At 40.6% G+C, this 1153433-nt stretch overlaps 1 protein-coding gene and 1 long non-coding RNA gene across 5 annotated transcripts; one reads left to right on the top strand and one right to left on the bottom strand.

Annotated features, from left to right (window-relative positions):
• Positions 1-376649: 376649 nt before the first annotated feature.
• Positions 376650-909808, bottom strand: LOC134350562 (coiled-coil domain-containing protein 85A-like). Of its 3 annotated transcripts, XM_063055927.1 has the most exons (5): positions 908662-909808; positions 642197-642273; positions 628631-628675; positions 385534-385653; positions 376650-377725 (listed from the first exon to the last, which is right to left on the bottom strand). In XM_063055927.1, the coding sequence occupies exons 1-5, from the start codon at positions 909674-909676 to the stop codon at positions 377564-377566; spliced, it is 1419 nt and encodes a 472-aa protein (XP_062911997.1). In that variant the 5' UTR covers positions 909677-909808; the 3' UTR covers positions 376650-377563. The 3 variants fall into 3 exon arrangements, with proteins under 3 accessions (XP_062911997.1, XP_062911998.1, XP_062911999.1); XM_063055928.1 differs by lacking the exons at positions 376650-377725; positions 385534-385653 and adding an exon at positions 518990-519054; XM_063055929.1 differs by lacking the exons at positions 376650-377725; positions 385534-385653; positions 628631-628675; positions 642197-642273 and adding an exon at positions 834046-835131.
• Positions 909194-941744, top strand: LOC134350563 (uncharacterized). Of its 2 annotated transcripts, none has more exons than XR_010018935.1 (4): positions 909194-909323; positions 911186-911303; positions 915147-915254; positions 939678-941744. It is a non-coding gene; the product is annotated as an uncharacterized LOC134350563 (long non-coding RNA). The 2 variants fall into 2 exon arrangements; XR_010018936.1 differs by having other exon boundaries at positions 909207-909316.
• Positions 941745-1153433: the final 211689 nt, after the last annotated feature.

The following is a 1153433-nucleotide window of genomic DNA, read 5'->3' as shown; positions in this document are numbered from 1 at the left end:
AATTTCTCTTTAAGTTAGTGCCTGAACTAAAGAAGTTATCTGAAATTTAAGATCATCAGCATTTGCTGAATTTGCACAGTGGGTGGAGTGCTGAAATTAGAATAGATGTGCAGAGAAGTTTGAACAGAGCAGTGTTCTGCAATTTGACACAACTGCTAGTCAATATAATAAAAATACTGAAGAAAATTTTAAGATTTTTTACCTATTGTGGATGGAGGACCGACCGAGAATAGAAAGAGAGACCACTGCAGTTTATCCACCACATTACATTAGAAAGGGTACAGAATACAAAGAATAATTTATATGAGTGCCAACTCTCACTTGGCATTCCCCTTTCCTTTTCTGTCACATACTCCCATTGAGTGTGTCTCATTGCCCTTCTCAGTTTTCTATCCTTGAATACCCAAATGTCTGAATAGTTAAATTCCGCACTTGTAGATGGATTTTACCTCACCTTCAAAGCATAACGCTTGTAATTGGATCCCGCTTTTCATAACACCAGAAGAAATGCAGTGATTAGTTGTGCTCCAATTTGCAGATTAAGATTGAAATCTGCTTGAAACCGGAGGTAGTTCAATTTTAGTATAGGAAGGGTGAAGTAGAAGGTACAAAAAAGTGAGAGCGAAAGTGTCCATAAATGTAACCCTTTTCTATTTCACATGGTTATTTGTTAAAATAAATGTTAATGAAAATGAATCAGCCTGAAATGCTAGCTTTGTTTTTCCCACCACTGATACTGCCTGATTTACCCCCAGCATCCTCCTCTTAACACAATTAAAATCAGCTCTGTTAATTTCAAGATATGGTTTAATTCCTTTCAGCAATTTTCTTTCATTGTGCAAGAAATTTGTTTTGAGGATATACAAAAACACAGGCATTAATTGGCTAAAGCTTCTAGTTGCTTTTAAAGTAAACCCTTTGGACATAATGCAAAATAATATTTATCGTTCAGTAATTAACAGTTTTTGAGATTCTTCACTCAATAGTCAATCCAATGTTCAAATTCTATTGAGATGTTGACAAAGAGTAATATTGTCTTGTTCAAAAGAAGTTATACAGGAATTGTTAGATCAATTTGGAACATATTTTATCATCAGCTCATCCTCAGTAATCATATACTTTAATTTATCTCTATAATCAGAACAGAAAACAGGTACATCAAGTTTTCACTGCCCCAAATAAACACTGGACATCAGTAATATGTAAACCACGTGGAACATCAGAGATCAGTTTTGATACTTATGTGCATGAGCCTCAAAATAGCTTTGATTCCTGATCCCCATTATTATAAAATTGAAATAAGGAACAATGCGGTATTGGTTTTATGTCTGACAATTCTTGCAGATTAATCAAGCGTACAGATGGAATTTGAAACTTCACAAATGAGGTGGATTGCAGAGAAAATCCCTTGTGTGTTCCTGTGGGGTTTAGTGTCAAATTCCTCACATACACTACAAATTGAAATCAAGGACCAAAGTTAGCACACTTACTACCTTTGGCATTTAAAGCATTGTACCAAAATGAAGATTATTGATAGCTACGGGAGAACTGTAAAATTTATGGGTTCAATTAACACTGTTTCCCTAAACTCTAAAACTAGATTATTGCTTTAATTCCCCTTCAACCTCACTACTAAAATAAACATGTGATTTTCAGCAAAAGGCCCTATAAATTCTGATTTAATTAAAACTGACCAATACTCCTGAATAGTGGCTGTATAATTGATGCTGCTTGCTTTTATAGAAAACTCTAAGAAATCACTTCATTTTGACTGTGCACAGGGTAATGTTGACTGTGCCATGCTGGATTCTATAACATAACCAGCAATCTGACTGGAGAAGTAGCGCAATTTTGGGGAAGGCATCAATCAACGAAAACATTTAATACAGAATGATGTTTTTTGTTCCTCAACAAAACTTGCATTTATGTTCTATTATTTAAAGGAAGGAGTCTTGAGATAATTCATGTTTTCAATACATCTTGGCAAGGCAACCATGGAAGAAATGGAAAGCATGATGAACAGGTGGATTTTAAAGGAAAATTGCTAGGTTCAGACTGCTGTTTTGAGGAAGATAGGTTTAGGGAGTAAGCATGAAGGCCAAAATAGCTGAACATTTGTGCAAGAGAGTATAAGAATGGAGTAAGTAAAAATATTCCAAACGCATGCACTGAGGAATGGGATACCAGTGGAATTCAGCAAGGGTATGCAGTGATATCATATTAGGATATGTTGTGAGATAAAATAAAGGTCTTGGGACATAGACTGATTAGAGCTTCTGTAGCTCACTAGCCCTAGTGCAGGAAATTTTCATCTCGACAAAGTGATAGGAACAGTAAAAGAAATAGAAGCAGAACTAAGTAATTTAGAACCTTCTCCAGCATGCAACTGGACCGTGACTGACCTAATACATCAATCCCACTTTCCTGGTCTGTCATTGTATCTCTTGATTGCTCTAATATTCAGAAATCTATCAATCTCATCAATACATTACCCCTAGAGTGGTGAAATTCCTCCTCATTTCAGCTCTAAATGGCCCACTTGTTATGACTCCTATTTCTCTTTCTTTTCAATATTTTTATTAGTTTCTATATAGAAGAATACAGAGTACAAGAAAATATATATAGAGGTCGAAAAAAACAACTACCAATTACATTATATCTATTCATAATAATCTCATTACCCTGTATTCATGTAGGTTAGTCAAAGTTATATAGAAATATACTAATTTATTACAAAAAAAGAATCTAATCCTTACCAACACCGAAGCTGTTTATCAAGGAGAAAAAATGGTAAAATACCTTCTCGTATAATAAAAATTAATAATAGCAAACATCTAAATTTAAACAATGAATTTAGGGTTTTGAAAGTTTTGAAAATTTCTAAAATTGTCAGTCAAGATAATATATTTTGCTGTACTTACGAAATCTTATGAGGTTTCTAAGAATGTTTGTTTTGATGAGGTTTTGCCAGAGCTCATGATGTCCTCCTATTGTCTGCCCAGAATGGCCTTTCAGTAGGGGTAGTGTAGTCAGAATGGATGAGTAACATTTTCTCTTTTGGATAATGTAATGGATGAGGAGTTTATAGCCCTGTCCAAGATCCAACAGGATGTTAAGGTTCATAGTGTAGAGCTGAGCCTAAACGGGGATCTGAGAAAAGGAATTAAAACAGTAAAATGCAGGGAACACTCAATGGGTGACCAGCGTCAGTGAAGAGTGAAGCAGAGTTATTACTTCAAGCTGATGACCCCATATTGGAACTGAGAAAGTGAGAAAATAAAGCATGAGATTCAGAATAAAGGAGCAGAATTTCATTTTCATCTTTGTGGCATCAACTTTGCTTTCCATGGCTGACCTGTTGTCATTACAACATTGAAATCAAGCAATGACATTAATGTTTGCTCTGCTGATTTGCTTTGCTGTTCAGGCACTGAGACAAAAATATATTCTGGAGTCTTTTTCTCTGCAGCAAAGGGATTAAAATTTATGGTATCAAATTATCAAGATTAGGGATTGTGAAGAACATGAATTGAATATCTGTATTTTGAATAAGGAAGAAGGCAATAACAATTGAAGTGTTTGCAGGTTATTAACTTCTGTACAATATATTGTTAAGTGTTAAATAACTCCTGGGAGTGCACATCTCGCAAAGCCTGTATGGTCCCTGAACGCATTCCACAGAATCAGGAAACTTCACCAATGCCTCTACTTTCTGAGGAGGCTGAAGAGATCTGAACTATGCACATTTCTACTTGTGTCGTTCTACAGATGTGCAGTAGAGAGCATCCTAACAAGCTGCATCTCTGCTTGGTACGGAAACTGTACCAAGGCAGACACAAAGGCTCGACAACGGGTAGTCAAAACTGCAAAACACATCACTATCATCAGCCTACCGATTGTCAAGGACACATATACAGAAAAGTGCTGGAAATGGGCCAATAATGTCATGCAGGATCCCACCCACCCTGCACATGGACTGTTTGTCCCACTCCCATCAGGGAAGAGGCTATGTAGCATCCATACTAGGATCACAGTTATTTTTTCCCAAACAGTAAGGCTGACCACACATTACTCTGCGACGACACCGGTGCCAAGCTATATGAGTCCTAATGCCCTTCCCTTGGACAACATCGGTGGCGTGGCGAGGGGAGACTTGCAGCATGGGCAACTGCCAGTCTTCCATACAGCCTTGCCCAGGCCTGCGCCCTGGAAACCTTCCAAAGGCACAAATCCATGGTCTCATGAGACTAATGGATACCTGTAGAAAGGCTGACCTCCACCCACTAACCCACCCCTCAACAACCCCAACCACCACTACTTTATCATTATCCTGCCAGAGTCACCTTATGTACAGACACTCCTGTGCCTAGTGTCACTTTATGGACATGCAATCAATGTATACAAGCTATCTTATGTATTTACATTATTTGTGTTTATTATTATTATTATGCTCTTTATCTTGTTATTCTAAAAAGACAAACTGTTACTCTAGGTCTGATGCACACCTTTCTTATGCTCACAAGGTAATGCTCGGCACTAAGAACTTCAGGTACTACTCCATCAGTGGGGTGCTCATTGGCAGAGGAGCTGGAGGAGCTGGACTTGGTGCAGCCCATGTTACTGAGTGCTACAGGAAGGCATCAGAGTGCAGCCCAACAGTGAGTGATTGTCTTGGATGTATCTCTTGCGACCGCAAGACTCTGTTGGACATTGGTAATGCCAAATGCAGCAAGTTCTTTTCCCTTGTGAGGCAGGTGGTGGGTAAGTTGAGTGGCCTTGGCCGTAGCGAGTACTAGGCCTCAAGCTGCGGGCTTGCCTGTTACAGCAGTCCATGAGAGGAAATGACGGATGTGGTGTTGTGGGGCATTCATGCTGTCTTGGGCCTGGCCCCTCCCATTTGTACTGCCTCCCAGTGTTCAGTTGGTAGAATGATGAGCTAGATTGCGTGTGTGTGCATACGTATATATTCCGACTGGTGAGAACTGCTTGTCTTGCCGATTACGCCGATGCAGCATCAATTTACAGCACATGTCACTCCGGGACTTGGGCTATGTTTATTTTTTAGTGTGACTGTATGTTTACTTGCTGTCTTATGTGTGCCTTGTGCTGTGTATGACTGTTAGTACTGTGCTTTGCACTTTGGCCCTCGAGGAACGCTCTTTCGTTTGGCTGTATTCATTGGTATTCATGTATGGTTGAATGATAATTAAGCTTGAACTTGAATCATTTTGTTCTCCTTTACTGTACTGCAAATGACATTAAACAATCTTGAATCCTGAATCTTGAAGTATTCTATGACATTTTATGTTTGATTCTGGACCCTGAATTCCCTAGTATCATGGTTTTGAACTCTACTAAATAAGATTTTTTGAATAATCTGCTATGTTTATTGAAATTCACCAGGGACATAAATCTGGTTTTTCACTTTAGTCATCTCTGTTGCGTAAATGACATTTTGTTTCTGACAGAATAACATCTCACACAGACTAGATGCAACAAGAATCAACACCTGCAATACTTCCTAAACAAAAGCACTTATTTCAGCCAGTGGATGAAAACAGGCAGTAAATCAGTGCAAAGGTAATAAGACTACCTGGTGTAAAAGTCTGGATTTGGTTCACAGTTCTGATACTAATTGCCGATTACCATCATTTCTGCTTGGGTAGCCCTGATGTTGTCCTGTCGTTCCTTGTCCACTGTGAAGCAAACCCTAAGAAGATGCCTTAAGAAAGATATGCTACTCCCCAGTAGGTCTTACAATTGAGAGTCAACCCCCCCCCCAAGTGAAATTCCATGAGAATTTTGGAATAAATATTCCTTGAAAATTGGTAAAATTTTGACAAAACATCCCAGAAATTCTCCTTAGACATTCCATGGGCCTTTTCACAATCCCATGAGCAAGACTCCAGAAGTGAAAGGTATTTCTTCAAGTGGTGAATATTCCTTCAAGTATGTTTATTCCCAAATAGCTAGTCACCAAGAGGAGAGGGTGTAATATTGAAGAGCTGTCCAGTAAAATATCTTTAAATGGCAGCAGGCAATCAATTGTTTAACAAGCCTCTGGGTGTTGGCACCTGCTGTTGACTTCAACTCATTTAACACCTTGATATTGTGCATACAATACAGTCCAATTCAGTTCAACCTCTGAAGGTGCCATTCAGGGCCACCTCTTCAGCTTTTTCAAAGCTTTAAACAAAAGCACCATCTACATATTAAAAACCACTCACTGCTCACAATATTAAAATGCTTACAGTATGGGGACTCTGACCCATAGGGTTTCCTTATTCATGTTGTCTGCTAAATCCCTGTCATTATCTCAGCTGTGGTTCTTCATGGGGTTTTTAAAATGCCATAAAAGTAGACAACTAACAGGGAGTGTCTCAGGTGGAGGCAAAGGAAAAGTGGAACAGTGGGATTCAAAGAGCCCATGACATGAGTAATCAGTGTGCCCACTAGATCAGACTCCCACAAATATCACATGTGAAATCCTACAAACTATTTTCCCCCGTGTCTTCCAGCAGCATTCTCTTAAGGAGGCAATGAACACATAAACTGAAAACAAGTTTTTGCATCCCAACTGTAACCCGTTGAAGGAGGAAGTGGGGAATTCAGACCTGCCAGATCTCCAAGTCATCAGTCTACCAATAAGGCCTACGACTGCAGCCCTGTGGAGCCTCTGGATAAATTGTATTTTCTAAGGGTTAATTAAGCTGTCTTCAGCAGCTGGGCGAGAGGGAGTGAGCTGGCACTTACAGCATTTTCTGAAGTCGACTGTCGACATTATAGTCCCTGCTGCTTTTAGCTGTATCGATCGAATGCCTGACCTGTGAAATCCTTGATGGCTGTTAACACTAGAAGCTTACTGGAGCTTTCCAGGAGAGCTCTGAGTGGCTTGTGCTATGCAGCACAATTATATGTCCCACCAGGATACCCAATTAAGTCACAAAAGCTGGGTCAAAATAATTTTGGGGTGTGGTTTCAATTAAAACATTTCCTCTTTTATTAGTATCTCTTCCTCTGAGCATTTCAAGTAACAGGAATTATTAACAAAAGCCTAAGCAATCTGCTTGGCCTGTTACTATTAGTGAAAAGTTTCATTTTGCTGGTATATTGATTGACAATAGATGGAGAAAATTATTGAGAATTACAGCTTAAGTATGTTGGCTTTGATGTTATTAAATTAATAACCTCCCTGCTCCCAACCACCTCACTTGGCTGCCTATGATATATTTGTCCTGGCATATAATGGGCTTGATAATCTCTATGGGCTCCATTTATGCTAGAGGCATTGTCTATTTCTCAAACAAAAAATTACAGTGAGCAAGCACTACACTGTACTTGTTTTCTCTGCTATTAGGGGGCAATACGATATTGAATTTCCCCACCATTTCTCTCACTTACCACTGCAATTAGGTGAAAGCAGTGAGAACCCCGAAAAACTGGCAAACCGCTGTTGGAATTTGACCCTTACATTTAGGATGTTGTTCAGTATTAGTGCCAAGGTACCACTTCATCATTTTTACTAGTCTCTCAGCTTCAGCCCCAGCTTTTCCCATTTGTCACATCATTCAACTTTAGGAATTCTGTTTACATGAAGTGTTATGTCAATATTCTAGAACAATTTTACCTCAGTTCTTTGTTGAATAACATAAGGCAAAGACCAAGGATATATAAAGTTTCTGGGACACAGTAACTTTTCCAACCAGGGCACTTCCTGTATTTGTAAAGAGCAATGGTAATTCAGCACTGGGACTTCTGCGTACAGTTTGATATTCTTATTTAAGAAATAATACACTTAAAGGTAATTCAGAGAAGGCTCTCTGGGATGATTGTTGATAAAAAAGGTGTTATCTTATGTGTAAAGGTTGAACATATTGGGCCTATATAAAAGTTTAGAAGAATGATAAGTGATCTTATTGATTCTGAGGAGGGTCGGCAAAATAAATGCTGTGAGTATGCTTCCTCACACGGGGACATAGAATTTGGAGTCATAGCTTTGAAGTTTATAGTTTCACACTAAGTGGTCAGGTACTGCAGATGGAGTTGAGAAAGTGCTGCTTCACTCATGGGGTCATGAATCTTTGGAACATTCTATCTCAGAGAGCTTTGGAGGCTGAATCAAAGGATCTATTCAGGCCTTATTAATGAGGAACTTTTGGATTTCAAGCTCTCAGGGAACAGGTCAGAAAGTGGAGCTCAGTTCAGGACGGCAGACAGGGCTCACAGCTCCTTACCATAAGATTTGATCCTGCTTGAATATTCTTGGTAACAGACACAAAATGGTGGAGGAGTTCAGCAGGCCAAGGCAGCATCTATGGAAAAGAGTAAAGTCGACATTTCAGGCTGAGACCCTTTGGCAGGACCCTGCTGAGTTCCTCCAGCATTTTATGCGTGTTGCTTGGATTTCCAGCATCTGCAGATTTTCTCTTGTTTGTCAATATGCTTGGTAATTGGTTTCAATATCCTGATACAGTGAGGGGAATTCAGAGAGGATCTCTGATCCTGAATGCCTTCCTTTAACCTCTGCCATCCAACCCTCGTGCCTACATTCAAACAGCATCAACAGCCACTTGTGCACACAAATTACCATCCCAAGAATATAAGAAGCTCCAGAGAGTAGTGGACTCAGCCCCATACATCAAAGGTACATTCCTCCGGGCCATCTGTGGCAGCGACATGGGGCACTGCCTCAATGAGGCAACATCTATTAAAGATCCACACATCTGGGCCATACCAGCTTGAAATTGGAATCGGTTCATCATTGTCACATGTACTGAGATACAGAGAAAAGCTTGTCCTGTACATTGTTCATACAGATCAAATTATTACACAGTGCATTGAGGTAGTAAACAATAACAATGCAGAATAGTGCAAAGTAAACAATAACAATGCAGAATAAAGTGTCACAGCTACAGAGAAAGTGCAGTGCAGCAAAACAATAAAGTACAAGATCATAATGAAGGAGATTATGAGGTCAAGAGGCCATACTGTTGAACTAGGAAACCATTCAATAGTGGAGTAGTTGGTATAGCAACAGCAACGATCTCTCGCAGTTACCATCCGGCCTGAAGTCCAACACCACCAGGTTCAAGAACAGCTACTTTTCTTCAACCATACGGTTCTTGAACCAACTTTCACGACCTTAGTACAGCAAAACTAGGATCACTTTGCACTCTAACGGACTTCTCTTGTTCTAATGGTGCTTTTTCATAAAAAGTGTGTATGATTTATGATCAATTTATGTTTTTTCTTGTGACCAACAAGTATCTGAAGCCACGTGACTGTGCTGCTGCATGGTAGTTTTTCATTGCACACATTCTTACTTGAGAATCAGTATCAGGTTTATTATCACTGGCATATGTTGTCAAATTTGAGGTTTTGTGACAATACATAATAAAAAGAGGAAAAAATAGTGAAGTAGTGTTTACGGGATCAGTCCATTCAGAAATCTGATGGTAGGGGGAGAAATCTCTTCCTGAGATGTTGAAGATGTCTCCTCAGGCCCCTAAACGTCCTCCTTCTTGGTAGCAATGAGAAGAGGGCATGTCCTGGGTGATGGGGGTCCTTCATGATGGATGCTGCCTGTTTTGATGTGTCACCATTTGAAAGTGTCCTAGTTGCTGGGGTGGCTAGTACTTATGACAGAGATGGCCGAGATTACAACTTTCTGCATCTTTTTCCGATCTTGTGCAGAGGCTCGTCCATACCAGACAGTGATGCTTCAGGCAGGTGGGAGCAGTGAGGTATTGAACACTCCAACAGTTGGTTGGCATAAGTTTTCAGAACCCCATCAGGAACCCCATAAGGGCCTGATGCCTTGCAAGGATTCACCCTCTTGAAAGATGTTCTGATATTGGTCTCCGAGACAGAGATCACAGGGTCACCAGATGCTGCAGGTGTAGTTTTATTCTCCCTTTCAAGGGTGTGCATAAAAGGCCTGAGCTCATCTGGAAGTGAAGCCTCACAACCATTCATGATGTTTGGTTTCGCTTTGTAGAAAGTAATGGCCTGCGACCCCTGCCAGAGTTGACATGTATGCGATTCCATTTCTAATCTCAAACAGAATTGTTTTATCGGTCTTAAAATAGCCTTCTGTAGGTCATATCTGGACTTCTTGTATATTTCTGGATCACCGCTCTTAAGTGCCAGATCTAGCCCTCAGGCGACAGTGAATCTTCTGGCTAATTTACGGCTTTTGGTTTGGACATGTCCGGTATGTTCTCGAAGGCATACCCTCATCCACACAGGTCTTGATAAAGTTGGTGACAACCGTGGTGCACTCATTCAGATTCAAAGATGAATCCCTGAATATTGTCCAGTCCACTGACTCAAAGCAGTCCTGTAAACCTCTTCCGTCTCCCCTGACCATACCGTCTTGGTCCTTACCATTGATCCTGCTCGCTACCTGGATGCTGGAGTTAGAAGTACAGCCAGGTAATCAGACTTTCTAAACTGTGGGTGTGGGGGGGCACAGTAAGCGTTCTTGATGGTGGTATAAATGGTCAGGTGTGCTAGCTCCTCTGGTCCAACAGCTGATATGTTGGAAGTAGTTGTTTATTCTTCAAGCTGGCCTGGTTGAAATTCTCCACAGTGATAGGAAAAGCATTAGGGTGTGCTGTTTCATGACTACTGTTTAGTGCTCAGCTCCTCCAGTGCCAACCTGACGTTGGCCTGAGATGGAAAGTGCACTGCTGCCAGGATGATGGCAAAAAACTCCCTCGGCAGATAAAATGGACAACATTTGACCACTAGATGTTCCAAGTTCGGTGAGTAGGACTGACACAGAACCATTTCGTCAGTGAACCACAATGAGTCAATCATTAAGCAGACCCCATCTTCTCTATCTTTAAAAGACTGAGCTGTCCTGTGTTCGTGGAGAATGGTGAAGCTATTGGGCTGTGGTACTGCATCTGAAATTGTGGGGGCGGCCATTTTTCCACGAAGCAAACTGTGTAGCAGTCCTGATGTCCATCTGTACAGCAATCTTGCTCTGAGGTCTTCAGTTTTATCTTCCACAGACAGTATATTTGTCAGGAGTGGGGGGGTCTAAGGCTTCAGTGAGTCAATCATACCCATAAAACCAGTGTGCCAGCCCCACTTCCATTTTCTTAAAGGGGAACTACACTTGCAACCCGAGTCTGAAGTCTGCATCTGTTGATTTTGAATATTGATAGATTTTTAAAACATCTTAAAATGATGCTGCTTGCTGAAGTACCCATGACTGTGACTGTAGATTTCACTTCTAATAGTCTTAAGCGGGAATATTTGATGATAATTCCCATTGAAGTTGTGCACAAAGACTCGCCACTTATTGGCGCTATCTTAACAAGTTGCGTTATTGAGCAGATGGCAAAAACTTGACATTTTTCTTGACCAAGATTGATAGTCCTGGCTGGGAGACTGCCTTAAAAAATGCTATCTAAAAAGGTTGATTTTGAAATAATTTTGCCATGGATTATTTTCACAGCAGGGAACAAAAAACTTCTTTGTAGTTATTGCATGGCATATGAAACTGTTTCATTCTGGGCGTGTTGATGTAAAACAAGCAGAAAGTGGTGACGATGGGAGCGAACTGTGACATCCGTGGAGGACATGGCTCTGATTTATTTGTTCTTTAGGTTAATAGGGATAGTTTGAGAGCAGCACAGTGGGTTAGAGGATAGGTTAAAGTTTAGGGACAGGGGTGAAGGTAGTTAGAGTCCTGAGGCAGTAAATGAAGAGTCAAGGCAGGAGCCAGAGTCCAGACTGGTGCACTCCATGGTGAATGGCCACTAAACCCCTATGGATAAATGTCGGGATGTCTGGCGCTGACTCTTGGTCACCAAGGTCGTCATGGACACGGACAAGGGTTGTAACACCCTAGGTGAGTGAGTCCTGCGATTGGAGGACCATGTGGGTAGTAGGCACAAAGTTCAGTGACCCCTCAGTTTAGCGAGGCCTGGGGTTGGATGTCTGTGAGAGTCTAGAGGTTGAGGTTTGCAGTTCAAAGCCCTGCGTTCTTATGTCGATAGCTAAGGTTGAATCCTGAAGCTGGTGAGTTCAGCGGTCAAGACCCGATGATCGAAGCCCCTAGGTTGGCGTGTCTGGAATTTGGGAGGCCTGATGTTTGTGAGTCTGGGCCAGGTTTGAACCCTTCCCCACTCAACTGGTGAATCTTGAGATCAGAAGCCCCTGTGAGTCTGGAGTTGAAGGCTCAATATGTGTGGTCTGGGCCAAGGATTGGAGGTGGCCTGTCCTAGGGTTGGAGACTTGTTTGTGAGTGGGAGGGGAAAAAAGGGCTTTGTTTTGTTTAGTTACTGCTGTTGCTTGCGTTGTTCTGCTGACCATGTTGGTGCCAGGATGTGTAGTGACACCTGCAGCTGCCCCAGGACATCCTTAGGTTATGTTCACTGTACTCTGTAAGCTGCGTGGGTGCATGGCCGTGCAGTAAATGAAATGCTCCTGCGCCTGTAGTCTTTGATTTCACACAGCTGGAATTTTCTTTTATACATATGCCACACAGTTTTCAGGCCATGTAAAAATTTCCTGCTCAGAACAATGATTTTTTTACATGTAGCTGTAAAAAAAACGGAGGGAATGTTGATTGTGATGGTTGTTATGGCAACTGACGCATTGCATTGAATGTTTTGATGTACAGTACTTGTAATAAATAAATGAACTTGAATCTGAGTGATGCATACGCACAGCAAAATCACATTTGATTTAGATTTTGAATGTTAAATTAACTAAAATTGTGTTCGGCAATGGAAGAATCAATTGTACTCAGCTTGGAGCATAGTCTGCACTTAGCACCACTGCTATTGCCAACAAGCTGAGTAAAACCTGTGCAGCCCAGGGAGCGTAGGGCTCTGTCACTGTAGAGAAGCAATGGAGGAGCGAGCGAGCGAGCGCGCGCACGCACGCACACACACTCACGCACACACACACACACACTCACGCACACACACACACACACACACACACTCATGCACACACACACACACACTCTCACACACACACGCACACACACACTCTCACACACACACGCACGCACACTCACACTCTCACACACACACTCTCACACGCACACACACGCACTCTCTCACTCCGGAGATTTGGGAGAGGAAACTTATCCTAGGTAAAGGTGCAAAATGAACAATAGCAAATCATGAACTCACTTTACAGTCCTTTGGTCTGTCCTAACGTCAGGCAGAAATTAAATCAGGCTTCCCAGTCATTGTGAACATTTTGCATTACTACACAAGTTGAATTTCTACATTCTGAGTATATCGTTTAGGCTGTTGCTTTAGTAATATATTGATTGAGTTGAGATGTGTCACTATAAGCTTGGTAGCATGTGTGAGATCTTGGACTTTGCCCATTATTTCCCTCAGTCAGAAGGCTGCAATAAAGTAGTGCAGGTAGTGGTCAACTTCACCACTGATGTCTTCTTTTGTCTCAAGGTCATACGTGGTGTGTCAAGGTCATGTCTGGTGTGGCAAGAGATTCTCTGTGGCTGGTGGGGAACCTTTGTCTTCTGGATTTTTAGTATGAGGTCAAGCCTCTAGTGTACTTCAGGCTTTGTGAAGGACAGAAAACGCTTCAAAAGCATTCCCATTGTAACATTCTCATTGAATCACAGGGTTTCTGACCAATTAAACTGAAGGAGCAGCTTCAGAGTAGCCAGTGAGAACCTCAAGTCAATTTATCAGGCATACACAGAGAGCCTGGTCAAGCAACAGAAGGTCGGTGCAACATCTCCGCAAATGAAGCACCACCTGCCTCACCTCTGTTAGTCCCACTCAGGAACTTCCAGCTGCTTTGGATCCATCAAAACCAGAAGGTAGCAAGTCAACTCTAAGGAGAAGAAGCTGACAATAATTTCTATTGGAATTATTTAAAGAAAAGATTCAAACTTGTGGCCATGGCCATCTGGTCTTAAAGTGAAGCACTGGAGCTTCAGTATAATGGTGCATAATTTTGTGTAAAACTATGTAGTATTAAAATGCAATTACGGAATGTTAATGAAATGCTACACAGTCTATGAAAGTAGAGAAGATTTAGAGAAGCTTCACCAACAGGCACAAAGCAGTATCTGGTTGTTATTCTGAATGTATGGACAACGTTATTTCCATTATTCCTGAAGAATGGCCCACTGAGACATTGACAAAAAGGCAGGGAGCATGAAATGAATGCTTTAATTTAAAGCAGTGTTTTGGGATTAACTAAGCTTGCCAGGAAATATTTTGATATTTTGCCCCAAATTTTGCATCCCTGTAAATAAGCCCAGGCGGAAAGAACTGAACTAGGTGCCAAACTGCAAGCTGGCAAGGGTGACACCAAATAGTTTTAACAAAGCAGGCTAAACTTTGCAGTTCCCCAGTTATTCTTTTGCTCAGAAAGAAAGCATGTGGGAGAAGCTGATGGTGAATAGTTTAAGAGTGGGTCTGGAACAACAAAATGATAAATTTTGACTGCATATTGAGGGTAAGTAGATGGACACTCACTGTCTGGATAGTGCTTTGAGGCTTCTGCCTGCAGATCCTTCATTGCTGTGTAGGTGTTTTGTTAAAAATAATAAAGACATCATTAGAATGCCAAATGAAATTAGGTGTTTAAAAATATTTGTTCAGGTGCTTTTTTGCATTCAGGACAGCAAGCAAGCACCACCAAAAATTAATCTCAAGCATCACTAGTACCAATTTTATCATAAATTATCTCGAAAAGGCTTTCTACAGAGTAGATGCTTAATTACAATCTAATTTGAATAATTTAGCATATTAATTAGTTTTGGAATGAAAATCATTTTTACATTTTTTAACTTCAACTCAGAAACACATTGAGATAATCGCACTCCTTTTTAAAATGCATGTGATCTTATTACTAAAGGAAGCGCAGTGAAGCTTTTTTTCCTGCACGACCGTGTTTTTAATTGATTAATGGGTGAGCATCTTTGACATTAATAAAGTATAACTAAATTAAAGACAACTTCATTATTCTGCTGCATGGCCACATGTCTCTTGGCAGCCAGTAAAACAAAATGCAAAATAAAGGATGAGATAAAAGGACTGCTCAGAGCATTGATGTGTTTCTAGTTTGTTTTATATGAATGTCTGAATACTTTTGGATGCATTTGCAATCATCTTCATACCAGATAGTAATACATATCTTTAGGGAAGAGTGCAAAAACCTGACTGATTATGACCAATTCAATTAACTGAATCAGTCTTGAAGCATGCATTTCACACTGTGTTAGAAAAATTGCTCATCTCAGTGTCAACACAATATTGTTGCAGGGGGAACAATTACACTGTGAAAAATCTGGGATATTAGATTATAAGGAATAACCATTTAAAATAACAAAAACATTTAGGCAATGTTCATATAACAGTGACTTTTCAGGTTGTTTTAAATACACCTCTGAGCACACAGGTTGATTGCTGAGGTAAAATTTGTTTGATCCAAACTATTAATCAGAAAATAATTGAAAGTATCTTATTTTTTTGAAGGCAGAGCTACTCATAGCCACAATTTAATCAATTAAAATTCTCTTCATGTAATAAAAGCACGTAAATTCAAGGCATCTCCTGGAAGTGAGCATGATACAAGGACTTGTGTTATTGAAATACACTGTGTTACAAAATAGTTAACCTATGAGGCCAAAGAAATCTTGCCGGAACAGATCTGTGAGTGACTGCATGGGCCACATGGTGTCTAACATGAAGAAGTTCATGGAGTGCCCACCTTCCCTCTGAATAAAGTCAACTATTCCCATCCCACACCCTCCATTCCTGGGAAAATTCCCATCCAACGAGTAACCAAGACTGTACCTGTATATTTCTGAAACTGCACAGGATCAGGTGATTAGATAACTAGTATGAATGCACCTTCGAGTTGGTGGAGACAGCAAGAAAATGAAATGCAAATATAAGAATGACTCAATGGGTATCCTGAATAAAATGTGCCAAGCTACCGATCACAATAAAGAGGAGACATCAAGCAAGAGAGAGGAGCAAGGAGCAAGTGGAGAAAGGAACATGGGATTGTACGCACAGTCCAAAACAATGATTTTCTGGGAGTTTTATAACAAAAAAGGAGACACTTCTTGAGCATACGTTATGATAATATGTAGTACAACCATGAGACTGTAACATGCCACTAATTATGAATCACTAGCAGTGGCATTTTTTGGGAAGGTGTGAGTAAGTTAGTATTCATACTGGTGGTGGTAGGAAGACCGTTCTGAAAAGTTTGCATCGGCCCTGACATGCAAAGCAACTTTTCAGAATTTCCACTGTTCCAAAATAATTGAAATATTTCATTTTCCTTTTCAAAACTAAAACAACAATGGCATGGCGAATCCTTCCTGCCAGGTACGAGGGGTCACAGTTTGAGGATAGAGGGGAAGCCTTTTAGGACCGAGATTAGGAAAAACTTCTTCACACAGAGAGTGGTGAATCTGTGGAATTCTCTGCCACAGGAAACTGTTGAGGCCAGTTCATTGGCTATATTTAAGAGGGAGTTAGATATGGCCCTTGTGGCTAAAGGGGTCAGGGGGTATGGAGGGAAGGCTGGGGCGGGGTTCTGAGTTGGATGATCAGCCATGATCATAATAAATGGCGGTGCAGGCTCGAAGGGCCGAATGGCCTACTCCTGCACCTATTTTCTATGTTTCTATGTTTCTATGTATCACCTCTCCACCACCAAGAGAAAATTGCATGAAATCGCCTCTATAAACCAAACTGACATTTACAATGATACCACTATAACTGACAATTATTTTACGTCTGTCCCATCTCTAGCACAACAGTGCATCCATTTTTGCTTCTGCTCTATCTGTGGGTCAGGTCCATAGTGCTGTCCTATATAAAAGGCATGTTAACTTCTAAGTCCATCGTTACTAGTGCAGTAGTTTAACAAGGTTTTGCTGTGGCAATTGGAACAAACAGTTGCTCTACTGAACTTTGCCCCTCACACCTGTATGTAGAGGGTGGTTTTGCTATATTTATCTCCTGTTATTTTCTGACCTCTACCTGACAGCAATAACCTTTAGCCCTGCGCCTCTTTCCCACTTACCATGTGCACACAGTTCAGCTGTTACTGCGTCAGCGACCTATCCTGAGGACCTCAAAATGCAGGAACAATGACATTGAAGGCAAGGGTTAGGTAGCACATGATAAATGAACCTGTGTTTCCTTTCTGAATTTGGTTCCCACATCATCTGTATGATCTTCTATGGCATTTATATAAGGAAGCTCAGCAACAAAGCTGTAAACTACTTCTGCATGGTGTCAAAATATGAAAATCATAAGAATAAAATCTGAAGCATTAATATACATTAACTGCATGCTCATATTTATCAATTCAATAATTGAAAAATAATAATTGTATATTTGTAATCAGAAATAAGCAAAATATAAATAAAATTTTAAATTCCTGCCCAAGTCTATTAAAGTCCTGCCGAAGGGTTTTGGCCCGAAACATTGACTATACTCTTTTCCTAGATACTGCCTGGCCTGCTGAGTTCCTCCAGTGTTTCGTGTGTGTTGCTCAGATAAAATTTTAAAGCTGCTTATAATATAACTCATCTAATTTCCTCAGTTACGTTATTCTTTGACATTTGCTGAACCGGCATAAATGCCCTTCTTTAGGTCTGTCAAATTCACGGTTTAAATGGTTAATATCATGCAGGTTTTTTTCCCATTTATAATACAGTAAACTCTCTAAGGTACTAGAGTTAACTGGTGCAATGAACAGATTTGTTTAAAATGGTTTATGGTATATGAGGATATATTTCTATAAAGGCTTTTGTCGATAATATGCCCAAGCAACTGTAAAGTGGAAGGGGCGTGGTGCAGGAGATTCATAGCAAGTGCTTCACCTCCTGTCTTACTTTTGGCCATTGGAAACAATCATTAATAGTTTACTAGCATCATTCGACATCACATCATTATAAACTCACTCTATTCGAGAATTAAGAAAGCCCGCTGCACATTTATTGCCTATTTAGTATCAATACCATTTGATTCTAAATTAAAATCAAACCAACTATCTTGACTAATTCCTTAAGAGACTGAAACATGACTCAATTTAGATGCCATTGCTTCTTAAATAAATATATTAATGAAAGGAATGGAACTGAAAAGATGACTGGAGAAAGAGAATATGCAGATGCATTTGTACAAGCTTTATTGTCACTTCTCACAACAACTGTGGCAAGAGATAAAAGAGTCTTAAGCCTATTGATTGCCACCTTGAATGCCGTGTAATTCTTTTAAGTATTTGCTAAATTTTCACTTATTAAATTATAATATTACTATAAGACATAGGAGCAGAATTAGGCCACTCAGCCCATTGAGTCTTTTTTGCCATTCCATCATGGCTGATTTATTATCCCTCTCAACCCCATTTTCCTGCTTTCTCCCTTTAACCTTTGATACCTGAAGAACCAAGGACCTATTTAAAGCGGAGGTTAATATGCTCAATGACTTGGCCTCCAAAGCCATCCATCACAATGAATTCAACAGATTCACCACACTGCGGCTAAAGAAATTCCTTCTCATCTCTATTCTGAGGCTGTGCCCTCTGGACCTAGACTCACCCACTATAGGAAAAATTCTCTCCACATCTACCCTGTCTAGGCCTTCCAATATTCAATAGGTTTCAATGAGATACCCTCCCATTCTTCTAAAATCCAGTCAGTACAGGCCCAGAGTCATGAAACACTCTGTGTACATTAACCCTTTCTTTCCTAAAATCATTCTTGTAAATTTCCTCTGGACCCTGCCCCAAATGCCAGGCCATCTTTTTATAGATAAGGGACCCAAAGCTGCTCCCAATACTCCAAGTGCGGTCTGTACAATGTCATATAAAGCCTCAGCATCACGTCCTTGCTCTTATACTCTAATCCTCTTAAAATGAATGCTAACATTGCATTTGCTTCCCTTACCACCAGCTCAACCTGCAAATTAAACTTTAGGGGATTCTGCACAATGACTCTCAAGTCCCTTTGCACCACTGATTTTTGAATATTTTCCCATTTCGAAAATAGTCTCCACTTTTATTCCTTCTACCAAAGTGCCACTTCTTTGCCCATTCTCCCAATCTGTCCAAGTCCTTCTACAGACTCCCTTCTTCCTCAACATTACCTGCTCCTCAAGCTATATTTGTGTTGTCTGCAAACTTGGTCACAAATCTATCAATTTTGTCAGACATCTTGACATTGGATGTGAAAAGAAGCTGTCCCAATGCCAATCCCTGTGGAACTCCATTTGTCACCAGCAGCCAACTATTAAACTATCAGCCAACATTCAAACTACTAAACTTAAAGTGACTTTAAAACATTTTTAGAAAGATAAACTGAATTAAAACATAAGTTATGAAAATAATTGAAAACATTTAATTAAAATATATAATTCTGTTCCTCAATCTAGAGGTTTAGATACTCCATTGAATCATAACCTTTGACTAATCAAAAGTGCAATCGAGTCAACATGATAGCTTTCCAGCGTAGCACCAGGGAATCCCATCAAGAATAGGTTCTGTCATTGAACTCTAGGAGAATCCAAGGATAGAATGCAGTTACAGAAGCAACACTTTCAGTCTGACGGTAAGTTTCCTTTACCATTTGACAATTGGGTTGAATGCCATTGGCTCCAGTCAACAAGATCTAATATAAATGAATATGATCAGGAAGTCTGCACAAGAAGCAAATACTTTTAAGATCACGTGACAGATATAATACAAGCCTGTTATGAATCTACTTCAACCTTTCCCTGCATCATAGTCAACATATTATTAGGAATTTAAAATGTCCTATAAAGTCCCACTTGATTTTAAGAGATCCTTTTGTATAGCTGAATATATAAAGGTTTTTATAGGATATTATATAAAACTCTATGATATTTAGCTGGACGTGTATTTTAATATTCTACAATAGCGATGACATTTATGAGCTGACCAGTTAACTAGACTGGCTGATATCACAGCATGCCCTACACATGTAGGTATTTCATCATATATGCTTGTGATGAATTAACATCATTTAAGGCAGGATGGCATTGCAATTAATACGTGGCCAGTTAACTAAATGATTCTATTATATGAATGTAGTATTTTCCTGTGACACATTCTAAAAGCACATTGTATCTTCTTTGCTATGTTTGATACTTTCTGAATTTAATGAGCTGATTACAGTTTTTTTTAATATAAATTTGTAAATATTTATGTATACTTGTCTGTGGCAAAGTGGCACCACTCGTGGAACTGCTGTTCTACTGTTTCAGCAACTCAGCAACCTGGGTTCAGTCTAGCGTTGGTGCTGCCTGCTTCTCCTTGTGACTGCATGGGCAGACTTTAGATGTGGTAGTTTCCACCCATATCGCAAATGTGGGTTGGTAGGTTAATTAGCTACTGTAAATTGCCCCCACTGCGAGGATGAGAGGTAGGTTTGAGCAAGCCAGTAAAATGGTGGGAAAAAGAATATGTTTCTTTGGGGTGGGGGGGGTCAGGATTAGTGTAAAATTGGGTGCTTGGTGGTTGTCACAGATGGACTGGCTGGAGGGCCTTTTTCCATGTTATATCTCTTACACCCATATGCTATTCCAGTAAGTTGGCAAACAAAGATTTGAATCCAATGGAGTGGGAAGAAGGAAAAATCAAGGTATTGAGTACAATGAAAGCCCTCTTATATTTGCAATTCATATTGCTCAGGAACAATGATTTAAACACATGAAAATTGAGTTTTCTTGATTCTTATATGTTACCTATTGATAATAGTTTGCAGTTATAATCATTATGTGCAGGAATTGTATTATTTCTATGTAGAGGCTGCTTGCCATAAATATCCCATTTCAGGTAAAAGGAATTTCAGGTTCTTATCCTTCCTTTATCATCAGGAGATGTGCGCTTTGAGTGGCAGGTGACCTGCTTTGCATGCAGTACAACAAATGATGGAAATGTTACTGCATCTTGAGACACAACGTTACTCTTCCATATAACAATTCATTAGGGATACACTGAACAGACTCAAGCCACTGACACGGTTAGCACACTCTTGTGATAGGATTCCCTATCCTCCAAAAAATGCACCTATAGAATCTGGGACTCTCACAGTGCAGCAGCAGTGCTTTGGCTCACTATTTCTATGCTGACCATCAAGCACCTACTTATACTAATCCCATTTACCAGGGCCTTAGCCTAGTATCCCTGGTGATTCAAGTGCTTGTCCAGATGCTATGCAAATGTGAGAGTACTTGTCTCCACCACATTCTCTGTGGTATTCCATAACACAGTCATCCTCTGAGTGAAAAATTCTTCCTAACATCTCCTTAAACCTCTAACTCCACACCTTAAACTCTGCCCTGTGGTCTTAGACATTTCTGGGGAAGAGTTTCTCAATACTGACTCTATATACTGTACCTCTCACACATCTATATATTATAAATCTCACTATACCTCCCTGCTGTAGAACTGAAAAGGAACCCAAGTGATTGATTATTTGAACTCTTTTCAATGATACCCTTATTTGCTCTGAAGTGAATATTTGTTTCTCCTTTAATTGCCAGAAGAAGTGAGTAGAAATTCCAATCTTCTATGCAGTACATTCTCAAACAGCAGAGCACTGGGACAATATTTTGTAGAAATCTCAGGAGATTTGCACCCTACCATTTTTGCATTTTGTAGCACTCTTGGTCACAGTTGATCATAAGTGTTATGGGCGTGTCTGGAAAATAAAGGATGATATCTGGTACAACAGCATAGACTAGTGGCAAGAGAGGTGCACTGTGCTTCACATTTCATCTCTGCCTTTGAATGCTCATAGACGAAGCCAGCCTGCAGCAGGGAGGTCTGCTTGTATCCAAAGGAACCAAAAATATTCTGAATTTTATTGAATGGCACAAAAGCTTCTGTTAGCTTAAAACTCATGAGTGCTACAAGAAGTAGTAATAATATTTAAATGACAATTTAAAATGCATTGTCATTTGACAGACACCATAAGTTCTTTCCTGCAGTTTTAGTCAGAGCATTCAGTATTGACATGGTTGGTCAACTAATGTTATCGATGTTGCCTGGCTTGCTGCGTTCCACCAGCATTTTGTATATGTTGCTTATCTTGTGATTCATTGATTCCGTGCTTACAGATGATTTAACTGAAAAGTTTAACCTGGAGAAACAAAACTTGTAATGGCTAAGTACAGTACATGCAGCAATGACTTGACTTCCACTTTTTGTATTATCTGTTGTAGGTTTGAAACTCACAAATGCAAACCTGTATCTTAAAAGTAACATGTTCCCAAAAGGATAAAGATTATTGCAGGACTATTTTCCACTTTGTTAATCTTACTCTTCTTTTCCCCCAAATAAAGAAAAAGAACTACAAAGAGCAAATGACAGTCTTTCAAGACATCATAGAATGGTTTTATTCCTAAGAAGGAGCTTCAAACATTCAAAGTTTAATTAACATCCACATAATTCAATTCATAATGTTCTTGGTTATTAAGAAATTCAACAAATATTATTACAGTCATCATAGAGATGTTAAAAGTCATTCTGTTTGCTTTATGAACAATATTCAAAAGGTAGTTTTGGATTACTATAAGTCCATTATCAGGATAAGCTAGAATCAATAGGACAGCTCAGCTGGTTGGGGGTCCTTGGTTTAATTACTGCAGAGGATGTGCATATTAATTACAAGATAAGTGATATTTACTGTACCTATGGAACGTATGACAGGGTAAGAGCATGAACAGCAATCTCTAATAAACTCAGTATGATAATGAGCAGGAAAACCCACTGAAATAGAAGGAAGTGAAAATTAATCATAAATTGCAGCGATCCCAAAGTAAAGACACTAAGCTGTAATGAAGGGCAACAACAAAATAAGAAGAGAACAAAGAAGAGTTAGCACAGTTTACAGGTTGTCATTCTTCTGCCCACATACTGACCCCGTGCAGAGCCTGCAGTCAAATCAACAGAAATTTACAACCTATGGTAATTTACAAGATAAAAAATGTCACCTGTAGAAGCTGAATATGTAGCATATCCCAAATCTTCGGTCGCCTGAGACGTACGTGGACATGACAATTAAATGAATATTGTCAGTTCAGTACTGACAAAAAACAAACTGATGAATTCAGGAGAGAATCTCCTGATTCCTTTGCAGCCACTCATTTGTCTGAAATCTGTACTGCACTTTTAAGGTATAATAAGTGTAGGCAGGATGGTAGTTGAGGCAGTGGAATGTAAAAGGAGGGATTGTAGGGTACCTAACGGTCACCCTGATGACTGCATTTGCGGGAAGTGCATCTAACTTCAGGTCCTGACTGACAAAGTCAAGGAACTGGAGCTGGAGCTGGGTGTACTCAGCACTAGACTGCAGGTTTTAGAAGTAGATGGGTGACCACCAGGAGAGGTCAGGGAAGTAAGCAGTCAGTAACAAGTATTTTCCCCTTTAGATACTGTTTGGTTGTGGGGGAGGGGGGGAGGTGGCTGGAATGAGGCCAGTGGCACTGCGGCTGCTCTGAGGCTTGGCAGGGAAGGGTAAATTCAAGCAGATTGATAGTGGTAGGAGACTCAGTAATTAGGGAAATGGACAAGAGGTTCTGTGATCATGAAAGAGGTGCCAAGATAATGCATTGTCTCCCAGATGCTAGGGTCCACATGAGAGCAGCTTCATAATATTCTCAAGAGGGAGGGTGAGCAGCTAGAGGCTGCGGTGCATATTGGCACCAACGATATAGGTAAAAAGGGGGAACAGGACCTGCACAGTAAGCACAGGGAGTTAGGGAAGAAGCTGAGAAGCAGGAACTCCTCTGGATTACTCTGATCTTAAACCTCCACTGTCTTGTGGCTATACCCACTCATGGGGAAGGCTTTGGGAGTAAACCCAGAGGGAAAAATCCAGAGATGGTGTCTCTAAGGCAGTCCTACATTGAGCTCAATGCTGACTGGCAACTCCTGTGACGCTGCTGGTGCCAAACTGTATCGGTCTCTGCCATTCCTTAGGGTTCATCAGATGCGTGGACTGGGGGAGCTTGCTATGTTTTTTGCGTATCTAGGCAGCTAGGGTGCAACATTCATGGTTGACCCTGACTGATGGAAGCCTCATCCACTTTAATGCCTGGGGGATTATAGGTGAAGGTGAGCATGGATCAATACATGGAACTATGATGATGTGGGCGTTATAGAGATTTGGTTGAGAGGGGAACAGGAATGGGTGCTTATTGTCCCAGAACTTCGATGCTTTGGAAAAGAGAGAGAGGGAAGTAAAAGAGGTGGGGGAGTTGCACTACCAGTCAGGGACAACATCACAGCTGCACATTGAGGGGACATAATGGAAGGCTCGTTCACTGAGACTACATGGGTAGAACTCAAAAATAGGAAGGGTGCAATCACTCTGATGGGATTGTATTACAGACACCCCGCCCCACCACCGGTAGGCACCAGGATACTGAGGAGTAGATACGCAGGCAGGATGAAGAAAGGTGTAGAAACAATCGGGTTGCTGTCACAGGGACTTCAACTTCCCTACTGTAAACTGGAACTTTCTGAATGCAAGACAGGGCAGAATTCATGAGGTGCATCCAGGAGGGTTTCTTAAATCAATATGAAAATAGTCCAACTAGAGGAGGGGCTGTACTAGACCTGGTATTAGATTATGACCTGGTGTTGGGTAATGAGCCTGACCATATGACTGGCCTTTTAGTGGGTGAGCAATAACCACAACTCCTTAGGTTTTAAGATTGCTGTATATAAGGATTATTACAGAACTTGCGGGAGAGTATTAAATTGGATCAGGGCAAATTACAAGAGGATTAGGCAGGAACTAGGGAGAGTTATTTGGAAACAGCTGTTTTTGGCCAAGTCCACATCTGAAATGTGGAGGGTGATAAAGACTAACTGCACAGAGTACAGGACAGGTAGGTTCCAGTCAGAAGGAAGGACATGGATGGTGAGGTAAGACAACCTTGGATGGTGACAGAGGTAATGAGTTTAGTCAAAAAGAAAAAGGAAAACTGTGTAAAGCTTAGGAAACTAGAGTGAAATGTAGCCCATGAGTAGAGCATAGGGCATAACCCATAAGGTAGCCAGAAAAGAACTCAAGAAGGGAATTAGGAATGCCAGGGGGGCCATGGAAAACCTTGGCAAATAGGATTAAAGAGTATCCCAACCACTCTATACATACATGCATCAAAAGCAAGAAGATAACTAGAAGAGAGTAGGACCACTCAATGATAAAGGAGGGGAAACATTTTCTTGGATGTGGAGGGTGTGGGTGAGATCCTGAATGAGTACTTTATATCAGTATTTACCAAGGAGAAGGATGTTGGCTTCCTTCTCTTAGGGCATATTCTTATGTTCAGACATCACGCTGTTCTTAAGAGCATATCTGTGAGTCATTATTGTAACAGAAATTTCAAGCATTCATAGTGTGACAATTTATATCACTGTCATATGCCAGAATCTTCCTTGTTTCAGTACACTCTCTGCTTCATACCTTGTCACAATATTGTTTAGCAATCAGTATTACGCTACTATTGAATTCTGTTGCATACACAAACCCATGATGCACTATTGATTCTCAAGGCCGAGGATCAAATTTGGACCTCCTGGGAGTTTGTAAAATTTCTCTTTCTATCTCCCATCATGGGGAAAATAAACCAACCCATTTTAAAGGTACCAATCAAAATTATTTTTAAAAATATGACTTTCAAAAAGAAAACATTGAATAAGTTTGTCTCTTATCAATGGTTACGAGTAGCTGTGAAGAGATTGCAGCTTTTATCATGAGCTGAGAAGGTCAAGAGATGATCTAAGAGAAGTATTCAAGGTAATAAAGATCACCGGAAAGACAAATAGTGATTGATTGCATCAACTGGTTAGTAATCCAGGAACAGAAGGAAATAAATGTAAGATAATTATGAAAGGTGAAGTGTAAAATACATTAACATGGAAAAAATGACTAGAAATGTCTACTAAATATAGATATAGGAGCAATTCCATGAATTCTTTAGGAAGGACATTTGATGCATTCTTCAGAAAAATGATGAAAAAGTACAGGGAGAAAGTGACTCAGTGAGGTTAAATGGCAAAAAGCTTTGCTGTGGACTGAAGGACATAGTCTGTGTGAATCCACAGACTAAACCTGGCAAAACTAAAAGTGATCTAATCCAAGTATTGTTGATTATCTTAAAGCTGAACATTAATACGTATATCAAATCAAACATCCAGACTGCAATCTGCTAATGGAAGAACCAACAATGGAAGATTACAAATGATGAATTTCAAAGCATTCTTTAAGTTTAACTTCTTGTACAGTACAATATGAACATTATCTATTGCAGACCTTGTTTTTACTTGTTTTACCCTAAAAAGGACAACCTTAGAGAAGATAGTTTGATGATACCTTTATTTGGATAGCACCCAACATGCTAGATTCTGATTGTAAGGATCTACAAAGAACATTATTAAACAATTACTATTTTAATATTGTTTTGACAGCTGGGACCTCTGTACCCACCCTCCAACCGCACCTCCCCCCCACAAACAGATTCTCAAGTTCCTCATCAGCAGACCTCATTCAGTGAGAATTCTAAACAACATCTCCGCTCACTGATTATCAAAACAGATCTACCTCAAGGCTTTGTGCTTTACCCCTTCTCTACTCTCTATACACACATGATTGTGCCATCCAGAGCTATCGTCAGATTCACCAATGCCATTACTATTGTAGAGCAAGTCACATTGGAAATGAGTGAGCCTACCAGACTGAGGTAGGATACTTCAGTGAGTGCTGCCACAACAATAACCCCTCGCTCAATGCCAGCAAAACTAAAGAGTTGATTGTTGACAGAAAACATTGGATAGTTTACATTGGGAGATCAGCAATGGAGAGAGTCAGCAGTTTTATGTTCTGAGGCATTAACAATAGGATGACCTGGCCTTGGCCCACCACAAAGATGCAATCATAAGGAAAGCATGCCAGTGTTATTACTCTCTTCGGAGTTTAAGATTTTGGCTTGTCATCAGACACTCTAATACACCTATCTAGCTGTATTGTTGGAAATATCCTGACTGGTTGGATCATGGTCTGCTACAGCTGTTTGAATGCACAGGAATGTAAGAAACTGCAGACAATAGTGGACTACGTCCAATACATCGTGGGCACATCCTTGTCACCACTGGCAGTATCTACAGGAGGTGCTGCCTCAGGAAGGCAACACCCAACATCAAAGATTGCACCAACAAGGCCATGCCATCTTTTCGTAGCTACCATTGGGCAGGAGATACAGAAGCATGAAGTCCCGCACTACAGTTCTGGGTTCAAGGATAGCTAGTTCTCTTCAACCATTCCGTTCTTGAATCAACCAGCAAACTCCTAAACACTACAGTTTAGAAACACTATGACCACTTTGATCAGTCTCCACTAAAATGGACTTTCTCTTGTTTTCATTCTAATTCTGTTCTTCTTGTAAAATTGATCATATAGTAAACAAGAGAAAAACTGCAGATGCTGGAAATCCAAGCAACACACACAAAATGCCGGAGGAACTCAGCAGACCAGGCAGCATCTATGGAAAAGTGTATAGTTGATGTTTCAGGCTGAGACCCTCCATTGCAATTCTGTCAACATAGATCTAGTATATAAACCTCATGGAGGAAAGAGAATTGCTTACTTTCTTTTTGCTTAGATTTCCCTACTTTCCTGGGTACTTTAACCCACAAAGACTTTGTGTCTATTTGCTTGCATGGAGATCCATATTAGCAAAGTAAAAGAGCCTAATTTTCCTCTGGGAGATAATCAAATCTATTGACATATGTACAACAGATCAAAATTGATAGCAGTTACAGATACGAACTTTCAGAGATGTAAACTTCAATGGTAGCATCATTTTGCCTCCACAGTTTCTTTCCATAAACGCTTTTCTTTGCTTTTATTGTACAAGTGACCTTATGCTACAGGGGAGGATGGGGTGTTCCCTCAGGGAGATTGAATTTCTGGAAAATGGGCTACATCATGAAAATGCATAACATGAAGGCAAATTATCCGTACATAAAAAATAAATATAGTGATGATTTCTTTTTCACACGTATTCCAGGAATCTAGAGCTGAGACCAGAGTCTAGACCTTTGCTCCACACTCCACAGTCGAAGGCCAACAATCTCCCAGATGGATGTCAGGCTGGCAAGTGCTTTGGACAAAGACCAGTGCGGAAGAGGGCTGAGGGACCTCCAAGTCGGTGAGCCCATCCAGGTCAGCGGGTACTAGGACTGGAGGTTAATGTGGTCAGGAGGCACAAGGGCTGGTGACCCCCCAGGTCAGTGAGTCACCGAGTCCAGAGTTTGGGGTCCTGACTTTTGGTGAGCCTTTGGGTTGATATTGAAGATCAAAGCCTGAAGGATGAAGACTGAGGTCAACAAGTCCAGAAGCTGAGTTGGAGTAGTCAAAGCCCTGGGTCTGCAAGTCCACTGAGAAAGTCAAAGGTGTGATGTCTGTGAGCCCTCCAGAGATTGACAGCCTGGAGGCAGCCTGACCTGGGGTTGGAAGCCTGCGTGTGTGTGAGTGGGTAGGTGCATGGGAGGGAGGAAAGGGGCAGTTTTGTTGCTATAGTTGTTCTTGTGTTGTTCTGCTGAACATTGTGGGCATGCTCTGCTGGTGCTGGAATGTGTGGCTACAGTTTTGATGAGGTTACTAGGAAAGTTGACGGGGGTAAAGCGGTGGATGTTGTCTATATGGACTTCAGTAAGGCCTTTGACAAGGTTCCGCATGGAAGGTTGGTTAGGAAGGTTCAATCGTTAGGCATTAATATCGAAGTAGTAAAATGGATTCAGCAATGGCTGGATGGGAGACGCCAGAGAGTAGTGGTGGATAACTGTGTGTCAGATTGGAGGACTGTGTGTAGCAGTGTGCCTCAGGGATCTGTACTGGGTCCAATGTTGTTTGTCATATATATTAATGATCTGGATGATGGGGTGGTAAATTGGATAAGTATGCAGATGATACTAAGATAGGCGACGTTGTGGATAATGAAGTAGGTTTTCAAAGCTTGTAGAGAGATTTAGGCCAGTTAGAAGAGTGGGCTGAAAGATGGCAGATGGAGTTAAATGCTGAAAAATGTGAGGTGCTACATTTTGGTAGGACTAATCAAAATAGGACATACATGGTAAATGGTAGGGCATTGAAGAATGCAGTAGAATAGAGGGATCTAGGAATAATGGTGCATAGTTCCCTGAAGGTGGAATCTCATGTAGATAGGGTGGTGAAGAAAGCTTTTGGTATGCTGGCCTTTATTAATCAGAGCATTGAGTATAGGAGTTGGGATGTAATGTTGAAATTGTATAAGGCATTGGTAAGGCCAAATTTGGAGTATTGTGTGCAGTCCTGGTCACTGAATTATAGGAAAGATGTCAATAAAATTGAGAGAGTACAGAGCAGGTTTACTAAAATGTTGCCTGGGTTTCATCTCCTAAGTTACAGAAAAAGGTTGAACAAATTAGGTCTTTATTCTTTGGAGCGGGGACTTGATAGAGGTGACTTGATAAAGGTTGAGAGGGGACTTGATAGAGGTATTTAAAATTATGAGGGGGATTGATAGAGTTGACGTGGATAGGCTTTTTCCATTGAGAGTAGGGGAGATTCAAACAAGAGGACATGAGTTGAGAGTTAAAGGGCAAAAGTTTAAGGTAACATGAGGGGGAACTTTTTTACTCAGAGAGTGGTAGCTGTGTGGAATCAGTTTCCAGCAGAAGTGGTTGAGGCAGGTTCGATGTTGTCGTTTAAAGTTAAATTGGATAGATATATGGACAGGAAGGGAATGGAGGGTTATGGACCTAGTGCAGGTCGGTGGGACTAGGTGAGAGTAGGAGTTCGGCATGAACTAGAAGGGCCGAGATGGCCTGTTTCCGTGCTGTAATTGTCATATGGTTATATGGTTACAGTTGTGGGCTGCCCCCAGCACATCCTTGGGTTGTGTTGGCTGCTAACACAAATGGTGTATTTCACTGTATGCTTCGATATTCATGTGTTTAAAAATGAATCTGCAGGAGTCATTTCTATTCCTTATCTCAAATTTTTGCACAGAAATTTGTGAATTCCGTAAGGTAGAATTTTCATAAATTGAATAGTAGTATCACCTCTACATCAAACATTCCCAAAGATGGGAGGAGCCAACTTTGTCATCCCACCATTCAAGATAGTTACAGTACAGCCTTCAACCAAAGGTCTTCTCCTGGTTTCCTAATAGTACTTTGAGGCCAAGTCAGCAACCTCTCCTAAACATGTCAAATGAATGTAAAAATGGTGGCAGTGCCAGCCTGAGAAAAGTTGCTGCGACATTAATGCATTTTTAATCATATTAATGGAATTTTAAGGAAGAGGGCCTTAACATTCATCTGCAGCTTTAATAGAGAGTTAAAAGGCTGTGGTGTGGCTGCTGCTAATTGTACACACATTATAGCAAGATTTGTTGATGTGTTGTATCCTTCCCTTTCCAAATTCTAGATTGGGGTGGGGTGTTGCCATGATGTAATTAGGGTTGGATTGCTGGTGCTAACCAGCAGCTATAAAACCTAATTCTTTCTTGGGATAGGCACTTCCCAGATCAATGGATGCAGTTCACAGGGAGTGATATTGTCTTCTGCAATTGTCACAGAAATCAATTCATTGTCACAAAATGATTCCAAACAGCATGTGTTCCAACAAACTTCCTGAGTGGTGCAATTCATCCCACAAGAAGGTCATAGTCACTTTCCATTTTGGAAATGCATTTTCAGGTGCATTCCAAAGGGAAAAAAGAGCAAATCAATGATTCTCGGTTTCCAGACCAAGAAGTTTCAGTGAAGGACACCTTGCTCTGGCTCGTGACTTTAGCTATGTATGTCAATCACCAGAACAAAGTAAAAATGGAGAAAATAGATCTGAAATTCATTGATTTTCCTAAGAGCAAGCAGATTGCTTTAATTTCCAGCACTTAATTTGTGTTTTTGTGGCTATAGAGCTGCTTTTTTAAAAAAAATCACAGTCCAATCTGTCAACACAGAACTCTGCACTCATTTGACGCAGTATATTAAAACTGTCATGAAGCTGGGGTATCACATTATGTGAGCTACAAAAGTTTATAGGTGATGACGTGACAATGATACATCGGTGCCAAAATGCCATTTTTTTTGTAAGAGAGCAATTGAACCATGTAGCGTTTCACCAACATCTGGCCTGCATATCTTACTGCTCTTTGTTATTTGACTGTACCATTGTTCATTTGAAACTAATTGTTTACAGACGCTCTGAAAGGATTTTAGTAGGTATTAATTCAGTTTCGAATGCATTTGATTAGAATCTCACAATTCCTTCAAGGGGAGCTCTACTAATGTTAGGACTCATTATAACTAAGTCCCATTGTTTCAAAACTCCCATTACAATCTAAATTTTATGTATTCCAGATTGAAGATCAGCTGAATATGTTGACGATCATAGGTCTCAGTAACTGAGACCTCCATGTCCTCCTGCAATTTCCCAACTAGGCTTAATGCATTTGTGCGCACAGAATTTTGAGGAAGAATCATTGGAAAATGATCAGGATTAAGATTCCTAGCTGACTTGTTACTCCTGCTTTCTGATCAAAGAAAAATGACAAATAATATCACCTCTTCACCTAAAATTAATATCTTATCTTAGGCAGTCCCTTAGGATTGAGAATGTTTTTCTTTTGTTTGGTTTTCTGGGTTCTAAGGTGGGTAGGTAATTTGTGGGGTGGCCAACTCTGTCCAGCACTTGCATATGTCTTCAATGTGCTTCTGAAGACATGGGCCTCTAGATTCTGAATATCATCCCAAATGCTATTATTCAACTTTGAATGGCAATAGCCAAGAGTCAGTGAGAATGTCATAGTTCCTCAAGGAGGCTTTGAGCATATGCTTGAATCTTTTCTTCTCTTTGCCTGGTAATCTTTTATGATCATCTATTATCTAGGAAAGGATGTGCTGCCATTAGAGAGGGTCCAGAGGAGGTTCATGAGAATGATTATGGGAATGAAAGGGTTAACGTATGAGGAGAATTTGATGGCTCTGGGCTTGTACTCAAGATTGCAAAGAATGGGGGGGGGGATCTAGTTGAAACTTATTGATTATTAAAAGGCCCAGACAAAATGGATGTGGAGAGGATGTCTTCTGTAGTGGGGGAGTCTAGGAAGAAAGGGCACAATTCAGAATACAAGGTGTGCTTTTAGAACAAAGATGACGTGGAATTTCTTTAGCCAGCAGCTAGTGAATCTGTGGAATTCATTGCCACATATAGCTGTGGAGGCCGTCATTGGGTATATTTAAAGGAGAGGTTAATAGGTTCTTGATTGGTAGTTACAAGGAGAAGGCAGGAGAATCAGCCATGATGAAATGGTGGACAGGCTCGATGGGCCAAATAGCCTAATTCTGCTATGTCTTATGGTGTTGTGATAGAGCTTCAAGTTCCCTTTTCCTTGAATGAGGTGGAAAATAAAAGAAGTGGGTGAGCTTATCATTAATGTGTCTCATCACTGCGAAGAGGTTACCAAGTTTTCCAGAGTCTTACCCTAAACCTTCACTGTGAAAGGACAGTGCAGTGAAGTCAGACAGGTGTAGAAGATCTTTGCTTTGTTATTACTGAATGCAAGGCCCATACTCTTAAGTGTTTCAGTGATTAAATCAGTTATTACTTGATGGTCTATGTCTCAGCATGCTCAAACACAAGCATCACCCGCATACCGCGGGATTTTGTGACTTTAGTTCTGGACTGTAGTCGTTCTACATTGAACTGTTACCTCTATTCCCATGGGAAGTTTGTTAGACCTGAGATATAATGTTGTGGCAGAGGAAGATTGAGAAAACTGCTGAAATCAACTACAGATTGGGCCCTCAAATTTTCTGCACATAATACCAAAGAATAGGTGTTGCATTATTGAAAAAAATCTAAGTAATCCAGAGTTAAATAGCAAACATCTCTGGGTACTTTGGCATCCATTTGGAAATTCAACTCCAGAAAATTCAGTTTTTTAAAGAACTCTAACACCATTTTTTCAGTGTAAAGCTTCCCCAGAATGCAACAACAACAATACAACATGCAAAATTCATCTTCAGAGTGGCTTTCAAGTTTGCTGGTCCTGAAATATAACTGTTCTAGTCATAGAAATAGCTATTATTTTTTCAGAATGTTGCAGAGGATTAATATTTAGTTCAAAAGTCCTAAATGAACATATTCCTGATGGTTGTTCTACCCTCGCAGCTTTTTATTTCCTATTACAGGGTTTAGTTAATTGATAATTTAAATGATGGAAAATTCAAAAAAAATTAAAACCAGGCTGCTCAGATTATTAATAATGTAAAAAACTGCAATATTCAGCAAATGTTTTATTGTAAAAAGCTATTTGGTATTTGTTTTCCTGAGATACTAAAACTTTTAATGTGATGAAACACAGGTGCACGTGTCAAATTATGGTGTAATCCAGCTGGCTGTAAAGATCATAAAAAGATTATAATAAAGATTTTGTATTTGGGACAACTTCTGAATATGTATTGCTCTACTAAGTTTATTTTAGTGGTGTAATACATATTGTAGCCTAATTCAGGTTTCAAGAGACATATTACATTCTTCTGCACTATTACTAACATGTTTCCAAGTGCACACAGATTTGGTTTGCAATGATTCAAATTATGATGCAAACTCCCTAATGCTTTGGCTAAAAGCTGTTCTTATTACTGCTGCTCTTTGTACCATTCTGTGCTCGGCATAAATGAATTTTATGAGCTGCTTGTTTGCCATTTCCAAAAGGCATATTTTTGTAAAACTAATACAGCATCTCTGAGCTGAAAAAGAAATGCTGTGTCCTTGTCTTTTCAGCAGGAAAACATTATTGAAATGCTTCCCTCTTCCAAGACCTTTTCTGCAATTATCAAACTTTAGTGAATCAGGAGAATTGTTTGGCAAATAGCAGCAAAGGCTTGTGTCCTTGTCAGAACACCTGCGGTAGTCTCCAAGCAAACACGGGTGTCATGATGTTTTCCTCTAATGACACCTCATCAATCCATTCCTATCAGCATCTGAGTCACTGAGGTGACTCAGAGCACTCAGAAGAGAGGGAAATGTCAATGTTTTGGGAGAAAAGGTCAGTCACAGCTTCCCTCTTCCCTGCCAAGCCACAGTGGGCCTGCCGTTCATTATCTTAATTAAATCCAGCAGATGAACATCTTCTTATCTGTAGGGGAGGAGAGCAGGGCCATGATGCAATAGGATTTGCATATCCAAAGTTAATTAGTGTGGAGGAGCAGGTGTACAGCAATAATAATTATCACACATGACAATCACCTGTGACCACTTCCCAGTGCCCTTCCGGGATTCAGCAACACGATTGCTCTGCCTTTTTTTTCTGTTTTTGTTGATGCCCATCCCATGCCAGTTGTGTCCTTGTGCCAGTGAGTAGCAATCTGAGCCTGTGGTGCTGAGTTTTCGCCTTGTTGTAGAACACTCATTTGTTTTAATGCTGCTGTGTCTAGCAGGAAGGAATCTATTTCACAATTTGGAATATCACCGTGTCCCAATTCAGGACTGAGATTGTACACAGAGTAATTATCACAGGAGAAAAAGGGAATTATGATACAGTTTAAACTGCAGTTTTGTTAATTCTCTCACCATTTTAGGATCATTATATAAGGCAACTCATTTAAAGGGAATATTTGCTTTATGGGAAGTTTTCATATCTTCTAATTCAAAAAGCATTAGAAGTGAAACATTACAGATTACTCATTTTTAATATTTTTATTATGATTTTTTATTTTTAAAAGCTGCTTTGCTGCTGAAGTTAAGCTGGTTAAATTGGCTACTGAAGTAGAACAGTGTTTGCTCAGAGACTGGAATGCTGGGAGCTCAGTTTGTCCTTGCACTCTGCATTTCTCCAGCCCTATTGCAAAACTCTCGCACCTGACAAGGAACGGAATATTATCCCTTCTGTAACTTTCACTCCCATTTTATTATGAGAGGATTTGAGTGTAGACATGAATATGTTTTAGTGTGAGTATATCTGATCTTGGTGAAACTGTAGCTGTATACTCTGCACAGATGTGCCTTCCTTACCTATGAGGATATTTTCAGCATTGAGGAAAGAATATACTGAAGATTCATCATAATGATTACTGGACTGATGGGTTTGCTGAAAGAGATTGAGTAGAGTAAGCTTGTATGCCCTAGAGTTTTGAAGAATGATATTGAAACCTAAAACTTACTTTGAGGTCTTCACAATTGGATGCAGGGTGACACCGTGACAAAGCTGGTAGAGCTGCTGTCTCACTGCTCCACAACCCAATTCTTTCACTGTTCCATGACTAATCTCAAACACATTGTGATCACTCTTCCTTGGGTGTTTCCCCATATGACACTCGGTCATCTTGGCTTACCTCATTCTTCAGAACCATATCCAGAACTGCCTCTGTCCTCACCAAGGCAGGACATTCTGATTAACTATTAAACACACCAGAAATTCTTCCCCTTCTTTATACTTTGCTTTAAGGCAGTATCCTTGAATACTTGTCTTCTTAGTTCTGTATTGTCATCACTTTCCACTTCTTTCACCCTTCTATAATTTCCCAACCATTTTTCCTCAATTTTCTTCTCATTAATTAGCGAGCTGTAGAATAAACCTGGTAGAATGGTTGATTCTCAACTCTAATCTGGCGGTTCTGTCCTCACCTCCTCAAGGTCATTTCCTATCTTTCTTCCACCACAACACTTGCCTACATTTGCCTGCATTCATTAATATTTAGTTCTCACAGAATATACGGCATGCCTTATCGTTTGCCAGTTAGCTAACTGTCATTTGGGTTGATTTCACCTTCCAGCACTGGACCTTTGTTCCACAGGTCACAACTCTTCTCAAAGTTCAAAGTAAATTTATCATCAAATTACATATATGTCACTATGTACTCCCCTGAGATTTGTTTTCTTGCCGGCATTCACAGCAGAACAAAGAAATACAATAGAATCAATGAAAAACTACATACAAAGACTGACAAACAACCAATATGCAAACAAAGGCAAACTGCAATACAAAAAATGGATCCAATAATAAATAAATAAATAATACTGAGTACATGAGTTGTAGAATCATTGAAAGTGAGTCCATAAGTCGTGGAATCAGTTCAGTGCTAAGGTGCATGAAGTTATCCACACCATTTCAAGAGTCTGATAGACGAAGGGTAATAACTATTCCTGAACCTAATGGTGTGGGACCTAAAGCTCCTGTACCTCCTATCCGATGGCAGCAGCAAGAAGAGAGCATGGATGGCGGGGGCCTTGATGATAGATGTTGCTTTCTTGTGGCAATGCTCCTTGTAGATGTGCTTACTGGTGGGGAGGGCTTTTCCTGTATGCACCACTTTTTGTAGGCTTTTCCATTCGTCTCAGGAACATATCCACGTAATTTTAAATGTACTGAGGATTCTGCCTCTAGTACCTTTTCATGCAAAGAGTTCTGAAGTCTCGTCATGCTCTGGATGAGGAAACTATTCCTCACCTTCACTCCAACCATTCAACCAGTTAAAGATCTATGTGACCCAGTTTTTGGGTCCTCTGCAATGGGAAATGAATCTGAATTATTTAATCCAGCTAGGTGCCTCCCAATATTAAATATCTCAATTAAAGTTCCTCAAAGACTCCTCTATTTTGAAGAAAACAATCCAGTCTTTCCAATTTCCTTAAAAATTAATCTTCTTCCAACTCTGGCCACATTCTGTGAATCACCCCTATATCTTGTCCTGAGCAATACAATAGCCAGAAATGTAGGAGCTCATTAATTTCTATGTCCCTGGATTTTAGAGGCAAGTTCTAGGGTATTGGCAACATTTGACAATTTGCACAATGTGGTCCCATTGAGAAGATCACAGGAGTGCAGAATTCATCTCATTCACCATTGAAAGAGATCAGCAGACAGAGCAGACAGACAGTCACTGGGAGTTTGTCGGCTTTGTCAAGGTGTAAAAAGCCAATGGCTTTCCCCTCATAGATTCACAAGATCACAGGGTGGTTTGAGCATAGACCTTGTGAAGTTCATACAGACTTGGTGTAGGAGAAATCTGCTAGACTCACTACCCCACCATCCTCTCCTGGATCTACTCTCCTCCCTGTATATTCATGACTACGTGGCAGATTCTGCTTGAACTCCATCTAGAAGTTTGCAGAAGATACTACTGTAGTGGGCTGTATCTTTAATAATGATGAATCAGAGCACAGGTCGGAGATAGAGAGTCAAGTGACATGGTGTCATGACAATATTTCCCTTAATGTCAGCAAAACAAAAGAACTGATCATTGATTACAGGAAGGGGGTGTCATACATGCTCCTGTTTCCATCAATTGTGTAGAAATTGAGAGGATTGAGAGCTTCAAGTTTGTAGCAGGAACACCACCGACTAACTTTCTTTTTCCAACCATGTGGATACCATGGTCAGGAAAGCTCAACAATGCCTCTACCTACTCAGGAACATAGAACATAGAAATCTGCAGCACATTACAGGCCGTTCGGTCCACAATGTTGTGTGACCATGTGGCCTACTCCAGAAACTGCCTAGAATTACCCTACCACATAGCCCTCTATTCTTCTAAGCTCCATGTACCTACCTAACAGTCTTTTAAAAGACATTATTGTATCTGCCTCTGCCAATGTTGCTGGCAGTACATTCCATGCACCCACCACTCTCTGTGTGAACAATCTACCCCTAACATCCCCTTTGTACCTACTTCCAAGCACCTTAAAACTGCCCCCGTGTGTTAGCCATTTCAGCCCTGGGAAAAAACCTCTGACTATCAATGTCTCTCACCATCTTATACACCTCTATCAAGTCACCCCCATCCTCCATTGCTCCAAGGAGAAAAGGCCGAGTTCACTCAACCTATTCTCATAAGGCACACTCTCCAATCTAGGCAACATCCTTGTAAATCTCCTCTGCACTCTCTCTATAGTATCCCCATCCTTTCTGTAGTGAGGTGACCAGAACTCAACACAGTACTCCAATTGGGGTCTGACCAAGGTCTTCTGTAGCTGTAACATTACCTCACGGCTCTTGAACTCAATCCTATGGTTGATGAAGGCCAACACAACACACACCCTCTTACTGTCAACCTGCAAGCAGCTTTGAGTGTCCTATGGACTCAGACCTCAAGATCCCTCTGATCCTCCACACTGCCAAGAATGTGACCATTCTGCTTCAAATTTGACCTACCAAAATGATCCTCACACTTACCTGGGTTGAACTCCATCTGCCACTTCTGCATCCTATCGATGTCCCACTGTAACTTCTGACAACCCTCCAGATTATCCACAACACCCCCAACTTTTGTGTCATCAGTAAAATCACTAACCCACCCTTCTACTTCTTCATCCAGGTTACTTATTAAAAAAACACAAAGAGGAGGGGTCCCAGAACAGATCCCTGCAGAACACTACTGGTCACTGACCTCCATGCAGAATATATACCATCTACAAGCACCTTCTGTGTGCAAGCCAATTCTGGATCCACCACGCAAGGTCTCCTTGGATCCCATGCTTCCTTACTTTCTGAATGAGCCTTGCAAAGGGAACCTTATCAAATGCCTTACTGAAATCCATATACACTAAATTCACTGCTCTACCTTCATCACTATTTCACACAATGGAGGCTAAAGAAATTAGCATGACCCTTTGCCGCTCAACAATTTTTATCAAAACACCATAGACATTTTGTTTTACTTGAATTCAAAGATACTGCACAGAACAGGTCCTTCCGACTCAACGAGTTGCACAGCCCAGCTATTGAACACTAGCCTAATCTCAGGACAATTTACAATGACCAATTAACCTACTAACCACTCTGTCTGGATGCATCATAACTTAGTATAGCAATTGCTCTGCACACAACTGTAAGAAACTGCAGAAAATCATGTACACAGCTCAGCACATCATGGAAACCATCTTCCTCACTATGGGCTCTGTCCGTACTTCTCACCACCTCTACACTAGTCCCTCCTATGGGGCAAAGGATTCAAAGGTTCAAAAGCATTTACCAGTAGGCCCAAGGACAGTTTTCCCCTTGCTATTATAAGACTATTGAATGGTCACCTAGTATGATAAGATGGACTCGACCTCACAATCCACCTGGTTATGACTTTGCACCTTACTAACTGCCTGCACTGCACTTTCTCTGTAGCTGTACACTTTATTCTGCATTCTATTATTGTAGTATCGATGTGATGAAATGATCTGAAAAACAAGGTATTCACTATATTTTCCTACATGTGGCAGTCATAAATCAATTTACAGATTTACATAATTTTCCTTTCAGATATCTGTCACTTACTACAATTGGATCTATCCCCACTGCTTCACTTGCATAGCTTTCTTGAAAAACTCCCACCATATAAAATGTGTTATTTCTAATCAGTTCTCCCACCACTCACCTTTGTTTCCTAATTCTTGACTAATTACAACTGTTTATTCAATCCCAGAGATGCTGCCTGACCTGCTGAGTTATTTCAGCATTTTGTGTGTGTTGCTCAAGATTTCCAAGATCTGCAGAAACGCGTGTTTACGCTTCTTTAACCAATTTCCTAAACTACCCCTGCCACTTTCAAAGAAATTATGTACATATCCCCTCAGCTTTTTCTGTACCTCAAAGGTTCAAAGGTTCATTTGTTATCATAGTATACAACTCTGAAATTCTTCTTCTCCAGACAGTCATGAAACCAAGAAAGCAAAGAACGGCAATCTTCAATCCCCAAATCCTCCCTTCCCGCACAAAAAAATCAACAAAAATGGAACAGGCACATCGACTCCCAACTTCCCCTCACCCTCATACAAAAAAATGAGAACGGCCGGGTCCACATCCAAAACATAGAAAACCTGAGCAATATTCTCCCTCTCCGTAGCAGAGTGATCTCACCAGCGATAAAAAGGCAATCTCCCTTCTCTGTAGCAGAGTGATCTCACTAGTGACATAAAGGCAGTCTCCCCTCTTCATAGCAGAGTGATCCCTCAGTGATAAAAAGGTAGGGAGCCAGTGCTTCGATCTCCCTCGTTGCTTTAATTGGCCAACAATTTAAGCTTTAATCAGCAAAATGGAGTCAAACATTGGCTCACAACCTTCTTGCCACGAAGTTACTGCATGCTGCCTCTGCCTCCGGGAATCCCATCGGAGACTAAAGAGCGTTGAAATACCCAAGCAATTTCCAAACTTGAAATCACAGGCTCCAACAGTTCCAGAATCACATTCAAGATGAAAAACAAACATAGAAGACATTAAAAAGTGAAATATATGGTTTCATGATCTATCCAGAAGTTGTTGATCGAAGGAGCATTGTACGCAGGCGTGCATCTTGACTGAAAGTCTTGTACTCTTTTTAGAACTGTACCCTTCAGTTTATTTGGTCTCACATTAATCTTCCACTCTAGGTTTTAGTATCTCAGCTTTAAACTTCATCTTCCACCACCAGTCTGTCCATATGTCGTCATTGAACCCCCAAAGTTCAAGTCACTTGTACATTCATAAATGTTTATTAAGGCAAGCAGAACTTCCAGTACACACCCCAAAGAGATTTTCTTGTACAACTCCTTCTAATATATTAACAACTTTTCATTAGTATTCAATATCCAATTACTTAGCCAGTTTTCCATCTCAGCGACCACATTGTCTTTGTATTTCACGGTCTTCTATCCTGATGTCAAGCCTATCATGCAGCACCTTTATAAATATGCTTTGGGAATCCATACGTATGTACCACATCAGTTGCATTTCCTTCACTGACCTCTGTTAATTTGCTGAACTCTCCTATGAGTCAAACATGGGAATAAAGTGTGGTTACTTGCAGACAAGAGTGACATATCACCCAACTCTGCTCCAAAGGTACCTGGCATTGAGAACCTAATTTAGGAAACCACTGGTGTTCAAGAATAATACTTTCACTGTATGAGTTACGCTGGAAATGCCTTGAAGCACATTAGGGAGTACATTTCCAAATTCAATTGCCTTTTGCACTCTCCATAGTCAAGCTCAGCACTTGGGGTATTTCATGGAGCACTGCTATGGCCGGCAATGCAGTTTACTGTATGTAAAAAGGGATTTTATAATGCATTTGTTGACTTTTTCATTCACTTTGAGATAACTTTATTTAGTTTTTAATTCACAGAGCATGAATGCTATTGACAATGGTGACATTTACCATTGATCCCATTGAACTGCTCAGATAGAATTTTGTCAATCTGAATCAGTAACTCTGTTTTCTCTGGCCACTGATTCTACCTGACCAGCTGAGTATTTCCAACATTTTGACTTTTCATTTCATATTTCCAGTTTGCTCTTGCTTTGAACACAATGGTTTCCATTGGTTAGTTAGTGAAATTGTAATGATGATTCTTGGATTATGAATGTCACATATTTCTTGTACAAATAGGTATTGATAGAGAGAATACAGTAAATAAAACAAAACTATGAGTAAACGGGGTTGAGGGTTGAACAGAACAAAAGGATAAAGCTGTAGTTTTAGGAGCTTAGCAAATATCATGAAAAAGTTGACAGACCTTTCGGCATTTTGACTGTTGTTTGGCTGCTTGGCAAAGCCCACTGCGCATTCTTCTGGTCCCAGTGATCCTACAGGGATGCTAAATTTGTTGGGTCAGTGATTGGGAGAAAATCTGTCACAGAAATAATCAGTTTCCAAAGCTTTATTATGAGACTAATATTACATTGCAAATGGGTAGTTTTGCTTTTTATAGATTGCATGACAGAGATAATCCAGGATGTTTATCAGTTGTACTCAATATATCAATCAGTTGGTGTATTCTTCAAGATTATCATTTTGATGAAGCTTTAAAGGTTTCAGCATCGAGGACCATGTCTAGAAGTCATTATTAGCATAAAGCAGCGGCTGGCATAGTTAGTAAAATTATGACTATATTAAAGTGCTTTCTTCCCATTTGGTTTCTTTGTTTTCTAAAATAGACTTGAAGCACAGTGTGTTGTGTACTGATGGATTTAAAATATTTTTGCTACCTGGAATTGGCATAAGTACACTTTATGGGATCCTGGACCAATAACAATCTTCATTTATCATTTATGAGAAATAATCTTCCAGTCATATAAACCAGATGTTACTCTTGTGATAAGTTCTTATCTTCAGGGTTTTGATTCTCCTCTAATGGAATCAGCATTTTGCCATGTCTCTGTTATTCTTCCATTCCTGTTAAATTCCAGTTTTTGAATTGTTCAGCAAACAGATAACTCATCTTCTGATTGTATAAATTTAACTAGCCCAATCAGTAGTCTACACCAGCTTATTCTTCAATCTATCCTCGATGAGAAGTACCCAAGTACACTCTGTCCACCAGATGTAGCACAAATCCATCCCAACCGATTACTGCCTATTAGTCTCCTTTCAGTCATCAACTTACGGGTGAAAGGGATAATTGAGGGCACTGCCAGACATCACTTGCTTAGCAACAATCTACTCACAGAAGCTCAATCTGGATTCCACCGAGTCATGACATCATTACAGCCAGAGTAACTGCCTTTGATCAAGTTTGGTATCAAGGTACTTGGCTAAACTGGAGCCAACGGGAATTGGGCGGGGGGACCCCTCAGCTAGTTGGAATCATACCCAGCACAAAGGAAGATTGTTGTGGTGGTCAGTTATTTCAGCCACAGGACACCTGTGCCAGTGTTCCTCAGCGTGGTGCCCTCAGCCCAATCATCTTCAGCTACTTCACCAATGACATTCCTTCAACTGGAAGGCAACAAGTAGGGACGTTCGCTGATATGATTGTACAACATTCACAACTCCTTAAAGAATAGCGCAGTTGCAACTAAATGCAGCAAGACCTGGACAATATCCAGGACTGGGCCATTAGATGGCAAGTAACATCAGCACCACAAATACCAGGCAATGACAATATCCAACACAAGGAAATACAACTCCCCCCCCACCCCGACATTCAATAACTGTACATTTCCATTACAGAATCCCCTACACTATCAATATCTTGAGGTTTCCATTGACCAGAAAATGGAGTAGCTATCCCCACAATGTGGCAACAGAAGCAGGCTAGGAGCCCCCTGCAGCAAGTAACTCATTTAACTCCCTCGTGCCTGTCCTCCATCTACAGGGTTCAAGCTAGGAGTATGATGGAATACTCTCCATTTGTCTTGATGAGAGAAGCTTCAATAATATTTATAAAGCTCATTATTGCTGCGTCAAAATCCTGGAACACTCTCCCTTATAAAATTTTGGGTGCACCCACACCTCAAAGATGGCATTGGTTCAAGAATGCAGCTCACCACAACCTTTTCAAGGGCAACTAGATCTTGGTTCAGCCGAGGAAAGTCACATCCCTTAAAGAGAATTCAAAAAGTAAGTGAAGTTGCATCAGGAATTTTCTCTGTGAAACTTCTTCAATGCTTCTGGATATTCATGTTATAATGTGTCTGCAAGTTTCTTGTCTTAACGCTACTAAGGTCAAACTCTATATCAAGTGATCATTTTAATTTAGCATAAAGTGAACTGCAGATCTTATAGGGTACATGCAATGCATGGTCACCTGCAATGCATCATATTTTGCCACTGTATTAACTTAGATACTGCCAAAACTGATGAGTGTTACAGGAAGCATTTACCCTTTGGTAACTTGTTTCCAAGCCTGTTGTTCTGGTGAGGGGTCCCTCCAGTTCCATTGAGAAATGCTGTGTTATTAACCAACCCACAAGTGTACAACAAAGAAAGCTGTTCTTCCAGTCCCAAGTAAATGGATGTCTCTGCAATGTTACCAAGTAAGCCCCTAACCTTCTCTTCCTGTTCCAAATCCATGTGTAAATGTCAGATGTTGCTCTATTGACTAGCCGACTGTGTAGATGTGGAAGTACACACTGTAGCCCTTCTGTTAAACCTAACTTTACTGGTTGTCACAACCATGGATTCCGCAGCGAGCAGATTTGGCAATTGCGCTTGTGAATATGCATGTGTCAGCAGTGTAGGCTTCATTATCCATTTGAGAGTTTTAGTTAACGGCCCTGTTTTGCCTAGCATTTATTGTTTTCTTTTCCCTTTAACACTGATCGCATTAAAATCTGTGAATTATCGAACTACTTCAGTGTCTCTCACTCCGCACTTGGGCCATATTCGCACCTGGTGACAGCAAGTCTTGACCACACGAAGATAGACCCAGCAGAGAGAGGGCAGCTGATCTTGGCCATGAGATTCATTGGTCAGAGCGATTCGTTGAGTCAACAATGTTCCGTTGGAATTCCTATGTATAAACTCTTTTCTGTCTCCATTGTGACAGAAGGATCTTGCCAAGTAATGGACCCAGCATAGTTTGGAAAGTGACATTTTGACATTGTGGCTTGAGGAGAGAGTGCCTTTATTCTCCTGACTCTACATTCCAAGAGTCCTGAGTCTACATACCGAGCTTCTCTGGTCTACATCGAGTTTCTCCGGTATCCATTCCAACTTTTCAAGTCACAAGTATTCAGGTTCCGTGACTCAGGTCTGCATAAAAATGTGCGCTTCAAGCAAGCTTATCAATTGATTCAACAAATCATCATTCAAGTCAATAGTGTAAATTCTGGAACAGCCCTACTCCAAAAGCTGATTCCTGGCTGAAATATGCAAATACACAAGTAACCCTATCAAGAATATTTTTAACCTCTTGATGAAAGTCATGGTACAGACTGGGAAGATTGAACTTTCATGTATCAAATTAAACAGATCTACAGAGAACCAAACAGCTGAGCGATGAAAGAAATCTGTCTATGCTGTCTTGATCTGTAAAATTGAGAGTATATCCTAATTGCCTCTGGAAAAATTGTGAAAGATAAAAAACTGAACAAGATTTGAAAAGGTTCATTCTCTAGGTTTCAAGTTTCATGTTTTCAAGGTTTCTCAAGGACTTTTCTCTATGTTCCCAAGGTTTTTATTTTTCTGATAGTTTCCAAGGATAATTCAATGTGTTTAGGGGCTTTTAATGTTCTCCCCATCTCGAGGACTCCCAAGGTTCCCTCTTGGCCCTGCCCAAGGTTTCTTGATTTCAGTCTGTTCCCAGGTGTCTCAGGATTTCCCAGTATCTCTGTCTGTTGGAGTTCCCAGGTCTCTCGGTCTCTATGGATCCCCAAGTCTCCCTACATCTCGAGTTCCCCATGCCTCCCTATCAAGTTCCCCAGGTCTTTCGTCACCCCTGGATCTCGAGTTTTCAGGTCTACTGGGCCATCAGGTGCTAACTATAGGGGGGGGGGGTCTCTAGTGACTTCTTCAGGCTTGTGCAGGGCATCAGAGCACTGGGCTTTAGGGTTTTTAGAGCACCTGAACTGGTTAATTGTTGCTTAACAACAACTATTAATGGTTTAAGAGTTCCCTATGTTTTTCTTGAGTGACTCACTCTTTGCAATGCGGCTTCCTGGTGCTTTCTGTTTAAGTTTATTTTGATAGGCTCAGGGATTCTGTGTTAGTTCTACTGTTAAAACAGATGCCCGGATAGCTCCAGTCGAGGGTCCTCATTTTGAGAATGATCCATCTCACGGTGTCACTTGGTTGAGCTACCTCTGTAAAAGCTTTTGTTTCTGTCTCCACATGGAAGTCTTTGGCTCCAATATTGGCAGTGCACACCATGGCACTCACTTACCAGCATCACTGAAGGACATCTTGAACAAGTCCCTCATTCAGGACTTCCTGCGGACACGGGTCTGTGGTGCTTCAGGGGCTGTGCCTAAAGAGGGGGCCCTGTCACAACCATGGATTCAGCAGCGCAGCAGATTTGGCAATTGTGCTTGTGAATATGCACATGTCAGCTAATTATGATTCCATTGTGATAGTATTTAACTCCATTCATTCCATCGAAGTATTTGTCGAGACTTGGACACAGCAATGCTTTGCTGCATGCTTGTATTCCGCCTTGCCTGAGGAATTGGATTGTCGAGTTAACTGACTCTGAAGACTAGCGGTATTCATTTTATTCTTCGTTGTTCTTTTCAGCCACATTTTCCATTTGAGAGTTTTAGTTAACGGCCCTGTTTCGCCTAGCGTTTATTGCTTTCTTTTTCCTTTAACACTGTTCTCATTAAAGTCTGTGAGCTATCGATCTGCTTCAGTGTCTCTCACTCCGCATTTGGGCCATATCCGCACCTGGTGATACTGGTAGATTAATCAGCAGGTGAAGTATCAAACTTCAACAAAGCAATTAAAATGTTAGGAAAAATAAATTTATATCTTCCCTTAACATCATTAGATTGAAGGGAAAAGTGAAGGAGATTAGTAGATGTTTTATCGATGGCATTTTAAAAGTGGAGGATAATCCATTAACTATCTTTGTGTTATTGTACTGTCTTTTGACTTGAAAATAGTCGAACTCATTGCTCTGGAGACAAGATGGCATATTCTCCGCCACCATCTTTTTCTCTTTGGAGCAATGGTCACTTGAAACACTAACACACAGCTTTTTTTATTGCCATTTTACTCTTTCAGCAATAACTGCATTACTTGCATTGCTCGTGCTTATGTTTTCACCTCTCTGATGGGTCAGTTGCCTGAATTAGCATACTATTCAGAATTCAACAGACAGTAAAATATTCACTGATTGTCATTGGACTCTACGCCATCTGCTATCATGAAGTCTGAACAGCTGAGTTTCATCTTAAGTAAGCCAAACGCACAGTCTATCAGTATCTTTTTGTCGTAATGTGTGGCCCATTATGCCTCTCCTGGATTTGCTGTTACAGATTTGGAACTGAAGTCAGGTGCCACTGTAACCACTGTAATCTGGCAAAGCGAATGGCATAGGCAGAAAGAGCAAAGAGACTCATCAATTAATTTCCTATCTATAAACCTCCTGCTCAGATCAGAATTGGCAAGGATAACAGAGTCATGAGATGTGCCAGGTTAACTGGCACATATTTTATTGGTGATATTCTTGGCACCTCTGGAAGGTTTTATTAATATGGTAGTTAAGCACAACTACAACAAATGAATACATGAATGAAGTCCTTAGCACCCAGGACGTAGAGAATCCACCAATGGTGGCACAATTCTTTTAAACTGTCAGTTCCTCCTGTGGCTTTATTGAGAAGTGAATAAATGAGGTGTCATCCTGAGCAAAGCAAATCTGACTTGAAAAATAACATTGGATATTGTTGACTGATTGGTCTGTGGCATATTTCAGACCAGAATGAGTGATGTTGAACGATGGTATCTGGCACCATTGATGGGTCTGGCTGCGTATAACTCATGTGAAGAAACTCCAACTAATATTGGCTGATCTTAGTAATAACGGAAAGGGGAAGCAAAGATCTCTAAGCAAATTCAGGTTCTTTCCCCTGACTCTCATTATGGCATCCAACTACATTTTTGACAATCAGAAAGGAATTCCTTTAACTGTCCATAAAGGACAAAATATTATACACTTATATTAAAACTGAACCTCAAACAACAAAATATTTAAGGGGAGTCTATAATTCACATTGTGACCAAGAACATAATAATGCATTTTACCACTGAAAATAATCCATCCCCTACCTGATACCTTTCCATCCTATGAATATTATGAACTCCGATGAAGCTTTATTTTTAGGTAGAAAACTGTGATAAAATTGATAATTTAGATATTTACATCAGTTACTGTGACATTAGAAATCAATGAATAATCCAGGTCGTTTTAAATAAGTGGTGAACATTACAATTATTATCCAACAGGCAGAGGGTTTAGCACTTTCGTATTAAACTATAGTATTAAATAATAATTTCTGTGTAAAGCAGCTGCCTGACTTTCATCACTGAGCCATTAACATTATTTTCACAGTCCTGCCTGTAATATTCCACAGCAGTAAAACTGAAAACGAGAATGGATGTGTGAAAATGTCACTTGCAGTTCCAAACATGTTTAGCAATGCTGTTGTCAAATGTGCTGGTGTACGATGACTATCACAACTCTTTGAATCTCCTTGAGACCTCTGTAAGGTCTAGCTCACCTCTCAAACCTCCCAACAAAGAGACAATTAGAAATCTTCAAGAAAATTTGGCATAATCCCTCAATATTTTAACTTCTCTCCTTCAGCTTAGAATTATCTTTGAACAATAATTCATTCCAATTTTTCCTGAAATTACTAAAAACATCATAATTTTAAACAAGGTAATGTATACTTTCAATGGTAAATATATGGATTTATTTGGGAAAAAAGAAAAATTCTCACTATATTCAAAGTTGAAGAAATTTGATTAATTTGTGGAAAAACTAATGATACCATTGTATTTAACTGAATTCCCCCCCTCATTGATATTAATGAACCTGTTAAAAAAGGACCATAAGGATTCTGACAGCGCATAGCAGGGGATTTTTGGAGAGTGCCAGATAACTGTAATCTGTTTTAACTAGGTGGACAGCAACAGCTCGAGAGGTTATTAGAAACAAGGTAGCTTGCATGGTGACTCCGACCTCCAGAACAGTACATTGCCTGAACAGATGAGAGGTTAAGCTCTTAACCGCAACATCTTGGGTTGTAAGGCAGAACTGTAAGGAGCAGCCATATCCTGTAACAATTTAATTAGCCTTATTTTATTAGCCTTATCTATTTTGGCCATTGGTTATCACTGTTAACAATATTAAGATATTTGCTGAGTTGTTTTCCTTATTCTGTATTGATCAAGTAATTTTACAACATACCTGTCCATAATGACATGGATTACATCAGTCTTTACAATAAAATAGTATCTAAAAACCCTAGCATTACCTTTCTAGTGAGTTGACTCCATGCAGATGCAGTGCTTTGTACAAACCATTAATCTATCTATCACTTAATGTCATTTTGATGTCATTATGATGTCATTTGACCTATTGAGCGTTTCTTGCACTTCCCATATCTTTTATTTTAGATTTTGAGCATTTTCAGTAATACTTGCATTTTTATTCTCAGCCTTTCATTTCTCATTGAAGTACTGATTACCAAGATTCAGACACACATTCTAAACTGCAATCTGTTGATTTCAGTCAAAGATCAAAATCCCCACAAGATTTGGGGCAGAATGTTTGAAAAGAACAAAGTTTGCTTTGTCCTTTTTTTTAATCTACAGAGCCCGTCTGTACTCAAGTCATTCTGTATTGTAGCTTTGGTCAATTATTGATTTAACGTAATAATTATTTATATTATAAAGTATTATTTGGTTCTAATTGATTCACAAATGTATCAGTAATACAATTTCATTAACCTCTCAATTGACAGGTTCTGAAAGAAAATATTTACAGAACAAACACAAGACAGCAAGCTATCAATACAATGCAAAATGGACATAATAATCCTGAACTATTGACTATACATTTCAGCATAAATTAACTGTTTTCTGCTCACTTCACATCACAAGATTGCAATGGAAAAGCAAATCACTGCTTTTGGTTAAGTCTGCTTAAGTCACCATCAACCCCTGACAAAGGAATGAATTACTAAAAGGAATATAAATATTCCAGTGCTCCCTTTATAATATTCTAGATAGCATTGTACTGAAGGTTCTTATGACAGGAGTGTGAAAGAAGAGTCAAGGCTCTATAGAAAAGTGAAGGTGTGTGCACACAGATGGGGAAGCAGACAGACAGATCTACACTGCCTTTTGACTTAAAGGGAAATAGCTACTTCATCTGCAAAAAAAAGAGATAGGAGAGTTAATACCTCATTTTTTAAACTCTGTTCAATGTTAAAAATTTGCCTCTTCATGGTTATGAATGCAGATCAAATGTAATGTTAAGAATAGAAAGCTATTTGTCTAGGTGGTGTCACTTTCGCACCATCTGGAAAAGTAACACCACCCTGGCCTTGCCTAACTCCAACACCATTAACTTTCCAGAAATCCGCAGAATTTAATTTTTGGCTTGATGTTTGTTTGCATAAGTCATAAGTTCAGCAATAAATTCATGCTCTCTAAGGCACAACATTCCTTCTGAGCAGTTTCCAACAATTAATCTGTGTGAATTGTGGGTTGTGGAGAATAACGTAAACCTATAAGATCACTAACAGTACAGTTTGCAAGCCTACTAATTTTTCTTTTTCCAGTTATGTCCATTTGGAGGAGGAACAAAAATTCACAATGGATCCAACAAATTAGAGTGGAGAAATGGAGAGTGGAGCAGCTGAAAAAGTCCAAGGAAGACAGGGTTTGTTCATAAACACTGGAGGGTCCTGCATTCGGGAAATTCGAGATGAAAGGGTCTTGGCCTGTTTATTCCTCTCCATAGATGCTGCCTGACCTCTGAGTTTCTCCAGCATTTTGTGTCTGTTGCTCATTGAATGAGGTGGCCTACAGGGAAGAAGACATCTCTCTGACACAGTGGTGTCAAGAAAACAACCTCGCCCTCAATGTTGCAAAAACAAAAGAAGCTGTTTGTGGATTACAGGAGGAATGGAGATGGGCTAACCCCTATTGACATCAATGGATCTGGGTTTGAGAAGGTAAACAGCTTCAAGTTCCTCAGCATCCACATCACTGAGGACCTCACGTGGTCTGTACTCACCAGCTGTGTGATGAAAAAGGCACAACAGTGCCTCTTTCACCTCAGACAATTGAGGAAGTTTGGTATGGGCTCCCACATACTTAGATCTTTCTATAAGGGCACAATTGACAGCACCCTGACTGACTGCATCGATGGTATGGGAACTGTACCTCCCTTAATCGCAGGACTCTGCAGATAGTGGTGCGGACAGCCCAGTGCACCTGTAATTGTGAGCTTCCCATGATTCAGGACATTTACAAGGTCAGGTGTGTAAAAAGGGCCCATAGGATCATTGAGGACCCAAATCATCCCAACCACAATCTATTCCAGCTGCTACCATCAGGGAAGGGGTATCACAACATAAAAGCCAGGGACAGCTTCTTCCACCAGACCATCAGACTGATGAACTCAAGTGGATTTGAGTGTACTCTATATTAGATTGACTGTTCTATTTATTATAAATTACTATGATTGCACATTGCACATTTAGATGGAGAGGTAACGTAAAGATTTTTACTCCTCATGTATGTGAAGGGTGTAAGAAATAAAGTCAATTCAATTCAACGTGATTTCTGGCTCTGTGCCCACCTTTCTTTCATGCCTTGGTTTATCAGTTATTAAGTAATGATCTTAATACTGGATAAAATACAAATATTATTTCCACAATAGCCAAATATATATAGAATTTAAATTAATATTGTAAGTTATGTGGGAGTAACAAGTTCTGGATTTGAGTTTCCCAAATAGTAAAAAAAGGATAAATAATTTGAAGTAGCAATTTGGGAATTAAGCTGGGAACAAAACTGGAGTATAATCTCAAATAATATTATCCTTTGATGAAGATATATTTCTTCCCTATATTACCAAAGATATTAGTTATAGTTTCAAACACTTGGATCTATTTCAGAAAGTGGAAAGGGCATATAAAAGGATGAATTGAAAAAAAAAATCACATTTGTGCTGCGCTTGTTAAAATGCTGCCAGTGTGCACAAGCTTGCACAGGAGTTAACACTTTCCATTGCCATCTTGTGTTGAAGTCATTTATTGTTTAGTGGATATTTTCCCAATAGTGATAAATTAACCATTTGGGCTTTAAAGATGGCCTCTTTTTGTCATTTTAACCAGATGAGATGGCTTTTGAATTATAAGAAGTGCAGCAAGATATCCAGCAGCTTTAAAAATTTAAGAACTATCTGCAAATATCAGATGCAGCACAGTAGCAATTTGGAATTTAAGACTTCACCTAAAAGGGTTGAAATGTTAGGCTTTTTTTTATTTTTCAAAACAAATGCACAAGAGGCAAGTTACCCAATATCTGGGGGAATGATTACACCTTGGTTACAAAAAGAATGAGAAGAGTATTCTGGGGGGGCTTGCTGCATACCAGGGATGGAATTTTAATTGGGAAATAGGGATGAACTTTGACAACACTTCAACTCCAAAAATATAGCTTGTTTAAAGTTCAGCAATGGGAAAAAAACAGAGATACAATACATCAGAATATGTGGGAGCATATCTGGGTATTATTCAGTAATGGTTCCTTAAGGTTGGGCGGTGGTAACGGGGACAAGCTCCCACTACCTATTAAATGCTCCCAATGGTGTGTGCCTCAAATAGCCTCTGACAAACAAGTCCAATTCCTGGCCTTCATGTGTGGGTTAGCAGGTAAGCCCAGGGGAACCATTTCTACTGACATGAGAAGGAGCAAAGGTGGGTTATTGGCACCTTAAAACCAGTCACTACAGGCAGATGAAGCTCGTCAGCCATGGTTGGCAGCTCATCTAGGAGAAGAAAAACTCTGATCTTAAATCTCTGCTGCCTTGTGGCTATACCCACTTAGGGGGAAGGCTTCAGGAGTAAAGTTAAAGTTTGTTCTGAGCCTTGTGGCCCATCAGGCTGGTGCTTATGTTGGTTTCTGTGGCGTGAAGCGACTGAGAGTACTTCGGGAGTAAACCCCAAGGGAAAAGTCCAGAGCTGGAGTCCCTAAGGCAGTTCTATGTTGAGTTCCAAGAAATAGGAGTAGGCCATTCTGCCCATTAACCTTACCTATCATCCAGTAAGATCATGGGTGAACTAGCTTTTGCACACCTCCTTTCCTTATAGTCCTTGATTCCTTTGATGATTAAAAGCTCAGCTTCAAATAAATTCAAGGATTCAGTCTCCACAACTTTCTGAGACAAGGAATTCCAAGGAGCCACAACCCCTCTGAGAGAAGACATTATTTCTTAGTTCAATCTTAAATAAGTGCTCTCATATTCTCAGACCATGACTTCCCCAACATTTACCCGGCAGGGCTACTTAATAATCCGATGGTTCAATTATGTCTTATGTGCAACTCTACCGTGGTATGCACACCTTTTGCATATGGGTTTGCTGTGTGAAGTAGGTTGAAGAAGTGTATTAACCATAAGCACCAGTCCCTAATACTCAAACTCCATATTGATTTCGTTTGAATAAGGTAATTTTCGTGTGTGATAACTAACTATGAGATGCAGTTAGGCACCCTACCTAATTATATAACTTACAGTTGTAAAAGTACATCCTGCTCTTAACACATGCAAAAGGTAACTTGGCAAAATCTGCTGGGATGCCTGAATAAAGCAAAAGTTTCAGAATACTGGGAATGGATGTCAATAGCTCAGTACCAATAAAGCTCAGCTCAGGAACTTTTGGGAGAAAGAATTTATGGCACAAACTTGTTTATTAGCTTGAGAATTGATAAAGAAGGTTGGAAAGAAATGGATTGGGTCTGGTTGAGAATTGGGATAGAAGGATGGAAAGAAAGTCTAGTTGAGCTAGATGTTAAGACAAGGAAAAGCTGTTTGTTGTAGATAATACTCATTAATGATCATGTTACTATCTCATAACTGTTAATCATCTCGGTATAAACATCAAATTATTCTGATAATCTCGAACAGTAATATATAAAACTAAGAAGTCGAACTTTTGAAGCAGCAAATGAGGAAATCGAAGGTGGGGTGTTATTCAGAGAGCAGCACAGACGTGATTAGGTGAAGGTTCCCATTCAGTGCTTAGCACATATGTGAATGCTTCCAAGCACTGTGACTTCGACTTGTTTAATGAAAGAAGGTAGTGTCACAGTGAGATTTAAATTTCAAATCATAACCTGTGCTGATACCTGCCAAATGAATCTCAGTCTGAATTTCTACAGCAAAGAAGAGATTTTTAAACGGGAAACAGCTCTTGGATGTTATAGCTTTCTTATAAGTAGATGCTGTGGAAACTTTGACATTTGTCACTTATTTTAAGGCAAAAGAAAACCATCTGTTGTTTGAAGGGGAAGAAAATATAATGTGCTTTTACCAGATAGCAACATCCCCTCCGTGGAGCAGTAATTATACCTTTTGTTTTGACATCAGAGACCAAACTGAAAAGGGTTCTCTACTGTTTAAGCAGCTCCCAAAGCAAAGGGAGAGCTGATGGACTCCCTGAAAATGGAAAATGGGGCTTTCATCATTCAAAATCTCTAGACAACAGGCAGAAACCCTTTCTATCTTGTCCTCTAGGTGGAAAGCTAACTGGATCAGTTTGTGTGTCCTGTCTTTTATGCTGTATTCAATTTTGCATTCTATGAAAAAGTATTTGCTTCATTCTATCACCATAAAAGAGCAACCAATTATGGATCTAGTTTTCCTTTTGTTGGATTTTACCACTCCATGTTTAAAAAATTATTTCTATGAATTGAGTACATTTTAGATCACAAAAAGGCAAACCTGCAATTTTGTTATTTGGATAGAGGAATTGATTTACAAATTTATTTAAGTGGTTCAGTGAATTTTCCTTTTGTGAATTTCTGATTAAAAGAGGAACTCAGTAATCCTGAGATGCCAGAACATCCAATTGTATATAAAAGTTGACAGCAATATGTAAACAAAAGTCTCCCAAAATAGACTGTACTGTCAGAGCAAACATAAAAGTCACAGATCTTATTCTAGGAATATGATTATTCTGTGTAGAATAGTGCATTATAAATAATGTGATAGAAGTGTGAATCAGAAGAAAGATCTCAATAAACATTTAGATTTAGATTTTCAACTCTTGCAAAGGGCCAGCTCATGATTGATGCTCAGATGATATCTACAAAACATTCCCTGAGCTCACCATCTCCAAAAAGAGGAATCTTACTACATTCTAAGCCAAGAAAGTCCTACTTTTGTGACAATGTGATATTTTAAATTACAAGATTGGTAAATACTATTAGCTCTTCAGTGGTGGCAGAATAAACCTCAAGAAAAAAATTCCAGAGAAGCACTTTGTTTGTGCTATGGCAAATCTAAAGCTGGACCACCTAGTGATCCAAGACGTCTTAAATAATGCTCTGTTGCAATTTGCACTGGACTTTGAAAAAGATGCCACATTCTACACACACATGGTATCCTGTAGTTTTAAAGTAACCAGCTGCAAACAATACTATAACAAAAAAAATTAGCAGGCATGTTTGAAACAATAGATTGTAAATGAATCAATGGCTGGATGGTGGATAGTTGGTTTTGAATTGAATGCCCTGGGATTTGTTCTGTTACTTTCTCTGCTTCTAATTTATATTAACAACTTGGTTTTTGAAGCTCAATAGGTAGGGTCAAATCACATAATACCTAACTAGGCAGAGACAGCTGAATGAAAGGAGGGAGTCAGAAATTTACAAAATTAATTGGATAAAATATGTAAGTGGGCAGAACAGTACCAGAAAGAATTTTAATATGTTTAAAGTATTGCACAAATGAAGAAAAAGTAATTTGCAAATGTGCAGGCTATTATTTAATATTCATATTTACTCAATGTAGCATGGTGATGTCAGGGTGACTAATCTCATTGTATTGGTCAGTATCATTAAAGAAGTACTTTGCATTCAATGATTACATGCTATTAATTAAAGAATATAATTAAACTAATTATTCTCAGGATCTAATGAGTTCAGTCACTTAAATGTGCCTAAAAAAATCCACAAGTAATTCTTTACAAGTGTCATATTTTACCACATTAAAAGTATTATTGCATCTTCACACTTTTAGTTGTTGCTTCTTGCCAGGATGCCACAGAATCAGTATAGCACACACTTTCCAGCTTCAGTCCTCTGTAATCTGGTTACCATGTTTTATTTCCACACAGGAGTGTGTGAATAGACCCCAAAAGAATAAAATTGGGTATCACAGTGGAGGAATGCTCCTAACACATATTGTGGAGACTTTGTATATCGAACATTACAACTCTAGTTGATGCCCAGGTTGATTACAGAATATGACCTATTGCATTCTCGACAGAAGTCAATGGAAAACTATTCAAAAGTGGAAGTTATAGAGTTGATAAATAGATTGAATTGATTCCTACGAAATGTTACAGAGGCAGTTAACATAAAAATAATGAATACAATAAAGGAATGAACAGTTCACATGTTCTGAGGTGGCTGGGATACTGGTTTCCTTCTCATAAAGAATGACGTTCTTGATTTTGTTTCCTTCACTATCTCCCAATAAACAGGACTGATACCAGATAAAAGGGAACTACAAGTTAATCAAGCTTGCTGGTTTATTCTGATGTTGGAAATATCAGGCAGGTTGAAAGTTTTATTGAATATTTATCCTTAGATTGCCAGTACCTCCAAGGAAGCTTCTGACTCTCTGGCCTAGTAGGTTTGGGTGAATGCACTGAGATCATAAAGCTAACTATAATGTCAAAACTTAAAATAGGCTCCATTCAGCAGGAACAAAATATTGCAACAGAATTTTAAATCAAGTAGTATATCTTAAAGATAATTGAGTAGAAGTCTGCCTGCAAAACTGTGGTCTCAGCTTGAAGATAGACACCATATCCCAGAGATAGTATCATTTCCATTATGAGAGTGTCGGTATGTTTCTTCGTGACTAGATCTCAGACATCCATTCTGACAATTTAAAGCTTCCCTGAATTCTCTAAAGAGAAAAAAAAGTCAGAGAAGATCAATTACTTTTGCCTCTGGAAGGCCCTCAGCTGACAGAACTCTTATAACAAACTCAAAAGCAATACAATTCTGATGCCAGACTAACCTTTTCCCTACTGACCCAAGACTGAACCTTGCCTTACTGATCTTGATTGCTCCACCTGCCTGAATGATGCTGGCTTGGCAACCATTCTTCCAATTCTCAGCTACCTTTACCACAACTCAAGCCATGGCCCTCCATCGCTAGGCCTCAGACTCACCCAATTTCCTTTACGACCTGTGAGATGGTGAAACATGAAAAGCCTTTCTGCACATAAGCCCTCTTCAGTAGCACACAGAATATCAGGATTTATGCCCTGCTGAATTGTCCAATGGCTGACCAGTGATTTACAAATTTACTGACCTAAAGAGACAACATTCAGATAAAATAGACTGACACTTTCAAAATGCAAATTTACTCTGAACTACTCTGCATCTTCAAACCTTAAAATATTATTTTTTGCAAGGGATAGCTACCGAATTTGGCACTGTGTTCAAAAGAAAAAACGCTTCTGCAAGGTAGTAGTAGTAGTGTTATTCAATTATTAGTCATAGTTTTATAACTGCAATGTTAGAACCATTTTGTATCCACAGCAATAGGTCTGAATACTCTTGTGTCTTTTTTAAATGTTGCAATTGCAAATAAAATTTGTTCTGATATGACTCCAGGTTTTTTTAAACCTTGCAAAGATTTTCTTAATTAAACAAATCTCAGAAACCTGTCAAGTTATTTTAGAAAAAGTTAGTTCAAGCCATTGAGAGCAGCTAAATTGGTTGTGAGGAAAGGTTCCACAAAGAATGGAAAATTAACTCTCATGTATTTACTTCCGAATTATTTTTTCCATTTGAATAGATGGCTTCTATGTTTAATGTGATTCACTTTTCATCACAGTTCCAATATATATTAATATGTTTAGTTCAGAAGCACTTTGGTGCTGGGAAAGGCACCTTACATATATGTTTTGGGGGTGTGCTCTTGGGGCAATTCATCTTTTATGTGCGGCCATACTACTGGAACATTCTACTGAATACACAACTGAACAGGCCTTGCATCTTTAACGTGATCAAAACCCTTTCCCTGCTCACATGCGCATTGTGTTCCAGTTGGGCACCATACCTTCATGGGGCAGAGAGGCCTGGGGAATGTCATGTAAGAGGCACTGGTTAGGAGATGAAGAGTTGCAAACCTGAGGAAACTGTTAACGTGGGGGTGGAGTCACAGTCAGTTAATTGGTGGAGATGATGCTTATGTGGATGGAGCAGGTGGGACAGAAATCAGGTGATGAACGAATGAGGTGGATTAGGTCAATCATGGACAGGGGAGTGTGGCTAGAGAAAAGGAAAACCAATGTGAGGGGCAAGAACAGTATCTGCCCATAGTCAATATCTAGTGCTCTCCTCCGTGGCAGGCCTGACATTACTCATCAAGTTTGCTTCCGTTTGAGTGTCTGTATCTATCCATTCCTTCGCAGTGACTTTCATTAAAGTGTAATCCTATGTATGTGACATATCATTGGACACCTCTGCTCATGTCCAGGTAGTGATATGTGGTTGAATCAGAAATAGATTTATTAACACTGTTTTATATAATGTGAAAGTCGTTGTTAGCAGCAGTAAGGAGCAAAGAAAAAAAAAAGTAAATAAATAATTAAAAAGAAAGAAATACTGAGGCATCGCAAATGAGAGAAAATCTGCTGATGCTGGAAATCCAAAGCAATGCACACAAAATACTGGAGGAACTCTGCGGCCAGGCAGCATCTATGGAAAGAGTAAACCGTCGACGTTTCTTGCGGAGATACCTCAACAGGACTGGAAAGGAAGGTGGAAGGAGTCAGAATAAGAAGGTGGGGGGAAAGGAGGAAGAACTACAAGATGGCAGGTAATAGATGAAACCGGTTGAGGGGGTGGGGGTGAAGTATAGAGCTGGGAATTTGATTGGTGGAAGAGATAAAGGGCTGGAGAAGAGGGAATTTGATAGGAGGGGACAGAAGACCATGGAAGAAAAGGAATAGGGAGGAGCACCAGAGGGAGGTGATGGGCAGGTAAGGAGATAAGGTGAGAGAAGAGGAAACAGGAATGGGGAATGGTGAAGGGGCGGAGGGGTGGGCATTACCAGAACTTCAAGAAATAGATGTTCTTGCCATTAGGTTGGAGGCTACCCAGACGGAATACAAAGTGGTGCTCCACCTACCTGAGTGTAGCCACATTGCAACAGTAGAAGAGCCCATGGACTGATATGTCAGAATGGGAAGTAAAATTGAAATGAGTGGTCACCAGGAAATTCTGCTTTTGTGGTGGAAGGTGCTCAATAAAGCAGTCTTCCTAATGTCGGGTCTCACCAATATACAGGAGGCCACACTGGGAGCACCGGATATAGTAGATGCCCCCAACAGACTTGCAGGTGAAGTGTCGTCTCACCTGGAAGGATGATTTGGGGCCCTGAATGGTAATGAGGGAGGAGGGGTAGGGGCAGATTTCCCGGTGGCCACCCATTTCAATTCTACTTCCCATTCCCATTCCAACATTCCAGTCCATGGCCTCCTCTACTGCCACGATGAGGCCACACTCAGGTTGGGTAGCCTCCAACCTGGTAGCATGAACGATTTCTCGAGTTTCTGGAAACTACACCCCCCCCCACTCCCCTCACCATTCCCCATTCCTGTTTCCCCTTCTCTCACCCGCCCATCACCTCCCTCTGGTGCTCTTCCCTATTCCCTTTCTTCCATGGTCTTCTGTCCTCTCCTATCAGATTCCTTCTTCTCCAGCCCTTTATCTCTTCCACCAATCAAATTCTCAGCTCTTTATTTCACCCCTCCCCCTCAACCAAGTTTCATCGATCACCTGCCACCTTGTAGTTCTTCCTCCCAACCCCCCACCTTCTTATTCTGACTCCTTCCCCCTTCCTTTCCAGTCTTGTTAGGGGGGGGGGGTCTCGGCCCAAAAGTCGACTGTTTACTCTTTTCTGGTGATGCCTTTAATGCTAGGCAGAGTTGTGTCCATGATGGAGCTGACTGTCTACAACCCTTTGCAGCCTCTTGTGATTCTGTACATGGGAGCCTCGACAACAATGAGCACAGTTACAGAAATTTGCATGGGTCTTAGTGACATATCAAATCTCCTCAAACTCTTTAGAAAGCAGAGCGGCAGGTGTGCCTTCTTCACAATAGCATCAATGCGTTGAGCTCAGGACAGATCCTTGGAGATGCTGGCACCCAAGAACTTAGCACACTACATACTCACTGGACCAGAAGCAAATAGTCATACAGCACTGGTATTGGAAAACTAGTCACAACATACAACGTCAGAGAGGATTGTCACTTAGTGCACATGTATTGTGTTATGCATGAGTACTTGTAAACCTACATCTTTTGTTTAATAACACCATGTGCTGCCTAAGTATGAATAATACTAAGTTGCAGCTAAACTACTGAAGACGTAGGCACCAGATCTGGAAGATAAAGCACTTCATAGATACAGTACCAAAAACTGATCAAGCTATCAGGAAGAGACCAATGGGCTATAATATTATAAGAATATAATAAGTGCTTAAACAGGACAAACCAGGTTGGGAAGACCCAGAAGTATGACTGTATTCTCTGCATTCATTTTCTAACATTCAGAAAGTGAAAATAAAATAAACCTCCTAGGCAGTTTATAACTTTGAATAAAAAGGGTTCTGGGACGCATTCTTCTAGTTGTTTCTAGAATAAAAATGAAGCTGGTAAACCAAGAGCCCAGCTTTCCCTTGGTGAACAGCAATGCAAGGCTGGGAATATAAATAGGCTTTGCATCATTATAAACAGCACCTTTGGAATTCCTCAGCTCTTATTGATATTAATGATGTGTTAAGGTTATAGTTATACAGCAAGAGTAGTGCCACTTAACTTTTAATCAATTTACAATCTGGATTGTTTTTTTTTAATTACCATGCCCTTACAATTACATTGTGGTTTATTGTGCATGAGCTGTAATGTGCTCATAGGAAATTCTTTATTCTACTATTTTAATGAAGCCATTAATGTATTTAAGATAAATAGAGGTGTTAATATATTTAAGATGTATGGGTTAGTAGTCTTGATAAAATAGCAGAGAAAAGAAATTCATCTAAATGTGCTAAGCATTTATATGCTTGTAACCCACAGTGTAATTTCAAGGCCTATGAATTTTTCTGCTGTTTGGAATAAATTTACATCAATCATTTCTCGCCATGTGTATCTTTGGCAGTATGGTTATTTCCTTCACATTTTATCTTTAATTTGTGCATTAGCTCTCTAAGTTGAGCTCGGGATAAACATTGTATCTGTACACATACATAAGTGTAAAAATCATAAAAACACATGGAATGAACTTACTACAATTTCAGTAGATACTTCTAAGAGATATGCTGACATGAATTTTGAAGTATCCTAAATTACATCAACAACTTAATTATGTGCATTATAGTTTCACTTTAAAATTCTGTTACTATGACTCACTTAAGGGCATTCGGATGGTTTGTCTAGTTTAGTGATATACAAGTACAAATTACTGTTGGTAAGACCATTTTTATAAAGCCATTTTGGAAATATAACTTCTACATTTATTCAGACACTAGAGAAATGACATGGTTATAATGTAAACACTTATAGTTATCAATGTACAGTTGAATCATTAGTTGCAAATCATAAGTGTCAGTTTGAAAACAAAATGGATGCTTTATACTTTTAATTTAACGTATTTCAAATTTTCCTTAATGTATTTTTATCTTCCACTGTATCCTTATTCTTCTTCTCAGGCATTAACAAGGGTTAAAGATGACTGGCTTCTATTCCATTTCTGTGGTATACTCTGGTACAATAAGCAAACCGACACCAATGTCCACTGTTATGTCAGCATCAAGGTTCAGATCACACTCAACCATCTCTGGTGTGTTATGCAGTTAAGAACTTAAGGAATAGACCAGACAAACCTGAATTATAACAGAATCATTCAGCTATTTTCTTACATATTTCAATTTATCTGATTAATGTTTCATTACAATTCATTGCTTTTGTTCCTCTGGTACTTCATTTAAACATAGCGATGCAATTCGATCACTAGCATACAGAAGACTGTGGCTGTGGTTCATATTTCATTGCAGCAGTAGGTGATAGCAAGAGAGAAAGATAATAGAGAATTTCTCCACAACGTTTTGCAATGTACCCAGTAAAATCAAGTGCACTGATGTGGGAGCAGCCATGGACCCATTCGGTTGCTACAACTTAGCTGCACATTTTGCAGGCGATCTGACATTCACACACATAGCCAGAAAAAAGCCAAACACTGTTTAACGCTTGTGATGAGACAGAGAGAAGGCATATGAAAAACTTAATACAACTTGTTGATCAGTCATATTCTGGATCAGCAAGTTGTAATTGCAAACCATTAGTGAGAAAAAAATCATTACAGTTTACATCTTACTTCCTTAATAAGTGGGAAGTCATGTTGCCATGAAATATTTGGGCTCTGGAACAAGATATAGGTAGGATGAGTGATTGGGTGTACGTCTGGCAATCTGAATTTAAGTGGGGAAATATGAGGATATACATTTTGCACAGAGGAATCAAAAGGCACGCTATTATCCAAATGAAAAGAAACGATACAGAGGGATCTTGGTATTCTTATGCAAGAATCACAAAATGTTAGCAAGCAGGTACAGCAAGTAGTTAGGAAGGCAAATCAATGTCAATCTTAATTGCAAAGGGGTTAGAATTTTGAAATAGGGATGTATTGTGGTAAGCATATAGGGTGTTGTGAAGCCACAGCTGGTACCTTTTTGGTCCTCTTATTTAAGAAAACAAATAGTAGCATTGAAGGTAATGCAGAGGAGATTCACTAGGGATAAAAGTGCTGTCTAACACAAACAGCCAAGGAAGTTAGATATGTATTTTTGAAACATGATGAATGATTTTATTGAAATATTTAAGATTCTCATGGTCAGTCTTGAATTAGGGAGCATTATTATAAGGAGATTCTCATGTAAATTAAAAGGGTATAGGAATTTCTTTTCACAGAGGGCGAATCTCTGGATTTCTCTGCCATAAAGTGTTGTGGAAGCTCAATCACTGAAAGTATTTAAAGAGGAAGGAGATTCTTTTTGATTGAAAAATTGAGAGCTGTGTGGAAAGAGGAATCAGGACATGGGGTGGAATAGCAATGCTGAATGACAAGGCCAGAATGCTCCCATTTTCTGTTTTCTTGCATTCTTATGTAATTCAATTAACGTAATTCTGATTTTTTAAACAATTCATTGTTCTCATATTCATGATACAATAATATACTGTAATAGTATATTATAAAATACTGCAGAATAATGGCTGCCCCTTCAAGTAAGATGAGTTGAGAATGCAAGGGAAGATTTAGAACAAAAGTGAACGAGTTTGAGAAGATCAGTGTAGATCTATTCACAAAGCTTTGGAGAAAGCTTCCTCTATTCACTGTGTATAGCCAAGCTGTAAACACATTTTCCATAAATAGGTTTATGACATAATGTGCACAAGATATCTTTCTCATAAAATATGCAGACTGTGTAGTTTAAAAAGATCTTTCCTAAATAAACAGGTAGATAATGAATCCACTCTAAGCGTAAATGCAGTATTGAAAGGCATTTGATCTAACAAAACAAGAAGGAGAGGAGTGCATGTTTTGATAGCTGGTCTGACTATAAATTAGATCTTCTGTTCCTCAGGCATTTTGTGTTGGAAAAGCAATAAATGCATTTTAAATGTTAGAAATGATAGAAATAGGAGGACTATACTTAGTTAAAGGCACTTAACACTATTGTGGGAAAAGGTTTCAATAGAAGCTAAATTCCTGATTTAGACATGATCGGTCATAACATTCTAAACCAGACAAGATGTGAGTGGGGCGTATATATAAAAGAATTAAAGAAGCCAAAACAATAAACAGGTCAAGCAGCATCCAGAGAAAGAGATTTTTTTTTATTAATGACCTTTCATTGAAGCTCAATGTAACTAGGGCATTTATGTGAGTTCTAATGAAGGGTCGGAAGAGTTTAAGATGGGTTTAGTTAAAGATGGGTCTATATGGTTCTGGATTGGTATTATTCAATTGAAAATTGAAAATTTCCTATTTTCTTAGAGTCTAAAATTGGGTCTATATTAATTAGTTAATTTCAACAAGTTGTTAATAACATTGAAATAGTAAAGTTAGACCAAAGGTCATAGTAAATTTTGAATTAAAGAGCTTAAACACAGGAAATATTCAACCATCACGTTGTGACAATTGTTTGCTTGAGCAACTGTAATTCAACTTCTTTTTTCTCTTTCTTTTTTCCACCTTTGTATTATCCTTTATGTGAAATACTAAACAAATTTTGTTTTAAAAATGCAGTGTTATCTGCCCTAGTCCAGCGGTCCCCAACCACCGGGCCGCGGACCGGTATCAGGCCGCAAAGCATGTGCTACCGGGCCTTGAGGAAATGATATGAGTCAGCTGCACCTTTTCTCATCCCCTGTCATGCACTGTTCAACTTGAACACTGTTGCCTATTTGCCGGGACATCCCATATATTGGGCTAGATTGGTTTGTCCCATACAGGACTGCCCTTGTCCTGTATTTCCCCAGCTAACGTAGAGCGTTCCTACGGAATTGAAATGTCGTAAAGTGAAGAAGCAATTACCATTAATTTATATGGGAAAAATTTTTGAGCATTGCCAGACCCAAAAAATAGCCTAACAAATAATACTGTACATAAAACCAAAAATAAATAACACTAACATATAGTAAAAGCAGGAATGATATGATAAATACACAGCCTATATAAAGTAGAAATAACGTATGTACAGTGTAGTTGGGAAGCTGAAGGCAAAACCGATTTGTGGAAAAAAAATCGGCACGTAAGCGCACACAGGTGCCTGCGCAAGGCTTCATGGTCATGGTAGTCTTTCCTGGGATAAAGTGTCCCAGGATTTGACTGCTGCTTTTGTCCCTTATTTGGCAGTGAGAAAGTTGGCAACCCTAACTGTAAAAGACACGTTGAGGTGAGTTTAACCCTACTTGAACCCCACCCCCCCACCCCCTGTCGGCCAGTCCGCAAGAATATTGTCAATATTAAACCGGTCCGCAGTGCAAAAAAGGTTGGGGACCCCTGCCCTAGTCAATTTGTTGTAAAGCAATCATTGATTCAACAAGTTCAATAAAATGAATCTCCAAGCACTTTAGTATGCTACAAATTCAACATTTGTTTTCAACGTTTCAGAGAAGTTTGGATAAGTACATGGACAGAATGGGTAGCGAGGGCTATGGTCCAGATTAAGCTCAATGGGACTAGGCAGAATAATAGCCCAGCATAGACTAGATGGGCTAAAGGGCCTGTTTCTGGGCTGTAGTGCTCTGTGACTCTACAACTCTAAATACAGTGGATTCCAGTTAATTAGACACATAGGGACCAGTATACTTTGACCCAATTAAGTGGCTGCCCAATTAGCCAAAATCTGGAAATAGGTAAAAAGGTATAAAAAGACAAACTGATGTTTAACTGAATAGCAAATTATGTATTTAAATGAAAAACAAAACAAATCAGAACTCTACTATACTATACTACAATAAAACTACAGTCCCTAATAGTTATTAATGGAGAAATTCACCTGGTGTACCCTGTCGTATTCTTTTAATAAAATCAGCGTAGACACCCAGTGCAGATAATGGACTGCCTTCATACAATGCTTACGATGATTGCATCCTCCAAATCTTCATTTTTATTATGGCATTCAAGTTGATTATCAACACCTTCAAATTCTTCAGAGTTCCTAACTTGTTGGAGTAGTGAAATTATTTCATTTTCACTCCCGGCCAATTCTAGCATCTCCAAGCCTAAGTGCTTGAAACAGCAGTGAGCAAAACAGTTTTGAATTGTCTTACCGCTTATTTCTTACCAACCATCAGTGACAAAAATCACTTCTTTGTTGAACACCATTATACGCAAATGGCACTATTTAAAAATTATTCACTCTAAACATGCTGTAGTGTTTCACAGCCACACAAATGCATGAAAGTGATGATAGTCAGAATGTTTGGCAACACTCTCCTGTCCCAATGAAGCATCACGGTGTCCCAAATAAAACAAAGGGATTCCTGGTTATTCTTAAAGAAGAGGCAGAACTGAGTGATGATGGCACTAAGCAGCGACTCATTTGCTTGCATCTTTGGAAACAACATTGTTTCTATCTTTGATATCTCTTTTTTTCCCATTCAAGTTTCTTTTGGAGACCCTGACCTGGAGTTACACTCTGACATCGGTTCTTTGTGGGAATGGGACCCACTCTCAGGGCCTCACAACCGGCCACTTTTCAACATGTCAAGGACATGGCCTAGAAGACAGATGCCTTCAGGGTGCTGGATTTTTGTGGCTCTGGAGGCGGGCGGATTCAAGGCTGGCGCCGCCGCCACTGACTGACGTGTGCGGGAGTACAAGGAAAATCGGAAGCAGCTGGCACAGAGCTTGGAAAAAGTGACACAACAGACTTTTAACAGCGAGTCATTGCCCTGCTGCTGCTTGCGCTGGGGAGAGGGGAGTGGGAGGGGGGCTTTGGGGTTCTAACATTTAACTGTCGTTCATTCTTTGGGGCACGCCTCTGTTTTCATGGATGTTTGTGAAGAAAGGGAATTTTGGGAGGTATATTGTATACATTTCTCTGACATTAAATGTACCTATTGAAGAATTGTCCCAAATAAGCGGCTGACCTGATTAACCGATGCCCCAATTAACCAATCACTTTTTTATAACCATATTATAAAAAAATGATGAATCCATGAAATAATATTATACTAAACAGAATTGTATTTAACAGGGGTGCAGTGATAATTTTTTAGGTGCCGGAGCTGACAAAATGTTTGATATTTCCTATATCCTCTCTATATATACGTCACACCCAATTTGTGTACCTGCTCGTTTCATGTACTGGGCAACTTCCTTGCCCCATTCACGTAATGAGCAGGTACACAAATTGGGTGTGACATATATATATATGAATAGGGCTTCTTATAATGTCAAGCACTAAACCAAGATGAAAGAAATATATGAACTCTAGAGCTCCACAGAAATATAGTGATAGTTAAGACATAAACAAGGTTATAGCCTATCACTACATTTCAGTGTATAACTGGTACAATAAAACATATAATACTTAATTTAATGATATGACAAAGTGTTGCACAGTTGCATTCACTAATTAGCCGATGCTGATTCTCCCATGATCTTTAAGTTCTTAAGGCTGTAGCGCTTTACATAGCTAGCCAGCCATCCCTTACTAGCCTTAAACTCCTTCCTCTCGCTCTCCTCAACCCCCTCACAGTAGTGCTCATAGAGGCTAAGTGCCTTTTCACGTATAATTTTGCCATCAACAGGGATATGCTTCTGTGACATGTCCTCTAGCCACACACTCAATGCTTTCTCAGTCCTTGCAAGCACTTTATCACGAACCAGAGAGACCATTTTTGCTGCTGTAGGGGTAGCACTAACAGTTCCATGAATTTCAGCTTCTTTCTGCTTTATTGTGCGAATGCTCGATTCGTTCTTACCGACCTTACGGCCCACTTTGGCAAGCAACATGCCACTTTTCAAAAGATCTAAGATTTTTATTTCCTCGGTGAACAATGATCAAACAACCAGTGCTGGAGAGAGACTGAGGATCTGTGAAATGGCGGGAGGCTACAGCAGGGTATGCTGGGACAACGGGTCGAGTGAGGAGGAATTTCACAAAACAGTCACAGCTCCAGGATTTCACTAAAAATGATCATATATCCTAATGTTATTAGTGGTATTTTCCCCACCAGCCACCACCCCCTCTCCCCAACCCCCGCTTCCATAAAATTACCTCTATTTAATATGCGGCCGATGTTAAATTCCCCGCTTGTTTATTTTGACTTTTTTTTAAACAGAGGTGCCGGAGTGGCGCTCCGGTGAGCTCCAGCAGCACTGCACCCCTGGTATTTATAAGAAACAAGATTAGGAAAGATTACTTAATTTAGAGCAGGAGTTGCCAACCCTTTTTATGCCATTAACCGAGGTGTCTGTGGATGCCAGGTTAGGAACTCCTGTTTCAGAGGATGAAATGAGAGGCTGGAATCTGTGGTTAAAGGTTAAAGTCTCATGGCTAAACTCTGCATAAATATCCTATTTATGAAAGATTTGATTAGTTCTGTGCCTAGACCAATTTGCAATAATATCAGGAAAGACTTTAAGGAATGACACAATGTTGTCTGTGAGAAGAAGGATATTCATAAATGGGAGAAGATAAAATAGAATTACCTTAAAAGTAAAGTTCCTAAGTCACTTTCATCAGTCATGTGACCCCAATCTACAATAAATGTTCATACTGCATCCCATAAAACACAACATTCCATAGTTTACATGCAGGTTTTGTATTTATGTGCACTCTTTGATGTCAGTGAGCAAAATGCCAGCTGAGTAAAACCTTGCACCGGTTACACATCTAATTATAAGAACCTAACTGTTTGAAAACATTTTCTGATGACTCTCTCCTCCATTCTGTATGTGAGATCATATTCCCCACATGTAAGACAAACTTAAAAACAGCAAGAAGCTGGAAGTACCGAGAACATATTGTACACCTCAATAATGCAGAAAATCATTTACTTAAATAAATGTGTGAAGAAGAGGGCAATTTACAAATGGAGTAAATGCTAACTATTACAAGGAACACAGCTTTGCTCCAGATCAGTCCCACTGACCATGTTGAAAAACAACATTAAAATAAAATAACTTCAAGCAAGATAGCTTAAAATAGAACTGCTTGAAGTTTTCAAGGGTACAAACTGTGAATACTTATCAATTTGCTCAATCTATTGTATCCACAATACCCTAATTATTCTTGACTTTCGCACCCCAATAATGTCTTTGTGTTCCTGAACATTTACATATAATTCATAATTAAAAAAGACATTAGAACAGCCACAGGAGGTTTCAAGGCTTTATTTCTTTCTAACTGGCCAGCACTAAAGCTAGGAATTGTCCCAGTACAGTGATTTAACATTTCAAGAAATCTTTGAAACACACAACAACATTTCATAGATAGAAGTTACTCTGGGATTTAGGCTATAAAAATATGGCCGTGTAATTATTCTGTTCTTGTTATTGCTGAGGTTCCACACCTGATCCCTGGCAGAATGTGTGTGATTAGTGCATGCTGCAGGTTATTACAGCTGGTAATCTCTGAGCCCCCTCTTATGCCCCAGACTATATGATAATTTCCCATCTTCCTCTTTAGTGAGCTCCATCTTCATTTAATAAACAGAAAGCAACAACAGTGACACAATGTAGAGGAAATGATCACAAGTCCTCACCATAAGTGTTTGGATGTTCATTTCAAACATATTAAGCTGTATTCAAACCATAAGGAGAAGATGGTTAACCCAAAATGATTCATGGGTTCAATGCTCCAAACAGTAATTTCAGAGTGATGATAACCAGGTATTTTCAAGTGCAGCCTGAATCCGAGCCTTTTCTAAAATGGAGTCAGAATAAGTACGTTTAAGATTGGCACAATACTAGGATTACTAAGCTAAAACTAGAAGGCAGTGGATATACTCAGCAGGCTAGGCAACATCAGTGAAGAGAGAAAATAAGATAAAATTTCAGGTGAAACCCCCATCGTAAGATCACTCTAATGAAGGGTCACCAGCTAGAAACTTTAATTCATTTTCTTTCACCACCGATGTTGCCTGATCTGCTGAGCGTTTCCAGCTTCTTCTGCTTTTAATTTTGACCTTCTGCATCTAGAGTTACTTTCAAGAGAACTTTAGAGTTTATTGGATGAGATATGTCACAAAATTCCACAATATCACCAGACATTCATTCATTCAGGTCTCTTGAATTTTCCAGGGCAATTAGCCCTGCTCCCTATCCCACTCTTGACGTGCCTTCCTGAATCACCCAATCCATATACAAGTTATCTTCTCTTGAAAGCTAGTAAATCCTTTCTTTCTCAAGTTAAGGTGACCACCCACCTCATTCTGAAACCGGACAGAAATGACCATACAGAATAGTCTATTTGCAATGGAACTGATAGTGTGGATTAAAGTTATTTATGTCAGTACTTGTGCATATTTAAAAGTGAAAGGGACTATTTGTTGCATTAACTAATGAACTCCAGAGTCTTTCAGGATCTTATCTTGAATATGTTAAAAAGAATTCTATCCCTTCTCCAAGAATATAAAATGGATGAAGGTAGTTAATATAAACTTCAGCATTTGGAAAAAAAATAGAATGGAACTAGTTAGGAAACAAAGCAATAGCTTGAAGAATTGTGATTTCTGATGGCAGAAGACATTAACATACCTGACAATAGTAGAAAATTAGGGAACAAAAGAGAAGAATTTAAAATAATCACCATTTAAAGTTCTAGACAAACTGGGGAAATCAAAGGCTGACCAATCCCTAACTCTGATCTTCTTCATTCTGCAGCCTCATGAGAAATGGATATAGAAGTATTGTACACATCGGTTATGAGCTTCCAAAACTCCCCAGATTCTAGAACGATCCCAATAGGTTTAGGAAACCACAAATGCATTGTCCCTATTGAAAAGGGAGAAAGGAAATCAGCTAGCTTAATGTTGTTTTTAAAAATGCAAACACAAGGAATTCTGCAGATGCTGGAAATTCAAGCAACACACATCAAAGTTGCTGGTGAATGCAGCAGACCAGGCAGCATCTCTAGGAAGAGGTACTGACGAAGGGTCTTGGTCTGAAACGTCGACTGTACCTCTTCCTAGAGATGCTGCCTGGCCTGCTGCGTTCACCAGCAACTTTGATGTGTGTAGCTTAATGTTGTAGCAGGATAAATTGAAAATCACAACAAAATTAAACAAATTCAATGTGTTTTTATGAAATAGGAATTGAGTTTGACAAATATATTCTAATATATACTCCAACATATTTGCCAAATTCAATTTCTATTCCATAAAAACACATTGAGTGTAATGAACATGATGGATATAGAGAGGCAGGGCATTAAAGTTTCTGAATGGGCTTTCAAAAGGTGCTAAATAGAAGGCCACTGCTTAAGCTAAGTACTTATGGCCTTGGAGATTTTATATGAAAAGAGTTTTGGCTAATTAAATATGGAGATGATTGAGTTATTTTCAGGTTGCCAAATTGTCAGTGGTGTAGTGCATCAGGAATCAGGGTTGGGTTCTCATTCATTGATAATTTATGTTATGAATGTTATAATGAAGTGTAATGTAGCCAAATTTTCAGAAAATACAAGGGTAAGTAAGGAAGAAAGATATGAGGACACACAAAGAATCTGTAAAAGCAGAAAGATAAGTTAAGTTAGTGGTGAAAGTAGTATAACATAGGAAATGGAAGGGTAGGACTGATAGAATAGCAGAATATTGTTTTAAAAGAGGGAGACCAGTAAAAAGCTGATAGAAGAATCTAGTTATCCTTGTACATGAAACAATGAATGTTAGCATATGGATACAGCAAATATTTAGGAAACAAATGGAACTTTGCTCCATGAAATCCCCTGTTGTGAGGAATGTCCTCCCAGGGGAATGCCATGGAGACCAGGCTACTAGCACTGAGCATGGATCTGTGGTGCAGAAAAGAAAGAGGGAGAAGAAGAGAGAGGTAGCGATAAGGGACTCAATAGTCAGAGGAACAGACAGGAGATTCTGTGGACATGACTGAGATAACTGGATGATACGTTGCCTCCCAGGTGCCAGAGTCAAAGACATCTCAGATCGCATCCACAGCATTTTGGAGGGAGAGGGGAGACAACCAGATGTCATGGAAGATATTGGTACCAAGACGCAAGATGGAAAAATAAATAGATCCTGAAGACAAAATTTAGAGAGCGAGGAAGAAAGCTGAGAAGCAGGGCCTCCAGGGTTAGTAATTTCTGGATTGCTACCTGTGCCACATGCTAGTGAGGGTAGAAGCAGGATGATTTGGCAGATAAATGTGTGGCTGAGAAGTGGGAGCAGGGCGTCAGGTTCTTGGATCACTGGGATCTCATCTGGGGGAGGTATGACCTCTACAAAAGGAATGGATTGTACCTGAACTCGAGGGGGACCCACATTCTCACAGACAGGTTTGTTACAGCTGTTGGAGAAGGTTTAAAATAATTTGGCAGGTGGATGGGAACTGGAGTGATGCGGACTCAGGATAGGATGGATGGTAAAAAAAACCAAAGATATCATGCAGACTGCCAGGAACGGCAGGCAGATGATAGGACAAAATAGCAGGCAGCAGGGTGAGTATCAGTGCATTAGGGATGCAGAATCAAACAGGGTAGCAAATATAGTACTCAAAGTGTTATATTTCAATACACAGAGTATAAGCAATAAGGTGGATGATCTTGTTTGACCTTTACAGATTGTCAGGTATGATGTTGTGGCCATCACTGCATCATGGCCAAAGGATGGTTATAGTTGGGAGCTGAATGTCAAAGGTTACATATTGTACTGGAGGGATAGGAAGGTAGGCAGAGGGGGTGGCATGGCTCTGCTGGTAAAGAATGGCATCAGATCAGTAGAAAGATGGTACATAGGATTGGAAGATGTTGAATCCCTGTGGGTCGAGTTAAGAAACTACAAGAGTAATAGGACTCTGATGGCAATTATATACAGGCCTCCAAACAGTAGCTGAGATGTGGACTACAGATTACAACAGGAAATAGAAAAGGGCAATTTTATAATAGTCGTTGGAGACTTTAACTTGCAAGTAGTTTGGGGAATTCAGGTTGGTATGGATTTCAAGAGAATGAATTTGTTGAATACGTACAAGATGGCTCTTTAGAGCAGCTTGATGTCGAGCCTACTAGGGGATCAATTATACTGGTTGAGTGTTATGTAACAAACCAGAGGTGATTAGAGAGCTTAAGGTAAAGGAATCCTTAGGAGACAGTGATTACAATAAGACTGAGTTGAACTTGAAATTTGATAGGCAGAAAGTAAAGTTTAATATTTCAGTATTTCAGTGGAGTAAAGGAAATTACAATGGTATGAGAGCAGAGTTGGCTAAAGTAAATTGGACGGAGATACTGGCAGGGATGATAGCAGAGCAGCAATGCTCGAGTTTCTGGGAAAATGAGGAAGGTGCAGGATAGATACATTCCAAAAACAAAGAAATACTCAAATGGCAATATAGTACAATCATGGCTGACAAGGGAAGTCAAAGCTAATGTAAAAGCAAATAAGAAAGGCATATAAGAAAGAAAAAATTAATGGGAAGATAGAGAATTGGGAAGGTTTTAGAACCTACAGTAAGCAACTAAAATACTCATTAGGAGGAAAAAGATGAAATACAAAAGCAAGCTAGCAAACAATATCAAGCTGGATAGAAAAGACTTGTTCAAGTATATAAAAAGTAAAGGCTAGATGAGAGTGGATATAGGACTGCTGGAAAATAAGGCAGGAGAAATAATGACGGGGGACAAGATGGCAGATGAACTAAATGAGTATTTTGATCAGTCTTCACTGTGGAAAACACTATCAGTGTGCCAGGTATTGAAGGGTGTGAGGGAAGAGAAGTGAGTGTAGTAACTATTATAAGGGAGAAGGTGTTCAAAAAGCTGGAAGATGTACGAGTACATAAGTCACCCAAGCCAGATGAACTGCACTTTAGGTTTCTGAAAGAGGTTACGGTAGAGATCGTAATGATCTTTCAAGAAAGTCATTAGACTTTGGCATGGTGCCAGAGGACTGGAATATTGCAAATGTCACTCCATTCTTTACGAAAGGAGGAAGGCAGAAGAAAGAAAAGTATAGACCAGTTAGCCTGACCTCAATGGTTGGGAAGATATCGGAGTCAATTGTTAACGATGAGGTTATGGAGAACTTGGTGACACAGAATATGATCAGACAAAGCCTGCATGGTTTCCTAGAGGGAAAATCTTGCCTGACGACCTGTTGGAATTCTTTGAGGAGATTAAAAGTAGGATAGATAAAGGGGATGTAGTGGATGTCGTATATTTGGATTTTCAGAAGGCTTTTGACAAGGTGCCCCACATTAGGCTGCTTACTAAGTTAAGAGCCAATGGTATTACAGGTAATTTACTAGCATGGTTAGAGCATTGGCTGATTGGTAGGAGGCAGTGAGTGGGAATAAAAGGATCCTTTTCTGGTTGGCTGCTAGTGATTAGTGGCATTCCACAAGGGTCAGTGTTGGGATCACTTCTTTTTATGCTGGACATCAATGATTTAGGTGATGGAATAGATGGCTTTGTTTCCAAGTTTACAGATAATATGAAGATTGTTGGAAAGTCAGGTAGTGTTGTGGAAACAGGAAGGCTACAGAAGGACAGAAAGATTGGGAGAATGGGCAAGAATGTGGTAAATCAAACACAATGTTAGAAAATGCATGGTCATGCATTTTGGTAGAAGAAATAAAATGTGCAGATCATTTTCTAAATGGGGAGAAAGTCCAAAATTCTGAGACGCAAAGGGACTTGGGAGACCTTGTGCAGAACACCCTGAAGGTTAACTTGCAGGCAGAGTTGGTGGTGAGGAAGGCAAGTGCAATGTTAGCATTCATTTCAAGAGGTCTAAAATACTAGAGCAGGGATATGATGCTGAGGCTTTATAATGCACTGGTGATGTCTCACCTTGATTATTGTCCACACTTTTGGGCTGCTTATCGAAGAAAAGATGTGCTGGCATTGGAGAGGGTTCAGAGGAGGTTCACAAGGATGATTCCAGGAGTGAAAGGTTTATGATACGAGGAACATTTGATAGCTCTAGGCCTGTACTCACTAGAATTTAGAAGGATGAGGGAGTATCTCATTGAAACCTTTTGAATATTGAAAGGCCTAGACAGCGTAGATACGGAAAGGATGTTTCCCATGGTGGGAGAGTCTAGCACAAGAGGGCACAGCCTCAGGATAGAGGGCATCCATTTAAAAAAGAGATGTGGAAAAATTTCTTTAGCCAGAAGGTGGTGGATGTCATTGGGTGTATTTAAGGCGGAGATTGATAGGTTTTTGATTGGCCATGGCATCAAATGTTACAGGGAGAAGGCCGGGAATGGGGTTGAGGAGGAGAAAAAAAGGTTCAATGATGATTGAATGGTGGAGCAGATTGATGAGCCAAGTGGCCTGTTCAGCTCCTATGTCTTATGGCCTTATGAAATGTCACCTTTATTCTTAGGGGAATGGAGTACAAAAGTTGAAATTCTTGTTACAACTGTACAAGCCATAGATAGATGGATAGATATAGAAATACACAATATACATATTCACATATACATTTATACGTACATATATACAGAAAACACACACATACACAGTGTATATCCACACACATGCTTGGCCTTCCTTGGCTCAGGATGACTAATATGGATAGATTACACAAGCAATCTTGCAAGTGGCAGTGAATGCATCTGCTTGCTTTCTGTCAGAATTTCCTAGATTCCATTGTTGCTCCCCAACAATTGAGCACAAATAGAATGCACTATCAATGGGATAATAAATCAGCCATGATGAAATTGTGAAACAGGCTTGATGGGCCATATGGCCTAATTCTGCTCGTAAGTCTGATAGTCATATTTAACTACAGGTTGATTCCTGAAACGGAAGGTTTACTCATCAAGGGAAAGGGGAGCAGAGCACACTGTACTCAGTGGAGTCTAGAAAAAAAGAGAGGTGCTCTTAGATTCTGAAGGTCACAATTGGGTAGATATTGAGAGAGGTTTTGCTTTCTAGGGTGGGGTTTTAGAATAAGGTGTTTCCTATTTAAGACAGAGGATAGATATTGTATCTCAGATGACCATGAGAGGATCAGGCAAACATCACAGGGATACCTCAAGAATGTGTGCCTAGCCCATTGCTTTACTCTCTACACACTCATGACTGTGTGGCTAATCACAGCTCAAATACCAGCTATAAACTTACCCATGATACCACTGTTGTCGGTAGGTTCTCAGATAGTGATGATAAGGTGTACAGCACTGAAACAGGTCGGCTGTTTGAGTGATGTCATACACAATGTCAGCAACTAGTGGACTTCAGGAACTGGACGTAGGGAGAACATGTACTGAGTGGTCGAGGGGTCAATGGCAGAAAGAGCGAGACCTTAAAGTTCCTGAGCATCATCGGCTTAGAGGATCTATCCTGAGCCCAACACGTTAATGCAATCATGAAAGAGGTGTGCTCATTAAAAGTTCGAAAAGATTCAATGCGTCACTAAAGACTTGTACTAATTTCAACAGATGGACAGTGGAGATCATTCTAATTGGCTACAGCAAAGCCTGGTATGGAATTGCCAATACAGGATTGCAAGCCTGGTGTGGAATTGCCAATACAGGATTGCAAGCCTGGTGTGGAATTGCCAATACAGGATTGCAAGCCTGGTGTGGAATAGCCAATACAGGATTGCAAGCCTGGTATGGAATTGCCAATACAGGATTGCAAGCCTGGTGTGGAATTGCCAATGCAGGACTGCAAGCCTGCTATGGAATTGCCAATACAGGATTGCAAGCCTGGTGTGGAATTGCCAATACAGGATTGCAAGCCTGGTGTGGAATAGCCAATACAGGATTGCAAGCCTGGTATGGAATTGCCAATGCAGGACTGCAAGCCTGGTGTGGAATTGCCAATACAGGATTGCAAGCCTGGTGTTGAATAGCCAATACAGGATTGCAAGCCTGGTGTGGAATAGCCAATACAGGATTGCAAGCCTGGTGTGGAATTGCCAATACAGGATTGCAAGCCTGGTGTGGAATTGCCAATACAGGATTGCAAGCCTGGTGTGGAATTGCCAATATAGGACTGCAAGCCTGGTGTGGAATTGCCAATGCAGGACTGCAAGCCTGGTGTGGAATTGCCAATACAGGATTGCAAGCCTGGTATGGAATTGCCAATGCAGGACTGCAAGCCTGGTGTGGAATTGCCAATACAGGACTGCAAGCCCGGTGTGGAATTGACAATACAGGATTGCAAGCCTGGTGTGGAATTGCCAATGCAGGACTGCAAGCCCGGTATGGAATTGCCAATACAGGACTGCAAGCCCGGTGTGGAATTGCCAATACAGGATTGCAAGCCTGGTGTGGAATTGCCAATACAGGACTGCAAGCCCGGTATGGAATTGCCAATGCAGGACTGCAAGCCCGGTGTGGAATTGCCAATACAGGACTGCAAGCCCGGTGTGGAATTGCCAATACAGGACTGCAAGCCTGGTATGGAATTGCCAATGCAGGACTGCAAGCCCGGTGTGGAATTGCCAATACAGGACTGCAAGCCTGGTGTGGAATTGCCAATGCAGGACTGCAAGCCTGGTATGGAATTGCCAATACAGGATTGCAAGCCTGGTGTGGAATTGCCAATACAGGATTGCAAGCCTGGTGTGGAATTGCCAATGCAGGACTGCAAGCCTGGTATGGAATTGCCAATGCAGGACTGCAAGCCTGGTATGGAATTGCCAATATAGGATTGCAAGAGGCTGCAGAGGGATATAGACCCAGCCAGCCGCACCATGGGCACAGCCCTCCCACCATCAAGGACATCTTTGAGATGCCGTCTCTCAAGAAGGTAGATTCCATCACTAATAACCATCACTATCAGGGACATGCCCACTTCTTGTTATTACCATCGGGAAGGGTGCATAGGAGCCTGAAGACCAACACTCAGTGATTCAGGAATATTTCTTCCCCTCTGTCATCAGATTTCCGAAAAATCCCCAAAACCTGTGAGTACTATCTTCTTATTTCTTTTCTTTGCACTATTTATTTATCTTTGTAATTTACAGTCATTTTATATCTTTTCATTGAACTGCTGCAAAACAACAGATTTCACAACACAGATGTCTATGATAATAAATCTGATTCTGATTTGTAATGTTTTTTAGAATTCTCTTCCCTAGAGAGATGGAAAGGCTGAATTACTGAATACAAATTGAGTGCTGCCTTTGCAGATCACCTCTCTTCAGTCCACAAGGGTGACCGTAACCTTGCAGTTGTTTGTCACTAAAATCCTTCATCCAACTCTGACTGCTCCATCTTCAGTCTACTACATAGCTCCAACATTTTAGTTGTAGTTCTCTTTTGTCCGTATTTCACTGTACAGCAGTTTTAAAAAAAATCTTGATAACCTCAGTCCACACCCCACTGCAATCACTAACTCTATTCTGTCCACACACTCCATTTCTCCAACATAATAAACACATCATTTCTGACTTTTCCCCATCTGTAGAAAGTCCTTGAGCCTAAACATCTACTGGAGCTACTTAACCTGCAAAGCACTTCGACACTTTCTGCTTCTGTTATGGATTTCTAGTAAATGCAACTTTTTGTTCCCAGTATTCTTTGCTGCATATCTCAAATATAGCAGATTGAAAGCTTTGCAGCCATTGCCAGTTAGACGATAAGGGAAAGGAATTCTCTTTTGAAAAAAAACTGACATACTGCACTCACAAGACAATATGAGTGTACTCAATGGAAAGCTTCATATTGGGGACGACTACACTCATGGTTAAGTTTGTGTCCTCTCCACCTACTAGTTTCCACAAGGCAAAAAAGAAGAGAATTAATTGTGACATACAAAATATTTCAGATGTTAAGAACTTCAACTTGCAATGAGTGACATATATTAAGTTTCATTCTACAGTCACCTTAGCAATGTATTCCTGACCCTGCTGCTGTTCTGGTTGGAGAGGAGGAGCAGATTGCAATGATGGCATCTTTGTTTCTTGTTGAGGTTCAGATCAAATGATTGTTCCTGTTCAACCTCATATAGGTGAACTTCTGCTCTTCCACCCGTCCAACATTCCTCCTTCCAATTTATTATATTGAGTATGAGTCTGCTATTATGGCAGTCCTTCTTATCTGCTTGCTCTTTCCAGCCCTGATCATTCTCTGGATCATGGTGCATTTTTCAGGAAATACCTATTAACGCAACCATAGATAGTAATTGGATTACGCATCGCTGAATTAGAGATTAGGGTGTTGGGATGCATTCCCAGGAACATCTTCTCTTACATAAAATGCAAAGCACTCAGAGATCTGTTCCTAGGAAGCTTGGCAGTCTGTCCCTCTTCTGCAGTATTTTCATAATAACTTATTGTCAATTTTGCCTTTATCCTCTCTTTACTTGACTCTGCCAGATGTTTCAGTGACAGAAATTCTTGAGTAATGGCACAAAAATTCTCTTGAGTCTCCCAGCTAATCCACCAGAATGAATTTAGTGAGGCAAGTAGTTACTATTTACTTTGCTATTCTCTAAGTTTGTGGCTTCAGCTTTAACTGGAAGAGACTTCTAAAAATTGCACTAAACATTTTTTAAAAATATCTTCGCAAATTGCTTACGTTTCTTAGACAAGTATGTCCCAACCATACTGATGCAACTAATACAAATAATGAGCAGGCATGGATAATCTTGTTTGAATGCAAATATGGCCACGTCATCAAAGGAATTTCAAGCTGGGCAAGTGCTCCTTTTAACCAAGAAGTTCTTCCAAGGACTGAATCAAGGAAGAATGATTCTTTCCTGGATAGAATGAATATAGAGAACACAGCAATCCTTACAATGTGAATAGCACTGAAAAGCTGATATCTCTTTACTCTTAGTTGTTGTTTGTTGATAGTGGCCATGTCAAGATTGGAAAGCAAAAAGGGGCAATGAAGTTAAGGGATTGCACCATAGTCTAAACTACTGTTTGCTATTTTATAACTTGTAATACCTCATGCAACATTATTTGGAATATTTTAATCTTGATGTTGATAATAGAAGAAAAGAATAGCTGGAGCTTCACATACCATTCACAAAATGGTTTAAGAGTAATGATCTAAGTAGCAATACATTTAAATATCAATTTGCCAGGCATTAGCGATCATTTAAATTTTGACAAATAAACTCTTCTCGGGCTTCCAGCCAGGTACAGATATCGATTTTAACCAATTTTTCGATGACAAACTCTACCATCTTCATCAGAGATTATGCCTGGGCAAGTTTAGTCAGAAGGTATTTATACCCCCATCGAAAATTCCTCCTGATTGGTTAGACCTCACCCAATCAGGTTTCTGCTGTCCCACCTTGTTTACAATCGAATTTCAGTTCTTACTTGGAGCAAGACCTTTGTCTGTGTTAAAATTCTTTTCCTCTAGTTTTATTTCAATGGCTTCCTTCACCAGGCGGTCCCAATATCTATTGGTGTGGCAGAGTAGTGATAATACTTCAGTGTGCTTTATTGACTGGAATCACTGAGACATCCCAGAGTTAAGAACGATGATGTATAAATGCAAGAATTCATGCTACAAGATGAAATATTAGACTACAGATTCACATAGCAAAATTTTGTAAGCAGAAGATATTGCAAATTAGCTTCTACACTGAGAGGTACTTGTTAGTTTAAGCAAGTCACTATCTAGCATTTTGGAAAAGAGTCACTGCCAAACCATTCTCATAGATCAGAAAGTAACCAATAGTAGTTTCTGGAATTGAGGGTTCAAATCATTTGGTCACCCTTGTCTAGAAAACAACATTTAGAAATAATGAAGTGAGAAAAAAGTACAGTTTTTTCCAGGTCAGAAGAAATAGCATACAATGTTATGCATTGTTGAGATTGAGCACAATGCTCAGTATCATAGTAACCAAGACATCTTCAAAGAACAGTGCCTTAGAAAGGCAGTGCCCATTATTAAGGACTCCCCCCACCCCACCCAGGACACGTGGCCTTCTCATTTTTCCCATCAGGAAGGAGGTACAGAAGCCAGAAGGCGCACACTCAGCGATTCAGGAATAGCTTAACCCTTCCATTCAATTTCAAAATGGACATTGAACCCAGGGGCGTATCTACGGAAAATAGCACCTATGGTAAGCACTGAAATTGCGCCCCTGTCCAAACATCTGACACCCATCTTTTAAATAACTTTACCATAATATCAGCTCAAAAATACAAGCTCATTAATCTTTTAATTAACAAATTATGGCACTACATGAAAATTATAACTGCACCTTTCTTGCTTTCACTGATGCAAACTGGTCTATGATGTGATCAAAGTCAGTTTTTTCAGTTTCTTCTCTTTCTACACTCAGCAGAGCAAGATCACAGAGTCTGCCTTGACCATGGAGGCTCTCAAATACAAAAGTATTAGTTTTAACTTGCTGAATGATCTCTCACAGCTGGTGATGGAAACTGCAATGGTTAGCATTATCTGAATAGCAATGCGAAGACTGGGGAAGATGATCTCATCTCCATTCTGAACAATAAATTCAAGAAGCTCTTCAGGTCTTGATATTTTCATGTTGACCCACCTCTATAGCAACATTCTGCAATCCAAAATTTCTTAATATAGCTGCTGTCCATCAACATCAGAGCTGTACAATTCACCCAAATTTTCGCACTTCTTCTTTAGGTCGTTACTGTCGGTGCTGTAACACAGTCCCTCGACATTGAGAAGTAACCCAAACTTGGCGCCAGTGTCATGCATGTAAATGAGTGAACCTTTCATCCATTTCTCTGTGAAGATGATTGAGTGTTCCCTTCATGGCTCTTTCCATTTCTTCCTTAGTTGTTAACCCAGCGTCTCTCAAGTTCTCATCAGCCATTCGTTTCTTTCGTCTCTGACGTCTTTCAACTTCAATATTCTATTCCTGACAGAGACCGACTCCTTCTTTGCGTGACTCACTGACCAACACTTCCCTTTCATCATACAAATGATCTTGGAGGGCTTTCAAATCCATGGCAGTATCATGGAAGTTCACGCCAGGATCCTACAGCCTCGTTTGAATACGGTCAATGTGAATGAGTACTTTGTTCCAAAATCCTAGCAAAATCAGAAAATTGTAACTCAACATGCAGTTGTACAGCTGCCTTGCATCACTTCTTGCTTCACTGGTCTCGTTTTCATTGTCTATCATGTCCTGGAGGACTTGAAGTATCTCCTCAAGGTACTTGTTGATGGGCTTCACTGCTTCTGTCCTTGCACTCCACCTGGTTTCGGACTCCGACTTAACAACCACAGGCACGGCGTTTTTGAGTTTTTCCCAGCGCTGTGTTGAATGAGAGAAAAAACATGTAGAGAGAGCTTCGGTGGTTCCAAAAAACTTGACCATCATTGCATCCTGCTTGGCTGCATGTACACCCACCAAGTTGAGTGAGTGTTTGTCACAATTCACAAACACTGCCAGGTTGTTTTTTTTTCCACTTATTCTTTGATGAACACCACTTCTGTGTCCAGCCATCACAGCAGCGTTGTCATAGCACTGTGACCGACAATCTTGTAGCTCCATTTCGTCCTTCTCTAGCTGTTTCAAGATGTTTTCAACCAAGCTCTCAGCATCCTTCTGGCTTATCTGGATAAAACCAAGGAAGGACTCTCTAACATGGACTGCTTTCCTCTCAAAATCAACTTCCACATACCTCACTACTTCTGACATCTGCTCACGGTGTGCCTGATCAGGAGTCAAGTCGAACATGAGACCATAGTACTTGGCTTTACGAATGCTTCTCAGTAAACTCTGGCGAACAGTGGATGGCATCACGTGGATGAATTCGTTCTGGAGACCCGGTGAAAGATAAGATGTGGATGCAGGATGACTTTCCAAATGAGTGAGGTGTTCTTTTATTACAGGGTCAAAGACGGCCAGTAGTTTCAGTAAGCCAAGGAAATTTCCCACATTGGAGTCATCGTCTAGCTGAAGTGACTCCCTGTGTCCTCACAAAGCCAGGTTCTGAGTCGCAAGGAATTTTATGCAGTGAAGGATTCTCGTCAAGATATCACGCCACTTCTGCTTTTCCTTCTCAATCTGTGACTGAAATATCATGTCAATAACTCCTCTGTTTCCAGCTAAATTTCTTTCCATTTCTTTCCACTGCATGAAGCATTCCCAATGATTCTTGGCATTTTCATGAACACTAATCCTTTCAGGTGCTTTCCACTGGTTGAATCCACTTTCCTGCTCCAATGAGGATTGATGGTCTGACCGGGAATAGAGAAGACAACAGATACAAAATGCAGACTTTTTAGAAGGGGAATAGACCAGCCATGAGCGAGTCACTTCCTCACCATGACCTTTTCCCAATTTCCTCTTGAACCAAGTTTTGTTCATTGAGCGGTTATTTGTTGGTAGGAAAGGTCCCTCACTGTTCTGGAAATACTTCAAACCCAGCTTTATTATTTCTGTTCTCAACGCAACAGGCAGAATTGTTTTTCCAGTATCCTTGTCGAACTTCAGAAGTCCAATGTCATGCTGTTCAATCACTTCTGGTATGACAGTTCGAGGCTCTTTGACACCATCCAGTTCACTAGGTTCAGTGTCGTCAGGTTCAATCTCGTCAGGTAAAATCTCGTCAATAAACTCAACATCACCACCACCACCATTGTCTTACCCTCCTGTCATGTCCACATTCTCTGTGGCAGCCTCACTCTTAATCTTGTCATACTTGTATTTATCTGACTTGACTTCCTCCTCGACTTGTAACGCATTTGTACTTGATCCACCTTTGGATTCTAACAAACTTGTAGCAGGTGCAGGCGACTCCATGGAACGTGTCGAACTACTCGTTCTAGGCTTTCAAAGAAGGCCATGAAGAACTCGCTCGACTTCTTGGCTTCCTCCACCTCCAACTTTCGTCTCTTCTGTCCTTCAGCTCCACTTTCCTTCTTCTTTGTGAAGAAACATTTCATGGTCTTCTTACACAATGCTCTGTAATAAGGCCATCCTAGTGCTTCTCGCCAATGATAATCAAAGACAGATCATACATCTGAAGAAAATTCTTTTTTCACTATCTGAGGATGGCTTGTCTGACTTTAATAGAAACTGCTCAGTGGCGCCCCCTGCAAGTGGCACCCAGGGCACATGCCATACCTGCCATACCTTAGGTACGCCACTGATTGAACCCATGAACAGTACCTCACTTCTGTTTAAATATCTCTGTTTTTGCACTACTTAATTTAACTATTTAATATACATATATATTTCCTGTAATTATTTTTTCCTATATTTGCCATTTATTGCATTGTACTGCTGCTACAACGTTAACAAATTCCACAACATAGGCTGGTGATATTAAACCTGATTCTGATTCAATGAAAGTCTGTCTCATTGACAGCTGTATGAATATACACATTGCAGTACTGGGGCAGATTTAATTTCTTTCATAGGGAAGATTCCTTATCCAACAGAGGCAGTAATGATAATGTCCTCATTCAAGCACCATCAATCCACTTTTCTTCAAGTACCAACTGAATGGAAACAGGTATTTGTCTGGGTGTATCACACACAAAATGCTGGAGGAACTCAGACGGTCAGACAACATCTATGGAGGTAATTGAACAGTCTATGCTTCAGGCTGAGATCCCTGGAAAGAATGAGGGCAGAAGCCAGAGTAAAATGACAGAAAGGAGAGGAAAGGAGTATGAGATGGCAGGTGATAGGTGGATCTAGGTGGGGGTGGGAGGTAGGAAGGTGTGAACAGAGAAAAGGAAATGATGTGACAAGCTGGGAGGTGATAGGCGAAGGAGGCAAAGAGCTGAAGAAGTAACCGGGTGACTGTCAAATCTTACTCATTATCATTAAAAGTGTCTTTAGACATCCATCTAGTTAATGCTAGAATAGTTGTCTGTGCCTTTAAGTGGAGACAGTGATGTCATTACACACGCGCAGGATAGTGGGGAGACCATTTTCGTTTTCTGCAGAAGAATCTGGTAGGGCTTTGGGATTAAGTTTCTCCCAGAGATACTGAGGCATGGTGAGGAAAGGTGAGAATTAATTGACGATATCCATGTGAATTCATTTATGTTTGTTGGTGAATCGAGAATATTGGTAATTTGACATGTTTTACATGTGGATGCTTTAGATTTTCACGAGTGAAGGCATCAGCGCTGGATAGCGTGGCTTGTGCAAAGTTCCTTACTAGCCAAGTAGGTCAGTCTTCCTGCAATTTAACTACCAGGCAATATCTTGTAAAAGTTGTGCCAAAATGTACCTTCTGTCTAACTTTATTGTATCATGACTGATTATGAATGTAACAGCGTAACTTGAATGTTTAGTCTCTGTTCAGAAGTTCAGCACGTGTGAACTAAAAGGAAGTAGACATCTTAGATGAGATGTATTCACTTACATTTTCACTGCTATGTATAAGATACAGGGTTGGTGGGATTCTAATGTTGTTTGTATTGTGTTCCTTCAGAATTGCCATTATCGTATTAGTTTTGTGCAGTTTGCTTTATGTATTTTTATACTGCATATGCAATTCGTCGATACACAAGGGTGTGGATCGAAAGTTAAACTGAGATTGTAACAGCAGGAACTGGTTGTAAATTTGTTCATTTTGTTTTGAGACCCTCTTCTGGCACTAAAACATCTAAAACAGATAAAGGAATTAAAACCCAAAAAAGTATTTGTTGTCCTGTGTGTGTACTACAGAAAGAATAAATCTGATAGGAGAGGAGAGTGGACCATGGGATGAAGGAAAGGATGTGAGAAATCAGAGTGAGGAAGATGCAGCTGATGGGCAAGTTGTGAGGTTAGGGGAGGGGTGAGATAAGGGGTAAGGGGGCCAGAGGGATAAGGGAAAACAAGGTGCGGAAAATGGTTACTGGAAGTTAGAGAAATGAATGTTGATGCCATCGTTGGAGATATGTCAACTATCACCCCCTAGCTGCTCTGATCAAGCCCAAGGACACGTGCTGGTAAGTGGGTTAATACAGGTAGGTACTTCTTGGTCAGCATGGACAAGGCAGGCCCAAGGGCCTGTTTTTGTGTCTTACAACTTCATGACTCTACGGTGTCATTCAGTCCCAATTTACATGAATCAGAGACATAAACGCAGGAAGAACTCAGCTAATCAAACAGTATCTTGCTACAAATTTGCAAGAAAGAAATGTGATCAGTGGAACTGAATTTTGTAAGCACAGTATAATGCATATTTGCTGCCATGTCGCATGCTTAGCCTATGTAAACCAAGGGTCCATTTCTTTTCCATAATCCTTAATGGCTCAATTGCCTCTCTTTAACTACATTCCAAATTTTTAAAACATGATTAGTTACTGGGCAGTTTAAAACTTTGCTAATTGTTATAGCTCATACAAAAGTAAATGGACAATACCAAACAAAATTCTTAATGAAAATTAGACACCTATTTATGTTAAATCTAAAACTACATACATAATTAACAAGCCTCTTCTAATATCAGTAAACCATAATAATTATGATTATTTGAATCCATGCATCCACACAGTACAGTAAACATAAAAAATCTTTGGTTTTAACTAATAATTGCACAATATTTATTTTCCCATTAATTCTATTCCTCAATGTGATATATCAGGCCTCTTCATAGCTGTCGGTCATAATATTACAGGCCTTTTGTAAATTCGGAGAGAAGGAAGACTAATGCTACAAAAAAAACCCATCAAGATGCATGAAGATGGTGCTTAAGTAAAGGGTGGGTGTGACTGAATAACCTTCTCTTGCTTCTGTTGCTTACGTTCTTCTGTCCTCATACTCAAGCCAGAGCTAAATTGACATTAAATAAAAAAAGTCACAGAATGAGAGCTATTACATTAGTGTTAATGAAAAATAAAAGCATTCGCAGAATCACTACTGCTAGGTTAAGTTAAGGAACACAATTCTTTAACAAGCTATGCTTTTGCTAAATTTTGATGTGTAATGCTTGTACTGGATGAAAAATGTACAATAATCAGTTTCCATATACACTGAGAGCAGATATTATTTTAAATCAGAAAATTATAACTTCCAGAGGCAATGCACATCCATCCTAACCTAGCAACATAAGCATTAATCTGTGATATCTGCATAAAGGGTATCCATGATCTCTTTGATCAGAAAAGTTCTGTGTTTTGGCTTATGATATTTCTTAAATGGAAATGTAATTCCCAAGAAATTGAGTTACCAGGAAGTAGTGCTGAATGGACCAATGGACAAACCTGGATTGTTTTCTTTAGACCAACAGAGATGGAGGGATATCCTGATCGAAGTTTATAAAATTATAAAGGCATAGATATGATATGCTCAGTCAGTGTGGATCGGAAATAACATCTCGCTGACAATCAACAATGGTGCACCTCAAGGATGCATGCTTAGCCCACTGCTCTACCCTCTCTACACCCACGATGGTGTGGCTAGGCATATTTGCAGATGACACAACCATTGTTGGCAGAATTTCAGATGGTGATGAGGGGGCATACAGGAGTGAGACCGATCAGCTGGTTGAGTGATGTCATAACAACAACCTTGCATTCAGTGTCAGTAAGACCAGGGAATTGATTGTGGACATCAGGAAGGAGAAGTCAAGGGAACGTGCACTGGTCCCCATCAAGGGAGCAGCAGTGGAAAACGTGAGCAGTTTCAAGTTCCTAGGAGTCATTGTCTCTGAAGATCCATCCTGGGGCCAACATATTGATGCAACTACAAAGACCGCATGCCAGCTGTTATATTTCATTGGGAGTTTGAGGAGACTTGGTATGTTAACAAAGACTCGAGCAAGTTTCTACAGATGTACCATGGAGAGCATTCTAACTGGTTGCATCACCATCAGTACGAAGGGGCTACTGCAGAGGATCAGAAAAAGCTGCAGAAAGTTGTAAACTCGGTCAACCCCATCTCGGGCACTAGCCTCCCAGCATTGAGAACATCTTCAAAAGCGATGTCACAAGAAGGCTGCATCCATCATGAATACCCACCCCCCCGCCCCACCAAGGACAGTCCTTTTCTCGTTGCTACCACCAAAGGAGGAGGTACAGGAGCCTAAAATCACACACTCAACGTTTTAGGAACAGCTTCTTCCCCCCTACTGGCCATTTAGATTTCTGAATGGATATTGAATCCATGTACACTACCTCACTATCTTTCTTCTTTTTTTGCATCACTTATTTAATTTGATTTAATTTAATTTAATTATATATATATAGTAATTTATAGATTTTTATTATGTATTGCATTATACTGCTGCCACAAAAACAAATTTCATGACATATGCCAGTGATATTAATTAAACCTGATTCTGAGTAATTTTTTCCTCTGATGAAAATGTCAGATATGAGAGGCATAATTTTCTGGTTGGAGCCTTTGAAGAAGATTTACATGGCAAGATTTATCTTTTATTGGGCCCATTTAACACAAAATTCCTTTGAAGGTTTCAGGTGACAAAGTATATCAACTGATTTACCTTCCCACATCATTCTACAGCTCATACACCAAAAGAGAACATGTGTGTAATGAAAACAATGCTATCCTTACAGGAGAACACAGAAAAGTATAGCACAGCAACTGGCCTTTTGGTCCTCAATGTTTGTACTAACCATGATAGGAATACACACTAATCCCAGATGCCTGCATATAGTCTGTATCCCTCAATTCCTTAACATGATAAAATCTGCAAACACTGGAAATCGAAAGCAACACACACAAAATGCTGGAGGAACGCGGCAGGCAAGGCAACATCTATGAAAAAGAGTGACCAGTCAATGTTTCAGGCTGAGACCGAAAGGTAAGAAATCATTCTGCAGGGATGGCTCCCTACACATCAGAAAGTAGGGTGGAGGGAAAGATGTGCTTGGTGGTGGGATACCATTGGAGATGCTGGAAGTTACAGAGAATTATGTGTTTTTTTTCACTCTTTCCTTTCTAGTCCTGATGAAGGGTCTGTCTGTCTGTCTGTCTAGGTACCATATCCGATGCAGACTTTGGTGACCATGGTTTTCCATATAGATCTATCCTTTGTTTTTTGGATGACTTCCATTTCCTCGATGTGCAGCCACCTGGCCATGCTTTTGATGTACATAAGCTGAGGTCTTCCTCTAGGTTTACTCCCCCTCAATCTTTCCAGAGAGTATGAGTTTTTCTAGTTCATCTTTCCACATGATGTGTCCTAGGAATCTGAGTTGTCTTTCTCTTATTGTTGGTATGAGTGATTGAACTGCTTGGGCTCTTCTTAGAAATTCTTCATTTGATGTGTGTGGTCCATGATATTTTTAACATTCTCCTGTAGAACCATAATTCAGCTGCTTCTAGTCTCTTTTCCATTGCTGGGGAAATGGTCCAGCATTCACTTCCATAAGTCAGGATAAAATAAATATAGCACTGTAGTATTCTGTTTTTAGTGTACGTGCTCATCTTTCTGTCTGTTAATATGGTCTTCATTTTTTGGAAAGCTTCTTTCGCCATTGCTATTCTGTATTTGATATCTGTGTCGCACCTGCCATCACTTGTTATTAGGCTGCCAAGATATTTGAATTTGTTGACTTGTTTGATGTTTGTATTTCCGATCTTGATCACACATTGTGAGAAGTTTGTCTTTCTGGAGATAACCATGCTTTCTGTCTTCTTGGTGTTGATTGAGAGGCCTCTGCGATTACTTTCTGCTGCCACTATAGTGAGTAGTTCTTGAAGTTCTGTTTCTGAGTTAGCTATTAGTATGATGTCATCAGCATATCTAATGTTATTTTTATTATGGCCTCCAATTGTGAATCCTTTGATGTCTTTGATAGTTCAAGATATTTTCACTATACAGGTTGAATAAGTCTGGGGAAAAGACACAACCTTGCCTGACTCCTCTCAGGATATTCACATACTCACTCACTTCTCCTTCTATTCTGATGGATGCTGTCTGGTCCCATTATAAGTTTCTTAAGAAACGTATACCTTTCCCATCTATGTCAAGATCTTGAAGCATTTCCAGAAGATTTTGCTGTCTGACAGTGTCAAGAGCTTTTGTATAGTCAGTGAAACATAGGTAGATGACTTTTTGTACCTGGATGGCTCGTTCACAGATCATCCGTAGCAGGAAAATTGCATTTCTGGTTCCAGTATTTTCCACAAAGCCGCATTGTTCTTTACTGATTTCTGGTTTTATACAGTGTCTTGCTCTCATCATGATTACTCCGAGAATAATTTTTGCCATGTGGCTCGTTAGGCTTATTGTACGATGTAACTCACATTCTGTTGCTCCTTCTTTCTTTGGAATTGTGAGGAACACTGATTTACTTAAATCATCAGGCATCTCCCCATAATCATAGATTTCATTTGCTATTTCTGTTATTTTCTCTATTCCAAAATCTTCTAAGGCCAGAATCATTTCAACAGCGATGTTGTCTGGACCAGTTGCTCTGTTATGTTTTGTTTTATTTACGGCTGCTCGAATTTCTGATTTTAGAATGCTAGGTCCTTTAAGATTCTTCATGATGTTCGGTTTTTCTCCTCTTGGTCCTCAAAAAGTTCTTTTATATATTCTGTCCATCTGTTTAGGATTTCCTCTTTGTTCATAATTAAGCTGCCATCTTTTGTCTTGATGCATCCACTTGCTGAGCAAGGTAATTTCCCCGTTAGTTCTTTAACCTTATTGTACATCAACTTTGTTCCAGGGTTATGGGTTTGTAGCATTTCTGTCTCTGAGCATTTCTCATTTAGCCATCTGTCTTTAGCTTCTCTGCATTGTCTTTTTATTGTCTCATCAAGTTGTTTGCATTTTTTGCCGTCTCTTAGTTTGATGGTCTGTTTTTGTTACATCAATTGTATTATATCTTCAGTTATCCATTTCTTCTTACTTTTCCATTCTTTTCATGGGATGGTTTCTTTTGCAGCTACAACCATGGATTCCTTCAGTAAGTCCCAGGAAGATTTGCCTCCTTCATCCTGCAGCAATTGAAATCGGTTTTTCACCTTGATTGTGTATTCTTTTTTCAGATGAGGGTTGTTTTGTAGTTGTTGATAATCCAGTGGTTCTGATCTTTTTGGTTTCTTTAATTTTCTCATCTTTATTTTCATTTCGCAAATGACTTGTATGTGGTCGCTTCCACAGTCTGCTCCAGGGTAGCTTTTAGATTCAGTTATCGAGTTTTTGAATGTAATTGATTGTTATGTAGTCGATTTGATTTTTGTTGTTCCCATCTATGAAGGGTGATGAAGGGCGATGAAGGGCCTTGGCCCAAAATGTCAACTCTTTACTCTTTCCCATGGATGCTGCCTGGTCTGCTGAGTTCCCCCGGCATTTTGTGCTTGTTGCTTTGGATTTCCAGCATCTGCAAATGTGCCATTTTGCTCACATCTGCCCTCACTTAATCCTCCCACTGCCATACCAGGAATAGGGTTCCCTCTTGTTTTCACCCACCACCTTACTAGCCTCATGTCCCCTTCTCCCAGGTTCACCTGCCACCTTATACTTCTTCCTTCCCTCCCCCCACCTTCTTAACCTGACTTCTCTCATTCCTTTCCTGTCCGAATGAAGGGTTTCAGCCCAAAATGTCGACTGTTTACTCTTTTCCATAGTTGCTGCCTGGCCTGCTGAGTTCCTCCAGTGTTTTGTGTGTTGCCTCAACTTGCTGGCTGTTCCTGCCTGTCTGAATGCCTCTTTAAAGTTGTCACTGTATGGGCTTCCACCACTTCTCCTGACAGCACATTCCAGACACCTAGCACACTTGTGTTCAAAACAAAACCTGCTGTATAAATCTCCTTTAAACTTACTTTCACCCAAATCTGTTGAAATACTTTGAAGAAATAACAAGATGGAGGAGAATCGGTGGATGTGGTGTACTTGGATTTTCAGAAGTTCTTTGACAAAGCGCCACACAGCAGGTTGCTTAACAAGTTAAGAGCCCATGGTATTACGGAAAAGATACTAGTATGGATAGAGCATTAGCTGACTGAAAGAAGGCAGAGAGTGGGAATAAAGGGAGCCTTTTCTAATCGGCTGCCAGTGACTAGTGGTGTTCCACAGGCGTTTATGTTGGGACTGCTTCTTTTTAGGTTACATGTTGAATTGATGGCTTTGTGGCCAAGTTTGCATACAATATGAAGATAGGTGGATGGGCAGGCTGTTCTGAGGAAGCAGAGAGGCTACAGAAGGACTTAAACAAATTAGAAGAATCAGCAAAGAAGTGGCAGGTGGAATACAATGTTGCAAAATGTGTGTTCATGCACTTTGGTAGAAGAAATAACCACACAGACTATTTTCTAAATGGAGAGAAAATTCAAAAATCTGAGGTGCAAAGGGATTTGGGAGTCCTTGTGCAGGATTCCCTAAAGGTTAATTTGCAGGTTGAGTCTGTGGTGAGGAAGGCAAATGCGATGTTGGAATTCAATTTGAGGGGACTGGAATATAAAAGCAAGATTGTAATGTTGGCCTCACTTGGAGTATTATGAGCAAAGGATATGCTGACATTGGAGAGGGTTCAAAGAAGGTTGGGAATGAAAAGCTTATCATATGAGAAGTGTTTGATGGCTCTGGGCCTGTACTCACTGGGATTCAGAAGAATGAGGGGCATCTTATTCTTCATCATTCACCATTCATCAATGGTGTAAAGAGAGTAAGGCAGAAGGGCTGAAATGTGTGTACCTCAATGCAAGAAGCATCAGGAACAAAGGTGATGAACTGAGAGCTTGGATACATACATGGAATTATGATGTAGTGGCCATTACAGAGACTTGGCTGGCACCAGGGCAGGAATGGATTCTCAATATTCCTGGATTTCAGTGCTTTAAAAGGGATAGAGATGGGGGAAAACGGGGAGGAGGGGTGGCATTACTGGTCAGGGATACTATTACAGCTACAGAAAGGATGAGTAATGTAGCAGGATCCTCTTTTGAGTCAGTATGGGTGGAAGTCAGGAACAGGAAGGGATCAGTTACTCTATTGGGGGTATTCTATAGGCCCCCTGGTAGCAGCAGAGATACAGAGGAGCAGATTGGGAGGCAGATTTTGGAAAGGTGCAAAAATAACAGGGTTGTTATCATGGGTGACTTTAACTTCCCTAACATTGATTGGCACCTGATTAGTTCCAAGGGTTTAGATGGGGCAGAGTTTGTTAAGTGTGTCCAGGATGGATTCCTGTCACAGTATGTGGACAGGCCGACTAGGGGGAATGTCATACTGGATCTAGTACTAGGTAATGAACCGGGTCAGGTCACAGATCTCTCAGTCGGTGAGCAACTGGGGGACAGTGACCACCGCTCCCTGGCCTTTAGCATTATCATGGAAAAGGATAGAATCAGAGAGGACAGGAAAATTTTTAATTGGGGAAGGGCAAATTATGAGGCTATAAGGCTGGAACTTGCAGATGTGAATTGGGATGATGTTTTTGCAGGGAAATGTAGTACGGACATGTGGTCGATGTTTAGAGATCTCCTGCAGGATGTTAGGATAAATTTGTCCCGGTGAGGAAGATAAAGAATGGTAGATGAAGGAACCATGGGTGACATGTGAGGTGGAAAATCTAGTCAGGTGGAAGAAGGCAGCATACATGAGGATTAGGAAGCAAGAATCAGATGGGTCTATTGAGGAATATAGGGAAACAAGAAAGGAGCTTAAGAAGGGGCTGAGAAGAGCAAGAAGGGGGCATGAGAAGGCCTTGGCGAGTAGAGTAAAGGAAAACCCCAAGGCATTCTTCAATTATGTGAAGAACAAAAGGATGACAGGAGTGAAGGCAGGACCGATTAAAGATAAACATGGGAAGATGTGCCTGGAGGCTGTGGAAGTGAGCAAAGTCCTCAATGAATATTTCTCTTCGGTATTCACCAATGAGAGGGAACTTGAAGATGGTGAGGACAATATGAGTGAGGTTGATGTTCTGGTGCATGTTGATATTAAGGGAGAGGAGGTGTTGGAGTTGTTAAAATACATTGGGACGGATAAGTCCCCGGGGCCTGACGGAATATTCCCCAGGCTGCTCCATAAGGAGAGGGAAGAGATTGCTGAGCCTCTGACTAGGATCTTTATGTCCTCGTTGTCCACGGGAATGTTACCGGAGGATTGGAGGGAGGCGAATGTTGTCCCCTTGTTCAAAAAAGGTAGTAGGGATGGTCCGGGTAATTATAGACCAGTGAGCCTTACGTCTGTGGTGGGAAAGCTGTTGGAAAAGATTCTTAGAGATAGGATCTCTGGGCATTTAGAGAATCATGGTCTGATCAGGGACAGTCAGCAGGGCTTTGTGAAGGGCAGATCATGTCTAACAAGCCTGATAGAGTTCTTTGAGGAGGTGACCAGGCATATAGATGAGGGTAGTGTAGTGGATGTGATCTATTTGGATTTTAGTAAGGGATTTGACAAGTTCCACATGGTAGGCTTATTCAGAAAGTCAGAAGGCATGGGATCCAGGGAAGTTTGGCCAGGTGGATTCAGAATTGGCTTGCCTGCAGAAGGCAGAGGGTCGTGGTGGAGGGAGTACATTCAGATTGGAGGATTGTGACTAGTGGTGTCCCACAAGGGTCGGTTCTGGGACCTCTACTTTTCGTGATTTTTATTAACGACCTGGATGTGGGGGTAGAAGGGTGGGTTGGCAAGTTTGTAGATGATACAAAGGTTGGTGGTGTTGTAGGTAGTGTAGAGGATTTTTGAAGATTTCAGAGAGACATTGATAGGATGTAGAAGTGGGCTGAGAAGTGGCAGATGGAGTTCAACCCGGAGAATTGTGAGATGGTACAATTTTGGAAGGACAAACTCCAAGGCAGAGTACAAGGTAAATGGCAGGATACTTGGTAGTGTGGAGGAGCAGAGGGATCTGGGGGTACATGTCCACAGATCCCTGAAAGTTGCCTCACAGGTAGATAGGGTAGTTAAGAAAGCTTATGGGGTGTTAGCTTTCATAAATCGAGGGATAGATTTTAAGAGTTGTGATGTAATGATGCAGCTCTATAAAACTCTGGTTAGGCCACACTTGGAGTACTGTGTCCAGTTCTGGTCACCTCACTATAGGGAGAATGTGGAAGTATTGGAAATGGTACAGAGGAGATTTACCAGGATGTTGCCTGGTTTAGCGAGTATGGATTATGATCAGAGATTAAGGGAACTAGGGCTTTACTCTTTGGAGAGAAGGAGGATGAGAGGAGACATGATAGAGGTATACAAGATAATAAGAGGAATAGATAGAGTAGATAGCCAGTGCCTCTTCCCCAGGGCACCACTGCTCAATACAGGAGGACATGGGTTTAAGGTAAGGGGTGGGAAGTTCAAGGGGGATATTAGAGGAAGATTTTTTACTCAGAGAGTAGTTGGTGCGTGGAATGCACTGCCTGAGTCAATGGTGGAGGCAGATACACTAGTAAAGTTTAAGAGACAATTAGACAGGTGTATTGAGGAATTTAAGGTGGGGGGTTATATGGGAGGCAGGATTTGAGGGTCGGCACAACGTTGTGGGCCGAAGGGCCTGTACTGTGCTGTACTATTCTATGTTCTATCTCGCTGAAACCTATTGAATGTTGAAAGGCCTCAACAGCCTCAGAATACAGGGTCCTCGATTTAGAATGGAGATAAGGAGGAATTTCTTTAGCCAGACAGTGGTGAATCAGTGGAATTCATTGCCAGAGGCAGCCCTGGAGGCCATGTCATTGGGTATGTTTAAGGTAGGGGTTGATAAATTCTTGTGCTGTAAGGGCATGAAGTCATTCGGGGAGAGGCAGGTCGATGGGGCTGAGAGGGAACTGGATCAGCCATGATATACTGGTGGAGCTAAAGGGCTTAATTCTGCTCCTATATCTTATTGTCCCATAACTAGACGATGGTATCAGCCCTCCAGTCAGAATAACATCCTTCTGCCACTACTCTTTACCTTCTCTTGTCAAGCCAATTTTGAATCCAATCTGCTAAGTCTCCATGAATCACACGTGCCTTAATCTTTGGATCATGCAAGCATGAGAGACCTTGTCAAAAACTTTAGCAAAGTCTACGTAGATAACATCCGGTGCTTACACCCTCATCAATCATCTTTGTTACCCTCTGAAAAAAAACTCAATTGTTCATAAAAGGTGACCTCCCCCACACCAAGCCATGCTGATTTACCCTAAAAATCCATACTTTTCCAGATGCTGGTAAATGCTATCCCAAGAATAAACTTCAGGAATTTCCAAACCACTGATTTAAAGCTCATAAATCATAATTTCCTGGCTTGTCTCATGCACTTTTTAAACAGAGGAACAACACTAATTATGCGCAGACCTCTGTGGCTAGAGAAAAATAGAAACATAGAAACATAGAAACATAGAAAATAGGTGCAGGAGTAGGCCATTCAGCCCATCGAGCCTGCACCGCCATTTATTATGATCATGGCTGATCATCCAATTCAGAACCCTGCACCAGCCTTCCCTCCATACCCCCTGATCCCCATAGCCACAAGGGCCATATCTAACTCCCTCTTAAATATAGCCAATGAACCGGCCTCAACTATTTCCTGTGGCAGAGAATTCCACAGATTCACCACTCTCTGTGTGAAGAAGTTTTTCCTAATCTCGCTCAGTTCCTCCATCTCACTGGACCCTATGTCCCCTACTATTTCTGGAAGATTATTTATGTCCTCCTTAGTGAAGACAGTACCAAAGTAATTATTCAATTGGTCTGCCATGTCCTTGCTCCCCATAATCTATTCACCTGTTTCTGTCTGTAGGGGACCTACATTTGTCTTTACCAGTCTTTTCCTTTTTACATATCTATAAAAGCTTTTACAGTCAGTTTTTATGTTCCTTGCCAGTTTTCTCTCATAACCTTTTTTCCCCTTCCTAATTAAGCCCTTTGTCCTCCTCTGCTGAACCTTGAATTTCTCCCAGTCCTCAGGTGAGCCACTTTTTCTGGCTAATTTGTATGCTTCTTCTTTGGAATTGATACTATCCCTAATTTCTCTTGTCAGCCACGGGTGCACTACCTTCCTTGATTTATTCTTTTGCCAAACTGGGATGAACAATTGTTGTAGTTCACCCATGCAATCTTTAAATGCTTGCCATTGCATATCCACCATCAATCCTTTAAGTGTCATTTGCCAGTCTATCTTAGCTAATTCACGTCTCATACCTTCAAAGTTACCTCTCTTTAAGTTCAGAACCATTGTTTCTGGATTAACTATGTCACTCTCCATCTTAATCAAGAATTCCACCATATTATGGTCACTCTTACCCAAGGGGCCTCTCACGACAAGATTGCTAATTAACTCTTCCTCATTGCTCAAAACCCAGTCAAGAAGACACAGAGATCTCTGTTGAGGCCCCAGTAAACTTCTCAATAATGTGTGATAGATCCCATCAGATTCTGGGAACCTATCTACCTCAAGGCTCTTCCAGAGACCCAGTATGACCTCCTTCTTAATATCAACATTTCCAAGAATATCAGCTTACATCTCCTGATCTTGGTAACTTCCATGTCCTTCTCCTTGGTGAATGTGGATTCACTGTTGTGGAATTCATGGCCAAGACCTCAAGCTTCTTTCCTGCTGCATGGATTCATCGGGAGGTGCCTCACAAGGTAGTGTAGAATGGTCCAATCTCCATTACTTGTTATAGCTTTGGCATAATCTCTTGCTAGCAGCAGGGAATCGGAGGTAGAACAAAAGCAGGAAAGGGAGAGAGGATGACAGTTGCAAGACTGTAGATGGAAGGGAGAAATGGCTATCTGAAAGTGAGGAAATGTGAGGGAAGATTTATTGTGAGGGCCAGGCTGCAATTGGAAGTGCAAATTCACCCTGACTGCATTTAGGGACAAGTAGGATAAGATAAGATGAGGCATGAGCTTGCTATTAAATTTAATGGTCACCTGGCTGCAGTCTGTAGGTCTGCTCCAATGATAGCCAGTCATGGAGTCAGAGAAAAGTACAGCACTGGAACAGATTCCTCACTGTGTAAGACTTATCTAGTTGGTACACCTCACACTTGTCTGCATTAAATTCCATCTACTATTATTCCGGCAGGTCCAGATCCCTCTGTAAGCTCTGATAGTCTTCTCCACTGTCCACTACACCCCCAATCTTGGTGTCATCTGCAAATTTGCTGATCCAGTTAACCACATTATCATCCAGAAAATTGACACAGATGATAAACAACAATGGACCTAGCATTGAACCCTGCGGCACTTCACTTGTTCCAGGTCTCCAGTCATAGAGGCAACCATCTACCACCACCCTCTGGCTTCTCCCACAAAGCCCATGTCTAATCTAATTTACTATTTCATATTGAATGTCAAGTGACTGATCCTTCTTGACCAACCTCCCATGTGGGACCTTGTTAAATGTATTGCTAAAGTCCATGCAGACAAGATCCACTGCCTTGCCTTCATCAACTTTCCTGATAACTTCCTTGAACAACTTTATAAGGTTGGTTCGCCAAGAGCTTCCACGCATAAAGCCACACTGACTGTCCCTAATCGTGCAGCTCGGGTGGTTGATGGTTGGGTTGAGTTGTTCTCTGATCTTGGAAATCTATTTGGAAATGTTTTATCACCATATAAGGAAATATCATTAGTGTGCTATTCATTTGTAGTGTGTCCTCCAAATGCTTGACTTTTATATACTCATCAATCAGCTGATTGGTCGTCAGTACGGAAACTCAATTGGGACATAGGGAGAGGGGCCTCATCGCTGATTGGTTGCATGGCAAACTCGGTGCATTTGTGGTCTGGAATTTTGCTCATAAATAAGATTGAAGTCTGCATGTCCGTTTACAGAATTGTATGCGGAAATCCAAGCTTCTAGGAATTCTCTTGCATGCCACGTGGTTGCTTGCACCATGACTTTCACCATCATTCTGCTGTTGATGGTGCCAGTAATGCCTGTTATCGCCTGTAAGAGCCTGGTAGAGCACAGTGCATGGTGGGGTTGAATAGCTGGCAGCATGTGAGAGCTCTGACTTGTGTGGAGTATTGACAACCATGTCTGGGTGCAATGGATATTTGTATTTTTAGTTGGAATCCTGGAGTCCTGGCTGTTAAAGGTTGCTGGTAGATACCCGTTGGGAATAATTCATTAAAATTCCTGCAACAATGGGAGGGATCTAACCTCTAATGTTAAACTCATTCTGATTTCTTTTCTGTACCACTTTTACTTCCTCACCTCTTCTCTGGATTATTGACCAAAGTCTTTCGGGTCACATTTTAAAAATCACAGTATGCTCTGCTGTGGCTTCCAGCAAGCTCTCAACATCTGTGGAAATATTTCATTCACCAGCTGCAGTTACAAAGCAGTTCTTTTCTGAACTGAAGGCATGGATTCAATCAAGGCCAGCTAGCCTCAACTGATGATAGTTGCTCATGAATTTCACCACTGCGAACATGCACCAAGACACGAAACTGTGTAGTTAATGTCATTTTGCAGCAGAACACGTTAATGAATGGAAGAGTCAATTTTAATCATTTGAGTATGACTTTATTGCACAATGTGGATTTAAATACCACAGATTCATAAGAAGGTGCCATTTGGAAGATACTTCAGCTAACACAGAGAAGAGTGGTACCAAATGGTCACTGTAAATTGTCCCGTGATAAGGTTCGGATTGAATTGTGGGATTGCTGGGTGGATTGGTTCGAAGCGCTGGAAAGGCCAATTCCGGGCTGTTTCTCAATAAATAAATAAATTGCTTTAATTCTCGTTTAAATGTTCATTAATGTTTTTGTTTCCAGAACTGTTACCTGCATAGGATATTAACTATTTTAAAAGAGAACAATGAATTGATGTTGATCTTTAAGATTTTACTGCAAAAATCCTTCGGCAACATCTGTGCTTAGTACCACATGCTCCTGGAAATTTGCTGGCACATTGCAGGAAAACAGCTCTATATGAGCTGGGCCTGCTGCCAATTGTCAGTGAACTTCAGCCAAGCAGTGCCAATATGGATATCACAAACAAGAGAGATTTGGGGCAAATTTTGACTTAAGCATCTGATTTAATTGACAGAATGAATGCACCTGTCAGTGTGTAATATTCTTTTGATTAGTTTTGGCCTCAATGATGAGATAATGTAAAAGCTTGTCAGTGCAACAAGGCAGCATCCAACCGTACAGGGATTCTACAGCAATGTGTTCAGTGATGGAGATGGGCAATTGCAAGTACGGTAAAATGTTAATGCATTCACTTAGCGTTAAAGATGAACTGACTGTAAATTTGGAATCCATTAATCATGAAAAATTGTCTCTTTTCTGGAGGACAGCTAGTACCTTTGTACAAATGCCAGAATCTGAAAAATTAAATCAGCGACAATTCCAGAGGTATTTAGCATTTATGCAGGTCACACTTTGCCAACATCCCCATTTGCCTGCTTCTTAGATTCTACATCATTGCATCATCATCCTTCAGCGGAAGGTGAGTCAATTGGACATGAAGTCCTTTTATGACCTTTACCATTTCATCTATTGGACCAAGACAAAGTAGGGTATGTTTGAGACTCGTGATGTTGCTGATGTCATTTCTGTGGCAATTGCTTTTCTTACTGTAATTTCTGTAATGTATGGATCTATTTCTTTCAGGGCATTGACTCCCCCGCTTAGCACTACATATGGATCTGTTGTCTACGCATGCACATTGCTCTCCCTCTCTCTCTCAGTAATGTGAATACACCAGTTAAAATCATCTCCCATGTGCTTGCTTTTATTTACTATACATATAGTTGTGCACAGGTGCAACAAACACTATATTTCAAAGTCTGATATAAAACCACATTATCATTCTACGCGTGAAGATCAGTTGTAATAAAAAGGTGTTGGACCTGAAATATCACATCCTCCACCCCCCCCCCCACTCACTGCCTAATCTGCCGAGTATTTCTTGCATTTTCTGCTGTTTTTCTATAGACATGTCACATTTATTGAAGTTTTAATTTTAATGTTCTTTGAATTAAATAGGACTGAGCAGTTTCTAATCACAAAGAGTCATTTAGACAGGCTAGATTTAGAGTCCTGCAGCCCAGATTTTGCCATGGAAACAGTGATGCTATCACCTTACTATTAGCAAAAGAAATAAAATGGACAGCAGACTCTGTTGTCCGTACACATGGAGTTAAATGAACTTAGTGTTCACTTTAACTTGATCCTCCACATGCTTCCCTGTGCTAGCTTCATCACAATATACATGAAAACTAACTATATGCACAGTGATAAGTTAGTTTATTATTCAATACATTTATTAAACTCCTCCCAAACATTTATGCTCATGCTTTAGAGTACAAGTGAATTTTATCATGACAGCAAGTCTGACAAATACTCTCCCTATCAACAAAATTAACTTCTCCAAAGTAGGGAATATTTTTCCTTCGTATTTTATCCATTGATAGATATGTGTAATAATGCTTGGTCCATTTTACACATCTCACCTTTAGCCACTTCATTCTTCCCCTTTATTTCTTTCTGTACTTGATTTTACATGAATTGAAATATGATTTAAACTCAGCTGCTCTGATATTGACTGTGGTGCAATTCTCAGGCCTAAGCATGAATGGTGCTGATCAATATGGTTGGAACTTTAATTGTTCCTTGTTGAATACAAGGAACACAGCAAAAGAGGTAAAAGCCATGGATCAGCTCCTTAGGGTAGAAATGGTGAGAAAGATGTGGGTAGACATCTTGGTTCAATGCTTTGGTGAGTAATCACAGGACCAAAGTAACACAGTGGCAGAAGTTAGGTGATCAGTGAGGACACAAGCAGAGGTCTAATTCTGTCAGGTGATCCAATTGTATCAACTGTGATGAAATGCTTTGAGGGTTTGGTCATAGAGCCTCAGGGGTGACCCGGATCTGGTCCAATTTGCCTACAATCATAACAGGCCAACAGCAAATGCCATTTCATTGACTCTTCACTCAGCTCTAGCACATCTGGACAATGAAGATACAGTACATTTGTCAGGATATTCTTCATTGACTACAGCTCAGCATTCAACACCATCATTCCCTTGGAATGATGCCTCTTTCTAAACTCCGTGCAACTATACTTTACTTCCTCACTGGCAGATCCCAGTTAGTACCGATTGGCAACAACATCTTCTCCACACGCACCATCACCACAGTGCTCTGTGCTCAGCGCCCTGCTCTTCTCACTTTATTCTTATGTAACTGTGTTGCTAAATAAAGCTCCAATGCCATATTTAAGTTTGACGACATCACTGTTCTTGGCCGAATCAAATGGGCGTATAGGAGAGCCATCTGGTTGAGTGGCGCCACAACAACAACCTCTCCAATATCAGCAAAAGGTGAGAATCAACTACAGGAGGAAGAAGCCGGAGGTCATGAACCAGTCCTCATTAGGGAATGGAGGTTGAGAGGGTAAGTAGCATTAAATTCTTTTCCATTAATACATCAGAGGATCTGTCCTGGGACCAGCACACGTGTCATCACAAAGAAGGCACAACAGTGCCTATACTTTCTGAAAAGTTTACGTAAATTTGGCATGTCACTACATACTTTGACAAACTTCTATCACTGCACAGTAAAAAATACCTCCTAACTGATGGCAACATGGCCTGGTATGGAAACACCAATGCCCAGAATGGAAAAAAGCTCCAGAACATGTTGGATGCAGCCCAGTCTATCACAAGCAAAGCCCTCCCCACCATTGAATGCATTTAAATGGAGCACTGCCACAAGAAAGCAGCATCCAGCATTAAAGATCCCCACTCTTCAGGCATGCCCTCTTCTTGCTGCTACCTTCAGGCAGAAAGTTCTGAAGCCTTAGGTCCCACTGCACCAGGTTCAGAAGCAGTTATTACAGTATACCATATCAGGCTTCTGAGATGGCCTGGTAAGTTCATTCACCACCTCTCTGTACTGATTCTATAACCTACAGATTCACTTTGAAAGGCTCTTTACACCTTAGTGATCTCAATTTTTTTAATTTGCAATTTGTCTTTTTTTGCACTTTGACTGTTTGTCAGTCATTGTCTGATTATGTATAGTTTTTTTGTGAAGTTCTATTGTATTTCTTTTCCCCTGTAAATGCCTGCAAGGAAATGAATCTCAAGGTGGTACAATATGTACGTGTTGTGATAATAAATTTACTTCTGAAGTTAATTTGAACTTTGAGTTGTCAGAGATGGCAGCGAGGTGATATGGACTGTACTGTTTCAAAATCACATTTCCCTGGAAGATATCTTTCAAAAGCCCATAAATCAGGGGTTTACAACCTTTTTTATGCCATGGACCCCTACCATTAACTGGGATTGGTGGACCTCAGATAGGGAATCCCTGCCATAAATACTCTCTGGGCAGCTGTAAATGTATTCATAGTTGCTTGCAAAATTCAGTCCAGTAGTTTTCAGATCAATTGGTATTTGGTGTTTTTGCCAATGTAGTACAGTACTAGATTATATTTCAGGAACCCTCAAATTCTTTTCCCAACTCAGCAACATATGCCGTGGTTGGACTTTCCATAAAAACATGCTTAGAAAATCTGTTATGTGTCATCAATGTTACTTTCCTGAGGAACTGTCCCTTTCTTAGGAAGTTCACCTACTGTGATGAAAAATTTTGAGAGATTGGTGATGAAACAAATAAATTTCTGCCTGGAGAGCGGCTTGAATCCACTCCAATTTGCCTACCATCACAACAGGTCAAGAGCAGAGGCTATTTCATTGCCTCTTCACTCAACACTAGAACATCTGGACAGTGAAGATGCATGCATTGGATGCTCTTCATTGACTACAGTTCTGAATTCAACACTAATATTCCCTAAAATCTAATCAATAAGCTCCAATACCTTCTTGTGCAATTGATTGTCCATTCCCTCACTTGCAGACCCCAGTCAGTTCAGATTGGCATCTCTTCCACAATCTCCATCTGCACTGGTGCACCACAAGGCTGTGTGCTTAGCCCCCTGCTCTATTCACTTCAGACTCATGATTCTGAGCAACTATAAATTCCTCGGCGTTATTATTTTAGATGATCTGTCCTGGGTCCAGCACACAAGTGCCATTACAAAAAAGGCACATCAGCACCTCTACTTTCTTTTGCAAAGATTTGGCATGTCATTTAAAACTTGACAAACTTCTATAGATGCGCTCTGGAGAGTACAGTGACTGGTTGCATCACGGCCTGGTATGTATGGAAGAACCAATGTTGCCAGATGTTGCTCAAATGTTGGTGCTGACAAAACTGAATTGTTGTGAAAATGTTGTTCCATATAGTGAGCTAGGGCAACCTGACAACAAGTGAAAAAAGATATTGTATTCCAACTTAGGTCATTACAGGTGGGTTAATTACCTTGTTGTTCAACAGCGACTGACCATGCGCTAACAGACTTTGCTCGTTAGTCAATTGCCACAGCTACTGCAAGTGAGTCAACAGGCAACATCTATTATCCGAAGGAAGAGACTAGATTGGAATTCATCATGTTTATTGCAGTAATATCGATCTACGTCACATTTCCGAGACCAGTCCCCTAAAGCATGGTGTCACATCTGTGGTAAGAACAGACATTGGACTAAAAACTGTTGGCATAGGAAATGAGGTGGACAGCAGAAGTCAGTTCAACAGAAAGCTGAATCCCCTGCATTGCAGAGGTCAGAAGATTCTAATTTGATGACATAATTTCAACAAACAATGATAGATGAAATGGATATACTGTCATGGTCAAAAATATGCTTCCCTGCAGCCCTTGCTTGCCTTGATAGAGCAAAAACTAGATAGCTTATATGTTAACTTATTGACTGAAAATGAATGTGCTGAATTCTAATTGGATAAAAGAGCTGAGCTAACATGTACAACAAAATCTATTGCCCAAAGGTGCAAAATACCATTGACTGATATCCATAGATGTGCTTATGGTGCTGGAGGACAGAGAATTACACCAATCAAAGGCAAGCCAGTTGAGGTACATCTTGGTCCTCATCTTCAAGAAATCCATTTCTGGGAAGGAGGTGCCTTGCAAGCTCTTCTTTGAATTGGTGTCTTGTTAACTTTAAACTCTATCCTTGAGTTTGTTGAGGGTACAGTAACTTGGAACCTCATGTGGTTGGCCAAATCTGAATTAACCAATCACCCATATGGTTGAAAGATAAAAACACTGTGGCCTACTGGCCTGTTGAATTTATTGGTAAGATGCCACCTCATACTAAACAGTATCCTCTGAGAAGCACATGTACAGAAGGTATTTTATCTATTGTCAACTAACTGGAGGAGTGAGAGTTTCTCGTTAAGGCTCACTGACCAGTCCAGTCTGTCCTGTTAAGAAAGCAAGTAGTATCTGGAGACGGATAGTAGATTACTAAATTGATAATCAATGTATTAACAAGCTAACCCCACTAGTGGCAGATCCATCAATTATTTTCTTCTTTTGTAATTTATTTTTTATTGAAGTTCATCATCAAACAAAACTTTGAAGCCATCACATAAGTTGTTTTTTAGCTATTGATATGGCCAATGGATTCTGGTCTCTACCTTTGGCACCTGAGTGTCAACCATGGTTGAATTTCACAGTTGATGGTCAACAATACCAGTGGACAAAGCTACCACAAGGGCTTTTCAGTAGGTCCACAGTCGATCACATGGCTTTGAGACAACACCTGTCCCTTTGAGACAGGGATTTACCAGCCAATGATACAACTATCACACAATTTGTGGATGATGTCCTGATTGCATCTGAAGCTGCAGTCCAGCGTGAATATTATGTACTTCATTTGCTCGATTATCTATCCTCCAGAAGTTACAAAGCAGACCTAGACAAAGCACAATTGCAAGTATTAGTAGTCATTTACTTGGGACAGAAAAATTCACAAGGTAAGCAGGACATCACTAAGGATTATGCAAATACCATTAAGTCAGCAAAGCCTGCAGCAGCAGTTCCAGTCATTTCTGGGTTTGTATAACTACAACAGAGCATGGGTCAATTCACATGCTGAAATTGCTCAACCACTCAACAATCTGCTGAGGGGCAGTCAGCTTTCAGAGGACCCCATGACCCTTAAAGAAGAACAAAGTGTTTCAAACTTTAATGGTGACATTGTGCACTGCACTTGCATTGGGAATACCTGATGCAGGTAGACCATTTACCCTCAATGTCAATGAGAAACTTGGCTACATGATTGCAGTCTAAACTCAAGAACATGGAGACCTACAGCATCCAATTGGTTATTACTCTGCTAAATTAGACAATGTAGCATAATGGGGTCTATGTTTACAAGATGTACAGGTAACATATCTGGCAGTCATGGCTGTCTCTAGCATTGTGCTTGATCAAGATTTAAGTGTTCGATGTCCACACTGCCGGCACTCCCCAGGGCTGCATTCGCAGCCTGTTGCTATTCATGCAGTTCAAACTGAATGATCAAGTTCACTGATAACAATGGCTAGCTTCATCAACAGCAGCAATGAGGTGACTGGCAGAATAGTGCAAGCACAACAACTTGAGTCTCAATGTGGACAAGACCAACGAGATGATTGTGGCCTTTAGGAATGTGCAGGCTGACTATTGCTCACTGCACATACGTGGCTCCTCTGTGGTGAAAGTTGGGAGTACCGTATTTCTGGGAATGCATACAATAAACGATCTCACCTGTTCCCTCAACCTGTTCCTCCTGAGGAGAGTGAGGGGAGAGATGCTCAACCCCCACCCCTACATACTGATTCTAACCAATTTATAGAGGAGCATCTTTGAGAGTGTCCTGGCCAGGTGCAGCACCATCTGCTACAGAAATTACAAGGCATCTAACTGCAAAATCCTGCAAAGGATTATGAGGAATACTGAATGGTTTATCAGGGTCCCCCTTCCACCCATCAGAGATATTTATTAGGAGCACTGCGTACACACAGCCCTTAGAATTGACAATAATTCCTCCCATCCGTCCAAAAATCTCTTTGATCACCCTACCATCAGGCAGAGCTACTGTAGCATTAGGATAAGAACTGTAAGGATGGGAAACAGATTCTTCTCCCAAGCTCTGAGACTACTGAACTCCCTGCAGCCACCCAGGTCTCATCATGCATGTAGTGCTAGAAGCGAGATACCGTTTACTTTTCAACAAGCATCAGAAGTACACCTTATTATATGTTAATTTAGTAGTGGTAATGTTAATTTATGTGTTATGTAAAAACATATGAATATGAATGGTTGGATAGGCCGTTGTTTCTGAAACAAAAGTGTTGGCATCAAGAGGCATGGCTTCTGGCACCTCTGTGCAGCAAGCAGAACTAAAATCTTAGATTCCAGACATTTACTTGGCAGAAGGAAGATCAACTGATATCGATACTGATTCCTGATTGACTTTTGGAGTTGTTCATGATTTTTGAAACTTATGGAGCCAATAGGGAATTTCTACAGCTGTAGGAACCCCAATCAAGAATGGTCAACTGGTACAAGAACTTACGGATGTCAACTACAGTCAGAAGTTGTATTAAAATGTAAAAGCCACTCCAAAATGACTATAATAGAAAGCCATGGAAATGCATTTGCGGCTGAGGTTCCCAAAAAAAAGGCAGCTTAGGAAGGAGTAAAAGAAATACCAGGTGCAGTGAGCCCAATAACTTAAACGTCAACTGTACCTCTTCCTAGAGATGCTGCCTGGCCTGCTGCATTCACCAGCGACTTTGATGTGAGGTGGGAGAGGGAAATGGAAGTGGGGAATGGTGAGAGAGATATTCCCTCCCTCCCTCCCTGACTCTCAAATCAGAGAACTTGGGAAAAAAGATGACACAGCAGACTTTATCATTAAAAGTCAGCGAGTTGTTTTGTTTGTGTTTCCCCTCTCGCTGTGAAAGGGGGACACCTGTCTGTCCCTTTATTGGGGAGAGAGCGCTTGTGGTATGTCGAATTGTCAGGTGAATGATTAGTTTTAGTTGTACTGCAGATCATGGTCTTTCTGGGGGTTTTGCTGTTGCTTGTTTGGTGGGTGGAGGCTGCTGATGTTTTTCTTTGCTGAGGTAAGTGGGGGGGGGAAGGTTGCTGCTGCTCAAGCATGGAAGGAGGTGAGTGGGGGGGGGGCTTTGAGATTCTAACTTTGTCTTACTGTCACTCCTTCTTTGCTGCACCCTTCTGGTTTTGTGGATGTCTGCGAAGAAGTATTACAGGTTGTAGCTTATATACATTTCTCTGATATTCAGTGGAACTATTGAATAGCAACATCTAGCCTGCCAAACTAAGCCTTCCCACCAGCACTGCATCCTTAGCCCTGCAAATCACTGCTTATTCCTCCATCCCCAAAGTCGCTTCCAGTTCCTATCTTGCCAAACTCAAATTCATGATAGAGAAAGTTTAAAATGTCGACTCGTACTCGGTGAGACAAGTGATACAAGGTATAATTATCTTCATTTGCTATATCTGAATGCTTACAGTATACGGAATAAGGTCGATGTAGCAGAGTTACAGATTGGCAAATACGATGTTGAAGGCATCACGGCTTTTCTTTAGGTTATATGTTGAATTGATGGCTTTGTGGCCAAGTTTGCATACGATATGAAGATAGGTGGATGGGCAGGTAGTGCTGATGAAGCAGAAAGACTACATAAGGGCTTAAGCAGATGAGAAGATTCAGCGAAGTATTGGCAGGTGGAATACTGTGTCAGAAATTGTATGCTTGCGCAATTTGGTAGAAGAAATAACAGCGTAGAGTATTTTCTAAATAGAGAGAAAATACAAAACTCTGAGGTGCAGGGGAATTTGGGAGTCCTTGTGAAAGATTCCCTAAAGGTCAATTTGCAGCTCGAGTCTGTGGTGAGGAAGACAAATGCAATGTTAGCGTTCATTTAAAAAGGACTAGAATATAAAAGCAAGGATGTAACGATGAGACTTTATAAAGCACTGAAGTGGCCTCACAGAGTATTATGAGCAGTTTTGTGCCCTTACCTTAGAAAGGGTATGTTGAAACTGGAGAGGGTTCAAAGGAGTTTCATGAAAGTGATTCCAGGAATGAATGGCTTGTCATATGCAGAGCGTTTGATGGCTCTGGGCCTGTATTCCCAGGAATTCAGAAGGATAAGGGGTGACCTCATTGAAACCTATCGACCAGTAGAAGGGCTTGAAAGAGTAGATGTGGAGAGGATGTTTCCTGTAGTGGGAGAGCCTAAGACCAGAGGACACAGTCTCAGAATAGAGGAACATCCTTTTAAAATGGAGGTGAGGAGGGATTTCTTTAGCTAGAGATTAGTGAATCTGTGGAATTCATTGCCATAGGCAGCTGTGGAGGCCCAGTCTTTATGTATATTTAAGGCAGAGGTTGATAGATTCTTGATTGGTCGGGGCATGAAAGGACACAGGAGGGAAAACAGGAGACTGGCACAGAGATTTCATTATGGATCAGCCATAATGAAATAGCATAGCAGATCTGATGGGCCAAATGGCCTAATTCTGCTCCTACACCTACATTTTATTATGTGCCATGTCATGTGACATGGGTGATCATGATCTCATACCTATGATTGTTCTTGGCAATTTTTTCTGCACAAGTGGTTTGCTATTACCACCTTCTGGGCGGTGTCTTTAAAAGATGGGCGACCCTAGCTGTTATCAATACTCTTCAGAGATGGCCTGCCTGGCATCAGTGGTCGCACAGCCACGTCTTACCATACAGCCAGGTGCTCACGTGACCACTCACCACTGCTCCCATGACTTCATGGGAACCTGAATGGTGGGGGGGTGAGGGGTGGCCGGAGCTAAGCAGGTGCTACACATTGCCCAAGGGTGACCTGCAGGCGAGCAGAGGGGAGGAACACCTTACACCTCCTTTGGTGGAGATATATTTCAATCCCACCAGCCAAAGGTATAGTACCAGCTACAGTATATTATGGACTAATTGACTACAAACCTCTATACATTTTGCAAGAGCATGGAAAGTACAATCATAAATAAATTGTTACAGATACCATATCGGTATATTATTTATGTGGAAAGGAAGCCTTTGTGCTTTATGGAAAATTTAAGGGCTTTCATGAATGCTCTCTCTAAACATTTACTTAAGCCGAAGGATGCAGAATTGGGCTCAGTATGGAATTGTTTTAACATAAACCACTCATCTGCCATACTCCAACAGGACAGTTGCTTACACAGGCTAGACACATGCAGAGCACACAGCTCATAAAATAGGTCTTCATGTGACACTGGCTTGAAACCAGATTAAACCTTGAAATGTTAGCTGCATTGACAAAGTACACAATAGATTTTAACAACAGAAATCTCTTCTCTGGGCTCCAACCTGAACTATTTAAAGAGGTAAACAATTATGGCTTATTATAGAGAAGTGGTGCCGTAGGCTACTTGGAGAATACATCAGGTTTTTCAATGAAGAGAGGTGCCTGAACTGTGCTGGGAGGACATTGCAGTACCCCGTCATGTGGCTTCCCAGCATTACTGCTGGGACTGCTCTGCACCTGGCAATAATGCATGGTCTGCCCGTGCTGTCATACAGGACATGAAAATCGAGGAGTATGAAGAGAAAGTAGAGAAGAAAAGGTTGCTGTTTCAGAAAGCTAGGATTCTGGGCGTGCCAAATCAGTGTTTCAGTGAATATACTTCCAATTCCTAGTCTTCTCCCACCGCAGCTGATCCCTCCACCACCTCCTCCACCGAGACAATTTGAATTACAATCGATCAGAAACAGGTATGATCAATTTAATGTCTCATATCCTACTTCTACATCAAATCAATTCAGGGTATAAACCCCACAAACATTAAGTTATCAGCGAAGCGCTGTAGTTGAATGGACAAGATGGGCTGTAGAACCTGTTTCCGTGCTAGACCAGTCTGAGAAACACCATCCTAAAAATTGTGCAGTTGAGATTTGTGCAGCAACTAGACATCAACTGTGCTACACTATGTGCCAACCACTCATTTCCATACACTCATCAAATCATGCTTTCAAGTCTGCCCCATCAAAATCTTTTCAGCCAAACTCACTATGACTCTGTCTTCTGGGGATCTGACAAATGGATTAGCAGTTTACCTTACCTTAGACTGTGAACCATCTGACCAGTAAAAAAGGAATTGGAATATTTAGTCAAATCGTCAAACAACTTTACCTCTAACTGGTATGTGTTACTGGAAACCTGGTTTAATTAGTGGATTGACCCAGCACTGGCCGTAACCTTCCCCATATAGTCAGAGATCCAATGAATCATTAATGATCAATCTAGTGCAGTGCAGAAGATCACGCTGGAGTTGCAGTGCTACTGTTTGTTCCATCTGAAGCTGAAGCTTTGGCTACTGAGTCCGATAAAAATATCATTATGACATTAAATATTATGCCTCATAATTATGATGGGTCAGGAACTAAACAATTTGCATTTGATTTTCTTCTATAAAATTGAAAATACAGTTTTTGCTCTCACTTGTCTGAAGGCTTGCTAAATTAACCATTGATTTTTGTTATTTCTACTTTCAGTCCATTATTCCACCACAAAGCCAGCTAGTTACCTTTTCAAAAATCATATTAAAAATGATGTAAAGCCCATAGAACATGATTGCCCTCTCCCTTGTGAGCAGCACTTTTACTTTCTAAAGCATCTTGGCACATGTGGCACTGCTTTATCCTCTGGGTCCTCATTGTTAAAATTTATGCAAGTGGAAGCTACCTTGGCTGGTGCCAATTAATTAGCACAAAAATGTTGCATAGTGCGCACATTCAAATCATTATTGTTAGTGCCCTTTTCAAACATACAGAATGTAATCAGAAGGATTATATTTTTAATTAAATAAAATGCATCAAGATGGCATGCTACCATATATTGATGAGGCCTACGGTTGGACTTTCAATGGAAAACTGTAATAGTTTTAAAAAGCAGAATGGTTGTGATTAACCATCAGCATAAACCAGGGGGAGATATTGAACTCAAACTTCTAATATGACTGATGGCACACTTATACTGCTGTCTGTACTGATCGATCTGGGCAATTCCATTTTCCACCTGAAGCAGTTTCAAGCAGACCGCCAACGATTACAGGTCTGTGAATATTTAGCTGCCTTTGTGAATGGCATTGGGCATTAATACTTCCAGTGGCAAACTATTTGCACCAGAATAACAAGTATTATTGCTCATGCTTTAGATATCAGTATTAAATAATCCATTATCTGACAAATTACATCCCAGAAAAATGAACAATATCAGTTATGCTATTCAAATGAGATCAGCACCAGTAATTGTCCTCAATGTTGGTTTAATCACACTCTATTCAATTAAGTTAAGTTGAAACTACATGGCTGTTACAGAGGAGATGCAATTACTGGAAGTTGCATTTTACAACCAATAGTAAGTATCTCAATTCAGCAACAAACGTCGCTCAACATTCTCACAATCACAATGACAGCAGCATTGCCAACTCTGAAAAACAAGTAAATGCATGTTGAAATACACACACATAAATATGCAATTGGAGACCATTTAGCTTGCCATAACTACCCAGGTATAGTAACTGATTTACAATGGAAACAAATGGAACACACCAGACCATAGCATATAGAGATCATGAGTATCCAAATTTGCAATAAAAGGAAGTATGCATCTTCTATTATATGTAACATTGCATGACTTCTGCCCTTTCCCTTCCATAACTCAAAAACTTGAACACCTGTGTCTACTTCACCATTTGGTATGTTCATATAAATTCCAACACTTCAAGCTTACTTTCTCATCCAAATTCAAAATCAATTAATTTTCTCAGCTTTTCTCTCTAGAACATAGTCTTGAATATACTCATCAACTGAGTGTCCATTGTCACTTCTAGTAGAGAAACATTCCTAACTCTTCAGGTACTGAAATGTCTCCTCAAATCAGAATTAAATTGCCAATTTCTTATCCTGAGACAAGGCCCCAAACTCTAGACTGTATCTTGGATTAAACAAATTCATGACATGTATCCCAGAACCATGGAATACTGAATGAGTTCACCTCCCAGCTTTCACCATTAAATTTCCTATTCTTAGAGCATCCACAGAGAAATCATCTCAAATACTTTATAGATTGGCACATAAAACCTGGAGCCAGGCCGGCAGTCACTCTTTACAGAAGGACGAAGTTTGTGCCGCTGCTCTCCTCTGATGCAGCGAAAAGATGTTTCCCGTATTCTGAGATTTATGTGATAATTGTACTTCATCTTGTTTCCCTTCAGTTTTCTGGTGCTTTCCTCTGGATGGTTAGCGGGTGGGTGATCTGGTAATTTTTTTTTGTGTGTGTGTGGGGATTTGGTGCTACTGTTGCTGTTCTTTTCTGGGAGTGGGGGGAGTTGGGGATTGTTATGTGTAGGGGTTCACTGATTGTTATTGTGGCTGTTTTTTTTTGCTGTGGTGGGGGTGGGGTGGTTTGGACTCTGCGAGTTTTGTTTCATTTCTTTTTTGTGCCAGTTGGGGGAGGCTGGTTGATGTCTTTTCTTTCATCAATACCCATGGTCCTTATGAATTTAATGGCTATCTGGAGTAGACAAATATCAAAGTTGTATTATACAAGCCTTGACAATAAAAATGTACCTTTGAACCTTTAATTGAATTCAAACAATACTTCACTGATGCATTTCACAAATTACTCTGCCCTGTCACGACAGCAGCAGGTGAATATACACCTTGCTGCAAACTGCTTTCATTCTGTCACTGACAAGTATTAGGGGCACAAAGGAAAACGCACTGGGTTAGCATGTCACTAACAGGCATCTACTTACCAAGGTGAATATATTCTGCAAAGCCCCACAAGGTATATTGCAATTAAAGTTATACATATAAATGCTCAAGTACCCACCTCACAAAAAGTGAGCCTCTCAGCATCTGCTGTGTCAACATTTGTGGTAAGGATCCATCTCATCACCGGTTGGTTTTGCACTCCACTGACTTCCACAATTAGAGGCAAGAATTGTGAGATACAGAGTGCAATTTATTAATTGTGTGCTACCAATCTCAAACTTAATTACAGAAGCATAAGAGAGCAGAAAATGGATTATATGAAATTCTCCACTGTCTTAATGTAGAGCTAAAAAATACTAGCTGCATTGGATGCCATTTTTCAGTTAAACATGCCAAGGACCGAAATGGAGGAACATTACAACATGAATAAATTTCAGCTATGTTTCTCCTGCTCTTCATTGCAACTCTCTCAAAAAATTCAGACATACTGGATGGACTCCAGAACGATAGCACATTTTCCACATTTTCTGTGGCTCATCACAAACGCACTCCAGTCACATGAGGAACCCTCCTTGTAAATCATCCCCTTGTAATGAAATGATCCATTCTAGATCCCCGGCAGCTCAGTGGATCAGTGCAATGTAAGTCTGATCCAAAGCTGTATTGTTTAGGAAATATAAAGCCTGAACTAATTCTCAGCAGCCGTGCTGTTACAATTGACTTCAGTGCTTTTGGACTGGAGAACGAGAAAAGAACAGGTATTGGTTCTGATCACAATCCAACAACTCCTGCTGGCTCAGACATTGCACATGTGAACTGAGGGCAGGTTTGGCATGGTTGTACTGCCTTCTGTGGCCATGTAATTGTTTGACATGCACTGTCTGGATTTACAATGAAACAATGGTCACTGAGGTGAGGCAAAGGACAACTGAAATACAATCCTCAGCAAAAAGCAATACCACAGGTAAAATAAAAGGAAAATAAATGAACACGATTGCATTTTGTTTATGGTTCAACTAGTCGTTCTTCATCACGCCACAAGCAGAAAAACAAAAAGATATCAGAATAGAGATACACCATCTGGCAGTTAGAAATTACAAATAATTGTAAACATTTAACCAAATCAACATCTGATGCATAAATTTGAGGTGCATAATTTCATGGTATAATGCCAGGGCAGACAAAAATGTTTTTTTTAAAGAGCTTTGGTACTTCAAAGTTGTACCATTTGTTTTCTTTTAGCTTCTTTCAGAAACTTGATATCCTGAGGTGCACTGATACAGAGCATAGAGATTTCAGGGCAATACCATTTTAAACTTGCACTCAATATTTTTTTTAAAAACGTGCGTGTCTGACCTTCAGTTCTTCATCAACTGTCTGATCGTATTCTGGGCTCAGACAGTAGTCTGAAGCATTCCACTACCTCTTCCCTCTGGAGGCTGCATTTGGAATGCAGCCCAGAGCAGGGTGACTTTGTGACGGCTGTAAAGGATCCCATGTGAAATGAGTTTGAGCAGGCTTGGAGTGCATAAAGATGCTTACCTGCTGACATCCTGTGGCCATTGACTCAAAATCAGGAGGAGGCTGACATTCCAACCTGTCTGCCATATGTGTTGCAAGTTCCTTTAGTTTCAACCTAAACCATGGGACGGAGCATCCCACTGAAATGGGGGAAAAAATAGCATTGCAGCCTCTGGATAGGGGTGGGAGGAAACCCATCCATGCATGAGTTTGGATGGACATCAGACCAAACGGATGGGTTTACGCTGCTGCACAGTCACCTAAACTGTGGGGGGGTTTCTCAGTTTTTCTCAGCCTGCTGAGTTAGGTTGATAGAGCAGTGGCTATGAAGATTATTAAACTAATGCCGGACCACGGCATGACGTTAAAGTAAACAGCAATCCTTTTAGTAGTTACATCAAGGTACTGTATTTATTTAATTAAATATTATCACTTTAAAGCTGAACACACCCAGTTTCAGCCTCACAGTGAATGCAGGTACAGTCCCTGCACCTAAAAGTATTGGCTATCGACACACTGACAGTCGGCCCTCAGCATCACGATAAAATGGGAAATTGCAGCTACCAAGTTGGCAGCTGACAGAAAAATACTTTGAAATCTTGGGCGCTCGGATGCTTTGAATGGTTGAATAAAAAGAGACTACTACTGTTGGGATGGGGATGAATTGCTGTTGAGAAGGGATCAATGAGTAAGGGTTGATTGTGTTGGAAGAGCAAGTAATCGATCTTTAGTGCAGTTGATCAGGCCAGAAGGTCGGCGATCAGTCAGGAGAGGAGATGAGTGGTTTGGACAATAGATATTCAGTGAAGAGAATGTGTGATAAGCCCAATGGGTGGCTAATTAGTTAAGCAGATAAGTGATAGGTATACAAGATATTTAGAGGAATAGATAGAGTGGACAGCCAGCACCTCTTTCCCAGGGCACCACTGCTCAATACAAAAGGACATGGCTTTAAGGTAGGGGGTGGGAAGTTCAAGGGGCATATTAGAGGAAGGTTTTTTACTCAGAGAGTGGTTGGTGCGTGGAATGCACTGCCTGAGTCAGTGGTAGAGGCAGATACACTAATGAAATTTAAGAGACTACTGGACAGGTATATGGAGGAATTTAAGGTGGAGGGTTATATGGGAGGCAGGGTTTATGGGAGGCACAACATTGTGGGATGAAGGGCCTGTACTGTGCTGTACTGTTCTAGGTTCTATGCTGGACATTCCACAAACTACTCTTGATGCATGTGAGCTCAGTCAAAGCTCTTTTACCTATTGCACCATCCTACACTGCCAATATGATTTATTGGCTTCTGTTTTGATAATTTTGCAATTTAAATATCCTCACTATTGTTTTCCAACACCACCCTGACAATGGTCCTTCTTTTCTACATAACTACTCTGAGCCCTTCAACCTTCTGAGATAGTTGCACTCTATTTTGTTCTTTCCAAAATTAATCACTCCAACACTAACAATCACACCTTCAAATACCAAGCTTTAGACTCTGAAAATCCCACCCCCACCGGACCTCCATGTCCCTCCAGTTTTCATCAAAACTTTCCTTCAGTCTTTCTCTCTGACCAAACTGATAAAGAATCTCACGCAAAGTGTTGAAAACTCAGGAGGTGAGCAAGCACTTACAAAAATAGATGCTACATGGAGTGTGCTGTAATTTAACTATAGATTTTTAACTTTTTGATTATTGTCACAGTAAAAAGGTGTTACATTGGGAAACTACTGGACTTGAAATCTCAGAAATAGCTTGGAGGTCAGTAGGGAAACTAAATGATTGGTCACCATATCTCATTACAAAAATGGCAAGCTATGAGCAAATGAAAACATGGGCTGCTCAAAGTTCTGCTGTGAAATGGCAAAATGAAAATGTCTTTGTTCTCTGACTTAACCGTAATATGCATACGTAATGGGCAGCTATATTTTTTGTGATATTAATTCAAACTCCTGACTATATTATGATCTTATAAGTAGCTACTAATAATTGTCATTTTGGTTTTCATGAACAAAGAAAGCACTGTTTTACATGAAAACAAGACTTTAGATGCTGGTATTTAGAACAAAATATTGTAAACACTTAGTGGGCCAGCTAACCTCTGTCCAAGTAAAAGATGCAAGTTGATATATCTGCATCCTGTTTCTGTTCATTGTTTTGACAAATCTTCAATCCAATATTATCTTAGAACAAATTAAAGGACGATGAAATAAAAATATGCAGAAATTTTCAACTACAGAAGTGTGCTCAATGGTGAAAGCAAGTTATTCACTGCACAATGACAAGCTAAACATGGGGAAACATGGAAAATGCAAGTACTGTATAATGTTTCAGAATAATTGATTTCTTTTTATATAAATGTTTTTTTTAAAACTTGATCTCTTCTGAACTTAACACCCATGAATTTCAGGACAAATGGAGAAAAATGTATCAAAAATCAAAGAGACCTTGAGGAATGTATGAAGTAAAATGTGAGGGGGTAGAAGTTTATCTTTAGCAGCAAGCAGGTGCAGAATTACTGTCACCTGCTGGGTTTTAAAAACCCCCACACTGATTTTCAATTTCACTAAAGTCAAAGGAACCAGACATCAAAATGGTTGTGCAATTGGATGGAAGCTGAATTCCTACCTCAAAAAATAATTCCAATTAATATCTATAAACCTATGTTTTAGATGTTTCTATGGTGGATATAACTATTAATACTGCCACCGAAGATAGTTGCTATTCTCAAGAAAGCCATCTTTTCATGAACAGAATAGTTCCAACTGGCAAATGAATAGACAGGTCACACCTCTGGATGTTTGAAGAGTCAGAGATGAATTTGATTTAGAAAAGGGCTGTAGCAGCATTAAAACTAATATTAACTACAACATAAAAACAAAAATTGCTGGAAACTCAGCAGCAATTGTGGAAGGAAAGACTTTCTAGGTTCATCAGGTTAGTTTTCAGTAGGAGAGATAATGAGGGAAATGATCTGTAGAAAGGGATTATACTGTATCTAAAAGGGCAAGTCCAAATGGCCTAATGTATTCCAGTACATTAATCTATGTTTGTTCAATGAAAGAAACAGATTTAATATCACCGGTATATGTCGTGAAATTTTTTAGCTTTGTGGCAGCAGTACAATGAAATATATGATAAATATAGAAGGAAGACTGAATTACAGTATGTGTATGTATATTAAATAGTTAAATTAAATAAGTAGCGCATAAACAGAAATTTTAAAAAGTAGTGAGGTAGTGTTCACGAGTTCAATGTTCATTCAGAAATCAAATAGCAGAGGGGAAGAAGCTGTTCCTGAATCACTAAATGTGTGCCTTTAGGCTTCTGTACCTTCTTCCTGATGGTAACAATGGGAAGAGGGCACGTCCTGGGTGGTAGAGGTCCTTAAAAATGGACACCACCTTTTTAAGGCACTGCTCTTTGAAGATGTCTTGATATTATGGAGACTAGTACCCATGATAGAGCTGACTAATTATACAATTCTCTGCAGCTTACTTCGATCCTATGCAGTACCACCTCCCCCCATACCAGACAGTAATACAGCCAGTCAGGTGCTCTCCATGTTATATCTGCAGAAATTTGAGTGTTTTAGGTGATATACCAAATCTCTTCAAACTCCTTATGAAATATAGCCGCTGTCTTGCCTTCTTTATATCTGCATCAATATTGGGACCATGTTAGATCCTCCGAGATAGTGACACCCACAAACTTGAGATTATTCACTCTCTCCACTTTTGATCCCTTTATGAGGTTTGATGTGTGTTCCCTCGTCTTACCCTTTCTGAAGTCCACAATCAGCTCTTTGGTCTTACTGACTTTAAGTGCAAGGTTGTTACTGTGACTCCACTCAACTATCTGGCATATCTCTCTCCTGTATGTCTTCATGTCAAAATCTGAGATTCTGCCAACAATGGTTGTATCATCAGCAAAATGTATAGACGCCACTTGAGCTGTGCCTAGCCACATAGTCATGGGTGCTACTGAATGATAGTCATTAAGGCAACAACACTGCACTTCTTGGGCACTGGTATAATTGTCACCCTTTAGAATCAGGTGGCAACTTCTGACTGTAACAATGACAAATTGAAGATATTAATGCTAAATATTAACGCTATGGGACATGACAAGTAGAAAATATGGTTTGAATAGAATCAAACAAAGTCAACACAATGACAAGCAGAAAAGTGCTGTATTTGTCCAGGCAGAAGGAAAACATGAGCTGCCTTAGGTATGGGAATTGAAAGCGGGGGAGTGGGGATGACTGGGAGAATGGGGTCAGCCCATGATTGAATGGCGGAGCAGAGTTGATGGGCTGAATGGCCTACTTCTGCTCCTATATCTTATGGTTGTAATATTAAGTTCAAAAGGCTGAATGTGTACAGACTTAAAGTGGGCCTCATTGTAACAGTGCAGGAAGTCACAGACAGAAAGGTCAGAATGAGAGTGGGATGTTGAAGTACAGTGGCAGTGAATGGGGAGCTCGGCGTCACTCCTGTGGACTGAACACAGGTGCTCTGCAAAGCAACAGTCCAATTTGTATTTGGTGTCTCCATTGAGACCGAATTGGAAGATGGACAGGTAATTGCTGCTTCAACTAGGGACTGTGAGTCCTTGATAATGTGAAATGAAAGGTCAACCGTTGCATACCCTGTGAATGCATGGGAACTGATTGGTGGTGATTGAAGGGAAGGCCGGGGAGTCAAAAGGGAGTGACATCTGCAAATTGCTAAAAGGGCAGGCAAGGGGAATATATGCCTGGTGTTGGAGATGGTAGAAAATGCAAAGGATAGTCCATTAGCCATGGTACAGGAGAAGCAGCTGGCCATTTGGCTAATTGAGTCTGTGCAGCCAATCATGGCTGATTTGCTTTCCCTTTCAACACCATTCTCCTGCCTTCTCCTTCTGATGCCCTTACTAATCGAGAACCTAGCAACCTCCACTTTAAATGTATCCATGACTTGGCCTCCACATTGTTGTGAGGCTACTGGGTGGAAGGACCAAGGGAGTTCTGTTCTAGCTCTGTTAGTTTGGTACAGGCAGAGATGTCTCCCTTCCCCATTAAGCATTTCACAAGGATTTCCCTCTTCACAATTTCCTTGTTGCCCTTCTTTCCTCAACAAGTGGTCTCATTTTAAATATTTTCCCATACAACCATAGGAAAAAAGTGAAGACTGTCAAAGCAGTGTGGAGTTTGTGATTTGTAATGCATTTTCTGTGTACAAAATTTACTTTGCAGTTCAGCCCTCAATGATAGTAGCACATAAATTTCCACTTAAGTTTGTGGAACTGTCAGACATTATTCAAACTATTTTTTTGTACATCCTATATCTGTGCCATTAACTTCATGGCAATCCTATACTGAATCCCTTACCATGACAAATTCATTGATCCTTGCAGTTGTCAGTTGCTCCAGAAAACCAGGGTGAGTGTATGGAGATCAGTAAGGGCAAAAACATCCATTCACCAGTGAAACTCTATCCATGGATGTAATCTGAGAATGCGGTTTGGCTCAGTAAGTTCACCATGGTTGCATACCTTGCTGATAGCTATTATCAAGCTTCAGCCAACAAAAGCTTTAATATAATGCAGAATGTTGGAACAATTATGAAATTGTACCCTCCAAAGTTGCCCAGTGCCTTTAGGTGTAGACAGGATTGAGTAGATGTAGGATGCTAAAATAGGTCACAGAAGGAAAGCAAAATGGTCATCCTGTTAAGTCATGTAGAGAAAGTGGCAATTAAAGTTTAAAATAAATGAAAGCTAGAGCACACCTTCCAGAGATGGTGGGTGGAAATATGATCATATAATTTATTAAGACAGGAATTTGCTTTCTTTAATTATTGTACAAGCTTAATGCTCAAATATAGAAGTGAAACTAATATCAAAATTACTCAGAATAAAAACTGAAAACGAAAGAAGAGAAACATAAATCAAAACAGAAACGTTTATTTTAAATACAGGTCTCCTGTGCATGGGGTTAGAACTAAAATTAAAGCAAGACAAGCTCACAAATACACTGTAGGTTGTACACTGATTTACTGATACCGTAGAAAAAATAATTCAGTACCTACTGTTGGAATACCTTGCATTCGGATGTTTCTTATCATGTGTTTCTCAGATCAATGATCAGAAATCAGTCATCCTAATTATGGCTGCAATAATGCAGATATATTCTATCATATGATAGTTATTTAAAGAAAACATGAATGATTTCTCTCAGAAATGAAACTGCTTTAGCAATATTGTGCAAAAAAGGTGTTACAGAATTGAAGATGTAACCAATTTTGGTTGTGCACTGTGGTTATAATTCAGTGGGATTTTATTCCTACCTTTGATAATTGTTTAAATACCCTGATAAAGTTACCCTCTATTTTGATAATTATTTTACAGGCATTATAAAGAAAGTTACACATAAGAAACATGCTGTGAAATACTTCTAAATCAAAAGTACTTCTGGATTGAATAATAAATTGAATTGAAAAACAAGAAGAAGATTTAGTTGAACCAAGCTGTCCAATCACCAAGATCAAATTGAAAAAGATCAACAGTGGCATCTACTGGCCATTTTCTTTCTTTACAACCTAAAATATCTTCTTGGAAAATACCCAACTCAGTAGGAATTCACAGATAATAATCAGTTTCTCTGGGCTTGTGAAACTGGCTCATTAAGCATCCTTTTTAACAGAAAATATTGGAAGCGATTAAGCCTGCTTTACTGAGCGGGCATGAAATGGCTAACCTCCGACCACCCACAGCTCCAGTGCGGCTGGCACCGATTATGCCCACTAGATAATACCTTCACTCAAAAGGTGTTTATCCATCACCTGCATATTTATTTCCTTGTATTTGGCAGTTATATCAATCAATGTTCAAACACCACCTGAGGTTATTTGTCTTCCTTTAACATTCAAGACCTTTTCAGCAACATCTACCTTAATGCCACAAATGGGCTTGACAGATTTCATGCCTTGGCATCAAGCCAGACAACCTTTCTGTGCACAAGCGACTTTTTTTCTTACAGTCCAGTGGACAGTAGTGTGTCAGATCTTCTTAGTGTTGAATTTCAAAGCAGACCTCAGCAATAACTCCTTCCTCTTGATCTTGGTTCTAGTTTTTGGCTTGTCAGGTAGGCTATATTTGAATAAATGCTTCTGAAAGAGTGCTGGTGCTTAATGAAGCTTAACATCTAATTTTGTGATAACAAAAAACAAAACTCTTGCAATTTTAAAGACTTATCTTTGCAAAGAATTAAGAGTACCAGCATTAGAAGTTTTGTTTTTGCTGAAGATTGTGCATTTTTGGCTACTGTTACCTCAGATAAGAGTACATTACATTTTTCATGAAAAATTCAGCATTGAGCTTACCTTGGTCAAGGGGAGAAGAGAGGGGAAAAAAAAACAAGAATAGAATTGAATCCCTGAGGGGGTAACATTGCATCATTTAGCAGGAAAGTGAGCAGTGTGGAAAGACGAGGGGTGGTGGAGGTTACAGTCTGCTTTCCTTATGGTGTTTTTGGCTCCCGGTCTAACTCAAGCCTGCAGCTGTAGGTGGGCAGCACTCAAGGCCGCTAAAGCAACACAACATGACATTTTTATCAGCATTTGAAGAGATGAAAATAAATTTAACAGCAAAGTAAGCTGGCAGTCGAATACAGTCTTGTTACATTCCCGGAAAATGAAGACTGGCTTAGCCAGAGAATGTTAGATCATCCAAAAGTGAATTATAAGATCAGTGTCCAATTTCATTCGGTAAATACTTCCTTGCTCGTTAGTTTAAAGGGGCCTGGTATCTGCTGACATTACAAGTCAAAGCTTCCAGAAATAATAAAGTAACAGAATGCAACTGGATGAGCAGTTTTAGGAGAGTGTGTGGTTTGAACTCTGTGCTTAGTTGATCCAACAATTGGCCTCAGTTCTGCTCAAGTAGAAAGAAGATCAGTGCTCCCTGCCCCTCCCTCTTCCTTTTGCCATCTAGAGTCCTTTTTTTTTGGAAATGTGTTGTGATGTTGGATGGAAAAGGAGTAGGTCTGGCAAAGATACTTGATAGTTTGATACCATGCTGACAATCTCTGCTAGGGCACGAATGAATTCTGGCTAACTGGACAAGATAGAGGAATCTTTCTTTTTGTTGTTGCACAGTTTGTGTCTTTTGCATACTGGTTGAATGTCCGAGTTGGTGTGGTCATTCATTGATTGTCTTATGGTTATTATTCCATTATGGATTTATTGAGTATGCCCACGAGAAAATAAATCTCAGGGTTGTAATACATTTGTTTTAAACTTTGGTGATGTGTACCAAAACAGCCAGCAGGTATTCCATGAACAATCAAAAACATAGAGATACTGGAAATTTAAAGTAGGATCAGATTACACTGGAAATATTCAGCATGTTAGGCCACATTTGTGGGAAGAAATACAAAATTAATGTTTCAGGTCAAACCGAGGAAAAAGACAAAAGAAGCCCATGAAGCTCCTGAGAGGGTTGGGGAGGGGATGTCTCTGTCAGGATAAAATGGGGGCAATAAGCTATAAACAGGGTACCTAGTCAACGGATGGGGAGCAGTTAGAGAACAAGAACATCGACAAAATAAAGTAGGAATTGTGAGATGCAGAGCAGGGTAACACACCGGGCAGGTCAGGCTGGGTATGTCCTCCAATTCCAGAGCAAACTAAGGTGGGTATTTGGAAGTGGCACTGGTTTATTTCTGTCATATGCCTGAGGCACAGCTGTCCTTCTACCAGGTGGTACATGATTTCAAGCTGATGGGAGAGAGGAGAAGAGAGAATGACTAAGGTGGGTGGTGTACCCTATAATGCTGGATGCTTTACTGAGGTAGCAGGATGTATAGACAGAGTCCATGGAGGGAGGCCTGGTTTCCATATTGTGCTGAGGTGCTTCCTTAAATTATTACAGCCTCTTGTGGTCATGGGCAAAGCAGTTGTGAAACCAAGCCATGATATATCCTGATAGGATGTTTTCGATGGTGCATAAATGAAAACTAGCAAGGGTCAACTGGAACATGCCTAATTTATTTAGCTTCCTGGGGAATAGAGGTGTTGGTCAGCTGACTAGGCCATGATGAATCAGGACAGGCTGCAACTGAAAGGATGGAAGAGTCCTTACAGAAGGCAGGGGCATATGAAGACTAAGATAGCTGTGGAATTCAATGGGCTTGTAATGGATTTCAACAACTGGTCTAATGCTTGAAATGGGGCAGAGATCCAGAAAAGGGTGAGAAGAGTCAAAGATTGACCGTGTGAAGGTGAGAGCAAGATGAAAGTCTGCAGAAAGAAGAGTTAAGGGAGTGGATCAGGACTGAAATAAAGACAGTTTCAAATGACCCACATAGAGACAGGCATAGCTTTGGCATATACATGTTCCATGGCTACATCTTTGAACTGGAGAAAATGAGTGGAATAGAAAGAAAAGTTGTTCAATGCAAGAACACATTCAGCCAGGCAAAAGAATGTGGTGGTGGAAGGGAAATGGTTAGGCCTCTGCTCAAGGAACAAGCCCTCAGATCCTCCTGATATGGAATGGAGGTGTAAATTAATTGCATTTCCATGCAAAGAATGAGTTGCAGGGATAGAAGGAGTGAGAATGATGAAAATAGTGGAGGACATCAGAAACATCACAAATACGGCTAAGAACGGTCTAGACCATGGGAAAAATTTGACACATTCAAGAAAGACAGAAGAAAATATAATGAGACAAGACCAGGCAAGAGAAATCTCACAATCATGTCTTCATTTCCTCAGGAGACTTTCCCTACAAAACCTCCAGCTTTATAGTGACTCAGCTCTGCACAGCTCACTTGTACATCCCGCCCAAGGTTCACAAAGCAGGGCTGCCCTGACTGACCCATGTGTTCAGCTGGCTCTTACACTGCCAAACTTGTGTCTTCCTTTTCAGTCAAATTACTGACAATGTTAGAAATACATGGCTTTTGAGAAAGAGAAACAGCTTAATATTTTTGGTGAAACTTTCCTCATGCAAGTCATGCATGAATCAACTTAGTTTTCTTTTCAGATATATTCTTCTGTGCATTCCAAACATTGTGTTACATTTCAAATTCCTAACATCTGCATTTCCTCATTTATCCTCACGTTCTTACAGTTCTACTTTCCAATTGCTTTTACATTCTCTAAAACATCTTTCAGATCGTTTTGAGGTCTTGAGTTTTATCAAAGAGAATTAGTCTGAGTTTGGAACTGTGAAAGGCAGATTGCCTTGTGTCTTTCTCTCCCTTCTTCTTGGTAAACTCTTCCCTCAGTTCATCATTTCTCTCTGACAGCGCATTCCATGCAGGTTCTGCTTGTGAGGAATGGTGAAGATAAATCTATGTCCTTGCACTCCATGAATGTAGGGCACTTTGGTAACCAACATGCTAATTCACCTTTTATTATGCATTACAAATAACAATAGATTGGTGGAATGTCATATACTCAGGTCAAACAATCTGTTTGGGTTTTCTATTACCACCGATTAACACAAATATAAATATTGAAATAATACTTTTTCATTCTTCTTGTATTAGAATTCCCCATTAATAAACATAAACAAATTAAAAATTGAGTCACCAGGATATGAAGTTGCAGAAATAGAATCAACAAATGATGATTGCACTTACAAAGTTTTAATATAATAATTTGAAATTCATAAGGCCTGAAATTCCAACTGCCTGAAAATAAAAACTAAATCTCTCTAGGTCACTATAAAAATGATGCTGTCTCCTAACCTGAAGACCAACATTATCAATTCATAGTAATATTCCACCTAGCTTGATGTTGGATGCAATGAGGAAAATGTACAAGAGGAATTTATAGTGAAACAATGTGGATTATTTACATTCCTGTAAACAAATGTGTAATACACAGAGACAAGTTCACATTTAAAGATTGCACCTCAGTAAAATTAAATTGCTATTACACTATATGTGGGAAAATTTCATCATAATTAACAATAAAAAGAATCATTTGGCACATATATCCCCATAGCAATATGTCACAAGATGAGTAATATTTTCAATGTGGTAAGGAAAGATTAAAGTGTAAATTTTTTGATGTTTTTCATGTTTTAATCCATGGAGTTGGGAGCTTAATATACACTCACTCTGTCAGATACCTGCTTCTCACTTAAACAACCTATTCAGTATAGATATTTCAGCTAGATTTGAAAGAGCTTTAATGTTTGTATCAGGTGTGTACAGAGACTTTCAAGCATTTTGTGCACCATGTAGAAGTTGGTTGAAAAGTTATTAGACCTTGGGCAACCTTGCTGCCTGGCACGACTACCCTGAAGAAGAACTGCCAGGCAATCCCTTTTCTGAACGAGAAGTGATTTGATCATTCTGAGTTTGTTGTTAGCTAATATTTCATGTGGTTGCAGCTATGCCTTGATTTTAGGCTGAAGAAACCTTAGACTCATGTTTTATTCATGCAAATATTTAGAATGTACTTAATTTTAAAAAATGCTTAAAATTTAAATCAGCTTCAATGCGGAAATTTTGGATGGTACCTTTCCAGTGAACAATGCAAGTGTAATCTGTACTGTGAAAATGCTATTGTATGGATTCTGCACATTGTGGCATTCAGCAAATAAAAGCATTCTCAGCTCTTCTAAGTTGAAGCAATATGACAGCAATAATTTCTTTCAATTAGTCCCAATTTTCTCTGGCAGTGCTGCGGTGAACAGTGATAACCCTTACACAGCCAAAGGAGTGGAACATCCATTCTTTCCAAACAGGACCTGCATTGTTTCATATAAACCATTATTTTACCATTAACATAACAATAATGTACTTGACCAACCTTAAATGCCCCATCCGGCCTTAGTAACAGCTGCTGCATCAACATGAGGTGACCGCGAGTTACTCCTATTGCATGCCACATTAATGCTGTTGGCTTTTCAAAAGTAGATCAGAATCCTGGAATATTTTGTGCAACGTTGATAATATTCTAATCTATAAAATCTTGATATAACCGCAGTGTTGACTTGGATTAAGCTTCTAATTGCGCACATTTCAAACCAGTTTATTTATGTCAGATAATTTGCTCCAACCACATTTTAACTACAATAAAGTCATGATGGAACTGAATCAGCTGAACAATGCTTCCTTTCTGTTCCAGGATATGCCAGGAGGTCTTGTAGATTTATCAATGTGTTACTATAATTATGTAACACTGAGAAGTTCTTTAACTAGAGGGTGGTGAATTCATTTCCACAGGCCAGGTCATTGAGTGCAATTAGGGTGGAGGTTGATAGGTTCTTGATTTGTCCGGGTGTGAAAGGCTACATGGAGAAGGCAGGAGAATGGGATTGAAAGGGAGATGGATCAGCTATGATGAAACAGCAGAGCAGACTGGATGGGTCGAATGGCCCAATATCTCTCACAGTCTTATCAAAACAGAGAATGCGGGAAATCCAAACGAAAAGAAAATTCTGGAAATACTCAGCAGCAAGGTAGAATCTATGGAGAAACAAATTAATGTGTCAAGTCAGAGAATTGTAATGTTAACCCTTGTTTCTCATTTCACTAATGCCACCTGACCTGATAAGTGTGACTGGAAATTTTATACTACATCAGTGAATTTAAAAATTACGTGAGAAGATTAGAACTTTAAGGCATGTGCAGGAAATTTTAAAGGTGATGTGCTTGGTAAGTTTTGTTTCACACAGAGTGGTAGGTGCCTGGATCGTGGTAGTGGTGGAAGCAGTTTGTTAAATCCTGGTGTTTAACAATCTGTGAGGTAGAAACATGAATATACGGGAAATGGAGAGATTATAATAATTTGACATCATATTTTACCAAATGGCTTGTTCATGTGCTGTACCTTTTCACTCTCCTATATTCTATTCCTCACTCCCAATTGTGCTGGCCCTGTTGTCTTTGTTGAGATGGAAAGGTGGGAAGATCCAAACACTGTTCTCTGTGATGCTGTGGAAAGAATTCATCTGATTTTTATTCTCTAAATGTAAATTAAAATAAAGGATTAAGATCAACTCTCTGGTTGGGACTACACAATTTTAACATTCAAGTATCAAAAACCATTCCAGCAGGTCCTTCACTAGCTTCAATCCTCACCACACCCTGCCCCCCCCCCACAACCCCCACCATTCCCTCATACTCACCCCAATCACAACCTGTCTGTATGTTGTTCAAAATCAAGATGTTTGGGAATAGAGCAAATTTGAAGAAATATTTGCCAGCACCGGATTCCATGTAATGAAAACGTTAACAATATGACAATACAAGCTTCACATTGTAATAGACTTTGGAGTACTCAACAACATTTAGCAGTTTTGCATACTGTCAATATAGACATTTTTAGAAACATTGACGGACAGGCAAAAGGAAAAATTAAAATGATTGACTTTAGACCATAATCTTTAGTTAGCACTTTACTTGCTTGGCGTTATCAAGTTTATATGCAGTTTTCATTCAGCCACTGCCCTTCTCTTGTTAACAGGTAAAAAAAAAATCTGCTGTTTGGATTCCACATAGATCACTTCAGCTTTAATCTAGAAACTACGGGATGAACTGTCATTGTAATGCATTATTCTCCAAAGCATAAAAAGAAAGGTTTTCTGGGTGACACTTCTTTCTTCTCCCCTTTGTCCTGTCGACTCCATCCTTGATATCTTCATACAGTGACATGCCCAGATGTACTGTGAATGCTGATGTGAGCAAGCCCCCTCCCCCTTCACTGCTCGTGTCATTAAAACAGGAAGGTGGCTGTTCCCCTGGCATCATTGGCAAGGCTCATTGTATACTGCGGAGTAAATTATTAATGAAGAGCACTTCTGTCGCAGAATGTTTTACCGGTAGTTAAATGATACAGTGAGGATAGAGCTGTCAATGCTTCCTCACTCCCTGCAACTTCTACATGACATTTATGATGTGGTTCAGACTGCACACAAGCAATTAATTTCCATTGGGGGCCACACTTTGAATAAGGATCCCTGACAATTACTGAGGAGTATTTGTCAGTGAGCACAACAGTGTCATTGGGACCTTGTACATAGCGGCAAGCACACAGCTACTTGATTTAAGTATTAGCTGATGGATGTTTATAGATGCTGTTACTTGCATTCCAACCGATTATAACACTGCACAAGCTGATGGATTGTGAAAGAGCATCCTGAGGTTGTGTTTCACATTTTACATTATCTGGAAATTGGATTTAAAAAAAAGGTACCCGTGAAGTTTAGGAAAATGTTATTTGTTTCACTCATCTCCCATGATAAAAATGTGCTTTTCTTTTTAAAAATTTGTTCATTCTCTTATCTTTCTCCAACAGTTAATAATTCATAAAAATCTTTTGAGCAGTGGTTATTTACCAAAATGCCAAGCACCAATAGAGTGTTAGCAGGCTATGTGACCACTGCAGAAATTTCAGTTGAGCCTGGTCCCATTACCATATGAAAATGTTTCCGGATTCAATGAAGAGAAAAGGGATCCTGACTACATTTCCTCTTGTCTTACACTGGGTGCTGAAACCTATTATAGGGGCTGTGCTGTCCCATTTGCTTGTGGTCAACCAGTTCAACACTGATTGAAGACTAAAGCTCGTGATGTAAAACTCCTTACCGGACAAACTTGTCGAGCTATTTAAATCCATCAGAATTGAAAAATATCATTTGGTGGTTCTTCATTGGTTCTGATATTAGTTCCATTCTTAAAAATGAACTGAAGCCAGGTTTCATTTCTTAGTTTTGCCAGCACCCCAGGATAGGGGAAGTAAAGGTTTTGTGTCCCTGCCTGGTCTATATTTTTTAAAAGGGATTATTTGCTTTATTCTGTGGGGACTTTCTCAAGCTGTAATAGGGCAACCATTTCCAGTTACTCAGATGATGGCCAGGTGAATGGCTTCAAAACCTGTCAGGCTAGTTGTTGCTGTTGCCATATAAAATATGTAACCAAGAGGGAAACAGTGGGGTGATAGCTTAGTAATTAAGGCAGCTGTAAGTGTACAATACTGACAGCACTTTACAAAAGGTTATCAGCCTGTCTTTTGCAGCAAAAAGAAATGCCAGCTTACTTTCAATTCTCATCATGGGTGGAGATTTCAGACTTAGAACATGGGTAGCACAATGGCCTGCATACACAGCAGTATTCCAAGTAGTCTGCTGGCATTGCACAACACAGTACTGATATTAGCTCTGCCAAAAAGGACCCCTGTGATTCACCCAATGTCAGTGTTATTTCCATGCAGGAAACCTGCCAATTAGTGACAGGAAGAACTGTGTCCCTCTTCCTTCTCTTTCACCTGCCCTTTCCCACAGCCTGTGTTATTTAAAGGGATCTTCGGCAAATTGCAGTCCGGCGATCGATTGGGAGTAGAATAGTACAAATCACTCCCTGTGTCCTCGTCACAGCTCGCAGTCTCCACAAGTTCAGCTCCTCCATCTAAATCGTTCATATCCGGGGTCCAGACGAAGGGTATCGTCTCCCTCCAAATCAGACGTACAGATACTGTTGGGGGATATGAAGGAGAAGGCAGCAGCAGCCAAGGTCATGGCATCGTGAATGCTCAGTTGCACAGGAGAGCAGGAGATGCAACGGTAGGGGATTCTGCCGTAAACGGAATAGACAGGTTTGGGGCCACAGAAAGACGAGACTTCTGATTGGCGTGTTACTTCCTGGGTGCGAGGGTCACGGATGTGTTGGGATGGCTGCAGAGCATTCTAAAAAGGGTGGGTGATCAACCAATTGCCGTGGTGAATGTAGGTATTAACAATATAGGGATGTCGTGGGATCAGGTCCTACAGACTGAATTTGAGGATCTAGGAGGTAAATTAGAAAGTAGGACCTCAAAGATAATAATCTCAGGATTGCTACCTGTGCCATGTGGTAATCAGAGGAGGAAAAGCAAAATAATTAAGATGAATATGTGTAAGAGAGAGGGTTTCAGAATTCTTTGAGGCATTGGAACTGGTTCTGGAGTACGTGCGATCAGTACAAACCAATTGATCTATATCTGGCAGGTCCAGGATCAGTCTTCATAGTTCAAAGTACTGTACATTTGTTATCAAAGTATGCACACAGTATACAACCTCAAGATTTGTCTTCTTGCAGACAGCCACGAAACAAAAATAAAAACACATACCACCTGTTTAAAGTAAATCCCCACACAAGACCTCAGACATGCGGAAAAAAAAACAAATTGTGCAAACAGCAAGAAGTGAATAAATAACACACAAATCAATAAGCATCAAATTGCAGAGTCCCTAAAAGCAAGTCCACTGCCACCAGCTGCCGAGACAAGTCAAGCCAGTTTCAGAGCTTAAGGCAGTCATCTCAGTCACAGCCACCAAGTCAGTCAGTTCAGAGCACATCAAACTGCAGCCGCAAATGAGCCCACAGCCCCAAGACACCAAGGCGATCGAACCTTGCAGTGTGAGACCCAAGACTCCTGCATATTTCACAGGCAGTACTGAGAGGGAGACAGGTCAAACACAGACAGATGGCACTGACCACCTGTTCATTTTAATCTTGTTCCACACTTTAACTGGCACAGGGTATGGAGCCAACCACAGGTTCGTATTCCGCCATTTGGAATCCACACAACACACACCCCCAAAGATGGCCATAGCTGCACTCCATGCTGAATCCCCCAGCAGATGGCAGAAGTACTAGATCGTTCAGTTGGCCCAAAAATAAATTCTTAAAAGAGAAATTATAGGCTGCAATTGATCCTAGTTTAGAAGAAGATGAGAGTATCCAGTAGTTTTGTAAGCTGTCTGCAAGATGTCATCATTGGTGACTGATGCCATCTTGCTGGTCACTCCTTTGGGAGATTGTTTGCTACTGATGTTCAGGAGGGTTAAAAACTGTCATGGCAGGAGGATGGGAATAATCCTGAGACGTGGAGGCAGATAGGCAGATGGAAAAATGCCGAGACCAAAGCAAAATTTGAAAAGAGAGAAAAAGAGTCCAGAAAAAATCTAGTGCAAAAGACACAAACATTACCAGATTCTAAAAGGACAAGGAGTGTGAGGGCTCTTGATGTGAATGCCTGTACCATTTGATACAAAGTTAGTGAAGTTGTGGCACAAATCAGAACAAAGGTGTATAATTTAGTGGCCATTACTGAAACAAGGTGAGGATGAGTGGTAATTAAATATCCAAGGCATCAGGTAATACAGAAGGATAAGCAGGAAGATAAGGGAGGTGGGGTATAACTCTTAATTAAAGATGAGATCTGGTTGATAGCAAGAGATAATACAAGATCTAAGAATCAGAATGTGGAATCCATCTGAGCAGAGATTAGGAACAATAAAGAGGGAAAATTCACCAGATGATGGTTGTCTATCTCCGACCAAATAATAGCCTGTCACGAGAGGTTAAGTTGCCTGGGGCTGTACTTGCTGGAATTCAAAAGAATGAGAAGGAAGTTGTTTTTATTTCAAGATACAGCACAGAACAGGCCCTTCCAGCCCACCAAGCTGTGCCGACCAGCCACCCACTGATTTTAACCCCAGCCGATTTACAATTTACAGGATAATTTACAATGATCAGTTAACCAACAAATATATATTTGGACTATGGGATGAAACTAGAGCACCCAGAAGAAACTCATGCACACAAGGGCAGGAACGTAGGAAACTGCTAACTGAGGACGCCAGAAATAAACTCTGAACTCCAACGTCCCAAGCTGTAATAACCTTGTGCTATTGCTATGCCGCCCTGGTGCTCCAATCTTATAGAGACATACAAAATTACAAAAGGGATATGTAATACAAAGACAGGAAGGTTACTTCCACTGGAGATTCACGAGACTAAAACTAGGGGACATAGCCTCAAGATTCAGGGGAGTAGATTAGAATGGAGATGAGGAAGAATGGTTTTCCCAGAGACTAGTAAACCTGTAGGACTTTCTGCCCAGAAAGGCTCATTAAATATATTTAACACATAGTTAAACATATTTTTGCATAGTAGGGAAATTAAGGGTTATGAATCCTAAACCAGATTAGCCAATGACAAAGCAGGCTGGACAGGCCAGGGGGCCTTCTCAAGCTGCTACTCCTGTTTCTTATGTTCCTAAATGTTGACTGCCCACTTCCCTCCACAAATACTGCATCACCCATTGACCTCCTTCTTGCTTGTGGCTCCAAATTTTAGCATTTCCAGTCTTTTGTGAACCCTTTTTAGTTCTAGTTATTTGCAGATTTTTGCTTATTGTTATCGCACCCTTTGACAATTTGGACCACATCTGATGCAGAGGCTCAAGTCTTCAACCCTGCACATCTGATCAGAGTAAATCCGGATGGGGAAGGTCTTTTAGTAGAAAGTCAGGGTATCAAGCCAAATTTAGCACCATCTGGCCTGATTGTTCTTTAAAGTTGTTCCAATTTTGTGAGCGAGTACTTCCTAAGAACCTTACATTTGTTTTGAAATGCATGATATTCTAATATCAAGGCACTTGGCATTTTACAAAAGCCTTGACTTGCTCAGATTATTGAAGTACAAATGAAGTTCAAAACTATATCCTATTCCAGCTACCTCTCCTCACCTACCTTTTCAAGTCCAGCTGCTAGTCCTTTTCCTGCCCAACCAAACATGGAGAAAGTTACCAGCTGGTGCAATTACTGCTATTATAAGCCAATCAGTTCACCTGCTTGAATAAATCTATTGTCAGTTCTTCTCCCTCAACAGTCATTATGAAACCTAAAACTGTCAATAAGGGACCACTGCTGTTATTCCCAAGTTTCTAAACTCACTGACTGGTGATTCCAGCAAATTTATTGATTAAATGTAAATGTACACTGCATTTGTAGTCCAATGGAGTTAATTAAGGTCTTACTGCCCGTAAGATGCAAGCATTTTCAGACATAGATAACTACATTAATCTTAATAAAAAGTATCTTGGAAAACAGTCTTCTGTGCATGAATGCATTCAATGCTTTGGAAAGAAGGACCTGGTCAAGCTTTACAGACTCTTAAGATTTCCTCCCAGTAACTTTTGAGGTTATGAGAACAAGTCAGGAGAAAGCTAGCTATGCAAAGGTTTCCTCTAAGTAATTCCACACTTGTGTTGATACTAAAGAGCCAGCTTCAGAATTTTTTAGAATAGATTGTTTCAGTATCTAGACTGGCAAAATTCAATGTATATAAGCAATAGTTAACCACTGTAACATTATGAATTACTATCAAATTAAGCTGGGTTCAGTTCAGATGAAAGTTCATTGAGCTGAAACTTTAACTATACTTCTTCCTTGATCGGCAAGTTTGCAGATGACATGAAAATTGGCAGGGTTGTGGAAAATGAGGAAGTTATCAAAGGATACAGCAGAATGTAGGTCAGCTGGATACCTGGGCATATGGAAGTTCATCTGGACAAGTGTGTGATGTTACACTTTGGGACATCAAATGCAAGAGGAGAGTAATTGGTATGAACTTTAGGAGCATTGATGCACCAAGGGGCCTTGGGGTTCAGATCCATATCTCCCTGAAAGTGGTAAAGAAGGAATGTGATTTATCTGTCGGGACATTGTTATGATTTGTAACTTCAAAACAGTAAACTGATTCGAAGGAAGACACAGGAGTCTGAAATGCAGGTCTAAAATCAAGTTTACTTTAAGTGAGGCCCGCACGTATCACATGATGATATGTGCAATTCATGTATTTATACATGTAACTCATAGTGAATAATTTAAATGAACAAGAACACACACAAGATTATTCAATTATTATTGAAATATCAATTACACAACAGACATTGAGTAGAAAAGTTGGCAAGTAACATTGTACCTATATGTAATTTTAGTGAAGCTGCATTTCGAGTACTGTGGTTCACTCCATGTAGGAATAATGTGGAGGTTTTGGAGAGGGTGCAGAAGAGGGCCGCCACAATTTTGCCTGTATTAGATACAAAGAGAGAATAGAGAAACTGGGATTGCTTTCTTTGGAGCAGATACAGAGTGTTGATCTGATGGAAGTATTGTACATTAAATTATGATAGGCATAGATGGAATTGATAGAGCCCTTATCAAGTTTGGAAATGTCAAGTACTAGAGGGCATGAGTTTAAGGCAAGAGGGGAAATCTTAAAGGAGATTTGTGAGTTTTTTTTTCTAAGAAAACAGTGGTGGGTATCTGGAATCTGCTGCTGGGGAGGTGTTTGAATTAAACACAATGGGATTGTTTAATCCAAATATATTTGGATTTATACTGTACTTGAACAGGCAGGGACAGAGGAAGATAGGCCAACGTTAGGTAATCAAGTTGGTGGAAACATGGTGGAACAAACAATTATAAAACACAGGAACAGGCCCCATGTTCTAGACCAGGGGTCGGCAACCTTCTTGCCTCTGTGGGCCGGATCGCGTATTTATGAGTGGATGGTGGGCCAGATAAATGCCATAAAAAAAACTTGAAATATGGGAATTATCCAATTAAATACATCTAGTTATGTTTTGCCTCAAATTAATGAATAACGCATGCTAGAAAATCATTTGTGCTTAAGGTTGCCTACCCCTGTTCTCGAGGTTGCTGGACCTGCTGAATATTACCAGCATTCCCAGTTTTGAGATTCTCAGCATTTCCACGTTTTATTTTGTTTTAGTTCCTATTTCCATGCCTTAGACCCTTCTGAAACAAAGTGCCATCTTGGGAAGAATTTCTCAACGTATGACAGGAATTAATTTGGACATCTGAAGGAATTTAAAGGAAAGAGAGGAAGAGTCACCTTCCATTTCTTTTTTAACTGTTATTTTCCTAGTAAAATTATTGCATATTGAAGAACAACATATTAATTTGCAGTATGTACCACTTCAGGAGTGCAATTTGACTCTCACACTGATTTATGCTGGATGGGATTTAACATTTGCCTTTTTACTCTATTCATTCCCTGGCTAGTATTTTTAATCAGATTTCATGCATTAAGCTGAATGCCTTCAGCATATTACCTGTTGCAGCTGTAACTATTTCTGGAATGTCCTATCAAACACAGATGGTGCCGCTTTCTCCCGTGACTCCTCTACTATTTTTAACATGTTCACAAAAACGCTGGCTTAACTTCAGCCAGTCATTCTAGAAATTATATTTTTTCACATAGGTAATGCTCAAATTAAAACTAGATCATTTGGGATGCTCAGCTGTGGATTTGGAATCTGTTGATATTATAAAGACTGAGGTTAATAGTCCTTTTTGTTGTAAGGGAAAGGTATCAAATGATAAGAAGCAAATTCAGATAAATGCCATTGACTCCTGATCCATAGTGACAGAACAACCCCATGGGGCAAAATGACCTATATCCGTTCATTTCACAAGGTATTGGAATATTCTTTTTCCATATCCATATTCAGTGTAATGCATCATGTTATACTGAAACACCCAGCAATGTGGGCCGTTACCATTATCATGCTAACTCGACATAACTCAGCATGCCTGAAAGTCTTATCTTTTTGTTGTTGATCTATTCTGTCAGATAGTTTGAAAAAGTTGCCTTGATTTGTATTGGTTTTAGTCTGTCAGTGTTGTTAAGATTTGATCAGTTTGATTTATAGTGTTGGTTTAATACATTTTATTTCTAATCAGAACATGCAGAATGAATGGAGTTAATTGGATTTGCTGTTCCTCACTCTGTTAATTGGATCAATTGACCCAACATGTACAAAACAATTACTATGTTAAATCTACACCAGATTTTGCAAATTGGTATTAATATCACTCAAGCTAACTTCAATAACAGAGCTAAGATGACTTGTCTCACAATATCTGTCTGCAAAATTCACTGGTCGTTCAACTACAGATGACTTAGCCTGGAATTTTCATACTCACCACAGCAATTTTGCAAGTGAGAGTGCAGCACACAAGATTTAGTGTGAATATTCAGGAGTTACAGAGAATGTGAAAATTTGCACAATATAATCAAAAAATGTTTTGTGCCATTACTAGTGAATCATTGTGCTACTTGTTAACCTATCTCTGTTCACATAGTAAAGTGCTGCTAATGAGAAATTTATAGAGTGCTTTTTATCTCCCAAAATTATTTTTAAGATCTGGGTGCTGCTGATAGATCAACGCTTACTTCCAATGCCTCAGGCATCCTTAGGAAAAATGGTGACAAGTTGCCATTTGAACTGCTGAAGTCTTACCAGTGAAAGGACTCCAGCAACACTTCTGGGAGGAAAGGGTTGGGACTTAAACACAACAGTAAAGGATTTTGTAGATGATACACAATGCAGCTTAACACACATGGATGGTGGAGGCAATGAGTGTTTAGGGTAGTGATTGGGGCACAAAGCAAATAGATTGTTTGTCTTGGAAGATTGAAATGAAAAACAGAAAATGCTGGACACACAACAGATCAGGCCAATTCTATAGAAAGAAACATTATTAACGTTTCAAGTCAAAGACACTTTGTCAAAACTAAGTGTCATTCTGGATGCAGTTGAGCTCTTTAATAATGGTTGGCATGATTTCATTTGGACAAGTGTTATGTATTTTATCATTCTCCTAATCTATGCCTTGTAAATGATGGAAAGGACTTGGGAGGAGAGGCACTTACCATAGCTTCAAAGCTGGTCTCATATTGGTGTCATTACTGTTTGTGGTTGAGTTTCTGGTCAATAAGGACCTCCATAGCTCTGATGTGGGGAGACTTAGCAATAGTAATGCAACTGAGTTTAAAGATGAATGCTTCAACTCGTGTTGGAGATGGGCAGTCCCTGGCACTTTACTGACTTGAATCTTACATGCCACTTTTCACCTCATACCTGGTTACTGCCAGTTGCTGCTGCTTGTAAGCATAGGCTGCTTCCGGTAAGATGGTGGTGCACTCAAATTCAGCAGCTACTACATGGTCAACCAAGGGTGTTATTATCTTTTAAACTATTTTTGTTTACAATGGCAAGACTTCACTGGGCATTAAGAACTTAAAGTACTGCAGGTCTGCCCCAGCAGCAAGTTGCTGGTTGGTGGAGAAAGTGAAGGAGCTGCACTTGGTGCAGATCGTGCTACTGCCCATGTCAGAGGAGTGGGTGCGTGAAGGAGGTGTGCAGTGATTGGCTTAGTCACTTTTCTTGTGAACGCAAGGAATGTTGGACATTGGTGGAGTGGAGCGCTGCAAGTCCAATTCATTGGTTTATTGGCAAGCAGCATGGACTGGATGGCAAGAATGCTGTGTGGCCTTGGTTGTAGCAAGGACTAGGCCTCAAGCTACGACGTTGCTTGCTTGCAGCTGCCCAGAGGGAGGTGTTGGAGTCAGGCAGTTCACTAGAGTGTTGGAGGCAGTGTGATACAGCGCCCATGCTGGCCTCCCATATTTACCCAGAAGAAGACAAGCTGAATTGTTTTCAACTGCAGACAGCTGCAACTTTCGTGGACTCAGGGACTTCTATTTTTTGTGTGACTGCATTTTACTGCTATCTTATATGTGCTGTGTATGACTGTTGATACTATATTTTGCAGCTTGGCCTCAGAGGAATGCTGTTTCTTTTGGCTGTATTCACATACGGTTGAATGACAATTGAACTTGAACTTGATTTGCTGAGGAGTTGAACATGTGTAGTCAATGAACATAGCACCTTTGACCTTATGATAAAAGAGAGACCATTGATGAAGCAACTAAACGTTAGGCCTAGAACATTGTCTCAATGAACTCCTACAATGATATCCAAAGGCTTGTATTATTGACATCTTTAGAGTGAAAAGGAAAACTTTCCAATGACTGAGTCATGTATAAGGCATTACTCAGCACACTAGATTAAATGAAGTCAAACGCTTACCTTCTCTTAGTTACTTCAAGGATTTAGCTCTTTGTTTCATATCTGTATCAAGGCTGTTATGAAATGTTTGAGTTAATTAGTACTGATGAAACCAAAAGTAAACAGATTTAATGCACAAGTGTAGATTAGTATACAATAAGTGCCAGTTGACAGCACCATGAGCCATCAGCTTGCAGATTATTGAGTAGACTGATTGGGTGATTATCAGCCTGATCAGATTTGCCCTGCAGAGTGTGAAAGTGCCTAGAGGAAAATTGAGTTTCTGTTAGGAAGAGCTGAAGGATACAATGGGTCAGCAATTACCCAGTGATCTAAAAAATTAAAAAAAACTTGTTGTGTGATGGTATTGGGTTTACTGACTGAAAAATTCTAAACTCAAATGAAGACCTGAAGCCCTATCAAATATAAATAGCCATAAGCACTATTACTAAAGGGAGATTATACTTTTACTACCCAAACTTCACAGATTAGTTTACTTCCCTGTTTATTCCCTACAGCAAGTTTGAGCTGCCAATATCCACTATTCAGGTGGTGGGATCCCCCTTTGTACCAAGGAGAAGAACTTCCAGCGAACAAAGAAGTTTAAATACAGTTCATTTACTTTCAGTGATACTTTTAAATCCAAACAACATCAAATACATTTAAAACTCAGAGTATTTCTATTTTATAAAACATTTTCAGAATATAAAACCTTTCTAAAATACAAAGGATTTCCAAAACATAGGAATAATTCTTATAAACTAAAATATAGCAATAATGCAGATGAATGAACACTTTTAACACAAAAGGGTCTAAAAGCATTTTGGAGACATAGATCTCAGATTAATGTTTACAGTTCCCAATTAATACTGTACTGCTAACTGTTTTGAGCACACAAAACTTCCAACCATAACCACATGGTTATATGATATACTAAATGATATTATCCATCTGGTTCTGCAAGCTTCCTTGATTGAAGCAACTTAAGAGTCAGCTGGTATGTTTGAAGCAATCTAAATTAAATAAGCCATTGTCTTATACTGCATCTCAAGCATGATAAATCGGGTGTAGTGAGCTAAATCTTATTTCTTATGGACAAAGTATCTACTATCTACAGAGCTTGTTTGTAAAGTTGACCGATAGAAGTACAGTACATGTTTTAACTTCAAGCTGATTACTGCTTGCTATTTACATTTTAAGAACTGAAGACTGACTTCCCTTTATGACCAGAAGTCAAACCACTGTTGGAAATTTACTTGCAATCATTTGTGATTTTACAAATCTTTTTAAACTTTGTTCAGAAAACAAGATTAGCAAGCAACCAAGAGGCCTACAGGCCAAGAGGGAATATCCATCAAAGTTTAAACTAGCAATATTTACCACCAAGTGCCTCAAACCAGGGGTATGGACAGAAGTCATGACATTTAAATTAAACTTGCAATTAAATATTGGAACCTGTGATATTTTTAGAAAGTGACCCATAGAGAAACATCTGCAGGTGGGTTTATGGGTCCTCCTTGGCATTTGAATTTTTAACATCCCAAACCTTTCCTGCCCATCATGATGTACCTTATTCCCCATGTTCCAAGGCTGCGCTCGCCTTTATCTCTGTCAGCTATTACTTTCTCTTGTACTCAAATAAGCCCATTGGATAATTTTGTCAGAAGTTCCCTTTAGCATTATTGGCAAGATAGCCAGCATACATTCTGTTGATATTTCATTGTCATTAATAGAGGATACCTGAGGCTACAGTTCCAACACAAACAGTTAGATGGTTAAAATTTAGTGATGGGGAGAGCAAGGGAGATTTATCTGGCAATTACTCAGAATATTACTTCTGCAAAATGCTGAGCTTGAAAAAAAGATATCTTGACAAGGAAGATAGATCAATAAGTGAGCAAAGAATGCAGGATCAAAGCGTTAACTGACAGATGGGAAATAGTCGCAGTGATTAGAGAGAAGATCCATAATTGGAGCACTGAACAAAATATTTAATTGCTGGGATTCAGTTTCTACTTTAAGAAATGCCTGGTGATCCTTTACATCCTGGTGGTTTACATTAATTTGAGTACTAGAAATTTATAAACATGGACTGTATAATGCAAAAGGTGGAAGGTTAGAATGTATTCTTTGCACCTCTGGGATTGGGAAATGGGATGAAATCTTTTCCCTTTGACAGCTGTTAAGGGCACTAAAGGAAATTAGTTTGGTCAGACTCAATAGAATTCTCATCCTACAAAAATCTTACCTTCAGCAATTTACAGTGCATAATTGGCACCAGATTATGAAAAACTTAAATTTAGAGAAATTATATCTCCAGCCATGATCAGGATGAAGAATATCTAATGATTGTAAGAGCTGCAAATAATGTTGGGACTAAAAGGGTTAAAATGCACATGGATTGATTTTTAAGCAACTACCTGTATTAATAAATGTACAAATAACTATAAACAAATGGAATGGTGCAACAGAATACCTGCTTGTGGTTTGAAATAGTAATTTCAAGACAGCCAAAGGACTATTCTACTTCATATTGTCCAAATTAGTCCATTTAAAGCAATTAAGCTTAAACTGTCCTAACAGACTGCAATCATTGTACTAGAGAAGGAGACACATGTAAAATATTACCTGACTGGGAAGCTGTGTGCTGGTGTGGACCCACACTGTCTCCAGAAGCAACACCACAAGGGAAAATCAGGGGTCAAGTGGCAAATATGCAGAACTCGTTTCACTGCACTGAACTAATAGAAGATTTATTACTTGCCAAGTATTCAGGTATTCCAGAACTCTTAGCAAAGCTCTGCACTTGGCTTTAGGTTAAATCTGAAGAGTCACAGAAAAGCAGCAATTATTAATGTGTATATGTGCTCACAGATTGTAACAATGGCAACTTTTGTTATTCCGCAAAACATTTGATATCAAGAAGCAGACAACATTCAACCGTTGCTCTATCCATTCCCACAACAATTAAATTACAGTACTCTAGGGCTATTCACCAGATCACCCCACACTCACCACTCTCTCTCTTCCTATAACTGATGAAGCTGCTGAACAACTTCAGAGCAACGACTGTCAGGAGGATATTAAAGAAATCAGTAAATTTTAAACAATAACAGTGTTCACATCCTTAGAAGAGGGCAGATTGTCTAGGGAGTTCATAAGAGGGGAAAGGACTAAAAAAATAATAACAATGCATTTTCCCAACCAGTCAGTTGAAGCAATATTATAAATAGGCCAAATGTTTACTGCTGAGTTAGAATGGCACTGTAATTTATTGTGTCCAGTACCAAGCCGGGCAATGACTTTTCTAAGTTACCTGCAGACAGGTTTGAGGAAAAATGTCTTAGTGCTTAACTGCATCTCCTTTCACTTCCTTCCATATTTCCTACACTATGATTCTTCTGATCTTTCATCATCTCCCAGTTTTTTCTTTTGATGAACCATCAGAGCATCTAATACATTTGCAGTTACAATCCACTTCATTATGATCTTGTACCTTATTGTCTACCTGCATTACACTTCTCTTTACTCTGCATTGGACTTAATTTCTTTGTATTACCTCAATGCTCTGGGTAATCTGCATGCAAAACAATTTTTTCACTGTGCCTTGGTATCTGTGCCAATAATAATCTAATGCCAATTCCTCTACTCTAATCTTGACATTCCCCATTAATCCAGCACAACACTCTGACTCTTTCTGTCAACCCATTCTTTCAGAGGCCAACTGCTGCTGGATATCTACTGTAATCCTTCATTTTTATCTCCATATGCAGTGACTTTGAACCAACATCTTCCAGTTAAAAGTTTTATCCCATTCTCTGCCTAAGAACCAAAGGCACTAAATCTCTACCTGCAAATCCTTTGAATACTACAAACCAAAATTACTTTGCCTCTTTCCCCACTTGGCATTTGTAATAACTTAAACTTCAACAACATTTACAACGTACACTATCCCCTCCCTCAACCTTGTATCACATATGGCCAAAGGACTTTAAATGTCACTCCTACATAGGTGTCCAGTATATTACATTGGTTGGGAACAATCACAGCAGTGGTACCATTTCAAGGTTGGCATCATCTGCTGTGTTCTTGCAACAAAGTTTAGCATGACAGTTTCAGTAACCTATGTGACTCTGGAGAAAACCACAGTAAGAAATATAATACTACCCCAAAGCACTTTTTCAAAAAGGACCTTTGATGTTAGTGTGAATTCCTGACTATGTTCCAGCTCCTTCAAAAGAAACAACAAGACAGTCCCAGTAACAAACAGAAGGTATTTCTATTAGTTCTTATTCACTTTCCCACGCAATTAAGGCTGCCCAATTCAAAATCTTTTACTGTTTTCTCCTCCTCACCCCTCCCAATGGAACAAACAATGGTCAATTCCCTCAGTATTCTACCTGACTGCCAACACCTACTTATCAAACTGGGAACCCTCTTCTTTAATCTAACAAACACTAATTTTTACAAAAGCTATGAAGGTGGGGGAGGAGGTACTGCCAATAATTTCCAGGCTAAGTACTCACATGGATTTTTAATTCACTTTCTGGGATGTGGGTGGCTCATCTCCAATTGACCCAAAGAAGTTGGTGGTCAAGGGGAACATTGACTCAGACCATGAGAAGCCTGCATCGGGCATTTTCATGCCTTACAAGGCGCAGATTGGAAGTCTGTGTAGGGCGCCACTCCTCGCACAGACTAGAGCAATGTGTGATTAAGTGCCTTGCTCAAGGGCACAAACACACTGCCACAGCTGAGGCTCGAACTAGCGACCTTGAGGTAACTAGACGAATGCCTTAACCACTTGGCCCTGTGCCCAACACAAAGTCAAAGTGGTGGTGGTCAAAGTCAAATTAAATTCATTATCAAAGTACAAATATGCCATCGTATTATCTTGAGATTCATTTTCTTGCAGGCATTTACAGAAAAGATTACAATAGAATTTTTATATAAAGCTGTACATAAACAGAAGGAAACTAACAAACGCTAATGGCAAAAGGCAAAAAACACGGGAAATGAATATAATACTGAGAACAGAGTTGTAAGAAGTCCTTGAAAGTAAGTCTGTAGGTCAAAGAATCAGTACAGAGTTATGGTGAATGAAGTTAGGCAGATGTTTGTAGGGTAATTACCTGGTGGTGTGGACTTCTGTACCTCCTCTTTGATGATAGTAGCAAGAAGAGCACGTGGCCTGGATAGTGGGGGTCTTTGACGATGGATGATGCTTCAATTGTGGAGAGGGCTTTGATGGATTGGGCTGTATCCCAATTTTCTGTAGCCCTTTCCATTCTTGGGCATTGATGGTTCCATACCAGGCCGTAACGTAACCAGTCAGGATAATCTCCACTGTGCATCTATAGAAGTTTGTCAAAGTTTTTGGTGACATGCTGAGTGTAGAGGCACCATTGAGCCTTCTTTGTGATAACATTTAGGTGCTGGTCCCAGGACATCCTATGTTAAACACCAAGGAATTTAAAGCTACAGACCGTCCCCAACTCCATTCCCATAATGAAGACTGGCTCATGAACCTCTGGTTTCATCATCCTGTAGTCAATAATCAGCTCTTTGGTTTTGTTGACATTGAGTGAAAGGTTGTTGTGGCACCACTCAGCCTGATTTTCAATCTCACTCCTACATGCTAATTCATCACCACCTTCAATTTGACCAAAAACAATGGCATCGACATCAAGCTTAAATCAGGCAGTGGAGTTGTAATTAGCTATATAATCTAAAGTATAGTGTGTAGAAGTCTACCACCATTCCACAGGTGAAAGTACGCTCTGTGGTATTGACAAAGGGAGAAGAGTTTAGACAGGCAGCAGTGAAGGACTGATGCTGTGTTTCTAAGTCAAGCTGGGGAACTTGCAGTGGAGATGTTCCCATACAATTGCTGCCCCTATTGTTCTGGAAGCAGATGTCATTGCTCCAGGAGAGACTGTAGCAGTAGCCTGGATGGTTAACTATAAGCAGTGCTTATGGCAACAATAATGCACAGTTGGTAGAGGGAATGAATGCTTAGAGTTGTGAATTGAATGCCAATCCAGTGTGTGGCTTTGTCCTGAATGAAGCCAAGCTTCCTAAAAGTTACTAGAATAGGGGATACTTGATCATACCTGAGACTTGTGATTTGTAGATGGCTGACAGAGACGAGTCACTCACTACAAGATAATAGCTTCTTACTCTTCCAGCTTCTTCCCTGCTCAGTTTCCACACTGATGATCTGAAAGATTTCCTGGTTAATGGCAGGTCCCAGGATATTGATGGTTGGAGACTTAGTTAGGGTACTGCTAGTGAAAGTCAAGGGCAGGCGGTTAAGTTCTCTCCTTTGGAGATTGTCATTATCTGGCACCTGAGTGGTATGAATGTTACCAGTTTTCCTAGATAACTTGGCATTTTTGGTACCTTGAACTTCAATCTCTATATCCTGACAGAGTTGTGAATTTGGCAAATTGTAAAGATTTGCATTTATTTATAAGCTGGCTCAGAAAGTTGATTTTACTCTTGATCATCTTTGACAATCAAAAATGAGATGTTCATGTGCTGCAGCCAACTTGTTGATTTCCTGTAAATAAACACACCCATTTACTACATGACCATGGTGCTAAACTGTAATGTGGAACTACAGATCATTTCATTCTTAAACAATTACAGTGCAGATATTTCCATTTACAAAAATGCATTAATAGTCTCTTCCTTCTGCTAAATATGCTAAAGCTCACTTATCAATTAGATTGTAGACCACTTAATTATAAATTCACTAAAGCTGTTGGTAATGGACAACACAGGAACACTATTATTTTTCATTTTCACTTCTTCATACAAATGAAAAATTAAATTTTGCACCATCACTCCAAAATATCAATTTTTTTCTCTCTATCCTTTAATTGGAGTGGTGTTATTGATCACAGGATGCAACAGCAGCAAAATAATTATAATTAGATATGCCCAGAGTTTATTAAAGGACCTGTTAACATTCTTCAAGCCAAGCAACGATAACAATTTTTGATCGTCCAAATACAAAAGTGAACTTCCTCAGAGTGAGTGGTTTTGAACAAGTACTCTTTGACTTGTATTATGATATTTGACCTTACTGAAAGATTCCATGATATGGGGTACAACTTGGCTCTGTTGTCTTGCAGATATGGGGACCTGGGTTTGATCTTGACCTTGGGCGGCGTTTATGTGAAATCTGCAATGTTTTACCATTGGCTGGTCTATGTCGGTAGATTGACGGGTTATTGAAATTTACCTCTTCACGTAGCCAAGTGGCAAAAATAGCAAAGGGAGCTGATGGTCATGTGAAAGAGGTTAAGGTTGTAGGAAAGAGGAAATAAGTAGAGCAGGAGGGAATGACATTAGGTGTCAGCAGGTATCTGTTAGGGCAACTGAGCTCTTCCCTGACCTCGTAATATAAACTGGTTTTGTTTGGCTAAACAATTAAGGTGGATTAATATCTGAAAGCTGCTCAGAGAGACAAGTTAATTTCATACCAAGCAGTGGTAACAAGAGATCTTCAAGCAAGGGAGAGATCAAGGATTTCACTTGATATTAGTCTACAGTGAAGGGAGTGGGGAATCAAATAAGAGGTGAGGCATATAATGCTTTGCCTTTAGAGATATACAGTACAAGGGCTAGATCCACAATAGATTCAACTACACATTAAAACCCCAAAAGCTAATACTAACACTCCACTTTGTGACAATCATTCCTTTTTGCTTGGCCTGAATGATACTGTTTTTGCTACCTGGAAACAAAGAGGCATCTGAAGTGTAGGTGACTTATATATTAAAGGAAACTTTGCCTCATTTATGCAGTTACAAGCAGCTTACAATATCCCGGTAACTAGTTTTTTTAGATATTTACAAATTCGAGATTATGTTAGGAAATATATACCTAACTTCAAATTTTTAGATGAACATGAGTCCCTGGAGGCAATAAATAAATTTGATCCTGTTACTCGTAGTGTGGTATCCTATTTTTATCAGATCCTACATAATGGAGCTCGGGTATATACTGCAGGTCTTAAACAGGCATGGGTGGATGAATTGGGTATAGAACTGACAGAGGAGGTCTGGGATGAGTGTTTAAAGAGTATACATGATCGTTCGGTCAACGTCAGACACAGACTTATACAGTTTGAAACAATACATAGACTTCATTATTCCAAAGAAAAGTTGCACTGTTTCTACCCAGATGTTTCACCAGTTTGTAATAGATGTAAATCTGTGAACAGTAATTTGTCACATTCATTCTGGTCATGTTGTAAGCTTTATGCATACTGGAAAAGTATTTTTCACTGTTTTTCTAAGGCTTATGAGAAGCAGTGGGAACCAGACCCACTTATAGCCATCCTTGGAGCAACAAGCTCCCTATCTTCAACCAATAAGTATGAAAAATTGGCTTTATTGTTTGGAATGGTGATTGCTAAGAAGTTAATCCTGCAAATGTGGAAAATGGACTCTGTGCCTACATACGATCTGTGGCTGAGAGAACTGGCAAATACTTTACATTTGGAGAAACTGAGACTATGTAATGAGGACAGCGGGGACATCCTTGAAAGGATATGGGGCCCTGTATTGACTTTCTTATGGGGTGAGGACTGAGGTTTTTTGGTGCAGTGCACCTCTGCTGTGCGTGTTTACTTTTGCCTTTATATTTTTCTCCCTTTTGCTGCTCAATATTTAATTAGATTTTGTTAAGGTCGTGGTTTTTGCAGATGGGCTGTTTTTTTTTGTTTTGTAATAAAAAAAGACTATAAAAAAAAAGAAAAGACCGAACTTTCCTTTATATAAGCTTCTGACTTGGTTTTACTGAGAGCCACAGTCAGAGGTTTTTAAAAAAGTACATTCATTTACGAGGCATGAGATTTTCAGATGGACACAATAAATGCACGTACACTTGTAATGCACAGCTCTTCTGCTGCAGTGTTTAAAAAAGTTATCGGCCCGAACAAAATGGGAAATGGAGCTATCCCAATTTAATTAATTGCACATCACCTTTACACCATCAGAGAAGATGAAATTCTGTGTTTCCTGCTCATATTAGAGTTAATATTAAAAAATACATTTATCCAAAGTTTATGAAACTTACTGTACATAATACTCACTTTATGAAGATAAGTAATTTTATTGCATACCCAACATCTGATAGGTCAGATTGGAAAAATAAATGTAATGACACGGAAACCTAATCCGTCACAATGCTCTATGTGTTAATTTTGGAAATAATTGAAAATTGATGTTGACCACTTTTGTTTAAATGACAAAATATCTTGCGACTTAAACATCATCATGTCAAGAAAACATGCCATACAATTAGAATACAATGAATAACCCTGTGACTTAGCCAAAAATAGCCTCATTATATTCTTCTACCAGTCAAGTGATCAATAACTTGTGTTCATTGACATTGAAATATGTCACTTGATATTCATTTTCCATGCTTTGTTTGTACCAAGCAAGAAAATTAGACAAGCAAAACCTCAAAAGATTGAATCTGGCAAACTAATTGCAGAAGATCATGGCGCAAATAAATCCCATATCCCTGCTGGAACTGCAATTAATATCCAATATTTTCAATGGGATTTCACAATCAATATCACAAGATTGAATGGAAAAGGTTGACTGAGGCACTGGGATGATGCATCAAATGATTCAGAGAAGAATGAAATGAATGAGTTATTAAGCATAATTCAGATTGGAACTGAATGGACATTGAACCCATGAACACTACCTGATTCCTTTATTATTTGTTTTTTTTTCCACTTCTTATTTTAACTTAACTATTTAATTGACAAATATATATACTTAATATAATTCAGTTTTTTCCCCTATATTTATTTATCATGTATTTCATTGTACTGCTGCCATAGAGTTAACAAATTTCATAACATACGATGGTGATATTAAACCTAACTCTCATTCTGAATATGTTGCCATACTGTGACATTGATGTCAGGGATCTCTGTACACAAAGTACGTGATAGTATACTGGAGTATCTTTATATATGCAGAGAAACACAGCATAAACATATCTAGCAACATACATCAAAGTTGCTGGTGAACGCAGCAGGCCAAGCAGCATCTATAGGAAGAGGCGCAGTCGACGTTTCAGGCCGAGACCCTTCGTCAGGACTAACTGAAGGAAGAGTGAGTAAGGGATTTGAAAGTTGGAGGGGGAGGGGGAGATCCAAAATGATAGGAGAAAACAGGAGGGGGAGGGATAGAGCCGAGAGCTGGACAGGTGATAGGCAAAAGGGGATACGAGAGGATCATGGGACAGGAGGTCCGGGAAGAAAGACAAGGGGGGGGGGTGACCCAGAGGATGGGCAAGAGGTATATTCAGAGGGACAGAGGGAGAAAAAGGAGAGTGAGAGAAAGAATGTGTGCATAAAAATGAGTAACAGATGGGGTACGAGGGGGAGGTGGGGCCTTAGCGGAAGTTAGAGAAGTCGATGTTCATGCCATCAGGTTGGAGGCTACCCAGACGGAATATAAGGTGTTGTTCCTCCAACCTGAGTGTGGCTTCATCTTTACAGTAGAGGAGGCCGTGGATAGACATGTCAGAATGGGAATGGGATGTGGAATTAAAATGTGTGGCCACTGGGAGATCCTGCTTTCTCTGGCGGACAGAGCGTAGATGTTCAGCAAAGCGGTCTCCCAGTCTGCGTCGGGTCTCACCAATATATAAAAGGCCACATCGGGAGCACCGGACGCAGTATATCACCCCAGTCGACTCACAGATGAAGTGATGCCTCACCTGGAAGGACTGTTTGGGGCCCTGAATGGTGGTAAGGGAGGAAGTGTAAGGGCATGTGTAGCACTTGTTCCGCTTACACGGATAAGTGCCAGGAGGGAGATCAGTGGGGAGGGATGGGGGGGACGAATGGACAAGGGAGTTGTGTAGGGAGCGATCCCTGCGGAATGCAGAGAGAGTGGGGGAGGGAAAGATGTGCTTAGTGGTGGGATCCCGTTGGAGGTGGCGGAAGTTACGGAGAATAATATGTTGGACCCGGAGGCTGGTGTGGTGGTAGGTGAGGACCAGGGGAACCCTATTCCTAATGGGGTGGTGGGAGGATGGAGTGAGAGCAGATGTACGTGAAATGGGGGAGATGCGTTTAAGAGCAGAGTTGATAGTGGAGGAAGGGAAGCCCCTTTCTTTAAAAAATGAAGACATCTCCCTCGTCCTAGAATGAAAAGCCTCATCCTGAGAGCAGATGCGGCGGAGACGGAGGAATTGCGAGAAGGGGATGGCGTTTTTGCAAGAGACAGGGTGAGAAGAGGAATAGTCCAGATAGCTGTGAGAGTCAGTAGGCTTATAGTAGACATCAGTGGATAAGCTGTCTCCAGAGACAGAGACAGAAAGATCTAGAAAGGGGAGGGAGGTGTCGGAAATGGACCAGGTAAACTTGAGGGCAGGGTGAAAGTTGGAGGCAAAGTTAATAAAGTCAACGAGTTCTGCATGCGTGCAGGAAGCAGCGCCAATGCAGTCGTCGATGTAGCGAAGGAAAAGTGGGGGACAGATTCCCCCCCATCCCTCCCCACTGATCTCCCTCCTGGCACTTATCCGTGTAAGCGGAACAAGTGCTACACATGCCCTTACACTTCCTCCCTTACCACCATTCAGGGCCCCAAACAGTCCTTCCAGGTGAGGCATCACTTCACCTGTGAGTCGACTGGGGTGATATACTGCGTCCGGTGCTCCCGATGTGGCCTTTTATATATTGGTGAGACCCGACACAGACTGGGAGACCGCTTTGCTGAACATCTACGCTCTGTCCGCCAGAGAAAGCAGGATCTCCCAGTGGCCACACATTTTAATTCCACATCCCATTCCCATTCTGACATGTCTATCCACGGCCTCCTCTACTGTAAAGATGAAGCCACACTCAGGTTGGAGGAACAACACCTTATATTCCGTCTGGGTAGCCTCCAACCTGATGGCATGAACATCGACTTCTCTAACTTCCGCTAAGGCCCCACCTCCCCCTCGTACCCCATCTGTTACTCATTTTTATGCACACATTTTTTTTCTCACTCTCCTTTTTCTCCCTCTGTCCCTCTGAATATACCTCTTGCCCATCCTCTGGGTCACCCCCCCCCGTCTTTCTTCCTGGACCTCCTGTCCCATGATCCTCTCGTATCCCCTTTTGCCTATCACCTGTCCAGCTCTCGGCTCTATCCCTCCCCCTCCTGTCTTCTCCTATCATTTTGCATCTCCCCCTCCCCCTCCAGCTTTCAAATCCCTTACTCACTCTTCCTTCAGTTAGTCCTGACGAAGGGTCTCGGCCTGAAACGTCGACTGCGCCTCTTCCTATAGATGCTGCTTGGCCTGCTGCGCTCACCAGCAACTTTGATGTATGTTGCTTGAATTTCCAGCGTCTGTAGAATTCCTGTTGTTTGCGTTATAAACATATCTAAATAGGAGGATTTTAACAAGGCAAGATATTTAAGGAAGGCATTCGATAAGGTGCTGCAAGAAAGACTTATCCATAAGATAAGGATGCATAGAATTGGGGATGATGTACTAGCATGGATAGAGGATTGGTTACCTAATAGAAAGCAGACAGTTGTGATAGATGGGTGTTACTCTGGTTGGCAATCAGTGGGGAGCAGTGTGCCACAGGGGTCAGTGCTGGGCCAGCAGCTGTTCATGATTTACATTAACGATCTGGAAGAGGGGACCGAGTGTAGTGTATCTAAGCTTGCTAATGATACTAGATTGAGTGGAAAAGCAAACTGTGCAGAAGTTATGGAGAGTCTGCAGAGAGATATAGATGGGTTAAGTGAGTGGGCAAGGGTCTGGCAGATGGAATACAATATTGGTAAATGCAAGGTCATCCACTTTGGAAGGAAAAATGAAAGAGCAGATAATTATTTAAGTGATAAAAAATTCCTGCATGTTGCTGTGCAGAGTGACTTGGGAGTGCTTGTGCATGAATCACAAAAGGTTGGTTTATAGGTGCAGCAGGCTTTCAAGAAGGCAATTTTGGTCTTCATTGCTAGAGGGATTGAATTTAAGAGCAGGCACTTATGCTGCAACAGGACAGGGTACTGGAGAGGCCACACCTGGAATACTGCGTGCAGTTGTGGTCTCATTATTTGAGGAAGGATATACTGGCTTTGGAGGCAGTGAAGAGGAGGTTCACCAGATTGATTCCAGAGATGAGGGGGTTAGACCATGAGAAGAGATTGAGTCACCTGGGACTGTACTCACTGGAATTCAGAAGAATGAGAGGAGATTTGATAGAAACATATAAGATAATGAAAGAGATAGGTAAGAAAGAGGCAAGAAATTTGTTTCCACTGGGAGGTGAGACTGGAACTAGGGAGCATAGCCTCAAGATTCAGGGGAGTAGATTTAGGGCAAAAATGAAGAGGAATTACTTTTCCCAAAGAGTGATGAATCTGTGGAATTCTCTGCCCAATATGGCCATGGAAGCTACCTCACTAAATATAGTTAAGACAAGATTAGATAGATTTTTGCATCGCATGGGAATTAAGAATTATGGGGAAAAGGCAGGCAGGTGGAGATGAGTCCATGGCCAGATCAGCCATGATCTTATTGAATGGCGGAGCAGGCTTGATGGGCCAGATGGCCTACTCCTGCTCCTATTTCTTATGTTCTTTGTTAAACTGTTTACATGTTTCTATTCTTTAAGCTAGTTTTAACTGAATGTCACTTTTTCATGGATATTTGGGAATATCACTGAAATCTACAAATAAATTAAAACATGGAAGAGAAGAGGACATAGCATTTTTCCCCATCCAATGAAAATATAAACACCCACAGATGCAGAAAATTAGCTCGTTAATTTATACTGTTAAATCTATCAGAGAATTTAAATACATACCCGACAAGGTGTTAAGGAATCATTTTTACCAAGTCCACATTACTCTTCTGGAAGGTTGGTGACTTAAAAGTTTATTTCTATCTCCACAGGCTATGATTGCCTCCAGTATTTTCTACTTTGTTCCAGCCTCAATAGCATTTTACTTTAAAAATTGTACACAATTAGGCAGATGTCTGATATCCCGCAGAATCATGTCCAGAGACCCTGATGAGACCTAATTGCTACTCTGGTTATGTTTGTCGCAAAAGCACAGCATAAACTATTTCATCTCACCCAGTGAATGCAGCTCATCATCTTTCCCCATGAGATTGTGTCACCGAGGTCCAAAGCTGGCAGTACTAGGCTCATCTGGGTTCCGCTGTTGGGTCAGGAAATTGTCCTGGGGAAAGAAAGGTGGGGTGGGGGTGGTAATCATCTACAGAGCATTGTGTGACAAAACATAGAAACATAGGAAATAGGTGCAGGAGTAGGCCATTCGCCCCTTCGAGCCTGCACCGCCATTTATTATGATCATGGCTGATCATCCAACTCAGAACCCCGCCCCAGCCTTCCCTCCATACCCCCTGATCCCCGTAGCCACAAGGGCCATATCTAACTCCCTCTTAAACATAGCCAATGAATTGGCCTCAACAGTTTCCTGTGGCAGAGAATTCCACAGATTCACCACTCTCTGTGTGACGAAGTTTTTCCTAATCTCTAAAAGGCTTCCCCTTTATCCTCAAACTGTGACCCCTCATTCTGGACTTCCCCAACATCGGGAACAATCTTCCTGCATCCAGCCTGTCCAATCCCTTTAGGATTTTATACGTTTCAATCAGATCCCCCCTCAATCTTCTAAATTCCAACGAGTACAAGCCCAGTTCATCCAGTCTTTCTTCATATGAAAGTCCTGCCATCCCAGGAATCAATCTGGTGAACCTTCTTTGTACTCCCACTATGGCAAGGATGTCTTTCCTCAGATTAGGGGACCAAAACTGCACACAATACTCCAGGTGTGGTCTCAATTCCAGGTGTGGTCTCAAAAAGCCATGATTTACTCTGTCTCTAATTAGAATCTCACGGTAGACAGGTAACTTGTTGGATGATCAACCAAATCTGGAATTACTGATTTTCTTTCTCCAATTGCAATTCGCTTTGAAGTCACTCCAGCCAAGGATCAGACTCCAGCCTTGTGTGAGGAAATAGGAAAGTTTAAAAAAAACAGATTTAATGCGTCAGGAGTGTGATTACTTTGGATTAAGAGAAGGTTCACCAAGAAGTTGTCTAGAATGGAACATTTCAGCTATAAGGAAAAACTAAAAAGGCTGGGCTTGTTTTCCTTGAAGCACAGAACGCAAAGGGGGGATTTGACTGAGATTTACAAACTAGTGAGGGGCATAACATCTGATTGAGTTCAACTTGAAATTTGATAGGGAGAAAGTAAAGTCTGACGTAGCAGTATTTCAGTGGAGTAAAGGGAATTACAATATGAGAGAGGAGTTGGCCAAAATAAATTGGAAGGAGATGCTGGCAGGAATGACAGCAGAGCAGCATTGGCGTGAGTTTCTGGGAAACCTGAGGAAGGTGCAGGATAGATGTATTCCAAAAACAGAGAAATGCTCAAATGACAAAATAGTACAACTGTGGCTGACAAGGGAAGTCAAAGCTAATTTAAAAGCAAAAAAGTACAACACAGCAAAAATTAGCAGGAAGACAGAGGATTGGGAACCTTTTAAAAACCTACAGAAAGCAACTAAAAGAATCATTAGGAGGAAAAAGATAAAACACAAAAGCAAGCCAGCAAACAATATCAAAGTGGACAGTAAAAGATTTTTCAGTATGTAAAAAGTAAAAGAGAGATGAGAGTGGATATAGGACCACTAGAAAATGAGGCTGGAGAAATAATAACAGGAAGGTGCTCAAAAAGCTGAAAGACCTAAGGATACATAAGTCACTCGGACCAGGTGAACTGCACCCTAGATTCTGAAAGAGGTAGCGGTAGAGATTGTGGAGGCATTAAGGTTGATTTATACTTCTGCGTAGTTGCCTACGCAAGTGGCCTACGTCGTCGTTAGCATTTATACTTGTGCACTGGCGTGTCTGTGTCACTCTGCAATTCACCACCAAAACCCTAGTTGGCGGTGGGGTCTCTATGCTACTGTGTTGAGTTTCTTCGTGTTGAAACTCAACACGAAGAAACGCAAACTTCAAACAATGGCTACTGAAACTGAAGGAGGGTGAATTTTCTGTGCTTGTCCGGCCACTGAGAGACATGGACGAGGAAATGCATTTCAAATATTTTCGGATGTCGGCAGGTAGATTTAACAATTTGGTTCATTGTCTCCAAACATTTTGCATCAGTGTATGCACAGTTAAACTTAAAAAATATCATGGACCACACACATATCAAATGAAGTTCTTAGAAGAGCCCAAGCAGTTCGATCACTCATACCAACAATAAGAGAAAGACAACTCAGATTCCTAGGACACATCATGCAGAAAGATGAACTAGAAAAACTCATACTCTCTGGAAAGATTGAGGGGAGCAAACCTAGAGGAAGACCTCGGCTTATGTACATCAGAAGCATAGACAGGTGGCTACAGATCGAGAAAATGGAAGTCATCCAAAAAACGAAGGATAGATCTACATGGAAAACCATGGTCACCAAAGTCCACATCGGATATGGTACCTAGACAGACAGACAGACAGTATGTACAGTATACTCAGAAACTGGCAATCACCATTCGAGTTCTAGCTTCAGGTGGATGTCAACAGGCTGTAGCAGCTAGCTACAAACTGGCGTCAAGCACAGGGTCCTCCATAAGTTCAGAGGTCTGTAAAGCTTTATGGAAAGCATTGCAGCCAGAGTTCCTTCCCTGCCCTTCAGTCGCCCAATGGGAAACTATTGCAGCGTAAGAGGAAAAGTGATGCTACCAAGCGGACCAATCACAGTTGTTGCGGTCTGTGTCGCCGCAACACATAGTTACATTTTTGGGGAGGTGCGCGTCAGGCTACGGCAGAGGGTACGTGGTTACGCCGCACCTACGGTGTCGATTTGATGTACAAGTATAAATTGGCCTTTAGTAATGATCTTTCAAAAAAAATTATTGGACTTTGGCATGATGCCAGAAGACTGGAAAATTGCAAATGCGACTCCACTCTTTAAGAAAGAAGGAAGGCAGCAGAAAGGAAATTATAGACCAGTTAGCCTAACCTCAGTGGTTGGGAAGATATTGGAGTCAATTGTTAAGGATGAGATTATGGAGTACTTGGTGACACAGGACAAGATAAGACAAAGTCAGCATGGTTTCCTTAAGGGAAAATCTTGCCTGATGATCCTGTTGGAATTCTTTGAAGAGATTACAAGTAGGATAGATAAAGGGGATGTAGTTGTTGATGTATATTTGGACTTTCAGTAGGCCTTTGACAAGGTGCCATGAGGCTGCTTACCAAGTTAAGATTCCATTGTATTACAGGAAAATTACTCGCATGGTTAGAGCATTGGTTGATTGGGAGGAGGCAGTGAATGGCTGGCTGCCAGTTACTAGTGGTGTTCCAAAGGTGTCAGTGTTGGGACCACTTCTTTAAATACTGTATATCAATGATGTAGATGATGGAACAGATGGCCTTGATGCCAATTTTGAAGATGATACAAAGATTGGTGGAGGGGAAGGTAGTGTTGAGGAAAAGGACTTAGGCAGAGTAGGAGAATGGGCAAGAAAATGCATGCTCATGCATTTTGGTAGTAGAAAAAAATGTCCAAACTATTTTCTAAACATGGAAAAAATCCAAAAATCCGAGATGCAAAGGGACTTGAAAGTCCTTGTGCAGAACACCCTAAAGGTTAACTTGCACATAGTCAGTGATGAGGAAGGCAAATGCAATGTTAGCATTCATTTCAAAAAGAACTAGAATACAAGGGTGTGGATGTGATGCTGAGGCTTTATAAGTCACTGGTGAGACCTCATCTTGTGTATTGTGAACAGTTTTGGGCTCCTCATCGAAGAAAATATGTGTTGGCATTGGACAGGGTTCAGAGGAGGTTCACAAGGACGATTCTGGGAATGAAAGGGTTATCATATGAAGAATGTTTGATAGCTCTGGGTCTGTACTCACTGGAATTTAGAAGGATGATGGGGGATCTCATTGAAACCTTTTGATTATTGAAAGGCCCAGACAGAGTGGATGTGGAAAGGATGTTTCCCATGGTGGGAGAGTCCAGGACAAGAGGACACAGCCTCAGGATAGAGGGGCATCCATTTAAAACAGAGATGTGGAGAAATTTATTTAGCCAGAGGGTGCTGAATTTATGGAATTTGTTACCACAGGGATCTGTGGAGGCCAGTTCATTGGGTGTATTTAAGGCAGAGTTTGATAGTTTCTTGATTGGACATGGGATCAAAGGTTATGGGGAGAAGGCTGGGGAGTGGGGCAGAGGAAGGGAAAAAGAATCAGCCATGATTGAATGGCAGAGCAGACTCCACAGGCCAAATGCTCCTATGTCTTATGGTTTTAATAACAAGGCTAGATCATAAGAAACGTGTGGAGTTGATCATAATGAGAGGGAATATGGTTAGAATAAGGGATAGGAGATTTAGAGAGGGCGAGGATGACTATTTCACCCAGAGAATGGCTGATACTTGGAAAATACTGCCTGAAGCAGTGGCAAAGGCAGTTGCATTCCACACTTAAGAAGTATTTTGATGAGCATTTGAAATGCTTAAGGCCATGGGCTAAGTGCTAGAAAATGGGATCAGTATAGATGAGTACTTAATGGCCAGAGAGCCTACGAACATGTAATAACATTTTATATCCAAGACTCCAGTATTAAAAATAATTTTACATTATTTTACTATCACAAATTTATTGCACACAAAGTTGGGAAGGTACAGAAGTTAAATCTAACCCAGTTTAAGTAATACAAAACGCCTGCATGAGATAGCACGTGCAGAAAGTGACTCCAAGCTAAACATGCTATCAACTATGTGACATCTGATATCATACATCATTCACATTGACAAAATTAAATTCTAGCTATAAAGGAGGACACTTTCTAGTGAATCTTTTTATTCCATATAAAGATAGGAATGTTATTGTGCTGCATGTCTTAAACATACACCTCTGACTTCAATTTTAACCTTTGATGGTATCGCTTGGAGTAAGGTGAATGACAAGTTCACAGACCAAAGCATAGAGGGATTTTAGCTCCCAGGCCACAAAACATTGACAGGATCTCAGCCAAAGCTGCTAGGCAAGGAACTGGGTTTTATCAACAGGACCACATGTCACAAGGAAAGGCTATCCTTAAAGAATCAAGGAGAGAACCTTCTATCAAGGCCAGAAAGTTCATCTTTGTGCGCTGGACCCACAAATAAACTAAAAAAAAGTTAAAAACTTACCCCTTTCGTTTCTGATTGTTATTTACAACTGTGACTGAGGCCTCAAAATTTCACAACTGAGTAGGTCTCTACAACATCATCAGAACAATTTGCATATTTAAAGAGAACCAAACAGCCTGCAGTCTTTTCTATCTGCAACTTGGAGAACAGTCATTTAGGTTTCATTTATGTTTAATGACCCCATCCTTCCTACTCCTCATCTCCCTCCCCAACACCCAACATCTTGCAGTAATTAAAATGGAGGCCACATGTCAGGGAGATAGGCAGTGAGAGGAAAAGCCAAGTCTATTGGTTGGTTTTAGACGCAGCATTACTTGTGGAGGCGTTTAAGGATGAATCTGATACACCGGCCACAATCCCCACCCCAGGGTTGGACACAGTTCACCAAAGGAACTGATCCTCCACACCTGGGGAGCACATGGAGAAATGCAGCAAAGCCATAGAAATGAGGTCTTACCTCCTTATAACCTTCATTTCTGCCCACCTACCTCTTCATTTATCATGAAGCTGTGATTTATTTCTTCCAATTAATTAAACGATTCAGTTTGTTCTTTCATTCACTGAACTGTTAAGTAAGTCATTTGGATCTTCATCTTTTTCTGCTTCTTCAGTAACTATCTAATGATGTTTCTGGTCAGTTAGAAGACAGCTAAACTGGAGGAAGGAACCTCTATTTGGCTCAGGGAAAGAGCTTAGTTTCCAGTTGTTTACTCATTTGAATCCTGATTGGAAGATGATACCATCCAAGAAAATACCAAAGAGGATTAGTAGCTGTGCTAATGAGTGTGAAAGCACCCAGACATTGTATTAGAAAGCATGGAAAACCTACAGCACAATGCAGGCCCTTCGGCCCACAAAGCTGTGCCGAACATGTTCTTACCTGAGAAATTACCTAGGTTACCCATAGCCCTGGCTGTCTGGTGTGACAAGCTATGATGATGATGATGACCCTCTATTTTTCTGAGCTGCATATACCTGTCCAGGAGTTTCTTAAAAGACCCTATCGTATCCGCCTCCACCACCATCACTGCCACGCACTCACCACCCTCTGCTTAAAAAAACTTACCCCTGATATCTCTTCTGTAACTGCTTCCAAGCACCTTAAAATTGTGCCCTCTCGTGCTAACCATTTCAGCCCTGGGAAAAAGCCTCTGACTATCCACACAATCAATGCCTCTCATCATCTTAAACACCTCTAATTATGAAGTAGCACAATAGCATAACAATTAGTGTATTGTTTTACAGCATCAGTGATTGGAGTTCAATTCTTGCTGCTGTTTGTAAGGAGTTCGTACTTTCTTCCCATGACCGCGTGGGTTTCCTCCCACATTCTGAATGAGGTATAGGTCAGAATGTTGTGGGCATGCAATGTTGGCACCAGAAGCATTGCGACACTTGCAGGCTGCCCTCAGCACATCCTCCGACAGCGCAGGTCATTAATGCAAGCGACACATTTCACTGTACGTTTCGATGCACGTGTGTCAAATAAAGCCAATCTTTGTCTTTTTAATTTTTATTAAAATCTGAAGACAGAATAACTAAAAAAAAAAGTAAGATTAGAATGAATGCTTCCACTGTGTTTAAGATGGTGATCAAGCATAGTATATACTTAACTGAATCATCCTCATGGATAGGGAGTCTAAAAGACTTATAACAGTCTGCAAACAAAAAGCTCATTTTAATTCCCAATCTTATTCCAAGTTATTGCTTCTTTGTTCTAGGGAGAGGAAGCAATGCTGAAGCACCAACCCTGATGATCCCTCTCTGAGTCCTTTCTGTCTCAAAGAGATCATCTCAATCTCCCGAACTCCAGAGAACACTGACTGTACTTACTCAAGCCCTCACGGAACATCCTCCTTATTGTACACGTCAATCAAATTAATCAACCTATAAGCCAAAAGGACCTTGTAATTTCTGATGTAATGGTCACAAGTTGTAAAGGTGCTCAATAATTTGCTGCTCCAGCTTGATATTCTAAAATTCCCATGATTTGAATCAGTCACCAACCCACGTATCTAGATGATGTACTTGAGTAAATTTATACATTCGTTGAATAAAAATACTTTGTGGAATAGAATGATTGAATTACATCCATCATCTCTCTTGTTTTGGATCTCTACAGACTCAAATTTTATTGCATTATTAATGCTCATTCTTACCTGAGGAGCAGATCAGGACAAGTTGTCATATCTGAACCTGACTGACGTTTAACAAGTCCTGAAGGAAAAGAAAAAGAAGTTAATTCTAGATCTGTACATTAAATCAATCTGCCCACCGAGAGAGATTTTGGAACATCAACAAAATTACAAAAACATTTACTCGCACCTAAAACACACATTGATTTTTATAGTAAAACAGATGGAGCTCTAATCCAGAAAGGAATTTGACATAATTGGAATGTTCTTATTGTTTGCCTTAGGGGAAAATTTTTAATTCTTTGGACATTTACATCTGGTGAGAATACTGTCTCCTGCTCTCAGTTTCTTTATCTTTATCACATCAAAACTTGATAGATGTTCTTAATGCTCAGTTAAGGATTCACCTCAGATCCAAAGAATAAAACCATAGACTAGCTGGAAGCAAAGGGTATTGGGTGTAAATGTAATTTCCAGGGGAAAGGATAAAGAATGAGACAGGTCCCTGTGGTGGAACACACCCATCATGAAGGTGGTTTCCAGTTTTGACCTGCCTGTACGTCGGGCAGGGTCCCACTGCAGAACTTGATTTATTAAAAGCATGGCCAGTCACAAATTCCTAAGGATAACAGATACCATAAAGCTTTTAGTCTGCCTCGAACAGTCCGAACACAGCAGAACATGAAATGAAAGAAAAGGTTTGCAATCATCATATAAATAATTCACATTAAAATTAAAATGCTAAACTACTTCATAAGAAAACCAGGCCAATGCCATATGTACAAATTCTAGAGTTTAGTACATTAAGAAGGGCAGCAAATTGATTAATTGCAGCTCCTCTTGAATCACTTCCTTTTCTTTTCTATACTTGCCTTCAGTTCCTCTTTCATACAGACAGATTTCTGTTCACTCTCAGAAACTCCTTAGGGCTATGGAATCATACAGCATGAGAAAAGGCCCTTCAGCCCACAATGATCATGCTCAATGTCGCACTCTTTCCAGGATGCTTCCATTTTGCATTCATCTACCAAGCCAGCCTTGAGGGTTAGGATATCAAAGGTAATCCTTCAGATATGACCTCTGACCCTATTACAATATCCATAGAGGACTTGCCTTGAAGGATTGCAATGAAAGATTTAATTCCTGGGGTGAATGGGCTATCTTGTAAGTGGAAAAAACTGAGTAACTGACTTTAACAGCATTTTGAACTCAAGTGAAATTGAGCTCATGATATCTGACTAGCCATCCATATACAAAAGATAACTAAACGGCGGTGGGGGGAGATGAGGTACGAAGGTAAGCTAGCCAGGAATATAAAGGAGGATAGTAAAAGCTTCTTTAGGTATCTGAAGAGGAAAAAATTAGTTAAGACCAAAGTTGGGCCCTTGAAGACAGAAAGGGGTGAAATTATTATGTGTAACAAGGAAATGGCAGACGAGCTGGACAGGTACTTTGGATCTGTCTTCACTAGGGAAGACGCAACCAATCTCCCAGATGTAATAGTGGCCAGAGGACCTAGGGTAATGGAGGAACTGAAGGAAATTCGCATTAGGCAGAAAATACTGTTGGGTAAACTGATGGAACTGAAGGGTGATAAATCCCCAGGGCCTGATGGTCTGCATCCCAGGGTACTTAAGGAGGTGGCTCTAGAAATCATGGACGCATAGGTAATCATTTTCCAATGTTCTATAGATTCAGGATCAGTTCATGTGGATTGGAAGGTAGCTAATGTTATCCCACTTTTTAAGAAAAGGAGGGAGAAAGAAAACAGGCAATTATAGACCAGTTAGTCTGACATCAGTGGTGGGGAAGATGCTGGAGTCAATTATAAAAGATGAAATAATGGCATATTTGGATAGCAGTAGCAGGATAGGTCCGAGTCAGCATGGATTTACGAAGGGGAAATCATGCTCGACTAATCTTCTGGAATTTTTTGAGTATGTAACTATGAAAATGGACATGGGAAAGCCAGTGGATGTAGTGTACCTGGACTTGCAGAAAGCCTCTGATAAGGTCCCACATAGGAGGTTAGTGGGCAAAATTAGAGCACATGGTATTGGGGGTAGGGTACTGGCATGGATAGAAAACTGGTTGGCAGACAAGAAACAAAGAGTAGGGATTAACAGGTCCTTTTCAGAATGGCAGGCAGTGACTAGTGGGGTACCACAGGGTTCAGTGCTGGGACCGCAGCTGTTTACAATATACGTTAATGATTTAGATGAGGGAATTAAAAGTAACATTAGCAAATTTTCAGATGACACAAAGCTGGGTGACAGTGTGAACTGTGAGGAGGATGTTATGAGAATACAGGGTGACTTGGACAGGTTGGGTGAGTGGGCAGATGCATGGCAGATGCAGTTTAATGTGGATAAATGTGAGGTTATTCACTTTGGTGGCAAGAACAGGAAGGCAGATTACTATCTGAATGGTGTCAAGTTAGGAAAAGGGGAAGTACAACGAGATCTGGGTGTCCTTGTTTATCAGTCACTGAAAGTAAGCATACAGGTACAGCAGGCAGTGAAGAAAGCTAATGGCATATTGACCTTCATAACAAGGGGAGTTGAGTATAGGAGCAAAGAGGTCCTTCTGCAGTTGTACAAGGCCCTGGTGAGACCCCATTTGGAGTATTGTGTGAAGTTTTGGTCTCCAAATTTGAGGAAGGACATTCTTGCTATGGAGGGAGTGTAGCGTAGGTTCACTGGGTTAATTCCAGGGATGGCGGGAATGTCATATGTTGAAAGATTGGAGCGACTGGGCTTGTATACTCTGGAATTTAGAAGGATGAGAGGGGATCTGATTGAAACATATAAGATTATTAAAGGATTGGACATGCTAGAGGCAGGAAACATGTTCCCGATGTTGGGGGAGTCCAGAACCAGAGGCCACAGTTTAAGAATAAGGGGTAGGCCATTCAGAACGGAGTTGAGGAACTTTTTCACACAGAGGGTTGTGGATCTGTGGAATGCTCTGCCTCAGAAGGCAGTGAAGGCCAATTCTCTGGATTCTTTCAGAAAAGAGTTAGATAGAGCTCTTAAAGATAGTGGAGTCAAGGGATATGGGGAGAAGGCAGGAACAGGGTACTGATTGTGGATGATCAGCCATGATCACAGTGAATGGTGGTACTGGCTTGAAGGGCGGATGGCCCACTCCTGCACCTATTGTCTATTGTCTATATGAGGGGTGATTGATAAGTTTATGGCCTAAGGTAGAAGGAGTCAATTTTAGAAAACGGAGCACATTTACTTTTCTTACATTTACACATTTAGTCCAGCGGTCATGGAGCATACAGATCCCTTCTTTGTAGAAGTTGGCGCCTTGGACCTCCAGAAGTGGTCACAGCAGGGGTGATTGATAAGTATGTGGGCTAAGGTAGAAGGAGATTAGTTATTAACTTCAAACTTTCTGTATTTTCACTCAAAGAGTTGAACTGCACGTGCATGTAACAAGAACTGTATAACTCATCTCGTTCTACCCAAGGCCACAAACTTATCAATCACCCCTGCTGTGGACCACCTGGAGATCCAAGACGTTCTCGTTACATGCACGTGCAGTATAGTGGTTTGGTTTAGATTTATGACACAGTTCACATTGTTGTTCTGGCAACTGTTATCCTTTTAAAGATCTGAAGTGCAACCCCCTCCCATATCATGTGGGCTCATTCACCATGTAACTCACTCATAGGCTGCTTATTTTTCTTCATGGAGCTCCTACCAGGCAATCTGCATTCAAAAGAAGTAATGTATTTGCAAAGGTTCTCTTGATTTAGTGGATTTTCCTGTTTCCCTGGTGATGGGTAAAAGGAGGGAACATCCCTGTGCCCAATTTCCAACCAGAAATACATTGGCTACCAGGAACAGCATCTTCATTGGTTTGACTTATGTTCCTACTTTGTGTGGGTGGAGTGATGCCAACTCTCTCCGTAGACATTAGACTGCTGGGAATAAATGAGGAATTACCTGTCAGGGTAATTGCTAAGTCTAAGTAGAATGAGTTTGAAGATATGTGCTCCCTACTTATTTTACCTTTTTATCTATTTTTCAATCAAAGGCTAGCATTTACTGCCCATCCCTTATTTCCGTTCACTTAAGCACCTTACTACACTATCTCTGAAGGCACCTCACATGTATCTTCTCGGATGGACTGGAGTATTGTAGAGTCCACACTGTACAAGGATCATAGATTTCTTCTCCGAACCTGCGTGGGTGTGTTTTAATGAATCCAGCAGCTTTGTGATCACCATTACCCATCATATGAAATGTTATTCTTAAAACTGGGTTACTAATTCAGAACTAGAATCAGGTTTATTATGACTGATATACTGTATGTCATGAAATTTGCTGTTTTGTGGCAGCAGTACAGTGCAAGAGCTAAAAGCTGTAAGTTTCATTTAAAAAAAAATAAATAATTAGTGCAAAAGGAGAAAAGTGAGGTAGTGTTGATGGGTTCATGAACCATTCAGAAATCTGATGGCAGAGGAGATGAAGCTGTTCGTAAAACACTGAGTTTGTGTCTTCAGGCTCCTGTACCTCCTCTCTGATGGCAATATGAGAAGAGCTCTTGTCCTGGATCGTGAGGGTCCTCACTGGGGCCTTCTTGAAGCATTGCCTTTGAAGATGTCCTTGATGGTGAGGAGGGTTGTGCCCATGATGGAGCTGGTTGTGTTTGCAACCACCTGCAGTCTTTTTCAATCTTGTGCATTGGAATCTCCATACCAGGCCGCGATGAAACCAATCAAAATACTCTCCATATTACATAGAAAAACATAGAAATCTACAGCACACTACAGGCCCTTCGGCCCACAATGTTGTGCCGACCATGTAACCGACTCTAGAAGCTGCCTAGAATTACCCTACCACATAGCCCTCTATTTTTCTAAGCTCCATGTACCTATCTAAGAGTCTCTTAAAAGACCCTATTGTATCATTTGTACCATGTACGATCTGTAGAAATTTGCTAGTCTTTGGTGACATATGAAATCTCCTCAAAATCCTAATGAAGTATAGCAGCTGGTGTGTCTTCTTCGTAATTGCATCATAAGGTTGAGGCCAGGATAGATCCTCTGAGATGAATAAACTCTTCTCGGGCTTCCAGCGAGGTACTGGTGTTGATTTTAACCATCCTTTCAATGACAAACTCTGCCATCTTCTTCAGGGACCCCTAATAAAGATGGCAGAGTTTGTCATCGAAGCATTGGTTAAAATTGATATCTGAACCCCACTGGAAGCCCAAGAAGAGTTTACTTGTCATATACACTGGCAAAGCACTAGTTCCTCTTTCATCCTCTGAGATGTTGATGCACAGGAACTTGAAGCTGTACTCCCTTTCCATTGCTGACACTCAATCGACTAGTGTTCTCCTGACTTTCCCTTCTTGATGTCCACGACCAATTCTTTGGTCTTGCTAACACTGAGTATGGGGTTGTTGTTGTAACAGCATTCAACCGGCCAATCTACACTCAGTGGTCACTTTATTGGGTACACATGTACACCTGCTCATTAATGTAAATATCCCATCAGACAAACACGTGGCGGTAACTCAGTACATAAAGGCATGTAGACATGGTCGAGAGGTTCATTTGTTGTTCAGACCAAACATCAGAATGGGGAAAAATGTGATCTATGTGACTTTGATTGCGGAATGATTGTTGGTGCCAGATGGGGTGGTTTCATTATCTTAGAAACCGCTGGTTTCCTGGCATTTTCATGCATGACAGTCTCTAGAGTTTACAAAGAATGGTGCAAAAAACAGAAAATATCCCGTGAGCAGCAGTTCAGTGGGTGAAAATGCCTTTTTAATGAGTGAGATCTGAGGAAAACGGCCAGACTGGTTCAAACCAACTAGGAGGCGATAGTAACTCAAATAACCATGCACTACAACAGTGGTGTGCAGGAGAGCATCTCTGAATGCACAATATGTTGAACCTTGAGGTAGATGGACTACAGCAGCAGATGATCATGAACATACACTCAGTGGTCACTTTATTAGATACAGGAGGTACCTAATAAACTGGCCACTGAGTGAATATTCACCAAACTTTTATAGCTTATGAACAGCATTATACAATATTTACTTCATTTCAACAAGTTTGAAAGGTTGCCCAATCCCTTTGCAAATAGCAATGCACTATGAAAAAGGATTAAAGTACAGATACTACTGCAAAAAAACCCCAGAAATGTTCTATCCATGTATAAGTTGCCTTAAATTGTTACAATCATTAAATTGCATATTCAAATCAATATGCACTTCACAGTGTAATTCACTTCTGCAACAAAAAATTTTACTTTTAAATTTCTATCAATCAATTTTTAATTTACGTTCCAAAAGAATGATTCCCCCATTAATTTCTCTACCTTTCATTTAGTAAAATAACATTACAGAAATGAAGATTTCAGCTTTAAAGCACTGTTAAACTGTTCATGTAAACCGTTGCTGTGGTTTGCTCGCTCGTTGGAGGGAAAAAAAAATGATGTTTTACTGCCCTCTACTGGAAAGGTAATTCCCTATAAATTGGTGTAAGTAAAATGGCAAATGAATGTGGCTTTGACAGGAAGAGCTGAACTTTCCAAACACTGGGAGCATGGTGGAGACTGACAGGAGATATTAGTTTTCAACAAGTCCTAGCAAGGGAGAAATATTTTTTCCTAACATTCGGCTTGATGGACCAGATTCAAAGTTATTATTTAGCAGTGTTAGTTCTGGGTTTCTAAATCTATGAGAGGTTGGTATGACTCAATTTCAGGTATTGAAATGTTCCCTGCAAATGTGAAATCTGATTAGCAATGCCACTGGCAGTATTGCGAAGGAGGAAGAGAGGAAGAGAAAATCTGTACAACAAGATGACTGCTCGAATCTGTGATCATTCTCTGGATGCCAAGTTGAGAGTGAAAGGATTCACAGGGGACATCAATTTGTCTGATTACTGGCAGCAAAAACCTGCAGCCAATACCAAAGGCACATGGCTGAAGCTGGTTGCAGAAGTCAGCACCCCAACATTCCTGATACATTGGTGTCAAGTGTTTAATAATTTCAACGGATCAGGAAATGTAAGCAGCTGACACATTCATCTGCATGCTGATCTGCCTATGAATCCAACCCCACACTTTGCCCTGTGCCTTCGACTACAACACATCAATTTTACATCTATACCTGTGCTTCTAGGTTCCTCACACTCCGATCTCAAACTACCCAAACATTCAGCCTTACTTTATGCAGCCTCTCCCACAAAGCCACTGACAACAAATATGTTCTGCTCATTCTACTAATCAATGTATGTCATTACACTCATTCATGGTTCCTTTTGTTTCCTGCTTACAGTAGGAAAGAGCAGAGAACACCAGACACCAACCAAGTGTAGTGCTGAGGAAAATTACAGCGGTAGAGTTATCAGCAAAATGTCAGCAACACAGCTTCATAGGTCCAGTGACCCACCTTCAGTTGTGATCTCCTGTACCACTTGTGGAAAATTGGTACATTCATCATGTGACCATGCAAGCCTCCTCCGTGTGCTCCAGTTTCCTCCCACATCCCAAAGACAGGCTGATTAGTTGGTTAAATAGCTACTCATGTAGCTGAGAGATAAAGCTTGGAGGAATTGATGGGAAGCAAAGGAGAATGAAGTTGGACTGGTGAAGATGGATGCCTGATAGATTGAATCGGCCAAACTTTGTGTTGTATGACTCAATGCTAGTAGCATTAACACAGTGACTCTCAACTAGTAGCTAAAAGTCATCATTCATTGTAGACTCTCTTTGCCTACCCTCTGTATTGATGGAACATTTTCATTTTTTGCCTTTCGGCTTCAGTCTAATCTGGATCTACTGACCCTTCCTGAATTTCCCTACTATGCAACATCTGCAATTTTCTTCCAGAATGGTGGTTTACCTCCTTTCAAGGTCTTATTTCTAACTGCTTGGCTTCTGGTAGATGGTGATGCACTTAGACTCAACCGTTTCTCCAGGGACAACCAAAGGTGTTATTGTCTCTTCTAAACTTTTTTTTTATGATTGCACGAACCTACTGGAACTTAAGAACTTAAGGTACTGTGGGTCTACCGCATCAGCAAGTTGCTGGTTGGCAAAAATACTGAAGAAGCGGGACTTGGTGTGGATTGTGCCGCTGCCTATGATAGAGAGGTGTCAGTGTGCCAAGGAGGTGTGCAGTCTAACAGCGAGTGATTGTCTTAGTTGCTTTTCTTATGATTGTAAGACCCTGTTGGAATCTTTTAATGTAGAATGCTGTAATTTCAATACACTGGCTTACTGGCAAAAGGTGGGGGAGCACCGTGGCCTTGGTTGTAGCAAAGACTAGGCCTCAAGCTGCAGTGTTACTTGTTTGCAACCGCCCGAGAGAGGTGCTGAAGTCACTGTGTTCCACTGCAGTGCCAGAGGTGCTGTGGCACTGTGTATATGCTAGAGTCAGTGCTGCCCTCCAGTGTTCGTTTGGCAGGAGACAAGATGTATTGTGTTTGACTGCAGACTGCTGCAACATTCATGGACTCGGGGACTTGGAATATGCTTTCTAAGTGACTATATTTTACTACTGTCTTATATGTACTGTGTGTGCCTTGTGCTATGTATGACTGTTTGTACCGTGTTTTGTATCTTGACCCCAGAGTGTCACTGTTTTGCTTGGGTGTATTCATTTATGGCTGAATAACAATTAAACTTGAAATCGACTCCACATACAGCCCAAGGTTTACTTTCCTCATTGCAAGTGCTAGTATCAAATTTCATCTGTATTAGTCAAATATGGTCAATAGTCTTTGATCATTTACTGTTTAATCTCATTGCCACTTCTCTTCCAGAAATGCCCACCTTAAAAAAGTTTATTCTTCCCGCTCACAGGATTCCCATCTGTGCCTGCTGCCTTGTTGATGTTGAAGATTTCTGTTATCCTTTGCTGAGGTATTGCCTGAATTTTTTAATTATGTTTATTTCAAGTTTTCAGTATGTTTTTAAGGGACATCCCATGACAAACAACTATTCAACATGCTCTTAGGGATTCATAAGACTGGATTTATTTTGAAGACAAAAGATCTGTTGCTATGCAACATTTGCATTCTTCATCCAGGCTTGTTCACCTCTTATCAAGGTATATATAAGGTGATCCAGTCTGCAGGAAGACTGCTTGAATCTACTTCTAGCCCAAGGTACACACCACTTGTCAGATATATTAGCATCACATTCCGTCTGTAATAGTAGAAGATGGTCAATAGTTTTTAAAAACTATAAAGCCATTCCAGAGACTTGGTTGTCACAAGGGCAGGAACGGCTGCTGAATGTTCTGGGATTTAGATATTTCAAAAGGGTCAGGGAGGGAGGTAACAGAGGTGAGGGAATGGCTTAGATAATTAGGGATAGTAGCATGGCTGCAGACAGGGAGGATCCATCATCTACTGAGTCAGTGTGGGTGAAAGTTGAAATCAGGAAAGAAGAATTTGCTTGATTATGAGTATTCTATTGACGTCCCAGTAGCCAAGGAGACACTGAAGTACAGATGGGGAGGCAGATTTTGGAAAGGTACAAGAGTAACAGGGTTACTGTCATGGGTGACTTCAAGTTCCTAATATTGACTGTCACTTCTTTAGTGCAAGGGGTTTAGATGGAGGAGAATTTGTTAGATATGTCCAGGAAGGATTCCTGCCACAATATGTAGACAGGCCAACCAGAGGAGAGGCCAGTCAGGATCTGATACTAGGCAATGAAACTAGTGAGGTGACAGTTTTCTTGGTGAGTGAGCATTTTGTAGACAGTGACCACAATTCCTGACCTTTACCATAGCCTTGGACAGGGATGGGAAAGTATTTAGAGGTTGTATACGGAGCACTTGCATGGGGTTCTGGATAGTTTTGTGCAGGAAAGGATGGTAAGATGAGGGAACCATGGTTGACAAGAGATGTAGAACATCTAGTTAAGAGGAAGAAAGAAGCATACTTAAGGATTAGGAAGCAAGAACTCTACGGTCTTACAAGGTAGAGAGAAAGCAGCTTAAGAATGGACAGGGCAGCTAGAAGAGAGAAGGCTTTGGTGAGTAGGATTAAGGAAAACCTCAAGGAGTTCTACATTTGTGAAGAACAGGAGGATGACTATCATTAGCATAGGACCGATCAGGGTTAAAAGAGGTAACATGCCTGAGTTGGAGGAGGTAAGGGAGGTCTTTAATGAATACTTTGCTTTAGTATTCACTAGTGAGAGGAACCTTGATGAATGTGAGAACAGAACAGGCTAAGATGCTAGAACATGTCAATGTTAAGAAAGAGGATGTGTTAGAACTTTTGAAAAACATTAGGATAGGTAAGTCACTGGAGTCAAATAGGATATACTCCAGATATGTAGAGGAAGTAAGATTGATCTACTAACCTGAGGCATGTCTCACATGGCCACTGGTGTAGTACCAGAAGAATGGAAGTGATAAGTGTTATTCCTTTGTTCAAGAAAAGTAATGGGGATAACCCCGGCATGTCAACAAGTACGCTCAAAAACTTCTATAGTTGTACTGTGGAGAGCATTCTGAAAGGCTGAATCACTGTCTGGTATGGAGGGGCTACTGCACTGGACCGAAAGAAGCTGCAGAAGGTTGTAAATCTAGTCGGCTCCATCTCTGGTACTAGCATAAAAAGTACCCAGGATATCTTTAGAGAGCGGTGTCTCAGAAAGACAGCATCCATTATTAAGGACCCCCAGCACCCAGGGCATGCCCTTTTCTCACTGATACCATCAGGTAGGAGATACAGAAACCTGAAGGCACACACTCAGCGATTCAGGAACAGCTTCTTTCCCTCTGACATCTGATTCCTAAGTGGACATTGAAGCTTTGGACACTACCTCACTTTTTTTAATATACAGTATTTCTGTTTTTGCTCATTTTTAATAATCTATTCAATATATGTAATTGATTTACTTGTTTATTTATTATAATTTTTCTCTCTCTCTTTGCTAGATTATGTATTGCATTGAACTGCTGCTGCTAAGTTAACAAATTTCACGTCACATGCTGATGACAATATATAAGAAAATAAAATCACATAAAATAGATATGATAAATGAAAGTTACAGTACAGTACAAATTTCTTGGTGTTCACCTGACAGAGAATCTCACCTGGTCCCTCAACACCAGCTCCATAGCAAAGAAAGCCCAGCAGCATCTCTACTTTCTGCGAAGGCTTTCTGTGCTGTAATGTTCTATGGTTCTATGGCTGAGAAAAGTCCATCTCCCACCCTCCCATCCTCACCACATTCTACAGAGGTTGTATTGAGAGCATCCTGAGCAGCTGCATCACTGCCTGGTTCGGAAATTGCACCGTCTCGGATCGCAAGACCCTGCAGCGGATAGTGAGGTCAGCTGAGAAGATCATCGGGGTCTCTCTTCCCGCCATTACAGACATATATACCACACACTACATCCGTAAAGCAAACAGCATTATGAAGGAATCCATGCATCCCTCATACAAACCCTTCTCCCTCCTGCCATCTGGCAAAAAGCACCGAAGCATTCGGGCTCTCACGACCAGACTATGTAACAGTTCCTTCCCCCAAGCCATCAGACTCCTCAATACCCAGAGCCTGGACTGACACTGTCTACTGTGCCTATTGTCTTGTTTATTATTTATTATAATGCCTGCACTGTTTTATGCACTTTATGCAGTCCTGGGTACGTCTGTAGTCTAGCGTAGTTTTTGTGTTGTTTTTATGTAGTTCAGTGTAGTTTTTGCATTGTTTTATGTAGCACCATTGTCCTGAAAAACATTGTCGCATTTTTATTGTGTACCGTACCAGCAGTTATGGTCGAAATGACAATAAAAAGTGACTTGATTTGACTTGACTTGACTTGAGGAGATTTTAGTTAAACATTACAGCAAAAAGAAAAGTTTTAAGCCTTGATTTAAAACAGCATAAATTTGGGACAGACTTCAGATCCTCTGGAAGGTTATTCCAGATATGTGAAGCATAGTAAGTAAAAACTGCTGCATCATGTTTAGTTTTGACCTTGGGAATGGTGAGTAGACTCGCTCCAGCTGACCTGAGAGCTCGGAAAAGTTCATAATGCAGCAAGAGATCGGAGATGTATTTTGGCTCTAGACCATTCAGTGCCTTATAAACCAGTAGCAATATTTAAAAGTCAATTGTCTGATGGACAGGAAGCCAGTGTAGCAATCTGAGAACTGGAGTGATGTGTTCTACTTTCTTGGTCTTAGTGAGGACTCTAGCAGCAGTGTTCTGAATGAGGTGAAGGTGACTGAGGGAAATTTTACAGAGACTGTGAAAACAGCTTTACAGAAGTCAAGCCTATTAAAAATAAATGCATTGACGAGTTTTTCTAGATCTTGCCGAGACATAAGCCCTTTAATTCTCATTATATTTTTAAGATGGTAGCAGGCTGGCTTTGTAATTGTCTTAATGTGGCAGTCGGTGTGCCACATTAATTTAACTCGGAGTCATTACAACACCAAGGTTTCTGGCTTGATTTGTAACGACATGGATTCAAAGTGAACACTGACTTTTAATTATTCTTTTTTTGGTACCAAAATCAATTATTTCAATTTGTTTAACTAGAGGACATTTTGGCTCATCCAATCAGTGATTTGTTCAGTGCAGTTTTTTCGTGATTGTAGGGGATCATAGTCACTTGATGACACTGTTATATAAATCTGAGTGTTATCCACATAATTAAGGTAAGCTATTTGGTTGCTACTGTGATTTGAGCTAGAGAGAGCATGTATACGTTAAACAGAAGAAGTCTTAGTATGAACCTTAAGAAGCTCTTAGTTAGTTACATGGATGTAAGGACAATGGAGGGCTATGTGGTAGTGAAGGGGTGGATTGACCTTAGTGCAGGTTAAATGGACATTGAATTAAATTGAATTGACTTTATTTCTTACATCCTTCACATACATGAGGAGTAAAAATTTTTATGTTACGTCTCCATTTAAATGTACAATGTGCAATCATAGTAATTTTTAAAAATTTATAATAAATAGAACAGTTAATGTAACATAGAAATACACTCAGATAAGCATGAGTTAATCAGTCTGATGGCCTGGTGAAAGAAGCTGTCCCGGAGCCTGTTGGTCCTGGCTTTTATGCTGCAGTACTGCTTCCCGGATGGTAGCAGCTGGAATAGATTGTGGTTGGGGTGACTCCTGTCCCCAATGATCATTCGGGACCTTTTCTCACACCTGTCTTTGTAAGTTCACAACTACAGATGAGCTGGGCTGTCCACACCACTCTTTGCAGAGTCCTGCGGTTAAGGGAGGTACAGTTCCCATAGCAGGCAGTGATGCAGCCAGTCAGGATGCTTTCAATTGTGCCCCTGTAGTAAGTTATTAGGACTTGAGGGCCTATACCAAACTTCCTCAACCACCTGAGGTGAAAGAGGCACTGTTGTGCCTTTTTCACCAAAGAGCTGGTGTGTACAGATCACTTGAGGTCCTCAGTGATGTGGATGCCAAGGAACTTACAGCTGTTTACCCTCTCAACCCCAGATCCATTGATATCAATAGGGGTTAGCCTGTCTCCATTCCTCCTGTAGTCCACAACCAGCTCCTTTGCATTTGCGACATTGAGGGAGAGGTTGTTTTCTTGACACCACTGCGTCAGAGAAATGACTTCTTCCCTGTAAGCCACCTCATTATTGTTTGAGATTTGGCCAATCGTTGTAGTGTCGTCAGCAAATTTAATTAGCAGATTGGAGCTGTGGGTGGAGACATAGTTATGAGTATACAGGGAGTAAAGGAGGGGACAGCGCAACATTGTGGGCTGAAGGGCTTGTACTGTTCTGTAGTAACAGAATGGTGTATTGGCAACATTAAGAATTAAGCTTCCGTTGTTAACAAATTGATAAGAATATGTTACATCATTTTCTGATTTTCATTATAATTAACACATAATTGGAGTTCTTTCAGCTCCTGATAACTACCGAGAATTCACGACTGACTGTCTATCTTTAAGACACTTTCCTGCACTAATTCAGTATCTTTGATTCCACTAATATGCAAATTCCATCTTGAATACACCACGCATCTAAGCCTCCATTACTCTCCTGGGTACAGAGATCCAAAAATTCAGTTTAACCTTCATTGCGTTCCCTTTACTAAATTTATTATCCCTCCTTGGTTAGCGAGTCTAGCCCAGCACACAATATTCTCGCTGTAGTTTCACCAGGAACAAATATAATTGCAGTAAGGCATCCCCCCTCTTGTTCTCAAACCATCACTATCTGCTGTACCAATAACAATTCTTTTGAATGGCAAGTGGTCTTTTAAGTTGTATCAGATGGGGAGTTGAGAAGTTCTGTGACATTGGTTTGGACGTGTCATTAAACATGAACCACGGGAAAGAGATGAAAAATAAAGTAAGAACCAGTAATAGCTCAGAAACCAATTTTGAGGGTTGGGCATCACTTTCATTCTCCGAACATGGAAAGCTAAGCAAGCACAGGGCAGATAGTAGAGGTCTGTTGCAGCTTTTAAGGGGCATGATAATTGCAATCAATTTCAAACTGATGACTTGACTCAAATGAATAGTCATGGATTAACTGCTTGTTTCCTCATAGGATGCTGATAATATTAAGCATGGTGAATTTTAGCAAAGAGTTAGAGAAGCCCATGAATTTCATTCAATACTTTCTTTCTGCAGCTTTTTCCTCTACAATGCTGAGTAATAATGTTTGCGGGAGGAAGGTGTTTCCTCTGCCGCATGTGTCAGAGCATTGTAGTTGTATAGTGCTACAGACTGTGCAGAGCATCACCATTCTTGACATCCCATAATAAAGGGCTCCTCACATGATATTAAAACACACTCTCACCAATCAAGTCATTTCAGGCGAACATGTGACACTGTTTCTACCTACACCTTATTGCTTTGGCTTGTCAGCCATGTTTCAGTGGGTTTCATTCACACCAGGGGATGCAATCCTTAACCCTTTAGGCAGTTGAATACAGAGGGGAGAGCCAGGTGCTGCTGGAAGCCTGCAGGAAGGCAGATTCCTGAGAAAACCTTGCGCACACCTGAAGAAAATACTTTCCTGAGGTTGCAGACACCAGAACATTAATGGAAAGGAGCCACTTTAAAATAATGGACACCCCAGATAATCAGGAATCTATGCGCGATCAGCACCATAGGAAGTAAGTCAGGGCCATGAACATGACTGCCTTCTCTTCCAGACTGACTTCATCCAGAGAAGTAAACTGAGGTAATGGCCACACTGGTAAATAAAACACCTGTTACTGCACTTCTTAACAGTTAGAATCCTACACTGTTTCTGGCAGAGTCCAAGATAGATCCAGCAGTGCACAAGTTGGTGGCTGTTGCCTTTTTTATTGCATTCAGCAGAGTGTATCCCCTAGGTCTACTAGGCAGCAGGTCCTCTTCCAAGAACTGCACAGGTCCCCGGAGAGCATGCACAAGTCTGAGACCCCAAGGCTCTGATGTTTCCACATATTCAGGACACTGAGCCTGTGTGCAGAGCATAGTCTTTTGTGGACTACAGCTCAGACTCAAGTCCATCTTTGGTGGTCTGGAGCAGCCAGCTACCCCTTCCATCACTCCAGTAGTTGGCCTTCTCATTTTCTTCAAGGTCTGGGTATTGTTGCATAAGCAAAACCCTTCACAAAGTCTCCTTGAATACCCACCAGTTACTGTAAGAAAATGTGCAAGTCCAATGATGACAACATTTGTTTAGGATTGAGCTGGTATAACTCCACCGAAGGGAGCCAGTGATGGAGACATCAAAGTTAGCACCTACACATTATATTGTCAACTGTAAACCATGTTTTAATCATAATCTGGAAATTTATACACCTAAAGTTAATCTGTTAAACTGCTGTTAGGATCACTCCTGATGAACAGTAAATGTACTACTTTTGGTGAAATTTAACCAACTACCTGCTCAAAGCACATCGTCTCTCACAAGCTAAAAGTTCAAAGCTTCAATGTCCAAGTTCAGGCTTATCATCATGGGCATACGTACCCAGGGTATAAATGCCATGAACAGTAGCTTTTTGCAGCAGCAGCACAGTACATTACAAGTCTGCAGTAGATACAGAAAATATGCCTTAATATGTTGGCATGAATAACTATAGTAGGTTTTAAATAAGTTATTTTGATGTCTTCAAACTTCATTGCTACCATTTGATGGCTTGGTTGGATAATTGAAAAGGATGTAAGATGATAACTGGATTCACATTCTGGCAGCCTTAGTGAGGTATGGTTCCTGAAGGACAATACCTGATTTCCCTTTTTTTCTGTTCTTAAAACACTACTTCTCTTGACAAAAATCAGATTTATTTGTACTCTAAAAAGCCAAAGATTAATGTTCATTATAGTTTACATTACTTAATAACTTATTACAACAGCGACTTGTAAACATTTGACTCCTCATCTTTAATATCTCTTGTCCCAATCCAGTCAAAGCTGCACCCCAAACAAATAAAACTATGTTTAAATCTGTAACTGATAAAAATATAACATTCATATCCATTGTTGCATGGTGGATTGTAAATTCAGTTTAAAATACTCAATTACAATTTTAATAATTGCCCTCACTCAGTATTTCACAAATGTTGATTGCTAAATTTGCTTTTATTTTAGTCAAACGCAAGGTAACTCACTTTAATTACTTCTTTCCTCTTGAAAAGTGAATTCCTAAATTTCAATGGATGAGATCATTAGTTTGAAAGAAATCAAACTAGTGCCAAACCTTCAAAAGGTTTGTGGGAATTTTTTGATATTTGAAGGGTAATTTTGACCTCTTCTGTTGTAGCTTTTCAGTATGATTCTCGTCATAGCAGTCAGGGTCACAAGTTTAACAGGGGAGTGTCACTAGATATTGTTTCTTATAAGTCTGCCGGGGCCCACTGTCAAAGCTCACATCTGAAGAATGGCCACTTGGGCAAGAGACTGAAAGATGCCTCGTGCCTGTGGAGGATCGGGAAGGGAATTAAGCTTCCTACGGAAACTTAAGAAAGCATGAAACAAGAGAATATAGCAATGCCCCCTCTGTTCACAAAGCATCTAAAAGCCACTCAATTGTCAACTCAGTTCAAGAGGGGCAACAAATGTTATATGCAAGGTGCAAAGTATGTGCAAGTCACACCGATCTAGCAGCAGGATGGCCTTGACCCAATCCACATAAGTATTGGCCCCAAAGGAACCCAAAATATTATCCATAACAGTCATGTAAGTGCTTGGGGAAGATGGAGTGGTATAGGAGAATGGAGATAGTTGGGGGGTGGGGAGTGTTAGTATTGGCAGGCACCACGGTTTGGGAGGGAGAAAGTTTTCACATCAGTTGAGTTTTAAAATATTTCTATCAGCAGTCCAGAAGATTTTTATAGTGGCTTAATTTTCTGATCTATTTTTATCAGTATTTTAACCATTCATCCTTTCTTGACCTAGACAAATAAGACTAAACTTGGAATTCTTGTCTTTTTACGTCAAACTATTTAAACATTTTTAGTTATGCATCATAATGGTGAACAATTTGTAAATTAGGAGATCATCATTTTAGTAATTAATAGTATTTAGTCCAATCTATTGTAAATACTTGAAACTGATTTGAAATGAATTACATTAAAACTAGGTATTTCTGAAAGCTGTTTTATTATTTTACAATATTCGCTTTTTACTTTTTTGATTTAATTGAAGTAACTGCAGCTTTCCTTTTTTTTATAGAAAGGGATTAAAATTCAGTACTTACATCAGTGTGTCCTTGTGGGACCATCTTTTACTTTGTAGGTCAGACTGATTTTGAAAACATTATCTTCTCACTCACAGAAAAATGACGTGATAACAAAGATTGCAAGCCACAATTTTTTGTAGAATTGTACACAGTATCTTGTAGGTGAATCGCAGAAAATTTCCAACGTTGGAGGCCATTTAGCCTATCATGCCTGTTCCAGTTAATAAAGAGTTATTTTAATCTCAGCACATGTTCTAACACCTGGTTTGTAGCCTTGATGTTCCCAGCTCCTCAATCACATTTAAACCTCTGACTTCACTATTCTTTCAGGCAATGAGGTCAAACTTCCACCATCTCTGTGTTCATTTATGGGAAACTGCTTCTATATTATTTCTTCCTCTAATCATTTTGAAAACATTGAGAAATTCCCCTTCAGCTATTTTTATTGTTATTATTGCTGTGTTATTATTGTGAAATCTGGTTTTCAAACTTCAAATATGAACAGTGTCTAATTTGAACATTCATGAGTCAAAGACAGAACTGACCTCTGTTCTCCAACTCATTACAGATATTACCAATGCTAACCTTTCCAACACAGGTACAATTTGTCTGGTTTTGTTAAAGTTGGAAAATTCCAGGGGAAATCATTGTTGGATTATCACCCAGAGATGGCAATAAAAGTTAAGGTGGGAGCTTAAATGAATTTTCAATATGGGAAGATATGTAGCTAATTAAAACCCAAAATGCTCCAATTTACAGTATTTTCTAAATTAAAGTGATATTGGCTGGATCATTAAATTGAAATATCATTAATGAATCCAGCAATCACAGAGGGATGGATATTGCTAAAGAAACTAATTCCCACCTTACAGGACTGTGATTCCTACTGTGAGTGATTTTAGCAAAATATTCAGCAAGTGAGTCCAACATCGCTGACTCTATGCCATTTACCTGACTTCATGAAATTATTAACAGCGAGAATTTTCTATCTATAACCAGTAAGCTTGTTCTTTTACATGAGCTTTATTGAAATATGTTTATATATTATCCAGATATATATTATCTCATACATATTTCATGTCCTTTGGTGGCTGCAAATCACATATTAGCTGGTTATTCCATCATCATTCAGGAATACAGACAGGTCACCTCTTGTCCTTCTCCTCCTCACTCCAGCATTTGCAAGTGCACAATGAATCACTGAACCTTCCACTTGTACAGGTCAGATACAAGATCACATTTTAACAAGGGATAACATGGCAACATAGCCGCTAGCGTGACGCTATTACTGCTCGGGGTGTCAGAGTTCAGAGTTCAATTCCGGCGTTGTCTGTAAGGAGTTTGTACGTCCTCCCTGTGACCACGTGGTTTTCCTCCCACAGTCCAAAGATGTACTGGTTAGTAGGTTAATTGGTCATTGTAAATGGGCTCGTGGTTAGGCTAGTGTTAAATAGGTGGATTGCTGGGCAACACGGCTCATTGGGCTAGAAGGACCTGTTCTACATTGTAAGTCTAATTAAAACAGAATAAAATAAAACAAATCCTCCCCCCCTTACTTCTATTAAAATAAAGATACAAATTGCAGATACAGAAAGGAAAGATCTCTTTTCCTTTATTATTTACTCTGGCCACAGTGACTCCATCCATAGGCAACAATCAATTGGCGATTTTTCATTATACAGTACCCACTAGAAAGTTCACAAAGAAACCTCAATAATCCCTAGCAACCGGGGGTGTGTGTGAGAAAACCAAAGCACCCATAAAAAAGCATAGGGAGAACATGTCAACTCCGCAGAGACAGCATCAGAGATCAGGACTGAATTTGGATTGCTGCAGCTTTGAGTCAACAACTCTTCCTTGTGTGCCACTGTGTCAGTAATGAAATGGCTTCATATCTCTATTCTGATCTGTATCTGCATCTGCTGAGTTGCCTGAAGATTGGGTTTTCTTGTATAACTCTAGCTCCTTTCATTGTCCATATGGAAATTGCCTTTTTGCTGTAAAGTCTAAATTTTGCTTCCTGTGTCCAATCCCAGACTGACTACGACAGTTCCTGGTCAACAACAGATATGATCAGCCTTCCCAGCATGGACTGGTTAAACTTTGTATCCTTAAGTATAATTGCCAACACACCATATATCATAACACATAGATAATGTCTTCTGCTTATCCTTACCCAATGCCACAATTATTCGTCCCTTAATAATTGATGAAGTAGAGTCATTGTTGTGCTCGGGTAGGTAGAAATCTCATGTATTCCGGATTATTGTGTGAAATACCAAAGCTCTACATTTTTTATGGGTTTTCTAGTTCAGATTTTCTAAGATGAGAGAATCTGGACATAGTGAAGGGGATTAAGAGTTTATTAACATATAGATGACAAAGAATAGGATTAAAATAAGGAGTCCTTCACATGATGGCAGGTTGTAATGAGCAGCATACCCCAGGGATCAGTACCTGGGTTCAGACTACTCACAACCAACATTTGGCTGAGGGGACGAAATGCAAGAACTGGGATGTGAGCAGTGATAAGAAAGCAAGGATGCTTCATGTGGATATGGAAAGGCCAAATGAGTGAGCAACAACACAGTAGGTAAGTACAGTGTGGAACAATGTAAAGTTAGGCTTCTTAGTGGAATAAAAGAAATATTAAATATATTATTTTAAAACTGTGAGACACTGGGAAACATGGATGTTCAATGAGACATGGGTGTCCTTACACAAAGCCACTAGATGCCTACAGTAAGGAGCAGCATGGAGCCACAAAGGCAAGTGAAATATTGTTCTTTATTACAAGAGCACTGGAGCACAAGAAGAAATGCATCTTGCTACAATCAGGCATGGCCTCAGTGATTTTGCACCTGTACAGTTTTACTCTCCTTATGCAGAAAACAAAAGACATATATTTAGCAGACAGAGTGCAGTGAAGATTCACTGGAATGGTTCCTAGGTTGGTATGTCTGTTGATTGTAGAGGGTTGAGTGGGCAGAACCTCTGTTTTCTGGAGCTTGGCTGAATGAGAGGACTTCATTGAAATTAAAAATTCATATTGGATTCAATAGGGTAAATGTGATGAGAACATTTCCCTAGGCTAAGAAACCTAGAGTTAAGGATTACAGTCTCAACATAAGAGCTTAAATAAGCAGAGATATCTTCACTCCAAGGGTAGTGAACCTTTGGAATTCTCTGTGCCCCAGAGAACAATGGGAGCTCATTCACAAGACAGCTATCAATAAATTGCTGCATATAAAAGAAATCAAGACACATGGGGCTAGATCAAAAATATGGAGTTTGAAGAAATTCAGCTGTGATCTTGGTGAATGGTGGAGCAGATCTGAAGGGCTTAAATATTTGTATTTGATGCCATTACATCCCACAGTTCCACACTGCTGTGCACAGGTTTGAGGATCTGGAGTGCACTCACCGGTAGCTAAGTGGCTGGTTCTCTGCAGGGCTGGTGGATGAACAACTTTCCATCACTCTCTGGTCTATTAAAGGACCATATTGCAAAGGTACTAAGTGATATCATCTGTCCGATATCTCAATAACATTATCATAGATACACTGAGCCATTCCTGCTTGGTTAGCTTTTCCTCTGATGGAGCTTTCAATACATCAAGCACATGGATATCTGTTTTAATACATGCATCATTATTGTGATTTTTAATTAATTTTAATACATATATTCTAATGTCACTGAGATTTTAACAAATTCAAATGAGTTGGTTGGATCACTTATCTTCCCAGCAGCTAGCTTACTGCACCTGGCATGCCCCCAGTCTCCCAGGAACTGATCAGGTCCAAGTCTGCAGGGAGCACAATAAGAAAACGATGCCAATCCTTAGCATGTCACATACTTGCATGTAAAATCAGAAGGCTTCAGTCTAACATCCTGCTTCCTCCTTAAAGTTTGCATACCAACATCTCATTATGAAACAGCTTTAATACACTTGCAATGAAGCAAACATGATGACCTTATATGCTGTAAGCCTAATAAAGTTAGTGCTTATCCAATCCAGATTCATTGCAGTAAGTCTGAATTATTGCCAGATAATCACCCTGGTGCGCAAAATGAATGATCAGAAGGACAGAACTACATTCCTTAATATTTTAATCATTAACATTAGAAGTCTGCTTTTCTTCTTATCTTTTTCCATCTCCCTTTCGGTCTTACCTTTCTTCCCTCCCCATTTTGAAAGTCCTTAAATTTGGCATTATCTATTATAACTTAGTTCTGCTTTGGATTCTGCATACCTTAAGAGTCCTTTTGTTTGGTTCTTAAGGTCCAGTTTTCATTTCATGTTCATACAAGTGACAGCATCTTGAAGAACACATCATTGCTAATCATCACAGGAACTTGTAGAAAAGCTGTGAGCAAGCGCAGATGTATTCAATAGCTGGAGCTATCCCGTGTCACTGATCACAAAATCTAACCAGCAAAGCTATATTTTGCACAATATTTGCATTGTTTCCTAAAGCAAGATTTGCTACATCTTCACTAGCATTGAATATTTTTTGTTCTTCATCAACCTTCATGATATTAAGTGATAGTGACTGTCCTAAAGGGCTGGAAATTTTTTATTTTGTATCTGCCTGTCACATTTTGTCATCTTTCCACGTGGATAGAAGACCGCCTGAGACATTCCACGTGGCATAAAATATAATGAGGCTGTAAAACATGCCATACAGCTCAATGAAACACACAGATTCACCATCTTACTTAGCTTTTTTTCCCCCTTGGATATTGTAATGTTCTGGTATGCTTTGCAAACTGTTTAACTTTTATGTCAAAGTGCATTTTTTAAATACCCTCTTTGTGGAGTAGGTCTCACTTAGCCATGTATAAGACCGAGAGTAGAGTCATCAAAAAAAAACAGGCCCTTCAGCCCATCTAGTCCATGTCGAACTATTATTCTGCCTAGTCCCTTCAACCTACACCCAGACTGTTGCCCTCCCCATACCCCTCACATCCATATTCTTATCCAAATTTTTCTTAAACTTGGCGATCAAACCTGCATCCACTACTTCGCAGGCAGCTCTTTCCACATTCGGAGTTCCTTCTCAGGCTCCCCTTAAGTTTTTCACCTTTCACCCTTATCCTATGACCTTTAGTTCTTGTCTCATCCAATCTCAGTGGAAAAAACTTTCGTTCATTTTTCCTGTCAATATGCCTCATAATTTTGCATACTCTTATCAAATCTCCCCTCTTTCTACTATGTTCCAGAGAGTGAAGCCCTAAACTATTCAACCTTTCCTCACCTTTTTTCCTAAATTAATCTGGTGTTTGATTCTCAGTTTTATTTACATTGAAGTCCAAGGTGAAACATGGGATTTAACCATTCTCTGTTATTAACTGAATGTCTATTTATGTCAAAAAACTACTGATAAATTAATATGCCAATCACAGGAAATATCACAAAAATTTGAATAACTGTTATTTTTCAGAATTGCACAATACAACAGCAAAACTGGGAAAAAAAATCTGAATAATTTTAGGAAAGGACCCCAGTGTCCTCATACCTTTAACAATGTCAAGTCCATGTTTCTGATTAAACACCTGATATGACAATAAATCAACACACTGATTTCTAAGTAATTTGACTTAGTCAAGGTCCTTGAAGCAAACGGGAGGGTAGAGACTTCTCCTATCCAGCAAACTATGAACAATTATGCCAGGTTGAGGTCTTGAACTTCACTCTTCACATCAGATGTTATTGGCTGTGCTGGGGCACATGTAGCAGTGGTGAATTTCATTGCTGACTCCTACCTTTACTGAGAGATGACTCTCAAAACAAACTTGGTCTGCATATTCTGGGGTCTCGTCGTAGAACTTTATTGTAGTGCTATGCAACAAGGAAATGTTGCTAGATGACTTTCATTTTGCATATATTTTGTATAGGCCCCATTCTCTTGTGTATTTCAATGAATGAATCTACCGCACTGGAATGATACCACGAACAGTGTCTTCTCAAAATTCTCCAAATCCATTGAGAGGATAAGTAAACCAAGGTAAGGATCCAAAATCACAGCTTTAATTACACTCAGCCTATTCAATTGAACAGGGCACAGTGAGAACATTGAGTGTCTTTGTCAGCATTCTGCAAAAGCCCAGTAGAAACTGCCAAGGGAGAGTAATAATTAGTTCATGCTCAAGTCCAGGTTTCCCTAAATTGTGAAGTCCAAACTCTTAGACATCTTGATAACACAATGTCAGCTTATGATTTTCCACTGGAACAGGAGTGGCTAGTGCTGCAGAGTAGCATTGGATCTCATCCTTTACTGACCAGTCCCCTCTGGAGTATTTTGTTGATATTGGGAATGAACTGCACTGGCTAATAGTAATGAGGACTTCAGGAAAAGGCCAGGTAGGATTTGTCCTCTCAGCACATTTCATTGAATCATAGAATAATTACAGCACAGGAGGAGGCCATTCAGCCCATTTCTGTTCTGCCAGAGCAATACTGAAGTTTCACCAACTGTAACCTTTTCTATTGTGCTGCAAATAACTCCCTCATGAGGCCAATAGTGGAACCTGCATCCACCATCTACAAGCAGTACATTCCAGATTTCAACCACATGCTGCCTAAAAATATTTTTTTCTCATATCGTTTTTAATTCTCTTATCCCTCAGCTTCTCTTCTCATCTTGAACCAGTCTGTCAAAAAGGATAGCCTTCCTTCCACTCTCCACTTTGTGCAGATCCTATTCTTTACTAAATCTTCCTTCAGTCTTCTGTTCCGCACTAAAAACAATTACAGGTTCTCTAATCTGACTTTGTATGTGGAGTTGCTTACCGCCAGGAAGTATTTTTGTAAAACTCCTCTGAACTCTCCCCAGTGCCTTCAATTCTTTCCTATAGTGTGGCAACCAGCACTCAACACAATATTGTGTACTAACATTTGTTTCCACTGATGTTAGTGGAAATATTTTATATGCTTAATACCAGTTACTTTGAATGAATTACAATTGCTCTGTGGCATCAAGGAATCATTCTGTTGCATTTAATGTATGCTATTAATGTGCAACTGTTCAGTAAATGATCTGAGGAAATGCAGCTTTTAAATGCTTACGATGTTAAGAGAAAGCATTTATATCCAAAAATAAGAACATCAGTGTAAATGTTAAATCTAACATCCTCTGCAAACAATTATAAATCATTAACTCCATTAAAAAGAGACAAAGTAAACATTGGTAATGCACATTTTCTACAGGATGTCATGTCAGGTGCAAAAAAACTGTTTACCAACCAATGAGATATTTTACCAGTGTGCAAGTATCTAGTTTCAGTTATTTTTTCCTTGTTTGCTAAAACACAGAACTATAGACCTGAAGCATCAGTTTGGGTTAATTTGCAAATTATGGCAAATGTGGCATTTATCTGCATATGTACAAGTTGTGAAATTCTGAACCTACTGATGGGTTGACAAAGGGTCTGTCAGTATGCTCAATTTCAACACATCTCTTTGACCTAGATTTTACTCAATTCCCTTAATATCTCCTTATATGTCATTTGTTAAATGATAATGCTCTTATAAAACACCATGGGCATGTCAACTTACATATACATCCTGAAGTGGTTCTTATTTGTTATTATGAGAATTTATAATATCTGGCATATTATGTAGTTTATCAAGAATACTTATAATATTATCTTGCTCACTAAAATGAAATACAAAATATTCATATTTTAAAAAAGACAAAAACAGAGTAAAGTTTCTGGTCAATATTAAACTATGATGAAGACTAGACAAAGGGAAAACTTGATTTAATTATTACATAGGGAGCAATTTTTTTGGCTTCATAAAGGCAACAGTTGAATTAAGTATAGACTAGTTAAAACACAGATTGTAGTACAGAGGATTCTGGTTAATTGGGGCAGCTGCATATTTGGGACAACACTTAAAGAACAAAAGCAAATCAAGAATATAGCCCAGATTCCCTGGGTTTATTTGAGACACTATGCCACTTAATTGGGACAAGGGATGGTCAGTCACAATTGTGACTGTTAGACACTGTGCCGTGCTCAGAGCAAGCAGTTGCATTAGTTGTATGTGCTTGTGTTAAGTTGTCTATTTGGGCTGACAGACACTGATTCACAAAGCGGTGATTTTTGATCATTTGATTTTTATTTTGACTTAAAAATAATTTTGAGACCCTTGCCATTAAAAAAATTTGACACTAGATGAAAATATTTTCCTACTGGACCAAATTTAAAGCCATCCGCCTAACAGCACTCATCATCAGCTGGCAGATATAACCGGAAGTGCCAAAATCTACACTTGCACGCTTGATACATCAGCAAGGTAAACTGTGAGAAGAATGGGCATTACACAAGGGAACTGGGAACACCCCAAAAACAAAAGCGTGAAGGTAATGATCCAGATATTAAAGAGGCCTTCAATTGTTTTCTATTATAGCTGGATGAGGTGTGCATGTCAGTGGACCAATGTTAAAAAACAAGTCAGAGGACCTAGCTAAGAAGCTGGTCACGAAGATTTTGAAGCAACAGATGTTTGGTTGTCTCGATGGAGGTAGGCACAATATTAAATTCAAGAAAGCATGTGGTGAGAAAAGTAGCGCCGATGCTGTACGTGCATAAACATGGAAATCTACAAAACTCCCTGACATGCTTGAAAAAACTTGTGCAGATGATAGCTACAATGCTGATGAAACAAGCCATTTTTAAAAAAATTGTGCCATACAGAACAGTTCCCTCGGCCACAAACACTCAACACTACTAGAATCAGGTTTAATATTACTGACGTTTGTCGCGAAATATGTTAACTTACTGGCAGCAGTACAATGCAAGACATGATAAATATATTAAAAATATCGATTACTCTCTCGCTCTCTCTATATATATACATATATATAATATTAAACAGTTACATTAAAAATGGTGCAAAAACAGAAAAAAAAGTGAGGTGGTGTTCATGGGTTCAATTTCCATTTAGAAATCAGATGACAGAGGGAAGAAGCTGTTCCTGAATCACTGAATGTGTGCCTTCAAGCTTCTGTACCTCTTCCTATTTCTAGCCAGTAACAATGAGAAGAGAGCATAATAATGGGTGATGAGGGTCCATAATAATGCATCCTGCCTTTTTGCACCACTCCTTGGATACTGCGGAGGCTAGTACCAATGATGGAGCTGACTAATTTTACAACTTTCTATTGTTTCTTAAGATCTTGTACAGTAGCTCCCCCCACCCCCCACCCCCCACATCAGGCAGTGATGCAGCTTGTCAGAATGGTCCCCATGGTACATCTGTAGAAGTTTTTGAGTGTTTTAGGTGACAAACCAAATCATTGGAGAGGAGGTGGTGAGGGTCAGTTGCTTTCAGTTACTTAGTGTTAACATATCAGGGGATCTGTCCTGAGATCAGTACAAGAAAGACACGTCCACATATCCCTCCAAGTTACCACACAAGTCGATAAGGTGATTAAGAAGGCATGTTGGACTTCATTAGTTGGGGATTGAGTCCAAGAGTCGTGAATTAATGCTGAAGCTCTGAAAAACTCTGGTTAGACCACACATGCAGTATTGTGTTCAGTTCTGATTGATTAATTATACGTAGGATGAGGTGTTTTAGACAGCGATGTATCAGGATGCTGCCTGTTCTAGAGACCATGTCTTATGAGGATAGATTGAGCCAGCTAGGGTTTTTCTGTTTGGAGAAAAGGAGGATGAGAAGTGACCTGAGAGAGGTGTATAATATAATAATAATAATCATAGATAGAGTTGGCAGCCTGGGCCTTTTTCCCAGGACAGAAATAGCTATATGAGACAGCATAATTTTAAGGTGATTGGAAAAAAGTTTAGATTTCAGAGATAGTTTCTTTTACACAGAAATGGTAAGTGCTTGCAATGCACTACCAGGGGTGGTGGTACAGGCAGATACTTTAGGGACAAAAACATAATATAAAATATACTATAGATTGAAATAGTGCAAAAACAGACATAATATAAAAAAAGTGAGGTAGTGTTCGTTGGTTCAATGCCCATTCAGGAATTGGATGGCAGAGGGAAGAAGCTATCCTGAATCACTGTGTGTGGCCTTCCAGCTTCTGTACCTCCTTTCTGATGGTAACAATGGGAGGAGGGCGTGCCCCGAGTGATGGAGGACCCTAATAATGGATGCTGCCTTTCCGAGGCATTTTGGCTACCATGCAGGCTAGTACCCAAGATGGAGCTGATAATTTTACAACTTTCTGCAGCTTATTTCAATCCTGTGCAGTAGCCTACCCCACTCCCATACCAGACAGTGATGCAGTCAGACAGAACGCTCCTCATCTGCAGAAGTTTTTAATGTTTTAGGTGACAAACCAAATCTTCTCAAAGAAAGTAGGTTCAGAGAAAGCAATGGATCACATAACTGAGTTGTGTTGTTCAAATATGCCAGGAACTGTTAAAAAAAAGAAATTGTTGGTCATTGGAAACAATGTTAAACTGGATACTTTAATGGCTAAGATTGGCTAGTTTACCAGTCGAGTACTATTCCAGCATACACTTGATGAATTGCTTGTTGGTAACCATTATGAACTAATAAACAGTTTTATAGTACTGTAGTAATATTGGTACTGTTTCACATATCAGTATTTCCCTTAAATACACAATTTGCTACTCAGTTAAATTCTAATTTGTCATTTTATACCTTTCTACCTATTTCCATGAAACTGCAGATAATTAGGGCAACTGGTTAATTGGGCCAAGGCGTTCTGGTCCTGATGTATAACAATTAATTGGAATCCACTGTAGCTGAAATCTAGAAGACTGCATTTTTAGATATTGATTTGCAATTCAAAGCTATGCATGTTTCTAATTACTGTTAACCTTGAAAACGTAATAAACATAATCAGGAACATTCATTTTCACTTCTAAAACCTATACTCAGTGGCGACTTTATTAGATTCACCTGTACACCTACTTGTTAATGCAAATATATAATCAGCCAATCACATATCAGCAACTCAATGCATAAAAGCATGCAGACAAGGTCAAGAGATTCAGATTTTATTCAAACCAAAAAACAGAATGGGGAAGAAACGTGATCTGAGTGATTTTGACCATGGAATGATTGTTGGTGTCAGACCAGGTGCTTTGATTAATTATCTCTTAAATTGCTAATCTTCTGGGATTTTCACGTACAACAATCTCTAGGGTTTACAAACAATGATACAAAAAAAAAACATCAAGTGAGCAGCAATTCTGTGGGCAAAAAAGCTTTGTTAATGAGAGAGGTCAGAGGAGAATGGCCAGATAGGTTGAAGCTGACAGGAAAGCGACAGTAACTCAAATAACTACGTGTTACAACAGTGCAGAACAACTTTGACTGCACAGCACATTCAACCTTGGGCTACAGCAGAAGAAGACTTGAAACATACAGAAATAGATTCAGTGGACATTTCATTAAGTATAGGAGGTACCTAATAAAGTGGCCACTGAGTATATATTTCCTGTTCATGCAACCACAGTAACTGTAAAGGTAGCAAAGACTCTACAATCAAAGTCTAAGGAGAATGTAATCACTTATTCTTATATAAGATTTGAAAAGAATGGAAGGATAAAATTTAAGACCAGCATTTCAGTATTAGCACAATTCTGAAGTTACTTTTAAGTTTGGAAAAATGCAATATTCATTTCTATTTTTCTCCCTACCCATTTTGTGTTACTTTTATACATGGGATTTAGGTAGTATATCTGAAAGCTGGACAAATTAATAAAAGGATGCAAGATGATAAAACAGTGGGTAAACAAAAATGGGCTTGTAAATTCAAAATATCAATCTGTGTAGAGTACAAGATAAGTAACACACAAAATGCTGGAGGAACTCAGCATGTCAGGCAGCATCTGACCTGGAAGTATATAACTGTCGACGTTTCAGGCTGAGACCCTTCATCAGGACTGGGAAGGAAGGAGGAGGATGCCAGAATAAAAAGGTGAGGGGAGGGGAAGGGAAGGAGGATAGCTAGAGAGTGATAGGTGAAGGCAGTTGGGTAGGAATGGTAAAGGGCTGGAGAGGAAGGAATCTGATAGGAGAGGAGATTAAACAGTAGGAGAAAGGGAAAGAGGAGGGGACATGGTAGGGGGGGGGTAATAGCACGTGAGAAGAGGGAAGCAGCCAAAGTGGGGAATAGAAGAAGAGGGAAAGGGGAAGGAAATTATTTTTTACCAGAAGGAGAAATCGATATTCATGCCATCATGTTGGAGGCTATCCAGACAAAATATAAGGTGTTGCCGTTCCACCTTGAGGATGGCCTCATCTTGGCACAAGAGGAGGCTGTGGAGTGACATGTCAGAATGGGAATGAGAATTGGAATTAAAATGCATGGCTACTGGGAAGTTTCGCTTTTGGCAGATGGAGTGGAGGTGGTCGACAGAGTGGTCCCCCAACTTACGATGAGTCTCACAATGTAGAGGAGGACACATTGGGAGCAGCGGACACAATAGACAACCCTAGCAGATTTGCAGGTGAAGTATTACCTCACCTGGGAGGACTGAATGGAGCTGAGCGAGGGGGTGAATAGGCAGGTGTTGTGCTTTGGCTGCTTGCAGGGCTAAGTGCCAGTAGGAAGATTAGTGAGGAGGGATGAATGGACAAGGGAATCATGGAGCGAGCAATCCCTGTGGGAATCGGAGAGGGGGGAAAGGTAAAGATATGGGGTTGGTTTAGGATCCCTTTGGAGATGGTGGAAGTTGTAGAGAACAATATGCTGGATGTGGAAGCTCATGGGGTGGTAGATAAAGACAAGAGGAACACTATCGCTGTAAAGCTGGTAAGAAGACGGGATGGCGCAGACATTCGGCTAATGGAGGAGATGTGGGTGAGGGCAGCAACAATGGTGGAGGAAGGGAAACCCCATTATTTGAAGAATAGGACTCCTCTGGTGTCCAGGAAAGGAAAGCTATATCTTGGGAACAGATACAATTACAAGGTAAATAGCTTAAAATATGTCCATTGTGTTTCAAATTAAAAGCTTTGGTTGTGATGTGATGGGATTGTTACTGAGACTCCATTATTATTGACAAAGTTAATGAAGCTAATTTGGTTCCACCATACATTGCAAGAATAACAATGCCTGCAAACTGTAAGAGGGCCAATACATCATTGAATCCTATTTGAAAATTCTGCGGAAATCCTGTCTAACAATGTTACTCGCGTTACCATTTTTTCCCCCGTCTAAGTAATCATTAATCATTCAAAGAATCCTCATGTTGGTGCTTTCAGCTGCAAGATACATAATTGGAGAAAATCTTCTAATGTAAATGCAAATATGTTATGCCTTTGAGACATAATGCATTTGGAAACTGGACATGGTATAACTCAATTAAATGAAAAAAAAATCATTTAACTCCAATTCCAGAACAACAGAACAAGAATAATGGCATGCTCATTCAGGTGTTTAAGGATTAAAGCATTCTAGCTAGGTATAACAATTTGCTAGGCAAACTTGAACTGACTGGAATTCACAGGACATGTCATAATTAAGGTAAATCTTAATATTGTTGTAACGACTTAAACTACATTTGTCTCGAGGAACTTGCAACAGATCTTTATTGGATGGAGTGAAGGCTCTGAATATAGATATTAATCCAATGACTGGTAATTCCTCAAATCCTAGTGCTTCAGATAATTGAGTCAACAGCAACTTCATATGAAATTGAGAACTCCTGCCTTACCTGTTAACTTATGTTTACATGTGGCAGTCAGGGAAGGGTGACTGGCAACACCTGGTTGGTAACAGGAGTAAAGGAAATTAATGTTAAGGCAGGACATTAGTGAAGAGCCATTTTCTTGCTGTTGGTCCTACAGATAAAATAATCCAGACCTAAGCCTGACAGAAAATAATTCAGCTCAGTTCGGACTTCCAAGTGTGTAAAGGACCACAGCGCTTGAAATGCTGCTGTGATTGGTCTTTTCATCTTGTTTCTAATTTAGAACTGAGGAACACTGTCTTCAACAGTGCCTGCTGACGGCAGCTGAAGAGGCCACCTGATTCAGACAGCATGTATGCTGGAGCACTAAGACATGGAAAGGACACGTGCAGTGGAGTTTGCTAATACAATATATGCCATGATTTATCAGGCAGAACATCTAATAAAATGCCAACAAAGTAATGATGAGAATATTTTTGTATTGTCAATAATACAAAGGAGTCTAAGTCATCTCAGAGTATTTTAAAAATGAGATAACTAGGAAAATAAAGATAGTGCAGTGGATATTGCCTATATGAATTTTAGTATTTGGTAAGGTCTGGCTTGGCTGGCTATTCTGGATGCTTAGATCCCATAGGATCCAGGGAGAGATAGCTAATTGGCTCAGTGATAGGAAGCAGAGAGTGATAGGCAAATACTGTTTCTTGGACTGGAGGCCTGAGACTAGTGATATGCCACAGGGGTCAGAACTGAGACCCATGTTATTCATTATGTATATAAACAATTTGTATATGAATGTACAAGGCATGTTTAATAAACCTGTGGGTAATATTAAAATACATGGTATTATAAATATTGAAATAAGTTATCAAAAATTACAATGGTAATGAGAATCAGAATCAGGTTTAACATCACTGGCATATGTCATGAAATTTGTTGTTTTGAGGCAGTTGTACATTGCAATACATAATAAAACCTGTAAATTACAGAACAAAGCATATGGGTGTTTTATATATAACACATAAATTAAATAAATAATGAGAAAAGAGAAAAATAGGAGTGAGGTAGTGTTCATGAGTTCAATGTCCATTTAGAAATCTGATAGCAAAGGGGAATAAATTATTCCTGAATCACTGAGTATGTGCCTTCAGGCTCCCTTACCTTGTTAGTAGCATTGAGAAGAGGGCATGTCCTAGTTGATGGGGGTCCTTAATAATGGATGCTGCTTTTTTGAGGCATTGTTCTTTGAAGATGTCCTGGATACTGAGGAGGCTATTGCCCATGATGGAACTGACTGAGTTTACAACTTTCTGCAGCTTTTTCTATTTCTGTGCAGTACCCCCATTGCGCCCCCCCCATACCAGATGGTGATGTAACCAGTTAGAATGCTCTCCACAGTATATCGGTAGAAATTTGCGAGTGTCTTTAGTGACATACCAAATTTCCTCAAACTCCTAATGAAGTACAACTGCTGTCAGGCCTTCTTTGTAACTGCATCAATATGCTGAGCCCAGGATAGAACATAGAACATAGAAAACCTACAGCACAATACAAGCCGTTCGGCCCACAAAATTGTGCCGAACGTGCCCCTACCTTAGAAATTATTAGGGTTACCCATAGCCCTCTATTTTTCTAAGCTCTATGTACCTATCCAAAAGTCTCTTAAAAGACCCTATCGTATCTGCCTCCACCACCATTGCCAGCAGCCCATTCCACACACTCAACAGTCTCTGTGTAAAAAACATCTGCTGACATCTCCTGACATCTCCTCTGTACCTACTCCCAAGAACCTTAAACCTGTGCCCCTTTATGGCAGCCATTTCAGCCCTGGGAAAAAGCCTCTGACTATCCACACGATCAATGCCTCTCATCACCTTATACACCTCTATCAGGTCACCCCTCAACCTCCATCGCTCCAAGGGGAAAAGGCCAAGTTCACTCAACCTATAAGGCATGCTCCCCAATCCAGGCAACATCCTTATAAACAAGAGGAATTCTGCAGATGCTGGAAATTCAAGCAACACACATCAAAGTTGCTGGTGAACACAGTAGGCCAGGCAGCACCTCTAGGAAGAGGTACAGTCGACATTTCAGGCCAACGTTTTCAGTCCTGACGAAGGGTCTCGGCCTGAAACATCGACTGTACCTCTTCCTAGAGATGCTGCCTGGCCTGTTGCATTCACCAGCAACTTCAATGAACATCCTTGTAAATCTCCTCTGCACCCTTTCTATGGCTTCCACATCCTTCCTGTAGTGAGGCGACCAGAACTGAGCACAGTACTCCAAGTGGGGTCTGACCAGGGTCCTATATAGCTGCAACATTACCTCTCGCCTCCTAAATTCAATTCCACGATTGATGAAGGCCAATGCACCGTATGCCTTCTTAACCACAGAGTCAACCTGCGCAGCTGCTTTGAGCGTCCTATGGACTCGAACCCCAAGATTCCACTGATCCTCCACACTGCCAAAAGTCTTACCACTAATACTATATTCTGCCATCTTATTTGACCTACCAAAATGAATCACTTCACACTTATCTGTGTTGAACTCCATTTGCCACTTCTCAGTCCAGTTTTGCATCCCATCAATGTCCCACTGCAACTGCTGACAGCCCTCCAAACTATCCACAACACCTCCAACCTTTGTGTCATCAGTAAATTTACTAATCCATTCCTCCACTTCCTAATCCAGGTCATTTATAAAAATCATGAAGAGTAAAGGTTCCAGAACAGATCCCTGATGCACAACGCTGATCACCGACCTCCATGCAGAACATGACCTGTCTACAACCACTCTTTGCCTTCTGTAAGTAAGCCAGTTCTGGATCCACAAAGCAATGTCCCCTTGGATCCCATGCCGCCTTACTTTCTCAATAAGCCTTGCATGGGGTACCTTATCAAATGCCTTGCTGAAATCCATATACACTACATCTACTACACTTCCTTCATCAATGTGTTTAGTCACATGCTCAAAAAATTCAATCAGGCTCGTAAGGCATGACCTGCCCTTCACAAAGCCATGCTGACTATTCCTAGTCATATTATACCTCTCCAAATGTTCATAAATCCTGCCTCTCAGGATCTTCTCCATCAACTTACCAACCACTGAAGTAAGACTCACTGGTCTATAATTTCCTGGGCTATCTCTACTCCCTTTCTTGAATAAGGGAAAAACATCCTGCAACCCTGCAATCCTCCGGAACCTCTCCTGTCCCCTCAAAGGGATAGATCCTCAGAGTTGATAACACCCAGGAATTTGAAATTGAAACCCTTTCCACTTCTGATGCTTTGATGAGGACTGTTGTGCAATACCACTCAACCAGCTGATCAATCTCGCTATTGTACACCCTCTCATCACCGTCTGAAATACTGCCAACGATAGTTATATCGTCAGCTAATTTATAGGTGGCATTTGAGCAGCAGTTAGCCACACATTTATAGGTGTAGAGGGAGCAAGGTAAATGGCAGAGGATTGGCAAATTACTTTCAATTCAGATAACTGCAGATGAAAATTAATCCAAGGTCGGACTTGTACAGTGAATGATTGGTGCTGTGAAGTGCTGTGGAACAGAGGGATCAGGGAGTACACGTACATAGTTTACTGAAAGTGGTATCCCAGGTAAGCAGGGTGGTGAAGCAGGTAGCTAGCACGTTGGCATTCAACATTCACGTTATACAATACAGGGACTGGCACACTATGCCTGCTCTTGCACAATATATTGATGTCAGTTCACTTGGAGTATTTTGTATTTGGTCACCCTACTAAATAAAAGACATCATTAAACTGGAAAGGATACAAAAAGATTTATTGGGATCCTGTAAGGATTCAAGGGCCTGAATTATATTATATTACATTATTATTATTATATTGACATGTAGGAGATTGAGGTGTGAACTCATTGAGGTGTATAAAGTCATGAGGGACAATGGATAGGGTGATTGCACATGGTCTTTTCCCACAGAAGAGTAACTAAAAACTAGAGGGCTGGGGTTTAAGGTGAGAGTTGTTAAGGTAAGGGACAACCTGATCAAGCAGAGGGTGGTGGGTATACAGAAAGTGGTTGAGCCAGGTATAATAACACCATTCAGAAGACCTTTGGATAAGTACATGGATAGGAGGTTTTTAGAAGGATATTGGCCAAAACCGAGCAAATAAGATTTGCTTGGTTGGTGCCATAGTTGGTATGGATGAGTTAGGTTGAATGGCCTCTTTTCTTGCAGTATTACACTATGGTCCACACCGAGCATCATTTATCTTCACTGCGTTTGATACTGTAGGTCAGGAAACCAGAAGGGTTCATGTGAGAATCCATTTGGATCCTGCACCCCAGAAACAACATAATAATGAACGGTGCTTTCAAAGTGGACTATGACTCCCACTGAAACATCTGATAGTCCAAACCCATTTTCTTATCATTAAATGTAGGACCGGGCAGGTGGATGACTCTCAGGACTTGTAATACCACCACAAACTAAAGCACAGTTGCTCCTGTTGCTCTGGACTAGTCTCACTAGTCTTTGAAAATAAGTTAATGCAATTAATGACCTTTACACACTTGCCTCATTAGCTAATTCATCACAGACACATTCCAGTTTGGGCAGAAGAAGGACACAAGGCTACTCATGATTTGATTTCAAAGCACTTGATCCTCTAAGGTATTGGCTTGCAGACTTTAGAACCAAACAAATATTTGCACAATATTCCACCTCAATCCATGTATATTTTCAATATTCTTTGATACCTGAAGTATGACTCTGAGTCTTTAGTCCAAACGGATATATTAAGAAGGCAAGCGACTAATGAAATATTTTACACCATATCATTTTGATACTTCATGTTTATAAATCGGACATTTGAAAAGTGCAAAACAGTTTTTGTTGCCTTAAGCAATTTTAAATTGGTAGGACACAGTTCAGCAAACACATTATTCACCTCTGGTGGTGTAGTTAGAAGGGGATTTAAAATCAATTGTGAAGAATAATGAAGAATTATTCAATTATAGTTAATATCCAGGAGGCACAGATAGTACTTCAACGTTAAATTGCTCCAACCATAAGATGATATTAAATGATTAACCAATTTAAAATAAATACATCTCCAATTCTTTATTTTAGTTTACTCTCTTTTATATCTTCAAGATATGCTGGGCTATATTTTCACTGTTTCTTGCATTTACCTACTATCCTGGCCAAATGGCTATTCTCTGTGAACCTGCTTAGCAAGGCACCTCCAACACTGATTTGCCTGAAATTTAGCTGGATTACACATGGAAGAATAATGGTTCTTCAAGAGCATCCATATGATGAATGCCCTAGATCCATCGCCACATATCCAAGAATTTCTCTTAAAGACTGAAGAAAAATTACAGTTATACATATATCATAACTGAGGAAAAAGTGCCCAAGTAAATATACAATTTGAACAACAAATGCACAAATCCTATGACAGAACAGAAATTGGATCATTTTTGGAGTCCTCTGGTGGTCTCTTTACTTATTCTCTAGGGTCTGGCAATTCCAGTGTGTAAACGCATGCGGCAGAATGCAGCTCTATTATAATAAATTGTTAATTATGATAAATATTCTAAACGCTTTATAATGCCAAATAAAGAGGAAAACTGCCATTTTCTCACTTTGTTTGTGACGTTACTACATACAATTCCTTGGCTAAAATGAATACTCAATTAACATTTTGAGTCAATATGGGTGGAAGTCAGGAACAGGAAGGGAGCAGTTACTCTACTGAGGGTATTCTGTAGGCCCCCTGGTAGCAGCAGAGATACAGAGGAGCAGATTGGGAGGCAGATTTTGGAAAGTTGCAAAAAATAACAGGGTTGTTATCATGGGTGACTTTAACTTCCCTAATATTGATTGGCACCTGATTAGTTCCAAGGGTTTAGATGGGGCAGAGTTTGTTAAGTGTGTCCAGGATGGATTCCTGATACAGTATGCGGACAGGCCGACCCGGGGGAATGCCATACTAGATCTAGTACTAGGTAATGAACCGGGTCAGGTCACAGATCTCTCAGTGGATGAGCATCTGGGGGACAGTGACCACCGCTCCCTGGCCTTTATAATTATCAGTGAAAAGGATAGAATCAAAGAGGACAGGAAAATTTTTAATTAGGGAAAGGCAAATTATGAGGCTATAAGGCTAGAACTTGTGGGTGTGAATTGGGATGATGTTTTTGCAGGGAAATGTACTATGGACATGTGGTCGATGTTTAGAGATCTCTTGCAGGATGTAAGGGATAAATTTGTCCCGGTGAGGAAGATAAAGAATGGTAGGGTGAAGGAACCATGGGTGACAAGTGAGGTGGAAAATCTAGTCAGGTGGAAGAAGGCAGCATACATGAGGTTTAGGAAGCAAGGATCAGATGGGACTATTGAGGAATATAGGGAAGCAAGAAAGGAGCTTAAGAAGGGGCTGAGAAGAGCAAGAAGGGGGCATGAGAAGGCCTTCGTGAGTAGGGTAAAGGAAAACCCCAAGGCATTCTTCAATTATGTGAAGAAAAAAAGGATGACAGGAGTGAAGGTAGGACCGATTAGAGATTAGAGATTAGGTGGGAAGATGTGCCTGGAGGCTATGGAAGTGAGCGAGGTCCTCAATGAATACTTCTCTTCGGTATTCACCAATGAGAGGGAACTTGATGATGGTGAGGACAATATGAGTGAGGTTGAGGTTCTGGAGCATGTTGATATTAAGGGAGAGGAGGTGTTGGAGTTGTTAAAATACATTAGGACAGATAAGTCCCCAGGGCCTGACGGAATATTCCCCAGGCTGCTCCACGAGGCAAGAGAAGAGATTGCTGAGCCTCTGGCTAGGATCTTTATGTCCTTGTTGTCCATGGGAATGGTACTGGAGGATTGGAGGGAGGCGAATGTTGTTCCCTTGTTCAAAAAAGGTAGTAGGGATAGTCCGGGTAATTATAGACCAGTGAGCCTTACGTCTGTGCTGGGAAAGCTGTTGGAAAAGATTCTTAGAGATAGGATCTATAGGCATTTAGAGAATCATGGTCTGATCACGGACAGTCAGCATGTCTTTGTGAAGGGCAAATCGTGTCTAACAAGCCTGATAGAGTTCTTTGAGGAGGTGACCAGGCATATAGATGAGGGTAGTACAGTGGATGTGATTTATATGGATTTTAGTAAGGCATTTGACAAGGTTCCACACAGTAGGCTTATTCAGAAAGTTAGAAGGCATGGGATCCAGGGAAGTTTGGCCAGGTCGATTCAGAATTGGCTTGCCTGCAGAAGGCAGAGGGTCATGGTGGAGGGAGTACATTCAGATTGGAGGATTGTGACTAGTGGTGTCCCACAAGGATCTGTTCTGGAACCTCTACTTTTCGTGATTTTTATTAACGACCTGGATGTGAGGGTAGAAGGGTGGGTTGGCAAGTTTGCAGATGACACAAAGGTTGGTGGTGTTGTAGATAGTGTAGAGAATTGTCAAAGATTGCAGAGAGACATTGATAGGATGCAGAAGTGGGCTGAGAAATGGCAGATGGAGTTCAACCCAGAGAAGTGTGAGGTGGTACACTTTGGAAGGACGAACTCCAAGGCAGAGTACAAAGTAAATGGCAGGATACTTGGTAGTGTGGGGGAGCAGAAGGATCTCGGGGTACATGTCCACAGATCCCTGAAAGTTGCTTCACAGGTGGATAGGGTAGTTAAGAAAGCTTATGGGGCATTAGCTTTCATAAGTCGAGGGATAGAGTTTAAGAGTCGCGATGTAATGATGCAGCTCTATAAAACTCTGGTTAGGCCACACTTGGAGTACTGTGTCCAGTTCTGGTCACCTCACTATAGGAAGGATGTGGAAGCATTGGAAAGGGTACAGAGGAGATTTACCAGGATGCTGCCTGGTTTTGAAAGTATGCATTATGATCAGAGATTAAGGGAACTAGGGCTTTACTCTTTGGAGAGAAGGAGGATGAGAGGAGACATGATAGAGGTGTACAAGATAATAAGAGGAATAGATAGAGTGGATAGCCAGCCCCTCTTCCCCAGGCGACCACTGCTCATTACAAGAGGACATGGCTTTAAGGTAAGGGGTGGGAAGTTCAAGGGGGATTTTAGAGGAAGGTTTTTTACTCAGAGAGTGGTTGGTGCGTGGAATGCACTGCCTGAGTCAGTGGTGGAGGCAGATACACTAGTGAAGTTTAAAAGACTACTAGACAGGTTTATGGAGGAATCTAAGGTGGGGGCTTATATAGGAGGCAGGGTTTGAGGGTCGGCACAACATTGTGGGCCGAAGGGCCTGTACTGTGCTGTACTATTCTATGTTCTATGGTCCATAACATTAATATATTGGCATTATTAGTTGAGACATAAAAAAATGAATGGAAGTGATTTGGACTGATTTTACTCTCTGATTTTTCTCTGCCTCTTTAATAGGAGGTATCTTCAGGTCAGTTTAGTATCTTCCTTTGACATTTCAACTAAGCTCAGAGTTCTACATGAAAGTTATCAGGAATGTGAAGCCTCACCAAGCTATTCAATGACACTCTATGTTTGGAAACCAATTCTTTGCTTCACTGGGCTTTTCTGTAAAACTACTTGATGAATGCATTAATTTCAATTGATAGAATAATTTATGCTTTCACTCCCTGACAAATATGAACCCCTCATAACCCTACAAATCCATAAAAGCTGCATTCTGCTTTTTCACAAAATCATAAATATATACAAGATATAAGGAGGTTATTTAGCCCATTATGTTCATGCCATCTGAAAAGTGATTTATGTTAATCCCGCTCCCCAGGTTTTGATCCATAGCCCTGCAGTTTATGACACTTGAAACGTTTACTCAGCTACTTTTCTGACTCCATCATCCCTTTAGATAGAGTGTTCCAGACTATCACACAGAGAGAAATCAATTTTCCCCTCCCAACTATTATCCATCACTAATCAACCTAGTATCTATGCAACATAGTCACTGACCTCCCTGCTAAGGATTTCTGTTTTTCTCTGCTGATTCTGTTTTTGCCTCTCATAGTTGTATGTACATCTCTCCTCTGTTGCTTTTGTTCCAAGAAAAGCAACCCTCGCCAAATGATCTCTCTTCAGAATTCTAATTCCCCAGCCCAAGCAACTTTCTGTAAGTCTGCTCAGCTCCTTTTCCAGTGCTTTTACATACTGGTAACCAACACTGTAGATACATGTATGATTACACACTACTATAGTGAAATGTTTTATATAGTTCCAGTGTTACATCCCTGTTCTGGCATCCTATGCCTCAGCCAATAAAGAAGCATATTGATTTCTGTATCATTAATTACCTACAAGATCTTCATAACGAGGAGCAGGATTTGGCCATCTGGCTCTTTGATCAAGATCACTGGTGGTCTTTTAAATTAACACCATTTTCCTCCAACATCCTGATTCCCTTAATGCTCAGAAATCTATTGATCTCAGCGTTGAACAAGTAGAATCACTGAGACTCTGAGGAAGAAAATACCAAAGGTTCATCACTCTCTGCATGAAGACATTTTTCTTCAACTCTGTTTCAAACACCCCAATTATGCAGAGACAGTAACCTGTGGTTCCAGATTCCTCAGCCAGGGAAACACCCTCCTGCAATCAGCCTATTGAACCCTGTAAAAATGTCTCAATGTGACTTCCTCTCATTTTCTATCAACATAAACCTCATCTACTCAAACTCTCTCAGTACAGTGAATCTTTGCTACACTCACTCAGTGCAAAGATTCCTCCTTTCTTTAAGGATAAAAATGTTGTCGTACTCCAGGTGTGAATGATATCAGCAAGGCCCTATATAGTTATAGTAAGACATCACTCTCAAATCTACTTGCAAAAACCTTATAATGCCAAGCTTATTTGCTGTACCAGCATATTAGATTTCAGTAACATTTACATTAGGGTGCTCAGGTTTGAACATCAACATTTTCCAATTAATTGTTTTTCTATCTGTGAATTGAATTGAATGACTTAACATTTTGCCACATTCTATTCCAGCTACCAAAATCTTGCTCACATAATTAATTTACCTTTATCCTTAAATCCTGTTTATGTCCTTTTTCCTACTCAGAATCCTACATACATTTGTCCATCATCAACAAACTTGGAAATATAATTTTTGGTACTCACAGCCAAATCAGCAACATAGATAATAAATAATTGAGGCCTAAGCATGATTCTTGTGGTTTGTCACTAACAACAGCTTGAAAACTTGTAAACAACTCAATCATTCCCACTCTCCATCTATTCACCAACTCTCACTCCATTGCCTTTGATTCCATATCCCTCAAACATACTGAGCAGCTTAATTCATTATATCCATCTGTTCCCTGCTATGTGTTTCACTAGTCACACCTTCAACAAACTCCACTAGGCCTATCAAATATTATTTTTCTTTCATAAATCTAGGACAAATCTGCTCAGTCCTGAAATTCTTTTCTAGATTTGCTGTTATTACATCCTTCATTATAGATTCTAGCAACTTCTTGACTACCCAATTTTCTCTTTTCTCTATTTTCAATTTTTAATTTTCTCTAACCGCTTTTAAATAGTGGGATCTGATTCAATGTATGGGAAAAAGTCCAGAATCTGTAGAATTTTGAAAGATGATATCCAATTCTTCTACAACTTTTATGATCTTATGTTAAAAGAATTTAACATTAATGAAGAAATATTAGCAGCAATTTCAACCCAACCAAATGTGCCTTGCCGAATGTCATTTGTCTCAATGTTTAAGACAGTCAAGGAGAGTAGCTGCTAATCCACATTTTGCTTAGTTTGCCACTGTGCGTGAATAATGATCTCATGCAGAGGACTGGAATCATATCCCTGTAAACTGTCAAATAATGCAGAATCCTGTGGTCATTCTGAGCTAGTCAATTCAATCTGGTCATTGTGTTGGAAACAGAACAATGTGAAAATATGTGCTCTTTTGCTGACTGCCCAGTTGTACTACAAATAAATATAAATTACAGATCCTACTTTGGAATTTTTGAAATATATTCAATTTTTATATAAGTTGAATGAATTTTCTGTAATTTGTACCTTGCTGGGCAAGAACCATGATAAATAATTGACTGAATCTGTTTGCAATGAATATAAATAGCTAGGAAAAAAATTAAAAATAAAAGTATAGATGTTCGCCTCCCAGAGATCACTGTGGGTATTAAAAGGAAATTAAAAGATTTGTTAGGCTAATATTATATCCACTCTCAAAATCTATTCAAAAATCATAGCCTTAACTTCCTTGAATTATATAATTAAATTGTAACTTTTTTCTCAAGTGGGTTAAGGAACCAGGCCAATATTAACTCTATAATGGAATATGTCAGCTACAAATGCAATTCAGATCACCTAAATATTTCTTGAATAAACTTTAGGGAAGTCATATGTAACTAATGTTTCCAATAGTGGAAGAGTCTAGGACCAAAGGACGTAGTCTCGGAATAGAAAGACGTCCATTTAGAACAGAGATGAGAGGAAATTTTTTTAGCCAATGTTTGGTCAGTCTGTGGAGTACAATGGTGTATAATGAGTACAATAGTACAATAGTACAATAGTACAATGATAGCTGTGGTGACCAGGTCAGTGGGTATTTTCAAAATGGAAATTGATATGTTCTCAATTAATAAGAACATCAAAGGTGAAAGCAGGAGAATAAGATTGAGAAGGAAAATATATACTTTATATTTTATTGTCGCCAAACAATTGATACTAGAATATCACAGCGATATTTGATTCTGTGCTTCCCGCTCCCTGGATTACAAATATTAAATATTAAAAATATTAAAAATAGTAAAAATTAGCAAATATTAAACATTTAAATTATAAATCATAAATAGAAAATAGAAAAATGGAAAGTATGGTAGTGCAAAAAAAACGAGAGGCAAGTCCAGATATTTGGAGGGCACGGCCCAGATCCGGGTCAGGATCCGTTCAGCAGTCTTATCACAGTTGGAAAGAAGCTGTTCCCAAATCTGGCCGTATGAATCTTCAAGCTCCTGAGGCTTCTCCCGGAGGGAAGAGGGACGAAAAGTGTGTTGGCTGGGTGGGCCATGTCCTTGATTATCCTGGCAGCACTGCCATGACAGTGGGCGGTGTACAGTGAGTTCACGGACGGAAGATTCATTTGTGTGATGTGCTGCGCCGTGTTCATGATCTTCCGCAGCTTCTTTTGGTCTTGGACAGGACAACTTCCATACCAGGTTGTGATGCACCCAAGAAGAATGCTTTCTACGGTGCATCTATAAAAATTATTGAGGGTTTCAGGGGACAGGCCAAATTTCTTTAGTTTTCTCAGGAAGTAAAGGCGCTGGTGGGCCTTCTTGGCAGTGAACTATATCAGTCAATATCAAATGACAGACCAGAATCAATGGGCTGAAAGGCCTTATCAAGCATTTTGCATTGCAGGCCTATTTCCTGAAGTAACTTTTTTATGATGTTAGCAGATACAGACCGTTTAGGTAAAATACTGTACTTAAGTACTTCAGCGTGAAGGCCAGACTTAACCTTCACAAGTATTTGGGGAACTGCTAAATTCACTAGCGTCCATGTAGTATGGCCCAGGCACTCAGCTCAAATGTGCATAGAAGGTATCCTATCCAGTTTCAGAAAACTGTATTGAGCCTACTCTCAACAGGTTAGTTTAGGTACTGAAATAGGAAAGAGGAAGTAAATCCTCAGCCCCTTGACTGACTTTGTTTTACTTGCAGTGATCAGGTTACTCAATGAGCCTGTGTACAGAGAAGAGAAAATCTGCCCGTTCTCTGTGATCAGAGTAGGTACAGGAGTAGTTCACGAGGCTCCTCAAGCCTAATGATCTGTCCTACACTCAGTTCCCCTTCTGTGAGAGTTCCTTATAATACTTAACTACACAATCCTTCAAATACTTATCAAATTCCATCTTAAATATTATAGAAACATAGAAACATGGAAAACCCACAATACAGGCCCTTCGGCCTACAAAGCTGTGCTGAACATGTCTTTACCTGAGAAATTACCTAGGGTTACCCATACCCCTCTATCTTCTGAGCTCCATATATCTGTCCAGGAGTTTCTTAAAAGACCCTACTGTATCCGCCTCCACCACTTGTCGTCGGCAGCCCATTCCACGCACTCACCACTCTGTGTAAAAAACTTACCCGATATCTCCCCTGTACCTACCTCCAAGCACTTTAAAACTGTGCCTTCTTGTGCTACTCATTTCCGCCCTGGGAAAAAGCCCCTGACTATCCACACGATCAATGCCTCTCATCATCTTATACACCTCTATCAGGTCACCTCTCATCTCTCGTTGCTCCGTGGAGAAAATGCCGAGATCACTCAACCTATTCTCATAAGGCATGCTCCCCAATCCAGGCAACGACCTTGTAAATCTCCTCTGCACCCTTCCTATGATTTCCACATCCTTCCAATAGTGAGGCGACCACAACTGAGCACAGTACTCCAAGTGGTGTCTGACCGGGGTCCTATATAGCTGAAACATTACCTCTCAGCTCTTAAACTCAGTTCCATGATTGATGAAGGCCAATGCACCGTATGCTTTCTTAACCACAGAGTCAACCTGCACAGCAGCCTTGAATGTCCTATGGACTCGGACCCCAAGATCCCTCCGATCCTCCACACTACCAAGAGTCTTACCGTTAATACTATATTATGTCATCATATTTGACCTACCAAAATGAACCATCTCATTATCTAATCAGAAATTGATACCTTCCAGTAACATAGATCATTATCTAATGATCTGGCCTCTACCAGCCTTGGGGAAGAGAATTCCAGATGTCCATTATCCTCCAGGAGAAGATTTTACTCAATTGAGCTTTAAAGGACTTGTCTCTTGTTGTTATTTCCCCATTGTTTGGCAGTCTCTCATTTGTGTAAATATACCAACATCTATCCTGTGAAGTTCTCTTAAGATCTTTAATGTTTCAATAAGTTCACCCCTCATTTTTCTAAACTCCAAGTAATATGGAGTCCAACTGTTTAGCCTCTCTTGATAAGACAACACTCTCATCCCTAGAACTAGCAAGGTGAATCTCATTTAAACTTTGCCTATTGCTACCATATTATTTTCTTAGATGAGAAGACCAAAACTGTGCAATTCCGGATGCAGCAAAAACTATAACAATACCCCCTTTTTCTTAAATTCCAACTTCTTTGCCATAAAGTACAAGGAATTCAAAACTGTTTAATCCACTCACCTGGTTTTACCTATCACCTGCCAACTTGTACTCATTCCCTCCCCCACCTTCTTATTCTGGCTTCTGCCCCCTTACTTTCCAGTCCTGATGAAGGGTCTCGGCCCAAAACATTAACCGTTTATTCCTCTCCATAGCCGCTGTCTGACCTGTTGACCTCCAGCATTTTGTGTGTGTTGTTAAAGTATTTAGGATTTTGATACAAGTGCATAGAATTAAACTTGTCCAGTGGCAGAAAATTAATCCTTTGATGAGAATTATCAAAAATTGCCATGAAGTTTAAAATCTCAATTGCTTCCTGTGACCGATAAGGACTGATATTAAGAGAACACATCATTTTTCTCAGTTTTCTCATTTTTCTCTTCTTTGCCAATTTGCATTATAGTCACTGATGCATATGATATAATCTTATGGGGTTATATCAGTTACAACGGATAGATTTTGAGAATCTGAAAGATTACTTTGCAAGCATAATTATGCACATCTGGTGTTCTGTCATGAATAACCTACAATTGCAGCTCAAGTGATGGAAAACTGTCAGAATTTTGCACACAAACGAGAAAAGTATCTGACAAATATACTAGACTCCTGTCAATTTAATGCCTTGCTTCATACAAAATATTATTAATTTATGAGGAAATTACCATTGGAATCTCCTATTAAAATATGTGTTTTCTATGATTAGAATCTGTGGTAATTCGTAAGTAAACAATAAAAAAGATTGAATCATATGGAAGTAAGTTCTATGTTACTGAAAGATATCAACTTCCAATTAGGTGAACACAAAAGTAGCAAAGGGAATTCAATTTAAACAAGTGTAACCAGGTGACCGTCGGATCTTGTTCATTATCGTTAAAAGTGTACTTAGGTAGCCATCCGGGTAATGCTAGAATAGTTGTCTGTGCCTTTAAGTGGAGACGGTGATGTCATTATGCACACGCGGGATAGTGGGGAGACCATTTTGTTTTCTGCTGAAGACGCTGTTAGGGCATTGGAACTGAGTTCCTCCCCAAGACTGGGCACGATGAGGAAAGATTTCCACGATTGAAGAAATCGATGCTGGATAGCGTGGCTTATGCAAAGTTCCTCACCAGCCAAGATTGCCACTACTGTATTAGTACCATATGAGTTCTGTTATTTTTTATACTGCAAACGCAATTCTGTCCATACACAAGCGTGTGGATTGAAAGTTTAACAGAGATTGTAACGGCAAGAACTGGTTGTAAGTTCGTTCTTTTTGTTTTGCGACCCTCTTCTGGCACTTAAACATCTAAAGCAGATAAAGGAATTAAAACTCGAAAAAGTAGTTGTTGTCCTGAGTGCGTACTTTTCCCCAGGCTACAAAACAAGTGTGGGATCATTTGGAAAAAGCAAACAAGGAAAAGGAATAGACTGTAAATGGTAGGAAAGAGCAACATAAGGACTTAGAATGCATTTCCATAGATCCCTCAATGTAAAGGACTTTCATAAATAGTAAACAGCACCTTAAATCAGTTTTGAGTACAGAAGATGTTCTAGGGGTCACAGACCTAGAATATGGGGAGAACTGCAGTGAGGAGAAATTTTTTCACTCTGATGGTGGAGAATCATTTGGAATTCTCTGCTGTGCAGGTGTGTGGAGTCTCAGTCATTGAGTTTATTCAAAACTGTATGAGTGTTGTAAACATTACGGGAATCGAGAATGATGTCAACACCGGAAAATGGCATTGAGATATGTCAGCCCTGACCTTGATGAATGGGGGAGAAAGTACAAAGGATCAGTGACTAATACCCATGTTCTGAAGTTGCTGTTTTAGAATACATACTATAAATACGGGAGTTTACTGTAGAATCAACTGCAGATGAATTCTCTCCACTCTATCACAAAATCAGCTTTTAGCTTGAAATTCCTTTCAACTTTATAGCATGTAAAAAGGAATTACTTCAAACCTGGATGCTCCTGTCACTCTGTAACAAAGAAACAAAGGTTCTGAACTTAAAGAGGGGTAACTTTGAAGGTATGAGACGTGAATTAGCTAAGATAGACTGGCAAATGAAACTTAAAGGGTTGACGGTGGATATGCAATGGCAAGCATTTAAAGGTTGCATGGATGAACTACAACAATTGTTCATCCCAGTTTGGCAAAAGAATAAATCAAGGAAGGTAGTGCACCCGTGGCTGACAAGGGAAATTAGGGATAGTATCAATTCCAAAGAAGAAGCATACAAATTAGCCAGAAAAAGTGGCTCACCTGAGGACTGGGAGAAATTCAGAGTTCAGCAGAGGAGGACAAAGGGCTTAATTAGGAAGGGGAGAAAAGGTTATGAGAGAAAACTGGCAAGTAACATAAAAACTGACTGTAAAAGCTTTTATAGATATGTAAAAAGGAAAAGACTGGTAAAGACAAATGTAGGTCCCCTACAGACAGAAACAGGTGAATAGATTATGGGGAGCAAGGACATGGCAGACCAATTGAATAATTACTTTGGTACTGTCTTCACTAAGGAGGACATAAATAATCTTCCAGAAATAGTAGGGGACAGAGGGTCCAGTGAGATGGAGGAACTGAGCGAAATACATGTTAGTAGGGAAGTGGTGTTAGGTAAATTGAAGGGATTGAAGGCAGATAAATCCCCAGGGCCAGATGGTCTGCATCCCAGAGTGCTTAAGGAAGTAGCCCAAGAAATAGTGGATGCATTAGTGCTAATTTTTCAAAACTCGTTAGATTCTGGACTAGTTCCTGAGGATTGGAGGGTGGCTAATGTAACCCCACTTTTTAAAAAAGGAGGGAGAGAGAAACCGGGGAATTATAGACCGGTTAGCCTAACGTCGGTGGTGGGGAAACTGCTGGTCAGTTATCAAAGATGTGATAACAGCACATTTGGAAAGCAGTGAAATGATCGGACAAAGTCAGCATGGATTTGTGAAAGGAAAATCATGTCTGACGAATCTCATAGAATTTTTTGAGGGTGTAACTAGTAGAGTGGATAGGGGAGAACCAGTGGATGTGGTATATTTGGATTTTCAAAAGGCTTTTGACAAGGTCCCACACAGGAGATTAGTGTGCAAACTTAAAGCACACGGTATTGGGGGTAAGGTATTGATGTGGATAGAGAATTGGTTAGCAGACAGGAAGCAAAGAGTGGGAATAAACGGGACCTTTTCAGAATGGCAGGCAGTGACTAGTGGGGTACCGCAAGGCTCAGTGCTGGTACCCCAGTTGTTTACAATATATATTAATGACTTGGATGAGGGAATTAAATGCAGCATCTCCAAGTTTGCGGATGACACGAAGCTGGGTGGCAGTGTTAGCTGTGAGGAGGATGCTAAAAGGATACAGGGTGACTTGGATAGGTTGGGTGAGTGGATTCATGGCAGATGCAATTTAATGTGGGTAAATGTGAAGTTATCCACTTTGGTGGCAAAAATAGGAAAACAGGTTATTATCTGAATGGTGGCCGATTAGGAAAAGGGGAGGTGCAACGAGACCTGGGTGTCATTATACACCAGTCATTGAAAGTGGGCATGCAGGTACAGCAGGCGGTGAAAAAGGTGAATGGTATGCTGGCATTTATAGTGAGAGTATTCGAGTACAGGAGCAGGGAGGTACTACTGCAGTTGTACAAGGCCTTGGTGAGACCACACCTGGAGTATTGTGTGCAGTTTTGGTCCCCTAATCTGAGGAAAGACATCCTTGCCATAGAGGGAGTACAAAGAAGGTTCACCAGATTGATTCCTGCATGGCAGGACTTTCATATGAAGAAAGACTGGATGAACTGGGCTTGTACTCGTTGGAATTTAGAAGATTGAGGGGGGATCTGATTGAAACGTATAAGATCCTAAAGGGATTGGACAGGCTAGATGCAGGAAGCTTGTTCCCACTGTTGGGGAAGTCCAGAACGAGGGGTCACAGTTTGAGGATAAAGGGGAAGCCTTTTAGGACTGAGATTAGGAAAAACTTCTTCACACAGAGAGTGGTGAATCTGTGGAATTCTCTGCCACAGGAAACAGTTGAGGCCAGTTCATTGGCTATATTTAAGAGGGAGTTAGATATGGCCCTCGTGGCTACGGGGATCAGGGGGTATGGAGGGAAGGCTGGTGCAGGGTTCTGAGTTGGATGATCAGCCATGATCATAATAAGTGGCGGTGCAGGCTCGCAAGGCCGAATGGCCTACTCCTGCACCTATTTTCTATGTTTCTATGTTTCTATGTAAATGAACCGTTCCATCAGAGTAAACTTCAGTGCACTGATCTGCCTGGCAAAATTGTTCCTTCTTCAACAGACATAGGTGGGAGCAGGAAAGAGCAGCATCCATCAATAACCCAGACGGAAAGTTGAGGGACCTACTTCAAATTAATAGAGGCCAGATACTTCATATAAAATGATTTCACTATATCTCTATATCGATGCGTATGAATTCTGTTTACTATTAATATGAGAAGTTTTCCAATGTGCATAATGTATATTAAAACTGAAGTTAATTTTTCAATCACAAGCCAATAATGGTTTTCTAAGAAAAAGAACGAAAGGGTTTAAATAGTGACACTAACTGAATTCAATTTCATTTCAGATATAGGAGCAGAATTAGGCCATTTGGCCCATCATGTCTGCTCTGCCATTTCATCATGGGTGATCCATTTTCCCTCTCAGCCCTCAGTCTCCTACCCTTTCCCCATATCTTTTCACGTCCTGACTAATCAAGAATCTATCACCCTCTACCTTAGATATATGTAAAAACTTGGCCTCCACAGCTGTCTGTGGTAACAAATTCCACAGATTCACCACTCTCTAGCTAAAGAAATTAGCTCCTCATCTCCATTCTAAAAAAGACATCTCGCTATTCTGAGGCTTTGTAACACATCTGGGATTAGGAAGAGGTGAACAATCCACCTGAAGGAAGTGAGTTTTATATTATGGTTGCCTTCTCCATTACATCTTCCATTCTGCTGAAACCATAGGGTGCTGGATTTCCTAACCCCGAGGAAAGTCGCCAACTGAAATCAGGCAAGAAGAGGTGAACGGAGTAAGCTAGTGTCCTCATAGCACACCTTCTGGAAGAATTGAGTTCAAAAGATGTTCTATTGCAATTAGATAAGACCATGGTGAGACTGCACCAGGACACTTCTGCAATGCCACAATGTGGCCCCAAAATGCTATTGCTCACCCCATTTGTTACCCCTCACACCAGACCGTCTGTCTGCTCCCCTAACCAGCCCCAAACCATGATCCTGATACTACCCATGTGATCATGACAGCCCAACAGTCAGTCTTAACGCCCGATCTACATGTTCTAGCTGGCTTCAGCCTTCAAAGCAGTCTTTTTGTCAAATAAGCCACCAATTATGACAACCAGTGCCCTCTAAAAAAGAACCTGCCGTTACATTCTACAGAATGCTTGAGAAATTTCCTAGTTTAGGTTCGGACAACAGTACTCCCCACCCCTACCCACCTTATACACACACTGCGTCCACATAGGGCCACACACTAAATTCACATTCAGTCTGAAATCCAGGCCATTAATTTGGTTTATCACTTCACAGGTGTGATCTGAATTTAAGGAGTTCCAGTATTGTTTAGCTTGATTTGAACATCCTACCATAAGTATTTTTATATTGGTTCTTAGCTCCGCATTTAAAATGCATACAGGGATGGAATTTCAATTGGTCACGTTATATGACTGAAATTTCTGGTGGCAGGAGAAGCTTTGCTGGAAACCTAAGTAACAACAAACAATTCTAAAAATACTCAGCAGGTCAGGGAGCACGTCCAAAGAGAGAGAGTTAATATTTCACGTCATTCACCTTTTCACCTGCAATTTTATTTTAGGAATAACAGAAATAGCCAGGATGAGCAGTCATAGGTACTGTGCTCATACTACTAACACGAAGGAGTATCTGAGTCAGAGTCTAATTTGTGCCGCAGCTGCTGCAGCCATTATGCTAAATATCAACCATGTCTTTATCCAGTACTCTCCAATATTGCAGAGAATAGTCATTGCCAATACCTTCACGTCAACTCAGGAGATGCTGTTTTATTGACAGTGTGCAAAATATTCATTCACTCAGGGAAAGAGCTGTGTTTCTAGGCATTAAAACGACAATGAGGAATATGGGGAAAGAAAAGATTCTCACGTGTTTTATCAGCTTTATTTTCCACTTTTGCCACTTATTTATCCTGCTGTCCCACAGAAGTGATCACCAAGCAAAGGAACAGAATATCTAGAGCTGAAAGAGTATGCTCAACTACCACAGAGTTAAGATAGTGGAGCAATATCACAACCTTTCTTAGCAGGAATGCCGGACCATTACAGCACGATCTTTGACAAAAAGCAAGTTGTTTCCACTGTTGTGTGTCAATAGCTCCATATGTGTTTTTCCTTCAACCAGTTCCTTAGTATTCCATATTTAAATATCTGGGGTTTATTATTCAGTGTTACATTAATTTAATTATAACTAGAATATTCATATTCTATGTAACAAAGGATAGAACTGCTGCTGTAAAATTCACTACTGATACCCTGAGCAGACACTTAATTAAAATTGGCTTTAAAAGTAATTTGTTCACAAAATGTTGCTGCCAGATATGCATATATAATTTTATGGTGCAAGTTATTGTGTGTTAATCAATATTGTATATACTTTCCTGAAAATCAGTCATATAAATGTCAAGGCTGTTTCATGTAATAACTTCAGAGCCCTATAAAATTTTATTGTTTTTTATTACCATATAAAAATGTATTGTAGAAAGTACTGCATTAAGGGTACCAACATGTATAGTGAAATAAATGAAGGATGTCTATGTATTTCAAGTTTAATGTTTAATATATAAGCTCTCAGCATGGAAAAGCAATTTGTTAAATCTTAAATAATTTCAAATTATGTACTTCATGATGAAGATAAAATCTCCACACATGATGATTTTATCTGCTGTATTTTTTAAAAGCATAGCCATATAAATAGATAGTGATAATTATTTACATTGCCGCATTTATTTCACAATGGACTGACATCATAACATTGTAAAAAAAATTAATGCAGTCGATTCAAAGGGTTTGAAAACCACGCAAACGTATAAAGTGCAGCAAGTCCTGAACAAGAAAGATTTAAAAGAACTATTATTGTGGCACTGATCATGTTTTAAATTACAGCTGTTTGTATGTTGTTTAATTAAATCAGGTTTTGTCTTCTTTTGCTATTTCAACTCAGTGCAGTGAGTTTACAGGGGCTGATTTTTCTTGTCTTTGTGCTTCCTGCAGGACAAGGGAAAGGTCAATTATTTACTTTGTGGTGGAGTTGTAGTCAGAGTGCCCTGTATCCTGCCCAAACCCATAACGCTCTCAGGTCCCCAGAGCATAACGATGAGAATGGCTGTTTTCACCATTTGTGTCTTCTTGGTCAGCATTAGGAAGAGTTGCTTCAAAGAGCCTCTTTTGGTGCCCTTGGTGTAAAAGCATTTAAAGAAACTTTAAGAGTTCAGTTAAACTATTCAAGTATATGCATCATACATAAAAAGAGAAACAGAGTGGATTTTAACTCTGCTTTCATTTCTATGTATGCAACATCCAGTGCCTTAAAAATGTATTCAGCCCCCACAACTATTTTCACATTTTATTGTCTCATTTTATAAATTTAAAATATATTGAAGTAGGAATTTTGAGCTGATCTACAAAACTGTGTGCATCATGTCAAAACAAAAGAAAAATTCCAAAACCTGGCAATAACTTACTAAAAATAAAAACCAAAGTTGTGAGGCTGAGAAAGTATTCATCCCCTTTGTAATTACTATGCTAAATTTCCTCAGATGCAACACATCACCTTACCAACTCACCCAATTTGATGACGTAGAAAATTGGAGAATCACCTGTTTTCAATGAATTCATAAGAATGTATACCCCCTCTCTCTGAAAGGTCTAACAGTATGGTAGATTTTCAGCAGACCAAATAAAAATAAAGATAGAAGAGCATTCAAGACAAGTCAGGGAAATGACAATAGAGAAACACAAATCCAGGGAAAGGTACTAGACCATCTCAAAGGCAGCACTGAATATACCTCAGAGCTCAGTGGAAAAAATATGAAACCACAGCCACACTGCTTAGGTCAGGTTGCCCCTCTCAACGTAATCACTAAAGAAGAATGGCACTTGCAACGGAGGCTACTGTGACGCCAACAGTCACTCTGAATGAGCTGCAGAAGTCAGTGGCTGCAACTGGAGATGAGTTCATGGCTCCACAATCTCTAAGGTCTTGCACCAACAGGGTATTTATGGAAGAGTAGCAAGGAAGAAGCCCTGGCCAAGAAAAAAAGCATATCCTTTCCCATAAAGACTTTGCTAAGCATCACTTAAAAGATACTGTAAAGACATGGAAGAAGGTTTGTAGTCAGAGGAGACTAAAGTGGAACTTTTTTGCCCCAACACTAAGCGGTATGTGTGGCATAAATTTCATATTGTGTATCAGCCATTTCACACCGTCCCCACTGTAAAGTATGGTGGATGTAACATCGTGCTATGGGGATGCATTTCAGCAGCAGGGACTGGAAACCTGGCCAGGACTAATGGGAATATGAATGCTGCTAAATACAGAGAGATCCTTGATAAAAAAAAAACCTGCTAGCCTCTGCCAGAAAGAATAAACTAGGGAAAAAGTTTGTCTTTCAGCAGGACAAAGCACACTACCAGAACAGCCTTGGAGTGACTTCAAATGAAGAAAATTGATGTCCTTGAGTGGCCCAGTCAAAGTCCTGACCTTAACCTAATTGAACGTCTTTGGCAAGACATCATGATTGCCGTCCATGCCACTCTCCAACTAACCTGGCACGGCTTGAGTAATTTTGCAAGGAGGAATGGTCAAATCTTGCTCCACTATATTGTGCAGAACTAATAGGGATTTATCCAAAAAGACTACTCCATGTAATAGCTGCGAGAGCTGGTTCAACTAAGTCCTGAGCAAAAGGGGATGGATAATTTTGAACTGCTGACATTTCAATTTTTGAATTTTTAGTTTTTCATGCTTTACAATTTTTTTTAGATTATGAGGACACTCAGTCCTCATTTATTGTCATTTAGAAATGCATGCATTAAGAAATGATACAACGTTCCTCCAGAATGATATCACAAAAAAAACAGGACAAACCAAAGACTACACTGACAAAACCACATAATTATAACATATAGTTACAGCAGTGCAAAGCAATACCGTAATTTGATAAAGAGCAGACCATGGGCACGGTAAAAAAAAAGTCTCAAGTCCCGATCGACTCCAATAGTCCCCGATAGCAGGCGGCAAAATGGGAGAAAACTCTCCCTGCCATAAACCTCCAGGCACCGACAACTGCCGATGCATTGGAAGCACCTGACCACAGCTGACTCTGAGTCCATCTGAAAACTTTGAGCCTCCGACCAGCCCCTCCGATACAGCCCCTGAGCACCATCCTCTGCCGAGCGCCTTCGACCCCACCCCGGCCACCGAAACAAGCGAAGCCGAGGACTTCGAGGCCTTCTCTTCCGGAGATTCTGGACCACACAGTAGCAGCGGCAGCAAAGCGGGCATTTCAGAAGTTTCTCCAGATGTTCCTCCGTGCTCTCACATCTGTCTCCATCAAATCAGGATTGGCACAGTACCCTAATTAACAAGTACAGATAACATTCGGAGTGGCCACGTGTGTTGCGTTGCGCTGCCATCTTCTCCTCCCTTCAGTTTTCCCTGCTTTTTTAAGCTCTACTATGAAAAAAGGAATGTGTAATTTGCCTATAATTATTCTCAGTTAAATTGATCAAAATCCTGATTGTAATACTCATTTATGAATACTTTTACAGGGCACTGTATACTCTAGGAGAAAGGAACAGAGCTGAAGACAACATTTGATTGTTTTTCCCAGATGCTGCCTGAACTGTTGAGGTTCGAACATTTTCTGTTTTTATCTCAAATTTCCAGCATCTGCAGTTTCTTTTATATTCAGAATTATGTTTAATATCACCAGCATATGTTGTGAAATTTGTTGACTTAGCAGCAGCAGTATAACACAATACATAGAAGTATAGAAAAAAAGTAACCCATGAACATTATAGCCAGCATATATGTATATTAAATAGTTAGATTAAAAACAGAAATAATATAAGTGAGGTAGTGTTCATGGGTTCAATGTCCATTCAGGAATTGAATGGTAGAGGGGAGAAACCATTCATTCAGTGGATTAAGAACCTGACCAGTGAACACCACTGGGTCAGAGAGCAATATAGCATGGAAGCAGGCCACATATCCTACTCATCCATGTCAAACTCGTCCCACTTACCTGTGTTTGGCCCATGTCTCTCTAAAACCCTTCTATCCAAGTACACCTTCAAATGTGCTTTGGATGGTACAAGTCCTAGCCTGCCAAACCTCCACCTATAACCTCAGGCCCTCGATGTCTGGCATCATCCTCATAAATCTTCTCTGTACTCCATATTGATATCAGGGCAACCAAAACTGAGCACAATTTTTTGTACACAGGGAATCTAATAAATGGTTGTGTATTTACTTCAGCCATTTCTTGTTATTTTAATTGTGATGTAGTAGGCATTTGTTAGAAATGCTAATGTTTTGTCCTGAAGAAAGGTCACAGTCCAAAATATTGATAGTTTATTCATTTCCATAGATGCTGCCTGACCTGCTGAGTTCCTCCAGCATTTTGTGTGTGTTATTTTGTGGTAAACCTAGTTTTCACTGATTCTTAACTTAATCAGTGTTTGAGAGCTTTTCAGATACTTTTGAATTGTATCATTGCACTGAAAATATAATTCAATTTTAACCAACTATTTCTGGCATACCTTGCATTGCAGCAACACAAAGAAATGGCTTGGAAGAGTCATGTTGCTCAAGATAAAGATCACTGCCAATGCTCTCTTCATGTTATTAGCTCTAGTTAATGAGCTTGTCTGGAGGAACTACAGTCTCTTAACTCTGAGTGCTGATTGCCTCCAATCATTAATGCTAAGGCCTTCAAATTGTTGGAGGAATGAGATAAAGCAGGAATTTGTGAGGTTCCACAATCCCTTCTCCCAAAGTCACCAAAAAATTCTTTAAATCGATTGAATCCAGTTGTGATGCTCCCTAAAATTTGTAACTATGATAGCAGGGCAGCATACAGAATCAAGTTTAAAATCACTGGCATACAGTATGTCATGAAATTTGTTGTTTTCCAGCAGCAGTACATTGCAATACATAACAAAAACTATAAACAATAATAAGATATAAATATGTATAATTAACTAACTAATGCAAAGAGAGAACAAGAAAAAACAAAAAAAATATTGAGGTAGTGTATGTGGGTTCATTGTCGATTCAGAAATCTGATGGCAGAGGGGAAGAAGCTGTTGCTAAAACATTGAGTGTGTATCTTCATGCTCCTGTACCTCTTCCTTGATGTTAGCAATGAGAAGCGGGTGTTTGGGGTCCTTAGCAAACGATGCCTCTTTTTTGAGGTATCAGCTTTTGAAGGTGTCCTCGATGCTAGGGAGGCAGGTGCCCATGATGGAGCTGGCTGAGTTTGCAACTTTTTGCATCTTTTTGTGATCCTCTGCAGTGGTCTCTCTATACCAAACGGTGACAACCCAATTAGAATGCTCTCTGTGGTACTTCCATTGAAATTTGCAAATATTCAGTATTTAGATGAAATGATAGCTGCAGGGGCATAGCTGTTGGAGCACAATGTACATCAGATTTCAGTATTACTATTTGTTCAATCCAATTGTATTCCATTTTAGTGTTGTTATACAGGAGGCCAGTGATCTCAACATCTTCTGCTGCAAAGCAGGTCCACTGACATAATAAACAGAAGTTTGGATGTGATGCACAAAGCAAAATGATCCATACCTCTCAATATGGGTAGTTTGAATGCATATTTATCCCTGCTGAGAGAACTAATTTCAGTACTTGGTGCTTAAATCAAAAAAAAAAAGAAAATCGTGGAAATTCCCAGTGAGACAAGCAGTATTTTGGAAATGCAGTCGATTTAAACACAGGAGTTGATAAGATTGATTTTGACTGTTGGGTTTCTTAAAAGTGTCTATTTCCCATCTGCCAGCCTCATGGAGATCTGCAAGCATGAGGTGTAGGTGTTGAAGTGCATACTGAGGACAATGGTGAGAATGGAGCAGCAAGTAGTATAAGACCATAAGACATAAGAGCAGAAGTAGGCCATTCGGCCCATCAAGTCTGCTCCATCATTCAATTATATGCTGATCCAATTCTTCCAGTCATCCCCACTCTCCTGCCTTCACCCCATACCCTTTGATGCCCTGGCAAATCAAGAACCTATCTATCTCTGCCTTAAATACGCCCAATGATTTGGCCTCCATAGCTGCTCATGGCAACAAATTCCACAGATTTACCACCCTCTAACTAAAGTAATTTCTCCACGTCTCTGTTCTAAATGGACGTCTTTCAATCCTGAAGTCGTGCCCTCTTGTCCTAGAATCCCCTACCATGGGAAATAACTTTGCCATGTCTAATCTGTTCAGGTTTTTTAACATTCGGAATGTTTCTATGAGATCCCCCCTCGTTCTCCTGAACTCCAGGGAATACAGCCCAAGCTCTGCCAGACATTCCTCATACGGTAACTCTTTCATTCCTGGAATTATTCTTGTGAATTTTCTCTGAGCGCTCTCCAATGTCAGTATACCCTTTCTAAAATAAGTAGTTTTAGTGGCCTAAACCACGTGGATCTCAGAGGGGCATCCTGGTTCCCACTACCACTTCAAAAATCAATCATCTTTCAGGATCTCTTCATTGTCCAAATCTATTCCTTCAGTAGCTGGAAGTTAATGAAATGATGCTTTCTTTGCATACAGGTGTCCCCCGCTTTTCGAACATTCGCTTTACAAAACCTCACTGTTAAGAAAGACCTACATTAGTACCCTGTTTTCACTTTCAGAAGGTGTTTTCACTGTTACGAAGAAAGGCAGCGCGCGATAAAAAATCAGCACACGAAAAAATCAGCACGTGATAAAAGGCAGCCGCTCTCCCCCGGATCCGGAACAGCATTGCTTTAACACGTTAGATTGAGCAGCCGTTAGCAAGATGAGTTCTAAGGTGTCGGAAAAGCCTGAAAGAGCTCGTAAGGGTGTTACACTTAGCGTAAAACTAGACATAATTAAGCATTTGGATCGTGGTGGGTGAAGCAAGGACAAAGTGAGTTTGGCTTGTGGAAGCTGACGAAGGTGATGTTGAAGAGGTTTTGGCATCTCATGATCAAGAACTGATAGATGAAGAGCTGATGCAATTGGAAAAGGAAGGGATAACAATCGAAACTGAATGCAGTAGCGAAAGTGGAGCAATGGATGAGATGACACTCCCATGTCCCACCACCCCAACACCCGGGCCCCGGACAGATACTGTACCGATTCGCGGAGAATACAGCGGTAGCCGGGAGGCACACAGCACATCGGCACTGATCTGCGCCGACATTTACGTGCCGGGCAGCACCTAATTAATTGGCATGTTTATTTCAGCTTTTTTCTTAAAGATGTGCTGTGTGCCTCCCGGCTACCGCCGCGTTCTTCGCGGCAATGTATCAGTCGGCGGCATGGAGGGTGGGGGCCACTGCACCACCCCAACCTGCGACGACTCAGTCAAACACACCATCATCAGTGTGCTTGGCAAGCTCTTTTCCCGATTCCCGTAAGTGATACTACACTGTACATACATTATTTCTACTTTGGGCTGTGTATTTTTACGTGTTATTTGGTAGATTTGGCAGCTTCATAGTTTAAAGATTACTGGACAGCGCGTTTATGCCAACAGCGCTTGCGTGAGATTTTCTGCCGAGAGCGCTCGCGTGAGATTTTCACTACGGAAATCTGTGCAGGCAATCGTTGTAGAGAAGTATTTCTATGTTATATAGGCTGTGTATTTATCATATCATTCCTGCTTTTACTATATGTTACTGTTATTTTAGGTTTTCTGTGTTATTTGGCATGAATTGGTAGGTTATTTTTGGGTCTGCGAACGCTCACAAAATTTTCCCATATAAATAAATGGTAATTGCTTCTTCGCTTTACAACATTTCGGCTTACGAACTGTTTCATAGGAATGCTCTACCTTCGGATGGCGGGAGAAACCTCTACCCGAATTACAGATTATAAGTATGTCCTGCCAAATTCTAACAGCCATATCCAGTGGCAAAAGAATCAGAAAGAAAACTCCAGATATGCAAGATGGTATTGGTATTGGTTTATTATTGTTACATGTACCAAGATACAGTGAAAGGCTTGTTTTGTTTAATGTTTATACAGATCAAATCATTATATATACATTGAATTAGAATAAGGTAAAACAGTAGTAATACAGAATAAAGTATAAGAGCTACAGAAAGAGTGCAGTGCAGGTAAACAAGTGCAAGATCATAACAAGATGGATTGTGAGGCCAAGCATCCATCTCACCATAACAGGATGTCTGTTCAAGAGTCTGATAATAGTAGAATAGAAACTTCGACAGTGTTGGTACATGCTATCAGGCTTTTGGAAATTCTGCCCAATGAGAAAGGGGCGAAAAGAGAATACACAGGGTGAGTGGGATCTTTGATTACGTTGGTGGCTTTACTGAGGCAGCGAGAATTATAGACAGGGTCCACAGAGTAGAGGCTGTGCTGAGCTGTGTCCACAACTCCACACTTCCTTGCGATAACGTACAGAGCAGTTGCATACCAAGCCATTATGCATCTGGGGTTTCCCTTCCTCCACACTGATGCTGCCCTCTCCCACATCTCCTCCATTTCCCGGACAACTGCCTTCACCCCACCTTCCTGCTGCTTCAACAGGGACTGACTACCTCTTATCCTCACCTACCACCCCATGAGCCTCTGTATCTGGCACATCACTCTCCACAACTTCTGCTTAATCTTCATCAGGACACTACTGCCAAACACCTCTTTACATCCACTCCCCCACCCTTCGCTTTCCTCCATGATTCCCTTGTCAATTTGTCTCTCCCCACTAGTCTCCCTTCTGGCACTTATCCCCGCAAGTGGAAGTGCTACATCTGCCCATTCACCTCCTCCCTCACCTTCATTCAAGGTGCCAAACCACCACTTCAGCTGTAAATTTGTTGGGGTCACCGACTGTATCTGGTACTCTTGATATGGCCTCCTCTACATTGGTGAGATCTGATATAGATTGGGGGACAACTTTCTTGAGTACCTTATCTCCACACAAAAAGCGGTATTTTCTGGTGTCCAGCCATTTTAATTCCAATCCCCATTCCCATTCCAACATGTCCGTCCTTGGCCTCCTCTACTGCCATAATGAGGTCAATCTTAGGTGAGAAGAGGATAGCCTCCAATCTGATGGCATGTGTCGTGCATTTAATATTTCAGTAATATTTGAGTAATATTGTAAATATATTGATTGATTGAGCGCTCCTTGTTATTTACGTACAGTATTTCATTATGGGTTATTTGTCAAAGTACATGAATGGCATACATCATCACACCCACCCTGCCTCACTAAAGTAAGAACAAAGAATACATACTCATCATGGCTTTGTGTTTTTCTTTTGTTCAGTTTTATATTTTGGAGTTACAAAATATAACAGTGGCAATGAGTAAGTTTTAAAATGAACCTGAGACGACTTATCCCTATTGAAGTGGAGCAAGATGTTTGACTTTAAAAAAATCTAGTGAGATATTCGAGTTAAAAAAAAGTACAGCACATTTTTTTTCTTCGCAAGAGGAGAAAGATGTTTGAGTTTAAAAAAAAAGCAGAAAATGGACGAATTTGCAGGTTCATAAACCGTGAGTACCAGGTGTGATAATAACCACAAACAAAAATAAAACAGAAATAGCTGGCTACATTGAAAAGACAGACACATTTGATTCCACAAGAGATAACTTGAATATGTATACTAAGCAAATTGAGCAGTATTTTGAAGCAAGTGAAATATCCAATGAAAAGTGAATGCTGGGTTTGCTGAGAGCATTGGGTGGAAAAGCACAGAGTTTGCTTAGAAGTATGAGTGGTCCAACCAATCCAGCTGAAATGGGTTTTTGTTAATATCATAAAAAGTGCAGGAACATTTAGAACCAAAACAATTTTTGATTGCAGAACACTTCAGATTTCATACATGGAATCAAAATGAAAGGGAGTCCATTTCAGTGTATGTGGTTGTATTAAAGAGATTGTTTGAGCATTGTCAGTTCAATGATGGGCTTAACGATACACTGAGAGATTATTTAGTTTCTGGAATCTTACAAGAAACAAGCGCGAGTCCAAACAAGGTTCCAAACTGTTTCTCACCATAAATACTCACAAAGGGCTTTATTGCCATAAAAGGCTTATTTTTGGAGTAGTATCGGCACCTGCACTCTGGCAAAAAGCTAATGGACCAGGTGTTGCTCAGTGTTACCTGGATGACATCATTGTTACCATCAAAGATGACAAGGAACATCTCCAAAACCTCAATACAGTGTTAAGAAGATTAGAAGATTATGGGCTCAGAGGATGACATGACAGGTGTGAGTTCTTAAAACCAAGCATCACTGACTATGGTTACACAATTGATGCACAAGATTTCACGCAAGTGTGCTGAGAAAATTCATGCAGAAGTGGGCGCCACTGAGGCCAAAGGATGTGTCATAGTTGTGGTCCTTTTTAGGACTTGTCAATTACTATAACAATTTCCTGCCAAACCTGGCCACTGTGCTTCACCCCTTGAGCTTATTACTAGAGATTGGGAAGAAATAACAAAGCAGTGTGAGATCACTTTCCAAAAGGCAAAGGAAATGGTGAGGTCAGTCACTGTACTCACACATTATTATCCACAGCATTCAGTGAAGCTTGCCTGTGACACCTCACCTTATAGTGTGGATGTCATCATATCACATGTTATGAGTGATGGATGTGAACACCCAATAGCCTTTGCATTACGTTCCCTTACCGCTGCAGAAAAAAGAATACATAGAGAATGACAGAGAGGACTTTGAGTCTGGTTTGGGGGACAAAAGCATTTCAACCAGTACTTGTATAGGAGAAAGTTTACCCTCATTACTGATCATCAACCACTAGAGTCCATTTTCAATCCACAGAAGGGTATTCCACTAACAGCATGAGCATGTGTGCAGAAAGGCTCTGTTTCTTGGAGGACAGAATTATATGATCAAATTCAAGAGGATGGCTAATCATGGCAATGCTGATGGATAGCCTCATTTACCCTTGGAGAGGAAACACTGGAAAAGTTAATAGAAGAGAATTTTTTCAGAATGTAACTATGAAAATGGACATGGAAAAGCCAGTGGATGTAGTGTACCTGGACTTTCAAAAAGCCTTTGCTCAGGTCCCACATAGGAGGTTAGTGTGCAAAATTAGAGCAAATGTTATTGGGGGTAGGGTACAGACATGGTTAGAAAATTGGTTGGCAGACAGGAAACAAAGAGTAGGGATTAATGGGTTCTTTTCAGAATGGCAGGCAGCGACTAGTGGGGTACCGCAAGGCTCGATGCTGGGACCACAGCTATTTACAATATACATTAATGATTTAGATGAAGGGATTAAAAGCAACATTAGCAAATTTGCAGATGACACAAAGCTGGGTGGCAGTGTGAAATGTGAGGAGGATGTTATGAGAATACAGGGTGATTTGGACAGGTTGGGTGAGTGGGCAGATGCTTGGCAGATGCAGTTTAATGTGGATAAATGTGAGGTTATCCACTTTGGTGGCAAGAACAGGAAGGCAGATTACTATCAGAATGGTGTCAAGTTAGGAAAAGGGGAAGTACAACGAGATCGATGTGTTAGTCACTGAAAGTAAGCAAGCGGGTACAGCAGGCAGTGAAGAAAGCTAATGGCACGCTGGCCTTCATAACATGGAGAATTGAATATAGGAGCAAAGAGGTCCTTCTGCAGTTGTACAGGGCCCTGGTGAGACTACACCTGGAATATTGTGTACAGTTTGGTCTCCAAATTTGAGGAAGGACATTCTAGCTATTGAGGGAGTGCAGTGTAGGTTCACGAGGTTAATTCCTGGGATGGAGGGACTGTCATATGTTGAAAGGTTAGAGCGACTGGGGTTGTATACACTGGAATTTAGAAGGATGAGAGGGGATCTGATTGAAACATATAAGATTATTAAGGGATTGGACACACTAGAGGCAGGAAACATGTTCCCGATGTTGGGGGAGTCCAGAACCAGAGGCCACAGTTTAAGAATAAGGGGTAGACAATTTAGAACAGAGTTGAGGAAAAAATTTTTCACACAGAGGGTTGTGGTTCTGTGGAATGCTCTGCCTCAGAAGGCAGTGGAGGCCAATTCTCTGGATTCTTTCAAAAAAGAATTAGATAGAGCTCTTAAAGATAGCAGAGTGAAGGGATATGGGGAGAAGGCAGGAAAAGGGTACTGATTGTGGATGATCAGCCATGATCACAGTGAATGGTGGTGTTGGCTCTAAGGGCTGAATGGCCTACTCCTGCACCTACTGTCTAAGAGGACACTCCTCTTGGTATATTCACCATAATGCAAATCAGAAGTCTCCTTATTACAGCAGAAATGATTCAACGGGAAACCCGAAAAGACCCCAAACTGTCTCAGGTCTACATGGCCACCCAAAATTGGTAGAAAGTGCAGCTGAAATTCCAGTTCCCCCACTTTACCGGCACTTGGACAAACTTTCCCTTGACGGGGATCACCTTATGTCACTGTACTCTACTTGAGCAAGTTTGTAAATCTGGTGGGAGCAAAGGATATTGTGAAAGGTGAAGGTGGAGTGCCATGGGAGGGTGTGTGACAGGTGGCAGAGAAGAAATTCCAGCGGCGTTGGATGGCACGAGGGCAGACACACCCAGCCTTGAGACATCAGTCAAGGCAACTTGATTCCAAGCAATTAGTTTATTGATCATTGCAGAATGTCTCTCTGGTGCTTCTTGCGCCCTCCTCTTTCCCTTCCCCTTTTCTCCAACCTTGATTCCCCTAATTTTTGTTTGTATAATTCATTATGGGTTATATGTAAAAATATGTGAATGGCAGACATCATTCTGGCACCACATCATAAGTTCCTGCCTTGCTAAAGTAAAAATGAAGTACACACACATCATTCCGGCTCCGTGTTTTTCTTTCAATTAGTTTTATGTTTTGGAGTTACAAAAACATGAATATTGATTTCTCCAACTTCTGGTAATTTTTCCCCTTCCACCTTCTATTCCCCACTCTGGCCCCCCTCTTATCTCTTCTCTTCTCTCCGCTTGCCTATCACCTCCCCTGGTGCCCCTCCTCCTTCCATTCTCCTATTGCCTACTCTCCTCTCTCATCAGATTATTTGATCGTTAGCCCTTTACCTTTTCCACCTATCACCTCCTAGCTTTTTTCTTCACTCCCTCTTCCCCACCCAGCTAGCTTAACCTACCAGCTTCTAGTTGTACTCCTGCCACTCTGCTCACCTTCTTATTCTGGCTTCTTCCCCTTTCCTTTCCAATCCTGATGAAAGGTCTGATTGTGAAACGCTGACTCTTTATTTATCTCCATAGATGCTGCCTGACCTGCCTCGAGTCCCTCCAGCATTTTGTGTGTGGTGCTTTCAGATAGGATTCTTTCTGTGGTGCATCGATACAAATTAGTTTGGACATACAGAATTTCTTTAACTTCCTCAGGAAATAGAGGCATTGGTGAGCTTTCTCAGCTATTAATTCAACATGGTTGGACTAGGGCAAGTTATTAGTGATGTACATAACTAGCAACTTTCTCAACCTCAACACCATTTATGTAGACAGGAGCATGTGCACTGACTCTCTTTCTGAAGTCAATGCCTAGCTCTTTTGTTTTGTTGACATTGGGGTAAACATTATTGTTTTGACACCATATCACTCAGCTCTCCATCTCCTTCCTGTACTTTAACTCATCATTATTTGAGATGCCACCCACTGCAGTGATATCATCCACAAACTTGTAAACTGTGTTAGAGCAGAATCTGGCCACACAGACATGAACGTAAAAGGGAGTTTGGTAGGGGCTGAGAAATTGTGGAGCACCAGCGTATAGAATAAAGTTGTTGCTGCCTTTCCTTCCTGAATGCAGTCTATTGATCTGCAAGTCAAGGATGGATTTGTGGAGGGAGGAATTAACTGCAAGGGTTGGAGTTAGGTGATGACTTTTCTTGGAGTCTGTGGTGGCCAGTGCTATTATGTTTGCTGTTGTGTGCTGGGGCAGCAAGCTGAGGGTAGCAGACACCAACAGAATCAACAAACTCATTCGTAAGGCCAGTGATGTTGTGGGGATGGAACTGGACTCTCTGACGGTGGTGTCTGAAAAGAGGATGCTGTCCAAGTTGCATGCCATCTTGGACAATGTCTCCCATCCACTACATAATGTACTGGTTGGGCACAGGAGTACATTCAGCCAGAGACTCATTCCACCGAGATGCAACACTGAGCGTCATAGGAAGTCATTCCTGCCTGTGACTGTCAAACTTTACAACTCGTCCCTTGGAGGGTCAGACACCCTGAGCCAATAGGCTGGTCCTGGACTTATTTCCTGGCATAATTTATATATTACTATTTAATTATTTATGGTTTTATATTTCTATATTTATACTCTATTCTTGGTTGGGGCAACTGTAACAAAAATCAATTTCCCTCGGGATCAATAAAGTATGACTATGACAATAAATAATAACATTGATGCAGAGTTACCAGGATCTTGGTGTAATCAGTACCTAAGATCCATGTTGTCAAGTCAGAATAAAATGAATATTACTCCAAAATACCTTCCACTGTACTGTTTATTCAAAGACAAGAATGAAGTCTTCATAATCCGTAGGTTCAAACTCGTCACAGTGCCATGAACTGCAATTTAATGAATTATCATAATGTTTTCTTTCCGTTTTCTTGTTTTCTTTTTCCAGAAATGTAATACATGCTTTCATTTCAGTCTTCAAAATTAAATTTTGGACATTAAATTTAGAAGTAATGATCCAATTTTGATAGTTTGGTGGAAAGCTATTGGATCTAAAACAATACTATAAATATGAAAGCAATAACATTGTTGTATTTACAGATTGGCTATTAAATAAAGCGAAATCTAACCCCCTTAAGTTGTTTCACTAATCTCATCCTCCTGTTGTAAACTGCATTAAAAGTAAGTGTGCTCTGAAATAATACACAGATTCTCCAAACAGAAAATTCTTTCACGAAGAACTCCCTGATAAAGATCCTTGAATTGAACTTAAAATACAGTAATTTGTATTTTGGAAGGAATAGTGTACAATTTAACTTCATAAAGATGTATATTGCAATCAGTTACATAAAACTGATGCTAATATGTTATGAAGCTAAAGTTATTTTACAAAGGAGATTTTCATGGACTCAGTTGCCTTTTCCACAATTTAAAAGCAAACCCATTTCAAGTATGCTGTAATTGTTAATTTATCATGTCAATCTGAGAAACCTCAGAGTGCGCATGAAACAATAGCCAGTGTTCAGCACACTTTGGTGTAGGTTTTAACCTTGTGTCATTTTGTAAGATGACTGACAGCAAATTCACAGTGCCTTTTCCATTGTCCTGGTTTTTATTGCCCTGGAGGTCCACCACTAAAATCAATAGCACAATGATGAGTAAGAAATAGATCTGGTGCCTTTCCAATCTCAAGTGCTTATTAAGCGGTCAAATAACTCAGCCAAATGGTGAAACCAACTTGTTAGTTTTTAATCATCACAACAAACGAACAAAGGAAAAGCATAATTTTTGTAATGAATCAGCATATGTTTCAACTATCAAATTGTAACACTTTTTTTTGGCCATTCTTAATGAATTCTGGGGTTTGAAGTGTCCACTGCTGCTATTTTAATGATTTTTGCTGACCTTGATCTAATCTAAGGAATTTATGATTTAACATTGGCTTGAACTCTGAGTCACTTTGTGCAATCTATAAGTACGGAGATGATTACCACTTATTCATAATCATTGCAGTATAAAGTCAACTTTCAAAGCATATGATGACTGGAACAGTGCATGCGGCATTAGTCACTCAGTGTGTCTCTAAAAAAGAATCTTTGATAGTGTGTCAGAGCAAATTAGCTCCTCATTGTTGCCAATTTGGCAGACAAAGCTGATTATTCTCAGAAATCACACTGCATATGTGCACAAAATTATAATTAATAACCATAGATGTCAATCATGCTTTAATAATAATAATTTAGTATTTAAAGGCCAAAGTAGGTTATTGGCATCAGTGCCATCAAATGTAAAATATAGGGCAATTAATAGCGATGAATTCAGTTTCAGTTCACTGCTACAACAATTCACGCATTTAATTTCAAAAGTCAACTTTAGCAGCTGGACACATGACCCACAATACAATTGCGTCTGGGATTGGCCCACTGAAAACCAACTGCAGTAAATATATGCAGAATGTGCTCAGCTCTTTTTCGCATTCAGGCAAATGAGAAAAGCAATCAGCCTGACATTCATCTGACATGGGTTAAGGTACTGAGTTCATAAATTATTTCTCTTTTGCATTTTATGCTCTGCAGAGAATAAGAAAATGATGTTATTTTCAGTAATACAAGGCACAGATGGGAATACTCTAGTGCAAGTACTGAAAACCAAGAGGCTGATGGATGGTTTCTAGTGGCAGGGTCCAGCTATCAAATGATGAAATAAACCTGAATTACACAGTTTGAATGGAAGGCTGCTGAAATGTAGCATAAAGTATACTTATGAATCAGCCTTTGTCTTCTGTTGGAATCTGTTGATAAGGAATATTAAGAACCTAGCTCCTGACACTTGAAGATTTGCTGCAGGCAATATATTTTGTTGCTTTGGGGTTTTATTCAAATATATAGACTGTCAAATGGGCTCTTTTCTCATTAGCTGAGGAATGTCATTTTCACAAAACATTTTACAAACCTAGACAAGTTGTGGTGACATACAAAAAGAGGAGGAATAATTTCCTCCTTTAAATGGACAGATCTATACATAAGAAAGAAAGCACTTGATGGTGTTCCAGTGTCTAAAACCATTGGCAGTAAAGAACAATGTTTGCGATAAATCATTTTAAGCTTTGAGAGTTGAAATTATATTTTAAGTTAGTTATGCATTTTTTTGCCTCTTCGCCAGAGCAAATGCTAATTCTGAAGAAGGCAGACTGCTGTACCTTTCCAAAATACACTGTAATGCTACTGTTTCTGTTCCTTTAACACCAGCAAACAATAAGATCAATGGCTATGGAAAAGATGGTATCAAGTAAATGGAAGAACAGCCTGAGTTTCTGACATGATCACCAAAGATATTAAACTAGTCATGTTCAAACTTTATTTAAAATTTCTGTCTGATATGAAAAATAGTTGTAATTGCAATTAAAATGGCAAACAACATATGCTGGCTCTCTAGAGATTTGCTTTGCAGCAACATGCAATCATTCAAATTAAAGGTGATATTTGACAAATTACAATTTGATTGGTACCATGATTCACTCGCTGGTGATAGAAGCTGAATATTATAGCAGTGTTGAATGTTATTGCGTAGAGAGGGGTAGGAAATTATAAAATAAAATCAGATAATCAAGGAAACCATGTTTAGCAGGCAGTTTCTTGATTTGTCAATTTGAATCCTTTGATTAACAACTGAAATGCAAATATTGGAAGTGCATGTTTGTAAACTAAGATACCTTCCAGGAATAGACTTACGTTGATGACTTGTTGGTTCAGCCACCAGTTTCACTTGAAATAAAGAGTTAAAAGCATGTTCAGCTCAACGGAAAGTTAGGAAGGTTATTTTGCATGGTAGTGGGACACCAGGGAGCACTCGGCTTGAGTAAACAAGCATACAGCACTAATTATCAGTGCACTGGGCTCAGAAAGGAGTCCTAATGAAGAGAAGGCTTCAATCTGCCCAGTTTGATGAATGTCCTAGTCCCTATTGGCAGAGGAAGAGAAGAGCACTTGTCTCGACTGATCTTCTCAGATGCAATTACTGCAGTGGAAGTGATTGCTGACCCATGGTAAATGATAGGGAGGTTACACATGCTGAGTGTCATGAGTGCAATGGGCAACTTGTAAGACAGCCAATTACTTTGGACTTTGTCACATGACTGACAAATGTAGTGCATGTACATCACATGACAGTGATCCACAGACAACAGCACATTAAATTATTTTGAATTATGACAATACTCTCGACAACAATAGCTTCTTTCATTTCATGACATCTGCCTTAATGATAATTGCTGGAACTCAACCAACAGTAAACTGCAGGAGCACTGGCATACTTATCATATAATATCCCAGCTTCATCTCTTTGGGGTTTGTGGGAACAATTTAAACAGTGAGTTATGCTGCTTCCCAAGAGCAATTTGCTTGTCCCTGTCTATGTAAATTTATCATTGTTTGCCCTTGTGTCTGCATCTTTATCATAGAACCGACCTTTTATTTTCAATAGACATTAGCAGATTACACTTTCTGGTTTTCATTTCTTCCTGGCAGCCTTTGCTTATAGGTTTTTTTGGTTTTTTTAAAAAAACTGATGATGTGTAATGTTGCATTAGTTTCTGAGTTTATTATACAATATATGGATCTCAATGGAGAAGTTATTTACAGAAATCTATTCAAAATTCTGCTCCTCAAGCACATATTGACTTTCCCCTTTAATTCAGTTAGTAATAAAAATACATAGGTCTGCCAGAAACTTATGTATTACCTCAGCAAGTTTGCCACCCCGTGTATCACAGTACTGTATAACAGAATTGCTGTGACAGAAGAAAGGATTGTTGGTAAATGTCAATAGATGGTGAATAATCTAAAAGTAGACAGCGATTTTACAGCAGGAAGGATTAAATGTGAAATCAACTGAATTGGTATCCACATTTATTGGTGCTAATGCACTACTTTAGCCCAAGTTGGTTAATCTTGACTTATGTTTCCATTGTGGAAAACAAATCTGTGGTAAATGTTAAGGAGGTTTTCAAATCCCTATTAAGCCTCTGGCCGAAGTGAGAGATAGATATGTTGTACACCATCCGGCAAGGGGAAGATCCATGGTTTGAATCTACTTACAGGTGTTAAGCACATCAGTGGGAGAGGTGTCATATGCAATATGAAATGAAGGAACACACTGGCCCAGGTCCATGGTCTGCAGCCATTCAATAGACTTGTAATTATCTACCTGCTATTTGTGGACTTCTGCATTGGAAATTGTGAAGGATTTTTGACTTGTGTGAAATTGTTATGAGAACCAGCATCTAATGTACTGATCTGTGCAATTCATCAGCAGGGAAGCAAGACCTTGCAGCTGACCGAGCTGTTTTATGAAACATACAAGATGAAGCCACTAGTGGGTAAGGCATGATAACTCTGCCAAGTGCTTCGGTCACTTCTCACTCAGTTCTGAGAAATAGCATCTTCGCAACCTTTCAAAACACAAATAGGAGTTTGAGGAACAGAAATAAAGATTTCTAGAGCATGATTAGAATAACATTGTCTTTTAGAGAACTAGTAAGACTAAAGGGATGATTAGGTGCAGACTGACCACTCCTCACTGCACATACACAGATTCTCTGTGGAGAGTTAGGAGTACCAAATTTCTGGGAGTGCACATAATGGACAATATCACCTGGTCCCTCAACACCTCTTCCCTTTAGTTAAGAAAGCACATCAGCATTTCCACTCCCCGAGGAGATTGAGGTGAGTAAGGCTCCCCGCCCCCCACAAGCTCATTCTGACCAATTTTTACAGGACCACCATTGAGAGCATCCTGTATCACCATCTGGTACAGGAATTGCAAGATATCTGACCACAAGACCCTACAAAGGTTCGTGTAAACTGCTGAGAGGATCATCAAGGTTTCTCTTCCACCCATTCAACATATTTATCAGGAACATTGAAAATGCAGGGCCTTTAGCACTGTCAAGGATCCCTCTCATCCATCCCACAATCTCTTTGACTCACTACCATCAGGCAGGAGGACTGTATCATTATGACAATCATCTTAGAATGGGAAACAGATTCTTCCCCAGTCAATGAGTCCACTGAACTCCTTGCCATCACCCAGGTCTCACCATGCATGAAGCACCAGTAGCATTATACTGTTTACTTTCTAACTTGTGTCGGAAATGCACCTTATGCTAAAAACCAATCTTCTGTACTGTACTGTGTTGTGCACCTCCGTCTGGAGGAAAGTTGTTTCATTCGGCAGTATACATGTATGCAATTGAATGACAATAGGCTTGAACTTGAACTCTGTCTTTTCTCAGGATGAGATATCTCACATTCTCAAACATAGTGATTGCGTTGCTTCCAGATTGCCACTTGCATTAGGATCCAGATTGCTGTTTTTATTGTGCTTTAGTTTTCTTTATGGTTGCTTTTATGTTTGAATAATCACCTGTTTATCTGTAAACCTTTAGTAATTTGTAGTATATTTGATTCTATACTTCTGTAGCATTTTGTTTTTGCCTTCAAAGCTGAAATGTGACTTAGTCAGTACCTATTAAATAGTTTCTTATCTGATCTGATCCAGACCCGTTTGCAGAATAAAAGGAAATAATGTGCTCAGGTTCCTTTGTTGCTTACTTTTGACTTGCTTGTACAGTTTGACCCTGCCTGACCTGTACAATGGCGGGCATTTAATTAAATGGCAGTAACTATAAAGATTTGTGACTCCTTCTTGACTTTTGAAGAATCTTCTGGACAACATTTCCTGATCTAACACAGCCAAGACAATAGATATTAGTCAGACTTCAAAGGTCAATATAATTGGAAATCATCCACCACAGGTAATTTAACAAGTGCTCAATGTGGATAATCAATAGCTTTTTGCCATCCAGAATACGGTGACAGGCAATCATCATTGCACAGACAAGAAATATACATTGGAAGAGCAACCATAAAAGAAATGCACAAGAGCATCATGCTGCAGATGCTGGAAAGGAGAGTGAGGAGAGAAGTAAGGATAGAAAATGATGGAGGTACTTGGCAGGGAAAGAGCATCTTTGCTAAAGGAAACACTTCAGGTCAATCAGTCTCCTCTTAGGTCATTCAGTTTCTGCTGCCTTCCATCACAGACCTTTCCCAGACAGACATTCTCCTCTGGTGTGCATCTTTCTGATCACAAACTCTTCCTAATTCTCATGTAAGGATTTTTAACTCTATCTCTCTCTGCACAGATGCCACCTAACTAGGCAAGTATGTTCGGAAATTCAGAATTTAACTCACAAAAGACTCACCCCAGGATGAATTCACATTTACTTATATTCAGTAACTATACAATTAAAAGAAAAAGAAATTAAGTTTTAACCACGAGAAAGTCTGCAGATACCGGAAATCCAAGGCAACACATACAAATGCTGAAGGAACTCAGCAGGTCAGGCAGCATCTATGGAAGTGAATAACCAGTCGACGTTTTGGGCCAAGACCCTTCTTCAGGGTTGAAAAGGAACGGGGAATTTGCCAAAATAAAAATGTGGGGTGAGGGGAAGGAGGCTAGCTGGAAGGTGACAAGTAAAGCCAAGTGGATAGGGAAGGTAAAGGGCTGGAGAATACGGAGTCTGAGAGGAGAGGAGAAGGAGGGCGGAGAAAGGGAAGAAGGAGGGGACTCGGGGGAAGTGATAGTAGGTAAGAAGAGGTAAGAGGCTAAGTGTAGGGAGTAGAAGAGGGAAGCGGGAGAGATAAAAAGTTTTTTACCAGAAGGAGAATTTGATATTCATGCCATCAGGTTGGAGGCTACCCAGACGGAATATAAGGTGTTGCTCTTCCACCTTGAGGATGGCCTCATCTTGGCACAAGAGGAAGCCGTTAGCTGACGTGTTGGAATGGGAATGGGAATCGGAATCAGAATTAAAAAGTTTGGCCACCGGGAAGTTCTTCTTTTGGTGGATGGAGCAGAGGTGCTCAATGAAGCAGTCACCCAGTTAATGAAAGGTCTCACCAATGTAGAGGAGGCCACATTGTGAGCACCGGCCACGGTAGACAACCCCAGGAGATTCGCGGGTGAAGTATCGCCTCTACTGGATGGACTGTTCAGGGCCCTGACTGGGGATGAGGGAAGAGGTGAATGAACAGGTGTAGCATTTAGGTCACTTGCTGGAAATAAGAGTCAGGAAGGAGATTAGTAGGAAGGGACGAATGGAGTAGGGTGTTGCGAAGAGAGCGATCCCTGCAGAAAGCAGAGGGGGTGGGGAGGTAAACATATACTCTGAGGTAAAAAGTCTTTGGAGGTAGTGGAGGTTGCGGAGGATGATGTGTTGGATAAGGACACTCATGAAGTGATAGGTAAGGACAATAGGAACTCTATCACTGTAAAGTTGGCAAGATGATGGGGTGAGTGCGGATGTTTGAGAAAAGGAGGAGATGCGGAGAGGGCAGCATCAACAGTGGAGGAAGGGAAACTCCATTCTTTGAAGGAGGAGGACAACTCTTGTTGTTCTGGAAAGGAAATCCGCATCCTGGAAACAGATGTGGCAGAGGCAAAGGAACTGAGAAAAGGACATCGCATCTTTCCAGGAGATAGAGTGGGAAGAGGTATAATCAGATAACCTTGGGAATCGGTAGGTTTATAAAAGATGTCGGTTGACAGTTTATCTCTTTGGAGACAGAGAGAGTGAGAAATGGGAGGGATGAGTCAGAGATGGACCAAGTAAATTTAAAGGGCAGGTTGAAAGTTAGAGGTAAAGTTGATGAAATTGACGAGCTCAGCATGGGTGCATGATGCAGCACCAGTGCAGTCAATGTAGCAGAGGAAGAGTTGGGGAGTATTATTAGGGAAGGCTTCAAACATGGATTGTTCTATGTAGACAATGAACATAGCTGGGGCCCATGCAGGTGCCCGTGGCTACCCGTGAGTCTGGAGAAAGTGAGAGGAGCTGAAGGAAAAACTGTTGAGGTGAGGATCAGTTCTGCCAGTCAGAGGAGGGTAGTGGAGGAGGGGAATTCGTTGGTTCTTTTATTGAGAAAGAAGTAGAGTGCTTTGAGGCCTTTTTGACGGGGGATAGAAGTGTATAGGGACTGAACATCCATGGTGAAACTGAGGTGGTCAGGGCTAGGGAATTGAAAATTACTGAGGAGATAGAGAGCATGTGGAGTGTCATGGATGAAGGTGGGAAGGAACTGAACCAAGGGCGATAGAATGGAGTCGAGCTAAGAGGACACAAGCTCAGTGGGGCAGGAGCAGGCAAAGTCAATAGGCCTACCCAGTCAGTCAGATTGGGTAGGAGGTAGAGGCGAGCAGTGTGTGGTAAGTAAGGTGGCCATGGGTTTGGTGGCAGTGGATAGGAGAGAATTATTTTTTCATTGTTATCTCTCCTGATCATCATTCAGTCTGGTGATGATAACCCATGAACTGGTGATGTTGAAGGTCCTCTTGAAGGTCTGGGTCAGAAATCAGGTTGGACATTTCCTTTAATGCATTGAGCAAAAGCATGGTGTTTTTACATCATCCACACCTCTTTCTTCATTAATCTCTGCCATATCGTCATCATTATAAGACCATAAGACATAGGAGCAGGACAAGACCATTCAGCCCATTGAGTCTGTACAACCATTCCATCATGGCTGATTCTGGATCCCACTCAACCCTATACACCTGCCTTCTCACCATATCCTTTGATGCTCTGACTTATCAGGATGCTGCCTGGATTAGAGACCATGTCTTTGAGGATACATTGAGCCAGCTAGGGTTTTTCTGTTTGAAGAAAAGGAGGATGAGAAGTGACTTGATAGAAGTGTATAACATAATAATAATCATAGAGTGGGAAGCCAGGGCCTTCATCCCCAGGACGGAAATAACTAATATGAGAGGGCAAAATTTTAAGGTGATTGGAGGAAAGTTTAGAAATCGGAGGTAGTTTTTTTTAAACATAGAAATGGTAAGTGTATGCATTGTACTACCAGGGCTGGTGGTAGAGGCAGATACATTAGGGACATTTTAGATACTCTTTGATAGGCACATGGATGAAAGAAAAATGGAGGGTCATGTGTGAAGGAAGAGTTAGATTGATCTTGGTTAAAGGGTCGGCATGACATTGTGGACCAAAGAGCCTGTACTGTACTGTACAGTCTTATCTTCTACGTCACCAAATTCTTCAGAAGACTTCTATAGATGCACAGTGGAGAGTATCCAAACTGATTGCATCACTGCCTGGTATGGAAACACCAATACTCAGGAACAGAAAAGGCCACAGAAAGTGGAGGCCACAGCCCAATTATCACAGGCAAATCCCTCCCCAACATTTACAGCATGAGAAAACAGCATACATCAAAGACTCCCACCATCTAGGCCATGCTCTCTTTTTGCTACTACCATCCACCAGGAGGCAGTGAAGCCGGAGGTCCCAAGCCACCAGGTTAAAGAATAATTCTTAACTTACAACATCAGGCTCCTGCACCATGTGGATAACTTCACTCACAATTACCCTGAACTGGTTCTACAACCAACCAACTCACTTTGAAGGACACTTTATAACTCTACTTTTTTTATTTGCATACATTGTCTTCTTTTGAATATTGGTTGTTTGTCAGTTATTGTCTGTTTATAGTTTTTCATAAATTCTATTGTATTTCTTTTATTCCTGTAAATGCTTGCAAGAAATGAATCTCAGGGTTGTATGTGGTAACATATATGTACTTTGATAATAAATGAATCTCAGGGTTGTATGTGGTAACATAAATGTACTTTGAATTTGAAAGAAAATGTAAGGCCACTGTTAGCTGTACAGCCAAAGTCAGTTGTGTGTGCACTCTGGTGCTTGTGTCAGTAGGTCAGGGTCTTTCTGTGGACTGAAGTGCAGCTTCCACAGTAATACGCTAGCCCTCATGTTGAAAAAGAACAATCTTTTGTAAAAATATCACGCTGTCCTCATTACCCTCGTTTTTAAACTCCTTCAGTCTCTGGCACCAATTCAACTTTTCCTATTCTCACCTTAAGCGCAATGCATTCTTGTAGATCTGTAGCCAGTAAAGTGACAAGATATAACTGCAGCCAAAATTCAATTCTTCGGCAACATCTGCATTTAAAGACTTTGCCAATTCAAACTAAGCAGCTATAGGAAAAAAACAATATTCACCAACAATCAGAAATTATTATCCAGAATCTTATTTCTATCATTATTTCTTCTTCTCACTTTACTTCGTCATTCTTTCTTTCTTCATCTCTCCATCTTTCATTATGCCACACATATGCACACTGAGAGCTTTAAAGTTAGTACTTCTTGTATCATGTCAGTCAGTAAACTAGAGGTGGGGTAGGATGTATAACTCAAGCCAAATGGTGTATTGCATAACAAAAACAGACAAATTATTGGGTAAATTCCCTTTTTTAAAGTGAAGAAACAAATTGCATTTTGTTCTCCTGGCAATGGTAGGATAATTTCTTCAGAAAAATGAAGTGAATGGAGAAAAGTTACAAATAAATTATGTGCCTAAGATTAATTGCATTCATTCACAGCAGTATAAATGATAAGCTTAACAGATAGGAATTGTCTAGTCACTATATACTTTCTTTAAATAATACTTAGAACAATGTTTACCTCCATTAAGAGTTTGATATGTGTCTTTTTTTTTATCTGAAGAAATAGTTCTAGAGTCACACACACATAAAAATGCCCCTTGGACCCACTTATTCATGTTGACCAAGATACCTTCCTGAGCTAGTCCTATCTTCCTGCATTTGGACCATAGTACTCTATAGACTTTTCCTATCCACGTACCAGTCCAAACACATTTTAAGCATTGTAATTAGACCTGCTTCTACATCTTCCTCTATGATCTCTTTCTATGTTCTCACCACTCTCCATGTGGAAAGACTTTCCTCCTAGGTCCCTTTCAAATCTCTTCCTTCTCACCTGAAACCTATGCCCTCTAGTTTTCGACTCCCCTACCCAAGGACAATCTTATTTATGCCCCCATGATTTATAAATCTCCATAAAGTCACCCCTTAGCTGCCTCTGCCCCAGAGAAAACGGTCTCAGCCTACCTATCCTCTCTTCATAATTCATGTCCTCCAGTCTGGCAACATTCTTATGAATCTTCTATGCACCCTCTCTAGCTTATTCATATCCCTCCAGAAACATTCTCACCAATGTTTTGTAAACAAGATGTCCCAACTTGAGAATTCAATGCCCTGTCCAATAAAGGCAAGCATGCTATATGTGTCACCACTTTCAAAGAACCAGGCATTTGTTCCCCTCGGTCTCTCTGTTCTACAACACTCTCCAGGGCCCTGTCATTCACTGCCACAGTTTCATTTTCAATCACTTCTCGCTTTCCTATGGCAAGTTCCATTTACCATTCCTTCACCCACTTTCCCAGTTAATCTAGATAACGGCTGAACAAAATGCTGAAGCTGAAGAAAATCATTGCATCACGGAAAAATATTGCTACGTTCCAGGAGCAGCTACTCAGCATGTACTTGTATCACCATATGAAAATTCAACTTCTGGTAAACAATGATAGAAAACTATCTCCAAGATCTCGTTTAGGAGAATGCGATGCCTTCAGGTGAAAAGTTCAATGAAAGCTTTATGAAAATATGTTCAACTTATAAATATAATCACCTATTTGCAATGCAAGTCATTTTTACTGAAAAAATATTTTACCGAAATTTTTAAGCAAACAAGCACTTCATTGCAGAATTTTCATTTGATTAGCTCAACTTCTGTCCTTCTTTTCTCAAAAATGAATGGAAAATATGTAACACCTGAGTCAGCATTAAAACTGTTTACTGCTACCAACTCAAGCTCATCCTAATTTTATCTGCTTGAAATTTAATATTTCATTAATATTTGAGTACACACAGATTGACAGAGAGACCTTGAGTATGGGGTGTAAAACGTTTCAACCAGTACTTGTATGGGAGAGAGTTTGCCCTCATTACTGATCATCAACCACTAGTGTCCATTTTCAATCCACAATAGGGTCTTCCTCTAATAGTTCCAAAACGGGCTTTATTACTTGGAATACAAAATTACAAGATCAAATTCCAATGGAAAACTAATGGTGGAAATACAGACAGATTGTCCTGTTTACCCTTGGATTAGGAAATACCTGAAAAATTTACTAAAGAGGACACTCTTGTCATATTCTCCCTAATGCAATTCAAAAGTCTCCCTATTATGGCAGAAATGATCCAAAGGGAAATCAGAAAAGGCCTCACACTATTTCAGGTCCTCATGGCAACACAAATGGCTGGAATGTGCTGCAGAAATCCCATTTCCCCCATTTTAACCAGAACCAGGATGAACTTGCCCTTGATGGAGGTTGCCTTATGAAGGGATTGAGAGTTGTGCCACCATCCAGCTGAATGCCAATGTGTTGGAGGAGCTACATATCCGTCAAGTAGGTGCAAGCAAAACGAAACCGCTGGCTCCAAGTTTTGTCGGATGGCCAGGGGTAGATCAGCAGATTGAGCAGCTTGCCATGCACTATTTGGGATGCCAACACATCCAGAAGATGCCAAAAGCAGCGTCTCTCTATCTCTGGGAATGGCCTGTATTGCCCGAGCAGATTGATCCCCTCTGTCAGGAAAGAGTAAGAAGTCCTTCACAGTGATTAAGTATTTAGGCCTGAATGGGACAATTTAAAATTTACTGTGCTGAGGAGCCTCGTAACTGTATTATATAGTACACTGTTTATAAATTTGTTTAAGTAATTAATAACTTAATTAATTACTTAATGGAGAAGAACCCTTTTGTAAGGGCAACCTAACTTCACACAAAGGAGAGGAAAAGATGGCGACGTGACGGCAGCGCGCGCGGCCTCTCCGGTGATGAATATCTGTTATCTGTCAAGTAGGGGACCATGCACAATTCTGATTTGATGGAGACAGACGTGAGAGTACGGAGGAACATCTGGAAAACTTCTGAAATGCCCACTTCGCTGCCGCTGCTACTGTGTGGTAACTGGAATCTCCAGAGCAGAAGGCCTGAATCCTCGGCTTTGCATGTTTCAGCGGCCGGGGAAAAGTCGAAGGTGCTCGGCAGAGGATGGCGCTTGGGAGGCTGTATCGGAGAGACTGGTCAGAAGCTCGAAGTTTTCGGACGGATGGACTTGGCGTTGGCTGCTTCCAAGGCATCGGCAAGTTGACGGTGCCTGGAGGTTTATGGCAGGGAGTTTCTCCCTTTTGCCGCCTGCTATCGGGGACTCGGGAGTCGGTCGACTCAGGGAATTTTGAGACTTTCTTTACCGTGCCCATAGTTTGTTCTTCATCAAATTATGGTATTGCTTTGCACTGCTGTAACTATATGTTATAATTATGAGGTTCTGTCAGTGTTAGTCTTTGGTTTGTCCTGTTTTCTGTGATATCACTCCAGAGAAACATTGTATCATTTCTTAATGCATGTATGCATTTCTAAATGACAATAAAAGAGGACTGAGTGTTCTCATAATCTAATCTAAAAAAAATTATGGGTTATACGTAAAAGTATATAAATGGCATATGTCATTACACCACCATGTGATATGTGTGAACCTCGCTTAATGTAAAAACGAAGTAAGACATGTTATTCCTGGTTCTGTGTTTTTATTTTGTTTAGTTTTTTGCTTTGGAGCTACAAAACATAATGTAGACCTTTCAATATTCGATGAGTGTCAATGAGATTCCCTACCATTCTCTTAACATGCAGCGAGTACAGTCCCAGATCCACCAAACACTCTTCATATGTTTACCCTTTCATTCCTGGGATCATTCCTGTGAACCTCCTCTGGACTCTTTTTAATCCCAGCATATCTTTTCTTAGGTAAGGGGCCCAAAACTATTCACAACACTCCAAGTACAGTCTGACCAATGCCTTATAAAGCCTCAGCACTACATGCCTGCTTTTATAATTCTAGTCCTCTCGAAAATAATGCTAACATTGCATTTGCCTTCCTTACCACTGACTCAACCTGCAAGCTAACCTTTGGGGAATCCTGCACAAGGATTCTCAAGTCCCTTTGCACCTCCGATTATTGAATTTTCTCCCCACCTAGAAAATAGTCCACACCAGTATTCCTTCTACCAATCCATTACCATACACCTCCCTACACAGTATTCCATCAGCCAGTTCTTTGCCCATTCTCACAATCTATCTAAGTCCTTCTGCATTCTCCCTGCTTCCTCTACACTATCTGCCCTTCCATTCATCTTTGTATCATCTGCAACCATTTCATATAACATGAACAGAAGTAGTCCCATCACTGACCCCGGTGGCACACTACTAGTTACCAGTAGCTATGAAGAGGCCCCCTTTATTCTGTCATTTTCTCTTCTGCCAGTTAATTAATCTTCTATCCACTACTTTTTGTAGGATTTTTCATTTAAGAGCATTTGTGTTTCCATACCAGGCCATGATGCAGCCAGTCAATATTCTCTCTACTACACATCTATATAATCATATAGCTCAAATTAAGAGTGAATACTGCTTTCATCAGTGATAATTATATCACTTGAACAAACACATAAAAAAATTCAAACAACAGGAATTCTGCAGATGCTGGAAATTCAAGCAACACACATCAAAGTTGCTGGTGAACGCAGCAGGCCAGGCAGCATCTCCAGGAAGAGGTACAGTCGACGTTTCAGGCCGAGACCCTTCATCGCCTGTACCTCTTCCTAGAGATGCTGCCTGGCCTGCTGCGTTCACCAGCAACTTTGATGTGTGTTGCATAAAAAAAATTGTACTCTTAATTGCCTTGCACTGTTGTGTACTAGGTTGCTGTAATTCCACTTGGGTAATTTGGAAAAGCTGCTATCGAATACAGAAAAATCTGTACATACAGGCTACATACAGATAAATTCAGTTTGCTACCATTTGAATGATACCCTTCAGATGACATACTTTGTTACCTATGCAAGGCAAACTCATGGAACAAAAGTAGTGGGAAAGTTATTGGAAGGTATTCTGAAGGACTGGATATATGAGTATTTTGGATAGACACGGACGGCATATGGTTAGTAAATCTTCAGGGCTAAACAACATATATCAAACATGCCTTGCTGTTAGTAGTCCACTGGCTGGAGCCTTAATGAAAGGAAAACTAGTCAAAAAAAAAGTCCCAAGTCATGGATAAACCTTCTGTGTGGAAAAGGGAATAAAGGATTGGAAAACATGACAATTGATGCTGAGCTAATGGTTAACTATAATTTTGAGCTTGTTAGATTTAAAAACAAAGTCACTAATGGATATGGAGAAAATGTAAGCACAGAGGCTAACTACACAGATCAGCCATGGCCTCACTCTGTCTAATGGAAGAGACGCTGAAAGCTAAATGGCCTTTTGTGATTCCTATTTTCCCAGGTTGTGCACCCTGATCTCAAATAGTCAGGAAGCAAAAACACTCCTCCTTACCCCATCATCCTCAACATGGGTGCCCCCTAGAGCTGTGTACCGAGCCCACTGCTGTACTCTGGTGGTTCCCAAACCTTTTTGGGTTACCAAGCCCTTGACCAGCAAACCACATCCCATCCCATTTCAGCAATGACGTAACAACTATAAAGGATTGTGATTTATGATGCACAATGAAAGAAGATAGGAACTGTAAATTCAAAGCAATGACAAATAATTGCAAAAATTATTCAAATCTATTTAAAACTATACAAATAAAATAACTTCTTTATTTAATTACACTAAAAACAATTTTCATCAACAAGTTTATAGTATACATTAAAGCCCAACTATTCACTACTTCATGGTTATTTCACCTTTCAATAAGATGGATGGACTTGGTGCAATGATACCAGCTTCTCAACATCAGGCTGATTAGAGATAAAGGTGGGAAGGTGTGCCTGGAGGCTGTGGAAGAGAGTGAGGTCCTCAATGAATACTTCTCTTCGGTATTCACCAATGAGAGGGAACTTGATGATGGTGAGGATGTTCTGGAGCATGTTGATATTAAGGGAGAGGAGGTGTTGGAGTTGTTAAAATACATTAGGATGGATAAGTCCCCAGGGCCTGACGGAATATTCCCCAGGCTGCTCCATGAGGAGAGGGAAGAGATTGCTGAGCCTCTGACTAGGATCTTTATGTCCTCGTTGTCCACGGGAATGATACCGGAGGACTGGAGGGAGGCGAATGTTGTTCCCTTGTTCTAGAGAGGTAGTAGGGATAGTCTGGCTAACTATAGACCAGTGAGCCTTATGTCTGTGGTGGGAAAGCTGTTGGAAAAGATTCTTAGATATAGGATCTATGGGCATTTAGAGAATCATGGTCTGATCAAGGACAGTCAGCATGGCTTTGAGAAGGGTAGATTGTGTCTAACAAGCCTCATAGAGTCCTTTGAGGAGGTGACCAGGCATATAGATGAGGGTAGTGCAGTGGATGTGATCTACATGGATTTTAGTAAGGTATTTGACAAGGTTCCACATGGTAGGCTTATTCAGAAGGTCAGAAGGCATGGGATCCAGGGAAGTTTGGCCAGATGGATTCAGAATTGGCTTGCCTGCAGAAAGCAGAGGGTCGTGGTGGAAGGAGTACATTGGGATTGGAGGGTTGTGACTAGTGGTGTCCCACAAGGATCGGTTCTGGGACCTCTACTTTTCGTGATTTTTATTAACAACCTGGATGTGGGGGTAGAAGGGTGGGTTGGCAAGTTTGCAGACGACACAAAGGTTGGTGGTGTTGTGGATAGTGTAGAAGATTGTCGAAGATTGCAGAGAGACATTGATAGGATGCAGAATTGGGCTGAGAAGTGGCAGATAGAGTTCAACTTGGAGAAGTGTGAGGTGGTACACTTTGGAGGGACAAACTCCAAGGCAGACTACAAAGTAAATGGCAGGATACTTGGTAGTGTGGAGGAGCAGAGGGATCTGGGGGTACATGTCCACAGATCCCTGAAAGTTGCCTGACAGGTAGATAGGGTAGTTAAGACAGCTTATGGGGTGCTAGCTTTCATACGTCGAGGGATAGAGTCGTCAGTTAATGATGCAGCTCTATAAAATTCTGATTAGGCCACACTTGGAGTACTATGTCCAGTTCTGTTTGCCTCACTATAGGATGTGGAAGCATTGGAAAGGGTACAGAGGAGATTTACCAAGATGCTGCCTGGTTTAGAGAGTATGCATTATGATCAGAGATTAAGGGAGCTAGGGCTTTACTCTTTGGAGAGAAGGAGGATGAGAGGAGACATGATAGAGGTATACAAGATATTAAGAGGAATAGATAGAGTGGACAGCCAATGCCTCTTCCCCAGTGCACCACTGCTCAATACAAAAGGACATGGCTTTAAGGTAAGGGGTGGGAAGTTCAAGGGGGATATTAGAGGAAGGTTTTTCACTCAGAGAGTGGTTGGTGCATGGAATGAACTACCTGAGTCAGTGGTGGAGGCAGATACACTAGTGAAATTTAAGGGACTACTAGACAGGTATATGGAGGAATTTAATGTGGGGGTTATATGGGAGGCAGGGTTTAAGGGTCGGCACAACATTGTGGGCCAAAGGGCCTGTAATGTGCTGTACTATTCTATGTTCTAGGCTGAATGTCACTCAGAAGGAGCCTTAGATCCCCACGTACAATAATTTTCAGTCTGTTTCATTGCTTTAAAATTTGGGCAACCACACTGAAATCTCACTCCACGAAATGCGATGTTCAAAGGCAATAAGGAACATCTTGACCTGTTTCCACAGCGCAGGATGGCATTCAACGATTTCTTTCTACAACCAAGACTTGATATGATTTTTTAACTTCGGCTTCAGTTCTGTCATTTTGTAGCAAGGTCAATTCTTCCTCCATCCTTCCTGTTAATTCCTCACTACAAGTGTTCAGGAATGAATTTATTACCCAATCTGAAATTTGGATCAAGAGAAGATCCTGAAATCTCTCTGACATGTCTTTCTGCAGCTCACCCAGGTGGGCACAGTATACTTGAAGATCATCATCTGGTATTCTTTCTTTCTCTTCCAACTCAGAGAGACTTGGGAATTAGAAAAGGTTGCACTTAAGTAGGAATAGCTTGGGCAGAAATGTGGAGATGACTGATTTAATTTTGTTAAGATTCACATCATTACCTTGCAATTGATGATTGATTTCATTAAACTTTGAGAATAATCCTGAGAAATAAACAATGTCATGCCTGATATTCTCAGACGGTTTCCTTTTGAGAGCAATCTGACTTTTGTGTGCAACAGCAAGCCTTCAAACTCTTCATCATTCTCAATACAAACCCTCAAAGTAGCTGAGTATTGAGAGCATTGGATTTAATTTTATTTACCGCTCTGAGTACCGTATTTAATAATTTCTGCAGCCAACTATTTAGGTTTTTTGCAACAAAATGTTGTCTTGAATTACATTGTGTATAATAAATCTATTAGGTACAGCTTTTTTCAAGAAAGTGATGTCCTGTCATTGATGGTGCCCCATCAGGTGCATGAGTAAGAATGTAGTGAGCGACTGTCCTTCTCTTTGAAAAACAGTTCAACAACTCAAAATATTGACTCCTCCTTCATATCTCTTTCTAGACCCCTTGCAGATAACAACTCTTGAACCAAGCTTTCATCTTTTATGAAGCAAACGTAACCAAGAAGCAAAGATTTGCTGCCTTGCAAAGTTGACTCATGGAGCACGCAGACTATCACTGTTTTGTTGTAAAGTACAGACAAATATGTTTTGAAGTGTTTACTATTTTTAAAAGTTTTCACGAACTAACTGAAAACTAGCGAAATTCTTGTTTGCTTTATCAGAAATTCAAATATTCAAGGAGCCTGGGTGGTATTTTGCCTCATATGAAAAATAATTTTCACACAACAGACCCATTGACTGCTGTTGGTTACTTGGTGCTGGTGTAAATCCATATTTCAGATACTCCACACTATACTGTCTACACTTCCTTTCTGTTTGGTCTGTGTGTACCATTTTCATTATGGAGTAATGACCACTGTCAATTGCCAATAGTTTAGGTCCAGCCTCAGGTGGTGCAATCAATAAAGGGGAAAGTTACAATGTCATCTTAACTCAGGTAAAATTGACTCTACCTGAAGGTACATAAAGTGGGGCAGCGATATCTTATTTGGGCTGTGGGCTAGAGAATTGTGGTCAAGATCATTCAAAAGTACAAATTCTGAACTCTATCCCATTGAACACCATACCCTAATTCATAGGAAATGCATGATTAGAGTATGGGAATCGTACTAGCTATCACTGTACTACAGCAGTGAATGGCAATAATGTGTGGGCCGCACTTGGAAAAAATACGATTTCTTCATTCCCATTCCGATATGTCTATCCATGGCTTCCTCTACTGTCGCAATGAAGCCACACTCAGACTGGAGGAACAAAACCTCATATTCTGTCTGTGTAGCCTCCAACCTGATGCTTGAACACTGATTCCAGTAATGCTCCCCCACCCCGCCCATCATTCTCCATCTCCTTTTTCCTCTCTCACCTTATCTCTTCACCTGCCCATTTCATCCCTCTGGTGCTCTTCTCCCCTTTTCTTTCTTCCATGGCCTTCTGTCCTCCCCTATTATATCCCCCCTTCTCCAGCCCTGTATCTCTTTCACCAATCAACTTCCCAGCTCTTTACTTCACCCCTCCCCCTTCAGGTTTCACCCTATCACCTTGTGTTTCTCCCTCTGCTCCCCCCACCTTTTAAAATCTACTCATCTTTTGTCTTCTAGTCCTGCTGAAGGGTTTCAGCCTGAAATGTTGAATACTCTTTTCCATAGATGCTGCCTGGCCTGCTGAGTTCTTCCTGCATTTTGTGTGTTTTGCTTGGATTTCCAGCATCTGCAGATCTTCTCTTGTTTACGATTTCTTCAGTCCAGATTTCTCATGACATGCCAAATACAGAAGTGCTGCATTGCTTTTTAACATGCTTAAAGAGGGGTAACTTTGAAGGTATGAGACGTGAATTAGCTAAGATAGACTGGCAAATGACACTTAAAGGATTGACGGTGGATATGCAATGGCAAGCATTTAACGATTGCATGGATGAACTACAACAATTGTTCATCCCAGTTTGGCAAAAGAATAAATCAAGGAAGGTAGTGCACCTGTGGCTGACAAGAGAAATTAGGGATAGTATCAATTCCAAAGAAGAAGCATACAAATTAGTCAGAGAAAGTGGCTCACCTGAGGACTGGGAGAAATTCAGAGTTCAGCAGAGGAGGACAAAGGGCTTAATTAGGAAGGGGAAAAAAGATTATGAGAGAAAACTGGCAGGGAACATAAAAACGGACTGTAAAAGCTTTTATAGATATGTAAAAAGGAAAAGACTGGTAAAGACAAATGTAGGTCCCCTACAGACAGAAACAGGTGAATTGATTATGGGGAGCAAGGACATGGCAGACCAATTGAATAATTACTTTGGTTCTGTCTTCACTAAGGAGGACATAAATAATCTTCCAGAAATAGTAGGGGACAGAGGGTCCAGTGAGATGGAGGAACTGAGCGAAATACATGTTAGTAGGGAAGTGGTGTTAGGTAAATTGAAGGGATTGAAGGCAGATAAATCCCCAGGGCCAGATGGTCTGCATCCCAGAGTGCTTAAGGAAGTAGCCCAAGAAATGGTGGATGCATTAGTGATAATTTTTCAAAACTCGTTAGATTCTGGACTAGTTCCTGAGGATTGGAGGGTGGCTAATGTAACTCCACTTTTTAAAAAAGGAGGGAGAGAGAAACCGGGGAATTATAGACCGGTTAGCCTAATGTCGGTGGTGGGGAAACTGCTGGAGTCAGTTATCAAGGATGTGATAACAGCACATTTGGAAAGCGGTGAAATGATCGGACAAAGTCAGCATGGATTTGTGAAAGGAAAATCATGTCTGATGAATCTCATAGAATTTTTTGAGGATGTAACTAGTAGAGTGGATAGGGGAGAACCAGTGGATGTGGTATATTTGGATTTTCAAAAGGCTTTTGACAAGGTCCCACACAGGAGATTAGTGTGCAAACTTAAAGCACACGGTATTGGGGGTAAGGTATTGGTGTGGGTGGAGAATTGGTTAACAGACAGGAAGCAAAGAGTGGGAATAAACGGGACCTTTTCAGAATGGCAGGCGGTGACTAGTGGGGTACCGCAAGGCTCAGTGCTGGGACCCCAGTTGTTTACAATATATATTAATGACTTGGATGAAGGAATTAAATGCAGCATCTCCAAGTTTGCGGATGACACGAAGCTGGGTGGCAGTGTTAGCTGTGAGGAGGATGCTAAGAGGACGCAGGGTGACTTGGATAGGTTGGGTGAGTGGGCAAATTCATGGCAGATGCAATTTAATGTGGATAAATGTGAAGTTATCCACTTTGGTGGCAAAAACAGGAAAACAGTTTATTATCTGAATGGTGGCCGATTAGGAAAAGGGGAGGTGCAACAAGACCTGGGTGTCATTATACACCAGTCATTGAAAGTGGGCATGCAGGTACAGTAGGCGGTGAAAAAGGCGAATGGTATGCTGGCATTTATAGCGAGAGGATTCGAGTACAGGAGCAGGGAGGTACTACTGCAGTTGTACAAGGCCTTGGTGAGACCACACCTGGAGTATTGTGTGCAGTTTTGGTCCCCTAATCTGAGGAAAGACATCCTTGCCATAGAGGGAGTACAAAGAAGGTTCACCAGATTGATTCCTGGGATGGCAGGACTTTCATATGAAGAAAGACTGGATGAACTGGGCTTGTACTCGTTGGAATTTAGAAGATTGAGGGGGGATCTGATTGAAACGTATAAGATCCTAAAGGGATTGGACAGGCTAGATGCAGGAAGATTGTTCCCGATATTGGGGAAGTCCAGAACGAGGGGCCACAGTTTGAGGCTAGAGGGGAAGCCTTTTAGGACCGAGATTAGGAAAAACTTCTTCACACAGAGAGTGGTGAATCTGTGGAATTCTCTGCCACAGGAAACAGTTGAGGCCAGTTCATTGGCTATATTTAAGAGGGAGTTAGATATGGCCCTTGTGGCTACGGGGGTCAGGGGGTATGGAGGGAAGGCTGGGGCGGGGTTCTGAGTTGGATGATCAGCCATGATCATAATAAATGGCGGTGCAGGCTCGAAGGGCCGAATGGCCTACTCCTGCACCTATTTTCTATGTTTCTATAACATGCTTCATGCGTGGATGATCGGTGAGTTAGAAAGAGATGTGGCGATTATGTGATCATTGTAATCTATTATGAGGTATTGAAGACCAAATGCTTATAATAAGTAAGTCATTTTATAAATTAAGTCTGTAGTCCCTCAGCTGCACCCGCCCCCCCCCTCCGGACTTGCTTTAGGTTTAAGATGGTGCTGGTGAAGCCCAACAATGACCTGCTGGCAGCAAACGAAACTACTACTTTATGAATCACACTTTTTCCTCAAAAACAATCATGGCAATCCATAGCCTGTAACTTCCCTTTCGGAGGTGAAGTTTTGAATTGCCTGAATGACCCGTCAACTTTGCAGTGTGAACTGAAGGATGGCTGAGGTGTGGCATGTATGGCCTGAATCGAGGTGGCAGGGCCTGGGCCTAGAACAGGGAATGAGCTAGTTGGCCATTGCTGGAGTGGACTTGGATGCAATTCAAAGTGGCAAAACACAGGCGAGGCAGTGTTGAGACGGTGGAGCACAGGCCCGAGAGCAAAGAACAAGCTGGTGTTTGACCGTTTTAAGCACCAGGCCAGATTGAAAAGGTCAGGGCTGTGCCTGCAACTAACAGGCTCCTGAATCTGTTGTGATTGGATTCATAGCTCTGGACTCATTTTTGCGAACTACAGTTCTGAATGTTATTTGCTTACGTTCATAGCTCACATGATTTATTCTTTTCCTTGCTGATTGGGTGTTTGATAGTCTTTTTATTAATGGATTCTATTGGATTCTTTACTTTGTGGCTGCCTAAAAGGAGACAAATCTCAAGGTTGCAGATAGCATACATACTTTGATAACAAATGTACTTTGAACTTTGCTATCAAGTATCCCCCCACCCCATCTCCCCCTGGGGAGGGTGATATCACCCAGTTTGGAAACCACTGCTGTATACAATGCACACACGATTGCATAGCTAAACACCCGAGTAAATCACATTGTCAAGTTCACTGATAACATGACAGTGGTGGGGCTCATGACCAGCAGCGATGTGATCGCCTACAGAGAGGAGGTGAAAGAGCTCACCGCCTGGCGCCAGGCAAATGACCTCTTCCTCCACATCAATAAGCCAAAGAAGATAGTTATCAACTTCAGAAGAACTCATACCACTCTTCATATTGGCAGCACAGCAGTAGAAGCTGTGAGCAATTTCAAACTTGTGAGAGTGTACACTTCACACAGCCTCTCGAGGTCTGAGTACACACTTCACACAATCAGGAAAGCACACCAATGACTCAACGTTCTGAGGAGGCAGAAAAGAGATCAACTTTGCACATCTATACCATGTCATTGGACAGATGCGGAGTAGAGAGCATCCTAACAAGCTGCATCAGTGACTGGTATGGAAACTGCACTGCAGTGCCCATAGCTTCAGGAAGGATCCTAACCCACCCTGCTCATAGTCTGTTTGTTCCACTCCCATCAGGGAGGAGGCTATGTCTACCTGGCATCCCCACCAGCACCACTAGACTCAAAAACAGTTAACTTCCACAAGCAGTAAGGCTGGTCAACAATTCCACTGTGTAACCCTATTCCTCCACATCCCACCACCAGTACTTTATTATTTCCTGTCAGCCACATTATGTACGGACAGTCCTGTGCCTCGCATCAATTTATGGAATACAATCAATGTAGACAAGCTATCTTATCTATTATATTTATTGTAGTTGTTTTATTATTGTGTTCTTTATCTTACTGTGTTTTTTTGTGCTACATCGGATCCAGAGAAGCGATTACTTTCTTTTCCTTTACACTTGTGTACTGGTAATGGTATTAAACAATTTTGAATCTGAACTCTTGAATCTTGACTGTGTAATTATCTCAGTGTTTTCCCATGAGGATTTGGCCTCTAATATCTTTCATAAAATGCTTATTTACAACAGCTACATTCCAGCTACTCATCAAGGGAATAGTACTCTGCATGTCATTACAAAGTCTAACACTTCTGTCTTTATATTTTGAGTTATCTTCTGACTCATATTAACAAAAGAACTAAAGATCCAACAGTTAAACTTCTGTCAGAAATATTCAATGCTCTGTGATACAGAAGACTTCGCAAGGATTATTTTGGAATGAAAATTGTAAGTGATTACTTGATCACATATGGTTGCTCAGTGAACGATATATTTAATGAAATATCAGATTTATAATGTTGCTTAACCAATACATCTTACAGCTGGAATGCATTTCTCAATTAAAAATTATTAATGGTAACACTTAATAAGTTTTGAGAACCTCTTTCCACAGTAACAACTACCTATTTCACAAAAAGCAATTCATAAAATTATATCATCTATAAAACTACATTTAAAAATTATTCATATCATTTCAAGAGATTGGAAAAATGAGCCATTTTCAATAGAATTGGATCACCATATGACTAGTGCCTCATATTAAACTGATGTATGAATTTTAATGCACTGCAGTCATTCAAAGTTTAACAATAACTAAATGTGCATGAGAACCTACTTCATTTGTTTCAATTAATTAGAAAAATTCCATTGTTGAGGTATACCAACTTCAAAACTAGTTAAAAACATGTTGTATAAACGGGAGAAAAATTACCTTATATTCTTAAAATAACTGTTTAAAGATGAAGCCTCCAACAGTTTTATCAAACAATGATTGAATGCAATTACATTTGTAACCGGGTGACCGTTGGATCTTATTCAGTATCATTAAAAGTGTACTTAGGCATCCATCCGGGTAATGCTAGAATAGTTGTCTGTGCCTTTAAGGGAGACGGTGATGTCATTACGCACATGCAGGTTACTGGGGAGACCATTTTGTTTTCTGCTGAAGACGCTGGTGGAGCATTGGAATTGAGTTCCTCCCAGAGACAGGGCATGGTGAGGAAAGGTGAGCATTAATTGACGATATCCATGTGAATTCGTTTATGCTTGCTGGTGATTCAAGAATATCGGTAATTTGACGTTTACATGTGGATGGTTTAGATTTCTACAAGTGAAGAAATCGACGCTGGATCGTGTGGCTTATGCAAAGTTCCTCACCATCCAAGAAGGTCAGTCTTCCTGTAATTTAACTACCAGGCAATACCTTGTAAAAGTTGTGCCAAAGTGTAACTTTTGTCTAACTTTATTGTATCAGGACTGATTGTGCATGTAACTGCGTAACGTGAATATTTAGTCTCTGTTCGGAAGTTCAGCACGTGTGTACGTCTTAGATGAGATGTACTTGCTTAAATTTTTCACTGTTATGTATAAGATGCAAAGTGGGAGGGTTTCTAATGTTGTTTGTATTGTGTTCCTTCAGGATTGCCACTACCGTATTAGTACTGTATTAGTTCTGGTATTTTTTATACTGCATACGCAATTCTGTCCATACACAAGGGTGTGGATCAAAAGTTAAACTGAGATTGTAACGGCAAGAACTGGTTGTAAATTCGTTCATTTTGTTTTATGACTCTCTTCTGGCACTTAAACATCTAAAACAGATAAAGGAATTAAAACCCGAAAAAGTAGTTGTTGTACTGTTGTGTGTACTTTTCCCCAGGCTACACATTTTACAGAGTTCTCAGGATACTATTGACTGAGGTGGAGAAGACGACTTTCAGGATGTTCTCAGCATTTTCAGCAATAATTGGATCATTTGAACCTTTCCTTCTACACCAAGAGTTGCCAAACTCTGCAATATCCTCTGACCAGGCAAGTGCAAAATAGGACTGGGTACCCTGTATATTACAAAACAAGGATCCAACAAGGATTGTGTGAAATTCTTCTCACCCCATTGTAGGAATGATGTGGAAGCTTCAGAAAGGGTGTAGAAAAGTTTGACCAGGATGCTGCCTGGATTAGAGGGTGTGAGTTCTAAGGAGAGGTTAGACAAATGTGGCTTCTGTGTTTGGAGTGTTGGACACTGAGGGGAGACCTGATAAAAGTTTATAACATTCTTGGGAGCCATAGATATTGTAGATAATTGGATTCCTTTCCCCAGGGTTATAAATGTTAAACTCCAGAGGACGTCCTTTATGGTGAGAGATCAAAAGTTTAAAGAAGATGTTTGGGCAAGTTTTTATTTATTTATTTATTACACAGAGTGGTAGGTGCCTCTAATAGGCTGCCAGGATTAGTAATGGAAGCAGGTAAAGTAATGTCTGTTAGATAAGGCATATGAATGTACAGGGATGGAGGGATAGGGAATAGATTTTGCTTTATTCTGTATTGTTCGGTGCAGACACCATGAGCTGATGGTACTGATCCTGTACTGTGATCCTCTTTCCCGCAGGACACTTCTCTAAGATGGCATCAAAGAAGTCAAGTGGCTGGGTTCTTAAACTGGGGCCAGCAACTGTTATATATAACTTTATAATATCATCCCTGTTTTAATAATGAAAAAGCAAAAAGAGAAAAAAAAATCAAAATAATTATGTGGTCTCGGAGCCCCAAACAGTCTGGCTGAGGCAACACTTCAGCTGCACATCCGTTGGGGTCATCTACATCCCATGCTCCTGATATGGCCTCCTCTACTTTGGTGAGACCTAACGTAGCACCCTCACTCCATCTGCAATAAACAGGATTTTCTGGTGGCCAACTATTTTAATTCCAATCCCCATTCCCATTCGGACATATTGATCTATGGCCTCCTCTTCTGCCACGAATAGGCCACTCTCAGATTGGAGGAGCAACACCTCATATTTTATCTGTGTCGCCTCCAACCTGATGGCAGGTAATCTTTGTCCCCCTCACCCTTCCCTTTTCTTCCATTCCCCACTCTGGTTCTCCTGTAGCCACTTCTCTCCTCCTCACATGCCTATCACCTCCCCCTGGTGCCGCTTCTCTCTCCCATTTTCCCATGGTCTATTCTCCTCTCCTATCAGATTCCTTCTTTTTCAACCCTTTACCTCTTCCACCTATCACCTCCCAGCTTCTCACTTCATTTCCCCATCCCCGCCTACCTGGTTTCACCTATCAGCACCTAGCTTGTACCCCTTCCCCTCCCCCCACCTTCTTATTCTGATTTCTTCCTCCTCCCTTTCCATTCCTGATGAAGAGTCTCAGCCGGAAACTTCGAGTGTTTATTCCTTTCCATGGAAGCGGCCTAACGTGCTAAGTTCATCCAGCATTTTGTATGTGTTGTGTGGGTTCTGTGTGCTTTCCTTCAGCAGAAAGTCCAACACCTGCTTCACTCAATGAACTACTCTGCTCGAGCAGGTCCTGGCAGGTTGCGTTTCTTCTGGAATAATTTATTGAGCTGTGGTGTGTTTTGTTTGTGGAACATTTGTGCTTCAGGAAAAGCCAGCCTGTTCAATGCTGAGACAAATAAACTTTGTGGAGTAGCAAGCGGAATCAGCCTGCGTCTTGCCTCCAGCCCCAATACCCTGACTTTTTCAAAGTGCTCGTCCAGTCACATTTTTCTACCGTATTACGCATCAGTAATATGGAATTTATCCTAATTGAGTCTGCAATTCTTACCGGTGGGCTTGTTTTTATTTGTTCCACTTTGGTTGGCGTTGTACATTTACTTGTCACTCTCTTTCTTGCAGTCTTTTTGTTGCAGGGCATACAGTTCTAGTTAGTCTACTCACTGTCTCCACACAAGATGGCTTGTTATCCCCGGGCTGCGGAAACTGCAGTCCAAACTGAAACAGGTTGACAAATGTATCTCCACTAAGAAATGATCAAAAAAGCTCTCCCTACTCCTGGTTGTAAAGAACTGAAAACAGTAAGCTGCTTCACTTCAGGGTAGAATTAAATACACCTATAATGTATCTAGTCCATGGTCCAGGAATTCGTTTGGAGACCTTGTGCTGTGGTAAAATTCATTTCCCTATAACTAATAACATGTTGAACTTTCTTTTGCTCTGGTTTATCTGACACAGCTAAATTATCACAGTACAAACTCTCCTTTTATCTACCTCCATTCATCATATGCTAATTGCCTGGAGACCAATGGCTTTAGCATCCTGTTTGCTCTAAATTATCTCAGTTGAATCACACAACTCCCACCTCCCAGCACTTTTCTGCACTTACCTTGGCTGATAGATCACACCCTGCATTCGTTACTCTGATTTAGACGTATCATTTAAATTCCATATTTCATAGTTTTATTAACCAGTATTTTTAACATCTTGTTCGAAACCTCTCTCATTCCTTTTCTCAGTTGCTGGAAAATAGCCAGTAATTTCAAGTAATAATCAAGTTACTTTAAGAAATAAAAGCTTACAATTTCAGGAAACATTGTCTCATTAAATTGACTGAGTTGGATTTGGTTCACAAGGTGCCCCGATAGAGTTGGTGAATGAGTTACCCAAAGACTTTTGGTTACTTATCTCACCACTGAACTTTAAGAAGTGTTGGGGGTTAATAGGTAGCTGTGAATCAGCATCAGGTTTAATATCACTGGCATATGTTGTGAAATCTGTTAACTTAGTGGTAGAGGTACAGTGCAAAACATGATAAATACAGAACCAGAATTACAGTAAGTATATATATATGTACATCAAACAGTTACATTAAAAACAGTAGTGCAAAAACAATAATCATAAAAAAGATGATGTAGTGTTCATTTAGAAATCGGATGGCAGAGGGGAAGAAGCTGTTCCTGAATCACTGAATATGGGCCTTCAGGCTTCTGCACCTCCTTCCTGATAGTACCAATGAAAAGAGGGCATGTCCTGGATGATGGGGATCCTTAATAATAGATGCTGCCTTTCTGAGGAACCTTGAAGATGTCTTGGATACTATGGCAGCTAGTACACTTGATGGAGATGAAAACTTTACAGCTTCTTTCAGTCTGGTGCAGTAGCCGACCTGCAACACCCCCCCCCCCCCGCATACCAGACAGTGATTCAGCCTGTCAGAATGCTCTCCACGGTACACCTGAAGAATTCTTTAGTGTTTTAGGTGGCAAACCATATCTCAAACTCCCAATAAAATATAGCCACGGTATTGCCTTCTTTATGGCTTCATTAATATGTTGGGTCCAGGTTAGATCCTTGGAGGTATTGACACCCAGAAATTTGAAATTGCTCACTTCTACTTCTGATCCCTCTATGAGGATTGGTTTGTGTTCCTTCGTCTTACCCTTCCTGGAGATAAATTTGAAACTGAAGCTAGTGCAGAGGAGGGCTGGATGAGGCAATGGTCCTGGAGGGGAGCATTGTCAGGGAGGAATTTCGCCAGGGGTTTGCAAGATTGGAAGGGGTGGATTTGATGGTTGTTGCACAGCTGCAGCCATCTTCTGCCGGCTGAGAATGGAGCATTTGCCTTGTTATGGTTCGAGTCAGCAAATGTCCCTGATTTAAGGCTCGCAATACCCCAGACCAGGGATAGTGTTTAATTCTAGTAGGGCTAATATTTCCCTCAGTTAGGATTCCACAAAGGTAGACAGACTGTAATATTCCACACTATGTAGTGTGATGCAGTGTTACATGATACTGTTGTGTATTTAGTATTTCAATCTTTGAGTAATATTGGAAATACATTGTTTCAGAAAGCATTTTTTATTTGTTTAAATAATTCATTAAAGTTATATGTAAAAATACATGAATTGTATATGTCATGATGCTACCACATGATAAGCGTAATTCTCACTTAAAAGTAAAAATGAACATACAGGAGTTATCTCCCAGCTTTGTGTTTTCATTTCAATTATTTTGAGGTTACAAGACATAACAACAGTGACAAGAAAATTTTAAACGAACACGAGTCAAATATCTACAGGAGATTCCAATGTGTTTCTCACCATAAACGCTCACAAAGGGCTTTATTGCTATAATAGGCTTATTTTTGAACTTGTATCTGCACTTGCACTCTGGCAGAAAGCTATGTACTAGGTGCTGCAAGATTGCTCAGACACTCAGTGTTACATCTGGACGACATCAATGTTACCAGCAAGGATGAAAGGAACATCTCCAAAATCTCAAGACAGTGTTAAAAAGATCAGAAGTTTATGGGCTCAGAGTGTGACACCCAAATGTGAATTCTTTAAAACAATACCATCGATTCCAAGGATTACGCAAGTGTGATGAGAAAATTCAAGCAGTGGTGGATGTCCCAAGGCCAAATGACTTGTCACAGTTGCAGTCCTTTTTAGGATTTGTCAGTTACCATAACAGGGTTCTGCCAAACATGGCTAATGTACTCCACCCATTGCACTCATTACTACAGATCGGGATAAAATGGCGATGGACAAAGCAATGTGCGATGGCTTTCCAAATGGCAAGGGAAATGGTGACATAAGACACGTATTCACACATTATGATCCATGTTATCCACTGACTCTTGCCTGGGAGACCTTGCCTTACAGTATAGGTGCAGTCATGTCACATATTATTAGTGATGAAAGTGAACGCCCCATAGCCTTCGTATCATGTTACCTTACCGCTGCAGAAGAAAATTATGCACAGATTGATAGAGAGGCCTTGAGTCTGATTTGAAGTGTAAAGCATTTCAATCAGTAGTTGTACAGGACAGAGTTTAAACTCCTTACTAATCATCGAACACTAATGTCCATTTTCAATCCACAGTCACAGCAGCAGTACAAATGCAGAGATGGCTTCTGTTTCTTGGAGGGCACAGGTACAATATTGAATTCAAGAGGGCAATTAATTATGCAAATGCTGATCAATTGTCCCATTTACCCTTGGATAAGGAGATACCGGAAAAATTTACATAGAGGACACTCCTCAATGTATTCTCCAAAATGCAAATCGAAAGTCTCCCTATTATGGCAGTGATAATCCAAAGGGAAACTAGAAAAGACCCCACATTGTCTCAGGTTTACATGGCCACCCAAAATGGCTGGAATATGCAGCAGAAATTCCAATTCCCAATTTTTAGCAGCACTGGAATGAACTTACCCTTGATAGAGATCGTCTTAGGTGGGGATTAAGAGTTGTTGTACCATCCAAGATGAGAGCTGAAGTGTTGGAGGAGCTGGTCAACTAAACGTGGTTAAAATGAAAATATTGACGCAGCTTCGTCTTGTGGCCTGGCATAGATCAGCAGATCAAACAGTTTGCCATGCACTGTTTGGGATGCCAACACAGCCAGAAGATGCCAAAAGCAATGTCTCTCGAACCCTGGGAATGGCTGGCATTGCCCTGGCAGAGGATTCATGTTGATTTTATGGACTCTTTATGGGCACAAATTTCTTCATGGTAATGGATGCAGCTTCAAAGTGGCCAGAAGTTTTCCCAATAGCCTCCACGACAGTCTCGCACACTGTTGAAGCCTCTTCTCAAGGACTGGTGTCCCATAGCAACTTAGAAACATAGAAAACCTACAGCACAATACAGGCCTTTCGGCCCACAAATCTGTGCCGAACATATCCCCACCTTAGAACTACCTAGGCTTACCCATAACCTTCTATTTTTCTAAGCTCTATGTATCCATCCAGGAATCTCTTAAAAGACCCGATTGTTTCCGCCTCCACCACCGCCATCAGCCCATTCCACGCACTCACCACTCTCTGCGTAAAAAACTTACCCCTGACATCTCCTCTGTACCTGCTTCCAAGCACCTTAAAACTATGCTGTATCATGCTAGCCACTTCAGCCCTGGGAAAAAGCCTCTGACTATCCACACGATCAATGCCTCTCATTCTCTTGTATACCTCTATCAGTACATCTCTCATCCTTCGTCACTCCAAGGAGAAAAGGCCAAGTTCACTCAACCTATTCTCATAAGGCATGCTCCCCAATCCAGGCAACAACCTTGTAAATCTCCTCTGCACCCTTTCTATGGTTTCCACATCCTTCCTATAGTGAGGCGACCAGAATTGAGCACAGTACTCCAAGTGGGGTCTGACCAGGGTCCTATATAGCTGCAACATTACCTCTCGGCTCTTAAACTCAATCTCACGATTGATGAAGGTCAATGTACCGTTTGCCTCCTTAACCACAGAGTCAACCTGTGTGGCAGCTTTGAGTGTCCTATGGAATTGGACCCCAAGATCCTTCTGATCCTCCACACTCCCAAGAGCTTTACCATTAATGCTATATTCTGCCATCATATTTGACCTACCAAAATGAATCACCTCGCACTTATCCGGGTTGAACTCCATCTGCCACTTCTCAGCCCAGTTTTGCATCCTATCAGTGTCCCACTGTAACCTCAAAAAAATTCAATGAGGCTCGTGAGTTACGACCTGCCTTTGACAAAGCCATGCTGTCTATTCCTAATCATATTATGCCTCTCCAAATTTTCATAAATCCTGCATCTCAGGATCTTCTCCATCAACTTACCAACCACTGAAGTAAGACTCACTGGTCTATAATTTCCTGGGCTATCTCTACTCCCTTTCTTGAATAAGGGAACAACATCCGCAACCCTCCAATCCTCCAGAACCTCCCCCGTCCTCATTGATGATCCAAAGATCATCGCCAGAGGCTCAGAAATCTCCTCCATCGCCTCCCACAGTAGCCTGGGGTACATCCCGTCCGGTCCCGGTGACTTATCCAACTTGATGCTTTCCAAAAGCTCCAGCACATCCTCTTCCTTAATATCTAAATGCTCAAGCTTTTCAGTCCGCTGCAAGTCATCCCTACAATCGCCAAGATCCTTTTCCATAGTGAATACTGAAGCAAAGTATTCATCAGGTACTTCTGCTATCTTCTCCGGTTCCATACACAGTTTTCCACTGTCAAACTTGATTGTTCCGATTCTCTCATATCTTACCCTCTTGCTCTTCACATACTTGTAGAATACCTTGGGGTTTTCCTTAACCCTGTCCACCAAGGCCTTCTCATGGCCCCTTCTAACTCTTCTAATTTCATTCTTAAGCTCCTTCCTGCTAGCCTTATAATCTTCTGGATCTCTTATCATTAACTAGATTTTTGAACCTTTCGTAAGCTCTTCTTTTCTTCTTGACTAGATTTACAACAGCCTTTGTACATCATGGTTCCTGTACCCTACCATCCTTTCCCTGTCTCACTGGAACGTACCTATGCAGAACTCCACACAGATATCCCCTGAACTTTTGCCACACTGCTTCCGCACGTTTCCCTGAGAACATCTGTTTCCAATTTATGCCTCCAAGTTCCTGCCTGATAGCCCCTTACTCCAATTAAACATTTCACTAATTTGTCTGTTCCTATCCCTCTCCAATGTTATGGCAAAGGAGACAGAATTATGATCACTATCTCCAAAATGCTCACCCACTGAGAGACCTGACATCTGACCAGGTTCATTTCCCAATACCAGATCAAGTACAGCCTCTTCTCTTATAGGCTTATCTACATATTGTGTCAAGAAACCTTCGTGAACACACCTAACAAACTCCACCCCATCTAAACCCCTCACTCTAGGGAGCTGCCAATCAATATTTGGGAAATTAAAATCTCCCACCACAACAACCCTGTTATTATTACTCCTTTCCAAAATCTGTCTCCCTATCTGCTCCTCAATGTCCCTGTTACTATTGGGTGGTCTATAAAAAACACCCACTGGAGTTATTGACTCCTTCCTATTCCTAACTTCCACCCTAACTTGCATCCACAGATACTCCGCAGACAACCCCTCCATGACTTTTTCCTTTTCTGCAGCCGTGACACTATCTCTGATAGACAGTGCTACGCCCCACCATTTTGTCTCCCTCCCTGTCCTTTCTAAAACATCTAAAGCATGGCCCTTGAAGTAGCCATTCCTGCCCCTGCATCATCCAAGTCTCTGTAATGGCCACAACATCATAGCTCCAAGTGCTGATCCACATTCTAAGCCTATCCGCTTTATTCATGATATTCCTCACATTAAAATAGACACATCTCAAACTATCGGTCTGAGGGGGTTCCTTCTCTACCACCTGCCTATCCTCACTTTTGCACCATCTCCAAGCTTTCTCTATTTCTGAGCCAACCTCCCTTTCCTCCATCACTTCAGTTCAGCTCCCACCCCCCAGTGATTCTAGTTTAAACTCTCCCCAATAGCCTTAGCAAACCTCCCCGCCAGGATATTGTTCCCCTGGGTTTCAAGTGCAACCTGTCCTTTTTGTACAGGTCACACCTGCCCCAGAAGAGGTCCCAATGATCCAGAAATCTGAATCCCTGCCCCCTGCTCCAATCCCTCAACCACACATTTATCTTCCACCTCAATCTATTCCTAGACTCACTGACACGTGGCACAGGTAGTAATCCTGAGATTACTACCTTTGAGGTCCTGCTTCTCAACTTCCTTCCAACTCCCTGTAGTCTGTTTCCAGGACATCCTCCCTTTTCCTACCTATGTCATTGCTACCAATATGTACCACGACCTCTGGCTGTTCTCCTTCCCTCTTCAAGATATCGTGGACGCGATCAGGAACATCTCAGACCCTGGCACCTGGGAGGTAAACTACCATCCGTGTTTCTTTCCTGCGTCCACAGAATCGCCTGTCTGAACCCCTAACTAAAGAGTCCCCTATCATTGCCGCCATCCTCTTCCTTTCCCTACCCTTCTGAGCCACAGGGTTGAACTCTGTGTCAGAGGCGCGGCCATGGTTGCTTCCCCCAGGTAGGCCATCCCCCCAACAGTACTCAAACAGGAGTACTTACTGACAAGGGGGACAGCCACTGGGGTGCTCTCCAGCATCTGCCTCTTGCCCTTCCCTCTCCTGACTGTTACCCACTTCTCTGTCTCCTGTGGCCCCAGAGTGACTACCTGCCTATAGCTCCTCTCTATCACCTCCTCACTCTCCCTGACCAGACGAAGGTCATCGAGCTGCATCTCCAGTTCCCTAACCCGGTCCCTAAGGAGCTGCAGCTCGACGCACCTGATGCAGATGTGGTTGTCCGTGAGGCTTGGAGTCTCCCGGACCCCTCAGATCTGACACTGAGCACAGAAAACCGGCCTCACACACATACTTCCTGTCTGTATTCTACAGTGTTCCAGATCACTTAGTCGTGACAATGGACCACAGTCTGTTGTGGAACTGGGTTTCAGACATTCCTGAATAAGACATATAAGAATAAGGCATATTACATATTACCACCCATCTATAAATGATTTAGCGGAAAGGTTTGCCCAGTGTCTAAAGGCACACTGTGAGCAATGTCAGCAGAACAGACTACACTGATGCTGAATCAGATGTTTGCCAATTTCCTCCTTGCTTTCACACTTGGATCTCTTCAAACCCAATCTTAGAAGGAGTATGCAGGACAAACAGCTGAGACAGATTGAAGCCTCAGCAAACAGGGAGTTTGATGTTTCACTCCTAGACAAGCAGTCCCAGCAAGAAGCTATGAGGCGATCAACCGTGGGTACTCAGAAAGTTTAAGGATAGAACTGGACCACACTCCTACACAGAGGAGACTGCATCTGATGTCATCTGAAAACAACACATCAATCAGCTAAGGAGGCGCACAGTCAATTGTTAGAGAAGAAGGGTGGCCAGAGTTCGAAGAACCACTTCCTGCAGTCCCAGAGTCAACTCCTACAACCTCCACGGAGGAGATCCCAAAACCGAAGATTGTTTCACAGCCACAAATCTCACTTGCCAAGCAGAGTGATAATCCTTGTCAGGAAAGACATTATCCCACAAGAGTAAGAAAACCTTTACAGGAATTAAATATTTAGGCCTGAATGGGACAATTTAAAATTGACTATGCTGTTGATGTCTGTGCATAGTAGTTGCACTATATAGTATACTGTGTATATAGGTGAGATGCATTCTCTAATGAGTTGTTTACAACTAAGCAGAGAGGAGTGTTGTGTATTTAATATTTCAGTAATATTACATAATCTTGTGTGTGTATATATATATATATATATATATATATGTTGATTAAGCGTTCTGTATTTGTTTAATAATTCATTATGGGTTATATGTAAACATAAGTGAATTGCTTACGTCATGATGCTACCAAGTGATAAATGCACATCTTATTTAAAAGTAAAAACAAATGCACGAGTTATCCCCTGGCTCCGTGTTTTTACTTTGATTAGCTTTATGCTTTGGAGTTACAAAACATAACAGATACAATTCTTAATAAAGAACCAATTACATCAATTCATTAAATCATTTCCAATAAGCTATCCTCAGTAACTTCAGTGAAATAAAGGAATGACTGTTTAATTTTCACAAGAAACATTAACTTTAGTGGCAAAAACTCCATCTGATGCAATCAAACAATAAGAAAGTTTGTCTTTATAGAGAACAACAAAGTGGTTGATCAAGGAGTCACAAACGAGAATTAGAAACACAAAATAATAGAAGACAAAAGCAGGAATCAGCCATCCGTGTTTACTCCACAAACGAGAATTAGAAACACAAAATAATAGAAGACAAGAGCAGGAATCAGCCATCCGTGTTTACTCCACCATTCAACATGATCTTACCTGCAACAAATTTTCCCTCTCTTTCCCCATCCTCCCTAATGCTTTACCTATATCCTGGCCAGAGTAAATTGCCGCCCCGGTCTGCCTACCTCAGTTATCCCTGAAGTCCATACCCAGGCCATCATGTGAAGGAGAGAAATTGAAATGCAGAAAAGCTGCAGCATTTCTTGTATCAGCCTGTATTCTGTGCTGAGTGATCATAGAGACATCATTCATGCAGCAGTCCATGACCTGGATCACCTTATCGCCAACACTGTAGCCCTTTCTGTGAAGAGTGGCCCAGAAAATAATGAAAAATAAAGCATTCATTTAAAAATAAATAGAAATTACAAATTAATAGTTGGCATAATTGTTTCCAGATGAGTTTGCAATCTCTTCATTGGGTGACAAAACGTGTGTAATTCTTGTGTTCTAAAGTAGTTTGTTCAATATAACAAAGGTGCAGAAAGGTTAAAACTAAAATTACTATTTGCAGAAAAAAAATACCCCAATATCTGCCATGAAAGCCTGTACTTTTATTTGTTTAACTCAAGTTTTCCTGCTTTAATGATCTGTGAAACCGAAAAAATGTCTAGAAGAAGAATCAATTAAACAAAAAGAAAACCATAATATTGGACCCGACTTTTGATTAATGTGCAATTGTGTTAATCATTTCCATAGAAGCTGATGTAGAATTACTTTGTGATTTCTTGGAAAAAGACCATTCTTCATTAATCCTTGCATCAAGTGAAATCTGAAGTTATCTTAATGACAAAAAAACTGAATGAAATGAAAATGAATTACACAACTGGCCAAAGCAAGAATTTATTGACTTCATTGTGGTTGTTCACTCAGAACCTCAGTCAATACTCAGCCATTCACAAATGTTCGGTGAATATTTATGTGAATCCAAGCATTGGCTTTGCTTATTAGAGCTTTACTGTCATTGCTGTGGACAGTGAGATTGCAGTGCTACTCCATTTAGTGCAAAACAGCATACTGGAAATTCAATGACTAAAAACACATTAACTAAAATTAAGATAACATCTGAGTTATGTAGAAGGACATCTAAGTTACAACTGAATTAAAAACAAACAACTCTAAAATTAAAAGAAACGGTGGCTGCCCCATTCAAGTGTTGCATATGCCCATGTTACAAAATGTAATCATTAAATATCAAATTGTATCAAGAATTATGCCCATGTATTGCACTTAGAGATTGTTCATAGTGCCTGTGAACTATGGGTGGGTGAATGGGGCATTGCTCAGTTGCACAACATCCCTGAGGAGAAAGCTGTTTTTTTCAGTCAGATGTTTCTGTATCTACTGCTGGATGGTGGAAGACTGACCAGGTGATGACTGGTGTGCGATGAGTTTATCATGAGCTTGTGAGCCTACAGTACACATTATGAGTTGGAGATGGTTTCCAGATGTAATGGTCATGTCCCAATGATGTTCTGTGCAATCCTGATCGCTCATTGAAATGATTTTTGGTTGATTTCGGGTCAACACAAATCAGCACAAATACTGTCTATCTCATCAACAAAACATGCTATCATATTTTGTAGAACAGGTAAATGTGATTTTTTTTTCATTTGAGATAAATTCAAGTAATGAGGCTAAAGAGCTGCTAATTATTTATATCAAATTAATGATAATATTACATCTTAACACACAAAAATAATGGGGAATGATTTTCATCCTTTAGGAAATGAATCAGTGCATGTGCCTGCAAACATCACCTTTAAGGGGAACAATTACTATTCTCCTGCTAAAAAACATTTAGACAAGAAAAACGTCAAAGCAACATAACCCCTGCTGGCTTGGAGGAGAATTACCATCAACAACACATTATTATAGATGTGAAACTACATAACTTTATACATTACTACAGTGAAATTAATAACCATGCAGCTTTGAATTTTATTTCTTATCATTACTGCTCAGTTCTATCACACAGTTTTGGCTTTGTTCCAATCTTGGACAATTTGTGGGTAGGCCAATTCCCATCTGAGCAACTCTTTATCTACAACTGTAAACCCAATACCTTCTTCCTTGCTACAGTTATTTTCATTGTAAAACAAAGACAAGGCTGAATCTATGGTCAATTAGGCAGGTTATGGATTACAGGAAAAGTGAAAACATATTGTGGAACCTCCTATAATTTAACAGTCAATGGCTTGTGTTGGATTAGTGGTAATCAAGAAGGAAACTTCGTATGTGAGAAATATTCCAATTGTTGAGAACTTTTTTAAAATGCAGAAATAACCCATAAAAGGTGAAGGGCTTAATGGACAAACTTGATGAAGACTTCAGGCTCTGACAGACTGACACATTCAGCAGATACTTATTAGATCTGAATGGAAGGGAAAGGACACAACAATAAGAACCTCTCCCTCCAGTTTCTACTTTGTAACTCCATTGTTGCCTTGTCCTTAAGACTATGATCTAAAACTTCCAAAAGAACATTTAGGCTGCACTCAGATTGCCATTCTCACCTCTTCTTTATCCTCATTTAACTTTGGCAGTATATTTCTTTCTATATATGCTCATCTAGTTTATCTGCCTTTTACTGCACATTCTTATAACTGTCTAAGCATAGATAATTTATTCTGAATTCCCCATTATTTGATGACTGCCTCATACAGCTGGCCTCTACTATTGCTTTGCCCCACAAATAGCAACAAGTATTGGACTCAGACTCGAAATGATGATGTATCTATTTCCTGTCCATCCCACATCAGAATCAGAATTAATATCATCAGTATATGTCATGACAACATAAAAAAGCATTTCTGGTACACAAGTTTGCAGGACTCATTGATGGTCCTTAAAAGAAACATTGGCCCTTTACTAAATTATTACATTTTTCCTGCAGAAGAGAATTTTGGGTAATGAGTTTCCTCCATCAAAACTATCTATACTTATTAATTTTTCTCTTGGGTGTACAAGAATAATAAATGACTTATTCTGTTTATCCTTTCATATTACATATTACTATACAAAGAATTAAATTGGTAACAAATTCCCTAATTTCCCTGGAGAAGGTGGTGATGAGTGTCTTTCTAAAACAATTGCAGGCTTTGTTAAAGTACACCTAGAAACTCCCAGCAAAAATAAAGGCACATTAATACTATGATGATCGAAGGTAGCTTGAAGGGAAGCTAGTTGGTGATGTTCCCATATGCTTGATATCTTTGTCTTTCATTGTGTGAAATGATTTGGATTTGACAGAAACGTTTGGAGGAGGTTGAGTGAATGACCATAAATAGGATCAGAATTAGGCCATTTAGCCCAGCGAGTCGCCTTTGCCATTCAACCATGGCTGATCCTTTCCCCCATAACCTTTGATGTCATGGCCAGTCAAGAACCTATTAACATCTGTCTTAAATACACCAATGACCTGTCCTCCACAGCTGCCTGTAATAACAAATTCCATAAAGTCTCCACCATCTGGCTATAGAAATTTCTCCACATCTCTGTTTTAAATGGACACCAATCTTTGTATCATCTATAAACTTGGCAAAAAAGCTATCTAAGCCATCACCTAAATCATTGACACACAGCATAAAAAAGTGGTCCCAACACCGACCCCTGCAGAACACCACCAGTCACTGTCAGCCACCCAGAGAAGAATCCTTTTATTCCCATTCACTGCCTCCTACCAACCAGCCAATGCTCTACCCAGGCCAGTAACTTTCCTGTAATACCATGGGATCTTAACTTGATAAGTAGCCTCATGTGTGGCACCTTGTCAATGTCCTTCTGAAAATTCAAATATACAACATCCACTACATCCCCTTTATCTATCCTACTTATAATCACCACAAAGAATGCTAACAGGTTCATCAGGCAAGATTCTCCCCTCAGCAAACCATGCTGACTTTGTCCTATCTTGTCCTGTATCACCAAGTACTCCATAGCCTCATTCTTAACAATTGATTCCAATATCTTTCCAACCACTGAGGTCAGTCTAACTGGTCTATAATTTCTTTTCCGCTGCCTCCCTCCTTTCTTAAAGAGTGAAGTGATATTTGCAATTTTCCAGTCCTCCAGAACCAGGCCAAAGTACAATGATTCTTGAAAGATCATTCCTCCACAATCTCTATCGCTAACTCCTTCAGAACTCTAGGGTGCAGTTCATCTGGTCCGGGTGACTTATGCACATTTATGATCTTATATACAGTATTGATAGCTACAATTATGATAGCTATATGGACAGGAAAGGAATGGAGTGTTATGGGCTGAGTGCAGGTCGGTGGGACTAGGTAAGAGTAAGCAGTCGGCATGGACTAGAAGGGCCGAGATGGTCTGTTTCCATGCTGTAATTGTTATATGGTTATATTTACATCTTTCAGATTTTTGAGTACCTTCTCTTTTGTAATGTTAAATGTACTCGCTTCTGTATGTGTGTCCTTCATGCCGGGTGTTGGAGTCCTGGGAGACCCAGAGTCTACTAGGGAACTAAGTCTGCGTGAAGTGCATCCGGCTGCAGCTCCTTGAAGACTGTGTTAGGGATCTGGAGCAGCAAATGGATGACATTCAGCTTGTATGGGAGAATGAGGATTTCATCGATCAGAGTTACAGGGAAGTAGTCACCCGCAGTTGTAGGAGGCGGGTAGCTAGGTGACTGTCAGAAGAAATGGGAAGGTAAATAGAAAGTGCAGAGCACCCCTGTGGCCATTCCTCTCAATAAAGAGTATACTGTTGTGGCGCTGATCTCCCAGGGGAATGCCACATAAACCAGGTTACACTCACAGACAGCAGTGGGGCACTCATGTGGCAGAAGGAATAACTGCTTAGATTAGTGGCTCTGGGAAAAGCTGTCAAGTGGACTGCTTTCCCTTGGATGTTGTTGATTTCTTGAGAGTTATTGGAGTTCCACTAATCCAGGCAAGCCACATGTGTTCAATTACACTCTTGAATTTTACTTTGAAGATAGTGTCAAAGATGAGCCACTTCATACAGGGCATGCAACTTCTGACTTGTTCTTTGCATGTGGGTGGTCCAATTCGACACTGATTCATGATGACAATCAAGATGTTGACGACAGAAGGACTTGCCGAGGGTAAAGGGTTTAAATATCAAAGGGGTGTTGTTCATTTCTTGTTGGAGCTATACATTGCCTGGTTCTTTTCTGACATGAACGTTCAAGTTCAGTTTATTGTTATTAACCGTACATACGATATCGCCAAATGAAACAATGTTCCTCCAGACAGAGGTGCATAACAATGTACATACTATATGACTTGTACACACATCACATCAGGTAATATTACCACAAATAAATTAACAAATAATAACGTGTAACTATGGTACAAGTTAACAAGTAAACAGTACAATGCTGCTGGTGCTTCATACATAATGAGACCTGGGTGGTGGCAGGGAGTCTACGACTTATCTTACGACTATTGAATATACTGAAGTAACGCTTTATATGACCTTTCTGACAATGTCTGAATGTTGCTTAGGATTATCACACACAGATGTGGAATGCTTCAATTGCTGAGGAGATGTGAACGGACTTCAAGTTATTATTCTTGGGACACTATTACGAGACTCCTGGTGGCCATAATTTTTAATTCTACTTCCCGATCCCAATCTGACATGTCAGTCGACAGCCTCCTGTACTGTCATTAGGAGGCCACCTTCAGGTTGGAGGAACAAATTGTCGTATTCAGTCCGAGTAGCCTCCTACCTGATGGTATGAACATTAACTTCTCTACCTTCCAGTAATTCCTCCACCCCCATTCTCTTTTTCCATTCCCGCTCCCCCCTTACCCCTTCTATTCTCCTCACCTGCCTATTACCTCCATCTGGTGCCCCTCATCCTTCCCTTTATCCCACAGTCCACTCTACTCTCCTATCAGATTCCTTCTTCTTCAGCCCATTACCTTTTCCACGCATCACCTCCCAGCTTCTCAATTCATATCCCCTTCCCCCAGCTTCCCACCTTCCCTTTCACCTGGTCTTCCTTATCACCTGCCAGCTTGTACTCCTTCCCCTCCCCCACCTTCTTATTCTCACTTCTCCACCCCCCTCCTTTCCAGCCCTGCTAACGGTCTCAGATTGTTGAGTGCTTATTGCCTTCCATAGATGCTGATTGACCTGCTGAGGTCCTCCAGCATTATCCTGAGCCTCCTGGTGTGATGTCCTGGAGTTGGGATGTTTCACTAACCTGAGACAATCCCAGTGTATAGAAGACGATAAGACCATAAGACATAAGAGCAAACGTGCTTGGGAATTTGAACTTCAAGAGTCATTTACAGATAATCAATGGAGTGAAATTTTTCATTTGGTTAACAACTCATCTATTTGTGCCCGTCATTCCTTGATACAGTTCAAGGTAGTACATCGGGCCCATATGTCAAAGGATAAATTAGCGCGTATCTTCCCTAATATTAATCTGATTTGTGACAGATGTAATACTGAGTTGGCCTCTTTAACTCCTATGTATTGGTCTTGTATAAAGCTAGATAACTTTTGGAGAGATGTTTTTAAAACACCATCAAGAGTTTTGGATCTGGATATACAACCTCACTTGCTTATGGCAATTTTTGGAATTATTCCATCAGAAGCAGGAAATATTCCTGTTTCCACTCAACGTATGATAGCCTTTTCAACATTACTGGTTAGGAGAGCCATTTTATTGAAGTGCAAGGATTCTAATCCACCTATGGTCTTTTACTGGCTCTCCTCCATTATGTCCCGTTTAAGTTTAGAGAAAATAAGAAGTCAGACATTTGATAGAGCAAATATAGCGACCTTTTATCCAATATTTTCATTTAATTTGATTTATTACGCTTTCAATCTTTTTTTTTTGAAGTCTTAGATTTGATCAGAAAGTATTTCTTTCTTTCTTTTTTGCCATGTCTTCAAAATGGACTGCCCAGTCCCTTTTTTTTGTTTTATTATAGTGCAGTGGGTTTTTTTTCTTTTCATTTAAAATCCAATGTTTTTTTCCTTTCTTTTCATAAACTAGTAAGAGGAGAATTGTTATTTTCTTTTTTTATTATTATATATTTTACACTAGTTTAACATTATCTATGTTTATCTTAATCTTGCTTTATAATGTAACTGATATATGTACTTGAACTAATTCACCTCTTGACTGTATCTTTGCCTTTTTAAAAAAATCAATAAAAAGATTAATAAAGAAAGAAAGACACAAGAGCAGAATCAGGCCACTTGACCCATTGAGTCTGCTCCACCATTCCATTATGGCTGATATATTATCCCTCTCAATCCCATTCTCCTGCCTTCTCTCTATAACCTTTAACACCCTGACTAAACATGAACCTATCAAACTCCGCTTTAAATATACCCAATGACTTGGCCTCCACAGCCATCTATGGCAAAGTATTCCATAGATTCACCACATTCTAGCTAAGGACATTCCTCCTCATATTCTGAGGCTGTGCTCTCTGGTCCTACAATCCCCCCTTTGTAGGAAACATCCTCTCCACATACACTCTGTCCTTGCCTTTCAATATTCAATAGCTTTCAATGAGATCCCCCTTCATTTCTCAAAACTCCAGTGAGTTGAGAGCCATCAAACACTCCTCATACATTAACCCTTTCATTCCAGGAATCATTCTTGTGAACTTCCTCTGGATAAATCTCCAATGCCAGCACATCTATTCTTAGATATAGAAACATAGAAAACATACAGCACAATACAGGCCCTTCATCCCACAAAGCTGTGCTGAACATGTCCTTACCTTAGAACTACCTAGGCTTTACTCATAGCCCTCTATTTTTCTAAGCTCCATGTAGCCATCCAGGAGACTCTTAAAAGACCCTATCATTTCCGCCTCCACCACCGCCGCAGGCAGCCCTTTCCACACACTCACCACTCTCTGAGTAAAAAATTTACCCCTGACATCTCCTCTGTACCTGCTTCCAAGCACCTGAAAACTATGCCCTCTTGTGCGAGCAATTTCAGCCCTGGGGAAAAGCCTCTGACTATCCACATGATCAATGCCTCTCATTATCTTGTACACCTCTATCAAGTCACCTCCCATCCTCCGTTGCTTCAAGGAGAAAAGGCCGAGCTCACTCAACCTATTCTTATAAGGCATGCTCTCCAATCCAGGCAACATCGTTGTAAATCTCCTCTGCACCCTTTCTATGGTTTCCATGTCCCTCCTATAGTGAGGCAACCAGAATTGAGCACAGTACTCCAATAGGGGTCTGACCAGGTTCCTATATAGCTGCAACATTACCTCTCGGCTCTTAAACTCAATCCCATGATTGATGAAGGCCAATGCACCATATGCCTTCTTAACTACAGAGTCAACCTGCGTAGCAGCTTTGATTGTCCTATGGACTCGGACCCCAAGATCCCTCTGATCCTCCACACTGCCAAGAGTCTTACCGTTAATACTATATTCTGCCATCATATTTGACCCACCAAAATGAACAACCTCACACTTTTCTGGGTTGAACTCCAACTGACCCTTTTCAGGCCAGTTTTGCATCCTATCAATGTCCTGTTGTAACCTCTGACAGCCCCCCACACTATCCACAACACCCCCAACCTTTGTGTCATCATGTGTTATATGGGGCCCTAAACCGCTCGCATTACTCCAAAAGGTGTCTGACCAATGCCTCAGCATTATATTCTTGCTTTTATATTCTAGTCATCTCAAAATGAATTGATAACATTGTCTTTGCCTTCCTTACCACTGACTCAACCTGCAAGTCAATATTTAGGGAATTCCATACGAGGACACAGAAAGTCCCTTTGCACCTCTAATTTTTGAATTTTCTCCACATCTAGAAAATAGTCTATGCCTTTATTCCTTCTACCAAAGCACATGGCCACACATTGCCCTACACTGCATTGCATCTGCCACTTCTTTCCTTATCCTCCTAATCTGTCTAAATCCTTCTGCAGACACCCTGCTTCCTGCCATTCCACTTATCCTTGTATCATCCACATACTTGCCACAAAGCCATCAATTCTGTCATCGAAATAATCAAAAAAAACATATAATGTGAAAATAAATGGATCCAATCCCTGCAGAACATCACTAGTCACGGGCAGCCAACTAGAAACCCTCCTCCACCACTTTATTCCCGTTCTTTGCCTCCAGCCAGTCAGTCAATCTTTTAGTCTTGCTAGTATCTTTCTTGTAATAACATGGGCTCTTATTTTGTTAAACAGCCTCATATGTGGCACATTGTCAAAGGCCTTCTGAAAGTCCAAGTAAACATCTACTGACTCTTCTTAGTCTATCCTATTATTTCCTCAAAGGTTTCCAACAGATTTGTCAAGCAAGATTTCCCCTGAAGCCTTACAGGAACCATGGTGACTTTGGCCTGAAACCACATCCTTAATAATGGACTCCAACATCCTTACTAATGGACTCAATTTCTGATTGGATAATGAGGTAGTTCATTTTGGTAGGTCAAATATGATGGCAGAATATAGTATTAATGGTAAGACTCTTGGCAGCGTGGAGGTTAAGAGGGATCTTGGGGTCCGAGTCCATAGGACACTCAAGGCTGCTGTGCAGGTTAACTCTGTGGTTAAGAAAGCATACGGTGCATTGGCTTTCATCAAGGAGATGGGTGAGGAGGGATGAGAGATCTGAGAGAAATACAAGTGCTGTTTCTTCACTATATACACAAATCTGGAAAAACTAGTTATCAATTGCTACAGAAAGGCACTGATTAACATGAAATAGATAAGATAATAAAGTAAATTAGACATCCTTTCTATATCACAATGTGGCTTGCATCAAAATAGAACACCTAGTATAATAAATTAACATTGTATAAGTAATTAACATTGGGTTTTTCATTGGATAAAATAGTCTTGAATAGGATGCCTTGAAACAGCTCTCTGCTAAACAATATTTCTTTCTATTAATTTTAACCTGAGCTGCTTTTTTACTTTCTAGAGGAGTTCCCTAGAAAATCATTTCTAAAATTGGAAGTGTCATTAACAATGAAAATTAAGTTGAGCTCAGCATTTTGGACTTATTTTCTAGAAGAAAGCAAATATTGGACAGGTGTTGGCATCATTTTTTTGTGTTTTATAAGATCTTGCTTGAGTTAAAATCCACATCCACTGAATTCCATTGTGCTGATGTCTAAGAACGACAGCACAACTGAGTAAAAGCAGCGTTTGTATTTACATGAAATCCTTTACAATGTGAGGGCAAATTTTTCATAATAATTTACTAACTTTAAAGAGTTTAATTAGTAAATGGAGGAAACATAACAGACAATTTGTATTGACAGCCTGCTATAAACGTCAATGAACTGCATGTAATTTTGATGGAAACTCGGGCGCAAGTGTTGGACAGGATGATAAGATATACAGGGTGAATTAGACCATTTGTAATATCAAGTCTGCTCCACCATTCAATCATGACTGATTTTTTTCAACACTTTTCTCATTTCTTCTCCCAGTAACCCTTAACCCTCCTACCAATCGAGAAACTATCGACTCTGCTTAAATACACTCAATGATTTGGCCTCCACTACACTCTGTGGCAATGAATTTTACTAATTTACCAACCACTGGATGTTTCTTTCTTCTGAGGCTATGCCTTTAGAATATTAACTCTCCTACTAATGGAAATATACTCTCCATATCCACTCTATCCAGACCTTTTAGTATCAGGTAAGTTTCAAAGAAATCTCCCAGCATCCTTTAATTCCATCAAGTACAGGCCCAGAGACATCAAACAAACACTCCTCATAGCTGGAGTCTTTCATTCTTGTGAGCCTCCTCTGGATCCTCTTCAGGGCTAGTACATCTTTCCATAGATATGGGGCCCCATATTGCTCACAATATTCCAAATGCAATCTTCAACGGTACATCCTTGCTCAGGGAAAACTGCCCTGATCTTCTTCAATAGTGTTACAAAATAAACTCTACTCATTACCTCTTTAGATCTTTATGGGAACCACACATGCTACCAATTTTGATATTAATTCAAAGAGCGAAGTGAGTTTGGAAGACGTTTGGTATCCCAACAGCCCCATCCCCCTTCACTCACTTTGCCAACACCTACAATTTACACACATGTCCATCAACTCCCTTTGATTCCTTTTACCATTAATCTACACAAAGGTGTAACTTACAGTAGCTATTTAACCTAACAGCCTATATTTGAGATGCAAAAGGGAACCAGAGCACTTGGTAGAAATCCACATAGTCAACATACAGCTTATGTTTTGGCTGTTCATATATTGCCTTTTGTTATTTTTCTTTTGATACTTTTTTATTTTATCCCTTTTTGAAGTTTTATTTTAATACAGCTTTCTTTGAATTTGTTTAAACCGATCCTTTCATATTTTCGAATACTGAGTTATTTTTCTTTTGATGTTGTGTCTTGGTAGGGACATAATGACCTTGTAGGACAATAGTTTTTTCTGTCAACAGGATTTTTTGGGGAGGGAACTTAGTTTTTAGCTCGCTGACTGTCTATTGGTCAGCTTTCTCGCTTTGGGTGGAGAGGGGACTAGAGCCTATTTTTTTCTGGGAGCTGCGCTGAGTTGAATATATGTTTGTTTGTTTGAATACCTTACCTTATGGTTTGCTTCCTAGTTTTAATAACTTATGGTCAGATCTTCTAATTACATGTTGATTGGTATTTAAAATGGTTCAAAATATTAACTTATTTAGTTTGAATGTGAAAGGGCTGAACCACCCCATCAAAAGGAACAAAGTGTTTGATTAACATTAAAAAATTAAAAGCACCCATTATTTTCTTACAAGAAACGCACATACGCAGCTGTAATAGCTTACATTTTTTTACTCGGTGGAAGGGCATGCAGCTCCACTCTTCGTTTAATGCAAAACCACGTGGAGTTTCGATTTTTGTAGATAATACAATTTCTTTTGTTCAGGATAACGTTGTTTTGGACCCTAATTGTCGATTTGTTATTGTATCAGGGAGTTTAGACAGTAAATTGATTGTTTTTGCTAATGTATATGCCACCAACGTAAATGATCCAGGATTTTTTGAACGTCTATTTTCAGTTTTGCTAGATTTGTGTACTTACTCCCCTGTGATGGGAGGAGATTTTAACTGCTGGTTAGATCCAGTATTAGATCGCTCATCTATTACACCAGCCACACTTAATAAATCAGCTGTGTTTATCCAATCCTTTTTAACTAAATGTGGTATAGTTGATGCTTGGCGCTTTCTCCATCCGACGGACAGGGAATACTTTTTTTTCTCTCATGTCCATCATTCTTATACCAGGATCTGGTATATTCACGGAGATAAAACTGGTAAGCAACTGGCTAATCAATTGAAGCCATTTACAGCCAAGTGGCAAATTAAAGAAATACATAAAATTAATGGGGACATGACAACTGACCACCTTGAAATTAGATTATGAGAACACTCAGTCCTCCTTTATTATCATTTAGAAATGCATACCTGCATTAAGAAAAGATACAATGTTTCTCCAGAGTGATATCACAGAAAACAGGACAAACCAAAGACTAACACTGACAGAACCACATTATTATAACATATAGTTATAGCAGTGCAAAGCAATACCATAATTTGATGAAGAACAAACCATAGGCACAGTAAAAAAAAAGTCTCAAAGTCCCCGAGTCGATCGACTCCCGAGTCTCCGATAGCAGGCGGAAAAAGGGAGACACACCCTGCCATAAACCTCCAGGCACCGTCAACTTGCCGATGCCTTGGAAGCAGCCGATCACAGCTGACACTGAGTCTGTCCATCCGAAAACTTCGAGCCTCTGACCAGCCCCTCTGATACAGCCTCCCAAGCGCCATCCTCTGTCAAGTGCTTTTGACCTAGCCCCGGCCACTGAAACAAGCAAAGCCGAGGATTCGGGGCCTTCTGTTCCGGAGATTCTGGTTACCACACAGTAGCAGCGGCAGCGAAGCGGGCATTTCAGAAGTTTTCCAGATATTCCTCTGTACTCTCACGTCCGTCTCTATCAAATCAGAATTGTGCATAGTCCCCTACTGACAGATTACAGATATCATTCACCGGAGAGGCCGCGCGCGCTGCCGTCACATCGCCATCTTCTCCTCCTCTTAGTGACACTTTTAGGAAATTTTATTCTAAATTATATAGTTATGACTCTGTTAATGATACAATTGCAATGAATAATTTTTTAGATCAATTAAATATTCCTAATCTTTCGTTAGATGATTGTAGGCAATTGGATCAACCCATTTCCCGGGAGGAAATTGCTCAGGATATTCGAGAATTGCATTCTGGTAGATCCCCAGGACCTGATGGATTCTCTGGAGAGTATTATAAGGCTTTTTTCTCCTTGCTTATACCACACTTAGGTTCTACCCTTACAAATTCCTTTAAGGTAGGAAGACTACTGCAGTCTTTTTACGAAGCTTCCATTTCGCTCATTCTCAAAAAGAATAAGAATCCTACTGATTGTTCTTCGTATAGATGTATCTCTTTACTCAATTTTGATACTAATATTTTATCTAAAGTGTTGTCTCACAGACTTGAAGATATTACACCTTCTATAGTTTCGGATGATTAGACGGGATTTATTAAAAATCGATATTCCCATTTTAATATATGGTGTTTGTTAAATGTTATATACTCTCCATCTAAGGAAATAGCGGAACGTGTGATATCTTTGGATGCCGTGAAGGCTTTTGACAGAGTTGAATGGAACTTTCTATTTACATCCTTAGAAAAATTTAATTTTGGACCTAATTTTATTCATTGGATTAAATTACTTTATTTTCTCCCTCCGCTCGGGTTCTTACTAATTTTCAGAATTCTAAACCCTTTAAACTCCAACGTGGAACTAGACAAGGTTGCCCTTTGAGCACTCTGCTTTTTGATTTGGTATTAGAACCCTTAGCAATTGCTTTTCGAGAGTCTAAAAAGATTACTGGTATTTTAAGGAGAGGTACTATTCATAAAGTGTCACTCTATGCTGATGACTTATTGCTTTTTATATCTAATGTTACAACCTCCTTACCATCTGTGTTCCGTTAATTGACTAATTTTAGTCAGTTCTCAGGATATAAATTAAATTTACAGAAGAGTGAACTATTTCCTTTAAACGATTTAACACCAACTGATGTTAACCTTCCTTTTAAAATTTTAGGAAAACAATTTACGTATTTAGGAGTAACAATTACTAAGAATTATTAAGATTTATTTAAGGAAATTTTTTAAAGTTTATTGAATTATGTTAAAAAACATTTTCTAATTGGTCGCTTCTCTCTTTATCACTGATTGGCTGAATCAATTCTATTAAAATGAATACCTTACCTAAATTTATATACCTTTTTCAAGCTGTGCCTGTTTTTATTCCTAAATCTTTTTTTCTGACTCTTTGGATTCAATTCTTTCTTCCTATATATGGAAGAATTTAAATACCTCATATAAATAAAGCTCACCTTCAAAAAACCAAACAGAACGGAGGATTTGCCTTACCCAATTTTAGATTATATTACAGGTTTCCCCCGCCATCCGAAGGTAGAGCGTTCCTATGAAACAGTTCGTAAGCCGAAATGTCGTAAAGCGAAGAAGCAATTACCATTTATTTTATATGGGAAAATTTTGTGAGCGTTCACAGACCCAAAAATAACCTACCAAATCATGCCAAATAACACATAAAACCTAAATAACAGTAACATATAGTAAAAGCAGGAATGATATGATAAATACACAGCCTATATAAAGTAGAAATACATTTCCACAATCATTACTGCACTGTTCTCTGTAGCGAAAATCTCACGCAAGCGCCATCGGCAGAAAATCTCATGCAAGCGCTGTTGGCAAAGACATGGTGCAAGCGCTCTCCAGTAATTTTTAAACTATGAAGCTGCCAAATCATACCAAATAACATGTAAAAATACACAGCCGATATAAAGTAGAAATAATGCATGTACAGTGTAGTATCACTTACCGGAATTGGGACAGCGCAGAGCACACTGATGATGGTGTGTTAGGCTGAGTTGTCGCAGGTTGGGTGGTGCAGTGGCCCCCACCCTCCGGGCCACCAACCGATACATTGCCGCGAAGCACGCAGGGATCCAGTGGTAGCCGGGAGGCACACAGCACACCTTTAAGAAAAAAGCCAAAATAAACATGCTAATTAATTATTTGCTGCCCGACATGTAATTGTCGGCCCAGATCAGTGCCGATTGCCGAATGCATCGCCTTTGATCTGGGCCGACATTTACGTGTGGGGTGGCACCTAATTAATTAGCATGTTTATTTCAGCTTTTTTCTTAAAGATGTGCTGTGTGCCTCCCGGCTACTGCTGCATTCTCCGTGAATCGGTACAGTATCTGTCCAAGGCCTGGGTGTTGGGGTGGTGGGACACTGGGGTGTCATCTCGTCGTCTGTTTCCATTAGAACAGGTAGCTCATCTTCTCCTATGACTGCCCGCCTTGATGTCGAAGATCGAGGTTCGTCGTCTGCTGTGGCTGATGTGGAAGGCTTGCTTGACTGCGGAGCCGCGCGCATTTTTCTATCAGACAGTTCTTTGTAAGGACTCAAAGAATCTTGCAAATATCCCCTAAACCTAAGTACCCTTTCAAAATTAAAGTCGTACTTTATCATTGCAGCGAAAATCTCACGCAGTTGCTTCACGTTCAGTTCCTGGACAACTTCACTTTCGGTCCATTCGCTACTGCATTCAGTTTCGATTGTTATCCTTTCCTCTTCCAATTGCATCAGCTCTTCATCTATCAGTTCTTGGTCATGGGATGCCAAAACCTCTTCAACATCGTCAGCTTCCACAAGCCAAACTCACTTAGTCCTTACTTCGTTCACCACGATCAAAATGCTTAATTATGTCTAGTTTTACGCTAAGTGTAACACCCTTACAAGCTCTTTCAGGCTTTTCCGACACCATAGAACTCATCTTGCAAACAACTGCTCACAGACTCGTGTTAAAGCAATGCTGGCGAGAATGCCATTCCAAATCTGGGTAGAGCGGCTGCTCAGGGCGCGCGCTGAATTTTTTTCATAACAGTGAAAACACCTTCTGAAAGCGAAAACAGGGTACTAATGTAGGTCTTTCATAACAGTGAGGTTTCGTAAAGCAAACGTTCGAAAAGCGGGGGACACCTGTATTGGGCAGTTAATATACGTAATATTACGTTCTGGATATATTACATTAACTATGAGAATTGCCCTACATGAGTTTCTCTGAAAGTCAACTCTGTTATAAAATTTTCCATTATTTCTTTACTTGGATCCTTGCTGCCTTTATCTTTAAATAAACTAATTGACAATGTGGTGGTTAAACATACATTGAGGATTTGGTTGCAGTTCAGAAAACATTTTGGTTTATTGAGATTCTCCCTCTCAAGTCCCATATTTTCTAATTGTTTTTTAAATCATCTTCAATTGACTTACCTTTTAAAGAATGGGATAGATTGGGTATTAAACTATTTCAGGACTTGTTTGATGGAAGGAATCTCTCTTCTTTTGTCAACCTTCAACGAAATTTAACCTTTCCTACACTCACTTTTTTCGATACTTACAGATTAGAGATTTTTTAAGACCTCAATTACTTACATTTCCTACAAGTCTAGATAAGAACATAATAGATACAATTTTTAATCTGAAACCCTTTGATAACAGTTCAATATCTTACATTTATGGTCTACTTTTGGGACTGAAAAAGGCCTCTTTAGATAAAATTAAAGGAGATTGGGAAAAAGATTTACAGATTTTCATATCTGATGAGAGCTGGAAGATAATTTTAAGATTGATTAGTTCTTCATCATTATGTGCTCGTCATTCTTTATTACAATTCAAAGTGGTACATAGAGCTTATATGTCTAAAGACAAGCTTTCCCGTTTCTACACAGATATTTCCCTTTACTGTGAAAGATGTACTAATGGAGTGGCCACACTAACTCATGTGTTTTGGACATGTCCGAACCTTGAAAAATTCTGGAAAGATGTATTTCAAAGTTTTCCTGCACTTTTCAATGTCAGCTTTAAGCCCAATCCTTTGACCGCCTTGTTTAGTATTGTTGAGGATAGTGCTACAAAATTGAAGCCATCTAATTTGCGGGTATTGGCCTTTATGTCTCTTATGGCCAGGAGGGCGATCTTGCTCAAGTGGAAGGAGGCTGCCCCACCCACTCATGTTCAATGGTTATCTGACATTATGTTGTGCCTTGATCTACAGAAGATTCATTGTTCGATTTCTGATTCTAAACATGATTTTCTAATGTTATGGGGACCCTTTCTGAATTACTTTCACTATTTTTGAACTGATTTTAAAGTATGGATCTGAGCCATTATTATTATAATATCATATGGTAAGGTATTCTTCTTTTCTCTTTTTTTAAACCAGCCAGCTCATTCTTGTAGTGGGGGTAGATTTTTTTAAACAAAATACAATTAATTTATTCTATTTCATTTCATAATTCAATCTTTTTTTTATATACATGATTGATTTGGAATATGGGATACTGTGATCATATTACTCTGATTTAAATGTAATGTAGTTCGTATTATTTACTTGTATCCTTATGAATTCTGTATTTGTATTCATGCAATTTATATAATCAATAAAAATATTGAAGAAGAAAAGAACATACAAACTCTGCACGGAATGCACCCGAAGTCAGGATTGACCGCAGGTCCTTGGAGCTGGCAGCATCACCAACTTCTGCGCCGCTATGCAGCTCTACACAGTCATGGGTTGTGGAAGGCAGCTTTCCAAGGAAATATACAAAGGATAAATTCAATATTGTTCATTTTATTGTACTTGCTTTTTAAACTGAGGTTTTCTCCAACATAATTGTTTTTGAACTAAAGTATGCTTAATAACACAGAGAGGGAACATACAAACATACTTATGAGACTATCTATGGGAAACCGTGAAATAAATTACATGATGTAGGTCAGATCTTTCATATTTGATGCAGATTCAGAGGGGAATCTGCACATGAATATGTCTTCAAGTGTCTGTGGGAGCAGCCCAACACTATGTTAGATTGATGCTTGATTATCCAACGAGACAGCTCTTGCAATTCAGGAAATCAAATGTTTGTGGGGAAGCAGGGCAGGCAGCAGCTAGGTCTGAATTTGTGCTAGGTCGATGCTGACTCATCTGTCCAATTTTATCTAATTTCTGTTTTAATGCAATGTTATGATACAATTGAGTGGCTCGCTCAGACATTTCAGAGGGCAGTTAAAAATCAACTACATTGGTTAGCCAAGAATTACACAGACGCCAGACCAGGTAAGTATGGCAGATTTCCTTTCCTCAAGGGCATTGATGAAAGAGCAGGCTTCTGATTTTAATCCAACTGTTTTCTCATCATCGTTACTCAGATTAGTTGATTTTTAAAGTTCCTTATTATAACTTTATTTCAATTCTACAGGTGTTGTGGATCTATTTAAACTAGGGTTTTTGAGAACCTTTGACCACTGCACCAGAACAACCATAGAAATGCTGGAAGACAGCTTCTATCACACTGCTATAAGACCACTGAATGGACCTCTTGTACAATAAGATGGACTCCTGATCTTGCATGCTATCTCGTCATGGACTTGCACCGTATTGTCTGCTTGTACTGCATTTTCTCTGAAACTGTAACAATATATTCTGCATTCTTTTATTGCTTTACCCTTGTACTAACTTAATGCAATGTTGTGGTGAAATGATCGGTGTAGATGAAGTGCAAAAAAAAATTGTACCTGGGTTCATGTGACAATAAAAAAAAGCAATCATCAGTTGGTTTTGTAAATGCTGGCTTTGATTGGTGCCCCCTATAATCTGAAGTGTAACAAATCTCTTTGAGATCAATTGCCTGAACATTCATCAATAACTAAAGAGTGAAAAATGCCAAGCACAGCCTTAAGTGCTCATGATCGTCACTAACAGTCTCTTTATACCTATTCAGCTGGTCAGCTGATGATTACAGTGCTTGTCAGCATACTTCTAGGTAGTCTCCTTAATATTCATTGAGGCAATTTAATTGCCGTTCAAAGGCTGATACTTTCTACAGCACATTCTAGTTTCTCTACCAAGATGGTAGAATTTGGTTAACCTGCCACGGGAGGTGAAGATCCTGTATTGGCTGAGTTGACAGCTCTTTTAGCATGTAAAGTTCTCATGTTGTATTAGGAAAATAGCCCCTTGGTAGAAAATATTGTTTCCTCCTATTGTTACAATTCTCTCTACAGGTAACAACATAATTCTATGATTGTTCCTTGGATGGCCAGCTGTTCTCTTGTATCCGACTCAAGGCATGTGTTTCCTGGGTGGACTGCACAGTAAGTATTATGAGTCATTTAAATCATAGAGTATCAGAACCTTGCCCTGTTACAATCTAAGACACATGCACTCCTTTGCAAGGACAAAGCTGTTTATGGTCAATTATCACTTTCAATATACTAATTGCCATTGCAGTGAAAATTGATGAAAGGTGTTATTATATCAATTTAAAAACATTACTTGTATAAGAAATGAACTATTAGACCACAGGAGTCATTATTTCTGTATATTTACCTCTGAATGGGAGTACTATTGATGTAAAAGGACTATTAAAATCACTCAAGCTATTACAATAATCACAAAATGTTTTAGCTTTTAAAAAAACACTCCATCTAGTCTGCAAGCTTCCTTGAACTAAACAACTTTGTCTGTGTTTTCTGTTTCGAACCAAGCCATATTAAATAACCTATTGTCTTACACTGCACCTCAGTCATCAAGTCGGAAGAAGATGGCTTCAGAGAGCAACGTGACCAAAGACGACATCCTTCAGACAATTTCACAAAACTACTTTTTTTATGTCTTCTTATTATTTCAAATATGATCTTGCTACTATTGGAGCCGGTGATTTGCATTTTGATGGTGCGTTTTCAGGCCAATTTGCTGTCTCCAATGGAGTTTGGTGAGGTAGGAGTATGCGACATGGAGGCCAAGACTCCTGCAGATGTGACGCGAGCCCATGATCGACTCCATTTCTCATTGATCTTGCTGCTTAAAGCGTGAACAAGATTGAAATCAACAAAAGTGGAAGGTGAGCGGGTGTTCAGTGCCATCTGTCTGCATTTGACCATCTCTCTCTCACTGCTGCCAGAGGAATGTGTCTACCTTTCAACCGGTCTCTCCCTCGCTGCTCCCAGAGGAAGGTGCCTGTGTTTGACTCACCTTTCTCTCCCTCGCGCTCGACTCTGCCAGAGTCTTGGGCATTGGACAAGGTTTAATGGATACGGTTTGTGGATTGGACCTGTAGTTCATGTGGGAAGTGTTTCTGGTTTCTGGTTACTCCTTTTTTATTGCTATTTTGTGCGATTTTGATTGCGGCAGACTGACTGTGCAGCGTGCAGTTAATGAACGATACAGCATTAAATTGACCTGACCTGAACGAGACTGATCACTCCTACACTGTTTTAGTGACTTTGTGGTTTGATGCTTTATATTCTGTGTTTTTCGCTCATTTTTTGCCATTTGTGTGATTTGTTCTTTTTTTGCCATTTGTGTGATTTGTTCTTTTTTTTGCCATTTGTGTGATGTTTTCTTTAAACGGGTTCCATGGTGTTTCTTTGTTTCACGGTTGTTGGTGGGAAAACGGATCTCAGGGTGGTACACAGAATGCATACTTTGATAATACTGTATGTGGACTTTGCATCTTTTGAATCCCTTAGGCAGCAATAAGCCAGGTGTTGTGGGCTAGCAGTCTGCTCCACAGACAGAACTTGTTTACACAGAGTGTTTTTAATTTGAAGTTGATCACTGTTTTCCATTCACATTGAAGACTAGCTCCGATTAACCACCAGAAGCTAAACAATGTGAGTTTGAAGTCTACTTGCAAATGTTTGATCTTACAAGGTGCAGCAGATGTGTTTAGAAAACTTGGCCCAGGAAGCAAATGCCCATCACACCACTAAACTTCTCACAGAGAATAGACAGGAAATGAACAGGGAAGTGAACTAGGCTTTGACGATTGGGTAATTACCATATAACCTCCCTTTAGGACTTAGAGATCAGAAAACCCAGTACCATCACAATAGCCTTTAAATGGCAGTCATGGATGTCAAGCACACTCTCATGCTTCAGACAACGACTTTGCAAGGAAAAGCGCAGCTGCTGAAAATCTAAAATCAAAAGAACAACAGAAACACTCAGCACCTGTGGAAAAAGAAACAGTTAAGGTTTCAGGTCAAAGACCCTTCAAGGCTGTAAAAAGGCTCAGAAGATTAAAGGAAGTGTTCATTTAATCAATCACTCTCCTTAACATACCTAATGTGCATATGTAAGTACACTGGTTTCAACATCAATGAAGATCTACTCTGAAGCCTAACATATCGATGCAATTATGAAGACAGCACGCAGTGGCTATATTTCACTAAGAATTTGAAGAGATTTAATATGTAACAAAATACTCTGGCAAATTTCTACTGATGTACCATGGAGAGTGTTATGTTTTGTAGCTCCAAAACTAATTAAAAGAAAGACAAGGGAATGGGAATTCAAGTCTAACTTTGTTTTTTCACTCAAACGAGGTGCGCATATATGATGTGGTAGTGTGATAATGTACGCCATTCATGTGCTTCATACAAATAACCATAATAAATTATAGAAACAACAAAGAATGCTTAATCAAACAATATATTTACAATATAAATCACATATTACTGAAATGTTAAACACACAACAGTCCTCCCTGCTTTACTATGAACTCCAGCTCAATGCATCTCAACTACATAGACAATATACCATGTAACACAACTATTATACAGGTATTCACAGCACAGTAAATTTTATGTTGTTCCTAAAGACTTAATCACTGTGGAGTCTTTCTTACTCTTGTGGGATTATGTCTTTCCTGACAAGGGAGATCCCTCTGCTTGGCAGGTGAGACTTGTGGTTGCGAAACCATCTCAGCTTGTGGGGCTCCTCTATGGTGATTGTTGGAGTTGACTCTGGGAAAGCAGGAAGCAGGAATGTAAACTCAGAGCACTCCGTCATGGGCACTAGCCTTCCCGCTATTGAGGACATCTTCAAAATGCGGTGACTTAAGAAAGGCTGCATCCAGCAATAAGGATCTTCACGATCTCGGCATACCCTCTTCTCGTTACTACAATCAGGCAGGAGGTACTGAAGCCTGAAGACATATTCACTGTTTAGGAACAACTTCTTTTGCTCCACCGTCAGATTTCTGAACAGTCCATGGAACTCATGAACACTGTCTCAGTATTTCACTATCTTCTTGTACTATGTAATTTTTAAATTATCTCTTAATGTAATTCACAGTGAATACAAGACCACAAGACAGAGGAGCAGAATTAAGCCATTCAGCCCATCGAGTCTGCTCCACCATTCCATCATGACTGATCATGGATCTCACTCAATCCCACACACCTGCCTAATCGCCATATCCTTTGATGAACTGACCAATCAGCAAACGATCAACTTCCGCCTTAAATAGTATATGCATGGACTTGGCCTCCACCACAGTCTGTGGCAGAGCATTCCACAGATTTACCTCTCTCTGACCAAAAAAATTCCTCCTTACCTCTGTTCTAAAGGGTCACACCTCAGTTTTGAAACTGTGTCCTCTAGTTCTGGATACCCCCACCATAGGAAACATTCTCTCCACATCCACCCTATCTAGCCCCCCCCTCCCGCATTTTTCTAAATTCCAGTGAGTACAGACCCAAAGCTGTCAAATGCTCCTCATATGTTAACCCCTTCGATCCCAGAATCATACGTGTGAACTTCCTCTGGACTCTCTCCAATGCCAACACATCCTTTCTGAGATGTGAGGCCCAAAACTGTTGACAATGCTCTAAGTGCGGCCTAACTAGTGTCTTATAAAGGCTCAGCATTATCTCCTTGCTTTTATATTCTATTTCTCTTGAAATAAATGCCAACATTGCATTTGCCTTCTTTACCACAAACTCAACCTGTAAATTAACCTCCCGGGAGTCTTGCATGAGGACTCCTAAGTCCCTCTGCACCTCTGATGTTTGAACCTTCTCCCCATTTAGATAATAGCCCACACTATTGTTCTTTTTAAAAAATGCATTATTGTACATTTCCCAACCATGTATTCCATCTGCAACCTTTTTGCCCATTCTTCCAATTTGTCTAAGTCCTGCTGCAGTCACATAGCTTTCTCAACACCTCCTACCCCTCTACCTATCTTCGCATCATCCGCAAACTTTGCCACAAAACCATCAATTCCATTATCTAAATCTTTGACAAACAATGTGAAAAGCAGTGATCACAATACTGACCCCTGAGGAACACCACTAGTCACTGGCAGTCAACCAGAAAAGCCCTCTTTTATTCTGGCTCACTGCCTCCTGCCTGTCAGCCATTCTGCTATCCATGCCAGTATCTTTCCTATAATACCATAGGTTTTATCTTGTTAAGCAGCTTCATGTGTAACACATTATCAAATGCCTTCTGAAAATCCAAATAAATAATATCCACTACCTCTCCTTTGTCCACCCTGCTTATTACTTCCTCAAAGAACTCTTTCAGATTTGTCAGGCAAGATTTACCTTTACAGAAACCATGCGAACTTGACTTGTATTATCATTAGTCTCCAAGTACCTCGAAACCTCATCCTTAATAATGGACTCCAACACTTTCCCAACCTCTGAGTTTAGGCTAACTGGCCTATAATTTCCTTTCTTTTGCCTTCCTCCATTCTTAAAGAGTGGAGTGACATGTGCAAACTTCCAGTCCTCCGGGACTATGCCAGAGTCAAGTGATTCTTGAAAGATTATGTCCAATGCATCCGTTATCTCTTCAGCAACCTCTCTCAGGACTCTGGGATGTAGTCCATCTGATCCAGGTGACTTATCCAAATTAAGATCTTTCAGTTTGCTAGCACTTTTCCTTTGTAATAGCACTGGCACTCACTCCTGCACCCTGACACTCACTCCTGCACCCCGACACTCACGGACGTCTGCAACACTGCTAGTGTCTTCCACGGTGAAGACAGATGCAAAGTACCCATTAAGTTCATCAGCCATTTCTTTGTTACCCATTACTATGTCATCAACATCATTTTCCAGTGGTCCAATACCAAAACTCACCTCCCTTTTACTCTTCATATAACTGAAAAATCTTTTGGTATCCTGCTTTGTATTATTGGCTAATCTGCCCTCGTATTTCATCTTTTCCCTTCTTATGGCTTTTTTAGTTGCCTTTTGTTGGATTTTAAAAGTTTCCCAATCATCCAACTTCCCACTCACTTTTGCTACCTTATAGGCCCTTTCCTTGGTTTTTATGCAGTCCTTAACTTACTTTGTCATCCACAGTTGCCTACACCTGCCATTTGAGAACTTCTTTGTCTGTGGGATGTATCTATCCTGCGCCTTGTGAACTATTCCCAGAAACTTCAGCCATCTCTGCTCTGCCATCATCCCCACCAGTATCCCCCTCCAATCCACCTGGGCAAGCTCCTCTCTCATGCCTCTGTAATTCCCTTTACTCCATTGCGATACTGATACATGTGAGTTATGCTTCTCCCTCTCAACTGATGAATTCAATTGATGAATACTCACTGCCTCCTAAGGATTTCTTTACATTAAGCTCCCTAATAACATCTAGATTATTACACAACACTCAATTTAAGATAGCCTTTCCCCGAGTAGGCTCAAGCACAAGCTGCTCTAAAAAGCCATCACGTAGGCATTCAACAAATTCGCTCTCTTGTGATCCGACACCAACCTGATTTTCCCAATCTCCTTACATATTGAAGTCCCCCATTACAATTATGTCATTATCTTTATTACATGCCTTTTCTGGATGCCTTTGCAATCTCAACCCCACATCTTGGCTACTGTTTCGAGGCCTATATATGATTCCCGTAATGGTTTTTTCACCCTTGCAATTTCTTAACTCCACCCACGAAGATTCAACATTCTCTGACCCTGTCACCTCTTTATAAAGATGTAATTCCATCTCTTACCAACAGAGCCTCATCACCGCCTATGCCTTCCTGCCTGTCCTTTTTGAGACAAAGTATCAGAGACAGAGATCAATATCTAGAAATAAATTGCTGGTTGCTGATGCTAATCATGGAATATAATCATTTTAGTGGATTGCCAAATTTTGCAAGACTGCAACAAAATGACTCCTCTACATGGCCATTTGGCAATGTTGACCAGGGAAAAATGTCAAAAAAATGATCATTCTAAGCAAGAGGAAGAAGTAATCTACTCCATTCAAAGGGAAAGCATGACCAGAATGGGTCCAGGAAGTAGCAGCAAGAGCACAGAATTACTGATTCTGCAAAGAAAGACAACTCATGACTCAACTACATCAGGACAATGTGAAGATTGTTAGAGTGAGTTTTTGGGTAGATGATTCATTTACACTTAAATGACTCTGGCTACTAGTCTTCTATTTGACAAAGTACTGTGGATTGAGTTCACAACAATGCATTTCCTAAAAGCTGTGAATATCGGAATACGTACTAGCCAGACGCTACGGATGGAAGTGTGAAGTTTACAGGTAGTTTCGAAGGCAGTATTATCTATACTTTATAATATTAATTGTCCTCTATGTTAGCACGTAAAATACCAAATAAATGTATTGTGGATTTGACTTGCACTCCTAAAGGCTGTGAGTACCAACACGGACATGTTGGCATCGGGAGGAAAGGATGAAGTCAGCAGGTGTGATGTTTTGTACGTAGCTTCAAAAGGAAGCATTGTCTTTGCATTGTCTATAACTTTTTAAGTAGCGATTGCCCTTTGTGCTTAGCATATAAATATCGAGCCCACATTAGTCTAGCAGACCTTTCTACCGAAAGCGTCTCTGTCCATATGATGCCTGCTGTACCTTGTTGTGTCGAATAAAGAAGCTGCTTTGTACCTGCCATTAACTCTGTCTCTCTGGTGATTTCATCCACGTTACAATAAAGATCATTATACATTGCATTGTTTTAGGTAATCAGTTCCTTAGAATTGAGGATAACGTACTTAGATTCCAGTTTTGTGGATTTTGAGATGACTGATGAATTTCACCATGGATGGTCCCAAGCTGTAAGAAGAGGGTTGGGCAGGGTGCTGGCACACCGTCCCATGAGAATCCAGAGCTAGAGAAATGCCAACAGCAGCTACAAGGACCTCACTGTTGGGAGCGGAAGGATCTTTGTAGATGGCTACAGCTAGGGACAATTTGAAAGACTGACCTAGGACAGAGGACTCTGATGAGCTGCTGTCAGCGATCTATGCCCCTATGCCCCAGTAGGAATGAGGGGTTTAAGAAGAAGAAGAAGAGATGACTGATTAGATCAATGTGGGAATTGCAGATTCTTGTGCAAATGGGAAGTTTGATTGCTATTTCCTAAGATGCTCTCACACAGATACACTGACACCTGACCACAATCACTTCCCAGTTCAATCCCAAGGTCTAGCATGGTCGCATTGGACCTCAGAAATGTGGAGTTAACCTGCGAGAGGACACCGACTTCGGTTTGGTTTGCTGCTAGTGAATTTAGAAAAATAACCCTAAAAGATTTTGTGCCAGAACGGTCTTAAAGCATTTCAAGGAGCATGTATTACTGCTTATCAATAGATGAGGTTTAGGAAGCAGGGATCAGATGGGTCTATTGAGGAATATAGGGAAGCAAGAACGGAGCTTAAGAAGGGGCAGAGAAGAACAAGAAAGGGGCATGAGAAGACCTTGGGGAGTAGGGTAAAGGAAAACCCCAAGGCATTCTTCAATTATGTGAAGAAAAAAAATAACAGGAGTGAAGGTAGGACCGATTAGAGATAAAGGTAGAAAGATGTGCCTGGAGGCTGTGGAAGTGAGCGAGGTCCTCAATGAGTACTTCTCTTCGGTATTCACCAATGAGAGGGAACTTGATGATGGTGAGGACAATATGAGTAAGGTTGATGTTCTGGAGCATGTTGATATTAAGGGAGAGGAGGTGTTAGTGTTGTTAAAATACATTAGGACGGATAAGTCCCCGGGGCCTGACGGAATATTCCTCAGGCTGCTCCACGAGGTGAGGGAAGAGATTGCTGAGCCTCTGGTTAGGATCTTTATGTCCTTGTTGTCCACAGGAATGGTACCGGAGGATTGGAGGGAGGCGAATGTTGTCCCCTTGTTCAAAAAAGGTAGTAGGGATGGTCCGGGTAATTATAGACCAGTGAGCCTTACGTCTGTGGTGGGAAAGCTGTTGGAAAAGATTCTTAGAGATAGGATCTCTGGGCATTTAGAGAATCATGGTCTGATCAGGGACAGTCAGCATGGCTTTGTGAAGGGCAGATCGTGTCTAACAAGCCTGATAGAGTTCTTTGAGGTGGTGACCAGGCATATAGATGAGGGTAGTGCAGTGGATGTGATCTATATGGATTTTAGTAAGGCATTTGACAAGGTTCCACACCGCAGGCTTATTCAGAAAGTCAGAAGGCATGGGATCCAGGGAAGTTTGGCCAGGTGGATTCAGAATTGGCTTGCCTGCAGAAGGTAGAGGTCGTGGTGGAGGGAGTACACTCAGATTGGAGGACTGTGACTAGTGGTGTCCCACAAGGATCTGTTCTGGGACCTCTACTTTTCATGACTTTTATTAACGACCTGGATGTGGGGGTAGAAGGGTGGGTTGGCAAGTTTGCAGACGACACAAAGGTTGGTGGTGTTGTACATAGTGTAGAGGATTGTCAAAGAGTGCAGAGGGACATTGATAGGATGCAGAAGTGGGCTGAGAAGTGGCAGATGGAGTTCAACCCGGAGAAGTGTGAGGTGGTACACTTTGGAAGGACAAACTCCAAGGCAGAGTACAAAGTAAATGGCAGGATACTTGGTAGTGTGGAGGAGCAGAGGGATCTGGGGGTACATGTCCACAGATACCTGAAAGTTGCCTCACAGGTGGATAGGGTAGTTAAGAAAGCTTATGGGGTGTTAGCTTTCATAAGTCGAGGGATAGAGTTTAAGAGTTGCGAGTTAATGATGCAGCTCTATAAAACTCTGGTTAGGCCACACTTAGAGTACTGTGTCCAGTTCTGGTCGCCTCACTATAGGAAGGATGTGGAAGCATTGGGAAGGGTACAGAGGAGATTTACCAGGATGCTGCCTGGTTTAGAGAGTATGCAGAATGATCAGAGATTAAGGGAGCTAGGGCTTTACTCTTTGGAGAGAAGGAGGATGAGAGGAGACATGATAGAGGTGTACAAGATAATAAGAGGAATAGATAGAGTGGATAGCCAGCGCCTCTTCCCTAGGGCACCACTGCTTAATACAAGAGGACATGGCTTTAAGGTAAGGGGTGGGAAGTTCAAGGGGGATATAAGAGGAAGGATTTTTACTCAGAGAGTGGTTGGTGCGTGGAATGCACTGCCTGAGTCAGTGGTGGAGGCAGATACACTAGTGAAGTTTAAGGGACTACTAGACAGGTATATGGAGGAATTTAAAGTGGGGGCTTATATGGGAGGCAGGGTTTGAGGGTCGGCACAACATTATGGGCCAAAGGGCCTGTACTGTGCTGTACTATTTTATGTTCCATGATTAATTTTATACCAGGTGTGAAATCCTGCAAATTAAAAGAAGTGTTGGGACAATAGCACAGCTTTGTTTGACATCGGCATTTGCTGAGAATGGCTCTTTAGTTTGTATCATAGATTCGGTGTTGCAGAGATGAAATGTTGAGTTACATCTCTGTGATAGGCACACTTGAGAAGGGTAGCCCACAGTCCCTCGGGACAGATAAAGTCAGAGGCTTTAATGAGATTCCAAAAGGCATGCTGTCCTCCTGCATGGAATTACAGCAGAGTCTTGGTTTTGTCCACTGTGCCTCGATCGGGATCAGTGTTTCGGACACTGGGAAGAGATGGTTGAGGAGCATCCGCCTCTCTAATTGCCACAGTCAAACTACTCTTGGTTCTTCTGGCTTCAGAAGAGCTTCTTCAGAGTTGCCGGTTACGGCCACCTTCAGGGCAGCCCATAACACACAGCACTCCACAGCTCCTGTAGGTGTGTATAGTGACAGGTTGTCTGTAAGGTGTTACCTATAGTATGTGAGAAGAGTTGTTTGTGTGGGATCCATGGGAGCTTTGACATTCATCTTCTTGCAGCAATCCTGTTGAAGTTGATGCTTTGGGGAGAGTTTGATGGAGTTAATAGTGTTGATGAACTGGAAGTCAGTTCAGCAGTCACTGGTGCCCGTTATTTGTGGTGATGCTATCTTTGCAATTCCTTGCCTAGGTAATAATGTAAACTGACATATAGCAGTGCTTAGCTGGGGTTGTTACCATGACATCTTGTCCCTTTGGTAAAACTGATGAGGCTGAGCTCCAAATATCTCAAAGGGAAAGGCAAAATAGTCCCTTGCTGACAGATTTAGAGATAATGATATTCAGGTTTTGGGGTCAGATTGGTGGCGATAATAGATGAGAGAACCACAGATAAGAGAATAACACTATTAGCTGGTCACAGTTACTTCATGTGTACTCAGTATAGTACATGACCAGAGATGGCTTCAGGAACATGCCGATATTATGGCCAGAGTCAGAGACCAGTGTGGACATTGTGTGGCTGGATTCAGGGACCGTTGATTTGGTTCAGTATGCAACCAGAGTCGTTGTTCAGGGAAGCACAAACCAGTGTGGCCATGCATGTGCAGCTAGAGCTGGGCATCACTCTGTTTAAGTGTGCAGCTAGAGTTGGGGGTTAGATGTGCAAACAGAACCAGGGACTGGGAACGAGGCCTGTTACGCAGCCAGGGTCAGGAGCTGCTAGTTACTGCAGTGTAGTTCAGAATGTAGACAAGGGGTCAAGAGGCAGTGGGTAAGGTCTGAGCCTCCATATGTGTGTGTCCAGGCTGGGCACCACCTACTGCATTGTGGGTCCATTACTGTGTGAGCATGAATACCCACGCAGCACAGCCTGCCCTTCAGCCACCTTGATCTCCCTTGCTACTCAATCAAGATCCTACTCTCAGAAGTCCATATGACAGCCGATATGTAGCAGCCAACGCATGTTAAAAATAGCTTGTGGAGGCAACTTTCAGACCAGCAACATCAGGAATAAACACAGACTGAAAATATTCTGTTATCATAGCTCAAGTCCCTGAGTGAGGATTCTGATAGCCATGGGAAGCAACAATTGCAAGTCATTTGTATTTTTAAAGCAGATGATCTTTATACTGGGATTCTCTGAATGTAGCCATTGTTCCTGAAGCTTGTTTCATGCAAGGGTAGCAACGGCCAATTGTTTGTCCCTACTAAGTTCTTCCAGCCACCTTTTTGGTATTTGGGAAATTGGATTGTGCTTTGAAATTGGACACAAAATCACAATCCTGATGTTTTAATAGTGCAATGGAAATCAATTCAGTGGAATCTCCATTTCTGAAAATAATTGCTGCTTTTGGGTAATTTCTTGTGCTTTTATAGGTTGATAATCAGATTTTTTTTTTCCCTATCATTAGGCTCAGTTTATTTCTTATTAGTAAGATGATCATGCTGGGCACTTAAGCTAACATGACAATATAGTTTTTTGCCCTCTGGCATAACAAAGCAGCTTTCCTGACACCTGGTACAGCAAAGTAGCAAACTGAATTGTATAATTATATCTCTGTAAGAGATAAAGCTTTTAACATTGTTCGCAATACTGGTAACAATACAGACTGTGCCTGAAGGATAATGAATTATGTTATGCATTGTTTTCTCTGGAAGCTAAGGTTAGGTGATGGAATGGTATTATTGTAATTAGATGAGTAATTATAGATTGGAAAGAAAGTAGACATGAATTGTTGTACTAACCTTCTAACCTGACAACACTGCACAAATCTATTTGTAGCAGGCTAAGGCAATGGTCTAGAATCTAGATAGATGCATAATAATGTACCATTCCACATTCATTTGGAGATAATATGTACTTATTCAAATTGAAAATGACAGGAATGTATAGAAGGTTATTCAAGATGTGAAAGGAAAACGTAGGTTAATAATCTGGGGAGGATTCTGAATTTGGCTTTCAATATACTTATGAAACTGTGTATTTAGCAGTTATAGCATAAAAGGCTTCATTTGCAATCTTCTATGATGAAAAGAATTATAAAGTACAATTTACGCTGCACAATATACAACATGGGTGTGGTTTGTCTATTATAACTGGACATTTTGTGTCTATTTGTCTATATTATATGAAATAATTCTCTCTATTTAAATTCAAAGATTGAGCATATAGAAGTGAACAGATACAAAGAAGCAGAATTCCTTTGATAGTCGGAATAGTAAATAAATGTTACTATCTTCAAAACATTAACTGGATCAATCATTATCAAACAATATTTAAGGCTGGAGCCTGATGTTGACATAAATTGACATGTTAACATCATTAGATTATTAATCTATTTAACAGTTTGAAGATTACCATGCTCTCTTCTCTCTGCTGCCATCAGGAAGAAGGTACAGGAGCCTCAAGTCCCAAACCACCAGGTTCAGGAACAGTTATTATTCCTCAACTATCAGGCTCTTGGACCGGAGGTGATAACTTCACTCATCTCAACACTGAACTGATCCCTCAACCTATGAATTCACTTTTAAAGGACTCTACAACTTGTGTTCTCAATACTTATTTATTTATTTGTTTGTATTTGCGCAATTTGTTGCCTTTTGCATGTTTGTTTGTTTGTCTCTGTCGTGTGTGTTTTGTCATTTACTCTAGTGTGTTTATTTGTTTTCACTGTGAATGTCCACAAGAAAATGATCTCAGGGTAGCACATTGTGACATACATGTACTTTGATAATAAATTTACTTTGAACTTCGATTACCAAGGCAGTGATCATCAATGCTCTCAGGCTTTACAACGTTGTATCCATTACAAAAAGAGGTTAAAATTATTTTCTTTCACCTCTGAGATGGCAGTGCTATCTACAAGAGTGTAAAGTTGACCAACCCCATGATTGGCATTATCAATTACAGTTAAGTTCTTTGCACTCTAGCTGACTTAATACACAAATGGCTTGCACCATTATTTGATACCAGGTTGTTTTGGCCTGCAGCTGACTTGCTCAGCTATTAAAGGCGTCCGTTAGTCTTGCGAGACCATGGATCTGCGCCTGGAAAGTCTTCACTCTCCAGGACGCAGGCCTGGGCAAGGTTGTATGGAAGACAGGAAGTCTCCCCTCTCCATGACACCAATGTTGTCCAAGGGAAGGGCATTAGGACCCATACAGCTTGGCACCAGTGTCATCGCAGAGCACTGTGATTAAGTGCATTGCTCAAGGACACAACATGCTGCCTCGGCTGGGGCTCAAACTGACGACCTTCAGATCGCTAGTCGAATGCCTTAACCACTTGGCCACGTGCCCACACTGCTCAGCTATAGAATCTGTATAATAAGTCATCAAATGGGCATCATGACTGCTGCTACTCTTCTCCACCACATCTCAGTGTTTGCTGTTCATTGCTGCTTTATGGACTTCACCCATATTCCACACTCAAAGGCAAGGATCTTCACCCAGTTTTTCATTGCTGCACAGAAACACAGGTATTTGCTTTCACTGGCCTTCAGTACAGGGGTTCATAGAATATGTTAATATTCATGTAAAGAGGTCTCCCTAATTAGACTTCACCTATCCAAATATTGATGCATAGTGTCCTCAGAATCCCCTCCAGTAATTCACTGATGTCAGACTCACTGGGCTGCAGTTCTATAGCTTGCTTTTGCTGCCCTTCTCAAATAACAATACACCCTCCAGTCTTCCAGAACTTCACTTGTGGTTAAAGATGAGGCAAATATTTCAGCAAGAGCCTCCACCCCTTCTTCTCCAGCTTCCCAGGAGCTCTGAAGATGCACTCAGTCAGGTCCTGGGAATGCACTTCAAGGCTGTCCAACATTTCTTCCCTAGTAATTCGTATGTAGTCTAACACATCATCACTTATTTCCCTCATTTCTTTCACATCCATCACTTCTTCAAACTGATGAAAAATAGTCATTACAAATCTCACCCACCTCCTGTGGTTCCACACATGTTGATTTTTATGGTGACTTATTTTCTCCCCAGCCATCTTTCTACTGAATATAATTGTAACACCTCAAGCATCCAGCAGGTGGTGCTGACACCTCCAAGAGCAATAACGTCATCTGTCTGGGCAGAGATCATTGGAATCCGAATTGGATTACGAGACACACCTGAGACTGATTGAGAGGTGTTTAAGGCTGGAGGCTATGTCTACCAGTCACTCAGTTTTGATACTCACTCTGCTTATTAGAATCAACTGCCAGAATGAGTCATTCTCTGCAGAATTACTTACCTGTGTTAGTACTAGAAAAGACTTACCAGGGATCTAGCCTGTGGAAATGTTCCCTTTGTTTTGTGGACTGACTGCCCGATTTTCTCCTGAAGCCTTGGATCTTGCGAGACAGCTTATCTGAAGAGTTTTTGATATATTCTCTGTGAACTCTTAAGTTGCCTGTGTATTTTAGTCGGAATCTGAACAAGTGAATGTGGCAAGATGGTTATACTGAGTGCCTCTGACTGTTGAAGTAAAGTTTGAAGTCATTTGACCAGCACTGTCACTGTCTCTGCCTGCAATTGTGCCTCAGACCCACCTGCACCATTACAATACCTATAAAATCACTCAGATTTTCATTAACCTTGTATGCCAGATCCATTCCATTCTCCTTTTGCCCTCCTGATTTTAGCCACTGAAGGAGTCCCTTGTTCTCAATTGTCTAAATACATCATACGTCTCTTTTCTTTCCTGAGCAGAGCCTCAATATCTCTCATCACCAGAGTTCCCTAATCTTGCCAGCCATGCCCTCCATCCTGGCAGAAACATGGTCTCTTAATATCATATTTTTAAGACCGTCCCACTTGCCCGGTGACTGTGGAGAAAGAACAGAATGGAATGGTAGAAACTGCTGCAGAATGAAGCAGAAATGGGAAGCATCAAACTGCTCATTCCCAGTTTATGCTAAATTCACACAATGGACCTCAGTACAAAAATCCAATGCCAATTCTCATTTTCCCCTTGAGCTCTGCCCAAATCTTTTGTGATCTTCCAACTTCAGTGTAATAAATGAACCACAATTATGTTTCAATAACCATTTGTGTTGTGATAATTTTAAACTGATTTCACATTTCCATGTTGTTGTAAAATGGAACAGCAGGACCAGTATTAGATACATGATGAAATTTGAGTTCTTGGAAATTCTTACCACTGACACATGAACATTGGATTTGGTATCACAATAAATAAAGGCCAAACACCTTTATAACTGCCTCACTTTGGTCTTTCACAGTTAAAGACAGAAACAAATTAGGTAATAAACCTAAGATTTAGCCTGGAAATCTACAAGCCTTATTGTAATATGTTACATAACTCAGAGGACAGGATTTTAGTATAAAGACAGTCAGCATAGCAATTAGTTACTGAGTAAACAACTTAATGCTTTCTTGCAAAATCAAAAGAAATCAGTTGACATCATGCGTTAATAACTACTCATTGACAATTACTGCTATTTATAGTCGATGAATGAAGACTCAAAAATAGAAACAGGCAAGCAGAATTACCTTTTCAGTTTGGATAATTAATAAATGTCACTCAAAGAAATGGAAATAAATAAGTATATATCACTTTAACTGAGCAATACAAGGATCACACATTATCAAAAGAAATGTTTAAGACTAAATTCCACAATTCATTTCCAATGAACAGAAATTCCCAAGCTATGTCATGCTCTGGTACACATCTTTACTGTTATGCTGTAGGTATTTCATTTAGCAGTTCTGTAAGAGCAGTCTGTTCTGCTTTCAGCCTGTCTGAGTTTTGTTGAAGATAAGAGATGATGAAGAACGTGTGCCATCCAATTAGGATGGTGGAACTGGGGGGAGATTTTTTTGGTGAGGTTGATGTTGGGGCTTTGGGTTTAGCAGGAGATGAAGACAGAAGATGCTGGGGAGAACCGGTAGGATACGACCCAGTGGGAGACCTGTTTGTTCGAGGTGGATTGCGAGCAACGTTCGGAAGGTAGTGTGCGCTTTTAAGCAGACCCAGCGCATGAGTGACAGAGAAGTTCAAGATGAGCTCCAACTTGTGCACATTTGACTGTTTACTTAGAATTGGCCCTTATCTTTTTTTTCTTTACTAGCCCTATAATTAAGTTAAGATTCATAAATATAATTCCCTTAATCATATGCAGTGTGCTGTTGTTGTTCAGTCGTCAAGTTGAGTCTGACTCTTCGTAACCTCATGGACTCCTGTACACCAAGCCTTCTTGTTGGAAACTGCCTCTCTAAGATCCCCCAAGGTCACACACATTGAGTAATATTATCTATCCTTTGTAGCCTCTGCTGTCCTCTCCTTCTTTTACCTTCTGTTTTACCTAACATGAGAGTCTTCTCCAAAGAATCCTGTCTTCTCATGATGTGGACAAAATATTTGAGCTATTGTCTCATAATTAAGCCTCCGAGTGAGCAGTCTGGCTGTATTTCTTCAAGTATTGACTTCGTGGATCTTCTTGCTGTCCAATGAACTCTTAACACTTTCCTCCAACATCCAAGTTCAAAGGCGTTGATTCTTTTGTAATCAGCCTTACGAATAGTCCAGCTCTCACAGCCGTACATCACAACTGGAAATATCATAGACTTGACTGTACAGATCTTTGTAGACAATGTAATGTGTCTGGTCTTCAGTATTTTATCTAAATTTGCCCTTGCTGCCCTTCCCAAAAGTAAACACCATTTAATTTTGTGGCTACAGTTACCATCTTTAGAAATCTTAGAACAGAGGAAGCCAAAATCCATTGCTGCTTCCACTTCCTTTCCATTTATTACCACGGAGTTAATAGGGCCGGACGACATAATCTTGGTTTTCTTAATAATGAGCAACAAGGCATGTGGTGTTCTTGTGCAGTGTGTTGAGACTCTGACTAAACACCAAGTTAAACCGGAGCCAATGAAGACCGAGTCGTAATAAGATTAACCATTTACTGTGCACGCTTCCACATTAACATTGTATGGTGAAAACTGTTGATACAAATATACAAACATATACAGCGTCTGTTTCATTCTGGAGACCACCCGCGCTCTCTTCTTTTAGCAAGTGTCTCCAGCCGCCCAAGTAGGGAGCGAAGGGGGGGGGTCACGTCAAACCGCTGCCGGGCTCAAGCCCACCCCATGTTTGAAATTGAAAAGCCGACATACACGCCACCCGAACTGCCGCTCCCTTAACAGAAACCGCGTTAATATTTTTACTTCAAATACTTTCATAGGAACTTACGGCATTGCTTCTATACTGTTTCTTTGTGGGTAGAAACGGAGCTCTTCATGATCATGCTGCACGCATGGCACCCACCTTCACACCTCCCGAACCGGAGTCACACACAAGACGCGGCGAAACCGGAGGTGACGTCATCACATGCCGCGATATACCATAGACAATGAATTTACCTTTGTTACACTGTAACTTAATTATCAACCTTTAACTTTAACTAGAAAATAGTTACAAACAAATCATTTAAAGCGTAGACCCAACAAAGTCAAATAAATGCCTTAAGGGCAACACCCTGCCTGACCTTTGTAAGGTCACTATAAACATGGTATAGAACTTTAGTCTCTCGATCAGTCTTTGGATAGAAGTAGAATGACCTCTGTAACTGGTCTCAGGTTTCCTTATCAGGGTTCATTGTAAAGATGTGAACTGGTTGACTGCCTGCTCTTTGTTGTTTGGCAAGCGCTGGCATGGTTCTCTGAACAGTAGTGGGGTGACCCAGTTGTTCACTTTGTCTCTGAAGACCTATGTGTCCATTATTTTTAAGAAGATGGCATCTTCCACCGATGGAGCAAGTTTATTATCGTGCTTAGTTTGAGCGAAGACTGACTGTCCCAGTGTCTTCTCAGTTACTTTACTATGCTCGTGCCTTTGTTGTGCTTCTTTGAGACACGCAACACTGGTGGAGGGCTGAGAAATTGAATGGTGGCCACTCTCTACCACGTTAGTCTTGAGCATGTTAACTGTCGGTTTGTGTACATTGCCAGGGCACACCTCTCCTATCACCACCCAGCCCAGATCCAGACGTTGGGCAAAGGGGGCGTCATGTGGTCCATTGACCTGCTGCCTGACTTTGTGCACCCTAAGAACGTCTCTTCCGAGTAGCAGGAGTATTTCTGCTTCCGGATCCAGTTCTGGGATGTGCTTGGCAATGTGGTGGAGATGGGGCAGGTGTAGCACTGTGCTTAGCATCAGAATCTCAAATTGGTTACTTAAGATCTCATTGCACTCTAAGAGTGGAGGGAGACTGATGACGACTTTGCCATCTAGCGACTTGAGCTGGAAGCCTTCTGCCTTCCTGCTATATGTTTCTGCGATGCCAGAGCAAGTTCTGAGGTAGGATGGGAATGGATTACCCTTTACGCTGAACAACTCAAAAAACTCTGGTCTCACTAGTGAGTGGATGCTTTGGTCGTCCAGAATTAAATGGGCCTTGATGACCTTGTCTTTGGCTCCCTTAGGGTATACCTTAGTAAGGCAGATCTTTAAGCACGAACGGCTCGACTGACCTGGACTGCAAACTTCTGTGCAGCTCGAGCGGACAATAGTTGTATCAGAGTGATGCTCTCCCTCCCCGCCATCCTCTTGTGGGCGTGGAGGAGCCTTGGCAGTTTGCGGTGATGGGCCGGGATGCCTGGCCCCATCGTGATTAGTGCTGTTACATTCCGAGCACTTTACGGGGACCGTACACTCTTTAGCGAGGTGGGAGGTAAAGGAACAGCACTTAAAACATATTCTTTTTTCCTTAAGAAGGGCCTTTCTTTCAGCAAAGGGTTTGTTTCGAAACATTCTGCATTTTTTGAGGGGGTGGGGTTTGTTGTGCAATGGACAATTCTTGCTAGGGTCATCGTTGATTGCGGAGACTTCAGGTTTTATGCACTGAGACGGGTTTATTGATGACAAAATTGGTCAAAATGGGTTTGACTGTGTTGGTGTGAGTTGTGGTGCTGCCTTGATTCATGAAGCTAGGGTCGTTTCGCCTCTTCGCCTCCTTGCACACAAACCTACTAAAATACTCAAAGGGAGGGAATCGACCACCGTTCTCTTCCACGTGCTCTGAGCCAATAGACACCCACCTTTCCTGCAGCCCAAATGGAAGCTTGTCCACAATTGGACCAACTCGGCGTGAGGTATCCAGATACGACAGGCCAGTTAAATAGCCATCTTCTTTAGCACCTTGAATCTCCATGAGTAAATCTCCGAGTTCTCGTAATTTAGTGTGGTCCTTGGCTGACACCCTAGCAAAATTGTCCAGCCATTGAAATAGCGCCCTCTCAATAATTTCAGGGGCCGCATAGCAGTCCCGAAGTCTCTCCCATGCTTTGTGTAAAGCTAGCTTGGGGTCGTTGACATACACTGAGTGTTTGCATTTCACCTGTTCACTTGATTCCTTTCCCAGCCATTTAGTCATTGGGTTACTGTGAGCTGGACTCTGCCGGTGGCACTGGTGAATGAGGAGTACCACGCATGGTAATTTTCAGGCTTGTTGTCAAACTGGTACAGTCCTGAATTGACGAGGTCTCGTCGCGCTAAATACTGTGCCAAGGGTTATGCTGCAGGTGGCGTGCCAGCTAGGGGAATATGTTGGGGAACATATGACTGAGCGTGTATGTTCATGATAGGATTTAATGTTCTGACTTCAGCCTTTGTCTCTGATCTTGCCGGATCTGGTAAGTTTGGTGTTGGCAAGTATCGTAGTCAGCCCTTTTATACTGTGAGTTGTCTTCCCCAGGTGGATGCGATGCAACGAAGCTTCCCTGTGATTTCACATGAGACGGGATGCCAACAGGCAAATATGGAGAGGGAGAATGAATCTGCAGGTCAATTTGAGATTGGACATATTCGCTGGTGCGTTCCAATTTGGCCCTTTCTGACATAGATTTTCCTGCTTCGTCTAGAACGTGCATTTCTTCAGCATTTTCCAACACTTGTGCTTCCACCGCGGCCACATCAGCTTCTCGTTGTAGCATCAGTACTTCTAACTCTGTATCTATCCTTGCCTTTCTAACTGGTTTTCCTCTTCTCTGGCAGCTTTTTCCATTTTCAGTTTTGCTTCTTGGTTAGCGTATGACGCTCGCACCTTGGCTGCTTCTGCTTTAGCTCTTGCGAGGGCAGCCACACTTGTCAACGTCCTACTGCACTTGGCGCTGAGTGCAAGCAACTTGGTGCTTGATCACGAAGCCATCGTACCACGTCGAAACACCGAATGATTCTGCCTTTTCACTGTAGTGTTCTCGTGCAGTGTGTTGAGACTCTGACTAAACACCAAGTTAATCCGGAGCCAATGAAGACAGAGTGGTAGTAAGGTTAACCATTTACTGTGCACTCTTCCACATTAACATCGTATGGTGAAAACTATTGATTAAAAAATACAAACATATACAGCGTCTGTTTCATTCTGGAGACCACGTGTGCTCTCTTCTTTTAGCGAGTGTCTCCAGCCGCCCGAGTAGGGAGCGAAGGAGGGGGGTCACATCAAACCGCTGCCGGGCTCAAGCCCACCCCACGTTTGAAATTGAAAAGCCGACACGCGTGCCACCCGAACCGCCACTCCCTTAACAGAAACCGCGTTAATATTTTTACTTCAAATACTTTCATAGGAACTTACGGCGTTGCCTCTATACTGTTTCTTTGTGGGTAGAGATAGAGCTCTTCACGATCATGCTGCACACATGGCGACCACCTTCACACCTTCCCGAACCGGAGGTCACACACAAGACGCGGCAAAACCGGAGGTGACCTCATCACATGCCGCGATATACCGTAGACAGTGAATTTACCTTTGTTAGACTGTAACTTAATTATCAACCTTTCACTTTAACTAGAAAATAGTTACAAACAAATCATTTAAAGCGTAGACCCAACAAAGTCAAATGAATGTGTTAAGGGCAACACAAGGCAACTTTTGGTTATGGCAAATACCCTCTTCCAACAGCCTAAGAGATGGCTCTATACATGAATGCAGGCTACTATCTGTTATTTTGTGGCAGTAATTTGTAACAGGGTAGAAATTACAAAGCATCCACACAAACCAGGGTTTGGAGTGGGAGAGCAGTTTCAATCCATGAGTTTGGCGGGACCGGAGAGTATCTTCCCTAGACTTACACAGCCAAGGAAACCAGGGGTTTCACTTAATAGCAAAAAGATACAGAAGAAAACTCCTTGGCTCATTGCCTTTGTGCTGAATCTTAAAAAAACTTTATAAATCCACCATTTTTTGCTTATAATGCCAACACCCACCCCACCTTTAAAATGTCAAATAAATCTCCTTTCACCGCCAATTCAAGAGGTGAGCTTCAAATTATAATAACCCTGTACTTAAAAACTGATTCCTCTCCTAAGTTATGTTATCTTGTTGCATCTACTGCTGCAGTAGAAACTATTTCATATTCTAAGCTACAAAATGCCAGGCAGCTTTAAATATCAAATAAACAAGTTTACTGTATTTCTTGTTCCTGATTGAGAATGCCATCCAATAAATTAGCTCACATATCCCAGAATTCATTTCTACTATTGTGCAGCCAGTATTACTGAAGAATTATTGCATCAATTGACTCACCTGTCTTTCAAATACATTCCTTATTCTTCTCGTTATAACCAAGTACAAAGAAACTTTTAACATTTAAAGCACACATTTTTGCCTTTAGAAATAGGTTGCAGAACATGGTATCACTGAAAATTCCTCCATCAATATTCACTACTCCTCTTTTGAAAGTATTGCTCTTTAAAGGGCATAGATTTTGTCTTATTGAGAGAGCTGCATTTAATAACACTCAAAAATTAACTTGTTCAGTATCAGAGTCTCTTTATCTCATGGAGCTGATCTTAAATTTAGTCAACAACAGTTTAAACTTAGCTTTCTTGAGTTTGATGCTCTGAAATTACATGAGTTGAAGGCAAAACAGAACTACTTGATGGGTATAAAACAAGGGATAAGGTTACAATTATAAGGGCAGCTCAGCACCCAAGATGCCTTCTTAAATCAGATGACTATTAGTTTTGGTCCTGTAACATTTTAGGTTCCATATTCAATAACCTGTTTCCGAACACCACTGCTATACTCAGTGAGACTTGCACCAAGCAAAATCCTTTTTTTTTGCTGTCTGCTGGTCTAATCAGTGCCAATGAAAATTGCCAATATAATGCTTGAGAGTTTAAGGGGAGCTCCTTTCCCCAACATTACAATACTATCAGCTATACTAGGTCGGTAGTGGCTCCTCTTATTCCTTCCCTCACCCTCTGCCTAAGTAGCAGCCAGAGAATTTCTGAAGCTTTAAGTGGAGAGAGAGAATGCCCCACTGATGAACACAAGTATGGGGTGGAGAAAATAAAGTCGAAAACCACATGAAAACCAGGATAAAAAGACAAGGTTCATACATCGATTTTCTGCTGCACATTATCAATGTTTACTTATTTTGCATGCATTAGATATTTCTGGAAATCTATCTCCACTTTTCTCCAATTTTAATTGCAATGTAGCCTGATGTCCTTCAGATGGCGGCATAGGATCTTACAAGCAAGAAACCACCATAAAAGTATCCAAATGTCATTTACTGATAATGGAATAAAACTCCTTACATCTATACTATAATATTGAAATAAAGGTTGAAAATGAACGAAAGAAAGTTATGATACTTCTCCTTCTTCTCCGTCTTGTTTTACAGCAGTTGGCACCCAGCTTAATGGTGCATTACCGCCAAAAGATATTTCTTCAAGTCAGGTACAGTAATCAATATTCAGAAGGTGATAGACTCAACCTGGCCAGAATAAGAAGGGCAATGAATGACCAAATGTGAGGAAAAATAATTTCAGTGAAATACTTTGTTTTGCAACCTAGAATCAGTTGATGTTTGCAATTTGGGGAGTACTCACAGTATTCCAAACATGCCTCCTTAATGTGAGCATTCATTAACTTCACTTCCATGAAATAAAGAACATTTCCACTAAAGATCTCCAAATTGTTTCTGGATTACTAATCTACAGCAAGCATGTCCCAAACACATGACCTCTTCTACTAAGAAAGGCAGTTGGAACTCTGCTGTAATCCTGAGTCTCTCAATCATGGAAGGCAGTCAGTCGCTGATGTGCGTACGGACCCAGTTGACAGCTTTCCGTTGCAGACCCTGCAGAGATACCTGCAAACTGAGCACCCTCCGAGATGGCATGCACCAACAACATAATATTTCTGCTGGGGCGTTGCCTTCAGAAGGATGTATGGCTCCCAGCTGTGAACATCAGCCCAGCTTTTATCAGGGGCTAATGTAAGTCTGGGATATGTCACTTCAGTCAGAGTGCCCCTCTGCTAGCAGAAACTGGTGTTTTAGATGAGAGAGAGGCTAGTCCCCAACCCGTCATGTTGTAGTGGGTGTTAAAGGGACTTGGAAGTGTGGAGTGATCTCAACTGTGTCAACCCCTGCTCAGCTGGAACTATGAAGGCAAATGCAATGTTAGCATTCATTTCAAGAGGAATAGAATATAAAAGCAAAGATGTAATGCTGAAGCTTTATAAGGCACTGGTGAAGCTTCATATTGGAGCATTGTGAGGAGTTTTGGGCCTTTTATTTAAGAAGGGATGTGCTAAAGAAGAGTCCTGAAGCAGGGTCTTGGCCCGAAACATCGACTGTTTACTCTTTTTCATAGATGCTGCCTGACCTGCTGAGTTGCTCCAGCATTTTGCGTGTGTTGATAAGGATGTGCTGACATTGGAAAGGGTTAAGAGGACGTTCATGAGAATGATTCAAGGAATGAAAGGCTTATCGTATGAGGAGTGATTGATGGTTCTGTGCCTTTACTTACTGGAATTTAGAAGAATGGGAGGGGTGGTTCTCACTGAAACCTATCGAATGTTGAAAGGTTTAGAAAGAGTGGATGTGGAGAGGATATTTCCTGTGGTGGGGGAGTCTAAGGTCAGAGGGTACAGCCTCAGAACAGTGGGATGTCCATTCAGAATGAAGCTGAGGAGGAACTTCTTTAGCCAAAGACTGGTAAATCTGTGGAATTCCTTGCCACAGGCAGCTGTGGAGGCCAGGTCATTGAGTGTATTTAAGGACGAGGTTGATAGGTTCTTGATTAGTCAGGGCATAAAAGGTTATGGGGAGAAGGCAGGAGAATGAGGTTGAGAGGGAAATAGATCAGCCATGATAAAAATGTCTGAGCAGACTTGATGGGCTGAATGGCCTCATTCTGCTCCTATGCCTTATTGGTCTTATGGACCCAAGGCCCAAAATATTTCTCAGGAGCAAGTGTCACACAACATGGGCTGCCTGGTAGAGATATCCTTTGTGGTATTTTATGATGTGCTGGAGTGTGGTCCATTTTGTTTACCAACAATGAGGGAGGCTCCCAATAGAGGTCACTAGGTGGGAGTTATCCCCCTCTACACTTGGGTCCTGGGATGGAAAGCACTGCACAAAGTAGTACTGTATAACAGATTCTTAAATCAGTTATGGACTTTATGGTGTATCATGTACATATGGAGTGTGAGAGGTTACAGCCTCTCTGAGTATCTGATGGGGCTGCTCATCAGGTTCTGGCTGCACCTCATGTCCATCACCCTGATCCCATGTAAAAGAGGATGGGTCACTCAGGGAATCTCCGGGTCACTTTGCTCCTGGGTCTGGTCAAGGTGGCCATTCATGGGTCTAGGCGGTGAACAAACGAGGCTTCTACCTGAGACAATTACCTGTTCCTCTACCAGTGTCCACAGGATATGCAAGGGTGCCACAGGGCTTGAGTATATTATGGAGAGCAATGGCCGTGCTAGAGTTTGAAATTGTAGTGTGTATCATGTAAAACTGTAATATTGCATTCCTTCAATATTGTAATCACTGAATAAATCACCTTTGGTAAAGGGAAAATAAAGGGCAGGAAGCACATGGGAACAGTGCCACTCACAGGTAATTTTCTAAATCACAGACCATCCTGTCCGGGAGGTAAATGAGTCATCATCAGATGCAAACTGTGAAGCTCCCTACACAACAGCATTGTGGGAGTATCTTCAGTTGGAAGACTACAGCAGGTCAAGGCACTGGCTCCCCATCACCTTCTCTGGGGCATCTAGGAAATGGGAAATAAATGCTGGCTTTTCAGTGTCATACCTGAAACGATAAGTTAAAATAATTACCCTCTTTATACAACATAGCAACGCCATGTACTTGTGACATGTTGAGCTTTTTTTGCATTCACCATGACAGTAATGATTACAGGAGTGACATGATACTGCTCGACTCTATCTGGAGCAGAGACATTCAACTCCATCTCCTCTTCTGTTCTCTGTTCGTCCATCACTGTCTGGTTTGGATCAGCTACTCAACAAGACAAGAATAGGCTCCAAAGAACCATCAGGGCTGCGGAAAGGATTATTGGTGTGAAGCTGCCCGCGATCCAGGACTAATATGCATCTAGAGTCAGGAAGTGAGCAAGCAGCATCATTGTAGACCCATCACACCCTGGACATCACCTGTTCCAACTCCTTCCTTCTGGTTGGCACGTTAGATCACTGTATGCCAGGACAAATAGGTACAAGAACAGTTTCTTTCCGTATGCCATCAGTCTTATGAACACTTGAATTTTTAGTCTATTATAAACCAAGTCCACCTGTTCATACACAGGTATACCTTATTGTATATAGTTCACGATTATTTGCACTATTGTTTTGTTTGCTTTTTGATTCTGTACAGCGAGAGCTCAGGGAAACCGGCATCAAATTCCCTGTATGTGTCCACATACTTGGTGATAATAAAGGATTCTGACTCTGATTCTCTTCCAGACAGGAATGGTGGACATGAAGATTTCCAAGGCAGCAGCTGACAAAGATCTGAATTACTAGGGCGTCAATGGGTGGGAAACTAGTCTAGAGACCAAAATGTAATCAGTCGTGCTTTGATTGAGTAGTGGTGCAGTGTCAAGAGGGGGGCTGAGCTCGGCTGCTGTTGATCTTGTGACCAGGAGTCAGCCAGCTGTCTGGCTGGTAAACTGTCTGCAATTCAGGCAAAGCAGGAAACGTTTCAGCAAAAACATAGCAGTTCTATCAGAGGAACAGTGGAATCTAATGGTAAAAGTACATGCTCTTCATTACTGTTACTCATGTGGAGGAAACGATTAGTACTGGTGAATTTCAATTGGGTTATTCAAGCTTATGCAAAGATAAGCTTAGAAGCCTTTTTATTTCTTGAACCCTGATGATCTACCGGTCGTTTTGCTGGCTCTGTGCGATTGAAATGCTTGTCTCTGGGAAGCAGCAGGCTTCGTATCCCCCAGATACGGGTATCCAGATGGTGTAATTGGGAGTCTTAATTCAATGTTATAAATTGCCTGGGCTGACCTTAGAACACAAAATCTGGGTAAAGCCAGAAAAAATTTGAAGTGTTCACTTCAAGACTGAGAGAAACTATAACATCACTCCCATCTCATCCCATCAGGAACTGGGTACTGATTGTGGATGATCAGCCATGATCACAGTGAATGGCGGTGCTGGCTCGAAGGGCTGAATGGCCTACTCCTGCACATATTGTCTGTTGTCTATTGTCTATCTCCATTAAAACACTGGGCACTTCCATAGGCTTCATGTACCCTTCCTCAGCTTTATTCTCTCCACCCTACTCCTGACTCCAGGTCCTACCAACACACACAAAATGCTGGAGAAACTCAGCAGGTCAGGCAGCATCTATGGAGGGAAATAAACAGTTAAGGTTTCAGGCTGAGACCCTTCATCAGGACTCAATAATATTGTCCCAATAAACAGTCTTGCCCTGAATGATGACTATTACCCTTCATAGTTTCCCCATTGGATGAGGACAGGATCTCAAAAGCATGGAACCAAACGGGCTGCTCCAGTGGTTGGTAGGTTCAGAATCAGCATCAGATTTATTACCACTGATATATACTGTGAAATTTGTTGTTTTGTGGCAGCAGTACAGTGCAAGATATAAAAAAAATTGCTATAATTTGCAATAGGTAAGTGGTTTGCAAGGTAATGTTCATGGGTTCATGAACTGTTCAGAAATCAGATGGCTGAGGGGTAGAAACTATTCCTAAAATATTGAATATAGGTTTTCAGGCTCCTGTTCCTCCTCCTCGATGGTAGTAACGAGAAGAGACCATGTGCAGATGGTGATGGTCCTTAATGACAGGGACTGTCTTCTTGAAGAACTACCATTTGAAGATGATCTCGATGATGGTTGAATTCACCCAGAAATTTCTTCAGAATGAGTAAGCAATGAACAGGAAATAACTCCATTATTTTTCAGGGGCATTGCTATAATAAGAATATAGAAATAATAGTGGAAGTGGAAATGTGTTTAAGTAAAAGCATTAAAAATACATTTAGAGATGAATTCATGAATTCAAGATATCATTTCAGAATCCACTGTCAAATGATGCAGAATGTTGACACCAGCACTGAGTTCCACAATGAATTAAAATTTGGGCTGGATGTCATTAAATAAAAGAATTGTGCATATCTACCACAGCACTTGGTAGACAATTAAATACTTTCAAAATATAGCTGCGATATCATTTGGCTGCCCTGTTTCTCAAGTAATGGGTGCAAAAGTCTCGAACCATAGCCTCAAACTGCAACTATTGAGCCTTCAATAATGTGATTAGTTAAACAATCTTACTGTTGCATTATGCAAAACAAAGGCTGTTTTCTTTATTACTCACAACAATCCAATGTCTTAAAGAGCAATAACACATGGTATTCCTAGAAAGGAAATGAACTGATTAACTAGTAAATCATATATCTCATTTCTTCACCACTAGCTCGTGGGTAGTCAGCTATGATCCAGAAAAGTATGAAACGTAAGTGGTTTACATACTTCCTCAAGTTGCTGCTGCTTGAACTACTCTTTGCGGAACATCGAACAGTGGAAGGAAATGATTATACTTCAGAATGGTAGCTTTCAGGGAAGAGAACTGACAATTGCTACAATGGGAAATCGAAAACAGTCATCAGTAATTACAAGGCAGATGGCCACTGGGACATTTTACTTATTTCTTTATTTTATTTGGCGATACAGCATAGAACAGGCCCTTGACCCAATGAACTGCAGCACCCAGCAACCCTCCTATTGAACACAAGCCCAATTACAGGACGATTTACAATGATCAGTTGACATACCAACCCACATATCTCTGGATTATGGGAGGAAACCGGAGTACCTGGAGGAAACCAATGTGGTCACGGAGAGAATGTATAATCCCTTATGGACAGCGTTAGAATTGAACTCTGAACTCTGGAGAGCCCCTGGCTGTAATAGCATTATGCTAACAGCTACACTACCATGGAATGGTTGATCAGCAGATCAACATTAATTCAGAGCACTTGGGTAAATCTGAGCTTTGTATTGACTCTTAGAGATTTGACATTGTGATTGTTTGAGATGCTAGATATTTATTAATTTCAGCAACCTATTTCTGGGAGCCATATCTTCTGCAAAATGCTTTGCAGTCATGTTTCAAAGATGATCGTCACAAGCAATGTTGTTAATGAAATCTATTTGCACCAACAAGTTGAGAAACTATTTGCATATTGCCAAACATATTAGTGAAACTCAAAAATCTATTTTCTCTTACCATGTTGCATTTTTTTGATTGAATTACTGTTTTGAAGAAGAATGAAAGATCTACTTTGTTTTGTTGCTTCTTTAGTTTCACTGGTCATCAATTTTGGGCACTGCATTCATGCTCACAAACTATTATATTGTTCTCTAATTTTCTTTGTGGTAATTGAGGTCAATTGTGGACATGATGTAAATGGTACTTTTTAAAACTATGATAGGTATCACAATTGTAGTGTATTTAATATTTCAATAATATTTGAATAATAATAATATTATCGTCATCTTGCATTCTGTCTCTGTACCTTGTGGTGTTTCTGTATCAACTGCTCTATTCTTTTAAAGAGCCAATGATCTTGGCAGAATAAATATCTTGTTCAAGTGGTTTCTGTCAAATATCCATCACTGAAGGATCTATCCCTTTGAGATGGATCCTTCCACGAAGGGCTTTCAACATGAGAAAGAAAGTTCACACTTCGTGGCATTATTGCATTTGTGTCCAGCATTGTTCAACTGTTTAACACAGTTTTCCATTTACCACATTCTGCTATTGAGAAATATACTGTCTACATAGACTTTGTTTCTTTTGTTGGTGTTGGTGTTATAGAGTCATGGAGAAACTGAGCATGGAGAGAGGCCCTTGGGTTCATTGAATCCACAACAACCATCAACTACTTGTTTTACACTGATCTTTGGGTGTGTGAGAATGACAGGGCTTCCAGAGGAAACACACGCAGTCACATGGAGAATGTACAAAGTCAGCACCCTGTTGTACCCTGGTCTCTGGAACTGTAAAATAGCATTTTTACTCACTACATCACTGTATTCATCTCTCTCTCACACACACACACACACACACAATATCTGTGATTCTATATCCTGTCATTTCTCACTAAAACATACAAAGACATTCTTCCTAATGGAAGAAAATTGAGAATGGCAGTTTGAATTGTGTGAGGTTAGGAGTAGCTGCCATCATCTTATCTGTATGCAAATGCAATGTTGGCATGCCATATGTACTGAATGTTACTGTTTATTTAATTAACCATACATTTTTAATGTTAGTTGACTTGCACCAACTCTGATTAATTAGATTAGGATGTGCAGACTGGTCCAGAGACAGACACAGCATGCAAGGAATTCCAGACACCAGATTAAATATCAACAGCAGCAATACACAGAAATAAAAAGCTCACATTACACCAACCGCACTTCCAATATCTTCATTCTCAGCATCAGCATCACATTAACAGTAGCTTTTCGAAATGAGAAGACCTAAGATACTGGGCATGCTCAGAACTATACATCACTTTAAAGAGGAAAAGCACACCATAATAAGGAAGTGTTTAGCATGACTTAGTGCTAAGCTGAATGCTTGATGAGTATTTAGTGCCATTGATGTTAACCTCTCCAAAGTCATGTTACCAGGGCCAGTCTCCCTGTTTTCCTTGGGATAGATGGATACAAGTATGGTAATTGGGGTTGTCACTAAATGCCTGGAAATTGTCATGCCCTCATTATTTTCCCCAAATGCCCATGATACATCAGGTTACTCTATAGCCAAACATATAAGAACATAGAACTGGTCATTAATTACAAAGAAACAAGTGAGGTCCTTCACCTTAAAAGATGAAGAGGAATGTTCTGGAAATGGAGGGAAACATAGAAACATCATACACAACCTCTCATGGTCCCAGAAAGCACATTCTACACAATCAGGAAAGCTTACCAATGCCTCTACTTTCTGAGGAGGCTGGAGAGCCGGGCTATAAACATCAATACTCATGTCATTCGACAGACAGCATCCTAACAAGCGGCATCACTGCAGACAAGAAGGCTCTACAACAGGTAGTCAAAATTGACGACTCATCACCAGCACCAGCCAACTCGCCATCGAGAACATATATATGGAAAGGTGATGGAAAAAGGCCAGAGACATCATGAAGGATACATCCACCCTGGTCATGGACTGTTTGGCCCACTCCATTCAGGGAGGAGGCTACGTAACATCCACACCAGGACTACCAAGCTCAAGAACAGTTACTTTCCTCAAGTAATAAGACTGATTGACTCATTCACCCATTTACCCACCTCTCTGTATCCCCAGCCACCACTACTTTAACATTCCTATCAGTCACCTTATGCATAGACTCTCCTGTGCCTAGCATCACTTTATGGACATATAATCAATCTATGTATATACAATACCTTGTGTTTTTAATATTTATTGTGATTTCTTATTTAATCATAGTGTGTTCTTTATCTTATTGTGTTTTTTTATGCTGCGCTGAAGCCAGAGTAACAAGTATTTTGTTCTCCTTTACACTTGTGTACTGGAAATGACATTAAACAATCTTAAATCTTGAATGATTGGATACACCTTAAATAAAAAAAACATAAAATCTGTAAACACTTATCAAGTCAGGCAGCATCTGTGGAAAGAGTTTTTATGCTTCATCGTAGCTCTCCTTCAATAAAATAAAGGTAGTTCTAAGGGTCTGAGGGCTGAGAAGTTTAGTGGCAAATCTAAACCAGAGAGGGTTAATGCAGATGATAGAGACCCAGCAGCTCAGACCCAGTACATCACAATGGAAACTCTACAAAGCAGCATCTTGTGCTCATTAATGCTCAACTGCTTTATTAATGAAGTCTCCACCATTATAAGAGTAGGACTGGAAGATGGTTGCTTGGTGTTCTGAATTCCTTAGAGTATAGATGTATAGAGTATTTACTTGACAATGTATATGTGAGAAGTACCATCTAGACCACACACATTCCAGGCAATGGTCACTTCAAAAAATTGACATTTATTGCAGTCAACATTCTCATTCCAACCACAAATATCTTGAATGTCACCACTGACCACAGCACGAACTGAACCCAGTTACAGTAATTTATGTCTGTCAGAATAGATCAAAGAGACTATTCTTTATTGAAGCTTTGGCGTGTCATTTCTAGACATGCTGAAGCTTCACTACCAGTAAATACATGCCACAAGCCAAGACTCAGTGAAATTCCGTACATTGGCACAGAGGCTATGACACAAAAAAGGATTCCACCCAATAGTTCACTGACTGACTCCTTATCAATTAATTCCCACCTTCCTTTCTAGCCCCGTCACATCCTTCCATTGTTTTCATTCAACACTCCCTGGAGGGCATTTAAACTACTTCTTCCAATTATTCCATGTGGGAGCACATTCATGCTATATTTACACTGTAAGTTATATAAATACCCTCTACTCATTGCTACAATCAGGGAGGAGTTATAGGAGCCTGAAGACCCACGCTCAATGATTCAGAAATATCATTTTCCCCTCAGGAATTTAGATACCTGAATGGTCTATAAACCTATGAAAGCTACCTCATTATTCCTTTTTAACACTATTTCATTATTTTATAATGTATAATAATTTAATGTATTTGCACTGTATTGCTTGTGCAAAGCAAATAATTTCACATCATATAAGACAGTGATCATAAACCTGATTCTAAAATATCTTACAGGCATTTTATGTGACTTTTTATTAAGGAAACAATTAATTAACAATTAATTAATTAACTTCCATTGCCTGTTTTGTGCTGCACAACCTAACACTCATGAAGGTTGATGCTAACTAGGTCTAAGAAGCCCCCTTGCGTGAGCATCCCATCCAGCAGCTTAAGCATTCATCACTGGTGCATTGTTCAGCATTTCCATATGGTTCATTCGTTGGTGACTTTCTCTCACCAACCCCAGTCGCAGCAGAAATGCTATCCGAAGGTTGTAATCTAGCCCAAGCACCCTGGATCTCACCCCAAAAACCTAGGGAAAATCTCCAAATGCCCTCCCAGAGCAATCTGATGACACCAGACCTCAGATGGTGCTCTGTAGGAGAGTTGGAGGGTACTGGGATGTAATTTCCTAACTGAGATTGGCAGATATGTGCTGAAGGCATGGGGAATATTTCAATTGGCACCACTAAGCATGAATAATGACTTTAAATGATTATCAGTGCTCCCCGCCACCTTGGGATCTTTTGGCAGTTAGCATTGGACAGGAGGTACAGAAGCCTGAAGTCCCACCCCACCATGTTCAAAAACAGTTACTTTAACCATTCAAATCTTATACCAAGCAGCAAAACTACAGGTTAGCACACCGTGACCACTTTACTGAAATTAACTTTCTATTACAGTAATTGTGTTTTTTATTAAAAAATTGGGTTTAATTTATGATTAATTTATGTTTTTCTTGTGAGTACTGCTTATGTGTCTGTGAAACTGCTGCAAGTAAGTTTTTTATTGCATATATGTACATGTGCAAATGAAAGCAAACTTGACTTTGAAATCTTAGAGATCTTTAGATGCATAGGGCCTCAGTTCTTTCCATGTTCTCCTCAAATCCTATGGGACTCTGTCTCCCAATCTGTCTCTTAACCAATGGGGCTTCAATTTCCTACATTGTCCTTAAGTCCCTGAGGCTTCTTCCACATGTCCCTAGACCACTGGTGTCTGTCCCACATTACTGCTAGATTCACACTGCTCCTAACTATCAACCCATCATGTTCTTTGTCTTTCACCCTATCTCAAATCCAGGGGTCCTCTGTTTCCTTGTCTGTCCTTCAACTCATGTGGCATTCCATCTGATGACATCATGACAAAAGTTTGACTAAACTCAGTAACACCTGCTTCTCACACATTTACACTTGAAAATGAAAAGCTGTCAATCTCAGATTTAAACCTGATTGAGTATAAGATGTAGTCACAAATGTTTAGAAGACACTCTGCACAGATCCTCCAGAAGGTGGCCATCTGTTCTACAGCTATCACAGTCCCACGTCTATGAAGGTTTTGTCCAGACGGTGGGACTTCCAGTAGTGAAGAAATCCCTTACTCCTGCACAGAAAAGGCTGTTTAGATTTGTTCTGTTCAGACTCTCAAGTAGCACCTAAAACTCTAACATCACTTTCACTGGCAAGCGTGCATACAACTAAGCCAAGCTGATGCTTAGACGACTCTGCATCCACATTTACTGAAACTGAGAAATGCTGGTTTCCAGAGCTATTCAGCATTCGCAACTGTGCTGTCAGTAAATTTCTTTATAGCCTCTAGATGGAGATAGAGGACAGTTACCTGAGCACATTAATCCCTTTATCTGCTGGTGGAAGTGAGGTATGAAACCTGTATGAGATGATTAAACAGTTAAGCCTCCAAATCAATATTATGCAGCTGCGGTCCTTCAGACATTCTGGGAAGATTCTAGCATTACTGGAACAAGCAGTTCAATCTCAAACACTGCTTTGTGGTTTGTATTTTTAGAAGAGAACATAGAACATAGAAAATCTACAGCACATTACAGGCCCTTCGGCCCATAATGCTGGACCGACCATGTAACCTACTCTAGAAGCTGCCTAGAATTTCCTTACGGCATAGCCTTCTATTTTTCTAAGCTGTACCTATCTAAGAGTCTCTTAAAAAGCCTTATTGTATCCGCCTCTACCACCTTCGCTGGCAGAGCATTCCACGCACCCACCACTCTCAGTGTGAAAAACTTCCCTCTGACATCCCCCTTGTACCTGCTTCCAAGTACTTTAAAACTATGCCCCCTTGTGTTAGCCATTTCAGCCCTGGGAAAAAGCCTCTGGCTATCCACATGATCAATGCCTCTCATCATCTTTTCTTTCTCAATTTCCTTCAAGCAGAATCAGAATCAGATTGATTATAAGATACATAAGACATAGGAGCAGAATTAGCCTCTTCAGGCCATCGAGTCTGCTCTGCAATTCCATCATGGCTGATTTATTATCCCTTTCAGCCCACCCGCTCCACATCCACTGTCCAGGTTTTTCAATATTCGATAGGTTTCAATTAAATCCCGCTTCATTCTTCTAAACTCCACTGAGTACAGGCAAAGAGTAATCAAATGCTCCTCATACATTAACCCTTTTATTCCGGAATCATTCTCGTGAACCTCCTCTGGACCCCCTCCAATGCCAGCACATCTTTTCTGAGATAAGGGACCCAGAAGTACTCACAATACTCCAGGTGTGATCTGAACAATATCTTATTAAACTTCAGTATTACATCCTTGCTAATATATTCCAGTCCTCCTGAAATATATGCTAACATTGCATTTGCCTTTCTTACCAACAGCTCATCTTACAATCCAACTTTTGGAGAATCCTCTATGAAGATTCTCAAGGCTCTTTGCACCTTTGATTTTTTTTGAATTTCCTCCTTGTTTAGAAAATAATCTACACCCTTGATCCGTCTGCAAAAGTGCATGACCATACACTTCACCTCATTATATTCCCACTGCCACTTCTTGGTCCTAACACTGCCCCCTGCGGAACACCACTAGCCACCAGCAGGCAATCAGAAAAGGCCCTCTTTATTTCCACTCCTTGCCTCCTGCCAGTCAACCAATCTTCTATTCATGCTAGTATCTTTCCTGTAATAGCATGGGCTCTTATCTTGTTTAGCAGCCTCACCTCATGAGGAGCACCTTGTTAAAGGCCTTCTGAAAATCCAAGTAAACAACACCTATTGACTCTTCTTTATCTATGCTACCCTTGTTATTTCCTCAAAGAATTCCAATAGATTTGTCAGGCAAGGTTTCCCCTTAAGGAAACCATGCTGACTTTCGCCTATTTTATCATGTGCCTCCAAGTATCCCAAAACCTCAACCTTAATAGTGGACGTCAACATCTTTCCAACCACTAAAGTCAGGCTAACTGGCCTATAATTGCCTGTCTTTTGCCTCTCTCTCTTCTTAAAGAGAGAAGTTACATTAGCAAATTCCCAGTCCTCCAGAACCATTCCAGAATCCAGTGATTCTTGAAAATTCATTACTAATGACTTCATAATCTTTTCAGTTACCTAGTTCAGAACACTGGGCTGTAGCCCATCTGGTTCAGGTGGCTTATCTACTTAACTTTCACCTTAGTTAGAGCAACTACACTCACATCTGCCCTCTGACAATCTCAAACATCTGGCACTCTGCTGGTGTATTCCACAATGAAGTCTGATGCAAAACAATTATTATTTCATATTCCCTTCATATTTCATCTTTTCTCTCATTCATTTTTAGTTGACTTCTGGTCTTTTTAAAAAGCTTCCCTGTCCACCAACTTCCCATGAATTTTAGCTATATTATATGCTAGCTCTTTTGCTTTTATGTTTTCTTTGACTTTCCTTGTCAGCCACAATTGCCTCATCCTCCCTTTAGAATATTGTATTTCTTCTTCTTCTTTGGCATGTATCTAACCTGCGCCTTCTGAATTTCTCCTGGAAACTCTAGCCATTGCTGTTCTGTTTTGCTGTCATCCCTGCTTGTGTCCCCTTCTAATCAGCCTTTCCCAGCTCCTCTCTAACGCCACGGTAATGTCCTTTACTCTGACTTTAGCTTCCCTCTCTTTGTCAAACTGCAGGATGAATTCTATTATATTACTATGAATATTATAAATGATATCATATGACTATTATGATCATTGTCTCCTAAGGGTTCCTTTACCTTAAGTTCTCTAATCAAATCTGGTTCATTACACAACACCCAATCTAGAATTTTCTTTCTCCTAGTGGACTCAACCACAAGCTGCTGTAAAAAGCAGAGGCATTCTACAAATTCCCTCTATTGGGATCCAGCACCAATCTGATTTTCTCAATCTACCATTGTCCTTTTCATATGTTTTTTCTATCTCTCATTGTAATTTGTATCCTATATCCTGGCCACTGTTCAGAGTCCTGTATACTGTATAATTCCTACCAGGGTCTTCTTACCCTTGCTGTTTCTTAAATATACTCACAAAGATTCTACATCTTCCAATAATATGCCACCTCTTTATAAGGATTAGATTTCATTTTTTGCCAAGGGAGACACCCTATCTGCCCACCCTTTCTATGCTGGGAAAACTAAGCATGGACTATGTGACTGTTTTGCAAAGCACCTGCACCTTTTCCACAGATGGCCAGTTTGAATTTCTGGTTGTGGCTACTTTAACTTCTTTTCTGATTGCCACACTGATCTGTCTTCCCTCAGCCTTTTACAATGCCACCTTATATTTCCCTTGGAATGAGCACTGTATTTTCTTATTTTAGGTGACCCACAGACTTTTACCTAACCCACGCCGGCCCCCTAGGCCTGAGTCGACATAGTACAGACTTTTCCCACTCTTGGTTTCAACCAGGTTCTCTCTCCCTTTGTTCACCATTTCCATCCCTCCCCCATGCAACTACAACATGGTCTTCAAACAGGATTTATTTATCATTAAAAATCAGTGTTTGACAACCTAATGACAGCAAAGTTATTGCAGGTAAAAGCCACAATGGATAAATTAGATTAAAGCTTCAATGAAACAGTATGTGACAGAGTCAATGATTCAAAGCTTTCAAACAACATGGATTGATTTTAAAGAGAAGCTTAGCATCCACAGCTCATGAGATATCATGTCACATTGACCAGTCATCAAAATCCATTAATTTCTTTGAAGAAAAACTATTCAGTCAACATATGATTGGAAGTGCAGTGACTTTACCAATGACAGCAACACAATTTGCTGTGAGTCCATCTTTAAGAAGAACTTAGGAATGAACTGCAAACCTTCCCTGCCACCAAATGTACTAAATGTTCAATTTGTCAATGAATAGAATGATACAAAGTCTATATCACACCATGAAATCTCAGTTGTTGCCTGTTATTGAGTATCTGGGCTGATAATTAAAATGACTAATTTCCACTGAAATACAATGGGCCTCAGGGCATCCATGTGCAGGAGAGTATGAGAATGTCAATCATTCTATTTAATTTTCATGGGAACGGCAAAAAGTTAGGACAATTAACAGTCATTTTTTCCTCCTTCAGGATTAGAAAAGATCTTTTTTTAATAGATTTAATTCAATCTATTTGATTTCATGTTTCCTTGTTCCTGATTGTCTCAGCAATCTTTCTACAGCTCCCAGTAGAAGGCATTGTGCTACAAATTGAATATTCTCCAGGTTATCCAAGGTATAGAAGTGAAACATTGACCTACATCTCTCAGATTCCTGTTGCATTATTTTGTTTAGACTGATTCAGAATACCCTGATGTACTTCACTTCCCTTCTTTACAGACCTCTACCACATTTTAGTTTTGAAACCAGACATCAATATGAATGATACAATAGAAACAATACCCATAGAAGACAATATAAAATATTTCATTTAGTTAAGTATTTCCTGTGTTTTCATCTATATTCATTTTAAACATAAAAGACATATTCTTCTCATCAAAGGTTCTGAAACACTACCTGTATGCCCTGCATATTCCCACATGAGTGAAAATGAATGAGAAATATTAGCACCTAATGAGATCAATTGGCTTTGTGCCATCCAAGGCAAGGCATTTTAAAGTATACAGCATTTCAGATGAGTACTGTGAACTCAACACCTGAAATTTATTTTTAAAATGCATTGCTTAAAATAGTTTTGTCATTGCATATGTTTCATTATTCATGACGTGCACTTGTTCTTAGTGGTTTCACGTTTTGATCCACAGTGTGATCATTCATAAAAGCAACAGTAACATCAAAAATCTTGCTCCTGGTTTGCACTTCTTAGCCACGAATATTAACCCTGTGATACTTGACTATGTCAAACTTAATGATTCTGTAAATGACTAATTACATAAGGAATATTATTACCATCGAGTACCGGGGGAAATAATTTACCTTTGCTGCCTCAGAGAGAGTGTGAGATTGACTGAATGCATTTACCCCTGAACCGAAAAGGGACAATAGAGTCCAGGGATTCAGAATTAACATGATTTTCTCATTTTCACAGTGGCAAGAGAAATGCCATGAACTAAGACTACGTTGCTTTCAGAGGCTCAGAAAAGTATGAGTGTTATGAGCAAGGGTGGATTATTTAAGGTGCTTTAGAAAATTGGCTGCCTAGCAGGTCTACTTAGTTTGATCTATTCTCTTCATGGCAGCTTGAGGAATACAACCAGGTATGAGAGGGCAACCTATGAACTCCTCAAGATCTGCACTGGGATCCGTGCCAACACTTTTTGATATAATTGGCTCAACGAGAGTAAGTGTCTAATTAGAGAGAATTGGTGGAAAGGTGTTGAGCCTTGCCAGCCTAAAACCAAGACAAAATTATACCAGGACTTCAAAGATGTGTCGCTGATACCTCAGAACACCTCATGGATTGACTGGTTGACACTTGTTCAGATTCATCATAAGCAAGATAAATGTTATGGCGCGCATGTCTCCTTACCACTGTCACCTGACAAACTTGCAATTACCAGCTGTCAGTCATTTGATACTGAAACTAATCGGAATCAGAATCAGGTTTATTATCACCGGCATGTGACGTGAAATTTGTTAACTTAGAAGCAGCAGTTCAATGCAATATGTAATCTAGCAGAGAGAATAAATAATGAAAAAAAATTTTAAAATAATAATTATGTATACTGAATAGATTAAAAAATGTGCAAAAACAGAAATACTGTATATTAAAAAAAGTGAGGTGGTGTCCAGAGATTCAATGTTCATTTAGGAATCAGATGGCAGAGGGAAGAAGCTGTTCCTGAATCACTGAGTGTGTGCCTTCAGGCATCTGTATCTCCTATCTGATGATAACAGTGAGAAAAGGGCATGTCCTGGGTGCTGGAGGTCCTTAATAATGGACACTACCTTTCTGAGACACTGCTCCCTAAAGATTTCCTGGGCCTGTTGCAGTTAAGCATCTCCACAGCATGAAGAAGCCACCACCATGCTTCACGGTAGGGATGGTCTGTTTTTTGATGATGTGTGGTGTTTGGCTTACACCAAATATAACATTTAGTCTGATGGTCAAAAAGCTCAAGTTTGGTTTTATCAGACCATAGAACCTTCTTCCAGCTGACTTCAGTGTACCCCACATGCCTTCTAGCAAACTCTAGCAAAGATTTCATGCGAGTTTTTTTCAACAGTGGCTTTCACTTTGCCACTCTCCCATAATGCAACTGGTGAAGCAACCAGGTAACAGTTGTTGTATGTGCAGTTTCTCCCATCTCAGCCACTAAAGCTTGTAACTCCTCCAGAGTTGTCATAGGTCTCTTGGTGGCCTCTCTCATTCGTCCCCTTCTTGCACTTGTCTTCATGGTATAATTTTTGCCAAGATACTGATTCATCGGCAGTTGGACCTTCCAGATGCAGGTGTATTTTTCTTACAATCAATCGAAACACTTCGACTGCACACAGGTCTCCATTTAACTAATTAGGTGACTTCTAAAACCAATTGACTGCACCAGTGATGATTTGGTGTGTCATATTAAAGGGGGGGGGTGAATACTTATGCAATCAATTATTTTATGTTTAATATTTGTAATTAATTTTGATCACTTTGAAGAGATCTGTTTTCACTTTGCCACAAAAGAGTCTTTTTCTGTTGATCAGTGTCAAAAAAGCCAAATTAAATCCACTGTGATTCAATGTTGTAAAACAATAAAACGTGAAAACTTCCTAAGGGGGTGAATACTTCTTATAGGCACTGTTCAGTGGAAACAACTTTCCTGCCCAAGAATTCTTGGATTGTGCCAAGAGCAGCTGAGTACTTTTGTAATGGATGTGCCACATAGTTTGAATAGACAATGGATCTAGTCACAAAGGTAGTCTGTGTGGTGAACTGGCCAATGGATCATGATTCGCTGTAAGTCCATACCTCTTTTACAACAATAACTAACATACAAAAATGCCAGGCATCAACGTAGATAACTGGGCGATAGCTACCAATGTATGGGGTCTATGGAGGATGACAGTTCAGGAAGATATCAGAAGAAATGAAGAGAAAGATAAAAGTAAGCTAACTAAGAAGGTCCAAAGTAGCAGAAACTAACAAAGTACACTGCTCTGATCAACGGCAAGTTCAGAAGAGATGGTACTGGTATCACAATGGTTACAACATTGAAGGGCCCTTTGGCCCACTGAGTCTGTGTGGTTCCATGGATTAGCAATTGCATGAGCCCTACTCCCTAGACTTCTCCCTATTACAATTCAGTTCGCCCTATTTGCTACATTTAAACCTACCATCTCATTGCATTCCAGACAATACTGTTCACTCTGTAAAACAATTGTTGTTCATGTTGCTTTGATGAGTTTTGCCAACCACTTCTTTCTTAGACCTCTAGCTTTTCATCCTTCCCCAAAGTGAATACTTTTTGTCAGTGGCTACATCATTCACAATGTTCAGTGCATCAGCCCCACTGAACTGAGTGAGGCATGTTAGGCAGCAGGTGGCTGGTTTAAATGATTGAAAATTCAAATGTAGTACATCCACTGATTTCCCTTATCTCCTCCATTAGTTTAATCTTCAAAGCACTCCAATACCTTGTCAAATAAAATTTTCCTTTTATAAATGCAATGCTGACTCTGCTCAGTCTGATTATTTTTAGGCTTAGAGAGGAAGTTAAACATTTTAACTGTGAGGATATATAAATTATACAGCTGCCTAAAGTTGTCTCAGCATGTTGAAATCCCTCATTTTGTGATAGCTGCATCTAGCTCATAGCAAACACTAAGGATTGCATATCGCAGACAGCCATGGCCACTTGAGTGTATCATATCATCTGTTCCCAATTTACACTGCCAAGTTCCTGCCTAAAAGCATCATAATTCACTGTCCCCAATTAAATATGTTCCAATTCTACCTGCTCCTAGCCCTGTCCAAGGAGATGGAAAAAGTCAGGGTTATACGGATCAACCAACCAGTGCAGGTGGTAGAGACTTGGGCACTACTCTACATAGAAAGGAAATGTTCCAAGGGAGATTGGCCAAACACAGACTGTCCCAAAAACGCACTCATCATCCACTTTTGGGAAATAGAGGATTTGTTCTGAGACCTCAGTCATTCTGTAAGGTCCATCCTCCTGTTTGTTTTGGTGAACAAGTCAAGATGCCTTGGAGCTCAGCCTCTGAGTACTTGCAAACATAAACAACGTCTGCATATTGCAGACTGAATAGTGAGGTTATTTAACAGCATAATTTAACTCTTGACAAAACTAGACATGTCAGTTTCAGATGAGATATGACAAACACCTTGTTTCCAGAGGTTGGCCATAATTCAAGCACTGAAGATTTTGGTGCTCCAGTTTGATTCAGTTCTGCAGATATTTATCATGTTTCACTGTTCACCCTGACACATTCACAAAAAACACCATAATCATACCATTACCCACTTGACAGCAAAAATAATTCTTTTTGAAGTTCCAGGCATTTACTCTGACTAGTAAACTGAGGGTGATATGGTTTATGATGTGTTCTAAGAGAGATATCAGCCCCAATTTTAATGTAGCCCATTGAATGCAAACAGAGGAATGGTAAAATTGAGCTGAGGGCTCTACAACCAGTTTGTCAGTACACCTGCTTTTCTCATCAACTTAACTCACAATGTTTTGTCTCCCCACTGGTACCTGCACCAAAGCAAAATACTACTTCAAAGTTCAAAGTTACAATCTGATGACACATACTCCCTCCTGGCATATTTGAACCGAGAATAACACGTTCTTCTCTCAGTTTTGGAGGGTATGATACACTCTGAGAGATCCTGAACTAGAGTCCGGCAAAGGCTTGCTAGGATCATGTTATTCCACTGTCTGGATTACCAAAATTGCTCCCAACTTCCAGATCACAAACTACTTTTGCTACCCAATATTACCTTGCTCATCTTCACTTCTTGTTGGGGGCAATGTTTGTTCTTCTTTGTCTAGATAAAGCAGGACTCAACAACCACTATCACTACTACTGGGGCTTCCTGAATAAAACAGGAGAAACTGGCTACGTGAAGGAAGCCAAGGTCTAGGGGGAGCAGGGTACCAGTGCAGCAGTGTAAGTGGAGATTGTGAGACCCAGGGCAGCACTTTGCAGACTTATTCAATTACCTCCAAAATAATTTGCCAACTCGTCAAGACTGCAATGCAGAGTAATACTAAACAGGTGATTAATCTCCTCTTTTCCATATCTATATATACTGTATCTCCTCTTTTCTATATCTATACATCCCCACTGACCCCAGCAATCAACAGGATATAGCTTGTAGCTTTGTAATAGTGGCTGGTTCCTCTTATGGGTAAGGAGTGGTAAATTGTCCTCAAATCCTCTGTCATGGCCCCGCAAAATAAGTCTGCTTAGAGTAGAATATCATTGCTCAGGACATTCATGGTGACACCAGCAGATGTGTCTGTGCAAGGTATCCAGGAAGCAGACTCAATCCTTTTATTTTCAGACACTACTGTATCCCTGTATTTAATCTGGAAATGACAGAAACACTACACAGACCTGGTTGATGTCTGCTCCACAATTTGTGAGGCACACAAATATGACCAAAAGCAAGGCACCATCTATTTCTTTATAGGTCAATGATAGAAATGATTGTGTAACCAGGGTTGGTAATTGGGAAGTGAATCAAAGAGATGCATCAGGCATGGTGTGAAGACAATAACCTATCCCACAGTATCAGCAAGATGAAGGAATTGGTTGTTGACTTCAGAAGGAGTAGCAGACCGCTCGACCCTATTTACATCGGTGGTGCGCAAGTGGAACAGGTCAAAAGTTTTAAGTTCCTCGGGGTCAATATCACAGATGACCTGACTTGGTCCAACCGAGCAGAATCCACTGCCAAGAAGGTCCACCAGCACCTTTACTTCCTGAGGAAGCTAAGGAAATTTGGCCTGTCCCCTGAAACCCTCACTAATTTTTATAGATGCACTGTAAAAAGCATTCTTCTGGGGTGCATCACAACCTGGTATGGAAGTTGTCCTGTCCAAGACCGAAAGAAGCTGCAGAAGATCGTGAACACAGTCCAGCACATCACACAAACCAATCTTCCATCCTTGGACTCACTTCACACCACATGCTGTCAGAGCAGTGCTGCCAGGATAATCAAGGACACGACCCACCCAGCCAACACACTTTTCATCTCTCTTCCCTCCGGGAGAAGGCTCGGGAGCTTGAAGACTCGTACGGCCAGATTTGGGAACAGCTTCTTTCCAACTGTTATAAGACTGCTGAACGGATCCTGACACGGATCTGGGTCATACCCTCCAAATATCCGGACCTGCCTTTTTTTGCACTACCTTACTTTCCCTTTTCTATTTTCTATTTATGATTTATAATTTAAATTTTTAATATTTACCATCAATTTGTACTCCAGGGAGCACGAAGAGCAGAATCAAATATTGCTGTGATGATTGTATGCTCTAGTATCAATTGTTTGGAAACTATAAAGTATAAAGTATAAGGCATCAGTATGTGTATTGCTCCCACAGCACTGCTTGGACACCCATAGTTTTTTGTACATGGCTAGCTAGTTTATTAATATGCCGCAATGTGTAGGTCCTCATATCTGTCACCCTCCCTCTACAGAATTAAGAGGGACTTCTTAGGTATTACTGCTATCCGTGTTGTGGCTGCCCAGTGGAACACACATATGTACACTAATCTCCCCTGCTCCCATCTTCTGTTCTGGTGTGTTGGAGGGTTGGAGTGCTTAATGGAGCATCCTGTGGAAAAAATGCCTTCTATTAAACCCCTTCCAGATATTTGATATCTAAAACAGAAGGAAAAAACACAACGAAGTTTCTCAGCTTGCTGAGTCCTCCCTCAGAATGCGTCGCTTTGCTCGTGCAGGAGCGGTGATGTTAATTTTTCTATTACCTTGTTCTCTCTGTACAGTCTCATCTTGCAGACAGCAAAGACTGATGCGCAGGTAATGAGTGAAGATGGGCAGGGTTTACGTGCATCATCAGTCTCAATATGGCGTCAGGAAGCCAAACGAACAAGGATGGAATCAGGCTGAAAGTAAAAGCAACCACATGTAAAATGGAGTTCCCACCTCCTTCCCTTGACTCCATTGTCTACTGTCCTCTCCAATCAGATCCCTTCTTCTTCAGCCTTTTACCTCTCACTATTACCTCACATATTCTCACTCCCAGCCCTCTCCCTGGCTCACCTATCAGCCAGCAGCTTGTACTGCTAACCCTCTGCCCATTTTTCATTCTGACTGCTGCCCCCTTCCTTCCAGTTCTGATGAAGGGTTTTGGCCTGAAACACTGACTGTTTATTTCCCTTCATAGATGTGCTTGACCTGCTGAGTTCCTCTCAGGATTTCCAGCATATGCAGTATCTCTTGCGTCTCGGTGTGGATGTAAAATGTTGAGGACCTGACGCTAGGAGCAGCTGATTGTTGGGCGGAATGGAGTCTGAGAAGAGAATGTTTTCTCTAACAAAGGGAAACAGTGAAGAGATGAAATTTTAGAGAAGTTTATTTTGAAGGACCTGATGGAAAGTGCCATGTGCTGCTGCAGAGCTGTACTCAGCCCTTGCTGCATGGTAAAGTGTCTACTACACTGTCTGCATTGAAGCTGGAGCCTGGTGACCTTACCCTTCCATTCACCTCTGACCAGGGATGCTCAGCTCGTCCTCCTTGCTTACTGACTCAATATGAATCTGCAGGGAGGCATCACAAGCATTTGAAATCCTGCACTACCATAATATTTTACAGAGTTCTTCTAATACTCATTCTCTGTTTAATTACCGTTATAAAATACTTTAGATACCGCAAGAGTCATTCGAAATAGTGCTGAACTCTGCAAAACAGTCTATAATTTAATTATTAATGTAGTCCAGGAATTCACTGGATCGGGCTCCAAGCCGACGTTATTGAGAATTCCCTCCTAAACATCTGCACACCTTCCCCTCTCCCAAGATTGCCTTTGTGGCTGCCAAATTCCTAGCGGGATTGAGTAAGGATAGGAATTGTTGGAACTTGCATGTTCGTGTCTCACCTTCATCTCTCGATTTGTACACAATTTTGAAATCCCCAGTTCCTTCTTATATGTGCTGGTTCCCACAAGTATGTTGGGTGGACTTGTGCTTTAATGCATGCCAAGGCACATAGCACCTCTGTTAGTTTGCTTTAATCTTATTCAATATCAGCTGTATTTCTTTGCTTTTATTTTGTCCCATCCCCAGGTATAAGGGAAGCACTGTGATATAATTTGTAGAGCTGCTGCCTTACAGTGCCAGATACGTGGCATCAGCTGCTGTTTGTGTGGTGTTTGCACTTTCTCTCTCTGACTGTGGGTTCCTCAAGGTGCTCCATGTTGACCCCACATCGCAAGATGTATGTACTTGGTTGGTTAATTGGCGAGTTGCCCCTAGTGTGTCAGTGAGTAGTGGAATTGGATGGTGGGGAGAATAAAACAATGGATAAATGTAGGATTATTGTAAGTGGATTATTGATGGTCACTGCCAACTCAGTGGGCTGTTTCTGTGCTATGTCTTTCTAAAACTAAAATATAACATATTAAAATTATTATATGCAAAATATGTAAGAATATCACGTTGGGTTACCTCCTGAGTTTGTCCTGCAATCTGACTCTTGCTCTTGGTGTGAAAGCTGGATGAAGACAGATTTTCAGCTTAATATGTAAATAAAATACCATAAACATTAGCCACAGAAGGCACATCAGCCAAGTCTTAACTTCAGGAAAGGAGAGTTTGAAAAGATAACAGAAAGCAAGTAGGATTGGTGTTTGTATATCAAGATTATTTTATGTACCTTGCACAGGACTTATGAAGGTCATTGTAACCACTTCTAAATTCTCTGTTGCTGGCTGGATATTGATTGTTGTCTCTGGTCATAGAAAATTAAAAAATGTTTTAGTGCTAAAGTCAATATCAAAATACACTGGCACAATATGTCTCCTGCAATGTATTTAAGTGCAGACTTTGCAACATATAAATTTACAATCTGTGTCACGTTCTGTTTCTCTGTTGTAGAACACACACACGTTTTTGTTGTGTTTCCATATTTTACAAAACAGAACAGATATGAACATTTTTTATCAGATTTCTTTGCAACCTGTCTGGGTAGTGTCTTCCCTTACACAAAGTTCACCAAACAAACATAGGCAAAGGAAGGACACATCTGAAATTGTTTTCTTTAATCCTCCAAAGTAATTAGGATAGCTCCACAATATCAAATCTATACTTTTTTTTTAAACCTGGCCAATGCTTTAGAGATGAGGTGATTCTGCCATGGCAATACCAGCTCCACTATATTTGATCATCACTGGGTCGACTTATTTTTAAAACCTTCAACCCTTCTCTTAATCAAATATTTATCCAGTCATTTTTGAAGTTCTCCAGCTGCTTGCCTGAATATAAATGATACACTTCAACATAAAATGCTTTAAGTGATTATTCCACTTTCAATAAATTTGTTTTAAAAATTGCTCCTTCTATATTAATGAATATGTTACTTGTAAATAAACACAAGTGATCTCTTGGAGTGTCAGAGAATACAAAATGATTTTGCCAGCCTGCGTAGATGGTACTTAAAACCTCTTGCTGAAGATGGGAGAATTTATGGGGACTTGAATACATTATCACAGTTAAATAAATATTCACAAAATTTACAAACTTCAATCTGATACCTGATTTGTTTGAGAGGTCAAAGGAGTTTGCTGACATAAGTAGCTATGAATGCAACCACATTAGTCAGAGTGGTGAATGATGTGCAAATCAGAGAGTGGACAAAAATAGATCCTGTACTGTCTCGTGTTCAGGTGTATGTCACAACGGGGTGGCTACAGGGAGGAGGATCAAATGCCCTACCATTCACACAATGAAGGAGAGAATGTGCCGGATGCATGCATCTTGGCAGGAACTGGACTTTACGTTTTCCTACAAAGATGGTCGTTGCTACTGAAGGAACTACACCAGGAATATCTAAGAATTACCAGAAAGTTTAGTAAGGTTATAAATGGAGTGCCCGAAAATGGACTGGGAGTCTTACCCAATGTCAAGAAAACAGAAACGTAACTCTCTGTGCTTCTTTGCACCTTTCAGAATGTCTTGGGCAGCGTTGAAGTTCAAGTTCAGGTTCAAATTCAAATGTAATTAACATTCATCCATACATGATTATCCATGAATACAGCCAAGTGAAACAGCATTCCTCTGGGGCCAAGGTACAATACACGGCACCAATAATCATACACAGCACAGGGCACATATAGTACATTTAAGATAGCAATAAACATACACTCATTCAAAAAATATATACAGTTCAAGTCGCTGAGTAACATATGCTGTAAGTTGATGTTGCATGGGTGTTATTGGCAAGAACCAGCTATGCTCAGCAGTCCGCAGACAAACGGATGCATTCACGCAATCGAGCTTGTCTTTCACTCAGTGAACACTGGAGGGCAGCACCGACAAGAAGGGCCAGACCACAACACAGCATGGATGTCACACCACATTCCCTGAAGCATCTCCCCATCTAGACTGGTGCAACAGATAAGCCCACGGCATGCGGCCAAGGCCGCACAATTACCCCACCATTGGTCTTGCCAATAAACCAATGAATTGGACTTGCAGTATTTTACAATAACAATATCCAACAGGGTCCTGTGATTGCAAGAAACGTGTCTGAAACAGTCACTTACTGTTAGACTGCACGTTGCCTTCATGCACTAACTTCGATGCCTTTCTGTAGCAGGCAGCAACACAGTCGAAACCAAGTTCAGCTCCACCAACTCCTCTGCCAATGAATAACTCGCTGATGGAGTAGACCTGCAGTACTTAATTGTCAGCCATCTCTTTCCTCCTCTTCCCTCTCCCCTGCATAGCAAACACTCTCTCTGACTCCCTGATCTGCTCATCGCATCCCACCCAGCCCCCACACATCTCCAATTCTCAAAAGGATATTATATATGTATTACATGATTGTAAGTGTGTTGTGAGAGAAGGGACTGTGAAACTTGACTGCACATTTAGCTTTTATACTTTATTCAAATGACATCTTGTTTTATCTTTTATCTTTGTCCATGTAAATTCTAATTGCCCAAAAATATATGAACAATGAGGTTCAGAAAATCTTGCAAAGAAAAGTTTTTTAGCATGTTTATTTTAAGTCTTGTGGTTTTTGATTGCATTCCTAAAACTAATTTTTGAAGTACTGCTATACTCTTTAATTTCAAGAGTAGATTTTTAGAAAATTAACATATTTTGTTACAAGAATATTCAATTATACCTTATATGCCGCCCACAATCTTATAAACAGCAGAATATCGAAATCTATACTTAGCTTTTCATAATATGTAACACAATGTACAATAGTCTCTTAAATGTTATGAAAGGTTAGATGCTATCATTTTAAACAATTTATGAAGGAAAACAATACCAGAATTCTCATTCCTGATGGAGGAACTAAGCATTTCTTTAAAATATGATCACACTTCTAAAAATATATGAGAACAGGGATGCTCATAGCTTTCTGGAAGCTGACATAGTAAAATGTATAGCCTCATAAATTTCTTATGAAATTCACAAAACAGAAACCATGACGTGTCACACCAAAAGATGGCATCTCTAAAAATTGCAGCGTCTTTATATTCCATTGAGTGACAGATTAAGCCAAAAGTATACCAGTTGATTGAAAAGGATTTTTAAATCACAACCTTCAAGCATATAAGTGAAAATGTAATGGACCCAAAGCAAACTTCATGTGCCATAGCTGAATGAAGCTTGTACTTACACCTTACTGGAGGATAATGTAATCTTCTCTACTTCATCTCCAAATGATTTTCTGGGTTCAGTTGGCTTTTGCTACTGCTCTATATTGAGCCCTTTGTAGTGGATCAGACAGAAAAGAGCATTTTAGGAAAACCATGCCATTGTAGACTGTGGCCCTCATTCTCCACAATGTCCATTGTCTACTTGCTCTGGAAAGTTACCTTGTTCACCATTGAAAGAGTTGCACAATTTCTTTCATTTTTTTTTATGGTAGGAATGAGTAAATGCCTCCATACATGATTGCTTCAGTCCAAGTTGTACATTTTTGATCATTTTCTGTTTTTGTTTCAGCTTTTCAGCATCTACAGTTTATCTGCTTAACCAAAGAGATTAAGATGTTGATAAATAGACAGTGGAAGAAATCATTTTAATACAAGGTACAAAAAGAGAAATAATTTAGGAGCCAACCTTTCTGTTAAAAATAATACAGCATATAAAGTTTCAACAATGTCTAGTTTCAGCATGATCCTTACTTCACAACACAATTCTCTCTGAAATGCATTATCTCCAACCTATTTACAACCTCAATGTTCCGTCTTCACTAGGCCACACATGGTCTCACATGGAAGATTGTTCAAGAAGGTTCAATCATTGGGCATTCAGGATGAGGTAGTAAATTGGATTAGACATTGGTTTTGTGGGAGAAATCAGAGAGTGATAGTAGATGGTTGCCTCTCTGACTGAGGCCTGTGACTTCTGGTATAAGATGGCACCGGCGCTGGTGAATCTCAGCGACTTCTGACTGGTGGCTAACAAACATGGAAAACAACTAAATACGCAAACATGAGGAAATCTGCAGACGCTGGAAATGCAAGCAATACACACAAAATACTTGGTTGATCACACTTCTTCTGGCAAACAACCATCATTGAAAGAAATAGTCTGTAACTTCTCTTTGGACTTGGAGGCAATTTGATGTAGCAGAACCGAGACGAGGCACCAAGAATGAGAAAGACCCAAGGATTAATTGATTTAAGCACTGTGCTGAATCAGAAAGGCTGGGTACGGGCTGAACTGAGGTGGGTAGGACCAAGCCCCAGTGTGTATCGAGGCAAGTGAAACCAATATCTAAATGATGATTTAAGCAGTGCGCTGAATTGGAAAGGTTGGATACAGGCTGAATCGAGGTGGCGAGGTCCAGACACCAGAACGTATCAAAGCAATTGAACCCAATGTTTGGATGAAGATTCTGGCGCCGGCCCGGGGAGTCAGTGCCCAAGGGGAGGGATGGAAAGTTCGGCTCGCTGCCCCGTGACGTTTACTTGGCTCTGTGCTGAACTATGGGTCTTGGACTCTCTTTGTGGACTTCAGTTCAGAATGCTATTTGCTTGTGATTATTGTTTGTATGATTTGTTTTTTTTTTCTCTGCACACTAGATGTTCGAATCACTTTTTTTAATGGGTTCTTTTGGCTTTCTTTGTGTCATGGCTGCCTGTTAGATCATGAACTGCAAGGTTATATAATGTATACATACTTTGATAATAAATGTACTTTGAACTTAGAGTCCCACAGGTGCTGATATTCATCAGCTATATCAATAATCTGAATTTAAAACATGGTTAACTGGATCAACAAATTTGCAGGTGACACCAAGATTGGGGGTGTAGTGGACAGTGAAGAAGACTACCAGAGCTTATATCGGGATCTGGACCAACTGGAAAAATAGATTAAAAAATGGCAGATGGAATTAAATGCAGAAAAATGCAAGTTGTTGCACTTCAGTAGGACCAACCAGGGTAGGTTTTTTACAAAGAACAGTAGGGCACTGAGGAGTGCTGTCAAAAACAGGGGATCTGGAAATACAGGTCCATAATTCATTGAAAGTGGCATGACAGGTAGGTAAGAGACATAAGGAAAGCTTTTGGTACATTGACCTTCATAAATGAAAGTATTGAGTACAATAGATGGGATGTTATGTTGAAGTTGTATTAGACATTGGTGAAGCCTAATTTGGAGTATTGTATGTAGTTTTGGTCACCTGCCAACAGGAAAGATGTAAATAAGGTTGAAAGAGTGCAAAGAAAATATACAAGGATGTTGCTGGGAATGGAGGACCTGAGTAGTAAGGAAAGATTAAATAGGTTAGGACTTTATTCCTTGGAATGTAAAAGATTGAGATTAAATTTGATAGAGGTATAAAAAATTTTGAGGGGCATATATAGGGTAAATGGAAGCAGACTTTTTTCCACTGAGGTTGGGTGGGACTACATCTAGAGGTGATGGGCTAAAGGTGAAAGGTGAAAAGTTTAAGGGGAAAATGAGGGGTACTTCTTTATTCAGAGAGTTGTGAGAGTGTGGAACAAGTTACCAGCACAAGTGGTGCATGCAAGCTCAATTTCAATGTTGAAGAGAAGTTGGGTAGGTACATGGATGGTGGACGTATGGAGAGCCATGGTCCTGGCGCAGGTCAATTGGGAGTAGGCAGTTTAAATGGTTTGGCACGGACTAGATGGGGAGAAGGGCCTTTTTCTGTGCTGTAATTTTCTACGACTCTATGACTCTGAGCTAAATGTGTATTTATTCACTTTGGTAGGAGAAACAGAAAAGGGGAGTACTACATAAATGTAGATAGACTGAGATGTTGATGTATAAAAGGATCTCGATATGCTTGTACCCTATCTCCTAAAGCAAAGAAGTGGATGTAGAATGATGTTCAAGAAGAATATTAGTACATTGGCAGAGGAACCAGAACAGCTTGCTCTGTTTATAGAGGTACAGTACTTGGTAAAACAACACCATGAGCATTGCTTGTAGTTCTTATTTCCTTACCTAATAAAGGATATACAAACCATGAAAGGCCATGGCTATGGTTAACCAGACTGATCTCAGGGGTGGCAGGACTGTTGACTGAAGAGAAATTGGTTCAACCAGGCCTGTACTTACTGTAATAGAATTTAAGACTGATAGGGAAGTTATGGAAATACTCAAAATCTGATAGGGCAAGGGAGTGAGGAAAATGGTTCCTTGCTGGGAGTCTATAGCTAGAAAGCACAGTTATTAAAGCTTTAGGATTGAGATAAGAGGAATAATCTGAGATTAAAAGGTGGTGAACTTGTGGACTTCTCCAGCTGTAAAGCTCTTAAAGCCAAGTCACTGAATGTACTGAAAAGGCTAGATAGGTATCAAGATACAATTAGTACCATGGAATACAGAGAGACCTCAGGAAATGCTACTGAGATGCAGGATCAGCTATGCACTGAATGGCAGAGCAGGATCAAAGGGCCAAATGACATACTCCAATCTTTTCCTGTTTCTCTGTGTCCAAATGCTGGGTTGCAAAATAAAAAGAAAAGATCAGGAAGGCTTTTTGTCTTAGCTTAATTTGTTCATATTCTTTTGAAATTGTTTTACATTCTCCTCCCTGCTGACATTACAAAAACTGCAAATATGACATTATTAACATTAAATCATTGACATAGATTATAAATAGCATGAGCCTCAGCACCCAGACCCTGCAGTACCTACTGCCATCTGAAAAAGATACACTCTTTGGTTTCTATCCATTAACCAATTCCCAATGCATGTGATTATGTTACTCTCAATCCAGAGCTCTAATCTATTTGACCACAAGCACTTTCTGTTTTTACTACTCTACCTTTAATATGCCTTTCTCAAAAATTTAAATAGCAAAGTTAATACAGTTAAAATGTCCTAAGTTGCTTAAGAGTTAGGTCATCAAAATTGATGCTGATTTATAAAACTTGATAATGAACCAAATAACCAAACTTCAATTTGTTTTTAAGTAACTGCCTGAAAGAGAAAAGAGAGGTAGAGAAGCAGACACATTTGGAGAGAAAACTATGGAGCTTTAGTAGGAAAACAACCAAAAGCAGAAAAGAAGAGGGACATGTTTTCTCCCCATCGGGAAAGAATTCCAGGAGCCTGAAGGCACACACACAACATTTTAGGAACAGTTTCTTCTCTGTCATTAGATTTCTGAATGGTCCATGAACTAATGAACACTACACGTTTGCACTACTTACTTTTTAAATGTAACTTATAGTAATTTGTTATACCTGCGCTGTAATGCTGCCCTAAAAAAAAACACATTTCTCGACTTATGTGTGGGGCAATAAATGTGATTCTGATTCTAATTAAATTCACAGTTCAGCAAGGAGGCAAAATTAGAGCACAGCCATCTTGGAGGTTTAGAACACGGTAAGACAGGAAAGAGAAAGAGATGAGGAAAACCACAGAAGAATTTGAAACAAGGACACACATTTTAATGTTACTTAAGTGATACCTAATGCAGGTTTGCAAAGAACTGGATGATAGAAGGATGGGACAGGGTGCAAGTTAGGAGACAGAGTTGTGGATATCCTCAAGATTGATAGTAGCATAAGGGGGCATCATTAAAGGTGTGCTAACATCATCAAATATCAAGTATTTCAGTATCAAGTGTGCACGGATAAGTTTTAGATAGCATTGATAGAAGGTACATGTGGACAAACGTTTTCCGAAGCTTGCAAAATTTAGAAGGCGGCAATGGCAAACCACTTCTGCAGAAAAATTTGCCAAAAACAATCATGATCATGGAAAGACCATGATTTCCCACATCAGACGACACAGCATGTAATGAATTAATGAAAATTCAGATAGACTTTTAAATTGACTTTGCATAGAAGACCAAAATTAAAACATTTTGCATCTGTTCCAGGCAGATGTTGGGAAAAATCTGGAGGGGTTGGATTGAATTGTTGAGTGGGGAAAGTAATCTCTGATGGAAACCGCCACTTCTCAAGTCTAGTTCTGTGCTTGATGCACAAGCTTTCTGGGGAATCTTGGCAAGATTCAGCTCCAGCATTGGATTCCACGTTAGGAGGCACTAAATGCATAGCACCAACAATCACTGTTTGAGACATCCGTGCTTGATGATATACTTAAACATTTGGACTGCCAGCTTTTCACAAACAAGATTAGAGTGATAACAAGCTACCAATATAATGTGTAACACTATAATTTATTAACATGCACTCAGTGGCTACTTTATTAGGTACCTAATAAACTGACTACAGTGTATGTTCATAGTCTTCTGCAGCTGTAGCCCACCCTCTTCAACGTTTGATGTGTTATACATTTACAGATGCTCTTCTGCACCACACTGTTGTAATATGTGGTCATTTGAGTTACTGTTGCCTTCCTGTCTGCTTGAACCAGTCTGGCCATTCTCTTCTGACCTCTCTCATTAATGAGGCACTTTCACCCACAGTAATGCACTCCTTGGATGTTTATTTCTTTGTCTTTTTGCACTATTCAATTTTAGAGACTGCTGTGTGTGAAAATCACAGGAGATCAGCAGTTTCTGAGACACTCAAACCACCTCATCTGGCACCAGGAAATATTCCATGTTCAGTGGGACTTATACTACATTACTTCCCCATTCTAATGTTTAGTCCAAAACGCACCCCCTTGTACATGTCTGCATGTGTTGATGCCACACGATTGGCTGATTTGATATTTGCATCAATGCGCAGGTGTACAGGTATACCTAATGAAGCGGCCACTCAGTGTTTTATCTCGCAATCTCTTGAGTCAACAGCGTGAACAGCAGTGGGCAGAGCACATATTCCTGGGGGGTACCAGTGCTCAGCATAATGGAGCTTGAGAGGTTGCTGCCAACTTGGACTGACTGGGTTCTTTTCATAAAAAATCCAAGATCCAGTTATAGAGGGGGGTATTGAGTCCCAACAAGGAGAAGTTACAACCACCCTCTGAGGGATGAAGGTGTTAAACGCTGACCTGATGTCGATAAACAGTACCCTGGCATATGAGGCATCGTTTTCTAGGTTGGACAGAATGGAGTGGAGGGCTGAGGCTATGGCATCAATGGTGCACCAGTTTGAGCGGGAGGTGAAGTGGAATGGGACCAATATAACTGGAAGGTGGAATTTTTTTATGCTCCATTACCAGCCACTCAAAGCACTTCATGATTGTTGGAGTCAGTGACACTGGGCAGTAATCATTTAGGCCAGTTACCTTTACTTTCTTGGGCACTGGAATGATGGTGTTTGCTTTGAAGCCTGCAAGGACAGTGGACTGTTGTAAATATATATTGAAGATGTCCTTTAAGACTTCAGTTAGGTAGGGCACACAATGCCTCAGCAACCATCCAGGTGTGTTGTCTGGCCCTGCAGCTTTGCGTGGGTTTACCCTGGCTAGGATCCTTCTCATCTCAGCTATGGCCCATTTCTCAAGAGGAGAGGGGGCTTTCCTTGATATCACATCATACGTTGAGTCAACTCATGCATAGAAGGCATTCAGCCTATTTGGAAGGGAGGTATCACGTTCATTGACACGCAGGGTGGGCTCCTAGTCAGTTATGGTATGTATCCCTTGCCATATGCACTATATGTCCCTGTTTTCACAAAGGTGTCTTTGGATTTTCTGTCTGTACTCTTGTTTTATCTTCTTAATAGCACAAGGCACTTGCTGTCCTATTCCCGAATAAAAAGGCAGTGTCCCAATCCCTAAGCAGTACACTAAACCCTACAATTAACTACTGTTTCTGGTTTGCACTGGCAGTGTAGTGTTTAATCATGGTAATGTCCTCAATGTATTTTCCTACTTAGCCAGTCATCGATCCCACATATTCATCAATATTAACGTGATGATTGTAGATAACCACTTTCCTGTATGTTCCGGTTCATGTTTTCAAAACAATCTTACAGAATTGAGATAGCACCTTCTGTCCGTGTCCTGATCTCCCTGTAAACTGGTTTGACTCATTTAACCAGTGGTCTGTATGCAGGGATTATCAAAATAGATATGTTGTCTGAGCATCTGGGATGAGGACGGGGGGAGGAGCAGTTTGTAGGCCCCACAAGCATTGGTGTTGACTAGATCTAACATATTTTCTCCTCTGGTTGTAAAGTTGACATGCTGGTAGATCTTTGGCAGGACTGTTTTTAAGGTAGGATGATTGAGGTCACCAGCAACAATGAAGAAACCATCAGGGTGAGTGGCTTCGGGTCACTAATGAAGCCATGGAGCTCCTGCAGCACTTCACCAGTACTAGCAAAGGGGTGGGTGATGTGATCAGCCACAGTCACAATGGCAGTGAACTCCCTCAGTAAGTAGAATGGCCTGCACTCCACCTTTAAAACTCCATCTGCAGTGCATGGTGACTGACCAATTACTACTGAGGCATTCTCAATTACTACTGAGGTTTCTTATTGACGTAGACTCACAGATCTCCTCCGCAGGTCTTGCCAGAGGTCGCGTCATTTCTGTCCACCCAGCAGGAGATTAGGCCTTCCGGCTGGATAGCCAAGTCTGGAGTGGTGCCCTGAGCCTTTCAGTGCATGTTAGTAGATAACCACTGCAACCTTTCTGGTCAAGACCTTTCATCTGGGATAAAAGAAAGAGGGGAGATAGCCAGTATAAAAAGGTGTTGTAAGAGCTGGCAGGTGATAGGTGGATCCAGATGAGTAAGGATGATGGGCAAATGGGGAAGGGCAGAATGGGAATAAGATCAGAAGCTGGGAATTGATTGGTGGAATTTCTCAGCTTTTATTGAATACTGTAATTGAAAAGATTTGAGAATACAACAAATAACAAATACAACTCATAAACGGAACCCAGAATTTTGTTGTAAAAAAGTTATTTCTAAAGGTTTATCAGAAGACTGATGGTCAAAGACAGCCTATGGTCTTTCACATTTATGTTTAAACAGAGCTAGGATCATAAAATAGAAAATAAAATAATTTTTAAATTTAATTACTTAAACATTTATAGAAAGAATATTGAAGATTGGATCATCTTTAGGATATTAAGAAATATTATTAAGAAATTATTATTTTTAAATTTATGGAATTTCATATGAAACTCCAAGGGAAAAGAACTCAACATTCAGTTTTTTTTTTCAGATGAACAGTAACTATTATATACTTCATTAATACACAATTATATCCAAATCAAGGCAACTTAACATATTCAATGCCTTGACCGTAAGAATATTCCATAAAAAGTGGAATTCCTAAAGCACTGATATGACATTGGTTGCATCTGCGAAAGTGGTACCAGGTCTCCATGTAGAGAAACAGTGGATCTCTGACGGCAGCCTTGCTAATCGGTGTGTATTTAATGCTGTTGTCGGCGTGTGTTTATGCTGTTGTCATTTTCATGTCATAACAATAGTGAGGAATGAAATGGTAAACAGATTCCAGGAAAGTAGGTAGCATAAAAAAGTTGGATTATGGTTCAAAAAAACAAGATTTCCAAAAAAAGAATATATGGAGGGATGTACAAGACATACAAAACTGTTTACTAAGCAGAAATATTATCAAAGTCTAAAGTAAATTTATTATCTAAGTACATATACAGTATGCCACCATCTACAACCCTGTGATCATCTTCTTGCAGGCATTCGCAGTAAATACAAGAAACACAATAGAATCAATGAAAAACCTCCCCAACAGGACAAACAATTAATATGCAAAAGGCAACAAACTACACAAATAGAAAAAGGAACATAAAGAAGTAATAATAGTAATAAAATAAGAACTGAAATGACAAATTTCAGAAAACATTATGTACATTCAAATGCACTTAGATTAACACTACCTAGGATAGGAGGGGGAAGAGGAATAACAGATATTAAAAATCTACATAACAGTCAGATAAAACTTCTAAGGATATACTTTCATCAACGAAAACAGGAATCAGCACTCAATACAAGCATATGCAATTCTGCTAAGAAGTGCAAAGTACTAAACTTAAATGAGAGCACAACCCAGAAAAATGAAGACCTGATCACTATTGAAGAAAAAGTTAACCAACGGAAGAGCATGACCCTCCATGGAAGACATCCTCACAATCGGAGCAGACTAAATGTCAGTAAGGAAGCATCGAACGCCTGGCTCAGAGTTGAAGATCTCTTCCCAGAAACAGACGGGCTTCTTGTGGCAATACAGGACCAAGTGGTTAACACAAAAAAATTATCAAAAATACGTAATAAAAACCAACAAATTCAAGATGATAAATGTAGAAAATGCAAAGAAAATCCAGAAACAATCCAATACATTACAGGATCCCATAGCAGTCTAACTTTATCTGATTACTTACACAGACACAATCAAGTGGCAAACACTATTCATCAAAATCTTGTTTTAAAATACAAACTCATAAAAGAAATCATACCTTGCTATAATTACAAGCCTGATCCAGTTTCAGAGTTAGAATACCACAAATTATATTATGACCAATCAGTTATTACAGATAAGAAAAACCATAATATATAAAAATACAGGATAAACAAGCAAGAACAACTTATTTAATAGATGTAGCCATTCCAAACACATGTAACTTACAGAAATCAATAAGTGAAAACAGCAGAAATATGCTGAATTAAAAGAGGAAATTAATAGACTTTGGAACATGAATAGGGTATACATTGTCCCAATATTAATATCTACAATTGTTGTCATCCCAAAGGCACTACACCATACATTAAACGATTAGGGCTACACAGTAATATCTATGTAAATCTTCAGAAAGCCACAATTCTAAACACCACCAGAATAGCCTGAAAGTTCCTAGCAATTGACAAATGAGTGTGCTCAGCCTGTGCTGAAAATTTTTAAAAATATAATAATTATTATAATAATAATAATATGCAATAAATATCAAGAACATGAGATGAAGAGACCTTGAAAGTGAGTCCATAGGTTGTGGGAATAGTTCAGTGATGGGATGAGTGAAGTTGATAGAAGATATCCCCTCTGGTTTAAGAGCCTAATGGTTGAGGGATGACAACTGTGTGTGCTAACAATTGATAAGGGGAAGAAATTGAGCAGAATGCACTTAACCATAAGTAGATTGACTGGTCATTTAGCCTTCTTGCTGCTCAGTGAACTTTGATATACAAATACTGACAAAAGTAGTTCCTACTCATTGGAGGCCCTGGAAGGTTTGGCTTTGATCAGGATGATGCCAGTGATGGAAAACAACAGTTAAAAGAGATTTCAGCCTCTGGAATTATTTTTTAACCAAAAGAGAAAAGGTTAAGAGGAGCTGAATGAATTATTTTAACTGTGAACAATCAGAGTTAATGGAGAAAGATTATTGTTTTGGGTTGGCTGGTAATGGAAGGTTATCTATTTAAAATGACTAAATGAATTCAGGATATATGTTTCACACCAGTTATAGCAGAATGGAAAAGATGGATAAATATTTATAACAAAGAACATACTGTATAGTAGCTATAAAGGGCACTGCACTGGGATTAGTTTTGAATGTCTCTGATGAGAAGATGGGAGGAAACATGATGAGGAGTATGACATTGAACAATGCTTACTAAGTTACCATTGCATGTAAACCAAAAGCAAGTGTCCTTAACTGCCAGGGGTAGTGTGGTTTGGACCATCTGCCATATAGCCAACAAGTCTTGGTCACATACAGTCTGATGAGAATGAATTTCTGTTCCATCACAACACCCATAAACCTAACACCTCAAACTTCCTCATGCAATACTGTTCCATCAGGTCCAGGCAATCGCACTTTATGGGATTGCACATGGGTTTCTGATGTACTTGGTGCTTCCTGCAAGATTATCTCCCTCACCTATTCCAATAACCTCACAATTGCCACCCCTGCATCTAGTATCAGAAAACATTACTTTCCTCTTGCCGATTTGGACTCCGCAGTTCATCTTTTCCTTTCCATTTAGTGACTGCATGACCTCCATGTGAATGGTCTGTAGTGAACCCAGACAATTTGAATTGACTCCTTTTAGATTCCATTTTTAAGCAGCAAGAAAACCTAATGTAAGTCACATGATAAATGAATTCATGGAGTCTTCTAATAATTCAGTTATTCATTTTCTCTTTCTTAATAAACATCTTAAATTTATTTGATGCCAAATTTCTAATTTTTTCATTAATTATTAACGCTAGCTGTTTAATATCAAAAGTACATACAAAAAGCTAAAATAAAGGTGAACATCTAATGCATGGTCATCATACAAACCTAATACAAGTTTACTGCTAATTAATAGTGTACTGATACCTTGCAGCTGGTGGAAACAATGGGGGTCTCTTTAACATGTAAATAGTATGGTTTCAGTGAAAGGTTACAAAACTAAAAACTGGAACCTTCATTACAGTTCAAATCTGCCTACTTCTGGTATCAATAAAGGTGGAATGAGCAAGAGACTTCGGAAACCCAGGAAGTGGAAGGAATCCCACAGAGCAAAATCCAGCAGGTAATTGCCATGACACTGGCATCTACTGGGAAACACATACCTGTCCTTGCTCTCTCTACTCTCTGACTCTCTAGCATCAGATCATTTCTGCAAACAAATACCCCTCTACTGTCTGCTCCCATAACCACCATCTCAACCAGAAACCTGCTCTTCTTGACAATCCACTCATAACTTAATACCAATTCTTCCCCAAGTATTTCTCCATCACCTCTGTTTCTCCCATGAGGCTTGTCTGCTGTCATCTTGGTCACAGCTTTGAGCCCTATGCAACAACCAGCTAGCCAACTGTCTATAGTATGAACCTTATTGGAAGCAAAAGGATATTCTGTTAAGTAAAATAGAAAAGTTTTTCAACAAAGCACTGCTTAATGTTTGTTCGTATTTTTTTTTTACTTGACTTATCCTTTTTTCCTACAGAAGCTCTGCAACCCACTCTCTCAATATCTTGTATTGGATATAACTGGGATCAATGTAATGGAAAACTCCACCGTGGGCTTTTCAAAGTCTAGCTGTGAAATCAGGAGGGTTTGGCACGGGGCTAGCAACCCCATCCTGTAAAAACCCAGAGCTACAGTAACACCAACAGAAGTTCCAAAGACCTCATCCATCAGGTAATTGCCATGACACTGGTGCTTACAGGGAAACAAATACATGTCCTTGCTCAGTCTGCTTTCTGACTCCCTGGTATCAGGAAGAGGAAGGATACACCTGGGGACAATTTAGCAGCCTATGCCACCGTAAGGGTGATAGCCTTAGGTAAGTAAGTAAGTAATGTAATGTTTAAAAAAATTAATTGGAACTAGTCAGAAATATCAAGGAAGATAAATGTGTCTCATCTTTGTCATTTACAAGAATGGAATTTTCTTTGTGCTATCAACAAGTTAGCCATAGCAGGAATAGGCCGCATATCCCAGCAAAGTACTTGTTCAGAATACTGCTCTTCCTCTTGAACATTAACTATCCTTTTCCCATCCTTTTCCTATAACTTAATTCCACACATTGATTTTGCACTGGGGGTCAAGTTGTGATCTTGAGAAAAGGTAATATCCATGAGAGCTTTGCATTTCTCAATACATGTTCGCTTTTCTCCTGAGATTCCATATTTCAATGACCTCTTGTTAAAGAAAGAAACCAGAAATTATACTTAACATGTATTTCACCATCTCACGCTCATTGAAACAGTTTATGGTCAATGTATCATTTCTGAGGTCACTGTTGAAATGTTGAAGTTAGAGCGATCAACTTTTATTCAATAATCTCCCACAGTTAATGAAAAGACTGACAGTTTACTGAATTAGATCAAGGAATAAGTATTGGCCAGCACACCTACCTTTTCATGAATTTTTAATGCTAGCTGCTTAATATCAAAAGTACGTACAAAAAGCTAAAATAAAGGTGAACATCTAATGCATGGTCATCATACAAACCTAATACAAGTCTACTGTTAATTAATAGTGCACTGAAAATTCAAGGAAATCTACTTCAAGATGGTGCCATTAAGTGGTGACTCTTTGCTTGCAGTTCTGATAGAAATCATCAAGTATTCCTGTTTAGGGCTACTATAGCTGAAATCCACAGTCACAACCACATGTACTTCAGTAAGCAGCATTGTTTTAAGACTTTGAAAAAACTTATCAATACTCAAAATTGTTGAATCTTGGATGGCATATTTGGGTTGCAAGTGCAGCTCCCCTTTAAGAAAACAGAAGTGGGGAAACCAAGTCTGTCTACAGGTACGACAGAAACACAGAAGCTTCTGACCCCCACTCCTGATTATCCTGCTGGTGAATGTACAGTCTATGGAAAATAAAGTTAAAGACCTCAGAGCAATATTGCTGTTGCCAGAGGAACATCAGGGACCGCTGTTTACTCTGCTGATTTCAGACACAGTGCTGCAGCTTGATAGCATCACCATTCTCTGCAAAGACAGGACAGATCAGTCTTTTAAAGGCAGAGAGGGTGAAATATGCCTTATGCTTAACCCATTGTGGTGCACAAACATGGCCAGTTCTGTCTCAATCATGCTCACCTGAACTGGAACATTCAGTGGTCAAATGTCATCTATATTATCTGCTGAGGCACTCCTCTGCTATCACCCTGGTAACAGTGCACATTCCACCTCAGGCCAATGTCAAGCAGGTCCTGGAGGAGCTGAGCAATGTGATCAGCAGGCATCAAATTATATCTTGGAAAGTAATAATGCCTAAATCCATACTGTAACAACAGTACATAATTTTCTTTGTGATATCATGTTCTTACCAGAAAGTTAAAGAATAAAAAGTTCATTACAGGATAGGCTTTAAAAATGGTACTATTGGAAGAAAGGGAGACATTTTGTTAACTCTGTAAAATACTGGATAAGGCCCACTCTAAGAGGCATGCATCCACACAAGCACAAGAAAATTAGGCAAAAGAATGAGTAGTTGCTTATGGTATATAGCAAATACTGATTTTAACAGCAGGCAGTATACAGACCTGAACATGGACTGTAGATTGAATTTAAAATGCAGCTCTGAACAATAGTATTCCTGGAGCTGCAGACTGGAGTTTACTGCAAATCAAACAATGCTGACTAACATTCATTTTGGACTGTGGGTGCAAAGAAGGAGGTGTTTGTAAACTGTAACTCAAAAAAAGCATCCTAGATACATTGTAACCATAGAATTGTTCTGCTGTTACTTTTGATCTTTAGCATATAAAATATCATATAATATTGGATTGAGCAGGTTTCTTCTTCCAAGAGCATCTCAATATGATGTCTGTTACTCGTTTTTGCTAAATAAGCACTTCAATATCCACTAGCTTCAGTGTCTCTCTGGTGACTTTGTTCAGTTCCAACAGCTCCAATACGTAAAAAGAGAAATTGAACAAAACCCATTAATAAGTCAATTTAATGTCAGTGATAAGGTTGACACAATAATCTTGTAGCAGTAAAATAAATGACATCATCCTAAGAACAAGAACATAAATATAGTCAATGTAGATTCTGAAAAACTAAGTCATTTGTAAAAAGCAATAAAATGAAAAACGTAAGGACATTATATCATATATTTGAGTTCTATAGTGTATACAGGAGTTAGGACATGTGGAAGTAATAGATATCCAGCTGATGGATAGAAAATCACCTTATTAAATAGATGTTGAGAATAGGTGGTAGATATTTATTAAGATTACATTGCAACTCAACAGCTCCTGGTGGAATTGGCTGTCACTCCTTTATCTGTTGAAATGCCTTCATAAACAAAGAGCTTGTGAAAAACACCAGAAATCTACAACTACCAATCCATTCACGCTATGTGGCCCACTATAACCACTCCTCCCAACTCCTACTATCTTCCCCCATCATTAACTCTCCACATGGTTTCAAATTACCCTTTCTGGTTCCCTTCTTTTGCCTTTTCAATTTCAACTATGACGGTAAATAAAATAAAGCCTAGATGAAAATTCTATCTGACATATGGGACCTATTCAAGGTGGCCTGGTTGTAATAGTCTCAATCAACAAAGGCAATTCTGAACAAGATCATAACGTGGGTGATGTGGTTGCAGCGCACTTGTCAGCGGTGAAACAAACAATTCTCTGCCTGTGAATTTGAAAACCAGAACGAAGGACTGTATTATCACATCCTGCTTTCGACAAATTTCCACGGTGAGTCTTTCACAATAACAGCTCTCACTGAAAAGGTCACAGAGTAGATTATGAACTTCAAATTTAATTTAGATGTTATGCACACGAAGAAGGAAAAAGAATTGAAATTGGAGAGGGGGTTTCAGAGGGATCAGCACGGAAGCACATTTGTTCACTGTTTATATTAACAACTCGAACTTGGGGATAAGAAAGTCAATACAAATTTACTGGTGGTGGCATCCAGAAGAGGTAGACGTGACTGACTTGGATAAAAATTCAATGTAATGCATAATAACAATACCAAATTTAGTTAATTGAATGGAGTGAAGAAGTAAATGGGTCTAGGAATACAGGGGAGAAAATTATTTAAACTAGTTAACAAGAATATTAAAGTAAGTATTAAAGGTATTGGATATAAAATTCAAGCACAGTGAAGTAATGTTAAACTTATAGAGAGGCTCACCTGCACAGTTCTAACATACATTTTATGAATGGGATGAAGAAAGACTGGAGGAAGTGCAATATATGTTTTCATTAATGGTTACACAACTGAAGGATTGAAAATGAAGGGATAGATTTGTAAGGTTTAAGCATTTTCTTGTACTGTACTAAGGAAATGATTTAGAGTTGACCTGGACAAGGTCTTAAAATTATGATTGGATTGATCAGGGTAAATGTAGGGAAGATCCATCTGTGAAAGGATCCTGAACTCAGAGTCATAAAGGACAGATAATTGCTGATTATATCAAAAACTGAATTAGGAAAGCCAGGAGGGTTCATGTAAATTCCTTGGCAAGTAGGAGCAAAGAGATTCCCAAGGCACTCTATACATACATCAAGAGCAAAAGGATAACCGGGGAGACGATAGGACCACCCAAGGATAAAGGGAAGAATATTTGCTTGGATCTGGAGGATGTGAGTGAGGTTCTTAATGAGTACTTTACTTCAGTATTTACCAAGGAGAAGCATGTGGAGGATATGGAGATCAGTGTTGAGTTTATTGACATACTAGAGCATTTTGATGTAAAGGATGATGTAGTGGGTCTCCTAAGGAGCATTAGGGTGGATGGGGTATACCCCAAGTTATTGAGAGAGACAAGAGAAGAGATTGCTGAGCCTTGACCAATATCTTCATATCCTCTCTAGACACAGGCAAAGTCCCAGAGGACTGACGAGAATGTTGTTCCAATATTCAAGAAAGGAACCAGGGATAATCCTGGAAACTATAGACTGGTGAGTCTCATGCCAGTGGTAGGGAAGTTATTGGAGAAAATTCTTAGGGATAGGATTTATGAGCAACTTGAAAAACCACGGTCTTATAGAGTCAGCATGGCTTTATGCAGGGCAAGTTATGTCTTTCTAATTTGATTGAGTTTTTTGATGAGGTGATGATGGTGATTGATGAAGGCAGAGTGGTGGATGTTGTTTTCATGGATTTTAATAAGGCATTTGACAAGGTCCTTCATGGGAGTCTCATCCAGAAGATTAAAATGCATGGGATCCCTGGTGAATTGGCTGTTCAGATTCAGAACAGTCTTGCCCAAAGAAAACAGAGGGTAGTGGATGAAGGGACTTATTCCAGCTGGAGGTCTGTAATTAATAGAGTTCTGCAGGGATCTGTGCTGGGACCCCTGCTGTTTGTCATGTAAAAACGACCTGGATGAAAATGTAGGTGTGTGGTTTAGTAAATTTGCATATTATAGGAAGGTTGGTGGGATTGTAGATAACATAGAAGAGGCGGTAACAAAAAACGATGGGATACAGATCAGTTGCAGATATGTGCAGAGAAATGGCAGATTGAGTTTAACCTGGTCAAATGTGAAGGGTTGCACTTTGGTGGGTCAAGTACAAAGAGACAATAGCCTGTTAAGGGCAAGATCCTTTACAGTGTTCATGAGTACAGCGATCTTGGAGTCCAAGTTCATAGGTCCCTGAAAGTGGCTACACAGGTTGATGGGGTGGTTAAGAAGGCATATGGTATGTTTGCCTTCATTAATTGAGGAATTGAGTTTAAAAATGTTAGGACGTTATGTTGCAGCTTTATAAAGCTCTAGTTAGGCCATATCTAGAGTATTGCATAAAGTTTTGGTCACCTATTATAGGAAGGATATTGAGGCTCTGGAGATGGTGCAGAAGAGATTTACCTGGATGTTGCCTGGATTAGAGGGCATGTGTTATAACGACAGGTTGGACAAACTTGGGTTGTTTTCTCTGGAGCAGCAGAAGCTGAGGAGAGAAATGATAGAGGTTTATGAGATTATGGAAGACATAAAGAGAGTAAATAGATAATATCTTTTTCCAAGAGTTGCAATGTCTAATAGCAGAGGGCATGCATTTCAGGTGAAAGGGAATCATTTCACAGGAGATGTGAGGGACAAGTTTTTTATACTGAGAGTTGTGGGTGTCTAAAATGCAATGTCTTGGGTGGTTGTAGAGGCAGAAACATGAGGGACTTTTAAGAGACATTTAGACAGGCACATGAATTGAAGAAAACGGAAGGTTGTGTAAGTAGAAGAGATAAGTTCAGTTAGCCATTTGATTACTAATTTAATGGCCTGTTCTTGTGCTGTAGTGTGCTATATTCTATGTTCTATCTGTAAGGGAAGAATCTGAAGCAATCTCTTTCCTCACATATATTCTGCTGCATTTTACATTTGCAAGTAAATGGGTAGAATAGATCGAAAAAGAGTGGAGGTCCTGAAAGCAGAACACGTGGAGTTAGAAAGGAAGTTGAGAAGCAGGAGCTCAAGGGTAGTAATCTCAGGATTGCTGTCTGTGCCAAGTGGCAGTGAGTATAGGTCTAGAATGAGGTAATGGATAAATGCGTGGCTGAAGGATTGGAGAAGAGAGCAGGGATTCAGGTTTTCTGGATCATTGCGACCTCTTCTGGGGCAGGTGTGACCTGTACAGAAAGGATGGGTTGCACTTAAATCTGAGGGGAACCAATATCCTGGTGGGGAGGCTTGCTAGTGCTATTGGGGAGGGTTTAAACTAGATTTGTAGGGGGGTGGGAAGCAAAGTGAAGAGGCAGAGGATGGGGCGGTTGCGCATAAGTAGAGACAGCTTGTAGGGAGTTTGTGAGGAAGGATAGGTAGATGATAGAGCAAAGATGCACTCAGCGTGATGGTTTGAGATGTGTCTATTTTAATGCAAGAATTGCCAGCTTCCTGGAGTTAGGTTAGAGAACTGATCTGCCCACTGACCCCATTCTGCATAGAACCCGGAGGAGCTTCAACAGCCCCAGACTCATTTCAGTGGTGGGACAATCTCCAGGGAGTTGCGGGAGTCTGCAGACATCATCCTTCACCAATTAGTGGGATACATTAATGGCTGTCATGGTAACGTAGCGGTTAGTGCGTCGCTATTACAGCTCGGGCCATTGGAGTTCAGAGGTCAATTCCAGCATCATCTGTAAGGAGTCTCTGTCCATCCTCCCCATGGAATGCATGGGTTTTTCTCAGGTGCTCCATTTTCATCCCACAGTCCAAAAGCTGTGTGTTAATTGGTCAATGTAAATTGTTCCATGATGCGGTTTGGGCTAATCAGGGTTATCGATGGTTACTGGGCTGATGTAGCTCAAGGAGTCAGAAGCCCCTACTCCACACTTGATCACCAAATAGGTAAGTAAATAAATACATAAAATGGATTGAACATTCAGTTCAAATGTGGAGAAAATGTCAGGAAACTGGAATAATCCTGGAAACTACAGTGTGGATGAGCTGCCTGAGCAAGTGGTGGATGCCATTTCAATTTCAACATTGAAGAGAAGTTCAGATTGGTACACGGATGGGAGGGCTATGGAGTGATGTGTCCTGGGTGCAAGTTGATGGGGCTAAGCAGTTTAAATGGTTCAGCACGAACTGGATAGGCCAAAAGGTCTGTTTCTGTGTTCTAGTTTTCTATGAGTCTATGAATATCATAAACAGGGCGGATGAACTTGGAGCATGGATCAATACGTGGAACTTTGACATTGTAGCCATTACAGAGACTTGGGTGTCTCAGGGGCAGGAATGGCTGGTGAGTGTGCCAGGCTTTAGATCTTTCAAAAAGGATAAGGAGGGGCACAAAAGAAGTGGGAACATGGCATTGCTAATCTGGGATAGTGACATGGCTGCAGAAAAGGAGGAGGTCATGGAGGGATTGTCTACTGAGTCAGGGTGGGTGGAAGTCAGAAACAGGAAGGGGGCAATAACTCGACTGGGTGTTTTTTATAGACCCCCCAATGGTAACAGAGACATCGAGGAGCAAGTAGGGAGACGGATTCTGGAACAATGCAAAAGAATAATAGGGTTGTTGTGATGGGAGATTTTAACTTTCCTAATATTGACTGGCATCTCCTCAGAGCAATGGGTTTAGATGGGGTGGAGTTTGTTAACTGTGTTCAGGAAGGTTTCCTGACACAACATGTAGCTAAGCCAACTAGAGGAGAAGCTGTACCTGATCAGGTAATGTGAAATGAACTTAATCAGGTGTCAGATCTCTTGGTGGGACAGCATTTTGGAGGTAGTGATCACAACTCTGTCTCCTTTACCATAGCACTGGAGGGGGATAGGAGCAGACAATTTGGGAAAACATTGAATTGGGGTAGGGGGAAATATGATGCTATTGGGCAAGAACTTGGGAGCAGATGTTCTCAATGTTCTGCATATGTATGTTCCATTGAGGCAGGGAAAGGATGGTAGGGTAAAAGAACCATGGTGTACAAAGGATGTGGAAAATCTAGTTAAGAAGAAAAGAAAAGCTTATGAAAGGTTCAAGAAACTAGGTACTGATAGAGTACTAGAAAATTACAAAGTTGCCAGGAAGCAGCTTAAGAATGGAATTAGAAGAGCTAAAAGGGGCCATGAGAAGGCCTTGGTGAGCAGGATTAAGGAAAACCTCAGGCCTTCTACAAGTATGTGAAGAGCAACAGGATGAGCCATCTGAGAATAGGACTAATCAGGAGCGATAGTGGAAACGTGTGCATGGTGGCGGAGATACTTAGTTAATACTTTGCTTCTGTATTCACCGGTGAAAAGAACCTTGGCACTTGTGGGTATGACTTACAGTGGACTGAAATGCTTGAGCATATAGACATCAAGGAAAAGAATGTGCTGGGGCTTTTGAAAAGCATTAAGTTGGATAAGTTGCCGGGACTGGACGAGATATACCCCAGGCTACTGTGGGAAGTGAGGGAGGAGATTACTGAGCCTCTAGCAATGATTTTGCATCATCAATAGGGATAGGAGAAGTACCAGCGGATTGGAGGGTTGCAAATGTTGTTCCCTCGTTCAAGAAAGGGAGTAGGAATAATCCAGGAAATTATAGACCAGTGAGTCTCACTTCAAAGGTAGGTAATTTGTTGGAGAAGATCCTGAGAGGCAGGATTTATGAGCATGGGGAGACATAATCTGATTAGTGATAGTCAGCATGGCTTTGTCAAGGGCAAGTCATGCCTCACGAGCCTGATTGAATGCTTTGAGGATGTAACAAAACACACTGATGAAGGTAGAGCAGTGGATGTAGTGTATATGGATTTCAGTAAGGCATTTCATAAGGTTCCCCATGCAAGGCTCATTCAGAACATAAGGAGGCATGGGATCCAAGGAGAAGTTGCTTTGTGGATCCAGAACTAGCTTGCCCACAGAAGGCAAAGGGTAGTTGTAGATGGTTCATATTCTGCATGGAGGTTGGTGACTAGTGGTGTTCTGCAGGGAACTGTTCTGGGATCCCTCCTCTATGTGATTTTTATAAATGACCTGGATGAGGAAGTAGAAGGGTGGGTTAGTAAGTTTGTTGATGACACACAGGTTGGGGCTATTGTGGATAGTCTGGAGGGTTGTCAGAGGTTACAGCGGGACATCGATAGGTTGCATAACTGGGCTGAGAAGTGGCAGATGGACTTCAACCCAGATAAGTGTGAAGTGGTTCATTTTGGTGGGTTAAATTTGAAGACAGAATATAGTATTAATGGTTAGACTCTCGGCAGTGTGGAGGATCAGAAAGATCTTGGGGTCCATGTCCATAGGACACTCAAAGCTGTTGCGCAGGTTGACAGTGTTGTTAAGAAGGTGTATGGTGTGTTGGCATTCATCAATCATGTAATTGAGATCAAGAGCCATGAGGTAATGTTACATCTATATAAGACCTTGGTCAGACCCCACTTGGAGTACTGTGTTCAGTTCTGGTCACCTCAGTACAGGAAGGATGTGGATACTATAGAAAGCTGGCAGAGGAGATTTACAAGGATGTTGTCTGGACTGGAGAGTGTGCCTTATGAGAATAGGTTGAATGAACTTGGCCTTTTCTCCTTGGAGTGGCGGAGGATGAGAGATGACCTGATGGAGGTGTATAAGGTGATGAGAAGCATTGATCATGTGGATAGTCAGAGGCTTTTTCTCAGGGCTGAAATGGCTAACATGAGGGGGCATAGTTTTAAGGTGCTTGAAAGTAGCTACAGAAGGGATATCAGGGGTAAATTTTTCACACAGAGTAATGAATGCATGGAATGCACTGCTGGCGGTGGTGTCGGAGGTGGATACAATAGGGTCTTTTCAGAGAGTCTTAGATAGGTACAACATTGTGGGCCAAAGGGCCTGTAATGTCCTGTGGATTTCTACGTTCTACATTCTAGTCAGGGGTAAAAGTCTACCACTGAGTCAGTTAATTAAGAGTGCATTACATAGACCTGTAATAACATTCTTAAGGGAAGAATTTTAATGCATCTAACTTTACAAAGGTCAGATTTTCCTGTATAAACTTAAAAAGGAAGAAACAAAAGATCCCATGTATTAAATTCACTCATCCTCTATTTGCAAAGAAAAATGCTCCCCTTGGAATCAGCTGACCTTTTGGTATATCCTTGTATTTGATAGTACATAAACAGCATAGTAAAATGATGTACTCTTTCTGAAATATGTCATGATGTTTCTTCCAGGTCTACCATTAAGCTGTAAGAGAGTGCATTATTTTTGAAGCAGCACTGCTTTAATGGACCTTGGCAAACATCCATTTAGGAGCTGTATAAATATAAGGGCCAAAGGGATCACTGCCAAAATCTTTCAACTCATTACTCAGTCAAGGCTGACATTAGCCTCTTCTTCTTGCAAACAATACAGGCCTAGGACTTTTTTGTGCAAAGACTTTCAATTGTAATGGAAATGGGCCATTGAAACATTATGGGAGAATCGTTCCTTCACAGAGAAAAATAACAGAAGAAGCGGAGCAACAATTATAGATACCTAATAGAATTGAAATTGCTTATTGTATAACAAAAAATATCTCAAATAGACAAAAGTTTGAGCCAATAATGAGCTTCTGATTTTCTCTTCTGATCTATTATTACCAATGATCATAAATCTTTCGAAGAAAGCACAGTCGCTGCAATTGCAGAGAGATTGAAGGGGCCTAACGCAAGCTTGAGTGGCTGCCCAGAAGGTGATATCCTAGCTGAATGAAATTATATCTTTCTGCATAGAGTAGAGGCCATCCTGCAGAATAAAATACGCTTCTATCAAATGCCCACCTCAATACGCGGGTGCAAACATCAATAGAAACAAACATCTCTCACACCTGGTGAAGGCAGATAGAAACATAAGATTTAGCATTCAAGACATACACAAAATGCTGGAGGAACTCAGCAGATCAGGCAGCATTTATGGGAATGAATAAGCAGTTAATATTTTAGGCCGAGACCCTTCTTCAGGACTAGAAAGGAAGGAGGGGAAAGATGCCAGAATAAAAAGGTGGGGTAAGGGGAAGGAGGATAGCTCGATAGTGATAGGTGAAGCCAGGTGGGTAGGAAAGCTGAAGGGCTGGAGAGGAAGGACTATTGTATTTTATACCACAGGGGGCAGTGAAGAGCAGCTGGAATTCCGTTTTTACAAGGGGTGATGGAAAATGCAATTATAGAACTGGGGAAACCACACAAGCACTGTTTTCAAATTCTGACAGTCAGTAATCCATATGCTGCCTTGTCTCCCGATTGTCAGTCTGCTCCAACACAGAAGCAAGTGAAGTAATGTCTGGCAGAGATCTCACTAGCTTCAAAACACAGTGAATATAGATCAAGAGGATTTCAGCTGGCAGACTGGATACGAACAGCAGGGCTTTCCATCTGTTGAAGCTACTCAGTTGGAACACTTAGGAATAGTAGAAAAAGATTGAAGTAAGTATTGCTGTTGCAAATGGGTATCTTAAAAATCATAGCTTCATAGAATGTGTTCTTTATCTACACTGAGTGACCACTATATCAGAAACCTTTTGTATCTCATAAGTGGCCACCTGGTGTACGTTCATGATTTTATGTTGCCATAGCCCATCCTTTTCAATGTTTGTTGTATTGTGTAATCAGAGAAGCTCTTCTGCATACCACTATTTTAACGTGGTTATCTGAGTTACTGTTGCCTTTCTGTAAGCTTGAATCAGTCTGGAATTCTCCTCTGACCTCTCTCATTAAGAAGGCATTTTTAAAATAGAAGTGCTGTTCATTAGACTTTTTTTTGTTTTTTGCACCATCCTCTGTAAACCCTAGTTGCTGTTGTGTGTGAAAATCCCAAGAGGTTAGCAGTTTCTGAGATACTCAAACCAGCCCATCTAGCACCGACTATCATTCCACGGTCAAGGTTACTTAGATCAAATTTCTTCCCCATTCTGATGTTTGGTCTAACCAACAACAGAATGTATTGACCGTGTCTGCCTGTCTGTATGCATTCTGTTGCTGCCACAGGACTGGCGGATTAGATACTTGCACCGATGGGCAGGTGTACACGTGAATCTAATCAAGTGGCCACTGAGAGTGTAGTACATTTCCTTGCAGTTTATTCTTCAGTACTATCTCATCTTATTTATCCTTGAGTGCTGAATGGTAATGGTTTGTTATGCTGGAGACATGAAGTGATGCAGCTTAAAGGGTGGATGTTGGAAGTGTGATGGACGGATTTCAGGAATACTTGGTGTCAGTGCATAAGTGTTGTGGGAATGAAGTCAAAAGGAGCTTACAGTTTCTAGAATCTATGTTCCACTGGTGCATTATGAATGAATGAATGAATGTTTCATTAATCATGGCATTCTTGGCAACAGGTTAGAATGTAGGCTGTTAGAGAACTTCCTTTTCTTTCTCCACTCTTTCAATCACCTGAGAAGAATCTGAACCCCTCATCTTGTTCCTCCTAAAGACTCAATTGTCTTATTTTTTTTTTAAACATACTGTACACAACAATCATGGCGGTGAATATCTAGGCAGAAGAAACACATAATAGGTGCCCTGGAAATCTGTGGACCCAACATTGAAATTGTGTGTTAATATTCTTCCAATTGACTAAATTAGTTAGTGGGCATCCTGTCTCTCTGATGAGCAATATAAAATGCAATATAAATATTGGTAGGTTACTACTGGATCACTGGTTTTAACCATTTAGCTATATCCAAACTCATGGTTCTCTGCAAACTAAAACTCAGCCCGACCTGATATTGTGGGAACTTTTCAAACTAATGTGGTAAAGAGGCTCTTTGTTCCTTGATTAGTTAGGTTATTACAAAAATCCCATACAGGGTGCAAATTTGCACAAAAGTCACCTAAAACCCCGATGGGACAACATTAGCAAGATGAATGACAAACACCATTCCTTTACCACTAACCACAAAATCCAGGCCCCAGTTAAATAAATATTATTACTCAATTCTTATGTATTCGGCATACAAGTTAATTTTTTAAATATATGATTCAAATTACTCTGAAGCTGACCTTGGGAAATATGCAAGTTAACATGAAAATTATTTTCTGAGTGGTATAATTGGGATGAAACAAGGGAAAATAACATTCACAAAGCTGCAGCTCATGAATTTACTGCACAATATAATCTGATGTATTTTGGCATACTGAGACTGAATTTCATTGAAAAAAACTGTCTTTACCATATATTTAATACCTCCATTGACAGGACATTTCTATTGCAAATATCTTTACACATAGTTAAGTTCTGCACTTATTGTGGAAGATCATCCATAGAAACAGTTTATGCACAAAAATAAATGAAAATCTCAGATCTTGCGGAGCAGTGGTGGAGGTCACAGGAGAAATCATAGATATTAGCTTTGATCTTTTGACATTCAGTGGAATAATATGTTGGATGTTCAAAATTCTGTGCATGAACAATAATTCAATGAAAAGCAGTCACACCTAATTCAGTTCAAACTTTTTTCCTATTGTAATAGGGTAAAATGAAAGTGAATTAAAGTAGGACTTCTAAGAAATATTTATATTGATGATCAGCACAAAGCACAGAGGTCTCTGTTATTTAAATTAAAGCATGTATTTCAGGTTTCATAGCTAATAAAGTCCTATAATGCTACTATTGATGATGAATTAAAACTAAAGGTGAATTTCTTCTCCATGCAAGTGTCAGTCAGTATTTTATTTTCAATTAAAGCTTTGCCAAAGAAAGAAAGATCAGCTGCTTTGTATTCCAACCTTGAAGGTCAATGGTTTCTCTGCTTCCGTTCCGCTGCGCCAGAAAAAGAAATAATTCTGTTCATGGGAAAAGTGAGCAGAATCTGTATCTCATGAGTTTTTTTCCTGCTGCATAATATTCAACAAAGCAAGTTTGAAGACAAAATATTACCATAACTTGGAATGTTTTCATTTCCAAGAACATTTGTATTGAGTGCTTTTAAATATCAAGAATCAGAATGGTTCTACCAATTAGACAAAGAAGAATTGACATTGATTTGCACATTTAGTAAAGCACAACCAACAGTGGAGAGCCACTAACAGAGAACCAATGAAATCATTGATCACAAATTTAACAACATCAAAGAAATCTTGTCAAATAATAAAGTCAGGAAATAGTGGATCATAAAAAATAAGAGGAAGCATTATCTGTTAAAGAAATCATTAACTCCCAAATGGTTTAGAAAATCCAAATTGTGCTTTATAATATACTATATCTACTAGAAAAACTATTATTGCATTTATTATCTATTTCACTTCCTTTTCATAAAATTCTGAACATTATACTTTATTTTAGTTGAAATACAGGAATATCACAGCCATTCTTCCTTTTTAGTCATTACAAACCTTGAACAGTCCAAGGCATAGGACTGGGTTCAGTCTCCTTTCTGATTCTAGCTTCCTGCTCTGATTATGTTATGTTTGGTAGCATGGAGCTCCCTAATTATAAACTAGTTGGTGCCAAACTGAAAGCAGTTTTATGTCTTTAGGAAATAAGTTACATGTTGGGTCAATGGATTAATTGCAAAAGGAAAGCATACATTTTGCAGTACTAATGGCTGGTATTCACCATCATTGCTGTAGTATTCAGGCATCTGCACAGGTACACTTTCACATAGAAATGCAGTGCTGCTGTCAGTGATCCAATGCCCCCTAAAATACTTCACTGTTTGCAACTTTCTTCAACTGAATCAAGGTACGTGAATTGAATTTTTACAAACTTAACATCCTGAAGATATACTGTAGCTTCAGTAGCATTGCTAACTGTTAACTATAAATTTGGGATAAAGTGGTGGTGCAGCCTTAAGATTCTTTAGCAATTAATAATAATAATAACAAGACTTATTTAATGAGTACTTTTCATACAAACAATGTAATTCTAAGTGCAAATATAAAAATAAAAGACAAAATGACATTAGTTAAAAACAAGGATAAATAAATAAATTTTGAGCAGGCATTTAAAAGTGTCAACTGAGTCTGTAACCCTTATGTTATGTTTTGTAGCTTCAAAACATTAAATTAATTAAAAGGAAGACAAAGGGAGTCTGAAATTATGGGTGTAACTTCACCTTTAGTTTTAGCGAGGTGCACACGTAGCACTTGGTACGTGTGCACTTCTTTCCTCTTCCTTCTTCCTTTCACTCTTCCTTCAGTTAGTCCTGACGAAGGGTCTCGGCCTGAAACATCGACTGCACCTCTTCCTACAGATGCTGCCTGGCCTGCTGCGTTCACCAGCAACTTTTATGTGTGTTGCTTGAATTTCCAGCATCTGCAGAATTCCTGTTGTTAGCACTTGGTAGAGTGGTGACATGTGCAATTAATGTATTTTTACATATAACCCATAATTAATTATCTAGATGAATAAGAATACTTAATCAACATATATATATATATATACATACACGCACACACATAAGTTTACTCAAACATCACTGAAATACATCTTATAGCTTTAGTATTGAGCTCCATAGTTTAGGAGCGCAGTTAGGAAAGCTGACCTGCCAGTTTTCTTTGTTTAAATTTAAGAGACTGGCGGAAGAAGACCTGAGAGCTTGAGCAGGGTTTTGAAACAAAAAAAGATTCTGTGATGTATTCTGGTCCCAGTATATCCCAAATACATTGGCTTTAAATTACCAGGTTTATTTAATGAATCATTTCACAATCACCATTAAATATAAAAAGGTAATAATTTAAATGGCTGTGAATGAGACAAAAATAAAAAAATAAGTAACAGTCATTGGAGGCATGCCTACAAGGGAGGAAATCAGGGAAGGAATAAGCATGTAATTGTCATGAAAACTTTGATCCCCGGGATTTATTGCATCATAAACAATTTAACTACTGAGTTGTAATTTATACATAGAAGAGAATTGGAACCAGCTGAAATCTTCTACCATCTAATTTGTTATTCAACTCCAATTTTTTATAATTGGTGCACTTATTAGCATGAGTAAACACTTCATTTTTTCCTCTTATCCTCTATCAGTTTTAGACACTTTAACATATGCAATAGGTATGTTATCTTCACACAGTGATGCTTGAAGCTACAGAAATATCAATGAACAGAGAGGCAATGGGATATCAGGTCACATAATTAAGTGTGCAAGTCAATGGGACAACGTGGAATTTTTGCCAATCCATCTGGCAGCAGAACATAACAATTTAAAGGTCAGCTTGATTCGTCTTGATCATTGTTTTCATTTTCAATGGGCACCTTTGGGCATCTTGCTCAAATATTAGCAAGCCTGGACTGTTGGGTTTTGGCAGCATCCTTAACCAAGTAGTATCTCATCCAAGACTACTGCTGATAAAAACAAATGATCTCTTTCAGCTGAACCACTAGATAACTGGTAGAAGCAGGAAAAATGGCAAATTTAACTCATTCCTTGTCCACAAGTTAATCGTTCCTGAAACTCTAGGAATCAGATCATTCTGGATTCACAGAATGAGATCTATGCTCAGTAGATGCAGTGACACATGTGGATTTCTGCACCAATAAATAGAATCTGTGCATACGTTTCATTAGAAGACACATAAAGAAGACTGAATAAAGATAATAATAGTTCTATTTTTAATTAATGTTACATTTATTATACATACTTGACTATATCATGAGTAAAAAAATAACACAATATCAAAAGTTTCCACAAAATTTCCATAGCATGTCAATATTCAAAAGTTTTTTTTTCAAATTTAAATTACAGCTAAACATTGCAGGCAAAAAAAACTTTGTTACGGTTTCAGAATTAATAGGTGTGCAAAGATTCTGGAATTCTTAAGGCCTTTACTAGTGTAAAACTCAACAATAAAGAAATTACAGGAAACATATAGCCATTTGTATACCCTTGAAGCTCAGTTCATCACTTGAATAATAGTGAGTCTAAAGTAAGAATTACTTTATTCAGCAATGAAGCTGGATTTTAACAGTCTGATTGCAAAACTGTCAAATTAGTATGAGAAAACAATGGGCTGAATACAACTCAATTATTTGAAAGGGTTCTCAGAGAATTTCCTGACAGGAGAACCTGTTTTATTTTCATGAGACAACTTGAAAACATAGGAAGGATGATCCAGTTTGTACCTTGACATATTTTACTACCAATGATTCCATTGCATAAGCTAGGAGACAATGATAGAAAGATATGGTGATACACCCAGCTACCCTATTAACACCTTCAGCAAATTGCCCGCGAAGCAGTGATTTATTCAATTAAAATTAGTGAGGTCCCAGTGATTGGAAGTCCAGAACACAAAGCCTTCCATTTACATAGCACCATTTATAACCTCTGGATATCCCAAAAGCACTGTACAGCCAATGAAGTACCTTTAAGTACAATAACTATTATGATGTAGCGAATATGGTTGCCACAATGTGGAAAGCAAGCTCTCACAAACAGCAGCATCATAATATCTAACTTCTTTGGTTTTGTGGTTTTGTTGATTTTGCTCATAGCATGGGGATAAGGGTGCTCACTGTTACCAGACCCAATCAAATTGGACAAAAGACACAATCAACTCAGTTCAAAGTTATTTAAATTCAGTGAATAAATGTAGCTGCTCTTTTGATTTGGATCATTAATGCCCAAGAGTTGGTGGAAGAGGGTGGGGTCTCTATTCTTACCCTGTCTGGGCTGCCTGACTTTTAATTCTAGTTAATTCTTACAAACCAGGCCACCTAGTTGAATCAAAACTGTTACTTTGAAACAGAGAAAGGATGAAAGCAGATCGGCCTCAGAAATATTTAAGGACTAGAATAACAACAGGAACACTGCGAAAGACTTGCTAAGAAAGGCAACATCTGTGGAAAGTGAAATAGTTAATATTTCAAATTGAAGACCATTCAGCATATGTTCTGATGAATTGTCTACGACCTGAATCATTAACCATTTTTCTTTCCATAGATCCTGACTCACCTGTGGGAATTTCCAGCATTTTTGTTTTGTTTTTACTTGATTTCCAACTCTTACAATTAAAACATTTAAGGACTGTAGTTTAAGTTGTGGGAATTGATCCCACAGACTTGTCAGAAAACAACTTGTCATATGCTCCTTCAGGGGACATAAAGGGATCATCTTCAAGTCTTCCCTCCTCATTGACACTCCTGCAAACTCAAGTTTGTCCCAATTCTCCTTAGTGCTCATATTCTCTAATGCAGACAGCATGCTGTAAACGTTTTCTGTGCCCTTTCTAAAGCCTCTACAACCATCCTGCAATGACAACCAGAACTGTACACAATACCCCGAATGCCACCAAACCAATGCTTTATATACAGTATCTGCAACATGACTTCCTGACCCGTTGAATGAAAACCATCATGCCAAATGTCTCTTTACCATCCTATCTACTTCCATTTTCACAGAGTTTGGACTTGGATCTCAAGATCCCTCTATACATCATTGGTGTAAATAGTCCTGTCCTTTGCCCTTACATTTGGCCTGCCAAAGTGCAACCCTTCATACATGCCCAGATTAAACCCCATTTGTCATTTCCCTGCCCCATATCTATAACCTTTCTATATCCTGTTGTATCCTTTGACAAGCTTCTTCATGCTCCATAATTTTCCCAATCTTGGTGTCATTTGGAAACCTACTACCCACCCACCTACATTTTTTAGCACAAATAACAGAGGCTCCAGAACTGATCCATGCAGAACAGCACTGATCATAAACTTTCAGCAAGAATAACACCCTCCCACCATATATTCACTATCAGTCTTCTATAGACAAGCCAATTCTGAATCCAATCTACCAAATCATCATGGATCTCATGCATCTTAATCTTCTGAGTCAGTCTAGCATAAGGGACCTTATCAAATGCCACATTAAACTCTGTAGTTATCTATAGTTTTATCATCAGCACATGGGAAAGTGTTTTCTGGAAATCATTCTGGCCCTCATCAGTACACTGTGAGTAGTGAAAAATCATCTACAATTGCATTGCAATTGCTCATCTAGGCAACCCTGACCACACCTTCCTAACCTGCACTGTCTGTTACCAAGAAATGGAGGGGCCTTAAGAAAACAGGAACACTACCATCTGCAAGTTTCAATCCCAGTTGTACACCTTACTGGCATTATAATCTATCATCATCCTTTCTATTCACCAGGTATTAACTTTGTGGGAGTGGAGTACTTTCAGTGGAAGGACTAAAGTGAATCAAGAAGGTGGCTCATCACTACATTTGTAGGGGCATTTATTCATGCATGAACAGTAAATACTCACATTGCCAGAGTCTCCCATTTCCAAAGAAAATAAACCCAAATAATAAAAAACTCCCCTTCTCTTCTAAAAACAACCAAGGTACCTTTTACATCTTCCCAATAGAAAAACACTGGATTTTTTGTATAATGTCTAAACCAAAGAACTGTATTGAAAGGACTGTACCTCTGATCATGCAGCAATCACATAGCTCTGCACCATATTAACTGCTTAAATGTTTGTTCCAAAGTCAATGTGTTAATAACTGAACTACACCTGGTACTGCAGCATGACTGACATGTAGCAACAAATTGCTCCTTCGCCTGGAAGTCTGCTTTGGTCACTAATCTAGTTTAATAGATTGGTGCTCACAATGTAATCTCTCTACACTGGAGAAATCAAACAAGGTTTGGATGATCACTTTGAGAATCACTTGTGCAGTGACTGCAGAGGCAATTCTGAATTCCCTATTGTCTGCCATATTAATTCTCCACTCCATTCTCATTCTAATTCATCTCTCTGTGGCTTCGGCCACTTTTACAATGTAATCTTGTGGAACAGCACCCTCCATTGGGCATGTTGCAGCCTTTCAGACTTTCTTTCTCTGTGTCTGAACTAGACAATCCATCTCTGACACTGATCTGTTTTTTTCTCTCTCTAGCAACAAACCCCAACCTGCTGGGCATGTCCTTCAGACATGCAGTTTTCAACTTCAATGTTTTTTTCCGTATGTTCTGACCCTCTAACTGAACTCATTTCACAGTTGTTATGTTTCTTTGTTCAGATTCTCCAGTAGCTCCCATTAACCTATCAAACCAAATGACTTGATCTACAGTTTATGTGCATAGCTACCCAGACCTCCCATATTAGAGAGGTTCTCTTAATCCTGTCCACACCATCCTCACCCTCTTTATACATAAAACTAACTTTATTTTCCTCTCTGTTCTGACAAAAGGTCTTCAACCTAAAATATTAACTCTGTTTCTCCTTCCATAGATACTCCCTAACAGGCTGAGTACTTCCAGCATTTTCTATTTTTACTTAGGATTTCAAGCATTTGCAAATCTTTGGCAATGATTTTCATAGATGACAGTGCTTCATATTGACAGTTAATACACCTCATATTTCTTATACGAAGTAAACATGGTAGTTTTTATATTTCAAATTTTTAAACACATCACTTTCCTTACTCCAGCTTTTGTGACTGCCAAATACTTCATACAAGCTAAGCAGCATCCCATTTGTTGTTACAACATCTGTAAAGTATTCAAATTGCATCAGAGAAATGCCTAGTATACTGTCTAGGTGAGACTGACAAATCTAAAATGGAATGATGGGCTATTTTATGTCTTCTTCCTCTATTAAGAATTAAACATACAAATATTATTGAAATACTGGAGCCAAGGAAGTAAAAGACAAAAAGTTTTCTGGGCTGACCAAAACATCGACTCATAATTAATTTCAATTTTAAAATGTGTTTTCTGCTCCTTCATTGGTTCTGTTAGTGTATGATTATAGAAATCCAGACAAAATAGAGATCACACTTTGCCAGAAATTCGAGACTGTTGGGCGTAGTTTTACTAAGGAGAAGGTGCTTGGGAAGCAGAAAGATCTGAAGAGGGGGTAAGTCACTTGGATCTGATAGACTACGTCCCAGTGTTCGGAAAGAGGTAGCTGAAGAGATTATAGAGGCATTAGTAATGATCTTTCAGAAATCACTAGATTCTGCAATGGTTTCAGAGGACAGGAAAATTCCAAATGTCACTCCACTCATTAAAAGGGGAGGCAGGCAGAAGAAAGGAAGAAAGGAAGATAGGCCAGTTAGCCTGACTTCAGTGGCAGAGAAGATGTTGGAATACATTGTTAAGGATAAGGTTCTGGGGTCTGTGGAGTCACATGATAAAATAGGCCAAAGGAAGCAATGTTTCTTTAAGGGGAAATCTTGCGTGACAAATTGGTTGGAATTATTTGAGGAAATACCAGGCAAAATAGACAATGGCGAGTCTGTGGATGTTGTCTATTTGGATTTTCAGAAGGCTTTGGACAAGGCACCACACATGAAGTTCCTTAGCAGTACAAGAGCCCATTGTATTACAGAAAAGATACTAGCATGGATAGAAGATCGACTCACTGCCAGGAGGGAAAGAGTGGGAATAAAGGGGTTCTTTTCTGGTTAGCTGCCAGTGAATGATTTGGATGAAGGAATTGATGGCTTTATGGCTAGTTGTGGCCAATACAAAGATAGGTGGAAGGGCAGCTATTGTTGAGGAGGTAGAGAGTCTGCAGAAGTATTTAGACGGATTAGGAGAATGCGCAAATAAGTAGCAGATGGAATATAGTGCAGGGAAATGTAAGGTCATGCACTTTGGTAGAAGAAATAAAGTTATAGACCATTTTTTAAACAGGAGTAAATTTAAAAAATCAGAGGTGCAGAGTGATTTGGGAGTAAATTGTTGCAATGAGCAAATGAATTGAACCCAAGTGCAGGACACAGCAACGGAGATTGATTTAGGATGCTTACGCAGATGTAAACGTTGAACAGCAAACAGGAGGGATCTTAACACGGAGCCTTGACATAGAGAGACGGAGTTTCATAGGTAAACCTTGAAACTGGAGCAAAACTTAGAACACACAGTCCTAAGCAGCCAGGAAATGTTAATTACCACACAGGCAAAACCAACGATCTGGCAACTAGTGGTTGAAACGCCGGGCTTCTTATGCTGCAGGTCTTGATGGAAACCAGGTGTGCTGTCATCAAACAGAATTAGGAGCAAGTGGGAAATTAACGGTTGGAACCATGGCACAATCAAAGGAAATTAGAAGAAAATAGGGAATTAACGATCAGGACCATGATAGTACCCTCCCCCCTAAACAGGAGCCTCCAGGCGAACCACCAGGCTTGTCCAGATTGCCTCGATGGAAATCATGGATGAGGGCGGGTCCAGGATGAAGGAGCAGGGAATCGAGGAGCGTTCCTCTGGGCCGTATCCCTCCCAATCGACCAGGTACTGGAGACCCCTGCCTCGGCGGTGCACATGCAGTATTTGCTGGATGGTGTACGCTGGTTGGTCTTCAATGATCCGGGCGGGTGGAGGGGGATCAGCAGGAGGGCACAAAGGGCTGACAGATACAGCTTTCAATTGGGAGATGTGGAATATGGAATGAATGTGCATGGATCCAGGCAGTTTGAGTCTGACCACCGAGGGGTTGATGACACTCTCAACCTCGAATGGTCGCAGGTAGCGAGGGTCAAGTTTCTTGGGTTCGTTCTTGAGGGGGATGTCTTTTGATGAGAGTCAAACCTTCTGCCCAGGCCGATAATTTGGTGCAGGAATTCTATGGCGATCGGCAATCCTCCAGTTGCAGTCGGTTGAGCGGAGCAGGGCCGGGCATGCATCCTTCCAGATTTTGCAGCACCGGCGGAGATGGGCCTGAACAGAAGGCACAGTGATGTCGTCTTCATGTGCGGAAAACAGAGGGGGTTGGTAACCAAGGGAGTATTTGAAGGGAGACATTCCGGTGATGGTGCTGACCAGGGAGTTGTGGGCGTACTCGACCCAAAAGAAATGGGTGCTCCAGGATGACGGGTTGTTGGCGGTTATGCAGCGCAGTGCTGCTTCCAAATCCTGGTTTGCTCGTTCTGTTTGACCATTAGTCTGTGGATGGAAGCCAGAAGACGGGTTTACTGAGGCTCCAAGGGTTTGACAAAAGGATCTCCAGACTTGAGAGATGAATTGGGGACCCCGGTCACAAATAATGTCAGAGGGAATTACATGAAGGCGGCAGACATGATGAACAAGGAGATTTGCTGTCTCACGGGCTGAAGGGAGTTTGGGAAGGGCTACAAAGTGCACAGCTTTGGAGAAGCGGTCGACCACGGTGAGTACAGCCGTATTCCCATGTGAAGGGGGTAGTCCAGTAATGAAATCCAGAGCAATGTGAAACCAAGGGTGGCTAGGGACTGGTAGAGGACGAAGCAACCCAGAAAGTGGTCAGTGGGAGGCTTTTCTGTGGGCACAAACAGAACAGGCAGAGACAAAGGAACGAGTGTCAGCATCCATGGAGGGCCACCAGAAATGTCTCTTCAGGAGGAACAGAGTTCAATCGATCCCGGGATGGCAGGTGAAACGAGAAGTGTGCCCCCACTGGAGAACCTGAGACCGAACCGAGTCAGGCACGAAGAGGCGATTGGAGAGTCCATTGCCTGGGTCAGGTTGAGTCCGTTGGGCCTCTTTGACTATGGATTCGATCTCCCAGGTGAGGGCAGCCACTACACAGGATGATGGAAGGATGGTCTCAGGGTTGGGATGACCCTCCACAGAGACATTTTGACGAGAGACAGCATCGGGCTTCTCGTTCTTGGACCCTGGACGATAGGTGAGTGTGAATCTAAAACGGCCGAAAAATAATGCCCAACGGGCTTGGCGGGAATTCAGGCATTTGGCGGTTTGGATGTATGTGAGGTTCCTGTGGTCTGTCCAGACGATGAATGGATGTTGCACTCCCTCCAGTCAGTGTCTCCACTCCTCCAAAGCGAGTTTGACGGCCAGTAACTCCTGGTTCCCAACGTCGTAGTTCCGTTTAGCAGGGGATAGACAGTGAGAGAAGAAAGCACAGGGATGGAGCTTTTGGTCTGGGCCAGAGCGTTGGGACAAGACCGCTCTCACCCCAGAGTCGGAGGTGTCGACGTCCACAATGAATTGGCGAGAGGGGTCAGGTTGGACCAGGATGGGAGCGGAGGTGAAACGCCTCTTCAGCTCCGAGAAGGCTGAGTCTGCTCCGGGATCCAGTGAAAAGGGGTCTTAGGTGAGGTGAGTCCAGTAAGGGGCACTGCCACCCGGCTGTAATCCCTGATGAAGTGGCGATAGAAGTTTGCGAACCCCAGAAATCACTAGAGTTGTTTGGGTGTCGTGGGTTTTGGCCACTCCGCCACCACCCAGATCTTTTCGGGATCTGCCCTCACTCGCCCGCTCTCGATGATGTACCCCAGGAAACTGACAGAACGGGCATGGAACTCGCACTTCTCTGCCTTAACGAATAGCTTGTTCTCCAAAAGCCTCTGCAGAAGCTGACGGACATGGTGGATGTGTTCCTGAGGACTGCAGGAGAAGATTAAGGTGCTGTCCAAATAAACGAAAATGAAATGGTTAATAAAGTCTGTAAGGACATCATTTATCAGAGCTTGGAAGATGGCGGGGGCATTGGTGAGACTGAATGGCATGACCAGGTATTCGAAGTGACCAAGAGGGGTGTTAAAAGCTGCTTTCCACTCATCTCCCTCCCTTATCCTGACCAGGTGGGAGGTACTTCGTAGGTCCAACTTAGAGAAGATGGTGGTTCCATGAAGGGGTTCGAAAGCAGAGTTGATAAGGGGCAGTGGATACTTATTCTTTATGGTGATGCTATTCAGGCCCTGGTAGTCAGTGCAGGGGCGCAGTGAGCCGTCTTTCTTCCCCACAAAGAAGAAACCTGCGCCTCCAGGGGAAGATGAGGGTCGGATAATGCCAGTCGTAAGAGAGTCACTTAGGTAAGCCTCCATTGCTTCCCTTTCTGGCCGGGACAGGTTATACAGCCGACTGGTGGGTAGAGGGGCTTCGGGGAGAAGGTCGATTGCGCAATCGTAAGGGAGGTGTGGAGGCAGGGAAAGAGCCCGTTGTTTGCTAAACACTTCTCCCAGATCGTAATTCTCTGCTGGAACCTTGGATAAGTCGGGGGTTTCAGCAGCAGACGAGGTCGCGGTGACTTTCACAGGGGAAAGGGCCAATTGTAGACAAGTGGAGTGACAGAACGCACTCCAGCTGACTATCTTCCCGGTGGAACAGTCAATGTGGGGATTATAGCAGCTTAACCGGGTTTACCCAATAACTATAGGAGCCTGAGGAGAGGAAATTAAATTGAATTGTATCTGTTCCCTATGGTTCCCGGAGAGAAAGAGAGATAGGGGTGGTGTGCAGCGTGTGACTTGGGCCAGTAGTCTACCGTCCAGTGCCCAGGCTTCCAAGGGGTTACTCAATGGCTTGCGAGGAACTCTGGCCCGGGAAGCTGTGTTTTCATCCAAAAGGTTTCCCTCAGCGCCGGAGTGTACTAGTGCTGACAGAGGCAGGGACTATTGGTTGTAACGTAAAGTAGCTTGCAGCTGCATCCGGGTTTGGGGAACGGAAGGGAGTGTTGTCTGGCTCACCAGGGTCCCCCCTTCTACCGGTGAGCTTTCCCTTTTTGGCCAAAGGGGACAGGTAGCACAGAAGTGGCCGGACTGGCTGCAATATGGACACTCACCTGTTCTCAATCTCCATAGTCGTTCTGTGGGGGAAAGGCGGTACTGTCCCAGCTGCATGGGTTCCTCTCCCGGGGCAGTGGAGATGGCCGGGCTGGGAGCTACTCTGGGAGTAGAAGAAGTAGAGAGACTTGTTCTGGAGGGAGGCAGAAATGAGAGCTGTGGAGTGGCCAAAGGTCGTGGATGACTCGTTCTTTCTCTATGGCATTCTCGGAGATGATTGTCCAACCTGGTGGCTAGGGAGATCAAGGAGTCCAGGATGTCAGTATCATCTCTTGCCGCTAACTCGTCTTTTACTATTTCACTGAGACCATTCCGAAATACCCCTTGGAATGCCTCATCATTCCACCTCGAGTTGGCCGCTAACGTCTGGAACTCCACAGAATATTTGGCAACACTGCATGAGCCCTGGTGGAGATTGAGTAGACGTTTGGCGGCATCTTTACTATGGATGGGGTGGTCAAAGATCTTTCAGTTCTGCGATAAAGGTGGGGAAAGATGAGTAGATATACGGTTGATTATCCCAGACAGCTGTATGCTAAGGCACTTCCCCACAACAACCCCATGATATAAGCAATTTTTGACTTATCCGTGGAATACATGGATGACTGCTGTTTGAACACCAAGGAGCATTGCAGAAAGTAGGCCCGGCACTTCCCCAAATCCCCAGCGTAGTGTTCCGGTTCAGGTACGTGAGGCTCTCTTGGCGGGGGTGTTGCTGACACATAGTGGGTTGCTACTACTGGCTGTCTGGGCTGGTTAGACAGAGTTCCAGGAGTGGATGGGGTAAAATGAGTGGATACATGGTCCACCTGGTCACCAATCTCTGTTACATTAGCAGACAGGGAATGGAGGTTGTCCATGACATCCCGGAAAAGTTGATCGTGCAGACCCAGTAGGGAACCCTGGCTGGCGAGGGCTTGTTGCAGGGCATTCGTGTCCGCTGGGTCCATTGTGGCCAGATCGTTCAGTTGCAATGAGCAAATAAAGCAAACCTAAGTGCAGGACACAGGCACGGAGATCGATTTAGGATGCTTATGCAGACGTGAACATTGAACAGCAAACTGGAGGGATCTTGACACAGAGCCTTGACATGGAGAGATGGAGTTTCATAGGTAAACCTTGAAACTGGAGCAAAACTTAGAACACACAGTCCTAAGCGGCTGGAAAATGTTAATCACCACACAGGCAAAACCAACGATCTGGCAACTAGTGGTTGTAATGCCGGGGCTCTTATGCTGCAGGTCCTGATGGAAACCAGGTGCGCCATCATCAAAGAGAATTAGGAGCAAATAGGATATGAACGGTCGGAACCGTGGCACAATCAAAGGAAATTAGAAGAAAATAGGGAATTAACGATCAGGACTGTGACAGTAATGTCAGCATTTATTTTAAAAATATTAGAATATAAAAGCAAGGATGTAATGTTGAGGCTTTATAAGGCACTGATCAGACCACATTTGGAGTATTATGAGAAGTTTTGGGCCCCTTACCTAAGAAAAGATGTGCTGTAATGGACAGGGTCCAGAGGAGGTTCATGAGAATGATTCCAAGAATGAAAAGGCTATAATCTCAGATGAATTTGATGGCTCTGAACCTGTACTCGCAGGAGTTCAGAAGAATGAGGAGGAGATCTCATTGAAACCTATTGAATATAGAAAGACTTAGATAGAGTGGACTTGGAGAGGATGTTTCCAATATTAGGTGAGTTTAGGACCAGAAGGCACAGCATCAGAAAAGAGAGACATCCATTTAGAACTGTGATGAGGAGGAAGCTCTTTAGCCAGAGAGTGGTGAATCTGTGGAATTCATTGCACCGACAGCTATGGAGGCCAAGTCATTGAATGCATTTAAAGCAGAGGCTGATGGTTTCCTGACTAGTGGATGTTAAAGGTTATGTTGAGATGGAGGAGAATAGGGTTGAGAGGGATAGTAAATCAGACATGGTGCAGACAAAATGGGCTGAATAGCTTAATTTTGTTCCATTGTCTTGTGGTATTATGGTCTCATGATAAGGTTTTTCCAATAATCTACGGGTCTTCTGGCAAACACATCATGGCCTTGTTGAAGAACTTCTGATGAAGATACACAGCCTCCCTGCTGCCTACAATGCGGATTTTTAGCCCCATGATCTGGTGTTATCCATAGCCTTCTAGGTCTAAGATAGGAGACTGGGAATTGAAATACCACTTCAAAACTTGGAGTATAAAATCCAGGTTGGCACTTTAGTGCAATACTGAAGTCTAACTGCACAGTTGGATAAGCTTTCATTAATCCAAGGTCGGTCTGTCTTTCCATGTTTTAATGAACATTAAAGAGCAAATGCCACCTTTCAAAGACATGTGGAAGAGTTATCCTTGCTAATGCCAATATATATTCTTATTCATTAAAACAGATAATCTAATCATTATCATACTATTGTTTTTTAAAGCTTACTCTATTCAAACTGGCTGCTGGGTGTTCTACATTGCATTGTTAAGCACAATACAAAGATACTTCATTGGCTTTAAGTCATTTTGGAGTACCGCGAGATCTTATTTTCATCAATGGCAGTGTGATTTGTGCATGGTCAAGGCTGATATGTCTTCTTTTAATAGGAGTACCATGCAATCCCCAGTACTCACAGAATTTAAAAAAAAGCACCTTAGCTGAATTAAAATTGGTGATTTCAGTCAGAAAGACCACAAAAATCATATCTCAATCTATGATTAGGTTAAGGCACATTGTTGCAGCAGAATAGAATGTGTCTTCCTCTTTATCTGACTGAATAATACTTGATATTGTCAAAAATAGAAAATTGACTCCACAGGTGGTTTCCTCAGTGAAAAATAAGGATGGAGTTTTACAGAAAAACTAAATGAATATGAACAGTATGAATTTTGAAAAGAACTGAATGTTGACCTCCCAATTTGCTTCTTATCAAATCATGCATGAGATGGCAGATAAGTGTGGCTGGTGGATTGTGCCATGTTTGATTACATAATATTTAACAAAGTGAAGAGTGTTAAAGGATTTTATTAAAGCAAATCCCTCAAATTTAATGAAAACTTCAACTGTAGTATCACAAATTTCATTTGAATATTGGTTTGAAATGACTAAATTTTTTTCAACATTTTTGCAATACAGTTCACTGAGGCTTAATAATAATTACTTTCACAAAATAATTTGACCTCAAGTTTTTGTATCACCATTGCACCCTATTACTCACTGATATTGAACATATATATTTTATTTTAGTCAATAACATGTAAAAGCACAAGCATAGTCTGCTACACAGCCATCTTACACAGCAATTCAAAATAGCTTTAACATGTTCACTATTTCAGCTGAGTACAAATCTGTTTAAGTTTAAAATTTCACTTTTTCTTACTGTACATAAGAAGAAATAACCATAATCAAATCTTTTCAAAGAGTGTTTGTCATAAAAGAAGAACCTTATTTGACTATTTGGCAGCTTAACAGTAGAGAGCTTCACATGCCCTGATTATTCTTTCACCAGCACAATAACTTCTCCTCCATGGTAGAATATGAACTAGATTATGTCATCAATGAGATCAAAATTGGGAGAAAGGTTTTGGGGGGTGATGAGATTGGAGGAAATTGGAAACAGAAATAGAAATCAAATTTGGAGATAGATCTTAAATATCTTAGAAATCTCAAATCCCAAAGCCATGATTAGGAGATATAGGCCAGGAATTCTGATTCCTAGTCTACCCTTGTAAACTCTGATTCTGCTTGTGAAAAGGGAGTTTCATTTCCTGAAGAAGACTGTAGAACCAGCCTATGCAAACGTTGCCACCTTACGAAGTGTCATACAATTCAGAATGAAGATCGATGATCTCATTTTGTGATCAAGGCAGTCCAAGGCAACTCCTGTATAAATTATTTAGGTTTGCTGTAACACCTCATTTCATGTCCTTTCTATGGCATTAACTATAGAGAAACATTTGTTATATATAAAACAACCACAGAGATACTGAAATCCTGTGTAGCTTCGTAAATACTTCTGTTTATATTGCTTGCCACAAGGAAATCTCAGCATTCTGAAAGAATGTTAATTTAAAGCAAAACATAAGCTTCCCACAGGAGCTTTAAATGTTACGTTTTCACCCTGGAATGCAAGATACACATAATGACAGATTAGAAACTTCAGCAGGAAGAAAATAACAGGAAACCCTATGACTACTTCAAGAAGAACCACTGCAGGTAATATGCGCTCATACTGAAGAAGTTGTTGGACATTAACAACATTGGAAGTAATTGTGATTAGAGGAGGTTTGGTAAGTGCTGATCATGGCTTATTGTGCACATTTTTGGTTATATGTGCTTCTCCATGTCATATCTTGAGCCAATCTGTCAATCACTCACAGGGGAACTGTTGCTGTCTGCACATTTAAGCAAACTCTTATCCTTTTCTCGTTATGCCGGGTGTCTCGAATGCAGGAACCAGCTACTGCAGTAACCATCTGAATACTTCCATGGCACAATGACTGCTAAACCTTCACTGTCTCCTTTATAGTAGCTTATCAAGTCTAGCACTAGGCCTGAGACAGCTACTTAATATAATGAGTGGATCAGAAAGGTTTTAATGTTTGACTCTATGGAGACAAAGGCTTTGTTCTGTAAGAGGAGAAGCATGCTATTTTTCCTCTGAGATAAAAGGCTGAGGTCAAGAGTTCAGTCTTCAAAAGCACGAATCAAAAGTCTCCACCTTATAATACTTTTATCAGGCTTGCAATATCTATTCTGGTTGCTACAGACTAGTATCACAGAGCCTGTGCCTTGCAATTATTATACTGCAAAAGGTGCATAGATATCATAATCACTTGCCTAAACCCTCTTAGGTTGCATCTGACCCTGTTTCACACCATCTGAAAAACGATGCCAATGGCTGCATTCCTGAAACACATGTTAGTTCATGCACTCATTTTGGACAATCTTCTCAGCTCAACCATATGCCACTCATGGAGTGGTTTTTGGGAATAAACATTTAGTTAAACCTAAGTAAATTATCTAGAATATAGCATCAGATGAGATACGATCACACCCCACTCCCTCCTCCACCCCCATTCACCCCTCTATATTCTGTTACTCACCAATGCACTAGGGGCAATTAATTTACCATTCTGCCCATTTTTGGGATGTGGTAGGAAGCAAGAATATCTAAATGAAACTAATGTGGTCACAGGGAGAAGGTACAGACTTAACGAAGACAACCTCAGGGATCAGGATCTAATCCAGCTCACTAGAGCTGTGAGACAGAGGCTTTAATAGCTGCACCACTGTATTGCCACAACCTAAGCCAGGTAGTGGGCAGTTTGGAGAAACCTGAACAAGAGAGCTTTGATCTTTATACACTTACTAGGTAGCAGAGCAGGAAGTAAATATCTTCTGTAGTATCTCAAAGAATTTCAAATATTGCCTCCCCATATCATCATTCTTCTCATCTTCAAAACAAATGAAGAGAACAAAAGTTAATGTTTTGGTTTCTATGCTGTATGTTTCATGGGTGTAAAATGGCCTGGAGGAATGTTGTTTCCTTTAGTTGTATATATGTACAGTCAGATGACAACTAATTTGAACATGAACTTGAACTTGAATGATTACTTTTGGGAAATGCATATCCTCTGATGAAAGTTGTATTTCCAGAAGAGTTGATTAAATGTGACAGAGAAAACAGTGGCAGAGCCTTTAGAGAACGCAAACTGTGAAAATGTAATTAAAATTTGGAGAGAAATATATGAGGAAGCCTTTCAATTTCCTCTGCTAATCCTCAGCTACATTTATTTCAACCACTGGAATGCAGTTTAGGTTGACTGTGTAGGAGTAAAGATCCAGTTAGGAATGTATATTTAACCCTACGGATGGAAGCACTGCCATTGAATTTTGCTCCCGGTGTGTCCCTGGCTGGCTTGAATAGAATATGGTCAATATTAAATGTTGTATGAACACTGACTTAATATTTTCTTGATGATATCCTCCCTAATATTTAATTTTATATTGATGTCAAAAAGGGAAAAAACGCTAACTCCCATTCCTCGAATTAAGGCCATATTTGAATCCAGAGGAAAGCCAGAAATGAAAATAAAAATTGAACCAGAGGCAACGAAGGCAATTAGCAGACATGATTTCCCTAAAATACAACTTCGGTGGAAGGCAATCAGTATGCACAGAATCAAAATTTGATCTCATTCTCCTAAGTCTCCATTCATAGTGGCTATTGCACAATAGTTTTCTTAGGACGTCAATGAAATTGTTCATAGCAAACACAGCTTTTTAATGACATTCGAAGGGAGTTATTCGAAGGAGAACTGGGTCTATACATCAGAATGAATGTTCAAATTTCTAACTATGTTTTAATCTTCACAACACCCACCCACCTTCATATTCAGATTCCAATTTGGAAGTGTACAGGATTTCCACAAATAATCCTTGCTAATTAACACACCAGTTTCATAGTGAACATGTTAAACCATCTTACAAATCAAATTTAGATATTTAAAGTCATAAACACTCAGATTGTGATTGCTTCAAAATGATAAACACATTCAAATACACCGCAGATTCAAATAGTAGGTTACAAGGACCTGTAGGACTTAAAAACATCTATTTCTACTCGATTGGGTCAAAGTGATTCAGAGCGGAATATATTTTGATTAATGCTGACTGATAAAGAAAGCATGACATAATAAAAGGGAAGATTAACAAGCAAAAACAAAGAATTTTAAAACAGTTCTAGATTGTATAGCTCCATGAGTTCAGAACATATCACCTAACAATTGGTTGTTGTCTTATTTCAGACTAGCATGTCACAGATGCCTTTAACCATGCACTCAGAAGCTGACACAGAATTTCGCATTCTAGATTTTCCTCTCGTTAGCCTATGCAGTAAACCTAACAAAAATCAGTTTATTACAGCATCTCCTATCGTGCGTCCCGATCTTAAAATGTACTGCATAAATAACTGTATAATTTCCAAAACAAATAGGCAATAGTTGCAGTTTAAAAATTGTGTTTATTGAAATTATTTTTAATGAAATTTATATAAGCAGCTAGGAGATCAATGTTTATTTTAAATTCTCTACACTGGCATCCTGCTAATCGTGCTGATTTATTTAAATATTCTTAGTCCTCCAGTTCATACCTCACACTTACTCACACCAATCCCACTCCCTGTTCCCATACATTAAGACAGATATCTGTCTGGGCTGTGTTTTGTTGTGCCAGGAATTGGTGCAGACCCCTACCCTTCCCAATGCAGCATCCAGTTGTGCTGAAAACTACTAGTAGATCTTGCCTCTCACAGGTCACTTGGGCATAATCACCCACAGATTAGTGTGATGTATTTGCCAATATTGTATGGGCAGTTTTGAGTGGTGCAGGCACACCGTGTTGAAATATGGAACTCAGGATTGTATTCCTGGCTGACATGGTGCCCAGATCCTATGGTCTCTCTCATCATCTGCGAGGTTGAATGGAAGTTTCTGTTTCCAATGCAGAGAGGGGTGTGCCTCCAGATTCCATCATAGGACATGAAAGGGACCATAGAATCCAGATGAGTGCTAAGTATATTGCTATTTGAAGCAGTTTGTTCATCTCTTCAAAATTGTATGCACAAAAATAGGGTAAAACAATAAGGGCAGAATCTCTAAGCAATGAAATAGAACAATATGTATAGAACTCATGTAAACACTACAGTATTTCAGATTACTCAACAGCTTGCGGTTAATATTCTTCAATTACAGCAATTATCAAACCGATCTTGCACATTTTTCTGTCTGCAAAAAAATGTCTTTATTGTCTTGAACTATCAATAAATTGTAAACATCTTTGTTTTACTTTTTGTGTATTTTTGCAAATTAATTAATCAAGCATTAGCTAAACTATTTCATAAAACTACCAAAATATACAAATCTCCAGTACCCTCCATCACTACTTCCCCCAACATGCTAGTCAGCTGACAAAATTGGATGAAAATCAAGAAAATACTTCAAATTTAGCTACTGAATGCCTAAAAAAAATACAGACCAGAAGTCAATCTGCACTTTATGTGTTTTCTCTGTTTTGTTTTGCAGCAGGCACTTGAAAGAAGAGATTGGTACTTTTGACTTTGGAGTTTTGTTTGTTACGCCCCCAAGATAATATTCAACAAGAGGGAATGGGGGCAGTTATATAACTCAATTAGATCATGCTTTAGATTGCACCATCAGAAGAAATTACTTTTTGGTATCCGTACTATTGAATCCGATTATCAATTTAAGCATGTCAATTGGATTATCTTTTTAATCATCTCCTTGCAAGAGAGTACAAGTCACATTAAACTCGTAATTTAATCATTTAAACCATAGTATCATTCCATTGAATTTATATTATAATTCCTCTGATACTTGTGTAACTTTGCTGTGGTGCTGTTTCCAAAACTGAACATAATTTTCCATGCATGATCTAAAGAAGGCTCACTACAATTGGAGTCTAAGTTTGTATTCCAACTTTGTAGAATATTACTGATTACTTTTAATATCTGTTCATATTGCATTTTCATCGACAATAAATGCACTTTGCTCATCTGTATTTCCTATTTACTCAATGTGAAGGAAACGCTCCAATTTATCTTTCTTGGGTCCAAAGGGAAAGGTTTTCCATTTCATTACATCACACTTTAATTGCTATTGTTTTTATATTTTTTTACAAAACCTGTTTATGTTTCTTTATTACTTCTTGCTCCACTCTACACAACTTGTTGCATCTCCACACTTGGCACCATCTGCAAATTTGGATTGGATTTCCTTTTTTCTCCCCCTTCATCCAGGTCACTAATGTGGTTGTGAAATGCTGAATCCCCAACTCTGATTATTGGGCAACACCACCTGCCAACATATATTTGTCCAGAAACTAGATTGCAGGTTGCCATATTGCCGATTACTTTAAAGATAAAAAGGACATTGAAAATCAATGCACATTGCAAAATTTACAACTTTTATTATTGGTTTTCCCTGGGTCTGTCTGGTTAATACACTGGGTGTGCCAAATAGGTGCAGTGGTGTCATGCAATATGCATCACACAGCACAAGAATTGTTCATGGGATTTGTGGCTGTGTGATGCACATTGTAGAAACAGGCTGAGGCTAGCACTAGAACCAAAATCAAGGAGGTCTTCTTTATACAGCTCTCCTTAATGGCCCTGATTTTTATTTTATCCCAGAAACATTTAATCAACCTCAAATACGACTGATTTAAAATCTTGCTTGCATCATTCAATGCACTGGAGTACTGGAGGAATTTTTCATTACAAATGTAATAGGTTCAACCAATGCACATACTCTGGCATGAATCCGATGGGATTAAGTGGTCACTTTATATGCTGTGAATTCTATGTTTAAAAAAAGAACAGATTACAAATTGAGCTGGAAGTGGGCCAGGTTTACTGCTGGTTGATTAATGCAGCTGGGTTTTGCAGTGACTGTGAAAATAAGAAAAGTTTGAAGATACTTTTGATTTTTGTGCAGCAATTGTGTAAGTTTGATAATTATAATTTCATAGTTTTTAAACAGCAAACTTAATAATGGAATTCTAGATATTGGAATTTAGCTTCTACTAACTCTATGAATAGTGCTTTAATAATAATGTCTGAATGCTGACCAAGTTAGAGTTATTTCTATGATATTGAAAGCTTACGGATCCAAAATAAAATCCAGTGGGCATCATCAACCACATTTATTCAAATATTTATTATTTTCTCTCTGCATTCTGAATTCATTAATAGCATTTAAAATCATTCATAGATGCTATATACTACTATTATCTATAAGTTATAATTTATCCTGTTATTCTCTGTTTAGAATTTTCACTTTCTTTCCGGCCATAACAACATTCTTCTTTCCATACTTAAAGTACTGCCCATGAGCTGCCTGTTACATCCGGACAATCTGCACAACGGTGTAACATTACATTCCACATTGCAAAATGGTGCTGACACCTTTCAGTTCATCCTTAACTCTTATTTCTTCTCATCTGAATTTAACAATGTTTCCTACAAAATGCCTTCATTGTGTATTCATATTATGGTTCATTTAATAAGAAATCTTGAAGCTATCTGAGTTTTATTAGTATGCTGGCTTTTGGGATTGAGATTTGAGGCATCTGATGCTCAGGAATGACCGAGCTGCTATAGAATATTGGCTGAATTTTCTTCTACAGACAACTGAGGTCAACACTTTATTGTTAGTACATATCTCACTAATAACTTGGTTTTAGGAACAATTAACACAACAAACTGAACATGACATATTAAACTGAATGATCTATTTTAAGATATGGTTAGGCTTTCATACTTGTTCCAGCACAAAGTAAACTGAGAACCACACCAAAGAGAGCAAAAATGCTTGCTGTACCTGCAATGAGACAAGAAACAAGTCCTTTTGCTACATAAATGGGCTTTACTTTCACAAAAAGAAGTACAACATTTGCTCTTGAATTCTCAATCTTACTTGGTTTGCTTTCAGTGACTAAGGATCCACTATATGCGAGTTGGGCGGGAGGCACAGCAGGAGCTGAATGCTGTGGCACAATTTACTCACATTACACATTTCTCTCACAATAGCTTTCTCTGTTTCACTCAGGTCCTTCTCTTTCTCTTCCTTTTCCACACTTTCATGCACTTCCACAACCTAAGGTTAAGACATAAAAACAAAACATGGGCAGGCAGACATGGTTAAAAGAATAGCTGACACAGTATTAAGTTTCAGCATCACATATTTGTAGCTCCCTATGATGGACTATTACATATTAGTAAAACTAAATTTAGCTAAGGCAGAAATAGGTAAATTTAAACACAGGATATTGTGGGAATGAAAATAAAAAATTAATGACCTTAAGTCACCTGTACATGCCCAAGAACAAAATGCAAATTGTTCTTGTTCCTTTAAGGGGAGGTTTGCAAATGCGATCCCACTATTTAAAAAAAGGAGTGAGCAAGAAAATACTGAGGCCAAACATTAGGAGTAGAGAAAGTGCTGGAATCTTTTATGAACATTGTAGTAATAGAACACACTGAAAATAATAAGATTCAACAGAAAAATGTAGATTTATGATTGTTTATTTAATCTACTATAATTTATTTTATTTAATCTACTCGAATTCTTTGAAGATATGACCAGTAAAATTGACAAGGGAGAATCACAGGACTTTTAGAAGACTTTCAATAAGTTCCTTGACAGGAGGTTAGGGGCTCAGTCATTAGCATGGACGGAGAACAGCAAAGAATGGGAAAGAAAAATAAGTGGATTTCTCTCATGATGGTAATGTTGTGATTGGTGAGCAACCATAGGGAAAAATGCTTGGGCCCAAATATTCACAATCAATATCAACTATTTGTCCAGGAAGTCCAGATACTATACTTACAAGTTTTACTGGTGATAGAAAACTGAGTGAAGTTGTGAGTAGTGGGGAAAAGAGTATAATGAGATGTCAACAGTGTATGGCAAGCTGATTAAGTAGGAGCAAAGACAGATGATGGAATCTAATTTTGCAAAATGTGAAGGTGATGTTCGAAGGGACTGAAAACCCTCTTTGTCCACACATCACTTAAAGGTAACACAGGAGTACCAAAAATTGAGACAGTTGATATTGAGTGACAGCATCACATATTTAAAGCTCTGTAAGATGGACATTACATTTTGGTGAAACTAAATATTACATTTTATATCAAGAAAATTTGAGCACAGAAGTAAAGGTAGACTCATACATACAGCAGAAACTAGGTAGTGGAGAAGGGAATACAAACCCTCAAATCTACTCTGCAATTGAATAAGATTATGCAAATCCCTATATCAATACCCTATTTCCACTCTCTGTTCATCTCTCTTGATGCCTCTTGCATCTAAAATCTATCCACCTCGTTGATAAATATATTCAATGTAACGTTCAGTTATACTGGCTCGTGTATGTCTAGGGGAAATCCAACCCAGCACCCGCCTCAACACTCCCCACAGGGTCGGTTGCCGTCCGAATCAATCACAAACATCAATCATCAGCCAGCACACCCAGTAAATTTTAACAAATACACTTTATAGATATTACTAATTCTATGACATTAATATACATTCGATACAGAGAGGAAAGTAATGAAAAAAAAGGCGCCAACACTTATCAAAGTCCAAGTTCTTTGCGCACTACGTTGGAGCTCAATTCGACTTCAGACGACCACCCGAATTCCGTCGACTCACGACTCGGGACCATCCTGAGTGATCGACCGGAGCCTCTCCACACGTCCGCGGTCTTCCTCGTCTCTCCTCCGACTCCCCGCCAAAACTCAGTCCACAGTCATATCATACAGCATGGTATCCGAAAACAAAACGATACATAACCACCCATTGGCTAATAGAACTCTGTTATCTCATTTTAAAGTAAAACAAACTGTTAGCGCAAACTCTCTTCAGCGTTAAAGCACAACAAAGCCGCATTCCCCAGATTAACATAACAAAGTCGCCATTTTAAATGTAACAAAAGAAAGACCCCGTACATCAATAATTTGCATTCAGTAGTCACAATTCCAATAGTTCTCTACCCTCTGAGTGAAGATATTTTTCCTCATGTCAGTCCCAAATTTCTCACCCTACGTTCTGAGAATTGTTCTGAATACTATTTAGTCCCCATCACCAAACCAGGGAGAATATACTCGCCACATCGACTCTGTCTAGCTTGGCAGGATTTTGCATGGTTCAGTGAGATCCTTCTCATTCTTCTAAAACTCAATGAATACAGTTCTAGTTAAACCAATTTTCTTCATATAACAGTCCAGGCATTCCAGAAATGGCAACTCTTCACTGCATTCCCTATGTGGCAGATAGATCCTTTTTTAAGTAGAAAGACCAAAACTGCACATGATATTTCTCTGACTCATCATCTTCTGCTTTCCAGTCCTCATGAAGGGTTTTGGCCTGAAATATCGACTGTACTCTATTCCATAGATGCTGCCTGGCCTGCTGAGTTCCTCCAGCATTGTGTGTGTGTTGCTTGATAGTTCTGGTGTAGTCTCACCAAGATCCTGTATAAATGTAGCAGGGCATCTTTGTTCCTGTACTCAAAACCCTTTGCATACCAGTTACCTTCTTAACTGTATGCTGTACATTGATTTCTGAGGCAATTGTATAAGGATACACAGTGCTCCTTGTACATCAACATTTCCCAAGCTATCACCATTTAAGTAATATACTGTCCTTCAGTTACTTGCACTGGTAAATAATATTTCAATTACACATGTTACAGTGCATCAGCCAAGTATCTGCTCACATAAGTTCCCTAAATCATCATGAAGCCTCTTATAATCTCTGTCACAACTCACAATCCCACTCAGCTTCCTTTAGTCAGCACCCTCAGAAATGTGACGTCCAATTTCCTTTTGTAAAACACTGTTGTACATTGTGAATGTTGAAGCCCAAGTGCCACTTCCTGATGTACACCTACTCACTGCCTGCCACTCGGAGAAAGTTTCATGTACTCATACTTTCTGTTTTCTCTTTGACAACCAATTTTCAGTCCATGCCAGTGCATAAATGCCAATCCCATGGGCCTTACTTTTGAATCTCGTTGGTTTTTCTAAGTGCCCTGTTGTCACTTCCTATATCACAGGCTCTATCATTTTCCCTTCTCTGGATGTTTGGTTCACCAGCCTCATTTCCTTGTTTGAAGTTACGTTTCTACCTTTCAAACTGCAGGAAATATTGCATAATCAGTAGGACATTGAATGACAGTAACCAACATATCAACTATTTCCACGGTTGTCTCTCGTGAGAGTGCAGAGTTTGTATGTTCCTGTCAGGATTAAAGGCAAAGTGAATAGGAATAAGGAAACTTGGTTCTCAAGGAATACTGCAACTCTGATAAAGAAGAGGGAGTTGTATGACATGTACAGGAAACAGGGAGTAAATAAGGTGCTTGAGGAGTATAAGAAGTGCAAGAAAATACTTAAGAAAGAAATCAGGAGGGCTAAAAGAAGACATGAGGTTGCCTTGGCAGTCAAAGTGAAGGATACTCCAAAGAGCTTTTACAGGTATATTAAGAGCAAAAGGATTGTAAGGGATAAAATTGGTCCTCTTGAAGATCAGAGTGGTCGGCTATGTGCGGAACCAAAGGAAATGGGGGAGATCTTTAATAGGTTTCTTGCATCTGTATTTACTAAGGAAACTGGTATGAAGTCTATGGAATTAAGGGAAACAAGTAGTGAGATCATGGAAACTGTACAGATTGAAAAGGAGGAGGTGCTTGCTGTCTTGAGGAAAATTAAAGTGGATAAATCCCCGGGACCTGACAGGGTGTTCCCTCGGACCTTGAAGGAGACTAGTATTGAAATTGCAGGGGCCCTGGCAGAAATATTTAAAATGTCGCTGTCTACAGGTGAGGTGCTGGAGGATTGGAGAGTGGCTCATGTTGTTCCGTTGTTTAAAAACGGATTGAAAAGTAATCCGGGAAATTATAGGCCAGTAAGTTTAACGTCGGTAGTAGATAAGTTATTGGAGGGAGTACTAAGAGAGAGAATCTACAAGCATTTGGATAGACAGGGACTTATTAGGGAGAATCAACATGGCTTTGTGCGTGGTAGGTCATGTTTGACCAATCTGTTGGAGTTTTTCGAGGAGGTTACCAGGAAAGTGGATGAAGGGAAGGCAGTGGATATTGTCTACATGGACTTCAGTAAGGCCTTTGACAAGGTCCCCCATGGGCGGTTAGTTAGGAAAATTCAGTCGCTAGGTATACATGGAGAGGTGGTAAATTGGATTAGACATTGGCTCAATGGAAGAAGCCAAAGAGTGGTGGTAGAGAATTGCTTCTCAGAGTGGAGGCCTGTGACTAGTGGTGTGCCACAGGGATCAGTGCTGGGTCCATTGTTATTTGTCGTCTATATCAATGATCTGGATGATAATGTGGTAAATTAGATCAGCAAATTTGCTGATGATACAAAGATTGGAAGTGTAGTAGACAGTGAGGAAGGTTTTCAGAGCCTGCAGAGGGACTTGGACCAGCTGGAAAAATGGGCTGAAAAATGGCAGATGGAGTTTAATACAGACAAGTGTGAGGTATTGCACGTTGGAAGGACAAACCAAGGTAGAACATACAGGGTTAATGGTAAGGCACTGAGGAGTGCAGTAGAACAGAGGGATCTGGGAATACAGATACAAAATTCCCTAAAAGTGGCATCACAGGTAGATAGGGTCGTAAAGAGAGCTTTTGGTACATTGGCTTTTATTAATCAAAGTACTGAGTATAAGAGCTGGAATGTTATGATGAGGTTGTATAAGGCATTGGTGAGGCCGAATCTGGAGTATTGTGTTCAGTTTTGGTCACCAAATTACAGGAAGGATATAAATAAGGTTGAAAGAGTGCAGAGAAGGTTTACAAGGATGTTGCCGGGACTTGAGAAACTCAGTTACAGAGAAAGGTTGAACAGGTTAGGACTTTATTCCCTGGAGCGTAGAAGAATGAGGGGAGATTTGATAGAGGTATATAAAATTATGATGGGTATAGATAGAGTGAATGCAAGCAGGCTTTTTCCACTGAGGCAAGGGGAGAAAAAAATCAGAGGACATGGGTTAAGGGTGAAGGGGGAAAAGTTTAAAGGGAACATTAGTGGGGGGGGCTTCCTCACATAGAGAGTGGTGGGAGTATGGAATGAGCTGCCAGACGAGGTGGTAAATGCGGGTTCTTTTTTAACATTTAAGAATAAATTGGACAGATACATGGATGGGAGGTGTATGGAGGGATATGGTCTGTGTGCATGTCAGTGGGACTAGGCAGAAAATGGTTCGGCACAGCCAAGAAGGGCCAAAAGGCCTGTTTCTGTGCTGTAGTTTTTCTATGGTTTCTATGGTTTCTTAGTACTTTGGAAGTAGATTACCAGTTTATTTCAAGTATTTAGGTTTTGGTGAGAGTGCAGCTGGGTGTGTGCAGAATGAATATGTTTACTTCTAAAAGTGTTAACTTGCCGCAGAGGGGGTAATTCATTCTATGCAATTTATGTTGCTGAATGACGAGAGAATGAGTAGACAAGACCTGTATTCTCTTGAGTTTAGATGAATGACAGGAGACCTCACTGAAACTGACAAATGTAAAAGAGCTCCATAGGCTGGATGTAAGAGGGATATTTCCCCTGACTGAAGTGTCTAGAATCAGAAGTTACCATCTCAAAAGAATGGGTAGACCATTTAAGTGTGAGACAAAGAGAAATTTCTTTGCCTATAGGTGGTGAATCTTTGGAAATTTCTTCTCCATGGAGCTGTGAAGACTCAGTCAATGAGATAGCTTAAATCAAGTTTATTTTTCTATATTAAGGGATTCAAGAGACATGAGGATAAAGTAGGAAAATATTGTTGAGAAAGAATATTAGCTATGATCCTAATGAATGGCAGAGCAGGTTTGGGGAGCCACGTAACATATTTGTACTCTTATTTCTTATGTTCTTATCCAAGCTCTTATATCATTGATGATTTATCAATAGTTGGGGAGTGATTAAATTGTGAGACAAGTAATCCAGAGACCTGGACCAACAATCCATTTCACTTAAGTTGAAGTCCCACCTAGGCACCAAATTTGAACAAGATAAAGCCAATACCAGCTGAATAGACCTTCCAAAATCCTGCTCAGAAACATCTGGAGACAGGTGTCAAAATTTGGAGAACTGTCTCACAGACTAATGATATTGACATTGTTATATTCACAGAATCATACTTTACAGGCAATGTCCAGAGTCCTTTTGTACAACCCCTGGATACACGTTGTCCCTTCCGCAGCAGAGATACACATATGGGACAGAGTAGCCCTTGTAGTCCTCTACATTGAATCAAAACCCTAAGAAATCCTGACATCAGGTTAGACATGTGCAAATAACCTCTCCTACTTAGCTTCCACCAACTTCCCTGAGCTCCTCCATGCAGGTCAAGCACTAGAGAAAGAATGCACTTTGGTTTTAATACACAATTTCAAGGCTGGTTTGATGACTTCACCATAGATTGAGCTGGGCAATTCCTGAAGGATCTGACTGCCAGTGTGGGTCTTTGGTAGGGAGTGAATGAATCTAAACAAGGGATTAAACGGATCAATCCCTTTTTCTGTTTCCTCCACATATGTTCTCAGCATGAAACTTTACGTTCCAGGATTTTTGGGATGTCTCTCTTTTTCAGGAAATAACCAACGCTATTAATTTTCCACCACTTACCCTTCTGGGACCCTATCCTTTCATACCTGTGCACCACCCTTCCCTTATTTGGTTCCATTGCTTCCTTTCTTATGTCCTATAATCTGCAGCCCTTTACTGTCTTTACTTATCACGTCCCAGCCTCTGTCACTATCTCTACCCTTTCCTCCTTCACCTGGCTCCATCTGCCAATCAACTGTTCCTCAGCTGAATCCACCTATCATTTGCCAGCTCTTTCTCCACCCCTTCCCCTCACCTCTTTATGCTTGTTAATTTCACTTTACTCTTTCGGTCTAGAGGAAGTGTCTCGATCCAAGATGTTTACTATCCATTTCTCTCCACTGAGCTCCTCTAGCAGCTCTATTTTTTGGCTCCAGATTTCAGCATCTGTGTTCTGCAAGGACAAACCTACTCATCTTCACCTCTATCTGCCCTTGCTAGGTATGACCATTGCATAGTCTCATGGAGACAAAGTCCCGTCTTCATACTGAGGACTTGTTCAATCATCTCATCTGGTACCACAACTAAGATACATGAGATGGACTCTAAACAGTAGTTGCACTTAAATATGGGCACCTAAGGTCCATCAGAAGTAGAAATGAATAACAGCACAATTTGTAAACAATAGTCCACCATTCCCCTTACTCTACTTTTAGAACTGGGCAGGGGATCAATCCTGAGAAATTGACTGGCTGAGGCCATTGGCACCAACAACATCCTAGATTGGTGCTGAAAACCTGTGCTTAAAACAAGCAGACTCAGTACATGTACATCACCGACATTTACCCAAACATTGGAAAATTGCCCAGATATATCCTTTTTGCAAGAAGTAGGTCAAATCCAATAAAGCCAATTACAGCCTTATCAGTTTACTCTCAATCATCAGCAATGTCACTGAAGCCCTCACCAAAAGCCTTATGAAACAATGCTTAATCCACCAAGGATGGGCAGTTTAATTTAGGGACATTCAATTCTATACCACGTCATAATCTCGGTCCAAATACAGACAAAAATCGTTGAAGTGCAAGGGAGTGTCCTAAACATCAAAATGGCATTTGAAAATTGTAAAGTTTGCACAAAAATTCACCTAGGTTACTTATAACATAGTTAAGGAAAGAGCCTGCAGTGCTACATGTGCATGCTTGGTTCTCTTACAAATAAAATTCTTACACAGCATAATTCAAAATACTTTTGATTAAGATTTTATTTGTGGAGAGTGCATTGTGTTTTAAATGTTGCTTTGCAACTGCCTCGATAGTTGATTTTTTGAGTAAGTGCAAGTATTACCTTGATAGCATGGACCACAGCCTCAGGTTTCTGAGTTGGTGAATTAGATCCACATTTCCCAGCCTGATGGTTTGGAAGTAACAAAGTCCCATCAGCCTCTGACATTCGCACAAATGCAGCCTGTAAAGAACAAGGTAGATCTGAACTTTAGTCTGAATATTTTGCTTTGGAATATTCCAGGTGGTTTACAATGAAGAAGTAATGTTATACATACAGTAGTAACAAATTCTGTCACTGGAAGGTATGCACACACATGGGTACATTTTTTTTTGTAAGCTGCAAACTCTTTGCTTGCTGAATATCATATATACCATATGATATGTTGCTTTTATTATAAAAAAAAGTACTCTAACCCAGGGGTTCCCAAACTGGGGTCCATGGATTCCTCAGTTAATGGTAGGGGTTCATGGTATGAAAAACATTGGGAACCCCTGCTCTGACAGAAAAAGGAACACAATTCAACAGCTCCAAGCTAAATTCCCATGTATGCAGAGAAATCAGGCACAATGCAATCCCCTCCCCCATCTTTTTATTCCAGCATCTTCACCTTTCCTTTCTAGTCCTTTCTTTCTTTTTAAATCTTTTTATTGAGTAAGTATACAAAAAAGGTAAGCCATATAAACATTAATACAATGTTAAAGTATAATAAAATTCCAAAAGATATCAATACCAAAAAGAAAATACTACAAACAATGTAATTTAAGCATAAGAAACCAAGATAACATAATAGTATACTAAATTTTATATATATCAATGGAAAAAAAAAGAAAAAAAACCCCCCCAAAAAAACCCACCGTGCAGCTAACTAAAAGCAAGGCAAAGCAATGGGCTAACTTGAAACCAAACAGAGTTAAACTTAAAATCACGTCCTCAATCCCGACCTCCATTAAAAACAGTGAAAAAAAAAACAAGAAGGGTAAATATTACATTAAATGAAAATATCGAATAAAAGGTCCCCAAATCTGTTCAAATTTAAATGAAGAATCATAAAGGTTACTTCTAATTTTCTCCAAATTCAAACATAAAATCGTCTGAGAAAACCAAAAAAAGGTAGTTGGAGCATTAAGCTCTTTCCAATGTTGTAAAATACATCTTTTCGCCATTAAAGTAAGAAATGCAATCATTCTACGGGCTGAAGGGGAAAGATTACTAGAAATTTTAGGTAGTCCAAAGATAGCAGTAATAGGGTGAGGAGAGATATCTATATTTAATACCTTAGAAATAATATTGAAAATATCTCTCCAAAAAGTTTCCAAAGTAGGGCAAGACCAAAACATATGAGTTAAAGAGGCTATCAGCCCCGAACATCTATCACAGAAAGGATTAATATGCGAGTAAAAACGCGCTAACTTATCTTTGGACATATGTGCTCTATGAACCACTTTAAATTGAATTAGGGAATGTTTAGCACAAATAGAGGAAGTATTAACTAGTTGTAAAATCTGCCCCCAATCATCCACAGAAATGGTAAGCCCCAATTCCTGTTCCCAATCTACCCTAATCTTATCAAATGGAGCTTTCCTAAGTTTCATAATAATATTATAAATCATAGCCGATGCACCTTTCTGACATGGAATAAGGTTAATTATCGAATCTAAAATATATGTAGGAGGAAGCATTGGAAAGGAAGAAAGTATAGTACTTAGGAAATTTCTAACTTGTAAATATCTAAAAAAATGTATTCTTGATAAGTTATATTTATTAGATAATTGTTCAAAAGACATAAGGGAACCATCTAAAAATAAATCCAAAAACCGTAAAATACCCTTAGTCTTCCAAGTTTGAAAAGCGCGATCCATAAAAGAGGGAGGAAAAAATATGTTACCTAAAATAGGAATCGCTAACCCGAATTGATTAAGATCAAAAAATTTTCTGAATTGAAACCAAATGCGCAAAGCATATTTAACTATCGGGTTAGAGACCTGCTTAAGACGTTTCGAATCAAAAGGGAGAGAGGAGCCTAAAATAGAACCAAGTGTATAACCCTGAGCAGATTGTAATTCCAATGCTACTCATTTAGGAATAGATAGTATGTCCTGGTCAAGTAACCAAAATTTCATATGTCGAATATTAATAGCCCAATAATAGAATCTAAAGTTAGGTAATGCTAAACCTCCATCTCTCTTAGCTTTCTGTAAATGTATTTTACCCAGTCTCGGATTCTTATTCTGCCAAATAAATGAAGAAATTTTAGAGTCAACTTTATCAAAAAAAGATTTAGGAACGAAAATTGGTAATGCCTGAAACACATATAAAAATTTTGGCAAAAAAAAACATCTTAACTGCATTAATACGACCAATCAAAGTTAAATATAAGGGAAACCATTTAGATGAAAGTTGAGTAATATGGTCTATTAATGGTAAAAAGTTAGTCTTAAATAAATCTTTGTATTTACAAGTAATTTTAATCCCAAGATATGAAAAGTAATTATTAATCAATTTAAATGGAAATTTATAATATAAGGGAAGATGTTTATTAATCGGAAAAAGTTCACTCTTACTAAGATTTAATTTATAACCTGAGAAAAGACCAAATTGTGCTAATAACTCTAAAACAGCAGGAATGGATCTCTGAGGATTAGAAATATATAAAAGTAAATCATCAGCATAGAGTGATAATTTATGGGACTTTAATCCCCGAGTTATCCCAGTAATATTTGAAGATTCTCAAATAGCAATTGCAAGAGGTTCTAATGCAATATCAAATAATAGGGGACTAAGAGGACAGCCTTGTCGAGTACCACGAAAAAGAGGAAAAAAAGGTGAGTTTAAAGAGTTAGTACGAACCGAGGCTACAGGGGAGTGATATAACAGTTTAATCCAGGATATAAATTTCAAGCTAAAATTAAACATTTCAAGCACCTTAAATAAATAAGGCCATTCTACTCTATCAAAAGCTTTCTCGGCATCTAAAGAAATAACACACTCAGGAACATTTTGTGAGGGAGTATAAACGATATTTAACAAAGTACGAATATTATAAAAAGAGTAACGACCTTTAATAAAACCCGTTTGGTCTTCCGAAATAATAGAAGGAAGTACTTTTTCTAGTCTATTTGCTAATAACTTAGAAAAAACTTTAGAATCAACATTTAATAAAGATATTGGTCTATAAGATGCACATTGAGCAGGGTCTTTATCCTTCTTTAGTATTAGAGAAATTGATGCTCTATTAAAAGATTCAGGAAGTTTACCAAGTTTCAAAGAAGCCTCAAAAACCCTACAGAGCCAAGGAATCAATAAAGAAGCAAAACATTTATAAAATTCAACGGTAAACCCATCAGGGCCAGGAGCTTTCCCCAGATTCATAGAAAAAATAACATTCTTAATCTCATCCATTGTAATGGAAGTATCTAATAAAGAAGACATACCCTGTGAAATCTGAGGGAAGTCTAACTTATCTAAAAAATCATTCATATATTTAGAATCTCGAGGAGACTCTGATTGATATAAAGAAGAATAAAAATCACAAAAGGTTTGATTAATCCCCACATGATCCAGTATCAATCGATCATTTTGGTTATAAATCTGATTGATTTGAGATTTAACATAATTAGATTTCAATTGATTAGCCAGCAGCTTGCCAATTTTGTCACTGTGAACATAAAAGTCACTTCTTGTTTTCTTTAATTGGTTTACAATCGAGGACGAGAGTAGTAAACTGTGTTCCATTTGAAGTTCAGTTCTTTGTTTGTATAACTCCTCAGAAGGAGCCATAACATATTTCTTATCAATTTCTTTAATCTTGTCCACAATTGCCATCTCCTCCTGCTTCTGTTTCTTCCTCAAAGCAACAGAATACGAAATAATCTGACCCCGAATATAGGCTTTAAAAGTGTCCCAAAGAGTGTTAACCAAAATATCTTCTGTATGGTTAATTGTAAAAAAAAGCTCAATCTGTTCATTCATAAAATTAACAAAGTCCGAGTCCTGAAGCAACAGCGAATTAAAACGCCATTGTCTATTATTTGGTATATTGGCCATAATTTTAATAGAAAGCTTAAGTGGAGCATGATCCGAAATGGTTATAGAATCATAATCACATTTAATCACTGAAGGAATAAGACGAGAATCAATGAAAAAATAATCAATTCTTGAATAGGAATGATGAACATGTGAAAAGAAGGAAAAATCTTTTTCCTGAGGATGCAGAAAACGCCAAATGTCCGTCGACCCAGAATCAGAAAGGAAAAAATTAATCAGATTTGCAGATTTATTAGGTAAAGTCCGTAAAGGAGCCGAACGGTCCAAAGCTGGAGACAAACAGGTATTAAGATCTCCGCCCCAAATCAATGAAAACTCGTTCAAATTCGGAAACTGATCAAACAATGATTTATAAAATTCCGGACAATCCATATTAGGAGCATAAACATTAACCAAAACTACTTTTTTATTAAATAGTAAACCACTAACCAATAAAAATCTACCATTCGGATCAGAGATAATATCCTGTTGTATAAAAGTAACTGAGGAATCTATAAAAATAGAGACGCCTCGAATCTTAGCATTGGAGTTCAAATGAAATTGTTGTCCCTTCCAGAATTTGAAAAAACGTAGTCTGTCCCCCCTCCATACATGGGTCTCTTGTAAAAATAAAATTTGTGCTTTAAGTCTCCGGAACACTTTAAAAACTTTTTTCCTTTTAATAGGATGATTAAGACCATTAGTATTCCAGGAGACAAAATTAATAATAGACTCCATAAATCCTAAAGTCAACCCACAACAAGGAGGATTGACGATAGGCGCGACCCACAAACCCGGAGAGGAAACAGAACATACAAAAGATACCGGGAAAAAGGACGCAACCAGTACTTCAATAATGTATATAGCCCAAAGAGAAACAAACTAAAACGTGAAGCCCCTCCCACCACCCCGCCCCAAAACCCCAAGGCAAAATCTAAAGCAGACCCGCCAGAAAGAAGCAAGCGCTAAAACTACCCCCATGACTTCCGGTATACGCTCCCTAAAAAAAAAGGTATAAATATGAAAAGGATCAGCTAATTGTAAAACAGTAAAAAAGTAAGTAAAAAAAAAGTTAGCTCAATTAAAATACACACAGAACAGAACAAAAGCCGGAAAATATATATTAAAAAAAACCACAATAAACCTCAAACCCATGAATAGACACAGCAACAAGAAAAAATAGGATTATTGACATAAAGTGGTTATAAAAAGCAAAACAGAATAAATTTTTTAAAAAAACTACAAAATTTAAGGCCACACAGGAAATACGTAAGATGACAAAAGGGAAGTAACCACCCAGAATCCCCTGGGAAAAGAAAGAAATGACGCAGTTAAAAAGAAAGTTTAGCAACCATATTAAGAAATCAAAAATAAACTTTTCTGCCCAGATAGGGCACGAAAAAGTTAAAACCAACCAATTCACAGCCTCCGATCAACGGAGATAATTAAAAAAAAGGCAATTAAGATGTTGAAGATGAAAGTTGATCCAGATAACTCTGGGCATCCGATGGAGAATCAAAAAAACGAAGGGCTCCATCTGACATGCGAATCCTTAGACGTGCAGGGTACAGCAGCGCTGGTCTTAAATCCATCTTATAGAATTCCGACATCACGGATCTGTAACGAACCCGTTGGTCCCAGATTGGTTTACTGAAATCTTCCACGAATCGGAACTTAAGATCCGAAAAATCAATGAAACCTTTAGATCGAGCGAATCGAAACAGTCTCTCCTTGTCTTGAAAATAATGAAAACGTAAAATAACATGCCGAGGTCTATCTGACCTAGACGAGTATGATCGGATTCTGTGAACACGATCCAGAAGCGGTGGTTGGTCAGGAAATACAGTAGGGAATGCATCTTTTAAAAGTTGAGAAAAATATTTCATGAGGTTGTTGGATTCCACGGCTTCCCTCACCCCGATCATTCGTAAATTCTGCCGTCGCATTCTAGATTCCAAGTCAGAGTTTTTAAAAGTCAAAAAGTCAAGTTTCTTCTTCATTACATTAATTGTTTCTTCGATTTTCCCCATCTTAAGCTCACTTTGTTGCGCGAATTTTTGAAGATCAGATATAGCCGACTGACGTTCCGCAATACATGTTTGCATCTTATCAATTAAACCGGCAATTTTCTGGAAATTAGTTGAGATTTCCGTATGAATCAGGTCTTTAACAGAGTCTGCAATTTCCGTACAAATCATCTCCCTAACAGAGGTTGAAATTTCCCTCTGAATTAACTCCGATATCGCTTTCAAAGTCACCGGTGATTCAGTCGGAGGGAAATCCGTAGCTTTCGGTTTAACCGGAGGTTTACCATCCTTGCCGTTTTTCCCGTTCTTAGACATAGCAGATCTAAGTATCATCCAATTGTCGGAGAATTCAGTTTAATTCAAAGTATTGTAAGAATTGATGCCTTAATGGTTAATTAAAGTATAGCTGACCATAGAGAAAAAAAACTCAGAGGTAATGGAGCGAGTCAAGAACGCGACTTCACTCCATGAGCGCTACCGGAAGTCTCTCCTCCTTTCTAGTCCTGAAGAAGGGTCTCAGCTTGAAGTGTCGACTGTTAATTCATTTCCATAGATGCTGCTTGACCTGCTGAGTTCCTTCAGCATTGTGTGTGTGTTGCTCTGGATTTCCAGTGCTATACTATAATAAGGAATGCTTATCATTCCCTTCCCGCGACTGCATTTTGACAAGTCAGATCGCTTGGCTGTTCTCCTGCTACCTGCATACAGACAGAGCCTGAAGAGCAGGGCTCCAGAGATCAAGATAACCAAGGGGTGGTCGCTGAAGGCTGAGGAACAGTTACAGGATTGCCTTGAGTCAGTGACTGGGCTGTGTTCAAGAACTCATCTGAAAACCTGAATGACTTTACCAGCGGCGTTACAAACTTCACTAAACAGCTGTGGATACGTGTGTCCCCATGAAATCATTCAGAATTTTCCCCAATCAGAAGCCCTGGATGAACAGTGAAATCTGGATTCTGCTGAAAGCCAGATCAGAGGCATTCAAATCTGGAGATCAAGAATATTACAAGAGGTGTAGGAATGATCTCCGGAAAGCCTTCTCTCAGGTAAAGTGGAGATTCTGGACTCAGCGGGTTTGAACGCCACAACCTTCTACAAAGTAAAATCTTGTGACATAGGGGACAGCAGAGCTTCCCTTCCAGATGAACTCAATGACCTCTATGCTCACTTTGACCACCAGAACAGTGAGGAACTATCATGCACCCCCGTGTATCCTGAAGATCCTTTGGTCTCAGTATTTGAAGATGACATGTGGGCTGGCTTCAAGACAATGAATCCAAGGGAAGTGTCCAGTACAGATGGAGTACCTGGCTGAGTACTGAAGTCCTGTGCCGACTAACTGGCTGGTGTATTCAGGGATACCTTCAACCTCTCACTCAGGCAGTGTGTAGTACCCACCTGCTTCAAGCAGTCTGCAATAGTAATGGTGCCAAAGAAGAATGTGGTAACCTGTCTAGACTATTGCCCAGTGGCAATTACATCCATGAAGGCTGGTGTTGAAGCATATCGGCTCCTGTCTGAATAGTGACTTGGATGTGCTCCAATTTTTTTTTTAGATTATGAAGACACGCAGTCCTCTTTTATTGTCATTTAGTAATGCATGCATTAAGAAATGATACAATATTTCCTCCGGTGTGATATCACAAAGCACAGGACAGACCAAGACTGAGAAAACTAACAAAACATATATTATTATATATATTATAACATATAAAACTAATTATAACATATAGTTACAACAGTACAACAGTACAACAATACCATAACTTGATGAAGAACAGTCCAATTTGCTTACCAACCAACAATTCTACAGCAGGTGCTATCTCTTTGGCCCTTCACACAACCCTGGAACATCTGGACAGCAAAGATGCATATATCAGAATGCTCCTTATCGATTACAGCTCGGCATTGAACACTACCATCCCCTCAGAATTAATCAGTAAACTCCCTGACCTGGGTCTCAATACCCCCTTGTGCAATTGGATCTTGGATGTCCTCACTTGTAGACTCCAGTCAATAGGATTGGCAAAAACATCACCTCCACAATCTCCATCAGCACAGGAGAACCACAGGGATGTGTACTTAGCCCCCTGCTCTACACGCTTTACAACTATGACTGTGTGGCTAAGTACAGCTCCTACACCTTATACAAGTTTGCTGACGACACCACTGCTGTGCGCCATATCAAAAGGGGTGATGAATCAGTATACAGAAGGGAGATTGAAATCTTGGCTCAGTGGTGTGATAACAACAACCTTTCACTGAATGTCAATAAGACCAAGGAACTGATTCTAGACTTCAGGAGAGGAAAACCAAAGGACCATCAGCCAGTAATCAGAAGTGGAAAGAGTCAGTTAACTTTAAATTCCTGCATGTCACTACCTCAAAGGATCTGTCCTGGACCTATTATATAAATATTACTGTGAAGAAATGTTCAGCATGTCATCGAAGACCTTGGCAAACTTCTATAGATGTGTGGTGGAAAGTGTGCTGACTGGCTGCATTATGGACTGGAATAGGAACACCAATGCATTTGAGCAGAAAATCCTACAAAAACTAGTTCAGCCCAGAACATCACGGGTAAAACCTTTACAACCATTGAGCACATCTACATGAAATGTTGCTGTAGAAAAGCAGTATCCATCGTCAAAGATCCTCACCACCCAGGCCATCCTCTTTTCTTGTTGCTGCCTCAGGACTCACACCACCAGGTTCAAGAACAATTACTACCCCTCAGCCATCAGGCTCTTGAACAAAAGAGGATAACTACACTCATTTAAGGACTCTGTTACATTGTTATTTCATGCATAATATTTATTGCCATCTACAAACCCCATTTCCAGAAAAGTTGGGATATCTTCCAAAATGCAATAAAAACAAAAATCTGTGATATGATAATTCACGTGAACCTTTATTTAACTGACAAAAGTACAAAGAAAAGATTTTCAATAGTTTTACTGACCAACTTAATTGTATTTTGTGAACATACACAAATTTAGAATTTGATGGCTGCAACACACTCAACAAAAGTTGGGACAGAGACATGTTTACCATTGTGTTACATCACCTTTCCTTTTAATAACACTTTTTAATCGTTTTGGAACTGAGGATACTAATTGTAGTAGATTTGCAATTGGAAATTTTGTCCATTCTTGCTTGATGTAAGACTTCAGCTGCTCAACAGTCCGTGGTCTCCATTGTCTGATTCTCCACTTCATGATGCACCATACATTTTCAATAGGAGATAGATCTGGACTGGCAGCAGGCCAGTCAAGCACACGCACTCTGTGTCTACAAAGCCACACTGTTGTAGCCCATGCAGAATGTGGTCTGGCATTGTCCTGCTGAAATAAGCATGGATGTCCCGGGAAGAGACGTCGCCTTGATGGCAACATATGTCTCTCTAAAATCCTAATAATTGAATCTTAATCATTGAAATAATCCTAAATCATTGAATCCTAATCAGAGTCAATGGTACCTTCACATATATTCAACTCACCCATGCCGTGGGCACTGATGCACCCCCATACCATCACAGATGCTGGCTTTTGCACCTTTCGCTGATAACAATCTGGATGGTCATTTTCATCTTTGGCACGGAGAACTCAACGCCCGTTTTTTCTGAAAACTAGCTGAAATGTGGACTCATCTGATCACAGCACATGGTTCCACAGTCTTTCTGTCCATCTAAGATGAGCTCGGGCCCAGAGAACTCGCCGGCGTTTCTGCATGGAGTTGATCTATGGCTTCCTCCTTGTGTAATACAGTTTCAAGTTGCATTTCTGGATGCAGCGACGGACTGTGTTGAGTGACAATGGTTTTCCGAAGTACTCCCGAGCTCAGGTGGCTATAATTGTCACAGTAGCATGATGGTTTCTTAGGCAGTGCCGCCTGAGAGTTCGAAGATCTTGCGCATTCAACAGTGGTTTCTGACCTTGCCCTTTACGCACTGAGATGTCTCTGAGTTCTCTGAATCTTTTCACAATATTATGTACTGTAGATGTTGAAAGACCTAAATTCTTTGCAATCTTGCGTTCAGAAATGTTCCTTTTGAACTAACAATTCTCTCACGAATTTCGGCACAAAGGGGTGAGCCACGACCCATCCTTGCTTGCAAAGACTGAGCCTTTGATGGACGCTACTTTTATACCCAGTCATGATACCTCACCTGCTACCAATTAGCCTGCTTAATGTGGAGTCTTCCAAACCGGTGTTACTCGAATATTCTGTGCACTTTTCAATCTTATTTTAACTCTGCCCCAACTTTTGTTGAGTGTGTTGCAGCCATCAAATTCTAAATTTGTGTATATTTACAAAATACAATTAAGTTGGTCAGTAAAACTATTGAAAATCTTTTCTTTGTACTTTTGTCAGTTAAATAAAGGTTCACGTGAATTAACATATCACAGATTTTTTTATTGCATTTTGGAAAATATCCCAACTTTTCTGGAAATGGGGTTTGTATATATGTCTGCATTTGCACATCGTTTACAGTCAACAGCTCCTGATGTCTACAGTTAACAGGTATGCTCCATAAATTTGCTAAGTCTGCCCACAGAAAAAAAGAATCTCAGGCTTTTATGTGGTGATATGTATGTACTTCGATAATAAATTTTACTTTGAATTTTGAACTTTTGTTCTGCAGAATCTTTTGTGTTTACAAATCAAGCAGAAGAGCTTTATATACACTTAGTTAGAAATTGGAGTTCAACCAGACATGGGCACAAACCACACATTGTTTATAGAACTAACATCATCTTGGATCGCCAGAACAATATTATGAGTCTGGGTGAAAAATAGAACTGCCATACTTTGCACACCAGTACATGTGTTCGAACAAAACGTGATTGCCATCAAGGCCAATGTGCAAAACTCACAACTGCTGTGTCACCGGCATGGTGGTAGCTAGGTAGGTCAACATCGTGGCCGTGACTACTTATAACCATACAACCATATAACAATTACAGCACAGAAACAGGTCATTTCGGCCCTTCTAGTCTGTGCCGAACAAGACCGCGGTGAAGCTGAGGTAAAACTTTGGGATAAGAGAAGCAGCAATCTGCAGTAGTGTGTGGCCATTCTCCTAATGCAATCCAATGCATTAATTACACATAATAGTGTGAGTTCCACATGTCACAGTGTGATATGGGCTTATCACTCAGAGACATTGCAGTATCTTACACTGGAGTGTATAAAACAAAAGTGCTAAAATTCAGCAAGCACTCACTGCTGCATTTTGGTATGAATTGAACATTTGTAGCAGGTGTGACTGAGACACTGATGTCTACTCTAAAATTTGCATCTCTTTGCTAATCTGATGCAGGATTTGTTCTTTTTTTATACCTATTAAGCTAAGGTGATAGGTTACTCCATAATGCACTAATCTTATTTGGTAATCACAGAAACTGCCTCTGAGCACATAATGATGGCTTTATCTGCGCAATTGTTGCCAGGTAAATGTCAGCCAAGCTAAGAGGAATTGTACATGGGTAGTCCCAAGTCAATTTACTGAAGGATGTTAGGCAAAGGATGTTGGGGCGTGGCCAAGTGGTTGGACTAGTGATCTGAAGGTCGCGAGTTCGAGCCTCAGCCAAGGCAGCGTGTTGTGTTCTTGAGCAAGGCACTTCACCATACATTGCTCCTGCATGTTTATAGCCTAGCAGCGGTGGTTGATGCAGTATGGACAAGACAAGACAAACCTGAAATGATCACCGGTACGATGTTACCTGCAGAAAACCATTTTTATGTATAATCCACATAAACAATACATATATATTTGGATCCGATTTTTAAGCATCTGTTACTCCTCTTTCCAGAATTCAGTCTTACACCAAGGCCTGGAAATCTGTACCCTCTTAATAGGAGTTCAAACTCAGTTACCCATCACTTAATGAACCAGATTGTTGGATGATGTGCAAGATGATGGTTTGACTGCTGGCACTCCAGCACAATTTCTCCTTACAATCTCTGTATAAGCACCAGGGCCAGATTAATAAGAAATATGTGCTCTTACAAATGCCTGAAACAACATTCTGTTACTGCATAATACACATTAAAAGACAGAGGAAAAATCTGAATCTAGTTTTCTCTCACAGCAGCTAAGTTAAAACTTTGCAATGAAAGAAAACAGCAAGGGAGGATATTGGCAAAGCGAGTAATATTTTTTAATGCACTGAAGTGGAAACTGAAATACTATGGCTGAAATTGCAAGATCTATATGGTTGTATGTGATTGATTCTCATACATGAGTCAGAGGGGAGAAGTTAGACTGTAAATGAGCAGAATTTCCTTATCATGGTTGAACTGAAAGTGAGATAGTGACTACTTCCCATGCCAGTATCTAGGCAATCCTGAATCTTAGATTTTTCCTTGAGTGTGTGGGATGGGTGTGAGGGTGCTGTATTGTAGGACTGGAGAAACATCTGATCATACTGTGAAAAGTCCACATAGTGGAAAAGATGGAGATTTTCCATTCAATCATTGCTGTTGATAGTATAGTGGAAAACAATGTAGCAATGCAAAAACAGTAAAGAGAAACTGAAGAAACCTTTGAAATTGGAAATATCCAAGAAATGTTCAATTTTAAAGAGGTTGTTGCTTATGAACAGGACACTTACACAGGTAAACATGGTAGATTAAAACACTTTTTTTAATTCCAGGGAACTTTTTAATCAGTGAGATTGATAGAATCTCTTCCAAATATGCTTCATTAGGAATCTGAGGAGATTTGGTATGTCACCATAGAGTCTCCCAAATTTCCACTGATGTATGGTGGAGAGCATTCTGACTGGTTGCATCAGCGTATAGTTCAGAGGCGCCAATGCAAAGAATCATCAGAGGCTATAAAGGGCTGCAGACTCAGTGCCAGCTCCATCACAGGAACAACCCTCACCACCACTGGGGACATCTTCAAGAAGTGGTGCCTCAGGATGGTGGGACCATCATTAAGTACTGTACCCTCAAAACTCAGGACATGCCCTCTTACCATTACTACCGTCAGGATGGAGGTACAGGAGCCAGAAGACCCACACTCCATATGTTAGAAGCAGATGCTTCCCTCTGGCATCAGATTTCTGAGTGATTCATGACCCCACAAGCACTACCTCATTATTCCTCTTTTGCACTATTTACCATCACATTGTAACTTTTAATATTTTTTTATATCTTGCTCTGTATTTCTGCCACAAAACAACAAATTTCCCTCATATGTCAGTGACAATAAACCTGACTCTGGTTCTGATTCCGTTATAGACAGGCTGAAATGGCATATTATTTCTAAACCGCTTTTGCTCCAACTATAAAGTATTAGTATATTTCCCATGATCAGAGGAACAAAAAGTACTGGTTCCTGACAGGACCAAATAACTAATCAGGATCCAGATTGTGAGACTAATATAAATATTATTATCCAAGATTAATACCTGGAGTTCCAGAGCTAAGTGGGTGACTGAACACAACCTCAAATCTGGATCAGAAAACTTGCAAAAATAGCACAGAAACCTTTTGACCAGGGAAATATGTAGAATGAGTTGAGCCTCAAGCTGCATTTCCAGGTCACGAAAAGACTAACAATTTCTACCTCTATGGACTTGTCTGATTCGAGCCATGCTTAATCTATTTGCTGCTAAATCTATTTCTAGATCTGACAGTACTGTTTTTCTGACCAGCTTCACTGATTCTCCTCACATCAACTTGAGGGTATACAAAACACAGCTGTCCCAACTCACACAAAGTCACATTCACCATTACCCTTGTGGTTGTTGCATTTCATTACTACTGCAATATACATTTAATATTCATTTTGTAATCAATGGTGCTACATGAGTGTACCCTGACATTGGTAAATTTCCTACAGTCCAACACAATTCTAAGATAACTACGATATTTAATTTTGTCATCTTCCTCACCCATGATTTGAAAAATTTCACCAAACTTTGAAGAAATTCTACTCCAAAGATCCTTTCCTAAATCTCCCTAGTTTGCCAACACTTTCTCTTTAAAAATGATTTCAGTTGCTATTTAAAACCTGGAACCTTGACCAAAATCTTGGTCATCTGTTTCATTGCCTCTTCACATTGTCCAGTGTCTTCTTTAATTTTTGCTTGATAAGTACTTTAAGCTTTTATTGTTACATTAAAGGTACTATAAAAGGAGTGGAGGTTGGGTTGTGATTGTGGATAACAGTTTTAATAGCAGGGGGAAATGATAGTAAAGAGAAGTAATTGAAAATCTGGCAGAGGAAATGGAACAGTGCTAGAAATCTGAAATAAAGCAGAAAACACAATCCTGATGGAAAGTCATTGACCATATCTCCCCTTCCCTGATGCTGCTTGATCCTTTGACTACTTCCAACGTTATCAGTGGTATCAGTGGTATTAGAAGGTATGAAACCTGTGGGTAAGAAGTGCATCTTCAATGAGAGGTGTGCATCAAAAGCAAAAATACATAAGGTGGAAGATTTTAACCTTCCATATCTTCTCAAAATGAATGAAAAGGCAATCTTCTTCTCTGATATCGTAGAGTAAAATGGGAAAATATATTGCAGGTCTTGAAGAAAGTGAGAAAATAGATATCCTGCTGTGGAAATCAGTAAAAAAGTCAATATGATGGCTTTGGCTGTAATCATGGTTATTTATATTTTGAATGACACTGGGATTAACATCAGGGATAATCCGTAAACACAAGGGAGTTATTAAAGTTCTTCAAAATCGCTCAAGCAATATCAGAAGACAGTGTTCAGTGAAAAGGTGATATTGTATTCACTACTATCTAATAAGGAGGGATTAATAAAACAAAGCATCTACAGGAGAAAAAAATAAATAAATATAATTTTATAAAAAACTATACATAAACAAAGATTGACAAACACTAATAAGCAAATGGAGCCAAACTGTACAATTAAAAATAATACTGAGAACATGAGTTGCAAAAAGTCCTTGAAAGTAATGGATATGGCCCAGTCCATCACAGCTAAAGCCCTTCCCACCATTGAGCCCATCTACATACAGCGCGGTCACAGGAAAGCAGCATCCATTGTCAGTGATCTCACCACCCAGGCCATACTTTCTTCTTGCTGATGCCATCAGGAAGAAGGAACAGGAGCCTCAGGAGCCACACCACCAGGTTTGGGAACGGTTATTATCCCTGAACCAGTGGAGATAACTTCACTTAAGATCACTTGCCCCATCACTGAACTGGAAACACAACTTATGGACTCACTTTCAAGGACTCCATCTCATATTCTCAGTATTTATTTGTTTATTTATTTATTCTTATTATTTCTTCTTTTTCTTTTATATTTGCACAGTTGTTGTCTTCTACACAATGGTTGTTTGTCCATCATGTTGGGTGGAGTCTTGCGTTGTTTCTATTATTGCTTTTGGATTTTCTGTATCTGCCCACTACCTCGGAGTTGTATATGGTGACATATATGTACTTTGATAATAGGTATACTTTGAGCTCTGAAAATGAGTTTGTAGATTGTAATATCAGATACGAAGTTAAGCACACTGGTTCAGGAACAGCTTGGCAAGGAAGAAAATACATGATAAGTTCTGAAATGTCTGAGAAAAAACTGAAGCGTAAAAATAGAAAATCAGATAGGTGTATGTATGTGACATAAATGAAAGACATGTAAGAAAATATGTGTTGAGAAGAGTAGGTTGTATGCAGAATAATTTTATTCTTTAAGAACAAAGCTCCAGAGATTAAGACAACAAATAGGTGGTTACGGGAACCAGAACAGCCGCTATGGGATTACTTCAATTCAGTGGACTGGGCCGAGTTCAAGGACTCACCTGGCGATCTGAATGAATACACCATAGTTATAACAGACTTTATTAAAACAGCTGTAGAGGAGTGTATCCCCACAAAATCATACAGAGTCTTCCCCAATCAGAAGTCCTGGATGAACAATGAGAACCGAAATCTGCTGAGAGCCAGATCAGATACATTCAAGTCTGGTGACCAACAAAGTTACAAGAGGTCAAGGTACAATCTCCAGAAAGCCATCTCATAAGGGAAATGGCAATTCCAAATCAAACTTGAATCAATGAAGGATGCCAGACAATTGTAGCAGGGTTTGAATACTATCAACTGTTATAAAGTTAAACCAAGCGACACAGGAGACAGTAGGGCTTCACTTCCAGGTGAGCTCAATGCCTTTTATGCTCCGAAACATGGAGGAACCAGAATAATCTCCCATATCCTCCAATGATCCTATGATTTCAGTCTCTGAAACCAAAGCACAAACAGCCTTGAGGACAGCAAACCCACGAAAAGCATCTGGCCCAGATAGAATATCTGGCCAAGTACTAAAGACTTGTACTGATCGACTGGCTAGTGTGTTCACTGACATATTTAACCTCTCGCTTCAATAGTCCGAGGTGCCTAACTACTTCAAGCAGGCTTCAATTATACCAGTGCCTAAGAAGAACATGGTAACTTGCCTCAATAACTATCATCCAGTAGCACTTACATCCACTGTGATGAATTGTTTTAAGAGGTTGGTGATGAAATGTATTAGCTCCTGCCTGAGAAGTGACTTAGATATGCTCCAATTTGACAACTAGAGCAACAAGATCCACAGAAGATATCATCCACAGCAGGAGGAGGCAAGATGGCGGCGCGACGCAGCTCGCAACAGCCACTCCGGTGGTGATGTCTGTTATTTGTCAAGTAGGGTCCTGTGCACAATCCTGATTTGATGGAGATGGACGTGAGAGCACGGAGGAACATCTGGTGAAACTTCTGAGATGCCTGCTTCGCTGCTGCTGCTACTGTGTGGTCCAGAATCTCCGGAGCAGAAAGTCCTGAGTCCTCGGCTTTGCTTGTTGCTTGGCAGCCAGGGCGGGGTCGAAGTGTTCAGCAGAGGATGGTGCTTGGAGAGGCTGTGTCGGAGGCTCGAAATTTTTGGACAGACTCAGAGTCCGCTGCGGTCAGGTGCTTCCAATGGTGCCGCATCAGCAAGTTAGAGGCCCTTGGAGGTTCATAGTGGGGAGAGTCTCTCCCTTCTGCCGCTTGCATGAGATGATGAGTCTATCGGGACTTTGAGATTTTTTTTTTACCGTGCCCATGGTCTAGTCTTTATCAAATTATGGTACTGCTTTGCACTGTTGTAACTATATGTTATGTTACGTACCCCATAACTGGGTTGCCAAGCCAGCAGAAATGGACCACTTAGTTGGAGTCTGGATTACTGGAACTAAGAAAGTTTTATTAAAGAAATAAGTAACACAGTACTCTAAGCGTAAGGATATAAATGCAACGGGTTAGCAATGATACAACACACATGTACACAGAACCAGGATAATAGGATCAATCAAGCTCTATTGCAGTCTAGGGGTAAAATAATCAATCTCAGGTGACACAGAGTTCAGTTCAGTTCGCAGTAATCGCTGTTGTGCGGTTGGGGAGAGAGAGAGAGTGAATGCTGATATTCAAATCGGATTCAACAGACCTTTGATATTCCTCGCAGTTAGCTTTCAGGCGAGCCCTTTGTAATGTCTTCTGAGGTCACCGACTGTGACCCCTCCGTTCCGGATACAATCATTCTTCTGCGGTGAACCCGGCACCCAGGCAAGGGTGGACACACACACCAGGTTCCCGCCGATCGTACCTTCTCACCCTGTGCGTCTATGATTGGTCCCACGATCAGACCTCCAAAACTTCCACCAACTTGTGGGGGCACACCGCTTTTCCAGGGTCTCGTTATCTCGTGGTGTCGTGGTGTCCCTTGCCTTAGTGAACCTGTTCCTTTTATCCCCCTGTTGGGGTATCGCCTGTCCATCAAACTTCAAACAGATCAGGTTCAAAGCAACCGGTCTAAACAATACTCTGAACTGTGTCTCTTTCCGTTAATCTCTCTCGTCTCTCTCTGATTAGCATTTTGAATGTTTCCCCCATTTGTCTCTCTCTTATCTCTCTTCTCGGCATCAATCTTCTGATAACTTGGTATTTTGTCACATACCCCCATCCTTCAAAGGATTTTTACCGGGGAAAAAATTATAGGCATGAATACATTATTAGATACACACAAATATACATGTTCATCAGTTATTTGGCTAATACAGAGAATTTTAAGTTGGCAACACCTTGACAGACAGTCAGTAATCACATTTTCCGTTCCTTTTATATGTGTTATTTTAAAAATCCTCTAAAACCAGGCTCCAACTTAGCAAACTTCATAGTGGCCAAGAACACTAATGAGTTGTGATCAGTGTAACTTCTCAGCGGTTTTTGTCCCGGGCCAAGATAACAACGGTCGTCCCATACCAACTTCGCATTCGTTGGCAAGAGCTTAGTAAGAGGGAGGGTAATATCCACAAAGTTTTTGCAAAACTTCCGATAGTACCCCACCATCCCCAAGAACCTTCTCAGGGCTCTCTTGTCTGTCGGGGTGGGGACTTCCCAGATAGCCCGCACCTTAGCCTGCATCGGAGCCAGCTGCCCCTGTCTTACCACAAATCCCAGATAAGTGACCTTCGCGTGGCCGAACTCACTTTTTGCGAGGTTCACTGTCAGGTTGGCTTCGGACGGCCGTTTAAACAACTCCTCTACTGCCACAATGTGCTCCTCCCATGTGTCACTCCAGACCACTACATCGCCAATATACGCTTCTGCGTTCTTTAGCCGTTTTGTCACTGCATTAATCATCCTATAGGGTGTTGCTCACTAGGCTGACCTGATGTGACAACAACTCCATGTCCCGGCTCTTTGCATCACCTCGGGACATTCGGACATACGTGTGCGTGCCGTTTAATTAGCTCTCTTAGCGGGTCGCTTTGTTCAGGGATTAAGGGAGAGACCTTATCAGCAAAGCTGGCCAAAACAATAGACTTCTCCCATCTGGTTGGCACCATACTTAGCTTTTCGAAATGTGTTTTCCCCTTATCAGGTGGCACCCCAGCCTCATTAATTTTCATGATATCACCAGCTAGATCTGTTTTCTGATCATGGTGAGCTTTTAACATGTTAATAGCCTCTAACTGTGTTAACTCACGTCTACAATAGTCAATAACATCCTTCCTCCTGTGTGGCCAGTAGAACTCTTTCATGATTCCGCCGACTGTTTTCCTCCCCCCAAAATGTCCACCGAGGAGTATCTTGTGGGCCAGGTTAAGAATCTCATCCCCATAACTTTTTGGCACCACCTCCCATTCCTCATCTGCGGCACAGTACTTAGTCACCATTTCTTCCTTAGTACTCCCTCCTCCACACAATAGCCCACTGGCTCCCTTTTTAATTCTGCTTCAGAGAGAGCTGTCTCTGCCGAAACCATCAGCTCCTTGTCTCGCTCCTGTGCCTGTACAAATTCCTTCCTTGCTAATGCTAAGTCTGCCTCAACTCCCTTACTTCCTCCTGTTCCACTACGCTCCTTTTTTTCGCTTTCTACCTCCCCCGGTACAAGGCTGGTAAAAACGTCTCAGCCAATTCTATATTTACTTTGGCAGCCTTTCTAGACATACACCGAGTCACTGCGCAAAAGGGATAAACCTGTGAGTCCATGGGAAGGGCCTCAATGCTGGCAGGCTGGCTTGTCAGTTTTACAGCTGAGAACACATTTCTGCCGGTGAGGTCATTACCGAGTAAGACCTCCACGTCTTTCATCGGTAGTTCGGGCCTCACCCCGATCGTGACCAGTCCGGAGACCAAGTCGCTTTTTAGGTGTATCTGGTGCAAAGGTACTGCTTCAGTCCCTTTCCCAATGCCTTTTATGACCCTGACCTCCCCAGTCTGGGTCTCTGAACTAAAGTCTAACACACTCTTTAATATCAATGACTGACACGCTCCCGTGTCTCTCCAGATCTGTACTGGAACTGGGTTTAACCCCTCCTTCACTGACACCAATCCGGCCGAGATTAACCTCTTGCGCCCTTCCTGAACTTTGTCAGACCTCTTCTCTCCTAGCGGTTTGCTTACCAGTTCAATACAGCCAGTCGGAACCGCCACTTTTCCTTTTCCCGTCTCCTTCTTTGGGGCAAAGCACCTGGACACAAAGTGTCCGACTTTACCACAATTACAGCATACGACCCCAGGAGACTTCCTACCAAACTGCTCCCGGTCTACCTTATCCTTCTCACTAGTCCCTGGCTTACTTTCTGACTTTTCTGGCGGACTCTCCCCACCGTCCTGACTACCCTTCTGGTAGCCTTTACTCGGGGCAAACTTCGTTTTATGTGTCAACGCATACTCATCCGCTAACTTAGCAGTTGCGGCTAAAGTGTCTGCCTTTTTCTCATCTAGGTAGGGTCTCATGCCGTCAGGGACACAACCTTTAAACTGCTCAATCAGGATTAGCTGTAGCAGTCTGTTATAATCCCCATTGACCCCTTTCAAGGCGCACCAATGCTCACAATATGTCTGCAGCTCACGGGCAAACTCTAAATACGTGCGGCTCCACTGCTTCCTCGGATTCTGGAACCTCTGCCGGTATGCCTCTGGGACCAACTCATAAATCCTGAGGATGGCCTCTTTCACCACCTCATACCTCTGGGCATCTTCTGCAGACAAAGCCAAGTAAGCTTGTTGGGCTTTTCCTTTAAGTACGCTCTGAAGCAAAAAAGCCCACTTATCCCTCGCCCAGTCCTGTTTTGCAGCAACTTTTTCAAAATGGGGAAAGTACTGATCAACGTCGGTCTCGTCAAATGGGGGAACCAGCCTAACCTCCTGGGTTGCCCTGAACCCTCCACCTTGGTTCGGCATGGGCCCCTGTGCTGCCATCATCTTTAACTTCTCCAGATCAAATTCCCTTTCCCTCTGTTTCTCCAACTGCCTCTCTTCTCGCACCAACTGTTTGTCCCTCTCTTCTCGCTCCAACTGCCTTTGTCTCTCTCTTCTTGTTGTCGTTCTAACTGTTTCTCTTCGTGTTCTAGCCGTCTTACCCAGAACTCATGCTCGAGTCTCAATTTTTCAAGCTGCACCTGTACTGCGTCTCCACCAGGTTTTCCAATAGATATCACCTCCACCTCCCCTTGGGGAAACACACCTTTAGACACATAATGCTCTATGATAGCTCCGTGCATCTCCTCTCTCCTCATTGTCGACTTCCCCTTAAAAAGGTTCAACCCTTTGGACACAGCTGCCAATTCTACTTTCCTGGCATCCTCTAATGCCTCCAAGGTCGGTGCCTTTAGAAATTCCTCAATCTCCATTTCTGCTATTTGCCTTTTCTTTCTTTCGGGAATTTTAACCCAATCAATTTACCCAGTTCCAAATTTAGCGTTCAAAATCGCAGACGAGAACCCCACTTATGTTACGTACCCCGTAACTGGGTTGCCAAGCCAGCAGAAATGGACCACTTAGTTGGAGTCTGGGGATTACTGGAACTAAGAAAGTTTTATTAAAGAAATAAGTAACACAGTACTCTAAGCGTAAGGATATAAATGCAACGGGTTAGCAATGATACAACACACATGTACACAGAACTAGGATAATAGGATCAATCAAGCTCTATTGCAGTCTAGGGGTAAAATGATCAATCTCAGGTGACACAGAGTTCAGTTCAGTTCAGTTCGCAGTAATCGCTGTTGTGCGGTTGGGGAGAGAGAGAGAGTGAATGCTGATATTCAAATCGGATTCAACAGACCTTTGATATTCCTCGCAGTTAGCTTTCAGGCGAGCCCTTTGTAATGTCTTCTGAGGTCACCGACTGTGACCCCTCCGTTCCGGATACAATCATTCTTCTGCGGTGAACCCGGCACCCAGGCAAGGGTGGACACACACACCAGGTTCCCGCCGATCGTACCTTCTCACCCTGTGCGTCTATGATTGGTCCCATGATCAGACCTCCAAAACTTCCACCAACTTGTGGGGGCACACCGCTTTTCCAGGGTCTCGTTATCTCGTGGTGTCGTGGTGTCCCTTGCCTTAGCGAACCTGTTCCTTTTATCCCCCTGCTGGGGTATCGCCTGTCCATCAAACTTCAAACAGTTCAGGTTCAAAGCAACCGGTCTAAACAATACTCTGAACTGTGTCTCTTTCCGTTAATCTCTTTCTCGTCTCTCTCTGATTAGCATTTTGAATGTTTCCCCCATTTGTCTCTCTCTTATCTCTCTTCTCGGCATCAATCTTCTGATAACTTGGTATTTTGTCACAGTTATAATTGTGTGGTTTTGTCAGTTTTAGTCTTGGTTTGTCCTGTGTTTTCTTGTGATATCATTCTGGAGGAACGTTGTATCAATTTTTAATGCATGCATTTCTAAATGACAATAAACGAGGACTGAGTGTCCTCATAATCTAATAATCTAATCTAATCTCATTGGCTCTTCACTCAGCCCTGGAACATCTGGACAGCAAAGGTGCATACATCAGGATGTTCTTTATCGACTACAGTTCAGCATTCCATACCATCATCACCTCAAAACTAATCAATATGCTCCAAGACCTTGGCTTCAATACATCCTTGTGCAATTGGATCCTGGATTTTCTCACTTACAGAGCCCAATCAGTTCAGTTTGGCAACAGCATCTCCATCACAATTTCCATCGACATAGATGCACCACAAGGCTGTGTGTTTAGCCCTGTGCTCTACTCGCTTTACACTTATGACTATGTGGCTAAGCACAGCTCCAATGCCATATTCAAATTTGCTGATGATACCACTGTTGTGGGATGTATCGAAGGTGGAGATGAATCAGCATACAGGAGGGAGATAGAAAACCTGGCTGAGTGGTGCCACAGCAACCTCTTACTCAATGTCAGCAAGACCAAAGAGCTGATTAAAGACTTCAGGAGAAGGAAAATGGAGGTCCATGAGCCAGTCCTCATTGGAAGATCAGAGGGGGAAAGGGTTAGCAACTTTAAATTCCTAGGTGTTACTCTTTCGAAGGACCTATTCTGGACCCAGCATGTAAGTACAATTACGAAGAAAGCATGGTAGCATCTCTTCTTCATTAAGAGTTTGTGGAGATTCGGCATGACATCTAAAACTTTGACTAACTTCTATAGACATGTGGTGGGGAGTATACAGACTGACTGCATCACAACCTTGTATGGAAATACCAATGCCCTGGAATGAAAATCCTACAAAAAGTAATGGATGCAGCCCAGACCATCACAGGTAAAGCCCTCCCAACCATTGAGCACATCTACAGTACATGAAACCCACCTTCCAGGGTCTGCACTCTTCTCACTGCTGCCATCAGAAAGATAGAAGAGCCTCAGAACTCACACCACCAGGTTCAGGAACAGTTATTACCCCTCAACCATCAGGTCTTGAATGAAGAGGATAATTTACCTCAACTTCACTTGCCCCATCATTAAAATGTTCCCAAAACCAATGGACTCACTTTCAAGGACTCTCCATCTCTTGTTCTCAATATTTATTGCTTACTTATTATTATTATTATTATTATTATTATTATTATTATTTCTTCTTTTGTACTTGCACAGTTTGTTGTCTTCTGTACTCTGGTTGAATGCCGTAGCTAGGCAGTCTTTCATTGATTCTATTATGATTATTATTCTACAGATTTATTGAGTATGCCCACAGGAAAATGAATCTCAGGGTTATACAGTACATGGTGACATATATACTTTGATAATAAATTTACGTTAAATATTGAAGTGAAGGACTCAGTGAACTAGTGTGCTTTTCCTCTTTCCTTTTTCAAGTTCCTCTGGTCCTGGTAGTCCAAAAGTACAAACTAGCTGCCAAATTCAGCCTGATTGATCAATACATTTCTAAGCCATTTCCTTTTGGATTTACATTTTTCCATATTATTCCACAAGTCTGCTCTCTCCTGTCCGTTCTGTCAGCATTTCAGCACCTCCTAACCTTTCTGATCTCGTTGCCATCACAAACTTGACACTATCAAATACGTTCACAGTGGCTTTGGCAGAGGTGTTTCAGATCCCTGTATTGCCTACGTAAATGGTCACTTTCTCAAACTAGGACCTTTGAGAACGTATCTTGTGCCTGTGACATAAGACAACACTTGTGAAATGCCTGAGGTGAACACAAATTAAATGACCTTGAATTTAGTCTCCTATTCTATGTTCCCTCTTACCTATTCTTCTCTGCTAGCAAAGAGCTAGCATATGCTTGGCAGAAACCTGTGATTCAATGTCATTGCTAATATGTCATGTATCTATTCAAGGTGGCATTCATGGTGTGCAGGACTTCAGTGAGCATTTGCTTCTTCTCCTTTGACTGTTGCATTTGATGCTCCATGCAAATGGCTATTCCTTTCGAAGACAAAAATATTGTTGGAAATACCTGTGAGACCATGTCCTTTAGGCTCGAGGCAGACTCCTTCAACCTGTTACGTACCCCGTAACTGGGTTGCCAAACCAGCAGAAATGGATCACTCAGTTGGAGTCTGGATTACTAGAACTAAGAAAGTTTTATTAAAGAAACAAGCAACACAGTAATCGAAAGGATAATAAATGCAACAGTTCAGCAATGATAAACACACATGTGCACAGAATTAAGATAACAGGATCAATCAAGCTCTATCATTGTCTAGGGGTAAATGACCAATTTCAAAGTGACACAAAGTTCAGTCCAATTTAGTTCAGTTCGCAGTAATCGTTGCCATGGCGATGGACAACGTGGAGGGAGGGAGAGAGAGAACGAGAACGAATGATCATTCAGAACGGTTTCCACTCACAGACCGGCGATATTGCTCACAAGCAGCTTTCGGGCGACTCCTTTGTGATGTCACTTGAGGTCACCGACTGTGACCCCTCTTCCAGATGCGGTCGTCCTCTGCAGTAAACCTGGCACCCAAGCGAGGGTGGACACACACCGGGTTCCCGCTGATCGTACCTTTCCACCCTGTGCATTTATGGCCCGGTACTTCCCACCGACTCGTGAGAGGCACACCGCTTCCAGGGTCTTGTCACCTCGGGTGTCGTGTGTGTCTTGCCTTAGCGAACCTGTCCCTTTTTATCCCCCTGCTGGGGTATCGCCTGTCCCTCACTTCAAACAGTTCAGGGTTCAAAGGGGGAGCCGATCTTGACAATACCCAGACTGATGGCTCCTTCATTAACATGTCCAAATGCTGCTTCATTGTTCTTTATCTCTCCCTCCCCTGAGGACAGGTGGCAGACCACTGCTGATGCCACTGGTGCAAGCCCAGGCCAGCAAACATCTTAATTTATATGTATTCTCGTCACACTTTCCCCCTTTAAGGATTTTTACCGGGGTAAAAATTACAAACATGAGTACATTATTTGATACACACAAATACACATCTTTATCAGCTATTTGGCTAATACAGAGAATTTGAAGTTGTCAACACCTGACAGACAGTCAGCAATCACATTTTCCGTCCCTTTTATATGTGTTATTAATAATCCCTTAGACCAGGCTCCAACTTAGCAAACCTCACAGTGGCCAAAAACACTGATGAATTGCGATCAATGTAACCTCTCATTTGGTTTTGTCCCGGACCACAATAACAAGGGTCGTCCCATTCCGACTTAGTTTTCTCTCGCAAGGGCTTAGTAGGAGGGGGAGGGGTAGTGACCGCAGAGTTATTGCAAAAATTCCGACAGTACCCCACCATCTCCAAGAGCCTTCTGAGGGCCCTCTTGTCTGTCGGGGTTGGGAGGTCAGCGATAGCCTGCACTGTAGCTTGCATCGCTGCCAGCTGCCCCTGTGTCACCACAATTCCCAGGTAAGTGACCTTCGCATGGCCGAACTCATTTTTTTCAAGGGGCGCTATCAAGCTGGCTTCAGACAGCCATATTAAATTGCCAATACACACCTCTGTGTTCGTCAGCCCTTTAGTCACTGAATTACTCGTTCTATATGATGTTGTTTACTAGGCTGCCTATTGTAACAGACACCACCCAACGTCCCAGTTCTTTGCATCGCCTCGGGACAATCAAACACACGGGTGCGAGTCGTTTAATTACTTCTCCTAAAGAGCCGCTTTGTTCGGAGATTAAGGGAGAGACCTTATCAGCAGACCTGGCCAAAACAATAGCCTTCTCCCATCTGGTCGATACCATACTCATCTTTTCAAAATGGTTTTGCTCTCTTATCGGGGGGACCCTAGCTTCATTGATTTCCACGCTAACCCCGACTAGGTTTGTTAGCATATCAAAAGCCTGTGACCGTCTCAGTTCGCGTCGGTCATAATCAATAACATCCTCCCCCCTGGGCAGCCGGTAAACCTCTTTCATGATTCCACCAACTGTTTCCTCCAGCACCGCAAAATATCCACCGGGGGGTACCTTGTGGGCCAGGTTAAAAATCTCTTCCTCATAACTCTTTTGCACCACCCCCCATTCCTCATCTGCGGGCACGGTACTTGGTCTCTCTTTCTTTCTTAGCACTTCCTCCTCCGCACAATAGCCTACTAGTTCCCTTGTCAAGTCTGTGTCAGAGAGAGCTGTCTCTGCCGAAACCATCAGCCCCTTGTCAAGCTCCCGCGTCTGCACAAATTCTTTCCTGGCTACTGCTACGTCTGTCCCAGCTCCCTCACTACCTCTTGTCTCACTACACTCCTTCTTTTCATTTTCTACCCCCTTCTCGTACAAGGTTGGCAGAAACGTTTCAGCTAAATTTACCACTGCAGCCCCATGATGAACCTGTGTCCATGGGCGGGGCCTCAATGCTGGCAGGCTGACCTGTCAATCTCACCACTGGGAACACGATTCCCCGGTAAGGTCATTACCGAGCAAGACTTCCACGCCTTTCATCAGTAATTCGGACCTCACCCCGATCATGACTAGTCCAGAGACCAGGTTGCTTTGTACGTGTATCTGGTGCAAAGGGACTGACTCTGTCCCTTCCCCAACACCTTTGACCTTGACCTCCCCAGTCCGGGTCTCTGAGCTAAACTCTAATACACTCTTCAGTATTAGTGACTGACACGCTTCCGTGTCTCTCCAGATCTGCACTGGAACTGGTTTTAACCCCTCCTTCACTGACACCAATCCGGCAGAGATAGACCTCTCGTGCCCTTCCTGAACTTTGGCAGACCTGTCCTTCCCTAGCGGTTTGCTTAACAGTTCAATACAGCCAGTCAAAATCACTGTCTTCCCTTTTCTGGTCTCCTTCTTTGGGGCAAAGCACCTGGACGCAAAGTGTCCGACTTTCCTGCAATTATAACAGACGACCCCAGGAGACTTCCTGCCAGACTGCTCCCGGACTACCTTATCCTTCTCACTAGTCCCCGGCTTACTTTCTGACTTTTCCGGTGGACTCTCCCCGCCATCCTGACTACCCTTCTGGTAGCCTTTACTCGGGGCAAACTTCATTTTATGCGTCAACGCATACTCATCCGCTAACTCAGCAGTTGCGGCTAACGTGGCTGCCTCCTTCTAATCTAGGTAGGGTCTCATACCCTCAGGGACACAACCTTTAAACTGCTTAATCAGGATCAGCTGTAGCAGTCTGTCATAATCCCCCTCTGCCCCCTTCGAGGCATACCAACGCTCACAATATGTCTGCATCTCACGGGCAAACTCCAAATACGTGCGGTCCCACTGCTTCCTCGCATTCCGGAACCTCTGCCGGTATGCCTCCGGGACCAACTCATAAATCCTGAGGACGGCCTCTTTCACCACCTCATACCTCTGGGCATCTTCTGCGGACAAAGCAGAGTAAGCTTCTTGGGCTTTCCCTTTCAGTACACTCTGAAGTGAAACAGCCCACTTATCCCTCGGCCAGTCCTGACTTATAGCCACTTTTTCGAAATGGAGAAAGTACCGATCCACGTCGGTATCGTCAAATGGGGGAACCAGCCTAACCTCCTGGGTCGCCCGGAACCCTCCACCTTGGTTCGGCACGAGCCCCCGCTCGGTCCTTATCTTTAACTTCTCCAGCTCAAATTCCCTTTCCCTCTGCCTCTCTCTCTCTTCTTGCTCCCATTGCCTCTCTTTCTTTTCTCTCTCCAACTGTCTCTCCCTCTCTCTCTCTTGCCTTTCTAACTCTTTCTCTTTCTCCCGCCTTTCTAACTCTCTCTCTTGCCTTTCTAACTCTTTCTCCTTCTCTTCTCGCTGCAACTGTCTGTCCCTCTCTTTCTCTTCTCGCTCCAACGGCCGTACCCGGAACTCGTGCTCGAGTCTCAGTTTTTCGAGCTGCACCTGTACCGCGTCTCCAGCAGGTTTTTCAATAGACACCACCCCCAGCTTGCCTTGGGGAAACACACCTTTAGATACATAGTGCTCTACGATAGCTCTGTGTATCTCCTCTCTCCTCATTGTCGACTTCCCCTTAGCAAGATTCAACCGTTTGGCCACAGCTACCAATTCCGATTTCCTGGCATCCTCTAATGCCTCCAAGGTCGGCGCCTTTATAAATTCCTCAGCCTCCATTTCTGCTGTTTGTCTTTTCTTTTTTTCGGGAATTTTAACCCAATCAATTTACTCCGTCCCAAATTTAGCGTTCAAAATCCCGGACGAGCCCCCACTTATGTTACGTACCCCGTAACTGGGTTGCCAAACCAGCAGAAATGGATCACTCAGTTGGAGTCTGGATTACTAGAACTAAGAAAGTTTTATTAAAGAAACAAGCAACACAGTAATCGAAAGGATAATAAATGCAACAGTTCAGCAATGATAAACACGCATGTGCACAGAATTAAGATAACAGGATCAATTAAGCTGTATCGTTGTCTAGGGGTAAATGACCAATTTCAAAGTGACACAAAGTCCAGTTCAATTTAGTTCAGTTCGCAGTAATCGTTGCCATGGCGATGGTCAACGTGGGGGGAGGGAGAGAGAGAACGAGAACGAATGATCATTCAGAACCGCTTCCACTCACAAATCGGCGATATTGCTCACAAGCAGCTTTCGGGCGGGTCCTTTGTGATGTCACCTGAGGTCACCGACTGTGACCCCTCCTCCAGATGCGGTCGATCCTCTGCAGTGAACCCGGCACCCAAGCGAGGGTGGACACACACCGGGTTCCCACTGATCGTACCTTTCCACCCTGTGCGTTTATGGCCCGGTACTTCCCACCGACTTGTGAGAGGCGCACCGCTTCCAGGGTCTCGTCACCTTGGGTGTCATGTGTGTCTTGCCTTAGCGAACCTGTCCCTTTTTATCCCCCTGCTGGGGTATCGCCTGTCCATCACTTCAAACAGTTCAGGGTTCAAAGGGGGGAGCCGCTCTAGACAGCTCTCTCTCTCGTTCCTTCATTACACATCTCCAGATCGCCTGTCCATCACTTCAAACAGTTCAGGGTTCAAAGGGGGAGCCGATCTTGACAATACCCAGACTGATGGCTCCTTCATTAACATGTCCAAATGCTGCTTCATTGTTCCTTATCTCTCCCTCCCCTGAGGACAGGTGGCAGACCACTGCTGATGCCACTGGTGCAAGCCCAGGCCAGCAAACATCTTAATTTATGTGTATTCTCGTCACAAACCTAGTAGCAGAACACACTCTTTTTGGTAATCTCCGTGGAAACCTCTGTCAATCAGCAATCACTGCTATGAAATGTCATTCTCAGACTGCTTCTTCCCATCCACAGGGAACAATTCTACCTTTCTTTGAAGCCCTTAGCACTATATCCAGATCAAGTATTGTAAGCTGAAGGCCCATGTTCTGTCGTGCAAATCTAGAATCCATCAAATGACCTCCTAAACACTGAGTTGAAATTGTCATTCACACAAGAAAATCTGCAGATGCTGGAAATCCAAAGCAACACATACAAAATGCTGGTGCAAATCAGCAGGGCAAGCAATATCTATGGAAGAGAATAAAGTTTTGGGTCGAGACCCTTCATCAGGACTGGAAAGAAACTGAAAAGGACTGAACTTCTCTTTCTTTCCAGTCCTGATGGAGGATCTCAGCCCGAAACTCCTTACACTTTTTCATAGATGCTGCCCAGCCTGCTGAATTCTTCCAGCATTTTGTGTCTGTTGCTTTAAAATTGACATCGACTTTCTCATTGCCACTGTGCAAACCATCAGGTCAGAAATTAGAAGGGCGTGTTGTTTTTTTTAAGAATATTAAGGTGGTTAAGCTTCACGAACCAAATGAGATCTGACCAAGGTTATTAAGTAAGAAAAGTGAGAAGATTGCTGGGGGTTTAATAGAGTTCTTTGTATCCTCTTTAGCCACAGGCAAGGACTCAGAGGACTGGAGAATTGCCAATGTTGTTCCTCCATTTCAGAAGTTTATTAGGGACAAAATGGGAAATTATAGGATGTGTGAGTTACAACAGTGGGTGGGAAATTATCGGAGAAAATTCTTCAGAAAAAGATTTACTCACATACAGAAAAATAGACACAAAGGAAAGTCAGAATGTTTTTTTTGGAGTTGTGGGAATCATGTTTTATAAAAATGATAGAGTTTTTGAGGAGGTAACAAATATGATAGATGAAGGTGGACAATGAATATTGACTATAGGGACTTTAATAGAATAGTACAACACAGAAAAAGGCCTTTGGCAGTCAATGCCTGTGCTGAGCAAGATGCCAGGTTAAACTGAATCTCTCCTTCCTGTACATCAGCCACATACCTCCAGTCCCTGTATAGTCTGGCATCTGTCTAAAAGCCTCTTAAATACCACTATCCCATCGGCTTCCACAACTACTGCAGGCAGCTCGTCCCAGGCACCTACCACCTAATCTGTAGATAAGCTTGCCCTGTGTATCTCCTCAAAATTTTTCCCCTTTCACCTTAAATTCAAGTCCTCCAATATTTGGCATCTCTACCCTGGGAAAAAGATGCTATCTGCTATATCTTTGTAATATGCTGTCTTTACTACAACTTCTACTTGCATGTCCTCCTTCAGATGGCTATAAACTTAGACTCCAAGATCCCCCTGTACAGCAATACTGTTAATGGACCTGACATTAATTGTACATTTTCCCTTTATATTTCTCCGCTCAAAGTGCAACAACTCATGCTTGCTCAGATTAAACTCCATCTGCATTTGTGATAAATGATTTGGACAAACTGTAGAAAGATTGTAGTAAGTTTGCAGATCACAAGAAATACATGGAGTTGTGGATAGTGAGAATGGTTGTCAAATGATTCAGCAAGATAGAGATCAATTGGAAATATGGGTGGGATAAGTGCTAGATAGTGGGGTGTGGATCACGTGCATATAGAAGAGATTTAGTTTAATTTGACAAAGTGTTTGGCATCGGCCTAGTGGGCTGATGGACCTGTTCATAGTCTGTGCTCTAATTGATTGGAAAATGCATTTTCAAGAAAATTGAAGAATCTGAACACCAGCCAACATAAAGCAGCTTACAGATCAGTGCTTCATCCACCACCTGAATTGTTCACTGAAATCACTGGTGACGCATTGATTCCTCTTCCGAACACCAGGGTCCTGAAATGGAACATCTATTTTCAGTTTAGCCAGTGGAAAAGGACTACCAGAAAACAAAAATAAAATGATTCAAAAATATTCCAAAAACCTCCTTTTTAAAAGAAAAGTAACTCCCTAACTGATAAGTGAGAATTTCTTAACAATGATTGCACAACAATGAAAAGGGGCATCCAAGATGGAACTGAAAACCTTTGGTTCTCCTCAGCAAAAACAGCAAATGACATCCCAAACTACCCATCAATCTCCCTCATTAAGCACCTGCTGCTCTACCAGAGGCAAAGCCACCTCAGAACACAGATATTCTGAATCCTCATACCCTTTGATGATTTGATGCTAGTATTGTAGTTGTACATGAACAGTTTGCTCATGCAGGGACATTAATCTTCATCATGACAGTCTAGCAATTACCTCACTGTAGCTTTTGAAATATTCAGTACACCCCTGTTTTGTGATATCACCTGAAGTAAATTATATTGTTTGAAGACCTGCTTCTGTGATGGTTTGGACTGACAAGTGAAACTGAGATCTTCCCTTCAGCAATTTGGGATGAAGATGGCCACAAATGTTTCAGCCTCTCAGTCATGGCCTGTCTCTTTGTTTACCCTTCTGATTTCTTTCACTTTTCTGCTGCAGCCTATTTCCTGTGACAATGAGTGCATTTCTTTTATTTAAAGATACATAGAGTAGGCAGAGAGTTGCATCATGAGCGAGATTAGTAGCTAAGAGATCATTTGAAGAGGTTAAGACACAGAGAGGCAGTATATCAGAGAAACAGAGAGGGCCACAATACACCCGGTGACAGAGGGTGTTTCCTGTAAGCACATTGGAGCAGATATGAGGGATATGTAAAAGCAGCAGAACCTTGACCCAGATCTTGTTGAGTCCATGAACTGATTATAAATAATAACCAAAGCAGGAAGAACAAGGCCAAGGCAACAATTAAAGAGTTTATTGAAGGGCTATGTTGCTGAGATTGGTGCTCTCAAGCTTTCACCACCGCTCATCCTTCCTTTGGACCTTCAAGCTGATCTTCATCTTATCTCTAGGACACTTTGATCTATTCTACCTGAAAGCCCTTGTGCAAAGTGTTTATTCTTAATCGCTGGGTATATTGTGGTCCTGTTTATTTCTTTGAATCCTGGCCTTTCAGTGTCTTAACCTCTTCAAATGATTTCTTTAGCTATTAATCTAGCTTGTGTTATGATACTCTGCTGTGGAGTCATTTTTCTTTATAACCTTTTTAATGGCTTTACTAGGCTTCTGATAAGAATACTTCAAGACTTGCAAATATCTCTGCTTCATCTCCAAATCCCTTTTGGGTTCTCCTTTAGCTGTTAGATAGAGTCAAGAGAAGTAGTTATTTCATAAATTCTGATTGAAACAGCATTTGCCGAAAAGATAGTAGTATTATCCTGAATCCATTAATCAACCGAGAAGTCAAAACACTTCAGTGTCTGGTCATGTTCCCAGTGTCTGATAATGTATTACTTACTGTGCCTCTAATATAGACTCATGGAGTTATGCAGTAGGGAACCAGGCCTTTCAGCTCAATTGGTTCATGCTGTCAAGATACCCCATTCAACTTCCAATTGTCACCTATTGTCCCAAAATCTTCGAAATCTTTTTTATCCATGCAGTTGTCCAACTGTCTTTTAGAACCTGTTATTGTACCTGCCTTAAACAGTTCCTCTGGCACCTGATTTTAGACTGATACCACTAATTGTGTGAAAATAGTTACCCTTCAAGTTCTTCTTAAATCTTTCCACTCTCGACATAAATCCAAATCCCTCTAGTTCTTGATCCCACAACTCTTGGAAAAAGACTGAGGACATTCACTGTATCTATGCAGCTCATGATTTTAAGATCACCTTTTAGGGTCCTTCACTCTAAGAAATAAAGTACTAGCCTGTCCGACCTCTCCCTGTATCTCAGATACTCAAGTTCTGGCAGCACCTTTACCAATTTAATTATTGAAGTGAAATGAGACTACAAAATATTGTGACAGAAAGAAGTCCTTATACATGAGACACAAAGTTAATCGAACAGGCACAGCAAGTGATAAAGAAGGTAAATGGAATATCGGCCTTTATGCTCGGGGCAAGGAATAAAAAAGTACAGGAAGTTTTCGTTCCAGTTTAAAGAACACTGATGAACTGGAACCTGGAATATTACGTATAGTTTTGGGAAAAATGTACTTGCAGGGGAAGCTGTGTAAAGAAAGCTCACTAGGTTAATTCTTGAGATGAACAGTTGGTGGACTAGAGGAGGTTCAATAATTTGGCTCTGAATGCACTGGAGTTTAGTAAAATGAAATATAATTTTATTGAAACATATAAATTTCTGAAGGGTATTGACAGGGTGAATGTTAACAGAATGCTAACATCCCCTTGTTGAGGTATCTGTAACCTGGGGGCACAGTTTCAGAATAAGAGCTTGCTGATTTGAGACTGCGATAAGGTGAGTTCTTTTTCTCTCAGGGAGTGACGAATTATCTCCCTCAAAGAGCAGAGAAAGAACGGGCATTTATTATATTCCAGGCTGAGGCTGACAGATGCTTGAATAAAAGAAGTAGAGGGAGAATGCAAGATAATGAGGCAAAGATTGGATTGTCCATGATGGTGCAACATGAACGACCATAAGATATAGGAGCAGAAGTAGGCCAATCAGCCCATCAAGTCTGCTCTGCAATTCAATCATGGATTGATCCAATTCTTCCAGTCATCCCCATGAATGGTTCAATTGTATACTCCTGATCATTTTCCTAATGCAAACATGTTTGGTACATCTGCATTTGGATACACACATGCTGTCACAGTCTCTAACTTAACTGTATATGTAGATCGGTTCATCACAGAACTGCTGATATATGTAGCTGGGGCAAAATTTTGTCCTATGGTAAATAAACCAAGTCTGTAATTCTCAGCACCAAACACTGCAAATTTCCTTTGAGGAAATATAATGAAATAATCATGCACATTTTTCGAAAATCTTCTGCTTTTTCCTATTAAGCCCAATTAAGGTCTCATTGGATGTCAGCGGAAGGAAATTGTGCTGTTTTGTATTGATTGGTTTGCACAAGACACGGTTTATTGCGCTTACATGCTGTGCTGCTCTTCTTTAACAAATGAGCTGCCATCACACTGAAGCACTAGAATGCAAATTCAGCACAAAGCTGTGGAATGGATTTGGGAAAGATATAAATAACTGATATATCCTCCTTTGATATTTACCTACTTAGAAAACAATGTACAGTACAGCATTTGGTTTTAAATAAATGCATTTCATAGTTGTCCATTTATGTAATTTGTTTTGTTAAAATGTATCTCTGAAATGTGAAGAATAAAGCATTTTCCTGAATAAATCAATGGTTTTAAGAGAAAATAGAAATAAAGAGACCAACGAGATTATCTTAAAGCTGATTTGTTGTAATACCAATCAGTGATATTCTCTCACCATAAATCTCCCATTGTGCTTATTTTTCTCCAAGGGAAACAATATGCCAATCAGGTACTTGGCATGAATATAACAAAGCCGTAGAATTGGAGCCATCTGACTTCATCAGTCAGCAAGGCATTTATCAGTAAGCAAGTCAGGGATGGAGTATAAAGTACATTACTGACTTGATTCAGAGCCTGCATCTTTTTGAAGAAAGACTATATGAGAAACCCATCTCTCCTTTCAGCTGCATGTAAAAAATGCCACAATACAAGTTGAACAAGTTTGAGGATGTCCTTCCCAATATTTATCTCTCAACCAAACTGAGAAGAGACAGTGCAGTGGGTTAAAGAGACAGAACACTATTAATGGCAAAACCCCTAGCAGGATAGAGGGATCTTGGACTGCAAGTCTATAGCTCCCTGAAAATGGCTGTTTTAGCTGATAGGGTGGTAAAGCAGACACATGGCATAAAGCAGTCCTGCCGAAGGGTCTCAGCCTGAAACATCAACTGTACTCTTTTTCGTAGATGCTGCCTGGCCTGCTGAGTTCCTCCAGCAGTCTGTGTGTGTTATATGGATGTCTGCTGTTATTAGTTGAGGCATTGCATTCGAGAGTTGTAGCTTTATAGAACTCTGGATAGGTCACATCTGGAGTATTGCATTCATTTCTGATTGTCCCATTCTAAGAAGGATGTAGAGACTTTGGAGAGGGTAAAGCAGAGATCTGCCAAGATGCTACCTAGATTAAAAAGGAGAGGCTGGATAAACTCAAGTTGTTTTCTCTGGAGCAGCAGAGACCGAGGATTGACCAAATAGTGGTTTATAAAAATACAAGTGGCACAATTTTGACAAAAATTATTTTCAAGTCAAATTTTAATGACCTTTCGCATTAAATAATACTGTGCAAGGAACAGGGTTAGATTAGGACCCTAGGATGAATTAATCCGCACGTCTACTTATTGTGTTCATATGCAGATTTTAAAGAGGATTTAAACATGAAGCTGTTTAGAACCAAGGAGACCAATAGGCTAAAGCTGTGAAATGTATTTTTTTTTAATTTATCAAAAAAAGCTGACACTAACATCCCATTGTAATTAACAGTTACTTCTGCATATTTTATGAAAAATACTTCCTGTATCTTACTCACAAGTAGTGGATTGAGTGTGATAAAAAGAAAATTGGTTAAGAGACAGCTGAGAGGGTGTAGTAGTGGGGAACTATGACTGCTTTAGTCATGGCTCTAGCTGCAAACTTCACTTGTAATAACGCACAAGACTTCAGGTACAGCTGAGTTTACACAATAAAAATGTTCTGCCTGGGAGCTGGGACCAAGTCTGTGTTAATATTTGCAGGGGTGAAGAATCAGAATCAGGTTTATTATCACTAGCATGTGATGAGAAATTTGTTAACTTAGCAGTAGCAGTTGAAAACAGCACATAATCTAGCAAAGAAAAAAAAAATAATAATAATAATCAATTAAATTAAATAAATAATAATAAATAAACAAGTAAATCAATTACGTATATTGAATAGATTTTATAAAGTATAAAAACAGAAATACTGTAGATTAAAAAAAACGTGAGATAGTGTCCAAAGATTCAACGTCCATTTAGGAATCGGATGGCAGAGGGGAAGAAGCTGTTCCTGAATTGCTGAGTGTGTGTCTTCAGGCTTCTGTACCTCCTACCTGATGGTAACAGTGAGAAATGGGCATGCCCTGGGTGCTGGAGGTCCTTAATAATGGACGCTGCCTTTCTGAGACAGCACTTCCAGAAGATATTCTGGATACTTTGTAGGCTAGTATCCAAGATGGAGCTGACTAGATTCACAACCTTCTGCAGCTTCCTGTGCAGTAGCGCCCCCATACCAGACAGTGACGCAGCCTGTCAGAATGCTCTCCACGGTACAACTGTATTAGTTTTTGAATGTATTTGTTGAAATGCCAAACCTCTTCAAACTCCTAATAAAGTCTAGCTGCTGTCTTGCCTTCTTTATAACTACATCGATATGTTGGGACCAGGTTAGATCCTTAGAGATCTTGACACCCAGGAACTTGAAGCTGCTCACTCTCTCCACTTCTGATCCCTCTATGAGGATTGCTATCTGCTCCTTCATCTTATCCTTCCTGAAGTCCACAATCAGCTCTTTTGTCTTACTGATATTGAGTGCCAGGTTGTTGCTGTGACACCACTCCACTAGTTGGCATATCTCACTCCTGTACACCCTCTTGTCACCACCTGAGATTTTACCAACAATGGTTGTATCGTCAGCAAATTTATAGATGGTATTTGAGCTACGTCTAGCCACACAGTCATGGGTATATAGAGAGCAGAGCAGAGCAGTGGGCTGAGCACACACTGTTGAGTTTCACATCACATCTTCTCCAGCAACTGTGTTGCATTTCTGCGGCAACATCATCAAAAGTGTGCTGACACAACTGTTTCTGCCGAATGCATCCATCTCCTTGGACTTCTCTGCACACTTGCTCTCCCATTTGACTTTAAGGCCAAGATTTGCATTGTCCAGGCATTCTGAAGTGATGTCAACTGCATCATGTTTGGTTATTGGTGTTAATGAAAAACCAGTGTTGATCGTCAGCGAGGAGGATGCGTTATCACCAATCTGCACAGATTGTGGTCTTCCGGTTAGGAAGTCAAGGATTCAATTGCAGAGGGAGGTACAGAGGCCCAGGTTCTGCAACTTCCCAATCAGGATTGTGGGAATGATGGTATGAACTGCTGAGCTATAGTTGATGAACAGCATCCTGACGTAGGTGTTTGTGTTGTCGAGGTGGTCTAAAGCCATTGTGTAGAGACATTGAGATTGCACTTGCCATTGACCTATTGTGGCAATAGGCAAATTGCAATGGGTCCAGGTCCTTACTGAGGCAGGAGTTCAGTCTAGTCATGTCACGATGGCTGGTGGACGTAATGGATTGTACCTGGGCATTAGGATATTGAGGAGGGTAGTATGGAGGGGTGAGAGGAGAGGAAGGATCATGGCTCAGAGTCAGCCAAAGATAAGGCGTGGAAGAGGTTGATGGGACCCAGGATCAGAGTGAGAGTTAAGGACATTGATGAGCTGAGCGCTGGGATCTAGGCCTGACTAAAGTCCTGCTTGACAGGACTCCCAATACTACTAGGTCTGAAAGAACCCAGTAATAGCTGTTCCTGGAACAATGTGAAATTCTCAAGCATTGTTTTAAAAGGAGCAATGCCTGGGGAATGAACTCATCTACAGTGTCCGCACTGTTATCCGATTGTAATCACACTGGGTACAAAATTCACTGATGCCCAGGAAACGTCGAGTAGAATTTCTGGAGTCACATGAAGCTACTTGAAAATGGCTGTTAAAGTGTCTCATTCAGAAAATAAATCAGATTTTTTTGCATTTGTATTTACTCAGGAGATGGACACAGTCTATAGATGTGAGGAAATGCACCACTGAGGTCAAGGGGTGTATAGAGATTACAAAGGATTTGGCAGTTTTGAGGCACAATTTGGGTGGATAAATCCCTAGGCCTGATAAGGTGTTCCCTTGGTTCCTGTGCAAGGCTAGTGCAGAAACTGAAGGGGCCTAGTAGAGATATTTAAAATATATGTAGCCATGGGTGAGGTGCCAGAAGATTAGAGGATAGCTAATGTTGCTCCATTGTTTAAGAAAGCCAGGAAATTATAGACCGGTGAACCTGACATCAATAACCATATATATAACCATATAACAATTACAGCACAGAAACAGGCCATCTCGGCCCTTCTAGTCCATGCCGAACTCTTACCCTGTCCTATTCCCACCGACCTGCACTTAGACCATAACCCTCCATTCCTTTCCTGTCCATATATCTATCCAATTTAACTTTAAACAACAACATAGAACCTGCCTCAACCACTTCTGCTGGAAGCTCATTCCACACAGCTACCACTCTCTGAGTAAAGAAGTTCCCCCTCATGTTACCCCTAAATTTTTGTCCTCTAATTCTCAACCCATGCCCTCTTGTTTGAATCTTCCCCACTCTCAATGGAAAAAGTCTAACCACGTTAACTCTATCAATCCCCCTCATAATTTTAAACATCTCTATCAAGTCTCCCCTTAACCATTCAATCAGTAGTGGTTAAGTTATTGGAAGGTATTCTAAAGGATCAGATATATAATTATTTGGATAGAGAGGGGCTGGCTAAGGATACAGGGCTTTTTGCATGGTAGGTTGTGCCTAATAAACCTTATAAAGTTTTTGAGGAAGTTACCAAAACAGTTGATGAAGGCAAGGCAATGGATGTTGTCTACATGGACTTTAGCAAGGCCTTTAACAAGGTCTCCCATGGGACGTTGGTCAAAAAGGTTCAGTTGCTTGCCATTCAAGATGAGGTAATAAATTAGATTAGACATTGGCTTTGCGGGAGAAGCCAGAGAATAATAGTAGATGGTTGTCTCTCTGACAGGAGGCCTGTGACTAGTATTGTGCTGCAGGGATCAGTGCTGTTTGTCATCTATATTAATGATCTGGACGATAATAGGATAAACTGGATCAGCAAATTTGTAGATTACACCAAGATTGGGAACATTGGACAGGGAGGAAGATTATCAAAGCCTGCAGCAGGATCTGGACCAGCTGGAAAAATAAAATGAAAAATGGCATATCAAATTTAATTCAGACTAGTGTTGCAGTTCTGAGGACAAACGAGGGTAGGACTTACATAGTGAATGGTTGGGCACTGAGGAGCGTGGTAGAACAGAGGCATCTGGAACACAGATACATAATTCCTTGAAAGTAGCATTACAAATAGATAGGATTGTAAAGGAAGCCACCGGCACATTAGCCTTCATAAATCAAAGTAGTGAGACAAGAATTGGGATGTTATGTTGTAGTCGCATGACATGCTGGTGAGGCCTAATTTAGACTATTATGTGCAGCTTTGGTCACCTAACTGAAGGAAAGATGTCAATAAGATTGAAAGAGTACAGAGAAAATTTATAAAGATGTTGCCAGGTCTTAAGGATCTGATTTACAGGGTAAAATTGAGTAGGTTAGGACTCTATTCCTAGAGGGCAGGAGAATACAAAATTATGAGGGGTATTGATAGGGTAAGTGCAAGCAGGCTTCTTCCACTGAGGTTGGGTGAGACTACAACTAAAGGTCGTGGGTTAAGGGTGAAAGCTATAATGTTTAAGAGGAACGTGAGAGGAAAAATCTTCACTCAGAGAGTGGTGAGAGTGTGGAATAATAAGTTACCAGTGGAAGTAGGCGATGCATTTTAGAGAAATCTGGATGGGTACATGGATGGGAGAGGTATAGAGGGCAATGATCCAGGGGTTCAGATCGATGGGACTAGGCAGATTAATAGTTTGCCATGGATTAGATGGGCCAAAGGGGCTGTTACTGTGCTGTAGTGTTCTATGACTCAATAGCATTTTTGAATGATCTATTACATATTCCTCTATGAAATGATTAACCAGAAGCCCACATCCAACTATACCTGTCTCATTGCTAGTTGGCATAACCAATGTGTCAAAGAAACATTCTCACAAAATGGTAGTTTCTAGTGAAATGACCTTAATTTTAAACTTAATTTTATTTCTGGAAGTACATTCAATTAAACAAGTTGACACAGTCACATCACTATGTTAAAGGAGAGTACAATGCTAGTATGCTCAAAGTCAACAAATCAGGAAAAAATGTCTTCCTCACATGCAAAATCACTAAAGGCATGTGAAATGCAAAATGGACTGGGACAGCCATCAGCATATTTTTAATTCTGGATTTAACAAGCTTTTCAGAAAAAAATAAGGATGTAACATTTCAACTACACACCTGTGTGTACAACTTGCAAATTAATTTTAATTATAAAAGAAATAAGTATTTTAAGCAAGCTGTCCTAAACGGAACACCTGTTTCCATATTTGTTTTCCAAACTCAATTTCTTTTCTTAGATAAAAGTCTGCTTTGCACAATTTAACACTGTTTCAAAGTCATAAAACGCCTATATTCTAGTATGTAGAAAAAATCGTTTACTCTTTCTCATGTTTGATCCATGACAGAATAAGCTCTTATTAGATTAGATTAGATTATGAGGACACTCAGTCCTCGTTTATTGTCATTTAGAAATGCACGCATGCATTAAGAAATGATACGATGTTCCTCCAGAATGGTATCACAAAAAAAACAAGACAAACCAAGGACTAACATTGACAGGACCGCATAATTATAACATATAGTTACAGCAGTGCAAAGCAATACTATAATTTGACAAAGAGCAGACCATGGGAACGGTAAAAAAAAACCTCAAAGTTTCGATCGACTCCCGATAGTCCCCGATAGCAGGCGGCAGAAGGCAGAAACTCTCTCTGCCATAAACCTCCAGGCACTGACAACTGTCGATACTTTGGAAGCACCCGACCACAGCTGACTTCGAGTCCGTCCAAAAACTTCGAGCCTCCGACCAGCCCTTTGACACCGAGCACCGGGCACCATCTCCGCCGAGCGCTTCGACCCCGTCCCGGCCACCGAGCAACAAGCAAAGCTGAGGATTCGGGGCCTTCCCCTCTGGAGATTCTGGATCACACAGTAACAGCAGCAGCGAAAAAGACATTTCAGAAGTTTCTCCAGATGTTCCTCCATTCTCTCACATCTGTCTCCATCAAATCAGGATTGTGCACGGCACCCTACTTGACAGATTACAGATATCATTCACCGGAGTGGCCGCGCAAGCTGTGACGCGCCGCCATCTTCTCCTCCTCCTTTCTCCTTAAGTCTCACACAATATGATGCCCCCCAGCATTCATCAGTCCAGGTGCAAAAAAATCTGAGAGGATATTCTTTCTTCCACTCCTCACATCAGGCAGAAGATACTAAAACCAGAAAACACATACCACCAGGCTCAAGGACAACTTCTATCTCACTCTTATAAGACTATTCTTGTACAAGAAGACAGATTCTAGACCTTGCAATCACCTCTTCATAGCCTTACAACTCATTGTCTACCTGCACTTTCTCCGTAACTGGAACACTTTATTCTGCGTTCTGTTTTTGCTTTTCCCTTGCACTACTTCAATGGACTAATGTGATGATGCAAATCAAAGTTTTTCACTGTACTTCAGTGGAAGTGACTATAATAAACTAATTTGCAATTATCATTGGGAGAGGAGTCTGTAACTGAGACTCTGGATGATTGGTTCCCAGTGCATCTCACCAATCAACAGATGGTTAGATCTTAATTTAAGATGGTGCTGGTAAACCACAGCGACTCTTTGCTAGTAGCTAACTAATCTACTAACAACTCTATTAATCACAATTTTTTCTGGATAATGATCACTGCAATCAATAGCCTGTAACTTCCCTTTCTGAGTTGAGCCCTTGATCCACCTGTATGACTTGGCATTTTTGTGATGTGAACTGGTCACTAAAGTCTCAGTGCAGGACTGTTGCAACATGACATGTACAGGCCAAATTGAGGCAGCAAGGCCTGGGCCTGAAATCCAAGAACGAGCCGATATTTAGTCATTGCTGAAGTGGATTTGAAGCCAATTCAAAGCAGCAGATCTGAGGTGAAGCAGAGATGAGGTAACAGGGCCCAGGCCCAAAAGTGAAGAATGATCAGATGTGTAACTGATTTAAACAGCCGGCCAGATTGGAAAGGTTGGATATGGTCCGAATCAAGGCCATGCAGCCCAGGCCCGAAAGCGTATCGAAGCAGCAGGGCCTGAGTCTGCAGGGTAATGTAATTGGGAGAAATGTACATAATTCTCAATCAGCGACATTCAATTGGGGTTTCACCTTAAGAGGCTGCTCTGACGTGATGACATTATGACTAAAAATTTTTTAGCACGCTTTTGTGTGTAGGTTTTGGAGTTCAATAAAATAAGGATCACTGAAAACTCACCTCTTACAGACTTTTGGACTATTGGAGTCTGAGCGCAACAAACAGTTGCTCTTCTTGCCCAGCCTCAGTAGTGGTAAGTCCTTTGGAGCTAATGGACCACATGTTAACTCTCTTGGGAAATCACCATCCTTTTTTATATTTAAAGGACTCTTCATGCAGCAAATACCTGATCCAGTTTGTATAGCCCTCACTAATGCACTCGTGAAGGACCATAGGGACCATGCTAAAATGGATGATAGTCTACACTCAGCGAGGCAGTGGTGCATCATTCCTCCTCCCTTTTCTACCTCAATAAATCCAGGCAGCAAGGCTCCCAACCTAGGATGCCCACAGCTGCCAAGCATACGATGCTGGGCCTGTGCTTTTATCACGTGCGCTTTTGCATGAATGCTAGGAAGTGGTGATCGCCTTTCAGCTTCGATAGTACCAGCGCACTGGGACATCAGAGGTCTGTGAATACTGTGGGTTCCAGCTGCCAGGGTCATCTACTGTTCACTACAGACACCCTTTTGGGGCAATGCTTCCTGTGTGACACGGGTTCTCAAGTGAGTGTGCTGCCAGAATCACCTATCAATGAGAAGGCAAAGAGAGACAAAACCTCGCTGAAGACCACCAGTGGCAGCAGGTTCTACACTTACAGGACACAACAAGGGATGCTCTGCTTCAGTGGGCGATGATACACATAGGGCTGAGCCACCTGGCTAAGGTGGCTAGACCTCTGCTCGGTAGAGATTTCCTGTGTACTTAAGAATTGTTGGTCAATCTTAGGAACTGCTGGCTTCTGGATGTCAAGGAATTTGAGTCGTTCCCCTGCTCCCCAATAAGTTCCCACAAAGACTCTGTCAAGCACGTGCAGCACAGCATGTGAGTTTACTCGACCGTTGGGTGAACTCCCAAACCTCACCAAATCCACATACTCCACATGGCAGATGCAATTTAATGTGGATAAATATGAGGTTATCCACTTTGGTGGCAAGAACAGGAAAACAGATTATTATCTGAATGGTGGCTGATTAGGAAAAGGGGAGGTGCAACGAGACCTGGGTGTCATTATACACCAGTCATTGAAAGTGGACATGCAGGTACAGCAGGCGGTGAAAAAGGCGAATGGTATGCTGGCATTCATAGCAAGAGGATTCGAGTACAGGAGCAGGGAGGTTCTACTGCAGTTGCACAAGGCCTTGGTGAGACCACACCTGGAGTTTTGCGTGTAGTTTTGGTCCCCTAATCTGAGGAAAGACATCCTTGCCATAGAGGGAGTACAAAGAAGGTTCACCAGATGGATTCCTGGGATGACAGGACTTTCATATGATGAAAGACTGGATCGACTAGGCTTATATTTGCTGGAATTTAGAAGATTGAGGGGGGATCTTATTGAAACGTATAAAATTCTAAAAGGATTGGACAGGCTAGATGCAGGAAGATTGTTCCCGATGTTGGGGAAGTCCAGAACGAGGGGTCACAGTTTAAGGATAAAGGGGAAGTCTTTTAGGACCGAGATGAGGAAAAACTTCTTCATACAGAGAGTGGTGAATCTGTGGAATTCTCTGCCACAGGAAACAATTGAGGCCAGTTCATTGGCTATATTTAAGAGGGAGTTAGATATGGCCCTTGTGGCTAAAGGGATCAGGGGGTATGGAGAGAAGGCAGGTACAGGGTTCTGAGTTGGATGATCAGCCATGATCATACTGAATGGCAGTGCAGGCTCGAAGGGCCGAATGGCCTACTCCTACACCTATTTTCTATGTTTTTATGTTTCTATCAACGATGGTCGCAGATGTGGATCAGGCTTTCATCAGTACCTTGGCTGCTCGGTTTAGCGCCCCATCTGATATTTCCTCAGATCGCAGTCCACAATTCATTTCAGACCTCTGGGCTGCAATGTCCCAGAACTCCAAGGTTACATGGTACCAAGGCGGTACCTGCAGTCCAACAGCCTATGTGAGCGGTTTCACCACTCATTAAAGGCTGCTCTGAGGGCTTCCTTGACGGGTGAGTGTTGGCATAATCATCTCCCATGGGTCCTGCTGGGACTCAGAACTACTCCAAAGGAGGACCTGCAGTTGTCTGTGGCAAAGTTCATATACGGGCAGCCGTTACTAGTGCCAGGTGATTTCATTCCTGATGCCATGACTGTCTGGTCATCCTCTCAACAGCGTTCCATCCTCCTCAGTAAATTCAATTCCTTTTTACCTCTTCCTACCTCCCAACATGGCATACAGCAAGCACTCTTGGGTTCCTGTTGACCTACATTCCGCCTCATTAGTTTTCGTCTGCCATGATGTGGAAAATCCTATGGCGTTACAGGAAAGATACTGGCTTGAATAGAGGAATGGCTGACAGGCAGGAGGCAGCGAGTGGGAATAAAGGGGACCTTTTCTGGTTGGCTGCCAGTGACTAGTGATGTTCCTCAGGGGTCAGTATTGTGACCACTACTTTTCACATTTTTGTGAATGATTTAGACAATGGAATTGATGGCTTTTTGGCAAAGTTTGAGGATGATATGAAGATAAATGGAGGGGTAGGTAGTCCTGAGGAAGCAATGCAATTGCAGCAGGACTTAGACAAATAGGAAGAATGGGAAAAAAGAGGCGAAGTGATTTTAATGAGTGATGATTAAAGATTGGAAATGGGAGCAACTGGTCAGCCATTTGCCACTGCTGCCCCCTCCATGTCTTCCCAAAGTCGTGAGCCCCAGAAGTATATAAAGCTCTGAGTTCAGACGCAGGAGGGTTTTTGGGCTAAGTTATTGGCACTTACTCACATCCAACATTACCTACCGAATGTTGTAAGCATTAGATATAGTGGATGTGGAGAGGATGTTTCCTATGATGGGGTAAACACAAAATAATCTACAGATGCCGGGGTCAAAGCAACACTCACAACACGCTGGAGGAACTCAGCAGGTCGGGCAGCATCCGTGGAAATGATTAGTTAACGTTTTGGGCCGGAACCCTTCGTCAGGACTGTAGAGGGAAGGGGCAGAGACCCTATAAAGAAGGTGGGGGGAGGGTGAGAAGGAGAAGGCTGGTGGGTTCCAGGTGAAAAACCAGTAAGGGGAAAGATAAAGGGGTGGGGGAGGAGAAGCAGGGAGGGGAAACAGGGAGGGGATAGGCAGGAAAGGTGAAGAAGGAATAGGGGTAAACACAATGGGTAGTAGAAAGAGGCAGAACCATGAGGGAGGTGATAGGCAGCTGGGGGAGGGGGCAGAGTGACATAGGATAGAGGAAGGGAGGGGGAGGGAATTACCGGAAGTTGGAGAATTCTATGTTCATACCAAGGGGCTGGAGACCATCTAGACAGTATATGAGGTGTTGCTCCTCCAACCTGAGTTTAGCCTCATCATGGCAGCAGAGGAGGCCATGTATGGACCTATCTGAATGGGAGTGGGAAGCAAAGTTGAAGTGGGTGGCTACTGGGAGATCCTGTCTGTTGTGGCGGACAGAGTGGAGATGCTCGACGAAGCGGTCCCCCAATCTGCGTTGGGTTTCACCAATGTAGAGGAGGCCGCACCAGGAGCACTGGATGCAATAGATGACCCCAACAGATTCACAAGTGAAGTGTTGCCTCACTTGGAAGGACTGTTTGGGACCCTGAATGGTGGCAAGAGAGGAGCTGTAGGGACAGGTGTAGCACTTGCGCTTACAGAGATAAGTGCCGGGTGGGAGATCCGTGGGGAGGGACGTGTGGATCAGGGGGCCGCAGAGGGACTGATCCCTGCGGAAAGTGGAGAGGGGTGGAGAGGGAAAGATGTGCTTAGTGGTGGAGTCCTGTTGAAGGTGGCGGAAGCTGCGGAGGATAATGTGCTGGATCTGGAGGCTGGTGGGGTGGTAGGTGAGGACAAGGGGAACTCTGTCCCTGTTGTGGTGGTGAGAGGATGGGGTGAGGACCGAAGTGCGGGAAATAGAGGAGATGCGGGTGAGGGCATCATTGATGACAGCAGAAGGGAAACCACGATCCTTAAAGAAAGAGGATATTTGAGATGTCCTGGAACGGAAAACCTCATCTTTGGAGCAGTTGCGGAGGAGACGGAGGAACTGGGAATAGGGAATGGCATTTTTGCATGTGGCAGGGTGGGAAGAGGTATAGTTGAGGTAGTTATCAGAGTCAGTGGGCTTGTAGAAGATGTCAGTGGACAGTCTGTCTCCAGAGATGGAGACTGAGAGATCGAGAAAGGGGAGCGAAGTGTTCAAGAAAGACCAAGTGAATTTGAGGACTGGGTGGAAAGTAAAGTCGATGAAATTGACGAGCTCAGTATGGGCGCAGGAAGCAGCACCAATGTAGTCGTCAATGTACTGAAGGAAAAGTTGGGGAGCAGTACCAGAATAGGTTTGGAACACAGACTGTTCCACATAACCAACGAAGAGGCAGACATAGCTGGGGCCCATGCGAGTTCCCATAGCTACACCCTTAGTCTGAAGAAAGTGGGAAGAGCCAAAAGAGAAGTTATTGAGTGTGAGAACCAGTTCCGCCAACCAGAGGAGGGTAGTTGTAGTGAGGAACTGGTGAGGTCTATTATCCAGAAAGTAGCGGAGGGCTTTGAGGCCTTCTTGATGGGGAATGGAGGTGTATAGGGATTGGACATCCATACTGAAAATGAGGCGGTTGGGACCAGGGAACTGGAAGTTATTGAAGAGATGGAGGGCATGGGATGTATCCCGGATGTAGGTGGGGAGGGACTGAACTATGGGTGACAAAATGGAGTGCAGGTAGGCAGATACAAGTTCGGTGGGTCAGGAGCAGGCAGAAACTATGGGTCTACTGGGACAGTCAGGCTTGTGGATCTTGGGGAGGAGGTAAAACTGAGTGGTAAGGGGTGTGGGAATTATGAGTTTAGCGACTGAGGATGGGGTATCCAGAACTAGAGTGCACAGCCTCAAAACTGAGAGACGAGCCTTTAGAACAGAGTTAAGGAGGATTTTTTATTTTAGCTTGAGAGTAGTGAATCTGTGGAATACTCTGTCACAGACAGCGTGGAAGCCAAGACTGTGGGTATATTTACAGTAAAAATTGATAGTTTCCTGATCGGTCAGGGCATCAAAGGATACGGTGAGAAGGCAGATGTATGGGGTTGAGTGGGATCCAGGATCAGCCATGATGAAATGGCAGAGTAGACTCGATGGGCTGAATGAATAATTCTGTTTCTATGTCTTATGGATGCATACCAACATCCCCTTAAGCCACCTTACAATGGTCTGTTCCACGTCTTGGATGGGGAGAAAAGACTTTTACCATAGACAAGAGGAGTAAACCTGAACATATTTCAGTCGACTGCCTTAAACCGGCCCACCAAGATCTGGAGTGTTCTGCTGCCATGACCCTGACATCACCATGACCCTGTGAACACACTTCTGGACAAGCCAGATGCAGCTGCTGTTCTTCGACCTATGGAAAACAGGACTCGAGCTGGGCGACTAGTCCTAGCTCCACAGAGACTGGTCTGACGTGATGACATTATTACAAAAACTTTTTTAGCACACCTTTGTGTGTGGGTTTTGGAGTTCAATAAAATGTATTACGGGTTTCATCTAACATAAAACGCCTCACTTTGTTTTTTTGCGAAAGCCTACAGGTCCGAGAGTGAGGAACGAGCCAATGCTTGGCTGATTTAAGCACTAGGCCAGATTGAAAAGGTCCGGGTTGTGGGCTCGGAGGTGAAAGGTGGGTTGGTATTCAGCTCTTTGCTTGGCGAGCTTTACTCATCTCTACACTGAAATGAGGCTGTGGCCTGCAACTAACGGGCTCCTGGACTGGCTTTAGTTCTGTTTATTATTTACTTACTTTTTATTATTTGCGCGATTCATTCTTTTTTTTTGTATATTTGGTGTTTGACAGTTTACTTTTTTAATGGGTTATGTTGGGTTCTTTTTTGATGTGGCTGCCTGTAAGGAGACAAATTTCAAGGTTTTATATAGTATGCGTACTTTGATAATAAACGTACAGCACTTTGAACACACTTCCTGACCTGAAATGATGGTAAGTACAGGCAATCGGCCAGTATCTGCATCGAGAGAAGAAGAAAAAACTGACTCATTATGCCAGTGTATTTCTGTTAAAATATTATTTTTTAAATTACGAGGTAAAATATACTTCAGAAAGCTGACCCATTTATGAACGAACTATAACGTCTACTCCATAGTCTTCTCTCAAGTAGAACAATTAACAGCAATTCCATCACTAAGTGTAAACAAGTGAAGTATCCTGCACTGCATGTACTAATGTGCTAATTTGCTTCCTTCACAAGGAGCTTTACACTATCATAACATTTAAACATTTTGAATAGCTACTTGAGTACAAAAATACAATTAATAAAGCAATCGTCAAAATCAAAGTCAAGTTTATTGTCATATGCATAAGTATACATGAGTGCATTGAAAAACTTATTTGCAGCAGCACCTCTGGCACATAGCATCATATAAGCAGTATTCACAAGTAAAATAAAGTTATCGTAAATTATACACAAAAACAAAAAAGTGGTGAATCTGTGGAATTTGCTGCATTGGCAGCTGTAGAGGACAAGTCTTTATATATACTTGAGGCAGAGGCTGACAGATTTTTAACTGGTCAGGGCATGAAGGGAGATGGGGAGAAGGCAGGAGATTGGGGCTGAGAGGGAAAATGGATCAGCCAGGATGAAATGGCAAAACAGACTCGATGGACCAAATGGCCTAATTCTGCTCCTATATGTTATGATCTTATACTTACAAGAAACAATTAGAACAAAGGAAAAGTCCCTATTTGTGTAAGGTGGTCAATGTGGTCTTAGTGTTGCTTAACTATAGTGATTAGGTTTTTGCTAGTTGGTTAAGAAACTGAATGGTTGAAGGAAAGTAAGTATTCTTAAACCTAGTGGGGTAGGACTTCAGGCTTCTACACCTTCTGCTCGATGGTAACTGCGAAAAGATTGTGATGTCTGAGGTGGTGGGGACCTTCAATGATGAATGTTGTCTTCTTGAAACAACTATAAAGATTAAAAATTTCCTTTCTTCTGAAAGTATGATTTTCTTGGGTTTCTAGTGAATGTAGGTTTTGCTTTGTCTTTTATGTTACGTTACTACAATGATACAAAACTACAGGAGTGGCAGGGCTCCCTGTTAGCAACTTCCTATGACCCCCGGTTCACAATAGTTGTTTTCATATCTGTATCGATATATGTAGAATGTAAACAACAATCTGCTCATTCAGGCTGAAGGACCACTATGTTCCCTCAGATTATCACTTATTTTGTCTTTAGACATATGTAGGTTTGAGAAAGAAAAAATATAGAAAATCTAAAGGAAGTATGAACCTATTTTATAGCCATCCATGAATGACCACAGCGGAAATTTGAAGGATTAGTCCTGGGACTCCAACATCATTTAAATGAACAGCACCTGTAATAATTTGAAGTTATTTTCCTTTTCCCTGCACAACTAATTTCACAGCAGTGGCCAGTCTCTTAGAAAACTATTTGCCAAGAGCCTGGAATTTTCTTTTCTTTCTATTTCCTTTGCTGAAAAATATCAAATAAACCAGTGGTTTAATACCAGCTATGTCATTTGGTCTGTGTAGTACACTAATCATTTCCCATTTTCCATTTCTTTCAAGGACCATAAAAGTGAAAAACTGGTTGATAAAATGGATTTAAGAATTTCCTTCCAACTTATACACCTCAGGCTCTTTCTCAGGAGTGACACAATTGAAAGGTAATGCATTGCCCGTACAGCAGTTTGCCAGTTAAGCATTGCTGCAAGATGCAGTGTATGTGAAAAAGAAGTCCCAACAGCGCCAAGGCTATTGAAGATGCCATTAAGGAAGGCTTTGCTCCGACTGAAAATGAATTATATGATGCATTTACTTTTAACCTGATGTCCCTTATTTGTGATAGGATTGCCCAAGGAAATTCAATTCTTCTTCAAGGGCTATACATTATTCTGCCACAGTATTTGACACAATGCTGTGGAAAAATATAGGAACTATCATATAGGTAGCTTTTGATTTTATCTGTGTGATGCATTATAACCAAATTTAGTTACTTGTCTTTTTTTAAAGTAGATATCATCAACCATTGTGCTGTAATGATGTGACTGGAATTGGCAATAGTTCCAAAATAACAGAATTGGTATATTGATAACGAGAGTTTGTTTTATCTTATGTCAAAGTTCAAAGTTAAAATAAATTTATTATCAAAGTACATATATGTCACCATATACAACTCTGAGTCCTGCTTTCTTGTGAGCATACAGAGTAAATTCAGCACAGTAAAATCAACAAAGGACAGCACTCAACAGGATGACAACAACCAATGTGCAAAAGACAGCAAATTGTAAAAACAAAAGGAAAAAAGTTATAAACAAAATAAGCAGTAAATATCAAGAACATGAGACAGAGTCTCAGTGGGCCGTGGCCTAATTTTGCTCCATATCTTATGATCTAACAGTCCTTGAAAGCGAGTCTATAGGATGTGGCAACAATTTAGTGATGAGACAAGTGAATTTGAATGAAGTTATCCCCACTGGTTCTAAACCCTGATGATCGAGGATTAATAACTGTTCCTGAACCTGGTGGTATGGGTGTTGACATTTCTGTACCTTCTTTCTCATGGCAGCAGCGATAAGAGAGCATGGCCTGGGGGACCTTGATGATGGATGCTGCTACAGGAGCAGAATTAAGCAATTTGGCCAATCAGCCTGCTCCGCCATTTCAGCATGGCTAATTCATTTCCCTTTCAACCCCATTCTCCTGCCTTCTCTCTGTAACCTTTCACGCCCTGACTAAACAAGAACATATTAACCTCCACCCAATTAACTGGCCTCCACAGCTGCCTGTGACAATGAAGTCCACAGATTCACCACCCTCTGCCTCAAGAAGTTCCTCCTCATCTCTTTTCTGAATGGATGTTCCTCTATTCTGAGGCTGTGCCCTCTGGCCCTAGACTCCTGCACTGTAGGAAACTTCTCTATCTCCACTCTATCTAGGTCTTTCAACAGGTTTCAATGAGATTCTACCTCAGTCTTCTAAATTCCAGTGAGTAAAGGCCCAGAGCCATCATTCGTTCCTCATGTAATACGTTTTTTATTCCCGGAAACATTCTCATGAACCTCCTTTAAACCCTCTCCAATGTCAACACAGTCTTTCTTAAATAAGGGGCCCAAATACCGAGTTTTCCTGTGACAGCACTCCGTGTAAATGTGCTGAATGGTGGGGAGAGCTTTAACTATAATGGACTGGGTTGTATCTATTACATTTTATAGGATTTTCCATTCAAGGGCATATGTGTTTGCATCCCAGGCTGTAATGCAGCCAATCAATAAACTCTCCACCACACATCTATAGAAGATGGTCAAATATAGATGTCAATTTGCAAATTTCTAAGTCGAGGCACTGCCATACCTTTTTCAAAATAGCACTGGGCTCAAGTCAGATCCTCTGAAATGATTACATCGAGGAATTTAAAGCTGCTGACCCTCTCCACCTCTGATCCCACAATGAGGACAGATTCATGAGCCTCTGGCTTCCTCCTCCTGAACTCAATAATCAAACTCAATAATCAGCTCCTTGGTCTTGCTCCTTGACATGGTTATTGTGACACTACTCAGCCAGAGAGAGGAGTGAGGAAAGATGGCGCCAGTGGTTTTTGCAGACACAGGTGACTTCGTCCAGTTCATCCACAAAACAGATTATTCTTCTTTACTTCTTTCTTTTCAAGATGGTTGGGGTTCTCTCAGAGTCCGTGATCTACAGTTCAAACTTCAGTTCTTCATAAGTGGTGGGTTTTCGGACCGGCTGAGCTGCTTAGCGGTTCTCTATCTCCAGGAAAGGCCTGGAAGATGTACGCCCTTGGGGAGCGGCCCTGTGGATGACCTGGTTCCTCACCGATTTCACCGAATGAAGCATTGTGGAAGACTGAAACATCAAGACAGGAGGTGGTTTGCTTGCTAATTGCTCTCACTCTCTCTCTTCTTTGATGGAGAGTGAGATCGATCATGGTCTCTTTGGGAGGTTCTTGCTGTTGCTTACATGGTTGGGGAATGGGGAGGTCAGTGCTTCTGCTGATACGAGTGGGTTGGGTTGATGCTTTTGCTGCTGCTTATGAGAAGAGTGGGGGAAGGGGGACTTCGGGGTTCTGATGTTTCTATCATTCATTCTATGGGGTCACTTGTTTCGTCAGTGTCTGTGAAGAGTACAAATTTCAGATTGTACATTCTCTGATATTAAATGACCCTTTGAACCTTTGATTTTCAATCTCTCTTTGATATGCTGATTCATCACCACCTTTGATTTGGCCAAAGACAGTGGCGTCATCAGCAAATCTGAATATAGTATTGGAGCTGTGCTGAGCCTTACAGTTATAAGCGTTAAGTAAGTAGAGCAGGGGGCTAAGCACACAATCTATGCTGATGGAGATTGCGGAGATGTTCTGACTGGGGTTTGCAAGTGAGGAATTCGAAGATCCAACTGCATAAGAAGGCATTTAGGTCAAAGTCTTGAAACACATTGATTGGTTTTGAGGGGATGACAGTATTGAATGCTGAGCTGTAGTTGATAAGGAACATCCTGATATATGCATCTTTGCTGTGCAGATGTTCCCAGGTTGAGTGAAGAGCCAATGAAATGGCATCTGCTGTGCACCTGTTGTGATGGTAGGCAAATTGGAGTGGATCTCTCAGGCAGGAGTTTAATGTTTCATCACTAACTTCCTAAAGAACTTCATCACAATGGATATAAGTGCTACTGGATAATAGACATTGTGGTAGGTTTCCACATTTTTAATAGTCTCCAGTATAATTGAGCCTGCTTGAAGCAGGTTGGTATGTCAGACTGCCTATGCAAGAAGTTAACGATACTGATGAACATTCCGGCTAGTTGATCAGGATAGACCTTTAGTGCTCGGCTAGGTACCCATCGGCACCAGAGGCTTTCTGTGGGTTCACCTTCCTGAAGGATACTCTCACATTGGCCTCAGAAGTTGAAATCACAGGGTTATCAGGAGCTGTAAGAGTTCATGAAAGTTCCTCCATGTTTTGACGGTCATGTTGAAGGCATTGAGTTCATCTGAGAGTGAAGCTTTGTTGCTTGTCGCTTGGTATCATTTTGTAAGAAGTAACAGCATTCAAGCTGTGCCGAAGCTGTCAAGCATTCTTCAGTGACCCAGATTTGGTCTGGAATTGCCACTTTTCACATGAGTTGGCTTTCCAGAGCTCGTACCTGGACCTCTTGTATCTTACTTGATTGCCAGACCTGAATGGCACTGATCTGGCCCTCAGCACAGATCTCATGGTTCATCCAGGGCTTCGGGGTTGGGGAAGGGTCTGAATGATTTTGGATGGATACACTTGTCTATGACAGTCTTAATAAAGTCCGTGACAACTGTGGCGTATTCATTCAGTTCCATAGATGAGTCCTTGAACTTGGCCTAGTTCACCAACTGGAAGCAATCCCAAGGCCGCTCCTCTGCCTCCCATGATCACCTCTTTGTTCTTCTTATCTCTGAAGCTTTGCTCTTTAGCCTCTGACTGTGTTCAGGTAGGAGAGGTACAGCTAAATGATCAGATTCAGAGACAGTCCGACCTAGAGACAGTGAAAAGCTGTTCCGTGTTTGAACCTCTCATTCAAAATAGTTACCTATGGTGGCCTGAAATTATTGCATCAATTTTAATAATATTCTTATGGATGTTCAAAGTGAGTTATTATATTAAAATTTTATCAGTGAAGGTTGCATTATTACAACTGCTTAGAAAGTAACATATTGAGAAATGATGTTACTGTCAATCATCTGGTCATAGAGACACCACTATGTAAACTATTACCATTTGGATGACTGTTCCTTCTAAAGCTTTTAAGCTGCTATTATAACCATTATCCTTCTCATTCCAGCTGGAAATGCCCTGAAAGCTTTACAACAGATTTGAGAAAATAAACAGTGTTAATCTTGTACAGGAAACAAAATATAGTGCACCTGTTTCAGATTAACCACAAACACTTTCTTTCTATGAGGACAAAAAAAAAGACAATCGACTGTGACAGTTTTGAGAACTTACGAGGGGGCAATGAGAAGATATGTGGCTTCACACAGGGGAAACCAACATTCTGCTATGTGAACTCAAAAAAGTAGATAAGTTTGGATGTGCAGCTGCTGAGTTTCACAAGGCACCATACACAAACTGTATTTTGAAAATAACCAAATAATAAAGGTTTTGCTGATCTTGTTCCCCCTGAAACCTTATTGTTCAAGTTACTGTCACTTTCAGTATTACACCCTGGACCATTCCAGGGTGTTGCTGCTGACGTCTCACATATCTCACAGTTTGCTACTTACTGGTACTTTAGATGAAGTACCTACGTCATTATTTATTGTGACATATTAGGAGACACTTAGATTCTCATAGGGAAATTACATGTCCCATTCCCTCTGTCCCTATTTCCCTGTGATTTTGCGCAATATTTTCTCTCACGTGCCCACAAATCCCCTATACCAACTAGTTGAGTGGTGTTGCAGCAAAACCTGGCACTCAACATCAGTAAGACAAAAGAGCTGATTGTGGACTTCAGGACGGGTAAGATGAGGGAACACATACTAATCCTCATAGAGGGATCAGAAGTGGAGAGAGTGAGCAGTTTCAAATTGCTGGGTGTCAAGATCTCTGAGATCTAACCTGGTCCCAACATATCGATGCAGTTATAAAGGCGGCAAGACAGTGACTATACTTCTTTAGGAGTTTGAAGAGATTTGGTATGTCAACAAATACACTCAAGAATTTCCATAGGTCTACCCTGGAGAGCATTCTGACAGGCTGCAATACTGTCTGGTTTGGGGGTGGGGGGGGGCTAATGCACAGGATCAAAAGAAGCTGCAGAGGGCTGTAAATTTAGTCGGCTCCGTCTTGGGTACTAGCCTAAAAAGTACCTAGGACATCTTCAAGGAGCGTTGTCTCAGAAAGGCAGCATCCATTATTAAGGTCCTCCAGCACCAAGAGCATGCCCTTTTCTCACTGTTACCATCAGGTAGGAGGGACAAAAGCCTGAAGGCACACACTCAGTGATCCAGGAACAGCTTCTTTCCCTCTGCCATCCAATTCCTAAATGGACATTGAACCCTTGAACACTACCTTACTTTTTTTTTCTTTCAATATTTTTATTAGTTTCTACATAAAAGAATACGGAGTACAAGAAAGTATATATAAAGGTCGAAAAAAGCCAACTACCAGTTACATTATATCTATTCATAATAACAATCTCTGTCATGGTCCGGATCGGGGTCCCTCTAAATTTACTTTGTTTATGTTACGACCCAGACCGTTGACTCCCTGTTTCCTTTTGGTTCCCTGTTTTTCCGTGTCCCTCGGCTTTGGTGACTGGAGGCAATTTACACTCGACTGAACCAGTAGTTTATAGTCTCCAGCTATCAGCCATTCGGTGCAGGAGTGCCTGCAAAGTCACCAAAGGTACGGCGTTCCAAGGTCATCAGGCCGGAGCAAGCCCTAGTCTCCGCTCGAAGCGAGTGCCGGTAATGCGTCTTTCCTCACCAGAGCACCCCTGTCAAGCTACCTCGCCAAAGCGAGCCTACAAAGTTTCCTCACCGAGGTGGGTCCGTCAGTTAACCCGCCGGAGGGAAACAAGAACCGCTGTTTACTGTTCCCGGGCCGAGTTGAGAGCTCGCCACTACCCGGAGGCCCCAAGTCAAGTCCTGGCTCCAGGAGCATTCAAGAACTAAGTCAAGTCCTGGTCTTGGCGGCATCCACGTACCGAGTCAAGTCCCGGCCCTGGCGGAATCCAAGTTCCGAGACAAGTCCCGGCCCTGGCGGCATCCAAGTTCTGAGTCAAGTCCTGGCCTTGTCAGTCTGTGATTCCTGTCCTACCCCCTTGTCTGAATCCCTTCTCTGCCCCTCTCGCCTCTAGCCCTTGTCTGCAGCCCTCGCCTGCACCTCGGTCTAGTTCTATCGCTGGAGCTAGATAGGTACTGTCTGGTATTCTTTCATGTTGGTCTTGTCTTGTCCTTGCCTCCGTGGGGTGTCAGGCTGTCTTGCCGTTGCCCCACGGGGGGTCATGTCTTGTCGTGTCTTGTCCTCGCCTCCGTGGGGTCATGTCCTGTACCCAAGGAGAGGTCCCGGCTCTCTGTTCTGTGTGTGAGTCCCAGCCCTATGTCCTGTACCCAAGGAGGGGTCCCGACTCTGTGTTCTGTGTATGTGTCCATGGTTCCATGTACCTGCTGTCCCGAGACCAAGGCTCTGTTTTTCCATGTTCCTCCTCTCCCTAGCCCATGTCATGTCCATGCCTGGTTCTGGGGTCCGAGCCCGAGGCAAGACCCAGGTACTGGGTCCTTGCCCAGTCCCTGGCTCGGAGTCCATACCGTAGTCCCTTCAAGTTGCCTCTAGTTCTGGGATCCGTTTCCGAGACCTAGCCCAGACCCTTGGTCCCAGCCTAGTCGTAGCCCTGAGTCCTTGTCCAGTTTGCTATTCCTGCTCCTGCCTTGCTCTCCGGGTATCGAACGATAGACTAAATTTAATTAACCTCACAAGATGTGTCTTGCATTTGGGTCCACCCTTGCTCCCTATGCCCTCCCCACTGTGACAATCTCATTACCCCATATTCATGTAGGTTAGTCAGTTATATTGAAATATACTAATTTATTACAAAAAAAAGAATCTAACCCCTACCAAGACCAAAGCTGTTTATTAAGGAGAAAAGAAGGTAAAATATCTTCTCGTATAATAAAAATTAATAATAGCCAACATCTAAATTTAAACAACGAATTGAGGGTTTCGAAAATAATTCAGAAAGAGTCCCCACAATGTTTGAAAGTCTTGACGAGATTCAGAAATTGAACAACTAATCTTCTCTAAATCTAATGACATAACGTTGCATAACCATTGAGCATGAGTAGGAGGAGAAACATCTTTCTATTTAAACAAAAGTGCCTTCCTAGCTATAAGAGAGCTAAGGACCAAAATATGTAAATCTGATGTCTTCATCTTGATATCTTGTCCTGCAACAATACTAAATAGGGCCGTCAGAGGATTAGACTTAAAATTGACTTTAAAAAGTAAAGAAAAAGTTTGAAAAACTTCCTTCCAATATTTTTCAAGACATGGACAAGTCCAAAGCATATAAATTAATGAAGCTTCTCCATTATTGCATCTGTCACAGTAGTAAGATATACTTTTTAAATATATATTATTTCCCTTTTTTGCATGATTTTTAATCTATTCAATATACGTATATTGTAATTGATTTATTTATTAATTATTATTATTATTGTATTGCATTGAACTACTGCTGCTGTGAACAAAATTCACATCACATGCCAGTGATAATAAACCTGATTCTGAGAAATAACTGTAACCAAATTACTTGACAGTAAGGAAGGGAAAGAAGAAGAAACAATAAAGGAAAACAGAAAAGCCAAGAACAAAAACAAAGCAATTGTTCTTATCTCATACAAGCTAAACAGATAACAGGACATTCCATTGGTAAGATGTAACTATGAAATATGTTTAGTGGTGAGATACAAGTTGCAGAGATACTTCTAGAAATATACATAATCAGCTATACAACAGATACTGAAAATTCACTGAACAATATGCTACAATTACATACATTTAGATGATTAAATAAAAATTATAAGCAAGCATAACAGAAGTTAAGTTACAAGAAAAATACAATTTTACATGCTAATCTAGTGGTTCCTAAAGTAGGAAGTACTGCCTGCCCCAACAGGGGTGGTGTGAGTTTCTAAGTGGGTGATAAGTATAAAAGGGGTGGTGGTGGAGTGCTCAGAAGCGAGGAGGCAGCTGAGGGATTATAGGCTCAGTTTAAAAAATGAATTACTTATTTTAAGCATTTGATCCTCAGTGCCTCATAATTGATCACAATAATCACGTAATCACCTCATCTTTTGCTCATCACTGTTCTCATAGACTTTCCTCGAAGAGCATTATAGTGACACTTCTGTATTTATCATTTCATGAGAAACCTGGACTGAAGAAAGTGCATTATTGCCGTTCACTGCTGCAGTACAGTGTTAGATTGTATGATTTCCATTCTAATAATGCAGTAGGGTAAAGTTCAGAATTTTCCCTTTTGAATAGTCATGACTGCATTTCCCTAACCCATGGCCCAGCCAAGATATTACTTCCCCACTTAATATACCTTCAGGCAGAGAGTCAGGTTTTGTAAGAGCTCTGATGAGTTCTAACTTTATTGATTACAGTGCTTAAGGTTGGATTTAAACAACAGGTGATTGACCGTGGTCATTAATCCATAACAAAATTAGCAGAAGCAGAGCAAACGAAAAAGAAGTGTAGACAATTTAACGTGGAGTATCTGAAACAAGGATTTATACCTGCAGCAAGCAACCAACAGCAGCCAATGTGTCTGTTGTGTGAAGAAGATTTTTCAAATAAACCAATGAAACTGTCCAGGCACTTTGAACATTTGCAGAGAGCACACTTCAATAAAGCAAGCAAGAACGTGAATTCTTTTCAAGTCACTTAGTGAAAACACTTCAAAACATGTTTGCCAGCAGGTTTTGCTTAAGTCACCAGATCAAATAATTAAAGCAATTCCGCTCAGTGACAACTCTGATCAAAGACGAATAGATGAAATATCTGAGAATGTGGAAGACACATTGTGCAACAAACTTAGGTCAACAGAACTTGCTCTGCAGTTGGATGAGTTATCTTTGCCAGTCAACAAATATTTGCTTCTTGGTTATATTTGTTTCATAAAAGATGAAAGCATAGTTCAAGAATATTTACTTGCAAGGAGACTAGAAACTGATACTAAGGGGGAAATGAATACCAGGTTGTTGAGCAGATTTTCAAAGACGAGGATATTTGGCTCATCAACATTCTTGCTTGTGCAACAGATGGAGCACCATCAATGGGTTTATTACTTTCTTGAAAAAAAGCTGTACCTCACATATTTACCATTCACTATCTAGCTCACAGACAACATCTTGTCACATTGTTACCATTATTGTCCTGTTACCATTGATGGTGAGGATGTGGTGAGGGCCTACAGGTACCTGGGGGTGCACCTGGATGACAGACTTGAGTGGAGCACCAACACAGAGGCTGTGTGCAAGAAGGGCCAGAGTTGCCTCTACTTCCTGAGGAGGAAGTATGCAGGCCTCTCCTTCACATGTTCTACTAGTCTGTCGCCGCCAGTACAATCTTCTTTGTGGTGGTGTGCTGGAGCAATGGCATCAACATGAGTGTGGTCAACAGTCTCAATAAACTGATTGGAAAGGCTGGCTCTGTTATAGGAGTCAAACTGGAAACATGGAGGCTGTGATAGAACAAATAACCCTATGGAAAAACCTGGCAATTTTGGACAATGTTTCTCACCCTCTGCATGTGATCTTGGTTGAACAGGGGAGCGCTTTCAGTAATAGACTAGGACAACTGCACCGCTTCAAAGAGTGCTATATGAGGTCATCCTTACCCTTAGCCATAAGGCTCTATAATGAGTCAACCTACAGCCGGGGAAGTGATGACCCCCTCCTGTTAGACAGCTTAAGGTAAGATTTTTTATTTATTCTTACTTACTTCTCTCCTAACGTCATTAGTCTGTGAACTTGTAATGCTACTGTGACACTGTAATTTCCTTAGGGATCAATTAAGTATCTACCTATCCATCTGTCCATCTAAAAAACCCAAGTGATCGGATACACAAATAATTAAGTACTGTTATCACAGTGGTAAATAAAATTAAGTCCCATATTCTCAATTCTCAACTATTTTGAGAGCTTTGTACTGAGAATGATGAACAGTTTGCTTGCTGTTGCACACAGAAGTCAGATGGCTCTCAAAATGAAACTACCAGAGAAGCTTTTATATGTTTTTTGAAACTGATAAAATTCTCTGAAGATTTGAATGATTCATTTGGTAATCATTTCAAGAATATCAGGCATGGCATTGTTTATTTGTTAGAATTATTTGCAAAGTTTAATGAAGTTAATCCTCAATTGCAAGGAAATTATGTGAATCTGATCACAGGGTCGGAAGAGAAAGAAAGAACACCAGATGATGGATTTTTTGGTATATTGTGCCTACCTGGATGAGCTGCCTAAAGATATATCAGACAGATTTCACGAGCTTCTCTCAATCCAAATTTCAGATTAGGTAAAAAAAAATCAATTTCTGAACACTTGCAATGAGGAATAAACAAGAAGGATGGAGGAAGAACTGATCTCGCTACAAAATGACTGAGCTGTTGCTGAAGTTAAAAAGTCAGATAAAGTGTTGGTTGTAGAAAAAAATCTCTGAATGTCATCTTGCACTCTAGAAAAAGATCAAGATGTTCTTTATTGCTTTTCCAACATCATATTTGGTGGACAGCAGCTTCAATGCAGTTGGCCAACTTCTTTGAAAGCAATAAGCAGACTTCAAATTAATGAATAAGGGGATTTGAGACACCTACTGAGAGACATTCAGCCGGATGTTGAGAAGCTGGTATCACTGCACCATCCATCTCATTGAATGATGAAAAAGCAATGAAGTATTGGACTACTAATGTATGCTCTAGAATTGGTTATGAAAATTGTTTTAATGTAATTAAATAAAGAATTTTATTTATAGCTTTATATAGGTTTGAATAATTATTTGCAATTATTTATCACTTTTTTGAATTTGCAGTTCCTATCTTCCTACACTGTGCATCATATATCAAATTTCTTTATAATTTTTATGCAATGGCCAGAATGGTGGAGGGGCTTCTGGGAATGTGGTCTGGCAGTAACACAAAAATGTTTGGGAATCACTGCTCTAATCCAACAGGATGTTGGAGAAAACTAGAACATTCAGGGAAAATATACAAAAAAGTAACGGAGAATGTGCTAACTCTGCACACATGGTAATCAGGATCAGTGAGACGGCAGCTCTAACTACTGCATCATTGTGCTTTCTAACTTCCTACATGAGGAAGCAAGACTTCACCTACATTCAGCCCATGGGAGAAATCAGATCAGGCATGAGCATTTACCGGATTACAGGCTTCTCCAAAGTGCAGGCAGTCAGAGATTTCAATTACAAACTTGCAGAAATCTCTCTGAGTGCCTATTGTCAATAGCATCTGGCTGTAGCACTGGAGGGTCTCTGTGCCTTCCATGCAGTGTAAACATGCCTCCTGCAGGCACAGTTCTTCACCAACCTCCTTTCTCCTTCTGACTATTCAAAACACAATGCCATACCTCAATAGCAACCATTCTTTCAACAGTAAGAGATCCTTGTGGCTGAAAGGGTGTTGCTAGACTGTTTTAAGAACTGGCTGGAAAGATCACACCCACTGTGCTCCATAAACAGCTATGAGAATTTACAATGCAGCAATGAAAAGATGTGTGGTTTCACAAGGGTGAACCCAATTTGCTGTCATAGAGTCATAGTACAGAAACAGGACATGCGGCCTATCTAGTCCATGCCGAAAACATTCAAGTTGCCCAATCCCATCGATCTGCCAATGTTCCCTTTAATTTGTAATGACCAGCGTGTGCAAAAATCTTGTGCCGTACAATTTTTTTGCCCAGTGACAACAGCATGTGTGCGATAATTATTTCTTCAATAAAAGCAGTATAAATAAGTCAGTTCTAAATTCTGCAGACAGAAGGGTAGGGAAAGGAAGAGGATGGCAGCAGTGATAGGGGACTCTGTAGTTAGGGGGTCAAAAAGGTGATTCTGTAAATGCAGGAAAGAAACACGGATGGTAGTTTGCCTCCCAGGTGCCAGGGTCTGGGATGTTTCTGATCGCATCCATGATATTCTGAACTGGGAAGAACAGCCACAGGTCGTGGTACATATTGGTACCAACGACATAGGTAGGAAGAGGGAGGAGTTCCTGAAAACAGACCACAGGGAGTTAGGAAGGAAGTTGAGAAGCAAGGCCACAAAGGTAGTAATCTCGGGATTACTGCCTGTGCCACGTGACAGTGAGTATAGGAATAGAATGAGGTGGAGGATAAATGCGTGGCTGAGGGATTGAAGCAGGGGGCAGGGATTTAGATTTTTGGATCATTGGGACCTCTTTAGGGGCAGTTGTGACCTGTACAAAAAGGAAGGATTGCACTTGAATCCTAAGGGGACCAATATCCTGGTGGGGAGGTTTGCTAAGGCTATTGGGGAGAGTTTTAACTAGATTTGTTGGGGGGGTGGGAACAGAAATGAAGAGACGGAGGAAGAGGCAGTTGGCTCACAAATAGAGAAAACTTGAGACAGTGCGAGAGGGAGGATAAGTAGAAGATAGAGAAGGGACGCGCTCAGTCCAATGGTTTGAGATGTCTCTATTTTAATGCAAGCGGTATTATGAACAAAGTGGATGAGCTTAGAGCTTGGATCAGTACTTGCTTTAATGTTGTGGCCATTACAGAGACTTGGATGGCTCATGGGCAGGAGTGGTTACTTCGAGTGCCAGGCTTCAGATGTTTCAGAAAGAACAGGGAGGGAGGCAAAAAGAAGTGGGGGCGTGTGGCACTGTTGATCAGAGACAATGTCACGGCTACAGAAAAGGATGAAATCATGGAGGGATTGTCTACAGCGTCTCTGTGGGTGGAAGTTAGGAACAGGAAGGGGTCAATAACTCTACTGGGTGTTTTTTGTAGACCACCCAATAGAGACCACTCAACTATAACAGGGACATTGAGGAGCAGATAGGGAGACAGATTCTGGTAAGGTGTAATAATAACAGGGTTGTCGTGGTGGGAGATTTTAACTTCCCAAATATTGATTGGCATCTCCCTAGAGCAAGGGGTTTAGACGGGGTGGAGTTTGTTAGGTGTGTTCAAGAAGGTTTCTTGACAGAATATGTAGATAAGCCTACAAGAGGAGAGGCTGTACTTGATCTGGTATTGGGAAATGAACCTGATCAGTTGTCAGATCTCCCAGTGGGAGTGCATTTTGGAGATAGTGATCACAATTCTATCTCCTTTACCATAGCATTGGAGAGGGATAGGATCAGACAAATTAGGGAAGTGTTTAATTGGAGTAAGGAGAATTATGAGGCTATCAGGCAGGAACTTGGAAGCATAAATTGAGAACAGATGTTCTCAGGGAAATGTACGGAAGAAATGTGGCAAATGTTCAGGGGATATTTGCCTGGAGTTCCGCATAGGTACATTCCAGTGAGACAGGGAAAAGATGGTAGGGTATAGGAACCATAGTGTACAAAGGCTGTTGTAAATCTAGTCAAGAAGAAAAGAAAGGCTTATGAAAGGTTCAAAAAACTAGGTAATGATAGAGATCTAGAAGATTATAAGGCTAGCAGGAAGGAGCTTAAGAAAGAAATTAGGAGAACCAGAAGGGGCCATGAGAGGGCATTGGCGGACAGGATTAAGGAAAACCCTAAGGCATTCTACAAGTATGTGAAGAACAAGAGGATAAGACATGAGAGAATAGGACCAATCAAGTGTGACAATGGAAAAATGTGTATGGAACCGGAGGAGATAGTGGAGGTAATGAATATTTTGCTTCAGTATTCACTATGGGAAAAGATCTTGGTGATTGTAGGAATGACTTGCAGCAGACTGAAAAGCTTGAGCATGTAGTTATCAAGAAAGAGGATGTGCTGGAGCTCTTGAAAAGCATCAAGTTGGATGAGTCACCGGGACTGGACGAAATGTATCCCAGGCTGCTGTGGGAGGCAAGGGAGAGATTGCTGAGCCTCTGGCAATGATCTTTGTATTATCAATGGGAATGGAAGAGGTTCCAGAGGATTGGAGGGTCAAGGATATTATTCCCTTATTCAAGAAAGGGAGTGGATATAGCCCAGGACCAGTGAGTCTTACTTCAGTGGTTGGCAAGTTGATGGAAAAGATCCTGAGAGGCAGGATTTATGAACATTTAGAGAGGTATAATATGGTTAGGAATAGTCAGCATGGCTTTGTCAAAGGCAGGTCGTGCCTTATGAGCCTGACTGAATTTTTTGAGGATGTGACTAAACACATTGATGAAGGTAGAGCAGTAATGTAGTGTATATGGATTTCAGCAAGTCATTTGATATGGTACCCCATGCAAGGCTTATTGAGAAAGTAAGGAAGCATGGGATCCAAGTGAACCTTGCTTTGTGGATTAAGAATTGGCTTGCCCACAGAAGGCAATGAGTGGTTGCAGACGGGTCATATTCTGCATGGAGGTCAGTTACCAGTGGTGTGCCTCAGGGATCTGTTCTGGGACCCTTACTCTTCATGATTTTTATAAAAGACCTTAATGAGGAAGTGGAGGGATGGGTTAGTAAATTTGCTGATGACACAAAGGTTGGGGGTGTTGTGGACAGTGTGGTGGGCTGTCAGAGGTTACAGCGGGACATTGATAGGATGCAAAACTGGGCTGAGAGGTGGCAGATGGAGTTCAACCCAGATAAGTGTGAAGTGGTGAGGCAGAATATAGTATTAATGGTAAGACTCTTGGCAGTGTGGAGGATCAGAGGGATCTTGGGGTCCAAGTCTTAGGACACTCAAAGTTGCTGCGCAGGTTGACTTTGTGGTTAAGAAGGCATACATTGCATTGGCCTTCATCAATCGTGGAATTGAGTTTAGGAGCCGAAAGGTAATGTTGCAGCTATATAGGACCCTGGTCAGACCCCGCTTGGAGTACTGTGCTCAATTCTGGTTGCCTCACTACAGGAAGGATGGGGAAACCATAGAAAGGGTGCAGAGGAGATTTACAAGGATGTTGCCTGGATTAGGGAGCATGCCTTTTGAGAATAGGTTGAGTGAACTCGGTCTTTTCTCCTTGGAGCGACGGAGGATGAGATGTGACCTGATAGAGGTGTATAAGGTGATGAGAGGCATTGATCATGTGGCTAGTCCGAGGCTTTTTCCTAGGGCTGAGATGGTTAGCATGAGAGGGCACAGTTTTAAGGTGCTTGGAAGTGGGTACAGAGGAGATGTCAGGGATAAGTTTTTTACACAGAGAGTGGTGGCTGTGTGGAATAGGCATTTATTCCCCTGTACATTGATCCGGATTCCCATGTATTAAGAATACCTCAGCCCCAGTGTCCACCAGGGCCGTTTCACCACTGCTTATTGCCCTGTTACCACCAAAGGGTAAGAGGTATACTTCTGGGAACATGGAAATATGAGTTGTCCTTATAGCAACATCAGTGGTCCCAGAGTCATGGCCATACCCTAAATGACAGGTTGAGTAACTCGGCATCCAGGGTCCAATTCACCGAATCTGGATACACCCACCTCTGGGTCACAGGCACTAATCACAATTTCTAGCCCTTGCTGATGTCCAAAGAGAATCATGAAAAAGCAGCCGAATATATTCACAAGCTTCAGAAGACAGAGTGATCCAGAAACAGACAAACTCCTTGATTTTGCATGAACTCAGCCTGGTTTCTTTCATTCAAACACATTCTCATTAATCGATTTGACACTTTAGTAGTCACTCTCCTTTGTCCCAATGTCCGGACACAAAACATTCCATGGACTTAAAAAATCCCATTAATATTTACATACAACTGCTAAGCCCAAATCCAAAAAGAATCCATCAAGCCAACTATCAAACCACTTGACAGACATGCTACAGACCCACAGGCCCCGCATGCTGAGAATTCAGAAAGAGCTAAACTGTTGTTTGACCTGCCAAACATTCATTTAGTTTTACAAAATCTAATATGACACATATCATAGATCCTAATCTCAGTTCTAATCAGCTAGCTCCAAAACCTGGTCCTCTGTACCTTCCTCTGAAACTGGATTCTTGCCTTCCTCACTAGTAAGCCACGGTTTCTATGGATTGGAAACAACTTCTCCTCCTTGCAGATAATCAACACTGGTGCACCTCAAGGATGAGTGCTTAGCCAACTGCTTTACCCTCTCTATACCCACAATTGTGTAGTTAGGCATGTCTCAGACATCATCAATAAATTTACCAATGACACAAGTATTGCTGATGTAATTCCAGATAGTGATGAGGAGGTATGCAGGAGGGCAATAGATCAACTACCTTGCACTCAGTGTCAGTAAGATCAAAAAGTTGATTGTGGACTTCATGAACAGAAAGTCGACAAAACACGCATTAGTTTTCATTGAAGGATCAGAAATAGAAAGGGTGAGCAGTTTCAAGTTCAAAGGGTGAGTGTCAATACTTCTCAAGATCTACACTGGGTTCAACATATTGATGCAATTACAAAGAAGGTATGACAGTGGATATATTTCATTTGTAATTTGAGGAGAATTGGTACGTCACTAAAGTCACTCGAAAATTTATCCAGATATACCTTAAAGAGCATTCTAACTGGTTTCATCACCATCTGATATGAAGGGGCCTCTTCACAGGATTGGAAAAAGCTGTGCAAAGTTGTAAACACTACCAGCTCCATCATGGTCACTAGCTTCCCCAGCATCCAGGACACCTTTAAAGGCATTGCCTCAAAAAGGTGGCAGCAATCTTTCAGGACCCTACCGGGAGGTGGGGTGGGGGGACCCTACACCAGTCTGGAAATGTCCTTTTCTCATTGCTGCCATCAAGGGGGAGGTACTGGAGCCTGAAGACACACTCTCAACATTTCATGAACAGCTTCCCTCCCCCTTCCATTCAGTATCAGTTTTTTTTACATAACTTACTGTGACTTATAGTTTTTAATATTATGTATTGCAACGTATTGCTGCCGCAAAGTTAATAAATTTCACGACATACACCAATGATATTAAACTTGATTCTGTTTCTGAAATTCGAGCTTGAACTTATTTGAAGTGATACCTCAATATCCCATTATTCAGTAGCTAAAGTAGGCGAACAATTAATGTGACTTATATTAAACAATGACACAATTCTGAATGAAAATAATGCATGCATTGTCCACCAGGAACTTCACCTCCCCAATGATGGAAAACTCTACATTATTATGCCTATCCTATGCTCTCATACTCATATTTTGCTTCTGTTTGATTGAGTGCAACTATCTTTGCTCCTTAAGCAACCTGCCCAATGTTTCAGCTATGGATCTAACTAAACAGAAATGTGGCTGATTCAAGAAGACATCAGCAACCTTTTCCAGCAGGCAGTGAGATGAAATTCCAAATGAGTAATTTCATCTGGAATGATGATGCTGTTAGTGGAAGGCTCATCCTAACATCTCACTATGTACATTAACAAGTTTTCCAAGATTTAAGAAAGAAAATTAGATTGTCCAATTAATAATAACCTCCATTTTATCTCCAAAAATGAAAGTTTGTCAAATATTATTTATCAAATGCTTTATTTGATTAAAATTTATTTTGGATGTTGACTGAAAAACAAGAGAGTCTGTCTGAAAATGTGAGAATTAGAGAGAGTGAGAGGAAGAGACAGTGGAGGGGGCAAGACAGAGGACGAGAGGGTGAGAGGAAGAGGAGGAAATGGTGGGAGGGAGAGAGAGTGGGGAGGGAGAGGAGAGAGGGAGGGGTGAGAAGGGGAGAGGAACAGGGGTGAGGGGTGGAGAAGAGGAGAGGGGATGAGGGGTGTAGAAGGGGAGAGGGGAAGGGATGAGGGGTGTAGAAGCAGAAAGGGGAAGGGATGAGGGGTGAAGAGAAGGGGAAGAGAAGAGTGGACTGGGAGGCTGAGAGGGGATTTGGGGGTGAGGGGGAAGGGGATACGGAAGGTGGGAGTTGGGGGGGGAGGGAGAGGGAGAGACAGAGAGAGAGATGGAGAGGGATAGAGACAGGGACAGTAACAGGGAGAGGAAGATGGATGGAGAAGGATAGAGACAGGGGCAGGGACAAGGAGGCAGGTGGATTTCCTGTCAGAAATCAGTTTGTCATTTCAATATTGTGATGTTGCTGAATATATTTATATTAATTGCCTTGACCTCTACCTTAACAAACAAGACTTTGCCCACCTGTACCTACTCCTAACACACACCCACAACCTCCATTTGATGTCACCAAAATCCGCAATCAGGAAACCTCATCTCTTAACCAAGATCAGCCAAATGATCTGGAGTCCCACTCCCTACGCTCCACCACCCACCCACAATCAGAACATTGTCCATGTGATTGCAACATCCTAATCTGCTCCCACTTCATTGGTATCGGGCTGGCGATTAGGTGTTTTGTCTGAAAATCTCCATCCTTTAAATACTTATGACTGAGAACTATATTAAATTTACAGGACATACAGGGAAATCAGGTGGGAAATTTAGGTCTTTGAGTTTGATTCCACAAAATTCAAGACAATGTTAAAATCCAGACCAACATTTCAACATTAGACTTGTCATTGTATTATTGGCTAAGACACTGGATGACAAGAACTGAATCTCATTTATGCATTTTATACATTAAAAACAAGGGGGTAACTAGGTAGAATATTGGAGCACTCAAGGAGAATGAATGTAATTTACGCCTGGAATCAGAGGAAGTGGGCAAGATACCAAATAAGTACTCAGTACTGGTATTGGTATTCACCAAGGAGAAGGACATAGAGGATGTGACATCATGGAGGATATGCTGATACTCTAGGGCATGTTGACATCAAGATGGATAAGATTTTGGATCTTTTGAAGAAAGTAGATGGGTCTATTGGGATTGATCCCAGGTTATTGACAGAGGCAAGAAAAGAGATCGTTGCGTACTTGACAGAGGTCTTTGTATCCTCTTTATTCACAAATAAGGTCATAGAAGATTGGAGCAGAATCAATGTCACTTCTTTATTTAATAAAGGCAAAAGAAAAAACAGGAAATTATAGACCAGTGACCCGTCAATCCATATGAGTGAAATTATTGAAAAGATTAAGTGTCAATCAAACAAATGTGAATACCCATAAATACAGCCAATCGAAATAGTATTACTCTGGGGCTAAGGTGCAAAATACACTACCAACAGTCATACACAGTACAAGGCACATACAGTATTAAGCATATGAGATAGTAAGTACATATAGGATAGCAGTAAAAGAGAATCACACAAAAAAAATATAGTCCAGGTCCCTGAGTACATGAACATTGCATCAGTCTGCAGTCGAACACAATCAAGCTTGTCTTCTGCCCAGCAAAGAGTGGGGGGCAACCCCGACTCCAGTATGGACACTGCAGCACATTGACTCTATCACTCCAGTGGAGCACCTGACTCCGTTGCAAATAGGCCACACTGTGGCTTGAGGCCTAGTCCTTGGGCGGCGACCCCATCATCTGCCCTCATTAGTCCTGACGAAGGGTCTCGGCCTGAAACGTCGACTGGGCCTCTTCCTATAGATGCTGCTTGGCCTGCTGCGTTCACCAGCAACTTTGATGTATCTGCCCTCGCTGTTCACCAATAAACCAATGAATTTCACTTGTAGCATTTCACGCCACCGATGTCCAACAGTGTCTTGTGATTACAAGTAAAGTGACTAAAATGATCACTCACTGATAGACTGAACACCTCCTTCACGCACCAATGCCTCTCTGTCACAGATCTGCACAAAGTCCAGCTCCTTTAATTTCTCAACCAACATGCAACTTACTGATGGGATAGACCTGCAATACTTTAAGTTCTTAATATCCAGCAGGGTCTTGCAATTGTAAGAAATATGTTTAAAAATGACAATAACATCTTTGGTTGACCCCGTAGAAACCCCTAAGCCTGAGCGCACAGCCAACTTACCGGACTTGGTTCAACAGCAGACATCAATATTGCAAAGTTTAAAAGCTTTTATTTCCTTATTTAGCATGGTCCACAATTGTTTATTATTAAGATTGTTTCAATTAGATCAATTGTATCTAGAATAGATAGGAAAAGAGAAGTAAAGTCAAGCCCCTATACAATGACTAGTTTGTTCTCGCTTGTTAATTGCAAAATATTCCCAATTCTGAACTGTTGCACAGGCAGGAAAATTCACATAATAGGCTCATTGAAAATGTAAAGTGTGGGAGAGACTCTAGTGTAACAAACTGAGAAAGTTATCCACGAGCAACACAGGGATGCTTAGGCATGAGATGCTTTTGAACAAACTGGCTAAGAAGGGGTATGGGATATTTCCACTTACTTATCAGGGCTTAGATTCCAAGGGAAGCTAGATAATGCAAGAGCTGTATGAATCATATCTTCAGCCACAGCAAGACACTCACCATGTGGCAAGTAGCAAATCATAAACACAAGGGATTCTGCAGATGCTGAAAATCCAGAGCAACTCACAAAATTCTGGAAATCCAGAGCAACTCACAAAATGCTAGAGGAACTCCACAGGTCAAGCTGCATCCATGGAAAGAATAATCAGTCGGTGTATTGGGCCAAGACCCTTCTTCAAGACTTAGAAGGAAGGGAGAAGATGCCAAAGTAAAAAGGTGGGGGTGAGGTGGAGGAAGACTAGCTAGTAGGTGATAGGCGAAGGTGACGTCCCTCTATTCTGATAGCCTCGGAATAGACGGACATCCATTTAGAACAAGCTGAGGAGGAATTTCTTTAGTCAGAAAGTGGTGAATCTGTGGAATGCTTTGCCACAGGTGGCTGTAAAAGTCAAGTCATTGAGTATGTTTAAGAAAGAGGTTAATAGATGTTGATGGCCCTTAATGTCCACGGGGTTTTGTGATAATAGAAAATATACATAAAAACAGTAACACCTCTGGTTGACCCCAGAGAAGCTGCTACAATTGAACATGCCATCATCTTACTGGAAGTTATTTCTGGAAAATGTGGATTTATTAGATAGTCAGTATGGCTTTGTGCAGGGAAGGTCATGTTATAAAAACCAGATTATGGTTTTTTAGCATTCTCTTTCCACTTGTCTCCTAGAGCAACCTCATGCCTTCTTTTAGTCCTCCTGATTTTCTTCTTAAGTGTTCTCTTAGTTTTTTTATAAGACCATACAACTATAAGAGATAGGAGCAGAATTAGAGCATTTGGCCTATCTAGTCTGCTCCACCATTTCATCATGGCTCATTCATTCTTCCATTCTCCTTCTCCCCATTATCTTTCACATCCTGACTACTCAAGAGCCCATCAACCTCTGTTTTAAATACAGTCAGTGACTTGGCTTCCACAGCTGGCTGTGGCAACTAAATCCATTGATTCATCACCCTCTGGCTTAAGAAATTCCTCCTCATTTCCATTTTAAATAAATGAATTCTGATGCTGCGCCCTCTGGTCCTAGAGTCCCCCACTATAGGAAACATCCTTTGCACAACCACTCTGTCTATGCCTTTCTATATTCAATAACTTTCAAAGAAATCTCCACTAATTCTTCTAAATTCCAGCAAATACAGACCCAGAGCCATCAAATGCTTCTTATACATAATACTTTCATTCCTGGAATCATTCTCATAAACCTCCTGTGAACTGTGTCCAACGTCAATGAGAATGATTCTAGGAATGCTTTCCACAGTATTGCTGTAGAAATTTGTAGGTGCTCTACAAATTCTCTCTCTTGGGATCCAGCTCCAACCTAATTTTCCCATTCTACCTGCATATTGAAATCCCCCATGATTATTGTAACATTGCCCTTTTCTATCTCCCATTGTAATTTATAGCCCACATCCTGTCTGCTACAAACGTTTGTATTTGGAGGCCTGCATATCAGGGTCTTTTTTGCCCTTGCAGTTTATTAACTCTACCCACAATTATTGTACATCTTCTGATCCTCCGTCTTCTCTCTATAAGGATTTGATTTCATTTTTTACCAACAGGGCCAAACATACAGGCAGGTATGCCAACCCACCCTCTCTGCCTACCAGCCTGTCCATTCGATACAATATGTATCCTTTGACGTTAAGCTCCCTTTCTGATTTTGTCTCTATGCAGCACTGTAACTCATCCCACTGACTGCAATTTTGCCCTATCATCTGACTGCATGTCTTGACAGTCTCACTGAACACTGAATCTAGTTGTATACCAACTGCCCTATCCTCACCCTATCACTTTGGTTCCCATCCACGTGCCCATTTAGTTTAAACCCTCCCCAACAGCTCCAGCAAACCTGCCCGCAAGGATATTGGTTGTCCTTGGGTTCAGGTGTAACCTGTTCATTTTGTACAGGTCATACCTTTCCCAGAAGAGATCCCAATGATCTACAATCTGAAGCTTTGCCCTCTGCACCAGTTCCTCAGCCACAGATTCATCTGCCAAGTCATCTTATTCTTACCGTCACATGTGTGGAACAGGCAGCAATCCAGAGATTACTAACCTGGAGGTCCTGTTTTTCAACTTCCTACCTACCTCCCTAAATTCTATATTCAAGACCTCCTCCCTTTTCCTACCCATGTTGTTGGTGCCAACATGTACCAAGACTTCTTGTTGCTCACCCTTCCCCTTTAGAATGTCGTGGACTTGATCCAAGATGTCACTGACATTGGCACCTGGGAGGCAACATACCATCTGAGTTTCTCTTTCACATTCACAGAATCTCATGTTTGTTCCTCTAATTACGGAATCTCCTATCAATATTACATCCTTCTCACATCTCTTCTCTTCTGAGCCACAGTTCCACACTTGGTGGCAGAGACCCGGTCAATGCAACTACCTCCAGTAGGTTGCCCCCTCAACCGTATCCAAAGCGGTATATTTATTATCAAGGGGAACAGCCACAGGGGCTCTGCACTGGCTGCCCATTTCCTTTCCCTCTCCTGACAATCACTCAGGTACCTGCCTCCTGCAATTTAGAGATGACTACCTCACTGTAGCTTCTATCTATCACCTCCTTTGTTTCCAATATAAGCCAAAGGTCATCTAGTTGCAGCTCCATATCCTTAACATGTCCTCCTGGGAGCTGCAGCTTGTGGAAGATGTGGTTATTCAGGAGGCTGGAGGTCTTCCAGAATTCCTATATCTCACACAAAGAACACATCACAGCCCGTAGAACCATTCTCACTGCACTAACTGACGAAGAACAGAGAAGAAGAAGAAATTTGCCACATACAGCCCTTGTCCAAGCTTATTGAACCAAAGCTTCCTTACTGTAACAGTGGTCCACTCACACAACAGCCGCCTCGTTTGTATTTACCTTATTTTTATTTGACCTTGCTAACAATTCATGATTTGACTGGCCCGTCAGAAAAGTCAAAAGCCCACAAACACTCCTTTTTTAATCTCTCACCCCGTACTGAGTGCAACTTCCTCTCTTGATTTGATTGGGCCACCAGAAAAAGCCAAAAGCCAAAAGCCCTACGAATGCTCGTTTTTAAATCTCTTGCTCTGAGCCGTGAGAATCCTCCTGTTTTGGTTTGATTAGGCTGTCAGAAAAAAACTTCTCATAGTGTTATATTCCTTAAGCATCTCGTAGTGTTATACTACTTAAGCATCTCGTAGTGTTATACTCCTTAAGCATCTCGTAGTGTTATACTCCTTAAGCATCTCATAGTGTTATACTCCTTAAGCTTCTCATAGTGTTATACTCCTTAAGCATCTCGTAGTGTTATACTCCTTAAGCATCTCGTAGTGTTATACTCCTTAAGCATCTCATTTATTTCTGTCTCCCTACACCTGTAATGCAGCTCTTACTTTTTCTTATCCAGGGGCTCAATATCTTTTGACAGCCAAGGTTCTCTAAACCTGTTATCCTTGCCTTTTATTCTGACAGGCACATACAAGCTTCATACTCTCAAAATTTTACTTATCAAGTACACATTTGCCAGAAAATAACCTGTCTCAATCCAAACCTGCCAGATCCTTTCTGATACCACCAGATTCGACCTTTCTCCAGTTTAGAATCTCAACCTGAAGACTAGACCTATCCTTCTCCATAGTTACCTTAAAACTAATGGCATTATGATCACTAGCTGCAAAGTGTGCCCCTACACGAACTTCTCACCTACTTTGCCTCATTCCCTAATTGGAGATCTAGTATCACACACTCTCTACTTGGGATTTCTATGCACTGATTAAGGAAAATTTTCTGAACACATCTGACAAACTCTATCCCAACCAACCCTTTTACAGTATGGGATTCCTAGTCAATATGTGGTAAGTTAAAATCAATGACAATAACAACTTATGTTTCTTCTAGTAGATCTCTCTACCAATTTGCTCCTCTAAATCCCGCAGGCTGTTGGGTGGTCTATAATATAATCCCATTAACACGGTCAGTTTCTCAGTTTTACTCATAAAGCCTCACTAGACGAGCTCTCCAGTCTGTCCTGACTGAGAACTGCAATGACATTTTCTCTGACTAGTAGCGCCACAACTTCCCCTCTAATCCCTCCTGTTCTATCACATCTAAAACAATGGAACCCTGGAAAATTGAGCTGCCAGACCTTCCCCACCTGCAACCAAGTCTCACTAATGTATACAATGACATAATTCCATGTGCTGATCCATGCACTAAGCTCATCTGCCTTTCCTACAATACTCCCTTCCATTGAAATATATGCAACTCAGAACATTAGTCCCACCATACTCAACCTCTTGATCCTTGACTTTGTCTGAGGTTTTAATAACATCTTTCTCCACAACCTCTCCACTATCTGTTCTAGCACTCTGGTTCCCATCCTTCTGCAAATCTAGTTTAAACCTCTTCGTGCAGCAGGGGTTTTTAAACGAGACTTATTGCAGCTCTAATCTGCCAATCTTAACACTGAAGGAAATTGTGATGATTATGAATTTCCTAAAGCAAAGATAATGCTATTTTTAGTTTGGTTAGCAGATACAATTTGGCAATTCCAACTCAATGCCCTTGCTCTCATTATGAAATTAGAATTCCAACAGTTGTGATTTCAAAGGCAAGTGTACAAAGATTTAGAGATACACAGGAAGAAAGTGACACATGTTATTTCATTTCTAAGTTTGAAAATAGACCATGAAATGATATTGCAGTTTAAAATTAGTCAACCACAATCTATAAGAAGAAAGAGACAATAAATATTTAATGCATAAAATAAAACTTCATATTTCCTAGCAAATGATGACCAATCATCTTAGCTTTTCATTCTGCCTCAGAGCTATTATATTTTCAGGAAATATTTTTTTTCTAATTTGCAGTTTGAAATACATGTTTGGGGGACTTGCAAGCTGGTTGCTGATGAAGTAACAGGTCTTTCCCAGTGCTCCCAGTTTACTTCCTTTTTTGTTTCCAACCTTTTGAAATAATACTGTTAAACGTGTTATTATCTTACTATGGCTACCAAAGCAGCTTTGGAATCTATTACGGGCTTGCTTCAAAAGCTTTCTACAGACTCGCAAAAGCTTACTGAGGAGTTTCATCAGTTCAGAAAAGAAGCGTCGGCTGTTTCACAACAAATCAGCTTTGAAGTTAAGCAAATAGGTACAAAACTGGATGTTATTCAAGAAACTTTAATTGAGCATGATAAGAAGATAAAAGAGCATGAAGAGATTATAATGATACTGGATAAGAAAACTGATGATCTGCAAAGGCTGTATGAAAAACAATCCAAGTCCAACGGAAAACTAAGACAGAAGATTATTTATTTGGAAAATAGAAGTAGGAGAAACAACTTACGAATCATGGGACTTAAAGAGTTAACAGAAGGAGATAATCCTAAGGAATTTTTTGCACACCTTCTGATGAAATTATTCCCTAATATTATACAGTCTTTATCTTTGATTGATCGTGTTCACAGATCGCCTATTTATAGATAGACTTCAGAATCAAGACCAAGATCAGTTATTATCTGCTTCCATGAATTTCAAACAAAGGACCTTTTGATTCGTGAATCTCATCGGAAAGGTATGATTGACTACAAGGGTCAGAAGGTTCATATTGTTGAAGATTTCTCATTGGAAGTTATGGAACAACGTGCTAAGTTTAAAAAAGTTACGGCAAAACTTTATAGCAAAAACTTCAAGCCTTCTCTTCGCTATCCGGCTTGGCTGAGAATTACAATGCAAAATGGCTTAAAGAAATACACATAAAAGGTTCTGGTGAATGCAGCAGGCCAGGCAGCACCTCTAGGAAGAGATATAGTCGACGTTTCGGGCTGAGACCCTTCGTCAGGACTAACTGAAAGAAGAGCTAGTAAGAGATTTTAAAGTGGGAGGGGGAGGTGAAGATCCAAAATGATAGGAGGAGACAGGAGGGGGAGGGATGGAGCCAAGAGCTGGACAGTTGATTGGCGAAAGGGATATGAGAGGATCATGGGACAGGAGGCCTAGGGAGAAAGAAAGGGGGAGGGGGGAAGCCCAGAGGCTGGGCAAGGGGTATAGTTAGAGGGACAGAGGGAGAAAAAGGAGAGAGAGAAAAAGAATGTGTGTATATAAATAAGTAAATAACAGATGGGGTACGAGGGGGAGGTGGGGCATTAGCGGAAGTTTGAGAAGTCAATGTTCATGCCATCAAGTTGGAGGCTACCCAGACGGAATATAGGGTGTTGTTCCTCCAACCTGAGTGTGGCTTCATCTTTACAGCAGAGGAGGCCATGGATAGACATATCAGAATGGGAATGGGACGTGGAATTAAAATGTGTGGCCACTGGGAGATCCTGCTTTCTCTGGTGGACAGAGCGTAGGTGTTCAGCAAAATAATCTCCCACTCTGCGTCGGCTCTCGCCAATATATAGAAGGCCACATTGGTAGCACCGAACGCAGTATATCACCCCAGCCAACTCACAGGTGAAGTGTCACCTCACCTGGAAGGACTGTCTGGGATCCTGAATGGTAGTGAGGGAGGAAGTGTAAGGGCATGTGTAACACTTGTTCCGCTTACAAGGATAAGTGCCAGAAGGGAGATCGGTGGGGAGGGATGGGGAGGACGAATGGATAAGGGAGTCACGTAGGGAGCGATCCCTGTGGAAAGCTGGGGGGGGGGTGAGGGAAAGATGTGCTTAGTGGTGGGATCCCATTGGAGGTGGTGGAAGTCACGGAGAATTATATGTTGGACCCGGAGGCTGGTGGGGTGGTAGGTAGAGAAAGCAGGATCTCCCAGAATAAACACGAGGGAATCTGCAGATGCTGGAATTTCAAGCAACACACATAAAAGTTGCTGGTGAACGCAACAGGCCAGGCAGCATCTCTAGGAAGAGGTACAGTCGACGTTAGTTCGATCCTGTGAATGTAAAGAGATTGTTGTCTCAGATCACGCACCTGTGCTCTTATCTTTAAATCTCCCTGGCCTTCTTCAAACAAACAGGTTTTGGCATTTTAACCTAACTTTGTTATCTGATAAAGATTTTTTAAAGTTTATGAAGAGACAAATTACTCCTTTTTTTGAAGAGAATACGTTACAGGAGACTTCTAGTCTTATCAGATGGGATACCTTTAAGGCGTATACTAGAGGACAAATTATTTCTTATACTGCAAGTATTAAGGAAAAAGCTAATAAAGAGAGAAGTGATTTAGCTAACCAGTTGAAACAATTAGACCAACAGTATGCCTTGGTTCCAGATCCTGCTTTATATAAAAGGCGTGTTGAAATTAAAACTACATATGATCTCCTTTTAACTTATCCAATTGAAACTCAACTCCTAAAAGATAAAGTCAATTTTATATTCATGGAGATAAAACAGGTAAATTATTGGCTAATCAAATTAAAACCTTTATAGCTAAACAGCAGATTAAAGAAATACATAAAGCTAATGGTGATAGGACAACTGATCATTTAGAAATAAATGATACTTTAGAGAATTTTATTCTAGGCTCTATAGCTCTTGACTCTGCTAAGGATAACACTGTAATGAACAATTTTTTAGAACAATTAAACATTCCCACAATCTCTGCGGACAACAGAAAGCAGTTGGAACAACCCATTTCTTTTGAGGAAATTGTCGAGGCTGTGCGCTCATTGCACTCGAGGAAAGCTCCGGGTCCAGATGGATTTTCTGGAGAGTTTTATAAGACCTTTTCCTCAATGCTTATACCTCATTTATGTTCTTTTTTTTTTGGATTCATTTAAGTTGGGCAGGCTGCCTCAATCTTTCTATGAGGCTTCCATTTTTGCTTATCCTCAAAAAGAATAAGGATCCAATTATATACTCTTCCTATAGACCAATTTCTTTACTTAATGTTGATACTAAGATTCTATCTAAAGTTCTGGCCCGTAGGATTGAAAATATTTTACCATCTGTCATTTCTGATAATCAGACTGGGTTTATCAAAAATCGATATTCTCATTTTAATATTTGTCGTTTATTAAATGTTATCTATTCTCCTTCTAAGGAGATATCGGAATGTGTGGTATCCCTAGACACTGAGAAGGCTTTTGACAGAGTTGAATGGAATTATTTATTTAAAATTTTAGAAAAATTCAATTTTGGACCTGATTTCATTCAATGGATTAAATTACTTTATTTAGTTCCCTCTGCTAGGGTTATTACTAATTCTCAGAACTCCAAACCATTTAAGCTTCAACGTGGCACCAGACAAGGCTGTCCGCTGAGTCCTTTGCTTTTTGATCTGGCTTTAGAACCCTTAGCCATAGCCTTCCAAATTTGAAAAGCACGATCCGTAAAAGAGGGAGGAAAAAATATGTTACCTAATATAGGAATCGCTAACCCAAATTGATTAAGATCAAAAAATTTTCTGAATTGAAACCAAATACGCAAGGTATATTTAACTATCGGGTTAGACACCTGTTTAAGGCGTTTCCAATCAAAAGGAAGAGAGGAACCTAAAATGGAGCCAAGTGTAAAACCCTGAACAGATTGTAATTCCAATACTACCCATTTAGGAATGGATTGTATATCCTGGTCCAGTAACCAGAATTTCATATGTCGAATATTAATTGCCCAATAATAAAATCTAAAGTTAGGTAATGCTAAGCCTCCATCTCTCTTAGCTTTCTGCAAATGTATTTTACCCAGTCTCGGGTTTTTGTTCTGCCAAATAAATGAAGAAATTTTAGAGTCAACTTTGTCAAAAAAAGATTTTGGAACAAAGATTGGTAACGCCTGAAATATATATAAAAATTTTGGCAAAAAAAACATCTTAACTGCGTTAATACGACCAATCAAAGTTAAATACAAAGGAAGCCATTTAGATGAAAGTTGAATAATATGGTCTATTAATGGTAAAAAGTTAGTCTTAAATAAATCTTTGTATTTACAAGTAATTTTAATCCCAAGATATGAAAAATAATTATTAATCAATTTAAATGGAAATTTATAATATAAGGGAAGTTGTTTATTAATCGGAAAGAGTTCACTCTTACTAAGATTTAATTTATAACCTGAAAAAAGACCAAATTGTGCTAATAACTCTAAAACAGCCGGGATGGATTTTTGAGGATTGGAAATTTATAAAAGTAAATCATCAGCATAGAGTGATAATTTATGGGACTATAAGCCCCGAGTTATCCCAGTAATATTTGGAGATTCTCGAATGGCAATTGCAAGAGCTTCTAATGCAATATCAAATAATAAAGGACTAAGAGGACAGCCTTGTCGAGTACCTCGAAAAAGAGGGAAAAAAGGTGAACTTAAAGAGTTAGTACGGACCGAGGCCACAGGAGAATAATATAAGAGTTTAATCCAGGATATAAATTTCAAGCTGAAATTAAACCTTTCAAGCACCTTAAATAAATAAGGCCATTCTACTCTATCAAAAGCTTTCTCGGCATCTAAAGAGATAACACACTCAGGAACATTTTGTGAGGGAGTATAAATGATATTTAACAGTGTACGAATATTATAAAAAGAGTAACAACCTTTAATAAAACCCGTTTGGTCTTCCGAAATAATAGAGGGAAGTACTTTTTCTAATCTATTTGCTAATAACTTAGAAAAAACTTTAGAATCAACATTTAATAAAGATATTGGTCTATAAGATGCACATTGAGCAGGATCTTTATCCTTCTTTAATATTAAAGAGATTGACGCTCTATTAAAAGATTCAGGAAGTTTACCAAGTTTCAATGAAGCCTCAAAAACTATTTCACGGTTTTTGGATTTATTTTTAGATGGTTCCCTTATGTCTTTTGAACAATTATCTAATAAATATAACTTATCAAGAATACATCTTTTTAGATATTTACAAGTTAGAAATTTTCTAAGTACTATACTTTCTTCCTTTCCAATGCTCCCTCCTACATACATTTTAGATACTATAATCAACCTTAATCCATGTCAGAAAGGTGCATCGGCTATGATTTATAATATTATTATGAAACTTAGGAAAGCTCCATTTGATAAGATTAGGGTAGATTGGGAACAGGAATTGAGGTTTACCATTTCTGTGGATGACTGGGGGCAGATTTTACAATTAGTCAATACTTCCTCTATCTGTGCTAAACATTCCCTAATTCAATTTAAAGTTGTTCATAGAGCACATATGTCCAAAGATAAGTTAGCGCGCTTTTATTCTCATATTAATCCTTTTTGTGATAGATGTCCGGGGCAGATAGCCTCTTTAACTCATATGTTTTGGTCTTGCCCTACTTTGGAAACTTTTTGGAGAGGCATTTTTAATATTATCTCCAAGGTATTGAATATAGATATCTCTCCTCACCCTATTACTGCTATCTTTGGACGACCTAAAATTTCCAGTAATCTCTCCCCTTCAGCCCGTAGAATGATTGCATTTCTTACTTTAATGGCGAAAAGATGTATCTTACAACATTGGAAAGAGCTTAATGCTCCAACTACCTTTTTTTGGTTTTCTCAGACGATATTATGCTTGAACTTGGAGAAAATTAGAAGCAATCTTTATGACTCCTCTTTTAAATTTGAACAGACTTGGAGATCTTTTATTCAATATTTTCATTTAATGTAATATATACCCTTCTTGTTTTTTTCACTGTTTTTAATGGAGGTCGGGATTGAGGACGTGATTTTAAGTTTAACTCTGTTTGGTTTCAAGTTAGCCCATTGCCTTGCGTTGCTTTTAGTTAGTTGCACGGTGGGTTTTTTTTGGGGGGGGGTTTCTTTTTCTCTATTGATATATGTATAAAATTAGTATACTATTATGTTACCTTGGTATATTATGTTTAAATTACATTGTTTGTAGTTTTTTTTGTATTAATATCTTCTGTAATTTTATTATATTTTAACAATGTATTAGTGTCTATATGGCTTACCTTTTTGTATACTTACTTAATAAAAAGATTTAAAAAGAACCCTTAGCCATAGCCGTTCAAGAATCTAATGATATCACTGGTATTCTAATTACAGGCACTATCCACAAAGTTTCGCTTTATGTTGATGATCTATTGCTCTTTATTTCTAATGTTGAGAGTTTGTTATCCCATGCGCTTTCTTTACTCTCCTGTTTTAGCCAGTTCTCAGGCTATAAACTGAATTTACATAAGAGTGAACTTTTTCCTTTGAATAATTGAATATCAACTAATTCTAACCTTCTTTTAAAAATTGGAAGCTACCAATTTATTTACTTAGGTATAACAATTACTAAAAATTATAAGTGCTTATTTAAAGAAAATGTTCTTACCCTATTGAATTATGTAAAAAAGACACTATCAAATTGGTCGCCTCTTTCATTATCATTGATTGGTCGAACTAATTCTATTAAAATGAATATTTTACCTAAATTTATTTGCCTTTTTCAGGCATTACCTGTTATTATCCCTAAATCTTTTTTTGATTCTCTTGAATCTATTATATCATCCTATATATGGAAAAATAAGTGTTCTAGACTAAGCAAAATTCATCTCAGAAAGCTAGAAAGAATGGAGGGCTAGTTTTACCAAACTTTAGGTTTTATTATTGAGCAGTTAATATACGTAATCTTATATTTTGGTTATATTACATTAATCGTGAGGATTGTCCGATGTGGGTTTCTTTAGAAGCTAACTCTGTTAATAAATTTTTCTATTATTTCTCTTCTTAAATTCTCACTTCCTTTATCCCTGAGTAAGTTAACTGACAATTTGGTAGTTAAACATACTATGAGAATTTGGGTACAATTCCGAAAATACTTTGGCTTATTGAGATTTTCTCTTTCAGGTCCCATTTTCTCTAATTTTTTTTTTAAATCTTCTACTATAGATGTGGCTTTTAAAGAATGGGATAGATTAGACATTAAATATTTCCAGGACTTGTTTGTGGAGGGAAGTCTCCTTTCGTTTGAGCAACTGTCAGCTAAATATAGCTTACCCAAAACTCACTTTTTTCGATGCCTACAAATAAGAGACTTTTTAACGGTCTCAAATAGGTACATTTCCTAAAAGTCCTGATAAGGATCTACTAGGTGTAATTTTTAATTTGAAACTTTTTTATAATGGATCTATATCTAATATTTATAATATGTTGCTGGGAATAAGAGGTGTTCCTTAAGATAAACTTAAAAATCTTTGGGAACAAGACTTACAGACTTCAATTTCTGAGGAAACTTGGAATGAAATTTTTAAATTGATTAACACTTCATTGTTATGTGCTCACCACTCTCTCCTACAGTTTAAAGTGGTCCATAGGGCCCACATGACCAAGGATAAGTTGTCTCACTTTTATTGTGATAAATGTAATATTGGAGAAGCTTCACTCATTCATATGTTTTGGACATGTCCGAGTCTTGAAAAAATATTGGAAAGAAGTATTTCAAACCTTCTCAGTTCTTTTTAAAGTAAATTTTAAGCCTAATCCTTTGACCGCTTTATTTGGTATTGTTGGAGGAAAGGATATTATTTTGGAGAAAACTCATTTGCACATTTTGGCTTTTATTTCTCTTATGGCTAGGAGGGCGCTCTTGCTTAAATGGAAAGATGAAGTTCCGCCCACTCACGTTCATTGGCTGCGTGATGTGATGTCATGTTTAAATTTAGAGAAGATTTGGTGTTCAATTTCTGAATCTAATCAAGACTTTCAAACATTGCGAGGACCTTTTTCGAACTATTTTCAAAACCTTTGATTTGCCATTTAAGCACAGATGATGGCTAATAATATACTTTTTTTTCTTTTTTCTTCTTTACTAATCAGCTTCGGTCTTGGGAGTAGGTTAGATTTTTTTTCTATATAATAAATTTAGTATATTTCAATATTATGAATTATTCAATCTTTATGAATATAGAGTAAGGAGTTTGTATTTGCGATTCAGTATAATGTATTTGATATAATTCTTTTTCTTGAACTCTGTATTCTCCTATGTAGAAAATCAATAAAAATATTGAAAAAGCAAAAGAAATACATGTTTACAAGCAATATTCTCTTGTAACAATAGGATATGGTCCAGTTGAACAATTAAAATTATGACAATGTACTTGATGCACAAGCTTCATTGGAATCCTGCCAGCTGTCATATATTTATTACACTGTTCTTCACTACTAAATGTATTTAGTACTAAATGAAAGAGGTTTTTGATAAATTTGAAAACGATTTCATTCCTTATATCTGGATATCTGTGCAGTTTTTAATTGGACATATTCGTGGGTGAAGAGCAATTAGCATTTGTTAAAAAGGGGGCAGATACAGATGCTAGGCAGGAAAAGCAAGAGGAAATATGAAGGAATTAACAGATGGGGGAGAAGGTGAACAGTGTATGCCATGGGGAAACATCTATGCGAAAAGGTGAAGATTGCACTAATGTCAGCTGTTTGTGATGCAAATGAAAAGATAACACCATGGTTATTTCCCTGAAAAAGAGCAAAGCACGTAATGAGTGAAAGAACTACTCTGGGTTGGGAGATGGAAGGGTATACTTTGATACATGTTCTTCAAATAGTCGGAAAAATGAAGATCTATCATTAAATCTGTTAACTTTAAGAGTTTACCGGACTATCCACAGCACTCATTCTCTGTCCCAAGGAGGGAATGTTCCTGCAGATGACAATCTCTGTAAAATCTCTCCATCTGGTGGATGTGGTGTTTATCACCTCTATGAGTATTAGCAGAGTTGTAGATTAAATATAATTAATAGTGAAGCATTTTCCTTATCCATCAGAGGTATCACCAAAAAATGGGATGCAAACTCTGTTCAGTTCATTCCTACTTTAAAAGGCATTCTGACATATCATTTGTAATTATGCATTGATTCTGAAAGCCAAAGAATTACGACCAGGTTCACCTGTGAAAATTTAAGACTTGAGAACTAACATATCCATTTAATTGGCGAGCTTCATATTCTATTACGCAAATATTTGGAGATAAAATCCTGTTTCCAGCTGAAGATAATAAGGTTTGAAAGCAAATGTGTGAAAAAAGTTCAGTGCAAAAAGTAAACACAATGCAAAAAGTTAAGTAACTTTTCAACTTCTTAATGTAACTATAATAATCTAAGATCTCAAATGGAGATATAATCCTCTTTCCAGAGCCAGTGTTGCAAATTATGTGTTCCTTCTGATAAAATGAGATGCAAAGAAGACATGTTGGCAATGTTATTGAAACCCTTCATCACAAGCATACATGAGAGTCTACTTAGTATAAGCAGCCAGTCTGGTATGTAACACACAATGGCCACCACAAACAAAATCCTGAGTGCTAAACCTTGAAAATGGTTAAAGACTGATGTGATTGAATGAAAGGAAGAAAGTGCAGGCACTTAAATTGAAATTGGAAAGGAATCTTTCAGAGTGAATGGATCTCCCTTCAGCGTCAAGGAATACAATAGCAAGTAGGCTGAGTTGCCAATCAGGCATTGTCAGCCACATCAACAGCTGCAACCTGTAAATAAGCTGAGTGAGTGAAATATGCAGAGAACTCTGTTGAAGAGTTTGTGTCTAAATACAGAGCACACGCCAAAAGAGTTGCCCTTCATTAATGAAGATGTTCCTTCTTTTCCTCAAACATGAACTTAGAAGTCCAGGTTTGAAGACATCAAGGCTGTACTGCAGAATTCTTAAAGTTAAAATACTTACAGGGGTAGAAAAAAGCATGAAGTGGTCTGTACAGCTGGTCCCATATGTTGGAATGTCAGAAACTCAGGCATAGAAGTAGCACAAATTTAAGAGGTCATTATTTTTATTATTTAACATATCTTGGCTGCAAAGATGTGATGTTGCAACAATGGAAATGGGAATCTATTGATAGCAAATTCAGCAAGTCAAGGAATCAAGAAACTGTTTTTCATCATATAATTTCCAGGGTTTGGAATGGTAGTAGAAAGTCTTGATTTAAGGGTGTCATCTCTTGCACCAGATGAACACCTGAATGAGGAGCAATTGCCATAAGAAGTGAATCATATTCTCAGATAGCCCTAAAACACCTGAGCTAAGCAAAAATCACTTTGTCACGGGAATCTGAGTCAGTGTTTTTAGTTTCAATTTTTTTTTGGTGTTGGTCTTGCACTAGGTGTCAGCTACCTCACTGGCATTTCTCAATCTTCACTCCTACTTACGCTTCAAGAATTATTTTGGCCAAAGACTTTAGAACACTGACTTCATTCAAATTCAGCTGCCTGTATGGTCTTTCTCCTTTAATTCCATTCCCTTCCTGCATATCAAATTATTCTTGATGTTATTCCTTCTTAGCCTCATAGCCCCATTTATTTTTACCAATTCAGGCCGTCTTGGATGCAGCCAGAGGTCGTGGTCCAAGTCGGTACCAATGACACGGGTAGGAAGAGGGATGAGGTTCTGCAAAGTGAATTCAGGGAGATAGGTGTTAAAGAACAGGACCTCCAGGGTGGTGATCTCAAAACTGCTACCTGTGCCACGTACTAGCGAGGCCAGAAATAGGAAGATCATTTTCAACCTCTCACTGCTACGGGCGGAAGTTCCCACTTGCTTCAAAAAGGCAACAATTATACTAGTGCCTAAGAAGAATTATGTCAGCTGCCTCAATGACTATCACCAAGTAGCACTCACATCGACAGTGATGAAATGCTTTGAGAGGTTGGTCATGACCAGACTGAACTCCTGCCTCAGCAAGAACCTGGACCCACTGCAATTTGCCTATCGCCAAATAGGTCAACAGCAGATGCAATCTCAATGGCTCTTCACACGGCCTTAAACCAGTTGAACAGTACAAACACCTATGTCAGGATGCTGTTCATTAACTACAGCACAGCATTGAATACCATCATTCCCACAATCCTGATTGAGAAGTTACAGAACCTGGGCCTCTATACCTCCCTCTGCCACTGGATCCTCGACTTCCTAACCAGAAGACCACAATCTGTGTGGATTGGTAATAATATCTCCTCCTTGCTGATGATCAACAATGGTGCACCTCAGGGGTGTGTGCTTAGCCCACTGCTCTGCTCTCTCTATACCCATGACTGTGTGGCTAGGCATAGCTCAAATATTATCTATAAATTTGCTGATGATACAACCATTGTTGGTAGAATCTCAGGTGGTGATGAGAGGGCATACTGGAGTGAGATATGCCAACTAAAGAAGTGGTGCCACAGCAACAACCAATGTCAGGAAGACGAAAGAGCTGATTGTGGACTTCAGGAAGGGTAAAACGAAGGAACACGTACCAATCCATAGAGGGATCAGAAGTGGAGAGAGTGAGAAGTTTCACGTTCCTGGGTGTCAAGATCTCTGAGGATCTAACCTGGTCCCAACATATCAATGCAGCTGTAAGAAAGGCAAGACAGTGACTATACTTCATTGGGAGTTTGAAGAGATTTGGTATGTCAACAAAAACACTCAAAACTTTCTACAGATGTACTGTGGAAAGGTTTCTGACAGACTGCATCACTGTCAGGTATGGAGGATGATGGGGGGTGGGGCTACTGCACAGGATTAAAAAAAGCTGTAGAGGGTTGTAAATGTAGTTGGCTCCATCTTGACTACTAGTCTACAAAGTACCCAGGACATCTTCAAGGAGCGATGTCTCAGAAAGGCAGCGTCCATTATTAAGGCATGCCCTTTGCTCACTGTTATCATCAGGTAGGAGGTACAGAAGCCTGAAGACACACACTAAGATATTCAGGAACAGCTTCTTCCCCTCTGCCATCCGATTCCTAATTAGATATTGAACTTTAATATATCTTATTTCTGTTTTTACATGATTTTTAATCTATTCAATATGTATACTGTCATTTATTTATTTATTCTTCTTTGATATTATGTATTGCATTAAACTGCTGCTGATAAGTTAACCAATTCCACGACACATGCCGCTGATAATAAACCTGATTCTGATTATTGAGTTTAACACATGGCTTCAGAGTTGGTCTAGGAGGGTAGGCTTCAGATTTTTGGATCATTGTGCTCTCTTCCCGGAAAGTCGGATCTGTACAGAAGAGATGGCTTGTACCTAAACTGGAGGGGGACTGATATTTTAGTGAGAAGGTTTGCTAGTTCTGCATGGGCAGCGGTGGGGGTGGGGTTCAAATTAGAGTAGCTAGGGAATGGGAACCAGAGTGCTAGAACAGATAGTAGGATGTTGTGGAGTTAGATGTTGTTAAAGCGTATGAACGTTTGATGGCTCTGGGCCTGTACTCACTGGAATGGGGTGGTGGGTGGGTTCTCATTGGAACATACCAAGTATTGCAAGGCCTAGATAGATTGGATATTGTGAGGATGTTTCCAGCAGCAGGAATCTAGGTTCAGAGGGTTCCACTCCGAAGAGAAGGATATCCCTTTAGAACAGAAATGAGGAGGAATTTCTTTAGGGAGAGGGTGGTGAATCTGTGGAATTCATTGCCACAGATAGCTGAGGAAGCAAGTCATTCAACATATTTAAAGCAGAGATTGATAGGTTCTTGATTAGTAACAGCATCCAAGTTTATGAGGAGAAGACATGAAAATGTGGTTGAGATGGAAAATAAATCAGACACGATTGAATAGGGAAGCAGACTTGAGAGGCCAAATAGCCTGATTCTGCTCCAATGTCATATGGCCTTATAAGATTTGCAAGAGAACACTTAAGACTGAAATTAGGAATCTGAACATGAGCTGACAGTCAAATCTAGCACTGACAGAGCTGTATTGTTGGAGGTGTCATCTTCTGCACAAAATATTGAAATGAGGTTCATTCTGTCTTCTCAGGTGAATGTCTAGCATTTTAAAGAACAAAGGAGATCTCTTGAATGATAACATCTACCCTCAGAAAATATCATAAAACTGGATTATCTGCTTAACAATTAAAAATAGAACCTCATATGCCATTTGTTGTGCACACATTGACAACCTTACATTATAAATGGCTGTTCATTAGTTTGGGATATCCTGAGGTTATAGAAACTATCACTTAAATGGAAGTTTCATAATACAGCTATCCATATAAACTTGAGTAGCATTGTGGGAAATCTACACTCTATTATATATTAAAACCTTGTATCATACATCATGGGTCATGTTTGGGTCCACGTTCGATACTAATGAAAAGCGACATTATGGACAGATTCTGAAATACTAAGGCCCCAAGCAATTTTTTGTTCAGGCTGCTGCATTCCTGGCCACCTGGATTACTCTTCAGCTATGCCATATCCTTTGATCTACAGTGGTAAACACAAGGAGATATTTTCAAATATTATGATAACTATGGGTATGTTCTGGCCATGCCCATTACCTGTAAAATCAACGATGCTTGGAAGCGTTTATCTTCTGAAGCAGGCATTTCATTTCCTTAAGGCTATAATCCAATTTAAATCTCTGGCAGAAAACTAGATGGGCTGATATCTGAAATATTTGGTCTTGTTGAAGTTCTATTACAGACAGTTATATTTGTGCAAGTTCACATTAAAACATTAGCATTAATATTAACACATCAGGTGCAAAAAAAGTTAAGATTAGCTTGAAACTAAAATATGGTTTTGCCTGTTCAGAATGCATCCCAATGCCCACTCCAAACTGATTAGGACTGGGCTTTGACTTTTTGCTTATTTATTAGAAATTTAGATGTGTTTGAGATCATTGTAAAATGTGGCTACTAGGAACAAATTGACATGCCACAGAGTTCAGAAACTGAACTATGGACAATTGAATGCCTGGTATTGATTGCATTACATTGTAGTGAATGACGGTCTGAACATTTTCAAAATAATCCAAGTAAAACAGTTTACAGTTTACAGTTCCCGATGTTCACAGTTTACAATTCCTGTTCTATAGATTTGCTAAGTATGCCTGCAGAAAAAGGATCTCAGGGTTGTATGTGGTGACATGTATGTACTCTGATAATAAATTTTACTTTGAACTTTGACTTAGTGCAGGATTAATCAGCTCATTTAATTGAGTGGCAAGAAATCATTGTGAGGGACAAGAAAAATCAATTTATTGTTTATCAAATTGAGCTTTGTTCAATGCTTTTTAAAGAACTGTTAAATATTTAAATCATTATAAGTGTCTGAAAGCTACTATTTATTAATTGTTTCACTGATTTTGAAAGCTTTGAAAATCAGGAACATTTAAAAACACTGAAAGTTCTTAAAAGGTTGCCTGGTGACATTGTTTAGAGTGTGAATTAAATAGCTATTGAAGTTGTTTTTACATAGTTGTTTCACACTTATTCTGTCCTCTCAGCAACAGACTGGTGTCAAGCTCATAAGGACCTGCCAATGCATGGACTGGTATCATTTTGAAATTGGTGCGGCTTCAGACAGGAACTCAAGATACTTATATTTTATATTTTATTTTCTTGAAGATACAGCATGGTAACAGGCGCTTCTGGCCCAATGAGTCCGCACTACCCAATTACAGCCATGTGACTGTACTAACCAGTATGTCTTTGGAATGTGGGTGGAAACCAGAGCACCTGGAGGAATCCCACACAGTCATGGGGAGAACGTGTAAACTTCTTGAAGACAGTAGATGAACTGAATCCAGATTATTTGCACTTTCCACAAAAGCATGGGTGACTTGCTACTGACCCTGGATTCTTGTTTGTTATTTCTGTAAGCCTTCCACGGGCACCTGACTTCTGTATTTTATGCTCTTATTTGCAAAACAAAAATGCCATGACATTCATTATGATATATGGTGAAGTAGTCCAGCACAAAATTATCCACTTTAATCTAATCAAAGGAAATTATGATGACGTGAGGCGTGAGCTGTAGGTGATTGATTAAAGAGTTTCATTGCAAGATATGTCAGGGAAAATGTTACAGCAGTGCTCAGGCAGGACAGATTAGAAGGCTTGTCTACTGAGTCCTTATGGGTGGAGCTGAGAAACAGGAAAGGTACGGCCACATTAGTGGGGTTGTATTATAAACCACCCAACAGTCAGCGAGAATTCGAGGAGCAAATCTGCAGAGAGATAGCAGGCAACTGCAGGAAACTTGGATAGGTTGGGTGAGTGGACAAACTCATGGCAGATGCAATTTAATGTGGATAAATGTGAAGTTATCCACTTTGGTGGCAAAAATAGGAAAACAGATTATTATCTGAATGGTGGCCGATTAGGAAAAGGGGAGGTGCAACGAGACCTGGGTGTCATTATACACCAGTCATTGAAAGTGGACATGCAGGTACAGCAGGCGGTGAAAAAGGCGAATGGTATGCTGGCATTTATAGCGAGAGGATTCGAGTACAGGAGCAGGGAGGTACTACTGCAGTTGTACAAGGCCTTGGTGAGACCACACCTGGAGTATTGTGTGCAGTTTTGGTCCCCTAATCTGAGGAAAGACATCTTTGCCATAGAGGGAGTACAAAGAAGGTTCACCAGATTGATTCCTGGGATGGCAGGACTTTCATATGAAGAAAGACTGGATGAACTGGGCTTGTACTCATTGGAATTTAGAAGATTGAGGGGGGATCTGATTGAAACGTATAAGATCCTAAAGGGATTGGACAGGCTAGATGCAGGAAGATTGTTCCCGATGTTGGGGAAGTCCAGAACGAGGGGTCACAGTTTGAGGATAGAGGGGAAGCCTTTTAGGACCGAGATGAGGAAAAACTTCTTCACACAGAGAGTGGTGAATCTGTGGAATTCTCTGCCACAGGAAACTGTTGAGGCCAGTTCATTGGCTATGTTTAAGAGGGAGTTAGATATGGCCCTTGTGGCTACAGGGGTCAGGGGGTATGGAGGGAAGGCTGGGGCGGGGTTCTGAGTTGGATGATCAGCCATGATCATAATAAATGGCGGTGCAGGCTCGAAGGGCCGAATGGCCTACTCCTGCACCTATTTTCTATGTTTCTATGTTTCTATGAAACATAAAGATGTGGCGGTAGGGGATTTTAATTTTCCACATATTGATTGGGACTCCCATACTGTTAAAGGGCTAGATGGGTTAGAGTTTGTAAAATGTGTTCAGGAAAGCTTTCTAGATCAATATATACAGGTACCAACTAGAGGGGATGCAATATTAGATCTCCTATTAGGAAACAAGTTAGGACAAGTGATGAAAGTGTGTGTTGGGGAGCACTTTGGTTCCAGTGATCATAACACCATTAGTTTCAACTTGATCATGGATAAAGATAGATCTGGTCCTAGGGTTGTGGTTCTAAACTGGAAGGCGGCCAAATTTGAAGAAATGAGAAAGGATCTAAAAAACGTGGGTTGGGACAGGTTGTTCTCTGGCAAGGATGTGATCGGTAAATGGGAAGCCTTCAAAGGAGAAATTTTGAGAGCGCAGAGCTTGTATGTTCCTGTCAGGATTAAAGGCAAAGTGAATAGGAATAAGGAACCTTGGTTCTCAAGGGATATTGCAACTCTGATAAAGAAGAAGAGAAAGATGTATCATACATATAGGAAACAGGGAGTAAATAAGGTGCTTGAGGAGTATAAAAAGTGCAAGAAAATACTTAAGAAGGAAATCAATCAAAGTGAAAGATAATCCAAAGAGCTTTTACAGGTATATTACGAGTAAAAGGATTGTAAGGGATAAAATTGGTCCTCTTGAAGATCAGAATGGTCGGCTATGTGTGGAACCAAAAGAAATGGGGGAGATCTTAAATGGGTTTTTTGCATCTGTATTTACTAAGGAAACTGACATGAAGTCTATGGAATTAAGGGAAACAAGTAGTGAGATCATGGAAACTGTACAGATTGAAAAGGAGGAGGTGCTTGCTATCTTGAGGCAAATTAAAGTGGATAAAACCCCAGGACCTGACAGGGTATTCCCTCGGACCTTGAAGGAGACTAGTGTTGAAATTGCAGGGGCCCTGGCAGATATATTTAAAATGTCGGTGTCTACGGGTGAGGTGCCGGAGGATTGGAAAATGGCTCATGTTGTTCTGTTGTTTAAAAAAAGGATCGAAAAGTAATCCGGGAATTTAAAGGCCAGTAAGTTTGACATCGGTAGTGGGTAAGTTATTGGAGGTAGTACTAAGAGACAGAATCTACAAGCATTTGGATAGACAGGGACTTATTAGGGAGAGTCAACATGGCTTTGTGCATGGCAGGTCATGTTTGACCAATCTATTGGAGTTTTTCAAGAAGGTTACCAGGAAAGTGGATGAAGGGAAGGCAGTGGATATTGTCTACATGGACTTTAGTAAGGCCTTTGACAAGGTCCTGCATGGGAGTTAGGAAAATTCAGTCACTAGGTATACATGGAGAGGTGGTAAATTGGATTAGACATTGGCTCAATGGAAGAAGCCAAAGAGTGCTAGTAGAGGATTGCTTCTCAGAGTGGAGGCCTGTGACTAGTGGTGTGCCACAGGGATCAGTGCTGGGCCCATTGTTATTTGTCATCTATATCAATGATCTGGATGATAATGTGGTAAATTAGATCAGCCAATTTGCTGATGATACAAAGATTGGAGGTGTAGTGGACAGTGAGGAATGTTTTCAAAGCTTGCAGAGGGATTTGGACCAGCTGGAAAAAGGGGCTGAAAAATGGCAGATGGAGTTTAATACAGACAAGTGTGAGGTATTGCACTTTGGAGGGACAAACCAAGGCAGAACATACAGGGTAAATGGTAAGGAACAGAGGAGTGCAGTAGAACAGAGGGATCTGGGAATACAGACACAAAATTCCCTAAAAGTGGCGTCACAGGTAGATAGGGTCGTAAAGAGAGCTTTTGGTACATTGGCCTTTATTAATCGAAGTATTGAGTATAAGAGCTGGAATGTTATGATGAGGTTGTATAAGGCACTGGTGAGGCCGAATCTGGAGTATTGTGTTCAATTTTGGTCACTAAATTACAGGAAGGATATTAATAAGGTCGAAAGAGTGCAGAGAATGTTTACAAGGATGTTGCCAGGACTTGAGAATCTCAGTTACAGAGAAAGGTTGAATAGGTTAGGACTTTATTCCCTGGAGCATAGAAGAATGAGGGGAGATTTGATAGAGGTATATAAAATTATGATGGGTATAGATAGAGTGAATGCAAGCAGGCTTTTACCACTGAGGCAAGGGGAGAAAAAAATCAGAGGACATGGGTTAAGGGTGAAGGGGGAAAAGTTTAAAGGGAACATTAGGGGAGGCTTCTTCACACAGAGAGTGGTGGGAGTATGGAATGAGCTGCCAGACGAGGTGGTAAATGCGGGTTCTTTATTAACATTTAAGAATAAATTGGACAGATACGTGGATGGGAGGTGTATGGAGGGATATAGTCCGTGTGCAGGTCAGTGGGACTAGGCAGAAAATGGTTCAGCACAGCCAAGAAGGGCCAAAAGGCCTGTGTCCGTGTTGTAGTTTTCTTATAGTTTCTATGAGTGTTTAGGCAATGCTTAACATTCAATGAATCTGTCCAGTATCTGCAATAATCAAACATTCCTTTCTGGAGCAAAATCATAAAAGGAAAAGTGACCCAACAATAGCTAACAAAAGAAGTTAAAGATAGGAGCAGATCCAAAATCCAGCCATATAAAATTTTCTGTCAACTAAATCTAAAGTTGATGGGTAACAGAAGACAAAAACAACACACACAAAATGCTGCAGGAACTCAGCAAGCCAGGCAGCATCTACAGTGGCATGCAAAATTTGGGCACCCCGGTCAAAGTTTCTGTTACTGTGAATAGTTAAGTGAGCAGAAGATGAACTGATCTCCAAAAGTCATAAAGCTAAAGATGAAACATTCTTTTCAACATTTTAAGCAAGATTAGTGTATTATTTCTGTTTCTGTACAATTTTAGAGTGAAAAAAAGGAAAGGAGCACCATGCAAACATTTGGGCACCGCAGGAGATTTGAGCTCTCAGATAACTTTTACCACGGTCTCAGACAATTAGATTGTTAGGGCTATGGCTTGTTCCATCATTAGGAAAGGCCAGATGATGCAAATTTCAAAGCTTTATAAATACCCTGACTCCTCAAACCTTGTCCCAACAATCAGAAGCCATGGGCTCCTCTAAGCAGCTGCCTAGCACTCTGAAAATTAAAATAAATGATGCCCACAAAGCAGGAGAAGGCTATAAGAAGGTAGCAAAGTGTTTTCAGGTAGCCGTTTCCTCAGTTCGTAATGTAATTAAGAAATGGCAGTTAACAGAAATGGTGGAGGTCAAGTTGAGGTCTGAAAGATCAAGAAAACTTTCCGAGAGAACTACTCATCAGATTGCTAGAAAGGCAAATCGAAACCTCCATTTGACTGCAAAAGACCTTCAGGAAGATTTAGCAGACTCTGGAGTGGTGGTGCACTGTTCCACTGTGCAGCAACACCTGCATAAATATGACCTTCATGGAACACTCATCAGAAGAAAACCTTTCCTGCATCCTCACCGCAAAATTCAGTGTCAGAAGTTTGCAAAGGAACATCTAAACTAGCCTGAAGCATTTTGGAAATAAGTCCTGTGGACTGATGAAGTTAAAATAGAACTTTTTGGCCGCAATGAGCAAAGGTATGTTTGGAGAAAAAAGGGTGCAGAATTTCATGAAAAGAACCTCTCTCCAACTGTTAAGCACGGGGGTGGATCAATCATGCTTTGGGCTTGTGTTGCAGCCAGTGGCATGGAGAACATTTCACTGGTAAAGGGAAGAATTAATTCAATTAAATACCAGCAAATTCTGGAAGCAAACGTCACACCGTCTGAAAAAAGCTGAAGATGAAAAGAGGATGGCTTCTACAACAGGATAATGAGCCTAAGCACACCTCAAAATCCACAATGGACTACCTCAAGAGGTGCAAGCTGAAGGTTTTGCCGTGGCCCCCTCAGTCCCCTGACCTAAACATCATCGAGAATCTGTGGATAGACCTCAAAAGAGCAGTGTATGCAAGACGGTCCAAGAATCTCACAGGAAGGAAGAATAGGCAAAAATCCGCCAAACAAGAATTGAAAGATTCTTAGCTGGCTACAGAAAGCGTTTACAAGCTGTGATACTTGTCAAAGGGGGTGTTACTAAGTACTGACCATGCAGGGTACCCAAACTTTTGCTTCAGGCCCTTTTCCTTTTATGTTATTTTGAAACTGTAAAAGATAGAAATAAAGAAGTTTTCTTGCTTAAGGTATTAAAGAAATGAGTCATCTTTAACTTTATGCTTTTTGGGAATCAGGTCATCTTTTACTCGCTTAGCTATTCACAGTAACAAAAATTTTGACCAGGGTGCCCAAACTTTTGCATGCCACTGTATTGACAACAGTACAGTTGAACAGTCTATGTTCCAAACCTACACTGGTGGCCATCCCTCACTTTTCCTTTGTTACATCGACGACTTTCATCGTGCTTTCAGCACCAATGCAGAACTCATCGACTTCATCCACTTTGCCTCCAACTTCCACCCTCACCTCAATTTCACTTGGTCCATTTCCGAAACCTCCCTCCCCTTTCTCGATCTCACTGTCTCTATATCTGGAGACAGCTTATCCACTGATGTCTACTATAAATCCACAGACTCTCACAGTTACCTGGACTACTCCTCTTTCCCCCCTGTTACTTATAAAAATGCCATCCCTTTCTTTCAATTCCTCTGTCTCCACTGCATCTGCTCTTCAGGATGAAGCTTTTAATTCCAAAACTTCAAAGAAGCTTCAAAGAAGGGGGCTTCCTTTCCTCCACCATCAGCACTGCCCTCAACTGCATCCCTTCCATTTTGCACATGTCTGCTCTTACCCCATCCTCCTGCCACACTACCAGGGATAGGGTTCCCCTTGTCCTCACCTACCACTTCACCAGCTTCCATGTCCAGCACATAATTCTCAGCAACTTCCACCATCTCTAACATGATCCCACCACCAAGTACATCTGCACATCTTTACATCACCCACCCCACCCAAGTTCTGCTTTCCGCAGGCACCACTCCCTACGCAACTCCCTTGTCCCTTTTCCCTTCCCCACCGATCTCCCTCCTGGCATTCACCCTTGCAAGCAGAACAAGTGCAACACCTGCTCCGACATCTCCTCCCTCACTACCATTCATGGCCATAAAACAGTCCTTCCAGGTGAGGCTGCATCATGCTGTTGGGGTGCTTCACTGCAGCAGGCTCTGGAAGGTTTGTGAAGGTAGAAGCTAAAATGAATGGAACAATGTACAGGGAAATCCTGGAGGAAAACCTGATGCAGTCTGCAAGAGAACTGTGACTTGGGAGAAGATTTGTTTTCTAGCAAGACAATGACCCCAAGCATAAAGTCAAAGTTACACAGGAATGGTTTAAAAACAACAAAGTTAACATCCTGGAGTGGCCACGTCAGAGTCCAGACCTCAAGCGAATTGAGAAATTGTGGCTGGACTTGAATAGGCCTGTTCACTCACGATTCCCATGCAATCTGACAGAGCTTGAGCAGTTTTGTACAGAAGAATCGGGAAAAATTGCAGTGTCCAGATGTGCAAAGCTGATAGAGACCTAACCACACATACTCAAGGTTGTAATTGCTGCCAAAGGTACATCTACTAAATACTGACTTGAAGAGGTGAGTTATTATGCAATCTATTATTTTGTGTTTAATAATTGTAATAAATTTCGATGAATTTGTAAAAATTTGTTTTTACTTTGACACAAAATTGTTTCTGTTGATCAGAATGAAAAAAAGCCAAATTAAATCCATTGTGTGTATACAGGTGTCCCCTGCTTTTCGAACATTCGCTTTACGAAACCTCACTGTTACAAGAGACCTACATTAGTACCCTAATTTCGCTTTCAGAAGGTGTTTTCACTGTTACGAAAAAAAATTCAGCGTGCCATAAAAAATCAGCGCGCGATAAAAGACAGCACGTGCCCTGAGCAGCCGCTCTCCCCCGGATTCGGAACTGGATTCTGGCCGGCATTGCTTAAGCACATACGTGTGAGCAGCCATTTGCAAGTTGAGTTCTATGGTATCGGAAAAGCCTGAAAGAGCTCGTAAGGGTGTTACACTTACGGTAAAACTAGACATAATTAAGCATTTCGATCGTGGTGAACGAAGCAAGAACAAAGTGAGTCTGGCTTGTGGAAGCTGACGAACATGATGTTGAAGAGGTTTTGGCATCCCATCACCAAGAACTGACAGATGAAGAGCTGATGCAATTGGAAGAAAAAAGGATAACAATCGAAATCGAATGAGTAATGATAAAGTACGACTTTAATTTTGAAAGGGTACGTCAGTTTAGGAGATATTTGCAGGATGGTTTGAGTCCTTATTAAAGAACTGTGTGATAGAAAAATGGGCGAGGCTCAGCAGTCAAGCAAGCCTTCCACATCAGCCACAGCAGACGACAAAACTTGACCTTCGACATCAAAGCGGGCAGAGATAGGAGAAGATGAGCTTCCTGCTCTAATGGAAACAGACGATGAGATGACACCCCAGTGTCCCACCACCCCAACCCCCGGGCCACGGACAGATACCGATTCGTGGAGAATGCAGCAGTAGCCAGGAGGCACACAGCACATCTTTAAGAAGAAAGCCGAAATAAACATGCTAATTAATTAAGTGCCACTAGCACGTAATTGTTGACCCAGATCAGAGACGAAGCAACGGGAAATCAGCACTGATCAGGGCCGACGATTACGTGTCGGGTGGCACCTAATTAATTAGCTTGTTTATTTCGGCTTTTTTCTTAAAGATGTGCTGTGTACCTCCCAGCTACTGCTGCATTCCTGCATGCTTCGCGGCAATGTATCGCTCAGCGGCCTGGAGGGCGGGGGCCACTGCACCACCCAAGCTGCGACGTCTCAGTCTAACACACCATCATCAGTGTGCTCTGCGCTGTCCCAATTCCCATAAGTGATACTACATTGCACATACGTTATTTCTACTTCATATAGGCTGTGTATTTTTATATGTTATTTGGTATGATTTGGCAGCTTCATAGCTTAAAGGTTACTGGGGAGAGTGTTTTTGCCAACAACGTTTGCGTGAGATTTTCTGCCGACGGCGCTTGCGTGAGATTTTCACTACTGAGAACAGTTCAGTAATGATTGTGGAAAAGTATTTCTACTTAATAGGCTGTGTATTTATCATATCATTCCTGCTTTTACTATATGTTACTGTTATTCTAGGTTTTATGTGTTATTTGGCATGATTTGGTAGGTTATTTCTGGGTCTGCGAACGCTCACAAAATTTTCCCATATAAATAAATGGTAATTGCTTCTTCGCTTTACAACATTTCAGCTTACGAACCGTTTCATAGGAACGCTCTACCTTCGGATGGCGGGGGAAACCTGTATATACGAGGAGTGATTGATAAATTCGTGGCCTAAGGTAGGAGAAGTCAATTTTAGAAAACCTAGCACATTTATTTTTCAACATAGTCCCTTCCTACATGTGCACACTTTAGTCCAGTGGTCGTGAAGCATATGGATCCCTTCTTTGTAGAAATGGTCCACAGCAGGGGTGATTGATAAGTTTGTGGCCTAAGGTAGAAGGAGATGAGTTATACAGCTCTCGTTACATGCACGTGCAGTTCAACTCTTTGAGTGAAAATACAGAAAGCTTGAAGTTAATAACTCATCTCCTTCTGCCTTAGGCCACAAACTTATCAATCACCCCTGCTGTGGACCACTTCTGGAGGTCCAAGACGCCGACTTCTACAAAAAAGGGATCTGTATGCTCCACGGCCGCTGGACTAAGTGTGTAAATGTAGGAAAAATAAATGTGCTAGGTTTTCTAAAATTGACTCCTTCTACCCTAGGCCACGAACTTATCAATCACCCCTCGTAACTCACTATGAGAAGGATATGACTGATGTGAAGGTACAGAGGAGATTTAGCAGGTTCTTCCTGTTTTGGTTAAGATGACAGACTGAATAGGCTGGCTTGTTTGGAGCAGGAGAATGATAGGGGGCTTGATAGAGAAATATAATATGTTAAAAGTTATAAATAGGGTAACAGTGTGAAGTTGTATAAGATAACAATGACAACCAAGGACAGAGGGTGCAAGTTTAAGGTGAAGAGTAAGAGGATTAGAGAGGACATGAGGATTTTTTTTCTCTTCCAGTGAGTGGTTGTATACTTGAAAGGACTGGCTGAGACAGAGGTGGAGGCAGATATTCTCACAACATTTAAAAAGTATCTGATGAAAAAGTATTGAATGGTCAATGCATGCAGTGGATCAAGTGCTGATAAATGGCATAATTGTGGATAGTTGTTCATTGCAATTGAATTCATAGGCCAAAATGCTCTGTCTGTATGATTCTAAAACAAGTAGCAAGTCTGGCTTGAGGATTCAAATCAGTTCAAAGTTCAGCAGAAGTAACCTCAGAGATTGACTAAGAGAACAATAATAACATGTGAAAGTAAACTTCCAAGCAACAGTAAAGTGGACTGTTGCAAGCACAGAAAAAAAATAGTGAAAGTACAGTATATCCCTTTCAATCAGTAACAGGACAAATTATAATGGTGATCAAAGAAATGACCAAGCAACTAAACAAGTTCTTTGTAGACAGAATTGAAGAAGAGGACAAACATAACTTCCCAGCAATTGAAAGGAACTAAGAATCCAATGAAAAGGAGGAAATTGCATTTTTGAAAAAGGAATGTAGGGGAAATGCAGGAGGAAAGCAGCAGGGAGGCCCAGCACTGTATTTTGTATTGGTCTCAACTCCACAGCACTCCCTCTGTGGAGTTTGCATGCTTTCTCCATGTCTATGGGGGTTTCCAACTGAGCACTCTGATTTTCTCCTACATCTCAAAGTTGTGATGGTACATTAATTAACTATAGTAAATATGGGCGTGTGGCTAAAGAATCAAAAGTAACTCAATTGGCTTAAGTTTGTGAATATTTTGCAGGGCTACAACACTGGCTAACAGGTTGAATGAGCTAGGGATTTTCACTCTGGAGAGGAGGAGAACAAGAGCAAACCCAACAGAGGTGTATAGGATAATAAAAATCAAAGAAAAAATGGACAGCCAGCATCCTTTTCCTAGGTGGCAACGTATAATCCATATAGACATACTTTGAACGTAAATTTTGGAAAATGTGGGGGAATGTCAGAGGTTTACTCAGAGTTTTAGTGATTCAGTGTGTTGAATATGAAACACCCTGGTTTCCTTGGCTGTGTAAGTTGAGGGAAGATGCTCTCAAGCCCTGCCAAACTCGTGAGATTGAGACAGATCAATCCCACCCCAAACCCCAGTTTGTGTGATGCTGTGTAATTTGCTACCTTGTTACAATTGTGCCATGAAGTAACATACAGTACACTGCATACAATTAAAGGAATTCTATTTATGAATCTTAACTTAACTAAAGGGTTAGTAAAGAATAACAAAAAGGGCCCATTCTAATTAAACAGTCAAATGTTCACAAGTTGGAGCTCATCTTGAACTTCTCTGTCACTCATGCACTGGACCTTCATTAGCGTGAATGCCTAAACTACCTTCTGAATGTCGCTCCCCATCTATCTCAAACAAACGGGTCTCCCACTGGATCGTATGCTACAACTGGTTCTCCCCAGCATCTTCTCTCTTCATCTCCTACTGAACAAAAGCCCAAGCCCAACCTTAGTGCCCCTCACCAGAGAAACTTCCCCTTAATTCGACTATCCTAATTGGATGACACACATTTCTCCTATCTCTCATCTTCAACAATAACCCAAACAAGCTGAAAACAAAACAAGCTGCCCTTACAGAACTGCCAGAATGAAAGACATATAGCATAACAGTAAAAATTGAACCAGGCTATTACAAATACATAGGAGAGTGTTGTTGGATGTGGTGTATTTGGACATTCAGCAGATTTTTGATAAAGTCCCACATAAAATGTGGAAGCACAAAATTAAAACACGTGTAATTGGGTCTTTTGTACTGGTAAACTATGAGAATAAAGGAGTAATTTTCAGGGTGGCAGGTAAATGACGGAGTAGTCACAATCTTACTGCAAGGGATTCAACATTCAGTACCAAGATGATGAGAAATTTCTTTACTACCACAAAAGGTGATGGAGGCCTACTCACTAAATATGTTTTAGACAGAGATGGATTAATTTCTAGACAGACATACATCAAGAGATGTACAGAAGGACCAAAGTTCAAATTCTATTTCTTACCAAAGTATGTATACATTATACAACCCTGAGATTCGTCTCATTCCAGGCCTCCACACAACAAAGAAACCAGAAAGAACCCATTAAAAAATTAATAAACAATAAAAGTAAGCAAATAGCATTCAAAACGAAAGTGTGTACATAGACACGAAGCCCAGAGCAAGCCAGAACCTCAGTTCAGCACAGAGGTGAGTAACTATCATGGAGGAGTGAGCAGAATCAGCCCAACCTTCACCTCTTGTCCCAACACTTTGCCCTTCAATCTGGCCTGGCTCTTAAATCATCCAAACATCAGGTCGTTCCTCGGTCGAGGACCCGGGTCCCACCGCTTCAATATGCTCTGGGTTCAGACCCGCCACCACATTTTGGCCCATATCCGATCTTTCAAAATTGGCCTGACACTTAGGTCAGTCAAATCTCGGGTCTTTCTTTGCTCTCAGTTTGGTGGATGGGCCTCAACTTTGCCTCGCCTCTGCTCGCCCTAACTATGCCTCGACTTTGCCTTGCCTCTGCTTGCTTCGACCTTTGACTCTGCCTTGCCTCTGCTCCATGAATATGATACTGAGATGCAAGATTATTGATTAATGGAGTGGGCTCAGAGAAGTTGAAAGATCTACTCATTTTCCTATTCTTCTATTTCCTCCTATCCTTTTCTATTATGATTAGTATCATTTGCAATTCTACAAAACAATGCTTTGAATCCCTAATCATGGATATCCACAATTTGCAGCATCTTTCTTCTGAGTCTATACCCCATGTCTAACTTTGCATTCTACCTTACCCATTTCCTTTTTTCTTCCCTTTCTTTTGGGATAAGATACAGGAGCTTAATAGCTGTGACATTCAGACTTAAGTACAGCTTCTTCTCTACTGCTGTCAAACTTCTAAACAATCACCTCTCTCTTGACACCTTTCCCGGTGGTGCTGCCACATTCTCGTATTCGTAATTCTACTTCTCTCGGTTGTCACTTTAGCACTCCTTTTTTCAGTACGTCAGATTGCTCGACAACCTTTGCATCATTCTGGTCTTATACACCCGTCATTGTATTTAAGAAGGAGCAGCAGGTGATGAGGCTATACGATTATGACAGAAGAAAGTCAGTGTGCTCCCCTAGGTGGAAACTGGCAAGGATGGGGTAAAGCAAAATCGTATGTTTATATATATACATTTGGACAAGACCAAATTTACAAAAAGAATTGAATCTAACTCTGTACCTGGGTTTGGTAACATTAATTGTGGAAAATATCCAGCAGGAAATCAAGCCATAAAACAGACTAAGCGTAGGGTAATGTAATTGGTGGAAATGTACATAATTCACAACAACCGATACTGAGTTGGGGTTCACTTTAAGAGGCTGGTTTGACGTGATGTAATTACATAAAGGACTTTTACTACCTTTGGGTTCAGTGTTTGGATTACAATAAATGAGTTGTAACAGGTTTTTCTTAAACATAAAGTGCTTCTGCCATTTTTATTTGTGAAAGCCTGCACAGGAACCACCAGAGTTTTGGAAACTGTTTTCCAAGTGAAGATACTTATGACCCTGCTAAATATATTGCGGATGCACAATACTTGCATCATTGAGCAGAAAAGATAGAACTGCTGTGAGGTGAAAACAGATCAAATTCTTTGCCTGACTCTTCAGGTTTGAAAGAATAATTACAACATTATCTTCCACCAAGCCACAGACAATCTCAGTCATTGTAGCCCATCGCTAGTCTCTACCCACAGATTGAGTTTACTCCATCTTCAACGAAGCCTTATTCATTATTAAAAGCTTCCAGAATTATAGTGAGCAAATGTTTGCCCATCCAGACAGAGGGATAGATGAAATAAAGTATATAGACCTTAACTAAATCTGTCTGCATTTCTATATACGTGATAGTTTGCATGAGATCATTTTGCAGATTTGGTGGACACCCAAGTACATATATTAATCCTACCATTTTTTATCAGAATGCTTGAAATGTGAGTAATGTTTCACTCAAATAGAAATATTAACAGTATTTAATTTACTGGCATGAGAGGGGAACAAGTTAACTCTTATTGGGTAGACCATTATAGATCCTTGGAAAATTGAATCCCAGTTCTCAAAGGGCACAAATTAATTGCTCAATTGTTATTTTTCTAAATCAAATGTGGTTTTCAATTTTTCAAAGTTCAAAGTAAACTTATTAATCAAGGAACATGTATGTGACCATATACAACCCTAAGATTTGTTTTCTTGGGGGCATACACAGTAAATTTGTGAAACTCAATAGAATCAATGAAAGACCACACCCAACAGGACGGACAAACAATCAATGCGCAAAGGACAACAAACTGCAAATACAGAAAAGAAAGAAAACAATAATAATAAATAAATAAGCAATAAATATCTATAACATGAGACGAAGATCCCTTGAAAGTGAGTCCATAGGTTGTGGGAGCAGTTCAGTGATGAGGTGAGTGAAATTATCCTCTCAGGTTCAAGATCTTGATGGTTGAAGGGTAATAACTGTTCCTGTACCTAGTAATGTGGGTCCTGAGGCTCCTGTACCATCTTCCTGATGGTAGCAGGGAGAAGAGAGCATAGCCTGGGTGGTGGTCCTTTATGTATGCAGTTTTCTTGCGACAGCGCTCTGTGTAGATATGTTAAATGGTAGGGTAGGCTTTACTCGTGATGGACTGGGCCATATCCACTCCTACTTGTAGGATCTTCCACTCAAGGGTGTTAGTGTTGCCAGTCCAGGCCGAGATACAACCAGTCTATAAATTCCCCACCACACAGCTATAGAAGTTGGTCAAAGTTTTAGCTGTCAAGTTGCAAATTTCTAAGTCGAGGCACTGCCGTGCCTTTTTCAAAACAGCTCTTGTGTACTGGGCCCAGGGACAAAGTCTTAGATGTCATACTAAAGGTTTACAGACTTCTAACAAAGCAGAGGCACTGCAATGTTTGCTTCATAACTGCACTTATGCGCTGGGCCAAGGACACGTCCTTTGAAATGATAACACCATTAAATATGAAGTTGCTAACCCTCTCGATCCTCTGATTTCCCCATTGAGAACTGGATCATGGACCTCTGGTTTCCTCCTCCTGAAGTTAATAATCAGTTCTTCAGTCTTGCTGACATTGAGTGAGAGGCTGTTGTTATGATACCACTCAGCCAGATTTTCAATCTCCCTCCTAGATGTTAATTCATCACCACTTCTGATCTGGCCAACAACAGTGGTGTCATCAGTAAACTTAAATATGACATTGAATCTGTGCTTAGCCACACAGTCGTAGGTGTAAAGTGAGCAGAGCAGGAGGCTGAGCACACAGCTTTGTGGTGCACCTGTGCTGATGGAGATCGTGGAGGTGTTGTTGCCAATCTGAACTCTCTGGGGTCCACAAGTGAGGAACTCTAGAATCCAATTGCACAAGGAGGTATTGAGGCCAACATCTTGAAGCTTATTGATTAGTTTTGAGGGCTGATAGTGTTGAATGTTGACCTGTAGTCCATAGAGAGCACCCTGACCTTTGCTGTCCAGATGTTCCAGGATTGAGTGAAAAGCCAATGAAACAGCATCTACTGTGGACCTGTTGTGACTGTAGGCAAATTGGAGCAGATTCAAGTCTCTTTTCAGGCAGAATTGATGTGTTTCATGACCAACCTCTCAAAGCACTTCATCATAGTAGATATAAGTGCCACTGGTTGATGGTCAGTAGGCAGGTTACCACAATCTTCTTAAGGACCGGTATAATTGAAGCCTGTTTGAAGCAAGAACTTAAAGATATTGGTGAACACTCTAGCCAGTTGACCAGCAGAGGTTTTTAGTACTTAACCAGGTACCCAACTTAGACTGGATGCATTCTGTGGGTTCAGCCTCTTGAAGGATGCACTCACATTGGTCTCAGAGACTGAAATCATAGTCATTGGGGGCTGTAGGAATTTGTGAAGGTTTCTCCATGTTTTATCAGTCAAAATGAACGTAGAAGGCATCGAGCTTGCCTGGGACTTAAGCCTTGGTGCACCTATGTTCTTTGGTTTCACTTTGTAGGAGGTACTCAAGAGGTATAAGAGGCATTCAAGCCTTGGCACAGCTGTTTAGCATTCCTCAGTGACTCTTGTTTAGTCTGGAAGTGCCACCTTGCACATGAGATGACTTTCCATAGATCGTACCTGTACCTCTTGTATCTTACCTGGTTGCCAGATCTGAATGCTACTGATCTGGCCCTCAGCAGATTGCAGATTTCCTGGTTCATCCAGGACTTCTAGTTGAGGAAGACTCTGAATGATTTTCTGAGGATACACTTGTCCACGTTTGCTTTAATAAAGTCTGTGATAACTGTGGTGTATTCATTCAGAACCTCTGAGTCCTTGAACAAGGCCCAGTCCACTGACTTGAAGCAATCCCATAGCCACTCCTCTGCCTCCCATGACGACCACCTCTTTGTTGTCCTTGTATCTGGAGCTTTACTCTTTAGTCTCTGTCTGTTTGCAGGGAGGAGATGGGCAGTAAAGTGATCCATGATTTTTAGCTCATTTATTGCAAATATCTAAAGAAGCAGTTTAGCATATGCTTAGAAGCTGCATTTCTAGAATTATAACAGTTAGAAGATATATTATATATAAATAATTGTCGATGACAGTTTCAAACTTTACTGACTGCTGGTAAGTATTTGTTGAAAAGTAATTTGTTTTACAACGTAGATCTTGATTTCTGTGGAGGTTATTGAGTGAGGGCCTCCAGCAGACAGATGACCATAGATATTGCATCCTCGCTGTCTAGATACAAAAACCTGGGCAGTATGAGATGGAGAGAAAGCTGTTGCCCATGTAGCAAGCTCACTCTGTCCACACAATTGATGAACCCAAAGGAACGGTACAGACCGATACAGTTTGGCAGCAGCAGATCGCAGGAGTTGCCAGTCAACATTGAACTCAGTGTAGGAATGCCTTAGGGACTCCAGCTCCAGACTTTTTTTTCCTTGGCGTTTACTCCCATAGCCTTCCCCGTGAGTGGGTATAGGTTATTATTCAACTCTAAATTACTTACCTATGACATCATGGTGATAAATTAGTTGACATAAGTGGTAATCATTTGACATTGATGGTAATTCAACATGATCAGTACCAAGCTATAGTTGGAGGTTTGACATTGCACCTCTTTGTGCACTGAATAATTGTTGTACAATGGTATTAATAGACGATAGCAGACTCCAAATACGAGAGAAGTTCTATCTGATGTTTTATGCATTAACTCACAGTAAAATTTTAATGATGTATCAGGTTCAGAAGTAGGGTCCAACTAAATGCTATAAATACAAGTACATGGTGAATTACTAACATCTTCCCTTTCCGCAAAATATATTGTTCATGTTACTTAGATTCAGGAAGTATATATTGCTTGATTCTGTCAATCGATAATGATCCTAAAAAGGGTCAAATCTCAAATCTATATTCATTTAATACCAAGCCCGAGGAAAGTGTTCCTGTTTGCGAGATGACAAAGCAGTGCAAAGGCAAGGAAATGCCTTTACAGATAATTGGCTCTCATAGGAAGGCACATCCACAAAGTGGAAGAACAGTTGGTCCTTTTTGTTGGCATTTTCTTTAAAGGCAGTCAGTGCCTTCAATAACACAGGTCTGCTCAGCCTGAGATTAACCATTACAAGCTGAGAAATCACATTTCTTGAACTGGGTCCTGAGTAGCAATTGATTTACCTTACTCATTCTTGCTGCTTTTCAGGAGAATGTTTACAAACACTTCATTTTTCCAGTCATTGCTTTTATTTTCATTTGAAATACTGGGTGGTATCACTTCTGACCTTGAAAATCCAAAACTCATTTAACACCTTTAACACCTTCCATATTGCACATGGTAAATTAATAAAACCTTCCCTTTCTACAAAGGACATTTTTCATGTTACTTAGTTACAGAAAGCTCCCACCTAAGAATAATCAAAGGAGTCCTAGTTGTTCATCTTTTTGCCAGTACCATATCATTCAGATCTGTCCAACTTGCTTTCTACATTCACATAAATAGTTAGACCATCCATCCATTGTAAAAACCTGTCAGTTGGGACAAAGGCCATCTTGGAACAGGGATCCTGAGAGATTAATATATAAAATAATTGCCTCCCGGAAGTGGGAAGGCTCAGTGAGACAGCATGGAACATGAAAGTGATAAATGTGAGCAACAGTATTGTGGAATGAAAGAAGGGCACAAAAGACTCTGGGAGAATCAAAGGCTCCCAGGGAGGCAGATGAAACCCTACAGTTATAGTCCCTGTATGCTGGTGGAGGGGTAGGTGTATAGAGGGAGAAAAATAAAGATAACTTTTAAATCCTGATCAAACACATACACAGTAAGTGCCATCAGACAGAGAAGTTCAAGTACCAGCTGACAAACCTGAGAGTACCATGGATAGCATGTTCCAGGACACAGCTATAGTACAGGTTAAAAGTGTGTAAGTAGAATGTATAATAAACAGGGCTGGTAGAATCAGAGTACCTTTCTCTCCAACAGCTGAGGCTCCTCTGGAAAGTACAGCTAGAACCAAGTCGACAGCACCATGTATTATTTGGCTATAGTAGCTCAAATACAAGAGGGCAGGTTTCATCTGACAGGGAAGATAAAGGAGGCATTATGACAAGGAGTTTCAATAGTTACAAAAGCAGATAGGCAGGTTTCCAGCCTCTGGCATCATAAGAGATGCCGGAGTCAAGGATACCACTGAAAACCTACAGAATACTTTGAACATTGGAAGGGAGTGTTAATGGTGAACAGCACAGCTAGTCCTCAAGGTTGAAAAGAGAGGAGAGTTGTCCCAGAGGTATTTTGGAAAGGGACAGCAGTGCAGGAAAATGACTGAAAAGCAGAACCTCTAAGAAAACACTCCCAAGTTTATATCTGGTGCTACATGCCCATGAAAACAGAGATAAGTAATTAGGACAACTGAATCAGTGAATCAGTGGCTAAATGTGTCATGTAACGGTAAGGACAATGGATTCTGTGCCACTAGGCCTCTTTCTGGGAGAAGTGATACCTGTCTATATTCAGGCTGTATCTATATCCTAAGCCAGAATGAATGTTGGAATGCCATCCTGCTGATTTAAGATGTTTTGAAGTAGGATCATTCTCCTATTTCTTGCTTCACAGAGTGGGCTTGGTTAGCAAAGCCAGCATCTATTGTTTGACTGATTGCCTTGAAATTCAGTTCAGAGTTGGTTATTGAGTCACAAATACAACAGACTGAGTAGGTGGAGCAGATTTCTTTCCTTGAATTATATTAGTGAACCAGATGGGTTTCTACAGCAACTCAGTCATCTTGAGTTTACTGTCATTAGGATTAGCTCGTCCTATTAATCCTAGAATTATTTGATGATTTGAATTTAAATTCTCCAGCTGCCATGGTAGGATTCAAACTCGTGCTTCTAGATAAACAGTTCAGCACTTTGGCTTCATTTTAACACTACTGTACCTCATACACTAGAAGGATTATGCAGTGAGGTCATGAGAACAAAGGTGGGATCACCACATGGAGTGTATATTCCAGTATACCATGCTCGGTATACCACCAAACAGTCAGACTGAGGCAAAGGGTATACAGGCATATTCTGAGGCAAATAAGCACACTTATTTATTAATAGACTGGTGACTTCCCATGTTATAACTTTATTATGATTCTGTGATAGTAATTCAATTGACTTTGGATTTCAGGCCATTGGCTCCAGACCATTTTCATGATACTAACCCAGGCAATGCCTGATATTGGACATCACTGCACAAGGCCAGTGCTCTTGATGTGTATGTGCATCATGAACAGAAGTCTAGATCAAATTTCACAAATGTACTGTGCAAGAACAAAGACTGCAGTAACATTTAGTGCTCAGATTTCAGATTAAATTATGCTACACAAAAGAATGTTTTCTTTGATCTCTCTAATTAACACTTCTTAGATCCTCACAAAGAAATCAAATTAATATTCCGAAATATGATAATCCTCAGGGATCTAAATTGGGTCTTCAGCTTTTCAGCAAGTATTTCAATGCAATTAATGAGCGAACAGAACATCATATATCTGACTTGCAGAAAGTGAGTTGAATAACATTCCTAATTACCCTTGAGAAGGTGGTGGTAAGTTTCCTTCAATAATCATTGCAGTTCTTGTGGCAAATGTATGATTTGGCAATAAAATTCAGGATAGTATTCCAGTGGCAATGAAAGTTCAGTGAAACTTTCCAAGTCAGTATGTGTATAATTTCATTAGTGGGTGGTGGTATCTGTTGCCTCTTCAGTGCTTCCACCTACAGAGTCAATGACAGAATGAAGTAGTTAGACACAGTGATAGAGGCTGTAGAATTAGCCTGTATAACCATGAGAGATTCTGTAGATGCTGGAAGTACAGAATACCACACACAGAATAAAAGTCAAACTGAAATGGGAATAAAGTACAGGAATAACCTGTGAATGGATATGCTGCACAATAGGAGTAGGGGAGTACAGGGCCTTGCTGTGGAGTATATGCTGTGGAGTAAGGGAATGCAGGATGGATTTATTAAACCTATACTAGGTTTGCCTTATGAAGACAGGTTGAGTAGACTGAGACTGTATTCTTTAGAGGTTTAAAGAATGAGAGGTGATCTAATCAGAACATTCAATATTGTTATAGGGTATGACTGACCCTAGGGAGGATGTTTGCATTGACTGAGGAGTCTAGAACCAGCAGGCACAGCCTCACACTAAGGGCGTAGGCTGTTTAGGACTGAGATGGAGAAAAATACCTTCACTGATAATGCTGTGAACTTTTGGAATGCTCTGTCCTGGAAGACTGTGGAAGGTCACTCACTGACTGCTCTCTTGCAAAACAGAAGTCAATAGATTTCTGGACATTAAGGGAGTTATGGAATATGGCAAAAGTGTTGGACTATGGAACTGAGGTGAAAGATTTTATCCAATTATGTCAAAATATTCATTTAGCTCTACTAAAAGGATTATTGCCTGTGAAATACAAAAGATAGTTTTGGCATATTGTACCTCATACTCAAATGATGAAATGCTAATGGCCAAAATTGTTTTTCCTCCTCTTAAACTGCAGAAGGTTAAATATTTGATGAAATAAGGGAACAGGAAGTCACTTGTCATGTGAACTTCCTGTACCCTCATTGCATCAATGGGAACGTGCTACTTGGTGTCATTAATCAAAGGGATGCAAATGATCCCACTTGCTCCCTTCCCTCCACACGCACTTTGCTTCCAATTACCTCTAATGTGTAGATTTAAACAGAAATTTAAAAAAATCACCTGGAGATGGCTAGAGAGAGCCCGAGTTGAATAACAACAATATAGGATATCCCATCAGATTACTTTTAGTTTCTTTTTAATTTAATGTATGGTGGCTTAAAGAGGGTTGAATACTGGCAAACAGCAATGATTCCATCAAACTAAGCACTTCTAAAGGTAGGCTGAATGAAGTCTATCAAGATGTAACAAACATTTCTTGTTAAATTGATATAAAATGCAAAAATGTTTTTAAACTTCCCTGAGACATTATGCCAGTCGATAACATTTTAGGGAGATAGTCTTGGAAAGCAACACAGAAAAATGTGGTCTCTACACAGACCTACATTTTAATTGGCTGGCAAAGCACAGGGAGGTCCATGTATTTGAAAGAAAGAATCAAACAGTGTCCACCCCAGGGCTCAAGGCAGTTTCTGCACACAAGCCAACATTTTAAAATCTAGTCAATCAGTGTATTTATTGTAACAAAGGTCAATTTTCATTTCACTATCAATTTAAAGTATCTTCCATTTTTGTTAAAGGACTGAGAATATTAAACAAACAGACCAATATCACATTATTATTTCATTTTTGGCCAGAAACATGTGATTTATAAATTTTAGGTATGTTTATATACCTATTAATGTGAGGTATCAGCTTCACAGAACATACAATCTTTTCAACTGGATTGTTAATGTTGAGCATTAGACACTAATAAGTTGCATAGCCATATTCCATCCACGCTGCAGTAATCCAGTCTCAGAAGAATAAGCAACCTTTCCCTGAATTTATTATAATTTCCCATACCAGCTATCATAATAAAGCTTTCAAATTATCAATCCCAATTTAATATTAATTACTTCCAAATGAAGTTGAGTTTTGTTCAGTATAATTACATCCACAGGAAACATGTTGAGAACATTCAAACAGCTCATTTTGTAAGCTTAACATAAGAAAAGGGAGAGAATTTCAACTTGTCCGTTAGGACTTGATTCAAATCCAAGTCTAAATTTGAAAGGATTTAATACAAGCTGTCGCCTCATCTTCAAAAATATTGCTTGCCCAAGCTCTTCTTATTGCTTTTTCACCTTGCTACGACATTTGGACAGAAAATCTTGCAGAGCTTACCGATCTATGCAGCCAAGCCCCTGACATTCATTAATGATACTCAGAGTTCTGAATCACGATTGTGAATTCACTTACCTATCTATTAAATTCTTCAAATATTTGAATTTTTTTGAGTTAAGTCACAAGATGTATTGAGTGTCAACAACGCTGCAGCTCATTAATACAAACGGTAGTATCTTTCTTTCAGATGGACAAGCAACACTTCATTCGAAATTGCACCATATTACCTCATGGATCTCTTGACATGGCGAATTTTCCAATGTTAAAATAGCAGTATCGCCAATGGTAAAATGCTGGCAAATACTTGATGAATGAACTGATCCCACAGTCATCAGATATTTAGATGAATGTCTGTTTGGTTTTCATGCCAAAAGCTGTAATTTTTAAGGTTTTCATAAAAATTGATATATAAGACCTGGTGCTAACATAGACCCTGGAAAAGCTCAGCACAAGATACAGACCATTCAGCTCACTACATTCAAAGTTCAAAGAGAATTTATTATTAAAGTACATATATGTCACCATATACAACACTGAGATTAATTTTCTTGCGGGCATACTCAATAAATCCAAGACCCATGATAGAATCAATTAAAGGCTGCACCCAGCAGGGCAGATAAACAACCAATACGCAAAGACAGCAAACTGTGTAAATACAAAAGAGAAAAATAATAATTATAAATAAAGAAGTAATAATTATGGAGAACATGAGATGTAGATTACTTGAAAGTAAGTTCATAGGCTGCGGGAACAGTTCATTGATGGGGCAATCAAGTGTTTGTGCTGACCAAGTTGCCAATCTAACTGTCCATTAGCCTGCACATGCTCCTTAACCCTCTGTCCCTTGCTTGTCATGTGTTTTTTTCTAAATATCTCTTGAACATTGCTAACATATCTGCTTTTACCACTCCCCTAGCAGACCTTTCCAGCCATCTATCACTCTCTGTGTAAGAAACTTCTGTCTTTTTTAAACTTTCTCCCTTTCACCTTTCTAGTATTTGACATTGCCCCCCCCAACAGAAAAAGACATTATATACACATCTAAGCCTCCCATAATTATATATGCTTCTATCAGATCACTGTTCAGCATCTAACACTCCAGCAAAAACAGTTTCAGTATGTCCGACCTCTTCTAATATGTACTACACTGCAACCAGGAGGGATTCTTGAAACATATGTTGAGAGTCCAACTAGAGGAGAAAACATACTGTTCCTAGTTTTGGGAAATGATCCAGGCCAAGTGTCAGACCTGGTTGTAGGTGAACATTTTGGAACAGTGAACACAATTCATTATTTTAAGATAATTATGAGAAAGATAAAGGCGAACGTTGAAGGAAGACTTTACATTGGAAGAGGGTAAATTACAACAGATGCCCCAAAGAAAACCTGCCCCATCTAAGCTTCTGGTATAAATTTCCAGTCAATACTACAGAAGTTAGAGTCCCCCATTGTGACAACACTTTTTTATCTTCACCTTTCCACAATCTGTCTATATATTTGTTCCTCCGTTTCTTGGTGTTTATTGCAGTGGGTTGGAAGTGGTGTACACTATGATTTTGCACCTATCCTATTTCTGACCTCCACTTAAATATTGGCACAACATTATGGGCTGAATGGCTTGAACAGCTCTTACTGTTCTATGTTCTCATTGTAGTTGTTAATATGACAATAAATTTGATTTGGGTTCACTTGACAGACACAATTGTGCAGGATTTCCCAAGTTGCAGGCATTTATGTGGAAAAATGCCAACGATTTCGCATTGACCTGCCAACATTTGCTATTAACTTCAACCCTTCATGCTCTCACAAATCAGGTCAAAGACATTTTACACTAAATACCATTGATGGAAAAAATATTCACTGTTATGAGATGGACAGGAGTTCACAGAGCACCCATTGAGGAAATTACATCTAAATTCTGCTAGTTACAACAGAGATTAAGTATAAATCCAGCAGAAAATCTTGGATACTGCTAAACTGGTGCATTTTCAAATTCTACCTCCATAAATAGCAGTGGGACCTACAATCCTTCCACAAATATTACCACTGTCATCAGTGATAATTTCTAGCCCTTATTGTTTTTCAGCCTTTTTAAGTATTCAATAGAACTTGAATTATAGGTTTTTGACTCAGTTATGTTTGGTTTCTTAATGTCCACTTGCAGGAAGAGCTGATTCAGCTTTTGATTCTTAAATTGTTAAAAGGTTCTCTATGATCAAATACTTCAAAAGGTTCAGAAGGTTCATTTTACTATCAAAGTATGCATGCAGAATACAACTCAGAGATTTGTCTTCTCCAGATAGCTATAAAATACAGAAAACCACAAAAGTAGTAGGAAGAAAGACATTAATTCCGCCCCCCCCACACGAAAAGAAAACAAAAACTGTCAAATCCCAACCCCACACTCAAACCCCCAGCCCACCAATTGGCAACAAGAAAGAATGTGTGAGAACACTAAAAAAAATGTAGAACTAGAAGAGGCCAATATGAACTGCAGTCCAATCCAAAATGCATAGAATTTCGATAACACCTCCAAGAGCACTGGGACTCTGAGGGAAGTGAATTGAAGCAGCATCTCCTTCGAAAGCAGCCCCTCTGAAAGAAGTGACATGAATCATTGGCCTCTCTGAGAGAAGTGACAGGCAGGGACGCAAACCAGACGCCCCTCCAAGGGAAGCAACATGAACCAGTGTCCTCTCTGAGAACTGTTCACTCTCCTCCGCATTTGCCTCGATGTTTCGATCTTCCTCGACACTGTAGTAGGCAAGAGATGTAGTTGATTGTGGCCCCTCATCTGGAATCTAAGTTTCTCCATGTGGTAGCTCGTGATTGCATTTCTCTCCTGGAGTTTTCTTGGGGATAGCAGGGTACTAGCTCACTCGATCGATCTACAGATTGTAAGTCCCAGTTTCAAGAACAAAATTAAAATAAAAAGAGTAAGTAAAAGGCATAGAAAAACTGAAATGATTGACAAACTGGAAGATGTCATCCGAGGAATCATTGTTCGCTGGCGCCATCTTGACCCAAAAGTATTCCAGAATACATCGTGCTTCAAATTAAGCAATATACCAATTCAACAGAGGATATTCTGGAGCAGCAGTTGGATGACCTTCGGCTTAGAAGGGACAGTGAGGATATAATTGATCAGAGTTACAGGGCAGTAGTCACCTCACAGTTACAGGAGGCGAGTAGCTAGGTGACTGACAGCAGGAATGGAAATATAAATAGGCAGTTGGAGCAGAGCACACCTGAGGCCATTCCCCTCAAAAATTTGGATACTTTTGTAGGGGATGACCTCTCAGGAGAATGCCACAGCGACCACTGAGCATGGGACCGTGGTGCAGAAGGGAAAGAGAGAGAAGAAGGGAGCAGTAGTGATAGGGGACTCAATAGTGAGGGGAACAGACAGGAGATTCTGTAGACGTGAACAGGACTGCCGGATGGTATGATGCTTCCCAGGTGCCAGGGTCAGGGATATCTCAGATTGCGTCCACAACATTTTGGAGAGGGAGGGGGAGCAGCCAGATGTTTTGGTAGATATTGGTACCAATGTCATAGGAAGGAAAAGCAAAGAGGTCCTGAAAAGAGAATTTAGAGAGCTAGGTAGAAAGCTGAGAAGCGGGACCTCCCAGGTAGTAATTTCTGGATTGCTGCATGTGCCACGTGCCAGTGAGGGTAGAAACAGGATGATTTGGCAGATAAATACGTGGCTGAGAAGCTGGTGCAGGAGGCAGGGCTTCAGGTTCTTGGATCATTGGGATCTCCTCCGGGGAGGTATGACCTGTTCAAAAGTGACGGGTTGCACCTGAACCCGTGGGGGACCAATATTCTCGTGGGCAGGTTTATTAGAGTTGTTGGGGAGGGTTTAAACTATTTTGGCAGGGAGGTGGGAACTGGAGTGATGGGACTCAGGATAAGACAGGTGGTACAAAAATAAAGATGGCGTGCAGTCAGACTACCAGGAAGGGCAGGCAGGTGATTGGACATAACTGCATACAAGGGTGAGTATCCGTATATTAGGGACGCAAAATTAAAAAGGGCAGCAAATACAGTACTCAGAGTGCTGTATCTCAATGTGCAGAGTATAAGAAATAAGGTATTACAATCGTGGCTGAAGGATGGTTGTCGATCGGAGCTGAATGCCAAGGTTACACATTGTAATGGAGGGATAGGAAGGTAAGTAGAGGGGGAGGCATGGCTCTGCTGCTAAAGAATGGCATCAAATCAGTAGAAAGATGTGACATAGGATTGGAAGATGTTGGATCCTTGTGGGTTGAATTAAGAAACTGCAAGGATTAAAGGACCCTGATGGCAGTTATATACAGGCCTCTCAACAGTGGCTGGGAGGTGGACCACGGGTTACAACAGGAAATAGAAAAGGAATGTCAAAAGGGCAATGTTATGGTAGTCATGGGAGATTTCAACATACAGGTTGATTGGTAAAATCAGGTTGGTAATGGATCTCAAGGGAGTGAGTTTGCTGAATGCCAAAGAGCTGGCTTTTTAGAGCAGTTTGTCGTTCAGCCTACTAGGGGATCAGCTATACTGGATTGAGTGTTATTGAATGAACCAGAGGTGATTAGGGAGCTTAAGGTAAAAGAACGCTTAGGAACCAGTGATCACAACATGATTGAGTTCAACTTGAAATTTGATAGGGAGAAAGTATTTCAGTGGAGTATAGGAAATTACATTGGTTTGAGAGAGGAGTTGGCCAAAGTAAATTGGAAAGAGCTGCTGGCAGGGATATCAGCAGAGCAGCAATGGTGTGCGTTTCTGGGAAAATGAGGAAGGTGCAGGACATGTGTATTCTAAAAATGAAGAAATACTCAAATGGCAAATGGGAAGTTTTTAAAAATCTACAGAGAGCAACTAAAAGAATCATTAGAAGGAAAAGATGAAATATGAAAGCAAGCTAGCAAATAATGTCAAAGTGGATAGTAAAAGCTTTTTCAAGTATGTGAAAAATAAAAGAGAAATAAGAGTGGATATAGGACAGCTAGAAAATGAGGCAGGAGAAATAATAACAGGGGACAAGGAGATGACAGATAAACTAAATGAGTATTTTGCATCAGTCTTCACTGTGGAAACACAAGCAGTGTGCCAGATGTTGTGGTGTGAAGGAGGAGAGGTGGGTGCAGTTACTGTTACAGGGGAGAAGGTGCTCAAAAAGCTGAAAGACTTAAAAGTGCATAATTCACCCAGACCAGTTGAACTGCATCCTAGGGTTCTGAAAGATGTAGAGTTAGAGATTTTGGTGACATTAGAAATGATCTTTCAAAAATCACTGGGCTCTGGCATGGTGCCAGATGACTGGAAAATTGCAAATGTCACTCCACTGTTTAAGAAAAGAGGAAGGCAGTAGAAAGGAAATTATAGACCAGTTAGCCTGACCTCAGTAGCTGGGAAGATGTTGGAGTCAATTGTTAAAGACGGGGTGATAGAGTACCTGGTGACACAGGACAAGATAGGACAAAGTCAGCATGGCTTCCTTGAGGGAAAATCCTGCCTGATGAACCTGTTGGAATTCTTTGAGGTGATTACAAGTAGGATAGATAAAGTGGATGTTGTATACTTGGACTTTCAGAAGGCCTTTGACAAGGTGCCAAACACGAGGCTACTTACTAAGTTAAGAACCCGTGGTATTACAGAAAAGTTACTAAGATGGTTAGAGCACTGGCTGATTGGAAGTAGGCAGCGAGAGGGAATAAAAGGATCCTTGTATGGTTGGCTGCCAGTGACTAGTGGTGTTCTGCAGGGGTCAGTGTGGGAACTACCTCTTTTTATGTTGTATATGAATGATTTAGATCAGTAGTCCCCAACCTCTGGGCCGCAAAACATGCAGGGGTGCAGTGGTAGCCGGAACGCACCCAGCTGTAAAGATGTGCTGGGTGCACCCTGGCTACCACTGCACCCTGCATGCTTCCTGGTCCAGAGGTTGGGGACCACTGATTTAGGTGATGAAATTGATGGCTTTGTTGTCAAGTTTGCAGATGATACGAAGATTGGTGTAAGGGCAGGTACTGTTGAAGAAACAGGTAGGATGCAGAAGGATTTAGATAGATTAGAAGAACAGGCAAGAAAGTGGCAAATGAAATATAATGTTGGAAAATGCATGGTCATACACTTTGGTAGTAGAAATAAATGTGCTGACTATTTTCTAAACGGAGAGAAAATCCAAAAATCTGAGATGCAAAGGGACTTGGAAGTCCTTGTGCAGAACACCTTGAAGGTTAACTTGCAGGTTGATTCAGTGGTGAGGAGGGCAAATACAATGTTAACATTCATTTCAAGAGGTCCAGAATACAAGAGGAAGGATGTGATGCTGAGGGATTATAAGGCACTGGTGAGGCCTCACCTTGAGTATTGTGAACAGTTTTGGGCCCCCCATCTTAGAAAAGATGTGCTGGCATTAGAGAGGGTCCAGAGGAGGTTCACGTGGATGATTCCAGGAATGAAAGGGTTATCATACGAGGAACATTTGATGGCTCTGAGTCTGTACTCGCTGGAATTCAGGAGGATATGAAGGGGTATCTCATTGAAACCTTTCAAATATTGAAAGGCCTAGACAGAGTAGATATGGAAAGGATATTTCCCATGGTGGAAGAATTTAGGACAAGAGGGCACAGCCTCCGAATAGAGGGGAACCCTTTCAAAACAGAGATGGGGAGCAATTTCTTTAGCCAAAGGATGGTGAATTTGTGGAATTTCTTACCTCATGCAGCTGTGGAGGCCAGGCCATTGGGTATATTTAAGGCAGAGATTGATAGGTTCTTGATTGGACATGGCATCAAAGATTACAGGGAGAAGACCAGGAAATAAGGTTGAGGAGGAAAAAAAGATCAGCCATGATTGAAGGGCAGAGCAGACCCAATGGGCCAAATGTTCTAATTCTGCTGCTATGTCTTATGGCCTTCTGATATTTTTAATTTGACATCTCATCTTCGTAGAACGAGTGAAAGATATCTGCCAATCGCATGTGGGGCCATGTTCTAAACCTCTACAGGCAAATGTGATAACAATCAGAACTCTGTACAATAAAGGGAGTCTCAAACTATTTCCAAAAATTAACTGAATTCTAAATCCACACAAATTTCAGAACTGTAATACTTGATCACAGGTAAGTTACAGGAGTGATATATAACTTTAAGTTTCTTGTAGTTTCCTTGATCTTTTGTATTTGGAAAACTATTAGCAGCAAATCCTAGTAATCCAACAGATCTCTAGTAGAAATGCCCACCCACACTGAGTAGTCATTTTCACTTGAAACAATAGCAAGTTTCCATTGGTTCCCATTGGGTTGAGTTATAAAAGGGTAAACTTGCCTGTATTTCTACCATTGATCATTATCTAGGAATATTCACTGAAGGTAAAATGTTGATTGGGTCTGACAGATAAATACTCTGCAGTCAAATAGCCTAAAAACATTCAATCCTAAGTCTATGTGTAGAGTAACTGTCAGCGACTTCACCCCCAGCATGGGTAAACATATGCAAAAACTTGCCATGTTCCCATGCAAACTGGTGATGAGTTAAGATCCTCATCAGTGAACAGCATCTAGAATGCTGTACCTCATAAACACAGCCCCTTCTGTACCAGGTGCAGCGATTCAGATCGACAGCTTTACTATACACCATCAGGATAAATCTATAGAGTCCCTCAAAAGCAGAGGTGGAGGAGTATGCCTCATGATCAACTCTTGGTGTATGAATATATCAGTGCTGTCCTAATTCTGCTCACCAGACCTGGAATACCTCGCAATTAAGTGCCATCCATTTTACCTAACATGGGAGATTTCCACGATCATTTTGGTGGCGGTATACATTCCACCTCAGGGCAATACCAATCAGACTTTAGATGATCAGAGCAATGGGATTAATATGCGCAAAATAGCACACCCCAAAGCCTTCACCATTGTTTTGGGGGATTTTAACCAGGCCAGCCTGAAAAATAATCAGTAAGCAATTACCATCAACAGATCACTTGCAATACCAGAGGGAACAACACATTGTGACACCACCATCAAGAGTACCTACCACGCTATTCCACACCTTCACTTAGGAAAGTTTAATCACCTGGCTATACTTCTACTCCTTGAGTATAGGCAGTGACTGAGGACTGGCACACCAGTAGTGAGTACCAAGAAGGTAAGGACAAGCAAAGCACAGGAGCACCTACAGGATTGTTTAGAATCAGTGGTCTGGATTGTATTCAGGGATTCATCTTCGAACCTGGATGAGTATGCTGCAGTTATTACCGACTTCATTAAAACCTGTATGGATGAGTGTGTGCCTACAAAGACTTACCGTACATTCCCAAACCAAAAGCTGTAGATGAACCAGGAGGTACATTGTCTGCTGAAGGCTAGATCTGTGGCATTCAAGGCTGGAAATCTAGGTCTGTACCAGAAAACCAGGTATGACTTGCCGAGGGCTATTTCAAGGGTGAAGAGCCAATTTCGAATGAGGTTTGAGGCGACATCGGATGCACAACAACTCTAGTTCCAACAAAGTGAAACCCAATACTTTATACTTTATTGTCGCCAAACAATTGGCACTAGAACGTACAATCATCACAGCGATATTTGATTCTGCGCTTCCCACTCCCTGGATTACAAATATCAAATATTAAAAATAGTAAAAATTAGTAAATATTAAAAATTTAAATTATAAATCATAAATAGAAAATAGAAAAATGGAAAGTAAGGTAGTGCAAAAAAACCGAGAGGCAGGTCCGGATATTTGGAGGGTACGGCCCAGATCCGGGTCAGGATCCGTTCAGCAGTCTTATCACAGTTGGAAAGAAGCCGTTCCCAAATCTGGCTGTACGAGTCTTCAAGCTCCTGAACCTTCTCCCGGAGGGAAGAGGGATGAATAGTGTGTTGGCTGGGTAGGTCGTGTCCTTGATTATCCCGGCAGCACTGCTCCAACAGCGTGCGGTGTAAAGTGAGTCCACGGATGGGAGATTGGTTTGTGTGATGCGCTGCGCCGTGTTCACGATCTTCTGCAACTTCTTCCGGTCTTGGGGACAGGCCAAATTTCTTTAGTTTTCTCAGGAAGTAAAGGCGCTGGTGGGTCTTCTTGGCAGTGAACTCTGCTTGGTTGGACCAGGTCAGGTCATTTGTGATATTGACCCCGAGGAACTTAAAGCTTTTGACCTGTTCCACTTGCGCACCACCGATGTAAATTGGGTCCTGTGGTCCGCTACTCCTTCTGAAGTCAACAACCAATTCCTTCGTCTTGCTGACGTTGAGGGATAGGTTATTGTCTTCGCACCATGCCACCAGGTACTTAATTTCCTCTCTGTACTCAATTCAATAGTACGAATGGCAGCGATGCTTCACTACCAGATGAACTCAACGCCTTCTATGCCTGCTTTGATAGGAAGAATATAACTACAGATGTGAAGATCCCTGCTGCACCTGGTGACCCTGTGATCTCTCTCTTGGAGGTCAATGTTAGGCTGTCTTTAAAGAGAATGAACCCTCGCAAGGTGGAAGGCCCTGACGGAGTACCTGATAAGGCTCTGAAAACTTGTGCCAAACAACTGGCCGGAGTACGCAAGGACATTTTCAAACTCTCACTGCTACGGGCAGAAGTTCCCACTTGCTTCAAGAAGGCAATAATTATACCAATGCTAAAGAAGACTAATGTGAACTGCCTTAATGACCATCACCCAGTAGCATTCTCATCTGCAGTGATGAAATGCTTTGGGAAGTTGGTCATGATTAAACGACCTGAACAATACGCACACCTATGTCAGGATGCTGTTCATCAACTATGGCTCAGCATTTAATACCATCATTCCCACAATCCTAATTGAGGAGTTACAGAACCTGAGCCTCTGTACCTCCCTCTGCAATTGTATCCTTGACTTCCTAACCGGAAGATCACAATCTTTGCATACCTCCTTCTCACTGATGATCAACACTGGTGCACCTCAGGGGTGTGTGCTTAGACCACTGCTCTACTCTCTATACCCATGACTGCGTGGCTAGGCATAGCTCAAATACAATTGATAAATTTGCTGATGATACAACCATTGATGATAAAATCTCAGATGGAGATGAGAGGGTGTACAAGAGCGAGCTATGTCAACTAGTGGAGTGGTGTCGTAGCAACAATCTTGCACTCAACAACAGTTAGACGAAAGAGCTGATTGTGGACTTCAGGAAGTGTAACATGAATGAACACATACCAATCCTCATAGAGGGATCAGAAGTGGAGAGAGTGAGCAGTTTCAAGTTCCTGGGTGTCAAGATCTCTGAGGACCTAACCTGGTCTCAACATATCGATGAAGCTACAAAGAAGGCAAGATAGCGTCTATACTTCATTCAGATTTGAAGAAATTTGGCATGCCAACAAAAACACTCAAAAACTTCTATAAATGTACCATGGAGAGCATTCTGACAGGCTACATCACTATCTGGTATGGGACCGAAAGAAGCTGCAGAGGGTCGTATATTTAGTCAGCTCCATCTTGGGTACTAGCCTACAAAGTACCCAGGACATTTTCAAGGAGCAGTGTCTCAGAAAGGCAGCATTCATTATTTAGGACCCTCAGCACACAGGGCATGCCCTTTTCTCACTGTTACCATCAGGTAAGAGGTACAGAAAACTGAAGGCACACACTCAGCAAGTCAGGAATAGCTTCTTCCCCTCTGCCATCCGATTTCTAAATGGACGTTGAACCCGTGAACACTACCTTACTTTTTAATATATATTATTTCTGTTTTTGCATGATTTTTAATCTATTCATTATACCTATAGTGTAATTGATTTACTTATTTATTATTATTTTTTCTTGTTCTATATCATGTATTGCATTGAACTGCTGCTGCTAAGTTAACAAATTTCATGACACATGCCAGTGATAATAAACCTGATTCTGATTGTGAGAAACTCTGCAGATGAAGTATTTAGAAATCCTCTCTGTCATCTGGGCACTCAAATAGGAAAGATCATCATTTTCACAGAATTCCAAAACACAGCTAATACCACAATAACGATACACCAGAAAAAGAAAGGTGTGGGGGAAACAGGCAATGAAAAGAGGAAGAAGTCTCTCTTTATGAATATTCATGTCAAATGACTTGGTGGCTTTGAGGCATAGTTGCTTTGTCTGATGTTTAGCTGTCTGTTTCATGAGCACTGAAAGATGCCACGTGATACTGAGGTTCAACTGTTGATTTGTTCACTGGAAATTCCTCTTTCTGGTGCATTTACTGTGTGATCAATGATTTGATCTGCTTCACCAACATACTAGAGATCTGATTTCAGAAGAACAAGTTAGTGCTCCCAAACTAACGTTAGGAAATAAAATTTCAGATCATTTGCCTGGTTATTTTGGGGAAGATGGACTTCCTTACGGGATAGTTATTAACTTTTTCAGATCTGAATATTATGCATGCTAATAATCCCATTAATTTTAGTTGGCAGAATGTGAAGTGAGGCATTGTCTCAATTGACCCAAGTGTGTGATCTTAGTTTCCACACATCTGTTGCAACATATCTCTAAGCTCCACTTCAATTTAGTCTTGATTTTTTTTTACTATGAAAGACAAACAAAATTGGCATATCTTGCAGATGAAATCCCATCTGCAGCTGGGCTGGGATAGGCTGTAGAGTTGCTGGAATCATCTGGGTACTCTTCAATCAGTTTCAGTGTTCAGCTTTGTTCGAATGTTTTAAAGCAATATAAGTGTTTGTGTTAGTAGGTATCATTGGTTGTCTTGCTGGAGTACTTTTTCCAGAGTTCAGTGGAGAAAACAAGTGGTTTTTCATTCCACTGTCAATAAACCAAAATGAATCAGAATCAAGATTAGGGGGACAATTGCTAAGGAATTATGTATCATCATCAGAGATGGCAGTGATAAAATGCTAGAATTTAGTCAAACTATAAAAGCCTGGTAAGTCCCTTGACCCAACCATTTAAAGCAAAGTATGTAAAGGTGTAGATCAGAGATTGAGATTAAATAGTTAGAAGTGGGTAATCACGTCCCCTTGGTAATGTGCACCTATCTCTATTGTTGTGTATAGATGCAGCAATATGCTGGTATATTCTCTGAAACACAGAGCTCTTTTAGAATAGTTGGATAACCACGCACATACAGAAGTTATAAGTCTCATCAACCTGAAGAGGATATTGTGAAGGACAGTGCCGCATTAATTTCCAACCATTTAAAATATTTTTGTAAATGTGTTGTATAAAAGCTACACCATTAATAATCAGTATATCAATATTTGTTTCACAATGCATTCAGAAATCATTGTGCTTAGCTTTTAATCACTTACTGCAAGCAGAACTACATGGGAACAACTGTCAGCTTTCTTTGATAATGAAGTTGGCTTGTAAGCACCCTGCACAGGAACTCCCCACTTGCAGGATGGGAACTTTTCCCGGGAGATATGACTCTGAGATTCTTGGAATATGATGAGGGAGGAAGCAGGGGTAGTGGAGAAATGAATTTGAATAATAGTGCCCATCTAAAATTGTGTATTCAAAATACCAATTCAGAAGGAAGATATTTTGATCGAACAACTGGATGGAGGCAGGAGGTGGCCCTGATATTTTTAAGTCATGCTTCCAACCAGGTGACTGATGACATAACTCAGTGTCCAGTTTTTGGGGTTGGAGGTAATGCCACTTTCTACGTCCAAGGAGCATTATTGTTGCTCACATGTACCACGATACAGTGCACCGTCGTAAAGTTACCCATGAAACCACCTACAAAATGAAGGAAGTGGACACCACATGGAGTCCTGTGATACAGCAGAGTGGTAAGTGTGCTTTTATCTCTCACTCAGCAGATCCTAAATGTACCAAGGGATTGCTTGCCTGGAATTAGCTAAATGCCAGGACAGCACTGCTGGGTTCACTATTTGGTGAGAACTTTACTCTTTGCTTGGGCATTCAAGAAGCCCCACTTTTTCGTTAAACATTTTTAATTTCATTACAAATGAAACCCTTATCATCTCATCTGAGCATAATGTCAGAAATGGCATTTTGGAAATGCAACCTATTCACAGAAGTAATTAAGGGAATGATTGCAAATGTACTGGAGCTGAAGCTTTGAGTATATCATAAGTAATTAGAATGCTTTGTTATTATCCCCAGTAAAATAATTCATAAAGTGAGAAAATAGAGCAAGGAAATCTATCACAAGAAAGATGATTAAACAGCATCTCACTAATCTGCGCTATACCTTTTTGATAAGGCTGATATTTCAATGCTGCAGGACTAAGCCCTTCCCTAATCAGATCTTGTACCTTTCACAGATGTAATCTTCCATAAATGAACCATTTTATTGAACAAAAACAAAAGTGTTTTCATTCACAAAAATCTGAGCCACAGAATAACTGGCCCATCATTCCGTCGTAGTTCAATATTCCAGAAGTGCAAGTGGCAAAGGAATGTAGGCAGTTAGTGATTTTAAATATTATTTTGTGAATATGGACCTGTATTTCAATTTGATGTTTCAAGGGTTATATGAAGATGTGGGTATGATATCACACCGGAAGACCAAGGTTCACAAATTTTTGAAAGGTCCATTTGGAGGAAAGTGTAGGAATGGGAGTGAGAAGGGGTTGTGCTAAATGTGTCCACTCGCCAGAACTACTGTTTCTCATCTTATAGAAAGAGGAAACTTTATATCCTTTCAAACAAAATATATTATAAAGTGTTTTTTTTTAAGAGTCATGGGGCTTGCAAACCATTACATTCAAAATGTCTGCCTTCTTGGGAGTTGTACCAATTATTACAACAAGCTTAATGCTAAACATAAAGCACAAAGATTGTTTTAAATTCAGTGAAAACTTCCCAGTAGTTTGCGATCAGCATCTACTTCCCACTAGGCCTGCAATAATAATGCTGTTCCTTGAGATCTATCCATACTCAGGTAGAGGGAACATCGATAAAGATACAAAGTACAAAGATAATCCTGACAAAATGGTGTTAAGAAACAATCTGCAATAATCTTTATCTAGTTCATATAAAAACACTAGTAACTAGTTGACCAATTTCCTTTGTGAAGTACAGCGAGGCTATTAATGCTCCCTCCCATAAACATTTTACAAAAATAATATTTAGGTCAATAAAACAAAATAACCCCAAAACATAATGTATTATTATTAAGTAACATCATATAAATAAAAATATATGCCATAGGTGGAGTACAGCTTCTTCTGGTTTTATACTTTCTCATGTTTGTTTTATATCAGTTTTCATTATAAATATATTCAAAACATAACCACTAAGACAAAATTCTTTGTTGAGCGAAATGATGGAAAAATTAGGCAAGGACAGTTCCATCAGTTTGGTAAACAGCAGTTACTGTAGTTTGATCACTAACCTCTCCTATTATGTAAGTAGTGTTACATTTACCTTGACAAAGTCAGTGAAATAATAAGCTAATAAGAAAATATTTTCATGTATATAGAATCTACATCCCCCTTTCAGTCATCCCAAAACAATTTACAACCATTGAAGTACTTCAAGACACAGAGCTGTTGTTCAAAGAGTTCTCTCTTGACCACACCTTTACTCTGCCTATCTGTTGTTACTCAACCTGTACTGTATAAAATTGTGATTGTCATTGATAAGGCAGATTTTTTTTATATTTGGGTAATCATTAGATAATCAATCTACATCCCAAAACAAATGATAAATCTTCACCACTAAATCTATTTCCTTAGATGAAAAATGGTTTAATTCCAGCTCAACTACTCTCAACTTTGTTCCATTTGACTTCAAACTAAGCTTCTTACTCAAAGCTATCTCTGTAATGTCACCCATTTTAACCTCTGCCTTGAGTGCAAAGTATTTACAAGCCTTCATTAGTCCAACTGATTTCACCACTCTTCTAGCCTGTCCCCCAGTCTCCATAAATTCCAGCTGTTCCAGCTCTCTGTTGCTTAAGATCCATCCTACACTGTGCTTTCAAGTTCTTGCGGGAATTGTCAGTTTTCAAGTGGTTTAAAAAATGTAAACAACTAAAACTAGGACTGAGCTGAAGGAATTCCATTGTAGTAAAATTATATTCTAAGGCAGATCCCGAAAGGAAACTAAAAATAGGAATTTAATCTGATTGCCCAGAATATCAAAGGCTTGCATTAAAGAGAGTAAGCTGATCCTTGTCACTATGTTAAAGTCTGGAGAGCTAAACTGAGACAAAATCAATATATGACGTGGTATTGACATTCTCAGTTTCAGTCTCTTGCCATGTAAGACTAACATCATGTACACTTATAAATTCACATGTCAGTTTCTGACAGTTTCTGTGGAATATGTAATACATTGAAATGAATAGCATAAAATGCCATACCAGAATTGCACGGTTCCTCCAGATGCAGTATACATATTTTACTGCTTACTTTGGGAGGAAAGAACTACTATTCATTGAATGATCACACATACTCAGAAAAGAATGAACAATTATTCTATTCACATACAATATTACAGACGTCTATTCTGCAGTCCTTTGTCGATTAAAATAGCTTGATTGCAGGCACTCAAAGATTAGTTTTACATCATTATATATTATTTGGAATTATGTTAGGGAATTTGAATAAAAATGCGTAATTGCATTTAACAGAATCCAGAAGTAGGGAACAAGGAAAACAACACAAATGTTTACTGTACTGGCATAAATTCATTTTACTTTATTTCTACTGACCTGCTAACTTAGATGTGTTAAATTTAAGAAAAAAATCCTCTGGTTACATGGTCAAAGCTAATTAAACTTATATTTGAGTAACTCTTCAGAGTGACTCCATTAGAGGTTCAAATAAACCTTTTAGATGCATTGAAGTATGTTCTGACATTGACTTGCTACTCCAAAAAGTGTATCTCGTTTTCCTGCCTTCCTGCTGCAAATCCAAGAAAATGAGTTGCAAGTCACAGCTACATGATTATTAGTATTCTTGGTTTGGGAATCTATTTAGCCTCTTCCTGATTCATAAAATAATATGTGGATTCCTGTAAATCACTGGAATTTAACATTGGTCATCATCTTAAAATAATAATCCCAAACAAATCATCAAGAGTGGTGAAAAGAATAGCTGATCTTACTGATGCATTTAGAAGGCTGTACTGCAATAGAAAAGAAGGGATTGTTGTTACACAATGCCAGTCCCACTTTGCTCTTTCTACATGTGACTGCTGCATTGTTTCAATGAAATCCAACAGAATCCTGAAAAATAACTCCTCATCTTCCATCTGAGCATGAAACTACCAATATCAAATACCAACTTGACAATATCAAATTCTCCAGTGTTAGGTAGATGTTCATTTTTTTCTGTCTGCATCAGAACTGCCCATTTCACAGATCACCACAAATCAGTTTAGTTCTCCTTTTTGTACAGTCTGGCCCGCTGAGCATGTCACACAGCTTCAACATTTATAACACATTACAAACTCAAAGAAACTTAGTGTGCTCCCCTCCCCCATTAAGCCATTTGGACACACCCTGTCAGAAATAATCCTTTTATTATAATCAACCCTCCACATTTTGTCTCCTCTGAAAACTAACTTCTTTTTTCCCTCTTCTCTGATTCTGAAGGAGGATTCTGGACCACAGATGCTGTTCGGTCTAATGAGAATTTGCAACATTTTCTGTTTTCATTTTCAATTTACACTGATAAGACTTTGATGAGATAAAAACAAAGGGAGCCTGAGTGGAATATGGCTGACTGGAATGGGGATTGTTTCTCTGACTTGTATCCCACGTAATTATGAAGAGCAGAATAATTTAAAGAGATATTAGTTCAGTACAGTTTAATTACTGTATTTATGTTGCTAACATTGAAAGCAAACATTAGATAGCAAGGTTCATTTTAATATGGAATGACCACTACAACAATCCCTCCCACCCCTCAGCTCCACAATCAATCTGATGAAAATCCACAAACTCTCTCCCATTTACTGCCTGAAGGAACCTGTTAGGGTGGGGAAAATATGAATATTATTCCTCTTAGCATCTCTGAATCAGTAAGTTAGAAATTAAGCAGCTCGATTTGTAGGCTTAAAAAACTGCCTGTTATTCGTCTCATGAATCAAGGTTTGTTTAGTCCACAAAAGCACAGATTTCTGGTCCTTCCAATCGATGATAACACTGTGGAAGTGTTTATTTAGCTGTGACTTGTCTGTCACAAATGCTTTTACATCAAAGAGTGGAGTCAATTTGTCAATGGGCTTTTGGCTGTTTCAGTCATTCAAAGCTAGCAGTTGGACATTATTTTAATAATCATTCTGCATCATTACAGAAATTGAACCAGAAATACAAAAGCAATTTCATGAGACAGCAATTATGTGGGTTTTTTATGTATTTAAAATTAAATGGTAGCATTTAATTACAATGTGTTTATTGTTGCCAAATAGAAGAGTTAAGTGCTATAATAAACAGGTACAAATACCAGGGATCCATCTTGATAAATTTCACATGGCCAGCCTATTTAGCACATAACCTGAACTCTGCACAGATGCATTACATTCACTATATTCCTTAAGCCAATAACAAATTTTTCAAACACAATTACTGGTGCAATTTAAATGGCTGTGCCAGACAATTTCCATACAGGAAAGACTCAAAAACAGCAAATGAATGAACAAAGAAATAATGGGCAAGACACTGCTGTAGCAGGCCATCAAGAAGCATCTGTTGTCAGTTAGATTTGTCCCAATAGCACAGCTTTAAAACATCTTTTGTTGTTGGATGTATAAGCAGACACCGGATATCTGGAACTACAGAGAACAGGACAACCAAATAAATATTACTCCAGCAAATCTAAATGAAGGATTAGCAAATAAAGACCTGAACGTCAGAGAATGGAAAGCAAAGATAGTAAATTCCTTTGCAAATAAATTATTTAAGAGAAATAACTAGAAGGAATGAGTTAATAGAGTAATAGAGAGGAAAATAAAGACAAAGGAAATGTGGAAGACAATTTGTTTTAAATTTGCCTTTTTAAAAACTTCCAGAAATATTCAAAACCATAGTCAATGACACTGAATTCTTACATTTGAATTCTTATTCTTGTGCCAAAGATGTTGATTGGTGCTAATTCATAAATGACACATACTGTTAATTACTAGCTCTAAGCAACTGTGACAAGCTCAGTTCTTTTCTAACACAGGGAGGAGTGGAGGAGCACAGCAACGCCTCCACTTCCTGAAAAGACTGAGGCAAGCTAGGCTTCCCCATCACACCCCTGCAGTTATCACCATATTCTGCCTGAGCAACACCTGGAGTGGCCTGACCAGCTGTATCACTGTCTGGTATGGGAAATGTAATGCAACAGATCGCAAGACGCTATAATGGATTGTGAGGACAGACAAAAACATCTTCAGGGTCTCTTTTCAACTTTCAGAGACCCCTCCCATCCTTCCCACCATCCCTTTGACCTCCTGCCATCAGGGAGAAGGCACCACAGAACTGTCAGGCTGAGTGAAAGCTTTTTCTCCAAGGCTATTAGACTTCTTAACACCTTGCTGCCACCCAGCACGTATGTACACCCTATCTGAATGCACTACCCCACTCCCACTCCCCAATTTACAGACAGTGTCGTCCTGCACTGGTTACTTCTTTTATTGTTGCCGTTTCACAAATTTATACTACTGCTTGTTTTATTATAATAGTACCAGTGTCCTCATACTGTCTTATAAAAACATGCACCTCGCACTTTATGTCAACCAGTCAAACTTCAGGTAATGCCCCTCAGGGACTTGTGCTAATAATTTTTTGCGACTCTGTGTGCTGGATTGTAACTATATGTGCTGTGTGTGACTCTGTGTGCTGGATTGTAACTATATGTGCTGTGTGTGACTCTGTGTGCTGGATTGTAACTATATGTGCTGTGTGTGACTCTGTGTGCTGGATTGTAACTATATGTGCTGTGTGTGACTGTGTGCTGGATTGTAACTATATGTGCTGTGTGTGACTCTGTGTGCTGGATTGTAACTATATGTGCTGTGTGTGACTCTGTGTGCTGGATTGTAACTATATGTGCTGTGTGTGACTCTGTGTGCTGGATTGTAACTATATGTGCTGTGTGCGACTCTGTGTCGTGTATTGCACCTTGGCCCCAGAGGAACAAAGTTTCATTTAGTTGTATTCGTGTGTATGGTTGAATGGCAATAAACTTGAACTTCAACTTGAACATAAACCGAACAACCTCATTCACGTCAGTGGTGAGGGGGGTAAGAAAATACTGCTTTTACAAAGCTAAGTTTGGACCTGCACAATTTTTGGTGACTTCTAGACCATGGCATTTAAAATGCATTTCCTCCTTGCTTGAAGCTGCTGTATTATTATTATTATAACAACAAACAAAAATTGTATGGTAATAAACACCTTCTAGCTTATTTTAAGTGCTGAACACTACTTTTAGAAGCTAGTGGGACTTCTGCAGAACCTTCTACACTATGAGGTTCAATGTGCAGGACTGATTCTAAGGGCCACTAATATGGTGGCTTGTTAACAATTTCATTTTGGTGAATTACTATCCAGAACATAATTCTTCCAGCTTCAATTTATTCTCAGTCTCAGGAGACTTTCTCCCCATTCTTGGGTGGTCTCCTGGTTCTTGAAATGGCTGGAAAATCCGCTACTGGCATGAATCCACAAGCAAGGATCCTCAACAGGATGGGCTCAACCTTTATCTGGGTAAGGACACCATGTAAGTAAATGTATAAGACTGCTTCCAAATGAAGTTGCCGCCTCTTGCCAATGACAGTTCTCATCTGAATGCAAGGCCAAAAGATATTTATAAAGTTTGTGGACTCTGAATAATTTACCAATTATGTGCCATTACTATAGGATCCCTACAGAGACGAAAAACATCAGGTTAGGGAGAGCTTTAATTATTTCTGGGAATTCAAATGGACAGAAAGACCATCCTCCCCACCATTGACTGGGGTTTGATGCTGAGATCCATGGAGCAGATGGGAATGGGAAACCAGTGTAAGAAGACAGCTAACTTGCTGCTTGAGTTGAGGGCTGTAGGAACAAAAAAGGTATACCTGCCCAGGTCTGTGAGGAACCTGTCTTGACAATTAGAAGGAGCAACAAAAAGTATGATTGTCTGGAAGTCTGCTGGCATGACACAGTGTTGGATACCATCAGTGGGCACAGTCCCTGCGTGCAGCTGTGAAAGTTTAGGGGTATTGTGCATAAAATGAATGCCAGTGATAGCTGGCTGCATTCCACTTTGATGCACTCTCCAGAGTTTCCTTCTTTTCTGTTTCTCCCCCAAGGTAAAATGTCTCCCAAGATTTGCAGTCAATTAACACCAATACGATTTATTACGCAGCAGCAAATAACCCAAAAATAACTAATTATTCGAGACGTAACACATTAAAAGCAAAAATGTTACAATTCTGAAACAGATCTTTTTAAAGCCAATCCTGTAGTAGCTTCCTAATGTCGTTGATAAAATGGAACTATGTGCTTTGGTCTGCAGTAAAAATTTACACCACCATAATCTACAAACTGAAGGAAAGCCAATGGCTATAAGATTATCACAACATTCCTCTGCCAGTCAGTTGACCTCTAGTTACCTTGAGCTTTTCTTAGCATTTTTACAAAACATTTTTATACGTGAGAAGCCGATGGATGATGCAGAGTAAAAATATACTATATTAGAACATACAGTTATCATGCTTCATTAGGCTGTACAATCAAAACCAGAAGAAATGGCTTCAGTTTTCCATCTTAAGCAATGTGAAACAAGCAATAAAACTAAATAAATAAATAAACTCTATCAGCTTTGCACATTTTTGTGAGTATCTTGATCTTGTGATGTGCATCACAAATGACACCTTCTGATTTCAGACCAATTTATTGATAATAACCACAAAATGAAGATAAATTATTGCTGAAAAGAAAAGCGAATCTCTGCCAGAAATCAATCACAAATACATTGTAAGTCATTAATCATAAACAGCATCTTTTCTGTCATCACTTTACCAAATGTATTTTTTTAGCTCGCATTATTCTGTTCACAGGCATCTGTTCATTGGAAAGGGATAGGTCTTGATGGCTCACAGAAACCTGAAATATGTGACTAACAAAACTCTGTTGTTCAACTACCTACCCTGTCTGGAAAAATCTAACTTTCACCTCTCATTTATCAAACCTGATTCCAAATGAGCAGCCAAAGTACTTCATTTGATAGATATGCAAGGTTACTTAATACAGTGAGACACTCTCCTGCCAACAGGAATCACGAGCAAATACGTCATGTGCCAGGGCAAGATTGGATGGAATGTTAATGGAAATATCTCACAAGGATTATATAAATGCCTTCAGAACACAGCATTAGGTAATCACAGAAACATGCTGTTACTATTTAGTAAAACTACAGTTAATCTTACGTTACAAATGTTTGTTCATTCAATGTAATATCTGTAAAGAAACTAAGTAGAAACATCAATGACTTCTGTAAATGAGGTTGCACATTATCACATCCATCAAAAAGACATTTTGCATTCTCTTGCATACAGAAAACAAGTAGTCAAACTGGTATCTCTAAAACTGATTTCATCACTCAAAATGGAATATTCCTTGAGATGGAGAAGTATCAAGATCAGCATATTGCAGTTTTCTCTCCAGTTTTTTTTCCCCTTTTCCCCATCAGTTTTGCCATTCGGAGTAACACGTCAACGAAGTGAAGGCAGTAAGTTCAAAAAGGTCCTTGCTAAACTGGCTGCTTTCACTGCAGGAGCTGCACACAGTACTTTGCCTGAAGCAGAGAAACACAGACATCATTGACGAAGTGCTGGTCTGATTGTTCTGAGGCCCAACCTAGCAACTGCTCAAGATATCTTTGCCACCACCTTCCCAACGGGTTCTGACACTCAACACCACATCGAGTTTAGTGGGAGGACCCCAACATCCCACAGTCTCCCAAAAGGCACTTCGGGAAATTTGTCTTCGAAACATACATCACATGAGACCTGCTATTGGTTCAAAGGTTGCATATGCTTGTGTGGAGAATAAAGAATCAGAGGGGAAAAATGCAAACGTAGAACATAGAACCATACAGCACAGAAACAGATCCTTCAGCACACCATGTCTTTGACAACCATGAAGACAATATAAACTAATCCCAGCTGTTTACATATGGTCTGTATCTCTCTATTCCTATCTTTTCACGTGTGTGGTCAGAAGAAGCAAAATTGAGTCTTTTCTGGTGCAAAAGATATAAAATAGATGAATACATTAACCAGATGGCTGACTTAAGTTTCACTTTCAGGTCTGGTTACAAAGGTAGGTCCGGCTGAGCGGATTTACTGGAAATCATGTGGTAATTTCCAGTAAATCGCATATTGGTGTTCTTGCCTGATAATGGATTTTTTATTCACTTAGGTGAGAGATAAGGGATACCATGAGCAGTATAGTAATGTTTCAAGGGATTTTTGAAGCTTTTCCATGGGCTAGACTGCAAGCAATGTCTATTGACTAGTTGATTGGAGTACCGTGCAGATGCAACAGAAGTGTTCCCATGCAGGTCTGGTGAAGAGCTTTAAAACGCAGGAAGTTTTTCCAACGGGAGTTGTTGACTGAAGTACTTCACAGATAGAGCAGACCCGATGGGCTGAATGGTCTAACTATGGTCTTATGGACTTTATACCTCTTCTCGTCTCGTTGAAGTGTTGGGTCTCCCCAGCAACAAAAAACAGTGTGGTTAAGAATACACAAGCAGCATTGCTTATTATTGATTGCTGACAAGTACCACCATGAATTTCATGCAACTTTGAGTTTGTCTTATTTGTGTAGAAAAAAATAAAGAAATCTTAGTTTTGTTCTTTTACTTGAGTAAAATTAGATTTGTAGCTAAGAGTTAAATAAATTTTTTCAAGTTAATAATTTCCTTTGTTCTTTTAGTTAAGAGATAGCTAAAGTTACTTAATCAAACAGTTTGTATAGTTGTGTCCTTTATTTCCAACTCAGTCACTCAAGAGGAATCAAAAGAAACCTGAGCTCTGTTTTGAGTAATTGGCACAGTTGGCAGGATTCTACTTTTGACAGACGTTTTAGGGAATGAAAGACGTTCCCCAAATCTGGGATGACGGTGGGGTTGAGTTTGAACTGTCAAATGCCAAGATGGTGATGCTAGGGTCCAAGACAACATCACTGGTTCATTGCAGCCATCTGGGGTGGGTCAACGCTGGATTTTTTGTTCAGCCTAGTGGCGTACGTCATTTGAAAGTATTACCTCAGCTCGATAGAAAGGCTCATCAATCACGCAGAGTGTAACACAGTCAGACAAGGTATGCAGCGGCTATGGGAAACGGCCTTTCAAGGAACCGTATAAGAAGACAAGTCAACAGGCCCAGATGAGTCCAAGTGAGGCCATTATAATTGGCTACTCTTTCATTGAGAGGGGTGGTATTGAAATGAACTTCCTTTATGCTTGGAAACTCAAAAGGGGAAGTGGTGTTTGTCACGTGAACCTTCAGAAATGCATAGAGGGGAAGAGTAAGATGTAACCTATTATAGAGCTGCCTAAGTCTACAACCCCCTGAATGCTCTTAGGATCCTGTACATTGATGACTCCATACCAAACATGACGCAACATGATGGGTCCAGGAGAGATCCTCTGAGATGTTGATGCCCACTCCATTCACTGCTGATCCCTCAATGAGGTTGGTGCATGTCTGCTGATTTCCCCTGACTGAAGTCTTCAATTAATTCTTTGGCCCTGCTGATTCTGAGTGCTTGTTTGTTATTGGATCACCACTCAACAGGCCAACCTCCTTCACTCCTGTACATCGCTTCGTCACCATCTGAGGTTCAACTAACAATGGTAGTGAATTTTAAATGGCGTTTGAGCTGTGCCTATCCAACTGTATGCTTTGATGATCTTTACTGTTTACAAATCTGCCAACTTCTGTGTCATCTGCAAACTTACTAAGTAACCCAATTATATTTTTGTCAAAGAATTCAGGGATGTCATGTTCAAGATACAAACCCTCTCAATAAGAAGTTGGTATAATTTAAAAAGAATATTCCTGGGGAACTGTCTCACAGGATAAATACCTTGATTTTACAGACATGTAGGTTTAATCCCACCCCAGCCCAGCCCAGCACAGCAAGCTGGCAGATCCACATATATTTACCCACAAGTGTAATCAGCATTGGCAAGACCAGCCAATTGTACTCCAGATCCCCAGCTTTTTGCCCAGTGCACCCATTCATCTCTTGTCACTGAACCAAACCCTAAAGATGGGCACCATCTAACACGTTATTCCGAAAGCCCAGTTTTCTCAGGGGGAGAAGAGAAATCTTACACAAAACTCTGTCCTCATAATGCAGGTAACGGTTTGTGTTTTTACCACAAATTGAAATCCAAACGTGATAAACAGTCTTTGACTTCACAATGCTTTTTTCCTAATGTTCCCATTCAAATACATTTGCACATTCGAGGTCATAAGGAAAAAAGTGAAAATTTAATAGGCTAAACAAAATAATCAAAAACTATTTATTAATATATTTAAGAATGATGCAATTTTACAAATGAAGATGAAAATGGAATAATGATTAACAAGAACTTGTATATTGAGGGTCATATTAATTATGTCACTAACCCCACTACTAAATAGCAGAAAATTATTGTAAAAGTGGATGGGACCTACTCTTGTTCATTCGGAGTTTTAGGAGATTTGGTTTGTATCCCTAGCGCAGAGAGCATCCTGTCAGGCTGAATCACCATCTGGTATGGGGGTGGGGGGGGGGCTACTGCACAGGATCGAAAGAAGCTACAGAATGTTGTAAAATCATTCAGCTCCATCTTACGTACCAGCCTCCGTAGTATCCAAGACATCTTCAAGGAGCAGTACCTCAGAAAATTGACATTCATTATTAAGGACCACCATCGCCCTGGACATGCCTTCTTTTCATTATCACTGTCAGGAAGGAGGTGCAGAAGCCTGAAGGCACAACTCAGTAATTTTGGAACAGCCACTTCCCATCTGCCATCTGATTCCTAAATGGACATTGAACCCATGAACACAACCTCATTTCTTGTTATTATTTCTGTTTTTGCACTACTAATTTTAATTTAACTATTATATATATGCTTACTGTAATTCATTCATTTTTTTTCTATATTTATCATGTATTACATTGTATTGGTGCTGCAAAGGCAAATTTCATGACCTATGCTGGTGATATTAAACCTGATTCTGATTCTGACTCTGAACGATTGACAAGTTACATTTTTTGTGTGTCTGACGATTTCTTCCTTAATTAAAAGCATATATACTTGCTTGAAAAAGTATTCAGATACAACCCTTTGTTTGCTTAAAAATGAATATTACATCCAGGGATTTTGATCAATTTAACTTAGGATATTTATTTGTGAATCACATGCTCCTCTTTTTCACAGTAGAGCTCAAAAAACCGCGAAAATTGCGAAGCATGAAAAACTAACAATTCAAAAATTGAAAAGTCAGCATTTCAAGAGTATTCATCCCTCCTTGTTCAGTACTTACCTCAGCCAGTAGCCTTTGTGCATAAGTTTCTATTAGCTTTGCACAATGAGGTGGAGCAAGATTTGCCCATTGCTCCTTGCAAAGTTGCTCAGGCTGTGCTGGGTCATTTGGGGAGTGGCGGAGGACAGCAATCGTGAGATCTTGCCAGAGATGTTCGATCAGATTCAGGTAGGACTCGGACTTAGCCACTCAAAGACATCAATTTTCTTCATCTGAAGCCACTACATGGTTGCTCTGGCTGTGTGCTTTGGGCCGTAGTCCTACTGAAGGGAGAAATTCTTCCCCAGTTTACGCTTTCTGGCAGAGGCTAGCAAGTTTTTATCCAAGATCACTCTATATTCATCAGCATTCAACTTCCCATCAATCCCGACCAGATTTCCAGTCCTTGCTGCTGAAAAGTATCCCGTTAGCATGATGCTCCCTCCACCAAATTTACAGTAGAGACAAATAGTTGAACTATCAATGGAAGATTAGACTGTATCATTATCATTTATTAATTCACCACATAAATTTACTGCACATTACTGTTTGGGAACCTCAGGATGTTAAATGAACTGTGAATTGTTGCTCAAGGTTTTAGCCCTGTTTTCCCTTTTTCAGCCAAAACTGAAAAGGTTGTAATTACAATAGCAGGTCTCAAGATTCTCAACCAAACAGCTATTCTTAATGCATGTCTTCACTTGTGAGACTGGAAAGTTAAGGACGTTCCACAACGAAAGGCATTTCGGACACATCAAATCACACATCAGACAAGGGTCACAGGCCAAGAGGTCAGGGAAACCTAATTGATTTTTATAAATCTAATGGTTTAAATTTAATGCTGAGCTTCTCTTCTGAGATTGATTTCTACTGGCAATCTTCATTATAACTGTGTAAATTATCCCTTTAATCGTGAAAACTGATCATTTAGATAAACAATATTAAATTGGTCATTAGAGATTTGCTTCTAGAAGCATTCCATACAGTCTTAATGTCTCAATATTGTAAACATTCATGGGAATCATACAGATCAAACAAACATTCTCTTCTAATAAGTCTAAGTGCTTGATGGTTTCAGCGAAAACGGGAACTGACTCATATGCTTTGAGCAGGACTTACTGACAATAATAAATATGTATGTCAGAAAGCTCTAAGCTGAAATAATGGAAATTATAGGAAAAATAATAGATTTCCACCTAAAAGTGATGGAAGTTACTCGTCTGTCACACAAAGAAAAGGCAATAAGTTAGTTGACATGTAGTGCCGATTCAAACCAGCAAACTTTCCAATTCACAAATGCATTCTATGTCAACATACACCTAGAGAGAAAGATCGATTATAACACAATCACTAAAATATCCATAATAAATATTTATGGACATTTATACTCTTTTTAAAAAGATTGGCCACACTACTTGCTGATGAATTAATAAAACTGGTATATTTATATTGTCTTTTCTCATAGCAGTATCTTATGATGATGTAGAAACTCTGATTTTGCAAGATACTCAAAAGCAGAGATGACAACACATGCACACTCTAACCCTTCTGAATCGCAGCAGCTGTTAGTACAGGCCTTTATTTGGATATATACACAGAACGGGAAAAATAATGCAGGCTGATGTATGGGGGTCAAAGGCCTCACCATTTATATAATCAGCATTTGTGCTGGGCAGGACCCATAGCTGTGAAAACAGTCACACATACATCTTCACAGCTCCTTCATATAGTCATACAATCATAGAATGATGCAGCAAACCAGGATATCATTCAGATCAGAATGTCTGAACCAGTCCTTTATCAGAGCTATTCAGCCAGTATCAGTCCCTGACTGGTTTCCCAAGCCAGCCTTCGTTTCTCCTGTTCATCCTCATGACAATAAAATCTTCATCCAGTCTCCCTGCATATTATGAATTGTTAAAAACTTAATGCACATTTTTGTGAGTTTTTAAGTATTTGGGCATATCTCCATTCTTGGTTCGTAATGGTTTAAAAATATCTAACACATAGTTCGATCGAATTTTGCAGAGCAGAGGAATTGCAGGTTATGGGGAAAAGACAGGTAGGCGCAGTTGAGTCCATGGTCAGATCAGCCCCTATCTTATTGAATGGTAGAACATCCTCGATAGGTCAGATGGTCTACTCCTGATTATATTTCTTATGTTATTATGTTATGTACATCGATTCCATCTAGAATATCTGGAACTTTTAAACTACCCCAACAAGAGAATGAGGATTGATTTGCATATTACAGAATCAAAGCATGGTATAAGGCAAAAGTGTATTTCAACCTCAACACACATAAGATATCAGCTTCACAAGGTGAACGTGCTTCTCTCTGCCTCCTTAATGTGAAGGTATCATTGTAAAATACATTTCTCATCGATCTGAGAATGGACCAACTCAGTGATTCTCTTGCTTCACAACAAACTAGGCTGGAAAATAAGTTCTGCATCTGTTTTACTTTATGTCACTTTCCCTATGTAAAAAGGGCAGCATGCTTCTGGTGATAAATGCCACCAATCAACTACTATAAACAGCTATGGAGAGTAGACTGGCTATCTCTGGTAATGCCTAGAAGGTTCCTGTGGCTTAAAAGTATGGGCTCATATTGAGTTGCACAGAATTCAGAAGAGCTGTCCTATTTTTGGAGGTTGCCTTTAACTATGAAAAGAAATGGTAAAAGAAAGGGAATTGGTGTAAAGCAAAGAAAGAGGTCCTTAGATTTTATCAGGATTAGACTTCCCTCAGATTTCACAGGATATGTCTTCTTTATTAGATACTTCCATTACAATGGATGAGATTAAGAATGTTATTTTTTCTATGAATCTGGGGAAAGCTCCTGGCCCGGATGGGTTTACCGTTGAATTTTATAAATGTTTTGCTTCTTTATTGATCCCTTGGCTCTGTAGGGTTTTTGAGGCTTCTCTGAAACTTGGTAAACTTCCTGAATCCTTTAATAGAGCATCAATTTCTCTAATACTAAAGAAGGATAAAGACCCTGCTCAATGTGCATCTTATAGACCAATATCTTTATTAAATGTTGATTCTAAAGTTTTTCTAAGTTATTAGCAAATAGACTAGAAAAAGTACTTCCTTCTATTATTTCGGAAGACCAAACGGGTTTTATTAAAGGTCGTTACTCTTTTTATAATATTCGTACATTGTTAAATATCGTTTATACTCCCTCACAAAATGTTCCTGAGTGTGTTATTTCTTTAGATGCCGAGAAAGCTTTTGATAGAGTAGAATGGCCTTATTTATTTAAGGTGCTTGAAATGTTTAATTTTAGCTTGAAATTTATATCCTGGATTAAACTGTTATATCATTCCCCTGTAGCCTCGATTCGTACTAACTCTTTAAACTCACCTTTTTTTCCTCTCTTTCGAGGTACTCGACAAGGCTGTCCTCTTAGTCCCCTATTATTTGATATTGCATTAGAACCTCTTGCAATTGCTATTCGAGAATCTTCAAATATTACTGGGATAACTCGGGGATTAAAGTCCCATAAATTATCACTCTATGCTGATGATTTACTTTTATATATTTCTAATCCTGAGAAATCCATTCCTGCTGTTTTAGAGTTATTAGCACAATTTGGTTTTTTTTCAGGTTATAAATTAAATCTTAGTAAGAATGAACTTTTTCCGATTAATAAACATCTTCCCTTATATTATAAGTTTCCATTTAAATTGATTAATAATTATTTTTCATATCTTGGGATTAAAATTACTTGTAAATACAAAGATTTATTTAAGACTAACTTTTTACTTTTTAATAGACCATATTACTCAACTTTCATCTAAATGGTTTCCCTTATATTTAACTTTGATTGGTCGTATTAATGCAGTTAAGATGTTTTTTTTGCCAAAATTTTTATATGTGTTTCAGGCATTACCAATTTTCGTTCCAAAATCTTTCTTTGATAAAGTTGACTCTAAAATTTCTTCATTTATTTGGCAGAATAAGAATCCGAGACTGGGTAAAATACATTTACAGAAAGCTAAGAAAGATGGAGGTTTAGCATTACCTAACTTTAGATTCTATTATTGGGCTATTAATATTCGACATATGAAATTTTGGTTACTTGATCAGGACATACTATCTATTCCTAAATGGGTAGCATTGGAACTACAATCTGTTCAGGGTTATACACTTGGCTCTATTTTAGGCTCCTCTCTCCCTTTTGATTCGAAACGCCTTAAGCAGGTTTCTAACCCGATAGTTAAATATGCTTTGCGCATTTGGTTTCAATTCAGAAAATTTTTTGATCTTAATCAATTTGGGTTAGCGATTCCTATTTTAGGTAACATATTTTTTCCTCCCTCTTTTACGGATCGCGCTTTTCAAACTTGGAAGACTAAGGGTATTTTACGGTTTTTGGATTTATTTTTAGATGGTTCCCTTACGTCTTTTGAACAATTATCTAATAAATATAACTTATCAAGAATACATTTTTTTAGATATTTACAAGTTAGAAATTTCCTAAGTACTATACTTTCTTCCTTTCCAATGCTTCCTCCTACATATATTTTAGATTCGATAATTAACCTCAATCCATGTCAGAAAGGTGCATCGGCTATGATTTATAATATTATTATGAAACTTAGGAAAGCTCCATTTGATAAGATTAGGGTAGATTGGGAACAGGAATTGGGGCTTACCATTTCTGTGGATGATTGGGGGCAGATTTTACAATTAGTTAATACTTCCTCTATTTGTGCTAAACATTCCCTAATTCAATTTAAAGTCGTTCATAGAGCACATATGTCCAAAGATAAGTTAGCGCGTTTTTACTCGCATATTAATCCTTTCTGTGATAGATGTTCGGGGCAGATAGCCTCTTTAACTCATATGTTTTGGTCTTGCCCTACTTTGGAAACTTTTTGGAGAGATATTTTTAATATTATTTCTAAGGTATTAAATATAGATATCTCTCCTCACCCTATTACTGCTATCTTTGGACTACCTAAAATTTCTAGTAATCTTTCCCCTTCAGCCCGTAGAATGATTGCATTTCTTACTTTAATGGCGAAAAGATGTATTTTACAACATTGGAAAGAGCTTAATGCTCCAACTACCTTTTTTCGGTTTTCTCAGACGATTTTATGTTTGAATTTGGAGAAAATTAGAAGTAACCTTTATGATTCTTCATTTAAATTTGAACAGATTTGGGGACCTTTTATTCGATATTTTCATTTAATGTAATATTTACCCTTCTTGTTTTTTTTTCACTGTTTTTAATGGAGGTCGGGATTGAGGACGTGATTTTAAGTTTAACTCTGTTTGGTTTCAAGTTAGCCCATTGCTTTGCTTTGCTTTTAGTTAGTTGCACGGTGGGTTTTTTTGGGGGTTTTTTTTTTCTTTTTTTTTCCATTGATATATATAAAATTTAGTATACTATTATGTTATCTTGGTTTCTTATGTTTAAATTACATTGTTTGTAGTATTTTTTTTGGTATTGATACCTTTTGGAATTTTATTATACTTTAACATTGTATTAATGTTTATATGGCTTACCTTTTTTGTATACTTATTCAATAAAAAGATTTAAAGAGAGAGATTTTATCAGGATCAAGCACGGAACTTGAGGTGTCTTTGCCCTGAAAATGTTGCCAATGCACGAAGTTCTCCTTTTCATCAGGTGTAATACAATAGAAAGCTGATTCCCATTTCTTTACCAAGTTTGCTACAACTCAAAACGAGGCAGCAAATAACCAGAATGCAAGGAACTTCTATCAAACAGAAAGCCCATCAGTAAAAAAAAAACAAAACTGGAAAAATCAGTAAAAGCAATTGAACTGCTAACCATCAGTGTAAAACAGTTCATTCACAGGACAATTGCTTCATTTTCGCTATTAGACTGACAGAGAAAGTGAAGCAATTGTCCTGTCACCAAGGCAGGCTTTTCACATGGATAAAGTATAGATCAGGAAGAAAATTTCATCCAGTGTTATTTTTTAAACTGAGATCCTTAGTGAATATAATGGTTACATTACAGTCATCATTTGTGGATATAGTCTCTCCAATAAGCAGAATGTTTCTCCGCATCCAATTTATCAAACTTGTTCATCATCCTGAAAATCTGTCACTTCAGATGTTTAGCTTTCTCATTTCTAGACCAGTGTACCCAGCCTATTTTTCATGGTATTTTTAATTTTTTTGCTCATGGTGTCACCTTGTTATTTTTTTCTGGACCATTGGTAGTGCCTCAATAGATTTTTCTATGTGGATACTTGAAATCTGAACAATACTCACAGTACTCGGATTTCTACACGATCAACATAATTTCTTGGCTTTTCTATTCCTGGCCTCGAGGAACTAATCCACGTTGCTACTTTTAATGATTTGTCTTCTGTTCCTGCATATTGCTCTGCCTCTCTGATTCTTTCTAATGATCTAATTATTCCCACCACAATTCAACAACTCACACTTACTGTATATCCAATTAATTTGTTAATTTCATGCCACTATAGATGTATACGAATGCTATTTTGAATGTTGACTCAGTCTTTCCTTATATAACTCCATACCACATCTAGTGCTACTCACAAGTCTTGTCATTGAGATTTTGATTTGTGAATACATTTTGTATGTCAATTGCATGAGTACATTCAGGTCTTGGTAGTTTTCCAAGTTGACTCAGTAAAAGGGACAGAATCAAGGAAGTAACATGAAGAGAAAATCTAAATAAAAGGAGTTTGAAATTGTAGATATACATCCATGTTCCAAATCTAAATTGTCAATTTTGATTGTCGTAAATCTATGGTTTTGTGGAGTGGGCTAATAACAGCACAACACTCTCCCTTATATTCACAACAGTCACCCATGGAAAACCAACACACTTCCTTCTGATCTCAGATAATTCTCTCATTGAAACAGACAGATATAAATAAAAACTTAAACATGAGAAAGTCTGCAGATACTGGAACTCCAAAGCAACACACACAAAATGCTAGAGGAGCTCAGCGGGTCAGGCAACATCTGTGGGAAGAAATAAACAGTCAACATTTTGGCTCAAGACCCTTCTTCAGGAAAGAAAGGAAGGGTAAAGATGGTGGAATGAAAATACGGATGGGAGGAGAAGGAGGATAGCTAGAAGGTGATGAGAGGTGAAGCCAGGTGGGTAGTAAAGATAGAGGGCCGGAGAGGAAGGAATTTGATAGGAGAGGAGAGAGGATCAGAGGAGAAAGGGAAGGAGGATGGGATCCAGGGATGGTGATAGGCAGATGAGAAGCAGTAAGAGGCCAGACAGGGGAATAGAAGAAGAGAGGAGGGGGAGGGAAACATTTTTTTACTGTAAGGAGAAATCACTATTTATGCCATCAGGTTGGAGGCCATCCAAATTAAATAAATGGTGTTGCTGAGGGTGACACAAGAGAAGGCCATGAACCAACATGTCAGAATGGAAATGAGAAGCAGAATTAAAATGTTTGGCCAATGGGAAGTTCCGCCTTTGGCAGATGGAGCGGAATTGCTCGATGAAACATACCCCCAATTTACGAGTCTCCCCAGTGTAGTGGAGGCCACATCAGGAGCACTATTCACAATAGGTGACCCTGGCAGATTTTCAGGTGAAGTGTTGCCTCACCTGGAAGGACTGTGTGGGCCTCAACAGAGGTGAGGGAGGAGGTAAATGCGTAGGTGTAGCACTTTGGCCGCTTCTAGGGTTAAGTGCCGGGAGGGAGATTAATGGAGGGGGACAAATGGACAAGGGAATTATGGCGTGAGTGATGCCAGTGGAAAGCACAGTGAGAAGGGGAGGTAAAGATATGTTTGGTAGTAGGATTCCTTTGGAGACGCTGGAAGTTGTGAAGGATGATGTGTTGGACGTGGAGGCTCATGAGGTGGTAGGTAAGGACAAGAGGAACTCTATCACAGTTAAGGTGGCCAGAAGAGGGGGCAAGCGTGGATGTCCAGGAAATGGAGGAGATGTGAGTGACGACATCCTCAATGGTGGAGGAAGGGAATCACCTTTCTTTGAAGAAGGAGGACATCTCTGATGTTCTGGAAAGGAAAGCCAAATGCTGGGAACAGATGCTGTGGAGACAAAGGAACTGAGAAATTGGAATAGCCGGTTGGGAAGAGATACAGTCAAAGTAACAGTGGGAATTGCTAGGTTTATAAAAGATATCAGTCAACAGTTTGTCTCAGATGGAGACAAAAAGATTGGGAAAGGGGAGAGAAATGCCAGAAATAGACCAAGTGAATTTAAGGGCGGGGTGAAAGTTTGAGGCAAAGTTGATGAAATTGATTAGCTCATCATGGGTGCATGAAGCAGTATCCATGCAGTCGTGCCAATGTAGCATTACCAGGGAAGGCTTGGAACATGCACTGTGCAACGTAGCCAATGAAGAGGCAGGCAGAGCTGGAATTCATGTGGGTGCCATGGGTACCCCTTAAGTCTGAAGAAAGTGGGAGGAGCCAAAGGAAATATTATTGAGGTGGGGATCAGTTCTGCCAGATGGAGGAGGGTAGTGGTGGAGGGGAACTCATTCATTCTTTTATTGAGAAAGAAGAGGAGAGATTTAAGACCTTTTTGATGGGGGATAGAAGTGTATAGGGACTGGACATCCATGATGAAAATGAGGTGGTCAGGGCCAGGGAATTGAAAGTTACTGGGGAGATCAAGAGCATGAGAAGTGTCATGGATGTAGGTGGGAAGGGACTGAACCCAGGGGGATAGAATGGAGTTGAGGTAGTGGGGCAGGAGCATGAGTTCAGTGGACAGAAGCAGGCAGAGACAATAAGCCTACCCGGACAGTAAGGTTTGTGGATCTTGGGTAGCAGGTAGAAACGAGCGGTGCAGGGTAAGGGAATAAGGGAACTGTGAATTCTGGTGTCAGTGGATGGGAGTTCTCCAAACTTGATGAGGTCAGTGATGGTGTCAGAGACAGTTTTCCAATGGTCCAAAATGGGGTTCTCTTCAAGGCGCAGGTATGAGGAGGTATCTGAGAGTTACCACCTGGTCTCAGTAAGGTAGAGATCAGGCTGCCACACTACAACAGCCCATGTTTGCATTACAAATGTAAATCTAAGTTATACTCAGTTAAATCTGAAATATTCTCCAAGAGTTGTACTGCATAAAATCATACTGTATTGCCGTATTTCTTATAAACTATTTACAAGAAGGAAACATTGTCCCTATGAAAGTTTAGTGAAACATCCTCAGTATTTTTCAGGCTCCTGTTACATAATATTTCTACTGTTTAAATGATAATCAAAAAATACTTTATTACTGTTTTCACATATTTTACAGGAGACAGGGTAATGCATGGTAAGTATTTTATTTTGATATTAATTCACTTCATGCAGTTGTCTACTGATAGCTGCTGGAAAAGTGATATGAGATGACACCATATCTCTTCCAGGTTCACATTTAAAGCCATGCCATTGCATTTTTAAACAAGCCATTAATTTTATTTACTTCAGAATGTTTTGGAAGGAAAGAATTTTAAATAAAAAAGCCAAGTAATTTCCAACCCACATCTACATTCATCATTTATTAAAGCTGCTGCTTTTGCTCTGATGGAGCACCATAGGATGCCTAAGGCCAATTGGTCCATTCGGTCTGCTCTGCCATTCTATCATGGCTGACTTATTTTCTCTTTCAACCCTATTTTCCTGCATCTATCCATAACCTTTGATGTTCTTATGAATCAAGAGTTTATCAATCTCTGATTTAGATATACTGTACCCAATAACCTGGCCTCCACAGCCATCTATGGCAACAACTTCCACAGCTCCATCACCTTCTGGCTAAACAAATTCCTCCTCACTCTGTTCTAAAGGGACGCCCTCTTCACTCTATCTCGGCCTATCAATACACGATAGGTTTCATTGTGATTCCCCCTTCATTCTTCAAAATTTCAGTGAATGCAGACCCACAGCAATTAAATGTCCCTCATACATTAACCCTTTCAATGTCAGGATCATTCTTGGAAACATCTTCTGGATCCTCTCCAATGCCAGGATGTCTTCTCTTAGATATGGAGACCAAAACTACTCACAGTACTTCAATTGTGTTCAGGCCTTTTAAAGTCTCAGCATTACATCCCTGTTTTTATATTCTAGTCTATTTGAGACATAGGCTAACACAGCATTTGCCTTCCTTTGTACTGACTCGACCTACATGCTAACTTTTATATTCTAGCCTATTTGAAACATATGCGAACATTGCATTTGCCTTCCTTTGTACTGAGTCGACCTACATGTTAACTTTTATATTCTAGTCTATTTGAAACGTATGCTAACATTGCATTTGCCTTCTTTAGTACCGACTCAACCAACATGCTAATTTTTAGGGAATTCTGCACTTGGCCTTGCAAGTCCATTTTATCTCCAATTGCTGAATTCACTCGTCATTTAGAAAATAGTTTATGCTTTTATTCCTTTTACCAAACTGCATGACCATATACTTCCTTACACTGTATTCCACCTGCTGTTTCTTTGCCCATTCTCCTAATCTGTCCAAGTCTTTCTGCAGACTCCCTGCTTTCTCAACCACCCTCCCCCCGTCACTCCTCCTATCTTTTGTATCAACCACAAATGTAGCCATAAAGATCATTAGCGTATAACATGTAAAACAGTTCACCCAACACTGAGCCATGCAAAACAACATTAGTCACCGGCAGTCAATCAGAAAAGGTGCCCTTTATTCCCAGTTTTTGCCTTCCACCAGTCAGCCAGTCTTCTGTGTTTGCTACTATGGGCTCTTGTTTAGCAGCGTCATGAGTGGTATCTTGCCAAAGGCTTTCTGAAAATCCAAGTGAACAACATCCACTGATTCTCCTTGTCTGGTATCTCCTTAAAGAATTCCAACAGATTTGCCAGGCAAGATATCCCCTTAAGGAAATGTTGACTTTGCCCTATTTTGTCGTGTGCTTCAAAGTACCCCAAAATCTCATCCTTAATAATGGATGCTAACATCTTGCCAAACACATGTCAGGCTAACTAGTCTATAATTTCCTGTCTTTTGTCACCTTCTTCAAGAGTGGTGTGAGATTTGTGGTTCTCCAGTCCTCCAGAACTATTCCACAGTCTAATGATTCTTGAAAGATCACTACTAATGCCTTCACAATCTTGTCAGCTACCTCTTTCAGAACTCTGGGATGTCGTCCAGCTGGTCCAGTTGATTTATCTATCATCAGTCAGTTCTGATTAGCAACAACATTAGCATTCTCCATCAGCACAGGTACACCACATGGCTGTGTGGTTAGCTCCCTGCTCTACTCACCTTCTACTTATGACTGTGAACCTAAGCTCAGTGCCTATGCCATATTTAAGTTTGCCGATGACACCACTGTTGATGGCTGAGTCAAAGATGACGATGAATTGGCATATAGGAGAGAGATTGAAAGTCTGGCCAAATGGTGCCACGACAACATCTCATTTACTGTCAGAAGACCAAGGAGCTGATTATTGAATTCAGGAGGAGGAAACCAGAGGTCCATGAGTCCTCTTTGTGGGATCAGAGGTGAAGAGGGTCAGTAACTTTAAATTCCTTGGTGTTATCATTTCAGAGGATCTGTCCTGGGTCTAGCACGTAAGTGCCATTACAAAGAAAGCACCTCGACTTCCTTCGAAGTTTGTGAAGATTCGGCATATCATCTAAAACTTTGTCAAGCATCTACAGATGTGTGGTGGAGAGAATATTGACTGGTTGCATCACAGCCTGGTATGGAAACACTAGTGCCCTTGAATGGAAAAGCCTACAAAAAATACAAAAAGCCTAATCCATTCTGGGTAAAGCCCTCCCCACCATTGAGCATATCTACATGGAGTGCAGTCACAGGAAAGCAGCATACATCATCAAGGATCCCCATAATCCAGAACTTCTTACTCCTGCCATCAAGAAGAAGGTACAAGAGCCTCAGCACTCATATCACTGGGTTTAGGAACAGTTATTACCCATCAAACATCAGGCTATTGAACCAGAGGGGATAACTTCACTCACCCTTACTTGCCCCATCACTGAACTGTTCCTACAACCTGAAGGTCTCTTCATCTCATGTTTTTGATATTTATTAGTTAGTTAATTATTATTATGTTGGTTTGTTTTTATTTGCACAGTTTATTATCTGTTGCACATTGGTTGTTAGTTCATCCTGTTGAGTGTGGGCTTTCATGGAATATATTGTGTTTCTTGTATTTATTGTGAATTCCCGCAAGAAAATGAATCTCAGGATTGTATATGGTGACATAGATGTACTTCAATAATAAATTTACTTTGAACTTCACAGACCTTTCAGCTTTCTAAACAGTTTCATCTTAGAAAAAGCAACTCCACTCACTTCTGCTCTACATTAAGATGGCACCAGTAACTGGCGACTTTGCGCATGCTCTCCCGAGCAAACTGCCCTCTCCACTATCCTATACCCGAGAAACCCTTCTAAACCTCCAATCTAGCAAGATCAAGATCAACAACACTCTGGCAAAGCTACTGAGCCAGCTGGAGACCAGCACGCCAGAACTGCTTCTTAAGCTCTGGACTGCACCTGGACCCGACCAGTGAGGCCCACCATGTTCCCGGAGACCCACAGTCTGCTACTGTGCCAGAGCGCTTGGAGACGCGGCCCATTCTGACCAGCACCTCTCCGGAGCAGACGACCACACAGAAGTGACGGCGGAGACCTCAAGGTGCTGCAGACGCTTCCCCGAAGCGACCCCCATAAAGCCCCGTTGGTGGCCATCCACAGGTGCTGGAAGTGAGGCCTCCGCCGCCGACCTCGGAAATCGAGCCCAAGGCTCGGCTGGAGCGGAGGCCTCCGCAACCGTGACTGGGCTTAAGGACTTGTTTCAGCCAGGAGCCCGGCCATCCAGGATTAAGCACTACTTACTGAGGAAGCGTGGGAAAAGAGCTGGGCTGCTGGTCAGATTGAAGCTGAGGGGCTTCAGGGTCCCTATGCCCACCATCCCACTAGCTAATGTGCAAGCCATAGAGAACAAGGTGGATGATCTTAAAGGAAGACTCACGTACTGCAAGGAGATGCAGAACTGCTGTGTATACTGTTTCACCAAGACCTGGCTCTCCCCTGCCACCCCCGACTGTGCCATCTGACCGGAGGGATTTTCGATCCATCGGATGGACCGCACAGCGTCTTCGGGCAAGACGAGGAGAGGTGGTGTCTGCCTACTGATCAACACCGGGTGGTGCTCGGACACAGTGGCACTGACAAGCTCCTGCAGCCTGGACCTGGAACACCTGTCGGTGAAGTGTCGTCCCTACTATCAGCCACGGGAATTCACCTCAGTCATACTGACAATGGTCTACATTCCTCCCCAGGCAGACGTGGAGTGTGCTCTGAATATACTGTATGCTAACATCAGTGAACTTGAGACCAGGTATCCGGAAGGCTTTGCTCATTACAGCTGGGGATTTTAACCAGGCCAACCTCAGAAAGGCGCTGCCAAAGTGATACCAACATGTCTCCTGCCCCACTAGAGGTCCGAATATACTTGACCACTGCTACACAGCAGTCAAGGATGCCTACCGTTCCGTCCCACGACCTCACTTCAGAAAATCGGACCATCAGGCCGTACTCCTCCTCTTGGCTTACAAACAGAAACTGAAGCGGGAGGTCACAGTGTCAAAAGTAGTGTCGCGTTGGACGGAGGAAACTGATGAGGTCCTCCGTGACTGCTTTGAATCGGTGGACTGGTTAGTATTCAAGGACTCGGCAGCTAACCTCGATGAGTATGCCTCAGCTGTCATGGACTTTATTTGGAAATACACGGAGGACTGTGTGTCTCGCAAGACGATTCGGGTATTCCCCAACCGGAAACCTTGGGTGAATTATGAGGTCAAGTCCCTTTTAAAGGCTAGAGCTGCGGCTTTTAGGTCCAGGGATACCGGTCGCTACACGGAATCCAGGCGGGAACTCCGGAAAGCCATTAAGGGTGCCAAGAGGCAATATCGAGCCAAGTTGGAAGCCCAGGCTAACCAGAGGGATGCCAGTAGACTATGGCAGGGTCTAAATGAGATCACTGGGCGCAAAGAAAAGGCTGGGAATATCAATAACTGTGGCACTCCCCTTCCTGACAAACTTAACATATTCTACGCAAGATTCGAACAGAAGAGGAGCATCCCGCTCCCTCCGGATGAACCGGACCTGGTGGCATCGAGATTCATCGTCACTGAGGAGGACGTTAGAAGGGCCTTCCTGAAGATAAATCCAAGGAAGGCGATGGGCCCAGATGGCGTCCCAGGATGGGTTCTCCGGGCCTGTGCAAGCGAGCTAGCTGGAGTGTTTGCTGACATCTTCAACTGCTCCTTGCCTCAGTCTAAGGTCCCCTCGTGTTTTAAGATGGCAACGATAATCCCAGTGCCGAAGAAGAGCAAGGTGGCATGCCTGAATGACTCTCAACCTGTGGCTCTGACATCAATTGCTATGAAGTGCTTCGAGAGATTGGTTATGGCACATGTCAACCACAGCCTACCAGTCAACCTCGATGCTTTGCAAGTCGCCTACAGGAGCAACAGGTCAATGGCAGATGCCATCTCTCTGGCCCTACATTCCTCCTTAGAATACCTGAAGAATAAAGATGCATACGTAAGGCTCCTTTTCATTGACTACAGCTCTGCCTTTAATACCATCATTCCAAATAAACTGATTCCTAAGCTCCGGAACCTGGGCCTTAGCACTCAGATCTGCAGCTGGATCTTCAACTTCCTCACAGACAGGACCCAGGCTGTAAAAATAGGGGACAAGCTCTCTTCTACAATCACTCTGAGCACCAGTGCCCCACAAGACTGTGTACTCAGCCCCTGCTGTACTCACTGTACACCCATGATTGTGTAGCCAAGTTTCCATCAAACTCAATATCACAAGTTTGCTGATGACACAACAATTGTAGGCCGTATCTCGGGTAATGATGAGTTTGAGTACAGAGAGGAAATTAAGAACCTGGTGGCATGGTGCAAAGACAATAACCTATCCCTTAACGTCAGCAAGATGAAGGAATTGGTTGTTGACTTCAGAAGGAGTAGCGGACCGCACGACCCAATTTACTTCGGTGGTGCGCAAGTGGAACAGGTCAAAAGCTTTAAGTTCCTCGGGGTCAATATCACAAATAACCTGACTTGTTCCAACCAAGCCGAGTTCACTGCCAAAAAGGCCCACCAGCACTTTTACTTCCTGAGAAAACTAAAGAAATTTGGCCTGTCCCCTAAAACCCTCACTAATTTTTATAGATGCACCATAGAAAGCATTCTTCTAGGGTGTATCACAACCTGGTATGGAAGCTGTCCTGTCCAAGACCAAAAGAAGCTGCAGAAGATCATGAACACGGCACAGCACATCACACAAACCAATCTTCCATCCTTAGACTCACTTTATACCACACGCTATCAGCGCAGTGCTGCCAGGATAATCAAGAACACGACCCACCCAGCCAACAGAGTTTTCGTCCTTCTTCCCTCCGGGAGAAGGCTCAGGAGCTTGAAGACTTGTACGGCAAGATTTGGGAACAGCCTCTTTCCAACTGTGATAAGACTGCTGAACGGATCCTAACCCGGATCTGGGCCATGCCTTCCAAATATCTGGACCTGCCTCTTGGTTTTTTTACACTACCTTACTTTCCATTTTTCTATTTTCTATTTACGATTTATAATTTAACTTTTAAATATTTACTAATTTTTACTATTTTTAATATTTAATATTTGTAATCCAGGGAGTGGGAAGCACAGAATCAAATATCGCTGTGATGATTGTACGTTCTAGTATCAATTGTTTGGCGACAATAAAGTATAAGTATAAGTAAAACTCCTGAATTCCTGGCAGGCTACTATTGTCTTCCACAGTGAGGACTGATGCAAAATACTTATTCAGTTTGTCCGTTATTTCTTTGTTCCCCATTACTACTTCTCCAGTGTTATTTTCCAGTGATATGATGTCTACTCTTGCCTCTCTTTTACTCTATTTATATCTGAAAATAATTTTTCATATCCTCTTTTGTATTATTGGCTAATTTACCTTCATATTTTATCTTTTCTCATTGTTACTTTCTAGTTGCTTTATGTTGGTTTTTAAAAGCATCTCAATCCTTCAACTTCCCACTAATTTCTGCTGCATATATGTCTTCTCTTACAGTTTTATGCTGTCGTTAGCATCCCTTGTCAGCCATAGATGTCTCATTCTCCCTTTAGAATGCTTCTTATTTGGATAAACCAATCCTGCATCTTACAAATCATCCCCAGAAACTCCAGCCGTCGCTGCTGTTACGAGAATACACATAAAATTAAGATGTTTGCTGGCCTGGGCTAGCATCAGTGGCATCAGCAGTTGGTCTGCCACCTGCCCTCAGGGGAAGGAGAGATAAGGAACAATGGAGCAGCGTCTGGAGATGTGTAATGAAGGGATGTGGGAGGAAGAGCTGTCTGGAGCGGCTCCCCCCTTTGAGCCCTGAACTGTTTGAAGTGATGGACAGGCGATACCCCAGCAGGGGGATAAAAAGGGACAGGTTCGCTAAGACAGACACACACGCCACCCGAGGTAACGAGACCCTGGAAGCGGTACGCTTCTCACGAGTGGGTGGAAAGGTACGATCAGCGGGAACCCGGTGTGTGTCCGCCCTTGCCTGGGTGCCGGGTTCACTGCAGAGGATCGACCGCATCTGGAGGAGGGGTCACAGTCGGTGACCTCAGGTGACATCACCAAGGACCCGCCCAAAAGCTGTTTGTGAGCCATCCCGCTGGTCTGTGAGTGAAGCTGTGCTGAATGATGAGTTGTTCTCTCTGTCTCTCTTCCCCCACCTTGTCCATCGCCATGGCAACGATTACTGCGAACTGAACTACAAACTGGACTGAACTTTGAGTCATTTTGAAATTGGTCATTTAACCCCTAGACAACGATAGAGCTTGATTGATGCTGTTATCTTAATTCTGTGCACATGTGTGTTTATCATCACTGAACTGTTGCATTTATTATCCTTTCGATTACTGTGTTGCTTGTTTCTGTAATAAAACTTTCTTAGTTCTAGTACTCCAGACTCCAACTGAGTGATCCATTTCTGCTGGTTTGGCAACCCAGTTACGGGGTACGTAACACTGCTCTACTATCAACCCTGCCGGTGTCCACTTTCAAGCAACATTGCCCAGTTCTTCTCTCATGCCTCTGCAGTTACTTTACTCAATGAAATGTCAATACATCCCATCCAAGGATACGCCTGAACAGGTATGACATTCACAGATGGTTCCCTTTCTGGGCCAAACTATCTCAACCAACCTGTTGTATGAAGGATTAGGCACAAACCAACAAGATTTTCACTGTGGAAACACAGTTCATACAAAACTCTTAGCAATTGGTTTCAATAATCATAAGTGAACATCTAAGAATACCTTTATAACCATATAACAATTACAGCACGGAAACAGTCCATTTTGGCCCTTCTAGTCCGTGCCGATCTCCTACTCTCACCTAGTCCCACCGACCTGCACTCGGTCCATAACCCTCCATTCCTTTCCTGTCCATATATCTATCCAATTTAACTTTAAACGACAACATCAAACCTGCCTCAACCACTTCTGCTGGAAGCTCATTCCACACAGCTACCACTCTCTGAGTAAAGAAGTTTTCCCTCATGTTACCCCTAAACTTTTGCCCTTTAACTCTCATGTCCTCTTGTTTGAATCTCCCCCACTCTCAATGGAAAAAGCTTATCCACGTCAACTCCATCAATCCCCCTGATAATTTTAAACACCTCTTTCAAGTCCCCTCCCACCTTCTATGCTCCAAAGAATAAAGACCTAATTTGTTCAACCTTTCTCTGTAACTTAGGAGATGAAACCCAGGCAACATTTTAGTAAACCTCCCCTGTACTCTCTCAATTTTATTGACATCTTTCCTATAATTCGGTGACCAGAACTGTACACAATACTCCAAATTTGGCCTTACCAATGCCTTATACAATTTCAACATTACATCCCAACTCCTGTACTCAATGCTCTGATTTATAAAGGCCAGCATACTAAAAGCTTTCTTCACCACCCTATCCACATGAGATTTCACCTTCAGGGAACTATGCACCATTATTCCTAGATCCCTCTGTTCTACAGCATTCTTCAATGCCCTACCATTTACCATGTATGTCCTATTTTGATTAGTCCTACCAAAATGTAGCACCTCACACTTACCAGCATTAAACTCCATCTGCCAACTTTCAGCCCACTCTTCTAAATGGCCTAAATCTCTCTGCAGGCTTTGAAAACCTACTTCATTATCCACAATTCTGCCTATCTTAGTATCATCTGCATACTTACTCATCCAATTTAACACTCCATCATCCAGATTATTAATATATATGACAAACAACATTGGACCCAGCACAGATCCCTGAGGCACACTGCTACACACCGTCCTCCAATCTGACACACAGTTATCCACCGCTACTCTCTGGCGTCTCCCATCCAGCCACTGCTGAATCCATTTTACTACTTCGATATTAATGCCTAACGATTGAACCTTCCTAACTAACCTTTCGTGTGGAACCTTGTCAAAGGCCTTACTGAAGTCCATATGGACAACATTCACTGCTTTACCCTCGTCAACTTTTCTAGTAACCTCATCAAAAAATTCAATAAGATTTGTCAAACATGACCTTCCATGCACAAATCCATGTTGACTGTTCCTAATCAGACCCTGTCTATTCAGATAATTATATATACCATCTCTAAGAATACTTTCCATCAATTTACCCACCACTGACGTCAAACTCACAGGCCGATAATTGCTAGGTTTACTCTTACAACCCTTTTTAAACAATGGAGCCACATGAGCAATACGCCAATCCTCCGGCACCATCTCCGTTTCTAATGACATCTGAAATATTTCTGTCAGAGCCCCTGTTATTTCCACACTAACTTCCCTCAGGGTCCTAGGGAATATCTTGTCCAGACCTGGAGACTTATCCACTTTTATATTCCTTAAAAGCGCCATTACTTCCTCTTCTTTAATCGTCATAGTTTCCATAACTACCCTTCTTGTTTCCTTTACCTTACACAATTCAATATCCTTCTCCTTAGTGAATACTGAAGAAAAGAAATTGTTCAAAATCTCCCCCATCTCTTTTGGCTCCGCACATAGCCGTCCACTCTGATTCTCTAAGGGACGAATTTTATCCCTCACTATCCTTTTGCTATTAATATAACTGTAGAAACCCTTGGGATTTATTTTCACCTTACCTGCTAAAGCTGCCTCGTATCTTCTTTTAGCTTTTCTAATATCTTTCTTAAGATTCTTTTTACATTCTTTATATTCCTCGAGCACTGCATTAACTCCAAGCTGCCTATATTTATTGTAAATCCCTCTCTTTTTCCGAACCAAGTTTCCTATATCCCTTGAAAACCATTGCTGTCTCAAACTTTTAACCTTTCCTTTCAACCTAACAGGAACATAAAGATCCTGTACCCTCAAAATTTCACCTTTAAATGACCTCCATTTCTCTATTACATCCCTCCCATAAAAGAAATTGTCCCAATCCACTCCTTCTAAATTCTTTCGCATCCCCTCAAAGTTAGCCTTTCTCCACTCAAAAATCTCAACCCTGGGTCCAGTCATATCCTTCTCCATAATTATATTGAAACTCATGGTATTGTGATCACTGGACCCGAAGTGCTCCCCAACACATACCTCCGTCACCTGCCCTATCTCATTCCCTAACAGGAGATCCAACACTACCCCTTCTGTAGTTGGTACCTCTATGTATTGCTGCAAAAACATATCCTGCACACATTTTACAAACTCCAAACCATCCAGCCCTTTGACAGTATGGGCTTCCCAGTCTATGTGTGGAAAATTAAAATCTCCCACAATCACAACCTTGTGCTTACTACAAGTATCTGCTATCTCCTTACAAATTTGCTTCTCCAGTTCTCGCTCCCCATTAGGTGGTCTATAATACACCCCTATAAGCATCACTACACCTTTCCCATTCCTCAATTCCACCCAAATAGCGTCCCTGGACAAGTCCACTAATCTATCCTGCCAGAGGACCGTGTTATATTTTCTCTGACAAGCAATGCAACACCTCCCCCTCTTGCCCTTCCTATTCTATCACACCTGAAGCAACGAAATCCTGGAATATTTAGTTGCCAATCACACCTCTCCTGCAACCACGTTTCACTAATAGCTACAACAACGTATTTCCAGGTATTAATCCATGCTCTAAGCTCATCCACCTTTCTTACAATGCTCCTAGCATTAAAATAGATGCAATTAAGAAACTCTCCACCTCTTACTCTCTTTTTATCCTTAATGGAGCAAACAACTTTGTTATCTTTTCCTTCCTTGTCCCCTACATCTTTGGTCTGGGTGCTCCTGATCTCTGTCCTCTGCCTATCCTCCCTCACACACTGTCTACTAGCTTTCTCTATTTGTGAACTAACCTCCTCTCTCCTAGTCTCTTTAATTTGATTCCCACCCCACAACCATTCTAGTTTAAAGTCACCTCAGTAGCCCTCGCAAATCTCCCCGCCAGGATATTGGTCCCCCTAGGATTCAAGTGTAATCCGTCCTTTTTGTATAGGTCACACCTGCGCCAAAAGAGGTCCCAATGATTCAAAAACTTGAATCCCTGCCCCCTGTTCCAATCCCTCAGCCACACATTTATCCTCCACCTCATTGCATTCCTACTCTCTCTGTCGCGTAGCACAGGAAGTAATCCCGAGATTACTACCTTTGCGGTCCTTTTTCTCAACTCCCTTCCTAACTGCTTATATTCTCCTTTCAGGACTTCTCCCCTTTTCCTAACTATGTCATTGGTACCTATATGTACCACGACCTCTGGCTCCTCTCCCTCCCACTTCAGGATATCTTGGACGTGATCAGAAATATCCTGGACCCTGGCACCAGGGAGGCAAACTACCATCTAGGTCTCCAGACTGCGTCCACAGAATCGCCTATCTAACCCCCTTACTATCGAGTCTCCTATTACTACTGCCCTCCTCTTCCTTTCCCTACCCTTCTGAGCTACAGGGCTGGAATCTGTGCCGGAGGCACGGCCATTGATGCCTCCCCCAGGTAAGCTGTCCCCCCCAACAGTACTCAAACAGCAGTACCTATTGTTAAGGGGCACAACCACTGGGGTACTCTCTACTACCTGACTCTTCCTCTTTCCTTTCATTTAACTGTGAATTCTGCCAAGGCACTGAAACAAACAAGGACCAAATAAAATAACCAGGGAAAAGTACAATTGAGCTTGCCAAAGTTTATCTTTACTCCAGAGTGAACAAAGTTCTAGATGAGTAAATGCAAAATGTTGCTCTGTTTAGGTTATTTCTGATTTCTTACTTAAATCTGCCTGTCATTCAGCAAGAGAATCTGTCTTGAGAAACATGGACAACTAATTCGGCCTGGAACAAAACTGCATCCAGGTTTTTTTACCTACTACTTTTGAGAACATGATGAGGGTAATGGATCATAGACTGAGATATTTTGTACATGTTAGGGATTAAATGGGCCTTCAGCCTAATTCTCAAACTGACTTTCAGTTAGTAGTAAGAGACTACTAGCTCTTCTTTCAGTTAGTCCTGACGGAGGGTCTTGGCCCGAAACGTCGACTGTACCTCTTCCTAGAGATGCTGCCTGGCCTGCTGTGTTCACCAGCAACTTTGATGTGTGTTGCTTGAATTTCCAGCATCTGCAGAATTCCTCGTGTTTGACTTTTTCATGATAGCAGTTACCAAGGTCTGTTCATTCAATTATTGGTTTTTACAATGAAAATTAACTCTTCATCATCAATATAAATCCTACATTATTTTAGTTGGCTCATGTCCAAAACAACCATAAAACCATAACACATAGGAGCAAAATTAAGCAATTTGGCACAATGAATCTGCTCCACCATTCCATCATGGCTGATTTATTATTCCTCTCAACACCATTCTTCTGCCTTCTTCCCCATAACCCTTGATGCCGAGATTAAGTAAGAACCTCCCCAGTTCATGCCCAAGTCTGTACTTGTCCAAGCCTATTGAGCCAAAGCTTAACCATTTAAATACTGCCCATTCCAACTGTGGCTGCTCTGCTTACACCTTACTTCTTTATATTGGCCTTTGCCATGTGCCTGAGAAATCGTTATGATTGCTGCATGCTGAAATATTGCAGAAGACCCAGAGGTTATTTTACTTATAGTTATATAAAATATATATATATATATATATATATAAAAGCCCTATTCGTAGGAAAAAACTACCAATTAGCTGATTAAAAAAATAAACAAATCAAGTATTAAATTAAAGGAACAAATCCCCTTATCTTCTTCTCTCAGTCAATGTTCAGATGATCATTTAGACAGTCATACTTGAGCCATAAATCTTCTTTCCAAAGGAAAACCAACAATATGCAATAATGAACAACTCGCCTCGTCTTCTTTAAAGTCTCTCAATGAAATATACAAATGACCTTCATAAATCTTCTTTCCAAAATGCGAATAATATACAGATAGCCAAACAGCCTTTCAGATAGTTCATTCAGCAGCGGCGTCAGTAACAGAGGCGGGTATAGCCTGAACAAAGTCCAGTGCAGCTTTTGGATCAAAAAAAGTACGAAGAGGAGAATTAGCTGGAAAAACTTTAATTCTTGTCAGACACTTCAAAGTGGGAAGGAGTTATTTATCATACATCAAAGTTGCTGGTGAACGCAGCAGGCCAAGCAGCATCTATAGGAAGAGGCGCAGTCGACGTTTCAGGCCGAGACCCTTCGTCAGGACTAACTGAAGGAAGAGTGAGTAAGGGATTTGAAAGCTGGAGGGGGAGGGGGAGATGCAAAATGATAGGAGAAGACAGGAGGGGGAGGGATAGAGCCGAGAGCTGGACAGGTGATAGGCAAAAGGGGATACGAGAGGATCATGGGACAGGAGGTCCGGGAAGAAAGACAAGGGGGGGGGTGACCCAGAGGATGGGCAAGAGGTATATTCAGAGGGACAGAGGGAGAAAAAGGAGAGTGAGAGAAAGAATGTGTGCATAAAAATGAGTAACAGATGGGAGAGGTGGGGCCTAGCGGAAGTTAGAGAAGTCGATGTTCATGCCATCAGGTTGGAGGCTACCCAGACGGAATATAAGGTGTTGTTCCTCCAACCTGAGTGTGGCTTCATCTTTACAGTGGATATCCACGGCCTCCTCTACTGTAAAGATGAAGCCACACTCAGGTTGGAGGAACAACACCTTATATTCCGTCTGGGTAGCCTCCAACCTGATGGCATGAACATTGACTTCTCTAACTTCCGCTAGGCCCCACCTCTCCCTCGTACCCCATCTGTTACTCATTTTTATGCACACATTCTTTCTCTCACTCTCCTTTTTCTCCCTCTGTCCCTCTGAATATACCTCTTGCCCATCCTCTGGGTCACACCCCCCCCCTTGTCTTTCTTCCCGGACGTCCTGTCCCATGATCCTCTCGTATCCCCTTTTGCCTATCACCTGTCCAGCTCTCGGCTCTATCCCTCCCCCTCCTGTCTTCTCCTATCATTTTGCATCTCCCCCTCCCCCTCCAGCTTTCAAATCCCTTACTCACTCTTCCTTCAGTTAGTCCTGACGAAGGGTCTCGGCCTGAAATGTCGACTGCGCCTCTTCCTATAGATGCTGCTTGGCCTGCTGCGTTCACCAGCAACTTTGATGTATGTTGCTTGAATTTCCAGCATCTGCAGAATTCCTGTTGTTTTAGTTATTTATCATATACTTGCTTCATTACCAGGGCAAATTTTGATCTTTGTTCCATTATCTCTCTTGGATAATCTTCATAAAAGCGGAGCTCAGATTCCATAAATCTAAAAACTCTCTGTTTTCTTGCCTGTCGCATTATTTGATCTTTAATTTTAAAGTGATGAAAGCAAACCAGAACAGATCTTGGTTTACTAGAATCCTTCAATTTCGAGATAAACTCCCTGTGTGCCCTTTCTATAGCAGGCAGCTTTGATAGAATGGTAGGAAATAAAGTGTGGAAAAGCTTACCAAAGTAAGCAGTTAAATCTCCGTCTTCAGCTCCTTCTTGCAGCCCAACAATTCGTATATTCTTTCAGCGAGACCTAGTTTCCAGGTCTATAACCTTATTTTGATATCTTTCCAAACGAGTTGTAGCTTCAGACAACTTTTGCTTAGTTATCTTCAATTCCTCTTCATGTGTAATAACTTGAGTTTCCAGGTCTTTACGATTTCCCAGAAATGACTTCATTTCATTACTATTCTTTTCCAGTTGTTCTTTAATTGATCCATTCTGATCCTTAATTGAATTCAATGTCCGAACAATTTCTTCAGCCCACGATGGCATTTCATCAGATCTTTCCTTTTGCACCTTTCCTTTCCCATTACCTTTATCACTAGGTTCAGGTAAATTCTTCCCACTTCTTGCAGACATAGACATATTGTTCCCCCTCAAGAATCAGCAAATAAAAATTTTAAATTCAAAGTTTAAACTAGGGAGAGAGAAAGAAAACTAAGAGCAGCACAAAATTACTGCTACTCCATTTGCAGACAGGGGCAGTCCCTCAACCCAGAGCTTACTTTAAACCTCCTGCCATCTCAGCCAATCAAACAAAAAAGTTTTCAGTATTCTCTGGAAAAAAAAACTGGTTTGGATATTCTGGAGATGTTAATTTTAATTATTTGGTTCAGATTTCAAGGTATAGGAATTTGAACTGAAAGCTACCCAGCTGGAATTTCTCCTTCTTAGGACCAGATCTTTGAATTCTGGACACCAAAACTTCCTGTTGAAACTTCCTGTTGAAAGAATAGGTATTGATCGCTGAATGCTTCCTCAGTCCTATTAAAAACTCAATTCAAAAGACATTTTGGGGCAGTTATTTGATTTTGTTGTCTCAATGCAAAACACTAGATAATGTAAAAGCAGCTTGCCAGCGTGATTTTTCTCACTTGTAGAGAATAATTTAGTGCAATCCAGACTTCCAGGGAAAGCAGAGCATGGAGATTCTCAGAGTCCCTCACCCTTGGTGATTGCTTACTACATACTGAATTAATGAATGCACAGTCCTGCAGAGTGTGCTTAGCAAAATACTATCGGCCTTACTTGTACTTTATTAGACTCCCAATGAATTTCTATCTGTGATAATTTACAAATTAGTTTTTTTACTGCTGTAGTATTTATAGGAATGTGGAAGGGGAATTTGAGTAGCAGAACAATTCTAAAGGGCTCTACATGTGATAATTCTAAGACCAGACTGAAATCAACTCAGGAGAGCAATAAAATTTTTATCTTGTGCCTTCCAGCATCCAGCCAAACTCACAAATCAAGCCTATTGTTGGCGCTCCATTTCTAACCCTGCCTTCTTCCAACCACTTGAGTTAATTGCCTATTTCTTATCCATAGTAAATGCTTTGATAAAATGATCAGTAAGCACATCCCATCCACTGTTGTGACTATCACAGATTGACTGTGTCACACTGCAAATTCATATCTACCACCACATTGAAGTCTGCATGACAAGCCGCCGTGGCTTCTACGGTTTTGAGTCTATTTATTACTAGATTAATTGCTATAAATATATCCTCAAGCAAAATCATGTGGCAATTTGTCATCTTCAGATGGCTTTATGTTATTCATCTTAAGCATTATGTGAAAGTATTGCCATCCTCTGAGCTGCTTATTCCATCCATCAAATACAGGTATAACATTCCAGCAATATACAGTTCACACTGAAATGGATTCCAGATTTGTGAAATATATAGTTCATAAAATTAGTTATAAAATTACAATGGACACGATCCAATATGCTTGAGGTTTGGCAGTTAAGAAAATGGTAATCACTTGGGGTTATTCTCATTAGAGTCAGCATTTACTCTGACAACATGTCACTTCTGAATTTAGCATTGACAAATACTCACAAGCTTGGCTTATTACCAGTGTCTGACAATCCTGACAAAATGACTGTAGAACCAAAACTAGACAGGATGTGTATGAATATTGACAACCAACGCCGTCTGCTTACTTCTTTTCAGCATGAACTGATTTTCAGGAAAACATAAAAACTAGTATCAGAAACAGCTATAGAGAACTAGAGTATCATAACCCAATGAGTCTCACCTGTCATTCCAGCATGCTTTCACACTCATCCCATTTTGTTCTGCTATAATCTTTACAGATTCTCACACTCGCCTACACACTAGGGACAGTATACAGTGGAAAATCAAAGTACCAATGCACACATTTTTGGGAGAAAATGAAAGGCCAAAGGAAGCCCAGGCCAAACAGTGATACAGGGAGAGCAGGCACTCCATGCAGACAGCTGTGGAGTCAAAATTGAACCCATGTGTCTTGAACTTTGAGACAGCAGCTCTGCCAGATCCAGCACTCTGCCCCAGAGAGACAGCAGCTATACCAGATACAGCACTCTACCCCACAGAGACAGCAGCTCTATCAGATACAGCACTCTACCCCAGAGAGACAGCAGCTATACCAGATACAGCACTCTACCCCACAGAGACACCAGCTCTATCAGATACAGCACTCTACCCCAGAGAGACAGCAGCTCTACCAGATCCAGCACTCTACCCCAGAGAGACAACAGCTCTACCAGATCCAGCACTCTGCCCCAGAGAGACAGCAGTTCTCTCAGATCCAGCACTCCACCCCAGAGAGACAGCAGCTCTATCAGATCCAGCACTCTACCCCAGAGAGACAACAGCTCTACCAGATACCAGGCACTCTGCCCCATCCCAACTCTATGGCTCTCTTTAGAAAAGGAACAGGGAACAATCAAAGCAGGGCTTAGATGGTTGAGGCCAAATAAATTCTGGTATAAAACAATAAATAGCAATAAGATACTGTAGAGAAATAATCAACAAGTAGAAGTTGAGGTATGGAGTGAGCCAGCCTAAGTACATGGACTGTGGTGAAATAGATGCATACAATCACATCTGCCTCATCAGAAGAGAAATTAAAGAAGACTGGGAGAGCTAAACAGGAAGCAAGACACTAAGTTATCATAAAACAGTAAAAGGGTAAAATTTGCTACGGGCACATAAATAAAAGATGAAAATCAGGATAGAAATGGATGCACTCGGGATGAACAGAATACAGTCAAAAGCAGCTAAAGCTGAATGGCTGATATGTTAAATAATGATGTTGCTTTAGCTTTTCAAACTAAATTAAAGTAAATATGACATTGAAAAGTAGGATAAGAATGTATATATAATAGACTGGAAAATATTAAAGGACAAATCCAAATAAATCAAATAAAAAAATAAAATCCCTGTTCTGGACAGATTGCACTATAAGTGAAGCTGAGAAGAGAGTACATTTAACTTACTGTAGAAATGTCAGTAGTGCCGGATTACAGGCAGATATATAACATTACATCCGTATTGTCCAGGGAAGTACTGACCATTAAGTTAATTGGAGGAAAGATAAAAAGGATCTCTATGAATTGGCAGAAAATTTACCTAAACACTAAAAAAGTAATCATTCTCTCCAACCTAAAATAGTGCCTCCATATATACCTAACAATCACTAAAATTTTAACCAGCAGCAAACTTTCAGATCACGTTCCAAGAACAGCATTTAGATTATGAATAAAAATAGTGAAGAAAATTAGTCTTACCATTGATTCCTGGGGATTGTCACTGGTCCTCAACTATTTCTTCCTATAGTCGTCCAGCTCAGATTATTACTTCTGGTAACAGGTTTTGAACTTCTTGCTTTTTTGTGGGGAAACTCTATTAAAAACTTATTGCAAGTTTAAGCAGTCGATATCTTTTTGACTTTCCTCATCAGCCATTAATATGACTCCTTCAAAAATATGATAATATTTGTAAGATATTAATTTTTTATGAAGTCATACTGGATACTTCTGATATTTTCCTCTTGTCACTGTCACCAGCGTACCTGTCATCAAAGACATACAGTATATACAGAAAGGTGCCGGATAAAGGCCAGCTGCATCATGAAAGCTCCCACCCACCCTGCTCATGGACTGTTTGTCCTGCTCCCATCAGGCAAGAGACTGTCCATATATATTTTATATAAGCTAATCCTATGTATTTATATTTATTGTTTTTATTGATTTCTTTATGCTTATTATGCTTTTTATATGCTGCATCAAATCCAGAGAAACAATCGTTTTGTTCTCATTAACACTTATGTAGTGAAGAATGACAATAAACAATCTTGAATCCTTGTAAAGATCTTTAATGATTCCCACAGGGACCTATCCTGTCACTGATGACAAACAAATTGGCCTTATTTTAAAAGTGACATCTAATCTCAACTTCAATTTAAAAAAACCTATTCCAGGATCCAAAGTGCTATTATACATGTGGACAAAGCATAGTTAGAGCTCCTTGAGAAACTATGGTGGATAGCACGCAGTCCAGCTGTTCCATTGATTTTCAGATCATTCACTCTAAGATAATGTGTTGATTTATGTTGTTATGAACTTTATCGTTAACTTTTGGCAGTTGACCATCAATTTCAAATGAAAGTCAATGGGTAACATCAATTAATATTTCCATGATACTCAGCAAATACTTCATACTTGTCATTGAAAGAGCTTCAATGACCCAATGCACCCTTTAACAGTTTTCACATAACAGTAAGAGATTTTCCATTACCTCTACGATTGTCTACAATCCCCTTTTCCATTATCTTTTCAGCCAATCTTATCCAATCTCCTTTGATTTCAGTTGTTCCTTTTACTTAACTGTTCAGTTGAATGTCATGCGCGTTTCACTTATAGAATCTGTTTTCCTTCACATCTCAGCTACCTTAGATAAATGTCATGCAGTATGACGACAGGGTCAGAGTTAAAAGATAAGGAATAAAAGCCAGAACATAATTAGCATGAAACTGACAAGAAGGAACAGCCAAATAGAAAGATACTTGAAGATATTACATATGCAATACTAGACCTTTTCTCTCTTCCTTACACCTGTGAAATTGATTTCTCAGGCACACACTACAGGAAAATGTATTTACTCCAGAAAGGTTTGCTATGCCTCTACTTTACTTGCTTCATATAAATCCCACTACCTCAGCATAGTGGGATTTAGCTCACTTCTGATTAGCAGTTCGAGATGATTATCTCAAGTAAAATAATTCTTGTCAAATTTGCAACCTAAGTGTTAATCTATTTTTTTCAGCATTAGCAAAATTTGTACATTAATTTAGTCAATTCTACCCATAATCTTGAAACCTTCTGCTAAGTCAGCTCTAGATACCAATTCTAACACAAGAGAACACACTTCAGGTCTTTTCCCACAATCTGTTATGTGCTCTTTGTTGTATTACTAACAGGGCAACAAAATGGTCACTCCAAACATTCAGCTATAAGGTGAGTGCCCAGCTGTAACCCTCTCCTCAGTTTCTCAGAGAAGTCAATGCAATTAAAATAATCTGGCTAATGCTTTGCATGTTCACATTCCAAATCCAAAGTTTTAACATGTTTATGCTTCAGAAATAAAATTCATAACAGTCAGAGACTTTAGCAAGTCTCACACTTTGACTAATTTAACTAATGAAAGGAAGATGAGGTTAAGTTGTGTGGCCATATTGGAGTGGATATTGTGAGGCAGGGCCAATGTTAGAGTGGGGAACTGAGGCATTGACTCAAGAGTCAATGAAGAGTCAGTAAGGACCACGTAAGTTTTTCATGTTCCTTTTAATCCAAGAACTTTGACTTAAAATGAGAGTTAGGGCAGTGGAGTGCTCCTCCTGCAAGATGTAGGAATTCAGGGAAGCTTAGGGTCTTCCTGATGATTACATCTGTAGGAAGTACACCCAACTGCTTCTCCCGACAAGCTGGTTAAAGAAAATTAAGGCGCAGTTGGATGTACTCAGGATAATCTGGTATTCTAAGGATATCACAGATGAGAGCTTTAGTGAGCTGGTTGCACCAGACTATAGATCGATGGGTGACCACCAGAAGTAAGAGGAGTAGGCAGACAGTGGAGGGTTCCTCTGTAGCCATTCCCTTCAGTAACAGTTATACTCCTTTGGATAATGTTGGCAGATCAGACTTTTCAGAGTATCTGGATTAGTGGCAACATGCCCAGCTCCAAGGCAAGGGAGGGAACAGTGAAATCAGACAGGGCAAGCATTAAGCAGTGTGGACTGGTATGTGTGTAGCTCCAGGACAGTGAGTTGTCTCCTCTCACAATGGTTAAAGGATATTCTGAGGGGGGAGCGCAGGCAGCCAGAGGTCAGGATCCATATCGGTACCAATAAAACAGGCAGGAGCAGGAATGAGGTCCTGCAAAGTGATTCTGGGGAGCTAGGTAGAAAGTTAAAAAATACAGGACTTACAGGTTTCCATATCCCAGTGAGGTGAGAAATAAATACAGAGTATAGTTCAATAGGTGGCTAATAACCTGGTGAAGGAGGGAGGGCTTCACCTGTATAATCATTAGGCTCTCTCCCAGGGCAGGTGGCACCTGTACAGACAAGATGTTGTGTTAATTGGCTTGCATCAAACCAGCAACATATGTAAGTTATTTACACAATTGTGACTGAGTTCAAGACGGCAGACCAGACTGATGTTGATATTTAGCATATCAAACACAGTCATAGGTATGGGCAATCAATAGCTTTTGTGTGCTCAGAGACAGCCCTGACAACATTAATTGAACGCACGCGAGGTCATTACGCACACATCATCCATGTCAACGCGGAATGAAGATCAACTCCTCAAGCTTGCAAATGAAGACGGGCTGAAAAGTATGTTTGACATAACATCTCTGCCAGCATTCTGGATCAAAGTCAAAGCTAAGTATCCTGAGATAGCCACGAAAGCACTGAAAACATTGCTTCCATTTCCAACATATCTCTGTGAAGCGGGGTTTTCTGCAATGAATGCAATGAAAACTAAATTGCGGAATAGACTAGGTATAAGAACCCCCTTCAAGTATCGCTGTCTCCCATCACCCCTCGATAGGACCGTCTTGTTGCAGGGAAACAAGCCCAGGGCTCCCACTGATTCAGTGATATTGGTGTGTTGCAATAATTTTATATGTTCATACGAGGAAAATATGTGCTGTGTGTTTAATATTAAGTTTGTTAGATAAACCCTTTTAAAACAAAATTGAGTATATTAGCCACTTATAAGTGACTTATAGTTGACTTATCACCTATATTCCAGTCGTGATTAACACTCCCACCCCTAGGGTTGCAAACTGTCCCGTATTAGCCAGGACATCCCGTATATTGGGCTAAATTGGTTTCTCCCATACAGAACTGCCCTTGTCCCGTATTTCCCCCGCTAAGGTAGAGCATTCCTATGAAACCATTTGTGCCGAAATGGCGTAAAGCGAAGGAGCAATGACCATTAATTCATACGGGAAAAATTTTTGAGCGTTCCCAGACCCAAAAAATAACCTACCAAGTCATACCAAATAACACATAAAACCTGAAATAACACTAACATATAGTAAAAGCAGGAATGATATGATAAATACACAGCCTATATAAAGTAGAAATAATGTATATACAATGTAGTTTCACTGAACATAATCGCCAGAAACAATTTGTAGAAAAAAAGCAGCACCTACACGCATGCGCACACAGGTGCCCGCGCAAGGCTTCATGGTCATGGTAGTCTTTCTCCTGGTAAACGCAAGTGTGTCGTATTTGACGGTTACTCTTGTCCGTTGGCAACCCTACCTCCCCCCGCCCCCACCGGGTCGGCCGGTCCACAAGAATATTGTCAATATTAAACCGGTCCGTGGTGCAAAAAAGGTTGGGGACCCCTGCTTTTAGCCATCTGTATGAATTACTTTGTGACAAAGGAGCTTGAATATTCAAAGGCATCTGTCACTGTAGATATGCAATTCAAAGCAAGCATTGTCAATCCAAAATATTGAAGGAAAAGATGTCATTGTAACTATAAGGTTTAAACTTGAGTGGCAGGGGCATAGTAACCACAGCAGCAGGGTAACAGGTGGAAGGGTTAAGAGAAAAAAAAATGGTGTGACAAGTAAGATTGAAAGGAAGGACAGCAAGGACACTTAAATAAGAAATCAGGAAGACTAAAAGAAGGCTTGAAGTTGCTCTAGCAGACATGGTGAAGGAGAATCCTAAGGGATTCTACTGGCACATTAAGAGCAAAAAGGATTGTTAGGGACAAAATTGGTCCTCTGGCAGACCAGAATGTTATTGTGTGTGTGGAGCCAAAACAAATGGGGTAGATCTTTAATACATTCTTTGCATCTGTATTTACTTGGGAGCGAGGTACAGAGTCCATAGAAGTGAAGCAAAGAGGCATCAACTTCATAGCCCCCGTACAGATTACAGAGGAGTAGCTGTTTGCTGGCCTGAGGCAAATCAGTGTGGATAAATCCCCAGGGCCTGGCAAGGTGTTCCCTTGCACCCTACGGGAGGGCAAGTGCATAAATTGCCAGGGCCCTAGCAGAGATACTTAAAACATCCTCCGGACAGAATAGGTACCAGAGGATTGGTGGATAGCCAATGCTATTCCGTTGTTTAAAATAAGTTCTAAACAGAAACCAGGAAATTGTAGGCCTGTGAGTCTGACTTCAGTTTTTGTAAAGTTATTGCAAAGTATTCTAAGGGTCCGGATTCAAGTGTTTGGACAGACATGGGCTGATTAGGATAGTCAGCATGGCTATGAGCAAAGTAGGTAATGTCTAACCAACCTTATAGAGTCTTTTGAAGAAGTTACTGGGAAGGTGAGATGGCAAGGCAGTGGATGTTATCTACATGGACTTCAGTAAAGCATTTCACAAGGTCCCAGATGCGAGGCTGGTCAAGAAGGTTCCATTGCTAGGCATTCAGGATGAGGTAGTAAATTGGATTAGACATTAGCTTTGTGGGAGAAGCCAGAGTGGTAATAGAAGTTTGCTTTGATTGGAGGCCTATAACTAGATGATAATGTGGTTAACCGGATCAGCAAATTTATGGTTGACACCAAGATTGGGGGTGTAGTAGACAGTAAGGAAGGCCATCATGGTTTGCAGAGAAATCTGCATCGGCTGGAAAAATGGGCTGCAAAATAGCAGATGGAATTTAATGCAGACAAGTGCAAGGTTTTGCAGCTTGATAGGACCAACCAGGGTAGGTCTTCTGCAGTGAACAGTAGGGCACTGCGAAGCGTGGTCAAACAAAGGAGTCTGGGAATACAGGCCCATAATTCTTTGAAAGTGGTGTCATAGGTAGTTAGGGTCGTAAGGAAAGCTTTTGGCATATTGGTCTTCATAAATCAATGTATTGAGTACAGGAGATGGGATGTTATGTTGAAGTTGTGTAAGATGTTGGTGAGGCCTAGTTTGGAATATTGTGTACAGTTCTGGTTGCCTACCTGCAGGAAAGATGTAAGGAAGACTGAAAGAGTGCAGAGAAAATTTACAAGGACGTTGCCAGGTCCAGAAGACTTGAGTTATGAGGACAGATTCAATAGGCTAGGACTGTATTCTTTAGAATGCAGAAGATTGAGAGAAGATTTGATAGAGGTATACAAAATTATGAGGGGTATAGATAGGGTAAAAGCAAACAGGCTTTTCCCACTGAGTCTGGGTGGGACTTCCTCCAGAGATCATGCATTAAAGGTGAAAGGTGAAAAGTTTACCAGAAGATGAAGTGAAACTTCTTCACTCAGAGGTTTGTAGAGTGTGGAATAAGCTGCTAGCACAAGTGGTGTGCGTGAGCTTGATTTCAACATTTAAGAGAAGTTTGGACAGGTACATGGATGGTAGGGATATGGAGGGCTGTGGTCCAGGTGCAGGTCATTGGGGATGGGCCAAAGGGCCTGTTTCTGAACTGTACTTCTCTATGACTCTAATACTGTCTTGACATTGTAATCTTGTTCTAGTTACTTAATAAAGTACAATTGCTTCTCTGTGACAGCAAGCGAAAGGATATTAAATATGGTGGGACTGATGGGCTAAAATGTGTTTATTTCAATGTCAGGAGGGCTATGGGGTAAACAGCCTGGATCAGTACTTTGAATTATGATTCTGTTGCTATTACTGAGACCTGGTTGTGTGAAGGACAGGATTACAAGCTCATTGTCCCCGGGTTTTATTTTTTTCGATGTGATAGAGAGGGTGTGAAAGAGGTGGAGTGATTACACTACTGATAAGGAAGAACATCACAGAAGTACTCAGAAGACATATGGGATGGTTTAACCACAGAGGCAATTTGGGTGGAGCTCAGAAAAGGGATAGATGCAATTACACTGACGGGGTTAAACTACACTCCCCCACCAGCCATCAAGTGGCGGAGGAATAGCTACATAGCCAGATTGTGGAAAGGTACTGAAACAACATGGTTATAATAAACAGGATTGTCTTTAACTTCCCCAGTAATAACAAGAACTTCCTTAACATAAGTGACATAGAAGGGGTGGGATGTCTTCAGTACATCTAAGAGGGATTCTTGAAACAGCATGTGGAGAATCCAACTAGAGGAGAAAACATAGTGGACCTTGTTTTGGGAAGTAAGCCAGGCCAGGTGACAAACCAGATAGTGAGTTAACATTTTGAGAGCAGTGACCACAACTCATTATGTTTTAAAATCCTTATGAATAAGGATAAAAGTGGACATTGCAGAAAAGCACTAAATTAGGAGAGGGCAAAGTATGACACGATAAGAAAGGAGATAAGGGGCTTTGATTGGGAACTGCTGCTGTCAGACAAGTCCACATCTAACATGTGGGAGTTGTTTAAAGGCCATCTGATCAGTGTTCAGGATTAGCAAGTTCCAGTAAGATATAAGGAAAAGGATGGCAGAGGGAACCCTGGATCACCCAAGGGAACCTAAATTTAGTCAGGAGGAAGAAGGAAGCATATGTAAGGTTTTGGAAGCTGACTGGGCTCTTGTGAGATATAAAAGTAGCAGTAAGTTGCTAAAGCAGGTGATTAGGAAGGCCAAAAGGGCCCATGAAATGTTCTCAGCAAGCACAGTCAAAGATAATTCCAAGGCATTTTATGCTCTTATGAAGAAAAAGGATGATTAAGGGTAGGTCTATTCATAGATAAAGGAGGGATTTTGTGCTTGGAATCAGAGCAAGTGGCTGAGGTACTAAATGAGTGTATTGCATTGGTATTTACTGAAGAGAAGGAATTGGAGGATAGTGAAAACAGAGTGGAGCCTGCAAATATACTGGGTCATTTTTGAGTTTAAGGAAAAGGTAGTACTAGGTTTACTTTTCAGATGGCCCAACACTAACATGGATCATTAAGGTGGATAAGAGCCTGATGGCATATATTCCAGAATATTGAAAGAAGCAAGGAGATGATCAAGTTTTCAGATGACACCAAGATCGGTGGGTTGTAGACAGTGTAAAAAATTACCAAAGAACACAGTGGGATATACACTCAGAGGCCATTAGTTAGGTACAGCTGGACACTTGCTCGTTAATGAAAATATCTAGTCAGGTAATCATGTGACAACTCAATGCATAAAATCATCCAGATATTGTCAAGACATTCAGTTGCTATACAGACCAAACATCAGAATGAGACTAAATGTGATCTCAATGACTTTGACTGTGGTTTGTTTGATGGCGCCAGGTGGGGTGTTTTGAGTATTTCAGAAATTGCTAAACTGCTGGGATTCTTACACAGAACAAAATATTCAAAGTACATTTAATATCAAAGTACACCATATTCAACCTTGAGATTCCCCTTCTTGGAGCCACATACAAAACAAGGAAAGAAACACAAAGGAATCCACGAAATACCCCACACCATAATGACCACCAAACATCCAACATGTGAAAAAAAGAACAAAATGCAAACAAATAAAAAGTAAACAAACAGTCTGTACAATTTACAGAGGAGGGTGCAAAAAAGTAAAATAAAAACATCCTGTGTGCTGCAGTTTGGTGCATAAAAATGCCTTGTTAATGAGGTCAGAGGAGAATGGTCAGACTGGTTCAAGCTGACAGTAACTCAAACAACCACATGTTACAATGCTAATGTGCAGAAGTACATCTCTGAATGCACAACTTGTCAAACTTTGATAGACCACAGCAGCAAAAGACCATGAACATACAATCAGCGGCCTTTTTATTATGTGCAGAAGGTACTTAATAAAGTGGCTACTGTGTGTACATTGGTTACATGCATGCACAGGTAAGTGGCAAATGGAGTTTAGTCTAGACAAGTATGAGGTGTGTCAGTTTGGAAGGTCAAATGAGGGGAGAGAGTATACATTTAAGGTTAAGTCTCTTTATAGTACTTAGGTACAGAGGACTGTGATGATCCAGGTACATCATACACTGAAAGTAGCTACACAAGTGGATAAGGTGGTAGAGAAGATGTGTGGCATTCTTGCTTTGAGTGGTTGGGGGTACTGAGTATAAGAGTGAGTGAGGGATGCTGCAGATATATAAAATTTTAGTTAGACCACATGGAATATTATATGTAGTTCTGGTCACCCCTTTTAGAAAGAATGTGGAGGTTGTACAAAGGATGTAGAAGAGATTTACCTGGATGCCCTCTGGATTCGAGGGTATGAGCTACGTATAAGGAAAAGTTGTACAAACTTGGGTTGTTCTCTCTAGGTGTAAGAGGCTAAGGGGAGACCTGACAGAGCATTCTAAAATAATGAGAGGCATTGAAAGTGTCAACAATCACAATCTTTACAGAAGAGAACGTGCTTTTAAAGTTAGAAGAGGGAAATATAAGTACAACATGAGAGGCAATTTTTTATGCAAAGTGTAGACAGTGCATGAAACAGATTACCAGAGATAGTACTGGAAGCAGGCAGCTTGTTGGAGTTTAAGAGTATTTTATATAGACACTTGAAGAGAATGGAGGGAGAAGTATGATACACAGGAGGAGGAGATTTAATATAAATTGGCATCAAAAAATGTGATGGCTATTCGCTTCCTGAGCCATGGGACCTCTTGTTTTTTTGCCAAACTTAGTTTTCTAAACTTAGTGGCTGCTACATCTAAGTTAAACTTCCAACTATATTTTTTGCTTAGCTTCTGGTCATAAATAGGAGCTAGTCTTCAGTTTTTAATGTAAATGGAAAGCAGTAATCAGCTTGAAGTTGAAAACCACATCTTTGCAAATGTGCATTGTATAGAGCAACAGATTTGCTGGCTCATAGCACGAGGCTAATTGCTGAAGAGGTGTAGTATAAGACAATGGGTTATTTAATTTGGTTTGTTTTAAACAGACATTGTTGGCTAAGATGCTTAGTTCAAGGAAGCTTTCAGACCAGATGAAGACAATCACTTAGCATATCAATAGGTGATCTATCAAAGAGTTGGAAGGTTTACGGACGCAAGGAAGTTAGCTTCAAAGCATTGATTGTAGGTACGTGGGATCTGTATCTCCAAGAAGCTTTTAGACTGTTTGTGTAAAAAGGGTATCTGAGGAAATACCATATCTGTGTGAAGTCACCTAAGTGGCAGAAAAACCATGCACTTGTAGGAAGCAGTTCCAGCTTTTTTAGGAATAGGGTAAGAAACATCAAGAAGCATGAAAGAAACATGGGGTGAACTAGAGTCCATTCCTCTGCTTTCAATTTCTCTCATGGACGACTGCTTTGTCTGTATTGTTGGTATGTCTTTTTAGCTTGTAGGAAATATACCTGTGTATTGTATCTGTCCTTTGTGTTTTAGAAATGGTTTGTAATTTGGAATTCTTTTAGAAGACAGAAATCCTCTGTGATAAATGTGTTTTAAGAATGTTGTTTGGATTGAAATGAAAATAAAAGAACTGGGTTTTAAATTCTGTTAGCTGTAAGTATCTTCTCCTTGGTAGGAAGGTGAGACCTACTGCTCAAATAGCAGGTATTAGCAGTTAACCATGTTATGGAGAACAAACAGGAAACTAAACTTGTCTTTGAAGATTGGGTAGTTACAGTATAACCTCCCTTTAGTGAGATTATATAACGTGCCTAGTTATATTGGATAGGCCCTAAGTGCTTTGTTTGAGTTTCAAACTTTGCAGTCAGCAACCCAATACCATCACAGATCGGCACAACATTGTGGACCAAATGGCCTGTCTAGTGTTGTACTGTTCTAAATCAAGTTCATCAAATTATTCCTATTTCAGTAAATACAGAGAGAAGTAAAATACAATTTACACAATGATAGATTTGATCATATATCCTCTACAATTAAAACTGGAGCTTCAGATAATAAATCAGGAATCATAACCTGCATCAATATTGTCTAATTGGTTTCACTTTGCAATTTCACACAAAGCATATCTCAAATGATAATATGAATACTAAGCTACTAAATCATATCCAATGACAGCCTTGTATTTAGCTTGAGGAAAGAGAGAGGTTCGTGTTTTTGAACTTCAATCTTCTGGATGTTGTGGTATTTTCCATGCCTATATAATCCATTGTGTCTGGGCAGAAGCTCAGGCAAACCAGTTTTGGGGTTAATCTTAGCCAGGTGATATGTGGAGGGAATTGGAATTGAAAGTAAAAACTATATTAGCTGGTGTCTTAACTCCCAGATCTCATTAAAGGAGATCCATTACTTCATCTACCTGTAAACCTGCAGATCAAATTGAGTGGAACAAGCAGATATGAATTAGTGTTCCTATTTAACTCTTCATCTCCTCTAGTTTTTACATTGAATAACCCTCCCGTAATTCAATTTGAAAGGAAACAGAGCTTACATATGTAACAAACCACACACAATGCTGGAGGAACTCAGCAAATCAGGCATCATCTATAAACAGTTGACATTTCAAGCCAAGACCCTTCATACGTTGCTTGAGATTTTCAGTTGTGTTTATCCCTTGTGTTCATATACTGTATGTAACATCCTTACCAGAACATCCCAAGAGAACTTTACACTTCTTGATATGCCATTCCTGTTGTAATATACAAACATTTGTATAAACACGGCAAGACGATTTGCAAACTGCTAGCTCCCATACTCTACCTTCTACTTCTAGAGCTGTAAAGTGAAAAATACATATTAATTGTTCTCCTTTGGACTAGTGCCAAAATATCTTTCACATCCATCTGAGAGGACAGACCCAGGTTTAATATCTTATTCACCCCACCCCTCATAAAAGAGGACCCAGTAGTCTTAATGGTGAATAGGAGGTAGCTGGTTCTAAAACACTGACTATGGGTACGTTCTCCCTAGTAGTCAGTGATAGTAATGAGAAGATGGTAACAGTCTTTAATGATGCATGCCACCTTCTTGGGGCACTGCCTCTTGAAGACGTTCTTGATTGTGGGGAGAGTTTTGCCTGTGATGGAGCTACAACTCTTTAAACTCTTGCAATCCTGGGCACTGGAGCCTTTATTCTGGGCTATGATGCAACCAGTCCGAATGCTCTCCACCACGCATTTGCAAAACTTTGAAAGATTTTTTTGTTACATACCAAATCTAGTCAAGCTCCTAATGATGCAAAACCATCAGTGCGCTTTCTTCATGATTGCATCATTGTGTTAGGCCTCACAAAGAACTGCTAAGATGTGGACATCCAGGAACTCAAAGTTTCTCAGCCTTTCCATCACTGAGGACTGGTGTACCTAACTTACTCTTTCTGAAGTCTACAATCAATGCTTGGTCTTGCTGATGTTGAGTGTGTCATAAGGCGGTGGCTGGGAACGGACCCAAGTGCAAGACACAGACACTGAAGTACTAGGGACAGGACTAGGATTCAGGTTGATGGCAAGGACATGGACACAAAAACCCGGAACCTGGAACAGGACTGGACAAGAGAGCTACGAGCCCGGGCTTGGACTCTGAGCCAGAGACTGGACAAGGACCCAGTACCTGGGTCTTGCCTCTGGCTCAGACCCCTGAACTAGGCAAGGATAAGGCTTGGCAGGCAGGCAGCACGAGGCTGGAGTCTTCAGGCTTGAGGCTAGAGGCAAGGCTGGAGTCTTCAGGCTTGAGGCTAGAGACTAGAGACTTGGCTTGGCAAGAGGCTAGAGTCTTGGCTTGGCTTGGCTTGGCAAGAGGCTAGAGGCTAGAGACTTGGCAAGAGGCTAGAGGCTAGAGACTTGGCTTGGCAAGAGGCTAGAGGCTAGAGTCTTGGCTTGGCTTGGCAAGAGGCTAGAGACTAGAGGCTAGAGTCTTGGCTTGGGCAAGAGGCTAGAAACTAGAGACTTGGCAAGAGGCTAGAGGCTAGAGACTTGGCAAGAGGCTAAAGGCTAGATACTTGGATTGGCTTGGCAAGAGGCTAGAGTCTTCAAGCTTGAGGCTGGGAAGGAGCCTGGAGTCTTCAGGCGAGGCTGGAGGCTGGAGGCAGGAGACTTGAGGCGAGGCGAGAGTTACCGGCAAGACAAGACAGGGCTTCAGGCGAGGAAATAGAAGGCAGAGGAAGGAATACAAGGAGTAAGGACAAGAACAATCCAGCAGCCACACCCTGGTCTCTGAAGGTATTTATGCAGCCAGCCCCTACGAGCAGCAGCTGACTCAATTAGAGCTCAACAAGCCAGAAACAGGGTAGATAGGAAAACCTGGAGCAAGGGTCGATGGACCGGACCATGAACCGGAATACGGACTTCACGGACCGGACCATGACAGAGTGTGAGTTGTTGTTGAGACACCACTCAATCAGCTTACAGAGGGAGGTACAGAAGTTTGAGTTTTGAAGCTTGTTGATTAATAGTGGGGTTGATGGAGTTGAACACCATGCTGTAATCAATAAACAGCAGCCTGACATATGTTTTGGCGTTGTCCAGATGCTCCAAGGCAGAGTGGAGAGCCAGTGAGATTGTGTCCCCTGTAGACCTGTTGTGGTGGTAGCAAATTGCAGAGGGTTCAGATCCTTACTCAGTTCCAGGCATAACTAACCTCTCAAAGCACTTCTTCACAGCAGGTGTGAGTGCTCTGAATGACGTTGAGGTAGATACATTTGTAAACTATATCCAACCCAATGTGGGCTCTGCTATTCGTTCAGGCACGTCCCTGAGCATCATGGATAACAAACAAATATCTGACACCTCTGAAAGTCCCAGGCTTCTTCTGTTTAGTGATAATGGTTCATCCTATCAGAAGCATTGCCACAAACAAGCAATATGATGCTAACATTTAATTTAAAACCCCAGTCTCATTTTACATACCCACCAGCAAACATGCTGTTCGGTAGACTGTGCTGTCTCATTCCCATTGTAAACTTGGTCAGGCATCAAATTATGCTTCCAAACTAAAGCCTGTACAGCTGTTTGAATCATTTATTTCTGCTCTCCTGAAATAGTCAGCTTATAGAGAGTGTCACAATTTTGAAAGTTACAAGTCAACCTTTGGAAAGTGCATTGGTCAGTTATCTTTGTTTTTTCACAAGCACATGCCTGATTATTGGTTTCTCGTCAGATCTTTCAGCAACAAATCCCACATACAGATGACATCTATATGACTAACTGACTTTTTCAAGATATGTTGCACAATATTAACTTTATAGCATCTGATCCAGCTTGAAATAATTGCTGTCTGAGCTTCTGTTAAATAAAGCTTTGCATATTATAAATTCTGATGTTGTAAGTGTCATTTATGGAAAGGCAAAGATTAAAGCAAAGATAGCCTGGGGCAGTTGTAATCAAGTGAGACATTTGAAGTGAGACCAGTGGAGACACCCTTGCTTACTACGGACAAGGTAGACTGGGTTGACTGTGGCAATGTGCACTCAAGTCAGATCAGCAAGGCCTCTGTAGTGAAACTTTTCCAGAAAGGTATACCTAAAACATAGCATCCCTTTATACAATAGTGGGTACTGAAGACAGACAAGATAACAGATGGATGTGAAAGATACCCAACAATTAAGGCTCAAATGTTCTTTACTAACTTCAAAATATCATCGGCTGTCCGCTCGATGTTTTGTTTGACTTTAACACCTCTACAGTGAATGGCAATTGATTTTGCAAGTAAGGAATTCAAACATAGAATTTACAATGATCAGTATCAGTAACTGGTAAGCCACTTCTGTATAAAAAATAGCAGTTTTCTGTTCAGACTTCAGAACAGTGAGGGTGACAGGGTGATATGCCGTTCTGCTTGTGCACAAATAAAATAAAAGGAATGCATGAGTCATAAGTGAATGATGGTGCTGGCTCGAAGGGCTTAATGGCCTGCTCCTGCTCCTGCGCCTATTGTCTATTTTCTATTGTTCTGGGCCCAGTTATTTTATTTATTTATTGTTGATGACAGTTACTTTGATAGTTACTTGGAGGTTCCACCAAGATGGCTAACCCTTGGATTTGTAAAATGGGAGAAAGGAATATAGCCCCGTTAGCAGATTTGTCCTAAATCCTAGGCTGCTCGTATTTGAGCTCAGGACTGAATTTGCTGCTGGAATGCAAATTCCCTTCTGTGTGGAATAGTCAAGGTATACCACCTCAAGTCGCTGAAGTAGGAGAGCAACAGCTATAAAAGAAAAGACAAGGTTGTCGTGGTCCAAGGTGGAGCCCCCGAGGTGTTATCATGGTCTAGGTTGGAGCCCACACGAGCTGTGGCCATGGTCCGATTGGAGCCGCACAAACTGTGGCCATGGTCTGGATTGGAGCCACATCAGGTGTTGTCATGGTCTAGATTGGTGCCTGCATGAGGTGCGGCCAAGGTCTGTATTGGAGCCGCATGAGGTGTAATCATGGTCTGTATTGGAACCTGCATGAGGTGTCGTCATGGTCTATATTGGAACCTACATGAGGTGTTGTCATGGTCTGTATTGGAACCTGCATGAGGTGTCGTCATGGTCTATATTGGAACCTACATGAGGTGTTGTCATGGTCCGTATTGGAACCTGCATGAGGTATTCTCATGGTCCGTATTGGAACCTACATGAGGTGTTGTCATGGTCCGTATTGGAACCTGCATGAGGTGTTGTCATGGTCCGTATTGGAACCTGCATGAGTGTTGTCGTGATCCATATTGGAACCAGCATGAGGTGTTGTCGTGATCCGTATTGGAACCTGCATGAGGTGTCGTCGTGGTCTGTATTGGAACCTGCATGAGGTGTGGCCGTAGTCTGTATCGGAACCTGCATGAGGTGTCGTCATGGTCCATATTGGAACCTGCATGAGGTGTGGCCGTGGTCCGTATTGGAACCTGCATGAGGTGTGGCCGTAGTCTGTATTGGAACCTGCATGAGGTGTCGTCGTGGTCTGTATTGGAACCTGCATGAGGTGTGGCCGTAGTCTGTATCGGAACCTGCATGAGGTGTCGTCATGGTCCATATTGGAACCTGCATGAGGTGTCGTCATGGTCCGTATTGGAACCTGCATGAGGTGTGGCCGTGGTCCGTATTGGAACCTGCATGAGGTGTGGTCGTGGTCTGTATTGCAACCTGCATGAGGTGTTGTCATGGTCCGTATTGGAACCTGCATGAGGTGTTGTCATGGTCCGTATTGGAACCTGCATGAGGTGTCGTCATGGTCCGTATTGGAGTCTGCATGAGGTGTCGTCGTGGTCTGTATTGGAACCTGCATGAGGTGTCGTCATGGTCCATATTGGAACCTGCATGAGGTGTTGTCACGGTCCGTATTGGAACCTGCATGAGGTGTCGTCACGGTCCGTATTGGAACCTGCATGAGTGTTGTCGTGATCCATATTGGAACCAGCATGAGGTGTTGTCGTGATCCGTATTGGAACCTGCATGAGGTGTCGTCGTGGTCTGTATTGGAACCTGCATGAGGTGTGGCCGTAGTCTGTATCGGAACCTGCATGAGGTGTCGTCATGGTCCATATTGGAACCTGCATGAGGTGTGGCCGTGGTCCGTATTGGAACCTGCATGAGGTGTGGCCGTAGTCTGTATTGGAACCTGCATGAGGTGTCGTCGTGGTCTGTATTGGAACCTGCATGAGGTGTGGCCGTAGTCTGTATCGGAACCTGCATGAGGTGTCGTCATGGTCCATATTGGAACCTGCATGAGGTGTCGTCATGGTCCGTATTGGAACCTGCATGAGGTGTGGCCGTGGTCCGTATTGGAACCTGCATGAGGTGTGGTCGTGGTCTGTATTGCAACCTGCATGAGGTGTTGTCATGGTCCGTATTGGAACCTGCATGAGGTGTTGTCATGGTCCGTATTGGAACCTGCATGAGGTGTCGTCATGGTCCGTATTGGAATCTGCATGAGGTGTCGTCGTGGTCTGTATTGGAACCTGCATGAGGTGTCGTCATGGTCCATATTGGAACCTGCATGAGGTGTTGTCACGGTCCGTATTGGAACCTGCATGAGGTGTCGTCACGGTCCGTATTGGAACCTGCATGAGGTGTCGTCACGGTCTGTATTGGAACCTGCATGAGGTGTCGTCATGGTCCGTATTGCAACCTGCATGAGGTGTGGCCATGGTCTAGTTTAGAACCTGCATGAGGTGTTGTCATAGTCCGTATTGGAACCTGCATGAGGTGTCGTCATGGTCCGTATTGCAACCTGCATGAGGTGTTGTCATGGTCTGTATTGGAACCTGCATGAGGTGTGGCCGTAGTCTGTATTGGAACCTGCATGAGGTGTCGTCGTGGTCTGTATTGGAACCTGCATGAGGTGTGGCCGTAGTCTGTATCGGAACCTGCACGAGGTGTCGTCATGGTCCATATTGGAACCTGCATGAGGTGTCGTCATGGTCCGTATTGGAACCTGCATGAGGTGTTGTCATGGTCCGTATTGCAACCTGCATGAGGTGTGGCCATGGTCTAGTTTAGAACCTGCATGAGGTGTGACCATGGTCTAGATTGGTGCCCACACAAGGTGTGGCCATGGTTTGGATTGGTGCCGCATGAGGTTCAGGAAAATTCAGTAAGTGTGTTGTTACAAAAAAGGAGTTCTGAGATGTGTACGTCTGTGTGTGTGTGCGTGCCCTAATTGTGCGTGAACGATAGTGTGAAAGTCCCCTGTCCCAGACCTCAAAAGGACTCCATATTATGCATGTTTATATCAGTAAGTATTAGCTATATTGAGAAGTATGCTGAAGTATGTGGAATGGATTAAGTGAGTGTCTGCAGCCATGCTGTTAGAGAAAGGAAAATGTGAGAATACTGTAGAGTGGTCTGTATTTGCTTAACACAGAAGCGTAATGAAAAAACGGTTAGATGATCTGTAAAAAGCTGAGAAAGTGGACAAAAGTTAAACAAGGGCACAGGCAAAGAATCACAGTGTCTACCTCACTGTAACAAAGATGCCATCTGCACCAGAGTCAGAGGATGAACTAGATGCTGTATCTCTGCCTGTCTCAGGCACAGTTTCAACAAAGCCCACGTCAAATTAACGCCTCTTGAGGATTTGGTAAAACTGGTGTCAGCTGGTACCCTACCACAGTTGGCAGTTCTCCACAGCACGATGGGAGGCAGAGGGATGCAGAGGTGATGAGCAAAATGTTGATTTAAATGTACCTTGAACTGATCTAGTAGGAGGTCTAAGAAAATGTGTCCTTCGCACTGTAGGTTGGCATAGAAAAGTGTCAGGCAGGGGAATTGACATGAATGAATATGTGAAATGCATGCGTAAATGTTTTCAAAAGTATCTGGATTAACTGCACAAGTGGGGATGCCTGTCTTAATAAATATTCGTGTAAATAAATTGCAACCTAGGTTCAAGGGAAAGCATAGACTGTTACTTGTGTGAGGTGAGAGAGTTAAGTGAAATTGTGAGTTTTTTCAATATTACCAAAAGCAATTACAACATCAAAGGATTAAAGCTGTTAAGGGAATTGGGAACAATATTTGTGAGAGACTTCCTGGGATGCTCCACAATAGCCTCTGGGCAATATTGTACATTGGTTTAAAAGTATCGCCATAGCTGCCCTATATAATTTTTGGTTAATCATTAGCAGATTAACTTCTGCATAAAATTTCACTGCAATTAAGTTTTTAACATTATCTTTACACACATATGATTCATATGACCCACTTGTGACTGGTAAATTTTGTTTTGAACAGGCTACAGTAAGTTGTTAGAGAATACTATTATGAATGTGAAATAAATTCTAGATGGGTTTTACAGTGGGACAGTGGGCACAATAGGGGTAAAATTGTGGATGTCCGCGAGGGGTGTGTTTTTGTAAGCAGACAGCTGGTCACTGTGCTCGAAGGTGCCCTGGGGCCAAGCCAACTTCGATAATAGTCTGCCTCCATAACCACCAGCACCATAGACCACACATTTTAGATTAGATTATGAGGACACTCAGTCCTCGTTTATTGTCAATAGAAATGTATGCATTAAAAAATGATACAATGTTCCTCCAGAATAATATCACAAGAAACACAGGACAAACCAAGACTAAAACTCACAAACCACATAATTATAACATATAGTTACAACAGTGGAAAGCAATACCGTAATTTGATAAAGAGCAGACCATGGGCATGTCCGTCCAAAAACTTCGAGCCTCTGACCAGCCCCTCCAAGCACCATCCTCTGCCAAGCGCTTCGACCCCACTCCGGCTGCCGAGCAACAAGCAAAGCTGAGAACTCGGGGCCTTCCCCTCCAGAGGTTCTGGACCACACAGTAGCAGCAGCAGCGAAGCAGGCATTTCAGAAGTTTCACCAGATGTTCCTCCGTGCTCTCACGTCCGTCTCCATCAAATCAGGATTGTGCACGGCACCCTACTTGACAAGTAACAGACATCACCACCGGAATGGCCGCTGCGAGCTGCGTTGCGCTGCTATCTTCTCCTTCCTCACCAAATAATCTGGTTTCAAACTGTACTTAGGAACCTGTACAATTTTAATTTTCTCCATTGTAAAATGCCACATTATGTAAGCCCACTTGCAATTTTTCTTTGACGTCCTTTCTTCCTGATCTGATATTGAGAAAAAAAAATTATATATGGTTTGTGCATGTCATATAACAGCTGAGGTGTCACAGCTACCTTCCGTCCTGTTCCGCTCAAGCAGCTGAACCTTTTTGCCTGAACAAAAGCCTGCATCCTTGCAGCCGGTGCCTTGGATCTTGTTACACCTGAAACGTAGCACATGACAATGGACAATTATGGAAACTGCATGGGTTTCTCACCTCTTCAGAACTCCGATAAAACACAATGAACTCACTATGAACCTTTTCTTGCTTTTAAATTACTTATTGCAATTGCTATTATAAACCATGTGGCTCATACTAACAGGAGGGATGAAATAACTATAGAGGGAACAAACGAGCTCAAGTCAAGTCACTTTTTATTGTCAATTCTACCACAACTGCTGGTACAGTACACAGTAAAAACGAGACAATGTTTTTCAGGACCATAGTGTTACAGGCAACAACAGCAGAATGTTACAGCCACATGACACTCCAGTGTGATTAGGCCGCCAATACGTTCCAAATTCTTTTGATGAACTAATATAATTACAGCGTGATGCGTCAGAGGCTGAAAGATTTTTATGGACTGTAAGCACACTATGTGCAAAACTATAAACGATGGGCATAATCATAAATGAGAAATTCTCAACCATTACAAGAAAAGTAGCAGCAACCAAATGATTTGCCAGAGACATAACCCTGAAAGACACTATTGGTATCTGCCGCTACTGGGCCCTCCCCCTGGAATTTGTTTGTGATCTCCAGATGGATTTTATGCGGTTACATTGATGTATGGATTGTGATTATGCACTAGTTATTTTGTTTGTTATCTCCATGGGTAAAAGTTTATCCAACTCATAAAAATGCTGAAACTGTTGATAATTTTATTATAAGAATGTATTCCTAAGATTAGGATCCCCAAGAAATCTCAAGTGATAATGATCCTCACTTTATGGGTAAAGTTATAACAGTTGACAAAGGCATCATAGTGCAAGCATCACTTCACCTGCCCTTACCACTGTCAATCTTACAGTGCAGTTGAAAGACAGAACGGGCTCCTGAAATGCAGGTTTGCTAAATTGCATGATGAGACCAAGCTGACGTGGCCAGAAGCACTTCCACTGGTCCTCATGACAAGGTACTACACTCCAAACTCGAAACGGGCCTATCTCCACATGTGATAGTTTTGAGTAACCCAGGTTAATTAAACTCAAATGTGTAATGTTAGAAAGCTCCACCTGTGGAGGGATGAAAATGAGGTTTACCAAATTTTTTTAAAACAGAGAACTTGCAATAAATAGCTATGTGAGAATGAGACGTGGACAAGTGACAGAAACGCAGCAAACTATAGAAACTAATTAAAGATAAAAACTGTTAAAAGTGGAGTGAATATTTACTATCTCTACCCTATTTACAGAAATCCTCAGTATGAAACCCCTGGGATAAAAGATTTATTGAAGCTAAGGCTGAAACAAGCACCAGCTGTAGCAAGGTGATATCAGTAGAGACTAGTGTCTAAGATCACTACTGTGCAACTGGGAATTAGTTCTGTTAAATTATACCAAGGGATTTGGTGAGTTAAAACACTTTCACTGTTCTGAGTGTACAATTTGTGTGTGAAATATGTTCAGTTGTGTTGTAACTGAGAAATGTTTGGAAATGACAATGTGATATTGAGTTATTTTGAAATAGAAAATAGAATGCGTATAAGAATTTACAGACTGTAATCCTGTTGTACACAGGTCAATTTTTTTTTGTGTAACTATTGTGAATCGACTTTCCGTGGACGACCCAGCATTTCGTTCAATGAACCAAGAAGCAAGATGGCGAGCCACCCAAGACTGGAGAACCAGCATAGGAACTTGATGCTTCAAGATGTAGAGGATTGAATACGGTTGGATGTACAAGTTTATTTTTGCATGTTGTATTATTGTATAGCACTAACACAAGCTCTTAAAGGTTCCTATTGTTACATATCCCGTAATGGGTTAAAAGAACCAGCAGAAATGGAACACACCTGGAGTCTGTTTTGCTGTTATCTAACACTACTTTATTAGTAATTGTGCAATACAGTAATATAAAACTAGATAAGTCGAACAGGTTAGCAGAGTTTAGGCAAATATAGGTGTGGAAATATGAAACCCAAACTTCAAGCTTAGGCGGTAAGTGATACTTTCTTACGATGGTAGGTAAGGAAAGTTCAGTTCAGATGCACAGGTTAATTAATGCGAGATGTTTGTAATCCAAAGGCGAATGTTGTGAGAAGGCAATTATGTCGATATTCCACAGATTCCACGACAGCAATATAAGATAACAATAGTAGTAGGTTTTATCTCCGAAGTTGTTCTACTCCACACACAAAATATCACCGACAGTGATCTTCAACGAATATCCTTTCAACACAAGTGGTACCACATCCGAATTCAGCTATGGGACATCTCAAAGTGGTGGCCACAGGATACTCCAACAGAATCCACGTATGGATTATCACCAACAGTAGCTTATCTTCAAGGGAACTGCCATCCAGGCAAGGGTCGACGCACCGGTAGATTCCACAAGGTTACCCCAAACACACAACATGATAGCCACTTATCCAGTTCCAGGACATAGGAAATAACTCCAACAGTGATTTGCCACAGGGAACCACCACACCCAGACAAAGGGTAAATACACACGTGGTATACACAAAAGTTTTCCTCTCACCAGAGAACCCACTCCTGTGGATTAACTAAGTGACAATCACACTTTCATAGTCGAATGGAAACAAACTCACCCTCATGGTCTACTTAGAGAGGGAGTCCCAACAGTGATCTCTTTTTCACTAGGTTTCTTCTGTTTCAAACCCATCTCTCCTCTCTTCTCTTCCTGCAAACTTGTTCTAGTTGCAGAAAACGTGACAGTAATTTATCAATACTCAGGATAGACCTCAACTCACTCCTTTTGGGCTACTGAAAGTTTAAACCAGCAACTGACTCACTGGTGTCTTCCACTGACCGAATCCATCTTAACTCTAACTGTGTATCTGTGTGTCCTTGTATATTCAAAACAAGCTGCAGAGAAACCATAACATCAATTATCCATCAAATAAATCCAACTCTCTCCCTCTCTCTCTCTGGAGCAGCTCAAACAGTGTCCAAAAGTCAGTCTCATTCTCCCAGCATTTTAAAGTGACAGTCCACAGAAAATATGAACCCTAAGGGTACATACACTATCAACAGGTACTTGAAGCTCAGAAGATTGTGCTGTCTGCAGAGTGTTAGACCCACCAGTTAGGAGATTGGGTACTAGTGAGACCCTACCTATGAAAAAACTGCCAAGAACTGCTTGGTTGGGAGCCCTGCTGGGAAGGTTCATTCCAAGAGTTGCTGGTTCCATGTAAGTGTCCAAGGAAATCTGAGATGGATACACGCTTTGCACGTTAAACCAGTGGTGCCACCGGACCAAAGAAAAGGTGGCCAGAAGGACTTTGATGTTAGGGACTAATGGGCTCAACTCTTGATTTTTGCTATTCACCACCTTAAGTAACCAATATGCATTATACATTTTGGGTAATCGGGACATCTTTTTTTCTGCCACAATGCAAAAATATTTCACAACATGAATACTCCTGACTTTTCTTCGCCTTAGTTATAAATATGGCTTGTGTATTAACTTGTCAGCTTGCTGGGTGTGCTCTAAAGATTGCCTGTACATTTAGAAAGTGGCATAAGAGAGAGGAGTTGGCCAGAATTGATTGGAAAAGAACACTGGCAGGGCTGATGGCACAGTAACAACGGCTGGAATTTCTGGAAACATTTCAGAAGCCACAGGACAGGTATATCCCAAAGAGGAAGAAATATTCTATAGGAAAGATGACACAACCATGGCTAATAAGAGAAGTCAAAGCCAACATAAAAACCAAAAAGAGGGCAAATAATAGAGAAAGAATTAATGGCTGGTTAGAGGATGGCAAGTTTTTAAAAACCAACAGAAGACAAATAAAAAACCATTAAGAAGGTAAAGATGGAACATGAAAGTAAGCTAATCAATAATATTAAAGAGGATACCAAACGTTTCTTCAGATACATAAATTGTGAAAGAGAGGTGAGAATCTCAGCAGAGCAGAGGTGGCTGAAGTTTCTGACAATAGTTCACAAGGCACAGGAAAGACATGTCCCACAGAGGAAGTAGTTCTCAAATGGCAGAGGTAGGCAACTGTGGCTAACAAAGGAAGTTCAGCACGGCCTAAAAACCAAGAAAAGGGCATATAAGGTCGCAAAAGTGAGTGAGAAGTCGGAGGATTGGGAAGCTTTTAAAGTCCAACAAAAGGTAACTAAAAAAGCTATAAAAAGGGAAAACATGAAGTACGAATGCAGACTAGCCAATAATATAAAGCAGCATATCAGAAGCTTTTTCAGTTGATATTAAGAGTAAAAATGAGGTGAGAGTTGATATTGCATCACTGGAAAATGATGCAAGTGAGGTAGTAACAGAAATGGCAGATGAACTTAATAAGTACTTTGCATCAGTTTTCACTGTGGAAGACACTAGAGATATGTTAGGGAGCAGGAGTGAGTGCCAATGCTATTACAAAGAAAAAGTGCTTGGCGAAATCAAAGGTGGACAAGTAACCTGAACCAAAGGGACTACATCCCAGAGTCCTGAGGGATGTTGCTGAAGAGATAACAGATGCATTGTTCATGATCTTTCATGAATCACTTGATTTTGGCATGGTCCGGGAGGACTGGAAAATTGGAAAGGTAACCCCACTCTTTAAGAAGGGAGGAAGGCAAAAGAAAGGAAATTATAGTCCAAATAGCCTAACCTCAATGGATGAGAAAGTGTTAGAGTCTATTATTAAGGATGAGGTTTTGGAGTATTTGGAGACAAGTGATAAAATAAGTCAAAGTCAGCATGATTTCTGGAAAGAGAAATCTTGCCTGACAAATCTATTAGGGTTCTTCGAGGAAGGAGGCATGGGACTAGAAACATAGAAACATAGAAAATAGGTGCAGGAGTAGGCCATTCGGCCCTTCGAGCCTGCACCGCCATTCAGTATGATCATGGCTAATCATCCAACTCAGAACCCTGTACCAGCCTTCCCTCCATACCCCCGATTCCTTTAGCCACAAGGTCCATATCTAACTCCCTCTTAAATATAGCCAATGAACTGGCCTCAACTGTTTCCTGTGGCAGAGAATTCCACAGATTCACCACTCTCTGTGTGAAGAAGTTTTTCCTAATCTCGGTCCTAAAAGGCTTCCCCTTTATCCTCAAACTGTGACCCCTCGTTCTGGACTTCCCTAACATCGGGAACAATCTTCCTGCATCTAGCCTGTCCAATCTCTCTAGGATTTTATACGTTTCAACAAGATCCCCCCTCAATCTTCTAAATCCCAACGAGTATATGTCTAGTTCATCCAGTCTTTCATCATATGAAAGTCCTGCCATCCCAGGAATCAATCTGGTGAACCTTCTTTGTACTCCCTCTATGGCAAGGATGTCTTTCCTCAGATTAGGGGACCAAAACTGCACACAATACTCCAGATGTGGTCTCATCAAGGCCTTGTACAACTGCAGTAGTACCTCCCTGCTCTTGTACTCGAATCCTCGTGCTATAAATGCCAGCATACCATTCGCCTATTTCACCGCCTGCTGTACCTGCATGCCCACCAGCCTCCGGGTCCAACATATTATTCTCCGTAACTTCCGCCACCTCCAACAGGATCCCACCACTAAGCACATCTTTCCCTCCCCCACTCTCTCTGCATTCCGCGGGATCGCTCCCTACACAACTCCCTTGTCCATTCGTCCCCCCCCTCCCTCCCCACTGATCTCCCTCCTGGCACTTATCCGTGTAAGCGGAACAAGTGCTACACATGCCCTTACACTTCCTCCCTTACCACCATTCAGGGCCCCAAACAGTCCTTCCAGGTCAGGCATCACTTCACCTGTGAGTCGACTGGGGTGATATACTGCGTCCGGTGCTCCCGATGTGGCCTTTTATATATTGGTGAGACCCGACGCAGACTGGGAGACCGCTTTGCTGAACATCTACGCTCTGTCCGCCAGAGAAAGCAGGATCTCCCAGTGGCCACACATTTTAATTCCACATCCCATTCCCATTCTGACATGTCTATCCACGGCCTCCTCTACTGTAAAGATGAAGCCACACTCAGGTTGGAGGAACAACACCTTATATTCCGTCTGGGTAGCCTTCAACCTGATGGCATGAACATCGACTTCTCTAACTTCCGCTAAGGCCCCACCTCCCCCTCGTACCCCATCTGTTACTCATTTTTATGCACACATTCTTTCTCTCACTCTCCTTTTTCTCCCTCTGTCCTTCTGAATATACCTCTTGCCCATCCTCTGGGTCACCCCCCGCCTTGTCTTTCTTCCCGGACCTCCTGTCCCATGATCCTCTCGTATCCCCTTTTGCCTATCACCTGTCCAGCTCTCGGCTCTATCCCTCCCCCTCCTGTCTTCTCCTATCATTTTGCATCTCCCCCTCCCCCTCCAGCTTTCAAATCCCTTACTCACTCTTCCTTCAGTTAGTCCTGACGAAGGGTCTCGGCCTGAAACGTCGACTGCACCTCTTCCTATAGATGCTGCTTGGCCTGCTGCGTTCACCAGCAACTTTGATGTATGTTGCTTGAATTTCCAGCATCTGCAGAATTCCTGTTGCCCACTTTCAATGACTGGTGTATAATGACACTCAGGTCTCATTGCACCTCCCCTTTTCCTAATCGGCCACCATTCAGATAATAATCTGTTTTCCTGTTTTTGCCACCAAAGTGGATAACTTCACACTTCACAATTAAATTGCATCTGCCATGAATTTGCCCACTCACCTAACCTATCCAAGTCACCCTGCATCCTCTTAGCATCCTCCTCATAGCTAACACTGCCACCCAGCTTCGTGTCATCCGCAAACTTGGAGATGCTGCATTTAATTCCCTCATCCAAGTCATTAATATATATTGTAAACAACTGGGGTCCCAGCACTGAGCCTTGCGGTACCCCACTAGTCACCGCCTGCCATTCTGAAAAGGTCCCGTTTATTCCCACTCTTTGCTTCCTGTCTGCCAACCAATTCTCTATCCACATCAATACCTTACCCCTAATACCGTGTGCTTTAAGTTTGCACACTAATCTCCTGTGTGGGACCTTGTCAAAAGCCTTTTGAAAATCCAAATATATCACATCCATTGGTTCTCCCCTATCCACTCTACTAGTTACATCCTCAAAAAATTCTATGAGATTCGTCAGACATGATTTTCCTTTCACAAATCCATGCTGACTTTGTCCAATGATTTCACCGTTTTCCAAATGTGCTGTTATCACATCTTTGATAACTGACTCTAGCAGTTTCCCCACCACCGATGTTAGGCTAACCAGTCTATAATTCCCTGGTTTCTCTCTCCCTGCTTTTTTAAAAAGCGCGGTTACATTAGCCACCCTCCAATCCTCAGGAACTAGTCCAGAATCTAACGAGTTTTGAAAAATTATCACTAATGCATCTACTATTTCTTGGGCTACTTCCTTAAGCATTCTGGGATGCAGACCATCTGGCCCTGGGAATTTATCCATCTTTAATCCCTTCAATTTACCTAACACCACTTCCCTACTAACATGTATTTCTCTCAGTTCCTCCATCTCACTGGACCCTTTGTCCCCTACTATTTCCGGAAGGTTATTTATGTCCTCCTTAGTGAAGACAGAACCAAAGTAATTATTCAATTGGTCTGCCATGTCCTTGCTCCCCATAATCAATTCACCTGTTTCTGTCTGTAGGGGACCTACATTTGTCTTAACCAATCTTTTTCTTTTCACAAATCTATAAAAGCTTTTACAGTCAGTTTTTATGTTCCCTGCCAGTTTTCTCTCATAATCTCTTTTCCCCTTCCTAATTAAGCCCTTTTTCCTCCTCTGCTGAACTCTGAATTTCTCCCAGTCCTCAGGTGAGCCACTTTTTCTGGCTAATTTGTATGCTACTTCTTTGGAATTGATACTATCCCTAATTTCCCTTGTCAGCCACGGGTGCACTACCTTCCTTGATTTATTCTTTTGCCAAACTGGGATGAACAATTGTTGTAGTTCATCCATGCGATCTTTAAATGCTTGCCATTGCATATCCACCGTCAACCCTTTAAGTGTCATTTGCCAGTCTATCTTAGCTAATTCACATCTCATACCTTCAAAGTTACCCTTCTTTAAGTTCAGAACCTTTGTTTCTGAATTAACTATGTCACTCTCCATCTTAATGAAGAATTCCACCATATTATGGTCACACTTACCCAAGGGGCCTCTCACGACAAGATTGCTAATTAACCCTTCCTCATTGCTCAATACCCAGTCTAGAATAGCCTGCTCTCTAGTTGGTTCCTCGACATGTTGGTTCAAAAAAACCATCCCGCATACATTCCAAGAAATCCTCTTCCTCAGCACCCTTACCAATTTGGTTCACCCAATCTACATGTATATTGAAGTCACCCATTGTAACTGCTGTTCCTTTATTGCACACATTTCTGATTTCCTGTTTAATACCATCCCCAACCTCACTACTACTGTTAGGTGGCCTGTACACAACTCCCACCAGTGTTTTCTGCCCCTTAGTGTTATGCAGCTCTACCCATATCGATTCCACATCCTCCCGGCTTATGTCCTTCCTTTCTATTGTGTTAATCTCCTCTCTAACCAGCAACGCCACCCCACCTCCTTTTCTTTCATGTCTATCCCTCCTGAATATTGAATATCCCTGAATGTTGAGCTCCCATCCTTGGTCACCCTGGAGCCATGTCTCTGTGATCGCAACTATATCACGTTCATTAATAACAATCTGCACTTTTAATTCATCCACCTTGTTACGAATGCTCCTTGCATTGACACACAGAGCCTTCAGGCGCACTTTTACAACTCTCTTAGCCCTTATACAATTATGTTGAAAAGTGGCCCTTTTTGATGTTTGCCCTGGATTTGTCGGCCTGCCACTTTTACTTTTCACCTCACTACTTTTTGCTTCTACCCTCATTTTACACCCCTCTGTCTCTCTGCACTGGTTCCCATCCCCCTGTTGTGAACTAACCTCCTCTCGCCTAGCCTCTTTAATTTGATTCCCACCCCCCAACCATTCTAGTTTAAAGTCACCTCAGTAGCCCTTGCTAACCTCCCTGCCAGGATATTGGTCCCCCTGGGATTCAAGTGTAACCCGTCCTTTTTGTACAGGTCATGCCTGCGCCAAAAGAGGTCCCAATGATCCAAAAACTTGAATCCCTGCCCCCTGCTCCAATCCCTCAGCCACGCATTTATCCTTCACCTCATTGCATTCCTACTCTCACTGTCGCAGATTCAAGGGGACCTTGCTTTGTGGATTCAGAATTGGCTTGCCCACAGGAGGCAAAAAGTGGTTGTAGACAGGTCATATTCTGCATGGAGGTTGGTGACCAGTGGTGTGCCTCAGGGATCTGTTCTGGGACCCCTTCTCTTCATGATTTTTATAAATGACCTGAATGCGGAAGTGGAGGGTGGGTTAGTCAATTTGCTGATGACACAGAAGTTGGGGGTGTTGTGGATGGTGTGGAGGGCTGTCAGAGGTTACAGAGAGGTAGGTAGTGCTGAGGAAGCAATGCGATTGCAGCAGGACTTAGGCAAATTGGAAGAATGGGCAAAAAAGTGGCAGGTGGAATACAGTGTTGGGAAATATATGATAATGCATTTTGGTAAAAGGAACAATAGTGTGGACTATAATCTAAACGGGGAGAAGGTTCAAGCATCAGAAGTGCAGAGGAACTTAGGAGTCCTCGTGCAAGACTCCCAGAAGGTTAATTTACAATCTGAGTCTGTAGTAAAGAAGGCAAATGGAATATTGGCATTTATCTCAAGGGAAATAGAATATAAAAACAAGGCGATAATTCTGAACCTTTATAAGACACTAGTCAGGCTTCATCTGGAGTATTGTCAACAGTTTTGGGCCCTATATCTCAGAGAGGATGTGTTCAAGTTTAATTGTCATTCAACCATACATGAATACCCATGAATACAGCCAAACAAATACAGAGTCAAGGTGCAAAATGCAGTACCAGTAGTTACACATAGCACAGCACACGTATAGCACAAATAAAATAGCAGTAAAAAATATTCACACAAAAAATATTGTCCCAATTCATTGAATAGATGAAGGTTGCAGCAGTCTGCTGTTGAACACAATTCAGCTTGTCTTCTGCAAAGTGAGCATGGGGGTTGGGGGGCAGCCCTGACCCCAGCATGGACACTGCCTCTGCACTCCGGTGGAGTGTCTGACTCCACAACTTCCCGTGAGCAAGTGACACCATGGCTTGAGGCCCAGTCCTCACTATGACCAAGGCCGAGTAGCTGCCCTGCTGCTGGCACTCGCTGTTCACCAATAAACTTTCAGCATTTCACACCGCCACTGAAAAGCAACAAATGATCATTCGCTGTTAGACTGCACACCTCCTTTACGAACCGATGCCCTTCTATATAGCAGGCAGCATCATGGTTCACACCAACTCCTTCAGTTTCTCTGCCAACATGCAATGCTGATGGCGTAGGCCAAAGCACTTTAAGTTCTTAATGTCCAGCAGGGTCTTAAGATCTTAAAAAATGTTTAAAAAAGACAATAGCATTGTTGGTTGTCCAAGTGTGGACTTGGTTCAAGAACAGAAATAACCACTGCAAGTTTTAAAAGCTTTCTTTTTTTTATTTTGAGTCATCTACAATTTTCATTAATAAGATTGTACTAATTCAGTTGACATAGGTATTAGAGAGGAAAAGAGAAGCAAAGGCAAGCCCCTATAGAATGACTGGCTTGCTCTAGCTTGTTAATTGCAAAAGAACTGTTGCACAGTCAGGAAATAAAATCACATTATCGGCTCATTGTAAACGTAAAGTGTGGGAAAGACACCGGTGTAACAGATCTAGCAAGTTATCCAGGAGCAAGAGAAGGATAATCATGATATTTAGAAATGAGCTGCTTTTGAACAAACTGGCAAAGGCATATGGGATATTTCCATTTACTTATTATGGCTTAGATACCAAGAGAAAGTAGATAATGCAAGAGATGTATGAATCAGTAGCTCAGCCACAGCAAGACACTCACTACGTGACAAGCAGCAAACTATTAACACAAGAGATTCTGCAGATGCTGGGAGAACTCAGCAGGTCAGGCAGCATCTATGGAAATGAATGAGCAGTCAACATTTCAGGCTGAGACCCTGCGTCAGGATTGGAGAGGAAGGGGGAAGATGCCTGGCTAAAATGGTGGAGGGTGGGGAAGGAGGACTAGCTAGAAGGTGATAGGTGAAGTCAGGTGGGTGGGAAAAGTAAAGGGCTGGAGGAGGAATCTGATAGGAGAGGACAGTGGACATGGGAGTAAGGGAAGAAGGAGAGCACCTGGGGCTAGGTGATAGACAGGTGAGGAGGAAGAGGCAAGAGGCTAGAGTGAGGAATGCAAGAAGAGGAAAGGGGAAGTGAAAAAAATTACTAGTAGGAAGAAATGGATCTTCATGCCATCAGTTTGGAGACTACCTGGTACGAGAGGTGTTGCTCTTCCAACCTGAGAGCGGCCTCATCATGGCAAAGAGGAAGCCATGAACTGACATATCAGAATGGGAATCAAAATGGTTGGGCATTGGGACTTCTGGCAGATGGAGCGGAGGTGCTCGACAACGTGGTTCCCTATTTTATGCTGGGTCTTACCAATGTAGAGGAGGTTATATCACAGGCACTAAATACAATAGGGAACCCTAACAGATGCACAGGTGAAGTGTTGCCTCACCTGGAAGGACTGTCTGGGGCCCTGACTGGAGGTAAATGGATATGATAGCTCCAGAGAGAATGCAAGAGAAATATACAAGGATGTTGTCAAATCTGGAGAATTACAGTTATGAAGAAATATTTGCTAAGAACATGAAAGCAACCTTATACTTAAGTTAGGTTGAAAATGCTGCTATTTTCAGACATGCCTTTTCTCTCTTTAACTGAAATTAGCACTTCAGAGATTAATGTGTGTGTGAAAAGACAGCATCAAAATTGGCCGATTCAACATGACAAGAGAAAGAAAACTAGAGCAGCCAATATATCTGAAAAGTTCAGAGGGTTTTACTTGTGTTTTAGTGATATGACTTGGTGACTGAGAGAGGAGAGTCACATAATGTAAACAACACATTTTGACTGAAAAGAATAAAAAAAACATTTGATCATAAGAGGTCCAAATACAAACAAGAGAAAATCTGCAGATGCTGGACAGCCAAACAACACACACAACATGCTGGAGGAACTCGCAGGCCAGGCAGCATCTATAGAAAAGAGTGAACAGACAACATTTCGGGCCAAGACTGAACTGAACAACTGAAGAAAAAAAAGATGGGAAGTCAGAAAAAGAAGGTGGGGGAAGGGGAGGAAGAAATACAAGGTAGTAGGTGATAACTAAAACTGGGACATGGGGAGGGGTGAAGTCAGAGCTGCGAATTCGATTGGTGAAAGATAAAGGGCTGGAGAAGGGGGAGTTTGATAGGAGAAGACGGAAGGCCATGGAAGAAGTGGAAGGGAAGGAGCACCTGAGGGAGATGATGGGCAGGTTAGGAGATAAGGTGAGAGAGGAAAATGTGAATGGGGAATGGTGAGGGGGAAGGGGGAACCATTACTAGAAGTTCAAAAAAAATGGATGTTCATGCTATCAGGTTGGAGGTTATCCAGCTGGAATACAAGGTATTGCTCCTCCAACGTGAGCGTGGGCTCACCGTGGCAGTAGATGACGACCTGGACTGACATGTTGGAATGGGACGTGAAATTAAGCTGGGTGGCCACTGGGAGATTAGGCTTTTTCCTGACGGATGGAGCGTAGATGCTTGGCACAGTGGTCTCCCAATCTATGCAGGTCTCACTGATATACAGGAAACCACACCAGGAGCACCAGATACAGTAGATCAGAGGTCCCCAACCTATTTTGCACCTCGGACCGGTTTAATATTGACCAATATTCTTGCGGACCAGCTTACCGGGGACGGGGGGGGGGGGGGGGAAGGTTCAGGTAGGGTTAAACTCACCTCAACATGTCTTTTACAGTGAGAGTTGCCAACTTTCTCACACCCACATAAGGGACAAAAGTAGCAGTCAAATCCTGGGACACTTTACCCCAGGAAAGACTACCATGACCATGAAGCCTTGCGCAGGCACCTGTGTGCGCATACGCAACATGCGCATGTGATGTGCGCATGCACGTACATGCCGACTTTCCCCCCACAAATCGGTTTTGCCTTCATCTTCCCGACTATACTGTACATACATTATTTCTACTTTATATAGGCTGTGTATTTATCAGATCATTCCTTTTTACTATATTAAAAGGGATATGTGTTATTTATTTTCGGTTTTATGTATTATTTGGTATGATTTGTTAGGTTATTTTTTGGGTCTGGGAATGCTCAAAAATTTTTCCCCATATAAATTAATGGTAATTGCCTCTTCGCTTTACGTCATTTCGGCATGATAGGTTTTAATAGGAACGCTCTACCTTAGCGGGGGAAATACAGGACAAGGGCGGTCCGGTATGGGACAAACCAATTTAGCCCAATATACGGGATGTCCCGGAAAATACGGGACAGTTGGCAACCCTATGTTCAAGTTCAACAGTGCATGACAGGGAATGAGGAAAGATGCAGCTGACTCATATCGTTTCCTTGCGGCCCGGTAGCACATGCTTTACAGCCCAGTGGTTGGGGACCGCTGCAGTAGATGACTCCAACAGGTTCACAGGTGAAGTATTGCCTCACCTGAAGGACTGTTTTGCCCCCTGAATGAATCATAAAAGGTCATAACTAACATTTTATAAATTATTGAATTCTTTCATACAGATATTAAGTGGACCAGATGTAACTTTGTTGTAATGTAATATCTAAGTGAAAATGTAATCAATCTAATCCGAAAGACAGGGGGGCTGATTACTTCAGTCACAAGTTTCACTCACATCTATCAATTCAAAGCTGTCTCTTAATGGAAGGCATTCAAGCAAATCCTCTAATCTTGCAGGCAGGTGGTTAGTTACTGTAGTTAAGCTTTTGATCATGCAATGACATTTCTACAATTTAAAGATATGCAGACTTTTTCAGCTCACTACTTCTAAATTTAAATCAGTGAAAATTAATTAGACTGATTTAATGACTCTGTCAAATTCTTAGGTCAAGATCACCACTGAAACCTCATTCACTGAATCCTTATTCATTAAAAGTAGTTATCTAAGGACCATACACTCTGTCAGTTATAGCATATCACGATAAGCAAAAAGAAATTAATTTCATTAATACCTTTGTATTATGGGGCACTACATGAGAGGGTTTCATAAATCATTCTATTTTTCTGTTGTTACTTTAATAAAAATAAACATACATCACATCTTCAATAGCAGAATAAATACACTTTGAACTTGAACTATTTTAATTAGTCAAGAAAATGTGGGTAAAAGCTAGTGCTTCTGCAAGTAACTGCCAGTATTTTCCTGCTGAGGCCCCGCCACATTCAGGATGTATGAAGAGAAGTAAATAAATATGGAAGTCACGAATTTGCTGGTAACTGTTGAATGTGATTTCCCCTCTGTGCCCCAATATTGGACTCTTCATGGAGTGCAGCAACAGCAAATTCCCTCGTCTACATTAAATTTCAGAGGTCAAAGACAAATATGGCCATTCACTGCTGGCCACAAAATTCAAACTATCACTTGCCATCTGCCATATTCTTTGATTGGTAACATGAATTCTTTGAGAAAGAGACAAAACATATTGTACTAAAAACAGTGCCCAATACATTTGCTACGATCTTCAGATCTATAATCTGATTCTTTTTCTGCAGAAATACATGTTAATCTTTTGTCCAAAAATAGCTACACAATACAATTACTGCAGGACTTTATCTGTGTGTTGGTATGTTAATCTTATACAAACATTATCAGAGAAAGCAATGCTCTAAGAAATTTTGTCATTGCATTTCACCTTGCTGTCATTCATAACCTGCATTTTGTGTCATCATTCACATACATTATGGTTAATACTCACCTACATACTGACATGTACCCCTTACTTGACTTCTTGTCAGACAATAGAATGACCAATCCTCGTCTGTAGACTGGACTGCAATTTTCCTACCTCAATATCACTTGTATCTCTTTTTATCTATCACCTCAAGTAATCAGACCTGCTACCTCAATTGTGACACACTCCAATAAAATACTTAGCAATGGTAAACAATGTAAAATTAGAAACCAACAGACTTTGGGCGGATATTGTATATATATATTTTTTTTAATTAAATACTTATACTGTGAGAAAATTAAATGTGTCATTTTGTCATTGTATAACATTTGGTTGGGATGATATTAAATTTGTAATTGCAATACTGATAAAGCTTATGATCTGCAATGAACTTTCAGCTTGACTGTTAATAAAGTTAGCAGTGAGAACTGCTACTAACTTACTGAGCATACATGACTGATCAAAGTTAAATTCAACTGAATTGTAACATTCAACTGAAAAACAAGGGATTCTCATCATATTGGATAACATTCAATAAATGACATTTCTTTTACAGAATTGGAGGGCATCTGTTAATTAAATACGATCAAGTAGATAACATAGAAGCTTATCTAAATGACGTGGTGAAAGGTTGTTTCAGAGCAACTACATTATTAATGATATGAATAGAAGATTCTGATCTCAATTATGTTAACTCTATGATTTAGCCATGAAACAAACAATTACAGAAATTGAAAACACACCGTCAGATCTAGATTCTCACCAATGAATACCCCTATTCTCAACCACGTCAGTAATCAATTAAAGATCGTAAAATATCAATGCATTAAAAAAGCTATGTTAGTACAGACATTAAGAATAGGATCAGTTTTATATTAATCTCATTTATGTTCTATTCATTATGTTCAACAGTACACGTACCTGCAATCCCAAGTCTATTTCAAATTATGTGTAAAGTACTTTGGGATATTTTGCTGTGTTAAAATTAAAAGAAAACTAAATCATCAACTGTTCATTTTTTTTTTAGGTTGTTTCCCATGAAATGAGGACAACATACTTCATGTCCAGTTTTGTGGGTTCTGATGTGACTAAAATGAGAACCAGAGACTCTACCACAGTGATCGTTCTCTATTTTGCATGATTATAGACCCAGTGTCACAAGTGGGAATTTAGAGGATTGGGAAGATTTTAAAAACCAACAGATGTCACAGTGGGATGCTGGAAACGGACCCAAATGCGAGACACAGACACTGAAGTACAAGGAACAGGACTTGACTGGAGTAGGAACGTGACAGAATTCAGGCAAGGAGCAGGGACAAGAACGCAGAGTTGGGCTAGGGAAAGCAGGACCAGGACTAGGAACCATGGACTAGGAGACAAGGCTTGGACTCCGAACCCGAGACTGGACAAGGACCCAGAACCTAGGTCTTGCCTCGGGCTTGGACCCCGGAACCAGGCAAGGACATGACATGGCTTCAGGACAGGATGTGGCTGGGGTCAGAGGTCTGAGCTTGGAGACAAGACAAGGCTCGGACTCCGAGCCCGAGACTGGACAAGGACCCAGAACCTGGGTCTTGCCTCGGGCTCGGACCCCAGAACCAGGCAAGGACATGACATGGCTTGAAGCTGCGGTCTTGGGTCTTGAGGTTTGCTTGGGATCCTCGAGGCTTGGGGTCTTGGGTCTTGAGCTTGGCTGAGGGATCTTCGAGGCTTGGGCTCTTGGGTTCTTGGAGCTCGGCTGCGGGATTGTCGGGGCTTGGGCTCTTGGAGCTTGGCTGTGGGATCCTCGAGGCTGGGGCTTTTGGAGCTCGGCTGCGGGATCCTCGAGGCTGGGGCTCTTGGAACTCAGAGACAGACTGAGAACTAAATATCAACATAGAGCCGGGACTTATCCTTCAACAAGCCGGCACTCATCTTTAACATGACACTAACATGAGACAGGACAGAACATAGACATAGAGCTGGGACTTATCTTAAGACAAGCTGGGACTCAACTTCTCCACACCAGGGTGGGACAGGTCCATCTGTTGGGTAACGGCAGGACGGCCAGACTTACCCAACAGAGGCAAAGACAAGACAAGACATTTCCCCCCCGCAGGGCAATGGCAAGATGGCCTGACTTACCCCACGGAGGCGAGGACAAGACAAGACAAGACATGACCCCCTGCAGGGCAACGGCAAGACGGCCTGACTTACCCCACAGAGGCGAGGACAAGACAAGACCCCCAGGGGGCAATGGCAAGATGGCCTGACTTACCCCACGGAGGCAAGGACAAGAAGAGACAAACACCAAAGAACAGACAGTTCCATCTCTGCTCTGGGGTAGCTCCAAGTCTCAGTTCAGCCAGCAACCTCAGCTGGCTACAGAAACAGCCGGATCCCTACCTAGCTCGGAGTGGCTGGCAGCCACTCAGCTGGCCCGGGAAACAGCCGAATCCATACCGCAAAGACTACTCCGATGAGTGGCAACAAGGCTCCATGAAGCAGTGGTCCTCCAACCAGGCCTAGAGATCACGAATGGTTTCATTAGCCTTCCATCAGCAAGTTGCTCCAAGGGGGACTGACAAGACCAACCAGCAGCCCATACTCAATCCCAAGGCTACTTATATTGCAAGCCCAAAGACAGGAATCAGGTGCTTTTGATTTAGTCAAACAAGGGACAGCTAGAAGACCCAGAGTCCTGAGTCCATGGACCGGACCGTGGGCCAGAATATGGACTTCACGGACCGGACCGTGGGCCAGAATATGGACTTCACGGACCGGACCATGACATCCAGAGTCAATGAAGATAATGCATTTATTTAGTAATTCATTTTGACTTTTTCCCCCTCTTTCTACCTGGCAGTTTCTTCCCAAGACAGAGTTCAGAAACTGGTTTCAGGCGTGAAAATAACATGGCCTGTATACTGATAGTAACTTGGACCTCCTTGCTGGAGATGTTGGCCCACAAGAGAATATTGTTGTTGATTTGCTGAACCTTCCATTAAATTTGGAGAATTTTTCAGAGATAACATCAGAGGTGCCTTGAGATGCCTGCTATAAGTAACTAGAAGCAGAGAAGAGGGCAGGGAACACTAGGGAATATCTATATACAGAGAGGTTGAGGCACCAACAAATAAAATACTAATGTGAAACTGCACAATGCGATGGAATAGTGCTATCCAGCAATCAAATCAAACAGAAGACATTTAGAGGTAATAAAGTAATAGTTAGCCATGGACATGAACTTTTTAGCTATTGTTTTGTCCATAGTAATAGAATTATTGCATGTTACAGTCAAACTTGGCAATATGAAGAACTGGGATATAAAATAATAAGGAATAAAAAATATTAAATATTGATTTCTGAAGTACAATTAGAAATAGAAAATGATGGAACTATTCACCAAGCTCATCATTATCTAAAAATAAGAAAGAATGTTCTCTGTAAGTGTAATTCATCTTCCTATCATGGTTTTTATTTTGCACTGACCAAACAATACACAAGGCTTCTCTATTTGGTGAGTTACGCAAACTCTCTAAATCAAGGAGACATTGACTTCGTAGTGCATTTTTTCAGTGTTACACACAAGATTTGTTCATTTCAAAGTGGACCACAATCAATCTGCTGTCCAGTTTGAATCAGAAACTTCTGACTGTACTTCTAAGTTAGCATGACCTGGTTAATTTCAACATCAGACAAACATGAGATGATGTCATTCCCTATGCAATCCTCTTTCAGCACAGAGCCCAGGATGTCTGACCACTTGCTTTGCAATGTACCTATCAAATGTTTTAATCAAGAAGCGCAGGGCTGGAAACCCACCTCACTTGCCCCCTGGCTCTGGTCTGGAGGTCCCCTCCCACACCAATCAGTTCTCATGCCTGGCCTTGCCTCTCTAATCCAGCTCTCTACAAGGATCACTAATTCACTTTCCTCTCATGGTCCCTACCTCCATCATATCGATGCACAGCACTCAGGAAAGGGCCTTTGCATGAGGCGCTGCTGAATGTTGCTGCAGTCACCAACAAGCTGCACAACTAACTAACCTGCTTCAAGGGGTCACTAAACTTTTTAGCTATTGTTTTGTTCATTACACTTCTCTAGTCACGTATTAGATTAGATTATGAGGACACTCAGTCCTCATTTATTGTCATTTAGAAATGCATGCATTAAAAAATGATACAATATTCCTCCAAAGAGATATCACAGAAACACAGGACAAACCAAGACTAAAACTAACAAAACCATATAATTATAACATATAGTTACAACAGTGCAATGCAATACCATAATTTGATAAAGAGCAGAACATGGGCACGGTAAAAGAAAAGTCTCAAGTCCCGATAGCCTCATCATTTCACACAGACGGTAGAAGGGAGAAACTCTCCCTGCCATGAGCTCCAAGCACTGCAAACTTGCCGATGCATTGGAAGCACCCGACCGCAGCCGACTCTGAGTCCGTCCAAAAACTTCAAGCCTCCAACCAGCCCTCCGACACTGAGCACCATCTCTGCCAAGTGCTTTGACCCTGCCCCGGCCGCCGAGCAACAAGCAAAGCCAAGGACTCGGGGCCTTCCCCTCCGGAGATTCTGGATCACACAGTAGCAGCGGCAGTGAATTCTAATTTAAGTTCTAAAATGCTTGTTCTCCTCTAAGCCAGTAGTATGCCATCATGTTTTGAAGGGGGGAGGGCATAGTTTTCTTGTGTCAGTGTTTTGAATTTTGTCAAATACTGTATTATCTTGTTTGGTCTCTGTAAGCTTTGCGTTTGCACAGCAGACTTGAAGAAAATGGATCAACATCCTAAAGGACAATACTGAGGGAACAGTCTTGGGGATACTTTTTGTACGTTGGTGACAAGGAACACAAATCAGGTGGAATGGAAGTGAAATCACTTTTCAGAAGAAAATATAGGAGGAGGAAAAGAAAGTCTATCAATAGTTTCTGCTTTATAAATTGAAACACTATGCAGAATAAAATGGTCATAATCAGCTTGATATTAACACTTGAATCTCAAACCAGAGAAGGAATATTAAAGACACTGTCCATTTTTTTGCTACGGGTAACACCGGTGATGAAAATAAAGAGGTCTGCTCTAACTGGTGTGTCAGGAGCTCCAACACATACAGTTGTTTAATGAGCAATTTACTGAGCTCAGAGAATTCCAGTATTAAATGTATGGAAGGAATTGATGGATTTGTTGAAGATTCACTTTAATCCTCAGTGGAGCTATATTCTACAAAGGTTTACGTTTGATTCACTGTTAAGAAAAACAAATGAAACAGTGTCTGAGTTATATATGAAATGAAAAATTTATCACAAGGCTGTAATTATGGCTACACACTCCCTTAGTGAATGCAATCACTGATAACTGGATTCAGACACAGTTGTTATTAGAGGCAAATCTGATCTTTAAGCATGTGTTGAAAATTGCCCAAGTGATGAAGTTGTTCAATAAAAGCACACAGAACTTGCGATTGAGACTGGCTGTCCCCTTTAACAGTCAGTCAGTCAGTGGGTGCCGTCCCGAATCCGGGGTTGATGGCTATGCACCTCCATCTTCTTCGATCTTGCGCTCTTTTTCTGGCCTCAGCATAACTCACCCCAGTCCATTGCCTCACATTATCATACCAAGTGGTTCGCTGCCTTCCTCTTTCCCTCTTTCCTTCTATCATCCCTTCCAATAACAATTTCTGCAGTCCACCACCTCCTTGTGAGCCAACAACCACCTTCCATGGAAGAGATTAAAGCCTCGCCACATATCTCCCTTTAACAGTATGGAGGGAAATGATACCATCTGAATGCAAGCTCAGACAAGAAAAGTAGCACAAATATGGAATAAAAAAAGATGGAGCTGAAGGAATAAACATGAAGTTAATTTGAGAAGACAAAGTACAGTGGTGCTAGAAAGTTTGTGAACCTGTGGAATTTTCTATATTTCTGCATAAGTATGACGGAAAATGTGATCAGATCTTCACGCAGGTCTTAAAACTAGATAAAGAGAACCCAGTTAAATAAATTACACAAAATACATTTGTTCATTTATTTATTGAGAAAAATAATCCAATGCTACATGTATTTGTTGGAAAAACTATGAGAACCTCTGAGGTAATGCCTTCTACAAAAGCTATTTGGAGTCAGGTGTTCCAATCAATGAGTCGAGTTTGGAAGTGTGGGTTGTAGAGGTGCCCTGCCCTATAAAAATGACACACAGTCAGGTTACTGATAGAGCCTGCTTTTCTCAAGATAGATCTACATATGTGCACTATGCCTCGATCAAAACAACTTTCAGAGGACTTTAAGAAGAGTTGTAGGGATGCATGATGCTGGAATAGGCTATGAAAGCATTTCTGAAGACCTGAGTGTTCATTACGTCCGCAGGAAGAGAAACTGTCTACAAATGGAGGAAACTCAGTACTGTTACTCTTCTCCATAGGAGTGGGTGTCCTGCGAAGATCCCACAAAGAGCACAACATGCAATGCTGAAGGTGAAAAGGAATCCAAGGGTAACAGCAAAAGACCTGTAGAAATCTTTATAACTTGCTAAAGTCTTTGTTCATGTGTCCACTATAAGAAAAACACTGAACAGCACTGTTATTCATAGAAGGACATCATGGAGGAAACAACTGTATCCCAAAAAAAATGCTGCATGTCTCAAGTTTGTAAAAGACCACCTGAATATTCTACAACAAGAGTTAAAGGGCAAAGGTTTAGGGGTAACATGAGCGGGAACTTCTTTACTCAGACAGTGGTAGCTGTGTGGAATGAGCTTCCAGCAGAAGTGGTTGAGGCGGGTTCGATGTTGTCATTTAAAGTTAAATTGGATAATTATATGGACAGGAAAGGAATGGAGGGTTATGGGCTGAGTGCAGGTCGGTGGGACTAGGTGAGGTTAAGAGTTCGGCACAGACTAGAAGGGCTGAGATGGCTTGTTTCCATGCTGTAATTGTTATATGGTTATATAACACTTCTGGGGACAGATGAAACAAAAAGTTTAACTTTTTGACAGAAACGTACATCGCTATGTTTGGAGAAAAAAGGACACTATACACTAACACCAAAACCACATCCCAACTGTGAAGCACAGTAGAAGGAGCATCATTGTTTGGGGCTGCTTTGCTGCCTCAGGGCCTGGACAGCTTGCAATTATTGAGGGAACAATGAATTTAAATTTTGTCAAGACATTTTACAGGAGAGTGTCAGGGGAGCAGTCCATCACCTGAAGCTTAACAGAAGTTGGATAAAGCAACAAAATAATGATCTGAAAGATGACAGCAAATCAACAACAGAATGGTTAAAAAGAAGACAATTTGTGTTTTGAAATGGCCACGTCAAAGTCCTGACCTTTATCCTATAGAAATATTATAAAAGGATCTGAAGCAAGCAGTTCATGCTAGGAAGCCCACCAACATCTCAGAGTTGAAGCGGTTTTGTAAAGAGGAATGACCTAAAATTCCTCCAAGCTGATGTGCAGCACTGATCAACAGTTACCAGAAACATTTGGCTGAATTTACAATGTGGTCACAGCAGTTACTGAAAGCAAAGGTTCACATACTTTTTCAAATACATGTAATATTGGATAATTTTTCTCAGTAAATAAATGAACAAGCATAATGTCTTTTGTGTCATTTATTTAATTGGGTTCTCTTTACCTAATTTTAGCTCTTATCTGAAGACCTGTTCACATTTTAGGTCATATTTACACAGGGTTCACAAACGTTCTAGCACCTCTGTATAAGTAAAAATTAAAGTGCAGAACATTTCCACATGAGGCATTGATCGTGTGGATAGTCAGAGGCTTTTCCCCAGGGCTGAAATGGCTAGCATGAGAGGGTATAGTCTTAAGGTGCTTGGAGGAAGGTACAGAGGAGATGGCAGAAGTTTTTTTTTATATAAACGCAGAGGGTGGTGAGTGCGTGGAAAGGGCTGCCAGCAGCAGTGGTGGAGGCAGAAACAATAGGGCCTTTTAAGAGACTCCTGGATGGCTACATGGAGCTTAGAAAAATAGAGGGCTATGGGTAAAGCCTAGGTAGTTCTAAGGTAGGGACATGTCTGGAACAGCTTTGTGGGCCGAAGGGCCTGTATTGTGCTGTATGTTTTCTATGTTTCTATGACCCACCATTTTCAGCACATACAAAAGAGGATGTCTTCACAATGGTTGATAAAAAGGATCTGACTAAGCAAAAGTAGAACAATGATTCTTGGCATGAATGCGAATGAGACGTGATATTAGAGCTTAAAAGTGGTTGCAGTGATACAGTGCCTGAAATAAGGCAGGCAGTGAATAGTATACATAAATTTTAAAAAAGCCACAGCTAAATCTGAAAAATCACACAAGTAAAGCAATGAAGCAGTTGGAGATTCTGATGCAACAGTGGAATATCAAAGACAGGTTAAAACATAACCATGAGTGGTTGTGGCAGGCTCTGTACTAAATGTGTTGGGAAGAGGCTGATTGGCAACAATTCCCTTTGATTGGAGAGCAGAAGTTTAGTAAGCAGGATATGAGTCATGTGCATCAACAGATACAGTCAGAGCATCTGTCAAAGTTGCTTTTGACTGTCAACATTTTATCAAGTACCTTTAGGAGTTTCATCGGAACTTCTGTCTTTCAGAAGGGTTAATGTAGGGGCATACAGAGCCACAGTATACTTGGAGGATACCCTGGTCACAGATGCCTCCAGAGCTGAGCACCGGTAATGTTGTGAAAGGAGTGGCGAGCCGATTGGACGAGGCAGACCCAAGTTTAAAGAGAAGTGAACATTGAATGACTACAGTACTTCCAATTGTGTTGCTACATCCTGATCAAGAGAAGATGAAAGCCATCAGCAACTCTCAACTATTTTAACTCAGCTGAAGGAATATTAGGAACTGTTAAAGTATTGTAATAAATTCTTGCCGAATTTAGCAGTATTAGAGCTTAGTCCAATTAAACTGATTGCTGTGAAAAGTTGTGAAATGGAGATTTAACAAGGCTCAAGTAAAGACTTTTCTGCATTATAAACATTGGTGTTACAGCCCCTTTTCAAAAGGCAGAAGATAAATCTTACGACGTGTCATCATATGGTAATGGTGTTGAGTTCTTCCATTTAAAAGATGGCTTTGAAAAATCAATGGTTTATGTCCAGAAGGCTGACAACAGGATAAATCTCAGCCACATAAAGAAGTTTAACCATCAGTTTGGAGTGCACTCATGCTTAAGTACATTTACGAATATCACTTCACCTTTAACACACATGCCAAATTGTGATTTTTCTGTTCCATGAATTGAAGCCAGTACTTCATTTGGGTTCCCCATGCATTCAAACATTGACTTTGACTTTCAAGACATATGTATATATGTGTTGTTTTCAAAGTGGAGAATTGCCAATGAAACACAGATACTCTCAATTGCCTGAGGTGACCTCTGGTAAAAGAATAAAGGGCCACATGCTGATGGACAACTCAGCAGGTCAGGCAGCATCCATGGAACTGACTAAACAGTCGACATTGCGGGACGAGATCCTTCTTATTTGCACTGGAATCATCCTCTGACACTGGTCTGAGCTGCCATAAAACAAAGCCATGTTTAATACAAACCTGCCTTCATTCACAAATACGTTTGTAGATGAATGGACATATAATGAGACACTTGTGTTGAGTTCACTTATTTCAACCAAGACAACTTGGCTGAACAATAAAGGGAAAATACTGAAGACTTCAGTAGATCATTTTGCTTGGTTTTAAATTAATTTTCCATTTCATGGTCCCTGCATTCCATCTTTCTCAGAACACTTAGCGGCTTGACTTTTATCAGATTTTACTGTTCCCCAGCATTAGCTTTCAGTTGGTGAGGGCAATACCTGTCTTCAAAATCCACTGCTGCTAGCTTTAAATACTGCACTTGCAATAAATCTAAGTTAACTAATAAAGGTCTATGGCTCTTTGCAAATTGAATGATGGATAGAAGTGTGTTTTTAATGATGCAATACTGATAACCTGATACAACAAAATTCAAGCTTCAATATTACTCAATGTCATTTTTGTGAAATAATTGTTACTTCATATCCAATGCAGCACACAAAACAATAAAATAAAGAACACAATAATAAAGAAGCATAATAAATATAAATATAATGCTGTGCAAAAATCTCTGGCACACTAGCTATATACTGCATATTGCCTAAGATTTTTACACAGTACTGTAGCTGTGTGTGGTCAAATCAGAAATAGGTTTATTATTACTGTCTTATAGAGTGAGAGAAGTACAGCAGAGAAACAGGCCCTTTGGCCCATCAAGTCCATGCTAAAACTATCTAAAAAGCCTACTCCCATCGACCTGCACCGGGACCATAGCCCTCCATATTCCTGATATCCATGGAGCAATCTAAACATTGCTTAAACATTGAAATTGAGCTTGCATAAACCAGTTGTGCTGGCAGCTCATTCCATACTCTGAGTGAAGAAGTTTCCCCTCATGTTCCTCTTAAATTTTTCATCTTTCACCCTTAACCCATGACCTTCTGGTTGTAGTCCCACCCAACCTCAGTGGAAAAAGCCTGACTGCATTTACCCTACTTATATCCCTCAATTTTGTATACATCAAAACGCCTCTCAATCTTCATATATTCTAAGGAATAAAGTTCCAACCTATTCAATCTTTCCTTATAAGTTAGGTCTCCCAGATCTGGCAACATCCTTGTAAATTTTCTCAGTACTCTTTCAACCTTATTTAAATTTTTCCTGTAGATAGGTGACCAAAACTACACGCAATACTCCAAATTAGGCCTCACCAACATCTTATACAACATAGCATCCCATCTCCTGTACTCAATACTTTGATTAATGAAGGCTAATGTGTTAAAAGTTCTATAACCTGCAGGGTGTGCTGGAAAGTTCAGTAATAACAGATGTCAATTAAAATTCTGAAGGACTGCTGACATAGAAGGAAGATGAGAATCACGCCCTGAACCTTCTGACAAAGGCATGTTTGCAAATCAGGATTTTTTTTATATATGGTGGTAGTTAGATTGATAGATGAGTATTACAATAGCATACCACATTGGAGAGGGTTTGGAGGGCATTTCAATGGTTGGACAAAGAGCTGATTCTCTTTTCGTAGATCAACCTTACTATAACTGGTGGTGGAGATCAGCAAGAAGTGGAATTGATATTATGATGAGAATGAAGCTTTAAGTCCAAGGTTTTTGGAATTACTATGTTATGGTGGCATAGTAATTCCAATTGCTGCACATATTCCTCAAACATAGTTGTGACTTATTTTAAGGTTCATCAAGAAATAGATTAATTTTAATACACCTATTCAATAAGTGATGTGAAATCCTTAAGTCAATATCTACCTCAGACCAAATTAAAATTTATAAATTGTTCTATACTTGCTTGTTTACATTTCATGACCAAATTTCCAACAAAGCTATTCCAAACCACAAAATACAATATCATGTTATTAATCTTCTTTCAGCCCATAGCATATAGGGGCAGAACCAGGCCATCTGGCCCATCGTCTTCTCCATCATTTCATCATGACTGATCTAATTTTCCTCTCAGCCCTACTCTCCTGCCTTCTCCCCATATCCCTTCATGCCCTGACCAATCAAGAATCTATCAACCTCTGCTTTAAATATACATTAATACTTGGCTTCCATAGCTTCCTGTGGCCAATAATTCCACAGATTTACCACTCTCTGACTAAAGAAATCCCTCCACACTTCCATTCAAAAAGAATGCCCCTCTATTCTGAGGCTGTGTCCTCTGGTCTTAGACTCTCCCACCATAGGAAACATCCTCTCCACATCTACTCTATCAAGGTCTTACACCATTCGATAGGTTTCACTGAGGTTACCCCTCATTCTTCTGAATTCCAGTGAATACAGGCCCAGAGCCAACAAACACTTCATATGACAAGACATTCAATCCTAGAATCATTTTCCTGAATCTCCTTTGAACCCTCTCCAGTTTCAGCACACCTGTCTAAGAAAAGCAGCCCAAATCTGCTCACAGTACTTCAAGAAAGGCCTCATCAGTGGTTTATAAAGTTTCAATATTATATCCTTGATTTTATATTCTAGTCCTCTTGAAATGAATGCTAATATTGCATTTGCCTTCCTCACCACAGACTCAACCTGCAAATTTACCTTCAGGGAATCCTGCACAAGCATTCCCAAGTCCTTTTGCACCCAAGTTGTTTGCATTTTCTCTCCATTTAGAACATAGTCAACACTTTCATTTCATCTACCAAAGTGCATGACTATACATTTCCTGACACTGTATTCCATCTGCCATTTTTTTTTTCCATTCTTCTAGTCTGCCTAAGTCTGTCATAATGGGGGGCATTGGGAACCGACCCAAATGCAGGACACAGACACTGAAGTACTGGGAACAGGAACGGACAAAACTAAATGACGGGACAGGATGCAGACCAGGAATAGGGATAGGAACACAGACTAGGCTAGGAAAGCAGGATCAGGACGAGGGACTGGGAACAAGGAGCCTGGGCATGGACTCCAAGCCAGAGACTGGACAAGGAACCAGAATCTGGGTCTTGACTTGGGTTCAGACCCCAAAACCAAGTGAAGACATGACGAGGCTTGGGGTCTTGAGGCTTGAGGCTGGAGGCTGGGGTCTTGAGGCTTGCCGAGGACATGACGGGGCAAGGGTACTAAAAGGCAACTCCTGGGCAGGAAACAGGACTCACCACATGGAGGCAAGGACAGGAAGGGGCAGAACTACCGCAGGGTAACGGCAATCGGCCTGGCTTACCCGACGGAGGCAAGGGACAGGAAGACAGCTAGGTTCGGGGTGGTTCCAAGACTTGAGGCAGCCAGTAACTTCAGCGGGCTATGGAACAGCCAATTCCATATCTCGATGACTGCACCAGCCTTCCACCAGTGGGTTGCTCCAAGGGGAGACTGACGAGACAACTCAGCACCCACACTCAATCCCAGGGCCACTTATATTCCCAGCCCCAAGATGAGCATCAGGTGCTTATGGTTAAGTCCAACCGAAACCAGGGATAGCTGAAAGACCTGAGTCTGCGGACCGGACCATGAACTGGAATGCGGACTTCGGACTGGACCATGACAAAGTCTTTCTGTAGCCTCCCTACTTACTCAAAACTACCTGCCCCTCCACCTATCTTCATATTGTATGCAAACTTTGCAATGAAGCCATCAATTCCATTCTCCAAATTATTGACATATAACATAAAAAGAATCTGTCCCAACACAGACCCTTGCAAAATAGCACTAGTCACAGCAAGCCACCCAGAAAAGGCTCCCTTTATTTCCACTCTTTGCCTCCTGTCAATCAGCCACTGATTTACCCATGCTAGAATCTTTCTTGTAATACCATGGGCTCGTAGCTTGTTAAGCAACCTCATGTGCGGTACCTTGTCAAAGGCCTTCTTAAAATCAAAGTACACTACATCAACCAATTCTCCTTTATCTATCCTACTTGCTACGTCAAAGAATTCCAACAGATTTGTCAGGTAAGATTTTCCCTTAAGGAAAGCAAGCTGACTATGGCCTATTTTATCATGTGCCTCCAAGTATCCTGAGACCTCATCCTTAAAATTCAACTTCAACATCTTCCCAGCCACTGAGGTCAGACTAACTGGCCTATAGTTTCCTTTCTTCTGCCTCTCTCCCTTCTTGAAGAGTGGAGTAGCATTTTCCAGTCTTCTGGAACCATTCCACAATCTAGTGATTCTTGAAAAATCATTACTAATGCCTCAGTGATCTCTTTAGCCACCTCTTTCAGAACTCTGGGGTGTACACCATCTGGTCCAGGTGACTGATCTACCTTCAGATCTTACAGTTTCCCAAGAACTTTCTCTCTAGTTCGAGTAACCTTATGCACTTCATGCCTCCTGAGACCTGGACCTTCCACCATACTACTAGTGTCTTCCACAGTGAAGAATGATGCAAAATAGTTATTCAGTTTCGCCGTTATTTCATTGTACTGCATTACTACATCTCCAGCATCATTTTCCAGTGGTCTGATATCCATTCTAGCCTCTCTTTCACACTTTGTATCTGAAGAAACTTTCAGCGTCCTCTTTAATAGTATTGGCTCGCTCACTTCCATATTCTATCTTCACCTTCTTAATGACTTTTTTAGTTGCCTTCTGTTGGTTTTTAAAAGCTTCCCAATACTCTAACCTGCCATCAATTCTTGCTCTATTATATACCCTCTCTTTGGTTATTATGTTGGCTTTGACTTCTTTTGTTAGCTATGGTTGTGTCATTTTTCCTTTAGAATACCTCTTTCTCTTTGGGATGTACATGTCCTATGCTGTCCGAATTGCTTCCAGAAATTCCAGCCATTGCTACTCTGACAACCTGCCAGTGTTTTTTTCCAATCAATTCTGGCCAACTCCTCTCTTATGCCTCTGTAATTCCCTTTACTCTACTGTAATACTGAGACATCTGACTTTAGCTTCTTCTTCACAAATTTCAGGGTGAATTCGATCATATTATGATCAACTGTCCCTAAGGGTTCTTTTACCCTAAGCTCCCTAATAAATTCTGGTTAATTGCACAACAACCAATCCAGAATAGCTGATCCTCCAGTGGGCTCAACCAGGAGCATCTCTAAAACGCCATCTCACAGGCACACTAGAAATTCCCCATCCTGTAATCCAGCACCAACCTTGTTTTCCCAATCTACCTGCATATTGAAGTCCCCCATGACTGTTGTAACATTGCCCTTCAGCAATGCTTTTTCTATCTCCCATTATAATTTGTAGGTCACAGCCTTACTACTGTTTGGGGGTCTGTATACAACACCCATAAAGGTTATTTTACCCATGCACTTCCTTAGCTCTATCCACAGTGATTCAACAGCCTCCGATCCTATGTCACCTCTTACTTATGATTGGATTTTATTTTTTTTACCAACAGAGCAACACTGCCCCCTTTGCCTTTCTGCCTATCCTTTCGATAAGATGTGTATCCTTGGACATTAAGTTCCCAGCTATAATCTTTCATCCATGATTCAGTGATGTCCACAATCTGCAACTGTGCTGTAAGTTCATCTACCTTATTCTATATACTGCGCCTTCAGTTCTGTATTCATCTTTTTAGATTTTGTCCACCTTTTACATTGCAACTCATCCTGTTGACTGCAATTTTGCCCTGTCAACAGCCTTTCCTCACTACACGTTGCCTTTATTTATAAACCAGCTACCTGATTTATAGTAGGTAATCTCATCATGTTCAACCTTTTGATTCCTAACTTTGTCTGAGATCTTACCAACATCTGCCTCCACAACCTCTCCACTAACTGTTTTGGCACTCTGGTTCCCATCCCCCTGCAACTTTAGTTTAAACCCCACCAAGCAGCATTAACAAACCTTCCCACTAGAGTATTTGTCCCCCTCCAGTTCAGGTGCAAACCGTATCTTCTGTACAGGTCCTACCTTCCCTGGACGAGAGCCCAATGATCCAAAAATCTTATGCCCTTCCTCCTACACCAACTCCTTAGCCACGTATTAAACTGTATAATCTTCCTAGTTCTGGCCTCACTAGCATGTGGCACGGGTAGCAATCCTGAGATCACAATCCTGGGGTTCCTGCCCTTTAACTTAGCACCCAACTCCCTGAACTCCGCATGCGTAACCGAGTCACTTGTCCTGCCTATGTCATTGGTACCTGCATGAACCATGACTTCTGGCTGTACACCCTTCCACTTAAGAGTGCTGAGGACTTGATCCGAGATATCCCGGACCCTGGCATCTGGGAGGCAACATACTATCTGGGAATCTTATTCTTACCTACAGAACCTCCTGTCCATTCCTCTAACTAACTAATTCCCTATCACTAGCGTGTACCTCTTCTCCCCCAATTCCTTTCTGAGTCACAGAGGCAGACAGAGCCAGAGACTCAACCACTGTAACTCTCCAATGTTAGGTCATCCCTTCCAACATTATCCAAAGTAAAATACCTGTTGTTGAGGGGGATTATCAGAGGGGTACTCTGCACTGGCTCTTTAACCCCATTCCTCTTCCTGACAGTCACCCAGTGTTCTATGTCCTGCACTTTAGGTGTAACGACCTCTCTACATGTCCTTTCTATCACTCCCTCAGCCTCCTGAATGATCTGAAGTTCATCCAGTTCCAGCTCCAACTCCCTAACACAGTGACAGAAGCTGCAGCTGGGTGCACCTCGCAGTTGTAGTTGATGGGGACACTGGAGGTATCCCTGCCTTCCCACATCCTGCAAGAGGAGCATTTTACTATTCTGCCTGGCATCTCTACTGTTCTAGCAGAGCAAATGTAAAGGAGGGAAGGGAAAAAAAAACGAGCTTTTCTTTCCTTTGCTTTCGCTGACTGAAGCCTGTCTTCATCGAAGCTCCGAAGAGCTAAAGCCCCAAATCACCACTCTGATGACAGCAGCCGCACTTGCCCCTGCCTTCCTTTAATTTGCTCTTACTAATCAAACCCGGATGCCGATTGGTCAGTGGTCAAAGCTCTATTACGCTGTTGTGACCTGCTGCTGTCTTTTATCCTTGGGCAGTAGACCTAATTGAAATCCCCTGTTCTCCAAACTTCCAATGTCTGGATTGGCCGTTGGAATTAAATCTTGCACATTTAATTACTTTCCTGGATCACTGAGTGATTTTTAGTAGACTTTGATTAAATTTATAATTTCAACAATTCTTGAAATAATAATATATTTTTACGTTAGACATGTATTTTGACCATATAGAAACATAGAAACATAGAAAATAGGTGCAGGAGTAGGCCATTCGGCCCTTCGAGCCTGCACCGCCATTTATTATGATCATGGCTGATCATCCAACTCAGAACCCCGCCCCAGCCTTCCCTCCATACCCCCTGACCCCCGTAGCCACAAGGGCCATATCTAACTCCCTCTTAGATATAGCCAATGAACTGGCCTCAACAGTTTCCTGTGGCAGAGAATTCCACAGATTCACCACTCTCTGTGTGAAGAAGTTTTTCCTAATCTCGGTCCTAATAGGCTTCCCCTCTATCCTCAAACTGTGACCCCTCATTCTGGACTTCCCCAACATCGGGAACAATCTTCCTGCATCTAGCCTGTCCAATCCCTTTAGGATCTTATACTTTTCAATCAGATCCCCCCTCAACCTTCTAAATTCCAATGAGTACAAGCCCAGTTCATCCAGTCTTTCTTCATATGAAAGTCCTGCCATCCCAGGAATCAATCTGGTGAACCTTCTTTGTACTCCCTCTATGGCAAAGATGTCTTTCCTCAGATTAGGGGACCAAAACTGCACACAATACTCCAGGTGTGGTCTCACCAAGGCCTTGTACAACTGCAGTAGTACCTCCCTGCTCCTGTACTCGAATCCTCTCGCTATGAATGCCAGCATACCATTCGCCTTTTTCACCGCCTGCTGTACCTGCATGCCCACTTTCAATGACTGGTGTATAATGACACCCAGGTCTCGTTGCACCTCCCCTTTTCCTAATCGGCCACCATTCAGATAATAATCTGTTTTCCTATTTTTGCCACCAAAGTGGATAACTTCACATTTATCCACATTAAATTGCATCTACCATGAATTTGCCCACTCACCCAACCTATCCAAGTCACCCTGCATCCTCTTAGCATCCTCCTCACAGCTAACACTGCCACCCAGCTTCGTGTCATCCGCAAACTTGGAGATGCTGCATTTAATTCCCTCATCCAAGTCATTAATATATGTTGTAAACAACTGGGGTCCCAGCACTGAGCCTTGCGGTACCCCACTAGTCACCGCCTGCCATTCTGAAAAGGTCCCGTTTATTCCCACTCTTTGCTTCCTGTCTGCTAACCAATTCTCCACCCACACCAATACCTTACCTCCAATACCATGTGCTTTCAGTTTGCACACTAATCTCCTGTGTGGAACCTTGTCAAAAGCCTTTTGAAAATCCAAATATACCACATCCACTGGTTCTCCCCTATCCACTCTACTAGTTACATCCTCAAAAAATTCTATGAGATTCGTCAGACATGATTTTCCTTTCACAAATCCATGCTGACTTTGTCCGATCATTTCACCGCTTTCCAAATGTGCTGTTATCACATCCTTGATAACTGACTCCAGCAGTTTCCCCACCACCGACGTTAGGCTAACCGGTCTATAATTTCTCGGTTTCTCTCTCCCTCCTTTTTTAAAAAGTGGGGTTACATTAGCCACCCTCCAATCCTCAGGAACTAGTCCAGAATCTAACGAGTTTTGAAAAATTATCACTAATGCATCCACTATTTCTTGGGCTACTTCCTTAAGCACTCTAGGAAGCAGACCATCTGGCCCTGGGGATTTATCTGCCTTTAATCCCTTCAATTTACCTAACACCACTTCCCTACTAACATGTATTTCGCTCAGTTCCTCCATCTCACTGGACCCTCTGTCCCTTACTATTTCTGGAAGATTATTTATGTCCTCCTTAGTGAAGACAGAACCAAAGTAATTATTCAATTGGTCTGCCATGTCCTTGCTCCCCATAATCAATTCACCTGTTTCTGTCTGCAGGGGACCTACATTTGTCTTTACCAGTCTTTTCCTTTTTACATATCTATAAAAGCTTTTACAGTCCGTTTTTATGTTCCCTGCCAGTTTTCTCTCATAATCTTTTTTCCCCTTCCTAATTAAGCCCTTTATTAAACTGAAAGTACCTATACATGACCTGCACAATACTGTATAATTAAAAGTCACTTTTGTGAAGTCAGTGCTAATGAAATCATGTGTAGTCATTGAATTGCACAAATTTTCTTACAGCAAGACCAATGGAAAGAAAATTCTTGAAGGATCATCATATCTGTGGAGACACAAGAAACCACAGATGCTGGAATCTGGAGCAATAAGCAATCTGCTGGAGGGATTCAGCAGGCCGAGCATCATCTGTGGGTGGAAAGGAATTGTTTGCACTTCAGGTCAAAATTTTGTACTTCTAGACCAGATTCAGGATTTTAGACACAAATCTCAACAATTCTTTTCCCCCACTCCAATAGATGCTGCTGAACTTGCTAAGGTGCTCCAGCAGGTTGTTTGTTACATCACAGCTTCGTGCCTGTCTAACATCAGTCTCCATGATAATGGTACACCTAATACATGCGGCGGAGTCTTCCGGGCCCCTATGCAGGAGTAGCAGGAAGCATAGTCTTCATTCCATACCCCTGTGCAGGAGTAGCAGGAAGCATTGTCTTCATTCCAGACCCACGTACAGGAGAACATGAAGCATCGTCTTCATTCCATACCCCTGCGCAGGAGTAGCAGGAAGCATCGTCTTCATTCCATACCCCTGCGCAGGAGTAGCAGGAAGCAACGTCTTCATTCCATACCCCTGCGCAGGAGTAGCAAGAAGCAAAGTCTTCATTCCAGACCCACGTACAGCAGTAGCAGGAAGCATCGTCTTCATTCCATACCCCTGTGCAGGAGTAGCAGGAAGCAATGTCTATATTCCAAGCCCATGTGTAGGAGTAGCAGGAAGCATCGTCTTCATTCCATTCCTCAATAAAAAAGTATGACAATCTCAATGTAATTTGAGGCAGGACTACATCTTTGAAACAAGTATGTCAGTTGTTGCCTCTTCTTCAATGAATCCAGCTCTGGTGAAAGTTGAAGGGAGAGAACATAAAGGTTCCCTAATATGATAAGATGGACACTTAACCCCAATTTACTGTGTAATGGTTTTGCACCTTTCAGTTACAGTTAAAGTACAGTGCAGATAACACTTCATTCTTCAATCTGTTATTGATTTACCTTGTACGGTTGGAAGGAATTGATCTGTATGGACTATTTTTTGCAATGTACCTTAGCGCGAATGACATCAGTAAGCTAATTTACCAATTTAAAACTTAACAGTTTTGAATTTAGGGTAACTGCTTCAAGCTCATTTGGTTTGCTGTGATCTTGCAATTGCCATTAGACTGTCATTTTAAGAATCAGTGGTATTGTGGTGGAAGTAGGACATTAATATGTGTGATGCATTGAGCCCATAGCCCCAGAGAACCATACAAAGGCCAAATTTGAAGAAATGAGAAAGGATCTAAAAAGCGTGGATTGGGACAGGTTGTTTTCTGGCAAAGATGTGATTGGTAGGTGGGAAGCCTTCAAAGGGGAAATTTTGAGAGTGCAGAGTTTGTATGTTCCTGTCAGGATTAAAGGCAAATTGAATAGGAATAAGGAACCTTGGTTCTCAAGGGATATTGCAACTCTGATAAAGAAGAAGAGGGAGTTGTATGAAATGTATAGGAAACAGGGGGTAAATCAGGTGCTTGAGGAGTATAAGAAGTGCAAGAAAATACTTAAGATAGAAATCAGGAGGGCAAAAAGAAGACATGAGGTTGCCTTGGCAGTCAAAGTGAAGGATAATCCAAAGAGCTTTTACAAGTATATTAAGAGCAAAATGACTGTAAGGGATAAAATTGGTCCTCTTGAAGATCAGAGTGGTCGGCTTTGTGCGGAACCAAAGGAAATGGGAGAGATCTTAAATAGGTTTTTTGCGTCTGTATTTACTAAGGAAGCTGGCATGAAATCTATGGAATTGAGGAAATCAAGTAGTGAGACCATGGAAACTGTACAGATTGAAAAGGAGGAGGTGCTTGCTGTCTTGAGGAAAATTAAAGTGGATAAATCCCCGGGACCTGACAGAGTGTTCCCTCGGACCTTGAAGGAGACTAGTGTTGAAATTGTGGGGGCCCTGGCAGAAATATTTAAAATGTCGCTGTCTATGGGTGAAGTGCCGGAGGATTGGAGAGTGGCTCATGTTGTTCCGTTGTTTAAAAAAGGATCGAAAAGTAATCCGGGAAATTATAGGCCGGTGAGTTTAACGTCAGTAGTAGGTAAGTTATTGGAGGGAGTACTAAGAGACAGAATCTACAAGCATTTGGATAGACAGGGGCTTATTAGGGAGAGTCAACATGGCTTTGTGCATGGTAGGTCATGTTTGACAAATCTGTTGGAGTTTTTCGAGGAGGTTACCAGGAAAGTGAATGAAGGGAAGGCAGTGGATATTGTCTACATGGACTTCAGTAAGGCCTTTGACAAGGTCCCGCATGGGAGGTTAGTTAGGAAAATTCAGTCGCTAGGTATACATGGAGAGGTGGTAAATTGGATTAGACATTGGCTCGATGGAAGGAGCCAGAGAGTGGTGGTAGAGAATTGCTTCTCGGAGTGGAGGCCTGTGACTAGTGGTGTGCCACAGGGATCAGTGCTGGGTCCATTGTTATTTGTCATCTATATCAATGATCTGGATGATAAAGTGGTAAATTGGATCAGCAAGTTTGCTGATGATACAAAGATTGGAGGTGTAGTAGACAGTGAGGAAGGTTTTCAGAGCCTGCAGAGGGACTTGGACCAGCTGGAAAAATGGGCTGAAAAATGGCAGATGGAGTTTAATACTGACAAGTTTGAGGTATTGCACGTTGGAAGGACAAACCAACGTAGAACATACAGGGTTAATGGTAAGGCACTGAGGAGTGCAGTGGAACAGAGGGATCTGGGAATACAGATACAAAATTCCCTAAAAGTGTCGTCACAGGTAGATAGGGTCGTAAAGAGAGCTTTTGGTACATTGGCCTTTATTAATCGAAGTATTGAGTATAAGAGCTGGAATGTTATGATGAGGTTGTATAAGGCATTGGTGAGGCCGAATCTGGAGTATTGTGTTCAGTTTTGGTCACCAAATTACAGGAAGGATATAAATAAGGTTGAAAGAGTGCAGAGAAGGTTTACAAGGATGTTGCCGGGACTTGAGAAACTCAGTTACCGAGAAAGGTTGAATAGGTTAGGACTTTATTCCCTGGAGCGTAGAAGAATGAGGGGAGATTTGATAGAGGTATATAAAATTATGATGGGTATAGATAGAGTGAATTGCAAGCAAGCTTTTTCCACTGAGGCAAGGGAAGAAAAAAACCAGAGGACATGGGTTAAGGGTGAGGGGGGAAAAGTTTAAAGGGAACATTATGGGGGGCTTCTTCACACAGAGAGTGGTGGGAGTATGGAATGAGCTGCCAGACGAGGTGGTAAATGCAGGTTCTTTTTTAACATTTAAGAATAAATTGGACAGATACATGGATGGGAGGTGTATGGAGGGATATGGTCCGTGTGCAGGTCAGTGGGACTAGGCAGAAAATAGTTTGGCACAGCCAAGAAGGGCCAAAGGGCCAAAGGGCCTGTTTCTGTGTTGTAGTTTCTATGGTTCTATGGTTCTATGTACTAAATGCCATCAGGCTGCCAAGGAATGTAGCCAGCAGTAACTCATTCCCAAAGCAAAGACATTGGGAAGAAGTGGAAGCAACACACGAAATGCTGGAGGAACTCAGCAGGCCAGGCAGCATCTTTGGAAAAAGTCAACAGTCAACGCTTTGGGCTAAGACCCTTCATCAACTGGAAGCAAGTTTTTCCCTACACCAAGTGACTGCCTTAGGCACACAGGGAGATCTTCCTGAGTCATTATCATAAAGAAATGCAACACATAAACAGACTCGTTCAAGCTGACAAAGATGCTCATCTCAGCTATTTCCATTTACTTGCATTTGGCCCATATCCTCCTTATCCTTTGCTATATTTATGTCCATGCAAATGTTTTATAAATGTTGTAATTATCCCTGTTACAATCACTTTCTCTGGCAGTTTGTTCCATATATGCACCACCCTCTACATGAAGTAATTGGCCCTTTTAAAGCTATCCCTGCTCATCTGAAACCCATGCCCTCTGATTGTGATTCTCTTTCAGGGGCTGGGGGGTGTAATCAAGACTGTGTGCATTACCACTATCTCTGACCCAGTTGATTTTACGCTCCTCTATGAAGTGTTCCCTCAGTCTTCTATGCTTAAAAGAATAAAGTCCTGGCCCACCCAAATTCCCCGATAATTCAGTCCCTTGAATCCACACAAAATTCTAGTAGAACTCCTTAGCACTATTTTCAGCTTAATGATAAGACCATAAGACCATAAAACATATAAGCAGAAATAGACCATTCGGCCCATTGAGTCTGCTCTGCCATTCCAATATGGCTGATTTATTATCCCTCTCAACTCCATTCTCCTGCCTTCTTCCCATATGCTTTCATCCCCTGACTAATTAAGAACCTATCAATTTCCGCTTTAAAGATATTCAGTGAATTAGCCTCCACAGCCATCTGCGGCATTAAATTCCACAGATTCATTCCTCTGGCTAAAGAAATTCCTCCTTATTTCTATTCTAAATGGACCTCCTTCTATTCTGAGGCTGTGCCCCTTGGCCCTACTATCCCCTGCTGTAGGAAGCCCTCTCTCCACATGCGCTCTATCTAGGCGTTTCAATATTTGATAGGTTTTAATGAGATCCTCCGTCAATTGTTCTAAACTCCAGTGAATACAGGTCCGGAGCCATCAAATGCTCCTCATATGTTAATCCTTTCATTCCCTGAATCATTCTCGTGTACCTCCTCTGGACTTTCTCCAACGTCAGCACATCTTTTCATAGATAAGGGGCCTAAAACTGCTCACAATACTCCAAGTGCAGTCTGAGCAATGCCTGAAAAGCCTCAGCATTACCTCCTTGCTCTCATATTCCAGACATCTCAACATGAATACTCACATTGCATTTGCTTCACTTACCACTTACTCAATCTGGAAGTTAACCTCGGGAGAATCCTGAGTATAGACTCCCATATCTCTTTGCACCTATGACTTTTTAAATTTCTCCCCATTTAAAAAATACCCTGCATCTTTATTCCATCTACTGAAGTGTACGATCATACAGCTCCCTACGCTATATTCCATCTGCCACTTCTTTGCCCATTCTCCTAGTCTAAGTCCTTCTGCAGATTCCCTGCTTCCTCAACACTACTGCCCTTCTACCTATCTTCATATCATCCAGAAACTTGGCAACAAAGCCATCAATTCCATCATCCACGACATTGACATACAAATTTTAAAGAAGTCCCAACACCGACCCCTGCGGGACACCACTTGTCACCAGCAGCCAACCAGAAAAGGCTCCCTTTATTCCCACTCTTTGCCTCCAGAAAATCAGCCAATCTATTATCCATGTGAGTATCTTTCCTGCAATACCATGTTGAGCAGCCTCATGTGTAGCACTTTGAGAAAAGGTCTTCTGAAAATCCAAGCACACAACTTCCACTGACTTTCCTTTGTCTATCCTGCCTATTATTTCCTTAACGAATACCCTCCTGAGCCAGAGCCGCTTCTCCCTGGTAGGTCATTCCCTGCAGCCCCTCCCCCACCCCCATCCAAAGCGGTATACTTATTATTGAGGGGAACAACCATTGCAAACTCTGCACTGGATGCCAATTCCCTTTCATTCACCTGTCAGTCACCCAGGTACCTGCCTCCTGCAGTGTAGGGGTGACTACCTCTTTGTAGCTCCTGTCACCTCCTCCTTCTCCCGTATGAGACAAAGGTCATTTAGCTGCAACTCCAGTTCCTTAACATAGTCTCTAAGGAGCTGCAGCTTGATGTATTTCATGCAGATGTAGTTATCAGGAAAACTGGCGGTGTGCGAGAGTTCCTACATCTCACACAAAGGACATTCCAGTAGCCCTGGACCCATTCTCACCACGTTAGCTATGATAGACAAAGAGAGAGAATTTTTAAAAACTTACTCAAAACTTGAGGCGGATTTATACTTGTGCATATGGATTATGCTGTAGCCTACACCGTAGGCCTGATTTATACTTTTGCGTAGCCCTGCACCGTAGTGAGCATGTATAGTTGTGTCTGCGTCACTCTGCAATTCACCGCCAAAACGCTAGTTGGCGGTGGGGTTTCTATGCCATTGTGTTGAGTTTCTTCGTGAGAGACATGAACGAGGAAATGCATTTCAAATATTTTCGGGTGTCGGCAGGTAGATTCGACGATTTGGTTCGTCGTCTCCAACCATTTATTTCACACCAGTGTTCAGACGTGGCGGAGAAAAGCAACCCGAAATGCGTAGGAGGAAATGCGATGCTACCGAGCGGACCAATCACAGTTGTTGCAGTCTGCGTCACTATGATGCCCTTGAGTTACTTTTTGGGGAGGTGCACGTCACCCTGCAGTGTAGGGTATGGCATAGGGTACGTGATACCTACGCCGTATATTTGACGCACAAGTATAAATCAGCCTTTACTGAGAGCCTCTGCCTGTTCTTGTCCAAGCCTGTTGAGCCAAATGCTGACTGACCACTCTAACACTGTGCACTCCAATAATAGCCACTCCGCTCAGACCTTACTTCTTTTCATTGGCCTTTGTTATGATTGCAGCCCATCAAGATGTTCCAAAAGGTCCCAAGTTCTTTTCAAACCCCACACCACCTGAGCCAAACAAGCAAGTGCTTACGGTGGTTGCAGCACATTGATGACATCATGCTTACAACAAGGTAACCAAAACTATACACAACACTCTAGGTGCAACCTCACCAATATCTTGTACAACTGCAAGACAATGTCCCAGTTTCTATATGGAATGCTCTGACTTATGAAGGCCAGAATGCTAAATGCCTTCTTCACTACCTTGTCTGTGTGGGATGCTACTTTGAGGGAACTAAGTATTTGCACTCTTAGGTCATTCTGTTCTACAACATTCCCCAGGGCTGAACTGTTCACTGTGAAAGTCCTACCCCGTAGTGACATCCCAAAATGCAACACTTCACACATGTGAATTAAATGCTATTTGCTGTTCCTTGGCTCACATGCCTAACAGATCACAATCCCCTATAACTTTTGTTAACCATCTTCACTTTCTATGATACCACCTATTATAGAAGAATGACTTGATAGGTTAAAAATAAATAACACTTAAACAGTCAAGAATTCTGTGTGACTAGCATTAAAGAAGGATCTACATTTATGGAGCGATCTTTTATTCATGGGGATTACCATTATACAGAAACATATGAAAAGTCCATAAGGGTGAATGTTGGCTCTGTGATGCTGGTTGTGGCTCTGAATCTTAATACTTAGTTTTGACTCAGACTTTAGGCTGCCTGAAGATGTGTTGAAGGTGTAAAGCATTGTTATTGGATGAGATGCAAGTTAACACCTTTGCCCCTGCTCAGGTTTTGTACCACAATTCGAATATCAGTAGATTTCTTCTGCACACAAGCCATTTTTTTTATATCCCTTATTCAACACAGAAACATTTCCAGGCCAATTACCTTATGATTGCTTGTCTAGTCTTGTTGCATGCAAACTGACGACTGCATTAGCCGAAATTACAACAATGACTGCACTTCAGAATAAATTTCATGGCTGTAAAACCGTTCAAGCCAGCCAACACCGTGAATGTTACCATATAATGAACTTTATAGATTCACAGTGACTCATTTAATAAGATTAATAATTAAGGGGACATCGAGATAATAAAGAATAAAGAATACAAAACAAACAGGAGCAAGAGTGGACTATCAGCACCTTCAAGCCTGCCCCACCATAAAACTAGAGAAAATCTGCAGACTCTGGAAATCCAAGCAACACACAATAAGTACTGGAGGAACTCAGCAGGCCAGGTAGCATCTATAGAAAAGAGAACAGTCAACTTTTCAGGCTGAGACCTTCAGCAGGACTGGAGAGAAAAAAAGATGAGTTGCATTAGAAGGTGAGGGGAAGATGAGGGAGAAACACAAGGTGATGGTGAAACCGGGAGGGGGAAGGGTGAAGTAAAGAGCTGGGAAGTTGATTGGTGAAAGAGATACAGGCCCCAGAGGGAGGCAATATGCAGGCAAGGTGATAAGGTGAGAGAGGGAAAAGGGGATAGGGAATGGTGAAGGGGAGGGCCATTACTGGAAGTTCGAGAAATCTGGAAGTTCGAGAAATTCTCTAGTGTTCCCTCCCGCTTTTCTTTCTTCCATAGCCTTCTGTCCCCTCCCATTAGATTCTCCCTTCTCCAGCCCTTTATCTCTTTCACCAATCAACTTCCAAGCTCTTTACTTCACCTTTCCCCTCCTGGTTTCACCCATCACCTTGTGTTTCCCTCTCCCCTCCCCCATCTTTTAAATCTACTCTTTTTTTTCTCTAGTCCTGCTGAAGCATCTCAGCCCGAAACGTCAACCGTATTCTTTTCCATAGATGCTGCCTGGCCTGCTGAGTTCCTCCAGCATTTTGTGTGTGATGTTTTAATATGAACATGGCTGATTTATGCTGGACTCAACTGCTCTTCTGCACTGCACTATTTCTCCATATCCCTCTATTGCTTGATTTGTCAAGTATTTATTCACCTGCACTTCTGAAGAAGGGAGTCATACAGGTGATTTTCAATCTTCTGATAACCTTCTTAAGTTTAGCAACTTATGAAGCTTTTCAAACAATGGGTCCATGCTACGTCCTCTAAATCACTCTTATGCTGTCCACCTGGTTGTGATGACTTAGAGTAATACATCAGAGAACCAGGCCCTGTGGCCCACCTGCTCCATACCAACTAAGGTTCTATCTCAGGTAGTTCCATTTGTCTGTGTGTGGCCCATAATCTCTCTCAACCTTTCCTATCCCTCTACCTGTTCAAATTACTTTTAAATGTTGTTTATGTACTTGTATCAACCACTTCCTCTGGCAGCTCATTCCATATACCAAACACTCTCTGGACGAAAACGTTACCCATCAGTTTTCTATTAAATCTCTCCCAACTCAGCTTAAGCCTAAGCCCCCTAGTTCTTGATTCCCCAAATTTGGGAAAAAGACTATGTGAATTCATCCTATGGCTCTCATAATTTTATATATCTTATTCAGATCACCCCCCACCCTGCCAATTTTCAATGACAAAGATCCCAAACTGCTCAACCTCTCTCGATAACTCAGTCTCTCGAGTCCTGACAGCATCCTCATAAAGCTTCTGTGAACTCATTCCAGCTTAATGGCAGCAATGACTTGACCACACTTTTCCCCAAGTTTCTCCAATACTATATCCGTTGTAATTAGAACTTCTGGAAGTTCTACCATGTTATTTGAAATTAGCCCACTTGATATCTGAGAACATTTTCCACAGCATGGATCGATGCAAAAAATATATTCAATACTTATGCTAATTCTTTCTTTGCTATTACCAGCTTCATTTTCTAATGGTCCATATTTACTTTAGCTGCTCTCTTCGTATTTAGAAACAAGTGAAAATTTTACTGCTTGTTTTTATACCACATGCCAGTTTCGTCTCAGAATTCATTTTCATCCTTCTTACAAGCTGTCTGGTCTTCTGCTGCTGGGTATTTAAATGTCCCAGTCCACTGGTCTATCATGAGCCATTGCCATTTTGTATACATCACCTATCAATTCATCATTCTCGTTTACTTCCTCTCTTAATCTTGGATTGTGTCTTGTTCTCATGGAAACCCACTTTTTCAGTGGTATAAACTTCTTCTGAGCACTAAAGCTCAGCTATTTAAATATCTACCAATGTCCATCTCCTGACCTGTTAGTTAGCTTGTTCTCCCTGACCTTAAGATATGCGTCTCTCATAGCATTTTAATTGCTCTTATTCAAACTGAAGGCATTGACTATGGACCTATGGTATTCACTCTCAAATTCCATTTGGAATTCTGTCATATTTTGTTCATTTAGTCATCTATCAGAAGGTGGCAAGAAGGGATTACGGCAGTGGTGCCAAAGATTATTAAAACTGTTATTCAGTTGAGAATGTGTTTTGTGAAGTTTAGATCTTTTGCTCTCAGCAGTTTTCATTAAGGAATCCTTTCAGTGACAGTTTTTCTTATGCTCCAGAACAGGGGTTCCCAATCGTTTTTATACCATGGACCGATACATCTAAGCAAGAGGTCCATGGACCCCAGGTTGAGGACCTTTACTCTGGAATACAGAACATGGCCCTTTTGCCCACAATGTTGTGCTGATCTACACCACAATCAATCTCACCCTTCCCTCCTACACAGCTCATATCCCTCCCACTTTCATACATTCATGTGCCTATCTAGAAGTTTTAAATGGCTCTAGTGTATCAGCTTCCACCACTACACCAGGCCGCACACTCCAGGCACTCAGCACACTCTGTATGAAAAAGCCCTACCTCTAAGATATCCCCTAAACTTTTCTCCATTCACCTTAAGTAGTTGGCCTCTGCCACCCTGGGAAAAAGGTGCTGGCTGTCTAATCTATCTATGCCTCTCATAATCTTATATCCCTTTATCATATCAGCTCTCATGCTCCTTCACTCCAAAGAGAAAAACCTTACATCACTCAGCTTTTCTCACAAGACTGCATTCCGAAACAGATATTGTGAAAAATCTGAATGTCCGGGCAACTTTGGTGCTTGTTAATGATTACTCTGATTGGGCAAATAATTTTAGTAGCAATGCTCAGTTGCATTTCTTACAGCTCTTGGAGGGGTCTTGGAGATGTTTCTCGTCACCTATAGCCATCTGTTCACTTGGCTAGTTTCCTTGAAGAACTCCAGGAAGCCACGTCTGACATTTCTGTGAAAGATTGTTTTGTACCTAACTTATGCAATATGGTTTTTCAGTGAGTTTCACCTCTTTCTGTAAAGAAAGTTCGAGACTAAACCTTTGGAGCATATAACAGAACAGGCTGTGCCATCTTTTCTCACCGTTCATATTGTTGCACAATAAACTAATTGACTTCAGCCTACCTGGATGAATTCCTCATTTCTTCTGAAAGAAACTTCTGCATGCCCAGTCAGCTCTGTGTACTGGCAGATAGATTCTCCTGGAACTGCTGGAAATGAACTTAATATTCTGTATGTTCAGTGCACTAAGAGTGTGCCAGGAAGATAATAATTTCAGAGCTAGCAATGCTCCATGCTAAAACTCATCATAAACTTCTGTATTTCTATTCTGCTTTGCCACTTCTCTCGTCTTTGTTACTGTCACCCATTCGTCTGTGTTTACTTACATCTTACCATTTTAATTATTAATCCAGCAGTCTCTACCATCTGCATTATCCTTTCTCCATAATTTATAAAGCTCAGAATCTCTTGTGAAATGAACAGGAGCCAAACTGAAATCTACTGGAAAACTGAGGGGAAGAGATTCTGTCATAACTGGCCTCAAAAGATGCTCCGTAGGAAGGAAGAAATAGTCATGCAGGATTGATGGAAAAAAAGTGCAAGTTAGCAAGACTGAGTGAAAGAGCAGTGGCAGCAAAGAATTTGGCAAGCTGGCAGGACTGAGAAGAAGATGAGGAGAGCGGTGGTACTGAAGAATAAGCCACGTCTGCTTGGATGGTCAAGGGCCGATTCACCTATCTAAATGTCACTGAAGAACAATGTGGAGCTGCTGAATGTGCTTTAAGAAGGATGTCATAACAGAAGTCTGCCACCATTTAAGGACACAATGTACCTTCCCTATAAGAGGTACATGTTGGATGGGGTAATGCTTACCTCACACATTTTAGGAGCCCGTGATAGAGGCATGCAGCCACACAACCTGATCCATATTTGTGGTCTTTTCAAAGTTATTTCTTATATTTCCAGACCAAACTAATGACATAAAATGCACAAAAGGTTACTTGCTAACTTGTGGCAGTTTGACCAATAAGGGAGCTAGATATGAACAATTAACTGAACATAGAATGAGTACAGCATTGTACAGGCCCATGATATTATGCCAACTTTCTAAACTACTCTGAGCATTTTTCTGTTATCCATTTATTGTGTGGATAGTCAGAGGCTTTTCCCCCAGGGCTGAAATGGCTGCCACAAGAGGACACAGGTTTAAGGTGCTTGGGAGTAGGTACAGAGGAGATGTCAGGGGTAAGTTTTTATTAATTTTTCTTTTTAAAAAATGCAGAGAGTGGTGAATGCGTGGAATGGGCTGCTGGTAAGGGTGGTGGAGGTGGATAGGATAGGGTCTTTTAAGAGACTTTTGGATAGGTCCACAGAGCTTAGAAAATTACAGGGCTTTGGGTAACCCTAGTAATTTCTAAGGTAGGGTCATGTTAGGCACAACTTTGTGGGCCAAAGGGCCTGTATTGCGCTGTAAGTTTTCTATGTGCCTATCAAAGAATTTAAATGTCCCTCATGTATCTGCTTCTACCACCACACCCGGTAGAGCACCAAGAGAACTAGAATTTGTCTAAAGAAACATGGAGTTAAGAAAAGTTAAGAATCTTCAATGCCTGAAAAGTCATTTTTAAGACAAGGTGTAATGCTACAACATTCCTTTCATGGAATAATAGCTGGGGTAGAAACAATATCAGTTTTCAAATTCATTTGGATTAATCAAATTGATATGCAAGTAGCAAGGATCATGACTATTTGCTCAAATGAAGCTAAGCAATTGGCTGGATGACTAGTTCATGTGTAAGAACTTTCAGAATCAGGTTTATTATCCCTGGCATGTGATGTGAAACTTGTTACCTTAGCAGCAGCAGTTCAATGTAAAAAATAGAAAAAAAAATTAAATAATAACAACTTTTTCAGATTTGTTTATGGGGAATTGTTTAACGTCTTTCACACAGTTAGTGGACAAATATGTTTTATCTAATGCACACTTCTTTAGATATTTACAAATTAGGAATTTTTTAAAGTAGTTTACTTCCAAATTTTCCCTCTGCTTATCCACCCAATATGACAGATACCCTTTTTCAGGTTAAACCATTTCAAAAAGGACTGATAGCTATAATTTATAAATGGTTATTGAATTTTGCGAATGGTATCTAACGATAAAATTAAAGGTGCATGGGAATTGGAATTTCGAGAGTCACTTTCAGATAATCAATAGGATAAAATTTTTCATTTGATAAATATTTCATCTATTTGTGCCCGTCATTCCTTGATACAGTTCAAGGTAGTGCATCGGGCACATATGTCAAAGGATAAATTAGCCTGTATTTTTCCCAATATTAATCCTATTTGCGACAGATGTAATATTGAGGTGGCTACTTTAACATATGTTTTGGTCTTGTATCAAGATAGATAATTTTTGGAAAGATGTCTTTAAAATTTTATCAAAAGTTTTGAATTTGGACCTACAACCGAATTTATTCACAGCAATTTTTGGGATCTTTCCACCAGAATATCCCAAATAATCCTGTTTCCGCTCAACAGATGATAATTTTTACAACTTTATTGGCTAGAAGGGCCATTTTGGTTAAATGGAAGGATTCTAATCCACCTACAGTTTTTTTTTATTGGCTTTCCTCCATTATGTCCTGTCTAAGTTTAGAGAAAATAAGTCATCGGACATTTGATACATTCTTTAAATTGGAAGAAACCTGGTGACCTTTTATTCAATATTTTCAAATGGTTTGATTTACTGCTCTTCCAGTTACTTTCTCGAAATTTTGGATTTGATCAGAAAGTTTCTCTTTCTTCTTGCTTTTACTCTCAGTATGGGCTGCCCAGTCCCTTTTTTTTCCCTCTTCTTTTTTTTTAACCTTTTGTTTTTGTTAATAGAAAATAGTGTTCTTTTAATATATATAAAAATTATAAAAGTTTCTCTATCTTTTTTTCTCTTTATGAAATGATAAGAGAATTGATTATCTTATTTTTATTATATATTATTAGATTAATACTATGATCTTGATGATGTTTATTTTACCTTTTATATCTATTTTTATCGATATAGATATTTGAGATAATTCTCCTCGTTTGTATACACAGTATGTACTTTTTTAAATAAAAAAGATTACTGAAGAAATAAAGAAAATAATAAGTAAATCAATTACAGTATAAGTAACACACAAAATGCTGGTAGAGCACAGCAGGCCAGGCAGCATCTATAGGAAGAGGTACAGTTGATGTTTCAGGCCGAGACACTTTGTCAGGAGTCCTGATGAAGGGTCTCGGCCTGAAACGTCCGCTGTACCTCTTCCTATAGATGCTGCCTCGCCTGCTGTGCTCCACCCGCATTTTGTGTGTGTTGCTTGAGTTTCCAGCATCTGCAGATTTTCTCGTGTTTACAGTATATGTATATTGAATAGATTAAAAACATGCAAAAAAACAGAAATACTGTATATTAAAAAAGTGAGGTAGTATCCAAGGGTTTAATGTCCATTTAGGAATTGGGTGGTAGAGGGGAAGAAGCTGTTCCTGAATCGCTGAGTGTGTGCCCTCAGGCTTCTGTACCTCCTACCTGATGGTAACAGTGAGAAAAGGTCATGCCCTGGGTGCTGGAGGTCCTTAATAATGGACACTGCCTTTCTCAGACACCGCTCCCTGAAGATGTCCTGGGTACATTGTAGGCTAGTACCCAAGATGGAGCTGACTAGATTTACAACCCTCTACAGCTTCTTTCAGTCCTGTGCAGTAGGCCCCCCATATCAGACAGTGATGCTGCCTGTCAGAATGCTCTCCATGGTACATCTATAGAAGTTTTTGAGTGTATTTGTTGACATGCCAAATCTTTTCAAACTCCTAATAATGTATAGCCACTGTATTGTCTTCTTTATAACTACATCGATATGTTGGGACCAGGTTAGATCCTCAGATCTTGACACCGACGAACTTGAAACAGCTCACTCTCTCCACTTCTGATCCTTCTGTGAGGATTGGTATGTGTTCCTCCGTCTTACCCTTCCTGAAGTCCACAATCAGCTCTTTCGTCTTACTGACTTTGAGTGCCAGGTTGTTGCCGTAGCACCACTCCACTAGTTGGCATATCTCACTCCTGTGCATGCTCTCGTCATCACCTGAGATTCTACCAACAATGGTTGTATCGTCAGCAAATTTATAGATGGTATCTGAGCTCTGCCTAGCTACACAGTCATGCGTCTGTCTAATCCTACACACCGTAATCCTTAAGCACTCCTTCGATTCTGACCTTTTGATCATGACTGATCATTGTAACCAGTTAGTCCCCATTTGGTCACCATGAATTCTCTTGCCATGGGTTTAGTCTCTCAAGCTCGCTACCTAAATCATGAGCTCCCTTTCCTCCTTTAAGTGTCTTCTCATTAATTAAACTTTCTCTATTAGTATTTCCTTCTGAGGACCAGGACCAATTTTATAATGAGGCTGTCATGAACCATATTCAAGAGTTAGATATAAGAGTTAGACAAGGCTGAGAAACTCGAAGGATATGAGGGGAATGCAAAACAGGGTATTGAATTTGGATGATCAAGAATGATTATATTGAATGGGAGGGCACAATTGATGGGCAGAATGGCCTACTCCTGTTCCCATTTTATATGTAACTTTTATGCAAGTCAAAAACCAGAGGCTTCTTTTGTAAATCAGAGGCATTATGTACATTCAAGGAGTTGTTATTTTTCTAATCGTGTGCTTTCATATTAAATCTTGGCGAGTGCAGCACAAACAACAATCTAAAAAATAAAACTTCAATTATATAAACATTCAGAAGACTGATTGTACATTGTCCATTCAACTAAGGGCTTGACAATGAATCATTTAATTGCATGAATAGTCTATCTGCTTGCCTTGTGTTGAAGGCTAAGTAGTAACCCATTCATGGTTATTTCTACTCATATAATGGTTCACAAGCATATGCAGTTAACCATTGAACTAAGTTACTGACTGAGCACGTTGAAAAAATGTTAATCAATTACCCATGTCAGAGCATCAGTAACAGTGGAGGGTTCAGCATGACTGAAACCAGGCAGCAATTTTCAAAGTTTCTAAGAAGTGCAAAGCCCTGGTAATAGCTGAAAAAGTGGCAGACACTGTAATCACGGTAACAATAATGGGTTCTAACACAAAAATCAAGGTCAGTCAAAGCACTGAAGCAGCAGATTAACCTGCATGTGCCAATCGCCACTGTTTCCTGTCATGCACAAGCTTCTTGAAACATGTTCTAAGGAGAAGGAAGATTTTTTTGTTTGATATGTCTGTATTTTTATTGAGAGGGAAAAAAACACCATCCTGAATTTCTTTGTCTTTTTTGTTCTACAATGTCTGGTTATTTTGATAACAAAGACATGGGAGAAGGCGGTTCTATTTTACTCTGCTCTTCCATGATAAATATCTGGAATGTGCTGGGGAGAGATTTCAAACCAGCCTGACAGCTGCTCTGGAGCTGCTTATCCCAAAGATCAAGCAATACACTGGCACAGCAGACTTTAAAACTTCTTAGATCAGTGACATGGTGTCCCATTGTTGATTATCAGCCTTGACTTACACCAAAACTTGAACCCTGCCTAGGCTTGTAAAAAAAATATAAATTCATGCATACCTAAAGTACAACGATAGTTTTAAGCAGTCTAATTGAGCAACCCAGAGTATTTCTTAATTTGATTCAGCTATTGAAAACATTAGTATGAATCTGCAAATCCTTTTTTTGATCCAACATCTGAATACAAAGAAAAGACACAGGAATGGTAAAATGATTTATGTGAATTTTGCACTGGGAAGAATAGAAGATGTCACTGCTGGAGAAGTCTTCATTTCAGAAAGTACTTTTTCTTTCTTTCTTCCATTGCTGGAGGTCTGATCCAAATGCCTCTGTGATGTACAGAATCGTGTCATGCAATATTTTAATGAACTACACAACCAAAGTTTACCAAGAACCCAGTCATAATCTCAACCAGATACATGCTCTATATGAGTGTTGTGTATTTCTATTGATTGTTGTGCTGTCACTGAAGCACATTGCTCCTTGTACTTGGAGGACTCTACACGTATGCAGTGACATCAGTCAGCAGACTGACACCAGCACATGACCTGACTGAAAACCAGCAAGCAGGGCTTGCTCCAGTACATGTTATAAGGTCTTTTATTCCACGTGAGCCTTTGCTAAGAGTCCAGCAGTGAGGAATGTTGCAGGATAGGTTATTCAACCACGACGAGTTCTTGTTTTCTCAAAAGTCTTCGTTAGTGTCCTTGCTTTCAACTAAACTCCATCACTTCAAATATTTTCTGAAAGCCCTCAAGTCCCTCCTCAGCTCCAACTCATCTACAACTGCTGCAACCCCTTAATTCATCCCCTTGTTCAATCTCTTAATCTACTCCCCATTACCCCAATATTTCACCCACTGACTTCCACCCTGAAATTTGCCTTGGACCCTCCGACCTTCCCCCGAAACCTTGATTATCCTATGGTTCACTGATATTTACTCCTATCTAGAATGATCTTTTTCAATGCTACAATATTTTCACTATCCACCATCAATCTCTATCCTCAGTTAAGGGAAGAGACACACACAAAATGCAGCAGGCCAGGTAGTATCTATGGAAAGGAGCAAATAGTCGACATATTGGGCCAAGACCTTCATCAGGACTGAAGGAAAAAAGATGAGGTCAAAGAAAGAAGGTGGGGGATGGGGAAGAAGTACAACATAGTGGGTGATAGGTGAAACTGGGAGAGGGTGGAGGGGTGAAGTAAAGAGCTGGGAAGTTGATTAGTGAAAAAGATAAAGAACTATAGAAGAGGAAATCTGATAGGAGAGGACAGAAGGGCATAGAAGAAAGGGAAGGGGGAGGAGCACCAGAAGGGATGATGGGCAGGTAAGGAGACAAGGTAAGAGAGGGAAATGGGAATGGGGGATGGTGAGGGGGGAGGGGGAAGGCCATTACCAAAAGTTTAAGAAATCGATGTTCATGCCATCAGGTTGGAGGCTACCCAGATGGAATACAAGGTGTTGCTCCTCCAACCTGAGTGTGCCTCATAGCGGCAGTAGAGGAAGCCATGGACTGATACGTCAGAATGGGAATGGGAAGTAAAATTAAAGTGGCACCAGGAGATCCTGCTTTTTCTGGCGAATGAAGCGAGGAGCTCAGCGAAGCAGTCTCCCGATCTACGTTGGGTCTCACTGATATACAGCAGCCACATCAGGAGCACCAGATACACCAGATGACACCCAACAGACTCACAGGTGAAGTGTCCCCCTCACCTGGAAGGACTGTTTGGGGCCCTGAATGGTAGTGAAGGAGGAGGTACAAGGGTAGGTGTGGCACTTGTTCTGCCTGCAAATGTCTTCAACTGCCTCAATCCTCAACCACCTTTCTCACAGTCAACAGTACTTCATGTCCTTCTCCCAAATCTGAAGTTCTTCAGGTGTCCCTTTAACTGCCTCTTGCCCCACATCATCCAGCATGCAGCTGCTACTGAGGACAAAAGGACTGGTATGCAGCCTTTGCATGCAGAACTGGGAGCTACTGTATATTTCATGAAAAGCAACACATTGAATTCTTTTATCAAAGCAGTGTAGAATCCACCTACAGCACCTCATCAATGCATGAAAGAATATCAATATATTTCTAGATCAAAGTTCTCAATTTCACCAGGCAATTACGTTAGATCGATCAGATTTTCAAGAACTGAAACAGGTATTGATATGTCTGGCAGCAATCTGAAGTGCTCAGAATATCACTCTGTGTGCAGTGTTTAGCAATGGGGATCAAGAAAACTGCTAATGTCAGAAATCAGAAATAACAACAGAAAATATAAAAACTCTCAGCAGGTCAGACATCACCAGTGAAAAGGCAAACAGTTAGTGCTTCAATTTCTCTCTGCAACATGCTGTCTGACCTGCTGTGCTTTTCCAGTATTTTCTGTTTCTTCTGTGTTAAGCATTGCTTCCCTGGGAATTTCAGTAACAGCTCTTCCAACTTTTGTCAATGGAATAGAATTTGGAATTGTTAGAGTCTTTGAAGATTGCCCACAACCTTCTGCTAGCTACTAGGATCACAATTCACAATTCTGGGGCCTCTTAAAAAAATATCGGCTATCTCAGTTGAATTTCCTTCTCCCTCTGTTGATGTATTCAAGGGACCCCTTGGACCATACCTGGTTACTTCTCTGAAATCTGTTACTGTTGCCCACCATATTCTTGCTAATATGCATTTCCACTATATTATCAAACGAAGGCAATTGCAATAACCTTTAGATGGTGCTTGCTTATTCAATGGAGCCCTCTTCCCTCACTTAAATCAGTCCAGTTTCCAAATGTTGCAGGGTTGAGTGAAGAACCAAAGAAATGGAATCTGTTGCGATGGTGGGATAATTGGAGTGGATCTAAGTCACTCCCCGGATGGGAGTTGATGTGTTTCATCAGCAACCTCTCAAAGTTTTTCATCACAATAGACATAAATGCTACTGGACAATAGCCACCAAGGAAGGTTACCATATTCTTCTCGGGAACCAGTAGTAACTGAAGCCTACTTCAAGCAGATGAGGACCTTTGACTGCTGAAGTGGGAGGTTAAAAATATCCGTGAAATATCAGCCAGTTGATCAGCATTGGTCTTTAGTATTCAGCCACTAGACCATCTGGGCTGGATATTTTCTGCAGGTTCCCGCTCCTGAAGGATGCTCTCATGTCAGTCTCAGAGAAATCATATGGCTGTTGGAAGAAGTGGGAGATCATAAAAGTGCGTCTATGTTTTGTCACAGTGAGCATAAAAGGCATTGAGCTCATCTGGGAGTGAAACCTTGTTGTTACACATGTCACTTGGTTTTACTTTGTAGAGGGTGATAGCATTCAAATCCTGCCACAGGTGTTGAGCATCCCCCAGTAACTCACGTCTGTCTAGAAATTTCACTTCGCACGCAAGATGGCTTTCCAGAGATCGTACCTGGACCTCTTGCATCTTATTTAACGTGAATGCCACTGAACTGGCCCTCAGCAGATTGCAGATTTCATAGTTCATCCAGGACTTCTGGTTGAAGAAGACTCTGAATGATTTTCTCAAAACTCACTCATCCACGCCTGTTTTAATAAAGTCCATGACAACCATGGTACAATCATTCAGAATTTCTGATGAATATCCCAGCCTAGTGACTCACAGAAATACTCTGACTCCTCTGCGCACCTCCTTATTGTCCTAATTTCTGGAGCCTTGCTCTTTCGCCTCTGCCTTTATGCAGGTAGGAGAATGATAGCCAGGTGATCAGATTTCTAAAAATGTGGTCTAGAGATGGAATGGTAGGCATTCCTTATGATAATGTAGCAGTGGTCAAGTATGTTGGGACCCCTGGTGCTGCAGGTGTTACGTTGATGATAACTGGTCAGAGATTTCTACAAGCAAGCTTAATTGAAGAACCTGTCAATAATCGGAAAGGTGTTGGAGTGGCTGTTCCTTTTTTACTAATTGCAACACTCAATGAATCAAGTGCTTGACTAACATTGGCCTTTGGCAGTATTTAAACTGCGGTCAGCATCATGGAGCAAAACTCTCTCGGTAAGTAGAATGGACGACACTTCATCATAAGACGTTCCAGTTCAGGACAACAAGAGTGTGGCAAGAAGACTACATCCAAGCACCACAAAAAATTTGTCATTAAACACAGACCCCCACTTTTTGTCTTCTTTGAATCAGCCATCTGGTCCATCCAATGCATCGAGAAGCCCTCGAGCATGTCCAGAGTATGCTATATCTCTGCTAAATAGAGAATGCAGCCCTCACTTCCTCCCAATACATCAATCTCATCCTTACGTACTACTGGAGAAGGAAACTGGCAGTCCATGAGCCAGTCTTCATCAAGGGATCAAAGGTGGAGAGGGTCAGCAACTTTAAATTCATCAACACCATCATGTCAGAGGACCTATCCTATGTCCAGCACACAACCACCACCACAAAGAAAGCACGGCAGCACTTCTATTTTCTTAAAATTTGTGGAGGTTCAGAATGTCATCTGAAACTTTGATAAATTTCTTTTTCTTTATTAATCTTTTTAATGATTTAAAAGGAGCATAAATACAAACAAGAGGAGAATTATCTCAAATATATATATCAATAACCAAACAAAGAGTGAAATAGACATTATCAAAATCATACATCATGTAGTATATAATAAAAAAGACAGCTAATTCTCCTCTTACCAATTCATGGAGAGGAAAAAGAACTAAATTTTAAATGAAGAAATAAAACCCACTACACTATACAAGAAAAAAGAAAGGAAGAAAAAAAAAGATAAATTTCTATAGGTGCACAGTTGAGAGTATACTGACTGGCTGCATCAATGGCTGGTATGGAAACACCAATGCTTTTAAATGGAAAGGCTTGTAAAAAGTAGTGGATACAGCCCAGGCCATCACAGGTAAAGCCCTCTCCACGATTGAGCACATCTACAAAAAGCACTGTCACAGGAAAACAGCATCCATATTCAGGGACCCCCACCATCCAGGCCATGCTCTCTTCACTGATGCCAGCAGGAAGGAGGTACAGGAGCTACAGGACACATACCACCAGGATCAGAAACAGTGTTACCCCTCAACCATAAAGCTCTTGAACTTAAGGGGATAATTTCACTCAACTTCACACACCCCAACATTGAACTTTTCACCACAGCCTATGGACTCACTTTCAAGGACTGTTCAACTCATATTCTCAATATTTATTGTTTATTTATTTATTATTATTTTGTTTGCTTTTTTCCTTTTTGTATTTGCACATTGTTGTCTTTGCATATTGATGTCCGTCTTGTGTGTGGTTTTTCATTGATTCTGTTGTGTTTCTTTGTAGTTACTGTGAATGCCCGCAAGACGATGAATCTCAAGGTAGTATATGGAGACATACATGTATTTCGATAATAAACTTACTTTGAACTTTGAGTTTCCTGGTTTGAAAGCAGTTTCTCTGAATATTCAAACTACATATCAATGCTCATGGATGCATATTTCTAGTACTCTCTGCAGTATTCTGTTTTACATTACATTTAAAGTGTTCCATTGTTTACATAAAATGTAAAAACTCATGTCAACAATTCCTCAATGACCAATTATGTTTTGCCTCATACAAGAACTGACAGTGTATTATCAGATAGGTGAAGAAATAAACAGAATTTTGGTGATCCAGTGAAAGAAGGACAAAGCAGATAAACATTTCCAAGATTTCACAGAAACAGAAAACCTACAGCACAATACAGGACCTTCGGCCCAGAAAGTTATGCCGAACATGTCCCTACCTTAGAAATTACCAGGCTTCCCTATAGCCCTCCATTTTTCTAAGCTCCATGTACCTATCCAAAAGTCTCTTAAAAGACTCTATCATATCCGCCTCCACCATCGTTGCCGGCAGCCCATTCCACGCACTCACCACTCCGAGTTAAAAAAACTTACTCCTGATACCTCCTCTGTACCTACCCCCCAGCACCTTAAACCTGTGTCCTCTTCTGGCAACCATTTCAGCCCTGGGAAAAAGCCTCTGTCTATCCACATGATCAATGCCTCTCATCATCTTATACACCTCTATCAGGTCACCTCTCATCCTCCACCACTCCAAGGAGAAAAGGCCAAGTTCACTCAACCTATTCTCATAAGGCATGCTCCCCAATCCAGGAAACATCCTTGTAAATCTCCTCCGCACCCTTTCTGTGGCTTCCACATCCTTCCTGTAGTGAGGCAACCAGAAATGAGCACAGTACTCCAAGTAGGGTCTGACCAGGGTCCTATATAGCTGCAACATTACCTCTCGGCTCCTAAATTCAATTCCACGATTGATGAAGGCCAATACACCGTATACCTTCCTAACCACAGAGTCAACCTGCGTAGCTGCTTTGAGCATCCTATGGAATCGGACTCCAAGATCCCTCTGATCCTCCACACTGTCAAGAGTCTTACCATTAATACTATATTCTGCGAACATATTTGACCTACCAAAATGAATCACTTCACACTTACCTGGGTTGAACTCCATCTGCCACTTCTTAACCCAGTTTTGCATCCTATCAGTGTCCCGCTGTAACCTCTGACAGCCCTCCACACTATCCACAACATCTCCAACCTTTGTGTCATCAGCAAACTTACTAGCCGACCCCTCCACCTCCTCATCCATTGTCAATTATAAAAATCACGAAGTGTAAGGGTCCCAGAACAGATCCCTGAGGCACTCCACTGGTGACCAACCTCCATGCAGAATATGACCCATCTACAATCACACGTTGCCTTCTGTGGGCAGGCCAGTTCTGGATCCACAAAGCAATGTCCCCTTGGATCCCATGCCTTCTTACTTTCTCAATAAGCCTTGCATGGGGTACCTTATCAAATGCCTTGCTGAAATCCATATTCACTACATCTACTGCTCTTCCATCAATGTGTTTAGTCATATCCTCAAAAAATTCAATCAGGCTCATAAGGCATGACCTGCCTTTGACAAAGCCATGCTGACTTTTCCTAATCACATTATACCTCTTCAAATGTTTATAAATCCTGCCTCTCAGGATCTTCTCCATCAACTTACCAACCACTGAGTTAAGACTCACTGGTCTATAATTTCCTGGGCTATCTCTACTCCCTTTCTTGGATAAAGGAACAACATCCACAATCCCCCATCCTCTGAAACCTCTCCTGTCCCCATTAATAATGCAAAGATCATCGCCAGAACTCAGCAATCTCCTGAGCTCAGCAATCTCCTCCCTTGCCTCCGACAGTAGCCTGGGGTACATCTCATCCGGTCCCGGCGACTTAACCAACTTGATGCTTTCCAAAAGCTCCAGGACATCCTCTTTCTTAACATCTACATGCTCAAGCTTTTCAGTCTGCTGCAAGTCATCACTACAATCACCAAGATCCTTTTCCATAGTGAATACTGAAGTATTCATTAAGTACCTCTGTCATTCCCTCCAGTTCCATACATACTTTCCCATTGTCACAATTGATAGGTCCTATTCTTTCACATCTTATCCTCTTGCTCTTCACGTACTTGTAGAATGTCTTGGGTTTTCCTTAATCCTGCCCACCAAGGCCTTCTCATGTGCCCTTCTGGCTCTCTTAATTTCCTTTTTAAGCTCCTTCCTATTAGTCTTATAATCTTCTAGATCTCTAATATTACCTAGCTCTCTGAACCTTTTGTAAGCTTTTCTTTTCTTCTTGACTAGATTTATTACAGCCTTTGTACACCACGGTTCCTGTACCCTACCATAACTTCCGTCTCATTGGAACATACCTATGCAGAACTCCACACAAATATCTCCTGAACGTTTGCCACATTTCTTCAGTACTTTTCCCTGAGAATATCTGTTCCCAATTTAAGCTTCCAATTTCCTGCCTGATAGCCTCATAATTCCCCTAACTCCAATTAAACGCTTTTCTAACTTGCCTGTTCTAGTCTCTCTCCAATGCTATTGTAAAGGAGATAGAATTATGATCACTATCTCCAACATGTTCTCCCACTGAAAGATCTGACACCTGACTAGGTTCATTTCCCAATACCAAATCAAGTGCAGCCTCTCCTCTTGTAGGCTTATCTACATATTGTGTCAAGAAACCTTCCTGAACACACCTAACTGTTAGGGATCAGCAGCAATAAGTATGAAATTGAGTCGGGTTTTTAATAAACAACGAAATTTATTAACCTCTACTCAAAAGCATAGAAAAGTAAACAAACGACTAACTTAAACAGAAGTTAACGGTGTTATGTGCCTTTAGTTATCAAATGATCAAACTTAGAGACAATTCTTAACAGACCTTACTCAAGCACAGTCTTAAGGTGGTAGTTCAAAGAGTCCAAATGATTTATGAAATAAATGAGGCAAGACTTCCGAGCTAGTGATGAAATCAAAACTGCTCACGCAGATCCCAGCCAGGAAATGCCTTGTCCGAAGATATCATGAAGAATACGATTTCTCACAGTAACTGACCTTTCGCAGGAGGTGGTTAACACATAACACCCGAGACCATGCAGAGGTTAGCCAAAAGTGTGTGCCACAATACCCATATGGACCATACCAAATGTCAGTCATATTCAAGGCACACAGAACGCCGTTGATTTCTTGGGTTCGTACGAAGCTGGCAAATTCTTCACTCTTGCTCTCTCTCTCTTTCCTCGAGTACGTAACCACCAACTGTGACTCCCCAACAAAACAACTATGCAACAAATTACGGTCTCCCCTTTTATACCGATTGGAACATGCCATCACGTGTCATCACATCATCCCACTATCACGACCGTTAAATCATACTAATATCACGAGACAATTACATCACACCAATATCACAAGACAATTACATCATGCTCACAAGGTACTCATGGGACAGGTAACATAACAAACTCTACCCCATCTAAACCCCTTGCTCCATGGAGATGCTAATCAATATTTAGGAAATTAAAATCTCCCATCATGTCAACTCTGTTATTATTACACCTTTCCAGGATCTGTTTCCCTATCTATTTCCATATCAATGAAGGCATTATTTTTAAAAATAAATTACAGCCAGGGAACCAAATTGGGAGCGTCAGAAGAGAAATCATGGGGAGCAACTCAAGAGATACAGGGAGTTCTTGCAACATAAGGCTTACAGAGAAGGGAGAGCAAAAATATTCATGTACTAGGGACAAAAAGTAACATTTGCAAAAGACAAAAATCGATATTTAACCTTCAAAAAGTTGCTACGACAATATTAACAAAAATTGCAGTCCAATTAGTGCTGTTGAAAAGTCGACTATCATTATCGTGTCTACTTCACCTTAGGTAACGAGTGCTCTGATTTTGTTTCTTGCTCACTCTGCACCTAAAAGATAGAAAAAGCAGTGATCAGATTGGTTATTTCTATGTGATGGAAAAGAGAATCAAATTTCTCATTGGGTGTGGCCAAATTGAGAAGCAGAGACTGCCTATTACTGCCTATTCACAAAGACAAACTATCGCATTGTAGAAACAGTTACCACAAATCTTCTCTACAGTTAATACAGCACATAGTTCCTTGCTGAATAATCTGACTTCATCCTAAAAAAAAATCTAAAGATCAATGAAAGTACAGAAACCATAAAACTGCATTCAGTTTGCGCTCATACATGCTTGTATACATTTGCTCAACAAATGTCAAACTGATACTATTTTCGCAAAAGCACATCAGAAATATTGCTGAAAAATCAAAACAATTAAAAAGTTAAACAAAAATAAAATGGTAGATCAAACCTTATGCGTGATTTATGATAGAATTACACAGAGTTATAAGGAGCCCAATAGTTTATTATGTGCCGATTGTTGCTCACAGTGCCGTGAAATCAATAACCATCAAACTGGCTTTAGACCCAATCAGAAAGTTAGCAATATTGCTGTGGGAATTGTACAGCTGTGCCTTTGAATTGATGCAACCAGCCAGGATATTCTCAATAGTACATTGGTAGAAGTTTCTTAAGAGCTTGGCGACAAATCAAACCTCCTTAACCTTCTTTAAAAAAAGTAAAGATGCTGGCTTTTTCTATGCTTGTATCCATGTGCTAGTCCAGGAGAGATTGTCCAGTTGTTAATGCCCAGAATTTTAAAGGTGCCGACTCCCCACCACCAACCTCTCAATGTAGATTGGCAGCTGTTCACTCCCCCATCCCCTCTGAAGTCAACAATCTGCTCTTTAGATTTTCTGACAGTGAATTTAGGTTGTGATTGCAGCACCACCCAAGCAGGCATCCTATCTCACGTTAGAGGGCCAACTCATTACCATCTGTGATTTATCCAACAACAGTGGCGTCATCGGCAAACTTGAAGATGACATTGGAGCTTTGAGTGGCCACACAGTCATGTGTGTTTAGGGAGGAAAACAGAAGGCTATGCAAGTAGTCTTAAGGTGCACTTGCGTTCATGATCAATGAGGAGATGTTATCAATTGTCAAAGACAGTTCTGCTGATGAGCAAGTCAAATATCCAGTTTCAGAGGGAGGTACAGAGGCCCAAATCTTAATGATTGTGTTAAGACATAAGCTGTAGACAATGTACAGCATCCTGACATACAAGTTCCTGTTGTCTAGATGGTCCAGAGCAAAGTGAAGAACCAAAGAACTGGCATCTGCTCTTAACCTGCTGAGGTGATTGGCAGATAGGAGCAGACCCAAGGCACTTCTGAGACAGGAGCTGATTTGTGCCAAAACCAGCATCTTAAAGCACTCTTTTACAGTTGATGTACACACTAATGGATAATAGTCATCGAGGCAGATCACCACACTCACCCAAATTCACAGGTACAATAGCTACCTTTTCCAAACAGGCGGGAATCTCAGACCATACAAATGAGAGTCTGAACATGTCCCCAAACACCCCAGCCAGTTGGTCCGCAGAGATCTTTAGTACTCCATCAAGTATGCCATCTGGATCAGATTGCCTTTTGTGAATTCATCCTCTTGAAGAAAGTTTGGTCATTGGCCCAAGACTGAAGTTACAAGTTCATCCAGAAATGTGGTGGCTTGTGTTGGTGTGTCATAGTTTACCCTATTAAAGTGTGCACAAAGGCATTGCATTCATCTGGGAGTGATGGGTTGCCGTCACTTATACTACTCGATTTTGCCCTATAGGAAGTCATATTGTGCAAGTCCTTCCACAGCTGTTGAGCGTCCATATGTGAAAAGTTTCATCTGAAATTGCTGCTTTGTACTCAGAGATGTTATCTGGATTTCTTTCTTATATGACCCTGGGTTGCCAGCTCTAAAGGCCACAGATCTAGCTGTCTGCTGATTACGAATCTCCCGGTTCATCCAGAGCTTCTGGTTGGGGAAGACCTGAATGTACAAACTATCTACAAGGCAAAATGTTATGTGCCTTGGCTACTCTGTTAGCACCTCCCTAGCAACACCCCCATCACCATAGGTGCATGGGAACAGCTGCACATTCTCCTCCAAGTCATGCACTGTGTTGACTTGAAAATATGTTATCGGTCCTTCATTACGAACAACATGTTACTGTTAGTCATCCTAGTGTAACACGCTATAAGGTTTTACTGCTAAGGCTAATGTAATGGCTTCTATGTAATGTTCCACTGTTAAGGTAATAGTTTCTTGGTAGCAGCAATGTTTGGGTTATGACTAGAGATAACGGGACTTTGGGATTTAGTGGCTAGCCAATAAGAGATTGTTGCTGTGTCTTGTGATTCTGGAAGCAGTTGTTTTTGCGGGCTTTCGCCAGAGGGAGAGAGGGAGATGAAGAGAGAAGACGCGAATGGAGAAATTTGGTAGACTGGTGGATGGGGTGGACTCGAAATGGGGGTCCTAAGGTCAGCGATGCTTGGAGGAAATTGATGGTGGAAGAAGAACTACTGAACTGCGTGAGCTCCAACTTTGTGTGCACAGATTGTTTAATAAGATTTGGGCCCTTTTTCTTTTATATTTTGTTTCTCTACTAATCATACAGTCAAAAGTAGGAGTTATAAAGCTTAATTGTTTAATCACATATTGTGTACTGTTTGCTATTTCGGGGTACTGATGTGTAACAGGGGACACATCGCGCAGCATCCACATAAACGAGATTTCTTAAGTTTGGCTGGGCAGGGGGTTATATTAAGCTGCTAGGCGAAGCGAGTGCTACACTAGAATTACTAACATGTCATCTCAACAGCACTGCAAGGATATCTCCACCAGAAAGACTACAGCACTTCAAGACCCTGGGCCTCTGTACCTCCCTCTGCAACTGGATCCTTAGCTTCTTCACTGGGAAATCACAATCTGTACAGATTAGAAATAGCATCTCAACCTCGTTGACAATCAGCACTGGTGCACCTCAGGGATGTGTGCTCAGCCCACTGCTCTCCTCTTTCTACACTCATGACCACGTGGCTTGGCATAGCTCAAATGTCATCTATTAGTTGACGAGGTAACTACTTTTGGCGGACTGTCAGATTGTGACAAGGGGACATACAGGAGCAAGATATACCAGCTAAATGAGTAGTGTCACCACAACAACCTTGCACTCAACGTCAGTAAGACCAAAGAGATGATTGTGGACTTCAGAAAGGGTAAGATGAGGGAACACAAATCAATCCTCAGAGAGATCAGAAGTGGAAAGAATGTGCAATTTTAAGTTCCTGGGTGTCAATATCTCTGAGGACCTAACCTGGACGCAACATATGGATGCAGCTACAAAAAAGGCAGATCATTGGCTATATTTCATTAGGAGTTTGAGGAGATTTGGTTTGTCACCCAAAACACTCGAAAACTTCAACAAATGTACTGTCAAGAGCATCCTGACTGGCTGCATCACCACCTGGTATGGAGTGGGTGGGGAGGGGGAAGAATGTACAAGATTGAAGTAAGTTGTAGAAACTTGTCAGATTAATCAGCTCCATCATGGGTAACCAGCCTCTGTAGTATCCAAGACATCATTAGGGACGCCCACCACTCAAGACATGTGCTCTTCTCATTGTTACCATCGGGAGGGAGGTACAAAAGCCAGAAGGCACACACTCAGCGATTCAAGAACAGCTTCTTCTCCTTTGCCATCCGAATTCTAAATGGACATTCAACCCGTGAACACTATCTCACTACTTTTTGTTTTTTTTTCACAACTTATTTTAACTGAACTATTCAATAGACATATATATACCCACACACACTTAATGTAATTCAGTTTTTCCCAGTATTTATCATGTACTGCTTCCGTAAAGATAACACATTTCACAATGTATGACAGTGATATTAAAACTGATTCTGATATTGCATTGTACTGCTGCTGCAAAGACAAACTCATTTCACGATGTATACATGCCACTGATATGAAACCTGATTCTGAAAGCCAATGACCAAACATACTGCCTGCTTTCCAGCAACATTCAGGTCTCTAAACAAAGAACTTTGCTTGCAATGAATAACTTTATAAGTCAGAAGGGATCCCATTCAACAGCAGTTTTTTTTATTATTCCAGGACACTCACGGCAGGTATTATAGTTTATTACAATTCACTTTTTATTCTGTTTGCAAAAGACTGACTATTAGATGATTTAGGCAACTTATTTTTGAATATTGCTTCATAATAGACAAAGCTAGAGCTTGCTAACAACAGAAAAGAAACTGCACAAGTTTTTGTACTATTGCTTATATCCTGTTTCTAGAAATATTACAAGCGATCTTGTGCCTGTGATATTAGTGAAACATGCTGCCCTCTGTCTTTTAAATTATTTAAATTTCTATTTCATGTCCATCAGCTACACTTTACAAATGTATTTATCAATATGCATTTGAGTGGTAGAGATGCAATGTGGAAAAGTTTGTAATATATTGAATCCAAGGAAAAGTTGTTCTAAGAATATGCAAGATAGCTGTACATGTATGAAGACATGAAACAGTTTGAGACTTGGCATTTAAAAGAAAAGGTACAACAACTTCACCTTTTCAAAGGCACTAGCCTATATATAGATCTGCAGAAAATGGGCCTTGCACAATATTATAATTTATGTCAAATTTACAGCTATTTATGTAACATTCAGCCTTAACACAAGATATGTGCTGTGCCAAGAGCTTCAGTTCAAACTCATCAGGCTGGAAAATTGGTTTGAGAGCAAGCCGCACTGTGAAATAGCTAAAAGGTCACTCATCAGTATGGTAAGTGTCTATTTTTGTTTAGCTTTGCAGCTGAGGGGAGAATAGGCATCGGAACCTGTCAGGCTATTGAGCATTTGTGTTTTTCAGAGGAATGTAATATGAGGACAATCACTAACTCTCACAGATTTTATAAATGGCGCCCAGCTAAGCAAGCTGGTTAGAGTCTAGAGTCACAAGTTGTTCAAGGATCATGACTTCCATCACAATGTTGAGACCCTGCTTTTAATTTCAGACCTGGAAGAAACTACACGGTTCTTTCTTGTTTTTGGGGAAAATACATAAAATAGGATAGGTCTTATTAAGTTTTTAAAAATGTTCAACATTACTTCAAAAAAAAAGTAATAAAACATTCTTTACTCGTGGCAAGTAAATCTCTGATGCTGAGGTAAAACGTCATGTATACCAAAACATCCAGACTCAGGCTTAGTAACCTCAACCCTACACCAGAGTAATAGAATTCCCTTCATTTCTGGTTGTTATCGAATGACCTACCTGCTGGAAAATAAAAAAAGTTATAGGTTGGATGTTGCTGCATAGCTAATGTATACTATTAAACAACATGTTATCACACAGTAACTCCAGTCACAATAGAAAGACTGTTGAGTTGCTATCTAGTGGGGCAATGGGGACAGGAAAGTACTGAATGACTATGACATCCTTGGAATGAAATCCGAGGAGGACTCCTATTCTAAAGAGGGAAAGGGATCAAAGTAAGCAAGTTTCCAAGGATCAGAGGCATTAATCTTGGTCCACAAAAGGGAGACAAAGGATAAAATTTATGAGTTATAGGGTTATACAGCATGGCAACAGGCCATCTGATGCAAGTTATCCATGCCAACCCAGATATCTTTCTGAGCTTATTGCATATTTTTTCATTTATTCAATATCTTCTTAAACCATTTCTATCCATGCACCTGTATAAATGCGTTTCAAAGATTTTGATTATACCTGCCTCTACCACTTCCTCTAGCAGCTCGGTCCCTATAGCCACCACCTTTTGTGTGGAAAGTTACCTCTCAGGTCTGCTTTAAGTCCTTCCCCTCTACTTTTACTATTCTACCCTGAGAAAAAGTCTCTAACCTTATTTACATGCCTCATGATTTTATAAACCTCCACAAGGTCATCTGCAGCCTCCTACTCTCACAATCTGTCTAGTCTGTCCTTGTATCTCAACCTAGAAACAGCCTCATGAATATTTTCTGCACCTTTTCCAGCTCATAACCATGAAACTGGTGGACTGTTTGTAAATACACATTCAATTGACTAATGTCCTTTAGGATTTGGAATGGATATTTTAAAACAGCTTGCATACATAATCAATAATGCCCCAATCTGGTCTGACTTTTATGCAACTTCAGAGCCACCAAAAGTTGCTGATGCTTCCCATCTGCTCAGTTCAGGGACAACTGGGGATAAATGATAAATAATAAATGCTGGCCTCACCAATCATGTCCACATCCTGAGTATCAACAAATAAAAAAATAAACATCCACCAGATGTCTAATGATGGCCTGAACTATCACGAGCAATGGGCCTTGTTTACATGATGCCAGCAAGCTGCTTGCTGCAGATGGACACAGTGCTTCAGCCAATTACATTCTCATGCAAATCAGTGATATAGATGACAAACAAAACACCAGGGAAAGTCCTCCATCCCATTCCTAACTTATGCCTTGCAGATGTAAGAAAAAAATTGGGGTGTTAGGAGGTAGTTGCCCATTCCCCAACCCTTTCTTGTCATATTATTTATGTGAGTGGTCTTCTTGAGTTTCTAGTCAAAAGTGACCCTGAGGATGTTGATGTTGGAGACTTGATAATGATAGTGGCATTGGCTTTCAAGAGTAGATGGCTAGACAGTCATTACCTTGCACTGTTCATGATACTTGCTATTTATCAGTCCATGTGTGAACGTTATTGAGGTCTTGATAAATGCAGACATGGACTGCTTTTTTTTTGTAAAAACCAAGGAGTGGTAACTGGATTGAACATAGTGCAATCATTAGCAAACATCCCACTTGCAAAGTAAGGTCACTGGTCAAGCATCTTAAGATTTTCCATGTGTTGCCATTAAACATAAGTTTTACCAGGGCTTCTTGATGCTTCACTGCCTGTTATCAAAAGCAGGCCCTCATAGCTCATCTCTGGAGTGCAGTCCGTTTTTAGACCAAAGCTATGATGAAGTCTGGAGTGAAGTAATACTGGAAAATGCCAAAGTAAGCTACTGTAGCTAGGTTGAAGTATTGTTTGAAAGTATTTTTGCAACTCTTTCCATCATCTTGCTGATGATCGTGAGTTGACTGCTTAGGCAGTCAAAAGCTTGACTGTGAATAGGACATACCAGGGCAATTACCTGCACTGCTGGGTAAATGTCAATGTAGCAACTTTACTGCAACAGCTTTAAAAAACGTGATTTACTGAGAGAGGGAGATTAACTCTGTTTCGATGTTTTGATGTACCTGTGACAAATAGAGTAAAATGTGCCGCTTGCATCAACAATCAGTATAGTCTGAGGATGTGCTGGGGTCAGCCACAAGTGTCATCATGCTTACAGCACCAACATTGCACGCCCACGACGTACCAACCCTAACCAGTATGTCTTTAGAACGTGGCAAGAAACCAGAGCACCCAGTGGAAACCTATGTGGTCATGGGGAGAACATACAAGCTCCTTACCACAGTGGAGGAATTGAACCCGGATCACCAGCACTGCAAAGAGATGTGCTAACTGCAATAGTACTGTACCACATCTTGGTTAAAGTCACAGGAGTTCTGGAATGTAGATCTTCAGTTCTCCAGCTAGCTGAATTTTATTTTTTTGTGAGGCTACTTAGTGTACTTTACTGCAGCTGCATTTGGTCCACAGGCCAAATTTAAGGACCTACAGTCACATATAGTCTACACAGGACTACAATGGTGAATTTTCTCCTCTGAAGGATATGTGTAAATTGATGGTTCTTTACAACAATATCATTAGTTCCATGGTAATAATGACTAATACTAAATTATTAAGCAAATTTTCCACAGTTGCGATGGTAGGAGTTCAAGTCTGGCCCCTGGACTATTATGGCAGACCTTTGGTTTACTTGTTGTTGCACCACCATTAACATCCCAAATCATACAGCATAGATCAAATAGAACAACTGAACTTGAACTGTTTCATGTCAGGTTAGCAGTAAGACTCATTATTCATCAAATATATAATTCTTCCTGCTGTGCAAAGTCAGATTTCACAGATTCCATGCAGTACAATTGCAAAGCAATCCATATTCTTCAGTTATCCCATTGTGTTATTTTACATTTCAGAAGCTTCAGCATTTTATTTGCATTCAGTGGCACCAGATATCTAAAAGTAGACTGATGAAAGAAGTGGAACAGTAATGTGAGCTGAATGCACTGAATTTATTGGCTATCACATGACATTAACAGTTGAAATGCACTCTTCTGTCACAACCCCTGAATTCATAACTCTGACAAAATGCTGACCTTGGCCAGGAATTATATTTATCACTCAGAATCTGGCAGCAAATACAGAACAGAATATAAAAATGCAGACAACAATCATTTCGCATGTTAAGGTTAAGAGATACTCAGTGGAAAATGTTCAAAATTTCTCATTCAAGGGTAAAGTTTTTGTACAAAGTATTCTCAGGTGATATGATGCTTTAGATCTAGTGGTACATCAGTGAGTTCAGAAGCATTAATTTATATTCATATAGCACTGCATTATATTCTCAAGAAATCCTTGCATGAAAAATAACACATTTGTTATTTTGGACTTGTAGTTACTGTCATTTGAAGGGAAATAAGCTTATAGTTCATTAATTAACCAGTCTATTAAACATATTTCCATTAAACATAGCTTGAACTTTCTCCCAGTAAATTGCTGCACATTAATACAGCTTCCTGAAATCACCTCATGCCCCCATCTAGGTTACTCAAACCACATAACTGTATTTTCTCTTGAGCACAAGAGCAATGTCTGCTCATGCAGACTTCAAAGGCCAACAGATACTGCTTGAAAATGCATGATGCTGTGGGGACAAGCTAAAATATGTAGGCCTTAACCTGTGCTCCTAACAGTTCTAGTTATGCTGAATTAGTGTTATAAAAAAAATATAAAAGGTGCATTCATTCTACTACATGAATGCCGATGTGGTGAAGATGGAAATTGGACAAAGCTTTAATTCTGCTGACCTTTCATCAGTAACTAAATAGTTATGAATTTATTCTGAGCTAGAGATTCCCTCTCACTGTAAGTATTGTTGCAAAAAATTTACCTCGCTTATACCTGGTGCAAAATCCTTCCCATGAATCTACATAAACATGAAAGCCACAATTAAAATATACTGTAATTCCAATGTTTACTAATAGATTTTGAGCAGCTAAATGTTTGACCATTCAGGTTTTAAAAGTGATATTGCTGGTATTACTGAATCATCATGGTAAGTCAGAATTGAAAAGAGATAGCTCTGATTAGATCTCTGCTCACTGGTCATTTTTCATGCCCTAGGATACACTTTTGCACAATATGTTTTATTACTATGGTGAAATTATTGCTGATGAACTGAAAATTCATACACCCTTGATTTAAAATCCCAACAGATTAATGATTAGGGCAAAGAGAGATTTCTTGAACTGTCAATGAATGAGCGCTTTAAATTTGAGTTTGCAAATACTTCACTGCTTGGTATTAACCTGAAGGCAGTTTAAATTTATTTATTTATTTTCTCCCAGATATTTTGCAGAAAGTATTATTGTTACAATTAAAACTTTGCATTTGAACATTTCAGGAGACGAGGGTGTTACCTACCTGGCAAAGTAGAATTCCAAGACAATTGTATCACAAGTTTAGGAGTGGAATTAGGCCATTCAGTCCATTGAATTGGCTCTGCCATTCCATCATGTCTAATTTATTAATCCTCTCAATGCCATTCTCCCGCTTTTTCCTCATAACATTTGACGTCCTGAATAATTAAGAACATATCTATTTCTGCTTCAAATATACCCAATGGTTTGGCCTCCACAACCACCTGTGACAAAGAATTCCACAGATTTACCACCAACTGGCTACAAAATTCCTCATCTATTCTAAAGGGATGTCCTTCTATTCTGAAGCTGAGCTCTCTGATCCTAGGCTCCCCCGTTACAGGAAACAACCTCTCTACATACACTGTCTAGGCTTTTCAATATTTGATAAGTTTCTCATTCTCCTAAACTTCAGCAAGTACAGACCAAGAGCCATCAAATACACTTCATACATTAACCCTTTCTTTCCTGGGATCACTCTCACAAATCTCTTCTGAAAACACTCCAATGCTAAAACATCCTCTCTTCGAAAAGGGGCCAAGAACTGCTCACAATACTGCAAGTGCTGACTGACCAATGCCTTATAAAGCCTGAGCATTACATCCTTGCTTTTATATCTTAGTCTTCTCAAAATGAATGCTAACATTGCATTTGCCTTCCTTACCACTGACTCAACCTGCAAGCTAAGCTTTAGGGAATCCTGCTCAAGGATGCCCAAGTCCCTTTGCTCCTCTGATTTCTGAATTTGCCGCCAGTTTAGAAAGTAGTCGATGCCTTTTTTCCTTCTACCAAAGTGCAATGTATGCTTCCCTACAATATATTCCATCTGCTAATTACTTGCTCATTCTCCTATTCTACCCAAGTCCTTCTGCAGACTCCCTGCTTCCTCAATACTAACAGGCCCTCCCACCTACCTTTGTATCATCCACAAATATGGTCACAAAGCTATCAATTCCATCATCCAGATCCTTGATATAAAATGAAAAGAAGCAATTCCAGTACTGACCCCTGCGTAACACCACTGGTTACGGGCAGCCAACCATTAAAGGTCCCCTTTCTGCTCACTCCTTGCCTCCTGCCAGTCAGCTAATCTTCCCTTGTCAGCCACTGTTGCCTCATATTCCCTTTAGAATACTTCTTTGGGATGTATCTATCCTGCATCATCCAAATTGCTCTCAGATAATCCAGCCATTGCTAGTCTGCGGTCACTGATAATCAGATTTATTATCGTCTTGAAATGTGTTAACTTAGCATTAGATGGTCAATGAAATACATGATAATATAGTAAAGGAATAAATAAATCAATTACTATACATACGTATATGAATAAATTAAAAATAGTGCAAAAACAGAAATATATACAGGTATATTTAAAAAGTGAGGTAGACCCCATGGGTTCAATATCCATTTAGGAATCATATGGCAGAGGGGAGGAAGCTGTTCCTGAATCATTGAGTGTGTGACTTCAGGCTTCTGTATTTCCTTCCTGAAGGTAACAATGAGAAGAAGGCATGCCCTGGGTGATGGGGGTCCTTAATAATAGGCATCTCCTTCCTGAGGCACCGCTCCTTGAAGATGTCGTTTGTACTACAGAGGCTCGTGCCCGAAATGGAGTTTACTCATTTTATTACTCTTTTATTATTCTTTTAGTCCTATGCAGTCCTGCCCCCCCCATACCAGACAGTGACACAGCTTGTCAGAACACTCTCTGCAGTACATCTATAGAAGTTTGAGTGTTTTAGTTGACAAACCAAATCTCTACAAACTCCAAATGAGATATAGCCACTGTCTTGCCTTCTTTATAGCTGCACATGTCGGGACCAGGTTAGATCCTCAGGGATCTTGACACCCAGGAAGCTGCAATTGCTCCACTTAAGACCATAAGATATAGGAGCAGAAGTAGGCCATTCGGCCCATTGAGTCTGCTCCGCCATTCAATCATGGGCTGATCCAATTCTTCTAGTCATCGCCACTCCCCTGCTTTCTCCCCATACCCTCTGATGCCCTAATTCTGATCCCTCAATGAGGATTCTTTTGTGTTCCTCGTCTTACCCTCCTGAAGGCCCCTTCCAATCAATTGGCCAGCTCTTCTCTCATGCCTCTGTTGTTCCCTTTGCTCCACTGTAATACTGATACATCTGATTTTTGCTTCTCCCTCTCAAATTGCAGGGTGAATTCTACCATATTATGATCACTGCCTTCTACTGTTTCCTTTACATTAAGCTCAACCACAAGCTACTCTAAAATCCATCTCCTAGGCATTCTACAAAATCCTTCTCTTCAAATCAAGAACGCTCACCAACATCTCTACTTTCTGAGAAGGTTGAAGAGAACTGAGCTATGCAAATCTATACTCATATTATTCTACTGATGCACAGTAGACAGCATCCTAACATGCTACATCACCACATGGTACGGAAACTGCACTGTGGCGGACAAGAAGGCTCTATAATGGGTAATCAAAACTGCCCAACACATCACTGGCATCAGCCTAACCCTATTAAGGGCACATATACAGAAAGGTGCCAGGAAAAGACCAGCAATATCATGAAGGTTCCCACCCACACTGCTCATGGACTATTTGTCCTGCTCCCATCGGGGGAAGATCATGTATCATTCGTGCCAGGACCAACAGGCTCAAAAACAGTTACTTTCCCCAACTAGTAAGGCTGCTCAACATCTCCGCCCACTAACCCCAATCACCACCACTTTATTATTTGCTATCAGAGTGACCTTATGTACTGCCACCCCTATTCACACTTGATGGACGTACAAGTTACCTTATGCATTTATATTTATTGTCTTTCTTATCATTATGTTCTGGATCTATCCTTTTTGGTGCTGCATCAGATCTCAAGTAACAATTATTTCATTCTCCTTTACACTTGTGTACTCAAAATGACATTAAACAGTCTTGATCTTTATCTTGGGATCCAGCACCAACCTGATTTTCTAATCTACATTCATATTGAAATCCCTCATGACTATTGAAACATTGCCCTTTTCACATATCTTTACGTTGCAGTTTGTACCCTACATCTTGGGCTACTGTTCAGAGGCCTGCATACAACTCCCATCAGTCTTTTTACCCCTTCAGTTTCTTACCTCTAACACAAGAATTCTACATCTTCCAATCCAGCCAGTAACAGAGTTTGGCAGTAACAAAGAAGTCAATTCTTCTGCTTAGGCTGATGTGGATGTGGTGTTCAAAGCGAGTATTAAATAATCTACCTAAAGTCATGACTTAGAGTGAGAGCAAAATTTGGTCAACTTACATATTGATGACATCTGGTGGAATGATCTTGGCAGATTTTCTGAAGATATTAATCCTTTTGCTTACCTGACTCACATCTCCTGACAATTTGATTTCTAGTGTTCATTATCAATTACAAGCAAAGTAACCTGAATAGTATCTCTCCACCAGTATCAAGAAAGCATATTATGTGGTGTTTATCTCATTGCTGAATTGTTAAATTTCCTACATCACAACAGTAAATTTCAAAAATGGTTGCTGAATGCTACAAACTGAAAAACACCTATTTTTCTTTAATTGCTTAGGTTCTAAAGTGACTTTATGCATCATTGGGAAAGTACAGGTGAGCTCAGTTATACCCTATACACTTCCTGCTCAGCCTGAGGGTTTTAACAAACTGCATTAATAGGATTCAGGAATTCATTACAGCTAATTGTATGAGCACCTAATGTAAAGATCATGAAGAATATTCCTCTAAATGCTCCAACAAAACAGTTAAACCACAAACCTTTTCCAAGATGGTATTAAGCATTGAATTTTGATAGTTTTGATGAATGTTCCTAAATTATGCAGAAGTTAAAAATACCACCATTTTCACATGCTTTTCCCAATTGCTAAGAAGTGCTAAAATCATGTCACTTTTCAGCAGAATGAACAATGAAATGACATACCTGGGGTAACATCCGGTTTTCTTCCTCAAGCTGTTTCACTCTGGTCTCCAGCTGTTTGACATAGGTAAGTGCCGGCTCTGAAACAAAGTAAACATTCACTTTTCATTAATCCAGAGCAGCACTCAGTATGCAGCCATTTCTTTTCAGCATCGTCTTTAAAAAAAAACTAAATTCCGAGATCATACACATTAATAAGCATCTGTTCACAGCCAAGCAATCTGGCATTGCTGGAGTTCAGATCAGTTTTTAAATCTGTTTAAATTATTAGAAATAATGTCTGTAATTTATATTATGGTAATTGCAAAGTTCAGGAACAACATAAACTGTTAATTTTTTTTTATTGTTCTATTGCAGTTCTCAAGCCATGTACCACAGCTCGACCTCCATTAAGTGTGACCATCTGTACCAACATTTTATGGAGCCAATGGCTGTACAGTGAAGGGAGCTTGTGGTATATATATCAAATCACCCAGAGAGGGGTGAAAATTATATATTTTTTTAATGCATGCTGTAGGTGCCATGGTAGCATAGAGGTTTGCGCAATGCTATACAGCCAGGGGGTGTCGGAGTTCAGAGTTCAGTTTGGGTGTCCTCTGATACATCCTGCCCGTTGCTGTAAGGAGTCTCTGTACATCCTCCCCGGGGAATGCGTGGGTTTTCCCTGGGTGCTCCAGTTCCCTCCCACAGTTCGAAGAGGTACCAAATAGGTTAACTGGTTATTGCAAATAGTCCCATGATTAGATTACGGTTACTCAGGGTTGTCGGAGCAGTGTGGCTCAAAGAGCAGGAAGGGCTTACTCTGTGCTGCATCTCTAAATAAAAATCCATGTTGCTCTTTAAACACACATGCTATGAGAAGGTAGTGGGTGGTCAGCAGTATGCGTGTTGATTATTCACAAAACTGAAATTCAAAAGATAGCAAAAACTAAAGCACCAAAAGAGCCTGCTTAGTGCTCAGAGACTTTACAAAGGACAAAGGCTGTTGAATTAGAAACCATTAGAAGAGCACTTCAATTGTTCAACCAAACAAAAGTGCTGTAACAATCAAAACTCCACTAAATATAAAGAATAGTTTGTTCACATATGGTATTTTAAGTTCAAGATGCAGTTAGACTAAACGAACAGCGATGTGGTGAGTTTAGAAATTTGTACTTTCACACCAAAAATGTAACCCTGTTATAAATATGTAATTCCACATTAAGTGTCATACCTCTTGAAATGAAACTCCATTCTAAATGTAACCCCATTGCAAAAGACAGGAAACGTGTTTTAGCACAACTGAAAAATATTAGTGAATTCCCATGTGTGAACAGCACTGCATTGAATCCACAAATCCTTTGTTTTCATGGGAGGTGTGGATGGGAAGAAATGGAAAGAGATGTGAAAGATTCCCAAGCCCAAACCCAATGAAAGATCAAAGGGGAAGCTAAACTTTTAGTTAATATAGCCAGAAGGGTTTACTTAAAAACATTAAGATCCTTTAGCTACTTGGTCACTGCTGGGAAGAATGTCATCAGTCACCAGATAATATTGGCAAATGGACAACTGATTCAGAAGCTGAATTGGAGCAAGGTGACCAGGTCAACTACCAGAAATGATATCTTATTGCAATTGCAGACAAGTAGATCATGAAATGGTCATGAGAATGGAATATTCAACTTGCAGCTGCAAGAGAATAAGGATTTATTTCTGCTCTTTCCTTTCCAGTCCTGATGCAAGATGTCTAGACTTCCAGCACTTACAGAATTTTTATGGATTGGACTTGCTATGTCAGCTGTTATTTTGAGGGTATCATGATACCTCAACCTCACATAAAGATACTTCACCATAGAATGAAGAACTCCAGACTGTTGTCTTTAAATTCCTGAACTGGATTTTCAGAATATACAGTAATTCAATCCTGGCCCATCATAATTGCACTGGGGAGGAAGAACAATACCAGCTCCATTATGTTTAAAGAAAATAAACAACAAATTAATGTCAAATTAAAAATCCATTCATGCAAATTCAAAACAGGGTTTTCAAATCCCTTTTTAGTTTTGTTTCTCTTTTCCCTATAATCATTTCCTCCTCTAAAAACCCTCTAACTGTAACTTTCTCCATCCCTGTTCCATTTACAGACAGCCCTTGAGCCATTGTGTCCTAAACGCTAGAATTCTTCCTTTAAATTTTCTACATTACCTTTCTTTTTCGAGATACTTCTTAAACAACATTCTGGCAGAAACGTGCCACAATTTCTCCATTGGCATTGTACTAATTTCATTGATAATGCTCATGTAAGATATCTCAGAAAGTTATAGGTGTCACAAATTCTTTACTTACACCTGAGCAAAGTTGCATTCATTCTCCAACTCTTTGGCCAACAAAGAAAGAGCATTTTTTTTCCGCACTGTTAATTGTATCACAACACTCAATTGAAAACTGTATTTGCTGTCGTTGATTTTTGGATGAGTTATTTTTCAGGACTGTGCACAGTTTAACTAGATACAATACAGCAGGACAGAATAATGAGTACGATTAAGGCAAATCAAGCAGAATATTTGGTAGTTCTTGATCTGAGGATTTGACCATCCCTTTGCCTCCACAGACCCTGCTTGACCTGATATGTTCTTCCAGCAGTTTGTTTCTCACTCCAGATTCCAGCATCTGTTGTCGCTAGTATAGCTGTTTATGATTATAATATTACGGTTTGCTTCCTTTATTTATTTCATAGCAACACAATTCAAAATAATATTTTGTTTATTGCAGGAAAATTGGTACAAGGGGTAGCAGTGCAATGGAATTCAGCATAAATTGCTGGAGAACATCATTTAATTTGTAAATGTGAAGCAAGCTGGTAAATTGGAAATGTGGCCCATTCAGCTTCAAACCAATTGCAGTACATCAGGTAAAGTCAAAACAACCTTGCAGAAGCTTAGGAGTTGAATCATGCTCAGGAGAACAATGGGCTATCAGCCACTCTCATTCAACCATTGATCCCTGAAACGGCAGCACTTTCCATCCAGCACATTAGGTTTACACCAGAGTTTGCTGATGCACGAACAGAAACTCCCATTTATCAGCACTGTGGAATGAAATGCAGATAGCTAAATGACATCTTTTCTTCAGCATATTAAGAACAATTAACCTTTTGAAAAATTATTTATGTCAACTTGCTTAGTATTTAGATGACTCTGACCACCAGATGTATGCCACAAGTCTATAAGGCCTGTGAAAGAAACCATTTCGCAGAGCTGCAGATTCAGATAAAGACTTGAGTAACAAGTTTGCTGAGCAAATCTCTCATAATTTAACTCAATACCCATCTCGTCTTGCCAGACATATATTGGTGTGTGTGGTCCCAGCCTAGAAAAAGGAAATGCGATCAGTGATTCCTGGCAGCCTAGGTATAGGACATACAGTATATATTCTGTATTCATTCACATCTACTGCCACTCAGTGCCCCGAGCCAAACTGTTTCAACTTCCAGCTGGTAAATGGAGGAAAAGTAATTTGAAAACAACCTACTTTATCTAATACTAAAACACTGCTTCAAAGCTAAGTACTTGTATCCTCTAGCACCATCCTCCCACTTCTTTGCACTTCAAATATTCCAGTGCCTTATTTCTGAAACGACATTTACAGAGAGTATCCTGCGCTGATCTCATAAAGCTGGTCAAATGCTTTAAATTTCAGCATAATGAGCAGTCAACTTGTTATAGCTAAGGTAATAGATGAAATCATGTCTGATCATTATAAAAGTGAAAAAGGCAACAACAGGAGATTGAAATTGTGAGCTCCAACATTCTTATGAGCTTCCCAATGGAAATCACAATGTTAAGAGGGAGAACATCGAGTCCATGTCAATCTTCAGAGCAATCCCACCAGTCCCATTGCCCTAACTCTTCCTTGTAACCTATACTCTCATATATATTCATTCACTCATTGAGATACAGCGCAAAACAGGCCTTTTTGGCCCTTCGAGCCACACCTTACAGCAATCCCAATTTAATCTGAGCCTAATCACAGGACAATTTAAAATGAACAATTAACCAACCCACTGGCACGTCTTTGGACTGTGGAGGAAGCCGAAGCACCCGGAGGAAACCAACATGGTCACGGAAAATCAAGTCTTTGCAGTATTGAGGAACCATAGCACCAGCAGGAAACCCATGTGGTCAAAGTGAAAATGTCCTTCTTCACACAAACAGCTGCCAAGATTGCTGTAGCAGTAGCATTAACTGCTACACCATTGTGCTGCAAAGTCTAGTTAAACCATACTATAAGTAATTTGTGGAACCAAAAATACCCAATAAATACTTAACATTTTTATATAGCAATCTCTGTTCTAATATTAATAAATTTAAATAGGTATAGAAGACTTTGGTTACAGCTAAAAAGTAATTCCTTTGTTTTGTAGTAGCATGCCCACAAAGAATGATAAAGTTTTCCGTTCTTTAGAAAAGGGAGGGAAGGAGTTCCTGGTGGCCAGCTATTATAATTCCACTCCCTACTCCCATGCCGACATGTCAGTCCATGGACTCCTCCACTGCCATGAGGCTACTCCTATGTTGGAGGAGCAACACGTCATATTTTGTCTGGGTAGCCTCCAACCTGACTGGATGAATATCAATTACTCTAACTTGCTATAATTTCTTCCCACTACTGCCTTCTCTCTTCTTCCATTCCCCATTCTGGCTCTCACCTTATCCCTTCTCTTCTCCTTACCCGCCTATCACTTCCCCTTTGGTGCCCCTTCTCCTCTGTTTTCCTCCATAGTCCACTCCCCTCTCCTATCAGATTCCTTCTTCAGCCCTTTAGCTTTTCTCTCTATCACCTCCCAGCTTCTTACATCAACCCCGCTCCCCCACTTACCCATCTTCCTCCTCACCTGGCTTTACCCATCTGCCAGCTTGTACTCCTTCCCTTCCCCCAGCTTCTTTTTCTGGCTTATTCTCAATAACTTTCCAGTCCTGAAGGGTCTTGGCCTGAAACATCAACTGTTTAATCCTCTCCATGGATGCTGCCTGACCTGTTGAGTTCCTCCAGCATTTTGTGTTATCTCATTATGCACACATGAGAAATAATCTGCAAAATATTTTCATTGCTAAGTCATGAAGATTTCTTGACCACATAACAAATAACAGGAAGAAGATTTTTGTTAAATTGTGGGATTTTGAATCTGCCTCTATGTAACATTTGATCAATTATTCTCCGTTGGTAAAAAGACCAAGGTAATGTCCCTGAACGACTGGCATCCTGTTGCACTCACCTCAATAATAAGCAAATGCTTTGAGAGGCTGGTCAAGGATTACATCCGCAGCTTGTTACCACCCACATTGAACCCCCTACAATTCACCTACTGACATAACTAATCGATAGACGATGCAATAGCCACAGCTCTACACACCATCCTTGTACATTTGGAGAAGAAGGATGCATATGTGAGAATGCTGTTCTTGGACTACAGTTCAGCATTTAACACCATAATTCCCTCCAGGCTCAACAAGAAAATCAGAGACTTTGGCCTTCACCCTGCTATAAGATTTTAAGACCATAAGATATAGGAGCAGAGGTGGGCCATTTGGCCCATCAAGTCTGCTCCACCATTCAATCATGAGCTGATCCAATTCTTCCAGTCATCCTCACTCCCCTGCCTTCTCTTCATACCCTTTGATGCCCTGGCTAATCAAGAACCTATCTATCTCTGCCTTAAATGCACCCAATGACTTGGCCTCCACCGCCACTCGTGGCAACAAATTCCACAAATTTACCACCCTCTGACTAAAGTAATTTCTCCGCATCTGTGTTCTAAATGGACGTCCTTCAATCCTGAAGTCGTGCCCTCTTATCTGAGACTCCTCTACCATGGGAAATAACTTTGCCGTATCTAATCTGTTCAGGCCTTATAACATTCAGAATGTTTCTATGAGATCCCCCCCCCCCCCCCATTCTCCTGAACTCCAGGGAATACAACCCAAGAGCTGCCAGACGTTCCTCATACAGTAACCCTTTCATTCCTGGAATCATTCTCGTGAATCTTCTCTGAACTCTCTCCAACGTCAGTATACCCTTTCTAAAATAAGGAGCCCAAACTGCACACAATACTCTAAGTGTGGTCTCACGAGTGCCTTACAGAGTTTCAACATCGCATCCCGGTTCTTATATTCTATACCTCTAGAAATGAATGCCAACATTGCATTCACCTTCTTCACTACAAACTCAACCTGGAGGTTAACCTTTAGGGTATCCTGCACAAGGGCTCCCAAGTCCCTTCGCATCTCTGCATTTTGAATACTCTCCCCATCTAAATAATAGTCTGTCCATTTATTACTTCCAAAGTGCATGGTCATACACTTTCCAACATTATATTTCATTTGCCACTTCTTTGCCCATTCCCCTAAACCATCTAAGTCTCTCTGCAGGCTCTCTGTTTCCTCAACACTACTGCTCCTCCACCTATCTTTGTATACATTGTGAAAAGCAGCAGTCCCAACACCAACACCTGTGGAACTCCACTGGTAACCAGCAGTCAACCAGAATAGGACCCCTTTATTCCCACTCTGTTTTCTGCCAATCTAGTAACTTTCCTGTAATTCCATGGGCTCTTATCTTGCTAAGCAGCCTCATGTGCGGCGCCTTGTCAAAAGGTCTTCTGAAAATCCAAGTATACCACATCTACTACATCTCCTTTGTCTATCCTGCTTGTAATTTCCTCAAAAAATTGCAGTAAGTTTGTCAGGCAGGATTTTCCTTTCAGGAAACCATGCAGGCTTTGGTCTAGCTTGTCATGTACCTCCAGGTGTTTCATAATCTCATCCCTAACAATCAATTCCAACAACTTCCCAACCACTGATGTCAGGCTAACAGGTCTATAGTTTCCTTTCTGCTGCCTCCCAACCCTTCTTAAATAGTGGAGTAACATTTTCAATTTTCCAGTCATCCAGTATAAGGCCAGAATCTATCAATTCTTGAAAGATCATTGTTATTGCCTCCACAATCTCTCCAGCTACTTCCTTCAGAACCCAAGGGTGCATTCCATCAGGTCCAGGAGATTTATCCACCCTCAGACCATCAAGCTTCCTGAGCACCTTCTCAGTCATAATTTTCACTGCACATACTTCACTTCCCTGACACTCTTGAATGTCTGGTATACTGCAGATGTCTTCCACTGCCTTGTGAAGCTGGATCCTGGACTTCTTGTCAGATCCCCAGCAGGTGGCAAGAGTGGGCTCCCTCACCTCTGCCCCTCTGACCCTCAAAGGTGCTCCTCAGGGCTGTGTGCTAAGCCCCCTCCTTTACTCTCTGTATCCCCATGGCTGTGTCACCATCCACAGCTCCAACGGCTAATGAAATTTGCTGATGACACTATATTGATTGGTCTAATCTCAAATAATGAGGCAGCCTACAGAGAGGAAGTCATCACCCCGACACAATGGAAAACAACCTCTCTGACAATGTCACAAAAACCAAGGAGCTGATTGTGGACTACAGAAGGAATGGAGTCAGGCCAACCCCTATTGACATCATTGGATCTGGAGTTGAGAGGGTGAACAGCTTTAAATTCCTCAGCATAGACATTACCAAGGATTTCACGTGGTCTGTACATACTGGCTGTGTGGTGAAAAAGGCACAACAGTGCCTCTTTCACCTCAGACAGTTGAGGGGTTTCGGTATGGGCCCCAAAATTCTGAAAACTTTCTATCGGGGCACAATTGAGAGCATCCTGACTGGCTGCAGCACTGGTTGGTATGGGAACTATACTTACTTCAATTGCAGGACTCTGCAGAGAGTGGTGCGGACAGCCCAGCGCATCTGTAGATCTGAACTTCCCACTATTTAGGACATTTATAAAGACAGGTGTGTAAAAAAGGGTCCAAAGGATCATTGGGGACCCGAGTCACCCCAACCACAAACTGTTCCAGCTGCTACCATCTGGGAAGCGGTACCGCAGCATAAAAGCCAGGACGAACAGGCTCCAGGACAGCTTCTTCCACCAGTCCATCAGACTGCTTAATTCATGCTAACGCAACTGTATTTCTATGTTATATTGACTATCCTGTGGTACGTATTATAAATTACAAAAATTGCGCATTTAAATGGAGACATAACGTAAAGATTTTTATTCCTCATGTACATGACGGATGTAAGTAATAAAGTCAATTCAATTCAATTGCCGTCAGCCCTTAGAAAGTCCATATGACTGGCACCTACAGTACTTTATTTCCTCCATCAGCCTTCTCTATTACTTACAAGAGTAAAGTATAGTCAAATGTAATTTGCTTTAAATAAATCTTTGATTTGTTAGATTAAAAGTGTCCAAGACATAATTAATTGTGAGCTGGATCATTATCTGAAGGTTTTCTAATAATATTTGGCTTCTTTATAGATTATCTGACTTCCCAGTCTAGCACCATTCCCATATCTAAAGGCAAGTGGAAATTTGCAATCAGAGCCATGATAATATTCATCTTTCAGCAATCTAGAAATTACCCATTTGAATCAGTGTTTTTCTACCTGAGCTCTACTGGGTTCTTAAGCAAACTTAATCTATTTAAAATTATACAATGCTGCCATGCCTTCTTTACTGCAGCTGCTTCATTGAAAATAAATGCAAACAGTTAACTCTTGAAATGTCTTCAGACTTGGAAAAGAAATGATTTAAAAAATTAATTTGTAATACCCCAAAAGCAAAATTTATTAAGGCAAGAGCATCAGGAGTAGTGTGGTCCCAAGCCAAAACGTCGAATATTCGTATGCCTATGCCTCTACAAGTGCTACTTGATCAGATGAGTTCTTCCAGCAGTTACTTTTCCTTCCATGTTCAAACATCTGCAGTCTCCTGAATCTATTGTGCTCAATATTTATTAAATTTGACATCTGACAAAAAAAACAGCAGTTGTTCACCAAGCAATTATCAACTGAAAGGTTAAACCAAGAAGTACAATTATTTAGGATTACTGCACGAGCAATTGATTACAGCATCCTTCTCATTACAGTAATGGCAGTGGTGCGTGTGAGGTGGGGGGTGATTAGTGACTGGGGCTATTATGGTTACAATTTCCTTCTCTCTGTGACTCTATGGCATGCAAGCAGATCATCAAACCCATTCATGCCAGAGCAATAAATTTAAAATACAGATGGCAATTAAAACAATGATCAATTTTATAACATCTTCTGGGATCCACCTCAGTAACATCATCTTTATTAAAATGGAAACATCCATTTTACTTTATTAATAAAAAAGATGGAGGGTTATGGTCCAGGAATTGGTCGATGGGGCTAACAAGGATTACAGTTCAGCATGGACTAGATGGGCCAAAGAGCCTGTTTCTGTTTTGTAGTTCTCTGCACATTAATAAATATAATAAGGCAGAAATTGACAGGTTCTTAATAGGTAAAAGAGGTTAAAGGTTACAGGAAGATGGAAGAAAGGGATTGAAAAAAAATCAGCCATAATTGAATGGCGGAGCAGACTTGCTGGGCCAAACAGACTAATTACATTACTATATGTTATTGTCTTGAGAACAGTAATAAACAGTGGATTCAGGTTTTTTGGTATCTCCTCTGAGACCTTTTGGAGCAATGGACAAACTAGACACAATGGTAAAGTCTACAGAGATGGATCAAAGTGGAGAGTATACTACTTAGCTTTCTGTAACCCAGCTCCACTATAACTGCATGAAGCTACTCAAAGCTCCTGTGACTCAGGTTTGATCTTCACCTCTGATACTTTGTGTAGAGTTTGGATACTCATGTGGATTTTTCTGGGTGCTCTGGTTTGCTCTCACATCCCCAAGATGTATGGGATAAGTGAGTGCTAATATACAGAGTTAATGGGCATGTAACGAGAATTAAATGGGGTTAGTTTAGGTTTTGGCGTAATTAGGTGCCTCATAACTGACACATCTCAGTGAGTGAAAGGGACCGTTTTAGTATGTACGACTCGATGAGAAATTATTTTCAAATGACTAGAAATGTTTTCATTCTGTGTAAAAAAGGGGTTGTAACTCATACCAATTTCAATGAATTACCTCTGCTTCATTTTTGAAAAAAAAAGTCCCATATTAGAAACACAGAAAACCTACAGCACAATACAGGCCCTTCAGCCCACAATGCTGTGACGAACAAGTACTTACTTAGAAACTACCCAAGGCTACCCATAGCCCTCTATTTTTCTAAGCTCTATGTATCGATCTAGGAATCTCTTAAAAGACCCTATCGCATCCGCCCCCACCACCGTTGCCGGCAGTCTATTCCACACACTCACCACTCTCTGTGTAAAAATCTTACCCCGACATCTCCTCTGTACCTACTTCCAAGCACCTTAAAACTGTGTCCTCTCGTGGCAGCCATTTCAGCCCTGGGAAAAAGCCTCTGACTATCCACATGATCAATGCCTCTCATCATCTTTATATACCTCTATCAGGTCACCTCTCATCCTCCGCCACTCCAAGGAGAAAAGGCCGAGTTTACTCAACCTATTCTCATAAGGCATGCTCCCCAATCCAGGCAACATCCTTATACATCTCCTCTGCACCCTTTCTAGTTTCCACACCCTTCCTGTAGTGAGGTGACCAGAACTGAGCACAGTACTCCAAGTGGAGTCTGACCAGGGTCCTATATAGCTGTAACATTACCTCTTGGCTCTTAAACTCAATCCCACGATTAATGAAGGCCAATGCAGCATATGCCTTCTTAACCACAGAGTCAATCTGCGCAGCAGCTTTGAGTGTCCTATGGACTCGGACCCCAACATCCCCTGATCCTCCACACTGCCAAGAGTCTTACCATTAATACTGTATTCTGCCATCATATTTGACCTACCAAAATGAACCACTTCACACTTATCTGGGTTGAACTCCACCTGCCACTTCTCAGCCCAGTAACCTCTGACAGACCTCCACACTATCCTCAATACCTCCAATCTTTGTGTCATCAACAAATTTACTAACCCATCCCTCCACTTCCTCATTCAGGTCATTTATAAAAATCACGGAGAAGGGATCCCAGAACAGATCCGAGGCACACCACTGGTATGACCCGTCTACAGCCACTCTTTGCCTTCTGTGAGCAAGTTCTGGATCCACAAAGTAAGGTCCCCTTGGATCCCATACCTCCTTACTTTCTCAATAAGCCTTGTGAAGCCTTCTCAAAATTGTAAACACTTTTTAACAATTTGACATAGAATGATAAGCAAAAAAAGTCTTTTCGCCTAATAGTTCATTTCTGAGGCAGGAGCTAGAGATCTGAACACTGACCTTCATTCCAATTACAGATATACTCAAAGTGTTCAGTTTATATTGGTAAATGATAATGTTGGCTTTCCTGGAAAACCTCAGCTTCAGCAGATTAAATTTCTCTTATGGGTTAAATTAGACAATCTTGTTTTGTGCTTTTCTTTCTCCTGGAGGACCTTGTTCTGAAGCTATTGCTTACCCTGTTCTTCACCCAACAGAATGTTGGCACTGGTAGGAGACATGATTCACCAAATTGTGCAGGATTGAAAAAATTTACTAGCAAAAGAACAAAAAAAATCTACAAACAACAGGAATTCTGCAGATGCTGGAAATTCAGGCAACACACATCAAAGTTGCTGGTGAACGCAGCAGGCCAGGCAGCATCTCTAGGAAGAGGTACAGCCGACGTTTCAGGCCGAGACCCTTCGTCAGGACTGGAATCTACAGACTGAATGCATGGTTGCTGAAATCACCTGGTGTTGGTAAGACAATAACAACCCCTTGAAACAGAGAAGATAAGAAATAGGAGCAGGAGTAGGCCATGTGGCCCATCAAACCTGCTCCTCCATTCAATAATCTCATGGCTGATCTGGCCATGGACTCATCTCCACCTACTTGCCTTTTCCTCATAGCCCTAATTCCCCTACTATGCAAATATCTATCCAACCTTGTCTTAAATATATTTACTCAGGTAGCCTCCACTGCTTCATTAGGCAGAGAATTCCACAGATTTTCCTGCCTCTGGGAAAAGCAGTCCTTCTTCATTTCCATTCCAAATCTACTCCCCTAAATCTTGAAGCTATGTCCCCTAGTTCTAGACTCAACTACCAGTGGAAACTTTTCTGCCTCTATCTTATCTATCCCTTTCATAATTTTATATGTTTATAAGAGACTTCCTTTCATACTTCTGAATTCCAATGAATACAGTCACAGGCGACTCACTCCTCCCCTCATCTCTGGAATCAATGTGGTGAACCTCCTCTGCACCACCTCCAAAGCTAGTATATCCTTTCTAAAGGAGACCGGAACTGCACGCAATACTTCAGGTGTGGCCTCACTAGTACCCTGTATAGTTGCAACATAACCTGCTCTCAAATTCAATCCCTCTAGCAATTCCATTTGCCTTCTTGATAGCCTGCTGCAACTGCAAACCAACCTTTTGTGATTCATGCACAAGCCCCTCCGCACAGCAGCATGTTGAAATTTTTAAACCATTTAAATAAATAATCTGTTGTTTCATTTTCCTTCCAAAGTGGATGACCTTGCATTTACCAACACTGTACTCTATCTGCCAGACCCTTGCCCACTCACTTAACCGATCTCTGCAGACTTTCCACATCTTCTGCACAATTTTCTTTTCCACTCAATTTAGTACTATCAGCGATCTTAGATACATTACACTCAATCCCCTCTGCCAGATCGTTAATGTATATCGTGAACAGTTGCAGGCCCAGCACTGACCCCTGTGGCACTCCGCTCACCACTGATTGCCAACCAGGTAACACCCATGTAGCGCAACTCTCTGCTTTTTATCAGTTGACCAATCCTCTATACATCACCCCCAACTCTATGCATCCTTATCTTATGGAGAAGGTTTTTATGTGGCATCTTCAGCGAAAAGAAAAAGAGCAGTGAAAAGAAAAATGTGTAAGAAATACTTGATTTAATCTAGGCATCAATTTTTTTTTTATAAAAACTTAATTACAGTTTGGATGACAGCTTCGGAAAATAAAACAGGGAACAAATATATCCCGAGAACAAGTCATTTTACCTCTAACTCTTGCTTAGGCAGTCTGAGTTACTCACCTAATTAGTGCTCAGGAAGAATGTGTAACCTGTATCAATGACCGTCATGCAGTAGTACTTAAAGAACATCCACAGTGATGAAGTGTTTTCAAAGAATTCAAAGGACATTTATTATTATCAAAGTAACTATGCAACACCAAGATTCATCTTTTCTACAACCATGAAACAAAGAAAACCATGGAACCTGTTCAAAGAAAATGAACCCCACCTCAGCACAAAAACACAAATAGCACAAACAGCAACAAGAATATCAACCCCCTTACATGCAAAAAAAAACAAATCACACAAATAGCAACAAGAACATTAACACCCCATGGCCGATAAAAAAAAACAAATTGCACAAATGGAAACAAGAATGAATGAGCAAAAACAAAAAAAAACAAAATCGAAAGAGTCCATATTCAATTCAGTTCAGAGTTTATTAGTTCAATCCACAAACCAGAGAACTTTGGTATCATCCTCCGACAACACTGAGGGAGAAAGAGACCATTAGAATGCAGGGACCTTCCCTCAGGAGCAGTGAGCAAAGAAAAGAGAGAACATCTCATGCAAACACCCTCTCTTGCAGAGGCGAGCGAGATGCTGGTAGACAGTGTTGAACACTCCCTCGCCTTCTGCACTCGCCTCAATGTTTTAGTCTTACTTAACACTTTATTTGACGAGATCAGCGAGAAATGGAGTTGATCATGGGCTCACGCCCTATCTCTAAGCTTCTTGGTCTCAAAGCCACTTGCCTCCTGGAACCTTCTTGGAGACAGCAAAGTGCCAAATTGCTCAGTCGGCCCAAAAACACACCATTAAACTGTAGATCACAGGCTCCAACAGTACTAGAACCATATTTAAAAGAGAAAGAAAATGTAAACCTGATTGAAAACAACACCTCCTCCACAATCTCCATCAGTAGAGGTGCACCACAAGGCTGTGTGCTCAGCCCCCTGCTCTGCTCACTTAATACTTATGACTGTGTGGCTAAGCACAGCTCCAATGACATATTTAAGTTTTCTGTTGACACCACTGTTGTAGCCAAATCAAAGGTGGTAAAGAATCAGCATATGGGAAGGAGATTGAAAATCTGACAGAGTGGTGTCACAACAACCTTTTACTGAAGGTCTGCAGACCAAGGAACTGATTACTGACTTCAGGAGGAGGAAACTGGAGAGTCATCAGCCTGACTTCATTCGGTTTCAGTTGCACAATGAGAAATTGCACCATACCGTTGCAGCTAAAGAAAATTCACATTATCTAAGTCAATGGCAAGAAGTTTGATCCTGATATGGGAGAGGTCAGATGATATTAAAATCATATTGAGCACTATATGTAGAATAAAATTCTCCTTTGGAAAATTGATTGTGTAACAATTTCTCATTGTGCAATTAAAACTGAATTTATTCTAAAGTAAAACATCTCTAAAGGACAGGGGTAAAATAACACAGATGGGAAACATGGGTTGTTTAGTATCACTCCTGAAATTTGTCTAATCATTTCCAGTTATGAGTTAGTCTTGTAGGTTAGAGTCAGAGAGTTATAGAATCATAGAGTCATAGAACAGTACAGCACAAAAACAGGACCTTTAGCCCATCTAGTCTGTGATGAACCATTAATCTGCCTAATCCCATCAATCTTCACCCACACCATAGCCCTCCATACCTCTCCCATCCATATATCTATCCAAATTTTTCTTAAATGTTGAAATCTACCCCATATCCACCACTTGCACTGGCAGCTCATTTCACACTCTCACCACCCCGAGTGAAGATCCTCATATTCGCTTTAAACATTTCACCTTTCACCCTTAACCCATGATCTCTTGTTGGAGTCTCACCCAATTTCAGTGAAAAAACCTGCTTGCATTTACCCTAACTATACCCTTCATAATTTTGTAAACCTCTATCAAATCTCACCTCAATCTTCTACATTCTAGGGAATAAAGTTCTAACCTACTCAACTTTTCCTTGCAACTCAGGTCCTCGAGTCCCTGTAACATTCTTGTAAATTTTCTCTACACTCTCTCAATCTTATTTACTGTATATCTTTCCTTTAGATAGGTGACGAAAACTGGGCACAATAATCTATATTAGGCCTCACTAACATCTTGTACAATTTTAATATAACATTCCAATGCCTGTACTCAATATAATCATTTATGAAGGCCAAATATGCAAAGTCTTTCTTTACAATCCTATCTACCTGTGATGTCACATTCAAGGAATTACAGTTTGTATTCCCAGATCCTCATTTCACAAACTTACCGACACAAACTTCTGTCACCTGCCCTGTCACATTTCCAATAGGAAAATTTAGTACCACACACTCTCAAGTTGGGACCTCTACGTACAGATTAAGGGAACTTTCCTGAACATATTTGACAAACTCTTTCCGATTCAGCCCTTTTACAACATGTCAGTTGCAGTATGTAGAAAGTTAAAAATCACATATCGTAACCTTATGTTTCTTGCAACAGTCTGCAACCTCTCTACAAATTTGCCTCTAAATCTCAGACTGTTGTGCAGTCTATAATACAATCCCATTAATATGATTATATCTTTCTCATTCCTTACTTCTACCCATAAAGCCTCACTAGACAAACTCTCCAGTTTGTTCTGACAGAGTGCTGCTATAACATTTTCCCTGATTTGTAATGCCACCTGAAGCACCTTCAATTACTCCAAAAGACTGAGGTTTGGTAAAATACTGAAAGGTTTTTATTCGCTGTACAATACGACCTCCACAGTGAGTGTCTGCCCCCGGACTGAGGGGGAGGGGCAAGGCGAACACCTTTATACAGGACTCTGTGGGAGGAGCCACAGGGGCAGTCAGCAGAGGGGTGTGTCCAGACAGGCAACCCAGTTACAATATATATATACATGGTTTACCACATTCACCCCTCCTTTTTTTTTTAAAAAAAGAGTCCCGCGGGGTGAAGTGACTGACAATATTTACAAGAAGTATATTTACAGGTCAAGTCTATCAGGCGGTCGAGTCCGTCGCTGTGATCTACGTAGCACCGGCGATGGCGGTTGTGCTGGCTCCGGCCTGACTTCAGGTGCCAGCACGTTAGGCGTCGGTAATCCCTTGTGCGTGTGCATCGCGCCCGGTATGGGAGTGTCGTGTGGTGTCTGTATAGGGTTTGGGGTGCACGGTGTCTCATAGGTACATACATTGGTGGGTACGGGGTCAATAGTCACCACGGAGTGTTCAGGGTAGGGGCCCAGAGCTCTTGCGGGCACCAGGTCGCGGATGGAGACCGTGTCCTCCCGCTCATTAGGTAAAACCACGTAGGCATACTGGGGGTTCGCATGAAGTAAGTGAACCCTCTCGACTATCAGGGAGTACTTATTGCTCCTCGCATGTTTCCGGAGCGACACTGGCCCCGGGGATGTCAGCCAAGATGGTAGGGTGGTTCCAGTGGTCGACTTTCTGGGAAAAGAAAAGAGCCTCTCATGAGGGGTGGCATTGGTGGCTGTGAATAACAGGGAGCGGATGGAGTGGAGTGCCTCGGGAAGGACCTCCTGCCAGCGGGAGACCGGCAGTCCCTTTGACCTGAGGGCTAAGAGTGTAGCTTTCCACACTGTGCCATTCTCCTTCTCTACCTGCCCACTCCCCCAGGGATTATAGCTCGTGGTCCTACTGGTTGCAATTCCCCTAGCCAGTAGATATTGGCGCAGCTCATCACTCATAAACGAGGACCCTCTGTCACTGTGGATATAGCATGGGTATCCGAACAGAGTGAAGAGCTTGCGCAGGGCTTTTATAACTGACGTGGTAGTGGTGTCGGGGCAGGGGATGGCGAAGGGGAACCGCGAGTACTCGTCAATTACGTTAAGAAAATACACATTGAGGTCAGTGGAGGGAAGGGGGCCCTTAAAGTCAACACTCAGTCGCTCAAAGGGGTGGGTGGCCTTGATGAGTGGTGCCTTTTCGGGTCGGTAGAAGTGCGGTTTGCACTCTGCACAGACTTGGCAGTCCCTGGTCATCATTCTGATCTCCTCAAGGGAGTAAGGCAGGTTCCGGGCTTTCATGAAGTGGAAAGCCGGGTGACTCCCAGGTGGCAAATGTCTACATGTAGGGCATATAGCCGGTCGATCTGCACGCTGGCGCATGTTCCCGAGGATAGGGCATCGGAGGGCTCATTGAGCTTCCCAGCCCTGAACATGATGTCATAGTTGTAGGTGGAGAGTTCGATTCTCCACCTCAGAATTTTATCATTTTTGATTTTGCTCCGCTGCTGATTATCAAACATGAATGTGACTGAGCGCTGGTCAGTTAGCAGGGTGAACCTTTTGCCGGCAAGATAGTGCCTCCAGTGCCTTATAGCTTCCACTATGGCCTGGGCCTCTTTCTCTACCGCAGAGTGCCGAATTTCAGGGCCTTGAAGGGTACGGGAGAAGAACGCCACTGGTCTTCCTGCCTGGTTGCGGGTAGCAGCCAGCGCAAAGTCGGAGGCGTCACTCTCTACTTAGAAGGGAATGGCCTCATCCACCGCATGCATTGCTGCTTTGGCAATGTCCCCTTTTATGCGGTTGAAGGCCGCATGGGCCTCGGCAGAGAGGGGGAATGTGGTGGACTTGACCAGGGGTGGGCCTTGTCTGCGTAGTTAGAGACCCATTGGGCATAATATGAAAAGAAGCCCAGGCACCTTTTGAGGGCTCTGAGGGTATTGGGAAGAGGGAGTTCCAACAAGGGGCGCATACGGTCGGGGTCAGGGCCAATGACTCCATTCTCCACGACACACCCAAGGATAGCAAGTCGGGTGGTCCCAAATGCACACTTGTCCTTGTTATAGGTGAGGTTGAAAGATTTGGCCGCTTGGAGAAATTTTTGGAGGTTGTTGTCGTGATCCTGCTGGTCGTGACCGCAGATGGTGATGTTATCCAGATATGGGAACGTGGCCTTCAGTTGGCACTGGTCCACCATCCGGTCCATTGCCCTCTGGAAGACAGATACACCATTCGTGACACCAAAGGGGACGTGCAGGAATTGATAAAGCCTGCCGTCCGCCTCGAAGGCAGTGTAAGGGCGGTCCTCCCGGCGGATGGGAAGCTGATGGTAAGTGGATTTTAGGTCTATGGTCGAGTACACCTTGCACTGTGCTATCTGATTGACCATATCCACAATGTGGGGTAGAGGGTACGCGTCCAGCTGCGTAAACCTATTGATGGTCTGGCTATAGTCCACGACCACCCTATTCTTCTCCCCGTTGCGAACAACCACCACCTGCGCCCTCCAAGGATTTGTGCTTGTCTCAATGACCCCCTCCCTGAGCAGCCGCTGCACCTCCGACTTAATGAAAGCTCTGTCCCCCGCGCTGTACCTCCTGCTTTTAGTTGCCACGGGTTTACAGTCAGGGGTCAGGTTGGCAAACAGCGGTGGGGGAGGGATCCTGAGGGTGGAGAGGCTGCAAGTGGGGTCGGTGTGTGTGTGTGTGTGGTCAATAGCGGGGTACGTGACATATCTCTACAAAACAGGGGATTTATGACAGTAATTGGCGCAAGGGGCCCCATCATACTTCATTGTCACGCTTTTCAGGTGGCTCTGGAAGTCCAACCCCAACAGCACAGGGGCACACAGTTGAGGCAAGACCAGTAACGTAAAGTCCCGATATTCTGTGCCCTGCACCACTAGTGTCGCTACACAACCCCCCCCCCCGGATGTCTGTTGTATGCGACCCGGAGGCCATGGTGACCCTCTGACTTACCGGCCGGATCATGAGTCCACAATGCTGCACCATGGCCGGGTGGATAAAACTCTCCGTGCTGCCTGTGTCAAACAGGCAGCTTGTCCTGTGCCCCTCCACCAGGATGTCCATTATTGACCTTGCGAGCTGGTGGGGAGCGCTTTGGTCAAGGGTCACGGAAGCCAGGGTGGGGTCACTGTCTTGGTCCGGCGTGGTGGGGTGCCCCGTGAGCACCCGTTGGTCGTAGGCGGTGGGAGGTGGCCCCGACCAAGATGGCCGCCCCCATGTCTCGCACGTGGTGGTGGCATGCAGGGAATATGGCAGCAGGCAAGATGGCAACCCCCATGTCTCGCATGCGGCGCTGCTCGATCCCGCTCGCGGTTTTGACTTACAGACCTTGGCGAAGTGGCCCTTCTTTCCGCAGCTGGAACAGGTAGCTTGTCAGGCCGGGCAGCGTTTCCGGGGGTGCTTCTCCAGTCCGCAGAAGTAGCACTTCGCGGACTCACGACTGGCGGCAGCCGAGGTCGATTCGCCAGCAGGTTGCGGGGTCTGCGGCACCCACGAGGCCATCGGGGGATCGCGTGCCTGGAGAGCCTCGGAGTTATGCAGAACGGCCTCCAACGTATCAGTCAGCTCCATCGCCGAACTTAGGGTAAGATCGGCGTTTTCCAGCAGCCGCTGGCGCACGTACACTGACCTGGTCCCCGTGACGAAGGTGTCTCTCACTAGGAGTTCTGCATGCTGCACCGCCGTCAGCTCCTGGCAATTGCAGGCTCGCACGAGCGTCCGTAGGGCCTGGACGAACTCAGCACTCGATTCCCCGGGGCGTTGTTGCTGTGTTGCTAAACGGTGCCGAGCATAGACGCTGTTTATCGGCCGCAGGTATTGTCTTTTGAGTGCAATCATTGCGCCATCGTAGTTCGGCTGGTCTCTGATCAGCAAATAGAACCGTGGACTGACCCTGGAGAGTAGAACTCTGCGCTTCACTACGGGGTCGGTCGCTTTAATCTCCTCTAGATATGCTTTGAAGCAGGCCAGCCAGAGTTCGAAAGCGTTTCCAGCTTCCAGTGTTTGTGGATTGAGGTCTAATTTTTCTGGTCTCAGGGACTGTTCCATGTTTTAAAACGTACAGCGAATAAAATTGAAGCACCTTCAATTACTCCAAAAGACTGAGGTTTGGTAAAATACTGAAAGGCTTTTATTCGCTGTACAATACGACCTCCACAGTGAGTGTCTGCCCCCGGACTGAGGGGGAGGGGCAAGGTGAACACCTTTATACAGGACTCTGTGGGAGGAGCCACAGGGGCAGTCAGCAGAGGGGTGTGTCCAGACAGGTAACCCAGTTACAACATATATACATGGTTTACCACACCACCCCTCCCCCTTTAATCCCTCCCAATATCACGCTTACAACAACAGAATACTGGAATATTGAGCTGCCAGTCCTGCCCCTCCTGCAACCAAGTTTCACTAATGGCTACAATGTCATAACTCCACTTGCTGTTCCATGGTTTAAGATTATTCCCCATCCTACAATACTCCTTGCATTGAAATATACACAGCTTAAGACAATAGTCCCACCATGCTCAATCTTTCACTTCTGGACTCTGTATGTATGCTTAACAACATCTTTCTCCACAACTGCTCCACTATTTGCTCTGGCACTCTAGTTCCCACCCCCTGCAACTCTAATTTAACCCCCTCAAACAGCACTAGCAAGACTTCCTGCAAGGATATTAATACCCCTCCTGTTCAGGTACAAAGTGTCCCATCTACACAGGTCCCTCCCACCCTGAAAGAGTGCCTAGTGATCCAAAAATCTGAAGCCCTCCCTCCTGTACCAGCTCCTCAGCCACTGTCTGAACTTCCTACTTCCGGTTTCTGTAGCATGTGCACCGGCAGCAATCCTGAGACCATAACCCTCCTATTCTTTAACTTAGCACCCAACTCCCTGAACTCACTTTGCAGGAACTCATTACCCATTCTACTCATGTCATTGGTACCACTGTGGACCAGACCTGACTTAAGAATGTTGTAAGTTCAATTCGAGATGTTCCTGAACCTGGCACCCAGGGATCAACAAACCATCTGGGAATCTCGCTGTCATCCATAGAACCTCCTTTCTGTTCCCCTAACCAATAAATCCACTATCACTGCAGCTCACCTGTTCTCCCCCTCTTCCCTTCAGAGGAACAGAGCCACTCTCAGTACCAGAGACTTGACCATTTATAGCTTTCCTCTACTCAGTTATTCTCCCACCTCAACAGTATCCAAAGTGTTATATCTGTTTTTGAGGGCAACAGCCACAGGGGTACTCTGCACAGGTTCTTGTAACTAAAGGCGAGTTCTGCTCTCTGCTCATCAAAACTCCGAGGAATTCAGTGGGAAAACACATGGAATTTCACAGAAGTGTTACAAAAGAGCCTTGAAATCTCGTCATGGTGTCACATTTGAATAGGGAATAACAAAGTTCATGCATCATTACAATTAAAGACTGCAGATTACGTCCTGGAACTTAAAACATTATAAATCTAAGTCAAACAACAGGAATTCTGCAGATGCTGGAAATTCAAGCAACATACATCAAAGTTGCTGGTGAACGCAGCAGTGAGTAATCCCTTACTCACTCTTCCTTCAGTTAGTCCTGACGAAGGGTCTCGGCCTGAAACGTCGACTGCACCTCTTCCTATAGATGCTGCTTGGCCTGCTGCGTTCACCAGCAACTTTGATGTATGTTGCATAAATCTAAGTCAAAGAGTTTTATTATACTCTGTAGTAGAACGGTGTTTTAGATCAATGATAAAGGAGTGAGATATTTGCTTATTGTCCTGATACAAGAAATGTAGCTGAATTGTCCAATGCCATCTGGAAATGTCTATTAAAAGTATGGAAATGTCTACTAAAACTCTGATGGAGATTAAGAAGAACAGGGAATGTTTGTAAAATTTAAAATAATGAAAATGCAGAATCGCATCCTTCACCTTTGTGCAAACCCCTTGATCTCTGGCAGCTCTTGGACAAATTCAGGTTTTGATTCACTTAATCACCATTAATTCTAATTTCAGTCCAAAGGTGGTCGATTTCATTCCATCACCATGATAACGGCAAAGTGGAATTAAGTGATTTAAGTAATTGTTTTAACTTCTGTTTTGGGCTAAGAATTCACTCTGGAATTATATTAACATGAATCTGACACACAATCTATAGATCAGAATTATTATCACCGGCACTGCTCCTTGAAGATGTCTGGGTACTTTGAGGCTAGTACCCAAGATGGAGCAGACTAAATTTAAACCCTCTGCAGCTTCTTTTGGTCCTGTGTAGTAGCCCCCACCGCCGCCTCCCCATACCAGACAGTGATGTAGCCTGTCAGAATGCTCTCCACAGTATAGAAGGTTTTGAGTGTATTTGTTGACATACCAAATCTCTTCAAACTCCTAATGAAATATAATTGCTGTCTTGCCTTCTTTGTAGCTGCATCGTTATGTTGGGACCAGGTTAGGTCCTCAGAGATCTTGACACCCAGGGATCCTTTTAAGATTATGAGAACACTCAGTCCTCATTTATTGTCATTTAGAAATGCAAGCATTAAAAAATTATACAATGTTCCTCCAGAATATCACAAAAAAAACAGGACAAACCAAGACTAAAACGGACAAAAACACATAATTATAACATATAGTTGCAACAATGCAAAGCAATACCATAATTTGATAAAGAGCAGATCATGGGTATAGTAAAAAAAAGTCTCAAAGTCCCAATCGATCATCATCTAACACAAGCAGCAGAAGGAAGAAACTCTCCCTGCCATGAACTTCCAAGCACCGACAACTTGCCGATGCATTGGAAGCACCCGACCGCAGCCGACTCCGAGTCCGTCCAAAAAATTTGAGCCTCTGACCAGCCCCTCCGATACAACCTCTCCGAGCGCTTCGACCCCTCCCCGGCCGCCGAGCAACAAGCAAAGCCGAGGACTCGAGGCCTTCTCCTCCGGAGATTCTGGACCACACAGAAGCAGCAGCAACAAAGCGGGCACTTCAGAAGTTTCTCCAGGTGTTCCTCCGTGCTCTCACATCTGTCTCCATCAAATCAGGATTGTGCACGGCATCCTACTTGACAAATAACAGACATCACCACCAGAATGGCGGCTGCGAGCTGCGTCGCATCGCCATCTTCTCCTCCCGAACTTGAAACTGCTCACTCTCTCCACTTCTGATCCCTCTGAGGATTGGTATGGTTCCTTCGTCTTACCCTTCCTGAAGTCCACAATCACCTCTTTTGTCTCACTGACGTTGAGTGCCAGGTTGTTGCTGCGACACCACTCCACTGGTTGGAGTATCTCAGTTCTGCAAAATGAATCCCTGAACAAGGTCCAGACCACCGATTCAAAGTAATCCTGTAGGCGCTCCCTGTGCTTCCCTTGTCCATACCTTCTTGGTCCTCAATACTGGTGCTGCAGTCTTCAGTCTCTGCCTATACTCAAGGAGTAGAAGTACAGCCAGGTGATCAGGCTTCCCAAAGTGAGGGTGTGGAATAGCACGGTAGGCATTCTTGATGGTGGTGTAACAATGGCCCAGTGTGTCGTTTCCCCTGGTATTGCAAGCGATCTTTTGATGGTAATTGCTTAGTGATTTTTCTTTTCCAGACTGCCCTGGCTAAAATCCCCCAAAGCAATGGAGAAGGTGTTAGGGTGCACTGTTCCGTGCATGTTGATCCCATTGCTCAGATCATCGAAAGCCTGATTGACATTGGCCTGAGGTGGAATGCATACCACTACCAAATGATCATGGAAATCTTCCATGGTAGATAAAATGGACGGCACTTAACTGCAAGGTATTCTAGGTCTGCTGTCCCAATTTTGCTCACCACCGATATATTTGTTTACCAAGAGGAGTGGATCATAAGGCATACTCCTCCAACTCTGCTTTTGAAAGACTCTTATAGTTCTATCCTGACGGTGTATAGTAAACCCGTCGATCTGAATCGCTGCATACAATATGGAAGGGGTTAACCAGGACTCTGTGAAACAAAAGATATTTGCGGTCCTAATGTCCCTCTGATTCAGCACCCTAGCAGGGGAAATTATATCTTATTACACTAGAACCTGACAATTTCAGATGAGGCTGTCTGCTATGTGGAGTACATATGTTTAGTCGGCTTAAGGTCCAACATCAAGCATTTACAAAGTACCAATCGTTAAATGGGGGAATGTGCAGCTGCAAAGATCTTGGGTCATAATCCTCTAGTATCCTTTATATTGATCGACCAAAGGCTGTGAAGGACATTACGTCTATACAAACACAAGCATCATCTGAACATTACAGCTCAATTACTGAAGTTTTGGGTCACTTTTATTATGCTATATAGTCATTGTAGGTTGAACAATAGTTCTGGAGATTTATTGGAAGCAAGTTGCTAGGTCGCAATTAATCTGAATCAACAATGCTGGGCAGCCCATTCCATGCCTGACACCAGACTCCCTAAAAAGACAGTCTATACCTCCAATAGCCAATAAATTTCTCAACATGCCCTTGCTAAGTTATCATTGCCAGGTGCAATCTTTCAATCCCATTAGAAGCACAGGAATTCTGACTCAAGGGCATAAGGACCATTACATTTATTTAAATTTATTACTAAAAAAATTTGACAAAAGCAACTATTTATCCAGCTTCAAGAACTGTAGAAATGACAAAAATATGTGCCTCCTGCAGCCTCTCAAGCTTATTGTGGTAACATTTGCAGAAACAAAATCTAATGAGCAATTAAGTAGAAGGTGACTTTACTGAAATGACAAATGGGAAAAGACTCATCCAGCTCTCCAGTTAGCCATTATTGCCAATGGTCTTATTAAAATATATTCACCAACTCAGAGCTAGTATCAGAACATAATCCCCAAAAACAACTTCAGCAATATCTTTTAATTAAACGCTGGCTTTTTAAACTTCTTCCTCATAAACATAATTATTCAGCCAAATAATCAAGTTTTGTACTTGCCTTGGGGACAACATGTGGAAAAGTGATAAATTGTCATCATGCCAACTCAAGGTGTGATCTCCCACATTCAATGACTGTCAATTATTTTACTACATTCTCAATAGCTTAATGATAGTATTTCCTGCTTAAATTGGTAGTGCCATTGCATGGTACCTGTGAGCTATAAAACAAAATACAAATCAAAGCTTGACTGTGTCATTCTCAATTCATGGCTACATCCATTCAATTAATCATACAATTCATCCTGTCTGGGATAATGTTACCATATTTTGGCGACAAATTACAGTGTTACATGGAAGTAATTACTATTTTGGTGCAGATCCTAATAAAAAAAAGTCAAATAATGATTACCTCATGCTAGAGAAAGCATTAATTAAAAGTGACTGTGAAGACTGATTAGTTGAATAAGCAAGGCATCTTCCAGAACTAATTCCAGATAATACAAACTATGTTAGAAATCAGAAATGCAATAACCATTGTTATTTCTAGTTTTAGTTTTTTGCTGAAGAATAAATATAAGCCACCATTTCACATTACTTAATGAATATGCAATATTGGACACATTTAACAAGATTTCACTTATCCCTGCAAAATTTAAATTTCATTCATAATTAACTTTAGTTAGAAAAATTCTGAATTTTGAAGTACATTTATATTTTCAACTAGAAATCATTTTAATAAACAGGCTGCTTTTGACATTAGAACACATTTTAAACCAAAGACCAGACATTTGTGAGGAATAAGGTTAGTCGTATTTTTTTAAAAATCAAATATGGTGAATGGTCTTTTTTTGATAAAGCAACTGCAAAAAAAATAATTTTATTAATATCCTCATTAATTGTTTGGGAAATAAATTATCTTTACAAAATAAGAAAAATAATTCAAGGATTTTAAGTGACAATCAACATGAAAAGGCAAAAAATCTGAGGTGGTTATGTGAATCGAAACTGAGTGCACATTATTCTCCATATGACCAGCTGAGGCAAATCTGGGGCTTAGTGGACTTAATATGTAGCTAGATGCAGCTGGTTTTTTTCCAGGGAATTCATGAACCCCTGCAGCGACCAGAAATCTGAACTAAAATTTAAAAAAAACACACAAAATAATTTACATTTGTCAGTGGAGAAAGAAACTACCAATATCAAAGCAACACAGACAAAACACAGGAAGAACTCAGCAGGTCAGGAAACATCTATCGATACTGCCTTACCTGCTGAGTTCCTCTAGTGTTTTGTGTGTGTTGCTTTGAATTTCCAGTAGCTGCAGACTTTCTCATGTTTGTAATTAACTAATGTCAAAGACCTTTCTTCAGAACAAGATATAGTTAGAAATTAAATGTGTTTGACATTTGCCAAGGTGAGGAGGAAAGAAGTAAAAGAATAAAAAATGGGTGTGAGTGATTCAAAAGGGATGAAGAAAGATTGGATGAGGGAAAAGGTTGTGGCAACTGCAGTAAAACAGTTCTAATTGCAGTTTTGAAAATAGAATTACCTCTATTTCCAGAGGTATTATGTATTTTAGTAATGTTTCAATGCAACTTTGTAAATAATTTTTACTTCTAAATGCACTACATTTTAAATTATTTTAGCATTTCAGAAACAGAGCCTCCTGTATTGTTTTCTGCCAAAGTCCATCAGGGGCAGTGGACTTTTGGCATTATGATACCTAAAATCTGATTCGCCTTACGATCTGACAGGGGTGCAAAGGGTCAACAAGATCACACCAGTTGAGTGCAGGCATGCAAGCATGGTTGACAACCCTGGATATGGACCAGGTCCTGCATAATATAAACCAATTTTTGAAAATGCTCTTGTCAAATGTTTTAGATACATAATAGCATTTTATTGTCTTAAAGATATTACATAATGCAGGCACAAGTTGTTATATAAAGTGGAGAATGGATAAAGGAGGAAGGGGTGGAAGGGAGAGAAACTACCAGAAGTTCAGAAATCAAAGATCATGGCATCAGATTGGAGACTACGTAGACGAAATACAAGGTTTTGCTTCCCCAGCCTGAGTTCTGTCTCATCATGTATAATACAGATGTTACTGTAAACTCTTGAATTATATACACTTCTCAAATCTAAAAGTGTGGGAAAATAGATCCCAACTTTTTCCATCTTTGATCAACTTTTATCTTTCTTCTCCAATTTCTTCCGTCCATAAAGCAGGTAATAATGGTAATCATCAGTTATGTAAATATAGGTCAGTATGATTTTATTTTGGGAGATGAATCAAGTATGTGAAAGCTTACAATTTAATGTACATTATCACTTGCTGAACTCTTGCTCTTGGTGAATTCAGCCGTCAGTTAAAATTGTTTTATTGACATATTTCATGAACCAAGCACAGACGCCATGCAAAAGCTGCTCAGTCTATCAGACAACACACTGTGCTTGTTGCTAGCTGGGGAATCCAAAGCTTCTTCTGTGCAAGACCTAGTACAGCAGTGCTCAAACAAGTGGAATCTCTTTTGTTCTGTGCCCCAAGAATGATTTTCTTTCACATCTTATAAATTTACAGCCCATACTCCAACTCAAGGGCTATTTTGACAGATCTTCACTACCTAATCTGTCCTCAGGGTTGTAAACTTAGGTTATCTTCTCCAAAGTAAAAGGTAACACACTTTAGATTTTGTTTCTATAATTTATAATATAGAAAATTCACCAATATCAAGAAACCACTTAACAAAGGTGTACAGTTCTCCAAATAAGAAACAAGTGCTCAGAATGGATTTCACCTACTTTTAGTGTAATGAAATATTGTCACACTAAGAATTATTGCATAACTGAAGCACCTCTAAGAAGAGCAATGAAGCTGTTTAAAAAAAAAATGAGTATGAGAAAGCATTAGGATAACTTGGGTCCAAAAATCAGAGCACTAGCCTGAGAGTCCTATGGATATAGGCACAGATGAATGCAGCTGCTAACTTTTTGCTGTGTATCTATTAGAGAAGTGCCTCAATTATTAAAGACACAGTCCATGTGGAAGCTGGACCAAAGCTGAGCTGCTTCCTTATACATTTATTTATTCAAATGCACACCATTCTATAAAACTTTAATCACCCAAGTTATTGCTCCATTCATATCTCCACAACACCCCACCCTAACCCACTTGCAAGCATAGAGAGATCAACTTCCAAAAGATTGAATATTGAAAAAGTTGCTCAACAATTTCCATCTCCTAAAACAGCAGGGATTAGGAGACAAGACGTTTGCACAGTAGAGCTTTTAGCTCAGTGATTCACCAGGGTTCAATGTGGCATATAATCATTCAATTTTAAGAGCAAGGCTATACTTTACCCACCAGTGTAATGATGATTTCTATATCAGCTTTGATCTGCAATAGTCACCTTCATTTACATGTGGCTCTATACAATCATAACATGTTTTGGTTGCAGCAACTACTTTCTTTTCCTAACTTAACAGTGCATTCGTAGAAGTCCCCAGCTATCCCCTCCCAGAAACACAAGGAAATCATGCAGGAATACCAGTTAAAGACACTGGAAAGAGGCTAATAATTGAAGAATAGCACAATCTGTGTCATTGTATCTGACTTCCCATAGCACTACAGACTAACATTGAGGAATAAGCAAATTAGTGCAAAGGGATCATGAGTCAATGTGAGATACTGCTGACATGAGAGGCTGCAGACTGCCATGGAAAATTTGGTTCATGGGCTCACCAAAAGAGATGGTCTATGCATCGATAGTGTTGAGTGTCAAAGACAAGCAGCAGATTTGGGATGCATTTAGGGCAATGATGATGTAGATATATAAAGGGTATATTCACTGTGTAATCAGGCATACCTGGCATGAAACCAGACATTCCCATATTCTTCCAAAATACTGCAACATTTCTGCCACACAACACCTACAAGTTCAGGAGACATCTGTGGAGTCCACACCAACCAATTTTAATTCAATGTAGGCTTGACCTGATCTAGCTAGGGATCTGATGGCTGCCACACAAAAACTGCTTGAAGCAGCAAAGGATGATTAACATGTGGGAGCTGCTTTATGTCCTCACTGAGTAGCAAAATGCCACTCATGAGCAGATCAGGTGTTCTTATTGACAGATGCCATTTGCAAACAGATGGCTGTCCACGAGCAGCTCACTGTTCTCCTCAGAGAATTAACTGGTGCACATCAGCAGATTGCTCCTGTGTATAAACAGGTGCCAGGTGTGTGCAGATTATTTCCTCTAATATAAGCAGCTACATGGCTCCTGCAACTCACATAGAATACAATTGTAATACTGCTTTCTACAAACATGTGGCAGAGATCAGAGTATTAGCGACTGAATCAGAATAAAACTGCATAAAACTCTGGAGACAGACAGAAACAGACCATGCATGTTCAAAAAAAAAAAATTGTGCAGTCTGTTTGTCATTTTCAGCCACGCTAGAAAAGAAAAAGATGTATTGTTGTACTCAAGTGGGAATGCTGGCTTCAAGTCTGGGTTACATTTGTATTAGTAGAATGGTCAATGTACTGTATACTTGCAGTGGCTGTTGAAGGTACATATGATACCCAAAGATCTTAGTTCTCAAAAAGATGGGTAATCTCACTGTTAGAAACATTCCTTGCTCACACCTATATTCGTTAATGGAGCGAGACTGAAAACAATCATTTTATATTAAAACGGACTGTGACAACGCTTACAGCAAGTCTTCTGGTAAAGCGGTAAAATACAGATTATTTGTAATGATAACAAACATATTGCAAATGTCTCATGTGAAATATTACAATAATGGAAGTATTAGAATATTGATTGACACAACAATGATCACTGGCATTAATTCTGACCAAAGCAGAGAGACAGTGAAAAAATTGCCACCCATTAATTTACACCAATTATATAACTAAATCATATTTTATTCACAAAGAAACTTAATACCAAAAATGTATCTGAAATGTGAGCTGCATTAAATTAGTGTGAGACTTTTCCAAGAGAGCTGTAAAGAAAGAGCAGAAGTTGGGTGCTGAGTAAACAATCCTAAAAACTGAGGAAGGTGGAGTGTATAGAGTGACAGTTGTTAAAAACTGAGCATATCATGTGGTATAACTTTGAAACATTGTTGTACCAGTGCAATTAATTCAAAGTTTACTACTTTCAATAAATCTTGCTTTTGCTGATGGCTTTCATGGCATTACTTACCTTTGCAGGTAAAAATTTGAAAAGACTCGTGAACCAGCAACATCCCAAGCTCAATGACAAGCAACACTGAGTTTGAAATATTGTTGATTGAAGAAATTGCAGTAATGGTAACCCAATGCAAAAGAAGTAGAGGATAGGTTTCTCTATAAGTATCAGTGAAGATGCAGGCTGTTGACATGGCAGAGATATTGGAGAGCTTCAGGGATATAAGCAGTCTCAGCCATTTACTTTGTTTATGGAGTACATACGTGTTCTTAAGAGACACTATCACAAAGTTTTCAGGAGGCAATGCATTGGATAAAGAAGGACTAAGAAGAGGAAGATGAATCATTGCTGTAGATACAGCAGGAGACATGAGACATTGAAGAATTTACTTGCCCGTGAAATACCAAAGGGATTTTCGTAAGTACACAAGAATACAGTAGAAAAAGTAAAAGGAGGAAAAAAATCACTTAGCTTCTCACACCTACTCTGCCTTTCTATACAATTGTGGCAGATATTTCATTTCAGCACCATTTCCCAGCACTAACCATATATCCCTTCATTGCTTTAACATCCGAAAAACAATTCACACTTGGATGACGTTAGAGTTCGAAAGGACATCCTAATCCGTTGCTGTTGAGAGATTTAAGGCTCCAGATCTGGCACATGCAACCAGTGACCAGAGGAAAGGGTGGTTAAACACATGGTCAGGCTGATGACACCAGGAAAGAGGTACAATTTGCAAATGATCATATCCCAGATGCTACAAGATTATATCATGCCCAGTGCAAACAGGGAAGACAGGTCCTGTGGTGTAAAGCAGTCACAGGGGAGCATTCCAGCAGACAAAGGTACTACAAGATCATGGAATAGCGCCAAGAATGAGTGAGATATCTGCATCCACTGACAGTTCCTGCTGCATCTTTGATTGTGCACTTAAGGTCATCATAAATGGTCATCCACCAAAGAAAGTGACAAGCAAAAATGAAACTCACTTGTTGTGACACACCTGTGCATTTCCACCAAACAGCTGCAATACCATTCTGCAGGTATTCTCTGCAGATTCTTAGGGAAATGTCATGCACTGCCCAGTACCAACTCTTGGACAGGAGCCATAAGTGAATTGACAGAAAAGGCTTTTTGATCGGATGGTGATATCTTTGGGCCTGTGGAAGCCTTTGGTGCACTTCATTACCCAATTTATCCAGCAGTTCTAGGGTTCTATTGGGTTCTAGGCCTTTTGGCCAGAAGAAAGCCATTTACTTTTGCTGAAAGCACACTCAAACTGCAGGTGAATGAAGAACTGCACAAGTTAGAACAGAAGAAAGAGTTGGTGAAGATCAGACACAGTAATTGTGTTAGCCTTTTCAAAGGATTGTAGAATCAGAGAATGGTATAACATGGAAACAGAGCATATGGCTCAACTCATCCATACTGACCTGGAGACAGCCTTCCCTATTAACCTTATTGCTCAACACCTGGTCCAAATTGCTTAATTCTACAGGGTTCACAAACCTTCGCGCACCACTGTATGTCATGAAATGTGTTATTTTGTGGTAGCAGTACATTGCAATGCACAATAAAAAACTATAAATTACAATAAGCATACATAAAAAAATTAAATTAAATTGGCACAAAAAGAGGGGAAGAGAAAGGTGAGGTAGCATTCATGCGTTCAATTGTCCATTCAGAATCTATGGTGGAGGGGCAGAAGCTGTTCCCAAATCGTTGAGTGTGTGTCTTCAGGCTCCTGTACCAGTTCCTTTTTATTTATTTAGAGATACAACATGAAATTAGTCCTTCGAGCTGCACTGCCTAGCAACCTACCTATTTAGCACTAGTCTAATCATGGGACAACTTACAATGACCAATTAACCTGCTAACCAGCACATCTTTTTAAATTGGGAGGAAACCAGAGGACCCACAGAAAACCCACACATTCCACAGCAAAGACATATAGACTCCTTACAGATGGAATCAGAATTGAACTCCGAACTGCAATGCCCCAAGTTATAATAGTGTTGCACTAACCATTATGCTACCTTGGTGCCCCAATGGTAGCGATCTATCAATTACCATCATGATGCAAATCATTACCGACAATTCCTTGACGGCAGCAATGTCCTGAGTGACAGTGGTCTTTAATGACACATGCTGCCGTTTTGTGGAATCTCCTTTTGAAGGTGTCCTCGATGCTGGGGATGCTGGTGTTCAAGGTAGAGCTGGTTGAGTTTGCAGCTTTTTCCAATCCTGTGCGGTGGCTCCTCCACACCAGATAGTGATACAACCAGTTAGAATGCTCTCCACAGTACACCTGTAGAAATTTGCAGGAGGCTCGGGTGAGATACCAAGTTCCCTCAAACTCCTCATGAAATTTAGCCACTATCATGCCTTATTTGTAATTGCATCAATATATTGGATCTAAGCTGGATGTTGAAACCCAGAAACTTAAAACTGCTCACCCTTTCCACTACTGATTCCTTGATCAGGATTGGTGTACACTCCCTCGACTTCCCCTTACTGAAGGCCACAATCAGTTCCTTAGTCTCACTCAGGTTGAGTGCTTGGTGTTGTTTAACATTCAGAAGCTATTGTGATTACCACAATGCTCTCAGCAATGAGTGGGTACAGTAATGGACTCATAATGAGATCACTGGTCGCACACACATCTCACACTTCCATCTCCAGTGAGACAGAATAACTTGAGGAAACAGCATTGGCTATTATTTTGGGTTCATGCACTCACAGGAGCCCTGCATAGCAGAACATCTCCATATTATTCAGCATTTGTCAGGAAAAAGAAATATGGTGATGGAGGCAATGAAGTAGCAGCTGGTGAACACCAAGCAGTTCATGACCCGTTGGCGAGGTTGCTGTTTACGTACAGGATCACATCAGCTCACCAATGTGATCCAGCTGAAATACTGATAAGTTGTCACTTGTGGTCATGTCCAATCATGGTGCAGCTTTATTTCCAAGGGCAACTGGAAGAAAAAAAAAGCCCAGACAGGAGGCACAAGTCATAAGGACAATAGAAATGAACTCAAAAGGAGGTATTGTGAGAGTGTTACACCACCCTTCTATGAAGGATTGTCAAGGTCCTTGGAAAATGCCATGGGCAGATTGAGGAATTACCTGAGAGCTGGAAACTACATGCTGAAAATGTGGAAGAGGGCAAATGGTCATATAGGTCAACCTGAATTGGTTCTATGATACAATCATCATCAAGCACACATGGTTCCCGAATCACAAAATGGAAGAGATGACAAACCACCAGAAGGAGATGATCCACAAGGATTGACCGCTCCTGAAGTGAACACTTTAGGGATAACAAAGGCACCTTTGCAGCTGAGAACTTAAAGACCATTACATTTGAATGAATGCATAATTTTAGTAACCATGTGCCCACATACACTAAGTATTCAAACAATTGTATAAATTTATTTGTGTAAATAGTTGGTGACTTACACGAGTTGAATTCTTTCATCATGGGGAAGCTATGCAAAGCACATAAAGTGAAGTGTTGCTCAGCACTATAGTATGTACTATACACCACAATTTGTGACTAACACATTATCGCACCACTGCTGGTTTGTTGAAGAACTTATTGCATTCAACGAAGGTGTTGTTAACAGCTCTGCCTCTGTCATTTACCTTTTCAAACAACACTTAGGAGCCTACACACATGACAGAATGGAGTTTTTGAAATGGTGAAGGGCTTTGTGGTTAATTGTAGAGCAGGAGATTTATATGTTCAAAGTCAGATCAAAGAAGGACAGTGGAAAAGACACAGTATTGGAAAGGTCATCACAGCAAAGTCAACAAAGCTGAGGTTGGGATTTCAGATCAGGACTTGGGCCGTAATTTTAGTACCTTTCTGCAGGACACCCAGATGGCATTGCCTATCTACTAGAAAACACATCTTTTTAAAATAAATGTGTGCTAGTTCATGAACCAATGCGATAACAGTGCTTACTGCTCAGTAGATACAATTCACTGCTCTGGAGGAAGCAAATTGAACATAGTCACAATTTGAAAAACATGAAAAAATGTGCAAAGCAAGCAAATACAAGACATGTTGGAAATAAATCTTCCAAAATGCCTTCTGAATAATGCACCATTGCTGTTCATAAGCTGAGAAAAAGAGATACAAGATGCATTTAAGCAGCTTTTTTAAAACCAGGATTCCTGGTTAGAATAGAACTAGCGAAGAAATTTCCAGTTGTATTTACGCTGTAGTTCCACAATCATAATGAGTTATGAATTGCTACGTGTATTTACATTTTTGTTTAGCTTCAAGTCAAAAGGGTAAAAACTAGCTTTTTGATCTGACTTTGAACATATAAATCTCTTGCCCTACAATCAACCACAAAGCCCTTCACTATTTCATAAACTCCATTCTGTCATGTGTGTAGGCTCTTATTCTGCTTGTTGTTGAATTTGTTATTGACTTTTTAAAATAAGTATTTGATAGTAGCCTTTTCATCATTTATTGTTCTTTAATCAGTTGCTTTATTGCAAAGAAACTTGATCATCGCTTCACTGCAGGTTTTCCTTTTATATTCATTGCATGTTTACAAGTTTAAGTTATTGCTGTGGTCATTGGTATATTACTAATTCCTCTAACATTAAGATACTGCCTAACTATTTCAAAGTATTTTTATTGTCGAAATGCGGTTTACTAGACAATTAAAAGTATTCACCCATTAACAAAGGCTTCTAGCTGATCACATCTTTCAACAATAAAACTTCCAAGAATTCAACATGAATTATTAGCATTTGATTCTCAATATTGACTCTTTAGCAAAGCTGGTAAGAACACGCCATTCAAGTCTTCTTCCACATCCATTAAAAATACAGATATTTTGTAGCTCATAGAAATGTAATTTACCAATGGATAAATGAAGGGTTCATTTTAAATTTTAGTGTCAATTGTAGTAACATTACAACCATGTGTTTTCACCCCATGACAGAAAATATATAGTTAAATTTTCTAGCTTAATGCCAGTTACAGATGACAGCAAGAATATTCCTCTGATTAACATATAGACTGCCAGAATGTTTTCATTTTTCCATTACCAATAGAGAGACTGGAAAATACACTGTTTTATAAGAATAAAAAGTCCCTATTGTATTATACGAGATCTAGGATGAGCTAGTAAACTGGATACACAAATGGCTGGTGCGAGGAGTCGCAGGGTAGTAGTGGAGGGTTGTTTGTCAGATTGGAAGGCATGTAACCAGTGATATGCCACTGGGATCCATGCTGGGTCCACTGTTTTTTTGCCATCAATATTAACAATTTGGGTGAGAATTTAAAAACGCAAACACAAGGAAGTCTGCAGATGCTGGAATTTCAAGCAACACATATAAAAGTTGCTGGTGAACGCAGCGGGCCAGGTTGCATCTCTAGGAAGAGGTATCTCACAGCTATCTGGACTATTCCTCTTCTCACCCTGTCTCTTGCAAAAATGCCATCCCCTTCTCGCAATTCCTCTGTCTCTGCTGCATCTGCTCTCAGAATGAGACTTTTCATTCCAGGACGAAGGAGAAGTCCTCCTTTTTTAAAGAAAGGGGCTTCCCTTCCTCCACCATCAACTCTGCTCTCAAATGCATCTCCCCCATTTCACACACATCTGCTCTCACCCCATCCTCCCGCCACCGCACTCGGAATAGGGTTCTCCTGGTCCTCACCTACCACCCCACCAGCCTCCGGGTCCAACATATAATCCTCTGTAATTTCCGCCACCTCCAACGGGATCCCACCACTAATCATATCTTTCCCTCCCCCCACCTCTGCTTTCCTCAGGGATCGCTCCCTACGCCATTCCCTTGCCCATTCCTCCCCCCCCATCCCTCCCCACTGATCTCCCTCCCGGCACTTATCCTTGTAGCACTTGTTCTGCTTACACATGGCCTTACACTCCCTCCCTCACTACCATTCAGGGCCCCAGACAGTCCTTCCAGGTGAGGCAACACTTCACCTGTGAGTTGGCTGGAGTGATTTACTGCGTCCAGTGCTCCCGATGCGGCCTTCTATATATTGGCGAGACCTGGCGCAGACTGGGAGACCATTTCGCTGAACACCTACGCTCTGTCCACCAGAGAAAGTAGGATCTCCCAGTGGCCACACATTTTAATTCCACATCCCATTCTGATATGTCTATCCACGGCCTCCTCTACTGTAAAGATGAAGCCACACTCCGGTTGGAGGAACAACATCTTATATTCCGTTTGGGTAGCCTCCAACCTGATGGCATGAACACTAACTTCTCTAACTTTTCTATTAATGCCTCCCTCCCCCTCGTACCCCATCTGTTATTTAATATATATTCTTTTTCTCTCTCTCCTTTTTCTCCCTCTGGCCCTCTCACTATACTCCTTGCCCATCTTCTGGGCTTCACCCCTCCCCCTTTCTTTCTCCCTAGGCCTCCCGTCCCATGATCCTCTTGTATCCCTTTTGCCAATCAACTTTCCAGCTCTTGGCTCCATCCCTCCCCCTCCTGTTTTCTCCTATCATTTCGGATCGCCCCCTCCCCCTCTCAAATCTCTTACTAGCTCTTCTTTCAGTTAGTCCTGACAAAGGGTCTCGGCCCAAAACGTTGACTGTACCTCTTCCTAGAGATGCTGCCTAGCCTGCTGCGTGCACCAGCAACTTTTATGTGTGTTGGGTGGGAATTTAGTTGGCTTGGTAAGTCTACCTACAAAATCAAAAATGGAAAGGTATCTACAAATACAACAGGATCCACATCAACTGGAAAAACTGGGCCAAGGAATAGTAGATGGAACTTCACCCAGACAAATGCAAAGTGATGCAGTTTGGTGAGTTCAGCAATGGTTGCTTTTAGTCAGAGGCACCAAGTACAAGAGTTGAAACATTATGTTACGCTATACAAGGCACTCGTGAGACACTTGGAGAATTGTGTGTAGTTCTGGTTGCCATGTTGCAGGAAGAATGTGATTAAGCTATTGAGAGTGCAGAAAAGATTCACGAGGATGTCGCCAGGACTGGATGATTTGAGTTACATGGAGAGATGGGAAAGGCTTAAGCTGTTTTCCCTGGAGTTTAGGAGCTCCAGGGAAGACATCGTCGAGAGTGAGGTTATGAAGGGATACAAAATCATGAGGGGTATAAACAAGGTGAATAGTCACACTTTTCCCTCCAGGTAAGGGGCACCCAAAACTCAAGCACAGATATTAAATGTAAGAGAGGAGACATATGAGGGGGATCTGAGGAGCAACATATAACCATATAACAATTACATCCCTTCTAGTCCGTGCCGAACACTTACTCTCACCTAGTCCCACCGACCTGCACTCAGCCCATAACCCTCCATTCCTTTCCTGTCCATACAGCTGTCCAATTTAACTTTAAACAGCAACATCGAACCTGCCTCAACATCTCCACGCAAAGGGTAGTAGTGATAAGAAACAAACTGCCATAGGAAACAGAAGAGAGGGATACGATTTCCATGTTTAAAAGACATTTGGATAGGTTCACGCAAAGATTTTGGATGCACATATGCAGATGCAATCAAATGGGATGAACTCAGATGAGCCACTTGCCAGCATGGACCGGTCGGATCAAAGGGCCGGCTTCAATGCTCTATAACTTAACTCTAGGATTCCAATTCAATATTTTGCCATCATTTTGATGTACAAAGTCCAACAATGATGTAGTTTAAAGTTAATGGTAGAGTCCTTGCATTCTCAATAAACTAGCAATAATTCTGAGGATATATTATGTGTGTTGGTCTAGTGTCCAGTGTGAGGTGGATATGTGATGGATTCATATTAAAGTCATTACATTATATTGAAATGGCAGTAATCATTCAAAACTTTTCAGAGATGGACAATCCTATTGAGTAAAATTGTGATCTATTCATGTTTATATGCATGCTTCAAGGAAAAGAAACAGACAACAAGACAATAAGACTGAAACATGCCAACAGTTTAAAAGCAGAGACTGGCATCTATTACACTTAATCTAATTTAAAGCAAAAATCAAATAGTTGGCATTCACAAATGTTGAATTGTTCATTGAATTACCCTCATTTTATGTAGCGTTTTACAATCTGATCTAATTTATATCCTTTTTACAGTAATATAATTTGAATCATTTTCTTAAATATTTTCTATTTGTCCACATTATTAAGCAAAAGACTGAAGCTGGTTTGTAAACTACTAAATGGAAATAATAGTTGAATCAATGTAAACACTTTATATGAAATGTATACAAACCAGACAGTTCAATGTTGAAAAACACCAAAATATGTCAACCATTCAGTATTTCTGCTGCCAAATAATAGTTGTGATTATTTGTTCGCTGACATCAATGATGACTCTCACGATCTTATGTTAAAACCGTTTATTAAAATTTTCATCCTTACACTTACTTAGTGGTTCTACCCCTTTAGGAGTTTAGGAGATTTGATACATCTCCAAAGACTCTTACAAATTATTAAAAGTTGTACAGTATTTACAGCAGGGCAGAGAGCATTCTGACTGGTTGCATCACAGCCTGGTATGGAACTCCCAAAGCACAGGATTGCAAGAGACTGCACAGAGTTGTAGACTCAGCCAGTTCCATCATGGGCACAGCTCATATTGCTACTAAGGACATCTTCAACAGGCAGTGCTTCACCAATCAGAACATGTCAATGTCTTATAACCACCATCAAGGAGGTACAGGAGCCTGAAGACACAACTCAATGATTTAGGAACAGCTTCTTCTCTGCCATCAGATTTCTAAATTATCCTTGAATCCATGAACACTGCCTCACTATTTCTTTTTGTTTTGCGTTATTTTGAAACTGACAGCAAGTTTGTATCTTTACACTATATTGCTGCCATAAAGCAACAAATTTCACATCATACAATCAGTGATAATAAACCTGATTCTGGTCTAGTTACAAGTTTCTGACAACTTCTACAGAAGATATTCTTGAAAGAGCACACTTACACGTCTGCTTAAACCTTCACTGTACTCTGCAATATGGAATAAGCGCATAGAATCACAGAGCAATACAGATGAGATGCAGGCTCTCTGGCCCAATAGTGTCCACCCAGCTAGATCCATTGGCTTCTGTGCTGTTGAGGGCTTCAGGAGGAGGCCAAGATGGATTATCTACTCAGCACTTCTGGATTAAAATGGTCAAAAAATGCTTCTTTGGAACTCATTGAACCTCCACTTTTTGCTAAGTTTTTAATTGTTCACCATTCATAACAGTAGAATTTTGACCTAATCACATTGTCCTTTCTCTGTGCTTGCAGACTGCTTTTGGTGTTTTCGATGCACATCACCCGATTAATGCTCAGGGCACTAAGCTAGCTTATAGATCCTGAATGCCCAATGTCCAGAGTACCTTTTTAATATTCTTACAAATTTCAGCGTTTCTTCCAAGTACTGTTTTGTGCCTATTCTTGAGAGAGCATGATTCCATAGTCATAATGAGCTTAAGCACTGCAGTGTCCTTTTGACATTTAATGACCTTAAGGTAATAAAAGCACTGAGATGCATTCTGAAGATCTAATTACTTCAGTGTTTTAACAGGATGTTTTATTTCCTTTCTGCCACACGCTGGGAATGAAGTAGAAAGAAACCCAAGGTAGTTTGCCCACTGGCCCCTGATGCTTTCCTGCCACCAATTACCTCATTGCTTACCTAAGATCAGGCATAAAAAGACCACCAAAACAATGCAGAGAACCAATTTAAAAATTAGTGTTCATCTTGCTGCTGTTACCGAGACTTAGCTTTCAACTTTAGACCATAAGACCACAAGACATAGAAGTAGAATTAGGCCATTGAGTCTGCTCCGCCACTCAATCATGGCTGATCCCGAATCCCACTCAACCCCAAACGCTTGCCCAGCTGCCTTCTCGCCATAACCTTTGATGTCGTGACCAATCAGGAAAATATCAATTGCCGTTTCAAATATATCCACGGTCTTGGTCTCCACAGCTGTCTGTGACAGAGCATACCACAGATTTACTACTCTCTGGCTAAAAACATTCCTCCCTGCATGTCAGTGAGTTAGACTGGCGGGAAGTTTGAAAAGCTTTATAGAGCGGGTGTCGGAAGAGTGGGCGATGGAGTAGAGGTAGACAGAGTAGGAGGGCTTTGGCGATAACAGGTCGAGGTGAGGTAGGTTACCTGTGAAGAAAAATAGTTTTCATGTTTTATTATTTTGCAACATTGAATCATAGTGGATTTAATTTGGATTTTTGACACTGATCAACAGAAAAAGACTCTTTTGCGTCAAAGTGAAAGCAGATGTCTATAGAGTGATCCAAATTAAAAATATCCAACACAAAGTAATTGATTGCACAAGTTTTCACGTCCTTCACATCAGTATTTAGTTGATATACCTTTAGTGGCAATTACAGGCTTGAGTCTGTGTGGATAGGGCTCCATCAGCTTTGCACATCTGGACACTCCATTCTTCTTTACAAAACCGTCAAATTGCATGGGGATCGTGAGTGAACAGCCCTTTTCAAGAACAGTCACAAATTCTCAGTCGGATTGAGGACTGGACTCTAATTTGGCCAGTCCAACATATTAACTTGTTTTTAAGGCATTCCTGTGTAGCTTTGTTTATGCTTGGGGTCATTGACATGCTAGAAAACAAATCTTCTCCTAAGTTGCATCAGGTTTTCCTCCAGGATTTCCCTATATTTTGCTGCATTTACTTTACCCCCTACCTTCACAAGCTTTCCAGGGCTGGCTGCAGTGAAGCATCCCCACAGCATGATGCAGCCACCACCATGCTTCACGGTAGGGATGGTGTGTTATTGATTATGTGCTGCGTTTGAGGCACACCAAACATAGTGTTTAGTCTGATGGTCAAAAAGCTTAATTTTGGTTTCATCAGACCACAGAACCTTGACGTCAGTCTCCCACATGCCTTCTGGCAAACTCCAGCTGAGATTTCATGTGAGTTTTCCCCCCACCCCCCAACAATGGCTTTCTCTTTGCCACCCTCCCATAAAGCTGCGACTGGTGAAGCACCCAGGCAACAGCTGCTGTATGCGTAGTTTCTCCATCTCAGCCACTGAAGCTTGTAACTCCTCCAGAGTTGTCATAGGTCTCTTGGTGGCCTCCCTCATGAGTCCCCTTCTTGCACAGTCATTCATTTTCTTTTTTGAGAACAGCTTGCTCTAGGCAGTGTGTCATATTCTTTCCATTCCTTGATTATTAACTTAACTGTACATGAATGGATATTCAGTGACTTGGAAATTTTGTCTCCATCTCCTGACTTGTGCTTTTCAATAACCTTTACATGGAGTTTCTTAGAGTGTTCTTTGTCTTCATGGTGTAGTTTCTGTTAGTATACTGACTCACCAGCAGTTGAACCTTCAAATACAAGTTGTGATTTTACTATAAACCATTGAAACACCTTGACTGCAGACAGGTCTCCAAAAACAGATCTCTATTTAACTAATTATGTGATTAAGACCAGTTGGCTGAATGAGTGATGATTTAGTGTGTCATATTAAAGGGGGTGGTGGTGAATACTTATGCAATCAATCATTTTGTGTTTTATATTTGTAATTGGTTAGATCACTTCATAGAGATCTGTTTTCACTGTAACACAAAAGAGCCTCATTCTATTGATCAGTGTCAAAAAAGCCAAATAAAAGACACTGTGATTCAATGTTGTAAAACAATAAAACATGAAAACTTCCAAGGGGAGTGAATACTTTGTATAGGCATGATATATACTTTTGGGCCTCACAACTTTGGGAAGACGTGGAGGGGGCAGCAGTGGCAGATGGTACACCATTTCCAATCATCAATCAGCACTCATTAAAATCACTTCACCAATCTCATGCAAACAAAATATGAAGTGGTCATGCTGCAAATTAAACACCAGAAAAAGGTTAGGAATGTGCACATTTGGGCAAAAGTATGAACATATTCTTATTCTTTAGAAAATACGAAGCACACATTACCTAACAACCATACTCCCTTGCCTGCCCAAGAGCATCCAATTAGGAAAGATTTTAGCCATGAATTGTGCCTGCAATTATTTATAGTTTCAGACTGCAATTCATTTGGCAGTCGGAAGCACAATCATGTCAACACTAACAGCCTCAGTTTCTTGGCCATGATCAATGCTCAGTAGGAGAGCTATACACCTCCAGGACACCACAGACAAATAGATCCCTCCAGAGATTTTTACTTTCAGGCTGTGAGTCCCAGATTTTTTAGCACACGAAGTGGCTGATGTTGTCATAGCAACATGGAAAAGAGTATCCCAGCTAAGCCTGAGTCAATTGAATGAAACCTGAGTCACAAGATACTACACTAGAACAGCCTTAGTTTATAAATAGACTTTAAATGGAAAGAAGCTAAAGGATAAGGTAGAGTACATAACATAGTAATTAACCAATGCAAGATATTGGCAATCAAGTGTAGGACTGCTTAGAGTAAGGTTGTCTGTAGAAATATTTCATTGAGATAGGCAAGATCCTTACACTGCATTGCCACAGTTGGCAATAATATTCCTACATTAATGTGCAACTCAGAAGGACCAAACTATTTGTCTTGATTCTCTTGTCCTTTCTGAGAATTGATTGCATCCTATGTACTATGTAGGATTGGTGTGATGACACCATAGATCCTTGCACTCTTGGATCAGACAAGCTGCCTGGCTTGAAGACTCAATACGTCCCATCAGGCAGGGTATTCCAAGAGATGAAACCATACTTGATAGCCCTGGATAGGGCAGAGTGTTCAGAGTAGTACAAATTCTCTGGACCATTGGTATTCAGCCACATCACCACTTCATTTGATCTAATCTATGACTCTTTCCTCCATTCAAGTATAAAATACTTGCACAGAACTGAGTCATTCACAACTTTTGGGTCGTTCCTTCAACAAAGCCAAATCCGACATGATATAGTAGATCATGAAAAGTAGTACAAATAGGAAAGGGCACCTAGTATTCCTGTAAACAGTTACAATCTGTGTTCAAATGAATCACGTGAAAAGTACATATTCAGTTCTACTTCACCAGATCATTGTTAAAAGTAATACTAAAAAGGACAGTGACATGGAAAGAAAAGACCAGAAACAAAATCCCAAACATTCCTTAGAAGTCTACAAATAGGAACAAATGTCTTGAAAATAACTTGGGGGTATCCTGGTTTCTGTGGGAAATTTCATCTTCTCATACACTTTTTGAACCAGGTAAAAATATTATAGGAACTGGAGCTGTGTTTTATGTAGCATGCTTACAAATCCACATATTTCCTGTAGGAGCCATTTTGGGTTAATTACACCATTAAAATGATGACAGGCCTGTGCAGAATATCCCTTTCATGATTTTGTATCCAATGCTGCTATGCCAGTAGACACCAATTTACAAAATTCACATCTGGAGATGATGACACACATGTTCCCAATTGCCAACATCAATCCCGGCAAGAATAATAATCAAAATTATACATATTTTGCTCAGACTCAATTTAATTCTCTAATCATTAGATGCTTTCCAAATTGCATAAAAACCTGACAATTATCACTGTTACCATTCCTCCAAAGATCTAATCAAACCCAAATGTTACTTCAGTCTCCGAAGATATCCTCATACTGCATGAGGCTCCAATAATGAACAGCACTGTTAAGTTACATTAATATTAGTTCTCATCTGATCACATCATCTGCTGAGGGTGTCATGTTGACACAGGCAGAGATGCAGGTCTCCCCACCTTCCTGAAGACAAAAACCAGCTCTTTTGCTTCATTGATATTGAGGGAAAAGTTGTCGGCATGACACAATGTCACCAAGGTTTCCATTTCCCTCCTGCATTCTGAGATGGTGATACCATCTGCAAATTTGTAAATGGAGTTAGGAAAGGATCTGGCCAGGCATTCATGAGTGTAAAGGGAATAAAGCAAGAGGCTGAAGACACAACCTTGTGGAGTACTAGTGTTTAGAAAAATCGTGGCGGAAGTGTTGCAGTCTGTTGGTTCAGAAAATCAAGGATCCAATTACAGAGGGTAAGATTAACTCCAGAAGTTGGTGATGAGTTTGCTTCTGATGCCTTCCGAAAAGGTGCCTTGATTTAGTTGGACCCACCTTGTAAAGCCACTGAACCTTCCAAGCACTTTCTGGGTGGAGCAGAAGGAGTCGAAAGCTGCACAAACTATTTCAGTAATCTCACTCCTTACTGATTTGAACCTTCTTAGCTCTGGAGATCCCTAATATTAGAATCCAGCTGTCCTCCACCTCCAGTCCTGTTGGGACTCCTTATCTGTTGCTGACCATCATTCCTCATTCTTCCTTTCCATATGTGATATCTAAATCAACATCCCATTTGACAATTACCTTTGCAAGCAGGAACTCCAACGGATGCTCATTAGATTAAGTAATCAAATGGATATTAATTGCTATTTAGAAAATGTCAATTCTATATAAAAATAAGAGGTAAAACTTTTCATAAATAAAAGTGATCACGCAGTAGCAGGATTTCTGTCAAAATTTAAGGATGATTATTTTTGTGCTTAGGGGAATGAAAATTGCTGTCCACACCCAGTAGAACCCAACAGGGTTGACTTAGAATTGTATTCTGCGATATCTGATAACACACTTAATTGTTTCAAACTATAGCAATTCAAGCAGCTATCTACCACCTTTTGAAGTATCCAATGATGGACACCAAATTTCACCAGCTCTGCTGGTGGCAATCATATCCTGAAAATGGTGGACAAAAATCATCTTAAGCGGTTTAATGTTCTTGTTTCCTCAGTTTAAATTGTAATGAATGAATATCATTGCTAACCTAGATAACATGTGACTTGTGTCCATGTTATGAATATTACCTCTCAATATTGTAAATATTATCTCTTATTGTAGCAAGTCGAGTTCAATTTTCAAATTTAAATCCCTGTTCAGAAAAAAAAATTTTACATCTTTTTGTAGGCACTAAATTTATATCTCATGTTTTCCACAATGTTTGCCTGATGTTTTTTCCTGTAGGTTTAATAATTCACAATGTTGTTTATGCAACTTTCACGGGCACACCAATAATTTAGACCACAAGACATAGGAGCAGAATTAGGCCATTCAGCCCATCCAGCCTGCTCCGCCATTCCGTCATGGCTGATTCCAGATGCCACTCAACTCATACACCTGCCTTCTTGCCATATCCTTTGATGCCCTTTAGTCCTGATCCTTTGATCAGGAAATGATCAACTTCCACCTGAAATATACTCATTGACTTGGCCTTCATCGCAGTCTGTGGCAGAGCATTCCACAGATTCCCTACTGAGGCTAAAAAAAATTCCTCCTTACCTCTGTTCTAAAAGGTTGCCGCTCAATTTTGAGGTTGTGCTCTCTAGTTCTGGATATCTCCACCATAGGAAACATCCTCTCTGTATCGACGCTATCTAGTTCTAGTTCTGGATACCTCCACCATAGGAAACATCCTCTCTGTATCGACGCTATCTAGTCCTTACAACATTCGGTAGGTTTCAATGAGATTTCCCCCACATTTGTTTACTTTTATGGAATTAATCCAAATAATTTTCTTGAAATAACCATTATGTTTTAACCAATGGCCAATAAAGGAAGCTATCGTACTGTTGTAACTCTTTGCCATAATTTAACTGGCTAGCTGCCAGGTTTCTTTGGTAGAAGACAATCACAGTGTTTTCATTAAGACAACAAATGGTGTTTGAGTGGATTTTATTGAAGTTGCATTCTTTACCACTGCTTTGAGTATGTAAGCAGAGAGGAGCTAAGGGCTGGTTTTGCAACATAGAAGTAAGAGTACACCATTTGACCCTGCCTTCTGCACTGCCATTCAATGAGATCACTGGTGATCTTTTACCTCAAGTGTCCCTTTCTTAAATTCTAAACTAACCCCCTTTGACCTATTAAAGTTGCTGGTGAACGCAGCAGGCCAAGCAGCATCTATAGGAAGAAGCGCAGTCGACGTTTCAGGCCGAGACCCTTCGTCAGTCCTGACGAAGGGTCTCGGCCTGAAACGTCGACTGCGCTTCTTCCTATAGATGCTGCTTGGCCTGCTGCGTTCACCAGCAACTTTGATGTATGTTGCTTGAATTTCCAGCATCTGCAGAATTCCTGTTGTTTCCCTTTGACCTATTGATCCCTTTAGGTAGACATAATTCCAATGTTCACCAGTTGAAAGAGAGTGAGGTATTTGAATATTTTGGAAGGAGATTCCGAATTTGAAAATATGTTGAATCAGCAGTAAAGCTCAGAGACAAAGATCTTTGGATATTAAAGAAATAAAAGAATATGGGTTTAACACAGGGTGGTAGTGTTGTTAAAAGATTGGACTTAATTTCAATGAAAGGTAGAGCAGGTGAGTGACTGAGTTGTTTCCCCTTGCTTTGTAATTTTATAAACAGTAGATGACTAAATTGGCCTGAATTTTTTCCCCAAATACTGAGCTACTTGTACACAGCACAGATCAATAGGAAATGGCCATGTTATATGGAGGTAATTTCTCAAGGCTAAGTTGCTACATGTAGCAGGCTTTATCCTCAATTGTGAGGTCCTATGCAGTAACATGTTCCCCTTCATTTGGGAGCCAAAATAAATACTACACATGAAAGTGATATATTGATGGCCAGTCAAAAACATTCCAGGGCAAATATTCTAGATATCTACACTTGAAAATATTTAAAATTTTTAAAAAAGTAAAAACAAGGTTATTAATACAATTAAAATAATTACATATATTGAAATCAATAAAAAAGAAAACTTAATTTGGTTTTTCACTGGCTTTATTCTCTATTCAATTCAAATCAATGAAGCCACTGTTCAACTGTTCACAAGCTGGCTCTAACCCCAATGCAGGGAGTTGCCATATTGCACTTCATCACTGCATTCCATGAAAAGTCCAGGGCCAGGGTGCATTAGAAGGTTGTTGATAATGAGCTGTCAACAAGATCAGGATTCTGTGTTTGCGCACACATGTACAGCGATCACAAATTTAATCACACTTCTTCAGTGTAATTCCAAGCAGTTACATTTCTATGCCCCATAGCTGTGTTGTGTGATGCAGTTTTTCAATTGTTTTGTGTTTGCATATTTGAAGTACAGCAAACAATTTACTCATAAAGATGTTGTAAAATGATGTTGAACAATTCCTTTTCATTTACACAACTTTTTTTATGTACAGCTGGGAAAACACAATTTTTGAATCCAAAATGGACTAACAAATACAAATTTTTATAATGATTATATGGATATCATTTCTGGGCATGATTTTTCTGTTACATGCAACAGCTCAAGAGAACAGTGACTGCTTCTACCAACTGGCAGTAAATCTTACTTGAAAAAAAAATCTCAAATGGGTGTGAACTATGAAAGAGCTTTTGTGTGCATTATGACATGTTAAATTACAATTCAGTTCAATAAATGGAGATATATGAGGTACATATTTGAATAGATAATCTTGATTACACTTTGGAAGAAAAATTTTCAAAAGATACAAGTTGAGTTAGGAAGTGCAGAAAAAACGAAAGCATTTCTGCACATTGTTCTGAACTGCGCAAATTATCAGAACATTGTCAATTTGGAGCTAGCCTATCTGACGCATTGAGGGACAGGTTAGTGTGTGGCGTGCACTGTGAAGCCACACAAATGGAGCTCCTGTGTGAAAAAGACCTTACATTAGAGAAGGTACTGAATATTGCAACATAATTGGAAATAACAGAACAGGGTGCTTCAGAGACACAACAAAAATCTCTGGAATATGCCACAAATAAAATGTCACTGAACAGAAATGATGGAAAGAAATGTTACCATTGTGGGAACATGTCACATGACCCTGAGGACTGTTGGTTTAAAGACAAGGAATGCAGAAACTGTGGTAAACGGGGCCATATTGGCAGAGTACGCCAAACTAGTAAACAGCAGAAAAAGCACAAAATACAAAGGAACAAGAAACCCCAGAAAGGAAAATACAACAATGTACACAAAATGAAAGAGCAGTTCTGATGAAAATGACTCAGACAAAAGTGAATTGTCTTGTCTGCAACTTCACAGCGAAGAGTAAAATAGCATTTTCTTCAGCAGTTGAACGGAGCAGGACAGCGCAAGCGTGTGTAAATCGGCCCATAAGGCAGCGGGAGTACTTAAAAGACAGCAGTTTGTGGAAGTCGGTCATTTTCCTCAGCAGTTGAACAGGGCGGGACTGCGCAAGCACGTGTAAGTCCGCCCGTGAGACAGCAGGAGTATTTAAAAGAGCAGATTAACGGAGCAGGTGACAGAGTAGAGGGAGACAGAGTAGGAAGGCTTTGGCTCCTGAGGCTTCGGTGAGCAGAGGCTGAAGAAGAGCTTCACTTCAAGTGAGGTAAGGTTAGGTAGGTTCCTTTAATAAATCTAATTACCTTAAAAGTAGAAAATGGAGGCCGCAGTTAGGGCAGTTGAGTGCTCCGTTTGCAGGATGTGGGAAGACAGGGTGAGCACAATCGCCCCTGATAACTAGACCTACGAAAGGTGCATCCAGCTGCAGCTCCTGACAAACTGAGTTAGGGAACTGGAACTGGAGCTGGATGAACTTCGGATCATTCGGGAGGCAGAGGCAGAAATAGAGAGGAGTTACAGGGAGATAGTCACCCCTAAGAGTCAGGAGACAGGTAGCTGGGTGACTGTCAGGAGAGGGAAAGGGAATAGACAGAATGAGCAGAGCACCCCTGTGGCCGTTCCCACCAATAATAAGTACATCATTTTGGATACTGTTGATGGGGACGACCTACCAGGGACAAGTTGCAGTGGTTGCGTCTCTGGCACCGAGACTGGACCCTCAGCTCAGAAGGGAAGGAGAGAAAAGGGGAGAGCAGTAGTGATAGGGGATTAGATAGTTAGGGGGACAGATAAGAGGTTCTGGGGAAGAGATCGAGAATCCCGGATGGTCTTTTGCCTCCCTGGTGCCAAGGTCCGTGATATCTCAGATCGAGTTCTTGGTATTCTCAAGAGGGAGGGTGAGCAGCCGGATGTTGTGGTCCATGTAGGGACCAATGACATGGGTAGGAAGAGTGGGGAGGTCCTGAATGGTGAGTTTAGGGAGTTAGGCGCCAAGTTAAAGGACAGGACCTCCAGGATAGCAATCTCAGGATTGCTACCAGTGCCACGGGCAGGTGGGTTTAGAAATAGTAAGATAGCGCAGATCAACACGTGGCTGAAGACATGGTGCAGGAGGGAGAGCTTCAGATTTATAGATAATTGGGCAGTTTTCCAGGGAAGGTGGGACCTGTTCCGGCGGGACGGTCTACATCTGAACTGAAGGGGGACAAATATTCTTGCAGGTAGGTTTGCTAGAGAGGCTCTAGTGGATTTAAACTAGATACGAGGGGGGAGGGGAACCAGAGTGTAGGAACAGATGTAGGGAAGAAGGAAGAAAAAGAAAATAGTAAAGTTGTTTGCACCGTTAGTGATAAACAGAGTAAGAGGTGGAAATTTTCTTAAATGCATTTATTTTAATGCTAGGAGCATTATAAGAAAGGTGGATGAGCTTAAAGCATGGATTGATACCTGGAAGTATGATGTGGTAGCTATTAGTGAAACATGGTTACAGGAGGGCCTCTTCCTATAGATGCTGCTTGGCCTGCTGCGTTCACCAGCAACTTTGATGTGTGTTGCTTGAATTTCCAGCATCTGCAGAATTCCTGTTGTTTGCGTTTAAATTCACTACTGCGAAGCCTCTTCCGGTGATGCCTACACCGAAGAAGTTTAGATCCTCTCTTCGACGGGAGTTCAGTGAAACCATCTCTCACTGCTCCCCATCTGTAATTTCTTCGGCTCTTCAACTTTTCGACCACACTTTGACTCAAACTCGCTATCACAGCCATGTATCCTTTCTTGGAACGTGCCTCCGTCGCCAACTTACTCCAGTTGGCTTTAGGATTCGTTTCCAAGCCTCTCAATTTGGACCTTCTGAGGATCCCAGGTACTCACATTTTATTGACGCTGCCTCTCGCCGCTTCTCCCGTCAAGCTCTGAAGGCGATGCTCTCCGCCATGAGGAGGTACTTGGTGTCCCTATCCCAGACCCTTCCACACCTTCGGGACACTTTCTTCGCCGTCTGTAATGGTCCTACCCGCTATTTCATTCTCCGTCGGATCCACACCTGCAATCGCCGTTTTTTTGACTTTGTCATGTTAGGCAAAGATCGCAAGATCTTACATCTACGGACTCCAGAGCCTGCCGGCCCCGACGCTAGCAGGCATGAACTTTCAATTGCGGCCTCTGCCATTGATCTCGGCGGCTCCAACACCTCAGGACATATTCAAAACCCGGACTCCAGCATCGACCACGGACACCTTCACAGCGATTGCGCAACCACCAACTGCGACTCCAGCCTTGAACTCCAGGCCGGGTCTTTATGTGCTGCTGTTGTGACTCCCGTCTCCCCTTCTCCCACCAATACTCTGCAATCCCATCTCCCTCAGATCCCACCGTCAGCTCCTGGGCCCTCAGAGGCTCCATCTTCCTCTCACCCCAACCCTCCCCTCTCCATTGACACCCCCAGCCTCCCCCCTCCCTCCTCTGATCCCAGCTCTCATCCGTGCCGGGTCTTTACCATCCCCTCCGACCTTCAACTGTCGGAGGCAGAACGCTCTGTTCTCAGTAAGGGCCTCACGTTTGTCCCCCTTCACCCACACCTCAGCGAGTTCCGTGTTCGCCACGATGCGGAACTTTTCTTCCACCGTCTCCGTCTCCGAGCCTACTTCTTCGGCAAGGACTCTTCCACCCCCACCGATGACCCCTTCTCCCGTCTTCAACCCTCCTCTTCTTCATGGACACCCCGCTCTGGTCTTCTGCCTGCTCTGGATCTCTTTATTGCCAACTGCCGACGGGACATCAACCGTCTCGACTTCACCGCACCTTGTCCCCATTCCAACCTCACTCCTTCGGAACGCTCTGCTCTCCACTCCCTCCGCACTAATCCTAACATTATTATTAAACCCGCTGATAAAGGGGGTGCTGTTGTAGTCTGGCGTACTGACCTCTACCTTGCCGAGGCACAGCGACAACTCGCGGATACCTCCTCTTATTTACCCCTCGATCGTGACCCCACTAAGGAGCACCAGGCCATTGTCTCCCACACTATCAACGACTTTATCCGCTCAGGGGATCTCCCATCCACTGCTACCAACCTTATAGTTCCCACACCCCGCACTTCCCGTTTCTACCTCCTACCCAAGATCCACAAACCTGCCTGTCCTGGCCGACCTATCATCTCAGCTTGCTCCTGCCCCACCGAACTCGTTTCTGCATACCTCGACACTGTTTTATCACCCCTTGTTCAATCCCTTCCAACCTATGTTCGTGACACTTCTCACGCTCTTAAACTTTTCGATGATTTTAAGTTCCCTGGCCCCCATCGCTTTATTTTCACCATGGATGTCCAATCCTTATATACTTCCATCCCCCATCAGGAAGGTCTCAAAGCTCTACGCTTCTTTTTGGATTTCAGACCTAATCAGTTCCCCTCTACCACCACTCTGCTCCGTCTAGCAGAATTAGTCCTTACTCTTAATAATTTCTCCTTTTGCTCCTCCCATTTCCTCCAAACTAAAGGTGTAGCTATGGGCACCCGTATGGGTCCTAGCTATGCCTGCCTTTTTGTTGGGTTTGTGGAACAATCTATGTTCCGTGCCTATTCTGGTATCTGTCCCCCACTTTTCCTTCGCTACATCGACGACTGCATTGGCGCTGCTTCCTGCACGCATGCAGAACTCGTTGACTTTATTAACTTTGCCTCCAACTTTCACCCTGCCCTCAAGTTTACCTGGTCCATTTCCGACACCTCCCTCCCCTTTCTAGATCTTTCTGTCTCTGTCTCTGGAGACAGCTTATCCACTGATGTCTACTATAAGCCTACTGACTCTCACAGCTATCTGGACTATTCCTCTTCTCACCCTGTCTCTTGCAAAAACGCCATCCCCTTCTCGCAATTTCTCCGTCTCCGCCGCATCTGCTCTCAGGATGAGGCTTTTCATTCTAGGACGAGGGAGATGTCTTCATTTTTTAAAGAAAGGGGCTTCCCTTCCTCCACTATCAACTCTGCTCTTAAACGCATCTCCCCCATTTCACGTACATCTGCTCTCACTCCATCCTCCCACCACCCCACTAGGAATAGGGTTCCCCTGGTCCTCACCTACCACCCCACCAGCCTCCGGGTCCAACATATTATTCTCCGTAACTTCCGCCACCTCCAACGGGATCCCACCACTAAGCACATCTTTCCCTCCCCCCCCTCTGCATTCCGCAGGGATCGCTCCCTACACAACTCCCTTGTCCATTCGTCCCCCCCATCCCTCCCCACTGATCTCCCTCCTGGCACTTATCCGTGTAAGCGGAACAAGTGCTACACATGCCCTTACACTTCCTCCCTTACCACCATTCAGGGCCCCAAACAGTCCTTCCAGGTGAGGCATCACTTCACCTGTGAGTCGACTGGGGTGATATACTGCGTCCAGTGCTCCCGATGTGGCCTTTTGTATATTGGTGAGACCCGACGCAGACTGGGAGACCGCTTTGCTGAACATCTACGCTCTGTCCGCCAGAGAAAGCAGGATCTCCCAGTGGCCACACATTTTAATTCCACATCCCATTCCCATTCTGACATGTCTATCCACGGCCTCCTCTACTGTAAAGATGAAGCCACACTCAGGTTGGAGGAACAACAGCTTATATTCCGTCTGGGTAGCCTCCAACCTGATGGCATGAACATTGACTTCTCTAACTTCCGCTAGGCCCCACCTCCCCCTCGTACCCCATCTGTTACTCATTTTTATGCACACATTCTTTCTCTCACTCTCCTTTTTCTCCCTCTGTCCCTCTGAATATACCTCTTGCCCATCCTCTGGGTCACCCCCCCCCGTCTTTCTTCCCAACCTCCTGTCCCATGATCCTCTCGTATCCCCTTTTGCCTATCACCTGACCAGCTCTCGGCTCTATCCCTCCCCCTCCTGTCTTCTCCTATCATTTTGCATCTCCCCCTCCCCCTCCAGCTTTCAAATCCCTTACTCACTCTTCCTTCAGTTAGTCCTGACGAAGGGTCTCGGCCTGAAACGTCGACTGCGCCTCTTCCTATAGATGCTGCTTGGCCTGCTGCGTTCACCAGCAACTTTGATGTGTGTTACAGGAGGGGTGTGATTGGCAACTAAATATTCCCGGATTTAATTGCTTCAGGTGTGATAGAATCAGAGGGACAAGAGGGGGAGGTGTTGCATTGCTTGTCAGAGAAAATATTATTGCGGTGCTCTGGCAGGATAGATTAGAGGGCTCGTCTAGGGAGGCTATTTGGGTGAAATTGAGGAATAGGAACTCTTATGGGGGTGTATTATAGACCACCAAATGGAGAGCAAGAATTGGAGGAGCAAATTTGTAAGGAGATAGCAGATATTTGTAGTAAGCACAAGGTTGTGATTGTGGGAGATTTTAATTTTCCACACATAGACTGGGAAGCCCATACTGTAAAAGGGCTGGGTGGTTTGGAGTTTGTAAAATGTGTGCAGGATAGTTTTTTGCAGGAATACATAGAGGTACCAACGAGAGAAGGGGCAGTGTTGGATCTCCTGTTAGGGAATGAGATAGGTCAGATGACAGAGGTTTGTGTTGGGGAGCACATCGGGTCCAGTGATCACAATGCTATTAGTTTCCATATAGTTATGGAGAAGGTAGGTCTGGACCCAGGGTTGAGATTTTTGATTGGAGAAAGGCTAACTTTGAGAAGATGCAAAAGAATTTAAATGGAGTGGATTGGGACAATTTTTTTTATGAGAAGAATGTAATAGAGAAATGGTGGTCATTTAAAAGTGAAATTTTGAGAGTACAGAATCTTTATTTTCCTGTTAGGTTGAAGAGAAAGGTTAAAAGTTTGAGAGAGCCAAGGTTTTCAAGGGATATTGGAAACTTGGTTCAGAAAAAGAGAGATATCTGCAAAAAAAATATCGGCAGCATGGAGTAAATGAGGTGCTCGAGGAATATAAAGAATGTAAAAAGAATCTTAAGAAAGAAATTAGAAAAGCTAAAAGAAGATACGAGGTTGCTTTGGCAAGTAAGGTGAAAATAAATCAAGGGTTTCTACCATTATATTAATAGCAAAAGGATAATGAGGGATAAAATTGGTCCCTTAGAGAATCAGAGTGGACAGCTATGTGTGGAGCCAAAAGAGATGGGGGAGATTCTGAACAATTTCTTTTCTTTTGTATTCACTAAGGAGAAGGATATTGAATTGTGTAAGACAAGGGAAACAGGTAGGGAAGTTATGGAATCTATGATGATTAAAGAAGAGGAAGTACTGGAGCCTTTAAGGAATATAAAAGTGGATAAGTCTCTGTCGTGGTTTTACAAGTGACAAAGGAGACGGCGAAGATTCTTCAAGAAATTTTAAACTTTAATTTGCAAATCAAAGCTGAGACAGACTGTGGGCTAGCCTCTGTATGCCCACCACTGAATGCCTGCCTGTCTGTTTCACAGAGCATTTTTTATAGCACCGCTTCTGGGTTAACTGCATTAGCATATCGCTGTAAGCTTTACTCTAGCTAATAAATCAATCTACTTGGTTAAATTCTTCTTTCTCAAGAGGTCAAAAGTACACAGGTTTCATTCTAACTAATGAATCAATGGTTACATAGCAAAATACCATAGTAATCCCCTACACACTCAATAACAGACACTTAATGCATAGTTAAGTCATAGTAAACACCTAAATAAACACTTGATATGCAATAAAAGCGCACTTAAATAAACACTTAGCAAACAGAGTATTACAATGTTTTCCAATATCTCCAGGTCCTGACAGGATATTCCCTAGGACCTTGAGAGAAGTTAGTGTGGAAATAGCAGGGGCTCTGACAGAAATATTTGAAATGTCATTAGAAACGGGGATGGTGCCGGAGGATTGGCGTATTGCTCATGTTGTTCCATTGTTTAAAAAGGGATCTAAGAGTAAACCTAGCAATTATCAGCCTGTGAGTTTGACGTCAGTGGTGGGAAAATTGACGGAAAGTATTCTTAGAGATGGTATATATAATTATCTGGATAGACAGGGTCTGATTAGGAACAGTCAACATGGATTTGTGCGGGGAAGGTCATGTTTGACAAATCTTATTGAATTTTTTGAAGAGGTTACTAGGAATGTTGACGAGGGTAAAGCAGTGGATGTTGTCCATATGGACTTCAGTAAGGCCTTTGACAAGGTCCCACATGGAATGTTGGTTAGGAAGGTTCAATCGTTAGGTATTAATATTGAAGTAGTAAAATGGATTCAGCAGTGGCTGGATGAGCAACGCCAGAGAGTAGTGGTGGATAACTGTTTGTCAGATTGGAGGCTGGTGTTTAGTGGTGTGCCTCAGGAATCTGTACTGAGTCCAATGCTATTTGTCATATACATTAATGATCTGGATAGTGGGGTGGTAAATTAGACAAGTAAGTATGCAGATGATACTAAGATAGGTGGAGTTATGGATAATGAAGTAGGTTTTCAAAGCTTGCAGAGAGATTTAGGCCAGTTAGAAGAGTGGGCTGAAAGATGGCAGATGGAGTTTACTGCTGATAAATGTGAGGTGCTACATTTTGGTAGGACTAATCAAAATAGGACATACATGGTAAATGGTAGGGCATTGAAGAATGCAGTGGAACGGAGGGATCTAGGAATAATGGTGCATAGTTCCCTGAAGGTGGAATCTCATTTGGATAGGGTGGCAAAGAAAGCTTTTGGTATGCTGGCCTTTATAAATCAGAGCATTGAGTATAGGAGTTGGGAAGTAATGTTGAAATTGTACAAGGCATTGGTGAGGCCAAATTTGGAGTATTGTGTACAGTTTTGGTCACTGAATTATAGGAAGGATGTCAACAAAATAGAGTACAGAGAAGATTTACTAGAATGTTACCTGGGTTTCATCACCTAAGTTACAGAGATAGGTTGAACAAGTTGGGTCTTTAATCTTTGGAACATAGAAGGTTAAGGGGGGACTTGATAGAGGTATTTAAAATTATGAGGGGGACAGATAAAGTTGACGTGGATAGGCTTCTTCCATTGAGAGTGGGGGAGATTCAATAAGAGGACATCAGTTGAGAGTTAATGGGCAAAAGTTTAGGGGTAACTTGAGAGGGAACTTCTTTACTCAGAGAGTGGTGGCTGTGTGGAACGAGCTTCCAGCAGAAGTGGTTGAGGCAGGTTTGATGTTGTCCTTTAAAGTTAAATTGGACAGCTATATGGACAGGAAAGGAATGGAGGGTTATGAGCTGAGTGCAGGTCGGTGGGACTAGGTGAGAGTAAGCGTTCGGCACGGACTAGAAGGGCCGAGGTGGCCTGTTTCCATGCTGTAATTGTTATATGGTTATATGGATCAAAGAGTTATATGGATCACTCCACAAGTGGCAGGCGTGAGACTGAAAATGGAGTTGGACACAGGCTCAGCTTTAACAGTGATCTCTGTACGCGACTACAAACGATGGTTTTCTCACATACCTCTGAAACAAACTAAACTACTGCTAAAGACTTACACGAGACAGAGAATATGTCCCAAAGGTAAACTTAAAGTGACAGTGACCTACAGAGACAAAACACAGCAGCTGAACCTCTACGTACTGAAAACTGGAGGACCACCATTGCTGAGATGTGAATGGCTCAGGAAAATCCAGTTGGATTGGCACACCATCAAGGCACTAGTTGTGTCAGCAAAGGAGGGCAGCAAGGCTACATCTGATAAACTGTCACAAATACTTGCTGACTCTGAGGAGGTGTTCATGAAAGGAATACGAACACTTCAGGGCATGAAGGCAAAGATTGAGATTGGGGAAAATGCATGTCCAAAATTTCACAAAGCCAGACCAGTGCCATGTGCAATCCGTCCTACAGTAGAGGCTGAGCTGAAAAATCTGGAGCAGACTGGGGTCCTGTCAAAGGTGGATTGGAGTGAATGGGCCATGCCTATCGTTCCAGTCATGAAGAAAACCTCCAGCACAAAACCAGGAAAACTAAGCAAGGTGCGCATATGTGGAGACTTTCAAGTGATTGTTAACCCAGTTCTCCGCACAGTATAGTATCCTCTACCTCGTATTGAGGACACGTTTGCTTCTCTGTCAGGAGGGGATCATTTCACCCAGGCTCATCTCCAAATGGAAATCGATGAAGCATCCAAGAAGTACCTGACAAATACACACAAAAGACATTACAGTACAACAGGTTGGTGTTTGGGATAGCATCAGCTCCTGCAAACTGGCAAAGTGCAATGGACCAGGTCCTGCAGGGGATTCCAGGGTCTCAGTGTTACCTGGATGACATCATTGTCACCGGCAATGACGACGACAAACATCTTTCTAACCTTGAACAAGTGCTCACCAGGTTACGAGAATATGGGCTTGAGCTAATTAACGGAAATGTGAGTTTTTCAAAAAGGAAATCTCATATTGTGGGCATGTGATCCACAAGGATGGCTTACACATGTCTCAAGACAAGATAGAAGCAGTGCTTAAGGCACCACCACCTGAAAATGTGTCTCAGCTGAGAGCATATCTTGGACTAGTGAACTATTAACACAAGTTCGTGCCTAACCTATCCACAGTCCTACACCCACTAAATGCACTATTACGGACAGGGACACAGTGGAAGTGGACTGAGAGCTGTGAGAAAACGTTTCAAGAAACTAAAAGACTCATAACTTCGGAAGGGGTGCTAGTGCACTTTGACCCCTCCTTACCAATCCAACAGGCTTGTGATGCCTCACCCCATGGGATAGGAGCTGTGTTATCTCACAAGTTTCCAGATGGTTCATAAAGACCAATAGCCTTTGCCTCAAGAACGCTAACTTCAGCTGAACGCAACTACGCACAGTTTGACAGAGGCCCTAAGCCTCATGTGGGGAGTCTAGAAATTCAGTCACTACCTGTACGGTCAGAAGTTTACCCTGTTGACTGACCATCAGTCTCTCGTGTCAATCTTCCACCCAAGAAAATGCGTTCCAGTGATGACAGCACAAAGGCTGCAGCGATGGTCTCTTTTCTTAAGAAGTCACATGTATGTCATTGAACACAAGGGGACCAAGCAACATGGCAATGCAGATGGGTTGTCACATTTACCACTGCCGACTTCAGAGATAACTACACAAATGGATTCAGCAGAGGTCTTTCACACAACAATAGTTGAACAACTACCAGTGACAAACAGCCTCATTGAAAGAGAAACACGCAATAACCCTATTTTATCAAAAGTGTATGGCATCACGGTAAAGGGATGGCCAGCGCGGGGTAACACACTGTTTCCAGCCTTCTCAGCGAGGAAGGAGCAGTTGTCAGTGTATCGGGGAACACTAATGTGTGGTTCACGAGTTGCAATTCCTCCCAAGCTACGCACCAGAGTGCTGGAGGAACTGCACGAGGGGGCACCTGGGTACCGTGAAGATGAAAAGTCTTGCCCATGCCTATGTGAGGTGGCCAGGAATCAATAAACAGATTGAGGACTTGACCAAAAACTGCTCTGGATGTCAAAAGATCCAGAACACACCACCACAAGCCCCCCTCCATCCATGGAAATGAGAGCATATCGACTTTGCTGGACCATTCATGGAATCTATCTTTTTAATCACCATCGATGCACACTCCAAATGGCCAGAGGTCATCAAAATGAAGACAACCACATTGGAAAAGACCATTACAGTTCTGAGGGCCATGTTCACCAGGAATGGCATACCAGAACAAATCTGCACAGACAATGGACGACAATTTGCCTCTGAAGAATTCCAAAGTTTTGTGAAGAACAATGGAATCAAGCACTTTACATCTGCCCCTTACCATCCATCCACAAATGGCTTGGCAGAAAGATTTGTGCAGACATTCATGAAAGCCATCAAGGCAATGGACAGTGAAAATTAACCATTGCAACACAAGATAGCCAACTTCCTCCTTGCCTATCGTAATGCAGTACACACAACCACTAATCAGATTCCAGTGTTGATGTTTCTGAACAGGAACCTGAGGTCCCGCATGGATCTTCTCAAACCAGGTGTACGGCATGATGTGGAGAACAGACAGTTCAAACACGTGAATGCTAAGTCAACACGGAGCTTCAGTGTGGGACAGTCAGTTCTTGCATGTGATTACCAGACTGAAAAGTGGCAACCGGGTATAATTTCCACCATAGACAGGCCACTGATATATACAGTGGAGGTAGGAGAGAACGTATGGAGATGTCATGTGGACCAAATCCTGGATGCTCAGGTGAAAAACACAACAACACCTTGCCCAGACTCCCCTGACATAGAAGCAAACACTCCTGATGTGACCACATCAGCCTCATCTACATAAGCCTGTAAGCCTGTCATCAGTGCTGATGACCCACCTAATGTACCTGTGGAGACTCATTCCCCAAAGCAGACGTTTCAGGACAGACGTTACCCGGAGAGGCAGAGAAGACCTCCCCAGAGACTTGAGTTCTAAATGGGTCTTAGACCAAAAGTAAAAAAAAGGCTTGTAATAATCTGATATTATTAAGTTACTTTGTTATAATTTGTAAACAAGTGGTAGGCGTTTGTATGTTAAGGGTAAACATATTTGTTTAGTATAGTGCCCCAGTAAAAAAAAGTTGATACACTATTAAAATAAAAGGAGTGGAGTGTACCATATAGCCTATCTTATAATAAGAGACTACTTAATGTTTTAGTAACAAGTCGTTACATGTGCTAGTATTGATCTGTATGTGTGTGTCAAGTTCAGACTCTACCAGTAAAGAGCCATGAAACTTAGTTCCCATCTCCAGTGTTTTTAATAATAACATAGTTGTGTAAACAGGCCACATACGCAACAGTCTATGATATAATCTCATTAACATAGTCATAGCTTTCTTATTTCTCACTCTTACCCATAAGCCTCACTAGATGAGCTCTCTAGTCTGCCCTGACTGAGGACTGCCATAACAATTTCTCTGACTAGTAATGCCTCACCTTCCCCATTAATTCCTCCCACTCGATCATGTCTAAAGCAGTGGAACCCTGGAACAATGAGCTGCCAGTATTGCAACCAAATTTCACTAATAGCTACAATGTCATGGTTACATGTGCTTATCCATCCGAGAAAGCTCATCTGCCTTTCCTACAATATTCCTTATATTGAAACATATAGAGCTCGGAACATTTGCTCCACCATGCTCGACCTTTCAAATCCTGACTCTGTACGGAGGCTTAACAACATTCTTCCCCGCAACCTCTCCACTATCTGCTTTGGTGTTTTGGTTCCCATCACCCTGCAGCTCTAGTTTGTAAAATTGTATGATCTACCCATTTCTGGCCTCAGTAGCATATGGCATGGCTAGCAATCCTTAGATCATAACCCAGGCACTCCTATCCTTTAGGATCGTACCCAACTCTCTGAACTCCCACTGGAAGTCTTCGCCATCCATCCTACTCAAGTCATTGGTACCGATGTGGACTATGGCTGCTCGCCCGCCCAGTTAAGAACATTATGGACTTTGCCACCTGAGAGGCAACATACCATCCAAGAATCTCATTCTCATCCACAGAATCACCTATCACAACAGCTCACTTCTTCTCCACCCTTCTGAGTCACAGAACCAGACTCCATCAGCACTATCCAAAGCAGAATACCTGTAATTAAGGGGAACATCCACAGGGGTAAAATGCACTGGCTGCCTAACCCCTTTCCCCCACCTGACAGTCACCCAGTTACATGTAATCTTGCACTTTGGGTCTACCCTGTTGATCAACTCCCCAGCCTCCTGGAAGATCTGAAGTTTATCCGGCTCTAATTCCTTAAGACAGTCTGAAAGCAGGTGCAGCTTAATACACTTTTTGGAGGTGTAGTTGTCAGAGACACTGGCGATCTTCCTGTCTTCCCACATCCCACAAGAGGAGCGTGCCAATATCTTGTCTAGAATCTCTACTCCTCTAACTATACAATAAAAAAGCAGGAAAGAAAGAGAAAAAATAAATAATCGACCTACTGCCTCTGCCAAAGCATACATTTCCCACTCTACCACTGACCCACTCACACAATAGCACTCCACTTAGACCCAACTTTTTTTTATTGGACCTTGAAGGTGCCTAATTATGCACAAACATCACCAAGCAAACTGTGACACACACAATCTTTAGGATTACCTTAAAGAATGTGCAAACTCCAACTGCTTATTCATTGACTGCTTAGTCAGGTAGATACCAAAAGACAAAAAGCATTGAGAAACAGCAATTTTGATTCTGGGGCACGGGAGAATGCAAAGCACCACAAAAATTGCTGCAAATCAGAGACAAATAATAATTTATAACAGGCTTTTAACAAAATAACTACAATACAAGTTATACATTGTTTGAATTAAGTGTGCAAAAATATTTTGTGGCTTGCCTTTTCTTCTTGCTTCCCACCCATTTTGGGTCAGAGTTCAGAAAGGGAATGCAATGATATTTTGATAGCTTATTGAATTAGTATTGCTTTTTTTATATATAAATCTCAGAAATGAAATTGTATCTAACCCTGGCTTCTGTCTGATAACTTTAAGTTGCCAAAGCTAAGACTATTTCCTGGTGAGGATGGATTCACAGAACGAAACCACGTGCAATTCATCACAACAATGACAGCCCTATTCTTTATTGGTATGATTGACTGAGTGCAAATTCTCACTTTATATTTCCATTATCTTATTCCCTGAAGGAAGATATGCCAAAAATTTGAAAATTCCCAAGGGATTAAAGTGCCAGTCATAGAGTGATGATATCACTACACTTCTTATTTTTGAGTAAAAATTGTATTTCCATTTTGTTTCACATTCATTCTGCCTTCGTGCAATACCCAAGAGTCACAGCTGAGTTCAGAGGGAGCATTTTCTGCTCCACTGATGGCTTGAGTACAAGCCCAATATCTTAAGGAGGCTTGAGACCAACTGAACAATGCCATGCATATTCAGATGAAAAGTCAACCTGTCAACTCAGGTGATTATAAACTGAATCCATAAGATTATCTGAATAGAATGCAAATTCTTCAACCAGCAGCACCAGAATAGATCTTTGTGTCACTTAGCTGTTGCATTTGTATATATTATGGCTACTCCATTTAAAAATAAAAATCATTGCAAAGGCTGTACAGCAATACAAGATGACCTATATTAATGATGCAAGTTGTTTTTGTTGTTCCTTGGTAGCAGAACATTTATTCACCAGCCAGTTCAAATCTTAGTTCTTTAACAATGTAATATACATGAGATAAACAGTATAATGTGCACAAGTGAGAAATTATCCATTTTGGTGCTAGTACTAGAAAACTGAAAATTATCAGAATGGCAATAGATTGGGAAAGGGGGAAAATGCTACAGCAGTCAAATTGTATTCTGGCATTCATAGCAAAGAAGTTTCAGAATAGGAGCAGGGATGTCTTTATTTCAATTGTACAGGACTTTTGTGAGATGATAACTTGAAATATCGTGTGCAATTTTGGTCTCATACTTAAAGGAAGACATTCTGGAAGGAGTTCAGCAATGTTTCCCCAGAATGATCCCTGAGATGGTGGGATTGATGCAAGAAAGATTGGGTCAATCAGACTTATATTCACTAGGGCTTATTAGATTGGGAAGACTATAACATTCCTAATTCCTCACAGTAATTCATCATAAATAGCTTATAAAATTCCAAGAGCAGTAAACAGATTAGATGCAGGAAGAATTTTCCTTAGAGTTGGTGAGCTCAGTGCTAGGGGTTATAGTTTAAGGCTGAAGTAATTCACTTGTGGTTGAGACGCGGAGCTTCTTCAGAGTGAAATCAAAGAAAACATCATTACATTATGATACTACTTTTCATGCTTCAGCAACACAGCCACCCACCCTGGACATTCTCATTTCTCCGCTTTCCTATTGAGCAGAAGACAAAAGCCTGAAAGCTTTGTACCACCAGGCTCAAGGTTAGCTTTCATTCTGCTGATATAAGGCTATTGAATGCTTCTTAATACAATATGATCTCTTCACCTCACAATTTATCTTGATAATTTTCACTTTTTGTTTATTGGTTTTATGTTCTATATGTGACAGTTTTCACTGCCAGATGAGCTCAATGCCTTTTATGCTCACTTTGACCAACAGAACATGGAGGAACCTTATGAATCCCACAGCACTGCACCCCCCAAGAGAGGAAAAAAAATTGCAAGTAACATGCATATACTCTGATAATAAAATTTACTTTGAACTAAATGACCCAGAGATTGTAGTCTCTGAGAACAACGTGACAGCATCCTTCAAGAGGGTGAACCCACTCAAAGCATCTGACCTTAGTGGTGGATCTGGCCAAGTACTGAAGATCCGGAGTGTTTACTGACATATTCAACATGTCATTTCATCTGCCTGAGGTACCCACCTGCTTCAAGCAGATTTCAAACATACTGGTGCCCAAAAATAACATAGTAACCTGCCTCAATGACAGTCATCCAGTGGCACTTGAATCCACGGTGATGAAGTGCTTTCAGAGATTTGTCGTGAAGTATAGAAACTCTTGCCTGAGGAGTGAATGGGATCCACCCCAATTTACCTACCACCTCAACACATAGAAAGTAGATGCATTTCATTGGCTCTTCTCTCAGCTCTGGAATATTTGGACTATAAAGGTGCATACATCAGGATGTTCTTCATTATCTACAGTTCAGCGTTCAACACCATCATCCCCTTGAAATAACCACACAGCTCCAAGACCTGGGCCTTGATATCCTTCCTTGCAGACCCTAGTCAGTATGGACTGGCAACAATATTTCCCCCCACAATCACTATCGGCACAGTGCACCACAAGGCTGTGCATTTAGCCCCCTACTCTATTCGCTTTATACTTCAGATTGTGAGGCTAAGTATACCTCCAATGTCAAATTTAAGTTTGCTGATGACACCACTATCATTTGTCAAATGAAAGATGGTGCCAATTGGCATAGAGGAGGACGACTGAAAACCTGGTTGAACGATGCCACAACAGCCTCTCACTCAACATCAGCATAACCAAAGAGTTTATTATTGACCATTAGAGGAAGAAAGCAGAGGTCCATGAGTCAATTCTCATTACGGGATCTGAGGTGGCCAGTAACTTTAAATTCCTTGGTTAAATTCAGGCCCTTGAACCAGCACGCATTAGTTCAACTCTGAAGTGATTCCACAATCTATGGACTCCCTTACAAGGACTCGACAACTCATGTTCTCAGTATTATCTGTTTATCTCTATTTATTTCATTTATTTGTTTGTTTGCAACTTGCACAGTTTGCCTTCTTTTATAGATTGGCTGTCAGCCTCCATGTATAGTTCTTCATTGATTCTATTGTATCGCTTTGTTCTATTGTGAATGCCTGCAAGAAAATGACTCTCAGAAAAAACATAGAAAATCTACAGCACAATACAGGCCTATCGGCCCACAAAGCTGTGCCAAACATGCCCTTACCTTAGAAATTACCTAGGGTTATCAATAGCCCTCTATTTTTCTATGCTCCATGTACATATCCAGAAGTCTCTTAAAAGACCCTATTGTGTCTGTCTCCACTACCATCACTGGTAGCCCATTCCACGCACTCACTACTCTCTACATAAAAAAAATTTACCCCCGAGATCTCCTCTGTACCTACTTCCAAGCACCTTAAAACTGTGTCCTCTCATACCAGCAATTTCAGCCCTGGGAAAAAGCCTCTGACGATCCACACAATCAATGCCTCTCATAATCTTATACCCCTCTATCAGGTCACCTCTCATCCTCCGTCGCTCCAAGGAGAAAAGGCCGAGTTTACTCAACCTATTCTCATAAGGCATGCTCCCCAATCCAGGCAACATCCTTGTAAATCTCCTCTGCACCCTTTCTATGGTTTCCACGTCCTGTAGCGAGGCGACGAGAACTGAGCACAGTACTCCACGTGGGGTCTGACCAGGCTCCTTTACAGCTGCAATATTACCTCTCGGCTCCTAAACTCAATCCCATAATTGATGAAGGCTAATGCACCGTATTCCTTCTTAACCACACAATCAATCTACGCAGCAGCTTTGAGTTTCCTATGGACTAGGAACCCAAGATCCCTCCGATCCTCCACACTGCCAAGAGTCTTACCATTAATACCACATTTTGCCAACATATTTGACCTACCAAAATGAACCACTTCACACTTACCTGGGTTGAACTCCATCTGCCACTTCTCAGCCCAGTTTTGCATCTTATCAATGTCCCGCGGTAACCTCTGACAGCACTCCCCCCACATGATCCATAACACCCGCAACCTTTGTGTCATCAGCAAATTTACTAACCCATCCCTCCACTTCCTCATCCAGGTCATTTATAAAAATTGCGAAGAGTAGGGGTCCCAGAACAGACCCCTGAGGCTGGGGTCTCCATGCAGAATATGACCCATCTACAACTACCCTTTGCCTTCTGTGGGCAAGCCAGTTCTGGATCCACAAAGCAATGTTACCTTGGATCCCATGTATCCTTACTTTCTCAATAAACACTGATGGGGTACCTTATCAAATGCCTTGCTGAAATCCATATACACTACATCTGCTGCTCTATCTTCATCAATGTGTTTCATCACATCTTCAAAAAAAATTCAATCAGGCTCATAAGGCATGACCTGCCTTTGACAAAGCCATGCTGACTATTCCTAATCATATTATGCTTCTCCAAACATTCATAAATCCTGCTTCTCAGGATTTTCTCCATCAACTTACCAACCACTGAAATAAGACTCACTGGTCTATAATTTCCTGGGCTATCTCTACTCCCTTTCTTGAATAAAGGAACAACATCTGCAACCCTCCAATCCTCCGGAACCTCTCCCGTCCCCATTGATGATGCAAAGATCAATGCCAGAGGATCAGCAATCTGCTCTCTCACCTCCCACATTAGCTTGGGTACATCTCATCCAGTCCCGGCAACTTATCCAGCTTGATAGTTTTCAAAAGCTCCAGCACATCCTCTTTCTCAATGTCTACATGCTCAAGATTTTCAGTCCACTGCAAGTCATCCCTACAATCGCTAAGGTCCTTTTCCATAGTGAACATTGAAGCAAAGTATTCATTAAGTACCTCCACTACCTCTTCCGGTTCCATACACAATTTTCCACTGTCACACTTGATTGGTCCTATTCTCTCACGCCTTATCCTCTTGCTCTTCACATACTTGTAGAACACCTTGGGGTCTTTCTTTAATCCTATCCGCCAAGGCCTTCTCGTGGCCTCTTTTGGCTCTCCTACTTTCATTCTTAAGCTTCTTCCTGCTAGCCTTATAATCTTCTAGATCTCTATCATTACCTAGTTTTTTGAACCTTTCGTAACCTTTTCTTTTCTTCTTGACTAGACTTACAACAGCCTTTGTACACCATGGTTCCTGTACCGTACCCTCCTTTCCCTGTCTCATTAGAACATACCTATGCAGAACTCCATGCAAATATCCCCTGAACATTTGCCACATTTCTTCCAAATATTTCCCTGAGAACATCTGTTCCCAATTTATGCTTCCAAGTTCCTGTCTGATAGCCTCATATTTCCCCTTACTCCAATTAAACGTTTCCCTAACTTATCTGTTCCTATCCCTCTCCAATGCTATGGTAAAGGAGATAGAATTGTGATCACCTTCTCCAAAATGCTTTCCCACTGAGACCCGACACCTGACCAGGTTCATTTCCCAACAGCAGATCAAGTACAGCCACTCCTCTTATAGACTTATGTACACGAGGAACCTTCCTGAACACATCTAACAAATGCCACTCTATCTAAACCCCTCGTTCTAGGGAGATGCCAATCAATATTTTGGAAATTAAAATCTCCCACAGCGACAACCCTGTTATTATTACACCTTACCAGAATCTGTCTCCCTGTCTGCTCCTCGGTGACCCCGTTACTATGGGGTGGTCTATTAAAAAAAAAACCCTTCCTGTTCCTAACTTCCACCCACAAAGACTCCGTAGACAATCTTTTCATAACTTCCTCCTTTTCTGCAGCTATGACAGTATCTCTGATCAACAGTGCCATGCCCCCACCTTTTGCCTCCATGTCCTTTCTGAAGCATCTAAAGTCTGGCACTCGAAGTAACCATTTCTACCCCTGAGCCATCCAAGTCTCTGATGGCCACAACATCACAGCTCGAAGCACTGATCCACGCTCTAAGCTCATCCACTTTGTTCATAATACTCCTTCCATTAAAATAGACACATCTTAAACCATCGATCTGCGCACATCCCTTCTCTATCACCTGCCTATCCTCCCTCTCGCACTGTCTCCAAATATTCTCTATTTTTGAGCCAACCACCTCTTCAGTTCAGTTCTCACCCCACAGCAACTCTAGTTTAAACTCTCCCCTTAGCAAACCTCCCCGCTAGGATATTAGTCCCCCTGGGATTCAAGTGCAACCTGTCCTTTTTGTACAAGTCACACCTGCCCCAAAAGAGGTCTCAATGATCCAGAAATTGGTGTGGGTGGAGAATTGGTTAGCAGACAGGAAGCAAAGAGTGGGAATAAACGGGACCTTTTCAGAATGGCAGGCGGTGACTAGTGGGGTACCGCAAGGCTCAGTGTTGGGACCCCAGTTGTTTACAATATATATTAATGACTTGGATGAGGGAATTAAATGCAGCATCTCCAAGTTTGCGGATGACACGAAGCTGGGTGGCAGTGTTAGCAGTGAGGAGGATGCTAAGAGGATGCAGGGTGACTTGGATAGGTTGGGTGAGTGGGCAAACTCATGGCAGATGCAATTTAATGTGGATAAATGTGAAGTTATCCACTTTGGTGGCAAAAATAGGAAAACAGATTATTATCTGAATGGTGGCCGATTAGGAAAAGGGGAAGTGCATCGAGACCTGGGTGTCATTATACACCAGTCATTGAAAGTGGGCATGCAGGTACAGCAGGCGGTGAAAAAGGCGAACGGTATGCTGGCATTTATAGCGAGAGGATTCGAGTACAGGAGCAGGGAGGTACTACTGCAGTTGTACAAGGCCTTGGTGAGACCACACCTGGAGTATTGTGTGCAGTTTTGGTCCCCTAATCTGAGGAAAGACATCTTTGCCATAGAGGGAGTACAAAGAAGGTTCACCAGATTGATTCCTGGGATGGCAGGTCTTTCATATGAAGAAAGACTGGATGAACTGGGCTTGTACTCGTTGGAATTTAGAAGATTGAGGAGGGATCTGATTGAAACGTATAAGATCCTAAAGGGATTGGACAGGCTAGATGCGGGAAGATTGTTCCCGATGTTGGGGAGGTCCAGAACGAGGGGTCACAGTTTGAGGATAGAGGGGAAGCCTTTTAGGACCGAGATTAGGAAAAACTTCTTCACACAGAGAGTGGTGAATCTGTGGAATTCTCTGCCACAGCAAACTGTTGAGGCCGGTTCATTGGCTATGTTTAAGAGGGAGTTAGATATGGCCCTTGTGGCTACAGGGGTCAGGGGGTATGGAGGGAAGGCTGGGTTCTGAGTTGGATGATCAGCCATGATCATAATAAATGGCGGTGCAGGCTCGAAGGGCCGAATGGCCTACTCCTGCACCTATTTTCTATGTTTCTATGTTTCTATGTTTCTAAATCTGAATCCCTGCTCCAATCCCTCAGCCACACATTTACTCTCCACCTCATTCTATTCCTATACTCACTGTCACATGCAGTGAGATTACTACCTTTGTGGTTCTGCTTCTCAACTTCCTTCCTAACTCCCTGTAGTCTGTTTTCAGGACTTCCTCCCTTTTCCTACCTATGCCGTTGGTACCACTATGTACCACAACCTCTGGCTGTTCTCCTTCCCACTTCAGGATATCATGGACGCGAACAGAAACATCCCAGACCCTGGCACCTAGGAGGCAAACTACCATACGTGTTTCTTTCCTGCATCCACAGAATCACCTGTCTGACCCCCTAACTACAGAGTCTCCTATTATTGCTGCCCTCTTCCTTTCCTTACCCTTCTGAACCACAGGGCCAGACTCTGTGCCAGAGGCGCGACCACTGTTGCTTGCCCCAGGTAGGCTGTCCCCTCCAACAGCACTCAAGCAGGAGTACTTATTGTTAAGGGGGACAGCCACAGGGGTACATCTCTAGCATCTGACTCTTGCTCTTCCTTCTCCTGACTGTTACCGACTAATCTGTCTCCCGAGGCCCCAGTGTGGCTACCCGCCTATAGCTCCTCTCTATCACCTCCTCACTTTCCCTGACCAGGCAAAGGTCATCGAGCTGCATCTCCAGTTCCCTAACGCGGTCCCTAACAAACTGCAGCTCAACACACATGGCGCAGATGTGGCCATCCAGGAGGCTGGGAGTCTCCAGGACTTCCCACATCTGACACCGAGCACAGAACACCAGCCTCACACACATACTTCCTGTCTGTATTCTACACAGGCAACTACCTCACCTCGACCCATTATTGTCTGAGCCCCGTTGAACCAAAGCCTTCCTACTCTGTCTCCCTCTACTGTTGCCCGCTCTATAAAGCTGTCTTCTTTTAAACTCTTCGCTGTTCGAACTGACCAACATCCATGCACTTGAGCAGTCGTGCCTCGATCAAACTGCTGAAGAAATAACCACGGAAATAATCTTAGGGTGGTATATAGGGACATATAGGTATTTCGGTAATAAATTTATTTTGAACGTTGCACTTCACTTTCTCTGGAGCTGCTACACTGTATTCTGCATTCTGTTATTGTTTTACCTTGCACTACCTCAACACAATGTGTAATAAATTGATCTGTATGAATAGCATCCAAACAAAGTTTTCCCCTGCCTTGATATATGTGATAATAATAAACTAATTTGAATTGTATTAAATTTATTCAGGAAGGATTTAGATTTGTTCTTGGGGATTAGGTGCCGAATTTCAAAAAGGGTACTAAATTTGGTTTAACAGTCATGATTGTACCAAATGTTAGAGCAGGCCTCCGGGATCATCTGGACAACTCTGCTGTTCTCTGTACTATGGTAGAACTACACACAATTCTTTATGTCAGGGATCCCACCCTCTTTGCTCATGGACTATTTCAGGGAGGAGTCTACGTAGCATCCACACCAGGACCACCAGGCAAAAACAGTTATATTCCCCCATACTAAGGCTAATCAACATCTTCACTCACTAACCCACCTCTCCAGCTTCCCCACCACCACTAGGTTATTATTTCTTGTCAGAGTCACCTCAAGTACAGACACTCCTGTGCCTAGCATCACTTTGTGCACATACAATCAATGTATATACACTATCTAATATATTTAGTGTTTTTATTATGATCTTACAGTTTTTTTTTTATTCTACATCGGATCTGGAGTAACAATTATTTCGTTCTCCTTAAACACGCTTGTTACTGGAAATGACATTAAACAGCTTAAACAAAAACCTCGCTTCAACACACAACAGGTAGTTCAATTACTGTCCCTGAGAAGACACTATTGACTCGTGAGAAACGGTTAACTAGGTTGAGCCTATGCCCATTGAATTGCAAAAGACAAAAGGAGGTCGCATTGGAACATTTATGCTCCAAGGGTACATGCAGACTATAGAAACTCAATTTTGACTCCATAGAAAGGACATAACCCATTGGAGGTGTGTGTCTAGAAGACTTGTTTGCTTACACATGCATTCCATGTCAACACAAGTTTAGTTGCTTTCAACAACAGAGGAGTAGTAGATGCAACGATCTTTTAAGTGTGTAACTTCCCACACCATATGTAAACTCAATGCAAATATTTAAATTGATTGAAACTGGTTCTTCACCTTAAACACCATTAAATTGAACTTGACTTTAAGTGTAACACACAAAAAATGCTGGAGCAACTCAGCAGGCCAGGCAGCAGCTATGGATAAAAAAGTACAGTCAACATTTTCTCTTGTTTGTGATTTGATTTCAAGTGTAACTGCATTTAAATTATTGAAATGGTGTTTGATCACTAGAAATGCAAGTCAAAAGTGTGGCTTCCTAGCATGGTAAAATTGTTTCAAAAAGCTGGCATGGTTATCAGAAAGGAGAGGAGAACAGTTGTGAAGTCAAAGGGGTAAAACCTACTGCTATTGAGGGGAAAGCTCATTTTCTGCTTAATGACTAGTCAGGCTTTATCAGAAAAGGACGAATTCTCTGCCAGAAAGCAATTGTAGCTGACCTGGTTTGTCACCAGAAGTCATGCCTCACTGCATCATCAGTGGATGGATCCCTAGATGGCTATGAATATTTTCAAGGTATAGCCTGTCACTTCAAAAGGTAGAGGGAAAGTGAAGTGTATCATAATGTCAGTTTTTATGTCAAGGTATTGGTATTCTTTCAACTTTAACCACAGAATAAAAATTCCTGTTATTTGTTATTTACTAATACCTCAACTGAATTCCTACACAACCACTAATAATTCAGTTATTGGCCAATTGTGAGCATAGGTAGACAGACAAGGAAATAAAATGGTCCTGCAAGAGTGCTTCAGTCAACTGTATCACTAGCTTTAGCAACCTATCAAGTCACTAAAGTCACCACACCTCTTCCATAATTTCTGAAAGGACCCAGTTAATGTTAACCATACAGCAACAACATGGATTTGTTTTACTTTAGTTTTATGAACATTCACATTATCTCAGCCATCCTGGTTTGTTGTGCTATATAGATGACTCCAGTGTTGCAAGGACATGTATAGAGAAGGGTGCGCCCCCCCAAAAAGGGCCAGTAACATCCTGAAGGATTCCACCCACCCTGCTCATGGACTATTTGTCCGACTAACATCAGGAAAGAGGCTATGCTGATCCACACCAGGACCACCAGTCTCAAAAACAGTTACTTTTCCTAAGGAGCAAGGTTGATCAATACCTCCACCTATTAATAAGTATTGCATCATTTCCTGTCAGGCACCTTACGTACAGACACTGATGTACCAAGCGTCATTTATGATTTTTACAATTAAACTATGTATAAGCTATTTAGTGTATTTATATTTTGTGATTATTTTTGTGTTCTTTATCCTATTTTTTTTTTATTGATACTGCACCGGATCTCGAGTAGCAATTATTTCATTCTCCTTTACACTTGTGTATTTGAAATGACATTAGACAATCTTGAATCTTGCATTCAAGACCTAGGGGGTACAAGGGTACACTGCAGTACTTTGAAAATGGCATCAGAGGTAGACATAATGGTGAAAAATGCACATAGCATGCTTGGCTTCATTGAAAGGAGCACTGAGTACGAGAGTTGAAATAGCATGTTACGGTCGTAAAAGATGTCAGTGAGACAACACCTATAATATTCAGTTGTCACACAATGTGAATTGATGGTTGGTGGTGTCGTGGCATCAGTACCTGACTTCAAGGCGAATGGTGCCGAGTTCAAATCCGGCTGGCTCCCTGCACCCTCTCCACCTGTGCCGGATTGTGCACTGAGCTGGCAACTTGGCCTGGCCTCATTAAAAATGCACAAACGTTTGTAGATAAATGCTAATAAAATGGCAAAAATGCTGCCTGCTGTGCCACAAGATGCAAAAAAGAATAACAACAATACTAAATACATTTAAACTGATTCATAATGGGAAAGTACAGGGATTATGGAAGAAATGCAGACTTATGGCACTAGCTCAGGAGGGCAGCTTGATTATTACAGGTAAACTAGGCCTGTTTCTGTGATGTTGGATCCAACTGTTTAATTCTTTGATTAGACTGCTCAATTGTTATTTTCTTTGAGTTTGATAATTAATTACCTACTTGTATCTTATGCAAAATAAGGAACACCTACTATTCCATACTTTGCATATCAGTAAATCAGATCACTTTGCTGTCCTTCTATATGCATACAAGTAGAGGCTAAAGAGAGAGCTCCAGAGATCAGGACAACAAAGAGGTGGTTGCAGGAGGCAGAGGAGTGGTTATGGGATTGCTTTGTGGACTTGGCTGGGTTCAAGGACTCATCTGGGGATCTGAATGACCACACCATAGCTGTCATGGACTTTATTAAAACAGTCATGGATGAGTGTGTCCCAACAAAGTCATTCAGAACCCTGGATGAACCATGAGATCCACAATATGCTGAGGGCTGGATCAGAGGCATTCAAATCTAGTGACCAAGAAAGTTATAAGAGGTCCAGGTACAATCTCCAGAAAGCCATCCATGGGCAAAATGGCTGTTCCGGAATAAACTTGAAACAACAAAGGATGCTCAGCAGTTGTGGTAGGGTTTCAACACTATCACCTCTTATAAAGCTAAACCAAGTGACATAGTGTTTCGCTTTGACCTTGAAAGCATGGAGAAACCATCACAAAATTCCCCGATGATACTGCGATTTCTGTCTGAGGCCTTCATGAAGGTTAATCCATGAGAGGTATCTGGCCAATATGGGGTACCTGGCCAAGTGCAAAAAACCCGTGCTGATCAACAAGCTGGAGTGTTCACTGAGATCTTAACCTCTTGCTTTGGTAGTCTGAAGTACCCACCTGCTACAAACAGACTTCAATTATACCAGTGCCCATGAAGAAAGTGGTAACGTACCTCAATGACTATCAAACAATAGCACTTGCATCCAAAGTGATGAAGCGTTTTCAGAGGTTGGTAATGAAACACATCAACCCCTGCCTGAGAAGTGACTTGGATCAGCTCCAATTTGCCTATCAGAGCAACAGGTCCACAGCAGTTGTCATCTAATTGGCTTTTCACTTAACCCTGGAACATCTGGACTGCAAAGATACATACAGCAGGATGTTCTTTACCAACTACAACTCAGCATTCAATACCATCATCCCCACAAAATTAATCAATAATCATCAAGACATTGGCATCAATACCACTTGTGCCATCAGATCCTTGATTTTTGTACTTGCAGACCCTGGTCAGCTCAGATTAGCAGCAACATCTCCTTCACTATCTCCATCAGTACAGGTACACAACAAGGCTGTATGTTTATTCCCCTGCCCTACTCACTTTACATTTACGACTGTGTGGCTAAGCACAGTTCCAAAGCCCTATTCAAGCTTACCGACAACACGACTGCTGTACACTGAATCAAAGGTGGTGACGAAATCAGCATATAAGAGGGAGACTGAAAATCTGACTGAATGGTGCCATAACTACAACTTCTCACTCAGTGTCAGCGAGACCAAGGAGCTAATTATTGACTTCAGCAAAGGAAACCAGAAGTCCATGAGGCAGCTCTCATTGGAGGATCAAAGGTAGACAGAGTCAGGATTTTTAAATTCCTCATTATTATGGAAGACCTGTCCTGGGCCCAGCACACAAGTTCAATTATGAAGAAAGCATGTCAGCCCTTCTACTTCCCCAAGAGTTTGCGAAGATTTAGTATGACATAAAACTTTGACAAACTTCTATAGATGTTTAGTGGAGAGTATATTGACTGGCTGCATCACAGCCTGCTATGAAAACACCAATGCCCTTGAACAGAAAATACCACACAAAGAAGTGGATGACCCGTTCCATTATGTGTAAAACCCTCCCCACCGCTGAGCACATCTAGACGAAACATTGTCACAGGAGAGCAGCATTCATCATCAGGGACCACCAGCACACAGGACATGCTCTTTTCTCACGGCTGCCATCAGGAGGAAGGTACAGGAGCCTCAGGATTCACACCACCAGGTTCTGAGACTCCTCAAAAATCAAAATCTTGAACCAGAGGGGCTACCTTCACTCTACTTCACCTACCTATTCACTGAACTGTTCAAAATGGACTCACATGGAAGTTGCTCTTTATCTCAGGTTCTCGATACTTACTTATTTATTATTACTTTATTTTTGTATTTGTTCAATTTGTTGTCTTTATCACATTGGTTGCACATGCAAGTTGGTGTGGTCATTAATTAATCTTATTATGGTTATTATTCTATTACAGATTTATTGAGTATGTCCATAAGAAAATGAATCTCAGTGTTGTATATATTTGTGAGCATACTTTGGTAATAAATTTACTTTAAACATTGAATTTTAATATGCCTCTATTCATTATACTAAGTATAATTCTGGAAATCTCCGGAAGCTTCTTTGTAATGCATTGTTTGAATAATGACTTTCTAATTGGTTACCTCTTGTGTAAATTTGAATGAAATTTTTCCTTATCTGTGGGTTTAAATATACGTTTGTAGTTGTTATCTGCTAGGCACTGTCTTCGCTCCTTCGTCTCTCTTTGTTTAGTAGATCTCTATTACCATCTATTCAACCTTCCTTTGCTCTATCAACTCTTAATAAAACGACCATGAAGCAGCAAGTTTCGTGCCTCATTCCTGAATTCTGAAAGAACCTTGTATTAAGCATCAAAATCTAACAGTGCTGTACAACTTATTTTACAGTATTGATTTTAATGCTATTTTTACTCTGAAAATATAGTATTACTTTAAAGTTGTCTTCTCCTATCTCCACATGCAGAGAATAATAGAATTACAAATGCTTCTCCCAAGACTTACCCAAAATTATTCATGAATCAATGTATTAACATTTCCTTTAAGAAATCTCAGCTACTTTCAGAACAAGCAGATCAGATGCATAGGATGTAAATTATTACAAATTGTACTTGAAACAATGAAAACAAGCCCCTGACATTTAGAGTTTAGAGTTAAATTTATACTTTTTCTTTACAGGCTGCAAGACTTTGATTTAGGAATTTACAATTCCATATATCAGCTTAGCTGCCGGATTGCCTGTGCCAAATCTGACAGAGAAAATGGTTGAACTGAATTGATTTTTTCTATTATTTTAAAAAGGAATGAGCAGAACGAAAAACATAATAAATGATATTAGTAAAGTATATAAACATATAACAATTACAGCACGGAAACAGGCCATCTCGGCTCTTCTCGTCCATGCCGAACGCTTACTCTCACCTAGTCCCAACTACCTGCACTCAGCCCATAACCCTCCATTCCTTTCCTGTCCATATACCTGTCCAATTTTTTTTTTTAAATGACAAAATCGAACCTGCCTCTACCACTTCTACTGGAAGCCTGTTCCAGTATTCAACTGGTTCTCAGCACCGCGCTGCAGACGTTTGAAATGATATGAAGCCCATTTTAAATCAGCCTGTTACCAACACAAGACTGATTTTAACATCATTTGTACAAGCTATGTCTGAAGCTTTAATTGTTGTTATATGTTGGTCAACATGTCCACTACCAATCTCTATCTCTCAGTGGAATCTCTTCCTCACTGTACCTCGTGGCAAGACAGAAAATTGGCATCAGATGAAGCCAAGATATTAGTTGCACAGTAAGGCTCTTCATCCCCTATGGCAATGTTATGGAAAGCACAAATTAAGATGAGTCATGGTAGTTATTTCAAGTACTGTAGTACAAAATTAGTAACCAAAGGTTCACGTTCCTCAGGTATTGAACAAACTCAAGTGTCCTTAAAGATACAGTGCCCATAAAAAGTATTCACCACACCCCCCCCCCCACAAGTTTTCATGTTTTACGATATTGAATCACGGTGAACTTAGATTTTTGACACTGATCAACAGAAAAGACTCTTGTGTCAAAGTGAAAACAGACTTCTACCAATTGGTCTACATTTATTATACACAAAATATTGGATTGGATAATTACTCACCCCCTTCAAGTCAGTATTTAGTAGATATACCTTTGGCAGCAATTGCAGCCTTGAGTCTGTGTGGATAGGTCTCTATTATTTTTGCACATCTGGACAGTACAATTTCTCCCCATTCTTCTTTACAAAACTGCTCAAGCTCTGTCGGATTGCATGGGGATCATGCGTGAACAGCTCTTTTCAAGTCCTGCCACAAATTCTCAATTGCATTGAGGTCTGGACTCTGTCGTGGCCACTCCAAACATTAACTTTGTTGCATTTCAGTCATTCCTGTGTTGCTTTGGCTTTATGCTTGGGTCATTGTCCTGATGGGAAACAGGTCTTGTCCCAAGTCGCAGTGCTCTTGCAGATCGCATCAAGTTTTCCAGAGGATTTCCCTGTATCTTGCTGCATTCATTTTACTCTCTACCTTCACAAGCCTTCCAAGGCCTACTGCAGTGAAGCATCCCCAGAGCATGACGCAGCCACCACCATGCTTCACGGCAGGGATGGTGTGCTTTGATGTCGTGTGGTATTTGACTTACACCAAAGATAGCGCTTAGCCTGATGGCCAAAAAGCTCAATTTTGGTTTAATCAGACTATAGAACTTTTTCCACCCGACGTCAGAGTCTCCCACATGCCGTCTGGCATACTGTAGCCAAGATTTTATGTGAGTTTTCTTTCAACAGTTGCTTTCTCTTTGCTGCTCTCCCATAAAGCTACCACTGTTGAAGCAGCCAGGCAACAGTTGTTGTATGCGCAGTCTTACCCATCTTAGCTACTGAAAGTTGTAACTCCTTCAGAGTTTCCATAGGTCTCCTAGTGACCTCCTTCACTAGTCCCATTCTTGCACAGTCACTCAGTTTTTGAGGACACTGCTCTAGGCAGATTTATAACTATACCATATTCTTTCAACTTTGCTTATGATTAACTTAACTGTATTCCTAGGGATCTTCAGTGACTTGGACATTTTCTTGTCTCCATCTGCTGACTTATGCTTTTCAATAACCTGCTTTGGAGAGTTGCTTAGAATGTTCTTTTGCTTTCATGGTGTAGTTTGTGCCAGGATACTGACTCACCAGCAGTTAGACCTGTCTGTCTGTATCTTGTTTTACGGCGGTTGGCATCCAGCTTAATGGTGCATTACCGCCACAGCAGTTAGACCTTCCAGATATGAGTGTATTTTATTACAATCAATTGAAACACCTTGACTGCACACAGGTGATATCCATTTAACTAATCATGTGACTTCTGAAACCAATTTGCTGCACCAGTTATGATTGGTGTATCACATTAAAGGAGTGAATACTTATACAATCAATTATTTTGTTTCTTATATTTTTAAATAAGTTAGATCACATTGTAGAGATCTGTTGTCATTTTGACACAAAAGGGTCTTTTTCTGTTGATCAGTATTAATAAAAGCCAAATTAAATCTACTGTGTATCAATGTTGTAAAACAATAAAACACAAAAACTACCATGGTGAATACTTTTTAAAGCCACCGTATGAGCTTTAAAGAGTAGAATGGAGAACAAATTAAAAACAACCATAAAAAATGTGTTTTCCTTATTTCTTACTTTAACCATTCCTTATTTACTAACAAAATTGGCAACATTATTAATTACACAGAGTATATCTATAACAATTCTTTTGCAAGTTCACAATGATGCATTCATATTTTAAGCAAATTTCTTATAAATATTAGTACTGGAAATTCTTATAATGCAAATATTTAATTCAGCTGATTTGACTTTTTGGGAATAGAATGAAAGTAAAAGCTTACAGTTAACTAACTTGCCCTTGTAATATTCATTTGTTTGCTACAACTCCCATGCGGAATGTTTAACAAAAGGTTAAAACTATGCATGGAGTAAAACCAGACAACAGGGCAGAGAACCAAAGCATGATTTTTAACAACGTGGGTTATGACCATAGAAAAAAACTGGCTGGAGTTACTTCACCCTCCAGTGTAAGACCTTGACTGGTTTGTGTTGCTACTCTCAGAGGCCACTGGTTTGAGTTACTTCCCTCAGAGGGACTACAGGATCCTAATTCTCTCGGTGATGTTATTGACATTCTGAGATTTAAGGATTGGAATGTAATTCATATTGGCTTCTTTCAGTCCTATGTTTTTTTTTGTGGTTTTGCCTGTTTTCTCTTGTTGCTGATTGTCAGCCTGGGGGTTTGGGTAAACTGTTATTTTTTGTGCAAAGGAGGAGTTGGGGGGGTGTTGCGGTTTGTGAGTTTTTATTTCTTTTTCTTTTTGTGCTGGAGGGGATTGATGTCTTTCTTTCAACTGCTTCTATGGTTTTCTGTATTTTATGGCTATCTGGAGAAGACAAATTGCAGAGTTGTATTCTGCATGCATACTTCAATAACAAAATGGACCTTTGTTTATTTCAGCGCATCAAAAATCAAACTTAGAGAAATTAGTGAAAAATTCACTCATTTTCTTTCATTAGGCTCATTTTATTAGGCACAAGGACATACCACCTTTAATTAACAAAAAAGTTAACTTAAGACTACACATGAATTAGAATATGATGTACCCCATGATGTAGTTACAATTGGATTACAAAATAAACTGAAGTATCTACCTTAACTACAGAATACAATCAACATATACACATTTACATATCCTCATTACCAAAGAAATGGAATATTCCACCGTGTTTGGTGGGAAAGGGACCACAAAGCCAACCTGAGCATATCAGCTCAGTTAAGAACCCAGGAGAAGATAGTGTGAAACAGCAAAACTCTCAATACAATCGCACACATACAGTTAAGTACAAATAAGAATGAAATTAAACTAAGGATTAGTGCCTGACTCTGCATCTATGTGAGATTGCAGGGGGGAAACAGTGGGTTAATTATGAGATACCAGGGAAGTCACTGAAGTGCATAGGCTCACCACAATGACAGCAGAATGACATGGCAACGTTTGTGTGAGAATGAATGTGTGTGTGTGTACAAGGATTGTGTTTAGTCTATCACAATGATGAAGACAAAAATACAAAAAGTACAAAGCAACACACACCAAATGCTGTAGGAACTCAGCAGGCCATAAGATATAGGAGCAGAGTTACGCCATTTGGCCCATCAAGTTTTCTCTGCCATTTCATCATGGCTGATCCAGTTTTCCTCTCAGCCCCAATCTCCTGCCTTCTCCCTGTATCCCTTCATGCCTTGACCAATCAAGAATCTATCAACCTCTGCCTTAAATAAACATAAAGGCAGCCTCCACAGCTGACTGCAGCAACAAATTCCATAGCTTCACTACTCTCTGACTGAACAATTCCTCCTCATCTCCATTCTAAAATGACACGCCTCTATTCTGAGGCTGTGTCCTCTAGTCTTAGACTCTCCTACCATAGGAAACATCCTCTCCATATCTACTCTATCAAGGCCTTGCACCATTCGATAGGTTTTAATGAGGTTGCCCCTCATTCTTCTGAATCCCAGTGAGTGCAGGCCCAGAGCTATCAAATACTCTTCATGTGACAAGCCATTCAAACCTGGAATCATTTTTGTGAACATCCTTTGAACCCTCTCTAGTTTCAGCACATCCTTTTTAAGAAAAGTGGCCCAAACCTGCTCACAATACTTCAAATGAGGCCTCACCAGTGCTAAAAAAATCTCAACACTATATCCTTGCTTTTATATTCTAGTCATCTTGAAACGAATGCTAACATTGCATTTGCTTTCCTTATCTCAGACTCAACCTGCAAATTATCCTCTAGGAAATTCTGCACAAGGGACTCCTAAACCCCTTTGCACTTCAGATTTTAGTATTTTCTCTCTATTTATACAATGGTCAACTCTCTCATTTCTTCAACCAAAGTGCATGACCATATACTTCCTGACACTGTATTCCATCTACCATTTCTTTGCCCATTCTCCTAACCTGTCTAAGTCCTTCTGTAGTCTCTCTACTTCCTCAAACCTACCTGCCTTCCACCTATCTTTGTATCATCTGCAAATATGCTACAAAGCCATCAATTCCATCATACAAATCATTAAAATATAACGTAAAAAGAATTAGACCTGACACAGACCCCCTGTGGAACACCACTGGTCACCAACAGCGAACCAGAAAAGGCTCCCTTTATTCTCACTCTTTGTCTCCTGCCAATCAGTCACTGCTTTATCCATGCTAGGATCTTTCCTGTAATACCATGGGCTTGTAGATGGTTAAGCAGCCTCATGTGTGGTACCTTGTCAAAGATCTTCACAAAATCCAAGTACACAACATCAACTGATTCTCCTTTGTCTATCCTGCTTGCTATTTCTTCAAAGAATTCCAACAGATTTGTCATGCAGGATTTTCCCTTGAGGAAACCATGCTGACTATGACCTATTTTATCAGGTGCCTCCAAGTACCCCAAAAACACATCCTTAATAATCGACTCCAATATCCTCCCAATCACTGAGGTCAGACTAACTGACCTGTAGCTTCCTTTCTTCTGCCTCTCTCCCTTCTTGAAAAGTGGAGTGACATTTGCAATTTTCCAGTCTTCAGGAACCATCCCAGAACCTAGTGATTCTTTAAAGATCATTGCTAATGCCTCCACAATCACTTCAGCTACCTGTTTCAGAACCCTGGGGTGTACACTATCTTGTCCAGGTGACTTATCTACCCTCAGACCTTTCAGTTTCCCAAGAACCTTCTCTCTAGTTATGGGAACTTCACACACTTCATGAGCCCTGACACCTGGAACTTCCACCGTACTGCTGGTATCTTCCACAGTGATGGCCTAAAAACTCAACTGTTTGTTCATTTCCATGGATGCAGCCTGATCTCTGAGTTCCTCCAGCATTTTCAAGAAGACAAAGATTTCTTCAAGTGGAACTATGAAAACTTTTTTCAAGAAACTTTTTTCCACAACATTGCCGTGGGGGATGGAGATCTTTACTGTGAAACTACTACTTTGGCTTCAGCTGATATCAACTTCCTGTTATCAACAAGGTGCAATGAGGAGGAAATTCCACTGAGGATGGAATCAGAATCAGAATCAGGTTTATTATCACTGGCATGAGACGTGAAATTTGTTAACTTAGGAGAAGCAGTTCAACGCAATACATAATCTAGCAGAGAGAGAAAAAAAAAATAATAATAAATAAAATAAAACATAATAAATAAACAAGTAAATCAATTACATATATTGAATAGATTATTTAAAAAAGTGGAAAAACAGAAATACTGTACATTAAAAAAGTGAGGTCGTGTCTAAAGCTTCAAAGTCCATTTAGGAATCGGATGGCAGAGGAGAAGAAACTGTTCCTGAATCGCCGAGTGTGTGCCTTCAGGCTTCTGTATCTCCTACCTGATGGTAACAGTGAGAAAAGGGCATGCCCTGGGTGCTGGAGGTCCTTAATAATGGACGCTGTCTTTCAGAGACACCGCTCCCTAAAGATGTCCTGGATACTTTGTAGGCTAGTGCCCAAGATGGAGCTAACTAGATTTACAACCTTCTGCAGCTTCTTTCGGTCCTGTGCAGTAGCCCCTCCATACCAGACAGTGATGCAGTCTGTCAGAATGCTTTCCACGGTACAACTATAGAAGTCTTTGAGCGTATTTGTTGAAATATCGCTTCAAACTCCTAATAAAGAATAGCCACTGTCTTGCCTTCTTTATGACTACACCAATATGTTGGGACCAGGTTAGATCCTCAGAGATCTTGACACCCAGGAACTTGAAGCTGCTCACTCTCTCCACTTCTGATCCCTCTATGATGATTGGTATGTGTTCCTTCGTCTTACCCTTCCTGAAGTTCACAATCAGCTCTTTCGTCTTACTGATGTTGAGTGCCAGGTTGTTGCTGTGGCACCATTCCACTAGTTGGCATACCTCACTCCTATACGTCCTCTCGTCACCACCTGAGATTCTACCAACAATAGTTGGTAGATTGGTACTGGACATGTTGACCAACAAAGAGCAAGAATTAAAGCTTCGTATATGAATTAGGTGAATGATGTGCCAATGTTAAAATCTGACAGGAGCTGGTACCCGGCTGATTAAAATAGGCTTCCCATCATTGCAACTGTTTGGAGTGCTATGCCAAGAACTAGTTGAATAGTTTACTGATATCATTCATCATATGCCTTCTGTCTGCTCCCTCTTTTTAAAAAAAAGTAGAATAAATTAATGCAGTTCAACTATTTTCTTTGTCAGTAGTTCGAGTAATTAGAGCATCAATGGAGATGAGGTAAGGAGCGCATAAAGCCCAGAAAGGTATTTTTGCTTTTGCTAAATTTTAAGCTGTAAGAAATATCAACTCTTTCTCATATTCTTTGGACAAATAATGAGTGGTTAAGGGTCGAAACAGTCTGTGAAGGTTGGGAACCACCTGATGATATCTGCTCCTGGCTGAAGGCTACGGTTACCTGAAAAGGTATCTGGAGAATGCACCTTAACAGGTGTATGTAACAAGTAACCTCTGGTTTGTACCAGTGGCTTCCAGGAAAGACTGGATGGCAACCGAGGAAGGTCGGTGATGCTGGAGAGACAGCTGACCTCCAGGAAAGACTGGCAGGGGCTCACTAGGCTAGCAACCTTGTGGGCAGCACTCGCAAGAGGGCACCACTCAAGCTACGATTGAACACGGAGAGCAATACTCCCAGAGTCTCCCGAAAGAGGGGAAGGATGAGAGACTCAACAGGACGGTCATACCGGCAACAGCCAGGACAGGAAACACGACTACGAGGAAGCTAAAGCAAACAACACTGACCGGAGAGGAATTCACGGTAAGGTGTCATTGCGGGAAAGTCTGCAAAAACATCAGAGGGCTCAAGATACATCAGAGCAGGTCTAGATGTGGATCAATGGTGACTCAAGAGCAGCGCACGGACTTAGTGTCCGGTGAGCCGAAGGAGAATTCCATCCAGGAAGCACCCCACAGAGCTGAAGATCTCTCCACACTTGAGTCACCTCAGCACCAAAGAATAGACCAAGTGAGTTCCTCTTTGGCTACCCCAATCAATTCGTCAAGGAAAGACAGGATCAAATGGCTTGGATCGTCAGACAATGTCACCTGGATACAGTTCAATGATGATCTAGACAGCATCCTGGAAGTTGCCTTAGCAGATCCAGTACACAGAAATATTGACTCACTCACAGCCATAGCATACAATCTAGCTAAGGAACGATTTGGCCCAATGGAGCGGAGAAGCCAGCCCGAGTTACCACGGCAACCAAATAGGAGGGAAAGGGAGGTTCGTTGTTTGAGAGGCGAATTAAAGACGCTCAACAAAAGGTTTAAAATCAGCTCACCAGCCGAAAAAGAAGGTATTAAGGACTTAACCAGTATGTTGCAGGAAAAGCTGTGCAAACTCCGGAGGGCGGACGGCAAAGAAGGAAGAAAGAGAAAAGGCGAGCGCAGCTTGTGAGAGACCCATTCAGCTTCACCAGTACTCTTCTCAGCCAACAAAAATCTGGTATACTATCCAGCTCGAAGCCAGAGGTAAAGGAGTTCTTGCAGGAGACACACAGCGACCCATGGAGGGGTCAGGGATAGGAACCAATCGGGCTGTGCACAGACCGGAAAAACCATCAACTGAGCTGAATGTGAAGGAGCCTACGTGGCAGGAAATCCTGGACATCATCCGGAAAGCTAAAGCATCGGCTGCCCCAGGCCCAAGTGGCATACCTTATAAGGTGTACAAGAAATGCCCAAAACTTCTTCGGAGGCTGTAGAAGGTTATGAGAAAGATCTGAGCCACAGGTGTTATTCCATCAAGTTGGAAATTGGCAGAGGGATGCTTTATTCCAAAGGAAGAGGATTCTTCCACAGTTGCCCAGTTTAGGACAATTTCTCTCCTGGATGTGGAATGTAAGATTTTCTTTTCTGTGCTCGCAAGAAGGCTGACTTCTTACATGACGCAGAACCGATATATCAACACATCCATCCAGAAAGGCGGTATTCTAGGCTTTTCGGGGTGTCTGGAACACACCTCAATGATTAGCCATTTGATCCATGAGGCCAAGCAGAAAAAAGGCGACCTAACAGTTGTCTAGTTAGACCTCGCAAACGCCTACGGGTCTATTCCACATTACCTCATCCCAGAAGGTCTTGACCACTACTACATCCCAGTGGCTATTCGAGACATGATCACCAGCTACCTAGGAAGATTCAAACTTAGATTTACATCAGCCCATTTCACAACTAGGTGGCAGGACCTCCAGAAGGGGATTCCAACAGGGTGTACCATCTCCCCCACCCTATTTATTATGGGAATGAACCTCCTATTATCAGCAGCAGAAGATGTCACCCACGGCCCAACGCTGGAGTCGGGTATTGTTCAGCCGGCTGTACGAGGGTTCATGGATGACATCACAATAACAACTGTGTCACATGTCCAAGCAAGATGGGTATTGGAAACCCTGGACAATGTAGCCACTTGGGCAAGGATGTCCTTCAAGGCCAATAAGTCCAGGTGTATGGTGATCAGAAAGGGCAAAGTTACTAGCAAGCTTAGCCTCAAAGTTCAGGGTGAGGTCATCCCTTCCATCGAAGATAACCTGATAAAATGATTGGGGAAGTGGTTTAATGTGTCACTGACAGATGGGGCCAATGTCACCAATGCTGTGAAGCAGACAGATGAATGGCTGAAGAAGATCAACAAATCCGGACTTCTCGGTAAATTCAAGACCTGGCTGTACCAATACGGCCTTCTGCCCAGGCTTCTCTGGCTCTTCACACTTTATGAGTTCCCCATGAGGGCATCGAGAGGAAAACCAACAAGCTCCTGCGGAGATGGTTGGGAGTTCCCCCAAGCTTCTCTTCAGTGAGCCTCTATATTCGATCTGAGCCACTGCAGCTTCCCCTGTCATCTGTTGTGGAGGAATTCAAGGTGGCAAAATATAGAGCCTTATTAAGCTTGAAAGATTCCAATGACGTCTTGGTAAAGCAGGTAGGCGTTACAACCAGATCTGGGTGCAAGTGGGCAGCCTGCGCAGCTGTGGAGCAGGCAGTGTGTTCTCTGAAGCTGCAAGAAATCATCGGCAACCCCTGCGTCGGGTGGCAAGGCCTTGGCTCAGTCCACTTTCAGCAGTGGGGAAACGCAAGCATAAGGGATAGGCGAGACATGGTACAAGCAGAAGTACGGATCCTTTAGGAAGAGAAGCAGATGTCAAAGGCAGTGGAACAAGGGTTCCAGGGTGCCTAGACAAAATGAGATCTGCCCAAGCGCAAGATCTCATGGGCAGAGTTATGGAGACTGGAGCCCTTCCATATTTCTTTGCTCTTGTGATCCGTGTATGACACCCTTCCTTCGCCATTACATCTGTACGCATGGGGGTTTTGAGAGCCCCCGAACTGTAAGCTCTGTGGTGAAAAGGGGACACTGGCTCATATACTGTCCGGGTGTAAAACAGCTTTTACTCAAGGACGGTATAGGTGGCACCATGATAAGGTGCTTCTGGCTTTTTCTGACACACTAGAGCGAGAGAGATGCAAGAAGAGGACGGCTGGCACAGATTTGAGGAAGTCCATCACCTTCATCAAAGAGGGAGCCAAGCCTTTCGTAACCAAACAACCAAAGCCCAATCTGCTGCTAACGGCTAGGTCCTGGGAGATGAGGGTCGATGTGGGAAGGAGGCTGCAGTTCCCAGATGTGGTGCACACAACCCTACGCCCAGACAGTGTACTGTAGTCAACTGAAGACAGACAAATAATTATGGTTGAGCTGACTGTGCCATGGGAGGAGGGATGGGAGGAGGCCCATGAGAGAAAGGCCTTGAAGTACCAGCCCTTAGTCTTAGTCATAGTCATAGTCATACTTTATTGATCCTCGGGGAAATTGGTTTTTGTTACAGTTGCACCATAAATAATAATTAGTAATAGAATAGTAATACAAAATACTAATAAATAGTTAAATAGTAATATGTAAATTATGCCAGTAAATTATGAAATAAGTCCAGGACTAGCCTATCGGCTCAGGGTGTCTGACCCTCCAAGGGAGGAGTTGTAAAGTTTGATGGCCACAGGCAGGAATGACTTCCTATGATGCTCTGTGCTGCATCTCGGAGGAATGAGTCTCTGGCTGAATGTACTCCTGTGCCCACCCAGTACATTATGTAGTGGATGGGAGACATTGACCAAGATGGCATGCAACTTAGACAGCATCCTCTTTTCAGACACCACCGTAAGAGAGTCCAGTTCCATCCCCACAACATCACTGGCCTTACGAATGAGTCTGTTGATTCTGTTGGTGCCTGCTACCCTCAGCCTGCTGCCCCAGCACACAATAGCAAACATGATAGCACTGGCCACCACAGACTCGTAGAAAATCCTCAGCATCGTCCAGCAGATGTTAAAGGACCTCAGTCTCCTCAGGAAATAGAGACGGCTCTGGCCCTTCTTGTAGACAGCCTCAGTGTTCTTAGACCAGTCCAGTTTATTGTCAATTCGTATCCCCAGGTATTTGTAATCCTCCACCATGTCCACACTGACCCCCTGGATGGAAACAGGGGTCACCGGTACCTTAGCTCTCCTCAGTGCAGGAGTGTAAAGACAAGGGATGGCAGGCATGCTTGTTCCCTGTGGAGATCGGCTGCAGAGGTTTCCCAGCCAAATCAGCATGGCGGTAGGTGTCAGATCTGGGCCTGGACGAAAGGAGCAAAAAACAAGCAGCTCGTAGGATGGGGGAAGAGGCAGAAGGAGCCTCTTGTTGGATTTGGAGTAGGCAAGAGGAGGGAAGCTGGAAGCCAGGAGCAGATGGACAGTGACTTGGCCACCATTGCCGGCCCACCAACTTTAGAGTGTCGTGGTTAAGGGTCGAAACACTGTGAAGGTTGGGAACCACCTGATGACATCTGCTCCTGGCTGAAGGCTACGGTTACCTTATAAGGTATCTGGAGAATGCACCATAACAGGTGTATGTAACAAGTCAGTTCAGATTTTGGATCAAAGGTTAAAACTGAGAAGAACATCTTAGTACCAGCAACTTGCATGAGGAAACTAGTGCTATACTCTTGTTAGAGTAACACGAGTAAGCAAAGGTAAGAAATTAAGAGTGGACCTTGAAAAAGCACACAATCTGTAAAAACAATTGCAAAAGTCTACCTTATGGGTACTTTGGAAAGAGACCAAAAATACGCAATTTATAAATTGGTAGAATTTGCCATTTTCCAATACTACATATTGATATCTGTGATTTTATGTTCATTCATAATTTATTATGCTTTATTTGAAGCATTGAAACTGTACAACAGCAGCTTCAAAACATGAGTTCATTTTCTTTGTTTCCATTTTGGCCAAAAAAATTATTTTCCTATCCAACTAGTGAACTTATAAAGCAGTTTTTTCAAAGATCAGGTTTTTTTTTTGACTCCAAGATTGTTATTCATTTACCCTCGAACATTATTAATCCTTCCATTTTAATCTCAGACAGAGTAATCTACTGGGAAGGCAGTTTCCAGCTCACAGACATGGCCCACGTAGCATTGTGCAACACAACCATTCTGAGCATTACTGGATGGTTGCATTCACAGAACAGGTTTGTCCAAATGGATATTCCACATATAATGCTATCATTGCAGATATTGAATGTCAGGCAAATGTAAACATTCAAGAACAAAATAAAACTAATGTTTAAAATTACTTCATTAGGACAAGCAAAAGACATTTAAGCTAACTGAATTAAATCAATAAAAGCTTTGAAGTTTTCTTCTAGCAGCTGTTCTTTTCATTGATTTCAAAGGGGCAGCTGTAACTGCACCAGATTTAATTTACCACTAGCCAAGGCTGAGAAACAGAACATCTGCAAAAGTTCTCACTGCCCCATTGCACTCCATGAGCAGCCTTCAGTGAAATACTGGCAGCCAACAGCATGGGCAGCATCATGGAAGCGTAATCATCTGCAGGCGTAATCTCACATAGCACTGGACTCAGGGTGGGGGAGGGTTTGTGGGGGAGCATCAGCAAAAACTACACATTAGTCCAATAGAAACATCTGAACCTGTGCATAAGATCCATCTGATTGTTTTTAGTTATTACATTCACATTCCAAACAACTCAAATTTGCACACTTTCTCAATCAAGAAATCAATCACAAAAAAAGTGGCTAGTGCAGATCTATTTGATAACAGCACTCTCAAAAAGCATTGCAGCTGAGCACTTGCATAGGTCCATCAATGATTATACAAGCATAAAACAGGCTAGCATTTCATTTACACATTTAAGTACAACTTCCAAATAATGAACAATCACAAATGACTTTCTGCTGACAGACCAATGTTGACTAAATGAGCTTTTTCAAGCTATTACTATTTTTTCAAAATAATTCTATTTATTTTCCACTAGTTCTCCTCAATTACCTGATCAATAATGTTTTGTTACATTGATTCAGACTGAAATCCACATGTGCAACCTCCAGTTGAATTAAATCTATTCTTGTCACCAAGATGTTTATTGCAGCAAGACAAATAACAAAAGCACCTAAAATCAGGAAATAGAGATTGTGTATTTCTGAAGAATCATCACCAGGAACTCCCTGCAGAAAACTGTAAATGTGATCCATCATCATCTGAAAAGAAATAGACTACTGCTCTTTCAAAATGTTAAATGGGTTTTTGTTACTCTCCAGAACATTGTTTTGCTTCTGATTTCTAGCACTTACAGGTTATTTTTGTTTTAATTCATAAATTGCTACACCTTGGGCATAAATTAGAAGTTATTCGTGTAAATTGGTAAAGTTGATTTCCCATGACTAATCCCTGTGGCACACTCCTTACTGCATTTTGCTAACCAGGGAAAGACCAATTAATCCTTCTCCCAGTTTCCTATTGGCCACATTAGCAGTTTGAGTACTCTGCCTGTCCAGATCTACCTCTGCAGATACTGTTCTTGTACAAACTGCAAAGAAAAGGGACAAAATAAAGATGTGGCCACTTATGGTCATGTTGCACAATTTTAGAACAGTTAACCACAAATTGGAACCATCATGGGCCTTAGTATCCCCATCACTGAGAAAACCTCAAAAAGGCAGCATCCGTCAACGCATCAATCCATCAAGAAGAAGGTACAGGAGCCAAAAGACACACACTGAACGTTTTATGAACAGTTTCTTCCCTTCCGCTATCAGATTTCAGAACAGTCCAGGGCACTACCTCAGGAAGCTGCTGAGAATTTTTGTGATGAATTTCTTTGCCTCCAAAATCTAAATAATCTCATAGCATAAGCACTGTGATCAAAGCACTTCACAGACAATAAAATAAACTGATTTCGCAGTACATCGGTGTACTTCCTTGGCACATCCTCAGTTACCATTGTATTCTCATCTACAAATCATTGTCTCATAACAAAAGGCCTCAAAGGTTTCAAATGACAATCTACTTCTCCAGATGTTGCATAAGAAGATCCTAATACATATTGGTTCCGTGTTCTTCACTGCTACATACTGTACATCTCAAAGAACCAACCTATTCTGGAGTCTCAGAAGAAGTTAGTTACTCCTATGGTTTAATCACATCCCCAGCAACTTGATTAATGTTACCTCTTTCAAGGGAGGAGGTAATGCAGTTGTCAATATTTCATGCAAGATTCTTCTTGCTGTACTGTGGATATCCCTGAAGCAATTATTAATTTGCAACAACTTCATTTCTCACACAAGAATTAACATCATTTGATAGTTCACTGAGGCTTAGGATATACCAGATGCCCTGGATTAATAAAAATGATATGTTGTAAATGACAAATTACAGCCATATCAAGATAGGTTCAAACCTATTTGAATTTGAATCTAAATTCCAAAAGCCATTGCTGAAGCATTTTTTCATATCCTCCTTTTTCTCCCTCTGCTGGCAAACAATATCTGAGAGAAAGCATTTTAAAGAGCAATTTGGCAGAGATAGGTAAGAAAATACTTCAATTAATTTGGAAATGCAATGCAATTGCTTGTCACTTAAGGTTCCTGAAAGTGGCACAAGCTAGTATGAATTGAATTATAATTTGTTTTGGTCATGAAGATGGAAGACCTGGTTGGGTATTGAGGACAGGGGCTTGACATCAGCAGTTAGTCTGAAGAAGAGATATAGAAGAATCATACAGCACAGAAACAGGCCACTTGGCCCATCTAGTCCATACTAAACCATTCATCTGCCTAGTCCCATCGACCCGCACCTGGTCTGTAGTCTTCCATAACCCTCCATCCAAATTTTTCTTAAATATTGAAATCGAACCTGCATCCACCACTTCCACTGGCAGCTCATTCCACAGTATGTTCTGAATATTGAAGCTCATCAGTCACCATGCATACTCGTTTCCATCTGATATTTACTTTTATATTAAAAGCCATGGTAAAACAAATGAAGCAAACAAGTTCATTCCTGTGTATTAAAATAATGACAATTAAATTCAATTAGTTATCTTATTATGAGAAAAGCTGTCAAAGTAAGTTAATTGCATAAAAGTTTGTCTAGATTTGAAATATTGTAGAAGGCATTACTGTTAAATGGAAACTTGTAATGGAATTTAAAATAATCCACACATTATGATGATACACCCAAACTGTGCTCTACTCCTAGATTGTCAATGAGATGGACATCCAATAATATGGGCGACATAACATTTCTTATTTCTGGCATCAATTAATTTCTTTTTAGATTAGATTATGAGAACACTCAGTCCTCTTTTATTGTCATTTAGAAATGCATACATGCATTAAGATATGATGCAATGTTTCTCCAGAGTGATATCACAGAAAATCAGGACAAACCAAAGACTAACATTGACAGAACCACATAATTATAACATATAGTTACAGCAGTGCAAAGCAATACCATAATTTGATGAAGAACAAACCATGGGCATGGTAAAAAAAAGTCTCAAAGTCCCCGAGTCGATTGACTCCTGGGTCCCTGATAGCAGGCGGAAAAAGGGAGAAACCTTCTGCCATAAACCTCCAGGCACCATCAACTTGCCGATGCCTTGGAAGCAGCCGACCACAGCCGACACTGAGTCCGTTCATCTGAAAACTTCGAGTCTCCAACCAGCCCCTCCGATACAGCCTTCTGAGCGCCATCCTCTGCCGAGTGCCTTCGACCTTGCCCCAGCCGCTGAAACAAGCAAACCCAAGGATTCAGGGCCTTCTGCTCCAGAGATTCCGGTTACCACACAGTAGTAGCGGCAGCGAAGCGGGCATTTCAGAAGTTTCTTCAGATGTTCCTCCGTACTCTCACGTCTATCTCCATCAAATCAGAATTGTGCACAGTACCCTACTTGACAGATTACAGATATCATTCACCCGAGAGGCTGTGCTCGCTGCGTCATGCCACCATCTTCTCCTCCTCCTTTAGATAATAAAGTGTATGTTGGGTTCACTAGAATTTGCTAAGGACCTCATTTCAGGGTGAAAACTGGTCAATATCACCTCTACAACAGCATAGATTTCTGCTTTGATGGCAGCTCATTGAACACTGAATGTCTGACTATGTAACTTAAGTCAGCCACCGAGACATTAAAACCCTTGGTGTAGCAAAGCAGTAGAACAAAAAGTCTAACACCAGATACCAGAAGCAGTTCCATTCAATAGGCCATAAGAAAGCCCTCTTATTTCCAAGATTCCTTCAAAGAATCTAAGCAGGCAATTACCCCTATTGTTACAGCAGTGAAACACTAAATTAGGAAGGAAAAATATGTTCAGTCACTAGGGGAGGGTAATGATAATGAATGGAGGTGCATTGTTTACTCTAAGTTTTATTAAAACATGATATGCCTTAATGTTCTTTAATATTATTGTTATGGGAAGGAAGTGCAGGTTTAATCAGATTACTTTTGACATTTCAAGAGAAGAGAAAATTGGGCTGAAGTACTACCAGTCTTGATGGATACAGTATTAAAAGACAATTCTTTTTGTGGATGTTGCGGTAAGGTAAGGATTAAAGACAACATTCAGGCAAGATTAGCCTGGGGTAGTTATTTTCAAGTGAGACCCTCACTCTGCTCGCTGGGGTGACTGCGGCAGTGTGTGCTCAAACAGGTAAGTGAAGCCTCTGCATTGAGTTTTTTTTTCCCAAGAAGGTCTTCCTAAATCATATCAACCCTTTACACAATAAAGGGTGTCAGCGACTGATGAGATAGGAACAATGGAAGGATGTGAAAAATACCCGCAACGAAGGAACAATTGTTTTACAAACTTCAAAATATCATTAGTTATCAGATTGAATTTAAATTAACTTTTAACATCTTTATTGTGAATGATGATTGATCTTACAAGCAAGGAATTCAAATATAATGCTTGAGTCATAAGACTGTATGTGTTTTGGACCCAGTTTAGTTATTTTATTTTACTATCAGTGATAATAAGTGTTGGCAAGAGTTAAGGTTTGCTTGGAAGGTAATGTTACACAAAACATAAGGTTTCAGAGATCAATTGTACTCTTTATTTCTTCAAAACAGTAACAAAGACTCCATGGCAGCTCATCTGGCATTGCCAATCATGTATTTCTGTGCTAATATCAACTCTGGCCAGCTCTGCAGGAATGCTCAAATCACTGGAGACACAAGTGATTGTAGATACTGGAATCTGGAGCTTCTTTAGTTGCTGAAATCAATGCCTTTTTTTTAACAAGTCAAAATTGTGAAGTTTTGGGGATAAAAGCAGATTTTGGCAATGTATATCATGCAACTCAAAGAATATTGTAAAGTTAACTCTAGTTTGCTAAGACAACAACAGTCTCCTTTAAAATCCTAACAATCATCTCAATAGGCACTTTGGTTGAGGCAAATGCCGTGTTGTCACACAAGTATGCTACTTATTGCATGAAATAGGAGTGCATTTGGAAGATGCAAGGTTTATAACCTTGATAAATTTTGAGGATATGGGGAGAAATAACTATGGTATGTTTAAAACAATGTGGGCAAAAAACAGTAACAGTATGTTACAAGCTCACAGCGAAAGCCATCAACTGAAGAACATTATCATGATTAAATAAGTCAGGGAGAAACAAAAAAATGTAAAATAAATGTCACTTTGGAAAGGATTTCAATTTCATTATACAAAGGGAAGAGTGTTTATGAACTGAACTGCAAGATAGAAAACATGGGATTTCAAAAGAAACTGAGATCAATATTGTCAGTAGTATTTGATGAAGAAGAAAATTTTTAAAAAATAAATAATGGTTTTCAAATACAGAATGTAATGATATCAACAGCCAGATAAACATATAATATAAAAGAGTAATGTAATATAAATATATATAATATGCATACTCAAATATTTATGCAATCACTTTTAAAATACCAGAACTTATTTCTCAAAGTTATTCTCTTGATAGTACTAAAATGGAATTTGTTGATTATGTGGCCTGGTTACACAACAATGCTATTAATAAAAACGCTGGAGATGGGAGCTAAGGTTCATGGTTCTTTACTGGCAGAAACCGAACTCGGCACACAGGTAGAGATCAATACGTGCCTAATATCGCATGCAACCACGTGACCCTATAACACAAAGTAGTCCCTCATTATACTGTAGGCCATACAGTACAGAATTCAAAGACTGCAATATACTATTGTTTATCCACAAACCATGAGTCACCAGAAATCCTAAATTTCCAGGTAGTCACCTGTAAATGCACATTCAACTCTTGAAAAAATAAAACTGAGTAAAAAAAATGAAATTTGTACAGGGATGATTGCATTAATCAAATATCCACAGGTGTGACGTTTGTTTTATAAAATTAAGATGGGTTCAAAGCAAGTGTTAGAAACCCAAGATGAACTGTGGCCCTGTACTCATGAATCAGAATCAGATTTAATATCACTGGCACATAGAAACATATAACATAGAAAACCTACAGCACAATACAGACCCCCTTGGCCCACAATGCTGTGCCGAACATGTACTTATTTTAGAAATTACCTAGGGTTACCCATAGCCCTCTATTTTTCTAAGCTCCATATACCTATCCAGGAGTCTCTTAAAAGACTCTATCGTATCTGCCTCCACCACCGTGGCCAGCAGCCCAGTCCATGCACTCACCACACTCTATGTAACTATGCCTTCACATGCTAGCCAGTTCAGCCCTGGGGAAAAGCCTCTGACTATCCACACAATTAATGCCCCTCATCACCTTATACACCTCTATCAGGTCACCTCTCATCCTCCATCGCTCCAAGGAGAAAAGGCCGAGTTCACTCAACCTATTCTCATAAAGCATGCTCCCCATTCCAGGCAACATCCTTGGAAGTCTCCTCTGCACCCTTTCTATAACTTCCACATCCTTCCTGTAGTGAGGTGACTAGAACTGAGCACAGTATTCCAAGTGGGGTCTGATCAGGGTCTTATAAAGCTGCAATATTACCTCTCAGCTCTTAAGCTCAATCCCAAGGTTGATGAAGGCCAATGCACTGTATGTCTTCTTAACCACACAGTCAACCTGCATTTTTAGTTCTGTCTCTAGCATTTTTGTTAATAGCATTTGAATGTCCTATGGACTTGGACTCTTAGATCCCTCTGATCCTCCACACTGCCAAGAGTCTTACCATTAATACTGTATTCTGCCATCATATTTGACCAACCAAAATGACCACCTCACACTTATCTGGTTTGAACTCCATCTGCCACTTCTCAGCCCAGTTTTGCATCCTATCAATATCCCACTATAACTTCTGACAGCCCTCCTCACTGTCCACAACCTCTGTGTCATCAGCAAATTTACTAACGCATCTTTCCACTTCCTCATCCAGGTTATTTATAAAAATCATGAAAAGAAGGGGTCCCAGAACAGATCCCTGAGGCACACAACTGGTCACCGACCTCCATGCAGAATATGACCAGTCTACAACCACTCTTTGCCTTCTGTGGGCAGGTCAATTCTGGATTCACAAAGAATGTCCCCTTAGATCCCATGACTCCTTACTTTCTCAATAAGCCTTGCATGGGGTACCTTGTCAAATGCCTTGCTGAAATCCATATACACTACATCTACTGCTCTACCTTCATGAATGTGTTTAATCACATCCTCAAAAAATTCACTCAGGCTCGTAAGGCAGAACCTGCCTTTGACAAAGCCATGCTGACTATTCCTAATCATATTATACCTCTCCAAATGTTCATAAATCCCGCCTCGAAGGATCTTCTCCATCAACTTGCCAACCACTGAAGTAAGACTCACTGGTCTATAATTTCCTGGGCTATCTCTACTCCCTTTCTTGAATAAGGGAACAACATCCGCAACCCTCCAATCCTCCTGAACCTCTCCCACCTCCATTGATGATGCAAAGATCATCGCCAGAGGCTCAGCAATCTGCTTCCGTCACCTCCCACAGTTGCCTGGGGTGTATCTCGTCCAGTCCTGGTGACTTATCCAACTTGATGCTTTCCAAAAGCTCCAGCACATTCTTTTTCTTAATGTCGATATGCTCAAGCTTTTCAGTCCTCTGTAAGTCATCCCTACAATCACCAAGGTCCTTTTCCATAGTGAATACTGAAGCAAAGTATTCATTAAGTATCTCCGCTATCTCCTCCGGTTCCTTACACACTTTTCCACTGTCACACTTGATTGGTCCTATTCTCTCAAATTTCTATGTCATGACATTTGTTATTTTGTAGCACCAGTACATTGCAATACACAATAATAAAAAACCTAAAAATTACAATGTGTATATATGTATCAAAAATAGATTACATAAGTAGTGCAAAAATGAAGCAAAAAGAAATAGTGAGGTAGTGTTCATGGGTTCATTGTCCATTCAGAAATCTTATGGCTGAGAGGAAGAAGCTGTTCCAGAAACATTGATTGTGTGTCTTCAGACTCCTAAACCTCCTTCTTGATGGTAGCAATGAGAAGAGGGCACGTCCTGTGTGATGGTGATCCTTAGTGATGGGTGCTAGCTTTTAGAGGCATCATCTTTTGAAGGTGCTCATGATGAAGCTGGCTGGATTTACAACTTTCTGCAGCTTTTTCCAATCCTGTGCAGTGGCCTCTCCATACCAGATGATGATACAAGCAGTTAGAATGCTCTCCAAGGAACATCTGTAGAAATTTGCAAATATCTTTGGTGACATACCAAATCTCCTCAAACTCCTAATGAAACAGATTCATCGTCATGCCTTCTTTGGAATGGCATCAATATGTTGGGCAAGAGATAGATCTTCAAAATGTTGACAGCCAAGAACTTAAAACTGGTCACCTTTTCCACTGTTGATCCCTTGATGAGGACTGGTTTATGTTGAGTTCCCCTTCCTGAAGTCCACAATCAATTCCTTAGTTTTACTGACATTGAGTGCAAGGTTGTTGCAACACCATTCAACCAGTTGATCTATCTCATTCCTGTATACCTCCTCGTCACTACCTGAAATTCTGTCAACAGTTGTGTTACCAGCAAATGTATAGATGGCATTTGAGCTTTGCCTAGCCACACAGTTATGTGTGTAGAGAGAGTAGAGCAGCAGGCAAAGCACACTCCTTGAGGTGCGCCAACAATGATTGTCAGTGAGGGGCAGATATTATTTCTGATTCATATTGACTGGTCTCCCAGTGAGGAAGTTAAGGCTCCAATTACAGAGGGAGGTACAGAGGCCTAGGTTTTGGAGCTTGTTCATTAGAACTGAGGGTATGATTGTGTTGAACGCTGAGCTATGATCAATAAACAACAACCTGACGTAGGTATGCCAGTGAGATTGCATCCGCTGTAGGCCTTTTGTGGCATTAGGCAAATCGCAACAGATCCAAGTCCTTGCTTAAGCAGTAGCTGATACTGACCGTGACCAACATCTCAAAGCACTTCATCATAGTAATGTGAGTGCAACTGGGTGACAGTTGTTGAGACAGTTCATCCTGCTCTTCTTTGGCACTAGTCACTTTTTGTCGCTCTTTTGAAGTAGGTGGGAAATCTTGAAGATGTCTTTGAATACTGCTGCAGGTTGGTTGGACCACATTTTCAATGCCCTACCAGGTATACCATCAGGCCAAATGCCTTGGCAGGGTTCACCTCTTGAAAGGTGTTCTGATGTCAGCCACTGAGACAGACATCACAGGATCACCAGACATTGCAAGGTTCGCACAGGTAGAGCTGTATTCTTCCACAATTCATAATGTTAGGTTTTACTCTGTAGGAAGTAATGGCCTGCAAACACTGTCAGAGCTGACAGAATCCTCTAAGAAATCACCAAGATGAATTATGTTCAAGATCATCCTCAATTAAAGAGAATACGTGAGTAATATTAAGGCTCAATGGCAACTTGCAAGGACAATGCTGTGAGAGTGACTGTTCATACAGCTGCTTCAAGTGATCACTGAACTAAGTTGCATTCAAGCCTGAGTTGAAGTTACAGTTTAGGTTAATGCACTGTAAGGTAAAGTGATTATATTAGTACATGAGATGTTACAGTGTATTACATTTTTTCTTCAGTAGCTTCAGATAATAAAGCTGAAGTTCAGCATCAGCACAAATGAAGGAGATTCAAGCTGAGTTTATTGTCATGAGCACAAGTACAGTGAAGTACATGTACAATCAAAAGTTGCCTGCAGCAGTATCACAGGCATATTGGTACGAACAACAAGAGTGATGATGGATGTGGATTGATTGGGACACTGTTCAAGAAAAACATTCTGTGGAGCAGATGTCCATGGTGAATGTAAGTCAGTTAGAGTCATACAGCATGAAAACAGCCCTTTCACCCCTGCACACCAATGCCAACAACAAAGCACGCATCTAGCCTGTCCCATTCTTCCTCTCAGACCCTCATTAGCTTTGCCACCCCCATCTCAATTCCCCCATCATTTATCTACTTCAAATGACCGAAAAACGTCTTTGGCATATGGGTGGGAAACCAGAGCACCCAGGGAGCATTTAATGGAGTCATAGAGGGAACTTAAGAGTTTACACAGAGAGCGCCACTGGCAAGATCATACTCGGGTCTCCAGAACTGTGAAGCACCAGTCTTCATCACTAGGCCATTGTATCATTCCAAGCTACACAATGCTACGTCTGCCAAACTGGCCCTTTGATCAAAATTCCATTCATTTGAATGGATTTTCCCAAACTGGAGATGAGGTGAAAAAGGTAATTAAGGAACTTACGTTTTACTTCCTTGAATTTAATGCTTTTAACTATTTCTTCATGTTTTAACATATGTTAATCAATGTATATTTAAATATTAATGGATTTATCTACATCAAAAGTAATAGTATTTAAAAAGCAGATGAGTTTATCAAAGGCAGAGCCTCATCCTAGATTTACCTTCTGCCAAAGCTGTCGGTGAATTCCTAGGGTGAGACTTCTGGATGTTGCACCTGTCACATAGCTCCTGTTGAGAGCTCGGCAGCCTGTCTTCCCACCCTGCACCCATGAAGACAGATAGTCTATCCATTCAACTCTGAACATCAGACAAACATGCACCATAGAGAAGGTCTTCACCATTAAGAACCTGTAGTACACATGTGTATGGCCAACTACTTTAATATAATTAGACTCAAAAGCTCATGGCGGATGTGTTAATTTGCAAGTTCCTACTGTAAATATGTTTAAATATTTGTACAGTTTTGTTAATTTCTTTTAAAAGTTGATGCTTATTTCTCACCCCCTAACTTCACAAGTAATCATGTTCTTAGAAAATCAAAATAACAAATAAAATGTGGATTTCAACCTTAAACACCATTTAATTTCAATTTTGTGCAATCATAAATTCTATTTTGATCAGTGTTGCCAGCGCAAGATTAAAGAGAGGGCTGAGTGCATGCAATTTTTGCCATATAGCAAACATTGGTCTAAACCAACATTATCATTTTTCCAGATAAAAAGTCTTGACCTAAAATGCCACTGTCCATTTGCCTCTGACATTTTGCATGCTGTATCACTTGCCGTTTAATCTCAAATCTTCTATTGGAAAAACATCACATTCATGAACTATTTTGCAGTTCTTTTGCATTGAATATCATTGATTACTTGAGATTTATGTTCATGTATATTTACTTGTTCACTGCTGAATGATGCCCTGATAATTGTCAAATCGTACTGGCGTTTATTAACAGTCTTCTTACTGATGCAATATTCTGCATGTCTGTATGGGTTTTCAACGCTCGCTTGCTCCTGAATAACTTTCATATCTTGGTTGACTTCTTATCACAACTGTAACTTGGGGTGCATAATGTTTTGTATGTTGGTTTCTGGCTGTTTCTAAAAATTCTATTCCAAATGCATTATAAAATAATTTCATATCCTCTCTCTCTAATTAATGTTACTTTCACTGTCATTTGATGGATCAGTTACAATGACTCTTGAACTATATTTACTTCTTCATTCATCAGCACAATTCGCAACAAACTTTAACACATTGAAGTGTGAAACTTAGAACCGCAATAAGCTGTAGCAGTGAAAAAATCTGATAGCAATACTGAAAAATCATAGGGAAATCAATAAAAGGTACCAATAGCTAGTTGCGGATGATTGTAAAATGACATGAACTGAGGTATTTCCAGCAGAGGTTTCCAAAGATCCTCATCGAACTTCCTTCAAGATTAACATCTTAACTATTTTAGGCCTTCTATCACCGCACGTGTCAAGATTCATATATATTTCTGGAAGTCACTCCTGGCAGAAGGTATTGAATGAACAACATTCCATCCTAGTGGCTTGTCTATTGTCAGCTGAGCCGAATATTATTACAAAGAGAAGCATATGAATAGGCTGAAACAGATCAATAAACACTTCCAAAAAAAGTATCTGATATACAGAAAAATAAAGATTAAAGATTAGCTTCCTTCGTCATCTGTACCTCAAAACATACATGAAATGTGTAGTTTTGCGTCAATTCAAGTCAGTGAGGTTATTCTGGAGCAGCCCACAAGTATTGCTATGCTTCCGGCAGCAACATAGCAAGCTCACAATTTATTGATCCTAACCCATACATCTTTCGAAAGTGGGAGAAAACTGGAGCATCTGAAGGAAACCACACAGTCACGGGGAAAATCTAGAAACTCCTTGTATACAGTGGCAGGAATCCAATCCTGTTCAGTGATTGCTGGTTCTATAAAACGATTGTGCTAACTGCTATGCTACTATGCCGCCGATATTTCATAACATATTCATAGCAAATATGTTATATTTCATAACAGCATATTTCTATGAAGAATAGTCATTACATTTGTCTTTCATACAGTGTGAGTTAACAATCTACAAACCTGTGAGCCATTGTCTGATGCTATTACACAGCATCCATGTATTGCTCCAGGTTCCTTCATGATCCAAACAGTTCAGCGTATTGCTAACTATAGCAGATCAGAATGGGTCATCTTTAATCTTATACTGAGGGAGCTGATCTCATGTGGTATTTTGGAGAAAATATTCGGCATTACTGGCACAATCAATTTACAGATGAACCTGGGATTAGAGTTTTTGCAAATTGACAAGTTAAAATTTTTAAAGTACATCATGTATAAAAGTCAGAATTATTTACAAAGTGTAGAATAATCTTCTAATATAAGTCTCCAAAGTCCATTTAACTAATCCAGGCTTTACAAACTACTGCTGCAGATTCTACAGAAAGAGAGAGTTAAAATTCAAAACTCACATGCCAAAGATATTAAAAAGCGATGACAAAACAAGAAGAATTAAGAAACAAACATCACATTGTCACTAATGTGAATTATTTCATTGTCACATTTCTGGTACACAAGAACCAACAGTTGTTTATAAAATAACCTGAGCAGGTCCACTATAAGCAGTCAGAAGTTGAACTGTGAATTGATTAAATTCAGCCATTCATTCGCATGTTCTTCAGGATTATCTAGTTTCCTGTGGGTCTCTCATTCATTTAGTCAGCACACTACTAGCTGTCACAGGATCAGTTATTGTCATTTTCACCTCCTGTGTGATATCTTCAGAGATTTCATTCATCTCAGAGCTCCCTTTCATTACCCTTATATATCAGCAGAATGCCACTCTGTTGTTATATAAAGCTTTTGTCCAGCTTACATGGGCAGAATAGTGTTATTTCTGAATTACTCAATTCAATTCAGTCCACCGAGAATATAACATGTAGATGTATTTTTATTCTTTTAAGTTAACAAACTATTTGTCTCTTGCTAAATATCAGAATATTTATGGTAAGTTTAAGTAGTAATGTTATTCTATGATTAGTCATTGGATTCCAAGCCACTGAATTTTTATTTAAATCAGTTCTACATTTTTAAAAATGTAATTATCGTTGAGTTGTCAATTTAATTGTGTGCAATCTTGCACTCAATAATTAAATTATAATATCTTAATATTTCTCTGTAGTTTTCACATGTGATGAATTGATTCACTGAGGTATGACTTCACAACAGGCTTTTCTCAAGCCAATTCCTGTAACTTTGGGTGAAGCCTCCTGAAACTGCACAGGCACCTCTGACATGAAATTTCCAGAGAGATGAACGAACTTGAGAACTTCTACAGAAACTCAGTCCAAGACTGGCTATGAGATCATATGTTCAAAAACAAAATGGTAAATAACAAATAAAAAAACGTAAAATAGTCAGGAAAGGACTTGTCCCATGCAGGAGAAAGTGGATCATAATACATGCATTCCTGATCCATTCCGTTACTGCTAGTTAAACCAAATTGTACCAAATTATTAAGCTAAGTAAAATATTAAATTCTAAATTGCTTCAGCTTGCCCGATTATATCAAAATGAGAAACTTGAAACTAAGTTGATAATGCCACTTAGTTCGAAAATTTACAGATTAAATGTAGTTATTTACAACATGATCAAAGCTACAGTTCAGAAAAGAAAACTGTAAGAAGCTTCCAAAGCAAGTTGTCTAAAGGGCAGTATACTCTATCCAAACAAAGCTGAAGTAAAGAAGTAGTTTCCCAGGACTAGTATTTCAAGTTAAGAAGCATGCAGAAGAAATGACTTAACATGTGCACTTGTTCAAAGTTATTGGAAAGATAAACAGTCAGGTATAATCACTGATGTTATGGTCTGGCTGAATATGAATATTCTTCTGAATATGTCATATTTAGAAGTCAGGTATTCAGAGAGTCATGAGAGAGGACCACCTAATAGAGTGAGTGATGTTGTGAGCCTTCTGGGACAAACATTTCTGATTTAACCCAGAGGTCAGCCGCTGAAGCCAATTGAACAAAATAAATTGCAGTCTGAATTATCTCCAGCTTAAAGCTTCAGCCCTATCAGCAATCAGTAAACTTCACTTTATGATTTGTGACTTCTCAATAAACCAATAATAAATTTGGCTTAACTAGCTTTTTCAAAAATTTTACACAAAATTAAGATATTTATAGTTAATTCACAAGTTGGAAAATTAAAATGTAGTTACTTTATTTTATGTAAAAAAAAGCACTGTGAGCACTTGGTCAAATACAACGGCAATAAGAGCACTAGAGTAGGCTGACTAGACAAATAACTAGCCTGCATTGATTTATTAAACTATTGTGGAGACTTGCAACTGACTTCATTTTCTTTAGGCTTCTTGAAAATCTTTTTAAAGTGAAATGGAAATTTCAAACGATTGTGGAAAAGTTTGTGCATCAGTTACTCATTCCACCTAGTTCTTTCAACATATTTTCTCTTTCTTCTTTCTCCACTGAAAGCTGTGATCCATACTGTGGTCAGTGTCCAATGGTAACCTCCAGGTAACCAAGCATTTGACTTCAAAAAATATTACCACCAGCTCCCTTCTGTTCCGAGGTTTATCCAAAGCAGAGAAGTAACACCAGCACTAAAATTGATCATGTTTCCTCTAGCTGGAGGAAGAAATAATCAGTTATGGCTTTCAATCCTGGCAGGAATAAATCTTCCCTGCTAATGATAATTCTCAAATGCCGGATAATCTGCTGACATTCATTGCCTTCACTCAGGAAGAAATCAGGAACCACTGATCCACCTATATCAGTGAAATAACTGTCAAAAATATACAGTTAGATATATGAGTGTTAAATTGGCATAAAACAGTTGATAACTGGAATGTTTTTAAAAAACTATTTTTTCTTGAAATTTTCTTAATTTGATAGTGTTCAAAACCACAGACACTGCGTTTTGCCCTTCTATTTGACCTACACTTGTTTTGATCTTTGTGGCTATCAAACATATTATCATGATAGTTATATATTTAGTTTGGTTTTAATTCTGTATCCTGATTTGTCTGTCAATCTTCGTGATATTTTTCTTTATTATTTCCATCCAGCTCTGTTTCTCTGAAATCTCTGTTTTTTGAACAACTTAAAAGCTTAATAAATAACCTACATTGGTCAATCAGTATTGCAGAACAATTCTTTTAATGAGTTGCTGAGGAGGGATATGGGACTGGGCAGGTGGATATGGACGATAAGAGAATTTAAAACATCACAGGGAAATCTCCAGGAATTTATTTTTCACTCATCCCTTGTAACCTTCCAGAAAGAATCATAAAAGCTCTCAGAAAACAGTACCAACAGGCATTAGCAAAGTAAGATTTTCAAATATCTGTTCAGTTGAATCTGCCAAGCAATATTGTAGAGAGAAAAATATAAGACTATAAGACATGGGAGCAGAAATGGGCCATTTGGCCCACCGTTTCTGCTCTGGTATTCCATCACGGTTGATCCATTATCCCTTTCAACCCCATTCTCCTGCCTTCTCCCCATAACCTTTGATGTCCTGATTAACCAAGAATCTATCGACCTCCACCTTAAATATACTCAATGTCGGCCTACACAGTAGTCTGTGGCAATGAATTCCACAGATTCAACACCCTCCAGCTAAAGCATTATTTCCCCATCTCTGCTCTGAATGGACATCTCTCAATTGCGAGGCTGTGCCCTCTGGTCCTAGACTCCACCCCCCTCCCCCCCGATGGGAAACATACTACCCACATCCACTCTATCTAGCCCTTTCAATATTCAATAGGTTTCAATGAGATCTCCCTTCATTCTTCCAAATGCAAGTACAAGCTAAGAGCCATCAAATATTCCTCATATGTTAACATTTTCAATCCTGTGATCATGCTAATGAACCTCCACTGGACCCTCGCAAAACCCAATAAGGGGCTCACAAAATTCCAAGTGCAGTAAAACCAATGCCATACTAAGCCAAAGCATTATATTCTTGCTTTTGTATTGCAATCCTCTCGAATTCAATGTATTTGCCTTCCTTACCACCAAATGGACCTGCAAGTTAACCTTTAGAGAATCCCACACAAGGACTTCCAAGTCCCCTTGTCCCTCTGATTTTTAAATTTTATCCCCATTTAGAAAATAGACCACACCTTCATTCCTTGTGCCGAAGTGCATGACATATACTTCCCTATATTATATTCCATCTGCCACTTGTTGCCCATTCCCTCAATCCTTCTAAATCTTTCTGTAGATAGACTGCTTCAACACAGCGTAGAATCCCCCACCACCCATTTTAATATCGTCTGCAAACTTGGCCACATCCAAATCATTGACATCAAAATGAAAAGAAGTGGTCTCAACACCATCCCCTGTGGCATACTACTAGTCACCAGCAGCAACCAGCAATGGTACCTTTATTCCCCCTCTTTGTCTCCTGCCAGTCAGCCAATCTTCTATTTATGCTGGTGGCTTTCCTGTACAAGCATGGGCTCTTATTCTGTCCATGCTAGTAGCTTTCCTGTACTACCGCAGGCTCTTATTCTATTAATTAGCCTCACATGTTTTGCACCTTGTCAAAGACCTTCTGAAAATCCAAATTAACAATATCCACTAACTCTCCTTTGTCAATCCTGCTTGTTATTTCCTCAAAGAATTCCAACGAATTGTCATGCAAGATTTCCCTTTAGAAAATCATGCTGACTTTGGCCTCTTTTATATGTTCCTCCAAGTGCCCTGAAACCTCATCCTTAATAATACATTCCAGCACTTTTCCAACCACTGAAGACAGGCTAACTGGCCTATAATTTCCTTTCTTCTGAATCCCTCTTTTTTTAAAGAGTGGAGTGACGCTTGCAATTTTCCAGTCCTCAGGAACTATTCCAGAATCCAATGATTCTTGAAGGATCATTACTAATATCTTCACAATCTCTTCAGCTACCTCTTTCAGAACCCTGAGGTGCAGTCTATCTGGTGCAGGTGACAAATCTACCTTCACCCTTTTCAGCTTCCCAAGCACCTTCTCCTTAGTAACAGCTTCTGGCCCCTGATACTCTCACATTTTTGGGATTCTGCTAGTGTCTTCCACAGTGAAGACTGATGCAAAATACTTATTAAGTTTCTCTGCCATTTCTTTGTCCATCATTAAAACCTCCCCAACATCATTATCCAATTGTCCAATATCCACTCTCGTCTCTCTTTTACTCTTCATATATCTGACAGAACTTTTTGTATTATCTTTTATATTACTGGCTAGCTTCCTTCATATTTAATCCTTTCTCTCTTTATGGTTTTTTAGTTACCTTCAGTTGGCTTTTAAAAGCGTCACAATCCTCTACCTTCCTACTAACTTTTGCTAACTTTTCCTCAATACCCAGAGCCTGGACTGACACCAACCTACTGCCCTCGACTGTGTCTATTGTCGTGTTTATTATTTATGGTAATGCCTGCACTATTTTGTGCACTTTATGCAGTCCAGGATAGGTCTGTAGTCTAGTGTAGTTTTTGTGTTGTTTTATGTAGTTCAGAGTAGTTTTTGTATTGCACCATGGTCCTGAAAAACATTGTCTCATTTTTATTGTATACTGTACCAGCAGTTATGGTTGAAATGACAATAAGAAGTGACTTGACTTGACTTGACTATATTATATGCCCTCTCTTTTGTTTTTATGCTGTCGTTGATTTCCTTTGTCAGCCATGGTTGCCTCGTTCTTCCATTAGATTATTTCTTCATTGTAGGGATATATCTATCCTGCACCTTCCCAGTTTTCTCCGGATACTCTAGCCATTGTTGTTTCACTGTCATCCCTCCTAGAGCTCCCTTCCATTCAACTTTGGCTAGCTACTCTCTTATGCCTTTGTAATTCCCTTCACTCTATTGTAATACTGATACATCCAATTTTAGCTTCTCCTATTCAAACTGCAGACTGAATTTTATCTTATTATGATCACTGCCTCCTAAGGGTTCTTTTACTTTAAGCTTCCAAATCAAATCTGCATCATTAGATAACACCGATTTCAGAACTGTCATTCCCCTAGTGGGCTCAACCACAAGCTGCTCTATAAAAGCCATCTCGTACACATTCTACAAATTCCCTCTCTTGGGATCCAGCACCAACCAGGGTTTCCAAATCTACCTGCATATTGAAATCCCCCATTATCGTCACACTGCCCTTTTCTATCCTCCATTATAATTAGTAGCCCATATCCTGGCTACTGTTTGGAGGCCTGTATATAATTCCCATCAATGTCTTTCTACCTTTGTAATTTCTTAACTCTACTCACCTTTGATGCAACGTACATTCTTGAATGTTAAACTCCCAATTATGATATTCTTTCAGCCACAACTCAGTGATGCCCACAACATAAAACCTGCCAATCCCTAAATGCACCACAAGTTCATGTACCTTATTCGGTATACTACGTACATTCAAATATAACACCTTCAGTCATGCATTCATCACCTTTTTTGATCTTGACCCCCTGTAACACATGACTCATCCCATAGACTGCAAATTTGCCCTGTCATTTGCCTGTCCTTCCTCACAGTCTCACTACAAATTACATCTACTTGTATACCAACTTTTCCTTCCTCTCAGTCCTAACACTCCAGTTCCCATCCACCTTCTAAATTACAAACGTAGTTTAAATACTCTCCAACAGCTCCAGAAAACCTGCGCACAAGGGTGTACTCCCCTTCAGGTTCAGGTACAACCTGTCTTTTCAGTACAGATCACACCTTCCCCAGAAGGGATCCCAATAATCCAGAAAACTGAAACCCTTCCCGCTGCATCAATTCCTCAGCCGCACGTTAATCTACCAAATCATCCTATTCTTACCCTCACTGGTACTTGGTGCAGACAGCAATCCAGAGATTACTTCCCTGGAGATCCTGCTTTTCAGCTTTCTGCCTAACTCCTTATATTTTCTCTTCAGGACCACCTCCCTTTTCTTACCTACCTTTGTCATTGGTACCAATATGTACCACGACTTCTGGCTGCTCACTCTCCCTCTTTAGAATATCATAGACCCGATCCAAGACATCACTGACTCTTGCACCTGAGAGACTACACACCATCCAGGTGTCTCTTTCATGTCCACAGAATCTGCTTTCTGCTCGTCTAATTATGGACTCCCTTATCAATACTACACCCCTCTACACCCTTCCCTTCTGTGCACCAGAGCCTGATCAGTGTCAGAGACCTGGTCACTGCAGCAGCCCCTGGGTGGTCATCTGCCCCCCTACATCATCCAATGTGGCATACTTATTAATGAGAGACAAGCCACAGAGGTATTCTGCACTGGTTGCCTATTCCCTTTCACTTTACTGACAGTCACCCAGGTTGCCTCCTGCAGTTTAGATGTGACTACCTTCGAGTAACTCCCATCTATCACCTTCTTGTATGAGCAGAAAATCATCCTGTTGCAGCTCCAGTTCCTTAACACAGTCTCTAAGGAGCTTCAGCTTGACTCACCTAGTGCAAATGTAGTTATCAGGGATTCCAGCAGTCTCCCAAATTTCCCACATCTCACACAAGCAATATATCACAACCTCTGGATCCATTCCATTCTCAGTGCACTATCCTAGCAGAAATGTTTGCTTGTACTGCATGCAGCTGGGAGCGGGGATGTTACACTAGAGTTGCACAGGGATGAGAACCAGAGTACCATGAACAGATAGTGGAGTGGTTGTGGAGACAAATGTTGTTAAGACATCAGCCAAAGTCTGGGCCTCAGGTTGCGGTTCCGAATTGGAGAAAGGCCAATTTTGACGGTATTGTATCAGAAAGGATCTGGCAAGTGTGGATTGGGACAGGTTGTTTTCTGGCAGAGGTGTACTTTTTCAGTGGGAGGCGGAAATTGGTTTTGACAGATATTGAGGTCCTGGTTAAGATTTAAAAAAAAGGAGGTGCATAGCAGGTATTGGCAGGCAGGAACAAATGAGATATTTATGGATAAAAGAAATGTAACTTAAACACTTAAGAAATCAGGAGAGATTAAAGAAGGCATGAGGTTTCTCTAGCAGTCAAGATGAAAGAGAATGTTAAGGGCTCCTAGAGATATGTTAAGAGAAAAAGGAATGCAGGGACTAAACTAGACCTGTGGAAGATCAGAATGGAGCCAGAAGAGATGGAGGAGATCTAAAATTGATTTTTGCATCTGATTCTACTTGGGAGATGGACACAGAGTCTACAGAATTGAGGCAAAATAGGTTCAAGGTCATGGACCCTATGCAGATTACAGAGAAGGAGGTGTTTGTTATTTTGAGGCAATTTAAGGTGGACAAATCCCCTCAGACCCTGTGGGAGGTAAGTGCAGAAATTTCAGGGGCCCTAACAAAATTATTTAAACCATTCTTAACAACAGGTGAGAAAAGCGAAAGATTGGAGGATAGCTAATATTGATCCATTATTTCAAAAAGGCTCTAAAAATAAACCAGGAAATTATGGGCCGGCGAGCTTGACATCAATAGTGGGAAAGTTATTGGAAGGTAGTCTAAGGGATCAGGTATAAAAGTGTTTGAATAGACAGGGACTGAATAAGGTTAGTCAGTGTGGCTTTGTGCGTGGTAGTTTGTGTCTAACTAATCTTATAGAGTTTTTCGAGGAAGTTACCAGGAAAGTTAATGAAGGCAGGCAGTGGATGTTGTCTACATGGACTTACGAAAGACATTTTAAAAGGTCCCACATGGAAGGTTGGTCAAGAAGGCTGAGTCACTTGGCATTGAAGATGAGCTAGTAAATTGGATCAGACACTGGCTTTGCGGGAGAAGTCAGAGTTGTAATAGGGCTGTGACTCATGGAGCACTGCAGTGCTCAGTGTTGGGTCCAGTGTGGTTTGTCATCTATATCAATAATCTGGATGATAATGCAGTAAATTAGATCAGTAAATTTGTTGATAGCATGAAGAATAGGGGTGTAGTGGACAGCGAAGAAGACTATCAAAGCTTGCAGCAAGATGTGGATCAGCTGGAAAAATGGCAGCCAGCACTTAATACGGACAAATGCTGTGCTTTGAGAGGACCGACCAGAGTAGGTTTTACACAGTAAGTGGTAGTGCACTGAAGAGTGCAGTAGAGCAAAGCTATCTGGGAATATAGGTCCATAATTCAGTGACAGTGGTGTCCATCCCTTCTAGATAGGGTCATAAAGAAAACTTTTGGCACATTGGTCTTCTTAAATCAATGTATCAAGTACTGGAGTTGGGATGTTATGATGAAGTTGTATAAGACATTGGTGAGGCCTAATTTGGAATATCGTGTGCAGTTTTGTTCACCTACCTACAGGAAAGATGTAAATATGATTGACAGAGTACAGAGAAAACTCACAGATGTTGCCAGGACTGGAGGACCTAATTTATAAAGCAAGATTGAGTAGATTGGAACTTTATTCCCTAGAATGTAGAAGAATGAGGGAAGATTTGACAGAGGTATACAAAATTATGAGGGGTATAGATAGAGTAAATGTAAGCAGGCTTTTTCCACTGAGGTTAGGTGAGACTACAACTAGAGGTCATAGGTTAATGATGAAAGGTAGAATATTTATGGTAAACATGAGGGGAAACTTCTTCACTCAAGAGGGTGGTGAGTGTGTAGAACAAACTGCCAGCATAATTAGTGGAGGCAATTTCGAGTTCAACATTTAAGAGAAGTTTAGATAGGTACATGGATGGGAGAGGTAAGGAAGGCTATGGTCCAGGTGCAGGTCGATAGGACTAGGAGTTTAAATGGTTCAGCATGGACTAGATGGGCAGAAGGGCATGTTTCTGTGCTGTAGTTTTCTACTACCCTATGACTCTATGACACTAGCTATGAACTAACAGAAAAATAATTTACTAGAAACTTTCTTTCTTACTTAATTAGAACCTCAACCTGAGCTTGCCCAAGTTCTCACCCAAGCACGTTGAGCCAAAGCTGGACCACCTTTACAATGCTCTACTCACACAATGGCCACTCTGCTTACATCTCCTTTCTTTTTATTGGGCCCATGCTGATGGCCGCCTGCTAAAAAACTGAAAGCTCCGGAGCTCTTTCTGAGACTCATGCTACTTAACCAACAAACAACCTCTTGTGCAACACACATAAAAATTGCTGGTGAACGCAGCAGGCCAGGCAGCATCTATAGGAAGAGGCACAGTCGAAGTTTTGGGCCAAGACCCTTCGTCAGGACTAACTGAAAGAAGAGATAGTGAGAGATTTGAAAGTGGGAGGGGGAGAGGGAGATCCGAAATGATAGGAGAAGACGGGGGGGGGGGGGGAGGGATGGAGCTAAGAGCTGGAAAGTTGATTGGCAAAAGGGATATGAGAAGGTCATGGGATGGACGGGAGGCCTAGGGAGAAAGAAAGAGGGAGGGGGGAAGCCCAGAGGATGGGCAAGGAGTATAGTGAGAAGGACAGAAGGAAAAAAGGAAAGAGAGAAAAAAATATATAATAATAAAAGATAAATAAATAACCGATGGGGTACGGAGGGGAGGTGGGGCACTAATGTAAGTTAGATAAGTCAATGTTCATGCCATCAGGTTGGAGGCTACCCAGACGGAATATAAGGTGTTGTTCCTCCAACCTGAGTGTGGCTTCATCTTGACAGTAGAGGAGGCCATGGATAGACATATCAGAATGGGAATGGGATGTGGAATTAAAATGTGTGGCCACTGGGAGATCTTGCTTTCTCTGGCAGACAGAGCGTAGGTGTTCAGCGAAATGGTCTCCCAGCCTGCGTTGGGTCTCGCCAATATATAGAAGGCCGCATTGGGAGTACTGGACGCAGTATATCACCCCAGCCGACTCACAGGTGAAGTGTCGCCTCACCTGGAAGGACTGTCTGGGGCCCTGAATGGTGGTAAGGGAGGAAGTGTAAGGGCATGTGTAGCACTTGTTCCGATTACAAGGATAAGTGCCGGGAGGGAGATCGGTGGCAAGGGATGGGGGGGATGAATGAACAAGTGAGTCGCGTAGGGAGCAATCCCTGCGGAAAGTGGGGAGGAGGGGAGGGAAAGATGTGCTTAGCGGTGGATCCCATTGGAGGTGGTGGAAGTTACGGAAAATAATATGTTGGACCCAGAGGCTGATGGGGTGGTATGTGAGGACAAGGGGAACCCTATTCCTAGTGGGGTGGCGGGCAGATGGGGTGAGAGCAGATGTGTGTGAAATGGGAGAGATGCGTTTGAGAGCAGAGTTGATGGTGGAGGAAGGGAAGCCCCTTTCTTTAAAAAAGGAGGACATCTCCTTCATCCTGGAATGAAAAGCCTCAGCCTGAGAGCAGATGCGGCAGAGAAGGAGGAATTGCGAGAAGGGGATGGCATTTTTGCAAGAGACAGGGTGAGAAGAGGAATAGTCCAGGTAGCTGTGAGAGTCCGTAGGTTTACAGTAGATATCAGTAGATAAGCTGTCTCCAGAGATAGAGACAGAAAGATCTAGAAAGGGGGGGAGGTGTCGGAAATGGACCAGGTAAACTTGAGGGCAGGGTGAAAGTTGGAGGCAAAGTTAATGAAGTCAACGAGCTCAGCATGCATGCAGGAAGCAGCGCCAATGCAGTCATTGATGTAGGGAAGGAAAAGTGGGGGACAGATACCAGTATCGGCTTGGAACATGGACTGTTCTACAAAGCCAACAAAAAGGCAGGCATAGCTGGGACCTATACGGGTGCCCATGGCTACAGCTTTAGTTTGGAGGAAGTGGGAGGAGCCAAAGGAGAAATTATTAAGAGTAAGGACTAATTCTGCTAGACAGAACAGACTGGTGGTAGAGGGGAACTGGTTAGGTCTGGAATCCAAAAAGAAGCGGAGAGTTTTGAGACCTTCCCAGTGGGGGATAGAGGTATATAGGGACTGAACATCCATGGTGAAAATAATGTACTGGGGGCCAGGGAACTTAAAATCATCGAAAAGATTCAGAGTGTGAGAAGTGTCACGAACATAGGTTGGAAGGGATTGAACAAGGGCGGATAAAACGGTGTCGAGGTATGCGAAAAAATATATATAATGGGGTAGAGATTCCTCAGTACATGAGATAAGTGCAAGAGTGGTCCTGGGTCAGAAACTGGAGCCGGCTTTCACGGGTGCCATTGGAGAAATATTTCCAATAATATAGTAAATGTTATGCAAAACTAATTGCATGTAAGCAGCACCACAAGCAGACCCTTTCAATGACCCACACATTAACCTTAAGTAAATTCCAAAACTCACGTTGGAAATTGCAAATATCTTGGACCTTCCATGGGCGGAGGTCCTCATCTGAAACAACCGCTGTAGCCACTGAACTGCCTGGTATGAATGGTTTAGAAGAACAAGGAACACTTGCACTGCAACGGTTGTGTTACTTCTACAACAGGTTTCAAATCGTGGGTGCAGAGGTGGACCCCCAAATATAGCATTAACTATGGCACACCCCCAAAATTGGAAAGCTTGTTTCATGGAGAGTTATCAATAATATTTTCCATCATTGCAGTACAGCTAACCTCAGTGTCTTTAAGTATACTGGTCAAGTTGCTTGCTTCTTTTAAATCCTATTTCTATCCATGACCTGCCTTGTTTCTTTGTTATATACGTACTGGGATAAATATGACAGCAATCATATTAAAAATATATTCCACAAGACTGATTTTTACTACCTGTGGCCTCTAGACACATGCACATTATATGCACAATCAAAAGATTCATTGTAGCTGAACACTATAAATTGCACGGATCATGTTCAGCAAAAATATCTGTTATTTTAATCATTATTATGTTGTCAATCTCCAGAAAAATTAGTCTATGGTTTTCCCACCAGTGAAGGTCACCAGATTCTGATTAGCACGTTAGAATTAGGACCCAATGGCTTTAGCAGCAGCTCACGCACAGCCTCAAGCTTTAATAGCACAACAGTATGAACAGATCATAGAATGCCAGAATCTTAAATGCATAGGAAGCAGCTAAACAACACTTCTAAGGTATGTTGGCTCTCAGAAAGGGTAATGAAATTAATCATATCCCCAATCTTTCCACATAAATCTTGTCATTTTCTTGTCATACATATTGATCCAAATGCATTCTAGTTTCAATCACCTTTAACTCCCCAATCATACAGATAATTTCCCTTGCTAAAGTAAAACACATGAAATGCTGGAGGAACTCAGCAGATCAGGCAGCATCTTGGAGAGGAATAAAGACTCAATGTTTTTGGCCAAGGCCCTTCATTAGGTCTGGAAAGGAAGGGGGATGATTCCTGAATAAGGGGGGCGAGGGGAAGGAATACAAGCTGGAAGATGATAGTTGAAGCCATGTGAGGGGGAAGGGGAGGGGCTGAAACATAGAAACATAGAAAACCTACAGCACAATACAGGCCCTTAGGCCCACAAGGCTGTGCCGAACATGTCCTTACCTGAGAAATTACCTAGGGTTACCCATAGCCCTCTATTTTTCTGAGCTCCATATACCTGTCCAGGAGTCTGTTAAAAGACCCTATCGTATCCACCTCCACCAGCGTCACCGACAGCCCATTCCACGCACTCACCACTCTCTGCGTAAAAAACGTACCCCTGACATCTCCTCTTTACCTACTTCCAAGCACCTTAAAACTGTGCCCTCTTGTGCTAGCCATTTCAGCCGTCACAGTGAGAAGCTGGGAGGAGACTGGTGAAAAAGGTAAAAGGCTGAAGAAGGAATCTTATAGGAGAGGAGAGTGGACCATAGGAGCAAGGTGGAGGGGGTGGGCGGCATATCAGAGGGAGGTGAAAGGCAGGTGAGCAGGAGGAGTAAGAGAGGAACCAGAATGGGGAATGGAAAATGAGAGAAGGGGGAGGGGGAGAAATTTCCTGGTGCTAACCACTTACGGTGTAAAATTAAAGTTTTTCTTCAAATCACATTAATTTCTATGCTAATCATATTAGAGCTGTATCCTTTAATTCCACACTTCTACCAAATGGATATCTTTTCTCAGTCTCCTTTCTCGAAACATTACATTTGTGCTTTTTTAGAAATCTGCTGTGATTGTGATCTAAAACAACCTTGTCTGTCTCTTCTTTTCCTCCTTTTAGAACTGAACCCTTTAATTATATGTTTTTGTTATCTTCCAACCAATCTATGTCACTTTACATTTTGCATAGTACTATATGTGTTAACTTTCATTTACTAAGTAGTCATCAATTTGACTAACTTGTATAAATCCCCTCAAAGTCATTCATCATTTTTCACATCGCTCTCTGTATTTCCAATGTTTGTATGACTTACAGACTTTGAAACAATCCCTCAAAGATACAAATCCGCATCGCTCATCTCTGAGGGTAAAGCATCCACCACCAACCTCTGCCGAAAGCAACAATTACCCTCTTCCAGTCAAAGAAACAACCCTGCCACTGCTGAACATCCCCCACCGCACCCCCCCCCATGAACTTAGGTAATCATAATACCAAATTGCAGTGGTTATTTTTTTCACTTAATCATAATTCAACATTTTAAGGCATACCACATGTAATAATTGTTCTTCTTAACAACCTCTCCCCTCCCCCCCAAAAGTATTTAGTGCTTCTAATTACACATCTTAAGTTCACGCTGTTTGTGCTTTGCTACTGATAGCATTTAAGAAATGTCTAGAAAAGCACATGAATCACCAAAGCATGAAATGCTGTGGACAAATTGATGGCAAAAGGGATTAATACAGAAGGGTGCCCATTGGCCAATGTGGATGAGTTGGGCCAGATGGCCAGTTTCCCTGTTGTACAATTCTATGACAATATATCTAAGTGATAAAATGCATTTTTATATGTATGTATTTTAAATGTAGATGCATTTTTTCATTGTGCTCTGCCAAATAATGAAATGCAACTGCAGAATGAGATGACTGTTTCAGAGTAGCATTGGTCTCAATATGCCTAAATGAGATAAATCAAACTCAATTAGTTAATTTTTCCTTCTCACTCATCAACATTATCACTAGCTGGGACACAAGTTTCTTCCATTCTGAGCATTCAGAGCTGGCCTCAAACACCTGGTTTTCTCCCACAGTTCAGCTCAAATTATCCCAAGCTCCCAAGAACACATTGCACTGAAACAACTTGCTATCTCCATACCAATCAATTAATTTCAATAAACTGCATGTAAATGCTTGAGTTTCAGCAGAGGAAGGAGACTATTTTCCATGAAAATTCTGGCTAGATACAAATATAAACTCCCAGGGTGCAGACTACATCAAAGCATCACATTTAAAATAAATGAATGGATTTAAATCATTATCCTACCACAGCAGGGTTGCCAAAGACCTGCCAGCCCTTAGAGCTGAAAAGTGAGTTGAAATGAAGTCCACATTAGATAATAAATGGCACATCCTAGTCTAGAAGGTAATGACAGAGCCTGTGAACAAACACTTCTCAGAAAAACAGCTGAAGAATCTTGTCTAACTGAAGCAGGGATAAAGATACAAAAGGATGTACCCACTAACTTTACAGAACAAGAAAACAGTACCTTGTCAAGAAGTTCCAGAGGAATCAAAACTAACCGGAATCAGATTGGCTCAAGTTCATTGCATCAAAGTAAAGCAGACATAGACAGGACAGCAATTAAGATTTTTTTTGTCCTTCATTATTAAAGGGAGGATATTACAGATATGTATATATACACAGGAAAATACCAATCCATAGACAAAAATTGTTCTTTCAATTGTATCACTGCTTTACAAAATTACATCATGTGACTAACTAGTTGGTGTAAAAGACTTGGAAAAGAAAGCTGAAGGAGGCTATTTGAAAGAAAGCAATACTAATGATGGTTGTTGACTTTTAAGTCACTTCATGAATAATATACCATTGTAGGTAGTTTAAATTACTCACAATTTCCAATACCTTAGAGAGTGAATGTAGGAGATACAGAGACAAGTGTCCGTGAAGTTGAACTTGTGAACATAGAACATAGAAACATAGAAAACCCTACAGCACAATACAGGCCCTTCAGCCCACAATACTGTGCCGAATGTGTACTTATTTTAGAAATTACCTAGGGTTACCCATAGCCCTCTATTTTTCTAAGCTCCATGTACATATCCAGGAGTCTCTTAAAATACCCTATTGTATCCGCCTCCACCACTGTCACTGGCAGCCTATTCCACGCACTCACCACTCTCTGCATAAAGAACTTACCCCTGACATCTCCTCTGTACCTACTTTCAAGCACCTTAAAACTGTGCCCTCTCGTGTTAGCCATTTCAGCCCTGGGGAAAAAGCCTCTGACTATCCGCACGATGAATGCCTCTCATCATCTATCAGGTCACCTCTCATTCTCCGTCTCTCTAGTCTGCCCTGACATTTCTCATTTCTATACCCAGAATGCTCTTCATGATTGCCAAGTATGTTTGGATTCAGTATTTTCCTACCCTTTAAGAGGCGAAGGTATGAAATAAATTAGCACAACTCCAGCTGCCATCCTGAACCTGTGCACAATGAAAACACAGCTCAGTCCTGATCAGCCCTGCATCAACCGAGATGATTGGCAGATTTTGAAACAGTCCCATCCAAATACAAATCCATAAATGTTTTGTGACCAAAATATTCTTTTAAATTTGGCCACACTGCTGTGGGCACTGGGAATTTGGGGGTACTAGAGGAGATGTGGCCTGCCATTATTGAATAAGAACATTTCAGGATTTGGGCAACAATAGGAGAATGAATCAGAGGAGCTATGAATGGTTATTGCTAGTTATGAGTTAATGTGACTGGGGAAAAGAAGGGGAAATGAGTTAATATTTCAAGGACCAACTTTACATGCACAAACAGTGGACAGCTCATAGAAACCTGCTTAAAACAAATCCCAGACTTAACAAATATACTTATTATGGAACTAATGCGTAAAAGTGTGCCCTTTTTGAAAATGATCAAAATATTAATGGACAAGTCAAAATCTAGAATCTGCAATGGATATAGTCATTCCAGATTTGCTAAGAAAGAAGATGAAAGATAAATGGTAATAGGAATGAGGTATCACAATCTCTTGTTAAGGCATACTGAGACTTTGGTGGTCATGTGAACCAAACAAGCTCATGTGCTTCTCTAAGTGCTTTATGATTTTGAAAATGTTAAGAATACTGTCATTTCAAAGATGCCCAGAGACCAGTCACTTCTTTAAATGGGGAATAGGATACATTGTATGACAAGTATATATTTGTGTCCAGAATATGAAGTATCATAGGATATGGCAAGAATCATAAAAAACTATACAAGGTTATAGATTATTACCCATTCTCATTTATATTTTGTAGGAGTGCCTCAGTGTAGAGTCAGGCTATTTGTTGTCTGATAAAAACAATTCACAAAATACGGTATATTGTCATATTTATTTATCAGTTCAAATGCAGAATATATATTTTTAATTAATTTCTTATGTACTTTATTCTTCTGCTGCATTAATTTTGGCATTAAATTTTATATTCATTACCTTGCAACCAGTTAATTGAATTTTAAATGTCAACACATATTAAAGTTAAATAATTTAATTACAGAAGGTAAAAACTACTTCATTTAAACTATTTTTAAAATCTGATTGCAATTGCCAGATAAAGTGGTGAAATCTGATACAATTGCTGAATTTAAGATTGTGGGTCACATTTTTCTACCTTTCTGCTTATAGAGACAAGGGTCAAATAAAGGCTAAAGGGATCAGCTCAGCTAGGCAACTTTGTCAGCATGGATGAGTTGGTCTGAAGGCTGTTTCCATGCTGTATAACACTATGACTACAGAATGCATCTGTCACATTCTGTTACCATAATTCCTCTTTCTTTACATCAGATATTCCTTGTTGATTAAATAAAACATTTAAAAAATTAGAGATCATGCAAATAGTGACTAGTGGGGTACTGCAAGGCTCAGTGCTGGGACCCCAGTTGTTTACAATATATATTAATGACTTAGACGAGGGAATTAAATGCAGCATCTCCAAGCTTGCGGATGGCACAAAGCTGGGTGGCAGTGTTAGTTGTGAGGAGGATGCTAAGAGGATGCAGGGTGACTTAGATAGGTTAGGTGAGTGGGCAAATTCATGGCAGATGCAATTTAATGTGGATAAATGTGAGGTTATCCACTTTGGTGGCAAGAACAGGAAAACAGATTATTATCTGAATGGTGGCCGATTAGGAAAAGGGAAGGTGCAACGAGACCTGGGTGTCATTATACACCAGTCATTGAAAGTGGGCATGCAGGTACAGCAGGCGGTGAAAAAGGCGAATGGTATGCTGGCATTCATAGCAAGAGGATTCGAGTACAGGAGCAGGGAGGTACTACTGCAGTTGTACAAGGCTTTGGTGAGGCCACACCTAGAGTATTGTGTGCAGTTTTGGTCCCCTAATCTGAGGAAAGACATTCTTGCCATAGAGGGGGTACAAAGAAGGTTCACCAGATTGATTCCTGGGATGGCAGGACTTTCATATGATGAAAGACTGGATCGACCAGGTTTATACTCTCTGGAATTTAGAAGATTGAGGGGGGATCTGATTGAAATGTATAAAATTCCAAAGGGATTCGACAGGCTAGATGCAGGAAGATTGTTCCCGATGTTGGGGAAGTCCAGAACGAGGGGTCACAGTTTGAGGATAAAGGGGAAGCCTTTTAGGACCGAGATGAGGAAGAACTTCTTCACACAGAGAGTGGTGAATCTGTGGAATTCTCTGCCACAGGAAACAGTTGAGACCAGTTCATTGGCTATAGTTAAGAGGGAGTTAGATAAGGCCCTTGTGGTTAAAGGGATCAAGGGGTATGGGGAGAAGGCAGGTATAGGGTTCTGAGTTGAATGATCACCCATGATCATACTGAATAGTGCTGCAGGCTCGAAGGGCCGAATGGCCTACTCCTGCACCTATTTTCTATGTTACTATGTTTCTAATTTTCTGCAGGACTGAAAAACTAATTAACAACTGGAAATCAAATGTGATAGTTAAAAGCATCTACCGATATTCAACAATTCAAATTTGTTTTTGATTCTCCTTTCAGCTGTCATCCCTTGTGACAGAAAATTGAACATCTGTAAATACATTAAAAATAACGGGTTTACAAGAAAATAAATTTATCCATATACTGGGCATGTTAACATCTGAAATGCCTGGAGCAAAGTTCCCCATTGGAAAATTATGTTTGATTGAGACCATAGACCATAAAACCGTAAGACATAAGACAAAATTTTTTGTCAGATTTTTAGATTTTCTCCCCATTTAGAAAATAGTTTGCACATTTATTTCTACTACCAAAGCACATGACCATTCATTTTCCAACATAGCAGTTCATTTGCCACTTTCTTGCCCATTCTCTAAATCTGTCTAAGTCCTTCTGCAGCCTACCTGCTTCCTCAACACTACTTGCCCCTCCACCAATCTTTGCATTGTCTGCAAACCTGGCAACAAAGCCATCTATACCATCATCTAAATCATTGATATACAGCGTAAAAAGAAGCAGTTCCAACACCATCCCTTGTGGAACACTACTAGTCACTGGCAGCTAACCAGAAAAGGATACTTTTATTCCCACTCACTGCCTTCCACCAATTAACCAATGCTCTAACCATGCCAGTAACTTTCCTGTAATACCATAGGCTCTTAACTTGGTAAGCAGCTTCATGTGTGGCACCTTGTCAAAGGCCTTCTGAAAGTCCAAGTATACACATCCATTACATCTCTTTTATCTATCCTACTTTTAATCTCCTCAAAGAATTTCAACATGTCCGTCAGGCAAAATTTTCCCTTAAGGAAACCATGCTATCTTGTCCTGTGTCACCAAGTACTCCATAACCACATCCTTAACAATTGACTCCAACATCTTTCCAGCCACTAAGATAAGGATAACTGGATTATAATTTCCTTTTTACTGCCTTCCTCCTTTCTTAAAGAGTGGAGTGACATCTGCAATTTTCCAGTCCACTGGCACTATACCAGAATCCAATGATTTTTGAAAGATCATTATTAATGTCTCCGCAATCTATACCACTACCTCTTTCAGAATTCAAAGGTGCAATTCATATGGTCCGGGTGACTTCTGTACCCTTAGGACTTTCAACTTTTTGAGCACTTTCTCCCTTATAATAGTAACTGCACTCACTTCTCTTCCCTCACAACATTCAATAGCTAGCATACTGCCAGTGTCTTCCATAGTGAAGACTAATGAAAAATACTTATTTAAGTCATCTGCTGTCTCCTTGTCCCCCATTATTATTTCTCCAGCCTCATTTTCTAGCAGTCTTACCTCGTTTACTTTTTACATATTTGAAAAAGCTTTTACTATTCACTTTGATATTATTAGCTTGCTTTCATATTTCTTCTTTTCCTTCCAAATGCTTCTTTTAGTTGCTCTCTGTCGGGTTTTAAAAGCTCACAATCCTCTATCTTCCCACTAATTTTTGCTTTGTTGTATGCCCCCTCTTTTGCTTTTACATTAGTTTTGACTTCCCTTTTCAGCCACGGTTGTACTATTTTAACATTTGAGTATTTCTTTGATTTTGGAATACATCTATCCTGCACCTTCCTTATTTTTACCAGCTGCTCTGCTGTCATCCCTGCTAGCATCTCCTCCCAATTTACTTTGGCCAATTCCTCTTTCATACCACTGGAATTTCCTTTACTCCACTGAAATACTGCTATGTCAGACTTTACTTTCTCCCTACCAAATTTCAAGATGAACTCAATCATATTGTGATCACTGCCTCCAAAGGGTTCTTTTACCTTAAGATCCCTAATCACCTCCGGTTCATTACACAACGCCCAATCCAGTATAGAAGATTCCTTTGTAGGCTCAATGACAAACTGCTCTATAAAGCCATCTCATAGGCATTCAGCAAATTCACTTTCCTGAGATCCATTACCAAACTGATTTTCCCGATCAAAATGCATGTTGAATTTTCCCATGACTATCATAACACTGCCCTTTTGACATGCCTTTTCTATTTCCCATTGTTATATGTGATCTACATCCCAGCTGCTGTCGGAAGGTGGTATATAACTGCCATTAGGGTCCTTTTACCCTTTCCCCAAACGCTCCAGGAAATTGAGAGGATTATCCTGCCTTTTTAGTCACTTACCCTAAGCTATTAGACTATGAAGTATCTCTGTGGTGGAACAGATAAATGACCCAATCTGGTATAGGTTCCTGGAAGTGTTGGAGCACATGCAGATTCTTGAACAGGTGTGTCTACCTCATAAGTGATCCTTGTCAAAAGGATCAGGCCATTCTCTCTCTTCCTCTGACTTTCCTGGACCTTGAAGGTGCACAAGCGCACGCCTGTTCTGCCGGATTTCACCTCAAGATGTTCTGATTGCAAACAATCATGGTGTATCTGCTGGACTAATGTTCCTTCAGTGAATTGGTCATGAACTCAAACAGCTTCACCACTCCTGAGTGCTGACAAAGATTTTGCTCTGTGACTGAGATTATGCACGCTCTTCATTTTTTTCAGGATGTGTTGTCTCAAAATTTCTCACTTTGTCTAAATCCAGTAAGTGAGGTTGGAGAAGGGAAGAAAGAACTGGCAGGTTTGTTCTCAGTCTCTGGACCATTGGTACCTCTGATGGACTGTAGCCATGGAGCGATAAGCTAGCAGTACTTTCTGGGGGTCTTTTGCCTTCAGGAGGAGTCTCTTAATGGTTTGCACTGCTCTTTCTGCTTCTCCATTTGACTGTGGGTACCGTGGACTGCTTGTCTGGAACTCATAGTCCCTAGCAAAGGCTTTGAATTATAATCAGCTGAATTATGGACCGTTGTCTGACGCAAGTGTCTCTGGTATTCTATGGTGAGCAAATACAGCTTTCAGGTGCTGTATAACTGCTCCTGAAAATGCAAGAGGACAGCACAATGTTCCGTGAGTAGTAATCCGGAGTGAGAGGATATTTGTTTCTTTTCAACTTGAAAATATCTGTGCCTGCAATGTGCCATGGAAAGTCTAAGAATTCTGTAGGACAGAGGTGTTCAGCATGATTTTTTATGCATATTCTACATGCTTCCCATTGCTTTACATAAATTCCTAGTCATGTGCTTAGACCAGACTACCATATGGATTACCTTGCTCTTAAGCGACACTTTCCGATGACGTGATGTCCTTGATGGATTTGACTGATGACTTTTGCATGTGTAGAAGCAGAAATAATGAGTCTGGAGCCCTTTAGCAGCAAATCATCAAGATTGGTGAGTGTGTCTCTTTTGAGCCAGTAAGGTCTGAGTTTGTAAGCTCCTTTTGGAACAGCTGGCCAACCAAGCTCACAGTATTGCATAATCTTGCTGCAGGTTTGGTCTTCTTTCAACGCAGCACAAATTGTGTCCAGTTTACTCAGTGATACAGGAAAGCTTTCACGTACCTGAGCTAAGTAGATGTTGGTATCTTCAATGAGGGAAGAATCAGCTTCTGTACACTCACTTTTGCATGGCATCCCTCCTCTACAGAGTGTCTGGTGTTGTGATAGATGTTCTGGAAACATGTTCAATGCCATAACAGTATTGCATAAGTCACATTCTGAATCTTTGTAGATATAGAGATAAGTGTTTCGAGCTGAGGTGGCTGACAAGTGGCTTGTCACCTGTTTCAAGTCAGAATTTAGTGCCTATCAAGTAGCAGCTGAAATGTTCACAAGCTAACATGAGAACCAGCATCTCCTTTTCAATTTGGGCACAACTCTGTTCAGTAGGAGTCAGTGCTCTTGATGCATATGCCACCGGTTTCCATACACTAATGCAGTTTTGCATGAGCACTCTCCCTAGGCCAAAGGAGGAGGCATCTGCTGAGACCTCGGTTGCTTTGTTCGGATCAAAGATGCCAATGTTAGCAGAGAGATAATGTCTGCTTTAAGTGATGAGAATGACTTCTCCTGTGGTGCATCCCAGGTCCAGATGTTTCTCTCAGAGAGAAGGTCATGTACTGCTTTGTTTTCTCTACCAAATCTGGAATGAACTTTCCAAGAAGGTTTACCATGCCAAGGAAACTGTGGATCTCTGATAGATTTGTAGGTTGTTCCATATTCCAAATTCCTGTCAGTTTGATTGAATCTGGTTGCACTCCCTCTGAGGACAACTGGTGGCCCAAGAACTTCACCTCCAACTTTGCAAATACGCATTTCTTTTTGTTCAGGGTGATACCTGCCTGTTTCAGTTTCTCCAAGGCAGCTTCCACCCTTTTGTTACGTTCCTCATCTGAGTCTCCAAAGGTAAGTTTATCATCCATGTGACAGACTACTCCTTCCAGTCCTCCAAAATATGTTTTATCCTCATCTGAAAGATGCCAAAAGGGAGTCTCTTGAAGGCATCGCATCCATACCATGTGATGAAAGTTGAGAATTCCTGTGACTCGGGTGCTAACCAGAGGTATGAGTATGCATCTAGTCTGGCGAAGAACTTTGTTCCACCCAGCATCCATCCATAAAAATGAGAAACAGTGTGCTCAACAGAGAGCAGAATAAACTTCTCCCACCTCACTGCATTATTCACTTTTGTGAGATCAACACAGACCCTCACTGTGCCATCTGACTTGGGAACAGGAACAATGCCTGCAAACCAGTCAGTGGGTCTATTCACTTTAGTTATGATGTCAAACTCCTCCATTCTCTTAGGTTCAGCTTTGACTTTGTTTATCAATGGGACTGGTATACACATCGCTGTGGTCAGAGAATAGGGCATCACTCCTGGTCTCAGTTGGAGAAGGTACTCCTCTTTCAGTACCCCCAGGCCTGTAAACAACTCTGGGTACTTCTCCTGCCACTGAACATTGCTAAGTAATCCAACTTTGCAATGAGGTTCTACTTCTTGATGGTATGTCATCCCAGTCATGGTGAGAAGAGATATAGACATCCTTTTTTAACGGTTTCTCATTTTTATGAATGGAAGTTGTAAACATTCTTTCACACTGAGCTTATGTTTCCCTGGCCCCCATAAGCACTTTCTTTGTTGCATTTAGTGCAATGCCTGTTTTCTTTGCCAATTTTGTGAACACATTCAGGGATGACTGTAACATCTACTCCAACATCCATTTTGAATGTCACCACCTCATTTTGCAACTGAGCTGTAGTACATCAGTCATGTCTATTTGATTCTAGAGCCCCAAGGGAAGCTCTCTCTTCATCTGAATCACGGTCTTCTTTTGACCTCTTGAAGAACTGTTTTTGAGTGACACTGGCTTTTATAAATGCCAACTGTATTGTATAGGTGGCATTTCATTTCTTTTGCTGGACAGAGCTCTTTGACGTGGAATGAAGACTTGCCACATCTCCTGCATTCGAACATTTTATCTGTTCTTTGAGCTGAGCTCCACTGTCACCTCTTTCTGTAATCTTTCTGACTGCACCTGGTTAGTACTCTTCCTTTTGTACAGCTTCTAGCTTTACTTCAGCATCATTTTTGTGTCTGAGTTCTGCCTGTTACCGCTGAACATTGTCACTCTGCCTGACTATAGTATTAGCTTTCCCTAGAGTGAGATTTGCCTGAAGTCTCGCTGACAATTTGGTGTCTAGTAACCCGACAATAATCCTGTCTCTAACGAGCTCATCTCTCAGATTTCCATGTACACAGTTGTCTAACAAGGCATAAAATGCTGAGATGAAGTAATTTACACTTTCACCTGGCTCCTGTTTTCTGGAGTTTGAACTTGGCCTTCCCATATATCATATTTTGCTTTCCTGTGAAATATTCTGTGAATTTGTCCTACATTGTTTTGTACTCCTTTTTCTGAGGTCTATCAGTCCTAATCCACCCAGGATGTCATCTGCTTTGTCACCCATGCAGTAAATCAGTGTGTTTACTTGATGTTCTTCTAAAGCCTGAGTGAGATTGCTTGCAATGCTAAATCTCTCAAAGCATCTGAGCCAACTCTGGTTTTGAGAAATCAAATGTCTCGGGGGGCTTTATTAGGTAAGTAGATGTAGGTACTTCAGATACTTGCTCCATTTTCCTGTTTGTTAGTCTATTTATTATTTTATTTATTTGGACTACAAAAGTCTTCTTGTCTCTCCCTGAGAGCTTGACTGACTTCTCTGCTGTGTCTATGTCTCTGTGCACTACCCCAGGCCGGTGGCCTACAGATTATTACAATGTAAGCATTTTAGGGTGTAACTCAAAGTCATTGCCTAGCAATCCTGGCCAGGTCTCAACTTTGCCTCATGGTGCATACAAACTAGCAAACTAGCATAGGCGGATTTTGTATGTTTTTTCAGAGATATATACAAACAACAGTCTTACTGCAAATTCTTTCCTATTGGGGATCTTATTGGGAAACCTGAATTCATCGATGATCAAATACGTTTGACACGATGTTCTGTTCGATATTGGAGGAGAGGGCAGGGACCACAAGGATACCAGCAGCATGTAGAATCTTCAGCTGAACTTTATTGATAACACTGCTTGTACAATTTGGGAACCTTCCCCTGTGGAAGTGGCTGACCGAGTGACATAGGATTAACCCATTATCTAACACAACAAATCCCAGACACAATCAGTATCAATAAAACGTTTTGATTTGAAAGGTTATCTGTGGCTGACATATGCACAAGGATTTGGAAACAACTAGAAGTACAAACCTGGAACTTCATGATAGGTGCAGGATTTTTTACCTCTCTTTCCCTTAACTATTTCAAAAGCAGTAAAAAGTATTTGAACTAGCCTGGTGGAGTTCAAGTCACCACTGAGGTCATTTGATTGCATAAACCTTCCAGACTGAGAAATCTGAATTTATTTGTCTTTCAATGTGACTCCAGATCTTTTATTTAGATCACCATGGAACCTCTGACTGTGGGTACATTGGGAGTACTGTGCTTACTTTGGAATCAGCGAACCTACCACCCATATGTATAAATTATAAAGAGCTATCTATAATTAGAAATACATAGAGTATATTCCTGTAGATTATGTTCTCTTCCATAGTTCATCAGTGAAACAGACTAAGAATAATTCAGACTTAATTTGTTCAGGTCAGACAATAATATGTAAATACTACTCTTGCTTTATCAGGAGATGAATTGTGGCCAGGAATGGAATTCAATGATTTTTTGATTAGAAACTTGGTTCCGTTCTTTGGTTTAGCAAAGGCTCCATGACTATTCCAAGTTCAAATTCAAAGTAAATTTATTATTGAAGAACATATATGTCACCATATACAACCCCTAGATTCATTTTCTTGTGGGCATACTCAATAAATCCAAGAAACGTAATGAAATCAATGAAAGACTCCACCCAACAGGACAGACAAACAACTAATGGGCAAAAGACAAAAACTGTGCAAACGCAAATAACTAAATAAATAAGCAATGAAAATGGAGAACATGCGATGAGGAGCCCTTGAAAGTGAACCCAGAGGTTGTGGGAACAGTTCTATGATGGAGCGAGAGAAGTTAGCACCACTGGAACCCTCATTATGTCTATATAATGAATAAGGTGGATGATCTTGTCGTACAGCTACAGTTTGGCAGGTATGATATTGTGGCCATCACTGAGACGTGGCTAAAGGATGCATGTCTCTGGGAGCCAAACGTCCAAGGATACACAGTGTATCGGAAGGATAGGAAGGTAGGCAGAGGGGGAGGCGTAGCTTACTGGTAAGAAATTATATTAAATCATTAGAAAGAGGTGATAAAGGATCGGAAGGCGCAGAATCTTTATGGGTTGAGCTAAGAAATCGCAGGGGTAAAAGGACCCTGATGGCAGTTGTTTATAGGCCTCCAAACAGCTGCAGTGATGTGGACTACAAATTACAACAGGAAATAGAAAAGGCTTGTCAGAAGGGCAGTGTTATGATAATTGTGGGGGATTTTAACATGCGAGTGGACTGGGAAAAATCAGGTCGGCACTGGATCTCAAGAGAGAGAATTCGTAGAATGTCTGCGAGATTACTTTTTAGAACAGCTTGTTGTTGAGCCCACTAGGGGATTGGCTGTACTGGATTGGGTATTGTGTAATGAACCGGAGGTGATTAGAGAGATTGAGATGAAGGAACCCTGAGGAGGCAGTGATTATAACATGATTGAGTTCACTGTGAAATTTGAAAAAGAGAAGCCGAAATCTGATGTGTCTGTATTTCAGTAGAGTAAAGGAAACTACAGTGGCATGAGAGAGGAATTGGCCAAAGTTGACTGGAAAGGGACACTGGCAGGAAAGACAGCAGAGCAGCAGTGGCTGGAGTTTATGCAAGAAGTGAGGAAGGTGCAAGACAGGTATATTCCAAAAAAGAAGAAATTTTCGAATGGAGAAATGACGCAACCTGTGGTTGACAAGAGAAGTCAAAGCCAAAGTTAAAGCAAAGGAGAGGGCATACAAAGAAGCAAAAATTAGTGGGAAGACGGATTGGGAAGTTTTTAAAAGCTTACAAAAGGAAACCAAGAAGGTCATTAAGAGAGAAAAGATTAACTATGAAAGGAAGCTAGCAAATAATATCAAAGAGGATACTAAAAGCTTTTTCAAGTATATAAAGAGTAAAAGACAGGTGAGAGTAGATATAGGACTGATAGAAAATGATGCTGGAGAAATTGTAATGGGAGATAAGGAGATGGCAGAGGAACTGAACGAGTATTTTGCATCAGTTTTCATTGAGGAAGACATCAGCAGTATACCGGACACTCAAGGGTGGCAGGGAAGGGAAGTGTGCGCAGTCACAATTATGACAGAGAAAGTACTCAGGAAGCTGAATAGTCTGAAGGTAGATAAATCTCAGATGGAATGCACCCTCGTGTTCTGAAGGAAGTAGTTGTGGAGATTGCAGAGGCATTAGCGATGATCTTTCAAAAGTCGATAGATTCTGGCATGGTTCCGGAGGACTGGAAGATTGCAAATGTCACTCTGCTATTTAAGAAGGGGGCAAGAAAGCAAAAAGGAAATTATAGACCTGTTAGCTTGACATCGGTGGTTGGGAAGTTGTTGGAGTCAATTGGCAAGGATGAGGTTACAGAGTACCTGGAGGCATATGACAAGATAGGCAGAACTCAGCATGGATTCCTTGAAGGAAAATCCTGCCTGACAAACCTATTACAACTTTTTGAGGAAATTACAAGTAGGCTAGACAAGGGAGATGCAGTGGATGTTGTATATTTGGATTTTCAGAAGGCCTTTGACAAGGTGCCACACATGAGGCTACTTAACAAGATAAGAGCCCAAGGAATTACAGGAAAGTTACGTGTGTGGATAGAGCGTTAGCTGATTGGCAGGAAACAGCGAGTGGGAATAAAGGGATCCTATTCTGCTTGGCTGCAGGTTACCAGTAGTGTTCCACAGGGGTCCGTGTTGGAGCTGCTTCTTTTTACATTGTACATCAACGATTTTGATTATGGAATAGATGGCTTTGTGGCTAAGTTTGCTGACAATACGAAGATAGGTGGAGGGGCCGGTAGTGCTGAGGAAATGGAGATTCTGCAGAGAGACTTGGATAGATTGGAAGAATGGGCAAAGAAGTGGCAAATGAAATACAATGTTGGAAAGTGTATGGTTATGCACTTTAGCAGAAGAAATAAACGGGCAGACTATTATTTAAATGGGGAAATAATTCAAAGTTCAGAGATGCAACGGGACTTGGGAGTCCTCGTACAGGATACCCTTAAGGTTAACCTCCAGGATGAGTCGGTGGTGAAGAAGGCGAATGCAATGTTGCCATTCATTTCTAGAGGAATAGAGTATAGGAGCAGGGCTGTGATGTTGAGGCCCTGTAAGGCACTGGTGAGACCTCACTTGGAGTACTGTGGGCAGGCAGTTTTGGTCTCCTTATTTAAGAAAGGATGTGCTGACGTTGGAGACGGTACGGAGAAGATTCACTAGAATGATTCCGGGAATGAGAGGGTTAACATATGAGGAACGTTTGTCCGCTCTTGGACTGTATTTCTTGGAGTTTAGAAGAATGAGGGGAGACCTCATAGAAACATTTCGAATGTTGAAAGGCATGGACAGAGTGGATGTGGCAAAGTTGTTTCCCATGATGGGGGAGTCTAGTACAAGCAGGCATGACTTAAGGATTGAAGGGCGCCCATTCAGAACAGAAATGCGAAGAAATTTTTTTAGTCAGAGGGTGGGGAATCTATGGAATTTGTTGCCACGGGCAGCAGTGGAGGCCAAGTCATTGGGTATATTTAAGGCAGAGATTGATGGGTATCTGAGTAGCCAGGGCATCAAAGGTTATGGTGAGAAGGCAGGGGAGTGGAACTAAATGGGAGAATGGATCAGCTCATGATAAAATGGTGGAGCAGACTAGATGGGCTGAATGGCCAACTTCTGCTCCTTTGTCTTTGTCTTGCCTTATAATATTACAAAAAAGGGCAAGATTGCACCAAAGCTATCAAGCTAAAAGAGAAGGTCTGAAGACTTCAAAGAATATGCTCAAAACTGTCATGACAATCATTTTTTTCAACAATTCCTTCTCAGGAATGGATTTTAACACTTTAAGTCCAAAATTGCCCAGGATTATTCCTAATTGCATGCAATTCCCTTGATGTGAAAAAAAAGCCACTGTGATAGGGGATGAATATATACTTTCCAAATTCATAGTGCATCAGCTAAGAAACAAATATGTGAATTTACAGTTTCTAAGAATCCTGTAAAGTCCTGGATAGATCCTCCAAAGTATGGTCTCAGCTAAATGCTTCATAATAAAATGGTTTGAAAAAGGCTGGAACCATTGGTTTGCTGGCTCTAGTAAGTAGCCCTAACTCATGATGTATTACAAAAAGATTCCATTGTGGAGTTGTGACAACATTCAACCAAATCCTCTCATGATACAAAGAACAGAAACCAGCATTGTTGCACAAAATCTCATTGATGAGCTTCAAGGGACAAAAATCAATCTGATTATAACTACTGGTTTTGAAGGGAACCATAAGATCATAAGATATAGGAGCAGAATTAGGCCATTCGAGTCTGCTTTGCATTTCATCATGACTGGACCAATTTCCCTCAGCCCCAGCCTCCTGCCTTCTCCCTGTATCTGTTTATGCCCAGACCAATCAAGAATCTATCACCCTCTACCTTAAATATGCATAAAGATTTGACCTCCACAACTGCCTGTGGCAAAAAATTCACAGATTCTCCACTCTCTGGCTCATGAAATTCATCCTCATTTCCATTCTAAAAGGATGCCTCTGTATTCTGAGGCTGTGTCCTCTGGTCTTAGACTCACCCACCATAGGAAACTTCCTCTCCACATCCACTCTATCAAGGCCTTTCACCATTCGATAGGTTTCAATGAGGTCATCCCTCATTCTTCTGAATTCCAGGGAATACAGGTCCAGAGCCATCAAATGCTCTTCTTATGAGAAGCCATTCAATCCTGGAATCATTTTCAGGAACCTCCTTTGAACCCTCTTCAGTTTCAGCACATCCTTTCCAAGGTTAGAGGCCCAAAACTGCTTTCAATACTCCAAATGAGGCCTCGCCAGTGCTTTACAAGGTCTTAGTATTATATCCTTGCTTTTACATTCTCTTGAAATGAATGCTGACATCACATTTGCTTTCCTCATCAGACGTGACCTGCAAATTAGTCTTTAGGGAATCCTGCACAAGCATTCCCAAGACCTTTTGCACCTAAGTTGTTTGCATTTTCTCTCCATTTAGAAAATAGTCAACTCTTTCATTTCTTCTCCCAAAGTGAATGACCATACACTTCCTGACACTGTATTCCATCTACCACTTCTTTGCCCATTCTCCTAATCTGTCTAAGTTCTTTTGTAGCCTCTCTTGTTTCCTCAAAACTACCTGCACCTCCACCTATTTTTGTATGATCTGCATACTTTGCAACAAAGCCATCATTTTCATCATCCAAATCATTACCTTTCAACGTAAGAAGAATCAGTCCCAACACAGACCACTGTGGAATACCACTAGTCTCTGGCAGCCAACTAGAAAAGATTCCATTTATTCCCCTCCTTGCCTCTTGCCAATCAGCCACTGCTTTATCCATGCAAAGATCTTTACTGTAATACCATGGGCTCATAGCTTGTTAAGTAGCCTTGTTGAAGCCTTCTGAAAATCTAAGTACACAACATCAACTGATTCTCCTTTGTCTATCCTGCTCATTATTTCTTCGAAGAATTTCAGCAGGTTCCTCAGGCAAGATTTTCCCTTGCTGAATACACCCTATTTTATCATGAGCCTCCAAGTACCCTGAGACCAGTGAAGAGTGCTGTGACATCTGAAAATTTGAGTCTTCCAGAACCATTCTAGAATCTAGTGGTTTTTAAAAGATCATTACTAATGCCTCCACAATTTCTTCAAGCACCTCTTTCAGAACCTTGGAGAGTACACCATCTGGTCCAGGTGACTTATCAACATCCAGACCTCTCAGTTTCCCAAGAACCTTCTCCCTAGTAATGGTAACCTTGCACTCCCCTGCCACCTGGAACTTCCACCATACTACTAGTGCCTGCCACAGTGAAGTGCTGAAGCAGTGTCTTGGCCCAAAAAGTGGACTGTTTGTTCATTTCCATGGATGCAGTCTGATCTACTGAGTTCCTACAGCACTTTCATAAAGACAAAGATTTCTTCAAGTGGATCTATGAAAATTCAAAGGAAGAGTGGGGATCAAATCATAAACAAGAGAACATCTGCAGATGCTGGAAATCCAAGCAACACAAAGGAAGAGTAGGGAATTCCCAATTGCATCATTTTTCTGCAGACTGTGAATTTAGCTAACATTTTTTCAAGCAATTTATTTCCACAACATTGCCGTGGGGGATGGAGATCCTTACTATGAAACTAATACTTTGGCTTCAGCTGATGTCAATTTTCTGTCATCCACAAGGTGCAATGAGGAGGAAGTTCCACTGAGAGTGGAGATTGGTACTGGACATGTTGACCAACATAGAGCAAGAATTAAAGCTTCAGATATGACTTAAATAAATGATGAGCCAATGTTAAAATCTGACAAGAGCTGGTACCTGGCTGATTAAAATAGGCTTCCTGTCATTGCAAATGTTTGCAATGCTACGCCAAGAATTAGTTGAATAGTTTACTGATATCATTTATCATATGTTTTTCTGTCTGCTCCCTCTTTTTAAAAAAACAGAGTAAATCAATGCATTTCAACTATTTTGTCAGGTTAGTATAAATAATTAGGGCATTGATGGAGATGAGGCAAGAAGCACATAAAGCCTCAAAAGGTATTTTTGTCTTAGCAAAATTTTAAGCTGTAAGAAATATCAACTCTTTCTCATGTTCTTCAAACAAATGATTAAAACTAAGAAGAATATCTTACTACCAGCAACTTATATGAGGAAGCTGGTGCTATACTCACGCTAGAGTAACACATGGGTAAGCAAAGGCAAGAAATCAAGTGTGGACCTTGAAAATGCACACATTCTGTAAAAACTACTGCAAAAATCTACCTTATAGGTATTTTGGAAAGAGTCCAAAGAATATGCTGATCATCAGTGCAATTTATAAATTGGTAGAATTTGCTATTTTCCAACACTACATATTGATATTTGTGATTCCATGTTTATTATGCTTTATATGAAGCATTGAAACTGTAAAAACAGCAGCTTCAAAATATGAGTGGATTTTTCAGTCTTCTGGAACCATTCAAGAATCTAGTGATTCTTGAAAGATCATTACGAATGCCTCCACAATCTCTTCAGTCAACTCTTTCAGAACACTGGGATGTACACCATCTGATCCAGGTGACTTATTCACCTTCAGACCTTTCAGTTTACCAACAACCTTCTCTCCAGTTATGGTAACTTCACACACTTCATGCCCCTTGACATCTGCAAATTCCACCATACTGTTAGTGTCTTCCACAGTGAAGACTGATGCAATATGCTTTTTCAGTTCATCCACTATTTCATTGTCCCCATTATCACCTCTGCAGTATTGTTTTCCAGCGGTCCAATATCCACTCTTGCCTCTCTTTTACACTTTATGTATCTGAAGAAACATTTGGTATCCTCTTTAATATTATTCGCTAGCTTACTTTTGTATTCTATCTTTACCTTCTTAACGACTTTTTCAGTTGCTTTCTGTTGGTTTTTAAAAGCTTCCCAATCCTCTAACTTCCCACTAATTTTTGCACTATTATATGCCTTCTCTTTTTAAATCTTTTTATTGAGTAAGTATACAAAAAAGGTAAGCCATATAAACATTAATACAATGTTAAAGTATAATAAAATTCCAAAAGATAACAATACCAAAAAGAAAATACTACAAACAATGTAATTTAAGCATAAGAAACCAAAATAACATAATAGTATACTAGATTTTATATATATCAATGGAAAAAAAAAGAAAAAAAAACCCCCCAAAAAAAAACCCACCGTGCAACTAACTAAAAGCAAAGCAAAGCAATGGGCTAACTTGAAACCAAACAGAGTTAAACTTAAAATCACGTCCTCAATCCCGACCTCCATTAAAACAGTGAAAAAAAAACAAGAAGGGTAAATATTACATTAAATGAAAATATCGAATAAAAGGTCCCCAAATCTGTTCAAATTTAAATGAAGAATCATGAAGGTTACTTCTAATTTTCTCCAGATTCAAACATAAAATCATCTGAGAAAACCAAAAAAAGGTAGTTGGAGCATTAAGCTCTTTCCAATGTTGTAAAATACATCTTTTCGCCATTAAAGTAAGAAATGCAATCATTCTATGGGCTGAAGGGGAAAGATTACTAGAAATTTTAGGTAGTCCAAAGATAGCAGTAATAGGGTGAGGAGAGATATCTATATTTAATACCTTAGAAATAATATTGAAAATATCTCTCCAAAAAGTTTCCAAAGTAGGGCAAGACCAAAACATATGAGTTAAAGAGGCTATCTGCCCCGAACATCTATCACAGAAAGGATTAATATGCGAGTAAAAACGCGCTAACTTATCTTTGGACATATGTGCTCTATGCACCACTTTAAATTGAATTAGGGAATGTTTAGCACAAATAGAAGAAGTATTAACTAATTGTAAAATCTGCCCCCAATCATCCACAGAAATGGTAAGCCCCAATTCCTGTTCCCAATCTACCCTAATCTTATCAAATGGAGCTTTCCTGAGTTTCATAATAATATTATAAATCATAGCCGATGCACCTTTCTGACATGGATTAAGGTTAATTATCGAATCTAAAATATATATAGGAGGAAGCATTGGAAAGGAAGGAAGTATAGTACTTAGAAAATTTCTAACTTGTAAATATCTAAAAAAATGTATTCTTGATAGGTTATATTTATTAGATAATTGTTCAAAAGACATAAGGGAACCATCTAAAAATAAATCCAAAAACCGTAAAATACCCTTAGTCTTCCAAGTTTGAAAAGCGCGATCCGTAAAAGAGGGAGGAAAAAATATGTTACCTAAAATAGGAATCGCTAACCCGAATTGATTAAGATCAAAAAATTTTCTGAATTGAAACCAAATACGCAAAGCATATTTAACGATCGGGTTAGAGACCTGCTTAAGGCGTTTCGAATCAAAAGGAAGAGATGAACCTAAAATAGAACCAAGTGTATAACCCTGAACAGATTGTAATTCCAATGCTACCCATTTAGGAATAGATAGTATATCCCGGTCAAGTAACCAAAATTTCGTATGTCGAATATTAATAGCCCAATAATAAAATCTAAAGTTAGGTAATGCTAAACCTCCATCTCTCTTAGCTTTCTGTAAATGTATTTTACCCAGTCTCGGATTCTTATTCTGCCAAATAAATGAAGAAATTTTAGAGTCGACTTTATCAAAAAAAGATTTAGGAACGAAAATTGGTAATGCCTGAAACACATATAAAAATTTTGGCAAAAAAAAATCTTAACTGCATTAATACGACCAATCAAAGTTAAATATAAAGGAAACCATTTAGATGAAAGTTGAGTAATATGGTCTATTAATGGTAAAAAGTTAGTCTTAAATAAATCTTTATGTTTACAAGTAATTTTAATCCCAAGATATGAAAGGTAATTATTAATCAATTTAAATGGAAATTTATAATATAAGGGAAGATGTTTATTAATCGGAAAAAGTTCACTCTTACTAAGATTTAATTTATAACCTGAGAAAAGACCAAATTGTGCTAATAACTCTAAAACAGCAGGAATAGATCTCTCAGGATTAGAAATATATAAAAGTAAATCATCAGCATAGAGTGATAATTTATGGGACTTTAATCCCCGAGTTATCCCAGTAATATTTGAAGATTCTCGAATAGCAATTGCAAGAGGTTCTAATGCAATATCAAATAATAGGGGACTAAGAGGACAGCCTTGTCGAGTACCACGAAAGAGAGGAAAAAAAGGTGAGTTTAAAGAGTTAGTACGAACCGAGGCTACAGGGGAGTGATATAACAGTTTAATCCAGGATATAAATTTCAGGCTAAAATTAAACATTTCAAGCACCTTAAATAAATAAGGCCATTCTACTCTATCAAAAGCTTTCTCGGCATCTAAAGAAATAACACACTCAGGAACATTTTGTGAGGGAGTATAAACGATATTTAACAATGTACGAATATTATAAAAAGAGTAACGACCTTTAATAAAACCCGTTTGGTCTTCCGAAATAATAGAAGGAAGTACTTTTTCTAGTCTATTTGCTAATAACTTAGAAAAGACTTTAGAATCAACATTTAATAAAGATATTGGTCTATAAGATGCACATTGAGCAGGATCTTTATCCTTCTTTAGTATTAAAGAAATTGATGCTCTATTAAAAGATTCCGGAAGTTTACCAAGTTTCAAAGAAGCCTCAAAAACCTTGTAGAGCCAGGGAATCAATAAAGAAGCAAAACATTTATAAAATTCAACGGTAAACCCATCAGGGCCAGGAGCTTTCCCCAGATTCATAGAAAAAATAACATTCTTAATCTCATCCATTGTAATGGAAGTATCTAATAAAGAAGACATATCCTGTGAAATCTGAGGGAAGTCTAACTTATCTAGAAAATCATTCATATATTTAGAATCTCGAGGAGACTCTGATTGATATAAAGAAGAATAAAAATCACAAAAGGTATGATTAATCCCCACATGATCCAATATCAATCGATCATTTTGATTATAAATCTGATTGATTTGAGATTTAACATAATTAGATTTCAATTGATTAGCCAGCAGCTTGCCAATTTTATCACTGTGAACATAAAAATCACTTCTTGTTTTCTTTAATTGGTTTACAATCGAGGACGAGAGTAGTAAACTGTGTTCCATTTGAAGTTCAGTTCTTTGTTTGTATAGCTCCTCAGAAGGAGCCATAACATATTTCTTATCAATTTCTTTAATCTTGTCCACAATTGCCATCTCCTCCTGCTTCTGTTTCTTCCTCAAAGCAACGGAATACGAAATAATCTGACCCCGAATATAGGCTTTAAAAGTGTCCCAAAGAGTGTTAACCGAAATATCTTCTGTATGGTTAATTATAAAAAAAAGCTCAATCTGTTCATTCATAAAATTAACAAAGTCCGAGTCCTGAAGCAACAGCGAATTAAAACGCCATTGTCTATTGTTTGGTATATTGGCCATAATTTTAATAGAAAGCTTAAGTGGAGCATGATCCGAAATGGTTATAGAGTCATAATCACATTTAATCACTGAAGGAATGAGACGAGAATCAATAAAAAAATAATCAATTCTTGAATAGGAATGATGAACATGTGAAAAAAAGGAAAAATCTTTTTCCTGAGGATGCAGAAAACGCCAAATATCCGTCGACCCAGAATCAGAAAGGAAAAAATTAATCAAATTTGCAGATTTATTAGGTAAAGTCCGTAAAGGAGCTGAACGGTCCAAAGCTGGAGATAAACAGGTATTAAGATCTCCGCCCCAAATCAATGAAAACTCGTTCAAATTCGGAAACTGATCAAACAATGATTTATAAAATTCCGGACAATCCATATTAGGAGCATAAACATTAACCAAAACTACTTTTTTATTAAATAGTAAACCACTAACCAATAAAAATCTACCATTCGGATCAGAGATAATATCCTGTTGTATAAAAGTAACTGAGGAATCTATAAAAATAGAGACGCCTCGAATCTTAGCATTGGAGTTCGAATGAAATTGTTGTCCCTTCCAGAATTTGAAAAAACGTAGTCTGTCCCCCCTCCGTACATGGGTCTCTTGTAAAAATAAAATTTGTGCTTTAAGTCTCCGGAACACTTTAAAAACTTTTTTTCTTTTAATAGGATGATTAAGACCATTAGTATTCCAGGAGACAAAATTAATAATAGACTCCATAAATCCTAAAGTCAACCCACAACAGGGAGGATTGACAATAGGCGCGACCCACAAACCCGGAGAGGGAACAGAACATACAAAAGATACCGGGGAAAAGGACGCAACCAGTACTTCAATAATGTATATAGCCCAAAGAAAAACAAACTAAAACGTGAAGCCCCTCCCGCCACCCCCCAGCCCAAGACCCCAAGGCAAAATCTAAAGCAGACCCGCCAGAAAGAAGCAAGCGCTAAAACTACCCCCATGACTTCCGGTATACGCTCCCTAAAAAAAAGGTATAAATATGAAAAGGATCAGCTAATTGTAAAACAGTAAAAAAATAAGTAAAAAAAAGTTAGCTCAATTAGAATACACACAGAACAGAACAAAAGCCGGAAAATATATATTAAAAAAAACCACAATATACCTCAAACTCATGAATAGACACAGCAACAAAAAAAATAGGATTATTAACATAAAGTGATTATAAAAAGCAAAACAGAATAAAATTTAAACAAAAACTACAAAATTTAAGGCCGCACAGGAAATACGTAAGATGACAAAAGGGAAGTAACCACCCAGAATCCCCTGGGAAAAGAAAGAAATGACGCAGTTAAAAAGAAAGTTTAGTAGCCATATTAAGAAATCAAAAGTAAACTTTTCTGCCCAAATAGGGCACAGAAAAGTTAAAACCAACCAATTCACAGCCTCCGATCGACGGAGAAAATTAAAAAGAAAGCAATTAAGATGTTGGAGATGAAAGTTGATCCAGATAACTCTGGGCATCCGATGGAGAATCAAAAAAACGAAGGGCTCCATCTGACATGCGAATCCTTAGACGTGCAGGGTACAGCAGCGCTGGTCTTAAATCCCTCTTATAGAATTCCGACATCACGGATCTGTAACGGACCCGTTGGTCCCAGATTTGTTTACTGAAATCTTCCACGAATCGGAACTTAAGATCCGAAAAATCAATGAAACCTTTAGATCGAGCGAATCGAAACAGTTTCTCCTTGTCTTGAAAGTAATGAAAACGTAAAATAACATGCCTAGGTCTATCTGACCTAGACGAGTATGATGGGATTCTGTGAACACGATCCAGTAGCGGTGGTTGGTCAGGAAATACAGTAGGGAATGCATCTTTTAAAAGTTGGGAGAAATATTTCATGGGGTTGTTACCTTCAGCGGCTTCCCTCACGCCAATCATTCGTAAATTCTGCCGTCGCATTCTAGATTCCAAGTCAGAGTTTTTAAAAGTCAAAAAGTCAAGTTTCTTCTTCATTACATTAATTGTTTCTTCGATTTTCCCCATCTTAAGCTCACTTTGTTGCGCGAATTTTTGAAGATCAGATATAGCCGACTGATGTTCCGCAATAAATGTTTGCATCTTATCGATTGAATTGGCAATTTTCTGGAAATTAGTTGAGATTTCCGTATGAATCAGGTCTTTAACAGGGCCTGCAATTTCCGTACGAATCATCTCCCTAACAGAGGTTGAAATTTCCCTCTGAATTAACTCCGCTATCGCTTTCAAAGTCACCGGTGATTCAGTCGGAGGGAGATCCGTAGCTTTCGGTTTAACCGGAGGTTTACCATCCTTGCCGTCTTTCTCGTTCTTAGACATAGCAGATCTAAGTTCCATCCAGTTGTCGGAGAATTCAGTTTAATTCAAAGTATTGTAAGAGTTGATGCCTTAATTAAAGTATAGCTGACCATAGAGAAAAAAAACTCAGAGGTAATGGAGCGAGTCAAGAACGCGACTTCACTCCATGAGCGCTACCGGAAGTCTCCTATATGCCTTCTCTTTGGCTTTTATGTTGGCTTTAACTTCTCTTGTTTGCCATGGTTATGTCATCTTCCCTTCAGGATGTATTCCTCTTTGGGATGTATATATCCTGTGCTTTCCAAATTGCTTCCAGAAATTCCAGCCTTTACTACTCTGCTGTCATCCCTGCCTTTACTACTCTGCTGTCATCCCTGCCTCTGTAATTCCCTTTACTCCACTGTAATACAGATACACCTGATTTTAGCTTCTCCTCCTCAAATTTCAGGGTGAATTCATAATGACTTGCCCCTAAGGGTTTTTTTTTACCTTAAGCACTCTAACGAATTCTGGTTAGTTGCACAACAACCAATCTCCAGTGGGTTCAGCCATGTGCTGCTCTAAAAGACCATCCCATCGGCACTCTAAAAAATCCCCCCACCCGCCGTAATCCACCACCAAACTGATTTTCCCAATCTACCTGCATATTGTCCCCATGACAGTTGTAACATTGCCTCTTTGGCATGCATTTTCTATCCCCCATTGTAATTTGCAGGCCACATCCTTACTACTGTTTGGGAGTCTGTATATATCTCTCATCAGGGGTTTTATTTACCCCTGCAGTCCCTTAGCTCTATCCATAATGATTCAACGCCTTCTGACCCTATGTCACCTCTTTCTAATGATTTGATTTCATCTTTTACCAACAGAACAATGCCACCCCCTCTGCCTTCCTACCTGTCTTTTCAATGCAACGTGGATCTTTGGACATTAAGCTTTCAGCTATAATCTTCTTTCAGCCATGATTCAGTGATGACTACAACATCATACCTGCCAATCTGCAGCTGTGCTACAAGTTAATCTACCTTGTTCCGTATACTGCGCACATTCAGTTACAACACCTCCAGTGTTGTTATCACCCTTTTCAATTTTACCCACCTTTTACATTACAACTCATCCTGTTGACTGCAATTTTCCCCTATCAACAGCCTCTCCTCACTACAGTTTGCCTCCATTTGTAAACCAGCTCCCTCAGCTTCTGCCCTATTATCCACATTTCCTACCATACTTCTTGCATTGAAATACAGGCACCTCAGGACACCAGTCACACCATGCTCAATACTGTGATTCCTAACTTTGTCTGAGGTCTTACCAACATCTGCTTTCACAACCTCTCCAATAACTGTTCTGGCACTTTGGTTTCCATCCCCCTGCCACTCTAGTTTGAACCCCACCGTGCAGAACTAACAAACCTTCCCACTAGGATATTTGTCCCCCTGTCAACTGTCAACATTTAGTAACTCAGAGACGAGTATTTTCTGGATTTACCTAATGCAAACTTCACTCCATTCCTGAATTCCCCAGGAATTCCAACAATGGAATCCTGATGTGTTGGGATTATTTAGCCTCATGCTGGAGAGTTTGCCAGACCCAATGCAAGATCATGATTCTCAGTGTTCAATATTAAATTGATCAAGAAGAAATGCAGAAATGTGGCCATTTCCTGGGCCCGGCACATAAATGTCATCACAAGGAAGGCATGACAGCACCTCTACTTTCTTAGAGGTTTGCATAGATTTGGTATGTCACCAAAATCTTTGACAAACTCCTATAAATGCAGTGTGGCAATAATCCAAACTGGCTGCATCAAGGTCTGGTATGGAAACACTGATGCTCAGGAACAGAACAGACTACAGAAAGTGGTAGATAGAGCTCAGCCCATCACAGGCAAAGCCGCACGCCCCCGCCCCACGAAGTACACTTACATGGAGCGCTACCACAAGAAAGCAACATCCATCTTCGAAGACTTCCACTACCCAGGCAATGCCCTCTTCTCATAACTATCATCAGGTAGGTAGCATAAAAGCCTTCGGTTCAGGAACAGACATTACCCTACAATCATTAGCTTCCTGAACCAGCATGGACGATGTCACTCATTACCACTGTGAACAGATTCTACAGACTCATTTTCAAGGACGTTTTACAATTTATGTTCTCAATATTATTTTATTTGCAGTTTGCCTCCTTTTGCACAGTGCTGTCTGCCAGTCTTTGATTATACTAGTTTTTTGTAACATTCTATTGTATTTCTTTATTTTTTTTCCTGTGAATGGATGTAAGATAATGATTCTGAAAATAGATTTGTTATACATACTTCGATAATCAATTTACTTTGGACTGAGGTAGCCAAACAATCATGATATTGAATATCCCAGCAGGCACGAGAGGCAAACTTGCCTTTCCTATGTCGATAGAAATGGAGATTCCCAATCTAGAATACAGTAGAAAGAGTCAAAGTTTTCTTTTTAAACTTAATTTGTTTGAATCTTTTCAATTATTTGTACCTTAATGTATTTTAACAAATTGTATTAAAAAAAGTAGTTTTCAGTTATTTAAAATAATTGTAACAGTTTTAAAATGCCTTTGTGCATTAGAAACTCTTCTAACATAAACTTCCAACTTCCAAGAGGGGAGACTCTTGGCTGCATCAAGGTCTGGTATGGAAACACTGATGCTCAGGAACAGAATAGGCTACACAGGCAAAGCCCCCCCAACCCATTGCTGCCGAAGAATATGAGGGCATCCGCTGACAGGGCCTCAGGGGTATAGCATCTGGCGCACATTTGCCAATGGAGTCACAGAGTGCGAGAGCCAATGACAATTAAACGTAAGCATCTGTGCACAATGAGGGAACACATAGCCTTTATTCTTCCAAATTCCAATGAGTACAACCCAACCTGTTTAACCTTGCCTTGTAGGTTAATCACTTCATGCCACAGATTATCCTCCAAACCACTTCCAATGAAATAACATCTTCCCTTAAAAATGGGAATCAAAAGTAATTTCACAAGAGCCTTATACAGTTGCAATAATACTTCAACTCCATTTATTTAAGTGCCAAAATTAAACCATAAGACATAGGAGCAGAATTAGTCCATTTGGCCCATTGAGCCTGCTCCATCATTCTGGCTGATCCTTTTTTCTTCCTCCTGAGCCCCACTCCCTGGCCTTCTTGCTGTAATCTCTGATGCCACAGTCAATCAATAAATTATGAATCTTTGCCTTAATACACCCAACAACCTGGCCTCCACAGCTGCTTGTGGTAACAAATTAGAGAAATTCACCACCCTCTGGCTAAAGAAATTTCTCCACATCTGTTTTAAATGGACGCCCCTCTATCCTGAGGCTGTGCCCTCTTGTCCTAGACTCCTCCACCATGGGAAACATCCTTTCCACATCTACTCTGTCTAGACCTTTCAACATTCAAAAGAGTTCATTGAGATCCCCCCTCTTCCTTCTAAATTCCAGCAAGTACAGGCCCAGAGTCATCACAAGTTCCTCATATAATACCCTTTTCCTTCCCAGGATCATTCTTCCTCTGAACCCTCTTCAATACTAGCACATCTTTTTTTAGAAGAGGAGCACAAAACTGTTTACAATACTCAGGATGAGGCCTCACCAGTGTTTTATAAAGCCTCAGCATCATATCTTTGCTCTTGGATTCTAAACCTCTTGAAATGAATGCAACATTGTATTTGGCTTCCTCACCACTGACTCAACCTGCAAGTTAACCCTTAGGGTGCTCTGCACTAGGACTCCCAAGTCCCTTTGCATCTCATTTTTTTTGGATTTTCTCCCTGTACAGAAAATAATCTGCAGATTTATTTCTTCTACCAAAGTGCATGAACATGCATTTTCCAACATTTGCCTCTTTCTTGCCCATTCTTTTAATCTGTTTAAGTCCTTCTGCAGCCTTCCTGTTTCCTCAACTCTACCTACCCCTGCACCAATCTTCATATCATCTGTAAGCTTGGCAACAAAGCCAGCTATTCCATCATCTAGATCATTGATATACAGCATAAAAAGAAGCGGTAACAACACTGACCTCTGCGGGACACCACTAGTCACCAGCAACTGACCAGAAAAGGATCCTTTTATTTCCACGTGCTGCCTCCTACAATCAGCCAACGCTCTAACCATGCTACTAATTTTCCTGTAATACCGTATGCTCTTAACTTTGTGAGCAGCCTGATGTGTGGCACCTTGTCAAAGGCCTTCTGAAAATCCAAATATACAACATCCACTACAACCCCTTTATCTATCCTATTTGTAATCTCCCCAAAGAATTCCAACAGCCTCATCAGGCAAGATTTTCCCTGAAGGAAACTATGCAGACATTGTCCTGTCTTGTCCTATGTCACCAAGTACTCCATAACCTCATCATTAACAATTGACTCCAACATCTTCCCAAACACTGAGGTTGGGCTAAATGATTCATTATTTCCTTTCTGCTGCCTCCCTTCTTTTTTAAAGAGTGGAGTGACATTTACAATTTCCCATTCCTCTGGCACCATGCCAGAGTTCAGAGATTTTTTAAAAGATCATTACTAATGCATCCACAATCTCTACTGCAAACTCTTTAAGAACCCTAGGGTGCAGTTCATCTGGGCTGGATGACTTAAGTATCCTTAGGTCTTTCAGCTTTTGGAACACCTTCTCATCTGCCATCTCCTTGTCCCTTGTTATTATTTCTCATTTTCTAACACTCCTATATTCACTCTCATCTCTCTTTTATTTTTTACACACTTGAAAAAGCTTTTACTATCCACTATTATATTGTTGCTAGCCTGCTTTCATGTCTCATCTTTTCCCTGCTGATGATTATTTTAGTTGTTCTCTGTAGTGTTTTAAAGCTGTCCCAATCCTCTCTCCTCCCACTAATTTTTGTTTTGCTTTTACATTAGCTTTGACTTCTCTTATCAGCCACAGTTGTATTATATTGCTATTTGAGTATTTGTCCATTTTTACAATACATCTATCCTGTACCTTCCTTATTTTTCCTAGAAACTCAAGCCATTGCTGTTCTGCTGTCATCCCTGCCAGCATCTCCTTCCAATTTACTTTGGCCAACTCCTCTCTCATACCATTGCAATTTCCTTTACTCCACTGAAATACTACTACGTCAGACTTCACTTTCTCCCTATCAAATTTCATGTTGAACTCAATCATATTGTGATCACTACCTCCTAAGGGTCCCTTTACCTTAATCTCCTTGATCACCTCTGATTCATTTCATAACACCCAATTCAGTATAGCTGATCCCTTGTAGGCTCAACAACAAACTGCTCTAAAAAGCCATCTTGTAGGCATTCTACAAACTCACTCTCTTGAGATCTGCTGCCAACCTGATTTTCCCAATACAGTTGCATGTTAAAATCTCCCATGACGATCATAACATTGCCCATTTGACACGCCTTTTCTATTTCCCATTGTTATCTGTAGTCCACATCCCAGGTACTGTGTATAACTGCCATCTCAGTCCTTTTACTCTGGCAGTTTCTTTACTCAATCTACAACAATTCAACATCTTCTGATCCTATGCCACAACTTTCCAATGATTTAATGTCATTCTTAACCAGCAGAGAAACACAACCCCCTCTGCCTACCTTCCTATCACTCCGATACAATGTGTAGTAACCTTGGATATTCAGCTCCCAACTACAACCATTCATCAGCCATGATTCAGTGATGGCCACATCATACCCAACAATTTGTAAAAGTCATCAGCAAAATCATCCATCTTATTTCTTATATTCAATCACCATAACACTTTGAGTACTGTATTTGCTACCCTTTTCGATTCTGTATCCCTAATCCACTGGTACTCACCCTGCGAGCTATAATTTTGTCCTATCATCCTCCTGCCCTTCCTGACAGTCTGACTGCACGTTATTTTGGCTCTTTTACCAACAGTCCTATCCTGAGACCCTTCACTCTGATTCCTAACCCCTGCCAAATTAGTTTAAACCCTCCCCAACAGCTCTAACAATTCTGCCCACAAGAATATTAGTCCCCCTCGAGTTCAGGGGCAAATCATTCCTTTCGTACAGATCATACCTCCCCAAGAAGAAATCCCAATGAATCCCTAAGAACTTGCAGCCCTGCCCCCTGCACCAGCTTCTCAGCCACACATTTATCTGCCAAATAATCCTGCTTCTACCCTCACTGGCACATGGCACAGCTAGCAATCCAGAAATTACTACCCTGGAGGTCCTGCTCCTCTGCTTCTCTGCTTTCTGGTTAGCTCTCTAAATTCTCTCTTCAGGACCTCTTTGCTTTCCCTTCCTATGTCATTGGTACCAATATGTACCAAGACATCTGGCTGCTCTCCCTCTCTCCGTCCCCCCCCAAAATGCTATGGACACGATCCAAGAGATCCGTGACCTTGGCACATAGGAGGCAACATACCATCCGGGTGTCCCATTCATGTCCACAAAATCCCCTGTCTGCTCCTCTGGCTATTGAGTCCCCTCTGCATTAACTGCCTATTCACGTTCCCATTCCCCCTCCTGACAGTCACCCAGCAACCTACCTCCTGCAACCTAGGGGTGACTATTTCCCATAACTCCAATCGATCATCTTCTCATTCTCCCATACAAGCTGAAGGTCATCCAGCTGCTGCTCTAGATCCCAAGCAGGAATCGTTCCCTGGAAGACTCTGGATCTCCTAGGACTCCAACATCCAGTATGAAGAACACACAACGGCCATTTAAACTATATTAAATATCCCTGACACAGTAAGAAAAAAGAGTAACTTACCCAGAGCCAACGCCTCTTCCGAGCCAAAGTCTCCTTTAAGCCAAAGCCTGACACACCCACTCTCACTTCTGGCCCACTCTCAACAATGGCTGCTCCGCTTGTCCCTTCTGTACTTTTATTTACTACTCTCTGTGAATTGCTCCTGCTGCTGATTGGGCTGCCGGGATGACACCGAATGCCCACAAAGCTCTCTTTTTAAATGAGCACTGCCGACTTGCGAGTAACCTCCTTGCTGTACGCAGCCTCCACCGCTGATTGGGCCACCAGGATGACACTGAGCGCCCCGAAGCTCTCCTTTAAATGAGCACCGCCGACTTGCGAGTAACCTCCTCACTGTGCACTATTTCTGCTGCTGAATGGGCCGCCGGAATGATACCAAATGCCTGCGAAGCTCTCCTTTTAAAACATTCTTTTAGCCTCCTTTTAACCTTTTGCAGTTCTGTGATAGTTTCTGTATATCATGCCCCAGTACTCTCAAATCCCCTTGCACATGCTATTTTTTGCAGTTTTCTTCTATTTAGATAATACTATGTTCTTCATTCCAAAGTGAACAATGTCACATTTTTGCATATTATACTCAATCTGTCAGCTTTTTACCTACTTGCTTAACCATCAATAGCTCTGCGACGACACTGGTGCCAAGCGGTATCGGCCCTTGCCCTTCCCTTGGACAACATCAGTGTCGTGGAGAGGGGAGACTTACAGCATGGGCAACTGTCAGTCTTCCATACAACCTTGACCAGGCCTGCGCCCTGGAGAGTGAAAACTTTCCAGGCACAGATCCATGGTCTTGCAAGACTAACGGATGCCTAATAGCTCTCTGTAAGCTGTGTGTATCCTTGCTATAACTTGCCTTTGGTAAGTTATGGTACAACCACTATGCCATGCTTATTCCACTGAATTAACAGCAACATTTCGTTTTCCACATGCATAATTTAAGAAAATAATATTTTGTTCTCCATACACATGCCCAATCAAATTAAAATCAACCCATTGTGATTTTAGTGCTCCCATTTAAAAAATGTTGAAAATCTTACATGGAAGTACATGAGGTCTAAGTGAGTTTCTATTAGAATGCAGAATTATAATTACTGCTTGGCAAACTATATAGCGCTAAAGTCAATTTTATGTCCATCAGAATCTTCTGTCATTAATATTTCAAAACAGAGAAATAAATTTAATATTTAATAATTTAGGATATTTCAGAAACTTGCTCGTGTTCCAGTCTTCATTTAGAGCTATGTTATATGTAAAAAACTAATTAAGAATGTCTACTGCTTTCTTGAGTGTGAGTTACGTGTGATTGGCTTATCAGCCAATCTGATCACTCCACCACTCCTAAATGGCAACAAACCTCAACAACAGCTTCCCAACAGTATCAGGTACTTGTAAACTGATGCTTTCACAACTGAGACCACAAACTTACTTCAGAAAAATTAAAGGATGCTCACATTGACTATGAATTCTGGATCATATTTGTTATTCTAATGCAACAATCTGCTGGAGAAACTCAGTAGGTTCAATAGCAATGAGTTTGTGGGAGGTAGAGGGGATGGGGAGAAAGGAATGGTTGTCATTTTGTTATCTTAGATCAAAACCCTTCAAACCAAAATGTTAACATTCTTCTCCTCACACAGATATTTCTCAACCCAGAGTTCCTTCAGCAAAATGCTTTCTACTCCAGATAATAGCATTTTCAAAATCCTATGTCTCTATTTTGTTGTTTCAGTATTCTACTGAACAACGTAGACTGTTTGCTGAAACTGCAAACAAGAACGACGGAAGAACTAACAGTCGCTACCAATGCAAATAGCTTAGAATCAGAATTATCACTGATATATGACATAAAATTTGTGCTTTGTGGCAGTAATACTGAGTAAAAACATAAAAATCAATAAATTACATAAATAAATAATTCAAACAAAAAAAAATAACAAGGTCATTCAGACATCTGATGGTGATGTGAAAGAAACTATCCCTAAATCATTGAGTGTTGATCTTCAGGCTCCTGTACCTCCTCCCTGATGGTAATAACAACAGGGATGTCCCAGATGGTGAGGGTCCTTAATACTGAATGCCACATCCTTGAGGCACAAGCCTCTTGAAGGTGTGTTATGTTCATGGTTAAGCTGGTTGAGTCTATATTGAAAAACGTCATAATATGAGGAATTCATGAACTCATATTTAATGCAACACATCATGATAAAAGCATGTAACATGTTTCCATTGCTGTACAAGCTTTGGAAGCCCTTCAGTAATATTTTCAAGAAACAATGCATATATGCTCCCAGATCTCAATTCGTTTAAAACAGTTACAAGAGATCAGGTGCAGCACAGTAATACAGCTAGTAGAACTGTTTCCTTACAGAACTTGAGTTCAACCCTGACCTCTGGTGCTGTGTGTGTAGAATCTCCAAATTCTCCCCATGGCTGCATGTGTAATGTATGGATCTATTTCTTTTAGAGCAACGACCTCCCCTTCCCCCTTAGCACTACACTAACCTGTTGTCTGTGCATGCACTGTTATCTACACATGCATATTGTTTTCTCTCTCTCTCTCTCTCTCTCTCTCTCTCTCATACACCGGATAAAGCCATCTCCCACATGCGTACTTTTATTTAATCTATATGTATTTGTGCAGAGAGACAGCAACACGGATTTAATCCCACATGCCAACACATGCAGATTGGCCATTATGAATTGCAAATGTGTAATCTGAATGATAGAATTTGTGGGGAGTTGACAGAAATGTGGGGAGGATAAAATGGGCTAAGTGTAGGATTGGTTTAAATGGGTGTATGATAGACAGCAGGCCTGATTTCCAGGTTGTATAACTTTGCCTCTCTTAAAGAAACCAGGAGGTGTCGATGTGCATACTTCCCTGAAAAGTGACAGGCCAGGATAATAAAATACTTGAAATATTAATGAAATGCTGGACTTTAGAAATTGAGCCCAAGAGAAAGAAATGTTTTCATGATTAACCTTTTTTAAAGTATCAGTTTGGCCATGATTGAAGCATAGTCTGGGACTCACTCTTAAAAAATACACTTGTAGAATAGTTACCTTAGAAAAGAGGTGATCTGTGAGGGACATGGCAGTTGTTTTAGTTGTGAAGAATATTGACAGAATTGGTGGAGAGAAATTACAATCATCTTCAGAAGTGCGTAAAAACAGAGAAATAGAATGCAAGGCTTTCTATTAAAGCATTTTTGGGGATAAGGGTTTCACTAGAAGTGCCCATCCATAATCACTCTTTAAATGATCTATTTCCTGACAGTCCTTTTAGTCATGATAATCCTACAGTAGCTGAAGAACTGGTGAAGGGGGCTGGGTTTCAGTTTTCTGGATCATTGGAATCTCTTCTGTTGAAGGTATGACCTGTACGAAAAGGACAGGTTACACCTAAAACCAAGGGGGAACCAATATCCTTGTGGGTAGATTTGTTAGAGCTGTTGGAGGGGGTTTAAACTAATATGGCAGGGGGATAGGAACTGGAATGATAAGGCTGAGGATTAGACAGATGGTATACAAGCAGATGCAGTGTGTAATGTGTAGAGAGATATGATAGTTTTTAGTTGTGAAGAATATTGACAGAATGGGTAGAGAGAAATTAGAATAATCTGCAGAAGTGTGTAAAAAGCAGTAACTAGAATACAAGGCTTTCTTTAAAAGCATTTTTGGGGATATGGGTTTCACCAGTAACTGTTAGTGCCCATCCATAATCACTCTTTAAATGATATATTTCCTGATAGGCCTTTCAGTCAAGATAATTCCACAATGCAACTGGGAAGTTCCAAAATTTGGTAAACACAGGTGATAAAGAAGGAACTGTGATGATATACAGTAGTTCCAAGCCAATGCCACATGCAACTTGGAGAAGAATATACATGTAATGGTGTTCCCTTGCACCTGAAGCTCTCGATCATCATGATGGTAAAAGTTATAGGTTTGGGAAGTGTCGTCAAAGTAACTTTGGCAAGTAACTGCAGTTACTTGGATGATGTCCAAGACTATGCACCAGTATGGAAGAAAATGAGTATTTTACATGGCATATCAAGCAGAGGTGGGGAGGTCTGCTTTGTGCTGTATAGTGTCAAACCTTTTGAGCATTGTTTTTAGCTGAAGAATATTCTGTCACTTTGTCTTCTAGATGAGGTAAGATTCTACATATCTCACTTGCTCTTATAACCACTGTACACATATGGCTGGTGCTGCTGACTTTCTGCTCAATGATAATTCCCAGGATGGGAGAATCAGCAATGGTAATGCCACTGAAACCTGATGGTTGTTCCCTTTTTTTAATTCTGCTCAATGCAGCAAATGTTACTTGTACTAGCTTAGATGTTGCCTGGGTTTTGCTACATGCAGATACAGTGTGTTTCACTTACTGGCATGGATCTGCCAATAGAATATTTTTAAACAAAGGAAGAAACTCAACTAATTACATGGTCAAGTACAACAATATGGTAACATTTATACCATATGGTACACAGTTCTTATAGGCACATTTGCCCTAATATCTATCATAGTTTCAGAATGTGCAATTTCTGGCTGTTTCAAGAGTGCAGAAAATAATTCAACCAATTACAGATCATGTTAAAAAATTATAGAGAACAAATTAAATTTATTCTTCTCCAAGATGATATTCTGAAAATTATCTCTATGTAATAAGGTATAATACTGACTTCTTAACTGAGGCTTTTTTAAGTGGGATCTTCATCATTAAAGTTACAATAGATATAAAATCCATTAATGTCATTTTTGGTTTAATTTTACAAGTCAATTTTAAAAGCCAATAGTGAGTGTGATCCTCGAGCATTAGCTTTAAAGTTTATCATTTCTATGGTTGGATTCTGAACAATTAGCTGCAAATCATTTTTAAATAATATTGGTTGTGAGTTAGTTAAACAAATCAAAATAAACATTTTAACAATAGTGCTAATCGGGACGATACTGAAATCCTGTCTTTTAATTTCCTTATTTTGATTTGTTTAATGCAAGCTCTTCGTTATGATTAAAATATAACACCACTCACAAAAATGAACTCTGCATTTCTCTTCAGTCACTCTAGAATGCGATTTGCCTACATAATTGAAAACCAACACAGATATATTTCATTATGAAATATCAGCAGATAATCTCATTGGAAGTTAAAGGTATTTCAATAAATGTGGATTATGAATCACAGGAGTGAAATGCATTTATGCCTCTGAGCTAGCTTCCTGATGCAAAGGAAATCAAGGAGATCAAGAAAATAAAATGAACCAAAAATCTCTCTAATTCTTGTAAATGTTTAGTCAGCTCAGCTGAACTTTGAACAAGTGTACAGAATTTATCAAAGGTGGAGTGGGGTGGGGTTGTTAGGGGGTAAGAGGTACAACTCTTACCAGAAACATGTACAGTACAGTGAATTCTGGGTAATTGGAACACCAGTACATTTTGGCACAATTAAGTGGCTGTCACAGTTAGCTGAACTTTCATAGAAAAAGTATGAAATGACAAACTACCTTTTATCTGAGTACCAAATTATGAATTTAAATGAATTACAGAATAACTTAGAACATCATCAATACTACTATGGTACTATAAAACTGTGTAATAGTTTCTAAGAACTAACGAAGAAGGAATTCATCTAGTGTACACTGCCCTGTTCTTTTGATTGACTGTTAACGAACAAAATCAGTGCAGACACCTAGTGTAGATAATGGACTACCTTCATTCAATCCTTTGGGCCATTGCACCCTCCAAATCTTCATTTTCATTGTAACATTCAATTTGATTGTCGATGCCTTCAAATTCTTCCTAGTTCCCAATTTGCTGAAGTAGTGAAATAGTTTCATTTTCACTCCCAGCCATTTCTGGCATCTGAAAGTCTGATGCCTGAAAATGCAGAGGGCAAAATAGTTCTGACTAATCTTACTGCTTATTTCTTGCCACCAGTGACAAAAATCACTGCTTTTGAACATATGCAAATGATGCTATTTCAAAACTGTTTGCTCTAAGCCCGGTACAGTGTTGAACTGCCATAAAAGTTCACACAGCTGATAATAGTTATAAACTGTTAGGCAACAGCCTCATGTCCCAATTCAGTGGCATAGTGTCCCAAATAAATGAAGGGAATCCTGGCTGTTTTCTTGATTAGTTTTTGTTCTTTAAGAATTGTCCCAAAAAAACGGCCACCCCGATTAACCGACGGCCCAATTAACTGGAATCTACTGTATTTATTAGTATGATATCACAAATTTGAATAAGGTCCAAAAAGTGAACATAGAATTAAAAAATAATTTCATTCCTTTCAATAAATGACTCATCATTGATCAGGTAAAATCAACTATCTTTGAACTCGCATTCAAAACTATTACAATTCTACACAAATATGCCTAACTATGTAAAATTATAAAGATGATTTTAATGTGAAGATATCACATAAGGGAATTTAATTTGTCTCTTTCTTGTGCCCAGAATTGGTAATGTGCAGCCTACATGCACCTAAAAAAAGGAAAATGTTCTTATCTCATGTAATAGGTTGTCAGTACTAGTTGTACTGTCCATTTGCTAATTATTTCCTAATTGGGAAACATGAATATTGGATATTTTGGGCACAATTTAAAAGCAATCCTAGTCTACAGGTAAGAAGAAAGTTCTAAAAAGTTCAGAACAAGAAAAAAGTTTAAGAACACCCAAAAGGTGTTATCATCCAACTAGAAAGAAAGAATTAAACCCAAATTATTATTCCAGTAAAAGTGGGCACACACATGATAGAGCAAGTCGATGAATTAGCATTGCCCCACACAACTGGCCCCATTAGACATAGAACATAGAATAGTACAGCACAGTAGAGGCCCTTCGGTCCACATTGTTGTGCCGACCCTCAAACCCTGCCTCCCATATAACCCCCCACCTTAAATTCCTCCATATACCTGTTTAGTAGTCTCTTAAATTTCACTAGTGTATCTGCCTCCACCACTGACTCAGGCAGTGTATTCCACGTACTAACCACTCTCTGAGTAAAAAACCTTCCTCTAATATCCCCCTTGAACTTCCCACCCCTTACCTTAAAGCCATGTCTCCTTGTATTGAGCAGTGGTGCCCTGGGGAAGAGGTGCTGGCTATCCACTCCGTCTATTCCTCTTAATATCTTGTACACCTCTATCATGTCTCCTCTCATCCTCCTTCTCTCCAAAGAGTAAAGCCCTAGCTCCCTTAATCTCTGATCATAATCCATACTCTCTAAACCAGGCAGCATCCTGGTAAATCTCCTCTGTACCCTTTCCAATGCTTCCACATCCTTCCTATAGTGAGGCAACCAGAACTGGACACAGTACTCCAAGTGTGGCCTAACCAGAGTTTTATAGACCTGCATCATTACCTCACGACTCTTAAACTATATCCCTCGACTTATGAAAGCTACACCCCATAAGCTTTCTTAACTACCCGATCTACCTGTGAGGCAACTTTCAGGGATCTGTGGACATGTACCTCCAGATCCCTCTGCTCCTCCACACTACCAAGTATCCTGCCCTTTACTTTGTACTCTGCCTTGGAGTTTGTCCTTCCAAAGTGTACCACCTCACACTTCTCCAAGTTGAACTCCATCTGCCACTTCTCAGCCCACTTCTGCATCCTATCAATGTCTCTCTGCAATCTTCGACAATCCTCTACACTACCTACAACACCACCAACCTTTGTGTCGTCTGCAAACTTGCCAACCCACCCTTCTACACCAACATCCAGGTCGTTAATAAAAATTACAAAAAGTAGAGGTCCCAGAACCGATCCTCCAATCTGAATGTACTCCCTCCACCACAACCCTCTGCCTTCTGCAGGCAAGCCAATTCTGAATCCACCTGGCCAAACTTCCCTGGATCCCATGCCTTCTGACTTTCTGAATAAGCCTACCGTGTGGAACCTTGTCAAGTGCCTTACTAAAATCCATATAGATCACATCCACTGCACTGCCCTCATCTATATGCCTGGTCACCTCCTCAAAGAACTCTATCAGGCTTGTGTTGCCCTTAAGGCATTTATTTGACTTTGTTGGGTCTACGCTTTAAATAATTTGCTTGTAACTAATTTCTAATTAAAGTTAAAGGTTGATAATTATGTTACAGTATAACAAAGGTAAATTCATTGTCTATGGTATATCGCGGCATGTGATGACATCACCTCTGGTTTCACCGCGTCTTGTGTGTAACCTCGGGTTTGGGAGGTGTAAAGATGGGTGCTATGCGTGCAGCATGATCATGAAGAGCTCCGTTTCTACCCACAAAGAAACATTATAAAAGCATCGCCATAAGCTCTTATGAAAGTATTTGAAGTAAAAATATTAACGCGGTTTGGATGGCGCAAGTATCGGCTTTTCAATTTCCACGTGGGGAGGGCTCAGGCCTGGCGGCGGTTTGACAGGACCCCCCTCGCTCCCTACTCAGGGTTGCTGGAGGCACTTGCTAAAATAAGAGAGCGCGCATGGTCTCCAGAATGAAACAGACGCTGTATATGTTTGTATTTTTTTAACAACAGTTTTCACCATACAATGTTAATGTGGAAGAGTGAACAGTAAATGGTTAACCTTACTACGACTCTGTCTTCATTGGCTCCGGTTTAACTTGGTGTTTAGTTAGAGTCTCAACACACTACACGAGAACACTACAGTGAAAGGGCATAGTCATTAGATGTTTCGACAAGTGGTACGATGGCTTCGTGATCAAGCATCAAGTCGCTTGCACTCAGCGCCAAGAGCAGTAGGACATCAACAAGTGTGGCTGCCCTCGCAAGAGCTAAAGCAGAAGCAGCCAAGGTGCGAGCTTCAGTCGCTAAGCAAGAAGCAAAACTGAAAATGGAAAAGGCTGCCAGAGAAGCAGAAAACCATTTGGAAAAGGCAAGGATAGATACAGAGTTAGAAGTGCTGACGCTACAACGAGAAGCTGATGCGGCCGCGGTGGAAGCACAAGTGTTGGAAAATGCTGAAGAAATGCACGTTCTAGACGAAGCAGGAAAATCTATGTCAGAAAGGGCCGAATTGGAATGCACCAGCGAATATGTCCAATCTCAAACTGACCTGCAGATTCATTCTCCCTCTCCATACTTGCCTGTTGGCGTCCCATCTCATGTGAAATCACTGGGAAGCTTCGTTGCATCACGTCCACCTGGGGAAGACAACTCACAATTGCAACCTTGCCAAAAACTCAAGTATGAAAGGGCTTACTACGAATACTTTCTGACACCAAACTTACCAGATCCAGCGAGATCAGAGACAAAGGCTGAAGTCAGAACATCAAATCCCATCATAAACCTACACGCTCAGTCACATGTCCCCCAACATATTCCCCCAGCTGGCATGCCACCTGCTGCAGAGCCCTTGGCACAGTATTTATCACAACGAGACCTCATCAATTCAGGACTGTACCAGTTTGACGACAAGCCTGAAAATGACCGTGCGTGGTACTCCTCATTCACCAGTGCCACCGGCAGAGTCCAGCTCACAGCAACCCAATGATTAAATGGCTGGGAAAGGAATCAAGTGAACAGGTGAAATGCATACGCTCAGTGTACGTCAACAACCCCAAGCTAGCCTTACACAAAGCATGGGAGAGACTTCGGGACTGCTATGCAGCCCCTGAAATTATTGAGAAGGCGCTATTTCAACGGCTGGATAATTTTCCTAGGTTGTCAGCCAAGGACCACACTAAATTACGAGAACTCGGAGATTTACTCATGGAGATTCAAGGTGCTAAAGAAGACGGCTATTTAACTGGCCTGTCGTATCTGGATACCTCACGTGGAGTTGGACCAATTGTGGACAAGCTTCCATTTGGGCTGCAGGAAAAATGGGTGTCTATTGGCTCAGAGCACATGGAAGAGAATGGTGTCGATTCCCTCCCTTTGAATAAAGTAGGTTTGTGTGCAAGGAGGCGAAGAGGCGAAACAACCCTAGCTTCATGAATCAAGGCAGCACCACAACTCACACCAACACAGTCAAACCCATTTCAACCAATTTTGTCATCAATAAACCCGTCTCAGTGCATAAAACCGGTCTCCACAATCAACAATGACCTTAGCAAGAATTGTCCATTGTACAACAAACCCCACCCCCTCAAAAAATGCAGAATGTTTCGAAACAAACCCTTTGCTGAAAGAAAGGCCCTTCTCAAGGTAAAAAGAATATATTTTAAGTGCTGTTCCTCTACCTCCCACCTCGCTAAAGAGTGTACAGTCCCCGTAAAGTGCTCCGGAATGTAACAGCACTAATCACGATGGGGCCATGCATCCCAGCCCATCACCACAAACTGCCAAGGCTCCTCCACTCCCACAAGAGGATGGCGGGGAGGGAGAGCATCACTCTGATACAACTATTGTCAGCTCAAGCTGCACAGAAGTTTGCAGTCCAGGTCAGTCAAGTTGTTCGTGCTCAAAGATCTGCCTCACTAAGGTATACCCTAAGGGAGCCAAAGACAAGGCCATCAAAGCTTATGTAATTCTAGACAACCAGAGCAACTGCTCACTAGTGAGACCAGAGTTCTTCGAGTTGTTCAGCGTAAAGGGTAATCCATTCCCATACTACCTCAGAACTTGCTCTGGCATCGCAGAAACATATGGCAGGAAGGCAGAAGGCTTCCAGCTCAAATCGCTGGATGGCAAAGTCTTCATCAGTCTCCCTCCACTCTTAGAGTGCAATGAGATCTTGAATAACCGATCCGAGATTCCGACACAAAGCGCAGTGCTGCACCAGCCCCATCTCCACCACATTGCCAAGCACATCCCAGAACTGGATCCGGAAGCAGAAATACTCCTGCTACTCGGAAGAGACGTTCTTAGGGTGCACAAAGTCAGGCAGCAGGTCAATGGACCACACGACGCCCCCTTTGCCCAACGTCTGGATCTGGGCTGGGTGGTGATAGGAGAGGTGTGCCCTGGCAATGTACACAAACCGACAGTTAACACGCTCAAGACTAACGTGCTAGAGAGTGGCCACCATTCAACTTCTCAGCCCTCCACAAGTGTTATGTGTATCAAGGAAGCACAACAAAGGCATGAGCATAGTAAAGTAACTGAGAAGACACTGGGACAGTCAGTCTTCGCTCAAACTAAGCACAATAATAAACTTTCTCCATCTGTGGAAAACGCCATCTCCTTGAAATTAATGGACACAAAGGTCTTTAGAGACGAAGCAAACAACTGGGTCACCCCACTACTGTTCAGAGAACCATGCCAGCGCTTGCCAAACAACAAAGAGCAGGCAGTCAACCAGTTCACATCTTTACAATGAACCCTGATAAGGAAACCTGAGACCAGTTACAGAGGTCATTCTACTTCTATCCAAAGACTGATCGAGAGACTAAAGTTCTATACCATGTTTATAGTGACCTTACAAAGGTCAGGCAGGGTGTTGCCCTTAAGGCATTTATTTGACTTTGTTGGGTCTACGCTTTAAATGATTTGTTTGTAACTATTTTCTAGTTAAAGTTAAAGGTTGATAATTAAGTTACAGTGTAACAAAGGTAAATTCATTGTCTACGGTATATCGCGGCATGTGATGACATCACCTCCGGTTTCGCCGCGTCTTGTGTGTAACCTCCGGTTTGGAGAAGATGTGAAGGTGGGTGCCATGTGTGCAGCATGATCGTGAAGAGCTCTGTCTCTACCCACAAAGAAACATTATAGAAGCAACGCCATAAGTTCCTATGAAAGTATTTGAAGTAAAAATATTAACTCGGTTTCTGTTAAGGGAGCGGCGGTTCGGGTGGCACGCGTGTCAGCTTTTCAATTTCAAACGTGGGGTGGGCTTGAGCCCGGCAGCGGTTTGATGTGACCCCCCCCCCCTTCGCTCCCTACTCGGGCGGCTGGAGACACTCGCTAAAAGAAGAGAGCATGCCTGGTCTCCAGAATGAAACAGATGCTGTATATGTTTGTATTTTTTAATCAATAGTTTTCACCATACGATGTTAATGTGGAAGAGTGAACAGTAAATGATTAACCTTACTACCACTCTGTCTTCATTGGCTCCAGTTTAACTTGGTGTTTAGTCAGAGTTTCAACACACTGCACGAAAACACTATAAGGCTTGTTAGACACGATCTGCCCTTCACAAAGCCATGCTGACAGTCCCTGATCAGACCATGATTCTCTAAATACCCATAGATCCTATCTCTAAGAATCTTTTCCAACAGCTTTCCCACCACAGACGTAAGGCTCACTGGTCTATAATTACCTGGACTATCCCTGCTACCTTTTTTGAACAAGGGGACAACATTCGCCTCCCTCCAATCCTCCAGTACCATTCCCATCGACAACGAGGACATAAAGATCTTAGCCAGAGGCTCAGCAATCTCTTCCCTCACCTCGTGGAGCAGCCTGGGGAATATTCCGTCAGGCCCCGGGGACTTATCCATCCCAATGTGTTTTAATAACTGCAACACCTCCTCTGCCTTAATGCTCCAGAACATCAACCTCACTCACATTGTCCTCACCGTCATCAAGTTCCCTCTCATTGTTTGAGTAAGATAAGAAACAAAACTCAATGCACAATCCCCACTACTTAATCTGAATGGTGTGAAGCTTCTTTTCACATACTTTTAAGAAACCTTTCCTTCACTTCAGTGACCTTAAAATAGTGTCTTAACAAATCTGCAGATGGTGGATTTCTTTCATAATTCCTTTGGGGACATGGTGTGGGGTACAGCAAAGTAGAGTCCCAGAGCTAATCTAGGTTCATGCCAAACTATTATTCTGCCTAGTCCCATCAACTCGCACCTGGACTATAGACCTCCATACCTCTCCTATTTATGTACTTATATCCAAATTTCTCTTAAAAATTGAGATCAAATCCGCCTCTACCACTTCCGCTGGCAGCTCATCCCACACTCTCACCACACCCCGAGAGAAGTTTTTTCCTCCTGTTCCACTTAAACATTTCATTTTTCATCCTTAATCAATGACTTCTAATTCTAGTCTCACTCAACTTCATCAGAAAAAGCCTGTATGCATTTACCCATCAATATCCTTCATAATTTTGAATATTTCTTTCAAATCTCCCTTCATTCACCTATGCACAGGGGAAAAAAAAATGTCCTACCCTACTCAACCTTTCCCTATAACTCAGGTCCTCAAGTCCCAACAACATCCTTGTAAATCTTCTCTGCATTCATTCAACCTTATTGATATCTTTCCTGTATTGCATACAGTACTCCAAATTAAGCCTCACCAATGTCATATACAACTTCAAATTGGTGATCAAAAACAATTATATTTCTATCGCAATAAACTTTCAATAATTTTAAAATGTAGAACGTTATCTTGTGTGAGCCTCACTTTAAAATTCTACTTCAACCAATTCCAATTATCAAACAAAGCTTCTTACTCCAGACCTGATGAAGGGTCTTGGCCCGAAACGTCGACTCTTTACTGTTTTCCATGATGCTGCCGGACCTGCTGAGTTCCTCCAGGATTTTGTTTGTTTGTTTGGATTTCCAGAAACTGCAGATTTTCTCTTGTTTCCAATTGGCTCTTTGTGATTATTCATTTGCAAGATGGGCGTCACTAGAAAGCCATCCATTACCCTTTCCCGAGTGTTTATTTTAATGTAGTAATGTTGATTGTGGAATTAAAGGGCAATTAAGAAGCAAGCGCATTACTTTGCATCAGGAGACACATACAGGCCAGAAAGGGTAAAAAAAAATTCGTTCCTTTAAGATGTGCAAGTTGAAGGATCTAAATTGTCTCATAGTATGAATACAGAGATATTTTACATTCAAGATTAATTTTGTCCTGTAAGTTTAAATCTCAAAATTCCATAACTGACAGCTTTTATCTCCAGTTTGTTAATCCAGGTTTTGAGATTAACAGTCATGCAATTTAACAACTACGACTATATACATCATACCCTGGAGCATCATGTAATTGCTCAATCAAATAGTTATATTCTTGTTCTTTGAACTTTTCAATATTGCCCATAATTTTCAGGAGCAGCCATAGCGATTCCAGAGCAATATAACTTGGTTGGATAGGAGATCTCCAATTACAAGGTACGAATTGAGTAGGCTGGGTCTATTGAAGTGATGGAGACTTTATACAGGTTTATAGGATTATGAATGGGCATGAAAAAGGTAGATAGTCACAGTTGTTCCCAGGATGGAAGTGTGAAATCCTATAGGGCTTTTAAGAGGAGGTGGAATGTTTAAAGGAGATTTGTGATGCATGTAGCTTTAAAAAAAAACATACAGTGCTAGATATTTAGAATGTGCTGCCTGGGGATGTGGTAGAAACAAATGCAATAGCAACATTTAAGAGACGTTTAGTGAAGACAATAAACAGGCAATGAATGGATGGGTATGGACCATATACAAGCAGATGGAATTACTTTACACTGGCATCATAGCTGGTACAGACAGGATTCCTGTGCTATACCGTTCAATGTCATTCGTAAATCGCTCGGCATTCAAGAGGGCAATAATTAGATAAGTACCACAGAGCCAAAGGAGGAGATATGAGGAAAGTAACTGCAAACTTAGTTAAAAAGGTAGGCTTAATGGAGCACCTTTAAAAGGAGAAATTGAAAAAGTTTTAAAACATGCTTGGAACAGAGAAGACTGAAAGCATGGTTGTCAATGATGGAGCACATAGATTTTATTTATTTACTCCAATACAGCACGGAATAGGACCTTCTGGCCCTTCGAGCCATCAACCCCTCGATTTAACCTTTAGAACACTTTACAATGACCAAGTAACCTATCAACCAGTACATCCTTTGGAACGTAGGAGGAAACCAGAGCACCTGGAGGAAACCCATGCAGTCACAGGGAGGACAATGGAGTGACTGGAATATGAGAAAAGAAGTTTTCACTCTCAGTGCTCCTGAACTAGAATCTAATTATATCAATGAGCATAAAGATGGTGAACAAGTAGAATTTTGTGCAGGTTGAGATCCAGGCAAAAGTTAAAGGAACTGAAATTTAGATAAAGGTAAATAGAACAGTCTAAAACCGATAGAAGATAACTGTTTCACTAGTAATTGGAGGCAAAAGTGAGTAAAATAAGTTACAACTGGAGGAGATGTACAGATGAAAGCTCTTCGGAGATTCTAATAGGTAGCAAGTTTGTAAATAGTCTGAATCAGGCTGAAATATGCCGAGCATGAAGAATAGAATCAGTGGATAGGAAAAGAAGATTCTTCTGAGTGCCTAAGGTAAAGGCATTAGTTTTCCTTAGGCTTAATTGGACAATTCTATGGTTATTCCAAGAATGAAGGTTGAACATGCAGCTTGACTTCAAAGAGACAATAAAAGTCAAGAGATGCAGCAACAGTAAAACTAGAATAGATTAACTTCATGTGAAATCCAACATTTCACCTGAGGCTTCATTTTAGGTTAAGGCATGTGGAATGAAAGGGAGGTTGGCTAATTGGATTCTAAATTGGCTTAGTGCTGAGAGGAAGAGGTTGATGATTTAAGGATGTTTTTCTAATTGGAAGTCTGTGACAATGGGAAGTTGTGTATCACAGGAATCGATACTGGGACCCTTGTTGATTACGATGTATATCAATGACTTGGATCAATAAGCAGCTTAATAGCGAAGCAGTTAACTTAACGGTATTACAGCACCAGCAACCCAGATTCAGTAACACCACTGCCTGTGAGGAGTTTGTATTTGTCTTCATGGCCACATAGGTTTCATCCAGGTGCTCCAGTTTCCTCCTACATTTCAAAACATACAAGTTAGAGTTAATAAGTTGTGGGTATGCTATGTTGGAATCTTTTGGAGTTATAAGGAACGGTATGGACACGCTCAGCTAAGATTATAATTATAAAGTACTAAAGCAGGATATTTTCCATTGAGCAACTGACAAATAAAGGTCATAGTACCTGGCTTTCCAAGCAGACTTGGATGTGCAGACATTGGGCCTTCAACTTTCCCAACAGACTTGCACTTTTGGGACTCGAGCCATTGGGCCTCAACTTCCTGACTTCTGATCAATCTTTGAGCTTTAATCTTCGGTATTGATCCCAGGACACACCAACAGTGGTGAAAAAGGTCCCTGGATGAGAACCTTAAACACTGGGCTTCGAACTCCAATCTTGCTGATTCACGTATCTAGGGGGTCATCAGCTCTCATTCCTCCTGCCTCATTCCATCTACTGACAACTCACTGACTATGGAAGGCCACCAGCCATCATCCTCATTGTCTGCCAGACCAACATCTGACCATGAATGTCCCACATCCACGTCACTGCCCTTCAACTATGAAGCGGAGGCTTTGACTCTGGCCTGACTACTAATTCCCCCTCATCCCTGTCCCTAACCTCTAACCTGACCACGAAATCCCCCCTCAGTCTCCCAAAAAAACCTAAAAAAAAAGGAACTAAATCTGAGCTATGACCTCAATGGAGACCATATCTTGGCACCATCTTGACCTGATGTCCAATTAACAAGGAAATCAACATTAAACACCAATGCCATTATCTTCAAATTCAAGCAGAAATTTGAATATACCTTAGTTAAACACTAATAGCAAAATTAACATAAAAGTAACAGCTTTAACCCACAAGACCAATATTGATCATCTTATTTTGAGGACAATTTAATGTCTCTATAAATACTATGTGAAATCAGAAAAACAGGCGATCAAGGAAATTGGCAAGACAAAGAATATTTTCAGTGTTCTAAATAGCACTTTGTGCAGAACAGTCACATTTCTCTTTACAATTAACAGTCTGGCTCAGTAGGGCTCAGAACTCCCCGCAGCCACACTACCAAAGTACAGCTCACTTTAAATAATTTTGAAGCACATTCTTAAACCGAACAAATCATAAATATTAAAGCAAACATTTTTTCCATTTACTTATAACCACTATTCTGCCGATCTGAAAGAATAATATTTCATATTGGTGCATGAATCAAAAGAAATTGATTACTTTTCCACTTAAAGCAAAGCAAACATTTCCATGACAGGGAAAGAATTATTTTTGTTAAATTCTATTTATATTCTCATATTACAAAAAGCAAATAATAGACAAAATTAGAAATTATATTACTACATATTAGGGTTAGGTTTTTCAGATGATCAGACAATGCATATTGCTGGCCTAGAAAGATTACTTTGTTTGAATAAATAAATTTTGGCTTTAATTGTGAGGTTGATTCCCGGTTATATTCTGAAACAAGTGTAAGTGAAATACCTTTGAAGAGCAATTAATGCAAGATTTAACTTGGTAAAGTTGTTTATTATTGTCATATGTACTGAGGTAAAGTGAAAAACTTGTCATGCATACCATCCATACAGATCAATTGATTGTAACAGTGCATTAATGTGTACAAGGTAAAAGAATAATAGAGTGCAGAATAGAAGTGTTAGTTACAGAAAAGGTGCAATGCAGGGTGACAGTAAAGTGCAAGATCACAATGAGACAGATTGTAAGATTAAGAATCCACCTTACTGTATTAGGAAACATTTAATATTCTTATAAAAATGAGTTGGAAGCTATCCTTGAGCTTTGTGTAACGTGTTTTTAGGCTTTTGTATCTTCTGCCCAATGGGAAGGGGAGAAGAGAGAAGATCTAGGGTGGGAGGGACCTTTGATTAAGTTGGCAGCAAGAGAAATTGAGTTCTCCATGGAGGAGTCCACAGAGGAGAGGCTGGTTTCTGTGATGTGCCTAGTTATAACCATAACTCTCTGCAATATTTTGTCATTACGGGCAGAGCTGTTGCCATAACAAGCCTTGAATCATCCAGATATATTGTTTTCTAAGATGCACCAATACAAATTGCTGAAGATCAAATGGGGCATGCCAAATTTCTTTTGCCTTCTGAAGAATAGAGACACTGGTGAATGTTCTTGGAAGCAGCATCAATATAGTGGGACAAAGACAGGTCATTGGTGATGTTTACTCCTAGAAACTAAAAACTCTGAACCTCTTGACCTCAGTAATATTGATGTAAACAGGAGCATGTGCACCACCCCCTTGCTGATACACAATAGATTTTACATCAAATTAAATCTCCATACCAGCTGAAAAGTACAATCTAGGTATTAGAAATTGTGAGCACTTTATCTTTTCCATCCAAATATAGTTCTCATTTTCACTCCTAAGACTGCACAAAATGGATATATTAAAACATAATAAAATCCATGTCAAAGGAAATGAAGCACCTTTCCTATATTTCAGTGTTTTGATTATTCACTCTCCAAACTGGAAAGCATATATTAAATCAATGTTTCTAAACATCACCTGTTACTATAATTTCAGCTTTAGCATCAGCATATAAAGGACATTATATTTTATTTCACTGAATAACTGTCAAAATAAAATGATTTAATAGCATTCATTATTAAATTGGTTAGGAGTTTAGGGAGGTTCAGAATGCACAATGTATTGAACATTTGACTTGGATATGAACATTGCAGATTGAAATAATATGTTACCCTCAAATAAGAAACTATTAACAGAGTTAAACTTCTAGAAAATGACAATATGTAACTGAAGCATCTTTCCTTTGAAATTTAACATCACAAATATTATGATTTTACATACAATATGTTGTTAAGATTGAATCTGTAGCTAACTTATTATTCATATGTAAAGAAAATTCATTAGCATTAGCACTAGCATTAAAATACTGAACAGTCTTTAGATATTTGACCTGGATGAGGATGTGGAGGGATAAGGAAGTGGAGGGACGGGTTAGTAAATTTGCTGATGACACAAAGGTTGGGGGTGTTGTGGATAGTGTGGAGGGCTGTAAGAGGTTACAACGGGTATTGATAGGGTGCAAAACTGGGCTGAGAAGTGGCAGATGGAGATCAACCCAGATAAGTGTGAGGTGGTTCATTTTGGTAGGTCAAATATGACGGCAGAATATAGCATTAACAGTAAGACTCTTGGCAGTGTGGAGGATCAGAGAGATCTTGGGGTCCGAGTTCATAGGTCACTCAAAGCTGCTATGCAGGTTGACTCTGTAGTTAAGAAGTCATACAGGGCATTGGCCTTCATCAATCGTGGGATTGGGTTTAAGAGCCGAGAGGTAATGTTGCAGCTATATAAGACCCGAGTCAGACCCCACTTGGAGTACTGTGCTCAGTTCTGGTCACCTCACTACAGGAAGGACGTGGAAACCATAGAAAGGGTGCAGAGGAGATTTACAAGGATGTTGCCTGGAATGGGGAGAATAGGTTGAGTGAACTTGGCCTTTTCTCCTTGGAGTAACGGAGGATGAGAGGTGAACTGATAGAGGTGTACAAAATAATGAGAGGCATTGATCATGTGGATAGTCAGAGGCTTTATCCCAGGGCTGAAATGGTTAGCATGAGAGGGCATAGTTTTAAGGTGCTTGGAAATAGGTACAGAGGTGATGTCAGGGGTAAGTTTTTTACGCAGAGTGGTGAGTGTGTGGAATGGGCTGCTGGCGGCAGTGGTGGAGGCAGAAATGACAGGGTCTTTTAAGAGACTCCTGGATGGCTACATGGAGCTTAGAAAAACAGAGGGCTTTGGGTAAAGCCTAGGTAGTTCTAAGGTAGGGACATGTTCAGCGTTCAGCACAGCTTTGTAGGCTGAAGGGCCTGTATTGTATGTTTTCTATGTTTCTATATTTCTTCACTTATTCCTTTAGTAGTTCATGAAATTGTACAATAACCAGCCATGCAAACAAAAATCACATGATCAATTGATCCTGCTTCATTTATCAGACTGAAAGTAATGAGCTCACTGGAATACATGCCAAAATATCCTTGCTTTGAATCAACTTTCCCTTCAGCCTGGCAAGAAGAGTGTTTGAATCCCTTTGGTCTACAATACCTGCAGCAACATATTGAGTGTCAAGAAAGATAATGGCAAAAAAAGGAAATGGGGCCATCAATTTTGGAGCTGAAAAACTTCTATTCTTGCCAATGAGAATGTTATTTTGAGGATATACCTTCAATCAAATGCAAAAAGATAAACCTTCAGTGCCAAGATATGCCATTACTCTCTGTGTCGTCTGAATCATCTTGTATTGTGATCATGGTCTGAAGCATCCAAACAAAATCTTCTGAACCCTAGGATTTGTTAAAGTGCTGCTCTATGATAGCCTGTTGAACAAAGTATATCTCAGTAATTGAAAGGCAAGGAACATCAACTATTGTGCTTGAAGTTTCAACTTCTTCAGTTGTCACAACACTAGTGATAGCATCAACTTGATTCACTTCATGGAACTCTGAATAAGAAGGATATAGATTCAAGTTTCAGCTGTTGAGGACAATCAATCCTGACATTTAAGTGCCCATTGAAGAAAAATAACATGACTGTTCCTTGGTTTTCAATGTGATGTGGCAGAGAGGACCCTATTTTATCAATGAACTAGAGTGTAATATTGTTTGGAGGTCAGTTCTTCTGGTACAGTCATCCATAATGGAAGATTCAAAAGAGAAGGTACCAGACAAATGATGATAAGATAGGCAGATGAGGAGGGCTCTTTCTCAAAGTACTATAATAACAGAAGAAAAGTTCAACAGATGAATCATACCCTTGCTATGGGATTATAAGCTGGTCTTCCACAAAGATCACATGGATGCAGATGTGATTCATCATGCAAAAGAACACGTATGCTTCTTCCCTGCTCCACATGACCATGTCTTTCCTTGGCCAATATATACAATAACTATTCATGAAAATACGCCTCAAAAATTGGGCTTGCAGGTCACTGTGGGGGCCAAGAAACTAGCCAGATTCTGGATGAGGACAAAATGCAGGACAACTCTTTGCTGAAATCATTTTCCTTTTCTTAATGTAGTTTGGTTATTATATCTTGTGAATTTTTATGAATTTTAGCCACTTAAAGGCATTGGTTTATGCATGTCAAAGTATATTAATTTCTGCTTTGATGAGGGACTTTTCACTTTGATGAGTCAGCATACAGAGAAGAGGTGCAGCAGCTAACAGACTGGTGCAGAGCCAACAACCTGTCTCTGAATGTGAACAAAACAAAAGAGATGGTTGTTGACTTCAGGAGGACACGGAATGACCACTCTCCGCTGAACATCAACGACTCCTCCGTAGAGATTGTTAAGAGCACCAAATTTCTTGGTGTTCACCTGGCGGAGAATCTCACCTGATCCCTCAACACCAGCTCCATAGCAAAGAAAGCCCAGCAGCATCTCTACTTTCTGCGAAGGCTGAGAAAAGCCCATCTCCCACCCCCCATCCTCACCACATTCTGCAGAGGTTGTATTGAGAGCATCCTGAGCAGCTGCATCACTGCCTGGTTTGGAAATTGCACCACCTCAGATTGCAAGACCCTGCAGCGGATAGTGAGGTCAGCTGAGAAGATCATCGGGGTCTCTCTTCCCACCATTACAGACAATAACTCCACACACTGCATCCATAAAGCAAACAGCATTATGAAGGACCCCATGCACCTCTCATACAAACTCTTCTCCCTCCTGCCATCTGGCAAAAGGCACCGAAGTATTCTGGCTCTCACGACCAGACTATGTAACAATTTCCTCTCCCAAGCCATCAGACTCCTCAATACCCAGAGCCTGGACTGACACCAACCTACTGCCCTCGACTGTGCCTATTGTCTTGTTTATTATTTATTGTAATGCCTGCAATGTTTTGTGCACTTTATGCAGTCCTGGGTAGGTCTGTAGTCTAGTGTAGTTTTGTGTTGTTTTACGTAGTTCAGTGTAGTCTTTGCATTGTTCATGTAGCACCATGGTCCTGAAAAACATTGTTTCATTTTTACTGTGTACTGTACCCGCAGTTATGGTCAAAATGACAATAAAAAGTGACTTGACAAGACCAATGTTTGTAGCTGCTTGTTTTATAGAATGATGTTTTGTCAGTATCCTTTCTCCCATTTTCATGATAAATAAGTAGTTTAATGCAATATCTTATTTACAATGCTTTGTTTTAGGTTATATGTGGGATGCGTTTGGAAAAACTGAGGAGACTTAGGAAACTACTCCAAGGTGATGCTCCATTATCCAATGTTAACCAGAGATTACAGTGAAATTGTGAAGTAATTTATATACCATCTAGAAACCATTACTGAAAGCAGCTTACACAAAGTCTACAGGTAAGGAAGAACAGAAAAATAGGGACAAGTGGAATCATTGTTAATTCTACAACTGAAAGCATGTGGAGAATTCAGAAAGGGGCAATGGAAAAATCTTGTGTAAGTTTCTGCAATGGGAATCAAAAGGGTAAGTGTGTATATCACAGTGTCATTCAGTGAGTATGAAAGTGATGACTAGACATGGAGCTGCAGAGTGATCCTGGCAGGGTGGTTCTTATGGAAAAGGGAAAAAAGTCGGAATGAAGTTGAAGCAGACTCAAAAAGATGCTACAGGAGATTTTTCATAGATTTTTCATATGGTTAAGTGGGAGATACCAAAGATTCTTGCACAGTTGAGAAGATCTCGGAGAATGAAGAACCTGGTTAGATTTGTTCTAATATACAGTATGTGTACACAAGAGCTTGATGTAAATATGTTCATTATTTTTCTTTAAAATTATTTGATATATGTGTATTGAGTTCATGCCTTGAGTTTATTACTTGTTATGTGCTACAATTACCTTAATTACATGCAACAGTACATAAATTATGTTTCAAATTCTGTTGAATAATGACTATTGCAATGAATAGACATTTCCCCAGATAATTGTAGGTGAAATTAGTTATGAAATACTCCACAGTCTAAAACACTGAATGCACTACACTGTCAATTAGGCTTATGGAGTGCCTTTTGTCTCCTTCAATGGAAGACCAATCACAAATAGACAGGAAGGATGATTATATACCTACTCCAGTATCAAGTATGGAAGAACAAATATATACAACACATATTGGAACAATTAAACTATATATATAATTAAAAAAGAAAATACAGTGTTCCAATTAACATTTGGAAACTTATGACACAGAAGATTGCTGTTCAATCCAGTTTTCTGCTGGTCAAAGAGCTACTCAACCTCTTCCCATTTTACAGCAATATATCCACAGCCCTGCAAAACGCAGCTATCCAGGCACTTGTTTAAGCATATTTTAACAGTGGAGAAGGTTCTTAACCTCCATCACCCGTTAGTAAGTGAGTTCCAGATGCACACCACCACTCTGAAATGTTTAGCAACTATTCAGTAACTTGTGAAGGCCAAGTCCATCAGACATTCTTGGTAGCTATAATGAACAAGACATGCATATTATTTTGAGGGTTTCATTAAAATGCAGAAACTGGAATGTGACCTGCTTAATAAGTTCTGCTGCACCTGACAGGTCCCATTAATTCTCAGCTATTACAGGAAAAAATAATAACCCATATCACCAAATGGACAAACTTCTATTTTGCTAAGTGACGAAATTACCGCATAATTTCGAACCTGTTAAATTTATAGTTGGCCAATAAACATGAAATTAATTTTACTGAACATCATTTAACTAAAAGTTTTGCACAATCCTAGCTGAAGAAACATCTATTCTATACTAAGTAAATCTATAGAGACATTTAGTTTCAGTGGAAGTACTTTTGGCTCCTGTTAAAATAGTATGATTTGGTTGCCATAAATAGAGTTACTCCAACAATAGATTGCAAAGCACAGGAGACATCCTGGTTCTGTGCTGATAACAAGCTCAAAATACATTTTGTGGTTCATTTATCACAACTGCTCTATATTAGTGAGGGCACAATCTTTTTCCTTAACTATGATTAAGTGATCATGTACTAAACCCACAGATTTCAACTTCATATTTTAATAAATATGCTACCCTGGCCTCTGTCATTTGCCTGATAAACAGAACTATCATAGCAAATAAACTCTTCTCAGGCTTCCAGCCAGGTACCAGTATTGATTATAACCAATGTTTCAATGACAAACTCTGCCATCTTCTTCAGGAAGTTTGTCATCGAAATGCCAGTTATAATCAATATCTGTACCCAGCCAGACGCCCAGAAAGAGTTTATTCATCACATACCTCAGGAAAGCATTAGATCCTTTTTCAGAACTGTCATACATTACTTTCACACCTCTTATTGAAGTAAAAGGAAACAATGACTTTGTTACCTGCCTCCCACCACTAATCATATTGATTGGCTCTTTTCTACAAAGACTGGGGCTTTGAAGTATCACTGATAACAATTAAAAAGTCATGTCAATTCCACAGTGCATTCAAGATCGCTGTTTTAAATCAAGACTTTTCAAATTTCAGGGTGAATTTCAAACCTGACCCAAATTTAGAATGAAACTCTGGATTTCAAATACCTTTATAACTTTTTTTAAAACTATTAGGTCTTGAAATGGAGTCATATAAAGTAACAAACACAAATACTGCAAACCAGGTGATTTCTGGAATCCAGGAGAACTCGGAGTCTTCCAAGTTGGGTGATGGTGTGAAAACTGAGCCATAAAGTGGAAAAAAGTTGCCTGTAATATTAAGTACAGTAATTTGAATTGTGGTCTTAACTGCTGTAAAACAAGAAGAAGAAGAAGAAGGATTTTAAGAACAGGACAAAGCTATTTATCCTCTTGATCTTGTTCTGCAACAAGCATTCATACAGTAATCAATGCATAGTATAAATTTCCAGTCTTGTGAAGGCAGAAAATATGGAAATAATATGATCCAAATAGAGTGGTAAGGTTTCTCTGGTTCTTTGGTGGTTTTCATCTTCTTAAATCTTAGATAAACAAAAAGGAAAGGAAATGGATCACACAAAATAGTAAATTTTAACTAATCTTTGGAAATTGTATAATCAATGCTTTTGGTTATAATGTAGTAAAATTATAATTAAGCTGTACTGTAGAGTTTACTCATTGTAAGTTATTTCTTTCAGCAAGAAGTTTAAACAGCAGTCTTCAATGGTTATTTATTGAAACAGAAATGGATTCACACTCGCATTAGAAATATTAGAAGAGGATTGTCAGTTATTTCTGCTATGCCTTGTCCAAAATTAATAAATTTTTGGATTCATTTGACTAGTTTGTAAACATAATGTTGCTTATTGGCAAAAGGTTTAATTTTGTATAGCAACTTTCAAAACTGTAGATATGTCACTGTTTGATCTCAACCCAATTGTACTGTTTAGAAAAGTAATTGTTAATTTGTACACCTCAAGTATAATGTGAAAAAATAGTGTTTGTTAAGGAAATAAACAATGGAACAAAACCAGAACTCCACACATTTTTTTAATTGTATAGTCTTAGGTTTGAATTAATCCAATCAAGTGGTTAGTGGCATACTTATGTGGATCTTTCACCTGCAAAATGGTGCATCTGATAACGCTGAAATCAGCCGAGATTTCGTCCTCACATCTGGAATCTACCAAATTTCTGTACTCAGTCAGAAATTTTCTTGATGTTTAAGGTGGGCTGCACCTCACCAAAAACAGTATCAAGGCCATCTGAAAAGAAATTATTATGAACCTAAACATTTATTCACAATTAACTTTAATCTGTCAGTATTACCCTTATCCAGCTCTAAATCAACATTGTAACAATTCGGCTTCTGGGGAAAATATATGGATTCATTCCATGTAAGGTTCTCAAACATTACACATTCTAATGAAAAAATATATGCAATGACACAGAAATAGTCAAAAGAAAAACTTCGTACAAATTAGCCACTGTTATCTTATCTTTTGGTGAATGGAAGTTGCTTTTTGGTCAGGATTTTTGCTCCTGTCCAGCTCTAAGTGACAACTCCCATTTTCCCTACTCTCATACCTGCATTTTCCTGGAGCAGACTCCAAAGTCAGATCTGATCTGCAAGGTCCTGGGCAGCAGGGAGCTTGTTTGCTTCTAAGATAACAACACTGGACGGCAGAATCTGGGGGTATTTGAAGAGAATGTGCCGAGAGTAAAAAAGGGATAAATCTAAATTATTAAAATAGGTTGATACCTGGCACTGACACCAGAGCCAAAGGGCTTGTTTCCCAGCTGTATCTCTCATTGGCTATGAAATACTGGTCTAGAAATTCAATGTAACAGAAAAATTTCTACGTGGCATGTGATAAATTTTAACCTGAAATCTACTAATCAATTGTAATCTCGTATGGCCGATTTTCATGCACCTGATGTGTTTACTGACAGAAGCAACCGGGTGCACAGCTGTGACATCAATCAATATGCAACAGTTTCAACATTAACTCACTCATACATGCCTCAGAAACTATACTGCTTTCAACTGGGGAAGAAAGCCTTGATGGCAGAGAGAGGGCCAGCCTAATTCCAAGTTAGTGCTGAGGAAGCAATGGGATTACAGCAGGATTTATGTTGTAAAAATTTGTTGTTTTGCGATAGAAGTACAATGTAAGACATAAAAATCAGCACGAGTTACAAAATATATTTTTTTTTAAAAAGGAAGAAAGGATTATCTTCATAGACTGTTCAGAAATCTGATGGCAGAGGGGAAGAAGCTGCTCATAAGACACTGCATGTGGGTCTTCAGGCTCCTGTACCTCTTTTCCGATGATAGTAATAAGAGGGAATGTCCCAGATGGTAAAGACCTTTAGTGATGGATGTCACCTTTTTGAGGTACCACCTTTCAAAGATATCCTCGATGATGGGGTGGGTTGTGCCCATGACAACCCTCTGCGGCCTCTTTTAATCCTGTACTACTGAGCCTCCATACCAGGCACAGATACAACCAGTCAGAATGCTCTCCACTGTACATCTCTAGAAATTTGCTAGAGTCCTTAGTCACAATCCAAATACCTGTAATCTTAATAAAGTATAGTTACTGGTGTGCCTTATTTATGATTGCATCAATGTGCTGGGACTAGGATAGATCCTCTGAGATTATGACAACTTGAAGCTGTTCACCCTTTCCACCGCTGACCCATCAACAAGGACTGGTGTGTGTCTTCCCAACATCCCCTTACTGAAGTCCACAACCAGTTCCTTGGTCTTGCTGATGCTGAGTGCAAACTTGTTGTTGTGACATGACTCAACCAACTGATCTGTTTCACTCCTGTAGACCTCCTTGTTGTCATCTGTGAATCTGCTAACAACAGGGTGTCATTGGCAAATTTATAGATGGCACTTGAGCTGTGTCTGGCCACACAGTCCTAAGTGTAGAGAGAGTAGAGAGGTGGGATAAGCATGCATGCATCCTTGAGGTTAGTCTGTGTTGACTAGCAGCATAAAGGAGATGTTATTAGTGATCCACACTGACTGTGGCATCCCAGCAAATAAGTCAAGGATCTAGTTTCAGAGGGAGATACGCAGATCCAGGTTTTGAAGTTTGTTGAGTAGTACTTTCACCCTATGTCCCTCATGATCTTATATACTTCAACCCCTCAATCCTCCACATTCCAGAGAATAGAGTCCGAGTCTACAAAAACTCTTCTTGTAACTCAGGCTCCCAATTCCAGACAACACCTTGGTAAATATTTTCTGCACTCTTTCTAGTTTAATAATTTATTTCATATAAAATCCTATGGCATTACAGGAAAGATATTGGCATGGATAGAAGGATGGCTGACAGGCTGAGGGCAGCAAGTGGGAATAAAGGGGGCCTTTTCTGGTTGGCTGCCAGTGACTAGTGATGTTCCTTAGGGGTCAGTATTGGGACCACTATTTTTCACATTCTTTGTCAAAGATTTGGATAATGAAATTGATGGCTTTGTGGCAAAGTTTGCAGATAATAATAAGATAAGTGGAGGGGTGTGTAGTGGGGAGGAAGCAACGCAATTGCAGCAGGACTTAGACAAATTGGAAGGATGGGCAAGAAAGAGACATATGGAATACAGTGTTGGGGAATGTATGATAATGCATTTTGGTAAAAGGAACAATAGTACAGACTATTATCTAAATGGGCAGAAGGTTCAAACATCAGAAGTGCAGAGAGAACTAGAGTCCTTGTGCAGGACTCCCAGAAGGTTAATTTACAGGTTGAGTCTGTGGTAAAGAAGGCAAATGCAATATTGACATTTATTTCAAGGGGAATAGAATATAAAAGCAAAGAGATAATGCTGAGGTTTTATAAGACACTAGTCAGGCCACAGAGTATCGTCAACAGTTTTGGGCCCCATATCTCAGAAAGGATGTGTTGTCATTGGACAGAGTCCAGAGGAGGTTCACAAGGAATGAAGGTGTTAACATAAGACCATAAGACGTAGGCTATCTGGCCCATCGAGTCTGCTCTGCCATGGCTGATCCTTTTTTTCCATCTCCTCTTCAGCCCTAGTTTCCGGCCTTCTCCCCGTAACCTTGCATGCCATGTCCAATCAAGAACCTATCAACCTCTGCCTTAAATACACCCATGGACCTGGCCTCCACAGCTGCATGTGGCAACAAGTTCCACAAATTCACCACCCTTTAGCGAAAGAAATTTTTCTGCAACTCTGTTTTAAAAGGGTGCCCCTCTATCCTGAGGCTGTGCCCTCTTGAACGAGACTCTCCCATCATGGGAAACATCCTTTCCACACCTACTCTGTCTAGGCCTTTCAATATTTGGAATATTTCAATGAAATCCCCCCTCATCCTTCTGAATTCCAGCAAGTACAGACCCAGAGCCATCAAATGCACCTCATATGATAACCTTTTCATTCCTGGAATCATCTTTGTAAACCTCCTCTGGACCCTCTCCAATGCCAGCACATCCTTTCTAAAATGAGGGGCCCAAAACTGTTCACAATACTCAAGGTGAGGCCTCACCAGTGCCTTATAAAGCCTCAGCATCACAACCTTGCTCTTGTGTTCTAGATATCTTGAAATGAATGCTAACACCGTCTCACCACCATCTCAACCTGCAAGTTAACCTTCAGGGTGTTCTGCAAAAGGGCTCCCGAATCCCTCTGCATCTCAGATTCCTGGATTTTCTCCCTGTGTAGAAAATAGTCCGCACATTTATTTCTACTACAAAGTGCATGACCATGCATTTTCCAATGTTATATTTCATTTGCCACTTTCTTGCCCATTTTCCGAATCTGTTTAAGTCCTTCTGCATCCTACCTGTATCCTCAACACTACCTGCCCCTCCACCAATCTTCATATCATCTGCAGACTTGGCAACAAAGCCATCTATTCCATCATCTAAATCATTTATGTACAGCATAAAAAAAAGTGGTCCCAACACCGACCCCTGCAGAACACCACTAGTCACTGGCAGCCAACCAGAAAAGGATCCTTTTATTCCCAGTCACTGCCTCCTACCAATCAGCCAATGCTCCAAACACGTTAGTAAATTTCCTGTATTACCATGGACTCTTAACTTGGTAAGCATCCTCATGTGCGGCACCTTGTCAAAGGCCTTCTGAAGGTCCAAATATACAACATCCACTGCATCCCCTTTATCTATCCTACTTGTAATCTCCTCAAAGAATTCCAACAGGTTCGTCAGGCAGGATTTTCCCTTCAGGAAACCACGTGGACTTTGAACTATCTTGTCCTGTTGTTACCAAATACTCCATCACCTCATGCTTAACAATTGACTCTAACATCTTTCCAACCACTGAGGTCAGGCTAACTGGTCTATAATTTCCTTTCTGCTGCCTTCCTCCTTTCTTAAAGAGTGGAGTAACATTTGCAATTTTCCAGTCCTCTGGCACCATACCAGAGACCAAAGATTTTTGAAACATCTCTAATACCACCACAATATCTAACACTACCTCTTTCAGAACCCTAGGGTGCTGTTCCTCTGGTCCGGGTGACTTATGTAGCTTTAGGTCTTCCAGTTTTTTGAGTACCATCTTTCATGTAACAGTAACTGCACCCACTTCTCTTCCTTCACACACTACAACATCAGGCATACTGCTAGTGTCTTCCATAGTGAAGACTGACCCAAAATACTCATTTAGTTCATCAGCCATCTCCATGTCCCCTGTTATTATTTCTCCTGCCTCATTTTCTAGCGGTCCTATGTCCACTCTCATTTCCCTTTATTTTTAACATACTTGAAAAAACTTCTACTACCCACTTTGATATTTCTTGCTAGCTTGCTTTCATATTTCATCTTTTCCCTTCTAATGAGTTTTTTAGTTGCTGTTTGTAGGTTTGTAAAAACTTCCCAATCCTCTGTCTTCTCACTAATTTTTGCTTTCTTGCATGCCCTTTCTTTTGCTTTTACAAAAGCTTTGACTTCCCTTGTCAACCACGGTTGTACCATTTTACCATTTAAGTATTTCTTCATTTTTGGAAATACACATGTCCTGCACCTTCCTCACTTTTCCCAGAAACGCATGCCATTGCTGCTCTGCTGACATCCCTGCCAGCAGCTCCTTCCAATTTACTTTGGCCAACTCCTCTCTCATACCACTGTAATTTCCCTTACTCCACTGAAATACTGCTACATCAGACTTTACTTTCTCCCTATCAAATTTCAAGTTGAACTCAATCATATTGTGATCACTGGTTCCTAAGGGTTCTTTTACCTTAAGCTCCCTAATCACCTCCAGTTCATTACGTAACACCCAATCCAGTATAGCTGATCCACTAGTAAACTCAACAACAAACTGCTCTAAAATGCTATCTCTTAGGCATTCAACAAGCTCACTCTCTTGAGATCCATTACCAACCTGATTTTCCCAAATGACCTGCATGTTAAGATCTCCCATGACTACCATAACATTGCCCTTTTGATTCCTCTTTTCTATTTCCTGTTGTAACCTGTGGCACACCTCCCAGCCACTGTTGGGAAGCCTGTATATAACTACCATCAACGTCCTTTTACCCTTGCAGCTTCTTAACCCAATCCACAAGGATTCAACATCTTTTGATCCTATGTCACATCTTTCTACTGATTTGATGCCACTCTTTACCAGTAGAGCCACACTACCCGCTCTGCCTTCCTTCCTATCCCTCCGAAATAACATGTAATCTTGGACATTCAGCTCCCAACTACAACCATCCTTCAGCCATGATTCAGTTATGGCCACAACATCATACCTGGTAATCTGTAATATTGCAACAAGATTATCCACCTTATTTCTTATACTACACGCATTTAGATACAACAGCTTGAGAACCGTATTTGCTATCCTTTCTGATTCTACATCCCTAATGATTTGACACTCAGCCTGTTGGCTGAAATTAAGACCCATCACCTGCCTGCCCTTCCTGACAATTTGACTGCATGCTATCTTTACATTTTTACCATTCATCCTGTCCTGAGTCCCTTCATTCTGGTTCCTACTCCCTGTCAAGTTAGTTTAAACCCTCCCCAACAGCTCTAACAAACCTGCCTGTGAGAATATGGGTCCCACTCGGGTTCAGGTGCAACCCGTCACTTTTGACAGGTCATACCTCCCCCAGAAGAGATCCCAATTATCCAAGAACCTGAAGCCCTGCCCCTGCATCAGCTTCTCAGCCATGTATTTATCTGCCAAATCATCCTGTTTCTACCCTCACTGGCGTGTGGCACAGGCAACAATCCAGAAATTACTACCTGGGAGGTCCTATTTTCCAGCTTTCTACCTAGCTCTCTCAATTCTCTTTTCAGAACCTCATTGCTTTTCCTTCCTATGTCATTGGTACCGATATGTTCCAAGACATCTGGCTGCTCCCTCTCCCTCTCCAAAATGTTGTGGACGTGATCCGAGACATCCTGACCCTGGCACCTGGGAGGCAACATACCATCCAGGTGCCCCAATCACACTCACAGAATCTCCTATCTGTTCCCCTCACTATTGAGTCCCCTATCATTACCGCTTCCTCCTTCTCTCTCATTCCCTTCTGCACCACAGACCCATGCTCAGTGCCTGTAACCCAGTCACCATGGCATTCTCCCAGGAGGTCATCCCCACAAAAGTATCCAACATATGAGGAACGTTTGGCAGCTTTGGGCCTGTACTCACTGGAATTTAGAAGAGTGTGTGGGAATCTCATTGAAACCTACCAAATGTTGAAAGGACTAGATAGTGTGGATGTAGAGAAGATGTTTCCATTGGTGGAGGTATTTAGAAATAGAGGATACAGCTTCAGAATTGAGGGGCAACCTTTTAGAACAGAGGTAATGAGGAATTTTTTTAGCTAGAGAGTAGTGAATCTACTTGTGTGAATGGGGTTGAGTGTGATCCAGGATCAGCCATGATGGGTTGGTGGAGCGGACTTGATGGGCTGAATGGCCTAATTCTATTCCTATATCTTATGGTCTTATATAACAGTATGAAACACTCCAGGTCCGACCTCGCCAATGTCTTATGAAACTGCATCACAACTTCAACTCCTAATGAAGGCCAGTGTGCTATATGTGCCTTCTTCAATACTCTGTCTACTTGTGACACCACGTTTAGTGAACAATGCATTTGCATGCCTAAGTCCTTCCATTCTACAATACCCACCAGGACCCTACCATTCACCATACGTCCTACCCTAGCCTGTTCTCCCAAAATATAATGCCTCACATTTATATAGATTGAAAGCCACTTGCCAGTTCTCAGGCCACATACCTAGCTGATCAAGATACCCCTATAGTTTTTATAACCTTCTACACTAAGTGAAATACCACCTAAATCTAGATCATAATGGTATGCCCTTGGTTTTTAGAACCGTAGAACCATAGAACATTACAGCACAGAAACAGGCCTTTTGGCCCTTCTTGGCTGTGCCGAACCATTTTTCTGCCTAGTCCCACTGACCGGCACCTGGACCATATCCCTCCATACACCTCTCATCCATGTACCTGTCCAAGTTTTTCTTAAATGTCAAAAGTGAGCCCGCATTTACCACTTCATCTGGCAGCTCATTCCACACTCCCATCACTCTCTGTGTGAAGAAGCCCCCCCCCACGCAATGTTCCCTTTAAACTTTTCCCCTTTCACCCTTAACCCTCGTCCTCTGCTTTTTTTCTCCCCAAGCCTCAGTGGAAAAAGCGTGCTTGCATTCACTCTATCTGTTCCCATCATAATTTTATATACCTCTATCAAATCTCCCCTCATTCTTCTACGCTCCAGGGAATAAAGTCCTAACCTACTCAACCTTTCTCTGTAACTCAGTTTCTCTAGTCCCGGCAACATCCTTGTAAACCTTCTCTGCACTCTTTCAACCTTATTTATATCCTTCCTGTAATTTGGTGACCAAAACTGCACACAATACTCCAAATTTGGCCTCACCAATGCCTTATACAACCTCACCATAACATTCCAATTCTTATACTCAATTCTTTGATTTATAAAGGCCAATGTACCAAAAGCTCTCTTTACGACCCTATCTACCTGTGACGCCACTTTTAAAGAATTTTGTATCTGTATTCCCAGATCCCTCTATTCTACTGCACTCCTCAGTGCCCTACCATTTACCTTGTATGTTCTACCTTGGTTTGTCCTTCCAAAGTGCAATACCTCACACTTGTCTGTACTAAACTCTATCTGCCATTTTCAGCCCATTTTTCCAGCTGGTCCAAAGCCTTCTGCAAGCTTTGAAAACCTTCCTCACTGTCCACTACATCTCCAATCTTTGTATCATAAGCAAATTTGCTGATCCAATTTACCACATTATCATACAGATCATTGATATAGATGACAAATAACAATGGACCCAGCACTGATCCCTGTGGCACACCACTAGTCACAGGCCTCCACTCGGAGAAGCAATCCTCCACCACCACTCTCTGGCTTCTTCCACTGGGCCAATGTCTAATCCAATTTATGACCTCTCCATGTATACCTAGCGACCGAACCTTCCTAACTAACCTCCCATGCGAGACCTTGTCAAAGGTCTTACTGAAGTCCATGTAGATAACATCCACTGCCTTCCCTTCATCCACTTTCCTGGTAACCTCCTCGAAAAACTCTAATAGATTGGTTAAACATAATCTACCATGCACAAAACCATGTTGACTCTCCCTAATAAGTCCCTGTCTATCTCAATACTTGTAAAATCCTACCTCTTAGTACTCCTTCCAATAATTTACCTACTACCAACCTCAAACTTACCGGCCTATAATTTCCCGGATTACTTTTAGAGCCTTTTTTAAACAACGGAACAACATGAGCTATCCTCCAATCCTCTGGCACCCCACCCGTAGATACTGACATTTTAAATATATCTGCCAGGGCCCCTGCGATTTCAACACTAGTCTCCTTCAAGGTCCAAGGGAATACCTTGTCAGGTCCTGGGGATTTATCTACTCTGATTTACCTCAAGATATCAAGCACCTCCTCCTCAATCTGTATAGGTTCCATGACCTCACTACTTGTTTGCCTTATTTCCATAGACTCCATGCCAGTTTCCTTAGTAAATACAGACGCAAAAAACCCATTGAAGATCCCCCCCATTTCTTTTGATTCCATACATGGCCGACCACTCTGGTATTCAAGAGGACCAATTTTATCCCTTACTATCCTTTCGCTCTTAATATACCCTTCAAAGATCTTTGGATTATCCTTCACCTTGACTGCCAAAGCAACCTCATGTTTTCTTTTAGCCCTCCTGATTTCTTTCTTAAGTATTTTTTGAACTTTTTATACTCCTCAAGCACCTTATTTGCTCCCTGTTTTTGGTAGGGTGGAGGTTGTAGTTCAAAAGTAAAGATGACTAGCAACCTTGTCAACGTTTCTTTTTGACGTCTCCACGTTAACCTGCGAAGGCACAGAGTTCCCATTTTGTTATATATCTGCCACACCCAGACGTCAAAAACAATTGAAGCAATGACTCCTAAAGGTAACAGATGTTTTAAAATCTCCTGCCATAGTCAATCGAGTGCAGCCAAGCGTGGGCTGTTTGTAGATATTTAAAATAACAAGCTTTTATTTTTGTAGAATTGTGAAGAAAACCCAGAATTCACAATGTTGGCAACCACAACTGTGATTAAGAAATACCAATCCTCACAGTCCTACAAGAAAACTGGCAGACTTCCCAGTAGAGCATTGCACACTTACTCCTCAGCCTCGTATCAAAGTCAGAAATATAAAAAGAGGCAGCTTCAGCTCATGTGCTTCCATGTTGAAGATGGTATTTGCCATAAATGAAGCAAGTGTTACATAGATCTGTGGCCAGCAATTTGCTGGAAACTACAGGAATTGATAGTGCTTTCATAGCTGATCTCCTGGTCCATATGCTCATCATCCCACAAATCAAACTAATCTTGTTTGCGTCTTTTGCATTCCACTTCATCTTTTCACCACAATTTCAATGCAATGCTCTTCTCCTCCTGGGTAGCCAAATACTGAAATTTTATCAAATAAATAAAGAAGGGACATTTTATGTGTTAATTTGATTATCTGATTATGACTTCTTCTTTCAGCGTTCCAACAGGATGTGATATTATAGCAGCACTGCCAGACATATTTATTATTAAATCAGTGACATACTAAACATTCCATAACTATTACGTAAAAGAGCTTAAAATTATTTTTGGAAAATTATGTATTAGAAATATTATTTATTTGAATGTCATCCAGCTGATAGATACAAACCTCATTAAGGATCATAAAAGCCACTTCGGCACTGGAAAAGGTGCAAATGAAATGCTATTTCTATAAAACATCAATCTCACTGTACCATGAGCCTTTGTACATAATCCATTTAAAATGTCCATAATTTGATGGTATGTGTGGAGGACATTATAGGATAACATTTACTAAATTGTAAAGATAGATGATTGATGGTGTAAGTTAGGATTAATGTGACATTCCTGAAAACTTATTGAATAAATGAATTGTCAGTTACAAGGGAAACTGAACGGCATTCTGACAAATATTGCATTAACTACACAAGCAAATAAGTTTCAGAACACCTACCATGAGAGTAACATCAGCTATGTATTCTACAAAAGCTCTGCATTACATAAGATGACTTCTGTTCTGAGAATCATATTCTTACTAAAGCCAATGCTACCAGCAAAACTCTGACACCAACTTCACTGCATTGAACTCTGCAGACGTCCAACTCTCAACTACCCAAAGATATTTTACATGCTCAGCTCGGTCAGTGCGGTCATTGTTTAAAATTTGCACTTACACTTGCTGGTCCTGTTCCAACATCTTGAAAACAATTATGTAGAAACCTCTTGTAGTGGGGAAGGGGATAAGGGAGTGGAAACAAACTGGGCAGCTAAATAAACCTGCCACACTTTTAAAACAAAACCTGCCACCTTACCTGTGCATGTGTGAAAAATGAGAGATGGAAAATATTAAAATTGGGAAAAATTGCTGTTCTGGTCACAATTTGTGTTCATGTGTTTTTTTCCTCACATAAGTTCTAAAAGTGAGAATTGATTCTGTGTTCTGGAACATTCGGTAATAATTTCAGTAAGAGCAAACATCCGTTACCCACTCAGCTGTAACAGGTGGACCACCTATATTGTGGAGAGTTAAGATGTAAATCTGAGATTTTCCAGTATTTACACCAGAAGACCATAAGATATAGGAGCAGAATTAAGCCATTTGGCCCATCCAGTCTGCTCTTTCCTCTCAGCCCCAATCTCCTGCCTTCTTTCCATACCCCTTCATGCCCTGACTAATCAACAATCTATCAACCTCTGCCTTAAATATACATAAATAACTGGCCTCCAAATCTGACTGTGGCAAAGAATTCCATAGATTCACCACTCTCTGACTAAAGAAATTACTCATCTCTATTCTAAAACCCACCTCCATTCTGAGGCTGTGTACTCTGGTCTTAGACTCTCCCACCATAGGAAACACCCTCTACACATCCACCCTATCAAGAACTTTCACTACTTGAAAGGCTTCAAGAGATCTCCCCTCATTCTTCTGAATTCCAGTGAATACAGGCCCAGAGCCATCAAACGCTCTTCATATGACAAGGCATTCAGTCCTGGAATCATTTTCGTGAACCTCCTTCGAATCCTCTCCAGTTTCAGGATATCCTTTTGAAGATAAGAGACCCAAAACTGCTCACAGTACTCCAAGTGAGGCCTCACTAGTGCTTTATATAGGTTCAACATTACATCCTTGCTTTTATATTCTTGTCCTCTTGAAATGAATGCTAACGTTGCATTTGCCTTCCTCAGCAAAGACTCAACTTGCAAATAAACCTTTTGGAAATCCTGTACAAGGACCCCCAAGTCCCCTTGCACCTCAGTTTTTCAAAGATTTTCTTTCCATTTAGAAAACAGTCAGCCCTTTCATTTCTTCTACAAAAGTAAGTCCTTCTGTAGCCTCTCTACTTACTCAAAACTACCTGCTCCTCAACCTACCTTCATATCACCTGCAAACTTTGCAACAAAAAGCCATCAATTCCATCATCCAAATCATGGACATATAATATATAAAAAATCGGTCCCAACCACAGACCCCTGTGGAACACCACTAGTCACTGGTAACCAGTCAGAAAGTGCTCCCTTTATTCCCACTCATTGCCTCCTGTCAATCAGCCACTGCCTTATCCATGCTAGAATCTTTCCTGTGATACCATGAGCTTGCAACTGGATAAACAGCCTCTTGTATGGCACTTTGTCAAAGGCTTCTGAAAATCCAAGTACACAACATCAACTAATTCTCCTTTGTCTACCCCTGCTTCTTACTTCTTCAAAGAATTCCAACTGATTTGTCGGGCAAGCATTTCCCTTGAGAAAATCACGCTAACTATGGCCTATTTTAACATGTGCCTCAAGTACCCTGAGACCTCATCCTTAATAATCGACTACAATATCTTCCCATCCACTGAGGTCAGACTAACTGGCCTATAATTTCCTTTCTTCTGCCCCTCTCTGTTCTTGAAGAGTGGAGTGACATTTGCAATTTTCCAGTCTTCTGGAAACATTCCAGAATCTAGTGATTCTTGAAAGATCATTAACAATGCCTCCAGGATTTCAGAGCTCTAGGATGTACACCATCTAGTCCAGGTGACTTATCTACCTTCAGACATTTCAGTTTTCCAAGAACTTTCTATTTAGTTATGGTAGCTTCACAGACTTCACGTACGCAACACCTGAAACTTCCGCCATACTTAGATTATGAGAACGCTCAGTCCTCTTTTATTGTCATTTAGAAATGCATACATGCATTAAGAAATGATACAATGTCTCTCCAGAGTGATTATCATAGAAAACAGGACAAACCAAAGACTAACACTGACAGAACCACCTAATTATAACATATAGTTACAGCAGTGCAAAGCAATGCCATAATTTGTTGAAGAACAAACCATGGGCACGGTAAATAAAGTCTCAAAAGTCCCCGAGTCAATCGACTCCCGAGTCCCCGATAGCAGGCAGCAAAAGGGAGGAACTCCCTGCCATAAACCTCCAGGCACCGTCAACTTGCCGATACCTTGGAAGCAACCAACCACAGCCAACTCTGAGTCCATCCATCCAAAAACTTCGAGCTTCCAACCAGCATCTCCGATACAGCCTCCCAAGCGCCATCCTCTGCCGAGTGCCTTTGACCTTGCCCCAGCCGCTGAAATACGCAAAGCCGAGGATTTTGGGGCCTTCTGCTCTGGAGATTCTGGTTACCACACAGTAGCAGCGGCAGCGAAGCGGGTATTTCAGAAGTTTTCCAGATGTTCCTCCGTAATTTCACGTCCGTCTCCATCAAATCAGAATTGTGCACGGTCCCCTACTTGACAGATAACAGACATCACCACCGAAGTGGCTGCGCGCGCTGCCGTTGCGCCGCCATCTTCTCCTTTATACTGCTAGTGTCTTCCACAGTGAAGACTAATGCAAAACACATGTTCAGTATGTCCACTATTTCGTTGTCTCCCATTACTACCTCTCCAGCATCGGTTTCCAGTGGTCCGATATGCACTCTCGCTTCTCTTTTACACTTCATGTATCTGAAGAAACATTCGGTATCCTCTTTACTATTATTGGCTAGCTTACTTTTGTATTCTACCTTTATCTTCTTAATGCCATTTTCAGTTGCCTCTGTTGGTTTTTAAAAGCTTCCCACTAATTTTTGCTCTATTATATGCCCTCTCTTTCACTTTTATGTTGGCTTTAACTTTTCTTGTTAGCCATGGCTGTGTCATCTTTCCTTTAGAATATTTCTTCCTCTTTGGGATGTATGTATCCTGTGTCTTCCAAATTGCTTCAAGAAATTCCAGCTTTTGCTGCTCTGCCAGTGTCTTTTCCAATCAATTCAGGCCAACTCCTCTCTCATGCCTCTGTAATTTCCTTTACTCTAAATTTTAGGGTGAATTCATTCTATCCACAATGATTCAACACTTTCCAACCCTAAGGCACCTCTTTCTAATGATTAGATTTAATTTTTTTTCAAAAGAGCAACACTGTCCCCTCTGCCCACCCACCTATTTTTTCAACACAATGTGTATCTTGGACATTAAGCTCCCAGCTATAATCTTTCAGCCATGATTCCAAGATGCCTACAACATTATACCTGCCAATCTTCAACTGTGCTGCAAGTTCATCTATCTTATTCCGTATACTGCATGCATTCAGGTACAACACCTTCTGTCCTGTATTCACCCTATCGATCTTTTTGCACCATATTCAACCTTTTGATTCTTAACTTTGTCTGAGGTCTTACCAATATCTGTCTCCACAATCTCTCCACTAACTGTTCTGGCATACTGGTTCCCATCCCCCTGCCATTCCAGTTTAAACCCTACCGTGCAGCATTAACAAACCTTCCCACTAGGATATTTGTCCCTTTCCAGTTCAGGAGCAAACAGTCCCTTCTGTACAGGTCCTACCTTCCTTGAAAGAAAGCCCAATGATCCAAAAGTATTATGCCCTCCTTCCAACACCAACTCCTTAGCTACATATTAAACTGTATAATCTTCCTAGTTCTAGCTGTGATGCAACCAGTCAGAATGCTCTCCACTATTCTTTTGTAGAAATGTGCATGAGCCTTTAGTGACATACCAAACATCCTCAAACTCCTAATGAAGTGGAGCTGTTTGTGTGCCTTCTTCGTGATTGCATCAATGTATTGGGTGCAAGATAGACCTTCTGAGATGCTCAGACACAGGAAATTGAAGTTGCTCAGTATAATTTTCTACGACCTTTCCTATATCATTTTAATTCTTTAAGTTTCAGCAATCTATTGATATGAGCTTTGAATGAACATAATGATTTAGTTCATGCAGCTGCCCGAGGAAGAGAATTCCAAAACCTGAGCACCCTCCTCATCGCAGTCCAGAGTTCTTGTTCCCATACTGTACGTCCTGGTCCTAGCACCCGCTGTCGGGGAAACACCTCACTGTTTCCAGTCTGTCAAGTCAGATTACAATTTTAACAATTTTATTGAGATCTCCTGTCACACTTCCAGACGTTAAAAATTATACTCCCTTATATTAGATCTCTCCTCAAATGACAAAATTCACTAGTCCAGTCAGTTTTCACTTCACATACACCCTGCTAGGTGCATTCTTACTCAGGTAAGAAGACCAAATTCTTTCACAATGCCTCTCATGCAATCTCATCAAGGCCTTACAACAACAAGATTTTATTAGTTCTTGAAGGAAACTCTCTCATAATAAAATCCAATATACCATTTGGCCTCTTTAGGTTTTCCGATACCTACATGTTGGCTTTGACATTGTTCATGCGCACTGATATCCCTTTGAATGATAACATTTCCCAGCTTTCTCACCATATAGTAAGTACTACACTACTTTTATAATCAGAATCAGTTTTACAATCACTGACATGTATGTCCTGAAATTTACTATTTTGTGCATGCAGTACTGTGAAGTTTCTTTACATCTTCCCCTGTACTCAAAATCTGACCTCATCTGGTATAATCAGCAAACCAGGAAATAAGATATTTAATTACTTCAGTCAAATTATTTCCCTTGATAATGAATAGGTGCAACATAAGTATTGATTCCTGCAGTACCTCGATAGGCTGGTGGATGGGAGTACAATATGTGGAAATTTTAGGTTATCATGTTTGATAAAAGCAACAGAAAAGAGGCATTGATCATGTGGATAGTCAGAGGCAATCCACACGATCAAATTCAGCCCAGGGCTAGCATGAGAGGGCACAGTTTTAAGGTGCTTGGAAGTAGGTACAGAGGAGATGTCAGGGGTAAGTTTTTTTACGCAGAGACTGGTGAGAGCGTGGAATGGGCTGCCGGCGATGATGGTGGAGGCGGATACAATACGGTCTTTTAAGAGACTCCTGGACAGGTACAGGGAGCTCAGAAAAATAGAGGGCTGTGGGTAACCCTAGGCAATTTCTAAGGTAAGGACATGTTCAGCACAGCTTTGTGGGCCTAAGGGCCTATATTGTGCTGTAGGTTTTCTATGTTTCTAAAAGGCAGAGATGTTGTCCTCTGAATTTATTTCCCGGTTTCCTGAAATCTCCATTTGGGTTCTACTAAGATCCATGCTACTTCTGCTCAAAAACTGACCTCCAAATGAGTGTGCAAATGTGAGAATGATAAAAATAATAATCTGATTTTGAAATAAGCAGGTTAAATGATAAGATTAAAGGAAATGCAGATTCAGATTCACAGACTTTAAGAATCAGAATCAGAATCAGGTTTATTATCACGTCACGCATGTGACGTGAAATTTGTCAACTTAGCAGCAGCAGTTCAATGCAATACATAATCTAGAAGAGCGAGAAAAAAAATAAAATAAAACATAATAATAAATAAGAAAATCAATTACGTATATTGAATCGATTTTTTAAAATGTGCAAAAACAGAAATACTGTATATTAAAAAAAAGTGAGGTAGTGTCTAAAGCTTCAATGTCCATTTAGGAATCGGATGGCAGAGGGGAAGAAGCTGTTCCTGAATCACTGAGTGTATGTCTTCAGGCTTCTGTATATCCTACCTGATGGTAAAAGTGAGAAAAGGTTATGCCCTGGGTGCTGGATATCCTTAATAATGGACGCTGCCTTTCTGAGACACTGCTCCCTAAAGATGTCCTGGGCACTTTATAGGCTGGTGCCCAAGATGGAGCTGACTAGATTTACAATCTTCTGCAGCTTCTTTCAGTCCTGTGCAATAGCCCCTCCATACCAGACGTGATGCAGCCTGTCAGAATGCTCTCCATGGTACAACTATAGTAGTTTTTGAGTGTATTTGTTGACAGGCCAAACCTCTTCAAACTCCTAATAAAGTATAGCCAGAGCAGCATCTTCAATGCATTTGACCTTAAAAAAATTAAAATCTGTTTCTTTCACAGTAAGTATATAACATAAATGGATTACAGTGAACTTCTATGGATTCTATGCTATCAGGTTAAGCAAAAAAAGATTGTATCTTCACTAAAATGTTGTCTAGAATGAGGACACAGATACAAAAATATTGGAAGCATTAAGTTGTAGCAACAAAAGAGAATGAAAGACAATCTGACGATTGGTTTGAAAGTAATGAGGGGAAGGGACAATAAATTTAAGGTCAGGTTTGAAAAGAGCACAGAGACATTGCATAAGCACAGTCATAATAAGAAACAATTATTGTAAAAACAGATTCATACAGCAAAACAGTTTCTTTTATTAAGTCTAGTGTATTCTTAGTTTTCTATTGTTTATTGATAACATATCAACTGTTCCAAAAATCAGTATCTACTATCTTGGTCTTCTTTTGGTAAAACCTTCTGAAACATCAATGGAATCTTAAGGTCTACAAACTATTCAGAAATTATAGCTTCTATTCCAATTAAGAGAAATCCTATGGATTCTATTTTTCATCTTCTATCATCTTTTCTACTATTTGCAAACACATATCTCTTTGATAGATAATTAAACAACCAGAATCTATAGGCTATATTTAACTTCTATTTAAAATTGCTTTGTTATTAAAACTTCACAATCTGAGCAAAAAATATTGGGATATATGCTTTAAATACAGGAATAGTCCCAAAATTAAGATGGTAGAGCCAACCTTTCTGTTCTCTGTATAGTACATGTCTAGAGTTGGATCAGACATTCTTCACCTGCTTGAATTGGTGTAGCTGCTACTGTACATAGACACTCAACATAATCCCGAACAAAGCAGTTCAATTCACTGGCTCTCTCCACCACCAGTATAATAAGACTATAGAGTACTGGTGTTCCATCAAAAACAGGGACTGCTTTTATTCTCATTTCCACTGATGGTCATACACATTTGGTGACTTCTTGAGAATATCTATTTATAATAGTGCAGAGAACATTACAAAATGTTAGCAGGTTCATGAGACGAATTAGTAAAATCGCTAAAACAAAACCAAATTACGCCAGGGCATTCAGCAGGCTGGGAAGCATTCATTGATAGAGAAAAAAGATCAAAGTCCTCAGATCATTGATCTAATTACAACGTCTTATGTACATTAAGGTGATATCCTAAATGTTGGTCAAAAAGGTAAATGTTAAACTGCAAATTAGAGGAAGCATGAAGTTAAAAGGAATTCAAGGGCTTAGATTGTTACTGTATAGAACCCCAGCTGTCAATGGTAGAGTGATTAAAAATGCGATATGATTATCTAAAATAGATCAACACAAGTCTGGTGGTGAGGGTAAGGCCAAAGAGAAATTTGAAAATATAGTGGAGAATTTAAATATTGATTCCCAGTTGCCATGTCAGTGAACACAAAATTTATTGGACTGATTGCAAATTAATAACAAGTTAAAATCACATTAAATTTGCAAAGAGTGGTAGAAGAAAAAGGTTAGAGTCTAAGCTTTGTCACATGTACCTCAAAACAGACAGTGAAATTTTGTTTGCATCAACCAATAGTCTGAGGATGTGCCGAGGACAGCCTGCCAGTGTCGCCATGCTTTCAGAGCCAACAGAGTATGCCCTCAACTGACTAACATGTACTTCCTTAGAATGCAGGAGGAAACCAGAGAACCCTGAAGAAATTCAAATGGTCACAGGGAGAACTTATAAACTCCTTAAAGACAGTAGTGTGAATTAAACCCCAATCACTGACATTGTAAAGAATTACTCTCGGTGTTACGCTAATCACTACACTGCTGTGCCAGCCCTCCACTACAGAGAATACACTCGAAATACTCAGTAGATCAGGCTGCTTGTACAGGGAGAGGAACAGAGTTAACATTTTAGTTCAAACACTGTCAAAACTGCAGAGGGAAGAGAAGCTTGTTAAGCTGCAGTGATTGCAGGGGTTAAGTTTATCGCCAACATCATCCCAGTTTTATCCTATTAGAGACATCTCCCTCCCCCATCCTCCCTACAGCTTAACAAACATCTCTCTCACTCACATTAGCGCTGTTTCTCTTCCCACAGATGCAGGCTGCCCACTGAATACTTCCAACACGTTCTGTTTTTTTATTCCAAGCAGGGTGAACCAGACATTCAGGGACTTCAGTAAATGGCTAAATTAACCTAGAGGCTGCAGATGTACAGCCACAGTTCCAATCAGAAACATATTTCATTAACTTATATTGTAACGAAGTCAATAGGCTTGCAGTGTTCATATCAGTCCCACTGGCAGCATGAAACAACAATTCAGAAACATGGCAACAATGTATCCATGTAGATGATGTTTGCCATGAATTTTCAAAAAAAAATTGTATTTCTTTTGATAAAATATCTTCTTTACATTTCCAGAAAAAAGGCGGACAATAGAACAAATTTCTGAAGGCTCCTACTCCAGTCATCTATGATACACTCTTTTATAGCACTTAATCACCTCAAAATACAGTACTTCTATAATTATATAAATTAAAGCTCTACCAATCAAACTTATATTTTCAAAAAGGTACAAGGCAGCTCTCAAATTGCAGTAATCTGCAATAGAGTGGTCAATAAGGGACTTCTACTTCCCATAAAATGGCTCTCTGCCTGGTATAATGCAGATTGAAGATGCCCAATATTTTGATTTTTTAATATGAGAGATGCAAAATACTGTAGGTAGAATCGATTTAAACTAGCAATATAGTTTACAGACAGAACTTTCAGATTATGTACTTGTGCTCAGAAGTTTGGTTATTTGTGTTCTCGCGTGTTCAAGTTGAGTGAACAATCAATAGATGTGCTCCAGTGTGGACCTGGGCTTTACAAGCATAGTAGCAAAAATGACAGTTCCTTGAAAGTTAAAGACGTGCTACTGATTATATCAGTTTATAGTATTACCGAAGATGAGTCAAATGGATCCTGCCTAAAACCAGCCAAGAGTTATCTTCAATGACAAAATACTGGCCTCCATGCCAACTGTTCATTAAACTATCAAGCTGGAAGAGAACATCGGTTCAGATTTCATCAACACTCCACTATCGAAAAACTAATGATCTATTAGTCAGCTGTAACTCAATGGGTAGCTTTCTTGTTTCCAAGTCAAGAGGTGTGGATTTAACCAGAGATTTGAGCAGAAGAATCTAAGATAACACTCGAGCATAAAAGTGAGGAAGTACAGCAAGATCAAAGGTATTGTCTTCCTGATAAGACATTAAACAGAGGACCAATTTGTCCTGTCTGGTAGATGTAAATGATCCCATGACTTGATTTTTAAAAATGAGCTCAGGAAATATCCCTGAGTCCTGGTTAATAACTTATTCTCCAAGAAAGTCATTAAATGCAGTTTTACATACTGCTGTTTGAGAGGAGATTGCTATCCGTAAACATTAATTTTGTTTTGGAAAGTACTTCTTTAGTTTTGTGATGCTCTAAATCCATATAAGATACAAAAAATACATCTTAATTAGTATAAGCACACTTGTGATAAGATCACTAAAGCTTTTTTCTAGAAACACACCACTGGCATAAAGAATTGATGGCTGTGAAATGGTTTTGACCTGAAACAGTAATAATTCCTTTTCTCTACAAACATGCTGCACCACCCACTGAGTTCCTCCAGCAGACTGGTTGTTGCTGATAGTTGTGGTCTGATGGCACATTTGCTCGGGCTTTGTGGAAGCAGATTTGTTTTGAATTTTCTCTGTGTTGCATAAATGATCATGTGCAATGCAATTATGTCATCTGTGACATCGTGAAGGGTGATTGACATGCAATGCTCACATACTCTCAGTGGCTACTTTATTAGGTGCACATGTACACCTTCTTGTTAATGCAAATATCTACTCAGCCAGTTTTTAGTTCCCTAAAAATACCAATGCCTGTTGACAGAGTAGTGAAGTTTGTAAATACCCAAAGCTTGGTGGAAGGGTGATCATGTGGGTGCATGCATAAAGGCTACAGAGAGATTTTGACAAGTTGACAGAATAGGCAGGTGTATGCCAGATACAGTGTAACATGGATAAATGTTAGGTAAATTGGCAGATGACACAAAGGTTAGAGGTGTTGTAGATAGTGTAGAAGGTTGTCATAGACTACAGTGGGATACAGACAGTGTCGTGTGTTTAATACTTCTGTAATAGTAACCTGTTAAAACAGAGATGTTCAAACTAAAATAAAACACAACGAAGAATGGTCAATTTTTTTTATAGCCCCACACGTGCAGAGACAGTTGAGTTAAAAAAAGCAGCACAGCACATGTACTTCAGAAGGGAAAAGGCAGTAAACAGAAGAGTTTAGTGTTCATAATCACAATCAAAAGGAAGGGGAGTCCATTTCAGCATACATGGCTGAATTGAATCGATCATCAGAGCATTGTCAGTTTGGTAATGGGCTGAACGATGCACTGAGAGATTGTTTAGTTTGTGGAATCTTAAAAGAAAGCAATCTAAAACGGCTCCTAACCAAAGGAAAACTTACATTCAAAAGGAGTAGTTTCAATGGAAACTGCAGAGAGAGATGCAACTGAGTTGCAGTCAGGAATGAAAGTGCATGGGAACAAAACTGCAACATCTAAACAGAAACCAACCTAGCAAACAAATTGCGTTACTATTGTGGCAGGGGCTCACATACACCAAACAAATGCGGTTTTAAAGGGGAAACTTGAAGAAAATACAACAAAGTCGGTCACATACAAAGAGCACTTTGGGCTGACAAAAATAAATGGTCTGCACAGAGAAAAGAAAAAGATAAAAAGTCAAATTGCATTTTCAAAAAGACCACTCGTCTGCATGCTGTTGATGAAAAATCTGATAATAAGTGATACCAAACTGTGTAGCCTTGAGATTTACAGTGTGAAAATTAACAAAGACAAGCAAATGGCTTATAGCAAAATGGAATTAGACACTGGTTCAACTGTTTCAGTCATTGCACAAGATGAGCTTGAGAGGCATTTCAAAGATACTGAACTGAAGCCTGCAGATATCCAACTAAGAACTTATACTAGACAAAAGATAGCTCTTGTGGGAATAACATCCATAACAGTGAAATACAACAACCAACAAAATACATTGAGCAGTATGTGGTAAACACAGGAGGACCAGCATTGTGAGGCCGTGATTGTCTAAGACAGCTACAACTTGATTGGAGATCCATCTACCCTGTGGTATGCCACATCTCTCCTGCAATAAAGCCATACAAAAGCAAATTAAGAATGGTACTGGATGATGCCACAACTGTCTCTATGTCAAACATCATGAACTATTCCCCAACAGAGGACAAACAGGTGTTGGTGGCAACCTCTGCACCTTTGGTTGGAAAGCATACTCAACCAAGGATGACAATGTTGCTCAGAGGAATCGTGACAGTAATGAAAGCAGTGGTCAGATTACCACAGATTACCACAGTAGGCTACACATCTGAGAAAGTTTCTGATATGTTAATCAGGCAATTACTTGCAAAATGTGACTTGGTTTTAAACTGGAACAGTTCAAGGAGCTTCAGGGAAGTTGCAAGAATTCGGTCTTTGTGAGTATAAAGAACCAAAATCTATTTTGCTTGCATTAAAGTTATTGCATGAGCTTCCAGTTGGAGACAAAAAGCTGCTTGTAAAAGTGGATGCAAAGACCAAAGCCCAGTTGGATGAATGAAAGTTCAAAACAAAAGGAGGCCATGGAGATATGAAAACAGAGGATTTGTCAGAGGATGTCATGGATGAGGAAACCAAGAAAAGCAATCAGATTATAAAGGGAGCAATAGAAGGATTAATAAGAGAATACTCCAGTGAACTAAATACACCTTCCCAAGATCAAGATGTACAACCAAGAACAGAAAGGTTAGAAGAAAGGTGTCCAGAGCTGTCAGAATCACTTTCTGCAGTCTCAGAATCAACTCCTACATCCACTACAGAGGAGGCTCCAGAACCTGAAATTGCTTTCACAGCCACAAATCTCACCTGCCAAGCAGAGTAACCTCCATTGTCAGGAAAGACATTCTCTCACAGGAGTAACAAAGCTTCCACAGCAATGAAATACTGAATGGGACAATTTAAAATTAATTATGCTGTGGATATCTGAATATAATAGTTGCACCATGTAATATACTGTGTATATAGTTGAGATGCATTCTCTATTAAGTGGAGTTTATAGCTAAGCAGGGAGGAGTGTTGTGTATTTAACATTTCAGTAATATTTGAGTAATCTTGTATATATATTGATTGATTAAGCATTCTTGTTTATTTAAATAATTCATTATGGGTTATATGTAGAAAACATGAATTACATATGTCATTATGCTACTACGTGATACATGCACACTTCGCTAAAAGTAAACTCGAATTTAGACCCGCATTCCCGGACTCCTGTGTTTTACTTTGAATTAGCTAATGTTTTGAAGTTACAAAATGTAACAGACAGGATGCAGATTTGGGCAGTGAAATGGCAGATGAAGTTCAATCCAATAAAGTGTGAAGTGATACACTTTGGAAGGTCAAACTTGAAGGTGCAGTACAAGGCTAATTGCTGGATTCTTAGCAATGTGGAAGAACAAAGGTACCTTAGTGTCTAGATCCATAGATCCCCCAAAGTTGCTGCTCAAGCTGCTCATGGTGTGCCAGCCTTCATTAGTCAGGGGATTAAATTCAAGAGCCGTGAGGTAATGTTGCAGCTCTATAAAACTCTGGTTAGGACAAATTTGGAGTAATCTGTTCAGTTGTAGTCATCTCATTACATGAGGGACGTGGAAGCTTTAGAGAGTTTGCAGAGGAGATTGACTAGGATGCTGCCTGGATTAAAGAACATGTCTTATGAGGAAAAGTTTTACAAGCTAAGGTATTCTCTATAAAGTGACAGCAGTTGAAAGACGATGAGACAGAGGTGTATAAGATTATGAGATAGAATGGACAGACAGCATCATTTTTCCAGGGCTGCAGGGGCCAATACCATAAAATATCCAGTTAAGATGAGTGGAGAAAAGTTTATGAAAGATGTCAGAGACAGGTTTTCTTTTTACATAGTTGGTGGTGGGTTAGTGGAATGCATTGCTTTGCTGGTAGATACTGATACAATAGGAACACTTAAGAGACTATTAGTCAGAAAAAAATGGATGAAAAAATGAGCACTATGAGGGAGGAAAGGGGTAGATTGGTAATGAAATAGGTTTATATAGGTTGACACAATATTGTGGGCTGAAGGACCTGTTGTGTATTGTACTATTTGATGTTCTATATGCTGCATGATCAGCATTTTCTGGTTTTGACATTTACGATACAATTATGTTATCTGTGGCACAGAAAAATACCTAAACCACATTGACTATATGACAGTCCGAATAACAAAAAGACATCCTACAGCGTGGATCATTAGACAATATTATTTCCCCTTTTCCAAGTATCTAAAGTTTTATGATCTTAGTTTATACAGAAATTCTAGTGTACCCTAATGGGTGTGCTGGATCAACACAAATGTGGGAAGCCAACAACCAAGGCAATCAGAAGGGCAGTGCCTGGCAGAAAGAGAAAAATTGGGACCAGCAAAAATTAAAGCTAGAGAAATCAGGGAGAAACAGAATTAATGCTCAAACTTGTGGAGAATTTAGGAGTGAGAGTAGGTGGTGCAGGTGATACATTACAAAGTTAGTGGGAAAACCAGTAATGGGCATTTCCAAGAGCAACATGTTCCAAGTTCATCCATAATGTTCCAAGTAAATACCATTCCATGAAGTAGAAATTACATCAGTGGTGCAAGGGTAGTTTTGACCTGCGAGTGCCCATGTTGCTCAACTTTCAAAAGAAATTATGCATTTCAATGTTTGCATGATAAGCATGATATGATAATAATGTTCTGAGATTACTATTAAATATAATCTAATAGAGGAGTTGGGCAGGAGAATCAGAATCAGATTTAATATCACTGTGAAATATGTTGGTTTGCAGCTGCAGTACATTGCAATACGTAAAAAACTATAAATTACAATAAGAAATATATATATATATATATATAACACACACACACACACACACTTTGGGTACTAGCCTACAAAGTACCCAGGACATCTTCAAGGAGCGGTGTCTCAGAAAGGCAGCGTCCATTATTAAGGACCTCCAGCACCCAGGACATGCCCTTTTCTCACTGTTACCATCAGGTACGAGGTACAGAAGCCTGAAGGCACACACTCAGCGAATCAGGAACAGCTTGTTCCCCTCCGCCATCCGATTTCTAAATGGACATTGGACCCTTGGACATTATCTCACTTTTTTTTAATATATAGCATTTCTGTTTTTTGCATGATTTTTTAATCTATTCAACATACGTATACTGTATAAAGTATACTGAATAAGATTTACTTTTTTTTCCCTCTTCTATTTTATGTATTGCATTGAAATGCTGCTGCTAAGTTAACAAATTACAAATTTCACGTCACATGCCGGTGATAATAAACCTGATTCTGATATATATATACACACACATACACACAAAATTACATACGTAATGCAAAAAGAGAGAAAAGAAATTAAAAAAATAATAGGTTCATGGGTTAATTGTCTTGAGTGTGTGTCTTCAGGCCCCTGTACCTCCTCCTTGTCCTCCTTGATGATAGCAATGAGAAGAGGGCATATCCTGGATGACGTGGGTCCTTAATGATAGATGTCATCTTTTTGAGGCGTCACGGATGTTAGGAAGTTTAGTGCCCATGATGGAGCTGGCTGAGTTTGCAACTTTTTCTAATCCTGTGCAGTGGCCCCTCTATATCAGATGGTGATACAACCAGTTAGAATACTCTCCACAGTACACCTGTAGAAATTTGTTAGAGTCTTTATTAACATACAAGTCTCCTGAAACTCCCAATGAAACATAGCCACTGTTGTGCCTTCTTTATAATTGCATCAATATATTGAGTGCAGGATAGATCTTCAGAGATGTTGACGCTCAAGAATTTGAAACTGCTCAACCTTTCCATTGCTGATCCCTCGAAAAGGACTGTTGTGTGTTCCCTTAACTTCCTGTTTCTGAAGTCCACAATCAACTCCTTGGTCTTAAAGACATCCAGTGCAAGATTGTTGTTGTGACACTACTTCATTAAAATCAACATGTTTTCACATTATTTTGTTGAGGAACCTGCCCAATAATCATCGAGAGTATATTCTTTCTTGCTAACTCTCAAGCATTACCTCTGTACGACATATCTGCAAAATTTCCTGGAGGGAAATGCCAATTAGTGAAAATAGGATTATGCTGTCTTTTCTCTCCATAGTTTAAGATTCAGATGGAATCCTGATATTAGGAATAGCACATTTGAAATGCCCATGTTTCTCCAATTTTGTTGAATTAATCCTTAATTACTGAAGTCTGTCATGTTTTATTGAACAAAAATATAATTCTCCCTCTCAGTTCTAATAGCTTGACATCTCTGTAGTCTTATCACCTTAGTGTTATGTTTCATACAGCTTTACATAAATTTTGTTTTAATACTATGGAGAAAAGCAATTTAGCTAAGAGGTCTCAATAAACAAACATTTAGGAGTTCATACAACTGCTCACACCAAATAATTTTGTCTTTAATTTTATCTTTGAGACACAAAGGCAATGGATCTGGCCCATTACCATCTTTCCTGCCAGTAAATGATATCATACAAATATCAGTACTACACTTTGGACCTTGACTTGTTCAGATATCAGGGGAATAAGCTCACCAACTCCTCCACTTCCTTAGGAAGGTATAGAAATTTGGCAAGATTCAAGACTCCAGATTCATGATTCATTTAATATCAAAGAATGAATAAATTATACAACATTGAGATTTGCTTGCTCACAGGTAGCCACAAAGTAAGAAACCCAAAAGAATTCAGTTGAATGAAAAAAATAAAAATAAAAGACCAATATTTGATGTACAAGAGGAAGGAAAAAAATCATGTAAAAATTGAAGTGATTAACAACAGCATTCTGAGCCAAAATTGAGCCCTCAGGTCTGAACCCTGGAGCAGTCCGGAATAGGCCCAAAGCCTCACTTATCAGTCCATCAATATTAGTAGGCATGGAGCACAGCAGCCGGGGCAGTGTTCGTAGCCTCAATGCCATGACGATAACCATCGCAAAGAACAAGCGAAATTGGCTTGCTCCCAAGCCAGCTGTACAGGAATCAGAACTCCATCCAATGATCCTAACCAATTTAAGATCCTGTCAACCCTAACCAATTTTTACTGATGCACCATAGAAAGTGTTCGATCTGGATGCATAATAGCTTCAAATGACAACTGTCCCGCACATGACAAAAAGAAACTGCAGGGTTGTGGGCATAGGTCAACACATCATGGAGCACAGCCTCTTCTCCAAAGACTCTGTCTATACATCTCACTAACTCAGTAAAGCAGCCTATGTAATCTGAGATGCCACTTAACCTAGAGATTTTCTCTTTTCCCTTCTCCCATCTGGTATGTCCCTGAAAGCATGTACTAGCAAGCTCAAGGACAGCTTTTATTCTGATGTTATCAGATTCATGGACAGACCTCTTATGATAGCATGGATCCTTAACCTCTCCTTTAAGAGATACAGCACAGTAATAGGCCCACACCACCAAATTACACTAATGAAATCAATTAACCTACTAACCAGTATGTCTTTGGATTGTGGGAGGAAATCAGAACACCCAGAAAAGACCCACGTGGTCATGGGAGAACTCATAAACTCCTTACAGAAATGGCTTATGATCTTGCACTTTATTGTGTAAGATGAGCTGTTACACTTTATTACACATTCTTACTGTTTTACCTTGTTCTTTTTTAGTGTACTGTGGAATGATTTGATCTGTATAACCAGTACGCAAAACTAACTTCTCACCGTATCTCTGTTCATGTGACTATAATAAACCAAAAAGTCCAATGAGACCCTGCACTCTAAGTCCTGGAGCTGGATCAAGGGTTAGCAATATTCATAGCATACAAGCAACTGGTGAGAGCAGTGTTTCCCAATGGAGACGGTTATGTATCGTAATGGGATGTTAAGGGAAACAGAAGTCAGGGGGCATTCAAGATTTTTGGTGGGGGGGGTTAATTGGCACCCTAACTTGAGGCACGAGACATGACCAACTGTTAGTAGAGCAGGCGCTTCCAAAAAATAGGATGAGGCACTGGAACACAGGAAGAACCATAGCTCGGCAGGCGATGAACACTCGTCATCACAATGCGTCTGAAACTCAGCAATCTCATCCAACCTTATCTACCAAACAGACATTATTGGGGATGCATAAAGTAGCAACCAGGCTGCCCAACAGTTCCCTTTGACTCACGGCATGGAACAAATTCATGTAATTTAACAGCTGGTAAGTCAAGTACACCCTCTCAACTTTCTCTACAGATCTACGGAAAACAGGTCATGCAATGACAGTGTTGGCCAGATCCAAATTGTGAAATAGACCCAATCAGTGGACCTGCCAAACCCGAGGCTTCCTCTTGAGGTTGTTCAAAGCAACCCTGGCTTCATATGTGCGGTCAAGAACCATCTGTGGGGGTTATGAGACCTTACATGATTGGTCAATTACACTAACTGGAATAGCGTAAAAGTAGCTTGCAGTTCCCCAACCAACATTTAAATCCCAATCTGAATCCTTGTCAATGTAATTTTCATTGTTGTGATCATCTTCATTGTTGCCTCACCGTTCCTTTGCATGCCGCTATCATCATTTCCATCCGAGTCAACTCACTGCCGTTGCCAACATCCGATAGGCATGCTTTCCTGCTGAAAACTTCAACTGCACTTTTTTTCATAGACGCTGCCTAGTCTGCTGAGTTCCTCCGGTATTTTGTGTGTGTTGCTTGGATTTCCAGCATCTGCAAATGTTCCAATAGGCATTCCCCGTTTGTGTTAATTTTTTTTTATTTTTAGCCCCATTAATGATGAATAAATACATATGATATGATCTCTATGACTCTGAAAGTGGTGAAGCCTTGAATTCTGATCCTGCTAAGAAACAGAAACTGCAGAAAGTGCATCAATATAATGCTACACACTTGGAGTATGGCTTTATTCCACCTCCGTCAGATCAGCGATGCCCCATGCATCTTATTTGTAATACTGTACTGTCTAATGAAGCCATGAAGTCATCAAGATTGCAGGAACACTTCCGTAGAAGGCACCCTGAAAAGGCTACTTATAGTATTGCTCAGTTCCAGAGATGAAAGAAGCATTTGAAAAGTGGTGCACACTTGAGTAATTTGCAAAGAAAGCTAAAAATGACCTTGATAGTGGTCTCATTGCTTCTTATAACATTTCCAAAATGATAGCAAAGTGTGGAAAACCTCATACAATTGGTGAAAGATTAATAATGCTTGTTGTATCAGAAGTGCTCACCGCTGTTCTCAAAATGGATACCAGTATTTTAAAATCAATTCCTCTGAGTAATAACTCAGTAGCTTGTTGTACTGAGGAAATGAGTGAAAACATTGAATATAAGCTGTGCACAGAGCTCCAGAAAACAGAATTTGCTAATAAACGGGCATCTTATACTCCAAAACTCTATCTGACAGTATTGGAGTAAAAATTGCCTGTTTACCAGCAAGGCAGTGATTAGAAAGAAGACATGAGAGATGTAATGACTTCACTACTTGACAATAAGGATAAGCTGATGCCAGTTACATTATGGTGTGCATTGCACAGTGCTGTGCTTCTCTATCATTGGATTGATATCAGTGGTCACTATGGCTTTGCACATCATTCACAGAGAATACCCAGAGAGAAAAATAAACAGATGTTTGCTGTGAACACACAGGATTTAATCGTGCTTTGCAATATTTCAGACAGTATACTACATTTTTGTATTATGCAGAAGAATTTCTAATCCACAGAGTCAAAGCATATACTATTTGTCAGTAAATTCATACATTCTAAAAATAATCTTCCCAAAAGGCATTGAAAAACTACACCAAGAAGACCCCTTGTTGGAGACCTTGAAGATTAAATATTAAAGTTGCTTTGTAATTTTTAGATAAAAACATGCATCAATATCTAAGTAGCAATATTAACTAATTTCTTGCCAAACCAGATCAAAATTAACTTTACACCATGCATATGAAGGAACTCAGCAAAATAAACACTGAGAAAGTTAATTATCCATGTAATAACATCTTACAAAATTAAGAAACTTCTGCACAAAACAGACTTCTAATATACAGTAATAAAAATCTAAGTGCCACAGCAAATTTGTCTGAAATGTTCAGTAAAAATTTCTTAAAAGATGGAAGAAATCGAAGTTTGCTGCATTTCTGAATCCGCACTTTTAAGCTTCTTCTTGAAGCATGAATTTAAAAAAAGATAAGATATTATCTTTTAACAGTACAAAGGAGAAAAGTAGTAAACAGAATTTTCAGCAAGTTGATAAAGAGGGAAACAGCTCTAGGAATACAAATTCTTTTAATTTATCTTCTCCTTGATGGTAGCAATGAGAAGAGGGTGATGTGGGTCCTTGATGACGAATTCTACCTTTCTGAGGCAGCACCTTTTGAATTTGTCCTTGATGCTGGAGAGTCAAGTGCCCATGACTGAGTTTACACATTTCTGCAGCTTTTTCCAATCCTGTGCAGAGGGCCCTCCACACCAGAGAGTGATGCAACCACTTAGAGTGCTCTCCAAGGTACATCTGTAGAAATTTGTGAGTCTTGGTGACATACAAAGTCTCCTCAAACTCCTAATGAAATACAGCCACAGTCGTGCCTTCTTTGTAATTATATTAGTATGTTGGACCCAGAATAGTTCTTCGGAGATGTTGACACCCAGGAACTGTTGCTCACACTTTCCACTGCCGATCCCTCAAGAAGGACTGGTGTGTGTTCCCTTGACTTCACCTTCCTGAAGTACACAATCAACTCCTTGGTTTTACTGATTTAGGTTAGATTAGATTAGATTATGAGGACACTCAGTCCTTGTTTAATGTCATTTAGAAATGCATGCATTAAGAAATGATACAATGTTCCTCCAGTATGATACCACAGAAACACAGAACAGACCAAGACTAAAACTGACAAAAAACACATAATTATAACATATAGTTACAACAGTGCAAAGCAATACCATAATTTGATAAAGAGCAGACCATGGGCATGGTAAAAAAAAGTCTCAAGGTCCTGATAGCCCATCATCCCACGCAGACGGTAGAAGAGAGAAACTCTCCCTGCCATAAACCTCCAGCACCGCAAACTTGCCAATGCAGCACCATTGGAAGCACCCAAACACAGCCGACTCTGAGTCCATCCGAAAACTTCGAGCCTCCAACCAGCCCTACGACACCGAGCACCGAGCACCATCTCTGCCGAGCGTTTCAACCCCGCCCCGGCTGCCGAGCAATAAGCAAAGCCAAGGACTCGAGGCCTTCCCCTCCGGAGATTCTGGATCACACAGTAGCAGCAGCAGCGAAGCAGGCATTTTAGAAGTTTCACCAGATGTTGCTCCATGCTCTCATGTCTGACTCCATCAAATCAGGATTATGCACAGCACCCTACTTGACAGATAACAGATATTCATCACCGGAGTGGTCGCTGCACACTGTGTCGTGCCACCGTCTTCTTCTCTTCTACAACTTTATAGATTATGTTTGAACTGTGCCTAGCCACAGAATCCTGGGTGTAGAGAGACTAAAGCAGTGAACTAAGACCACATCCTTGAGCCGTGCCAGTATTGATTGCAGCAAGGAGATGTTATTTCTGATCAGCACTGACCGTGGTCTCCTAGGGAGGAAGTCAAAGATCCACTTGAAAAGGGAGTTACAGAGGCCCAGGCTCTGGAACTTGTTGATTAGAGCTGAGGGGGTGCGATTATGTTTAAAGCTGATCTGTAATTAACAAACAGCTGCTTGACGTAGATATTACTATTTCCAAGTGATTAAAGGCTGAGTGGAGAACTAGTGAGATTGCATTTGCTATAGACCTATTATGATGATAGGCGAATTACAGTGGGTTCAGGTCCTTACTTAGGCAGAAGTTGATTCTGGCCATGACCAACCTGTTAAAGAACTTCTTCACAGCAGATGTGAGTGAAACCCGGTGATGGTTGTTGAGGCAGCTCAACCTGCTCATCTTGGGCATAACCGTCCACCCTTTTGAAGCAGGTGGGAACCTCTGACTGCAGCAGTGAGTGATGACTGAAGATGTCCGTGAACACTCCCATCAGTTGGTTGGCACAGGTTTTTAATGCCTTGCCAGGTACACCATCAGGGCTTGACACTTTGCGAGGGTTCACCCTTTTGAAAGATGCTCTGCCTCCAACCCAGAGATCACAGTGTCACCAGATGTTGCAGGAATTTGCACAGGTGGAGTTTCTTTCTTCTTCTTGCATAAAAGGCATTGAGCTCATCTGGGAGTGAAACATCAAGACATTCATGATGTTAGGTTTTGTCTTGTAGGTTGTAATGGCCTGCAATCCTGCCAGAACAGAAGTGCATCCGATTCTGTCTCTCATTTCAATTGCAATTGTTTTTTTCCCACTGTTAAATTAGCCTACTGTAGGTCGTACCTGGACTTGTTGAATAGTTCTGGATCACCAGTCTTGAATGCTACAAATTAGCCTTCAGCAGACAATGAATCCCCTGGTTCATCCACAGCTATTGGTTTGGGTACGCCCATTATGTTCTTGAAGGTACACAATCATCCACATCGGTCTTGATGAAGTCGGTGACAATTGTCACATATTCATTCAAGTCCGAACATTAGTCCTTAACTATTGTCCAGTAATTCAATACAGTATCCCAGAACTTAATAGCTTAATGTGCCAGAAAAATACATTGTAACTTCAGCGATTTTCACTGACAGTCAACAATTTGAGATTAGAGTTAATTCCAAATGAACATGGGATGTAAAATGTTCTTCCAGTCCCTGCAAAACATCTGTAAATGTGCTGCATTGGTTCATTTTATACCACTTTCAACAAAGTAAAACATCATGGTGTTGTTATCCTTGGATTGCAGCACTTAAGCAAACGGTACTGCTCTATTCTGATCTTTTACTTTCGTGATGTTACTTTTAATCTTTTGAGAATCAGAATCAGGTTTATTATCACTTGCACGTGACGTGAAATTTGTTAATTTAGCAGCACCATTTCAACGCAATACATAATCTAGCAGAGAAATAAATAAATAATAAATAAATAATAAATTATTTATATAAATTTTTTTAAAGTGCAAAAACAGAAATACTGTATATTTTTTTTAAAAAAAGAGAGGTAGTGTCCAAAGCTTCAATGTCCATTTAGGAATTGGATGGCAGAGGGGAAGAAGCTGTTCCTGAATCACTGAGTGTGCATCTTCAGGCTTCTGTACCTCCTACTTGATGGTAACAGTGAGAAAAGGGCATGCCCTGGGTGCTAGAGGTCCTTAATAATGGACGCTGCCTTTCTGAGACACAACTCCCTAAAGATGTCCTGGGTACTTTGTAGGCTAGTGCCTAAAATGGAGCTGACTAGATCTACAACCTTCTTCAGCTTCTTTCGGTCCGGTGCAGTAGCCCTTCCATACCAGACAATGATGCAGCCTGTCAGAATGCTCTCCACGGTACAACTATAGAAGTTTCTGAGTGTATTTGTTGACATGCCAAATCTCTTCAAACTCCTAATAAAGTATAGCCGCTGTCTTGCCTTCTTTATAACAACATCGAAATGTTGGAACCAGGTTAGATCCTCAGAGATCTTGACATCTAAGAACTGGAAGCTGCTCATTTCTCCACTTCTGATCCCTCTGCGAGGATTGGTATGTGTTACTTCATCTTACCCTTTCTGAAGTCCACAATCGGCTCTTTCGTCTTACTGACTTTGAGTGTCAGATTGTTGCTGTGGCATCACTCCACTAGTTGGTATATCTCACTCCTATACACCCTCTCATCACCACCTGAGATTCTACCGACAATGGTTGTACCGTCAGCAAATTTTGTAGATGGTATTTGGGTTATGCCTAGCCACACAGTCATTTGTATATAGAGAGTAGAGCAGTGGGCTAAGCACACACCCCTGAGGTGCATCATTCCCTGAGATGAGGAATAAATAATTTTATTTTTAAGAGGAAGATCATTGTGAACTCCAAAATATTAAAAAAGGTAGAAGCCTTCTTCACATATACTGTATGTTTAGAAGGAGTGAATATGAAGTACATCAACTTGCATTTTAATAAGCCAAGCTTATTGCATGCTTCTGGCAGTAAATTCATTTTAACTTTAATCCCTGTCATCACCAATAAAACCAATCAATCCTACCAAGTGAAGCAACAATCAATGGCACCTCTTCCAAACTAGTGTATGCATTCAATCATCAGGGTGTGATCAGTTCTACTTTAGAGGAATCAAGCACAAACTCAAAGATTTTTCTTTGCCAAATACCTTTATTCAATCTGTAAAGGTGACTCTGAGGTTCCATTCACCTATTGCTTTAATTCTCCATCACACACCCACTCTAACATTTCCAACATTTGGCTTCCCACATGATCTCAATGATGCTCCATGAGCAGCTCCTTATCTTCCACCTAGACAAAGTACACCCCTCTCAATTAGGCATCAAATTCAATTATTTCAGAAAACCAGTTTGTCCTCTTTGTTTCAGAACCATTAATTTCTAATACATATTTATCCAGCCATGGAGTTGAATCAATTTTTCTCACCCTGTGGATGCTATTTCTAACATTCTGTTTTGTTTTGGGTTTCTAGCAGCATTTGTGTACTGCACCTCATTTTCCATCAAGTCGCTTTCTCCCTTCATTTGTCAGAATGACTGCCTTCATTCATCTATTAACTGTATGGCACAAAAACAATTATATTTACCTTGGATAACCCTGATAATATTGGGTTTGCTGTCCATAAAGTTCTGAAGTCAAATAAAGACCTTAAGCCCTATCCAATATAGATAGCTACAGATACCCTCACTAAAGGGAGATTATACTGTAGCCACTTACATTTCAAAGACTAGGTCACCTTCTTCTTTCTCCTCCATGGCGAGTTTAGCTGCCAATATGCATTATTTGAGCGGTGGGTTTCCCATTCAAGCCAAGGAGGAGATACTTCCAGCTACCAAAGTAGGTTAATCACAGTTCATCTATTTTTAGTGATACTTGTTTAAATGTAGATAAAATTCTTAAGACACACTTAAGACTCATAGAAGATTTCTATCTTATAAAAGGTTTCAAATTTACAAATAATCTCTAAAACACAAAGGATTTTCAAAACACTGGCACAATTCCTCTAAGCTAAAAAGACATACCAATGAGTTGCAAAGAAACAAGTCATCTGTCAGAGGAATGGATGGATTCTAGTCACCCCATCTTTCCGTCTTTCTTCTTGTTATTTTTGACAATTCCTAACAAGCCTGACTTCTCTCTTACATTTGTACTATTATTTTGCTACTTAGTGACTTCCAACACACATGATATTTTTCCAGATACCTTTGCTGGTAAATTCACACAGATGGTCTGAAAATTTCTCAGGACAAAGATCCCAGACACCCAAAATTAATGCTAAGGGCTGACTCTATGAGTACACAAATCTCCAAACTATTGATAGATCAGCTATTTGATGTGCTAAGTGATTGTATCTGTCTATTCTGGAAGCTTCCTTGAACTAAATAACTTGGTAAGTGCTGTCTGGTTTGATGCAGGCGCAATTAACATAACCCTGTTGTCTTTTACTGCATCTCTTGAGTAGCCAGCCATATGCTGAACCAATAGCCTGTGCTATATAGAGAGTGCTGCTTGTTTGCAACAAACTTCAGACTGATTATTGCTTCCATTTTATATTAAGAAATTGTTCTTGTTTATGACAAAGAGCTGAGCAAGGAGTTTAACTTACTCAAAAGCAACTCTTTGATCCCTGGAAGAGCCAGCTGCTGTGTTAGAAAGCTGAGCGTGGCTAAAGACCCCAGGTCCAGGACAGTGAATAGCGATCACAAACTTTGGTCTCCAGCATTTCACAAGCATTTCTTAATTTTTCTTCACCTCTCCCACTCTCTGCAAAGTAAGTACATGCGCTTTCTCACTGTTCCAGTTCTCACGAAGTGTCATTGGCCTCAACTATTCCCTCATTTTTCCTCTCTCTCTCTCTCTCTGTTATGCCACACCCAGGGATAGAGGAGTAAGCATTTTCAACTTTCTCAAAATCATGGAAGAGAAAACCATAGCAATTTCTTTGTTATTCATCTCACTGCAATTTATACTAAAATCTAAAAGATAGACTTCTCTGTTTCTTGATTTTAGCCTATTGAACAACCAGGGTACATGAAGCATACTTGATGGGGGGAGGGAAATTACATGGCTATTTTACTGATCACTTCCTACCCATTTGTTTCTTTGTTTCCAACAATAAGCAATTGAAAAGCACTGGGTTTAGGGAGGGAATAGGCTAATATGCACAGATTTTGGTAATGTGTTAATCAAGGCCAGATGAAATAAATATCAAAGTGACGCTTAGTCAACTTTATAGAATTCAAGAGACAACAGACTGGAAGAGCAAATTTGTTAGTATCATGTAAGATATTCCTGACAGAACTTGGAATCAAGGTAGATATGATTACAGAAATAGAGAATAAGAATAAATGGTTCAAGTAAAGCATTTGTTGCCAAAGAAAGGGTTGAATAATATTCGGTAGGACGTTGTTGTCTCTTAGTTAATAAAACAAATATGGCAAATTGCATTTAAGAATTTGGGGAATAAATTATGTCTTGGACAATGAAAAGCGGCTGGGCACATTTTTAGGCTAATGAAAGAAACTGAAATATAGCTTAAATAATGGCATTTTAACTGAATAAACAGCATGGTCGGAAGATGAAATAGCCATTCAAGATGACTATGCTGAGAAATATAAAATCTTTAGTTTTGTATTCCTAATCCTGGATGACAGCTGTAACCCCAGTTATATTTTTGTGCAAGATTTTAAGTGTATATTCAGAAAAGAAGGAAACAAAAAGCAGGATGGCAGCTTAATTTGTTCATAATATGATGGAGTCAAAGTTCTGAAATAAAGGGCTTCAGACACTTAAATTTGACTGCAAACCTGCAGTTATACCAGTCAACTGAAAATAAATCAACATTAAAGGGTTCAGGCAGCTTCTCTGTCAAGACAGTTGTGTAGCCTTAACACATAGAATTGATCAAGCTTTGTTTCCCAGCATGCTACACAACACAGCATTTTTTTTGCCTTAAAAAAAGTCACAAGCTAAAAATGATGACATGTTTCCTTTTCTGACCCAATCAAGTGTGACAGTAGAAAAGTGTGTATGGAACCGGAGGAGACAGCAGAAGTACTGAGGACTTTGCTCCAGTATTCACTACGGAAAAGGATCTTGGCAATTGTAGGGATGACTTACAGCGGACTGAAAAGATTGAGCATGTAGATATTAAGGAAAAGGATGTGCTGGAGCTTTTGGAAAGCATCAAGTTGCATAAGTCACCGGGACTGAACAAGATGTACCCTAGGCTACTGTGGGATGTGAGGATGGAGATTGCTGAATTTCTGGCGATGATCTTTGCATCATCAATGGGGACGGGAGAGGTTCCAGAGGATTGGAGGGTTGCGGATGTTGCTCCCTTATTCAAGAAAGGGTGTAGAGATAGCCCAGGAAATTATAGACCAGTGAGTCTTACTTCAGTGGTTGGTAAGTTGATGGAGAAGATCCTGAGAGGCAGGATTTATGAACATTTGGAGAAGCATAATATGATTAGGAATAGTCAGCATGGCTTTGTCAAAGTCAGGTCATGCCTTACGACCCTGATTGAATCTTTTGAGGATGTGACTAAACACATTGATGATGGTAGAGTAGTAGATGTAGTGCATATGGATTTCAGCAAGGCATCAGATAAGCTACCACATGCAAGGTTTATTGAGAAAGTAAGGAGGCATGGAATCCAAGGGGACATTGCTTTGTGGATCTGAACTGGCTTGCCCACAGAAGGCAAAGAGTGGTTGCAGACGGGTCATATTCTGCATGGAGGTCGGTCACCAGTGGTGTGCCTCAGGGATCTGTTCTGGGACCCCTGCTCTTCATGATTTTTATAGATGATCTGGATGAAGAAGTGGAGGGGTGGGTTAGTAAATTTGCTGATGTCACAAAGGTTGGGGATGTTGTGGATAGTGTAGAGGGCTGTCAGAGGTTAGAGCTGGACATTGATTGGATGCAAAACTGGGCTGAGAAGTAGCAAATGGAGTTCAACCCTGATAAATGTGAGATGGTTCATTTTGGCAGGTCAAATATGATAGTAGAATATAGTATTAATTATAAGACTCTTGGCAGTGTGGAGGATCAGAGGAATCTTGGGGTCAAAGTCATAGGACACTCAAGGCAGCTGCACAGGTTGACTCTGTGGTTAAGAAAGCATACGGTGGATTGGCCTTCATCAATTGTGGGATTGAGCTTATGAGCCAAGAGGTAATGTTGCAGCTATATAGGACCCTGGTCAGACCCCACTTGGAGTACTGTGCTCAGTTCTAGTCGCCTCACTACAGGAATGATGTAGAAACCATAGAAAGGGTGCAGAGGAGATTTACAAGGATGTTGCCTGGATTGGGGAGCATGCCTTATGAGAATAGGTTGAGTGAACTCAGCCTTTTCTCCTTGGAGCGACAGAGGATGAGAGATGACCTGATAGAGGTGTACAAGATGATGAGGGGCATTGATCATGTGGGTAGTCAGAGGCTTTTTCCCAGGGTTGAAATGGCTAGCATGAGAGGGCACAGTTTTAAAGTGCTTGGAAGTAGGTACAGAGGAGATGTCAGGGGTAAGTTTTTTACGCGGAGACTGGTGAGAGTGTGGAATGGGCTGCCAGTGACAGTGGTAGAGGCGAAAATGATAAGGTCTTTTCAGAGACTCTGGATCAGTACGTGGAGCTTAGAAAAATAGAGGGTTATGGGTAACCCTAGGTAATTTCTAAGGTAAGGACATGTTCGCCACAGCTTTGTTGGCCGAAGGGCCTGTATTGTGCTGTAGCTTTTCTACGTTTCTATGTTTCTAAGACACAAAATTTAAAGTGAAATATCAAAGGTAATGGAGGATAAACAATTGCATGATGAGATTATGGTTTGTAAGTCATTGCTTGGAAGGATCATAGAACCAAACTCAACAGGGTTTTGGTAGATTTTGTAATATCATGTAATTTCATTTATTCTGAGAATTAGATTTTCCCAAAGGCCGTCACAAGAAATGTGTGATGGGGCACATGTTATGTAGCAGTATTTTTAAGCTTTGTTTAAATTTAGGTATTTCTCTCACAGCCTGACAACAGGAAGTGGAAAAGTGGAATATTTTTTCCCCAATTCACAAATCATTTGATAATGAAGCAACTCATGCTTAGTAGGATGATAATCCTTAAAAAGCTTTCTAACGCTTACAACATAAAGGTGATGAATGAAATGAAGAACTTATTTTTCAGCCAATTGTCATTCAGGAGAGTAGTGTGCTTACTTGATGAATAACCACCCCACTAACCATGGTTGATGTAAAGTCATTTACAGAATATACTGCTTCTAACCGACAAGGCCAATCTCCTAATGCTTCTACCACTTTGAAAATGTGTTGCAAGAACATCTTAAGACTAACACAGGGGGGATCATGCAATGTTTGAATAGTATCATAGCAACAACCACTCAATCATTGTTAATAAAACCAAACCATTGATTGTTTCTGGGGAAAGAAGTGGAACATGCACCTGTCGACATTAGTGGATCAACAGTGGAGAGGGTCAGCAACTTTGAATTCTTGAGTATTAGGGTTGACTTGTCCTGGGTCAGAACATAGATGCAATTATAGATGGCACCTCGACAACTTTACTTCCAAGAAATTTAAGGAGCTTCAGCATGTGGCTGAACATTCTTAACAATCTTCTGCAGATGATGTGTTGAAAGTATCCTGACTGGATGTATCATGGTTTAGTATGGAAATTCAAATGCGCAAGAATGCAGGAGTGGTGGTCTCAGCTCAATATATCACTGGCACATTCGTCCCAACTATTGGAAGTAGCTACAGGAAACATTACCTCATAAAGGCAACATCTATCATCAAAGATCCCCCAGGATCCAGGCCATGCCACTTCCCTGCATCTACCATCAGGTAGGAGCTACAGAAACTCAAAGTTCTACACCACCAGGTTCAAAAATAGCAACTTGCCTTCAAGCATTTGATTCTTCAACCAACTTGCATTACCTTAGTGCCGCAACACTATAACCATTTTTTTATTCAAATTGTGTTCTTCCTGGTATAATTTGACATGATATATGCTGTTTATTATTGTTTTTCTAATGAATGTTATACAGCTGATATGTGCCTGTGATGCTGCTGTAAGTTTTTCATTGCATCTGTTCCTACATGTACTTGTCCATATGACAATAAACTCCACTGGCATTCCACTAGAATGTCTTCTTGTGGATAAGTGACAAAATAAATTTGTAAGTAATATAAATACAGCAATTGGTTTCAATGCAGAATCACATTGCTTTTCCTCCACATTAAGATTGCGTTGAACTTGATGTTTGAATACATTAGTCTCTGCTGTTCACATAAATAGTGACAAGGATGAATAGAAACTAATCTGGTACTATTTTTCTGTTCTGAAATTTCCAGGTTCTTTCTCAGCAATTGTAGCACGGTTGATTGGGACAGTGAAATTTCATTGAGTTAATCATGTGGACTCAAAGATAACCACAAATGGGACTTCACATTCTTCCAGGAACTCAATAGAATCAGGAAAGTGAGCAAGTGAAAAGACTGGACAGTTTCTCACTGCAAATCGCATCGAATTAGGGAATATGTCATGCATTTTGCTCTCAGCTGGGAATACCAGGTCAAGTGCTTTGTCAAGAATAAAATCTTATTTCATGTCAATAAAGAAGATACCTTTAATGTTTGTGGGGATTGGGAGTATGTAAACATAAAATATACTTAATCTTTATTAACAAATTGCCTTTATTAAAATGTTGTTTTTAAAATTAGCTGAGAAACAGCATGTTTTTAAAAAGTCAGTCATCATAACTGAATTACAGTTTTAAAATGTTAAATGTTGATATAAACCCATTTTCAGCTTTTTAAACCATCAAAGCACATCTCTTAAAATAGCAAGATTATTTTTTCAAAAAGTTAAACTAATATTATTAAATACTACCCAATTGCACTAGTTTATTCCAGATTTTTCATTTAATGATATGCAAATTAAATTGTTCACTATGTCCAGGTTATGTGTGTGAGAAATACAACTTCATGAAACGTTATAAACACAAAAATTACACCAAAGTAGATATTTTACTGGATTTTCAGAACCCTAAAGTTTTCAGCAGAGTTATTTTCCAATGTTTATTAAGATTTGAAATTGTCTAAACTGATTAGAGCATTTATATCAATTACATCCTTTAAATTACTGCAGTAGTTTTAAGAAAAAAGATGTTTCATAATTATCATATGGTTTTTTGTCATTTCTTGTGTTGTAAATATTTATAATACAACATGCCCCAGTATGTTTTAAGTTAGGAAAGTCATCAATATTTGAATCTATACATTATATGACATCTTATGTCAAAAAAATACAATGGATTATGACACATCAGGACCATTTTGACCAAATTAAACAGCTGTACTAATTAGCTGAAGTTACATGGAAATAGTTAAAACGGTATTGAAAAAAGAAGCAACTGTTTAGCCAAATACCAAATTATGTATTTAAATGAAATACAGAGTAAATTAGAATGCAACCAATATAACAAGACAATAACATTGTGTATTAGTTCCTTATAGTTATCACCATCCACTGCTGTGTGTTCTTTTGATTGACTGTAAATCAGTGCAGACACCTAGTGTAGATAATGAACTGCCTTCATACATGGCTTTGATAATTACATTCTCCAAGTCTTCATTTTCATTGTAACATTCAAGAGGATTGTCAATACCTTCAAATTCTTCTTAGTTCCTAATTCTGTGAAGTAGCAAAATAGTTTCATTTTCACTCCTGGTCGTTTCTGTCATCCCTAAGCCTGAATGCTTGAAACCACAGCAAACAAAAAAGTTTGGAATTATCTTATTGTTTATTTTTTTACCAATTATCAGTGACAAAATCACTGATTTTTGAACACAAACATATGCAACTGACACCGTTTAAACATGTTTCACTCTAACAGCAACACAAGTGCACACACCTGATACTACTTGCAAGAGCCTTCTGTCCCAATTAAACATCATAAGTAAAAAGGGGGGGGGGTCGCAGCTACAGTATTATCACAATTAGTTTTAAGAGTTGTCCCAAACAAACAATTATTCTGATTAACTGATGGGCCAATTAACTGGAACTAACTGTGTTGCCAATCACGATCTTTAACCAAGCCAGTCTCCTTACCTTAAAGTCAGATTCTTTTTTGAACCAACACAAGCTTAGACACAGAAGGAAAGGAATATCTTAGAGTCTTCATTTTATATAAAGCAACTATAGAGTGATGGTATTGGTTTACTATCTGCAAAGCCCTAAACTCAAAAGAAGATTTTAAGCCCTATCCAATATAAGTATCTATGGGTACCCTCACTATAGGAACGTTATACTATATCAACCTACACTTCACATACTAGCTTATTTCCCTGCCTAGTCACTGCAGCAAGGTCTAGCTGCCAATATACCCTGTTTGAGTAGTGCGTTCTCCCTCCCAAATAGGAAGTAGTTTAAACACAGTTTATTATATTTTTAATGATACTCATTTAAATTCAGACAAAAAGTTCTTAATACACATTTAAAACTCACAGAGGATTTCTGATTTAGAAAAGATATCTGAATTTTAAAATATTATAAACTACAAATGATTTTCAAACACAGATACAATTCTTAGGAACAAAAAGAACATACCAACAAGGTTCAGACAAATGAGTCATCTGTTGCAGAAACCAGAAGTTAAGGAATGAATTCTAGTTCTATCTATCACCCTGCCTTTCTCTCATTCCCCTTGTCATTCCTAAACACCCAACGCTCTCAAACTTTTAAACTGTTTTGCTATGAGTTGAAATTATTTTGTCACTAGTTGACATTATTATTTCAGTAAAGGGACAGTATAAAGGTAGGCTATTTTTAAAATCTCCAACCTGAACAACTGTATCTACACATTTGTATTTATGAATTAATTAGAGCTTTTCATTCTGTTCAAATACAGGACAGCAGAACTGAACACAACCCTGTCCAAATCCAGCACCCACACTTATAACATGGGTTGTCAATCACAATCAGAAAATCCTGCCCAATCTCAGGAGCAATATCCTCTGACCATATTGGTAGCGTATGGTGGTGGTGTTCAAACGAAAACAGGAATCAAACTGAATCCATCATTCACAAACTCAAGAATGTGAGTATGCTGGTCAACAAAATATCCAGCATCATTTTAAGACACCTTATTTTATGCTCAGAACATTGTTCCTTACATTTATCAAAAAGAGAGAAATCCCCTTTCTGTTGAATTTTTTCATCACACCAATGGAAACCAAAACTACATCATCATCATCATCAGGTACCATGCCCAGTTTCAGCTTTGACTGCCATGGCCCACACACTCCTGTTTCGGGTCAAGTGGATCAATTCATTGGTATTCATTTTCAATTCTCTGGCTGCTGTCTCCATCATCATTTGTGTTTGTCTTCCTCTTGCTTTTTTCCCTTCAATCTTTCCCATAATTACCATGCATTCTAACTCCTTCTTCCTAATCACATGTCCAATGTAGTTACATTGCCTTTTCATGATCTCATACATTATTTCTCTTTTTGTGTTTGCTCTGTTCATAACATCCTCGTTAGGTATTCACTTCATCCATGATATTCTTTGCATGCTCCTCAGAAACCACAGAACAATTGTTTTTGCCAAATCTAGATTGCATTAATTTTATTTAATAACTTTTACTATCCACATTTAAAACTGCATTTCAACAATCAGCTTCTATTAACATGTAAGACTACCTTTTTATCTTTAATTAGTACAACATGAATTATAAGTAGCGGTACTGTTATAATTAAATATACAAAAGGTTAATAATTCCTGTAAGTTATCAACTATATGAATTGTTTCTTATCCAAATAATGAATGTAATTTTCAAGCACATGCAGTTCTTTATGTCTGGTAAAAGCATGTGACCCATCATTACTGTGATCTTTCTACAGTACTCTCAAATTGGAGTTAGCCAGGCAGCATTTAAATTAGTTTCTGCATTAGCCATGTATTTCTTTGTTTTTACTGAATGTTGCAATTTAAATACTAGATCATTAATAATTTGGGACTAGATTTAGATCAAAGCATCTTCATCCAATGATGGTTTAACATCAAATTTTAAATACTCCCAAATCTTTTAAATTCAAATGCGGAAAATGAAAGAAGTCTTAAATTGGAACTTAAAAATGTAATGATTTCAACATTGCACATTTAGATCAAATTCATTTCTCTATGACTCCATTGCCTTGTTATCTGACTATTTCACAGTGCAAGCTCCACATTATCAAAATCTTACTGAAATATTGCATATTTAAATCAGTAAAATTTGTACTGTAACCCCAGCTAATTATGACTCACCTGCTCTGCAGGTCATTCCCAACACATGTTGTTTTGTATCTTTGCACCAAGTCATCCTCACTAATTACAAGAATTGGAGCAATGATATATGCATTCAAGAGACAATCACAGTCTATCCACTGATGCAAATTGTGATTAACTGGGCATTTAACTGCAGCTTATTGCACCTGAAAATTGTGTACTTGTAAACTGTCAAAAAACAGATGGATCTCGTAGTTTAAGGAGACAATAGAGCCCATAAGCTACCTACTGTCCATCGTAAACACAAGCAAAATTAAAACCATTTAATCTCCCTTTCAGTGAGACACGAATATCCAAAAACATCTTGCAAAGCATTTTCTGCTTCTAAAACAGTAAACTAGAAAACAGACATTTTTCCTCAGCTATACAAAAGATTTGCATCAACTTGCTATTAAAATGGTTGAAGTTTGATTTTGAAGTTTACTTTAGAAAACATTTTTTCTTTAACCCAATAGCAATCCAGGAGGAATTTTCTAAACTGCATCACCAAATTGCATAAGCTATTATTGCCTGTATTCAATTCTAATCCTAAGAGCTTAATTAATTTTTAATGACTAATTACAGTTAAATATTTAGCATTTTCCAATCCATAATATTTAAGCTGTTAGAACCCCTAACTTCAGAAATAATACTCCAGTATAAAATTTAAATAAAATAAAAGCTATGCAGCATTTGCCAAGCTCTGTAATAGTGTAGACCTAAGCTCTGCATATGGGAAACACTTCCTTAAATACAATATTAATATTAGGAATCAACTTGTATGATGCAGAGGTCAAAGGTTGTAAGGATATAACCGGATTCAAATGTTTAAAATTGTAGGCAATGTTATTTGTAATGTATTAATGCACAGTGGCAATATCAATTTCCACAGAATTTGAGGTCCACTTTGGTGATGACAGCAATGTGCATTAATCTCATGAATATCAATAGCGGATGGGTATCAAGTATTTATTTTTAAATCACCTTAACATAGATGAAAACAATTTTGATTATCCAGTTCCAGCAACTATGGTATTGTGATTGCTGAATTAAAACTTGTATGTGATGTGTTTACTCAGGCCTAAATACATCAGAGCAAGAAATGTCACTTGCATGACAGAAGGTCTTTTTGATGCACTACTTTCTGGCTGTGTGTACCAACATCCTGGGGTCAGTGCATCCATCAGCATCTTGTGTCAAAACCACTGTGTGCCCATGTCCTCCTCTACCCCACTGTGAGGTTTAGATCTGCAATTGTAACAAAAACATGGGGGGAAGACCAAAGAACACGATGAAGTAAGGCAGCCTTTGTGATGCTGATTCTAGGGAAAGAGACATCCCTGCCATCCATGCGCCTGCCCAAACTTCTCTTAAACATTTAAATTGAGCTCACATGCACCACTTGTGCTGGAAGCTTGTTCCACACTCTCACGACCATCTGAGTGAAGAAGTTTCCCCTCGTGTTCCTCTTAAACTTTTCACATTTCACCCTCACCCTGTTGTAGTCCCATCCAAACTCAGTGGAAGAAGCCTGCTTGCACTTACCTTATCTATATCCCTCATAAGTTTGTATACTTCTATCAAATCTCCTCTCAATCTTCTACATTCTAAAGACTACAGTCCGAACCTATTCAATCTTTCCTGATAACTCAGGTCCTCCAGTCTCAGCAACATCCTTGTAAGTTTTCTCTGTACTCTTTCAACCTTATTTACATCTTTCCTGTAGGCAAATAAACAAAACTGCACACCATACTCCAAATTTGGCTTCACCAACATCTTACAGAACTTCAACATAAGGAAGGCCAATGTGCCAAAAGCTTCCTTTACGACCCTATCTACCTGTGCCACCACTTTCCATGCATTCCCAGATTCCTTTGTTCTACCACATCTCTCAGTGCCTTACTGTTCACTGTTTAAGAACTACCCTGATTGGTCCTACTGAAATGCAAAACCTTGCACTTATATGCATTAAATTCCATCTGCCATTTTTCTAGCTGGTTCAGATTCCTCTGCAAGCTCTGATAGTCTCCCTTGCTGTCCACTACACCCCCCAAAATGGTGTCATCTGCAAATTTGCTGATCCAGTCCAGTCAACCACATTTATCATCCAGATTCATTAATATAGATGACAAACAACAACGGAACCAGCACTGATTCCTTAAGCACTCCATTAGTCACTGGCCTCCAGTCAGAGAGGCAACCATCTACTAACCATCTCTGGCTTCTCCCACAAGGCCAATGTCTAATCCAATTTACTACCTCATCAATTTACTGCCAAGTTACCGAACCTTCTGGACCAACCTCCCATGCAGGACCTTATCAAATGCTTTGCTAACGTCCATGTAGACAGCATCCACTGCCTTGTCTTCATCAACTTTCTTGGTAACTTCCTCGAAAAATTCTACAAGATTGGTTAGACACTACCTACCAGGTGCAAAGCATTAACCAGGGCTTCAACAACTCTTGAAAAACAGTGTTTCCTAAACATTTTATCTTTACCTTTTATTCTGACAGGCACATACAAGTTCTTACTCTTAAAAATTCACTTTTGAAGCTTTCCCACTCACCAAGTACACCTTCTGCCGGAAAGAAGCCTGTCCCAATCTTTTCTGATACCACCAAAGTTGGCCTTTCTCCAAATCACAATCTCCACCCATAGACCAGACCTATCTTTTTCTATATTTACTTTGTTACTAATGGCATTAGGAACACTGAATGCAAAGTGTTCCTCTACACAAACTTATATCATTTGCCCTATCTCATTCCCTAATAGGAGACCAAGTATCACATACTCTCTCATAGGGACTTCTGTGTACTGATTAAGGAAACTTCCCTGAACACATTTGACAAACTCCATTCCATCTAGTCCTTTTACAGTATGAAGGTCCCAGTCAACAATTGGAAAGTTAAAGTCACCTGCTATAACAACCTTATGTTTCTTGCAACTGTCTGTGAGCTCTCTACAAATTTTTTCCTCTAAATTTGATGGACTGATCGATGGCCTATAACATGCTCATACCTTGCTTGTTCCTCAGTTCCACCCATAAAGCCTCATGAAACAAGTTCTCCAGTCTGTCCTGACTGAGCACTGTTGTGACATTTTCCCTGACTAGTAATAGCCTTATATCTCTTCCACTCTGTCACATCTAAAACAATGGAACACTGACATATTGAGCTACAAGTCCTGTCCCTCCTGCAACTAAGTCTCACTAGAGGCTACAATATCATAATTCCATGTGTTGATCTCATCTCAACTGCCTTTCTTACAAAACTTCTTGCAATACGCAGCTCAAAACACTAGTCGCACCATGCTGAACCTTTTGATTCCTGACTTTGTCTAAGGTCTTAACACCATCTGTTTCCACAACCACTCCACTAACTGTTCTGGTACCCTGGTTCCCATCCCCCAGCAATTCTAGTTTAAACCCCCAACCCCCATGCAGCATTAGCAAACACTCCTGCTAATACATTAGTTCCCCTCCAGTTCAGTTGCAAACTGTCTCCTCTGTACCCAAGTCCTACCTTCCCTCGAAGAAAGTCCAATGATGCAAAAATCTGATGCCCTGCCTCCTACACCAACTCCTAAGCCACATGTTAAACTTTATGATCTTCCTAGTTCTGGCCTCACTAATACATGGCACAGGTAGCAATGCTGAGATCACAACCCTGGAGATCCTGTCCTTTAACTTAGCACATAACTCCCTGAACTCACTTTGTAAGATCTCTGGCTGGTCACCCTCCCATTTAAGAATGCTTAGGGCTCAATCTGAGATGTCCAACACTGGCACTCGGGAGGCAACATACCATCCGGGAATTCCATTCTCATCCACAGAACCTCCTTTCTGGTCCTCTAAGAAATGAATCCCCTGTCACTACAGCCCTCCTCTTCTCCCTATTTCTCTTCTGAGTCACAAAGTCAGACTCAGTGCCAGAGACATGATCGCTATGACTTTCCTCAGCTAGATCATCCCCCACAACAGTATCCAAAGTGGTCTACCTGTTGTTGAGTGCTTTGGCCACTGGGGGACTCTGCACTGGCTGTTTAACCCCTTTCCCCTTCCCGACTGTCACTCAGTCTCCTGAGTCCTGCTCGTTGGCTATAACTACCTCTCTATATGTCCCATCTATCATCCCTTCAGCCTTCCAAATGATCCAGAATTCATCCATTTCCAGCTCCAACTCCTTAACAGAGTGATAGAGGCTGCAACTTCTTGCAGGTGAAGTTGTCTCCCTGCCTTCCCACAACCTGCAAGAGGAGCATTCAACTATCCCGCCTGGCATGCCTACTGTTCTAACTGTGTAAATAAAAAGAAGGAAACAATAGATGAACTGCAGAAAGTCTACCTACAGCTTTTTCGCCTTCTCTTACTCAAACCTCTCCTCAATGAAGTCTCCAAGAGCTAAAGCCTCAAATAACCACTCTCACACTGTCCACTACAACAATAGCCACTCTACTTGCCCATCTTATTTTTATTTGTTCTTGCCAATCAATCCCAATCGTTGATTGGCCATTGTTCAAAACAGCAATAAAATCATAGTTATATTTGCCACATAATGATCCTATATGCTACTTGAAGAGTAAATACTTATATCAGGACACTACTGTTCTTCAAAACAGTGCCAAGCTATCTTTAACCGCTTAAGATAGAAAACTGGGCCTCAATTTAACTTCTCACCCAAAATATGGTACTGCCTCTGTATTGGACTGCAGTATTAGAATTTTGTGTTCATATCACCGTACTGCAACTTGAATCAACAAATTTATGCTTCTGAGGTAACAGTGCTTCCCACTAGGCAAAAGCTGGGTAGAGATGCAACACATGAGGCAATAGGTACTTGACAATAGAATGAAAACTCAACACTTGACAATTAATAGGTCATAATTATTGTCTCAACAGATTTTGTCTTGTGGTGAAATCAGGGGAAAACATAACAGAATCGTTTAGACCCCCTTTTAAGGTTTCTTTTAGTAAGAAATGGCATCAAAATATCAAAATCAAATGGCAGATATCCAAAATAAAACAATGCAAATACTGAAAATCTGAATTAAAGCTGAAAGTACTCAGCAATGAACGTGCCTATTGGGGTAGAAAGAGAAAGCACACCGATAGGTTAATGACAATTCATCTCCCACTGGAATTTCCACCACATTGGCATTAACTGATTGAAATTGACCCAAAAACAGCAAAGGAGACCATTGGGAGTTCTACACCACAAGCAGGGACTTTCAGTATAAGATCAAATTTTAGTAAGGATTGCTCCTCTGCATGAACAAAGCATAAGTTGCTACAAACCAATGAAATAACACAAACTATGCCCTTGACAACATGAGGTAATTATAGAACCAAAGATCCACTTGAATATCCAAAGGAGTACACTAACAACAGTATAGTATAGAATGGAGGTTAACACATAAAATGACAGCATGACCAAAGAAACAAGATAACATACACTCAGTGGCCACTTTATAGGTACCTCTTAAACCTAATAGTGACCACTGGGTGTATGTTGGTGGCCTCCCGTTGCTGTAGCCCATCCACTTCAAGATTCAATGTGCTGTGCATTCAGAGATACTCTTCTGCACACCACTGTTGTAATGCATGGTTATTTGTGATATTGTCACTTTCTTGTCAGCTTGCACCAGTCTGGCCACACTCTTCTAACCTCTCCCATTAACAAGGTATTTTCGCCCACAGAATTGCTGCTCACTGGATGGTTATAGTTTTTCGCACCATTCTCTATAAACTCTCGAGATCGTTGAGTGTGAAAATCCCAGAAATCAGCAGTTTCTGAGATACTCAAGCCATCCTGACTGGCCCCAATAATCATCCCACGGTCAAAGTCAATTAGATCATATTTCTCACCTATTCTGATGTTTGGTCTGAACAACAAATGAACCTCTTGACCATGACTGCATGCTTCTTGGTATTGAGTTGTCACATGATTGGCTGAGCATTTGATGACTCTGGGCCTATATTCAGTGGAACTCAGAAGAATGAGGGGTAACCCCATTGAAACCTACCAAATAGTGAAAGGCCTTGAAAGAGTGGATGTGGAAAAGATGTTTCCAATAATGGGAAAGTTTAAGACTAACCAGAGGACACAGCCTCAGAATAGAAGGCATCCTTTTAGAACGGAGGTAAGGAAGAATTTCTTTAGCCAGAGAGTTGTGAATCTGTGGAATTCATTGCCATAGGCAGCTGTAGAGGTCAAGCCTTTCTGTATATTTAAGGCAGAAGTTGATAGTTTCTTGGTTGGTCAGGGCATGATGGGATATGGAGGCAAGGCAGGAGCTTGGGTCTGAGAGGAAAAATAGATCAGCCATGATGAAAAGGCAGATCAGACTCAATGAGCCAAATGGCCTAATTCTGCTCTCATATCTTGTGCCCTTATGGTTATTAGATATATTCGTTAACGAGGTGTACATAATAGTGGCTAGTGAGTGTAGAATATCTGGAAGGATGATGGCTTTCTAAAGCCCATGAAAGAGCTAGACAGCATTGTTATGGAAAGCAATTAGGGTGATACTTGCTAATGTAATCCACTGTATCTTATTTACTGCTTGAAATTTTCATTTCTTCTGCTCCTTACTTTGCTTTCTTGTGCTTCCTATATACAGTACCTCATTAAGACATCACAAAATTATTCAAATTTGGACAAAAATACAGGACAGAACATTGTTAAAAGAATAATTAAAAAGGTATTGTTGACCAAGAGAAGTATACAATAGTTATGGACACACAAGAATACTTATTTTAATTATTGCTTTGGGCATCTCCTACTCTTTTCAGTATCTCAGAACACTATCAGAAAACATTTGCAAAAGTCAGACTTGCCTTTGTTGGAAATGTTTAATCAACATTACAATTTTTAGAAGGAAAATGATAGTCTTATTCCATTAGTAACTTCTCCCCCATCAGGGCATAAAACAAAGATAGAGCGTTTTATTTAAGCACTTTTACAGAAATCATAACATTAGCCAATTTACATGTTATGATAATTGTCAGCATCTGCTGTTCATGCTGCTGATGCATGACTGCATTGTTAGATCCAGTTCAAACCAAATCAAGTTCACTAAAGACAAAACAGTGTCCTCAACGACAAGACAGCATAGAGCGAGGAACTAAAGCAACTTGTAGAATGATGCGAGCCAAACAAGTTGAGTGTCATTGTGGACTTTAGGAAGGTCCAGGCTGACACTCCTCACTGTACAAACACGGCTCCTCCACGGAAAGAGTTACGAACACCAGGTGCACATAACAATACGATCTCAGCTGGTCCCGCAACACCATCTCTTTGGTCAAGAAAGCACGAGGGTGTCTCCATTTCCCAAGGAATTGAGGCGTGAGACTCATCCTCCTCCACACCCCGCCCCCAAACAACTTAGCCAATTTTTACAGGAGTACCATCAAGAGTATTCTGACCAGCTGCATCACTGTTTGGTACAGGAATTGCAAGGCATCTGACCACAAGCTCCTACAAAGGATTGCGAGGACTGGTGAGAGGTTCTTCGGAGTCTGTCTTCCACCCATTAGAGATATATATCAGGAGTTCTGTATATGCAGGGCCCTAAACATTGTCAATGGTCCCTCCCATCTGTCCAACAATCTCTTTAACCCCCCCTACCATCAGGCAGGAGGTACCATAGCATTGGAACAAGAACTGTTAGGATGGGAAATAGGTTCTTCCCCTGGAATGCCAGACCACTGAACTCCTGCTACCTCCTAGATTTCATCATGTATAAAATACCAGGAGCATTATACTGCTTACTTTTTAAACTTATATCGTATATGCACCTTATTATTTGTTAACTTATTTGTGGTAATATTACTTTATGTGTTACATTTGTGAGTTATATGCACTGTAATGTGCACCTTGGTCCAGAGGAACATTGTATCATTTGGTGGTATACATGAATGACAATAAACTGAACTTGAACTTGAATTTGAGATTTTAATGAATAACATGCAATACTCCTATCATGCAGTATGTGCTTTTAGAACTATTTCATCTCTTTTGTTGTTTTCTCATCGGAAAAATCTTGAAAAACATCTGCAATCTAAAGCCATAACATCCCTAACATGACAACGAGTAAAAGAATAGGAAAGATAAGAAATATTGTTATCAAAGGGTGAATGAGAGGGGTAGAGAAGTTCAACAAAAAAAGGAGCTGAACAGAGGATACATGAGGATGATAGTACTATCTAGATTTTATCTCCATGCCTCATAACAGCTCAGCTGCAACATTTATCTAGGTTTATGTTAACATCTCAATTAAGGTGTTAGCTATGCTTTGTTAGCAAGCCTTTTGTCCCTACATTAGCAGTTTATTGGAGTCAAACATAATGCACATTAATGTATAATGAAAATCAATGAAATCATGAGGAAACACTGCTTCTGTTTGCATGAAACTTTAAACTAAGCTCCATCATTCTTCTCAGGAGTTCTTGAAATATTCCAAAATACCACATATATAGATGCTGCCAAACTTGCTGAGTTCCTTCAGCATTTTGTGTGTGTTATTCTGAACTTCGAGCACCTGTAGAATCTCGTGTTTAGAACATATGTCCAAGATTTTTCAGTCAGTATCACTAAACAGGTGATTTAAAAAAAATACTATTTCTGAGATGTGCAATAATTGGTTCTGCATTTCTTACATCATTCTACACATACGGAAAGTACAGGAGGATGACGAAAGTGAGGGTACTCCAGATAGAGATAGGAGAGAAAGCATGTACCTGCAGTTGAAGTAGATAGGGGAGGTCTTTAATGAATACTTTAGCTTCAATATTCACCAGTGAAAGTGAGCTTGGCATTTGTGAGGTCAGTGTAAGACAGGCAGATTCACTAGAAAATGTCAACAATAAGGAAGAGTATGTGCTGGAACCTTTAAAAACATTAGGATAGATCAGTCACCGAGGTTGGATATGATGCGCCTCAGGGTATTACAGTGAACGAGGGAAGAGATTGCAGCAACTTTGGAAATGATCTTTGCATCCTCACTGGTCACTGGAGTAGTACCAGATGATTGGAGGGTTGCAAATGTTATTCCTTTGTTCAAGAAAAGGAGTAGAGAACTGTGAGAATTATAGACCAGCGAGTCTTACTTCAGTGGTGGGCAAATTAATAATGATTCTTAAAGAGAGGATTTCGGAGCATCTGGAGAGGCATAGTCTGATTAGGGATAGTCAGCATGGCTTTGTGAGAGGCAAGTCATTCCTTAAAAGCCTAAATGAATTATTTGAGGATGTGACAAAGCACATTGACAAAGGTAGAGCAGTGGATAAAATGTATATGGATGTTAGTAAGACTTTTGATAAGGTTCCATTTAATAAAGTTCAAATGTCAAAGTTAATTTTATTATCAATGTATATGTCACCAAATACTACCCCGAGATTCTTTTTTGTGCAGGCATTCACAGTAGAACAAAGAAGTAGAAAAGAATCAATAAAAATCTACATATAAACACTGACAGATTGTACAAATACAAAAAGAAACAAGTAATAATAAATAAATAAAACTGAAATCATGAGTTGTAGAGTCCTTGAAAGTGAGTCCAAAAGTTGTGTTTAATGATCAGTTCAGTGTTCTGGTGAGTAAAGATATCCATGTGTAATGCCCTGGTTAAGATTTTTACTGGTATCTATAAAGTATTTTTATTTTAGCAGTTTTTTTCCACAAAAAAGTGTCCTGATAGTAATAGTATTTTAGCTTCAGCTAAAGATAAGGGGCTATGGTGTCCTTCTTGGGAATGTTGTGTCAGGCAATTGTAACTTTCTGCCCATTGGAGGATTTGGGAGAGCTGGGTAAAATCAGATTTCTGAAGGACAGTTGCCTGGTTTGGGAACTCTCAGCAGAAGCTACTGAGTGGGGCACAAAGTAAGATGTTGCAGTGTGCCATTTGAAGGAGAGACCCAGTTGTAAGAAATGCTTTGTGCAGATGAATGGCTCCAAGGAGAAAGTGCCAATACTCCTGAGGCAGCTAGTTCATTAGAGATGGACTTCAAGGAAAGATCGAACTGTGGCTGGCATTCTTCATGCAAAAGTGGGTTCAGCACGTGAGTAAAGCGATACACCTGACTACTCCAGAAATGAGCTCCAACAGTTATGAACAAATTGAACTGATTTAACTGTAATGGGTCCAATTGTTTTTCTTTTTCTCTAACTGTTTGTTAAGGTTGAAAATTTGGCGAAAGTACCTCTTTTATAATTTTATGCTGGTGTACGATGTTATTTTTCTGGCAAACCATTACTTTGCACGGGGTAGTACCTACACATTTACTACAATCAATGTTCCTTAATTCAAACATCCCAACTTTCCTGTTTCGTCATACAGACCCTAAATGTATATTGCTTATGAAAGGTGGCCTTCTCACCACTGAGTCATATGGCTGTTAGCAGAGTTAGCTAACGAGCCAGGTTTCTATATGAATCCATGAGAGGGAGCTTGATGTTTGAAGTGCAAATCCTGTCACTGAACCTGGTGGTGTACGACCCAAGGCTCCTATATCTCCCTCCTGATGGTAGCAGCAAGAGACCATGACACGGACGTTGAGGGTCCTTGATGATGGATACTGCTTTCCTTTGGTAGTGCCTTTTGTAGGTGTGCTCATTGGTGGGGAGGGATTTTCCTGTGAGGAACTGGGCTATATCCACCACTTTTTGTGAGCTTTTCTGTTCTTGGGCACTGGTGTTTCCATACCAGACTAAGATGCAAGAAGGATACTCCCCACCACCATTCCCTCTAACATGAGTGAGTATGCAGGTGCGCAGTATCTGAAATGCTCCCACAAATATTAGCCTTTGCTGCCTTGCAACTGAAATTTTCTTTTATAGAATGTGCCGTGCAGTCTTCAGGCCGTGTAAAAACTCCTGCTCAGAGCCGCGGTTAGTCCGTGCAGCTGTAAAAACAAAATTAAACGGAATGTTGCTCACCACTGTGCACCCATAGAAGCTTACCAGACCTATAGATAAAATGTGGACTCTGCACAAACTACCAAGTAGAGGCATTGCCATGCTTTCTTTCAGATGACATTTACACACTGGTCCCATGACAGGAAGCGAAAGAAGACAACTGATAATTCCAAGGATTTTAAATCACTGACCCTTTCCCTTCTGATCCCATAATGAGCAAAGGCTCACAGATCCCAATTTCAGTTCTTTGGTTTTGCTGACATTGAGTGGGAGGTTGCTATGTGGCAACACTCAATCAGATTTTTAATCTCTCTCCTAACTGCCGATTCGTCTGCTCCTTTGATTCGGCCAACAACAGTGGTATCATCAACTGTTGGCCATGAAAGACTTAAAATATGGAAGAAAACATCAAACCCGAATGAGTCATATATCATGCTTTTTAACTCTAAAACATAAAACTAATTGAAGCAAAAAGACAGGATGCTAAGAGAACTTGTTTCATTTTTATTTTGAGCAAGGCAGACACGCAAGATGTGGTGGCATGATGACATATGCTATGAATGCACATATATATATAACCTATATAACATGGAATGCTTAATCAAATATTTACAATATTACTGAAATATTAAATACATAACACTCCTCCCTGCTTAACTATCAACTCCAATTCAATATAGAATGCATCTCAACACATATATACACACACACACAAATATACATACACACATATACATATACACACTTCCAAAAATAATGAAATGAAAAGCTCCTAAATATCAAAAATAATTATTATAAAGAGCAGTAAACAGTAAAAGACTAAATCAAATCAATACTTGCTGAGGCCACTTTTGGCTTAAAAACTGCATCCATTCTCAATTCACTGTCATGCAGTTTTATAAGAAAACTGGCTGGTAGGTTGCTCCATACATCTTGGAGAACTTGCCACCGTTCTTCTGCAGACTTTGCTTGTCACACTTGATTTTGTCTCTCCAGGTAATCCCAGGCAGCTTCAATAACATTGAGATCAGAGCTCAGTGGAGGCCATACCAACTGAAACCCTTTTAAAAAAGCTTTGGTGCCTAAGACTTTTGTACAATACTGTATATACAGAATACTACAAAATACACAAGACTATAAAATATGGGAGCAGAATTGAGCCATTTGGACTATCAAGTCTACTCCACCATTCAATCATGACTGATCCTTTTATCCCCCCTCCTCTGCCCCACTCCCTAGCCTTCTCCCCATAATCTTTGATGCCATGACCAATCAAGAACCTATTAAGCTCTGCCACACGTTCAATGTGGCTTATTGGTTGTTGTATTTCATTGTTACAAATACCATTCCCACAGGAGTTATCTTTTCTCCATTATAAGTTCTTAGTCGGATATATGCAAGCTTCAGTTGAGTATCTTGGGAATGTCACTGAAACTCTATCTGTGGAATGACTGAAACACCTGAGCCAGTGTCCAATTCCAATTCCATTTTAATTAATTTGCCATTCACATCTGGCATAAGCCACATTGCTTGTCTATTGTTTTCATATTGAAAATCGCAAGGTTACTTAGTCCTGTGTCACTCTCATGACTATCAGACCTTTTTTTTTTAATCAACAGCATGCAGATTGGTGCTCTTTTTGAAATTGCAACTTGACTTTTTAGCTCCTTCTCTTCCCTGTGCAGTCCATGTATTCCATCTGTTTTTGTCTTCCTGGCATGCTCTTTGTATGTGTCCTATTTTACTGCATTTTCTACAAGTTTCACCTTTAAACCTGCATTGGTGTGGTGTGCGAGAACCCCTGCCACAATCGTAGCACAATTTGTCTGGCCAGGCTGGCTTCAGTTTAGATGCTGCAATTTTGGTCACGCTCACTTTCATTCCTGTCTGCAACTCAACTGCATCTCTGTCCGCTGTTTCCATTGATACATTTAAAAGAGCAGTTGAAATTGCAGCAAGCTGTGAATCAGTTCTTGAATGCCTTCTTGTCAGATTCCATAATCACAGTGCATCATCAAGCCCATCACTGAACTGACAATGCTGACTATCTCTTCAATTTAGCCACGTAAGCAGAAATGAACTCCCCTCTCTTTTGATTCCATTTATGAAACCTAAAATGTTCTTTAGTCAATAATGATTTTGGTTTTAAATATTCCTGTATTACTTTCATGATATCAGCAAAACTCATTTCAGCTGATTTGGTCAGAGTAGTTAAACTTAAGTAAACTTTATGCCTTTAAACCCAATGAACTCAGGCACTTTTCTATCCTGACCAGATTTTCAGTCCCTGCTGAAAAGCATCCCCATAGCATGATATTACCTCCACCATACTTTACATGGGAATAGTGTTACCTGGCTGATGTGCAATATTAGATTTTTGCCATGTACTGCTAAAAATAAGGGCATATCCTTGCTGCAAATACTTTACATAGTGTCACTTAGAATATACTGTAAAGATGTGGAAGAAGGTCCTGTAGTGGGATGAGATGAAAGTGGAGCTTTTTGACCTCAACACTAAGTAGCATTTTTGGCATAAGTCAACACTGCAAACCTGAATATGGTATTGGAGCTAAAGTTAACCTCACAGTCATAAGTATAAAGCAAGTAAAGCAGGTAGCTAAGCACACAACCATGTGGTGCACCTGTGTTGATGGTGATTGCAGAGGAGATTTTGTTGCCCATCTGCACTGACTGAGATCTGCAAGTGAGGAAATCGAGGATCCAGTTACACAAGTAGGTAGGCTTATTCAGAATGTCAGGAGGCATGGGATCCAGGGAAACCTAGCTGTGTGGATACAGAATTGGCTTGCTCATAGAAGGCAGTGTGTGGTTTTAGATGAAGTGTATTCTGCCTGGAGATCGGTGACCTGTGGTGTTCCACAGTGATCTATTCTACGATACCTGCTCTTTGTGAGTTTTATAAATGATTTGGATGAGGAAGTGGAAGAATGGGTTAGCAAGTATGCAGATGACACGAAGATTGGTAGAGATATGGATGGCATAAGCTGTCGTAGGTTACAACGGGAGATTTGCAGGATGCAAAGCTAGACTGAGAAGTGGCAGATGGAGTTCAGCGTGAAGTGTTTCACTTGGAAGGTCAAATTTGAAGCAGAATACAGGGGCAATGGCAGGATTCTTAGCAACGTGGAGGAACAAAGGGATCTTGGGGTACATGACCATAGATCCCTCAAAATTGCTACACAGGTTGATAGGGTGTTAAGAAGACATATGGTATGTTGGCCTTTATTAGTTGAGGGATTGAGTTCAAGAGCTGCAAGGCAATGCTGTACTGCAATTCTATAAATTGCAGGTTAGACCACACTATGTGCATTTCTGGTTGCCTCATTATAGGAGGTATGTGGATGATTCAGAGAGGGTGGAGAGATTTGGCAGGAAGCTACCTGGATTAAACAGCATGTTTCAGGAGGCTGAAGGGCCTGTACTGTATTGTGCTGTAATGTTCTATGTTGAATTGAGGGCATTTAAGTTTTCAAAAAATTCACAATTTAAAATAAATACATTTTTAAGGTTAGTAAAAAGCTACATCCTTCTTAACATTTATATTAAAGCTCAGCACTATTCTCCAATAATGTATATTCCAAAATTCTGAAACTACCTGTAACATAGATTGTATCCTGCTTTAATGCTGAGTACAGAAAGTTATTGTCTTGATCCTAAATGCAGAATCCCCCAAGACCTACAGTATATTCTCTTCATGTTTATACAAGTAAACACTGCCTAGATTACATGAAAGAGTTAAGAATGAATTTTACAAAAATATTCAGTACAAATTCAGTAGACTATATTTAAAAAAAAGCTTTAACAACTATCAGAAGAGAAGTTCGGGGAGTTCGTACAGAGGCATCAAGAGGCACATATCTCATAAGTATTACTTCACGAAAACTATTAAGTGTAAAGTCAGTCTATCAAAAAACCTAACTCAGCACACAGAGTTCTGAATAATAATGCAAAAGAACTTGAGGAGCATGGAGATTTGGAGAAACCGGCAAAGAGTAATTCAGTGCATAAGTTTGCTTGAGGTCAAGAACCCACGGAGCAACTGCATACCTCAACATAAGAGTCCTCTTCCATTTTAATATAATCCACTTGCACTCACTGTGATGAAGTGCCTTGAGATGCTGGTGATGAACTATATCTAATCTTGCCTGAGGAATGGCTTGATCCACTCTGTTACGTACCCCGTAACTGGGTTGCCAAACCAGCAGAAATGGATCACTCAGTTGGAGTCTGGAGTACAAGAACTAAGAAAGTTTTATTAAAGAAACAAGCAACACAGTAATCGAAAGGATAATAAATGCAACAGTTCAGCGATGATAAACACACATGTGCACAGAATTAAGATAACAGCATCAATCAAGCTCTATCGTTGTCTAGGGGTAAATGACCAAATTTCAAAGTGACTCAAAGTTCAGTCCAGTTTAGCAGTTCAGTTCGCAGTAATCGTTGCCATGGCGATGGACAACGTGGGGGAAGAGAGAGAGAGAGAGAGAACGGGAACAACTGATCATTCAGACACGGCTTCACTCACAGACCGACGATATGGCTCACAAGCAGCTTTTTGGGCAGGTCCTTGGTGATGTCACCTGAGGTCACCGACTGTGACCCCTCCTCCAGATGCGGTCGATCCTCTACAGTGAACCCGGCACCCAGGCAAGGGCGGACACACACCGGGTTCCCGCTGATCGTACCTTTCCACCCTGGCCGTTGTCTGATACTTCTCACCGACTCGTGAGAGGCGTACCGCTTCCAGGGTCTCGTTACCTCGGGTGTCGTGTGTGTCCTGCCTTAGCGAACCGGTCCCTTTTTATCCCCCTGCTGGGGTATCGCCTGTCCATCACTTCAAACAGTTCAAGGTTCAAAGGGGGGAGCCGCTCCAGACAGCTCTCTCTCCCCCGTCCCTTCATTACACATCTCCAGACGCTGCTCCATTGTTCCTTATCTCTCCTTCCCCTGAGGGCAGGTGGCAGACCACTTGCTGATGTCACTGATGCTAACCTAGGCCAGCAAACATCTTAATTTTATGTGTATTCTTGTCACAACTCCTATTTGCTTACCATCACAATAGGTCAATAGCAAATACATATATCTAGATGCTCTTTATTGACTACTGTTTGGCATTCACTATTACCATTCTCTCAAAACTAATCAATAAGCTTCAAGACCCATTTCCCAATACCTCCTTATGCAACTGGATCTTCGATTTCCTTAGCTGCAGACCCCAGTCATTTTGTATTGCCAACATCTCCACAATCACCATCAGGTGCAAGACAACACTGTGTGCTTAGCTCCTTGCTCTACTCATTTTATATTTATGACCGTGAGACTACGCACAGCTCCCATGCTTTATTTAAGTTTGCTGCCAACACCACTATTGTTGGTCAAATCAAAGGTTGTAATAAATCAGTATAAAGGAGAGAGACTGAAAATCTGGTTGAATAAAGCCAAATGAACAGCCACTCATTCAATGTCAGCAAGACTAAGGAGCTGATTATTGACTACAGGAAGAAGAAACCGGAGGTACATGAGCCAATCCTCATCAGGGAATCAGAGGTAGAAAAGGTCAACAAATTTAAATCCCTCATTGTTATTATTTCAGAGGATCTGTCCTGGGTCCAGTACGCAAGTGCCATTACAAAGAAGGCACTGCAATGCCTTTACTTTCTTGGTAGTTTTTAAATATTCAGCAGGTCATCTAAGATTTTGACGAACTTCTATAAGATGTGCAGTGGAAAGTCAATTGACTGGTTGTACAATGGCCTGGTATGGAAACACAAATACCCTTGAATAGAAAAGCCTACAAAGCACTGTGGATGCAACCTAGTCCATCATGGGTAAAGCCCCCCAACCGTTGAGCACATCTACATTGGAGCGATGCTGCAGGAAAACAGCATCCATCATCAAGGACTCCCACCACCCAGGCTATGCTCTCTTTTCAGTGCTGCCATCAAGGTGGTAATTCATGACTCTCAGGACCCACCACCAGATTCAGGAACAGTTATTACCTATGAGGCTTTTAAACCAAAGGGGTTACAAAACAACCTCACCCACTCTAACACTGAAACATTCCCACAACCTTTTAATATAGATAAATGTGAGGTTATCCACCTTGGTGGTAAGAACAGGAAGGCAGATTATTATCTAAATGGAGTCAAGTTAGGAAAAGGGGAAGTACAACAAGATCTAGGTGTTCTTGTACATCAGTCACTGAAAGCAAGCATGCTACAGCAGGCAGTGAAGAAAGCTAATGGCATGTTGGCCTTCGTAACAAGGGGAGTTGAGTATAGGAGCAAAGAGGTCCTTCTGCAACTGTACAGGGCCCTGGCGAGACCACACCTGGAGTATTGTGTGCAGTTTTGGTCTCCAAATTTGAGGAAGGACATTCTTGCTGTTGAGGGAGTGCAGCGTAGGTTCACAAGGTTAATTCCTGAGATGGCGGGACTGTCATATGTTGAAAGATTGGAGCAAATGGGCTTGTATACACTGGAATTCAGAAGGATGAGAGGGGATCTGATTGAAACATATAAGATAATTAAAGGATTGGACACGCTGGAGGCAGGAAGCATATTCCCGTTGGTCCAGAACCAGAGGCCACAGTTTAAGAATAAGGGGTAAGCCATTTAGAACGGAGTTGAGGAAAAACTTTTTCACCCAGAGAGTGGTGGATATGTGGAATACTCTGCCCCAGAAGGCAGTGGAGGTCAAGTCTCTGGATGTTTTCAAGAAAGAGATAGATTGAGCTCTTAAAGATAGCGGAATCAAAGGTTATGGGGATAAGGCAGGAACTGGATATTGATTGTGGATGATCAGCCATGAGCACAGTGAATGGCGGTGCTGGCTTGAAGGGCCGAATGGCCTACTCCTGCACCTATTGTCTATAACCTGTGGATTCACTTTCAAGAACCCTTAATCTTACCTTCGCGACATCTATTATTTATTTATTTTTGTTTAATTGTATTTCCATGAATGCCCACAAAAAATAATCTCAGCGTTGTCTATGGTGAAATACGTACTTTAATAATTAATTTACTTTGAACTGTAAATGTTGGTAATGTTCAATTATTTACTTGTCATCTGCTTCACAATTAAAAGCAGAAAATGCTGGAATTTCTGACAACTCACTCCCCTTTCTTGATCTCCCTGTTTCCATCTCTGAAGACAAACCGTTGACTGACATCTTTTATAAACCTACCCATTCCCACGGTTATCTTGACTATACCTCTTCCCACCCTGTCTCCTGTAAAAATGCTATTTCTTTACTCAGTTCATCCATCCCCACTGCATCTGTTGCCAGGATGTGACTTTCCTTGAGGACAGAGGTGTCCTCCTCCTTTAAAAAAACAGGTATTCCTTCCTCAACCATTCATGCTGCCTTTGATACACCTACCATTCACCTCCTCCCTCACCTCCACTCAGGGCCCCAATCAATCCTTCCAAGTACAGTACAGCAACATTTTACCAGTGAGTCTGCTGGAGTCGCCTATTCTGTCCAGTACTCTCAATACAGCCTCTTCTATATTGGTAAGACCTATGGTAAATTGGTGGACCACTTTGTAGAGTATCTCCAATCCATCCACCAAAAGCAGAACTTCCCAGTGGCCAAACAGTTTAATTCCAAATCCCATTTCCATTGTGACATGTCAGTTTCTGATGCGGCCACCCTCAGGGTGGAGGAGCAACACCTTATGTTCCATCTGAGTAACCTCCAACCTGATGGTATTAACATAGATTTTTCCTTATGGTGAAAGAAATGTTTCCCTCTTCCTCTATTCCCCTCTCTGGGCTCTTAGCTCTTTTAACCTGCCTACCACCTCCCCCTGGGTCCCTTCCTACTTCCCTTTATCCCATGGTCTACTCTTCTATCAGATTCCTTCCTCTGCAGCCCTTTACCTTCCCTACCTACCTGGCTTCACGTCACATTTTAGCAATCATCCTTCCCCTCTCTCACTTTTTTTTTTATTCTGGTGTCTTTCCACTTCTTGCCAGTCCTGAAGAAGGGTCTTGGCCTGAAATATTGACTGTTCATTCACATCCATATATGCTGCCTGACCTGCTGAGTTCCTCCAGCATTTTATGCATGTTGCTTTGGATTTCCAGCACAGTATCTGCAGAATTCCTCACGTATATGAAATGCTGGAAATACGCTTTGACACAAGAGTCTTTTTCTGTTGATCAGTGTCAAAAAAGCCAAATTAAATCCACTGTGATTCAATGTTGTAAAACAATAAAACATGAAAACTCCCTAGGGAGATGAATATGTTTTATATATATATATATATAGAGAGAGAGAGAGAGAGAGAGAGAGAGATAGATATATATAGATATATAGATATAGATATATATAGATATATAGATATAGATATATATAGATAGATATAGATATAGATATAGATATATATATATAGATATATATAGATAGATAGATATATATATATATATATATATAGATATATATATATAGTGCCTAAGAATTTTGCCCAAAACTGTATTTGTCAACGTGGCGCAAAGAACAAATTTATATATCTGGTAGGAGCAAAGGATTTTCGGAATGGTGAGGGTGGAGTGCTGCGGGAGAGGAATGAGACAGGTGGCAGAGAAAGAGCCCCAGGGTGGGGGTGGTGCGGGCGCAGACACACCCAGTCCTGAGACACCAGGCTATGTCATTTCATGGTAAACAATTGGTTTAATGATCATTACAGAATGTCTCTCTGGTGTTTCCCACTCCCTCCTCTCTCCATTCCTTTTCCCAGCCATGATTCCCTCTCCCTGCCCTCTTCTCACCCTCAGTCCACAATAGAGACCCGTATCAGAATCAGGTTTATCATCACTCACTTATGTCGTGCCGATTTGTTTTTCTTTTGTGGCAGCAGTACAGTGCATTACATAAAATTACTACAGTACCGTGCAAAAGTCTTATTTTTTGTGAGCAATAATTATGCTTTAAAGCATTTAATCTAGCTAGGATTATACCATGTCAGTTATTGCTCCCTGGACTATAATACCACTCATTAAAAAAAAGATCCAAAGCGGTAGTGAGGAGGCCTTGAAAAAACAGGACATACCTTGCTTTCAGTTCCTAGTATCTTATGTGTACAGGTAGACCTTCACTGATCTGACTACCTGTTCCTTCAATAATCTGGCACTGATTATGCTTAATGCGATTCTTCTGTAATTCGGCATTTTCATTAATCCGGCACTCCTCAGGCCCCAATGGTGCCAGATTAGTGAAGGTCGACCTGTATACATTTGTACAATCCACAAAGAAACTTCGTTGTTATAAATTCAGAGAAAGCACATACAATTGTTACAATTAGCTCAAACAATTAAAAACGAATCCACAAAATTGATAATCCCTTTAAAATGTTAATTTACAACCAATTAAACTGACTGTCAAATTGAGTGATGATTTGATCTGATGTTTTTCAAAGTGTACAACATTCCAGTTTAATGTACTACAAAGCTGTATCGGGCATCAGTGATCCTTTCTATGCGCATAAGCATTGCCCATCACAGAAATCTTCATAAAGCACAATCTTTCTAGATAAGATCATGACAAACGCAATACTTAGGCTATTATTTCATATGCTTTTGAATTATCAAGTTTCAGACAGTTATCCTTGGAAGATCTGTATTTTGCTGTATTTTTCTATTACACAGGGTTAATTTCACTACAGTTATGAATATCAACTTAATCAATGGCCTCCACTCCCCAAGTGGCCCTTATTCTCTGAATCCATATGCAGCTATGTTAAGTTTTCTATGATTTCTATGATTCTTGTTCATATCTACGGATTCTGAAGTTTCACCATTTGTTTCAAGCTGCCAGACCACTCATGGGCTTACATTTAAAAACTTAGGTTTTAATGGGATAGATGGAATGGTCCTTCATTTTCCATTGCCAGTGATCATATTTCAGGCTGAAAAGCATATGCTGTATCTGAGAAATATATATCAACTCTAGCCAACACTCCCTCTTTTTTTTAAAAGCAACTGTGCAGACCAACCATTGCTCTGAGCAGAATTTTACATATATATATATTTTAAAAAACACAGCCTGAAAACTGCATGTCACTAATTTTTTTTGTAACATGCATACCATGAATATTTGGAATGAAAACTGAAAAATCACATACTTTTGATTTTTTAATTAAAGGGTATAATGAAATACAGTAGAAAGAAAATCTTTCACGTTGCTAAATCTTTTCTCACCTGTCTTTATCCCAGCAGAGTGACAATAAAGGCTAAGTGCACAGGAGCATTTTAAGTTACTGCACGGCCATGCACCCATGAGCTTAGAGGGAATAGTGACCCTAACCTTTCTTTACTCTGTTCCACAGAGAGCTGGATATAAGAATGTGATCTTAATTTATATTGTATGCAAATAGAGACTTCTCTGACCATCTTCTTCCTCTTCAACAAGAAAGCTAGTATGGAGAAATTATCATAAATCTATTTCAACTGCCAATTCACAACGGCTTTCCCTTTCAAAGACTGTGGGCTCTCCACATCTGTGACATGAATAGAATTTAAAATAATCTTCACTTTAAAATGTTACATTTTTCATCAAGTTAGACTGAGGACAAGTCAAAATTCTGCTCATGATTATGCAGCAATGCAATTCAATCTCTTATTATGTCCATCATCTATTTAATGCAATCTGTTATCAATTTGGATTAAAGTTTAATTTACAGAAGTTAGCTTTTGGGGCATGAAAAAGAATTCTAACCAATGAATCATGGAACCAAAGTACTATAACACAGAACAGGCTCTTCCACCGATCAAGTCTACGTCTACCTGTTTTTCTGCCTTGTTCCATCTACCTGCACCTGGACCATAGCCCTCCATACTCCTTCCACCCAGTTACCTATCCAAACTTCTCATAAAATGTTGAAACTGAGCCCTCATCTACAATTTCCGCTGGAAACTAGTTCCATATTCACACCATCCTCTGAGAGAACTTCCCTCTTAGGTTCCCACTGAATATTGCACCTTTCAACACAAACTCTAATTCTAGACTCACACAGCATCAGGAAAAAAAACATCTATACCCCTCATAACTTTATCCACTTTATACACTTTAATTAAGATCTCCCGTCTCTCTCCTATACTTCAAGGAATAATGTCCTAACCCATTCAATGCTTCCTTTTAAATCAGTATAACCACACCCATGGAATTTGAGCCATGGAAATATTGCCATGTCTACATACTTCAGGTGACATTTTAATACACTGGGGGGATTCCCCAGGATGTTGTGTGGATTTAAGGGTTTTAGTTACAAGGAGAGATTGGACATGCTGGGCTTGTTCTTCCTGGAGCAAAAGAGGTTGAGGAATGACCTGACAGAGGTATATAAAATTATGCAAGACAGACAGGGTAGATAGCAAGAATCTTTCTCCCCCCATGCTGGAGTTATTAAAACAAGAAGATACAAGTCTAATGTGAAAGACAAGATATTTTAGAGAGGATCACAAGGAATAGTTTTTTTTTCTTTCCAGACAGTCTGAAATGCTCTCAGGTCAACTGCCAGCTCCACCTTTATGTCCAAGTAGGTGCAATAACTTCATGGATTTCTTTATTGCCAAAACTGAGAGCAATAAACTGTCTGTACACATTTCCCCTTCTACTGACTATACAGACAGCCACCTGTACTTTAACTCAGAAGAAATTACTTAGTGTGTCTAAATTAACAGCTAGACAAACTCAGTTGGTTGAAGATTCTAAATCCCTGCATGCTATGAAAGCTTACAAGGGATGAAGGATATATTGAGAACAGTGTAAGAAATTGCTAAAAATGCTGAGGTGCCAGCCTAGTAAAGTTGCTTGAATGCTAAACAACAAAACAGAGCACGCACAACCAACATACGTAAAACAGTACAGCACAGTACAGGCCCTTCAGCCCACAATGTGGTGCCAACTCTTAAACCCTACCTCCCATATAACCCCCCACCTTAAATTCCTCAATATACCTGTCTAGCAGTCTCTTAAATTTCACTAGTGTATCTGCCTCCACCACTGACTCAAGCAGTGCATTCCACACACCAACCACTCTCCGAGTAAAAAACCTTCCTCTAATATCCCCCTTGCACTTCCCACCCCTTACCTTAAAGCCATGTCCTCTTGTATTGAGCAGTGATGCCCTGGGGAAGAGGTGCTGGCTGTCCACTCTATCTATTCCTCTTATTATCTTGTATACCTCTATCATGTCTCCTCTCATCCTCCTTCTCTCCAAAGAGTAAAGCACTAGCTCCCTTGATCTCTGATCATAATGCAGCATCCTGGCAAATCTCCCCTGTACCCTTTCCAATGCTTCCACATCCTTCCTATAGTGAGGTGACCAGAAGTGGACACAGGACTCCAAGTGTGGCCTAACCAGAGTTTTAGCCCTGCAGTCCTACTACATCTAGCTGTGAATATGATGAACAATTTAACAGCTAATGGGAGTACAGGTACCAAATACATACCCATCCTCAGAAATGCTGGGCTTGGTAAAAAATGGCACCACAAGCTCTGAAGCATTTGTAATTGCATTCAGCCAAGAGTTTGGAATAGGTGAACAATCTTAGATCCCTCCTGAGGTTCCCAACATCACAGTGGTCAATCTCCAGCCAATTCACACAATTTCAAATGATATCAAGAAACATCTGAAAGCAAATGCCATAGGGCCGGCCAGACAATTTCAAAACGTTCATGCTGAATGGCTGTGCTCCAGAATTAGTTACACTTCCAACCATACTGCTACATTTACAAAGTTGGAACTGACTCAACAATATTTATTGCAAGTCTAATTGTCATTCAACCATATATGAATATAGCTAAAGACAACAGTGGACTCCAGAGCTTGGATGCAATGCCACAGCACTCCCAGTGATGCAACATCTCTCTCCTGGTGGCTGTAAAACAGACAACACTGTGCCTTGAGGCCCTGAATCCATGAATGCTGCAGAAATCTGCAGTCGACCACAATACAGATTTTCTTCTGCCAAGCGCATATTGGGTAGGGAGAGGGCTGCACCAACTCCAGCCTGGACACTGTGCCACACTGCTCCCACTGGAGCGCACTGGCTTCAATGCCTCTCTCCTGGTGGCTGTAGCTGTAGCTTGAGGCCTAGTCCCCACTATGACTGAGGCCACACAGCTCCCCCACTGTTCACCCCTGCTGTCCCCCCAATAAAACAGTGAATCGGGCGTGCAGAATTCCATATCAACAATGTCCAAAAGGGTTTTGTGATCACTAGAAAAGTGACCAAGATGGTCATGCACAATGAGACTGCATGCCTCCTTTGCACACTGACTTCTCTGAAGCCTCTCTGGCGCAAGCAGCACTATCTAAAGGTCCTTCAGTTTCTCTGCCAACAAGCAACTTGCTCGCAGATCTGCAGTACTATAAGTTCTTAATGTCTAGTACCATCTTGTGATCATAAAAAAATACATTTAAAAAGGACAGTGGCATCCTTTTTTGACCCCATAGAAGCCGCATACCGCCTCTTACCTGAAGTATGGAAATTTTCCATTTATGTTTTGTTCATAAAAAGCTGAAAAAAAATCAAATCTGCCTAATTTTCACTCAGAAACTATTCCCAATCATCATTGAAATGTAACCCAATAGTCAAGAGCATTTGCTCAGCAATAACCAACACCTGATGCCCAGGCCCAGATGGGTTTCAACTGGACTATTCAGTTCCAGACTTCATTGCAGACTGCTCTATTCATAAACACAAGAGCTGCATTACAGGAGTGAAGTGAAAGTGACTGGCCTTGATGACAAAGCAACATTTGAATGAGTATGGCATTCAAGTGTTTTGGCAAAACAAAGCAAAGGAACTATTTCGTCAGTGGTTGGAATAATACTGCATACAAGAAAAAATGTCTGTGTCTGTCAGATATCAATTTGGACCTCACTTCAGGAGTTTATCATGGTAATAGCATCAGCCTAAACAAGTTGCTTCATCAGTTATAAGGTCAGAAGCGGGGTGTTCACTAATGAGTTTAATATTTAATTCGATTTGCCACTCCTCAGCAAATATAGCTGTCCATACATCTAGTTGACACTTAAGACACTGGTAGATAAGCAACATTCACACCATGAAAATCAGCGTCTTGAGCAAGTTATGAAGAGTATAACCACCTACATTTGACTTTATCATTACACTTCACCATTATCAATATCCTGAAGGTCAATGACCAGAATTGGCCACATAAATACTGTGGCTATAAGAACAGCTCAGAGACCAAAGATTCTGAGGCAAACGATTCACCACTGGCAACCAAGGTCTTTCCAGCTTCTTCAAGGCACAAGCCAGATGACATACTTTACAGCTGCCTAAATGGAAGCAACACTAGCAACTGGTAAGAAGCTTGACACAGCCTAAGACAAAGTAGTTGATTCAACTGTCATCCCATCAACCATTGGCTACAGTGAACCCCATTTGCAAAATGCACAGCAATTATTCCCCCAGGCTGGTCTGACAACACATTCCAAACCCAGAACCTCTACCGCCAGTGGGGAATGGGCAGAAGTTGCAAGTTCCCTCTGAATTGCACATTGTTACTTGGATCTGACTGGCTCTTCATCATCACTGGGTCTGAATCTTGAGACCCTCTCTTCAAAAAGATTTTGGGAGTATCTGGAGCAGGATGACTACAGCTGTGAGATATCTCACAGCAACTTTCCCATGGGCAGTAAATTCTGGCTTTCAGCAATGTTCAGATTCCTAACATAGATGAAAAAAAAATCAATGTCTTAGAACACTGATGTTTTCATCCCACAAATATATAGTTAGTTTCCTGGAATTCCCTGTATGAATTTCTGCAAACACCTTTCTTGTTTACTAATAGGTGTGAGGGACGAACTGGGAAGTAATTAGTAGTGAAATAACCCAAAATAAAGTTACTTAGGATATGGCCCACAACTCTCAGCAAGGTTTATTATTCTTACTTTATGACTTTAGTCAAACAAGTCTCCTCCAGCACCTATTTCCATTGTAGCATGTACAGTACAAAAGTAATTGATTGGCTACAATACCATTTGGAATATTACAGAAGCCCTAAGGGCTCTATAAACGAACGCCACTGTCGTTTTTATACATCAGCTATCCAAGCAATTTTGTGTGCATATCGGTTTGGGTTTATCCAATCATGCCCGAAATGTTGACTGTTTACTCTTTTACATAGATGCTGCCTGGCCTGCCAAGTTCCTCCTGCATTTTGTGTGTTGCTCTGGCTATTTTTCTTCAGATAAAGTAATACCCATGCACAAAATTGATCACCATTCCTTCATTTGGTCAAAATCTTTGCTTAGCAGCATTATCAAATTGCCTTTACCATGTGCTCTTAACAGCTTGAAACAGCGTCTTAATGCAAACTTCTCGGGCCATTAGGAATGGACATTGAATATTCAGCTTGCCAGCCACGTATACACCTTTTGACGGAAAAGGAATAACTGAACAAATTCTAGAGCTCAGCTCAAAAATCCAAAGCAATAACTAATAAACAACAGTATGTTAAGTTAACAGACAGCAGGGAATGGAAGTTACTGCAGAGCCTTTAAAACCTCTCCGACAAATATAACAGGTTGAGTGGCTGCCTCCAGTGTTGTATAATTCAACACAACTAACTCTGTTTCTAAATGTATTTATATTATTAGTCTAACTCTCTTACCTGCCTGCTCTTCAGATTGTGGAAAGTGTCTTTTTGTTCCTCCAGGAGCACACAAATCCAACATGGGACCTGTTTGAATCAGCTGCATGACATATACAGTACATAATGTTCTGAGTTTAAATGTCAGATACTGTCTTGTGTTTTTGTTGAGCATTAAGAACAAAGTATTTGGGTAAGTGCACAGATTTTGCCAAGAGAAATAATTAAGGATTAGGTGTCTGATGAAATAATCAAGGATTGATTCAATGTGCTACTTTTTGATAAATTGATTATTTTTCCAAATATTCAAATAATCAACTTCAATGCCATTTATTTCCATAAAAAATTAAGCAAAGAACTGTTAGACAGTTTCCAATTAATCTTTATTGGAAAAATCTAACCAAGAACTTGCGAAGAGAGAGCTCTGATTTTACATTTTAACACACATACATTTGGGACTTTAATATTAGGCACTGCAAAGAATACATATTAACAATGGCAGGTGAAAGTGTGCACAATGCATCTCAGGTGAAGTCGCTGTTCTAAGTTATTCTTAATGGCTACATGTTAATATTAAAACAAAACTTTTAGATTGTCAGGACTATTTTTTGAACTACGTTCACAGTAAGGGAAAATCCAAATTTAGAATTGGGAAGATATTCATCATTTGTACAGATGATGAATGCACTGTCAATTTCACTATACGTACTCAAACAGAAGGAATATTTTTCAATGTTCTTTAAAATACCAAATTAATTCCCAAATATTTACTTTTCAATTTAATCTTGGCTGGAGTTAGTTTGACACACTTTTTCTGTTCACCTTGTTACCCCATCAGCATTCTTTAGCTTATGAGAAAATGATAACGAGGATTCAGCTGCTGTTCGTTGCCCATGAAACATGCAAATGGGCAGTGAACTTGTAGAAGATCTGGTTTCACTTCACTGAATATCTGGAAAAACACTGCTAATGTGGTACTGTTGTGAAAAATGAAAATAGGATATACTAAAAAAAAACTGGCCAATCATCCTATATCAGTGGTGGACAAATTAATGAGAATATTTTGAGTGACAGCAATTAGCATTGAGAGAAGTACAGGTTAATCAAGGATACAATGTGTGGATTTGTTAAGGTCATGTCTGTAATGGGGATGGTCCACTGATAATGGCTCATTTGATACAGTCAAATGTTCCTCAAGATTGTCATGGGGGGGGAGGGGGTGTAGTGGGGATAACCTCACTATTCCTAATGGCATGCATCTCAAATAGCCTAGCCTCTGACAACCCTCCAGTTTCTGGCCCAGCAAAACTATTTCTACTTACAGAAGAAGGGGCAAAGGTGAGTTACTGGCAACTTAAAACCAGTCACCACAGGCAGATGGGGCTCATCAGCCATGATTAGTAGCTCATCTAGTGAAGGAAAACTCTGATTTCAAATCTCCACTGCCTTGTGGCTATATCCTCTCATGCAGAACACTTCGGATTAAACCCTGAGGGAAAATCTGAGCTGGAATCTATAAGGTAGTCCTACGTTAAATTCAATGCAGACTGGCAACCCCTGCAACACTGCTGGTGTCAAACTATATCAGTCTCTGCCATTTCTTTGGATTCATCAGCCGCATGGAGAGAGGAAGCCTGCTGCATGGGCAATAGCTTGCTCTCCATATCGTACTGCTCTGGCTTGTGTAGACAGCGAGAACACGACATCCCCAATCAATGGAGGGCAACTCCCATGCAAAGACGGATCATGCAAGTAAAATCCCAGGAATTACAAGGGGGAGAAAATCATAGAAATAGTTGAATGGAAGACAGCAGAAGTTTGTGTGACTGTAGAGGTGGTGTAGTAGGGTTATACAAGCTATGCTTCAAAGATCTTAAAAGGACAGAGAACTATGAACAATGAACATAGGCTGCAACAGTGAAGATACAGTGGCACAGATGATCATTTGATTCTGTGTCCATCTGCATTAAATACCAAAGCAAAAATGCTAGTAATAAAGGCCTTGCAGCATCACTGAAGAAAAAAATAGTGAATGTCTCAAGCCAATGACTGTTAGATGATGAAAGGCCACTGATACGAAACAAACATCCCATGAGGCAGCACAAACAAAATGCTGAAGGAACTCAGCAGACCAGGCAGCATCAATGGAAAAAAAAACCCTTGATGGTTCAGCCCAAAACGTCAATTGTACTTTTTTCCATAGATACTGCCTGGCCTGCTGAGTTCCTCCAGCATTTTGTTTTGTGTGGTTCAGATTTCCAGCATTTGCAGATTTTCTCTTGTTTGTGATCCCATGAGGCAGAGCAATTAATGAGCACCAATTAGGTAATAGATACAATTAATAGAAAGATGGCATAAAGTGAAAGATGCTGGAAATGAGCAGCAAGACAGACAACATCTATGGAGAAACAGTGTGCTGAAATGTTTCTTTGTATACAAGAGATCGGCTGGCTATTTCCTTCTTACAGGCAAGTGTATTCCTGAATTCTACACCGCCTGGTCCTATGGCTTCATGTGACCCTGATCTATTCTAAGCAGGTGCTAAGTGGGCTAGTTAGGTGCTACACCTTGCCCACCTCTTAGAGCAGGGGTCCCCAACCTTTTTTGCAAAGCGGACCGGTTTATTATTGACATTATTATTGTGGACCGGCTGACCGGGGGCGGGGGGCAGGTAGGGTTGCCAATGGACAAGAGTAGCAGTCAAATACGTTGTGTTTACCGCGAGAAAGGCTACAATGTCCATGAAGCATTGCGCGGGCACCAGTGCACATGCCGATTTTTTTTCTACAAATCGTTTTTGGCGATTCTGCTCGGAGGGTGGGGGGTGTTAATCACAACCGGAATATAGGTGATAAGTGGCTAATACACTCAATTTCGTTTCTAAAAGGGTTTATCTAACGAATTTAATATTAAACACACAGCGCATATTTTCCTCGCATGAATATAGTGATAAGTCAATTATCAGGGGAGCTCGAAGCAAGTGCTGAACCACTGCTTTATAGCTAAGATGCAGGAATGCACTGGGAATCTGATAATAACATATCTCAGCACGTGCTCCACTAGACACAGTTTATATTTGGTGTATATTTTTATGTTTTATTGAATGTTTTTGTTGGAAATAAAAATTTTTTCCTGTCATTATTCCCTAAACAATACAGTATAACAACTATTTACATAGCATTTACATTGTATTACATATTATAAGTAATCTAGAGATTATTTAAAGTATACGGGAGAATGTGCATAGGTTTGGTGCATCGTCGGGTCCTTAAGTCCACCACACTGAAACAAGTTAAATAAGGGACTTGAGCATACATGTTTTTTGGTATCGGGGGTGGGGGGGGCTGAAATCCAAAAAAATCTGAATTCCGAAATGCAACTGGCCCCAAGGATTTCGGATAAGGGATTGTGGACCTGTATACATCAATAACAATACAAACCGAGATCGAGATAGATATCATCAAATTATACATATTGTTAAGCTAGCATAAAATATATAATAAGAAAAGGAAAACGGCAATTCTCCTCTTATCAGTTCATGAAGAGGAAAGAAAAAACTTTGAATTTTAAATGAAGAAAAAAAAACCCACTACACTATATTAAAAAAAACAAAAAAAGGGACTGGGCAGTCCATTTTGAGGATATGACCAAAAACAAAAAACTTTCTGATCAAATCTAAAACTTCAAAAAAAAAATTGAAAGAGTAATAAATCAAATTAAATGAAAATATTGAATAAATGATCGCCAGATTTGCTCAAATTTAAAGGATGTATCAAATGTCCAACTTCTTATTTTCTCTAAACTTAAACAGGACATAATGGAGGGGAGCCAATAAAAGACCGTAGGTGAATTAGAATCCTTCCACTTCAGTAAAATGGCTCTCCTAGCCAATAAAGTCAAAAAGGCTGTCATACGTTGAGCAGAAACAGGAATGTTTCCTGCTTCTGATGGGATAATCCCAAAAATTGACGTAAGCAAATTAGATTGTAGATCCAGGTCCAAGACTTGATTGCATTTTAAAAACATCTCTCCAAAAGTTATCTAGCTTTATACAAGACCAATACATATGAGTTAAAGTGGCCACCTCAATATTACATCTGTCACAAATAGGACTGATATTGGAAAATACATGCGCTAGTTTATCCTTTGACTATCTAACAAATACAACTTACCAAGAATACATTTTTTTAGATATCTCTAAGTTAGAGATTTCCTAAGTACCATACTTTCTTCCTTTCCGGCGTTACCCCCTACATATATTTCAGATACTATAATTAACCTTAACCCATGTCAGAAAGGTGTAACGGCTATTATTTATAATACTATCATGAAACTTAGGAAAGCTCCATTCGATAAGATTAGGTCAGATTGGGAAGAGGAATTGGGCTTCACTATTTTGGCGGATGACTGGGCGCATATTTTACAATTAGTCAATACTTCCTCTTTCTGTTCCAAACATTCCCTAATTCAATTTAAAGTTGTTCATAGAGCACATATGTCTAAAGATAAATTAGCTTGTTTTTATTCTCATATTAACCCTCTTTGTGACAGATGTCATGGGGAGATAGCTTCCTTAAGTCATATGTTTTGGTCCTGTCCTACTTTGGAAACTTTCAGGAAAGACATTTTTAATATTATCTCAAAGGTATTGAATACAGATATTTCTCCCCATCCTATTACTGCTATCTTTGGATAACCTAAAACTTCCAGTAATCTTTCCCCTTCAGCCCGTAGAATGATTGCATTGCATTTCTTACTTTAATGGCGAAAAGATGTATTTTACAACACTGGAAGGAGATTAATGCCCCAACTACGTTTTTTTGGTTTTCTCAGATGATACTATGTTTAAATTTGGAAAAAATCAGAAGTAATCTTTATGATACTTCAGTTAAATTTGAACAGGTCTGGAGATCTTTTATTCAACATTTTTATTTAAGGTAACTTCTTTTTTTCTTTGACCATATTTACATTCCCTTCTTGGTTTATAACTTTTTAATGGAAGTCGGATTTAAGGACGTGATTGTTTTAAGTTGTTTAAGTCTACTTGATACCTAGTTAGCCCATTGCTTTGCTTTACTTTTTAGGTTAGTTGCACGGTGGGTTTTTTTGGGGGGTCTTTTTTGAGTTTTTTCTTCTCTTTATTGACATATATGGAAAATTAGTATACTATTATATTACCTTGTTATTTTATAACTAAACTGCACTGTTTGTACTACCTTTTTTGTGTATTAATATCTCTTGTAAATTCATATCGCAACAGTGTATTAGTTTCTACAGGTTTTACCTTTTATGTACTAATTCAATAAAAAGATTTAAAAAGTTTATCCTTTGACATATGGGCCCGGTGCACTACCTTGAAATGTATCAAGGAATGACGGGCACAAATAGATGAGTTATTAACCAAATAAAAAATTTTACTCCACTGATTATCTGAAAATGACTCTTGAAATTCTGATTCCCAAGCACGTTTAATTTTATCATTCGTGACTTCAATAACCGTTTATAGATGATAGCTATCAACCCATTTTGAAATGGTTTAAACTGAAAAAGAGCATCTGTCATATTAGGAGGATAAGCAGAAGGGTAATCTGGCAACAAACCACATAAAAAATTCCTAATTTGTAAATATCTAGAAAAGTGTACATTAGATAAATCATATTTATCCACTAACTGAGAAAAAGACATTACACAGTCCCCTAAAAACAAATCTGAAAAAGTTATTATTCCCTTGGTTTTCCAGATTTAGATTAGATTATGAGAACACTCAGTCCTCTTTTTATTGTCATTTAGAAATGCATACATGCATTAAGAAATGATACAATGTTTCTCCAGAGTGGTATCACAGAAAACAGGACAAACCAAAGACTAACACTGACAGAACCACATAATTATAACATATAGTTACAGCAGTGCAAAGCAATACCATAATTTGATGAAGAACAAACCATGGGCACGGTAAATAAAGTCTCAAAAGTCCCCGAGTCGATCGACTCCCGAGTCCCTGATAGCAGGCCGCATAAGGGAGAAACTCCCTGCCATAACCCTCCAGGCACCGTCAACTTGCCGATACCTTGGAAGCAGCTGACCACAGCCGACACCAAGTCCATCCGTCCGAAAACTTCGAGCTTCCGACCAGCCTCTCTGATACAGCCTCCAGAGCGCCATGCTCTGCCGTGCGCCTTCAACCTCACCCTGGCCGCTGAAACACGCAAAGCCGAGGATTTCAGGGCCTTCTGCTCCAGAGATTCCGATTACCACACAGTAGCAGCAGCAGCAGTGAAGTGGGCATTTCAGAAGTTTTCCAGATGTTCCTCTGTGCTCTCACGTCTGTCTCCATCAAATCAGAATTGTGCATGATCAAATCAAATTCAAAAGGCCTTATCCAAAATTGATGGTTTAAAAAATAATTGAGGTGGATATTACTAGAAAGAATAAAATTATTTAACTCAAAAAATCTATGAAACTGAAACCAAATTCTTAATGTATGTTTAATGATGGGATTAAAATCTTGTCTACTAATCTTAGAAAACAAAAAGGGGAGCTCCCAGTAAAGAGGCCAAAGAGAATTCTTTCACCGAGTTTTCCTCCAAATCCAACCATGAAAGACATTCATGTCTATCTGAATAGTGAATCCAAAAAGTAATATATTGAATATTAATTGCCCAATAGTACATTCTAAAATTTTGTAAAGTCATACCACCATCCTTTATTAATTTCTGCAATAAAGGTTTACTCAATCTAGGATTTTTATTGTTCCAAATACAAGATAAGATTATAGAATCTATCCTGTCAAAGAACTTTTTAGGAACAAAGGAAGGAACTGCCTGAAATATATATAAGAATTTTGGTAAAACTATCACTTTAATAGCATTAATTTGACCTATTAGTGATAATGTCATAGGTCAACGATTTAGAAAACATTTGTTTGAACATAGAATAGTACAGCACAGTACAGGCTCTTCGGCCCACAATGTTGTGCCGACCCTCAAATCCTGCCTCCCATATACCCCCCCCCCACCTTAAATTCCTCAATATACCTGTCTAGTAGTCTCTTAAATTTCACTAGTGTATCTGCCTCCACCACTGACTCAGGCAGTGCATTCGACGCACCAACCACTCTCTGAGTGAAAAACCTTCCTCTAATATCCCCCTTGAACTTCCCACCCCTTACCTTAAAGCCATGTCCTCTTGTATTGAGCAGTGGTGCCCTGGGGAAGAGGCGCTGGCTATCCACTCTATCTATTCCCCTTATTATCTTATACACCTTTATTATGTCTCCCCTCATCCTCCTCCTCCTCCTCTCCAAAGAGTAAAGCCCTAGCTCCCTTAATCTCTGATCATAATGCATACTCTCTAAACCAGGCAGCATCCTGGTATATCTCCTCTGTACCCTTTCCAATGCTTCCACATCCTTCCTATAGTGAGGCAACCAGAACTGGACACAGTATTCGAAGTGTGGCCTAACCAGAGTTTTATAAAGCTGCATCATTACCTCGTGATTCTTAAACTCTATTCCTCGACTTATGAAAGCTAACACTCCATAAGCTTTCTTAACTACCCTATCCACCTGTGAGGCAACTTTCAGGGATTTGTGGATATGTACCCCCAGATCCCTCTGCTCCTCCACACTACCAAGTATCCTGCCATTTACTTTGTACTCTGCCTTGGAGTTTGTCCTTCCAAAGTGTACCACCTCACACTTCTCCCGGTTGAACTCCGTCTGCCACTTCTCAGCCCACTTCTGCAACCTATCAATGTCCCTCTGCAATCTTCGACAATCTTCTACACTATCTACACCACCACCAACCTTTGCGTCGTCTGCAAACTTGCCAACCCACCCTTCTACCCCCACATCCACGTCGTTAATAAAAATCACGAAAAGTAGAGGTCCCAGAACCGTTCCTTGTGGGACACTACTAGTCACAACTTTCCAATCCAAATGTACTCCCTCCACCATGACCCTCTGCCTTCTGCAGGCAAGCCAATTCTGGCCAAACTTCCCTGGATCCCATGCCTTCTGACTTTCTGAATAAACCTACTGTGTGGAACCTTATCAAATGCCTTACTAAAATCACATCCACTGCACTACCCTCATCTATATGCCTGGCCACCTCCTCAAAGAACTCTATTAGGCTTGTTAGACACAATCTGCCCTTCACAAAGCCATGCTGACTGTCCCTGATCAGACTATGATTCTCTAAATGCCTATAGATCCCATCTCTAAGAATCTTTTCCAACAGCTTTCCCACCATAGACGTAAGGCTGACGGGTCTATAATTACCAGGACTATCCTTACTACCTTTTTTGAACAAGGGGCAACATTCGCCTCCCTCCAATTCTCCGGTACCATTCCCATGGACCATGAGGACATAAAGATCCTAGCCAGAGGCTCAGCAATCTCTTCCCTTGCCTCATGGAGCAGCCTGGAAAATATTCCGTCAGGCCCCAGGGACTTATCCGCCCTAATGTATTTTAACAATTCCAACACCTCCTCTCCCTTAATATCAATATGCTCCAGAACATCAACCTTACACATATTGTCCTCACCATCATCAAGTTCCCTCTCTTTGGTATTCACCAATGAGAAGTATTCATTGAGGACCTCGCTCACTTCCACAGCCTCCAGGCACATCTTCCCACCCTTATCTCCAATTGGTCCTACCTTCACTCCTGTCATTCTTTTATTCTTCACATAATTGAAGAATGCCTTGGGGTTTTCCTTTACCCTACTCGCCAAGGCCTTCTCATGCACCCTTCTTGCTCTCCTCAGCCCTTTCTTAAGCTCCTTTCTGGCTACCCTATATTCCTCAATAGACCCATCTGATCCTTGTTTCCAAACCTCATGTATGCTGCCTTCTTCCATCTGACTAGATTTTCCACCTCACTTGTCACCCATGGTTCCTTCACCCTACCATTCTTTATCTTCCTCACCAGGACGAATTTATCCCTAACATCCTTCAAGAGATTCCTAAACATCAACCACATGTCCATAGTACATTTCCCTGCAAAAACATCATCCCAATTCACACCTGCAAGTTCTAGCCTTATAGCCTCATAATTTGCCCTTCCCAAATTAAAAATTTTCCTGTCTTCTCTGATTCTATCCTTTCCCATGATAATGCTAAAGGCCAGGAAGCGGTGGTCACTGTCCCCCAGATGCTCACCCACTGAGACATCTGTGAACTGACGTGGTTCGTTAGTCATACTTTATTGATCCCGGGGGAAATTGATTAATTACCTAATACTAGATCGAATCCTAGTCGGCCTACCAACATACTGTGACAAGAATCCATCCTGGACACACTTAACACTATCTTGGTGTAGTCAATTAATGGAAAAAAATTATATTTACAGGGATCCTTAAAATTTTTAGTAATTTTAATACCAAGATAGGTAAAGTAATTTTTAGCAATGCTAAAAGGTACTTGATGATTTGGATCCAAGTAATTATTAATAGGAAACAACTCATTTTTATGTAAATTTAATTTATACCAAGAAAAACTACTGAATTCAGAAAATATAGATAACATAGAAGGAATAGATTTCCTAGGATCTGAAATATAAACTAACAGGTCATCTGCATATAACGAAACCTTGTGTATTTTGTCCCCTCCTAATACCCTGAACAGTATTAGAATCTCTAAGAGCAATAGCAAGGGTTCTAAGGCCAAGTTAAATAATAAAGGGCTAAGAGGACAACCCTGCTGAGTACCCCTATATAAAATCTAAAATAGGGAGATTATTGATTATTAGTTATAACTGTAGCCATAGGAGCACAATAGATCAATTTAATCCAGGAAATAAATCCCGGGCCAAGATTAAATTTTTCCAAAACCTCAAATAAGTAAGACCACTGCACCCTATCAAAGGCTTTCTCTGCATCAAGAGAAACAACACATTCAGATTCTTTAGATGGAGAAGAATGAATAATATTTAATAATCTTCAAATGTTAAAATGTGAATATCTATTTTTAATAAATCCAGTTTGGTCATTGGAAATAACAGTAGGTAAAATATTCTCAAGTCTATTAGCCAAGATCTTAGAGAGAATTTTAAAATCCACATTCAATAGAGAAATTGGTCTGTAAGAAGTGCATAGTAAGCATTCTTGATGGTGGTAAAATTGTGGTCAAGTGTGGTGGCTCCTCTGGTTCCACAGTGATATGGTGGTGGTAATGTTCAAATACTCCTTCAAACTGGCCAGATTGAGATCTCCCACAATGACAGAGAAGGCAGTTTTGTGCCTGCTGATTACGCTGCTCACCTCTGTTGGCCTGAGGGGGAATGTACACCACTGCAGGATGATGGAGGAAAATTCCCTCGGCAGACAAAGATACATTTGACCACTAGACGTTCCAGGTCAGGTGAGCAGGACTGAGTCAGAACCATTTGTGCAACATGATGAGTTAATCATAAATGATAAGATCATAAATAATCATCGATTTCTTTGAAACCTGAAACTGAAGGATGTGACTAATCTTGTTCTTGCCTGTTCAGAACTGGACCTGGAAAACTTTTGGTCTGGGTGGCTGGCTCCCAGAGCATATTTTATCAGCAGTGTTTATACTCCTTACAAGGCTCATGTGGCATTCAAGGACTTCTTTTTAAACTTTTGTACTGCATCCATGATAATGCAAAGTTTAACCTTCTATTAGCATTTCCTCTCCACCTAGTTAACAGTGTTGGAAACCTAACTAAAAGTATTAGTATATGAACAACCATTGTTACCCTAAATATTTTCAATGCACTCTCCAAATACTGCTTTGGAGAAAGTGCCATTCCAGTTCTATCATAAATATACCCCATCAATTTGATTAAAAATCGGAGTATCCATAGTGGCATTGCACAAATATACATTAACACTATAGGTATAGAGGCTGGGATTAACTGCAAATGAAAAACATTCTAAGTGGGATTACTCCTCTAAATCCTCTCAAATTCAGTACAGGTACTTATTAGGTCCAGAATGTCAACTCACAGATTACATTTCAGAAACCCTATTTTGGAAACTAACACGATGCTTACAGAAAAAGAATTTCAGTCTGTGGATAGGGATTCATCTCTGGAGTTTATTCATCTAGAGTGTAGCTATTAAGCACCTTGTCCAGAATCTATACAAAGCCTTTGGAGAAGATAGTAACAGCAGCTAATCGTTCATAAAGAATGCAAGTTCATAGTAAATTCTGTTCCACTCCTGGAATTTCAGTTATCAGAATTTATTTTTGAGCATGGTTTGAAAAAGAATGCTGCTAATGTCATATCAGAATAAACCGGGAGTTTCAAAGAGATCTCAATACCATTTACCATTAATAATTTTCTGTAAATCATATGATTAATGTTTTCAAGTACTTGGTATAATTACTTTAATGAAAGGTTCTTATCACAGCTTTTCAAAGGTTTCCAATCTCATTTCATTTCCTGTGCATGCTACTAGTGCCTGAGCAAAATATCCTGATACTGTGCCTACTAAATTTAAGGAAAATAGACTTCGAAATGATTTAGTTTAGCTCAGACTTTCAAAAATATACAATTACAATAATAAACTATATAATCACCTAAGATATATGAAGAAATAACAGAACAGGAATGCCTTTGAGGTAGTCGGCAACACTTCTACATCATGTTCTACAAAGGCTCACAAAATAATGGACACGAACTAGCTGTTGATATGATTTTAGGATACTCGCTGGAAGCAAATTAATGTTTTCTTTATTAAACAGCACCTCAAAATATCACTAGATCTACTAACTTGGAAAGGAATGCAAGGCAGACTAAATTGAATTAGCCACCCATTCCACATTTCTTATCAGATTTTCATTGTCATCGAGTGATGGAAAGAGAGATCAGGTGATGCATGTAGCAGAAACACACCTGCTACCATTCAACTTGTTGTTTAAGAATCTTTTCATCAATTCGTTCTAAACAAATTCACTTCATGAGCTTAACTACCAAAAAAACAAGTATCTAAAAATGGAACAGATTGTAGCTTTCTTAAATTTAAAAGGGTCTTGATATCAGTGTGATCAAGCAAACTGTTCTGTAGTTGTAATCCTCACTGGCAGACCCAGTTAGTACAGATTGGCAACAACATTCTCTCCATATTCACCATCAGGGCTGAGTGCTCATCCCCCGTCTACTCACTGTATACTCATGATTGCGTGGCTAAGTACATCTCCAATGCTGTATTTAAATCTGCTGTTGCTGGCCGAATTGAAGGTGGTATTGAAATCGCACGTAGAAGGAAAATTAAAAATCCGGTTCAGTAGTGCCACAACTACCTCTCACCCAAAGTCAGCAAAACCAAAGAGCTGATTATCAACTGCAAGAGGAAAAAACTATAAATCCATCAGCCAGTCAGCATTAGAGGAATGGAGGTGGAGAGGGTCAGTACCTTTAAATTCCCTTGCATCAGATCTGTCCAGGGACCAGCATGTAAGTGCCATCACAAACAAGGCACAACAGCACCTCTACTTTCTTCGAAGATTCTATAGATTTGGCATGTCATCAAAAATTTTGGCAGACTTCTGTAGATTCAGAGTATTCCTAACTGGTTGCATCACGGTCTGGTATGAAAACACCAATGCCCAGAAGCAGAAAGTGGTGAATACAACCCAAAACAGACCAGTGAATGCCTACTCCCCTACCCACGTGGCTTTACCTATCACCTTCCAGCTTCTACTCTTTCCACTCCCCTCCCCCATGCTCTTATTCTGGCTTCTTTGTCTTTCTTTTCCAGTCCTGATGAAGTCTCAGCCCAAAACATCAACTGTTCTTTCTTTTCCACAAATGCTGCCTGACCTGCTGAGTTCCTCCAGCATTTTGTGTGAGTTGTTCTGGATTTCTAGCATCTGTAGTATGCATTTGTGAAAAATGCAACATTTGCATCAGTGACTGACACAGTCCCAGGATGTGCTGCAGACAGCCTGCAATTGTGCCATCCTTCCGGTGACAACATGACATGATGACAATTTAATAACCCTAACCCGTTAGTCTTTGGTTTGTGGGAGGAAACCGGAGCACCCAGAGGGAGCCCACATGGTCACAGGAAGAACATACAAACTCCTTACAAATGCTGGTGGGAATTAAACCCTGATCACTGGTGCACTAGCCACTACACTGCTGCCTTTAACACAACAGTAATTTCCATCCAGCTTGATTTCTAAATCTCCCTTGCACAATTTGTTGACTTACAGAATAGTGCCAGTAGCATGACAGCCCCCTTCGTGCTATTTAACTATAACTTTATGGATTATTTCCCTGTCTCAAGAACCTTTTCTCTTCAACTCCATAATATCATAGTCAATTAGAAAAGCAACCCCACTTTCTTTCTTTCCTACTAATATTCTGAACATGATGCATTCAGAAACATCCTGTCCTCTTTCAATCCATCATAGTCATGCAATAAAATGGTCCAGTGACAATTTGTCCCTGCTGTTCAAGAATTAATTCAGCAGACTTAGTAGAAAACACATACCAGTCTTCACTGCCGGATTAGCAGTGGAAGCAGTGAGCAACTTCAAGTTCCTGGGCATCAACATCTCAGAGGATCTATCTTGGTTCTAACACATTCATGAATCTGAGATGCAGTGGGATTTGGGAGTCCTTGTGCAGAACACCCTGATGGTTAACTTGCAGGTCGAGTCAGTGGTGAGGAAGGCAAAATCCATGTTAGCATTCATTTCAAGAGGTCTAGAATAGAAGAGTAAGGATGTGATGCTGAGGCTCTGGTGAGGCCTCACCTTGAGTATTGTGAACAGCTTTGGGCCCCCCATCTTAGAAAAGATGTGCTGGCATTGGAAAGGTTCCAGGAGGAGATTCACAAGGATGATTCCAGGAATGAAAGATTTATACGAGGAATGTTTGATGGCTCTGGGTCTGTATTCACTGCAATTCAGAAGGATGTGGGTTGGGGGGGGGGGGATCTCATTGAAACCTTTCAGATGTTGAATGGCCTAGACAGAGTAGATGTGGAAACAATGTTTCCCATGGTGGAAGAGTCTAGGACAAGAAGGAACAGCCTCAGGAGAGAGGGGCGCCCTTTCAAAACAGCGATGTGGAGAAACTTCTTTAGTCAAAGGGTGGTGAAATTGTGAAATTTGTTGCCATATGCAGCTGTGGAGGCCAGGTTGTTGGGTGTATTTAAGGCAGAGATTGATAGGTTCTTGATTGGACATGGTATCAAAGGTTACGGGGAGAAGACCGGGAACTGGGGTTGAGGAGGAGATGGAAAAAAGGATCAGCCATGATAGAATGGCAGAGCAGACTCGATGGGCCAGATGGCCTAATTCTGCTCCTATTTCTTATGGCCTTATTCACAAAGAAGGCCTAACAGCTGCTCTACTTCATTAGGTACAAGGAAATTTTGCATGACACCAAAGACTCTTGCAAATTTCTACAGACGTATTCTGACTGGTTTCATCACCACTTTGTATGGAGCTCCAATGTGCAGGATCGAAAGAGGCTGTGGAGGTTGTAACCTCAGTCAGTTCCATCACAAGCTCAATACTCCCCGCTGTAGGAGGCAGCATCATCACAGCCCCTTACCATCTGGGACAAGCTAACACCAATACGCGCCTTATTCTTATTACTACCATTGGGGAAGAGGTACAGGAGCCTGAAGACCATTTAATATCAGGTTCTTCCCCGCCCCCCCCGCCTCAGGAAACAGATTTCTGAATGAGCTACATGCTCTATTGTTCCTCTCTTGCACTTTACACTGTTTATTTTATAAAATTATAATTTTTATGTCTTGCACTGTACTACTAGCACATTTCACAACATACATCAGTAATAATAAACCTGATTCTAATCCAGATATAAAATCTCCTTCCTTTTCTGACTGTCTGCCAAAGGCCTTCTAACTCTTCCACATCTGAACCAACATAACAATAGCCACTTGCACCCATACACAAAGTTCAACAGAGATTACTAGACAGTATCAGGAATGGGAACCATAGCTGAGTTTCTGATTTTTCACTTCTTGCCTTAAACAGACAAGCTGATTATTAGTTCTACTGCCATAGCACAGAATCATGTTTAAAATGTCAAACCTTCAAAAATAATGAAATATATTCTATTAAAATAAATGTATTAGTAAATTACACAATTGCCCAGAAACAGAAAAGACTGCATCACATTATTCTTGATAAAACTAAATCCATACAATTCAAAAATAGGATGATAAGGGATTGTATCAGAGATAAATCAATTGTGCAAATTATTTATGATGTACTTAAAGCCCTGATGAAGAGTGTTAGCCCAAAACGCAGACCATTTGTTCTTCTCCATTGATACTGCTCAGTTCCTCAGTTCCTCCAGCATTTTGTGTTGCTCTGCATTTTCACCAGCCGCAGAATTTCTAATGTTTAACGTCATCTTTGAATCATGACAATTGAAAAAGTTGTAAATTCTTTTCTACATCGTTACAATGGCCACACTTTGTAAGTATATTTTGTTGGTCATTGAATTGCGATCTCAGAGTCTGAGTTATACATCATGGAGTTATACACCCTTTGTCCCATTAAGTCCACACTAACCATGATTTTACAATAATCCTATTTAATTCTCCCCAAATTCCCATCAACTGTTCCCAAATTCTACTACTAGCCTACACGTGACAATTTAAGTGTATTTATTTATTTATTGAGATACAGTGTGAAGTCGGCCCTTTGAGCCACACCACCCAGCAATCCCTGATTAGAACCATCACCTAATCACAGGATAATTTACAATGACCACTTAACCTACCAACTGGTAGGTCTTTGGAATGTGGGAGGAAACCAGAGCACTCGAGGAAACCAGAGCACTCAATGAAACCCACACAGCCATGGGGAGAACATACAAACTCTTTACAGACAGCGGTGGAAATTAAACCCAGATCACTGGTACTGTAAAGCACTGTGCTAACCACTATATTACCATGCCACCAAATTATCAACTTGTAGTCCTCCGAACCTAGCTTCACGTAAAACAGCAAGAAATACAAATGTTTCGATAATATATTCACATTACATCTTATAAAACAATTTTAACACAAATTTGACATTGATTCTGTGCTTTTTTTAAAAAACAATTATGATAATCTCCTAGAGACTGAGATTCATGCATGATAGTTTCTGATAAGCCAACCTTGGTTTAATTTGGCACTTCAGAAAGAAAATGTTATGAGAAAGCTGCCAGCAGCAGGGAATGGACCAACCTTTAGATCTGAATACCATCAAAAAATTAGCCAGAAAAAAATGTAAAACACAAATAAATATTTTTATGATTACAGTCATCGTGCATCTAACTGGAGTCAAAATAGCTTAAACTTTGCTGAACATTTAATCACTGAATTAGAGACATCAATCTACAAATTAACCTGCAGATGGTAGTCAAAACAAAAACCTCTCTGATAGTCTGCAACATTTTGTGACTAACTGTATATAAGAATTCCAACTTCAAATACCATCCCATCAACAGTACAGCATTGTATCAACCTTGTGGAGCACAGCATACTCTACTTAAGCATGGTTGAATGTTCATAGATAGATAATTTATTGATCCCAAAGGCAATTAGTGTCACAGTAGCATTAGAAGGGCATAGATATACAAATATTAGAAATAGAAACTACTACTACTATGTCGACTCAGGCCTAGGGGGCCGGCATCAGGCGAAGTAGGAAAGAATTTAAAAAGTTAGCTTAAAAATAAGATGTACAAGATTTACAAGTCAAATTTAATGTTACATATAGGCAAGAAATTTAGTATCATCACTTAATCCTCCACTCTAGATCATTTTAGGGGTGTATGCTAATTGTTAAACACAGACTCATTCAAGTGTTCCAGTGAAAAGTTGAAACCAACATTACTCACCCCACCTTCCCACCACCTTAATGATAGAATTCTTCTTGTCCTCACCTACCACCCCATGAGCTTCCACACCCAACACATCATTGTCCACAACTTCCGCCATCTTCATCCTACCATAAAATGCATGTTAACCACCCCCCCCCCAACTACTCACTTTCTGCAGGCATCGCTCCCTCCATGATTCTCTTCTCCATTCGTCCCTCCCCACTAATCTCCCTACCGGCACTTCTCATTGCAAGTAACACAAGCAACATTCACTTCCTCCCTCACCTCCATTCAGGGTCCCAAAGTCTTTCCAAGTGAGGCAAAACTTCACCTGTGAACCTGTTGGGATCATCTACTGCATCCGGTCCTCTTGATGCAGCCTCCTCTACATTGCTGAGACATGACAGGGATTGGTGAACCACGTTGTTGAGCAACTCCATCTGCAAAAAGCAGAATTTCCCAGTGGCCATCCATTTCAATTCCTATCCTCATACCCATTCCAACATGTCAGTCCATGCCCCCCTCTTCTGCCATAATGAGGCCACTGTCCGGTTAGAGCAGCAACACCTCATATTCTGAGCAACAGACCTCCAATCTGGTGGCATAAACATCGACTTCTCCAACTTCCCGGGATTTTCTTTTCCCTTTCCCTCTTCTTCAATTCCCCACTCTGACCCCTTGCCTCCTCTCCTCACCTGTTTACAACCTCGTGCTTTTCCTCATTCCCTTTCTCCCATAATACACTCTCCTATCCTATCAGGTTCCTTCTTCACCAGTCCTTTGCCTATTCCACTTAGCACCTCCAAGTTTCTTACTTCATCCCTCCTCTCCCACCCACCTGGCTTCACCTATTACCTTCTAGCTTGTCCTCTTTCCCCTCCCCCTGCCTTCTTATTCTGGCATCTTCCCCCTTGCTTCCCAGTCTCGATGAAAGGTCTTGGCCCAAGACGTCGACTGTTTATTCATTTTCATAGATGATGCCTGACCTGCTGAGTTCCTCTACTATCTTGAGTGTGTTGCCAGCATTACTAGCAAGAAGTCTTCTTTTCAATGAAGGGCTCAACTAATAGAAGAACATTAGGTTCACTCCTTTGACTCCTATCCTAGCTTTCCCATTGATGTCAAAGTAATCAGACACAGGAACAATAAAAACAAATTGTCCCCTTGTTCCATCCAATCTCGGTATCCTTTGAGATGAGTATTCAGAGCTTGCACTGTTATTTCCATCCAACTTTGCTTCAGATCATATTTGTGACATAAGCCCATATTGCATCTATGAAATTTTGTCTGCTGAGAAGTCTGCAATAAAGCTTATGCAAAAAACTACCTCCGCAAAAAAATTGGTTTCATGAACTGAGAATATATACAAAATACATCAATCAAAATTCAAAAATGGGAAAATTTACAATACAACTTTGATCTAAGCTGCAGAATTTAAAGGGATGCTACACCATAATACAGCTGATTTGCTATCATTCATAAACTCTGCAGAGGTTTCCCTGAAATATTTCTCTCATTGGTAGACAGGAAATAATAACCCTATATAACACAATCAATGATTGATCCTTCATTTGTCACCTATTGCCCTTCATTACAACCTTTTTGATCTTCCACTTATCAGGACTACCATGGTAAATGCACTCTGAATCATCTTATTATTGAGTCAAAGTAATAGAGCATAGCAACAGACCCTTTGGCCCAACTTATTCATGGCAAATGACACTCATCTCAGTCAGTCCCATTAGCTCATATCCCTCTAACTTTTCCTATCCATCTACCTATCAGAATATCTTCTAAATAACAACTTCCTATGACAGCTTATTCCATAGACGCACACCATCTGCATGAAGAAATTGACCGTCAGGTCCCTTTTAAACATTTCCCTTCTCACCTCAAGTCTTTGCCCTCTAGATTTTTTATTCCCTTTCCTTGGGGAAAATAACTGTATACATTCACTCAATCTACACCCCTCATGTTGTACTCTTGTACAGGGTCACCCCCATCTTTCTTGCACTCTTTCTAGTTCATTTTCTATAACAGCACAACTAAAACTGTACATAATATTCCAGGTGTGACCTCACCAGGCTCATAAAACTGCAACACAATGTTCAATACTCAATGGAGGCACAAGAGACTGCAGATGCCAGAACCTGAAGCAGTACACAGTCTGTTGGAGAAATTCAATGGGTCGAGCAGCGGTGGGGGGGGGAAGAAACCGTCGATGATTTCTTTTCTCCCACCAATGGTGCTCTTCCAGCTGAGTTTCTCCAGTAGGTTGTGTTTCGTTCCTATACTCAATTCTCTGAATGAAGACCAGCATGTCAACTGCCTTCTTTGCCACCCTGTCTACATATGATAGCGCTTTCAGGGAATTCCTAGGCCCCTCTGCTCCACAAAACTCCCAAGATCCTACCGCTCACACTGAAATTTCTACCCTGGTTTGACTTCCCAAAATGCAAAACCCCTCACTTATCTGGCTTGAATACCATTTGCTATTCCTCAACTCACTTACTAGCTGATCAAGATCCTTTTGTAATTTTTGATAATTTTCTTCAATCTACCCATGCCCCATCCTATTTTATGAAAAACACAAAGCTTAAAAATTCAAAGGTTAAAAATACAACTTTATGAGAATCTGTATAGATTTCAATGAAATAAGCTTTCTTTTTGATAAAACCATAATCTTTGTTCAAGAATTTACATCACTGGACTAAAACATGTAATAAACAGCTCCTCTAATCATCTATTAGAAAGGCTAAACAACTCAGGTGATTGTAACCTGTGCATCCAAACAGTGTTAGAAAAAAGTAAGCGAATCTCCAATCACAAGCACAATCCAGCAACAACTGCTTTCAGTACAGCTGTAGGTGTCAGCTAAGATTAGGATCTATCTCACTAGTTATGTCTTTATTGACTGACATAGTATGGGCTCAGACATGATAATTAGCCAACTTGGTCAAAGTAATGAAGTCAAACAATGCCCACAAAATCATGACACAGTCAGAAAGCAACTCTCCCGAAGGTGGTAAGAAGAGGGAGATGCAGGAAATACTCACTAGGAAATCCAGTTTGGAGGTACACAAAAATAGGGTATAACCACCAAGGTAAAATATCTAATGAAACTCACCTCTGCAGTTTTAGAATGCAAGTAACTATTATAAAAAGTGTAATTTTAAAAAGGAGAGGAAAAGACATCTTCTGACACAACGTACTTGAATGTTTAATTCACTACAAAGTAAGCCATAAAAGACTAAGAGAAAAGGAGTAATCCACACTATTTGTTGAAGGATCATATTTCCACCAGGCAAAAGTAGCATCACTACAACAGGATTCAATGCTCTTCAGCAAGGGAAAACAAGAGAAGTAACCCAACATTCAAACTTCTAATCACAATATAGTGACCCCTTCTGAGATGTGCATTTGTACGGCCTTTCGGTTAAATCATATGCAAAGTGATTGATGATAGCAGTCATTGCCAGGCTCTCACATACATATACAAAAATATCCCAACAATCAATGCCTTTTTGTTTTGAAGACAAAAACTGGAGCAAAATAGACAATCCTTAAAGATTTTTCCTAATTTAAAACCATTGATATGACCAGCACGCCAAACACTAAAATGAAGGCTTGAAAGACAGAAATGTCTTGGAAAAGCAAAGAAGACAAAACACTACAGTTCAAGAGAAGGCAGAGAATTAGACTTGAACAGAATAACTGCAGTCAACACACCACCAAGCTGATTATCAGATAAGGACATTTACTTATATTTCACACTGGACAGATATATTTTTGGAGATTCTGTTGTAATGAACAATGAGATACAGTATTTAGACAACCGTTGATACAGACAGAACTCATCAATACAAACTCAAATATTTCTGAAATGGAACACATCAATAATGAGCCAGAAAGTATGTTAGCAGCTCCTGGTACATTTTTGATTTACTTTACCTGTACTTCTACTTAGCTCTTATAAGTGTTTTATTATTACTCTTGCAAAACCTGTAAAATGCTATTTGCTCAAATATTATCACCCTCCGTTAAATAAAAGTGAACTGAAAATGGTAACAAATCGTTTACCTCATGTTGCACTTCATACATGTGGGAATCAAGGGCTACCACTAAAATTAAACAAGGTCACCAAAATAAAAATATTTTTACATTAAAGAAGTTTGTTTATGGCTTCAAGAAAAACTACTAAGATCACAGTAATCCAAACAATGAAGCAAATGGTATTAGCAGCTTCTGGATACCCAACATTTGCCCTGTATGGGTTTAAAAATTTTAAAACTTAGAAAAATTATCTATCAGCTTGTCAAAATTGAAAGGGGATTATTACGTATATCTACACACCCAACACATTTGGTACATACATGTTCACATATTAATTAGGTAGTAAGTTCCAAAAATAAATAACTGGTAAATTCAATTTTAATTTTAATGTGGAAATTATTTCTGAATCCTCATAATATTTCTGTCATTTTTATTGTGATTCCCATAAGATGAAGTTTTCAAATTTAAACATAAAAGTCTGCTAGAATTTGAAACTACTTTAATACCATGCTATGAATTCCTCCTTGTAATTCTTTGTTGAATAAAGATGATTTTTCCCCAAAAGGATTACAGACTTTATTCCCACAATGAATTCCAGGGCCATGTAGCAGAAAGTTAAGTAGGTTTATTGGAACTATCTCCTTGTCACACATATGGACTCAAGATGATTTTTAAAAAATACTTCTGAACCCTTATCTAATTATAAATACAAATCCTCTCTTTTTAAAAACTATTTCCCTTTCTGTAGTGCCACCCTTCAAATGAAAGGTCTGCTCTCTCAAGTGGATGGAAAAGATCAGGATGAGGCAAGTGATCAAACCTACTGCCTAAAATTTATTCCTCATTCAACATCACAAAAACAAACCACTTGATTACTAATACTACTACTCGTGGGAGATTGCCATGCTTATATTGGCTTTCATATTTCCAATATTACATAGGGAATAAATTTCAAAAAATTTACTTCACTTCTCAGTGACCCAAAATACATGATAGGCAATAAATAAATGCAAATACTTTTATAAAAACAAAGGCGAATTAAGGTTTTCTGCATTGTCTTGAGACAATGTGGAATGTACCACTATAAGAGACCTTGGAAACAACTACAATATTAGTTATCCAAAGAGAAGTGTACAAAAAAAATGTAACATGAAAAAAATGTACAGACCAATAGAGAAAAGAAAGGGCGTGGATTTAGAAAACAAAACGATCAGGCACTGAATTTCATTTTGAACTCTTCAAACCTAAAGTCCTTCATGGTGACAGCTACTGCACACGGCTTTTGATCAGCTTGACTTAGGAGTTCCCAGATCTCCAATTCTTTCACTTATATCTTGGCTTTAAAAAGTATTGCAGTTCATACCAGTTGTGCATTGGCAATTACAACAACAGCCAATTAACCCCTAAATCCCATCCCAATCAGCCTTGTGTGTCTCTCCAATTACTCATCCATGTGTTGGGAATAAAGGATCTAGCTAGAGCCAAAGAGGATTGCACATATTTCACTACAGTCATCATTTAGTTCCAATTTGATTTATTCTAAACATTCCACCTCAATAACTTAAGAAGTTATTTTCATGGTTCTGTGCTAAAAACTGCTACATAAGAATTGACAATATTTTTGCTACGTCACACCAAGTCAGCATCAAAATAAATCACCAACAAGTAAAATTACAAAGAGAATCAACAATAATGCTCACAATAATATGCCTTAATTCTAACATTGTGCAATCATCTCTTTTTCATCTTTGCTTAATTTTTAAACTGGACATTTATATGCTGTGGGTTAACATCTTTCTGGAATCAACCAAAATATGCATTTGCATTGGAAGCTTTAAACTATCAGGGTTTGGATTGGTTTTAAAGACAATTCTTAAAAAGGAGAAATATTCAAACCCAATTAAATACCAATCAAACACTGAGCAGCATTTATTTAGTTTATGCAATTTTTGCATGTTATTTCAGCCATCTGAAGACATCAGCACCAGTGTAAAGAACTTGTAGACTACTAACCGGACCCAAGTCAACAATGCAGAGCATGGTTTGAACTTATTCTTAAAAGATATTTGTTGCCAGTGTGAAGGCCCCATTAGTTATTAGCCAAATTAATCATCTCTAAACCTGCAGTCAATAAAACCAGAATTTAACTGGCCACACAGTTTCAGGACACATCTCAACTATTTTAGAACTGCACAAGATGACTGTGCCGCAAAGATATACTAAAAGCAATCAAGGTCCTGCTTAGGCCATCAAATTTAGAGTTTTGGAACTGAATTAATAATCTTCTGTAAGCAACCCAAATTTCATTTGAAACCAAGATTGGATCAATATTTACAGTAAGTCCACCAGAAAATAGCCACAACACACTTAACACCATTTTTTTGCACTGCTTTACAATCATGATCTTTCAGCTACACACTGGTATTAAATGTTGCAGTTCCTTTCATGTCATCCTTCAAATCAGAAAATCACTGTAACAAAAATTAATCATCTGGAAAATACAGATTATAAGAATTATGTTCCATTAATTAACAAACTGAAAGGCATATCAATAAAGTCTAGCATTGCCTTTTCAAAGAAACAGTACAATATTGAGCCTGGAATAAAGTTTGCTTTGGAGCCTTACTATCTGGCAAGTACATTCTTTAAATTTCATTTACCTGACACAAGAATGTAGATGCCTTTGGAATTTTTAAAGGAGATTCCTCCTTTAATTCCTGTTAATTACAAAATCCATTTTAAATGAAAGTCTATGAAACGCATTTACAACTAAAAAAAAGATTTTATATTACAATTTGTACATTTGATATGAAACAGCTTATGATATGAAACAGATATTTATGGCAATAATGATGATGGTTTGTTTTATATATTTTTAAGCAGGAAGGCACAAACCAGTTCAAAGAATAAAATCTATATTACTTAAATGATCTGCAATTCAGCTAATTGCACGTAATCCAATAACTGGCTTTTATTATTGGAAAAGCAATGTGATATTTTTCGAAATCCTGTTAGATTTTAATTATGCATCATACAGAGCACCAAAGGTCCAAACACCCACAATTAGGATATTTCTGCTGAAGATGGGCTGTTTGTTATTTAATGTTGACAACGGAAAGATTAAAATGCATTTATCAGTAAAACTGGTACATTAATAGATTTAAACAACGTATGCACTGCTATTGCACTGTGGCACATGAGGAGTATAAATTCGCTATGCAATTAAAATTACTTATTTAGATGGAAAAATAAGTGGCTGTCACTTATTGTGTACCAAAAGACTGCAGTTAAAATTTAAATAGAAATCTCACAGCTTATCACCAACAAAAAGCACCTATTCCTTTATATATTTAAGTTGCTGCCTAAAAACATTGTATTTTTGGTTTTAATAGGAATTAGGATTTCTTAAATGTTTTAATGCAAATGCATTGATTTCATGCATTAATTGTGGTGTTACAATAAAACCCGCAGAATAGTCTACCTGCTCGTTTTCAAATTAACAATGTATGGGTATTACACTATAAAAGATAGATATGATGCGCAAGCAAATAAACATGCATCAGTAACCTTCGTGCAGTTATTAAACACATGCGTTATTGGCGCATGTGGCCAAACGCATTCTATTAATGCACTGAAATCAATATACTAAACCCCAAGTGAATCAGATATTGTGGCTATGTGCCTGTAGTCTCTGCAAAAACACCTGTGGTTTCAGTAGGTCTACCAACCCACCATTCATCCCATTGTATATACTTCTGTGATGAGGCGAAAGCTCGTCTGCTGCTGCTGCCGATGGCCTCCGCAGAGTTCCTTCCCTGCTGCTGCTGCCCAGGTGTTTAAAGTGCTCAGAATTGCCTCCGTAGTGTTGTTTAAGGCGCTCGGGGCTAGCACCCCGGTGCTGCTGCAGATGCTCCGGAGTCGGGGTGCCAATCATCATGTGCTTTGGGTGCTCGGGACTCGAGCTGATCATGTGCTTGGGGAGGTGCTCGGCGCTGCTGCTCATGTGCTTGGGCAGGAGCTCTGGGCTGCCGGTGTTCAGGCTGTACTTCTGGTGCTCGGGGCTACCTCCTCCTCGATGCTTTTGCAGGTGCTCGGGGCTGCCCCCGCCGGGTGCCCGGTGCTTCTGGAGATGCTCAGGGCTGCCCCCTGCCAGCTGGCTGTGGTGCTCGGGGCTGTCGGTGCTGCCCGTGCTGGAGGTACTACTCCCGTCGCCCACATCTCTTGAACCACTTGTGGCGCTCAGGTGCAGCAGACTGGACTGACTGTCTATAGAGCAACGGCTGCCCACACCCCTCTCCTCGTCCAGCAGCAGGCACATCTCCTTCAGCTCCAAGTTCTCTCTCACCACCTCGTCTTGCCTGGCCTCCAGCTCCTTCATTTTCTGCAGGTACAAGGTAACTTCTTTGCGCATCACTCCCGCAGTGTACCTGCCCAGCCGCTGCCACTCCCGCGACACCTTCTTGCCTTTCTGCCGGTCGTCGTCCAGGAAGCAGCAGAGGTCCCTGAGCTCTTGGTTGTCCTCCTGCAGCTTCTGGTTGATGTCTTTCAGCCCCCGAATCTCAGTCAGGTGCACCTGCAACCGCCGGTTCACTTCTTTGATCAGGTTGCTGTGATCGATCATGACCGTCATCTTTTCGGCATCAGATCTCCTAAGTCTCCTCACCAGCTCCTCCTTACTCCACTTCATCAGCTCTTCGTCCGCAATTTTTGACAGGTCCTCCCGCGAGCCTTCTGCGTTCTTAGTCATTTTTATTGGATAATAGTACAAATAGAAATAGTTTTCCTTGTATATATAGGTATTTGTCCGCCCCACAAATTATTTCTTGTGCCGGTCAGCGCGGGGCATGGTTGTGCTGCGCGCTCCGCTGCCGCGCCGCCACTGAATGACTGGTCGCGAGATGCTGCGGCGCGAGCCCCAGTGCCCGGGCTTTCGACGAAGGCAGCCTGGGGAATGTCAGCGCGCATGCTTGTGCGAAATGCGACCTGGTACTTGTAGGCACATATTGCATAATGTTGCAGCTGGAAACAGAAAGAAAGAAAAATACTGCGGATAATGAATTCTTGATATTAAAATGCGGAGACTTGGGAGAATAGAGAAAAGCAGTCAAGCCCAAGAACTAGCACTTTATTTTTATTGCCGTGGGATAGACTTGACTAGACCAGCCACCTTTTTTTTCTTTTCATTGCAAGAGCAGGCTATGTGAATCACTCCCTGCCTCCATAAAGCCAAATCTATAAATGCTCCCCTGCTCCTTTTTTACACATGCAGGTGATTATATTTACTTAACTTTTTCAGATAGTTCAGAGAAATCGCAGCTAATGAAGTATCTGTGAATTCAAATCACACAAACAAGAAAACACCTAGATTTCACCTAGTAAGCCGACAACCAACCATGTGATAATTGGATTGATCTCAGAAAACGACTTGCCAGGGCCATTTTTGTCATCTATAAAACAAAATACATATGTGAAAGAGTACTGTAGAGTTGCTACTGCAAAACGGCTCACTGTCCAGTATTGCGGGATGGTTGAGATGTTGGGAGACCGCCTGCCTCAAATCAGCTTCTCAGGTAGTGTATTCTAAATTGCAGCCACACCCCGGCTGAAAAGATGCCCCAGGTCCCTTCTAAAACTCATACTCCTCAACCTAAACCCATGTCCTATGTTCTTAGACACCTCAATCATAGAGAAAGGATTCCTACTAAGCTAAATTATTTACCCAAGCTAAATCATGAATATGTACACTTAAAGGGTTTTATTTCCAAAATCTGCATTTTTCATATTCATTTATAGCAGTAAGTACTGTTTTTCTATTTGTCGTTAAAAATATCATTCATCACATGAATTTTTTTAAATCAGCTGATATTAAAATGCAGTGTGCAGCAATGTTTCACAGCTTGCTGGCATTAGCACATTCAGGCTTTAAAAGAATTCCAGAGGGAGAGATAGTAGAATGTTAACAATCTGAGGGACAAGTTTTTCAAAGAGTGGAGGTTATATGAAATTAACTGTCAGAAGAAGTAGTGGAAGCAGGCACAATTACAGGGTTTATAAAATATTTATACAGGTACTTGGATTGAACTAGAATGGAGAGATGCAAGCTTAGTGCCAGCAAATGAAGTTAGCATAGAGGACATCTTAGCATGAATAAATAAGGGCTGAAGGTCCAGTTTCTATGCTAAACAACTTTGACTCTTGTCAAAAAAGCCTTAACTGATAACAATGATAGCTAACAATGTCATCTGTCCTTTCCTAGGTGGTCACTCAGGATCAAGGGTGACTTGCTTCTCGTTCTTGTGTTATAAGGTGACCAATGAGACATGAGCAGACTCTTCCACAGATGATAAAATGGGCCAATGGCAATTTGTCATAAGGTATGCCCTTTATACTTCTGACTGCTCCTTCTTCTCTTGGAACAGGCACGTGGCAGGGAATCCTACAAGTCAGTGGGAATGTTGGATTTGTTTTAAGGAGACTTTGAAAACATTCATTTTTTCCTTGCCACCCTTGGTAACCCAATCGCATGACAAAGTTCAGAACAGGGTCTGCTTTGGCAGTCTGTTGCTGGATAAGTGAAAAGCATGGCTTATGCCTGGAGCTGACTGAGTACGATTGCAACCTGAGTACTGGGGATCTTTATCTGGGAGATGTCACTGACATTTATCTATCTATCTATTTATTTAGCGATACGGGACAGAGTAGCTCTTCCTGCCGTTCAAATCACACTGCCCCCGTAACCCCCTGATAGTCCCAATTTACCCCAACCCAATCATGGATCAATTTACAATGACCAATTAACCTAACTAGTACACCTTTGGACTGTGGGAGGAAACCAGAGCACCTGGGGAAAACCCACACATTCCACAGGGAGGACGGACAGAGACAACATACAAATGGAATTGAACTCTGAACTCAGATGCCCCTAGCTACATTACCGTGGTGGCCATTCGTTTACCTGTGTTTCCAGTGGATTTGGAGAATAGTGCAGAAACAGCTTTTGTGGTCTCCTTCCATGCCTTTAGGTGCCTCCTAGGTCTCAGTAGGAGACTGGAAGTCCGTGAGTTATATGGGTCGGGGATTGTTATTGTTGATGTCTTTTCTTCCACAAGTGAAAGAATTGGGGATTGTTACTGTCACTTTTTTTTCTGCGAGTGAGATGGTTAGAGGTTGCTATCGTCGCTAATTTTTTCTGCAGAGGAGGTGGTGGGGGATTATGGAATCTGCAAGTTTCATTTCTTTTTCATGCCGGGGGGAAGAGTTGATATCTTTTTCATCTACTCAATGGTCTTTCTGTATTTCATGCCTATCTGGAGAAGACAAATACCAGTTGTATTGTACATGTGCACTTTGACAAAAAAAGGAACCTTCAAATGATAGAGCAATACAACACTTATACAGGTCCTTCAGTCCAACGAGTCCATGCAAACCAAAGTTCCCACCCAGTTAGTCTTAATTTCCTGTGTTTGGCGCATATCCCTTTAAGCCCTACCCCTCCATGTACCCATCAAGGGCTTCTTAGTGATACTATTGTGCCTGCATCAACCACTTCTGGCAGCTAGTTACATATATTAAGCGCCCAGCAATTCAGAACCACCTTCTTCCCCTCTATCGTCTGATTTCTAAATGGACATTGAACCCGTGAACACTACCTCACTACTTTTTTTATTTGTTATTTCGCACCAAATTTAACTTAACTATTTAAAAGACATATATATACTTAATGTAACTCAGTTTTTTTCTCTATTTATTTATCATGTATTTCCTTGTTCTGCAGCCATAAAGTTAACAAATTTCATGGCATATTTTGGTGATATTATATCTGATTCTGACTACCTGCATGAAAAAGTTGACCCTCAGGTTCTTTTTAAACTTTTCCCCTCTGATCCGTTAGTTTTGGTCTTCCCTACCCTGGGGAAAAGACTCCTGCTATCCACCCCATGTATGCCTCATAATTTTAAGCCATTATATAAGGTCACCCCTCATTTTCTTATATTCCAAAGATTAAAGACCAAGTTGAGCCACATTTCCTTGTAACTCAGAGCCTCCTGGTCCTGGCAACATTCATAAATCTTTTCTGCACTCTTTTCAGATTAACTGCAGTTTTCCTGTAATGGGATATTGCCTTTACACAGTACTCCAACTGCAGCCTCACCAACAACTACAACATAATTCTCATTGCCCTGAGAGTGTGCCAAGTGCATTTTTCACTACTATCTCTCTGACACTCCCTTCTATTAATTATGCCCTCATACTTCTAAGTCTCCATTCCATAATACTCTCTGGTGCCCTTCATAGTACCATTCATAGTATAAAAGTCCTATGTCAGTTTCACTTTCCAAAATGCAACACCTCCCTCTTATCTGTATTCATATCCATTGGCCACTCATCAGCCTACTTCCCTAAACAATCAAGGTCCCCGTACAATCTACAATAACCTTTGTCATTATCAACATCTCTTAATTTTCTGTCATCTGCAAATTTACTGATCAAGTTTTGTGCATTCACATCCAAATCATTTATACAAGTAATTAATGGCAAGAGTTCCAACACCAACTCCTGTGGCATACCACTAGTCACAAACCTCCATTCTGAGTAACAACCTTCAACCACCACCCACTGCTTCCTACCTCCAAAAGAATTTTGAATCCAGGTAGCTAGTTCTCCTTGAATTCCATGAGACCTAATCTTCCAGAGCATCCTACCATATGGGTCCTTGTCAAATGCCTTGCCAAAGTCCAAACAGACGATATATACTGTCCTATCCTTATCTATTTTTTTTGGATACTTCTTAACAAAAACCCTAAAAGGTTCACCAAGCATGACTTCCCACACAAGGCCATGCAGACTCCTCCTAACCAGACTCTATTTCTCCAGAAACTGGTAGATTCTGTCCCATTAACTTCCCCACTACTGATGTCAGGTCGGCCAGTCTGTTGTCCCCTGGCTTGTCCTTGTATTCACCACCTTCCAAACTACAAGACCTTCACCAATGGCTAATGTCTCCACACAGGCCTCCACAATCCTCCGAAGCCTCCACAAAGTCCAAGGATATACTCAGGCAGGCCCTAGGGATTTATCCTCCTTAATGTTCTGTAAGTCTGCAAATATATCCTCCGAAACATTTCTACTTATTTCCCTTAACTCTTGAACAACCAGAGTTGCCCCCTCAGTCAACATCAAGGAGAAATATTCATCACCTTAACCTCTCTTTATTGGATTAAAGTGCCCTCCAATTGATCAATCAATGAAATTTTCCTTTCTAATACCTTGTTCTTACTCTGAGCACCAAGCCACTTACCCACCCTCTTCACACTGAAGCCTGTTGAGCCAAAGCCTCCTCACTCCTACACTGGTCCACTTTCACAATGATCACTCTACTTGACCCAAGCTTATTTTTATTAGTTACTGATAATTAGCTAATTAATTAAATACCTATTCACTACTATTAGTTGACTTTACCCCTTTATTGACCTGTAAAGTGAAACTCACAAACAAGCGTTGAGGTTCACCTCTTTTAAACTCTCCCGCTCTTGCTCCAAGTTCCAAGTTATGTGCAAAGTCTGAGGTTTTGATATATCCTTTTCCTTGGTCAAAACCTGTGTAGGCACATTGAAGGCAGTTGTGAATTTTATCATGAATGTCATTATGGCTGAATGTGAAGGTTTGTTGAGTTCATTAATATGATTGTGTGAGAGTGAATAAGCAGGTGAACGTACACTTGTAATTAAAGATGACTTAGCTTTTTGAATTATGTGACAGAAAATAGTTTTCATTTATCAATCTGCAAAACATGATAAATACACAAAGAAGTATAATCAATATGCTCCTGATATTAAGGAAATAATAATCAAATTTGACATGGGCACGATACATGCGATAGTGAATGGGCCAGCACAATTACAGTTAATGGAAAGGAAATGAACAAGATATTTAGTGGACAACACCCTTGTCCATTGAGTTTCCCCCCAAGTTTTATTTTAGAATTATAAGGATTAACATCAGAAGCAGCATAAGTAATGCATGTAATTCAAGACAGTAAAGACTACAGCGTCATTACATGAGCTTTTCTTATTTATTTCATATTATCATTATTTCCAGTTTTCTAGTAGCTTTTCAGTTGGAGTGATGCATGGACTGTAACACCTGATGTCTACAGGTATATGTGGCACTGGAGTGAATATGTCAAGACTGGATGCTAAGAAGATTTTTTTTTCCAGATCATCCAAGTGGGATGTCATGTCTGATAAATTTGTTTTTGGATTTGTCATTTGCTGCAAAGGATCCATTCCTTGAAGCAAATACCAGTGCTGTCCCATGTGCCCAAGGTAAGAGCTTATCACCCCATGATGTGTAACCATGATTACGTTATTACTGTATTCTTTTGGCATTCGATAGCTTTCATATTATCTTGTAGAGATTGTATGAAAACATCATTCACATTCAGTTTATGAAGCTCAAGGTATTTTTAAATTGTTTGCCAGCTTCTCTCCATTGCAAAAATCAAATTGTATGGTTTATGATTTCACTTTGTTCTTCCCTCTCTCTGTTGATCAATTCTATACAAGGATGTGCTTATTTTCCAATTACCACTGTTACAAAATTACTGACACATCAAATGCCTTGTTTCGGTCTTTGTTGTTGACGGTTGCTGTTTGATCTTCAACGTTTTCCCAGCAATTTATACCTTTGGTATGATATTGTTTGCTTTCCTTGCCATTTCCCTCTTTCCATGGATTTTGTGAAAAAAAGATTTAAAAAAAACATAAAAATCTTGCCTGAGGCTAAAGCAATAAATAATGACTTTCTACCCTATTATGAAAACTTAACAGATAACCAATTCAGTGGATCTTGGTTAATTGGGCCATCAGTTAATCGGGGTAGCTGTTTATTTGAGACAACTCTTAAAGAACAAAAACAAATCAATAAGATTGCTGTGATTCCCTTCATTTATTTGGAACACCATGCTGTTTATTAGGGCAGGACACTTGCTGAGAAGATTCTAAGTAGTGTAAGTCATATGCACTTGTGTGGCCATTAGGCACTACACCATGCCTAGAGCAAATGGTTTTTAAATAGTGTCAGTCACATGTGTTTGTGTTCAAAAAACAGTAATCTTTGTCACTGATATTGGTGGTACACCACTTTGACAAGTGGGCTAAATCAGGTGAGGATACCTGGCAAGACTCGCATCCCAGTGAGATATGGACATCCCTATCCTAGCATGCAAAGTTAACTCTGACGGACTGGGCCGATGAGATCTACAGTGAGTACAAAGGCAAGGAAGGCAGCTCTGCAATGCTCAGTGGAGAGCAAAGGGCATGATGAGCCACGACAGAAGTCATGGTCAACCACTGCAAGCAGGGAAGACCCCAGTTGTAACATCTACTCATACCACCGGACCCAGACTTCTGAGGTCAAAAGAGTGGAACTGCCCCAGAGCAATGGCTTTTACACTTCTAAAGCTCTCCACACAGCTTTCTTGTCATCGCTGGATACGATGGACAACCATCAGTAGTGTTGGTAGTGTTCTAATCTGTTCTCTGTTTCAATTAAATGCATAATTTATTAATCAGTTTGTCTTTTATATACTTTTTAAATTATTTCCATAAAACTTTGGCTAATTGTGGCATCCACTTAATTGCACCAAAATGTCTCGATGTGTCCCGATTAACTGGAATCTGCTATATAGAAATAGACAGATTTATCATAATATAATTGAATTCATACTGCAATTTGAGAGGGAAATGCCGAAGTCACATGTATCAGTATTGCAATGGAATTAAGGGAATTACAGAGGCATGAGAGAGGAGCTTGCCCAAGTGGATTGGAGGGGGATGCTGGTGAGATAGCGGCAGAGCAGAAGTGGCTGAAATTTCTGGAAACGGTTCACAAGGCGCCGGATAGATATGTCACACAGAATAAGAAGTTGTTCTCAAATGACAAGTCTAGGCAACCACAGCTGACAAGGGAAGTTAGGGACTGTGTAAAAGCCAAGAAAAGGGCATATAAGGTAGCAAACGTGAATGGGAAGTTGGATGATTTGGTAGCTTTTAAAATCCAATAAAAGGCAACTAGAAAGCAATAAGAAGGGAAAAGATGAAGTATGAGGGCAAACTGGCCAGTAATATAAAGCAGTATACTAAAAGTCTTTTCAGTTATATGAAGAGTAAAAGGGAGTTGAGAGTTGATATTGGGCCACTGGAAATGATGCTGGTGGGGACAAAGAAATGCAGGTGAACTTAATGAGCACTTTGCTTCAGTCTTTAGTGTGGAAGACACTAGCCATACGCTAGAGGTCTGTGAGTGTTGTTGCTATTACAAAGGAAAAAGTACTCGGCAAGCTCAAAGGTCACCAGGCGGATAAGTCACCTGGTCCAGAAGGACTACATCCCAGAATCCTGAAAAAGTTTGCTGAAGAGATAAGAGATGCACTGGTCATGATCTTTCAAGAATCACTTAATTCTGTCATGGTCCCAGAGGACTGGAAAATTGCGAATGTCATGCCACTTTTAAGAAGGGAGGAAGAGAAAAGAGAGGAAATTGTAGGCCAGTTAGCCTAACCTCAGTGGTTGGGAAAGTGTTGGAGTCTATTATTAAGGATAATGTTTTGAGGTACCCAGATACTAATGATAAAATAAGCCACTATCAGCATGGTTTCTGTAAAGGGAAATCTTGTCTGACAAACCTGTTAGAGTTCTTCAAGGAAGTAACAAGCAGGGTGGACAAAGGAGAGGCAGTGGATGTCATTTAGTTAGATTTTTAGAAGGCCCCTGATAAGGTGTCACACGTGAGGCTGCTTAACAAGATAAAATCCTGTGGTATTATAGGAAAGAAACTGGCATGGATGAAGGAATGGCTGACAGACAGGAAGCAACAAGCGGGAATAAAAGGGGCCTTTTCTGGGTGGCTGCCCATGACTAGTGGTGTTCCTCAGGGGTCAGTATTGAGACTACTACGTCTCGCATTGTTTGTGAATGATTTGGATAATGGAATTGATGGCTTTGTGGAAAAGTTTGCTGAAGATACAAAGACAGGTGGAGGGGTAGGTAGTGCTGAGGAAGTGATACGATTGCAGCAGGACTTAGACAAATTGGAAGAATAGGCAAAAAAGTTGCAGATGGAATACAGTGTTGGAAAATGTATGATAATGTGTTTTGGTAAAAGGAACAATAGTGCAGACTATTATCAAAATGAGGAGAAATAGTGCAGACTATTATCAAAATGAGGAGAAAATTCAGACTTCAGAGGTGTAGAGAGATGTAGGAGCCCTCAGGCAAGCCTCCCAGAAGGTTAATTCACCGGTTGAGTCTGTGTTAAAGAAGACCAATGCAATGTTGGCGTTTATTTCAAGGGGGATAGAATATAAAAACAAGAAGATAATGCTGAAGCTTTGTAAGACAGTAGTCAGGCTGTATTTGGAGTATTGTTAACAGTTTGGGCCCCTTATCTCAGAAGGGATACTCACAACACGCTGGAGGAACTCAGCAGGTCGGGCAGCATCCGTGGAAAAGATCGGTTGATGTTTCGGGCTGGAACCCTTCATCAGGACTGCATCTGCAGATTATTTTGTGTCTCAGAAGGGATATATTGTCATTGGAGAGAGTCCAGAGGAGGTTCATGAGGATGATTCTGGCAATGAAGGGGTTATCATATCAGGAGTGTTTGGCAGCTTAGTGGGGAGGTGCAAACAAAAAAACGAACTGCAAATGTGGAAATACTGTAGTACAGGCAGTGAGTGTAAGTGAGAGTCCTGATCAAATACAATCCAAATCACAGTGAAAACATTTTGAAGCATTTTTAATTTTGAAAATGGACGGTCTCGGGCAATACAAAACCTATTTCTATATAAGACCATAAGACGTAGGAGCAGAATTAGACCATTCAGCTCATCGAATCCACTCCACCATTTCATCATGGCTGATCCCAGATCCCTTTCAATCTCACACATCTGCCCTCTCACCGTATCCCTTGATGCCCTGACCAATCAGGAATCTATCAACTTCCGTTATAAATAAACCCATGGGCTTGGCTCCCACTGCGATCTGGGGCAGAGCATTCCACAGATTCACCACCCTTTGGCTAAAAAAAAATTCCTCCTTACTTCTGTTCTAAAAGCTGGCCCTGAATGTTGAGGCTATGCCCTCTGGCTCTGGATAACCCACCGGAGGGAAAATCTAGCTGTGGCTGCCTGTGAAGCAGAGTGACCAAAGGCCCCTAACCTATTTTTGAATGCCTCTAATGATCAGAAATGAACATAAACAGTTCAAAAGAATTTCGTTTAGTTTTAATTTGAAACTGCAATAAATTTATTTAAAAGCCCATTAAGTGAAATGAATTAATTTAAAATATAGAGCCAAGTGACAATGAGAACCACGGTGCAGGAGTAGGCCTTTCGGCCCTTCGAGCCTGCACCGCCATTCATTACGATCATGGCTGATCATCCAACTCAGAACTCTATACCTGCCTTCTCTCCAATATCCCCTGATCCCTTTAGCCACAAGGGCCTTATCTAACTCCCTCTTAAATATAGCCAATGAACTGGCCTCAACTGTTTCCTGTGGCAGAGAATTCCACAGATTCACCACTCTCTGTGTGAAGAAGTTTTTCCTCATCTCGGTCCTAAGAGGCTTCCCCTTTATCCTCAAACTGTGACCCCTCGTTCTGGACTTCCCCAACATCGGGAACAATCTTCCTGCATCTAGCCTGTCCAATCCCTTTAGAATTTTATACGTTTCAATCAGATCCCACCTCAAGCTTCTAAATTCCAGAGAGTATAAGCCTAGTCGATCCAGTCTTTCATCATATGAAAGTCCTGCCATCCCAGGAATCAATCTGGTGGACCTTCTTTGTACCCTCTCTATGGCAAGAAGGTCTTTCCTCAGATTAGGGGACCAAAACTGCATGTAATACTCTAGGTGTGGTCTTACCAAGGCCTTGTACAACTGCAGTAGAACCTCCCTGCTCCTGTACTCGGATCCTCTTGCTATGAATGCCAGCATACCATTCGCCTTTTTCACCGCCGGCTGTACCTGCATGCCCACTTTCAATGACTGGTGTACAATGACACCCAGGTCTCGTTGCACCTCCCCTTTTCCTATTTGGCCACCATTCAGATAATAATCTGTTTTCCTGTTCTTGCCACCAAAGTGGATAACTTCACATTTATCCACATTAACTTGGATTAGAATGTTCTAGACTCCCATATGCTGAAGTTAGAAAGGAGAAGGAAATCACATGCTGAGTACAGATCAGATCCCTAGCTCTTATCCACATGTATCATTAAATGTATTGTGTTATATAATGTCTGGGATCAGACAGAAGTATACATTTGGTATCTAGTGCCTTAGTTTAATGCCAGGAATAGCCTTTGCAACAACAGCCCTGAAGCCTATGACATCTTGGGCTACCAAATGTCTGTTTCACTGCTGTAAGTTGTCTTTGATAATCAGAAATGCTTCAAATGGACTGAAATTTTTAAAAAATTGAGACTCATAAATTTGTTTAAAAATGCAATAAACTGCTGTTAATTCATAACATGCAATAAAATAAGGAAAATGAATAAAATTGGGTGGTAAAGAGGTGCATCAAACAGAGCAGCGGCATTATCCTTTTACCTCCAAATTTCTTTGGAGTTATCTGGTTTCCTCCCTCATTCCAATCAAGTACAAGATGGCAAGTTAACTGGCAGTAGCCCTAAGAGCGTAGGCAAGTAGATTACCCTGGGATTGGAGTCGCTGTCCTTCATTATAACAGTATGGTTAGCTAAATTATTTAATTACAGTCATACAACACAGGCAGACCCTTCAGCCCAGTGGGTCTGAACCCATTACACTAATCCTATTTTTATTCTTCCCTCATTCCTATTCTCTCTTCTCCACACTATGTACAGTGGCAAATTAACCAATTAACTTTAGCGTGTCGTCCAAGAGGGCCACAACCTTCTCGTAGAATTTGGAGGCTTACATACCTCAATGACCCGGAGAGCTATGTTAGCTGGGTTCAGGGCCTTGTGCTTTGATTCTTGATAGGGTCACCCATGTCAAACATGTCAAAGGGTAGAGGCCAGACTGAGAGTGTCCGCAGGTTCTCCAGCTTTGGGGGTTCAGCTCAGGGTTAACAAACCTGACTGGTCAAAAATATTGTTACGGAAACAGCAATGAAGAATTCTATATCTGTGTGCGACAGTATTCCTGAGATGCCACCTGGGATCTGCATGACTGACAGATGGGAAAACCGAGGGGAAGCTACTGGCCCTGAACTCCACCAAGATCAGAAATGAAGACTCTGAACCAGGCCTGAGGCACAGTAGAGAAGATAGCCAAGGACTGACAGAGATGGCAGACCTTCATTGCTGTCCTAGATGCCAACAGTGTTACAGGCAGTAACTCTTTTGGATGTGGGGGGAAAACTGGTGCCTCCAGAAGGAACGCAGCCATTCACGGGAGAATGTGCAAGCTCCAGGCAGATAGCAACCAAGTCTAGGGTTGAACCTGTGTCACTGGATCTGTGAGGCAGTAGTACCATTGTGCTGCCCATATTTTTGTTCATTTTTATCTCCTTTGATGTTAACAATACGTACATAGATGTGAAACAGCGAAGGGAGGGTTTTAAGGCATGGCACTGTGTTGACCTGGTCACCACATTTAGCCCTTTAAGGTAAATAAGTGAAAACTTACCTGCACTCACCTTTTCAATAAGGTTGGTGATCAGGTGATCACATTCAAATCAATGGGTTACACTATATTCAGCCATCATCCTAGGTGTAAAGCTAATGAGCTGAATGAAGCTCAGGACATTTGTGCTTTGCCCTGGGCCAAGGTGGAACAGGCAGTCAAATGTGTTGGTATTTGATCTCCAGCTTCTCCCTTACTTTCACATTGCAGTACCGAGACTCACATGTCAGGAGCGAGCTGACTTGAGCACTGCAACTAACCATCAATTTTCTGCAGAAACACTGGACAGTGAGCAGCACAATCCCACCTTTTGCTGTAAGATCTTAAGTAAATTACTGTCTTATCAATCATTTGTAAATAAACCTACAACATGAAAGAAGTATCATAAAAAGTAGGAAAGGACTGGGAATAATATTAGACCATGCCCTATACTATACTTTCTTTGATTTGATAATTTACCTTACACTTGTCATTCAATACTTGAATCAAGTCTGATTTTGCTTAGCCATGCTTCTTGTTCTATTTACTGTATATTTCAAGTTATTGGAAATTTTAAAATGTATTAGTCTGTTTGCCTCCATAATTTGCTGGGATTGGATTGAGCAGTGGGTATAAATTTTACCTGTGGTGCCTAGAAAAGAGTGTTAGTTTATAACAGAAGCAGGAATGCACAGCAACAGTGTCCTCAGGTGGCCCAGATGAAAATGGTGATCTTTGCAAAGCTTCAGCAGCACTAGTCAGGTTTACTGCTGTTTTACAGCATTAGGAGGTTGATTTTTTTTTAATTACCTTGTAAAGTGGGATTGATAAAACCACAGTTTCATGTTCAGACACATTTTGCACCTTCATCACCATCTCGATAATAAAATAGAAGCAGGTTTTGGGTAAAAACAAAATCTGGAGTAAAAGTTTAAAGACAAAAGTCTGTTCAGTTTTTGAAACTTTAAGAATGAAGAAGTAGACCCCGAATTGTTTTGTGGAGTTCCAATCGATGAAAGTATGGAGTTTGAAATAACCAATGGGAGAGCAAGAACGTAGAAAATAAGGATTAAAATATATCATTTCAGAAGAGCAACAATTGGACTTTGAGAATAAGGAAGTCACTGAATTAATGTTAAAATAATTGAGAATCAGAATAAGGATCTCAAAACTCTCACACAAATGGAGAATCAGAGGAGAAGTCAGACAATGAAACATCTGGTCCTCAATGGTTAGAGGGTGTGTCATGTCCATGGAGTTGCAGTTTGCAGAATTAAATGGATAGTGGTAGTTAGGGAGAGGGTTCAGATATCAAAAACTTGAAAAAAAAATTAAGTCCAGGGATACCAAAAGCTTGACATAGAATGCTAACAAGTAGAAGAAGATTAGCTGGAGTTGGGAACTGTCCAGAAGCAGGAAAAAAGTGGAGCAACAGATAAGAAACCCAAACTATGAACTGAATTAAATTAAATTAAATCAAATAAAATAAAAGAGACAGAATATGGAAATGATAATAATAAAATATGAAATAATAATGAAATATTTGCCTAGTTTGTACTAATAAACATCAGGTTTTACTATAATCATTATCAACCAAAATGATAATTGATACAAAGGATAGAATAAATAAAGTTGTTCACTGAAGCAGTGTGTGAGAATGGAAATAATTCGATTATACACTGATATATAATTCAATTCCCATTTTAATGTCATTTTTAAGTGCAATTTCCCATGGTGCTCACCGGGAGTTAAGAATAAATGCAAACTTCAGGTGTAGCAGAATTAGGGGTCAAGGATAACATATCAGGCATGAAGAAGTTGCTTAAAATCACTAACTAAATGGCCACATTCTGACTTTGTTTTGCATTTTTTTTACGGACATCATTAATGTTTATAATAGAAACTGTCATCCAATTTGTAATTATGTCATTTTGCCAGTGATCACACTGCAGGGAATCCGTAAGAGAAAGGGTGCACTGCAGTAAATTGGACATTGAAATGCAGATATTGGAGTTTAAATCTCAAATTAATCTGTCAGAGGTTTGCTCAGATATGAAGAGTAGAATTTCCAACTTTGGTACAATTGACAATTTGGGAGCCATTTGTCACCAGAGTAGATGTTGCTGTGTATTTTTCTTTGCCCATTTCTTATTCAAACTTAAATTCATATCACTGAATGTAAAATCATGGACTGAAACAACTGCCACCATTTAAAATGTATTCCTCAATTTATTTAATGATCATAAGTTAATCCAGTTTGAGTAATATGGCCAAGTGAATTATCACACAAAATAAGAATTTTAATCATGGATTCAGTCCAAAATCTTTGATTTTTTTTAAGAATCTTTAAATGAATATAAGTAAGTGACTTCAAAACTATATTCGGTATCATAATGGATTAGTGTGCTATGGTCACTTGTTTAATAAATTTAAATAAATAATATTCAAATGCCCTGTAGATGTTCCATTAGCATCCTAGCAATTAAAAAATCCAAAGAAAATTTAAGAGACTGTTTGAAAGACCTACACATAGACACCAGCAGTGAAAACTTGCCATAATGATTAATTCCTACTGGGGCTTTGCCGTCTCTGTTGGTGGACTTCAAAGATGAAGGTATATTGGGAAGCAGGTACAGGAGTAAGCTGTTTGTGCCCTTCATCTTGCTCCACTAGGCAATGCTGACCTTCTATCTCAATATTATACCATTTTCCCGAACTCTCTCTATATCCCTTGATGTATTTTACATGTAAAATTCATCTATCCTTCTTAAAAAAAAATCTGTGACTTGGCATCTACTGTGCTCTGTGGTAGCAATACTCACAGATTCACCATCCTCTGAGAGATTAAATTTCTTCTTGGTTCATTCCAAAATCTCTTATCCTGTAACCTGAAACTGTGATCCCTTGTTCTAGTATCCTAGCCAAGGGACACATCTCCTGACAGAAATGATTAAGTCCTCTCTCATTCTTCTAAGTTCAAGTGTATACAAACATTGTTGAATTAATCGCTCTTTACATAACAGTTCTGCTATCCCAATAATCAAGCTGGTGAACTTTCATTGCACTGCTTTATAGCGAGTATATACTTGCATGGGTAACAGAACCAAAGCTACAAACAATACCCCAGGTGTGGTCTTTCAAGAACCAATACTCAGATCCTCTGGCTAGCATATCATTTGCCTTCTTAACTGCACAGTATGTTTGCTTTCAGCGACAGATGAACAGGGACACCCTTGTCGCTGTAAGTGAATGCTTACCAACTCAATGCTATTTAAATAACACACCACATTTCTGAATTTCCTACTGAGTTGATCGGTACTCCATTTTCATGGAACTCCCCTCATTGAGTGTGAGCTATGGTTTAGTCAATAGCACTCTGGCTTTAAGTCACACTTAAAACATAAGATCTGGACCGTGAAGTACTGAGGGTGTGCTATACTGGCAGACCGAGGTGGATATAAATCACTCTGCAGATCTATTTCAAAGTAAAGTAAGAGACATCTGCTCAAGTTTCAATACAACATCCATCCCACAAGCAGCATCGCCAAATAAAATAGAACTGAAGTATTACGCATCATGAAAGTGTAATATAGTATTTATCTGAGAGCTTATCCCAGCTGTCATAGCCAATATTAATCCCTCGATCAACACTGCAAAGGATGGATTATCTATTCTTTATTACATTACTCTTTATGGGAACTTGCTCTGTATATATTGCCTGCTGTGTTCCCTGCATTACGGTAACTACATTTCTTTACTGTAAATCTCTATGGGATGTTGAGAAAGTTGCTATTTAAATTTTCTTATTTTATCACAATAAAGAAGGCAGCATTTTGCCTGTTAATTCTATTCCCAGTCTTACAGCAATCACCTGACTTCAACCTACACTGGGCATATTTGATTAGTTAGCCCTCTAATTAGCATATCTTTGGGATGTGGGAGGAAATCTGCACAGTCACGGGAAAAACATGCAAACTTCACACAAACAACAACAAACCTGGCTTGCTGAAGCTGAGAGGTGGCCACACTACCTTATGTGCCATTGGGTCATACCTGACGTGTAGGTCTTTAGTGTCAATGAGTAAATAATGTCAGTCTATTGATTTGTACGACTTGTACTATTAACATGGTTAGGAGTACTAGTCAGTAGAGAGAGAGCGAGAATCTTTGTGTTAAGATTGTGAGGATTGAGCATGATGTGAATAATGTTCTGAGCTCCTTCTGTTTGGTTGCAAGGAGTACTGTAGGTCAGGTGGATGAGCTTAGAGCACGGATCAGCATGTGCAATTATGACATTGTAGCCATTAGTGAGATTTGGTGGCCGGACTGGGAGCTCATTGTTCTGGAATTCTGTTGTTTTAGACACACTAGAGCTGGAGGGATTAAAAGAAAAAGGGTGGCATTACTAATTGTCATCAGGGATTTGGTAGAGGTATACAAAATTATGAGGGGTATAGATGGGATAAATGCAAACAATCTTTTCCCACTGAGGTTGGATGGGACAACGTAGAACATAGAACAGTACAGCACAGTACAGGCCCTTCGGCCCACAATGTTGTGCCGGCCTTTTAAACACTGCCTCCCATATAACCCCGCCACCTTAAATTCCTCCATATACCTGACAAGAACTTCCCATATTTGATATGTTATCTGAAACTTTGGCAAAGTTCTATAAATGCAGTGAGGAGTATCCTGACTGGTTATATATCAGCCTGGTATGGAAACACCAATGTGCAAGAACAGATATGCCAACAAAAAGTGATGGATACAGCCCAGTCCATCAGAGGCAAACTCCTCCCTACCATTGAGCACATCTACCAAGGAGTGCTGCCACAAGACCATAAGACAAAGGAGCAGAGTTAGGCCATTTGGCCCATCAAGTCTGCTCCATAATTCCATCGTGGTTGATTTATTATCCCTCTCAATCCTATTCTACTGTCTTCTCCCTGTAACTTTGACACCCTGACTAATCAAACACCTATCAACCTCTGCTACCATGAATTCCACAGATCCGCTACCCTCTAGTTAAAGAAATTCCTCCTCATCTCTGTTCTAAATGGAAGTCTATTCTGAGCCTCTGGTCCTAGACTCACCTATTCTAGGCAACATCCTCCACACATCCACTCTATCTAGGCCATTCAATGTTCGATAGCTAAGAAAGCAGCATCCATCATCAAGGGCCCTCACTATCCAGGTCATGCCCTTTTCTCACTGCTGCCAGCAGGAAGGAGGTATAGGAGCATTATGATCCACACCACCAGGGTCTGGAACAGTTATTACTCTTGAACCACAGTGAATAAACTCAACTCTGAAGTGTTTCCATAACCAATGGATTCAGTTTCAAAGACACTACTGCTCATGTTCTTGGTATTTATTTATTTATTTTATTCTGTATTTGCACATTTTTCCTTCTTTTGCAGATTGGTTGCTGCTCAGTCTTTGAGTGTAGTTTTTCATGATTCTATGTTATTTCTTATCTTTTGTCTTTCAAATCTTTTTATTGTTATTATCCAAAATTAACATGAGTACATCGATGTAAGCAACACTGACAATGTCTCGAGAAAAAAAACATTATTTTAAAGATTGAAAAAATTTTGGTGATTAAAAAAACCCCTACTAAGCAAGAAAAGTGTTATTTCTTTGTTCTACTGTGAATATCTGCAAGAAGGTGAATCACAAGGTAGTATATGGTGACATACTTGGATAATAAACTTGAACTTGAACTGGTGGTCATAGATTAAGGGTGAAAGGTGAAATATTTCAGGGGAACAGAAGGGGGAATTTCTTTACTCGGGGTGGTTAGAATGTGGAATGAGTTGCCAGTGGAAGTGGTGGATGTGGGTTTAATTTCAGCATTTAACGTAATTGTGGATAAGTATTTGGACAGCACTGGTCTGGAGGGCTATGGTTCAGGTGCAGATCAATGGATCTAGTCAGAATAGCTTAGCAGACACTTGGTGGATCAAAGGGCTTGACTTTGTGCTGTAGCACTCTATGACTCTGAGGATTTTGTGTGCCTCATGGAGAACATCACCTTCAGCCTGTCCTGATTCAAACCCATTGATACCATAGCCAAGGAAGTTCACCAGCACACCTATAGGGCTAAGGACACTTGGCATGTCCACCTTGATCCCCACCAATTGTTTATCAATGCACCACAGAAAGCATCCTGTGCAGATGCATCATGGTGTGGTATGGCAATTGCTCTGTCTATGACCACAAGAAACTGCAGAGTTATCGATACAGCTCACCACATCATGGAAGTCAACTACATCACCACAAACTCTATCTGTGCTTCTTGCCGCTTCAGTAAAGCAGCCAACATAATCAAAGGTCCCACCCACTCCAGACATTCTCTCTTCTCCATCCTCCCATCGGGCCAAAGATAAAACAGCCACCAGGTTCAGGGATGGCTTCTATCCCACTCTTATAAGACTATTGAACATTTCCCTAGTACAATAGCATGGACTCTTGACCTCACAATCTACCTTGTTACGCCCAAGCACCTTACTGTCTACCTGCACTGCACTTTCTCTGTAACTGTTACACTTCTTTTCTGCAGCCTCATATTGTTTTACCTTGTACCATTATAAAGGATAGATCTGTATGGATGGTATGTAAGACAAGTTTTTCACAAAACCTCAGTACATGTGACAATATTAAATCAATAATAATAAACCATTACTGGGGATTATCTTGCATTATTACCTGATCAATCGCAGACACCATTTTATGTCACAATTAGGGTTGTAAGGGTGAAGGTTGTAAGGCACACATCTGTAAGCTCAACAAATTTTCATCCAACAGCTAAAGCTACCATAAAGATAAACTCCGCCTTTTCATGTTCAAAAACAACACAGATTATCATCACCAGTACTCCTAAATAGATTATCTTGAAGTGAATTCCTCTCTCCAACCTCCCCACAGCTACAAAACAAATACTTTTAAATTGTACAAAGGCCAGATGCAGATCCCCTGCTGCCTTTTGAAAGGTAAGCAAGTTTCTCTGAAACAGTTTGGACATAAAGCAGATTTATCAACTGTTAGTTGTAATTAAGTTTTTAAGGCAACACAAAATGAACATAAAAGTTTTACTTGCACTGTGCATAATATGCATATAAAATTCTGATCCTTTGTTTTAGCTGATTTCATGCACTTACAAATAATACACCGATACAGAAACTCCAGAGAAAGATTTTTAAAAATACTACTAACATATATTGTATTACATACAAGGCATTAAAATAACTAAATATTTTCTGGCAGTGGGTGTGCTTATGATAAATTGAGGATAATATCACAGTTACTAATTTACAAAGACTGAATAATGAAATCCTACTTTAGTAAAAATACACTTTGAAACTAAGGGAATGAATGTAAACAACATCCTTCTGTGAAAATGTAAGAACATGGAATGCAAAGTGCAGCAACTGAAAGGAGACAACTGTAATATGAATGAAGAGAGATGGGATTATGTTGCACCTGCCCTACTTTTGTAGCACTAGTCATCAGTTATTGCCACAGGGGGCCACGTAAGTGGCAATGGTGCTATGGTTTTAACAAACAAGTTAACACTACTGAATTAACTGACAGTGAATACAAACATTCTGAATTATTTCTTTTTTATATATTTTTATTATGAATGAAGTTTATTTCTGAAATATAAATGATTCTCAGTCTCTACAACACTGGAAAATGGCTGGGGATTTGGAGGAGCTAGAGAGGCATCCTACTTGAGTAGGGCTGACATCTTGGTGTACAAATGGATATGAGGTTTTCCACATGGGGGGCCAAGTATGAAGTTCAGCTGTAGAAGAACTTGGGCAACAAGGGGATCGAAATACAGCAACTGCAAGTTCCCCTCCAGGGCACATATTGTCTTGACTCGGAAACATGTCATTGCTCCTTTTTCAGTGCTGGGACTGTTTTGGGACAATATGTTGATTATTTTCATCACAATGAACAGTTTAAGAACACAGGTCAGTACCTCATCTCCAAGGCACTTAGAAATGGGCCACCACAGCTGATGTTACCAGAACTTGCCCCATTTGTAAATTTTAAAAGCTAGAATGGATACCTCATCTTAAGTAATCATGCTGTCAAACCAAAATCATAATTAGAGTGAGTTAGCTTCAAACTTAAATTATTTTTGAATAATTAACTCACATTTATGGCTGTTAATGTTTTTTCTCTCAAACTACTACTTTTTCTTCTGCTCATGAAATGATAAAAAATGCAAAAACTGTAAATCTGATATACATTTTTCTCCAATTTTTATATATATGAAGTAGTTGAACTGTTTAAAATAATGTACAGGTTGAATGGAGTAGAGAAAAATTATTCTGTCTTGTAAGTATGTTTGGAAGAGGAGGACAGAACCATTAAAATTAGAACTAGGACTCCAGTGGTGTTGTCAGGAAACAAGCCTTCTAATCAAACACAATGGAAGTCATAAAAGACTTTTAAGCTTCAGTCAGTTAAAATTTTCATCTAGAAATTAATATGTCTTTATTGGTAAAGTGCATTAAATGCTGCAGAACAAAGTTGGGTGGATATTTTATAAATTATTGATTTTATTAAAAAAACAGTCATGATCAAATACAATATTAGACTGGTCTGACGGATTGCTTTGTATATACAGTATGCAGTAGTGTAGCTGTTAGTGCGACGCTGTTACAGCTCAGGGTGTTTCGGAGTGTTTAAGTGATATATAACCATATAACCATATATAACCATATAACAATTACAGCACGGAAACAGGCCATCTCTGCCCTTCCAGTCCATGCCGAACGCTACTCTCACCTAGTCCCACCAACCTGCACTCAGCCCATAACCCTCCATTCCTTTCCTGTTCATATACCTATCCAATTTTTCTTTAAATGACAATATCGAACCTGCCTCTACCGCTTCTACTGGAAGTTCGTTCAACATTTACTTCAAGCTCCCCTGTCCTCCCTTGATAATTGACTTATCACTATATTCATGCAAGGAAAATATGCGCTGTGTGTTTAATATTAAATTCGTTAGATAAACCCTTTCAGAAACAAAATTGAGTGTATTAGCCACTTATCACCTATATTCCGGCCATGATTAACAACCCCCCCCCCCCGAACAGAATGGCCAAAAACGACTTGTAGAAAAAAATCGGCATGTACACGCATGCGCACTGGTGCCCGCGCAAGGCTTCATGGTCATGGTCATTTTTCTCAGGGTAACACAACGTATTTGACTACTACTCTTGTCTGTTGGCAACCCTACCCACCCCTCCCCCCCCCCCCCGGGTCAGCCGGTCCACGTTGCAAAAGAGGTTGGGGACCCCTGGGTTAGGGTTAACCGGGTTTGTCGGGGATTGCTAGGGCAGTGTTGCTCAAATGGCCAGAATGGTCTACTCCATGCAGTAATGTTAAATAAATGAAAAAATAGTACCTTGGGCTAAATTCAGCTGGTTCAGACCCAAATTTGCTGCCTGTAGCTACTGGACCCCTCCACCAACCCACCCCACCCTCCCAGAATTAATTGGACATGGTGTGACCCAAAGTAACTTAATGGTACATAGAATATGAAGTACAATTGATGAGGCTCTGATCCTGGAATTGTCCAAATTCTTGATAGGATGGAGGCAGGGTTTCACATTCTGACAGAACCGCAAAGCAATGTCTCCAATGTTCAGAAACATATGAAATTACATTTTATCACAGTAAATCATTTAAAATAATTATTTATCAGAATAATTTTAAGAATAAAAAAGATTAAAGTGTTAAAAAATTATTTTAAATATTTCTTTAAAAAGTAAGTAAAAATAAATAACAACTCATTCCTTCCTTCAAATCTCCTGGTTAGAAAACTCCTTTCAAATACATGAGGACTCTAATTTTACACCAGGTATTCCTTCTTTTCTGAAGAAAGTTTCCAGACCCAAATGTTAAATGTTTCACTTTCTCTAGATGCTGCTTGATCATCAGTTTCCATCAGTTTCTGTTTTATTATACCAGTTCATACTGGTTTAGGGTAATTTGGATTTCCTAAGAACCATGCTTTGAATCCCAGCATACAGATTGATAGAACTCCTGACCATCACATTCATTCTCACAGACACCTACAAGGTAAGTGCGGAATCATGTGTAGTGCAGCAATATAGAGCCAAGCACTGTAAAATCTGGGACAAAGGTGTAGTATTCATTCATAGAACTAATTGCTTTGCATTATAGTATTTTTAAACCTGAAATAAAATGAGAACAATTACAGCAACGAATAAATTTATCCTATCATATACAGTACATCTGTGGTTCTGAACTATAGTTTTGTCTGTTAGTTACAAATCTTAACTTTCTTTCAAGCTGCAATATGTCTATGAAGGAGCTTGAGAGAACAGTGGGAGAAAATTCACGGACTACAGGAAACACTTACAATTCAACCTCAGGTGCAGAAGTGAACTGACCCTGAACAGCCTGTGTCTGAATTAGAAACGTGGAAAACCTACACCACAATACAGGCCCTTCGGCCCACAAAGCTGTGCCAAACCCTAAAGATTACTTAGAAATTCCACAATGAAAGGATATAGAGCAAACAGGATTCTTCAGAAGGCTCAGAAACAACTACTGAATGAGTGGGCAAGACAGATCTATTTCACTATTGGTGGCTTAAGACAGGAAAAACCAAATGCAACAGGGTCTAGCTGCACAACTACTGGCCAGCATTATACAGGCAGTGTCTGACTTCATTGAACACGCTCAACTGGCCCAACATACCAGAGGTAAGGAAAGACAAAGGAACAAATTTATCATTTTAGCAACTAGAACCAACAGTAACAGAAAGATAGAAGAATTAACCTGGAGACAGAAGGATGAGAGTGGGGCAACAAACAATAAGTAGGATAAGTGGGTAAAGAACCTGTCTGACAGGGAACTTACCAAACCAGAGATTGAAGTCTTTGCAAAAGGGTTATACTTTGTTGTCACTCGACATGTACTAATGGTGAACCTCATCACAGCCACAGACCAGCTATCTGCAGTAGCAACATATTAGAAGAAGCAAAACAACTTAGTATGGAAGCTTCTGCTGCCTTGCCTTGCACCAAAGCACCCCCATCCAACCTCAGTTCACAAGAGAGGAGGACACTGACATCGCTCAGAAAGGACACAATATCACCATCTTACCAGCAGACAAAGAAAGGTGTACCATTGTTCTCAACACAGAAGATTACCACTACAAAGAATACATGCTTCTTTATGATACTAATACATATGAAGTACCAGCAGCTACAAGAAGAAGATCATAGACTGTTTGCAACATTTAGAGAAAAGCAAAGTCATTGATCAGGCCCTATATAATAGCCTCTGTCCGGAAGAAGCCATCCCATCCTTATATGAACTCCCCAAGGTCCACAAGCAAGGGGTCCCCCTCAGGCCAATTTTGAGCAGCATTAACTCAATTGCTTACAACATTGCAAAATAGCTTACCACCATTCTCACTCCTTTAGTCAGCAACACTCCACATCACATCCAAAATTTTAAAGACTTTGTCGAGAAAGTTCAGCAGCTGAAGCTGAATACAGACAAGACCATGGTGTCATACGATGTTATGCCTTTATTCACATGCATGCCCACTTCAGAAACAAACAAGGCAGTAAGAAAACAGCTAAGTCAGGATAGTGCCCTGGACAGTAGAATCACACTCAACTCGGATCATATATGTACTCTACCCTTTGTCTCAACACTACTATTTCAAACATAAAGATGTCTTCTACAGGCAGAAACACAGTTGTGGCATGGGTTCACTGGTGTCTCCTATTGTAGCCAACTTATACATGGAAGTTGAAAGGACAGCCTTGAACACCTTCCATGGAACATCACCCAGTCATTGGGTCAGGTTCATGGATGACATCTGGGTCAAGATCGAAATCCATGAGGTGCAAGCCTTCACAGAATATATCAACTTGGTGGATAATAACATCAAATTTACACAAGAAGATGCCAAGAACTATAGACTAGCCTTTTTAGACTGTGTAGTGCTTATCAAAAAAAAATGGACACCGAGGTACTGAAGTTACAGGAAACCAACCCACACAGGTCAATACCTACAGTTTGACTCTCATCACCTAGCAGAACATAAGTCAGGGGTTATCAGAACACTACATCACCACGCCGACAAAGTGCCCACCAACATTACAGCTGAAGACAAGGAGCGCAAGTATTTGAGAGAAGCCTTGAAAGGTTGCAGCTACCCTAACTGGGCCTTCATCAAGACAGCAAAAAAAAACCCAGCAGGGACATCAGCCCGACAAACAGAGGTAAGGAGCAAAACAGACGGAAAAGCATAGTCATCCTATATGTAGCTGGAGCTTCAGAGAGCCCAGCCCAGCCCAGCACATCACACAAACCAATCTTCAGTCCTTGGACTCACTATACACCACACGCTGTCGGAGCAGTGCTGCCAGGATAATCAAGGACACGACCCACCCAGCCAACACACTTTTCATCCCTCTTCCTTCCAGGAGAAGGCTCAGGAGCTTGAAGACTCGTACGACCAGATTTGGGAACAGCTTCTTTCCGACTGTGATAAGACTGCTGAACAGATCCTGACCTGGATCTGAGCCATACCCTCCAAATATCCGGACCTGCATCTTGGTTTTTTGCACTACCTTACTTTCCCTTTTCTATTTTCTATTTATGATTTATAATTGAAAGGAGGAGGAGAAGATGGCGGCACGATGCAACACACAGCGGCCACTCCGGTGAATGATATCTGTTATCTGTCAAGTAGGGTGCCGTGCACAATCCTGATTTGATGGAGACAGACGTGAGAGTACAGAGGAACATCTGGAGAAACTTCTGAAATACCTTCTTTGCTGCGGCTGCTACTGTGTGATCCAGAATCTCTGGAGGAGAAGGCCCCGAGTCCTTGGCTTTGCTTGTTGCTCGGTGGCCAGGGCGGGGTCGAAGCGCTTGGCAGAGATGGTGCTCGGAGTCAGAGGGCTGGTCAGAGGTTTGAAGTTTTCAGACGGACTCAGAGTCAGCTGAGGTCGGGTGCTTCCAATGCATCGGCAGTTGTCGGCAGCTGGAGGTTTATGGCAGGGAGAGTTTCTTCTTTTTGCTGCCCGCTGTCGGGACTATCGGGAGTCGATCAGAACTTTGAGACTTATTTTTACCGTGCCCATGGTCTGCTCTTTATCAAGTTACGGTATTGCTTTGCACAGCTGTAACTATATGTTATAAATATGTGGTCTTCTCAGTGTTAGTCTTTGGTTTGTCCTGTTTTTTTTGTGATATCACTGTGGAGAAACGTTGTATCATTTCTTAATGCATGCATTTATAAATGACAATAAATGAGGACTGAGTGTCTTCATAATCTAATCTAATCTAATAATTTAACTTTTTACTATTTACTATTGATTTGTACTCCAGGAAGTGCGAAGCGCAGAATCAAATATCACTGTGATGATTGTACGCTCTCGTAGCAATTGTTTGGCGGCAATAAAGTAAAGTAAACTCAGAAGGATTTTCAACGAACACCAAATCCCTGTGTTTTTCAAACTGACACGCACACTCAGACAGAATTCATTCATCCCAAGAATCGTACACCCAAGTGTAAACAGAGCAATATTGTATATGCTATCTAATGCAATGAGAACCGCACAGATCAGTATATCAGCGAGACAAAACAACCACTCCACAAGCCGATGCTAAACATAGGACGGCTAACACCTCATGGCAAGACTCGGCTATATATCTACACCTAAAGGACAGAGGACACTTCTTTGATGATAACAATGTGCACATTTTGGACAGGGAGGACAGGTGGTTTGAAGAGGGGGTTAAAGAAGCCATCTTTGTCAAACTGGAAAACCCGTCCCTGAACAGAGGGAATAGGATACAGCACCACTTATTAACTACTTACAATGCAGTGCTAACATCTCTACACCGGTGTCTCCAGAACAGTTCACACCTCCATTCGTGCAAAGATAAGACTAATGACCCTCTCATTACCTCTACAACTCTTGACGACCCTCATGTGATTGCTATACTTTTAAACAACTCACCATGGATCGGAACTGAAGAAGCCTTTAGGATGAGTGGTGAAATGTCTTCTAGACAACACAGCAAGTCCAGTTGCCTTGATTTACTACTGCTTGATATTCAAGGTACAATTTATCATGAATAACTTCAACATTTTATACCGTTGTAGTTATTGTCTTTGACACAAGGTATTTGCAGAATATTTCATTAATTGTAGTTCAATTATTCATTTCGAAGATGAGTTTCAGATATACTAATTTTTCGCTGGTATAATGTACCATTTATTCCTGAGGCAATTTTGATGTTTCTCAAAAACATTTTAGTATATGAATTGTTGTACAACTCCTGAAAGGTAATCCTTTGCCCCTATCTTTAATTTTACTTCAGTAACTTGTCAAGTTACTGAACACCTAAATTACCCATGTAACTGCAGAGTAATTTAAAAATATTCTACTACGAGGAGTGATTGATAAGTTTGTGGCCTAAGGTAGAAGGAGTCAATTTTAGGAGACCTAGCACATTTATATTTCCTACATTTACACACTTAGTCCAGCGGTCGTGGAGCATACGGATCCTTTCTTCGTAGAAGTTAGCGTCTTGGACCTCCGGAAGTGGTCCACAGCAGGGGTGATTGATAAGTTTGTGGCCTAAGGTAGAAGGAGATGAGTTATTAACTTCAAACTTTCTGCATCTTCACTCAAAGAGTTGAACTACACATGCATGTAACGAGAGCTGTATAACTCATCTCCTTCTACCTTAGGCCACAAACTTATCAATCACCCCTGCTGTGGACCACCTGGAGGTCCAAGATGCTCTCGTTACCTGCACGTGCAGTTCAACTCTTTGTCACTCATCAGTGACCCAAGACATGCAAAGGAATGGGTCCGTGACCCATTTGTGAATGTCCCCAGTGAATCATCCACGTCAGCGCGGGAAAAAGATCAACTCCAAATGACGGCAGGCTGGAAAGTATGTTTGACATTATATCTCTGCCGGCATTCTGGATCAAAGTCAAGGCTGAATATCCTGAGATAGCCAGAAAGCACTGAAAACTTTGCTTCCATTTCCAACATATTTCTGTGAAGCGGAGTTTTCTGCCATGAATGCAACGAAAACTAAATTGCGGAACAGACTGGACATAAGGAACCCCCTTCGAGTATCGCTGTCTCCCATCACCCCTCGATAGGACCGTGTTGTTGCAGGAAAACAAGCCCAGGGCTCCCACTGATTCAGTGATATTGGTGTGTTGCAATGATTTTATATGTTCATACGAGGAAAATATGCACTGTGTGTTTAATATCCAAATGTTACTTAAAATGTTATGATGCTATTAACTTATAAGTGACTTATAATTCAGTGGTCCCCAGCCTCTGGGCCGTGAAGAATACAGCGGTGGCTGGAACGCACCCAACACATCTTTAAGAAAAAAGCTGAAATAAACATGCTAATTGATTAGGTGCCACCGGGCACATAAATGTCGACCCAGATCAGAGGTGATTGCCGATTGCATCATCTCTGATCTGGGCCGACATTTACGTGCCGGGCGGCAACTAATCAACTAGCTTGCTTACTTTGGCTTTTTTCTTAAAGATTTGCTGGGTGCGTTCTGGCTACCGCTGCACCACTGCATTCTCCGCGGCCCAGAGGTTTGGGACCACTGTTATAATCGACTTATCACTACATTCATGCGAGGAAAATATGCGGTGTGTGTTTAATATTAAATTCGTTAGATAAACCCCTTTAGAAACGAAATTGAGTGTATTAGCCACTTACAAGTGACTTATAGTTGACTTATCACCTATATTCCGGTCGCGTTTAACACCCGCACCCCCCCCCCCGCCCACCGCCGGGCTCGGCCGGTCTGCAAAAATATTGTCAATATTAAACCAGTCCACTATGCAAAAAAGGTTGGGGACCCCTGATTTAGACTAGCTGGCTAGCTGCTGCCAAGGGGCTACGCTATTGATGTCCTACGTGATGAGGCCAAACTCCCTGTAGACTTGCTTAAAGTTTCAATAGGACAAACATGATGATATAATATAAGTACATATTTTAATGTCACATTTGCTGCATATACCCAACTTGGTTTACAGATTAGACAAGATCACTAAACAAAGTATTACATACACTCTTGAAGGTCGATGGGGGGGGGGGTGTATGGGGTTGCAGGGGGTGGGGGTGCTACTTTCCTGAAATGAGTTTTTGCAGGGTGGAATGTCTGGATAGGGGAAGGGAGGGGGAGGGAATTACCAGAAGTTGGAGAATTCATTGTTCATACCAAGAGGCTGGAGACTACCTAGAATATGAAGCTATGAGGTGTTGCTCCTCCACCCTGAGCTTAGCCTCATCATGGCAGTAGAGGAGGCCATGTATGGACATATCCTAATGGGAATGTGAAGCAGAGTTGAAGTGGGTGGCAACTGGGAGATCCTGTCTGTTATGGAGTACGGCGCGGAGGTGCTCGATGAAGCGGTCCCCCAATCTGCGTCGGGTTTCACCGATGTAGAGGAGGCCGCACCGGGAGCACCGGATGCAATAGATGATCCCAACAGACTCACAAGTGAAGTGTTGCCTCACTTGGAAGGACTGTTTGGGGCCCTGAATGGTGGTGAGACAGGAGATGTAGGGACAAGTGTAGCACTTATGCTTGCAGGGATAAGTACCGGGTGGGAGATCCATGGGGAGGGACGTGTGGACCAAGGAGTCGTGGAGTGAACGATCCCTGCGGAAAGTGGAGAGGGGTGGAGAGGGAAAGATGTGCTTAGTGGTGGGGTCCTGTTGAAGGTGGCAGAAGTTGCGGAGGATAATGTGCTGGATCCGGAGGCTGGTGGGGTGGTAGGTGAGGACAAGGGGAACTCTGTCCCTGTTGTGGTGGCGGGAGGATGGGGTGAGGGCCAAAGTGCAGGAAATGGAGGAGATCTGAGTGAGGGCATCATTGATAATGACAGAAGGGAAACTACGATCCTTAAAGAAAGAAGACATTTAAGATGTCCTGGAACCTCTCCCATACAAGTACTGGTTGAAATGTTTTACACTCCAAACCCGACTCAGGCCTCCCTATCAATCTGTGCATAATTCTATGCAGTGCTAAGGGTTAAGGGAATGTGATACAAAGACTATTGGGCTTTCATAACATGTGACATGACTGCACCAAGACCATAAGGTGAGGCCTCACAGGCAAGCTTCACTGGACAATGTGGCTCATAATGAGTGAGTACAGTGTTTGACATCACCAATTACTTTTTGGAAAGCCACCTCACACTGCTTTGTCTATTGTTATTTCTTCCCGACCTGTAGTAATCAGTTCAAGGGGTGGTGCTTATTAGCCAGGTTTGGCAGAAACCTTTAATAGTAATTGACCATTCCTAAAACAAACTGCAACTGTGATAGGTCCTTTGGCGCTGGGGCATCCAACACCACTTGAGTGGTCTCAGCACACTTGTACAATACTTGTACGTCAATGGTTTGACCACAGTAAGTGATGCTTGGTTTAAAAAATTCACACTTGTTGCATTGTGCTCTGAGCCCATATTCCTTGCTATCCTTGCCATCCAGGTAACAGTGAGTGCCTAGACAGCCTTACAGCACCTGGTTCGTAGCTTTCTGCTGGTGTGCAGGTGCAGATGCTACTCCAAAAAGAAGTGTATTATAGCGATAAAGCCCTTTCTGAGTGTTTATGGTGAGAATCTTCTTCCACCTGCTCTGCTAAATCCGCTTGCTCAAGTGTATCCCTACAGAAGAGGTGTGCAGAGATATCCTCTGTCTTGGGCAGAGGATATCAATCTTTCAGTACTGAGTTGACAGTGACTTTCAAATCACTACAGATCATAACAGACCAATTCTTCATGGTTACTGGGACCACCAGCATTGCCCATGGTCTTCATTCAAACCTGGAAAGAATTCCATCAGCCTCCATCTTATCCAGCTCACTGGCTAGTTCATCACAGATGGTATAAGGAACCGGATGGGCTTTGTAAAACTTGGGTGTGGCATTTTCATTTAACTTTGTTTTACCCTTGATATGTTTGAGTTTTTCAATCCAGGATCTTTCTTAATTCACTTTCAATTGACTTTTTTGCAGGTGATGTGGCATCCAGATGGTGGATGGATCTCCAACCAAGTTGGATTGTCTCAGCCAGTCACGATCCCGCAGTGCTGGCCCTCCTGTTTTCAATCCTGATGTGGCTTGTTCGTTGTTGTACTTCACAGTTGCTGTCACTCTAGTCATAATCAGATTGCTCATCAACAGCATGCAGATTAGCGCTCATTTTGAAACTGCAACTTCACTTTTTATCTCATTTTCTTCCCTGTGCAGAATGTCTTTGAAACATCTCACTGCACTTCAACAGGTAGGTAGTTGAGTCAGGTTCATTTTAAAACTTACTCAGTACCACTGTTACATTTTGAAACTCCAAAAGTAATTGAAAGATAAATACAGGACCGCGGATAAATATGTACTCTTCATTTTTTTTTACTTTTAGTGAGACGTACATTATGACGTGGTGGCATGATGACATATGCCATTCAGGTACTTTTCCTCATAACCCTTAATGAATTATGTAAGCAAACAAAAAGTCCTTAATCAAAAAATGTATTTACAACGTTACTCAAATATTACTGAAATATTAAACGCACAACATTAACCATAAATAGTGCTAGCGGGTAGGCCTGAGGAAAAGACTATTAAGCAGTCTGTGGCAAGGAAATTGCTGACTAAATAACTTATGTGATTCCTTTAGAAGTCAGGAACGAGGCATACAACTGATGCTTTACAATCATTTTATTATGAGTTGATAGAACAAAGGGAAGTTGAAATAAATAAGGACAGAGATCTACTACTTGAAGAAGAGAGAAACTAATGATGACACTTTGTATAAAATGGCTACCTTTATACTTCTGAAATTAGTAACAATTCAATTCAAATCTAGATTAAAAATGAACTAAATAGAAAATATTTACTCAATACCGCAATAAAAAATAACCAATGAGAAACTACTTATTCACACAAATCAGAACAAAGAATCTTCCAGAATTATAATTTGTATAACCTCTAAAGGCATATTAAACTGTTATGTACATACTATAGCCACTAGAAACCATAGTAAACAGTTACAAGTAATTATGTAAAATAAATAAATGCAGATAATACTGGATAATAACAATTTTGCTTCCTGAATACTTTTGGGTGTATCTTACTGATTTTGGGCTACTGATCAATATTTGTTATTTCAATTCATAATTCAAGTCAATTAAAATATTGCCCACAATGTAAGCTGAAAGGTTTTCTATCGTGTCCAGGCATTCCTGGGCAGGCTTAGGCAGGGTGGATGCTGCATGACAGGACAGGTTTTAGAAAAACAGGACATGGAGGCAGAACAAGATGACAAGGTGTACAAGCCAAGAATAGAGAAAGACACTGATATTGATACAGATTTTGAACCTTTTATGCTGAGTGAGCCTCATCTGATAATTCAATCTGAGTGAAATAACCTGGTTAGAGACTTGGGTTTGTCAAAGTCAAAGACAGAATTATTGGGTTCAAGACTGCAAGGGTGGAATCTGGTGTCATCAGGCATAACAATTTCTGTGAAGGATTTCAGTATTTGAGACAGATGTTTTCCAAAATTACTGCAGCCAAGACTAAGGAAGGCATTTTTGTAGGTCCACAAGCCAAATAAGTCATCAATGACAGGCAATTCAAAGAACTTATAGTGGGACTGGAGAAAATCACGTGGAAGGCATTCAAGGATGTTGTGAAAATATTCTTGGCAAATACAGAGCTCCAAACTACATGCAGCTGGTTGACAACATGTTTCAAGCATACAAAACCATGAAGTGCAATATGTCATTAAAGATTCATTTTCTGAATTCCCATTTAGGCTTCCTCCCTGCAAATCTTCACGCTGTCAGTGACGAGCATGGTGAAAGGTTTCACCAGGACATTGTGGTCATATAGAAACAGTATCAGGGCAACTGGAATCCATCAATGCTGGCTGATTATTGTTGGACAATTAAGTGAGAAGCCTCAGACACTGAGCACAAATGAAAATCATCAACAAAACATTTTCAGCTTAGTTGAACTATTGCAAATTAAACATATTATGCAATTAAACATATTATATTCAATAAAAGTTATATTCTTGTTGCTCTAAATTCCTACATGAAACAAATAGTCTGAAATAATATTTGTGTTCAGCTTCAAGCATTCTATCACAAACAAAAATAATTCTGAGGAAGCAACACTTTCGGGGAAAAAAATGTTATCCTGTGTAATTAATTGTCAAGCTACAAAGAAAATGACAACTAAGCAGTCTAATCCTTGAATTAAGCAGCCGGATCCAACAATGCCAAGTTATTGATGGCATGGTGCTCACTCCAGGTGTAACTTGTGGAAACCTCTTGTGCCACGGAAGTCTATTGTTTTTTCTGGAAGAAATTCCTGGTGTATTCCTGTGCAGGTATTCCAGTTTTGTGATTTAATTGTTGCACATCTCACAAATTTGTCAAGTCTTTTCCAGTTTTGCTAGTTGTAATGACCATGCTTCTGCGCTTCCAGGTCATGGTCACCATTCATTTTTGCAAAGAAGAAAGCAAGTACGTTCATTGCCTATCTTTTGTGGAGACCTATAACTGCAAGATAGTGGGATATAAAAAAAGAATTTTTGAAAAAATACTTAACAGGATGTCTCTGTCATGGTGGAATAGCTGGAATATATAAGAGCGGGAATCTGCTGAGAAAGAGGAGGAATGGACTGAGGAGCAATGTTAGCAGGAGAGTGAAGAAGAGGAAGAAGTGAGGAGTTCTGTGAGCAGTGATATTAGAGGTATTGTCAGAGATTAGAAATGTGGCCTTGCTTTCTCAGGTAAAAGCAATAAATATCTTTCCATATTTCAGGTATTTTCTGGAGCCCAAGCTCATTGGGATCTCATTGAAACCTACTGAATGTTGAAAGAACTAGATGACAGGGTAGTTGGGGAGAGGATGTTCCCTATGGTGGGGGTGTCCAGAACTGGAAGGCAGCCTCAAAATTGAGGGGCGACCTTTTAGAACAGGGGTAAGGAGGAATTTTTTTTAGCCAGAGAGCAGTGAATCTGTGGAATGCTGTGCCACAGATGGTGGTGGAGGCCAGGTCCATGCTTATATTTAAGGTGGAAGTTGATTGTTTCCTGGTCTGTCAGAGCATCAAAGGATATGGTGAGAAGGCAGGTGTATGGGGTTGAGTGGGATCCGGGATCAGCCATGATGGAATAGCAGAGCAGACTTGATGGGCTAAATGGCCTAATTCTGTTCCTATGTCTTATGGTCTAATGACAATTATGGTATTCAACAATACTTCCATAAAGGCCTTATTAGCTGGAGAACTTTCTCCTTCCTTGGAGAAATGAGAACTCTCTTTCTTCTAATCACTACCTGGAGCAGAATCTCCAAGGCAGTGAAGAATCTGGAAAATCCACACCAACTGCACCCATTTCGCTCTTCAATGATGTTCTCCTCTAGATCTTAGCCAGGTCTCAGTTCCAGAAAATGCTGACTGTCTTCAAGTAAACCCAGCGTCCAGTTCCTCAAGTGGTCACACAGTATTTAAGTAGAGTAGGTAGATTCATAATAAGGGACAGGACCTCATGTAATACCTGCTATTTTAGGTGTAATCATATGACATGCTGGCTCATCTATTATCTTGTTGCTTGATTTGTCTGGGTTTTGAAAATCCGTGGGTTTTATTTCGGTTCTGTGATGGAATTGTGTTTTGCCTAGTCTTTCCCTTCAGGGTCACAGTTCCAGAAATGAATATAATAAAATTGCAAAAAGTAGTCTTTTTAGATATTTACTCTGTGCATATGTTATAGTTTTGGCATTTTAAACTTCCTTACTTGATTTGTAATGGGGCTACTGACTGAAGATTTTAACATATGTCAGTGCACAAATCAGCTGCAAAATGTTCTGGAATGTATAGCTCTGTGCTAGATCACAGCAAGCTGTTTAAAAAAAAATGCCTTCCATCCACTCTGCACTTCACTGAACTGAACTGGTAACTCCAGAAGGTTATGGACCATTTCGGGAAAGTCAATTTTCTCTTTCCTGATATCATTATAAGTATGCCCTAGTTAGATTGCAGTGTAGACATATTATATCATCGTCTGCTCTTTCAGTCCCCAAACCAAGGGCACCATGTACATTTATAGCGTTTAACTGACTCTCTGTCTGAAGTCGGGCAGACTCAGCATACGCCAAGAATTGAATCTTTGACCTCCCTGGAGGATGTTATCCAGCTATTTACTGGATAAGCTTTCAGAGCCATAGAGGGAACCTCAACAAGAAATATGAAAAAACCACAGAGTTTGTTAATTCCTTCATTCAGATTAATACTATCCTTTAGATTAACTGAAGTCACTAATATACCATTTTCTTTGAAAATGAGAATGTTAAATAATTATTTTCACACATTTGATTTTGAAAAGCTTTGTAAAGGTGCTAAAATTAAGCAGATATATTTTACACCACAGCTGTGATCTTAGGTTTGAGGCTTGTTGTTGAGAGTTGTTGGACTAATTCCAATTTGTATAATTTAGTTGGACAAGTGCCAGAGCAGGAACAGAAAAATAGACTCCTCTTTGAAAAGGTTTTGGAATAAACTGGAAATCTAATATCCTCAAAGGCTTGCATCTTGGTTGTTTTGTGCCTTGTTATCTAAAAACATATTATTAGGTTCATACTGAATATCCTTTCTTTGTGAACAGAAACAAAGATGGGACAATTGTTACATCATTTGCAATATACTCTGATGTATTGGTGAGTAATAAAGACTCAAAAAAGTAGAAAACTTAATGTAACACACATAAAATACTGGAGGAACTTAGCGAGTCAGGCGGCATCTATACAGTGGAATAAATAGCTGGCATTTCAGTTCAACACACTTCATGATTCCTGATGAAGGGTCTTGGCCTGAAATGCTGGCTCTTTATTTCTCTACAGAGATGCTGCTTGCTCTGCGAGTTCCTCCAGAATTTTGCTTCTCTGGACTTGCAGCATCTGTAGAATCTCTTTTGTTTATAGAGAACTTAATATCCTCATCTGTGCATTTCATCTCATCAATCCATTTCACCAAAATCATAGGAGAACAGATGTGATAGTTTAGAAATATTTTTCCTGAACAAGTGAAGCAAATTTATTTTTGAGTTTTCTATATATTAAGTCAATTTTAAAGCAGAAGTGTTAATAATTAAGAATCGACATGCATTTATTCATGGTGTCTAGATACTACCGGATAATATTCAACTACTAATTTCTCAATCTTATTTTAAATAATTGAATATCTTATCAAATTTAAGGAATAAGTCATCTACAAAAGTGATGCACTTTAATATTTCTGTTATGTATTTCATTGTTTCTGACAGACTTTCGTTAACTCAGCTATGATATAAGCATTAAGGAGACCCATTTTTAAAAACAAAATCAGCCACAGAAGCTACATTCCACTGAAAGAAGCACTTACTGGACACATTCTGACCTTTGAAATTTCAGAAAAAAACTTTAATACATTTTTCCAGGATACGATACAAACCATATCTTGCTAAATATTGAAAATAACAAAAAGAATGCAGACCCTGAAAATCTGAATAATAGAAAAAAATGGAAGAGAAACAGAGTTAACTTCATAAGTGCTATCATGTTTGCTGTTGTGTGCTGGGGCAGCAGGCTGAGGGTAGCAGACACCAACAGAATCAACAAACTCATTCGTAAGGTCAGTGATGTTGTGGGGATGGAACTAGACTCTCTGACGGTGGTGTCTGAAAAGAGGATGCTGTCCAAGTTGCATGCCATCTTGGACAATGTCTCCCATCCACTACATAATGTACTGGTTGGGCACAGGAGTACATTCAGCCAGAGACTCATTCCACCAAGATGCAACACTGAGCGTCATAGGAAGTCATTCCTGCCTGTGGCCATCAAACTTTACAACTCCTCCCATGGAGGGTCAGACACCCTGAGTCAATAGGCTGGTCCTGGACTTATTTCCTGGCATAATTTACATAATACTATTTAATTATTTATGGTTTTATTACTATTTAATTAATTATGGTGCAACTGTAACAAAAACCAATTTCCCTCGGGATCAATAAAGTATGACTATGACTATGACTATGAAGTCAGAGTCCTCCTGTTGAAGGGTCTCCAACCTGAAGCATTAACTCTGTTGGTCCGTCCACATGTGGTTTCTAACCTGCTAAGTGTACCAACCATTTCTACAGCTGATGATTAATACGCTATTCCAGGTCTTTTAACATATTATCTCATATAATGGTTAATGGATCAGTAAGTTTTGAAGTCTATCCAGAAAATTACTTCCCAGATTAGACACTGACCAAGTATACTGGTTATAGACAGAGACATGTATGAAAATGGCACTAAAAACAACATAGCTAATTTTTTTTTGAGGCAGTGAAACACAAATTGCAAAGTATATTAACTGTAACTATATTTTAAAGGAAGATCTTTGCTATTTGATTCCAACTGGAAAAGAAATATTTATTGATTATGCATTGCCTTCCTTTCAAGAATCAAAATAGTAGGCAGCACAACATAGAGAAAGAGTAATGGCTCAGAATCTGCAGGGGTGAAAATAGGAAAACTGTTTGTTCTTTTCATCCTTAATGTGGAAAACTGACAACAACTTTGGAAGCCTAAGCAACTGTAGTTAAACTGAAAATTTTGAAGTTGATATAAGCACCTCTCTGCTGTACTGTCATGCTCTTTCATCTGGATTCAGTAATTTTAACTTTTTAAATATGGAAAGGAACAAAAGAGGATAATGGAGGATTTTAAAGTATGTGAAATGAAGTTGCCATATCAAGCAAGTGTGAATGATTTAGACAGTGGAACATAAACTAACAGGTATTCAGATGCAGGTGAGGAAATGTGAAGTTTGGATAAAGTGAACGACGCTAGGGCAGAAATATCTTTCTTTTAACCTGAAAATCACTAATAGTTAAGAAATTCTCCAGGAGCTTCTTTTACATACTTTACCAGACTTTAATCTAGAGGCAATGTTAATTCACTGGCTAATGATCTGTGTGAAATTCCTCCATGTGCTTTAATCGTTTTAAAGCCTGCTGTTTATACAATAATAACTGTTCCTGAACCTGGTGGTGTGGTACGTAAGGGCTCTGTACCTCCTGCCCAATGGTTGAAGCGAGAAGAGAGCATGACCTGGGTGGAGGGAATTTTTGATGATGCTGTTTTCTCGTTGCAGTGCCCCAAGTAAATATACTTAGTGGATGGGAGGACTTTGCCTCTGATGGACAGGGCTGTATTCACCACTTTCTGTAAACATTTCCATTCCTGAGCACTAGGCAATGATAAACCAGTTAGGAGCATCTTCTCTCCACTGTGTATCTATAGATGTTTGTCAAGGTTTTTGGTGACAAGCCAGATCTACACAAGTATCTGAAGCACCTTCAATAACTCCAAAAGACTGAGGTTTGGTAAAATACTGAAAGGCTTTTATTCGCTGTACAATACGACCTCCACAGTGAGTGTCTGCCCCCGGACTGAGGGAGAGGGGCAAGGTGAAACACCTTTATACAGGGGTCTGTGGAGGAGCCACAGGGGCAGTCAGCAGAGGGGCGTGTCCAGACAGTTAACCCAGTTACAACAATTATATATGGTTTACCACATTCACCCCTCCTTTTTTTAAAAAAAGAGTCCTGCGGGGTGAAGTGACTGACAATATTTAAAACAAGTATACTTATGTAGCGATGTGCTACACACAGCGCTAGAATAACCACACGGAGTCGGTGAGTTAGAGTTGCGATGAAAGAGATTTATTCAAACTTCGCGGCCCGCTTTAAAGCCTTCCCGTTCCCGCCTTCCCTGGGCGGGACTACTGTGGGGAATGCATATTCCCAGACCCTTTCTGCGCGCGGGATTTTCCCCCTGCTGGTGAAGATGGCCTGGCGCCCTTTTTGCTGCCGGCCCTCTGCCTGAGCGCACTGTTGTGAGCCGGTTCGTGTGTGCCAGAAAGTGGGTTGCCACATAACCCCCCCCCCCAGAACCGGCGATACCTCCCCCAATGTCCACAGTCTGGATCGGCCTCTGTTTGGGAGGTCTGCCCCTGCGCCGCGGTGCCTGAGCCTGGACCGGTTGCGCCAAGTCCACATGGGCCAGTTTGAGTCGGTCCACCGTGAATACCTCCTCTCTCCCCCCAATGTCCAGCACGAACGTTGACCCGTTGTTCCTGATCACCTTAAACGGTCCCTCGTAGGGACGCTGTAGCAGTGCCCGGTGTCCGCCCCGTCGTACAAAAAGAAACTTACAGTTCTGCAGGTCTTTGGGTACGCAGGTATGGCTCTGTCCATGCTGTGAAGTGGGTATGGGGACCAGGTTACCGAGCCTCTCTCGTAGTCTGTCCAGGACTGCAGTGGGTTCTTCCTCTTGCCCCCTTGGGGCTGGTATGAACTCTCCTGGGACGACCAGGGGTGCGCCGTACACCAACTCGGCCAACGAGGTGTGTAGATCCTCCTTGGGCACCGTGCGGATTCCGAGCAGGACCCAGGGAAGTTCGTCCACCCAGTTAGGCCCCTCCAGGCGGGCCATGAGAGCCGATTTCAGGTGACGGTGGAAGCGCTCCACTAGTCCGTTCGACTGTGGGTGGTAGGCAGTTGTGTGGTGTAGCTGTGTTCCTAAAAGGCTGGCCATAGCCGACCACAGGCTGGAGGTGAACTGGGCGCCCCTGTCGGAGGTAATGTGGGCCGGTACCCCAAAGCGTGCTACCCAGGTTGCGATCAGTGCTCGGGCGCAGGATTCGGAGGTGGTGTCGCTGAGCGGGACTGCCTCTGGCCATCTGGTGAACCGGTCTATCATAGTTAGGAGGTACCGCGCTCCTCGTGACACTGGCAGGGGCCCCACGATATCCACATGGATGTGGTCGAACCTCCAGCGGGTGGGTTCGAACCGCTGCGGCGGAGCCTTGGTGTGCCGCTGCACCTTGGCCGTTTGGCACTGTATGCACGTTTTGGCCCATTCACTGACCTGCTTACGAAGTCCATGCCACACGAACCTGTTAGCGACCAGCCGGACGGTTGTCCTGATGGAGGGGTGCGCTAAGTTGTGAATGAACTCAAAAACCCACCGGTGCCAGGCTGCTGGGACGACGGGGCGGGGTTGGCCGGTAGCTATGTCACATAGTAGGGTCCTCTCACCTGGGCCTACGGGGAGGTCTTCGTGCTGCAAACCGGAGACTGCAGTCCTGTAACTGGGGATCTCAGTGTCTGCCTGCTGTGCCTCTGCCAGCGCTGCATAGTCCACCCCCTGGGACAGGGCCTGTATGGTAGGTCTGGAAAGTGCATCCGCCACGACATTGTTCTTTCCAGAGACATGCCGGATGTCCGTCGTGTACTCGGAGATGTAGGACAGATGTCGCTGCTGGCGGGACGACCAGGGGTCGGACACCTTAGTGAACGCAAAGGTAAGCGGTTTGTGGTCTGTGAACGCGGTGAAGGGCCTACCTTCTAAGAAGTACCTGAAATGCCGGATTGCCAGGTATAGTGCCAATAGCTCCCGGTCGAAAGCACTGTATTTGAGTTCGGGTGGTCGTAAGTGTTTGCTGAAGAACGCCAGGGGTTGCCAGCGACCCTCGATGAGTTGTTCCAGCACTCCACCGACTGCTGTGTTGGATGCGTCCACCGTGAGGGCAGTAGGAACGTCCGTTCTGGGGTGCACTAGCATCGCGGCGTTTGCCAAGGCTTCTTTGGTTTTAACGAAAGCAGTTGCGGCCTCTTCGTCCCAGGTAATGTCCTTGCCCTTACCCTACATCAGAGTGAACAGGGGGCACATGGTTCGGGCTGCTGAGGGGAGGAAACAGTGGTAAAAATTCACCATACCCACGAATTCCTGCAAGCCTTTGATTGTGTTGGGTCGGGGGAAGTGGCGGACCGCGTCTACCTTGGCAGGCAGCGGGGTTGCCCCGTCTTTAGTAATCCTGTGGCCCAGGAAGTCGATGGTGTCGAGTCCGAACTGGCATTTGGCTGGATTGATTGTAAGGCCGAATTCACTCAGGCGGGAGTAGAGCTGGCGGAGGTGGGACAGATGCTCCTGCCGACTACTGCTGGCTATGAGGATGTCGTCCAAATAGATGAATGCAAAGTCCAGGTCACGTCCCACCGCGTCCATTAGCCACTGGAAAGTCTGTGCGGCATTCTTTAGACCAAACGGCATTCGGAGGAATTCGAAAAGTCCGAACGGGGTGATAAGTGCTGTTTTGGGGATGTCGTCTGGATGTACAGGGATTTGATGGTATCCCCGGACGAGGTCTACCTTGGAAAAGATCCTTGCGCCGTGTAGGTTTGCTGTGAAGTCTTGAATGTGCGGCACAGGGTAGCGGTCTGGCGTTGTAGCCTCCTTCAGTCTGCGGTAGTCACTGCATGGTCTCCAGCCCCCTGTTGCCTTGGGCACTATGTGAAGGGGGGAGGCCCATGGGCTGTCGGACCGTCGTATGATCCCTAATTCCTCCATCTTCTTGAACTCCTCCTTCGCCAGTCGGAGCTTGTCCGGGGGAAGCCTTCGAGCACGGGCGTGGAGGGGTGGTCCCTGGGTCGGGATGTGGTGCTGTACTCCGTGTCTGGGCATGGCTGCCGTGAACTGCGGTGTCAGTACTGATGGGAAATCCGCCAGGACCCTGGTGAATTCGTCATCGGACAGCGTGATCGAGTCCAGGTGTGGGGCTGGCAACTGTGCTTCACCCAGGGAGAACGTTTGAAAAGTCTTGGCGTGGACTAATCGCTTCCCTTGCAGGTCGACCAGCAGGCTGTCGGCTCATAGAAAATCTGCCCCCAGCAGTGGTTGGGCCACGGCGGCCAGTGTGAAGTCCCACGTGAACCGGCTGGAGCTGAACTGTAGCCGCACCGTGCGGGTGCCGTAGGTTCGTATTGTGCTGCCATTAGCGGCCCTCAGGGTGGGTCCCGGTTCTCTGTTGCGGGTGTCGTAACTCGTTGGAGGTAAGACGCTGATCTCCGCTCCGGTGTCGACCAAAAAGCGGCGTCCCGACTGCTTGTCCCAGACGTACAGGAGGCTGTCCTGATGGCCAGCCGCCATAGCCATCAGCGGCGGCTGGCCCTGGCGTTTCCCGGGAATTTGCAGGGCGGTCTGCAACGGCGGGCCTCTGTGCCCCACCGCTGGTGGTAGAAACACCATTGTTCGTTGGGCTCCTCACTCCCGTCGCGGGGTTTTGTAGGCTCTGCTGCCAGGCCTGGTCTGGTCTGTCATTGGGCATGCAGCTTGGTGATCTGTGCGACGGATGCCCCTCTCTCTTTCCTGGCATTCCACAGCACATCTGCTCGGGCCACCACCTCCCGGGGGTTGCTGAAATCTGCATCGGACAGCAGCAGGCATATGTCATCGGGCAGTTGCTCTAGGAACGCCTGCTCAAACATGAGGCAGGGTTTGTGCCCTTCAGCCAGGGCCAGCATCTCGTTCATTAATGCTGACGGCAGCCTGTCTCCCAAACCATCCAGGTGCACTAAGCGGCGTGCTCGTTCGTGCCGTGAGAGTCCGAAAGTCCTTATGAGCAGGGCTTTGAATGCTGTGTATTTGCTGTCCTCCGGGGGCGACTGTATAAACTCCTCAACTTGTGCAGCAGTCTCCTGGTCGAGGGAGCTCAGCACGTAGTAGTAGCGAGTGGACTCCGAGGTTATCTGCCGAATGTGGAATTGTGCTTCTGCTTGTTCGAACCATAATTGAGGTCGCAGCGTCCAGAAGCTTGGCAGTTTTAACAAAACTGCGTGAACAGATGCAGCATCGGTCATCTCTGGTCCAAATATCGTTTGGGCCGTCGGGGTCACCAATTGTAGCGATGTGCTACACACAGCGCTAGAATAACCACACGGAGTCGGTGAGTTAGAGTTGCGATGAAAGAGATTTATTCAAACTTCGCGGCCCGCTTTAAAGCCTTCCCGTTCCCGCCTTCCCTGGGCGGGACTACTGTGGGGAATGCATATTCCCAGACCCTTTCTGCACGCGGGATTTTCCCCCTGCTGGTGAAGATGGCCTGGCGCCCTTTTTGCTGCCAGCCCTCCCCGCCTGCGCGTGCTGTTGTGAGCCGGTTCGTGTGTACCAGAAAGTGGGTCGCCACACTTACAGGTCAAGTCTATCAGGCGGTCGAGTCCGTCGCTGTGATCTACGCAGCATCGGTGGTGATTGCATCGGCAACAGCGGTTGTGCTGGCTCTGGCCCAACTTGAGGTGCCAGCACGTTAGGTGTTGTTAATCCCTCATCTGTGTGCGTCGCACCTGGTATGGGAATGTCGTGTGGTGTCTGTGTAGGGTTTGGAGTGTGCGGTGTCTCGTGGGTACATACATCAGTGGGTACGGGATAAATAGTCACCACGGAGTGTTCAGGGTAGGGGCCCGGTGCTCCTGCGGGCGCCAGGTCGCGGATGGAGACCGTGTCCAGGTGGATAAAACTCTCCATGCTGCCTGTGTCAAACAGGCAGCTTGTCCTGCGCTCCTCCACCAGGATGTCCATCATTGACCTTGCGATCTGGTGGGGATCGCTTTGGTCGAGGGTCACGGAAGTCAGGGTTGGGTCGCTGTCTTGGTCCGGCGCGGTGGGGTGCCCCGTGAGTACCCGTTGGTCGTAGGCCGTGGGAGGTGGCACTGGCCAAGATGGCCACCACCATGTCTCGCACATGGTGGCGGTGTGCAGGGAAGATGGCGACCCCCATGTCTCGCATGTGGTGGCGGCGTGCAGGGAAGATGGCGGCAGGTAAGATGGCGACCCCCATGTCTTGCACATGGCGCTGCTCGATCCCGCTCGCGGTTTGGACTTACACAGCTTCGCAAAGTGGCCTTTCTTTCCACAGCTGGAGCAGGTAGCTTCTCAGGTCAGGCAGCGTTTCTGGGGGTGCTTCGCGAGTCCGCAGAAGTAGCACTTTATGGACTCACGACTGACGGCAGCCGAAGTCGATTCGCTAGCGGGTTGCAGGGTCTGCGATGCCCACGAGGCCATCGGGGGATCGCGTGCCTGGAGAGCCTCGGAGTTATGCAGAGCGGCCTCCAGTGTGTCGGCCAGCTCGATTGCCGAACTTAAGGTAAGATCGGCTTTTTCCAACAGCTGCCAGCGCACATACACTGACCTGGTCCCCGTGACGAAGGCGGCTCTCACTACGAGCTCTGCATGCTATGCCGTCGTCAGCTCCTGGCAATTGCAGGCCCGCACGAGCGTCCATACGGCCTGGACGAACTCAGCACTTGATTCCCCAGGCCGTTGTTGCCATGTCGCTAAGCTGTGCCGAGCATAGACGCTGTTTATCGGCCGCAGGTATTGTCTATTGAGGGCACTCATCGCGCCATTGTAGCTCGGCTGGTCTCTGATCAGTGAATAGACCCGTGGACTGACCCTGGAGAGTAGAACTCTGCGCTTCGCTACAGGGTCGGTCGCTTAAATCTCCTCTAGATACGCTTCGAAGCAGGCCAGCCAGAGTTCGAAAGCATTTCCAGCTTCTGGCATTTGCGGATCGAGGTCTAATCTGTCGGGTCTCAAAGCGTGTTCCATGCTTTAAAATGTACAGCGAATAAAATTGAAGCACCTTCAATAACTCCAAAAGACTGAGGTTTGGTAAAATACTGAAAGGCTTTTATTCGCTGTACAATACGACCTCCATGGTGAGTGTCTGCCCCCAGACTGAGGGGGAGGGGCAAGGCGAAACACCTTTATACAGGACTGTGGGAGGAGCCACAGAGGCAGTCAGCAGAGGGGCGTGTCCAGACAGGCAACCGAGTTACAACATATATACATGGTTTACCACAACGTCTAAGAAAGTAGAGGCACTGTCATGCCTTCTTGGTGATGGCATCTACATGCTGGTCCCAGGGCAGATCCTCTGACACGCTGGCACAAAGAAATTTAAAGATACAGACTCTCAATCCCCTGATGAGGACTGGCACATGGACCTCTGGTTTCTTCCTCCTGCAGTGGATAATAAACTCATTGGTTTTGCTGATGTTGAGTGAAAGGTTGTTGTTGTGGTGCCATTCAACCGGATATTCAAACTGCCTCCTACATGCTGATTTGTCACCTTTGATTTGGCCAACGACAGTGGTGTTGTCAGCAAACTTCAATGCAGCATTGGATTTACACTTAGCCATACAATCATAGGTACACAGTGAGTAAAACAGAGCGCTAAGCACACAGCCTTGTGCTGACTGTGAGTGTGAAAGAGAGATTGACAGAAAGTGAAGAAATCGAGAATCCAGTTGCACAAGGAGCTATCAAGGCACAGGTCTTGGAGCTTAGTGATGAGGTTAGAGCAGATGATAGTGTTAAATATTGAGTTGTAGTCAATGTGGAGCATCCTGATGCATGCATTTTCATTGTCCAGGTGTTCCGGAGCTGTGTGAAGGGCCAATGAAAGGCATCTGCTGCTGACCTGTTGTGATTGTAGGCAAACTGGAGCAGATGAAGGTCACAACTCAGGCTGGAGTTGATATGCTTCATGACAGGCCTCTTGAAGCCCTTCATCACAGTGAATGTAAGTGCTACTGGATGGTAGCCAGTGAAGTAGGTTCTTCTTGGTACCTCAGATTGCCAAAATGAGAGGCTGAAGTTTGCAGTAAACACTCCAGCCAGTTGATTAGCATAAGTCTTCAGTACACTGCCAGCATGGCATCAGGGCCAGATGCTTTCTATTGATTCACCCTGATGATGGACACTCTCACATCAGCTTCAAAGACTCAGAGCACAGGGTCATTCATGTTATGTTTGTATCTCCAGAAACTACGTGAAAGAAAAATACAGGAGCCGGATTGAACTAGTCTACTTCATTTTATTTTTGATTAGTTTCTGGAGATGAAAACATAACAGTGATGATAAGGAAGCTATAAAACAAACTGGAGATGACTACATATCTGTTAAAGTGTAGCATGTTTTTTCTTCGCAAGGGAAGAGAGAGAAGTTGAGTTTTGAAAAAGCATGGTGCTTCTTCAGAAGGGGAGAAAGACAGGTGATTTTTTAAAAAAGACAGAAAACAGATGAAATACATGTGTTAATAAACAGTGAGAACTGGATGGTGATAATAATTATAAAAATAGCGGAAATGGCTGGCTACTTCAGAAAGATAGATGCATTCAATTCTGCAACAGGTAATTGGCTGATATATACTGAATGAATTGAACAGCATTTTGAAGCAAATGAGATAACCAATGAAAAACAAGTGCCAGTTTTGCTGAAAGTAGTAAGTGGAAAAGCATACAGTTTGCTTAGAAGTTTAACTGCTCCAACCAAACCAGCCAAAATGAGCTTTTCTGATATCATAAATGTAATGCATGAATATTTAGAACCAAATCCATTTTTGATTGTAGAGCACTTTAGGTTTCATAAATTGAATCAGAAAGAAGGAGAATCCAATTAAGCTTCTGTGGCTGAATTGAAGAAAATGTCCAAGTATTGCCAGTACAGTGATGGGCTTAATGATGTACTGAGAAATCGTTTAGTTCGTGGAATCTTACAAAAAAGCATTCAGAAAGGTTTATAACTGAACCACAACCCACATTTAAAAGAGAAGCTGAAATTGCTGTATCAATGGAAACAGCAGCTAAAGCCGCAATTAAGTTGCAGTCAGGAACGAAAATGAGCATAAACAAAATTGTAACGTCTAAACGGAAACCTGCCTGGCCAAACAAATTGGGTTACAGTTGTGGCAGAAGCTCACATACATCAAAATAATGCATATTTAAAGGCAAAAATTGCAAAAAATGCAGCAAAGTAGAATACGTACAAAGAGCACTTTGGGTGGACAAAAATAAATGGACTACATAGGGAAGAGAAGAAGATGAAAGGTCAAGTTGCAGTTTCAAAAAGAGCACTAATCTGCATGCTGTTGATGAAATATCTGATAATGATGAGAGTGATATGGGACTGGCTAGCCTTGAGATTTGCTGAGCAAAAACTAACAATAGACAAGCAAACAACAGGAATTCTGCAGATGCTGGAAATTCAAGCAACACACATCAAAGTTGCTGGTGAACGCAGCAGGCCAAGCAGCATCTATAGGAAGAGGCGCAGTCGACGTTTCAGGCCGAGACCCTTCGTCAGGACTAACTGAAGGAAGAGTGAGTAAGGGATTTGAAAGCTGGAGGGGGAGGGGGAGATGCAAAATGATAGGAGAAGACAGGAGGGGGAGGGATAGATTTTGCATCATTTTGCATCTCCCCCTCCCCCTCCAGCTTTCAAATCCCTTACTCACTCTTCCTTCAGTTAGTCCTGACGAAGGGTCTCGGCCTGAAACGTCGACTGCGCCTCTTCCTATAGATGCTGCTTGGCCTGCTGCGTTCACCAATAGACAAGCAATATGGCTTACAGCAGAAGAGAAAAGCAAATTAATTAAAATGGAATCGGACACTGGCTCGGCTGTTTCAGTCATTCTGAAAAATGAGTTTGAGTGTCATTGCAAAGATACTGAACTGAAGCCTACAGATATCCAACTAAGAACTTACACTGGAGAAAAGATAACTCCTGTGGAAATGACATTTGTAACAGTGAAATACAATAACTAAGAAACCACATTGACCTTGTATGTGGTAAAAAGAGGAGGGCTAGCATTATCAGGTCTTGATTGGCTGAGACAACTTGCAGCTTGACTGGATGTCTATTCACCATTTGCATGTCACATCATGTGCAATAAAGTCGAATGAAAATGAATTAAGAAAGGTACTGGATGACGCCACAGCAGTGTTCAAGGATGGCATTGAAAAACTCAAACATATCAAGAGTAAAATAGTGAAGAATGAAAATGCCACACTGAAGGTTTACAAAGCCTATCCAGTTCCTTGTACTGTCCATGATAAAGTAGCCTGTGAGCCAGATCACATGGAGGCTGAAGGGATTCTGTCCAAGGCTAAGTGGAGCCCATGGGCAATGGCAGAGGCCCCACTAGCCAAGAAGACTGGGTCTGTCAGAGTCTCTGGTGATTTGAAGGTCACAATGAACCCAATACTGAAGTAAATCAATATCCTCTGCTGAGGATAGAGGATATCTTTGCAATGGACCAGGTGCTGCAAGGCTGTCCAGTCACTAGATGTTACCTGGATGACATCATTGTTACCAGTGAGGATGATAAGGAACGTCTCCAAAATCTTAAAACAGTGTTAAAAAGATTAGAAGATTATGGGCTCACAGCAGGAAGCAACAAATGTGTATTCTTTAAACTAAACATGGCTTGCTGTGGTCACACAAAAGATACACAAGGATTACACAAGTGTGCTGAAAATATGCAAGCGGTGGTGGATACCCCAAAGCCAAAGGGTGTGTCACAGTCGTGATCCTTTTTAGAATTTATCAATTACTATAACAGATTCCTACCAAACCAGGCTACTCTGCTCCACCCCTTGAACTCATTTCTACAGATTGGGAAGACATGCAATGGACAAAGCAGTGCAATGTGGCTTTTCAAAGCAAAGAAAATGGTGACGGTAGACACTGTACTCACACAACGTGATCCATACCATCCAAAGAAGCTTGCCTGTACTTCCTCATGGTATAGGTGCATTCATGTCGCATGTTATGAGTGATGGAAGTGAACGCCTGATAGCCTTTGCATCCCTTACCATTGCAGAGGAAAATTTTGCATAGATTGACAAAGTGGCCTTGACTCTGGTTTAGGGTGCAAAATGTTTCAACCAGTACATGTCTGGGAGACAGTTTACACTCATTACTGATGATCAACCACTAGTGTCTATTTTCAAACCATAGAGGGTGTTTCACAAACAGCAGCAGCAGGGAAATGCAGAGATGGGCTCTGTTTCTTGGAGGACACAATTACAAAATTAAATTCAACACGAGGATGACTAATCAGGGAAATGCCAATGGATTGTCCCGTTTACACTTGGAAAAGAAAATACCTGAAAAATTTACAAAAGGGGAGACTCCTCTTTTCATATTCTCACTAATGCAAATTGAAAGTCTCCCTATTTTGGTAGAGATCATCCAAAGAGAAACCAGAAAAGACCCCACGCTGTCTCAGGTCTACGTGGTAACAGTAAATGGTTGGAATGTGCAGTAGAGGTTCCAGATCCCCCATTTTTACCAGAACCAGGATGAACTTGCCTTTGATGGAGATGGTCTTACCTGGGGATTGAGAGTTGTTGTACCATTAAAATTGAGAGCTCAAGTGTTGGTGGAGCTACATGATGATCATCTAGGCATGATCCAGATGGAAAGTGTTGGCTTGAAGGTTTGTCTGGTGGTTTGGGATAAATTAGCAGATTGAGCAGCTTGCCATGCACTGTTTGGGATGCCAACACATCCAGAAGATGCTAAGAGCAGCACCTCTCCATCCCTGGGAATGGCCTGCATCGCCCTGGCAGAGGATTCTTGTGGATTTTGCAGGACATTCATAGGCATAACTTTCTTGATAGTAATGGATGCAGCTACAAAGTGGCCGGAAGTGTTCCCAATAGCCTCCACTACAGCCTCACACACTGTTAATGTGTTGAGAAGTCTCTTCTCAAGGTCTGCTGTTCCAGGACACTTAGTCAAGGGCAATGGACCACAGTTCATTGCAGAACATTTCAGTTATTCCTGAAACTGAATAGAATAGGACATATTATATCTGCACTATACCACCAAGCTATAAATCGCTTGGTGGACAGGTTTCTCCAGAGTCTAAAAAAACTGCAAGCAATGTCAGCAGAACAGACTACACTAACATTGAACCAGAAGCTCACCAATTTCTCACATTTGGATCTCCTCAAACCCAATCTCAGGAGCAGTATGCATGATGGACAACTGAGAAAATATGAGGGTTCCTCAAGCAAGGAGATCCAATGTTTCACTCCTGGACAAGCAGTCCTCGCGAGGGACGACAGAGATGAACAAAAGCGAGTACTTGGAAAGATTAAGGACAGAACTGGAGCACTCTCCTACACAGTGGAAATTGTATCTGATGTCACCTGGAGACAACACATCAATCAGTTGAGGAGAGCACAGTCAATTGTTACAGAAGAAAGGTTTCCAGCACTGTCAGAACCATGTCCTTCAGTCCCAGAGTCAACTCTTACAATCACCATAGAGGAGACCCCAGAACCTGAGATTGTTTCACAGCCACAAATCTCACCTTCCATGTCAGAACATAGAACATAGAAATCTACAACACATTACAGGCCCTTGGGCCCACAATGTTGTGCCGACCATGTAACCTACTCTAGAAACTGCCTAGAATTTCCCTACCACATAGCCCTCTATTTTTCTAAGCTCCATGAACCTATCTAAGAGTCTCTTAAAAGACCCTATTGTATCCATCTCTACCACCATCACTGGCAGGGAAGACTTTGTGTCAGGAAAGATGTTATCCCACAAGAGTAAGAAATCCTCCACAGCGACTTAGGGCTGAATGGGACAACTTAAAATTTACTATGCTGTGGATACCTACATAGCAGTTGTATAACAAACAGTAGTATACTTTGTATATGGAGAGAGTGAGCATTACATATTTGAGTTGAGATGCATTCTGTATTGTGATGGAGTTTATAGCAAAGCAGGGAGGAGTGTAGTGTATTAATATTTCTGAAATAATTGAGTAATATTGTAAATATATTGTTTGATTAAGCATTCTTTGTAGTTTACATAATTCATTATGGTTTATATGTATGAATTACATGAATGCCATATGCCATTACACCATCACATCTTAAATGAGTGCCACACGAAAATAAAATGAAGTAGATCAGCGATCCCCAACCACTGGGCCACGGACCGGTACCGGGCCGCAAAGCATGTGCTATTGGGCTGTGAAGGAATGATATGATTTGGTGATATGATCCAGCTGTGCCTTTCTTCATTCCCTGTCAGACCCACTGCTGAGCTTGAACGCACACGAGGTCATTACCCATGCGTCATCCATGTCAGCGCGGGAAGGAGATCAACTCCTCGAGCTTGCAAATGACGGCGGGCTGAAAAGTATGTTTGATATAACATCTCTGCCGGCATTCAAGGCTAAATATCCTGAGATAGCCATGAAAGCACTGCAAATGTTGCTTCCATTTCCAACGTATCTCTGCAATGAATGCAACGAAAACTAAATTGCGGAATAGTCTGGACATAAGGAACCCCCTTCGAGTATCGCTGTCTCCCGTCACCCTTCGATGGGACTGTCTTGTTGCAGGAAAACAAGCCCAGGGCTCCCACTGATTCAGCGATATTGGTGCGTTGCAATGATTTTATGTGTTCATACGGGAAAAATATGTGCTGTGTGTTTAATATCCAAACGTTACTTAAAATGTTATGATGCTATTGACTTATAAGTGACTTATATAACCATATAACAATTACAGCACGGAAACAGGCCATCTCTGCCCTTCTAGTCCGTGCGGAACGCTACTCTCACCTAGTCCCACCGACCTGCACTCAGCTGATAACCCTCCATTCCTTTCCCGTCCATATACCCATCCAATTTTTCTTTAAATGATAATATCAAACCTGCCTTTGCCACTTCACCTGGAAGTTTGTTCAACACTTACTTCAAGCTCCCCTGTCCTCCCTTGATAATTGACTTATCACTATACTCATGTGACGAAAATATGCGCTGTGTGTTTAATATTAAATTCGTTAGATAAACCAGACAAAATTGAGTGTATTAGCCACTTATCACCTATATTCCGGTCGTGATTAACACCCCCTCCTGAACAGAATCGCCAAAAACGATTTTTGGGGGGGAAAATCAGCATGTACACGCATGCGCACTGGTTTTCCGCGCAAGGCTTCATGGTCATGGTAGTCTTTCTCAGGGTAAACACAACGTATTTGACTGCTACTCTTGTCCATTGGCAACCCTACCCCCCTCCTCCCCCGGGTCGGCCGGTCCACAAGAATATTGTCAATAATAAACTGGTCCACGTTGCCATAAAGATTTGGGGACCCCCGAAGTAGACACATTTTACCGGGCTCCTATGTTTTTCTTTCGATTAGTTTTCGGATTTACAAAACAACACAGCTGTGGGCTGTGGGGGTTAATGAAGGTGCTTCCAAGTTCCGTTGGTCAAAGTGAGCATAAAAGGCATTGAGCTCATCTGGGAGTGAAACCTTGTTGCCATTTATGTTGTTTGGTTTCGCTTTGTAGGATGGCATTCAAGTCTTGTCACCATTGTCATGCAGCCCTCTGTGATTCAAGTGTAGTCCATATTTGCCACTTTGCATGTGAGAGAGCTTCCCAGAGTTCATACTGGAGGAGATTTTCATAGCTTTTCCTGCCAGCAATGGGGGAAAATGAAGAATGCAATTATTGTTCAAACTTCAGTAAAATGTTGTGAATTGCTACAGAGATATTATTAGAAATGCATTATAGTTTTGATAGTTTTCAAAAGTAAACCAGCTCACCAACAAGCAAATAGAAGTAATTTGACTTTAGTTATAGAAGTTGCTTGTGACTTTAAGCAGAAAAATATAAAATCTGTCAACTATGGTCAAGTTATTTAAGCACAAATGTAACTCTACAGCAATGAATAATACATCCAACCAATTAAATTAATATACCAAGAGCTATAGTTCGTTTCACCTTCAATGCATAATATTTAGAGATTGTTGCTCACACAAATTCACAAAGAAGTAATTTGTTACAGTTGAGTAGTTGTCTGTGCACATCTTACAGTTTCACTGTAAAAGGTGGGAGAAATTTCACACACTGGAGACAGCAAAACTATACACGTGTGCTCGTAAATTTTTAAGATATTGCTTGGTTGCCTATTTTATCTGAGGTTCTAAACAAATGTATGCAAGTAAATCATTATCTTGTATTCATTATTCTGCAAGAGGGGCCTTGAAATTTGAACAAAGTTATTTTCCGTTGATTTATAAATGAGTTCCTCCAGCAGTTTTGTCAATTGATTGTCAGTGAGGAGGAACATCTCTTCTCTACTGGCAGTCAACACGACATAACTCAAGGTTGTGTGCTTAGCCCACTATTCTACTCTCTCTGCACTCATGGCTGCACAGCTAGGAACAACTCAAATGCCATCTATAAATTTGCTGATACCACCACTGTTATTAGGGGCATCTTCGATGGTTAGAAAGGGCATACAGGAGTGAGATAGATCAGCTGGTTAACTGGCATCACGACAGCAATCTTGCACTGAACATCAGCAAGACCAAAGAATTTATTGTGGAGTTCAGGAAGAGGAAGTTGGGAGAACGCACTCATCTCATCGAGGGATCAGTAGTGGAAAGAGTGAACAGCTTCAAGTTCCTAGGCATCGATCCTCATCTCAGAACATTTCTTCTGGGCCCAACATATTGATTCGATCATCAAAATAAGCCTGCCTGTGTTTAATCTGCATGAGAAGTTCGAGGAGATTTGGTATACCATCAAAGACTAGTAAATTTCTACAGATCATTATGACTGTTTGCCTCAACATCAGATATCCCACCTCTCCCAGAAGTTCCAGGAGTCTCCCGCATATCGATAGTGGCTCCCTGATGCCCGGAAATTATATACAATATCCCGGAAAGATTTTTTTGAGAGGGAGAGGGAGAGCGAGCTTCCTGATTGGTCACTCTTCGTGCCAAGAGTGGTTCCCAACCACCAGGCCACGACGAAACAATATGATTTGACGATATGAAACGATATAAGTCAGCTGCACCTTTCCTCATTCCCTGTCACGCATTGTTGAATTTTAACACACGCGAGGTCATCAGTGACCCAAGACATGCAAAGGAATGGGTCCGTGACCCATTTGTGAATGTTCCCAATGAATCATCCATGTCAGCGAGGGAAAAAGATCAACTTCTCAAGCTTGCAAATGAAGGCGGGCTGGAAAGTATGTTTGACATAACATCTCTGCTGGCATTCTGGATCAAAGTCAAGGCTGAATATCCTGGGATAGCCACAAAAGTGCTAAACATTGCTTCCATTTTCAACATATTTCTGCGAAGTGGAGTTTTCTGCAATGAATGCAACGAAAACTAAATTGCAGAATAGATCGGACATAAGGAACCGCCTTCGAGTATCGCTGTCTCCCATCACCCCTCGATAGGGCTGTGTTGTTGCAGGAAAACAAGCCCAGTGCTCCCACTGTTTCAGCGATGTTGGTGTGTTGCAATGATTTTATATGTTCATATGAGGAAAATATGCGCTGTGTGTTTAATATCCAAACGTTACTTAAAATGTTATGATGCTATTGACTTATAAGGGACTTATAATTCAGTGGTCCCAAACCTCCGGGCCGCAAAGAACACAGCGGTAGCCGGAACGGACCCAGCACATCTTTAAGAAAAGAGCCAAAATAAACAAGCTAATTAATTAGGTGCCGCCCAGCAGGTAAATGTCGGCCCAGATCAGAGACGATTGCCGATTGTGTCATCTCTGATCTGGGCCGCCATTTACGTGCCGGGTGGCACCTAATCAATTAGCTTGTTTATTTCGGCTTTTTTCTTAAAGAATTGCTGGGTGCGTTCTTGCTACGGCTGTACCCCTGCATTCTTTGTGGCCCGGAGGTTTGGGACCACTGTTATAATTGACTTATCACTACATTCATGCGAGCAAAATATGCGGTGTGTGTTTAATATTAAATTCGTTAGATAAACCCCTTTAGAAACGAAATTGAGTGTATTAGCCACTTACAAGTGATTTATAGTTGACTTATCACCTATATTCCGGTCGCATTTAACATCCACCACCCCACCCCACCCCGGGTCGGCCGGTCCACAAGAATATTGTCAATATTAAACCAGTTGGCGCTGCAAAAAAGTTTGGGGACTCCTGATTTAAACTAGCTGGCTAGCTGCCAAGGAGCTACACTATTGATGTCCTATGTGATGAGGCCAAACTCCCTGTAGACTTGCTTAAAGTTGTAATAGAATAAACATGATAATATAATATAATATAAGTACATATTTTAATATCACATTTGCTGCATATACCCAACTTGGTTTACAGATTAGACAAAATCACTAAACAAAGTATTACATACACCCTTGGAGGTTGACGGGGGTGGGGGGGTGGGGAAGGGATATGGGGTTGCAGGGGGTGGGGGTGCTACCTCCCTGAAGTGAGTTTTTGCAGGGTGGGATGTCTGCAACATGTGGTATGATGGTGCCAACGCACAGGACCAAACAAAAGTTGCAAAGGATTGTAGATTCAGCCAGAACCATCATGAGCACAAGCTGTCATGGTCCGGTCCGTAAAATCCACATTCCGGTTCACAGTCCGGTCCATGTTCCTTATTCCAGGTTTTCCAGTTTTCCCAGGTTTCTGTTGAGGCAGCTGATTTTCGTTTGAGCTGGCTTCATAAATACCTTCAGGATTCAGCCTCTGGCTGCTGGATTGTTCCTGTCCAAACCCCTGTCTGAATCTCTTCCCTTCCCCTTCCTTCTGTTGCCTCACCTCACCTTGTCTGAAACCTCGCCTCGCCCGTCTGAAGCCTTGCCTCGCCTGCAACCCTCGCCTGCACCACTGTCAAGTTCTATTGCCGGAGCAAGATAAGGAAGTGTCTATTGTTGTTTTGAACTGTCCCTGTGTCCATGCCTTCGCTAGGTAGGTCCAGCCGTTTGCCACTACCTAGTGTTGGGAACCATCTGCATCCACACCTTTGCTAAGTAGGTCCGGCCATCTGCCGCTGCCTTATGTTGGGAACTATCTCATATTCTGCATTCTGTGTATGAGTCCTGGACCTACATCCTGTTTCCAAGAAGGGGTCCTGGTTCTGTGTTCCATGTCCCTGTCTCTCCCTCGACCGAGACTCTGCGTTCCTGTCTCTCCCTCGACCAAGTCTCTGCGATCCTGTCTCTCCCTCGACCAAGTCTCTGCGTTCCTGTCTCTCCCTCGACCAAGTCTCTGCGTTCCTGTCTCTCCCTCGAATAATGCTCTGCGTTCCTGTCTACCCCTCGACCAAGTCTCTGCGTTCCTGTCTCTCCCTCGACCAAGTCTCTGCGATCCTGTCTCCCCTCGACCAAGACTCTGCGTTCCTGTCTCTCCCTCGACCAAGTCTCTGTGATCCTGTCTCCCCTCGACCAAGGATTTGCGTTACTGTCTCTCCCTCGACCAGGTCAAGGCTTCAGGGTCTCGTCCAGTCCTAGCCACAATCCAAGAACCTTGTCCTGTCCAAGCTATGACTTTGTGTTCTCATCTTGTCCATGTGTCTCACCCAGCCCGGTGCTGGGGTTCCCTCGTCCTGTGCTGGGGTTCCCTTGTCCTGTCCAGGAGTCTCATATCCAGTCCTGTTGCCTCTCCTCATCCTGTAGCCACGTCTTGTCCTCACCTAGCTCTGGAGTCCAAGCCCGAGTCAAGTCCCAGGTTCTGGGTCCTTGCCCAGTCTCTGGCTCAGAGTCCATACCCAAGCCATGTCCAGTCCTGTAGCCACGTCATGTTCCCGCCTAGTTCTGGGGTCCGAGCCCAAGTCAAGATCCAGGTTCTGGGTCCTTGTCCAGTCTCTGGCTCGGAGTCCAAGCCCAGGCTCCTAGTTCCCAATTCCATGTCCTGGTTCTGCTTTCCCAGTCAAGTTCTAGCCCTGACCCTGTATCCTTGTCTCGTCCAGGGCCTGTGTCGTATCCCGCGTCCTTTCTTCCCCACTTCTCTTGCTTGTTTAACTCTAGTCCTAGTCCTGTTCCTGGTGCTTCAGTGTCTGTGTCTTGCATTTGGGTCTGCTCCCAGTGCCCCCTTTATGACACAAGCCTTTCCACCATCGTGGTCATCTTCAGAAGAGAATGCCTCCAGAAGGCAGCTTCATCTTGAAGGGCCCTCACCATCCAAGACATGCCCTTTACTCATTACTACCGTCAGAGAGGAAGTATAGAAGCCTGAAGATGCACACTGAATGCTTTTGGAACTTATCCTTCCCCTTCAACATCAGATTTTGAAAGGTCCATGAATGCATGACCACTATCTATTTTGCTCTCTTTCTGCACTACATAAATTGTGGATTCGACTGATTCCACAACTTATGGACTCACTTTCAAGGACTTTTCAACTCATGTTCTCAATATTTATTACTTCTCTCCTTTTATTTTTATCTTTGGACTTGCAAATTTTTCTCTTTTTAACGTTGATTGTTGGTCTGTCTTTGTGTGCAGTTCTGCATTGATTCTATTGTGATTCTTTGCATTTACTGTGAATGCCCACAAGTAAATGAATCTCACAGCAGTATATGCTGACATATATACACCTTGATAATAAATCTACTTTGACTGACTGACTGACTACATGCTAATTGTTTGCTGTAGGAAACTTGCCATATCCCAACTTCATTCCCACCAGCCAAAGTTTGCTCCCTTTCGTATCCCGTGATATTTGATTATCTCTTATGCACATTGTGTTTACTGATACTGCTCATAAACCCCAGCTTCTGGATAGAAGAAGTTCTCCATTACTGTGAGGAGCAAAGGATCCTGAAAAATACTGCTTATTATCTAAAAATGCTGCAGCTAAAATGACAGTGTATTTTGGCATCTTTCAATGGATGCTTTCAAAAATGTATTAATAGTCAAGTTGATCCTCCTATCTTAACCACCAATATTAATAGACTATTTCAGCTTTCAGAAACTGAGAACTAGCATGTTTGTTCTACTGCACCAAATAGTTGATTGCAGTGTCAGCAGATGGAGAAAGTCCAAATCATTCAATTTTCTAAAATTCATAAGGCTGCTTGCTGGTTAAAGAGGTATAGATTAGATTAGATTATGAGGACCATCTTCTCCTCCCTCCTCCTCCATATATAGAGGTTAATTAGACACTCCTTCATTGTTGTGCCACTCATGGACTGTGATACATCATTTTTAAAGGTATATTTTGTCCTGTCACATCAAGGGTGCATGTGTTGCAGGTTTTCTGTTATCTATGTAGAAAAGTATGAAGTCAATGCAATGTGATGGCAGCTGTAACATTTCATCAGCAGGCTGGACAAAGGTGGTGAGATTTTATCGGTCTCTAACCGTGATCTGTGGCAAGATATGTCTGATTGGTTCATATTTACAGTGGTGCTGGAAAGTATGTGAATTCCATAGATTTTTCTCTATTTCTGCATTAATATGACATAAAATATGATCACTTTTCTCAATAAATGAACAAGTATGATCTTTTTTGTGTTTTTTATTTAATTGGGTGAAGATCTGATCACATTTTAGGTCTTATTTATGCAGATACGGAAAAAATTCTACAAGGTTCACCAACTTCCTAGCACTATTGTACTAAAGATCCAACAATCTTCACCTGCTTGCTTCCATTCTCAACTGGCTAGTTGGAGATACTGTATCCCTTCCCTGGCAATCCTCCTAACAAAAGGAAGATAATATGCTGCCGAGGTAAAGAGGTAATATGAAATAATAAAACGATATTCTCATTACTTAAGCAATTTTTATTAATCAAAAGACAAATGGTCTTTTCTAAGGTTCTAGGTGTTAAACAATTTTATATTGTTGTTACTGATTATAGTTCAGCAGTTGAAGAATAGATTCCAATGAGCTTGTCACTTTGTTTTCTAACATTGTCATGAGCTCAGCCCTACCTTATCTCAGTAATCTCCTTTAGCCCAATATTCTGAGATCATTTTAATTCTGGCCCCACTAGCAGTCAAGACTGTAGTTTCATCTGCCCAGAGCTCTGGGATGCCCTCTCTCAATTTCTGTGCCTCACTGACTTTTTCTTTCTCTCCAAGGAGAAAATACGCACAAATATTTTGGACCAGCTTTTGTGCACCTGCCAATTGTGAGTTCAGTGTCAAATTTTCTTTCCTTTGCTCTGTTGAAGAGACTTGGGAAAGGAACGCCATAAATACACATAGTTATTGCTCATTTCTGTTGGTTTCTGCACAGTCCAGTCCATTACTTAATTTTATACCATGTATCATTTTCATAATACAAATTTCCTGGTGGAATCAACCTATTTGAAAATGAGAGATGGCAAAGAATTGGATGCCGATCTTTCAGACCCATGTGGAATCAATCTGCGGAAGATGAACACAACTCACTTTGAAACTGAACACCTTTTCCCGAGGAAAATGGGACATTGGATTTGAGAGTGAATATGGCTCTCTGACAATATCCATTTTAGCAGAATGTCATACACTTGGTGCCACGCTATCTCTCATAATACTATTTACCTTCCTTCTATTCATTGGTGATTCAAATGTTCATCCAGATACTTCTTAAATATTGTGACAGTACCTGCTTCTACCATTCAATAACACAGTACGTTCCAGATGCTAACTATACTCAGGGAGAAAATTCTTTCTCCGATCACCTTATCAGAATATCCTTCTCTAGTAACCATGATACCGCAAACCATAGTTGCAGGGTTTGTTATCTGACATGGCTACAGCAACAGAAAATTGCCTTTTCAAAGTTCAAAGTAACTTTCAAAGTAAATTTTATTATCAAAGTACATATATGTCACCATATACAATGCTGAGACTAATTTTCCTGTGGGCATATTCAGCAAATCTTTAGAGTGGTAATTATAACAGGATCAAAGAAAGATCAACCAGTATCAGCAAACAATCAGATACTGCAGGGATTTTCCTTGTAAATTCATTTTTTTACATTTCCCATTTCAAGGTGGAATGAGGAATTCTTTACTTGCTCAATATTTTCTCTTCTATATCTAATTCATCACCTCTTCAAAATTTCCCTGCCCTATTACATTTTAGATTCCTTAACTCTGGATCCATTTCCTACCAAACACCCTCTGCCCCACAAGTCCAACCGCGTTCCTTGGGACTTTCACTACTCAAAATAGTGAGTCATAAACATAAAGGATTCTATATATGCTGGAAATCTAGAGCAACACAAACAACAAGCATTTTGTATGTTACTCAATATACTAAAATTGTTTCTAATGGAGATTACAGCATTGCAATGGTGTGGCCCAACTCTTAACTCAATAGTTACCAGAATGGGATTCTACCTTAGCAAGGGAGAATTCCATCTGGTCTGTGAGTGTGCAAATGTATTTACTTGCTGGCCAAGTCCAATGGAAGGGAAGTAAGACCATAAGACATAGAAGCAGAATTAGGCCATTTGGCCCATCGAGTCTGTTCTGCCATTCAATCATGGCTGATCCTTTTTTTTCCGCTCCTGATCCCCACTCCCCGGCTTTCTCCCCATAACCTTTGAGGCCATGTCCAATCAAGAAGCTATCAATCTCTGCCTTAAATACACCTAACGACCTGGCCTCCACAGCTGCATGTGGTAATAAATTCCACGAATTCACCACCCTCTGGCTAAAGAAATTTCTCCGCATCTCTGTTTTAAATGGACGCCCCTCTATCCTGAGGCTGTGCCCTTTTGTCCTAGACTTCCACCATGGAAAACATTATTTCCACACCTACTCTGTCTAGGCCTTTCAACATTTGAAAGGTTTCAATGAGATCCCCCTTCATCCTTTTAAATTCCAGTGAGTACAGGCCCAGAGCCATCAAACGTTCCTCGTATGATAACCCTTTCATTTCTGGAATCATCCTTATGAACCTCCTCTGAACCCTGTCCAATGCCAGCACATCTTTTCTTAGATAAGGGGCCCAAAACTGTTCACAATATTCAAGGTGAGACCTCAAGGTCCCTTATAAAGCCTCAGCATCACATCCCTGCTCTTGTATACTACACCTCTCGAAATGAATTGCTTTTATTTCTTACATCCTTCACATACATGAGGAGTAAAAATCTTTACATTACTTCTCCGTCTGAATGTGCAATGTGCAAATTAGTCACAGGTAATAAATGGTATAGCAAATAGAACAGTATTTGTAATAATACAGTAAGATATAAAACATAACAATCAATATAGCTTAGAAATTCAATTGTGTCAGCATGAATTAATCAGTCTGATGGCCTGGTGGAAGAAGCTGACCCGGAGCCTATTGGTCCTGGCTTTAATGCTGCGATACCGTTTCCCGGATGGTAGTAGCTGGAACAGTTTATGGTTGCAGTGGCTTGGGTCTCCAATGATTCTTCAGGCCCTTTTTACACACCTTTGTAAATATCCTGAATAGTGGGAAGTTCACATCAATTAAGGGGTTGTTAAGGGGTTGGGCATGCTAGAGGGAGGAAACATGTTCCCGATATTGGGGGAGTCCAGAACCAGAGGCCACAGTTTAAGAATAAGGAGTAGACCATTTAGAACGGAGTTGAGGAAAACCTTTTTCACACAGAGGGTTGTGGTTCTGTGGAATGCTCTGCCTCAGAAGGCAGTGGAGGCCATTTCTCTGGATTCTTTCAAGAAAGAGTTAGATAGAGCTCTTAAAGATAGCAGAATCAAGGGATATGGGGAGAAGGCAGGAAAAGGGTACTGATTGTGGATGATCAGCCATGATCACAGTGAATGGCGGTGCTGGCTCGAAGGGTTGAATGGCCTACTCCTGCATCTATTGTCTATTGTCTAATAGATGCGCTGGGCTGTCCGCACCAATCTCTGCAGAGTCCTGTGATTGAGGGAAGTACAGTTCCCATACCAGGTAGTGATACAGCCAGTCAGGATGCCCTCAATTGTGCCCCTATTAGGATTTGAGGGCCCACACCAAACTTATTCAACTGCCTGAGATGAAAGAGACGCTGTTGTGCCTTTTTCACCACACAGTTGGTATGTACAGACCACGTGATATCCTCAGGGATGTGTATACCAAGGAACCCAAAGCCATTCACCCTCTCAACTCCAAATCCATTGATGTCTATAGGGGTTAGTCTGTCTCCATTCCTCCTGTAGTCCACAACAGTCCTTCTTGTCAAGCCTGGGGGGAATTATTGTGTTGAATGCTGAACTGTAGTCCAAGAACAGCATTCTTACATAGGCATCCTTCACTCCAAATGTGTAAGGACAGTGTGTAGAACTATGGCTATTGCATCATCTGTCAATCAGTTGTGTTGGTATGCAAATTGTAGAGGACCAGTGTGGGTGGTAACAAGCTGCAGATGTAGTCCTTGACCAGCCTCTCAAAGCATTTGTTTATCATTGAGGTGAGTGCGACAGAACACCAGTCACTCAGACATGTCACCTTGGTCTTTTTAGGTACAGGGATAATGGTGGATGTTTTAAAGCAGGAGGGCACTCTACACTGGGAGAGGGAGAGATTAAAAATGTCTGCAAGTACACCAGCCGACTGTGCCATGCACACTCTGAGTACTCACCCTAGGATGCCGTCCTCAATGAATGCTAATGTTGCATTTGCCTTCCTCACTACTGACTCTAACTGAAAGTTAACCCTTAGGGTGTTCTACAGAAGGACTCCGAAGTCCATTTGCATCTCAGATTTTTGGATTTTCTCCTCATTTAGAAAATAGTCTGCACATTTATTTCTTCTACCAAAGTACATGGCCATGCATTTTCCAACATTGTATTTCATTTGCCGATTTCTTGCCCATTCTCCTAATCTGTCTAAGTCCTTCTGCAGCCTACCTGTTTCCTCAACACCATCTGCTCCTCCTCCAATCTTTGTATCATCTGCAAACTTGGCAACAAAACCATCTATTCCATCATCTAAAACATTGATATACAGTATAAAAAGCAGTCCCAACACCGACTTCTGCAGAACACCACTATACACAGGCAGCCAACAAGAAAAGGATCCTTTTATTCCCACTCGTTGCCCCCTACCAATCAGCCAATACTCTAACCATGTCAGTCACTTTCCTGTAATACCATGGGCTTTTAGCTTGATAAGCAGTCTCACGTGTGGCACCTTGTCAAAGGCCTTCTGACAGTCCAAATAGACAACATTTACTACATCCCTTTTATCTATCCTCCTTGTAATCTCCTCAGAATTCCATTAGATTTGTCAGGCAATAGTTTCTCTGTAGGAAACCATGCCGGCTTTGTACTATCTTGTCCCGTATCAACAAGTATTCCATAACCTCATCCTTAATAATTGCCTCCAACATCTTCTCATCCACTGAGGTCAGGCTAACTGGTCTATAATTTCCTTTCTGTTGCCTTCCTCCTTTCTTAAAGAGTGGAATGACATTTGTAATTTTCCAGTCCTCTGGCACCATGCCAGAGTCCAAAGATTTTTGAAAGATTATTACAGATGCCACCACAATCTCTACCACCACCTCTTTCAGAACCCTAGGGTGCAGTTCATCTGGCCAGTGTAACTTATATACCCTTAGGTCTTTCCGCTTCTTGAACACCTTCTCCCTTGTAAAAGTAACTGCACTCACTTCTCTTCCCTTGCATCCTTCAACATCTGGCACACTGCTAATGTCTTCCACAGTGAAGACTGATGCAAAATACTCACTTAGTTCATGTGCCATCTCCCGCACCTCCATTATTATTTCTCTGGCCTCATTTTCTAGCGGTCCTATATCCACTCTCATCTCTCTTTTACATACTTGAAAAAGCTTTTATTATCCACCTTGATATTGTTTGCTAGCTTGCTTCCATATGCTTTTTGATTCTGCATCCCTAATGTACTGATACTCACCCTGCTGGCTGTAATTTTGTCCTATCGTCTGCCTGCCCTTCCCAACAGTCTGACTGCATGCTTTCTTTGCTTTTCCTTCACTCCAGTTCCCACCCCCATGCCAAATTGGTTTAAACCCTCCCAACAGCTCTAACAGAACTGCCCACCAGAATATTTGTCCCCCTCAGGTTCATGTGCAACATGTCATACCTCCCCCAGAAGAGATCTTAATGATCCAAGAACCTGAAGCCCTGCACCCTGCACCAGCTTCTCAGCTACACATTAATCTGCCAAATCATCCTGCTTCTACCCTCGCTAGTGCAATTCACAGACAGCAATCCAGAAATTACTACCTGGAGGTCCTGCTTCTCAACTTTCTACCTAGCTCTCTCAATTCTCTTTTCAGGAGCTTTTTGTTTCTCCTTCCTATGTCATTGGTACCAACATGTACCAAGACATCTGGCTGCTCTGGTTCCCATGGCATTCCATTGGGAGGTCATCCCCACAACAGTATCAAAAACTGTATACTTATTATTGAGAGGAATGGCCAAAGGGGTGCTCTGCACTAACTGCCTATTCACATTTCCCTTTCTCCTGACGGTCATCCAGCTACTCACCCCTGCAACTTAGGGGTGATTACTTCCCTGTAGCTCTGACTGATTATCTCTTCACTCTCCCGTACAAGCCACAGGACATCCAGCTGCTGCTACAGATCCCTAACTCTGTCTTCAAGGAGATGCAGCTGGATGCGCTTCACACAGATGTAGTGAAGACTCTTGCTCTCCCAGGGCTCCAACATCTGTCATGAAAAACACACAACAGCTATTTACTACACTAGGTACAGTAAGAGGGAAAAAAGGGGAATCTTAACAGAAGCTTACCCAGAGCCAACGCCTCTTTCGGGCCAAAGACTCCTTTGAGCCAAAGCTTGGCACTCCTACTCTCACTATTGGCCTGCTCCCAACAATGGCCGCTCTGCTTGTCCCTTCTGTATTTTTAAACAAGCGTCGCCAAACTGTGAGAAATCTCATTGCTGTGGCCTGTTCCTGCCACTGATTGGGCTGCCAGAATGATCCCGAATGGCCATGAAGCTCTCCCTTAAAACAAGCATCGCCGATCCGCGAGAAACTTTGTCGCTGTGGTGCGTTCCTGTCACTAACTGGGCCTCCAGAACGAGCCCAAATGGCCGCAAAGCTCTCTTTTTAAGCAGGTTGTCAACAGGAAAGTCAAGTCACTTTTTATTGTCATTTCGACCATAACTGCTGGTACAGTACACAGTAAAAATGAGACAACATTTTTCAGGACCATGGTGCTACATGAACTATACAAAAACTATACTGAAGTATGTAAAAAACAACACAAAACTACACTAGACTACAGACCTAGCCAGGACTGCATAAAGTGGACAAAGCAGCGCAGGCAGGACAATAAATAATAAATATCACAATATGCACAGTAGGAGGCAGTAGGTTGGTGTCAGTCCAGGCTCTGGGTATTGAAGAGTCTGATGGCTTGGGGGAAGAAACTGTTACATAGTCTGGTTGTGAGAGCCCAAATGCTTCGGTGCCTTTTGCCAGATGGCAGGAGGGAGAAGAGTTGATATGAGGGGTGCGTGGGGTCCTTCACAATGCTGTTTGTTTTGCAGATGCAGTATGTGGTTTGAATGTCTGTAATGGCGGGAAGCGAGACCCCGATGATCTTCTCAGCTGACCTCACTATCCGCTGCAGGGTCTTGCGATCCGAGATGGTGCAATTTCCGAACCAGGCAGTGATGCAGCTGCTCAGGATGCTCTCAATACAACCTCTATAGAATGTAGTGAGGATGGGGGTGAGAGATGGACTTTTCTCAGCCTTCACAGAAAGTAGAGATGCTGCTGGGCTTTCTTTGCTATGGAGCTGATGTTGAGGGACCAGGTGAGATTCTCCACCAGGTGAACACCAAGAAATTTGGTGCTCTTAACGATCTCTACGGAGGAGTTGTCAATGTTCAGCGGAGAGCGGTCGCTCTGTGTCCTCCTGAAGTCAACAACCATCTCTTTTGTTTTGTTTACATTCAGAGACAGGTTGTTGGTTCTGCACCAGTCCGTTAGCCGCTACACCTCCTCTCTGTATGCTGATTCATCATTCTTGCTGATGAGACCCACCACGGTCGTGTCATCGGCGAACTTGATGATGTGGTTCGAGCTGTGTGTTGCAGCACAGTCGTGAGTCAGCAGAGTGAACAGCAGTGGACTGAGCACACAGCCCTGGGGGGCCCCCGTGCTCAGTGTGATGGTGTTAGAGATGCTGCTTCCAATCCGGACTGACCGAGGTCCGTCCGGATTGAAAAGACATATCATGGCACAATAATGGCAGGCACATGAACTTAATTTTTCTTTTCCCATGCACGCAAAATGCTGGCGAAACTAAACAGGCCAGGCAGCATCAATGGAGAGGAATAAACAGTCGACGTTTCAGGCCGAGACCCCTCAGCAGGATTGGGAGGTTTAGACATCAAAGTAAAACCTGAAGGCCAACATCTTCTGAGGTACTTGTACTTTTGACTGTGCCCAGGCTGGCTGCTTCCTGCTCAGACACGCACTTCGGAAATGTTTATCATACACGTGCAAGTCTCAGTGTCCACATTCCATCTCTGTGAAAGCTTGCATGCGAGTAGCTCTCTGTGAGAATAAGGTGTAGCCAGCAAGGGACATTGCTCATAACAATCTTTGTCAGGGGGTTGTCTTCAGCATTAATTCAATGCAATTGAAGGATTCTTCAGTAAAATGGCAGAGCTACAGAATTGCTGCCTCAGTAACCCAGGCTCAGTCCTGATCTGTAGTGCTGTCTGCATGGAACTTGTGGCCATGTGTCTTTCATCCAGGTGCTCTGGTTTCCTCCTACATCCCAAATAGCCCCAGCAAGTAGATGAGTGGGAGAATTTGGGAGGAGTTAATAAGAATGTAGGAAGTATAGAAAAAAAGGATTAGTGTAGTATGATTATAACCAGGTGCTCTATGTTCAGCATAGGCTTGGTAGGCCAAAGGGCCAATCTTCCATGCTAGTTTTTAGGACTCTGCGGCTCCTTCGAATCCATTGGTGATGAAAGTGATGGGATATTTAAAGGGAGTTCTCCCTGAACCTGTAAATGCCACCATTCCCATGCACTTCAACACCTTTCCATACAGTCAGTGCCAGCATGGCAGGATTTATTTCTTGCGCAGGAAAACCCACCCTTTGGATTCCTCTTCTCTGAACCCAATTCTCCCTACACATCTCCTCTGCCTTTGCTATTTTTATCAACATAAAGGGGTTCAAGATTTTGGTTTCATGAAAGGTGCAGTCACGTACCTCAGACAAAAAAAATGGGAATTGACAAGACATCATTCAGTGTGTGTAACATACAGGGATCAGAAGGCAGCTGTTCTTCATTCTTATAGGAGACTGAATTATCAAAGTACTTCCCTAATTTCAAGTACTAAAGCTGTTCTATAGGCTGCAAATGTATTTGGGATCTGTAGTTAATTTACTGCAATTCCAGATATTGCTCTTGGCAGGTAAGAAAGAACAAGTCCCAGTGGGCCATGCATTTTGGACTTCATACTTCATCAGCACTAAAGAATCTTTTCTTTAATTTATTATTTCATCACATGGGAATCACTGACAAGTCAAGCATTGATTGGCAGTCCCTTATAGCCCTTGGGAAGGTGGAGGGGAGATGCTTTCTTCACCTGCTGCAGTCCTCTTGGTGAAAGCACTCACACAATGCAGTTGGGTAGGTAGTTCCAGGATTTAAAGATCCAGTGAGGATTAAGGAATGATAATAAATTTCCAAATCCGGAAAGAAAACAACTTGCATGATGGTGTTCCAATGCACCTGCTGCCCTTATCTTTCTTTATTTTGCAATGCCATTAATGTTAAACGGGAACAAAGCTATTCTAATTTGTTATTTTACATTCCTTGTGGAAATCTGCTGGAGCAAATCGCCTATCAGACGAATCCTCTATGTTTTCCATTGACTTAGTTCACACTCTTTTATTAGGCAGAATTTACGAATGCCCTTTGGCTCCAAAATAGGCAAGGTTAGAAATAATGTTAATAAAATGTGATTGCTCTTACTTGTATCAGATATAAAGGGGGAAGATGTTGAAGTATACCATTTCTTACATCACCGACTTATTTGTCAAATAATTAGTTTACTGTGCTGTTTAAAATATAGTTCAGTCCATCTGCAACATACAGGTACAGGAATTGTTGCTTTTAGATCAATTCCTATATTAAACGTAAATGAGCTATCAGCCTTTCATCCTTGTGCAAATTGCTAGAGTTAACAGCTCTCCGCAGAAACACTAGGTGGTGCACATGAACAATTTATCATCAGTATATCTGCACAGAGGGAGTACTTCCAAATTGTGCACAAGGTTGATACATGCTGCCTGTTCAGAAAAGATGAAGCCACAGTCCTGAAATTTGTTATTTCCATCCACGTTATTGTTGAATGGTATTCAGTCTTCCAGTAAAGCTACAAATGTAAAACTCCCAAAGCCTCAACTTTGAATGTGGTACATACAGATATCAGAGTTGTATCTTGTGTTATGCCAAAAAATATTGTGGTACCCACACACTGCAGTTTAACCTTCTAAGTTATGGGGAAAGTAAAAAGTCTCGAGTAAAGACAGATAGACCAGCTCACTCATCATAGTTAAAGGCAAGATACATGCATGGCAATCATAAAAGCAGATTAGATCAAGTCTTGAGGCATCAAGGATTGAGGGATTATGTATTTGGAAAGACAATGCGGTGACCTATTCACAGTTTGGGATTCAATGACAATGTATTTGGATGTGGGAGGTCACAAGATGTACAGCTAACAGATACTGGCAGATAAAAAGAATTTACAGACAACAAATTGAATAAAATAACCAGAGAAATAGTAGTTAGCTCTGCAATGACTCTGGGCAGGGAGAAAGTAGAGCATGGGGTGAGTGTGCAACAAATAGACAGCCCTATCCAGGAAGGCAGGCTTGATGATCATAGAAACATAGAAAATAGGTGCAGGAGTAGGCCATTCGGCCCTTCGAGCCTGCACCGCCATTTATTATGATCATGGCTGATCATCCAACTCAAAACCCCGCCCCAGCCTTCCCTCCATACCCCCTGACCCCCATAGCCACAAGGGCCATATCTAACTCCCTCTTAAACATAGCCAATGAATTGGCCTCAACAGTTTCCTGTGGCAGAGAATTCCACAGATTCACCACTCTCTGTGTGAAGAAGTTTTTCCTAATCTCGGTCCTAAAAGGCTTCCCCTCTATCCTCAAACTGTGACCCCTCGTTCTGGACTTCCCCAACATCGGGAACAATCTTCCTGCATCTAGCCTGTCCAATCCCTTTAGGATCTTATACGTTTCAATCAGATCCCCCCTCAATCTTCTAAATTCCAACGAGTACAAGCCCAGTTCATCCAGTCTTTCTTCATATGAAAGTCCTGCCATCCCAGGAATCAATCTGGTGAACCTTCTTTGTACTCCCTCTATGGCAAAGATGTCTTTCCTCAGATTAGGGGACCAAAACTGCACACAATACTCCAGGTGTGGTCTCACCAAGGCCTTGTACAACTGCAGTAGTACCTCCCTGCTCCTGTACTCGAATCCTCTCGCTATAAATGCCAGCATACCATTCGCCTTTTTCACCGCCTGCTGTACCTGCATGCCCACTTTCAATGACTGGTGTATAATGACACCCAGGTCTCGTTGCACCTCCCCTTTTCCTAATCGGCCACCATTCAGATAATAATCTGTTTTCCTATTTTTGCCACCAAAGTGGATAACTTCACATTTATCCACATTAAATTGCATCTGCCATGAGTTTCCCCACTCACCCAACCTATCCAAGTCACCGTGCATCCTCTTAGCATCCTCCTCACTGCTAACACTGCCGCCCAGCTTCGTGTCATCCGCAAACTTGGAGATGCTGCATTTAATTCCCTTATCCAAGTCATTAATATATATTGTAAACAACTGGGGTCCCAGCACTGAGCCTTGCGGTACCCCACTAGTCACCGCCTGCCATTCTGAAAAGGTCCCGTTTATTCCCACTCTTTGCTTCCTGTCTGCTAACCAATTCTCCACCCACACCAATACCTTACCCCCAATACAGTGTGCTTTAAGTTTGCACCCTAATCTCCTGTGTGGGACCTTGTCAAAAGCCTTTTGAAAATCCAAATATACCACATCCACTGGTTTTCCCCTATCCACTCTACTAGTTACATCCTCAAAAAATTCTATGAGATTCGTCAGACATGATTTTCCTTTCACAAATCCATGCTGACTTTGTCCGATCATTTCACCGCTTTCCAAATGTGCTGTTATCACATCCTTGATCATGCTACAGATGGTGAAACACTAGTACCAACGTTAATGAAAAGGAATGATTTTCTGGCTTTATTTCTTTGTAGATAAAGGATTGTATTGTACCTGCATTGTATGCGTGCAGTGTAACTTTAAGAACTGGTTTGTAACACCTGGCATGATTCTTGATACATAGTTGAGTTACTGCCTTCAATAAAGGATAAATTGTTTATATCTTAGCCCTTTCCTATGTGTTTGTGCTTGTAGCAGCGCAAAAAAAAACACAGGCATTACAGATATCAAGCCTCTGTCTCCAATAACTTGCAACCTATAATGAAGTTTACATTCAGTGACAGCCAGAAAGTAGTTTAAAATCTCCAGGCACCAGAAATCTCTCTCTCAGAATCGTTGCAATTTTCCACTATTACACTAATATCAGCTCTGTTGGATGTAGCCTGAGAAATAGCAATCCTAACAGAGTCTTGCCCCTGCTCCTTTATTGAATAAGTAACCCAGCTGCAGCTATTTTAACTCATACTTCATTATTCCTTAAAATTTTACATTGTCTTTTGAGAAGCAAATAATTCAATGTCTTTCATTTCATGTATAGAAATATTTCGTCTTTAACATGCAGCGGTTTCCCATTCCTAAGTTGTCCATACAGATTGATAGAAATGCAAATGTTCATTGAATTTGTAAGTTTGCTGACTGCTCCCAACAAAGTCAGCTCCACCAACCAACGACTCAGAGATCAAAGCCTTCACTGGGCACCCATTCAAATATTTCAAGAATTTGTGACTTAATTTAAACAAATAACCTTGCCAAAATAACTAATTTCTGAAACATGATGCACTGGAATCTTGTTTTCAACAAGTGGACATTTTAATGAAAGCCAGAGTGATGAAGTATTCTGTTGCAGAGAATTTGAGTTGCATTTATCTTAGAAATGTATTTGAGCCGCTTACATTCAGAATAGTTGCATCCTGTGAGACCAGTACAGCAAGGACATTTTCAAATGAAACAAAGCTTTGGTGTGTGTGAATAAATGTCAGCAGAATCGGAATCCTGTTTAGCATGACTGGCATATGTCGTTTTGTGGTAGCTGTACGTTGCAATACATAAAAAACCCATAACTTACATTTAAAATATGTGTTCAAAGTAAATAGTACAAAGAGAGAGCAAAAAAATAATGGGGTTGTGCACATGGGTTCATTGTCCATTCAGAACTCTAATGGCAGAGGAGAAGAAGCTGTTCCTAAAACATTAAGTGTGCGTCTTCAGGCTCCTGTACCTCGTCTTTGATGGACGCAATGAGGAAAGGGCAAGTTTCAGGTGATGGGGGTCCTTAATGACAGATGTCACCCTACTGAGGCATCACCTTTTGAAGATGTCCTTGATACCGGGCAGGCTGGTGCCCATGATGGAGTTGACAACTTTCTGCTACTTCTTTTCCTATCCTGTGTAGTGGGCCCTCTCCATACCAGGCAGTGGTGCAACCAGTTAGAAAACTCTCCACAGTACATCTGTTGAAATTTGTGAGAATCTTTGATGACATACCAATTCTCCTCAAACTCCTAATGAAATAAAGCTACTCTCATGCCTTTTTTGTAATTGCTTCAATATGTTGGGCCCAAGATAGACCTTCAGAGATGATGACACACAGGAACTTAGAGTGCTCACTGTTTCCAAAAGCCTGAAAACATGTAGCACTAGTCTCGAGGACAGCTTCTATCCTGCTGCTAAATATGCGTGTGGCCCTCAGCTCTTCTCACACAATGAACCTTACAGTAACCTGCATGTTTGAACTGACATCACCTTTGTTCTTACAATAAACTATGAATGCATTGTATCTGTCTGTTTCTTGTGCTCCAACTCATTTGTATTTGAGATTCAGCCACTGCGGTTGTGTCATCTCCAGGCTTGTAGATGGAGTTAGAGCAGAATCTATTTCTAGATCCACAAGCTTGTAGATCAGAATCAGAACCAGGTTTATTATCATGGCATGTGTAGTGAAATTTGTTAATTTAGCAGTAGCAGTACAATGCAGTACATGATAATATGGAAAGAAAAATAATAAGGAAAGAAGTTACAGTAATTTTATATATGTATATTAAAATAGATTAAAATAGTGCAAAAACAGAAGAGAGATATATATTAAAAAATCAAATCAAATGAGTTCATGGGTTCAATGTCCATTTAGAAATCGGATAGCAGAAGGGAAGAAGCTGTTCCTGAATCACTGTGTGTGTGCCTCCAGTCTTCTGTACCTCCTTCCCGATGGTAACAACGGAGGCTTACCCTGGGTGATGAGCATTCTTAATAATGGATGCTGCCTTACTAGGCACCACCCATGGTGAATGTACAGGGAGTAAGATAAGGGCTTGAGGTCACAATGCTGTGGGGCACCAGTGTTGAGGATAATCATGGTGGAGGTGTTACTGCCTATACTTACTGATTAGTCTGTTGTTCAGTAAATCAAGAATCCAGCTGCAAAGGTCTCAGGTCTAGGAGTTAGGAGATTAGTGTATTTTTGAAGTACAATATTGAAGAAGGATCTGTCAATAAAAAGTAGACTATGTAGGTGTCTTTACTATTTGGATGATCCAGAGGTGAGTGTGGGGCTAGGCAGTTGGCAGTGGCCATGGACCTGTTTCACCAGTAGACAAATTACAATGGGTTCACCTTCTCTGGGAGACTGGAGCTGACGTGTGCCTCTTGAAGAACTTCATGATGGTGAATGTCAGAGCCCATGAAGGGGGCACATGAGGGCACATTACCTTATGATAGTGGTCTTCTTAAAGCAGGTTGGAGCCTCGGATTGAAGAAGGTATTTACTTACAATTGTAAATGTGAATTTCCTCAAATGCATAAAAGATCATTCAGCATGGGTCAGTAAGTACATAGCAGCACTTGTAGGTAGAGTCAAACTACCCATCTTTGATAACCAGTAACATTAGAGTCATAGAGTTATTTCACACAGGAACAGGCCCTTTGGCCGAACTTGTCCATGCCACCTGTGTAGCTTAGTGAACTGGTCCCATCTACCCACATTTGGCCCATAGCCCTGAAAACCTCTCCTATCCATGTACTTATCTAGGTGGCTGTTCAATGTTGCTAATGTGCCTGCCTCTGCCGCAACTTCTGGCAGCTCATTCCAAATATTCAGCACACTTTACATAAAGAAGCTGCTCCTGATCTCACCTCTGATCGTAAGTCTAGGCCCTCTTGCTTTTAGCACCCTCGCACTAGGAAAAAAACTATGTATTTCCACCCTGTCTGTTGACCTTCACTGTTGCTGTTTGATGTACCACTTAATAAATATATAGAGTGAAGATAAATAAAATTTATATTTATACTCTCACAAAAACCTTGCTTTCCTTTAATAGATACCAGAGATGGAGGCTCTCTTTTTTTCCAAGTCAAAGAACCCTACCTGAAAAGATTTTTTTTTTTTTTTTGTTTTCATGATCTGATGCTGAGTGGACATGTGCTAACAGTCAGAAAATAAAATATGGAAAGTAGAGTTTGTAGGACTTTCTCATGGCTAGTAACTAAATTACATAGCATGATGTGAAAAGAAACCACCTTCATATGACCAAGTTTAATGAGAGACGAGAATTAGAAGGGGAGTTTCAGAAGATTAAGAACCATCACAGAAGAACAGACAAAATTTTTGGATTGAATCAGCATTTCCAGGTTGTCCCATACAAATGATCAATGGTGCAGGAAGTTCTCTGAGAATGTGAGAAACATAATGGCAAGGAGACTTATAATGACTTCATTGACATAATGAATCTCTACGACTGATTAAGCACAAATTAATTCATCTAGCATGGCATAAAGAACAATAAGTGCACCAGTTATTTGCTTTCAGTAAAGTAAGGAGACTGCCAGTTTCAGACATACCTGATGGTTTCCACAGTGTCAACAGCAGGCAGAACAGCTGGCAGTTACCATGGTAATAAGAGATAACAAGAGTCCTAAAGTAACACAGTGAAATATCTGTGAGGGAAAACTTGGTCATGAGCTCTGCATGAAGAATGGGTTACACTCACCTGTGTCTGATTGGCTCTGTTGGTGTTTAAAGAGCCTTAACAGTCTGAAAGATTGTTCCCAAAAAGCCTAACAAGGTTGAGTACCTTGTCAACATCATCTCTGGAAGCCTGGAAATGAAAGGAGCTGCCAAAATCCCTGCAGTACTGAATCTGGCCAGTTCAGACACTACCTGTAATGTTTAATACACCAGCGATAGACTGGATTAATAACTTGTTTAAATAAACAGGGTTTCCAGTTAACCAACTGTATGAAGTATGTTATTTTCTCCACCGACAAAAAGGCTGGGTTTTGCAGTCAACAAGATCCTAATAACAAACAAAATTGAGGCCAAATTGAATATATTGGGATTGGCCAAATGGATGGCTGAAGTAAAATGGTCAAATGATTGATGCTAATAGTTACCTGCCTTTCTGTGTTGATAACTCCTGTTTTCTTAAGTACCACACATTGTCATTGGTGCAGATTCATTAATTGGTCTCGTAATTTTCCATTGTCATAATTGGAAATGACAGTTTGCTCAGTTGGAAGAGCATTTCATTTTGAGAATGTTGTTGTTTGATCATAAATTAGGCACATACAGCAGAAATATTTTCTATTCTTCTGTTCCAGTATTATACTGAACTTAAAATACACCTTTTCTTAAAAATAAAAAAAATCAATTCTATTAATATTATTATCTTCCAAGATATATAAGCAACATCATTTTACAATCTAATGAAATACGTAGGTCAAACTTTTGCATAGGTATGCAAGTTGAAATATATGCAGCAGGCTTACTTATACCACAAAAAATCAAACTCTTTTAATGAACATTATATTTTACTTTTTGCCATGTTGGCATGCAATTCTAATTTGTTCCACATGGTGGAAGTGTGGATCCAGTTCAGCACATTGTCGATTCAGCTACACCCACAATAGATCAACGACAATTTTGATTCAATATATATCTAATCCTATTGTTCTTTTGCAGACTTTTTTAAATTTTATGTAATGAACTCCAAACTCAATAAATGCTGAATCAGCCACAAATCAGATGTTAATTAAGAACAGGAATAGACCATCAATTCCTATTCTCTGATTAACTTCATCCTATCATCTTAAAAGAAGTGGGTACTGAAATAATTGATACAATGATTTTAATTTTCCAAAATTTTCCAGCTGCAGTGAAAGATCCAATCAATTCAACTCCTTTATTCAAAAAGGAGGGAGACAGAAAGCAGGGGACCACAGGCTAGTTAGCTTAGCATTTGCTGTAGAGAAAATGCTTAGAATCAGGTTTAATATTACCGACATATATTATGAAATTTTTTATCTTTGTGGAAGCAGTACCATGCAATACATAATAATAGAGAAAAAGGTTCATTTTATTGTTAAAGTATGCCTCTACAATACAACTCTGATATTTGTCTTCTCCAGATAGCCATGAAATACGGAAAGACCATGGAGTTTGTTGAAAGAAACAACATCAACATACCCCCCCACATAGAAAAGAAAAAGAAACGAAACTGACAAATCCCAGAAATTCCCACTCACTCCCTTGTGAATTACAGTTTTTTATATATATGTATAATAGTTAAATTCAATAAGTATTGCAAAAATATAAATTTTTTAAAAGTAGTGAGGTAGTACTCATGGGTTCAATGTCTATTCAGAAATTGGATGGCAGAGGGATAGAAGCTGTTCCTGAATTGTTGAGTGTGTGCCTTTAGGCTCCTGTACCTCCTTCCTGGGTGGTATCATTGAGAACATAGCATGTCCTGGGTGATAGCGGTCCTTAATGACTTTTTGAAGCATCGATCCTTGAAGATGTCCTGGTTACTATGGAGGCTAGATCCCATGATGGCACTGACTAAGTTTACAACCCCCTGCAGCTTACTTCAAATTTGTGCAGTAGCCCCACCTACTCCATACCAGACAGTGATGAAGGCAGTTAGAATGCTCTCCACAGTACATCTTAGAAATTTGTGAGTGTCTGGTGACATACCAAATCTCCTCAAACTCCTAATGAAGTATAGATGCTGTCATGCCTTCTTTGTTGCTGCATCAATATGTTGGACTCAGGATAGATCCTTAGAGATATTGACACCCAGGAACTTGAAATTAATCACTCTTTCCAATCTACGAGGACTGGTGTGTGTCCCCTCGTCTTACCTTTTCTGAGGTGCACAATCAGTTCTTTGGTCTAACTGACCAACTAGCTCAACTAGCTAATATACGGTATCTTACTCCTGAACAATTTTATTAAAGATATACCAGGGCCCTACAAGAAATTCAAAATATGTCTTCCCCCCTTCAAAGAAGATTAAAAAAAACACTTACTAGATGCAACATAAAACCTGAAGTTTGATATCAAAGACATATTTTACAACACATGCTAGTGATAATAAACCTGATTCTGATTCTGGAAAAGAGTGTAGGAGGTAACATATTGGTGTGAATAAAAGATGGCCAGCTAATAGGAAACAGGGAGCAGACACAAAATGGTCTTTTTCTAATTAGTAAGATGTAACGAGTGGTCATTAGGGGCTTAAGATATTGCACAGGAATTGGATGAAGCCTCCAAATGCATGATTGCTAAATCTATTGATAGCACAAAGATAGATTGGAAAATATGTTGTGCTAAGAGTATTACAATAGGACATGAATTTAATGAAATAAGATCTACAAAGTGAAGTATAATGTGGGAAAATAAGGTAAAAAAAATAGGAGCAGGATTTGGTCTTTTGGCCCCTCGAGTCTACTCTGGCATTTCGTCACTGCTGATCCAATTTTCCTCTCAGCCCTAATCTCCTGCCTTCTCCCTGTGTCCCTTCATACCCTGACCAATCAAGAATCTATCAACCTCCGCCTTAAATATACATAAAGACTCAGCCTCCACAGCTGCCTGTGGTAAAGAGTACCACAGAGTCACCACTCTCTGGCTGAAGAAGTTCCTCCTCATCTCAGTTTCAGAAGGAAACCCATCTTTTCTGAGGCTGCGTCCTCTGGTCTTAGACTCTCCCACCACAGGAAACATTGTCTTCACATCCACTCTGTCAAGGGCTTTCACCATTCAATAGGTTTCAATGAGGACATCCCTTATTCTTCTGAATGCTACTGAATACAGGCCCAGAGCCATCAGATGCTCTTCATATGAGAAGCCATCCAATCCTGGAATCATTTTCGTGAACTGCCATTGAACCCTTGCGAGTTTCGGTCCATCATTTCCAAGATAAGGGGCCTGAACCTGTTCACAATACTCCAAGTGAAGCCTCACCAGTGTTCTTCAAAGTCTCAACATCCCTGCTTTTATACTCTAGTCCTCTTGAAATGAATGCTAACATTGTATTTGCCTTCCTCACCACGGACTCAGCCTGAAAATTAACCTTTAAGGAATCTGGCACAAGGACTCCAAGTCCTTTTGTGCCTCAGTTTATTATATTTTCTCTCCATTTGGAAAATAGCCAACTCTTTAATTTCTTCTACAAAAGTGCATAACCATACAATTCCTGACACTGTCTTCCATCTACCATTTCTTTGCCCATTCTCCTAATCTGTCTAGGTCCTTCTATAGCTTCTCTACTTTCTCAAAACTACCTGCCCTTCCTACTGTCTTTGTATCATCTGCAAACTTTGCAACAAAACCATCGATTTCATCATCCAAATCATTGACATATAACGTAAAAAGAATCAGTCCACACACAGACCCCTGAGGAACACCATAACTGGCAGCCAGTCAGAAAAGGCTCCCTTTGTTCCCACTCTTTGCCTCTTGTTAGACAGCCACTGCTTTATCCATGCTAGAAACTTTAAGGTAATACCATGGACTTGTAGTTTGTTAAGCAGCTTCATGTATGTCACCTTGTCAAAGGCCTTCTGAAAAGCTAAGTACACAACATCAACTCATTCTCCTTTATCTATCTTGCTTGTTAGCTCTTCAGAGAATCCCAACAGATTTGGTGAGATTTTCCCTTGTGGAAACCTTGCTGACTACAGCCTATTTTATCATGTACCTCCAAGTACCCTGAGACCTCAACCTTAATAGTCGACTCCAACATCTTCTCAGCCACTGTCACACTAAATAGCCTATAATTTCCTTTCCTCTGCCTCTCTCCCTTCTTGAAAAGTGGAGTGACATTTGCAATTTTCTGGTCTTCTAGAACCATACCAGAATCTAGTGATTCTTGAAAGATCATTACTAATGCCTCTACGATGTCTTCAGCCACCTCTTTCAGAACTCTGGTGTGTACACCATCTGGTCAAGGTGACTTATCTACCTTTAAACCTCTCAGTTTCCCAAGAGCTTTCTCTCTAGTTATGGTAACTTTACACACTTCATGCCCCCTGACACCTGGAACTTCTACCAAACAGCTAGTGAGTGACTTCCACAGTGAAGAGTGATGCAAAATACTTATTCAGTTTGTCTGCTATTTCGTTGTCCCCCATTACTACCTCTCCAGCACACCGATATTTGCACTCGCCTCTTTTTACACTTTATGTATCTGAAGAAACTTTTGGTATCCTCCTTAATATTATTGGCTAGCTTACTTTTGTATTCTATCTTTACCTTCTTAATGACTTTTCATGTTGCTTCCCAATCCTCTAAGTTCTACTTATCTTTGCTTTATTATATGCCCTCTCTTTGGCTTTTATGTTGGGTTTGACTTCTCTTGTCAGCCATGGCTGTGTCATCTTTCCTTTAGAATACGTCTTCCTCTTTGGGATGTATATATTCTGTGCTTTCCGAATTGCTTCCAGAAATTCCAACCATTGCTACTCTGCCATCATCCCTGTCAGTGTTCTTTTCAAATCAAATTTGGCCCACTCCTCTCTCATACCTCTGTAATTCCCTTTACTCCACTGTAATGCTGATACATCTGACTTTAGCTTTGCCTTCTCAAATTTCGGGGTGAATTTTATCATATTAAGATTACTTACCCCTAAGGGTTCTTTTACCTTAAGCTCTTTAATCAGTTCTGGTACACTGCACAACACCCAATCCCGAACAGCTGGTCCTCCAGTGGGCTCCAGTGAAAATGTGAAGTTGTACATTGTAGCAGGAAAAATAAAAATGTCATAATACCTAACTGGTGAGAGATTGCAAGGCCCTGACAATTAGAATGATCTGGGTATTCCAGTGTATGATTTTGGTTAGGTTATGCCTATTACCCCTACTCAGGCATAGGACACTGACAACTGCTTGCCAGTTAAGAGTGCTGGATTCTACAAGAACGAGAAGCTTTTCAAATACAATATCAGATTCTGAAGGGTATTTGAAAAAATGTACATGGAGAGAATGATTCCTATATGGAAGTATCCAGAAAACAATTAATTGGTTCAAAATTAAAGTTGCCTATTTTAGAGACAAAATGATTTTTCTTTCTCAAAGGGTCATAAGTCTTTGGAATTTTCTTCCTCAAGAGTTGTGGAAGCAAGACTTTGAATATTTTTAAGGCATGCATTGTAAGCAAGGGGATAAATGTTTACTCGAAGTAGGCAGGAACCTAGAAGTTGAGGTTACAAGCTCAGAGCCCTGTAGAAGCAATATCGTTGAGAGTATTTACAGTGGAAGTCAATTATTTATAAATGTACGACATGGGGATCTGAAGGTAATGGAGAAAGAGATCAGGCCTAGGACATATCAGCCACGATCAACAGGGTAAGCCTGAGGGACAGAGTGGTTTATCTGTGCTGTTATTTTCCTGTGACAAGGAAGAGAAGTTATGGACTAACAGGCTCTTTAGCACCCCTTGTCTTTGCCAACTATTAAGTACTCATCTGTGAGTAACTGCTTTTACTAGCACATGGTTTATGGCCTTCTATGCCTTAGCAATTCAAGTGCTCTTCAAAGTACTTGAAGTGTTGTACATGCATCTGCCTACACCAACCCTATAGCCAATGCTCTTTCAGGAGCTAAATACAGTTTTGGTGAACAAAATCTCTCACATCCCCTCAAAACTCTTATGCTTTCCTTAAACCATACTTTTTGTTTTTAGGTATATGGGCTCAGGAGAAGTTTTGTACTATCTACACCATCTACGTCCCTCATAATTTAGTATACCACTGTCAGGTCCCCTCTCAGCCTCCTCTCCTCCAAGGAAAATAAACCCAGTCTGTCCAATCTCCAATGGCAGAAGATTCATTCTTATTTAAATGTATGCCTCTTCATCAGGACTCTCCACAAGAAAACAAATTCTCTTAGTCTACTCCAACAAACTATTTGTGCATTAGAAGTGTCAATTAGATCACAGCAATAATTCTTTAAGCTCTTTTCATAATTTAACTCATTTAACTCCTCCTCCTCTCTGTTCCCCTCCCCCCAAGATATTTTCTTGTCACTGCCAATGAAGCGAATTCCAGTTCCTCAGATAGCAAACATGAGAGACAAACACAAAATTGTCTAAAGACCTCGTAAAGAGCCTTGAGACATTTGTTGGCCGTCAAGTCATTATCGATAGTTTAATGGATAGTGTAACTGTCCATAGGCTTTTCGTGGCAAGATACGGAAACGGATTGCCAGGCCTTTCTTCTGTGCAGATACTACTGCTGCCCGGGATGGGACCCAGCCAGATTCAGACTCAGGGCCACCCACCGTGAAGTCCAGTGCTGATGCCACTACACCACCAGCTGGACCTTGAGTCTCTCACCTGTGTGAAAAGCTCATGCTATTGGGACAGTCAACAATAACTTTAGTTAGCAAATAAAAATACACGCGCTCCTCCACGCAGAATTCAAATCAACAAATATTAAGCTTTCACACAAACTACAATCCATTTGCAATAATTGCTGTTGCTCTTCTAAAAGAAAAATCAATTAAAATTGAAAATTAAAGATACAAAACCTTGTGTGCAAAGCATTTCACCATCCTAAGATGTCCTAACTCACTTCCGAGCCAATGGAAATATTCCTGAAGCTTAGCCGCTATTGTAATGCCGGAAATGTTGTAATCAATTTAACATGCAGCTCACTCTCACTATCAACAACATGATAGTGTTTTATTCTTTGAAAGATTAATATTGGTCAGATCATCACAAATAATTTCCATGCTCTGCTTCAAAAAAGTGCCATAGGATCTTTTCTCTCCATTGAGTCAACGGGTTAGGTCTTGTTTGAATATTAGAAAATCAGCATTGCCAGTAATGCAGAACTGTCAGTCTTAACCAGGAGCATGAGCCTGAATTTCATCTCCAGGGTGGGACTCAGAACATGCAGCCAGCAGAGGCACAGCTAAGAGTTACGGAGTTAAGAGAACTGACATTAAGTGTTCAATGTGATGGGAATGGAGAATAACTGATTAAGAAATAAATATCTACAAATTGGGTTTCACATGTTTTTGGTGTGTTAAGTATATGTTTAAATTAGCACTAATGCCAACTTTTTGGAATGGTTTGCACGCTTTAAGAAATGTTAAAACTTGACCTTGTGATGGGCTCACGGCAGAGAACCTGGGAAGTGGCTCAGTGCTATTAAAGAGCTCTCTTCATGACAGCCACACAAGGAAATTGGGGCAGGAGGATAGAGGAGGTTCAGAAATGGATTAGGATGGTGGGAAAGTAATGTATTCTAATTTACTTAAGGTCAAGATGACGCCTGTTTACAACACTTCTTTGGTCAACACCTTCTGGACTGAAACATTTGTTTCACTTCTTTTACCTCTTTTACTTTTGTTTCTCATCTTGAATGTGATTCTGAAACTGTTGGAGCCTGTGTTTTGGAGATTGTTTGGGTGCTTCAGCATTCTGCAGTCCCCAAGAGGATTCCAGCAGGCAGAAGCAGCGTGCGCAAACCTTGTGGCGAGATGGCTGCTGGAGGGCATGCAAGCCAATGTTTGATCACATTTCACTAATTATAGCTTCCATTGTTTGCCGATTAAAGTGACGAGGATGGATGAAACATCAAGGAGAGGGTGGAAATTTGGAGATCGTTTGGGCATTCCAGCGCTCTGCATTCTCTGAGAGGATTCTTGGAGGCAGAGACAGCATGAGTGAACCTCATAGCAGGCAGGCTGCAGGAAGGGCCACAGACCGATGTGTAGCTCCATTGTGCTGATTAAAACTCCCATTATTCACCAATTAAAGCAACAAGGGAGATTGAAGCATCGAAGTGAGTGCAGAGTGTGAGTGCTGGCTGCTTGCCTTTTGATTGGTTGCTCTGTGTTGGAGAGAGGGGAGCCTGCCGTCGCACCAGGAGAGTGTTGTCCAGGTTTTTTCTGTGTTTTAGATTTGGTCTTCGGACTATGGTCCTTTTTTTCTGTCTTATAGTTTTTATATTCTGTATTTTTTCACCTGATCTTCTCCTTTTTTTGTGCAGGGAGGGGGATTTGGGGGCCAATGTGACTGATTAGTTTTGTTTGTTTTTTTGTGCAGGAAGAGAGATTTGGGAGTCGATATATTTGATCTGTTTTGCTGGGTTTTTTGTACGGGAGGAGGGATTTGGGGTTGATGTTTGTTTGTTCTGTTTGTTTTTTTTATGGGGAAGTGGGATTTGGGGGTTGATGATTGTGTTGCCTTTCTTATCTTTCTTGGTCTCATGGCTACCCAGAGAATTGGAGAGTTTCATAATTACTCTGATAGTAAATGAACCTTTGAACCGTTGAGCTAAGTTGGGTGTGGATGAAATCAAAAAAGAGGGAAGTTTTCATTGGGGTATCCCCTGAACTATGGAGCAGCTGACAATCAGGATAAGTGGGCTGAGACCCAAACCCAAACACAGGGATCCTAAAACTACAATTGTGAAGGGAGTGGCTATATTTGTAATCAAAAAGATGGGTTTAGCGGTGTAATCGGGAGGAGGGAGTCAAGTGTTGCAATTCCAAAGAGAATCAAGTCCCACACTCGCCTGACTGGAGCCAGCTACTATGATGTTGAGAAGTGGACTGAGTATCATTATCACAAGGGACAGGGCCATGTACTGTATTCCTGATGATGAGGCTGAATACCATCATTGAGCCAGCTGGGTCAGGCATTGATTACTCATTAATTACTCTCATCAAAGCAGCTTGGGTGGAAGCCATGATTTCATACCTTGTCAGAGATGATGAACAATTTTATTAAATCTTTAAGTTCAATGGTTCAATGGTTAATGGGTCCATTTAACATCAGAGAATGTATATAGTATACAACCTGTAATTCTTACTCTTCACAGACATCCATGAATCAAAAACACCCAAAGAATAAATGACAGAAAAACATTAGAACCCCAAAGCTCTGCTTTATTAATTATAAAGATTGTATCCCAGAAATGTCCTTTTAAAATATAAAGGGTTCACTGTTCCCAGCACAATCTGTTCTTTGTTAAACTGTATCAAATATCTGATCTTTAGATTTTAAAGCAAATAAAGTTTGCTTGCCCTCTTGATGATGTCAGCACATGGGCAGAACACAACAGGGAAATTACATTGACATTACAATGAATCATGCAAGGAAGTTCTTGGAATTTCAGAAGAGAATGTGTGTGTGCACTGCTGTACATGTTCGAAATTGCTTGCTATCTGCTATTGATGGCCAAAAAAATAAGTACAACTGGATTTTCACTGATCCATACTGAAGTAAAAACATCAGTTCCTTCAAACAGCATCTGACCACAAATAAAGCAAAGTTCACCTCAAAACAAAGATGCATCCATAAATGTGGAGTACGTACTACAAGAACATTTGACATCAAATTCAAGAAACTGTTTGAAAATATAGCCTATATAACACATGAATTATCAATAGAACTGTCAATTAAAGGAGAAAAGGTGCATAATGCTTGGAAATTGTGCTATTCCTTGCTGACTGGAAAATTGCAGCCTTAAGCTCCTAATGAAGTGTTTACTCATTCATGTAACCGCTGTTCCTATCATTTTGCAATATTTGACACATTCCTCATCATTCATTGCTAGCAAAATCAGTTCTTGAATGCAGACGATTCAGGTGTTTGTTTTCAACTGGACTAACAGTGGGCTAACTGCAATATGGTTTCAATTCAATTCTGTATTTTAAATATGGAAAACTGATGACAACAGAGAAGATAATGGCAGGTACAATAATAGCAAATTGTTGAGAAAAATTGTAACAAAAGAATTATGAAGTTCCTCAAAAAAGCCTCTTCTAAATTGATCATAGAAGAGGCTTTGGTGGTAAGGGGTAGTGAATTACACACTCCCCACGAGTGCATAGCCAGATTTTGCTTTAACCCCATCTGCAAGTTTGCAGATGATATCACCATTATGGGCCATACCTAAAATAATGATAAGTCAGTGTGCAGAAAGGAGATAGAGAGCTTAGTAACGTGGTGTCATAACAACAATCTTCCCCTCAATGTCAGCAAAGCAAAAGAGCTGGTCATCGACTTCAGGAAAGGAACTGATGCTCTTGCTCCTAATTACATCAGAGAAGATTGAGAGCTTCAGGTTCTGAGAAGAGAACATCAACAATAACCTATGATGGCCCAATCACATTGACACCATGGCCAAAAAAAGCTTCCCTGTCCCTCTATTTCCTTAGTAGCCTAAAGAAATTTATCATGTCCACTTTGACCTGTTGTGTCTCTACAGCTACATATCAAATAAATAAAGGCACACACTCAAAGAAGTTAATTCAGAGAAGTTATTCACTTTGCGGAGAGAGCAGCTAATCAAAGCACATGCATAAGTTATCACTCAATAATTAGTGCTAAGGGAAGTCATTGTGCTAAAAAAAATAGATCCATATACTACACTTCCTCCCCCTTTAGATTAATGTAATATAAAACTGCATATGTAACAAAGCATTCAATTTCCCTTTAACAAACCATATTCAAGGAAACATGCTTTCACAATAACTGTGTTTTCTTGATTTTTCTCTTTTTAAATAGCAGTCCATAACTAATTGTGCTATACTAAATTTCCAGTCTTTTAAGGGGCACTCTGTTTCTATCAGGATGGTGCCTTTGGACCTGTAGAGTGGCATCGGGTTTGGTGGGTACTTGTCAAAGACAACTTCCTTTGTTGTAGATGTCACATTGCTATTAGTGACATGATCATCACTAAGAGTTAAGTCCGTTGCTATAAATGTGACTGTCTTGTTGGATGCAGTCAACTCAGGTGAGTTCTTCGGCAAAGCATCCAGTATCTGGTCTACATGATGACTCCATGTATGATTTTCAACATCCACTGTGTACGCCACTGATCCAGTTCCTATAGCTATCCTTCCAGGTGTCCACTTGTCTTCTCGGGAATCATGCGCTAGGACATCCTACCCAACCTCAAAGTTCCTTGTTAGCTTACTTGGCAACTGGCTGAACTGTTTATTCGGCACTTCTCTGCATAGGTCTGGTTTCAGGGGGTCTATGCAAGGTATCAGATTCCTGCTCATGAACAGCATTATAGGTGTTTGATTTGTCGATGCATGAACAGAGCTCTGATGTACTGTACAAAATGGAAGTTTTCTGCTTTGTGCTTTAGAGAAATATCCTCCTTGTCTGTAGTTTTAATGGGCCTTGAAGGTTTGGGTAAACCTTTCAGCTAACCCATTCATTGCTGGGTGGTAAGAAGATGACTTGAATGTTTGATGCTATTTTTCTTCATGAATAGTCTGAACTCTTCTGACATGTATTGTGGTCCGTTGTTACTCGCAATTTGTTCTGGTAAGCCATTTCTAGTGAAGGTGGTTCTCAGAGATGAAACAGTCTTTTTTGATGTAGTTGACCTCAGCCCACTTGAAATGAGCATACACAATATTTCAGAAACATGGAGTCCATGAATGGCCCAGCAAAGTCAATATGCACTCTTTGCCATGGTGAAGACAGCCATTCATACTGCTGTAATGGTGTCTCTGAGTGTGCATTTTGAACTTTGTGGCATTCTGAACAGCTTTTGGTCAAGTCTACAATCTATCCATCTATTCCCGACCACCAATCATAGCCCCAGGCGAGACTCTTCATCTTGACTGTCCCAAGTGTCCTTCATGCAGATTCTCTAACACTAGCACAGATTAGAGGGAACTACAACATGAGATCCACACATCAGTGTTCTTTGACATACCAACAGTTGGTCTTGTCTGACTGAGAACTTTGAAAACATAGTGTTACCATGAGCTGGCCATCCTTGCATGGCGACATCATAGACTTTTGACAATGTCAAGTCATTCCTTGTTTCTCTTTGTCTTTCAGAATTTGTTACCAGCATCTAGGCGGTGTGAAACACCTCTGCTGGGTCACAGAATGAAGATATTTCTTCTTCAATTACCAACAGTGGAAGACATGACAAGCCATCAGCTTTGCTATGTTGTTTGGTACCCTTGAACTCCATGTCATAAGATTGGACTCCTAGAAAAAGTGCCCAACATTGCAACTGGGTTGCAAATATCACCGGGATTCCCTTCCTGGGATTGAAAATGGACACAAAAGGCTGGTAGTCTGTCACTAGAGAAAATGTTTGTCTATAGAGATAGTGGTGGAACTTCTTTACTCCTCATATTAGACTAAAAGTCCTCTCGGTCAATATGTGAGAAGTTGTGTTCCGTGTTCATCAGTGATCTTGAAGCAAATGCAATTGGACATTCAGATCCATCTTTCATAGTCTGTTGCAAAATGGTACCAATGCCATAAGGGGGCACATCACACGCCAGTCTGATGGGCAGGGATGGGTCATAATGGGTGAGCAGTTCATCTGATCTTATTAGTTCCTTCGTTTCCTTGAATGTTCTTTCACATCTTTCTGATCATTCCCATTTTTCTGCCTGCAGCAGTGCATTCAATGGGTGCAGCACTGTTGCAAAGTTTGGGAGAAACCAATGGTAGTGGTTTACAAGACCCAAGTATGACCTGAGTTCTGACATGTTTTCTGATTTGGGTGTCTGTAACAGTGCTTCAATCTTCCCTTGTAATTTATATACCCAACCTTGTCAATGACATGTCCACAGTATGAGATTTCATTCTTGAAAAACTCACATTTCTCTCTCTTTGCATGTAGACCATACTCACTCAGCAGGGTAAGCACACTACCAAGGTTCTAAAGGTGCTCTTCATCATTCTTGCCAGTCAACATAATGTCATCAAGGTAACATTGTGATCCTGGGATACCTTAGAACACTTGGTCCATTGTTCTTTGCCAAATTGCTGGAGCAGATGTGATGCCAAATTCGAGACGATTATTCTGGAACAGTCCTTTGTGAGTGTTGATTGTGAAGAACTTCCTGTTTGACCTCTCAATCTCCATTTGCAGATAGGCTTGTGACAAGTCAATCTTTGAAAACCTCTCCCCACCTGTCAAAGATACAAACAAGTCTTCTATTCGTGGCAGTGGGGGGATACTGCACAGTATGTAGCACCAGGTTGACGTTCACTTTGAAATCCCCACATATGCAAACGGCCCTGGCCTTCCCTTTCTTGATCACTGGGACAATGGGCATGGCCCAATCGCTCCACTCAGCCTTAGAGAGAATACCAGATGCTTCCAGCTTTGCAGTTCAGTATCCACTTTAGGACATAGTGTGGAAAGCACTGGACGTGCTTTATGGAATCTCGGTGTTGCTATTTCATTCAGTTCAATTCTGGCTTTCATGCTTTTGAGTTTACCAATAGCCTTCTCAAACACCTTTTCATTTAGCATTAAGCAGCTGTGACAGACTCTGGTTAGTGCTACCATTTGGGTTGCAGTTGCCTGTGATGACACATGGCGTGATTCGATTGAGTGCCAGTCTAGTTGGATTTTTCTCAACCATTCATGTCTAAATAGGGTTGGCCCTTCACTTTTTGACACATTAAGCTCTCACAGCTGTGTTTGGCTTCCATACGTCACATTCACTTTCAGTTTGCCTTTGGGAGACACTTCTATGCCTGTGTAGATCTTTAGCATCACCAACATCTTTTCTAATGGTAGCTTAGAAAACAGTCTGTTGTAGTCAGCATTGGAAATTACAAACAAAATGACCATGTATCCAGCTCTATTTTCAATTTTACACCAGACACATCCATTGCGATCCATATAATTTTACGATCTGCTTCAGTAATGCTATACAGTTCTAGGCATAATAAGATCATAATACATTGATATAGGAGCAGAATTAGGCCATTCAGCCCATCATGTCCATGCCACCATTTCACCATGGCTGATCCTGGATCCCATTCAACCCCACCTTCCTCCTCACCATATCCTTTGATGCCCTCAACAATCAGGAACCTACCAACTTCCACCTTAAATATACACACAGACTTGGCCTCCACTGCAGTCTGTGGCAGAGCATTCCACAGATTCACCACTCTTTGTCTAAAATGTTTCTCCTCACTTCTGTTCTAAAAGGTTGTCCTCAATTTTGAGACTGTGCCCTCTAGTTCTGTTAAGCCCCATCATGGGAAACATCCTCTCCACATCCATCCTATCTAGTCCTTTCAACATTCGGTAGGTTTCAATAAGATCCCCGCCCTCCAATACTCTTCTAAATTCCAATGAGTGCAAGCCCAAAGCTGCCAAATGCTCTTCATATGTTAACCCCTTCATTCCCAGAATCATCCACATGAACCTCCTCTGGACTCTCTCCAATGACAAAACAACTTTTCTGAGAAAAAGAGCCCAATACTGTTGACAATACTCTAAGTGCGGTCTGACTAATGTCTTATAAAGCTTCAGCATTATCTGTTTTTAGATTCTATTCCCCCGATATAAATGCCAACATTGCATTTGCCTTCTTTACCACAGAATCAACCTGTGAATTAACCTTCTGGGAATCTTGCACGAAAACTCCTAAGTCCCTCTGCACCTCTGATGTTTGAATGTTCTCCCCATTGAGATAATAGCCATCACTATTGTTCCGTTTACCAAAATGCATTATCATACATTTCCCAACACTTAATTCTATCTGCCAATTTTTGCCCATTCTTCCAATTTGTCCAGGTCATGCTGCAATTGCATTGTTTCCTCAGCACTACCTACCTCTCTACCTATCTTCATATCATCCACAAACTTGGCCACAAAGCATCAATTCCACTATCTAAATCATTGACAAACAATGTGAGAAGTAGCAGTCCCAATACTGACCCCTGAGGAGCACCACTAGTCACTGGCAGCCAACCATAAGAGGCCTCCTTTATTCTCACTCACTGCTTCCTGCCTCTAGGCCATTCCTCTATCCATGCTAGTATATTTCCTGTAACACTATAGGATTTTATCTTGTTATGCAGCCTCATGTGAGGCATTTTATCAAATGCCTTCTGAAAATCTAAATGATATCCACTGCCTCTCCTTTGCCTACCATGCTTGTTTCTTCTTCGAAGAATTCTAACAGATTTGCCAGGCAAGATCTCCCTTTACAGAAACCATGCTGACTTTGACTTATTTTATCATTGGTCTTCAAGTACCCCGAAACCTCATCCTTAATAATGTTGGAGTCCATTATTATGGATAAGGTTTCGGGGTACTTGGAGACTAATGATAAAATAAAAACTCACCTTTGTAAGATTCTATATTGTCTGATTCAGTTTCACATTCAGCCATTTTATGCATTTGTTTGGTATTGTGTTTGAAACTTCTCTATGTGTGATATTTCTCTTTGGTTGTGCTTTTTGTCTGACTTGCACGCTCTCTGTGTGGTTTTGCCTGTGACACTTTCTTCAGACCTTTTCTTTGAACTAACAGTCATTTGCATCATGGGAGGATTTGCCACAACAATATTTTTTTTTTGCATTTTGCACATTTTCAGGGGAATTTTATGTGTTTCACATTCTAAATTCTTTTTCTGTAGTTCTGCCGCATCTTTGCTGTAGTCTGTAATGATATTTCAATGGTCAATTCTAAGGTTAGGTCTCTTTCTGACAGTAGCCTTTTTTAAGTGCTTTGACTATGCATGCCACATACAAGCCTGTCCTTAATGCATCAGAAGTTCCTTCTCTAAAGTCACAGTAGTGGGAAAGTTTGTGCAGATCTGCAATGTATTCATAAATACTGCCATCCTTTGACTGATTCCTTTTCTGATATCTAAATTTCTCAGCTATTGCTAGTGGTTTTGGGCTCAAGTGATGTGGCAAAATTGCAAAAATTTCATCGATCGTCTTGCTTGCTGACTTTTCAGGAGTTACTAAGTTGCATAAGGGACTGTACATTCTAGCACCCATTAAGCTAAGAAGTGTGGAGACTTTCTTTACCTCATCCACATTGTTAGTATTACAATACAGTTCAAAACCTCTTGATACACAATTTCCAATCCTCATTAGTATTATCAAATTCATCAACTTTCTCGATTAAGTCCATAGTCACATTATTCTTACTTCCGTTTTGCTAGTTAGAAACATAGAAAATAGGTGCAGGAGTAGGCCATTCAGCCCTATGAGCCTGCATCGCAATTCAGTATGATCATGGCTGATCATCCAACTCAGAACCCTGTACCAGCCTTCCCCCCATACCCCCTGACCCCCGTAGCCACAAGGGCCATATCTAACTCCCTCTTAAATATAGCCAATGAACTGGCCTCAACTGTTTCCTGTGGCAGAGAATTCCACAGATTCACCACTCTCTGTGTGAAGAAGTTTCTCCTAATCTCGGTCCTAAAAGGCTTCCCCTTTATCCTCAAACTGTGACCCCTCGTCCTGGACTTCCCCAACATCAGGAACAATCTTCCTGCATCTAGCCTGTCCAATCCCTTTAGGATTTTATTTGTTTCAATAAGATCCCCCCTCATTCTTCTAAATTCCAACAAGTATAAGCCTAGTCGATCCAGTCTTTCATCATATGAAAGTCCTGCCATCCCAGGAATCAATCTGGTGAACCTTCTTTGTATTCCCTCTATGGCAAGGATGTCTTTCCTCAGATTAGGGGACCAAAACTGTACACAATACTCCAGGTGTGGTCTCACCAAGGTGTTGTACAACTGCAGTAGTACCTCCCTGCTTCTGTACTCGAATCCTCTCGCTATAAATGCCAGCATATCTTTCACCTTTTTCACCGCCTGCTGTACCTGCATGCCCACTTTCAATGACTGGTGTATAATGACACCCAGGTCTTATTGCACATCCCCTTTCCTAATCGGCCACCATTCAGATAATAATCTGTTTTCCTGTTTTTGCCACCAAAGTGGATAACCTCACATTTATCCACATTAAATTGCATCTGCCATGAATTTGCCCACTCACCTAACCTATCCAAGTCACCCTGCATCCTCTTAGCATCTTCCTCACAGCTAACACTGCCATCCAGCTTCGTGTCATCCGCAAACTTGGAGATGCTGCATTTAATTCCCTCATCTAAGTCATTAATATATATTGTAAGTAATTAATATATATTGTAAACAATATATATTGTTTACACTGAGCCTTATGGTACCCCACTAGTCACTGCCTGCCATTCTGAAAAGGTGCTGTTTACTCCCACTCTTCGCTTCCTGTCTGCCAACCAATTTTCTATCCACATCAACACCTTACCCCCAATACTGTGTGCTTTAAGTTTGCACACTAATCTCCTGTGTGGGACCTTGTCAAAAGCCGTTGTGTGTCTCTCACTTTGTACTGTGCACTGTTACCCATGCGCCCTTTTCTAGCATCTGTGATCGCCTTCTCCACTCTCGTTCAGTTCACTCCTTCCTCTTGCTATCCCTCTTCCTCCGAATTCTGTCATCTCGTAACTGTCGGTGCATTTGGTGATATTCGCTGACATTCAGGTTCGTACTCATTGCCCGTTTGGAATCTGTACAACTACATATCAAATAAAGGCACGAACTCAGAGGTGAAGGTAACTTGTATATTAACTTTACAAAGAGAACAAATCAATGCTCATGTGTAAGTTATCAGTCAATAATTAGTGTTAATGGTAGTCATTGCACTAAAAGAAATAGATCCATACATTACATGACACTCGCCAATTTTTATCTCTGCACCATCACAGCATCATATGACAAGTGCTCTGCCCGTGACCACAAAAAAACTACAGAGATTTGTGGACACAGCTCAACATATCACGAAAATCGACCTCCACTACCTCAACACATCTCACTGCTTCCATAAATCAGACAGCATAATCAAAGACTCCACCCATCCCAGACATTTTTCATCTCCCCTCTTCCATCAGGCACAACATACAAAAGCCTGAAAACACATACCATCAGAATCAAGGACAGTTTCTGTCCCGCTATAAAACCATTGAACAGTTCGGAGTATATAATGGACTCCTGACTTACAGCCTATCTTGTTATAAACTTGATCTTATTGTCTACCTGCACTGCACTTTCTCTGTAACTGTAGCGTTTTATTATGCATTCTATTATTGTTTTACCTTGTACTACCTTAAAGCCCTTTGTAACGAATTGATCTGTATGAACAGTATTTGAGACAAGTTTTTCACCGTACCTCAGTTTTGGAGTTCAATAAATGTAGTCATAACGGTTTTTTATTACGTCGTTTTATTTGCGAAAACCTACAACCCTAACTGTTGTTACTGACTTGTCTTCGGTGCTGCAGACTGCCTCCCAAGCTGTCCTTCTGCTGTTGGTGACTGCTCACAGCCCCCCTGTGCTCAGGAGCTCTACAATAGTATGGGATGTGTGTAGTATGAGTTGTCCCATCATCGCAAGAGGTTTGTTTGCTCACAGTGCCCACTCTGCACAGTCTAAAGCTGCTACACATCGGGGAAGTCCTCCTGCGTATATCTTGTTGAATAATACGTCTTCTTGTGTCCCTGTGGTTCTTCGCCACTGCATTGTAACACCCTCCCTCATTTGCTGCAGTAAAGGTGAAAGGGACGGCCACATCTGGTAATCTTAGTGCAGGTGCAGAGACCAGAGCTTTCTTGATATCTTTAAAAGCCTCTTCTTCATCTGGCCACCATCTTACTTCCTCCAGAGGGGGCTTCCCTCCTTTAATAAAGGTCTGTGTCAGAGTCACCAGTGCTGAGAACCCTGGTATGAAATTGCGGCAGTAATTCTCCTTATTCTCCTTACATCTCTTATGTTACTGAGCGGGGCATAGAGCTGTTTGCAGAACGTCTGTCACATGACATGTCCGTCCTCCCCTGGAAAATCATGTAGCCTAGGTACTGTACGGTTTGCTTTCTTATCTGAGTCTGTGTGGACTGATTTTAAACCCCTTGATCTGCAGTATCTCTAAGACACTGTTTATTGCCCCTAAATAACCTGCTTCATCTTCTGAAGCGATGAGTAGATCATCCACATAATGTAAGATGGTCAACTGGGAGGGTGTTAGATTGAGCCTTTCCAAAGTCTGCACCATGACCTTATGAAGAATGGCTGGTCTATTGTGGAACCTCTGGGGAGTCTGGTCCATGTAGACTGCTGACCACCAGGGTGAAGGCAAATCATTCTTGGGACTCAGATGCTGAAGGGAGCCCTCAAAATCCATTAGCGATATCCAGAACTGAGAAAACTTTACCTTCTGGAAACAGGACATTCAAGATTGTAGCAGGGCTCACCACAATGAGATACAATCTCTGCATGCTCCTATTACGGGCAGAATAGTCTATTGCTAACCAATATGATCTTTCTGGCTTCCTTACTGGCCATACAAATGAGTTAGTGGTTGACACAGCCTCTCTTATTATCCCCTAGTATTTTAGTTCCTTCACTATATTCTGAACAGCTATTATGAATCAGCCTTTATAGGGTACTGCTTATGGAGGTCCCCCTCTATTTTAACTGGTTTTATCTTCTCTCAACCACAATCTTGCTTGTGTCCAGCCCACACCATTGAGAACTGCTGACAATGTAACTCATAGGTACCATCCTGGCTCCAGTCCCTAATGACCAGAGTGGCCGTGGCTATGCTGGTTAGGTTGTGTACTCTATTGTTTATATATGTTTGCTCCCCTTGATTTGTCCATAGTATTTCTCCCTTTCTGGAATCCATAATGGCTCCTGCCTCCCTTAGGATGTCTATTCCAAGGATGGTACCCTCATTATTTGGACAGACCCAGAAATACACTGGAAGCTCCAGTCTGCTGATTTTGACTCTCTTCTTTCTGCATTCACTGTTTTCCCTTCTACACCAGTAAAATAAGTAGCCTGTCCAGTCATTGGCAAGGGTAGGTCAGTTATGGATAGCAATGCCCATGTGGCTGTTGTGTACATCTGTGGGTCACTAGTGCTCGCAATGGGGGCTTCTGCCAGCTATTTCTCTGAATTAGAGGCCGCCTTCACCGGCTCTATGGTTTGGTTAGAAGTCAGGTTGGACAGACTGGGCCCAGATGGGGCAAGAGATTGCACTTTAGCCATGATTTCCACCTGCTCTGGGAGGCAACCCTCACAACTTCCTCTCTTACTATCTCTTCTTTCGGTTAGTCTTGACGAAGGGTCTCGGCCCGAAACGATGACTGTACTTCTTCCTATAGATGTTGTCTGGCCTACTGCATTCCACCAGCATTTTGTGTGTGTTGCTTGAATTTCCAGCATCTGCAGATTTCCTCATGTTTGCCTTGTTAGGTACCCTGGTTGCTGGCAAACAAAACAAACCCTCTGTGACATCACAGCAGCCGCATCCACTCCAGCTATTTTATGATTTCTCTTCCCCCTCCTCTGGTCTACCTCACTGGCCCATGATACTATGGCAGAGTAGGTTGTTCCCACTGCTATCCCCAAATCTAACACTTCCTGGTGGGCTGAGCTCGGGCCTTCCTGCAGCATTTTCAGGAAGACTGGATCATCCCTCCCTGGATTTACCAACCCTGGATACTCCTCATATGCTCAATATTTACGTTCTGCATTATCCATGGCAGGCTCATCATCTCCCAGAATCACTGACATTATCATTCCCCAGTTACTCTTATTTCCCTTGTCATTGCCTCGCTTCCCCTTTAAAGAAGTGAAATCTCTCTTCATTCCTGGCACTCCCTGTAGTTGCCCATGTATCATTCTGCACACCCTGGGCCACAATGTCCTACAGATCCCTCAGGCACTTCGCTTTTACCAACATATGTATATCTTTATGGTGCATCTGGTGAACTTGAATCATGTCCTTGAGCTTACTCCAGAATTCTGCATTCCCGCAGGTGACTTTAACTGAGGGCAACTCTGACAAAATGCTTTGCTTCTCCCTGGGGGTGAGGGGCTTATGGATGGCCATAATCAAAGTCAAAGGTCATTTGGGTTCTTGTTCTGAAGTTGCCTGACCTCAATCTACCATCCTGACAAATACATCTGGGTAAAACCTCTCCCTCAAATATCTCCACACTAATTTTCACACTACGCAAAATATATGTAAGGGGGCTTCGATTTTTATGTTACTGCGGAGGCTAATTAAAATGGCGTCTTTGTTATGTTAATCTGGAGAATGCGGCTTTGTTGTGTTAAACACTGAGAAAGTTTGCGCTAACAGTTTGTTTTTGCTTTAGAGTCTGATAAGAGAGTACTATTAACTAATTGGGATAGTTGTTATGGTTTTGGTGTATTTGAAGATACTGTATGCGCAGGGTTTTGGGGCAGAAGGTGGGAGAGCGAGACAGAGGATGGACGAGGTGCTGTGAGTACGCTAACGGGGTCGGACCCCGAGCGAGACGTTCAGCGAGGAGACGGAGACGGACTCGTGTGGAGCGTCTGGTCGACCACCGTTGTTGGTCCCAGGCAGCCGGTCGAGGTGGTCCGAGGGGGTCGCAGGGTGAAGAAGAAGGTCCTTGAGCTCCAACGGTTTTTGTGCACGAAGAGATTGAATTTTGATAAGTGTGGCGCCTTTTATTTTCCTTTTATATTTTATTCTCTTTTAATTATATAGTTCCAGTAATATCTATAAACTGTAAATTATTTAATTGCATCTGGTGTATTGTCTGTTACTTGGGCGGGGTGGGGTACCTCACACAGCATCCACACAAACGAATTATCCAGTTTGGCGGGGCCGAGGCTGTTTCCCTAGACGACAGCGAGCCGAGCGACCCTGAGGGTGGCCGGGGGGGCTACATATAAATAACAAGTGAAGATTAAATAGTACATACTTCAAACCACCAAGTATGTACTCTGCAATCAGCCACTTAAACGTGCCTGAATTCGTAATGCCTGCTATATTCCTTTGCATCTAACTGCTATATCAAGGTTACAGACATACTGTTAAAACACACAGACACACTTACAAATGTGTCTGCCAAAATACAATTCCTATATACACCCCCACTGGTGTCCAGAACTTACAATAACCACCCTTCGCAACTGGTGGCCCTGTCTCACCAAATTAGCACACAATGTTTATCCCTTACATAAACACACATGCAGGCACAGACACCACACTACTTTTATACCTACCAGTTCAGCTCTCTGCCATGTTTGTGATATCTCACAATACCAATGTCACCAACTCAAATAGGTGTAAGTGTGAATGCTAATTTTAAAAATACTCACCCACTTAGAGTGCTGAGATCTCTGGCCGCATGATGGGTTACAAAGGTATCCTGGTTGAGCCCCCAAGTGTTGTTGCATCAACACAGTCACTGGAGAGATGCAGCTGGTAGGTATAAAAGTAGTCTTTTATTTGACACACAATAACCTAACCGCCCTTTAGAGTCACTAGAGAGTGAGAGACTCCCCGATCCAACATTACAGCATAGAGTGACATGGTTAATTCAGAAACAAAGGTTCTGAACTTAAAGAGGGGTAACTTTGAAGGTATGAGACGTCAATTAGCTAAGATAGACTGGCAAATGACACTTAAAGAATTGACGGTGGATATGCAATGGCAAGCATTTAAAGGTTGCATGGATGAACTACAACAATTGTTCATCCCAGTTTGGCAAAAGAATAAATCAAGGAAGGTAGTGCACCCGTGGCTGACAAGAGAAATTAGGGATAGTATCAATTCCAAAGAAGAAGCATACAAATTAGCCAGAGAAAGTGGCTCACCTGAGGACTGGGAGAAATTCAGGGTTCAGCAGAGGAGGACAAAGGGCTTAATTAGGAAGGGGAAAAAAGATTATGAGAGAAAACTGGCAGGGAACATAAAAACGGACTGTAAAAGCTTTTATAGATATGTAAAAAGGAAAAGACTGGTAAAGACAAATGTAGGTCCCCTGCAGACAGAAACAGGTGAATTGATTATGGGGAGCAAGGACATGGCAGACCCATTGAATAATTACTTTGGTTCTGTCTTCACTAAGGAGGACATAAATAATCTTCCAGAAATAGTAAGGGACAGAGGGTCCAGTGAGATGGAGGAACTGAGGGAAATACATGTTAGTAGAGAAGTGGTGTTAGGTAAATTGAAGGGATTGAAGGCAGATAAATCCCCAGGGCCGGATGGTCTGCATCCTAGAGTGCTTAAGGAAGTAGCCCAAGAAATAGTGGATGCGTTAGTGATAATTTTTCAAAACTCGTTAGATTCTGGACTAGTTCCTGAGGATTGGAGGGTGGCTAATGTAACCCCACTTTTTAAAAAAGGAGGGAGAGAGAAACCAGGGAATTATAGACCGGTTAGCCTAACGTCGGTGGTGGGGAAACTGCTGGAGTCAGTTATCAAGGATGTGATAACAGCACATTTGGAAAGCGGTGAAATGATCAGACAAAGTCAGCATGGATTTGTGAAAGGAAAATCATGTCTGACGAATCTCATAGAATTTTTTGAGGATGTAACTAGTAGAGTGGATAGGGGAGAACCAGTGGATGTGGTATATTTGGATTTTCATAAGGCATTTGACAAGGTCCCACACAGGAGATTAGTGTGCAAACTTAAAGCACACGGTATTGGGGGTAAGGTATTGGTGTGGGTGGAGAATTGGTTAGCAGACAGGAAGCAAAGAGTGGGAATAAATGGGACCTTTTCAGAATGGCAGGCGGTGACTAGTGGGGTACCGCAAGGCTCAGTGCTGGGACCCCAGTTGTTTACAATATATATTAATGACTTGGATGAGGGAAGTAAATGCAGCATCTCCAAGTTTGCGGATGACACGAAGCTGGGTGGCAGTGTTAGCTGTGAGGAGGATGCTAAGAGGATGCAGGGTGACTTGGATAGGTTGGGTGAGTGGGCAAATTCATGGCAGATGCAATTTAATGTGGATAAATGTGAAGTTATCCACTTTGGTGGCAAAAATAGGAAAACAGATTATTATCTGAATGGTGGCCGATTAGGAAAAGGGGAGGTGCAACGAGACCTGGGTGTCATTATACACCAGTCATTGAAAGTGGACATGCAGGTACAGCAGGCGGTGAAAAAGGCGAATGGTATGCTGGCATTTATAGCGAGAGGATTCGAGTACAGGAGCAGGGAGGTACTACTGCAGTTGTACTAGGCCTTGGTGAGACCACACCTGGAGTATTGTGTGCAGTTTTGGTCCCCTAATCTGAGGAAAGACATCCTTGCCATAGATGGAGTACAAAGAAGGTTTACCAGATTGATTCCTGGGATGGCAGGACTTTGATATGAAGAAAGACTGGATGAACTGGGCTTGTACTCGTTGGAATTTAGAAGATTGAGGGGGGATCTGATTGAAACGTATAAGATCCTAAAGGGATTGGACAGGCTAGATGCAGGAAGATTGTTCCCGATGTTGGGGAAGTCCAGAACGAGGGGCCACAGTTTGAGGATAGAGGGGAAGCCTTTTAGGACCGAGATTAGGAAAAACTTCTTCACACAGAGAGTGGTGAATCTGTGGAATTCTCTGCCACAGGAAACAGTTGAGGCCAGTTCATTGTCTATATTTAAGAGGGAGTTAGATATGGCCCTTGTGGCTACGGGGGTCAGGGGGTATGGAGGGAAGGCTGGGGCGGGGTTCTGAGTTGGATGATCAGCCATGATCATAATAAATGGCGGTGCAGGCTCGAAGGGCTGAATGGCCTACTCCTGCACCTATTTTCTATGTTTCTATGTTTCTATATTTTTATATGTTAAAGAACAAAAGTAACAGGACAATTTCTGTAGTTACAATGCCCTCATAATGCTTCTTTTGAGTTACATGTAACAATTTCAAGTGCCTGGATCTTCCCACCAACACACCCTAAATAAATGTTAATTACTGTTGTATTCATGCAATGTGATGTTGATTGGATTCATGCATATGGTGACAATCAGTTAAAGTGCATGTTTCCTGGTCTGAGCTGCATTTTAAATTTAATCTACAATCTATATTCAGATCTGAAGTTTGGTTGCTGTAGTCAATGTTTGCTATATGGGCTAACCCCAAAAACACACTAACAACAGTTCCAAGGAATTGCTTAGTAAGAGAGTTTCTTATTACTGTAATTAGATTAGATAGGTTAAGCAGCATAGAGTGGGTGGAAATTTTTTTTTTAAATTGCTGTGGTCTATTAATTAATTTACTCTGACAAAAATTATCTCTATGCCAGAATGAGGAGGCGTAAGACATATCTGATATTTGTTTTATTACATCAGATCAACAAACTTCAAACTGGTAAATGAGTCCAGGCAGTCTATTAGCAAAGACCATTTCAATTAGGTAGGAAGAAAGGAAGGAAATCAGAAAAATAGTGGTGGGCATGACAGAGGAAAGCCAGCATCAGCTGGAGTCCTTGACCAGATTAAGGGATTATGATGGAGAGAGAGAGAGAGAGAGAAAGAGAAGGAAGAGGGAGGGGGAGGGAGGGAGAGAGAGAGGCAGGGAGAGAGAGGGGGGAGGGTGGGTGAGGGAGGGGGAAGGAGGGAGGGAGAGAGAGAAGGGGGGGAAAGAAAGAAAGAAAAGCTCAGGAATGCATGAAAATGTTGCAGGACCAGAATTTAACGGGAATATCTAGAAGAGGGTATAGTTACCAGTCTAAGAATAGAGCTAATTAGATAAATCTATTAAATACCTGCTCTGAAATGATGAATTGATAGGCTTTGTCTGTGCTGTCACATTCTAAAAGGTACTTTTCTCATTACAGGTTCTGAATAATCTGTATTGTTTTGGCTCATTTTCAGTTTGAAGTCCAATTTGAATCAATTGGAGATTTTCTACTTTTTCCTTCACTCTCAGATATTTTTCAGATGGTTCCAGATGCATCAGAATAGATTCATAAACAAACTGCTGGAACAATTCAGTGAGTCAGGAAACATCTGTGAAGCCTCCTCTACTGTGTCTCTCTAGTAGTTTTTTTGTACCCGTCTCCTGTATCTCCTGGCCCATCTTCTAGATCTGCATGTTATTTCACCATAGATTAGGAACCCACAGGATCACATAATTTGTAGTGTAAAGGCTCTGGCTTTGACTCAGAAGGTGCAATCTCACTGAGATAATGAAGAAGTGGCAATAGAGGAGTATGTTATAGTAAATTATTTTACAGAATGAGCAGAATGTAGAGAAAAAAAACACACACCCATAGACACCAGTGTTCCCACGATGGCCTCCTTTAAATCAGTGAGACCCTGCGCAGATTGGGGGACCGCTTTGTTGAGCACTTTCTGTCTATCCACTACAAAAGGCAGGATCACCTGGCGGCTACCCATTTCAATTCCACTCCCCATTCCCATTTGTCCGTCCCTATCTTCATTCCATGACTTCTATACAATAGGGTTTATCCTGCTCACACAGCTTTGAGACCTTGTCACCTGTCATAACTGTCCTATGTCAATCTTGGATGCTTTAACCTATCTCATCGTACAAACTGATCGAATTGAAATGATTAAGATTGCAAACCAGTGCAGTCTCTTCAGAAGTATTCTACATCTTGAAAATGGATCCACTTTCTTTTTTATTACAGTTATTATTGCTGAATGACCCTGCAAAATATACTTTGATCCATTTTGAATGCCTGCGCATCAGCACCATGATGTTTTTCATGCTGCTTTTACTATAGTCTATCTGCCTGGCACTCAGATACCACTGCCACATTTAGAATGATGCTCTTAGATACTCTGTCTTGTAACCTTTACAGACAGTACATTTATTGGCTAGGTCATTCAGATCTTTATCACTGTTGGATGAATTGAAAAAGCAAAGAGCTATTTACTTCATGTTTATGTCCAAATACCCTGAATTTTGATGATTTGTGGTTCCTTGTAAATTACCATTTAACATGGGCCTGATTTGCGGACAGCACATACATCTGTGATTGCTAGGCTTTACATTTTCATCTAAATGTATTAGATTCAGCCCAGTCTCCCATGTATACTCATTTATTTGTATTAAATTCATATCCCTCTGAATCAATTTTTATATCTCCATTTTTGTTACGGGAAATGATCTCTTAATGCTTATTGGTTATTTATTGTATATAATATGTCAAGATCAGAACAAAACCTTAATACTTCATTCACTAAAGCATTCTGTTTGGATTCATAATATTCAATGTTATCATTAAGTTGGGACTTCAAGACAGCCCATCGTTGGGTTGTTGAGGTGGCCATTTGCAGAATTGATTCCAAAAATGACAACAAGTAGTTGGTGAACAATGGAAGCAGTCTAACCAAGAAGGACTAGTAGAAGCTTTACTCCTAAGTATGATTATCATTAACTCTTGTTCTCTTCAATCTTAGATTCTTTTTCTCTTTATTAGAGTGAACATGATCATTGTCCATTATATGGCTTATGGCTACTTCAAATTCCTAACTGGAGGTTGCATAACGAAGTTACGGTGCCCTAAGCGGTATTCTAATGTCAAGGAGGGACTTAATACTAAGACACAAGAAAGACTGTAGATGCTAAAAGTCACAAAAAATGCTGGAGGAATTCAGCAGGTCAGACAGCAAGTACAGAGGAAAATGAACAGTTGATGCTTCAGGCCGTAAGGGAAGGAGGTGGGGAGTCAGAGAGAGGAAGGTGATGGTGAAGGTTATTACTAAGATTTCTCTCAGAGAGGTTGTACACTTCCCAGTGTTCCTTTTTGCAGAATCCATAATTTTTCAACAGTTGCTGCAGTGGTGTCAACATGATTGCAATGTCCAATCAGGTTATAATGTAAGACCATGATATTGCACAATAATTTTGAATAATATTAAGTTTTTCTAGCCTGAAAATTGGTCTTCTTTTTAATAAGTTGCACATATTTTGCATCCACCATCAGGAATTTATTTTTGCAAGTGTCTGGAAATTTTCCTCCTCTGTGGCAGTTGTAATCAAATCATCACTGTGGTCACATGAATGATGTTGAACTTTGATTAATATCTTGTACACGTTGATGTGAAATGGCTTGTAGGATGACTTTATGTCATTAGGCAGCTTGAGATATGCATCAACCCCTTTATGGGTATTGACTGTCAGATTACGTTGGCTTCCTTCATTCATATTTAATTGTGCATATGCATAGGTCAGGTTTAAATTAATAAACATTTTTCAGCATACAAATTTTGCATTATGGGCAAAAGGTTGCTTTTATTGTCCTTTAAATATTTTTAGATGCATTTTCTACATGGCTATTCCACTCAACCATTTTAATGCTATATCTTGCTTATTCGATAATTTAGATCGCATTTTCTCTGTTATTAAACTAGACTTGAATTTGTCTTGCATCACTTGGTTCAGCAATGAACCAAATTATAGTGTTAAGACATATCCCTTAATACTATTATATAACCACTAACTGTTTCACTTGACCTTTGGTTGCCTGTACATAATTTGTAACTTCCTATGAGCTCTAAAATACCAAGTTAAAATGATTGTGCAATCTCCCTTTTACTTCATTGAATGAAGCATCTTTTGCATTGCTTGCAATCAGAAGCTGTGCAGAGTAGCACATCCAAGCCTAACTCCAGCAATAAGACTGTTTTCATACATCCTCAAATGGCTTCCAATTGAGCAAGCATACTTCTGCTCTCCAACTCAATTTCAGCAATATTGTTAGCCTGGGGAACTACCAGTTTCACATTAGAACTGAAGGGCTCACATGCTTTATCATGAATATCAATCCCCCAGATGCAGCCATTTGCGGTCTGAACTGAATTTTCCCTCATTCAGCTTTAATAGTTGCAAATCTTGGAGTCAATAATCCACATGATACCGATCATTTTATCTACCCTTTGTAGTTAATTGTGACCCAACATAAAACTGTGAGTCTTCAGATGCTCAAAGGATTCATTGACTTTGTTGTCTTGGGCAGCTTCATCAAATTGAGAAAAAAATTCTTTCTTGTGCAAGGCACCAGCCAAGCTGACCCATATTTCATAAGACACCTTGAAGTTTGAAAAGGGGCTAATTTTCATATACAAACTTCCCAGGTAGGTATTACTTCCCCTTCAATCAACATAAATATCAAAACTAGTAACAATTCTACCCATGCATGAGTCATGGAACAATGATGAGGAAATAATAGGAATTCTGCAGATGCTGGAAATTCAAGCAACATACATCAAAGTTGCTGGTGAACGCAGCAGTGAGTAATCCCTTACTCACTGTTCCTTCAGTTAGTCCTGACGAAGGGTCTCGGCCTGAAACGTCGACTGCGCCTCTTCCTATAGATGCTGCTTGGCCTGCTGCGTTCACCAGCAACTTTGATGTATGTTGCATGAGGAAATAATATTTCTCATCGCACCAACATAGCATCATACCAACATCCCATTTGAGATCAATCTTGCATTGAAGGAAAATTAGACAAAGGTTGCAGCTCTTGATTTTGTGACTTCCAAATTCAGAAGTGAGAAATAACAGAAGTAGCTGTCTGGGATGAAGGCAGGAAGCCAGAGTAAATGTGACTTTGACCTTTACAGGCAAAGCAGTCGGAGTGCTTTAAGCCTTGTAGGTAAAACGTTTTCAAGGGAACCAGGACAAGCAAAAGCTGAAGGGTTTGTGAATAAATAGAAACAATCATTTTGCAGACTGATCAGTTAAAAATCATACTGGAGATGAATTTTTGATCTTGCACTACTGGAAAAGTTTTATTCCATTAAGAAGTTTCTCGTGCAAATAAAATTCTGTTGAAAAGTCAGCTGTTGAATTTACCTGTAGAGTCATAAAAAGTACAGCACAGAGGCAGACCCTTCATTCCATCTAGTCCATGCCAAACTATTGAATCAAAATCAGAACCAGAATCAGGTTTATTATCACCGGCATGTGTCATGAAATTTGTTAACTTAGCAACAGAAGTTCAATGTAATAAATAATATAGAAGAATAAATAAATAAATAAATAAATAAAATAGTAATAAATAAATAAATAGATCGCAGTATACATATATTGAATAGATTTAAAATGTGCAAAAATCAGAAATACTATATATTTAAAAAAAAGTGAGGTAGTGTCCAAGTGTCCAGGGGTTCAATGTCCATTTAGGAACCCAATGGCAGAGGGGAAGACGCTGTTCCTGAATCGCTGAGTGTGTGCCTTCAGGCTTCAGTACCTCCTACCTGATGGTAACAGTAAGAAAAAGGCATGCCCTGGGTGCTGGTGACCCTTAATAATGGACACTGCCTTTCTGAGACACCGCTCCCTGATGATGTCCTGGGTACTCTGTAGGCTAGTACCCAAGATGGAGCTGACTAGATTTACAACCCCTGCAGCTTCTTTCGGTCCTGTGCAGTAGTTCCCCCAAACCAGACAGTGATGCAGCCTCTCAGAATGCTTTCCATGGTACATCTATAGAAGTTCTGTAGTGTATTTGTTGACATGCCAAAATTCTTCAAACTCCTAATGAAGTATAGCCGCTGTCTTATTTTCTTTATAACTGCATCGATATGTTGGGACCAGGTTAGATCCTCAGAGATCTTGACACCCAGGAACTTGAAACTGCTTACTCTCTCCACTTCTGATTCCTCTATGAGGATTGGTATGTGTTCCTTTGTCTTACCCTTCCTGAACAGCCTACTCCCATTAACTGTCCATTCCTCTGTGTGTGGTGTTGTTAAAGCAACCACTTTCCAAATGTCAGCAAAGCTAAGGAGATGCTTGTTGATTTTGGGTGTTTTGGGTTGCCATGCGCCAGTCCACATTAGGGGAATCAGTGTGAAGGGAGTTGGCATTCTTAAATTCCGGATTATTTACATATCAGGTGACCTCTTCCTGGGCCCAGTATGTACACTCAAAGAAAGAGTGCCAGCACCTTTACTTTCATAGCAGGTAAAGAAACTTCGGCTTGTCAACAAGCACTCGAATAAATTTCTATAGATGTACTATTGAGAGTATCCTGAGTGGTTGCATCATGGTTTGGTAAATCAATTCAAATGTAAGGAGCTGAAAAGAATGGTGGACTCTGTCTGTAACATCATGGGTACACCAGTCCCACCATTAGTAGTATCTACCGGAGGCACTGCCTCAGAATGTCAACATCACTCATCAAAGATCCTCACCATCAGGACTATACCATGTTTTCACAGCTACTGCCAGGCAGGAGGTACCAACATGTTCAAGAACAGCTACTTCCCTTCAACCATTCAGTTCTTGAACCAACCACCAAAACTCTAACAACACGCCTCACTTACTGGAAGCAAGCCGTTTACATATGATGTGGTGGCGTGATAATGTACAGCCATTCACATATTTTTACAAATAACCCATAATGTATTATTTAAATGAACAAAAATGCTGAATCAATCAATATATTTATAATATTACTCAAATATTACTGAAATATTAAATACACAACACTTTACCCCTGCTTAGCTATAAACTCCAACTGAATATAGAATGCACCTCAGCTATATACACAGTATATCATTTAATACAACTATTGTACAGATATCCACAGCATAGTAAGTTTTAAGTTCTCCCATTAAGCCCAGAAGATTTAAATCAGTGTGGAGGATTTTGAAGGTCACTATGCTTGGCAGGTGAGATTAGTGACTTTGAAACAACCACAGGTTCAGGGGCCTCCTCCATGGGGGTTGTAGGAGTTGACTCTAGGACTGCAGGAAGTGGTTCTGGCAGGTCTCGGTACCCATTTCCTCTAACAAATGACTCTGCTCTCCTCAGATGGTTGATGTGTCATCTCTAGATGACATAAGATGCAATCTTTACTGTGTAGAGGGGTGGTCCAGTTCTGTCCATAATCTTGCCAAGTACCCACTTTTGATCTTCTGCTTGTCCAGGGGTGAAACATTGAACTCTCTTGTTTGAGTAGCCCTCAGGTTGTCTCAGCTGTCTGTCTTGCATACTTCTTCTGAGAACTGGTTTGAGGAGATCCAAGTATGAATGCAGAGAACCACTCAGGAACAGCATAGCTGCAGAGCTGTGGACTGTGCTGCATTGTGTTATGCAAGGAGGAGATTGGTGAGCTTCTGATTCACCGTCAGTGTAGTGTGTTCCGCTGACATTGCCTGCGGCGCATTCTTTAGACTCTGGATAAACCTTTCTGCCAAGCTACTTGTAGCTCAGAGGTACAATGCAGATGTAATATGTCTTATTCCAGTCATTTTTAGGAATGTCTGAAACTTCCACAACAAACAGTGGTCCATTGTCACTGACTAAGTGTCTTGGAACACTAGTCCTTGACAAGAAACTACTCAACACATCAACAGTGTGTGAGGCTGTAGTGGAGGCTATTGTGAACACCTCTGGCCACTTTGTAGCTGATCCACTACTACCATGAAATTTGTGCCCATGAATGGTCCAGAAAAATCAACATGAATCCCCTAAAGGGCAAGCAGGCGGTTTCCAGGGATGGAGAGTTGTTTCTCTTGGCATCTTCTGGACATGTTTGCATCCCAAACGGTATATACAAGCTGCTCGATCTGCTGATCTATCCCAGGCCATCAGACAAAGCTTCAAGCCAACGTTTTCATTTTGACAACATTGAGATGACTATCATGTACTTTAGCAACTCCAACACTTGAACACTCGGCCTTAATCAACTCTCAATCACCACACCAGGCAATCTCAATCAAGGCAAGTTATTCCCAGAGCTGGTAAAACTGGGGGAGCTGGAATTTCTGCTGCACATTCCAATCATTTTGGGTGGCCATATAGACCTGAGACCGTGTGGGTGTTTTTTGGTTTCCCTTTGGATCAACTCTGCCATAACAGGGATACTTCCAATTTGCACTAGGGAGAATATGTCAAGAGGAGCATCTACTTTTGTAAATTTTTCAGATATTTCCTTTTCCAAGGGTAAACAAGACAATACATCAGCATTCCCTGTTTCCGTGCTGTAATTGTTATATGGTTATATGGTTATATTCCCATGATTATTCATCCTCTTGAATTCAATCTCATAATTGTGTCCTCCAAGAACCTGAGCCCATCTTTGCATTCATGCCGCTGCTCTTTGTGGATCACCATTCTGTAGATTGAAAATGGACACTAGTGGTTGATTATCAGAAATGAGGGTAAACTCTCTCCCATATAAGTATTTGCATCTCATTTTGCATCTCAAATCAGACTTAAACCTCACTGTCAAACTACACGGTAAGGGAACGCGATGCAAAGGCTGTGGGGCATTCACTTCCATTGGGGAGGAGCACAATAGGCAAGTTTGTCAAGAACTTGTTATAGCAACGGACAAATCCTAAAAAGGCCCACAACTGTGACACATCCTTTGGCCTTGGGCATCCACCACTGCTTGAATTTTCATAGCAGACTTGTTTAACCCTTATGCGTCAATAGTTTGAACACAGTAAGTGATGCTTGGTTAAAATATTCACCCTTGTTCCATTGTGGTCTGGGCCCATAATCTTCTAATATTTTTAACACTGACTTGAGATGTCATCCAAATAATCCAGAGTGCCTGTGCAGCCTTGCAGCACCTGATCTGTAGCTTTCTGCCAGAGTGCAGGTACAGGTGCTACACCTAAAGTAAGCCTGTTACAGCAATAAAGCCCTTTGTGAGTGTTTATGATGAGAAACATTTTAGACTGTTCTTCCATCTCCATCTGTAAGTGAGTCTCAGCTAAGTCCACTTTGCTGAACTGTTTCCCTCATGAATGGTTTGCAAAGATATCCTCTATCTTGGGCGGAGGATATTGAACTACTTTCAGCACTGGGTTGATAATGACCTTAACGTTTCAGAGATCCTGACAGACCTATTCTCCTTGGCTACTGGGACTACCAGAAATAATTCCTTCAGCCTCCATGCAATCTCCCTTACTGGCTACTTTAACACAGATGGTGTAAGGAACCAAGCGGGTTTTGTTGAACTTGGGTGTAGTATCTTCATTTTACATGATTTACCCTTGATATGTTTGAGTCTTTGAACACTGCTGTGGCATCATCCCATAACTTTCATAACTCGCTTTCAGTTGACCCTATTGCAGGGGATGCGGCATGCAAATTGTGGATAGTGTATAGCTAGGCAATACTTTTATGTTAGTGGTGCTGCAAAAATTGAATCTATTGCTATTGCTGTGGTTCTGTGTTTCTTTAGATCTATCTGATTACAAAGAGAGTACAGATGTTTCCTTATCCTGATTTAGATGTCTTTAATGTTCATCTTACCATTAACTCTAAATATTTTTATAAGACTAAATTATTCTGCTGCACACAGCCTGAATAACTCCTAATAATAAATATCACATTGGATTGTTACTCCTGGATATCACTCCAATATAGGTTATTCAATATTAAAGTTGTCACATGTTGATACACAATACACAATATTTCATAACGCAAATGTTTCACCCTGTGATTGTGCCACACAATTTTCAAAAATTCCTTGCTGATTAACTTCATCATTTTTTTTCCAAAATTGCTGAGGGTTAAAATAAGATTTAAAAAGTAAAATATCAAAACTTGAAAAACATCATATTTAACCATAACAAGTAAATTATCTGTATGGTTGCCTAATTATTCCTGAGGCCCTGATCCCTCATTTGATACTGCTAATGAACCCTTTGGTCTCTGGGCCACTACATCCGCAATCCTTATCCTCTGATCACCAAAGTTCCTTCCCACTGAACTTGATCTTTTGATTGCTGACAGTCCCCCACCCAGGTTCCTATTGGGTCTTGCATCCAATTGCATCCAGCCTCAGTTCCAGATGACATATTTTCATTTGTGTGGTCTACAATGAGTGCCAACAATTCCCAGGCCACAGAGTTCTGTTTACTGAACCAAGGCATGTAGATGTAGTTAAAATGAGTCTTGATTTAAAAACAGATTAGGATGAAGGATTGTTCTCCTGATGCTATGTCCGAAGGTCTAATTTAAATCAGGACTGAGTCGAAACAATAATAAACAAAAGGTAATACATATTATCAAGGATTTTGTGTGAATAATGATGTTGAGTGGAATAAGCTGTCCAAATTTTAATGACTAAGAGTCATGGAGTACCATAACACAGAAGTAGGCCCTTTGGCATATATAGTCCATGCCAACCTGATCTTCTGCCTAGTCCTGCATCCAGACTCCATGATCCATGAATTTATTCAAAATTCATTTACCACTCCTGCAGACAGTTCATTCCACACTCAACTACCCTGAATGAAGAAGTTCCCCCCTCAGATTCCCAGTAATTACTCACCATAGACCTATAGGCTCTAGTTTAGTCTCATCAAACCTGAGGAGAGAAGTTTATCTAAACCCCTCATCACTTTGTATACATCTATAAGATCCATAGTATCGTATTCTACTGCACTCCAGAAAATGAAATCCCAACCTATTCAACCTTTCCCTATTATTCAGGTCCAAATGTACTTGCGAAATCCCTGTGAATTTCTCTGCACTCTTTCAAGTTTATTGATATTCTGGAAGAAGATGACGCCAGCCAACAATGCAACCAAGGGTAATATCCAACAGATGGTTCACAAACTACTTCTTTCACTTCTCTTCTGTCTTCTTTTTCATTCAATTGTCGTTCTGCCACTATTGGAGCCTGTGATCCTAACTTTAGTGGGGTGCTTTTTGGGGCCAACCCAGCAATCTGGTGCTTTGCTGTATCCAAGGGTGTTTGGTGAGGTTTTGATTGAAGTGTGCAGCCACAAGGCCAAGAAGCCTGGAGACTAGTCCATAATTGACTCCATTTCTCAATGATCTCACCAATTAAAGCATCCAGGAAGGTTGAAATCATTGTGGCAAGGAGCAGATAGGGAAACAGATCCTGGAAAGGTGTAATAATAACAGAGTTGTCATGATGGGAGATTTTAATTTCCCAAATATCAATTGGCATCTCCCTAGAACAAGGGGTTTAGATGGGGTGGAGTTTGTTAGGTGTGTTCAGGAAGGTTTCTTGACACAATATGTAGATAAGCCTACAAGAGGAGAGACTCTACTTGATTTGGTATTGGGAAATGAACCTGGTCAGGTGTCAGACCTCTCAATGGGAGAGCATTTTGGAGATAGTGATCATAATTCTATCTCCTTTACAATAGCATTGGAGAGAGATAGGAACAGACAAGTTAGAAAAGCATTTAATTGGAGTAAGGGGAATTATGAGGCTATCAGGCAGGAAATTGGAAGCTTAAACTGGGAACATATGTTCTCAGGGAAACATACAGAAGAAATGTGGCAAATCTTCAGGGGATATTTGTGTGGAGTTATGCATAGGTACGTTCCAATGAGACACAGAAGTTATGGTAGGGTACAGGAACCGTGGTGTACAAAGGCTGTAATAAATCTAGTCAAGAAGAAAAGAAAAGCTTACAAAAGGTTCGGAGAGTGAGGTAATGTTAGAAGATTATAAGGCTAACAGGAAGGAGCTTAAAAAGGAAATTAGGAGAGCCAGAAGGGGCCATGAGAAGGCCTTGGTGGGCAGGATTAAGGAAAACCCCAAAGCATTCTACGTGAAGAGCAAGAGGATAAGATGTGAAAGAATAAGACCTATCAAGTGTGACAGTAGGAAAGTGTGTATGGAATCAGAGGTTCTTAATGAATACTTTACTTCAGTATTCACTATGGAAAAGGATCTTGGTCATTGTAGGGATGACTAGCAGTGGACTGAAAAGCTTGAGCATGTAGATATTAAGGAAGAGGATGTGCTGGAGCTTTTGGAAAGCATCAAGTTGGATAAGTCGCTAGGACCGGATGAGATGTACCCCAGGCTACAGTGGGAGGCGAGGGAGGAGATTGCTGAGCATCTGGCGATAATCTTTGCATCATCAATGGGGACGGGAGAGGTTCCGGAGGATTGGAGGGTTGTGGATGTTATTCCTTTATTCAAGAAAGGGAATAGAGATAGCCCAGGAAATTATAGACCTGTGAGACTTACTTCAGTGGTTGGTAAGTTGATGGAGAAGATCCTGAGAGGCAGGATTTATGAACATTTGGAGAGGTATAATATGATTAGGAATAGTCAGCATGGCTTTGTCAAGGGCAGGTCGTGCCTTACGAGCCTGATTGAATTTTCTGAGGATGTGACTAAACATGTTGATGAAAACAGAAGGCAAAGAGTGGTTGTAGACGGGACCAATTCTGCATGGAGTTTGGTGACCAGTGGTGTGCCTCAGGGATCTGTTCTGGGACCCTTACTCTTCCTGATTTTTATAAATGATCTGGATGAGGAAGTGGAGGGATGGGTTAGTAAGTTTGCTGATGATACAAAGGTTGGGGGTGTTGTGGATAGTGTGGAGGGCTGTCAGAGGTTAGAGCGGGACATTGATAGGATGCAAAACTGGGCTGAGAAGTGGCAGATGGAGTTGAACCTAGATAAGTGTGAGGTGGTTCCTTTTGGTAGGTCAAATATGATGGCAGAATATAGTATTAATGATAAGACTCTCGGCAGTGTGGAAGATCAGAGGGATCTTGGGGTCCAAGTCCATAGGACACTTAAAGCAACCGTACAGGTTGACTCTGTGGTTAAGAAGGCATACGGTGCATTGGCCTTCATCAATTGTGGACTGAGTTTAAGAACCAAGAGGTAATGTTGCAGCTATATAGCACCCTGGTCAGACCCCACTTGGAGTACTGTGCTCAGTTCTGGTCGCCTCACTACAGGAAGGATGTGGAAACCATAGAAAGGGTGCAGAGGAGATTTACAAGGATGTTGCCTGGTTTGGGGAACATGCCTTATGAGAATAGGTTGAGTGAGCTCGGCCTTTTCTCCTTGGAGCAAGGGAGGATGAGAGGCGACCTGATAGAGGTGTATAAGATGATGAGAGGCATTGATCATGTGGATAGTCAGAGGCTTTTTCCCAGGGCTGAATTGGCTGCCACAAGAGGACACAGGTTTAAGGTGCTGGGGAGCAGGTACAGAAGAGATGTCAGGGGTAAGTTTTTTACGCAGAGAGTGGTGAGTGCATGGAATGGGCTGCCGGCAACGGTGGTGGAGGCAGATACAATAGGGTCTTTTAAAAGATTTCTGGATAGGTGCACGGCGCTTAGAAAAATAGGGGGCTATGGATAAGCCTAGTAATTTCTAAGTTAGGAACATGTTCCGCACAACTTTGTAGGCCGAAGGGCCTGTATTCTGCTGTAGGTTTTCTATGTTTCTATGCTTCTATATTCAGCACCATTTACCAACCTGTCACTCAGTGCTGCTGGAGGAAAGTATTTGCGTGTGACAACGTCTCTCTCCTTTGATGCTGTCAGGGAATAGTACCGGTGTCCTGGGCCTTGCAAAAGTTCATGTAGACAATGTTCATTGTCTTTCCTTCATTAGTTTTCTTGATAAGCTCCTCAAAATATCTATAAGATTGATTAGACATGACCAACCACACACAAAGCCACATTGACTATCCCTAATCAGATCCTGTCTATTGAAACATTTATATATCCTGTCCTTAGAATACCTTCCAATAATTTGCCCATGCCTGATGTCAGGCTCCCCAGCCTATAGTTTTCCGACTTATTCTCAGACTTTCTTGAACAACATTAGCTATCCTTCAGTCCTCTGGCACCTCACCCGATGGGATTTTAATATCTCTGCTGGGGCTCTGCAATTTCTGCGTTAGTCTCCCACAAGGTTTGAGAAGGCATATTGTGAGGTAATGAAAAATTTATCAATTCTATTTCACCATTATACAGCCAGATCCTTCTCTTCCATAATCCAGATATAGACCATGACCTTGAGACTCTTTTGCCTCAGCTCTATAGTTTCTGTGTGTCTCCCATGTAAATATAAATGCAAAAAAAAAATTTAAAATTTCCCCAAACAACAGGAATTCTGCAGATGCTGCAAGTTCAAGCAACATACATCAAAGTTGCTGGTGAACGCAGCAGGCCAAGCAGCATCTATAGGAAGAGGTGCAGTCGACATTTCAGGCCGAGATCCTTCGTCAGGACTAACTGAAGGAAGAGTGAGTAAGGGATTTGAAAGTTGGAGGGGGAGGGGGAGATCCAAAATGATAGGAGAAGACAGGAGGGGGAGGGATAGAGCCGAGAGCTGGACAGGTGATAGGCAAAAGGGGATACGAGAGGATCATGGGACAGGAGGTCCGGGAAGAAAGACAGGGGGGGGTGACCCAGAGGATGGGCAAGAAGTATACTCAGAGGGACAGAGGGAGAAAAAGGAGAGTCTGAATATACCTCTTTCCCATCCTCTGGGTCACCCCCCCCCCGTCTTTCTTCCCGGACCTCCTGTCCCATGATCCTCTCGTATCCACTTTTGCCTATCACCTGTCCAGCTCTCGGCTCTATCCCTCCCCCTCCTGTCTTCTCTTATCATTTTGGATCTCCCCCTCCCCCTCCAACTTTCAAATCCCTTACTCACTCTTCCTTCAGTTAGTCCTGACGAAGGGTCTCGGCCTGAAACGTCGACTGCACCTCTTCCTATAGATGCTGCTTGGCCTGCTGCATTCACCAGCAACTTTGATGTATGTTGCTTAAAATTTCCCCATCTTTTTTGGCTTCATGCATAAAGACTGAGCTTGCTATCCTTTTGTTCTTAACATAGCTATAGAAACCCTTGGGATTCTCTTTCACCTTATCCGCCAGAGCAAGCATATATCCTTTTTTAGTGCTTTTGATTTCTCTCTTATTCCCGAGTCTTAAAAGGAAGAGCAAAACAAGATCTTTTGAAATTATTGAATGTGTATAGTCACATTTCATATTAATTATGCAAACCTCATCAAATAATAACATTACCAGAGTTAGACAGTGAATGGAAAATTAAATTTAAAAAGTTTCAAAGTTAGAGAACAAAGAAGATCATAATGCACAGGACTACCATTAAGGTCTTGAAACTGGGACCAGTAGCAGCCATTTCTGAAGGGTAACTGCTGTCTTCCTGAGAAAATAGGGATCATGTTTCATGGAAGCAATGCTACTGCATTGTTCTAGTCCTTCAGAAATCTCCCGGCAATCCAGTGGAGGACTGATTACTGGATTGTTATAGGAACATGCAAACTCAACTCCACAGTGATGATGGTGGCAGTCTGAGTCTCCACTAATGTTGGTTTACTACGGCTTTCGCTGTAATGGTAGTGTCAACACCCCCCTTCAAATGCTTCATGATTTGGGAGATACATGAATCTGTTAAATGACTTGGCCACCTATTCCCAGCTATAAATGATCAAATACAGTTCTGAAATTTGATGTGACAAAGATTTAAATGTAAGTTTCAGGGGAAGTTGGATAAATACTTGCAAGCAATAAACATACAGGACTATTTAACAGCTTTATCTTATCACCAATAAAATGATTCTCTTCTATATTATACTTTATTACCATGATGTTACTGTGAAATTCTAGGTCAATATAAACTGCTTGCTTGCTCCATTTTTCAAAGTAGTTTTCATTTTTTCTGGCAATATTGGGAGACAAATAACATCCATGAAAGTTCTTTCTCTTAGACAACTATAGTGAGGATCTTAGAATTAGAACGGACCCCATATATGTGGTCAGCAGCAGTTTGAAAGGAAGAGCCTTATGAGTAATTATTCAGAAGACCTGAATAAGTTCATTGATTTGACTATAAACATATGCAGGTAGTGATTAAAATGATGAACTTTGCTGTGTGACCAGAAATTAACCAACTATTGGAACCAACATGATTCATGGTAATTGAGTTTTATACTGCAACTGTACAAACTCTTAGCAAAGATGATTTGTCTCCAGAAAATTGCTTTTCTTTTTATGAGACTGACTGTTAATTCAAAAGAGTTTGAATGTATTTATGTATGTGTGAAACTTTTCATTGCATATTGGTTTCAGTAATAAATAGTAGGAAATTTTATGTCTGTGTTCCTTACAGCTACAAAATGAGATCTGCAAACACCTTGTTAAAATTTAGCCAGGTTAAGAGGATAGTTGTGCAAACTAGAACAACCATCACAAGGCCACAGAATCCCATCAGTTTGAAATAGAGTATTAGAGAATCACTCTTGCTGTTTCAGCTCAACATGCTTAGCAACCATGATACCCATTGAGGCAAATTATATTTGCCTGTATCCCTCCACGCATTTTCTATCCAAGTACAGTACCTGTCCAAATGCATTTCAAATATTTAAAATGTATTTTCCTCTACCACCTCTTAAGGTGGCTCATTTCAAATAACCACCACCCTTTGTGTGAAAAATCTACTCCACCTTTAAATTTCTCTCCTCTTAATGTTTCAAAGTTAGAGAACAAAGTAGACCATAATGCACAGAACTATAATTTAAATCATTAAGGTCTTGAAACTGGGATCAGCAGCAGCCATTTCTGAAGGGTAACAGCTGTCTTCCTGAGAAAATAGGGATCATGTTTCATGGAAGCAATGCTACTGCATTGTTCTAGTCCTTCAGAAATCTCCCGGCAATCCAGTGGAGGACTGATTACTGGACTGTTATAGGAACATGCAAACTCAAATCCACAGTGATGATGGCAGCAGTCTGAGTCTCCACCAATGTTGGTTTACTACGGCTTTTGCTGTAATGGTAGTGTCATCATCCCTCTCCAGTTCTAGCTTTCCCTGACTATTATCTTACCTGTGCTTCTCTCTCATAATTTGTAAATCTTCAAAAAGTCACCTCTCAGCCTCCTATATTCCAGGGAGAATAAGCTCTGCCTGGAAAGAGTGCAACAAGGATTTACAAGAATGTCACCATGACTCAAGGGCCTGAGTTACAGGAAGGAGCTGGGCAGGCTATGGCTTTATTCCTTGGAGTGTGGGACACTGAGAAGTGACCTTATAGAGATATATAAAACCTTGAGGAAAAGGAAATGAAAAACTAGAGTGCCTAAATTCAAAGTGAAAGATAAAAGATTTTAAAGGAACCCAAGGGACAATTTCTTTAACCAAAGGTGGTGCATATGTGAAACGAGCTGCCAGATGAAGTAGTTAATAAATAGATCCCATGTGATGCAAACATGAGTGCTATAGAACATAGAACAGTACAGCACAGTAAGAGGTCCTTCGGCCTACAATGTTGTGCTGAACCAATTAAATTAGTAATCAAGTGGCTAACTAAACCAGTTTCTTCTGCCTACACAATGTCCATATCCTTCCATTTTCCTCACATTTATGTTCCTATCTAAGCCTCTCAAAGATTAGAGATACTAGAAATCCAAAGCAACACACAAAATGCTGGAGGAACTCAGCAGGTCAGGCAGCATCTATGGAAATGAATGGATTGTTAGCATTTCGGGCAGAGACCTCTTCAGGACTGAAAAGGAAGGGGGAAGATGCCAGAATAAAAAGGTGGGGGGGGGGACAGGTAAGTGGCTAGCTGGAAGGTGATAGGTGAAACCAGGCGGGTGGGAAAAATCAAGGGCTGGAGAGGAAGGACCACTGGAGAAAGGGAAAGAAGAGTTGATACAGGGGGAAGTAATAGACAGTTGAGAAGAATTACAAGGTCAGAGGGTGAACAAAGGAGGAGGGGTAAATCTTTTTACCGTAAAGAGAAATTGATATTCATGTTATCAGATTGGAGGTTACTCACATGGAATATAAGGTGTTGCTCCTCCACCCTGATGTCGACACTAGAGGAGGCCATGGATCGACATGTTGGAACAGGAATGGGAACTGGAATTAAAGTGTTTGGCCACCAGAAAGTCTTGCTTGTAGCGGATGGTGCAGAAGTGCTCGACGAAACAGTCCACCAAATTGCAACGGGTCTCACCAATGTAGGGAAGGCCGCATCGGGAGCACCAGACTCAATAGACAACCCCAGCAGATTTGCAGGTGAACTGTTGCCTCATGCGGAGGGACTGTTTGGGAACCTGAATGGAGGTGAGGGAGGAGGTGTATGGGCAGGTGTAGCACTTGTGCCATTTGCAGGGATAAGTGCCAGAAGGGAGATTAGTGGGGAGGGATGAATGGACTAGGGAATTGCAGATGAAGCAATCCCTGAGGAAAGTGGAGAGGAAAAGAGGTTTAGCGGTAAGATCACTTTGGAGACGGCAGAAAATGCAAAGGATAATCTGTTGGATGTGGAGGCTGATGGGGTGGTAGGTAAGGACAAGAAGAACTCTATCACTATTAAGGCAGTGGGGAGATGGGGTGAGAATAGATAGAGAAAGGCTGATTTTGATGATATCAGAAAGGATCTGACATGTGGATTGTGACGGGCTGTTTTTTGACAAAAGTGTACTTGGTATGTGGGAGGCATTCAAAAGGGAAATTTTGAGAGTACAAAGCTTCTATGCGTCTGTCAGAATAAAAGGCAAGGTTAACAAGTTTAAGGAACCTTGGCTTTTGAGAAATATTGAGGCTCTGGTTAAGAAAATAAAAGGGATGGATAGCAGGTATGGACAGGTAGGAACAAATGAGGTGCTTAAGGAATATAAGACATGCAAGAGAACACTTAAGAATGAAATCATAAGGACGAGCAGAAGGTATGAGGACAAGAAGATGGAGAAACCTAAGGGCTTCTACAGACACGATAAGAGCAAAAGGATTGCAAGGGATAAAATAGGTCTTCTGGAAGTCAATATGATAATCTATGCATGGAGCCAAAAGAGATGGGGGCGATCTTAAGTGTTTTTTTTTTTTGCATATGCATTTACTCAGGAGGTGGGCACTGAGTCTATAGAATGAGGTAAATCAAAAGAGAGGTCATGGACCCAATACAAATTACAGAGGAGGAGATGTTTGCTGTCTTGAGGCTAATTAGGGTGGACAAATCCCCAGGGGCTGACAAGGGGTTCCTTCAGACTCTGTGGGAGGGAAGTGCAAAAATTGCAGGGCCCTTAGTGGAAATACTTAAATCATCCCTAACAACGGGTGAGATATCAGAGGATTGGAGAATAGCTAATGCTGTTCTGCTGCTTAAGAAAGATTTTAAGAATAAATCTGGAAATTATAGACCAGTAAGCCTGACATCAGTAGTGGGAAAGTTATTGAAGGTATTCTAAGGAACCAAATCTATAAGTATTAGGATAGACATTCAGCATGGCTCCATGCATGGTAGGTTGTGTCCAAACAATCTTATAAAGTTTTTCAAGGAAGTTACTAGGAAAGTTGATGAAGGCAAGGCTATGAATGTTGTCTACATGGATTTCAGCAAGGCATTTGACAAGGTCTCACACAGGAGGTCTGTCAAGAAGGTTCAGTTGCTAGGCATTCATGATGAAGTAATAAATTGGATTAGGCATTGACTTTGCAGGAGAAGCCAGAGAGTGATAGTAAATGGTTGCCTCTCTGACTGGAGGCCTCTGACTAGTGGAGTGCTGCTGGGATTGTTGCAGTGTCCATTGTTGCTTGTCATCTATATCAACTGTCTGGATGATAATGTGGTTAACTGGATCAGCAAATTTGCAGATGACACAAAAATTGGGAGTATTGTGAACAGTGAGGAAGACTATTAAAACTTGCAGTGGGATCTGGACCAGCTGGAAAAATGGGCTGAAAAATGGCAGATAGAATTTAATGCAGATGAGCGTGAGGTTTTGCACTTCGGTAGTACCAATCAGGGTAGATCTACACAGTGAACAGTAGGGCACTGAGTAGTGTGGTAGAACAAAGGGATCCAGGAATACAGGTCCATAATTCATTGTAAGTGACATTACAGGTAGATGGGGGTCATGGAGAAAGCTTTTATCACATTGGCCTTCATAAATCAAAGTATTGAGTACAGGAGTTGGGATATAATGTTGACGTTCTATATGACATTAATGGGGCCTAATTTGTAGTATTTTGTGCAGTTTTGGTCACCTACCTACAGGAAAGATGTAAATAAGATGGAAAAACTTCAGAGAAAATTTACAACGTTGTTGCCAGAACTGGAGGACCTGAATTATAAGGAAAGATTGACTAGGTTAGAACTTTATTCCTTAGAATGTAGAAGATTGAGGGGACATTTGATAAAGGTACACAAAGTTATGAGAGGTATAGATAAGGTAAATGCAAGCAGGCTTTTTTCCTCTGAGGTTGGGTGAGACTACAACTAGAGGTCATGGGTTAAATGGTGAAATGTTTAAGGGGAACATGAGGGGAAACTTCTTCATTCAGAGGATGGTGGGAGTGTGGAATGAGCTGCCAGTGCAAGTAATGGAGGCGATTTCAATTTCAACTTTTAAGAGATGTTTGGATAGGTACATGGGATGGAGGGGTATGTAGAGCTATGGCCTGGATAGTCAGTGGACTCATCATCATCATGTGCTGTGTCACATGACATGGGCAATCACGGTCTTCTATTGGTCTTTAATTTGAGAATTTCTTATAAGTTCCTCAGAACTTCTGCCTGTCCATCTCTTGATGTAACTCATGAATGTCATGTTTTGTCGACTGCAACATTTTCTTTCAGCAGTTTTTCCCATCACTGCAAGACGTTTGAGCTTCTTTTTCCTCAGTACATGTACCAAAAATTCCAGCTCCCATTTCCTGATTGATGAAATCAGCTCTCTGCTTATTCTGGCTTTTCGCAACACTTCCTGATTTGTTACTCTGTCCTTCCACGATATTTTCATCATTCTTCTCAGAAACCACATTTCTTCAACTTTGAGTCGTTTTGCTTCGATATTGTCCAACATTCGCCTCCATATGTTAACTTGGAATGAATGTAGTACCACAGCACTGAGTTTTGTGCCCATAGAAATTATGTTATTCTTTAAATATCTTGCTCAAATGTTTGAATGTGCATTAGCAATCCCAATCCTTCTTCCAATTTCAACATCAGCCCTACTGTCAGGTGTTTTACTGTGCTCCCTAAGTAACTGAACTTCCATGTTTGTTTAATTGTTTCGTTGCCCACTGTCAGATTACATTTCTGTGTTTCTTTCTTCTTTATGACAAACGTACATCTGGGCTTCTTGCAGCCGATTGTCAATCCTCTCGTTGCACACTCTTTGATGACTTTATCTAGTATTTCTTGCAGCATCTCTTTAGAAGTAGGTATCATCACTGCATTGTCTGCGTATCGCAGGTTGTTCGACAGGACTGGGTAGTTTAAATGGTTTGGCAGTAGTTTTCTATGACACTGTGCTGTAGTTTTCTATGACTATGATTTGTGACATACAGTGGCCTTCAAAAGTTTGGACACCCCGGTCAAAATTTCTGTTACTGTGAATAGCTGAGTGAGTAAAAGATGACCTGATTTCCAAAAGGCATAAAGTTAAAGATGACTCATTTCTTTAATATTTTACACAAGATTACCTTTTATTTCCATCTTTTAGAGTTTCAAAATAACAAAAAAGAAAAGGGCCCGAAGCAAAAGTTTGGGCAGCCTGCACGGTCAGTACTTAGTAACACCCCCCATGACAAGTATCACAGCTTGTAAACGCGTTGGGGCCAAGCTAGCCAGCTAAGAATCTTTCAATTATTGTTTGGGAGATTTTCACCCATTCTTCCTTGCAAAAGGCTTCTAGTTCTGTGGGATTCTTGGGCCGTATTGCATGCACTGCTCTTTTGAGGTCTATCCACAGATTTTCGATAATGTTTAGCTTGGGGGACTGTGAGGGCCATGGCAAAACCTTCAGCTTGCGCCTCTTGAGGTAGCCCAGTGTGGATTTTGAGAAGTGTTTAGGATCATTATCCTGTTGTAGAAGCTATCCCCTTTTCACCTTCAGCTTTTTTACAGATGGTGTGATGTTTGCTTCCAGAATTTGCTTGTATTTAATTGAATTCATTCTTCCTTCTACCAGTGAAATATTCCCCATGTCACTGGCTGCAACACAAGCCCAAAGCATTATTGATCCATCCCCATGCTTAACAGTTGGAGAGGTGTTCTTTTCATGAAATCCTGCACCCTTTATTCTCCAAACATACCTTTGTTCATTGCGGCCAAAAAGTTCTATTTTAACTTAATCAGTCCACAGGACTTGTTTCTAAAATGCATCGGGTTTGTTTAGATGTTCTTTTTCAAACTTCAGACACTGAATTTTGTGGTGAGGATGCAGGAAAGGTTTTCTTCTGATGACTCTTCCATGAAGGTCATATTCGTGCAGGTGTTGCTGCACAGTAGAACAATGCACCACCACTCCAGAGTCTGCTAAATCTTCCTGAAGGTCTTTTGCAGTCAAACGGAGATTTTGATTTGCCTTTCTAGCAATCCTACGAGCAGTTCTCTCAGAAAGTTTTCTTGGTCTTCCAGATCTCACCTTGACCTCCACCATTCCTTTTAACTGCCATTTCTTAATTACTTTACAAACTGAGGAAACGGCTACCTGAAAACGCTTTGCTATCTTCTTATAGCCTTCTCCTGCTTTGTGGGCATCAATTATTTTAATTTTCAGAGTGCTAGGCAGCTGCTTAGAGGAGCCCATGGCTGCTGATTGTTGGGACAAGGTTTGAGGAGTCAGGGTATTTATAAAGCTTTGAAATTTGCATCACCTGGCCTTTTCTAATGATGACTGTGAACAAGCCATGGCTCTAACAATCTAATTAAGGTCTGAGACCTTGGTAAAAGTTATCTGAGAGCTCAAATCTCTAGGGGTGCCTAGACTTCTGCATGGTGCTGCTTTCCTTTTTTTCACTCTAAAATTGTACTAAGCAAAAATATTACCCTAATCTTGCTTAAAATGTTGAAAAGAATGTTTCATCTTTAACTTCATGACTTTTGGAGATCAGTTCATCTTCTACTCACTTAACTATTCACAGTAACAGAAATTTTGACCGGGGGTGCCCAAACTTTTGCATGCCATTCTATGTGAAACCACAATATTTTGTGAGGTAAATATGAACATTGAAATATATAAGAAGCATGATTTTTAAAAAAAGAGCCGAAGTTATTCAAGTAAATAATTACACCAGTGAGTTAGTACTTGAAACAGAGACTATACCAATATTTAAAAATAGCTCAGGAAACTAGTTGAAGGTAATGGGAGGGGAATATCATTGTTATATCAGAATTTCTCTGGAGTGCAATAAGACACGAATTGAAACAAAAGAAAGAGGATGGAAGTTAGATTAAGTAAATATCTGCTATTGATTTAGTACTGCCACAGGGAGAGTTTGTCTCAATGGACTGTGGAAATGAAATTGTTTATAGAATAATACAATATTGAAACAGGCCCTTCAGCCTAACTGATCTATGTTAACCATGGTATCCTTTCTGCTAGTCCCGGTCATCCACATTCAACCCGTAATCCTCCATGTGCCTACCCAGCTACCTCCAAAATGTTGCAATTAAACAAATTTTACATTGCTGCTTATAGAGCTACAGTCATTAGCACACATTTACTCTCAAAAATCCCAGTTATTGCTTTTCACCATTTCTTGCCTGTGTGAATGTCACAATAAATTTAACAACCTTCCTAGACTCACTGAACAATGCGTTTTACCCCCAGCTCTCTGGTGTCAGCATCTCCGAGGGTCTATCCTGGGCCCAGCATATCGATGAAGTTACAAATAAGGTACGACAGAGGCTAAATTGGGGAGATTTGGTATGTCACCAAAGACCCTTGCAAATTTCTACAAATCTACATATGGAGAGCATTCTGTCTGGTTGCATCACCATCTGCCATGGGGGAGGAGGTGCTGCAGAAATTTGTAAACTCAGGCAGCCACATCATGGGCACTAGCCTCCCCAGCATCCAGGACACTTTCAAGGAGCAATGCCTTAAATAGGCGGCATCCATCAGTAATGATCCCCATCACCCAGGGCATGCCCTCTTCTCATTGCTGCTATCATAGAAGAGGTACAAGAGCCTGAAGGCACACACTTGGTGATTCAGAGATAGCTTCTTCCCCTCTGAATGGACATGGAACCCATAAGCACTAACTCACCTTTTTCTCTTTTTGCACTACTCATTTGATTTAACTTTTTAAATATATACACATAACATATACTCCTTACTCCAATTTCCAGTTTTCATTATGTATTGCAATGTACTGCTGCCACATAACAACACATTTCACCACATATGCCCCTGATTCTGAATTCATCTCAACTCCCTCCACCAACCTTTCTGAATCTGTCCTCACATGCACCTTTACAAAGATTTACTGTACATTCCCAAACCAAAAGCCGTGGATGAACCAGGAGGTATGTCGTCTGCATTCAAGTCCGGCAACCCAGGCCTGTACCAGCAAACCAGGTATGATTTGCAGAGGGCTACTTCAAGGACGGAGGGCTATTTCCAGGTCGAGGGGACAATTTTGAACGAGGTTGGAGGCAATATCAGATGCACGGCAACTCTGGCAGGGTTTGCAAGACATTACTTCCTACAAAGCAAAACCCAATAATATGAATGGCAGCGATGCTTCACTACCAGATAAACTCAACGCCTTCTATGCACGCTTTGAAAGGGAGAACACAACTACAGCTGTGAAGATCCCTGCTGCACCTGATGACCCTGTGATCTCTGTCTCTGAGGCCAATGTTAGACCGTCTTTAAAGAGAGTGAACCCTCGCAAGGCACAAGGTCCTGGTGGAGTACCTGGTATGGCTTTTAAAACCCATGCCAGCCAACTAGCGGGAGTATTCAAGGACATTTTCAACCTCTCAGTGTTACGGGAAGAAGTTCCCACTTGCCTCAAAAAGGCAACAATTGTTCCAGTGCCTAAGAAGAAGAATGTGAGCTGCCTTAATGACTATCGCCCGGTAGCACTCACATCGACAGTGATAAAATGCTTTGAGAGGTTGGTTATGACTAGACTGAACTCCTGCCTCAGCAAGGACCTGGACCCATTGCAATTTGCCTATCGTCACAATAGATCAATGGTAGACGCAATCTCCATGGCTCTTCTCACAGCTTTAGACCATCTGGACAACACAAACACCTACGTCAGGATGCTGTTCATCGACTATAGCTCAGCATTTAATACCATCATTCCCACAATCCTAATTGAGAAGTTGCAGAACCTGGGCCTCTGTACCTCCCTCTGCAATTGGATCCTTGACTTCCTAACTGGAAGACCACAGTCTGTGTGGATTGGTGATAACTTATCCTCTTCACTGATGATCAACACTGGTGCACCTCAGGGATGTGTGCTTAGCCCACTGCTCTACTCTCTGTATGCACATGACTGTGTGGCTATGCATAGCTCAAACACCATCTACAAATTTGCTGACGATACAACCATTGCTGGTAGAATCTCAGGTGGTGACGAGAGGGAGTACAGGAGTGAGATATGCCAACGAGTGGAATGGTGCCGCAGCAACAACCTGGCACTCAACGTCAGTAAGATGAAAGAGCTGATTGTGGACTTCAGGAATGGAATGGTGGGTGGGGGGAGCTACTTCACAGAACCAAAAGAAGCTGCTGAAGGTTGTAAATCAAGTCAGCTCCAACTTGGGTACTAGCCTACAAAGTACCCAGGACATCTTTAGGAAGCGGTGTCTCAGAAAGGCAGCGTCCATTATTAAAGACCTCCAGCATGCATTTTTCTTACTTTCACCATCAGGTAGGAGATACAGAAGCCTGAAGGCACACACTCAGCGATTCAGGAACAGCTTCTTCCCCTCTGCCATCCGATTCCTATATGGACTTTGAGGCTTTGGACACTAACTCACTTTTTTTCTAATATACTGTATTTCTGTTTTTGCACATTTTTAAAATAATCTACTCAATATATGTAATTGATTTACTTGTTTATTTATTATGTTTTATTTTATTTATTATTATTTTTTCTCTCTCTGTCTCTGCTAGATTATATATTGCATTGAACTGCTCCTGCTAAATTAACAAGTTTCACGTCACATGCCGGTAATAATAAACCTGATTCTGATTCTCATCAGACATATTCCTTCCACCATCTCCTAGTTCTTCTGAATTCTACCTGATACTTCCCATCTCCCCCTATGATTCTACCTTTCTCTTCCAATCTCATCCCTGCTTACCTACCAATTTTTCCCTTTGAAACATCCAGTCCATCTCTTCTTCAAGACCCCAGCAATGGCCCATTGCTGAATACTTATTTGCACAGCAGCAAGTCTGTGTCTCAATCTACTGCCTAAAGGGAAGAAACTGACAAAATTTGTTATCAGATCCCACTAATAGATTTGACAGGACTTTGTTATGTAACCGGCAACAATGAATATTAATCGAGACAGGTTATATCAAAAAAAACCAAACATTTATTAAACACGTATAAACGATGAGGAGAAAAAAACAAAGGAAAACTTTAACTGGAAGTTAACAGACATGCAGCCGTTCACCAACTCCACTTGGCTCTGGTTTTTAAAGCGTTAAATGCGAAAACAGTTCTTAAAACGATACAGTCAGATATAGTTCTTAAAGCAATAACTTTGAATGTCCAACAGTTTTATGCATTCAGTTGGGAGAGACTTCTCTGGAGAAGGATTTCTTCACAGACTCAACTTTACTGCTGATTCTGTCCACAGGATTCACGATGCCAAAAATAAACAGTTTAAATCGACTGACCTTAAATTCCTTTAGAGAGAGAGAGCACCTTTTTGCATGAACTCATTGCCTTTTTGCAAGAGTTATCGTGATGCAGGTTCTCTTCCAATGAAGACTCAATAAGGTCGATCCTTTATTAAACTGCCAAATGATGCCAACTTCTCTCGATCCTTCACTTCGATGAATTCTTCACTCTCCCTTCAACTGTCGGAATTGAGTAAATTGGCACTTCCAGCCACAAATTTCCAGTCCAATAATACAAATCTTGTAAGAGAACGCAAATTCCATTTTAAAAATGAAACTGCGTCACAAAAACAAACGCCACAGAAACAGACGCACAACATGTTCTACCTGGAAATCTACAAACTCAAAAACTAACTGCGTCACCTGGGTCGACCCTTATATAGTCACGGCGCACATGTCATCACGTGACTTCACATCGACGGGAAAATCACGTCAGGTGACCTCCAAAAGACCCTTACCTCATTCTCACAAAAAAACAGATCTCCTTGAGCTTGTAACATCTCCCTGCAAAAAAAAATGGGTCTCTTGAAGAACAAAATTTTAACAATTTATACAGAAAAAAATACAAAGGTATAAAATTTACAAAATACACAATATATACAATCTTAACTTTCAGCCCTTTACAAACTACTGTACAGTAGGAGTGTTACAAATGTTAAACCTTCACTCCAAAAAAAACCAAATTTTCCTCGTACATTTAACATCTAGACAAACAATCAGCGATCACATTGTCTTTACCCTTAATATGAGTGATCAAAATATTGTTCTCCTGTAACATTAAACTGGATTATTAAATTGGAGTTTAATTTCCTTAACCCTTTTCCTTAACAGTCACAGTGGCAACTTCTCTCTCATAATACGGTTTCATCATATTTATATGACACATCTGTGTTGTCTTCCTCCGATCTGGGGTTTTTACCACATAATCCACCTCATTTACTTTAGATTTAATCTCATAAGGACCATGGAATTTGGCTTGTAATGGGTTTCTTTGCACTGGGAAAAGAACCAGCACCTTATCTCCAGGCTTAAATGACCTCATCCTAGCTTCCTTATCATACCAGATCTTCATCTTCTCTTGAGCTAACTTAAAATTTTCCTTGGCCAAGCTACAAGCTTTGTACAATCTGTCTTTAAATTTCAAAACATAATCGAACAAACTAGTGTGTACTTCTTTATTAATCCACTGTTCCTTCAACAAAGCCAAAGGTCGTTGAACTCTATGTCCAAACACAAGGTCAAAAGGACTAAAACCTAATGATTCCTGTACTGCCTCCCTTACTGCAAAGAGTAGTAAATGTATACCTTCATCCCAGTCCTTTTCATTTTCCACACGATATGTCCTAATCATAGTTTTTAGTGTAGGATGCAATCTCTCCAAGGCTCCTTGTGATTCTGAATGATAGGCTGAGGAAATAATCTGCTTTGCTCTCAGTTTATAAACTATCTGCTGAAACAACCCAGGCATAAAATTACTACCTTGATCTGATTGTATTTCCTTAGGCAGCCCAAAATAAGCGAAGAATTTTATAAGAGCTTTTGTCACAGTTTTAGCTGTTATATTCCAAAGAGGTACTGCCTTTGGAAACCTAGATGCTGTGCACATAATAGTTAATAAATATTGATGTCCAGTTTTAGTTTTTGGCAAAGTACCTACACAGTCTACAATGATTTTTGAAAATGGCTCACCAAATACAGAAATTGGTTGCAGTGGAGCCACTGGAGTAACCTGATTAGGTTTACCAACAATTTGACATGTATGACACATTCTACAAAATGTCGCCACATCTTGTCTTAAACTAGGCCAATAAAAATGCTTAGAAACTTTGTTCATAGTTTTCTTTACCCCTAAATGACCACCCAAAGGAATACTATGAGCCATAGTCAAAATCTCATTTCGGTAAATTTTAGGAACAACAACCTGATGATTAACTTCCCATTCCTCACTAGCAGGAATTGTAGGCAATCTCCACTTTCTCATTAATACCCCCTTTTCAAAATAATATCCAACTGGTACTTTTCCAATTTCACTATCTGGAAGAGCTTGTTCTTTTAATTTAACTATCTCAGGATCTCTACCCTGCTCTGCTATCATCTCCTTCTGAGATAAAGACAAATCTTCCTGATCAGACTTACCATCAAAATCCTGATCAAATAAGGTAGGTGAGAAATTTTCCGATACATCCTCAAAATTCGAATCTTGATTTGAATTGTAATGGGTAGCAACCACATCCTTTACATCAGTCTTTTTAGCCATAGCTCTTGTTACAACACAGGAAGAATACTTCAGGAAAAACTTGTCCACCTGCTAAATTATTCCCTAACAAAAGAGAAACATCATTCGCAGGTAAACTAGATTGTAGTCCTACTTTAACAACCCCTGTAACTAATCCTGACCTTAAATTTACTCTATGTAAATGTACTGGCATAAGGGCACTCCCTACTCCTCTTATATAATTTACCTCACCAATGTCAGACAATATCACTAAACCTTAGCACACTATCTAATATTAGTGTTGCAAAGCTCCAGTATCTCTAAGTATCCTTATCGGTACTGCATTGGATCCTTCTTTCAAGGATACAAATCCTTCTGTTGTAAAAGCTTCATATCCCTTCTTAACTTGGTCAGACTCTGACACATCTTCATTAATATTTTCTAAACCCTGTGGCTTTACAGATTTTCCAATATGCTGCACACAAGCATCTGGGGCCACTTCTTTCTCTTTCCGTTTCAATCGGAAGCAATTAGCCACTACATGTCCAAGTTTCTTACAATAATTACAAATAATACCAAAATGTCTTTCCTTCACATGTCTCCCTTCATCCTTACTTTTCTCACTAACTTCAGATTTAATTTCTGATTTACCTTGACTCTCTGTGCTAGTTTTCCTTTTAAAAATTTTACCTGGAGAAAATTTATTCTTGTGAATTAAAACATACTCATCAGCCAATTTAGCAATCTCTTGCAATGTAGCAGTGTCCCGTTCATTTAAGTATGTTCTCACTTCAACAGAAATGCTCCTTTTAAATTCCTCCTGCAAAATCAGCTCTTTCAATTTATTATACTCCCCGTTCACATTTTTAGAGGAAACCCATCTCTCAAAACACACAGATTTCTCATAGGCAAATTCCACATAAGTTTTTTCCACCGATTTCTTTAAACTTCTATATCTTTCTCTATACGCTTCCGAAACCATCTCATATGCCTTTAATATATTCTGCTTAACAATATCATAATCCAGTGCTTGTTCAGCTTTTAAAGCTGTATAAACTTGTTGTGCCTTGCCTTTAATTACACTTAGTAACATCACTGGCCATTGGTCTTTCGGCCACTTTAAACTCAGAGCAACAATTTCAAAATGTTGGAAATACACATCCACATCAGCTTCATTAAATGGAGGAGCCAAAACAACCTCACGACTAGCAATAAACTGTTTTGCAGAACCAAAAGACTGACTCCCGAACTTTAATTTCTGCATCTCTAGCTCAAATTTCCTCTGGTTTTCAGCTTCTCTTTCTGCAAACTCCCTTTTTTAAGGGCTTCTCTTTCTTCAAATTCCCTTTTTCTAAGGGCTTCTCTTTCTTCAAATTCCCTTTTTTTATTAGCCTCTCTTTCGGCCATTTCCACTTTAAATGTTTCAAACTTTAACTGTTCGAGATGCAACTGCATTTCCAGATTACTCAGTGGAAACTTGTCTTACACCTCCTGATCAAACAATTCCAAATTAATATAATGTTCAGCAATTTTCCTTTGTATGAAAGCCTTGGTGGAATTTCTCGTAATTCCTTTAATATCCAACTTCTTAGCAATCTCCAATACCACAGGTTTTCTTGCAGTCTCTAAAAATCCCGAGTCAGGTGCCTTTAAAAAATTGTCAATATTCATTGTTGCCAAGTACAACACACACACTAATCAAACCAAAAAAAATCGGGTATTCCCCTTTTCCAAATCAAAATGGCAATTACCAGCACTTAAACTCAAAATCGGAACATTTCCTGGCTGAGCCCCCACAAATTACGTTATGTAACCGGCAACAATGAATGTTAATCGAGACAGGTCATATAAAAACAACCAAACATTTATTAAACACGTATAAACGATGAGGGGAAAAAAACAAAGGAAAACTTTAACCGGAAGTTAACAGATATGCAGCCGTTCACCAACTCCACTCGGCTCTGGTTCTTAAAGCGTTAAATGCGAAAACAGTTCTTAAAGCGATACAGTCAGATATAGTTCTTAAAGCAATAACTTTGAAAGTCCAACAGTTTTACGCATTCAGTTGGGAGAGACTTCTCTAGAGAAGGATTTCTTCACAGACGCAACTTTACTGCTGGTTCTGTCCACAGGATTCACGATGCCGAAAATAAACAGTTTAAATCGACTGACTTTAAATTCCTTTAGAGAGGGAGAACACCTTTTTGCATGAACTCATTGCCTTTTTGCAAGAGTTATTGCGATGCAGGTTCTCCTCCAACGAAGACTCAATAAGGTCAATTCTTTATCAAACTGCCAAACGATGCCAACTTCTTTTGATCCTTCACTTCAATGAATTCTTCATTCTCCCTTCAACTGTCGGAATTGAGTAAATTGGCACTTCCAGCCACAAATTTCCAGTCCAATAATACAATATCTTGTAAGAGAACACACCTTCCGTTTTAAAAATGAAACTGCGTCACAAAAACAAATGCAACAGAAACGGACGCACAACACGTTCTACCTGGAAACCTACAAACTCAAAAACTAACTGCGTCACCTGGGTCAACCCTTATATAGTCACGGGGGCACATGTCATCACGTGACTTCACATCGATGGGAAAATCACATCAGGTGACCTCCAAAAGACCATTACATCATACTCACAAAAAAAACAGATCTCCTTGAGCTTGTAACAACTTGAAGAAAACTATTCCAAACTCAGAACATCCTCATCCCCTAACAAGAGACACAGACACTGGAAGAATTCTGCCATTCCATCAGCAGCTGTGGAAAGAGAAACCAACCAACATTTCAGGTCAGTGATCATTCCTCAGAATAAGACTATAACAGATTGGAGCGGAATTGGGCCCTTCAGCCCATCATGTCTGCTCTACCAGTCCAGCGTTATCCCTCTCAATCCCATTCTCTGACCTTCTCTCCATAAACTTTGACACCTTTACTAATCAAGAACCAATCAACCTCCACTTTGAATATACCCAATGACCTGGCCTCCACTCCATCTGTACAATAAATTCCACAGATTCATTGCCCTTTGGCTAAAGAAATTCCTCCTCATCTCTGTTTTAAAGGGATGTCTTTATATTCTTGAGGCTGTGCCCTCTGGTCTTAGTTTATATAGAGTCTTCTGTTTAAATAGTTTCTCTGTCTATCAATAACAATTTATTGACCAAATTCTTTCAATGTTTCAGTATTTGTTTCAGATTCCAAAATCTGCAGTTTTATTTTGTCTTACAGTCCTACCCCTCTGTTGCCTCCCTGCTCTGCATTTCAAAATTCACTCTTAAATTTGAAAAGAACATGGTCAAACTTCAATGATTGAAAAAAGCAATATGAAGAATTTCTCAAATTTCTGGTAATGCCCCCACCCCCTCCTCTCCTTCACCATTCCCCATCCCTTTTCTCACTCTCACCTTATCTCCTTGCCTACCCATCACCTCCTGGTGCTTCTCCCCCTTTCCTTTCTTCCATTTTGCCTTCTGTCTCTTTCACCAATCAACTTCCCAGCTCATTACTTCATCCCTTCCCCTTTCAGGTTTCACCTCTCACCTCGTGTTTCTCTCTCCCCCCCCCACCACCTTTTAAACCTACTCCTCTGCGTTTTTTTCTCCAGTCCTGCCGAAGGGTTTCAGCTCAAAATGTTGAGTATACTCGTTTCCATAGATGCTGCCTGGCCTGCTCAGTTCCTCCAGTATTTTGTGTGTGTTGCTCTTCTTTGTAATATGAAGCATTTTGATAAGTTTTAACGAAAACTGTTTTCAGCTACATAGCTCTTGCTGCCTCCTTAATAATGAATTTACTGGACTAAAACATAATTTACATAGGAAGAATTGCACTGTGTAAAACATTTAATTCAATGATAAAATATCTTTTGATTAATAATACTGCCTTATTTCTGCAGTCTAGTAATTCATTGTGCATGCAATACACATGAAAATAACTAGAATACTGACTCACTTTCTGCTCTGACTAAATCCTATAGCTTCCACAATTGTTAATAATTCACTATATAATTATGTTATAGTACTAAATTACTTTAATATTTAAGTAGCAACAATGTCTAAATCCACACTATCAGTAGAGATAATGAAAGAGTTAATCAAATATCTGAAGGATTCAGCTATAGGAAGACATTGTTTCAGCAGATGTCTGACTGAAAGTAATTAAGTGAGACATGGAGTATGAGGCAATGTGCTGACAATGCAGAAACAATTCGTCAAATGTTGTGTTGTGCAGCAAGCATATGATTTGCAATACAGAAAGCTGGAAGCAATTTCAATTTTGTATGCATAAGAATGGGGAATATTGAGGATCCTCCTTTGCTGTGCATTTTCCACAGTTGTGAATAGGTAATTCAGAGGATACTGGAGGATAATTAGTATGGCTTTTCTTTTCCTCTTAACTGTTGGATCATCACATGAGCTTATGAAATAAAGGTTTAAATGACAGGACTTGGTTATGACTTTTATATAACAACCCTTCATTTGATATTTAAAATTGCTGGATTATTGTTTACAGTTTTGCATTCCTAATTTTCTTCACAAATAAAATGTTTTTTCTTACAGGCCCATTTATATTGCTGGGTTTACACCTCCCATCATTTATTTAAGTTTATACTGCCCTTGATTTCAGGCTTTTTCAATCTTCTGAAGATTTTGCAAGGGCCAGTTGCAATTGGATACTTTTTCAAAAAATCAACTCATTTGTTGATTCACTGTACATTAAGAAAATGATCAACACACAAGCACATAAGAGATCAGAGAAGTCTCACATTTTTAATTTTGACCACCAAGGTTCTCTCTAAACTGTGTGAATGTGCACACATCTTTTGCAACCAGCACACAAATGTATTTGAACTATGCACAAAAGGTTGTCACGCTCTACCTTGTTCACATGTTAAGTATATTTCACAATCATACAGAACCACATTTCCTTTTCCAGTCTCTGATGCAGACAGTGTAGACAACGTGGAGTTTGCACTGATTTGGCTGCAGATTTTGGAACTAGTTTACTTATACTGTACAGTTTTATTGAAGAATTATTGATGCACTATGTCGAATTCCAAAGAAGGAAAGATCATGAAGTACAGAAGAATTGCTAGTTCATTTAATGTGGAATAGCTTAATGAAACAGCAGAAACTGCTACTCTGAAAGCTCATGAAGTCAGGAACATGCAGCTACGAGAAATATTTATGTACAATACAGAAACTGCTGTAACCTGCGTGTATTGTCACGATGTAAAAGTTGCAGAGGAATTTGCAAGTGGGAAGAACTGGAATGATATCTAGAAACTTTTGAAAGTGTCATTTAGCAAGGAAATCACATGTGGATGGAGTGTGAAAGCTCTGGTGAGAAAATCCTTCATTACCCACTACAGGCCTACACATAAGTTTTGTGAGTGTGCAATCAAACACAGAGGAGATCAAACTTCTTATTGACAGTTATTATATTTCTTTTAAACAATGAACAACAAACTGGACTTGGTAGTTTATTATCCTTAGAATAGCTTCAGAATTATTTCCGCTTAAAAATTCTGTGCGCACATGTTGTTGTCACAGGGCAAAATATTGCACAGCACAAGATTTTACCTACACTGGTCATTACAAATTAGAGGGAACATTGCTGACCACTTCCTGGCATATACAGTATGAGATACATTTGCATAGCTAACATGACTCTTGTCCTCCATGAAACAAAATCATTCCCCATGCAATGCTCCTTTTGAAGTATCATGGAATTACTTAAACAAGATTGTATACATGCCTAATCTTACCTTTGGTCCACTGGGATCAACCCAAACATGGCACCAAGTGCATTACAGTTTTCCAAACTTGTGAGGCCCAGGCCCAGTATTAAACCTCCAATGTTGTGGATCCCACCAATCTTCCAATAGCCAAGACAGCTCCACCCTCTGATCCTCTTCAGATCAGGAACTCCCTCCATCAGCCATTCTCAAGTTAACCTATGTTCCAACACGGCAACTTATTCAAGACCTCTAAGTGTATTGATGAGCATTGTCTGTTTGATCATCCCGGCAGTGTGCAGTCACAGCCTGTAAGGCTCAGTAACATGTGACGGCGTTACAAAACATGTCAGTGCGCTTTGTGACTGGTAGAAATTTTTAATGATAGATCTATGAAGCAAAGACGAACCCAGCAATGCCAGACACCTTTTATGTAGTTTATGGTTTATGGCATTTGCAAAATCAGTCATTGACTGACCTCTTGAGTAGGCACTAGAAGTTTTGTAGCTCTGAATCTAGATCCCTGGGCTCAACTCATGACATTGACCTCAGCCACAAAATGCAACATAGCTGCAAGGATTAGCAAGATAGTTCCATTCAGAGAAAACCACAAGCCTAAGCGCACTTATAACTGCTATGGGAAGGTTTCTTTTTAAGAATCATAAACGATATTCATAGTAGTTACAAAGTCATCATTCGTGAGGTTTTAAAAGATCAATCACCAAAGCATTTAACTTACCTGAAGTGATACAAAATACAAACAAGACAGACAGAAACCATCACCACTGATATTGAGAAATGGCCAGTTAATATTTCAAAGTAAAACCTGTTTGATTTTGTTTTACCAGTTTTGACCTTACTCCCATACTTAAGTTTCAGCTGCTTTCTGATAATAATACCAAATTCTTTTCAGTCACATGATTATTTTAACATTTAATAATAATGATTTTTTTATAAGCATGCCCTATGTTGTGAAAGAAGATTGCTCCTGGAAAGTACATCAGGTACTGAGTTTATAGTGTGCCTCCATAGAAACTCTGTCTGCCCACAAAAAGCAATATCAGGCATTGCTTCAGTCAGATGAATTGATTGAATAATTGAATAATAGATTAACAATGAATTACAGCTTTAGAACAGGTCACAATTTATGTTGGTGGTTATCCTCCACACAAACAGTAATTGTAATTCTATGTTTGAATCCCTCATTCATTTCCTTCCCTTAGTTAATCTGATAAAATTAAACCATAACTCTGTTGCTGTCACTAAATACTGAAGTCAGTTGTACAATCATATAACCCTCTACATTTAAAAACAAGAATCTATAGTTTTATTTCCTAGGGTTTTCACATTTCATTTTGTATTCTCATACTCTTGTGCAAGCCTTCCAATCAATGGGGAAAGAAGTCGCTTGCATCTGCCTGTTTTCCTTTCATTAAAGAGAAAGGGATGTTAAAAGTTATGGAAGGATATCCTATCTACTTCATTTCTTCATAATTTTAAACAAACTAAAAATAATAATTACATAGAAGTATTTATCACCAATATTAGATGAGTTGCATGTGCATTCAAAACAATAACTACTAATGATTAAAATCAGAAGCAGGTTTATTATCACCTCCAGAAGATGGTTGGAAATTTAGAAAAGAGTTTAAGTCCACTTCGTAAGCAATTTGAAAAGTTGATCCTTAGCTGGGAGTGGCTTGTAACGCCATTGATGAAAGTTTGTTCTTCGTTTTATCAATGTTCAGATACAAACTTGGTTAACTCACTTAGATCTGTTATTGTTGTTTGCTTTAACAGTTAATGTAGTTCTGAATTTAAAACATACATATTTACTGATTTTTTCTTTGATCTGTAAGTCTTTAATGGCTGCGTATATTAAATGGATTTAAGACGACTGTCATTAATATAGTCTTAACTACTGTTAGACATAATATGAAAATATTTGGAATTTGTTTACTTCTTTATGTATTCTTTGTTATGTGTTTTTGGTGGTGGTAACTTTTTTACTTTGTAAATGGAGCTGCCAACTGGGGACAGGGGTTAAGGGTCAATAGATTAGCATGTCGTTAGCCTATTGGACGATTTCTGGGCTTTTGGGAGAGGTGGGTGGGTCTATTAGGTTAGTTTTTATTTGACTGGGCAGTCCTGAGGGGTTTTTCTTTGCCAATCATCTTGCTTTTCTTTGTCATCGACTCACGCTTCACCCTTTCTTCTGATTTAGGCTGCGCCTGCGCATTAGATTACTTTATAAAATTTTTAGATTAAATTTTAAATATGGATCTCAATAAAATCAATATAATATCTTGGAAGTTAAACAGTATGAACCAACCTATTAAGCGCAGAAAGATTTTTAAGAAATTAAAAACACTTCACGCAGATATTATTTTTGCACAGGAGACACACATCCGTAGACAAGATGAAAATTGCTTTTTTAAATTTTGGAAGAGCCCTTATTTCATTCTTTATCAGTAAATAAAATAAGAGGGGTATCTATTTTTATTAATTCTAAAATCTTTTTGTTCATTTTAATACTGTTACTGATTTAATTGGAAGACATTTAATTGTTACTGGTTTGTTGTGTGGTCAAAAGGTGGTTTTGGTATGTGTATATGCAACTAATATAGACAGTCCTGAATTTTTTAAGAAGCTATTTTCTGTATTGCCGAATTTAAATGAATATGAGTTGATTATGGATGGTGACTTCAACTGTCGTCTTAACCTGTTGATTGACAGATCGTCCACCAATCTGTCACTTCCTAATAAAGCTGCCACTTGTATTAATTCTTTTTTTATTAGAATACAGTCTGGTCGACATTTGGAGATTTAAATTTCCTAAAGGAAAAGATTTTTCTTTTTTTTCACATGTATACCATAAATATTTAAGAAATGATTATTTTTCCTGGTCGCGATTGGTGCCCTTTGTTGTTGAGTGTGCCTATGATGTGATTTTTCATTGTTGCAAGAGTCAACTTTTGTAAATTTTATTAAAGATCAAATTTCTCTATTTTTTGAATTGAATACAACTGAGGGAATGTCAAATTTGGTTATCTGGGATACGATGAAATCTTTTCTTAGGGGGCAGATAATTTCATATTCAGTAGGTTCAACAAGGAAAACTAAGGGGGAACATTTGCTAACCACTAATAGGATTAAAGAAATAGATAAACTCTATCCAGTAATGCCTAGTGAAGATCTCTTTAAGGAAAGGGTTGAACTCCAAGCACAACATGATTTGCTTGTGACTTTTCCCATTGAACAGCGACTTTTTAAATCTGAAAGCCAATTTTATATATGTGGAGACAAATCAGGCAAATTATTAGCTGGTCAGTTAAAAGCAAGTATGGCTAGAAGACAGATCCTGAAAATAAGAAGACCTGATAGAACTGCAACGGTAGTTCCTTATGAAATTAATAAGATATTTATGGATTTCTACTCTAATCTTTATGAGTCTGAATTTTCGGATATTACCTCTATAAATAGTTTTTTGCATAGAGTGAATATACCTAAAATCTCTATTCAAGATATGAATACATTAGATGCACCTATTAAACAAGAGGAAAGAGCAAGGGCTATATTCTCTCTCTAATCAGCTAAGGCTCCGGAACCAGATGGATATACAGTGAAATTTTATATGGCTTTTACTGATATACTTATACCTCACTTATGTCAAATTTTCAGACTCTATATCCTCTGGGACTCTCCCGTAAACTTTCTATGAAGTTTCAAGCTCTTTAATTCCTAAAACAGATAAAGATTTATCTGAATGTGCCTCTTATAGACCAATTTTCTCTATTGAATGTGGATTTTTAATTTCTCTCTAATTTTTTAGCTAACAGACTTGAGAATATTTTACCTGCTGTTACTTCCAATGACCAAAATGGATTTATTAAAATAGATATTCACATTCTAATATTCAAAATTATTAAGTACTACTCATTTTTCTCCATCTAAAGAATCTGAATGTGTTGTTTCTCTTGATGCAGAGAAAGCTTTTGATAGAGTGGAGTGGTCTTACTTATTTGAGGTTTTGAAAAGATTTAATCTTGGCCCGGGATTTATTTCCTGGATCAAATTGATCTATCATGCTCCTATGGCTGCTGTTATACCTAATAATCAAAAATCTCCCTATTTTAGATTATATAGGGGTACTCGACAGGGATGCCCTCTTAGCCCTTTATTATTTAACCCTTAGAACCCCTTGCAATTGTTCTTAGAGATTCTAACACTATTCAGGGTATGAAGAGAGGAGACAAAGTACACAAGGTTTCGTTATATGCAGATGACCTGTTAGTATATATTTCAGATCCTAGGAAATCTATTCCTTCTATGTTATCTATATTTTCTGAATTCAGTAGTTTTTCTGGGTAAAAATTAAATTTACGTACAAGTGAGTTATTTCCTATTAATAATTCGGATTCAAATCATCAAGTACCTTTTAGTATTGCTAAAAATTACTTTACCTATCTTGGTATTAAAATTACTAAAAGTTTTAAGGATCTCTATACATATAATTTTTTTCCATTAATTGGCTACACCAAACAAATGCTATCTAAATGGTTGCCAATGACATTATCATTAATAGATCGAATTAATGCTATTAAAATGATAATATTACCAAAATTTTTATATATATTTCAGGCAGTTCCTTCTCTTGTTCCTAAAAAGTTCTTCGACAGAATAGATTCTATAATTTTATCTTATCTTTGGAACAATAAAGTCCTAGATTGAGTAAACCCTTATTGCAGAAATTAAAAAAGGATGATGGTATGGCTTTGCTAACTTTAGAATGTACTATTGGGCAATTAATATTCAATATATTACTTTATGGATTCACCATTCAGATATACATGAATGTCCTTCATGGTTGGATCTAGAGGTAAATTCGGTGAAAGGATTCTCTTTGGCCTCTTTACTGGGAGTTCCTCTTCCTTTTTTGTTTTCTAAGATTAGCAAACAAGAATTTAATCCCATTATTAAACATACATTAAGAATTTGGTTTCAGTTTCGTAGATTTTTTGAGTTAAATAATTTTATTCTTTCTAGTAATATCTATCTCAATTATTTTTTAAGCCATCAATTCTGGATAAGGCCTTTTTAATTTGGAAAACCAAGGGAATAATAACTTCTTTAGATTTGTTTTTAAGGGACTGCTTAATGTCTTTTTCTCAGTTGGTGGATAAATATGATTTATCTAATGTACACTTTTTTAGATATTTACAAATCAGGAATTTTTTACGTGGTTTGTTACCAAATTACCCTTCTGCTTGTCCACCTAATATGGCAGATGTTCTCTTTCAGTTTAAACCATTTCAAAAAGGGTTGATAGCTATAATCTATAAACGGTTATTGAGTTCATGAATGATACCTAATGATAAAATTAAACGCACTTGGAAATCGGAACTTCAAGAGTCATTTTCAGATAATCAATGGAGTAAAATTTTTCATTCGGTTAACAACTCACCTACTGTGTCCGTCAATCCTTGATACAGTTCAAGGTAGTGCATCGGGCCCATATGTCAAAGGATAAACTAGTGTGTATTTTCTCCAATATTAATCCTATTTGTGACAGATGTAATACCGAGCTGGCCACTTTAACTCATATGTATTGGCCTTGTATAAAGCTAGATAGCTTTTGGAGAGCAACACATGTAAAAGTTGCTGGTGAACACAGCATGCCAGGCAGCATCTCTAGGAAGAGGTGCAGTCGATGTTTCAGGCCGAGACCCTTCGTCAGGACTAACAAGCAACTTTTATGTGTGTTGCTTGAATTTCCAGCATCTGCAGAATTCCTGTTGTTAGCTTTTGGAGAGATGTTTTTAAAAGAGTTTTGGATCTGGATCTACAACCTAATTTGCTTATGGCAATCTTTGGGATTATCCTATCGGAAGCAGGAAATATTCCTGTTTCCACTCAACGTATGACAGCCTTTTCGACCTTACTGGCTAGGAGAGCTATTTTATTTAAGTGGAAGGATTCTAATCCACCTACGGTCTTTTATTGGGTCTCATCCATTATGTCCTGTTTAAGTTTAGAGAAAATAAGAAGTCAGACTTTTGATACATCCTTTAAATTTGAGCAAATATGGTGACCTTTTATCCAATAGTTTCATTTAATTTGATTTATTACTCTTTCAATCTTTTTTTCGAAGTTTTAGATTTGATCAGAAAGTCTTTCTCTCTTTCTTTTTTGGTCATATCCTCAAAATGGACTGCCCAGTCCTTTTTTTGTTTTATTATAGTGTAGTGAGTTTTCTTTTCTTTTCATTTAAAACCCAATGTTTTTTCCTTTCTCTTCATAAACTGGTAAGAGGAGAATTGTTATTTTCATTTTTTATTATATATTTTATACTAGTTTAATAATAGCTAGAAGACAGCGGCGCAGCTAATGTAGATGAACTGAACACACTGATGAGGGAGAGGGAGAAGTGGAGAGTCCGTCATCATGCCCTACGCTGGCCCCCTAGGCCTGAGTCAATGTAGTAGTAGTAGTAGTAGTAGTTTAATAATATCTATGATTTTGACAATGTCTATTTTAATCCTGGTTTATATTGTTACTGATATATATATTTGAACTAATTCTCCTCTTGATTGTATTTATGCTTTTTTAAATCAATAAAAAGATTAATAAAGAAAGAAAGGTTTATTATCAGCGGCATAAAACGTGAAATTTGTTAACTTAGCAGCAGCAGCTCAATGCAATACATAATCTAGCAGAGAGAAAAATAAATAAATAAAATAAAAAATAATAATAATAAATAAACAAGTAAATCAATTACGTATATTGAATAGATTAAAAAAACATGCAAAAACAGAAATACTGTATATTTTTAAAAAAGTGAGGTAGTGTCCAAGGATTCAATATCCATTTAGGAATCAGATGGCAGAGGGGAAGAAGCTGTTCCTGAGTCACTGAGTGTGTGCCTTCAGGTTTCTGTACCTCCTACCTGATGGTAACAGTGAGAAAAGGGCGTGCCCTGGGAGCTAGAGGTCCTTAATAATGGATGCTGCCTTTCTGAGACACCGCTCACTGAAAATGTCCTGGGTTATTTGATAAAGTTATGCTTTACAGGTAATGTGGTTGCAGGGTGACCAGGGCTGAGTGTTCAAGAATATTTGACACATAGGAAGGCTCGGTTAAAAGGAAAAAGAGGAAGCAGCACGAAAACTGTGGAATGACACCAATTTCCATCTGAAAACTACTCTTCTTATAATCAATAACACCATCAACTTTATGTAATTTGTGAACTTACTTATTATATCTCCTATATTCACATGCAAGCTGTTAATATTTATAACTGCTGGACCAGTGCCAATTCCTGGGGTACACCACTGGTCACAGGCTTCCAACCACATCACCCTCTGACTCCTACAGCCAAGCCAGTCATGAATCCTGTTTGCCAAATTGCTTCCCATGGGCTTTAAACTACTGGTGGTGGAGGCAGATACGATAGGGTCTTTTAAAAAGACTTCTGGACAGGTATATGGAGCTTAGAAAAATAGAGGGCTATGGATAACCCTAGGTAATTTCTCAGGTAGGGACATGTTCAGCACAGCTTTGTGGGCCAAAGGGCCTGTATTGTGCTGTAGGTTTTCTATGTTTCTATGGATCATTCTTCAAGTGATCCTCAAGGATCACTGCCTTAATGAATACATTTTGTTCTCTCTTCAAGAATTCAATCAAATTGTTCAGAAAGGATCTGCCCATAACAAAGCAATGGCACTTATCTTCAATTTATCACTGTCTTTCCAAATGTAGATTAATCTCAGAACTTTTTCCTCCAACTTCCTTCCCACTGATGTTAAACTCACCTGGCCTATCTCTTCTGTTCTTCTTGAACAAAGAAATAAATCCTGCTAGCAGGATCATTTACAAAATATACATGAGGCTTTCTATATCAATATAAAAAATCAACTGGAAAAAATATATACCCTAGGTTTTGTTTTGTGCTTTAAGAAAGGGTTAATTGACAACCCTGTTTTCAAGATGCCATTGGGGAAGAGTAATCATAATTTGCTGGAATTTAAGTAATATAATTTACTCTAGAACTAGGATCTTAAATATTCACAAAAGAAAATATGAAGGTATAATCTATTGTTAGACCCAGAAATGATGTTGTCCAGCAGGTTCTTTGGAAGTCAAGAATGAGGTGAAAATCTTATGGTTACAGATGTGTTATTAGATGCTCATCGTAGTACAGATCAGGCAGGGTAAGTATGTAACAGCCACCTAGGCAAGCAAAGTAGTAACAAGGAAACTTGAATATAAGCTCAGTGGCTACTTTATTAGGTACATCTGTATACCCTGTGCATTAATGCAAATATCTAATCAGCCAATCATGTGACAGCAATTCAATGCATAAACCCATGAAGACATCGTCAAAAGATCCAGTTTTTGTTTAGACCAAACATCAAATGGGGAAGAAATGTGATCTAAGTGGTTTTGACTGTAGAATAATTGCTGGTGCCGGACAGGGTGGTTTGAGGATCTTGGAGACTGCTGATCTCTTGAGATTTTCACGCAAAACAGACTCTACAGATTTGGTGCAAAAACCAGAAGACATCCAGTGAGTAGCAGTTCTATGGGTGAAAACATCTCGTTAATGAGGGAGGTCAGAGGAGAATGGCTAGACTGGTTCAAGCTGACAGAAACTCAAATAACTTCATGTCATGACTGTGTTGTGCAGAAGAGCATCTCTGAATGCGTAACATATCGAACCTTGGAGTGGATGGGCTACAGTAGTAAAAGACCACAAACATACTCAGAGCAGTACATACAAAATGCTGGAGGAATTCAGCAGACTAGGTATCATAAAGACAGTAGAGGAGGCTTGGACTGACTTGTTGGAATGTTACATTACCGGAAGCTCGAAAAATGTCGTGGTGAAACATAGAAACACAGAAAACTACAGCACATTACAGGCCCTTTGGCCCACAATGCTGTGCAGACCATGTAACCTACTCTAGAAACTGCCTAGAGTTTCCCTACCGCATAGCCCTCTATTTTCCTAAGCTCCATGTATCTACTAAGAGTCTCTTAAAAGACCCTATTGTATCCGACTCTACCACCTTCATTGGCAGTGCATTCCACACACCCACAACTCTCTGTGTGAAAAACTTACCCCTGACATCCTCCCTGTACCTATTTCCAAGCACCTGAAAACAATGCCCCCTTATCTTAGCCATTTCAACTCTGGGAAAAAGCTCCTGGCTATCCACATGATCAATGTCCCACATCATCTTATACACCTCTATCAGGTCACCTCTTAGGCCAAGTCCACTCAACCTATTCTCATAACACATGCTCTTCAATCCAGACAACATCCTTGTAAATCTCCTCTGCATTCTCTCTGTAGTATCCACATCCTTCCTGTAGTGAGGTGACCAGAACTGAACACAATACTCCAAGTGGGGTCTAACTAAGGTCTTAAATAGATGTAATATTACCTCATGGCTCTTGAACTCAACCCCACAGTTAATATAGGCCATCACACCATGTACCTTTTTAACAGAACTGTCAACCTGTGCAGCTCCTTTGAGTGTCCTATGGACATGGACCCCAAGATCTTGCTATCCTACACACTGCCAAGAGTCTTACCATTAATGTCATATCCTGTCTTCATATTTGGCCTACTGGAATGAACCATTTCACACTTATCTAGGTTGAACTCCATCTGCCATTTCTCAGCCCGGTTCTGCATCCCATCGATGTAACATCTGACAACCCTCCAGATTATCCACAACACACAACAAAACAAGATCTCCTTGGATCCCATGCCTCCTTACGTTCTGAATGAGCCTTGCATCGGGAACTTTATCAAATGCCTTACTGAAATCCATATATACTACATCCACTGCTCGACCTTCATCAATCTGTTTTGATACTTCCGCAAAGAATTCAATCAGGTTCATAAGGCATGACCTGCCCTTGACAAAGCCATGCTGACTATCCCTAATCAAATTATGTCTCTCCAAATGCTCATAAATCCTGCCTCTCAATATCTTCTCCAATAACTTGTCTACCACTGAAGTAAGACTCACTGGTCTATAATTTCCTGGGGATCGCTACTTGCTTTCTTGAACAAGGGAGCAACATTTGCCATCTTCCAAACCTCTGGTACTTCTCCCCTCTCTATTGATGATGCAAAGATCATCACCAGAGACTTCGCAATCTCTGCCCTCATTTCCCACAGTAGTCTGGGGTATATCTTATCTAGTCCCAGCAATTTATCTAACTTAATACCTTTCAAAAGCTTGAGCACATCCTCTTTCTTAATGTCTATACAGTCAAGCGTTTCAGTCCACTGTAAGTCATCCCCACAATTGCCAAGGATGTTTTCACTGGTGAATACCGAAGCAAAGTTCATTACGTACCTCCGCTACCTCCTCCGACTCAATGCATACGTTTCCACTTCTGCTCCTGATTGGTCCGATTCTCACATGGCTCATCCTCTTGCTCTTCACATACTTGCAGAAGGCCTTGGGATTTTCCTTAACCCTGCTCACCAAGGCCTTCTCAGGGCACCTTCTAGCTCTCCTAATTTCATTCTTGAGCTCCTTCCTGGCAGCCTTGTAATTTTCTAGAGCTCTAACAGTAACCAGTTTCTTGAACCTTTCATAAGCCTTTCTTTTCTTCTTAACTAGATTTTCTACATTCTTTGTACACCATGGTTCTTTTACCCTACCATCCTTTCCATGTCTCAATGGAACATACCTATGCAGAACGCCATGCAATTGTTCCCTGAGAACATCTGCTCCCAATTAATATTCCCAAGTTCCTGCCTAATAGCACCATATTTCTCCCACCCCAATTAAATGATTTCTTAAATTGTCTGCTCCTACCCTTCTCCAGCACCATGGTAAAGGAGATAGAGTTGTGATCACTACCTCCAAAACGCTCTCCCACTGAGAGATCTGACACCTGACCAGGTTCATTTCCCAATACCAGATCAATTACAGCCTCTGCTCTAGTTGACTTATCTACATATTGCATCAGAAAACCTTCCTGAACACACCTAACAAATTCCACCCCATCTAAACCCCTTGCTCTAAGGAGATGCTAGTCAATATTGCTTACAAAAGGTTCAGAGAGCTAGGTAATGGTAGAGATCTAGAAGATTATAAGGCTACAGGGAGGAGCTTAAAAAGGAAATTAGGAGACCCAAAAGGGGCCATGAGAAGACCTTGGCGGACAGGATTAAGGAAAACCCTAAGGCATTCTACAAGTATGTGGAGAGCAACAGGATAAGACGTGAAAGAATAGGACCAAGCAAGTGTGACAGTGGGTAAGTGTGTATGGAACCGGAGGAGACAGCAGAGGTACTTAATGGATACTTTATTTCAGTATTCACGATGGAAAAGGATCTTGGTGATTGTCGTGCTGACTTGCAGCAGACTGAAAAGCTTGAGCATGTAGATATCAAGAAAGAGATTGTGCTGGAGCTTTCGGAAAGCATCAAGTTGGGTAAGTCACCGGGACAGGATAAGATGTACCCCAGGCTACTGTGGGAGGTGAGGGAGGAGATTGCTGAGCCTCTGGCGATGATCTTTGAATCATCAGTGGGGATGGGAGAGGTTCCGGAGGATTGGAGGGTTACAGGTGTTGTTCCTTTATCCAAGAAAGGAGTGGAGATAGCCCAGGAAATTATAGACCAGTGAGCCTTACTTCAGTGGTTGGTAAGTTGATGGAGGTGATCCTGAGAGGCAGGATTTATGAACATTTGGAGAGGTATAATATCAGTAGGAGTAGTCAGCATGGCTTTGTCAAGGGCAGGTCGTGCTTTATGAGCCTGATTGAATTTTTTGAGGATGTGACTAAACACATTGATGAAGGAAGAGCAGTAGATGTAGTGTATATGGATTTCAGCAAGGCATTTGATAAGATACACCATGCCAGGCTTATTGAGAAAGTAAGGAGGCATGGGATCCAAGGGGACATTGCTTTGTGGATCCAGAACTGACTTGCCCACAGAAGGCAAAGAGTGGTTGTAGACAGGTCATATTCTGCATGGAGGTCGATGACCAGTGGTGTGCCTCAGGGATCTATTCTGGGACCCTTACTCTTCGTGATTTTTATAAATTAGCTGGATAAGGAAGTGGAGGTATGGGTTAGTAAGTTCCCTGATGACACAAAGGTTGGAGGCGTTGTGGATAGTGTGGAAGGCTGTCAGAGGTTACAACGGGACATTGATAGGATGCAATACTGGGCTAAGAATTGGCAGATGGAGTTCAACCCAGATAAGTGTGAAGTGGTTCATTTTGGTAGGTCAAATATGATGGCAGAATATAGTATTAATGGTAAGACTCTTGACAGTGTGGAGGATCAGAGGGATCTTGGGGTCTGAGTCCATAGGATGCTCAAAGCAACCGCGTAGGTTGGTTCTGTGGTTAAGAAGGCGTATAGTGTATTGGCCTTCATCAATCATGGAACTGAATTTAGGAGCCAAGAGGTAATGTTGCAGCTATATAGGACCCTGGTCAGACCCCACTTGGAGTACTGTGCTCGTCTGGTTGCCTCACTACTGGAAGGATGTGGAAACCATAGAAAGGGTGCAAAGGAGATTTACAAGGATGTTTCCTGGATTGGGGAGCATGCCTTATGAAAACAGATTGAGTGAACTCGGCCTTTTCTCCTTGGAGCAACAGAGGATGAGAGGTGACCTGATAGAGCTGTATAAAATGATGAGAGGCATTGATCGTGTGGATAGTCAGAGGCTTTTTTCCCAGGGCTGAAATGGTTGCCACAAGAGGACACATGTTTAAGGTGCTGGGGAGCAGTTACAGAGGAGATGTCAGGGATAAATTTTTCACTCAGAAAGTGGCAAGTGCGTGGAATGGGCTGCCAGCAATGGTAGTGGAGGCGGATATGATAGGATCTTTTAAGAGACTTTAAGATAGGTACATACAGCTTAGAAAAATAGAAGGCTATAGGTAAGCCTAGTAATTTCTAAGGTAAGGACATGTTCGGTAGAACTTTGTGGGCCAAAGGGCCTGTATTGTGCTGTAGGTTTTCTATGTTTCTATGTTTCGATGTTTCTAATACTAGGAAAGTTAAAATCACCCATCACAACAACCTTATTGTTATTGCACCATTTCAGAATCTTCCTGCCTACCTGTTCCTCGATGTCTCTGTACTATTGGGGGTCTATAAGAAACACCCAATTGAGTTATTGCCCCCTTCCTGTTTCTGTCTTCCACCCACAATGACTCACTAGACAATCTTTCCATGACTTCCTCCTTTTCTGCAGCCCTGATACTATCCCTGATTAGCAGTGCCACTCCCCCATCTCTTTTGCCTCCCTTCCTGTCCTTTTTGAAACATCTAAAGCCCAGCACACTCAACAGCCACTCCTGCCCCTGAGACATCCAACTCTCTGTCATGGCCACAACATCATAGTTCCACGTATTGATCCATGCTTTAAGTTCTTCCACCTTGCTTATGTTACTCCTTGCATTAAAATAGACACACCTCAAACCATCTGGCTGAATACTTCTTTGCTCTGTCATCTACCTGTCCTTCCTCATAAACCCTACAAGTTGTCACCACTTGTGTGCCAATCTCCCCATTCTCTGCCTCTTCACTTTGGTTCCCACCCCCTGCAAATCTAGTTTAAACCCTCCCCAATAGTATTAGCAAACCTCCCCGCCAGGATATTGGTTCCCCTCCAGTTCAGGTGCAACACAGCTCACTTGTGCAAGTCACCCCTTCCCCAGAAAAAGTTCCAATGATCCAAGAACTTGAAACCTTGCACCCTGCGCCATCTCCTCAGCCACTCATTCATCTGCGCTATCTTCCTGTTTTGACCTTCACCAGCTCGTGGTACAGGGAGTAATCTGGAGATGACCACCTTGGAGATCCAGCTCTTCAGCCTCTTTCCTAACTCCCTAAACTTGATGCACAGGACCTCTACCGCTTTCCTGCCTATGTCATTGGTACCAACATATACCACAACCTCCAGCTGCTGAGCCTCCCCTTCAAGTATATTCTGCAACCACTCAGAGACATCCTGGACTTTAGCAACCAGGAGGCAACACGCTATCCTGGCGTCTCTTTTTCTTCCTCAGAATCTCCTATCTGTCCCCTTCCCCCAAATATCGAATCCCCTGTAAATATTGCTCCGCTTGACTTCACCCTACCCTTCTGAGGCTCAAATCCGACCACAGTGCTATTGGTCTGGCTGCTGCTGCCTTACCCAGATAGGTCATCCCCCTCAGCAATCCAGAGGGGTATACCTGTTGCTGAGGGGAATTGCCACAGGGGAATGTTCTTTAGTTCATCCAACAACTCCAGCTCCTTAATACAGTCTTTCATGAGCTGGAGTTGGCTGCATCTCCTGTAGATGCAGTAATCAGGGAGACTATCATGTTCCATAAATTCCCTCATCCTTCAGGAGGGGCATTCCACTGCCATATCTGCCATCCTGCCTGCACTGTACAATGGACAACCTGTTTCCTTGGCCTCAGCCCCTTCTCATCAAAGTCTCTTGAGTCAAAGCCTGGTGCTCCTACTCTCACTGCTTGCCTACTCTCAACAGTGGTCCTCCCGCTTGCCCCTTCTGTACTTTTATTTAATTCAAAGTGCTCTGCTCCCGATGCTGACTGGACTTCTGGAATGTCCCAGTGCCTGCGAAGTTCTCCTTTTACACAAGCTTTACCGACCTGCGAATAAACACTTTGAAGTGCTCTGCTCCCGACGCTGATTGGACTTCTGGAGGCCACACTCAGGTTGGAGGAGAAACATCTTATATTTTGTCTGGGTAGCCTCCATCCTGATGGCATGAACATCTATTTCTCAAACACCTGATCATGCCCCACTCCCCCTTCACCATTCCCCATCCCCCTTTCCCTCTCTCACCTTATCTCTTTACCTGAGCATCACCTCCCTCTGTTGCTCCTCCCCCTTCTCTTTCTTTCATGGCCTTCTGTCCTCCTTTATCGGATTCCCCCTTCTCCAGCTCTGTATCTCACCAATCAGCTTCCCAGCTGTTTACTTCAGCCCTCCCAGTTTCAGCTGTCACCTTGTGTTTCTTCCTCCTCTCCCCCCATCTTCTAATACTGACTCCTCATCTTTTTTTCTCCAGTCCTGATGAAGGGTCTCGGCCCAAAATGTCAACTATACTCTTTTCCATAGATGTTGCCTGACCTGCTGAGTTCCACCAGCATTTTGTGTGTGTTGCTTAGGTTTCCAGCATCTGCAGACTTTCTCGTGCTTGTGATTGAACCTACTCAGTGACCAGTTTATTAGGTACGGAAGGTCTGATGAAGGGTCTCAGCCCAAAATGTTTACTGTTTATTCATTTCCATTGATGCTTCCTGACCTGCTGATTTCCTCCAGCATTCTGTCTGTGTTAATCTGGACCCTAATTGAACATCTTGAAGAGTTGATTGGCTGAGAAAACATATTGTAGGGCTAAAGATCAGGAGCATTTTAAAACTCAGCAAGCAGGACCAAGGAGGATAAAGAAAGATCGAAGATAAACACATGCATAAAATTGGTAAAAGACATAAAAATAATTGTAAGAATTCCTAATATATATATAAAAGCAAGACTATCAAGGGCAAAGGTGGGTTCCTTACAAACAGGGATTGGAGAATTTATAATGTGGATTAAATATGTGGCACAGATGTTAAACTACTACTCTACCTTTACAGAGCAAGATACCAAAAATTAATAAAATACCAGTGAACAAGTGTAAAGAGACTTTGCGTGCACGATAGCATAGAGTTCAGCCTAACACTGTTATAGCGCCAGCTGCCCAAGCTCAGATCCACTGCTGTCTGTAGGAGTTTGAATGCTCTCCTCTTGTCAGCATGAGTTTCTTGGGGCTTCTTGTTGGTTACTAGTTTGTTATTTGGTCACATAGCTGTTATTGGGTGGTGTGGGCTGGTTTGGTTACTGTGCTGTACCTCTGAATAAACTAAAGATAAAAACCAATCAATCCTAAGGAAACTGTTCAGTTACATCTCAGTTTTGAAGAAGCAGCTGTAGAGATAGTGGCTATCATCTTCCAAAGTTCTATAGATTCTGGAATTATTGCTGAGATGTAAAGTAACAAAAGTGACCCCATTATTTGAGAAGGAAAAAGGGGAACTTTTAACCTGTACCCTAAAAGAGAAGGCTCTGAAATTTATAGAGAACAATGTAACAGAATGATAACATGACATCCCGAATACTTCAACCACACCCCCCCCAGACAGACAGAGAAAGAGTTCCCTTTCACCCCGTGAGCCTCTGCATCCAGCATTCCCTCTTTCACCAACCCAGCTGGCTGCAATGTGGTCTCACCACCAGCCACATCATCTCCTCCCACCTCTTTCTGCCTTTCGCAGGGACCACTCCGTATACTTGAGTCTGTATGGAACGAAGACCATCATCCTCGACCTCGAGGGATAGCCACGACGACAACTCCCTCGGTGACTTCCTGGCCTGCTCATCCCTCTCTCACCCTGGTACCTGCCCCTGCCCTTACAGTAAATACAACACTTGTCCTTACCCTTCTTCCCTTACCAGCATCCAGAGACCTAAACAGTCTGTCCTGGTGAGCCAAAGGTTCACATGCCTTATCTATTGCTTTCAGTGTGCCCAATGTAGCCTCCTGTACAGTCCATCAGTGACACAAAGCACAGATTTGGTGATTGCCTTGTAGAGCCCAGTCCACCATAGCCACTCAGAGTGCTCATTGCAGACCATTTCAACACTCCTCCCATTCCCACACTGACCTGTCCATCCTTGATTTTCTCTACTGCCAGGATGAAGTCTAGACTGAACTTTGCATTCTGTCTGGGTAGTCTTCAACCCAATGGCAAGAATATTGAGTTTTCCAAATTTTGGTAAAGCTCCCCTATTCCTTTTTCATCTCTCAACTTTCCTTTCACTGCCCACCTCTGATCCTCCAGTCCTCCTATTTTTGCCCATCCCACCCTCACCCTAGCTCCCTTTAACTCATCTGTGTCCCCTTCCTTTTACTGGCTCCTTCCATTCACTTGTTACACCTTCCTTCCCCGCTTCCCACTGGCTCCGACTGTTGTTCACCTTCCCCTTGTCTTCTACTGGTTCCCGTTCTCTCTTCCTTTACTTTTCCGAATGCATCCCCAGAAGCAGTCTGTGTTCCTACTGATCTCTTGCTACGTATGAATAGAAGGGTATGAAACTCTTGATAAACCTACACTGCTACTGTCACAATTGCAATACTGTGTTCATTTCTGGGTGGCATACCTTTGGAAAAGGGGTAAAGCTTTGGAAAGGCTGCAGAAGAAATGTACGAAAATTATTTGGGGATTGAGGAACTTTTGTTATGTGGGTATTCTGGAGAAGCCATGTTTTTAATTCATCAGAACAGGGGAAGTTGTGAGGAGATCTGACAGGTAATTGAAATCATCAAGGGCATAGACAGAGCAGATAGAAATAAACTATTCCCATTGGCAGAGGGGTCAAGAATCAAGGGATGCCAAATGAAGGTGACTGACAAAGAAACCAAAAGTGATACGAGGATTTTGTTTTTGTTAACCAGTAAGAGTACTGTGGCAGAGTCGAGCAGATTCAACCGTAGGCTTTAAAGGGGAACTAACTGTACAGATAAAGACTGAGGAGACAGGATGCTTGGGAGTGGGGGAGGAGGGGGAGGATGGGGTGAGTGGAACAGTGCTCTATCAGAACCGGATTGCACAAACGTCGAGCTGGTGCAGAGTCAAAGGGCCTAATGCCCAACATTGTGACCATTCTCTGATTGGGTATCTGTCATTGTAAAAACTGGAGAGCAAAACGTTTACAAAAATCACAATGCAGGGATGGCATACCTGAAAAAAAAATTGCCAGAAATCTGAAATAAAGTCAGAAAATAATGGTAAGGCACAAAGCAAATAAAGATCACTGTGTAATTTAATGTGCAGACCTACTTTTAGAACATTTAAATAATTTGGATGTCAGCTTAATCACTATTAATAATAAATGATTCCTCCATTTAGGTATATGAAGAGAAATGGATGGTCCTATATTGCTCCCAGTTAATGAAAATCAAATGAAATAGTACAGTAAACATACCACCAGTTAGGGTTTTATTGACTAAAAGGAATTTTACCTCCAGCTTTACAATGAAGTAGCAGATTGAAGCTGATGGGGGCTACACAACTGGCCTTGATATTGTTGGACTAAGCAGTCAACAATGAGCTGCTGGTCACCATCAACATATTCCCAATACAAATGTGAGGTAGGAAGTGGGTGGGACTCAAATTGATCAGAGAGTCCACCATCACATGTCAAGATTGATATAGAAAGAAAAACAGCTTGGGATATCAGTTAGTTTGCAATATATACAGTGTGGCTTGTTATCCCCAACACAGATGGAGGGAATATAGAGAAAAATAAAAGTTAGAGCTAAAATCATTGTTGTTAGCATGTAACCAAATGTTTGGGTCTATCATCTGCTCTATATGCTGTGATACCAATCCAATACATGCCAATAAATTATTAACAAAATATGTTTTAGTTAACAAAGCTATTGGGGAATATGTTCCTTTTTAAGACATGAATAAAATGTTTAATACAGCCTGCTTATTAAGGAGCTTTCCTGAAAGAAACGCTCTGTTTTCATAAAATATAAAGCAAAGACTGTTATTTGATTGAGATAAAGTATTCAGCAGTATTCTCAATAATCATTCATTATAAATTTTATTAAAGTTATTTTAGAAAGCTTACTTAAATATATAGACTCTGTAAAACATGCAAAGAATTAAAATACTTTATATAAAAATAAAGGTTTCTCAGTACTTATATGCTTGGAGTAAAATATTTTGTAATGTTGTGTCCATGAGAGTTCACCAGAGTATTTGATTGCAAATATAACAACAGATAGGCATGATCTTTAACATCAATTTATAAAGCTGTAATTAAAGTCAATAAACTTTTGAATTTTCCTCACAGCCAAGAAATTGAAAAACTGCAATTTATTTTATGGAAACTTGCTGATGACTTTGAATTTTAAAAATTAAGCTTTGTCCAAAGTAAGTTTCTTAATTGATTTAAATAATAATAAACCAAAAATAAAGATCTGGACAATATATCACAAATAAATGGTACTTTCTTCAACCAAATTCATCACATTTAAACAAGGTATAGAGTAGCTGTGTTGTGATGGATCAACGAAATAAGTAAGCAAGTAAAAGATGCTGCAATTGGAATTGTAATTGGTTTTGATTGTCACATGTACCAAGGTACAGTGAAAAGTCCGTTTTGCAAACTGTTCATACAGATCAAATCATTACACATTGAATTATTAAGATGATACCAGGTAAAACAAGAACATAATTAAATTAAAATATAACAGAGAAAGTGCAGTCCAGGTAGACAATAAAATGCAACATCATAATGAAATAGATTGTGAGGTCAAGAGTACATTTTCTCATACCGGGGAAACATTCAATAGTCTGATAACAGTGGATATGAGCTGCCATTGAACCTGGAGGTGTGTGCTTTCAGGCTTTTGTATCTCCTGCCTGAAGGGAGAGGGGAGGAGAGAGAATATGTGGGGTTGGTGGGGTCTTTAATTATGCTGGCTGCTTTACCAAGGCAGTGAGAAATATACAGTAGAGGAGAGGCTTGTTGCTATGATGTGCTGAGCTGTGTCCTCAATCCTTTTCAATTGTATACATAGTGAATTCACTACAACATCATACATAGTGCGGTGTGCTGAATAGCAGATTTAGAATGTAGTAAGAAAACATTTGAAAACTGAAGATGGGGTAGTTTAATATTACCTCCTATAACTACAATCTCCTCTCCCACCACTGCTAAGACAGTCATCTTGTAACTAATTCCCCAAGGTGTCTAATACAAATTCACCTTGTTTCACCAACAATGTTTTTAAAATTACTTTTAGCTGCATAGAAATGGAATATCCTCACATCTCGACCAGCTCACCTATAATTATTATTAGCACCTATAATTTATTGAAGGCCACTCAACAATAAGGGTATTCTTCACTGTTGTTTTATGAATGATCTTTTAATAGATCATTTTAATGTCATGGATTATAGAGCATCGTGACTGAGTAAAACAAAATAATTCTGTCCTCATTTGTAGTCACTATTTATTGTATCAATCACAGGAAACATATATTTCCCAGCTGTGTTAGCATGTGTCAAAATATCCACCGTCATTATAATCAAATTAATATTCTTTTTCAGAAAGATGCTGCATAATTTATACATTACATATTGACCAAAACCCTCAGATCATGGGTTATGTATGTGTCTACAATCCAAAGAAACTGCTGTTTGCTTCCCTTGGAAACAGCCAACACAGAGGGAGAAAAATCAATAGTCATGTTTTGAGTAGCCTTCTTTTTGCTTTGTTTTTGTATTTGGTTTTAATTACAGTTTATAATTCATTTAACCATTGTCCAGGCCATAAATAATTATATTGTCATGCAGCTGGAATCAGGAAAACCTGAACATCCTTTCAAAAACACAGAAGGAACTTAGCTCTTTGGAACTGAATTCATTGAATCCCACTAACATTAAACTGACTTGCCAACTAATAAACATATTTGGAAAGTAATGTGACATTTATTTATATTTATTGGGATTTTAAAATGCTTTTAGCAAGTGAGAATATGTAAACCGGTCCAGGGAGAAATCTTTCCTATTATTCAGGAGCAGCAACAATAAATGAGATTAGGTCATCTTTTTTTCCAGTCAGGACCTGTGACCTCGATGCCATTAAATTTATCGCTCCTTTGCTGCCCTCACAAAATGATCTCTCGCTGACCATACAAAAAAGGCCATTCCAAATCACCCACAATTTTTCTTTCTGTCAGAAAGGATTTCTGCAACTGGGCCTTGATGAATTAGCACCTTATGAATTCATTACAGCTGAACAGCCAGATTTTCAGTTACTTACATCTCCGTCTCTTACCTAAGCAGCTGCCTCTCCCAGCTTCCATCTTTATCAGGTTTTCATACAAGGATTACTGGCATTATGAGATTATGGCTCAATAGGAAGCAGCTGTCTGTGACCTTCATTGTCTACTTGTAGATGTGAGTAAATATGACAGTTCTAAATAGCCAGGTACTGAGCATGTTTAGCATTTAAATAAAAAATAATCAGAGCAGAAATTGTACAAAAAGAAATCAGCTGTGCTCTGACTTCTTTCTCGTAAAGGGTTTGTATTGTAATCCAAGTAGTTTAACTTTATGGTAATGCTTGTGCATTGTGCTCAAACTACAATGAGAAGACATTATTACTGTTTTTGTCTTGCAGATAAAATGAATGTGGTAAATTGTAATTGTTCTTCATTATACATTTTCAGAATATCAGAACAGCCAGTAGAAGACAATAAAGCCATTTAAAATATTTAGAAATAACATTTTATGTTTATTGAAAGTAACAGTTTTACCAGAGAGAATATTGCATATTGACAAGAAACCTCATTCAAGTTATTGTAATGAGGATCCAGAGTATGTTATTTTGTGAAATTTCTCATCAACTGTTAAGTATACAGTATGTAAACAGATCATGAGAGAAACTTAACTTACAAACTAACTAGATGCAAAAGGCCATATGCTTAGTTTAATTTTGTGTGATTAATTGTCATAAATAAGTTGGAGTTAAATCTAAGACCATTTTCATTCTGCTAATGTTGCATTCAAGACTCAGTGACAGAGCATTTTACAGCATGGTATCAATATGTCAGATAAACTGTTAATTATTAAAATATGAAGGAACTTTAAATGACATTACAAGTAGTCTTAAGTCAAATTTGAAACTGATGAAAATGAAATATCTGGAAAAAGCCTTTATGATACTTGAATGTATGATCTTGGGCTTGCATGAAAACAACAAAGCCACATTTTAGCTCTCATAAACAAAATTGCAAATTGCTCCATGTAAATGTTCATGCTTGAGCAAAAAGACCATTCTATACATGAGTATCTGTGTATATGCAATGAGGATTACAGGAGGATTATTGTGCTATAATATGAGACAGTCTTCATTCCCCATATATAGAAGCTGGATGTTAAAACCTCCTAGTTTACCAAACAACTCTGGAATCATTGGATTGAACTGTAATAATTGTAACTAATAATTGTAACTATAATAATTGTAACCTTTTCAAAAGTTAGGCATAAGAGGAACCACCTTAAATGGGTTGTTTCAATTTGTATATATGTAGTGTTTTTTTTATTTTTAGAGCAACTTTAATCCAATAGCCTTCATGGAAAGTCAAGGGTAGTTTTTTGGCCTAATCAAGTCGATGGGAAAGCAAATTGTGGCACAGGAAGTCAAACCCTTTCTGCTCCTTTTGTTTTAGGGTCAGGAGAGGAGTGTCCTTCAAGTCCAATTAGGGTCAGGAGAGGAGTGGTCCTTCAAGCCAATTAGGAAATTTTAGGCTTACCCATCAGAAGTAGGTCTCTATCTTTCAGCCATGACACCCTCAAGATCCTTTTCAGCAGATGGCCCCCAAGGCACATTTTCCAACTTTCGTATTTGCCATCTTTGCAGACAAAGAACAATTGAAGAGCCAACCAGTAGGATTTTAAATAATGTTGGGTTTCATTTCTGAGATGTGTTTAAGCATTAGCTCACATCTTTGCTCACTCGCTCCAAGGTCTGAAATAATGGTAAATTTAGAGTTCATAGGCAATGTCTAGTGAAGTAAAAATGATTCTGTATATTTCTGTTACTTCACAAAATAAGAAGTTTTGAATTTTTTGAAAAGTAATAAGCAAATTAACATTGAAAGTATGAAAACATAATGCTTTTTTAGTGTGTAGGTGGTAGGAAATTGCAGAATAATCCAAAGCACTCAACATCAGGTTGTTCCAGGGTAGAATTGGCTCAACATTCAGAAACAAGTTTGTGATATCTAAGAGGCAAATCCAGACTTCATGTCATGCTCATGCCAGGTGAATCCTCCAACACTGGAACCTTGATGAACTCTGGAAAGGGATTGGAAATGAGACTGGACTTGAAATTGGCATGTGTCCCGATTACCATATTAAATGTTGCGATGGACCCATCACTGAGAGTGTTCCCAGTGAGCATCCATTAGCATTCATTTGGAAAGAAGCAAAACACTTTAGCCATCAGCCACAAAAAGGAATTAAGGAGGTTACCAATGGCAAAACATTAAAACTCCAATAATCCAGCATTCTTGGACTTTGGTAGTGCCAGACTATCAAAATTTCTGCAGTGGGAAGAGAAACAAAGTTAACATTTTTCTTAAGACCCTTTTGACAACAGTAGGAAGGAAAAAAATAGAATATTATAAGCTGCAGGACTGGTAGTGGATGGGTGATATCTCTGATAGGTAAAACTGGGATAAACCATAAACAAAGTTACCTGGCCACTGACTGAATGGGAGCAGTTTGAGAGTGAGAACATGAAGAAACTAACTTAGATAAAAGAACACTGGGATTGCAAACTGCAGAGCAGGAAGACATTCCAGCACGTCAGGCTGATATAACCTCCACTTCCAGACAGAAAGGAACGAAAAGGAGAGGAGTAAGCAAACAAGGTGAGCCAAAATAAGAGATAAATAACAGATACTGAATAATCAAGTTTCCGTAAATTGTATATTTTACTATTAAGATTATTGCAAACATTAACCATTCAGATGATAAAAGTAGGAATAGGGCCAGTGTTGGACTGATAATGAAGGAAATATTCAAAACTGGATATTTACAAAGCACCAGATCTAGGGGTTGCAATTCTAGTTAAGATAAAACAGGATTTTAAAGTTATGCACTGTTAAGTTTAATATGTGTATCTCAGAGGCAGGGTGCATGACTTCTGTCCAGCAGTAATTATGGCTTGCAAAAGTTTCGTCAGAATAAATTGTGTCTAACCACAACTTAATGTCAGGCAAGTAACTGGAAAAGAATGCAACCATCTTGAAGCCAAAGTGGTGGAGATAAATGAAGTGACCATATGGAAAGCTCAGGAGGAGACGTGAACGAATGCATTTCGCAATCATTTTGGTCACACTGCAAGAACAGAACTAAAGGTCCAAGTGAACAGGTTGCTGAGTCTCCTTTCGAGCTATGGCAACTGTACACATTTTACTGTACGTTACCACAACTGCAGCCAATAAGACATTACTGATTCTGATCCCCCATAGGTACTTACCAGTGGCACCAGCTGTTCACTGAAAAGTTGATTCCCCCTACTGCTTAACTACCTGTACAATAGCGTAACATTGTGTATAACTGAGTGCATTACTGCATCTGCAGAACAGAATGATGAAGGGTTTCAAACAATAACTTGCCCTACTCAGCAACAAGAATAACCAAAGCAGTGACTCAGATCAAATCTGTTATTTATATGTTACATACCTGTGCAGAATTATTCAAAAGATTGTACTTTAACTCAAATTTGATAGATTATGTAAGTAAACAGAGCTTACATACGAAAGCAACATGCACAAAATACTGGAGGAACTTCAGCAGGCCAGACAGCATCTATTGAAAAGAGTGAATAGTTGACGTTTCAGGCTGAGACCCTTCATCAGGACAGGAGAAAAAGATGAGAAGTTGGATCTAGAAGGTGGGGGAGGGGAGGAGGAAGTACAAGGTGGTAGGTGATAGGTGAAACTGGGAGGAGGGGAAGGGTGAAGTAAAGAGCTGGGAAGTTGATTCGTGAAAGAGATAAAGGGCTGGAAAAGGGGGAATCTGATAGGAGAGGATAGAAGACCATGGAAGAAAGGGAAGGAGGAGGAACACCTGAGGGAGGTGATGGGCAGGTCAGGAGATAAGGAGTGAGAGAGGGAAACAGAAATGGGGGAATGGTGAAGGAAGGGGGGGGCGACTACCAGAAGTTCAAGAAATTGATGTACTTATATCAAATATGACAGAGCGCAATAAATAATTACACCTTTGTAAAATTCTCACGGCTCTCTCACAACCTACTTGACTGACATACAAAGTATTATCCATGTGTTCTTAAAAATATATGATTACAATCTTACTTTTTTGTCTGAACTGCTCAACGATGAGCGAGCTACATCGGCAGTGACCCCTGCTGAATTGAACTGAACAGGATTATTATAGCAGAAATAAATGTGACTATCACAGAAATGTCCATTTATATTTCATTGTCTGCAACACGCAGATTCAGCCACTAGTTTCTAACATCCAGCCTGGTGTATCAAACGTGATGACCTGTGAACATAACAAGGATGTTGCCTGGATTGGAGAGTACCTGCCTTATGAGAATAGGTTGAGTGAACTCGGCCTTTTATCCTTGGAGCGATGGAGGATGAGAGGTGACCTGATAGAGGTGTACAAGATAATGAGAGGTATTGATCATGTGGATAGTCAGAGGCTTTTTCCCAGGGCTGGAATGGTTGCCACGAGAGGACACAGGCTTAAGATGCTTGGAAGTAGGTACAGAGGAGATGTGAGGGGTAAGTTTTTTACTCAGAGAGTGGTGAGTGTGTGGAATGCGCTGCCGGTGACGGTGGTGGAGGCGGATACAATAGGGTCTTTTAAGAGATTCCTGGATAGGTACATGGAGCTTAGAAAAATAAAGGGCAATGGGTAAAGCCTAGGTAGTTCTGAGGTAAGGACATGTTCGGCACAGCTTTGTGGGCAGAAGAGCCTGTATTGTGCTGTGTTTCTATGTTTCTATAACCTATGGAGAAGTATATTCAGTACAGTGATAGCACCTTTAGCATTTTAAATCATGGTCCCTTATGGTAATGCTATCTGCAATCTCAATACTTGTGGTAAATACAGATATTGCTCTAACTTCTGTAGGCTTTGAGCTTTGATACAAACATTGGATTGTGACTAAAACTATCTAGAGTTTCTACATATAACCAATTAAATCTATAATAACATAGCAAGCCAAAGAGGAATCCAAGATCAATTTAATATTTTAATTTTATGCACCTTTCAAAAAAATATTCAGACCTTGTTTTTTTCTGAATACTACAATTCAAAGAGCATCCAGGTGGTTTCAAGTTAATTAACCAGGAATGCATGCCTCTTGCTTTATTCCACAGTATTGTGTGTACTAGTAATAAGATGAATCACAGTTAGAAAGCATGGATCACAGAAATAATAAATTGGCTGTTTTAATATGATGTGAATTGCTTTAATATTTATACGTTCCTTTGACACAAAAACAGACTTGATTGACCATATAAATTGCTTTACAGTTCAGGCTGAATAAATAGGAGTTCTGAAATCAGGCATCACACCATAAAGTTGCTGGCAATGCACTTAACATTTTATTAGAAGGCTTCTTCAATTTATTGAAAACCTCAGTACCCGTCAAAGGCCATACTGTATTAATGAAGCCTTTCTTGAGTGCACAATCCACTGGCATCCAACAGATCAAATAGAATACTTCATTTGCCATTTTCATGCTCAGATTATCTGGCAAATAAACCTTTGTGTCTTTTGATGTCTGTACTTTTTACTTGAAGGGTTTCAGCTTGAATGAAATCATGGTTGGAGCTTGACATTAGTATTATTCTTTGTGAAATAGAGTGAATATGGGTGCAGAAAATTGGGAAAGAATTGAGGTAGTGAAGCACATTATGTGTGTACATCATGCCCAACTAGCACCTCCATAGGATCAGTCCATTCCAGTAAGCAAAAGGAGGGAACTCTGGATAATTGATGGATTCTCTACCTTACACATGTGTCACTGCTCCTTCTTATGCTGAGCATGCAGAAGATAGTCAAAGGATTTAGAGTGCAGAGCAAAATCCCTGAGATACCTCAATGATGGATGGGACATGCGAACTCCTGTCTTTCCAGTTGCCACACTACAGTGCCATGAGAATTTCATAGATTGCTTCGGAGGGATCACATAATGGCAGATATATTAATTCCACAATGGAAAAAGCCTTGACTCAGAGAACATGTTAAGATTGGAATAAAATTAGAGAGGCAGCCAGAAGTTCTATTCTAATGTGCCTCCAATCAGATGGAACCATCTCTACACACTATTATCTTTAACATCAGCACCAATCCACTGAAGCATCCTATCGAAATTTTATTTTACCTGTTCAGCCATGTGAGAAAATATTCTGTCAATCTCTGAATTCTTCCTCCCACTGACAACTACCCCCCTTCACTCCAACCAGTAGCCTTATCTTTGCCAGTTGACCATCATTAAGTGAAATTATGTAAAATTTCAGACTTTTCATCTGATCTTGCTTTGTATGTATCATTGAATTGTATATTCCCAGCCCTGACAGCTTAGAAGATATTTTCAGTTATTTTTTCCACTGATCTCTCTGCAGTCATTATAGAGATAATGATAAAATATGTTTGTAAAACCTGTTAATTTACAAAAGGTTAGGTTATTCTCATGGTGCACACAGGGTGCTTGGCCAGTTCATCTGTAGCATGAAGTATCAATATGATATTCAAGTTGTTCTCAGCAAACTACACACATTTTAATCATTGAATAGAATGTTTGATAAGCTTTGACCACACTCCCAAATGTTTTTCAGTGACTTTAACCTGTTATCCATCATAAAAACAATTTCTTCAAATTCACAGCTTAATTGCTAATTGCCAAGCAAAACTGGTGCACTTCAAATGTGCAACTGATAGATACCCTGCAAGTCATAACATTTAGTCAGCTTGTTATTATTACATTTAAAAAGGCCAGAAAAACTTACAAACTTTTACATGCACTTCAATTCACCTGTGATTACAAACTAAACATATTTCTAGTCCAACACAACAAACTAGCTGTAATTCCCTGTAACACAGCCCGCAGATAGTACAGAGCTATTGCTACAAATCATGGTGAGGTAATGCAGTCTATCACACAACTCCAATCAGCATTTTCGTTAGACATAAATTTCTATAGGATATTAGAAAACACACTACCACCGATTGACCAAACAATTACAGGCTACATCAACAGCTACTTAAGAAGCCCCTGAATAAAAGTCATACACTTGTCTGCTAAAAATTAACTGCTTGAGGAACTCAGAGTGTCAGGAAGCATCTGTGGAGGGAAATAGACAATTGACATTGCAGGTCAAGACCCTTCATCAATCCATATTAAGGGTCTCAATACAAAATGTTGACTGTCTGCTTCTCTCTAGAAATGCTGCCTGAGCAGCCAAATTTCTGCCCCTCCCCCATAGCTCCGCTGGTGCTCCATTCAGAGAGGAGAAGATGAGGCAGAGTAGTTCTGATGAAACTAACCCGGGTTCGAGGGTGTATCACTCAAAGCGCCGAGCCGATTTGGAGAGGTCGAGAACAACTTTTTGGCAACGTAATCCAGGTCTGAATCAAATTGCTGGGCGGCGTATTCTAGGCCCAGAGCGATTCATCATCGTGGGGCCCAGATCTTAATATAACGTACAATCCACTGTTTGGACAATTTAAATGCCAGCCTGGATAGACTAGAAAGGCAGGGTGTTAGGAGTTGGACACAGTTGGACACTCTGGGCATTGGGCCGATTTGGAGAGATTGATAACGACTTCTTCGGCTGCAAAATCTAGGCCTGGAGTGATTTGCCATGGTGCAGCCCGAATCTTAACTCAAGGTACAATCTTCTGTTCGGACAGTTTAAATGCTGGCCCAGATAGACTGGGGAGGTCCTCTCTCCTCAACACTGAGGTTGTCAGACTACCCCTGGCTGCTGTGCTTCGTGTCCACGAACTTTGTGGTGATTTGCCCACTAATATGATGAAATAAATACTGAGGCTTTGGGCCTACTCCGGGCTACTCCAGGGATTTGGAGCTAAGGACTCCATTTGGTTTGGAATGCTGCTGTTGTTGCTCACTACTCTTGTTTATATGATCTGTGGGGTTTTTCCTCTTTCTCTGTGCACATTGAGGGGTTGGTCTTTTTCTGGGTTCTTTCGGGTTTCTTAGTTTGCGGCTGCCTGTAACCAAACAAATCTCAAGGTTGTATAATTTATACATTCTTTGGCAATAAATATACTTTGAACCTTTGAGTGTTATAGCTTCTGCATTCTTAAGCATTTTCATATATTTGCCTATTGCTGCATTAAAATTTGCATCAATGACAATAAAAACTATTACACGTTCCCTTCAGACAATAAAATGAATTAATTAATATTCTCAAACATAAAGGATTTTCATAAGCATGTTCATCAGTAATATAATTTTCATACTTTATTTGTGTTAATAGCATTAGCATTCATTAGAATCCGAATCAGAATCAGAATCAGGTTTATTATCACTGGCATGTGACGTGAAATCTGTTAACTTAGCAGCAGCAGTTCAATGCAATACATAATATAGAAGAGAGAAAAAAATAATAAATAGAATACAAAAATAATAATAAGTAAATCAATTACAGTATATGTACAGTATATTGAATAGATTTTAAAAAGTACAAAAACAGAAATACTGTATATTTTTAAAAAATGAGATAATGTCCAAAGATTCAAAGTTCATTTAGAAATCAAATGGCAGAGGGGAAGAATCATTGAGTCTGTGCTTTCAGGCTTCTGTACCTCCTACCTAATGGTAACAGTGAGAAAAGGGCATGCCCTGGGTGCTGGAGGTCCTTAATAATGGACGCTGCCTTTCTGAGACACCATTCCTAAAGATGACCTGGGTACTTTGTAGGCTAGTACCCAAGATGGAGCCAACTAAATGTACAACCCTCTGCAGTTTCTTTCGGTCCTGTGCAGAAGCCCACCCCCCATACCAGACAGTGATGCAGCCTGTCAAAATGCTCTCCACGGTATATCTAAGAAGTTTTTGAGTGTATTTGTTGACATACCAAATCTCTTCAAACTCCAATGAATTTAGCTACTGTGTTGCCTTCTTTATAACTGCATCGATATGCTTGCATCGATATGTTGGGACCAGGTTAGATCCTCAGAGATCTTGACACCCAGGAACTTGAAACTGCTCACTCTCTCCACTTCTGATCCCTCTATCCTTCGTCTTACCCTTCTGGAACTCCACAATCAGCTCCTTCGTCCTACTGCATTGAGTCCCAGATTGTTGCTGCGACACTACTCCACTAGTTGGCATATCTCACTCCAGTATGCCCTCTCGTCACCAGCTGAGATTCTACCAACAATGGTTGTATCATTAGCAGATTTATAGATGGTATTTGAGCTCTGCCTAGCCACACAGTCATGTGTATATAGAGAGTAGAGCAGTGGGCTAAGCACACACCCCAGAGGTGCACCAGTGTTGATCGTCAGTGAAGAGGATATGTTATCACCAATCTGCACAGATTGTGGTCTTCCAGCTAGGAAGTTGAGGATCCAATTGCAGAGGGAGGTACAGAGACCCAGGTTCTGCAACTTCTCAAACAGGATTGTGGGAATGATGGTATTAAATGCTGAGCTATATTCGATGAACAGCATCCTGACATAGGTGTTTGTGTTGTCCAACTGGTCTAAAGTCATGTGAAGAGCCATTGAGATTGCATCTGCCATTAACCTATTGTGGCGAAAGGCAAATTGCAGTGGTTCCAAGTCCTTGCTGAGGCAGGAGTTCATTCTAGTTAGGACCAACCTCTCAAAGCATTTCATCACTGTAGACTTGAGTGCTACCAGGCGATAGTCATTAAGACAGCTCACATTATTCTTCTTAAGCACTGGTATGATAGTTGCCTTTTTGAAGCAAGTGGGAACTTCTGCCCATAGCAGTGAGAGGTTGAAAATGTCGTTGAATACTCCCACCAGTTGGTTGGCACAGGTTTTCAGAGCCTTACCAGGTACTCCATCAGGACCTTCTGCCTTGCAAGGGATCACTCTCTTTAAAGACAGCCTACCATTGGCCTCTGAGACAGAGATCACAGGGTTATCAGGTGCAGCAAGGATCTTCACAGCTGTAGTTGTCTTCTCCCTTTCAAAGTGGGCATAGAAGGTGTTGAGTTCATCTGATAGTGAAGCATCACTGCTATTCATGCTATTGGGTTTCGCTTTGTAGGGAGTAATGTCTCGCAAACCCTGCCAGAGTTGCTGTGCATCCGATGTCACCTCCAGCCTCATTCGAAATTGTCTCTTCACCCTTGAAATAGCCCTCCACAAATCATACGTGGTTTTCTGGTACAGGCCTGGGTTGCCAGTCTTGAATGCCACAGATCTAGCCTTCAGCAAACGACGTACCTCCTGGTTCATCCACGGCTTTTGGTTTGGGAATGTACAGTAAGTCTCGTGGGCACACACTCATCCACACAGGTTTTAAAGAAGTCCGTAACAACTGCAGCATACTCATCCAGATTCAAAGATGAATCCCTCAATATAGTCCAGTCCACCAATTCAAAGCAGTCCTGTAGGCGCTCCTGTGCTTCCCTTGTTCATACCTTCTTGGTCCTCAATACTGGTGCTGCAGTCTTCAGTCTCTGCCTGTACTCAGGGAGTAGAAGTACAGCCAAGTGATCAGACTTCACAGTCATAGTCATAGTCATACTTTATTGACCCGAAGTGAGGGCGTGGAATAGCACGGTAGGCATTCTTGATGGTGGTGTAACAATGGTCCAGTGTGTTGTTTCCCCTGGTATTGCAAGTGATCTGTTGATGGTAGTTGCTTAGTGATTTTTTTCAGACTGGCCTGGTTAAAATCTCCCAAAACGATGGTGAAGGCGTTAGGGTGCGCTGTTTCGTGCATGTTGATCCCATTGCTCAGATCACCTAAAGCCTGATTGACATTGGGCTGAGGTGGAATGGAAACTGCTACCAAAATGACCCCAGAGAACTCCCATGGTTGGTAAAAAGGACAGCACTTTACTGCTAGATATTCCAGGTCTGGTGAGCAGAATTGGGACAGCACTAATATATTTGTGCACCAAGAAGAGTTGGTCATGAGGCCTACTCCTCCACCTCTGCTTTTGAGAGACTCTACAGACCTATCCTGAAGGTGTATAGTAAACCCATTGATCTGAATCGCTGCATCTGGTACGGAAGGGGTTAACCAGGATTCTGTGAAACATAAGACACACGCGGTCCTAATATCCCTCTGATTCAGCACCCTAACTCTGAGATCATCGATTTTATTCACCAGAGACTGCACATTCACCAGCAAGATAGTCGGTATAGGAAGTTTAAAACCCTGTTTTCTTAAACACACTTGTAACCCCACTCTACACCCGCGCTTCCTCCAAGGTGTCCTATGTGGGCACTTCCGACCACAATCGGTGGTGTTTCTGTCGGTTTTAAGCAGCGATAGTTCGTTTAAATGCATTAAGATGTCTTTGTTGACTATACTGACCTTGGAAGCAGTTGTGCTTTTCAGCTGTATCAGGCTGAAATGTGAATATTTAATGAGTACACAATGTCAATCTTTCAGTCTGCTTCTGCTTCTGCCTTGGGCCACTCTTTTTATGGACAAAGTGCCACTGGTACCTGGTTTTAAAAAGTGAAGTGTGTGGCTGATGCTGAGGACTTTTTTAAGATTCTCAAACTTGCATCAAGGTGTGAAATGACTGAAAGAATTTATTTAAGATATTACACATATCTTCATCAAAAAGGGAAAGTAAACAATTGTTTTACAGGAAACAAAAAAAATCAAAATACAGTAGTTGCAAAAAAGAAGTCAGAACGCACAATTAAAATATTATCAAGCACACGGTCTATTTCATAGGAAATTGCCAGTCAAGGTTGTTGTGTTAATCCCTACAAATTTCCAAGCCACTGTGACCGCAGATGTCAGATGAAGGACAGAGACCATACAATCTGCAGAATAAATACAATACAAAAATATTCAATCCCCTCAGGATACCTTAAAATAATTAACAAATAAGCCTATAACTTACTTCTGCCATAACACACAAAGATCGCAGTAATTTTAATCTTTGGCCCTTAGATCTCCACGGGAGTTTGGCTGCAGACCCAACTCCTCTATGCATGATCTATCTCTTAGATTGTTAGAATTTTCTATGTTTCTATGTTTCTATGTTTAACATTGTTAGAACAGGCCCTTCGGCCCACAATGTTGTGCCGACCATATAACCTACTCTAGAAACTGCCTAGAATTTCCTACCATACAGCCCTCTATTTTTCTAAGTTCCATGTACCTATCTGAGTCTCTTAAAAGACCCTATTGTATCCAATTTTCTCCCCATCCCCTCCATCCCATTCCAGTGACTTCATGCATCTTTCAAACGTGATATAATGAAGTCCAAACATGAGGGTGCCTTCATTTCCATGTGACCTCCAGGTACCTTTCTATAGGTTCTCTGATTCAGGTCATGGTATACTTTGACACTTTGGGTTCCTCTTCTACATCTTCCATCTCAGAAATCAGACTCACATGCCTCTCCTCCTCCATTCCAGAAATCAAAGACATTGTTGCCAGTGGAGGAACTGATATGTTAAAATATTTACAAATCCCATATGCTAGTGAGAACAAAACTGCAATAAAATACCTGATGAAAAATGATAACTGGAAAACTATACTTAAAATACTGAAAATTATTTATTATCAAACTAAAAGTAAACAAAGTATATCATGAATAGTGGTAGCATTTCCCAACATGAGATGATTGCGGACAGATTTCCTGTTCTTGGTGCTCCAAAATTACCTTAGAAAGTGCTCTCCCACACCAGACTTGAACCTGTGAAAGGTTTGAGTCATCGTATGAAGAGCCTATAAATACTCTAATCAAGTGGTCAAAGTGTTTTGATGCCTCAGCAAAATATATCTGGCACCAGTGGCAGGCCAAGGGCAGATCGACCCGGGCATGGAATGTAGAGGAATTATTTTGTTACTGTGGGCACGAACAGGCAGGTTGGATTAATAATTGACGGTATTTTTCAGCTGCAAACAAGCCATATAAATATGTTGACAGGTTGCTAGCACAGCTTGCTCAAATTGATATTTCTATTTCTTGGGAGGTTATCAAGATGCAAGTGGAGGGTGCTTTAGACTTCCAGTTACCCCAAATACACTTTCATGCATTACTCTTTGCTTGCTGATCTACAATGGCACATGGATAAGCAACTCAAAATTTTAAATAATTTTATAATTCCCTATCAAGCACTTTGAGATGTGTTTCCTCTTTAAAAGCATAATATAATCAGAGGCACTATTGTTGTTAACAATGACAATGTTCTGTTCTTGGTAAGTTTGTCTGTTGTTTCATCACAAAGCAGGACAAAAGCCCGAGTTTGGCTATGTATCACTAATGAGCTCAGGGACCCAGCGCCATTCGATCTGTGTGAGAACAAACATATGACAGGCTGATTCAGGCTGCAACACTTTCACTGCCCTCTCCTCTTTCAGACACCAGTACTGCCTGGGTTCTGGAGGTATGTTGTAAGGTAGTTTCTTTCTAAATCCATCTTAGTAACGCTGGTATTTTAGTTGTCTGACTACTCAGAAAAGAATCTCACTGAGAATCATGCCTCAGGAGTGAGCATCTACTGAGAAATAATTTTGGAAATGCCAGTCACTGTGAAGATTTTTGCAAGTTTCCAGAACATACGTCAGTCATGGCAACAACCTACAGTGTCTGCTTTCACAGAATTAGATAAATAGCAACACATCACAGTTGTGTAATGGTAAAAAAAATGGGTGCTGAATCATCAGAGGTATTAGCAGGGTTGGGGTAAAGTTTTATTGCAATAGTTGGCTTCAAGGAGCACAGAGCATAGGTGGCTGAAAATTCATCCAAGGAAGGATATGGACGGATTTAAGGAAACCAAAAGGACACATGGTTATAAGGTCAAAAGCAATAACTTTATTGTTTACGGAACAAAATCTTTGAAGTAGAGTGTGGGCTATATTTAGCATATAATGCCAAGGACAGTGAATGAATTTCTGGACAGCAGTCTTTTGTGACATAAGAAAGCAGGTGAACTCGACAGCTCAATTAAGAATTGAATTGAATGTTGATATTGGATACAGTCTGAATCAGCTTTAACAAGCTCCAGGGAGGAGGGTACAGTTAGAGTAACTGGTTTGAGGAGGGTTGAAGGCGATGTCTTTAGTCTTCCTGCTCATTGCAGTAAGAAACAATTTGTATAAAAGGGCATTGGCTATAAAGGAATCAGCCAAGAAGGTGACAGGAAAAATTGGATATAGAAGAGAGCGCTCCTTCACAATTGTAATGGAGTGTCATTCAAGATATCTGTGTTGAAGTTTCTGCAAAGGGACTTGAACTCAAACTTGTTGATACAGGTTCAAGAATCTTAACAACTTAACAACTGTCAATGATTAAGAAACGCAGAAGAGTTATTTCATCTTGAAGTTGCATTGTCCCACAATCCCTATTAGAATTCTTCAGCCTGATGAAAATAAAGAAATACTCCATCATACTGCCCTGTAGATGTGACCCAAATTTAACAACATGCATTTATTTACAGTAAGATATCCTTATGTACCTCACAGAAGCATTCTCAAATAAATTTTGATATTCATATATAAACGGAACTGTTAGCTGAAGGCTCATTCAAATGCACGTCCAAAAAAAGATGTCTTAAGGAAAGTGAATAATTATAGAGATGAAGAAATTTAACAAAATAATTCAAGCGATTGAAGCTCAGTAACCACATTGTTACCAATAATCCAACAAGAGAAATTAGGGAAAAGTGGGCTTGTAGAATCAAAAACTTCCAGAAATAGTCAGACGCTAGGCAATAGAATTGTTTGAAATCAAGGATAAATATTTTAATGCAATACCTGTACTTCCCTGGATAGGAAACAATTTAAGGGGCAAATAAGGGGCTGATGAATAAGCAGCACTTGGATTTAGCTCGAGTATGCAGAATTTTGAATAAGTTTTAATTTTCAGGGTATATAAAATATAGCACAATGGCATCTACAGATGGAAAGGCGGGAGAACACAGGAGTAGTCAATTCCAGAGGTGATAAATCCATAGATGAAGATTTCAGCAACGGATGGAGTTGGGCAATTTTACAAGGGTGAAAATAAACAGGGTTTTAGTGATGAAGGGGATATGGAATGAAAAAATAGTAACAGAGTTAAATAGGAAGCTGATACTGCAAACTATCCGAATTAGTTTCAATCAGTTTTCAGGGAGGGTTAGGGGGATTTTTAGTTCAAAGTGTGTTAGAATACCACAAGCGTCTGACATCTGTGAGGTTATGTCATAGTAGGGACGATATATTAAACATGAAACGAATCCTGTCTTTACCTGACATTCACAACTTGGCAGTTATTAGCAGAAATCACTGGCTAACAAGCATGCATTGATTTATCTCTCTTTAGCTAGACGACATTATGGTCAATGCTTTACTCCTTCTGAAACGAGGTGAGCTTTGGCATGAGAGAGAGTAATCATTTAATGCAGTGTTAACATTTAATCCAGTGACATCTGGCCTGGTGCCACAAGGGGCACCATTTGCTTCTTCACATTGTAACTGTAAATGAACAGCTCACAATTCATGGACTACTATAGCTATAAGTCAGAACCAGGGATCAATTTCCAACCCAATCAACCAACAGAAACTGGTTCTTACTTTTCCCAATATTGCCAATCTTAAGCTATAGATGAGACAACCGCTAAGAAAGCAAACAAGCCATGGGGCAATCAAATTTCACTTGACAATCGTAGTCTTCTTTCTCCGAGATTCTCCACTTTTCCTTTTACAGTATCCATCATCATCATCATCATCATCATCATCATCATCATCATGTGCCGTGTCTTATGATATAGATGATCATGGTCCATGACCATGATCGTTCTTAGAAACATAGAAAACCTACAGCAAAATATAGGCCCTTCAGCCCACAAAGCTGTGCCAAACATGTCCTTACCTAAGAAATTACCTAGGGTTACCCATAGCTCTCTATTTTTCTGAGCTCCATGTACCTGTCCAGGAATCTCTTAAAAGACCCTATCATTTCCGCCTCCACCACCGTAACTGGCAGCTCATACCACGCACTCACCACACTCAGTGTAAAAACTTATCCCTGATATCTCCTCTGTACCTACTTCCAAGCGCCTTAAAACTATGCCCTCTCGTGCTAGCCATTTCAGCCCTGGGAAAAAGCCTCTGACTATCCACACAATCAATGCCTCTCATCATCTTATACACCTCTACCAGGTCTCCACTCATCCTCAGTTGCTTCAAGGAAAAAACACCAAGTTCACTCAATCTATTCTCATAAGGCATGCTCCCCAATCCAGGCAATATCCTTGTAAATCTCCTCTGCACCCTTTCTATGGTTTCCACATCCTTCCTATAGTGAGGCGACCAGAACTGAGCACAGTACTCCAAGTGGGGTCTGACCAGAGTCCTATAGAGCTGCAACATTACCTCTTGGCTCCTAAACTCAATCCCATGATTGATGAAGGCCAATGCACATGCACCATATGCTTTCTTAACTACAGAGTCAACCTGCACAGCAGCCTTGAGTGCCCTGTGGACTTGAACCTCAAGATCCCCCTGATCCTCCACACTGCCATTAATAGAACCATTACAGCACAGAAACAAGCCTTCTGGCCCTTCTTGGCTGCACTGAACTATTTTTCTGCCTAGTCCCACTGACCTGCACCTGGACTATATCCCTCCATACACCTCTCATCCATGTACCTGCCCAAGTTTTTCTTAAATGTTAAAAGTGAGCCCGCATTTACCACTTCATCTGGCAGCTCATTCCACATACCCACCATTCTCTGTGTGAAGAATCCCCCCCCCAATGTTCCCTTTAAAGTTTTCCCCCTTCACCCTTAACCCATGTCCTCTGGTTTTTTCTCCCCTAGCCTCAGTGCAAAAAGACTGCTTGCATTCACTCTATCTATACCCATCATAATTTTATATACCTCTATCAAATCTCCCCTCATTCTAGGCTCCAGGGAATAAAGTCCTAACCTATTCAACCTTTCTCTGTAACTCAGTTTCTCAAGTCCCGGCAACATCCTTGTAAACCTTCTCTGCACTCTTTCAACCTTATCAATATCCTTCCTGTAATTTAGTGACCAAAACTGTGCACAATACTCCAAATTCGGCCTCACCAATGCTTTATACAACCTCACCATAACATTCCAACTCTTTTACTCAATACTTTGATTAATAAAGGCCAATGTACCAAAAGCTCTCTTTATGACCCTATCTACCTGTGACACCACTTTTAGGGAATTTTGTATCTGTATTCCCAGATCCCTCTGTTCTACTGCACTCCTCAGTGCCCTACCGTTTACCTTGTATGTTCTACCTTAGTTTGTCCTTCCAAAGTGCAATACCTCACACTTGTCTGTACTAAACTCGATCTGCCATTTTTCAGCCCATTTTCCCAGCTGGTCCAAATCCCTCTACAAGCTTTGAAAACCTTCCTCACTGTCCACTACACCAACCTTTGTATCATCAGCAAATTTGCTGATCCAATTTACCACATTATCATCCAGATCATTGATATAGATGACAAATAACAATGGACCCAGCACTGATCCCTGTGGCACACCACTAGTCACAGGCCTCCACTCAGAGAAGCAATCCTCCACTACCACTCTCTGGCTTCTTCCATTGAGCCAATGTCTAATCCAATTTACTACCTCTCCATGCATACCTAGCGACTGAATCTTCCTAACTAACCTCCCATGCGGGATCTTGTCAAAGGCCTTATTGAAGTCCACGTAGGCAAAATCCACTGCCTTCCCTTCATCCACTTTCCTGGTAACCTCCTCGAAAAACTCTAACAGATTTGTTAAACGTCACCTACCACGCACAAAGCCATGTTGACTCTCCCTAATAAGTCCCTATCTATCCAAATACTTGTAGATCCTATCTCTTAGTACTTCTTCCAATAATTTACCGACTACCGACGTCAAATTTACCGGCCTATAATTTCCTGGATTACTTTTAGAGCCTTTTTTAGACAACAGAACAACATGAGCTATCCTCCAATTCTCCGGCACCTCACCCGTAGATACCGACATTTTAAATATATCTGCCAGGGCCCCTGCAATTTCAACACTAGTCTCCTTCAAGGTCCGAGGGAATACCCTGTCAGATCCTGGGGATTTATCTACTCTGATTTACCTCAAGATAGCAAGCACCTCCTCCTCCTCAATCTGTATAGGTTCTATGACCTCACTACTTGTTTGCCTTATTTCCATTGACCTCATGCCAGTTTCCTTAGTAAATTAAGATGCAAAAAACCTATTTAAGATCTCCCCCACTTCTTTTGGTTCCATACATAGCCGACCACTCTGATCTTCAAGAGGACCAATTTTATCCCTTACTATGCTTTTGCTCTTAATATACCTGTAGAACTCTTTGGATTATCCTTCACCTTGACTGCCAAAGCAACCTCATGTCTTCTTTTAGCCCTCCTGATTTCTTTAAGTTTTTTTTGCACTTTTTGTACTCTTCAAGCACCTTATTTACTCCCTGTTTCCTATACATGTCATACATCTCTCTCTTCTTCTTTATCAGAGTTCCAATATCCCTTGAGAACCAAGGTCCTTATTCTTATTGACTTTGCCTTTAATCCTGACAGGAACATACAAGCTCTGCACTCTCAAAATTTCTCCTTTGAAGGCCTCCCACTTACCAATCACATCCTTGCCAGAGAACAACCTGTCCTAATCCACACTTTTTAGATCCTTTCTCATTTCTTCAAATTTGGCCTTTTTCCAGTTTAGAACCTCAACCGAGGACCAGATCTATCTTTATCCATTATCAAGTTGAATCTAATGGTGTTATGATCACTGGAACCAAAGTGTTCCCCTACACACACTTCCATCACCTGTCCTAACTTGTTTTTCTAAATGGAGATCTAATATTGCATCCTCTCTAGTTGGTACCTCTATATATTGATTTAGAAATATACTATATATACTATATTCTGTCATCATATTTGATCTACCAAAATGAACCACCTCATACTTATCTGGGTTGAACTCCATCTGCCACTTCTCAGCCCAGTTTTGCATTCTATCAATGTCCCACTGTAACCTCTGACAGCCCTCCACACTTTCCACAACACCTCCAACCTTTGTGTCATCAGCAAAATTACTAACCCATCCCTCCACTTCTTCATCCAGGTCATTTATAAAAATCACGGAGAGCAGGGGTCCCAGAACAGATCTCTGAGGCACACGACTGGTGACTGACCTCCATGCAGAACTTCCATTCTTGGCAAACCTTTCTACAGAAGAGGTTTGCCATTGCCTTCTTCTAGGCAGTGTCTAGGGTTACCATATGAGGAACATCTGGCAGCTCTTAGGCTGTATCCCCTGGAGTTCAGGAAAATGAGGAGGGATCTCATAGAAACATTCCGAATGTTAAAAGGCCTGAACTGATTAGATATGGCAAAGTTATTTCCCATGGTAGGGGATTCTAGGACAAGAGGGCACGACTTCAGGATGGAAGGATGTCCTTTTAGAACTGAGATGGGGAGAAATTACTTTAGTCAGAGGGTGGTAAATCTGTGGAATTTATTGCCATGAGCGGCGGTGGAGGCCAGGTCATTGGGTGTATTTAAGGCAGCGATAGGTAGGTTCTTGATTAGCCAGGGCATCAAAGGGATGGGGTGAAAGCAAGGGAATGGAGATGCCTGGAAGAATTGGATCAGCCCATGATTGAATGGCAGGGCAGACTCAATGGGCCGAATGGCCTACTTCTGCTCCTATAAGGATGAGAAGATGGTAGCGCAATGCAGCTCGCAGCAGCCACTCCAGTGGTGATATCTGTTACTTGTCAAGTAGGGTGCCGTACATGATTTGATGGAGACAGATGTGAGAGCATGGAGGAACATCTGGTGAAACTTCTGAAATGCCTGCTTGGCTGCTACTGCTACTGTGTGGTCCAGAATCTCCAGAGGGGAAGGCCCCGAGTCCTCGGCTTTGCTTGTTGCTCAGCGGCCGGGGCGGGGTTGAAGCACTCGGAGAGGTTGTATCGGAGAGGCTGTGTCAGAGGGGTTGGTCGGAGGCCCTAAGTTTTCGGAGGGACTCAGAGTCCGCTGCAGTCGAGTGCTTCCAATGGTGCCGCATCGGCAAGTTTATGGTGCTTGGAGGTTCCTGGCAGGCAGAGTTTCTCCCTTCTACCACCTGCGTGAGATGATGAGGCTATCGGGACTTTGAGACTTCTTTTTACCGTGCCCATGGTCTGCTCTTTATCGGATTATGGTATTGCTTTGCACTGTTGTAACTATATGTTATAATTATGTGGTTTTGTAAGTTTTAGTCTTGGTTTGTCCTGTGTTTTTTTTTTGTGATATCATTCTGGAGGAACGTTGTATCATCTTTTAATGCATGCATTTCTAAATGACAATAAATGAGGACTAAGAGTCCTCATAATCTAATCTAATCTAATCTAATCTGATAATCTAATATCTTTTGGTTTTATGGTCTTTACAAGATGGTGGCCCCAGCCGTTATCAATATTCATCAGAGGTGGTCTGCCTGGCATCAGTGGTGGCATAACCAGGACTTGTGATATACACCAGCTGCTCATACGATCATGGATTCTTATGGCTCTGATCAGGGGGCTAAGCAGGTGATACACCTTGCCCAAGGGTAATCTACAGGCTAGCGGAGGGAAAGAGCGCCTTACACTTCCTTTGGTAGAGACATATCCCCTCCCCGCCACCCAGTTTAAAGGATTACCACAACTCATTCAAGACAACTTCCCACTTCTCAGAGGTCCTCTTTTAGTTCATGTGCTTTATGCCAGCTAAATGCTGCCTTCCATCCACTTTGGTTGAACAGCTGACCAGTGTTACAATGATAAAAGCCAGATAATATACACCATGGAACTCACATTCAGACCAGACAGTGCATTTCACATTGACTATCCTCAGCCTACCAACGAATGATCCCAGTCATTTTCTAATGAGTAAAATTAGACTTGAATGATGAGACATAAATATTATTATTACTTAGTAACACAACTTAATAGAGGACTCAGGTAAATAGAACATAGGTATCTGTTTCCAATTAAGTCATGAAAATACCAGCAAAATGAGAGCTCATTTAGACAGCAGTAACTCAATATGATGAAGATATGTTTCACTGAAATGGAGCCAGGGAATCAATCATTCACCACAGAAGTAAGCATTTCAACCCAACTCACCCGTGACAACCAAGGGCAATTCTCATCTTGCCCACATCCCTTAAAACTCATCCTATCCATGAACCTGTCCAAATGTCTTTTAATCATTGTAATTGTACCCAGTTCTACCACTTCCTTTGGCAGATCGGTCCATATATCCATCATGCTCTGAGTGAAAAATTTCTGTCTTAGAGCCTCTTTAGTTACTTTAAACCTATGTCCCAGAGCTTTAGACTCCCCTCGTCTGGGAAACTGTAACGATACATCTCTGCCCCTCATGATCTTATAAACCTCTAGAAGGTCAGCATTAAGCCTCCTTCCCTCCGGGGAAAACACAATCTGCCCATCCAGTGACACATTATAACCCCAGCCATTCAGTCCTAGCGATACCTTTACTGCACCAGCTCTAACTTAATCACATTCTTCCTACAGCAGGGTGACCACAACTGCATACAATATTCTGGGTGCAACTTCACTAACAAAGTCTTGTACAGTTGTAGCATGACAGGCCATTGCGCTGACCAATGAAGACAGACGTGTAATTTTCCTTCTTTGCCACATCATCTATATGTGTCACCATTTTCTGTGAACTACAGAACTGTGCAAATATCTGAGATACATGTATATTGCTAGGGTGCCTACATCATTTACACAGTACTGTAGTAATTTTATGTATTGCACTGTACTGCGGCAAAAAAAGACAAATCTCATGACTTATGTCAGTGATGATAATAAACCTGATTCGGATATGGGTCCGTATTGTGGAATGTGAGTGGGACAGGTAGAAAGAGGGGAACCATAGGTGAGAAAATGGGAAGAAAGAGGGGAGGGAATGTGCAAGCACCAGAGATACATTCTGTAGTTATTGATAAACCAATTGTTTGGAATCAAATTGCTTTGCCTGGTGTCTCAGGCCTAGGCGCGTCCAAATCCACACCACCTCCCATCCCTGGCACTCCTTCTTTGCCACCTGTCCCACACCAGTCCCTCATCATTCCCAACATCCATTGCTCCTGCCAGATTTACAAACTTGCTCACTGCTCCATGTTGACAAATATAGTTCTGTGCAAAAGTTTTAGGCACCTAGCTATGCATATACAGTATATGCCTAAGACTTCTGCACAGTCCTTTCTACAACTCTTGTTAGGGCTCTTCTACTCATGGTGTATGTCCAGCCCTGAAAATGAAGAGCAAGAATATGAAGGAACTGATGATCACTGATGACATCTTCTTTATTAATGCAGAATAAGACTGCAGAGAGGACCCTCATATTAAATGCATGCCATAGGCTTTTAAGATGAATGTGTTTTCATTTTGTTGTGGCATTAATAGGGTTCATGTTTTACAATAAAATGACACTAAGACCATGTTCTTATTGATTTTTCATTTGTAGTCAGTTGTAATTCACACATAGCTTTGAAATAAATCCTAAAACTGATTAAAAAGACACTTGAATTAGTACTACTACACTGAATTATTTGTCCTTGCCTTTTTATGCCTTGGCATCCTTGGCAATTTTTATCGCTACACCATAGAAAGTCTTCTACCTGGATGCATAACAGTTTGGTATGGCAACTGCTCTCCACGTGACCAAGGTAAGCTGCAGAGAGTTTTGAACACGGCTCAGCCTATCACAGAAGCTAACCACCCCTCTATGAACTATACTTCGGACTGCCTCTGTGAAGCAGCCGGCATAAGCAAAGACCCCAACCACCCCAGATGTTCTCTCTTCTCCCCTTTTCCATGGAGCAGAAGGTACCAAACCCTAAAAGCACGTACCACAAGGCTCAAAGACAGTTCCTACCCCACTATTATAGGTCTATTAAATGGTTCCTTCCTACAATAAAATGGAATCTTGACCTCATAATCAACGTTGTTATTTTCTTGCACCTTATAGTTTACCAGCGCTGCTGTAGCTGTTACACTTTGTTCTGCACTGTTACTGGTTTGCTTTGTTCTATCTCGATGCACTGTGTAATGGTCTGATCTGTCTGCACTGTATGCAAGACAAGCTTTTCACAGTATCTCAGTGCATGTGACAATAATAAACCAGTACCAGTACAAATGTTGCTTCTAAATGTAGATTGAAAGTCTAATTGTCAGTTCCAGTTATACTGAAAAACCTATGGAGGAAAGGACTCTCTTGTTGTTGCCAGTGCTAAATGCAGATTCCAGTTAAAGAGTGGAGGCAAAAAGGATATCATAGGACAAGTGTGCTGGAGGTATCAAGGGAGGATATATAAAACTGCTTCCGGGTGACTTGGATACAGCAATTAAGATCCAGCTGGATTGAGGAGAAGGATACTAATAGCAGAGGTTATAGGGCAGAAGCTTTTTTACAACAGAGCTGTTAGCATCAGTTGTATTCATGGCCACTCTGAGGAACTCAATAACATGCAAAGGTTTCTAAATGCCTTAACTAGAAGCCTTACTGTCAAATGGGTATTTAAGGTTACGCAGGTCACTAACATTTTACTATTTTAGTGATTTCAACAAAACTCTGTAATGAAAAATCATGTTTCCAGAATCTTTAGAAAATAAACATCACCAGTTCCCTGGAAATAAGGAGAGTGAAAAATCAATACTTGCCATGTACGTTGTAGCCAATGGAGTAAGGGAATGATTTATGTATGGACAGATGCAGGCTGAATCAGCTGGGGCCCTGAGCAGAGAGGAGTGGGGTGAGCTGGACTGCAGTGATTATTTCCAATGGCCACAATTTATTCTGCTACGATAATCCTCCTCCAGCAGCAATAGGCACTGCAAACTAGGTTGCAGAATATCAGCTGATTTGGCACATGTCTGTATTCATGAGATTAATGGGATACATTAAAATTAACAGCATTGGAAAAGATGGATTCTTGATCTATAGCACACGTCATTCGACCTCTCTTCTCTTTGCCCCTCCACCTCCTCCCAGCCAAAGGCCAACCAGAGGAACAGCATCACTCGAGGAGTCCAGTCACCTGCCGGAATCACAGCAGTCTTTATACTGTGATCACATAGAAGCAAACATCTTATACAGGAAGAAGATAGCAAGTGTTCCCACAGAGAAATTAGCTTGAACTAGGTGTCAAATGAAAGACGAGTGGGAAATGAGAGTGATCTTTAACTGTGCAAGGTAATTTACGAACATTCATTATAGCTGTACTAAAATTGTGAATTTTTTTTCAAAATAACTTCAATTTGAAAATATCTGTGCCTGGCATACTGTTGTAAAATACTTCAGAAATCTTTACCTTTCGAACATTGTTCAGGTTTCCTATTCATTTCTTAGTTGTTCATATTCCATTAGGTTGAATATATTAATTGTAATGCTGCTGAAAAACAATGCAGAATGGTGAAGATAACTTTGTTTTTCAAACTATGTTTGTTTTTCATTTTACATTTATAAATATATAACATACATTGTTTTTGTCCTTAATACTCTGCCTTTATAGTGATACCAATTTCCTCTATTAATATTAGAACACTTTATCAGATTCATCTGTGTATTATATCAGTTCAGCTACTGAAAAGTGTTAATTGTGAAGCATCTTTGCATCCGTAGTCATTATTAGCATTAGCAAATATTGTATTGTACTTGATACATAGCAATATTTCTGAAGAAGTTATCCTTCATCATAAGCTGCTCTGTCGCTGTTACATAAACAATCTTTTTGCTTCCTTTCCAGATCCTATCCAACCTCTGTCCAGTCAGATTACCGTGGAACTCAACCATTACAGGACACAGATGGATTAAAGCAGCAGACTTGGCAACAGGCCCAAGGTAAAATAAAAAGGATAGGTGGTGAGGTCAAATTCAGAAGATGAACAATCAAAAAAGCAAAACCCAATAACAATGCAAATAGCTATCTTACAGACTCAGGACACTGGTAGCTAATCAAATTAGGATGCAATGTTGAAACAAGTCCTTACGAGGGGTGCTGGCAGTAGACTTTACATGAAAACAAATCACTTGTCAGATTTTGTCATTGTTTCACAAGTGCTGATAGTGTCAATCTGAGAAGACAGCAACTAATGTGTGTCAGTTTTCTTTTGTGGGCCACTGCCACAGGCTAATTTCAATCCATCCAGTTCCCCTCACTTGCAGACTTCCAATCAATTCGGTTCTTTTAATAGTGATTACTTTCAGGACACTTTTATAGTGTTGTAGAATGCCAGTGGAAAGCATTTCTCCCTACTAATTTGCTTGGTTGTTTGTTGCTTGGCAGCTGGTCAAATAGTGGCACAGCAGATCTGGATTTGGAGGCAAATGTGAACTAGCTTGTAATTCACCCTGATAATGGAACTGCAGAGTGATACATAGAGTTAACCTGAATGCTCAACTTCCTTTGTACTTTGAACCATATGTTGTGATAAATATTTTGACAAATTATAAGTAATTTTTGTTTAGACATTTACCATTTCTTCTTCTTGCATTCTATTATTCTATTTGAAAGAATAAAAATTGATGAAAAATGTAACATTTAACAGGTGAGGACCTTAACTGTAATGGATCTACCATGAAGTAAGCAGTAGCATCTTCCACATTTATGCATTTGAGCTGAAACTATAATTCCTTTTAAACCATGTTGACTTAAACCGCAAGAAGGCTCTTCTCAGACAGTTAACTTCAAGTCAGTTACTATTTCTCATTTGTTTCTAGGTCGGTAAATATAAATGAATGAACATTTTAGTTTTGCTCTTACATTATTAAATCTGGTACTTTCAGATGAGAGCGATAAACATGAAAGTTGTGAATTATAAAGATCACAGATATTATTTTGCTTTCGATGGCTTCAGAATTTGGTCGCCTTCAAGCAAAGGATCAATTACTCAAGTTCAGCTTGATACCTGAAAATTAAATAGTAATTTCAGCCAACATGTTCATTAATGCTTTTTCCATTATTTTGTTCTCAAGACACAGTCTGAAGTTTCATTTGCCATTTTCAGATGATTGTCTGTAGAATATGTGCAAATATATATTGGATGTAAATAAAGTGTAAGTGACCTGCATGTTTTGACTCCCTATTCAAATTCAAGAAAAAACTGTTTCCAAAAAAAACTAGCACCACAGCTTCTAAACCCGTTATTGGCTGTTTTAAGGGATAGTTTGCCTTTGTCAGTGGAGGTCTTTAGTTTTAAGTTTTTAAATAGAAATTGTCTTTACAATTTATGGAATTGTTGCAGAATGCTGCAATTCATTTCTGTTGATTTGGTAGATTCTGTGTTCTGAATTGAGCACTGGCCTCCATTTCATCCATACCAGCTCACGGCAAGAAGTTTCTTTGTGCAAGGCAATTTAATTCATTGCATAAAATTGCTTGATGGCCCAGAACCATTATCCACTGGAAAGAGAGAAACAGTCTTAGAGAAGGCCAAATGGCCTCGTGAAATAGATATCACTAGTGACTATTTCAGCCATGCGCTCTCCACACCAGATTTCAGGTGGAGTTTCAGGATGGTATGGTGAAGTATTGGTGGTCAATGGCCTGGAATCAAGCTGTTGCACTGGAGAGGTTAAATAGCCATGAAGAAAGACCAATGAGGATTGAGACTAGATGCTAAAGTAGAGAGAAAGAAGATATACATGTATATAGTTAAATGACAATAAACTTGACTTGATTTGACTTGATATCTTGAGATATAGTCAAAAAAACACTGAAAAAGAGAGAACCACTGAGTCCATGAAGATAATGATGAAACTTCAGTACTTTGAAATAAATGCTTTGCTAAATGCAAAATCAATAGGGCCTGTCAAAGTTCGGAGTGGTAGACTGATGGGACGACATAGCATTGTATGTGCATAATGGAGTTCCAGATATGTTAGAAATTATATCTGTGACAGAATTCAGGGAGAAAATGAGGATTTCAGGGAAAAAAGGGAAAGGCATGATTCAACAGCAGTAATGGTGAATTAATAACAGTTAGAAGTTCTGATTCAGAAGTGGGAAATTTCAGTTGAAGTGATAGACTGAATGTAAATTTCAAAACACACATCAAAGTTTACTTATATAGCAGCTAACCCACACTTTCCAGAATCATCTTTGGCAGGATAACAAAAATAGTTTGGCTTGCTCATGTTGGAGCAATCCAAATAATTTCCCACATGAGTTTACTTCAGAGTGATCCAGGTGAGCAAAGTGCTGATGGCTGGAATTTTATTAGTGCTACAAGTACTGAAAAAATAAATCCAGTAGTTAAAACACATAGATTAAATTGACAGAGGCAATTTGTGGCTACAAGAGCAGGGCAGAGACTGGGTATCTTTTGACCTTTGACTCACCTTCTGACACTCATAAAAACTTTGAATGAGTGCAGCATAAAAGTGTTTCAAAGGAACTTGCCGGAGCAGAGAGTCGCCCACATTGGGAACTTTCCTTAAAACGCATTGCAATTGGTCACCTAGTCCACTCCAACTACTTCCCCAATGCATGACCTTTGCTACCAAGAAGCTCAAGGGCAACATGTATATGGGAAAGCTGCAAGCTGTAGTTTCCTCTCCAAATCAAATATCATCCTGACTTTAGAAACTTATTACTATTCTTTCACTATTTAAACCCTGAACTCCCTCCCATAAGCACCCATGGGAAGATTTCCACCAGAAGAATGGAGGCATTTTGTTTTTAGTGGTAATTCAGATCAGAATCAGAATCAGGTTTATTATCACCGGCATGTGACATGAAATTTGTTAACTTAGTAGCAGCAGTTCAATGCAATACATAATCTAGCAGAAGAAAATAATAATAGTAATAATAATAAATAAATAAATCTTATTCAGTATACTTTATACAGTATACATATATTGAATAGATTAAAAATCATGTAAAAAACAGAAACGCTGTATATTAAAAAAAAGTGAGGTAGTGTCCAAAGATTCAATGTCCATTTAGGAATCGTATGGCAGAGGAGAAGAAGCTGTTCCTGAATCGCTGAGTTGTGTGCCTTCAGGCTTCTGTATCTCCTACCTGATGGTAACAGTGAGAAAAGGGCATGCCCTGGGTGCTGGAGGCCCTTAATAATGGACGCTGTCTTTCTGAGACAGTGTCCATTTCTGGATTTCAAGGTGGCTCTGCACTACAGTTACAAGGGCCTTTAGGATGGATAGTAAATGCCAACCCAGCTTTCAATAAATTAATGAACAAAATGGATGAATAACCTGATACCAAATTGGCAATTGTCACATTTACTCAGAAAAGCTGTTCCTTTCACAGGCAAATGTTTAAAATAGTAGCTCCTCCATAACAAAACTTCCAAGTGAAATAGTTCAAGCATGTCCCAAAATGCTTACTCCTGGTTAATATCACAAAATTATCATGAGCCAAAATGTATTTGGTGATTTGCTTAACATTATTTCAAAAGGAAACAATGAAATGTCATCCCTAGAATGTAGCATCTTCTGTCAATCAAAAAAACTGCAGATGATGGAAATCTTAAATAAAAATAGACGTTGAGAACATTCAACAGATGAGGTAGAAGCTGTGCAAAGGGAAAAAGGTTTAATACTTCAGGTCAGAAACCCTTCATCAGAAGTGGAAGAGACAGGTAAGCTATTTTTAAGTTTCCAAGAAGGCAAATAAGATGGATAGGATAAAGGTGAAATCTGAGCTGGGTGAGGATCAGTCAAGTAGGTTAATTGGGGCATTTAGGGCTGATTTTGTCTGTAATATGTTTTGTTAGTAGCAGAGTTGTGGAACGTGCTACGGAGGCCAGGCTGTACTCAAGAGAAGAACCCGAATCAATTCCACAAGTGGATGACTTATGGCAGAAGTGGCTTTTTCAGATATAGACAAAGAAAATCTGTGACCTAAACTTGGAGAATTCAATATTAACACTGGAAGGCCCAACATATATGATATTTCTCAACCATGTGTTGACCCTTATCATAAAAATGAAGGAGGCCATAGATAAACTGGTCAGAATAGGGTGGGTAGAGACTTAAAGTAGCAGGCTACAGCAAGTTTAAGGATACTGCTGTGGGTTGAAAGCAGGTGCTCCACAAAGGGATCTCCCAATCTGCACTTGACTATTCCAGATTTAGCACACTAGACTGGAAGAAGTATAAAAGAGTCTCAGTTTCACCTGGAGAGTGCCTTGTGTCATTATGTCACCATCAATGAAGTGGGTTCAGTGAGAAGGGCTGGTGGGGATTAGGCACAACAAAATGAAGATGCTGGACATAAGAATGAAGGACTGTTCATAGAACATAGGACATAGAAATGTACAGCACATGACAGTCCCTTCAGCCCACAATGTTGTGCCGACCATGTTCAGAAATGGGGAAGGCAAGATCAAAAATCATAAAGAGAGATGGCAGTCCTGGAGACCAAAGAGAAGCTATTGAAAAGCAGTAGTATTAATTCATCTTTAGAACTTTAACAGCGATGTAGTTTATACTGTATGTAATGTAGAGACAAAGAGATGTTTTTGGCCCTGACTCAGGACTTCCAATACAGTTATTGGATTTTAATAATAAATTTTATATCATTTGTATGTTACAGAATTATGAAATATCATAGTTCTATGTAATGGCCTCAGATATCAGACAGACATACTAATTTTAGTATGAGTTTCTCATTGAATTAGCATAAACAGATTTTTTTGTGCCTTATAGAATTGCACATTATGAACCATTTATAGACTGATTGACTAGCTAAGTTCTTCCTGCATTTCTGGTTTTGATTATGAATCTGGGCCTTAACTAATAATAAATCGCAATTCAGTCCTGTCTCCCTGTAGCAACCTATGTTTAAAGATCATTATTCGTAAGAACAGAACTTCCTTTCTTAGTTTAGTCTTCTATTTTAAATCCAGCGATACCACTGCTGTAGGCTTACAGACTGAGGAAAAAGGATTGAGAAATAACAAAGGTGTCAATCTCTTTGCTAGCAACAGATAACATTATAAAGATATGCCTCTGCAGACCACAAAGTTTTGATTTGTTATATACCCAGTACAAATCTAACATCTGTCTATACATGACTCATTAAAAATATATTGTTAAACTATAGATTTTATAGGGTGATGCTATAATCAGATGTTTAGAGCTTAATATTTAATGTTTTAATGTCCATGGGCACATCATTTTATTGGTCTTGTTTAGTACCAAATCCCATAAAATCTCATGAAAATGAGAATACTCGACTGATGAAGTACTTACAAGGTTGAGAATTATTCAAGGCAATGCATTTTTTTTGGATGACACAAGAGAAAGAAGGCCGTGTCCACAAGGGATTATAGAAAACTTAAATAAATGGAAGAGGTTCCTCACATCAATATTCACAGTAAACAGAGATATGGGAATAAAACACAGTGAAGTCCATAATAAAGTGCTAGTGCAATGGTAACTGCTCCTTGGGGACTGCTTGTGCTCGCAGTGAAGATAGCTGACCTCGCTCTGCAGTGAAACATCATTTCTACTGAATCTGTGTGTGCTTCTTCCATTCACAGTCCACTTAACAACTGCAGTGCACAATTACCAGATGGCAGATGGAAAGATTTTAAGTTAGAAATTCTGAAAGAGTTACTGCTATTTTTTTTAAGTTATAGTGATGAGGACTGAATTATTAAGATACATGCTACAGTAATATAATCTTAAGTGTTCTGCATTCTAACATAACTTCTGCTTGAGATTCTTAATTGTAAGCAGAAGTTCTAGTCCAAGGTTTTGATATTTGCTTGGAAGGACCCTAGTTAACACATGTTCAAAGCTATTTCCACTCTGTTTCTGATCAATGGAACCACTTGCGTTGCGAAAACATGCACGTCTTGCTGCGGCTCTGTGAGAAGTTCATTGACAAACTCCAGGGGAATCTGTGGTCTCTGTACACGGGTTTTATCTCACTTCCGTCCAAATCCATATTTGGATCAACTGTCCATTGATCTCTCGAGGTGAAAATACACCATGCTGTGACTCTCCAAATACCTCTCCAAAACCGATGGATAGAGACAGATCCCAAGCCAAAGCAACAGAAAAATATCCATTCCTAGGGTTCTAATCACTCTCAGTTCCAGAAAAAAAGCAGCAAAAAAATAATGAATGGCAAATCATCAACAAAAATAACAATATGTTTTTAACGTAAACACGAGGAATTCTGCAGATGCTGGAAATTCAAGCAACACGCATCAAAGTTGCTGGTGAACGCAGCAGGCCAGGCAGCATCTATAGGAAGAGGTACAGTCGATGTTTCAGGCCGAGACCCTTCATCAGGACTAACTGAAAGAAGAGCTAGTAAGAGATTTGAAAGTGGGAGGGGGAGGGGGAGATCCAAAATGATAGGAGAAGACAGGAAGGGGAGGAATGGAGCCAAGAGCTGGATAGTTGATTGGCAAAAGGGATATGAGAGGATCATGGGACAGGAGGCCCAGGGAGAAAGAAAAGGGGGAGGGGAGGGAAAAACCCAGAAGATAGGCAAGGGGTATAGTGAGAAGGACAAATATGTTTTTAATGATTAGATGTAACCTGATTGAATGTTACTGTGACACTAGGTTTGGAATTTGGTTCAGATAGTCTGAATGGGTTGTAGGGACTCAATCTTCTTTACACTTGCAGCAGCCTCAGTGAGACCACTGCATAACAACTGCAAAATGTAGCAGATGCATGGGAAATTGAGTGGCTCTCTGAAGCAAAGAACGGTCACTGAACAGTCAGCCTAGATAATCCCTTTTGTAAACAGTGGACTGAGAGTCATTGATTCATACAGGCTATTCGGGCCATCATATCCATGCCAATCAATGGGCATCCATTCATACCAATGCTATCTTCCAGCTTTTGAACCATAACTTTCGATGCCTAGGTTGCCAAGACACTTCTTTCAGCACTCTCTCAGGGACTGGACCCCAGGTACTCTATGGATAAAGAACTTTCCCCTCAGATCCCCAACTCTATAGCACTAACCCTAGCACACTGTGATGAAACTAACTCATGGAACCACAATAACATTGTGCTGTGAACCTTGCAGTTGAAAGTTGCAATTTTATATATAAAGTTGCAATTTTGCATCAGCATTCGGATGATATAGTTTTAATGTCCTTATAATGTAGCAAAACAGTTTCCAGGCCATGTATTCTGATGTGGTTTGGATCAACAAATAATTCATGACAAACACTAGGTCTGTCAGTCCAAAAACAAAATGCTATAGATAAAAATCTTAAAATTGAAAATGGTCAAGGTAGCACCTGTGGAGAAAGTTACTGAGGTAGTGTTCATAGATTACAAATAATGTCATCACGTTCCTGTGTTATGGCATATACAGCATATTTTTAGAAATGATTAGTTGTAATCATATACTGAGCCAAAAATCTGTTCAATTATTATATCAGTCGTGTATCATGAAAATACTGTGTAAAGTAAAAGCACTTTCGTATATTCACTGATTTTCTCACCGATTTCTAAGAAATAGTGTGGTATAGTAAAAAATCAAATAAGGGGAAGATAGCAAACACGAGGAAATCTGCAGATGCTGGAAATTCAAGCAACACACACAAAATGCTGGTGGAACGCAGCAGGCCAGACAGCATCCATAGGAAGAAGCACAGTCAACGTTTCGGGGCAAGACCCTTCGTCAGGCGAAGATAGCATTGAGTTGGAACCTACTATCTGAATAAAAAGTCAGAAAAGGGGGAAGAAAGCATTGAAGGCAGATGAATGGTATGAAAGATGCAATTGTTTAGTTTTTGTGGCATTTTTGGGTCCTTCATGATGTATGCCACCTTCTTGAGGCACTGCCATTTTGAAGGCGTTGTCAGTGGTGTGGAGGCATGTGCACGTGATGAAGCTGGCTGAGTGTACGACTCTGTGAAACCCCGTACAATCCTGTGCATTGCTGCCTCCACCCCTGACACTGATGCATCCAGTCGGCATGCAGAATCAAATTTCCTGTTCAGAGAATTTCTGGGACAATGCTTTTCTCACTTGGTTCCATCATTATCTTACACATGGAATCCAACGTCTCTCTTACTTCATTTCCCTAGAATTAAACTGGAAAATCAATCTCCCTGTTCCTGCACCAGTCAGACCTGGACTAGAACTGGAGATCCCATTCATTTCAGTACAAATTCTTAACACAGGAAAGGAAAAGCCTGGTGTTTTTTTCCTGAAATTATTGTGATTTTTAAATATTAATTTATTATATTATTTAATGCATATGAGTGACATTAATATGTGAAATAATATCAAAAAGATTTTGTTAAACTATTCATGCTTACATTAAGAGTTCTTAAGTATCTCTATTTTTGGACAGAAAACAAGTCTATGTTCCCAGCATAACCTCATGGCAAATGCTGTCAGACACTCCAGAGCAGGGCTGCTATTATTCAGTCCTTGAGGCTTTGTCTCCACTGAGACCTCACAACAGCTCTCAGGTATGAACAGTTAGCCACATTAGGCCTCCAGGCGCTGGAAACGTGACTCTGGGTACAGGCTCCAAGAGGTGAGGTCCTATTATAAAATGTTGCAGAATCACAGAAATTAACCATTCTTGTGAAAGCAAGGATAAATGAGAATTATGTAGTCCAGAAATAAATCTGATACAGTCATTCGGTTGTATGTAATAGAACCAATTATTCCATGTCCGTCAAAGGTTGAAGCACGGCTCTCTCAATCTTTCACATCTACAATATCCTCATAGAGTTTCCACCATTTCATCACCACTTACAAGTAATGGCTTAATGTTGGTCAGGGTGCTGGCTGGCCAAACTGCATGAGTGAAGTTACTCTTTCCATTGGACGCACAAATAATGAACCTGTTGAATGAAATCCCGAAACACCCTCAGGCATTTTACAGATTCTGCATTGTAGTCAGTCTGGTTAATTAGAAGACACTACTGCTGAATTCACACACCAAGATTGAACAAATAGTAATGGGGTAAATTCTGGGTTTAATTACATTGGTAGAGGAATAAATATTGAGGATGTCAGGGATTGTAGTGACTTCCATGGAACCATGTTTTGGAAATGAGCTCTATACACAGCTGCTACTATCTTGCAGAAAGCAGAGTTGGGTAGTAATCTGTCCCCGACGATAGCGATTGGAGGCAAATTACCATCCAGCTATCTTTGGGATAAAGGTCCACCTACAAGTTCTATAGTTTTGCAGGGATGTCAAAATGCTATTGCTCAAATATCATGACATTAACCCCCTGTGCTGGCCAATGCTCCTCCAAAATCAAATGCCTTTAGTATATCTTTCAACTCATTGCCTACTTGAGGAATTTCACTATCTACAAATTAACTGCTGTGCTGCTTTTGCCTGAATAATATATTTTATAAGTAACTCACAGTAGAAATGCCCTGGACTGTTGAGATGTTTTATTTTTTCCTGGCAGATACATTAAAGATAAATATCTATATTGCTGCAGTGCCAACTCTGGGATAGAACTGGAGCAAACTGACACAATTTTTATGCTCACAAAACACAGCAATTAAACAATGGAACTGTCAGTGATATTTTCTGTACTTGCGTATTTGAGAAATCTTGTATTTTTAAATAGATATCAGGTCACTTAACATGATATTTATTTGAATAAAAAGGAGTCATGGGCCTGCCGCTATTGAAATGTTATCAGTGTCAGCAAAAGGACTGACCAACATAGCAACCATTAACAGAAGCTGGTACACTTCAGCTGGTATATCCTATGCAACCAGGACTAGCTAGAGTACTCCTCCGGTCCTTAAGAATTCTGAGTATTCCTATTATTAGTCTTAAACCAACGGCTGACTATTTGGGTTGCTTGAGAGATGCTGATAATATGGCATTGATGTCTTTGCTTCAGCAGACTATGAAGAAACACCCCTAGCCCTGGTAGCTAGAACACCCAATATGTTAAGAAAGCTTAGGACTAACTTTTATCGATCTTTGAACCAGTTCTGGCAAAATTGCTCTAGGCTCGGTCCACAACAAAATCCAAGTCTAAATTTGTGACCAGGTTGAAATGTGCAGGAAAGGTTACAGGAAAGATGCTGATGATTCAGAAGACAGAGTATTAATATTAAATTATACAATGGATCTGCAATTAAATCATTATATCTATGTATGCTGATGTTAAAATGGATTTAGCATTTCAGATGAAGTGATTAAAAATTAATTATTAATCAAATTTCTTTCTTTCACAGAATTAGCAGTTTCTCGTACATATTGAGTTTCATCACAGGCTGCAGAAAATTAGAGTTCTGTTTGGTTCTTTTGAAATGTCCGTTTCCAGGAAGAGAGGTTTTAAGCATGGATACAAAGACTGAAGGGATATTTAAATGAGGTGTGTAAAATTACAGAAGACCTGAATGGGGTAAACAGGAAAGATCTCCTTCCTTTGGCAGCAAAAGAGCATAGATTCAGTTAATTGGTGGGATGATTAGAGGAGAGCTTGAGGAAAAAAATACTTTTTAGCCAGTCAACTAGGGTTTCAGACTTTAAGGTTGTAGATCACTTCTAAAAGTTTTCTCAAGGAGCAGCTGAAAAGATCCATGCAAGGTTGAGGACCTAGAACTGGGAAGTGGGAGGATTCCAAACAGTTTGTTTGTGGCCAGCAGGGATATAATGATTCAAAGGCCTCTTGGAGAACTATGAACCTCTCTCATTCTTTCAACGTTTCCAGTTCATTTCTGAATATAAGCAAAGTTTTCTTGCTCTCTGCCATCTGATTTTCATTTTTTTAATCTGTGAAACAACAATTACAGGATGACAATGTTAAGAGAAGTATTTGCTTCACCCAAACAGGGTGAAGGGTTTCACTGAGGAGAACTGTATAAACTGAAGGCTATTATTAAGTGGAATTCTTCTTGACACACCCGTAAGGACCAGTAGGAATAGACTTAGCAGCTAAACGCCAAAGCTTTTATGACAAATCTAAACTCCTTGATAAACAGAATAAAGGGAAATTAAGCAAGTTTAGTAGAAATTAATTTAGAAGACTGGAAATAATAATAAATAGAAACAAGGGAAAATCAGTGAATTTCAGTACAAAGTCAGAGATAACAAAAATCACATGAGTAAGTTTAGTTTGGGATCTACACTCTCAAAAGAAAAGAATTATATAGTTTGTAAGAGTTGCATCTTTCATATCCCCTCCAAGCGGTCATCGCCTGTTACATACTTTTGAAATAAAATTACTACTATAAATATATAGACAAGAACAAAATTCAAAGAAAAAATATCCACATCTTGTCAGGATTAACAGTTTGAAATAATTCTCATTTGAGTAAACAAGATTAAAATACATCTTCGAAAGAGGAAGTGGCGTGGATAAAGTTATGCATCAAGCTATTTAATTTGAATTCTGATGATGTACAATAACTAAAAGCATTTTTTGATTCATATTAATATGCCACAAGAATAACCTGTCACTTCCATGTGAAATCCGACCATTAAAGGTATTGAATGAATCATTGTTTAGGAGCAAGATAAATGCAGATAGAGAAAACGTTTCATGTGTAATTTTGACTTTGCACGGTACGGTGAACTTTCTTAGCATTTACTAAAAGGCAACTCACATTATAAAGGAATAGTGGACCCTTCTGGAATTGGTTGAAGGACAAGATCTGCTGCTATAAATAACATCACTGACATTTCATAGAAACATTGAAATCTACAGCACGTTACAGGCCCATCAGCCCACAATGTTGTGCTGACTATGTAACCTACTCTAGAAGCTGCCTAGAATTTCCCTACTGCATAGCCCTCTATTTTTCTAAGCTCCATGTATCTATCTAAGAGGCTCTTAAAAGACCCTATTGTATCCACCTCTACACCTTCGCTAGCTGTGCATTCCACACATCCACCACTGCCGTTGTGAAAAACTTACCTCTGACATGCCCCTTGTACCTACTTCCAAGCACCTTAAAACAATACCCCCTGTGTTAGCCATTTCTACTCTGGGAAAATGCCTCTGGCTATCCATACAATCAATGCTTCTCATCATCTTATTCACCTCAATCAGCTCACCTCTCATCCTCTGTCGCTCCAAGGAGAAAAAGCCAAGTTCACTCAACCTATTCTCATAAGGCATGCTCTCCAATCCAGGTCACATCTCCCCTGCACTCTCTCGATAGTATCCACATCAATTAGAATACCTTGAAGACATTGGAAGGTTCAGCAGCCAAAGGACAGAAAGGACATATTTAAACCCTTGAATCTCGAATACATCTATCATTATTACTGTTCAAACCATTATTTGTTGTTTTGTGCTTGACTGATTCTGATGCTTGGTTAATATTCACCAATACATTATTTTGCATCATAAAGTATGTTCAATATATGCAACGCCAACACTGCAGTGTCCTACAGCAATATTGTGCAAGGGGAATTACTGAAACTTTACAATCAAGAAAGTTTTGAGGAAAGATATTACACTACTCGTTTTACTGAGTAAAGAAACAGGACAGGCCTCCACAAGATTATATGTATCAGAATCAGAACCAGAATAAGAAATTTGTTAACTTAGAAGCAGCAGTTCAATGCAATACATAATCTAGCAGAGAGAGAGAGAAAAAATAAATAAAATACAACATAATAATAAATAAACAAGTAAATCAATTACATATATTGAATAGATTATTTAAAAATGTGCAAAAACAGAAATATTTATATTTTTAAAAAGTGAGGTAGTGTCCAAAGCTTCAATGTCCATTTAGGAATCGGGTAGCAGAGGGGAAGAAGCTGTTCCTGAATCGCTGAGTGTGTGCCTTCAGGCTTCTGTACCTTCTACCTGATGGTAACAGTGAGAAAAGGGCATGCCCTGGGTGCTGGAGGTCTTTAATAATGGACACTGCCTTTCTGAGACACCACTCCCTAAAGATGTCCTGAGTACTTTGTAGGCTAGTGCCCAAGATGGAGCTGACTAGATTTATGACCTTCTGCAGCTTCTTTCGGTCCTGTGCAGTAGCCCCTCCATACCAGACGGTGATGCGTTTACTCAAAGGAGTTGATTTAATAATATGATACACATTCAATTTGTACTAAGTAGAAATGGGGAAGCTATGCATTTATATATCGCTTTTCATGCTCTCAGAAGACCCAAAGCACTGTTTCAACTGTTCCTGTTGTACTCTGGGCTTTGCAACAGATCCCTTACTCATAGTAACCTTCCACCAAAGACAGTTTGATAATGATTCGATACTTGCTACTGAGTCATCTTGTATGTCTACAATGACCTTGTCCAATCTTCCATCTCCTCCAGCACACTCACCTTCTCCTGGTTCAGGAGATGCATAATTTGTCTTCTAACTCCTCCCTTTCCACAATACTAGGCCTCAAACATTCTCTTAAACTGAAGCAGAAATTTACGGTCTCTGTACCTTTTCTCAGTTAGTTTTCTGCAGTTAGTACTCACAATGTGATCATTCAGAAAACCCAAGCACAGATTGGATGATGGGTTGCAGAGTATTTCTGCCCAGCCCAGTGACGCAGAACAATGGCTGGCCTGCCACGTTAACTCGCTGCTCCATTCCCATTCCATTCTGTCCTATATTATATTGCTCTATCCAGGCTTGGGGAACAGGTCCTTATTTTCCAACCTTATCCAACCTTGTACATTGCTGTTCTCCACGCTCAGTCATCCATTCCAAACTTCCACCTGACATTCCCAACAACGATAGTTTGTCTTCTGATTTCACCTTCGTATACGATCTTCAACTTTTGTTGTGTCAGGAATATTCAGTGAACACGAACTACGCAGAAATGACAACACACTCTAACACAAAGTAATAATACTAAAGTTCAAAGTTCTAACACAAAGTAATAATACTAAAGTTCAAAGTTCTAAGTGAAGTTAATATCAAGGTACATATCTGTCACCATATACAGCTCTGAGATTCATTTTCTTGCAGACATACTCAGTAACTACAATAACCAGAATAGAATCAATGAAAGGCCGCACCATAAAAGGCAGACAACCACTGTGCTAAAGAGTTCAAGCTGTGGAACTACAAAAGAAAAAATAGAAATAATAATAATAAATCAATAAACAATACCTATCAAGAACATGAGGTGAGGAGTCCTTGAAGGTGAGTCCATGGGTTGTAGGAACAGTTCACTGATGGGGCGTAAAGTTGAGTGAAGTAGCCCCATGGTCTAGAGCCTGATGGTTGAGGGTAATAACTGTTCTTGAACCTAGTGGTCTGAGTCCTAAGGCTCCTGTTCCTTCTTCCTGATGGCAGCATTAAGAAGAGTGCATTACCTGGGTGCTGGGGGCTCCCTGATGATGGATTCTGTTTTCCTGCAACAACACTCCATGTAGATGTGCTCAATGGTGGGGAGGGCTTTATACATGGTTGACTGGGCCATTGCCACTACTTTTTGCAGGATTTTCCATTCAAGGGCATTGGTGTTTCCATACCAGGCTGTGACTCTCCAATACACAGTTATAGCAGATCATCAAAGTTTTAATTGTCACGCCGAATCTTTGTGACCTTCTAAGGAAGTAGAGTTACGGCTGTGCTTCCTTCGTAATTGCACTCATGTGTTGGACCCAGGACAGGTTCTCCAAAATGATAACATTGAAAGTTTACTGTTACGTTTTGTAACTTCAGAGTATAAAACTAATTCAAATGAAAATACGAGAGTCCGAAGTGCAGGTCTAGCTTCATCGTTACCTTTAACAAGGCGCACACGTAACACATATGCAATTAACTTATTTTTACATATAAAATAATATAATAATAAATAATAAAATGAAATAGGTATACAAGATATTAAGAGGAATAGATAGAGTGGACAGCCAGCGCCTCTTCCCCAGGGCACCACTGCTCAATACAAGAGGACATGGCTTTAAGGTAAGGGGTGGGAAGTTCAAGGGGGATATTAGAGGAAGGTTTTTTACTCAGAGAGTGGTTGGTGCGTGGAATGCACTGCCTGAGTCAGTGGTGGAGGCAGATACACTAGTGAAATTTAAGAGACTGCTAGACAGGTATATGGAGGAATTTAAGGTGGGGGGTTATATGGGAGGTAGGGTTTAAGGGTCGGCACAACATTGTGGGCCGAAGAGCCTGTACTGTGCTGTACTATTCTATATGCTATAACCCATAATTAATTACTTAAGCAAACAGGAATACTTAATCAAATAATATATATACAAGATTACTCAAATATTATTGAAGTATTAAATATACACTCTGCCTTGTTTAGCCATAAACTCCAACTCAATATAGAATGCGTCTCAACTGTATACACAGGATACTATATAATACAACTATTATATACAGATATCCACAGCATAGCAAATTTTAAATTGTGTCTCTCAGGCTTAAAGGTTTCACTGCTGTGGTGGATTTCTTAGTCTTGTGGGATAATGTCTTTCCTTCTAAGCAAGATCACACTCCAGAGGCAGCTGAGACTTGTGGCTGTGTAACAATCTCAGGTTCTGAGGCCTCCTCTGTGATGTTTGTAGGAGTTGACTCTGAGACTGCAGGAAGAGATTTTGACAGCTCTGGACACTTTTCTTCTCCTTTTTTTTCTCTCTGGATCTATTTCAATCCCTTTCTTTTTCTTTCCCATGTTCCTTCTCACTTTCACACTTTCTCCTTCACATTCTTTCCCTCCATTTCTTCCCTCCTTTTTCTTCTAGGTTGTGCATCTTGATCTTATGAGGGTCCATTTAGTTAACTGGAGGATTCTCTTATTTTTCTTTCTGTTGCTTCTTTTATGATCTGAGCTCTGCTTTCAGTTTCTGCATCCAAAATCATCTGACAAATCCCCTGTTTACGTCTCTCCATTGACTATTTTCTTTTTTGGCCTTCCATTCATCCAGCTGTGCTTTGGTCTTTGCATTTACTGTTACAAGCCGTGTTTTGTGTCCAACTTGATGCAATTACCTTGATTCACGCAGAGTAGCTGAATGCTTGCAAATTTGATGCCCTGGACTTGCAGCTACACTCAAACTGTAGTTTTTTACAGCAATTGTTTCTGCTCCCGGGGTTCCCTGACTGCCCATTTTACGATATCCCAAGGGCGCAGCCTAGAAGACGAATGTGCCTTTGGGTTTCCGAGACTTAGCAGCCCTGTGAACAAGGCAATTCTCTGCCAGTGCCACTGACAAACGTCGCGTGAGAAAACGGAATATTGGGAACAGCGGATCAGCTGTCGGAGGTCTCTGTACTCAGCGAACCACTCTCTCTCTTTCTCTCAGTGGTGGGGAAGAGTTTGCTGCTGACTCTTGAATCAGAGAACTTGAAAAAAGTGATGCAGCGGTCTTTAGCACCGTAAATCAGCAAGTTGTTTTGTTTTTGTTGGTCTCCCCTCTCGCTGTGTGACACCTCTCTGCCCCTTTATTATAGAGAGAGAGTGAAAACCTGTGGCATGTAGAATTGGTGGGGTGAATTATTAGATTATCTGTACTGCAGGTCATGGTCTGTCTTGGGGGCTTTGATATTGCTTACCTGGTGGGTGGTGGGTGCAGGTGTTTTTTTTGCTGAAATAAGAGGTGGAGGTAGGATTGATACTTGTGCATGGGAGGGGGAGAAGGGGGCTTTGAGGTTCTAACATTTCACTGTCATGCATTCTTTGGGGTATCTTCTGCTTTTCGTGGATGTCGGTGAAGACCAAGAATTTCAGGTTGCATATTGTATACATTCTCTGATATTAGATGAACTATCGAACCTTTTTGAAGCTCCTTGAACTCTCTTACAACTTAAAACATAGCCATATTTTGCAAGTAATTGTCTGATTAACATATCGGAATCTTTTCTAGATATGCTCCCTGCAAATACTGTTGTAGTTGGACCACTGCTTTCGTCACTTTCACGCTGAGCAGCATTGTCCTTCCTTGGTCCAATATGCTTTCCAACCAGAGGCACACGGGTTGGCATCAGTACCTGTTTGTCCTCTATTGGGCAATGGTTCATGGTGTTTAGCATGGCATCATTCAGTACCTTTCTTAATTTGCTTTCAATTGGCTTCATTGCCGGGAATGTGGCATGCAGATTGTGGTTGGATCACCAACTGAGTTGTAGTTGTCTCAGCCAATCACACCCCCACAATGCTAGTCCTTCTGTTTTTACCACATACAAGCTGAATGTGACTTGTTGGTTGTTGTATTTCACTGTTACGGATGTCATTCCCACAGGAGTTACCTTTTCTCCATTGTAAGTTCTTAGTTGGACTTAGTTTTGCCTTTAACTCTGCATTTGTCTGGTGTATGTGAGCCCCTGCCACAACAGTAACACAATTTGTTTGTTCAGCCTAGTTGCTGTTTGAACGCTGCAATTTTATTCAGGCTCACTTTCATTCCTGTCTGCAATTCAATTACACTTCTGCCTGCAGTTTCCATTGAAACAGCAATTTCAAATGTTCTTTTGAATGTAAGTTGTGCTTCAATTAGGAGCCATTTGTGAATGCTTTCTTCAAAGATTCCACAAACTAAACAATCTCTTAGTGTTGTCAGTACCTCCAGTTGAACTCTGTCTTTTTGTGTGTTTCCCCCAGCTGTCAGTCTGTGGTTTTGTATTGCCTTGTACTCCTGTCCCCACTCCTGCTCTACTCCAGCCCCTGTATAAATAAGTACTCCGTCTCTCTTCTGTTTCTCATTATTACCTGCATTGCTGCCACCTGTGTCTCATTGTGCTCCACCTATCATCTGCCTCTCTGTTTATTGCTCAGTGTATTTCAGTCCTGTGTTTTCACCTGTTTGTTGCCAGATTGTGTTAGAGAACTTTCCTGAGCCTTTCTAGCATTTGTATCTGTACTCTGACCATCTGAATATCGACTCTGCCTGTTTCCCGATTCTGGTTTTTGGATTTCTCTGGATGTTTTGATCTCTGCTTGAACTTTGACGCTGACTTTGTTTGCACCTTGGGATTTGTTACTCAATTACTATCACTGTGTGTACAGTGCTGGATCTGTGATTGGATCTCTGCTCCAATGTCCTGACAAGTGTATCATTAAGCCCATTACCAAAATAACAATGCTCAGACAACCTTTTCAATTCAGCCACATGTACTGAAATGGACCCTCCTTCCTTTTGATTCCACTTATGAAACCTAAAGCAATCTGAAACCAACAATTGCTTTGGTTCTAAGTGTTCCTGCATTACCCTGAAAATATTAGGAAACCTCACCTCTGCAAGTTTGGTTGGAGTAGTCCAACTTTGAAGCAAACTGTATGCCTTTAAATCCAATGTACTTAGCAATATTGGTACTTGATTTTCTTGCCTATTTCATTTGCTTCAAAATACTGTTTCAATAGCTCAGTATGCATGAACCAATTACCGGTTGTGTAATCAAACTTGTCAATCTTTCTGATGTAGCCAGCTATTTCTGATTTTTTTTTAATGATTTTTATCACCGATACTCACTCTTTATGAACCCTGAATTCTTCTGTTTATGGCCTTATTTTTTTTAAACTCAATTGTGTGCCTGCATGTGCTGGGCTCTTTCCAAAGCCTCCCCCAGCTCTCCCTTCCCACGCGTAAGCAGCAGCAAAGCAATGACCTCCCCCCCCCACCAGAAAAAAAAGCATCACCGACCCCCACCGAGCACTCAAGCGTGCAGCAAAGCATCAATAAAGACATAAACTTGCAGTACCCCAAATACTACTTATTCACCTGCTAATTTGACATACCACAGGCTCTCTCTCTCCCTAATAAGAGAAAAAGAGGTGTCCCAGTTTCATAATGAGAGGGACATAACAAACAACTCGCTGATTTGCGATGATAAAAGTCCGTTGTGTCACTTTTTCCGAGTTCTATGCCCAAAGAACTCGGGTCTCTGGGCACACAGCCAGCAGCCAGCTTGCTGCTTTCGATCTTCTGTCTCCCATGACACACTGATTTCTTACAGAGGCACTGACCTCGAGTCCGCCCTCCTCCAGAGCCACAAAATCCTGAAACTCTGAAGGCACGTTAATCCCCTAGGCCGCATCCTTGGTATATCGAATCACAGCCAGTCCTGAGACCCCAAGAGCGGGTCCCACTCCCGCAAAGAACTGAAGTCAGTGTGTAACTCCAGGTCAGGGTCTTCAAAAGAACCCTGAAAGGGAAAAATAAAGATATTAAAGATGGAAGTAGAGCTGATTTTGAAGATGCAAGCAAAGGAGTCGCCATTAGGCGCCATCATCCTAAGCGCTAATCAAACAAGAAAGCCTAATCAAACAATATATATACAAGATTAATCAAATTGTATTGAAGTAGTAAGTACACAACAGTTAGTTTCTTTCAAAAGCTGTTTTGAAACATTGCAGGAAAGGTATAAAATCCTGCAGGTTAGCAAAATTACTTGTACTTCCCATGGCACTCCTAAAGAATATAACTTGGTCCATGTCTGGATGAAGCTAATAGGAAGTAAGTTGCAGATATGACACCTTTTCCTTTGCAGATATACCACAGTATGTGTGTTTTGCATACTTCCCATGGAGTACAAGTTAATCTCAACAGCATTCAAATTAGTTGGCATCATTTTTACTCCAAGATAAGATTGTCCTGTATTCAAAATGAGACAAATGCTTGCTGAGTCTATTATCACATGGAAATTAGCAGCTGTTTTAAAGCTGGTTCACTTGGCTTCAAATAGGGGCCTTGAAGATTGCAAATATTATGGAACACAAGGGAGATTCTAAGCATGAACTGGTCACCTGTGGGAAAGAAAGCAGCTGGATAAATCAAGAATATCTTAGCTCTGATAACAGATAACTCCATTCAAGGCCAAAGTATAGTTGCAGGACAGAAGTACAGCATATTACTAGAGTGATAGATGAGCATACTGATAAGATTATTTTTTAGTTGATCAAAATGTCATGCAAAATCTAATCATATAATATAATTATTTTTGAAAATTCAGACAAGCAGATGACAAAAGGGTATAATTAATACAACAACTTGTATGCTTTCTTTTAAATTTATTTCACCCAACAAAATGAAACAGAAGGAATTCTGGGATAAAAGGAGGTGCTAATGTTGCAGTATTGATAAAATGATAGAACGGTATTGCCTTGAAACGTGGGCTACAACAACTTAAGTAAACGCGAGCACTTCCCATTCAGGCTGCGACCTGTGTAAACTAATTCTTGGTAATTCTGTATTTTTCTGAAAACAAATGAAGTTCTTGATTGAAGACATGACTGACGCGAACAGCTAATTTGTTTTGAAAGGTAGGCTTCTGTTGTATTAACATTTTGGAAATACCACACATCTACTCACAGTTTCCAAGGATTTGTATTCACTCAGTTGAACATATGTTATTACAGTGCAATGAATGAGGTAGAATTTAACCGTGACAAGAGGCCAGTCCCTTGTATTTGTGATTTTATGGGATCAATGCCATAAAACTTTAAAAATGATGTGGCTTGCATTGATTGCTTAACAAAGTGTGACAAAATGAACATTCAAAAGGTCAGCAATTTTGTCGGAGCCCAACAGAATCTTCATCATTTGCATGATAATATAGGTCACATCCAAATCCCTCCAAAAGTCTATAGATATCTGTTTAAGATATAGAGTAATTGAACAATACTTCTCCTAGTCATTCAGTTTCGATCCACATGAAGAATGTGGATAAATGATTTAAACCACAACACTGCTTGAGAATAAATAATGGTATACAAATTATTGGATTCATTTCACTGAGCTTTAGTTTACACAGCACTGGCCATAGATGTGACTTCATTCTAAGGAACAGGAACTTGGAGAGCAGCTGTCATAGCTTAAAGTGGAATATTAATAAAAGTACCCATTTAAAAAAGAGGAAGGAATAAATCAAGCAACTACCAAACAATTAGGCTCATATCAGTGGTGGGGGCATATCTAAAGACAAGAATCTGAGATAAAATTATTTGTTATTTGGAAGATCACATAGATTTATTAAAATCAAATCATGTCTAATGAAGTTATGATTCCTTCAAAGAAATAATGCAAGGTTGGATGAAATTAGTGCATATATTTTCAGAAATTGCCACATAATGAAACCTTGGGGTTAAAGAAGCCACAGTAGCGCAGATCTGGAATTGTCTAACAAATGGTACATAGAAATTAATAGTAGAGAGTTGTTTATCACTTAGGAATATGTACATATACAGTGGTATCCAAGGCATGAGTATCCTTTTTAATAAAGGAGATTCCAGTTAATGGGGCACCTACTTATTTGGGACAACTTTTAAAGTACAAAACTAATTGAGAAAATGGCTGGGGTTCCCTTATTTGGAACACTATGCCACTTAATTGGGGCAAGAGACTATTGTCAAACAGTTTCTAACTAGTGTCAGGTGCATGCACTTGTGTGGCTTATAGACACTATACTGTGCTTAGAGTTTTTAAATAGCGTCAGTTTTTAGTGTCAATTGCATATGTGTTCAAAAAGCAGTGATTTTTGTCACTGATAGTTGGCGAGAAATAGTAGTAAGACAACTCAGAACTGTTTTGCTCACTGTGGCTTCAAGTGTTTAGGCTTGAAGAGGCCAGTAATGGCCAGGACTGAAAATGAAACCATTTCACTACTTCAACAAGTTAGGACCTATGAAGAATTTGAAAGTATTGACAATGATTATGAATGTTACAATGAAAATGAAGATTTGGAGGATGCAGTTGTTGAAAGTATTGTCTGAAGTCAGTCCATTATCTACATTAGGCACCTGCACTGATTTTGTTCATTTACAATCAATCAAAAGAACGCGGTATCATACGTGGCAGATGAGTTCGTCCATCAATAACTATTAGGAACTAATGCACAGTTTTATAATACTGTGGTAGTATTGACAGTGTTCTAATTTGTTCTGTATTTCACTCAAATACATAATTTGTTACAGTTAAATGGTAGTTATTCTTTTGTTATACCTTTTTATGTATCTCCATGAAACTTCGACTAATTGGGGCAGCCGCTTAATCAGGCCAAAATGTACTGCTCTTGATGTATTCCCAATTAATCAGAATTCACTGTAGTAACTTACCATGACTTGGATATTGGAAGATAGTTTAAAAGATAGCATGAAACTTGAAAATGCAGTGCAAGGTAAGGAGTGAAAAGAAGACTCCAGGAAGGCACTGACTGAAATGATAGGTGAAGTGTAGGGAAGGTAAAAAAAAACCATGAGGTAAAGTTAACTAGCTTCACAACTTTAACAAAGGACTTACAGATTAAAAGAACTTCTATTTTTGCGGTGGCAGGACAAGTTGATAAAATTGTTTTAAAAATGGATTGGTCTCTCAGTTTTAAATACTGTATAGCCATTACTTTGAGTGAACAGGTTAAGGACAGACTTATATAATTTACAATTAAGTTTCTACTACTGTACAAGGTTTAAGCATCACATTTTAAAGATAATATCACTAGCCCTGTAGATGGTATATTTAATTCTATAATGCCATGAGTGGATGTTGTAAAATGTGTTAAAGGACTATTCTAATTTATCGTAAAGTGGTTTAGAATGTTTAATTATTTGAAACATTGAGGTGGTTTGCCATTTAAGTTTTGAAACATTTTGTATGGTGCCACCAACAAGGAATTCTCTCAATAGTTTCAGGAGGCTCCTACAGGGTAGGGGGTCCGAACATTTTTTATGCCATGGACCGATACCAGTAAGTAAGGGTTCTGTAGACTCCAGGTTGGGATCCCCTGCCAAAGGGATTATAAAGAAAGGTGAGTACATTGCTTTTATAATATGCAGACTTCAGCTTCTGAAACAAGGACATACTTAAGCAAAGTATGGTTATTTTGTTGCATAGGTTGTAATGCTTAGTTGCCATGTGCTAAAACATTTGTCATTTACAACATTATGAAGTAAGTGTAATTATTATACTTCGTTGCCTTCATCATTGGTTATTCATGTGTCAGCAATTAGTAACATCAATTTTATTGTTGAATTACGCTTACATTCTATTTTATCAAGATAATAAATCAGTTCCTTTATTATTTCCTTTTTACTTCGAAATCTTTACCCTCATTTCATAAATCTATAAATTTGCAATGCAACCTATTGTCTAATGCAACCTCTTTCAGCTACCATCTTGGCTCACACCAATGGTACATTTGGATGATGTGCTGCATTCAATCTAATAATATTTACTTCAATTGATTCCACATATTCTACCAAGTTACAGTCTAATCCCCACCCCATCGTCTCTTGAGCACAAAAGTCAAGGTGTCTTGAAAATAACTCTGAGAGAAGGCAAAATTAAAATAAGGAAAAATCAAGGATCAACTTTATCCACCGTATACATTTACAAATATTATGAAATTGCAGTGGTTTGTGGTAGAAAATGATCAGCCAGTAGCAATGGAGTGAGAAATAGATATAATATTTTGGATCACATCTTGCAGTGATTCTGATGAAATATTATTAACTGAAATATTAATTCTATTTTTCTATCCAGAATTATTTCCCATCTTGTTTAGTATTTACACCATTTCCTCTTTTACTTTAGAATTCCAGTACTGATACAATCACTGAATTTTGCCTTTCAGCTGTCATGTCTGCTCCAGGTATTTGAAATGATATCAATCTCACTTTTCTCCTCTTTACCCTGCAAGTTTTTACATTATGCAAATATCAAATTTCCTTTTACAAGTTACTGTTGAATCTTCCTCTATTAGCCTTTGCGGTAAGCATTCCAGACTGCAAGTCACTACAAGAAAAAAGATCAACTCACTAATTTGTTTTCACCAGTTGCCACAAATACTTGCCTCTTCTTTTTCCTGAACAAACAATTGTTTCCCTGCCCTCACTGTCTAAAACTAAACTAACAATCCATTGGATTTTAAAGAAATTGAAACAATTGAAAAGTATGCTTCAACTTATCTGAAAGTAACAAATATGTTGCAACTTCCTAACATACAAATAATGGAAAAACACCAGTTACAGCTCCTATTACCAGAAGATAAATGTAGAGAGCTTGGATCTTAAGTACAAGACATTTGTCCAAGCTCCAGCTCTCACACGTGCTGGAACATCCTCATGAACAATTAGAACCAGATTGACCTAATGCAAGAACGACAATTCCAGTTTCCTATTTTATACATGTCGAATGGTGGCTGGGAATCACGTCCTCTGACTGTTTGTTACTTTTGTGCTAGCCTTTCTATTGTCTCCATTGTTTTTCCAATTCTTACCTTTTTAAAATGCACCCAACGAGCTTGTTACAGCACATTATTGCAGGCATTTTCCACCAGGTGTCACTGCATACTGAACGAGAGTGCTCAGTTTTTTCACTCCTGATATCCATAATCATTGCGTTCAAAACGTTCCACTGACTGTCTGAGATCAGCTGGGTCAGCACACATTAGATACTGAATCTTCTGCACTGAGGCATTGCCTTTTACTTCAAAACAAATACACATGTTCCTGATGCCAACAGGTTCCATGATATCAAACTATTCTGTGTTAATCTGAAGTAATTACTTAGAGTAAATGTGGTTGAAGTGACAAGACTAGCAGAAGCGTTACTAGGCAACGCTGAAGCAATGCATTTGTGATATATACACAAGCGTGTCCAAATCATTGGGGAAATATTAGTTCTGAAGAGATCAGTAGGGAAATAATCAACTTTTGAACATTTCAGTTGTGACCTGTCAAATATTTTATTGCTTAATATATCAGCATGTTTTACCTTCCAAATGTGCTAAACAATTTTTCATGAATTTTTGATTATTTTAGAATCTTAGTCTTGGAAATTAATCTGTTTTAAAATACACAATTCTAAATTATCATACTAGATTTAAATTATCATCTTCCCTCAACATAAAACTTGTCATAATTCAAAGTCAGAATACATACTGCATTTTTCTTGCACACCCAATCTTGATATTGCATTGCCGGAAAATTTTGTACATAACCTATCCTCCAAGTGTCAGCCGTCAAACCCCTAGGTCTGCTGCCAGTACCACAATGTGTACAAATAAGCACAAGTAACTCCATCGCAATCTCCGCACTTCATGAAAGGACGTAATTTTTACCACCCTGTATCCTTTAGTTTTTGTCTAGCCCTTCACCAACTACTGCTGAACTTCTTCCTCCATCCTGTTTCTTCCCAACTATGGGTGCAATCATCAGCCCAAGTGAAAGTTGAATCCCAAATGTACTGAAGTGCTAGAATTACTTTTTCATCCACTTAAGCTCATTTGCAGCATGGCAAACTTCAAATCTGCAATGAATCTGCGCAATTCAGCAGCATTTTGCAATAGATTATGATTTAACTTGTGTGTTACAAGTATTCCTTGTAGTGACCTGTTGCATTATATTTTTAAAAGGCAGAAATGACTTTAATAGGAAAATAAGCACATTAAATTAATGTATGTTAACCTATTTTCAATGCTTATCTCATTTTTAATCATCGAAAATAACTTTACAAAATTCTATCCGAACTATTTTTATGATATTGTGGCTTCATAATGAATATTGATAAGCTTTTAACGATGCCTTTTTGTATGATGCAACATTTCAAGATTGTATGGAAGTTTGGAAAATTTTGGGAAAAAAAGATGAGTATTTATTATCTCCACAACCATATCCATCAAAACTTTGGAGCATCAGGGCCCAGCTCTCAGTCCCATTAACCTGTGTAATAGCTTTACATTAAAATTAATGTTAATTTATTTCACTCTAGATCTGTACCTTGACTGGAGGAATCTGTTATCTTGTTCTGTAAAGACACATTATTAACAGTTATTAACTTCTTGCCCTTTCCTTATTCTCCAATACAATTTCTTCACTTTCAGCTAGTAAGGAACTCATTATCTTTTTTCTTTACATATCTATACAAGGCTTCACCATGCATTTTTTATATTTCTCACTAGATTACTCTTATATTCTATTTTCCCTTTCCTTGCACATTCTTGATCTTGCATTGAATTCTGAAGCCTCTCAATATACCCTTTTCCAGGATATACTAAGTGTTGCTTATAAATTATATTACTGTCACTGTTGTTTTCTGCGGGGGGGGGTCACGGATTGTTATGTGTAGAAGATCATTGAATGTTTTTGTGGCTGTTTTTTGCTGCGGGTGAGGGAGGGATTTTCAGGTCTGCAAATTTTGTTTCTTCTCTTTTTCATGCTGTTGGGGGGAGTTGATGTCTTGTCTTTCATCAATACCCATGTTATTTCTGAATTTAATGGCTACCTAGAGTAGACAAATATTAGAGTTGTATTATACATGCATACTTTGACAATAAAATGAAACCTTGAACCTTTGAACCTTTATTAATTTATTAAATGTTAGCCAGTGCTTGTTTACTACTATAGCTTTAAATGTAACTTCTCAAAGTACCAAAGCCAATTCAGATTTCCTGGTACGCCACTAGTTTTAAAATCTAGTTTCAGAATTTACTACAATCTACAGCATATACACACTTCTGTCCTTGTTATGGTCACTCTTCTTTAACAACTTCTTAATTATCAGATTATTAGCTAACCCTTCCTTATTACACAGCGCCAGATCTAAAATAGTCTATCCTATCCTTGATCCCTCATTGTACTGATATAGAAATTATGTTTTATAAAGTTCATAACATTATCCTCCACACTATTAACATTAATTTGGTTTGAAAAGCCTATGTGTAGATTTTAAATACCTAGGATGATTATATGTGCATTATGTGCATCTAATTTCCAGACATTCTCTTCACTATATTACCAACTATCTGCTATATCCAATGTTGCACAGACTATGATGCTGGTAATCATGATGCTTGCAATTATTTCCCTGCAATCAGGTTTTATAACATTCCATGTAAATGTGGTAAATCTAACTTAAATATAGACAATATTATGAATAATATAATTATTGTGCTAAAATATTAAAGCTACCAATAAAAATATACGCACTGAAAATAATGATGGTTTTCTTTATCTGAGTATATGCAGTACATCTGCACAACATGTAAATTTCCAGGATTTCAATGTTGAAGTATTTCAGAATTGATTACATTTTTTAACTTTGAATTCTGTCTAGATTATTTTTGATCTCCAAGTCTGGAACAACCGCCATATAGTTGACTGCAAGAAACATAGAGTTTCAAGATTGAGGCCAACAATTTTCAGTGGCTCCTTGTTACTGCTCATAACAAAACTAAGTTCAACTGTAGTCACTTGAATTGGAAAAGTATATCAGACGAAATAGTAGTTTCTGAAAAATGAAGATAGTTACCTCAAATACATTACCAGTCATTGTTGCATTCTCAATTGCATGTGGCTGTAATTGTTGAACTGATATTCTTGTGCTTTACGTAGTATTACTGGATCCAAATCCCAAGAAGCAAGATTGGGGCTCTTCCTTTTAGTTCAATATTACGTGATGGTAACATGAAAATGTGCAGCCTCACCAATGTCTGCCATACTGTAAATATACTTGTATTGTACAGATTTTCCAGGAAGTCAGAAGAAGGTCTTTATTCATGGTCTCCATAGCTAAAATTGAGGTGCTAAAATTGTTTTTTCACACAATATGTCACTCTGCATTATCCCATTTATTTTGACAAAGCGATGATGGATATAATTTTGAATTCAGACAAATAAAACTGATTTTCAAAACAACCAAATCAAATGAAATCCTCAGTAATATACCTCAAAAGTAGATTTTTTTTTGAAGTTATCTATTTTCAATAAAAAAAAAGTTGAAATTACTCCCCTCTCCCCTTTTTTAGATTCTGGATGGCTTCGTATGGGGGTTTTAAAAATATAAGAGGGTAGTGCACATCCATATACTAAACCTAACTGACATGCAACATTTTGGATTTCTGAGTTGTTTTGTTACTGAGCCATGTACAGTGCACACAAGCATTCTATTTTATTATATTTTATAAGGTCGTCCCCATGTTTTAAATAAAGAGATACAAAATGATAATTAAAAAGTAGGTGTAGAGTGAAAAAGCATCAGCTTATTCCCTTACATTGTGGGCTAAATCATAGCAAGTCACTGGTAATATGTAAAATTGATGCCAGAACGGAAATTATTTTTACTGATATTTCATTCCAGATAGGGAACCTTGTTCACAAGAATGGCAAAATAGTAAAATAAGTTCTACTATTACTGTTCAGGAAGCCTTGGTCATTCCATATCAAAGTTTCTTTTATGTGGTCTTTGCAGGAGTAATTTAGGAACATTGATGAGAGCAGCCAGCTATCTGGGCTCTCAATGGAAGATTGTGCCAGGTTTGTGCAATGAGATTGACAAATGGAAGATCTGCCACACTGTACCCCATTGTACATTATACCATTACACTTCAAGCGCCATTTGTTCAGCTCAAGAAAAAGTCATTACTGAAGATGTTTCAAACTGCTTATAATGGACTGGTCAGTTATTAGTCAAGTGATTGTAAAGATAGCTGTGGCTTATTAGGCAAAGTAATTCTTCACCAATGAGCAAAAAAAATCTATCTGCAACAACTCTGAGTGTTGCTGTAGCATGAAACACAGTTGTGCTTAAAAACTTCTGCACTGGTTTGTTGAAATACCACACATCTGCATTGATAACTGCCCATTTCTAGCCTTCATTTTACCATCATGATAGCCTCTAATTGGGATGGGGATTGACAACATTTAGAGTAACAAACAGCATAAACGTCTCAGGAGCAGGTGCCATCTCACTCTGGCTCACAAGAGTGGGGGATGGGGAGGCAGGGAGGGGAGGGGAGGGGAAGGGTGTGAGAGTTTACAGCAATTTTGCTTGCTGCACTGCTAACAAATGGCACTTCAGCTTTGATAACACAAGCAATTCTCCATCGCCTGAGAGCAGCCTGCTACAAATCTTCTTGCAGCCAATGAAATTCATCCTGTGAATGAGCCTTGCTCTCCAGAATCGAAAATCAATGCCATTAACATAGGGAACAGTAAACCTGTAGTTTTGCTTTGTTTATTCACAAGGTGTGGGAATTGCTGGCAAGGTCAGTGCTTTATTTCTCTGGAGCAGAGAGCATTTGAGAGTCAAATAAATCGCTGTGTTCATGGAGTCATACAGCATGGAAACAGACCTTCGGCCCAGTTGATCCATGTGACCCAAATGCCCTTCTAAGCTAGTCCCATTTGCCCATCTTCAGCACATTTCCATCTAACCCTTTCCTATCCATGCACCTGTGCAACAGTATTTTAAAAGTTGTTCTCATAATTGCCTCAACCACTTCCTCTGACAGCTCGTTCTATACACTGACCACCTTCTGTGTGAAAAAGAGTTGCAACTAACCTTAAACCTACACCCTCTAGTTCTCGTTTCCTCAACCCTGGGGGTAAAAGGGCTGAGTGCATTCACCCTATCTATGCTCCTCCTGATATTATACACCTCTATAATGTCATCCGTCAGTCTCCTACTCTCCAAGGACAAAGGCCCTAACCTGTCTAACCCCTCCCTTATAACATAGTCCCTCAAGTCCTAGCAGCATCCTTGTAAATCTTCTCTGCACTCTCTCCAGTTTAAGAAAATAACAATAAATTTAAATGGCATATCATAGTCATATTTATTTATACCTGTTTTTTTAAATTCTGAGATAATTGTCCAGTAATCTATGGGATTCCAAGACTTTCTACTGTTCTGGGGAATTCCGCCAAGTAATAGTTACTCTGCCCCAGTGTTTTGTTAAGTGAGTAAGTGAACCAATGGATTTGTGAGGAATTCATTTCTGATGTTTGCTGTCAAACTTTGACATAAATAGAGAGACAACAAACCTGAAGAGTACTCAGTCATAAAGAAGCAGACAAATATAACTGCCCTCAAACTGAATAAGGTTCCAGCATGTTGAAAAAAATGCCTTTTATATATCTGACTCATTTAACATCAATAACGTGCTTATCTAACATCCTTATCCTAATAACGCATCTCAAGACATTACACCGCGATATAAGGTTTACCAGGCACTGACAGACTCAACAAAAGCTTGGTCATAGGGCTGGATTTTAAGAAACTGGACTTAAAGGGGAGAATAAGAACAGTGTTTTTTGTGTTTCTGTGGGCAAGGCTGCACTAATTTGGCATTTCTTACTGAGCCCACTGTTAACACAATCATATCTCTGTGCTTTTGTCTTGTCAGTACTTGGGAATGACACTCTGGCCCACCACTGCAGGAGCTGGAGGATGATGAAGACAGACAGTCAACCAAGCACACACTCACAGCTGTTCACTCGGGTAGTAGTGTTACATGTAAATCCCCAGCGTAGACTGAGACAACTGGTACAGGTACAAGTTCAACATACACTGAAAATATAATAGCATCAAGGTATGTGTAAAATTACGAAGAGAAAGGAGGAAAACATTAAACATTATGCCTTTGATGGGTGGTTAATGAAGATGCCCAATTAGTCTAACCGCTGTGTTCTTCTCCTGTAGCCCTGTAATTGTTTCGATTCAGGAACTTAGCCAATTCCTTTAGAAAATTGGTACAGAATCTTCTGCTCCCTACTTCTGGGCATACAGATTGCGATAGCCCCCTAAGATAAGAAAAACAAAACCCCTATTAACTTTTCTTCATTTGACAAATGCATTCCTATTTAATAGGAAGGAAATATGGTCATAGAATGCTTATTGCTTATATAGAGCAGTGAAACCAGGTAATTTTCTTCTGGCAGCAACCTGAAATGAATGTGATGTAGCAGGACACATTAATGTGTAACTTAGATTTCTATCCCCTAGATCCTGATCCCTACATTTGAAAGTTCCTACTTTATGAAAAACATCAGCAGTATCTGCAATGTCTGCCTGAAACATTTCCTTGTGAATGTGAAGAACTGAACAAGCTGTTGCTGAAGACACAAGGCTTCCTTTGCAAGGCAAGTAAAGCCTCCGGCAATGAACCTTGGGGACTATTACTATCCCTCAACCATATCCCCCACTAAAACACCACAAAATGCTAAAATAATTAAAACATTCAAACTAAGTGAAATAATTCAAACAGCATTTTTTATCCCATGATCAGCCATGAAGTCACTGTCTGCTTGGCTGTTACTCCTGGTGTAAAACTAAGGGATTAGCTGCAAAGAACATGTGTCCCTCTCTCTAGGACATCAGATTCCCACCACTGGACTCAGTTGGGACCTGTATTCCACAGCAGGAGATTAGGTGCAGCAGCAATTTACCTACAACCTCTTCTGCATTTGCCTAAGCATCATGACGATCTGAAACAAATTGTGCCTGTACTGGGTGTTTGCCAGGAGTTTCCTGCAAAACTGGCAGCTGTCAGTCAGCAAAATTCAGCCATGTAATGGAATTTTTAATTTTTACCTTTTTTTAGGAAAACCTATTCTCTGAGATACTCTGGATTTCTCACCCTAGACTCACCCCACTACTTTAGATTCCCTTTATTTATAATACACCATTAATCCCTGCCCTTAATAATGAAGAACTTTCTTTGGTCAGCATCCATCTTGGTTTTATTGTCTGTACCTGTTAAACCCAGTGAGATCTGTTTTAATTGCCAAAATATAAGTTTTTTACTCTTCTTGCACTAATTCAAAGTCAATTTATTCAGTTCAATTGACCGGACAGTTAACACATATGCTTTCCTGCAATTACGTTCAACTGATACTACAGCTTGACATATAGATTTTAAAGTTATCAAAGGTTGCTTGTGTTTTTGCTCTTTGCACTCTGGGGTTTGTTCTAAAACTGGAGTTTTAAAGCGCAGCTCAGGAAGTAGTTAAACCAAATTAAGCAGCCACAACTGAAAAGTATTCACTCTGCCTTTTAGTCAGCTTTGGCTCATGCTTTGTCCCTTTGTAGCTTTTGAGATCAGTTTATGTTGAAGATGGAGGTGGAGGTGGGGAGATGTGGGGACACTGTGAAGTGCTGGCAGATGGTGCTTAGCGTTTGGCTCCTGCTGGGCTCAGCAGGAGCCACAGCTTAGAGGGTTCAAAAAGGCTCCTGCCATTGAGAGAATAGTGGTGTCAACAATCAGTCTGTTACACATCATCTTCTTAGCTTTCCCTTCCTTGTGTTGAAATACTACTCACAATCTGCTGCAGTGGGTCTTAGTGCAGTTTTCCACCACAAACTTTTTATCAGCCACTGCACCATAGAAGGATGGGGCTGGAGATGTTACACAGGTAAGCAAGCTAAGAAATATTTAGGCTCATATCCAGAGATTAGCAGCTCCCTGCTGCTATAAATCGTTCCAACAGAAACAATTACTTAATAGTCATTGAGAATGAATATCATGTGAGTAAATGTAATGTATTTCATGGCCTGCTCATAGTAACCAGACAACTAATTTTCAGTTAGCATCACAATGTAAGGATGATCCTGATGTTCTAATTCCCAGTCTTGAATGGTAGTTTCTCTGAATAACGGGTACCTCAGCATCTAGACAACAGTAAAATGATTTTCTGCTGCTCTGTCAAGGAATTGGTTAAGAGAATATCAAAAGTTTGCACCTTCTCACACAAGTAAGTGTGTATGCCTATCTAATTATCTACTTACACGTATATAAATGCTCAGTTTCAATGAATACTCAAATTAGTTCCACAAAATTATGCAGTAACATGTTCTTGAAACAATAACAAAAGGAAAGACAAATAATTTGCCAGTAACTTAAAAAATAATAAGTGAAAAGAAGCAAAAAATTTCACAACCTCCAAAAACCTGGTGCAACATATTTTAGTTGGCCACTACCCAATGCGTGAACCAAGTAAAACCTCATTAGGATGCAATTGATCAGATCTTAACCTGACATGACTTCAAACATCTGAAAATAATACTACCATGATGAAAATTACTGAAAGAACGTACAGTAGATTGCTATTTACTTGAAGTACAAAGGATGATCAGTTTAGATGATTTTTAATAGTTTTGATGCCCTTGATGTTTCTGGTGACAAAATTAAGGTACTTCCTAGAAGGCTTCTACTTTCCTAACAAAGCATAAATGAACAAGGATCTGGATATAAAAGCATAAGTGCATTTATAGGAGGTTTGGTACTGTTGTTACAAATAATACACAGAGGAAACATATGAATGTGGCTGTTTTATATTGTACTGTTGCAATGCACAATTTCTGTCCTTTAAAAAGGGCCCTTTTATAAGAAGAAATTTGCCCAATAGTGCAGGTGGATAAATTGTGGTTTGGTTTGGAGCAAGTGTATTGTATTAAGTCACTGTGATGTCTGAAAAAAAAATCGGTGTTTTTGTTTCATCTAAAGCTCACTAAATTCAGTTGGTATAGCTCTTGCTCTTTATCAAGAAACATGTTCAGCAGCATATAGAAAAACATTGATTCTGTAGAAAACAGAGAAAGCTAAAATGGTAGAAATGTAATAGTCATAAACATCAGTTACACCTTTCTAATATTAGAGTCTGCAAATAGAAATGAAAATTCTTTGATTTATGATATCTTTTAAACAAGTGTAAAAATATACTTCTAAATGACATTAATTAAAATAATGTGTGATGTTAAGTACGAGCCTGTAATGGCAGCCTGTTATAAAGAATTAAAATTGATTAAGTAAATTTCTCTTCAGTCCACTGCACCTTTTGCAGCCTTTAAGAAATGTCAATTAACTGCAGCTGGAGACTAAACACTGCACAGGAGTTTTACAATCTTCTTTATTTTCCTTCCAAACAATACAATAAGATTTTCCCAATTTACTTTTATAAAACAAATGTGTTAATCTTTCAATTTGTTGCAGCATCTGAAAGTTCAAGGGTCATGATCTCATTTTAGTGAAACAGCTCCCGTGGGCCAAGGAGTTCACCAGAAAGATCCAGCAAGAATGAGACACGTGCTGGTTAACTGGCATCAGGAAAGCAGTTACGGTTGACCAGTGGGGGTCTGTTACCCTGGAGAGGCTTTATGAGGAGAAGACACGTGTCAGCTGTCACCAAGAAACTATTGTGGTAGGTCAGCATGAGTCAAAAGTTCAATGAGCAAGGTTTCCACTGCAAGGCGTAATAAAGAAAGTAATTACTTCTCCTTAATCAATTCGCATAATCTAGATGTGTAGGCAAAAGAATGGTAAAATATACTGAATCAAGTAAAGGTGACATTTACCATGCTGTTGAAACATTAGATTTACGTTATGTTCCAGCTGTGAAATATTTGAGTCCAGCAAAGAAATGGTAATTTTATGGTAACATTTCTAATTTGTTTATCTTGTAAAAAAGGAAATAACTGAGCAACTAGGTAGGAAGTTATTTCTGCAGACTACAACTTTTTAATAAAAGAGTCTCCAGAGGTTGAAAGAAGAATTGAAAAGGCAATATTTATTTTGTGGTGAGTGGACTGAGCAACTATTTTCATTTCAGCAATGAAAAGAAAAGGATGCTTGTGAGAAAATGCACAACGAAATTTATAGCTGACTATTGGGCATATTATTGGCACATTTTTTACTCAAATTTTGCAACTTTTTAAAAAGCCACAGAACCTTACAGTTTGGGAGTCAAGATTGACAAACAAGAGGTTAGAGGAGCAGATGTTATCAAGTCTGTGTTTTTAGGTGTACTATCGCCTATCTGTACGGACTCTACAAAACAAGAACCCAGTCAGTAAGTTATCAGATCAGGAAGCCTGAGTATGGAAGGATGCATCAGAGTGCCCTGTCATTGGAACTCATTCAATCACATGAATTAAATGTTGCATTAAAATGTAGTAGTAAAATTAGTTAACCAACACAAAATTAGCTTAAGTTTGAAAAATATTTCTTTATTTTGTAGTTTTCAGAAAAAAATAGCAAAAAGAAATACATGAAAGTGTTGATATTTATGCAGCTCTTCACTGATCTGTTAGAAGAGACCTACAACAATTTTTTGTATATTAATTTTTAAATGCACAGGTTACTACACAGATAAGTATAATGGTCATTGTATACAAAAAGCTCCAGAAGCAACAAATGAAATGAACACTGAAATAATCTAGTTTTGGTGATGATGTTTGAGACAGGGATACTGGCCATCATGCTGGGGAAGATTGATCCCTAACGCACAACAACATTTTCTACACTTGTTTGAAACTCTCTGGCTGACCTTCTTAACTTTAACTGTCTGTCAGTCCAACATAGGCTTATCTATTCAGAATAAATTTCAAGTCTCGGCGTGAGGCTTCATTCCATGATCTTCTACCTATGGTGCCTTCTGTTTTAGCCAAGCAGGACACAACAATGCAGTCTGAAGCAGTTGTAAAAATAGTATATTAAAGAAGGAACGTAGCTGATCAAAGTTCACAAAAAATGCAAACTCTTTGAATTAATTTCTTGTCTACATTCATTCTTGCTCTCAAGAAAATCTCTAAGTAAAAAACGTTGAGATCTCAAAGTGATGGATAGCTACAGACTAGATAATCTCTGCAGGCAACTGTGCAGTACAGTCTTAATCTCACAATAACCTGCAGAGGTTCTGTAGCCTGTTGCCTCTGATAACAGTTTCTGCATGATAACTTTAATGAACTATTGATTTCATCACTAAGCATGCTAATGTTTTCAGTAAAATTCTATTTATTTTTATTTCTACTTAAATGTACAGATTTTATTAAAATGTACATATTCAAAACATAGAATTTAGAGAATTCAAGTTCCTAATTAAATTATTAATTATAAGGAAAACCAGGACATTATATCCTTTGTGCTCAAAGTGGGAGATGCAAAAACTGTTCCAATTATAATAATATATATTAGAATCTGTTCAAACTATGCCCCAGTAAAAACATACCCAAAATAATACTAATCATATAGTGCTGGTGCTATGACAGTTATTGCTATTTTAAGTGCAACATGACAGTTACATGAAACCACAATGTAAAATAGATTATTCAATAAACACAGCTTATTTTAAAATAAGGACTTGGAAAAGGCACACTAAATAAGCCTGCTCAAAATTTCCCTGTAAATTTATTGAAATTCATTGTGATTACAGGATTACTAGCTAGCTCAATCTGAATATTTTAAGTTATCAGAACCATTTCTCCCATTATTGTTTATGCCATTTATTTCACGTAGAATAAACTAAAATATGGTGCACTTAAAATTCCAAAGTCACCTGATGCAAACCTTGAGAATGGAGACTATATACCGTAATTGAGTGGAATGTATGATTAGAGAAGTAACACTTGAGTAACTGTAAGAATCTAAAGGACTGCACAAGGAGTCAATGACAGAATTATCATCATTAATTTATTTGAATACAGTGGATTCCAGTTAATTGGGACACATTGGGACCAGTACATTTTGGCTCAGTAATATGGCTGCTCCAATTAGCTGATGTTTCATGGAAATAGTTAAAAAGATATAATAAAGAGAAATTGAATAACAGAGTATGTATTTAAATGAAATACAGAACAAATTAGCATGCTATCAATAGTACTATAGTACCATAAAACTGTGTATTATTTCCTAATATTTATCCACAGAGGAATTCATCCAGTGTAGTCAATGAACAAATTCAGTGCAAACACCCAGTGAAGGTAATGGACTGCTTTCATACAATGCTATTGACAATTGCATCCTCCAAATCTTCATTTTCACTGCAACATTCAAGACGATTGTCGATACCTTCAAATTCTTCCTAGTTCCTAACATGTTGAGGTGGTGAAATTGTTTCATTTTCACTGCCAGCCGTTACAAGCCTAAATGATCAAAAAAGCAGTGAGCAAAACAGTTCTGAATGGTCTTGCTGCTTATTTCTTGTCAACTATCAATAACAAAGATCTCTGCTTTCTGAATACAAACACATACAACTAACCGATGCTATTTAAAAGCTGTTCACTCTAAACATAGTGTAGCTTCTAACAGCCCCACAAATGCGATGACTGACCCCAGCTAGAACCTATTCAACAACTCTCCTGCCCCCAATAAGTGGCTTGATGTCCCCAATAAATGAAGGGAATCCCACGCATTTTCTCAATTTATTTTTGTTCTTTAAGAGTTGTCCCAAATAAGCAGCCGCCCCGATTAACTGATGGCCCAAATAACCGGAACCCACTGTACTTGGACTGGGAAACTCAGTGAAAAGTGGTTACATTTTGAGGAAATGCCAAATAAGGAGAGCCAACAGATTTGGGGGATAAAATCAAAAATTCTAAGTGAGTCATATGAAACATACAAGTGAACATTCAGTGATCAGATAAGCTTATTAGAGATACATATATGTTGCAACTGGGGAGAAAAGAATGACATAAGAACATAGGAAATAGGAGCAGGAGTAGGCCATCCGGCCCATTGAGCCTGCTCCGCCATTCAATAAGATCATGGCCGATCTGTCCGTAAACTCAGCTCCATCTACCTGCCTTTTCCCCATAACCCTTAATTCCCCTACTATGTAAAAATCTATCGAACTGTATCTTAAATATATTTAGTGAAGAAGCTTCAACTGCTTCCCTGGGCAGAGAATTCCACAGATTCATCACTCTAGAGCAGTGCCAGAGACAGGGGTGGAGGGCGCGATGCAGACCTATAGAGGTGGGGTACAGAAGTTTTGCTAGCTGCTCACTCTGCAGAACCTACTCTCTCCGTGGCATCGCAGGAGCTGCAAAGAAAAAAGTTGTCAGGACTGTCACAGAGGCTGCTGAGCGAGCCTCCAGATGGCTTCAGATCAAGAGGTGTGACCCATGGAACAATGCTGCTGGGATACAGGTGGGGGCCTGATCAATCCTGGCTGGGTTGCCTGGGTGAGGGCTTCTGATGTTGAAGGACCTGTAACACCCAATGACCTCAGATTACATCACTGATGATGTGTCCCTTCACATCCTAGGATGTATCTCAGCAGATTTAACAATCAGCATTTCCAGTTAGATTAAAAAAGTTGAAGAGGTTCTTCATTGGGAAGATATAAAAGAGGAATTAAAATGTAATATGCACTGCAGAAAACACCCAGTAGGTTGATCATGAGTAGTAAAACACCACATCAGGAATGAATTCTGGAAGAACAACAATGTAGAAAGTTGAACAGTTATTTTACAGGTATGCATTAGAAATAAAGAAATTGAGAAGATAAAGCTGGAAGGATGTGGTCCTAAGTGGGTAAATTGGATTAGTGTCCCTGGACAAAAAGGTTGGCATAGAAGGGCCCTTTTCCATGTTGTATGATTCAATGAGTGCTGTTTCATAAGAAAGAATCTGTTACAAATGATTAACTAAGGGACTGCAGAAGATTAGATGTGTTAAGATATCCTACATCATGTTTACCCTCACTACCTTATGTCCAAGTTTTCCTAATTCTTATCGAGGGAGGTGAATATTCTCCAAGTACCGCAGTGTAATGCAGAATGCAAGAGTGAAAATGACGCAGAATCCTTTTTTCCAGAACAGTTACTGTACATTTCCAATGCAGGATAAGATACTTGGATCATTGGCAAACAAAATACATATACGCCTACAGCAGGAAGAGGACTGGTCTAATGGGAAAATAAGTTCAAAAACCCAAAAGCCAATTGCAGGATTTCAGGGAGCAATTAAAACAAGCAGTTAATTGGATTTCCAACATCACATCAAGTTATGGTTATCTGTCTATTTCTGTTAGTGTATCAAGCTAGTGAGTATCTCATCCCAATTTCTTTCTCCACATTTCTGCCCCTCAGCCACCTACAATGTACCTAATAATAAGTTCTGAACTCTTCTGCATTCGGCAGATCACCCCATTTAGTGATATTTCCTCTTCAGAGCAATAAAAGGCTCCTTCAGCATGGTCCAGGCAATCAACAACCGCTTCAGAGTGCTGGTGCTCTGCTCTCTCCTGTTCTGTGTGGCTGCATGGTTGTTATTGAATGCATCCTGTTCATGAGTGAGTGGGTTGCATACTTGAGTGATCAGCATGTGGTCACTGCCTGGCTCTTGCTGATGTGGTGACTCAGCTGGAGCTGGCTTAGTGACCTGCCCTGGAATGAAGCAGCTCAACAGCTGCCAATTTATGAGGCTCTGCCCTGCATGACTTGTTGCCTTTAGTTGCACTTCAGCTGGACCGGGGAGTGGAGAGGTGGAGAGAGTTTTAGTACAGTGTGTTCTTGGCGGGGAGCATATGCAGGTAACAGCTGGCATGCACTTGCATCATGTGCCAGGGTGAAGCTTGCATCTTCACAAGTGCATGTGTCCTCTCGGCCTGCATGGAGAATGTAATGTAGTTAATGCGCACTGAATGGAGAACATCAGTTACCTTTCCTACAGAACTGCATCACCAACAGTGAGATGTTGTCAATATGTCCATCCTCAGGCTGAAAGGAACCTTGTTCACATCAGCGAATTCTCAGCAGCTCCCCACGATGTGTTCCTTGCCATAGATTGCATAGTGGTAGCTAATCATTTACAGTGGATTCCAGTTAATTGGAACACATCAGGACAAGTAAATTTTAGCCCAGTTAAGCTACAGTACTATAAGACTGTGTATTAATTCCTGATAGCTATCAACAGAGGAATTCATCTGGTATACACTGCTGCGTTCTTTTGATTGACAATAAATGAACAAAATTAGTGCAGATAGTCCAGATAGTGGACTGCCTTTGTACAATGCTTTCAAAGATTACATTCTCCAAATCTTCATTTTCATTGTAATATTCAACATGATTGTAAATACCTTCAAATTCTTCGTAGTGCCTAACTTGTTGAAGTAGTGAAATAGTTTCATTTTCTCTCCCGGCCATTTCTGGCATCTCCAAGCCTGAATGATTTGAAACCACACTGAACAAGACAGTTCTGAATTGTCTTACTACTTATTTCTCACAGTGATAAAAATCACTGCCTTTTTAACACAAACACACACAACTGATGCTTATTTAAAAACTGTTTTCCTCAAGCACAGTGTAGTGTCCAACGGCTTCACAAGGGCACACAACTGACAGTAGTTAGAAACTGTTCGGCAACAGTCTCCTGTCCCAATTAAGCAGCACAGTGTCCCAGATAATGGTAGGGAATGTCAGCTATTTTCTCAATTAGTTTTTGTTCTTTGAGAGTTGTCTCAAGTAATCCACTGCCCCAAATTAACTGATCGCCCAACTTACCAGAATCAAATGTATTCGATTCTGTGGGATAAAGGCATATAATGCTGCATACTCGTTGGAGAAATGATATATAAGGTGGCAGAGTTAACATCAAATCAGTGGGCTTGCATTGAGCATATGTTAATTCCCTCAGCAATATGGCATCCAGAGTGATATCACTAATGAGTACAAGCACTACAGATGTTATTTTTCAATTTCTAATGACATTCATAATTCCAAAAAAATCTGTTATCCTTCTGGAACATTTAGCATCCAGCTGCGCTTGTCTTCAGTTAATACTCAGAAGGATCCATAACATCCCTGTGTAGTAGAACAAAGTTTATGATAATTATTTGCTTTCTGAATTCACAAATTTGAGGCACATTATTATAACACTAATACAGCACTCCACGTTCATTGTTATATCTTTTTCCAGGTATGATGGTAACGGATGAAAAGATAAATAAATCTATTTAAGAGTCTTGCATGGAAATCTAATCAAATAGTATACTTATTGTGTGCTCCCTGTAGCAGCACAGTCAAGAAGAGTGAAGAAGTTACCTTGAAGCATTCCACAAAGCTGTTACACAACAGTTTACAACCTACAGACATTAGAAAGTCAGTACTGCACTGTGTTAGAGCGTGTACTCATCTCCACAATCACTTAATGTTACAGGGCAGAAACAGACCCTTCAGTCCATCAATTTGTACAGATCCTCACTAAACAAAATGAGAAATTTAATCTCAGTTATTTGCCCACTTCTAATATCACAACATTTATTTTTTCAAGCATATTTATGAATTCTTTCTTAAAATACACATGTACTCAATGTATGAAATGTCATACAATTTCCAAGTTGTTTATGACTTTGCAAACTTAAGATTATTACCTTATTGACAAAAGGAAGTTAATGTTTCTTTTATTAAAGCTTCTTATAATCTTAAACTTCCATCACACATCTATCTTTTTAGTAAGTGGTGAAAATGTTTCTTTTTAATCTCTTAGGTCTCTGGACTGTGGCCCTTTATCTCTGGAAATATCCACAGCAAATATGAAGTATTTCCAGTTCTTTTCTATCCTTTGTGCCTCTGTTACAAATATAACATTACCAACGTACTTGTGGGCCTTGCCTCATAACACAAAACTGAACTTTGTATATTATCTACTTTTACTTATATTTCACAACTTGTGTACCAAACTCCCACTCCTTCATTAATCCATATAAAATCTATGTTTATTTAGCTAAGTACAAAGTGCCAGCAATGCTAGAAGAATCCTAATTACACCACTTCAGATGAGAAACTCATTTTCATTCCTATCATTTGCTTTCAGCCTCTATCCACCTCACTGCCCATAGGTCTAGGATATCCTTGACTCAAATACATGTTGACATTAATTACCTACTGGGAACTTTAGCTATTATTTTCATAAGATATACTGTATAATATAAGAGGAAAATGTTTTATTACCAAGTAGGGTAGGTTTAGATCATGCTGAGAACTTAATATTCCTAGTTGCAGATGATTGATTTATTTATTGAGATACAGTGTAGAATAGGCCTTACCAGCCCTTCAGACCACACCACCGAGCAATCTCCTGCTTTAACCCCAGCCTAATCATGGGACAATTTACAACGATCAACTGCTACGTCTTTGGACCGTGGGAGGAAACCGGAGCACCCGGAGGAAACCCATGCGGTCACGGGGAGAACGTACAAACTCCTTACAGGCAGCGGTGGGAATTGAACCCAGGTCGCCTGTACTGTAAAGTGTTGTGCTAACCACTACTCTACTGTGCCACTCCAGTAATGAAAAGGTGAGTCGTAATTTTAGATGCAGATATTTATGAGGAAGCTACACACTTTCTTGCAGTGCACCTTAGTGACACCTTTATGAAATACAGTATTCATGGATGTCCTACCTTCCTTTCCTCTAAGCTACACTGCATCACCTGTAGTTACAAAAAGAAATTGGGGACTTGAAATTACTGGCTCCTTGTGAACTATTTTCTAAAACTTAATCTCTCATTTTTTCCCTGGCAGTTGGTTAATTGGCTTCAATGTCAGGAAATCCTACAAACTGAGGTAACGCATTTTCATATCTCGACCTGTATGAAGTACCGGATCTTTCAGTAGTACATGCAATCTCAAACAATAGATTCTTTTTCGTGCCCTTAGCTGTTTTTCAAGTGAGCTTGGGTCACAGAAGATAGTCATCTCTTGCTTCAGAAATGAAGATCATTTTTCACCACCCCATATCCAAGTTCTTGTGACATTGTACAACTCACTCGCTCATGCGGTTCTTTTATTTCTAGAGGATTCTTTCAGCTAGTTTTTCTGTGAGAAGACATCATTAGTTATAGGAATATAATTTCTCAACATCAGAGTTCCATTTTATAAAAGTTTGCAACTTTCCTTTAGCCATTTCCAGGTGAGATTTAGATTTTTTACTATGAAGTAACACAGCTAAAGATATTCAGCAGGTCAGGCAGTAGTTGTAAAGGAAGAATAAGTAATGTAAGTCAGATAGATCAGTTTCAAACAAGAGAAAATCTGCAGATGCTGGAAATCCAAGGAACGCATACAAAATGCTGGAGGAACTCAACAGGCCAGGCAGCATCTATGGAAAAAAGTACAGTCGACATTTCGGGCTCAAATCATAGACTTTCTGATGTAAATGCAATGACATTTAAAGACCAGCAGGTATTCAAGAGAGACTCATTTTTCCTTCATTGCAACATGTAAATATGAAGTAGATTAGACATTTTAAATATGAGAGTTCTCAGTTATCTGCCTAGACACACCAGGTACTGTGTTGAGAATTGCTATATCTAATTCTGATACACTTAGAAGTTGCTCACAGGCAAAATCCAACCTGCAGGAATAATATGAACTGCTGTTAATTGGTTTAATCTCAGCTGGCAACTGTGAGTGTTTAAATAGTTTCCTCACAGTGGTCACTGGGATTATGCTAAAAACAGCAATTTTGTTCACATCAATAGAATTGTGCAACGACCTGATTTTAATTAAAACAGCCTGGAGTTTCCATTAGGACCAACAGGGACTTTTTTTCCACCTAATTCTCAATGCAAGCACACTTTCCCAAAAAAAAAGCAAGCAATATCAATCATAAGTTAAGTGGAGCATGAATTAAGTTGTTGTAATTTCTTGCATAAGTTTAACCTAAAGAAAAACACAAGCAATTGGCACACATAAAACTGGCCATGTCCCATTGCAAATATCCATTAATTGCAACTGCCTATTGAGAAATTTTTTGGTGCCAGGGCATTAAGAGCATGAGGTAAAGTTTAACTTCTTACTTTATTAAAACTTCTCTCCATCAACATACTGTAGATAGTGAATGGAATTATATAAGCTTTGAATTAATTTTCATATGTTTAACACTGAATTACTGCACAGGTCATGGACTGTACAATAAAAATAATTTTTTTGTTCTGTTAATAAAACTTCATCAGGTCGCTTGTTTTAAATATATTAAGGATTTTTTTTAACTGTAAGTTTTTAAAGCAAGATGATGCTTGAAAGCATTGCCCAGTTTAAGTTGGTTCATGGCAGACTCTATATTTGCAGAAACACAGATTGCCAGAAATAAACAATGCTTAAATCTATCCTCATATTGTGTGCAATTTGTACAGGACCTCCCCAGTTAAGAGCACCTGGTTTATGTACAACCCTTGCACACAATGGACCATTTGGGAGGCCGGCAGGATGGATTTGCCAGCTGCGGCAGAGCTTCAGGCATCTTCTGTCATGTGGGAACTCAGTTCACAGAAATCTGAATGGTTGAGTTTAATGCGCTGGCTTATGCTTTTCTTTAAGTATATAGCTGGGCAGCCACATTTCCTACTTACACGCTGTTCAGGTTGTGAACGGTTTTCAGGAACGGAATCCTGTTGTAACCCAGGGGGATCTCAGAATCAGAATCAGGTTTATTATCACCAGCATTTGATGTGAAGTTTGTTAACTTAGCAGCGGCAGTTCAATGCAATACATAATCTAGCAGAGAAAAATAATAATAATAATAAATGAAATAAAATAATAAATAAACAAATAAGTCAATTATGTATATTGAATAGATTTTTTTAAATGTGCAAAAACAGAAATACTGTATATTCAAAAAAAATTAGGTAGTGTCCAAAGATTCAATGTCCATTTAGGAATCGGATGGTGGAGGGGAAGAAGCTGTTCCTGAATCGCTGAATGTGTGCCTTCAGGCTTCTATACCTCCTACCTGATGGTAACAGTGAGAAAACGGTATGCCCTGGGTGCTGGAGGTCCTTAATAATTCTCACTGTCTTTCTGAGACACCTGGGTACTTTGCAGGCTAGTACCCAAGATGGAGCTGACTAGATTTACAACCCTCTGCAGCTTCTTTCGGTCCTATGCAGTAGCCCCTCCATACCAGACAGTGATGCAGCCTGTCAGAATGCTCTCCACGGTACAACTATAGAAGCTTTTAAGTGTATTTGTTGACATGCCAAATCTCTTCAAATTCCTAATAAAGTACAGCCGCTGTCTTTGTCTTCTTTCTGACAATATCGATATGTTGGGACCAGGTTAGATCCTCAGAGATCTTAACATCCGGGAACTTGAAGCTGCTCACTCTCTCTACTTCTGATCCCTCTATGAGGATTGGTATGTGTTCCTTCGCCTTACCCATCCTGAAGTCCACAATCAGCTCTTTCGTCTTACTGACGTTGAGTGCCAGGTTGTTGCTGTGGCACCATTCCACTAGTTGGCATATCTCACTCCTGTACGTCCTCTTGTCACCACCTGAGATTCTACCAACAATGGTTGTATCATCAGTAAATTTATAGATGTTATTTGAGCTATGCCTAACCACACAGTCATTTCTATATAGAGAGTAGAGCAGTGGGTTAAGCACACACCCCTGAGGTGCGCCAGCGTTGATCGTCAGCGAGGAGGATATGTCATCACCAATCCCCACAGATTGTGGTCTTCCGGTTAGGAAGTTAAGGACCCAGTTGCAGAGGGAGATACAGAGGCCCAGGTTCTGCAACTTGTCAATCAGGATTGTGAGAATGATGGTATTAAATGCTGAGCTATAGTTGATGAACAGCATCCTGACATAGGTGTTTGTGTTGTCGAGGTGGTCTAAAGCCGTGTGGAGAGCCATTGAGATTGGATCTGCCATTGACCTATTGTGGCGATAGGCAAATCGCAGATTGCCATTGAAACATTATCTCTAGACTTGATTTCTTAGTGGAAAAATACTGTAACTCAATGATAAACTATTCATACTATACAGAAATAGAATTGCCTCAAATTACATAAATTCAGGTGGTTGTCTGTCATTTAAGGTAATCTTCCCAAAACTGCATTCCAGTACATGCATGCCAGGAATGCATATCTCACCAAAGAGATATTGATCACATTATCTGGGAAAGACTGTTTAGAGATCAGCGGAAGAGAATCAGCCACAGAGTTCAGGTGGCCTACAATAAAAATTACTTTTTTTGAAACCAATTGCAGAGACAGAGCAGATGTTCTGATGTCGCAGATACTGCATCAGGAACTGATTGGATAATTTTTAACTACCATCAGGTCCTAATGCATTGCCTTCAGCATCGAAACAAGCTTCAGGAAAACAATATGAGTTTACTTATTCTGTTTTGTTTGGTCTGTTCATAATAAAACACCCAATAAAGGAAATGTTTTGAATACTTTATATACTGTGCAAGTCTAATAATTTTACTAATGTATTACAAGTAATTGTTAAATCAGGTGGAACTTTATCAAGCCCAAAATGTAATTTTAAAACTACAATTTATCCTAATATAGTGCTTTTAATTTAGTAAACTTACCCTTGGTGTTTTACAGATAAATTATCAATAAAATTACATCATGTTCAAGTCAATATTGACCTGATCGTTGTCAAATTTCTGCAACAACCCATTTAAAATATTGCCATTTCCACACATATCAGCAACATCTTTAGGACTTGTGTGAAAATGGAGTGGTCCTGAAGGTGTCAGCTGTCTGCTGTAGTTTTCGAGGATGTGTTCTCATACTGGAGTCCTAAATCACAAAAAAATGATTAAAGGATTATCAATATTCAATCATCTCTAAACTGGGGATATTAAAATAACAGCAAAATTGGTCAATTCATGCAATATTAGCTCCAGGTGGGAATATTCCTCCCTCCATCATCTGCATTGGGACTAGAATCTCTGGCCACCCCATCACAGGGCATTGAATAAACACAAGAGATACTAGAAATCCAGAGCAGCACATTAAAAATTGCTGGAGGAACTCAGCAGGTCAGGCAGCATTTACGGAGAGGATGAAGGGTCTGAGTCCAAAACGTTGACTGTTTATTCCTCTCCATAAGTGCTATCTGACCTGCTCAGTTCCTCCAGCGTTGTGTGTGTGTGTGTGTGTGTGTGTGTGTGTGTTGCTCAGAGCATTGAATAAGCTTCACAACTGTTATGGACCACAACTCATGTCCTATCTCTTCTCACCTCTGAATGGAGGAGGAACAGGTACTGCCATGCTATGCATTTTGAGATCCAACCAAATTCGTGCTGGTGGCATTTAATATGCAACACTATAAACCCTGTAATTGCTTCAGTTTCCTCTCATCCTTTCCCATGTAGCTTTCCATGGCAACACAAGGTTCCAAGCAGAAGCTAACCACGTCCACAACAAGGAAACATCAGCAGACAAATCAAAATACTCTGTTGGGACATTTGGTTGACATGAGTATTGCCTACAAAAAAGTTGAAGATTGCTCTGTAATAGAGAAATACTTGATAATTTGGATTGAATTACATCATGTGCATCTTATTATATCAAATCTTCTTATGTAATTTTATTTTTACTGAGTTAACATGGATTTGTTAGACTGAATGACATTGAATTATTTGAGCATTTTAAACGTGCACTAATAAATTCTGATTTAGTATTTACTCTTTATGAGAAAGGTCAAGTGTAATTGAAAATGACTGGATTTGGCAGAGTTATTTATCACAACTCAGTTTACGTGATATGATGTATCACAAAGGTTTGTGTATTTCTGGTTTGTGCTTCTCCATGCAGTCTAGAAGACAGGCATTTTGAAAACCCAGCTAATGTTCACTAACCTCATGACAATAAAACAATTCAAAGAGAAATGTTATTACCAGATTTAATAACAGACTAGCATAGAAATATGCAGAGGGAAACACTTTACTCGAAGTAAAAATAGTCAAAATTGAATGCAGTTTCTGGAAGTGAGATCTACCGTAGTTTCATCTTCCAGAATTAAATGTTTGAAGTTATGTTCAAACTTTAGTTTCATGTCCATTTCAATCTTTACTCCATAATTTTCATAAATAAAACCACAATTAATCACATTAATTATCTGATAAAGGTCCTCCTGGGCAACACTATCAATGTTACAATCCAGATTTACCACATTTCTGAACACTGCTGAGAAATGATACATTAACACACTCAAAATGCTGGAGGAACTCAGCAGGCTAAGCAGCCTGGAAAAAGAGTAAACAGTCAATGTTTCAGCCCCAGACCCTTCATCAGGACTGGAGGAAAAAAAAAGAGGAGTTAGAGTTAGAAGGTGGGGGGAGAGGAGGAAGAAACACAAGGAGAGAGGTGAAACTGAGAGGGGGAGGGGTGAAGTAAAAAGCTGGGAAGTTGATTGGTGAAAAAAATACAGGTCTGGAGAAGGGGAATCGGATGGGAGAGTATAGAAAACCATGGAAGAAAGAAAAGGGGGAGAAGTGCCAGAGGGAGGTGATGGGCAGGTAAGGAGATAAGGTGACAGAGAGAAAAGGGAATGGGGAATGGTAAAGAGGAGGGAGGCATTACCAGAAGTTTGATTGATTGAGGTGTGGCACTGAGATTTAAATGAGCTACTTCTGATGTTAACTTGTCATAGTGAACTCACTTGTGGCAGAGAAGCAGGCATTGGTCTCCAGTTGAATACATTCCCTCACAGCTCTAGGTTAGATGTTACAGGGCTTTCCAGTGCCTGACTGGATGGAAGTAATGACATTGACATGATTTAGGCATCCTTATGACACCATGGAGTTTCCCCATGAGGTGTCAGGAAGTTAGTAAATTGTTGCAACACGCACAAAATGCTGGAGGAACTCAGCAGGCCAGGCAGCATCTATGGAAAAGAGTAAACCGTCAACATTTTGGGCTGAGACCCTTATTTTGTGTGTGCTGCTTGGATTTCCAGCATCTGCAGATTTTCTCTTGTTTGTGATTCGTAAAATGTTGTCTTGCTTACCGGTGTCCAAAATGGTTGCGATTTCAGTCCTGATATAACAAATGCCAGATATCACACTTATTCCATCTGATCCTTTTCCAAGCCACCCATCATAAGGGGAATAAGGGGATGCCAGTAAATATCTACAATACTCTGAGCTTCCATGCACACACAGTTAGTTGCCTTCAATAATCAATTACATCCTGGAAAACAAAGCATAAAAACCCAGTTGTTATCATTTTAACCTGATGACTAATTTGATCAGGCTAACAAATGGGTGATTCACTAATCAGCAAAGCTTGGAGCAATTCAATTACTCTGCAAATTCAATAATTTTACATGATGAACTGGATTGTGCTGTTCTTCAACCTTTATTTCCATAGAAGACAATTAGTCAGCTGCAGTCTACAAATCAGCTCACTGCTGACATCCATATTGCAGAATGGAAGTCAGAGATGAACTGCAGATCAGATCCTGATGCAGCTGATTGGGTCAATGGATATTTCATTTTTCATTTCAATTTTTTAATGTTTTCATCTTTTTAATTCATTTCTGGTACTTAAAAGCACTTTGAGGCATTTATTTTCCTTTTCATTAAATAGTTAAATCCCTCTGAAAAGGTGTCTGGGATCCAAGAGAAGAACCATTACATACATTTCCCATGGTAAGGCCTCTGCTCAATGTCCATTCAGAACTATAGGTCCACCTGAAGTAAGAATGGCCACAAGAATATAATAGATGACAACTATAGGCAGCAGGCCAGATGGTCTGGCCGTTATTAATAGAACACATCCTGTTATTATGATGCAAGCTCCCATCAAAACCAGACCCAATTAAATGAGAACCACATTTCTGATTAGTTGATCTCTTGATAATTGTAATCTTTATTCAGGGCCTTATCCCTTCCTTTCTTGAACAAAAATTTTAAATGTGATGATACTGTATATTACTCACTGTCACAAGTGTTATCTTTGGAGGTTACTCAACAAGGCTTGCTCACACGTTTGTTAGCTGAGTTCCTCAAACAGCAAGTTCCTCAATATTGAGAACGTTCATCCAAGTTTCACCTTACCATGTCCAACTTTGAGAAGCAAAACCAAATTACCAAGCCCCACTCATTTTTCAAGTTCTATTTCTTCTCATCTTCTATTAGCACATATTTGCATTATTCTTTCTGATACTGTCCCATTTTGTAAACTCTTCGTGACATTTCCAGAGAGCTAATCAGTTAAGAATCACTCTAGTTGTTCCAACGGATGGTGTTAATAACTCTGGGGTTTTATAACAATCCAGTAATTTGATGGTCAGCATTAATAACACTGAACAACCAAATGATTCCTTATTCTGAATTCATGACCTCCACCATTCAACATCGTCAGGAGTAGCCAGAACCTGAAACCAAGCTTTTCCCAGTGTAAACCATGAAGGTGATCATGGTTCGGCTCCTCTTCCAACAGAAGTCAATGAATTTGGTCTTACACAAGCTGTTGGATGGATACATGGTAGCACAGCATTGGGACTCCACTCAGTGTCCACCATTCTAGTCTGGATCCAGACACTAAACATCATACACTCAATCCATCAAATTATGAAGCTACACACATCAAAGTTGCTGGTGAACGCAGCAGGTCAGGCAGCATTTCTAGGAAGAGGTGCAGGCCGGGACCCTTCGTCAGGACTAACTGAAGGAAGAGCTAGTAAGAGATTTGAAAGTGGGATGGGGAGGGGGAGATCCAAAATGATAGGAGAAGACAGGAGGGCGAGGGATGGAGCCAGGAGCTGGACAAGTGATTGGCAAAAGGGATATGAGAGGATCATGGGACAAGGGGCCCAGGGAGAAGGAAAAAGGGGGAGGGGGGAAAACCCAGAGGATGGGCAAGGGGTATAGTCAGAGGGACAGAGGGAGAACCCATCCTCCGGGTTCCCCCCCACCTTTTTCCTTCTCCCTGGGCCTCCTGTCCCATGATCCTCTTATATCCCTTTTGCCAATCACCTGTCCAGCTCTTGGCTCCATCCCTCCCCCTGCTGTCTTTTCCTATCATTTTGGATCTCCCCCTCCCCCTCCCACTTTCAAATCTCTTACTAACTCTTCCTTCAGTTAGTCCTGAAGAAGGGTCCCGGCCTGAAATGTCGACTGCACCTCTTCTTAGAGATGCTGCCTGACCTGCTGCGTTCACCAGCAACTTTGATGTGTGTTGCTTGAATTTCCAGCATCTGCAGAATTCCTTGTGTTTGCGAAATTATGAAGCTACATATGAGGAGGATCAGGGGCTAGCTTCACATCAAATTCACAATTCAATTGCAAAAATATTCTGTCACTTCATATGCAGATGTAATCCCAATCTAACGTGTCAAACAAAATGTTCCTGTTGTCTTTGCTGGTAATGTCGATTCTTTGAAAACTTCAGCAGCTAAATCTCTCTCCCTTTGAAAATACACGAGTAACTGTAATAACTAACCAAAAACAAGTTCAGCATTAAAGCTGGGGAGCATTTCATGCAATGTCAAATACTTTAAATGGTGCTCCACATAGTAAAATGAAATTAAAAACTATGTTATTCAAGAGCGGTACTGTATCAGTTTTAATAGAGAAATGTTGTTCAGGTAGGTTAACCATGTTGGTGGGTGGAAGCTTGAAAATAAACACGGTAACCAACCTTTAGTAAGGAAATTCATCTGCCTGTTGCAAACATCATGTCAGCACTCTGTATTATGAACAACCCTTGATGAATAAGGGCAACTGAAAATGGCAACCTCAACTTAAGTATCTGCAATTAGGTTTTTAATTTATATTTTGTGTGTATAACTTCATCAAGGTAAGGGGTATTAGGCTCATTACAATTTTATAACTAGCAAGGCTTTGCATCTTCTTAACTTGAGAAAATGAATGTCAAGGTGCTATATTGTAACCTATGCATACTTAGATAATAAATTTTCTTTGAACGCTAAACCTCAGTAACTTCAGTGGAAAACTAATTTATTCAAACAAACAAGATTTCTACCACATTCTAGGGAGGTTAGTAAAAGCAACTTCAAGGGAGCTGATATATCAACATCCATTCCAGTCTTACGTAGTCATATGTTGCTCCTGGTACTGGACTCTCAAGTTTGAGCATAACAAGTGCCAAGTGTGGCAGTGTAAATCATCACTACTCTTTTACCTTATGATACATGGTTGTTCCATGCTTCATCAGGGTAATCTCAATAGTTCATTGCCATCAATGTGAAGACTCCAAGGGAATATGTATCACATTTTCCAGGATTAGAGCACTGATGAGTGAGACCACTTTGTCTGCACTGCACGATTTGCCAATGTTCTAAAGGTCAACCATCATGATGGGTCAGGCTGTAAATTAACTGGAGATAAAAAGGTGTATTGAATTGAATTGACTTTATTTCTTACATCCTTCACATACATGAAGAGTAAAAATTTTTACATTACATCTCCGTCTAAATGTGCAATGTGCAATTTATAGTAATTTGTAATAAATAGTATGTATGACAGGACAGTCAATTTAGCATAGAAATACAGTTGCATCAGCGTGAATTAATCAGTCTGCTGGCCTGGTGGAAGAAGCTGTCCCAGAGCCTGTTGGTCCTGGCTTTTATGCTGCAGTACCATTTCCTGGATGGTAGCAGATGGAACAGTTTGTGGTTGTGGTGACTCGTGTCCCCGGTGATTGAGGGAATTACAGTTCCCATACCAGGCAGTGATGCAGCCAGTCAGGATGTTCTCAATTGTGCATTTAAATTGAAGAGTGCACTCGATCTATTATAAGCTGGCATTTTCTCTCAACCCTGCCCCAGCTTAGCTGTAACCAAAGGCAATGTGTATTGGAGGTCTTTGCTTGGATTCCTTGCGATAGTCAGGATTCATCAATCTTTCTATCATACCTTTTCTCTGTCCAAGTTGTCATCTCATCCAATCAGGTTAGAGACCAGTGAATCCGAAGAAATAGAAAACTCATTCATATATTTTAGGCACAGATGCAGAATGGTCCGCTATGAAAAACTGGAGCAAAAGATTTCTGGAAAAACTCAGCTGGTCAAGTGGCATTTATGGTGGGGGGAAGAAGAATTGTTGGAATTTTGTGTCCTGATGCTGGTTTTAACCTGAAACATTGACAATTCCTTACCCCCCAACGGATCAAGCCACTGAGTTTCTCTAACAGATTGTTTGTCTCTTAGTCTCATGTCTCTACTATTAAAAACTGCATGATGATACCAGCAGAATTATAATGGAGGAAACCAATGGGGTGGTGCAGTCAAGTAATGCTTCTGATATCTGGGTCATTCAGAGAAGGGGCTTTATTGTACAGCCTTAACTGTTTTCCTATATATAGTGAAATGCTGTGAGGCTGTATAACTTTAATTTAACCAAGCGACTGATCTTCAGCAACAAGAATGCATAAGGAAGAACATCAACAACCTCCTATTACTATTGTATAATGAAGAATATTGAGAACAGCTCCCCAAGGTGTCTCATTTGAATCATCTGTCTATTTCTGAACCTTCAATATGCTTGTCATCCTTAACAACAATATGAGGATGGGACCACCGTCAGATTTCCCTAACAGCCACCTGTACTCCAGGGTACTGAATACAATATTTCCCTGTGGACTCACAAGCTTCCCTCCTCCTTTGGTTAATTTGTTGCCAGAACCAATACCCACCTCCTTATTCTGGTATCTACCTCTTTCCTTTCTCTTAAATGGCTCTAATGAATTTGGTTCTACCACCACCCCTGGCAGCATGTTCCACACATCCACCACACTCTTTGTAAAAAACTTGCCTCTGAAATCCCCCTTATACTTGCTTCCAGTCACCTTAAAACTATGCTGCCTCATGTTAGCCATTTTCACCATGGGAAAAGTCTCTGGCTGTCCATTCAATCTATGCCTCTTATCATTTTGTACACCTCTACCAAATCATTTCTCATCCTCCTTCAATCCAAAGAGAAAATTCTATCTCACTAAACCTACCCTCATAAGACATGCTCTCCAATCCAAGCAGCGTCATGGTAAATCTCCTCTGCACCCTCTCTAAAGCTTCTACAGTTTCGCTAACATCAGGTGACCAGAATTGAACATATATTCCAAGTGTGGTGTAACCAGGGTTTTACAGAGCCGCAACATAAACTCACAGCTCTTGAACTCAATCCCCCAATTTATGAAGACCACCATTCCATTTGCCCAATGAACTTTCATGGTAACTTTGGAAGATCTATGGATGTGATCTTCCAAAGTGAATGACTTCACACTTTCTCATGTTGAACTCCATCTGCCACTTTTCAGCCCAGCTCTGCATCCTGTCAATGTCCCATTGCAATCCTTAACAATCTTCAATACTACCAACCTTCACGTCATCTCCAAATTTACTAATCCACCTTTCTACTTCCTCATCCAAGTTATTTCTAAAAATCTCAAAGAACAGGGATCCCAGAACATATCCCTGTGGAACATCCATGCAGAATATGTTTCATCTGCTTCCACCCTCTGCCTTCTATGAGCAAGCCAATTCAACAACCAAGTTTCCCTAGATCTTACATCTTCTGGCTTTCTAAATAAGCCTACCTTTGGGAACTTTTCAAATCCTTACTAAAATCTATATACACCACATCCACTACTCTACCTTTATCAATGTGTTTTGTTACTTCCTCAAAGAACTCAGTCAAGCTCGTGAGGCATGGCCTGCTTTCACAAAGCCATTCTGAGTATCCCTTATCAGACTTTTATTCTCCAAATGCTCATAAATCCTGTCTCTATGAAACTTCTCCAATAATTTGCCCACCACTGAAATTAGACTCACTGGTTTGAGGTTCCCAGATTATCCCTACTGCCTTTCTTGAACAAAGGAGTTACATTTGCCACCCTCCAATCATCTGGTACTCCTGTGGCCAGTGAGGATGCAAAGATCATCGCCAAAGTTGCAGCAATGTCTTCCTTCTCTTCCTGTAGTAACCTGGGATATATCCCATCTGGCCCCAGAAACTCACCTATCCTAATTATTATGCAATACCTGACCTAGCAGTTTCAAGTACAATCGGCACAGTGCCATTCTAGCAAGATTAAAGCAAGGTTTTAAATATTTGGAAATTACCTCAATCAGTGGATAGAAATTTACCTCCATCACACTGGTTAATGTACTCAATACAATATCATTTCTAATGTCAATATGTGAAATAGAGACAATATTTCTTTCAGTGGTTAAATATTGATAGCCAGTCAAAGGAAAAATAATTATGTCAGTACGATCCATTGTGACTTTCCGATACGGTCAGCAATAAAGAGTTGATTAAGTATTTAAATTCCAAAATGTTTGTACTGGGCCATTCCTGGGAGAGACTTGGAACAAAGAATTTAATTCGAGCAGATGGCCTGTGCTGCCACAATTGGAACATTATCATTCAATTTAACAAGTGAATGATTACAAATTTTATGAGTGAACAAACTTCAAGACCGTGGAAAAACATACAGGCAAGAAGTAAAAGCAGCAACCTTGGCTCTAGTGAGATCTGGGCTCACATCAAAGGCATTTATTCTGAGTTATGGTTTTGACACATTTCAGCAAAGAAATCTCTGTAAACCACAATGACTTTCTGCAACAAAGTTGTTCCAGATGGATAAATGTCAAAGGCAAAAAATCTTAAACACTGTTGCAGAAATACCTTGAGGACCAGGAGTTATTCTAAACTGGATCCCGGATCCCCACTGGGTCTACGGGAACTTCACACAGTCAGCATAACAGTTGCCATGAGTGATCTTTAAAAAGTTCAAATATCCACTTACTTTGCAACAAGAAAGGTAGTGAATATGCGGGACAATGAGGACTTGGAAAAGAGAAGAAAATCTTATTCAGATATGTCCCAAAATTTGGAAAACCCGGAAAGAATACTCATCCATGTTCTGGTGCAGATTTGTTGAGATTCAGAACTCAAAGTTCAAAGCAAATTTATCATCAACGTATGTATATCCCACCACATAAAAGCCTAAGATTCATTTTCAAAGGCTCAAAGCTTCATTTTATTCTCAAAGTATACAACTCTGAGATTTATCTTCTCCAGGTAGCCATAAAATACAGAAAAACCGTAGAAGTAGTTGAAAGAAAGGCATAAATTCCTTCCCCCCCCCGCACCATGAAAAGAAAAATAAGCAAAAATGCACAAACCCCAACCCCCCGCCCCCCCCCCCCCAATGGGAGTAGTGAGAAGATAGCACAGCCTGGATAGTGGAGATCCTTGATGATGGATTCTGCTTTCCTGCGATAGCGCTCCTTGTAGATGGACTAGGCTGTATCCACTACTTTTTGTCGGCCTTTCCCATTCAAGGGCATTGATGTTTCCATGACATACTGAAGAAGCTCTGCAGTGCACATCTACAGAAGTTTGTCAGAGTCTTAGATGTTATGCCAAATCTTCCACAAACTTCTAAGGAAGTAAAGGTACTGTCCCACTTTCTTTGTAATGGCACTTATTTATTGGATCCAGGACAGATCCTCTACAACTGGTGTTCGCAACCTTTTTTATGCAATGGAAAAATACCATTAAGCAAGTGGTCCGTGCACCACGGGTTGTGAATCCCTGCTCTAAAATGATAACGCCAAGGAATTTGAACTTGCTCACCTTCTCCTCTTCTACTCCCTCAATGAGAACTGTCTCATTGACCTCCAGTTTCCCCCTCCTCCTGTCATCATTAATCAGCTCCTTGGTCTTGCTGACATTGAGTGATAGGTTGTTGTTCTGGCACCACTCAGCCAGATCTTCAATCTCACTCCTATATGTTGATTTGTCACTACTTTTGATTTGGCCAATGGCAGTGGTGTCATTAGCAGGCTTAAATATGGCATTGGAGCTGTGCTGAGGCTCAGTCATAAGTATAAAACAAGTAGGGAAGTGGGTTAAGCACACAGCCTTGTGGTTCACCAGTGCTGATGGAGATGGTGACGGAGATATTGTGACTGGAGTTTGCAACTGAGGAAATTGAAGATACAGTTGCACAAAGAGGTATTAAGGCCTAGGTCTTGGAGCTTATTGATTAGTTTGGAGGGGTGATAGTACTGAATGCAGAGCTGTAGTCAATGAAGAGCATCCTGATGTATGCATCTTTGCAGTCCAAGTGTTCTATGTTGAGTAAAGAGCCAATAAACAACCTACTGTTGACCTGTTGTGAAGGTAAACAAATTGGAGCGGATACTTTATACTTTATTGTCACCAAACAATTGATACTAGAGTGTTCAATCATCACAGCCATATTTGAGCAACACACATCAAAGTTGCTGGTGAACGCAGCAGGCCAGGCAGCATCTCTAGGAAGAGGTACAGTCGACGTTTCAGGCCAAGACCCTTCGTCAGGACTAACTGAAGGAAGAGTTAATGAGAGATTTGAAAGTGGGAGTGGGAGGGGGAGATCCAAAATGATAGGAGAAGACAAGAGGGGGAGGGATAGAGCCAAGAGCTGGACAGGTGATTGGCAAAGGGGATATGAGAGGATCATGGGACAGGAGGTCAGGGGAGAAAGACAAGGGGTCGGGGGAACCCAAAGGATGGGCAAGGGGTATAGTCAGAGGGACAGAGGGAGAAAAAGGAGAGTGAGAGAAAGAATATGTGTATAAAAATAAATAACGGATGGGGTACGAGGTGGAGGTGGGGAATTAGCGGAAGTTAGAGAAGTCGATGTTCATGCCATCAAGTTGGAGGCTACCCAGACGGAATATAAGGTGTTGTTCCTCCAACCTGAGTGTGGCTTCATCTTTACAGTAGAGGTGGCCGTGGATAGACATGTCAGAATGGAAATGGGATGTGGAATTAAAATGTGTGGCCTCTGGGAGATCCTGCTTTCTCTGGCGGACAGAGCATAGGTGTTCAGCAAAGCAGTTTCCCAGTCTGCGTCGGGTCTCGCCAATGTATAGAAGGCCACATTGGGAGCACCGGACGCAGTATATCACCCCAGCCGACTCACAGGTGAAGTGTCGCCTCACCTGGAAGGACTGTCTGGGGCCCTGAATGGTGGTAAGGGAGGAAGTGTAAGGGCATGTGTAACACTTGTTCCGCTTACAAGGATAAGTGCCAGGAGGGAGATCAGTGGGGAGAGATGAGGGTACGAATGGACAAGGGAGTCGCGTAGGGGGCGATCCCTGCGGAAAGCGGGGGGGGGAGGGAAAGATGTGCTTAGTGGTGGGATTCCGTTGGAGGTGGCGGAAGTTACGGAGAATAATATGTTGGACCCGGAGGCTGGTGGGGTGGTAGGTGAGGACCAGGGGAACCCTATTCCTAGTGGGGTGGTGGGAGGATGGAGTGAGAGCAGATGTACGTGAAATGGGGGAGATGCGTTTTACGTGAAATGGGGAGATGCGTTTACGTGAACTGGGGGAGATGCATCTTTCCCTCCCCCCCTCTCTCTGCTTTCCCATTCTGACATGTCTATCCATAGCCTCCTCTACTGTAAAGATGAAGCCACACTCAGGTTGGAGGAACAACACCTTATATTCCGTCTGGGTAGCCTCCAACCTGATGGCATGAACATCAACTTCTCTAACTTCCGCTAATGCCCCACCTCCCCCTCATACCCCATCCGTTATTTATTTTTATACACACATTCTTTCTCTCACTCTCCTTTTTCTCCCTCTGTCCCTCTGACTATACCCCTTGCCCATCCTCTGGGTTTCCCCCCCGCCTTGTCTTTCTCCCCTGACCTCCTGTCCCATGATCCTTTCCTATCCCCTTTGCCAATCACCTGTCCAGCTCTTGGCTCCATTCCTCCCCCTCCTGTCTTCTCCTATCATTTTGGATCTCCCCCTCCCCCTCCCACTTTCAAATCTCTTACTAGCTCTTCCTTCAGTTAGTCCTGACGAAGGGTCTCGGCCTGAAACATCGACTGCACCTCTTCCTAGAGATGCTGCCTGGCCTGCTGCATTCACCAGCAACCTTGATGGGTGTTGCTTGAATTTCCAGCATCTGCAGAATTCCTGTTGTTGACAGCGATATTTGATTCTGCTCTTCGTGCTCCCTGGAGTACAAATCGATAGTAAATATTAAAAATTTGAATTATAAATCATAAATAGAAAATAGAATAGGGAAAGTAAGGTAGTGCAAAAAAACCTGAGAGGCAAGTCCGGATATTTGGAGGGTACGGCCCAGATCCGGCTCAGGATCCGTTCAGCAGTCTTATCACAGTTGGAAAGAAGCTGTTCCCAAATCTGGCCGTACGAGTCTTCAAGCTCCTGAGCCTTCTCCTGGAGGGAAGAGGGATGAAAAGTGTGTTGGCTAGGTGGGTCGTGCCTTTGAGTATCCAGGCAGCACTGCTCCGACAGTGTGCGGTGTAAAGTCAGTCCAGAGATGGAAGATTGGTTTTTGTGATGTTGTGTGATCCAAGTTGCTTCTCAGGCAGGGGTTGATATGTTTCATTGCCAACCTCTCAGAATTCTTCATCACAGTGGATGTATGTGCTCCTGGATGATAGTTGTTGAGGCAGGTTACCATGTTCTTCTTAGGCACTGGTATAATTGAAGTCTGCTTGAATCAGGCAAGTACTTCAGACTGCCAAAGTGAGAGGTTAAATATATCAGTGAACTCTCCAGCCAGTTGATCAGCACAGTTCTTAAGTGCTCCACCAGGTACCCCATCAGGATGTTTTCCAGGGGTTCACTCTCCTGAAGAATGCTCTCATATTAGCCTCGGAAACTGAAATCAAAGGGTTGTGGGGGGCTGTAGGAATTCGTGAAGTTGCCTCCAAGTTTTGTCAGTCAAAGCGAGTATAAAAGGCATTGAACTCATCTGGGAGTAAAACCTCGTTGTCACATATGCCACTTGGTTTTACTTTGCACAAGGTGAGAGCATTCAAGCCCTGCCACAGCTGTTGAGTACCCTTCCATGATTGCAGTTTGGTCCAGAATTATGCCAAACCATTTTGTCACTTTCCTCTGAAATATATATTAGAGTTATATTCTTCAGTTGAATACTTAATAAGGAGTCAATTCTCTTTGAGAGAGGAGCTCTCAGTCCTCAGTTATTAACTATTTACATTAATGACCTGGAGAAAGAAACAAAATGTGAGCTTTATAAGACCATAAGACCATACGATATAGGCCCATCGAGTCTGCTCTGCACATCATGACTGATCTAATTTTCCTCTCAGACACCCAGTCTCCTGCCTTCTCCCCTTATCTCTTCATACCCTGAACAAGCAAGAATCTATCAACCTCACCTTAAATATACATAAAGACTTGGCCTCCACAGCTCTAAGGTTTAAAGGTTCATTCATTATCTATCAAAGTATATAACTCCGAAATTCTTCAATTCTCCAGATAGCTGTGAAACCAAGAAAGAAAAGAAAGGCACCACAATCATTAACCATAAATCCCACCTCCGCACATAAAAAGAAACGAACAAAAATGGAACAGGCACATACACCCTCCACAACCAAAAATGGAACAGGCACATACACCCTCTAATCCCTCCTCCCGCACAAAAACTGAACAAAACAGATCTGGTACATTGATCCCCAAATTCCTCTTCTCACACAAAAAAGTGAACAAAATGGATCAAGCACATTGACCCCCAAATCCCCACTCCCTGCACAAAAAAAACCCGAGTATATTGAATGAAAAAACACAGTATAAAAACTATAAGACTGAAGAGTCTATGGTCCAAGTCCACATCCAAAACGCAGAAAAAACCTGGGCAACACCTTCCAGGCACATAGGCTCTCCCCTCTGTGACACATAGCAACCAATCAAAAGGCAAGCAGCCAGCGCTTACCCTCTGCACTCACTATGGTGCTTCAGTCTCCCTCATCACTTTAATCAGCAAACAATGGAGGCTTTACTTGGCAAAAGGAGCAAACCTCAGCTTCACCCTATCCTGCAACCTGCCCATGATGAGGTTCGCCCATGCTGTCGCTGCCTCTCGGAGACCGCAGAGTGCTGAAGCACTCAAACGATCTCCAAACTTCCACACATGCCTTGATGTTTTAATTGCCCTTGTCATTTTAATTGGCAAACAATGGAAGCTATAATTGGTGAAATGGGATCAAGCATTGGCTCGCACGCCATTGTGCAGCCTTCTCACCACAAGGTTCACTCATACTGTCTCTGCCGCTTGGAGACTATAGAACACTGAAGCACCCAAACGATCCCAAAACAGCAAAACGCAGTCTCCAACAGTTCCAGAATCACATTCAAGAGACAAAACAAACATAAAAGAGATAACAGAAGTGAAAAATATGGTTTCATGATCTATCCAGAAGATGTCAACCAAAGTAATGTTGTACGCGTGCACCATCTTGACTGGCACCATCTTGCCACAACTGCCTATGACAAGGAATTCTACAGATTCACCTCTCTCCAGCTAAAGAAGTTCCTCCGCATCTCCATTCTAAAAGGATGCTCCTCTATTCTGAGGCTGTGACCTCTGGTCTTTGACTCTCCTACCATAGGAAACATTCTCTCCACATCCACTCTATCAAGGGCTTTACTATTTGATATGTTTCAATGATGTCACCCCTCACTCTGCTGAATTCGAGTGAGTACATGCCAGAGCCATCAAACTTACCTCAAAGGATAAGTTTGCTGGTGATACAAAAATAAGTGAAAGTTAATGTTGTGATAAGGATATTGTGATTCTGCAATGGGATGTCAATAGGTTAGTGATTGTGTGAAAATCTAATAAATGGAGTTTAATGTGGAAAAGTGTGAGGTCATGTCCTTTGGTAAGAAGAATCAAAAGGAAAAATATTATCTAAATATTGAAAGACTGCAAATAAATGATGTGTAAATGGATTTAGATTATCTTGTTCAGGAATCATAACAAGTGAGCAGATAAGTCCAAAAACTAGGTAAGAGAGCAAATAGCATTTTAGCTTTTAATGAGGAGGGGTTGGAGTTTAAAAATAAGAAGGTTTTGTTAGAGTTGTACTGGTTTCACATGTACAGTCCCTTAGCTAAAAAAGAATGCAGTAGCATTGAAGGTCATCCAAAAGAGATACACCAGGCTGTTAATGAGAGGTTTGTCCTACCAAAAGAGTTAGATGGTTTGGGTCTGTATTTCCTGGAGTTTAGAAGAATGAGGGGAACCTTTTTCAACCTTACAAAACCCTAAGAGGGTTTTATAAAGTAGATGTTGAGATGTTTTTATTTGTGCAAGGGTATTGAAGGAGGGTATAGTGATAAGAAGAGGAGAGAAATTTCTTCTCTCAAACCATAGTGATTCTCTGGAATTCTCTGCCTTAGAAGGTGCTGGAGGGTAGATCATTAGAAATATTTAAAGTAAAGATGGATGAGTAATTGAAAGATTGAGGGTTAAAAAGAAGCACAGGAGTTGAGGCCAGTAAAGAATAGCCATGAGCGTATTGAATGTCAAGGCAGATTTAAAGGAACTGGGAGGATATTCTATTTCTATCTTCTTACGTTCTTGTGTTTCTTGAGATCAGAGAAGTGTCACATAGTTGCTTACTTCAGAGTGTAAGAGCAACCAAAGAAGTGAATCCATCATTTCTGTGAGAGTAGCAGTGGTCCGAGGAGAACGTCTGCCAGACTGCAAAGGTTCTATTCCTTTATTCTTTCTGGTGCACAAAGAAAGGATAATGCAGTTCAGTGGCATGTAAAAGTTTGGGCATCCCTGGTCAAAATTTCTGTTACTGTGAATAGTTAAGTGAATAGAAGATGAACTGATCTCCAAAAGTCATGAAGTTAAAGATGAAACATTCTTCTCAACATTTTAAGCAAGATTAGTGTATTAATTTTGTTTTGTACAATTTTAGAGTGAAAAAAAGGAGAGGAGAACTATGCAAAAGTTTGGGCACCCCAAGAGATTTGAGCTCTCAGATAACTTTTACCAAGGTCTCAGACCTTAATTAGTTTGTTAGGGCTATGGCTTGTTCACAGTCATCGTTAGGAAAGGCCCGGTGATGCAAATTTCAAAGCTTTATAAATACCCTGACTCCTCAAACCTTGTCCCAACAATCGGCAGCCATGGGCTCCTCTAAGCAACTGCCTAGCACTCTGAAAATTAAAACAAGTGATGCCCACAAAGCAGAAGGCTATAAGAAGGTAGCAAAGTGTTTTCAGGTAGCCGTTTCCTCAGTTCGTAATGTAATTAAGAAATGGCAGTTAACAGGAATAGTAGAGGTCAAGGTGAGGTCTGGAAAACCAAGAAAACTTTCCGAGAGAACTGCTCATCGGATTGCTAGAAAGGCAAATCAAGACCCCTGTTTGACCGCAAAAGTCCTTCAGGAAGATTTAGCAGACTCTGGAGTGGTGGTGCACTGTTCTACTGTGCAGCAACACCTGCACAAATATGACCTTCATGGAAGAGTCATCAGAAGAAAACCTTTCCTGCTTCCTCGCCACAAAATTCAGCATCAGAAGTTTGCAAAGGAACACTTAAACAAGCCTGATGCATTTTGGAAACAAGTCCTGTGGACTGATGAAGTTAAAATAGAAATTTTTGGCCACAATGAGCAAAGGTATGTTTGGAGAATAAAGGGTGCAGAATTTCATGAAAAGAATACCTCTCCAACTGTTAAGCACGGGGGTGGATCGATCATGCTTTGAGCTTGTGTTGCAGCCAGTGGCACGGGGAACCTTTCACTGGTAGAGGGAAGAATGAATTCAATTAAATACAAGCAAATTCTGGAAGCAAACATCACACCGTCTGTAAAAAAGATGAAGATGAAAAGAGGATGGCTTCTACAACAGGATAATGATTCTAAACACTTCTCAAAATCCACAATGGACTACCTCAAGAGGTGCAAGCTGAAGGTTTTGCCATGGCCCTCACAGTCCCCCGACCTAAACATCACCGGAAATCTGAGGATAGACCTCAAAAAAAGCAGTGCATGCAAGACGGCCCAAGAACCTCACAGAACTAGAAGCCTTTTGCAAGGAAGAATGGGCGAAAATCCTCCAAACAAGAATTGAAAGACTCGCTGGCTACAGAAAGCGTTTACAAGCTGTGATACTTGCCAAAGGGGGTGTTACTAAGTACTGACCATGCCCAAACTTTTGCTTTTTTCCCTTTTTTGTTATTTTGAAACTGTAAAAGATGGAAATAAAAAAGTAATCTTGTTCAGAATATTAAAGAAATGTGTCATCTTTAACTTTATGCCTTTTGAAAATCAGGTCATCTTTTACTCGTTTAGCTATTCACAGTAATAGAAATTTTGACCTGAGTGCCCAAACTTTTGCATGCCACTGTATATTTAGTAAAGCATCTCCCCTAGAACAGTGTATTTGCTTACTTGATTTGTGAATTACTCAGAAACAAGAGGAAATCTACAAATGCTGGAAACCCAATCTACAAAATACTGGAGAAACTCAGCAGGCCAGGCAGTATCTATGGAAAAAAGCACAGTCGACATTTCAGGCCAAGGCCTGTGTGAATTATTCATTTGGGTGCAAAAATCGGTAGATAGTATTTTCATAACTTTCCAGATTTTTCAATTACTTATCTACATAAAAGTTTATTTTAACACTTCCATATTTCCTTTAACTCTCCAATTTCTATCATTGACCTTGACATAATTAACTAATTAAACTAACAGCCTGCACATTATTATAAAGCTACACACTGTCACAGACTGTGCAAACTCCAGACATGCATCACCAGAGATGTGGATTGTACCAGGTTACTGAAGCTGTGAGGAAGCAGCTCTACGAGTCACACCACTGCACCCTCACTAAATGTTCCTAGTTTGTTAAACAAGGGTGTTAAACTAACGTGTTAAATTCTGACGACATAATGTGGGTTGAGTTACATGTGGGGAGTTCTCTACAGTTCAACACATTCAAATCACTCTATAAATATGTGGAGCCAAATTGTTCCAAGGTTTGTTTTCTCTGATTATCAGGTTAGTGACACTCTATTATCACTCAAACACAAGGAAGTGCCCCACCTCCCCCTCATACCCCATCCATTATTTATTTATATACACACATTCTTTTTCTCTCTCTCCTTTTTCTCCCTCTGTCCCTCTCACTTTTCCCCTTGCCCAGCCTCTGGGCTTCCCACCCCACCTTTCTTTCTCCCTAGGCCTCCTGTCCCATGATCCTCTCATATCCTTTTTGCCAATCATTTGTCCAGCTCTTGGCTCCATCCCTCCCCCTCCTGTCTTCTCCTATCATTTCGGATCTCCCCCTCCCCCTCCCACTTTCAAATCTCTTACTAGTTTTTCTTTCAGTTAGTCCTGACGAAGGGTCTCGGCCCAAAACATCGACTGTACCTCTTCCTAGAGATGCTGCCTGGCCTGCTGAGTTCACCAGCAATTTTTATGTTTGTTGCTTGAAATTCCAGCAACTGCAGATTTCCTCATGTTTAGTGGAATGTTCTAACATCCTGTGGCACTGATATGGACATCACTTTAAACTTTGGATAACAACATACATAAAAGTTGCAGGTGAATGCAGCAGGCCTGGCAGCATCTCTACGAAGAGGTACAGTCAACGTTTCGGGCTGAGACCCTTCGTCAGGACTAACTAAACTTTGGGTAAACAGGTTTGGGTCATCTACACCCATGATTTCTTGCAAGATCACTTGTGAACATCTTCTGCTAATTATGACCTGGGAAAAAATCCCATATCCTTTCTTCCTTTGAGTTATCTAACAGGAACACTCTGTAGATGATTCAACCAAAATAACCATGGGAATTAGTAAATGTGTATATGTTTTATACAGTCAGTGGCCACTAGGTAGTTCATGCCTAATAAAGTGTCCACTGAGTGTTTGTTCATGTTTCTGCTGGCATAGCCCATACACTTCAAGGTTTGACATGTTGTATGTTCAGAGGGGCTCTTTTACACATCACTGTTGTAACATGTTTTTGAGATATTGTCACCTTCCTGTCAGCTTGAACCAGTCTGGCCATTCTCCTCTGACCTCTCTCATTAACAAGGAGTTTTCACCCACAACTGCTCACTGGATGCTTTGTGCTTTTTTGTACCATCCACTATAAACTCTAGTGCATAAAAATCCCAGGACATCAGCAATTTCTGAGAGATCCAAACCATCTCATCTGGCACCAACAATTATTCCACGGTCAAAGCCACTTAGGTCACATTTCTTCCTGATTCTGATGTTTGGTTTGAACAACAGCTAAACCTTTTCACCATGTCTGCATGTGTTTATACATTGAGTTGCTGCCACATGATTGGATGATTAGATATTTGCATTAACAAGCAGGTGTACATAATAAAGTGGCCACTGAGTGTACATAGATTGTGATATGACTTTTCAATTGTAACTTTCAACTTTTAACTTTAATGCTTTTAGTAAAAGTAGTACTAGTTGTGATCAATGATTGTTATTCTTAGTCTGTCGGCCCTTTAAAGATTGCATTATGTGACACACTATTTTTGGGATGCCAAAGCGTTTATTAAAAAGTTCCACATAGCCCTTGAATAAACTGCACACCTTGTTTGAGCTCCTCACAGATCTTGTGCACAGGTCTGTACGTTCCCGAATGGATTACTCTGAAATCATACCTAATGTTCCATATATTCAGCCTTCACTCACATGGAGAGGGGAAATTTTAATCATGTACTTGAGCATTCAGAACTAATATTACAGTATTCAAGTGTTTTTTGTGGATTTTTACAGATGTTTTAAGGTCACCAGTTATGCAGGGAACACATCATTTTTCTTTCCAGCATTTAACTTTCATGATGTTTGCAATCCAAATATTTTTCCACTTACTATAAAAGTTATTTTTTATATCAATTGATTCTTTGTTTTGCTTCTCTTTTTCTTGGCCATGACAATATTTCTTTCACATTTCATCTAAAAGCTGCCCATGAGTTTTAGTTTGGCAATAAAGTTGGAGGTGTGGTTTTTGGAAGTATTCTAGAACCATTTGTACCAGGTGGTCTTCGTTCACTTCTTAGACCTTAGTAGCTACTATGGTACATAGACTGCATTTCACTAACTTATGTTCATCATTTCT

This window comes from Mobula hypostoma, chromosome 8, assembly GCF_963921235.1.
Source record: "Mobula hypostoma chromosome 8, sMobHyp1.1, whole genome shotgun sequence".
Lineage (NCBI taxonomy): Eukaryota > Metazoa > Chordata > Chondrichthyes > Myliobatiformes > Myliobatidae > Mobula > Mobula hypostoma.
The sequence above is the reverse complement of the archived record's forward strand: the minus strand, read 5'-3'. Positions and strand labels throughout refer to the sequence as shown.

Coding starts and splice junctions, on each gene's coding strand:
- LOC134350562 (XM_063055927.1), bottom strand. CDS start 909,676: ATGACTAAGAACGCAGAAGGCTCGCGGGAGGACCTGTCAAAAATTGCG. Junction 642,274..908,661: donor TATATACAATGGGATGAATG/GTGGGTTGGTAG, acceptor ACTTTGTTTCAG/AGCCGGCACTTACCTATGTC. Junction 377,726..385,533: donor CTGTGGTCCATGCTATCAAG/GTAATACTTGCA, acceptor TCTTAACCTTAG/GTTGTGGAAGTGCATGAAAG.